This window comes from Dendrobates tinctorius, unplaced genomic scaffold (assembly GCF_039654945.1).
Source record: "Dendrobates tinctorius isolate UK_male_01 unplaced genomic scaffold, ASM3965494v1 ptg000250l, whole genome shotgun sequence".
Classification (NCBI taxonomy): Eukaryota; Metazoa; Chordata; class Amphibia; order Anura; family Dendrobatidae; genus Dendrobates; species Dendrobates tinctorius.
The window spans coordinates 4,571,845-5,725,277 of record NW_027361917.1 but is presented as its reverse complement, the minus strand read 5'-3'; the positions used below and the strand labels follow the sequence as shown (position 1 = coordinate 5,725,277).

General features: G+C 43.4%; 3 protein-coding genes across 6 annotated transcripts; all 3 read left to right on the top strand.

Moving 5' to 3' along the window:
• The first annotated feature begins 243,202 nt into the window (after nucleotides 1-243,202).
• On the top strand, nucleotides 243,203-835,238 carry SLC24A3 (solute carrier family 24 member 3). Of its 3 annotated transcripts, none has more exons than XM_073557430.1 (17): nucleotides 243,203-243,775; nucleotides 374,710-374,862; nucleotides 530,217-530,293; nucleotides 601,136-601,210; nucleotides 606,142-606,226; nucleotides 616,324-616,427; nucleotides 667,563-667,637; nucleotides 693,109-693,134; nucleotides 693,244-693,297; nucleotides 697,121-697,254; nucleotides 699,329-699,489; nucleotides 705,882-706,149; nucleotides 707,229-707,395; nucleotides 709,656-709,770; nucleotides 717,901-718,013; nucleotides 776,895-776,960; nucleotides 835,020-835,238. In XM_073557430.1, the coding sequence occupies exons 1-17, from the start codon at nucleotides 243,583-243,585 to the stop codon at nucleotides 835,050-835,052; spliced, it is 1,899 nt and encodes a 632-aa protein (XP_073413531.1). In that variant the 5' UTR covers nucleotides 243,203-243,582; the 3' UTR covers nucleotides 835,053-835,238. The 3 variants fall into 3 exon arrangements, with proteins under 3 accessions (XP_073413531.1, XP_073413532.1, XP_073413530.1); XM_073557429.1 differs by lacking the exon at nucleotides 835,020-835,238 and adding an exon at nucleotides 779,688-782,050 and having other exon boundaries at nucleotides 243,204-243,775; XM_073557431.1 differs by lacking the exon at nucleotides 776,895-776,960.
• A 60,986-nt stretch (nucleotides 835,239-896,224) lies between these two features.
• On the top strand, nucleotides 896,225-1,092,592 carry RIN2 (Ras and Rab interactor 2). Of its 2 annotated transcripts, XM_073557427.1 has the most exons (12): nucleotides 896,225-896,352; nucleotides 989,424-989,516; nucleotides 1,014,991-1,015,091; nucleotides 1,043,196-1,043,382; nucleotides 1,049,732-1,049,843; nucleotides 1,056,365-1,056,437; nucleotides 1,067,275-1,067,366; nucleotides 1,071,688-1,072,785; nucleotides 1,084,964-1,085,269; nucleotides 1,086,508-1,086,639; nucleotides 1,090,977-1,091,140; nucleotides 1,091,353-1,092,592. In XM_073557427.1, the coding sequence occupies exons 2-12, from the start codon at nucleotides 989,469-989,471 to the stop codon at nucleotides 1,091,689-1,091,691; spliced, it is 2,652 nt and encodes an 883-aa protein (XP_073413528.1). In that variant the 5' UTR covers nucleotides 896,225-896,352; nucleotides 989,424-989,468; the 3' UTR covers nucleotides 1,091,692-1,092,592. The 2 variants fall into 2 exon arrangements, with proteins under 2 accessions (XP_073413528.1, XP_073413529.1); XM_073557428.1 differs by lacking the exon at nucleotides 1,014,991-1,015,091.
• Nucleotides 1,092,593-1,132,417: 39,825 nt separating this feature from the next.
• On the top strand, nucleotides 1,132,418-1,143,190 carry NAA20 (N-alpha-acetyltransferase 20, NatB catalytic subunit). The gene is made up of 6 exons (XM_073557426.1): nucleotides 1,132,418-1,132,594; nucleotides 1,134,213-1,134,237; nucleotides 1,134,357-1,134,447; nucleotides 1,139,704-1,139,839; nucleotides 1,139,912-1,140,057; nucleotides 1,141,241-1,143,190. Exons 1-6 carry the CDS (start codon nucleotides 1,132,542-1,132,544, stop codon nucleotides 1,141,324-1,141,326), a joined length of 537 nt encoding a protein of 178 aa, XP_073413527.1. The 5' UTR covers nucleotides 1,132,418-1,132,541; the 3' UTR covers nucleotides 1,141,327-1,143,190.
• Nucleotides 1,143,191-1,153,433: the final 10,243 nt, after the last annotated feature.

Genomic DNA, 1,153,433 nt, shown 5'->3' with positions numbered 1-1,153,433 from the left:
GCCAGGGGGTTGATGCAGGTGGAGACTCCATTGTTCCCCAGTGGAAAAGAGACTGTCTCTGAGCTCATGGACGTAGGCGCTCTCTCCCTGAAGGATAAGGAGAGAAAACGCCAGAGGGAAAAGCAGTTATGCTTCTACTGTTGTAAAACAGGACATTGGAAAAGGGAGTGTCCTGATTGCCCATCCTCGACCCGGTCAGCGGGAAACGACTAGGTCTGGGTAGTCAGCGGGGAGACTACTCAGACCCTCAGGTACCCTTTTCCTCATTTTCTAAGGTTTTGCTTCATGTGGAACTGTTAGTGGACGGTTGTTCTTTTTCCTCTACAGCCTTCATGGACTGCGGATCATCCATCAATCTCATTGACTCCCAATTGGTAACACGCTGCAAGATAGGGACAGCTAGGCTCTAGGTTCATGTGGAAAACTTAAGTTGTTTGGTTCTGGACAATCTACCAGCAGGGTTGGTGTTGGGCATGCCCTGGTTACAACGCCATAACCCAGTTATTAACTGGAAAATGGGGGAGATTGTTCAATGGGGTTTAATGATTCTCCTCAGTGGTGGCTGCATGCCGACGCTGACAGGACCGCGACAATATAACTGACCATTAAGTTTTTGAGGGTTTTTTTGTGCAGAGAATTATGGATCCCATACAGTCTCTGGCTGAACAGATGAAGAATCTGAGTCAGATGTTTCAGGGTTTATCTCTGGAGCAGCAAGCTCTTGCTCATTCTCAGCAGCAGGTTTCTGAGACAGTGTGGGGGGCTTTATCTGCTGGGTCTCTGGGGGCTGGGGCGAGTGATGTTGTTCTGGTGTCCCCGGAACCACCTGTTAAACTGCCTGACATTTCCCTGGCGGCACACTGGGTAAACATTGTGGAGGCTGGGGCTGAGTCAAAGTAAGGCACAGCACATGTACTCCCAATGCCAAGGATTGCTGGTCCTACTTCTGTCAGAGTTTCCTCCACCACCTAAGCAGTTCCTGCATCCCCTTCTTCTCCTCCTCATCCTCCATTTCCAATGTGGTATCTCAGAGCATGTCGTCCACATCAGTCAGAATCTGGAAGCTCTGCAGCATTGCCTCAGTGAAGCAGCAACAGGCTCTGCTGAAGCTAATTTGTCTAGGAGACAAACCACACACCACGGCAGGGTTACTTAAAGGAATAATAGACCAGACAGATCTGTAGTTTTTGTCACTGAACCTCCAACCAGGCATGGTCGAGTGTAACAATAGGCATAACCTAGTGGCTACTGTGAAGCTTGGCAAGCTCACCATGTGCTCAACTAGTTAATTCTGAAAACATATCCAGATTTACCAAGGTACGGCACGTCAGCACCCATTTTCGCAAGTCAGTTACAGTTGCCACCACTCTGGCAGTGCTGCAGCAATACATGTAAGTGACAGCTCACCAACTGGTGCGCAACATCACCATGCACTGGAACTCCACACTGTACATGCTGGCAAGGCTTTGTGAGCAGAAGAGGCCAGTAGTTGAGTACTCGCTTCAACACGTCCATCGGTATGTCAGCCTCCGCACAAAATTGAAGAGTGGGCATGGAGGTCTGACAATTGTGAGGTTCTCAAAGACCTCACAAAGATGGAGAGCAATGACGCCATAGTCAGCACAACTATCCCACTTCTGTGCCTACTTATACATTTGCTGCTCACAATTATACATGAAGCTTTGAATTTGGACTAGGTGGGGATGGAGGAAGACATAACACAGAGAGATTGTAGCAAGCCCTGCCCCATCTCATCTGCTCATCGCGGATTGGGTAACAATGAGGAGGTGGAAGAGGAGGAACAAGAGCTGGTGGCTAGCATAACAGAGGCTAGTAGCCACACAACCTTCGTCCCATCTCTACTATATGTATAGGCTGAAGATGGGAATGAGGAGCAAGAGAGGGAGGAGATGGAGAGTTGTCATCATGGTCGAGACAGGGAAGTGTTGGCTGTATGGAGCTTGACACATATGGCTGACTTTATGTACCGTTGCCTTTCCTGTGACCCTCATGTTACATTCATCTTGGCAAAAAAGAGTACTGGTTGTTCACCCTGCTAGACCCATGTTACAAGGAGAACTTTGAATCTCTTCTTTCTGAAGTAGAGAGGGCTTCTAAATTGGTGCTAAACCAGAAGGCCATTGTGGAAAATATGTTGAAAAAATTCCCATCAGACATCGCTAGTGGCAGAGAGCAAGCTTCCTTGCCCAACCAAGGAGGAGAGGCCAAGGAGACATATAGCATAGGCAGGTGTACACTGTCGAAGGCGTGGGTCAATTTCATGACACCAGCCCAGCACCCAGGGCCTGATGACCAGGTATTTTTGACAAGGAGGGAAACATTCTTAAAGATGGTCAAGCAAGACCTGACCAATGAAACCAGCATACTCCCTAATTCCTCTGCAACTTTCAACAATTGGGTTTCAAATCTGGACACCTGGCATAAGATGTCACTGTATGCCTTGGAGGTGTTGTGCTAGCATCTTGCCTGAGTGGAGTTTTAGTGCTGCTGGGATGTCATAACAGACAGGCTCTTTTGCCTGCCCACAGTGTTTGTAATGTTCAATATTTTAAGGAGGTCTGCCGGTTGTTGCATTTCATGGGTCTATGAATGACCCTCCTCATAATTTCAGTCTCGCTTTGCACTTTCTGCAAAGCCTTTATGACTGTATACAGTAAGTACAGTATTTATCCTCTTAATATTTCATCGTTTTAAGGTTGAAGGTAGAGTTGAGCGACTTTTGGTTTTTTAGGGTCGCGTTTCGTTTCGTGAAACCCGACTTTTCCAAGAGTCGGGTCGAGCAAGATCGTCCGATTATAGGGAAAAGTCGGGGTCGTCCCGAAACACGAAACCCAATGTAAGTCAATGGGGAATAAAAGTCGGCAGTGAGAGGAGGACAGGAAACACACCTACAGTGCCCATTTGAATGCCAAAAGCATCAATTCTTCTTACTTAAGCTTGTCAACCTTAATTAACTTCATAATACAAGTTACGCACTGAAAAATGGGGGTTATTTGGCTAAAGTTGTGGGGGGGGGCTGGCTCCAGGTTTTCATGTGCCCTGGGCGAAAGAGCGCCCCTTTAACACATACCAAAACTCATCATGCTCCGATACGGCAGAGAAATAGCGGTATAGTACAATGAAAAATACTTCACTTTTTACATCTCATGACGAGGCCCATCTATTTCTCCATACAGAATCATTGGTCCCATATAATGTTTGAAACAGTATATGATGAGCTCCACATAATGCTACAGTATATGTTGGTCCCCATGGATGAAGCTCCACTGTCTTATGGGCCCAAATAATGCTCCAAACATAATGGGCCCCATTTCTAATGCTCTAGTGTATAATGGGCCCTGTAAATGCTGCTCCAGTGTCTGATGTCCACCTTTGGAATGTTCCAGTGTATGGTGGGCCCCATCTATCATTCTCCAGAGTAACGTGCTCCCCAAAAATTGCTGTCCCAACATTGAAAACAATCAAATAAGTCTCCTCGCTCGGGAATCCCTGTACTAGTCTGGACTCCTCGTCGTCCCCATCTTCCATCTCACTGCACAGTATTTCAACCTTGCAAGTGCTGTGATCCTGAGCAAGCAGGGGCGGCCCACTCGTTGGCGACAGCACTGGCACAGGGCCCCTGATAGTACGGTGGTGTGTCTGATGGCGGGTGGGCCGAACCTGCACTTTCATCTGCAGCTTCCTCTTTGTCACCGTGTAAGATGGAACTGTATATGGGAAGGGTAACCTGAGTTTCATCAGGGTCAGATTCAGGCCGTGTAGCATGCGAGGGGAATGTAGTGGTCTGGGTCAATGTACCAGCAGATTAATCGAGCAGTGGCTGGGCATCAGTGCACTTGTGTCGCCCCCAGGAGTACGGTCGCCACAGTGGCATTACCTTCCTCCTAGGGAGTGTGATGTCATGCTTGGGAGCAACGAAGGATCTCTCTAGCAGGTTAACTGATTGGGCGGCGTTATTCCCACGAGTCATGACCCTCCAAACAGCGTTCATGAAGGCAAATTGTTTGTTTTACGTGGGCAGTATGGTTGCAAAGCTGAACCTTAAAGGAATGTCCAGAAGGGCACCACCAGGAGTGGAGCCTACGGTTAAATTCGACTCCACCTGGGAAACCTCAACCATGCCAGCTACAGATCAGATGCACACATTGCAAGCTTAATTCCGTTAACGAACGAGACTCCGTCATGCCCCGCGGTCCGAGTCCGGCTTACTAGAGGGACACGTGAGGCTCTGGAACATGAGATTGGCCAATAACTGGTGTGTCATGCCCTTACATGTCCGTGGCTGCATGTGCGCTACACTGAAAAGGCCAGCGTTTGTCGCTTACAGGTGCAGATAACCCGCTGAACAACGTTAGTGATGGGGATCACTGATTACAATTATTACCCGCGAACAATGATTTCCCAGTAAGTGCAGGTCAACTGCAGTTCCGGAATTAGGCCTAACCGTCATTCCTGAAAAAATGAAAAACTTACCTGTGCAAACCACAGGTGCTGTAGCTTGCTTAACAGCTCGCCAGCCGTTCTCACGCCCAGTATGGATTACACGTGATTGCACAAAGGTTAGAAAGGGTACCGTATCCCCAGATAACATGTATGGATAGCGTACACATTCAAAATATATGTCTCAGGAGGCAGGCTCAGACGGTGTTAGGCCCAGTATGGATTGCACGTGATTGCACAAAGGTTAGAAAGGGTACCGTATCCCCGGATAACATGTATGGATAGCGTACACATTCAAAATATATGTCTCAGGAGGCAGGCTCAGACGGTGTTAGGCCCAGTATGGATTGCATGTGATTGCACAAAGGTTAGAAAGGGTACCGTATCCCCGGATAACATGTATGGATAGCGTACACATTCAAAATATATGTCTCAGGAGGCAGGCTCAGACGGTGTTAGGCCCAGTATGGATTGCACGTGATTGCACAAAGGTTAGAAAGGGTACCGTATCCCCGGATAACATGTATGGATAGCGTACACATTCAAAATATATGTCTCAGGAGGCAGGCTCAGACGGTGTTAGGCCCAGTATGGATTGCACGTGATTGCACAAAGGTTAGAAAGGGTACCGTATCCCCGGATAACATGTATGGATAGCGTACACATTCAAAATATATGTCTCAGGAGGCAGGCTCAGACGGTGTTAGGCCCAGTATGGATTGCACGTGATTGCACAAAGGTTAGAAAGGGTACCGTATCCCCGGATAACATGTATGGATAGCGTACACATTCAAAATATATGTCTCAGGAGGCAGGCTCAGACGGTGTTAGGCCCAGTATGGATTGCACGTGATTGCACAAAGGTTAGAAAGGGTACCGTATCCCCGGATAACATGTATGGATAGCGTACACATTCAAAATATATGTCTCAGGAGGCAGGCTCAGACGGTGTTAGGCCCAGTATGGATTGCACGTGATTGCACAAAGGTTAGAAAGGGTACCGTATCCCCGGATAACATGTATGGATAGCGTACACATTCAAAATATATGTCTCAGGAGGCAGGCTCAAACGGTGTCAGGCACAGTATGGATTTGACGGCCCAGATTACACAGCAGAGGAGCAGGGCGAGGTAAAGATTGCAAATGCTGGGGCCCTGCCCAAGCAAGGGGGGCCCACTCGTGGGCGTCGGTACTGGCACTGGGCCCCTCATAGTACAGCGGTGTGTCTGACGGCGGGTGTGCACCACCACCGTCAGAGACACTTGATTGCACTATGAGGGACCCTGTGCCAGTGCCCGCGCCCAAGAGTCGGCCTACCCACCTGTCCAGGGCAACGGCACTCGCACGGTGTCGTGCGCTAGGTGGTGACCCCGGCCATGGGGGGGAGGCAGCACAGTTAGGGAGTTTTAGAAAGTGGCATATGTTGATGTTGGACATTCAGCTGATGCAAAAGGCGAAATAGGTCAAGTCCCAGGAAGAGGTGGACCAAAGCAAGCCATTTTTCTGTCACCCTATGTGTCATCAGGGGAAGGTGGGACAAAATCCTTGGAAACCCATGCATGGTTCATTTTAATGAAGGTTAGATCATCCACATTTTGGGTTGACAGACGGGTCCTTTTTTCTGTCAGGATTGATCCAGCTGCACTGAAGACTCTTTCCGATAGCACACTTGCAGCTGGGCAAGCGAGCTCCTGTAAGGCATATTGGGCCAATTCAGGCCAGGTGTCCAGTTTAGCGGCCCAATAGTCAAAGGGGAATGACCTGTGTGGGAGAACATCGATATGGGAGGAAAAGTAGTTTGTAACCATGGTTGACAACTGCTGTCTCCTGTCACTTTCCATCGATGCAGTATTACCAGTTGTGTGAGCGGTATTTGAAAAATCAGTCCACAACATTGTCATGAAACCCCTGTCTCCAACGCCACTTCTGCTGTGTGCACCACGAACACCTCTGCCAAGCTGCCCCCGGCCCGTACGGCTCGTGTGAGAACCATCACCGCTGCTGTGTGCTGGGAAAGCCTCAAGCAACCGATTTACCAGAGTTGCTTGTTTATTAGCCAATATTAGATCAAGGTTCTCCTGTGGCATGATGTTTTGTAATTTGCCTTTATAGCGTGGATCCAGGATGCTGGCCAACCAGTAGTCGTCATCGTTCATCATTTTGGCAATGCGGGGGTCCCTTTTTAGGATCCGCAAGGCATAATCTGACATGTGGGCCAATGTTCCCGGTGTCAATGATGCACTGCGAGTGCTGGTTGGAGGAGCACTTTCTGGCAAATCCACATCCCTCCAGTCACGCACAAACCCTGTACCAGACCTTGCCACGCCAACATTTTCACTTGCCCCACGAGATGCATCCTCCTCCCCTAAGTAATCATCCCCATCATCATCCTCCTCCTCCTCTTCTTCCTCCACCTCATCCAGGAGAGGTCCCTGAGCAGACAATGGCTGAATGTCATCAAGGATTCCCTCCTCCTCTTCCTCCTCATCAACATTGGCTGCAGACGCCTGCTCCTTAAGGTGCGTCAAAGTTTGCATGAGCAGACGCATAAGTGGGATGCTCATGCTTAGGATGGCGTCGTCTGCGCTTACCAGCCGTGTGCATTCCTCAAAACACTGAAGGACTTTACAAAGGTCTTTCAGCTTCGACCACTGCACACCTGTCAACTCCATGTCTGCTCTTAAAGTGCCTGGCCGTGTATCCTCCCACAAATGCATTATGGCCTGCCTCTGCTCGCACAGCCGCTCCACCATGTGCAGGGTGGAGTTCCACCTTGTTGCAATGTCGATAATGAGGCGGTGGTTGGGAAGGTGGAGCAATCGCTGCAGCTTCTGCATATGAACGGAGTGTACAGGCGACCGGCGGATGTGCGCGCACAGTCTTCGCACCTTCTGGAGCAGGGCTGTTAACTCCGGATAATTTTTGAGGAAGCACTGCACCACCAGGTTCAAGGTGTGAGCCAAGCAAGGTATGTGGCTGAGTTTTGACAGGGCTATGGCTGCCACAAAATTACGGCCGTTATCACTAACTACCTTGCCTGCCTCAAGATGTACACTGCCCAGCCATGACTCAGTTTGTCGCTTCAAGTACTCGGCCAGCACCTCGGCGGTATGTCTGTCGCCCAAACACATCATCTGCAACACAGCCTGCTGACGCTTTCCACTAGCTGCTCGATAGGGGGACACATCATGTGCAACAGTGGCAGCTGCAGATGGAGTGCTCGTACGACTGCGCTCTGTGGACGAGCTTTCGCTTCTGGAGGAGGAGGAGGAGGAGGAGGAGGAGGGTGGAACGCCTACAGCCAACTGTTTCCTATACCGTGGGCTAGGCAGCACTGTCCCACCACCGCTGTCCCCTGTGGACCCTGCATCCACCACATTAACCCAGTGCGCAGTGATGGACACGTAACGGCCCTGGCCATGCCGACTGGACCATGCATCAGTAGTGAGGTGCACCTTTCCGCTCACTGACTGCTTGAGTGCATGGACAATGCGGTCTTTCACATGATGGTGGAGGGCTGGGATGGCTTTGCGAGAGAAGAAGTGGCGACTGGGTAGGTCATAGCGTGGTACTGAATAGGCCATGAGTTCGCGGAAAGCTGCGCTTTCCACCAACCGAAAGGGCATCATCTCAAACGAGATTAGTTTGGCAATGTGGGCGTTCAAACCCAGTGTACGCGGATGAGAGACTGAGTACTTTCTTGACCTACTCATAGTGTCTGGGAGGGTGAGCTGGACTTGAGAGCTGCATATGGTGGAAGTAGCGGTGGACAGGGCGGACTGAGAGAGGGTTGATGATGGTGATGGAGTTGGTGTTCTTTCTGATGGCCTAGAATCAGTCTTTCGTTGATATAACAGTGGGATTCCCTGACTGCTGTGGCCTTGCAACGACACCTCAACATTTGCTGCTGTGCTAACCGGTGGGCTTACAGTGGGGGAAACAATGTAGCGTTGCTGACTACCTTCGTTGTGATCAGTGGCACTTGAGGTTTGGTGTTGTGTCCACGCTTGCAAGTGCATGCTGGTTAAATGTCTAAGCATGCAACTGGTATTCAAATTTTTCAGATTTTTCCCTCGGCTAAAGGTCTTTGCGCACTTCTTACAGATAACCTTGGCCTGATCATGAGGATTTTGTTCAAAAAAGTGCCACACTGCACTCTTCCTACTTTGGCAGACATTTTGCGGCCTAGCACGCTGTGATCTTTTGACCCTCTGGACAAGCTGTCCAGCAACTCTTTTGATGTTTGGAACCTGTCTTTGGAGTGCTCCGGGCCTGCCAGATAACAGCTGTTGCGATGTCGATGTCTGCTGTGGATGCTCCTCATCTGAGCTATTGGAAGCAGCACCCTCTTCCCCCAATGGATGCCAATCTGGGTCAACAACTGGGTCATCCATCACCTCCTCTTCTATGTCATGTGCACCTTCCTCTGTGTCACCGTGTATGGTGGTATAGTGTGCGGGAAGAGGCACCTGAGTCTCATCAGGGTCAGAATCTGGCTCTGTACACTGCAAGGACAATGTAGTGTTCTGAGTGAATGTACCAGCAGAATCATCCATCAGCGGCTGTGCATCAGTGCACTCCATGTCAGATTCATCTTGGCCTGGGTAATTCACCATTTCACTTGATAATCCAGGCATGGTATGTGAAAACAGCTCCATGGAGTAATCAGTAGTATGGCCTGCGTCATCCTTCAATCTTGGTTGGGGTGAAGGACACAAGGAAAGGTGTGGTTCATGAACATGAGCCTCCAATGACGACTCAGTGCTTTTACTTTTTACAACTGAAGAAGAGGAGGCGATAGAGCTGGAGGCTGAGTCAGCAATGTAAGACAAAACTTTTTCCTGATGCTCTGGCTTTAAAAGCGGTTTGCCAACTCCTAGAAAACTAAGCGTTCGAGGCCTTATGTAGCCAGACGATGACGCAGGCTCAACACCTCCTGCATTCGGTCCTATTTTGCTCTTGCCACTACCATCAGATCCACCACCAACACCATCATTACCAGCTGCCAACCCCCGCCCAATTCCACGGCCTCTTCCACCAGCCTTCTTCATTTTTGGTAGAAATGTAGACAAAATCCAACAAACTATATAGTATGTAAAACAAGGTACAAGGTGTCTATAGGACAAGGGAGATTTTGAATTTCTGCACACACTTTTGGACACTGGACACTTTTGGATTGTGTGAGGCCCACTGATATCTGAGCGCTATGTGACAGGCTCGATGGCACAGCTGTGACCTAAGTGACTAGAGGATAAGTGAGATTTTGAATCTCTGCACACACTTTTGGACACTGGACACTTTTGGATTGTGTGAGGCCCACTGATATCTGAGCGCTATGTGACAGGCTCGATGGCACAGCTGTGACCTAAGTGACTAGAGGATAAGTGAGATTTTGAATCTCTGCACACACTTTTGGACACTGGACACTTTTGGATTGTGTGAGGCCCAATGAATATCTGAGCGCTATGTGACAGGCTCGATGGCACAGCTGTGACCTAAGTGACTAGAGGGTAAGGGAGATTTTGAATCTCTGCACACACTTTTGGACACTGGACACTTTTGGATTGTGTGAGGCCCAATGAATATCTGAGCACTATGAGACAGGCTCGATGGCACAGCTGTGACCTAAGTGACTAGAGGATAAGTGAGATTTTGAATCTCTGCACACACTTTTGGACACTGGACACTTTTGGATTGTGTGAGGCCCAATGAATATCTGAGCGCTATGTGACAGGCTCGATGGCACAGCTGTGACCTAAGTGACTAGAGGATAAGGGAGATTTTGAATCTCTGCACACACTTTTGGACACTGGACACTTTTGGATTGTGTGAGGCCCAATGAATATCTGAGCACTATGAGACAGGCTCGATGGCACAGCTGTGACCTAAGTGACTAGAGGATAAGTGAGATTTTGAATCTCTGCACACACTTTTGGACACTGGACACTTTTGGATTGTGTGAAGCCCAATGAATATCTGAGCGCTATGTGACAGGCTCGATGGCACAGTTGTGACCTAAGTGACTAGAGGATAAGGGAGATTTTGAATCTCTGCACACACTTTTGGACACTGGACACTTTTAGATTGTGTGAGGCCCAATGAATATCTGAGCGCTATGTGACAGGCTCGATGGCACAGCTGTGACCAAAGTGACTAGAGGATAAGGGAGATTCGATTGCTTTTAAAAAAGCAGTTTGCGGAGCAGTGGGTAAACAGCAATGCCAGCCTGTCAGGAAGCCTTAAAAGGCAGCCCAACAACCAACACTACTGATACACCACAATATAGCCTCCCCTTGCACTGCACACACAGTGACTGGTGTGTTGTGCAGGCCAAATTGCTATCAGCAGCAGAAGCAGTTTTTTTTTCTTCTCAGCAGGACAAAAAAAAAAAATTGGGATTGCTTTTAAAAAAGCAGTTTGAGGCCCAATCAATATCTGAGCGCTATGTGACAGGCTCGATGGAGCAGCTGTGACCAAAGTGACTAGAGGATAAGGGAGATTGGATTGCTTTTAAAAAAGCAGTTTGCGGAGCAGTGGGTAAACAGCAATGCCAGCCTGTCAGGAAGCCTTAGAAGGCAGCCCAACAACCAACACCACTGATACACCACAATATAGCCTCCCCTTGCACTGCACACACAGTGACTGGTGTGTTGTGCAGGCCAAATCGCTAGCAGCAGAAGCAGTTTTTTTGTCTTCTTCCCTGCCTAACGCTCTCCCTACAGAATCAGCAGCAACCTCTCCCTATGCTAAGATCGGCAGAAGTAAGATGGCGGTCGGCGTGCACGCCCTTTTATACCCCCTGTGACGCCCACCAAAGCAAGCCAATCACTTGCATGCCCTTCTGAAAGATGGTGGTGACCCGTGCCTATGTCATCACGTTGCCCACAGTGTCCGTGGATCCTGATTGGCTGAAAAAGAGCACAAAACAAACTTTTGAAACGCGACTTTGGCGCGTAAGTCGCCGACCTCGTGGCCGACCTCATCCTAGGGTCGGGTTTCGTTTCATGAAACCCGACTTTGCCAAAAGTCGGCGACTTTTGAATTTTTTCGACCCGTTTCGCTCAACTCTAGTTGAAGGTAGACTTAAGTTCATTGAGTTCAACCTATAGCCTAAAATTATGATCTCAAAAAAACACCCTGGGGCAGGCATATATTGCAATCATCATATTACATGGCACTGTGTACTCATAATTGCTTGTTTTGCACTTCTACCCAGTAAATTCTTCTCTTTTACGTTAGGTCTATGACATCACGAATAAGAACAGACTAGCTGAATCCTTCTAAGCTCTATGTAGAAACATGAAATTTATTTTCCCTGCATGAGTCTTCACTGAAAACGTCATTGGCAGGTGAGAGGAACGGAGCAGCTATGTCAGGAGTTAAAGAGTTGTAGAGGGGGATGACTCAAGCAGGGAAAAGAGACTTCCTGTTTCATTGATGAATTAGGCACATCTTACTCTTGCACCTGTAATGGATAGTCTTAATGAATCGGGCCCTATATTTCCAAATTTAGAAATGTGTGTAAAAAAACAATATGTTTTTTAAGCTGTTTCTGTATGCATTTTTTGTGGCATTTTGTATCTTTGTGATATCTGTTACATGCATTTTTCCTACTGTTTGTGCTTTTAAAGTTCTTTGTAGAAGTCTATGGAGAAAACTACCAGAAATAATGCTTCGGACGGTAGGAAAATATTACACAATATTCTACTGCTGCACCCTTTTGTATACAAAAATTTCACTGGAACAAATTTCTACGCAAAGCCAGCCTTAGGCTATGTGCTGTGTGATTTCTGCATCTCTTGGCAGAAAACGCACTGGAAATTCCGTGCCTTTTTGGTGTGGATTTCATGCATTTTGATGCGGATTTGTACGTGGAATTTTGTGCGGATTTGTTAGCTAAATAAAGATATACCGTATTTTGCGGATTATAAGACGCTCCAAATTAAAAGACGCACCCCAAATTTTGAGGAGAAAATGGGGAAAAACTTTTTATTAATAAAATGGTGGTGCTTCTTATAATCTAGAAAGAAAATATATATACAGAGGCGCAAGTCGTTAAATCCCACTACCTGCAGCAGCAAATATGGACAAAACCACCTAATTTCTCCTGTGATAAAAATCCATTAGCATATAGTAACTACTTGCGCTAGCTAGGTAAGTCCGGGAGAGAGATGCACATAGATTTGGGTGTATGTAATAAATGCATCCACTTCTTCTTCCAAGCAGGATGATACCGTCCCACAATAATTGAGAAACAGCGCTAAAATAAATCACAGCACAAACAGAGCGGTACCTTCGTTCACATGGAATGCGAGATGATTGAGAAGAGTCCTGGCTCCAATAGTGGCCCAATGCAAAAGCAACAATTCCAGCAGCGATAGTTCAAACAATGAAGCCCGCAGTCCAAATCCACGAGACACAGTTCACCGTTTCTAGGCAACAGTTCAAACGGACCAGACTGGATTCAGGTACCGACTCTCAGGTCCTTTAGAGTGCAGGTCACAACCGTGAGTGTCGGACGCTGTCCCGGCCGGTGACAGACGTCCCCCTACACGTGTGGCAGCCGCTAGAGGCGGCAGATGCACAGCGTGTGTAAGTTCAGAGCCAGCAAAGTGCAGCAATCCCTGCAGGACCTTGTGTGACGTCACGGTCACGTGGATAACCACGTGACTGGCTACTGAGCGCGGACTAGACAACAATACTGTCTTAGGCCTCTTTCACACATCAGGTTTTCGCCGTCAGGCGTGATCCGGCGCTTTTGACAGAAACCGGATCCGGCGAAATGCAATGCTGGATCCGGTTTCCCCCCCATTGACTTGCATTTGCGCCGGATCGCGCCGGATGGCCATGCGTTTCATCCGGTTTTCGCCGGATCCGGCAATGTGTCGCGATCCGGCGTCTGGAAAAAACGGCTACTGTAACGTTTTTTGTCTCCGGCGAAAAAGCCGGACCCGCCGGATCCGGCGCGTCCGGCTTTTTCACACAATGAAAGCCTATGAGCGCCGCAATGCGCCTGATCCGGCGAAAGCCGGATCCGGTGGCCGGATCCGTTTTTTTTGGTCTGAGCATGCTCAGTAGCTCTGCCCACAAGACATATATAAAAGCAAGACAGTGGGACCCACAGCCACACCCAACATGCCACCCAAGAAAGCAACCAAGCGCAGCAGGAGAAGGCAGGAGACCACTGCAGCACCATCAGCACCACCACCACCCCAAATGGAGCAGCAAATGGAACATGCTGAGGAGGGGAGTCCAGCAGCAGATGAGAGACGGTAATTATCAAATCCCCCATTCCTCCAAACTAGGGCCATGGAATATCAAGATATTCATTGGCCCTTTGTTTCTCTTTATTCAACAGCCGCCCAAGAGATGCAGCAGCAGCAGCAGAAATGGCATCACTGGCATCAGCAACAGCAGCAGCAATACCCACAGCCATGGAGTCTGGCCATCAACAGGACAGCACATCTTCTTCTGGGAGCCCTCCCTCGCATCGTCAGCGTTTGACGGTAAGTTTTTATTTCCAAAATCCATCATCTCTGTAATATATGTCTATTCATTGCCTTTTATTTCAAAACAGGAATCACAAGATGAAGAGGAGCTCCCAGAAGAAGAAGGAAGGGGTGGACAGACACCTGGAGTGGGCTCACAATTGGTAAGTTTTTTGCATCAAACGCAGAAACACAACATCACACTACACACAACACATAGAAAACAATGTTCTGCAGACCACACACAGCAAACAAATGCCTACATCCTAAGACATAACATTTTTTGTTTTCTTCTCTAGTCTTCCCAATCTGGTGCTCGGCCAAGAAGTCCTCGCAGTGCCTCCCAGGGTCGTCGGCGACAGCAACGCGGCGGTCACCAGCGTGTAAGTATAAATATTTTTGCTTTGTTTTTTTGCACTTTTTATTTCATTTCTTTTGTGGAGGCTAATTATGTTATTTTTGTCTTTTTCTTTAACAGCCTTCACAGCGTGCTCCTGACTCTGACGGTGAGGATGGAGGACTCGATGTGGACCACCTCATCGATCTCGTCAGAGAAAGGGAGCCGCTCTGGAATATGGCTGACCGCCGCCACGCTGACCTTATCGTTACCCGACGACTCTGGGAGGAAATCTGTTCGCTCCTTGTGGGCCGCTGGGAGGACCTCGATGTTCGGGCCCAGATTAAAGAGCGTAAGTATATACAGTACCGGTTGCTTGATGTAAACCAGTGTTTCCCGAACTCCAGTCCTCGTGGTCCCCACGGATCATGTGTTCAGGATTTCTATTTACTATGGAAATCCTGAAAACATGACCCCTGGGGACCATGAGGACTGGAGTTTGTGAAACACTGATGTTGTATACTAACCACTCCTTTCTCCTTTCAGGGAACAGAATTGTGAATCGGTGGCGGTCTGTGAGGGATCGTTTCAAGAAGGAGTTCAATAAAGAGATGCGGGCCCCGAGTGGATCTGGAGGACGCAGGAGCAAGTACAAGTACGCACAAGCCCTGTCGTTCCTCCGGGAAACAATGGTCACTAGAAGGTAAATATTACACACCACATGTGAAAAAAAATGTTAGATGTAACTTTTTTTTTTCAGCCAGGGCCATACCATGTCAGTATTTTAATTGTTTTTTTCTCTTTATTCCACAGCACGGTGAGCAGCACTTGGGAGCCTGCACGATTGGACCCTTCTGAGGCGATCCCTGAGGAGACCGGCACCGAGGGACACTTCGACCGCCCCGGTACATCTGCACCTTCCCAGCCTTCCCACACATTCGACCCATCTGTCCCATCCACCAGCACAGGAGCATCGTGGCCGCCTACATTACATGAAGCTGCTGGTGAGGAGATCGCTTACCCTTTACCCCACCCTTCTGCCCCTGCCACCTCTAGTACACCTGCGGGTACTGGGCGACAGCGGCAGAGGGGTCAGGAAAAGAGTTATGCGCAAGAGTTCTTGCATCTGAATGCATCTTTCCAGAACTGTCTAAAAGTCTTGTCAGAGCAAATCTCCGCAGGCTTTCAGCAGATCAACTCCAGCATTCTGGAGGTGAAGACACTTCTGCAAACCATGCATTCAGAAGCAAGATCTTCGCCAAACCACACCTTTTTCAGGTCTGTTGTGGAGCGCATGGCAACACTATCTCCTACCCAGCAGATGCATGTAATGCATTCGTGCCACGGTGCTCTACAGCAGGTTACCTCCCAACCTCCACCTCCCACCACTGTAGTTCCTCCACCTGCACCCCCTCCAGCCACTTTCCATCCTCCCCCTCCTATTACATCTGCACCCCCTCCACCCACTTTCCATCCTCCCCCTCCTATTACATCTGCACCCCCTCCAGCCACTTTCCATCCTCCCCCTCCTATTACATACCAGCAACCTCACCAGTACCAGCAACCTCCCCAGCATCAGACATCTCCCCACTTCCAGCAACCTGCCCCGTACCAAACTCCTTCCCCATACCAAACTCCTTCCCCGTACCAAACTCCTTCCCCATACAACTTTCCATCAACATCATCTGCTCCTACAGTCCCTGCTCAACCCTCCACTCCACCGCCCACCACCTCTTCTGCCTCCCACATGTCCACCCATTCTGTAGCTTTTTCCACACCTTCACCTCTAACTGTTCCTTCCCCACCACGATCCCAGTCCTCTCTCCACACACCCAGTGTCGAAGTGTCCCGCAGCCCCTCCAGCAGTATTTCCACCCCACACTACACAGATTTGTAATGTGTGTTTTTTAATAAAAATGCCCATTGGGTTTAAAACCTTTATTAAAAAAGTTTTTTGCACTTTAAAAACATTTTACAAAAAAAAAAAATTTTAAATAAAAGTTAAATTATCGTTTCACAATGGTTGTCTATCATTTCTTTCTGCGGCGAACTATGTTTAAAAAAAAGGTTAAATACAGGGTATTTCAAAGGTAAAAAGGTATTCAAAACCAGGTATATAACTGTGGGTAAATTTTAGCTTTTTGCCACAGTTGTGTTCCTGGTTGTGTTTGAAGCAAAGTATTTCACCTAAAAAGTTGTGTTTATTGTTGGTGATTTCCTAACAATGTACACAACTTTTGTTAAAAGGTGAAATACTTTGCATAAAACACAACCAGGTACACACCTGTGGCCTAAAGCTAAAAATAGTAAGACCATGACAAGATAGCCAACTTTGGTTGGCAAAGGTATATACTGTTGGTCCAGAAGGTACACAAGTTTGGTTAGGGCACAAATCTTTCACACTCTGTCATCCTGCCAGTGTACTCTGCCTTGAGGTGACATAAAGTATAGTGCAAAATTGTCCCTCATTACTGAAACCGTCACAGAACTTCTAGTGGTAATATTTCCAATGACAACATCCATCTTCGCCAGTAACTTGCTCTTCTCTCCAACCTGCACTTTCTTCTCTACAACCTGTCAAAGAAGGGCTGTAGGAACATGCTATATATAGTTTTCCAGTAGCCAATCCCGTTCGGAAGGCCACAAGGGTCAATTTTAAAAACCGGATCCAGCGTAATCCGTCGAAAAACGGATAGAAAAACGGATGAACCGGATGAGACGGATCCGGTTTTGTCTGTCAAGAACAAGACGGATCCGGCAGAAAACCTGATCCGGCACATCAGGTTTTACAAAACATTTGCCGGATCCGGCATTCCGGCACGACGCCGGATCGCGCCTGACCCCGAAAACCTGATGTGTGAAAGTAGCCTTACGCGTTTCGGAATCGTCGGATTCCTTCCTCAGAGATGGTCCATAGAAGTCAAATAAGCGCTTATATACCCACGGGTTCCTGCCTCAGTGTTCATACATTAAAAGCAAACAATTCTATTTCACTGTTTAAACCATTGGGAGCCAATGTATTCATTTCAAATATCAATCTGCTTTCTTCCCTTGACATTTGTTGGATAAAGTTACCTCTCCTCCAACTTTTTTTAACTACTCTTATACCGGTAACTTGGATATTCTTGACGGAGCCTCCATGAAAATTAGTAAAGTGATGTGAAAGGGGATGGCCAGCAAATTTTTTCCCAATATTGCGCAGGTGTTCAGCTATCCTTACATGCATCGGGCGTATAGTGCGCCCAACATACAATTTCCCACATGGGCAGGTAATCCCATACAAAACCCCTGTGGTGTCGTATGTGATTAAATCTTTAATTTGTACCTCTGCAAATTTATTGGTGATCGTGTTTCTTAATAGCCAGTTTTTTACAAGGACCACATTTTTTACATGGAAAAAAACCGACTGGTAATTTTTCTCGATTTAGTGTAATATTGCTCAGAGGATTAGAGATAGGGGGGGCTATCATATTGCCCAGATTTTGCGCCTTCCTAAAGATAAACCTAGGGTGTGTCGGCAAAGATTCCCCTATGACTTTGTCATTCCTCAAAATGTTCCAATGCTTCTGCACGATTTTTTTAAGAATTATACTATTAGCATTGTATTGTGTAATTATTGGGATCTCTTCCATGATGGAATTATCATATCTTCTCTTCCGTTGTCCCAATAGTTGGTCCCTTGGTATTTTCTCTACTAGTTCTTTTGTTCTTTGCAAAGAAATTGGATCATACCCTTTATTTGAAAACATTTTTATCATTGTTTCTGTTTCTTTATTAAAATCCTCCCTTCTTGAGCAATTACGATGTGCTCTAATGAACTGGCTTTTTGGAACATTGAGCAACCAGCTGGGTAAATGACAGCTGTCTAGTGCAATAAAATTGTTGGAATCAGTGGGCTTATGGTACAATTGCGTACCAATGACGTTATTCTCTACAAAAAAATTTAAATCTAAAAAATTAATCTCTTTAGAACTAGTGGTCATAGAAAAATTTAAAAAATAAGAATTTTTATTTAATACATTAAAAAACTGTTCCAACAGAAGAGGACCACCAGACCATATAAAGAAAATATCGTCTATAAAACGATGCCATAGCACCAGATTCGCCAGTAGCCCACCGTCAGAGTAGTTGGTTTCCTGTTCCCATTTCCCAACGTATAAGTTAGCATAGCTAGGAGCGAACCTGGTGCCCATGGCTGTACCCCACTGCTGGAAGTAGTAGTGCACCCCGTACCTAAAAAAATTATGAGTTAAAATAAAGTTAATACACTCCAGAAGGTACTCAATCTGATCACTGGGTAGTGTGCCATCTTTCATTAGAAAGTATTTCACAGCTTCACAGCCCTTTCCATGCTGGATAACCGTATATAAAGAAGTGATGTCGAGTGTACCCATAATATAGTGTTCGCGCCATTCTATATTCTTTAAAATCTCTAAAATATGGGTGCTATCCTTAAGGTATGACGGGAGTTCGGGTATCAATCTTTGTAGATGACAATCCACAAATTTAGATAAATTCGATGCTAAGCCTCCAATCGCAGATATAATAGGTCTCCCGGGTGGATTATTGATATCCTTATGCACCTTTGGTAGATAGTAAAAGTAAGGCACTCTAGGGTGGGGTGTGTTAATAAAATCCATTTCTTTTTTATTTAAAATACCCTCCTCATAATTTCAGTCTCGCTTTGCACTTTCTGCAAAGCCTTTATGACTGTATACAGTAAGTACAGTATTTATCCTCTTAATATTTCATCGTTTTAAGGTTGAAGGTAGACTTAAGTTCATTGAGTTCAACCTATAGCCTAAAATTATGATCTCAAAAAAACACCCTGGGGCAGGCATATATTGCAATCATCATATTACATGGCACTGTGTACTCATAATTGCTTATTTTGCACTTCTACCCAGTAAATTCTTCTCTTTTACGTTAGGTCTATGACATCACGAATAAGAACAGACTAGCTGAATCCTTCTAAGCTCTATGTAGAAACATGAAATTTATTTTCCCTGCATGAGTCTTCACTGAAAACGTCATTGGCAGGTGAGAGGAATGGAGCAGCTATGTCAGGAGTTAAAGAGTTGTAGAGGGGGATGACTCAAGCAGGGAAAAGAGACTTCCTGTTTCATTGAAGAATTAGGCACATCTTACTCTTGCACCTGTAATGGATAGTCTTAATGAATCGGGCCCTATATTTCCAAATTTAGAAATGTGTGTAAAAAAACAATATGTTTTTTAAGCTGTTTCTGCATGCATTTTTTGTGGCATTTTGTATCTTTGTGATATCTGTTACGTGCATTTTTCCTACTGTTTGTGCTTTTAAAGTTCTTTGTAGAAGTCTATGGAGAAAACTACCAGAAATAATGCTTCAGACGGTAGGAAAACATTACACAATATTCTACTGCTGCACCCTTTTGTATACAAAAATTTCACTAGAACAAATTGCTACGCAAAGCCAGCCTTAGGCTATGTGCTGTGTGATTTCTGCATCTCTTGGCAGAAAACGCAGTGGAAATTCCGTGCCTTTTTGGTGTGGATTTCATGCATTTTTGATGCGGATTTGTACGTGGAATTTTGTGCGGATTTGTTAGCTAAATAAAGATATACCGTATTTTGCGGATTATAAGACGCTCCAAACTATAAGACGCACCCCAAATTTTGAGGAGAAAATGGGGAAAAAACTTTTTATTAATAAAATGGTGGTGCTTCTTATAATCTATGCGTATTATTGCTTACGGGGGTGGTGGCAGTGATGAAGCGGGGTCCCAGAGTCGCTGCTGGAGGAGGCAAGAGTGGAGCGTTGCTGCAAACCCCAGGCTGGGATGAGGGGGTGTTTGCGCCACTTCGGGTGTTCGGTGCTGCGGGTGTCTCCATTGCTGCAGGCTGGGATGAGGGGGTGTTTGGATGTGCAGCACTCCGCTGCGGGTGCCTGGTGCTGCTGCAAGTGAGTGTGCTTCTGGTGCTGCGAGGGCTCTGCTGACATTTTGTGAAAGGCCAGAGCCCCCGCAGTTCCATGGTTTCTTATGTGGTGGACTCCGTAAAAATGACTGTTGGGGGTGGTGCATGCGCAGATGAAGATCTCCGCACCAAGATCTTGGGAGATTTTACAAAATGTCGGCAGAGCCCCCGCAGCACCGGAGACACCCGCAGCGGCACACCGCACATCCGAACACCCTCTCATCCCAGCCTGGAGCCTGCAGCAACGCTCCACTCTTTCCTCCTCCAGCCGTGACCCTGGGACCCTGCTCCACCGTGGCTGGTAAGGTATATCCGCATTAGAAGGCGCACCCCCATTTTACCCCCAAATTTTGGGGTAAAAAGTGTGTCTTATAATCCTAAAAATATGGTATTCTTTAAAAAAAAGTAATGTAATTTTCAAGTCCAACCTCCATTGTTGATGTGCTTCAACCAAGATAGTCTCTATTCTAAATTCTCCACCCACAAACTCTTCCTCCTTCTGACATCATGTCCTTTTAACTAATCTGCTGCGTTATTGGCACCAAATCCGCATGAAATCTGCAATAATTTTTGCAGCAGATTTGAGCAACTCAATGGAAGCCAATGGGTAAAAAACGCTGCAGATCCGCAAAAAGAATTGACATGTTGCGGAAAATAAAACGCTGCGAATTGGAACGGAATTTTCAGCATCATGTGCACAATTCTGGATTCCCATTGATTAACCTTGCTTTAGGAATACTTTGCGTTTTGGTGCCATTCTGCTCAGAAAAAAATGCTGCGGATCCGCAACAAATCCACAACATGTGCACATACCCTTACTCTAATACAGATCTCATCTCCTATATTCACCCCACCCCCACAAACAAAACAAACACACAAAAAAAACAAGACAGCAGAGAAGTTTGTAAAACTTCAGTCAATAACATGGCCCATTAATGTAATAAACTGTAATTAATTCATATATTATTAATAATATCTTCTAATTAATTCTATGCATCTTAATGGTATTCTAAATCATTAAGATAATCTCTTTCTAATGCAAAACAAGCTATTGCATTTAATTCAAATATATTCAGTGGTGTGTGTTATTTGTTGCAAGTTGTAAATTTGTACAAAAGGCCATCAGAAGCTTTCCAACTGGGTAAAGATAATAGACCAAGCTGCCAATGTGTGCTACATTTTTTACATGTTGAAACAAGTGAGAAAATAACGAATCAAAAGTCATTGAGATTTCTTTTCCTCTTTTTTTTATTCATTTTTTTTTCTGGCCAGATGACTAAAGAAAACAGGATTCTGCTAAACAAGACACAAGACTGTTTGGAGAATGTGCTGGTGGTTCATTATCATTAGCTAAACACTTTCATAACAAAAATTTCTTAACTTAGCAAATCTCACTTGGGGATTTTCCACTGCACGTGCCAATGGAAAAAAAAGTTAGAAAAAGCACAGTGCTTCAAATATCTACTTTTGCTTAGAATTTGTTAGTCTGTAAAATGATGAAAATAAAATATATAAAAGTCAGAGAACTTTACCAGTGGCATTCATTTAAAACCAAGTATAAGCTGGGTACTTATTTTTATTTTTGAAAGAGTCAAGACTCAGAGATTAGAATGTAAATGTGGTATGAATGCAGTGAAACATCTGTATTTCTTTGAGGAATGCATCCCTATCTAGATCAGATTTTATTTTTTATATACAAAATACAGATTTTTATTTTTTTTATATTGGTATTTTATTTGAGAGAACCTCTCTTCTGGGGGAAAAAAGATAAAACATCTTAATAGCAATTTTGGAAGGTTGTTTCTAAAAAAAAGAGTTATGGTTGTACAGCCTCTGCCCACACTTAGTTATAACCTGGTTACTATACAGATTCACCGTATTGTTATTTGATTTCTTTAGTCAATCACACGAGGACACATTTATGGTGATTATGGATTTGATAATGGCATAAGCACATGCCTTATATTTGTAAAGTGTGTGTCTGACATTTATTCTTACGTCTAAAAGGGTGTGCTTCAAAGTTATTCCTCACTTTATAATATATCGTAAGGTAGCCATACACATTATTCTAAAGTTTTTCAAAATGTATTTGAAACAAAGTTATAACTTGCTAGGTAAAAATTAAAAATGAACAGTCAGGTTAGCTGACTAATAACAGCCTTTCAACATCTGGAAAGAAGTCAGCCATGTTTAAGATGTTTCTCCGATAGGCACTAGTCTATGAAAGATCTATCCTTGAGAAAATGTATCCAGAATGTTACCAGACAGATGCCTGATGTGAACATGTACAAGGGCCTTTTCAAACAGAGGTTTTGTATACATACATTGGTCCTGTAGGCGCTTATGTCTGGAACCACCCCCTCCCCTTTGCAAATCGGGATTCGGACACATACGCCGAAAGGACCATAGACTACAATGGTGCCAACAGATTCTACATGTGGTCTGACATGCATGATTTTTGGGTGTATGCACCTACTGGAGTAGTCTATTACGCCTGAGTGCTCGCTTCCAGTAGGTGCACACGCCTAATAATGATGAACATCAGAGCACACGTGGACTCTGTTGGCACCATTATAGTGTATGGCCCTTTTCGGTACATACACCCAAAATCCCGTTTTGCAGGTGAACAAAAGCCCCGATGGGACCAACGGACGTGGGTAAAAACACTCTGAAAAAGGAGCCTAAGGAGTTTAAAAATTGTAATGGCTAGAATAAACTGCAATGTGTACGGTTGATTCATCATTCTTCAAGCAGTCTTTCTTTTAGGTGTTCTTCAACCATCAACCTAGATCAGAAATCTATCTAATGTATATTGCCACCTTTACAACACATAAACATCTCACAAATGGGAGTATCCAAAAGGACGCTAAATGAAGAAAGTCATAGACAAGTTTTTTTTTTCCTTCGAAGCTTATAAGGACAATAAATTTAAGGAATTGTCTCATCTGGGACATTCATGGCATATTGAAACCTGCCTCTATCTCAAGAACAGGGTGCTTTGTCGGCTTTCAGGAGTAGAGAAATGGCCATGCATGCATAGCTCCCTCCAATCAATTATATGGGACTGCCACAAAATTGACAAGAAAGCATGTTCAGGAATTTTTAGAGCTCGTATTCCAGACAGCCTGGTTCTCCATATGAATGCAGGTTCTATTTGTTGATATGCCATAAATGTCGCATATGGAAACGCCTCTTTAAACAGAAATATTTTATGTGAATCAGATCATGTTAACACCTTCTACAATGCACAATATAAAATGAACAGAGGGAGAGGTCAGCAGACATCTATAGAAGGACTGTGTATGAGCATGGTAAGAACTCACAATACCAACAATGTTTCATGTAGATAATTTCCATGTAGTAACAGAAGATCATTTTCTACACTGAGTAGAGGGTAATGAAAACATATTACAAAGATGCTGGTTTTCAGTAGAGATGAGCAGATCTGGCAAAATTTGAATTTGCATTTTTTCTCTTTTTGTTATGTCGTGTTTTAAATTATTTTACATGGGGTACTTCCTGGTATTCGGCTTTGACAACACTTTTTTATACAGTCATGTGTTGATTCCGTGCGTTTATAGTGCATTTCTGTCAGTTTATGCAGCATAAAAAAGGCACAGTGGACATGAGATTTCTGAAAATCCCATCCACTTTGCTGGACATGTAACACACTGTGTATTTTGCACTGCAAAAATACATGTTAAAAAATCAGCAAAAAACTCATTGTGGGACCTTAACACATTTCAGATGGCAAGCTAGCGTTAGAAAACATCTAAAAGCTGCTGACTGCCAGCTAACATCGGTCATCTACACTCTGTTGTGGATGCTCTGTGTTCAGTTTTTAATTCCATTTGCAAAGATATGGAAAATATACTGCTCAAAAAAATAAAGGGAACACTATTCCATTTGCAACAGGCTGTTTGGGTTCCCTTTATTTATTTGAGCAGTATATTTCAAAAGGAATGTAACTACTTCTAGCAGAGTTGAATAGATTGCTTGGAATTAAAATTTTCCAGCATTGGCAAATTTGCCACAAATCTCAATACATTAAAGCAACTAAGTAGAGAAAGAGACCAGATTAGCAGTAAGGGGTTTAATATTGCCCTCCTTCTTTGAAGCACATGAGGAATAAGAAAGAAATGGCCGGAGTGAGCCTCCCGTGCCCCTAGAGGAGGCGTGGGCGGAGGCCATCATGACGGGGGGTTGGAGGGTTTATTGGAGGGAAGGGTTAATGGGGAGGGGGAGCTAGGGGGTATTTAAGCTAGGGGCTGGAGGGTTCCCGCCCTCTGTTCCTGCTTTCACAGCTCCAGAACAGTCCCACACATTACCAGGATGTCTGGAGTGGATCAGGCCCTGGACAGACTGCGGGCGGCAGTGGCGGTGCAGCCTCCGGGATGGCTGGAGGCTCAGTTGGCTAGCCTGCTTCACGGGGCGCCAGCGCAGGCCGAGGTGAGAGAGCAGAGGTCCAGGCGGGCGAGGCCTCCGGAACGGCTCTCGCCCGACACCGCTCCTCGGGCCTAGCGTCGCCGCCGGAGCCCCTCCCGGGACCCTCCAGGCCACGTGACGCTGATTCCTCCATCCAGGGCATCACGGCCTGGGAGGAATCCTCAGGTGTGGCAAGGCCCCGCGGCGGCGTCCGGACCTTCGCCCCGGGTTCCGGCTGTACCAGCTTCTTCGGGGGGCCGCGGCCTGCCTCTGCACCATCGGGGAATTCGGCCGCCGGCAGAGTGACGGCCTGCCGGGCGGCAGGGCCGGGTCCTTCTTTGTCCCCCAGCGGTGTGGGGGAACCAGCCGTGGTGGGGGGGCGCCGCTGCACTGGCCCCGCAGCTGCGCCTGCTTCTGACCCTCCGACTACACCTTACAGCCCTGCGGCTGCAGCGGGACAGGGGGGCGGCCTGGCGGGGTCGGCTGCAGGAAGACTCGTGCGGAGGAGGATGGTGTCGGGCTCCCAGCTGTCGTGGGGGGCCCTAGGCGCCCAGGTTCCTCGTGATGGCACATCAGCAAGAACTCTCGGCGGGGGGTGCCAGGAGGCTTTGGATTTGGGGGTACCGCCACCTGGTTCAGTCCAGGGGTTCAGGCCTCCCACCCCGGCTCTGGCTGCGGGGGTGTTCGAGTTGCAACAACGCGGCGGCGAGGCCGCCACCGGGAGCCGTGAGGTTCACGAGGCGTCGGGGGATCCAGGATTTCCAGCTGGAGGGCACACAGCCCCCTCGCAGCCCGGTGAGTATGTGTCTATGTCCCCTGTTTGTCACCCGCTTTTATCCTCATCAGTGGTGGTAAGGGGCCCCTCAGCAGAATCCAGTGGCGTTGGGTTTGAGGCTGGGTTGAGCAGTTCAAGGTCGGCCGGGGGCATGTGTGATATGCTGGCGGATGTGCGTAGCTTGCTGTCATGCTTGGAGCAGGGTTTTGTTGGGTCGTCACCGGTAGCAGCGTGGGTCGGGCCACAGGGTGGAGGGTTGTCAGGTCAAGGCGCGACAGTGGTGGGCCCTTGCGTTGGCGAGCCAGTGTCGGTGTCGGTGCAAACCGACAGAGAAAAAGAGTGTCGTGTGCATTTGGATGATCGGGCGCATGGCGAGATGTATGTGTGCTTTGAAGGTTCGTTGGGGGCTCATTTAAAAAAGGAGGTAAAAGAGCGGATTTGGAAGGATGAATATGTGGAAATATTTTCGTTATTGCCTCTTGAAAAGTTTAATTTGGATAAAAGTAAGAAAGAGGATAGCAAAAAGGAGGATGAGGAAAAGCGGAGGTGGCGCTTGATTCCTCAGACATTCGTAAATCGACAGCAAGCTTTTGCCATTTTGGCAAGTGTTATTGGGGAACAGGCCCCCGATAATTGCTCCGCGTTGTTTTGTTATTTGGACGCCATTGGGGAGGCTTACAGAGTATATGGCGGTCAGGCGTGGCTGAGGTATGACGAGCAAATTCGTCAGAGGAAAGCTGTGCGTCCGGCTATTCGCTGGGACCAAAAAGATATTGGGTTGTGGATGCGCGTGATAGCGCAAAATAAGTTTGGGAGTTCCTTTCATGGGGGGGCTGGAAGCACCAGCCAGAGTAGCGGCACCTCCAGCTCTACGGGTGGCGGAGGGCAAGGGCAGTCAGGAATACACAGGGTGGGGGTTTGCTGGCAGTTTAATGACTGCCAGTGTAAGTTCGGGGCCAACTGTAAATTTAAACACCTCTGCTCAAATTGCAATGGCGCCTCACATGAGGCGTCAAAGTGTTTCAAGAAAGGGAAGTCCAGATCTGGGGGTGGTAATTCGCAAGGGGGAGACTCCGGTGAATCTGGAAAGGATGGTTCCCTATCTAAATAGGTACCCAGATAGGGAAAGAGCGGTGCTGTTGTATTCAGGTTTTAAGGAGGGTTTTCGCATTCCGAGTCCTCCGTTTGAAATCCCATTTGTTTTGAAAAATTTGCACTCGGCCTTGTAGCATTCTTCAGTTGTTTCGGAGAAACTCAGGAAAGAAGTTTTGTTGGGTCACATGGCGGGCCCTTTCGTTTCCCCTCCTTTTCCGAATTTGGTGGTTTCCCCGTTGGGGGTGGTTCCGAAGAAGGAGCCGAATAAGTTTCGGCTCATTCAACATTTGTCTTACCCACGTGGGAGGTCGGTTAACGACGGTATTGATCCGGAGATTTGTTCGGTGGTATATTCTTCGTTTGACGAGGCAGCATGTTGGGTGCGGAAATGTGGTCGTGGTGCCCTTATGGCTAAGACCGATGTCGAATCCGCTTTTCGTCTACTTCCGCTCCACCCTGACAGCGTGAAGTTGTTGGGCTGTTTTTGGGAAGGCAGGTTTTTTGCGGATAGGTGTTTACCTATGGGTTGTTCGGTGTCCTGTGCGTATTTCAAGGCGTTTAGTTCCTTTCTCGAGTGGGTTGTGTGCGACGTTTCTGGTTTAGATTCGGTGGTTCATTATTTAGACGATTTCTTGTGTGTTGGCCTGGCGGATTCTTCACGTTGTTTCAGGATTTTGAAAGCGATTGAGTGGCCCCAGTACGTGTTTGCGTTTTTTGGGGATCGTCATCGATTCAGTCGAATGGGAATTTTGGTTGCCGGAGGACAAGCTGGTAGATTTGGGGTCGGAATTGGTTCGTGCACGTCGGTTGCGGAAAATATCGTTGCGGGATCTTCAGTCGCTGTTGGGGAAGCTTAACTTCGCTTGTCGGGTGATGCCGATGGGTCGCGTTTTTTTTTCACGTAGGCTGACTAGTGCTACTTCGAGGATTCGGGCTCCCCATCATTTTGTGAGGTTGTCGGCGGAGCTCAGGGCAGATTTGGCGGTCTGGGAGTCCTTTTTGGAGGAGTACAACGGTCGCACGTTGGTAATGGCTGAGGTGGTTTGTAACGATGCTTTGGATTTGTTTACGGATGCAGCTGGCGGACTCGGTTTTGGTGCCTATTTCGGAGGCCAATGGTGCGCAGCTCAGCGGCCCGCTGTGTGGGTTTCAGCCGGGTTGGTGCGTAACATCATGTTGTTGGAGATTTTTCCGATTCTGGTGGCGGTACATTTGTGGGGGCAGGATTTTCAGAATCGGCGCTTACGTTTTAATTGCGACAACATGGGTGTTGTGAGCGCGATTAATAGCCTTACTGCATCGTCCCCTCCAGTTGTCAGGGTTTTGCAGAAGTTGGTGCTCTCGTGTTTGTCTTTGAATGCACATGTGACTGCGACGCATGTGCCTGGAGTGAAGAACGATAAAGCTGACTCTCTCTCTTGTTCGCAGTGGGATCGTTTTCGTTCCTTGGCTCCGGAAGCAGAGTTCGAGGGTCTAATTTGTCCGGAGGAGCTGTGGAGGGTGGCTTACGAGCCGCAGAGTCACTGATCGAATCGTCATTGGCACCGAAAACTTGGGGGGCTTACTGGAATGTGTGGCACATGTGGGAAGAGGTCCTTACGGCTGGCCCCACCAGTGGGGTTGGGCTTGAGCAAGAGGGTTTGTTGTTGTCTTGGTTGGGGCGGGGCGCGAGCAAAGGTTGGTCTCGTGCGAAGTTGACACACTTGTTGGCAGGTTTGTCTTTTGGTTTTCGGTTGCGTGGGTGCAGGGATTTGACGAAAACATTTCTGGTGAGACGGGCGGCAAAGGGTTTCAACCGTTTCCGAGGGGGGGTGATTTAAGATGGCCTGTGTCGTTTAATATGCTGGAGCAATTGGGGCGGGTTCTGGGATCAGTTTGCGCAGATTGGTATGAGGTTGTGTTGTTTCGCTTGGCCTTTTCGTTTGCATTTTTTGGGGCTTTGCGGATTGGGGAGCTGGTGTCTCCCAATAAAGAGTCGATGGGTGGCTTGCTAGCCAGGGATGTGGTATTGACCTCCCAGGGGTTTGAGTTCTGGCTGCGTCGGTCTAAAACGGACCAGTCTGGAAAAGGCCGTCGAGTTGTGTTGGGTGTCGTGTCTGGTTCTGGAATGTGCCCGGTTCAGTGTTTGGGTACTTTTTGGGAACTTCGTCCCAGTTTGAGCGGCTCCTTGTTGTGCCACGCAGACGTGGGTAGTTTGTCTCTGTATCAGTTTGGCGCGGTGTTTAAAAAGTCCATTCGGTGTTTGGGGATAGACGATTCTCGATTTGCCTCGCATTCATTTAGGATAGGAGCGACGACCGAGGCAGCAGAGCATGGTTTGGGTCCCTCTTTCATACAGCGCATTGGCGAGGTCTAATCGGTATCGCAGTTATGTTCGGCCTTTCGGTGTGAGGGGGATGGGTTCGGATGGTGGTGTCCATGGGGTTGATTAAATGTTAAATGGGTTGGAGTTCAATCCTTGCTGCAAGTATGTTTTCCTGTTAGTGTCGTTTTGTGTTTCAGGTGCGGAACCACTGCTGGTCTGGATATTTGGTCACTCCGCTGGTCTGGATATTTGGTCACTCCTTCGTTTATTGGGGAGCATTGCGAGCCAATGTCAGGAACGAAGGCAGACAGTTGGGGATTTCCAGGACGGTGGCGGTGGTGCAGTGGCTCGGTTTCAGGGGCCTGGTGTGGCGTCGGGTGTTGCCGGAGATCCACGAGTGTGTCCGGTTGGACCGGGCACCAGATATTCTCATTATTCATGCTGGGGGTAACGATCTGGCTGTCCGGCTCTTTCGGGAATTGATCAAGGACATTAAGCAAGATTGCTTGAGGTTGTGGTTGACGTATCGGGGGGATCACGATTGTGTGGTCTGAGATTGTGCCACGCAGGCGTTGGCGGTCTATGAGATCATTGGAGAAGGTTAATCGGGCCAGGATTAAGGTCAACAGAGCGGTGTCTGCTTTTATAGTTAAAAATGGGGGCGTTGCCGTGCGACATTTCAATTTGGAAAAGGGCGAGGGCAATTTTTGGTTGGCGGACGGGATCCTTTTAAATGCAGAGGGTTCTGATATTTGGGCCCTCGCCCTTCAGGAGGGTATAGAGAAGGCCGTCGCATGGCGGGTTGTGGGGGTCTCGGGTCATTGAGGCGTTCAAGGCCCCCTCGTTGTGGCGGTTTTGGGGGAGGGGGGAGTCCTTGAAGTCGGTGGAAATTGGTTTTGGAAACTCGGTGTGTAGGGTCTCCTTCGTTTAAAGGTATGCTGGTCGTGATCTGGTGAAAGGTAGATGTGGAGTTTTCCGTCGGAAGAGGGCGGATCTCCAAGTAGTTTGTGGACAATATCTATTGGTGTGCTGGTGCTCCCGAGCCTGTGGGGTAACGGCTGGGAGCAAATGGTCGGGGTTTGTTCACAATATTTTGGACTATTTCACCATGATCTTGTGGCTTCAAGGACTTCTCCTTCCAGGGTTAAAGTCATTGTACTTTTGTTATTTATGATACAGTGTTTATTGTTTGTTTTGTTGTTGTAATAAAAGGCTGCTGTGGCCATAAACATTCCAAAAGAAATACCGGTGTCTGTGTATTAGTTGGCGCCGGGGTGGTGGTGGGGGTTTTTTATGGTCACGTTGGGGTATCGGGGGAAAGTCAAGACGTTTGATCTCCCCACGAGGTAAACACTTGACAATACCAACGTCAAGAAATGGTCGGAGTGAGCCTCCCGGGCCCCTAGAGGAGGCGTGGGCGGAGGCCATCATGATGGGGGGTTGGAGGGTTTATTGGAGGGAAGGGTTAATGGGGAGGGGGAGCTAGGGGGTATTTAAGCTAGGGGCTGGAGGGTTCCCGCCCTCTGTTCCTGCTTTCACAGCTCCAGAACAGTCCCACCCTCCCTCCCTTTTTTCTTTTTGGGGCAGTGGGGTGCGATTCCAATTTTGGGTCATGGCGGATTTGGGGGAGGGGGGAGTCCTTGAAGTCGGTGGAAATTGGTTTTGGAGACTCAGTGTGTAGGGTCTCCTTCATTTAAAGGTATGCTGGTCGTGATCTGGTGAAAGTTGGATGCGGAGTTTTCCGTCGGAAGAGGGCGGATCTCCAAGTAGTTTGTGGACAATACAGTGGGGCAAAAAAGTATTTAGTCAGTCAGCAATAGTGCAAGTTCCACCACTTAAAAAGATGAGAGGCGTCTGTAATTTACATCATAGGTAGACCTCAACTATGGGAGACAAACTGAGAAAAAAAAATCCAGAAAATCACATTGTTTGTTTTTTTTTCATTTTATTTGCATATTATGGTGGAAAATAAGTATTTGGTCAGAAACAAAATTTCATCTCAATACTTTGTGATATATCCTTTGTTGGCAATGACAGAGGTCAAACGTTTTCTGTAAGTCTTCACAAGGTTGCCACACACTGTTGTTGGTATGTTGGCCCATTCCTCCATGCAGATCTCCTCTAGAGCAGTGATGTTTTTGGCTTTTCGCTTGGCAACACGGACTTTCAACTCCCTCCAAAGGTTTTCTATAGGGTTGAGATCTGGAGACTGGCTAGGCCACTCCAGGACCTTGAAATGCTTCTTACGAAGCCACTCCTTCGTTGCCCTGGTGGTGTGCTTTGGATCATTGTCATGTTGAAAGACCCAGCCACGTTTCATATTCAATGCCCTTGCTGATGGAAGGAGGTTTGCACTCAAAATCTCACGATACATGGCCCCATTCATTCTTTCATGTACCCAGATCAGTCGTCCTGGCCCCTTTGCAGAGAAACAGCCCCAAAGCATGATGTTTCCACCACCATGCTTTACAGTAGGTATGGTGTTTGATGGATGCAACTCAGTATTCTTTTTCCTCCAAACACGACAAGTTGTGTTTCTACCAAACAGTTCCAGTTTGGTTTCATCAGACCATAGGACATTCTCCCAAAACTCCTCTGGATCATCCAAATGCTCTCTAGCAAACTTCAGACAGGCCCGGACATGTACAGGCTTAAGCAGTGGGACACGTCTGGCACTGCAGGATCTGAGTCCATGGTGGCGTAGTGTGTTACTTATGGTAGGCCTTGTTACATTGGTCCCAGCTCTCTGCAGTTCATTCACTAGGTCCCCCCCCGCGTGGTTCTGGGATTTTTGCTCACCGTTCTTGTGATCATTCTGACCCCACGGGGTGGGATTTTGCGTGGAGCACCAGATCGAGGGAGATTATCAGTGGTCTTGTATGTCTTCCATTTTCTAATTATTGCTCCCACAGTTGATTTCTTCACTCCAAGCTGGTTGGCTATTGCAGATTCAGTCTTCCCAGCCTGGTTCAGGGCTACAATTTTGTTTCTGGTGTCCTTTGACAGCTCTTTGGTCTTCACCATAGTGGAGTTTGGAGTCAGACTGTTTGAGGGTGTGCACAGGTGTCTTTTTATACTGATAACAAGTTTAAACAGGTGCCATTACTACAGGTAATGAGTGGAGGAAAGAGGAGACTCTTAAAGAAGAAGTTACAGGTCTGTGAGAGCCAGAAATCTTGATTGCTTGTTTCTGACCAAATACTTATTTTCCACCATAATATGCAAATAAAATGAAAAAAAAACAGACAATGTGATTTTCTGGATTTTTTTTTCTCAGTTTGTCTCCCATAGTTGAGGTGTACCTATGATGTAAATTACAGACGCCTCTCATCTTTTTAAGTGGTGGAACTTGCACTATTGCTGACTGACTAAATACTTTTTTGCCCCACTGTATCTATTGGTGTGCTGGTGCTCCCGAGCCTGTGGGGTAACAGCTGGGAGCAAATGGTCGGGGTTTGTTCACAATATTTTGGACTATTTCACCATGATCTTGTGGCTTCAAGGACTTCTCCTTCCAGGGTTAAAGTCATTGTACTTTTGTTATTTATGATACAGTGTTTATTGTTTGTTTTGTTGTTATAATAAAAGGCTGCTGTGGCCATAAACATTCCAAAAGAAATACCGGTGGCTGTGTATTAGTTGGCGCCGGGGTGGTGGTGGGGGTTTTTTATGGTCACGTTGGGGTATCGGGGGAAAGTCAAGACGCTTGATCTCCCCACGAGGTAAAGACTTGACAATACCAACGTCATGAAAAAGGCTGTTATTGAAGGGGTTGTTCAGGATTTTAATATTAATAGCCTATCCTTTGGATAGGTCATCAATATCTGATCGATTGGAATGTCATACCCAGCTGATCAGCTGTTCTCTGTGTCAGCACCTGGAACTACTCAGTTACGGAGCTGCACAGCTCCATTGACAGAATCATGGCTGTGGCTGGGTACTACACATCCACCCCGGATTAATTTGAATAGCGGGCAGATGTGCAGTACCCTGCAGCGGCTATCATACAGTAGATGGAGCTGTGCTATGCTGTGCAGCGCTGTAACTGGGCAGTTCTGGTCAGCGCCAACATCAGGAACAGCTGATCAGAAGGGGTGCTGGGTGTCACACCTCCACTGATCAGATATTGATGACCTATCCTAAAGATAGGCTATCAATTTTAAAGTCTCGGACAACATCTTTAAGTTGCTGTTACTGCAGTTTGTCTCAGATCAAGCAATTTAGTCACTACACAGCTACAGAACCTTCTTATAATCACTTGAATTTTTGGAATAGTATTCATAGACTTTTTTATTCTGCTTCAGCACTGCAGTAGCACACCACAATCAGATTAGGCCTTTTACAATCCCTATATGGAATGAGCTTTCTGCTCTGGCCTCCTATTGCTAGGCTGTAAAATCCTAAAATTAGGCTACTTGGCCAGCCCCACATTTTATACTGATTGTGATATGGCCCCCTGAGTTACTGCACTATACTGTCATGCCGCTCTCACTGCATTTCCCCGGGGCCGGGACTCAGTGCCTCTCGCACTTGATCCTATGGCTGCACGGTTTTGCCAAGAGCGCATGTGCTCACCTCTCTGCCCTGACTGCAACCGTGCTATCTCCGACATCTCTATGGTCCTGGAGGACCTGATCCCGAAGTCCCAGAGCTTATGCCCTATATCAGGCTGCCTCTTCCTACAGGAGGTGCCTGATTATTGTTGTGCTTCCTTGCTAGGCCTGCTAGGTCCCTGCTTGGCTGCCCTCTGTACTCAGGTCCCCTGCCTTGTGCTTCTCAGCACACGCTCTGCTTCTGCCCTGTGCTCTGTCGTGCTCCTTAGCACACACTCTGCTTCTGCCCTGTGCTCTGTCGTGCTCCTTAGCACACGCTCTGCTTCTGCCTTGTGCTCTGTTGTGCTTCTAAGCACATGCTCTGCTTCTGCCTTGTGCTCTGCCATGCTGCTTAGCACACGCCCTGCTTTACCTTGTACTCAGATGTGCTTCCCAGCACGCGCTCTTCCTTGCCTCATACCCAGGCGTGCTTCTCAGTGCACGCTATTCACACTCCTGTATCCAGCGTGCCCCTGTGTCCACGCTTTGCACACTCTTTTATCCTGCGTGTTCCCTCCTGCACCTTGCTAGACACACTCTCTTGCGTCTTCTGTGAGCCGGCCACCTGCTTCCAGCAGTCGTGGTACTTTACCCCCCTGGGTCTGCCCCTGACACTCCCTGTGTAGGGGGTGGTCCTCACTAGGTCAGCTTGCCCTGGGTGGGTTGGTATCACGACCCAGAGGGTCCACTCAAGGATTCGGCACATATACCATGTGATGTGATAACAGTAGTGCACTATAGGGAAGCCTGCCTGGCCACGTCGAATGCTATTAGCCAATTCTCTGAGACTTCAGCAACATGTGAAATGGTGTCATGCATTTTTTTGAGGGGGAGGGACATTCCTCACTAATCGAATCACAGAGTGTTCGAAATCACTGGGACCTGTGAATTTCAGGAAATTCACATGAAGTTGATCCTCTGTGGATTGATCCACTCATCTTTAGTTATTACCATGTAAAGTGATGTCAGATTTGAAAAATGGTGGTCCTCTCAGGAAGATTAACCCCTTTCTGCCATCCGACGTACTATCCCGTCCATGTGCCCTGGGCCCCTATGCCCATGGACGGGATAGTACGTCGGCGCGATCAGCGGCGCCCACGTGGTGAGCGCCGCTGATCGCGGCCGGGTGTCAGCTGATTATCACAGCTGACACCCGGCACAATGTGTCAGGGGTGGTCACGGACCGCCCCGACACGTTAACCCCTTGCACGCCGCGATCAAACATGATCGCGGTGTACCGGGGGTTAAAGGGAAGTATCGGCAGGGAGGGGGCTCCCTCCGTGCTTCCCTGAGCCCCCCACGGCAGCGCAATGTGCAGCGCTGCTGCGGGGGGCTCCTTTCCTCCAGGCCCCCGAATCCAAGATGGTGACGGGGGCCTTCGGCGGCCTGAGGAAGCTGGCTTCCTCAGTGCCTGCAAAGCGCAGGCATGAGGAAGCCTTCTGCAGTGCCTGTGTCAGATAGCTGATCTGTCACAGTGATCTGTGATGTGACAGATCAGCGATCTGTCACAGGACAGTGATGTCCCACCTGGGACTATTTAATAAAGTAAAAAAAAAATAAAAAAAAGTGTTAAAATAATTTAAAAAAAAATCGCCAAATAAAATAGAAAAAAAAAAAAAAATATTCCCCCAATAAATCCATTTTTTGGAAATAATAAAAAAAAAACAATAAAAGTACACATATTAGGTATCGCCGCGTCCGTAATGACCTGCCCTATAAAACTGTCCCATTAGTTAACCCCTTTAGCGAACCCCTTAAAAAATAAAAATAAAAAATGAAGCAAAAAATAATGATTTATTATCATACCGCCAAACAAAAAGTGTAATAACGCGCGATCAAAACGACGCATATAAATATCCATGGTACCGCTGAAAATGTCATCTTGTCCCGCAAAAAACGAGCCGCCATACAGCATCATCAGCGAAAAAATAAAAAAGTTATAGCTCGCAGAATAAAGCGATGCAAAAATAATTATTTTTTATATAAAATAGTTTTCATTGCATAAAACCGACAAAAACATAAAAAAACGACCTAAATGAGGTATCGCTGTAACCGTACTGACCCGAAGAATAAAACCGCTTTATCAATTTTACCGCACGCAGAACGGTGTAAACGCACCCCCCCAAAAGAAATTCATGAAACGCTGGTTTTTGTTCATTCTGCGTCCCAAAAATAGGAATAAAAAGCGATCAAAAAATGTCACGTGCCCGAAAATGGTACCAATAAAAACGTCAACTCGTCCCGCAAAAAATAAGACCTCACATGACTCAGTGGGTCAAAATACGGAAAAATTATAGCTCTCAATATGTGGTGATGCAAAAACTATTTTTACAATAAAAAGCGTCTTTTAGCGTGCGACAGCCGCCAAACATAAAAACCGCCATAAATAGTAAATCAAACCCCCCGATATGACCCCCTTAGTTAGGGAAAAATAATAAAATTAAAAAAAAAGTATTTATCTCCATTTTCCCATTAGGGTTAGGGTTAGGGTTAGGGCTAGGGTTAGGGCTAGGGTTAGGGCTAGGGATAGGGCTAGGGTTAGGGTTAGGGCTAGGGTTAGGGCTAGGGTTAGGGCTAGGGTTAGGGCTCAGATTAGGGTTAGGGGTGTGTTGGGGTTAGGGTTGGAGTTATAATTGGGGGGTTTCCACTGTTTGGGCACATCAGGGGCTCTCCAAATGCAACATGGCGTCTGATCTCAATTCCAGCCAATTCTGAGTTGAAAAAGTCAAATGGTGCTCCTTCCCTTCCAAGCTCTGCCATGCGCCCAAACAGTGTTTTACCCCAACATGTAGGGTATCAGCCTACTCAGGACAAATTGCAAAACAATTTTTGGGGTCCAATTTCTCCTGTTACCCTTAGGAAAATAAAAAATTGGGGGCAAAAATATCATTTTTGTGGAAAAAAATGATTTTTTTATTTTCACGTCCGAGTGTTATAAACTTCTTTGAAGCACTTGGGGGTTCAAAGTGCTCACCACACATCTAGATAAGTTCCGTGGAGGGTCTAGTGTCCAAAATGGGGTCACTTGTGGGGAGTTTCAATAGTTTAGGTACATCAGGGGCTCTCCAAACGCACATGACACCCGCAGACCATTCCATCAAAGTCTGCATTCCAAAACGTCACTGCTTCCCTTCCGAGCCCCGACGTGTGTCCATACAGTAGTTTTCTCCCACATATGGGGTGTCAGCGTACTCAGGCCAAATTGGACAACAACTTTTGGGGGTCCAATTTCTCCTGTTACCCTTGGGAAAATGAAAAAATTGGGGACTAATTGATCATGTTTCTGGAAAAAATACGATTTTTTTATTTTCCTGCCCTGGCATTATAAACTTCTGTGAAGCCCTTGGGGGTTCAACGTGCTCACCTCACATCTAGATAAGTTCCTTAGTGGGTCTAGTTTTCAAAATGGGGTCATTTGTGGGGGGTTTCCACTGTTTAGGTACATTAGGGGCTCTCCAAAGGCAACATGACACCCGCAGACCATTCCATCAAAGTCTGCATTCCAAAACGTCACTACTTCCCTTCCGAGCCCCGACGTGTGCCCATACAGTAGTTTTCTCCCACATATGGGGTATCAGCATACTCAGGACAAATTGGACAACAACTTTTGGGGTCCAATTTCTCCTGGTACCCTTGGGAAAATAAAAAAAAATGGTGACTAAAAGATCATGTTTGTGGAAAAAATACGAATTTTTTATTTTCACGCCCGGGCGTTATAAACTTCTGTGAAGCACTGGGGGGTTCAAAGTGCTCACCACACATCTAGATAAGTTCCTTGGGGGGTCTAGTTTACAAAATGGTGTCATTTGTGGGGGGTTTCCACTGTTTAGGTACATTAGGGGCTCTCCAAAGGCAACATGACACCCGCAGACCATTCCATCAAAGTCTGCATTCCAAAACGTCACTAATTCCCTTCCGATCCCCGACGTGTGCACATACAGTAGTTTTCTCCTACATATGGGGTATCAGCATACTCAGGACAAATTGGACAACAACTTTTGGGGTCCAATTTCTCCTGGTACCCTTGGGAAAATAAAAAAATGGTGACTAAAAGATCATGTTTGTGGAAAAAATACGAATTTTTTATTTTCACGCCCGGGCATTATAAACCTCTGTGAAGCACTGGGGGGGTCAAAGTGCTCACCACACATCTAGATAAGTTCCTTAGGGGGTCTAGTTTCCAAAATGGTGTCATTTGTGGGGGGTTTCCACTGTTTTGGTACATCAGGAGTTTTCCAAACGCGACATGGTGTCCGATCTCAACTCCAGCCAAAAACGTCAAATGGCGCTGCTTCCCTTCTGAGCTCTGCCATGCGCCCAAATAGTGGTTTACCCCCACATGTGGGGTATCAGCGTACTCAGGACAAATTGCACAATAACTTTTACGGTCCTGTTACCCTTGGAAAAATAAGAATTGAGGGTGAAAAGATCATTTTTGTGGAAAAAATATGATTTTTTAATTGTATGGCTTTATGTTATAAACTTCTGTGAAGCCCATGGGGGTTCAAAGTTCTCACCACACATCTAGATAAGTTCCTTAGGGGGTCTAGTTTCCAAAATGGTGTCATATGTGGGGGGTTTCCACTGTTTTGGTACATCAGGAGTTTTCCAAACGCGACATGGTGTCCGATCTCAATTCCAGCCAAAAACGTCAAATGGCGCTGCTTCCCTTCCGAGCTCTGCCATGCGCCCAAATAGTGGTTTACCCCCACATGTGGGGTATCAGCGTACTCAGGACAAATTGCACAATAACTTTTACGGTCCTGTTACCCTTGGAAAAATAAGAATTGAGGGTGAAAAGATCATTTTTGTGGAAAAAATATGATTTTTTAATTGTATGACTTTATGTTATAAACTTCTGTGAAGCCCATGGGGGTTCAAAGTTCTCACCACACATCTAGATAAGTTCCTTAGGGGGTCTAGTTTCCAAAATGGTGTCATTTGTGGGGGGTTTCCACTGTTTTGGTACATCAGGGGTTTTCCAAATGCGACATGGTGTCCGATCTCAATTCCAGCCAAAAACGTCAAATGGCGCTGCTTCCCTTCCGAGCTCTGCCATGCACCCAAATAGTGGTTTACCCCCACATGTGGGGTATCAGCGTACTCAGGACAAATTGCACAATAACTTTTATGGTCCTGTTACCCTTGGGAAAATAAAAATTGGGGTGAAAAGATCATTTTTGTGGAAAAAATATGATTTTTTAATTGTACCGCTGTACGTTATAAACTTCTGTAAAGCCCTTGTGGATTCAAAGTTCTCACCACATATCTAGATAAGTTCCTTGGGGGGTCTAGTTTCCAAAATGGGGTCACTTGTAGGGGGTTTCCACTGTTTAGGTACATCAGGGACTCTCCAAACGTGACATGGCGTCCAATCTGAATTCCAGCCAATTTTGCATTGAAAAAGTCAAACGGCGCTCCTTCCATTCTGAGCTCTGCGATGCACCGAAACAGTGGTTCCCCCCCACATATCAGGTATCTGCACACTCAGGACAAATTGCACAATAACTTTTGCAGTCCAATTTCTCCTGTTACCCTTGGTAAAATAAAAAAAATTGAACCTGAAGTATTTTTTTATGAAAAAAAGTTAGATGTTCATTTTTTTTAAGTATTCAAAAAAATTCCTGTGACGCACCTAAAGGGTTAATAAACTTCTTGAATGTGGTTTTGAGCACTTTAAGGGGTGCAGTTTTTAGAATGGTGTCACTTTTGGGTATTTTCTATCATATAGACCCCTCAAAGTGGCTTCAAATGTGATGTGGTCCTAAAAATAAAATGGTGTTGTAAAAATGAGAAATCGCTGGTCAACTTTTAACCCTTATAACTTCCTAACAAAAAAAAATTTTGGTTCCAAAATTGTGCTGATGTAAAGTAAACATGTGGGAAATGTTAGTTATCAAGTTTTTTGTGTGCCGTATCTCTGTGATTTAAGGGCATAAAAATTCAAAGTTGGAAAATTGCGAAATTTTCAAAATTTTCGCCAAATTTCTGTTTTTCTCACAAATAAACGCAAGTTATTTGAATGAAATTTTACCACTAACATGAAGTACAATATGTCACGAGAAAACAATGTCAGAATCACCGGGATCCATGGAAGCGTTCCAGAGTTATGACCTCATAAAGGTACAGTGGTCAGAATTGTAAAAATTGGCCCGGTCATGAACGTGCAAACCACCCTTGGGGGTGAAGGGGTTAAAAGAAACTTCGGAGGTAAATGGCTAATTTGATAACTGTCCCTATGCAGACTCATGAAGTCCAATCAGTGCTGATGGTACCAGAAGAGTATGCCTAGGCCCCTGACATAATCAGTGCTAAACTTATGGATACAGATGTTGCAAAGTTTAACTAGACAAATAACGCACCATCTTGATCACCTGAGTTAAGATAATCTTTGCTAGATCTGTATGATTCTTGGAGGAAAAGTAGAGGCATCATACAAAGTAGATATATGAGAAAAGATGCTCCTGAATTGATATTTCATGGAGAATACGCTTGCTAAAACGGACATGTCAGGAGAGATGACAGTTCAGCTGCCTCAACTTGATTGATCTTGTTTGTGCTATATTTGTATAACCTACATCTAACACATGACTATGACATGTCAGAAAACAGATTTTAGATGGATTTTCCTTTAATATTGTGACTTTCTTGTTCGTGAACTTATATGCTTATATCTTAGGCATGTACATACAGCAACCACAATTGGCAAATTTACAATCTTATCTCCTTATCTCCAACATGTGAGGTCATATTTTAAAGAAGCCAATTAACCTATTAGTCAAAATACAATGCAAGCAAAGGGAGAACGTATTCACCTCTGGCTGTATCTAAATTCAGTGCTACAAACTGCTGAGCCGTTTCTGAAAAAGAAAAATATAAAAAAATCATCATAATTAAAAGGAGTTGCCTGAGATACATAAAATTCTGCACATAGACAGCAGTACCAGTAAAGCAGTGAAGAAGTAATTATACTAGCTCAGCTTCTTCTCTACATCCCTGATGCTCTCTGTAGTATACTGTTTATGTTGATTTCAGATGTCACAGCCGTATACCCTATGTGAAGTCTGCTACCAATCACTGGCCTCAGTGGTCTCAGTCTGTATACCACTGAGGCCAGTGATTTGCTGAAGATATCATGTGTGGTGTACAAGCTGTGATGTCTGCTGTCAGGTAATCGGTATACTGGCGGGAAGTAGATTGAATTCAGCTTCGGAATGGAGATGGCGTTATTCCATTGCTTTAGCATACTTCCCAAAATGGAAAAAGGGCACGTATAGCAGCACGCCATAGCAATATTTATTTTATACTAAGCAGGTACCATACCCTCAGCCATATCTTTATATGAGAACACATAGAAATATTGCTCCAGTAGTGCTCCCACACAGCATGGTACTCTTGGTACTCTTTTGCAACCCTTAAACACACTATGATACAGTATTATGCCCCACTGTTCATTCGCCCACAACATCATAATTGCTCACTGTCGTAAACACTTAGTATGAGCCCCTCACACACAGTATGATGCCCCCACAGTACATTGTCCCAATAAAAGTCACCACAGCCCCCAAAGTCCCACAGACACAGTATAATGTCCTTAGTGTCCACCACGCAGTATAATGCCTCTAACATTATGAAATCCCCACAGCCTCCCACCCCCCTCACACACTGCATGATGCCTTCCAGAGTCTCAAATATAGCATGATGTCTTCAACAGTCCTCCTCTCCCACACAGTATGATGTCACAACATTCCATTCGTCTGTGTGTCCTGATTTTTTTGCTGAGCTTGTCTCATGGCCTAAAACTGTCACATGACCTGAAGTTCTTTCAGATTCTACCCAGACACAAGTGTGGTGAAAAGATTTAACATATCTCTGCTCCACCATGACATACGCCCAACCTCCCAGGACAGCGGGATATCTCCCCAAATTCAGAACTGTACTACTGAATTCAGAATGGTTGAGAGATATGGTTTTAGCGCTACTGTTGTCTACATGCAACATTTTACAAATCTCGGGCAACCCCATTAATAATATCAATTAAAAGGCGTGCAAAATAAAATTTTGACCCTTACTAATGCATGCATTCATATTTGTACATTGTAACGTTCCACACTGTCTGTGGACGGGGGGTTACTCACTTTGCAGGTCTTGGAGGTAATCACTGGCACACGCAGGGTTAAAACGAGTCCATTCGGTTTATTTTCTCCATAAAACATTGAAGCATGAACAAAAGGCAAACAGTCTTACAGCAACACAAAAACAGTCCTTAGCTGGGCTTGGTTCCCTCAGGTCCTGTGCACATGGGTCGCCCTCCCAGGGCTGTGTGGTACTCGGTATTGGGCCGGTCTCTCAAAGGGGAATGTCACAGCAGCGGTGACCCGGTCCGTGGCCCTGGGCGCCCATGTAAAAGGGGTTAAGTGAAGGAGTAAAGTTTATGAGTGGATGATTCGTGACACCACCTGTGGTGTTCAGCAATGGAGATGTTAAGCCGACGCTGCAGACAGATCCCCTGGGACAGATGGTGTGGTGCAGCTATGATGTTGTGGCCCTCCACATGTAGGGCAGTAATCCCAGGGCAGCGAGGATAGGTGTTGAGGAAGAGGGTGTAGTGTCTGGCACAGAAATGTAGCTGTGCTGACGGGGTTGCAGGAAGAAGGCAAGGACACAACAGGGTGCAGTTTCTTTACCTTTACTTTGCTTGGCAAATGCAGTCCAAGGTCCAGATTACAGATGGTACCGAAGCTGGCTAGCATGGAAGCAACTTAGGAATCTCTCTAGGCAGATGGGTTGTGTAGTCTCCTTCCTAGCGCTTAGTTTTAGGTACTTGCAGTACTGTGTTACACTGAAGTTCCACTTGCTTATTCTCTTTAGAACTCCCTCGTATGGCAGACAGTTGTAACCTTCTTCTTCTGGCTCACACTTCGCTGTTGTGCCGCCAAGTCTTATGTGGGAATAGAGCATTTACAGCTTCCTATTCCTCTGGTTTCTGTTGCAGGACCATCAGTGTCCGTACAGCCTTGGAGACTGGGCTCCAGATCATGCGCTTTAGCTGGGAATGAGCCTAAACTCTCTGCTCAATCTCCCAGCACTTCTCCACGTCCACACACGTTGCCCTCCTCACACGTACTCCTCAATCTCCTTTCCTGGCCCCCAGAGAGTAGCTCCTCCCCCAGTTTTGGTTCAGAGCTCCCTCTGATGACCTGAAATGGAACTGTGTTGTGTGTTGTGGTTAACTGCCATAGAGATCTTTTATTGCTTCCAAGCATGACATCACACTCCCTAGGAGGAAGGCAATGCCACTGTGGCGACCATACTCATGGGGGCGCCACATTCCCTCCTAGTGCAATTCAGTACTCCCAGACTGAAGGTAAAACATGTAGACATATAAACAATTATAAATATAAACAGATTTCCAAAAGTGAAAAATACAAAAACACAAAAAAAGAAAAACCCAAAGCTCAAAAATAGTCCTGATGATGATCAGTCCAAGCGTCAATGTCCATAGTGCAATTCCTGAGCAAGTTGGTGAACTATTTACAAGTAGAGTTTTGACCATGCATAGTCCTTTGGTCCAGCTGTCCATTGAAACAAAATAAAATATCCAAAAAGTCTTACAGAGTCTCTCTAGGCACAAAACTTGAAACATTGCATATTTACAGATTAACATTTACAAAACTTATCTATATACGAAACCTTAGGGTTGGTATACCTTGGGTACTATGGACAGACCTATGTAGCACTGGCATGGGTAAACTGGGTAGTAGCCATCTGCGAACTCTTAGACTCACTGTGGGTATGACAGATTCACCACTGGCAGGGTGAGAATTCTCTTGTTCCACTGCTGGTGTGGCATCCGCTGCTTGTACTTGCTGGTTTTCAGGGTGGTCTTGAGTCACTTCTTCTTGCACTACCAGTTGGGGAAAGGTCAAAACTGGCACCACTATGGCATCATTTACTTTAGTCCAGTTTTCAGGGAATTCTCCAAGTATAATGCTGACCTTTTCTTCTTCTTCCTCTATGGGCTGAAGGTTGTTTTGCTCTTCCATTCTGTCCTTTAGTTGGTCAGGGCATAATTTCAGATGATCCCTCGATACTGCTGATGATGTTTCTCCTCCATCCTTACTGATAAGGCATACTTTGGTGTTGTCAAAGTTTGATGGTAGGACGGTGTAGGGTTCAGCTTCCCAATGATCATCCAATTTATGCATCCTCCTTTTCCTCTTTAGGACTTGTTCTCCTGGTGACAAGGGAACTGCAGGTGCATGTTGATTGTAGTTCTTTTCCTGCTTTTGTCTCGCCTGCGCTAGACTCTTTTCCACGTACTCTTGTACTCTTCGGTATTGCTGCTGCCACTCTGTATCCCAGTCAGCATCTGGTGATATTACCTCAGGTGTCAGGACTCCCATGTCCAAATCAATAGGCAGTTTGCCAGGCCTCACTCTCATTAGGTAGGCTGGAGTGCAGTTGGTGGAATTCACAGGAATGTGATTGTAGAGGTCTACCAGATCTGGCAACTTCCCTAGCCACAGATTCCTCTCTTCCAAAGGCAAGGTCTTCAGTAGATCGATCACCACCTAGTTCATCTTTTCACACATGCCATTGGTCTGTGGATGGTACGGTGTTGTCCTGATCTTCTTGCAACCGTACAAGTTACAGAATTCCTGGAACACTTCTGCTTCAAAGGCTGGACCTTGATCTATAAGCACTCACTCGGGATATTCGTGTTGTCGACAAAAGTGCTGTTGGAATGCTCTAGCTGCTGTCCTGGCTGTTTGATCCTTGACAGGCACGACTGCCAGGATTCTCGAGTAGTGGTCAACGATGGTAAGAGCATAAACGTAGCCTGAACTGCTTGGAACCAGCTTCACATGGTCCAAGGCGACCAACTCAAGTGGTTGTTTGGTTATTATTGGCTGCAAAGGAGCTCGCTGACTGTTACAGTCCTTCCTGCGCAGGTTACATTGTCCACGCTCCCGGCACCAATTTTCAATGGCCTTCCTTCAAAAAGGGGAAGAAGGTGGACCCAGGCAACTATAGGCCGGTGAGTCTGACTTGTATACCAGGAAAGATCTTTGAACAAATTATTAAACAACATGTATGTCAGTACCTGGATAAGAATGAAGTGATTAAATAGAGTCAGCATGGGTTTGTAACTAATAAGTCATGTCAGACTAACTTAATTTCCTTCTATGACGGAATCACTGATTGGGTGGATCAAGTAAATGCTGTAGATATAGTATATCTTGACTTCAGCAAAGCATTTGACAAAGTATCTCATACAACCCGTATTGAAAAAAATGACTAAGTATGGAATGGACAAGGCAACTGTTAGGTGGATTCATAACTGGCTTAGTGATCGGACCCAAAGAGTGGTCGTAAATGGCTGCACATCCAGTTGGAAGAATGTCTCAAGTGAGGTACCACAGGGCTCTGTCGTGGGCCCTGTAATGTTCAACATCATTATCAACGATTTAGATGAAGGAATTGAGGGTAAACTGATTAAATTTGCTGATGACACAAAGCGAGGGGGGATAGCTAATACTAGAGAAGAGAGAGGATTCAAAAATATATAAATAAACTGGAGCAGTGGGCAGCAACCAACAGAATGGTTTTTAACAGGGAAAAATGCAAAGTACTACATCTGGGCAATAAAAATGAAAAAAGCATATACAGAATGGGAGGAATAGGGCTAAGCAACAGCACATGTGAAAAAGACTTGGGTATACTAATAGATCACAGACTGAATATGAGTCAACAGTGTGATGCAGCAGCAAAAAAGGCAAATGCAATTCTAGGATGTATTAACAGAAGCATACAGTCTAGATCACGTGAAGTCATTATTTCCCTCTACTCCTCTTTGGTCAGACCTCATCTGGAATATTGTGTCCAGTTTTGGGCACCACATTTTAAAAAAGACATCAACTAACTGGAGCAAGTTCAGAAAAGAGCAACCAGAATGGTGACCGGTCTGCAAACCCTGTATTATGAGGAAAGGTTGCAGGATTTGGGAATGTTTAGTTTGCAAAAGAGAAGACTGAGAGGAGACTTAATAGCTGTCTACAAATATCTAAAGGGCTGTCACATTGTAGAAGGATCATCTTTATTCTCATTTGCACAAGGAAAGACTAGAAGCAATGGGATGAAACTGAATGGGAGGAGACACAGATTAGATATTAGAAAAAACTTTTTGACAGTTAGAGTGATCAATGAGTGGAACAGGCTACCACGAGAAGTGGTGAGTTATCCTTCAATGGAAGTCTTCAAACAGGCTGGACAGACATCTGGGATGATTTAGCGAATCCTGCTTTGAGCAGGGGGTTGGACCAGATGTCCCAGGAGGTCCCTTCCAACTCTACTATTCTATGATTCCTCATACCAGTCCAGTAGAATCTCTCCCGGAGCAAGGCCTCCAACTTCTTCCATCTGAAGTGTCCAGCTCCATTGTGGTATGCTTCCAAGACCATTGATGCCTCCCACTTTGGGACTACCACTTGCCAGACCAACTCATGAGTGTGGGCATTGATACTCCTCCAGCACAGCTTTGCCTCATAGAATAACAGCCGGCTTCTTTCCTTCCACATCTTCTGGGTTTCTTCAGGAGCATCTGGATCTGGGCGTGAGTCAGCTTATGACAGTAGCTCCTTTACCAGGCGGACTGTGGGGTCGCTATCCTGCATTTCTGCCCAAACATGATGAGGCAATGGATTTAGGGTGGCCTCTTTCATGATAGACTGTCTGTTTCTCACTCCTTGGGCACGTTGGGCCACAATTGGCCGGTGGAAGGCAGGTAACTCTATCTCTTCGAGTGCCTCAGGGTCTTCTCCTGCATCTGGCAGATTGGGCATTCTGAACAGCGCTTCAGCATTGGCATTCTTGTGCCCCGCTCAGTACTTGATGGTAAATTCATGGTTAGACAGCCGGGCCATCCATTGCTGCTCCAGTGCACCTAGTTTGGCAATTTCCAAGTGAGTCAACGGGTTGTTGTCCGTGAAGATGGTAAACTTGGCTGAAGCTAGGTAATGCTTGAATCGTTCAGTCACAGCCCAGACTATGGCGAGGAACTCTAGTTTGAAGGAACTGTAGTTGCCAGGGTTCCTTTCAGTGGGATGAAGTTTCCTGCTGGCATAGGAGATCACTCTTTCTTTGCCATTCTGTACCTGTGGCAGTACTGCTCCCAGTCCCACGTTGCTGGCATTAGTATACAGAACAAATGATTGGTCATAATCTGGGTAGGCCAGAACTTCATCTCCTGTGAGAGCCATCTTCAGTCGAGTGAAGGACCTCTCCAGTTCCTCATTCCATTCAAATGTAGGACTCTTCTTTCTGGCTTTCTTGGGCTGGCCCACCAGAAGATTTTGCATAGGTGTGGCTATCTCAGTGAAGCCTTTGATGAACCTTCGGTAGTAGCCTACCAACCCGAGGAATTGACGTACCTCATGGAGGTTGCTGGGCTTCTGCCAGTCCCGGATGATGGTGACTTTGTCAGGATCCAGTGCCACACCTTCTGCACTCACTACATGACCGAGGTACTGTACCTTGGGCTCCCAGAGGTGGCATTTGGATGGCTTCACTTTCAGGCCAAAGTTGGACAAGGCTTCAAACATCTCAGCCAGGTACTTCAGATGGTCTTCATAAGTCTTGGAGAAAACAATGACATCATCAAGGTATAATAGAACTGTCTCGAAGTTCTTGTGTCCAAGACAGCACTTCATTAGCCGTTGAAATGTCCCTGGGGCAGTGCAGAGCCCGAACGGCATGTAGTTGAACTCGCAGAGACCCATTGGTGTGGTAAACACTGCTTTCTCCTTGTCTGCCTCTGCCACGGGAACCTGCCAATACCTACTAGTGAGATCTAAGGTGGAAAAATAGTTACCAGTTTTAAGTGCAGCTAATGACTCTTCAATTATGGGTAATGGGTAGGCATCCTTATGTGCCATGCTGTTAATTTTTCTGTAATCAACACACATTCTCATGGTACCATCTTTCTTTTTCACAAAGATTATTGGGGCTGCCCAGGGGCTACAACTGTCTCTGATCACCCCAGCCGCCTTCATTTCCCGCAACATACTTTTGGCACATTGATATTGTGTAGGGGTATAGGCCGGTACCTTTCTTTAATGGGGGATGATCTCCAGTGGGGATATGGTGTTGAACCCCTTTTGCCTTCCCAAAGTCTAGAGGGTGTTTACTGAATACCCGCTCATACTCCTGAGTCACTCGGTAAACCCCACTCTTTTGGTATGAAGGGGTGGAGTCAGTTCCCATCTGCAGTTGCTGACACCACTCCTCTAGCTGCTTTACAGAGCCATTGTCCCCTGCCTGGTCGGACGAGACCAAGGGCTCTGCTGCCTGTATTGCGTTGTTACTGACGGTAAGCAGCTTAGCAACTGTGGCATACCGAGGGATTATGGCCTCCTCCTCCCCACAATTCAAGAGGGGTACCGGTACTCTACATTTGCGGACATCAACTACCCTTCTGGCTGTCAGGACAGTGGGCTGGCTATCAGAGTACATGGACTCTACCAATGCTTGGTAATCTTTTCCTCTGAGGCCGATGGCTGCCCGACACCAAATTTGCATTTCACATCTGGGGGGTATCGCAATGGGGAAAGAATCACTCACTCTGACATTGCCAATTTCTCCGCCAGACAGTTCTATCTGCTGTCTTTGCATCAGGGCCTTGATCTCCTTCTGCAGGACTCGTTGTTCACTGGAACCAGCAGTCTCAGACACCTGTTGCAACAAAACAATAACCTCGGCAAGACAATTTTCAATCACATTAGTACCTAAGGTCATCATTGGGTTACATTCTCGTCGATCAATGTCTACAACTATCAGACCTTGAGATTTTAACTCTACTCACCCCACTTTAATGGTAATCTCTTTACATCCTACTTGCGGCAAAGATTGACCATTGCTGGCAACTACGGTCAGTTCATCACTTGGGCCGCGAGTAAGTTCAGAGTCAGCCCAATACCGCTTGTAAAGGATATATGGCATAGTTGTCACCTGAGAGGCAGTGTCCAGCAAAGCGTTCATGGGGATGCCGTCAATCACCAATGGGAGTACCGGTCGCCCTCCAACATACTTGGCTCGCCAATTCTTTGGGCCTTGTGGTCCTACTCCTGGGGGTTGGCCCTCTGCCCCAGGGGTTGCTCGTTTAAATAACAGAACCTTGCAATGTGGCCTGCCTTGTTGCAGTGACGACAAATGGGACGTCCGTTCTGGTCATAGTGATCATTGTCTCTCCCTCGGCGTGGCGGGATCCTCTTCTTCCGTAGCCATGGGACATCCTCTGAACTGGAGGCCAGCTGGATCTTCTCCTTTGATGACACCTGCAGGGACTGCACAGTTTTGGCAAGTGCAGCCATATTTTTGGTCAGCTCCTGGACCTGAAGGCGCAGTTCTGTAGATGGATCATTATCCAGAGTCTGTGCATCAGCCACCACAGGGCTGGGAGGGAAAGATGCTGCTTCTTGGTGGTATGTGATCGCTGGGCTCCTAGGGGTGCTGGACGGCTGACATTTGGTTCATGCAGCACCCGAATAGCCCTGTCTTTGAAGTCTGCAAAGTCTAGGTCAGGGTTTTGTAAGGCTATGATGCGCAGCTGTGCTCTGTGGGTACTGGATAGGAGTCCCTCAATATATTGCTCCTTTAGCAGTCTGTCTCCATCTTTCACACTATCTGGATCAATCTGCTTTATGGCTCGCAGCGACTCCTGCAGGTTAAGAGCATAGTCCCGTTTACTGTCCTGCGCTCTCTGCTTACACCCAAAGAATCTCATCTTTATTTCAACTGCAGTGCAGGTGTCAAAGGTGCTTCTTAGCTTGGCCAGAATCTTTTTAACTGTCTCTTTATCAGACAGAAGATACACCTCAAACAAACTGCACAGTCTCTCTTTAAATTCACTCAGGGTATGTGACTCCCCTGAGTACTGTGGTAGCCAGGCTGCTCCCGGTATATAGGGCATGGACAGCGGCATTATGGGGATTGCTGCGGTGGGTGCTTGTTCCTGTTGCGCTCTGGCGGTGGCGCTGGCTGCTGGGTTCTGTGGCGCCATTAGAGCCACAGCTGCGCTGGCCCCTGCATCTTGCGGGGCTGTGGGGGGTGCGCTGGCGTCCACCGCTGCATCTGCTCTTGCCTCAGACATCCTCCTCCCCCCTAGTTAACGTTGGCCAGGCCCTGGGTTGTGCTGGCTTACCGGTTGCCGCTCCACAGGCTGGATGATCGGGGAGATGCCGGGACTGCAGGCCTCTGCTCCTCACTTCCCGCGTGCTGGTCTCTTCCCACGCGGTACTTCCCTTTTTCGTGCTTTTTGGCTGGCTCCGCCCACGACGGACTGCCCCTTTGGCTTCCCGTGCGTACCAAGTGGCGGGGTAATGGTGGCAACAGCACAAATAGTCTATGGCACACAACACAGTCTCTGGCACACAGGACCCGGGGACACCAGGCTCCGTAAATCCTGTTCGTGACGCCAAAATGGGTCGCCCTCCCAGGGCTGTGGGGTACTCGGTACCGGGCCAGTCTCTCAAAGGGGAATGTCACAGCAGCGGTGACCCGGTCCGTGGCCCTGGGTGCCCATGTAAAAGGGGTTAAGTGATGGAATAAAGTTTATGAGTGGATGATTCGTGATGCCACCTGTGGTGTTCGGCAATGGAGATGTTAAGCCGATGCTGCAGATAGATCCCCTGGGACAGATGATGTGGTGCAGCTATGATGTTGTGGCCCTCCACAGGTAGGGCAGTGATCCCAGGGTAGTGAGGATAGTTGTTGAGGAAGAGGGTGTAGTGTCTGGCACAGAGATGTAGCTGTGCTGACGGGGTTGCAGGAAGAAGGCAAGGAAACAGCAGGGTGCAGTTTCTTTACCTTTACTTTGCTTGGCAAATGCAGTCCAGGGTCCAGATTACAGATGGTACCGAAGCTGGCTAGCCTGGAAGCAACTTAGGAATCTCTCTAGGCAGATGGGTTGTGTAGTTTCCTTCCTAGCGCTTAGGTTTAGGTACTTGCAGTACTATGTTACACTGAAGTTCCACTTGCTTATTCTCTTTAGAACTCCCTCGTATGGCAGACAGCTGTAGCCTTCTTCTTCTGGCTCACACTTCGCTGTTGTGCCTCCGAGTCTTATGTGTGAAAAGAGCATTTACAGCTTCCTATTCCTCCGGTTTCTGTTGCAGGACCATCAGTGTCCGTACAGCCTTGGAGACTGGGCCCCAGATCATGCGCTATAGCTGGGAATGAGCCTAAACTCTCTGCTCAATCTCCCAGCACTTCTCCTCCACGTCCACACACGTTGCGCTCCTCACACGAACTCCTCAATCTCCCTTCCCGGCCCCCAGAGAGTAGCTCTTCCCCCAGTTTTGGTTCAGAGCTCCCTCTGCTGACCTGGAATGGAACTGTGTTGTGTGTTGTGGTTAACTGCGATAGAGATCCTTTATTGCTTCCAAGCATGACATCACACTCCCTAGGAGGAAGGAAATGCCACTGTGGCAACCATACTCCTGGAGGCGCCACATTCACACAGGCCAGGGCAATGTCCATAGCAGAGCTCTATCTGCAGCCGCAGACACAGGAAGGCTTCTCCTTCCTTAGAACACAGACCACTCTGTAGTGTCCCACCTGGACCCATGGAAGTCTGTCCACACTCTGACAGACTCCCTTACACTCTCTCACATGTGCTAAACACCTCAATTACATAGCCCTGTAACCACACCCATAGGTGAGGTATGGATCACATGAGCTGGTCACATGGTCTGGACCTCACCACAGGTCGTGAACATACGCATATCGTCAGGCAAAACGGGGTACAGTCGCATCCTCACCCAAAGGTGAGGCAATATGGGTTGCCAGACCCTCCCATCTCTCATAGTTACCCGCAACCCGGACCCAGTGCACTAAATGCCATATTAGTGCTCATGTACACTAACAACAAAATACTCCGGGTTGCATCGCAGGGAGCATCCATCCATGTGACATATACCTCCCATTAACCATGCGACCACCCGTCACATCACAACATGAATTTACTGTTATAGATTCGAATCATGGATGAATAGTGCAGCACAAAGATAAATAATAGAGCGCCTAGTTTGCACATAAATTGCCAAACTTCATAGCATTTACTGGCCCAAATAGCATCCATATAGTTCCAAGCTGAGTCCAGAGTGGGCCGTACTTTCTCTGAATGCTGTGTTTTTAGTCACTTTCATAATTCAGTCATACAGAATCCATAGATTATGAGGTAATACTTACTTTGGTTCTGGATTATTATTATTATTATTATTATTATTATTATTATTATTATTATTATTATAATTTGGGGGGGCATTACTATCTATCATTACTATTTTGAGTGGTTGTGTTTGCGTGCCACTATCCTTTAGATCATAGGAGTCAAACTCAAGGCCTGTGGGTCAAATCCAGCAAAGTCATTCTATGAGGCTCCCAAGGTTAGGACACACTTCAACACTGCTCTTACCAGCTCTCCGTACAAGGAAACTGGAGGGGTAGAGCAGTGCTGAAGTGTGTGCTGGAGCTCAAAATTTAAGATGGCACCTGACCCTTGTGCTGGCACCACCTCCTCCACTAAGTACTGGCTGCGTTCTACGTCCACACAGCCAGTGATTAGCAGAGAGAGTGAAGCCGGCACGGGAAGCTGATGTGATCTGCAAATCTGAGCAGATGTAGATTCAGCTAATAAAGTGGATAGTGCCAGCACAAGGTGCAGGTGTCATCTTTGTGAGTGAACAGTGAACACAGTAAGCCAGCACAAATGGTGAACACAGATATTGCAGTCAGCCAGCACAAACTGTGAACTCAGTGATCGCAGTCAGGCAGCACAAAATGGTGAACGCAGTGATCGCAGGCGGCCTGCACAAACGGTGAACGCAGTTATCTCAGTCCCTCAGCCCACACCGTAAATGCAGTTAGCCAGCACAAACAATTAAAGCAGTGATCACAGGAGGCCTGTGCCTTATTACACAGGAACAGCTCTCTTAGCCCTACTACCCAGGAACAGCTTTCTTAGCCCTACTACCCAGGAACAGCTTTCTTAGCCCTACTACTCAGAAACAGCTCTCTTAGCAATACTATGCAGGGTCAGCTCTCTTAGCCCTACTACTTAGAGGCAGTGTTCTTAGCCCTACTATCCAGGGATAGCATTCTTAGCGCTACTACACAAGGAAAGCTCTCTTAGCCTTATTACACAGGAACAGCTCTCTTAGCCCTACTAACCAGGAACAACTCTATTAGCAATACTATGCAAGAACAGCTCTCCTAGGACTACAACTTAGAGGCAGTGTTCTTAGCCCTACTACCCAGGGACAACTCTCTTCTCCCTGCTACCCAGGGACAGCTCTTTTAGCCCTACTACCCAGGGACAGCTCTCTTAGCTTCCACTACCCAGGGACAACACTCTTAGCCCCACTACCCAGGGACAGCACACTTAGCCCTACTACCCAGTAACAGCTCTCTAAGCCTTAATACCCAGGAACAATGGAGCGCCCTCGCACCCTGGGCGGCGGGGTACTCGGAGCCGGGCCCGTTGGATTCAATGGGAGATGTCACGGTAGCTGTGACCCGGTCTGTGGCCCTGGGCGTCCATTGTAAAAGGGGAATGTTGAGTGTGTGGATGATGATTAAAGTTTATGAGTGGATGATTCGTGATGCCACCTGTGGTGTTCGGCAATGAAGATGTTAAGCCGACGCTGCAGACAGATCCTCTGGGACAGATGGTGAGGTGCAGCAATGATGGTGTGGCCCTCCACAGGTAGGGTAGTAATCCCAGGGCAGTGTAGATGAAGAGATAGGGGAGAGACGTGGATGGCACAGTGTTAGGCACCAAGATGTAGCAGTGCTGGGTGTATTGGCGCAGGAATAAGCGGAGGACACCGGGGCATGTAGTTCCAAAGCTTTACTCACAGTCTGTTGCGTGTACAAATGCCCACATCCGTGCCGTGTCCTCCGGGTCAGAAGCTCAGCCAACTTCCAGGCAAGATGAAGTACTCCGCTCCAACGCTCCGCCAACATATGTGCCTTTTCTGAACGTCTCCCTTTTGCGCCTATAGTGAAGTACTCACAGTGCTGAGTTACACTGGAGTTCCTCCTGTCAGATGTTCCTATGAACTCTACTTGTACGGCAGACAGCTGTAGCCTGCTTCGGGGACTCCTTGCTACTAAGTCCTGGCTCACTCTCGTTGCTGTTGTTCCCAGAAGTCTTGTGTGGGAATAAAGTGGTGACAGCTTCTATTGCTCCGGTGTCTGCTGCAGGACCATTAGTATCCATACAATCTCGGGGACCGGACCCCGGCCTTGCGCTGTGAACTTGGGAAGGGTTCTGCTCTAACCCTGATCCTTAGTCCTCCTCTCCTTATGTTCCATACTAATCCTTCTTTCTTATGAAGAGAGTCAGGCTTTCTATCAATGTTCCTTTCCTGTGCCAGCGGACCCAGGTCACTGAGGTCGGCTGCAGCACTTCCTTCATCCATCTCACTCAGGGGATCTTCACTCTTCCCCTGACTCTGTCAGACTGACTAAATCCTAAACTCTTCCCGCTCTTTTGATGCTATCTAAACTCCACCCGCCTCCCAGCACGCTTCGTGTTCCAAGCAGGGAGCCACCAAAGGGTGCTTTGCTACACTACTGTGTTGTATGGGATGCAGGTGTTGGAGCATGGTCAGGTGTCTCCACCTTACCTGAATGGTGGGGTACCACACCTCAGGAGGAGGTGCAGTACCTCTGTGGTGACTGAACCCTCAGGGGCGTCACATACCCCCCCATTAAACACAGCACGTCCGCGGGCTGCAAGTGAAACAAAGTTAGGCAAAAACATAAGGAACATGCCAAAAATTTTTGAATGCTTAATGAACAATACTTATCTAAACTTCCCAATGTGGGAGGCACTCACTCTAGAACGTTGCAAACATTTTAACTAACTATCTATGTCGAAATATAGTACCTAATTCAAAATCCTATTAGCAGTAAACTCACTACCAGTTCAAGTATTATCAGTAACACATTTCTTTCACCTTGTTACTCTTACTTCTAGACCCTAGGTGACAACCACTGATGCCTGGTTCATCACCTGCATTTTCCAATCTTTATCTTTATTCAAATCCTTCATCTCTTTATAAAAACATTCCTAATAGTTATTACTATCAATTAAATTCTATATAAAAGCTGTTCTCTATTAATACTTTCATAAGGCACATTATAATATACTTCACATCAAAACTTCAATAATTCTTGTAAGTGCTGGACACCGCTCCCAGCCGGGATTTCTCGCAGTGTCCTTTAAGTGGGAGCCATGCTCCAGGTGAGGTAGTCCTTATCCAATAAAGACCTACGTAAAACCAAGAGAGGGCACCTTAAGAGGCGCAACTATATACAGGACAGTTCTGGATCACTCATTGTCCATGATCTCTGCAGTTCAACTATAAAAGGGCTGCCAACGCAACTAGGCAAACTTGAAAAAAACTGGAATCAAAGAAAAACAACATGATGAACAAAATGAAGAAGGCATAACAGTGCCTATACCCTCCTGGGTAGCAGTTTAGATATTTTGTTTCTCTAGTGGTGGTCTCCTCCTGGGGTGGTGGAAGCGGGTTGCTTGTGCTGCTTCCAGGAGAGAACTGAAGGGCATCCTCTTCCTGCTGACTATCCACAAATTGAAGGTATTCCTTCTCCCAAAGAGTGAGGTTGGTATCTGCCTGTGTAGATGGAATGGCAACGGGAGTAACTGCTGCCTGTGGGGGTAGCACTTCAGCTGCTGCTAGTGATATCTCTGCTGCCAGTGATTCCGTAGGAGTTGCAGCTGGTACCAGTGGATGTTGTTCCTCAGTTTCAGGTGGTACCACCGTTAGCAGTGCTTCTGCCGGTTGCTTCTGACACGGCACAATTTGGGTGCTGCCACTCGATATCCAAGTATTCACGGGCCTATTTCTGTTCATGGGAGCAGTCCCTAATACCAGGATCATGGCAGGGGCAGGGATCCTACCTGGTTATTCCCGGTGACGTTCAGGCTCCTGCACGGGTACAGGAGGGTGGATGATGGCAGCCGCAACCTCCGGGGCTGTCTGATGAGCGGCCGGCAGCTGGGTCGAAGCTGTTGCCGGATCGGCGCCTGTCACAGCCTCCGGGATGGACCTGCGTGGCTGCGCCATGGCTGAGCAGGGCCTCAGCCCCCACTCTACTGCTTGCTCTGGGACTCTCATGTACCTCCTCCTGGCAGGCCGCATCCAGCGGCAGCATCGGTTTGGAGGTGGAGGTGGGCGCTGCAGGTGGTATCGCAGCGGCCGTATGCCCCGCAGGGGCTGCCTGGGAACGAGTGGTTTATCTCCATTGCGTTCTCCTGGCCTCCGTCCTTCCTCCATCATGGCGCTCTCCTGGCATTCTTCCTCCTTCCTGGCCTCTTTTGCCGCCACCGGCTCTCGCTCCTCCTTCTGAGGGCGGCGTCTTCTTCCTACTCCTCCATACCAAGGCAGTATCCAAACCCCTCGGGGGTGAGCCATGTTGCAATTGCATAGAATTTCAGACAGGGGAGGCCCAGGACAGTTTGCGGTCTTCTCTTAGGACCTCCCATGTGGTCACGCCATTCTTCACCGCGTCGGCGGCCATTTTGAGAGTCCATTTTACAGTCTATTAATTTGGTTATTCTGCACATTCTCAGCAATGTTTAAGTCCAATAAATTCAGGCACACAGAACCCGGTGGCACCGGGCTTCGTCATCCTGTTCATGACGCCAAAAATGGAGCGCCCATGCACCCAGGGCGGCGGGGTACTCGGAGCCGGGCCTGTTCTGAGTTCATTCTCACCAGTTGTGAGTTCCCCTTCTGGACTCCCTCTGGTGGTGACGGGAGGTGGTGCGGCTGGTTTGATCGGTGGGGATCTGCCACCTGAGAATGAGGATGACGATTGGACCTCAGGAGTCTCAGATTGGATTTACGACAGCCGACGCCCTATTCAGTTGCTGGTGATTCTTTCTGGCTTGTCAGCTCTTGGTTTTCAGCTCTGTTCCAGTCATCTAAAGCTAAGTTTTTCTGCTAATGTTCACACTTGATTTTGTTGGTCTATTCAGTTTTTTGTGTGGTCAGCCAGCCCCGGCTGGGGGCTGTGCTGAATTTCCACTCTTATTTATCAGTATGTTGCCAATTGGCTTTATGTCCCTTACTAGCTCGGTCTCTTTTTGCTCTGTCTCAGAATATTCCAGAGTGCTGATATAGTGGGAGAAGTCTAGTGACTTCAGGGTTAATTTTGCTATCAGAAGTGTTGGACATTATTAGTTTTTTTTGCAGGTTGCAGACAGTGACTTGCCTTTCCTGTCTAGTTAGTTTGGGCCCCATCATCATCTATTCCTTTGGGGTCTGCTCTGGGGCAGTTAGTTTTCCCTTTTCTTGCTTCAGGCTTATGTAGTCCTCCGTCCATGACGAGGCATCTAGGAACATCGTAGGCACGCTCCAAGGCTACTTCTAGTCGTGTGGTAAGATCAGGGATCTGCAAACTGCATGGTTACCAACTTCTCTGGTTTTCTGTGGCTTAGCCTGGTTAGTTTTTTTTCTCCTCGGTGACCCATTCATAACAGAATCACCAGCCTTACCGCAGATTCTAGGGTACTCAAAAGCAGGAAAGAATTGTAAAAAATATAAAAGTGTCAGAATTTATTTTTTTTTATATGTATCTTTTTTCCTCTTTTTCTCTGGGGCCGTAGGAGGATTTTTTTTTTTTTAAATGAAGATTAAGCAATTGTCTGATCGTGTGTATGCATTTTTTCAAGCCTTGGGGTTGTTGTATGATGAACCTAATGCTATTGATCAAGCTGAGAAAGCCCTATTGGCATTGAACCAGGGTCAGGATTCTGCAGAGTTACACTATCAAAAATTCCAAAAGTGGGCGGTCCTTATTACCTGGAATGATGGTGCCTTGGCAGCTTTCTTTCAGAAGGGTCTGTCAGAAACCGTAAAAGATACTATGGAGGGATTTCCTGTTCCCTCTGGTCTTGACGATTCTATGTCATTAGCCATTCAAATTGATCGGCGTTTACGTGAACGCAAAACTACACGAGAGGAGTTGCCACTTTTTGGACAAATGTCTGAACCTATGCAATGTGATAGAGTTTTGTCTAGGGCGCAACGTCAGGAGTTTAGAAGGCGTAATAAGCTGTGTTTTTTCTGTGGAGACGTCTCTCATATTATTTCTGTCTGCTCAAAACGAGAGAAACGTTTTGCACACACATTTGCTGTGGGCAGTATACAACCTAAGTTTCTTTTGGCAATTACACTGATCTGCTCCTTATTCACATTTTCCAAGAAGACTTTTGTGGATTCAGGAGCAGCGTTGAATCTGATGGATTTGGACTTTGCTAAACGTTGTGGTTTTTCCATGACGCCTCTGCGGATGCCTATTCCTTTGAGGGGTATTGATGCTACTCCTTTGGCGGAGAATACACCTCAGTTTTGGACCCAGGTGACGATGTGGGTTGTCCCAGACCACCAAGAAAATTGTAAATTTTTGGTGCTGCATAATTTGCATGATACTATAATTCTGGGTTTTCCTGGGTTGCAAACTCATAATCCAGTTTTGGATTGGAAATCTGGGTCTGTGGTGAGTTGGGGTTGTCAGTGTGTTCTTAGGGACACTATTGTTTTCTCCACCTCTCCTCAGTCTCATGACATTCCTGATTATCTAGCCGATTTTTCTGATGTATTTAGTGAGAGCATGCCTGCGTCTTTGCCTCCTCATAGGAGTTATGACTGTGCAATTGAGTTGATGCCTGGGTGTAAATTTCCCAAGGGTCGTTTTTTCAACTTATCATTACCCGAACATGATGCTATGCGATCCTATATTAAGGAGTCATTGGAGAAGGGTCATATTAGACCATCCTCGTCACCTTTAGGTGCTGGGTTTTTTTTTGTGGCCAAGAAAGATGGTTCATTAAGACCGTGTATTGATTATCGTTCCCTTAACAAGATGACAGTTAAATATCAGTACCCGTTGCCTCTGATGTCTGATTTGTTCTCCAGAGTTGAGTGCCTGCTGGTTTACTAAGCTTGACCTCAGGGGGGCGTATAATCTTATTTGCATCAAGCACGAGGATGAATGGAAGACGGCGTTTAATACTCCAGAGGGACATTTTGAGTACTTGGTGATGCCTTTTGGGCTCTCCAATGCCCCTTCTGTCTTCCAGTCCTTAATGAATGATATTTTCCATGACTTTGTGGATAAGTTTTTGATCATATATTTGGATGATATTTTGATCTTTTCTAGTGATTGGGATTCTCATGTGGAACACGTCCGGACTGTGTTCCGGATTTTGAGAGAGCATTCCCTGTTTGTTAAGGGATCAAAATGCCTCTTTGGTGTACAGAGGATTTCATTTTTGGGATTTATCTTATCTCCATCGACTATTGAAATGGACCCGGCCAAGGTACAAGCCATTTATGATTGGGTTCAGCCTACTTCTTTGAAGGACCTCCAGAAGATTTTGGGTTTTGCTAATTTCTATCGTAAATTTATAGGTAATTTTTCTGGTATTTTCAAACCACTAACTGATCTGACCAAGAAAGGCGCTGATGTGCTGAATTGGTCTCCTGAGGCTATCTCAGCATTTCAGGAGCTTAAGCAGAGATTTACTTCAGCTCCAGTTTTACGGCAACCTGATGTCTCACTTGCATTTCAGGTGGAGGTAGATACTTCTGAGATTGGTACAGGAGCTGTTTTGTCCCAAAAAGACCCTGTGACTTCTAAGATGAATCCCTGTGCCTTCTTTTCTCGATCGTTCTCCCCATCTGAACGCAACTATGACGTGGGGAATCGGGAATTGTTGGCCATGAAGTGGGCATTTGAGGAGTGGAGACATTGGTTGGAGGGAGCTAGACATCAAGTTGTGGTCCTCACCGATCACAAGAATTTGATTTATCTGGAGTCGGCCAAACGCTTGAATCCTAGACAGGCTAGATGGGCCTTGTTTTTCACGCGTTTTAATTTTGTGGTCTCTTTTCTTCCGGGCATTAAGAATGTTAAGGCAGATGCCCTTTCTAAGAGTTTCTTTGCTGATTCTCTTAGTGTGACTGAGCCTACTACCATCCTAGGTGAGGGGGTAGTTCTTTCTGCCATTTCGCTCGATTTGAGTCACGCCCTGGAGGAATTTCAGGAGGATAAACCTGAGCGTTGCCCTATGGGAAAATTGTATGTTCCTGACCAGTGGAGAAAGAGAGTGATGTCTGAAATTCATTGCTCCGCCTTGGCTGGTCATCCAGGTATTTTTGGTACCAGAGATTTGGCGAGTCGGTCCTTTTGGTGGCCTGCCTTATCTCGTGATGTCAGGAATTTTGTACAGTCCTGTGGGACTTGTTCTCGGTCTAAACCCTGTTCTCGTTCTAGTGGGTTGCTGATGCCCTTGCGGGTGCCCAAGAGGCTATGGACCCATATCTCAATGGATTTTATTTCTGATATTCCTGTCTCTCAGAGAATGACTGTTATCTGGGTGATTTGTGATAGATTTTCGAAGATGGTCCATCTTGTACCACTCCCAAAGTTTCCATCTTCTGCTGAGTTGGTGCCCTTGTTTTTACAACAGGTGGTTCGGTTACATGGGATTCCTGAGAACATTGTGTCCGACAGAGTAGTCCAGTTTGTTTCCAGATTCTGGTAAGCCTTTTGTTCCAATCTGGGAATTCAGTTAACCTTCCCCTCCGTGTTTCATCCCCAGACCAATGGACAGACTGAGAGAACAAACCAGACCTTGGAGTCTTATTTGAGATGTTTTATATCTGCTGATCAGGGTGACTGGGACTCATTTTTGCCCTTGGCCAAATTCGCATTGAACAACAGAGCTAGTTCTGCCACTTTGATGTCACCCTTTTTCTGTAATTTTGGGCTTCATCCTCGGTTCTCTTCAGGGCAAGTGGAATCTTCGTCCTGCCCAGGTGTGGACACTGTGGTTAAGAGAATGCAGCAGATATGGGACCAAGTGGTGGATAAGTTGTCACTTTCTCAGGAAAAGGCCCAGCGATTTTCCAACCAGCAGAGGACCATTGGTCCCCCGTTTAAAATGGGTGATATGGTTTGGTTGTCGTCTAAGAATATTCCTATGAAGGTTGCATCTCCTAAATTTAAGCCAAGATTTATTGGTCCTTATAAGATTTTGGAAATTCTTAATCCTGTTTCGTTTTGATTGGCTCTTCCAGTTACGTTCAAGATCCATAACGTAGTTCACAAATCCCTGTTGAAGAGGTTTGCTGAGACAGTTGTTCCTATGGCAGCACCTCCTGACCCTGTGTTGGTCAAAGGCAATGTGAAATATGAGGTAGAGGAAATATTGGATTCTCGTTTGGTTAGACGGAGACTCCAGTATTAGGTCAAATGGAAGGGTTATGGTCAGGAGGATAATTCTTGGGTCTCTGCGTCCGATATTCATGCCAATAGATTGGTTCGTGCTTTTCACCGAGCCCATCCTGATCGGCCTGGTGGCATGGATGAGGGTTCGGTGACCCCTCCTCAAGGGGGGTACTGTTGTGAGTTCATTCTCTCCAGTTGTGAGTTCCCCTTCTGGACTCCCCCTGGTGGTGACGGGAGGTGGTGCGGCTGGTTTGATCGGTGGGGATCTGCCACCTGGGAATGAGGATGATGATTGGATCTCAGGATTCTCAGATTGGATTTAAGACAGCCGACGCCTTATTCAGTTGCTGGTGATTCCTTCTGGCTTGTCAGCTCATGGTTTTCAGCTCTGTTCCAGTCATCTAAAGCTAAGTTTTTCTGCTAATGTTCACACTTGATTTTGTTGGTCTATTCAGTTTTTTGTATGGTCTGCTAGCCCCGGCTGGGGGCTGAGCTGAATTTCCACTCTTATTTATCAGTATTTTGCCAATTGACTTTTTGTCCCTTACTAGCTCGGTCTCTTTTTGCTCTGTCTCAGAATATTCCAGAGTGCTGACATAGTGGGAGAAGTCTAGTGATTTCAGGGTTTATTTTGCAATCAGAAGTGTTGGACATTATTAGGTTTTTTTGCAGGTTGCAGACAGTGACTTGCCTTTCCTTTCCTGTCTAGTTAGTTTGGGCCCCATCATTTGCTCAGCCTATTTTCCTGCCTGTGTTTGTGCCTTCATCTTGTTTCACCGTCAATACATGTGTGGGGGCTATCTATTCCTTTGGGGTCTGCTCTGGGGCAGTTAGTTTTCCCTTTTCTTACTTTAGGCTTATGTAGTCCTCCGGCCGTGACGAGGCGTCTAGGAACATCGTAGGCACGCTCCACGGCTACTGCTAGTTGTGTGGTAAGATCAGGGATCTGCAATCTGCATAGTTACCAACTTCTCTGGTTTTCTGTGGCTTAGCTTGTTTTGTTTTTTTTCTCCTCGGTGACCCATTCATAACACGGGCCCGTTGGTTTCAATGGGAGATGTCACGGTAGCTGTGACCTGGTCCGTGGCCCTGGGCGTCCATTGTAAAAGGGGAAGGTTGAGTTTGTGGATGATGATTAAATGAGTGCATGATTCGTGATGCCACCTGTGGTGTTCGGCAATGAAGATGTTAAGCCGACGCTGCAGACAGATCCTCTGGGACAGATGGTGAGGTGCAGCAATGATGGTGTGGCCCTCCACAGGTAGGGTAGTAGTCCCAAGGTAGTGTAGATGAAGAGATAGGGGAGAGACGTGGATGGCACAGTGTTAGGCACCAAGATGTAGCAGTGCTGGGTGTGTTGGCGCAGGAATAAGCGGCGGATACCAGGGCATGTAGTTCCAAAGCTTTACTCACAGTCTGTTGCGTGTACAAATGCCCACATCCGTGCCGTGTCCTCCGGGTCAGAAGCTCAGCCAACTTCCAGGCAAGATGAAGTACTCCGTTCCAACGCTCCGCCAACATATGTGCCTTTTCTGAACGTCTCCCTTTTGCGCCTATAGTGAAGTACTCACAGTGCTGAGTTACACTGGAGTTCCTCCTGTCAGATGTTCCGGTGAACTCTACTTGTACGGCAGACAGCTGTAGCCTGCTTCGGGGACTCCTTGCTACTAAGTCCCGGCTCACTCTTGTTGCTGTTGTGCCCCCAAGTCTTGTGTGGGAATAAAGTGGTGACAACTTCTATTCCTCCGGTGTTTGCTGCAGGACCAATAGTATCCATACAACCTTGGGGACCGGACCCCGGCCTTGCGCTGTGAACTTGGGAAGGGTTCTGCTCTAACCCTGATCCTTAGTCCTCATCTCCTTACGTTCCATACTAATCCTTCTTTCTTATGGAGAGAGTCAGGCTTTCTATCAATGTTCCTTTCCTGTGCCAGCGGACCCAGGTCACTGAGTTCGGCTGCAGCACTTCCTTCATCCATCCCACTCAGGGGATCTTCACTCTTCCTCTGACTCTGTCAGACTGACTAGATCCTAAACTCTTCCCGCTTTTTTGATGCTAACTAAACTCCACCCGCCTCCCAGCACGCTTCGTGTTCCAAGCAGGGAGCCACCAAAGGGTGCTTTGCTACACTACTGTGTTGTGTGGGATGCAGGTGTTGGAGCGTGGTCAGGTGTCTCCACCTTACCTGAATAGTGGGGTACCACACCTCAGGAGGAGGTGCAGTACCTCTGTGGCGACTGAACCCTCAGGGGCACCACAACAGCACTTTTAGCCCCACTACCTAGGGGAAGCACTTTTATCCCTACTACCCGGGAACAGCATTCTTAGTCCCACTACCCAGGAACAGCTCTCTTAGCCCTTCTACCCAGGAACAGCTCCCTAAGCCCTACTATTCAGGGACAGCTCTCTTGGCTGTACTAACCAGGTACAACTCTCTTAGCCCTACTACCCGGGGACAGCACTCTTAGCCTTAATACCCAGGGACAGATCTCTTAGCCTTACTACCCAGGAACAGCTACCTTAGCCTTAATAACCAGCAACAGATCTTTTAGCCCTACTACCCAGGAACAGCTCTCTTAGCCTTAATACCCAGCAACAGATCTCTTAGGCTGTGTGCCCACGTTGCGTTTTTTAAGCGTTTCCCCTGCGTTTTTGCCGCTGCGGAAACGCTGAAAAAACACTAACAAAACGCATCCCATGCAATCCTATGGGATTCCGCAATTGCTCTGCCAATGCTGCGGATTTTTCCGCTGCAGAATCGCATAGCGGAAAAATCCGCAGCATGTACATTAGTTTTGCGGAATCGCAGCGATTCCACCGCCATAGGATTGCATCGAAACACTCACTTTACGCATGTGGCTATGCCCACCATGCGTAAAGTGAGCGTTTCATGTGTGGATGGTTCCCAGGGTCTGGAGGAGTGGAGACTCGCCTTCATGCCCTGGGTACCATATTCATGTAAAAAATAGAATTAAAATAAAAAATAGGGATATACTTACCCTCTGTCGGCCCCCGGAGTCCTCAGCGGCGCTGCCGGCAAGTTCCGTTCCCAGGCGTGCTTTGTGAGAATGACCTCTGTTGACGTAGCGGTCAAGTGACTGAGACGTCACAAAGGTCATTCTCACAAAGCACGCCTGGGAATGGAACTTGCCGGCAGCGCCACTGAGGACCAGGATCGCCGCTGAGGAAATCGGGGGCCGCTAAAAACGCTTGCAAAACGCTTGTGTTTTGCAGGAAAATGCCTGCGAATTCCGCTTGCGTTTTACCTGCGGTGGGGTGTTGCGGAAATGCTGCGGACAATTCCGCAGCATTTCTGCAACGTGGGCACATAGCCTTAGGCCTACTAACCAGGGACAACGCTCTTAGCCCTACTACTCAGGGACAGTGCTTTTAGCCCCACTACCCAGGAACACTGCTCTTAGGCTAACTACCCAGGGATAGCTGTCTTATAGCCCTACTACCCAGAGACAGCTCTCTTATTGCCCCTGGCCAGTCTTTGCGTTGCAGTCCATGCTCGAACCATGTTACAAACATATCTGCATGAGCCTTTACTGGCCCTTTGAAGTCAACTATAATGCTGATGTAGCCCTCTGTGAAAATGAGTTAGACAATCCTGCTTTACAGGGTAGTTATGTTATGACACCATTATTTCTAAAATAAAGAAATAGGGATGAAAGTATAATATAACAGGTTCAAGTAATGGGACTAAATAATACACATGATTGGGTGTAGCAACAGGACAGAAAATTTGTGCACATTGAGAAAAGGTAGGAGAAATAATGTAAAAGATACAGTATGTCTAGACAGTGATGTAAGTCATCTATGAAAACAGTTTTAACAGTATATGGGGCCAGATATTTTTTCCTGTTGCTTACATAGCTTATATAGCATGCATACTCCACAGCTGTTTACAGACGTTGTCATCACTTGCTGTTCTCATTCGGGCTCATAGTCTAAATTCCCTATTTGCCGCCACGTTGTGACCACTCATCCAGTTTGGTGTGCACTTGCACCTTACATTTATATCATGTCTCTTTACCTGCCTATAATATAATGGCTAAATGGCAATACACAACACTTTAATCTCTTATCTGATATAATTATTTTTCATTATGATGAGACCTCTTACCTTGTGTTTGTTGCACAGCACTTTATCTACTAATCATGTACATGTCCATTCAATAATTATTTTTCACTTGACTACATTTATTTATTTGTTTGGACACTACACAGATAATTTATTTATATATTGCTATGTAACTCGGATGTGTTTTTACCTGTATGGTTTCTCACCAGCGGCTATCTGTGTTTTCATCTCCTTATTTTACATTAATCTCTTTTAAAAATTTGTTTTTTAATTATTACTAATAAGCATTGTAAATTTTACTTGGGCTCATCACTTCCATTTTTTGTAAGTTGTTATTTTTGAAGTTGCCCCTTTTGTATACAGTATATAGCCTATCCCCCTTTTTTGGAATTAAATTCCCTTTTAGTATGTAACACTGTGTATATATACCGTATATATTTGGAGAGTGGAAGGAAACCAGAGTGCCTAGAGAACACCCATGCAAACTCAATGAAGATGTTGTTATTGGTATGATTTGAACCTCAGGGCAAAACAACAGTAGTAAAATTGCTGCATATGATGGAAAAAGATGGGAAAACTATAAGAGCATATGTTGTTTTATTTATTTTCATAAATTGATAGTACACATAAAAATAAGAAACTTTATGTCCTAGAAAATATTAAAAATCCTTGAGGTCCCTCATATCCCCCCTCCCTTTTTTCTTTCCTCTACCATTTGTCATGAGGAGACAAGAGACAGCACGCCAAGCTGCCTTTATGTAATATGCAATGTACATAGGGATTTGAAGCCGCTTAATTAAAATGCAAGGATTTCTCTTTATGCCCAGGTGACTAAAGAAGATGTGTATTGTCCACACACAGACAGGAAAGTCTTTTAGGGTCCCGTTTCACTTAGCGACGCACCAGCGTTCCCGACAATGATACAACCTGGTAGGGATCGCTGGTGAGTCACTAAATGATCGTTAGTAAGCTGCCAATCAAGCAGATCTCTTCAGCAATGCAGCGATCCAGTGATCAAACACAGCGATGAAAAAATGGCCCAGGACATTCCTGCACGATCAGCGATATCCAGCAAGGGGGGCGGTCGCCGCTGCGTGTCACATGTAGCGAGATCACTGGCAAGATCGCTGTTGCATCACAAAATCTGTGACGCATTAGCGCTCTCGCTAGCGATCTCGCTATGTGAGACGGGGCCTTTAGGGTATGTGCACATGTTGCGGATTCGTCTGTGGATCCGCAGCGGATTTGGCCCTGTGGATCCACAGCAGTTTTCCAGGGGATATACAGTACCATGTTATCCTATGGAGAACAAAAACCGCTGTGCACATGCTGCGGAAAATTCAGCGTGGAAGCAGCAGTTTATTTTCCGCAACATGTCATTTCTTTGTGCGGATTCCGCAGCATTTTTACACCCATTCTAGGAATCCACAGGTGTAAAAACGCAGGCAAAATCCCCACTAAATCCACACTAAATCTGCAGGAAATCCGCAGTATATGCGCAGGTAAAATGCAGGCATTTTGACCTGCAGATTCTGCAGATTCCGAGCGGAAAAATCTGCAGACGAATCCGCAGCGTGTGCACATACCCTTATTAGGTTTTAAGTGGATCAAAGGAAGATCTTGCACCATTTACAAATAGCCATGGTCACTGCTGTTACAATGAGCAGTGCAGACAGTATGTCTCCGGTAGAAAATATAGAATATTGGAGCTTCTGTACATCCAATAATAATGAGACGTACATTGTCGGCATCAGGATAACTAGGCAAAAATGCACATATTTTCTCATAATTATAACCACTGCCAAAAAGGCCCCAAAGCCATAGGAGCCAAATTACTGCCAGTAGCTAGGCCATGTTTGGTCTCTAAGCGTAGATAAAATCCCAATGCAAAAGATGACATCCGTCTCAAATTTCTGTGATCGCACTATGAGGAGTTATTGCATAACTTGGGATTTCCTAAAATCATGAAGGGCCAAGACCAGCCCACAACCCGGCTCAGGGGAGTGTGTGGGTGGGACTCAGAGTCTGATAAAAGATCAATCCCAATTATGATCTGTGTCTATGTGTTTAGCAGAGAGTTGCATATTGTGTATACAGGGATCCCGTTTATTGATGGACAAATCGAAGCACTCTCCTTCGGCTAAACTGAATCATCTCTGCGATAGGTGTAGTAAGTTCTCCTGTTAATCCCTTTTATTTTCTGTAACTGTTTATGCTGTATTGTTTTGTCCCCCTTGTAAAATATTTTGTATATTTTTCATAAACACAGCCTCCCTTTGGATTAAATATAAAAATTTAATCCAAAGGGATTAAATTTGGCGAGTAGCCTGGAAATATCGTGGAGTTAGCGTTGACCATACCGGGGTGTATACACATGTTCCATGTGTTGCAATCCAGAGGTGTATATGCTGTACGCTCAATGTTAATTCTCCAATAGCCGGCCTAAGGCTGGAGTCACACACAAGGTAGAAAAGTACGTATTTTACGTCCGTAATACGCATAAATGGTCCCTAAATAGTGCTTCGTATGTCATCTGTTGTCAGGGTGTGGCCGCGTATTTTTCACATGTAAGCATCCGTATGTGATCCGTATACCGTTTTTTTCTCGCAACCTTGCAAAATAGACATTTAACGGTTTTGAGGGCTGCACATAATTTAAATCATCAGCACCAACCCTATTTATTGCCTCTACATCAGGTGGCAGCCTCCAATCTGCCCATTTTGGTGTTGTGCTTGTGTTGGTGTCTTGCTGGTTGTTAGCAAACATGTCTGACACACTTCAGTTCACCCCAACTGACCGTGTTCTCTTCAACTGGGTTTTGTCCAGGCGCTTTGGTAAGCCATACCCAGTGATTGTGGATCCGAGGAGGAGGAGACGCATGTGGGTCCATCCACTTTTGAGGCAACGACTCACAAGAGATCAATTTCAGCCCCTTCTCTGCGGGATCATCCGGAAAAATTTTACAAATACTGTCACATGAGCCTTGCAACATTTGATCTACTCTTGGAGACAGTGCGCCCTGGGATCCTGAGATAACCTTTCAGGACACAAGGATGCGCAAAGCTATATCTGCAGAGGAGCGACTTCTACTCACATTACGGTATGTACTACACAACCACATTCTCTGTGTTCATGATGTGTTGCCCAAAGTATGTTTTTTATTTTGTCCTAAGTTTAATGCCCTCATCTTATTCCAGATATATATAAACTTACAGACCAGAATGTTATGTGTAATATGTACTGAATATCACGTAGTGATTGTGCGACCAAATATATGTGTGTTAGTAGATATGAATCACTAACAAGTTTGGTATGTATGTACCAGGTGTTTTGTTAATTTGTGCATTCTAAAATGTTCCATTTTTGTTGTTCTTCAGCTTCCTATCCACTGACCTGTCTCATGCCGCCCTCCACCATGAGTTTCTCATTGGAAGATCTACCATTTCTGGCATAGTCAGGTCGACTTGTAGTCAAATATGGTCAAGACTTCATCAACTCGTCATGCCCCAGCCCAGGATGGAAGACTGGTTGAGGATATCAAGGGACTTTGAGGAGGAATGCCAGTTTCCTAATTGTATTGGGGCCCTTGATGGCAAACATATCCGGGTGCGTAAGCTGCCGAACTCTGGCTCACAATTCTTCAATTATAAACAATACTTTTCTGTTGTATTGTTGGCTCTGGCCGACCCTCAATACAAATTTATAATTGTTGACATTGGGGCCTATGGAAGGATGGGAGACTCTAGAGTCTTCAATACTTCCACCAACCAGTTGGATCTACCACCACCACGCCAGCTACCAGGATCCACTCAAGAATCAGTCCCTTATGTCCTTGTGGCAGATGAGGCGTTTCAGTTAACGCGCAATGTTATGAGGCCATATCCCCGGCGCAACCTGGACCACCGGCGCTGAATTTGTAACTTGCGCCTATCACGTGCTCGGCGACTGGTGGAGTGTTCCTTTGGCATTCATTGGGCCAAATGGCGGGTCCTACAGTCTGCCATTCAGCTGAGTGAACAAAATGTAAATAAAGTAATTAAAGCATGTGGTGTTCGCCATAACTTCACCAGGATACATGATTTTTCCTCCTCTGCTGGTGTTGTGCGTGGTTCAGACAATGCACGTAGGGCGAGACCACCTATCAACCCTCAACATAGACCGCTCTCTGGGCTCAAAGTGCATGATATTTTCACAAATTACTTTATGTCACCTGAGAGGGGAACTTCTTGGCAAGAGCCTGCTGTGTCTATGTTGTACATTTTTCTTTTTGGCCTTTGGGAAACTATATATATTACAACCCCTTATGTCTTTTCTCTGTTTCTAAATCAATGTGTAAGCATATGGTAGCATGTCTTGATGTAAGTGCATCATTGATAAAGACAACAACAATTGAAAGTTAAAACTTTTTATGTATCCTTTTTTTAAAGGCCTTGTGAAGCCATGTTATTTAGCAAAATGGCCATAATTGGCCTTAGAACCCAAAAAAATTGTTAAAATGTTACAATACTGCATTAACCACAAAAAACACACAAACTTATAAATTGTAGTATGTAGGGGGGGAGAAGGCGGCAGCCCAGCCTGTGTTGCCTGATGGCTAGTTTGGCCAACTTGGCCCTCGGCCTGTGTGGGGGCATACTCTTGCCCATGATGGAGTTAGTGGGTCGGCTCATGGGCTTGAGGTGGATACTGGGCACTATGACATTGGAGACGACTCTCCTGTTGGGGCTGGTAGGGCCGTGAGTCTAAACCACCAAAATGGCCATGTCGTCCCCAACCAGATTGGGACAAGCCTCCAACATTAGCTGGGAACAAGTGGCCATATTGGTGTGCTGGGTTATACCCTGACATTTGGGAATGATGTTGCCAATGTTGGGTAGGGGGGGAAGGGTGTGAGGTGTAGGCCCACGTGTAGGAGGATCCTCAGACACTGATTGAGCAAGCACTTGGGGGTGTGGGTTAAGATGCATGAGATTCCTGGGTGGCAGCTGCCACCTCTCCAGAAACTCAAACACCTCATAAGGGGTATTGGGGAGTGTACTTGCGTCAATTAGGATTTGAATGGATCCTCGCACATGTAGCCGCACCTCACGGGGAAGGGAGCGAAGATACTGGGCAAGGCTGCATGAGTACTCCTTCTCCCGATCATCAGTGGCAACTCTGGTAAGAGAATTTTGGTCCCCTGTATCCACATTGGTCCTGATATCAGTGGCAGGGATATGGCGCCTTCATCTACATCGCATGGATGGCACAGCAGGCTGGGGGGAGCCCTCTAGCCGAACAGTTGGGCTGCTGCTGTTGCCCTGTTCATCCTGGATGTCGGGTGGTGCTGCAGCTGACGGTCCTTGTAGTGGCTCTGTTCCTGGTGGTGGTGTTTCTGGTGGCGGGCCAGGTTCTAGGGCAGGATCAGGTCGAGCAGGAGAAGTCACTTGGGCCTGGCTCCTTGGAAGGTCACAAGATGTGCCAGACACCTCAACCCCTCCACCTACAGGATCGATGATGGCCTCTGAATCAGACCCTGTCTCCCTTTCAGTGATGTTAGACTGAGTTCTGTGATTAAATATAAAATGTAGAAAAAGGACATTTTTCATCGGGCCCTATAAAGCATTTGTCTTATGTGGTGTTTTTGGTATGCTTACGGTCTGAGATCCATAATTGGAGCGAGGAACGAGAGGCGGTCGAAATAAACATATTTCCGCTTTGTGTGTCCTGCAGAACCACTTCTTGCCCGCTGCAGGCGCTCACGGAGATACTGGTCACGGATGCTGCGCCAGCGTCTCATCACATCTTCGACTGCAATGTGACATAAAAGAATGAAAAATTACAATTTGCCTAAAACAAGTTTTTGAACTAGTATCAAAGTCATGTGGCCTACTAGGGTGTGATTTCTACCCAGGGTGGCATATAGCATTGGTGCAACTAAGCCAGATGCCCAGGGTCACAGTAGCTCATGTGGCAATTAACAACTCTTTAAACTGTTTTTACTAGGCATTATGAGGAGCTTGGGGACAGGGAAACATTCTCTCAGGGTCAAACAGTGGGTCCAAAAATAATTTACAAGCCACAAGAACCCAATATCAGGAGCACAGGATGTGGGGGGCCTACTTGTAGAAAAAAAATTTTTATGGCAGGTAATTTGACATACATAATTTATGTGCACGTACTTATGTGCTGCTGCTCCTCACGTGGCCAATCACCAAAATCAGGGAACATTTTGTGACATATGCGCCTCCATGCAGCCTCCTTTCTTGCCCGGTCGGCATAATATGCATCCCGTTGGTCCCATTATTCCGGGCGATCCTGCACAAGAACAATTAGCAGATCCACATTCAGATTCTGGTAGGGTGCCATGATGCTGTACTCTGTGGAGGCGTACTTCCTGGATGTCAGGAGCGCTTTTTGAGCTAATTTGCATGTCTAAGCATCCTGATGATGGATTGGCCCATTTCCTGTCACCAGGAGAAGTCTTGCGTATTTCTCGCAAGTCACACGGGTGGTTCGTGTGTAATGCTTTTTTTTCTGCGCACTCATAGACTTGCATTGGTGTACTACGGTCGTAATACGCTGACAATCGCAGCATGCTGCGATTGGCACGGACCGTAGAAAATACGCGAGAAAAATACGGCTGATGGGAGCTACCCCAAAGAGAATCATTGGTCCGTGTGCAATGCGTTTTTTTAACACCTCTCACTCGTCCGTATTCCTCTCTAATGTGACGCCGGCCTAATGGTGAGAACAGGTTGCGGCCTTCCCCGTTGGTCGTCGACCAATCATCTAGTTGTCTGGACGATAGGGGGCAGCAGTGAGCTGCTCGCTCCAAAGATCATAAAGTGGTACTCGTAACCTTCCCGGCCTCGGATATCAGGAATTTGTGGGATTAAGAAAGTCCTCTCAAATTAAAATCCCTGTTACTTTGTAATATATCTTATTAGAAAAAAATCTGCTTCTTTCTCCTCCAAGACTGATCATTCATTATCAAAATGTTCACTTTACAGGTAAAATCTTGTTAGTGAATACAGATTTTGTCCATTACTAAGATAGGAGATGGCAGTTGATGCTCAGAAAATTCTATGGAGAACTGTAGCTATTGTTTCAGAAGAACTTGCAACAGAATGTCTGTATCTTCCTCTAGCTCCTACCTCCCCTTTCCATAAAATTTTAGAAGCACCAACTGTCATCTTCTATCTCAGTAATGGGAAAATCTGTCTTCACTGAATCCAGATATTTGCTACAAACAGAAAAACTGACCAGTACAACAAAACTGGTGTGAACAGGTGCTAGCTAACACTAACATTTCTAAGAAAAAACATTGGAACTGCATTACTGCCATAGAAAATAGGTTAGTGCTACATTATGTACTATATATATGGCATTTTGAAAAATTGGAGCTGCAATATTGCTATAGGAAAATTTACAGTAAAAAAGAAGGTACTTGGCACATACATTGACCAATGTATATAAGCCCAACAGCCACGGTCAAGGCATACCTTATAGTTGTGTCCCTTTCCTGCTTAGGGTGTGTGCACACGCTGCGGAATGCTCTGCGGATTTGTCTGCGCAGATTTAGTAAAATCCGCAGGTCAGAAGACCTGCGGATTACCCTGCGGTTTATCATCTCTACAATGGAGCAGATGGCAAACCGCAGCGGAATCCGCAGAAAGAATTGACATGTCATTTCTTTCTGCGGATTGAAAACCGCAGGAAAACCGCGCGGAAAAATCCGCACCGTCTGCACTGTGGTTTTTGATTTCCATAAGTTATAATGCTGCTGTACACCGCAGCAGTTTCTCCTGCGGTTCTGCAGAGCCAAAACCACTGCAGATCCGCAGCATGTGCACACACCCTCAGACAGCTCTCTTGGACTAAAAAGCCTACAATTTATGGGACAGCAAGGAGCCAGCTAATTAAAACCACCTGAGGCTGATGGGAGTAGGAGTTCATATGTCACAGGACTTTGGTACAAACAGAAAAACTCACCAGCACATCCAAACTGGTGTGAACAGGTGCCAGCTAATACAACATTCCAAAATGCCATATGTACATAGTGCAGTACTTACCTATTTTCTATGACAGTAATGCAGTTCCAATTTTCTAGATTTACAGCTTTGTTTTTTCTTAGAAATAAATCAAGATACAATATTAAATAAAATAACAATTGACACACTGGCTCTAGTCCATTTAAAAAATGTAAATGATCCCAGATGCAGCTGGTGAAGAACAGGCTCTGTGCCGGTGCCTGTTAAAAAGGAGCTGAATCTGTAAATGAAAGGATTCACCGCGCTATACTGAGATATAGGGGATCCGGTTACCCGGATACTCACATAATGATGTGAGGAGGATCTTGAGGTCAGAGGTGTTTCCCGATGTCAGGGATGTTTCACACTTTTTAGAAATCCGTATATAATAAAACTGCTGGATAAAAAAGCCCAATCCTACCTTTTTACCATTTTTATCCAGCAGTTTTATTATATACGGATTTCTAAACAGTGTGAAACATCCCTGACATCGGGAAACACCTCTGACCTCAAGATCCTCCTAACATCATTAAGTGAGTATCCGGGTAACGGATCCCCCTATATCTCAGTATAGCGCAGTGAATCCTTTCAAGATACAATATTACATATTTTACACTTTAGTTGTGAGTGAAAGATCAGTCTAGGAGGTGAAAGAAGCAAATTTCTCTGACAAGATATATTACAAAGTTCCTTATGTTCATGTCTATTATTGATTTGTGAAGCAAAGAAAATACAGTTACCGTATATACTCGTGTATAAGCCGAGATTTTCAGCCCATTTTTTGGGGCTGAAAGTCTCCCTCTCGGCTTATATGCGAGTCATATACCCGGGGGTGGGCGGGGGGGGTCAGAGACTATACTCACCCCCTCCTGGCACATCTCTGCAGTCCCTGCTTCTCCCTCTGCCATCTGCTTCCTGAGTTCAGCGGTCACGTGGTGCCGCTCATTAAACTCATGAATATGTGCATATTTATGAGTTTAATGAGCGGTACCACGTGACCAGCTGAAGAGAAGACCGTGTGCCAGGATGGGGTGAGTATGATGGGGGCTGTTGTGAGTTCATTCTCTGGTTCACCAGTTGTGAGTTCTCCTTCCAGACTCCCTCTGGTGGTAACAGGAGGTAGTGAGGCTGATTTGATCAGTGGAGATCTGCCACCTGAGAATGAGGATGACGATTGGACCTCAGGAGTCTCAGTTTGGATTTATGACAGCCGAAGCCCTATTGAGTTGCTGGTGATTCCTTCTGGCTTGTCAGCTCTTGGTTTTCAGCTCTGTTCCAGTCATCTAAAGCTAAGTTTTTCTGCTAATGTTCACACTTGATTTTGTTGGTCTATTCAGTTTTTTGTGTGGTCAGCCAGCCCCGGCTGGGAGCTGTGCTGAATTTCCACTCTTATTTATCAGTATTTTGCCAATTTGCTTTTTGTCCCTTACTAGTTTGGTCTCTTTTTGCTGTCTCAGAATATTTCAGAGTGCTGATATAGTGGGAGAAGTCTAGTGACTTCAGGGTTAATTTTGCTATCAGAAGTGTTGGACATTATTTTTGTAGGGTTTTTTGCAGGTTGCAGACAGTGTCTTTCCTTTCCTTTCCTTTCTAGTTAGTTTGGGCCCCATCATTTGCTCAGCCTATTTTCCTGCCTGTGTTTGTGCCTTCATTTTGTTTCACCATCAATACATGTGTGGGGGCTATCTATTCCTTTGGGGTCTGCTCTGGGGCAGTTAGTTTTCCCCTTTTCATGCTTCAGGCTTATTTAGTCCTCCAGCTGTGACGAAGCGTCTAGGAACATCGTAGGTACACTCCACGGCTGCTGCTAGTTGTGTGGTAGGATCAGGGATCTGCAATCTGCATAGTTACCAACCTCTCTGGTTTTCTGTGACTTAGCTTGTTTTGCTTTTTTCTCCTCGGTGACCCATTCATAACAGGGGGAAGAGTGATATTCACATGTCCCGGTTCCATTGCCATGCACCGTTGTGTCTCCGAGTCCTCCTGCTGTGACGGCAGAGGGCGCGATGACGTAGTCAGTGTGCGCCCTCTGCTGTCACTGCAGAGATCCGGGAGACACAGCGGTGGACGGCGATGGAACAGAGACAAGTAAATATCGCCGGTGCCGGGGGGTCAGGACACCGGCACCTGGCCCCTAGCGATGGAGAGGTGAGTATGTCTTTTTTTTATTGCAGCAGCAGCGGCAGCAGCAAATAAGGGGTATTTATGGGGCAGCATGAACCCTTGTGCAGCAGCATATGGGGGTATTTATGGAGCATCTTCTTGGGCCAGCATTAACCCTTGTGCAGTAGCATATGGGGGGGTTTATCTATGGAGCATCTTCTTGGACCACCATTAACCCTAGACTTATACGCGAGTCAATAAGTTTTCCAAGTTTTTTGTGGCAAAATTAGGGGCGTCGGCTTATACACGAGTACATGCGGTACTCTGTGGTGACTCTAATTAGAAAATATATCAAATTTCCTTTAATTTAACTTTGCCATACTGTTACAGAGGCATAGCTAGGGTTTTGGTTCGGGGGGGGTGAAATTTCTGAGTGGGCCCCTAACCAGGTAACTTTGATTACAACTCAGTGACGCACCCTAATAGTGGATGTAGATGACTGCGCTGTTACTGAAAATACTCTCCATATAAAGACCAACATGGTTATTACCGCTATATGGTCAGTGGTAGATACCAGTCCTACAAAACATATACAGTAAGTGATTACTGCACAGTTATAGTTGGTGACTTACCGCTGACGTTCTTTCTGATGGAATCATTCACTTTTCATGTCTTTTCCATCTGGCCCAGACCGACAATGACAACGTCTCCAGCCAGGACTCGGCTACAGAGAATACAACAAAGACACATTTCATTTCTCATATTCCAGCCCCTTCACCATGTATCCCCAATCTGCACAAACCCCTCGTCCTGCTGATACCCCAATGCTGAGCCACTGCTGCCAAATGTGTCCCTATTACTGCACCTGATACACCAATGCTGTGCTGCTGCTGCCGTATGTGTCCATATTACTGCACCTGATACCCCAATGTGGAGCCACTGCAGCTGTATGTGTCCCTATTACTTCACCTATTGTGTGGTTCTCTGTGCCCTCTAAATTCTAAAGCATCCCTCTATAATATAGTAATCCCGGGTGAAAGTGCCCTAGAAAACAGTGCCCACATTTTGTCCCCTAGAATGTAATAATGCCCTCTGTGTGCCCCCTTTGGCAGTCACAGTAACCTGAGTTCCACTATAACAATAAGTGCTCACTTTACATTTAATAAAGTCATGAGTCTCCCCCCTGTACAGCTCCCCTATACACATTATAATGCCTCCTCGCTGTATACATACTGACCCCTTTGTATCCCCCAATGACGGCTCCAATACTGTATGATGGCCCCCTCACTGTTATCTCCACATATTATGATGACCCCCTTACTGTAATCTCCACACTGTATGATGGCCTCCTATATAGCCTCCATATAGTATAATACAACAGATAGTCCTCAATAGAGTTGAGCGAAATGGGTCGAAAAAATTCAAAAGTCGCCGACTTTCGCCAAAGTCGGGTTTCATGAAACGAAACCCGACCTTAGCGTGAGGTCGGCCACAAGGTCTGCGACCATCGCGCCAAAGTCGCGTTTCAAAAGATGCTTTTGCACTCTTTTTCAGCCAATCAGGAAGAACGGACACTGTGGGCAACGTGAAGACATAGGCAGCGGTTACCACCATGTTTGTGAAGGGCATGCAAGTGATTGGCTTGCTTTGTGTGGCGTCACAGGGGGTATAAAAGGGCGTGCACGCCGACCGCCATGTTACTTATGCTGATGTCAGAATAGGGAGATGTTATGAACGGGTAGCCGAGGAGGAAATAAAAAACAACACAAGCTAAGTCTCAGAAAACCAAAGAGGTTGGTAACTATGCAGACTGCAGACCCCTGATCCTAACACGCAACTAGCAGCAGTCGTGGAGCATTCCTACGGAGGTCCTAGACGCCTCGTCACAATCGGAGAAACTAAATAAGCCTAAAGCAGGAAAAGGGGAAAACTAACTTCCCCAGAGCAGACCAAAAGGATAGACAGCCCCCCACATGTATGACGGTGAAAAAAGATGAAAACACAAACAAAGGCAAGAAAATAGGCTGAGCAAACGATGGGGCCAGACTAACTAGAAAGGACAGGAAAGGAAAGACACTGTCTGCAGTCTGCCAAAAAACACTACAAAATGTCCAACACAACTGATAGCAAAATTAACTCTGAAGTCACTAGACTTCTCCCACTATATCAGCAGAGACAGAGCAAAAAAAGGCCAATCTAGTAAGGGACAAAAAAAAAGGCAATTTGGCAAATAAGAGTGGAAATTCAGCACAGCCCAGCCGGGCTGGCTGACCACACAAAAAACTGAAAAGACCAACAAGAGCAAGTGTGAACAATAGCAAAAAACAAACTTATCTTTAGAAGACTGGAACAGAGGTGAGTCCTAAACCTGAGAAGCAGACTGAATCACCAGCAACAGGAAAGGGCGTCGGCTGTCTTATATCCAGTCTGATACTCCAGAGATCCAATCACTATCTTCCTCACCAGGTGGCAGATCACTACCACTCAAACCAACCTCATCACCTCCCGTCACCACCAGAGGGAGAACGGAAGGGGAACTCTCAACTGGTGGAGCAGAAAATGAGCTCATAACAGGGAGAGCTGCTGCTGCTGATTCTGTAGGGAGAGCGTTTGGCAGGGAAGAAGATACCAAAAACTACTTCTGCTGCTAGCGATTTTGCCTGTACAACACACCAGTTACTGTGCAGTGCAAGGGGAGGCTATGTTTCAGTGCATCAGCTCTGTTGGTTATTAGACTGCCTTTTAAGGCTCCCTGATAGCTGCATTGCTGTTTTCACACTGCTGAGCAAGCTGCTTTTTTCAAAGCAATCCAAATTTTATTGCTTTGTCATGGTGAGTTACTGAGCGTTCACTTTTTCACACACCGTACAGCGGTGTATGCTCCTCACAAAGTACCGTGTACCGGCTGTTATCACGGCCAAATTGAAGCTATCTGTGTGTGACTCTGTAAGAAAAAGCCGAGGAGTTTGTCCGTTCTTACAGACCTACACTCTAGGGAGATTCCAATTTTGCCCAATTCTCTATACACCTTGTAGATAGTCATACACTAGGCAATTTCTGCCTGTCACATTGCGGTGTAATCTGTCCTGGGCCAGAGACAATAGTTCAGTGGCCAAATTAAAGCTATCTGTGTGTGACTCTGTAAGAAAAAGCCGAGGAGTTTGTCCGTTCTTACAGACCTACACTCTAGGGAGATTCCAATTTTGCCCAATTCTCTATACACCTTGTAGTTAGTCATACACTAGGCAATTTCTGCCTGTCACATTGCGGTGTAATCTGTCCTGGGCCAGAGACAATAGTTCAGTGGCCAAATTAAAGCTATCTGTGTGTGACTCTGTAAGAAAAAGCCGAGGACTTTGTCCGTTCTTACAGACCTACACTCTAGGGAGATTCCAATTCTGCCCAATTCTATATACACCTTGTAGTTAGTCATACACTAGGCAATTTCTGCCTGTCACATTGCGGTGTAATCTGTCCTGGGCCTGAGACAATAGTTCAGCGGCCAAATTGAAGCTATCTGTGTGTGACTCTGTAAGAAAAAGCTGAGGAGTTTGTCCGTTCTTACAGACCTACACTCTAGGGAGATTCCAATTCTGCCCAATTCTATATACACCTTGTAGTTAGTCATACACTAGGCAATTTCTGCCTGTCACATTGCGGTGTAATCTGTCCTGGGCCAGATACAATAGTTCAGCGTCCTCCAATCTACATTGAGATTCAAATTCTCACCAATACTCTATACAGCTTTTGCCTTCTCATACACCAGCCAATTTCCGCCTGTCACATTGCGGTGTAATCTATACTGGGCCTGAGACAATAGTTCGGCGTCCTCCAATCTACAGTGAGATTCAAATTCTCACCAATACTCTATAGACCCTTTACCTTGTTTTACAGTAGTACCATATAGCTGTTGTTATTTTGGGTACCTTTTTCAAAAAAATGAAGAAGTATGGTGGAAGAGACCGTGGAAGTGGGCGGGGGTTGCCAGCTGGTCCTGATGGTGGTGTTGGTGGTGGTGCTTATGCCGGTTGTGGCAAATGCGCAATAGCACCTAAGGCAGGAGGTGGTGAGCCGGCGTCATTGTCTGGCTCCACAAGGCCTCGTAGGCTCCCTTTTCTGGGAGTAGGTAAACCGCTTTTAAAGCCGGAGCTTCAGGAACAAATTTTGGCTTACATTGCTGACACAGCCTCCAGCTCTATCACCTCCTCTTCTTAAGTTTCAAAAAATAAAAGCACTGCGTCGTCAGTGGAGGCTCCTGGTCAGGAACAACATCTTTCCTTGTGTCCTTCACCCCTACCAAAAGTGAAGGATGCAGCAGGCCACACTACAGATTACTCCATGGAGCTCTTTTCTCATACCATGCCTGGGTTATCAAGTCAAATCGTGAATTCCCCAGTCCAAGATGAATCTGACATGGAGTGCACTGATGCACAGCCACTGCTAGATTTATCTGCTGGTACATTCACTCAGAGCACTACATTGTCCTCGCAGTGTACTGAGCCAGAATCTGACCCTGATGAAACTCAGGTGCCCCTTCCCGCATACTATACCACCATACACGGTGACACAGAGGAAGGTGCACATGACATTGAAGAGGAGGTGATGGATGAGCCAGTTGTTGACCCAGATTGGCATCCATTGGGGGAAGAGGGTGCCACTGCCAATAGCTCAGAAGAGGAGGAGGAGCATCCGCAGCAGGCATCGACATCGCAACAGCTGTTATCTGGCAGGCCCGGAGAAGTCCAAAAACGGGTTACAAAAAGCAAAAGAGTTGCAGGACAGCTTGGCCAGATGGTCAAAATAGCACAGCGTGCAAGGCCTCAAAATGTCTTCCATAGTAGGAAGAGTGCAGTATGGCACTTTTTTGAACAAAATCCTAATGATCAGGCAAAGGTTATCTGTAAGAAGTGCGCAAAGACCTTTAGCCGAGGGAAAAATCTGAGAAATTTGAATACCAGTTGCATGCTTAGACATTTAACCACCATGCACTTGCAAGCGTGGGCGGACTACCAAACCTCACGTACCACATGTGCAACTGCTCCCAGAGAAGGTAGTCAGCAACGCTGCATTGTTTCCCCCACTGTAAGCCCACCGGTTAGCACACCACCAGCAGCAAATTTTGAGGTGTCGTCGCAAGGCCAAAGCAGTCAGGGAATCACAATGTTATATCAACGAAAGACTGAATCTAGGCCATCAAAAAGAACACCAACTCCATCACCATCATCAACCCTCTCTCAGTCCGCCATGTCCACCGCTAGTTCCACCATATGCAGCTCTCAAGTCCAGCTCACCTTACCAGAGACTATGAGTATGACAAGAAAGTACTCATCCTCTCATCCGCGTACACTGGGTTTGAACGCCCACATTGCCAAACTAATCTCATTAGAGATGATGCCCTACCGGATGGTTGAAAGTGCAGCTTTCCGCGAACTCATGGCCTTACGCAGTACCATGCTATGACCTACCCAGTCACCACTTCTTTTCTCACAAAGCCATCCCAGCCCTCCACCTTCATGTGAAAGACCGCATTGTCCATGCACTCAAGCAATCAGTGAGTGGAAAGGTGCACCTCACAACTGATGCATGGTCCAGTAGGCATGGGCAGGGCCGTTACGTGTCCATCACTGCGCACTGGGTTGATGTAGTGGATGCAGGGTCCACAGGGGACAGCGGTGGTGGGACAGTGCTGCCTAGCCCACGGTATAGGAAACAGTTGGCTGTAGGCGTTCGACCCTCCTCCTCCTCCAGAAGCGAAAGCTCATCCACAGAGCGCAGTCGCACGAGCACTCCATACGCAGCTGCCAGTGATGCACACGAGGTGTCCCCCTATCGATCAGCTAGTGGAAAGGGTCAGCAGGCTGTGTTGCAGATGATGTGTTTGGGCGACAGACACACCGCGGAGGTACTGGCCGACTACTTTCAGCGACAAACTGAGTCATGGCTCGGCAGTCTACATCTTGAGGCAAGCAAGGTAGTTAGTGATAACGGCCGGAATTTTGTGGCAGCCATAGCCCTTTCAAAACTCTGACACATACCTTGCTTGGCTCACACCTTGAACCTGGTGGTGCAGTGCTTCCTCAATAATTATCCGGAGTTAACAGGCCTGCTCCATAAGGTTCGAAGACTGTGCTCGCACATCCGCCGGTCGCCGGTACACTCCAGTCGTATGCAGAAGCTGCAGCGATTGCTCCACCTTCCCAAGCACCGCCTAATTATCGACATTGCAACAAGGTGGAACTCCACCCTGCACATGGTTGAGTGGCTGTGCGAACAGAGGCAGGCCGTAATGCATTTGTGGGAGGATACACGGGTAGGCACTTTGAGGGCAGACATGGAGTTGACAGGTGTGCAGTGGTCGAAACTGAAAGACCTCTGTAAAGTCCTTCAGTGTTTTGAGGAATGCACACGGCTGGTAAGCGCAGACGATGCCATCATAAGCATGAGCATCCCACTTATGCGTCTGCTCATGCAAACTTTGACGCACATTAAGGAGCAGGCATCTGCAGCCGAGGTAGATGAGGAGGAAGAGGAGGGAAGCCTTGATGACAGTCAGCCATTGTCTGCTCCGGGACCTCTCCTGGACGAGGTGGAGGAAGAAGAGGAAGAGGAGGAGGAGGAGGATGATGATGGGGATGATTACTTAGGGGAGGAGGATGCTTCTCATGGGGCAAGAGAAAATGTTGGCGTGGCAATGTCTGGTACAGAGTTTGTGCGTGACTGGAGGGATGTGGATTTGCCAGAAAGTGCTCCTCCACCCAGCACTCGCAGTGCATCATTGACACCGGAAACATTGGCCCACATGTCAGATTATGCCTTGCAGATCCTAAAAAGGGACCCCCGCATTGCCAAAATGATGAACGATGACGACTACTGGTTGGCCAGCATCCTGGATCCACGCTATAAAGGCAAATTCCAAAACATAATGCCACAGGACAACCTTGACCTAATATTGGCTAAAAAAACAAGCAACTCTGGTAAACCGGTTGGTTGAGGCATTCCCAGCACACAGCAGAGGTGATGGTTCTCACACGAGTCGTAGGGGCCTGGGGCAGCTTGGAAGAGGTGTTTGTGATGCACACATCAGAAGTGGCATTGGAGACAGGGGTTTCATGACCATGTTGTGGACTGATTTTTCAAGTCCCGCTCACACGACTGGTAATACTGCATCGATTGAAAGTGACAGGAGACAGCAGTTGTCAACTATGGTTACAAACTACTTCTCGTCCCATATCGATGTTCTCCCGCACAGGTCATTCCCATTTGACTATTGGGCCGCTAAACTGGACACCTGGCCTGAATTGGCACAATATGCCTTATAGGAGCTCGCTTGCCCAGCTGCAAGTGTGCTATCAGAAAGAGTCTTCAGTGCAGCTGGATCAATCCTGACAGAAAAAAGGACCCATCTGTCGACCCAAAATGTGGATGATCTAACCTTCATTAAAATAAACCATGCATGGGTTTCCAAGGATTTTGTCCCACCTTCCCCTCATGACACCTAGGTTGCCAGAAAAATTACTTGCTTTGGTCCTCCTCTTCCTCGCACTTGCCCAATTTCGCCTTTTGCAGCAGCTGAATGTCCAACATCAACATATGCCATTTTGTAAACCTCCCTAACTGGGCTGCCTCCCCCCCATGGCCGGGGTCACCACCTAGCGCACCCAACCGTGCGAGTGCCGTTGCCCTGGACAGGTGGGTAGTCCGACTCTTGGGCGCGGGCACTGGCACAGGGTCCCTCATAGTGCAATCAAGTGTCTCTGATGGTGGGGGTGCACACCCGCCGTCAGACACACCGCCGTACTATGAGGGGCCCAGTGCCAGTACCGACACCCACGAGTGTGCCCTCCTTGCTTGGGCAGGGCCACAGCATTTGCAATATTTACCTGTCCCTGATCCTCCGCTGTGTAGTCTGGGCTGTCAAATCCTTCACTGGGACTGCCACTACAAATTTGTTGAACTGATAGATGATGGTTAAGACGTAGCTATGCCCTGTCCCGCTGGCCGGGCTCTAGCTTCAGATGATCAATGGCTTCTATTTCTTATGGACCTCGACTCACAATGACATGCAGTGGTGGTTTATCATCAGCTTTCACAGTTTTCCTACTCACAGACGCGTGACATTCCAGCGCACATTTTTAAATGTGCCCTCTCATGCCAATCCCATAGAATCGCCTACGGCCAGTGGCTTCTGTCTTTTGCACTCCAAAGTTACGTGACAGATCATGATAGGCAGTGAGCAACATATTTACATCTCTCCCTGTGATTAAAATTTGATGGAGATGAGTAACGCTGATGGGATCAACGGTACTGCGATACAGCAACACTTTCTTCACAAAGTTATGTTTTCGCTGTCTCCACACACAAATTAATTGAGGGTCAGCATCGCCTCTGAGAATTGTGACGGCAGTTTTTCCCGTGATTGTTAATTCCTAGATTTCTGCAATCACTAGACTTTATGTCAGTAATTGTATGCATCTCATTTCCTATATCGGAGAGGCTGGACTGTCTTACTGAGACAGAAATATATATGAAGATTTAAAAATACCACCAAAAGTGTATACTGGTGTACGCTTCAAAAACATTTCCTTTTTTCTACTTTTTAGATTGTTGTCTAATCCATACTGCGAACACGGAGATTTTAAATGTTTAAACTATGCTATATATACCTGCTATCCAGTGATAATGTACCATTTCTCACCTTTGTCCAATCACGTCTAATCCATACTGGGCCTGAGACCGTCTGAGCCTGCCTCCTGATCTATAGACATAGGTTTTTAACATGCAAACTATGCTACATATATACGTGTTATCAGGTGAAACTGTACCCTTTATCAACTTTCTACAATGTTGTCGAATCCATACTGGGCCTGAGAGCGGCTGCCGAGCTGTTAAGCAAGCTACAGCACCTGTGGTTTGGACACGTAATTTTTTCATTTTGTCAGGAATGCCGGTTAGGCCTAATTCCGTAATTGCGGTTGACCTGCACTTACTGGGAAATCATCGTTCGCGGGGAATAATTGGAATCCCAGATCCCCATCACTAACGGTGTTCAGCGGGTTATCAGCACCTGTAAGCGACAAAAGCTGGTCCTTTCAGTGTAGCACGTATGCAGCCCCGGACATGTAAGGGCATGATAGACCTGTTATTGCTCGATCTCGCCTGCCAGAGCCTCGCGTATCCCTCTAGTAAGCTTGACGCGTACCGCGGGGGGCAAGCCGGAGTCTCGGTCGATAACAGAATAAAGCTGAGAAATCGCTAGCACAACTACAAACGGACATACCACACCACACACAGAAACAACAAAGCTTGCCATCTGTCCATCTTTTCTGTAGCTTGTATGGTTGTGGTTTCCCGGGTGGAGTCCAATTAAGCCACAGGCTCCACTCCTGGTGACATTCCTTTAAGGTTCAGCTTTGCAATCATACAGCCCCCTGAAACCAAACACTTTGTCTTCATGGACGCAGTTTGGAGGTTCGTGGGAATAACGCCGCCCCATCGGCAGTTGCCATAATTTATTGGTGGGCAGTCCAACGGTATATGATCGTGTTCGATTTCAGAATTTTTTTTCTTTTTTGGTTTGTATTTTACATTTTTATTCCAGCCTTTCTTGACTTCATAAGAGCATGACAAGCCTATATCTGTGTCTCCTCCACCTCCTCCTTTTACTCCTCCACCTCTTTTCTAAATGTAGTTGCCCTTTTCCATATGTTATTTTTGTCTTCTGAGCATTTTGTCTGCTTTGGGACACCTTTAAAGGTGTTTTGTAATTGTTTTCTATGTGTTTGTATGTGTTTGTGTTTGCCTGCCATTGTTTTGAATGGGGTTTGACGGTGTTCTTCGAACGTTCGACGAACATTCGACGAACTTGCCTCCTGTGCGACGAACCAAAACACTAGCAGGGTGGCTCAACACTACTCCTGATATATCGAAGTACATTGTTAATGTTTAAACTATGCTATATATACCTGGTACCTGGTGATACTGTACCCTTTCCGCCAGGAAGTCCTCCTCCAACCAACACTCTAAGTGTATCATTGACACCTGGAACATTGTCCCACATGTGTGATTATTTCTTGCGGATCTTCTTGTTATATTGTGGTGTTAATCATCCTGAGCGTGTGAGTGTCTATGGGTTACTCCTGCAATTTAGATGTACATTTAAAAATTACCCCAACACTGTACACAGCTCTACGCTTGGGATACATTACCCATTTACTGCTTGCTATATTCTGGTCTAATCCAAACTGACCAAGTGAGAGTTATTTTCTGACTGTGGAAATAAATACTGAAATTGACAACAATGACACCTACACTGTGTACAGCCAGCGTCGGACTGGCCCACCGGAGAACCGGTGGATTCTCCGGTGGGCCCTGGCATCTGGTGGGCCCTGGCACCTGCTGGCATACAGGGCCAGCAGTTGCCTAGGGCCCCCGCTGCTCCAGGGGCCCCCAGCCAGTGGTGTGTCGCACACCATGCAGCTGCTATGGGGGCCCCTGCCAGCGGAGCAGCAGCGGGTGTCAGGAGGCAGGAGCCCCTGTCCCCGCTGCTAAAGAGAAATGAATATTCACTGCGAAGCAGTGAATATCATTTCAGGTCTCCACCCCCAGAGGCCCCGCCCCCAGCCCAGTAAGCTGCTCTGCAGACTACAGCTGTAAATCAGGGCCGGCACCGCCCTCAGTCCTCTCTGCTCCTGGCTCACAGCCAGTGCGGGATGACGTCACTACATCGCGCACCCGCTGTGTGTCTGGCAGAGGGGGCAGCTCCTGACACTGAAGCCGGGATCAGCGTGGGAGCGAGGAGGAGAGGTGAGTATTGTGTTTTGTTTTTTTTGTTTATATCTCTCTCACTCTCTCTATTTGTCTCTCTCTATCTATCTATCTATCTATCTATCTATCTCTATATATCTCTCTATCTCTCTTATATCTATCTATCTTTCTATCTCTATCTATTATCTATATCTATCTATCTCTATCTATTATCTATATCTATCTATTTCTATATCTATCGCTCTATCTTTATATCTGTCTTTCTATCTCTACATCTATCTCTATATCTATCTCTATATCTTTCTATATATATCTCTATTATGTCTATCTATCTATATCTATCTATCTATCTATCTATCTCTATCTATCTCTATATCTATTATCTCTATATTTATTATCTATCTAGCTACCATCTATATCTATCTATCTTTATCTATATATATCTCTATCTAATATCTATATCTATCTATCTCTATACCTATCTATCTATTTATCTATCCGTTATCTATCTCTATATCTTTTCTCTGTATCTATCTATCTCTATATCTATATCTCTCGCTATCTATCGCTCTATCTCTATATCTATATCTATCTCTATATCTATCTTTATATCTATATCTCTATATCTATCTCTATATCTCTCTCTATAGCTATCTATCTATAGATCTCTATCTCTATATCTATCTCTCTGTATATCTATCGCTCTATCTCTATATCTATCTTTCTCTATCTATTTATCTCTATATCTTTTCTCTGTATCTATCTCTCTCTATATCTATATCTATCTATCTCTATATCTATTATCTCTATATCTATATCTATTTCTCTCTATATCTCTCTCTATATCTATATCTATATATTTATCTCTATCTCTATATCTATCTCTCTGTATATCTATCTATCTTTCTATCTCTATATCTATCTCTATATCTATCTTTCTCTATCTATCTATCTCTATCTATTATCTATATCTATCTCTATATCTATCTTTCTATCTCTACATCTATCTCTATATCTATCTTTCTATCTATCTCTATATCTATCTATATCTATATCTATCTATTATGTCTATCTATCTAGCTATCTCTATTATCTATATCTACCTATCTCTATATCTTTCTATCTTACTCTATCTCTATATCTATCTGTTATCTCTATATTTATTATCTATCTCTATCTATTATCTATATCTATATCTATCTCTCTATCTATTTATCGATCTCTGTATCTATCTATCTCTATATCTATCTCTCTCTCTATCTACCGCTCTCTCTATCTCTATCTATCTGTATATCTATATCTATCTCTATATCTATCTATTATCTCTATATCTATCTACCTATCTATCTCTATATCTATCTCTATATCTATATCTGTTTCTCTCTATATCTCTCTCTCTATAGCTATCTATATATTATCTCTATATCTATCTATCTATATATTATCTCTATATCTATCTCTATATCTATCTATCTATCTCTATATCCATATCTATCTCTATATCTATCTATCTCTATATCTATCTTTCTATCTAACACTATATATCTATATCTATCTCTATATCTCATTATCTATCTATCTCTATCTTTATCTATCTATCTATTGATCTATCCATCTATCTCTATATCTATCTCTATATCTATCTATTATATCTATCTATTATCTCTATTATCTATATCTATCTATCCATCTATCTATCTAGCTATCTCTATCTATCTCTATATCTCTCTCTATATCTATCTATCTTTCTAACTCTATACCTATCTCTATACATATCTCTATATCTAGCTATTATCTCTATATCTATCTCTATATCTATCTTTCTATATCTATCTGTCTCTATATCTATCTCTGTATCTATCTATCTCTATATATATCTCTATATCTATTTTCATTTATAGCCATCTATCTATATATATATTTATCTCTATATCTATCTATATATGTCTATATTATTATTATTATTATTATTATTATTATATCTGTATATCTCTATCTATTATCTATCTCTATCTATTATCTATCTCTATCTATTATCTATCTCTATCTATATATCTATCTATCTCTATATCTTTCTATCTATAGCTATCTATCTCTATATCTATCTATCTATCTATCTATCTATCCATTATCTATTTTCTATCTATCTCTATATCTATCTACCTATCGATCTATCTATCTATCTATCTATCTATCTATCTATATCTATCTTTATATCTATCTCTATCTGTCTCTATCTATCTTTATCTATCTCTATCTATCCATTATCTACTTTCTATCCATTATCTACTATCTATCTCTATATCTATCTATTTCTACATCTATCTTTCTATCTATATCTATCTAACTCTATATCTATATATCTATATAGCATTATACCCTATGAGGGGGCAGCATTATACCCTATGAGGGGGTGCATTATTCCCTATGAGGGGGGCAGCATTATACCTTATGAGGGGGCAGCATTATACCCTATGAGGGGGTGCATTATACCTTATGAGGGGGTGCATTATACCCTATGAGGGGGGCAGCATTATACCTTATGAGGAGGCAGCATTATTCCCTATGAGGGGGCAGCATTATACCCTATGAGGGGGTGCATTATTCCCTATGAGGGGGGCAGCATTATACCTTATGAGGGGGCAGCATTATACCCTATGAGGGGGTGCATTATACCTTATGAGGGGGTGCATTATACCCTATGAGGGGGGCAGCATTATACCTTATGAGGAGGCAGCATTATTCCCTATGAGGGGGCAGCATTATACCCTATGAGGAGGCAGCATTATACCCTATGAGGGGGCAGCATTATACCCTGTGAGGGGGCTGCATTATACCCTATGAGGGGGTGCATTATACCCTATGAGGGGGTGCATTATTCCCTATGAGGGGGCAGCATTATACCCCATGAGGAGGCAGCATTATACCCTATGAGGAGGCAGCATTATACCCTATGAGGAGGCAGCATCATACCCTATGAGGAGGGCAGCATTATTCCCTATGAGGGGGGCAGCATTATTCCCTATGAGGGGGGCAGTATTATACCCTATGAGGGGGGCAGTATTATACCCTATGAGGGGGGCAGTATTATACCCTATGAGGGGGGCAGTATTATACCCTATGAGGGGGCAGCATTATTCCCTATGAGGTGGTGCATTATTCCCTATGAGGGGGGCAGTATTATACCCTATGAGGGGGGCAGTATTATACCCTATGAGGGGGGCAGTATTATACCCTATGAGGGGGTGCATTATTCCCTATGAGGGGGGGCAGCATTATACCCTATGAGGGGGGCAGCATTATACCCTATGAGGGGGGCAGTATTATACCCTATGAGGGGGGCAGTATTATACCCTATGAGGGGGTGCATTATAACCTATGAGGGGGTGCATTATACCTTATGAGGGGGGCAGCATTATACCCTATGAGGGGGGCAGTATTATATTCTATGAGATGGCTGCATTATATTCTATGAGATGGCTGCATTATACTATGTGAGGGGGCTGCTTTATATTCTATGAGGGGGCTACCCCAACTCCTGCTACATAATTAAGACATGTACAACCTTATATTATACCCGGATATTAGCGTGTTTTACCGCATAATTGGTGGTCTGGTATTTAACTCTATGCAGCTACATAGTGGGCCCCAAGAATGATTTTCTCTGGTGGGCCCAAGGTGTTCCAGTCCGACGCTGTGTACAGCTGTACTCTTTACGGCTTTTTAGATTGTGTTGTAATCCAATACTGAGCCTGAGAGTGTCTGTGTGTGCCTCCTCAAATATCTACAGAGATTTAGAATGTTTAAACTATACTATATAAACCTGCTATCTGATGATACTGTACACTTTGTCTAATTTTTATATTCTTGTCTAATCCATACTGAGCCTGTGAGCGTCTCTGTGTGACTGATGGAATATATAGGGAGATTGACAATTATCCTTTGACTGAAAAGAGCTGTACACTTCTGATACAGTGACATATATCTGATGCTATTTTGGGTCTATTTTCTGCAAAATTTTGAAGTTTGGTGGAAGAGGCCGCGGACGTGGGCGTGGGGGGCCAGCTGGTGCTGATGGTGGTGGTGCATCTACTGGTAGTGACAAAAGCACAATAGCAGCTAAGGCAGGAGATGTTGAGCCTGCGTCATGGTCTGGCTCCGGAATGCCTGGAAGGCTACCTTTTCTGGGAGTAGGTTAACTGCTTTTAAAGGCGGAGCATGAGGAACTGGTTTTGGCTTACATTGCCGAAACAGACTCTAGCAAATATGCCCTCCTCTTCTGAAGTTTCAAAAAATGCAAGCACTGAGTCATTAAGTGCTGGCTCCTGGTCAGGAAGAACACCTTTCCTTGTGTCCTTCACCCCCACCAAAAGTGAATGATGCAGCAGGCCACAATTCACATTAGTCCATGTAGCTCTTTCTATCATACCATGCCTGGGTTATCAAGTCAAATCGTGAATTCCCAAGTCCAAGATGAATCAGACATGGAGTGTGGGTGGCCAGCCAGGGCAGTGGGGTTAATTGGTACCGGGCCGTGTCTCACAGGGATGTGTCACGGTGGTGGTGACCCGTTCCATGGCCCTGGGCGTCCATGCAAAGGGGTGAATTACGTTTATAGGTGAATGATACATGACGCCACCTGTGATTTCTGATTAGATTGACCAGCGCTGCAGTGTCGCTTCTCTGGGACAGATGTTGTGGTGCAGCTAAGATGTAGAAGCCCTGCACAGGTAGGGCCGTAGTCGCAGGGCAGATGAAAGAGTTGGTAGATGGTGAGCAGTGCAGGATGTAGCAGAGCCGTGCACCAGGCGCAGGAGAAAGATGACAGACACAGTCATGCAGTTCCTTTACCTGTACTTGGTAAGTGCCGTCCAGGACCCAGAGTACAGATGGAGAAGGAGTTGGTCAGCCTGGAAGCCAATTTGGAATTCTCTCTCTGCAGATAAGTAGTGTGGCCTCCGTTCTAGCGCTTATCTGAAGTATTCGCAGTGCTGAGTTCAATGAAGTTCCCCTGTTGACTCTCTTTTGGAACTTTCTCATATGGCAGGCAGCCGTAGCCTTTTCCTTCTGGCTCCCACGCGTCGATGCTGGGGCCTCCGAGCCTTAGTTGGGTACAGAGCATTTACAACTGCTACTTCCTCCGGTTTCGGCTGCAGGAACGTCAGTGTCCCTACAAACTCGGAGACCGGAATCCGGACCATGCGCTCCAGCTAGGAGTGAGCCTTAACTCTGCTCATCCTCCAGCTCCCCTTCTCACGTCCACACACTTCCCCTTCCCTGCACAGAGTGCCCAAACTTACCTCCTCCCGACCACAGAGAGCAGCTCCTCAGCAGTCAGGTTCAGAGGTCTCCCTGCTGGCCTGCAGTGGGAAATGTGTTGTGTGTTGGTTGAACTGCTAGAGATATCCTTCGTTGCTCCCAAGCATGACATCACACTCCCTAGGAGGAAGGAAATGCCACTATAGCAACCGTACTCCTGGGGACGCCACAAGTGCACTGATGCCCAGCCACTGCTAGATGATTCTGCTGGTACATTGACCCAGACCACTACATTCCCCTCACACTCTACACAGCCAGAATGTGACCCTGAGGAAACTCAGGTTCCCCTTCCCGCATACTATACCACCTTACAAGGTGACAAAGAGGAAGGTGCAGATGAAAGTGCAGGTTCCTTGAGCAGGTGGGGGGCATACTCATGGGCGATGGCACTGGCACAGGGCCCCTCATAGTACGCAAAAGTGTCTCTGCTGGTGGGAGGGTCAGATACACTGCCACACACCGCCATACTATGAGGGGCCCTGTGCCAGTGCCATCGCCAACTTGCTCCAGATTACAGCACTTGCAAAGTTGAAATACTTACCTCTCCCTGCTCCACCCCCATGAAGTCTTCCGCGTGTCCTGACAGTGATATTCTGATCAGAGAGCGCAATGACACAACGTCTGTACGCCCTCTGCCTAAACAGCCAAGTGCAGTGAGATGGAAGATGGGGACGATGAGGAGTCCAGACTAGTACAGGGATTCCCTAGCGAGGAGACTTATTTAATTGTTTTCAATGTTGGGACAGCAATTTTTGAGGAGCACTATACTCTGGAGAATGATATATGGGGCCCACCATACACTAGAGCATTCCAAAGGTGGACATCAGACACTGGAGCAGCATTTACAGGGTCCATTAAACACTGGAGCATTAGAAATGGGGCCCATTATATATGGAGCATTATTTGGGCCCATAAGACAGTGGAGCTTCATCCATTTGGACCAACATATACTGTAGCATTATGTGAAGCTCATCATATACTGTTTCAAACATTATATGGGACCAATGATTCTGTATGGAGAAATATATGGGCCTCATTACTCTGTATAGCGCACTATGCGGTGCCCATAGTACTGTATGGAGTAATATACTGTCCGTTTTTGGAGCTACTGGAGAATTTAAAATCGATATCAGTCATGAGATGTAAAAAGTGAAGTATTTTTCATTGTACTATACCACTATTTCTCTACCGTATCGGAGCATCATGAGTTGTGGTATGTGTTAAAGGGGCGCTCTTTGGCCCAGGGCACATGAAAACCTGGAGCCAGCCCTACCCCCCAACAACTTTAGCCAAATAACCCCCAGTTTTCAGTGTGTAAACTATTATTACGAAGGAAATTAAGGTTGACAAGCTTCAGTAATAAAAATTGATGTTTTTGGCATTCAAATGGCCACTTTAGGTGTGTTTACTGTCCTCCACTACCTGCCGACTTTGCTTCCCCATTGACTTGCATTGGGTTTCGTGTTTCAGTCGGCCTTCGACTTTTCACGATAATCGGCCAATTTCGTTCGACCCGACTTTTGAGAAAGTCGGGTTTCATGAAACCCGACTCGACCCGAAAAAAGGCAAAGTCGCTCATCTCTAGTCCTCAATATAGTATAATGCAGCCCCCATAGTCAGACTCTACAGTATAATGCAGCCCCCCATAGGCAGACTCAATAGTATATTGCAGTCCCCCATAAGCAGACTGTAATGTAAGGCAGCACTCCCTCCATAGGCAGACTGTAGTATAAGGCAGCCCCCTCATCCCATATAGGCAGACTGTAGTATAAGGCAGCACCCCCATCCCCTATAGGCAAACTGTAGTAAAAGGCAGCACCCCCCATCTCCTATAGGTAGACTGTAGTATAAGGCTGCCCCCCATCCCCTATAGGCAGACTGTAGGATAATGCACCCCCATAAAAAAATTAAATAAATCCAATACTCATCTCTCTTGCTCCCAACTCCTGCGCTGCTCACTTCTCCCGCTCATCACCTGACAGCGGGCACCAGGCAGTGATGTCATCGCGCCCGCTGTCAGCGAGAGAGAGTTTTCACGGTCTGGCATGTAGGTGTGTCTACTGTCCTCCACTCCCTGCTGACTTTGCTTCCCCATTGACTTCCATTGGGTTTCGTGTTTCAGTCGGACCTTCGACTTTTCACGATAGTCGGCCGATTTCGTTCGACTCGACTTTTGAGAAAGTCTGGTTTCATGAAACCCGACTCGACCCTAAAAAAGGGAAAGTCGCTCATCTCTAATAATTAGAGTTGAGCAAGATAGGTCGGTCAGATTCAAAAGTCGCCGACTTTCGCCTAAGTCGGGTTTCACCGAGCAAAACCCAACAATAGCATGAGGTCGGCCATGCGGTCGGCGACCCGAGCGCCAAAGTCGGATTTCACAGAATGCTTGCACATGACTTTTTTTCAGCCAATGAGCAAGAATGTACACTGTGGGCAACGAGATGACTTGTGCAGCATCCGGGGAGAGAGCGAGAGCTTTTGCGCACTTTAAAAAAGCGGTCCGGCCTGTAGGTGTGTTTGCTGTCCTCCACTCCCTGCCGACTTTGCTTCCCCATTGACTTGCATTGGGTTTCGTGTTTCAGTCAGACCTTCGACTTTTCACGATAGTCGGCCGGTTTCGTTCGACTTGACTTTTGAGAAAGTCGGGTTTCATGAAACCCGACTCGACCCTAAAAAAGGCAAAGTCGCTCATCTCTACTAATAATGACATATGCTTTTACGTATGTATGTTTTAGTATGTTGGTTGGGGAGCATTTGTCTTAAGACCAAAACAAAGACCCTAAAGTGCGAGATGAGAGCCAGAGGGATTGCGGTCAATAAGGGAGCGCTGGGAGAACGGTCTCACAGGATTTAATGTGGGAAGGAGGTCCACTGCAGCTCCAGCCGTGTACCTACAAAGGAGGACAAGTGCAATAGTGAATAAAAACACGGTCACAGGAGCGCTAGGAACACCAGGACAAGGAAGTTTTTCTTGAGTCCACAACGCATTTTGACGGTAACTGCCACCTGATGAAGACGGTGTTGCCGTCGAAACGCGTTGTGGACTCAAGAAAAACTTCCTTGTCCTGGTGTTCCTGGCACTCCTGTGACCGTGTTTTTATTCCCTAAAGTGCGAGAGTCAGTGTTGCGACACTGCTGCCCACTTTCTGAATTGAACTGGTCATACAATATACAAAAACAACATTAGGAGCTCCAATCATCATCACCTTTGCTCAAGATTAGCAAAATAGTATATAAGAGTTGGGCACAGTGACAGATTCATGATAAATGTCAGATATTATTTTTTTCTTGTATGGTTACATTTATATCAACCCTGGATTCTAACAAACATTTTATATTTTACGTGCAAAATGTGTCCGGTGACAAGCTGTGCACACAATGCCGATTCCTAACCGAATTACACTGATTGCTACTATGAAGAGCACAAAATCTCTAAGACGTAATATATTTTTTGTCAACATAAACCACTGTATCTCATAAGAACATCACTCTTTAATATGGAAGGCTACGGAGATTGCAGAGGATGTCCAACTACTATTATTATTGTCTGAAAGATATGGTTTATCACAGTAGATCAGTCTTTGTAAGATGACCGCCTTGACATTGATTTTCTTTTTTTACAAGCCGCTTTGCTCATTTATCGTCCTTGTCCTGCTATCTTAGCTCCTCTATGGTAGCTGTGGTTCACAGGTGGCATCCCTAGGCTGGTGTAATGAAATAATCACTACCTGCCAAGGAAGCAGTGATTTATGTGAGATGGCTGATTGGGAGGCAAAGATACCAGAATATCGCTGCTTTCTTCTATATTATTTTGTGGTTAGGGATTGGATTCCACATAACTGAATGGGGATTATTATACAGCATATTAGACATTGTACATTAATCAGATTTTAGAGTAATTTTGTCAGTAGAGCACTAATTAAAGTACAGTATTACATAATTTACCCTACTAAGTGCGTCTAATATTAAATCACCACTGTGCTAATTTTAATTTTTTTTTATGAGAAAGTCTAGGATATTCCCAAAGGTATGGGATAAATGTTAAGGAAATAGCTGAAAGAGTTCTGAAAGAGATTTTAGAGGTTTGAAAAATAAAATGTATCTGTATTTTAGGCTATCTATCAAACTACCCATGCCCTCCACTCTGCTAATGATCCAAAGCTAACATCCTCAATAATCCAAACCTCCCACTACTACTTCAAGCTTTCTTACGTTCTGCACCAATTCTCTGGAATGCACTACCCAGGACAATTCCATTAATTCCTAATATCAACAGTTTTATGCCTAAAAATGCATTTCTTTAGACTGGCTTATTGTTTTGCCCTTAGAAAATTTTCTTCCAAATCAGGACCCTGGTAGCATCTGTTGCACACTCTCCATGAATTTAATAGCATTCCGTACCTGTACTATACACATGCTGGCTGGGGACTGGGTCGTGCAGCGTTATGTGAATACCCTATTTATTTTCTAGTTTGGTGGACCATAAACTACAAGCACTTTTTACCATTTACCTTTCGTCTCTCCCCTTTTTCCTCATAGATTGTAAGTTTGTTTAGAGTTGCGAGGCACTCTTCTCCCTTTACAGCCCGGGACAATACATGAAAGTGTGGGTCCTGGCTGGGTGTGTGGATTTGTACTGTGAGGGGCTTACACCCATGCAGGCTGCGGGTAGCCAATGGTGTGCGCTGGCGAGGACCACAGGTTCCACAGTTCAATAAAGATTGATGGGAAAGTGTGTATGTGGCATTTCCTGATGAAGAAGTCATAGTACTTTGAAACACGTTGAATAAACCACATTTTGTATATGATCAATTCTGGACTTTCAGTTATTCGGCAGCGCAGATCAAATCCACGCTTTCCCATCAGTCTCTATAGCTCTATCATCCATGACCGGTGGATCTGCTGCAGCGGATAATCTTATATGCAGCAATTGTAGCTCCGTTTGGTGAGTGCCATTTGATTGCATTAACCCTAAATATCCTGGATAAGGCTAGTTTCACACTAGCGTTTTTTAGCGCTGCGTTTGGTGTGCACATCAAAAGCGTTGCAAAAACGCATACACACCATGTAAACGCTGCTTTTTTTTTTGCATCATCATGCGTGTTAAGGCAAAAAAAGTAGCGTTTGTATGCGTATGCAAGCATTTTCCGTGCGTTTGCTTTATTTATGTGCATGATGTCACAATCACTGGAGGAAAAATCATTGACCAATTAGTGCAACAGACTCCACCAATTGGACAGCAGTGGGCGTGTGTTATGGGAATTTGTTATATAGACCCTGTTTTCAGCTTAATTCTTCACATTTGCTTGCTTTTTATATTGACGACATGGATCTGCGCTGGAAGAGTTTTCACTTCAACTTGGATCTGGACATCAGGATGGCTCAGGCTTATGCAGTTGCTTGCCATGAACAAAGGGAGAGAGAGAGACAGTGAAGACGGCAGCGGCGGCGTTTGTGGATACATCCGATTGTTGAACTCCGTGAGAGCCGTGGAGCGTACCACACCCTCTACAGCGAGCTACAGGCAAACCGGGAGAAATTTACGGACTATACACAAATGTCCCAACAAAGCTTCATGTATTTGCTTGGTCGTGTCCAAGATGTCATCCGGAGACAGGACACACATCTCCGTCGTGCGATTCCTCCCGAGGAACGGCTCCTGGTCACATTACGGTACGTAGTATTTAAATACCAATGCCTGCCTAATTTTATCTGTTCTCAGATGTACTATTCCAAAGCGTGCTGAATTCTTTATTTGCCATGTACTTAACCAAAGGCTGCAGCATTATTTTTATGCCATTAAAGAAAAGGCTGAAGATTTAATTTTTAATGCCCTTTTTTTATGTGTTACAGTTTTTTGTTTATGGTGTTGTTAAAAAAATACGCACAGATATTAATTTTTGGTTGTTTCTTTGTGTCGCAGATTTCTGGCTTCTGGAGAGACCCTCTCTTCACTTCACTTCCAGTATCGGCTTGGAATCTCCACCTTGTCGGGAATAGTTGTGGACACCTGCCAGGCTTTGTGGGACGTTCTCTGTCCAGAATTTCTGCCCCTGCCCACCGTGGACAAGTGGATTGAACATGCAGAAAGATTCTGGACAGTCTGCAATTTCCCCAACTGTTTAGTTGTGGTGGATGGGAAACACATCCGGATTATAAAACCCAAAAGAACAGGCTCAGAGTACTATAACTATAAAAAGTACTTCTCTACAGTTCTCATGGCCATTTCTGATGCAGACTGTAAGTTTGTTGCAGTGGACATTGGTGCATTTGGCCGTGGGAATGACTCCCAGGCTTTTAAGAACTCAGACATGGGCTGGAGGTTGTATGGCAACCAGTTCAATTTTCCCATGCCACGGCCCCTTCCCAACACCGACGGTCCGCTACAGCCCTTTGTAATGGTTGGTGATGAGGCATTCCAGATGTGCCAAAACCTCCTCCAGCCCTACTCCAGCCGTGACCTGGCCCACACCAAAGAATTTTTAATTACAGGCTGAGCAGGGCAAGAAGAACTGTAGAGTGTGCCTTTGGAATACTTGTCTCCAGATGGCGCATTCTCAGCACAGCCATTAATCTTAAACTGGAAACAGTGGATGTGAAGGCGTGTGTGGTTCTACACAATTTTGTGATGGTTAGAGAGCACCCGAATGTTGAACTCGATGATGCCGCTCCTAACCCCTTGCGTGAATTTAATCAGCACCCTCTCAGGTCATCCGTTGAAGTAGGGCAAATGAGGGATGTTGGACGGGTGCCCTGGCAAGAGCAAATTGTGTAACCAAGTTTACTTTCGTGTGTATCTTAGTAAAAAACGTGTGTTGATACATGTACTGCGTGCACTCTTTTTACACTTCAATACAATAATCAACTGGCCAGGTGTAAGAGTGAATTCACGATGCTGGGTTTTCTGCATCATGAATTTACTAGTACTCATGACCAGGTGAGTATACATACACAAAAGTTGTATGATCTTTATTGTCTTTACACTTTGAGTTCAATGTGATGTGATGGTGGAGATAATACAAATAATTTTTGTGTCACCTGGCATGATGTTAACAATAGTGATTTTGGACTGCAGTTGCATCCCTCACTATTGATGACACCTAACGCTGTGACTATAAATATTATTTGTAGTATCCTCACTGTGGCTTCAGTTTTAACGCAGACAGTAGACATAATATAATTTATACAACTATACAATACCCAGGCCTGGTGTCATACTGAAGTGAGGACGCCAAAAGTAAAGCATCCAAAGGTTATCACACATGGGCAGGAGAATACACATAAGAGGTAACCTGAAGCATCGCAACAGTAGAAATATATGCAGACAAAAGCGACGCTGCTGGTTAAAACTCATGTATATTAACATGGCCAGGTGTGATAGTTATGATACAAGGGCATATTGTACATATGGCATGTATTTTCCCCATCATCTCCTCATTTTATCAACATACACTGAATAGAAGATGTGGTTAATTACAAGGTATATCTACTATAACCTTGGATTGTATCCCAAAAAGTTAAATGATGTTAAAACACACCATAGTCAATTAACTGTTTAGGATACAAGTCAAGGTAACAATATATAGGTCTTGCACTAAACTCCATCCTCTATTCAGTATGTGCTATATTACCTTACTGAAGAGACTGTTGTGGAAAATAAAAATCATATAGATTAGAGTTTTTGACTACACATAGTTCAAAGATTGACACGCGAAGCATGTGTCAGTAGTGGAGCTATGTGTTGACAAAAACGGCAACTGTATGGTGCAGTGTGTGTAGGCCGGTGTGTGTGTAGGCGGCGAAAGACACATTAAACAAACCTTTTTTTGAACCATAAAAATAGAACTTTTATTTTTTTTTTAATTATTTTCCTTTTGAAAGACGTTTGGGGGAAGAGTGGGATACTTTGGGGGTGTGGAGAGACGAGGAACGGCTGGAAATTGAGGAAGGGGTTCCAGGGGAAAGGGCTACTAAAATACTGGGGGAAGGTAGATGAGGTATGGAAACGGAGGCAGTTTGAGAAACATTGGAAGGAGAGGGGGGACTGACTAACAAAGTCTTTTGTTTCTTCTTCTTTGGGGCAGGAGTCACCTGCCTGGACCTAACACCGTATGACCGCCTTACATTGGCTGACCGACTAGAGATGATGGACCATGTCTTGGCAGAATAAAAGATGGAATGTGGGTCTCCCCTAGGCTGCTCGGTGGTGGCGCTGGCGGTGCTCCTTGAAGGAGAAATTGTGGTCACAGTGCTCAACGAAGGAGAAGTGTGAGCGGGGCTTCTGGTGGGAGAAGTGGTGGCCATGCTCCTATCAGGCGAAGTGGTGGCGGTGCTCTTCTGGTGAGGAGTGCTGGCGGTGCTATGAGGAGGCGAAGCGGTGGCTGTGCTCCTGTGAAGAGTAGTGGTGGTGGTGCTCCTGTGAAGAGTAGTGGTGGCGGTGCTCCTAGGAGGAGATGTGGTGGCGGTGCTCCTCTGATGAGTGGTGGAGGTGCTCCTTGAATGCTGAGGATTTATGCCGGTGCTCTCATAATGATGAGAAGCGGCGGTGCTCCGACCCGGAGATGATGGTGACTCTGTGCTCCGAACAGGAGAAGAGGTTGCGGTGGACCAAGCAGATTTTGCGCTTGTGGTGCGCCAAGATGAGGTAACGGTGGCAGTACTGGTGCTCCAGACGGGAGCAGCGCTTGACATGGTGGTGGCGGGGGTGGAGTGACCAGCAGCACTCGGCATTGGTGTGGTGTAGTGGTGTCCAGCTTGGCTAGGAATGCAGGTGGCCATACAGTGATATGCAGCAGAAGTCAGTACTGTGGTGAAGTGAGACAGTGGTGGCACAGGTGGGAATGACAACACTGACTGCTGCACGTACTGATTCTGCTGCATAGCTTGCAAGAAAGCAGTGTTGCAGGCATGTAACATATTCAGCTGTTGCTCAGGACTAAGGTGATCCGCCATGCTCCGTTCAATTTTGCTAAAGAAATGGTGCGCTGGTCTATTGAGGTCGGCCTCCAGCCGTTCAAGGCGCTGGTCGGAAGAGTGGATGAGGTGTTCCATGTGGTTAAAACCACGTTCCATTAGTGAGAAACCACTTTCCACTCTTTCGGACAGCGTCTTGAGACTGTCGTGAAAGGCCTCGCTCAAGTGCATGAACTCGGGCAAGACAGGCCTGTCCGAGGCCCTCTGCTGCTGGCGCGTAGCGCCCGCATAACTAGTGGCAGAGACCTGGGACAGGGGAACACCTGATTGACCAGCTTCCTGGCCACCAGCTGTCTGTGTTGCTGACCTGCCACTTGCTTCCTGGCTCTTGGATGGCTGGGACGGGTCCGAGGTCGATCGATGAAGAACCGCTCCAGGGACAGATTGCAGGGTGCTGCTCCAGGTGCTGTAGAAACAAAAGTAAAAAATTAGTATCATGCATTATTGCGAAGAATCACCTGTGGAATATAAAACCACCAATTAATTCAATGAAAAACAAAAAAAAAACCTTATATACTTACGCTCTGGTGGCAAGGACCGGTCGTAAGAATTCCAAAGCGCGATGGTAACGGTACACAAGTATCATCAGGAACAAGAGTTTAGCATGAAAGATACCACATGAAAATACACAAGTCATACACTATTGAACCTGAGAACACTGGTGTGTTTACTGGAAGTCTATATCTTGCACTAAACACACAAGTATCATCAGGAACAAGAGTTTAGCATGAAAGATACCACATGGCAATACACAAGCCATACACTATTGAACCTGAAGACACTGGTGTGTTTACTGCAAGTCTATATCTTGCACTAAACACACAAGTATCATCAGGAACAAGAGTGTAGCATGAAAGATACCGCATGACAATACACAAGTCATACACTATTGTACCTGAGGACACTGGTGTGTTTACTGCAAGTCTATATCTTGCACTAAACACACAAGTATCATCAGGAACAAGAGTGTAGCATGAAAGATACCACATAACAATACACAAGTCATACACTATTGTACCTGAGGACACTGGTGTGTTTACTGCAAGTCTATATCTTGCACTAAACACACAAGTATCATCAGGAGCAAGAGTCAATGCAGCATCACACAACAGAGAAATACTTGCTGAACACCTTTTTTAAAGTTGCAGAGGCGCTGTCCCAGCCCTCCTTCAACGCTGCGGCCACTTAATTCCAGAGCTGCCGGGTCACCACTATGTCCTTGTACTGCTGGTGACGGCTGTCCCACAACGGGACACTTTCCTGGACAAGGCTGATGAGTTGCTCATTGTCAATATACATGTCTTCATCCCGTAGTGGAACCTTGAAAACAAATACATTTAGAATCTTGGAAATTGTGGCGAATGATAGAGATAGAAAATTAAAAAAAAAGCAGGGAAGAAAAACAGGAATGGAAAAAATTATTGAACCAAAACAACAGGTAGAATGTATACTTACATGGCGTCTCCTCCCCGCCGTGCCTTGTGTATGCTGCTCCGGCTGTTCCCGCTCACTTTCCTGGTCCGACTCCTAGGTCTGTAAAAGAACAGAAATTATTAGCCATTTGGAGAGGCAGGTATACAAAGGCAGCAAAATACTCACCTCACGCTCGGCCTCTTCCAATTCTTCCTGTGGAGGAGCATATTCAGATCCAGAAGACATGCTGTGAAAAAAAAAAAAATTAGTACATTATATTGTAAAGGACAGCCTCACATTGATTTTAGAATACTCACATTAAAGCTGCTGTTTTCTCTAAAGTTGTGGATGGTCTCTGGCTGGGTTGGTGTTGTCTTGTCTTCTTGCTGTCTGTCTGGAGAGTGATGATCTGGCACTACAAAGCCCTTTTTTTTATCTATCCTTCCTTCCAAACAATGTTGCTTGTTAACGGGGGTGGATTTAACAAGTGTCTAGACATTGCTTACTCTGAAATTGCGCACGCTCACAATGCGCTGACATGCGCAGTACACAGCGCACGTCAGCGCCACCATCGACTCTAATGCTAATTTTTTTGCGCATTGCTTGCGCTGACGTGCGCATGTGATTTTTTTTAACGACGTGGGCAGGAACAAAAAATGCAACATGTAGCGTCCGGCGCGTCTGATCGCACACATGGAAAATGCGCAGCGCACTCATACGCCAAGGCATGCGTGCAATCGCTGGACACTGCGCCCACCATTTTAAAGATAGGGGACAATTGTGCGTGTGATCGTTAGTGCACGATGCTCTGCGTGTTAAATCGCTAGTGTGAAACCAGCCAAAGACCTTATTCTGCGGTTTTTTCCTCTCCAACCACAGTTCAATAAGTGAGATCGCGTTCTAACATAGAGTCTTTACTGAACGATAATTTGATAAATTGGACAGCTGGTACAAAGTCTTATGGTCATTTCCTCTAAAACATACAGCATTCTCCTTCACACAGTATAATTCCTCTGTAGTCTACTCCGGGGCTAGTGAGGCACACTGTTTCACCCTACTTCACCACAAACCAGCTTCATTGCCACCGTCTAGATCAGCGAGTCTCTGCTCACTCAGCGGTTGTGCATCCTATTTCTTCCACCACTGGTGCCTTGGATCTACCACTCGGGAACCCCACTAGTCCAATGAAGCGCATTCCTGTTTAAGCCAATTACATTTGGCATTGCAAGCTCTGGGGTTTAGCAACTCAGCATCCTATCCACGGACCCTTCTCTGGAAGGCCACTATGAAATAGTCACTTCTCCTCAGGATCTCACTATCCCTGTCTTTAGGTGTCCTACAGTAGATTGCCCCATAGCAACACTGCTCATGTTACACTCCAAATTTGGACTGTCCCTAACTATCAGAAGCAGTCACTTGCCTAAACACTAAGCCTCTCCCACTATGGGCTAGTCCCAAACATTGATTCTATCTTACCCTAACATCACTACCTAAACTACAGTCAACTATCTATCCCTATTCTACTTATCCAATACACTATGTTGTACACTACACATTACGTATAACACTACTGCACACTGTACATAACCATATCATAATATATACAAAGACGCATGACATAATACACATTACCATACAACACAACGTGATTGGTGTCTTCAGTGGTAAGAACATGACATCACAGTCCACCATCCCTACATTTGCAAGCAGGGCCCTCACATCTCTTGGTATCTGTGGAATTGTGTGTTACTCTGTAATGTCTTTATTGTCTGTATATGTCTCCTCTGAAATGTAAAGGGCTGTGGAATATCTTGGCGCCATAAAAATAAAAATTATTATTATTATTACATGTACCTATTGTCCTTATGAAAAAAATTGCAGCATACAGTAGTCTTCAGTATTTCAAATGATTCTTGCTCATACAAGTCAATAGGTGTGCCCAAAAAATTGGATACTATTCGGATCATCTGTTCATTAGTTCATTATAGCATCTGATTTTTAAGGATACAATGCAATTATTTAACTTAGAAAACTGTATTTGTTCTTGTAAATTTTAAACACTGGTGATGTATAAAAATGAATGCCATACAGATGAAAAATCGTTCGTTTTTTTTTTCTGGATGAAAATTGGACAATTTTTTTATAAGCTCATGTGAACCTAGCCACAGAGTGTGCAATAATACTTCTACATGTACATTTTATTTCATGCAGTATTGACTTATAGGTCTATAGTTATCTCCTAGGTTAAAATGACTGTCATCAGGTTTTTACTACCCTATCGTAGAGCAATATAATGTAGGGGCAGAGACCTTGATTTCAGCGATGTATCACTTACTGGGCTGCTTGCTTGTCATTTTCATAAAATCAAAGAATTATCTGCTGCAGATCTAGCAGGTATCTGAATGCTGAGCTTTGTGTATCCCCGTCCACATTACTGATTGGCTACTTTCTGCCTATGTACAGTGCACACATAAAGCAGGCAATCAATAGTGGGTGCAGGTTATACAGAACTCATGAATATGGTGTACTACCTGAAAGCAGGTTTACTAATTCTCTTATGATAAACTCCTGCTGATTAAAAAAAAGTATTCTACCAAAATTGCACTAAGCATCTTAGTACGTGACACATTTCTGGAATCAGGGTCTCTGTCTCTACATTATGATGCTCTTAGATGAAGTGGCAAAACCTGGTGATAGATTCCCTTTTATAGAAGACCTGTCAACATTTCAAAAGTGGATCGTTTTTGCTCTTATTTAATTATTTTATTTCACTGCTCACTAGAGTAATGGGTTTTTTTTCTGTCTTATTTTTAAAACCATGATACGGTTTCAGAGTTTTGCATTTAGTGCTCATTTTTCTGGTCTATATCAAGGGGGTATGGTTCATAGAATTCTCTAGGTGCATGTCTTTAAGCTGCTCTGCATAGTTACGCTGTGAGCCACACACCATTGGTAAAGCTCATAAAAATTTGTACTGAATGTAAGGGCCCATATCTCTGGAACCGTATGGAGGATTAAAAATATATTCAGGGGAGCAGCAGAAATAAAATGATCTTTAATGTATTACATGGACTGTACTGCTCGATCTGTGCTGAACTGCTGTCTAACGGTGCTATAGTGCATGCACTATAAAATTGAATGAAAGTCCAAGATCATCAGAAATATCATGCAAAAAGTTTTGGAATTTTTAACATGTGTGCAAAAAAAAAAAAAAGCATATTCACTTGCATATGCAAATTTATCGTTATTTATTAACCCCTTAGTGTCAGAGCCATTTTGCAGCTTAATGACCAGGCCAATTTTTACAATTCTGACCACTGTCAATTTATGAGCTTATAACTCTGGAACGCTTTAACAGATCCCGCTGATTCTGAGAATGTTTTTTCGTGACATATTTTACTTCATGTTAGTGGTAAAATTTCTTCTATATGACTTGTGTTTAGTTATGAAAAAAACGGAAATATGGCAAAAGTTTTGAAAATTTTGAAATTTTCAAACTTTACATTTTTATGCCCTTAAATCAGAGAGATAACATATTCACACAATTCCTTAATAAATAACACCACATGTCTACTTTACATCAGCACAATTTTGGGAAACAATTTTTTTTTTGTTAGGAAGTTATAAGGGTTAAAAGTTGACCAGCGATTTCTCATTTTTACAACAAAATTTACAAAACCATTTTTTTTAGGGATGTAGAGCTGTGAAAATAAAAAATCTTTTTTTTTCCACAAAATGATCTTTTCACCCCCAAATTTTTTTTTTACAAGAGTAACAGGAGAAATTAGACCCCCAAAGTTGATGTGTAATTTTGTACGCCCATACCCCATATGTGGGGGAAAATCACTGTTTGGGTGCACGGCAGAGCTCAGAAGGGAAGGAGCACCGTTTAACTTTTTCAATGCAGAATTGGCTGGAATTGAGATTGGACACCATGTCGCTTTTGGAGAGGCCCTGATGTGCCCCACAAGTGACACCATTTTGGAAACTAGACCTCTTAAGGAACTTATCTAGATGTGTGGTGGGCACTTTGAACCCCTAAGTGCTTCACAGAAGTTTATAACGCAGAGCAGTGAAAATTAAAAATCATTTTTTTTCCTCAAAAATGATTTTTTAGCCCACTATTTTTTATTTTCACAAGGCTAACAGGAGAAATTGGACCATAAAAGTTGTTGTGCAATTTGTCCTGAGTACACTGATACCCCATATATGGGGGGAACCACTGTTTGGGTGCATGGGAGAGCTCGAAGGGAAGGAGCGCCAATTTGGAATGCAGACTTTGATGGAATGGTCTGTAGGCGTCATGTTGTGTTTGCAGAGCCCCTGATGTGCCTAAACAGTAGAAATCCCCCACAAGTGACCCCATTTTGGAAACTAGACCTCCCAAGGAGCTTATCTAGATGTGTGATAAGCACTTTGAACCCCCAAGTGCTTCACAGAAGTTTATAAACGCAGAGCCGTGAAAATAAAAAATCTTTTTTTTTGCCTAAAAAATGTTTTTTAACCCACTATTTTTTATTTTCCCAAGGGTAACAGAAGTAATTGGACCACAAAAGTTGTTGTGCAATTTGTCCTGAGAAAGCTGACACCCCATATGTGAGGGGAACCACTGTGGGCAAATGGGAAAGCTCAGAAGGGAAGGAGCACCATTTTAGAATGCAGACTTTGATGGAAAGATCTGTGGGCATCATGTTGCATTTGCAGAGCCCCTGATGTGCCTAAACAGTAGAAACCCCAAACAAGTGACCCCATATTGGAAACTAGATCCCCCCAGGAGCTTATCTAGATGTGTGGTGAGCACTTTAAACCCCCAAGTGCTTCACAGAAGTTTATAACGCATAGCCGTGAAAATAAAAAATCTTTTTTTTCACAAAAGTGGTTTTTTTTTTAGCCCCCAATTTTTTTATTTTCTCAAGGGTAATTGGAGAAATTAGACCCCCAAAGTTCGTGTGCAAATTGTCCTGAGTATGCTGATGCCCCATATGTTGAGGTAAACCACTGTTTGGGTGCACGTCTGGGCTCGGAAGGGAGGGAGCACCATTTGATTTTTTTTACTGCAAAATTGGCTGGAATCAATGGTGACACCATGTCACGTTTGGAGACCCTCTGATGTGCCTAAATAGTGGAAACCCCTAAATTCTAGATCCAACTCTAACCCTAACACACCCTAACCCTAATCCCAACCCTAACCCTAATCGCTAACCCTAATTCTAACCTTAATCCCAATCCTAACCCTTATCCTAACCCTAATTCCAACCCTAACCCTAATTCCAACCCAAACCCTAATTGTAACCCTAACCCTAATTCTTACACTAACCCTAATTCTAGCCCTAACCCTAATTCCAACCCTAACCCTAATTCTAACCCTAGCCCTAATTCCAACCCTAACCCTAATTCCAACCCTAACCCTAATTCCAACCCTAACCCTAATTCTAGCCCTACCCCTAATTCTAGCCCTACCCCTAATGGAAAAATGAAAATAAATATATTTTCTTTATGTCATTATATTTCCCTAACTAAGGGGATGATAAAGGTTATTTACTATTTTTTATTTTGATCACTGTGATAGGGTTTATCACAGTGAAAATGTATATTGAATGAGTGAATGGAATCTGTCAGCTGGCAGATTCGGCAGGCGCACTGCGCATGCGCTCGCCATTTTCTTCCCGCACCAAGATGGCAGCGCCCACCGGAGGAGGCAGGAGGGCCCAAGGACCACCGGGAGGTATCGGGGGAATCGGGGAAAGTGAAAGCAAAATCGCAGCTTTTTTTGCAGTCGCCGTTATACGGTTAATAACGGCAATCGCAAAAGCGGGGTCAATAAAAACCGACCCGAATCATGTTCTCTGGGGTCGCGGCTACTCCTGGCAGCCGAGACACCAGAGAAAATCCGACTCTGGGTGGGGCGCTATACACTTTTTCCACAGCGCTGTTCCCACTTATCAGACATTTTTTACCCTGCCTCTTGAACTCCCTACCCACTGGAAATATATGCTCGTCTGTCTTTCTCAGATAAGTCAGACTACCCATTATACTATGTGGAGAGGGGAAGCAGTAGAAGGAGGGAACAGGGAGAGAGAGAGAAAACCAGTGTGCAGAGCTCTGTTACAAGTGTTTTATCTCACATTAAAGCTTTATTCCGATTACGACAGCTCAGCTCTGCTGTATAATATCCTCTATGTTGCGGCAACTTGTCTCTGTGAGCTAAAAAGTGAATGAAAGCAGGACTTCCCCTCTCTGTGTTGTGCTGTGTTGAGCTGTCTATGGAGGAAATCACTGCAGCTCATCTCTTCCCCCAACTCCCAGTGTATTGTGAGCTATATATAGAACATGGAGAGGGGTATAATAATGATAATACAGAATAGAATACACATAAAAGACATAAATTGTGATATTCTTCTTTTACACACAGGCTAGCTTATTCTGAAAAGTTATTTAAAAGCACAGTTACCCTATAAGTCTTCTTTTGCATGCACTGTAGTGCTCCCTAACTGTGCCACACACTGTACCGCTCTCTCTATCTTTACAATATGCTCTGTGCTAATCTCTCCCTGTGCATTTACTTTAAAGCTCTCTAAGGGTACCGTAACACTTAGCAATGCACCAGCGGTCACGACAACGATATGGATCGCTGGTGCATCGCTAAGTGGTCGCTAGTGAGCTGCCACACAGGCAGATCTCACCAGCGACATAGCAGGGGTCGGGGGTCGCTACTTACCTGTCAGACGCGGCGATCCTGTCGTCCTCCCGCCCGCGTCCACGCATCTCTCGTCAGAGCCACAGGAAGCTGACGATGAGAAACAGCCCAGGACCTTCTCGCGCGATCAGCAATGAGCAGCGGGGGAGCTGGTCGGAGGTAAGTATCACATGTAGCGATATCGCTAGCAATATTGCTGCTACGTCACAAAACCAGTGACGTTACAGCAATATTGCTAGCGGTATCGTTATGTGTAACGGGGGCTTTAGGCTGTGTGCACACGCTGCGGATTTTGCTGCGGTTCCGCAGCGGTTTTGGCCGCTGCGGACCCGCAGCAGTTTTTGCTGCAGTGTACAGTACAATGATTCCCTATGGGAATCAAAAACCGCAGTGCAGACGGTGCGGAATTTTCTGCGCGGATTATCTGCGGTTTTCAATCCGCAGAAAGAATTGACATGTCAATTCTTTCTGCGGATTCCCCTGCGGTTTGCCATCTCCTCCATTGAGGAGATGAAAAACCGCAGGGCCAAACCGCAGAGCAATCCGCAGGTAAAACCGCAGGTATTTTGACCTGCGGTTTCACCTGCGGATTTTACAAAATCCGCGCGGATGAATCCGCACCTAATCCGCAGCGTGTGCACACAGCCTTGCTGTGATGCATGTGGTACATTGCTCTCTAACTGTGCTATAAACAGTGCACTACTCTCGCTACCTGTGCAATGTGTACTATAATATGACTGCTGAACTGCTCTCTACCTGTGTTAAGGTGTTCTCTTTAATTTTTAGTGTACTCCATGTGTACTATGCAGGATCCATTCGTTTCTGTCTGCAGTATAGAAGTTGGCTCACAAATTCCACCAGCCCCTTTTTATATGTAAGAACTTTCTTTATTGTTTGTCATTGAAATATTTTTCTAGTTTTTGTAGTTTGAGTTGTTTGGGGCTTAAAAAAATATTAGTTTTCCAAAGAGCTAAAACAATTGTGGTCATATTGACTTATTTTTAAACTGTAAAAGAAAAACTATTTTTTCACTTTTTCCTAAGATTCCTTGTGTTTTATGGAACACAAGTATTTCATATATACTGTAGACTATATACTGTATTTTCCTGATCGGAAAATAAACATTTCACCAAAACTAGATATCTTCAAGCCTATCTCAAAACAATGAGAATGGGAAAAAGAAGGTCCACTCCTTGTAATACCTTTTTGAAAATATTAGGGGGAATTTATCATACAATTTATGGCTGCTTTCTGGAGTCAAAAGGTGGCAATAAGTAGCAAATAATAACATTAAAAACCCCACCTTTCTTTAGAATGTAGAGGATTATTTATTAACAAGTAAATTGAAAAGTTCTTTGTTTAATCGTGGATTTGTCACTTGTTTCCTTTTAAGACAGGAAAAACATATCTTTGTGTTAGCCAGTAAATAGAAAAATATTAAAAATTGACAGTCCTTTAAGATTATGCGAATTAGCCTTTAATTAAATTGTTCGGTACATGAGTTTCACAATCCCCCACAAACTGGACACTATATAACAGCATGTTCTGGACAAATTATGCACAAATAGAGCCTGATTCATCAATTACATCTTCTTTTAGTCACTTTTAATTTTTGTGCCTTGGAATATTAGTTGTTTTTTGCACCAAATTCTTCAAAATGATGCATGTAGTTCACGAATTATGCGCATAATCAAAAATGCTCTTGGACGTTAACTTTTTTGCAACTTTTTAAAGCTAAAAGCAACTTTTCGCTAAAATGTCATGAATTTGTACAAAAAAAGAATCACTTGAAGGGTAATTGGAGAATATGTGCAGAAATGCTATGTCACCAGTTTTGTGACATAGCAGCTAAAAATATCACCTTATTCAGCGTCTGCTATGCATTTCTTAAATCCTTATAGAACCCCCTGACTCCCCTTGTATATTCCCATTTTTCGGCTTTGCCCACAGCTGGGCAAAGAAACTGCGCAGATGCGAAATGCAATATTTCTGAGCAGGCACGAGATGTCGCACGGCAACGTGGATGACGCAAGAGGCATCATCCATGAAGTAGGACGGTGAGCAACAGCTGATGGGAGGGATGGAGAAGCCCAAAAACCACACCCATCAGACAGGACTGAGAAGATTACCATACAGCATGGGAGAAAATAAAAAGTTTTTTCGGGAGTATACAAGGGAAGTCAGGGGGTTATACAGTATAAGGATTTAGGGAATGCAGTGTAGACGCTGAATAAGGTGATAGCTGCTATGTCACAAAACTGGTGACCGGTTCCCTTTAAATAGATGGAAATATTTGGCAGCCCCAAATAACTTCACAATGATGACGATAAAAAAAAACACACTGTTGAACACATGAAATATATTTAAAAAAGGGCAAAATAAAATAAGAATAAGGCACAAATGATAAACAGGCAAAAAAAAACAAAACAAGAGAAAAAAAGCATAAATGCAACTAGATGTGTATTTCCTGAAGGAAGTACAGATAGTGGTTTGAAATGGTGCCCAGGCTGACTCTTTAAGAGAGACTTGCCTGCTGCCCCTGCAAGACTTTCAATTCAGGATCTGTTTTAACTGTGGGTGTCTCTCAGGGGCCACTTTGGCCTCAGGGTCCGTTTTGGTGGGCAGGGCCCCTCAGGGTCCAATATTGTGGGTGGGGCCCCTCAGAGTATGATTTTGTGGCTGGGGCCCCTCAGGGTCTGATTTGTTGGGCGGGGCCCCTCAGGGTCCAATATTGTGGGTGGGGCCCCTCAGGGTACGATTTTGTGGCTGGGGCCCCTCAGGGTCTGATTTTGTGGCTGGGGCCCCTCAGGGTCTGATTTTGTGGCTGGGGCCCCTCAGGGTCCGATTTGGTGGGCGGGGCCCCTCAGGGTCCGATTTGGTGGGTGGGACCCCTCAGGGTCTGATTTGGTGAGCGAGGTCCCTCAGGGACCGATTTGGTGGGCGGGGCCCCTCAGGGACTGATTTTGTGGGTGGGGCCCATAAGGGTCCAATTTTGTGGCCGGGGCCCCTCAGGGTCCAATTTTGTGGGTGGGGCCCTTAGGGTCCGATTTTGTGGGTGGGGTCCCTCAGGGTACAATTTGGTGGGCGGGGCCACTCTGGGTCTGATTTGAAGGGCGGGGCCACTCTGGGTCCGATTTGGTGGGCGGGGCCTCTCTGGGTTGGATTTGGTGAGCTGGGCCCCTCAGGGTCTGATTTGGTGGGCGGGATCTATCAGAGTCCGATTTGGTGGGCGGGGCCCCTCAGGGTCCAATTTGGTGGGCGGGATCCCCCGGGGTCCGATTTGATGAGCGGGGCCCCTCAGGGTCCGATTTGGTGAGCGGGGCCCCTCAGGGTCCAATTTGGTGGGCGGGATCTCCCGGGGTCCGATTTGGTGGGCGGGGCCCCTCTGGGTCCGATTTGGTGGGCGGGGCCTCTCTGGGTTCGATTTGGTGAGCTGGGCCCCTCAGGGTCTGATTTGGTGGGCGGGATCTATCAGAGTCCGATTTGGTGGGCGGGGCCCCTCAGGGTCCAATTTGGTGGGCGGGATCCCCCGGGGTCCGATTTGATGAGCGGGGCCCCTCAGGGTCCGATTTGGTGAGCGGGGCCCCTCAGGGTCCAATTTGGTGGGCGGGATCTCCCGGGGTCCGATTTGGTGGGCGGGGCCCCTCTGGGTCCGATTTGGTGGGCGGGGCCCCTCGGGGTCCAATTTGGTGGGCGGGGCCCCTCGGGGTCCAATTTGGTGGGTGGGGCCCCTCGGGGTCCGATTTGGTGAGCGGGGCCACTCTAGGTCTGATTTGGTGGGCGGGACACTCTGGGTCCGATTTGGTGGGCGGGCCCCTCAGAGTTCAATTTGGTCAGCGGGGACCCTCAGGGTCCGATTTTGTGGGTGGGGCCCCTCAGGGTCCGATTTTGTGGTTGGGGCCTTTCAGAATCCGATTTAGTGGGCGGGGCCCCTCAGGGTCTGATTTGGTGGGCGGGGCACCTCAGGGTCCGATTTGGTGGGCGGGGCCCCTCAGGGTCCAATTTGGTGGGCAGGGCCCCTCAGGGTCTGATTTGGTGGGCGGGTCCCCTCAGGGTCCCATTTGGTGGGCGGGGCCCCTCAGGGTCCGATTTGGTGGGCGGGTCCCCTCAGGGTCCCATTTGGTGGGCGGGGCCCCTCGGGGTCCGATTTGGTGGGTGGGGCCCCTCGGGGTCCGATTTGGTGAGCGGGGCCACTCTAGGTCTGATTTGGTGGGCGGGACACTCTGGGTCCGATTTGGTGGGCGGGGCCCCTCAGAGTTCAATTTGGTCAGCGGGGACCCTCAGGGTCCGATTTTGTGGGTGGGGCCCCTCAGGGTCCGATTTTGTGGTTGGGGCCTTTCAGAATCCGATTTAGTGGGCGGGGCCCCTCAGGGTCCGATTTGGTGGGCGGGGCCCCTCAGGGTCCAATTTGGTGGGCAGGGCCCCTCAGGGTCCGATTTGGTGGGCGGGTCCCCTCATGGTCCCATTTGGTGGGCGGGGCCCCTCAGGGTCCCATTTGGTGGGCGGGGCCACTCTGGGTCTGATTTGGTGGGCGGGGCCACTTTGGGTCCGATTTGGTGGACGGGGCCCTTCAGGGTCCAATTTGGTGGGCGGGGACACAGTCTGATTTTGTGGGTTGGGCCCCTCAGGGTCCGATTTTGTGGGTTGGGCCCCTCAGGGTCCGATTTTGTGTCCGGGGCCCCTCAGGGTCCGATTTTGTAGCCGGTGCCTCTCAGGGTCCGATTTTGTGGTTGGGGCCCGTCAGGGTCCGATTTTTGGGGCCGGGGCCCCTCAGGGTCCGATTTTGCAGGTGGAGCCCCTCAGGGTCCGATTTTGTGGGTGGGGTCCCTCAGGGTACAATTTGGTGGGCGGGGCCACTCTGGGTCTGATTTGGTGGGCGGGGCCACTCTGGGTCTGATTTGGTGGGCAGGGCCTCTCTGGGTCCGATTTGGTGAGCTGGGCCCCTCAGGGTCTGATTTGGTGGGCGGGATCTATCAGAGTCCGATTTGGTGGGCGGGGCCCCTCAGGGTCCAATTTGGTGGGCGGGATCCCCCGGGGTCCGATTTGATGAGCGGGGCCCCCCAGGGTCCGATTTGGTGAGCGGGGCCCCTCAGGGTCCAATTTGGTGGGCGGGATCCCCCGGGGTCCGATTTGGTGGACGGGGCCCCTCTGGGTCCGATTTGGTGGGCGGGGCCCCTCGGGGTCCGATTTGGTGGGTGGGGCCCCTCGGGGTCCGATTTGGTGAGCGGGGCCACTCTAGGTCTGATTTGGTGGGCGGGACACTCTGGGTCCGATTTGGTGGGCGGGGCCCCTCAGGGTCCGATTTGGTGGGCGGGGCCCCTCAGGGTCCGATTTGGTGGGCGGGTCCCCTCAGGGTCCCATTTGGTGGGCGGGGCCCCTCAGGGTCCCATTTGGTGGGCGGGGCCACTCTGGGTCTGATTTGGTGGGCGGGGCCACTTTGGGTCCGATTTTGTGGTTGGGGCCTTTCAGAATCCGATTTAGTGGGCGTGGCCCCTCAGGGTCCGATTTGGTGGGCGGGGCCCCTCAGGGTCCGATTTGGTGGGCGGGGCCCCTCAGGGTCCAATTTGGTGGACGGGGCCCCTCAGGGTCCGATTTGGTGGGCGGGTCCCCTCAGGGTCCCATTTGGTGGGCGGCGCTCCTCAGGGTCCCATTTGGTGGGCGGGGCCCTTCAGGGTCCAATTTGGTGGGCGGGGACACAGTCTGATTTTATGGGTTGGGCCCCTCAGGGTCCGATTTTGTGGGTTGGGCCCCTCAGGGTCCGATTTTGTGTCCGGGGCCCCTCAGGGTCCGATTTTGTAGCCGGTGCCTCTCAGGGTCCGATTTTGTGGCTGGGGCCCATCAGGGTCCGATTTTTGGGGCCGGGGCCCCTCAGGGTCCGATTTTGTGGTTGGGGCCTTTCAGAATCCGATTTAGTGGGCGGGGCCCCTCAGGGTCCGATTTGGTGGGCGGGGCCCCTCAGGGTCCGATTTGGTGGGCGGGGCCCCTCAGGGTCCAATTTGGTGGGCAGGGCCCCTCAGGGTCCGATTTGGTGGGCGGGTCCCCTCATGGTCCCATTTGGTGGGCGGGGCCCCTCAGGGTCCCATTTGGTGGGCGGGGCCACTCTGGGTCTGATTTGGTGGGCGGGGCCACTTTGGGTCCGATTTGGTGGACGGGGCCCTTCAGGGTCCAATTTGGTGGGCGGGGACACAGTCTGATTTTGTGGGTTGGGCCCCTCAGGGTCCGATTTTGTGGGTTGGGCCCCTCAGGGTCCGATTTTGTGTCCGGGGCCCCTCAGGGTCCAATTTTGTAGCCGGTGCCTCTCAGGGTCCGATTTTGTGGTTGGGGCCCGTCAGGGTCCGATTTTTGGGGCCGGGGCCCCTCAGGGTCCGATTTTGCTGGTGGAGCCCCTCAGGGTCCGATTTTGTGGGTGGGGTCCCTCAGGGTACAATTTGGTGGGCGGGGCCACTCTGGGTCTGATTTGGTGGGCTGGGCCACTCTGGGTCCGATTTGGTGGGCGGGGCCTCTCTGGGTCCGATTTGGTGAGCTGGGCCCCTCAGGGTCTGATTTGGTGGGCGGGATCTATCAGAGTCCGATTTGGTGGGCGGGGCCCCTCAGGGTCCAATTTGGTGGGTGGGATCCCCTGGGGTCCGATTTGATGAGCGGGGCCCCTCAGGGTCCGATTTGGTGAGCGGGGCCCCTCAGGGTCCAATTTGGTGGGCGGGATCCCCCGGAGTCCGATTTGGTGGACGGGGCCCCTCTGGGTCCGATTTGGTGGGCGGGGCCCCTCGGGGTCTGATTTGGTGGGTGGGGCCCCTCGGGGTCCGATTTGGTGAGCGGGGCCACTCTAGGTCTGATTTGGTGGGCGGGACACTCTGGGTCCGATTTGGTGGGCGGGGCCCCTCAGGGTCCGATTTGGTGGGCGGGGCCCCTCAGGGTCCGATTTGGTGGGCGGGTCCCCTCAGGGTCCCATTTGGTGGGCGGGGCCCCTCAGGGTCCCATTTGGTGGGCGGGGCCACTCTGGGTCTGATTTGGTGGGCGGGGCCACTTTGGGTCCGATTTTGTGGTTGGGGCCTTTCAGAATCCGATTTAGTGGGCGTGGCCCCTCAGGGTCCGATTTGGTGGGCGGGGCCCCTCAGGGTCCGATTTGGTGGGCGGGGCCCCTCAGGGTCCAATTTGGTGGGCGGGGCCCCTCAGGGTCCGATTTGGTGGGCGGGTCCCCTCAGGGTCCCATTTGGTGGGCGGGGCCCCTCAGGGTCCCATTTGGTGGGCGGGGCCACTCTGGGTCTGATTTGGTGGGCGGGGCCACTTTGGGTCCGATTTGGTGGACGGGGCCCTTCAGGGTCCAATTTGGTGGGCGGGGACACAGTCTGATTTTATGGGTTGGGCCCCTCAGGGTCCGATTTTGTGGGTTGGGCCCCTCAGGGTCCGATTTTGTGTCCGGGGCCCCTCAGGGTCCGATTTTGTAGCCGGTGCCTCTCAGGGTCCGATTTTGTGGTTGGGGCCCATCAGGGTCCGATTTTTGGGGCCGGGGCCCCTCAGGGTCCGATTTTGCGGGTGGGGCCCCTCAGGGTCCGATTTTGTGGCCGGGGCCCCTCAGGGTCCGATTTTGTGGCCGGGTCCCCTCAGGGTCCCATTTGGTGGGCGGGGCCCCTCAGGGTCCCATTTGGTGGGCGGGGCCACTCTGGGTCTGATTTGGTGGGCGGGGCCACTTTGGGTCCGATTTGGTGGACGGGGCCCTTCAGGGTCCAATTTGGTGGGCGGGGACACAGTCTGATTTTGTGGGTTGGGCCCCTCAGGGTCCGATTTTGTGGGTTGGGCCCCTCAGGGTCCGATTTTGTGTCTGGGGCCCCTCAGGGTCCGATTTTGTAGCCCGTGCCTCTCAGGGTCCGATTTTGTGGTTGGGGCCCGTCAGGGTCCGATTTTTGGGGCTGGGGTCCCTCAGGGTCCGATTTTGCGGGTGGAGCCCCTCAGGGTCCGATTTTGCGGGTGGGGCCCCTCAGGGTCCGATTTTGTGGGTGGGGCCCCTCAGGGTCCGATTTTGTGGCCGGGGCCCCTCAGGGTCCGATTTTGTGGCCGGGGCCCCTCAGGGTCCGATTTTGTGGCTGGGTCCCCTCAGGGTCCGATTTTGTGGCTGGGGCCCCTCAGGGTCTGATTTTGTGGCTGGGGCCCCTCAGGGTCCGATTTTGTGGCCGGGGTCTCTCAGGGTCCGATTTTGTGGCTGGGGCCCTTCAGGGTCTGGATTTGTGGGTGGGGCCCATTAGGGTCCGATTTTGTGGGTGGGGCCCCTCAGGGTCCGATTTTGTGGCTGGGGCCCCTCATGGTCTGATTTTGTGGCTGTGGCCCCTCAGGGTCAGATTTTGAGGGTGGGGCCCCTCAGGGTCTAATTTGGTGGGCGGGGCCCCTCAGGGTCCGATTTTGTGGGTGGGGCCCCTCAGGGTCCGATTTTGTGGCTGGGGCCCCTCATGGTCTGATTTTGTGGTTGGGGCCCTTCAGGGTCCGGTTTTGTGGCCGGGGTCTCTCAGGGTCCGATTTTGTGGCCGGAGCCCCTCAGGGTCTGGATTTGTGGGTGGAGCCCCTCAGGGTCCGATTTTGTGGGTGGGGCCCCTCAGAGTCCGATTTTGTGACTGGGGCCCCTCAGGGTCTGATTTTGTGGCTGGGGCCCCTCAGGGTCTGATTTTGAGGGTGGGGCCCCTCAGGGTCTAATTTTGTGGCTGGGGTCCCTCAGGGTCTGATTTTGTGGGTGGGGCCCCTCAGGGTCCAATTTTGCGGGTGGGGCCCCTCAGGGTTCGATTTTGCGGGTGGGGCCCCTCAGGGTCCGATTTTGTGGCTGGGGCCCCTTAGGGTCCGATTTTGCGGGTGGGGCCCCTCAGGGTCCGATTTTGTGGCCGGGGCCCCTCAGGGTCCAATTTTGTGGCTGGGGACCCTCATGGTCTGATTTTGTGGCTGTGGCCCCTCAGGGTCCGATTTTGAGGGTGGGGCCCCTCAGGGTCTAATTTGGTGGGCGGGGCCCCTCAGGGTCCGATTTTGTGGGTGGGGCCCCTCAGGGTCCGATTTTGTGGCTGGGGCCCCTCATGGTCTGATTTTGTGGTTGGGGCCCTTCAGGGTCCGATTTTGTGGCCGGGGTCTCTCAGGGTCCGATTTTGTGGCCGGAGCCCCTCAGGGTCTGGATTTGTGGGTGGAGCCCCTCAGGGTCCGATTTTGTGGGTGGGGCCACTCAGAGTCCGATTTTGTGACTGGGGCCCCTCAGGGTCCGATTTTGTGGCCGGGGCCCCTCAGGGTCCGATTTTGTGGGTGGGGCCCCTCAGGGTCCGATTTTGTGGCCGGGGCCCCTCAGGGTCCGATTTTGTGGCCGGGGCCCCTCAGGGTCCGATTTTGTGGCTGGGGCCCCTCAGGGTCTGATTTTGTGGCTGGGGTCCCTCAGGGTCTGATTTTGTGGTTGGGGCCCCTCAGGGTCCGATTTTGTGGCCGGGGTCTCTCAGGGTCCGATTTTGTGGCTGGGGCCCTTCAGGGTCTGGATTTGTGGGTGGGGCCCATCAGGGTCCGATTTTGTGGGTGGGGCCCCTCAGGGTCCGATTTTGTGGCTGGGGCCCCTCAGGGTCCGATTTTGTGGCTGGGGCCCCTCAGGGTCCGAATTTGTGGCTGGGGTCCCTCAGGGTCTGATTTTGTGGGTGGGGCCCCTCAGGGTCTGATTTTGTGGCCGGGCCCCTTAGGGTCTGATCTTGTGACTGAGGCCCCTCTGGTTTCGATTTTGTGGCCGGGGTCTCTCAGGGTCCGATTTTGTGGGTGGGGCCCCTCAGCGACCGATTTTGAGGGTGGGGCCCCTCAGGGTCTAATTTAGTGGGCGGGGCCGCTCAAGGTCTGATTTTGTGGGTGGGGTCCCTCATGGTCTGATTTTGTGGGTGGGGCCCCTCAGGTTCTGATTTTGTGGTTGGTGCCCCTCTTGTTCTGATTTTGTGGCTGGGGTCCCTCAGGGTCTGATTTTGTGGGTGGGGCCCCTCAGGGTCCGATTTTGTGACTGGGGCCCCTCAGGGTCTGATTTTGTGGTTGGGGCCCCTCAGGGTCCGATTTTGTGGCCGGGGTCTCTCAGGGTCCGATTTTGTGGCCGGGTCCCCTCAGGGTCTGGATTTGTGGGTGGAGCCCCTCAGGGTCCGATTTTGTGGGTGGGGCCCCTCAGAGTCCGATTTTGTGACTGGGGCCCCTCAGGGTCTGATTTTGTGGCTGGGGCCCCTCAGGGTCTGATTTTGAGGGTGGGGCCCCTCAGGGTCTAATTTGGTGGGCGGGGCCCCTCAGGGTCTGATTTTGTGGGTGGGGCCCCTCAGGGTCCGATTTCGTGACCTGGGCCCTTTAGGGTCTGATTTTGTGACTGGGGTCCCTCTGGGTTCGATTTTGTGGCCGGGGTCTCTCAGGGTCCGATTTTGTGGGTGGGGCCCCTCAGGGTCTTATTTTGCGGCTGGGGCCCCTCAGGGTCTGGTTTTGTGGGTGGGGCCCCTCAGGGTCTGATTTTGTGGGTGGGGCCCCTCAGGGTCCGATTTTGTGACCGGGGCACCTCAGGGTCTGATTTTGTGGTTGGGGCCCCTGAGGGTCCTATTTTGTGACTGGGGCCCCTCTAGGTTCGATTTTGTGGCCGGGGTCTCTCAGGGTCCGATTTTGTGGTTGGGGCCTTCAGGGTCTGATTTTGTGGCCGGGCCCACTCAGGGTCCGATTTTGTGGGTGGGGCCCCTTAGGGTCTGATTTTGTGGGTGGAGCCCCCTGGGTCCATTTTGGTGGGCGGGGCCACTCTGGGTCCGATTTGGTGGGCGGGGCCCCTCTGGGTCCGATTTGGTGGGCGGGGCCCTTCAGGGTCCGATTTGATGGGCGGGGCACCTCTGGGTCCGATTTTGTGGGTGGGGCCCATCAGGGTCCGATTCTGTGTGTGGGGCCCCTCAGGGTTCGATTTTGTGACCGTGGACCCTCAGGGTCTGATTTTGTGGTTGGGGCCCCTCAGGGTCCGATTTTGTGGGAGGGGCCCCTCAGGGTCCGATTTTGTGGCTGGGGTCCCTCAGGGTCTGATTTTGTGGGTGCGGCCACTCAGGGTCTGATTTTGTGGCCGGGGCCCCTTAGGGTCTGATCTTGTGACTGAGGCCCCTCTGGGTTCGATTTTGTGGCCGGGGTCTCTCAGGGTCCGATTTTGTGGGTGGGGCCCCTCAGGGTCTTATTTTGCGGCTGGGGCCCCTCAGGGTCTGGTTTTGTGGGTGGGGCCCCTCAGGGTCTGATTTTGTGGGTGGGGCCCCTCAGGGTCCGATTTTGTGACCGGGGCACCTCAGGGTCCGATTTTGTGGTTGGGCCCCCTGAGGGTCCTATTTTGTGACTGGGGCCCCTCTAGGTTCGATTTTGTGGCCGGGGTCTCTCAGGGTCCGATTTTGTGGTTGGGGCCTTCAGGGTCTGATTTTGTGGCCGGGCCCACTCAGGGTCCGATTTTGTGGCCGGGGCCCCTCAGGGTCCGATTTTGTGGCCGGGGCCCCTCAGGGTCCGATTTTGTGGCTGGGTCCCCTCAGGGTCCGATTTTGTGGCTGGGGCCCCTCAGGGTCTGATTTTGTGGCTGGGGCCCCTCAGGGTCCGATTTTGTGGCCGGGGTCTCTCAGGGTCCGATTTTGTGGCTGGGGCCCTTCAGGGTCTGGATTTGTGGGTGGGGCCCATTAGGGTCCGATTTTGTGGCTGGGGCCCCTCAGGGTCCGATTTTGTGGCTGGGGCCCCTCATGGTCTGATTTTGTGGCTGTGGCCCCTCAGGGTCCGATTTTGAGGGTGGGGCCCCTCAGGGTCTAATTTGGTGGGCGGGGCCCCTCAGGGTCCGATTTTGTGGGTGGGGCCCCTCAGGGTCCGATTTTGTGGCTGGGGCCCCTCATGGTCTGATTTTGTGGTTGGGGCCCTTCAGGGTCCGGTTTTGTGGCCGGGGTCTCTCAGGGTCCGATTTTGTGGCCGGAGCCCCTCAGGGTCTGGATTTGTGGGTGGAGCCCCTCAGGGTCCGATTTTGTGGGTGGGGCCCCTCAGAGTCCGATTTTGTGACTGGGGCCCCTCAGGGTCTGATTTTGTGGCTGGGGCCCCTCAGGGTCTGATTTTGAGGGTGGGGCCCCTCAGGGTCTAATTTTGTGGCTGGGGTCCCTCAGGGTCTGATTTTGTGGGTGGGGCCCCTCAGGGTCCAATTTTGCGGGTGGGGCCCCTCAGGGTTCGATTTTGCGGGTGGGGCCCCTCAGGGTCCGATTTTGTGGCTGGGGCCCCTTAGGGTCCGATTTTGCGGGTGGGGCCCCTCAGGGTCCGATTTTGTGGCCGGGGCCCCTCAGGGTCCGATTTTGTGGCTGGGGACCCTCATGGTCTGATTTTGTGGCTGTGGCCCCTCAGGGTCCGATTTTGAGGGTGGGGCCCCTCAGGGTCTAATTTGGTGGGCGGGGCCCCTCAGGGTCCGATTTTGTGGGTGGGGCCCCTCAGGGTCCGATTTTGTGGCTGGGGCCCCTCATGGTCTGATTTTGTGGTTGGGGCCCTTCTGGGTCCGATTTTGTGGCCGGGGTCTCTCAGGGTCCGATTTTGTGGCCGGAGCCCCTCAGGGTCTGGATTTGTGGGTGGAGCCCCTCAGGGTCCGATTTTGTGGGTGGGGCCCCTCAGAGTCCGATTTTGTGACTGGGGCCCCTCAGGGTCCGATTTTGTGGCCGGGGCCCCTCAGGGTCCGATTTTGTGGGTGGGGCCCCTCAGGGTCTGATTTTGTGGCCGGGGCCCCTCAGGGTCCGATTTTGTGGCTGGGGCCCCTCAGGGTCTGATTTTGTGGCTGGGGTCCCTCAGGGTCTGATTTTGTGGTTGGGGCCCCTCAGGGTCCGATTTTGTGGCCGGGGTCTCTCAGGGTCCGATTTTGTGGCTGGGGCCCTTCAGGGTCTGGATTTGTGGGTGGGGCCCATCAGGGTCCGATTTTGTGGGTGGGGCCCCTCAGGGTCCGATTTTGTGGCTGGGGCCCCTCAGGGTCCGATTTTGTGGCTGGGGCCCCTCAGGGTCCGAATTTGTGGCTGGGGTCCCTCAGGGTCTGATTTTGTGGGTGGGGCCCCTCAGGGTCTGATTTTGTGGCCGGGCCCCTTAGGGTCTGATCTTGTGACTGAGGCCCCTCTGGTTTCGATTTTGTGGCCGGGGTCTCTCAGGGTCCGATTTTGTGGGTGGGGCCCCTCAGCGACCGATTTTGAGGGTGGGGCCCCTCAGGGTCTAATTTAGTGGGCGGGGCCGCTCAAGGTCCGATTTTGTGGGTGGGATCCCTCATGGTCTGATTTTGTGGGTGGGGCCCCTCAGGTTCTGATTTTGTGGTTGGTGCCCCTCTTGTTCTGATTTTGTGGCTGGGGTCCCTCAGGGTCTGATTTTGTGGTTGGGGCCCCTCAGGGTCCGATTTTGTGGCCGGGGTCTCTCAGGGTCCGATTTTGTGGCCGGGTCCCCTCAGGGTCTGGATTTGTGGGTGGAGCCCCTCAGGGTCCGATTTTGTGGGTGGGGCCCCTCAGAGTCCGATTTTGTGACTGGGGCCCCTCAGGGTCTGATTTTGTGGCTGGGGCCCCTCAGGGTCTGATTTTGAGGGTGGGGCCCCTCAGGGTCTAATTTGGTGGGCGGGGCCCCTCAGGGTCTGATTTTGTGGGTGGGGCCCCTCAGGGTCCGATTTCGTGACCTGGGCCCCTTAGGGTCTGATTTTGTGACTGGGGTCCCTCTGGGTTCGATTTTGTGGCCGGGGTCTCTCAGGGTCCGATTTTGTGGGTGGGGCCCCTCAGGGTCTTATTTTGCGGCTGGGGCCCCTCAGGGTCTGGTTTTGTGGGTGGGGCCCCTCAGGGTCTGATTTTGTGGGTGGGGCCCCTCAGGGTCCGATTTTGTGACCGGGGCACCTCAGGGTCTGATTTTGTGGTTGGGGCCCCTGAGGGTCCTATTTTGTGACTGGGGCCCCTCTAGGTTCGATTTTGTGGCCGGGGTCTCTCAGGGTCCGATTTTGTGGTTGGGGCCTTCAGGGTCTGATTTTGTGGCCGGGCCCACTCAGGGTCCGATTTTGTGGGTGGGGCCCCTTAGGGTCTGATTTTGTGGGTGGAGCCCCCTGGGTCCATTTTGGTGGGCGGGGCCACTCTGGGTCCGATTTGGTGGGCGGGGCCCCTCTGGGTCCGATTTGGTGGGCGGGGCCCTTCAGGGTCCGATTTGATGGGCGGGGCACCTCTGGGTCCGATTTTGTGGGTGGGGCCCATCAGGGTCCGATTCTGTGTGTGGGGCCCCTCAGGGTTCGATTTTGTGACCGTGGACCCTCAGGGTCTGATTTTGTGGTTGGGGCCCCTCAGGGTCCGATTTTGTGGCCGGGGTCTCTCAGGGTCCGATTTTGTGGCCGGAGCCCCTCAGGATCTGGATTTGTGGGTGGGTCCCCTCAGGGTCCGATTTTGTGGGAGGGGCCCCTCAGGGTCCGATTTTGTGGCTGGGGTCCCTCAGGGTCTGATTTTGTGGGTGCGGCCACTCAGGGTCTGATTTTGTGGCCGGGGCCCCTTAGGGTCTGATCTTGTGACTGAGGCCCCTCTGGGTTCGATTTTGTGGCCGGGGTCTCTCAGGGTCCGATTTTGTGGGTGGGGCCCCTCAGGGTCTTATTTTGCGGCTGGGGCCCCTCAGGGTCTGGTTTTGTGGGTGGGGCCCCTCAGGGTCTGATTTTGTGGGTGGGGCCCCTCAGGGTCCGATTTTGTGACCGGGGCACCTCAGGGTCTGATTTTGTGGTTGGGGCCCCTGAGGGTCCTATTTTGTGACTGGGGCCCCTCTAGGTTCGATTTTGTGGCCGGGGTCTCTCAGGGTCCGATTTTGTGGTTGGGGCCTTCAGGGTCTGATTTTGTGGCCGGGCCCACTCAGGGTCCGATTTTGTGGGTGGGGCCCCTTAGGGTCTGATTTTGTGGGTGGAGCCCCCTGGGTCCATTTTGGTGGGCGGGGCCACTCTGGGTCCGATTTGGTGGGCGGGGCCCCTCTGGGTCCGATTTGGTGGGCGGGGCCCTTCAGGGTCCGATTTGATGGGCGGGGCACCTCTGGGTCCGATTTTGTGGGTGGGGCCCATCAGGGTCCGATTCTGTGTGTGGGGCCCCTCAGGGTTCGATTTTGTGACCGTGGACCCTCAGGGTCTGATTTTGTGGTTGGGGCCCCTCAGGGTCCGATTTTGTGGCCGGGGTCTCTCAGGGTCCGATTTTGTGGCCGGAGCCCCTCAGGATCTGGATTTGTGGGTGGGTCCCCTCAGGGTCCGATTTTGTGGGAGGGGCCCCTCAGGGTCCGATTTTGTGGCTGTGGTCCCTCAGGGTCTGATTTTGTGGGTGCGGCCACTCAGGGTCTGATTTTGTGGCCGGGGCCCCTTAGGGTCTGATCTTGTGACTGAGGCCCCTCTGGGTTCGATTTTGTGGCCGGGGTCTCTCAGGGTCCGATTTTGTGGGTGGGGCCCCTCAGCGACCAATTTTGAGGGTGGGGCCCCTCAGGGTCTAATTTGGTGGGCGGGGCCCCTCAGGGTCCGATTTTGTGGGTGGGGTCCCTCATGGTCTGATTTTGTGGGTGGGGCCCCTCAGGTTCTGATTTTGTGGTTGGGGCCCCTCAGGTTCTGATTTTGTGGCTGGGGTCCCTCAGGGTCTGATTTTGTGGGTGGGGCCCCTCAGGGTCCGATTTTGTGACTGGGGCCCCTCAGGGTCTGATTTTGTGGTTGGGGCCCCTCAGGGTCCGTTTTTGTGGCCGGGGTCTCTCAGGGTCCGATTTTGTGGCCGGGTCCCCTCAGGGTCTGGATTTGTGGGTGGAGCCCCTCAGGGTCCGATTTTGTGGGTGGGGCCCCTCAGAGTCCGATTTTGTGACTGGGGCCCCTAAGGGTCTGATTTTGTGGCTGGGGCCCCTCAGGGTCTGATTTTGAGGGTGGGGCCCCTCAGGGTCTAATTTGGTGGGCGGGGCCCCTCAGGGTCTGATTTTGTGGGTGGGGCCCCTCAGGGTCCGATTTCGTGACCTGGGCCCCTTAGGGTCTGATTTTGTGACTGGGGTCCCTCTGGGTTCGATTTTGTGGCCGGGGTCTCTCAGGGTCCGATTTTGTGGGTGGGGCCCCTCAGGGTCTTATTTTGCGGCTGGGGCCCCTCAGTGTCTGGTTTTGTGGGTGGGGCCCCTCAGGGTCTGATTTTGTGGGTGGGGCCCCTCAGGGTCCGATTTTGTGACCGGGGCACCTCAGGGTCTGATTTTGTGGTTGGGGCCCCTGAGGGTCCTATTTTGTGACTGGGGCCCCTCTAGGTTCGATTTTGTGGCCGGGGTCTCTCAGGGTCCGATTTTGTGGTTGGGGCCCCTCAGGGTCTGATTTTGTGGCCGGGCCCACTCAGGGTCCGATTTTGTGGGTGGGGCCCCTTAGGGTCTGATTTTGTGGGTGGAGCCCCCTGGGTCCATTTTGGTGGGCGGGGCCACTCTGGGTCCGATTTAGTGGGCGGTGCCCCTCATGGTCCGATTTGGTGGGCGGGGCCCCTCATTGTCCGATTTGGTGGGCGGGGCACCCTGGGTCCGATTTGGTGGGCGGGGCCCCTCTGGGTCTGATTTGGTGGGCGGGGCCCTTCATGGTCCGATTTGGTGGGCGGGGCACCTCTGGGTCTGATTTGGTGGGCGGGGCCCTTCAGGGTCCAATTTGGTGGGCGGGGTCAATCTGGGTCCGATTTGGTGGGCGGGGCTCCTCGGGGTCCGATTTGGTGGGCGGGGTCAATCTGGGTCCGATTTGGTGGGCGGGGCTCCTCAGGGTCCGATTTGATGGGCGGGGCCCCTAAGGGTCCAATTTGATGGGCGGGGCCCCTCTGGGTCCGATTTGGTGGGCAGGGCCACTCTGGGTCCGATTTGATAGGCGGGGCCCTTCAGTGTCCGATTTGGTGGGCAGGGTCACTCTGGGTCCGATTTGGTGGGCGGGGCTTCTCAGGGTCTGATTTGGTGGGCGGGGCTCCTCAGGGTCCGATTTGGTGGACGGGGCCCTTCAGGGTCCGATTTGGTGGGCGGGGCCACTCGGAGTCTGATTTGGTGGGCGGGGCCCCTCAGGATCCGATTTGGTGGGCTGTGCTACTCTGGGTCTGATTTTTTGAGCGGGGCCACACTGGGTTCGATTTGGAGGCCAGGGTGGCTCAGCCTCCGATTTGGAGGCCGTGGTGGTTCAGCCTCCGATTTGGGGGCCGGGGTGGCTCAGCCTCCGATTTGGAGGCCGGGGTCACTCATCTTTCGATTTGGCGCGCCGGCCCTTTAAGACTCATTTCGGTGCGCTGGCCCTTTAAGAATCACTGTGGCACATCGGCCCTTTAAGAGCCAGGGTGACTCACTGGGCTTCTAAATCCACTTTGTCGCACATTCTATCTCAGGGGCATGTGTCATGTGATGAAGCTAGATTTGCATTTGTGCTGTGGGTTTCACTTTAAGAGCTGATATTATGTGGCAGAAGCTCTGTCTTTGAGAGGTCTTGTGACGTTCGTAGGCGTTGGCATAGTAACTGGTTCTGCCTGCGCATATCAATGAGCTCAACTGCCATTTCAATCGCCTCAGGGCACGTTTTGCCATTACCCATTGAAAAGCATTGGAGACAGTGCATACCAATGACGGGAAAAAAAAATTTCAAACGCAAATTGCGCAAAAACTACAAATCCGATCGACACGAAAAATACTTAGCACACCTCTCGTTGACGCTGGCTTCGAAACTGTGCGTGTAGCGGTTCGGGCTGTATTAATTGCGGAAATCAACTTAATAATAAGAAGAAGAAGAAGAAGAATAAGTTAGCAGCGTTCGGATTACAATATAGTGGTTTTTTCAAACCACTATAATAATGAATCGGACTCAAACAGTCCTCAAAATTGATTTTGTCAGTGTTGGTAAATCCATTTGCCATCAGAAAGATATAGTTTATCTTCTCTACCCTGCAGTATAATTAGTTTGGTGACCTTAAAAACTCCTGACATGTTATCAGATAGGTAACCAAAAGAGACTCACACATAGCAACTCACCAGTGATCCCGACAATGATATTAACGTGTCAGGATCGCTGGTGAGTCGCTATGTGATCGCTGGTGAGCTGTCACACAGCTGGTAACTAACGTATACATCGGGTATCCAAGGGACGTGCATCCCTTAGATACCCGATGTGTACGTTAGTTACCAGCTCCCTGCATCAGCGCGCTGGTAACTAACGTACACATCGGGTATCTAAGGGACGCCCGTCCCTTGGATACCCGATGTGTTCGTTAGTTACCAGCAGATCGCTGGTCTCCCGCCTGTCACACGCAGCGTGTTGGCCAGCGGGAGACCAGCGACCAAAGAAAAGTCCAGAGGTTTCCCAGAGCGATCAGCGATACCGGCAGTGGGGCCGGTCGCTGATCACTGTCGCACACAGCGATCTCGCTGGTGAGATCGCTGTTGTGTCACAAAACTTGTGATTCAGCAGCGATCTCGCTAGCGAGATCGCTATGTGTGATGGGGCCTTTAGCTAAAGAAATAGCTAAAAAGAGTAGGCCAGTGTATTACAAAATTGTAAGGCTCAGTAGTATAAAACAATTATTTATGAATACAGCTGAATAAAGCACAAAAGCTGGAACATATACCCTGCTGAGTTTCTCTGTGGGGCTATGTATGCTTCTGCATACAGTCTATGTAAGGTGTAGAAATCTGATCTGAGGTCTCAAGTTCAGCATAAAAATAGATTCATTGAGAATCTGACTTAATCTAAAGAAAAATATCTCACTGCTTTCTACAAAACTTTTATCAGTTAGATCGATATGTTCATTACATGCTTTACCAGTCTTGCTTATCACAGCATTTGAGCATTTGAGCTTTTCTGTTTTAAGGCTGTTTTTAGTTTTCTGCCAAATCCTTCTTATAAGGTATTTTGGTCATTATTTTTATTCTTGTCTGCCTTTTTTTCACAGACTGATTTTGCGCTAAATTCATCAAAATTGGGCAGGATGCTTAATTAATTTAGTACATATACAAATTTGCTATTTTATCTTCTGCTTTATTTAAGTATTTTTTAATTAAACTGTTCTGTCCTCACTAAATGAAGCAGACTTCAGGTAGCTTATACAAGCAGCTAAACCGCTATACCGGGGTTCAATAAGGAGACTGTAGGTTGAATCTGTGTTTTATTGAATGTTTTGGTATATTGGCGCGGTGAAACTACAAACAAAAACATACACTGAGTCAATACAGGGTACACCAGGGATACATATCATACATAATACATTATGTATCAACATCTGCACTACTAGCTGAGGAGGGGATAACTAACTAGGCAGGCTAATATGGGACAGAAATTAGATACAGGAAGCGTGATTACATACCAGCGATGCTGTCACATGGGGAGAAGAGAAATGAGATGCTTCCAGGATGCAGGCTGAGGGAAAATGAAGGACTGGAGGGAAAATGGGGGCTGGACTAACCATAATCCTTTGCAAAACTTACCAGGGTGCAGTGCGAACGGAGGGAAATTGGAAAATGAAAGTAAAACACACAATAACACTGCGGTTATGACTCTGGTCACTAGATGGAGCCAGAAAAAATGAAAATAATAGAATCTGTGGAGAAAACTGAACATTCTGCATATTCACTAGTAATTACTGTAAATATTATCAGACAGACAATTGAAGATTATGAATTAAATGTCGAAGACAGAACAAAAACATCGAATTACCCTTCTAAGAAGCACCACAAAATTAGACAGACTTTATACAGTGGGGCAAAAAAGTATTTAGTCAGTCAGCAATAGTGCAAGTTCCACCACTTAAAAAGATGAGAGGCGTCTGTAATTTACATCATAGGTAGACCTCAACTATGGGAGACAAACTGAGAAAAAAAAATCCAGAAAATCACATTGTCTGTTTTTTTTTTCATTTTATTTGCATATTATGGTGGAAAATAAGTATTTGGTCAGAAACAAAATTTCATCTCAATACTTTGTGATATATCCTTTGTTGGCAATGACAGAGGTCAAACATTTTCTGTAAGTCTTCACAAGGTTGCCACACACTGTTGTTGGTATGTTGGCCCATTCCTCCATGCAGATCTCCTCTAGAGCAGTGATGTTTTTGGCTTTTCGCTTGGCAACACGGACTTTCAACTCCCTCCAAAGGTTTTCTATAGGGTTGAGATCTGGAGACTGGCTAGGCCACTCCAGGACCTTGAAATGCTTCTTACGAAGCCACTCCTTCGTTGCCCTGGTGGTGTGCTTTGGATCATTGTCATGTTGAAAGACCCAGCCACGTTTCATCTGCAATGCCCTTGCTGATGGAAGGAGGTTTGCACTCAAAATCTCACGATACATGGCCCCATTCATTCTTTCATGTACCCGGATCAGTCGTCCTGGCCCCTTTGCAGAGAAACAGCCCCAAAGCATGATGTTTCCACCACCATGCTTTACAGTAGGTATGGTGTTTGATGGATGCAACTCAGTATTCTTTTTCCTCCAAACACGACAAGTTGTGTTTCTACCAAACAGTTCCAGTTTGGTTTCATCAGACCATAGGACATTCTCCCAAAACTCCTCTGGATCATCCAAATGCTCTCTAGCAAACTTCAGACGGGCCCGGACATGTACAGGCTTAAGCAGTGGGACACGTCTGGCACTGCAGGATCTGAGTCCATGGTGGCGTAGTGTGTTACTTATGGTAGGCCTTGTTACATTGGTCCCAGCTCTCTGCAGTTCATTCACTAGGTCGCCCCGTGTGGTTCTGGGATTTTTGCTCACAGTTCTTGTGATCATTCTGACCCCACGGGGTGGGATTTTGCATGGAGCACCAGATCGAGGGAGATTATCAGTGGTCTTGTATGTCTTCCATTTTCTAATTATTGCTCCCACAGTTGATTTCTTCACTCCAAGCTGGTTGGCTATTGCAGATTCAGTCTTCCCAGCCTGGTGCAGGGCTACAATTTTGTTTCTGGTGTCCTTTGACAGCTCTTTGGTCTTCACCATAGTGGAGTTTGGAGTCAGACTGTTTGAGGGTGTGCACAGGTGTCTTTTTATACTGATAACAAGTTTAAACAGGTGCCATTACTACAGGTAATGAGTGGAGGAAAGAGGAGACTCTTAAAGAAGAAGTTACAGGTCTGTGAGAGCCAGAAATCTTGTTTGCTTGTTTCTGACCAAATACTTATTTTCCACCATAATATGCAAATAAAATGAAAAAAAAACAGACAATGTGATTTTCTGGATTTTTTTTTTCTCAGTTTGTCTCCCATAGTTGAGGTCTACCTATGATGTAAATTACAGACGCCTCTCATCTTTTTAAGTGGTGGAACTTGCACTATTGCTGACTGACTAAATACTTTTTTGCCCCACTGTATATCCTTTAGTACAGTTGCACAACAGTTATGAAATATTTTGAAAAGACTCAAATAAGTAATCGAAAACATCTGGATAAGACCATGCCCATATTATCGAGTAAACTCAAAAAATGATGAGGGTTGAAAAGACTAGAGTAAAGAGTGCACATATTGAATGTGGGACAAATATAAAAATGCCTAAAATCCTAATTTTTACTCCCAAAAAAGGTAGCAAAATTATTAATTTGGGTCTAAGTAAAAAGCCATATGCCAAATCCACACACAATTTTACCAATGTTATGGTGGATTTACACATTTTAGATATGCCATAATTTACACAAAATTGTGGCGAAAAACAGCACAAACTGGGAATATGTAATTACTACCTAATCCTGACTGGTAAGTTTGTATGGAAACATAGCAACTAGAGATGGACAAATTAAATTGTGTTGAATTTTTAGGAATTTTCAGTACTTTGCAAATTCAAACAGTTTGCTATTTGCTTCACGTAACTTGCCTAAGTGGCTTCAACCATTTTACACATTCCTAAACATTGCTTCTTTTGGACTAGTCCCTGTGCAATGTGCACAATGACAGCGCTCTCTCACCGGTTCTGGTCAGCAGCAATGAGCAGGAAACAGCGTGTGTCATACAAATGGCACCCCTGCAAGTGACTCTGCATGCCAGGTGTTCTGCCAATGCGCAATGACAGTGGCTTTCACCTAGTAACATCAATCTCGACAACCTGATCAGGAGATTCCATCAGCTGTTTCCTGATAAACCTGGTCCTAAGGGACAAGAGGCCCATTGTAAGAGGAGGGTACTGTAACATGCATGTCTATACTAACTCCCTATGCTTCTATCAACGGGCACTAATATTCTGGAACTTTTTGAGTTGTCCAGGTGATGCACCCAAGGGGCCGTGGGATACTCGGTACCGAGCCTGTTAACTTCAATGGGAGATGTCACAGTGGCGGTGACCTGGTCCGTGGCCCCAGGTGGTCATGTAAAAGAGGTAGAATTGAATGGGAAAAAAGTTTATGTAGTGATTCGTGATGCCAGTTGGAGTGTTCGACTGTAGTATAGCCGGCACTGCAGATGATCCCTGGGGGAGTAGATGTGATGGCAGTGCAGATGTTAAACCCTCTCCAACCAGGACAGACCCCCAGAGATTGTGATGAAAGTAGAAGGCACGGAGTAATTAAGCAGGAGACAAGAAAAGTCACTTTATCATTTACTGTAGTTCAGGTGCAGTTCAGAGGAGATATTACAACTCTCACCAGGTTACAGTCTGCTCTGGAGAATGGGAGTTATCTTTCCCTGCTGTGACTCAGTGTATCTTCCTGCTATTCTAATCCCTTTAGGGAGCAAGGCTTCCCGGAGTTTAGAACTTCCCAGTATTGCCTCTACTCACTGTGCATTTCGCCTTCAGCAACTTGCAGCTTGAATCCTTTGTGAAGCAGCTCAAGTTCCCCCTTGCACTATCCTTCACTGATCCTAAGTTATTGCAGTATTTCTGAGGGAAAACACTTTTCTGCTGGTCGTATAATCCCACACAGTCTCTCAGCTTACCACCCTGCTCTGAAAGCATGGATGGTCTAGGGGCTGACCCCTGATGCTTCTTAGCTCTCACTCCTGGATCGAGCACATGTCTTAACATGGCCTCCAAGATGTTCTTCCTCCTTCTTGTTCACTCAAACAACAACTTGGCCCCTCCCAGTTAGAGTTGCCTGCAAAGCTCTCAGCTTCAGACAAGTGAGGGAGTGAGGCAAATTGTGTGTGTGTTGTGGTCTCTAGCAGAGAAAGCATAACTCCCATTGCTCACAAAACACATGCAGAACAGTACATATTTAACCCTTTTGTGGCGATAAAGACACAGGGCGCCACAAGGCAAGGAGCTAGGAGTTAATTCTAGAACAGGGTTTTCTATTTAACTATTTTTTGTGAGCTTTAGGTGGGGCCTCACACCATATAGCTAACAAGCTCTCGGTCTCTGAGCTTTAGGTGGGGCTTCACACTATATACTGTAGCTAACAAGCTCTCTGTCTGAGCATTAGGTGGGGCCTCACACTATCTACTGTAGCTAACAAACTCTCTGTCTCCATGTTGCCAGTTATATGTTCGTCTTAACTTGGTTTGCTCTCTGCTCCTGTTTAGCTAGTTTTTACTTACAGTTTTTTTCTGACCTTGGCTGAAGATTTTATTTCTGATCCCGATGTCTTGGTTCTGACTTGGGTGTCTGACTGATCTATGCAAGCCTGCTCCACTGACCAGAAGCCACTGTGTGGGCTCCACCCAGGGGCCCTTTCATAAGTCCATTTTCCTGTATAGGGGCCAAGGCTGCAGGCCAGTGTTCTCCTTGGACATTCTAGACAGAGTGAATATGGCTAAGCCTTTCCATAGAAGCCCTATTAAGTGCTGTCAGTCTTCCACTGACAGTGCAATCAATCAATATAATTTGCCCATAAAAATATGGATCGATCCCAAGCTGTGATCAATTAAAGGCAAAGCCTGACCAAGTTAGTTCAGGATATAGCAGAGCAGATTCAATATCATTAAGCTGCTAAAACCAAAGCTGCTGTAGCTCTTCCAGTGACTATTTCAGAACCTAATACAGTTTAGTGCTGCCAGTCTTCCACGGACAGTGCAACCTGACTGCAGATCTTTAAATGGATGGTCAGAAATCCAAATTAATTTTCATCCTTAGTCCCTAGTTAATGCCATAATCTAAACTATTTTCTAATATACTTGACATACAAATTCCCTTTTCTTCCATAACTACACTATCTAACACCATTGTTCCTTCTTCCATTTGGTGACACTTTGTTTAAGAATCTCTGTGCATGCTGGGATACTCAAATGAAGATGATGCTTGTTTCAGGAACTGGGCTAGTCCCTGCACAATATGCACTGGGTGATGTGCACAATGATAGCGAGTGCGCACTCTGTTGCCAGATCAGATCAGCAGTAACAAGCCAACAACAGAGCGGTGTCAGAATCCCCAGTGTGAAGAGACCAGAGTCGCCCACACAACAGGCAATTACTATATTTGCTCTTTTTTTCTCCCCTCTTTCCAAGAGCTGTAGCTTTTTTACTTTTCCGTACACATGAACGTATGAGGGCATAATTTTACAGGATAAGTTGTGGTTTTGAATGACACCATTCACTTTACTATAGAATTAACTGGGAATCGGGAAAAAATGTAAAGTGTAGTGAAATTGTGCAGAAAAACAACACAAAATGCCGACATTCTTATTTGGGTTTTGTTTTAATAGTGTTCATTGTCTGGTAAACATGGCCTGGTAACATAAGTCTCCATCTCAGTATGATTATTTTTTGTGGTTAAAAGAAGTGTGAAAATGTGTGGAAAAACTTTTTTGTTTATTGCACTATTTTCCTGGACTTTTTTTTATTTCTTTGTAGATAGAGCTGTGTGAGTACTTGTTTTTTTGGGGGGCGAGCTAATATTTTTACTGATACCAATTTAGGATAGATGCGACATTTTGATAGCTTCTTATTGCATTTTTTAATGTCGTTGAAGATGTCTCTACCCACTGCTGTTAGAGGCAAATTCTGGCTTTCTATCACAGCCATTATCAGAATGGCGCAACCTCCACACACTTTTTCCTGACTTGCGCATGTACGGCAGATTTTAGGAAGTAGTTAAAACAGATTCTAGACCAGATCCCAAAGTAACCCAGACCAGTCTACTAAATTGACTAGAACCCAGATTACACACCTAAAGTATTTCAAATGTAAGTAAAACCCTAAAATCAGACCTTAGACAAGCTCTAAAATGAATTCAGACTTAAATTCTTAATTTAATTATCAGACCTGTAAGCAAGACTTGAAAAAATAATCAGTTAAGATTAGGGATGAGCAGACCCATGGAAGTTCAGGTTCTGGTACCCCACCCAAACTTTATTTCAAAGTTTAGTTTGGGTACCAGAACTTGAACCAGAACCCCATTCAAAACAGTGAGGACCCGAACTTTGGGTCTGGTTAAGAAAAAAAAAATGTATATCTCTCTCTTCCCTCAGAACTCCAAACATTAAAACATGGGGAAAGTCCATGTTCAGCGTCTTGTACCAAAACTAACTCTCCGGTACGAACACCAAACTTTTAATTTCGGGTTTGCTCATTTCTAGTTAAGATCCAATCAGAGAAAAAAAATACTTGGCAGCGTCTGAACAGAAATAGCCCTGAATATGGCTCATGCTAGTCCCAAATGTAACAGCCATGATAGTTATGCCAATAAGAAATATTCTTTGTATTACACATGTCACCGAATGGCAGCAAGGTCTAAACAGTGCAGACATAAGGCCAGTCCAGAAGATTTTGCTCACCTTCCTTCCATGAAGTCCTTGAATTTGAATCAAATATCAACTTTCAGCAGCATGGTGCTACATCATGATGAATCTGCTAGTGTCAAGCATTGGCACCTTTAAATTAATGTGATTAATAGCAGTTCAGTGCTAAGGGTTTATAATAAGCGACCTTTGGTTAAACTGGGAAGTGAAGGAAGACTTATTAAGGCAGAAGTGATTTATCTCTTGGCAATAAAAGGAGGAAACAAAACTGTCAAATGGTGAGCTATGATGCCGATGTCACAAATTTAGCTTTCAGCAGTTTAATAGAACAGACTTTTAAAGGCAGAAACCATTCATGCCTTTTGGGATATGATGCAACATCTGCCTCCTCCATTGTAATGTTTAGATGCAGGTAAGGCCAACTACAACATCCGCCATGAACAAAGAATTTTATGTGTGGATTTTAATTCACTTAGGGCTTGGATCCCAACAATTTCCTTATAGGCAGATTCTGTTAATATGCCACCTGACAATTATTTAATTCCAGACAGTCCAATGTATCATTGCTGACTTTGGATTATCTCTATTTGTTACAAGGGTCTTTGGGAAACAAAGTGCAATCCAAGAATAAGAAGCTAGCACAACTCACTTTTGCTTTTTTTTAAATGTCCCAAGTAAGTGAAAATAACTATCAATCCTCTTGAGGTTCTCCGTGTATAAAGGTCCATTCATAGACGAACACAAAGAAACTCATGACACTCATGAGTCTAATCCACTTTATTTAATCAGCAACCCATAAAAGCAGGCAGGAACATATCATCTGATGAGACCATGGATTTTTCTGTGTTTGTCCCTTGAAAATAAGACAAACACGAGGAATTTCACTACAATGGCACCTGTGGAGAAATTAAGCATCATACAGTTGCATTGAAATAAATGTGTTCTTATTGTAATGCAATGATAGGACCAAAAAAAGATAGATGCTCTAGAACTTAAAGATCGAGAAATGCATTTTGTACTTGCTCTACGCTCTAAAAGATGGAGATACTGAACAAAAGAAAACCACTTCCAATCTACTTTCCGTATCAATTCCCCACAGATTTCAAGATTTGTTTCTTGCTGACGGCTACCTTATTCTCAGGGGATAGAATCTATTCAGGTAATGTGCCGAACACTTAGATAGAAGTCTGATTAGAATACTTGCAAAATGTATGATCATTAGGACCCCAACAATTGAAACCACAACTGATCACAAGAAAAGCGGCATCTAAGACATCTCCAGACCAGCGTGAGGATGAGCGGCGAGAGAGGTGAGTACAATTTATTGTTTTTACTGTTTTGGGGTGTGGAGAGACCTCAAATCATAATAAGGCACATTCAATTTCCAAATGAAAAAATTCAATCCCAATGGAAATTCTCGTCAAAATTCAAGTCAATTCTCATATTTTAGGCTGATGCAACAAGCAATCCAGAAAGTGAATAATTCTGAATTAAATTGTCAGACTCTTTGATTATTCATTATGGGGCTGTGCTAAAATTGCATGGTGTATCTCTTTTGACTAGGACACTCTATTGTCAAGTTGACTAAGTTGTCAACTTATTCATACATTTCCATGAAGCATAACAGGGCAATGACACCACACAAGGTTATAACTAAAGATAGTTCAGACTTTCTATTTTTTGGACATAAAGATACTGTATTTGCAAAAATAGTAATATTAAGAGAATTGACAGTTCCTTTAAAAAATAAAAGTACCAAGTGGTCCTGGTTCTAAATTTGCAATACTGTTAAAATACATATTTTACATTTCTTAGGTATTGATTTTCAGGTCTCAATGCATATATTTAATATGGGACATAACTTTTTTGATCTCTGAGAATGAAATATCAAATTTTAGGGATTAATGCTTTTTACAATAATATCAAGAATTCATAAAAGTGTCTAAAATAGTTAAAATAGCAACTGACAGCTGCAGGTACTGTAAAGAGCTAATTATTGTAAAGCTGGTAGTGAAAATGATCATCAGAAAAGTGCCCAAACCGCTTCACAAAATCCTATCTGTAAGTCTATAAAACTGAGAATTATTTCTGGTAATTGAGATTGTATTGTATGATTAAATGTAATCTACGCAACATCTGACAAAGTTTATAAGTTATTTTTAACAAAATTTGGAACTGTCTCTGGAGATGGTCCCCTGGGAGCTGTACTGTAAAAACATGATGTTCCATGCTGAGTCCCAATTTCTGCTATCAGAACACCTGCCGAACTGCAAAGCAGCCAAGTAAGTAAAATAAGATATCAGACATTTCTCATGTAAAATATATCACTATCCAAAGAATAATTACTAGAGTTGAGTGAAACGGGTCCAAAAATTTCAAAAGTCGCCGACTTTTGGCAAAGTCGGGTTTCATGAAACGAAACCCGACCCTAGGATGAGGTCGGCCACGAGGTCGGCGACTTACGCGCCAAAGTCGCGTTTCAAAAGTTTGTTTTGCGCTCTTTTTCAGCCAATCAGGATCCACGGACACTGTGGGCAACGTGATGACATAGGCAGGGGTCACCACCATCTTTCAGAAGGGCATGCAAGTGATTGGCTTGCTTTGGTGGGCGTCACAGGGGGTATAAAAGGGCGTGCACGCCGACCGCCATCTTACTTCTGCCGATCTCAGTATAGGGAGAGGTTGCTGCTGATTCTGTAGGGAGAGTGTTAGGCAGGGAAGAAGACAAAAAAACTGCTTCTGCTGCTAGCGATTTGGCCTGCACAACACACCAGTCACTGTGTGTGCAGTGCAAGGGGAGGCTATATAGTGGTGTATCAGTGGTGTTGGTTGTTGGGCTGCCTTCTAAGGCTTCCTGACATTCCTGCATTGCTGTTTACCCACTGCTCTGCAAACTGCTTTTTTAAAAGCAATCCCAATTTTTTTTTTTTGTCCTGCTGAGAAGAAAAAAAAACAGCTTCTGCTGCTAGCAATTTGGCCTGCACAACACACCAGTCACTGTGTGTGCAGTGCAAGGGGAGGCTATATTGTGGTGTATCAGTGGTGTTGGTTGTTGGGCTGCCTTTTAAGGCTTCCTGACAGGCTGGCATTGCTGTTTACCCACTGCTCTGCAAACTGCTTTTTTAAAAGCAATCCAATCTCCCTTATCCTCTAGTCACTTTTGTCACAGCTGTGCCATCGAGCCTGTGACATAGCGCTCAGATATCAGTGGGCCTCACACAATCCAAAAGTGTCCAGTGTCCACAAGTGTCTGCAGAAATTCAAAATCTCCCTTATCCTCTAGTCACTTTGGTCACAGCTGTGCCATCGAGCCTGTCACATAGCACTCAGATATTCATTGGGCCTCACAAAATCCAAAAGTGTCCAGTGTCCACAAGTGTCTGCAGAAATTCAAAATCTCCCTTATCCTCTAGTCACTTTGGTCACAGCTGTGCCATCGAGCCTGTCACATAGTGCTCAGATATTCATTGGGCCTCACACAATCCAAAAGTGTCCAGTGTCCAAAAGTGTGTGCAGAGATTCAAAATCTCCCTTATCCTCTAGTCACTTTGGTCACAGCTGTGCCATCGAGCCTGTCACATAGTGCTCAGATATTCATTGGGCCTCACACAATCCAAAAGTGTCCAGTGTCCAAAAGTGTGTGCAGAGATTCAAAATCTCCCTTATCCTCTAGTCACTTTGGTCACAGCTGTGCCATCGAGCCTGTCACATAGCGCTCAGATATTCATTGGGCCTCACACAATCCAAAAGTGTCCAGTGTCCAAAAGTGTGTGCAGAGATTCAAAATCTCCCTTATCCTCTAGTCACTTTGGTCACAGCTGTGCCATCGAGCCTGTCACATAGCGCTCAGATATTCATTGGGCCTCACACAATCCAAAAGTGTCCAGTGTCCAAAAGTGTGTGCAGAGATTCAAAATCTCCCTTATCCTCTAGTCACTTTGGTCACAGCTGTGCCATCGAGCCTGTCACATAGCGCTCAGATATTCATTGGGCCTCACACAATCCAAAAGTGTCCAGTGTCCAAAAGTGTGTGCAGAGATTCAAAATCTCCCTTATCCTCTAGTCACTTTGGTCACAGCTGTGCCATCGAGCCTGTCACATAGCGCTCAGATATTCATTGGGCCTCACACAATCCAAAAGTGTCCAGTGTCCAAAAGTGTGTGCAGAGATTCAAAATCTCCCTTATCCTCTAGTCACTTTGTTCACAGCTGTGCCATCGAGCCTGTCACATAGCTCTCAGATATTCATTGGGCCTCACACAATCCAAAAGTGTCCAGTGTCCAAAAGTGTGTGCAGAGATTCAAAATCTCCCTTATCCTCTAGTCACTTTGGTCACAGCTGTGCCATCGAGCCTGTCACATAGCGCTCAGATGTTCATTGGGCCTCACACAATCCAAAAGTGTCCAGTGTCCAAAAGTGTGTGGAGAGATTCAAAATCTCCCTTATCCTCTAGTCACTTTGGTCACAGCTGTGCCATCGAGCCTGTCACATAGCGCTCAGATATTCATTGGGCCTCACACAATCCAAAAGTGTCCAGTGTCCAAAAGTGTGTGCAGAGATTCAAAATCTCCCTTATCCTCTAGTCACTTTGGTCACAGCTGTGCCATCGAGCCTGTCACATAGCGCTCAGATATTCATTGGGCCTCACACAATCCAAAAGTGTCCAGTGTCCAAAAGTGTGTGCAGAGATTCAAAATCTCCCTTATCCTCTAGTCACTTTGGTCACAGCTGTGCCATCGAGCCTGTCACATAGCGCTCAGATATTCATTGGGCCTCACACAATCCAAAAGTGTCCAGTGTCCAAAAGTGTGTGCAGAGATTCAAAATCTCCCTTATCCTCTAGTCACTTTGGTCACAGCTGTGCCATCGAGCCTGTCACATAGCGCTCAGATATTCATTAGGCCTCACACAATCCAAAAGTGTCCAGTGTCCAAAAGTGTGTGCAGAGATTCAAAATCTCCCTTATCCTCTAGTCACTTTGGTCACAGCTGTGCCATCGAGCCTGTGACATAGCGTTCAGATATCAGTGGGCCTCACACAATCCAAAAGTGTCCAGTGTCCACAAGTGTCTGCAGAAATTCAAAATCTCCCCTGTCCTATAGACACCTTGTACCTTGTTTTACATTACTATATAATCAACCCTCTCTCAGTCCGCCCTGTCCACCGCTACTTCCACCATATGCAGCTCTCAAGTCCAGCTCACCCTCCCAGACACTATGAGTAGGTCAAGAAAGTACTCAGTCTCTCATCCGCGTACACTGGGTTTGAACGCCCACATTGCCAAACTAATCTCGTTTGAGATGATGCCCTTTCGGTTGGTGGAAAGCACAGCTTTCCGCGAACTCATGGCCTATGCAGTACCACGCTATGACCTACCCAGTCGCCACTTCTTCTCTCGCAAAGCCATCCCAGCCCTCCACCATCATGTGAAAGACCGCATTGTCCATGCACTCAAGCAGTCAGTGAGCGGAAAGGTGCACCTCACAACTGATGCATGGCCCAGTCGGCATGGCCAGGGCCGTTACGTGTCCATCACTGCGCACTGGGTTAATGTGGTGGATGCAGGGTCCACAGGGGACAGCGGTGGTGGGACAGTGCTGCCTAGCCCACGGTATAGGAAACAGTTGGCTGTAGGCGTTCGACCCTACTCCTCCTCCTCCAGAAGCGAAAGCTCGTCCACAGAGCGCAGTCGTACGAGCACTCCATCTGCAGCTGCCACTGTTGCACACGATGTGTCCCCCTATCGAGCAGCTAGTGGAAAGCGTCAGCAGGCTGTGTTGCAGATGATGTGTTTGGGCAACAGACACACCGCCGAGGTGCTGGCCGAGTACTTGAAGCGACAAACTGAGTCATGGCTGGGCAGTGTACATCTTGAGGCAGGCAAGGTAGTTAGTGATAACGGCCGTAATTTTGTGGCAGCCATAGCCCTTTCAAAACTCAGCCATATACCTTGCTTGGCTCACACCTTGAACCTGGTGGTGCAGTGCTTCCTCAAAAATTAACCGGAGTTAACAGCCCTGCTCCAGAAGGTGCGAAGACTGTGCGCGCACATCCGCCGGTCGCCTGTACACTCCGTTCGTATGCAGAAGCTGCAGCGATTGCTCCACCTTCCCAACCACCGCCTCATTATCGACATTGCAACAAGGTGGAACTCCACCCTGCACATGGTGGAGCGGCTGTGCGAGCAGAGGCAGGCCATAATGCATTTGTGGGAGGATACACGGCCAGGCACTTTGAGAGCAGACATGGAGTTGACAGGTGTGCAGTGGTCGAAGCTGAAAGACCTCTGTAAAGTCCTTCAGTGTTTTGAGGAATGCACACGGCTGCTAAGCGCAGACGGCGCCATCCTAAGCACGAGCATCCCACTTATGCGTCTGCTCATGCAAACTTTGACGCACCTTAAGGAGCAGGCGTCTGCAGCCAATGTTGATGAGGAGGAAGAGGAGGAGGGAATCCTTGATGACATTCAGCCATTGTCTGCTCAGGGACCTCTCCTGGACGAGGTGGAGGAAGAAGAGGAGGATGATGGGGATGATTACTTAGGGGAGGAGGATGCATCTCGTGGGGCAAGTGAAAATGTTGGCGTGGCAAGGTCTGGTACAGGGTTTGTGCGTGACTGGAGGGATGTGGATTTGCCAGAAAGTGCTCCTCCAACCAGCACTCGCAGTGCATCATTGACACCGGGAACATTGGCCCACATGTCAGATTATGCCTTGCAGATCCTAAAAAGGGACCCACGCATTGCCAAAATGATGAACGATGACGACTACTGGTTGGCCAGCATCCTGGATCCACGCTATAAAGGCAAATTACAAAACATCATGCCACAGGAGAACCTTGACCTAATATTGGCTAATAAACAAGCAACTCTGGTAAATCGGTTGCTTGAGGCATTCCCAGCACACAGCAGCGGTGATGGTTCTCACACGAGCCGTACGGGCCGGGGGCAGCTTGGCAGAGGTGTTCGTGGTGCACACAGCAGAAGTGGCGTTGGAGACAGGGGTTTCATGACAATGTTGTGGACTGATTTTTCAAGTACCGCTCACACAACTGGTAATACTGCATCGATTGAAAGTGACAGGAGACAGCAGTTGTCAACTATGGTTACAAACTACTTTTCCTCCCATATCGATGTTCTCCCACATCGATGTTCTCCCACACAGGTCATTCCCCTTTGACTATTGGGCCGCTAAACTGGACACCTGGCCTGAATTGGCACAATATGCCTTACAGGAGCTCGCTTGCCCAGCTGCAAGTGTGCTATCGGAAAGAGTCTTCAGCGCAGCTGGATCAATCCTGACAGAAAAAAGGACCCGTCTGTCAACCCAAAATGTGGATGATCTAACCTTCATTAAAATGAACCACGCATGGGTTTCCAAGGATTTTGTCCCACCTTCCTCTGATGACACATAGGGTGACAGAAAAATGGCTTGCTTTGGTCCACCTCTTCCTGGGACTTGACCTATTTCACCTTTTGCATCAGCTGAATGTCCAACATCAACATATGCCACTTTCTAAAACTCCCTAACTGTGCTGCCTCCCCCCCCCATGGCCAGGGTCACCACCTAGCGCACGACACTGTGCGAGTGCCGTTGCCCTGGACAGGTGGGTAGGCCGACTCTTGGGCGCGGGCACTGGTACAGGGTCCTTCATAGTGCAATCAAGTGTCTCTGACGGTGGTGGTGCACACCCGCCGTCAGACACACCGCCGTACTATGAGGGGCCCAGTGCCAGTACCGACGCCCACGAGTGGGCCCCCCTTGCTTGGGCAGGGCCCCAGCATTTGCAATCTTTACCTCTCCCTGCTCCTCCGCTGTGTAGTCTGGGCCGTCAAATCCATACTGTGCCTGACACCGTCTGAGCCTGCCTCCTGATGTATAGACATATATTTTGAATGTGTACGCTATCCATACATGTTATCCGGGGAAACGGTACCCTTTCTAACCTTTGTGCAATCACGTGCAATCCATACTGGGCCTAACACCGTCTGAGCCTGCCTCCTGAGACATATATTTTGAATGTGTACGCTATCCATACATGTTATCCGGGGATACGGTACCCTTTCTAACCTTTGTGCAATCACGTGCAATCCATACTGGGCCTAACACCGTCTGAGCCTGCCTCCTAAGACATATATTTTGAATGTGTACGCTATCCATACATGTTATCCGGGGATACGGTACCCTTTCTAACCTTTGTGCAATCACGTGCAATCCATACTGGGCCTAACACCGTCTGAGCCTGCCTCCTGAGACATATATTTTGAATGTGTACGCTATCCATACATGTTATCCGGGGAAACGGTACCCTTTCTAACCTATGTGCAATCACGTGCAATCCATACTGGGCCTAACACCGTCTGAGCCTGCCTCCTGAGACATATATTTTGAATGTGTACGCTATCCATACATGTTATCCGGGGATACGGTACCCTTTCTAACCTTTGTGCAATCACGTGCAATCCATACTGGGCCTAACACCGTCTGAGCCTGCCTCCTGAGACATGTATTTTGAATGTGTACGCTATCCATACATGTTATCCGGGGATATGGTACCCTTTCTAACCTTTGTGCAATCACGTGCAATCCATACTGGGCCTAACACCGTCTGAGCCTGCCTCCTGAGACATATATTTTGAATGTGTACGCTATCCATACATGTTATCCGGGGAAACGGTACCCTTTCTAACCTTTGTGCAATCACGTGCAATCCATACTGGGCCTAACACCGTCTGAGCCTGCCTCCTGAGACATATATTTTGAATGCGTACGCTATCCATACATGTTATCCGGGGATACGGTACCCTTTCTAACCTTTGTGCAATCACGTGCAATCCATACTGGGCCTAACACCGTCTGAGCCTGCCTCCTGAGACATATATTTTGAATGTGTACGCTATCCATACATGTTATCCGGGGAAACGGTACCCTTTCTAACCTTTGTGCAATCACGTGCAATCCATACTGGGCCTAACACCGTCTGAGCCTGCCTCCTGAGACATATATTTTGAATGTGTACGCTATCCATACATGTTTTCCGGGGATACGGTACCCTTTCTAACCTTTGTGCAATCACGTGCAATCCATACTGGGCCTAACACCGTCTGAGCCTGCCTCCTGGGACATATATTTTGAATGTGTACGCCATCCATACATGTTATCCGGGGATACGGTACCCTTTCTAACCTTTGTGCAATCACGTGCAATCCATACTGGGCCTAACACCGTCTGAGCCTGCCTCCTGAGACATATATTTTGAATGTGTACGCTATCCATACATGTTATCCGGGGAAACGGTACCCTTTCTAACCTTTGTGCAATCACGTGCAATCCATACTGGGCCTAACACCGTCTGAGCCTGCCTCCTGAGACATATATTTTGAATGTGTACGCTATCCATACATGTTATCCGGGGATACGGTACCCTTTCTAACCTTTGTGCAATCACGTGCAATCCATACTGGGCCTAACACCGTCTGAGCCTGCCTCCTGAGACATATATTTTGAATGTGTACGCTATCCATACATGTTATCCGGGGAAACGGTACCCTTTCTAACCTTTGTGCAATCACGTGCAATCCATACTGGGCCTAACACCGTCTGAGCCTGCCTCCTGAGACATATATTTTGAATGTGTACGCTATCAATACATGTTATCCGGGGATACGGTACCCTTTCTAACCTTTGTGCAATCACGTGCAATCCATACTGGGCCTAACACCGTCTGAGCCTGCCTCCTGAGACATATATTTTGAATGTGTACGCTATCCATACATGTTATCCGGGGAAACGGTACCCTTTCTAACCTTTGTGCAATCACGTGCAATCCATACTGGGCTTAACACCGTCTGAGCCTGCCTCCTGATGTATAGACATATATTTTGAATGTGTACGCTATCCATACATGTTATCTGGGGATACGGTACCCTTTCTCACCTTTGTGCAATCACGTGCAATCCATACTGGGCCTAACACCGTCTGAGCCTGCCTACTGATGTATAGACATATATTTTGAATGTGCACGCTATCCATACATGTTATCTGGGGATACGGTACCCTTTCTCACCTTTGTGCAATCACGTGTAATCCATACTGGGCGTGAGAACGTCTGGCGAGCTGTTAAGCAAGCTACAGCACCTGTGGTTTGCACACGTAAGTTTTTCATTTTTTCAAGAATGATGGTTAGGCCTAATTCCGGAACTGCGGTTGACTTGCACTTACTGGGAAATCATTGTTCGCGGGTAATAATTGTAATCAGTGATCCCCATCACTAACGTTGTTCAGCGGGTTATCTGCACCTGTAAGCGACAAACGCTGGCCTTTTCAGTGTAGCACACATGCAGCCACAGACATGTAAGGGCATGACACACCAGTTATTGGCCAATCTCATGTGCCAGAGCCTCACGTGTCCCTCTAGTAAGCCGGACTCAGACCGCGGGGCATGACGGAGTCTCGTTCGTTAATGGAATTAAGCTTGCAATGTGTGCATCTGTTCTGTAGCTGGCATGGTTGAGGTTTCCCAGGTGGAGTCGAATTTAACCGTAGGCTCCACTCCTGGTGGTGCCCTTCTGGACATTCCTTTAAGGTTCAGCTTTGCAACCATACTGCCCACGTAAAACAAACACTTTGCCTTCATGAACTCTGTTTGGAGGGTCATGACTCGTGGGAATAACGCCGCCCAATCAGTTAACCTGCTAGAGAGATCCTTCGTTGCTCCCAAGCATGACATCACACGCCCTAGGAAGAAGGTAATGCCACTGTGGCGACCGTACTCCTGGGGGCGACACAAGTGCACTGATGCCCAGCCACTGCTCGATGAATCTGCTGGTACATTGACCCAGACCACTACATTCCCCTCGCACGCTACACGACCTGAATCTGACCCTGATGAAACTCAGGTTACCCTTCCCATATACAGTTCCATCTTACACGGTGACAAAGAGGAAGCTGCAGATGAAAGTGCAGGTTCGGCCCACCCGCCATCAGACACACCACCGTACTATCAGGGGCCCTGTGCCAGTGCCGTCGCCAACGAGTGGGCCCCCCCTGCTTGCTCAGGATCACAGCACTTGCAAAGTTGAAATACTGTGCAGTGAGATGGAAGATGGGGACGACGAGGAATCCAGACAAGTACAGGGATTCCCTAGCGAGGAGACTTATTTGATTGTTTTCAATGTTGGGACAGCAATTTTTGGGGAGCACTATACTCTGGAGAATGATAGATGGGGCCCACCATACACTGGAACATTCCAAAGGTGGACATCAGACACTGGAGCAGCATTTACAGGGCCCATTATACACTAGTGCATTAGAAATGGGGCCCATTATGTTTGGAGCATTATTTGGGCCCATAAGACAGTGGAGCTTCATCCATGGGGACCAACATATACTGTAGCATTATGTGGAGCTCATCATATACTGTTTCAAACATTATATGGGACCAATGATTCTGTATGGAGAAATAGATGGGCCTCGTCATGAGATGTAAAAAGTGAGGTATTTTTCATTGTACTATACCGCTATTTCTCTGCCGTATCGGAGCATGATGAGTTGTGGTATGTGTTAAAGGGGCGCTCTTTCGCCCAGGGCACATGAAAACCTGCAGCCAGCCCTCCCCCCCCACAACTTTAGCCAAATAACCCCCATTTTTCAGTGCGTAACTTGTATTATGAAGTTAATTAAGGTTGACAAGCTTAAGTAAGAAGAATTGATGCTTTTGGCATTCAAATGGGCACTGTAGGTGTGTTTCCTGTCCTCCTCTCACTGCCGACTTTTATTCCCCATTGACTTACATTGGGTTTCGTGTTTCGGGACGACCCCGACTTTTCCCTATAATCGGACGATCTTGCTCGACCCGACTTTTGGAAAAGTCGGGTTTCACGAAACGAAACGCGACCCTAAAAAACCAAAAGTCGCTCAACTCTAATAATTACATGTTAAAAATCATCTGGTTTATTGCTATTATATTAATCTGCTCCATATTTATTGGCAATTTATATAGGATAAATTGTATTCCATTTAATCTGTGCTTAAAGCTACATTCACACATCCATGTGAAAGTTCCCATCTTAGAGAAACAGACCAATATTTTCAAATGTCATCTTAGTAGATTCATTTTCTTTTCTCATCTCTTATTTCACTGAAGCAGAGAGACTGTCTGAATTTTTTTATGCATTGAAAAGTGGCGTACCGCAGACCATGGGGCTGCTATGAGACCCATGAGTCAGAGAGGGCCGGGTGTCACCCCTTCTGCCCCAGCATCACACTTTCAACTGTATCCACATCCTGAATGACCAATGATGGAACAGAGAGCCATCAGCTCCCTCCTCCATCATTCTTTCTCTGACGTCTCAACTTAGCGGGCGTGATGATGTAACTACAGAGCTGCAGACCACACGCTGAGGAGACCTGAGCAATGGGGGAAAGAGGAGATGTATTTTTGTTTAATTTTATTAAATGAATGGGGGTTATTATACTGTTTAGAGAGCTGAGTGGAGGCCCTAAAAGAGTTTACGCTGCTATGTGGAGGCCATTATACAATTTACAGGGCTATATGTGGCTATTACACAGTTTACAAGGTACTGTTGGGGTCGTTACACAGTTTGCAGAGCTGTATGGTGGCCCTAAAACAGTTTGCTGGGCTATATGGGAGCCATTATAAAGTTTTTAGGGCTGTATGGGGGGACATTATACAGTTTGCAGGGCCGTATGGGGACCCTAAAACAGTTTTCAAGGCTAAGTGAGGGCCATTATACAATTTTCATTGTTATGTGGGGGCCATTATTCATTCTTCAGGACTATGGGGACCGTAAACCAGTTTTCAAAGCTATGTGGTGGTTATTATACAATTTGCAGGGATGTGTGGGCAATCTAAAACCGTTTGCAGGGCTATATTGGGCCATTACACAGTTTTCAGGGCTATCTGGGGCCATTATACAGTTTATAGGGCTGTGTGGGGGCCATTATACAGTTTGTCAGGTTTTGTGCGGGCCATTATACTATTTGGGGGGCATTGTACAGTTTGCAGGGCTATGTGTGGGCCATTATACTATCTGTAGGACAATGTGGGATATTATGCAATTTGCATGATTATATAGGGGCTGTTATATTATTTGGAGGGCTATGTAGGGGCCATTATACTATTTGGAGGGCTATGTATGAGACAATATACTGTTTGGAGGGCTATGTGGGGACAGTCAGTGGCGGATTATAATGAGGTCAATTTGGGCAGTTGCCCCGGGCCCAGTGGGGTTAAGGGGCCCACAGCCCAGGCCAGTAAATTGCCCCATTATAATCCGCCACCGCGCAGGGCCGGATTATAGGCAGGGCAGGCGGGGCTTCAGCCCCGGGGCCCCCACCACAAGAGCTTCTAAGGGGGCCCCCACCACATTCCTGCTGGCTGCTGCAATATGGCACTCCATCTTCTCCCCACCTAAAAGTGAGTGACCGTGGGGGCGGCATTATGTGCTCTGCTACCAGCAGCATCTACAAGTAGCGTGAACGCTGATGCTGCTGGTAGCGTGCAAAGGCTTGTGATGAGATCACAGGAGGTAAGGTGTCAGGGCCCCGATCATGTGACCCCTGTCTCCTCCCCTCCTGTGACCTCATCACAGGTCCTGTGCGCACAGCACAGAGCACTGAGAGCAGCCATGTATGTGGAGTGCGGCTCTGCGGGTGGAGGTCGGTGCTGGAGGCCCCATTATCCTCTATGTGGAGTGCGGCTCTGCGGGTGGAGGTCGGTGCTGGAGGCTCCATTATTCTCTATGTGGAGTGCGGCTCTGCGGGTGGAGGTCGGTGCTGGAGGCTCCATTATTCTCTATGTGGAGTGCGGCTCTGCGGGTGGAGGTCGGTGCTGGAGGCTCCATTATTCTCTATGTGGAGTGCGGCTCTGCGGGTGGAGGTCGGTGCTGGAGGCTCCATTATTCTCTATGTGGAGTGCGGCTCTGCGGGTGGAGGTCGGTGCTGGAGGCTCCATTATTCTCTATGTGGAGTGCGGCTCTGCGGGTGGAGGTAGGTGCTGGAGGCTCCATTATTCTCTATGTGGAGTGCGGCTCTGCGGGTGGAGGTCGGTGCTGGAGGCTCCATTATTCTCTATGTGGAGTGCGGCTCTGCGGGTGGAGGTCGGTGCTGGAGGCTCCATTATTCTCTATGTGGAGTGCGGCTCTGCGGGTGGAGGTCAGTGCTGGAGGCTCCATTATTCTCTATGTGTAGTGGGGCTCTGCGGGTGGAGGTCGGTGCTGGAGGCTCCATTATTCTCTATGTGGAGTGCGGCTCTGCGGGTGGAGGTTGGTGCTGGGGGCTCCATTATTCTCTATGTGGAGTGCGGCTCTGCGGGTGGAGGTCGGTGCCGGTGGCTCCATTATTCTCTATGTGGAGTGGGGCTCTGCGGGTGGAGGTCGGTGCTGGAGGCCCCATTATTCTCTATGTGGAGTGCGGCTCTGCGGGTGGAGGTCGGTGCTGGAGGCTCCATTATTCTCTATGTGGAGTGTGGCTCTGCGGGTGGAGGTCGGTGCTGGAGGCTCCATTATTCTCTATGTGGAGTGCGGCTCTGCGGGTGGAGGTCGGTGCTGGAGGCTCCATTATTCTCTATGTGGAGTGCGGCTCTGCGGGTGGAGGTCGGTGCTGGAGGCTCCATTATTCTCTATGTGGAGTGTGGCTCTGCGGGTGGAGGTCGGTGCCGGAGGCTCCATTATTCTCTATGTGGAGTGTGGCTCTGCGGGTGGAGGTCGGTGCTGGAGGCTCCATTATTCTCTATGTGGAGTGTGGCTCTGCGGGTGGAGGTCGGTGCTGGAGGCTCCATTATTCTCTATGTGGAGTGCGGCTCTGCGGGTGGAGGTCGGTGCTGGAGGCCCCATTATTCTCTATGTGGAGTGTGGCTCTGCGGGTGGAGGTCAGTGCTGGAGGCCCCATTATTCTCTATGTGGAGTGCGGCTCTGCGGGTGGAGGTCGGTGCTGGAGGCCCCATTATCCTCTATGTGGAGTGTGGCTCTGCGGGTGGAGGTCGGTGCTGGAGGCTCCATTATTCTCTATGTGGAGTGCGGCTCTGCGGGTGGAGGTCGGTGCCGGAGGCTCCATTATTCTCTATGTGAAGTGCGGCTCTGCGGGTGGAGGTCGGTGCCGGAGGCTCCATTATTCTCTATGTGGAGTGCGGCTCTGCGGGTGGAGGTCGGTGCTGGAGGCTCCATTATTCTCTATGTGGAGTGTGGCTCTGCGGGTGGAGGTCGGTGCCGGAGGCTCCATTATTCTCTATGTGGAGTGTGGCTCTGCGGGTGGAGGTCGGTGCTGGAGGCTCCATTATTCTCTATGTGGAGTGTGGCTCTGCGGGTGGAGGTCGGTGCTGGAGGCTCTATTATTCTCTATGTGGAGTGCGGCTCTGCGGGTGGAGGTCGGTGCTGGAGGCTCCATTATTCTCTATGTGGAGTGCGGCTCTGCGGGTGGAGGTCGGTGCTGGAGGCTCCATTATTCTCTATGTGGAGTGTGGCTCTGCGGGTGGAGGTCGGTGCTGGAGGCTCCATTATTCTCTATGTGGAGTGCGGCTCTGCGGGTGGAGGTCGGTGCTGGAGGCTCCATTATTCTCTACGTGGAGTGCGGCTCTGCGGGTGGAGGTCGGTGCTGGAGGCTCCATTATTCTCTATGTGGAGTGTGGCTCTGCGGGTGGAGGTCGGTGCTGGAGGCTCCATTATTCTCTATGTGGAGTGCGGCTCTGCGGGTGGAGGTAGGTGCTGGAGGCTCCATTATTCTCTATGTGGAGTGCGGCTCTGCGGGTGGAGGTCGGTGCTGGAGGCCCCATTATTCTCTATGTGGAGTGCGGCTCTGCGGGTGGAGGTCGGTGCTGGAGGCCCCATTATTCTCTATGTAGAGTGTGGCTCTGCGGGTGGAGGTCGGTGCTGGAGGCCCCATTATTCTCTATGTAGAGTGTGGCTCTGCGGGTGGAGGTCTGTGCTGGAGGCCCCATTATTCTCTATGTAGAGTGTGGCTCTGCGGGTGGAGGTCGGTGCTGGAGGCCCCATTATTCTCTATGTAGAGTGTGGCTCTACAATTCGTGACCCCCATCACGTGACGAGGGGGGCCCACAGAGTCTGAACTGCCCCGGGCCCTGGCTACCCTTAATCCACCCCTGGGGACAGTATATTGTTTGGAGGGTTATGTGGGATCCATTATACTGTTTGGAGGGCTATGTGTGGGCTATTATGCTTTTTGGAGGGATAGTGGGGTCCATTATACTGTGTAGGAGCCATTATACAATGTGAAGGGTTGTGTTGAGGCCATGTATAGGGTTGAGTAGGTGTGTAGAGACTGTCATATTGTATGGAGGAGTATAAGGACTATTATACTCTATGGACGGCCGTTATACTGTATGGAAGGCTGTTGGGAATCATACTGTGTGGGGGGGGGTCACTGCAAGGGTATAACACTTTGTGGGGTGACTGGTAATGTAGGGTCATTAAACTATACGTCTGATGGGTGCTGTGGAAGAATTCACTGTGGGAGTATCATACTGTGTTTAGTTAGGCTCTTTTGTTAACATCATACTCTATGGGGACCATTAAAGGGGTATATTAATGTATGGAACACTAAGAGGCTCCAATAGGAGGAAAATTACTTTGTAATGGCTGCTCTTCTATATCCCTCTGCAACTGTGACTTCTGCTATGGGGCCCCAAGATTTCTATGTACACCTGTGGCATTGAGTCTTGACAATATAAAAACTAAAAAACTGATACAAGAAGCATGTAAAAAGTACAAAGTCTGCCCTCCTAGTTTCATCTGTCCCTCATGGATTCCAATAGACTTTAATGGCCACATTTGATCTACAAATCGGATGTGTGCATGGATCCATAGATCAGTTTTCGGAGAAAAAAATGACAGCAATAGGACACGTCACCCTGTATGCCTCCAGTTTTACATAGAGGTACACAGCGCAGAATAGAAATTGAGGCAAGTTCCATTGGACAACCTATGTATGGAGTGACTCATTCTGGAAATTTTACTATGGATGTAATCGGCATCTGTACCACACATGCTGTACAGGCTCCTTACAAGACATAATTAGCAGCTCCTGGACCCCAATGCGAAATTTGTTGTAGGGCCTTCACCAATTGTTTTCCTTTTATGGTGATAGAGAAGTTATAATTGATTGATTTGCTGCAGCTATTACGTATCCACTACCACTGGCGGACACAGACAGAAAAGGGCCCCTGTGCAAGAGCTCCTAAAAATGCAAAATTGCACCTGCTTTTAAGTAGGAATGGGCCTTCTTACCTTTTGGGCCCCTGTGTAGCCACACAGGTTGGACCAATGATATGTCCACCCCTGCCCACTACCTTAATTGACAACCTTAACCCATTACTGACCGTCAGTATGTCTTTTAACTGACCTAAGATGAAATTAAGGAGAGAGAGCGCACATAGGGCAATAAAAGTGATTTTTTTGGGTGACAATACACGGTTAGTGCACTCACCTTTACAGGGAATAACGCCCTAATACGAGTTACACCCATAGCTCATATACCAGTGGATACCCCAAACAGAATACAGTGTCTAAATAAGAGAGAAGTGTATTGGATATATAAACTAGATACCATTCATCCAAAAGGCCTGTCACGGCCACGTGTGTCTGGATGCAGCGGTTACCGCAAGGCGAACCCATAACACACGTGACCCAGGATACAGCTCCTCCAGTGGGGCGAATTTAAATAATAAAACGTGCAGATGGATACACCGCCTCCACCTGGCGAATTTAGGAATTACACGTTATGCATACATTCTGGAAACCTCGCCTCCAGTAAGGCAAATTAAATAATAAGGGGGACCTGGGAAACATTAACAATGGTGGGCCCTGCGATAGGGAATGGGGACATGGAGACCACCTGCACTCCCCTGAGCCAGTGTCCCTGCACTCCTCACATTCCCTATACAGGCTCCGCACCTGTCGCCGCACGTGAACCTTATACCCTTGCTCGCCCTGACCCTAAACCCTCACTAGGGAATTGGACGGTGCGGAGACAAATCCCACCACTGCACTAATAACACTCATGAGGGAAAGAGACAATACAGGGGGACACCACGTAGCTTTATGCTCTGTGCTTATGCTCCTGCAACAGAGCCCTCCACCTGCGTGCGTCTTTTCCTCCACCCGGATCCATCACCATAACAGGATCCTTCACCATAGTGCAGCCTTGGAGCAGAGTCCACCACCAGTTGCTGCTGCTTAGTAACAGAGTCCCAAGGATGAGTTCAGCTTCTGCCACGAAGTCAAGCATGCTTGAGTCCAGCTCAGCAGCCAAGTCCCACATGGTGAGTGCCACTCTCCATAGTCGCCACTCCACCAGTCCATGCGGACACTTCCCGCCGACACCATCACTGCGACCCCACCACGCCATGCCAGCCCTTCGTCCAGACACCATAGCTGACACACGTCCCCCCTGGCTAAGCTGCGCAGGACTCCTCCTCAGCTCCATCCTTCCACCAGGCACTCACCAACTCCGAATCAATCCATGAATGAAAGAATATCACCAGCTGTGATTGCACACCCTGAGACTCATTTATAGAGCCCCACACCTGATTCCTAATTACGTGCACATTAAACTGAAACCTAAGGTGTAATACCACTAACCACCACCGGGGACAGTCAAGTCACCTTGGCAACTTGCCAAATGGAAAAAAAGTTCACTCTGTGCTTTTAAAACTGTCAGATCACTTCAGATCATGACAAGGCCTCAATGAGTTGGTAGATCTTTTTTGATAAACTGTCTCTCATGGTGTTTTGTCCCTAGCGGCCCGACGGATTTCTTTCCCTGACCTGGCGGGTCAGCGTTCTCACATGGGGGTCCGGTTTTGAATGTAGGACACCTAGTGGGAATTTTACCGAATAATCTGTTAATTCCAAATTACACAACCATTCCCTACAAGTGGAGAGATAGCATAATGGTGTAAAGGGAATCCTTCAGTGTTCTGGCTTGCATAAAACCTGTGGGTTCGAGTCCAGTCACTCTATCTTTATAAAATTTTAATATATATTTATTATAGGTTTCATACATTTTTTAAATGAAAGATTGATTGTTTAGATGTTTAACGTGTTTTATCAGAGGTTATATTTTGATATAAAGTTATCGTGACTGGCGTATGACATTTTGACATTGGCGGGGGCGTTTTCACAGGAAATGATGCTTTGTCTGTTTGTGATGTCATGAAGGTCTTGTATAAAAGCACAACCATTCCTAGCAAATGGAGAGATAGTATGCTGGTATTGGGAAGCCTTAAGTGTTCTGGCTTGCCTAAAACCTGTGGTTTTTATTCTAGTCAACTCTATTTTTATAAAATTTTAATATGTAGTGAACATAGGTTTCATACACTTTTTCAAATTAAAGATTGTTTAGATGTTTAATGTGTTTTATCAGAGGTTAGATCTTGATATAAAGTTATTGTGACTGGTGTATGACATTTTGATCTTGGAGGGGGCGTTTCCACAGGAAGTGATGTCTTTTTGCATGTAATTGTGATGTCATGAAGGTTTTGTATAAAATCACTGCTGTAATCAGATACTGTAATTCTTTGGCGCTGAGGAAGTGGCAGATCTGCCACGAAACGCGTCGGCACAATAAAGCTATGAAGAATATTTCTGTCCTTGTGTGGTCAGCGCGGATACATTGAAAAACCCGGTCTTTTTATTCCTCCTTTGTGATAACTGACCTAAGATATAAGAGAATAGCATCCCCATACAGTTAACAATCCAGCAGCTTTCGGCTGTACACTATAGTTGACAACTTGCGGCATCAGCCACGATCATTGTTATCATCATCCATATCTGTTTAACCCCTTAGATGCTGCTGTCAATAATATACTATATCACATAAATGTTTAAAAGAGTGGCAATTCACGAGCAAATAGCGGCCTTAGAATCTGCCAGCTACAGTGGCCTGTCAGCGACATTTAGGTCATAAAAATCAACTTTTTCTTTCCTATCATGCCACTTTGTATTAATTGCTGAAAAGCATATGAATGGTTAATAAACTGCCTGACAGCAATGTTCAGTATGACAGGAGGTGTTGTTTTTAAAATGGTATCACTTTTGGGGACTTCCCAATATATAGGACCCCTAAAGTCACTTCAAACCTGGATAGATGCCAAAAAAATAAATTTTGTACATTTCCATGAAAAAATCAAAAATAACTGCTACATTTTTAAAATGCTAACAAAATAAAATAACATTTTACAAATGTTGCTGATATAAAGCAGACATGAGGGAAATATTATTTATTAATGTCTTGCTATGGTATGACTATCTGAATTAAAAGGATAATCGTTAAAAGTTTGAAAATTTCTAATTTTTTACATTTTTGTCAAAATTTCTGATATTTTTTATAAATAAACACAAAACATATCAACCTAAATTTACCATTATCATAAAGTATAAAGTACAGTACATAAAGTATAATGTGTCATGAAAAACATTCTCAAAATCACTGGATTCCTTGAAACATTCCAGAGTTATTTCCACAGAAAGTGACACTGGTCAGTTTTTTAAAATTTGGCTCTGTCACTAAGGACTTAATACCTTTATAGGCAATCACTTGGTGCCAGGACCAGGAAACATGAAAACTTTGTGTACCTTTTATAGTTGAGTAAGAATTTTTGCTCCTTGCAGACTACAACCACTTTCTGTGTGGCCTCCTTCAGTTGCTGGTGGTAAAGGAGAGTTAAAAATGTATGAAGTTCTGTAGCTATACAATGGAAATCCAGTCTCGGATTCAGAAGATTAACTTCAGTCCCTATGCTTTACACACCCACTGCGAGCTAGCTATACCAATGTCAGTATCTAGTCCTGGAATCTGTTTCTCTTGCCCTTAGACTTGCCCTTAGTTAACATGGATCTTGATGTTTCCACGTCGGCCATCTTGCTTCCTGCCAAAGCTGTATATAAAGCCAGCACCTGCTCTGATTCATTGCTTGTGTATTATGTATTGGACTTTGTGCCTCTGCAGTCCCAAGCCTGGACTTACTATCCCTGTTGGTCCTCTCTTAACGGCGGAGTCCTCTGCCAACCTGCACGTCTGGATCCCTGCCTGCTGACCGAGTGATTGCTGAACACTTGACTTCAGGAACCTCTGCCTGACTACACCTGTGGTGAAGTAAGAACTCCAGCCAGCTAGTGTGTTCCTCCGCTCTGCAAGAGTCTGTGTCTTGTGCCCGCATTGCTCAGTGACTTTGCATGCTGTGTCGCAGAGTATCAGCTCTGCTATTACCTTTTATCATATTGACTGAACATTTATCTGGACTTATATGCTATATTGCATTCAGATCATTAATACAATATTGCTTGCACAACCCACTGTGTCTGTAGTCTCTTTGACCTAGCCACTGGTGTCCAGTTGTATCCACTAGTATCGTGACAGGATACACAAGCCTTAAAAATGGATGCCGCTGGGTCAGAGACTTTAGAAGTGCGTGTTAAGAAGCTAAATAATATCACTGCCACTGTACACGCTGAAGTGCAGACATGGAAGAGCAGAATAGAAGGCCTAGAGGGGCAGACTAAATATGATATACAAGTGCTCAGTCAGACCCTTCAGGAATTGCGTGGCCGAGTTGCGGCTCTGGAGGCACAATCTCAGGCTTCTGTTCCTACCATCCCCAAACTACCACCATTTAGGTTTGGTGGCGACCGAGACAAGTACCGTGGGTTTCTGAACCAGTGTCGTTTATACTTTGCTGCACATGTCACACAGTTTCCTACAGACCGATCCAAAGTATTGACTATCATCATGTTGCTGACTAATAAGGCCCTTGCCTGGGCAAACCCTCTGATAGAATCACAGGATGCATGTCTGAATGACTTCAATATGTTTATCGCCGCCATGGGGCAGATGTTTGATGATCCGAACCGTGGCCTTACAGCTGAGACGGCCCTGCTGAATTTGCGTCAAGGTAAACGCCCAGTGACTGAGTATGCTATGGATTTTAGAAGGTGGGCTCAGGACACCACCTGGAATAGTGCAGCGAAGTACTCTATATTTAAGAAGGGGTTGTCCAGTTCTATCAAGGACGAGCTTGCACGTGCGGAGGCTCCCACTGCTCTAGGTGATTTCATCAATCACTGTATTCGCCTAGACGCTCGCATCTCTGAACGAAAACTAGAAAGGTGGTCTGAGATGAACCGCAGCAATAAATCGCGTCTTCCTTTCCTTCCTAAGGAGATTCCGGACTCAAGTCCTCAGGAGTCCACACCTGAGCCGATGCAGGTAAATTCCCTACGAAGTCGAGTAAGTGACGAACGGAAGGAATTTCGCTTCAAGGAGAATTTATGTTTTTACTGTGGGAAGTCAGGACATTTTATTATCAACTGCCCCAATCGTTCTCGCAGAACAACCGCAGCCGTGGTAGAACGCGACTTCTCTGAATCATACTCCATGACTTCTGAATCAGGGCCACCCGAAATTGCAGCAACCACTCCTGATTATGACTTTTCAGATATGAACTCTGTTACATCCAAAACGATACTACCCATTAATGCTGTTATTCTATCTTCTGCAGTTTCATACCCTTGCAATAAGAAAAAAGATTCACATTGTTACCTTCCTATTAAGATCTGGATTGACTCCCGTTGGGTGAACAGTTCCGCCATGATAGACTCTGGGGCTAGCGGTAACTTCATGGACACTTCTTTTGCTAAGGAATATGGAATCCGATCACAGAGAAGAGTGTCTTCAATTCTGATGGAGACTGTGGATGGGTCCCCTTTGACCTCGGGGCCCGTAGACCAGCAGACTGAACCACTGAAGGTCCTCATGGGAGATGATCACCAGGAGAAATTGCCCTTCCTTCTGATTTCCTCTCCACATTTCCCTATTATCTTGGGTTTACCCTGGTTGCAGGCTCAAAATCCCATCATTGACTGGGAGACTAAGAGATTGCGCTTCCCAGCTAAAGAGGTAACTTCTGAGAAATCGACTGATCCATCTCCGGCCAACCCATCATCGGACCTAGAGTTACCGGCACTTTATAAAGAATTTTCGGACGTGTGCGATAAAAAGAATGCAGATAAATTACCACCACACCGCTCTTATGACTGCCCAATTGAGCTTCTGCCTGCTGCTACCATTCCTTTTGGTAATATTTATTTATCCATTGTCCGGTCCTGAGCTCAAGACTCTTAAAGAATATATCGACGAGAACCTGTCTAAGGGGTTTATACGCCCCTCATCCTCTCCAGCCGGTGCACCCATCTTTTTCGTTAAAAAGAAGGATGGATCCCTCAGACCCTGTGTTGATTACCGGGAAATTAACAAGGTAACCATCAAGAACCGCTACCCCCTGCCATTAATTCCGGAGCTTCTCGAGAGAGTTCGTCAGGCCAAGGTCTTTTCAAAATTGGACCTACGGGGGGCATACAATCTAGTCCGTATAAGACCTGGAGACGAATGGAAAACAGCATTTAGGTCTCGATATGGACACTTTGAGTATTTGGTCATGCCATTTGGACTTTGCAATGCCCCAGCAACGTTCCAACATCTCGTAAATGATATTTTCAGAGACATTCTTGATATTTTTGTCGTAATCTATTTGGATGACATTCTGATTTTTTTCTAGCTCCATGGAGGAACATCAGCAACATGTCAAGACTGTCTTACAGCGGTTGAGGGAACACCAGCTGTACATCAAGCTGGGGAAATGCGAATTTCACAAGTCAGAGATTCAATTCTTAGGTTATGTAATTTCTCCACAGGGTCTGAGTATGGATAACAGCAAGATCAAGGCGATTCAGGAGTGGCCAATCCCCAAGAACGTCAAGGAGGTCCAACGTTTCATCGGGTTTGCTAACTTCTACAGACGTTTCATCAAGAACTTCTCTGACATCGTCTCGCCCATCACCCGGTTGACACAAAAGAAGACAGCATTTATTTGGTCCCTTCAAGCCCGAGAAGCATTCTCTCGGCTCAAGACCAAGTTCACGTCAGCACCAGTACTGATCCACCCTGACCCGGAACTCGCCTTCATTATTGAAGTGGATGCCTCAAACTGTGCCACCGGGGCTATACTGTCCCAAAGAACAGGTGAGAAGAATTTACTTCATCCTTGTGCTTTTCTTTCCAAGTGACTGTCTCCTGCCGAAAAGAACTACGATGTAGGAAATAAAGAATTACTGGCTATCATCGCCGCCTTCAAGGAGTGGAGACATCTTCTGCAAGGAGCCTCACAGCCGATCGTGGTCCTCACGGATCACCGCAACCTTGAGTTCATCAGGTCAGCAAGATGCCTGACCCCACGGCAGGCCTGCTGGAGTCTTTTCCTTAATCAATTCAATTTTACAATCTCTTATAGACCAGGTTCCCACAATGGAAAAGCAGATGCTCTATCCCGGATGTTCTCCACTGACGCTGTTCCAGATGCTCCACCTAAGACCATACTTTCTGATTGCAATTTTGTAGGAGTCATTCAGAATCAAGATTTGCTGCAGGTCATCAAAGAAGCTTACAACTCTAATCTTTTCCTGTCTCAGCCATTTGATGAGGTAAGCCTTCTTTTTAGGAATGGAGTTTGGACCCGGGAACGGCGCCTCTACATTCCTGAAGCCGTGAGGTTAAGAGTGTTGAGATTGGTTCATGATTCCAAGGTTGCAGGGCACAGAGGAATTCAGAAGACTCAAGAATTCTTATCTCGCTTCTTCTGGTGGCCAGGTTTTCGGAAGGATGTCCAGAAGTACGTTTCATCTTGTGAGGTATGTGCCAAATTCAAGGTTCCACGTGCCTCCCCTACTGGTCTGTTACAGCCTTTGCCGGTGCCGTCTCGCCCGTGGGGATCCATTTCTATGGACTTTATTGTAGAACTGCCCCTTTCTGAGGGAAAGAGTACGATTTTGGTGGTGGTCGATCGCCTGACCAAGGCGGCCCATTTCATCCCTTGTTCCGGTTTACCCTCTGCGAAGGACACTGCTGACCTAATTATCCAGAACATCTTTCGCCTGCACGGGGTTCCGGATGAAGTTGTTTCTGACCGTGGAGTTCAATTTACTTCAAAGTTTTGGCGAAGCTTTTGTTCAGCATTAGGCATAGAAGTTAACTTATCTTCTGCTTTCCACCCACAGTCCAACGGGCAGACAGAACGTACCAACCAAACACTAGAGCAATACCTTCGCTGCTATGTTTGCCATTTGCAAGATGATTGGGTAAGGTTACTCCCCTTGGCCGAATTCTCTTATAACAACTCCCAGAGTGCCTCCACCAAACAGTCTCCATTCTACGCTAACCTGGGATATCACCCTAGCATTCTTCCCAGATTACCGGTAGATACATCTTTACCAGCAGTTGCTGACAGGATCTCTTCACTTCAACAGAACCTTGAACTTCTGAAAGAGACTTTGGGTTCCGCACAAGAGAGGTACAAGAATGCAGCTGACAGATTTCGCAAACCAACACCAACATTTAAGGTAGGAGATTTAGTCTGGTTATCTACGAAGAATTTAAAGATGAAGATCCCTTCCCCTAAGTTGGGACAGAAGTACATGGTCCTTATAGGATCAGTGGTCTGGTAGGTGCTGTTGCATGTCGCTTAAAACTCCCAAGAACACTGAAGATACATCCTGTCTTTCATACTTCCCTACTAAAGACTGTAGTACCAAATCCTTTTCCAGGACGTTCATCTCCTCCTCCCGATCCCGTTCTTGTGGATGGTCAAGAGCAGTTCATCGTTGAGAGGATTCTGGATTCAAGAATCTACAGAAATCGACTGCAGCATTTGATTAAATGGCAAGGCTATTCCTCAGAGGAGAATTCCTGGGAACCCGTGGATAATATTAACGCCTCCCGACTGATTGAGCAGTTCCATCAAAGGTACCCTGGCAAGCCTGGTTTAGGGTCGTCCGGAGGCCGTTCTTGAGGTGGGAGTAATGTCAGTATCTAGTCCTGGAATCTGTTTCTCTTGCCCTTAGACTTGCCCTTAGTTAACATGGATCTTGATGTTTCCACGTCGGCCATCTTGCTTCCTGCCAAAGCTGTATATAAAGCCAGCACCTGCTCTGATTCATTGCTTGTGTATTATGTATTGGACTTTGTGCCTCTGCAGTCCCAAGCCTGGACTTACTATCCCTGTTGGTCCTCTCTTAACGGCTGAGTCCTCTGCCAACCTGCACGTCTGGATCCCTGCCTGCTGACCGAGTGATTGCTGAACACTTGACTTCAGGAACCTCTGCCTGACTACACCTGCGGTGAAGTAAGAACTCCAGCCAGCTAGTGTGTTCCTCCGCTCTGCAAGAGTCTGTGTCTTGTGCCCGCATTGCTCAGTGACTTTGCATGCTGTGTCGCAGAGTATCAGCTCTGCTATTACCTTTTATCATATTGACTGAACATTTATCTGGACTTATATGCTATATTGCATTCAGATCATTAATACAATATTGCTTGCACAACCCACTGTGTCTGTAGTCTCTTTGACCTAGCCACTGGTGTCCAGTTGTATCCACTAGTATCGTGACAACCGTACAGAAATGAAAGGGCTAGGAACAGGAGAACACCAATGTTGCTAAATAAGGATGTAAAAAGGGCAATAAATAACAAGAACAAGGCATTTAAGAAGCTAAAACAAGAAGGCAATGAAGAAGAATTAAAAAGTTATAAAGAAAAAAATAAAATGTGTAAAAAAACAAATACATTTAGCAAAAGTGGAAACTGAGAGACTCATTGCTAAGGAAAGTAAAACAAACTCCAAACTATTCTTTAAATATATAAACAGTAAAATGATTAAAATTGATGGTGTCGGCCCTTTAAAGAACAATGAGGGTGAAATCATAGAGAGCGATGTGGGAAAAGCAAATGTTTTAAATACTTTTTTCTCAACAGTGTTTACACAGGAAAAGGATTTGCCAGAGGAAATGCAGAGTGATAATGTAAACTCCTCATTAAGTATTACCTGCCTAACCCAGGAAGAAGTGCAGAACCACCTTAGTAAGATTAAAATTGACAAATCACCAGGCCCTGATGGCATTCACCCTTGGGTATTAAGGGAGTTAAGTAATGTGATAGACAGGCCTCTATTCCTTATATTTAAAGACTCTATAGAAACAGGGTCTGTTCCTTTTGATTGGCGGCAAGCAAATGTGGTCCCAATATTCAAAAAGGGGTGTAAAACGGAACCTGGAAACTATAGGCCGGTAAGCTTAACATCTGTTGTGGGTAAAATTTTTGAAGGGTTTCTAAGGGATACCATTATGGAATATGTCAATGTTAATAAATGTTTAACTCCATACCAGGTAGTATAAGCGGGGGTCTACTTTACCAATACCGATCAATAATGTGTATAGCAAATTGGTATGGAGATAAATGTATAGTTATATTAAAACTTAGCTTTTAATCTTAAATTAAAAACTGTAATTAAAAATTAAGGTGCCAAAAAAAACAAAAAAACAAAGTGATAGTGTCTGTGCAACCGTGCCCATAAAATAAGATTGAATTGAGACGCTTCCTATTGTCCAAATATGAGCGGATTACAATCCTCTTTAATGTCTAAATATGGCCCAGTATTAATATTACCAAACACTAGCCATAGACCATCTCAGTATATGCACCAAAGCACTTTTTAGAGGTTATCTTAGGTAACTAAATCATTAATCCTATACTCATTTCCAACATTTATGAACAATTATCATTAGAATGCGAATCATAAAAATATAAGATATCTATTTCTCCAAAATCAGATATCTATTGCATTGGTATATTTTACAGGTCAGAAAAAACAATATATCGCATCTATGGAGTCCAGTATAGTGTAGTGCCTATATTCCACAAAAATACTGCATATTAAGTACTCTCATGATGCATTATTAATATGTCCTTATACTCATCTCATGTGTATTAGTCCTATACACTGATGCCTGTATATGCACTCTTGTGAGAAAGGCCCCCAGTCTTATAAGAACTTCATGTCTGCATTCATCTGGGCCGCCTTAGTCCAACACCGTTCTCCCAACGCGTTTCATCTAATCAGGACTCATCAGGGGAGTTTATGGAGTTCAAATAGACACATGGCGCGCAAATATCGCCTTCCTTTTATATAGCTGAGCACCACATTATATCCTATCCATTTCCGGACGCCGGGTACCTCATTTCCGGTCCCACCATATGTAATGGCCCATCTCCATCTACATGCCCCACTTCCTGGGCTCGGCTTACGGCCGTTTACATCACATCCGGTCTCGGAGGTACAGCGTCATCATAGCGCCGTTCACATGACCCATAGTGTCCATGGTAACCCGACGCTGCATATCCTCCATCTGATCGCGCTCTCTACCGCTATCTCCCAATTGTATCAATAGACTTATTGATCAATCATATTAGAAGCGGCTACATCCAGATTATATATAGGAATTTATTCAGACTTTTTCAATTTGCTGAATACCCTATTAATGGACACTTTGCATGGATTCCATAACCATCTTTTCATTCACATTTAAAATAGATAAGGGAAAAGGACGTATCAACAGTATCCCTCACCCAGAGAAAAATATGAGGAAATCAGATACGGGGAGTCGTATATTCAATTGGTATATTGTTACATATATGGGGGTCAATTAGTAGTCTGATCTAATGTTGCATGCTAGACAGGGGACACCATGGATCTTCCTGTTATTAGAAGTATAGAGAGGGTGCTCACTAGGGCTCTCCCTGATAAGCCCTCTCTACCTCTTCCCTACCTCACGCGGAGGTTGGCACCCTAATAACCTGCGCAAGTGGCGCCCCCACTCAACGGCGGCTCTCCCTAATATACCTCACCCTATTGCTCCCTCCCTACAAGAAGGAAGAAAAGGAGAGTATCCAATCATATTAATCAGTTTCATAAGGGAGATCTTAAGATGGCTAGTTTTATAGGTATCGAAAAGGTACCCAGAAATCAGAGAGGAGGTGATTGGGATAAATACATCCTCCAAAGAGAAACTTTCTGGATATTTACCCTACAGACAATGCACCCTAAAGGATTAAACGATATACTCTCCTTTTCTTCCTTCTTGTAGGGAGGGAGCAATAGGGTGAGGTATATTAGGATGTAAGCTCTCAAAAGGACCAAGGAGAATCATTGGATGTCATTTATCTCGACTTCTCTAAAGCATTTGACACTGTCCCACATAAAAGATTGGTAAGTAAGATGAGAAAGCTTGGGCTAGAGGAAAATGTGTGTAGATGGGTAGGTAGCTGACTTAGTGATAGAAAACAAAGAGTGGTTATTAATGGTGCATACTCAGATTGGGCCAGGGTTACTAGTGGGGTACCACAGGGTTCTGTATTGGGCCCCCTACTATTTCATATATTTTTAATGATCTAGTGGATGGCTTACACAGTAAAATATCAGTATTTGCAGATGATGCAAAACTATGTAAGGTAGTTAACACAATGGAGGACAGTTTGAAACTACAGGCAGATTTAAGTAAACTGGAGAATTGGGCTGAAAAATGGCAAATGAGGTTTAACACAGATAAATGTAAGGTAATGCACATGGGAAGGAGAAACAGATGCTATAATTACTTACTAAATGGGAAACTGCTGGGGAAATCAGATATGGAAAAAGACTTGGGCATCTTAGTCAATAAGAAGATAAATTGGAGTGCCCAGTGTCAGGCAGCTGCCACCAAAGCAAATAGGGTCATGGGATGCATTAGAAGAGGTCTGGGGACACGAGATGAAAACATAATTCTCCCTCTGCACAAATCACTCATCAGACCACACTTGGAGTATTGTGTGCAATTTTGGACGCCGGTGCTCAAGAAAGACTTTACTGAACTTGAAAGGGTTCAAAGGTGGGCTACTAAAATGATAAATGGAGTTGGTTCACTACAATACTCAGAAAGGTTATCAAAATTAGGTCTATTTACTCTAGAAAAGAGAAGACTTAGGGGAGACCTAATATATATGTACAAGTATATCAGAGGGCAATACAGAGATCTCTCCAATGAACTGTTTGTACCAAGGACTGTGACAAGGACAAGGGGGCATTCTCTTCGCATGGAGGAAAGACAATTTCTGCACCAGCATAGCAGAGGGTTCTTCATGGTAAGAGCAGTGAGGCTCTGGAATTCTCTTCCTGAGGAAGTGGTGATGGCCAACTCACTGAATGAATTTAAGAAAGGAGTGGATGCTTTTCTTGTGAGTAACAGTATAGAAGGTTACGAATAACAGAATATTATTGGTAGATGGTTGTCCCAGCTTAGGGGAAGGAATTTTTTTCCCTATGGAGAAAATTGGCTGCTACTCTGTGGGTTTTTTGCCTTCCCCAGGATCAACAATGCAAAACAGCTGCACTAAAAATAGGCTGAAGTAGATGGACATAAGGTCTTCCTTCAGCCTTTAAAACTATGTAACTATGTAATGGAGGGTGTTCCCTGTGCTGGCATGTCTGTATGTGAAGGAGCCTGGAGAGCCTACTTTTTGATCCAAATTTAAGTATAATTTAATTTACTTCGACAATCCCTTTACCTTTCAGGAGTCCAACATTATATGTGAATATACACTAAAATGTATGTGTGAGAAACCGGATAGAAAGAAAATGGTCTCCTAAGAAATTATTATCAACTGATTATACACATATACAGTTAGTCGTGAATTAGTGTATAATGTGATATTGGTTATCCGGATGTTTGGATTTTGTGCAGTATAAAAATCTCATTATAACATCAATTAAATCAATTGTGCTACTTTAATTGTAAATTCTGAGAGTAGAAGTGGAACCAATTGTGTCTAATTACAAGGTACGCTCATTACGGCAGTGGATGCAGCATACTCCTAAAATGCTACATTGGATTAATAATATGCAAATTGCCTCTTCAGAAAGAAAGAGGACTTTTACTCTACAGCGCCACCTATTGGTAGTAGCGATCCTACAAGTCACAATCAACCCTTTAACGAGTCTTGTAGTATGACTTAGGATACAAGCCAAATCAGAATCTCAATTTGCAGACACGGTGTTTTGAGCTGTTGGCTCTCGTCAGTGCAAAGTATGAGATCTGATTGGATTGGATTAGTAATTTGTAGTATGCTGCATGTATACCAACTCAAGCCAAGCTCAATTTTGTGTTTTTTTTCTTTGGATTAGTAATGCATATTTCTTCATTGATGCTTCTGGGCATTAATTATTGTAAATCAGGTATGTTGTGGCTAACATACAATTTAACCTGCTCCGGGAACCAAAATAGATGCCGGTATTGATTTGTAGAAGGGTAAACACATTTTACATTCAGAAAGGTACATAAAGTACATGGGATCAATTACTAAAGGGGATAGCAAAAAGGAACCGTTTTTGGTTTATTCTTCCAGAAACAGCGCCACTTTTGATCAATGGGCTGTGCCTGTTATTGCCGTACAGCTTCTGCAAAGTTAATGAGACATTATCATAAATGAAAAGTGAGAAAGACTTTAAAATAAGGAAAATTATCTTGTCCAATTATAAACTGTTAGAATATACAGACTTTTATTCATAAAATTAATGCTGTATAGTTGAAAATACTTACATGGTCACAGCACTGTTATAAAACTTGATATTATTTGATAGACTAAATAGGCGATCTGCAAAACACTTAATTTAAAAATCATGTTGACTCACCACCCAAAAAAATCTCTCCAAAAAGCTAGTGACTCGGTGTGCACCTTCTGCCTAATTTGTCTAACTTGCTAGATACTACCTATTGTCAAGTGTAATCTAGAATTAGGGACACCAAGAGTACAGGAAAGGTCCAAACCATTGGATGATTGCTTCAGGACTGCATGCTGGGAAAGGAGATCCAGCACTCAAAGTTCAGACCCAATGCTGATGGAGAGGAATCGCCCACTCTAAAAGAAGGGAAAAGCAAAAAATTCCAGACTGCTTTAATCTGTTGTGGGGAATGAGAGCAGCAATTCCAAACTTATCTACCAAGTTTCAGTAAAAGGACGGTTACTCTTAAACTCCTTACCAACATCTACAGTTCATGTACAGCTGTTGTGAACTCATTTTCTGGTCTGCCTCTGGTGAGGGAGCTGGTTGTGCTGACAGAGGAGTTGTGAGTTCTCTTTCCGGGCTCCCTCTGGTGGTGGCAGGAGGTAGTGAAGCTGATCTAATTAAAAGAGACCTGCCACCTGATAATGAGCAAGAGGAGTGGACATCTGGAGTCTCAGACTGGATTTAAGACAGCCGACTCCCTATTCCCATGCTGGTGATTTTTTCCTGCCTCCTGAGGTCTTAGTTTCCAGCTCCGCTCCTGCCTTCTCAAGCTAATTGTCTTTGCTAATGTTCACATTTGATTTGGTTTGGTCTATTCAGTTGTTTGTGTGGTCAGCCAGCCCCGGCTGGGGCTGTGCTGAATTTCCACTCTTATGTCACTGTATGTGCCAGTTTGCTTTTTGTCCCTTATTAGATTGGCCTCTTTTTGCTCTGTTCTCAGAATATGCCAGAGTGCTGATATAGTGGGAGAAGTCTAGTGACTTCAGGGTATTTTTTACTATCTGAAGTGTTGGACATTTTTGCAAGGTTTTTTGGCGTGATTGCAGACAGTATCTTTCCTTTCCTGTCCTTTCTAGCTAGTGTGGGCCCCATCATTTGCTCACCCTATTTTCCTACCTGTATTCGTGTTTTCATCTTGTCTCACCGTAAATACATTGGGGCTGTCTATTCCTTTGGGGTCTGCTCTGGGGCAGTTTTAGATTTCCCATTTTCTTGCTTTAGGCTTATTTAGTCCTCCGGCTGTGACGAGGCATCTAGAATCATCGTAGGTACGCTCCACGGCTGCTGTTAGTTGTGTGGTTAGGATCAGGGGTCTAGTAGTTACCAACCTCTCTGGTTTTCTGTGACTTGGCTTGGTCTTGTTTTCCTCCTTGGTGACCTATTTATAACATACAGCGCAAGTCGGTACCGGGTGTATGGAGTGGGCTAACTAACGGGTTAAGCCTGACCCATATCGGACAGATAATAGCTGTAACACACAGGCACGAACACCATAAACAGAAGAAAATTAAAAATGACAAATTTGGAGTTTTTTGGCCACGGCAACAAAGTGAAATAATCCTGTAAGAAGAGATCAAAATGTCATATGTATGCTATTCAGTGATACTAATACACAGTAGATCAGCTGTCAGGTACAGTTTAATCAAAGGAAAAAACAATGTGTATGTACCCTAATGAAAATAAATAAGTAAAAAAGCAAGTGCATTAAATAATTAACATAGGGTACTTGGTAAACACTGTTTTGATCAAAAAAGTATAAAGCTGTCCCACCTCGGCAACGTGTACCCATTTGAGACAGTAACTACACTAACGGTAAAACCAACCTGCCACTATTCACACTAGGTAGGTTTTACCATCAACATATGGCTTTAACTTGCAGCCCCTAGACCCGCTGGACCTCTCTGTCTAGTGACAGTGGGCGACCGCACGCCAAACAGTTCATTAATGTTCATAGAAGTTTACAAGCACCAACAGTCTGTGGAGGTACCTTACAGGAGCTCCTGCTCCAGACGCCGACTCCTTGTCAGTTCTCTCTCCCCCTTAATGCAGGGCCGTCATAGATACTGCTCACACATGGCCTCAGTGGGTGCTATTCTGGACGTCCGTCCCTCCCTGGGACCGTCCAACACACAGGCCTCATCGGGTGCTATTCAAGGATCCGATCCTACTTCCAGGATCTCCCAACACACCGACCTCCATGTCCAAGGCCTCACAATGTGCTTTCCAGAAAGTTAGCAGCTCCCAACACACAGGCCTTCCAGGACCTTGGCGAACATAAGGAAAAAAATTCAAAAATTCAAAAAAACACAACATTTGTAAGGTAACTCACCAAACCCTGACTAATGCACTGGCAGGATGCAGCAAAGCCCCAATGATAAAGGCTGGGGCAGCACAGGTGCATTCCACTGATGAAGACAGCGAGTAACCCAACAAGGTCTGACTGCCTAGTTGAAAAAATGCTCACTAATAAGGCTTGCATAAGACATAAGTCACACTGATAGGTGTGATGCATAGTGTCTGAGCGGCCTATTAATAACGCCCATAGTATTAGAAGGCGGGCCGCTCACCACTGTATACATGCATCACACTGAAAAACCAAGCCAACATGAAGGGCTCCAGCTGCATCCTGCAAAAATGATAAAAAGTGCAAAAAGATAAATAGATATGGGGTATTAGTTACTATTTTGGCCAAAGCAGATAAGCTCACAACCCACCGTCAAGGGTCCCCAGATATTGTGAGTCCCTAACACTAAATCTAAATGGCGAACATAAGGAAAAAAATTAAAAAAAACACAACATTTGTAAGGTAACTCACCAAACCCTGGCTAATGCACTGACAGGATGCAGCAAAGCCCCAATGATAAAGGCTGGGGCAGCACAGGTGCATTCCACTGATGAAGACAGCCAGTCAACCAACAAGGTCTGACTGCCTAGTTGAAAAAATGCTCACTAATAAGGCTTGCATAAGACATAAGTCACACTGATAAGTGTGATGCATAGTGTCTGAGCGGCCTATTAATAACGCCCATAGTATTAGAAGGCGAGCCGCTCACCACTGTTGGCTTGGTTTTTCTGTGTGATGCATGTATACAGTGGTGAGCGGCCTGCTTTCTAATACTATGGGCGTTATTAATGGGCCGCTCAGACACTATGCATCACACTTATCAGTGTGACTTGTGTCTTATGCAAGCCTTATTAGTGTGCATTTTTTCCACTAGGCAGCCAGTCCTTGTTGGGTTACTGGCTGTCTTCATCAGTGGAATGCACCTGTGCTGCCCCAGCCTTTATCATTGGGGTTTGTTGCATCCTGCCAGTGCATTAGTCAGGGTTTGGTGAGTTACCTTACAAATGTTGTGTTTTCTTCCAGGACCTTGCACTCTGACCACTCAGGTTCAAAACACACGACCATGTGACCAGACCTCACTCATATTATATATCCAAAACCACCCCCTTATGTGGGTGGTGTATGTGTTGCTAGCCGATCTCGCCCAACTCTCCGACTAGCCCTATAAGCCCCCTTATAGGTAAATAACCTCATGGAACTACAAGTCCCAGCACAACATCATTTTTGGGCTTACAGCGCAGAGGACCTCTGCGACACATACCAGCCATTTACAATCAGGCCGCTCACTGTTTCACCATCACAATCAAGGAGACGCCCACATGCATACCCTAAAGAGCACATACAGCGCCCCCTAGCTGTAACAGAGGTTACAGCATCACAATATATAACAGAACAAACAGTGTATGCAAAAAGTCTACTTAACCCTGTAAAAATGCTAAATTTTTGGCATGCAAAAAAATAATTCAAAGAAGAATAATTTCAGAACTTTTTCCCCCTTTAATGTCCCCTATAATATGCACAAATCCATTGAGAAACAAACTGAACTCATATTGAGAGAGAAAATAAAAATAAAAAAAATAGTGTGGTTGCCTAAGTGTGAACACCTTCTTACAATTGGGGATGTGGTTGTGTTCAGAATTAGCCAATCACACTTACCCTCCAGATTAACAGAAGACACCAGAACAGCAGAAAGCGAACCATTAGAACACTTAGGACCCCATTTGACAATATCACGAGATTCCCAGTCAATTCCAGGATTATGCAACTGTAAACAGGGGAATCCCAACACCAGTCCCGCTGGAAGGTTATCCAGAATGTAACATAAAATTCGATCCTGGTGCAGAGAACCCATCTTGAGGAGAAATTCTTCAGAGACAAACTTAACCACATTTTGAGCCAACGGTGTCTTATCAATGGCAATGATATGGATGGGAGTCTTTAACCTAACTGTCCCTAACTTACTCTTGGACACCAGACCAGAGTCAATAAAATTCATGGATGACCCACAGTGAAGCTGAAGTGGGTGTGAACCCATCTCAACAAAAAAGTTACACATCTAAAACAATCTTTTGAAATGAGGAAAATGGTACCTGAGAGTCTGGGTGACCTCCTTGACAATCACCCAGACGTAAGCGTTACCCGGCAACTTGCTAGTTGATGAGCAAGAGAGGCAGTCCTTCTTCCAATGTCCCAGACATCCACAATAGAAACATAATTTCCCTTCACGTTGCCGCTTCCTCTCCTTATCCTTGAGGTTAGTAGCCCCAACCTCCATAGGTTAAGTATATGGTATCACCTCGGACTTAGCAGGATAAACTGGAACCTTTCACTGGATAACTCCTCTCTCCCGCATTCTCCGATCCATGCGAATGGCCTGGGTCATGGCCTCCTCCAAAGAACTGGGTGGCGGATGGAGAGGCAGAGTGACTTTGAGATGATCCGAAAGTCTTCTCCTTAAGTGGCATCTTAAAGCAGAGTCATTCCAAGACACCTCGGTGGACCACCGTCTAAACTCTGAACAGTACTATTCTACTTACATTTACAGTGGGAGAGACCCATGATCGTGTCCTCTGACACCCTGACCCGGTCTGGTTCGTCAAATCAGTCCTAAGTAGAGTTGAGCGACTTTGGTCGGATCGGGTTTCATGAAACAAAATTTGAGTCGGATGAAACTGGTCCGACTAGGGCAAAAAAAGTCGGAGTTTCGTCCGAAACCCGACCCCAACGCAAGTCAATGGGGAATAAAAGTCGGCATTGAGCGGATGACATTCATCCACTCAATGCCGACTTTTATTCCCCATTGACTTGCATTGGGGTCGGGTTTCGGCTTAAACTCCGACTTTGTTTGCCCTAGTCGGACCAGTTTCATCCGACTCAAGTTTTGTTTCATGAAACCCGATCCGACCAAAGTCGCTCAACTCTAGTCCTAAGGCCTCAAAGAACCTATCCACAGACGTATCTTCAGGGGCAGTAGAAAGTAGGGAAAAAGCTCAAGTCTGAGGACCCTCCCTGAGTAAAGACATAATTATCCCCACCCGTTGACTCTCATTTCCTGAGGATCTGGGTCTAAGGGACCAGACCAGCAGAAATATGGTGAATACAGCGAATCAACTACTAGGTGGCAGCGGAATAGTCAGAGAGCCGAGTCAATACCAGAGAATAACGCAGTACAAAGGGAAGAGAAGAGAGCAAAAGGTCAGTGCTGGTCAATAGCTGAGCTAACAGATGGGCGAGACAGGATTAGGTCAGGGACAAGCTAAAGTCAAATACCGGGAAATCCAAACACACAGTGAGATAAGGATTAGAGTCGGATAGGAGGAAGGTCAACAGACATAGGTAGGGTCAGATGAACGCAGCAGGACAGATCAGGAAACTCACTATAGCCAGCTAAACATGCCGAAGGTAAGCAACATAACTGGCACTGCACAGAGTTAGCAGCACAGAGATATAGCAGACCAGACACAGGAACGTGGCAGGGAAAATAACCCCTGACATGGCCATACCAGAAAAGGAGAGACGACACAAAAACCCGGCCTGGATCATGACAAGTGTATATCACAACAAAAGGATCTCATTGTTGAAATGTATCGATCAGGAGAAGGGTATAAAGAAATTTCCAAGGCATTAGATATGAAATATTGTGAAGAAAATTGACAAATGGCTTGAATTTGGCACAACATTGAAATTACGTTGAACTGGCACATATTGGCTATAAGGCTGGGGTCACACTAGCGTATGACTTCCGATGCGAGAACATCGGATGCGATATGCTAATGATCCTCGACTCTTGCTCTGCTGCAAGCAGGAGCCGAGTGTTGTAATACCACGGCCGCCGGGGGGTAGCTTCTGCGGCTGCTCCAGCACTCATTGTGCTGGAGGCTGTTTCATCACCGGTATACTGTCCGCTTTGGGGACCCAAATGACTGTAGACTGAGGCTGGAAACAATTTAAACAACTCAGCTTTATTCTCTTCAGGGCACAGCACGTCCATAACAGCTACAGGACTCTTTACTTGATAACAGCAATACATCTTTATCTACAGCAGTACCTCACTTCTTCCTTCAGTTCACACATATGCACCACACAGGCAAGCTGACACATCACATGGAGCATGATGAACACGGAACACTTCCCTTCTTCCAGACCCCGATTTCAGCCCACGAAGGTACCTGACTTTTCCGTTACAGCTCACCCCTTTACGGCACTGTTGCTCCTGTTCATGTCCTAGGTAAGCAGCTCACTAAACTCTCCACAAACCTCCCGTACTCCAGCTGCTACTCCCACATGGGCTCTCCCACGGAACTCCCTGTTTTGCAATTCTGCAGACACGGGATGGACTCAATAGACTGACTTGGGTTGTCACTTCAGCTCTTCCTTGCTAGCTGACTTGACCGACGAGACTCCTTCTTCTGTCTCTCTAGCCTTACAGTCCCCAGTCTCTGACTGAAAGGCCTCCAGTACCACTACGTACTGGCTACTGCAGTAGGCACTACGCTGTTGTTCACTTCTGTCCTGTGTTGCTACCCCCAGCTCAACTAACTCTTGGAGGGAAATCTATCTCCTTTCCTCCTATCTAGCCACTCCTCTAAGTTAACCCTTCTAACGGTCTTCTCACTTGTTGAGCTCAGTGCCTCCATCTAGTGACCCTTTTCTAGTATAACACCTAACTATCTAACTAATGTTGTGTAGATGCAAACACACTCACAACATACATACCACACACACACCTAATACACAGTAATGTTAATATTCACAGGGCGAGGCCCTTGACCTCCTTACAGTGTCAAGCTGCTGTACTCCGAGTCTCTCGCACAGAGAGGACCGGAGCACAGCTGCGGAGGAGGCAGAGAAACTAATTTCTCCATCTCCTCCATTGCCGGGGTCAGCATATATCCGAGTGATGTGCGCTGTGTCACTCATACCCATAGACATATGGGTGCAAGTGAGCCGAGACTCGGCTGAGTTTCGGTGCCATTCGCAGCATGCTGCTATTTCTCTCACACATGGAGCTGCCCCATACATTACCAGTGGTCCGAGTGCTATGCGATGTGTTATCGCATAGCACTCGTCCATATTCTACGTAAATGTGACCCCGGCCTAACATACAGCCAAGATCCGCTTCTCACAGTGGCAGTAAACACTGTAAGCAAACGAAAATTCAAAACAAAAACAATTACAGTTTTTTGATCACTACAACACTGTAAAAAAATTTTGGAAGGAGATAAAAATGTCATATCTATCCTATAATGATACCAATAATCATGTCATCTTGCCATTCAAAAAATAAGCCCACACGCAGCTCTATTGACTGAAAAATAAAAATGTTATAGGACTCAGAAAATAGCGACACAATCAAAAAAATTATTTTTTACAAATTTCTGAATTTGTTTTCACCACCAAAAAAACTGGACAAGCTTAGTATCGCCATAATCTGTATTAGTATCGCCTGTGGATCGAACAGCATGTATCAGCTGTCATGCTCAGTTTAATAGCCTTTTTTTATTTTTCACACAATGCAAAGAATCAGGAAAATAGTAAACCCTTGCGTACTAATTTTGTATCTATCTCTCTCCCTCTCCTTTGTCCCCCTCTTTCCTTATCTTTCTCTCTCTTTTACTCCCTCTCTTTTCTCTCTCTCACTCTCTTTCCATACCCCTCTCTTGCTGATTTCTGGCGGTCCAACTGCTAGAACTCCCAAGGATCCTGAAATCCAGGCTACGAAACTTTGTGAGCTTAGCCTCCCCTGCATTTATGATCAATGAGACTACCTGTTTATGGGCAGTCTGATAGACAGAAGGTACAGAGCCCCATTCTTAGGGTTCCAAAGCCCCACTGGTATCACTGAGGGTGCCATAATTTAGACCCCTACAGCAAGTTATTTGTTATCATACGAATAGAATGGAATAACATATTTTCTGGGAACAAACCTTGAAAAACATTTGGGGGATTAAAAATAGTTGTTAACCGAATGAGCAGCTCTTTTCATGAACCTGATCTTGTGTGAATATGACCTTATACTGTAAAATTTAATTTAAAATGTACATTTATTAAACTCATAATAAGAAAGTATGAAAAGAAAATCCAGAATGTGAAATGTTAAATTATTTCATTGAAAAGTAGTACCCTAAATTATTTCAAACTGTTCAAATCAAGATGAAACTTGACTTGACACATATAGCTAGTTTGCCTATGTTGAAATTATTTGTCTCACTAAGGCCTCTTTCACACATCCATCTGTCACCATCAGTCAAAATCCGCCATTTTGCAAAAAAACGGATCCGTCATTTTTCTTAGCGGATCCGTTTTTCTTCCCATTGACTTGCATTATCGGCAGATCTTGATGGATGGTTATCCGTAGGATCCGTTTTTTTCACGGATCCACCAAAATTTTGGCATCCGCTGACATGACTGGACGGACACTGAAACGTTTTTTTGCTGGCCGGATCCGCATTTGCCCGGAAGAATGCCTTTGCCGGAAATTTAACCCTAAATCCCGTTCTGACGGCTGAGAAATTCTCTCTCTCTCTCCAGGCATGGGTTCCTTTAATATTCAACCTTACACGGGTCCGTCAACACAACGGTCCGGTGCCACCCGTTTCTTTCAATCCGCCTACGATCCGTTTTCCGCCATTTTAGCGGATTTCGACTGAGCTGAAAAACGGATGTGTGAAACAGGCCTAAACAGTAGGGAGGAAAAAGCCTGAGTCAAACCCTTGTATAGATTGTTATTTACTAAACGATCGTGAATATGTTTGCTTTTTACTTTCCATTTGGTCACCACTCACCAGTTGATTTAAGTGCTATATTTTGTATACTAAACATTATGATAGAAGGAGGCAGGGCAAAGACTGCAAACATACAGTACGTTGACTGGATAGAGTGACACATATGATTATCTTTTGCTTAAAGTACTGTAGGCTTATAAAACTACATATTATGCATGCGTCCCATGAAAAAGTTTTTTCACCTTCTGATTTCTTGATTTTTAAAGATTTGTTAGTTAACTGTCACACATAAATGTGAAGATTATTAACCCCTTAACCCTCAAGGGTGGTTTGCGCGTTCCTTACCGGGCCAATTTTTACAATTCTGACCACTGTCCCTTTATGAGGTAATAACTCTGAAACTCTTCCATGGATCCCACTGATTCTGACAAAGTTTTCTCATGACATATTGTACTTCATGTTAGTGGTAAAATTTTATTCAAATAACTTGCGTTTATTTGTGAAAAAAACGGAAATTTGGCGAAAATTTAGAAAATTTCGCAATTTTCCAACTTTGAATTTTTATGCCCTTAAATCACAGAGATATGGCACACAAAAAACTTAATAAATAACATTTCACATATGTTTACTTTACATCAGCACAATTTTGGAAGCAAAATTTTTTTTTTGTTAGGAAGTTATAAGGGTTAAAAGTAGACCAGCAATTTCTCATTTTTGCAACACCATTTTATTTGTACGGACCACATCACATTTGAAGTCACTTTGCGGGGTCTATATGATAGAAAATACCCAAAAGCGACACCATTCTAAAAACTGCACCCCTCAAGGTGCTCAAAACCAGATTCAAGAAGTTTATTAACCCTTCAGGAATTTTTTGAATGTTTAAAAAAATGAACATTTAACTTTTTTTCACAAAAAAATTACTTCAGGTCCAATTTTTTTTATTTTACCAAGGGTAACAGGAGAAATTGGACTGCAAAAGTTATTGTGCAATTTGTCCTGAGTGCACTGATACCTGATATGTGGGGGGAGCCACTGTTTCGGCGCATGGCAGAGCTCAGAAGGGAAGGAGCGCCGTTTGAGTTTTTCAATGCAAAATTGGCTGGAATTCAGATCGGACGCCATGTCACATTTGGCGAGCACCTGACGTAACTAACCAGTGGAAACCCCCCACAAGTGACCCCATTTTGGAAACTAGACCCCCCAAGGAACTTATCTAGATGTGTGGTGAGCACTTTGAACCCCCCAGTGCTTCACAGAAGTTTAGAATGCCTGGGCGTGAAAATAAAAAAATCATATTTTTTCCACAAACATGATCTTTTAGTCCCCAATTTTTTATTTTCCCAAGGGTAACAGGAGAAATTGGACCCCAAAAGTTGTTGTCCAATTTGTCCTGCGTATGCTGATACCCCATATGTGGGAGAAAACTACTGTATGGGGACACGTCGGGGCTCGGAAGGGAAGTAGTGACGTTTTGGAATGAAGACTTTGATGGAATGGTCTGCGGGTGTCATGTCGCATTTGGAGTGCCTCTGATGTACCTAAACTGTTGAAACTTCCCACAAATGACCCCGTTTTGGAAACTAGACCCCCCACAGAACTTATCTAGATGTGTGGTGAGCACTTTGAACCCCCAAGTGCTTCACAGAAGTTTATAACGTCCGGGCGTGAAAATAAAAAAATCATATTTTTTTCCACAAAAATGATATTTTTGCCCCCAATTTTTTATTTTCCTAAGGGTAACAGGAGAAATTGGACCTCAAAAGTTGTTCTGCAATTTGTCCTGAGTAGACTGATACCCCATATGTGGGGGTAAAACACTGTTTGGGCACATGGCAGTGCTTGGAAGGGAAGGAGTGCCGTTTGACTTTTTCAACGCAGAATTGGCTGGAATTGAGATCAGACGAATGTTGCATTTGGAGAGCACCTGATGTGCCCAAACAGTGGAAACCCCCCAATTTTAACTCCAGCCCTAACTCCAACACACCCTTAACCCTAATCTCAGCCCTAACCCTAGCCCTAACCCTATCCCTTACCCTACCCTTAACCCTAGCCCTAGCTCTAACCCTAGCCCTAGCTCTAACCCTTGCCCTAACCCTAATGGGAAAATGGAAATAAATACATTTTTTTAATTTTATTATTTTTCCCTAACTAAGGGGGTGATAAAGGGGGGTTTGATTTACTATTTATGGCGGGTTTTTATATTTGGCAGCTGTCGCACACTAATAGACGCTTTTTATTGTAAAAATAGTTTCTGCCATCACCACATTTTGAGAGGTATAATTTTTCCATATTTTGACCCACCGAGTCATATGAGGTCTTTTTTTTTGCGGGACAAGTTGATGTTTTTATTGGTACCATTTTCGGGCATGTGACATTTTTTGATCGCTTTTATTCCGATTTTTGTGACACAGAATGAGCAAAAACCAGCATTTCAAGAATTTCTTTTCGGTGGTGCATTTACACCGTTCCGCGTGCGGTAAAATTGATAAGGTGGTTTTATTCTTTGGGTCAGTACGGTTACAGCAATACCTCATTTATGTCTTTTTTAAGTTTTGGCGCTTTTATGCAATGAAAACAATTATATATAAAAAATAATTATTTTTGCATTGCTTATTATGCGAGCTATAACTTTTTTATTTTTTCACTGATGATGCTGTATGGTGGCTCGTTTTTTTGTGGGACAAGATGACATTTTCAGCAGTACCATGGTTATTTATATCCGTCTTTTTGATCGCACGTTATTGCACTTTTTGTTCGGTGGTTTGATGATAAAGTTTTATTTTTTGGTTTGTTTTATACTTTTATTTTTTAAGGGGTTAACTAATGGGACAGTTTTATAGGGCCGGTCATTACAGACGCGGCGATACCAAATATGTGTACTTTTATTGTTTGGGTTTTTTTATTTCCAAAAAATGAATTAGGGAATATTTTTTTTTAACTTATTTAGCGATTTTTTATAAATTATTTTTACACTTTTTTTCTTTTTTAACTTTATTACAATGTCCCAGTGCTTTGCAGGCACTGAGGGATCCGGCTCCCTGCAGGCCCTCCAAGGTCCCCGCCGCCATTTTGAATTCGGGGACCTGCAGTGAAGGAGACCCCCGCAGCAGCGCTGCACATTGCGCTGCTGTGGGGGTCTCAGGGAAGCACGGAGGGAGCCCCCTCCCTCCCGATGCCTTCCTAAACCCCCGGTACACTGCGATGGTGTTTGATCGCAGTGTGCCAGGGGTTAACATAGTGACGGGTGTCAGCTGTGATAATCAGCTGACACCCGGCCGCGATCAGCGGCGCTCACCACGTGGGCGCCGCTGATCGCTATGACGTACTATCCCGTCCCTGGGAATTAAGTCCCAGGGCACATGGACGGGATAGTACATCATATGGCAGAAAAGGGTTAAATTGTGTTAGCAAATACAGTATGTTATACCATTCTACCCTGTTTTAGAATAAGAGAAAGAAATCCAGTTGTTTCTTTGACCATATCAGAGAGTTACACGAATGAGAAACTAATTTTTTGTTATTTCAATGGAAATGTATCATTTACCTGGAAGGAATTAAGGGCTTGACTGATGCTTCACCTGGCACATGCAGTACATATGAAAAATGTTAGAAAAAGTGATGGTTTGCAGCTACTTTGCTTTTTGCTAAAATAGACCAAGCTTAGGCTACTTTCACACATCAGTTTTTGTGCATCAGGCGCGATGCGGCGCCATGCCGCATTGCCGGATCCGGCATAACATGTGAAAAAACTGATGCACCGGTTCCGTTTTTTTGCTGGATCCGGCCAACGGATTATGCTGGATCCGGCAAAAAACCAGAACCGGTGCATCAGTTTTTCCATCCGTTTTGTCCGTTTTTTTGCCGGATCCGGTTTTTAAAAAACGCCCGAAAGCCACCATTGGCTACTGGCATTTACAGAAAATCCTATATATACCTTGGTATACACCCTGTTGAGAGGTTTTTGTTTTGGAGCAAGATGGAAGCCATTATTGGGAACATCGCTCAGGCTTACATTGATTTCACTTTTGAGGCCATTTCTTTGGCAGCAATTGTCATGGCGAAGGAGCGACAAAGGCAGCGTATCATGCGTCTGCGCCGACGTCGTTTCTGGATTCACCCTATAACTGCACAGAGGCTGACACTGGGAGTATTTGCAACGTTATATCTGTCGTTGCGAGGAAATCCAGAGAAGTTTTTTCATTATACGAGGATGAAAGTGGAAACTTTTGATGTTTTGCTGGACAGGGTTGGAGAACTGATCCGGAGACGTGACACCTACTGCCGCTTCTCCATCTCACCACCGAAGCATTTGATGGTCACTCTCCGGTAAGCAATTGTTATTCTTTATCCTTCAAAGCAGACTTCAGTATACTGGAAATGTGACTCCTCCTGTTGTTGCAGTTATTTTGCATTAATTATTTTTTTAACTTTTTACACAGATTCCTTGCAACAGGCGAATCTCTTTCGTCGCTACAGTACCAGTATAGGATTGGGATTTCAACATTATCAGGTATCATCAAGTACACATGCCGCGCATTGTGGGACAGTCTACATGAAGAGTTTATCCCACAGCCCACAACAGAGAGGTGGCTCTAAATAGCTGACCAATTTTACAGCATCTGTCAGTTTCCGAATTGCCTGGGTGCAGTTGATGGCAAGCACATCAGGATCACTAAACCAGCAGGATCGGGATCTGAGTTTTTTAATTATAAAAAATATTTCTCAATAGTCCTGATGGCGATTGCAGACGCCAAGTACAAATTCATTGCGGTGGATATTGGGGCCTATGGACGCTCCAATGACTCACAAGTTTTTAAAATTTCAGCAATGGGACGTAATTTGTACGGAAACACATTCCAATTCCCACCTCCAAGACCGCTTCCTCAAACTTCTGGGCCACCACTGCCATTTGTCTGCGTAGGTGATGAAGCGTTTCAACTGTCAGAACACCTGCTCAAGCCATACGCAAGCAGAGACTTGACACCAACAAAAAGAGTGTTCAACTATCGCCTGACACGAGCACGGCGGATGGTGGAGTGTTCGTTTGGAATTCTTACCGCTAAATGGAGAGTACTGTTGACCGCAATTAACTTGAAAACAGAAAATGTGGATGAGGTGGTAAAAGCATGTGTTGTGCTACACAGTTTGGTTATTACTAAGGAACAGATTGCCATCGAAGACAATGATGTTGAAACCACATTGCATGATTATCGCAGTGTTAATGTGCAAAGTACTCTAGCAGTGTCCAGAATGAGGGACACATTTGCCGAGTACTTTATGTCACCTGAAGGTAGAGTTGAATGGCAGGATGACATGGTTTGAGATGTTAAAACCAATTTTTTACCTTGTTGTACCAAACCATTTCTGTGGTTTAAGTTACTGTACCTTGTTAGCTTCAATTTTGGTAAAGTATTAGTACCTTTGTATCAGTATTCTATATTGTTTTACTACCTATTTTTTGTACCAAAATATTCACAATTTGTAAATTCCTGACAAAGCTCTTTTAAAATTGAACAAAAATTATCATTTAGTAAAAAACTTTCTACTAAATCATGTAGTGTGGTGTGTAGAAAATAATATAGGGGTTATAAAGCGGTATCCAAGGACCTTCCACAGTACTGCCCACCAGCAGGCCTCCCCCCACCGCCACACACGTACGTTACTCATACATGTTCTTGTACACACACTCCCATACATTCACATACTCACATACACCTACTCTCACACAATCACTCACACACTCACATACTCACACACACACTCATTGAGTTTTATACATCGACATGTTATATTAACAGTAAAAGAAACAAAAACATTTGACTGAAAATTTTTTTTTATTTTTTATCAGCTTTAGCTGAAATTTTTTCTTTTATATTTTTGTAATAAAACTTTTTTATTGGTAACAACAAAACACATTAAAGATTGGTGTAATGTGTAGCGGAAATAGTATTGGAGGGGCTCTCAGTTTGGACCACTTCAACAGGGGTGTTGTGGGAGGATGTAGTTTGTGAGGGGTCAGATAGCAAAGGACAAGGTATTGGAATGGAGAAAGAAGGTGAAGGGGTGGATAAAGTTGATGAAGGGGTGGAGAAAACAATAGACGGGGGGGAACTAAACTGTGGGTGAAGGACGCTTGAATTTGGGATGTGGAAGGAGACTGGATGTATTGGGAAGGGAGTGTAGGTTGGCAAGGGAGTGTAGGTTGGGAAGGGAGTGGAGGCACGGATGCAGTTGGGAACTGGTACGGGGAAGCAGACTGGAAAGGGGCAGGAGGTTGGTACTGGGGAAAATGGTATGGTACAGGAGGGATAGGAAGGACCGGGCCTGGAGCAACTACTGGGCCGGTTGGAGGGGCTGCTGATGTCACCTGTGCTAAGGCCACCTGGCAGGCTTGCATTACATGCAGCTGCTGTTCAGGAGTTAGGTTGTCCAGCCGCTCAATCACAGCTTTGAAAAAAGAATGATGCGGTGCTTTATTTGCATCTAGATGCATCCTTTCAACACGCGTGCCTAAATCAAGCACCTCTCTAGTAACAAGATTGAACCCAGCAGACATTTGCTGGGTCATGACTTTCATAGCGTTTTGAAAGGATGCATGTAGATTCAAAAACTCTGCAGCAAACTGCCTTTCCTGACCCCGCTGATGCAGCCGTCCAGAACTCAAAGGTGTTCTATGGAGGGCAGCTGTGTCAGAGGGGTGAGGTAAAGGAAAGCCTACCTCGTCAACAGCAGCTTCATGTAATGAAGCCTGCACAGATGCTCCAGCAGAGGTGGATGGGGCTGAGGGATCACACACAAGGGAAGGCAGGGAGGGTGCAGAGGGGTTGGGTATGTTGTAGTCCATGGTGACGGCCTCCTGGGGGATCGCTCCAGAAGGGTTCAATGCAGGCTCCCGCGTGCTGCTGAAGGTGCTGTTGAAAAAAGTAGAAAAAAATAGACATTAATATCATGATATTCATTAGCCCTGGCTGCAAAAAAAAAGATTACACATTTGACCATTTTTTTATTTAGTCACTTCTGGTAGGAATGTTTACCTTCTTGTCACCATAGTTGATCTCAGGAATGACAGGGCCTCAGAATACTTATAGCGGCTCCTGCGTCCTCTTGATCCGCTGAGAGCCTGCATCTCTTTGTTGAACTCCTTCTTGAAGCGATCCCGCATTGACCGCCACCGCAACTGAACTCTTTCCCCTGAAAATTGAAAACACAAAATGATTAGGATCAAGCACAATACATCCGGAAACATTACTGAAATGTGAATACTTACGCTGTTCTTTCTGTGCCCGAGAATGGAGTTCCTCCCAGTTAGATACCACAGCATGGCACACTTCCTCCCAGAGTCGTCTAGTAACACTAGCATCTGCATGGAAGCGGTCCGCCATATTCCAGAGTGGCTCACGATCTCTCACCATATCAATTAAGAGGTCCACATCAATAGCCACATCCTCACTGTCGGAATCGTGAGCACGCTGTGAAGCCTGTTTAAAGACAAAAAAGTAAACATAACACTCACAGCATTAAGTACGAACCTTATAAAAGTTGTAAAAAAAAATCCTTACTCTATGGCGACCGCCCCGGCGTGGTTGCCGACGACTCTGGGAGGCACTTTGAGGAACTCTCGGACGAGCCACAGATTCAGAAGCCTATAATGAAAAAAACAGAAGAAAAGGAAAATTAAATGCTGTTATGTTGATCTTGTTTTTAGGTCCAGTGATGTGTAAGAACATGTTTTAGTGCAATTAATGCAAAGATACTTACATGCGGGGAGCCCACTCCAGGCATTTCTCCGCTACGTCCGTCTCCTTCTGAGAGACCCTCTGGTTCAGCTTCCTATGTAACAAGAATGCATATATAGGGTTATGTGTACCAAGAATGTTCTGGCAAAAAAAAAATACCTCATTTCGCTGGCGATGTGAGGGAGGGCTCCCAGAAGAAGACTTGTCTGGCTGAAATTCTGTAATGAAAACAATTGTTACCTACAACACTAACCATATTCAAAGCTTTCAGGCCTGTATACTTACAATATGGGTTGCAAATTAGGATTTTGCAGCAGTGTCCTGGGCAAGTTCCTGCATGAAAAAAGCATGATGTAGTTTAGATTTGTGTTGTGTGCAACATTTATTTTTACAATCAAACAAAACAACAAAAATAGTAAAAAATAAGATTTTTTGAATTCCACTCTCACCACCCTATAAAATGCAGCTTGGACAACAAACCATCGCAAGATTACTATGTATATACTCGTGTATAAGCCGCCAGGGCCCAAAAATTGGGAACACATAAGCCCAGTGTGTAATCCATACACTATGGCCCCATATGCTGTTCCATAGAATATGCCCCCATATGATGCCAAAAAAAAAAAAAAAAACCTATTGTGGGTCCATCGCCCCTGTCTGCCACTTCTTGTGTCAGTGACTGTTCATCCAGCAGAGGGGGACACGCACTTATCACATCAACGCACCCACTGAGGATGCAGCAGAGACCGCAGTGAGCAGCAATGGACTGAGGAAAGGTGGATATCACTATGCTTGCAACGCACAGATTCAGGAATGGTAACGTTACCACTGAAGACAGGAAGGGAGACAGTGGAGAAGCGAGCAAGGCTACAGATATGACAGCAGGATGATCTGTGACACCCCTGCTCCCCCTCTGACCCACAGGGAGATGACCCGTGTATAAGCCAAGAGGGGGACTTTTAGCCCCAAAAATGGGCGTAACATCTTGGCGTATACACGAGTATATACAGTACCTCCCCCTACAGTATTTACACATAAATACACACACCCACCCATGCAAACTACTTCACACTGTCCTTCATAATTAAAATCCCTCCCCACACTGATGACCACACCTGAAACTTTTTAAAAACAATAGTACAATGTATGAACAACATACATGTGTGTGTGTATATATACATATACATGCTGGGCAGGCAGCAGCAGGTACAGCATGGGACTCCAGCGTGGTGGCTAGCAGTGACAGCAGTGATGGGGGTTCTGCGGCAGAGGGTTCCAGTGGTGGTTGTGGGGGTCATGGTGGTGACAAGTTTAGCTGGAAAGGCGGCAAGACACAGTCGCTGGCTCTGATGGGGATGGGTGCGCAGGCATCGGCAGTCACACAGACAGAACGAAAACCTATGCTTGCAAGAAAATTTTTATACTCACACTCAAACTCCTGCTCGCTGGAGGTCCAATAGTGGATGGCTGTCAAAAATCCAGTTGGTTGCTGGATGTCTGGCTGGCTGGTGTATATGTAGCAGAATCCAGTGGCTGTGTGTGTCTCCAGTAGCTCTTTCTCCTCTGCATTCAGGGTGATGAATGCCCTCTCTCTACCTTTCCTATAGGGTGGGTGGAGATTGGCAGGTGTTTTTCCCCAAATTTGATACTTTTTGGAGCATGCTCAGTGCAAAAACCGGATCCGGCGCCGGAATCAGGCAAAAACCGGATGCCGCCGGATCCGGCGGCCATAGACTACCATTATAAAAAAAACGCATGACGCCGGATCCGGCGTCATCCGGTTTTTTACCGCAGACAAAAAACGTTACATGTAACGTTTTTTCCAGACGCCGGACCGGCTGTTTTTGCCGGATCCAGCAAAAACCGGATACGCCGCATAGGCATCCAGCGCAATGCGGCAATAATGAAACTCTATGGGGAAAAAACGGATCCGGTGGCAACAGGCGCCGGATCCGGTTTTTACACTTTTCGCCGCATCGCGCCTGATGCACAAAAACTGATGTGTGAAAGTAGCCTTAATTACACTCCATATCTAAGCCAAGCCCCCTAGCTGCTCCATACCTGAAAATATAGACCAAGACTAGATGAACTATTTTTGGCAGAACTCTAGAACCAAACTTCTAGAAATGCTGTAACAATTTTTCAAAATGCAAAATGTGCATAAAAAAAATTGACTTTTTAAAATTTTGTAACAGTCCCAAATCTTTGAAGTGGGCAGAGCCCAGGTGCGACACGGGATGGCCAAGCACACCAGACAAATTTATCATAATTTCTGTGGAAGAAATTACAACTGAAATGTTGGCTCCCTTGGCTCCATCGTACAATGCAAATGCAACTTCTGCAGCTACTATATTTACACCCCTTTTCAAAAAACAGCTTTTAAATAAGGATATTTAAAAAAGACTGCATCAAATATCCTTTGGATACTTTTCATTCTATTCTACTCTTCCTATCAATTTTAATGTAAATTCTACGTTTTTGTTCAAATGAGATTTTTGCATTATTATTCATTCAGGGTTTTGACAACTTTTTTATGGAAAAAAGGAACACATCACTTCTTTGTGGTTGATTTCTCTTGGAATTTGCACATACTTGACTTCAAGGAGAAAAACTGCAAAAATTTGTAAACATTGAAAACTTCTTCAAAATCGCCACAAATACTTGTTATAAATATATCCTAGAGTATGTGTACAGTGCACATAATTTTTTAAGAAGTCATTTTGAGCAAGTCAACTACAAAAAAATCAAGAAAATCACCTATGAAAACACTTAAAAGACTTTTCAGACTTTTCCTATTCATTTCTATTGTAAAATCATTTTGCTGTTCATATGTTCAGGACATATTGTAATTCATGATAGTGGTAAAATTTATTCAATATAACTGGTATTTATTTGTGGAAAAAAGCAGAAATTTGGTGAAAATTTGGAAAATGTAGCAATTTTCAAACTCTGAATACTTATGTAACACATAATAGTTAATAAATAACATTTCCTACATCTCTACTTTACATCAGCACAATTTAAAAAAAAAAAATATTTTATTAGAAAGTTGTGTTTTTTTAGGGACCACCTCACATTTGAAGTTACTTTGAGGGGTCTATATGATGCAAAATACCCAAAAGTGACACCATTCTAAAAGGTGACACCATCCCCTCAAGGTGCTCAAAACCACATTCAAGAAGTTTATTAACCCTTCAGGTGCATCACAGGAGTTTTTGGAATGTGGAAAAAAATTAAAATTTAACTTTTTTCACAAACAATTTACTTTTGACCCCAATTTTTTTTATTTTCACAAGGGTGACAGGAAAAAATGGACCCCAAAATTTGTTGTGCAATTTCTCCTGATCATGTTAACATCCCATATGTGGAGAAAAAACACTGTTTGGGCAGAGCTCTGGAGGGACTTTTTGAATTGCTGTGGCAGCATTGACGAGTCCTGGTGCAGTATGTCCTTTTGCATATCCTAGGCCAACGCAGTCCAGATGTGGTGCAAATCACGCTTGCGGAGTGGGCACAGGTGATGGACCTCTGCACCATCTGCACAGTTTTGAAATGGCTACTAAGATGGTTAGTGCTGACAATGCCATGCCATCATCAGCATCACTATTCCGGTCACCTACATGCTGGAGCACACTTTGAATTGTCTGCGTGAGGAGGTGATGGTCCCAGAGGAAGAGTTGGAAGCCGAGGAGGATGCAGAAAGGATAGCAATATCAAACATTTCCAGACTGTTATCGCATGGGTGGGTGCCATGGAAGGGTGGCTAACAGCGATCAAGGTGGCTCATGGTACCAGACCACCATCTGGTGTTTTGCCTGTGTAAGCAGGGTTCCCAGAAAGGCAGGCCTGCACTTACTTCCCTCAACTACCTGTGCTATTTTCATTACATTTTTCTACCATTGGTACTGTATGAAACTGATATATTTTTCATCTGGGTGTGGCTGGAAAAAAAATTAGAGGTGTTGCATAAGGTATCAGGGCTCCCAGCTAAAAAAGCGCAAACCACTCCCCTATCCATCAGGTCCTCATTGAAGCTTCAATTCAAAGCTGTAAATTTGCTATCCCCGATACTGACACCTCATGCATGGCCCATGGTTGACTGCTTCTGTGCCATTAGAAAAGGTTCTACTGTGGGTTAATTGATCATTTAACTGCATGGGTTACTTTCCTTACATTTTTCTACTAATAGTACTGTATGAAACTTATGCTTGTGCCATCTGAGTGTCGTTGGGAAAAAAAATGGAGGTGTTGCATGAGGTATCACGGCTCTCCGCTAAGAAGGCTTAAGCCGCTCCCATAACCACCAGGTCACATTGAAACTTCAATTCTAAGCTGTAAATGCTGACCCACACCATGATACCTCATGCATGGCTCAAAACCGACTGCTGCTGTGCCATTTACAAATTTCTACTGTGGGTTAATTGATGCCACTTTTTATGGTGTATGCCCCTAATTTTACCTGTTTTAGAAGCTTGTTGTCACTACTTAAGGTGTTGTGTATATATTTGGTTTGGCCTCCCATTGAATTTAATTGGGTTCGGATACGTTCGTCTAACTGTTCGGCGAACGTCTAAATATTCAGTGGATAGAACTGAACCTTAAAAGGTTCACTCAATTCTATTCACAAGCCCCAGACAAAGGTGCACAAGTGTCAGAAAATGAGGTTAATTGAAATGCTCCAATCGAAGGGTTGTCACTGTAGCACAAGACCTCAAACAACTCCATAGACAAAAGAAATATAAATGTGCTTAAGAAAACAGCAACACAAGTGAAAATGTTTATTTATTTTTTTTACTAATTTCCAAATTCTTTGGTTTTACCTTAACCATAGTGACCTGCAAAATCATGTTGCCTGGTCATTTTTACATCACAATGAATGCTGTAAAAACTAAATCCAAAAAACTATAGCAGAATTTAGTTTTTTGTGCAATTTTACCGCATATGGAGTTATTTTACCGTGTTTGAGGTCACTGAATAGTAAAAAGTATGGTGACAATCAGAACTATAGCAAGTCCTGCAAAAAAAAAATATGCATTCAAACATCTATGTAGACAGCACAAATCAAAAAAGTTATGGCTCTCAGAAGAAGGGGAGGAAAAAAAGAATGAGGAAAAATGAAAGTGTAAAAACAGAGAGAGAATCACTCTGTTGGGAAAGGGTTAACACTAGAACTACCGGAGGGGTCATTTTGACCCTTTTGCTATTTCTTTTTCCTATAATTTCTAAAATTTTAACAAATGAGTTCTGACTTTTTGTGACTTTTATTTATTCATGGTAGTGTATATTTTAGGACACAAAAATGAATTGTAACTTTTTCAGGGGCCCGGATTTTACAATTCATACCTATAAGTACTGAAGGGGTCATTTTGACCCCATACATAAAACTAGTAGTAGGCAAGTCACCTAATATTACAGAGTACAGAAAATTACAGTGCTTCTCCCTAGTTGTAGAGTGTAATTGTATCTTTGCATATCAGGGATGATTCAGCATTTTGTTTTGTCTAAACTTGTCTGAACATGTTTGATCCATGTCTCTTGTAGCGATTTCTGTCTGCACTTCAGAAGCAAACATTAAAGTTGAAGCTACAACTCTGCATGTTTGTACAGTGTCATTTTATTACTTCTGCGATCTTACAAGTCCCTTTTTGCGACGTATATTTGAAGCATGAGTAAGCAGAGGGGTCTGACAAGTGATGAAATTTTGAAATGTCTTCAGAATTTATCTGAAAATGAGTCAGAAGAAGTGGCCCATCATCCGCAATGTCTGAACCACAAACAAAAGGACAAGAAATCCGCAAGCGTCGAAAATGTGGAGTTGGAAGAGGCAACGAAAACAAAACTACTAAAACTTGCACAAGCTGTAACAAACCAGTTTGTGGAAAATGCACTGGGAAAGTGGAAGAAAGTACTGTTTGTGTTAACTGTTGGACACCGCTATGACCATGTAAAAGGAAAATGCGTGCTGTACTTGATCTTAACACTGTTCCTACTAAGTTAAAATAAATGTTCTTTAATTTCTTGGCAACAAAAAACTTATTTTTCTCCAGAGTCAGTACTTTTGAATGGGGGTCAAAATGACCCCTAATGGTAGTTATAGGTATTATGAAACATGCAGTAGTTCTAGTGTTAAAGCTAAACAGAGATTATGGGATTATCTTCAGGTGTTACCTTTGCTCTGGAGAATGGGTGAAAACAAATCTCATCATGTTTTATGAAAGTTGCATTTTTCATTAAGAGGGCACTAGGGAAGTTACTGATCAGTAACCCAAGCCAGATATATATTTGAATGTGGCAGCACATTTTTATAGATTTGCATTTAGCGCTTTTTTCATGATAGATTGCCACATGTAATTGTTTACCTGTGTAAAAAAATGACCTACATATCTCTAAGGCTACATACTCACGATTAGGTTTTGGTGAGTGTTTGATGTTGCAAATTTTCTGCACCATTTCTGCACCCATTAAGTAAAATAGGTTACTTACATTTTTTCTAAAATATGCAGTGCAAAATATACACCAAAAACTCATTGTGGAAAGTAGCCTTATAGTTCTATGTGAGGGGAAGTGCCAATCGTCAGACAATTATGCAATTGGCTGACAAGTGATAGACTAGGCTGCAGCTGTTTTCTCTGTCAGGCTAGTTATAGATGAACTCACAGTGAGTGTATGGTTTGTACACTTCCAATTCCAACTTATGAATATATGTACAGTACAGTCACTGGCAACTTCATAATAACAAAAGGAACTGGTTGCCACCACCAATCGTTTTTACCGGCTGATTGGACACCCGTTGAGTATTGCTTCAGGGGTGCAGTTTACAGAGCAAGAGGAACACAGCTATTAAATTTTATATATTCAATCCAGTAAAGTAGACTGTGTTTATAAAAAAGAATATACAAAGATGTTACAAAATGGGATACAATACAGTTTATACAATCGCATAACACAAAAGGGATAGCAAAAGAAAAAGTACTAAACCTGTTTCATGGAAATGGCTTATAGCTTAGTGGAGGGAAGCATTCCTTAGAGCAACAGACAGAACCACAGAGCGCTGTGTCTTCAGGACTGACAAATGACCAAAATCCACACTCTGATTTTCATTAGATCAAGGTTACGGCCACACACCTCCCATTGGTGAGCTCATATGGGGGGTAGCTTTGCCCCTGGAGGTCCCTGGAGATATTGTTTTAACATTTTACCTTTCTATAGAGATGAAACAGGGCATTGATAGCATCATCCATTTGATGTGAGTGAGTGCGTTATGCTTGTCATTTGGTCATGATGCCGAAAATATATTTCCCATAAATATCGGGTTTATGCAAACCCCAATATTCAGCACTGAGCACTGGCTCCAGAGTGTCTAAGATAATTAATTTGAACAGAGGAAGAAGGCCCTGCCTCAGGAAGTGTACTTCTCTACCTCAGAGTAAACGAATCCTAGACTTGCTGGTTGGCTCTCAGCAAATCCCTTGCTGTAATAACCTGTTCATGGCAAGAGGTCATACTACAATGGAGATGTTTTTGCTTCCCCTGTTATAATTGATCCCATAAGTTCAATGTCAGGGTGATATGTCCCCTCTCCAGAGATGCCTTTATAGATTTTACAATTTTTCTCTACGACACCTCCCCCATTTAGATGTGCATAGGAAACTGATTTACAGGTTGTGTTCTGCCCTCTGAATAGGGCAAAGCTGTTTGTATTATGTGCTGGGTTAGTTATAGCACCATCTAGTGGTGGTTGAATTTATAGCTGTGTCTGCAATAGCATTTACAGTCAGTGACTTTAACAGAAGTGTTGAACTATGGGATTGAAGCAATGCTTTGTGGGAAGGAAGCGATGTATTCTGGGATAAAGAAGGTGCCATTTTTTTCTGTGTATATCATAGGACGCACGTTGTTTATCTGTCCTCCTGTTAACTCTCCAACTTGAGTTCACTATCCGGGTAAAGCATATCTGGTAAGCTTAATATCTTTCTTGCAATGCAGTATGTACAGAGATGTTATTAGCTGTATAGCAGTCAGTGCCCAGTAGATGTAATTAGATACCTGTGATTTTTCTATGTAAGTTGCAGCACACTGAATACTTCCTGTAATTGTGTTAGCTGTGTGATCATCTGCCCAATACTTACTTATGTCATTTGTATTCTTTATAGTTTTACCGCTCACATGTTCTATACTCTTCACAAATAAACAAGCTAGACTACAGACAACAGTCTTCTTATTTTGGAAGACAGAGCAATGGTTTATGCTGTATGCTATAGTGCACACCTTGTCAACATGTATGAAGGCAGAACAGGTTGTCTCCCAAGCCTACCTCACAGCACAACCTCCCTGGATCCCACAATACCCTCTCGTCTTGGAGATGGGCTTTTCCGTGAGACATGCTTAAATCTGATAGAGAGCATACCAAGAAGGATTCAGGCAGTGTTGAAAACCAAAGGTGGATTTACAAAATACTAACAAAATAATCAAAATTAAAATTCAGAGTTTTGGTAGCAAGACAGCAACATTGTAGTAAATTATCATAACTAATCATATACTAAATGGCTGCCAGTCAAATTTATGAAGGAGATAGCCAAGATGATTGTCTATAAAATGATGTTAGTCTCATGTTCAAAGCAGTAGTGGATGGAGAGATATAGAGCCTGAAAGTCAAAAGTTCAGAACATTGTTACCCTTTTGCTCGTTAGTGTATAATTAATCTCATATGTTCAATGTGAGGGTGATATGTCCTCTCTCCAGAGATGTCTTTATGGATTTTACAATTTTTCTCTATGACATTCAGCATTCTGCCTTCACTTGTTCACTGGTAAAACCATACATTTTGTTTTACTAAAACACTTAGTAAGACACGTGGTAAGAAACTGCATCTTATTAAGTTGTTTGTGCTTCTTGACAACATTTTTTGCAAAGTGCCCTGCCTGTTCATCATTGTTATATAGACTTGCATGGTCCAAATATTTATGCACATAATTGTCCAAGTTGTAATTCTTAATTAGTGATGGGCGATCTAGTGGATGTTCGGGTCCGGCGTGTTGTGCCGAACATTTAAAAAAGAACAGTACCCCAACTCGAGCCTGAACTTGGACCCCTTTATGAATGAAGGGCCCGAACATCCTTTTTTTGTCACACTGTCATCTGCGTGACAATGTGGCAAACAGGATTTGATCAGCGGTAAGATCATTACTGCCAGTGAGAGGGCTGTGATTCCAAGCTGTCGTACATATGACAGCGTGTGAGTTAAGGCCCTTTTACATTTAGCGATGCACCAGCGATCCAACCAGCGATCCGACCCGGTCAGGATCGCTGGTGCATCGCTAAATGATCGCTAGTGAGCTTTCATACAGAAAGATCTCACAGCGATGCAGCAGCGACGCAGCGCACGATACTTACCATTCACACACAGCGATCCTGCGTCCTCCCGCCCGCCTCCACGCGTCGCTGGACGTCACAGCAGGAAGTCCCAGCAGGAAGCGCCCGACGAGAAATGGAGCCGGACATTCTCGCGCGATCAGCGATGGACAGCGGGGGAGCCGGTCGCTGGTAAGTATCACACATAGCGATATCGCTAGCAATATCGCTATAACGTCACAAAACCGGTGACGTTATAGTGATATTGCTAGCGATATCGCTTAGTGTAAAACCCCCTTTAGTTGCTGTGACTGGCAGTAAAAAGGTTACCACCAGTCACATGAGTGGGCTGATGAGAGAGTACTACTCTTATCAGCTTACAGCTGATAACAGCAAGAGCAGGCGGGGGTGATGATTGTATTCATCAGTTGGCCTCTGTGCTGTAAACAAATACATTTTGAAAAAAATGACGTGGGGTATCTTCTATTTTTAATAAACTGTGCAGGCAAAACCGACAGATGCGAGCTGCAACCCTCAACTTTCAGCTTTATCAAGGCTGGTTATCGAGAATAGAGGGTTCCCCTCGCCTTTTTTAAATAAATAAATTTAAAAATGGTGTGGGGTCCCCCCCATTTTGACAATCAGCCAAACATTAGCAGACAACTGGGGGCTGGTATTCTCAGACTGGTATGGGGCCATGGATATTGGCCAGCCAGCCCAAAACTAGACGCCCACATCTGCCCCAGAAAAGGCACATCTTTTAGATGCGCCAATGGCACTTTGCCTGGCTTTTCCCATTTGCCCTGGTGCAGTGGCAAGTGGGGTAATATTTGTGGGGTTGATGTCAACTGTTTTATGGCTGCTGACATCAAAAACTTTCTCATGGCAGCTCAGCGCTACACACTGCAGGAGGGTGATTATGCTCCTGTCTCAGTGTGAGCCGGCTGGTGAGGAGAGCAGTCTCCAAATCATCTGGATCTTTATCGGACAGATATGGATTATCTTCCCATCGGATAGGTAGGAAATATGGTTGTTTATTATTTTTTTGCCTTTCATAGGTGACATGAGCATTGGAGGATTATCTTCACGTCGAGCAGGTGAAGAATATGGTGGTTTATTATTTTCTGTCTTTTAGAGGGGACATGGGCTTCAGTAGATTAGGCGTAAAGGTGAGCATAACTTTGCTTTAATATTTTTATTTCAAATGAAGGAGTCAGTGTCTTTATTTCAAATAAAGGATTTTATTTGTGCTGTGTGTTTATTTCAAAACTTACAATAGGGTTAGTAATGGCGATGTCTTATAAAAGCTTGATGTCAGCTGACAATACAAGGCTGACATCAACCCCAACCCTATTATCCTACTTGCCACCGCCTCAGGGCAAGTGGGAAGAGCGAGGCTAAGTGCCAGATTTGGCACATCTTATGGATGCGCCATTTTAGGGGCTGCTGATGGCTGATGTTTTTGTCTGGCAGGGTCCAATATTCATGGCCATTTCCTAGGCTATTAATATCAGCCAACAGCTGTCTGTTTAGTTTTTGCTGGTAACTAAGTATAGAGGGGACATGATTTTTTGGGGAGTCTCTCCTATTATAAAATGGTAAGCCTACAGTTGTAAGGTCATATTAATAGCCTGGGAACATTTATGAATATTGTCTCCTTCCCAGAATATTAACATCAGCCCCAAGCCATAGGCTTTCCCTCTGCTGTTTATGAAAATTACAGGAGACCCGCACGCATTTTTAATTATTTTTTATTTATTAACAAGAACAGTAAGGTCATCTGAGTTCATAGCAGCTGTTTCTCTTGCTTTGCAAGTGCCAGTACTAGACTGATGAATGCCCGCAAGTCCGGCACTTGGCACTCTGGCATTCTACAGTCCGGCACTGGAGCTACCCTTCAGGTTACCAGAGTTCACAGCCATTGGGTGTCCTAGCAGCTGCAAGGACCAGAAACCTATGGGAAACTTTGAGGGAGATTTTAAGTTTACTGAAGTCTCCAGCTGCTGGAACACCTGGAGGCTGTGAACTAAGGTTATCGTGGGTGTGTATTTTAAACAAAAAAATAGCATGGGGTCCCCTGTAATGTTCAGAAACATCTGAGGGAAACCCAACTGCTGAGGGCTGACCTTAAATAATCTGGAAAAGGGGATAATATCCTTAAAGGTTCCCAGACAATTAATATCAGCTCACAGATGTTTGCTCAGCCTTTACTGGTTATTTTATGGGGGGAACATAAATTCAAACCAGCAAAGGCTAAACATGCAGCTGTGGACTGATATTAATAGCCACAGAAGGGACCAGGGAAATTGCCCCCTGCCAGGCTAAGATCTCGTCTCGCCTTATTCACGTCACTGAGAGAAACTGATGCTGCACCGCAGCTCAGTGTCTCTGCTGATTTGCCAGGTCAATGCTCGCATCATGCCAGTGTTCATGCTGGCATCTAGGTGAGCTAGTCATCAAAGGACAAATGGATTATGTTCTCTTCGGAGATGTAAGGAATATTTTTGTGTCCCACGAATGGTAACAACCTGTAATGCATATTTCTCTTTGTTTTGTTCTTCCTCCAATCAGCAAATTTCCCTGTTGTTGCTAGGTAGAATTAGACTGTGTGAAAATTGTCCCTATGTCCCTCCTATAGTTGAGCTCTGTATTTGGTTCCTCCTCCCTTCTTCTTCAGTTTAGCCTACAGCAGCCATTACTCAAGACGCATGTGTACTCCCCTGTACAAATTACCCCTTTTTACCTACTGTCCATTGTAAACTAATACAAGATTTTGGAAGAAATCAGCATCGTTTCTCCTGGTCTTTCTACAGTTGCATTGCCAGTGGAGTTAAAACTATCTGAGGACGTCTGGTGGTGTGAGTACAAGTTATACAATTATCTAAGAAGCTGATAGTTAGAACACTTGGGACTCGCAGTCATCAGGAGGAGTCAGAATAGTAAAAAGGGATAGCTGTGACCAGGAACAGTATACAGCTGTAATCCGAGAAGAGGACTGTTATAAGGCTAATGTTAAGCCACAACAGCAGCAGCTTACATGGCTGCAGACATTCTGTGCTCTTCACTTCAGAAAACTGAACAGTGAAGGATTTATCCTGTTACTAAGAACAGTTCACAGTCTGTAATCATGAGAAAGGATCCATCTATAAGCTATTGAGAAGCTGCAGTTTACATAGACTTGTATCATTCTGTGCTCTCCAGCTCAGGCTTGTTGCAACTTTGTATTGGTCTCCTTGACAACCAGGAGCAGAAGAGCCCCACCCTTCACTGCAGAGACTGTAGCTTTTTCCAGCTCATATTACCCAGATCTCATCTGCCTGTGAGTTACAATGGCTAAAGGAAAGTCTGCAATATCTTTATATGAGGACTCAGCCACTAACAGACCCAGGCGATCTGCTAAGTCATCACTGAAAGCTATAGAGAACCTTGAAATCATTAAACATGAACTTTCTTGTAATATATCCATCTTATGGCAAAGACTGCAGAGTCACATTAACAGCATCTCCCAGTATGCCTCTCATGAGTTACCACCAGAGGGAGCCCTTGAACAATTGTACTCTACATACCAGGCTTATAAAGACACTTGTAAAAAATACATCTCAACGCTACGGAAATTAAATATGCCAGAATCGCTAAAAGAATGCGAGGTCTTCCAACAGCTCAATGTCGAACGAGATAGCACCGTGCGCGACATTGTGAACAAAACAGATGCAAAAATCCCACAAATGTCAGAAGTGACATCGCACAGATCCAGGTCTGCTAGGAGCTCAAAACACTCAATCAAGTCAAGCTCATCAAGGTACTCAACCCTCAGTGAACAACTCATAAGAGTGCGTGCCGAAGCAGAATCTACGAAAGTGCAAGCCATTTTTGCCCAAAAGAAAGCAGAGAAGGAAAGAGTTTCTGCATGCAAGAAAGCAGAGATGGAAGCTGAATCCGCACACAAGAAAGCAGAGATAAAAGCTGAATCCACACGCAAGAAAGCAGAGATGGAAGCTGAATCCGCACGCAAGAAAGCAGAGATTGAAGCTGAATCCGCACGCAGTAAAGCAGAGATGGAAGCTGAATCTGCACGTGAGAAGGCAGAAATAGATGTCCTGCAGAAGGAATATGAACATGCAGCAGCCGTGGCAAAGCTAAAGGTCTTCGAGCAGGCTCTAGGTGGGAGCCAAGGAGGCAGCCTCAATTCATACAAACTCGACACAGAAGACCCACTTAAGCGCACGAGAAATTACGTGCTGAGCCAAACCAACGAAACCCTGAACATCAACAACCTTCCCGTCAGCACCGACCTCTCTCTAGAGCATCAGGACATTGATCTGCCTGCAGCTTCCAGCTTTCAAGGTCAGTCCAATGGACCACAAACATTCAAACCTGAACCTCCTTCATGTGTCAATACGCTGCCTGACCCTACACCTCAGCAAATGCCATACGCCAACGTCTACATGCAACCTAACATGCCGTCAAGGCACTATGCCCCTGATAACTATGTGGTTCCAGTCCCGCATACAACAGAGACCATATGTCACAAACAGGTTGCTGGCCTAAACGCCTACGCCACTCCATATCTTCCCATGTTCTTGAACCAAGAAGCTAATACCCATGCTAATAGCATCACTCAGCCAGCAAATGTTTCTCCAAAGTCAGAAAGAACAGACATGGCCGATTTTGCGAGGCTCATGATACGCCAAGAACTCACCAACACCGGTCTCACAAGATTCGACGACCAGCTGGGAATTACAGAAGTTGGAAATATACCTTTAAAGCCGCAATTAGTGACCTTGGCATCACTGCTGCTAAAGAGCTGGATCTGCTAATCAGGTGGCTCGGACCTCAATCCACGGAGCGGGTCAAGAGGCTCAGATCCGTCCACATCAGTAATTCAGCAGCTGGACTCATGGCTGCATTGGAAAGACTGGAACGTAGCTTCGGCAGTCCTGAAGCTATAGAGAATGCACTGTTTAAGTGTCTGCAGGATTTCCCCAAAATATCTGGCAAGGAGAGTTCAAAATTCCTAGAGCTCAGTGACCTACTCCTAGAGCTCCAGTTAGTCAAGGCAGACACGCACCTACCTGGTCTCAGCTATCTGGATACTGCTCGGGGCGTTAACGCGATAGTTTCTAAGCTGCCATACAATATACAAGAGAAGTGGGCCACTATTGGGTCAAAGTACAAAAAAGCCAATCAAGTCTCTTTTCCTCCATTTTCCGTCTTCTGTGACTTCATCAAGGAAATTGCAGAATGAAAAACTGACCCCATAGCTTCTGCTATGAAGAACCTAGTGGCTTTGCACCATTCCCTAAGTACAAGAGTTCGTGCTCTCATGACAGCAACTGCAGTGGTTCGGTGTCTGCAAAAAAGACAGAAGTTCTGCCTACACCGACATCAGCGCCGGACAAAGGCAGTGCAGGTGAGAAGGTTGAAAATCCAAACCGCCAGTGTCCAATTCACAAACTGCCACATCCCCTAAAGAAGTGCATCGGCTTCAGGAAGAAACCCCTTCAAGAACGAAAGGAGCTCTTGAAGAAGTTTGGAGTACAGTATGCTTCAGGTGCTGCGCCTCTACTGAACATCTTGAGAAGGACTGTCATCGCCATCAAGTGTCTAGAGTGCGACAGCGAAGACCATGTACAAGCGCTCCATCCATCACAGCATGACTCTGCGTCTACACCTTCTCCCACCACAAGCCATGGCGGGGAGAGTTCAGACCAAGCGACAAGCCAAGTTGCGGTATCTTCCTCATGCACCGAAGTCTGCGGAGAAGGTCTTCGAGACAAGTCCTGCGTGAAGATTTGCCTAGAAAGGGTGTATCCCAAGGGTCATCCAGAGAAGGCAGTCAAGGTGTACGTTAGTCTGGATGACCAGAGCAACAAATCACTGGCCAGGTCAGAACTCTTCGACTTGTTCGACTTAAAAGGAGACGTCTATCCTTACACTTTGGGCATCTGCAGTGGCGTTATAAAAACCTCTGGAAGAAGGGCCGGTGGCCTCATAATAACTTCTCTTGAGAAGGACGCCATGGAGATACCACTACCCACGCTTGTTGAGTGTAACCAAATTCCATTCAACAGGGAGGAAATCCCAACGCCAGAAGTCGCTCTTCAGCATCCTCACCTCAGAATGATAGCCAAAGAGATGCCACCCCTGGACAACAAGGCAGACATCCTAATTCTCCTCGGCAGAGACATTATATGACTGCACAAGATGCGTCAACAAATCCACGGACTACTCAATGAACCGTAAGCTCAGCGCCTCGAGCTAGGCTGGGTTATCATCGGCAATGTCTGTAGCGACCAGACACATGATCCTAGCAACATCTCCTCTTACAAAACGCTTATCACGTCAGATCACCATGACTTGTCCCCCCTGCCAGACCCAGGCCATTACTGGACGAAGGAGAAATCCAATGACACTAAGTGTCAGCAACAACCATCTGACAATTCAAGTCTGCGTTTTCTTCGAGACTACAACCTTGAGAGAGCAACACTCGGTCCTACAACAAAGGACAACTCACCACCAACAGAGGAAGACAAGGTGATCATCAGGGTCACGAGCATCAAACGCACCAATGTCAACTATAACAGCTGGGTAGCTCCCTCACCTTCCCTTCCCACAAAGACTGAGTTGTCAAAGGATTCACAGCAAGTATCTGCTGAGTTCTCAACCTTTGACGCCTATCTCCATCACAAACCTGGCCAAGCCGAATCCATGCTAGACTTCAGTGCTCAGAGTGAGAGCCCCTCTCTCAACAGCCTTCCTCTTACCGATGGTGCTAGCGTTTGCCCCACGCAAAGCAGCTTCAGCATACTGCCGGATGTCGAACAAGGCACGTTCACTTCCCAAGCATCACCCTGTGTTGAACTTCCTATCGAACGAGGAGCCTCGCCTGTTCAAAACAGCATCCACGGTCCTCTAGGGTTCAAAACACCCATTGCAGTTCAAGGCAGGGCATCACTGAGGCAGCTCGCTACTCGGGGCATCGACAGGAATACTATGTTACCATCTCAGAGACAGCAAAGGTGGGAGACTGGGATGAAGTCCCTAAAGGCCTTACAGCAACCCCAAGTCCTGCACCGTAGTTCTTCAAAGATTCTTTCAACCATCAAGAGACAAGTCTACATTTCTTACGATGCACCTATGAAGACTACAGCTGCAGGAACCTCTCCAAGTGCTTCAGTTTGCTGGCTCCTTCGAACAGGAGTCACATGAATGTATCTTAGTTACTGGACTTTGCCATGGCGGGGAGCATACCTTCGCATGCTACTGCTGTGCTAGGGCACAGGATTATCAGAACCCAACTGAACTTTAACTTCCCCTTATGGACTGGAACGTCTACTGTTGGGTTGGTGGAAGAGTTGGCATGTTGCGGCTTCCCCAATCCGAAGATGGGTTTCTATTGGGCTCATTTTTCATTTTTTATTCAAGCTCTACGTTTTTGCTACAAGTATGGACTTGATTTCTGCATTGTGTTGCTTTGTTTTTCTTTTCTACTCTCATTGCAGGTTTCACGATGTCGAGGGACAGATTCTCCTTATCTTGCACAAGGACTTATGAAATCTGCCGATTTTAGACGGGGAGTGTTGTGTCCCACGAATGGGAGCAACCTGTAATGCATATTTCTCTTTGTTTTGTTCTTCCTCCAATCAGCAAAATTCCCTCTTGTTGCTAGGTAGAATTAGACTGTGTGAAAATTGTCCCTATATCCCTCCTGTAGTTGAGCTCTGTATTAGGTTCCTCCTCCCTTCTTCTTCAGTTTAGCCTACAGCAGCCATTACTCAAGACGCATGTGTACTCCCCTGTACAAATTACCCCTTTTTACCTACTGTCCATTGTAAACTAATACAAGATTTTGGAAGAAATCAGCATCGTTTCTCCTGGTCTTTCTACAGTTGCATTGCCAGTGGAGTTAAAACTATCTGAGGACGTCTGGTGGTGTGAGTACAAGTTATACAATTATCTAAGAAGCTGATAGTTAGAACACTTGGGACTCACAGTGATCAGGAGGAGTCAGAATAAATATGGTTGTTTATTTTTTTACTCTTTTACAGGGGACATGGGCTTTGGAGGACTATTCACGCCGGAGAGGTGAGGGATATGGTTGTTTATTATTTTAAATCTTTTACAGGGAACATGGGCTTCATTGGATTAGGCGTGAAGGTGAGTATAACTTTGCTTTTTGATTTTAAATTAAAAAAGTGTCAGTGTCTTTTTTCAATTAAAGGACTTTATTTAGGGTGTTTTTATTTACAATATGACTATGGGGTTAGTAATGAGGGCATCTTACGGACACCTCTCCATTGCTAACCCCTGGTCTTGATGTCAGTGGCCATAAACAGCTGAAATCAACCCCACAAATATTAACCCACTTGCCACTGCACCATGGCAAGTGGGATGAGCCAGGAAAAGCACCAGAATTGGTGCATCTAATATATGCGCCTTTCCTGAGGTGGCTGCGAGCTGCTAATTTTAGGCTGGCTGGCCAATATCCATGGCCCCTTACCAGTCTGAGAATACCAGCCCCCAGCTGTCTGCTATAGCTTGACTGGTTGTCAAAAAATGAGGGGAATCCATGCAGTTTTTTTAAATTATTTATTTAAATTATTTAAAAATGTCAGACCCCTCTATTCTTGGTAAATGTTACGTGTTACGGATCCACTCAGCACCCAGAATATGTTGTGCAGTTATATGTATGTATAATAGGTTCCATGGGAGATGCATGTCCCTAATGCATCAGCCCACAGGCTGCGCCCAGCCGCCCCCCTCCCCCACCTTTGTAATTCCCACAGTAAATTTAGGCAGGCTCCGGCCACCTACGGCTATTGAAATGTATGTCTGGCCTGCCGCTTTTCTATTGGCCTGCCCTCTGTATCTGTGTGATATATTCTGTGTCCTGTGAGTAAAGTGTTGTCAGACTGGAAATACGTGGAGAAGCAGTGATCTTTTATATACGCCCATGTAACCAAGGAATTCCAGCCAGCGTCCTTCATTCAGACTCCAGCCAAAGCAGAGTGGACCTCCGGAAACACGGGGTGGTACTGAAAGAGGTACCCGAGATTGGAAGACCCCGTTACACTGGTGGCAGCCAGCGGGATATGATACCCCTTCTACAGGAGGAAAGGAATGAATGGAAAACAACTACCAGAAGTTAAAGTCGACTACATTAAAAGATCTGGTGGAAGCCCGAGGGTTGATCGCCAGCAACAAAACAAAAGCGGATTGGATAGCAGCCATCATGGAACACGACAGTGCAGCGCCCCCCAATGTGAACGTGGAGGAGACTGAATTCCAGAGGGAGGTAAAGAACAGACTGGCGTTCTATGGCCCAAGCCCTGCAGTAGAGATCATATGAGAGGTGATGGCTGATGTGCGTACTGATCTGAAGGAAAAGATGGCCGAGCGGACCAGGATAGAGCTAGCCAAGATGGAGATGGCAGAGCGGACCAAAGTGGAGCTGGCCAAGATGGAGATGGCAGAGCGGAGAGAGGAGAGTCAGCGAGCAGGGGGAGCTCTGGCCTTCAACCAGGTACCTTCAACAGTAAGCCACAAAAAGATCCAGTATAATGCCATCCGACAGTTGGGGGAGGCAGAGGAAGACATTGATGGCTTTCTGCAGGACTTTGAGCGGCAGTGTGCCCTTCAGCAAGTAAAGCCGGAGGAACGGGTTCAGATTCTGGCCAGCAATCTGACAGGCCGGGCAGCGGACGCCTATCGCACGGTACCTGATGAGGACTGTATGGACTATGAGCCGATCAAAGAAGTGATCTTGGCCCGGTATGCGCTGACACCAGAGGCATACCGCCAAAAGTTCCGTGGACTTATAAAACGCGTAACCAATACCCACGCTGAATGGGCCTGTAAATTACGGCGGTCACTGCTACAGTGGGTACAAGGGAGCCAAGCAACCACTAAGGAGGACATCCTCCAGCTCTTCTTGTTAGAACAATTCTTTAATGGACTAACCCCCGAGACACAGGAATGGCTTCGGGACAGGTGGCCAACGACTCCGGAGGAAGCCGCTCGTCTGGCCGATGAACATCATGATGCCAGGAGGCTGCAGTTGTCCAGATCAAAGATGGTTACTAGGGGCCCGCCCATGGACCTAGAGGGGCCCAAACCACCGAAGATTGTAGGGGGACCAGCTAGAAACCTGGCCTACCACAGTCCCCCTGGGGAGCGATGCCACACCTGCCGTCAGCTGGGCCACCTGCAAAGACAATGTCCCAACCGGACTCAGCATACCCAGTGGCCAAAGGCGGGAACAGCTACCGTCAGCCGGGCTGCTGTACACTGCTACCAAGGCGAAGCTGACCCAGCATTGGGGGCTACGACTAACCAAGGGGTGGAAGAGATGGAGGAAGTGTTGCATGAAGTAGACCCTGTGCAGGCAGCCTGGGCAGATAATCGGCAACAGCATCGACAGGTCGTGTGGGTTAATGGGAAACGTAAGCAGGGACTAAGAGATTCCGGGGCAACTTTGACCCTTGAGAAGCCTCATCTTGTCCGGGACCAAGAGAAGACGGACCGGACAGTGGCAGTCCGTGTAGCAGGGGGAGCTATACATCGACTGCCCACTGCCAGGATTCACCTGAACTGGGGAGTCGGGGATGGCCTTGTTGAGGTCGGCTTGATGGAGGATTTGCCTGCAGACGTCTTGCTGGGAAATGACTTGGGGCCCATGTTGTCTGCATTCTCAGTGGCCCCTCTGGCTGAGACATATCCTGTGACCACCTGGAGACAAGCTCGAGCTGCGGAGGCGGAATCACACTCAGAGGAGGCCCAGTTAAGACATCCCAGCCCTACACGTATTCCCATAGCCAGACACATTTCTTGGGCCACCCCAGATAAATTTAAGAGGGAGTTACTTGAGTATCCTTCATTGGAGGGATATCGTGGGAAGGCACAGGAGGGGAGAGGGGTACTGGAAGGGGAACAGTTTGTATGGAAGCAGGGACTCCTCTACCGGATCACAGAGCAGCACCACACAGGGACGAGCTCCACTATAAAACGACAGCTGGTAGTTCCCAAGAAGTATAGGCAGGAGTTACTGCGAATCTCTCATGACATACCCTTGGCCGGGCACTTCGGCATCAGTCGCACCAGGCATCGTCTGACACAAAACTTCTTTTGGCCGGGGGTAACCTATGATGTTCGTCAGTACTGCCAGACCTGTGACAGTTGCCAGCGCATTGGCAAGTGGGGGGATCGATGCAAGGCCAAATTACGCCCCCTCCCCATTGTGGAGGAACCATTTAGCCGAGTAGCGGTCGATCTGATAGGGCCGTTAGCCAAACCCAGTCCGTCAGGGAAAAGGTATATATTGACAGTGGTAGATTATGCCACACGGTATCCAGAGGCGGTTGCGTTACCTAACATACTAGCAGAGACAGTGGCGGCCGCCCTGCTTCAGGTTTTCTCACGGGTTGGATTTCCCCGGGAGATTATCTCGGACCAGGGTACCCAGTTTACAGCAGAGGTAACCAACCAACTGTGGAAGCTGTGCGGCGTAAAGTCCATTAGAAGCGCCCCGTACCACCCACAAACCAATGGGTTGTGTGAACGCTTTAACGGGACATTAAAACAGCTCATTGGGACTTTTACCAGGACCTACAGGGACTGGGAGAAATTCTTGCCACACCTCCTGTTTGCCTATCGGGAGGTGCCCCAAGAATCCACGGGGTTGTCCCCGTTCGAGCTGGTATACGAGAGACGAGTAAGGGGACCCCTAGACTTAGTGCTAGAACACTGGGAAGGGGAGGGCCTCATAGAAGGGGTACCTATTGTACCCTATGTGCTGGAATTCCGGGACCGCCTACAGGAGCTGACCCGGGCTGTACGTGAGAACATGCAGGCGACCCATCGGTGCCAGCACGTATGGTACGATCGGAGGGCCAGAGAGCGCACCTTGGAAATAGGACAGAAGGTCCTGGTGTTAGAGCCCACTAAGCAGAACAAGTTCCAAGCTGCATGGCAGGGGCCCTACCAGGTAGTGGGGAAAATAGCTGACACAACCTATAATGTTGCCAATTGTGACAACCCCAGGGTTATCCGCATGTTCCATGTGAGTATGCTGAAGCCCTACCGGGAGCGCCCTGAAGAGGTAGTGGCCATCTGGGCACCTGAAGCAGAGGATTTAGCCGGACTTCCCTTGCCGGATGTCTTAGGGGAAAGGACTCAGTCTAAAACATGGGACCAGGTACACTTGGGTGAAGACCTAGGCCCCCGGGAGAGATAGCAGGCGGAGGAGTTGTTGAGGCAGCGACAGAGGATGTTTTCGGGTAGACCAGGGTACACTCGCCTGGCACAACACAAGGTTGAGACCCAGGATCAGACCCCCCTGCGACAAAACCCCTTCCGCGTCCCTGAGTCTGTACGAGAGGGGATGCGACAAGAGATACAAGAGATGTTGCATTTAGGGGTCATTGAAGAGTCAGATAGTCCCTGGGCATCCCCCGTAGTGTTAGTGCCCAAGAAGGATGGGACTACACGGTTTTGTGTAGACTATTGTAAGCTCAATGAGAAAACAGTGACGGATGCATATCCCATGCTGCGTGTGGAAGAGTTGTTAGACCGGCTGGCGGGGGCAAAGTATTTGACCACCATTGATCTATGCAAAGGCTACTGGCAGATTCCCCTTAGTCCTGACACTATTCCCAAGTCGGCATTTGTCACCCCATTCGGCTTATTCCAGTTTCGAGTTATGCCATTCGGGATGAAGAATGCCCCTGCGACCTTCCAGAGACTAGCTGACAGGCTTCTGGATGGTCTCCAGGACTATGCTTGTGCCTACCTGGATGACATTGCCATCTACAGTGCGACATGGGAAGAGCATCTAAATCACCTAGAGACAGTATTGGACAGGATTCACCAGGCCGGAATCACCATGAACCCAAACAAGTGTCACTTGGGCAAAGCAGAGGTTCCGTATTTAGGGCATTGGGTGGGAAGTGGGAAACAGCGACCAGAACCAGCCAAGCTTGAGGCCATAGCCAAATGGCCCACCCCACGCACTAAAACCCAGGTCATGGCGTTTCTAGGGACAGCGGGGTATTACAGGAAATTTGTTCCCAATTACAGCAGCGTAGCCAAGTCCCTCACTGATCTGACCCGTAAGAACCTCCCCCGCCAGGTAACCTGGACCCCAGAGTGTGAGGAAGCCTTCCGCCAACTAAAGGACGCCCTCACCAATACCCCTGTGTTGGCCGCACCCGATCCAACTAAACGTTTCCTTGTTCACACAGACGCTTCTATGTTTGGATTGGGGGCAGTACTGAGCCAAGTCGGGCCAGACGGCCAAGAACACCAGGTAGCTTACCTGAGTCGGAAACTACTGCCCCGTGAAGTAAGCTATGCGGCCATCGAGAAGGAGTGCCTGGCGGTAGTATGGGCACTCAAAAAGTAGCAACCATATTTGTATGGACGACAGTTTTCCCTCCTAACGGACCATAATCCCCTAGTCTGGCTTAATCGGGTCTCCGGAGACAACACCAGATTGCTGCTGTGGAGTTTAGCCCTACAACCTCTGGACTTCACCATCCACTACAGACCAGGCAAACAAAACGGTAACGCCGATGGACTAAGTCGACAAACGGAACTTGTACCAACCCCATAAACTTCGGTCATCCCCAAACCGATCCGTTAAGGATCAGACTGTGTATGCTGATCGCGTCACTGAAAAGGGGAGCCGTGTTACTTGATACGGAACCACTCAGCACCCAGAATATGTTGTGCAGTTATATGTATGTATAATAGGTTCCGTGGGAGATGCATGTCCCTAATGCATCAGTCCACAGGCTGTGCCCAATCGCCCCCCTCCCCCACCTTTGTAATTCCCACAGTAAATTTAGGCAGGCTCCGGCCACCTGCGGCTATTGTAATGTATGTCTGGCCTGCCGCTTTTCTATTGGCCTGCCCTCTGTATCTGTGTGATATATTCTGTGTCCTGTGAGTAAAGTGTTGTCAGACTGGAAATACGTGGAGAAGCAGTGATCTTTTATATGCGCCCATGTAACCAAGGAATTCCAGCTAGCGTCCTTCATTCAGACACCAGCCAAAGCAGAGTGGACCTACGGAAACACGGGGTGGTACTGAAAGAGGTACCCGATATTGGAAAACCCTGTTACAGTAACCATCCATGATAAAGCTAACAGCTTAGGGTTGCATCCCGCAGCTGTCAGTTTTGCCTGCTCTGGATATGAAAAATAGAAGAGACCCCACATAATTTTTTTATTATTTACTTATTTATTTATTTATAATACAGGTGTCAGATGAAGAATACTCTCAGCAGACGTACACTGATGAGAGTAGATCTCTCACATCAGCCAATGCCTGTGACAGGTGGTGACCTTTTTACCACCGGTTACAGCTGCTGGCTCATGTGCGGTCATCTGACAGCGTGGGGACCGCAGCTCTCTGACTGGTAAACCGAACTGTAACACGGACTTCCTGGGGAAGTCCATGTTAGGAATTTGTGCACGGACACTAGGTGTTCATTATGGACCTCGAACTTTACTATTCGGGTTTGCTCATAACTATTCTTAATATTTACTGAACATTCAGGAATAAAGTGATTCCGGAAAGTAAAATTTGATGGAATCACACTCCAAGTTTTGAGAATTCTTCAAGTAGACTTTGTTTAACAATTCATCTTAAGATCTTCATGATACCACTGGCCATTGCCAGCAGATTACTTTCATTAGTAAGAAAGTTTCAGGTTATTTAACCCTCCTTCAGGCTGTTGGCAGTGCTGACAGACAAGGTCATTGTATTTCTGACAGACTAAAGGGTTTATTCAATCACCTATCCTCTCTAATTGCATTCCAAACAAAATGTTATGGTGCAATACACACAAGGCATTATTGACTGACCTCTACTGTGTAATGTTTGCCCTTGATTACTTCCATTTGTAAGGCATGGGTGCTACAGTATGTGTAATAATACTATATAATTTGCATGTAAATGATATCTGAGCGAATCTTGGATTGTGCTACTGTTTGGGATGAAACATTTGTTGGTGTTGTGTAAAATATTTTTGACTTTGTGTGTTTTGCAATGCACAGTCCTTGTCTGCACACGTCTCAGCTTGTCAAATGCTACCTACCAATAGTTTATATAATATGCAAACTAAAGAAATCTTGAATTGAAATGTGAGAAAGCAAATGCTAGGATTTGTATACTGTGTTTCCAATACTGTTGCTATTGTGGGGGTGAATTCAGGTTATTAAAGCTAGATTCCAGGCAGATTAGCTGCACAAATGCATAGACTTTGAACCCTACACAATAATCCGTACAAAAAGCCTTTACTGTTACCAAATTTCCCCAATAGAAACTGCATACATTTTAAATAGATCTCTTAGACCTAATGAGGTTTTTACTTTGCAAATCCATGTCAGAATAGCTTTTTAATCCTAATATTAAAATGAATATTTTATAAATCAAGCAATTATGATATACAATAAAAATTATGGAGGCATCACCCCATCTACCCCATGCACAAATGTCATTATAGCATTTCTTAAACATTGTGCTTTGTCTCAGAAAAATATTAAAATTTAAGAGTCCTCAGTGGTTGATACCTTTTAATGGCTAACTGAAAAGCTAGTAGCAAATAGCAATCTTTCAAAGCTACTGATTTCTCTTCATCAGACATACCACAGATGTTAGTGGGTATCCTGATGAAGAAGTCATATGACTTTGAAACGCATTAATAAACCACATAGAAACATCTTCAGTCTCCTGAAATCTAAAATTAGTTATCAGCAGCAGCAAATTTTACCCACTTACCTCCAATATTGATGTTCAGTACGAATAATAGAGCATTCAGGTTGAAATGGGATATATTCCTCATCTTGCTCACTTGTTCTAACGCTCGGCGAACTGCCCTATTGCAACCAATTTGTTGTATCCATCGATATTGATTTTCTTTAACATTTGACTCAAATTTGACTGTTTCCTTCCACTTACAATCTTCTTTATATTAGGTAGAGCTTTTGTATCTTTTAAAACTAAACGTACTACAAAGGGGGTAAAAAACAATCCCAATATTCAGAAAGTGGGGATGATAAGGAACCACAACTACCATTATTGGGCGTTCCAGAGGATTATCTCTGCTCTTACGAATCTTTGGTAACAAATACAACGTAGGAGGTGTAGCCCGTTTCCATGCCCCCACACTCTAGGGACCAGAACTTATCCATATTATTTCTGGTACGATTACTATACAGCAATTCATGCAGACACCTAGCTGACAATTTTCTATTGGATTCTAAACTATAATATTAACTTGTCATCCTCGTTTGACAGCAGGTTTGTTCACCAAGTCCTGTTGACCTTTCAACCACCTTAAAACCCGTTTCTTATGATCACTTAGATTTAAGGTATCCCGCCGGTACACATGTGCCCTCAATTCATAATTTTTGACAACTATTTTTTGATTTCTGCTCATACTTCTTAAAATAGTTTTACCTTTCTCAAAGAATTAAAGAAATTAATCTCACACCTAGAGGAATCAGAGGTACTAGTAAAACGATAATCGAGACATTTAGATGACATTGAAAGACATTTTCGGGAAGAAAAATATTCATTAGGTTAATCCCAGTATTTGTATCATAATGATTCCTTTTAGACAACGAGAATGCAAGCGATATTTACATATGAGGAAGTATTATGTAACAGGAATTCAGATGAAACTGCATTATTCTTAATTCTTCTTGTGCCAGGAAATTTGCTTCCCTTTCTTTCACCCTTTCCTCATTTCTCTATATTTTCCTAATTGTGCCCAGGCCCTCCATGTTTTTTATTTTATCCTAAAGGGATATCTGAGGGACCTTGTATTTTAGTCTCATATTTTTTCAGTGTCTTCTGTAAAACTTACATTGAACCCATGTTCCACTGTCCAATACTGGGGAACAATTTGAAAAAAAATTTCTGTTGAGTTAGGTTTTTGAGCTGATTTATACTAAAATTGGCATGCTGATTCCAAAAATGTAGTCAGTTTTTTTCTATCACGTCAAGTTTTTCCTCCTCAACTTACCTGCCATAGAAGCACAATTGCACTGATTTCTGTAATAAGACTTGTTATCTGAGTACAATTCGACTCATATAGAGCTATGTGGCAACTTGTAAGAGTAGTCACAACTGAGACAGTGTGGTGAGAGGTGTGTACAGCTCCCAATGCGTCATAATTATCAATATCTTTACACAAAAAATGTATCATAGTAGGAATAAATAGGATTTGTGATAGCTTTTCTCTTTACATTGGGCGCTTAGTTGTAATTTATATATCTTTTATGATTTTTTTCTTTGTTAGTTTTCAAAGCTTGTAACTTTCCATCTCAGTGTTTTATTTACTTATGTACATATTTCCTTTGTTTCAGATCATGTCTGCTCCTTCTTTCTCTCGTCGTAAATGCCTAAACAACCCTGACTCCTTCTGCTATATTTGTGGTGTTTTCACCATTCCAGTTCAAAGGGCAAACATCAGTGCATTTGTCAAACAAGCATATTTTGCATATTTTAAAGTAAAACTCGGTGATCAAGATAAGCCATGGGCCCCTCACATAGTGTGCAAGCAGTGTGTCCAGAGTTTACGGATGTGGACCAAAGGAACACGTGAAAAGTTGGCATTTGGTATCCCCATGGTGTGGAGAGAGCAAAAAAGTCATTCCACAGACTGTTACTTCTGTTTAGTGAAAACATCAGGATTTAACAGGAAAAATAAAAGTAAAATAGAATATCCAAATCTACCGTCAGCTATCAGACCAATGCCTCATTCAGCAGAAATTCCAGTGCCAGTTTTCAAACAGCTACCATCTCTAGAAGTTCTGAGTGATGTTGACAAACACAGTGACAGCAATGATGCAGAATTTGAAAGTCACAAGAATTCAGTTCGTAAGGGATTTGATCAGCACGAGTTAAATGATTTAGCACGTGAATTGGGCTTATCAAAAAAAGCTTCAGAATTACTAGCATCAAGGCTGAATGAGAAACAGTTACTTGAACAAGGAGCGAAGGTATCATACTTTCGTACTAGAGAAAGTATATTTTTGCAGTACTTTAGGTGTGACAGCGGTTTTGTGTTTTGCCATAATATTCCTGGTTTACTACAAGAATTAGGGCTTTCAATGTACAATCCAAATGAATGGCGACTGTTTATTGATAGCTCAAAGCGGAGTCTTAAGTGTGTCCTTCTACACAATGGCAATTTATTTGGTGCAGTCCCTATTGGGCATTCTGTCTCTCTTCGTGAAGAACATGGAGATGTAAAGAGAGTTATTGAGTTATTGAAATATGACACACACAATTGGATCATCTGTGTTGACCTTAAAATGGTTTGCTTCCTTCTTGGTCAGCAACGTGGGTACACAAAGTATCCCTGCTTTCTCTGTATGTGGGATAGCAGAGCTCGAGAAAAGCATTGGGTTGAGTCGAATTGACCTCCAAGATCTGGTCTTAAACCTGGAGATCCTAACATTCTACATCAGCCACTTGTTGACAGGAAGAATATACTATTCCCACCTCTGCACATAAAACTAGGTCTCATGAAGCAATTTCTAAAAGCATTGCCAACTGACGGCGACTGTTTTAAGTACATCATGTTGGCACTTCCTGGACTGTCCATTGAAAAAATCAAGGCTGGTGTGTTTGATGGTCCACAAATTCGACAGCTCATCAAAGATGAACATTTCACCGGGACTATGTCAGATCTTGAGAAGAATGCTTGGTTATCATTCAAAGACGTCGTCAAGAACTTTCTTGGAAATACACGTGCAAGTAATTACAAAGAAATTGTTCAGAAACTATTGGAGAGCTATAAAGCGCTTGGTTGCAACATGAGTATTAAACTACATTTTCTGCATTGCCATCTTGCCAACTTTCCGGAAAATCTTGGTGCTGTTAGCGATGAGCAAGGTGAACGATTTCACCAAGATTTGAAGGTTATGGAAGACCGTTACCAGGGTAGATGGGATGTACATATGATGGCTGACTATTGCTGGAGCATCAAACGTGATTGTCCTCAAGTTAAACACTCCAGAAAAAGCTATAAATGTACATTTTTACCTTAAATACTTGCATATATGTATATATATATCCTTTGTAAAAAACATGATAGTGTTAAAAAACATATTTGTCATGTCTATTTCTTATATATTTCATTTTTTGTTCATATTTGTACTATTTAAAAAAAAAAAAAAAACTTTTTAGGTACAGTAGTTTACATATTTTTGAGAAGACAAAAATCCTATAGTTCAAAAACTTGACGTGATAGAGAAAAACTGAGATCATTTCTGGATTCAGCATCCAAAAATTAATTAAGAACAGTTGTCTGACCTAACTCCTAAAAAATTGCGTTCCATAATCTATATTTTATAAATCTTGTTTCCTATTAGATTGAAACCTACGCCTCTTCTTACAGAGTCCACTAAAATTCTAGACGCATTTCAAACTCCACTTCATTTTATCACATATTCATCACACTTTTATGCTTTTAGGTCAGTTTGTATTGGAATTAATTTCATTTCTATCTTTAAAAAAAAAATCTGAATGTTGTACTTCAATCAGAAGTGATATTAAATGATTTCCTCAATTTCTCCAAATTAACTACTTTTGTTTCATATAATTTCTCAGTTTGACTTAATACCAGCCATATAAAATTTTGTTCCATTCTTTCTCAAAGATCTCATCTTCAACATATTGAGATACTTCTTTAAACATGCAAAACCCACAAGAGCTTCTACTATAATCAATATAAGATTTTAGCTTTTCAGATTCAATTTTCCAAATAGTTCGTAAATAGAGAATTTAAAGTATGGCAGACAACAATCTCTGAACATACAGTCATGGCCAAAAGTATTGACACCCCTGCAATTCTGTCAGATAATACTCAGTTTCTTCCTGAAAATGATTGCAAACACAAATTCTTTGGTATTATTATCTTCATTTAATTTGTCTTAAATGAAAAAACACAAAAAGAATTGTCCTAAAGCCAAATTGGATATAATTCCACACCAAACATAACAAAGAGGGTGGACAAAAGTATTGGCACTGTTTGAAAAATCATGTGATGCTTCTCTAATTTATGTAATTAACAGCACCTGTAACTTACCTGTGGCACCTAACAGGTGTTGGCAATAACTAAATCACACTTGCAGCCAGTTAACATGGATTAAAGTTGACTCAACCTCTGTCCTGTGTCCTTGTGTGTACCACATTGAGCATGGAGAAAAGAAAGAAGACCAAAGAACTGTCTGAGAACTTGAGAAACCAAATTGTGAGGAAGCATAAGCAATTTCAAGGCTACAAGTCCATCTCCAAAGACCTGAATGTTCCTGTGTCTACCGTGCACAGTGTCATCAAGAAGTTTAAAGCCCATGGCACTGTGGCTAACCTCCCTAGATGTGGCCAGAAAAGAAAAATTGACAAGAGATTTCAACGCAAGATTGTGCGGATGTTGGATAAAGAACCTCCACTAACATCCAAACAAGTTCAAGCTGCCCTGCAGTCCGAGGGTACAACGGTGTCAACCCGTACAATCCGTCGGCGTCTGAATGAAAAGGGACTGTATGGTAGGAGACCCAGGAAGACTCCACTTCTTACCCCGAGACATAAAAAAGCCAGGCTGGAGTTTGCCAAAACTTACCTGAAAAAGCCTAAAACATTTTGGAAGAATTTTCTCTGGTCAGATGAGACAAAAGTAGAGCTTTTAGGGCAAAAGCATCAACATAGAGTTTACAGGAGAAAAAAGAGGCATTCAAAGAAAAGTACAGGGTCCCTACAGTCAAACATGGAGGAGGTTCCCTGATGTTTTGGGGTTGCTTTGCTGCCTCTGGCACTGGACTGCTTGACCGTGTGCATGGCATTATGAAGTCTGAAGACTACTAACAAATTTTGCAGCATAATGTAGGGCCCAGTGTGAGAAAGCTGGGTCTCCCTCAGAGGTCATGGGTCTTCCAGCAGGACAATGACCCAAAACACACTTCAAAAAGCACTAGAAAATGGTTTGAGAGAAAGCACTGGAGACATCTAAGGTGGCCAGCAATGAGTCCAGACCTGAATCCCATAGAACACCTGTGACGAGATCTAAAAATGGCAGTTTGGAGAAGGCACCCTTCAAATATCAGGGACCTGGAGTAGTTTGCCAAAGAAGAATGGTTGAAAATTCCAGCAGAGCATTGTAAGAAACTCATTAATGGTTACCGGAAGCGGTTGGTCGCAGTTATTTTGGCTAAAGGTTGTGCAACCAAGTATTAGGCTGAGGGTGCCAATACTTTTGTCCGGCCCATTTTTGGAGTTTTGTGTGAAATGATCAATGTTTTGCTTTTTGCTTCATTCTCTTTTGTGTTTTTTCATTTAAGACAAATTAAATGAAGATAATAATACCAAAGAATTTGTGTTTGCAATCATTTTCAGGAAGAAACTGAATATTATCTGACAGAATTGCAGGGGTGTCAATACTTTTGGCCATGACTGTAATCTTTTTAAATTTGTCAACGAATGACAAGAATAGATGGACTCGGTACCAAGTTAAACTTTTCCCATGACCGTTTCGCAACATTTCTGACTTATCATTCGATGCATAGTATGGCCACACTACCCACTTTCTTGTATATTCATAATGACACACAATATTAAAAAAAAACTTACAAAAACAGGGAACATTTAAAAAATAGTTAGTGGTTATTACAATAAGTGAAAAAGCTGCAAATTCAAAATAAGAAAACATTCAATTGATTCCAATCATTACGTTAACCTTTAAAAGACCAGCACAGCATAAATCGTCAAAATGATCTTTTCTTGCACTATAAACTAACCTAGGAGCTTCCTTCACAGTTTGAATAAAATTATGATGTACATGACATCTCACCAAAAGTATGACTCGTTGCTGGCTAGATGTCCATTCCAGCCTTCATCACCATCTTGTTCTGAACCATAATAGCCTTTGAGAGCGATGGTATGAGATGATGGAAAACCTGTAGCTGGATGTCTTGCTCGTAGTTCAATGTTAAGCAAATACGTTCAGATGGTTTGTGCAGTCACTGTATCACACCTTAAGCTTGATATGTAATGCCTAATTTCATTTGCAGTAAAAAATGGATCACTGAACGCCATTCTTTGAATCTGATGAGACCATGTGGGCAACGCCATGGACAGGCCTTCACAAGTGAATGTGACACCGGTCCTAATCCCAGGATTATGGTGTGAGGTGGCATATTGTATGGTAGCCAGACCCCTCTAGTTTTAATTCCAGGTACATTAACCCCTTCACGACATCTGCCGCACATGTATGGAGCAAGTCTGTAACATGTATATGGGTGTAGCCCGCCCCATCCCAGGCAGATAAAGGCTGTGGATTACAGCTAGGTCCAGCCTCTAACAATCGTGGGTGGAGCGGTGCTCTGGGTGCGAATTTTAACCTGCTAAATGTCGCTGTCAAACTCTGATAGCGACATTTACCATGTGCCAACACAATATCTCCCCAATTGAACTTTTTTTCTCATTTCCAGTACATTAAGTGGTAAAATGAATGGTGTCATTCAAAAGTACAACTCATCCCATAAAAAAACAAGCCCTTATATGTCTATGTGGTCATGGAAATAAACTAGGCTCTGGAAAGAAAAGGAGGAAAAAATGAAAACACAAAAACAGAAATTGGCCCCTTCGTGAATAGGTTAACAGCTTGGCATTACATTGATTTGGTAATGAATCCAGTGGTACAGCTACTTCTCCATAGTGTCTCAGGAGCCATTTTTTAATAAAATTTTGCCAAGCCATATGTTGCTCCTGTTACTGTGAGCATCCTGCGTGGTATAAACATTATATCATGGCCAGCAGTGTCTTTTGACTTGTCTCCTATTGAGTACATCTGAAACATTATTGGTTATAAATTGCAAAGGGAGCTGATAACAGCAGATATTGATGACTTACTTGCCCAAGGGAAATAATAACCTCATTGACAACATGACAAGGCGTGTAAGTGTAAACAGGTTGCTGGATGCAGTGACAAACAGGAGGCAGAGCAAGGGTTAACAAATTTAATTAATAAAGGTACTCCTCACAGGGAGATAAACAGTTAAAATAGCAAAGAATAAAGGTGAATAGAAAAAATAGCAACAGTTCAATCAGTAAACTTATCGTGTCTATGGTTTCCTCAGCCGCAAATGTTTTTATGAGGGTAGTAGTTCTTGTAGCTGTCGACGAAATGTCCTCAAGGGGGGTCCAAGGTTAGTGATCCGCCTTCTGGTGGCAGCGGTTGGTCTTCGGTACCTTCCGCTGAGCCCCTAGTCAATGAGCTGGTGCAGCTAATGCAACAATAGCTGCAGCAATTTGGGGGTTAAACAAGGGATGTGGCACGCTGTTCGGCAGTAAGGTCCACAGGGTACTGTCCTGTAAATGGCCATGGGTTCTCTGCATGCTCACCGACTTTGCTGTGACTGGACATGCGGTGCCTCTTACACTAACTGTCTTGCTGGTGGCACTGGGAGCTGTCTGCTGCAGTACGTCACAGCGCCGGAGCTTTGGGTGCCGAGCGCACTGTGCACCTTGCTGCTCGCACACTGAGGGCGGGAACCCCACTGCGGCTTCGCACGCCTTTCAGCTTCCGGCTGGGTTCCCTGTCTAAACACGCCCCCACTGCCCGGGTCATGAGGCCTGTTCGGTCCCTTATTCCTTCCCCCAGGAAACATGGGATGTGGCCTCGACAGTTCCAGACCCGGCTCAGTACAGGTACCCACAGCCCGATCTTCCTCCTTATATAAGTGCGAGTATTTATGTGTATGGCACTAATAATCGAACCTGAATAAATCGAGATGTTTTGAAAATGTTTCCTTTTCTTCATAGTTAGCATATCATTAACATGTCTATCGATTACATTATTTTCATAATTATACAACTTTTCCTTCTGGGTTTGCAATTTCATTATTGAGGAGACTATATTAAAAAAAGAGTATATTGCAGTCTTCATAACATACACTAAATGGCACTATGTAATTACAAATGCTAATTTTTCTCTTCTACCCCATTTAATTTTTCTGCTTTCCATTAGGTTTATAGCATCACTAGCTGAATCCTTATAAGCTCTATGTAAAAACACTAAATATTTTTCCTGCATGAGTAATCAGTAGAACTACAATTTTACATCACTGCAAAGTTGCTAACAGGTAAAAAAAAAAAAGCAGAGCAGCTGGGTCAGGAGTTGAAGAGGTGGATCTGGGCTGCCAGGGACTTTTCATGGGCTTTTACAAATATGAAAAGTGGAAAGCAGCTTGAACAATGCAATTTATTCAAAGAAATACTGTCTTCTTTTACAGGAAATGTCATCCAGCATTGGGAAGAGGCCCAGTTAATTTTTGCTATGTGCCCTACTACTTTCTATATCCACTTCTGCATAATGGTTTGTACATATGCAGCAGGCCACACAACATACAGTATATCACCTGAATTTAAATATTGGTCTTACCTATATTTTTCTTTATTTCCAAAGAATGTTACTAAAACTTTTTTCTCTTTAGAGAAAAACATTTTGTGGCATCAAATGAAAATGTACAACTTACTGGAATAAGATAGTAAATGTAATTAGCTGGGGACATAGGATAAGGTACAGTAAATATTTGGGACTAGCCCACAATGGGGTGGGGCTAATGCTAGTATAAAAATGACTACTTTGTGTAAGTCAGGTAGGGAAGGTCAAGTTTAAGTGGAGTGGGCTGCTAGTGGCAGAAAGGAACTATTATTCATGGCAATTTGAGGCGTTACTAGAATCCCCTGCAGATATTCCTGTAATGTTTTGAGCTTAGTACTCAGTACAGTACTAGGAGGAGTGCCTTATTCTCTGGCGTACAGGGGACAATGGACATGGAACCGCAAGAAATTAAGGTAATGGATCCCGGATGCACTGCAGGACTGGATCAGAAATTTCTGTATCAGACACGAATAGGCAACTAGGGATAGTCTAGGAGGAACAGATAATAGTGTTGGAAACAGTCTGTGTTAAGGAAATACATTATGTTAAGGAAAAAGAAGTGTTGTGCTCACTACTGTTTGCACTGAATTAGACCAGAACTGAGCCAGAAGGGAACTCAAGGTAACTGGATACACAGTCACAGTAAACAATGTTTCTGTTTGCCTTCACTCTCATTCCCATAGTTCTCCACTTTCTACTAACCCCCCTAATCCTGACATCTAGGAGCAAACTGTTCATCGCTCCCTCCATCCTCCTCATCCATGTCACCTCCTCAGAACTGTTCCTCAGCATGCAAACCTGTGTCTCCAAACACTTTCACCTCATATCCTCTCCTGCACCCACCTACTAACACTTTCCCCATTCCTCCTCAATGCCGGTGATATTTTTCTAAATCCTGATCCTTCTCACCACATCCCCACAGTCCTCAACAGAGCAGAGAAGTACGCCTGAACAGGAGCGCGAAACGAAGCAAGCAGAAGGACGGCATTGCAAGTAGATGGGAGGCGCCAGACTAAGACCAGCGACACCCTGTGGACTGGACCGCCCTGCAGGTGAGTATAATAAAAGTTACCGCATTTTTCTTCTCTTGCAGGTCGGATCGGGGGCTTATCTACAGCATTATAGAATGCTGTATATCAGCCCTGAAAGGTGTTGGCCGTAACATGTATGGGCAAAACCTGGTGACATGTTCCCTTTAACCCCTCAGTGACCAAGCCAATTTTGACCTTAATGACCAGGCCAAATTTGTGAAATCTGACCAATGTCACTTTATATTATTGCCACATAAAGTGACATCGGTCAGATTTCACAAATAACTGGTAATAACTCTGGAACGCTTCAATGGATCCCACTCATTCTTAGATTGATTTTTTTTATGACATATTGTACTTCATAATACTTGTAACATTTGTTCGCTATGACTTTTGTTTATTTGTGAAAATATCAGAAATTTGGTGAAAATTTGTTAATAAATAACATTTCCCACATGCCCCCATAAGAAGAAAACATTGAAACGTGCGTTGGGGTGGGAGACAGGGCATTTTGGCTTCCCACTAAGATAAAGAAAACTATATGCACTTTTTTCATTTGGTTTCATGTTTCCTTAAACCTACAATCTTGTTTACATGCACTGAGGCACTTTCAAGGATTTTTCCCAGCAGTCATTGTTTACAATTATCTAGATCCCACCTAAGGGTGAGTGCACATGTTGCGGATTGTGCTGCGGATTTTTCCAAGCGGATTTGGCTAAATCTGCAGGTAAATCTGCAGGTCAAAAGACCTGCATTTTACCTGTGGATTAGCCTGCGGTTTTCCACTGCATTTTGACACGTGTTGATGGAGCAGGTGTCAAACCGCTGCGGATTCCGCACAAAGAATTGACATGCTGCGGATTTAAAACCGCAGCAAATCCGCGCGGAAAATCTGCAGCATGTGCACTGCGTTTTTTGATTTGCATTGAATTTAAAGGTTGTGAGGTAGTGCTGTCATTCAGGTAGGGAATACTCGCTTAGCAGCCAATAAATCACATCCGGCACAGGTTTTCCATTAAACTAAAACAGTCTATGCTGTTTATTCAGCATCATAAACCCACAGCAGCAACATAAAGATCATATAATCAGCATAGCGTCCATGACAGAGCTTCACTCTGCTAAGCCTGTGGTCACACAGGTAACACAATGTCCATTACTCAGGCTCTTCAGCCTCTCAGTTATCTCACCCGTCAGGGTTCACTCATGGTTCTTTCTCCATGCTGCAGACGTCCATTCCCTCCAGGGAATTACCAGGCACGTGCAGTCATTAAACACAGCATTCCTTGCTGTCAGAAGGCAGCCCCATCTCACTCAGATGGGACCTTCCACACTGGACCAACCAGGTCCCAGCATTCACTCCATGTGACCTACCCTGGCCACCTTATATGGTCTGTAGCCACGCCCACCGGGTCACATGTCTATGACCTCATCACAGGTCCTTCACACACACATATACACTTTACAGTAGCGTTATTAAACACACCCCCTGGGTGGGTTTGTAGGTAACTAGTCCCTGACACATTGAACCAGTACCTCAGCAGTATCACTGCTGATTAACACACAAATAAATCTCTATCTCAAGGCCTCCCACCTTGAGATACATAACGGTCATTCAGTATCTTGCCATTCATCCACTCTCCTGGGACATCCATACAGCGCCCCCTAGTGAACACAGTGGTCACTACACAACAAGGTACTGTACAGCGCAGTAGAATCTGCTGCGGATCCGCAGGGCCAAAAACGCTGCGGATCCGCAGCAGAATCTGCAATGTGTGCACATACCCTTATGTATACTTCACTAGGGCACTTTACTAAGGATTTATATATGCATATATGGTCTGCAAGGTATACTTAGGTAGTGTTGTGAATAAATATTTAATGAAATGGTTTTATTACCCAGTAAAATCTAGCAAGCCATGGAACCATTTACATTTTGGCTTTTCTCATAATTAACCATAGTGGGTAGTGGAATTACGCCTGTTCTCATGACATGAGGCATCCTTTTATTCTTGTTGTTGAATTATTGTATTTTTTGAAATTAATAAAAATATTGATTATTTTATACATTCCTTTTCCTTCCGTTAATATGAAGGGTTTGTTTGAAGTTACATTTCCCACATGTCTACTTTACATCTGCACCATTTTTGAAGCATATTTTTTTATTAGGAAGTTAGAAGGGTTAAAAGTTGATCAGTAATTTCTAATTTTTCCAACAAAATTTACAAAACCATTATTTTAGGGACCACATCACATTTGAAGTGACTTTGGGGGCCTATACAGTGGGGCAAAAAAGTATTTAGTCAGTCAGCAATAGTGCAAGTTCCACCACTTAAAAAGATGAGAGGCGTCTGTAATTTACATCATAGGTAGACCTCAACTATGGGAGACAAACTGCGAAAAAAAAATCCAGAAAATCACATTGTCTGTTTTTTTTTCATTTTATTTGCATATTATGGTGGAAAATAAGTATTTGGTCAGAAACAAAATTTCATCTCAATACTTTGTGATATATCCTTTGTTGGCAATGACAGAGGTCAAACGTTTTCTGTAAGTCTTTACAAGGTTGCCACACACTGTTGTTGGTATGTTGGCCCATTCCTCCATGCAGATCTCCTCTAGAGCAGTGATGTTTTTGGCTTTTCGCTTGGCAACACGGACTTTCAACTCCCTCCAAAGGTTTTCTATAGGGTTGAGATCTGGAGACTGGCTAGGCCACTCCAGCACCTTGAAATGCTTCTTACGAAGCCACTCCTTCGTTGCCCTGGCGGTGTGCTTTGGATCATTGTCATGTTGAAAGACCCAGCCACGTTTCATCTTCAATGCCCTTGCTGATGGAAGGAGGTTTGCACTCAAAAACTCACGATACATGGCCCCATTCATTCTTTCATGTACCCGGATCAGTCGTCCTGGCCCCTTTGCAGAGAAACAGCCCCAAAGCATGATGTTTCCACCACCATGCTTTACAGTAGGTATGGTGTTTGATGGATGCAACTCAGTATTCTTTTTCCTCCAAACACGACAAGTTGTGTTTCTACCAAACAGTTCCAGTTTGGTTTCATCAGACCATAGGACATTCTCCCAAAACTCCTCTGGATCATCCAAATGCTCTCTAGCAAACTTCAGACGGGCCCAGACATGTACAGGCTTAAGCAGTGGGACACGTCTGGCACTGCAGGATCTGAGTCCATGGTGGCGTAGTGTGTTACTTATGGTAGGCCTTGTTACATTGGTCCCAGCTCTCTGCAGTTCATTCACTAGGTCCCCCCGCGTGGTTCTGGGATTTTTGCTCACCATTCTTGTGATCATTCTGACCCCACGGGGTGGGATTTTGCGTGGAGCACCAGATCGAGGGAGATTATCAGTGGTCTTGTATGTCTTCCATTTTCTAATTATTGCTCCCACAGTTGATTTCTTCACTCCAAGCTGGTTGGCTATTGCAGATTCAGTCTTCCCAACCTGGTGCAGGGCTACAATTTTGTTTCTGGTGTCCTTTGACAGCTCTTTGGTCTTCACCATAGTGGAGTTTGGAGTCAGACTGTTTGAGGGTGTGCACAGGTGTCTTTTTATACTGATAACAAGTTTAAACAGGTGCCATTACTACAGGTAATGAGTGGAGGAAAGAGGAGACTCTTAAAGAAGAAGTTACAGGTCTGTGAGAGCCAGAAATCTTGATTGCTTGTTTCTGACCAAATACTTATTTTCCACCATAATATGCAAATAAAATGAAAAAAAACAGACAATGTGATTTTCTGGATTTTTTTTTCTCAGTTTGTCTCCCATAGTTGAGGTCTACCTATGATGTAAATTACAGACGCCTCTCATCTTTTTAAGTGGTGGAACTTGCACTATTGCTGACTGACTAAATACTTTTTTGCCCCACTGTATGACAGAAAATAACCAAAATTGACACCATTCTAAAAACTGCACCCCTCAAAGTATTCAAAACCACATTCAAGAAGTTAAATAACCCTTCCGGTGCTTCACAGGAACTAAAGCAATGTGGAAGGAAAAAATTAACATTTAACTTTTTTTCACAAAAATTTTACTGTAGCTCCAAATTTGTTATTTTCAGATGCGTATCAGGAGAAAATGGACTCTAAAATTTGTTGTTCAATTTTTCCTGAATATGCCGATAGCCAATATGTGGGGGTAATCCACTGTTTGGACGCATGGCAGGTTTCGGAAGGGAAATAGCACTTTTTGAACACAAAAATGGCTGAAATCGAGAGCAGATGCCATGTCGCGCTTGGAGAGCCCATGAACTGCCTAACAGTGGAAACCCCCCACAAGTTATCACATGGAATCTAGACCTCTCAAGTAATGTATGTAGAGGTGTGGTGAGCACCTTGTGGTGCTTCACAGAAGTTTATAAAGTAGAGCTGTGAAAATAAAAAATCACATTTTACCCACAAAAATGTTAGTTTAGCCCCATTTTTTTTATTTTTACTAGGGTAGCAGGAGAAAATGGACATTAAAATTTGTTGTGCGATTTCTCCTGAGTACCTCGATACCCCATTTGTGGAAGAAAACTACTGTTTGGGTGCACAGCAGTGCTCAGAAAGGAAGGAGTTACATTTTGGAATGCAGACTTTAATAAAGTGATCTGTGGGCGTCATGTCCTAACTCCTAAACAGTGAAAAAAAAACACATGTTACCCTATTTTGGAACTACACCCCTGAAGGATTTTACCTGGGGTATAGTGAGCATTTTGAACCCATAGGTATGATTTGATAATGTTAGGTCGTCATATTGAAAAAGTTCCTTTTTTTCATGAAAATGTTGTTTTTGCCCCAAATTTCAAGTTTTTACCATGGATAATAGGAGAAAATGGACCCCATAATTTGTTGTGCAATTTGTCCCTAACGCGACTATATCCCATATGTGGTCAAAAACATCTGGTTGGGCACATGACAGGGCTAGGAAATGGAAGGGTGCTATTTGCCTGGGATAGATGGTGAATGACATGTCGCATTTGAAGAGCCCCTGACATGTGAAAACAGCAGAAAATCCCCACAAATGACTCCATTTTTGGTAACTAGACCCCACAAGGAATTCAACTAGGGGTGTAGTGAGTATTCTGAACCCATAGGTGCCTCACATAATTTTATAGAAATTGAGGTGTGGAAAGATGACATTTTATTGGTAAAAATGTAATTTTTGTATTTTCTGCAAATTTGTTAGGTACAAAAGGGTTAATAAGTGAAACTAGACCCCACAATTTATTGCACTATTTTTCCCTAACACGGCGTTGCCACATATGTTGTCAGAAATTACTGTTAGCTCACACGTCAGTTCTAAGAAGGAAGGAGCTGTATTGGCTTTTGGAGCACAAATTTTGCTAGAATGGTTGACGAACGACATTTGCAGAGCCCCTAAGGTGACAGAACAGCAGAATAAAGCCCAAAAGTGACCAAGTGTAGAAACTACATCTCTCAATGATTCATCTACATCTGCAGTGACTATTTTGTAACAATCATGCCAGGCTTTTTTTCTGCAGAGTTGCAAATCTGCCAGTCTGATACCCATAAATTGTGTCCCCATACAGTGTAAATCCCCATTTATTGTATCCCCTACATACATTGTGCCCAGTACCTTCTCTCCATTACAAACATGTGGCCACTTACTGTGTTTTAGGCACAGTGTGGCTCGACAGGAGTGGGGCATTGGATTTGGGAAGGCAGAATTCACTCGATTTTATTTGAGGGGGTGGGAGCCAAGTTGCTTTCCCATGGGTAAATCAGCCCTGATCATTTGCAAAAGCGGTCGGGTCCAATACTGCAGGGTGTCAGCTGTCATGTACAATTGACACATGCGGGAATCACTGCCGCTCAGCGGCGCTATTCCCTTATTCCCCATCGCTGTTTTAAAACGGCAATGAGGGATTAAGTACTCTTAACGACTGCTGTTGTAATGGCGGTCATTAAGGGGTTAATGCTGCACTGCACCTGCTAAATTTTCAGCAGAGCACTGACCTCATCGTCCTGAGGGGTGACTTTGCCCCCCCGCAACAACAATCGCTGTGACTGGCTGTTCAGTTCTGAACAGCTAATCACAGCATTTTCAGTGTTTTAGGATCTTAAAGCACCGATCATACGCTGGAGCCTAACAACAGCGACGTCAAACGGACCAGATCTGATTGGTGCTATTGGACAATGATGCCAATCACACCAGAGTGCACAGAGGCAATCTGACCTCAGTGTGAATACTCTGCACTTCCTCATTCTTGCTTCAGACATGTGTAGGGTGGTCACACTGTCATTTTGTCATGCTATACCGGGCCTTGTAGTGCCACAGACTAATCCATTCCTGATCCCTGATCTTTCCTAATGCACCACAACCCCACTCTCTTCACCCTGTTCCCCCTTTCCTCCTTTTTCCCCATTTCCCCCATCTCCCAAACCTCCTAACCACCAACCATTTTGCTGCCGAGCACTGATCAGTACTTCATCTTTCAATTTTTGTATTTTTTTTTGTTCGTGTGTTCTGCAGCTACCGAGCGCTGATCAGTGACATAAATCACTGATCAGCATCTGTACTCGCTATTTTCCAGGACTTTTTTGTCCCAGTCTATTACCCCCCTTTGCACCACCTCCATGCATGCGTCCTGCAACCATCGAGTGCTGATCATTCACACTCGTACTTGCTGTTTTGCAGGACTTTTTTCCCTATTTTTCCAGCTCCCCCTTTGCACTACCTCCGTATGTGCGTCCTATAGCTGACAAGCCACTGTTCAGACATATGTCACTGATTGGCACCTGTACTTGCTTTTGGTAAGAACTTTTTTTGCCCTGTCTATTTTTTATCCCCTTTTTGCACCACATATGTGCACGTGTCCTACAACCGTCGAACACTGGTCGGTTACACAAATCACTGATCCTCTAGTTGTTTCATTTTTTTATGTGGAAAAATAATTTAAAAAAACAATAAAGATTGACAGTACTAGATTAGGGACAGTAAAAATGCTGTAATAATTGGTAACTAATACAGTATATTTTACTGAATATAGTCAGGGATAGTGTTAGATAGTTGTGGATGCTCAGTAATTTTTTTCTTACAACCATTTAGTAAGTTTGTGTTTTATTTTACCAAGTTTTATATTCTTTTTATCTTTTCTTTCTAGATTATTTTCTTATTTTTTTTTGCTTCTGAATAAAGAAAGTTTACACCACATACACACCTGACTACAATTTGGTACACACACAAATATGTGAAAAAAAGTCCTGTTAGTCCCAATCACAGTATACAGCAGAGGAGACATACGACTTCTTGACTCCAACACAGATAGTGAGGGTGAGAATGACGCCACGAAGAATCACCATGACAAAAAATGAACTAGTGCCCACCATTACTGACCCTGTATGGATATGACTTCCCCAGAGATTATGAGCCATTGTTCACGATTTCTGTGGCGCAATCAGGAATCAATCTTGACACCACTGACCTCACAGAAATAGACTTTTTCAAAGTCTTTTTCTTTGAGGATTTTGTAAACCTCATGATAGCCCAGACAAATTTGTACGCCCAGCAATTTTTGACACAAAACCACCCTTCATCATTTTCTAACTGGACCCTTGTAGACTTAGTATAAATGATTACCTTTTGGGGCCTTGTCTTTCACATTGGGTTAGTGAAGAAGCCAAAGCTTCAGCAATATTGGAGTGTTGATGTTTTATACAACACTCCACTGTTCCCCATGGCTATGACCTGTAAACGATTTGAGGCAATCCAAAAATGTTTGCATTACAGAGATAATGCACAATGACCTCCCCAAGATGTCCATCAACTTTGACCAACTTTTCAAAGTTCAGTCAGTCATTGAGCACTTCAGCAACAAGTATCTTGAGATGTACCTTCCCCAAAGGGACATCTGCCATGATGAATCCCTAATACATTTCAAGTATTGCAAAAAAAAGGGGGAGACAAAAAAGTGCAATAGGGTCTTATCCACGTTACAAGAGACAGTATATCATGAAATATGCTCACCTGGTTAGGATGAGATAAGAGCGTGTAGGTAGCGGCTGCTGCAGATCCACAGGTCTTCAGCGACCAAAGAAATCATGAATCCAAAGGGAGTTTGTAGCTATATTCCGCGCTGCCGCTTTAGACAAATTCCAGGAGAATGCTGTATGATTGCAGTGGTTTTATTCTACGCGTTTCAGGGGTCTCATGCCCCCTTCATCAGGAAATACCACAAATACATACAGGTATCACAGACATAAATAGGTTTGAAAGGATGCTGGATTTCAAAAAAATGAGTGCCAACAAGTCAGATGGTGCAGTGTCAAAGTTCAATGACACCACATGATTAACAGTTAACCTAAGATATATTACAAAAGAATACGTATTTTAAAAGATTTTTTGATTAAATTTTCGTTTACAAAACAGATAATAAAGTCAATTTTACGATTTAAACAAAAAAAAAAAAAGGGGATGGGGAGAGTTTATTCCTGTTTAGAGGTGGATACCTTACAAGTGGACTATCGTATGGAAACAGCAAACCGCTTTTTTTCATTGAAAGCATTGCAATCTTTATACAAAAAGGGGAAAAAAGTAAAAACATAATTTTAATTCTTTACCAATAAAAAATATATAATTTTAGTTAAATTCTAAAAAATTAAATATAAAGTTATTTTTTAGTATAGAGGAAATGGGTTTAAAAAATAATAAAGGATGCTAAAAGCAGCAACACACAAGAAGCTGCACAGCAGTCAGCGCTGCTCAGAATGAGAACGCAAACAGCATGGATTCATTACTTCACTAATACAAAGATCATGGGCAAATTTTAGATTTAACATGAAGCACATAAAAAAGGGGGTTAATATCAGATGCAGCAACACACAGGACGCTGTGCAGGAGCCCACTACTGCTCAAAGTAAAAACGCAGGATAAAGCGGCAGAGTGAATGGGTGGCTTCATTAATAGATAAGATTGCAGGCAGCTTTTGTGTTCAACACGTGACACATAAGTCTTTTCACTGTGAAGGAGTGGCAGTAACATTCTTGCACTGTTCACTAATCTCTATCACTCTTAACTCAGCTCCCATGCATATATTGCCTAGCCATAGAGATTAGTGAACAGTGCAAGAATGTTACTGCCACTCCTTCACAGTGAAAAGACTTATGTGTCATGTGTTGAACACAAAAGCTACCTGCGATCTTATCTATTAATGAAGCCACCCATTCACTCTGCCGCTTTATCCTGCATTTTTACTTTGAGCAGCAGTGGGCTCCTGCACATCGTCCTGTGTGTTGCTGCATCTGATATTAACCCCCTTTTTTATGTGCTTCATGTTAAATCTAAAATTTGCCCATGATCTTTGTATTAGTGAAGTAATGAATCCATGCTGTCTGCGTTCTCATTCTGAGCAGCGCTGACTGCTGTGCAGCTTCTCGTGTGTTGCTGCTTTTAGCATCCTTTATTATTTTTTAAACCCATTTCCTCTATACTAAAAAATAACTTTATATTTAATTTTTTAGAATTTAACTAAAATTATATATTTTTTATTGGTAAAGAATTAAAATTATGTTTTTACTTTTTTCCCCTTTTTGTATAAAGATTGCAATGCTTTCAATGAAAAAAAGCGGTTTGCTGTTTCCATACGATAGTCCACTTGTAAGGTATCCACCTCTAAACAGGAATAAACTCTTCCCATCCCCTTTTTTTTTTTTTTTTGTTTAAATCGTAAATTTGACTTTATTATCTGTTTTGTAAACGAAAATTTAATCAAAAAATCTTTTAAAATACGTATTCTTTTGTAATATATCTTAGGTTAACTGTTAATCATGTGGTGTCATTGAACTTTGACACTGCACCATCTGACTTGTTGGCACTCATTTTTTTGAAATCCAGCATCCTTTCAAACCTATTTATGTCTGTGATACCTGTATGTATTTGTGGTATTTCCTGATGAAGGGGGCATGAGACACCTGAAACGCGTAGAACAAAACCACTGCAATCATACAGCATTCTCCTGGAATTTGTCTAAAGCGGCAGCGCGGAATATAGCTATAAACTCCCTTTGGATTCATAATACATTTCAAGGGGAGGCTCAAATTCTGGCAATAACTGTCCAGTAAGAGGGCCATTTATGGAATTACAGCCTACAGACTGTGTGAGTACCTCAGGGTACACCCACAGGTTTAGAATTTATGAAGGTAAGGACACCTGGATTGAACATCCTGAATGTCCCCATGTCCTGGAAGTGAGTGGAAAAAGTGTGTGGGCTTTGATGCACTCACTGCTGGATCAAGGTTATCATCTCTATGTAGTAACTTTTATACCAGCATCCCAGTATTCTAGTCTATCTCTGTATGAGCTTCCGCAGCATGCAGTACTGTCCGAAAAAATCAGAGAGGCCTCCCTAAGATGCTAATTTGGCAGCTGCTCAGAAATGGTGAGAGCAGAGCCCTATATAGCGACAACATGCTGGTGATCAAGAGGGACGTCCTTCCCTTGACCACCATACATGGTGACGGCAGCACCCCCACCTCTGCACCAGGTGCCTCTATACAGGTAACTAAACCAGATTGTGTACTGGGGTACAATAAGAACATGGGTGGAGTTGAACTCTCTGATCAAGTCCTCCAGCCATACGGAGCCGTGAGAAAAGCCAAGGTACAAGAAGCTGGCCATGTACATCATACAGATGACAATGTAAAATGCTTTTGTGCTATCACGATATGCAGGCCAGACTGGTATGCACCTTTAGTTCCAGGAAACAGTAATTAAGGCCCTAATCTTTGGAGATCAGGAAGGAGCTAGGTCCAGGACTCCCGGAACTGAAGGTACTCGTATTGTAGCATGCCAACATTTCCCCAGTGAGGTCCCTCAAACCACAAAAACAGGAAGGTCACAAAAGAGGTGCTGAGTGTGTTATAGAAAGAAAGACATGCAAGTACACCACTTATCAATGCGACATCTGACCGAAAAACTTGGCCTGTGTATAAATACCACACATCCATGGACTAATAAATTAATTCCTGACTTACACAACTCACACATGCCAACCTGACACACACTACACAACTCACGTTTGCTAGTTTGATGCCCTCTACACAACTCACGCATGCCAACCTGACATACACTACACAAGTCACGTATGCCAACCTGATGCACTCTACACAACTTACGCATGCCAACCTAATGTACACTATACAACTCACGCATGCCAACCTGATGTACACTAGACAACCCACGTGAGCCACTACATTATAGAATTCACATACCAGGAAACACTAGATTAATTCCAATATAGGTCACTTGTGAGGATTTCCACTATTTACGCATATCAGGGGCTCTCCAAATGCAACATGATGCCCACAAAACATTCCATCAAAGTCTGCACATCCCACTGTGCACCCAAACAGTAGTTTTCTCCCACATATCAGTATACTCAGGAGAAATTGCACAACACCTTTTGGGATTTATTTTCTCCTGTTACCCATGTGAAAATATAAAAAATGGTCTAAAAGAACATTTTTGCCGAAAAAAATAGATTTTTTTATGTTCACGGCTTAATGTTATAAATTTCTGTGAAGCATCTGGGGGTTCAAGGTAGGAAAAATTGCACAATGAATTTGGAGGTCCATTTTCTCCTGTTATTGTTAGCCTTGTGAAAATAAAAGAATGTGCGTCTAAAGTAAAATTTTTGTGAAAAAAGTTAAATGTTCATGTTTTCCTTCCACATTGCTTCAGGGTTAATAAACTTCTTGAATGCGGTTCTGATCATCTTGATGGGTGCAGTTTTTAGAATGGTGTCACTTTTTGGTATTTTCTGCCCTTAAAGTGACTTCAAATGTGATGTGGTCTCTGAAAATGGTTTGTAAGTTTAGTTGTAAAAATGAGAAATCACTGGTCAACTTTTAACACATAACTTCCTAACCAAAAAAAAATTATGTTTCAAAAATTGTACTGCTGTAAAGTAGGTGTGTGGGAAATGTTATTATTAACTATTTTGTGTGACGTAACTCTCTGGTTCAAGGGCGTAAAAATTTAAAGTTTGAAATTGCAAACATACAAATTACAAATAAAGGAAAATCATTTCGAACAAATTTTACAACTGTCATGAAGCACAATATGACAATCTAAGAATCAGTGGGATCTGTTGAAGCATTCCAGAATTATTATGGTACCTAATAAAGTAACAATAGTCAGAATTATACAATTATAGAATTTGGCATGATCGTGAAGTTGAAAACAGGTTTGAGGAGGTGAAAGGGTAAACACTGAGAAAACATTTTTTAAACCAATGTAGAAAAAAATGTTGAAAAGCCACAATGAACTGCAAGGGGGCAATATGGAGTCATTTTAATAAATCTTTCCATTTAAAACCATACACATAAGATAGTGGTTGGCAAAATACAAATTAATTTGAAACCGGTTTCTTCTATATTCAATATAAATATCCATGCACAGATATGTCACTGCAAGACAACTCTAATAGTTTCTTATCTTTTTCAGAACCTAAGGAAATACTCTTGAAAGAGGTTATCAGTGACTCTTTTTCTTTTTCCTATGGGGCTAAGGGCCCCGTCACACATAGCGATCTTGCTAGCGAGATCGCTGCTAAGTCACAAGTTTTGTGACACAACAGCGATCTCACCAGCGAGATCGCTGTGTGTGACAGCGATCAGCGACCGGCCCCCCTGCCGGTATCGCTGATCGCTGTAGGAAAGCCCAGGACTTTTCTTTGGTCGCTGGTCTCCCGCTGGCCAGCACGCATCGCTGCGTGTGACAGGCGGGAGACCAGCGATCAGCTGGTAACTAACGTACACATCGGGTATCCAAGGGATGTGCGTCCCTTAGAAACCCGATGTGTACGTTAGTTACCAGCACGCTGATGCAGGGAGCGGTGTTATGAATGAGTCACCGTAGGAGGCAAAAACAGAAATGCTAGCTAAGTCCAGAAAACCAGAGAAGTTGGCAGCTATCGGATTGCAGACCCCTGAACCTATCAACAACAACTAGCGGTAGCCGTGGGGGGTTCCTACGGTGCCCTAGACCCCTCGATCACAGCCGGAGAACTACATAGCCTAAAGACAGAAAGGGAAATCTAAACTGCCCCAGAGCAGACCCCAAAGCAATAGGCAGCCCCCAACATATAATGACGATGAAGCAAGAAGAAAAACACTAACACAGATAGAAAGATAGACTGAGCAAATGATGGGGCCCAAGCTAACTAGATAGGACAGGATAGAAAAGCTGCTATCTGCAATCTGCCAAAAACCCTATCAAAACAAGAGCCAACAGACTGACAGGGAAAAAGGCCCTGAAGACGCTAGGCTTCAAAAAGACTATGTCAGTACTCAGGTATTTTCTGAAGACAGAGCAAAAAGACACAAAGGAATTCAGCTCACCCCAGCAGGGAATGGCAGAATCCAGAAAAGCAAGGCAAAATAAAACCAAAACACAAATGCAAAAAGCAAAGCAGAAAACTTAGCTTTTGAGGAGCAGGAATCAGACTGGTCTCCTAGAATCCCTCAGAGAAATCACCAGCGAGGCAGAAGGGCGTCAGCTGCCTTATATCCAGTCAGTAATTCCCGTCACCCAGTCATCCTCTACCAGCTCAGGTGTTTGGTAATCAGCCTCACTACCTTCCTTCACAAGAAAAGGGAGTTCATCAGACCTCAATGGTGAAGGGGAAAATGAACTCATAACAGAGCTGGTAACTAACGAACACAGCAACGCCGCGCGCTCGGCGTCGCTTTGCTGATCGCTGGTGAAGCTGTCTGTTTGACAGCTCACCAGTGATCATGTAGCGACTCACCAGCGATCCTGACACATTGATATCGTTGTCAGGATCGCTGGTGAGTCATTATGTGTGACGGGGCCTTAAGAACTTTCCAGCAAGTAGTTGCTGACTACCTGTCCTGCAACGATCTTTGCCGGATCAGGCAGTGATTCCCCTGCTTCTTTTAACCTCACATCAACAGAACAGCTCTTTATCTTCCAATATGCTCTTTTGACAGGGCATCATTATATCAAATGTCAATCAGCATGAGATCGGCAGTGATGCTTCATTGACCCAACACAATAGGAGAGAAGGAGAGGCTTTGCCGACGAGACGTCACAGGGAGCGGTAAAATCGCCAGCAGTAGCTGCCCGTGACCACTCTGAGCCAGAAAAGATTGTAGCTGGGCAGAGCAGGCAGGTAGATAGCAACTATCTTCCATCAAGTTCTTAGCACCATAGGAAAAATATACCAAAGGCAGAAATAACACCATTAAACCATAATTTCTTCAATGGAAGGAAAAGTCATATGGCAAACGAAAAAGATTAAAAATAGACAAAATCAAGCAAAATTTCTTCCTTTCCTACAACTTCTTCTACACCGCAGCTGAGCTAATGGCAGGGATAACCACCCAATTATCACATCATCACAAGTCTATAACCAGGACAGTAACACATTTGATGCAAAGTTGGAGACAGTTACACATTTTCCCTGTAGCACCCTCCAGGGTGCAAACAACACTCTCTAGAGGTATTGCAGGGTGCCAATTCCACTGGATAGTTGTGTGTCTCTCGCCTTCGTGGGCTGGCCTATATGATGTCCTCCCACTAGTGGGCTGGTCTATATGATGTCCTGCCACTAGTGGGCTGGCCTATATGATATCCTCCCACAAGTGGAATTGCCTATATCATGTCCATATGGTCTAATAGGAAAATCCCTCTTACTACATTTTGTAAGAATATAATAACAAATCTTACACCTACAAGACTTACAAGACTGACATCTATTATGTGGATGTACACTATACTTATGCAAGTCAATTTTTTTTATGTATAGAAAATAAATTTGTTAGCTTTTTAAGAAAACTGTCACTTTGCATTAAACGTTGAGATACTACAGTAAATCCAACAGATAACACTTGTTCCTGGAAAGCTACATACATAGTAAAAGTTTTATTAGCTTTTATTGTAAAACTTTCCGTAACTCTCCTGGAATAAATTATTCAGAAAAGCCATACAGTTGAAAATCTATGAAACAATGGCTTCTTTATACATGTAGCACTAGCAAAGTAATTTATGAGCTGGAAAATGAGGACACTCATTTTGTTCTGCACTGCAACATATTTTTCTGCATTAATGCATCTGCCACTTGAACATACAGGTGCAAACCCGCGTGTATAGTTACACCCATTCAGAAGCCTCTGCAGCTATTGGAAGATCTCTATTTGTTATTGGAGCATTCAATATGTTTTATTAAATTAATCCTTTTGCCCCTGGATAACTCTCCGTGACGGAATTAAATACATTTTTCACTTATTTTGAGATTTGTCTATTTGCCAAATGACTTGCAAGTCACTGTCAATAGACTATGTACATACCGAGCCTGGTATGGGCGGGGGCAGCTTTTGAGCTCTGCATCATGTTACATCTAAGAACTCTGATTGCGTCACAACTGCTGTACCCAGTAAATACAGTGATACATCGTTGAATTCATTGTCTCTTTGCCTACATAATGCTGCTCCCACATGAGGCAGCAAAAACCTGCCACATCCAGCCCTCTGGCTGCCTCAGTCTGACCCGCGGACCGAGACAGCCGTGGGGCTGCAAACCTGAGGTCCGCGGGCCCACCCTCTGTCTCCCGCAGTCAGCATTGCTGGAGGAGGGGCCTCCGGCCATTTCCTCCACCAGTGTGTGAAACAGCTGACGTGATGACATCATGTCATCGCGTCAGCTGTGTAACGCCGGACAGTCAGAAGCAGAGTGCCTGGGAACGGGACCGAGGTGAGTATGTAGTGTTTTTTTTTCCATGGGGGTGAACACGGGGATTCTATGTGGGTGACAGCACATGGGGATTATATGGGGGTGACTGCACATGGGGATTCTTTGGGGGTGACAGCACATGGGGATTCTATGGGTATGATGTGCAGCACATGGGCATTTTATGGGGGTGACATACAGCACATGGGGATTCTATGTTGGAGACATGCTGCACATGGGGAGGCTTTGGGGGTGACATGCTGCACATGGGGAGGCTATGGGGGTGACATGCTGCACATGGGGAGGCTATGGGAAGGCTATATACTGTCATGCAGTATATGTATGGGGCTCATGCCGTATATAAGGAGGCTGTGTGGGGCTCATGCCGTATATAGGGAGGCTGTGTGGGGCTCATGCCGTATATAGGGAGGTGTTGTGTGTTCATTCTCTGGTTCACCAGTTGTGAGTTCTCCTTCCAGACTCCCTCTGGTGGTAACAGGAGGTAGAGAGGCTGATTTGATCTGTGGAGATCTGCCACCTGAGAATGAGGATGACAATTGGATCTCAGGAGTCTCAGATTGGATTTAAGACAGCCGACGCCCTATTCAGTTGCTGGTGATTCCTTCTGGCTTGTCAGCTCTTGGTTTTCAGCTCTGTTCCAGTCATCTAAAGCTAAGTTTTTCTGCTAATGTTCACACTTAATTTTGTTGGGCTATTCAGTTTTTTGGTGTGGTCAGCCAGCCCCTGCTGGGGGCTGTGCTGAATTTCCACTCTTATTTATCAGTGTTTTGCCAATTGGCTTTTTGTCCCTTACTAGTTCGGTCCCTTTTTGCTCTGCCTCAGAATATTTCAGAGTGCTGATATAGTGGGAGAAGTCTAGTGACTTCAGGGTTAATCTTGCTCTCAGAAGTGTTGGACATGATTTTCGTAGGGTTTTTTGCAGGTTGCAGACAGTGTCTCTCCTTTCCTTTCCTGTCTAGTTAGTTTGGGCCCCATCATTTGCTCAGCCTATTTTCCTACCTGTGTTTGTGCCTTCATCTTGTTTCACCGTCAATACATGTGTGGGGGCTATCTATTCCTTTGGGGTCTGCTCTGGGGCAATTAGTTTTCCCTTTTCTTGCTTTAGGCTTATTTAGTCCTCCGGCCGTGATGAGGCGTCTAGGAACATCGTAGGCACGCTCCACGGCTACTGCTAGTTGTGTGGTAAGATCAGGGATCTGCAATATGCATAGTTGCCAACCTCTCTGGTTTTCTGTGACTTAGCTTGTTTTGCCTTTTTCTCCTCGGTGACCCATTCATAACAGGGAGGCTGTGTGGGGCTCATGCCGTATATGGGGAAGCTGTGTAAGGCTCATGCCGCATATGGGGGAGGCTGTGTGGGGCTCATGCCGCATATGTAGTAGGCTGTGTGAGGCTCATGCTGTATATAAGTGGCTGTGGGGGGTTAAAGATTAATTCTGCTCAATATTAAGTGATACAATTAATACTAATAAATTAATATTGAGTAAAATTAATTTCAAGCTATTGGTTCGGTCTTCCATAACAGTCATGGTCTCTCATGTGGCCCCCCGGGAAAATTAATTGCCCACTCTGCTCTTAGTGGAGGGCATATTCACCTGTGGGACAGGCTCAAGTATATTGAAGAAAATTACTTCAGATCCAATTTGTTTTATTTTACCAAGGGTAACAAGAGAAATTGGTCCCCAAAACTTGTTGTACTATTTGTCCTGAGCATTCTGATACCACATTTATGCAGGTAAACCACTGTTTGGGCGCATGGCAGAGCTCAGAATGGAAGGAGCGCAGTTTGACTTTTCAAAGCAAAATTGGCTGGAATTGAGATCGGACGCTATGTCGCGTTTTGAGAGCCCCTGACATGCCTAAACAGTGGAAACCTCCCACAAGTGACACCATTTTGGAAAGTAGACCCCTAATGAACTTATCTAGATGTGTGGTAAGTACTTTGGACCCCCAAGTGCTTCACAGAAGTTTATAATGTAGAGCCGTAAAAATTAAAAATCATATTTTTTTTTCACAAAAATCATATTTTCGCACCCAATTTTTTATTTTTCCTAGGGTAACAGGAGAAAATGGACCCCAAAAGTTGTTGTGCAATTTCTCCTGAGTATGATGATACCCCATATGTGTGGGTAAGCCACTGTTTGGGGGCATGGCAGAGCTCGGAAGGGAAGGAGCACCGTTTGACTTTTTCAATGCAGAATTGGCTGGAATTGAGATCAGATGTATGTTGTGTTTGGAGAGCCCCTGATGTGCCTAAACAGTGGAAACCCCCAAATTCTAACTCAAACCCTAACCCCAACACACCCCTAACCCTAATCCCAACCCTAACTATAACCCTAACCACAAACCTAACCCTAACCCTAATCCCAGTCCTAACCCTGAACCCAACCCTAACACTAATCCTAACTTTAGCCCCAACCCTATACCTAACTTTAGCCCCAACCCTAACTCTAACTTTAGCTCCAACACTAACCCAAACCCTAACCCTAATGTGAAAATGGAAATAAATACTTTTTTTATTTTATTATTTTCCCTAACTAAGGGAGTGATAAAGGGGGTTTGATTTATTATTTGTAGCGGGTTTTTATAGTGGGTTTTTATGTTTGACAGCTGTTACACACTAAAAAATGCTTTTTATTGCAAAAAATAGTTTTTGCATCACCACATTTTGAGAGCCATAACTTTTCCATATTTTTGCCCACAGAGTCATGTGAGATCTTGTTTTCTGCGGGACGAGTTGACGTTTTTATTGGTACCATTTTTCGGCACATGACATTTTTTGATCACTTTTTATTCCAATTTTTGGAAGGCAGAATGAACAAAAACCAGCAATTCATAAACTTCTTTTGGGGGGCGGTTATATCATTCCACATGTGGCAAAACTGATACAGCAGTTTTATTCTTCAGGTCAGTACAATCACAACGATATGTCATTTATATAATTTTTTTATGTTTTAGCACTTTTATTCAATGAAAACTATTTTATATTAACAAATAATTATTTTTGCATCGCTTTATTCTGAGAGCTATAACTTTTTTATTTTTCGCTGATGATGCTGTACGGGGACTTGTTTTTTGCGGGACAAGATGAAGTTTTCAGCGGTACCACGTTAATTTATATCCGTCTTTTTGATAGCGCGTTATTCCCCTTTTTGTTCAGCAGTATGATGATAAAGCATTGTTTTTCTGCCTTTTTCTAATGGTGTTTACTAAAGGGGTTAACTAGTGGGACAGTTTTATAGGTCGGGTCATTATGGACGCGGCGATACTAAATATGTGTACTTTTATTGTTTAGATTTTTTTGTATTCAAATATTGATTTAATGATAGAACAAATATTTATTATGTTATTATTATTTTTTTTTTTTTTTTTTTTACAATTTTTTTTTTTTTTATTTCATTCTTACTTTTACACTTAGTCCCACTATGGAACACTCATTTTGTACAGGCTGATCGCTTCTATAGCATGCAGATCTGCATGCTATAGAAGCTGTCAGCGCTGCATGGATATTACACTGACCTGAGAGACTTCCTGATCATCAGTGCGCATGACAGGAAGTCTCTCAGGTCTGGAGATCCGGATGTCGTCATGACAACATCGGGTCTCCATGGCAGCGATCGAAACCTCGTGTCATGTTGCTGGGTCTCCGATCCAAAGGCAGAGAGGCTGTCAGACCTTCTGCCGGCTCCAGAACACTGCGATCATGTTTGATCCCAGTGTTGCAGGAGTTAAATTGCCGGGAGCGGTCTGTGACCACTCCTGGCACTTAGTGCCGGGTGTCATCTACATTATGAGAATCAGCTGACACCCAGCCGCGATCAGCCGCGCTCGGCCTGTGAGCACGGCTGATCGCCTATGACATATTATTCCATCCATGGGAATTAAGTCCCAGGGCACATGGATGGAATAGTATGTGTAATGTCAGAGAGGGGTTAAATATACAGTCATGTGAAAAAGTGTTTGCTCTCTTCCTGATTTCCTATTCTCTTGCATGTTTGTCACACTTAAATGTTTCAGATGACCAAACATATCTAAATATTATGCAAAGATAACACAAGTAATCACAAAATGCAGTTTTTAAATTAAAGTCTTTTTTTAAGGGAAAAAGAAATCCAAACCTACAGGACCTTCTGTGAAAAAGTGATCCTCCCGCCCTTTAGTACTAAATTAACTTGATCACATCTTTGGGAAGCTGAGTTCAAATTCTCAAGCCACACCTAAGCCTTATTACTGCTACACCTGTTCTCAAACAAAAATTCAATTAAATAGGATCTGCCTGACTAAGGGAAGTAGACCAAAACTTCCTCAAAAGCTAGACATTGTGCCGTGATCTAAAGAAATTCTTAAACAAAGTAACTGAGATCTATCAGTCGGGAAAAGGTTATAAAGCAATGTCTAAAGTTATGGGACTCCAGCAAACCACAGTGAGAGCCATTATCCACAAAGGGCGAAAACAAAGAACAGTGGTGAACCTTCCCAGGAGTAGGCGGCTGACAAAAATTACCCCAAGAGCACAGCAATGACTCATCCAAGAGGTCACAAAAGACCCCACAACAACATCCAAAGAAATGCAGACTTGTATACTGCTATATTTGTCAGGGGGTTGTTTGGCGCTGCTGGAGAGGAATATTAAAGATGTTGTCCACTAAGTGTTCTCCCAGTAAAATAATAAAACTTATACTCACTTCTGGTGTTGGCGCCATTTCAGCGGTGTCAGCATCGGTTTTCCTGGGGCTTTCTCTCTCCTCCTTCGAACAAGTCAGAGATCTGAGGGAAGTGAGAAGTGCGCTGCTGTCTCACTCACTCTGGATGTCAACTGTAGGAGAGGAGAATGAAGACAACGCTGATTGGCTGCAGAGATTGCGTAACATTGTTGAGCACCGGCCAAGCCAGTGTTAACACAGCTGGAACTGCGCTGGCACCGGAGGTGAGCATAACTGTTATTGTTTTACTGGGGGGGGGGACGTAGAGATTCAGAAGGGGTTGTCCGACTAGTCAACAACTTCTTTAAGCTCCACGGTAGTATTTGATGCTGCTATGGGGTACAAAGTGATCTGCAATTTAGATTTTGGGAATATGCTTGTTGCTAGTGGAGAAAATATGGGAACTCTAATTTATTATTTTTTTAGTACTGCAATAGAGATAATATGGGAGCCACACGGCAGTCCTCCTAGTTGTTTCCAAGCATCTTCATGGATTGTATGGCAAGGAAAAAATTGCTAACATTTTCAGAAGCAAACAACAATACCACATTATTTTTTCCCAATACGGCCTAAAAATAAATTGATTGTAATCAATAAATTAACTTTATTAAGGATGTCTTCATGCTTTGCAGTATTATAGTCATGGTGTGATCCAGTTCTCTCAGATGCGGAGACGATGGAGAAAAAAATGTCTCTATCTTCTCCATTCTGTCATTCCCTGTAAATCAAATTGCCACAGATGTCATTTGAGCACAGTCCGAAGTTTTCTAAGGACTCATTGACTTGCATGGCCGTGGGCAATTCAAATATCAGATCAAACTCGAGTATGCCACGATTTTTTTTCCTAGTACTGACTCTATCCAAAGAAAAAATTGGACATGTGCACGGCCCCGTAGAATAACATCGGTCATTTGCACGAGCCCTTACTCAGCACAATTATGACTAGAACAAATGAGCTATAGCACTTATAGAAGGTTTGACATAGTGTTTATCAGAAATTATAAATACTTGCTTTATTCTTTGATTGGTATTTCATTCTTTGCTCACTCTGGGATCTTTCCTTTGTTCAGCACACTTCTCCTCTTGCAGGTAGTTCACCTTCTGTTATGCCCTCCAGTTCTTTAAGAGAAACGTGAAGCAACTAGACGGCCTTTTTGGCAATTAGATCCAAGTTGTCATCTCCTAGTCTGTGGTTAGCGCTATCTCTGCACCCACAGGCACCACTAGGGAATGCAAAGTCAGAATATCTAGCCTGTACAGGACCTGGAACGGTCAATTGCAGTTTTTATTGTATAACCTATTGTCCCTAGTGAGTTGCTACACATTCATAACAATAGCTTTACGGTGTGCAGTTTTAATTTGTTAGTTATATATGGAGGTAGCTGCCCTTAGCTTACACCTGTTCACACCTGTTTTCTGTTTGGAAGTGACGGTCAGTCTTTGATATTTATGCATTCCTACTATGTCATCAATGATAACAGCTGCTTATAATTTGTAAGAAAAATGTTCAAATCAAACTGTTAATAATTTTACTTGATAATTTTGCAATTAAAATTATCTGAATTTTTTTCCGTATCAACTGCTGTCATCAAATGATCAGGACTAATTTCATGATAGATAATTTACTTTATAGGCCTGTTTATACATAACAACAATTGCTATGATTTATTACTGGGCACTTGTAACAACTATTGTCTGTCCCCAAAACACTTCTTACTTTTACGTTTGAAAGTGACGGCATAGCAAGAATTATGACCGATGGGAGTTTTCAAACATTTGTAATTGTTTGCTACATACAGTACAGACCAAAAGTTTGGACACACCTTCTCATTCAAAGAGTTTTCTTTATTTTCATGACTATGAAAATTGTAGATTCACTCTGAATGCATCAAAACTATGAATTAACACATGTGGAATTATTAACAAAAAAGTGTGAAACAGCTGAAAATATGTCTTATATTCTAGGTTCTTCAAAGTAGCCACCTTTTGCTTTGATTACTGCTTTGCACACTCTTGTCATTCTCTTGATGAGCTTCAAGAGGTAGTCACCAGAAATGGTTTTCACTTGACAGGTGTGCCCTGTCAGGTTTAATAAGTGGGATTTCTTGTCTTATAAATGGGGTTGGGACCATCAGTTGTGTTGTGCAGAAGTTTGGTGGATACACAGCTGATAGTCCTACCAAATAGACTGTTAGAATTTGTATTATGGCAAGCAGCTAAGTAAAGAAAAACGAGTGGCCATCATTACTTTAAGAAATGAAGGTCAGTCAGTCCGAAAAATTGGGAAAACTTTGAAAGTGTCCCCAAGTGCAGTGGCAAAAACTATCAAGCGCTACAAAGAAATTGGCTCACATGAGGACCGCCCCAGGAATGGAAGACCAAGAGTCACCACTGCTGTGGAGGATAAGTTCATCCGAGTCACCAGCCTCAGAAATCGCAGGTTAACAGCAGCTCAGATTAGAGACCAGGTCAATGCCACACAGAGTTCTAGCAGCAGACACATCTCTACAACAACTGTTAAGGGGAGACTTTGTGCAGCAGGCCTTCATTGTCAAATAGCTGCTAGGAAACCACTGCTAAGGACAGGCAACAAGCAGAAGAGACTTGTTTGAGCTAAAGAACACAAGGAATGGACATTAGACCAGTGGAAATCTGTGCTTTGGTCTGATGAGTCCAAATTTGAGATCTTTGGTTCCAACCACCGTGTCTTTGTGCGATGCAGAAAAGGTGAACGGATGGACTGTACATATCTGGTTCCCACCGTGAAGCATGGAGGAGGAGGTGTGATGGTGTGGGGGAGCTTTGCTGCTAACACTGTTGGGGATTTATTCAAAATTGAAGGCATACTGAACCAGCATGGCTACCACAGAATCTTGCAGCAGCATGCTATTCCATCCGGTTTGCGTTTAGTTGGACCATCAATTATTTTTCAACAGGACAATGACCCCAAACACACCTCTAGGCTGTGTAAGGGCTACTTGACCAAGAAGGAGAGTGATGGGGTGCTACGCCAGATGACCTGGCCTCCACAGTCACCAGACCTGAACCCTATCGAGATGGTTTGGCGTGAGCTGGACCGCAGAGTGAAGGCAAAAGGGCCAACAAGTGCTGAGCATCTCTGGGACCTCCTTCAAGACTGTTGGAAGACCATTTCCGGTGACTACCTCTTGAAGCTCATCAAGAGAATGCAAAGAGTGTGCAAAGCAGTAATCTGTCACGTGGACCCGTCCTGTGTGACACGACCCGCAGGTCGGTAACTAAAACAACAAGACACGGCACGTGTAACTGTCCTGTGTGACACGACCAGCAGGCCGGTAACTAAAACAACAAGACATGGGGGAAGGAGAAACAGTTACAACAGTGGGCCCTGCGATAGGGAACGGGGACGTGGAGACCTGCTGCAGTCCCCTGAGTCAGTGTCCCTCACACTCCTAACGTTCCCTATACAGGCTCCTCACCTGTCGCTGAGCCGGAACCTGTCACCCTAGCACACCCTACACCTATCCCTTGCTAGGGAGCTGGGTGGTGCAGGCACTGGCCCCACTGCTGTACTAATACACACCAGGGAAAAATACAAACAGGGAAACTCCACTTAGCTTTGCTCTGTTGCTATTGCTCCCAGCAACAGAGTCCACCACCAGAATGCAGCTTTCCTCAAGAATAGCTGCTACTTCTCCAAGCTTTGTCAGACCTGCAAGGAACACCTCTCTGTAATTCCTTCCTTCACCAGACTTTACACCAGAGCTCCCCTGAGCTGCTCTCTGTAGTTCTTTCCTTCACCAGTCTTGGTTGGAAATGAGCAATATCACTAACAGTGATTGCAACACCTGATACTCTTTTATAGCAGAGCCAGAGCAATCACACCTGCTATATAATCAGGTGCACTAAACTAAAGTAACCAGAGTGCAATGACCCTAAGGCTGTGTTCACACACAGCGTTTTTTTAGCGGTTTTTACCGCGGTTTTCACTATAAAACCGCTATAAAACCGCTAAAAATAAGGTGCACAGTCATTTCTATGCATTTTGCACTTTTTGTGCACATTGATGCGTTTTTTACCGCGAAAAAAACGCATCGCGGTAAAAACCGCAGCATGCACATTAATTTTGCGTTTTTTTCCGCGGTTTAGGCTTCTCCCATGCTTTTAGAAACCGCTGCGGTAAAAAACGCATCAAAAACGCATCAAAACCGCGCAAAAAACGCACAAAAACCGCCGCGGAAAAATAGGTGCGGTTTCTGGGAAGGGATTCAGGTTTTTGTGCAGAAATTTTCTGCAACGTGTGCACTTAGCCTAACGGCCACCGGGGGCAAAACTAGAACTGAAATCACCACAGTGCAATGACCCTAATGGCCACCGGGGGCAAAACTAGAACTGAAACCTCCACAGTGCAATGACCCTAATGGCCACCGGGGGCAAAACCAACTCTAAGCACACAGCTTAAGGAAAAAAAAGGTTACTAGTGCATTTATCTGTCATAATCCAACCTGGATCATGACATAATCAAAGCAAAAGGTGGTTACTTTGAAGAACCTAGAAGATAAGACATATTTTCAGTTGTTTCACACTTTTTTGTTAATTATATAATTCCACATGTGTTAATTCATAGTTTTGATGCCTTCAGAGTGAATCTACAATTTTCATAGTCATGAAAATAAAGAAAACTCTATGAATGAGAAGGTGTGTCCAAACTTTTGGTCTGTACTATATATAGTTTAAAGGGAATCTGTCACCCCATTTTAGCCCTATCAGCTGCCGGCACCGCCATCAAGGGCTTATCTACAGCTTTCTATAATGGTGTAGATAAACCCCTGGTGTAACTTGAAAGATAAGAAAAAAGAGTTACAGTAGATTATATTCATCCCGGCGTCTGGTCTGATGGGTGTCGCCGTCCAGTCCGGCACCTCCCATCTTCATACGATGCCGTTCTCCTTCTTTCTTCTGCCGCGGCTCCTGCGCAGGCATACTTTATCTGCCTTGTTGAGGGCAGAGTAAAGTACTGCAGTGCGCAGGTGCCGGACCTCTCTGACCTTTCCTGGCGCCTGTGCACTGCAGTACTTTACTCTGCCCTCAACAGGTCAGATAAAGTATGCCTGCGCCGGAGCCAAGGGAGAAGAAAGAAGGAGGACATCATCGTATGAAGACGCCGGGGTGAGTATAATCTAACTTGTTTTTTTCACCTTTCAGGTTACATCGGGGGGGGGGGCCTTATCTACAGCATTTCAGAATGCTGTAGATAAGCCCCCGATGGCGGTGCCGGCAGCTGATAGGGCTAAAATGGGGTGACAGATCCCCTTTAAAGTACACTGAACAATGCAGTTTCAAAAAAGCAATTGTTTGTAACCTGTGCCTTTCTGGCTGTTGTAAAAGTACATGGCAGTCTGTGCAAAATTTCAGATACACAGGTTTAAAGGGGTCGTCCACTATTGCGCAGAATAATCCATGTGTGGCAGATTTAAAAGTCCAAAGTGTTCACTATTTCTTTGGATTCCACACAAAAAGAGAGTAGATTAGCCCCATTCAATTACTATGAGGTTAATGAACGTGAAAATCCACTGGGAATATGTGTCAGAACCAACCTCACGTATCTGCCAAAGATTCTAACCCACATCTCTGACAACCCACATCTCTGACAACCCACATCTCTGACAACCCACATCTCTGACAGCCCACATCTCTGACAGCCCACATCTCTGACAGCCCACATCTCTGACAGCCCACATCTCCGACAACCCACATCTCTGACAACCCACATCTCTGACAACCCACATCTCTGACAAACCAAACAAGTGTGAACATAGCCAGAATGTCATTCACAATATCCTTCATGTCTATGGGCAGCTGTAATCATCCACAGGCAGCATGCTAGACACAAATAAGAAGTGATGAGGCTCTGACTTCAGCCTACGAACTGCATCAGGAAAAAAATCCAACATGGAGGGGGTGGGGATGAGAAACAAGGCGGAGAGCGGAGCTGAGGAATCGGAAGCTTTTGTGCTGATGACTGTAAAGTTTGAGCAGTGAGGCTTCTTCTTGTAGTGGCTTTTGTTTGTCGGAGCTGCATGTGTGTCCATGTAACAGGCTGCCCATGGGATCAGTGTGAACGCAGCAGCTCTCTGCCCATGATCAGCAGCAGCACCCAGCCCGGCGTCCTTCCCCTGCCTGCATCATGCTGCCTCCTCTTGTGTGTGATCTGCCCAGACGCATGTAACATGGATTAGGAGCACAGGAGGAGCACAACGCAAGGAGTTGGGAGAAGTCTTCTGGCTGCACGCACGCTCCCGCACCCTCCGCACCTCACACGGGGGAGCACTGCTATCTTATCCATTCAGAGAGTATTCTATGGATGTGGACATGCTGGCACTGACACCGGGAGAGCAGTGCCGGGTCTGTGCCGTGCCAGGGATGCTGGAGACCGGGCAGAGGAAGAGCAGGACCCGCAGGAAAAGGAAGGAGCTGCTGCTGGGGCAGATGTGCTTCATGGGCTGCCTCATGCTGCTGGCCTCTGCTGTGTCCCACTGGGCTGAGATCCTGGGTGAGTGCTCGGCTGTGTGTAGTGCTAGCTAGGAGACCTGGGTGCCCCCCAGGTGCCTGGGCGAAGGGTCGTGGAGGCTTTCACATAGGGGCATTAACCTCATCGTTGCCAGGTGGGAGTCAGAGGTTTAAGCAGTTTATTCTTCCTCTCAGTTACCTGGGTTATGCATGGAAGAGGGAAGTGGTACAATGCCATGCTTGGCAGGAAGCAGCATGGTACCCACACTCCTCATCTGCTGCCCAAAAATCTCTAGCTTGCCTATATATGGCAGCTACTATAAAGGGGAGATGTGGAGTTAATAAATGATTGATGATTATATTGGGGTGCTTGGATTTATTATTATTATTATTATTATTATTATTATTATTATTATTATTATTATTATTTCTACCATTATATATTATTATTATTATTATTATTATTATTATTATTATTATATTCATCATTATTGTTATTATTAATATTATTAATAATGATGATTATTATTTCTACCATTATATTGTATTATTATTACATTTATTATTATTTCTACCATTATATGGCATTAGCATTATTACATTCATTACTAATGTTATTATTATTAAGAATAATGATATTATTATTATTAATAATAATAATAATAATATTTGCCAGTAAAGTGTCATTGCAGGAGAACTATGCAACTCAGTTTCTAAAACGAACCCCGAGAAGCTTGTCATTTGCCCTTAAGTCGATTCTGTATGTGGTAAAGCCACTGGTTGGTTGATTTTACTTACAGATCGTCCCCAGATTTAACTATTTCGTGACTGCTCCCGGGTCACTGGATGATTATATACTCAGATCAGATAACCTGAAAGATGAATTTCTTCTGTGACTCAGCAGCATCACCATTCATCATGACTGTACGCTGAGACTACACAAGTTGCTTCGCTTGCCCACATATGTTCACAGTTCAGTAAATGCAGTTAGGAGAGAAGCGGCAATGTTGAATTTGTTAATGACAGTTTTTGTTAAAATTGATAAAGGAGTTAAGGCCATTTTTGATCAGCGCATGAATGTAGCCACAAATCACAATCAAATCTTCCTAACAATGCACATGACTTCATTCATGCTGGAGAATCTCTCGAGGATCCAAGACTTGGAGTAATTGAGCTTTCCTGCCAGCAAATTCTGGTTCTTGACAAGTCAGTTATGTGTCATAGATAGAAGATTATGATTAATGATACGTCAGAATGGTAAATCATGTCTGTAGTATTTTTTTCTCATGGTTCCAAGGGTTTTGCAATGTTGTATTAGATCATTTTGATAACATAGCCATGGTTTTGCAATAATGTTGCCATAATAGTGTAATGTACAAATAAAGCCTATGTACATTTGCATCATATTGTAAGACACTATGGACTATGACAAAGGATGGTGGTTACTCACAAACTGCGCTCTACCATCAAGCTAAATTCTGCCATGCCTGTAGACATATGAATTTATTCCCTTTGGGACCACCATAAAACCTCCTCTTTGCTGAGGACTCTTGCTGACATGAAGGTCTAAGGAGATCTGAGGATAAACTTGGAGTGACTGGGAAAGAGTGTTGTGAACAGGTGAACTGAGTTACACCAAGGAAAGTGATACTGTACTTTGCTGAAAGCAGCTGTCTTCCTGGTGGTCTGAGAACTAAATGTTTAGATTAGTAGTAAAAGCTTTGTCATCCTGTGGCTGACGCTGGCTTGATGGGACGAAAGGCAGGTGTCCATGAGCAGCAGACCAAATGTATATGATAATAAATGTGAAACGTGAACTGGTTGCAAACATTGATGACCCCTGAGAAGGTTACCTCTGACCTTCCCACTGCTGTGATGTCCACTGCTCCTAGTGACTATGAATCATCATTCATACAAGCGTTGGCTGGTCAGCTGAATAAACCACAGGTTACCAGTTGCTGACCTATATAAAACATTCATTGGGCTTGGAATAAAAGTGTATGAAACAAAAACCCTGACGCATTTGGATACACACTGAACATAAGAGCAGAGTCACGTAAAGCAGCAGCTGGTCTCTGCCCCTACACTGTCATTGTAGAGTGCCGAGTGGTCCACGGCGGTAATTGTGGCTGAAGAGACTAGCTGTCACTGACATGTAACGCTGAGAATAGGAATGGACGGAATGACCTATTTTTCTCTTACTATCTTCTGGGAAGATCTGTTCTTTTACACACATTTGATATTGAAGTCTATGTGCTGGGTGAATATACCGTAATTGCTCCAAAAGGATAATTGTGACAGTGCACAATGTATTCTGTGACACAATAACAATTAACCTTGGTGGTAAAGTTGTATGAACATGGAGTTTCCTTTTGTTGGGTTTTCATTTTTTATCTTTTGTTTTTTTTTTAGTTCTTTGTCCACGTTGTGAAAAGATAATGTATAAACTGCTGAAAACATTAAAATGTTTCTCACTAGATGACAATTTAGGAACATTTCATTATGTTGTATTTTGTGTGATGATGAGCTCTTTGCATTTATTGTTTTTCACATTTGTAAAATGACTAAAGCGGCTGCTTGTTGAGGACAATCCTTTTCATATGACCTGTTGTAGCATACGGACATCATAGAGGGGGATCTCCTTCTACTAGCTGTTTGGCAGACCTAGTCTATCCAGAATTACAGCATATAACTACATCTGCTCATTTTACACAAGTATAAACTACATAAAACGTTTAGTAACATTGTAAATACAATTGTAAGAATTGCATTACTTTTCTTGCACTGACTCCCAGTTACAGTAATTGTTACTTCACATGTGCAAGCACTGAGAGTGGCCTGAAATCTGAAGATTTTTTTCTCCCTGGATTTCAATACAGGTTTCGTAATGCCATATCATTGTATTGTACTTACATCTGCTGGTAATCCTTGTAGCTTTGTGGCATGGATTTTAAATCCGGAGTGTATCAATTTATACTGCAGATTTTCTCAGTGGATTACAACTTTTGCCGTGCACAGGGTTAAATCCCCAGCAAATTCAGAATCTACATGTGGGGATTGTGCATGGATTTCACAGCAAATTCTGTACAACAGATTGTTTTCTTCTACAATTTCCATCCTACGTATGTGGAAATGACTTAAGAGTATGTTCACATTGGTTCTATATTCTGCAGATTTCCCATTTTGATATTCTGTGAGTGAAATCTGCAAGCTCGGACTGGCCCGCAGGAGAACAGGAGAATCCTCTGGTGGGCCCCTGTGCAAGAGTGCATCACCATTCTCTTATATGAGCAGTACTTGGCGCAATTTACTCAAATCACTATGTACAGACAAAGGCGGCATCTTATTCATTTAATATCCTCGTACAAGCTCATCAGGTACCTAACACCTTCTCAAGTCTTTTGAGGAGGCAGCATGGTTTGTTAGCTGGTCACAGGCTTGGATTGGCCCACAGGAAAATTCTCTGGTGGGCCCCTGTGCAAGAGTAGGCCATCATTCTCTTATATGAGCAGTACCTGGATATCTCTGTACTTGGCCGCATTCTTGTTTCCTTCAATTGCAGCTAGTCGTCCTGCCCCTGCAGTTGAAAAACACCCACATAGCATGATGCTGCCACCACCATGTTTCACTGTTAGGATTGTATTGGGCAGGTGAAGAGCAGTGCCTGGTTTTCTCCACTCATACCGCTTAGAATTATCACCAAAAGTTCTATCTTCGTCTCATCAGACTAGAGAATCTTATTTCTCATAGTCTGGGAGTGCTTCATGTGTTTTTTAGCAAACTCTATTCCGGGATTTTATATGTCTTGCACTGAGGAGAGGCTTCCGTCAGGCGACTCTGTCATAAAGGCCCGACTGGTGGAGGGCTGCAGTGATAGTTGACTATGTGGAACTTTCTGCCATCTCCCTACTGCATCTGTGGAGCTCAGTCATATTGATCCTTGGGTTCTTTACCTCTGTCACAAAGGCTCTTCTCCCACGATTGCTGTTTGGCTCGATGGCCAGGTCTAGGAAGGCCACTGTGATCTCGAGAACCTTGAGTACTGCAGAAATTCTTTTGTAACCTTGGCCAGATCTATGCCTTTACATAATTCTGTCTCTGAGCTCCTTGGCCAGTTCCTTTGACCTCATGATTCTCATTTGGTCTGACATGCAATGTGAGCTGTGAGGTCTTATATAGACAGGTGTGTGCCTTTGCAAATCAAGTCCTATAAGTTTAATTAAACAAAGCTGGCTCCAATGAAGAAGTAGAACTACTTCAAGGAAGATCACAATGACATGGACAGCATGTGACTTAAATATGAGTGTCTGAGCAAAGGGTCTAAATACTTATGACCATGTGATATTTCAGTTTTTCTTTATCAATAATTTTGCAAAAGTTTCTACATTTCTGTTTTTTTCGTCAAGATGGGGTGCAGAGTGTACATTAATGAGAAAAAAATGAACTTTTTTGAATTTACCAAATGGCTGCAATAAAACAGAATGAAAAATATTGGAATAGGAATATATTTACCATTTGTATGAAATCATGTATTATATTTGAGAACACCAGTGGAAGGTTTTTTAACTTCATAATGACGTCTTTAATGATCACAGTTTACATCTACTATTTACTAGTTATATTACTATGGCCTCTTTCACACTTCCGTTTTTTACAATCAGTCAAAATCCGCCAGGTTTTGAAAAAAACGGATCCGCAATTTTTTTTTGCGGATCCGTTTTTTTCACCATTGACTTCCATTATTGGCGGATTTTGACGGATTGCCGTCCGTTGCATCCGTTTTTGTGAGGATCCGCCATAATGTTGCTGTCCGTTTACATCCTCAAAGATTTCCAAACGGAGCTTGCAACGTTTTTTTGGCCGGCGGAACCTCCAGACACTGATTTAACCCAAAATTCTGTCGGGATGCCGGACAAAAAAAAAAAAAAAAATCTCTCTCTCTCTCTCTCCTTCCCGGCCAGCGGTTCCTTTAAATTTCCTCATTTTGCGGATCCGTCCAAAAACAGATCCTGTGACATCCGTTCACATCAGTTAAGAATGGATCCGCTTCTCCACCTTTTTGGCGGATTGTAACTGACACAAAAAACTGAAGTGTGAAAGAGGCCTATTAGATTGGTAGTTTGGAGAGGTTTCTACTCCTGTAAAAAAAAAAAAAACTAAGTCCAAAACTACAAGAGTTAGGGACCATCCAAATTGGGTACACCGTGTTGCGGTGGTATGGCTTTTACACTTTTTTGATCAAAATAGGTACCGCATGTTAGTTACATAAACTATTACTATTTATTTAATTATTACTTAGTGCAGGGTGTTTTGCCTTTGTTTTTAAGTTTCAACCAAAACTACATATCCGGATCGAGGCTAATCCAGCTCCGTTTCGTTCTCAGTCTAAATGTTACACTCCCCAAAATGCAAAGCAAGCCCTAGCTTAGTGTTACAAGTCTTTGCAAAATGTATGTAGATTAATATATGTAAACTACACAATAACCCTTAAAAGTGAACAAATACCTTATTATCTTATAAAGACTGGGTGATGCCGATGATTGCTCTGTTTCTCCGTCAGTGATAGTAAGTTCTTGTGGAATGCCGAATGCTATTTACAAAACACTGTCAGCTATTCTTGACGTACCCCTGTCAGGTCGGAGGTGTGCACACATTTTTGGAGCCACTACTTAAAACATAACTGTTTGATAATATAATTTTATTGACCAAAATTGGTATGTCTGCACTTTAATACAATGTTATATGGAAATAACCTGCTACACAAGACTGAGTATGTGATCAGGAGGAAAGAACGCACAGAACACTTCTGCTCCAACTATTAAACAAAAACTTAGAGCAACAAGTGACATCAGAATTTGGCTCTAACATATCGAATATATTTAGAATCTTTTTCATCAACACACTGTTTTTCTTTATTTTCTGCATTTTTATTGAAGTCACAACTATATTTATGCTAAGCAAATGTTATTTTCTTTAAAAGGGTTTTGTTAACTCCTGCCAGTATGCAGTATCAAGGCGTATGGACATCATAAAGAATGCAAGACCCTCTTTAAAGAGCCAGAGAAAGTGAGAGCTGAGAATTTCCCACTGGTCACCGTATACATTCATGTCTTACATGACAGTGGGTCAGCTGTTTCCAGAGAAAGGGTTATCTTTGTGAGCCAAATACTTTAATTTACTGTGCATTGTGATCATTTTAACTTCACCAATGTTTCTAAATCATTATGAATGCTCCTTTGTGATCTACAGTATTCCTGTACAGTTCTCTATTTTAACATCGTGATAGTTGAATGGCCTGTAATAATAGCCTCATGTTCACTCCTGACAGCTAGTACTTTGTTAGAGGGTAGTCCAAACACTTTTACAGACTTCATCCTGTAAGCTACAAACTTTGTCTGACCTACATATGAATCCCTGAAAAAATGGTGCAGCTAGAAACTAGCTTGTTGTATGTAAGAGGCATCAGCTGTCATTGATTAGATCATTGGTATTTTATGCAATATGAGATGGATAACAATACACATGATAATCTGATATACAGATATCGTTTGGGGCTCTAAAGGAGCATGAGGAAAAGTCAAGTCCTGGATGGAATGTATCTGTCACAGAGGTGACTGGCCTCGGTGATGTAAGTCCTGCAATTGAAGGCTCCAGTAACAATCTGTTTTTGAAAAGGTTTTATTAGAACTGGATTTTGGGTCTGGGATCTAGGAGTGAGAAAAGAGTCTGGGTGGGAAAGGTCACTCCCATAACTCCAGTCTGTGCTTAACAGCTCCTACAAAAGGCAGCTGAAGTGGCTCAGTTGTGTCTAACGTGTGGGAGCCACGGTGTGTTTATTATTGCTGACCAAACTGAGTGTCTGGATTGCTGCATGGGTGAGACTGAGACGTATCTTTTATCTACCCAGAGAATGGACTGTTTTATTAGTGTGTTTTCTTACTGTGTACAAATAATTTTAAAAAATGCTGTGGGGTCCCCCCCACATTTTTTACAGCTAGACAAGCTAAAGCTGTCAGGATCCTGTCAGCGCCGGCGTGCAGCCTCCGCTGAGCAGGGATTCACCTGCACTGTAGGGGGCCCGGGGTCAGGTACAGCCAGAAAGTACAGATACACAGGACCTGTGGACGCTGAAGTTTAGCAAGCAGACACAGGACCTACGGTCATGTGACTGCAAGGGGGTGGGGCTTAGCTTCCTGCTTTCAGAGATGGCAGGACACTATACAGAAATACTCAGAGTCAGGCAAAACGGAGGTTATACACAGAGATATTGGTAAAGTACCAGGGATGAGACAGAATGGATAGTCAGGGCCAAGCAGAAGTCAAAACCAAACAGACATAGAAAGTACCAAGCAGAATCCAAAGCAATATCCAGAGAACAGACCGAGTCGTACACAGAGAATCAAGCAACCAGAACACAGCACAAACACACTCAGGGGTCACCACACTATGCCAAGGGCGAAAGTATAACTGACGGGGGATGGGAGCTTCCTGAGGCTATAAGAAGCTTTCCCAGAACCAATGAGAGGCCACCATAATAGGTCCCAGGTGTGCAGGTAAGAGTCTGCACTGAGATCAAAACATTAACCCCAGAAGTGCCGGTCACCCAGCACTGGTATCATGACAAAAGCAGACAGTGGGGGTTGGTATTCTCAGGCTGGTAATGTGCATTTATTAGATGCACCAATTCTAGCACTTTGCTTGGCTCTACCCACTATAAGACCTCTCTCCATTACTAATCCCATAGTGATATTGTCAATAAGAAAAACCCAGAATAAAGTCCTTTATTTGAACTAAAAATTCCCACCATTTTGCAAATTTATTTAAAAATAACAAGCACAGTTATAGTCACCTAACACCCATTCCATTGAAGCCAACGTCTCCTGTAAAAAACAAAAATAAAAAACAACAATGTCCTTCACTTGTCAGACATACTGTCCCACGCCATAATCCAGGCCTGCGATAATTGGTTTTCAACCTGGACGTTGCTAAGAAGAGATTGTCCAGGCTGAAAACCACGGGAGAATGAGCTGCTGAAAGCGCAGTGTAAGTGACTAGCAGTGACATCATTGAGGTTACCACAGGTCACTCAGGCTACGTTCCCAACTCACTTTAGTGTGAGCCGGGCCAATGAACTGTGATGACCTCAGTGACATCCCAGCTAACACCATGAGAAAAAGTCACACCTGCACCTGAGCTCAGTTAGTTCTCCGCAGTTCACAGTAAGAAATGTTTCACTGTGTTATCCGATCATGCTCGGGTGCTAACCGAGTGACTTCGGTCAGCTCGAAAAATATCTTCGAGTCCCCGCACCTGCATGTCTCGCCGCTATTCGACAGCCTTAATACATGCTTAACAAACAGGCAATCCCTGCTTGTGTTGAGGCTGTTGAACAGCCGAAGACATCTAGTCGCGGGGACTCTAACATATTTTTCGAGCACGCAGAAGTCATTGGATAGAATTAGCAAAAACAAATATGAAAGTTTAGTTATTCTTTAAACAAATGAATATACCATCACAACTATACAGCAGTATATATTATTTCTGCAAATAATAAATTAATTTGCACATTTACTATATAGTATATATCATGATCTTTAGATGCATTTAATAATTACATATACTATATTTAACCCCTTCACGACCTCTGCTGTACTAGTACTGTGGAGGTAATTTCCCTTCCTTTGATGTGGGCTCTGGTGCTGAGCACACATCTTTACTGGGACATGTCAGCTTTTTTGAACAGCGGCATTTAACTCGCGCTTCCGGCCATTGGACCAGAAATACACACACCGGTGACCCCCGTCACGTGATCGGGGATCACTGGGGTGTTGGCATGACAACCTGAGATCTCCTGGAGACCTCTGTGGTTGTCAGTGCCAGATTGCTATGAGTGCTACCCGGTGGTCAGCGTTCATAGAAATGCAGTAATTCAGCTACATAAAGGCGATCTGCTTAACGCCTATATGTAGCAGAGCTGATCAGGCTATGGCAGCTTCTAAGCATGCCAAAAGTAAAAAAAAATGTTTTAAAAATATTAAAAAAAATTTCAAAAATATGTTTAAATCACCCCCTTTTGCCCCATTGAAAATAAAACAATAAAACTAAAATCAATCATACACATATTTGATATCCCCGCATTCAGAATCGCCCGATCTATCAATAAAAAAAGGATTAATCTGATTGCTAAACGGTGTAGCAAGAAAAAAAGTCAAAACGCCTGAATTACGTTTTTTTAGTCACCGCAACACTGCATTAAAATGCAATAACGGGCGATCAAAAGATCGTATCTGCACCAAAATGATATTACAAAAACGTCAGCTCAGCATGCAAAACTAAGCCCTCAACCGAACCGAGATCACAAAAAATGGAGACGCTCCGAATCTCGGAAAATGGCGCAATTTTATTTTTTTTAAACAAAGTTTGGAATTTTTTTTCACCACTTCGATAAAAAAGAACCTAGACATGTTTGGTGACTTTGAACTCGTAATGTCCTGCAAAATCATAATGGCTGGTCAGTTTTAGCATTTAGTGAACGTAGTAAAGAAAAGCCAAACAAAAAGTGTGGGATTGCACTTTTTTTGCAATTTCACCGCACTTGGAGTTTTTTCGCGTTTTCTAGTACACGACATGTTAAAACCAATGGTGTCGTTTAAAAGTACAACCCGCCCCGCAAAAAACAAGCCCTCACATGGCCATATAATAATAATAATCTTTATTTATATAGCGCCAACATATTCCGCAGCGCTTTACAGTTGAACAGTTTCAAACACAACAGTCATAAGTAATAACGTTAACAATACAATAATTAAAGCGAAATAAGACGACCCTGCTTGTGAGAGCTTACAATCTACAATGAGGTGGGGGAGATATAAAGTACAGGTGTGTATTTACAATTGTATATTTACAATGAAGGTCCAGCCATCTTCAGGGGATGGGGGATAGATGGAGATAGTGAATGGGCTACACACACACAAGCATAAAATGACTTTGATTACTGAATGTGATAGGCCGCTCTGAACAAATGTGTTTTGAGCGAGCGCCTAAAACTATGCAAATTGTGGATGGTCCTAATATCTTGGGGTAGAGCATTCCAGAGGATTGGCGCAGCACGGGAGAAGTCTTGGAGTTCATAGAATCATAGAATCATAGAATCGTAGAGTTGGAAGGGACCTCCTGGGCCATCTGGTCCAACCCCCTGCTCAAAGCAGGATTCGCTAAATCATCCCAGTCAGATGTCTGTCCAGCCTCTGTTTGAAGACTTCCATTGAAGGAGAACTCACCACTTCTCGTGGCAGCCTGTTCCACTCATTGATCACTCTAACTGTCAAAAAGTTTTTTCTAATATCTAATCTGTGTCTCCTCCCATTCAGTTTCATCCCATTGCTTCTAGTCTTTCCTTGTGCAAATGAGAATAAAGTTGATCCTTCTACAATGTGACAGCCCTTTAGATATTTGTAGACAGCTATTAAGTCTCCTCTCAGTCTTCTCTTTTGCAAACTAAACATTCCCAAATCCTGCAACCTTTCCTCATAAGACAGGGTTTGCAGACCGGTCACCATTCTGGTCGCTCTTTTCTGAACTTGCTCCAGTTTGTTGATGTCTTTTTTAAAATGTGGTGCCCAAAACTGGACACAATATTCCAGATGAGGTCTGACCAAAGAGGAGTAGAGGGAAATAATGACTTCACGTGATCTAGACTGTATGCTTCTGTTAATACATCCTAGAATTGCATTTGCCTTTTTTGCTGCTGCATCACACTGTTGACTCATATTCAGTCTGTGATCTATTAGTATACCCAAGTCTTTTTCACATGTGCTGTCACTTAGCCCTATTCCTCCCATTCTATATATGCTTTTTTCATTTTTATTGCCCAGATGTAGTACTTTGCATTTCTCCCTGTTAAAAACCATTCTGTTAGTTGCTGCCCACTTCTCCAGTTTATTTAAATCTTTTTGAATCCTCTCTCTCTCTTCTCTAGTATTAGCTTTCCCTCCTAGTTTTGTGTCATCAGCAAATTTAATCAGTTTACCCTCAATTCCTTCATCTAAATCGTTGATAAAGATGTTGAACAATACAGGGCCCAGGACAGAGCCCTGTGGTACCCCACTTGAGACATTCTTCCAACTGGATGTGCAGCTATTTACGACCACTCTTTGGGTCCAATCACTAAGCCAGTTATGAATCCACCTAACAGTTGCCTTGTCCATTCCATACTTAGTCATTTTTTCAATAAGGATTGTATGAGAGACTTTGTCAAATGCTTTGCTGAAGTCAAGATATACTATATCTACAGCATTTCCTTGATCCACCCAATCAGTGATACCGTCATAGAAGGAAATAAAGTTATTCTGACATGACTTATTAGTTACAAACCCATGCTGACTCTGTTTGATCACTTCATTCTTATCCAGGTATTGACATACATGTTGTTTAATAATTTGTTCAAAGATCTTTCCTGGTATAGAAGTCAGACTCACCGGCCTATAGTTGCCTGGGTCCACCTTCTTCCCCTTTTTGAAGATAGGAACAACATTTGCTCTTCTCCAGTCTTCTGGCACTTCTCCTGTTCTCCAAGAATTTTCAAAGATTATGGAGAGGGGTTCAAAAATTTCTTCTGCTATCTCCTTCAGTACTCTGGGGTGTAATTCATCTGGACCTGGAGACTTGAATTCATTTAGGTTAGCTAAGTGTTTCCTCACTATCTTTCTGTTTATAGATATCCTGGATTCTTCTATTCCCTTAATAGGACAGTGAATAACAGTTGGTGTTACATTTCCTTTCTGAGAGAAAACAGATGCAAAATAGGAATTTAAAAGTTCAGCCTTCTCAACATCCTGTCTTACCATTTCATCATTTTCATCCTGTAAAAATCCTATAGCATCTTTGACTTTTCTTTTACTTTTGACATATCCCCAAAATCCTTTATTATTGCTTTTGACATCTCTTGCAAGCCTCAATTCATTTTCAGCTTTAGATAATCTGATTTGTGCCCTGCAGGTTCTGCAGACAGCATTATATTCTTCTTTAGATATGCCTCCCTCTTTCCATTTTATAAACATTTTTTTCTTCCTTTTTAGCATGTGCTTAAGTTCTGTGTTCACCCATCCTGGTTTCCTTAAATGCTTCCTATTCTTCCCTCTTTTCGGAATTGTTAACAACTGTGCTTTGAGAATTTCATATTTCAAGATTTCCCATCCTTCCTGGACATTTTTGTCTTTAAGGATATCCAGCCATTGGATCCCTCCAATTATCTTTCTGAATCCCTTAAAATCTGCCTTTCTGAAATCTAACCTTGACGTCTGAGTCTTCACAGGTCTTCCGCCTCTAGTTATCCAAAATTCTAAAATAGCATGGTCGCTACCTCCTAGGGTTCCAGCCACTTTTACCTCCTCAACCATTTCCTCCCTGTTTATAAGGATTAGATCCAAGGTAGCAGTTCCCCTTGTTTTCTCCCCTACCTTTTGGAAGATAAAGTTGTCAGCAAGAGAGGATAAGAATTTCCTTGACCTGTTAGTTTTGCCTGAGAGAGATTCCCAACAAATGTCTGGATAGTTGAAATCTCCCATGACAACTATGTCATATTTTTTGGAGAACTTGGCCATTTGATGCATAAAGAGTTCATCCATATCTTCAGCTTGCACAGGCGGCCTGTAGTAAATGCCTACAATGGTGTCCTTTCCATTGTTCTGTCCTTGTATTCTTACCCAAACAGTTTCCACAGAACTCCCAGTCTCTGAAGCTTCAATCTCTGTGCAGATATACGCGTTTCTAACATACAATGCAACACCCCCTCCTCGTTTATCAAGTCTGTTTCTTGCAAATAAGTTGTATCCTTCTAGTCTTGTATTCCAATCATGTGTATTGTCCCACCAAGTTTCAGTGATTCCAATGATATCATATTTCTTTTCCTGTGTTAGTAGTTCCAATTCTCCTTGTTTGTTGCCCATGCTTTGTGCATTAGTATAGAAACATTTTAGTTTGTGATTGGTTTCTCTTTCTCCAATATTTTTATTAATTAGATTCTTTTGTCTTTGTTCTTCCTTTCCACTTCTAATAGCAGAGTTCTCAATAGCATTTGTCAGGTGTATGGCTTTTTCTGGTCTTTTGCTTCCCTTCCCATGTTGTTCTAGTTTAAAGCTCTCCTTACAAGTGTAGCAAGGCGACTTCCAAATACATGCTTTCCAGTCTTTGTAAGGTGCACCCCATCTCTAGCAAGTAGTCCATCGTATAAGTAGTTCACTCCGTGATCCAGAAATCCAAATCGTTGCTGACGGCACCATCGACGTAGCCAGTTGTTCACCTGCAGAATCTTATTCCACCTCCTTGTTCCATGGCCATCCACTGGGAGGATGGAAGAGAAGACCACCTGCGCTCCCAGTTCTTTCACTTCCTTGCCTAAGTCTTCAAAGTCTCTGCAGATGGTTTACAGGTCGTGTCTTGCGGTGTCATTTGTCCCCACATGTAGTAGCAGGAATGGGTAGTCATCTGTAGGTCTGAAGAGTCCTGATATCCTGTCAGACACATCTTTAATTTTTGCACCTGGAAGACAGCACATTTCTCTTGAAGTTATATCCGGTCTGCAGATAGCGGCCTCTGTTCCTCTCAACAGGGAATCTCCCATGACCACCACTCTCCGTTTCTTCTTCACAACATTTTTCTTTCTCCATCCAGGAGGACTCTGAAGGCGTACAAGGTTGCTGTTTGTTGGCAAAGTCTTATCCTGATGTATTTCTTCATCGTTTTCCTGCGTGAGAGCCTGGTACTGGTTTCTGAGCAGTATGGGTGCTGACTGCCTCCTGATCCTCCTGCTTCTCTGGGTCACATGTCTCCATTCCTCTGTTTCTTCAGGTGCACTTCGAATTTCTTCTCTTTCTGTAACATGAAGAGATAATTCTGCTCTGTCCAAGAACTCTTCACCTTCCTTAATGATCTTCAACATAGCTAACCTCTCTTCGAGATTTTGCAACTTTTCCTCCAACAGGGACACAAGCTTGCATTTGTGGCATGTGAAGTTTGGCTTTTCCACTGGTAAATCTGTGAACATGTAGCAAGAAATGCAGCTCACCAAATGGCTCCTGGCCTCTTCCATCTTGAGATTTCTTAGGAACAATGAAAGATGAGCCAAAATTCAGTGATCGTTGAGCTCACGGAGACTCTTCACTTATCCCAGAAGGCACTGGGAATATGCAAATGATCTCCTCAAGACTCTTCCCCTGGTTTTCCGATTTCCTCTTTTCAGCTGCAACAGCCAAAACCCAGTGATCGTTGAGCTCGCGGAGACTCTTCACTTATCCCAGAAGGCACTGGGAATATGCAAATGATCTCCTCAAGACTCTTCCTCTGGTTTTCCGATTTCCTCTTTTCAGCTGCAACAGCCAAAACCCAGTGATCGTTGAGCTCGCGGAGACTCTTCACTTATCCCAGAAGGCACTGGGAATATGCAAATGATCTCCTCAAGACTCTTCCTCTGGTTTTCCGATTTCCTCTTTTCAGCTGCAACAGCCAAAACCCAGTGATCGTTGAGCTCGCGGAGACTCTTCACTTATCCCAGAAGGCACTGGGAATATGCAAATGATCTCCTCAAGACTCTTCCCCTGGTTTTCCGATTTCCTCTTTTCAGCTGCAACAGCCAAAACCCAGTGATCGTTGAGCTCGCGGAGACTCTTCACTTTTCCCAGAAGGCACTGGGAGTTGGGAGTGGGAGGTACGGATTAAGGTAGAGGTTAGTCGAAAGTCATTTGCAGAGCGCAGCGGTCGGTTAGGCCGATAGACAGAAATGAGGGAGGAGATGTAAGGGGGTGCCGCACTGTGGATAGCTTTGTGGGTGAGAACAAGTACTTTGAATTGTATCCTGTAATGAATGGGCAGCCAGTGTAACGACTGGCGAAGAGTGGACGCGTCTGAGAAACGATTAGCCAGATGGACAACCCTGGCTGTTGCATTAAGGATGGACTGGAGAGGGGAGAGTCGAGTGAGGGGGAGGCCAATTAATAGAGTGTTACAGTAGTCCAGGCGGGAGTGGATCAGGGCGACAGTGATGGTTTTTGTTGTTTCCATGGTGAGAAAAGGGTGGATTCTAGAGATGTTCTTTAGGTGTAAGCGGCACGAGCGGGCAAGAGATTGTATATGGGAGGAGAAGGAGAGATCGGAGTAAAATATAATACCCAGACAGCGCGCCTGCTGTCGGGGTGTTATTATGGTGCCACCCACGGAGAGGGAAATGTCAGATTTAGGGAGGTTAGTAGATGGCGGGAGCAGAAGTTCAGTTTTGGAGAGGTTGAGTTTCAGATAGAGAGCAGACATGATGTTGGAGACTGCAGACAGACAGTCAGTGGCGTTCTGTAGTACAGCGGGGGTAAGGTCAGGGGATGATGTGTATAGTTGTGTGTCATCAGCATAAAGATGGTACTGAAAGCCAAATCTGCTGATGGTCTGTCCAGTTGGGGCTGTGTAGAGAGAGAAGAGAAAGGGGCCAAGGACTGAGCCCTGAGGTACCCCGACAGTGAGAGGAGGAGGAGATGAAGTGGAGCCAGAGAACAGAACGCTGAAGGAGCGGTCAGAAAGATAGGAGGAGAACCAGGAGAGAGCAGTGTCCTTAATGCCTAGTGACTGAAGCCTAGAGAGTAGGAGAGGGTGGTCAACAGTGTCGAAAGCTGCAGAAAGGTCGAGAAGAGTATTGTGTGAAGAATAAGGCCATATTGATGGAAAAGTAAAAAAGTTATGGCTCTGGGAAAAAGGGGAGCAAAAACAGAAATGAAAAAGGGCAGGGTCTTGAAGGGGTTAAACATTTGGATCTTCATGTAAGTTAAATTATTTCTGTCAGAACTACAGAATAATACAATATGTTAGTGACACTACTCCCCAAGATTTCCACTCTGAAATCCAATTGTATGTGATGTATAACCTGCATTATGTATGAGACAAACACAATTTCAGTGCAGATTTGTGATACTTAGGTATACAGTGGATTCTTATTTTTGCAATTCCCTTTAAAGGTCTTGATTTCAGGCTAGGAATCTTAGCTGCCAAGTCTGCTCTGAGATGATGGCTCCATATTACGCAGGTAGGGAATGAAAGCCGCCCATGATATTGATCTGGAAGACATCATGTAGAGGAGTGATTCAGACATGCTGTGGCCGTGACATGGGTATGCTTTAAAACATGCTCTCAGATGTTTTAGCTATTGTCATAGTAGCTGCATTAATACAGTTTACTTTAAGCAAACGTTAACATAATAATCTATGTTGCTAACCCACAAGTACCTTTGCTACTGTTAACCTCAAAATGAAACAAAAGCGGTCTCTACTAGGATCATACTTACAAGACATCAAATATATCCTATATAATCATCTAATTCTGTAATGGAAATCCATTAGTCGCAGTCCGGCGCGGAAACCGAATGACGCACGCCACCACTACCACCGCTAGCCGCTGATCTCCCGACGTTTGCCACGGGTTATCTCCTGCCGCACGGAGGTCAGTGGCGACGAAGCCGGGAGATCACCTGCGCTAGCCGCTACCCAGGGTCTGGAGGAGGGGAGACTCCTCCAGGCCCTGGGTACCATAAACCTGTAAAAAATAGAATTAAAATAAAAAATTGTGATATACTCACCTTCGGACGGCCCCCGGACTCTTTCCCTCCTCTCACCATGTGCCCGGCATCTTCCGGTCCCAGTAATGCTTTGCGCGAAAGACCGCTGATGACGTCGCGCTCTCGAGAGAGTGACGTCATCTCCGGTCCTTCGCGCTAAGCATTACTGGGATCGGAAGATGCCGGTAGCGTGGAGAGGAGATCGGGGGCCATCGGAAGGTGAGAACAACCAATTTTTAAATTTTTTTTATTATTTTTTATATTCTATCTTTTACTATTGATGCTGCATAGGCAGCATCAATAGTAAAAAGTTGATCACAATTGTCAAACACTATGCTTGACAAGTGTGACCAACCTATCAATAACATTCCAAGCGATGCTTCAAATCGCTTGAAATGCGCTTGAAATCCGCACGCAAAAATCGAGTGAAAAACGCGTGTTTTCTGCTGGAAAACGCATGCGAATTCACATGCATTTTTCCCGCGGCTGGAATTGCGGAAATGCTGTGGAAATTTCCGCAGCATTTCTGCAATGTGGGTACTTAGCCTCACTGTGACACGCAGCAGTGACCAGGCCCCTGCTGTGAGATCGCCGATCGTGGTGGATCGTCCTGGACCATCTTTTAAACATCGGTCTCCTGCTGCCATATTCTAGAATACCCGATGCGTTAGAATCGGGCCACCATCCAGTATATATATACAGTTGTGCTCAAAAGTTTACATTCCCCTGCAGAATTTTTGCTTTCTTGGCCTTTTTTCAGAGAATATGAATGATAACACCATTCTTTTTCTCCACTCATGGTTAGTGGTTGGGTGAAGCCAGAGAGTCCAGTATTTCAGCTGATGTTATTTGTGGGTTTTTCTTTGTAACCCAAATAATTTTACAGGCATTCATCACAGGTCACAGGTGAGGATGTTACCTTTAGTAGCCATTCGAACCCATTTGTGTCAACTTCTGTGCACGCTACCAGGCCAATATCACCAGGGTATATGAACTTTTAATCAGGGTAATTTGGGTATTTTGGGTTGTCATTATGATTTAGAAAGAGAAAATACAGTAGTTTGATAATAAATGGCTTCACCCAACCACTAACCATGGGTGGAGAAAAAGATTTGGTGTTATCATTCATATTCTCTGAAAAAAGGCCAAGAAATTAAAAATTCTGCAGGGGTATGTAAACTTTTGAGCACAACTGTATACTCCCCAACACTGAAATTGCAACACCAATAAGGAAAAGTAATGGAATTATGGAAATTACATGATCGATGTGATGTGCAAATTATGGAAAATGGAGACAAAATTTTAAAATCATCTGGATTAATTCAGTATTGAGCATGAGCACAATGAACAAAAATATAAGCCATGGCATGGTATCAGTGAGGTCAATAATGTTTATCTGAGGAATGATAGCCTTTGAAAGTGGTGACATAGAGTCAATGGAACACTGTAACTGGGCATCTGAGTCATAGCCCAATGTCGTGCAAACACCTTCTAATGGTTTGTGTAACACTGTCTGACACCTTAGGCTTGGTATGGGATGTCCCCATTCACTTGCAGAATAGATTGGATCAATAACCCCCACCAGTTGGCAGAGCGGAGTTGCAGTCAAGCATGCATTCTGCCAGAGGAAACAACCATTCATGGAGTCTGAACGCTTACATTTCTGACTATTCTCAACTGTTCAACACTGCATCAGAGATTTGGATAGATTGGACATTTCTGAACTCAGCATTACTAAATATCTGTTTTGTTTTCTTATTGTTTTACTTTCAAAAGGGGGGGTGATTTTAACTTGTGTTTTGTTTTTTTTAATTTTTCATATTCTTAACTTCAGTATTCCCCTAAGGAGACTTGAAGCTGCGATCTTCCGATCACCTGTGCTATGCATAGCAGTGCTTCAGCCCTGTGGCGAAAATCACGATCTCCCATGAATGCCAGCTGTCATGACTCCTGGCTGTCATGAAAACCCATTGGTGTCCCCCGATCATGTGGCAGTAACACCGATGGGTGAAATTTGTGATGCACTTCCAGCTGGCATGTGTTAAATCCCACTGTCAGAGTTTGACTTGTTAACTACCACAGTTGGAGCTCCTGTCCACCTGCCGCTGTTAAAGGCACACGACAGCTGATTAAATCAGCTATCGTGTGTTGGGAGAAGATTCGACCTCAGCTCCGGAGCCTGCATCAAAGTCTGGGACATAACATATTACGTAAATATACGTCATGCCATAAAGGAGTTAAAGAGTAACCATCGTTTCAATTTTTATTTAATTCCTCTCAGACCATTAGAACTACATTACTGATGTAGAAGGCAAATCATGCATTTTATTTAGTGAAAGCCAATTTCCAAAATAATTTTTAGCCCCCAACACACACTATTAGTTGTCTACTTGTATAAGAGTCCTGGGAACATTCTGAAAGTGTTCATTCAAAGAAAGATTATTAGTTGACTAGTCAATATTAATTAGTTAAAATGTTTGGTATGACCAACTTCATTCCAGGTGATAATGATCTGTCTTTTGATGGCTTAAATCATAGTTAATTGAAAGCTAAGTAATGGTCATTATGGGTGAATCGTTCATTTTATCGATGTCAGAGTAATGTGTATGGCTACCTTAACACTGGGTAAAGGTTTATCACCCATTCATTAATATGTTATTTGTGGGCAAATACTTTATGCATATTTCTGGTGGGATGGAAAATTGTCTATTTAAGGGAGTTTTATCTTAAAGGGTTATTCTCAAGTCATGCGTTATGTGTTTGGATTCAAACACTTGGTTCTGTGGGCGTCATCCATTTCTGCTGAGCCACAGAAGATACACTTTTTCTTTGGGTGTTTTAGTGATGTTTTCTTGTTTTATGTCAGTTTTGGGTAGCAGGTGTTTATCATTTACTCTGTCTGCACTATCACCTTTCGGGTGCAGCTATACCTTCCCCTGCTTCTGTTTCCTGCTGGTCATAGTCGTTGTTGGATTTGTTCTCTTTGCTGTAAGTAAATTTGGTTGCAGTTGTTTCGTGTTTGATTCTATGATTCCTTAGGGAATTGCTGTTCTAGCAATACTAGGAGCTGGTGAAGACATTGAGGATAAGCCGCCATCGAGTGGGGGCACCATTGGGTTATCTTAGGATGTCAACCTCCTCAGGTAGGGATAGACCAGGTCCAGCGAATGGCTTTTCCGAGTCTGAAGAGAGTACTGTCAGGTTCAGGTATTTGTCTCTTTGTCTCCCTGGTTTGTACGCTACCCGTGTGAATATGCTGCAGAAGTCATAAAATTGTGTCTTGAGCAGCATTCAGCTTTCCGGTGTCCCTCACGTCTTGGTTTCTGGCAGGACAGTCTCTCCCCCTTGAGCGACAGTTCAAGGGAGTAGCAAATCTGCAGTATTAGTATAACTATAAAGCTCAGCACAAATTTTACTGTAACATTCAGCTATGAGTGGTTTGTTCTGGAGTCTACACAACTATCACTATGTTTGCTTATAGAGATAATAGGGCATTTTAATAAGCACATGGCTCAGGAGAGTGAGAGCAATGACTGGGAGATGATCTAAAAGCTGCCTATGGTGGGGGCGGTTGATTTTGCAAAATTTACAGTCATATGTTAAAGTTTGGGCACCCCTATTAATGTTAACCTTTTTTCTTTATAACAATTTTGGTTTTTGCAACAGCTATTTCAGTTTCATATATCTAATAACTGATGGACTCAGTTATATTTCTGGATTCAAATGAGATTTATTGTACTAACAGAAAATGTGCAATCTGCATTTAAACAAAATTTGACCGGTGCAAAAGTATGGGCACCTCAACATAAAAGTGACATTAATATTTCGTAGATCCTCCTTTTGCAAAAATAACAGCCTCTAGTCGCTTCCTGTAGATATTAATGAGTTCCTGGATCCTGGATGAAGGTATTTGTGACCATTCCTGTTTGCAAAACAATTCCAGTTCAGTTAAGTTTGATGGTCGCCGAGCATGGACAGACCGCTTCAAATCATCCCACAGATGTTCAATGATATTCAGGTCTGGGGACTGGGATGGCCATTCCAGAACATTGTAATTGTTCCTCTGCATTAATGCCTGAGTAGATTTGGAGCGGTGTTTTGGATCATTGTCTTGCTGAAATATTCATCCCCTGCGTAACTTCAACTTCGTCACTGATTCTTGCACATTATTGTCAAGAATCTGCTGATACTGAGTTGAAGCCATGCGACCCTCAACTTTAACAAGATTCCTGGTGCCCGCATTGGCCACACAGCCCCAAAGCATGATGGAACCTCCACCAAATTTTACTGTGGGTAGCAAGTGTTTTTCTTGGAATGCTGTGTTTTTTAGCCTCCATGCATAATGCCTTTTTGTATGACCAAACAACTCAATCTTTGTTTCATCAGTCCACAGGACCTTCTTCCAAAATGTAACTGGCTTGTCCAAATGTGCTTTTGCATACCTCAGGCGACTCTGTTTGTGGCGTGCTTGCAGAAACGGCTTCTTTCGCATCACTCTCCCATACAGCTTCTCCTTGTGCACAGTGTGCTGTATTGTTGACCGATGCACAGTGACACCATCTGCAGCAAGATGATGCTGCAGGTCTTTGGAGGTGGTCTGTGGATTGTCCTTGACTGTTCTCACCATTCTTCTTCTCTGCCTTTCTGATAGTTTTCTTGGCCTGCCACTTCTGGGATTAACAAGAACTGTACCTGTGTTCTTCCATTTCCTTACTATGTTCCTCACAGTGGAAACTGACAGGTTAAATCTCTGAGACAACTTTTTCTGTCCTTCCCCTGAAAAGCTATGTTGAATATTCTTGGTTTTCAGATCATTTGAGAGTTGTTTTGAGGAGCCCATGATGCCACTCTTCATAGGAGAATCAAATAGGAGAACTACTTGCAAGTGGCCACCTTAAATACCTTTTCTCATGATTTGATACACCTGACTATGAAATTCAAAGCTCAATGAGGTTACAAAACCAATTTAGTGCTTCAGGAAGTCAGTAAAAAGTAGTTAGGAGTGTTCAAATCAAGAAAATGATAAGGTTGCCCATACTTTTGCACCGGTCAAATTTTGTTTAAATGCAGATTGCACATTTTCTGTTAGTACAATAAACCTCATTTGAATCCAGAAATATAACTGAGTCCATCAGTTATTAGATATATGAAACTGAAATAGCTGTTGCAAAAACCAAAATTGTTATAAAGAAAAAAGGTTAACATTAATAGGGGTGCCCAAACTTTAACATATGACTGTATAATAACAGTATGTCAGGAGCTGAGAGGGAGGGTGAGGGAGGTGAGCAGCTAACTTGAATAGAAATCAATGGATTGGAGAAAGCTCTGTGGGATGTTAGGAGATATTAGAAAAAACTTTTTGACAGTTAGAGTGATCAATGAGTGGAACAGGCTGCCACAAGAAGTGGTGAGTTCTCCTTCAATGGAAGTCTTCAAACAGAGGCTGGACAGACATCTGACTGGGATGATTTAGCGAATCCTGCTTTGAGCAGGGGGTTGGACCAGATGGCCCAGGAGGTCCCTTCCAACTCTACGATTCTATGATTCTATGATTCTATGATAACCCCTCTATTCTAATGTAACTAATGAACACTCTAGACAAGTTTTTGCACAGGTATTTGGGGCCGAGTTCCATGGAAACCAGCTGTCCACTCTGTATAATAAAAGTTCTCATTGCAGTAGAATGACAGCAGATAGAAAAAGCTTGCCAATTGCAATCTCGCTTATTTTCACGCTATTTGAAGTTATTTAAGAACATGAAAATATCTCTTTAAATTCTCAAGTAAATCATAAAGGTGTACTCAATATATTATGTTCTTTGTCTGAAATAAAAAGTTTTTCATTTTCTAATCTCTAAGGACTGAAACAAATATTTAATATACTTATAATCTTATCTTGAAGCGATGTATAAATGTACGAGCTCCTCATTCACTTCAGGGATAACACTACATTAAATACAGTAGACCCGCTTTGATCCTCGTTTGGACAATGATGAGGAACAGAGTTTAGACTATACAGGAGTCTGTGAAAATTCATGTTGTATCATTTCAAACACCCAGCTCCGCTTTTTCACAGGAATTTGACTTTAAGAGCTTTACGCTTGGCAGACACTTACTGATGTGGCAATAGTCCTCTATATGTAAAAAAGCAACATAGCGAATATATAAATGATATAAAAATTATTCTGAGAAAGTCAGAATGTAGGATAAGCATAAATGGAATATATGGTGAATGTATTAAAACTGGCATTTTATACATCATTTTCTTACTATAAAGTTATTTGGATCAACATGAGCCTAACAATTGTTAATAAATTGGGTTATGCGACTTTATGTGTGGCATTGCCCCTCAGCTCAGCCAAGCCTAACTAAAGAATCTAGAGGAAGCCATGATAACACAGCATGGTAATAAAAATGTAATCTTAAATGGACACGTATTATAGAAGTTGTCAGTACTGTATGTAAACTCATAAAATACCATATTATGGCTTGATAGGTGATGGTCCATCATTCAGGATCCTCTTTTATTAGTCAGAGTCCTTAGTGGTTACATAGAACGTCCTACACTCTGGAGGGCCACAGATATCACATTGATTTTATTGGGAACCATGGACGGGAACACTTTATTTCTCCCATATTGGCACTGCAAGACAGAGATGATCACTGGGGTCTCATCAGTGATCATCTTTCTAAAAAAGACAGTGTCCAAAGTGAACAACCACCTTAAAAGTCGTTTCACATTGCATTCTGTATCCCCGATGGGGCATACGGCCGAAATCCCCCGCAAAATGGGTACAGACTGTGTCTGAGTGTTCGCATCTTGTATACATACACTCCCGAAAAAAGTGCATGTTCACTCTACCGTCACCATTACGTTCTATGATCCCGTCGGTGCACGTGTCTGGTACCAGTTTTGCGGGTGCTTTTGGACATATGCTCCGACGGTGACACAGAACGCAATGTGAGAGCACCTTAAGGATCACACAATCATTGACACCAAGCCATAGTGCCAGAAGGGAGCTAAGGGCCCTTCTACCAAAATGAATGATACAGTATTAGTATTATAAATTACACATGTTAGGTAGAAGATTTTGCATTGGGACCTATGAGCTACAAGTTAAACCTCTGATCCCAAGATGATACAAAATATTCAGTGACCATGCTTCAAAATATCAAATCAGTAACATCAGCTTATCAGATATCACCCTATTACTTTGGCATGTTTTTTTCATCTTTAACTTCAGCCTGCCTTAGTTACATAGACCCATAATATCACATTTATCATTCACTAGCTGAAGAGCCCGGCGTTGCCCGAGCATAGTGACTAACAACGGTTAATTATAACAAATTATAATTATTATATATATAAAGCTAGTGTAGAGACCCGCCAACTCCGCATAGCCACATTCAGTATAATATCCCACATCATCCCGTCAACCAGGGGTCAGAACCAGAGCGCTGAGTGGAACGGTCCTAACTTCTATACCAGGGATCCCTTTAAGAGAGGCCTGGTGTCATAACCAGAGCACTGAGTGGATTTGTCTTGATTTCCATACCAATGATCCCTTTACTAGAAGCATGGAGTGAGAATCAGAGCGCTGAGGGATTTACCCTAACTTCGATACCAGAGACAAATTTAAAAAATCTGACCGTCACATCCAAGCATAAACAGTGTGAACAGATGCTTAACCTAGAGTCACCAACTCATATATATTCAAACAAAAGGAAGCACACTGTAGCGCCATAACATGCAAAACTAGGTTCCCATTCAGATGAAGACTTTAGTCTAAGTGAGGATTGGCATTAGGTTAGGGTTCTGGAAAACGAGAAATACCTTACTGTGGCTTCTAGGTACACATAAATTGGCCATTTTATGTGCTAAACTTTCTCAATTTTTCATACTTCTAATGCAGTAATGCAATTCATTTTTCATATTTCATGTTTGCATGTTATGGCGCTACAGTGTGCTTCCTTTTTTGTTTGAATGATTCCATACCGAAGATCCCTTTAAGAGAGGCCTGGGGTCAGTACCAAAGTGCAGAATGTATTGGACCTCACTTCTGTATCGGTGATCCCTCTAAGAGGGGCCTGGGGTCAGAATCAGAACACAGAGTGGATTTGCCTTAACTTCCATACCGGGAATCCCTTTAAGAGAGGCCTAGGGTCAGACCCAGATCGCTGAGTGGAATTGCCCTAACTTCAATACCATTGATCCCTTTAAGAGAGATTGGGGTCAGAACCAGAGCGCTGAGTGGAATTCCCCTAACTTCTATACTGGGGATCCTTTTAAGAGAGCCTGGAATCAGAACCAGAGCACTGAGTGGATTTGCCCTGACTTCCATACCAATGATCCCTTTAGAATCCTGGGGTCAGAATCAGAGCGCTGAGGGATTTGCCCTAACTTCCATACCGGAGATCCCTTTAAGAGGGAAGATGTGCCTATGGGATGGAGGATGTGTGAAGGGTACATAGGCATTGGAGGGGGTGATTCATTTCTGTCATGTGCTCTCTGCTCCTTTCTGGGGGCAGACAATGGCTGGGAGCTTATGTTCCCAGGGATGCTAGATTTCTCCCACAATGTCAGTGTCTGCTGAGGTGTTGTCGTGGAGTGGGAAAACTGTTGCTCATAGCAACCAATCACAGCTCAGCTTCTTTTAAACAGCTCTGGTGAAATGAAAGATGCTTCGTGATTGGTTGGAGGGGTTGCAGCTGCGTCGGGACCCCAGAGTGGTTAGGGGTCTGCACAGTCTAGCAAAGAAGCAGCCGGCTTCATGTGGGACCTGGGCTTCCATCACATCCTGCGCCCCGTCCTCCAGCATGGACTTGGTTATTCCTCCCCCTGAGCTTTGCACTCCACCCCCAGTGTCTCACGTGATGGAGGATGAGACCTGCTGCCATCACTCAAAGTCGACACCTCTTAGTGTCCAGTCACATGGAGCCCCATGACTAGTAGAGTGCAGGGGGAAGGCGTGCATTCAGGAGCGCACGATGGCTGTTCTGTGCGCACAGGACTGTGATGAGGTCACAGTAGGGGAGGAGTCAGGGGTCACATGATCAGGAGCCTCTGTGTCTGCAGGACTCTGCTGTGCTGCTTGTCAAGGTGCTGGGAGAGGGTAAGTTTATGTATGGGGTCAGGAGGGGTTTATAGTATGGATGTAGCAGAGCTGTGTGTGTACGAGGTGTACAGAGCAGAGCCGTGTGTGGACGAGATGTACGGAGCGCAGCCGTGTGTGGACGAGGTGTACGAAGCGCAGCCGTGTGTGTACGAGGTGTACGGAGCGCAGCCATGTGTGTACGAGGTGTGCGGAGTGCAGCCATGTGTGTACACTAGGTGTCCGGAGCGCAGCCGTGTGTGTACGAGGTGTCCGGAGCGCAGCCGTGTGTGTACGAGGTGTACGGAGCGCAGCCGTGTGTGTACGAGGTGTACGGAGCGCAGCCGTGTGTGTACGAGGTGTACGGAGCGCAGCCGTGTGTGTACGAGGTGAACGGAGCGGAGCCGCGTGTGTACGTGGTGTTCGGAGCGGAGCCATGTGTGTGCGAGGTGTGCGGAGCTGAGCCGCTTATGTACGAGGTGTACGGAGCAGAGATGTGCGTGTATTTTGGCATAGGGGGCCCCATTTGAAAGTTCGCACCGGAGCCATAACTTTGTAGTTACGCCACTGATAACAGGTTTTATAATGTCAGTACATACATGTATTCTCCAGTGACTGATTTCATTCCCGTAGAAGTCATGAAAAATCATGTGTTAGATGAATGTATTTGTAAGTGTGGCCGCGCTATTCATAGTAAATACGTCTACAGAGACATACAGTTAGGTCCATATATATTTGGACAGAGAGAACATTTTTCTAATTTTGGTTCTAGACATTACCACAATGAATTTTAAACAAAACAATTCAGATGCAGTAGAAGTTCAGACTTTCAGCTTTCATTTGAGGGTATCCACATTAAAATTGGATGAAGGGTTTAGGAGTTTCATCTCCTTAACATGTGCCACCCTGTTTTTAAAGGGACCAAAAGTAATTGGACAATTGACTCCAAGGCAATTTCACGTACAGGTGTGGGCAATCCCTTCGTTATGTCATTCTCAATTATGCAGATAAAGGGCCTGGAGTTGATTTGAGGTGTGGTGCTTGCATTTGGAAGGTTTTGCTATGAAGGAAACATTCGGTCAAAGGAGCTCTCCATGCAGGTGAAACAAGCCATCCTTAAGCTGCAAAAACAGAAAAAACCCATCCGAGAAATTGCTACAACATTAGGAGTGGCAAAATCTACAATTTGATACATCCTGAGAAAGAAAGAAAGCACTGGTGAACTCATCAATGCAAAAAGACCTGGGCGCCCACGGAAGACAACAGTGGCGGATGATCACAGAATAGTCTCCATGGTGAAGAAAAACCCCTTCACAACAGCCAACCAAGTGAACAACACTCTCCAGGAGGTAGGCGTATCAATATCCAAATCTACCATAAAGAGAAGACTGCATGAAAGTAAATACAGAGGGTTCAATGCACGGTGCAAGCCACTCATAAGCATCAAGAATAAAAAGGCTAGACTGGACGTTACTAAAAAACATCTAAAAAAGCCAGCACAGTTCTGGAAGAACATTCTTTAGACAGATGAAACCAAGATCAACCTCTACCAGAATGATGGAAAGAGAAAAGTATGGCAAAGGCGTGGTACAGCTCATGATCCAAAGCATACCACATCATCTGTAAAACACGGCGGAGGCAGTGTGATGGCTTGGGCATGCATGGCTGCCAGTGGCACTGGGTCACTAGTGTTTATTGATGATGTGACACAGGACAGAGGCAGCCAAATGAATTCTGAGGTATTCAAAGCCATACTGTGTGCTCAGATCCAGCCACATGCAGTCAAACTGATTGGTCGTCTTTTCATACTACAGATGGACAATGACCCAAAACATAAAGCCAAAGCAACCCAGGAGTTTATTAAAGCAAAGAAGTGGAATATTCTTGGATGGCCAAGTCAGTCACCTGATCTCAACCCAATTGAGCATGCATTTCACTTGTTAAAGACTAAACTTCAGACAGAAAGGCCCACAAACAAACAGCAACTGAAAACCACCGCAGTGAAGGCCTGGCAGAGCATCAAAAAGGAGGAAACACAGCGTCTGGTGATGTCCATGAGTTCAAGACTTCAGGCAGGCATTGCCAACAAAGGGTTTTCAACCAAGTACTAGAAATTAACATTTTATTTATAATTATTTAATCTGTCCAATTACTTTTGGTCCCTTTAAAAACAGGGTGGCACATGTTAAGGAACCAAAACTCCTAAACCCTTCATCCAATTTTAATGTGGATACCCTCAAATGAAAGCTGAAAGTCTGAACTTCAACTGCATCTGAATGGTTTTGTTTAAAATTCATTGTGGTAATGTCTAGAACCAAAATTAGAAAAATGTCTCTGTCCAAATATATATGGACCTAACTGTATAAAGCATTAATTTTCCACAAAGATTCTTCATTGTAAGATATGGGCAGAAACCCATACTAATCTTCTTGCGATTTTGGCTTCCTTCCAGACCAGATTTTCCCAGATTTCCAGAGGGTTGGTGGTTGTATTGGTATATAGATTCTGATTTATTTTTTAACTACAAGGGTAAAGCAGAAAATGACATCAGTGCCTCCATTGTTACCTAAAATGAATAAAGAATGAATAAAGACATGAAAATATAAAATCATAGAGCCAATAGCCAGACTGTCTGTTGTTAAAAATACAAAATATGTTCTGTTTTGGAGGTGAATATGGTCATCCATAGCCGACAATCACACATACAGGCTTCGCTGAACTCTACCCGCTGCACAAATCCTCTTCAAACAATTCATCCTAGATCACTATATTGTTAGGAGTGTTTTTTTTAATGCGACAGAGAATGTGCAAGCATTTCATGTATCTGCTTCTTTTAATGTACCACCTATAATTATTTGTACTAATTAAAGCCAGTTACTGGAATATATTTAGCTTCTTCTATGTTATTCTGCTTTTATTCTCTATTTTTTTTTTTACAAAGATCGAGAGAAGACATGTTGTTTGTACCACTTCTGTCTTTTAATTGAAAAAGTACATTACTGTTTTATGTCTTATTGTATCATTTTGTTTTCTATGTTTCCTAATTTTGTTTCTTTTCTTCTTTACTGAATAATTTTTTATGTTAAAAAAAAAACTTGCCGTCACATAGAAGCAAAGAGCCCGACATGGTTTGCACGGTTTAGACTTTGAAGAGAATCTGTCAGCAGGTTTTAGCTCTGTAATCTGAGAGCAGCTGTCAAATCTCCACCAGGACCTGCTCCTGAGACGTTTGCGCTGGTGGTATAAGTGAACCAGAAGCTCTGGACAATGCAGGCTTTGTGCAGCCACTAAGATTACGTTGCATGGGACTTGCAGTGCCGTCCATTCTGACTTTATGGGTATGTGTTATGTCCATCTGGGGTTATCAGCTCCCTGCTCCACCCATTTGGAGAGCACTACACCCTATTTAGGCTATGTGCACACTTTGCGGATTTTTAGTGTTTTTGCAGCAAAAATGCTGCATAAACGCAAAAAATCCACAACTCATTGTAGTCAATGGCATTCCACACATGCTGTGCTAATGCATATTTTTCTGCGGCGGAATCGCATCGCGGAAAAATATGCAGCATGCTCATTGTTTTTGCGGAATCGCAGGGATTCCACACACATAGGAATGCATTGTTCCGCTTACTTTTCGCATGTGGCTGTGCCCACTATGCGCAAAGTAAGCGGAAAATGTGCTGATGGTACCCAGGGTCTGGAGGAGAGGATAATCTCCATGCCCTGGGTACCATATCCCTGTTACAAAAATGAATTAAAATAAAAAATCATGATATTCTCACCTTCCTGCGTCCCCCGCAGCGTTCCCGCCTGTCAGCCACGCTTCCGGCATCTTGCGGGCCCAGTGATGCTTTGCGACAATGACCTGTGATGATGTAGCAGTCTCGCGAGATGCTACGTCATCTGGGGTCATTGTCGCAAGGCATCATCGGGAACGGGACTTGGCGGGAGCATCGCTGAGGCCTGGGATCGCTGCGGGGGACGCCGGAAGGTGAGAATATCACGATTTTTTATTTTTTTAATTATTTTGAACATTCTATCTTTTACTATTGATGCTGCATAGGCAGCATCAATAGTAAAAAGTTGCTCACACTTGTCAAACACTATGTTTGACGAGTGTGACCAACCTGTCAATCAGTTTTCCAAGCGATGCTACAGATCGCTTGGAAAACGCTAGCAGTGAATGTTATTCATAGGGAAAAAAAAGCTGTGCAAATGCTGCGGAAAATTCTGCACGGAATCTGCAGCAGTTTATTTTCCGAAGCATATCAATTATTTTTGTGGATCCGCATGCGTTCTTACACCCATTCCATTAATGAAATCCACAGGGCTAAAAATGCATGCCAATTCGCAAAGAATCCACACAAAAAACACACAAAATCCTCAAAATAAGCGCAGCTTTTTACCTACGTTTTCTGCCAAGAGATGCAGATTCTGTGCCGAAAATTCTGTAGGCAAATCTGCAACATGTGCACATACCCTTAAGCTCCTGTCAATCATAGCCCATTGACTTCATGCAGAAAGCAGCATTTTAATAGTGCATAGACAGATACGTGTGAGATATGGGAAAATGATTTCTACTTATTTTCATTTTCCTATCTGATGAACTGCTCTCTAAAATACAGTTTGGCCCAAAATACTTGCTCCAAACTCAGCCCCCACCCTTGCATTCCTCCAGGCCATAAAGGGTAATAAAATGCACCTCAGTCAAATGGACCTCATTATCCCATGAAGGCACTTCCTTGTACTGAGCAGTCCAATGTTTTCCTTTAATTAACTTAAGGAACAAGCCCTTCGAAGCTCACTCCAGGGGGGAGTATAGACCCTGTGTCCCACAATTATCACAGGGGTGTGAACTCTCCTGCAGGACCAGCCAAACTGGATTCCTTTGTCTGACTCAAGCACATGGAGACATCATGGCACCATAGGTCACAGCATGGCTCTGAGATATTGAATCTGGAAAATGACCTATAATAACAGAATGCAATATCTCCGAGCCTAGGCGATTACATAATTGGAATCTGCATTCCTTCCCCCATGAGCCCATAATATCCAGCCACCCCTAGCATGCTGCGTTATTGAGTTACAAAGCATAACTACCATAAATTAAATGCAGTAGCCATATTTTGTCTCTCTGCACAGATAAGATCCAGCAGAACCTAGTGGCGCCGGTGCCGTCTTATTTGGACCTTCGGGCAGAAAATTATGGACCATCCACGGTTCTCCCTGGAAAAGCATACTCTCAGATATGGGAGGAGGGAGGAGGGTCAGCCCAGATGTGGGCGCAGCATGTAGGAGGGAGCAGCCTAGGAGATATTAGGTAGCTCATTTTTGGATGCAGTTTTTCTACCGGCAGGAGGCCCGTTACCTGACGTGGCCAGGAATCACATAACTAAGATTTGTACCTGCGTGGCCAGCGCCTCCCTGTGGTCACATGCTACACAACACGGAAATTGCATTCTATCTGTACCCTACCCTTGTACTACACTCCTGACTGTATATATTTGCTCTTGTGTGTATATCGGTATTTTTCTAGTGGGCCTTTTCGGTGATTAAATATGAAATTAATCTTGGGCTGCTCTTTTATCTCGATTCATGAATCCCCATGTCCGCACTCAGTTGGTTATATTATACGCTACCCCCAGGATTGGTTTTTGACCCGATATAAGCCTGTTGTCAGACGGGTCTTGTATATTGAACGAGGAACTGGTGGCAGCATACCATACTGTGTTAGTGAGGAACTCTGACAGTGATGGCTTGGAGGTTTATATATACACTGCTCAAAAAAATAAAGGGAACACTAAAATACCACATCCTAGATATCTCTGAATGAAATATTCCAGTTGCAGATTTTTATTCGTTGCATAGTGGAATACGTTCAGAACAATAAAACATAACAATTATCAATGTAAATCAAAATGATCTGGATTTGGAATGATGCTCAAATTCAAAGTGGAAAATCAAACTACAGGCTGATCCAAATTCAGTGCAAATGCCTCATGACAAGGAAAAGGTGCTCAGTACTCAGTAGTGTGTGTGGCCTCCACGTGCATGTATGACCTCCCTACAATGCCTGGGCATGCTCCTGATGAGGCGGCAGATGGTCTCCTGAGGGATCTCCTCCCAGACCTGGACTAAAGCATCCGCCAACTCCTGGACAGTCTGTAGTGCAACGTGATATTGGTGGATGGAGCAGGACATGATGTCACAGATGTGCTCAATCGGATTCAGATCTGGGGAATGGGCAAGCCAGTCCATAGCTTCAATGCCTTCATCTTGCAGGAACTGCTGACACACTCCAACCACATGAGGTCTGGCATTGTCCTGCATTAGGAGGAACCCAGGGCCAACCGCACCAGCATATGGTCTCACAAGGGGTCTGAGGATCTCATCTCGGTGCCTAATGGCAGTCAGGCTACCTCTGGCGTGCACATGGAGGGCTGTGTGGCCCTCCAAAGAAATGCCACCCTACACCATTACTGACCAACTGCCAAAGCGGTCATGCTGAAGGATGTTGCAGGCAGCAGATCGCTCTCCACGCCATCTCCAGACTCTGTCACATCTGTCACAAATGCCAAGCGTCCTACACGGTGTTGGGCTGTGAGCACAACCTCCATCTGTGGATGTCGGGCACTCAGACCATCCTCATGGAGTCGGTTTCTAACCATTTGTGCAGACACATGCACATTTGCGGTCTGCTGGAGGTCATTTTGCAGGGTTCTGGCCGTGCTTCTTCTGTTCTTCCTTGCAAAAAGGCAGAGGTAGCGGTCCTGCTGCTGGGTTGTTGCCCTCCTATGGCCCCCTCCATGTCTCCTGGTGTACTGGCCTGTCTCCTGGTAGCGCCTCCAGCCTCTGGACACTATGCTGATAGACACAGCAAACCTTCTTGCCACAGCTTGCACTGGTGTGCCATCCTGGATGAGCTGCACTACCTGAGCCACTTGTGTGGGCTGTAGAGTCCGTGTAAGGTTCTCAGTCTTTTTTTACATGTTTTTGAAATTCAGTTTTTTCCGTCGGCCATTTTGCTTTCTGTCCTGCTGCAGCTATCTTGCCCTTAGTTAATATGGAGTTTCCAGCTTTCATGTTCTCGCCCTGATTCTCTCCCTCTTGCCTCTTAAGCAGCCTCAGTTGAGCAATCAGTGCTTCAGAATCAAGTCTGCAATTAGCCTTTGACCTGCTACTGGAAGTCTTGGACTTGGTACTCCAGCCATCTCCTGCTGAGGAACTTTTGAACACTTGTGGACACTGGAAACCTGCTGCCTGATAAATCCACAGTTGCAAGGGAAGTAACAGAGTGAGGCCATGAACCTGTTGTGGAAGTTCTGCTGTGCTTAATGTTTACTCTGGCCTGCTGTGCCTCCTGCCTCTGTATCTGCAAACTGTGTGAACCCTTTTGGCTTACTTGTATGAAGTAATACAAGTCCTTTATAATCACACCTGTGTCTCCTGTCTTTTTCCTTGCACCCAAGCACAAGACGCCATATGAATTGTACACAGTACATCACAGTCCGTCTCATGCTACCACGAGTGTGAAAGCACAACCAACATTCAAAAGTGACCAAAACATCAGCCAGAAAGCATTGGTACTGAGATGTGGTCTGTGGTCCCCACCTGCAGAACCACTCCTTTATTGAATGTGTCTTGATAATTGCCAATAATTTCCATCTGTTGTCTATTCCATTTGCACAACAGCATGTGATATTGATTGTCAATCAGTGTTGCTTCCTAAGTGGACAGCTTGATCTCACAGAAGTTTGATATATTTGGAGTTATATTCTGTTGTTTAAGTGTTCCCTTTATTTTTTTGAGCAGTGTATATATATCCCCAGCCTGGACTGGTGATATATATATCCCCCCACTGGGAGCACCTCAATAACTTGTACCTATTAACTACCCGTTAACTATTGCACTCGGTGCAGTTCCCTGACTGACCTGGGGCAAGTGGTGGCACCAGAGAGCCGATCCGTGCTGGGTCCTTCTCTCCCCTCCCCAGAGGCGAATGAAGGTGACACACCCCTTTCACTGTGAGATCCGTCACAACATGTAATCGTAGCAGCCAGCAATATGCAGAATCCAGTCAACATAAAGTCACCTGTCCGTATCTTTTCGGTCCAGAGGACACTGCGGTGTTAAAGTAGGTTTGTGGCATCTAGAGAGAGTTTGTGCACTGAATTATTTTACATTTATACTTGTATCACATTAGTATTTGCACATGGATGTTTAAAGGAGCCACAAAGTGATTTCAGCTACTGTCAGATAGCTGGTTCTCATCTGAATAAATGTATTAAATAACTACAAACGTGACGCGATTATTCCTGATTTTTGCATAAATGAAAAGACGACACTCTTTGATAAAGACTTCATTAATTTTCATCAGCCTGAATATCACCCTAGCAATGATGGAGAATTATTCAAGATTTGGTCACCTAAGGACAAAACACATAAGCAGAATCAATATGCAACTATTTTATTTGACTGCAAAAGCATTTTAAAAAAAAGCCTAGAGTACCACCATCAAAATAACTTTATTTGATATGTTTGACTCCACATTAGAATTCACTGTGGGCTTTCTGAATTTAGGCCTCTCTAAAAGAGACCCTCCGGCATGAAGTATTAAGCAGAGCTAAATGGCGCTTCATTAAAGTTAAAAGAAATTCTGATGAAGTTAAGCCTCTTAAAACGCAAATACATCAAATCCTAAACTGAAAAACATGCAATCTTTAATTAGATAATTCTGAAACTAATTCCTCAATGATGTCATTAGTTCCCATTGAATTTTTTTTTTTTTGCATGGGTGTCTCTTTTTCATCTGCCTTAAATTATTTTTTTTTTTTAAGCACAGAGTGAAGGGTTAGCAGCTGCCTACAAAAGTAGACAATTCAGGTCTGTACATAGTCTGCTATGCTTTTTATGGAATTGATTAAATTAGACATTATCACCTTAATTTTTTCTTTACAAAAGTTGAGAAAATTATTTGGCCCTTTTTAAATATTGTGATATTAAAGGGATTTTTCAGGTACTTTTTTTTAATATTGATGACTTGCCCTTGTAGTAGATCAGTAGTATGGGGATCTGACTCTAGGCATCTCTGCCATTCAGCTGTTTGAAAGGCCCATTTACTTTAAAAGGGATGTCCGTGACTTTATCATTGTTTATCTGTTCAATATGAGCCTGAGAATAGGTATAGTACCACAACTGTGGAAATTATCGTGTGTGGTGCCAGTTCCAAAGAAACCTTATCCGAAAGACCTTAATGACTATAGACCTGTAGCATTGACATCACAACTGATGAAGGTACTAGAGAGATTGGTTCTCACACGTCTTCGTCCTCTAGTGAGCTCGGATATGGACCCTCTCCAGTTTGCCCTCAGGCCAGGCATTGGTGTGGATGATGCCATTATCCACCTTCTAGATAGGACTCTCTCTCACCTGGAGAAACCTGGGAACACTGTGAGAATAATGTTCTTCGATTTCTCTAGTGCTTTTAATACCATACAGCCAGGTCTACTGAGAGACAAGCTGGGCCTTGTTGGCGTGGACCTCCAATTCTCCACCTGGATCCTTAACTACCTCACGAACCGACCTCAGTTTGTAAAGGTTCGGGACAGTGTGTCAGACACGGTGATCTGCAATACAGGGGCACCTCAAGGTACAGTTCTTGCCCCTTTTCTCTTCACACTGTACACTGCGGATTTTAAGTGCAACTCATCTAGCTGCTACTTGCAGAAGTATTCTGATGACTCTGCAATAGTAGGCCTCATCACAGGAGGAGATGAAAGAGAGTACAGAGATACTAACCAAGCTTTTGTGGAGTGGTGTCAGAGGAACCACCTTAGGATTAATTCCGGGAAGACCAAGGAATTGGTGCTGGACTTTCGCAAGGGAAAAAATCCACCAGTAGTGGTGAACATTCAGGGAAATGATATTGAGATAGTCAACACCTATAAGTACCTTGGTGTGATCCTCAATAATAAGCTTGACTGGGCCCATCACTTGGATGCAGTGTACAGGAAGGGCCACAGTAGGCTTTATCTGCTCAGAAGGCTGAGAGCCTTCGGAGTTAGGGGGGCACTCCTTGCATCCTTCTTCAACTCTGTTGTGGCATCAGTCATCTTCTTTGGTGTGGCGTGCTGGAGTAGTGGCATATCAACCAGGGACAGGAATAGGCTGGACAAACTGATTAGAAGGGCCAGCTCTGTCCTGGGATGCCCCCTTGATCCAGTTCAGGAAGTAGGTGACAGGAGGATACTGGCCAAGGTGAGCTACTTGGTGCAGAATGATTCCCATCCCATGCATGAGACCGTGACAAAGATGTGCAGTACTGTCAGTGACCGGCTACTTCATCCTAAATGTGAGAGGGAGCGCTATCGAAAGTCCTTCCTTCCTGCTGCAGTTAGGCTGTATAACCAGCACTGTCCAAAACAGAGAACGAACCAAACAGTGAACTGATAGATCCAAAGTTGTGATAGTCCGGTTATATCTTTTTTTCGTATATGTACCTACCTACTGTCAATGTAATGCCTTTATGCATCTGTATCTGTACTTGTTCCTGCCTTGCTGCTGTAATGCTCTGAATTTCCCCATGGTGGGACGATTAAAGGATTATCTTATCTTATTGACGAGCTGTCCTTATGATTGGTCATCAATGTGTAACTGGTGGAGATGCGACACTTGGCTGCCCTGCCGATCAGCTGTTCCTGATATTGGCATCAGCCAGTACTGCTTATTGCACAGCACAACTTATCGACAGAATATTGGCTGCAGCCACATACTGGGCATCCGCATCCTATTGATTTAAATAGGGGGTGGTCAGTCCCTGGCCACAGCTGCTATATAGTCAACGGAGCTTTGCTTTTCAGCTCCACAAGTGAGCAATTCTGTCTGACACCTGAAATGGCTGATCGGCGGGGGGGGGTGACAGTTGTCGAAAACCAACCGATCAATCATAAATTACCTACCCGAAGGATAAGCCATTAATGTTAAAGTCCCAGACAACCTCTTTAATCGATTCTCAACTCATTAGTTATTAGATGACGGCCCTAGCCTTGGAACTCCTCTAAGATTGCCAATCTTTATGTTGACATACAGGATTTTATAAATGTATGGGTTATGCAGTTTTCTTTACGGTCAAACTAGGCTGCAAGAGGACCAAGTAGATCCTTCAGTGGCCACAATGGAAAGGCTTATTCACAAGATCTATAAGGTCCAGGCATAGAGAATCCCATCTCAGTTTGACAGATGTTAGGTCATGGTCACAGCTTATCTTCTCCCCTCATACACAATGACAAGTCACAGAGCACAGCCACAGCACTCTCCCACACAACTGACATCTTCACATTACAGGATTTTATGGTCTATATGGATCTTGTTAAAGGAGTTGTTGTAAACCGCTTGGCCTAGGCAAATGAAAAACGAAAATTGATTCTTAGTATATTCAGAGTACTGCATTCCCGACCCCTCCTCTCCCGGTTACCCCCAAAACATCACACAGGTGTACAGGGGTCTTGTCCCTCTTGGAAGTATCTCGTCACCCAGAAGTTACTCCTGTGGACTTACAGCAATGTCTAAGATAGCAATATTCAACTAAGTAAATTGATTCTTGTATCTGTATTGTGTTGTTGGACTGTGTTTTGGAAGTACACTAAATATTACATTTTGGTCTAAGAAAATATTTGTAGGGTGTTTTAATTGGTATATGTGACTCTCACACCAAATGTTGAGTCCAGAAAATCGTCAGATGCAGAGCTGATGATGGAGGAGGAACAGAGTTATTTCGGGAAGTATTGTTGTCCAGAATTGGACTACCTCTTCCAACAAAACTGAATAAGTCATATGTAGTGTCACTGATTATGATTATTTAATCAGCTGTCATGTGCCTTCAACAGCCGCGGGTGGATCGGAGCTCAACCCCCTAATGTTAAACAGTTAAATAACGCTGTCAATCTCTGACAGCGGGAATTAACACGCACCAGCTGGAGGCATGGCACTCCAACCACCCATCGGCGCCAGTGTCACGTGATCATGGTGTGCCGATGGGTTGTCATGACAGCCGGGGGTCTGCAGAAGACCACCGTGCCTGTCATTACAATCTTCCTTTGAATTCCAACTCATGGCCGGCATTCATAGGAGATTGGTATTTCTGCTATGCTACTGAAGCTGTGCTTTGTATAGCACATGCAAACGGACGACCACAGTTTCAAGACAATTAAATACAGTAAAAAGGAAAAGAAAAAATGTTTTTAGAAATATGAAAAAGATAAAAAAAAGTTCAAATCTCCCCCCTTTTTGCCCCATTAAAAATAAAACAATAAAGTAATACATGTTTGGTATCGCTGTGTTCAGAAATGTCCGATCTATAAAATCATAAAATAAATCAATCAGATCAGTAAATCGAGTAATGAAAAAAAAAAAATCAAAACGCCAGAATTACATTTTTGTGGTTGCTGCAACATTATAATAAAATGCAATAAGAGGCGATCAAAATTTCTTATATACCCAAAAAAGGTATCAATAAACCATCAGCTCAGTGTAAAAAATTAGCCCTCACACAACCTCATTTCCCCAAAAATGGAAATGCTATAGGTCTCGGAAAATGGTGACAAATGCAAAAACTTTTTGTTCTTGAAAATTTAGGAATTTTTTTTGACCATTCAAATAAAAAGTAAATTTTACATGTTTGGTATCTGCTTACGTGTACAGACATGGGGAATCATATTGCCAGGTCAATTTTACCATATAGTAAACATAGTCAATAACAAAAAAAAAAAACACAATTGCGAAGAGAGAGAGAGAAAGAGAGAGTTTTTATGCGCTTCCAGAATACTATTGAGGGTTAAAATGCTTGTCCGGGCAAATCTACCGGGCATGCGCACTTGCAAATAGCGGTCCGTCACTACAAAAAAAACCTTTCAGAGTCTGCCTGCTCCGCTCGGGAGACGCTACAATTCTAACGGATCCGTCCAAAAACGGATGCAACGGATGACCGTCAGTCAAAATCCGCCGCTAATGCAAGTCTATGGGGGAATATAGCGGATCCGCTAAAACTGGCAGATTTTGACAGACGACAAAAGACAGAAGTGTGAAAAAGGCCTAAGCTGGAACCATCCTGTAGAAGCGATTCTCATACCTGCGTGTATAGACCAAAAATAAGACAAAACTACTGCAGTGCTTGGTGTGTTTGCAGTCAGAGAGTCTGCTCCTTTTCATTCTCAGTCAGGGACCTCACACAGAGGAGCGTTGCTGTTTTTATTGCTTGGTAGAAAAAAAAATCCTAATTTAGTTTTATAAACTGTAATTTTTTTTTCCGTGCAACAAATGCATTATATTTTTCTCATAGTTTAATAAGCAGGTGGTTTTTGGCTAACACATGCCCCAACTATTTTTTACGGGATTAAGTCTCGTGCTTTTTCTTTCCCCTGCCCGACATGTACAGGCTTTTCCTGTTGTTCTTTAAATAACACGGGCAGATTACCAAGTATTTTATAACTCCCACAAGGCAAATGAGAAATGTTCTTTTTTAGTACATTCATTTCTGTTATCTTCTTGTTTAATGAGGTTTTTTTTATAAGCAGCAAAGGAAACATTACTGTATATGAAAGTGGCTAAATGAGGGATATATCGGGGCGATGCACAGAGAAGGTAAATATTTATCGTGTGCGCCACCAGCCGTCGGCTTTAGCTTGGTTGATCTGGAAGCATTTAAGTCAATAAAATAAATATTAATCGCAGGTCAACAAAGCAACCTGGTCCTTCAATGATGAAATCATTTTTAAGGAATGTGAGGAACTGAATGGGATATAAAACAGATTTAGGCCTCATTCACAATAGCCATGCGCTTCTAATCTGCACCAATGTCGCATCAAACCTATTTCTTGCAGTGTTTTTTTTAATCTGTTTCATTCTAAAGATTCAAAACGTAATAAGATAAGACTAGCCATTTCCTTCTGCGATATCTGCTGATTGTGGGCGTCCTGGATGGTCGGCTCCATATTGAATTTGTTATAGAAGCTTATTATTATTATTATTATTATACATTTATATAGCACCATTTATTCCATGGCGCTTTACATGTGAAAAGGGAAAATATAGACAAGTACAATAAACATGTGCAAGACAAGGGAATGTTTTTACAATTAAAGAATACATTTTTCTTTAGAATCCATTTGTCAGTTGGTGCAAAAACATTCTGGAAGTGTGAGCATAAATGAGTTGTCCATTACTAGGACAACCCCTTTTTGATCAAAATGTTTGGCACCCATAAAATAATAAAGCCTCTACTCATCTCCTATGCTGGTGTAGTTCCCGCCGGAGTCACCACTCGCTTTCCTCAGGGCTCTCGTGCGGTGTTGTGACGTGATGCTGGCGCCCAATCAATGCTGGCATTACTGTCCCCGTCATTGATTGTGGAAACTTCACACTAGACCTTGGAAATCAAGGTCCCAGAGTCTGAAGGAAGAGTGGAGAGGCCACAGTCCAAGCTGCTTGAGGTCTTGTGTGAAGTTTCCACAATCAGTGATGGTTTCGGGAGCCATGTCATCTGCTGGTGAAGGTCCACTGTTTTATCAAGACCAAAGTCAGCGCAGCCGTCTACCAGGAAATGTTAGAGCACTTCATGCTTCCCTCTGCGACAAGCTTTTGGGAGTTGGAATTTTCATTCTCCAGCAGGACTTGGCCCCTGTCCACACTTCCCAAAGTACCAATATCTGGTTTAAAAACAACAGTATCACTGTCCTTGATTGGCCAGCAAACTCGCCTGACCTTAATCCCATAGAGAATCTGTGGGGTATTGTCAAGAGGAAGATGAGACACCAGACCCAACAATGCAGACGAGCTGAAGGCTGCTATCAAAGCAACCTGGGCTTCCATAATGCCTCAGCAGTGCCACAGGCTGATCGCCTCCATGCCACGCCGCATGGATGCAGTAATTGATGCCAAAGGAGCCCCGACCACGTATTGAGTGCATTTACTGAACATACTGTATAATTCAGTAGGCCAACATTTCAGATTTTAAAATCTTTTTTTCAAGCTGGTGTTATAAAGTATTCTAATTACTGAGATAATTTTGTGAGATGCACCTGTATATACTCTTACAAGGAGGGCATTGCACGTGATAGCCTGAGAGATGGTTAACTACCCCTGTAAATTAGCTGATAATGTTATTTATAGTAGAACCTAATTTAGAAAATCATAATAATGATAATCTCATATTTTATTTCTTTATGTGCTTTACCTGTATAAATTGCCCTAATTTAAAATCAGAGCATATTGCTTTGTTCCATCAATAATTCTCCATAGATATGGTCACACTCAATAATGCTGGAGGAAGAAAGGCAGTGAAGACAAAAATAGTCTCATGATAGAGTGGAAAGGTTGCAGGTGAAGATGATAAACTGCTCCTACGGTGAACTCATTTATCATAGCAATGGAATTGAGAGCTTCTGGATTAGACAGGGGAACTGAGGGAAGGAGACAGGTAGAACTAGCACAGACATATATTTAGAATTGGTGCCATAACGCTATTCTTCAGTGTGTGGATGTGTATGTGTAATTCATGGTGTGTGGTCAACTAGTAAATCTAGTAAATACCGTACTATATGTATAGACACTATATATATACTGTATATATATACATATATATATATATATATATACAGTGGCATGTAAAAGATTGGGTGCCCCCGGTCAAAATTATTGTTATTGTGAGCAAGTTGAACATGGAATGATGTCTAAAAGGACTAAAGTTAAAGATGCCACATTTCCTTTTTTATTTTAGGCACAGAAAATATTTATTTTTTTATCTTTTACATTTTAAAAATCACACAAAGGAAAATGGACTGATGCTAAATTTTGGGCAACTTACATGGTTAGTACCTAGTAGCACCCACTTTTGAAAGTATCGCAGCTTGTAAATGCTTTTTGTAGCCAAACAAGAGTCTTATCAGTTCTTGTTTGAGGGATTTTCATCCATTCTTCCTTGGAAAACTCTTCCAGTTCTGTGAGATTTCTGGGTCATCTCACATGCACTGCTATTTTGAGGTCTAGCCACAGATTTTCAATGATGTTCAGATCGGGACTGTGAGGGACATTGTAAGAACTTCAGCTTGCGCCTTTTGAGGCAGTCTATTGTGGATTTGATGTGTTTTTAGGATCATTATTATTGATGAGCGAGTATACTTGTTGCTCGGGTTTCCTCTGAGTATTTTGGCTTGATCGGAGATATAGTTTGTGTTGACGCAGCTTCAAGATTTGTTGCTGCTGGACAGGCTGAATACATGTGTGGATTGCATGTTTGTTAGGAATTCCACAAATGAATTCAGGCTGTCTAGCAGTCGCAAATCATGCAGCTGTGTCGACAAACGCTAAATCTCCGAGCACGCCAAAATACTCGGATGACACCCGAGCATGCTCGGGGAAACCTGAGCAACAAGTATACTTGCTCATCACTAATCATTATCCATTTGTAGAAGCCATCCCATTTTTAACTACAGCTTTTTTACAGATGGTGTTATGTTTGCATCAAGAATTTTTTGAAATGTCATTGAATATATTTTTCCCTCCACCCGTGAAATGTTCCCCATGCCATTGGCTGAAACACAACCCAAAAGTATGATTGATCAACCCCCATGCTTAATGGTTGGTGAGATGTTCTTTTCCTGAAATTCTGTACCCTTTTCTCTCCACACATACCTTTGAGCATTGTGTACACAGGACTTGTTTCTAAAATGCTTCAGGCTTGTTTAGATGTTCTTTTGCATACTTCTGATGCTGAATTTTATGGTGAGGACGCAGTAGAGGTTTTCTTCTGTTGATTCTTCCATGAAGGCCATATTTGTGCAGGTGTCTCTGAATAGTAGAACAATGTACCACACCTCCAGAGTCTTCTAAATCTTTCTGAAGGTCTTTTTCGGTCAAACAGGGGTTCTGATTTGCCTTTCTAACAATCCTACGAGCAAATCTCACTGAAATTTTGCTTGGTCTTCCAGACCTCTTGATCTCCACTGTTCCTGTTAACTGCCATTTCTGAATTACATTTTGAACTGAGGAAAGAGCAACTTGAAAACGCTTTTCTGTCTTCTTATAACCTTCTTCTGCTTTGGGGGTCTCCATCATTCTTATTAGGGATAGGCTACTGCTTCAAAAAACCCATGGCTGCTGTTTTTTGGCATAAGGTTAGAGGAGGCTTGGTTTTTATAAAGCTGGGAAATTTGAATCACCTGACCTTTCCTGACGATGATAGTGAACAAGCCATAACCCTAACAGGTTAATTAAGGTCTGAAACCTTGGTCAAAGTTATCTGAGCACACAAATCTTCAAAGGTGCCAATACATTTGCATCAGTGCATTTTGCTTTTTGTAATTTTTAAAATGAAAAAAACAAAACAAAACAAAAAAAACAATATTTCTTCTCCTAAAATGCAAAGGAAATGTTTTTTTACTGTAGGCATTTTAGAGATCATTTCATTTTCAACTTGCTTAACTGTTCACAATAGCAGTATTTTTCTACAGAAGTGCCCAAACTTTTACATGCCACTGTACTTTTACAAATGAGATAAATGAATAACAAATATACAGTGATGCATAATAATGACTTAATGGCAAATCTTCAGACATTTATCATGTTTTTTATCTCATAGCAATAATGGTAATCACATCTCAGTCTACGCCAACTCATTGAAGACCTTCTAAAATATTATAGGTCCTTTGGTTCCTGAGGCTACAGTCCTAGAGATTCTGATGACATTTCTTCCTCTAATATCTGTTTTGTTTCGTGGTCACTGCACATTCAGAGAACTTGATATGATTAGATAAAGTGCTGAATCTGCAAATCACTATACTTAGAAATAATCTCGAATTGTCTCCCTCTCATCTATTTTGCTGCTCACTGCCTGTTGTCAGGCGTCATCTGTTCCTAACAGTCCAGACAGACTATGGGGATGAGTCTTTGACTCTCTCTCCTGCACTTTTGTACTGTATCATTCATACTATTATACTCTCACATCCAAAAGTCTAAATTGTTCAAAATATTTTTTCCCAGTTATTTAAGAAAAACTTTTTTGAAATCATATTTTGATGAATCACGCAAAAATGAAACTAGAATATATTTTGAAAAGTAAAATTTTTAAATAATTGAAAAAACACCAATTGAAAAAAAGCCTACATACTGAATGTACAATTTGGAATTGCCCCAAAATAAGTTGATCACAACCGGACTCCAAGCCATCCGTTGTTGGTATTCTGTAGGAGACATTGTTCACTTTTCTTGCAGCGCCTCCACAGGAGTATCGAAACATTGACTGTTGGAAACATACCTGTAATCACCTTATGTATTGGGAAGCATTAGCTCTTGATCACATGCTGCATTGTTTGCCATGACCTTTTTTTAGTTTTTTTTTACATCTGAAAATACATGGCATTTTATAGTACCAGCATCGTGACTTAGATTTTTGAAATCTCATGCACATGCTGCTGATTTTTACCTTGCCAATTTGAACTATAAAAGCGTTTTTTCAAATCCTGCAGCATGTTAATTCTTTCAGCATTTTGCATTTTTTCATCATTTCATCAAATTTGAATGAATTTCATTCAGCCACTAAATGAATGGGGAAAAAAAATCAAATTAAAAAACATGTCAAAAACGTGCATATTTTGCACAGCGGTTTTCATGTCAACACACTGATTTTTATTGCAGAAAAATCTACTGCGAATACAGTACTCAATATGTGCACGTACCGTAAAAAGGGATCATTGAAAGACTAACCAAAATAACCAGAGAGCGCCTCCTGTTCTGGAAGCTCTATTCTTGTTTCAGGAAGAATTCACAAATTTCACAGGTTTCTGTAACCATTGTTTCACACATGCGCAATACTCTGTAGATTCACTGCAGCCGAAAATCTGCAGTGTAAAGGCCCTTTTACATTTAGCGATGCACCAGCGATCCAACCAGCGATCCGACCCGGTCAGGATCGCTGGTGCATCGCTAAATGATCGCTAGTGAGCTTTCATACAGAAAGATCTCACAGCGATGCAGCAGCGACGCAGCGCACGATACTTACCATTCACACACAGCGATCCTGCGTCCTCCCGCCCGCCTCCACGCGTCGCTCGTCATCACAGCAGGAAGTCTCAGCAGGAAGCGCCCGACGAGAAATGGAGCCGGACATTCTCGCGCGATCAGCGATGGACAGCGGGGGAGCCGGTCGCTGGTAAGTATCACACATAGCGATATCGCTAGCAATATCGCTATAACGTCACAAAACCAGTGACGTTTTAGCGATATTGCTAGCGATATTGCTTAGTGTAAAACCCCCTTAAGGGCTCATCCAGACATCTGTTTTTCTCACGTATGAGAAAAATTGACCTCTTATTTTGATCAGAGTGTGATCAGTGTCGTCAGTTTATCTCGTACAAGGAGAAAAAAAAGTTTCTCCACCTTCTCTTGTCTGACAGCCTGTGAAAATCCGACCGCACTTGAATGCCACCCATTTTGATCCAACCCTCGCATCAAAATCAGACATGTCCTCGTTTTTTAGAATGGATCATTCGGTCTGAGGAGCAAATCAGACACATAGATGGCCCCAAATACTATCATAGCTACAAGTTCTCTCAATGAAAAACATGGATAGTACAAGTATGAGAAAAACTGACATCTGAATGAGGCCTAAATCGAAACGACAAGAAGAAATGCAAAAGGGAAGAGTGAGCTTGTTTATTTTTTACAACGGCTGTCCACCTTTGTGGACAATATTTTTCTTATAGTACTTTATTGCATGCAATTAGGGCTAAAATTCAGTTTTTGCAATTGGGTTTAATTTACCATATATACTCGAGTATAAGCCGACCAGCGTATAAGCCGACCCCCCTAATTTTGCCATAAAAAACTGGGAAAACTTATTGACTTGTGTATAAGCCGAGGGTGGTGCTGCACAAGGGTTAATGGTGCTCCAAAAAGATGCTCCATAGATAAATACCCCCATAAAATGCTGCAAAAGGGTTAATGGTGGCCCAACAAGATGCTCGAAGAATAAATATCCCCATATATTGCTGCACAAGGGTTAATGGTGTCCCAAGTAGATGCTCCTTACATAAAATACCCCCCATATGCTGCACAAGGGTTAATGGTGGCCCAAGTAGAAGCTCCATACATAAATACCCCCCATATGCTGCACAAGCGTTAATGGTGGCCCGAGATGCTCCATACATAAATACCCCCCATATGATGCACAGGGGTTAATGGTGGCCCAATTAGAAGCTCCATACATAAATATCCACCATATGCTGCACAAGGGTTAATGGTGGCCCAAGATGCTCCATACATAATTACCCCCCACGTGCTGCACAGGGGTTAATGGTGGCCCAAGTAGATGCTCCACACATAAATACCCTCCATATGCTGCTGCCGCTGCTGCTATAAAAAGAAAAGGCATACTCACCTCTCCGTCGCTGGGGGTCAGGTGCCGGTGTAGCCGCTGGCTCAGGCCCCCGGCACTGGCTATATTTACCGTTCCTGGTTCCATCGCTGTTTCCCGGGTCCTGTGCAGTGACGTTAGCAGAGGGCGCGCACTGACTACGTCACCGCGCCCTCCGCTAAATCACAGCCAGAGGACCAGGGAGACAGCGATGGAACGGGGAGTGGTAAGTATTGCTCTGCTCCCCCGTCATACTCACCAGTCCCTTCCTGGCGCCCGGTCTCTAGTCTTCAGCCCCTGCTGCTTCCAGCATGATGTCGGCATCCCAGGCTGTTCCTGCATTCAGTGGTCACATGGTACCGCTCATTAAATATGCACATATTCATGAGTTTAATGAGCGGTACCACGTGACCGCTGAATGCAGGAACAGCTGGGACACTGAGATCATGGGGATGCAGGGGGGCTGCAGAGACTGTGCCAGGAGGGGGGAGTATGGTCTCTGACACCCCCACTCCCCATCCCCCGCCGACCCCCGTATATGACTCCTGTATAAGCCTAGAGGGGGACTTTCAGCCCCAAAAAATGGGCTCAAAATTTTGTCTTATACACGAGTATATACGGTAATTGCAAAAAATAATTTTTGCCTCCTATCGCATGTATTTAAATAAGAAAAAAAAAATGTCTCCAAAGGTGGACATCCTCTTTAATAACAATCATGATTGAAGGTTTGGCTGCTTGAAACATTTCAGGCTTTTACATTTTTGTGGAGTTACCGGAGGAAACATGCTCCAATAAAGGAACAAGGTTTTATGAGCATGCTGGAGCACATGGGTATTTTTTCTAAATGAGAATATCGTCTTCTGCAGGGGAACTACGTGCATACTGGATAAATCCCAACCATTTGTTGGTGACCTTGTTACTTTTTCAATTTTTCACAATAAAAATCAGCTCACTTCAGATTGAACATCAACACAGCAGGTAAATTTATGCCGCATGATTTTTTTTACCCAACCTGTCGATGAGATTTGTTACAATCTAAACTACAATGCTGCTACTGCTATATAGTGCGAATATCCAGAAAATCCATAGCGTATCCTCCCAGGTGAACGTACCCTCGCATGGCAGTATTTAGATAAGCTTTTTGCTTCAGTATGTTACAGTTACTTAGGTTGAAAAAAAGACCATGGTCCATCAAGTTCAACCTTTCTCCACCAATTGTACATTTTGTCACTAAATTAACTATAACCCCCAATTTTATGTATACTGGGGAAACCATCCAGCCCTGTTGTAAAAGCTGTTATAGTGTCGGCCATTACTACCTCTTGTGGTCGGGCATTCCACATTCTGACTGCTCTAAGGGTACTGTTACACCTAGCGACTCACCAGCGATCCCGACCAGCGATATGACGCGGTCAGGATCGCTGGTGCATCGCTAGGTGGTCGCTAGTGAGCTGACACACAGGCAGATCTCACTAGCGACATCGCTGGGGACGGGGATCGCTACTTACCTGTCAGACAAGGCGATCCTGCGTCCTCCCGCCCGGCTCCACGCGTCGCTCATCGTCACAGCAGGAAGCGCCGCAGGAAGTGACCGACGAGGAATGGTCCAGGAGCTTCTCGCGCGATCAGCGATAACCAGCGGGGGAGCCGGTCGGAGGTAAGTATCACATGCAGCGATATCGCTAGCAATATCGCTGTAACGTCACAAAATCGGTGACTTTACAGCGATATTGCTAGCGATATCGCAGTGTGTAACGGGGGCTTAACTGTAAAGAACCCTTTCCTATTTAGCTGTCGGAATCTGCTTTCTTCCACCCGTAATGAGTTCCCCTTAATACTTAGTACGTTCAACCCCAAAAAAAGTTTGTGTCCAAAATGAGTGAGACATACAAATCTTTTCATTTTTCTTTTTCCTCTGCAGGGTTAATTCCTCATTTTGAATTGCAGTAAGAACCTGTCATTTTCTATAGATTTGTATTTATTTGTACCTGGCGTAAATGCAGCTGTTCTTTAGACTCTGGCCCTGTTTGCCTTGTGTTCTTACGCCTATTCCTTATGTATAAATCTTTGAAGAGAAGAAATCCTCCAGGTAAATGTATATAAAACTTCACTTTTATTCCAAAAAAATCAAACACTAAATATTAAAAGAAACAAAGCAAATTCAGATGGACCTATGCATTTCATTCAGCGTATAGCGTTAATCATGGTACAGATGTATATATACAGTATTTTTTGGTATAAATCTAGTTTATTTAGACAAGTAAGCGTGCTCGTCAACTCTTCTCTATAGGAGACTTCTTGATGATCACGCCCAGTTGGCTAAACATACTAGATTTATATACAGCAAAGAGGAGAGGTGCAGTAACAAAAAAATAATAAGGTTAAGGAAAACAGTGACAGTTTTTTAATGTAAAAAAAAGCATATTTATGGCAAGAGTCAGTTCTTCGGTAAAGTGGGCTATCTTTTCTTTAATGACTTTTCTCTGAAAACTATAAAGGTTGTCGTACTCATGGGCAAACTATGCAAATGGTTATATCTGAGGATTACAAATAATATATTTAGTATTTGTATATCTGTATTCAAACATATTTAGTAATGACTTGAGTTGTGAATATAAGTCCCTGAAATACAAGTTGTTTTCCATAAAAAAAAAGTCTATATTTTTCCATAACAAGTAACTTTCCTATTTTGATATCTCACTCTTTATTATCTGATGTGTCATTTTGTGGCTTTTTTACTGTCACGGACACAGCAGGCAGGACGTTAGTTTATTCCTTTGTGGTCATGTTTGCTTATCTCCTAACGACTGCGTTATGACTGGCTTGTAGGAAATAGTTTTAAGACTTGTTTTAAAGTTTGGATACCACAAGCTGAAATTACTAAACTATGTAACTTACTTGCTCTGGTGTACCAGTATTTGGCTGTCAATGCATGGAATAACCTACCTGACACAGGGGTGGTGAGTCAGAGAATTGATGTTCTGTTGCATACAGTTCAGCATTTATGAGATGTAACTACAGCAAGCAGGTGTGCTTTCTCACTTTTTACTGGTCACCTACATTTATGGAAGAAATACATTTCTACCACCACCTTACAGGTAGACATTACCTAATTATATATAGGGTCAATAGTGATTTGGAGGATTTCTGCTTTCAACCGGTGGCGCTATAGAGTTCAAGTCCTCTTCCTCTCTGAAGAGGCAATTTACATATTAAATCTCCTAGCGGAGCATTGCACGGCGAATAAGCCGCCTTATATTGGCATGCCGGAGCCGGTATGTCACTCTCTACAAGGAGAAACGTTACCCCTTAGACCTCAGTCCAGAGCCTGTTAGCCAAATCGGTTCTCACACTTTACACTGACAAGGGGCAATACCCCGAAACACCGTGTCTGCAAATTGAGATTCTGATTTGGCTTTTATCCTAAGTCGCATTTCAAGGCTCGTTAAAGGGTCGATAGTGACTTAAAGGATTGTTGCTTCCAACAGGTGGCGCAATAGAGTTCAAGTTCTCTTCCTCTCTGAAAAGGCAATTTGCATAATTATATCTAGTGATGACATGTAAGGATGTGGGAAACGTCAGATTTCCTGTCAATACCCTGCAAAGAGCTGAATTTTACTCCAGCTTATTTTATTTTACATCCTAGTGCAGGGTTTACACCCACCCATCGGCGGCCATTTAATGACATGCTCGGACCGGCCGACCACTCTTCTAGGCACACAGTATAATGTTTAACATAAAGTGCACATGGAGCATCATGTTATCGGCAGCACATCTCCTTTTCATCCAGCTTACAAGCCATCGTAACTGATGAGCAAGCGTTGTTTTCGACAGGGAGATAATTGTGAATGAACATTACTGCGAATGTTACTTTTCTCAATTATCTGCTCGCCTAAATGGGACATACACATTGAAGTTTAAAAAACAAAACATAAAATCCAACTGGCCTGAGTTCTGTTATTCTGCCATTAAGGTATTTTCTTACAAGGCAGCCCCAAGAGCACACTCCTCCTGGTTCCTGACTTTTGGCTTGTCAGGGGCGGTGTGCCTCTAAAAACTGACAATTCATATCAGCAGCATGGCGGTGCCGCTGGTTTAACCAGAGCGCTCTCCCATGCTGTTAGCAAGTGCAGGTTTACCTTTGCTGTATGGGAGAAATGCAAGGGGATTGGCGCTGGCCAGATCCACATTAGAGCGGCGCCACCTGACTCTAAAACATAGAGTTTGCTCTCGCTACTTGCTCCATATCTAAGTCACTGGCCAGGCTAGGACTGCAGGGTGGCGGTAACCTATGCATTCAGCTGTATACTATAGAATTCAAATTCCATCCTCTCTTGGGAATGGATAGGATTTTTAATAAGGAGTAAATTGTAATGTTTTCTGTAATGTAAACAAACATTTATGAACTTGAGGCAACTTTTTAAAGAGATTATAGGTAGCACCTACAATCTGTCCTCCTCTTGATGCATTTTTACGGTAATTGTGAAGAATACTTGTGAGCTGAAATGGATATAAACATGGATAAAGTGATTGTTCGAAACCAGCCAACCAGTGGCATGTTTAGCTGCATGCCAACTTCCTCTTGTTATTTAGGTATTATAGTTACAGGCTATAACAGCTTTTGCATATTATTATAATACTTCTATGTCCTCATTAGCTGCAGAGGATATAGTTTTATTCACCCTAACAGAAGCTGAATTTGACAACTTGGGCAGATGTTACATTTTTAATCTCATTACAAAGATCAGCTACAGATGTAGAAATTAAATTGTGGTGCGCAACAGATAAGTTTCCACTGTATTCTATTTTATTTAACTCAAGTGGACCTCAGAACAGTGTGTGCTACTGGTGCAATGGTTATTTTGCATAATGTCTTGATTCCTCTGGCCTTTGGTCAAGTTTTTACAAGCCACTAAACACTAAGTGATGAACACTGACTCTTTATATACAGTTGTGTGAAAAAGTGTTTGCCCCCTTTTCTTGATTCCCGATTCTTTTGCTTGTTTGGCACTCTTAAATGTTTCAGATCACCAAACAAATTTAAATGTTAGACAAAGATAACACAAGTAATCACAAAATACAGTTTTTAAATGAAGGCCTTTATGATTAAGAAAAACATAAATCCACACCTGCAGGGCCCTGTGTGAACAAGTGATAGCCCTCCCTCCCTTAAAACATAAATTTACTGTGGTTGATCACATCTTTGGGCCTAGGATAGGAGTTCAAATTCCCTAGGCACACACAGGGCAGATTTCTGCCGATTCATCAAAGCTTTGAAAATCCATAATTTATTACGCAATGGAGATCTGCACAAAAAAATTGCAACTTGGTGTTTTCACATCAGTTGGAATCAGCATCCACCAAAAATGGGAGGAATTGGAGAGGAGCCAGGAAAAGGCATGACCACGCGACCGTCAAATTTTTTAAAAGGGCTGGCGTCTTGTATGCTAGAAATGCTGGTGATTACATGTAAACTGCTTGAGATGATACTGCATGGAATATCAACATTGGTGAGGCTGCTACATTTACTTTGTTTCACTGTGCCTGAAGAAAGGACCGTTTGTTATTTGTTTTTATTGGAAAGAAAGCTGTTTTGGCACTGTAAGGTTTGCAATGGACAATAAACTTTATGCTGGTTTGATATAAAAGTCTTGTGCCCGTGGATATCCTAATGGCTACCAGAAAACTTTTGTTAGGAGTCAATGATAAAAAAAAATATTCGGTGGAAAAAAGGGAAGAGAAAAAAAGGAAGCCGCTTGGATGACACCTGCGAAAAAAATTGGTCCATTTTTCTCAGATGGTAACTCTCACATGGATGTGTGAATATAGCCTAACCCACGATACCCTCATTGTGTCATAATTCAATGTGGACCAAGTAAAATACTAACATATGGGACCAATGAAATGAATATTTGTGAGTGGTTGTCTTATGTTATCAGTTACCTCTTAGGAAACCAAGGGAAAAGTGTGGCATTATTTTTAGCTGAAATATTTTCTTCCTTCTTTGTTATGTCATTGGCTGCCAGTAATATCATCACAAAGCTCTCTGTATCTGCTATCATATTACAGTGCCATGATGACTGGAGCATTTTCTCTGTCCTTCATGGAGTAAGCATGTTAGAAGTGAAGCCTTAAAGAGAATAAAAAACCTGCACCAGCTCTACTAAAAGACTTAGCGAATTAATCATTGACCTTTAGATTGAGAACCAAACGTCAAATTAAACTTTGAAGACGCTGTATGGCTTAGAGGATAAAACATTTGACTTCCATGTAAAGCAGCTGAGTTTCATTTTAGGCTGCATTCTTGTACATGAAAAAAAAATGTGTGGAATCATTCTACTCCTAAAACAGCAGGCCTAAATCCCATAAGCTTTCACTTCACAGAAAAACACTGTGATTTTCACTGAAATAAAACAATATGAATTTTTGCTTTAATTCTCTATATTGGAAAAAAAATCGTAATATTGTCAGAAGAATAGTGTTGGCCATATTCAGTGTTCCAGATCTAAACGGGTGCCAAAAGGCTTTTCTGGAGTACAGGCTTCATAATGAGCTCCTTTTTCTGCAGACGAGCCTGAACAAGGACTTTTTTTTCAGAAATGGTGCTACCTTTGCATGTAAAACCCTGATGTCATAAACAAAAAGCACATGTAGGGAGCTCAAGAAAGCGTGTAGTGCAGTTACTTCTCAGTGGAATTACAGTAGACACCAGAATCGGCACACAGCCTCACAGTCAAGGAAGTCTGCCAGCCAAAAATGACTGCTCAAACAGTGCACATTCTCGCTTACTTGTTTTGTATCCATCAAGCCCCTTTTTTATTAACCGCTTTGGCTTTACAGAAGCCTGAGGAGGGTAAATGTAGATGGAGAATAAGTCAGTGGAAAGGTACACTGCAACCTTGACAGCAGCTTAAAGGCACAGTACTCACAGGTGGTATTGTAGAGTACTCACAGAGGCTTAAAGGTACAGTACTCCACTGGGGTGCAGAGTACACACAGTGGCCTCTTGGCACAATACTCCCATAGATTTGGGAGCAGAGAACATACAGTGCCTTTTTGGCACAGTACTCCTACTGAGACACGTGCCGAGTGCAGAATGCGCAGTCTAATTCTGTCCCTCACTCCAGCAGTGTCCTGTTCCTTCACTAATCAGAGCAGCATGGTGGCAGGACTCTTACTCTGGCATTTAAACAAGCTGGGTCACGTGGTGCACCGGCCAATCACATGGCTGTAATGGCTCTGAAAGTGCCCACAGCCTAAACTCTTGTTGATTGGCTGTACTGCAACGTTTCAATAAACTTTATTCGGCATCTGGACCCGAACATTAAACTGAACATCTGGTATAAAGTCTGTGTTCGAGGATCGGTAATGGACACTAGGTGTCTTGTACGAACCCGAACTTTACAATTGTGGTTCCCTCATCTCTATACACAACTTTTCCTGATGGTTTTAAAATGAGCATTAAATTAGATAATAGAATCATCTTTTCCTTATATGATATTTTCCTGTTGTACTTAGAACAGTAAAAGCATTTAAAAAACTATTTGATGCCTACTGTTGGAAAGTGGTTAAGTCCTTCACCTTTTCATGGTGATGGGACACATAGCCATAGGGCAAATTTATGTTTATGGTGTCATTTTCTAACATGTTTAAATTTCCTACTTCTGTAAATTCCCAAAGAACAAATTTACCCCAATATTTACAAAACAGATCAACATTTCTGTATGTATTTTACACATTATAGAAAATTCCCCTTGTCACTTTGTCCAAAATAAAGCAAAAAAAAAAACAACTATCATTTGCTCAAGTGTGTGCAGCCTTTACTTACTGACACGGTTTATGTACAGTTGCTGGTATAATGCAAATCTGTGTCAAAGTGGTATAATGTGCTGTGACCCAGAAAGTATGAACCTGAAGCACAACGTGACATACAGTATAGCCTGTAATTGCTGCCTAATTCTTCTGTCACTTTTGTTATCTTGTAAAGAAAACCTGGTTTTCTGTTTTTTGATGAAGCATATCGCAAAGCTGAATAATCACATAAGCGACACCAAGAAAATTACTCCTCATGGAGGACATTTTTTAAAATTTTGAGTTCTCATTGACACGAATGTGTGAAACATAGTATAACACCTTTACCCTCCAAGGTAGTTTACATGTTAATGCAATCTTTTCAATTCTGACCATTGTCACTTTATGAGGTAATAACTCTAGAATGCTTCAACAAACCCCAGGAATTTGTTTTTTGTCGTGACAAATTGTACTTCATGAAAGTGGTAAAATTTCTTCGATATGACTTGGGCTCATTAGTGAAAAAAATGGAAACTTGGCAGTTTTCGAACTTTGAATTTTCATGTCCTTAAATCACAAATATATGTCACACCAAATAGTTAATAAATAACATTTCCCACATGTCTACTTTACATCAGCACAATTTTGGAACCAACATTTTTTTTGTTAGGAAGTTATAAGAGTTATACTTTGACCAGCAATTTCTCATTTTTACAACAAAATTTACAAAACCATTTGAAGTCATTTTGAGGGGTCTATATGATAGAAAATACCCAAAAGTGACACCATTCTAAAAACTGCTCCCCTCAAGATGCTCAGAACCACATTTAAGAAGTTTATTAACTATTCAGGTGCTTCACAGGAATTTTTGGAATGTGGAAAAAAATGAACATTTCATTTTTTTCACGAAAAATTTATTTCAGATCCAATTTTTTTTATTTTAATAAGGGTAACAGGAAAAAATGGACCCAAAATGTGTTGTGTAATTTCTCCTGAGCATGCTGATACTCCATATGATGGAGAAAACCACTGTTTGGGCGCACAGCAGAGCTTGGAAGGTAAGGCGCGTCATTTGACTTTTTGAATGCAAAATTTGCTGGAACAATTGGCGGGCACCATGTCGTGTTTGGAGAGCGGCTGATGTGCCTAAACAGTAAAAATTCCCCACAAGCGACATCATTTTGGAAACGACCCCTCAGGAAACTGATCTAGATGTGTGGTGAGCACATTGAACTCTCATGTGCTTCACAGAAGTTTATAACGTTGAGCCGTGAAAATAAAAAAAATCACATTTTCCTTACAAAAAAAATGTTATTTTAGACCCAAATTGTGCATTTTCATTTGGGTAACAGGAGAAATTGCACCATAGAATTTGTTGTGCAATTTCTTCTGAGTATGCTGATACCCCATATGTGGGGAAATGCTACTTTTGAGGCACAATTCAAAGCTCAGAAGGGAAGAGGCGCCATATTGGAGTTCATATTTTCCTGGAATGGTTTGAGGGTGCCATGTCACATTGGCAGAGCCAATGAGGTGCCAGAACAACAGAAACCTTCTATATGTGAACTCATTTTACAAAGTACACATTTTTATCACTAAAATGTTGTTTTAGCTCCAAGTTTTTAATTTTTCTAAGGGCGAATAGGATTTTTTACAACAAACTGAGAGGTCCATTTTTTACCATACATGTAATTGGGGAAAAATTTTCAGGCACAGTGCAAAGCTCAGAAAGCAAGTAGCACTAGATTTTACTGTTATGGTTTGCAAGTGCCATGATCCACAAGGAGTGCCCATGAGGTGCCAGAACAGCAGAAACCTCCATAAGTGACCCCATTTTACAAATTACACCTCTCAATTAATGCATCCAGGGGTGCAGTGATCATATTGACACCATGGGTGTGTCACAGAATTTTATACCATTGGGCAGTGAAAAAAAAAATAACTACATTTTTATCACAAAAATTTTGTGTTAGCCCTAGATTTTAGCCCTAGATTTAAATTTTCATAGAAGAAATGGGTAAAAATGGCATCATAATTTGTCCCACAATTACTATTGAATGTGACAATATCCCATATGTGGCTGTACAGTACTACTTAGCAATACGGAGAGACTCGGGAGGAACGGAGCTCTATTTGCCTCCTGGAGCACAGATTTTCCTATAACAATTTGCGGACTCCATATACAGAGCCCCTAATTACTAGAATAGCAGAATCTCTCCTCAAGTGACCCCATTTTGGAAATTATACCTCTTTGGGAATTTATCCACAGGTGTGACAATTTTGACTCCATGGGTATTTTCCAGAAACAAGCAGCAATGAATGTTGCTGTGTGAAAATTGCATACTGCAGTTGTAGTGACCAATACATCGTAGTGACCAGTACGTTGCATTCACCAGTATGTTTTGCTCAGCTCGTGCTTCTGGAGGCATGGCACTTTTATGCAATTTTAAAAATAAGGACACCGCCGGATCATAGGTGAGACGGCGTCCACAGTGCCTCCATCTGCCTCATTATAGGGAATCTTCCATCAAGGGTTCCATCTGAATCACGTATTTCAGATATTTACATGGAAACCTTGGTGTAAGCATTCAGCAGAGAGTGCAGGATAAATGTGCGCCAAGTCTTACTTAAATCTTTGGGAGGCAGAATGAACAAATCAACAGCTGATGAAGAATTAGCTTTATTTATACTTTAGGCCGTTCCTTGTGCGGTATAAGTGATACGGCAACTTTATTCTTCGGGTCAGTGCAATTACAGCGATACCAGATTTATATTGGATTTTTATGTTTGGCTGCTGTCAAACACTAAAAAGTGCTTTTTATAGCAACATCTAGTTTTTGCATCATCATATTTTGACAGCTATAATTTTTCCATATTTTGGCCCACAGAGTCATGTGAGGGCTTGTTTTTTGCAGGACGAGTTGACATTTTTATTGGTGCCATTTTCAGACACATCACACATTTTGATCGCTTTCTATTCTGATTTTTGTGAGGCAGAATGAACAAAAACCAGCAATTCAGGATTTTTTGGGGGGTCTATGTCATTCTGCATGTAGTAAAATTGATAAGGCAGTTTTATTCTTTGGGTCAGTACAATTACAGCAATAAAACATTTATATATTTTATGCTTTGCCATTTTTACACAATAAAAGCTATTTTATAGAAAAAATAATTGTTTTTGCATCACTTTATTCTAAGAGCTATAACTTTTATTTTTCCACTGATAGATCTGTATGGCAGCTCTATTTTTGCGGGACAAAATGACGTTTTCAGCGGTACCATTTCTTTTATATCTGTCTTTTTTATCACGTTTTATTCCATTTTTTTTGTTCGGCGATATGATGAGAAAGCATTGTTTTTTGTCTTGTTTTTCATTTATTCTTTATGGTGTTCACTAAAGGGGTTAACTAGTTGGACAGTTTTATAGGACGGGTCATTCCGGATGTGGCGATACCCATAATTATGTGTACTTTTATTGTTTATATTTTTTTTTCACACAAATATATATTTATGGGTACAATATCTTTTGATTTTTTTATTATATTTTGATTTTTAAAAAATATTTTTACAATTGTTTAAAAAAAAAATTCATCTTTTTTACTTTTTCACTAGGGGACTATTTTTTTTGCAGACTAATCACTTGTATAGTATGGGGATGCAGCCGCATCCCTATGCTTTGCAAACTCTCAGCTCTGCACTGACAGATAAAGTTGCTGATCATGCTATGAGCATGATCCAGCAACTTTACAAGCTCAGGTTACCTGGATGTTGTCATGACGACATCCGATCACCATGGCAACGATCAGGACCCAGCGATGACGCTGTGGGGTTTCAATCCAAGGGCAGAGGGGCTGTCTTCCCTCTGCCTGCTCCTGGAATGCTGTGATAAAGTTTGATCATAGTATTTATGGGGTTAATGTGCCGGAAGTGGTGCGGGAGCATTCCTCGCACTTAGTGCCGGGTGTCAGCTGTCAGAATCAGCTGACTCCCGGTGGCTATCACGTGCATACAGCCTGTGTGCACGCACGATCGCATGGATGTAATAAGCCATCCTGGGTCAATAAGTACCAGGGCGCAGGGACATATTACTAGCAATGTCGGAAAGGGGTTAAAAGGGGCAGTTGATTCAAAAGACACTAATGATCTATCCAAAGGTCATCAATATCAGATCAGTGGGGTTCTGACACCTGGAACACCACTAATCTATAAGCCTCAGCCTAATATCAGATGTACACACATTTAATGGTGCTGCTATGAGCTGCAGTGCACAGGTGCCGGAAAAGGTCAAAGAGCCCTGGCACCTGCACACAGGGCAGAGAAGTACACCTGTGCAGGAGTGCAATGCTGGAGAGCCTGTGTGGATGATACAGGGTCTCGTCATCCACAAGAAGCAAGATGGGAGGCACCGGACCAAGAACAGCGACACCCATCGGACCGGACCGCTCTGCACCGTAGGTGAGTATAATAAAACTTATTTTTCAGTTCTTCCAGGTTGGGTTGGGGGCTTATATCGGCCAAAACTTCTGATAGGTTCCCTCTAAGATTCAATTTGTGGTTCACAAAAAAAAACCTTGCCTGGCACCATTTGTCATACTAATGAGGCATCAGGGAGCAAGCATTTGTCATTTTGTATTCCTGTACAGATTATAATACCTTGTACAGTGGTGGTCAGTACCTGGGCCATAGTTTATACTACGGCATCATGTTTCATCTCTAGAATCATTGGGTAAGTCTTTCTTGCTATGAGAGTGTAAACCCTTGTGGTTAATGGGATGATCTCTTCTGCACAGTGTAAGCTTTTATGGTCAGTGGGGTACTCTGTTTTCTGTACAGTATAATCTCATATAGCCATGGGAGTCTTCTCTTGCATGTAAAGTGTCAGTTCTTATTATTAGCAGGTTCCTTTCTCTCTCCTCCAGAGTTTAAAGTTTGTGCTAACTTATTTATTGCAAATCAAATTTTTGGAAAAATTTGGCGAAGTTGTCAAATTCAAATTTAAAAATACCCGCTTATTTCTACCACTGAACCTTCAAGAGAGAAGATAAAATTCATATAAAACTACCATCATCTACTAACACCAATAAAATAAAAGTTTCATTTTAGAGTCTCCTGGTCAGCCAGACACAGCCTGCAAACGATTTTGAACACACGTCTCCTTCTTTGCAATCTTCATGCAATATCTGTCAACCAGGTGTTGTTTACTGTCATACTTTATGGTGCTTTATGCGCCAAATGTAAGCTCCACTGGGAACTATAATGTCTGTAAAGCACTCCGGAATATGTGGACGCTATATAAGCAAGCATAATGAATAAATTAAATGAACTTGGCATTTGCGCAGTGACAGCCCACATCACCCTCTTTGTAATAACAAAATTGATGGATCCAAGACAGTGATATCATAAAGATGGATAATTTTATATACCATACACACATCACAGAAAAATGCCGATTTTAGATGGACGTTGTTGCATTGTATTGTCCTCCTTGCAATCTCACCATACGGACTTCCAGGTCTCTGCTGAAGAAACCTTGGATCATCATAGAACCATATTGTGATCTAAGCTTGGACCAATAACACTATCTGGATCAACTGCCCATACTTTTACTTGGCATCAACTAATCGCCCACAGAATTTATGGCCACTCAAGGTGCATTTCAGGGCACCTTATTTGGTAACAGTAGCTTATTGTTTTATCCTGTATGCTGAAGGAAATTAAATGAGGAAGTATAACCTGTATCTCAGCATGCAGTCATTGCACATTGAAACTTGTCTCCAAGCTATGATTGCCTAATATCTCCTACAGCACGTTGTTGACACAGGAGAGACAAACACAGGACATTCATGGGAAATCTTCATGCATCAATATGACAAGCAGATGAATACAAATTCCAGTGTATTCTACGACAACTAGTTCTTCTACTACTAGTAATGCTGTTACTACTCCTACTACAACTACTACTACTATTACCACATTCACTATGATTACTACTACTGTACTTCTACTAGCACTACGAAAACTGTGACTGGTGTGACCCAAATATATAAAATTCCCATGACTAAATATAACACCCTACAAATAACCTTAAAACTCTTCTTTTAAAAGCTGGAGGTCGGTCACAGCAGGTGTGGGATTCAAATTTTTAACAGCAGGTTCTGTGTTTGTGTGTAGGAAAACCACACCCATTTTTAAGCCACATCCATTTTTAAGCCACACCCATTTACACACACCTTTTCCTCAAACGTATACAAGTAGGAGCGCAGTCAAACAGTTGAAAAAAAATAAATTGGAATGAGATCAGAACAGTGCACATTCTGGCCAGCGGCTCTCCTGACCCAAGTGTCACAGTTGCATAAATTTCTATGCAGCTGTCTCACTTGACTGATCGGCTGTATAATGGCCCCACAAACGTCCTACATCATCCACACAGTGTTCCCCATCGTGCTTCTGTGCAGGCGGGAGGGGCACTTCTATCTACCCTGCCGAGGGAAGAGCAAAGTGCTGTTCTGTACATGTGCGGGGAAAGGCCAAAGAGTATCGGCGCATGCGCATTGCAGCACTGTGCTGTGCCCTTGATAAGGCACATAGAAGTGTGCCTGCTACCTGTGCAGAAGTGCGATGGTGAGAACTGAATGGATGACATAGGACATGTCATCCAAGCGAAGCAGGGAAGGAAAACGTCATCGCAAGAAGAGAGGAGGCACTGGATCAAGACCAGCGGCGCCTATTGGACCGGACTGCCCTGTATGTGAGTATAATAAAACCTATTTTTTTACCTTACAGGGCATCTTATATACAGCACTCCATAACACTGTCACATGGGGCTGAAAGGTGGTGGTCATAAGTTATATGCATAGAGTATAATGGCCCCACATGATGCTGCATACAGTATAATGGCCCCACATAATGCTGCAAACAGTATAATGGCCTCATATACTTCTCCATATTGTACAGAGGCTCCACATGATGCTGCATACAGTATAATGGTCCCATGTGATGATGCATACAGTATAATGGCCCCTTATACTGCTTCATACGGTATAATGGCCCCACATGTTGCTGCATACAGTATAATGGCCCCACATGATGCTGCATACAGTATAATGGCCCTACATGATGCTCCATACAGTATGATGAACCTCATATATTGCTCCATAAAGAATAATGAGCCTCATATATTGCATCATACAATATAATGAACCCCATATAATGCTCCAAACAGTATAATGAGCCCATATATTGCTTCATACAGTACAATGGGCCCCATATATTGCTCCATACATAATGGGCCCCATATAATGCTCCATACAGTATATGATGGGCCCTATATAATGCTCCATACAATATATGATGGGCCACATATAATGCGCCATATTTAATGTGTCCCATATAATGCTCCATACAGTATATAATGGGCACAATATATTGCTCCATATATGATGGGCCCCACATAATGCTGAAACATATGATGGGCCACATATATTACTCCATATATAATGGGCACACACTAGTCATCGCGTCCTCTGATCTCAAATGTCACAGAGTCAGAAGGAGAGGTAAGTATTACAAGTATCATGGCCCTGAGCAAGCGATGGGGGCTCACTTGTGGCTGGCACTTGACCCTCATAGCTCGCCGGTGTCCCCAATAGCGAATGAAACCCCCGACCTGCTCAAGACCCCAGACCCCAGCCTTTCCCGGGAGCTGATACCGGCCCTGATAAGGCCTAAGAGCCAGTGTAAAAACAGAAAGTTATCCAATTTTCTTTTTTACCTATATAATTCCATTTTAAGGGGATCTTTTCCACATGAACAAGGTACATTTTCATCAATAGACCTTGAAATAATAATAATTTTCACACTTGGATGTGATTAAAATAATGATCCTGTGCTGAGATAATCTTATATAAACATGCCCCTGCTATGTACTGTGTAATGGTCATGTCTGACTGTGCAGGAACACGGTCTGATCATACCACAGCTACTGAATGGGGGAGAAGCAAAACAGAGAATACAGACATTATAGCATGGGATCACAGCTGCTCATTTCTGTGAGGTAAAACATGTCGGAAAACAGAACTGTTTCACCTCAGAGAAAGAATCAGCTGCGATAATTTAGTGTCCGGTTCATTATTGTATTGTGTCTTTTGTGTTTAGGGTTTGGTGGTTTTTTTTTTTTTTTTGCTGTTTTTCCATTTGCACCTTTTTTAAACTCTATACTATTTGTGTTTGCCTTTTTTTTGTTATTTTCTATTCACCGTTGTGGATGCGATTTGGAATTTTCAGATGTTCTATTTCAGCAATTGCAACTTTATAAAAAAAATTGAAAAAAGTTTTGCACAAATGTTCTCCAGTATCCCTTGGGGGGATTTTACGTACATCTACATTTTTTTGCACAAATATGATATTTTAGCAGAAGATGTGACTTTTTGTACCCCCAGTTAAGGTAGCACTTATTTGCAGGAGGCTTCTCTGGCACACAGAATAGTTTTCTGGAAATCCGGGCGGTTTTCTCTTATATTATCCTGCTATTGTTACCTAAAAATGCAAACACTTAATATATCATAGATAAATACTATATACTCATCACTGACCTTGAGAAAGACACATCACTGTGTCGATACGCATGGGTTTGGGGGTCCCATGTAACTTACCCGGTGGCTTGTTTATCCTCAGAAACCAGGTGATATTATGCTAGGGAAAAGGGGTCTGTTTGTATCTTCTGACTTTGGTGTGTTGGCAACATGATGAGTATATAGTATCTATCTATGATATGTTAAGTGTTTGCACTTTTATGTAACAATAGCAGCTATTCATTATATTGGACATCTTAATGTTTTGATCTAAGATCATGATTGTCATCACAACTGGTTTGATAGACTCTAGGTTATGAGAACCAGCAGATATCTGTTATTTGATTGAATGGTTAGTCTTGGGGCCCATAGTATTTAACTATTAATTAATATGACCTAATATGACCTAATAATATATGACCATTAATATGTCTTTGTTTTGCCATGAGTGTCTGCTTGTTCAGACTTTTTAATTGTTTTTAACAAAGTGTTTGTCTGTTGTGTTCATAAATAAAATTGATATTTTTTTATTACTTTATTTTCTGACTACCTTATTCTTGTGGTGATCCCTATTTGTGTGCATATACTTTTTTTCTTCCCATGTGTCTACATCTCAATCAGGAGCATCCAACTGAGTGTTTGAATGCCCTACATTCTACTGTTAAAAGTACTATTACTACTGCTACTATGCTACTACCACTACAATTTCTACTACTATTATCACTAAAACCATATCTCCTACTACTAAAACTACTACTGAAACTATGTCTACTACTACTTCTACTAAAACTGCTACCACTTGCTACTACTACCACACCCCCTATGATTATTTATACTACTAAAGCTGCTTCTACTACTAAGACTACTGCTACCACGACCACTAATATAACTACTCCAACCACTGATTAAACAGCTTCTACTACTACTCCAACAACCACTATGATTACTACTACTACTACGATCACAATCACTTTGTTCACTAGTGCTACTACTACTACCACAGCAACTACGATTACTACTACCACAACCACTACTACTATTAAGCTGGGGCTATACAACTTTGCTACTAGGAAAAGAAAGATTAGGGGAATGTTCTTGATGCAGGGTAAATTTGTGATATTGAATTAGTAAAATAGTGGAGATGGTATTTCTGCAACCAAGAGCCTGGACATTGGTGTATCACATGGACAGTCGGAAAACACACTGAACAAAGGTGGATTGCCAAAACACGCCTTTGGGGTGGACGCCATCAAGGAGAGGGAGCCTTTCCTTTCAAGTACATTCATTACCACTAGTGGTACTCAAGAATATGATAGGTTACTCCTTTTGAATACTACCAGTCGATGTACTCACTATGCAGTAGTTATAAGATTTTCTACCACTTCACTCTCATGTCACCCTTTAGTACTATGAGTAAATGTACTAGCATTTTGGATTAGTAGAGATACTTACCACAGCTACTTCACACAAGCATTTTACAGCTACTTCTCCAACATCACATAAACCTTCATACAAATCATATGTGTGACAGATTTATTGCCAATTAACTATATAGTTTTAAGCACATTGATTTACCAGTCACCAAAGTACATTGTTCTTTTCTCCCTCTTGACTGTTTTTTTTGTATATCTGGATGTGCGGCCCTGCTTTTAACACAGTTTTTAACCATTTCCTTTTGCATTGCTTTGTATTCAGTTGTCATAACATTTCATTTTTCCATCAACATAGTCACACGAGGGCTGTTTTTTTGAGGGACAAGTTCTAGTTTTGAATGTCACCATATAACATACTAAAAATGGGAAAAAAATTCCAAGTGAAGTGAAATAATAATAGAAAAATGCATTGTTAGTTATAAGATTTATAAAAAAATATTTTAGTGATTAAAAATATTTACAACTTTGTGAAAAAAAATATTTTTTTTCCCATTTTTTGGGACCTGTGACTTGTGTGAGGGTTTGTTTTTTTGCTTGCCTAGTAGTAGTTTTATTGATACCGATGTACATATGATCTTTTGTTAGCTCGTCATTGCATATTTTGACGAACTCCAAATGTGGGACTTTATTTCTTTTTTTTTTCTTTAGGGAATGAAGTTTGTATTTTGATAGATCAGTCTTTAAAGGACATGACACTATCAAAATGTTTATTTTTATTTTTTTAATTTTAGAATAGGAAAAGGAGGGTGATTTAATTTTTTTGTTTTTTTTTTAAACTTTTTAACCCCTTCACTACCAAGGGTGGTTTGCACGTTAACTCCCGGGCCAATTTTTACAATTCTGACCACTGTCCCTTTATGAGGTAATAACTCTGAAACGCTTCCATGGATCCCGGTGATTCTGACATTGTTTTCTCGTGACATATTGTACTTCATGTTAGTGGTAAAATTTCATTCAAATAACTTGCATTTATTTGTGAAAAAAATGGAAATTTGGCGAAAATTTTTAAAATTTTGCAATTTTCCAACTTTGAATTTTTATGCCCTTAAATCACAGAGATATGGCACACAAAAAACTTAATAAATAACATTTTCCACATGTTTACTTTACATCAGTACAATTTTGGAGACAAAATTTTTTTTTGTTAGGAAGTTATAAGGGTTAAAAGTTGACCAGCGATTTCTCATTTTTGCAACACCATTTTATTTTTACGGACCACATCACATTTGAAGCCACTTTGAGGGGTCTATATGATAGAAAATACCCAAAAGAGACACCATTCTAAAAACTGCACCCCTTAAGGTGCTCAAAACCACATTCAAGAAGTTTATTAACCCTTCAGGTGCTTCACAGGAATTTTTTTGAATATTTAAAAAGAAATGAACATTTAACTTTTTTTCACAAAAAAAATACTTCAGGTTCAATTTTTTTTTATTTTACCAAGGGTAACAGGAGAAATTGGACTGGAAAAGTTATTGTGCAATTTGTCCTGAGTACGCTGATACCTGATATGTGGGGGGAACCACTGTTTCGGTGCATGGCAGAGCTCAGAATGGAAGGAGCGCCGTTTGACTTTTTCAATGCAAAATTGGCTGGAATTCAGATCGGACGCCATGTCACGTTTGGAGAGCCCCTGATGTACCTATACAGTGGAAACCCCTACAAGTGACCCCATTTTGGAAACTAGACCCCCCAAGGAACTTATCTAGATATGTGGTGAGAACTTTGAACCCACAAGTGCTTCACAGAAGTTTATAACATACAGCAGTACAATTAAAAAATCATGTTTTTTCGAAAAAAATGATCTCTTCACCCCCAATTTTTATTTTCCCAAGGGTAACAGGACCCTAAAAGTTATTGTGCAATTTGTCCTGAGTACGCTGATACCCCACATGTGGGGGTAAACCACTATTTGGGCGCATGGCAGAGCTCGGAAGGGAAGCAGCACCATTTGACGTTTTTGGCTGGAATTGAGATCGGACACCATGTCGCGTTTGGAAAGCCCCTGATGTACCAAAACAGTGAAAACCCCCCACAAATGAGACCATTTTGGAAACTAGACCCCCCAAGGAACTTATCTAGATGTGTGGTGAGCACTTTGAACCCCCAACTGCTTCTGCTTCACAGAAGTTTATAACGCCCAGGTGTGAAAATAAAAAAATCGTATTTTTTCCACAAACATGATCTTTTAGTCACCAATTTTTTTATTTTCTCAAGGGTGCCAGGAGAAATTGGATCCCAAAAGTTGTTGTCCAATTTGTCTTGAGTACCCTGTTAGCCCATATGTGGGAGAAAACTACTGTATGGGCACACGTCGGGGCTCGGAAGGGAAGTAGTGACGTTTTGGAATGCAGACTTTGATGCAATAGTCTGCGGGTGTCATGTGCGTTTGGAGAGCTCCTGATGTACCTAAACTATTGAAACTCCCCACAAGTGACCCCGTTTTGGAAACTAGACCCCTCAAGGAACTTATCTAGATGTGTGTTGAGCACTTTGAACCCCCAAGTGCTTCACAGAAGTTTATAACGCCCGGGCTTGAAAATAAAAAAATCATTTTTTTCCACAAAAATAATATTTTTGCCCCCAATTTTTTATTTTCCTAAGGGTAACAGGAGAAATTGGACCCCAAAAGTTGTTTTGCAATTTGTCCTGAGTAGGCTGATACCCTATATGTGGGAGTAAAACACTGTTTGGGCACATGGCAGAACTTGGAAGGGAAGGAGCACCATTTGACTTTTTAAACGCAGAATTGGTTGGAATTGAGATCAGACGCCATGTTGCATTTGGAGAGCACCTGATGTGCCCAAACAGTGGAAACCCCCCCAATTATAACTCCAACCCTAACCCCAACACACCCCTAACCCTAATCACAGCCCTAACTCTAGCCCTAACCCTAGCCCTAACCCTAAGGGGAAAATGGAAATAAATACATTTTCTTTTAATTTTATTATTTTGCCCTAACTAAGGGGGTGATAATGGGGGGTTTGATTTACTATTTATGGTGGTTTTTATGTTTGGCAGCTGTCACACGCTAAAAGACGCTTTTTATTGTAAAAATAGTTTTTGCATCACCACATATTGAGAGCTATAATTTTTCCATATTTTGACCCACCGAGTCAGGTGAGGTATTATTTTTTGCGGGACGAGTTGACGTTTTTATTGGTGGCATTTTCGGGCACGTGACATCTTTTGATCGCTTTTTATTCTGATTTTTGGGACGCAGAATGAACAAAAACCAGCGTTTCATGAATTTCTTTTGGGGGGTGCGTTTACACTGTTCCGTGTGCGGTAAAATTGATAAAGCGGTTTTATTCTTTGGGTCAGTACGGTTACAACGAAACCTCATTTAGGTCATTTTTTAATTTTTTGGCGCTTTTATGCAATGAAAACAACTTTATATAAAAAATAATTATTTTTGCATTGCTTTATTCTGCGAGCTATAACTTTTTTATTTTTTTACTGATGATGCTGTGTGGCAGCTCATTTTTTGCTGGACAAGATGACGTTTTCAGCGGTACTATGGATATTTATATGCGTCTTTTTCACTTTTTGTTTGGCGGTATGATAGTAAATCATTATTTTTTGCTTCGTTTTTTATTTTTATTTTTTAAGGGGTTCGCTAAAGGGGTTAACTAATGGGACCGTTTTATAAGGCGGGTCGTTACGGACGCGGCGATACCAAATATGTGTACTTTTATTGGTTATTTTTTTATTTCCAAAAAATGAATTTATTAGGGAATATTTTTATTTTTTTTTTAATTTATTTAGCGATTTTTTAAAAATTATTTTTACACTTTTTTTTTTTTTTTAACTTTATTACATTGTCCCAGGGGGGACATAACTGTCTTGTGACAGATTGCTGATTTGTCACATCACAGATCACTGTGACAGATCAGCGATCTGTCACAGGCATAGACGCAGACTTCCTCTTGCCTGCGCTTTGCAGGCACTGAGGAAGTCAGCTCCCTGCAGGCCCCCGAAGGTCCCCGTTGCCATCTTGGATCCGGGGACCTTCAGACAAAGAGCCCCCCCCAGCAGCGCTGCACATTGCGCTGCTGTGGGGGGCTCAGGGAAGCACGGAGGGAGCCCCCTCCCTGACGATGCTTCCCTTTAACCCTCGGTACACCGTGATCGTGTTTGATCGCGGTGTGCAAGTGGTTAACGTGTCGGGGGCGGTCCGTGACCACCCCTGACACATTGTGCCGGGTGTCAGCTGTGATAATCGGCTGACACCCGGCCGCGATCAGCGGTGCTCACCACGTGGGTGCCGCTGATCGCTATGATGTAATATTCCGTCCATGGGAATTAGGGAGGTCACATGGACGGAATATTACGTCCAATGTAGGAAAGGGGTTAAACACAATCTTAAAAATCAAATTTTGCATTATTTTTAAGTCCCCGTAGATCTGAAGACATCTGAAGAGTTTTGTTCTGATTTTTGTCAGTTTTAATGTTATTCTTAAGATCTTGTGGCAATTAAATCAACTACTTGAAGTTTATTGCAGGGCTTCTCAATGCTTAGATCATCAGCCATCAGTTGTAATCTATGGCGGAATCTGGCAAGTCTTCTGTTTCTCTGCAGCACCTCCACAGGAGAAATTAAATATGACACAATTTTCATTAAAATCCCTATCTGTGTAATGCATGAATGTGTTGAGTCCCAAGTTCAAAAGTTGACATGTGCTCTTGTAGAAAGAGACTGAAAGGCTGGGTAACTGGATGGCGTGCAGATGGTATTCACTCTTAATCCCTCAGGCAATGTATATCTCTATTTGGTCAACATTACTTTAAAAGTGAGCATTTATTCCAGCTACTTGTTGACACCATGACAGTTTATAGCAACAGTCTCCAGTCCAAATCACTTGTAAGGATCCTTTTAAACAAGGGCAGGTGCAGACGACCATATGTTCTTCATATGAAAAAAAATGGTTCGATAATGCTGTACACACTCTGATCAGAGTTTGATCAGAGTGGCATCTGTTTCCCTTGAATGTTGACAATTAAATAGAAAAAGATTCTCCAGCTTCTCTATAATGTCAGTCCATGAAATTTAGATGACACTTACAGTATGTATCAGCTGAGTGCGGTCCAATTTGATTCTCGGAGCCAAATCGTATATGCTGCAATTTTTTTTCCTCGAACCTACTTGGCCCAGGGAAAATATCGGATATGTGCACGGCCTCATAGAATAACATGGGAAAGAGTGCTATCTGTTAAAACGGATAATTATTCGGTCGCCTGCATCTGCCCTTAAGGGCCTTTTACACATAGCGATATCGCTAAAGCGCCACCGATTTTGTGATGCAACAGCGATATCGCTAGCGTTATTGCTACATGTGACACTTACCTCCGACCGGGCCCCCTGCTGGATATCGCTGATCGCTCGAGATCATCCTGGTCCAATTCTCATCATTGGCTTCCTGCTGGCGCCGACGAGCGACTCATGGACACGGGAGGAAGTCGTCATCAGAGCTGCCGCCTGACAGGTAAGTAACGACTGCCGACCGCTGCTACGTCGCTGGTGAGATCTGCCTGTTTGGCAGCTCACTAGCGACCATTTAGCGATGCAACAGCGATCCTGACCGGGTCGTATCGTTGTCGGGATCACTTGTGCATCGCTAAATGTAACGGGACCCTTAGAGCCAGTGATCAATCATATAGCGAGTTGTTCAGAACTAATTTACTTTCATCTACATATTACAATTATCTACAGTTTTTTTCTAACCTGACACAATTTTTGCCCCTCCCTTATACAGCTTGAAGAAGTATCCAGTAGGTACAATAGCCTCAGTATGTTAAATGGAGTCATTCAGCACGAATTGACTGTTCAAACCAAACACAAGTGCAACCTTGACATACACCCCTGCCTGTGGGAGTACTGTTCCAAAAAGCATCTGTGTGCTCTGCAGCCGTGTCTGTACAAGTAGTGTGCTTAAAAAATAATTATACTCTGCCACTCTGTCTGTGCCATATGTGGATCTAAATATTAATTTTACTCTGCAGCCATATTTTTGCGAGTACTGTGCCTAAAAAATAATTCTACTTTGCAGCTGTCTTTTTACGAATAGTGTGCTTAAAAAATAATTCTATTCCTCAGTCATTTTTTGCGAGTAGTGTGTCTAAAAAATAATTCTACTCTGCCACTCTGTCTGTGCCATTTGTGCACCTAAAGAATAATTTTACTCTACTGCTGATATGTGACTGTATGAGTAGTGTGCCTAAAAAATAATTTTACTCTGCCTCTCTGTCTGTGCCATTTGTGGGCCTAAAAAATAATTCTACTTTACTGTTTTCTGTATGAGTAGTGTGGCTAAAAATTAATTCTACTCTGCAGTCATGTTTTTGTTAATAGAGTGCCTAAAATATAATTCTACTCTACTGCTCTGTCTGTGCCATTTGTTGTGCCTTTAAGCCTATGTATTTACTCTGCACACATGCCTGTGGGAGTTCTGTGCCAAAAAGCCTCTGTGTGTACTCTGCACCACTGCCTGTGGGAGTACTTTGCCAAAAAGCCTCTGTGTTTACTCTACACCCTGCCTGTTGGAGTACTGTGCCCTTAAACCTCTGTGTACTCCACCACCATGTCTGTATGAGTAGTGTGCCTAAAAAGGAATTATACTATGCCTCTGTGTCTGTATGTCATATGCTTAAAAAATAGTTATACTCTGCATCTTGCCTATTGGAGTAGTGTCCTTAATCCTGTGTACTCTGCAGCCGTGTCTGTATGAGTAATGTGCCTAAAAAGGAATTATACTCTGCCACTGTGTGTATGAGTTATGGGCTTAAAAATAGTTATATTCTGCACCTGTGCATGTTTGAGTACTGTGCATAAAAAAACAACAAATTTCTACTCTGCCACCGTGTCTGTGAGAATATTGTGCCAAAGGACCTGTGTGTACTCTGCATGCATTTTTGTGAGAGCACTCAGAAAAAAGTCTTTATGGGGTACTCTGCAAATCAGCCTCTATGGGATTATTCTGCAAAACAGCCTGTGTGGGCGTATTCTGCAAAACACCCTCTTTATTTTTATTTATTTATTTTAATTTGAGGAGGCCCTAAATCATTGTGAATGGAAAATAGAACAAACAAACTGCAGTGGAGTCTAAGAATGGCTGGGTGCGGCTGGTGTACTTCTCAATTCAGTCAAAGGTACAGACAAATCCTGTGGTATCCACGCTTGGTTCCTTTTAATGTGGGCTTGCCCATGCAGGTTGTGGACAGGCGCATGTGCCTGCCTGTGATCATACCTCCTGCCATGCTAAACATACATTCCAACAGTACACTTTACGCAGAGCAGGCCAGAACCTTCAAGTCATAAAAGGGCAAGCTCAGGCCATATGTCCAATTTGTAGACCCAGAAGTTAAATGGACCAGACTCATCACTCAGTATATGGAAACGTGTGGACATATACTCTTCCATCATGTTGTTGAAACTGTCATGCGCATGGATTTGATCCCTTGACCTTGTGGTCAGCTTCTCTTTCTGCTGAGTCACAAGATACATACCTTTTCTCTGGGTGTTTTGGTTCTGTTTTCTGGCTGCAGTCTGCCTTACTTAGCACAATTATTTTCAGTTGTACACTTATCGCCTTTTGGGTGCAGCTTTAGATTATGCCCCCCAGCTGGCATTTCTTGCTGGCAATAGATTAATTTAGATGTTCTGACATTCTATTGATGTTTGTTGTTTCTTTGCTATACTTTGCAAATCTCTTGTGCTGTATATTTGTTAAGAGTAATTGCTTTATTCTTTGTTTGGTATTTCATGATATACTTTACTCACTCAGATCTTTCCTTTGTTCAACACACTTCTCTTGTAGTTAATTCACACTCTGCTCTGCCCTCCAGTTCTTTAGGAGGACCATGATGCAACTCAATGGCCGTTTAGGGTGTTTAGGTCCGAGTTGCCATCTAATAGTTCTTTGGTTAGTGCTACCTCTGTATCCTCAGGCACCACTAGGGACTGCAGTGTCAGGATATTTAATTTGTACAGGAATCGGCAGGCTTAGTTCTGTTTTTTTAGTGTCTAAGCTATTGATCCCGAGTGAGTTGTTACATCAGCAAAACTTAAACGGACAATATCAGATGGTGGTGCTGGATGTTGCGACAATCTGAGTAAGGTTTCCCACATTTCTGCCATGCTAACCCTCCCTTCTGAGGTAATACCAGCGCCCCAGGTGACTTCATCCTTCTCTGTCTTGTGCTTCCACTGAGCCCCCTCTGTCAGGTGGACGCCATCAGTATTGCGTACACCAGCATGCGCTTGTATGCCCGCATTTTCTAATCACTTTCTTGTGATGGAAATAAGGATGGCCCTTTGTGCTTGTAGCAGGGATGCATCACGGTGGCCACACAGTAATCAGCACTTCTAACAATCCGGGCAACTAAGTGGTCATTGCGCAGGCACAGCAGCATGTATTACCTTATGTGTGCTAGGCTGTCCAGATGCAATGACAAGCTGTCCTTCGTGGGAGGTATTTTGTCTGGGTCCTCTGTATCGTCTGTATCCTCCCCAGCCTTACTCCAGTGATGCCTGTGAGCTGTTTCGAGTGTCGCTCTGCTGTGGACAAGGTGGTTTCTCATTCTCCTCCTTCTGTTCCTCCTCATTCTCCAACACTGGAGTGGGAGAAGTAAGAAACATGGGCGAAGAAACATTCAAAAAACATCCAGCAATCCTCTGTGGTGGCAGGATATGCATCAAAATACTTTCTGCCTCAGACCCAGCCGCCACAACATTTACACAGTGGGAAGTTAGAGAGATATAATGTCCCTGCCTGTGATTACTGGTCCATGTATCAGTGGCTATATGGACCTTTATGCTGATGGCATTGTGCAGTACACACCTGATTTTGTCTAGAACACATTCGTGCAGGGCAGAGATGGTCAACTGGAAAAGTAGTGGCTGGAAATGTTGGTACCATGGTTCCCACAATCCCAACATATTGTTAGCCATTTAGAGATCACTTGTGAGGCCACATGTAGAATATGGGATCCAGTGTTTGGGTAGTGTACAGCTGGACACTTCAATGGGATGGTGTGAAGAAGCTCAGTGACAATACTGGTGGTGGTTCTGTCACATCCTCTCTATGCGAGGAGCCAGATGGCTCTGTTGCTTGGCTAGGGGAGGAAGAGGCCGAGACCGCAGCAGAAGAGGCAGCAGGAGGCTCAAATCTTTCCTGGTTTTTCAGGTGTGTACTGCACTGAAGCTCAGGCTTTACATTCATATAGCTCATCATGCAGGTAGTGGTCAAGTTAACATTTATGTCTTGCTTCAGTCTCTGATGACACAGCACACAAACCAACCATGTATTGTCAGGGAGCTCTTTTGAGCTTGCTTTGGTGTGTTCAGTTCCTCAGCTTGGTGGCCAGTAGCAGTCGCCGTGTTGGCTAGGGCTGTGCAGTTGGGGCAGCATGACTGCCAACTCTTCCTCCGAACAGCCCACATCACTCGGATGGCATTGACTCCATGTGGGGTCTGGGACCTCATCATCCCCCATTGCATTATCGCACCTCTCCAGTCAGTGCTTAACTCCACTGCCCTACTAATCCACTTCTGACTTCACTACTCCTCCTTCTCTCCTCTGCAAATCCCTTGTCTCCCGATTCCACAGCGTATCGACTTCAAGCTACAAACAATGACCTACAAAGCCGTCCATAATCTGTCTCCCACATATATCTCTGGACTAATCTTACTCCTCTTACCATCATCTTACTCCTCTTCCATCATCGCTTAAAGCGTTTTTTCAAGGAAGCATAGAAATGGGATAGTAACACTGATGATGGTGTCATCAGCGCTGGACGTGTTTGTTGAGCACTCAAAGCAGCGCAACACAGCACACACGTCCCATATGGAGGCGCACATATTGGTCTTGAAGTAGTGTTCTCCACAGCGACTCATGTTGCAGCTGAAACTTCACTATCGTGTGCTGCTGCTCACATAGTCTCTCCAGCATATGCAAATTGAAATTCCACCTTGTGGGTACTTCTCACGTGAGGTGGGGGAGCATGAAGTCAGAAGTGATGCTGCACCGTAGACAGGCGAGCAGCAGAGTGAGAATGCCAAAAGTACGCACAGACAGCCCACTCTTTCTGACCGGATGAGGAGACGGTGGCGGAAGTGGAGACGAAGGAGGAGGCAACATGCATAGAGAAAAGTCTATTGCATCCTGCTCCCTGTTTTGCTGTGTAGCTGGGGCAGCATGACCACCACCAATTCCCACATCACTTGGTTGGTCTTGACTCCATGTGGGGGTCTAGGACCTCATCATCCCCCATTTCATCACTAAACCTCTCGAGTCTGTCTGTAACTCTGCTGCCCTACTAATCCATTTCTGTCCTAATAACTCCTCCACCTCCCCCCTCTGCAAATCCTCTCATTGTTTCCCAAATCCACAACGTATCCACTTCAAGCTACTAACACTGAACTACAAAGCTATCCATAATCTGTCTCCCCCCTATTTCTCTGAACTAACCTCCCAATATTTCCCACCCCGTAATCTCTGGTCCTCCCAACACCTACTTCTCTCATCCAAAATCGTACCTTCATCATTTAATTGCCTGCAAGACTTCTCCCAAGTATGCTCCATCTGGTAGAATTCTGTGGCCCAGTAGGACAGAAGAGATTATCCCCTATATTCGGAACTTTCAAGCAGAACTTAAAAACCCTTGTCTTCAGAACAGCTTACAACCTGCAATGACCCCACCCACTATATATATATATATATATATATATATATATATACAGCTCTGGCAAAAATTAAGGGACCACTGCAAAATTTTCAGTTTGTCTGATTTTTCTCTTTATAGGTATATTTTTGAGTAAAATGTAAATTGCTCTTACTACTGACAAAATGTCTTCGCATTTCCAAGCACTAAATTTTGTATTTTCAGAAAATGAGAAATGGTCAAAATATAAAAAAATGCAGTGCTTGCATACCTCAAATAATGCTAAGAAAACAAGTTCATAATCATTTAGAAACAACAATACTAATGTTTTAACTCAGGAAGTGTTCGGAAATAAATATTTTGTGGAATAACCATGATTTTTAATCACAGCTTTCATGCATCTTGGCATGCTTTCCACCAGTCTTTCATACTGCTTTTGGGTGACCTTATGCCACTCCTGGTACAAAAATTTAAGCAGTTTTTCTTTGTTTGATGGCTTGTGACTATCCATCTTCCTCTTGATTACATTCCAGAGTTTTCAATGAGGTTCAGGTCTGGAGATTGGGCTGCCCATGACAGGGATTTGATGTGGTGGTCCTTCATAAACACATTGATTGACCTAGCTGTGTGGTATGGCACATTGTCCTGCTGGAAAAAACAGTCCTCAGAGTTGGGGAACATTGCCTGAGCAGAAGGAATCAACTGTTTTTCCAGGATAACTTTGTATGCGGCTTGATTCCTATGCAAAGATTAAGCTGCCCAATTCCAGCCTTGCTGAAGTATCCCCAGATCATCACCGATCCTCCACCAAATTTCACAGTGGGTGCAAGACACTGTGGCTTGAACGCCTATTCAGGTCTCCGTCTAACCATTAGATGACCAGGTGTTGGGCAAAACTGAAAATTAGACTCATCAGAGAAGATTACCTTACTCCAGTCATCTATGGTCCAATCCATATGGTCTTTAGCAAACTTCAGCCTGGCTCTCCTGTGCTTCTCATTGATGAAAAGCTTTTTTCTAGCTTTACCTGACTTGAGCCCTGCCTCTAGGAGCCTATTACGAACTGTTCTTGCCATGCACTTCACCACAGCTGCCATTTGCCATTCCTTTTGTAGGTCACATGATGTCATCTTGCGGTTGCTGAGTGACATTCGAATAAGATGACGGTCATCCCGGTCAGTGGAGAGTCATTTTCACCCTCTGCCGGATGGTAGCTTTGTAGCATTGTCCCCAATGTCTGCTGCTTGACCTTGTGGTAATGGACTGCCATCTTAGAAATTTTAAGGAAGGAGGCAATATGACGCTCACTGTATCCCTCTGCTAGTAAAGTCAGAATTGAGCCCTTCTTTTCCTTACTCAAGACTTTTGTTTTCAACTCATTTGGCATGTTTAAAAGTTATTTTTTCATTCCTATTACTTTTGGGATATTACTAGCACTTGTTTTGCCATCCAGCTTGTCCTATAGCAAGAGGATTGTGAACACCACAGCAGGGTTTTTTATACTTTCCTTTGTATGTGTATATATATACACTCACTGGCCACTTTATTAGGTACACCTGTCCAACTGTGTGTTAAGACTTAATTTCTAATCAGCCAATCACATGGCGGCAACTCAGTGCATTTAGGCATGTAGACATGGTCAAGACAATCTCCTGCAGTTCAAACCGAGCATCAGTATGGGGAAGAAAGGTGATTTGAGTGCCTTTGAACGTGGCATGATTGTTGGTGCCAGAAGGGCTGGTCTGAGTATTTCAGAAACTGCTGATCTACTGGGATTTTCACGCACAACCATCTCTAGGGTTTACAGAGAATGGTCCGAAAAAGAAAAAAAAACCAGTGAGCGGCAGTTCTGTGGCCGGAAATGCCTTGTTGATGCCAGAGGTCAGAGGAGAATGGGCATACTGGTTCGAGCTGATAGAAAGGCAACAGTGACTCAAATTGCCACCCGTTACAACCAAGGTAGGCAGAAGAGCATCTCTGAACGCACAGTGCGTCGAACTTTGAGGCAGATGGGCTACAGCAGCAGAAGACCACACTGGGTACCACTCCTCTCAGCTAAGAACAGGAAACTGAGGCTACAATTTGCACAAGCTCATCGAAATTGGACAGTAGAAGATTGGAAAAACGTTGCCTGGTCTGATGAGTCTCGATTTCTGCTGCGACATTCGGATGGTAGGGTCAGAATTTGGCGTAAACAACATGAAAGCATGGATCCATCCAGCCTTGTATCAACGGTTCAGGCTGGTGGTGGTGGTGTCATGGTGTGGGGAATTTTTTCTTGGCACTCTTTGGGCCCCTTGGTACCAATTGAGCATCGTTGCAACGCCACAGCCTACCTGAGTATTGTTGCTGACCATGTCCATCCCTTTATGACCACAATGTACCCAACATCTGATGGCTACTTTCAGCAGGATAATGCGCCATGTCATAAAGCTTGAATCATCTCAGATTGGTTTCTTGAACATGACAATGAGTTCACTGTACTCAAATGGCCTCCTCAGTCACCAGATCTCAATCCAATAGAGCATCTTTGGGATGTGGTGGAACGGGAGATTCGCATCAGGGATGTGCAGCCGACAAATCTGCGCCAACTGTGTGATGCCATCATGTCAATATGGTCCAAAATCTCTGAGGAATGCTTCCAGCACCTTGTTGAATCTCTGCCACGAAGAATTGAGGCAGTTCTGAAGGCAAAAGGGGGTCCAACCCGTTACTAGCATGGTGTACCTAATAAAGTGGCCAGTGAGTGTATATATATATATATATATATATATATATATATACAGGGCGGACACCAATAGCTTGGGGCCCCTGTGCAAGAAATGTGTCTGGGCATCCCTACTTTTATGGAGACAAAGCTACATACAGTGCCTTGCGAAAATGTTCGACCCCCTGGAACTTTTCAACCTTTTCCCACATATGCTGCAAACATAAAGATACCAAATGTTAATTTTTGGTGAAGAATAAACAGCAAGTGGAACACAATTGTGAAGTTGAACAAAATTTATTGGTTATTTAAAATTTTTGTGGAAATTCAAAAACTGAAAAGTGGGGCGTGCAATATTATTCGGCCACTTTAACTTAATACATTGTTGCGCCACCTTTTGCTGCGATTACAGCTGCATGTCGCTTGGGGTATGTCTCTATCAGTTTTGTACATTGAGAGACTGAAATTCTTGCCCATTCTTCCTTGGCAAACAGCTCGAGCTCTGTGAGGTTTGATGGAGATCATTTGTGAACAGCAGTTTTCAGCTCTTTCCACAGATTCTCGATTGGATTCAGGTCTGGACTTTGACTTGCCCATTCTAACACCTGGATACATTTATTTGTGAACCATTCCATTGCAGATTTTGCGTTATGTTTGGGATCATTGTCTTGATGGAAGACAAATCTCTGTCCCAGTCTCAGGTCTTTTGCAGACTCCAACAGATTTTCTTCAAGAATGGTCATGTATTTGGCTCCATCCATCGTCCCAACAATTTTAGCCATGTTCCCTGTCCCTGCTGAAGAAAAGCAGGCCCAAACCATGATGCTGCCACCACCATGTTTGACAGTGGGGATGGTGTGTTCGGGGTGATGAGCTGTGTTGCCTTTACGCAATACATATCGTTTGGCATTGTTGCCAAAAAGTTCGATTTTGGTATCATCTAACCAGAGCACCTTCTTCCACATGTTTGGTGTTTCTCCCAGGTGGCTTGTTGCAAACTTGAAACAACACTTTATGAATATCTTTGAGAAAATTCTTCTTGCCACTCTTCCATAAATGCCAGTTTTGTGCAGTGTGCGACTGATTGTTGTCCTATGGACAGACTGTACCACCTCAGCTGTAGATCTCTGCAGTGCATCCAGAGTGATCATGGGCCTCTTGGCTACATCTCTGATCAGTCTTCTCTTTGTTTGAGATGAAAGTTTAGAGGGACGGCCGGGTCTTGGTAGATTTGCAGTGGTATGATACTCGTTCCATTTCGATATGATCGCTTGCACAGTGCTCCTTGGGATGTTTAATGTTTTGGAGATCATTTTGTATCCAAATCCAGCTTTAATCTTCTCCACAACAATATCACGGACGTGCCTGTTGTGTTCCTTGGTCTTCATGATGCTCTCTGTGCTTCAAACAGAACCCTGAGACTATCACAGAGCATCCTAAGGAAAATTGGTGCTGATCTCCAACCCATATTCCTCAGAGAACACAAATTGAAAGGCATATTCCCAGAACTACCACTGCACTCCTACAAACAGCCCCCTATCTTAAGAAATCTCCTTGTCAGAAGTGTCCTCTCATCACCATCAATGACTGGCACATTCCCATGTAACAATAAAAAATGCAAAACTTGTACCCACATATTACCAACAAATATAGTCCGCGTACCAAACACAAATCAGGACTATAAGGTCATGGGTTCCTTTTCATGTACATCCTTCAATGTGGTGTACATGATACAATCCACGAGGTGCCCTGGAACTCTCTATATTGGGGAAACCATGCAAAAACTACAAACAAGGATGAATTTACACAGATATACAATCAGGAATGAAATGGACACACCTGTGGGAAAACATTTCTCTGGAACTGGACATTGTATGACTGACTTAAAAGTCTTAATACTAAAAGGTCATTTTAACCCCTTCCTGACATGAGACGTACTATCCCGTCCACGGTACCCGGGCCCGTATGACCGGGGACGGGATAGTACGTCTACCGCGATCAGCGGCGCCCACATGGTGAGCGCCGCTGATCGCGGCCGGGTGTCAGCTGATTATCACAGCTGACACCCGGCACAATGTGTCAGGGGCGGTCACGGACCGCCCCCGACACGTTAACCCCTTGCACACCGCGATCAAACGCGATCGCGGTGTACCGGGAGTTAAAGGGAAGCATCGGCAGGGAGGGGGCTCCCTCCGTGCTTCCCTGAGCCCCCCACGGCAGCGCAATGTGCAGCGCTGCTGCGGGGGGCTCCTTTCCTCCAGGCCCCCGAATCCAAGATGGCGACGGGGGCCTTCGGGGGCCTGGGGAAGCTAGCTTCCTCAGTGCCTGCAAAGCGCAGGCATGAGGAAGCCTTGTGCACTGCCTGTGACAGATTGCTGATCTGTCACAGTGATCTGTGATGTGACAGATCAGCGATCTGTCACAGGACAGTGATGTCCCACCTGGGACTATGTAATAAAGTAAAAAAAAATTTAAAAAAAAGTGTAAAAATAAATTAAAAAAAATCGCCAAATAAATTAGTAAAAAAAAAAAAAAATATTCCCCAATAAATTCATTTTTTTAAAATAATAAAAAAAAAAAACAATAAATGTACACATATTAGGTATCGCCGCGTCCGTAACGACCTGCCCTATAAAACTGTCCCATTAGTTAACCCCTTTAGCGAACCCCTTAAAAAATAAAAATAAAAAACGAAGCAAAAAATAATGATTTATTATCATACCGCCAAACAAAAAGTGCAATAACGCGCGATCAAAAAGACGCATATAAATATCCATGGTACCGCTGAAAACGTCATCTTGTCCCGCAAAAAACGAGCTGCCATACAGCATCATCAGCGAAAAAATAAAAAAGTTATAACTCGCAGAATAAAGCGATGCAAAAATAATTATTTTTTATATAAAATAGTTTTCATTGCATAAAACCGACAAAAACATAAAAAAACGACCTAAATGAGGTATCGCTGTAACCGTACTGACCCGAAGAATAAAACCGCTTTATCAATTTTACCGCACGCGGAACGGTGTAAACGCACCCCCCCCCAAAAGAAATTCATGAAACGCTGGTTTTTGTTCATTCTGCGTCCCAAAAATCGGAATAAAAAGCGATCAAAAAATTTCACGTGCCCGAAAATGGTACCAATAAAAACGTCAACTCGTCCCGCAAAAAATAAGACCTCACATGACTCGGTGGGTCAAAATACGGAAAAATTATAGCTCTCAATATGTGGTGATGCAAAAACTATTTTTACAATAAAAAGCGTCTTTTAGCGTGCGACAGCCGCCAAACATAAAAACCGCCATAAATAGTAAATCAAACCCCCCGTTATCACCCCCTTAGTTAGGGAAAAATAATAAAATAAAAAAAATGTATTTATTTCCATTTTTCCATTAGGGTTAGGGCTAGGGTTAGGGCTAGGGGTGTGTTGGGGTAGGGTTAGGTTAGGGTTAGGGTTAGGGTTAGGGTTAGGGCTAGGGTTAGGGTTAGGGCTAGGGCCAGGGTTAGGGCTAGGGTTAGGGCTAGGGTTAGGGGCGTGTTGGGGTTCGGGTTGGAGTTAGAATTGGGGGTTTCCACTGTTTGGGCACATCAGGGGCTCTCCAAATGCAACATGGCGTCTGATCTCAATTCCAGCCAATTCTGAGTTGAAAAAGTCAAATGGTGCTCCTTCCCTTCCAAGCTCTGCTATGCGCCCAAACAGTGTTTTACCCCCTCATGTAGGGTATCAGCCTACTCAGGACAAATTGCAAAACAATTTTTGGGGTCCAATTTCTCCTGTTACCCTTAGGAAAATAAAAAATTGGGGGCAAAAATATCATTTTTGTGGAAAAAAATGATTTTTTTATTTTCACGTCCGAGTGTTATAAACTTCTGTGAAGCACTTGGGGGTTCAAAGTGCTCACCACACATCTAGATAAGTTCCGTGGGGGGTCTAGTGTCCAAAATGGGGTCACTTGTGGGGAGTATCAATAGTTTAGGTACATCAGGGGCTCTCCAAACGCACATGACACCCGCAGACCATTCCATCAAAGTCTGCATTCCAAAACGTCACTGCTTCCCTTCCGAGCCCCGACGTGTGTCCATACAGTAGTTTTCTCCCACATATGGGGTGTCAGCATACTCAGGACAAATTGGACAACAACTTTTGGGGTCCAATTTCTCCTGGTACCCTTGGGAAAATAAAAAAAATGGTGACTAAAAGATCATGTTTGTGGAAAAAATACGAATTTTTTATTTTCACGCCCGGGCGTTGTAAACTTCTGTGAAGCACTGGGGGGGTCAAAGTGCTCACCACACATCTAGATAAGTTCCTTGGGGGGTCTAGTTTACAAAATGGTGTCATTTGTGGGGGGTTTCCACTGTTTAGGTACATTAGGGGCTCTCCAAAGGCAACATGACACCCGCAGACCATTCCATCAAAGTCTGCATTCCAAAACGTCACTACTTCCCTTCCGAGCCCTGACGTGTGCCCATACAGTAGTTTTCTCCCACATATGGGGTAGCAGCATACTCAGGACAAATTGGAAAACAACTTTTGGGGTCCAATTTCTCCTGGTACCCTTGGGAAAATAAAAAAATGGTGACTAAAAGATCATGTTTATGGAAAAAATACGAATTTTTTATTTTCACGCCCGGGCGTTGTAAACTTCTGTGAAGCACTGGGGGGGTCAAAGTGCTCACCACACATCTAGATAAGTTCCTTGGGGGGTCTAGTTTACAAAATGGTGTCATTTGTGGGGGTTTCCACTGTTTAGGTACATTAGGGGCTCTCCAAAGGCAACATGACACCCGCAGACCATTCCATCAAAGTCTGCATTCCAAAACGTCACTACTTCCCTTCCGAGCCCCGACGTGTGCCCATACAGTAGTTTTCTCCCACATATGGGGTATCAGCATACTCAGGACAAATTGGACAACAACTTTTGGAGTCCAATTTCTCCTGGTACCCTTGGGAAAATAAAAAAATGGTGACTAAAAGATCATGTTTGTGGAAAAAATACGAATTTTTTATTTTCACGCCCGGGCGTTGTAAACTTCTGTGAAGCACTGGGGAGGTCAAAGTGCTCACCACACATCTAGATAAGTTCCTTAGGGGGTCTAGTTTCCAAAATGGTGTCATTTGTGGGGGGTTCCACTGTTTTGGTACATCAGGAGTTTTCCAAACGCGACATGGTGTCCGATCTCAATTCCAGCCAAAAACGTCAAATGGCGCTGCTTCCCTTCCGAGCTCTGCCATGCCCCCAAATAGTGGTTTACCCCCACATGTGGGGTATCAGCGTACTCAGGACAAATTGCACAATAACTTTTAGGGTCCTGTTACCCTTGGAAAAATAAGAATTGAGGGTGAAAAGATCATTTTTGTGGAAAAAATATGATTTTTTAATTGTATGGCTTTATGTTATAAACTTCTGTGAAGCCCATGGGGGTTCAAAGTTCTCACCACACATCTAGATAAGTTCCTTAGGGTGTCTAGTTTCCAAAATGGTGTCATTTGTGGGGGGTTTCCACTGTTTTGGTACATCAGGGGTTTTCCAAACGCGACATGGTGTCCGATCTCAATTCCAGCCAAAAACGTCAAATGGCGCTGCTTCCCTTCCGAGCTCTGCCATGCGCCCAAATAGTGGTTTACCCCCACATGTGGGGTATCAGCGTACTCAGGACAAATTGCACAATAACTTTTAGGGTCCTGTTACCCTTGGGAAAATAAAAATTGGGGTGAAAAGATCATTTTTGTGGAAAAAATATGATTTTTTAATTGTACCGCTGTACGTTATAAACTTCTGTAAAGCCCTTGTGGGTTCAAAGTTCTCACCACATATCTAGATAAGTTCCTTGGGGGGTCTAGTTTCCAAAATGGGGTCACTTGTAGGGGGTTTCCACTGTTTAGGTACATCAGGGACTCTCCAAACGTGACATGGCGTCCAATCTGAATTCCAGCCAATTTTGCATTGAAAAAGTCAAACGGCGCTCCTTCCATTCTGAGCTCTGCCATGAGCCGAAACAGTCGTTCCCCCCCACATATCAGGTATCTGCGTACTCAGGACAAATTGCACAATAACTTTTGCAGTTCAATTTCTCCTGTTACCCTTGGTAAAATAAAAAAAATTGAATCTGAAGTATTTTTTTTATGAAAAAAAGTTAGATGTTCATTTTTTTTAAAATATTCAAAAAAATTCCTGTGACGCACCTAAAGGGTTAATAAACTTCTTGAATGTGGTTTTGAGCACCTTAAGGGGTGCAGTTTTTAGAATGGTGTCACTTTTGTGTATTTTCTATCATATACACCCCTCAAAGTGGCTTCAAATGTGATGTGGTCCTAAAAATAAAATGGTGTTGTAAAAATGAGAAATCGCTGGTCAACTTTTAACCCTTATAACTTCCTAACAAAAAAAAATTTTGGTTCCAAAATTGTGCTGATGTAAAGTAAACATGTGGGAAATGTTAGTTATCAAGTTTTTTGTGTGCCGTATCTCTGTGATTTAAGGGCATAAAAATTCAAAGTTGGAAAATTGCGAAATTTTCAAAATTTTCGCCAAATTTCCGTTTTTCTCACAAATAAACGCAAGTTATTTGAATGAAATTTTACCACTAACATGAAGTACAATATGTCACGAGAAAACAATGTCAGAATCACCGGGATCCATGGAAGCGTTCGAGAGTTATGACCTCATAAAGGTACAGTGGTCAGAATTGTAAAAATTGGCCCGGTCATGAACGTGCAAACCACCCTTGGGGGTGAAGGGGTTAAGGATGACACAGAGAGAAAAATTTGGGAATTCAAACTTATAAGGATGTTCAATACTTTGACACTAGGACTCAATTTAACACCTGGATTTATGACTCACTACATGGAGACAGTTCACACTTCCACCAGAAGGACTCCAGATAACTAAGAACATCATTCCCACTGCCTCTCCATTTGTAAGAAAATGCTAATTTGATTTCCTTGTCTTATCTTTAGGAGGCATCACACCTCCCACTTAATGAACAAATGTCCTGCTGTAGTATCACTTAAATGTCCTGCTTTTTTCTTATTAATCCATGTGTTATCTGCCTGAAGAAGGAGCCTCTGTGCTCTGAAAGCTTGCAAACATATTATTTTCTGGTTAGGGCCCCATCACACATAGCGACTCACCAGCGATCCCGACAACGATATCAGCGTGTCAGGATCACTGGTGAGTCGCTACATGATTGCTGGTGAGCTGTGTACTTAGATACCAGCGCGCTGATGCAGGGAGCTGGTAACTAGGGTACACATCGGGTTTCTAAGGGACGTGCGTCACTTAGAAACCCGATGTGTACCTTAGTTACCGGCTCCCTGCATCAGCGCGCTGGTAACTAAGATACACAGAGGGTTTCTAGGCACAGCGCCGTGCTTAGAAACCCTGCGTTTACCTTAGTTACCAGCTTATCGCTGGTCTCCCGCCTGTCACAAGCAGCGATGCGTTCTTGCCAGCGGGAGACCAGCGACCAAAAAAATGTCCAGGGCTTTCCAACAGCGATCAGCGATATCAGCAGGGGGGCCGGTCGCTGTTCGCTGTCACACACAGCAATCTCACTGGTGAGATCGCTGTTACGTCACAAAACTTGTGACTCAGCAGCGATCTTGCTAGCGAGATCGCTATGTGTGACGGGGCCCTTAGCCAGTAAAGGTATCACTCTGAGAATACTTTTGTCATCATTGGACGGAAAAGTATTTGGTATCTTTATGTTTGAAGCATGATATGTGGGAAAAGGTTGAAAAATTCCATGGGGCCGAATACTTTCGCAAGGCACTGTATATATATATATATATATATATATATATATATATATATATGAAGGCTGGTATATATTTTTTAACGTGGGTGCCTTTGTCACTTTATGTCATTCACCATAGAATCCATTAAACGTATATGTGAGTTGCCTTTCCCATTGTATGTATACGTTATAGAAAATTCATTAATGTGATGTAAACATGGCCTTAAAGTGAAAAAATGCAAACGTATTTTTCTCATTTTAGGCAACATGTAAAGTGCATCTCCAATTCTACAGAAAAGATTATAGTAGAGCAGATCACGGCTGGTACATGCTGTTATTCAGACTAAAACTCTGTAAAGAAAGTTAATTAGAAAGAAAAAATATTTTGCCCACTCCTGTACACTCACTCTCTCCGTGTGTGGGTGTGTGTATGCATATATATATATATATATATATATATAATATGTAGTCCTCAACATGAAAGCAGCACACCAAAAGAATTCCAGTCAAAGTGCTATTTATTAGCCCATACAGCGACGTTTCGGTCTTTGGAGTTGTGGACCTTTCTCAAGCCACAGCTCCCAGGACCGAAACGTCGCTGTATGGGCAATTAGCCAGATGAGCTAATAAATAGCACTTTGACTGGAATTCGTTTGGTGTGCTGCTTTCATCTTGAGGACTATTTTTGAGGTTTGGCATATGCCTGGAAGGCTTTCACCCTCATTGTCTGTTCATTTTTTGTGCTGCTTTTTCCCATTTTTCATATATATATATATATATATATATATATATATATATATATATATATATTTACACATATATAGTTAATTGGTTACAGTTTAATCATCATTACTAATGATAGGAAATTGACTTCTACCTTAACACAAAATCAAATGCATTTTGTGCATGTGTACACTTTTGGCTGCTTTGCTGAGGCCATGTTGTATAGTTTAATACAAGTGAATTAAGTCTCCAAAACCTTATTCATATGTTGCAGAAAAAATGCACATGAAAATGAGAGCATGCTATGGATTTTCAAATACATTTTTATATTGTAATGCATTGACTTATTTGTACAGCAGATGAAATATGTATTGAACACGTCATCAATTTTCTAAGTAAATGTATTTTTAAAGGTGCTATTGATATGAAATGCTCACCAGATGTTTGTATCAAGCCATCTAATACACACAGGCAAAGAAATCAAGCCATAGATGGCCATAAATTAAATTATTTGTAATATTGAGAATTGACGCAGAAAAAAAGTATTGAACACGCTTACTGAAAAGTAATACTTTATGCAAAAATCTTTATTGGTGATGACAGCTTCAGAACACCTCCTGTATGAAGAAACTAGTCACAGACATTGCTCAGGTGTGATTTTGGACCATTCTTCCACACAAACACTCTTCTAATCCTGAGTGTTCCTTCTATGAACTCTGAGATTTAGTACCTTCTATAACATTTCTATGTGGCTTTGTGTTTGGGATCATTGTCTTGCTGAAATGTCCACATTCATTTCATCTTCATCATCCTGATAGATGGCAGGAGATTTTTATCTAGAATGTCTTGGTACATCTGTCCATTCATCCTTCCTTCAAATAGATGAAGTTTGCCAGTGCTGTATGCTGAAAAACAGCCCCACACCATGATGTTTCCAACCTTCACTGTTAGGCTAGTTTCACACTTGCTTTTTTTTGCAGCGCGTTTTTCCCGCAAAAAAAACGCATTGAAAAAACGCATACAAAAGCATACAACTGCTGCGTTTTTTTCAAGCATTTTTATGAGCATGCATGAAAAAAACGCAGCGTTTTTATGCGTTTGTATGCGTTTTTAGTGCGTTTTTACCGCGTTTGCGGTTTTTTCCAACATTAGGTGGCCCCTCACACTAACCCAAACCATGACTTTACTAACCCTAACCCTGACCCTAACCCTGACCCTAACCCTAACCCTAACCCTAACCCTGACCCTAACCCTTAACCAAACCATACTTAACCCTAACCCTGACCCTAACCCTAACCCTAACCCTAACCCTGACCCTAACCCTTAACCAAACCATACTTAACCCTAACCCTGACCCTAACCCTAACCCTAACCCTGACCCTAACCCTAACCCTAAACCCCCTTAACTAACCCTAACTTTACCCAAACCCCTAAATTCCATTGTCTAAACTAATGGTAAAAAAAAAAACGCATGTGCAAAAAAACGCATACATGAGCATGCCAGTGCGCACATATGCGCATCCATAGGCTATAATGGCCAATTTTAGCGCAAAACGTGCGCATACGTGCGCATGCGCTTTTTTGCAGGGCCAAAAAATGCAACATGCTGCGTCTGGAAAATACAAACGCACACCCCAAAAAAACGCAGCGCATGAAAATCGCATACGTGCGCTTACCAGCGCGCAGGTATGCGCACCCATGTTAAATATAGGGGAAAAAACGCATGCGCAGGTATGCGTTTTTTTCCAGCGCAAAAAAACGCAAATGTGAAACCAGCCTAAGTATGGTGTTTTGGGGTGATATGTAGTGCCTTTTGGCCTCCAAATATGGTGTGTATTATGACACCCAAAAAGTTCAATTTTTGGCTCATTTGACCAGTATTTCACAGGCTTGTCTACAGTTGTGGCCAAAAGTATTGACACACCTGCAATTTTGTCAGATAATACCCAGTTTCTTCCTGAAAATGATTGCAAACACAAATTCTTTAGTATTATTATCTTTATTTAATTTGTCTTACATGAAAAAACACAAAAGAGAATGAAGCAAATAGCAAAACATTGATCATTTCACACAAAACTCCAAAAATGGGCCAGACAAAAGTATTGGCACCCTCAGCCTAATACTTGGTTGCACAACCTTTAGCCAAAAAAAACGCTACCAACCGCTTCCGGTAACCATCAATGAGTTTCTTACAATGCTCTGCTGGAATTTTAGACCATTCTTCTTTGGCAAACTGCTCCAGGTCCCTGATATTAGAAGGGTGCCTTCTCCAAACTGCCATTTTTAGATCTCTCCACAGGTGTTATATGGGATTCAGGTCTGGACTCATTGCTGGCCACCTTAGAAGTCTCCAGTGCTTTCTCTCAAACCATTTTCTAGTGCTTTTTGAAGCGTGTTTTGGGTTATTGTCCCGCTGGAAGACCCATGACCTCTGAGGGAGACCCAGCTTTCTCACACTGGGCCCTACATTATGCTGCAAAATTTGTTGGTAGTCTTCAGACTTCATAATGCCATGCACACGGTCAAGCAGTCCAGTGCCAGAGGCAGCAAAGCAGCCCCAAAACATCAGGGAACCTCTGCCATGTTTGACTGTAGGTACCGTGTTTTTTTCTTTGAATGCCTCTTTTTTTCTCCTGTAAACTCTATGTTGATGCCTTTGCCCAAAAAGCTCTACTTTTGTCTCATCTGACCAGAGAACATTCTTCCAAAACGTTTTAGGCTTTTTCAGGTAAGTTTTGGCAAACTCCAGCCTGGCTTTTTTATGTCTCGGGGAAAGAAGTGGGGTCTTCCTGGGTCTCCTGCCATACAGTCCCTTTTCATTCAGATGCCGACGGATAGTACGGGTTGACACTGTTGTACCCTCGGACTGCAGGGCAGCTTGAACTTGTTTGGATGTTAGTCGAGGTTCTTTATCCAACATCCGCACAATCTTGCATTGAAATCTCTTGTCAATTTTTCTTTTCCGTCCACATCTAGAGAGGTTAGCCACAGTGCCATGGGCTTTAAACTTCTTGATGAAACTGCACACGGTAGACACAGGAACATTCAGGTCTTTGGAGATGGACTTGTAGCCTTGAGATTGCTCATGCTTCCTCACAATTTGGTTTCTCAAGTCCTCAGACAGTTCTTTGGTCTTCTTTCTTTTCTCCATGCTCAATGTGGTACACACAAGGACACAGGACAGAGGTTGAGTCAACTTCAATCCATGTCAGCTGGCTGAAAGTGTGATTTAATTATTGCCAACACCTGTTAGGTGCCACAGGTAAGTTACAGGTGCTGTTAATTATGCAAATTAGAGAAGCATCACATGATTTTTCGAACAGTGCCAATACTTTTGTCCACCCTCTTTTTTATGTTTGGTGTGGAATTATATCCAATTTGGCTTTAGGACAATTCTTATTGTGTTTTTTCATTTAAGACAAATTAAATGAAGACAATAATACCAAAGAATTTGTGTTTGCAATCATTTTCAGGAAGAAACTGAGTATTTTCTGACAAAATTGCAGGGGTGTCAATACTTTTGGCCACAACTGTAAATGTTGTTGAGCAAACTTTAAACGCTCTTAAACATGCTTTTTGTTTAGCAATGGAGTCTTGGGTGGTGAGCGTACCTACAGACTGTGGAGTTTGAGTGTATTACTTAATGTTTTCTTTATAACAATTTTACCTGTTGTTTCCAGGTCTTCCTGTAGCTCTCCAGAGGTGTCCTTGACTCTTGGACAAATCTTCAGATAATTATTTTCATTCCTTTTTCTGAAATCTTACGGGGAGTACCTGGTCGTGTCTGGTTTATAGTGAAATGATGTTCTTTCCAATTCGGGATTATGTCTCCAACAGTGCTCACTGGAACCTTTAGTGTTTTAAAAATCTATAACCAATGCCATCGGTATTTTTGGCAACAGTAAGGTTGTGAAAGTCTTAAAACAGCTCATTGGTTTTACCCATCATGAGATGTTTCTTGTGTGGCACCTTTGTAATTAGACACCTTTTATAGGCCATCATTGAACCAGCTTATATAATTTTTCACTAACTGGCAGTATTGTTTTCTAATTGCTGATAGATTTCAGCTGCTGTCATGATTTTCCATGGCTTTTTGCACCTCTCCTCATGTGTTAAATAATTATTCACTGTGTCATTCCACATTATTACACATAACTTAATTTATGGAGATCTATGGTTTGATTACTTTGTGGATTGGATGGGTTATTACTGACATCTGGTGATAATTTCATGTCAAGAGCACCTGTAGAAATGTGTTATGAGTGGGTCACCGAGGAGGATAGCAGGACCAGGCTAAGCCACCAGAAACCCAGAGAGGTTGGTAACTAAGCAGATTGCAGACCCCTGATCCTATCCACACAACTAGCAGTAGCCGTGGAGCGTACCTAAGATGCCCTAGACACCTCGGCACAGCCGGAGAGCTAACTCAGCCTAGAGCAAGAAAGGTGAAATCTAAACTGCCCCGGAGCAGACCCCAAAGGAATAGATAGCCCCCTAACATATATTGTCGGTGAGACAAGATGGAAACACAAACGCAGGCAGAAAAATAGACTGAGCAAATGATGGGGCCCAAACTGACTAGACAGGACAGGAAAGGAAAGACACTGTCTGCAATCACGCAATAAACCCTGAAAAATCCAACGTGTCTGATGCACAAAAAACACTGAAGTCACACGACTTCGCCCCCACTATATCAGCACTCTGGTATATACTGAAAGCAAAGCAAAAAGAGACCAATATAACAGGGGACAGAACAAACTGACACAAGCAGTAACATATGGGCAGTTATCCAGCACAGCCCCAGCAGGAGCAAGCTGACCCGCACAAAGCAGAGATAGACAACACCAGATCAAATACAAAAGATTAGCAAATGAACCACTTAGCTGAACCATGCAGGAACAGAGCAGGAGGCATCAGACCTCAGAAAGCACAGGAAGAAAATCACCAGCAGGGATTGAAGGAAGTCAGCTGTCTTAAATACTCCAGTCAGAAACCCCAGATCTCCAATCATCATCATCATTATCAGGTGGCAAGTCTCAGTCAATCTGACCAGCTCCACTACCTCCAGTAACCACCAGAGGGAGCCCAGAAAGAGAACTCGCAACACCTCTGTCAATCTGACCAGCTTCACTACCTTCAGTAACCACCAGAGGGAGCCCAGAAAGAGAATTCACAACAGTACCCTCCTTGAGGAGGGGTCACCGAACCCTCATCCACGCCACCAGGCTGGTCAGGATGGGCCCAGTAAAAAGCACAAACCAATCTCTCGGCATGAATGTCAGAAGCAGAGACCCAATAATTATCCTTCTAGCCATAATCCTTCCACTTGACCAAGTACTGGAGTCTCTGTCTAGCCAAACGAGAATGCAATATCTTCTCTACCTCATACTCCAAATTACCTTTAACCAATACAGGGTCATGTGGCGCCGCCATGGGAACTACTGGCTCCACAAACCTCTTCAACAAAGATTTATGAAAAACGTTATGAATCTTAAACGTAACTGGAAGAGCCAAATGGAAAGAAACGGGGTTAAGGATTTCCAAAATCTTATAAGGTCCAATGAATCTTGGCTTGAATTTTGGAGACGCAACCTTCATAGGAATATTTTTTGAAGACAACCAAACCAGATCACCCACTTTAAACCAGGGACCAATGGTCCTATGCCGGTTGGAAAACCATTGGGCCTTTTCCTGAGAGTGGGACAACTTATCCACTACTTGGTCCCAAATCTGCTGCATTCTCTCTACCACAGAATCCACACTTGGGCAGTCCGAAGATTCCACCTTCCCTGAAGAAAATCGAGGATGAAACCCAAAGTTACAGAAAAAAGGCAACATCAAAGTGGCAGAACTAGCCCTATTGTTTAGCGCAAATTCGGCCAAGGGCAAAAATGAGACCCAGTCATCCTGATCAGCAGATATGAAACATCTCAAATAGGATTCCAAAGTCTGCTTTGTTCTCTCAGTCTGCCCATTGGTCTGCAGATGAAATGCAGAGGAGAAAGATAACTGTATTCCCTGTTTGGAACAAAAAGCTCTTCAAAATCTGGAAACAAACTGGACTCTTCTGTCCGACACAATGTTCTCAGGAATCCCATGCAAACGAACCACCTGTTGTAAAAACAAGGGCACCAACTCAGAAGAAGATGGCAACTTTGGGAGTGGTACAAGATGGACCATCTTAGAAAATCTATCACAGATCACCCAGATAACAGTCATTCTTTGAGAGACAGGACGATCAGAAATAAAATCCATTGAGATATGGGTCCATGGCCTCCTGGGCACCGGCAGGGGCATCAACAGACCACTAGAACGAGAACAGGGCTTGGACCGAGAACAAGTCCCACAGGACTGCACAAAATTCCTGACATCACGAGATAAGGCAGGCCACCAAAAAGACCGACTCACCAAATCTCTGGTACCTGGATGACCAGCCAACGCGGAGCAATGAATTTTAGACATTACTCTTTTCCTCCACTGGTCAGGGACATACAATTTTCCCATAGGGCAACGTTCAGGTTTGTCCTCCTGAAATTCCTCCAGAGCACGTTTCAAATCGGGTGAGATGGCGGAAAGAACTACACCCTCATTTAGAATGATAGTAGGCTCGGTCACATCAAGAGAATCCGCAAAGAAACTCCTAGAAAGGGCGTCCGTCTTAACATTCTTAGTGCCCGGAAGAAAAGAGACCACAAAATTAAAACGCGTGAAAAACAAGGCCCACCTAGCCTGTCTAGGATTCAAGCGTTTGGCTGATTCAAGATAAATCAAATTCTTGTGGTCATTGAGGACCACAACTTGATGTCTAGCTCCCTCCAACCAATGTCTCCACTCTTCAAATGCCCATTTCATGGCCAACAATTCCCGATTCCCCACGTCATAGTTACGTTCAGATGGGGAAAATTTTTGAGAAAAGAAGGCACAGGGATTCATCTTAGAAGTCACTGGATCTCTTTGGGACAAAACGGCTCCTGCACCAATCTCAGAAGCATCTACCTCCACCTGAAATGGGAGTGAGACATCAGGTTGCCGTAGAACCGGAGCAGAAGGGAATCTCCGCTTAAGCTCCAGAAAAGCAGGGACTGTCTCTGGGGACCAATTCACCACATCAGCACCCTTTTTGGTCAAATCAGTCAGTGGTTTAACAATACCAGAAAAATTACTTATAAATTTACAGTAGAAATTAGCAAAACCCAAAAACTTCTGGAGAGCCTTCAAAGAAGTGGGATGAACCCAATCATAAATGGCCTGTACCTTGGCCAGGTCCATTTTAATAGCAGACGGGGACAAAATGAATCCCAAAAATGAAATTCTCTGTACACCAAAGAGACACTTCGATCCTTTAACATACAGAGTATTTTCCCTCAAAATCTGGAAAACAGTCCGGACATGTTCCACATGAGAATCCCAATCACTGGAAAAGATCAAAATATCATCCAGATAAATGATCAAAAACTTATCCACAAAGTCCCGTAAAATATAGTTCATAAAAGATTGGAAGACAGAAGGGGCATTACTGAGCCTAAAAGGCATCACCAGGTACTCAAAATGTCCCTCTGGGGTATTAAACGCCATCTTCCATTCATCCCCGTGCTTGATGCGAATAAGATTATACGCCCCCTGAGGTTAAGTTTGGTAAACCTACAGGCACGTTTAACCCTGGAAAATAAATCAGAAATCAGGGGTAACGGGACGATAGTCAATACATGGCCTTAATGAGCCATCTTTCTTGGCCACAAAAAAAAACCCAGCACCTAAAGGTGAAGAGAATGGTCTAATATGACCCTTCTCCAACGACTCCTTGATATAAGATCGCATAGCACAATGTTCGGGTACTGATAAGTTGAAAAGCCGACCCTTGGGAAATTTACACCCGGGCATTAACTCAATTGCACAGTCATAACTCCTATGAGGAGGCAAAGACGCAGACTTACTCTCACTAAATACATCAGAAAAATCAGCCAAATAGTCAAGAATATCATGAGACTGGGGAGAGGTGGAGAAAACTGGAGTGTCACTAAGAACACATTGACAACCCCAACTAACCACAGACACAGATTTCCAATCCAAAACAGGATTATGAGTTTGCAACCAAGGAAAACCCAGAACAATAGTATCATGCAAATTGTGCAACACCAAAAATTTACAATTCTCTTGGTGGTCCGGGGCAACCCGCATTATCACCTGGGTGCAAAACTGGGGTTTATTCTCCGCCAAAGGAGTAGCATCAATACTCCTCAAAGGGATAGGAGTCCGCAGGGGTATCATGGGAAAACCACAATGTTTGGCAAAGTCAAAATCCTTCAGATTCAAAGCTGCTCTTGAATCAACAAAAGCCTTAGCGGAAAATGTAGACAAAGAGCAGATCAAGGTAATCACCAAAAGGAACTTAGGCTGTACACTGCCCACCGCAAATGCGTGAGCAAAATGCTTTTCTCATTTAGGGCAGACAGAAATAGTATGAGAGGCGTCCCCACAGAAAAAACACAACTTATTGCGCCTTCTAAACTCCTGACGTTGCGCCCTAGACAAAACCCTATCGCATTGCATGGGTTCAGAAGTTCGTTCGAAAGGCGGCAATGCCTCTCGTGTAGTTTTACGTTCACGTAAACGCCGATCAATTTGAAAGGCCAATGACATAGAGTCGTCAAGACCAGAGGGGACAGGAAATCCCACCATTACATTTTTTACGGTTTCTGCCAAACCCTTCCGAAAGAGAGCTGCTAGGGCATCATCATTCCATTTAGTAAGAACCGCCCACTTTTGAAATTTTTGGCAATTTAACTCTGCAGAATCCTGACCCTGGTTCAATGCCAATAAGGTTTTCTCAGCTTGATCAATAGCATTAGGTTCATCATACAACAACCCCATGGCTTGAAAAAATGTGTCCACATTAGCCAGAATAGGATCTCTGGATGTCAAAGAAAAGGTCCAATCCTGGGGATCGCCGCGCAGCAGGGAGATGACAATTTTATCCTGCTGCACAGAGCTCCCTGATGAGTTAGGTTTCAAAGCAAAAAATAGTTTACAATTATTCTTAAAATTCAAAAATTTGGACCGATCCCCAGAAAACACATCAGGAGTAGGGATTTTTGGTTCAGCAGAAGATGATTGCGCGAGGTAGGCAGAGCACTTCAGTAGCGAGCTGCTCAACATGATCAGACAATTGCTTAGTCTCCATTTAGACAAAAAATATCCTCCTACGGCGCCAGAAAAAAAAAGAGGAAAAAAATATACAAAAAAAAAAATTCTGACAATTTTTTTTTCTTCAGTACTTTCCTTCTTTAGAATACCCTAGAGTCTACAGTAAGGCTGGTGATTCTGTTATGAATGGTCACCGGGGAGGATAGCAGGATCAGGCTAAGCCACCAGAAAACCAGAGAGGTTGGTAACTAAGCGGATTGCAGAACCTTGATCCCATCCACACAACTAGCAGTAGCTGTGGAGCGTACCTACGATGCCCTAGATGCCTCGGTACAGCCGGAGAGCTAACTCAGTCTAAAGCAAGAAAGGTGAAATCTAAACTGCCCCGGAGCAGACCCCAAAGGAATAGATAGCCCCCAAACATATATTGTTAGTGAGACAAGATGAAAACACAAACGCAGGCAGAAAAATAGACTGAGCAAATGATGGGCCCCAAACTGACTAGACAGGACAGGAAAGGAAAGGAAAGACACTGCCTGCAATCTCGCAAAAAATCCTGAAAAATCCAACGCGTCTGATGCACAAAAAAAACTGAAGTCACACGACTTCGCCCCCACTATATCAGCACTCTGGTATATATTGAAAGCAAAGCAAAAAGAGACCAATATAACAGGGGACAGAACAAAATGACACAAGCAGTAACATATGGGTGGTGATCCAGCACAGCCCCAGCAGGAGCAAGCTGACCGCACAAAGCAGAGATAGAAAAAGCCAGATCAAACGCAAAAGATTAGCAAATGAACCTCTTAGCTGAACCATGCAGGAACAGAGCAGGAGACATCAGACCTCAGAAAGCAGAGGAAGAAAATCACCAGCAGGGATTGAAGGAAGTCAGCTGTCTTAAATACTCCAGTCAGAAACCCCAGATCTCCAATCGTCATCATCATTACCAGGTGGCAAGTCTCTGTCAGTGTGACCAGCTCCAATACCTCCAGTAACCACCAGAGTGAGCCCAGGAAGAAAACTCGCAAAACCTCTGTCAATCTGACCAGCTCCACTACCTGCAGAAACCACCAGAGGGAGCCCAGAAAGAGAATTCACAACAATATACTTACTTAGAAAATGTGTAACATGTTCAATACTTATTTAACCTGCTCCATATGATGGTACATCAGTCTGTTTATAAAAATACAGTTTATCCTTGGTCATCTTCTAATTATCATACAGGAATAATTGACCCTTGTGAAATTCCTATTGTCTATGAAGGGCTCTGTCTTTCTCCAACTATCCATGAAGTGCCAATAGACCACAGGCTACCCTAAGTCAATATGAGGGATTCCCGCTCTTCCTTATGAAGACATAGTGGACCCCTATTTCCCTGTGAGTTACTTTAAAGGGATTTATACCTCTCATAATTTCCATAATGGTGCTCTTGATGCACCACAAATACCTAAAGTTAGGAATGGTAATGAACAGTCATACAGGTGTACCTAGGAGTCAGCCAGGACAGTAGTCGTAGCTGAGTCTAGCAGGCTTTGCATGCCCTGGCCTTCCCCTACATGAAAATTACATTCTTCTGGCAACGTACTTGCCTGCTCACTCCCTGCGTCATCAGGGTCTCCACTCTGGTCCTTAGGGTTACCTCCGGCCGCTTTTGAATAAACAGAGAGACACAGTCCAAATGCAACTCAAAACGCAAAACTTTACTTTCCGATCTTCACAGCACATCCAGATACATTCCATCAACAACTACAGTTTCCATGTTACACGATACTGCATCTTTCCTTTCTCTCCTCTACCTGTCACACAGCTTGAGATTGGGTTGTACCGCATTGTATGTTTTCTCGGCGTCCTCGTTGTGTACGCTCACTGCATACAGGGGGTCCATCATCTGTTTCGACCTGGAAACAAGGAAGTCCACCCATGCTAGCAATCTCCACATCCTGAGTGACCCATCCGTCTGTCCTGCCGCGTTCTGTAATGCAGTATTCTTCCTGGGAAATCTCAATCTCCTGCTTCTGAGGAAACTCCATCTCCTCTCCCTTCAGCTGTCACTTCACTAGCTGGCACACTGTCTCTGGATGGCTAGGCACTTCCTTTAGCGTTGTGGGGCGTTGGGTAGCTAGGGCATGTTGCCCACCCGAGCAGTAAGGGCTCCCTGCCTTAACTACCCTAAACCAGGAAATCCTGCTACCTTACTCCCCAACTAACCCCTCCTATGTTAACTATTTACAGTGTGACTCATACTAAAGAACTCTATGCCCCATCTAGTGTCTAATCCGTACACTGCACTGTCCCTATGATCTACATTGTGCAGTAGAATTACAATATTACACTGGCATTCAACAACATTTATAGATATACAGAACAGCCACGACAACCCCCCTACACCTACATAAAGAGAAATGTCCTGAAATTGAGAGATGTATAGTTCTTACAGTTATTAAAGCATTGCTGGTAGTCCAGACTATTGAGCCCCCCTTACACATAAGATTAATGTTGCCTGATGGTTCGGCTGATCGTGTGGCTGATAGTTATCTTGGCAACCTTTCCCATAGATAGCATCGCTCACTTGGCCAATCTCTTCTGTGTTATCCATGAAAAAGCCGCTACTAGACATATCTGGTGACTTATCTCTAGGAGAACAAAAAGATCAGCAGTCTGAAATCGGTTGAGGCGTATCTTTAACTCCTTCTAAAATCAATTGTCCGGGTCTACTTTAGCACATTACAGTGTTGGTCCAACCCATCATTATCTGCAGGTTCGGCTTACATTGGTCTAATATGTATATCTGTATTGGTGGGCTTTAGTCTTGGCTCTTTGCTCAATGCTAAGTGGTATGCTGCTGGTCCTTTGCTATCCGCTGTGACTAGATGTCAGGCACTCTCAGACTTGCTCTGATGGCAGATTATAAGACACATAAGATTTATTCCTTTTAAAAACTGTGTCTTTTTGTCTGGCCATTGCTAAATGGTTAGCTCATGAGCAAAATTGTGTTGCACGTAAATCCTGAAGTTTAACCTGTCAGATATTCAGATCAGCTGGAAAAATAATGGAGCTTATAAAACATAAAAAAAGAACACAAATGAAATACAAACCATCTAGTTGGCATGCGCGTTTTGTAAGTGCTCATAGAATCAACAATTTAAGATAACATTTTTAATTCTTATGTGAAATGATGTAATTGGTAGTGATTACATGCTCCAAAGAGTTGTCAAATAAAAATAATAAATGCAAGTTTTGGAAATTAGATGTCCGTCCAGGCAAGTTTACAACTAGGGATGCAAATATTGGAAGTCTTTAAATATAATGATGAAAATCAATCAATCAGTCCGTTTTTATAGTGCAAATAAAGCCCTCCAGACGAGGGAAGTGGGTTAACCGAATAAAACTCTTGGAAAAAGAATCATTATTGATTTAAAAACAGATGGAGATCTGCGCATACACAGCTTTTAATTCCCTGTTCTGGATAGACTCCAAATTTCTGTTTACTCTGGTGGGTCCTTTCAATGCGGAGTTAAGACCTGATCAGCATTAATACAAATGCAGCATTTCGGTGTCTACATTATGTTCATATCTAGAAACTTAGTAAAGTGTTAGTCCAATTTGTATCAACTCCACTTTTGTTCTGAAGGCATATTAAAAATAGTAATAAATGTAATATATATCAACATGCAAAGATTCTTTAAATGGGTAGATTCTCTGCCAGGAATGACTTATGATACAGAAAGTCGATCGTTGCTTATTTCCTTTCACCTAAATGCATCAGATGAAAGTAAATGTGTAAGCTGTAAAGGGTCAAGAGATTGTTAGCACTATAATTTATCCCCATACAGCCTCCATTTTTATTGACAGCTCAACAATACAAGGGGATTGACATCAAACGTTCACCTTTAGGCCCGTTAGATGCAATTATTGCCTTGTTTCCATGAGTCAATAACCAGGAACAAGAGTTGCTATGTATGTTGGTTTAGGTAATCCCGTGGCCAGGCCCTGGTAAAAGGCTCGTAAAATATTTATAAGGTAGTCTTTTCTCTATTAAGACCTCATAGTTGAGGAGGGTGCATCATCTTAAACCAACTTCAAAGACGGTAACTAGATTGTTAAAAGGGATGGAAGGTCTCCCATATGATGAGAGGTTGGAAAAGTTGGACTTGTTTAGCTTTGAAAAAAGACGTCTCAGAGGAGATCTCATTTATATGTATAAATACATATGTGGTCAAAAAACATTACAGATGACCAGGGGACATTACGGGTGGCAGAAAGGCAATTCCAGCAGCTAAACAGGAAAGGCTTCTAAAGTGAAATGTCTGACCGTAAAAAGTAGTGATGGCAGATACTATAGCAGTATTTAAAAAGGGCTAGATGGTGGAAAAAGTTGAACTTTATGTAACCATGTCTCTTTTCAACCTATGTAGCTATGGAATTGTGTAATCATAATAGATCTACTCACACAACAGTAACATACTTTTAATCTTCTTTGCTTCCATATTTTCTGTATTTTAAATGCTTAGAGCAATAAATATTGCACATACCCTCTAACCCCTTTCTGACGTGATACAGTGGAATCATAACAGTGTGCAATGCGGCAGCTTCATAGAGCGATTGCAGATTTTTCATCTCAGCCTGGACAACCCCATTAACCTTAATAGCTCTGCTATCACAACTTCCCAGTTTTTACAACTTTGCAATGTTGGCTAAGCTGTCAGTGTTTCCATAGGCTCATTATCCTGCTGGTCTCACAGGTAAACTCAAGCTTTGGTTTGGCACCACATATTAAATGTAAGAATTGCATAAACACACTAATAATAGTCTTACATAATGTTATTATTATTATTAAACATAATTTCTTCATGTAAGACTATTCTACAAAAATAGCCTTCTAGAAAGTAAAATAAGTGTAGGGATTGTAAGGAGATGGACCAGCTGGCTTGTTCTCTCGTGAAGACATCAGTGCTACTGTGGTATAGAATATGTAGGTTGTGATTAATGTTTTGTTCTTGATATGTGTCCTGGTGATAAGTGTTAATATCCCGGTGGGCTGCAGTACCAACGGTCACAAGATGACATTGTCTAGAAAAGGTGAAAGGTGAAGTCTGCTTAGCAGCACATCAGGCACAGAGACAGTGTGAGAGTAAGGCCACCCAGATTGTGGAGGGGGAACTGAGACTTAATGCCAAATACTGGAAGTAGAGTTCAGTGCAGGATAGAAGTGTGAAGTGTCAGCAGCAGTGTCATGCAATAGGCTGCTAGAGACAATGAGGGCCTAATACTAGGGCAGTGGATTGCCAAAAATATCCTTCTGTCTACTGGCCTGGGGAGATGGACTTCGGGGGCCTTGGACGCTCTCAGCTTGTGAAGCTAAAGGGAAAGATGGACTCAGACTACATGGGGCGGAAGGTTCTGCAGTCCGCGTGCACTGCTAGTAGTGGAGAAGAATTCTTAGTGCTGGAGAAGATAGCAATAGGGACACACTACCTACAGTATACTGAGAACCAGGGCTGAAGTTGTGTCCAGTACCTGTGGGAAAGGCAACAATCCGTTGGGCTTTATCCTATATGCCTGATTGTAAAGACTGCCAAATGTCAGCAAAAGATTGATTATTTTTATAAACCTGTGTCCCTTGGATTGATTGCTGCCAAAGTTCCAGAACAGGAAAACCTAGAGCCAATGGATGCCTGTAGGCCAGAAATAAGTGTGATGCACCCCACACACAGCAGCACACCGTGATGGGGACACATATTGTCTGTAGACTGCCTGAGCGAGTAAGAGCAGCAACTCGCCCACGACTACCTTGCTTGGGCATTTTACAGGATCACTTCCTCCTCCAAGATTAGCAGACTCCGCCACTGATGCTGTGAACATTTCTATGATTTAATGTTGTTATGTATACATCTCTGCATAAAATCTAATGACAGCTCAGGCAATTCAAAGTTAAACAGTTACCTCAATGACATCAGTCATAAGATCATTAAAAAATTGTATTTCACATTACCCATGTTTGGTTGTGTTAACTCTAATCATTATAGGGAACTTGTCATGCAATTCATGCTGCCCAAACCATTGCAGCCAGGTATATTATTCTCTGAAACAATCCAACGTTTCAGAGAAAATAAACTTTGAAGATTTTGCTATAGACTAGACTAGTTCGTCTCTGTCCCTGACCGGCTCTTCCCAGCACCAAACTACAGGTGATTGACAGGTCTCCCCCTTGCATGTACAAAGGGAGAGATCTTTCAAACACTTCTAGCAGTCCTGGGAAGAGCCGTCCAGGGGCATAGCCGAACTACTCTGGTCTCCAACTATGATCCCTGGACAGGTTTTCAAAATATATTATTTTCTCTGAAACGTTACAGTATTTCAGCAACTAATATAGCTGGCTGCAATTATGCTTCCAGGCTCTGATTCATGCTGCCCACTGTTCGGGCAGCATGAATAACCAGACAGGTTACCTTTACCGCATAGTCTGCATTAAGATTTTGCTTTTATTTTCCATCAAGCTATTACTGTCTGACAAAATCTTGAGATGTTACAAAATGCTGTGCAAGAAAGACAACCAAGATCTTGAAGCATGCTCTAAAGCACTGGGAAATGTAAAGACTAGTTGAGTAAGCACTGTAATGGGTCTACCAAGCTGGGGTACCTCCTTCAGTACCACCCCGTGTTTTCGGAGGTCCGCTCTGTGTTGGCTGGAGTCTGAATGAATGACACTGGCTGGAATTCCTTGGTTACATGAGCGCATATAAAAGATCATTGCTTCTCCACGTATTTCCAGTCTGACAACACTTTACTCACAGGACACAGAATATATCACACAGATACAGAGGGCAGGCCAATAGAAAAGCAGCAGGCCAGACATGCATTACAAAAGCCGCAGGTGGCCGGAGCCTGCCGATGTTTACTGTGGGAATTGCAAAGGTGGGGGGAGGGCGGACAAAAGGAGAATATCGTGTCCCCTCTGCCCAGGAGCGCAGCCTGTGGGCTGATGCATTAGGGACATGCATCTCACATAGAACCTATTATACATACATATAACTGCACAACATATTCTGGGTGCTAAGTGGTTCTGTAACACGTAACACGGCTCCCCTTTTCAGCGACGCGATCGGCATACACAGTCTGATCCTCAACGGATTGGTTTGGGGATGACCGAAGTTTATGGGGTTGGTACAAGTTCCGTTTGTCGACTTAGTCCATTGGCGTTACCATTTTGTTTGCCGGGTCTGTGGTGGATGGTGAAGTCCAGAGGTTGTAGGGCTAAACTCCACCACAGCAATCTGGCGTTGTCTCCGGAGACCCGATTAAGCCAGACTAGGGGATTATGGTCCGTTAGGAGGGAAAACTGTCGTCCATACAAATATGGTTGCAACTTCTTGAGTGCCCATACTACCGCCAGGCACTCCTTCTCGGTGGCCGCATAGCTTACTTCACGGGGCAGTAGTTTCCGACTCAGGTAAGCTACCGGGTGTTCTTGGCCGTCCTGCCCGACTTGGCTCAGTACTGCCCCCAATCCAAACATAGAAGCGTCTGTGTGAACAAGGAAACGTTTAGTTGGATCGGGTGCGGCCAATACAGGGGTATTGGTGAGGGCAACCTTTAGTTGGCGTAAGGCTTCCTCACACTCTGAGGTCCAGGTTACCTGGCAGGGTTGGTTCAGTACCACCCCGTCTTTTCGGAGGTCCGCTCTGCGTTGGCTGGAGTCTGAATGAATGACGCTGGCTGGAATTTCTTGGTTACATGGGCGCATATAAAAGATCACTGCTTCTCCACGTATTTCCAGTCTGACAACACTTTACTCACAGGACACAGAATATATCACACAGATACAGAGGGCAGGCCAATAGAAAAGCGGCAGGCCAGACATGCATTACAAAAGCCGCAGGTGGCCGGAGCCTGTCGATGTTTACTGTGGGAATTACAAAGGTGGGGAAGGGCGGACAAAAGGAGAATATCGTGTCACCTCTGCCCAGCAGCGCAGCCTGTGGGCTGATGCATTAGGGACATGCACCTCGATAGAACCTATCGAGATACATACATATAACTGCACAACATATTCTGGGTGCTAAGTGGTTCTGTAACACGTAACAAGCACCTCCAATAGCTCTTCATTACTGTGGTCTGTTACATTATTTTATCAAGATACCAAGATTATGTGATTAGCTTTGGGAAACGAACTCATTCTACAATCATGTTTTATTGTTTATCATAAATTACTTTATTCTGACACTCTTCTTCATTAGACTCACATACTTTACTGATATTTGATTGCAGAATACATGTGTAAGGAAGAATAGTAGTATGTTTCTCTGGACTAGTTCCAGACCAATACAGTGTAATACTATTCAGTTTCAAAATTATAAATTATGTAATGCATTAAATCAAAATGATGTAGAGTTGGATTCAAAATCACCCTCACCTCCTTCCCGACATGCGCCGTATTAGTACTGCTCTGCGGGAGCTGCGTTCCCGCAAACAGCAGTATTAGTACAGCGCACCGTTTGCGTGGCCTCACGCTGAGCGCTGCGGCGATTGGGTGTAGGCCGCAGCTGTTTGTGACAGCTGACACTCCGCTAGCACCGAACGTGGGCATTTAACCCCTCTGATGCAGCTGTCAAGAGTGACAGCAGCATAGAGCGGCATCTCGCAGGGTTGGTCCCTGCGCGCTTCTATCCGGACAATGCGATCGCATTGTCTTGATGGTCTCCATGGAGACCCCCGGCCTAGAGATGGCCATGGGGTCCTTCTGGGTTCTGCATGGAAGGTGGCTTGTGAGCGCACCAGCATACCTCCTTCCCTGCCTGTCAGATCCTGATCTGATACTCTGCAATGTAAAAAAGTTAAAAAAAATATATTACAAAGTGTAAAAATATTTTTCTAAAAATCCCTAAATAAAGAGAAATTTTTTTTTACAATAAATACATTTATGTAAAAAAAAATAATAAAAGTACACATATTTGGTATCGCCACATCCTTAATGACCTGCTCTATAAAACTGTCCCACTAGTTAATCCCTTCAGTGAACATTGTAAAAAAAAAAAGGCAAAAAGCAATGCTTTATCATCATACCGCCGAACAAAAAGTGCAATGAAACGCGATCAAAAAGACTGATGTCAATAAAAATGGTACCACTGAAAACATCTTGTCCTGCAATAAATAAGCCACTATACAGCTCCATAAGCAGAAAATTAAAAGTTATAAGCTCTCAGAATAAAGCGATGCAAAAATATTTTTTTTTCTATAAAATAGTTTTTATTGTGGAAAAGCGCCAAAACATAAAAAAGATATAAATGAAGTATTGCTGTAATCGTACTGACCCGAACAATAAAGCGGTCTTATCAATTTTACCGCACGCGGAACAGTATTAAAAAAAAAAAAGAAGCAATTACTGAATTGCTGGTTTTTGTTCCTTCTGTCTCCCTAAAATCAGAATAGAAAGTGAGCAAAAAATGTCATGTGCCCAAAAATGGTACCAATACAAACGTCAGCTTGCCCTACAAAAAACAAGCCCTCACATGACTCCGTGGGCTGAAATAAGAAAAAATTGTAGCTCTCAAAATGTGGTGATGCAAAAACTAGTTTTCGCAATAAAAAGCTGCCAAACATAAAAACCCGATATAATTCTGGTATCGCTGTAATCGCATTGACCCGAAGAATAAAGTTGCCTAGTCACTTATACCGCACGAGGAATAGCATAAAAAATAAATAAAACCTATTCTTCACATGCTGTTGATTTTTACATTTTGCCACCCAAAGATTGCAGTAAGGCTTGGCGCACATTTCTCCTGCGCTCTGCGCTGAGCGCTTACACCGGGGTTTCCGTGTAAATTTCTGAAATACATGATTCAGACACACCCCCCAGTGGAAAGTTCCCTATAATGAGGCAGATAGAGGACGCCATAGGACCTGTGATCCGGCAGTGTCCGTCTTTTTAGGATTGCATAAAAGTGCCGTCGGCCACAGTTTTGTGCACTTCTGAAAAGGTCACCGCTGAACAGAGGCCAGACGGAGTCCAAAGTAACTCTGCTGCCTCATTATAGTGGATGGACCCCTTGGGGGTTTCATCTGACTTACGTCATTCAGAGATTTAGATGGAAACCCCAAAGTAAGTGGTCAGCGTAGAGCGTCAGCTAAATGTGATCCCAAACGTTATGTAAAATGTTCCCAATAAAAGCTTCAACTCAGTCCACAAAAAAAGGCAAGTCCTCACTCAGATCTGTCACCTGTTAATGGAAACATATTGGGCATCCACGTTACTGATAGCACAAAGACTCTGGAAAAGCTAAATGGCTCCTCGGACCCAAAAAAGAAATTCAGCAAATTCTCCGCTCCCAAATCTAAGTGCCCCTCTCCCTTCTGATCCCCAGTGTGCCTAAACAACATTTATCACCCACATGTTTGTCATTTCTGTAGTGATGAGAGCCCGCCTAATTTACAGGTGCATGTCTCCAGAAGCATTAGCTGGGCACTACAATGACAGTTTGCAATTTTCACTCAGCAACATCCACTGCTGCCTCTTTCTGGAAAACACCCGTGGAGTCAAAATCGTCACTTTATCTGTAGATAAATTCCCAAAGGGGTTTAATTTCCAAAATGTGGTCACTTGAGGGGGGATTCTGCTTTTCTAGCACTTAGGGGCTCTTTATATGTTTATATGGAATCCGCAAACAAGTCTAGGAAAATCTGTGTTTCAAGAGGCAAATAGCTCTCCGTCCTTCCTGAGTCATTCCGTATGGCAAAGTAATACTGTACAGCCACATATGGGGTATTTCTACATTCTGCAGAAATTGTGGGACAAATTCTGCTGCCATTTTGACTCATTTCCCAGTGTGAAAATGTAAAACTTAAGGCTAATACACAATCTTGGTGGTAAAAATGTAAATTATTTTTTCTTTACTGCCCAATGGTATAAAAGTGTGTGACACACCTGTGGTGTTAATATAATCACTGCATTCCTAATTTCAAAAATGGTGTGCTATGTGGGTGGTTTCCACTGTTTAGGCAGGGGCTCTTCAAACGCGACATGCCATCCACTAACTATTCTATCAAATTTTGCATTCAAAAAGTCAAATGGCGCTCCTTCCCTCCCAAGCCCTGCCGTGCGCCCAAACAATAGTATTCCCCCACAAACGGGGTATCGGCGAACTCAGGAGAAATTGCACAACACATTGTATTAAGCAATTTCTCCTGTTACCCTTATGCAAATGCAAAATATGGAGCTAAAGATGATTTATTAGGGAAAAATGTGATTTTTTTTTTTATTTCCACGGCTCTACATTATAAACTTCTGTGAAGCACCTGTGGGTTCAAGGTGCTCAATACACATCTAGATAAGTTTCCTAAGGGTTCTAGTTTCCAAAATGGTGTCACTTGTGGGGAGTTTCCACTGTTTAGGCACATTAGGGGCTCTTCTTACGCGACATGGTGTCTGCTAATTTTTCCAGCAAATTTTGCATTCCGAAAGTCAAATGTGCTCCTTCCTTTCCAAGCCCTGCCATGCACCCAAACAATTGTTTCCTTCACATATTAAGTATCAGTGTACTCAGGAGAAATTGCACAACAAATTGGATGGAGCAATTTCCCTGCTACCCTTAAGAAAATGCAAAATTTGGAGCTAAAAAAGATTTATCTGGGAAAAATTAGATTTTTTTTATTTTCATGGCTTAACGTTATAAACTTCTGTGATGCACTTGTGGGTTCAAGGTGCTCAATGCACATCTAGATAAGTTTCCCAAAGGGTCTAATTTCCAAAATGGTGTCACCTGTGGGGGGGTTTCCACTGTTTAGGCACATCAGGGGCTCTCCAAACATGACATGGTGTCTGCTAATACGCCATCAAATTTTACATTCAAAAAGTTAAATGGCCCTCGTTCCCTTCCAAGCCCTGCTGTGTGCCCAAACAGTAGATTTACCCCCACATATGGGGTATCGGCATGCTCAGGAGAAATTGAACAACAAAATGTATGGTCCATTTTCTACTGTTACTAATTTCAAATATGAGGTGGTCCCTAAAAAAATGGTTTTGCAAATTTTATTGTAAAAATGAAAAATCGCTGGTCAACTTTTAACCCTATAACAAAAAAAGTTTCCAAATTGTGCTGATGTAAAGTAGTCATATGGGAAGTGTTATTTATTAACTATTTTGTGCAATATGACTTTCCGATTTAAGGGCATAAAAATTAAAAGTTAGAATATTGCAAAATGTTCACAATTTTTGCCAAATTTCTGTTTATTTACAAATAAACGCAATTCATATCAAATAAATTTTACCACTATCATAAAGTAAAATATGTCTTGAGAAAACACTCTCAGAATCACCGGTATCCATTGTAGAATTCCAGAGTAATTACCTCATAAAGTGACAGTGGTCAGAAGAATTGTAAAAATTGACCTGCTCAGGAAGGTGAAAACAGGCTTCAGGGTGAAAAGGTTAATAGAGTAAAAAATTAAAATTACAGTAGGGTCAAATTTGTGTGCATTTCATCATGGGAAATCATATATGACTCAGTAGTGTATAGCAGCCCCATGTGCCTTTATGCAATCTCGTCAATGTTGGGGCAGCAGATGAGGTCCTGGAGCATCTGTTCCCAGATCTGCGTTAGAAAAAATAAGCTTCTGGACAGCATGGCGCTACTTGGCATTATCAGATGCGCTGACATGTAATGTCCCAGAGGTTCGCCATTGAATTCAGATCTGGGGAATGTAAGAGTCAGTGACTGGCATCAACCCTTTCAAGACTGTTACATGTGCTGATTGTGAACCTGCTCTCATCTGTGAAGAGAATGGGACATTATTGGCAGACCTGCTAATTTTAGTTTTCTTTGGCAAAAGCCAATTGAGCTGCACAGTGCTCGTCTGTGAGAATAGGTGTCCCACTACAGCATGTCAGGCCTCATGCCAACCTCTTTGACTAGGTTTGGTCAAAAACATGCACTCCGGTAGTTGGCTTATAGTCTTTTTGTAGGTTTCTAGCAGTGATCCTCTTGTGTCTCCTTACCAAAAGGAGCAGATACCTGTCGAGCTGGGTTGATGCCATTATACAGAATTGTCAAGCTCTTCTTGTATACTGGTGCATGTTCAGGTATCTTCTCCATAGTCTTGAGACACAGTAAATCTTCTTGGAATAATACATATTTATTTTCCATCCTAATGGAGGTAGACTACCTGCCTGTACAACGTCAGGCGTCGGGCAGGAAATCAGCTAGCATTGCCTTTGTCGACGTGCCTGTTCTGTTATGTGTCCTTCTGGGGACTCTGGTTCAATGTGCTGCTGTCCATGCACTGCTCATCATTTCTGGACACCCGAACACTTCCACATGTACAGCGTCAAGGGGTGGCACATGCACAATAATGTAATATGGGCATTTTCATGAGAATATCACACAGCGCATATACCACACTACGTGTAAAGAAATGTGGAAATTTGCCAATGCTACACAAAGTGACATCAGTGTCACAAAGGTCTTGAAACAAAAGGTGTGGGCGTGGATGGGCATTCATCTTCCAAACTCAATACCATGTGGAGGATTAGTTGGATTAGACTTATCATGAGCAGGATAGTTAGACCTACAGCATTCTCTAGCTTCAGAAGCTTATAGTGGGAAAGACTGAGGACGATATTTAAAATTACCATACATGTTTGGAAAAGGCTGCCCACTATCTCGGGATTACATTAGTAACATCACTGAAAATGACCTGACAGATTGCCTTTAGTTGACTTGGGTTTATAATTTAAAGTGCACTTGTTCCCTTATTTATTTATTTTTTGAGCAGTGTATAAAAAATAAAATGGACTTTCAAATGAATGCATTTAGTAGGAAAAATCTCTTTAATTGCAATAACCAAAATAATGTTGCTATTGGAAATCATTTTCTTAGCCCAAGGAATGTGTCAATGATAAGTTGCAGAGCTGTGAGAATTTCAGATTCTCCATGTTTGCCCTGTAGGACTATTACCATGATGGAGTAATACTGTCACGAAGGCAACTACTGTCGATGTGCATTATTAAGACATACATCCTAGGAAATCATAGAGGGTGGTTCCTCACTCAGAATGCCACATCAGAGAGAGGCCTGGACATCCTTCATTTGATCACCATTTAACTGATCGCAGTTGCTTTTAGAGGACATTGTCTTTGTGTGACAGCTTCTTGAAAAGTAATGGAAACTTTGCAGACCTTCATTTTTATTGTCAATGGATTAGAGCCCATTTACTATTAACCAAGTTTGGGAGTCCTTCATGTGTTTTTTAGCCAACTCTATGCAGGCTTTCATATGTCTTGCACTGAGGAGAGGCTTCCATCGGGCCACTCTGCAATAAAGGCCCGAATGGTGGAGGGCTGCAGTGATAGTTGACTTTGTGGAACTTTCTCTCATCTCCTGACTGCATCTGTGTAGCTCAGCCACAGTGATCTTGGGGTTCTTCTTTACCTCTCTCACCAAGGCTCTTCTCCCACGATTGCTCAGTTTGGCTTGACGGCCAGGTCTAGGAAGACTTCAGGTGGTCCCAAACTTCTTCAACTTAAGGATTATGTAGGCCACTGTGCTCTTAGGAACCTTGAGTACTGCAGAAATTCTTTTGTAACCTTGGCCAGATCTGTGCCTTGCCACAATTCTGTCTCTGAGCTCCTTGGCCAGTTCCTTTGACCTCATGATTCTCATTTGGTCTGACATGCACTGTGAGCTGTGAAGTCTTATATAGACAGGTGTGTGCCTTTACAAATCAAGTCCTATCAACTGGACTCCAATGAAGGAGTAGAACCATCTCAAGGAGGATCACAAGGAAATGGACAGCATGTGACATAAAATTTGATCGTCTGAGCAAAGGGTCTGAATACTTATGACCATGTGATATTTCAGTTTTTCATTTTTAATTAAATTTTCAAAAAGTTCTACATTTCTGTTTTTTTTTCCGTCAAGATGGGGTGCAGAGTGTACATTAATGAGAAAAAAATGAATTTTTTTTATTTACCAAATGGCTGCAATGAAACAAAGAGTGAAAAATTTAAAGGGTTCTGAATACTTTCCGTACCCACTGTACATGAAAAAATGGTAGAAGAACACAGAAAGAAACAACACAAATGTAGAGTATAAATAATTATACAACCAGATAAAAATTAAAAATTAATGAATTAATAATTGACCAATGTGTTTCTTCCAAAGAGTGGATGGCAAACCATCCGGTATATATGATAAGAACAACTACTGATGTAGGGAGAACCGGAATAATGGGAATGTGTATATAAACACAAAATAGAGGCAAAATATATATAAAATAAGCCTTTATTAAAATTATGGCCATACAACAACAACAGCGATGTATGAAAAAACATATATAAAAAAGGCAAAAAAACCGCACAATAAATGGTATAAGTATTTGATATAATAATGATAACACCACTTGAGGAACAGAGAAAGTAGAATAGGTCATATGTAATAGTCCCTATATATAGCAATCAGAGCACATGATAGGTACAATAAAATGAAAAATATGAAAATAAATAGTAAAAGATGATATAACTATGCCCAAAACAGATAAGAAGAATTGAATAAATAAAATATGTGTATGTGCATATATAAAAGTGATATAATGTGCACCAAAAAAATTATATATATGTATAAACAAATAATAGTGCAAAAAAAGGGGAGTAATAATAAGTATGCGCCCATTGGTAGCTATACAAAAATTTATCCTGAAGAGCGCTATTTAGCAAAGAATAATAAATAAACCAGGACCAAAAAACCAAGCCGCAATGCGCTGAGTAATGAAAGGAGGGCCACAGAAAACCATAAAAAACGCTATATGGTAGAAATGGGCCAAAACCATATGTCAGACAGCATGTGCGCTAAATAATGCCGCATAAATGAAGTGTGCCACAATACATAAAACGTAATGCACCTGGTAACGGCTAATACGGCGCTAACACAGAGGTGGTGTGCCAAAACTATGCAGCACCACACAGCACAATGCACTGCTTGGAGGACAATTGCAGAGATAAAATAATGAGCTGCAAGGATACACCACAGTGGGACGTTCATTCAGCAAAAAATGTCCTGAAAATGTAACGCAATGTCGCGCAAATGGTACCTGGAGGGAGAATGACCAGGGAGTGGTGAAGGCGGTGTGCCAAAAAGAACGCGCCCCGATGCGCGTTTCGGAAAAGCTCCTTCGTCAGTATGCATGTATGTCTGTTGTATGAATGTAGTATATATGTAGTATGCATGTATGTATGTTGTATGAATGTAGTATATATGTAGTATGTATGTAGTATGTATGTATGTATGTTGTATGAATGTAGTATATATGTAGTATGTATGTAGCATGTATGTATGTATGTATGTTGTATGAATAGAACACAGAAAGAAACAACACAAATGTAGAGTATAAATAATTATACAACCAGATAAAAATTAAAAATTAATGAATTAATAATTGACCAATGTGTTTCTTCCAAAGAGTGGATGGCAAACCATCCGGTATATATGAAAAGAACAACTACTGATGTAGGGAGAACCGGAATAACAAACTTCTTCAATTTAAGGATTATGTAGGCCACTGTGCTCTTAGGAACCTTGAGTACTGCAGAAATTCTTTTGTAACCTTGGCCAGATCTGTGCCTTGCCACAATTCTGTCTCTGAGCTCCTTGGCCAGTTCCTTTGACCTCATGATTCTCATTTGGTCTGACATGCACTGTGAGCTGTGAAGTCTTATATAGACAGGTGTGTGCCTTTACAAATCAAGTCCTATCAACTGGACTCCAATGAAGGAGTAGAACCATCTCAAGGAGGATCACAAGGAAATGGACAGCATGTGACTTAAATTTGATCGTCTGAGCAAAGGGTCTGAATACTTATGACCATGTGATATTTCAGTTTTTCATTTTTAATTAAATTTTCAAAAAGTTCTACATTTCTGTTTTTTTTTCCGTCAAGATGGGGTGCAGAGTGTACATTAATGAGAAAAAAATGAATTTTTTTTATTTACCAAATGGCTGCAATGAAACAAAGAGTGAAAAATTTAAAGGGTTCTGAATACTTTCCGTACCCACTGTACATGAAAAAATGGTACTAGTGGATCAGTATCATCAGTGTATGGTCCATATGTACGCTTTTACCATCAGTGTGCAGGCTTGGACTGGCCCACTGGAGAACTGGACAATCCTTCTTTGGGCCACTGTGCAGGAGTTGCTCACCACCCTCTTATATGAGCAGTACTTGGCACAGTATATATGAATAACCATGTACAGACAAAGGAAACATCTTATTCATTTAACGATCTATTCAATTCATTGTTTTATAAATTTATGATGCTACATTTGCATGTAGCTGAAGCATGGGGCCCTAGAGTTGATTAGTGGTGGCCCCTTGGCTCCCCAGTCCCACACTGTCAGTGTGTTATCATTTTTTTTCATAGCTGGAGAAACAAATAAATAATGAAGCTTCTCTCCTCCTTTTCAGTATTAAATACAGACAGCACATTGATGGCACACGGATGAAATCCGCATGCTTTTCATGTTTTTCATAGACTTGTATGGGCTCTTCATCTTTGGTGCCTGAACAAAATGGATATGTGAATAACACCATAGATTATAATGGGATGATTTTGTATCCTTAAAAAAAGAGGTAGAACAGGAATGTGCAGCATGGACATCTAAATGAATCCTGAAAGTTGTCCAGGTTTGTGTTTTTTTTTTTCTAAAAAAAAAAGTATTTTTTTTTTTAGAAACAGCACTACTTTTGCCCATTTACTGATTCTGGTATTGTAGATTATTCAAGTTGTGAGTGAAGGGATGACATCTTCTTGTACAGTGTGGGTGCAGAATGTAAATGCTGAAACTTGACATTTATACATAGAATATATATTTTCTTCTTGGAAAAACACAAGCAAAAGGTGTAAATAAGTTCAAGATCATCAATTAGTGCCCCAGGTAGCTGTCTGATTCACAATGAATCATAAATATCTATATCAGATGGAAATTAGGAGGAAACAAAAATAGTAACAAAACAGCATGCAGGCAAGGAGGAAAAAATCAGAAGGCATTACCTGTTGTCTTCATCGACAGCTTCACTGGGAATAGTCACATCTGATTTGTCTTTTATTCCTATTAATACCTTTGAGAAAAGATGTGTATATTTGGCTGCACTTGGCTGTTTATATTGATTATTATTGCCTATGTCGTTGTATTGCAGCTAGAATCTTATTTATTCAGTTGCATCATGAGAAAGTCAATGCGCTTTGCCTTCAGTCTGCCGATTTTAGAGTTGAGATTCCTTTTGGCTTTTTGCTTATTTTTTCTGATTGACAGCTTGCCTGCTAGATACAGAAAATGTAAAAATGTATGGATCCTAGAGATTTGAGAAGCTCCACTTTAAAACGTAATATTCAGTTTTTGATCATTTTGGACTGATTTCTTCTACAAAAAAAATTCATATGGATCACGCATCTCTGTACAATAGGTCTGAATGCACCGCCAATAAAAGCCCTTTTATGCTACGTCATTGTTGAAAGTTTATGACCAGTTCATAAAAGTTAGGTAATAATTTACATATAACTCAAAATGGTGCGACTTGACAAATACAACTCATCCTGCAAAAAGAAATCCCTTGTTTATCTACATAGGCAAACAAAAATTTTAATATTATCGCTCCTGTAATGTAACAATGAAAAAATGGAAAAAAAAAGTTTTGCCTTAAAGGACCAAAATGGGTGTCCCTTTAAGGGGTTACTGTCCATTTCTCCTATGATGACTAATCACATTTAAACAGGAACAAACTGTCCTGTCTATATTATGTGAATACAGCATAAGAGTAACAGCCAGAAGAAACAATGGAAAATACTGTACTGTATGGAGGAGCAATGCATGTCTGCTCTCTCTGTCTCTCTGCTGTGTGGCCTTTGTCCTCCCCACTGAGGATTTGGCATCCAATAACCTTCTTCTTTAAGGATTATTCTGTTCAGTGTGTCCTCCTTTGAGGATTTGTGGCCTGTGCATTCCTAATCCAGGGCAATGATTGCCTATGCCTTTTCTCCTATGAAGTTTTGTGAGCATTACAAGAAAATGGGGGACTCGGTGAATATCCACCAATTCAGTACATCAATGGCTGTACTTTAATTAAGGATCCTGCATTTTCCATATTTTATACAAATGAGTAGGAATTAAACAGTAGGAAACTTTAAAATACTTAAAGCCTTCTCGAGGAATGTCATAAAATGGCCCCCATCACATAATTCAAATGCAGCCAATCCTAGTCATGTATCAGGATAGGCTGCAGTCTGAAGAAACTCAGCTCCCATGACCTCTGTGTCAACTAAAGGCCCTTTTACATTTAGCGATGCACCAGCGATCCCGACCACGATACGACCCGGTCAGGATCGCTGGTGCATCGCTAAATGATTGCTATTGAGCTGCCACACAGGCAGATCTCACAGCGATGCAGCAGCAATACAGCGGACGATACTTACGTTTCAGACGAGGCGATCCTGACGTCCTCCCGCCCGCCTCCACACGTCGCTTGTTGGTGCCACAGGAAGCCCAGCAGGAAGCGCCTGATGAGAAATGGAGCTGCGCGATCTCGCGCGATCAACGACAGATAGCAGGGGAGCCGGTCGGAGGTAAGTATCACACATAGCGATATCAGTGCTGCGCCACCAAATCGGTGATGCTTTAGCGATATTGCTAGCGATATCGCTATGTGTAAAACCCCCTTAACAGGAGAAAGCACACATACCTCCATTAGCCAAGGACAAGTGTGTGACAGGAGAAGAAATATATATTCTTAGCTGACTGAGCACAAAGGATCCCTTTATTATCCAGCCTCACTTCACTATGTACAGTCAGCTGATGAGCAGATCTATTTCTTCTTCTGTCACACACTTCTCTTTGGCTCAGGGAAGTATGTGAGCTTACGATACAGCTCCTATCAATTAACAAACAGGTATTGAGAGCTGTGTTTCTTCAGACTGCATCCCGTCCTTACATGTGAATAGGACAGGCTGTTGTTTGCATTATGTGATGGGGGCCATTTTAATAAATTCTTGGAGAACTCTTTTAATGAGTAACTGCAATTTAATTCTTGCTTATAAACCAATAGTACACCTAAAATGAAGAAGCTTTTAATATATCTTAATAGAAAAATCTGCGTTTTTCCTAGACTGATTGTTCATTCTCTTAATTCACAATTCAAGATTAAAATCTGTCTTCAGTGAATTTTCCCATCACAGAGAAAGGAGCTGACAGTTGGTGATCATAAACTTCTGTGGAGAACTGTAACTATCAATTCAGGAGAGCTTGCAGCAGAATGTCTGTGTCTGCCTGTAGCTCCTCCTCCCTCCATAGAATTTTGAAAGCACCAATTGCCATCTCCTATCTCAGTAATGAGACAATCTGTTCTCCCTGAATACAGATTTTAGCCATATACTGAGAGTGAAAGATCAATTCATTAGAAGAAAGCAAATTTCTCTTTCAAGATTTTCTACGACGTTGCTCATTTTCTTGTGTATTATTGTTTTATGATGGTTAGACCTTAACAGCTGAGCTCTGACAAAAACTCCAGCACAGTTAATGTATTGTAAGTACATCTATAAACAAGATGATCTTATTGCTTTTAGAAGCCCGTTCCTATAGCCCTGAGGGTCAGGGCCGCTTTACAGTTCTCGTCCAGGAAGTTGGTGTGGTAGTCTTATCAGAATACTGTTGAAAAATATTATGTGCTTAAAAGCTCCCATGATGTAAACTCAGACTCCACCTAAAATGAAAATATAACTTTAATCTGAATAAATAAGAAAACTGGAGTCATTTTTAAGAAATAGATTGAAAATATAAATTTCTGTGTTTGTGACAATTGGTTGCAAATTATTTTCCTCTGAACCTTAATCAATGAACCTCTGCTATATATTATTAGAGTCTCCCATATAACTAATAGCACCATAATACATTGAGAATATTGAGTACTTTTTCAAAATGTGAGAAATTTGAATTACGCCTTAGCCAAGAATGCATTGTAACGATTCCTCCACTCAGTGAGTGATTGTTTTGCTGTCCTGTGGAAACTGGGTAATGCTGAGTTGTCAGTGTTTTGATTGACAGCTTGGCTGACTAATCTTGTGATGGGTGTGCTGAGCTGTTGGTGCTTTGATTAACAGCTCGGCTGTCCAGTCTGTGAAAGGGAGGTGTGGGAATTTCTCCAGGTACTCTCTGTTCTGGAGATTGCCCAGCTTTTTAACTGAGCTGTTTGCATCTAATCCCTGCCAGACGTAGTTAATGTTTCCTGGTGAGTGTTTGTCTGATTCTCTTGCTCTGTGTTCTGATCTTCTGCTGCCTGACCCATCTGCTGACTATCTCTTTGTCTTGTCCTATTGCCTTTATACACTATCTTCTGGTACTCTGACCCTTGGACCATGTCCTGAATTATGCCTTTGTTTTCACACTTGTTTTTTTATGTGCTATCCTGGTACTAACCTGGAACATCTGACTTCTGTGCCTCACAGTCTGTTCATGAGTTGTGACTAGCGTCACTTTACGTCTGGCCCTGTCGCTCATCACATCTCTCCTCAATTCTACAAACCAAATGACAGGCTTGAGTCATGGCCTCCTCCAAAGAACAGGGTGGAATATGCAAAGCTAGAGTGTACCTATGAGTATCTGTAAGGCCACAACGAAATGGACACCTGAGAGCAGCATCATTCGGCAGAACCTCAGAGGACAATTGCTGTGAACTCCCAAACTATAATCCTCAACGGCGCAGCCTCCTTCCATCAGGTTCATGATCTTAGCCTCCGCAACCTAGACGCTGTCAGGTTTGTCTTAAATCATCCCTAAAATGTGTCAACAGAAGAATGTTCTGGGGCTAGTGGTGACAAAGAGAATGCCCAAGTGTCAGGATCCACACAATAGGGACATAATTATACCCACCCTCTAGGACTCATCCCCAGAAGATCTGGGTGAGATTGCATAACATTCCATAGAACATTGCATCCGATAGAGGGGTGCAGTTTGTCTCCAGATTCTGGAGAGCATTTTGTAAGAAATTAGGGAATGACTGTCATTTTCATCTCCTTACCATCCTGTAACCAACAATCAGCCAAAGAGTACATTTCAGTCGTTGGAACAAATACTAAGGTGTTTCATTGCAGCAGCAAGAGGACTGGTCCTCATTCTTACCTCTAGTTGAGTTCCTGGGTCTCTGCTTGAGCTGTAAATGTCATTCATCTGGTCAAGGCCTTCCATCGCAGTTTTCCTTGGATAACTGGGGGTCCATTGGCCCCCTCTCGAAGAGGTTGTGCTATCATGATTCCTCAGCTCAGTGAGTGATTCTTTTGCTGTCCTATGGAAACTGGGTCATGCTAAGTTGTCAGTGTTTTCATTGACAGTTCAGCTGGCCAATCTGTGACTGGGAGGTGCAGAACTTTTCCCAGGTATTCTCTGTTCTGAAAATTGCACAAGCTGTTTACCTGAATTGTTTGCCTCTGATCCCTGCCAACTGTAGTTTGTGCTTCTTGGTGAGTTTTTGCAAGTTTATGTTGCTCTAACTTCTGATCTTCCTCTGCCCGACACTTGGACCATGTTCTGACTATCCCTTTTGTCTTGTCCATTTGCCTTTATCCACTATCTTCTGGTATTTTGACCCTTGGGCACTGACCTGACTTATGCCATTGTCTTCTCACTTGTTTTTTTATGTGCTCTCTTGGTACTTACCATGGAACATATGACTTCTTTGCATCATGGTCTGTTCGTGAGAAGTGACTAGCATCACATTCATATGTACTTCCAATATTAAATTAATATAGTTATTGCTAGGAATTAAAGTTTCCTCACTTTATGCTAATAATAATTTCTGAAGAGTTTTCAGATTTTCATCGTGATTATTCATTATAAATAGGAGAACATATTTTCTGATTGAAAAACATATCAGAATAGTAATTACGTAGACAGTGATTATTATTCATTTCACAAGTCTCAATATCTTTCAAATGACTTTAGTGACTTCATGAAACATCATCCCAGAAGTGTGAATCAAGGCTTGCTCCATAACTTACATTTATGTTTAAAACCATAATTATCAGTTTGGTCCTGGAGGCCAGGACTAAGCCCTTTCGTTAGGGAATTCATCTAAGCACAATATAATTACTGTATGTTGTGGAAGCAATAATATTTTGTGCTGTAAGCAGTCTTGTGTGAAAAAATCACTTTCTAGCTTGCAGCCCCTAACTGTGAAAATTAGTAATTAAAAGATGCACTTTTGTAGAGTTCAGCGATTCTACTGGGATTGATAGTAAAAACAGCTTTCCTATAACTCTACTCTAGTGATTAGCAATGAAAAAGTTACAACACAATATCGTAAAATCCATATCTTTATTAAATATTAAAAAACAATGCACAACACAATCGAAAGGATATACTGTATATGTAACAACCATTTAAGCTGCCTCCATGAGTAGTGTGTCCAATAATTCTCACCTCAATATGGTGCAGTGCCTCCACACACATATTACTGGAAGCTCTAGGGAAATGCAGGAAAGTCTTTCTCTTGTGCCAGGAGTTGACTCAGGAATCACTTGGCCATGATCTGTATATATTCGCAAGAGATGAGATTAAAACAACCCCACAGGTTTGAGTTAAATGGTGCAAATGGAACAAGGAACAGTAAACAAACGATATCACACAAACACCATAGACATGTGACACTTAGAGGTGCACAACGTACTTTACAGCAGTCCTGGATGCTCTGATAGCGCAGAGAAATCCCTTCGGTAATTATTCTTCCATTAACTTCTTAGCAGTATAACCATAAGTCCCAGTAATATACCCTCAAAATAATTTTCTTATAGATTCCTTAGGCTAGGTTCACATTAGCGTTTGTGTCCACAGTGTGGTGCTGCGTACATCTTTCCTTAAGGTCCGCCTACTTCCGCATGTGTCCTACGAACCTATCTAGAACATTTTGTATGCAGGAACATGTGTTGTATGCGGATGTGTCTGCGTGCATTGTTTTGATATGCCTGCCGAATGCAAGAAAATGCAACATGTTGCGTTCGAAGGGCACTTCAAAATGACGCATGCGGACGCATCCGCATACAACGCATGTCCCTGAGTACACAATGTTAAAGATAGGTACGCAGGACGCATGCGGAAGTAGGCGGAGCTTAAGGAAAGATTTACACAGCACCGCGCTGCGGACACAAACGCTAATGAGAACCCGGCCTTAGTGGGGAAGCACTAGTCCCAGCAGGATGTACTCACTCTATGTTGCAGCAACTCATTCCCAGGAGTAGATTAGATGGCGGTGGACATCTGGTAACATGGCTTGTCTGCAGATTTGCTTCAGCTCCAGGATTTTCTCCTCCCCTCATACACTGAGCTACCGGGCTGTCAGCAATCACTCTGTGCCTCTGTTCTCTGCTCTCCAATGTAGTAGGATCCCACACCATGAAGCAATAAAAATAAACTAGGCACTCAACTTAAAGATGATTTTTTTTTACTTTTAACGTAGTCAAGGCAAAACGTTTCGGCCGCATTTGGCCTTTATCAATTACAAACTATACAGGAGTGTCAGGTATTCGTGGGAATCCTGTAGATATTTAGTGAGGCATGTCTCAGTATAGTCACTTTCAAAAGAGGAAAATCCCCAATGGTAAATAAGCCAGGGGACCTGGATGTGTGCACGTGCCTGGAGAAAGACACAGTGTCCGCTGCTGAGACGTGCCTCACTAAATATCCACCAGATTCCCACAAATCCCTGAAACTCCTGTATAGTTTGTAATTGATAAAGGCCAAATGCGGCAGAAACGTTTTGCCTTGAATACATTAAAAGTCAAAAAAATTCATCTTTAAGTTGAGTGCCTAGTTTATTTTTATTAAAAAAAAGTTAGTGCATCATCACAGTTGGCTAAAAAGCATGTAAACATTAGTCCTTATCCATTATCTATAGGACAAAAGTATAACATAAAACCACCACTGCCACCCTGACACGCATTTAGTGTGTCTGCTTTCTCAGGTTTGCCATTAAATGCATTGTTTTGAGAGTCAAACAAGTCAATGGAAATAATTTTGTAAATCTAAAGGTCTACAGATTTATCTTGACATTTGTTTCTCCTGCAAACATGGCTCAAGCACCACATGGAGGATGTGACAATATATGTGATCAATATGCAATATTTTATTAAAGTACAAGTCAATATTTTCTCCTATTAGCATAATATGTCAAAAGCACCTTTTATTCATGTCAAAAATGTTTGTCGGGGAAGAGAGGCCCACAGGCACATCGACATGGAGCTGTAGATATGGTTCCATGTAGGGTTAGATAGTACAAATTACACATACCACTGTCTGATTACGCAGCTGGTGGTACTGTCACTGTGACACCTATTGATTTCGAGATATCCACATAGTAATGGAAGGAAAAGTAGAGGCTATATCCTACATTAGATCAAGTATTTCTCAGTATTTTGTGGTTATTGTCTATAGTTGACACATTGTACAGAGTTGTGTAGAGGTTTTTTTACAGTATTATCATACCATGTTATTCACAGTTTCAACTTCTTAAGAGAGGTGATTGGTCCTATTAATCAATATCATGATCCAGTTCTGTAGGCTACTGTCATATCAAGAAGCAGAACCATAAAATCTATGAAAATTCACCATTTTTATTTTACCCTAGTAGTAATCAAGTTCACATTTTTCTTGATGGTGTTGTACTAGATAAAAAAAATGTGGCTAATTTCTTCCAGTAACAACATCACATCTGCAAATGGGTTGTGTCTGGTTTTGCAGCTCAACTCTTTTGAATCATGAGCTGTGGGGCTGCATACAACCTGTGGACAGCTGCGGCACTGCTTTTGCAATTTGTTTGTTGCTTGTGAAATAAACGATAAGAAAAAGAGCCTAGTGCCATTTTACTCAAAAGTCAACTCCCGATGTGACTGCCTTCTGCATAACTTTTCTGGTATACTATTTGTTGAGCCTAAGCAATATAGAGTATCCTTTAATACTTCAGTGGCGAGTACAACCATGCATGAAGAAAATAGATTTTGAGCCCAGACCGATTTTCATCAGATAAAGAATATTTATAAGGCTCAGTTTGGTATAAAAAATAAAAAGAAGTGATACCCACCCATCCTGACTTTTACTCCGTCTGAGCTGGTGTTAGCTTACTGGTCACATCTCAAAAACACCAGAAATTGTAGTGAATGTCTATTCAACCATTCACTGCATAATGCAAGTCACTGTGAGTGTATGCAAATTGTCTCTTTCGAGAAGAGGACTTGAACTCTGACCCTTTAAAACCAAACCAGAATCTCAGTTTGCAGACACGTGTTTCCCCTCCTCAGTGTGAAGCATTAATTCTAATTTGGGTGTATGACAAGCCTCTAACTGGAGTCTATGGGGTAACGTTTCTTTTTGTGGAGAGTGGTAGAAACAGGACCTGAAAGTAGGGACCTGCTGGGACACTGGGACAGGAGCTGCAAGGCATTGGAGAGAGATCTGCTGGATGATCCTGAAACTGATTTTCATCTGTGTATCACCTATGGAATATGCTACATAACCAACATAAAAAATAATGTACCGGTAAATATTGTTAAGGAGATTAATGCCAACTTTTGCTCTTCAATTATAGAGCCATGTGGGATCGACTATGAAGAATATTTATATTATAATACTCAACTTTCATTCACAAACTGAACTAGTATTTCCATTCTATGCATTACTATTTTAGAGCTATGTAACTGTTTCCCGTATTAGTAGGAAAAAAAGCCTAAGAAACAAATGCTAATTTGTCCTGATCAAACTTTGGTAGAGATTTGTCCAATTCTCATAAGCAGCTCACTACTCACTAGGTCTATGTAAGACTGGAGATATCTTAGTACTCAGACTGTAGAAGTAGTCATCCTGGTAATAACCCTAAATTTTAACATAAGATTGCACACTTATTGTGGTGACTCGTGAGCATTGCACAAACCCTAAAATAAAAAAAACATGTAGTAGAGAGGATAAAATATTTTGAAATTCAAGTTCGTCAGCTTCGGAAGATTTTTCCAAATAATTAAATTGCAGGAAATAAATTTGCCACAAATCGAAGATACTTAAAGGGAATTTGTCAGCAGGTTTTTGCTATGTAATCTGAAGACAGCATAAGGTAGAGGTTAAAATACAGATTATTATTATTTATTATTATAACGCCATTTATTCCATGGCGCTTTACATGTGAAAGGGGTATACATAATAAAAAACAAGTACAATAATCTTGAACAACACAAGTCACCGACTGGTACAGGACTAGATAGGACCCTGCCTAAAAGTCCCACAATCTAAGGGTCCCGTTACACTTAGCAACGCACCAGCGATTCCGACAACGATACGACCTGGTAACGATCGCTGGTGCTTTGCTAAATGATCGCTAGTAAGCTGCCAAACAGGCAGATCCCTTCAGCGATGCAGCAACCGTCCAGCGATCCTCGGCAGTCATTGGTACCTTGTCACACAGCAGCGTTTCTAAACGATTCCAGCCTGCGTCCTGAGTTCTGCATTGCTGAAGAGATCGCTCTTCGGAGTCAAACACAGCGATGCGCGCTGGCCAGGGGGACACTGACAATTAAAAAATTGCCCAGGCCTTTCGCGCACGATCAGCGATATCCAGCGGGGGGGCGGTCGCCGCTGCGTGTCACACAAAGCGAGATCGCTGGTGAGATCGCTGATGCATCACAAAATCGGTATATGAGAAAAGGGCTCAAGGGTTGGGTGAGGATAAAGAAGGAGAGGGTAAAGGTGGTCATGCAGCGCTATAGTGGAGCGGGGGTTACTGCAAGTTGTAGGCTTGTTGGAAGAGGTTGGTCTTCAGGTTCCTTCTGAAAGTTTCCACGGTAGGCGACAGTCTGATATGTTGAGGTTGCAAGTTTTAGAGTAGGGGACATGCACAGAAAAATCTTGCATGCAATTGTGGGAAGAGCAGTAGAGAAGGAGATCTTGTGAGGATTGGCGGTTGCTTGCAGATTCTGATTAAGTACGGTACGGATCTGAGAAATATTGTTGAGCTGAAGTTGGCAGAAAGTGGAAAGGTCTTGGATATGTGGTTTGAAGGAAAGATCAGAGTCAAGGGTTACTCTGAAGCAGCAAGCTTGGGGAACTGGGGAGACTGAGCAGCCATTGACTTTGATGGATAGATCAGTCTGGTGGGATGAGTGTGATGCTGAAATAGCACAGAAAGAGGACTTAAAAATCCTCCAATAATAGAAAACAGCAAAAGAGTAAAAAGGTTTACCCGTCCAGGCCTCCAGACAAATGCACTATCAGGATGCAGTGGACCCATATAATTAAGATGGCAACACAGGTGCAAGAATACCGATGAAACACCCGGGTTTAGTGAGATGGGGGAAAGATAATGAATTTGGTTTTGTCCATGTTAAGATTTCAGCAATGCCTGCCTTTCTTATCAAGCTCTGTGGTTTTGATTGCTTTCAATGATTGTTTTAGCATCAGGAACTTATCATTGCTGGCACACAGCAGCACATACATTCTAGTCCAACAGACCCCTTCCTGTGACAGGCACCTCACTGTCTATGAACATTGTATTTACAGAGCCTGGTGTGGTCAGGGTTAGCTTCCTCAGCTCTGCTGTATTGCTAAATCTAAAAATTCAGATTGTGTCAGAATGGCTGCACCCAGTAAATTAACTGATACATCCTTGGATTCAGCTTCTGTTTACCTACATCTGGCTGCTATCAAATCGGCTTTAAATTGACCTTCAATTGTATGACACAGAGGTTTCCTACTACTGTATTCAATACCTTTTTAGTTCTTTAACACAAGGATAGCCTTAGTAATGTCAAAGTAACCTCCACATAAAGTTGTTTGAAAAGTGTTTGCCCCTTTCCTGATTTCCTATTTGTTTGCATGTTTGTCACAGTTAAATGTTTCAAATCACCAAACAAATTTAAATATTAGACAAAGACAACACAAGTAAACACAAAATGCAGTTTTTAAATGAAGGTCTATATTATTAAGGGAAAAGGAGATCCAAACCTCCAGAGCCCAGTGTGAAAAAGTGATCCCCCCTTAAAATCTAAATTAACTGTGGTTTATCACATCTGTAGAAAGCTGAGTTCAAATTTCCTAGCCACACACAGGCCTGATTACTGCCACACCTGTTCCCAATCAAGAAGTCACTTAAATAGGACTTGCCTGACAAAGCAAAGTAAACCAAAAGATCCTCAAAAGCAAGACATCATGCAGTGATCCAAAGAATTTCTGGAACAAATGAGAAGAAAAGTAATTGATATCTATCAGTCAGGAAAAGGTTATAAAGCCGTTTCTCAAACTTTAGGACTCCAGTAAATCACAGTGAGAGCCATTATTCAAAAATGGTGAAAACATGGAACAGTGGTGAACCCTCCCAGGAGTGGCCAAAATTACTCCCAAGAGCGCAGCAATGACTCCTCCAAGAGATCACAAAAGACCCCACAACAACATACAAAGAACTGCAGGACTCACTTGCCTCAGTTAAGGTCAGTGTTCATGACTAAACCATAAGAAAGACTGGGCAAAAGTGGCCTGCATGGCAGAGTTCCAAGATGAAAACCACTGCTGAGCAATAAGAACATAATGGCTCATCTCAGTTTTGCCAGAAAACATCTTGATGGTCCTTAAGACTTTTGAGAGAGCGATGAGACAAAAGTTGAACTATTTGGAAGGTGTGTGTCCCATTACATCTGGTATAGAAGTAATACAGTGTATCAGAAAAGGAACATCATACCAACAGTAAAATGTGGTGGTGGTAGTATGATGGTCTCGGGCTCTTTTGCTGCTTCTGTGTCACGGAGTGACTAACCAGTGTGACACGACCCAATGGTTAGTCGGTCACTAAACGGCACAACAACACAATGCCGATGGAATAGGGGAGAGGAAGGCCCTGACAATAGGAAATCAGGAACGGTCACCTCCTGAGCTCTACCCTGAGCCTGTCCCAGTTCTCACCTAACACCCTATGCAGGTCCTTTCCCCTGCCGATGTCAGGATACCTACCTCGTCCCTATTTGTCACTTAGATCTGCCCTGGTTAGTGCACTGGCCGGCAAGGAGTTCTAGCCTCACCTCTACAGATAAAACACGGGGAAGTGACAGACACAAAAGAGACAAGGTAACAAAAATACAACACTTAGCTTGTCCACACCGCTGCTTAACTCCACAGCACAACAGGACTCCAAACACCAAACTTGGCTGACACCAGAAAGCTGCTTCTGAAAAGGCTGGTCTCCAAAGAGGAACTGTATCACCAACAGTGAGCTGATGTATCAGGTGACCTTTTAAAGCATGTGGGAGTGTTCACAGCAACATCAGCTGACCCAGCAGCACTGCAGTAACACCAGCTTGCCAGCGGGGAAAAACTGCATTTAAGTGAGCATCCACCAGATTGACATCTGCTCCACTGTCCACAAGCACCGATATACTCTCAGTTACCCTGCCAAACACCACTTCAGCCTGCCCATAGAGAAAAACATGCCCCCACACGATGGTGAACCGCAGGCATTCCCGTTTGGGAACCAACTCCTCCCACCTGCATGGGTTCGTCCACCTGCACCGGTGTGTCCTCCTCCATAGCATAGAAAACTGGGGACAGATTTGGTGTATGCCTCTCCCTGTGGCATCTATCCAACCAGATTGCAAGGGACATGGTGGCTTCCAGCGACTTGGGAGCAGCGTTCCTCCTCCATAGCATAGAAAACTGGGGGCAGATTTGGTGTATGCCTCTCCCTGAGGCATCTATCCAACCAGATTGTAAGGGACATGGTGGCTTCTAGTGACTTGGGAGCAGCGTACTGCACCAGAGTATCCTGCAACTTAGGAGACAGCCCCTGAAAAAATGGCTCCTAAGGGCAGGGTCATTCCACCACGTGTCAGTGGCCCTACTCCTGAACTCTGACCAGTACACCTCAGGCGGCCGGACCCCTTGCTTGATCTTATGGAGAAGGGACTCAGTCAGGGAGATGCCATCAGGATCCCCATAATATACCAGTGCCAATGCCGCAAAAAACCTGTCCACTGACCATAAAGATGGTGAATTCGTCGGCAGGGAGAAGGAATAGAAAGCCAGACACCAACGTAACAAAAAATGCAGGATAAAGACAACAGATCAGCGAACTCAGCAAAGCACCACTATACCCAGCCATTTCCTTTCTCCAGTATTGTCACTGTAGAATCCTCTAACACCAACAGTCAGCTGATGCATCAGGTGACCTCTTGAAAGATGGTGGAAGTGGTCACCACCCACATCAGCTGACCCAGCATCAATGCAATACACCAGCACCGCCCCCAATGGCCTGAAAGGAAAAAAGTTTAAATCTGAGAAGCCAGATCTGCCACAAATCCAAAAATGGATCTTGACATTCAGGACCTGGAAGACAAGCTGTGGAAAATGAAACCATGAATTTTGCTGTCTACCAAAATATCCAGAAGGAGAATGATCCAAAGCACACCAGTAAGTCAACCTGAGAATGGCATAAGATAAAGAAAATTAAGACTTTGGATCTTAATCTGAATGAGATGCTGTGATATGACCTCAAAAAGGTGGCTCATGCTCAAAACACTCCTATGTTGCTTAATTACAACAATTCTGCAAAGATCAGTGAGCCAAAATTCTTGCAGAGCATTATAGAAGGCTCATTGCCAGTTATCGCAAATGCTTTACTGCAGTTCTTGCTGCTAAAGGTGGCCCAACCAGTTATTAGGTTTAGGGGAAATCACTTTTTCACACAGGGCCTTGTAGGCTTGGATTTCTTTTTCCCTCAATAATAAAGACCTCATTTTGTGCTTAGTTGCATTATATTTGTCTCATATTTACATTTGTTTGGTGATCTGAAACATTTAAGTTTGACAAACATGCAAAAAAATATGAAGAAGCGTGCAAAAAATTGAAAATCAGGAAGGGGCAAGCACTTTTTCACACAACTGTATATACCAGGAAGGGGAACATATATACCAGGTTGCGGGGCATATATACCAGGATGGGGGACATATGTACTAGGAATGGAGACATGTATATCAGGATGGGGGACATATATACTTGAAAGGGAACCAATGTGGGGGACATATTTACGAGCAAGGGGGACATATGTACTGTATGTAGCCATGTGAAAATAGATGGTAAACATTCTTCACTTTTGTTTTGTCTGAAACACTATCCAAACAGTATATTCAGATTTTTTTGGGCTTTTTTCTCCATATTTCTATTGTTAAAGATGCACTCCCATCAAACTTTTTATCTTCGTAATATATTCCAATCATTATATTATATATGGCGCTGTGTACTTACAATTGCTCATTTGACCTTTCTATCAAGCTAATTCTTCTCTATTTGACGTTCTATTTAGAAACAGGAAGTCTCTTGTCCCTGCATTTATCATTCCCCTCTGTAAGGCTATGTGCCCACGCTAGCGTTTTTAAACGCTCAGGAAAAGGATCCCCTTTCCCAGAAAACGCGCGTCTTTTTCCGCGCGTTTCTTGCGCGTTTTTTGACGCATTTTTGAGCGTTTTTTGACACGCTATTTCTGGGAACATTGGGGATGGCTAAAAACGCTGAGCAATGCGGGAATTAATGAGCATGCTGCGTTTTTAGCCGCTAAGCGATTCCTGAGCGGTTAAAAACGCATGCATTGGCACAAAAAGCCAAAAACGCATGCTAATTAAGTTGATGCATCTTTTAAGCATTTCTGCAGCGTCTGATCCGGCACAAACGCTGCGGAAACGCTTAACAAAACGCATTGTGGGCACACAGCCTTACTCCTGACCCAGCTGCTTGATCCTCCCCCTGTCAGTGACTTTTGCAGTGATTTATGATTCATAGAGGGAAAATTGGCCTGCTGTTTCTACATAGAGCTTAGGGTTCTTTCACACTTCAGTTTTTTGCCATAAGTCACAATCCGTCATTTTTTGAAAAAAAGGATCCAGTGAAAGATGCCACTGGATCCAGTTTTTTCTCACAGACTTGTATATTGGTGACGGGTTGTGACGGATGGCCGTCCGTTTCATCCGTCATTTGACGGATCCGTCATAAATTCTTTGTCCGCCGGCCGGAGACAACGGACAAAGTAACGTTTTTTGTGTACGTTGAAAAGTCAAACCACGACGAATCCAGCGCCATCTGTCGTTGGCTATAATGGAAGCCTATGGGGCAGGATCCGTTGCTGTCCGTCAAAAGACAGAATCTGTCATTGGATTCCGTTTTTTCAAACTGAGCATGCCCGGAACGATAATGTAATGTGATATTATTGGGTACCCTGCCTAGTCGTGCCTGAGGTAATGTGAGCCTTCACTGGTTAATGCAATCTTCTGTATAAAATAGTGGTGGGCATTTTTCTCAGTGCTTATGAGTTGAATTGCAAGTTGTTCATATTCTCCATAGCCCTAGGAGTTTCCTAAAATTCTACATGTATTTTATGTGCATGAAATCAATTTGCTCATCTTTATTTTGCAGTAATTGACAGTGAATGGCATTTTGATTTGTAAAAACTATTATGCTTTATCTTAAGGGCATCGAAATTATTTCTACACTTTAAATAATGTTTCCTATGTTTCATTTTTCCCAATTGTTCTTTGCGGATCGGTGAATCAAATGTTTAGTCTACAATGTCTCATGGAGGAGAACTTTGTATTTAGTGAGAGATTATCTTCTAAATATTAGCTGGGGGTTTTAGCTTAAGGTCTCCTCTTTTGTCAACCTATACTTAATAGTGATAAACGAAGAAAACTTAAATATGAAAATATAAAAATGTCCCAAACAATCAAGGATACTGTTAGAATGATAAATTAAGACAAAGGTAGTTTTGAAGAATCTTCAAAGACTTCACCTCTTGACTGACAAATATCTCCTTCAGAGTCCTATGCAAGGGTATATTAACTAAAAAGACTGCCGGAGTGGTTGATGTGGGACTTTTGTGAGGTCTTCATTCAAGGATTGTATGAATATTAGTGAGAATCCAACAATGATTTGTCTCCAAATTTACTGCAGTGTTAGAAAACAAGGAATTTGAAAATGTACTTAATAAATGAAAATGGCATGAGATCACCACGTTGTCCAAGGTGGTAAGGAATGTGGTGGTGTGAAGTAGAACATGAAAGGTTAATATTTTGTGATTGCTTAAAGCCTAACATCTTCTTAGTATGTTACTGGGATATGTTGAAGGCCTTCCATAATTAAGAAATATGCACACAACATTTTTTATAAAGGCAGGCAAACCAACATAGTTTTCCAACCGAAAGATCCTTCAGGTAATGCCAGCATTTTCTTTCTTGAAGGGTCATTTTTTGTGTTTGGTCTTTTCCAGCGAGCTTCTTGGACATTTTTGTCCGTTGGTGCTTTTTGAGCCATCCCCTTGCCCTTTATTGTAAAGAATAGAGAATAGTAAAATATTTAATCACCTATCACAGCCTGCGTCTCCATGCACCTGTGAGAGTCGGTACAACCGGAAGGCGCTCCCCACAACCCAGCCTCTTCGCACATGAGCAAGCCTGAGCACTGAGCTATCGTGACATGCCCAGCAAGTGGATAGCAGAAGTGTTATTATTGTTGGCTGCCTTCTGCTTTATCCATCTACTCTGGGCAATTGGTCTGTTGCAACCTTATAACATTTCCTATAATGGTACAACAATAGTACCCTTTTTACATTGTAGCACGGTGATTACATATTCTACTATTACTTGTACACAACTCTGACGGGACCTTTGAAACGGAGGCCAGGGGGTAGTCTTGGCTGGCAGCACTGGCGCTCCCTGGCTCTCCGCCACATTAACACATTGTAGTCCACTAACTTGTAAATCGAGGTCCATTCTACACTGCCGGGGCTCCTTCTCTTTTAACACCACACAATGATAGTCAGAGTCCAAGTCCATCTTTAACAAAACAATTTTACTCAGCTCGTCCAGTTTAGTCATAGAAACAGCACAAGATTCTTCGCAGAATATCACCATTCCGTTCCCTGTACTGTCCCTCACTCCTCCAGGAATATCATATTTCTGCACCGGATCCGCTGGTACCGTAGCTTCCTGACTGGTCAGACTAAACCGCTTCAGGAGTTCCCTGCCCGCTTCACTCTCCGAAGGTGAAGTAGAAGAATGGCTCTTCCATTCCTTGCTAGGCCGTACGCCTCGGACGTTAAGGGTTGTTCCCACAAAGTTAGCTGCTACCATTCTTATGCTGCCCTGATATTCCTCCACCACCGTGTGACTGTCAGCTCTTCGACTCTGGACCGCAGGGCTCCTCTGCTTAAACATACCCCCGGACACGACTGTCCTGTCCTCGCTCCCGGTTCACACTAACTAACTCCAAGAAGCTTCCCCAACTACTCTTTCTCAGCCCCTCCTAACCAGACAAATCCTATTGGTCTAAATAATCCCTATCCTATTCTACGGTGCCCCCCTACTGGTATAAGTCCTACACCATCCCTATATCTTTGCAACACATAAACATAGGTACAATGCAATACACAATACGTTACACAACATATGAAATATACCACTTTTACCAGGAACATATGCAAGGAATGCAGGGCATTAAACTAGCCCCTGCACCCCTTACACCAGTACAGAGCCTGCCACATCACCTGCAGCCACAAGCCTTGTTTATCTCTCTTGAGCGCCAGTGTATCCTCCCTACTCTTTTAAAGTATAGAGAATCCTCAGAGTTGAATATGCCTGAAGAATGGTTTACTCATTTCTGTTAACCACTTGACATTTCTAAAAACATGAAAAAACTCACAGCAGACTGAAAATATGTACAAGAAGTCATTTTTATATAGGAAAGCACATGTTCCTTATATTAAGGCATTTTCTGGGTACTTCTTCAGAGTGGATCTTCCTGAAAATTATGTGTGCACATACCCTTAGGCTAATATTCTTATATATGGATTTGATAATATTCCTGACCTGATATATTGATAGTATGGCTGATCTTATAGACTGATAGTATGGCTGACCTCATATATTGATAATATGGCTGATCTCATATATTGATTATAAGACTGTTCAGTCCCTAACCGCTTGAAGGCTTTACTGAATAATACATAAGAGGTCAGACTGAGTACAATAAGAGCAAGTGATCTCTATAGACAATGTGATTAAGTCAGCTTTTTGTTCACGTTATAGGTATTGAAGAAAACAACTCGTTACATAGAAACCAGAGAAATGTATTAGACATCAATGCCAATAGTAATGGACGAGGACTCCTTTGGGCGGATGATGAAAATTTTACTGAAATTCAAGGTGAACACAGACATCGTAAGAACTGCACAGAACCAGGTAGGAAATTGCACTTTTCCATTGCTGTACCGCTGATAAATATACAGATGGTTTCTCTCCATCTTGAATCCATCTATATTTTTTATCAATATGTTCACCACTTTGTGCTGTTTTATTTGGATATTATTATTTACATTATTTTGTGGCATTGATTCTGATTATGTTAAATGAAAAGTTTTTTTCCAAGGCTTTAATATTGATGACTTATTTTTAGGATCAATACCATCAATACCAGACCAATGGAGATCCAACTCCTGGCACCTTACCAATCAGTTGATTGAAAGGCTGCAACACACCAGAACCTGCATTGCTTCATACACTGTGTGCACCACTGTCTCTTCAATCCTCTGTCTTGTTGGGTGCAGGGAGTTAGACCTCCAATGATTTGATATTGGTGGCTCTGTTATAAGGAAAGGTCATCAGTTTTAAAGTCCCACAAAACCACTTTAAGTAATGTAATCCTTCTTATAAAGTGAAAATTTGTATGGGGGAACAGGTCTCCCGTACATGATGTCTATGCCTTTGCTTCTGTGCCTAGCATCACTTTAGATGATTGCTGAACTATGCTAAAACAACTCTACATGTGGCATCTTTCACACAGTCTGTGTAGGACATTTTGTCTTGCAAATCATTCAGTCCAGAGTATGTCCATGGCAGTAGATAGAAGTTCACCAATCTTAGTTGGTTTGTGGTCCAAAAAGAAAAAAAAAATGTCTGCAATACTTTTTCTTACCTGCAGGAGCGCTGCAGATATGGAAAAAATAGTAATTGATTGTTTTTAAAAAGTAGTTGTTTTTTTAATGTACAGCTTCTTTAGTTGCCTAATTAGCCATCAGCATGTATTGAACTAATCTTAATTTTTCCTAAATCTGTTACATTTTCCAAGCGTGAACCCTAGCTATAAGTTTTCTCTAGTGTTACATACCGGCAAATTTTTATCAGTGTCTCCGTATTTGTTATAATTAAGAATGACGTGATAAGATCACATAAATAACCCGGTCCTACATTGAAAACGATCTTGCTTCTATTTTGCTCGTTTTATCTTTATTCTTGCAAAATATAAAAGAAATCATTCAGGACGTGAGCAAATTCTAGTATATGGAATAATAGGAACCAGCTGAGCAAAGTTAGTTTGCATAAAGATGTAATAATATATTCTGGGCTGCAGACAAATATAGGATGCAAGACTGTACGGAATGCGCTATACAAGGTTTCGCTTTTCTGAGCATTGGCTGCAAAACCACAGAACAAATGCCAGTAAACCATCGCTGGAATTGATAAACTGGCCGCAATTCATGTGTACGAACTTTGACTTGACTAATATGTATGACGGTTCATTTACATGTCAAACTTTACTTCTCTCATTTTGCCAAATTGAGGTTTTTTTTTTCTAATCAAAGTTTCCTGTTTCTGTTTTATGGAAGTTGTCGGATCCTGCAGCTGCTTATGGCATTCATTTTTATGACCATACAAACATGTTGTAGGTAAATCATGTATGTTTTATTTTCTATATTATGCACAGAAACTACATCTTTAATGCGTTTATAGCATAGTCCTTTATTAGCACCGTCTGTCCCAATTTCTGCAGCTGGAATTAATCCTGGCCAATGCGGTAAATTGCCAATGGTTCCTATTGAAGTTACCTATGCAATATTAGTCAAAGAATTATACAATTTATACTATAACTTACATGTATATATAAAAGTTGCAAATAGTAATGATAAAATATGAAACAAATATTGTATCAGCGTCCATGCGAGCCTATATTACAGCGAGTTAGGGGCTATGTATAATGCCATATGCTGCCCAAAAGCTCAAACTTTTTTCCAAGACTCTATCTATTTACATCAACCTTGAGCAAAGCCAACCACTAAGACCCGACAATCACAAGCTCATTCACTGGTTTCCAGTCTGAAATTAAATTTTGGTGAATAGGAAACCCCGGCCAGATTGTTGTGTAATTTTGTGTGAAAAGATTGATTGTAACTTTTCATTCATTTAATTTCCTGCTCAAACTATGTTTAGGAGTCCAGTGGGCGGGTCTCTAAATTATCAGCATTCTTGTTTAAAGGGGTTGTCCACTAATTTTTTTTAATATTAAAAATGGGCCTTTGGGGGTATTACAACAACAAATAACAGATACCTAGTTGCAAGACCTCCACTCCACCTTCGCCTGTGGCAGTTACAGGTCAAAGTCTTTATATTTTATCGGAGCGGAAAAGAAGTTGTTTTTTTATGGCTTGTGTGGAATATGAAGGCTGCAGTCAACTAGTGGTCATTGACTGGATATAGATAGTGCTCAACCCCCCATGTAGAGAAAGCGAGGAGAGCAGCAAAGGACATAGGCAGTGAATTTAACTGAAATTACAAGTTAAAGGGAATCTGTCAGCAGGTAGTTGCTATGTAATCTGAGAGCAGCATGAGGTAGGGACATAGAGACACTAAATTCAGCCATGTGTCACTTATTAGGCTGTGTGTTTTTGTTTCAATATAATGAGTGCTTTATCGGCAGGAGATTATGAATACAGGACTAGCTCCTCCGTGCAGCCTGGTCCAACCACACCTCCAGTACTGCTTAGCATCTTACTGTCAATATATAAAGTAAACAGAATGTTGTGGTGGGGGTGGGATTAGCTTTCTTAGCTCTGCTGCATGCTACATCTAGAAACTCTGGTTGCATCACAACTGCTACACCCAGTAAACTAAGTGATACATCGCGGAAATCAGGGTCTCTTTTCCTACATTATGCTACTCTCAGATGATGTATGTAGTAAAAACCGGGTGACAGATTCCCTTTAAACTGAATGTATCCTACAAAACTATACAGTATATCAATTTGCTCAGCTGACCCTGCTTTATAAGAGATAGGACTGTATGTACAATGTGACTGCTTCCGTCTGAATCTTTCTAGCAGAAATTGCCATCTTTCCCCTTGTACTGCTGAATAATGTACTTTAACACAGAAATCTTAATGAACATGGTATAAAATGCAGAGACATTAGTTGTAAAATCTGTAAACTCATATGATGTAAGCCCTGGGTGTGCCAAAACAAAGTCCACGTTGCTGGTATTTGTCATAACATTCCATTGTTCACAAGAGTCAAGTAACAAGACTCTATAGTTCAAGAAATGTTATGGACGCGGCTTTCAATATGTCAAAATTTCTGTTAAGGAATTTTCTCATGGAGACAACCACCTTTTTTTAACGTAATCCAGCCCAGCAGTGAGCTGATTTGCTGGCGATACATTTCTCATACAGTGAGCATTGAGGGCACATTTGATATTCCATGTTGTCCATTGCAAAAAATTGTCAGACCATGAAATACACTGCCACCTTGAGTCAACCAGATCGAGAGAGAGCTTGTCTGTATTAGTGACCAACGTGATCAAAGCCCCTAAATAACGCATGTGGACAGGGGTAGTGTCATGACCAAGAAGAATTTAGTCTTTATATATGGGTTATTCTCTCGATTATAGATTATACATGTATTACTGCATCTCCTCCTTCATGTTGTAAGTTTAGAACTCCATTAATTGTCATAAAGATGATGCTCTCCTGTAATAGATGTAGTTAACCTCCTGCTGTTCCTTGTATAAATTCAAATTGTCCCATTTGATGTCTTCTCTTTAATATGGCATTATCATAGAAGAATTAGCATTAGGTTACTTCGTGATTTGACATAATACAGAATATCCATGAAAACAAAATGTAATATGTTATTCTTACTAATCTTATTAATGGGTTTATACTGCAGTATTCCTAAATGTTTACTTACAAGCACACAAAATATTTCAAGAGATATGATAGTACTTAGATGAGTGGGTGTATGATTAAAGAGAACAGGCGACGGCTGTGGATATGATGATAGTGATCTGGTCAACAGGGTACTGGGGGACATGATGATTACTGATCCAGTCTTCTGGGCACTAGGAGACATGATGATACTGATCTAATCAAAAGGGCACTAGGAGACTTCATATTATAGATCTGCTATGGGGCAGAAGATGTGAAAATCCAGCTCTAGACGGGTTCCTGTGGAATCATGGTGAGGCTCTGGTTAGGCTCTGTTCACATGTATAGACATTCCATTTGTTTCCATTTTAGGAGAAGACAAATGGAATAAGTGAGCCATTACATCACCTATGCACATAGAAACAGAGGAGACCCATTAATTATTTTACAGTTTGTCTGGTTTCCATTTTTGTAAAAGCGTATCAGTTTTGCAGGCATTACTTTTTTTGTTATGCAAAACAGACACCAAACATATCTCAGAATATTCAGTGGGAACCCTATACTTGAATTAGCATCACTAATGCAGGTCCACCCTGAAAATCACCTGAAAAAGCACTAATAGAACTTTCCTATTAATATCTGTTTGAAAAAATTCTTGCCCTTCATATGTTCAGGGTTTTTGAGAGTCTAGCAACCACTTCAGATTTCCAAAAACACCAAGCAGTATACTCACCTCTGTGGCGGTCCGGTCCGATGGTCGTTTCTGTTCTTGATCTGGTGCCTCTTCTCTTCTTTCCTTGATGTAGTCTACGTGAGAGAGAAAGAGTCATACCCAAATAGTCCTTGTCTGGAACAAATGCTGAAAAGTTCTGTTCGGGTTCGCCTATCTCTAGTTAATCTTCATTCTACAAAACCATAGGTCATATTACTTATTTTCTGTTGGGATATTTTTCATAAATTTGATTTAAGCATTTATGGTATTACATATGTGTTATAAAGACAAAATACAAAAAAGTTACAGCAGTGAGTTGAGTGAACAGTGAATTTACTACAAATTCTTTAATTATACCCATCATCAATCAGCAGGCACTAAATGTCTTCTTTATAGTTTCCAGTTAGTGATGAATACACTATATATTTACTGAGGAAATACTCCAACAAGCGCACAGCAGTTTATTCCTCTCACTGCACAGACTAAATCCTGATCAAACCAGGTCTCCTTTTGGTGTTTTGGCTCTTGCCTGCTATTGTTTATAAGCCAACATGTGCCCTGAAGACTTTCAGATAAATGTATATATAGTAACAGGAGGTCTATTGAAATCATAATATGTCCCTTCTCCATTTCTCTCCCTGTTGCCAAACAACTGAATTCTTTATTATATGGGATGGATGTCTTCCAGCCTCAGTCTTTTTAACATGGTGCCAGGGCATTGATAGCCATTTTGGCATTCAGATGGTTAGTAGTTTAAAGTAACGTAATTTCAGCTAAAGAAAGAATTCATTGCAAATATTTTTAATGGCAATCTTGGCAGTGGTCATCTGTAGGGTTACAGAAAGGGGACCTGTCACTTAAAAGAAATATTTAAATACCTTCTAAAAGAAATACCTGAGCTATCATGTTTCTGCAGCTCTTTTATGTTTTCAGTGACATCATTCCATTCCAGAGATATTCACATTTGTTGTTTTTGAAAAGCACTATGTGAAATCTCTGCTTGTAGTGCAAACGGGGATATGGGTGCTTTCACACCTTCCTCCCAGACATTGCCAATCACAGCTCAGTTGCTAATTTAGCGGTCTCAGATGCTGCCGAGCTGTGATTGGCAGAGTTTGGGAGGGAGGAGTGAAAGAACCCACTTCCTGCGAAGACTCTGAAGAAACACCCAGTTGGTCTACAAGCACAGATTTCACATAGTGCTCTCCAAAAGCAACAAATGTGACTAGCACTTCAAGGGAGCAACGCAACACAGGGATTTTTACAAGGTATTTAACTCAATCCTTTAAGCGAATGACCGGTCCTCTTTAACAAGGGAAATACCAAAAAATCTACCAGTTGCAAAGCTGCACAGTTGCCAAAATGGCACCGTGTTTTCCAATATCAATGTCTGCTCTATCGCTTCCAGCTGAAGCTTCACCTCATAAATTTCTTAATATGCCAGCCTCCTGTACAGGACACTAAGTGCTCTTTACTACTCTTTAGGTTTGCTTTCAAGTTCAAACTTCAGGAGGAAGAAGCAGAGTTCCCATTATTACCAGTGTTATGTCCTGATTGAATTTAGGGATGGGGAAGAACAGGAAGTTTGGGAGGTATGACTTCAGTCACTAGCTGAAGAGCAGGTAGTGATATCAGATAAGGAAGCTTCATTTTGTCAGTTTGTTCTGTACAGCACAGTTAATTGAAACCTTTTTTCTTTATTAAGACCTTATAATATGCAAAGCACCATTAGAATTCGTATTGGAGACAACAAAGTTAGATAATTAACTGCTGTCATATGTTGCTTGATCCCAGTAATTCATTTTTTTAATTGTGAAATTTTTCAGAATTTCACTTTTAAGGGTTTTTTGAAATTTAAAGAAGAAACCAAATGGCAGTCTGTTGAATAAATTAGACTTTGAAAACAACATAGCTACTTTATATACAGTATGTGTTCAGAATGAAGGGCCTGAAAGAGAGGATCCTAGATGTGAGGATCGTATATGTGCAGCCAGAGCTATTGTTGTGACTTCATATTTCTTACCTCACACCCTATTAATGTTGGAATCTATTGGGTTATTTTAAACTATTATCTTCTTTATGTCTGTGAAGTTATCAGTCCAAAATAATCACAGACATGAGCACCACTTCTCCTGATCCCATGCTCCTAGATGCCTTCTGCCAAACCTCATGTTGATCCAAGAAGGTAATAACAATATACAGTATGCCCTATTAGAATAAGAGAGACCTTGCATAGCCATGGTGTTACGTTTCTTTGGTGTTTGAGAATACAATGATGCAATGACATTAGAAAACATTTCATATTGTCTCAAACAGTTATATGGGTGGGAAATCACATCTATGATTATTTTCACAGGACAAGTGTAGGTGGGGAATGTACACCATGGGGAAATGTCTTAAGGAGCATGAAGAGGTCACTGTCTTGGACTTATCACTTTCTGTAAAATATTGTGAAGTACAATGGGGCCAAATTATAAAAACTTTCTAACATATTTTATCAGTTAATCTTAAAAAAAATTCTGTCTAATTTGGTTACAATAGCCATGGCCATTGAAACACGAGAGACTGTTGTTGGCTTTCTCTCATGTCCTACTATTTTCACATCTTTGTGAAACTTCCTACTTCTCAGGTAGGAGCTAACAATGAGTGGAAGGAGTGGGGACTGGGAGTGTGCAGCATGAAAACACAGGGTAGATCTGTACTGCTGCGTTAATTCATATTGAATGTAGTAATGTAAGAAGAGATCTAAGATGAAGTCCTGTGTTTAATGGATCAGCAGTAGGAGAATAGAAACAGCAACTGAGCTAAATCCCCGCACAGCCTTTTCCTCCATGGGTTGTGGCTGTCTGTGTTCAGAGGCACAGACTACAAGCAGTTGATTTCTTCAGTTGCAAACTAAAACTTTGCAAGCAGCTATTTTCTCCAATTGCAGATTAACGCTTTAGAAGCAGGCATGTCCTCTTCTAACAGACTAAGACTATATTGACATCACGTTTTAGCTACACATCAGTAGCTCTGTCAGTGCTTACATGTGAAGCCCTGAAAAATGGATTTTGGGAGTATCCATTGATAGGGCCATTGACTTTAATTAAGCAGACAAAATAACTTTGCGCTCTGTGGCACCTCATTTTCGGCATTATCAACCTACTTGAGGCAGGCACCAAAATATGGTCAAAGTTTTTTTTTTTAGATACTTTTTTTTAAGCAAAAGCTTTAATCTTTAATCTACTGCTCCAATGTCCTTTATAGAAGTTTTGTTAAATCTCCTTGTGCTGCAAAATATGCTGGTTCTTTAAAAATAACACAAAATTACTGGCGTAATAATACTTCACTGTATGCAAGTTATATCTGATCAATTGTGATATAGAAAATTGTTGTAATTGCCTCAGCAAAAACGGTCTTTACAAAATATTTTTTTTTGGCTAAAACGACGTTTTTCTGCAAAGGAAAATATAATAGCTGCCATTAATGTGCACACAGCCAGTATAAATTTATTTGGTAGTTGAAATGATGAAGCTTTTCAGTTGCTGCTTCTCACTGTACCATGGCTGGGCACATTGCTTCAGCTCTAAAAAGCTTAATTCAATAGAACTGGAGAGTTACAAATAGATTGCAAAAACTGATAAAAATGAAATATTGTTCCACTGATTATGGCACTGTTTATGAGAAAATGGGAAACTCAGCTTTAAGAAAATCAAAAAAAGTAATTTTTTTAAAAAATAACCTTTTTATTAAGTCATTTAGCATCAATGGATTGCTTACTGAATAAAGGACACAGTAGTGAATAATCAATAGCATGGGGTTTAAACAGTAGTCTTCACCACCTTCAGTGGGCAACCATTACAGAAATTTAAACTTTTGGGGCTCATGCATACAACCTTATGCATTAATGGGGAATCATGTTTTCACGGTGATATGTAGTGTTAGTTTTCCACCAAAAATAGCATTTTGCATTAAGCCCAAAAGTTCTACTTTTGTGTCATTTGACCAGAGCACCATCCTCCACATGCTAATAGTGTCTGCTGAAAATGGAACTTCTTGTGCCTTGCTTTTAAAGATGGTTTTCTTCTTGCCATTCTTACATAAAAGCCAGATTTCTGGCGTATAGGACTAATAAGTGTCCTGTGTTGACAGATTCTCCCATCGGATCTCTGCAGCTCCTCCAGAGTGAGCTTGGGTCTCTTGGCTGCTTCCATAATGGGTCTTCTCCATGCTTGGGAGGCCAGTTTAGGTGGACAGCCATGTCTTGGTAGGTTTGCAGTTGTGCCATATTCCTTCCATTTTCAGATGGATTGAACAGTGCTTCATGAGAGCTTGAGGTATCTTTTTATAACTTATCCCTGCTTTACTCTTCCCCATACGTTTATACCTGACCTGTCTAGTGGGTTCCTGTCAGGAATTTGCCACATTCTGCTGGGACCTGTGGTACATCTGATATCACAGTGTTTAGCTGAGCACAGGTCCTCTTTAAATCTACAAGACCATTTATGAGGTAACAGGTTTCTTGTAGTATGGAAAGGGTTTAGAGTTCCTCATAATCTACTGGCTGTGCTGCTTATTAGAATCACACCCTTCCATTAGATAAACCTGTGTCTGGCTTCCATCCATGTGAGCAATAGAATCTTCATTCTGTGCCTGGCTTCAGTGGAGAAAGTGTTCTGGAGAGTCGCTCTAGTCATTTTGAGATTGTTGCATGCAGTTTGTTGTGAATACCTCTTACTCTCCACTTCGGGCATTCTTTCATGTTGCTTTTCTGCCTCTTTACTGTGTACCTATTTTCCCTTTGTATTTTATCCTTTGTGTCTGTTGTTTGATTGTTCCTTGGTTTCCCTTTTTCTGTCGTGCTGGTGTTACCCTTTTACTCCTGCCCCATTCCTCCTTGGGGGAGGATGGGAGTTGCGCAGGATTTCGTAGGAGCCCAGAGAGACACGTAAACCGGGTATCTCCACCTTCAGTGGTAACCCGGGGTTAGAAATAGACTAAGCTCCCCCCAGATTAAGGACCAGTATTGGGTCACTCCTCCTAGTCTTTCCTGCGGTCATAGCATGACAGTTCCTTGGTTTTCATGATGTTGTTTGATCCCTAATGTTCTCAAGCAAACCTATGAGGCCTTCACAGAACAGATGTTGTTATAGTGAGAATAAATTGCACACAGGTGGACTCAATTTAATAATTATGTAACTTTTGGGGGTAATTAGTCACTCCAGATTTTATCTAGGGATATCCGGTTACAGAGGGGCTGAATGCAAATGCACATCATAATTTTCAGGTTTATATTTTTAAAATAATTAGAAAACCATCTATCATTTTCTTTCCAATTCACAAACACTTGCTACTTTGTTTCAGTATGTCTCTTAAAATCCTAATAAAATACATTGAAGTTTGTGGGGGAAATGAGAAAAAAATGTGGAAATGTTCATGGGGCATGAGTACGGTACTTTTCAACGGGACTGTATACTAATATACAGTATATATACATATAGATAGATAAATAGATAGTATATACAGTCATATGTAAAAGTTTGGGCACCCCTATTAATGTTAACCTTTTTTCTTTATAACAATTTTGGTTTCTGCAACAGGTATTTCAGTTTCATATATCTAATAATTGATGGACTCAGTTATATTTCTGGATTCAAATGAGGTTTATTGTACTAACAGAAAATGTGCAATCTGCATTTAAACAAAATTTGACCGGTGCAAAAGTATGGGCACCCTTATCATTTTCTTGATTTGAACACTCCTAACTACTTTTTACTGACTTCCTGAAGCACTAAATTGGTTTTGTAACCTCATTGAGCTTTGAACTTCATAGCCAGGTGTATTAAATCATGAGAAAAGGTATTTAAGGCGGCCACTTGCAAGTAGTTCTCCTATTTGATTCTCCTATGAAGAGTGGCATCATGGGCTCCTCAAAACAACTCTCAAATGATCTGAAAACAAAGATTATTCAACATAGCTTTTCAGGGGAAGGATACAAAAAGTTGTCTCAGAGATTTAACCAGTCAGTTTCCACTGTGAGGAACATAGTAAGGAAATGGAAGAACACAGGTACAGTTCTTGTTAAGCCCAGAAGTGGCAGGCCAAGAAAAATATCAGAAAGGCAGAGAAGAAGAATGGTGAGAACAGTCAAGGACAATCCACAGACCACCTCCAAAGACCTGCAGCATCATCTTGCTGCAGATGGTGTCACTGTGCATCGGTCAACAATACAGCGCATGCATAACGCCTTTTTGTATGACCAAACAACTCAATCTTTGTTTCATCAGTTCACAGGACCTTCTTCCAAAATGTAACTGGCTTGTCCAAATGTGCTTTTGCATACCTCAGGCGACTCTGTTTGTGGCGTGCTTGCAGAAACGGCTTCTTTCGCATCACTCTCCCATACAGCTTCTCCTTGTGCAAAGTGCGCTGTATTGTTGACCGATGCACAGTGACACCATCTGCAGCAAGATGATGCTGCAGGTCTTTGGAGGTGGTCTGTGGATTGTCCTTGACTGTTCTCACCATTCTTCTTCTCTGCCTGATATTTTTCTTGGCCTGCCACTTCTGGGCTTAACAAGAACTGTACCTGTGTTCTTCCATTTCCTTACTATGTTCCTCACAGTGGAAACTGACAGGTTAAATCTCTGAGTCAACTTTTTGTATCCTTCCCCTGAAAAGCTATGTTGAATAATCTTTGTTTTCAGATCATTTGAGAGTTGTTTTGAGGAGCCCATGATGCCACTCTTCATAGGAGAATCAAATAGGAGAACTACTTGCAAGTGGCCACTTTAAATACCTTTTCTCATGATTTGATACACCTGGCTATGAAGTTCAAAGCTCAATGAGGTTACAAAACCAATTTAGTGCTTCAGGAAGTCAGTAAAAAGTAGTTAGGAGTGTTCAAATCAAGAAAATGATAAGGGTGCCCATACTTTTGCACCGGTCAAATTTTGTTTAAATGCAGATTGCACATTTTCTGTTAGTACCATAAACCTCATTTGAATCCAGAAATATAACTGAGTCCATCAGTTATTAGATATATGAAACTGAAATAGCTGTTACAAAAACCAAAATTGTTATAAAGAAAAAAGGTTAACATTAATAGGGGTGCCCAAACTTTTACATATGACTGTATGTATAATATATGTATACATATATATGCATAGCACCATGCTATGTTTTGTTTTACTACTTCTACCCATTGTAGATTTGGGGGTAATACCTCCATCTTTTGAAGTTCATATTTCAGGTCATTTACTTCAAACACCAAGCTCATAATATAATTTTCTTCACAGTGGACTACAGTATGTACTCAGATCACAGGAGAATAGATTGAATTCCTCAAAGTTAAGATGTATATGCAAGAAATGTAATATGTGTTTAATTGAACACATCTGCAAATGGTGTTCTCTCTGACTTATTCATGATGCACACCAGATGTCTGTTCTAACATTTGGTAGAGGACCAGGATGCTGTTGCCATGATGATCACATGACATATTACAGTATCATGCATTGTATTCAGAAACATGGGATTTTTTTTTTACATGGGGACACGTTATTCACTTTTTAAGACTGCACAAGTATTTTGTGACACAACCCATAGACGTTATATTAAACATAGGATTGCTTCTCCAAGGTTTTTTGCAAGATTTTGTTACATCTTGTTGTATATCTTACACCGCAGGGACCCACCTAGGCCAGTAATTGGTAGAGCAGGCGTTCCCTGCCATCTCCATTGTATGAAGACTAGTAATAGAGACAAATTGGGCTCGGGTAAGAACCGGAGCAGGGAATCGGTGACCCATTTAAAAATATATTAATATTCTATATCCACTGGAAAACTGTGAGGTGGAAAACTGATTCTATAAAACTTCTGAATGGCAGTGTGGAGCATGGTGTCCCTGATGAAGCTCCTATCAGGTATGCCGATATGCATGGGGCTTTTATCCTCAACCTATTTAGGCGCCACTAAGGCTAGTTTCACACTTGCTTTTTTTTGCAGCGCGTTTTTCCCGCAAAAAAACGCATTGAAAAAAACGCATACATAAGCATACAACTGCTGCGTTTTTTTCAAGCATTTTTATGAGCATGCATGAAAAAAACGCAGCGTTTTTATGCGTTTGTATGCGTTTTTAGTGCGTTTTTACCGCGTTTGCGTTTTTTTCCAACATTTTTAGGTGGCCCCTCACACTACCCAAACCATGACTTTACTAACCCTAACCCTGACCCTAACCCTAACCCTAACCCTAACCCTGACCCTAACCCTAACCCTGACCCTAACCCTTAACCAAATCATACTTAACCCTAACCCAAACCCTAAACCCTAACTAACCCTAACCCTAACCCTAACCCTGACCCTAACCCTAACCCTAACCCTGACCCTAACCCTGACCCTAACCCTTAACAAAACCATACTTAACCCTAACCCTGACCCTAACCCTAACCCTAACCCTGACCCTAACCCTTAACCAAACCATACTTAACCCTAATCCTGACCCTAACCCTGACCCTAACCCTAACCCTAACCCTGACCCTAACCCTTAACAAAACCATACTTAACCCTAATCCTGACCCTAACCCTGACCCTAATCCTTAACAAAACCATACTTAACCCTAATCCTGACCCTAACCCTGACCCTAATCCTTAACAAAACCATACTTAACCCTAATCCTGACCCTAACCCTGACCCTAACCCTAACCCTAACCCTGACCCTAACCCTTAACAAAACCATACTTAACCCTAATCCTGACCCTAACCCTGACCCTAACCCTTAACCAAACCATACTTAACCCTAACCCTGACCCAAACCCCAACCCTAACCCTGACCCTGACTATAACCCTAACCCTAAACCCCCTTAACTAACCCTAACTCTAACCCAAACCCCTAAATTCCATGGTTAAAAAAAAAAACTCATATGCAAAAAAACGCATACATGAGCATGCCAGTGCGCACATATGCGCATCCATAGGCTATAATGGCCATTTTTAGCGCAAAACATGCGCATATGTGCGCATGCGCTTTTTTGCAGTGCCAAAAAATGCAACATGCTGCGTCTGGAAAATACCAACGCACACCCCAAAAAAACGCAGTGCATGAAAATCGCATACATGCGCTTACCAGCGCGCAGGTATGCGCACCCATGTTAAATATAGGGGAAAAAACGCATGCGCAGGTATGCGTTTTTTTCAGCGCTAAAAAACGCAAATGTGAAACCAGCCTAACTCCCTGTTTGTGGGATACATGGCTGGCTTGTCTTGCATTTTAATACATGCTTTATCATGATGCACATATGACATCGCAAGAAGCCGGCTAATTAAAAGAGGAGTCACGGATGCTGCCAAGTAAAAGGCTGTAATCCTTGTCCTGATCACAGATTACTGTTGTGGTCAATGAAATGGGACATGCAAATAAATTCATACCAACTCTACAACTGACCCAAACAGACTGAAGAGTACAGGTAGCCCTAGCTTTGAAACCAAGAAGCATGTAATTGTACATTTATAGGAAGAAGCTGATGAGTTGCAGTGATGGAGTTTTCCTCATTCCTATCAGAACATGAATATTATAGATTCAGACTGAAGGCAGCCAAACCATGAACAGTCACATATGGAAACTGCGAGTAAAGCAACACATGTGAAATAAAGTAGAACATGTGTTTTAGCTTAGATTCCTCCCCTTTTCTCTGATGACAGCTTTACACCCCTTTGGCATTCTTTTAGGCAGCTTCTTCAGGTATCACAAGGAAAGACTTCTACTGAACAAATATGTCTCGTCAAGAGTTAATTTGTCAAATCATCAGTGTTTGTGATCATCATGTGTGTTTTGCAGAGGCAGTGTCGGTACACAGATCCATATAGTTCTGAGCCCTTTTCTGCAACTGTTTTAAGCCAACATATGGCAAAGAACACTCAACTAAGAGAAATGGCAATCCATCATTACTTTAAGACATGAAGGATAGTCAATCCGGTAAATTGCTAGAACCTTGAACGTATCCTCAAGTGCAGCCATGAAAACCTTACATTTGCTGTAGATGATAGGTTCATCAGAATTACCAGCCTCAAAATCCACAAATTGACAGCACTTCAGAAAACAACCCTCATAAATCAGGCATAGACATCAAACAGTAGTCACATCTCAACATCAACTGCAAAAAGTAGGCCTGTATGATCGAAATGCTGCAAAGAAGCCAATACTGAAGACATACAGTTGTGGCGAAAAGTATTGACACCCCTGCAATTCTGTCAGATAATACTCAGTTTCTTCCTGAAAGTGATTGCAAACACAAATTCTTTGGTATTATTATCTTCATTTAATTTGTGTTAAATGAAAAAACACAAAAAGAATTGTCCTAAAGCCAAATTGGATATAATTCCACACCAAAAATAAAGAAGAGGGTGGACAAAAGTATTGGCACTGTTCGAAAAATCAAGTGATGCTTCTCTAATTTGTGTAATTAACAGCACCTGTAACTTACCTGTGGCACCTAACAGGTGTTGGCAATAACTAAATCACACTTGCAGCCAGCTGACATGGATTAAAGTTGACTCAACCTCTGTCCTGTGTCCTTGTGTGTACCACATTGAGCATGGAGAAAAGAAAGAAGACCAAAGAACTGTCTGAGGACTTGAGAAACCAAATTGTGAGGAAGCATGAGCAATCTCAAGGCTACAAGTCCATCTACAAAGACTTGAATGTTCCTGTGTCTACCGTGCGCAGAGTCATCAAGAAGTTTAAAGCCCACGGCACTGTGGCTAACCTCCCTAGATGTGGACGGAAAAGAAAAATTGACAAGAGATTTCAACGCAAGATTGTGCTGATGTTGGATAAAGAACCTCGACTAACATCCAAAACAAGTTGAAGCTGCCCTGCAGTCCGAGGGTACAACAGTGTCAACCTGTACTATCCGTCGGCGTCTGAATGAAAAGGGACTGTATGGTAGGAGACCCAGGAAGACCCCACTTCTTACCCCGAGACATAAAAAAGCCAGGCTGGAGTTTGCCAAAACTTACCTGAAAAAGCCTAAAACGTTTTGGAAGAATGTTCTCTGGTCAGATGAGACAAAAGTAGAGCTTTTTGGGCAAAGGCATCAACATAGAGTTTATTTGAAAAAAAAAGAGGCATTCAAGAAAAAAAACACGGGCCCTACAGTCAAACATGGCTGATGTTTTGGGGTTGCTTTGCTGCCTCTGGCACTGGACTGCTTGACCGTGTGCATGGCTTTATGAAGTCTGAAGACTACCAACAAATTTTGCAGCATAATGTAGGGTCCAGTGTGAGAAAGCTGGGTCTCCCTCAGAGGTCATGGGTCTTCCAGCAGGACAATGACCCAAAACACACTTCAAAAAGCACTAGAAAATGGTTTGAGAGAAAGCACTGGAGACTTCTAAGGTGGCCAGCAATGAGTCCAGACCTGAATCCCATAGAACACCTGTGGAGAGATCTAAAAATGGCAGTTTGGAGAAGGCACCCTTCAAATATCAGGGACCTGGGGCAGTTTGCCAAAGAAGAATGGTCTAAAATTCCAGCAGAGCATTTTAAGAAACTCATTGATGGTTACCGGAAGCGGTTGGTCGCAGTTATTTTGGCTAAAGGTTTTGCAACCAAGTATTAGGCTGAGGGTGCCAATACTTTTGTCTGGCCAATTTTTGGAGTTTTGTGTGAAATGATCAATGTTTTGCTTTTTGCTTCATTCTCTTTTGTGTTTTTTCATTTAAGACAAATTAAATGAAGATAATAATACCAAAGAATTTGTGATTTCAATCATTTTCAGGATGAAACTGAGTATTATCTGACAGAATTGAAGGGGTGTCAATACTTTTGGCCACAACTGTAAATAAGAAGAGACGTTTTTAGGCAAAGCAACACAAGGATATTTATATGTATATAAAAATCCTCCAAAAACGGCAACGCATAAAATAAAGTGAAAAAAGTGGAGCTTTTCTGTGTATATGTATATAGATAGATTATTATTATTAATTCCACTACAGCAGTGTAGATCTCTGAGGGTATAGGTCATAAGATCAGTTGTTGAAACCATGAAGGAGACGGTTCAACTTGAGCAGCGTATAGTCCCATAGGACCCAATTAATAATTTGCAAGATTCTTCAAGTCACTTTTCTTTTTTTTTGTCTTCTGGTATTTGCTGGCTTTTTTTTAATTTTTTTTTTACAAATTTATCGAAATAGCACATGCATTTGCTGAATTTGGTGTAAAGTCAAACATTTTGATCTTTAAACTGCTTTGTGAATTTTTAGCTCAAAAAAGGCACGTTTCTCTTAAATGGGGCAAAAGTTATTCCAAAGATTCAGACGTATATAAAAATACTCCAGAGGGGAGGCTTGAGTTCATTTGTCCAAAAATGTTGTGATTCTTTGGAAGGTAGCATTTGATGAATCGGCCAAAAACATCTGGAAAGTCAAAGCCCTGCCTACAATAGGAATCATAAAGAAAAAAAAAAGCTGGCTGACCAAATAGAAAATATTTTTAACCCCTTCACGACCTTTGTCGTTTATGTACATGAAAGGTCCTGTTCCTGCATTTGATATGGGCTCACACGCCAAGCCCACATATTTTTCTGCACTTGATGGTTGATTTAGTCAGCCATCAAGTGCCTTTAATAGCTGTGGCTGGAGCAGCGCTCCACAAGTGGATTTTAACTTGTTAAATCTTGCTTTCAATCACTGACAGTGGACTTTAACAGATGACGTCCTGAAGCACTTCTTAATCCCGCCTATCGACGCCCAAGTCACTTGATTGCAGCACGCCGCCGATGGGTTGTCATGACAGGCCGAGGGTCTGCAGAAGACTCCCATGTCTGTCATTATGATACTCCTTTGAATGCAGACCCATGGCCAGCGGTCATATGAGATTGTGATATCTGCTATACATAGCAGTGCTGAAGCCATGCTTTGTATAGCACAGGTTATCGGACGATCGTAGCTTTAAGTCTCAGAAGGGGACTGTTGAAGTCAGTTAAAAATGTGAAAAAATGTTTTAAAAATATGAAAAAAATAAAAAAACACAAAAGTTCAAATCTACCCCTTTTGCCCCAATGAAAATAAAACAATGAAAACATTGCACATATTTGGTATCAGACAGTACGTTCAGAAATATCTGATCTATCAAAATATAAGAACAATTAAACAGATTAAGGATTAAGGAGAAAAAAAATCAAAACACCAGAATTATATTTTTTTGGCCACTGCAACATTGCAATAAAATGCAATAAGAGGTAATCAAAACATCCTAAAAAAAACCCTATACATGATTGGTAATTGCCTTCTCGTACTGACCTGGAGAATCATATAGCCACGTCAATTTTACCACATAGTGAACATGGTAAATAAAAAGCCCAAAAAACAATTGTGGAGTTGCACTTTTTTTACAATTTCGCAGAACTTGTAATTTTTTCCCCTGTTTTCCACTAAGCCATATGGTAAAATGAATGGTGTCTTTCAAAAATACAACTCATCCCTTAAAAAACAGCCCTAATATGGCTGTGTTGATAGAAAAATAAAAAAGTTATGGCTCTTGGAAAAATGGAATATCGCAAGGTCATGAAGGAGTTAAAAAGACTGAAAATTAAAGACGAATAAGTGACAAATTAAAAACATTTGAAAAACACCAAAAATAGAGAAAAAAGCCACAAAGACTATAATGAATTGGGCCATAGACTTTCTACTGAGTCCATACACTGTTCTGCGCATGCTTGTGCACAGGTTAACTGTTTATTACTCAGGATATAAATGATCAGTGTGGGTCTCAGGAACCACATGAGGGGCTGGAACATTTAAAAAACATTTACAATATTTTAATACTGTAATATCTGACGCAGCAATATTTCATGGATAGTTTTAGAAAGCGCAAAAAAAATCTGCTCTTTGACCCTAGCTAATTTTATGATACATAAGCATTTGCTTGGCTATGTTGAATTGTCTGATGATGCTGTAAATTAATATTTAATTCGCACAGACTAATAACAAAGCAAGCCATTCAAAACAGTAAAGATGCCAGCTAAGAGAATGTCCACACCCAGATGCTCTTCTTGTAAGGTGTAAATAGTTTCTGGGTCATTGTAATTATGCCTCAAAGTCAAAATAGGTTCCGATATGTTACAACAGCTTACATAATGATTGCAGTTTGTAGCAGACTAGTTATATCACAGTCATCATTATATGCTGTAGCTTTATGAGTCTACTCCATGCTGTACTACTCCCACACCCTCAATAACCTATGTATAGTAACAAGTGAACACACTGATTTGAAAAAGTACACCCCGCATATCAATTTTAGCGCCAGTAAAATGTGCAGTTTAGCCGTGGATTTTAACTGTGCAAATCTGTTGTAAAAAAACCCAGCAGCAATTCCGTCCCATGTGGACTTACCATAAATGTGATGCCCCTTTGGGACAACCTTTGTCTATATGCATTATTATGGTGCGTAGACTTCATACAGGGTGGTGCCCGGCTCAATACCTCTATAATAGTCTTTTTTTTCATATAGCGTTAACATATTCCGCAGCGCTTTACAGTTTGCACACATTATCTCGCCGTCCCCGTTTGGGCTCACAGATGCTAATGCTACCACCCTGGCTGTAAACCACTGAAGAATGAATGAGAAGCTGCCGGCATCAGCATCAGTGACATCAGCGCAGCCTCCCAGCCTCACCCAAGGTGAACTCTTGAGCGTGGAAAAGTGACAGTTCATTCTCCCATGCTGTCGAGTTCATCACAGGTCAGGCTGTGAGTCTGCGCAGCATCAGTGATGCCTGGGCTATAAATAAATAAATGAAATAAATGGAATGGGTTCCTATCTGTTTTCTATAACCAACCATGCAAAACTCACAGCTGGGGGCTGCAACCCTCAGATGTGATCTTCAGCAATGAACACCTCAGAAAGAGGAAAAAATCCTCCAAAAAATTGGTTACCAACCAGACAGGCCCAAATGCATCTGCACTAATCCAGGGTGCAGCAGACCCAAGTAAAAATGGCAGCTGCACAGGTGCATAAATACCAAATGAAACAGCCAGCCTACAATGAGGGATTGGCCGTGTGGTACACCAGTGCAGAAAAAATAATCCGCATGTGGCAGTGTTCACACAGGGAATGCAGGGCTTCTGGCTCACAACGTCTTAATAACACCATATAGGGGGGCTGCCCAGTGCCAACTAGAATGCATCCCGTGTGAACAGAGGCCACAAGTTTGCAGAACCATTTGGGCCCAACTGCACCCTGGAAAAAATATAAAAAGTGCAAGTGTGATCTTCAGCAAGGCTGGTTATCAAGAGTAGATGGGTCCCCATGCTGTTTTTTTTTTAAATTACTTAAATATTTTTTAAAAATGGTGTGGTGGTGTCCCCCATTTTTGACAACCCGCCTTGCTAAACCTCACAGCTGGGGGGCTGGTATTCTCAGGATACTAAGGAGCCATGGATATTGACCCCCCAGCTAAAAATAGCAGCCCACAACTGCCAAGAAAAGGCACATCTATTAGATGCGCCAGTTCTGGCGCTTTACTCAGCTCTTCCCACTTGCCCTTTAGTGGTGGCAAGTGGTGTTCATATTTGTGGGGTTGATGTCACCTTTGTATTGTCAGGTGACATGAAGCCCATGGCTTAGTAATGGAGAAGCGTCTATCGTTATATGGTAAATAAAGACACAGCCAGAATAAAGTCTTTTATTAGAAATAAAACAAAACATAGTTTAACTTTTTTATTTAAAAATAACAAACACAGTTATACTCACCTAACGAGTATTCCACCGAAGTCCTCGTTCTCCTGTAATAAAAGTAAAGTAAAAAAACCAACAATATACCATACCTGTCTGTCGTTCTGTCCCACGTGGTAACCCATGTCTGGGGGATAATTAGTTGTCAATCTGGATGGTGCCAAGATGCGACCGTCCAGGCTGAGGACCACTGGGGAATGAGCTGCTGGGGATGCAGTGTCAGTGACTGGGGGGTGACGTTATAGTTATAGAGGTTACCTTCGGTCACTGGGCTCCGTTCCCAGCTGAGCTGCGGTGAGATCTCCGCTAGCACCGTGAGTGCTCAGTGATAGAGGTTACCTCCGGTCACTGGGCTCCATTCCCAGCTGGGCTGAGCTGCAGTGAGATCCCCGCTTGCACTGTAAGCGCTCAGTGACCGGGGTGACATCATGGAGGTTACCTCCGGTCACTGGGCTACGTTCCATATGGGACAATCATTTTTGGCTGGATGATCACTTCTACTGTATAGCATGCAGGTGAAGCAGCATTGCCATGCCATAGAAGCTGTCAGCTCTGCACTCACAGAGAAACTTGCTGATCATGCACTGCGGATGATCAGCAAGTTTTCTCGCTCCGGTGACCTGCAGGGTCTCCGATCCAACGGCAGAGAGGCTGTCAGTCCTCTGTCAGCTTCCAGAATGATGCGATCGTGTCCGATCACAGCATTTGGGGGGTTAAAGTGCCAAGAGCAGTCTGTGACCGCTCCTGGCACCTAGTGCCGGGTGTCATCTATCAGAATCAGCTGACACCCAGCGGCGATCGCCCGCACATCCCCCGAATGTGCGGCCGATCACGATGACATAATATTCCCTCCATGGTCAAATTGGCCGAGGTCACATGGATGGAATATTAAGTCTGATGTTAAAAACGGGTTAAAATTAAATGTTTCAAATTATTAGAGTGGCAACTCATTTTACCAATTTTTGGTTATAAAAATTGTTTTCTGCACTTTATCTCTACCAAGCCAAAATATTTATTTTAGTTCAAATTCTTAGATTTCTTCTCAAACCACAAATCATTTTGGGAGCCTTTAACACACAAGTATCTTAGCAGAAGTGAAGCTAGACTTGGCATATCCTAGATGAGATCATAGCTAGTGAACACATATTATCATAATATTGCATATGTGCAGTTTTCCATGGGTTTAAATAAAGTGATGTAATGATTGACTTCCTGTAGTCATAACATGGTAGGAAGTATTAGTGTCATCTGTACCAACAGCTTCAATGCTCCTCACGCGTCATGGGCACTATGATATGTGTTTTATTGCTACATGCCTCCAACAGCTTGTCCCAATTATTTTCAAGCAGGTAGATTAATAAAATGTGACCTAGATTTCATGTACTTCTGGGTGATCTCTCCCTACGTGATACTTACATGAGACATTCGTGTAATTTCAAGGCAATTCTCAAGTAGAGGTAGAACTTTTTGGCAGACTGAAGTTTTCATTTGACGTTCATTGCTTCAGTCAATTTGCCATACAGTAATTTCTGAGAGGAGTTTAGCACAAAGGTCAAAGATTTCTTGTAAATGAGTTGAAAATATGTACTTCAGGGTGTTTCATTCTTCTACAAACCTCTTAAACTGAAGAAAGTTTCTACAAAGATTTTCAAGTGCAGTCTTTTATCTCTATACTTTTCAGAAATTGTTTTTTGTCTAATACAAGTTGTATAAGATGACAAAACGATCACTACTTTCTTGCTAAAACAGTGACACTTATGTACACATAAAGTTGGGTCCAGAAATATTTGGCCAGTGACTAAATCTTCATGATTTGAGCTCTGCTTCCCACTGTTTTTTCATTTAAAATGAAGCAACTGAGATACAATTAAGGTGTAGACTTTCAGGTCTAATTAAAGGGGTTGAACAAAAATATCCTGTGAAACATTTAGGAATTGTAACCATTTTTCTATAAAGCCTCCTCATTTTGAGGGCTCAAGAGTAATTGGACACATTAACTTAACCATTAATAAAATGTTCATTTTTAATACTTTGTAGAGAATCCTTTGCAGGCAATGAGTGGCTGAAGTCTAGAAGCCATGGACGTCACCAAACGCTGGGTTTCCTCCTTTGTGATGCCTTACCAGTCTGTTACTGCAGAGGACTTCAGTTTTTGCTAGTTTGTGGGTCTCAATGGGTTGAGATCTGGTGAATCACTCAGTCATTGCAGAATATTCCACTTGCTTTCCTCAAAAAACTTCTAGGTTGCTTTCGCAGTATGTTTTGAGTCATTGTCCATCTGTACTGTGAAGCTTCAGAATTCATCCACTTTCTTCTGACTTCAGTCACATCATCAATAAACACTAGTGTCCTAGTACCATTAGAAGCCATGCATGCCCATGCCAAAACGCTGCCTCCACCATATTTTATAGAGGATGTGCTGTGCTTTGGATCATGAGCCGTTCCAAGCCTTCTTCATGGTTTCTTCTTCCCATCATTGTGGTAGCTTGATCTCAGTTTCATCTGTCCAAAGAATGCTTTTCCAGAACTGGTCTTACTTCTTTAGGTATATTTTGCCAATGTCTAATCAGCCCTTTCTATTTTTTAAGGCTAATTAATGGTTTGAACTTTGCACTTCTGCATTTGCTCTCATTTTCAATAAACTTTATTAAGTTTTCATAAATTAACAGTAATATTGTTTCATCATCATATTACAGTGTAGATTACATAAATAACAGTAATATCATACCATGACTTTTAAAAGTAGCAGATACATTTATAAAGTGTGAAGGGAGGAAAGGGATAGGGGCTTCGGAATGAGTTTAAAGTTGCTTTATTGAGACAGTGCATTTGCTCTCATGAAGCGTTTTCTTTATGGCAGACTTAGATACTGAAACTATTTTCGCAGAATGTACCAAACTGTTGATTTGGTTGCTCCTAACATTTCTGCTTTTTGTCTGATGGATTTCTTCTTTTTTTCAGCCTAATGATGGTAAGTTTCTCTTCTACTGAGAACTACTTTGACCGCATGTTGTGGGTTCACAGAAACAGCTTCCAAATAGAAATATCACACCTGGAATCAGCTCCAGGCCTTACAACTGGTTAATTATTGATGGATTACATATTAAAGAGCTATAATTCCTAAACCCTTACACCAGTTAGGATGTGAATACCCTCAAAATTAACCTGAAAGTCTGCACTTTAAGTCCATATTGATTATATAACTGGATCTTGAGCATGTTTTGGTAAACAGCTAAAATGCCAAAACATGTGTCACTGTCCAAATACCGTATTTGTAGACCTAACAGTTTGTGTGACATTGCATCTATTCCCATTCCGCTAAACTGCAATTCCAGATATAGTCTACAGACAAGATTGGCACCTTTTCCGAATGAAGCCAGCCATGTTTTTTTAACTGATAAACCATTTTACCCTCTACTAAAAGATATTAAAATATTTGCTGTTTTTCTAATGGCTGACCAAAGCATTATTCTAGTCATTAAATTGTTTAGCAAGGCTTCTCAGATGGTTGTAATTACACAAGCACACGCTTGTACTGTGTGTGATGAATCAAGAAAATGCAATTCCTTTTTTCCTTTCTGTTTAGAACCCTAAGGGTCACAGGTACGGTTAACACAGTATTACTTTATTAACTACAAAAGGCAGAACGGTCCAGGAAGCACAAACAAGCCTTCATTTCAAATATGTTATACTAGTGGCATCAATATTTGCAGTAAAGACTTAGACACATAAGACTAAAGCATTACTTATAGAGGATCATTTTCATGACAAGTACTGTATGTGCTGTAGATGTGCTACACTGCGGCAACATAAAAGTTCAGTTTTTATTATACATAGGCCTTTCAATGAAGTTATTATTACCATATACAATGAAGTCATTGAATACAATAACAATTAGAACCCCAATTCCAAAAAAGTTGACACATTGTAAAATGTAAAGAAAAATGTTCCTCAGTGTAAAATTGAAAATACTTTGAATATCTTGCCATCTAGAGTACAAAATATCAAAAAACTGAGAGATTCTGTAGAAATCCATGTGTACCAGAGATAAAGTCGATGATCAATGTTGGATGCTCATGATCTATGGGCCCTCAGATGGTACTGCATCAAAAACAGGCATGATTCAGTTGTGCAAATCACTGCATTTGGTTAGGAAAACTTCCAGAAATCAATGTCTGTGAAGACAATTTGACGTATAAACCACAAGTGCAAGCAAAAGCTCTATCATGCAAAGAAGAAGTCATATATCAACACAATCCAGAAAGGCTGCCATCTTCTCTGAGCCAAAGCTAATTTAAAATAAACTGAGGCAAAATAGAAAATTGTTCTGTGATCAGATGAAACAAAATGTGAAATTCTTTATGAAAACCAAGTACACTGTGTCCTGCAGAATCATGAGGAGAGGGACCATCCAGCTTGTTACCAGCGCAAAGTTCAGAAGACTACATGTGTGGTGATATGGGATTGCGCTAGTGCCTATTGCATGGACAGCTTATACATCTAGAAAGGCGCTATCAATGCTGAGCATTATATAGAGATGTACAACAACATGTGATTCCATCTATACAATGTCTGTTTCAGGGAATGTCTTGCATATTTCAGCAAGACAATGCTAAATCACACACTTCATCCATCACAACAGCATGGCTCCAAAAAGAAGACTTTGGATGATGAACTGGCCTAAGAATCGACATAGACAGAAGACAGACCCTGTGTAAGAACAGTATTTGGGCCCTTTGCAGTTCAATAGCTCATCTTCTTTGGAAGTGGAAGTGGGCACCTTACCTCTTGTACCCAGTGTGGCTGCACAGGTTGCACCGATGGTATGCCTGCCCCTGAATTGTCCGCCTGCAATCTAAACTTTTCACCAACTGGAAACGTATAGAATATTACGAAAAATCCAGTAGAGATGACCCAGAACTGTTGAACAGTAAAGGGGGTTTTACACTAAGCGATATCGCTAGCAATATCGCTAAAACGTCACTGGTTTTGTGACGTTATAGCGATATTGCTAGCGATATCGCTATGTGTGATACTTACCTCCGACCGGCTCCCCCGCTGTCCATCACTGATCGCGCGAGAATGTCCGGCTCCATTTCTCGTCGGGCGCTTCCTGCTGAGACTTCCTGCTGTGACGACGAGCGACGCTGGAGACGGGCGGGAGGACGTCTGGATCGCTGTGTGTGAATGGTGAGTATCGTGCGCTGCGTCGCTGCTGCATCGCTGTGAGATCTTTCTGTATGAAAGCTCACTAGCGATCATTTAGCGATGCACCAGCGATCCTGACCGGGTCGGATCGCTGGTCGGATCGCTGGTGCATCGCTAAATGTAAAAGGGCCTTTAGAATCGTACATCAGACAAGAGTGGGATAAAACTCCAGCAACAGAGTTACATTCATAATCTCGTAATTTTTCACTACTTGAAGAAACTTGTGAGTCATTCTTTAAATAAGTCCTTAGGTTGGTCTTGAAAACTGCTGCAAAGACCTGTAGGGATCACTAGATTGCAGGAGTGACTCACCAGGTCCCACCTATTCATCTCCCGGTCAGTGGTAATTACATAGGGGAAATATTGGGAATGGACACCTCCACTACTGGAAAAAGCTGGGTTTTTAGCTTTTTCCCATAGAATAACTTCTTGATACTTTCTATATTTGCACATACAGGTATGTCTTTTTCATCTAGCTCTCTGTTTGATACATTTCTCTTTTCTTTATTTTCTTCAAGTTAGAGTATTCCAGTTTTGAAGAGGTGTGCAATCAATTGCATATGACAAAGGAAAGAGACTGAGGAAAGGCGTAAATGATCTCTCTTTGAAAGGAAAGCTAAGAAAACATACTGTGACAATGACACAGTAACTCTTCTTATCTTTGTGCAAATGGCAGCAGAGAACAATAGTGACCACAGTCTATAGCTTTCCATGACACTGTGTTATGTGACCATGGCTGTATCATTGATTAAATACAATTCCTGAAATAAACACAATTGTAAATAGGGGTACTGAGTGTATATCAGCAAATATGTCGGATATCATGCATGAGTTGTGCCTTGCTTCATTTTTATGCGACACGGCAATGTTATATGCAAATCTAAAATGTCCATTAAATATAAAATAAACCTTGAATCAACATGAAAAAATACAGGATTTTAGGGTTAAATATGAACCTTTAAAGGGAATCTGTCACCCCTTTTGTTTGACTATCAGCTGCCAGCATTGACATCAGGGGCTTATCTACAGCATTATGTAATGCTGTAGATAAGCCCCGAATGTAACCTGAAAGATAAGAAAACCACGTTAGATTATGCTCGAGGCGGTCTGGTCCGATGGGTGTTGCAGTCCGGTCCGACGCCTCCCATCTTCATACGATGCCGTCGTTTTCTTCCCTTCCTGTAATGGCTCCGGCGCAGGCGCACTGCTCTGGCTTCAGGAGAGGTCTGGCACCTGCGCACTGCAGTATTCTGCTTTGCCCTCAGTAGCGCAGAGCAGTGCGCCTGCGCTGGAGCCACTACAGGAAGGGAAGAAGACGACGGCATCGTTTGAAGATGGGAGGCGTCGGACCGGACCGCGACACCCATCGGATCGGACTGCCCCCTCCAGTGAGTATAATCAAACATGTTTTTCTTATCTTTCAGGTTACATTGGGGGCTTATCTACAGCATTACAGAATGCTGTAGATAAGCCCCTGATGTCAATGCCGGCAGTCAAAAAAAAAGGGTGACAGATTCCCTTTAAGCATGTATGGAATATATCACCTATAAGCAAGTGGGGTTCAGGTGCCTCTTGTTCGCTTTTTCACGGTCTCTGAAGTCTGTAAAGTTCTGAAATAAGCTCCAGGCAAGACCAACTCTCACAGGCTGGAACAGATACAGCTCCGCACAAACTTACCTACTGTTTAATGGAGTCTGAGGAGGATACTTCTGTTGCAATAATCCCTTTCTAATGTTAGATGAAAGTCTCAAAGGTTGTACCATTTTTTGGCTAAGTCAAAAATGCTTAAAATAGGGAACCATTTTTAAAGTTTCTAAATATATCTAGTGTTCTAAATCACCTATACTTCTGTTAGGTTGTAGAGTAATCCTGACTGGAACTGATCCAACAGGAGGATCCAACCCTTGACATGACAATAAGGTCTATAAGGTCCAACATCAGTAAACCAAATTTAAAGCGAAGAGCTGAATACATCCATTGTTTCCTCTTTTTGGTTATGCAGATAATCTATTACATCTTATCGATGGTGTGATCTTAAATATTATTATTAAGCTGCATTGAACCCATCATAGTAGAGTCACCTTTCGGTCATGATCTGTACAGAGATCACAATGGATGTATTCATTCCATCCACAATAGGGAAAAATGCCATCCCCAATAGGGGTAGATGACAAAAAACTATAAGATGCCTGCAGTCAACAGCCGTAATATGGCTTCCCTAAAAGTCCATAACGACGCCACTAAAATTTTGCATTCACCCAAATTCATTCAGAGGCATGCAGTATTTTTTTTTGTTACTTATACTAGAATACTAGAGGCACTACACTCAATCTGTGAAATCCTACAGTAATGGAGACTTTGTGCTCTTTGTTACCCAAGATGCTCATGAGTCTAGTAAACAGTTTCCCCATCGTTATAGTTCAAATGAATGGAGACTGTACAGCTCTGTAGTAAGGAGCCATATACTGTAGATTTATACTTAGGCTTAATGGACAGGACTCTGCACATATAGAGTAGTCTAGTTTTCAATAGTTGTTGAAATGTATGGATTTGATCCTCATTATCAGGTTAATTACAAGACCTCTTGGTTTTGTGTCTGCATGATATGAGCTGTTTTGATGGGCTCATCTTATTGACTAGTAATCTACCATGAATAGAGTATTGACTGATAACTAATGAGTCATGGCCAGCTTCTCGAGAGGGTTATTACAAACCACAATAAAGAGAATCACATACATCCCTCAGATCACGAGAAATAAGGAAAATTCAGGTCATTATCGGCTACATTATTTAGATTGGTGTTTAGTAAAGTGTTTCAATTTTCAGAAATAATCTACATTTTGCGAATACTCCACTGAATAGCTGAGGAAACAATATTTCTGCTACAAAAACTTCATCGTTGTATGGTAAGAGTGAACATTTTACAGTACCTAGTCAATTATAAACTTTTTATAAATTCATATTAATATTTCTTTTGTTTTTTTTGTAATCCCACAAATCTTATTTTGCAAAAATATGATTTTACAAATCCAAACACAAAAGCAACATCCAGCCACATATTTTTTTGTGGTCATACTGGAATAAAAAAAAATTCTAAAATTTAGGCGTATAACTAATGGCACCTGAGATGCATTAGAGGCTTTTTGTGATCTGTCTACTTTTGGATTTTATGGGTTCAAAATAAAATTAGATTTTAAAGAGGGCCTGTCACTAGCATTTTTGCTCTTATTTTATGCCTGCTGTGCCCCTGAATATTGATTTTTTTTCCTTTTTTTAAAATCCACCATGCAGTTCCAGAAATACAGGCCAATTTATTTAGTGGTACTTTTTACGCTCTTTACAAGGAGACGTGGCTCACAGGATCCTCAGGGGGCATGTCTTTAAACTTATCTGTAATATTATCTTGTGAGCAATGCCCCCTGGTAAAGACCATACAAATCAACACTAAATAAAAAGGCCCATATGACTGGAATTCTACATAAAAAAATGAATGCACAGGGGAGCTGCACGAATAAAATAAGTGCAAAAATTGGCCACTTTTGACCTGGTGATAGGTCCTCTCTAAAGGGTTATTACCAAAACACTAAGTTATTCTCTTCTCTCAGTATTGGGGATAACTTAATGATCACTTGGATCTCACTGTTTAGTCCACAGACCAAAAATGGGGCTCTTGAACTTGACCATGTCTGAATGAAGCGGAGGTGCTCATGCTTAACTTTTACTCTACTGATTGTCAGTGAGGTTCCCTAGACAGCCAAAGAGCAATGTTTGGCAATTTGGTAGCTCTACAAAAAAAACAGATATTGGAAAACTCAAGGCTGCCAAGACTTTTAAATAAGCCTTGCACATATATCATCTGGAAACTTGCCATAGTCTACAGTCGTGGCCGTTGGCCATCTAATATTTATCTTCTTAAAGTGGATATTCAAAACTGGTCAAGTTTTCACATATCCACAAGCTAGGTGGTAATTTGCTGATCACAGAGGGTGCAGGTATTGGGACTTTCACTGATCCAAAAGATAAAGCTCTGAAATGACCCGTTATAAAGGAGTAATTGGTACATTTGTGTGCACATGTCTGTGGGGATGCCAGAGATAGTCAAGTACAGCTCTTGGCCGACTCCCGTTAGTTTTATAGGTAAGAATTGTTGTTTTGTCATTATAGCCATCGCTTCATTGTAATGGGGCATTTCAGAGCCCTGTTTCTGAAATGAGTAGGGGTCCCAGCAGACAGACCCCAAACGATCCCAAGTTATCTCCTAATCTGTGGATAAATGGGGACAACCCTAAGACATTTTATGTACAAGCATCCGTATTGCAAAATAATACTGCTACCTTAGTGATAGACTTTCAATGCCCTTATTTCTCCTTTAATAACAGTTAAATGTTCTCACACTCTTTTATTTTAATAGAAATCTTCTGGGCAGATTCTGGAATAATATGGTTTGCATTAAAATTTGGATGCAGCGTCTATAATCAAGATAACTAGTCTTTGTCAGAAGCTTTAGCTTAACAGTTCATATAACATTCATTTTTTCTTGTTGAGGCAGGTAATTTTGTATTTTTCTGTATTTGATTACTGTTGTAGAACAATCAAAATGTTCAAGGGAATTTATCATCAGAAAATGACATTATTTAAATTAGGTTTTTGTATTTTGTTTTTGGCTATTTTTTTGTTTTTTCATATCACGATAAAATAATTTAAAAAAAAAATGAAATCTTGCAATTTTCACACTGGCCACTGTGACGTGTAAAACATCCTCTATGGCCAGTGTGAAAGTTGCAAGATATCTAATCTAGTTAAAAAAAATCTTATAATTGTTTTTAAATATATTTAATATAAAATCCTCATTTAAACATTGGGCCATTTTCTGCATTCCCTTTAAATAATACAATTTTGGCTACTTGCAACCACAAGGAGAATAAGACTTTACTTCATGCACATTTATTATTTCAGCTAGCAACTACTAGTGGAGGCTACAGTAACGCAAATTTAGATCTTGGTTAAAAGTAGAAAAATCAATTTTTTCTTGACACATGAATACAGTGGAATGGATCTAATACTATTCTGTAGAGCATAATTAGTCTATTCAATTTATGAAAAACACATTCCATTCATAGTATAACACAAAGCTACCCACAATAATGGACAGGCAAAAGAATGTTTTGTTAAAAATATATACTTTATTTATAACACGGAAATCAAATAATATTTTTTATATAAACGGTAAATGATGATGCCTCCTGCCAAAAGACAAATCAAAATTGGTTCAAAATGATAAACATTAGCATATAAATAATCATACAACCTTGACAATGCCACTCTCAGCGCTTAGATGTCATCTCCCGAGATCTCGGTGCCGAGATCTCCATCTGCACGTGCCGCCTCCCGGTGGCCATTTTCCCGGAGTCCACCGCACAAGAAAACAATGGAAGAACTGCCGGAGGCTCTGACCTTTCACGAAATGTCGGTAGAGTCCCCCTCAGCACCAGGGACACAGTGCAGCACCACACCACCACCGGGACACAGCACAGTATCACCACCGGGACACAGCGCAGCACCGCCACTGGGACACAGCGCAGCGGCGTGCCACACATCGGAACACCCCCTCATCCCAGCCTGTGGCCTGCAGCAACACTCCACTCTTGCCTCCTCCAGCAGCGACCCTGGGTGGCTTCGCCGCAGCCACCACGTCCCGGTAAGCAATTAGACGCATGGATTATAAGAAGCACCACCATTTTATTTTAAAAAATCCTATTTTTCTCCTCAAAATTTGGGGTGCGTCTTATAATCCGGAGTGTTTTATAATCTGAAAAATACGGTACATATATTTATATTTACTGTTATAGCTAAAAGTGCTGGCATCCTTAAAATTGTTCCATAAAAATCTGAACTATTTCTCCCATAAAATTGTTGCAGTTACACATATATTGTTATGCACATGTGTCCTTTATGTGTATTGAAACAACACAAAAAACAAACAAAAGGCAACTTGGATATAATTTCACGCAAAACACCCAAATTAGGCTGGACAAAATTGTTGGCACCCTCAACTTATAATTTGGTTGGATACCCTTTGGAATAAATAACTGCAATCAATCGCTTCCTAAAACCATCAACAAGCTTCTTACAGCTCTCAACTGGAATTTTGGAACAATCTTCTTTTGCAACCTGCTTCAGGTCTCTCATATTTGAAGGGTGCCTTCTCCCAACAGCAATTTAAAGATCTTTCCACATGTATCTAATGGGATTTAGAATCCAGACTACTGGCCTCTTCAAAACTCTCCAGAACTTTGTTTCCATCCACTTTGTTTCCATCCATTTCTGGGTGCTTCTTGAAGTATGTTTAGGGTCATTATCCTGCTGGAAGATCCATGACCTAGGATGCAAACTCAGCTATCTGACACTGGGCAATACATTGTGACCCAAAATCCTTTGGTAAGCTTCAGCTTTTATGACACCTTGCAGCCTCAAAGCATCTTTGAACCTCTACCATATTTGACTGTATGTACTGTTTTTTTTGTGTGTGTGTGCCTCATTCCACTTTTGGCTATCAGTAGAATGATGTACTTCACCAAAAAGCCCTATCTTAGTCTCATCTGTCCATGAGACACTTTCCCAAAGGATTTTGGCTTATTCATTTTGGCAAACTGCAGTCTATTTTTTCAAGTCTATGTTAGCATTAGAATCCTCTTGGGTCTTCTTATAGGTTTTGCCTTATCGATTCATTCAAATGTGGATGGATAGTTCATGCTGACACTAATGCACTCTGAGCCTGCAGGACAGCTTGAATTTCTTTGGAACTTGCTTGGAGCTGCTTATCCACTATCCTGACTATCCTGTGTTATCACCTTTCATCATTTTTTCTCTGTCATCCACATCCAGGGAGATTAGTAACAGTGCCATGGGCTGTAATCTTCTTTATTATGTTGTGCACCGTGGATAAAAGAGCATCAATATCTCTGGAGATGAACTTGCAACCTTTAGATTTTTGATATTGTTCAACAATTTTGATTCTCAAGTCCTCATACAGTTCTCTTCTCCTCTTTCTGTTCTCCATGCTTAATGTGGCACACACAGTCACACAGTGCAGACTGAGTAAACTCCTCCACTTTTTATCTGGTTTCATCTGTAATTTTTATACTGCCCACACCTGTTACTTGACACAGGTGAGTTTGAACGAGCATGATATGCTTGAAACAAAGTTGTTTACCCACAATTTTGGAAAGGTGCCAACAATCTTGTCTGGCATTTTTTTAGGTTTTGTGTGAAATCATGTTCAATTTGCCTTTTTTCTCTGTTTTTTTTTGTTTTTCCAATACACACAAAGGAACTAAACATATGTATAACAAAACGTGTGTAGTTGCAATAATTTTATGGGAGAAATACTTCACTTTCTGTAACAATTTCAAGTGTGCCAAAACTTTTCACCAAAACTGTATATAAATATGTATGTATGTATGTGTATATATATATATATATATATATATATATATATACAGTACAGACCAAAAGTTTGGACACACCTTCTCATTCAAAGAGTTTTCTTTATTTTCATGACTATGAAAATTGTAGATTCACTCTGAAGGCATCAAAACTATGAATTAACACGTGTGGAATTATATAACTAACAGAAAAGTGTGAAACAACTGAAAATATGTCTTATATTCTAGGTTCTTCAAAGTAGCCACCTTTTGCTTTGATTACAGCTTTGCACACTCTTGGCATTCTCTTGATGAGCTTCAAGAGGTAGTCACCAGAAATGGTCTTTCAGCAGTCTTGAAGGAGTTCCCAGAGACGCTTAGCACTTGTTGGCCCTTTTGCCTTCACTCTGCGGTACAGCTCACCCCAAACCATTTCGATTGGGTTCAGGTCTGGTGACTGTGGAGGCCAGGTCATCTGGCGTAGCACCCCATCACTCTCCTTCTTGGTCAAATAGCCCTTACACAGCCTGGAGGTGTGTTTGGGGTCATTGTCCTGTTGAAAAATAAATGATGGTCCAACTAAACGCAAACCGGATGGAATAGTATGCCGCTGTAAGATGCTGTGGTAGCCATGCTGGTTCAGTAGGCCTTCAATTTTGAATAAATTCCCAACAGTGTCACCAGCAAAGCACCCCCACACATCACACCTCCTCCTCCATGCTTCACGGTGGGAACCAGGCATGTAGAGTCCATCCGTTCACCTTTTCTGTGTCACACAAAGACACAGTGGTTGGAACCAAAGATCTCAAACTTGGACTCATCAGACCAAAGCACAGATTTCCACTAGTCTAATGTCCATTCCTTGTGTTCTTTAGCCCAAACAAGTCTTTTCTGCTTGTTGCATGTCCTTAGCAGTGGTTTCCTAGCAGCTATTTTACCATAAGGCCTGCTGCACAAAGTCTCCTCTTAACAGTTGTTGTAGAGATGTGTCTGCTGCTAGAACTCTGTGTGGCATTGACCTGGTCTCTAATCTGAACTGCTGTTAAACTGCGATTTCTGAGGCTGGTGACTCTGATGAACTTATCCTCTGCAGCAGAGGTGACTCTTGGTCTTCCTTTCCTGGGACGGTCCTCATGTGAGCCAGTTTCTTTGTAGCGCTTGATGGTTTTTGCCACTGCACTTGGGGATACTTTCAAAGTTTTCCCAATTTTTCGGACTGACTGACCTTCATTTCTTAAAGTAATGATGGCCACTCGTTTTTCTTTACTTAGCTGCTTTTTTCTTGCCATAATACAAATTCTAACAGTCTATTCAGTAGGACTATCAGCTGTGTATCCACCAGACTTCTGCACAACACAACTGATGGTCCCAACCCCATTTCTAAGGAAAGAAATCCCACTTATTAAACCTGACAGGGCACACAGGTGAAGTGAAAACCATTTTCGGTGACTACCTCTTGAAGCTCATCAAGAGAATGCCAAGAGTGTGCAAAGCAGTAATCAAAGCAAAAGGTGTCGAACCTAGAATATAAGACATATTTTCAGTTGTTTCACACGTTTTTGTTAATTATATAATTCCACATGTGTTAATTCATAGTTTTGATGCCTTCAGAGTGAATCTACAATTTTCATAGTCATGAAAATAAAGAAAACTCTTTGAATGAGAAGGTGTGTCCAAACTTTTGGTTTGTACTGTATTTATATGTTAATATTCAGTGTAACCTGTGTCTTAGGCCATGTGCACACATTGAGAATTTGGTGAGTTTTTTTACCCCGCTATTTGTAAGCCTAAACCAGGAGTGGAACGGTCAGAGGGAAAGCATAATAGAAACATTTGAACTACTTCTGCATTTTTCACCCACTCCTGGTTTTGGCTTATAAATACGTAGGTAAAACGCTCACCAAATACTGAATGTGTGCATGTGGCTTTTCAGTCAAGTGGTTGGTCCTAATCAGTGATTGACAACCTTCCTTGTATAAGAGTACACACAGAGATAGTCGTCAATCATAGGCGTGGATCGCAGATTCGATGACATTTTCAATGTGACAGGTTCGCATAAAATAGAATTATACTTTTATTGGTATAATTATTATTATAATTATTCTTGTTCTTATCACTTACTCTTCTGTATTGTTTTCAGTCTCTAGTTCAAATTTATTAATGCAAATCTTTAAATCACTGCAATTCAAAATAACCTTTAATAGTTTTTGTTCGTTCTTCACTGCAGAAAAAACTGGATAATGGAATAGATTCTGGTATCTCTTTAGTAGCGCGTTCCTGTGTTATTCATTCTAGAAATGTATGAATAAATTGACAACTGGGTTTAACCTTTCTACTTTTCAAAGGGTTTGTGTCCCTGTGACAGCATTGATTGGCCAGTATCAGAACGAAGTACCTACAAGCCTCTAACTAAGGGTATGTGCACACATAGTTTTTTGTCTCTGCGGATTTTGTAGAGAAAACCGCAGGAAATCCTCAGGACAAAGTGCTGCGGTTTTTCTGCGGTTTATCTGCGTTTTTTCTGCGGTTTTGCCCTGCGGTTTTACACCTCATAATGGATGAGGTGTAAAACTGCAGCATTTCTGCACCAAACAATTGACATGCTGCGTTTTGAAAACCGCAGCAAAACCGCGCGGAAAAAAACGCAGCATGTGCACAGCTTTTTTTTATTTTCATTGGAAATAAAGGTACTGTACAACGCAGCAGAATCTGCTGCGTTTCTGCAGAGCCAAAAACGCTGCGGAAACGCAGCAGAAACCGCAAAGTGTGCACATACCCTAAGAACACTCAGTTATCGGTTTATTTATACAGTTCTGGTTGGAAACAGAGAAATGGCACAGTGCAGAATTCTCCTTCAAAAGATACTTGAGAATTGTTCTATTAGGGAGAAGAGTCTCAGGAGTGTCTCCAAAGTGTCCCAGGAGCCTTTTTTCAATACACCACCAATCAGCATGTTGCTCATGTTACTGTGAGCAGAGTACATGACCTAAATATTCTACCACGGCTTGCAATGCTTCTGGACTTGTCACCCATCGAGCACATCTGGGACATCAATGGTCAGCAGTTGCATAGGGAGCTGTCAGTAGCAGATCTTGATGATTTGCCCAAGTGCATTTAGCATGGCAGAACATTCCTCAGACAACTATTAACCCCTTCACGACCAAAGGTATTTCCGTTTTTGCATTTTTGTTTTCTGCTCCCCTTCTTCCCAGAGCCATAACATTTTTATTTGTTCTGTCAATATGGCCATGTGAGGGCTTATTTTTTGTGGGACAAGGTGTACTTTTGAATAACATCATTGGTTTTAACATATTGTGTACTGGAAATCATGAAAAAAATTCCAAGTGTGGTGAAATTGCAGAAAAAGTGCAATCCCACAGTTGTTTTTTTTTTTTTTTTTTTTTACCATGTTCAGTAAATGCTAAAACTGACTTGCTATTATGATTCTCCAGGTCATTACTAGAGATGAGCGAATTTGATCGGGTCCCTGCTTATTCGGCAAGCTATAGTGCTTACAGAATAAGCTACAGCGTGAACCCGGATACATGGAGCACTCTGGCTAATCAGCTGTGCGGCTCCGCAGCTGCATGTGTCACGGCTGCATGGAGAGCCTGTGTGTTGGGATCTCCATGCATGTGTTGTGACTGTGACACAGCCGCGAGACATGCAGCTGCGGCACCGAACAGCTGATCAGCCGGCGCGAGGTGTATCAGGGTTCCCACTGTAGCTTATTTAGTAAGCACTGTAGCTTGCCAAATAAGCAGGGACCTGATCAAATTTGCTCACCTCTAGTCACTACGAGTTTATAGACACCAAACATGACTAGGTTCTTTTTTATTTAAGTGGTGGGAAAAAAATCCAAACTATGGTTAAAAAAAGGTGCCATTTTCTGAGACCTGTAGCATCTCCATTTTCCATGATCTGGGGCTGGGTGAGGACTTATTCTTTGAGCATCGAGCTCATGTTTTTATTGATACCATTTGGTGTAGATGCAATCTTTTGATCGCCCGTTATTGCATTTTATTGCAATGTAGAGGCAATCAAAAAAAAAGTAGCTCTGAAGTTTTTAATTTTTTTCTTGTTACATCATTTAGCAATTGGGTTATTTTTTTTATATTGATAGATTGGGCAATTCTGAATGCGGCGATACCAAATATTTGTATATTTGATTTTTTTATTGTTTTATTTTGAATGGGGCGAAAGGGGGATGATTTGAAATTTTATATTTTTTTATTTTTATATATTTTTAAAACTTTTTTTTTTACTTTTTGCATGCTTCAATAGTCTCCATGGGAGACTAGAAGCTGCAGTACTCTGATCTCCTCTGCTACATACAGGTAATGATCGCCTGTGTAGCAGAAATGCTCACTTGCTGCACTGATCACGGGAAAGTGCTCATAGCAATCTAGCATTGACAACCATGGAGGTCTGCTGCAAACCTCTGGTTGTCATGCCGACCCATCAGTGACTCGCGATCATGTGATGGGGTCACCGATGGGCAGGATTTACTAAGTGCTTCCGGTAAGCGCGAGTTAAATGCCGCTGACAGAGAATGACAATGGCATTTAACTACTTAACAGCCGCGTGTGGATCGTGATTCCACCTGCGGCTGTTGCGGACACATCTCAGCTGTACAGATCAGCTGTCATGTACGTGGAAAAGTGTGGGCTCAGCGCCGAAGCCGGCACCAAATGGGGAGTCCTACATTGGCGTACTATTATGCCCGATGTCAGAAAGGGGTTAATAGCCTCATTGACAGAAGCCAAGGTGTGTAAGTTTGGGGATTTCTACACATGGCGCTAATTCTTGATACTGAACAAATACAGATGTTTTGAATATTTTGCTTCCATATTTTCTGAATTTGCTTATCATCACCATGTTTCTCGATTTTGTGATTTCCATAAATCAATAATTCAATGACTTTTCCTTCTTGTAGTTTACCTACAATATATAGTATATGTTATGTATATATTTATATACTGCATATACATCTGTATAAATCTGTATTTCTATATATATAGTGTGTATATATAAATATATATATATTTTATTTTTTTGTGTATCTACAATACTGTATGATATATAAATATATATATTTGCATATTGAAACACAGAGCACATCGCATAGAGCAAAAAGGTGGTGTTAACATTTTGTATCATACAGGTTTCATAGAAGCCGATCTGATGAATTTGACAATGTTCATGTCAACATAAAACTGGGTCACCAAAGCTGTTAGGGTCTGTATGACTTTGTACAGTGCAGGAAGATAGGAAGAAATCTGAAGCATTTGTGACTTTAATACCTTGTTTCGACAGTGTAATCGCTCAAATTTACAATCAGGCAATATAATAACGTCTTTGTCATTAAATACCGATCTGGAACTTGACATCTGGAAGCATAAAAGCTGAATTTAAAGTCTTTTTACCACCTACACACATCATTCAAAGTTTCCGAGATTGGAATTAACAATGCCATTTCAGCGCTTTAAACAGTTTCTTTCTTGCTACTTCATAGTATTTCATGCAGGGCAATATGCTATTCAGCATTTATAAGCGGAGAGCAAATGCTTTACCTATAATGAATACAAGGTTGACATTTAGATCTCATTAAGAGCAAATGTAATTTACACAGTAAAGTATTTAGTGTCCATAGTCGTGTGTGTGTGTCTGTACATGTGTGTTTGTATGTGTCCGTGTTTGTATGTGTTTGTGTGTTGTCCGTTTGTGTGCCTATGTGTGTCTATATGTGTCTGTGCGTGTGTGTTTGTGTGTCATCCATGTGTGTATCTGTATGTGTTCTTGTATGTGATGGATGTTGGTTCGTGTGTGTCTCTATATGTGTGTGTGCCCAAGTGTGTTTGCATGTATTTGTGTGTGTCTGTGCATGTGTGCGCTGTATGTATTTCTGTGTGTCCGTTCATGTGTCTGTATATGTGCATGTGTGTGTCCAAGCCAAGCATGTATATGTGCTTGTGTGTCTGTGTGTCCCCGTGCTGTGCGTGTATGTATATGTGTGTATGTGTGTCATTGCGTGTATGTATGGGTGTTGTGTCTGTATCCGTGCCTGCACATGTGTGTATTTATTCTCATTATTTAATATTTTATTCCTCCACATTGTTTTCTAGTATTTATATGGCATTTAGTTATTACTTTGTCAAAGAGGTATTCCATTTTCTTCAAATAAAGACTACTTGTAAAATGAAATTAAACATATTTCCAGTATATTTTCTGCATCAATTTCTAATGGTTTTTAAAGCTTTCATCTTCAATAATATAGAAACTTAAAGAAGTTGTCCAGTTCATGATATTTTTCTGTATACAGTGGGTACGGAAAGTATTCAGACCCCTTTAAATTTTTCACTCTTTGTTTCATTGCAGCCATTTGGTAAATTCAATAAAGTTAATTTTTTTCTCATTAATGTACACTCTGCACCCCATCTTGACTGAAAGAAACAGAAATGTAGAAATTTTTGCAAATTTATTAAAAAAGAAAAACTGAAATATCACATGGTCATAAGTATTCAGACCCTTTCCTCAGACGCTCATATTTAAGTCACATGTTGTCCATTTCCTTGTGATCCTCGTTGAGATGGTTCTACTCCTTCATTGGAGTCCAGCTGTGTTTAATTAAACTGATAGGACTTGATATGTAATGGCACACACCTGTCTATATAAGACCTCACAGCTCACAGTGCATGTCAGACCAAATGAGGATCATGAGGTCAAAGGAACTGGCCAAGGAGCTCATAGACAGAAATGTGGCAAGGCAAAGATATGGCCAAGGTTACAAAAGAATTTCTGCAGTACTCGAGGTTCCTAAGAGCACAGTGACCTCCATAATCCTTAAATGGAAGAAGTTTGGGACCACCAGAACTCTTCCTAGACCTGGCCATCCAGCCAAACTGAGCAATCATGGTGAAAGCCTTGGTGAGAGAGGAAAAGAAGAACCCCAAAATCACTGTGGCTGAGCTCCACAGATGCAGTAGGGAGATGGGAGAAAGTTCCACAAAGTCAACTATAACTGCAGCCCTCCACCAGTTGGGCCTTTATGGCAGAGTGGCCCTACGGAAGCCTCTCATCAGTGCCAGACATATGAAAGCCCGCATAGAGTTTGCTAAAAAACACATGATGGACTCCCAGACTATGCGAGATAAAATTCTCTGGTCTGATGAGATGAAGATAGAACTTTTTGGTAATAATTCTAAGCGGTATATGTGGAGAAAGCCGGGCACCATTCACCAATACAATCCCAAAAGTGAAACATGGTGGTGGCAGCATCATGCTATGGGGGTGTTTTTCAGCTGCAGAGACAGGACGCCTGGTTGCAATTGAAGGAAACATGAATGCGGCCAAGTACAGAGATATCCTGGATGAAAACCTCTTCCAGAGTGCTTTTGATCTCAGACTTGGCCGAAGGCTCACCTTCCAACAAGACAGTGACTCTAAGCACACAGCTAAAATAGCAAAGGAGTGGCTTCAGAACAACTCTGTGACCATTCTTGACTAGCCCAGCCAGAGACCTGACCTAAACTCAATTGAGCATCTCTGGAGAGACCTGAAAATGGCTGTCCACCAACGTTCACCATCCAACCTGACGGAACTGGAGAGGATCTGCAAGGAAGAATGGCAGAGAATCCCCAAATCCAGGTGTGAAAAACTTGTTGCATCATTCCCAAGAAGACTCATGGCTGTACTAGCTTAAAAGGGTGCTTCTACTCAATACTGACCAAAGGGTCTGAATACTTATGACCATGTGATATTTTATTTTTTGTTTTTTAATAAATTTGCAAAAATGTCTATATTTCAGTTTTTTTCAGTCAAGATGGGGTGCAGAGTGTACATTAATGAGAAAAAAATGAACTTTTTTTCATTTACCAAATGTCTGCAATGAAAGAAAGAGTGAAAAATTTAAAGGAGTGTGACTACTTTCCATACCCACTGTAAGTTCTGATAAAGCCATGTAGATACACAACCATTACAAGACAAATGATTGCTTTAACAAGATCCTTCCAGCAATTCGATGCAATGATGGGATGAGCGGCTCATCACTGAATGTGTATTTAAAATGAAGAGCGTACTGCAAATCTGGAGGCCGCTAGATATCACATTAATTGCTTTTAGCAGGCAAATAATATTCATTAGCATTTGAATAATTAGCTCTTTACATTTAAGCTCATTTCACTATTTCCTCAGAATAATATATGATTACAGCAAAAGATGGCACTGAGGCTGCTAGAGGGGGAGGATTTGTTACTGTGTGAGGAGGGCTTGTTGATGTGGACGGGGAGGGCCTGTTGCTATGGAGGGTGGGGTTGTTGCTATAGAGGGCAGGTTTTTAGTAGAGTAGGATTAAACAACCAGTTCTCATTTCAATGCCAGAACACCCCCCCCTTGGTCGTTCTGCTCAGAAGCAAGAGAGTGATATCTAGAAAACCCTGCAAACTGATGACAGAAGGTAAATTACTTGTTGTCACCATTCTGCAGCCCTGATATGTACTGAGATTATGTGAAAAGCCCGGACAACCCCTTTAATTTCTGTGAAACAAGATCCCATATGTCAAAATCTTCATGTAGCAGCAATCACACAAAAAGTCATTTCTCAAACGTACCTTTGGGTAAAGCAGGTGTTTTAGTACAATGCAGATTAAACGTTAGTTATAGTGACGAGTACATAAAGTAAGAAAAAGTATTCAGTAACTATTAACACATGGAATGTGAGCGCAAGGTTCAAGCACATAAGAAGTAATAGGATCTTGTTAGCAGTTTGTTTGACTTTTGGGCATTTTTTATGCTGCCTATATAGATTACCCAAGCTAAAGGGGCATGTGAGCTTTATTATGGGCCATCGGGTCTCAATAGTCCATGCTCAGCAAAGATATGACATATCCGAGCTATACAACAAGTGAAATAAAATCAATGCTCTCCTTGAACACTTTCATATAGTTAACTTTTCTTTAAAAAGTTATTTCTGAAAATATGAGTACAATCCCAATCAGAGGCGTTTGAGTCTTTGATTCTTAAAATAATATACTGAAAAAAGAATTTAATGACTTTTTGTGCCCCTGCGATTACGGTGTTACATAAAGTACCTTCTGCAATGTACAATCAGGTATCCCCACTATTTCATCATGCTCAGAAGCTTGCTTAGGTGTTCCTTTTGATAGTCTATTTCTCAAACCCACACATAGTTCCCAAGAGGATCAGTTTAATAAAAACCTAATTCCATACATTGTGTAAGTAATAAATCAGATTTCCTCAGCAAATACAAGACAAATGGATTAAGGTAAGCGCTCAATCACTCTAGCAACATAAAACTCTACAATGTAATTACGTGGGTATTCTGTCAAAGTAGACTTTTGTAATACTTTGATTTTACAACCAATTCTGACAATTGGTAATCATAAGCGTGCATTTTGCAAAAGGTTATTACATTGTGCAATATTACATTACTCTGTAAGGTTTATTATTACGACTTATTGTGAATCAGTATATTAATATGTAAGATTTATTATTATACTTTGAACACAATATATTAGATTTTAACAATTTACTAAAAAACAGAAGTTGATTTTTTTATCCCATTATTGTTGTAAATGTATGTGCTGGAGGAATGCTACTGCAGTTTTGGAGGAATCATTAATTTGATATGGGTATGCCATACTTAAAGTGAACCTGACAGCTGATACATGCTGTGCACGATGCACGTTTCAAGCACTGGCTTCATCATTTCTGCCATGTAAGTTTGACTCTGAAATGTTGAGGTATTTAAAAAAAAAATCAACATACTTTAATCCCTTCGCCATCTTGGGTTTTTTACGTTTTTGAGTTTCCGTTTTTTGCTCCCCTTCTTCGCAGAGCCATAACTTTTTTTATTTTTCCGTCAATATGGCCATGTGAGGGCTTATTTTTTGCAGGACAAGTTGTACTCTTGAACGACACCATTGGTTTTACCATTTAGTTTACTGGAAAATGGGAAAAAAATTTAAAGTGCAGTGAAATAGCAAAAAAAGTGCAATTCCACAATTTTTGTTTTTCTATTTTACAATGTTCACTAAATGCTAAAGATGACCTGCTATTGAGGGTGTGTTTTTTGTGCGCAACATTTTTATTGATACCATTTTGGTGCAGATACGATCTTCTGATCGCCCCTTAATTACATTTTAATGCAATGTTGCGGCGACCAAAAAATACATAATTCTGGCATTTTGTATTTTTTGCTCATTATGCCATTTACCAATAAGATTCATTCTTTTTATATATTGATAGATCAGGCAACTCTGAATGCGGCGATACCAAATATGTGGGGGGGTTTTCTTTTTTGAATGGGGAAAATGGGGGTGATTTGAACTTTTATATTTTTTTATTTTTTTATTTTTTTAAAATGTTTAACTTTACACTTGCTTCAATAGTCTCCATGGGAGACTAGAAGCTTCAATCTTCCGATCGCTTGTGCTACACAGAGCAGGGCTTCAGCCCTGCTCTATGTAGCTAAAAGGCTCACTTGCTCTGAGCGCCGACCGTTGTCATGCCAACTCATCGGCAACCCACGGTCATGTGGCACGGGCACCGATGGAGGGATTAGTGACGCACTTCCAGCGCGAGCATATTAAATGCTTCCGTCAGAGACTGACAGCGGCATTTAATATGTTAACACCCGATGATGGATCCCGATTCCACCCTCGGCTGTTAGGGGCACATGTCAGTTGATGAAATCAGCTGACATGTGCCAGAAAAGATGCAGGCTCATCGCCAGAGCTCGCAACAAACAGGGGGAGACCACCTAAGACGTAACTATACGTCTAAGGTGGGAAAGACATATGGATCAATACATATGGACATATGGAAGACTAGTCGGACAGACGAGTCTCTGATTGCTTCTCCCCACCTGCTCCCCTGGAGTGACAGGTCTCCATGCCAGGAGAAACCTGTCAATCATTGGCAGCAGGCAGGGAGAAGAGACTGAAGACCCCCCTGTCCAACTGGTCTCTCGTACGGCTCATTCCCCGGCAGATTTTAAAGTATGTTTTTCAGAGTCAATCATACCTTGCTGAGATCATACAGCCAGTGTCTGATAGATCAGGCAGCATGTAACAGCTGTCAGGTTCCCTTTAAGGACATCTGACATGTCCTTAATATTGCTGGTGGTCTGTTAAATTCGATTAGAGGACCTTGCTACTCTTTAAATGGGTATTACCATCATGGACATTTATAGCACATGAATATCTGCTGAGAAACATGGGAAATTTATGGATTTATTATATGTCATATCATATATGTTGGATAGGTAGGATCCAGACCTATCCTAACAACAGTGCCACAATCAAAGCATGCAAGTGTGCTTTGCAATTTTTGAATCCCCCAAGTAAATGGAGAGAAAAACACATTTGAATGTTCCTCTATTCCCAAAGTAGAGTCCATAGCCCAAGATAGGTGCTAGATCAAGACTCTATCAGAAATGTATATCATATCCCCTTGATGTAAATGAGAGCTGAGCTACAGTCCGTTCGAATTGCCAATACACAGTTCACAGAGCTGTGCTTTTCCAGCAACATAAATTGTGGACTTCTGGTGGCATAGGGACCTTCTAACAGTAAATCGATGAGGTTGATGGTTGTTGGACTCCAATTGATCTGACAGTGATGATCATGTCCAAGGTCACAAAAATTGTTGTCCTGGTCAACCTTTTTTAAAGTAAATGTTGAATTTTGATGGCAGATATTGTTATTGTTTAAAATCAAAAATTTCACTTTATATCACGACAGTGACATGATAGTAATATTCTTATTAGACATAGTTGAAGGAGTTGTCAAGGCATCTAATGTTGGTGGCCTATTGTCAGGATAGGCCATCATTATCAGATCTATGAAGATCCAACACCTGGCACTCCCACCGTTCCGCTGTTATTTGCTCTGGCAGTGGCCAAATATAAGAATCAAATGGATCTGAACAGTACAACTCTGTTCAATTTGTAGTGACCATTGCCAAGAACTGCATATCATCTCCTATTCAAGACTCCCATCAGTCTGATATTGAGGATCCTATCCTAAGGATACCCTATGTCTAACTTACACAGATTTGCACAAACTCACTGATGTAACATGTAGGGTGTTCTCTGGACTCTCCTTATCGGCATGTTAGACTGCAACAAAGTTTTTGGAAGCAATAGCGCCATTTACTGACTACAGCGACCTTAAAATAAAACAATGGTCATACATTAGACCAGTATATTCAATATAAAACTGTGTAGTGAGCCTCAAACTTTTTTTATTAGTTTTATTGTTCACTTAGTTAACAGATTAATTTACCCAAACAATTATGTCAGTGATATTGTTACATATGCTTCAGCCCATGCTATAAGTCTCCCATCTATTTGTTATTATTTGTAAGTGTGAGCACTAAAAAGTTAATTATGGCCATGTTCAATTCCTATTATGACAACTTGGGCTTGTAGCAATTAACACGAGCCAACGAATTTAACATATAATAAGAATTAATGATGGTTTCTGCGTAGCAATTACACATGATCCCGAGTACTTTGCCGAAAGTCATAATTAAAGAGTTGCTGAGAAACGTCTCAAGGTCCCTTTACATTAGTTTGAAAGAAATTGTCTGTAATTCCAGAAACGGTTGTTAAAAACTACAGCATTTTCTCAATTAAAGTTTATAGGGCCTGATTTGTGTAGGCCTTGTGGGAGGGTTTAATTATTTTGTACTTTCCAAATTATAGATGCCAGAACTTTCACAATTAAGTCCTGTGAGGAACTGCAATATTATTTTTGAAATTCGGTTTTGGTTCATGTACTGTGATCTATGTGGTGAGCATCTCATGCAGTCAAGTTTAAATATCATTACAATGTAGTTTCTATTTCACTTCTGTTCTGCATGAAATTGGTGGATGGAAATTGTCTACACTACTGATATCAAGTATAAAGCAATAGAAATTTTGCCTGAGCTCCTTATAGATGCGCCCATGTGGCCTTGATTTTCAGCTCTTAATTTCAATATGAATTTCGGCTAATTTGTTCTATGTTCCTAAAATTAAGATTTTTTTTTGCTAGATTATTCTAAAGAGAATGGGTAGCTTTCGGTTTGTGATGGGCAAATGATATCAAAAGATGAATCCTATGGATTCATATTCATCACATGGTATCATGTGCATCATAAGATGAAAATAGTCCTCTGAATTCAAGAGTCGACTTGCATGAACTGTTTCAAAGAGCCACTTAGAAAAGTGCACCGAGATCATATGTAGGTAAAGCAAAAATCTGCTACAAATGTTATGCAATTAAAGAAACACTCCTCCCATCAAAATTTGTATCCTCTGATTATATTGAAGTCGTCTTATAGCACTGTGTACTTACAATTGCTCATTTTTCCTTTCTAAAAAAACTTACATATGAAAGGTAGACTCACCAAACCCTGGACTAATGCACTAGCAGGATACAGCAGACCTCCATTGATAAAGGCTTAGGGCAGCAAAGGTGCAACCTACTGATGAAGACAGCCAGTAACCAAAAGAAAAAGAGGAGCTGGCTGCCTAGTCGGAAAAGTGCAAAGTATCTGAACAGCCTATTGATCAAGTCCATAATATTAGCAGGCGGATGCTCAAAATCTGGGGACCCTTGATGTTCGGGTTGCAAGCTTATCTGCTTTGGCCAAAATAGTAACTAATATCCCATTTTTTTAATCTTTTTGCACTTTTTATCATTTTTGCAGGATGCAGCCGGGCCTCTTTATGTTGGCTTGGTTTTTCTGTGTGATGCATGTATATAGTGCATTACAGCCCACCTGCTAATACTATGGGTGTGATCAATAGGCTGTTCAGACACTTTGCACCACACTGATCTGTGTGACTGAGGTCCTATGCAAGCCTTATCTGTGTGCATTTTTACCACTAGGCAGCCAGCTCCTCTTTTTGTTTTGGTTACTGGCTGTTTTAATCAGTGGTTTGCACCTGTGCTGCCCCAGCCTTTATCAATGGAGGTATGCTGCATCCTGCTAGTGCATTAGTCAGGGTTTGGTAAGTCTACCTTTCATATGTAAGTTTTTTGAATTTTTTCTTATGTTAGCATTTTTCCTTTCTACCCAGATAATTCTTCTATTTTTCATTAGGTCTCTGACATCTTGTGATCAAAAACTGAATCCTTCTAAGCTCTATTTAGAAACAGGAGGTTAATTTTCCCTGCATGACTCATAAGTCAAAGCAAAAGTTAGTGACGGGGGGGGGGGAGGGGGGGACATGCAGAGCAACTGGGTCAGGAGTTGACGAGAGGGATGATTTCTGCAGGGACAAGACACTTCCTGTTTCTACATAGAGGAGAGAAAAGAGAAGAATTAGCTGGATTGAAAGGCAAAATGAGCAATTGTAAGTGCAGAGCGCTGTATAATGTGATAATTGCAATATATTAAGAAGATAAAAATCTTGATGCTTCTTTAAATTTGAGGGGAATGAAAAATTGCACAGTTAAATGCAGATTAGTTTCCTTAATCCCTGGTTTGAAATGGCTATGATCACCTGACTGGTCATCAAACAAGCTAATTGAGACTTGAAGGAGCTATTTCATAGGTGCTGCTGTATCCTTTAGATTAGCAATATTGGCTCATTGTTTAAAAGGGTTCTCCGGGACCTTGTGTTTTTTTGGGGCTATGGGGATAACAATTTATTAACAAGTAGTTGCCAACTGCCTGCTTGTTCTGCCCTGTGATGATCTGTTTTGGCTCAGAGCGGTCACGGACCACTCCTACTAGGGATTCTTTTGCTTGTGGTGTATTCTCCTTGACAGAGCAGCTTCTTCTCTTTTGGTCTGCCCTGTAGACGGGTCATCACTGACAATGTCATTCTGATTGACAGCCGGCTCCCCCGCTACATAAATGCAGGGATCCAGCTGTCTATGAGCATGACGTCTTCAGTGATGCCCCGTCCACAGAGCAGACCGGAAGAGAAAGAGCTGCTCTGTTAACGTGAGGTCAAATGACTTGGGAGCCTGATCCAGAAGAAATTGTCGCAGGGCAGAACTGCCTGCTCATAGGTTTTTAGCCCCATAACTAAAAAACTCTGGATAACCCCTTTAAGTGCCCTAAAGTAAGACAGAATGAATAGAAATGGCATATTGCTAAGATAGGCCATCATTTTATGTTCAGTATGCCTTTACTGGTGCTTATAATGCATCAGTGTTGCATCCGCTTCACAGATTGTTCCTGTGAGGATCTGAACCAATCAGAAAATGATGATATTTCCTAACGATATACCATCACTTTGTGATATTGGAATAGCCCTTTAAAGAGGTTTGTCTGGTTTGGCATATCTACTGAGGACTGATACAACTATGGATGATGGTTCTAGAGTTTCCTGAGCCCTCAATAAGTAAAAGCCTTTGTAACATTGGAAAATGAGGATTAGCACTTATTGTTGCTGTAGCACTATCAGGTTTGTGGGAGAGATGAGCTGATGAAAATCAGAGAGAAGAGACCTTTCTCTCCTATTCACAAGAAGCGATAGACATTATGCTAAATCCTCAATGCTTGTCTTACTTAGAATTCTAACTGTTTTTATCTCTGCAATAATGGTGATGACGGGGGTCACAAGTTTAATGAGTCCCACACCCCCATCCCGATCTGCTGACTGAATATTACAGCAAGTTATCTGTTTTAAATTAACAATGTAAAACAGGATAAAGCTTTCTCAACATATCTGTAGCCTATTTGTAGCGTGCCTTGGTCTGATGGATTAGTTTAAATTTGGATCACAATGACCATGTTGTGGGCTCCATGTTACATGTTCATTTAGACTACGCAACTCATTAATTGTCTGATTGGTTTTCTGCATCATGTCCATTTTTTACATGCGTACTGTATTGTGGACCTATTTTATTCTATGTATGATACAACAATTAGCAAAGAAACCTCTGACAGGCTCAACATGTCTTTAGTGCTCTAAAATATAGCAGAATCCATAGCAAAATTGATAACTAGTTCCTCCCCTATGTCTGTTAGTGCATCTCTCTTAAAGAGAACCTGTCAGGACAATTTTGTAAAGTAAAGATATGGCAGCTTAGATTGATACCTTTGGTGCAGAAATCCGCTTTGTGTTTCTTCTTTAATAAAAATTTGACTTTTTTGCTATGTAGATTTAGGTGCACAGGGGGCCGGACTCTTCACTGGGTCTTCTCCTACCTGTCTGTGATTTCCTGCCCCCTCCGCCTGCCTGTGGGCTGTGAATGACCTTTCTCTACTGTATAAAATCTCATCAGTAACCTGTCATTAATTGATGAGAATTTTCAGATCAGAGGTGACTGACTTTGTACAGTAGTCAACCCATCAATCAAACTTCGTACAGCATGACTGCAGTGTTAGCGCAGCACCCCTGTATGTGTCCCTGTCACACATGGTGAGGGAAAACCAAGTGTAACATAAAGGGAAATGGGGAAGGGGGCCCAGACACTAAGGAAGGGATTTGGAGACCCCTAGGCTAGATCTAATCTCTCCCTAGAACTCCTACCGAGTCCCTATATTGGCTCCTCACCAATCGCCAAGCCGGAACCTGAAGCCCTGAATCTCCCTGGGGCCTAGTCCTGAATAGGGAATGGGAGGGAGATGTGCGCTAGGCAGTCTCCGCCAAACTAAAGACGGTAAGGTGAGGCAAACAAGGGAACACTTAGCTGAATCGCCAGATACGGATACCAGAAGAGGAATTCCAGACACCAAACTAAAGCACTCTGAGAAGGTCCAACACTCTTGCCAGCAGAAGTGGAAATTAAGCTATTACCCACACTGGGTCACAGCTGAGCCACTAGCTAAATAGATCCAAACTTCTCAGGGCAGGAGGAGGTCGACGCTGGGTCCTAGAGGCAGATGGTTCAGGGAGCAGTCTGTATGGACAGGCGCTCAGACCTTCTGAGGCCTGACGCAGGATGAGAGCGTGTCACCTCCGAAGTGCTCATGACAGTCCCCTTCCTCCTCCCTGCAGGGACACTGGCCTGCTCACTTACGCGTCCGTGCTACCTCAGCATCTGTTGCCTCCCAGGTCCTGCACACAGTACACAGATCTCCTAGGAGTGTGCTTAGGGCATGCGCTGCTGGCCTATTAAAGGGCCAGTGCGCACTGCTAAAAATGTCCCCAGCTGATGACTGGAAGAGATCTGGTATTTAAGGGACCTTCCCCTATATGTAGCGCCTTAGCAACATCGCTAATCAATTTATATCCTGCTACCTAGTTATAAGGTCTCCGTACATGTGCTCTCTGTATCTGATCCTATCCGCCTCGCTCACCTGATCCTATAAGTCCTGTCTCACCTGATCCTGCCCAACCTGCTGTAACTATACCCAAACCTGTCCTGCCTGTGCCTAGTCCTGTTGCTGATCTGTCCGTACCAACTGCTGTGTACCTGCACCTGTGATCCCGTACCTGTGGCCGTCCCATGTTCCTGTAGAAGTCCTTCTTGTGCCTAATCCCGCATCTGTCTACCAGCCACATACATCCCGCTTATCAGTTCCTGGCTGGTCATGCTTCCCTGTCCCCTTGGGGGTCAGCTGCGGTGGTTCTGGGGTTCGCCCTGGAGTAGAACCTGGCGTCCACCTGGGTTCAAGTCTAACCACACGATCAGGGGCCCTAGTGAATAACCAGATTTTGGCCTTGTTACACCCCTCCAGGCTCTCCCCAGCAAAGTGGTTCCACACAATGTGTGTAACATACAGCAAAGTAAGCAAGAGACCATCGAGGACAAACAGGTTAAAACTATTTTATTGGATTGTTTTGTTTTATTATTTTTATTATTATTATTATTCTATAGCAGGAACTGGTGTTTTAGAAAAAAAAGTAAAATCCAGGACAAACCCTTTTAGTACCATGAATTTTACAATGCAGACCCATGCGAATAGGCAGCTAAAAGAGCCTCTCCATTGCAGTCGGTAAAATAGCCTTCCAATATGTGTTACATTTCCCTGTAGCACTACAAAGTCAGCATAAACAGTAGCTATTAAAATGAATGCATCATCTGTGACTGGGACAGGTCCTCTAGGAAAAAAATGCACTCCTTGTAATTGTATTCTACTGTGACCAAAAAAATAAGGCCTCTAAACTGGGCGCCCTCTTTATTAACTCCAAATTCTCCAATTAGGTTATGAAAATGTTTTTTTTCTAAATTATACAACCCCTTTTAACAATTGGTTGAATCTGTGTCTGGGACATTGTCCACCCAAAAAATATTCCGTCCAAGTATATACCGCTGAAATAAGAATATAATTGGATCAGATATGTCCTCCATGGCTTACACTCCAATTAGCTGGAACCCTCCTGTCAAGAGACCAATCCGCCCTAGTGAGCTCGGCGCATAAACGCATTGTGAGGTTGTATTTTCATTTTTAAATATTTGGCTGCTTTTTCTGGCACTGGATGGGATGTAGGAAAATGATATACACTGCAAGATTAGATTTGATAGTGTTGGCTTTGAATGCTAGTCTCTAGCTTAATCATTAAAGCAGATGACACGAGAGATAAGCAGGGCAACCCGTGATGGTGTTTTGAAATGAAATAGGGCTTTTAATGGAAAGAAGAAAAGAGTTTGTTCTCTTTTCTTATATATTATTCAAGCGCTAAATCATAAATCACTCTCCGGTTTTCAGCCAGGACTTAAATTCTTAAGCTTTTAATGAAGTATAGAATGATTGGGGAAGTTAATATATCTTAAGCAAATATTTACAGAACGGGGCCTGAAATATACCTCTCTGGGTCTAACGCTAATCGGGAGCCTTGTTGGACAAGGTTCCCTGCGAGCTACTGGAAAAAGTACACTGTGTTTGTAGTAACCTAGATCACACATTTCACCAGTGTATATAGGCAGGTAAATATTTGGACATTCGGATGGAATGTTCCACCACCTGCATTGATTTAAGGTGCTATAATGTAGGGGAGGGGGCACAGTTTATACAACATGGTGCAGTGTAAGGGTACCGTTACACATAGCAATGCACCAGTGATCCCGACAACGATATGGATCGCTGGTCATCGCTAAGTGGTCGCTAGTGAGCTGCCACACAGGCAGATCTCACCAGCGATATAGCAGCGGTCGGGGGTCGCTACTTACCTGTCAGACGCGGCGATCCTGACGTCCTCCCGCCCGCGTCCATGCCTCGCTCGTCGGCGCCACAGGAAGCGCAGCAGGAAGTGGCCGGCAAGAAATGATCCAGGACCTTCTCGCGCGACCAACGATGAGCAGCGGGGGAGGCGGTCGGAGGTAAGTATCACATGCAGCGATATTGCTAGCAATATCGCTGCAACGTCACAAAATTGGTGACTTTACAGCGATATTGCTAGCGATATCGCAGTGTGTAACGGGGGCTTAAATGTATCAGTGCCCAGTGTAATACAGATGGCATTTTTATATTTACATATTGTAATGTATTATGTGATGCAGGTAAATGTAAAGAGTGCAATGGATTTGTTTTTAGAGATTTTTAACTATACATATACATTGGCATGTAAGCATTTGGGCACCCCAGGGCAAAATTACTGTTTTTGTGAACAGTTATGTAAGTTGAAGATAAAATGATCTCTAAAAGGGCTTATGTTGAAGATGACACATTTCCATTGTATTTTAGGCCTAAAAAAGATATATAGTCATTTTTTACATTTTACAAGTTACAAAATGGAAAATGGGCCGATCCAGAAGTATAGGCATCCTTGGAGATTTGTGTGCTCAGATAACTTTGACCAAGGTTTCAGACCTTAATTAGCCTTGGGTTATGGCTTATTCACTATCATCATTAGGAAAGGCCAGGTGAAGCAAATTTACCACCTTTATAAAAACCCTGACTCCTCTAACCTTGTGCCAAAAAAATAGCAGCCATGGGTTCTTCTAAGCAGCTGCCTAGCACTCTGAAAAATGAAAATGGTGGAAGCCCACAAAGGAGGAGAAGGCTATAGGAAGATAGCAAAGCGTTTTCAAGTTGCCCATTGTTCAAAATGTCATTAAGAAATGGCACTTTACAGGAAAAGTGGAGGTCAAAATAAGGTCTGGAATAACAAGCAAAATTTCAGTGAGAGCTGCTCGTACGATTGCTAGAGAGTCAGACTGCAAAAGACCTTCAGAAAGATTTAGCAGACTCTGGAATTGTGGTACATTGTTCTGCTGTTCTGCAACAGCTGCACAAATATTCATGGAAGCGTCAGAAGAAAACTCTCCTGCGTCCTCACCATAAAATTCAGTGTTAGAAGTATGCAAAAAAAACATCTAAACAAGCCTGATGCATTTTGGAAACAAGTTCTGTGGACCAATGAGATTAAAATAGAACTCTTGCCACAATGATCAAAGGTATGTGTGGAGAAAAAAGGGCACAGAATTTCAGGAAAAGAACATCTCACAACCATTAAGCATGGGGTGGATCAATTGTGCTTTGGGGTTGTGTTGCAGCCAATGACATGGGGAACATTTCAAAAGTAGAGGGAAGAATGGATTCAATGAAATTTCAACAAATTCTTGATGCAAACATAAGACCATCTGTAAATGCTGGGTGTGAAAAGACGATGGCTTCTACAAATGAATAATAATCCTAAACACATGTCAAAATCCACAATATACTACATCAAAAGGCTCAAGCTGAAGGTTTTACAATGACTCTCAGTCCCCTGATCTGAACATCATTGGAAATCTGTGGTTAGACCTCAAAACAGCAGTGCATGCAGGACGACTCAGGAATCTCACAGAACTGGAAGACCTTTCCAAGGAAGAATGGATGAAAATCCCTCAAACAAGAATTGAAAAAAGCATTTACTTACTTTTGATACTTGCAAAAGGGGGGTGCTACTAGGTACTAACCATGCAGGGTACCTAAAAGTTTGCATCAGACCAGTTTCTTTTTTGTAATTTTTTTAATGTAAAAAAGGACAAAATTGTTTTTGCCTAAAATACAAAGGTAAATGTGTCATCTTTAACTTTATCCCTTTTAGAGATCATTTAATCTTCAACTTGCTTAACTGTTCAGAATAACAGTAACTTTCACTAAGGTTGCCCAAAGTTTTACATGTCAATGTACATTTTCAACACGTATTTAAAGAGTAGCTAATTTTTTCTTTTTTTATTATTTATTGTGAAATTATACATTTTTGTATCATTACCTACGGTAATTTTTCTCCCTCTCTCCCAAACACCATGCAGCACTGCTATTTCACAAGGCCTGTTCACTTTATGATCAACCAGTCCATGCTTCTTTAGAAGCTGCTTCTAACTACTGATCTACTTACAAACAGAATTCTGAAAACTTGTTTGGAGCAGAGAGGCTCAGAGGGCAATTCCCCTACTCTGTTTCAGGGTCCTGACAGCGCCGGCGTACAGCCTCCGCTAAGCAGGGACTCACCCGCACTGTAGGGACCCCTGGGGACAAGAACAGCCAGAAAATAAAGATGCACGGGACCTGAATGTAGAAGTTTAGAAAGCAGGCACAGGACCTACGGTCATGTGACTACAAGGGGGCGGGGCTTAGTGTCCTGCTTTCAAAGAAGGTAGAAAACTCAAAGTCGGGCAAAGCGGGGGTCATGCACAATACAGGCAAGCGAGGTACAGGAGGGATAAACAGACGGGAGGTCAGACAAAGCCAAAGGTCATACACAAGATCTCAGTAAAGTACCAGGGATGAGACAGAACGGATAGTCAGAGCCAAGCAGAGATCAAAACCAAACAGATGTAGAAGGTACCAAGCAGAATCCAAAGCAATATCCAAAGAACAGACCGAGTCGTACACAGAGAATCAAGCAACCAGAACACAGCACAAACACACTCAATGGTCACTGCACAATGCCAAGGGCAAGAGTATAACTGACGGGGGACGGAAACTTTCTGAGGCTATAAGATGCCTCCCCAGAACCAATGAGAGGCCACCATAATAGGTCCCAGGTGTGCAGGTGAGAGTCTGCACTGAGGTCAGAACATTAACCCCAGAAGTGCTGGTCAACCAGCACTGGTATCATGACACTCTGTTTATAAAGAGAGTATGGATTTAGGATGAACAGTTATTAAAAGCAGCTTCTAAAGAAGAATGAACTGGCCATGTAAAACAGCACTGCAGCATAGTGTCTGTAAAAGAAGGAGATAAAACATTTTAATGAAGTTTATCACAAATAAACAACGTCGTGATGCCTTAGGGCTTGTACAAACGACCATATTTTCAGTCAGAGTGGGATCTGACAAAACATCAGATGGCGCTCAGATCAATGTTATTCTATGGGGCTGTGCATATGTTTGATTTTTTTTTTTTTCCTTGTGCAAGTATATCTGAGGAAAAAAATCACATCATGCATGACCTGCATCCGATATTCAGATCGCACTCGGCCATTCAAGTCAATAAGTCTGTGTCTCAGGTCATCAATGTATTGCTTGGTTATACATCAACACCAGAGTTGTATTATTGACCAGTGTCTTAGGCCTCTTTCACACATCAGTTTTTTGCCATCAGTCACAATCCGTCAAAGTGTTAAAAAAACGGATCCTGTGCATATTGCAAAAAACTGATGCACTGGATCCTTCTCAGCAGCCTGCTGCAGGCATTAAAAGGCTAGAATTCTGGAGAGAGAGAGAGCGAGAGAGAATTTTCTTGTGCCAGAATGGACAAAACAGCCATAGGGGTTAAAATAAAGAAAGAGAAATTATCCCGGGCATTCTCAGTTTTAAAAGACAGAATCCGTCGCTGGATTTCGTCTTTTGACGGACAGCGACGGATCCTGCGCCCATAGGCTTCCATTATAGACAGCAACAGATCGTGCACAATCCGTCGCTAATACAAGTCTATGAGAAAAAAACGGATCCAGCGCCATCAGTTGCCGGATCCGTTTTTTTGACAAAACGACGGATTGTGACTGATGGCAAAAAACTGATGTGTGAATGAGGCCTTAGCGACGGCTGGTGTTGGTCAGGTATCTACCTAGTTATGGTTATTAAAGATGTGTCTCAGGACTGGCCCAAATATACAACGACTGATAAATGATATAAATGGAGACAATATTTATCTAATGTTTAGTACAGGGTTAACGCGATATTATAAAAGACTAAAGAAGACGAGATTTACCTTTTTGAAATTCCTTTGCTAGAATTATTACTAGAAATCAGAGCTGTTTACCCTTCGGCAGTAGAATCCCAGAACGGAGTCTCAGTGGAGACTTTATTTATAGAAAGCCATTACCGATAACCTGAATACAGTATATAGGTCTCTGTTTAGCTACCTGTCACTTCACCGACTCATTTATTACCTTATGAGCTTGTTATAATGCATCTGCAGACCATTAGTGTCTCCATTAATAGACGCTCGAAGTATATGCATGAATGTAGCATAAAATCCACTTCCTATACGTGTGCTGAATTTCTTGTCCTGATCAATGACATCATGGTTTGGAACCATCAATATAAATAGATGATCCGATCAGCCATAACATTAAAACCCGACAAATGACGTGAATAAAACGTATTATCTTATAATAATCCAACCCGGGGAGTGTGGCATATATTAGGGTGTGTTCACACACTGTGGTCATCCCTGTGCAATCAGTTAATCTTGCAGGTAAACACCTATTTAACCTGCATAACTACTGTACGTGGCCATTATGATCGGTAGGTCGGTCATTCCGGTTGAAAAAGCTGTTTCCCTGCAGGATTAAGGATATGTGCACACATTGCATTCTCATTGCATTTTTTTCTGCGCATTTTGTCACAAAACCTATTTTATGAACCTACTTTTGAAGGTGCGCCCGTGTGCGCCGAACGCAGCATGTTGCATTTCGGCGCGCACGGCGCACCTTCAAAAGTGCGCAGCACACAGCAAAATCCTGCTAGCGCACGGCCAGCGCACGATCTGCGCACCCTATGCTAAAGATAGGGTGCGCAGATCGCAAGCGCCCATGTGTGCTAGTAGGCGGCGATGACCGGATGGGGCAGGCAGGGAGCCGGCAGGGGGCGGGGCTTAGCGGTGGCCGTGCGCAGGCCGTCGCTGCACTATAAAGCGCAAATGTGAAACCAGCCTTAAACCTGCAGAATGTCAATTCTCTCAGTGTTTTTGCTGCAGATTTCACTCATATTAAGGCCACGTTCACACACTCAGTATTTGATCAGTATTTTACATCAGTATTTGTAAATTGATCAAATAGTCCTAGACGTCATGCGTACCACTTCATTAAAGCATAATCATAACACTGCCTAGGAGCATGAGGTTCCCCCCAGGATACAGAGAAACATATGCAAGGTAAGTAATAAAATATCATTAATTTTATTGAAAACAAATAAAAAGAAGATTTAAAAGATTGAATCTATTCACAGGGAGTGTGAGGGTGAGCGGATGGCGTTCCACCTCTCGGACACCCCCCAATTGTTTTATATGTGTGTTGGTGCACTGTCTTTTTGTATTATCCTCCTAGTAGGATTGTAGGTATTTTTCATTACTTGAATATAATTCTTTTAATTTCTATATATTGCTTCTTTTTTGGCATTTGTTATTATTTTTTATGGAGATTATTTTAGGTGATTTGATCAGAATTTGATCAAAGTGTATGGTCCGAGTCCACCTACGAGAATCTATTATTCTCGTAGGTGGAGAAAAAAAAAGTTTCTCCACCTTCTCCTATGTGACAGTCGGTGAAAATCAGCCTACAATCAGATGGCATCCAAGTGCGGTCTGATTTTTTTTCATAGACCAATAGACTTGCATTGCTGCTTTTGATCTGACCCTTGGATGAAAATTGGACTTGTCTCTGTGATTTTCCGCAGAAAAATCTTGGACAAGTGAATGGCCCCACATAGTACAAGTGCGATCCGGGAAAACCAAGTATGGCACTCGTACGGAAATATCGGCGTCTGAGTGAGTGAGGACTTATAGAGTGAAAAACTGTTTAACTCTGACAATGACCAACTTGTGATTACTGTATAACTGGTTTGGATCATCTCCAAAACATCAATTTACAATTGTTACCTTGTCATATGTATACAGCGATTCACTGACGGACACAGACAGAAGAGGGTATCTGTGCAAGCACAACATATGGGCCTTTTGCAGTCCAATAGGTCATGATAATGGCCAATTCCACCTGCACTGGAGTCATAAATGGGCCTCGTTACCGCTTTGGCCCCTGTGTGGCGGCACCGATTGCACCTCTGATATGTCTGCCCCAGCAGCCATTGGCAACTCATACATAGCAATCCAGTATATATAACTCTACGTATAAACAGACCCAGCCACTATTAGCCATCAAGCAAAACTTCCAGGAAAAAATCTTCATACCCGAGGAGACGTTAGAAATTGGGAATACATTTCCATTCATACAGTACATTCCACTATAATTGCAGCTATTGTCATCTGCATGGTCTCTGCGGAGTCTCGTCCCCTTGTGGGGATGATATGGGATGCTAACATTCTGTGTCATTGACATATGGCAGCAGTGGGAACTGTTTCCTTAGCAACTGTTTGGCGGTATGACATCACGGCTGATTTATAACTTAAGCCCTTCGGGGCATTTGGATTGGAAGCATTATATAACTTGAGGGAGGATGGAAAGTGAATTGGATCTAATCAGTGCACACGGCTTTACCAGAATTACAGTGGATTTCCCTGCATCTGTACAATACTTTGTTTTCGGTGTTCATGTTGCCCATTCCTGTAGATATTACTATTGCAGTGAATGTAATAATATACCAAGTTATTCTCTGTTACTCGGACTTTACACTGTCAGACAGGAATTTCTGATTATGCACCAGTTACACATCACCCTGCAGATTTTCAGAAAAGTCATGGATATCAAAATGTTTGTCTAGCCCTGCCATATGGCCAGATGTGCCAGTCAAAAAAAAGTTTTGCTTTATTAATTAAACATATCATCGAAAATAGACAGGTAACTCACTACCTATTACCAAAGTGACTGAACGGAGCATTCATTTAGCGTTTTTTCCTTTTTTTTCCCTCATATCCCTTTGGTAACAGAGGTATATGCATTATTTATTTTCTTTCTAAAAATGTTTTTACCAGACTGTATGTTGATATATTAAAAAATCATTTTTATTTGTATTATATAAGTAACAAAACAAGTGAGGTAACCCCCTGACGAAGGCAGATGTCGAAACGCGCATCGGGGAGGGCACATCCAAGGGACAAACACCTAAGGTATCTATGTGAGGATTTATTAAATATACTTTTAGCACCCATTTACTTTGGCTTAATTTATCTAATCATGCCTACTACATAAGTGAGTTTGCGCACATCATTGAACACCATACCTCCAGCACAGGCACTTTATCTTCCTCCATTTTTTCCTCCATATACCTGCATATATTGACTATTAGAGTTGAGCGACTTTGGTCGGATCGGGTTTCGTGAAACCCGAATGAACCAAAATTTGAGTCGAATGAAACTGGTCCGACTAGGGCAAAAAAAAGTCGGAGTTTCATCTGAAACCCGACCCCAATGCAAGTCAATGGGAAATAAAAGTCGGCATTGAGCGGATGACATTCATCCACTCAATGCCGACTTTTATTCCCCATTGACATGCTTTGGAGTCGGGTTTCAGATGAAACTCCGACTTTTTTTTGCCCTAGTCGGACCAGTTTCATCCGAAACAAATTTTGTTTCATTCAGGTTTCACGAAACCCGATCTGACCAAAGTCGCTCAACTCTATTGATTATCTATCACTTATCCATCTGTACAGCAGTTGATTTACCTATGCAGAATTCAGTCAGTAATTATATCTATATATGCTGATATTCTCAGGTCATATGTTTGCAACTTTGCACATGGGCACTTTATATACTATCGTCTTGCTGCTAGCTATACTCATTACTAGAGTTGAGCGATACCGTCCGATACTTCAAAGTATCGTATCGGATGGTATCGGCCGATCTTTAAAAAAAGTATCGGTATCGCCGATTCCGATACCGGAAGTCCCATTCAAGTCTATGGGACTTCCGGTATCGGAATAAGAAAAACCCTTTCCTGCCCTTGTACAGCCTCTCTGGGGTCTGTACGGGCCTTTCGGGGGGCTGTGCCGGCCTGCCAGGGGGTCTGTGCAGGCTCCGGTGGTCTGTGCCGGCCTGCCGGGGGGCTGTGCCGGCCTGCCGGTGGTCTGTGCAGGCTCCGGTGGGCTGTGCCGGCCTGCCGGGGGGCTGTGCCGGCCTGCCGGGGGGCTGTGCAGGCTCCGGGGGGCTGTGCCGGCCTGCCGGGGGGCTGTGCCGGCCTGCCGGTGGTCTGTGCAGGCTCCGGGGGGCTGTGCCGGCCTGCCGGGGGGCTGTGCCGGCCTGCCGGTGGTCTGTGCAGGCTTCGGGGGTCTGTGCAGGCATCGTCCGATGGGACTACAAGTCCCATCGGGCGATGCCTGCTACCATGACAGTGATTGACACATTAGCCAATGATGGGACAGTAATAGTCCTATCATCCGGCTAATGTGTTGAATGTAAAAAAAAAAAAAAATTACATGCTACATACATACAACATGCATACTACATACATGCTACATTCATACTACATACTACATACATGCTACATACATGCTACATTCATACTACATAAATACTACATGCAACATACATACTACATATATACTACATACATACTACATATATACTACATGCATGCTACATACATACTGCATGCTACATACATACTACATGCTACATACATACCACATATATACTACATACATACTACATACATACTACATGCATGCTACATGCATGCTACATGCTACATACATAACACATATATACTACATACATGCTACATACATAGTACATGCTACATGCATGCTACATACATACTACATGCTACATACTACATATATACTACATGCATGCTACATACATACTACATGCTACATACTACATATATACTACATGCATGCTACATACATACTACATGCTACATACATACTACATATATACTACATGCATGCTACATACATACTACATGCTACATACATGCTACATATGTACTACATGCATGCTACATACATACTACATGCTACATACATACTACGTATATACTACATGCATGCTACATACATACTACATGCTACATACATACCACATACATACTACATACATGCTACATGCTACATATATACTACATATATACTACATGCATGCTACATACATACTACATGCTACATACATACTACATATATACTACATACATACTACATACATACTACATGCTACATACATACTACATATATACTACATGCATGCTACATGCTACATACATACCACATACATACTACATACATGCTACATGCTACATATATACTACATATATACTACATGCATGCTACATACATACTACATGCTACATACATACTACATATATACTACATACATACTACATACATACTACATGCATACTACATACATACTACATGCTACATACATACCACATACATACTACATACATACTACATGCTACATACATTCATACATATATACTACATGCATGCTACATACATACTACATATATACTACATGCATGCTACATACATACTGCATGCTACATGCATGCTACATACATACTACATACATACTACATGCTACATACATACCACATATATACTACATACATACAATACATTCATACAATACATACATAGACATACAGTACATATAACATAGAGTAACATACTTACCAATACTTGTCACATTGTTCCCCGAAGCCATTGTCTTTTCCGGAATAAATATTAACATAACAAACCACAAAAATACTCACCCACGATCCGAAGCAGTCCACGAGTGTGTCCCACGACGATCTTGGGTAGAGAACTGCAGCATCAGATGATGCTGCCGTTCTCTACGGGCTGCAGGAATCCAATGACGGAAGGTAGGTATCCTTCCGCACTGTATTCCTCCGCCACTTAAAAAAAAAAAAGTCCCTAGTCTCACTTTATGCCATTGCTGTGTGGGAATTTCCCACACAGCAATGGCATAAAGTGAGACTAGGGACTTTTTTTTTTTTAAGTGGCGGAGGAATACAGTGCGGAAGGATACCTACCTTCCGTCATTGGATTCCTGCAGCCCGTAGAGAACGGCAGCATCATCTGATGCTGCAGTTCTCTACCCAAGATCGTCGTGGGACACACTCGTGGACTGCTTCGGATCGTGGGTGAGTATTTTTGTGGTTTGTTATGTTAATATTTATTCCGGAAAAGACAATGGCTTCGGGGAACAATGTGACAAGTATTGGTAAGTATGTTACTCTATGTTATATGTACTGTATGTCTATGTATGTATTGTATGAATGTATTGTATGTATGTAGTATATATGTGGTATGTATGTAGCATGTAGTATGTATGTAGTATGTATGTAGCATGCATGTAGCATGCAGTATGTATGTAGCATGCATGTAGTATATATGTAGTATGTATGTAGCATGCATGTAGTATATATGTAGTATGTATGTAGCATGTATGTAGTATGTATGTGGTATGTATGTAGCATGTAGTATGTATGTAGCATGCATGTAGTATATATGTAGTATGTATGTAGCATGTAGTATGTATGTAGTATGTATGTAGTATGTATGTGGTATGTATGTAGCATGTAGTATGTATGTAGCATGCATGTAGTATGTATGTAGTATGCATGTAGTATGCATGTAGTATGTATGTAGCATGTATGTGGTATGTATGTGGTATGTATGTAGCATGTAGTATGTATGTAGCATGCATGTAGTATATATGTAGTATGTATGTAGCATGTAGTATGTATGTAGTATGTATGTAGTATGTATGTGGTATGTATGTAGCATGTAGTATGTATGTAGCATGCATGTAGTATGTATGTAGTATGTATGTAGTATGTATGTAGCATGTATGTGGTATGTATGTAGCATGTAGTATGTATGTAGCATGTAGTATGTATGTAGCATGCATGTAGTATATATGTAGTATGTAGTATGTATGTAGTATGTATGTGGTATGTATGTAGCATGTAGTATGTATGTAGCATGCATGTAGTATGTATGTAGCATGCATGTAGTATGTATGTAGTATGCATGTAGTATGCATGTAGTATGTATGTAGTATGTATGTAGTATGTATGTAGTATATATGTAGTATGTATGTAGCATGTATGTGGTATGTATGTAGCATGTAGTATGTATGTAGCATGCATGTAGTATATATGTAGTATGTAGTATGTATGTAGTATGTATGTGGTATGTATGTAGCATGTAGTATGTATGTAGCATGCATGTAGTATGTATGTAGCATGCATGTAGTATGTATGTAGCATGCATGTATGTATGTAGCATGCATGTAGCATGCATGTAGTATGTATGTAGTATGTATGTAGTATGTATGTAGCATGCAGCATGTATGTAGCATGTATGTAGTATGTATGTAGTATATATGTAGTATGTATGTAGCATGTAGTATGTATGTAGCATGTAGTATGTATGTAGTATTTTTTTTTTTTAACATTTAACACATTAGCCGGATGATGGGACTACTACTGTCCCATCATTAGCTAATGTGTCAATCACTGTCATGGTAGCAGGCATCGCCAGATGGGACTTGTAGTCCCATCGGACGATGCTTGCACAGACCCCCGGACATCAGCACAGCCCCCCGGCAGGCCGGCACAGCCCCCCGGCAGGCCGGTACAGACCCCCACAGGGTGCACAGACCACCGGCAGGCCGGCACAGCCCCCCGGCAGGCTGGTACAGACCCCCACAGGGTGCACAGACCACCGGCAGGCCGGCACAGCCCCCCGGCAGGCCGGTACAGACCCCCACAGGGTGCACAGACCACCGGCAGGCCGGCACAGCCCCCCGGCAGGCCGGTACAGACCCCGGGCAGTCCACACAGCCCCCCGGCAGGCCGGCACAGCCCCCCGGCAGGCCGGCAGAGACCCCCGGAAGGCCCGAAATGACGGCGCATCATGATGCGCACACACCGCGCATCATGATGACGTCAGGCTGTCAATCAACTGAACTTCCGATTCCGATGCCGAATTCCGATATTGAAAAAATATCGGAAGTCGGTATCGGAATTCCGATACAGCAAGTATCGGCCGATACCCGATACTTGCGGTATCGGAATGCTCAACACTACTCATTACATTGTTTGTCCCTTGTGGTGTGTCCGTTTTTTCCATTCTGGTGTTTTCCCCACCCTTACCTCACTTCTTTTGTTACTTATATAATAAAAATCCTTTTTAAAATTATCTTTTAGACTTTAGCATTCAGTGTTTTCCTTTGTTTTTCTATTTATGTTTGTTGATATGTCCGATATTTCTGTCCATTGGTTGCACATATGGCACTGATATAATATTCCAGCCACACAATTTATGGCCATTCATGTTATGTGTACGGTACCTTTGAGGTTTTTTCTTTAATCTATGTATGTTGATATACTATATGTATGTTAATATCGCAACACCGAAGAAATGAGTCAGAGCATGAGTTGGAATACGTACAATGTGTAAGAGCACGTTCACACTGTTGCCATTTCACAGACAAATCCCAAGAAAGCAAAAAAACAAACAAATTCCTTATAGTAAGCAAATGATTAACTAGTAATAGTACATGCAAATAACGGAGAGCACTTGGTTAACACTATTTTTATCAAAAAGTGTAAAAGCCATCCCACCGCAACAAGGTGTACCCCAATCAAGATGATCCTCAACTCTAGTGACTTAAAAATAGGCCTCAAAATAGACGAGGGGACACAGCCGGACCTAGACCTTACTGTGTTTCGCGCTGAATGCGGAAAGGTAAATAGACAGGATGCACAGCCCAAAGGAGAGTGACCCCCATTTGAAGGAAGCGTTACTCCACTTTTTGACTGTACATCTTGCCTATTTAGCTTTCTGCGGGCAGTTTTCCGTCAGCTCCATAGATACCAGGACTTTCTTTCCCTCACTCCTCATCGTGCTAATGATCAATAGCTTACGTGCCACAAACTTAAAGCCTGTCTCAGAGAAACAAAGACCCATCTCTACGTCCTGTAGAAGCTGCTCCGTATGAATTACACATGACAACAGGCATTTGACAGCTATTTGAACAGAAAGGAGACACCTAGTAGTAACCACTTTAGAGACATTTTTCAGTCTTTAATGATTACTTATCACCAGTCTAAGGCTGCACTTTTTGCTCACTAAAAGAATGGGCAGTACCAGACTGGTGAAAGGGTACAGGACACTCCCTGATAGGTAACCACTCCATGGGTGTTACCATGCAGTCACCACTTAGTAAATGATGCAGTAGCGCTGGGTTAGCGCTGAGAGTGAGGTCTCAGTATAAGGCCGGCGTCACACTACAGAGCAATACGGACGAGTGAGAGGCGTTAAAAAAATTAATTGCACACGGACCAATGATTCTCTATGGGGTAGCTCCCATCAGCTGTATTTTTCTCACGTATTTTTTACGGACCGAGCCAATCACAGCATGCTGCGATTGTCAGCGTACTATGACCATAGTACGCCAATGCAAATCTATGGGTGCGCAAAAAAAATGCATTACACACGGACCAGATGTGTGACTTGCGAGAAATATGCACCTGATGTCCTTTAGAAAAGGCGGCAATTCAGTGCGCGATACAATAAAATCACACTGACAGGTTTAATAAAGAAACAAAAGAATAGATATAGACACATAGAATACATATATATATATATATATATATATGCATTCTATGTGTCTATATCTATTCTTTCGCTTGTGTTTGAAAACCTGTCATAGGGCTCCATTATATGTCCATTTTGAAAGCCTGCAAGAAATTCTCGGCATACAGATGCCATACAGATTACATACAGATGCTTACATGGGAAAAATAAGCGGCCACACCCTGACATCGGGTGACATACGGATCACTATTTAGGGACCATTTATGTGTATTACGGCCGTACAATACGGTCCGTATTTTTCTATGTTGTGTGTGACGTCGGCCTTAGATGCAAGATCTCACATTTTCACTACAAGAAGGGTTTTTAAGAGTTGTGGGATGCCGCTTCGCATGCAAGGATCCCACATGCTGGAAGTTTGGGCCTGACTTTTGCTAGAAAGTTGGGCCCTTTCGATAACATTATAAAGTGTTCTGGGCACTTTTGTCAACAACTCATATTTTGAAAAACCACCAGTCCGGGGTTGCCAACTCTTTTATTAAGTAATGAGACAGCCCCATGTACAATCTGAAAGTGAAAGAGAATGTGGGTCATGCAGCAAGACATTGACCCAAAATCACTCTACAAAAAAAAATGGTTATAGAAGAATAAAGTTAAAGTTTTGGAATGGCCAAGTCATAATCATGACCTTAATCTTATAGAAATGTTGTGCTAGGACCTGAAGTGAGCCTTTCAGGAAGAAGACCCACCAACATGAGACCTGGTTGAATGAGACCATCCCTGATTGTAGTCTGGTTCTACCTGGTTTTGTTATCTACAGAGCTGACCGTGATTGTGTAGCTTCAGGTAAACAAAGGGGGGGTGGGGTATGTCTCTACATCAACACTAGCTGGTGCTGTGATGTTAACATACTGGGAAAAGGTTGCTCTCCAGATCTAGAGTACCTTGCACTCAATTTTAGACCTTTTTACTCTCCAAGAGAGTTTTCATCTATGGTTCTGGTTGCAGTATATATTCCCCCTCAAGCATCTGTTAAAGCTGCTATTGGTGAATTAGCTTGCAAAATATCAGAATGGGAGAAAGGATCTCCAGAAACATTTGTGATCGTAATGGGGGACTTTAACAAAGGAAAACTCAACCTGGATCTCCCCAAATTTACTCAACATATAAACTGCTTCACGAGAGAGAACAATACGCTTGATCACTGCTATACAGTCATAAAAGGGGCCTACAGGGCAGTGAGGAGAGCAGCAGTGGGCTTTTCAGATCATTGTCTAATTCATTTAATTCCAGCCTACAGGCAAAGGTTGAAAACATCCAAACCTACAGTTTATACAAAGAAGACATGGTCTGAGGAGGCAAAATTGCAACTACAAGCATGCTTTGAATGCACGGACTGGGAGGTATTCCAGGAAACATGCTCGGGTCTGGATGAATGAGTTGATGCAGTGTCCTCATATATCCGTTTTTGTGAAGACACGTTTATTCCATCCAAATCTGTCCACTTTCGGGGAAACAACAAGCCGTGGTTTACAAATAAAGTCAGGTTGATCCGTAAGAGAAAAGAGGAGGCTTATAAAGCAGGCGATATTACTGAATTCAAGAAACATAGGAACTCGCTATCTAAAGAGATCAAGTTAGCCAAACACGAGTATGCAAAGATTCTGGAGGAAAGGTTCTCATCAAAAGATACTAGATCTGCATGGAGAGGATTAAGAGAGGTCACCAATTATAAAAGCCACCCCACTATAGTGAACCCCAGCAGAAGTCTGGCAGCAGAGTTAAATGAATTATACTGCAGATTTGAGGCAAACTCTACACACAGTGGCTATTCATCTCTAAGCTCCTCAGTCTGTTCATATAAAGATCATTCATTGTGCAACACCCAAGTAGTGATCTCCGAGGCAGAGATGATACGCATCCTGAAGGGACTTAAGGTCAAAGAGGCACCTGGCCCTGATGGTGTATCTCCAATGTGTCTGAAAGTATGTGCTACCCAGCTTGCCCCTATACTGACAAATATATACAATGTGTCACTGATAGAGTGCGTTGTACCTCAGTGTTGGAAAAATTCCACAATTATCCCTGTCCCCAAGAAAGTGGGATCCTCTGAGTTGAACGACTATAGACCAGTAGCACTCACATCTGTAGCTATGAAAGTCTTCGAAAGAATTATGATGTCCCACCTGATAAAATTCACGCAGAAGCTATGGGACCCGCTTCAGTTTGCCTATAAGGAGAATCGTTCGGCAAACGACACTGTCAATCTGGCACTGAAGTACATTTTGGATCATAGAGATGAACTGCACTCATATGTCCGGATTCTTTTCATGGACTTTAGCTCAGCGTTCAATACCATTGATCCGAATTTACTTCATAAGAAAATGGTAGCTCTTGGAGTCCCTCTCAACTTATGCTTGTGGATTTATAACTTCCCGACAGCCAGGATACAGAGTGTAAAAGTTGGACCATTCACTTCGGACACCTTGGTCAGAAACATCAGGGCACCTCAGGGGTGTGTTTTGTCCCCATTACTGTTTTCTCTCTATACGAATGATTGCATCTCTTCAGCAGACTCAGTAAAAATCTTGAAATTTGCCGATGATATGACACTGATTGGTCTCATCAGGGGAAATGCTGAAGACTTGTATCGGAGTGAGGTGGAAAGAATATGTCACTGGTGTAAAGCCAATAATCTTGTACTCAACACTAAAAAAACTGCTGAGATGGTTGTGGATTTTAGGAAAGATCAACATGAGATACTTCCAATCTATATCCATGACGAAGTGGTTCTTAGGGTCACAGAGACTAAATTCCTTGGTGTTATCATCTCTCATGATCTTAAATGGGGGAAAAACGTGGATGCTGTTATAAGAAAAGCACAACAGAGGATGTTCTTCCTGTGTCAGCTGAAAAGATATGGTTTGTCTAAGAATCTGCTGATCTTATTCTTTAATGCTGTCATCAGATCTGTGATTTGTTCCTCTCTGAGAGTCTGGTATAGGGGAGCCACTGCGCATGACAAACTCCGCTTACAAAGGACTTTCAGAACAGCAGAGAGAATTATAGGTTCCCCCCTGCCTAAAATCCAGGATCTTTATGATAAGAGTATTCGATCCCACTCATTGAAAATTTCATCCGATCCCTCTCACCTGGGACACTCCTCATTCCAACTACTCCCTTCAGGACGTTGCTTCAGAGTCCACAAATGCAGCACCAACCGCCATATGAACAGCTTCTATCCACTCTCTGTTCAACAATTAAATCGTCATGTGTAGACTATATACTGTATCTGTCTTGTTAGATGTTACTTGTTGTATCTGTTGTTATATATTATGTTGCCTCTTTGCTACAAAGAATTCCTTGTATATATGTAATATGTACTTGGCGATAATAAATTTGATTGATTGATTGATTGAACATAACAGAGTTGCTGCTGTTTTGTAGGGAAGAATTGGTTACAATTCTTCCAAGCTGATGTACAAGACTAATTGACAAATACTGGAAAAGTGCAGCAGTTATTGCTGCACAGGGGGCTCAAACCAAAGGTTTACATACATTTGCTATCCAATGATGTATAATATTGGATTGTTTTACTAATTTAAAAGTGACAAACTTTAATATTTTTGACTCATTTTTTTCATTTAGCTTTCTTTATCTACTTTAAAGGACTTGTGTGATAATCTAATGTTGTTTTAGGTCAATTTTATGTACAAATATAGACTACTCAGAAGGCTTCACAAACGTTCAAGCACCACTGCTTATGGATTCTTGCGTTTACTGTGTCAAATATAACTTTATATCTATTCAACTATTATAGTATTACTGTTATGGGTGAAATGTCAAAATAAAATATGGAAGCAGACAATACTTTAATAGAAAAAACATGATTTTTTTCAGTACTGTGTCAAGAGAAGTGTTCTACGTGTCCTAGTGTCCACCCAATGTTTGTGATGTGTATTGTTCTTATCTTATATTACATTTGTTTCATGAGACAATAGAGTCCGTAAACAAATTTGTGCAAAGGTAAAGGTGTACACTTCTGTAATGTGCTTCTATATCACCATGTTACATATTGTATTGTTACATACTGTATATCATAAGAAATTAAATTGGAACGAGAAAAAAGGTGTTGTTTGTGAAGTGCAGTTCATGGGTTGTGAAGTGCAGTTCATGGGATATGAATTTCAGTGACCATCTGTTCTCCATCATAGTGCTCAAGGAGCTAATGATATCTGAATTGGTGTGAGTAAAAGCTGACAGCTGATAAACCAATTCCAAACCAGTGGAGCGAGGAGACTCATGACAAGTGTTAAAGGTATCACACAGTCTAATGATTAGCAGGGAATGAGAACAGTGGAAGAATAAACCATGGTTGTGAGGAATGAACCATAGTTCATTATTGTCTCTGGCGTTTTTCTAATCAAATAGGGTCAAAATTCTCTACTGGTTATTGCCATAACATATCTTTATAGATCTTCAAGACTAGGTTACCATCCATCCAAAATTTCCTGGGCACTAAGTAAAAATTGGAGAATTTGTTTCCAGTGTCTGTGAAAAAGATTGCATGTGATTTATCGTAGAGACCAGTTCTTCTTGAGTATGTCATTGCAATTGTAATTATCGTAATTTTGGTAAATTCTGGCAACTAGATGGCATCTTCAGCTATAGGCATGTGTTGTACGTATTGGCAGGAATTGCTCATAATTACCTTTCATTAAGCAGTCTCAATTTGTCTGTCAAATATCTTGGCTTCCTGTGAATTTTATACATAATTTGTCCAGAGAAAAGCAAAATCTCATTGGAATGTATTTTTATTTACTGTGGAGACCCAAATCTCCACCTTCTCCTCACACAGCATAGAGTTTAATCGTGATAATTCCAGACAAATGGTTTCTGATGTACGAGAAGGAGCATGTGAGCAGACATGCCTGGTGTCCAACCTGTGTCTAAGCTTGGCACCCAGTACCCAGCCCCAGTTGCCTTTGCCTGTGGCACCCCAGTTTTGACCATGGTGGAGGTCGTGTGATTGCAGTTTCTGTATTTCCACTGCTTATGGAGATAAACGGGTGGGGTGCTTAGGTTTAATGTGTCCCCACTGTGACAACCTGCTTTCAACCCTATCATTGTGAGGCTTTGGTAGGGATCACAATGGAGAGACGAGCAATGTTGGAATGACTAAAGTTTGATAGGTTGTCAATATCAAATTGGTGGGGGTGCGACACTTGGCACCCAACACCAATCAGCTGATCCTGGTGCTAGGTGTGGCTGAATGTGCTCAGTAGGAAAGCTACGCATATCATTCCTGTTTTTCTTGACATGCTAGGGAAGTTTTCTTTTTTGTACATAAGACTATTAATATGGGAACTGGCATAGACCTATCTTAGTGAAAATTTTGCTTCCAAAAGACAGGGATATGAACACGTTATTTAGTGGGAACAACATTATGCTGTTTGGTGATTATGCTTCTGAAACTTAATAATAATAATAAATTTTATTTCTATAGCGCTGACATATTCCTCAGCACTTTACATTTCAGAGGGGACTTGTACAGACAATAGACATTACAGCATAACAATAATCACATAGATCATAACAGATACCAAGAGGAATGAGGGCCCTGCTCGCAAGCTTACAATCTATGAGGAAAAAGGTAGACACGAAAGGTGGGTGGTAACAATTGCCCTGATTGTATGGACCAGCCATAATGTTAAGTGTGTAACAGTACAGACACAGAGGGCTAATAGATGCATAAAGCATGTGGGAACATGATGCGGGGAGCCTGGTTATGGTAAAACTTTTGACTGTGCCACACAGGGATAGTTAGGCTAATGTGTTGAGGTGGTAGGCCAGTCTGAATAAATGCGTTTTCAGGGCACGCTTAAAATTGTAGGGATTGGGGACTAATCGTATTGACCTGGGAAGAACATTCCAAAGAATTGGCGCAGCATGTGTAAAGTCTTGGAGACGGGAGTGGAAGGTTCTGATTATTGAGGATGCTAACCTCAGGTCATCAGCAGAACGGAGGACACGGGTAGGGTGGTAGATTGAAATGAGGGAGGGGAAGTAGGGTGGTACTGAGCCATGGAAAGCTTTGTGGGTGAGTGTAATAAGTTTGTACTGGATTCTGGAGTGGATGGGTAGCCAGTGTAATGACTGGCACAAGGTAGAAGCATCAGTGTAACGATTGGCAAGGAATATGATCCTGGCTGCAGCATTTAAGACAGATTGGAGGGGGGAGAGAAACTTAAAAAGATAGAGTTAAATTTGGGTAAATTAAAATGTCCCTTAGGTTACATAGTGTAGATTATGCAATGATTTTTCCTGCTAAACAGAAAGTAATTTGGAAAGATTCCAGTTTCCTCTTTCATAATTCTGGTGAAGCTACAGAGTGTCTAGATACACATTCAGTAGGTCTGGTTTGGCATTTAGTGAAATTAGTGGATTATGTTTAGTAATATGATTATGGTGGTATAAAATATTAGAGCATATTTGGTGTATAGGTGTTAATTGAATTCAATCATGTGGGGCAGGGTTTGGAGTGTCCCGTGGGCTTCCATTACAGGCGTTTCTGGTGGAATTTCCTGGGGGCCCATTTTGGGCAGATACTTGTCTGGCATGTGTATTCAGCCCTATAATTCTGTATAGGGGAATAGATGCTAGGAAAAGAGGCTTGTTAAATGGCATGATATTATCAGTTGCACAAGCTATATAGGTTTGGTAAAGGCGTGGGGTACGTGGATTGGGACGGTGTTTTATTTCACTCTTTTCTATCTCCCATTTCCTTGGTTTTCTTCCTTGTTTTTGTACTTCTCTCTTTAGTGGGTATACTATAATATCTACTGTATTAACATACGGTATTTTATAGAATGTTAGGGGCTTCGAATCCTATATTAGATGTGCTGTGTTCTATTTAACTAATCAGCACTTTCTCGCAATTGTTTGACCTTGAAGAGACACATGGTTGATGAGAAGGCAGTTTGGTTAAGTAGGAAGTAGGAAAGTCATTGATTTCATTCTTGCTTTTCTTTAACTAGGGGAGTTTGAAGATTTGTTCATTAGACTGTCTATATGGAGATAATTCAGATCATTAGAGATGAAGCAGGGTTTTGATTGTTCAGAGTTTGGGTCCTAATGTTTCCACCACCACTTTTTCTGGGGAATTCATGTTGGATAAGAGATATTTTGCACAGATTTGAGGATTTTAAAAGATTTTTTAATACTTTTTATAAGAAAACAAAAGTTTCCCATCAGTACAAGGTAATGCTATTAAATTAGCACATTTGTTTGCTTAAGTTGAGTGGGTAGAATTATGGAGATGTAATAATCCTTTTGCACAAGTGTTTTCGTGCTACTCGGCAACTCTTTTACACATTTTGATCTACCTGCCAGAAATTCTTTGGCTACACGTTATGTAAAAAATGAAAACTGTAATAAGGGGTCAATCTGACCATACACCTCTTTTACTTATAAATAATAATGGGGCGAGAATTGTATCAAATAGATTTAAATTTATCCCATATTGGCTTAAACTGACACAATGGCAGAAGGTAATTAATAGAGAGCATTTATTTTTAAGGAAAACTTGGGCTCCATTTTACCTTTGATGGTGTAAAAAAGTTATAGCTCTCGGAAAATGGAGATGAAAAAAGCAAAAACGCAAAATGGAAAAATCGTCTGCTCTGAAAGGGCTTAAGATCTGAGTTTTATGGAAGATAGAGGGCTGTTGTCCATTTACCCCTTTATAAAGGAAGCAATATTAAAAAGGAGACCTATACATTTATGGGTCTCTTGAAATGGGAGAGGAAAGGTGTTCCTAATATTGGTCAGGTTATATAAAAGGCCTTAGTGCTAGTTTTAAATATTTTCAATTTATACATGCTTTTAAAAATCAAAATTGAGGTTATTTAAACATTTCTTAGAAGCCTACTATTTTCAAAGTGTTTAAAAACGTAAAATTAGACTTTGTCCTCACAAAGTAGGGGGCTGACTTCTAAGCTTTATACAGAAACAATGAACCTAAAATGTATTAATGTGCCATTAAAAAATTTTGGAAACATGGTGGGAGAGATTCGGCCCTATTAATCAGTTAGATCACATGGCAATTATAGGAAATATTAATTTGATATCATTCATTCCAGTCCAAATAGTTGCTCAGTTATTAATATCATGTGTATTTTATTATATTACACAGATCTGCATCTGGAAAGAAGTACTCAGTGTCCTAAGTCTGGACTCCATGATGCAGATGATGCTCATCTCTTTTGGGAATCTCCCTCTGTCAAGTTTCTATGCGTTGAAGTAATTGAGATGATCCATTCTTTATATAGGAGTAACATGTAACCGGATCCAATCATTTGTTTATGATGTATAACCAATTTATGTAAAAAGAAGGGGAGAAGAACTAAGGATGAGAAATTGATTTTTTTGTGAAAAAAATGAATTCTTAAAAATTAGATTGATCCACCTACAATGGATATGTGGAAACAAATATTAATGCATGTTAAAAAAAATACAAAGTTAAATAAAAATAGATAATTCTAGCTACTACCAGCCATCACTAGAGGTAAATCTCTAAAAGATTCATATCGCTTCCAATGAGCTCACCCAACCTCCGGTGATGACGACATCACTGGATGCAAATGTACAGATGTTGGCCTGTCACAAGACTAGTGCTAACATGGTGTCATCAGTGATTCCTCTACAACATTTGCATAAATATCTGCACAAATTGGTGCCAAACGGCCATTGCAAATTCCCCCTCAGTTGGGCTGTTAATGCGGGCATTGAAATTTACTCACATAGCAAAAAGGGCAAACATCACAGACTCAGACTACAGATTCAACTGAAGCCTGCAGTTATTTCCAGCTCAGTATAAAATCATTTCTAAAATTCTCTCTTGATTTTGTTCCAAACCTTTACACAAATGAACAAAATAAAGATCAATGATAGCAGTGCCCGCAGGAGTAATAAATTGTCTGTGGCTACATTAAATGCTTGTAAACCTCACATCTATTTTACTGTGTTGGTGTCATATCCTAGAAAGCAAGTATCTGGTTCTTACTAGCAGCTTTTGCTTTATCCTACAGTAAATACGTTAAAAAATAGAAATACCTTAAAGGGAACCTGTGACCCCCCAGGGCGTTTTTAGGTAAAAGAGCCACCTTCAGCAGCACTAAGGCTCCATTCTGTGAAGGTGGCTCTTCTGTTTCTGACCCCTAGTAACACAGAAATATTGACTTTTATAAATAGGTCCTCATACCTGTAATGCGTCCCATAGGTATGGTGTGTCCCCCTGTATCAGCCGTCTGCCAGCCGTCCATCATGCCTCTGTCCTGTGTCTGGGTGCCGCCTCCTCCTGTGTAGTATGCCTGTGCTGTGACAACTCTAGCTGCAGCTTCCCCCATCCCCCTCCTCCTGTTTCTTTTTCCTCCCTCAGCATGCAGTGTGTGATGAGCTAACCTGCCAGTGACCTGCTTGTGTGCCAAGAGAGGAAAAAGAAAGAGAAGGAGGGGGATGGGGGAACCTGCAGCTAGAGTTGTCACAGCACAGGCATACTACACAGGAGGAGGCGGCGCCCAGACACAACAGGGGCATGATGTACCGCTGGCAGACGGCTGATACAGGGGGACACGCCATACCTATGGGACACATTACAGGTATGAGGACCTATGTATAAAAGTCAATATTTCTGCATTACTAGGGGTCAGAAGCAGAAGAGCCACCTTCACAGAATGCAGCCTTAGTGCTGCTGAAGGTGGCTCTTTTACTTAAAAACGCCCTGGGGGGGTGACAGGTTCCCTTTAATGTGTCTGTAATAGTTGTTAATTATGTTATTATGTTATATGTGTTTTATGTCCAGGTCCAAAAGTGACCAGTTCTTGCTCTCACTATATTCACTGAGTATTTTGTTTTTTTTCTTGTTGGTTTTTCTTTTAAATCCACTATACGGTTCCAGAGATTAGAGCATTTTTTTATTACTATCTTTACCAAGAGGTCGTTGCTTAAAGGGTAATAATGCAAAGCAGTCTAAAGATTGGCCCTGAGAAAATCATGAGAGACAGACACCCTTGTACAGATGTTTTTGTGCCTAAAAAAAGTAAACTGCTGAATATTAGGTCCGACAGTGCAATAAAGTCAATGGCCTCATTAGTGGATATGCCCCAATCACCTTTTTTGAGGGTTTTTCCAACAGAGCCATTGATATGTGGCTGTAACATGATGTGAACCCGACCTAAGGGGTTCTAATTCCAGTTTACCTTCTTATGGATCAACATGACTGGGATGCTATAAAGATCCAAAAGAACAATGTTTATCAGGGGTGCATAAACCTTTCTGCTCTGAGGGCCACATTATTGGACTAGGCCACACACATTGGCTACGGTAGAACTTAAAAGGGTTGTCCTTTTTATTTTAGCAAATTGTCTTATGAACATGATTTTGTGGCATTTTTAAAGCTGTTGTCAAGACTAAATTATGTTACGCGTAGGCCATCAGTATTAGACCCATGAGCGAGCAGTTCTTGACAGCTTTCAGCATTGTGAACATTGAAGAGACTGCACCACTCACATAACTGCCATGGCACCTTCATCAACTGATCAGCAGGAGGTCTATTCTAAGGATGGGCCATCAATTGTAAAAGGCATAATAAGCTTTTTAAAGGTCTGGTTCCATTTGAGACATATTGAACGTATATGCCATAAATATATTTCCAATTTTGGAACTTTTCTGAAGAATAGTTTTCTCCTGCTTCCCTAGTTGGTGCTCCAGAGAGTAGTAGTTGAGGCGGCCATGCCATCTTCATTACACAATTACAAAAACAGACAAGCATTCCACATCTATCCTAAACCACAAAGTAAAGAGTAACAACAATGGACAAACAACTTTACCTCACTTGAGTACTGAACTGAAAGCAGTCCCAAATATTGGGTGGCAGACATGGCAAAGTGCCAAACAAAATGGCATTTCAGGTAATATATGGCCCTGGAGGGAATATGTTCTCCCCCATAGTCTGAATGGACTTGAAAATGTTTAAAGTGGATGTCTCAAGCTGTTAATCAAGAGGTCACTACTCCTCTGCCTATCTTTTTCCTGCTTGCAAGGGTTAAGTGTGCCTTTGATTGATTGAAAGTTTGAAGCAGCAGCTTGGTTGGACCATTGGCCTGAAATATGTGTGCTTCAATGCTGAAGGCAGAGGCAGCTTTGCATATGCAGCACTGGAGGAGAGCATTAATGCTTTAAAGGAACCTGTCACCAGTTTTATACCTTATAAACCAAGCCCATCACCTTTAAAAGAATGTAAACAGGGTTTCTACAACCTCTTTATATCCTCATAGGTGCCCCTGCATAGGTCCAAAAAAGTGGTTTATTCATGTCTTGCGCTGCATGCAAATTGCAGATGAGGGAATCCAGATCGCGCTCAGCACTGCCCCATTCCATTAAAATGCTGCCTCTTCTATCTTGAATAAAGTGGATGACGTTTCCTACATCATGCACACAGTGTGCAAAGTTTCCGGCTTCACTTTTACATCACCAGCTCCCTGGCTGTTCAATAGGGCAGGGTGAGGCACGCCTGCACAGGTCTCTGATTCCACTGTGCAGATGTGAGAGTTCGTGAACTGTGCTGATGAAATAGGAGATGTCCTCCACTGCTATCATAATAGAAGAGAACTGTGGCTGCGCAGAGCACAATATGTGTTCCTCCATCAAATCCGACCACAACCAGACAAGACCAGATTCTTGTGAAGACCACAAAAATTGGCTAAAAAAAGGCTCCTATCACTGGAAACGTATGGAATATTTAAAAAAAAGGAATAAGTTCAGCATCGGGAGTAAAATAAGAGCAAATTCTGGGTAAAATCGGGAGACAACAAGCGCATATAGGGTCTTATCCGGTAGACAAAGAAAGGGTAAATTACTGAAAACTGTTCACCTTTTAGGGTTGTGAGACCCACAACTGAGGTATCAAGGTGAAAGAAGATCTGTCATGGAGAACAATGTGTGGCGGATGAGAGTCGTGATCTGCGCTTGCTGGGAATTTTCCATTTGGATCCAAAAGATGTGATGCCAAATAGATTTAAAAGGGGTTTATTCTCAACGCGTTTCGAAGTTCGACTAACGTCTTCATCAGGAGAATCACATGGATTCCGTCTGTTGGATCCCATTGGAAAATTCCCTGGAAGCGCTGCTCTCCACTCCCATCCTCTAAGCAAGAGCAAAATCTGGTCTCTTTTGACCTGGTGATAGGTCCACTTTAAGGGTATGTACAGTATGTGCACACAGTATCTTTTAGACTTCAGTGTACATAGAGTCTTTGAGGCAGAAGACACTACAGGAAAATGTCAGCTGTGTTTACTCTGGAGCATCTTCCTTGGCATGTTTTCACCACTAGCAACTTTTTCTTTCATTAAGTATCTAAACTATTGAGTGCAAGCTGCCTAAAGAATGGTCAGGTCATTTCTTTTAGCCTTTTCACGACTTTCAAAGCCTGAAGCTGTTAAAAGTAGTTAAAAAAGTCCAAACATATACACAGCAAGCAATTTTGACATTGCAGGGTAAGGTTCATTTTTTGGTGTTTTTTAGCACTTTTTCAGGCTGGTCCTAGGTGGCATCCATCTGACATTGTCCACATATCCTTAAAGTTGCAAGTTTATAAAAAAAGAAGCAAACCAAATTATTAACCAATGATCAAAGTAACTAGTTCAGTTAATGCTTATACTTGTAGCTATTCTGCGATTTAATATGTTGACTGTAGGTTGCCTTCAAGTAGAATAAATGCATATATTTGATATAAATAGAAAAGCTGGTCTGATGTGAAATATACTGGTAAGATAACATCTGTAGGAAGCCTAGTATAATCAAAGAGGCTCTAAACATAGCAGGCAGTGGGTGGTGAAATTCATATAATTATATTGCTCATCTTTCTCTAATTGGATGGTAAAACCAGGTAAAACATATTATGTTGGGTCGGAATGAAGAACTGATCATCTGCCTGCCGATAAATATTCATTTCTTACATGCTGCAAGCAAAATCCTTGTGTTTAGGGTCTCTGCTCATTGTAAGTAATGTATGCAAATGAAATCACTATGTAGAGTCTTCCTATGGCACACTCAAGGCACACATGCATAATCATAAACTTGATTTAATGGTTTTCTTTTTTCCCCCCTTCATTTAAACCTCTGAATAATACTGTAATTAGAAATGGAGCCGGGGGGACAAGGGTTGTAATTCAATTCTTGATTAGGTATTACTTGTTAATAAGTTCACTAATTTCCTCATTAATTGTAATACTAAGATATAATGTGTCAAACATAGCAGTATGTTCTCCGTTTTCAAAACGAAAGGCTTGGAAGACAAATATTTGTTTATATCCATTACTATTCTGTGCTTGTTCAAAGAAACTGGCTTTTATTGATTTATAGCCCCATTTATGCATCTTATTAGCTGTGTTTTGATATATTACTTAAATTACATCATCATATAGCTTTCCACTTTCTATTTTTCTTCAATATTCCCAAGAAAATAAAAATTCTGGAGCAACTTTTATTGGCTCTCTGTATTGGACCATTAGTCTTTTGATACTTCTGGAAATGTACAAGTGAGCATTACTATTCACCTTGTTGAGGAGTAAGTCCTACAAATCGCCATTAGTGCACACAGCGCACAAATAGATTCACACTTCTGTGTTTCATGGTCTGTATTTCCCAGACCGGGGCGCTGGTCTAATGTCTAATGGGGACCTGCAGCTTCTCCACAAAGACTACGAAACACAAATGTGTGCACATGCCTAAGAACAAGTAGATACACATGTTTTTACCAGTACTGCTTACTGCTTAGTTGTCACATTATTCATACTATTCTAAGGAGAATAACAAAGCTGTAAGAGAAGATGATCATTTAATGTTATTTCCTTCGAAATACAAGTACTAAGATAGACATCTCTGGAGAGCTGAGTGGTCCTCTGTAAGCATCCCATGAGGCAAGCCTGCATTCAGCCCACCAGTCAATGGAGCCTAGCCCACTGTTACATACTATTTCATGTGAGAATATCCACAGAACTGATTAAGGTTTTTTCTACCCAAAACACATAAGAATTATGGGTTTTCTTTCGTAAATTATCCCAATTTTTATACTATATGATTAAAGGCTACATTTTAACTACTTTCCTTTGATGCTGGGGAACATCCCCTTTTGGACCATTGAGAGCTATTTGACCTGGAAGTCAGACCAGAGCATACTCCATGCACTACACCAGACCACAGACTGTCCATCCTGGAAGTCTCCTGTGCTATCTGTAACACATTAGATAGAGGTGAGGAAAATTAACACTTTTACTATTTTTTTTGTAGCAAACATTGTCCTTCACCTCCACTTGGGTGGCTTAACTTTTTTTAATGCACCACTGAAAAGTTACTAGTCCTGGGATCCCCTCTGATCTTCTCTGGAGATGATTTCTGACCGACCCTTTGTGACTTTTTCATCTCTTAACACAAGCGTCCAGTGCTAGTGGCAGTCATCCATTAAATGGGATTGTGTTGAAGCATGACCAAATACCAAAACTCTACAATGTTTCTGACCCAACACGACCAAGTTGTGGCCAGGTGATGTGGATCATTTTTAAAAAACAAACTATATTGGGTAGTGCCATGTTTTCCTTTCTTGAAATAGGTTTGTGGATAACTCCTTAAAAATGCAAATACTTATAAGAAGTAGAATACCTGGGAACAAGATCTTTTAATATTTTCTGAGTGTCTGCTTGCTGTGCACCCTAAATTTGCACAACTTTGTTTTTAACAAGTTCTAAGCAGAACTCATAGTTTTGTGTTTTGCGCCGTGGTGTTGCGCTATTTGCATTGCTTGATTGCTGCAATATAAAGAGCTGCAATTATTTCTTAAAACAAATGCGGAAACAAATGTTCATTTGCCTCTTGTTACATACGTTTATTCTGCGTAAGCCATGTTTTTTTACTATGATCTTCTTCCATCAATATCATTTTATCAACATTTATGCAACTAGTTTCTTTTCTCACCATTGTGATTGAGGTTGTCCTACATGCTGAGAAGGTGTAGCAAATTGAGACCACTCGCTAAGGTTATTAGATTATTAGATTGCTTTGCTTTAGATTTTATGAGGCCTCCTTATATATAGACCACACACACTGTGATGTCATGTATGTGCCATCACTGGTGGTTACTTGAGAAGATCAGATGCAGTTCTATATCAAGACTAGACTTTCTGAATATGGCTCTGATGATAATCTAAATATTCCTGCACATCTTCCATATATAATTCTTAAAAAATCACGTTAAAATGTCCCATTTGCCCCCAAATTAACACAGAATTGACAGAACACGGCAAATTTCATATAATTTATAAAAATAAATCAGCCAGGAAACGACAAAGCAGCTTCTGTTACAGCAGTGGATCGATTATGTGTACTCAAGAGTTTTATATTTAGGACTCTGGTTGCTATATTCAGTTAGTGTGCGGTATTAGGTGTAATTGATGTCTCTTGTGCTTTAAGGCAGGTTTTCAATATCTCCGGGAAAACTCCATTTCCCATTCAACAAACGGTGAATGATTAATACGTCTGTGAAAGTTTTTCTTTATCCCAGAAATCCATATGTAGAATAGCTGGTAAATCTCTACACATCACACTCTCTTGAGCTCAATAGGGTGCAAAAATAATTGGAATGGATGGAGCTGTCATCTCATGTGTGCTCCCAAAGCACTTTAAAACATTGGATGTGGCTGTCAGCACTTGTGGCCGGCTGGATTCCTCCTCTGCAAATTCTAATGAACAGCAGGGCAAGGCAGTGTTCCTGCGGATTCATGCAGAAAATTGCAGCTTTCTTTCCCCTGGCTTACTTGCAAAGGGTCAACAAGAAACAAAACATCCTTAAAATGTTCTCAGCCTCAGTGCAAGACAAGAATTAAACCTTCTAACACTGGCTATGCAAAATCTTATTTGGCTTGATTATAGGATAGAGACAATGCACAATAGATGTACTGTATATAACTATTATCTGTATATCTTGTGGCACAGTGAGGGGTATGATCAGCGGCATAACTAGAGTCTCATGGGCCCTGGTGCAAGATTTGGACCGCTCCCCCCCATCCTGAATAAATTATATATTATATATATATATGCGAATCTTGGTAGAAAGGAAGGAGGCGGCACTCACCAATCTTCAAAATCCACACTTTATATCATGATGGTTAAAACATCTTCGCCAAGAGAACAGGGGAAAGGAGTGAGCAGGTGACGATGGCTGTTTCTCTCTATTGCGCTTCTACGGGTCAACAGGTCAGAGGAACTGACGAAGGAAGAAATACCTGAACATAGGTACACTCCTCCCCCAAAACCCATGAGCAAAACAACAATGAAATACATAAAACAACCCTTCTGCAGATTTCATGTTACAGATCGATATCTACGTATGGGAGATATATCACATTTTGTTTCTGACTTTATATCATACTGACTCCTTGAGAAAGCCACATCAGGCGAAACATACGTTGGAGTTGGAGAGTCACTGGGCACTTTATTACTGGTATATATAATCTTGTTTACATACTGTGCACTTTAATTCAGATTTATCTGTCCACTGTCATTGCACTTTATGTTTTGCCTTATGAGGATTATATGCCATCAAATTGTATAGATTTTTGCCCAATGTCCACTATGTAACGCCAAATTTTTATGGTATTATATATGTCTATTGCTGCTGGTTTTTTCCTTTTTTTCTTTGTTTTTTAACAAGAGAACTTAATAAAGTATTTTAATATTTCCATTCATTTGGATTTGTATTTGGGGTTATTCATTTATCTGAGAAGGTGTAACAAGTTGTATTATGAATATCCCCTCATGATATAGATTATCGGGTGGGTGATCTCACTAAGTTGTTGGTATTTATATCATACTAGCTGAAGAGCCCGGCGCTGCCCGGGCATAGTAACTAACTACGGTTAGTTATAACAAATTATAATGATTATATCTATATATATATAAAGCTGAGTGTAGAGCCCCGCCCATTCTCCTAGCCACATTCACTATAATATCCTACATCATCCCGTAAGCCTGAGCTACCGGACTACTACCCATAATATCCCACATCGTCCCATCAGCCAGAGCCACCGGACTACTACCCCTAATATCCCACATCATCCCGTCAGCCAGAGCTACCGGACTACTACCCATAATATCCCACATCATCCCATCAGCCAGAGCCACTGGACTACTACTCCTAATATCCCACATCATCCCATCAGCCAGAGCCACCGGACAACTACCACTAATATCCCACATCGTCCCGTCAGCCTGGAGTCAGAACCAGAGCCCTGAGTGGAACAGTCCTAACTTCCATATTGGGGATCCCTATAAGAGAAGCCTGGCGTCAGAACCAGAGCGCTGAGTGAAATGGCCCTGACTTCCATACCAATGAACCTTTAATAGAAGCCTGGGGTGAGAATCAGGGTGCTGAGGGATTTACCCTAACTTCCATACTGGAGATCCCTTTAAAAGAAGCCTGGAGTCAGAATTAAAGCGCTGGATGGATTTGCCCTGACTTCCATACCAGAGATCCCTTTAATAAGGGCCTGGGGTCAGTACCAAAGCGCAGAGTGGATTTGCCCTAAATTCCATACCAATGATCCCTTTAAGAGACCCTGGGGTCAGAACCACAGAGCTGAGTGGAACTGTCCTAACTTCCATACCGGGGATCCCTTTAAGAGAGGCCTGGGGTCAAAACCAAAGCGCTGGATCGATTTGCTCTGACTTCCATACCAATGATCCCTTTAAGAGGGAAGATGTGCCTACGGGATGGAGGATGTGTGATGGGTATATGGGCACTGGAGGGGGAATTCATTTGTGTCATGTGCTCTCTGCTCCTTTCAGGGGGGCAGACAATGGCTGGGAGCTTATGTTCCCAGGGATGCTAGATTTCTTCCATCATGTCAGTGTCTGCTGAGGTGTTAAACAGTCAAGTGGGAAAACTGTTGGTCATAGCAACCTATCACAGATCAGCTTCTTTTAACCAGCTCTGGTGAAATGAGAGATGCTTAGTGATTGCAAGGAAAACTGTTGCGCATAGCAACCAATCACAGCTCAGCTTCTTTTGAACAGCTCTGGTGAAATAAAAGATGCTTCGTGATTGGTTGGTGATACACACACACACACATTCATTTTTATGCCGCACATCATTTGAAGTCACACGGTAACAGAGGTGCCGTCCGCTTTTTATCTTGAGTTTTGTCATTCATTTTTATAAATAGAGATCATGTTATCATGTAAAATTGATTTTGTCGTTTACGTTATTTACGTTATTTTCTGCCCATGTAAATATTTTTACATCGGTAAAACAATACGTCCCTTGTATGTGAGATTTAGGAAGCATTATAAATCCAATTCTTCTGGCATGGGGATTCCCAGCCTGATTAACCATATCAGGGATTGTCATGGGAGAGATCATAATGTGTTGTCATTTGCGGGCATAGAAAAAGTCACTTTACCCCCATATGGGGGAGATCTTCATAAACTCCTTTAGGCTATGTGCCCACGTAGTGTTTTTTAAACGCTCAGGAAATGGGTTCTCCTTCCCAGAAAACGCATGGGTTTTTTTTCTGCGCATTTTTGCCGCGATTTTTGCGTGTTTTTTGTGCAAAAAACGCGCATTTTCTATGCGTTTTTTTCCGCGCGTCTTTTGGACTATAGGAAATAGCCAAAAACGCGGACCTAAGTGGAAATTAATGAACATGCTGCATTTTTTACCGCTAAGCGTTTCCTTAGCGGTAAAAAACGCATCCATTGGCACAAAAAGGCCAAAATGCATTTAAATGAATGGAATGCTTCTTTTAAGCGTTTTTGATGCGGTTTGACCCCGAAAAACGCATCAAAAATGCTTAAAAAAACGCTACGTGGGCACACAGCCTTAAAGACGAGAAGCAAGGTGGATTATGCGCAGTCGCGCAGCTGAGTTCACTGGCTTCAACAAAAAGTCTGATAAGTCTATTTATCTATAGTTCCATTGCTATGCTCTTTTTGTTTTTATATTAATTGCTTTACTTTGTACATATTTGTAATATGAATGTAGTTTTGGTTGTTTTTTGTATTTCATTGTTGTTTCACTCAGGGGTTTTGGGATAGGTGTGTACCTATGTTCAGGTATTTCTTCCTTTGTCAGTTCTTTTGACCTGTTGACCCATAGAAGCGCAATAGCGCGAAATGGCCGTCGTCACCTGCTCACTCCTTTCCCCCATTCTCCCGGCGAAGATGTTTTAACTGTCATGAATTAAAGTGTGGATTTTGAAGATTGGTGAGTGCCACCTCCTTTCTTTCTACCAAGATTCGCAAATACTGTATTATGCTTGGTGAACACCCGAAATCTCAGGTGTATGCCTGCAGCGATACTGGACACTGGGCTGATGTGATTGATTGCAGTGGTTCTAGCGGTGCTGTTTTCCCTTTTTTTTGGATGGATGGAGATATATATATATATATATACAGTCATAAGTTAAAGTTTGGGCACCCCTATTAATGTTAACCTTTTTTCTTTATAACAATTTTGGTTTTTGCAACAGCTATTTCAGTTTCATATATCTAATAACTGATGGACTCAGTTATATTTCTGGATTCAAATAAGATTTATTGTACTAACAGAAAATGTGCAATCTGCATTTAAACAAAATTTGACCGGTGCAAAAGTATGGGCACCTCAACATAAAAGTGACATTAATATTTAGTAGATCCTCCTTTTGCAAAAATAACAGCCTCTAGTCGCATCCTGTAGCTATTAATGAGTTCCTGGATCCTGGATGAAGGTATTTGTGACCATTCCTGTTTACAAAACAATTCCAGTTCAGTTAAGTTTGATGGTCGCCGAGCATGGACAGACCGCTTCAAATCATCCCACAGATGTTCAATGATATTCAGGTCTGGGGACTGGGGTGGCCATTCCAGAACATTGTAATTATTCCTCTGCATGAATGCCTGTGTAGATTTGGAGCGGTGTTTTGGATCATTGTCTTGTTGAAATATTCATCCCCTGCGTAACTTCAACTTCGTCACTGATTCTTGCACATTATTGTCAAGAATCTGCTGATACTGAGTTGAAGCCATGCGACCCTCAACTTTAACAAGATTCCTGGTGCCGGCATTGGCCACACAGCCCCAAAGCATGATGGAACCTCCACCAAATTTTACTGTGGGTAGCAAGTGTTTTTCTTGGAATGCTGTGTTTTTTAGCCTCCATGCATAACGCCTTTTTGTATGACCAAACAACTCAATCTTTGTTTCATCAGTCCACAGGACCTTCTTCCAAAATGTAACTGGCTTGTCCAAATGTGCTTTTGCATACCTCAGGCGACTCTGTTTGTGGCGTGCTTGCAGAAACGGCTTCTTTCGCATCACTCTCCCATACAGCTTCTCCTTGTGCCCAGTGTGCTGTATTGTTGACCGATGCACAGTGACACCATCTGCAGCAAGATGATGCTGCAGGTCTTTGGAGGTGGTCTGTGGATTGTCCTTGACTGTTCTCACCATTCTTCTTCTCTGCCTTTCTGATAGTTTTCTTGGCCTGCCACTTCTGGGATTAACAAGAACTGTACCTGTGTTCTTCCATTTCCTTACTATGTTCCTCACAGTGGAAACTGACAGGTTAAATCTCTGAGACAACTTTTTCTGTCCTTCCCCTGAAAAGCTATGTTGAATAATCTTGTTTTTCAGATCATTTGAGAGTTGTTTTGAGGAGCCCATGATGCCACTCTTCATAGGAGAATCAAATAGGAGAACTACTTGCAAGTGGCCACCTTAAATACCTTTTCTCATGATTTGATACATCTGGCTATGAAGTTCAAAGCTCAATGAGGTTACAAAACCAATTTAGTGCTTCAGGAAGTCAGTAAAAAGTAGTTAGGAGTGTTCAAATCAAGAAAATTATAAGGGTGCCCATACTTTTGCACCGGTCAAATTTTGTTTAAATGCAGATTGCACATTTTCTGTTAGTACAATAAACCTCATTTGAATCCAGAAATATAACTGAGTCCATCAGTTATTAGATATATGAAACTGAAATAGCTGTTGCAAAAACCAAAATTGTTATAAAGAAAAAAGGTTAACATTAATAGGGGTGCCCAAACTTTAACATATGACTGTATACATATATATACATATATTTATACTATATATACAGTCATATGTAAAAGTTTGGGCACCCCTATTAATGTTAACCTTTTTTCTTTATAACAATTTTGGTTTTTGCAACAGCTATTTCAGTTTCATATATCTAATAACTGATGGACTCAGTTATATTTCTGGATTCAAATGAGGTTTATTGTACTAACAGAAAATGTGCAATCTGCATTTAAACAAAATTTGACCGGTGCAAAAGTATGGGCACCCTTATCATTTTCTTGATTTGAACACTCCTAACTACTTTTTATTGACTTCCTGAAGCACTAAATTGGTTTTGTAACCTCATTGAGCTTTGAACTTCATAGCCAGGTGTATCAAATCATGAGAAAAGGTATTTCAAGTGGCCACTTGCAAGTAGTTCTCCTATTTGATTCTCCTATGAAGAGTGGCATCATGGGCTCCTCAAAACAACTCTCAAATGATCTGAAAACAACATAGCTTTTCAGGGGAAGGATACAAAAAGTTGTCTCAGAGATTTAACCTGTCAGTTTCCACTGTGAGGAACATAGTAAGGAAATGGAAGAACACAGGTACAGTTCTTGTTAAGCCCAGAAGTGGCAGGCCAAGAAAAATATCAGAAAGACAGAGAAGAAGAATGGTGGGAACAGTCAAGGACAATCCACAGACCACCTCCAAAGACCTGCAGCATCATCTTGCTACAGATGGTGTCACTGTGCATCGGTCAACAATACAGCGCACTTTGCACAAGGAGAAGCTGTATGGGAGAGTGATGCGAAAGAAGCCGTTTCTGCAAGCACGCCACAAACAGTGTCGCCTGAGGTATGCAAAAGCACATTTGGACAAGCCAGTTACATTTTGGAAGAAGGTCCTGTGGACTGATGAAACAAAGATTGAGTTGTTTGGTAATACAAAAAGGCATTATGCCTGATGTTTTGGGGTTGCTTTGCTGCCTCTGGCACTGGACTGCTTGACCATGTACATGGCATTATGAAGTCTGAAGACTACCAACAAATTTTGAAGCATAATGTAGGGTCCAGTGTGAGAAAGCTGGGTCTCCCTCAGAGGTCATGGGTCTTCCAGCAGGACAATGACCCAAAACATTCTTCAAAAAGCACTAGAAAATGGTTTGAGAGAAAGCACTGGAGACTTCTAAGGTGGCCAGCAATGAGTCCAGACCTGAATCCCATAGAACACCTGTGGAGAGATCTAAAAATGGCAGTTTGGAGAAGGCACCCTTCAAATATCAGGGACCTGGAGCAGTTTGCCAAAGAAGAATGGTCGAAAATTCCAGCAGAGCATTTTAAGAAACTCATTGATGGTTACCGGAAGCGGTTGGTCGCAGTTATTTTGGCTAAAGGTTGTGCAACCAAGTATTAGGCTGAGGGTGCCAATACTTTTGTCTGGCCCATTTTTGGAGTTTTGTGTGAAATGATCAATGTTTTGCTTTTTGCTTCATTCTCTTTTGTGTTTTTTCATTTAAGACAAATTAAATGAAGATAATAATACCAAAGAATTTGTGTTTGCAATCATTTTCAGGAAGAAACTGAGTATTATCTGACAGAATTGCAGGGGTGTCAATACTTTTGGCCACGACTGTATGTGTGTGTATGTTTGTATGTATGTGTGTATGTCGGGAATTGGCATCTGCACCACCACAGCTACAGCCACAAAATTTTGCACAGTCACACGTCTGGACCCCAAGAGCGTCATAGGCTATGTTGTGAGGCGATATTTTAACTCCGCACGTTCCAATTAGCCAAACAATTTGGCCTATTATTCTTATCATTTCTATGGTTTTATCGTCCTTTTGTAAAGCTGGAAATAACACAATTTATTACCGTGCCAACACAGACCACCCTCTGACACAGACTGCAGGGGGAGCCCAGTATCACACAGGATAGGATTAGATACACGGCTCAGCAGTCAGTATCACACAGGATAGGATTAGATACACAGCTTAGCAGTCAGTATCACACAGAATAGTATTAGATACACGGCTCAGCAAACAGTATCACACAGAATAGGATTAGATACACGGCTCAGCAGTCAGTATCACACAGGATAGGATTAGCTACACGGCTCAGCAGTCAGTATCACACATGATAGGATTAGATACATGGCTGAGCAGTCAGTAACACACATGATAGGATTAGGTACACGGCTCAGCAGTCAGTATCACACAGGATAGGGTTAGATACACGGCTCAGCAGATGGTATCACACAGGATAGGATAAGATACGCTGCTCAGCAGTCAGTATCACACAGGATAGGATTAGATACACGGCTCAGCAGTCAGTATCACACAAGATAGGATTAGATACACAGCTCAGCAGTCAGTATCACACAGGAGAGGATTAGACACATGGCTCAGCAGTCAGTATCACACAGGATAGGATTAGATACACAGCTCAGCAGTCAGTATCACACAGGATAGGATTAGATACACAGCTCAGCAGTCAGTATCACACAAGATAGGAATAGATACACGGCTCAGCAGACAGTATCACACAGGATAGGATTAGATACACAGCTCAGCACACAGTATCACACAGAATAGTATTAGATACACGGCTCAGCAGACAGTATCACACAGAAAAGGATTAGATACACGACTCTGCAGTCAGTATCACACAGGATAGGATTGGATACACGGCTCAGCAGTCAGTATCACACAGGATAGGATTAGATACACGGCTGAGCAGTCAGTAACACACATGATAGGATTAGGTACACGGCTCAGCAGTCAGTATCACACAGGATAGGGTTAGATACACAGCTCAGCAGACGATTTCACACAGGATAGGATTAGATACACAGCTCAGCAGTCAGTATCACACAGGATAGGATTAGATACACGGCTCAGCAGACAATATCATACAGAATAGGATTAGATACACGGCTCTGCAGTCAGTATCACACAGGATAGGATTAGACACATGGCTCAGCAGTCAGTATCACACAAGATAGGATTAGATACACAGCTCAGCAGTCAGTATCACACAGGAGAGGATTAGACACATGGCTCAGCAGTCAGTATCACACAGGATAGGATTAGATACACAGCTCAGCAGTTAGTATCACACAGGATAGGATTAGATACACAGCTCAGCAGTCGGTATCACACAAGATAGGAATAGATACACGGCTCAGCAGTCAGTATCACACAGGATAGGATTAGATACACAGCTCAGCACACAGTATCACACAGAATAGTATTAGATACACGGCTCAGCAGACAGTATCACACAGAAAAGGATTAGATACACGACTCTGCAGTCAGTATCACACAGGATAGGATTGGATACACGGCTCAGCAGTCAGTATCACACAGGATAGGATTAGATACACGGCTGAGCAGTCAGTAACACACATGATAGGATTAGGTACACGGCTCAGCAGTCAGTATCACACAGGATAGGGTTAGATACACAGCTCAGCAGACGATTTCACACAGGATAGGATTAGATACACAGCTCAGCAGTCAGTATCACACAGGATAGGATTAGATACACGGCTCAGCAGACAGTATCACACAGAATAGGATTAGATACACGGCTCTGCAGTCAGTATCACACAGGATAGGATTAGACACATGGCTGAGCAGTCAGCATCACACAGGATAGGATTAGATACACAGCACAGCAGTCAGTATCACAGAGGATAGGAATAGATAAACAGCTCAGCAGTCAGTATCACACAAGATAGGAATAGATACACGGCTCAGCAGACAGTATCACACAGGATAGGATTAGACACATGGCTCAGCAGTCAGTATCACACAGGATAGGATTAGATACACAGCTCAGCAGTCAGTATCACACAGGATAGGATTAGATACACGGCTCAGCAGACAGTATCACATAGGATAGGATTAGATACACAGCTCAGCACACAGTATCACACAGAATAGTATTAGAAACACGGCTCAACAGACAGTATCACACAGAATAGGATTAGATACACGGCTCTGCAGTGAGTATCACACAGGATAGGATTAGACACATGGCTCAGCAGTCAGTATCACACAGGATAGGATTAGATACACGGCTGAGCAGTCAGTAACACACGATAGGATTAGATACACAGCTCAGCAGAAAGTATCACACAGGAGAGGATTAGGTACACAGCTCAGCAGACATTATCACACAGGATAGGGTTAGATACACAGCTCAGAAACAGGATGTGCCAAAGGAGAGTACATATTCATTCCAAGAATTCCACTCATTCCATCTGATTTGTTTTTTGATTTTAAACGCCTCCAGTTTCCAGTTCAACTGCTATTTGCAATGTCCATTAACAATGCTCAGGGACAGTCCTTGAAAGTAGTAGGGATCGATTTGCAATCTCCATGCTTTTCTCATGGTCAACTTTACGTGGTTTGTTCAAGAGTTGGAACTGCCAAAAATCTGTTCATCTTTGCACCGAAAGGCAAAACCAAAAATCTTGAATGAGTTGAAAATAAAATACTATCAATACTTGGGTAATAGTTTAGTTAATTTGTGTTGCAAATCTGTAGTGCTGAATATATGATGTGAAATGTTTTTATGTGCAATATAATCATTATAATTTGTTGTAACTAACCACAGTTGGTTACTATGCCCAGGCAACGCCGGTCTCTTCAGCTAGTATATATATATATATATATATATATATATATATATATATATACACTACTCAAAAAAATAAAGGGAACACTTAAACAACAGAATATAACTCCAAGTAAATCAAACTTCTGTGAAATCAGACTGTCCACTTAGGAAGCAACACTGATTGACAATCAATTTCACATGCTGTTGTGTAAATGGAATAGACAACAGATGGAAATTATTGGCAATTATCAAGACACCCTCAATAAAGGAGTGGTTCTGCAGGTGGGGACCACAGTCCACATCTCAGTAAAAATGCTTTCTGGCTGATGTTTTGGTCACTTTTGAATGTTGGTTGTGCTTTCACACTCGTGGTAGCATGAGACGGTCTCTACAACCCACACAAGTGGCTCAGGTAATACAGCTCATCCAGGATGGCACATCAATGCGAGCTGTGGCAAGAAGGTTTGCTGTGTCTGTCAGTGTAGTGTCCAGAGGCTGGAGGTGCTACCAGGAGACAGGCCAGTACACCAGCAGGCATGGAGGGGGCCATAGGAGGGCAAAAACCCAGCAGCAGGTCCGCTACCTCTGCCTTTGTGCAAAGAGGAACAGGAGGAGCACTGCCATAGCCCTGCAAAATAACCTCCAGCAGGTCATGTATCCTTTAATAAGATGTGTAGTAGAGGGGTTACAAGTACACTAAACTTCAGGAAAGCAAATTTCCAACGGATGAGAGATGATCTTGGTGCAATTAACTGGGACGGTATCCTGAGACATAAAAATACACAAAGAAAATGGGAGACGTTTATTAGCATCCTGAATAGGACCTGTGCACAATATATACCATATGGAAATAAACATGCTAGAAATAGGAGGAAACCACTATGGCTAAATAGAGCTGTAAGGGGCGCAATAAGAGATAAAAATAAAGCATTTAGAGAATTAAAGCAAGTAGGTAGTGATGAGGCATTAACTAAATACAGAAGATTAAATAAATTTTGTAAAAAGCAAATCAAAACAGCAAAGATTGATACAGAGAGATTCATTGCCAGAGAAAGTAAAAATAATCCCAAAATATTCTTTAACTACATAAATGGTAAGAAGCTAAAAAATGATAATATTGGCCCCCTTAAAAATAGTCTGTGTGAAATGGTGGAGGAGGATGAGGAAAAAGCCAATATGCTAAATGACTTTTTTTCGACAGTGTTTACACAAGAAAATCCCATGACGGATAACATGATCAGGGATAAAAATTGTCCATTAAATGTCACCTGCTTAACCCAGCAGGAAGTACGGCGGCATCTAAAAATCACTAAAATTGACAAATCCCCAGGCCCGGATGGGATACACCCCCGAGTACTGCAGGAATTAAGCAGAGTCATAGATAGACCATTATTTTTAATCTTTAAAGATTCCATAATAACAGGGTCTGTACCACAGGACTGGCGTATAGCAAATGTGGTGCCAATATTCAAAAAGGGGACAAAAACTGAACTTGGAAATTATAGGCCAGTGAGTTTAACTTCAACTGTGGGTAAAATCCTGGAGGGTTTTCTAAGAGATACTATACTGGAGTATCTGGAGAAGAATAAACTTATGACCCAATATCAACATGGGTTTACAAGGGACCGTTCCTGTCAGACTAATCTGATAAGCTTTTATGAAGAGGTAAGTTCCGGACTAGACCAAGGGAATGCAGTGGAAGTGGTGTACATGGACTTTTCAAAAGCTTTTGATACGGTGCCACACAAAAGGTTGATACATAAAATGAGAACAATGGGGATAGGGGAAAATATGTGTAGGTGGGTTAAGAGCTGGCTCAGGGATAGGAAACAAAGGGTGGTTATTAATGGAGCACACTCGGACTGGGTCACGGTTAGCAGTGGGGTACCACAGGAGTCAGTTTTGGGCCCGCTTCTTTTTAACATATTTATTAATGACCTTGTAGGGGGCATAGAGAGTAGAATTTCAATATTTGCAGATGACACTAAACTCTGCAGGGTAATCAATACAGAGGAGGACAATTTTATATTACAGGAGGATTTATGTAAACTAGAAGCTTGGGCTGATAAATGGCAAATGAGCTTTAATGGGGATAAATGTAAGGTCATGCACTTGGGTAGAACGAACAAGATGTATAATTATGTGCTTAATTGTAAAACACTGGGCAAAACTGTCACTGAAAAAGACCTGGGTGTATGGGTGGACGACAAACTCACATTTAGTGGCCAGTGTCAGGCAGCTGCTGCAAAGGCAAATAAAATAATGGGATGCATTAAAAGAGGCATAGATGCTCAGGAGGAGAACATAATTTTACCTCTATATAAGTCACTAGTGCGACCACACTTAGAATACTGTGTACAGTTCTGGTCTCCGGTGTATAAGAAAGACATAGCTGAACTGGAGCGGGTGCAGAGAAGAGCGACCAAGGTTATTAGGGAACTGGGGGGTCTGCAATACCAAGACAGGTTATTACACTTGGGGTTATTTAGTTTGGAGAATCGAAGGCTTAGGGGTGATCTTATTACAATGTATAAATATATGCGGGGACAATACCAAGACCTTTCTAATGATCTTTTTACTCTTAGACCTGTGACGGGGACAAGGGGGCATCCTCTACATCTGGAGGAAAGAAGGTTTAAACATACTCACAGAAGCGTATTCTTTACTGTAAGAGCAGTGAGACTATGGAACTCTCTGCCATATGATGTTGTAATGAGTGATTCCCTACTAAAATTTAAGAGGGGACTGGATGCCTTTCTTGAAAAGTATAATATTACAGGGTATATACACTAGCTTCCTTAGTGTTGCGTTGATCCAGGGAGCTAGTCTGATTGCCGTATGTGGAGTCGGGAAGGAATTTTTTTCCCCAATGTGAAGCTTACTGTTTGCCACATGGGGTTTTTTTGCCTTCCTCTGGATCAACATGTTAGGGCAAGTTAGGATAGGATATGGGTTGAACTAGATGGACTTAAAGTCTCCCTTCAACCTTAATTACTATGTTACTATGTTACTATGTTACAAATGTGCATGTGTCTGCACAAACGGTTAGAAACTGACTCCTTGAGGATGGTCTGAGGTCCCGACGTCCACAGATGGGGGTTGTGCTCACAGCCCAACACCGTGCAGGACGCGGCATTTGCCATAGAACACCAGAATTGGCAAATTCACCACTGGCGCCCTGTGCTCTTCACAGATGAAAGCAGGTTCACACTGAGCACATGTGACAGATGTGACAGAGTCTGGAGACTCTGTGGAGAGCGATCTGCTGCTTGCAACATCCTTCAGCATGACCGGTTTGGCAGTGGGTCAATATTACAGGCTTACACAAGCAAAAGTCTGTTTTCTTCACCAACCAGAAATCAACACTTACCAGTAAATTCAAAAGTCAACATATAGGTAACAGTCTATACTTCCTGGTTTGCTACAAATAGTCGTCTGGTTAATCCTCCGTCTTCATAGTGGTCTTTAACAGCCCTAATCGGTTCATATAAAAAAGCCTTTACTTTCTGAAACCATCACAATCTCTTACAAATTTGCTTTTGAAATTTTAAAGTGCTCTTTTCTCACTCTTTCCATGGAGCAATGTCTCCAAATATTCTATCATGTCAAAGATCTAATAGAAAGTTTGATATAGCCCTAATTAACTAGATGCTTCACTGAAGACTGACTTTGTTGCCCTAGCTTGATTTGGATCTTAAGCTGCAGAAGAATTATGGAGGACCATTCCCTTGTTAGTAATACTCTGCTCATATGCACAAGAGCACAGTGAGGAGATTATGCGGTGAATTGAAAATGAGTTATCATGAAAAATGTGACATTAAGACTTATGGAAGTTCTCAGTGCTCATTGCTCATTTCAGTATTTTTTTATGATTTGCAGACATGTTTTTGGCAATACTATGGGTACACACTAATAGGAGGCACCTAATGCTAAAAATGCAGTCTCAGCAGATAACTTAGCCTTTTGCGACCTAACTAAACTGCATATGCTGTGACACTACCACCATTCCCAGTCAACAATCCACTGTTCCATTGCCTGGGTTTTCATTCTCTCTTTAGCTCCAAGGTATCTTTGATGTTCATTCATTCAGAGAACCCCCACCCATATTGATGCATATGCCTAAGATTACTTTTGGTAAAATTAAAGCAATTACTAGCCTTGACAATTGCCTAACCCTGGCAAGTGATTACGTCAAACCATACTTCTACTTGTCAATTCTCCCAAAGCGTCCAGTAGGTGTTGGAGAGTTTGGCAAATCTCGAAGGTCACATTCTGAAAACTCCCAGAAGCAACACTTCCAGAATCTCTTTGTGTAACACCCGACTAGTATATCATTGGCATGGCCAGCATGCCAATAATATACTTTTCTTCTCACTTTTTCTCTTTCACTTTCTCACTTTCCCTCTAATTAGCTCCTCCCCTCTGGTTTCCATGATATCTTTACTCCCTCCACCCACACCCTCTACGTAGTAACCCTCTCCAGACTGGGATGAGGCCATCCACCCATAGGATACGCTGTTATGAGTGAGTGACAGGAGGAGGAAAAAACAAAAATGCAAGCTAAGTCCAGAAAACCGGAGATGTTGGTAGCTAGCGGATTACAGACCCCTGATCCTATTCACAACAACTAACAGTAGCCGTGGAGCGTTCCTACGATGGTCATAGACGCCTCTTCACAGCCGGAGAACTAACTAAGCCTAAAGAAAGAAAGGGGAAATCTAAACTGCCCCAGAGCAGATCACCAAAGCAATAGACAGCCCCCAACATATATTGTCGGTGAAAACAGATGAAAACACAGACAGAAAGACAGGCAGAGCAAACGATGGGGCCCAACTAACTAGATAGGAAAGGACAGAAAAGATGCTGGCTGCAATCCGCAAAAACCCTACCAAAAATGTCCCAACACGTCTGATAGGAAAAACGGCCCTGAAGTCACTAGACTTCAAAATCCCTATATCAGCACTCCAATATATTCCGAAGACAGAGCAAAAGAGATTTAACCGATCAGGGACAAAAATGGAAATTCAGCAGAGCCCCAGCCGGGGCTGGCAGAACACAAAACTAAGCAAATCAGACAAAATCTCATGGAACAATAACAGAGCAAAACTTAGCTTTAGAAGACAGGAACTGAACTGGAGGCCAGAGCTCAGAGCAGAGAAATCACCAGCAACCCTACAGGGCGTCGGCTGCCTTATAGCCACTCAAAGATTCTGGATGTCCAAACACAATCCACCTGTTCAGGTGACAGGTTTCTCCCATCCAAATCAGTTTCACCACCTCCTTTCACCAGCAGAGGGAGTTCATCGGACATCAAAGGTGAACGAGAAAATGAGCTCACAACAGTATGCCCAGGCACCCTGACTGGAGTGGTGAGATGTTGGATGCTGGTGTTACAGTCCTGGGTAGTGCCCTCCTCCTTACTTGAGAGTGGGAAACCACACCTCTGGATGAGGTGCAGTACCTCTGTGGCGACTGAACCCTCAGGGGCACCACATACCCCCCCATTAAACACAGCATGTCCTCGGGCTGGAACAGAGTAAAACAGGTGTTACAGAAAACATGCAAATCATTTTTGCTGAGCTCTCAACAGGTACAAAACAATTAAATAACCTTTTCTTCCCTTTATGGGAGGCACGTTTTCTTGAACGTTACATGACCAAAATAATACAAACTTGGAATAAACTATTACTCTCTATAAACAATAATATTACTATTAATAAAATATTGGCATTTTTCTCAATAAACAGCTGTCACTTCCAATAAAGCATTCTCCATTAAGTACAGCAAACATTTCCAATCAAGTACTATAAAATAGAAAATTATTTCCTATAAGAATTAAATTAACATTACAATATTACACTTGCAATCAAATTCAGCAGCAATCAAGTCACTTTCTATCTCATTTAGCAGCCAACAATTTCCACAGATTTTCAGCGAGATCCCATACCGGGTATCCTTCTCACTATTCTGTGTACAACATGGGGGACCTGTCTCAAACCCCCAACGTAGACCTTTCTCATGACTACAAGGCATAGCTGGTCTCCACGTTGGACCACTTGTTCGGCCACGCCAGACGGTTTTTGTTCTTTGGTCTTTTAAAGGGATAGAGTGTCCTACTCGCACTTTAAAGGGGTGATGTAAAACTGAGAAGGAGCACATTAAGATGTGCTAACTATTTACAATAAGAAGTTCTGATCATTCACTGTCCTTGATCCTACTGTCTCTTTAAAACTCCAATAACGTTAACACACACACCTAACCAGGTAAATTTTTGAAGAACTATTTACAGTCACATTTGGCTAATTATTCACTTTTACTTTTGCCTCCAGGGTAATACCTGAGGCTGGCCACTCCCTCGCCGGGAAAGTTCCTGATGCATAACAATACCTGCAATCACCAGCTGTTCAGGTCCTGCTACCAGGGTTTGGGTGGCCTGATGGCGTACTACAGGTCTGGTGGGTGCTAGGGAAATTGGCACCTTTTCTAGTACCGGTGGACTTGCAACACAGACTGGTGCAGTTTTTGATTTTGTTGCTACTGGTGATGTTTTCTTAGTGCAGACAGGTGCAGCTTTTACTACTGTGGGCACTGATGAACTTGTTGTTATTACTGCAGGTGCTGAGAGTGTTGGTGGACAGACTGTCTGTATTGTAAATGGGCACACTAAAAGCTCCTCGGCTACCAGGGCAGGGTCGGCGACAGTACCTGTTTGTGGTGTTTTTCCGGTACCAGTCGTCTCCTCCGCTGAGATCAGGGGCTGCCAGATGGGACGCACCTCCTCCATCTTCACCCTTTTCAGCAAGGAAGCCTTCCACTTCCCCACTGCAGTCAGCTGAGTGCCCAGGAGCTGACGACTCAGCTCCTCCACTTGAGCCCCCAGGAGCTCCGGATGTTTAGCGGTCAGCTGCTCCATATCTGGACTTCGGATGGGGGGGAGTTCTCCACTGCCACCCCACACTCCGGGTCACCACCGCTCGCCATCTTGTTGTTCTGATCCCTTGCAGCTCCTGCTGCTGGTTCCCGCTCTCTCCTCCGTGGGCAGGCCTTCTTTTTCCTTCCATTCCCGCCATAGCAGATCAGGAGGCGGATCTCTTTTGCTGACGGACATGTTCTTTAAGTATAGTAGTACTTGCAGGGGGTAGGCATGGTTTTCACCCCCCTTGTTCTGGTGACGCACACGACGACACGCCTCCCAGCATGCCGCATGTTACCGCAATGGCTGCGATTCCACAGTTCACTTCAGTCTATGGCACATGGGACCCGGTGGCCCCTGGTTGTTAAATCCTGTTTGTGATGCCAAAATGGAGCGCCCGCCAGGGCCGTGGGGTTACTCGGCACTGGGTCGGTTCTTAAGGGGATGGTGTCACGACAGCAGCGATCTGGTCCGTTCCCTAGGCATCCAATGAAATTTAAGATATTAAAAGGGGAAATAAAGTTTATAAGAGATTTGTGACACCACATGTGGCGTTCGGCAATTAAGGTGTTAGCCAACGCTGCAGATTCATTTCACTGGGGCAGATGGTGAAGCAGCAGAGTTGGTTCAGCTCTCCACAGGCAGAGCTATTCTCTAGGGCAGTTATGATGTAAAATGATGGTGATGATGGTTGTAGTGCAGGGCTGAGGTGACACAGGAATAATTCAGAGGACACAGCTGGTTGCAGTTTTCAACAGTTTACTCACAGTTCTGCAGATTACTGTCTCCAGCTGTGTGCTGTGTCCTCCACGTCTGTGGTCCAGCCAACCCCCAGATGATTTGGGGTACACTTCTCTAGGACTCCATTCTTATGTTCCTCCCCTGGCCATCTTTCTGCGCTGGTTCCCAGTTCTCCTGCCCTGCGCCTTCACACACAGTGTCCAAAGCCAGCAGACTCGGATCTTGTCGGGTGACATTGGTCAGACCCCTGGATCCTATATGTCTGCCTTTTCAGCGAATGTGTGTTGAGTTGGGTGTAGCACTTGCAATGCCTACCGCCTCCGGTTTCCTAGCTGAGTCCTTAGTTTCTCCACTAGTTTTGGGGCCGTTCCCCTAACTGCGACCTGATCCCTCCACGCCGATGGATGCGGGCCCCATGGATGGATCCCTCACTATCTGTGCCCCTAAGACCTCTTCTTTCTTTCCACTACTGGAGCTTGATTCTCCTCACTCTTCTTTCTGTAGCTCCCTCTGACAGGGAGCTGCTTTCTGCACATCTCACTTCATCTCCTTCCTATCTCAGACTTCTCACTTCTCACTCGCCCTGACAGGAGTGGTGAGGTGTTGGATGCTGGTGTTAGAGTCCTGGGTAGTGCCCCCCTCCTTACCTGAGAGTGGGATACCACATGTCTGGATGAGGTGCAGTACCTCTGTGGTGACTGAACCCTCAGGGGCACCACATATATGCACAATAAATGGTAAGAAATTTAGTGTGGAGGGGTGTGACCTAAAATTGGGGTTCGGCTATGGAGAAACATTTTTTTTGGGGGGAGGGCATGGTGCAATGATATATACTGTAAGTATAATCTATGACTTTACATTTGTAACTATCTAGAAACATTGATTTGGGGTTAATGCTGAAATGATTGAATAAACCTTATCACCTTTGTAATTTTGGTGATTTGGCCATATCTCTTTCCAGTATGTGAATATTGTAATTGTAACTTATTGTACAGGGTTGTGAAAAATGTTGGTGCTTTGTAGATAAAATACATTGGTTTCAGCTCCGTATTAATATTATCCCAATCCATTCAGGATATACAAGTTGTAAGGAAGGCGATCCAGCTCCATGAATAGATCAGCACTGACATGGAGCTGGCATCTATGCGTTTCAGGTGTGAGCACAACTTTGATCATGAAGCGCGTAGATGCCAGCGCGTTGTCAGCGTTAATCTATTTGCCTTCTTGTTTTCCTATGTCCTTTACATGAATTGTGCTTGAATAAAGAAGAAATTGTTCACAGAACTGGATCCTTTTTCTTACTCCTTTCTAGATTGTAAGGAGTTAGGAAGTTGTGGGTGACGGGTTTCTATTATACTTTCCTCTGATTGTTCCTCTCCTGATTTTGGCTTAGAAATACCAATCAAATACTGAAAGTGAGAACGTGGCTTAAATCTCCCCCTTTTGTAACCTTCAAAAATAAATAAATTAGAAGAAAAAAATGGTATTATTCTATACATAAAAGTCCATTTTATTGAAAATAAAATTATTTAAACGGTATGTTAAACGCCGAATATAAAAAAAAGAATCAAAATACTAGAATTTTTTTTTTTCAGTCTCTTCCCAAAAAGGCAATAAAAAGCAATCAAAATGTCATGTATACAGCAAAATGTTATGTCAGTTCAGGACACAAAAAACAAGCTTTCTCACAGTATTATCAATGGAAAAATAAAAAGGAAAAAATTGGTTGGGTTTGGTTTGGTATAGATGTAATCATACTGACCTGGTGTTGCCAGGACATTTAATTTTTCTTCAAAGAATAAATGCAGTAAAAAGAAACTTCAAAAAAACAGTAGAAATGGAGTGTTATTTTTTTTACAATTTCCCCACACTATCATTTTTTTCCCGTTTTCCAGTTCATTGTATGGTAAAATGGATGGTGTCATTCAAAACTGCAACTTGTTATGCAAAAAATTTTATTTACTTATACCGCTATGTCAACAGGACATAAAGTTATGGCTTTTGGGAGGAATCAATGATAGCACAAAAATGAAAAATTCCATGTTTAAGGAGTTAAAAATATTCATGACGTCTTTTCATTAGCATTCTGTTTCAAGTAATTTCAGACATTTTCCCCATAGATACTGTAAGATAAATGGTCTTTCTTTCAGATTCTGAGCTGTAGATGGGATCTATCATTGCAGCACGTGCAGAATCATGAGCTGTTTCCTTCTTCAGGTCCGAATAATCTTTGCTGTTGTTTGGCTTTATAATCATGAGCAGCTGTAATAGTTCAGCCATCATAGGAAAATACAGATTCTGCAACCAGAGTCTCTATTAACGCATAATATTTCCTTGATGTCCCCAGCCATCACACAGTGATGCCAAAGAAGAGAAAGTACAGCTGGGTTTATTTGGCTGTGCCGAGGAGCAGACCTGGAACATGCAGTGTCCAACACAAAGCAAAACATTAGAAGAAATGAAATTAGGCCATTGGCTATCTGAGTGTTAATCGGTGCTCGCAGTGAGAAGAAAATGTGGATTTGACTTTATTATATTTATTATGGAGCTTTAATGTAGCTCAGAGCTGTAATGCTTTCTGGAAACCTATCCAGAAGGTGATTGACACAATGGAGCTAATAGCTAAAAACAGAAAAGCTTCTTTGCCAGGCATGTGTTATTTTATAGGATTATGAAGGTAATAAATTTGTCAAAATAACTGACCTCATATACTGTATTTAAAATAAAATGAAGCCTTTTAAAAGTTATGCTTATGACTATACGAGCATCAAAAAAAGAATGTTTGTGATAAGCAGGATACACACATGTCGATTCATCTGGGACACTGCATGGCGTTGAAGGTGCGTGGATTTCTCAGTGAACGACCAAGTTGATGATAATATCAAAGGATTGTGGTGTCCAGCACTAGAGGTAGTTTAAAGGGGTTGTCCAGGATTTTAACATTGATGGGCTATCCTTATCAAATCAATAGGGGGCGGATGTGTTGCGCCCAGCTGCGGCCACTAGACTGTCGATGGAGCTGTGCTCTGGAGCTCTGCAACTGAGCACTTTCAGCTGACATCAGGAACAACTGATCTGCAGAGACCTAAGGATAGGTCATCAATGTTAAAGTCCCAGATAACCCCTTTAAATTGTCAATACTTTTGTAATAAAAAGCTGTAATTTGTAACAAGAACGCAGACACATTTTAAGCAAGAGTGATCTTAGAGCTAGTTCAAGCGCATAATTGGTCCATGTCCACTGCGGATTGTAGACTGTACAGAGAGCTCATGGGCCCAGTAGAGTGCACATGGCATGGAAAAGATTGCAGTTCACTATTCTGGTGTGTTATATGGATCAGAATAATGTAAGTGATATAAAGGCAGTTCCGGCAACTGTGCACTATGCAAATGTTAAGTGTCCGAGAGTGGTAGTCGCGACCAACCTGCTGTCCGCTTGCACTCTGGTACTTTACAAACAAGGGGTGTCCTAGTCCCATTGTGCTGTAGGGTGTGGCATCACCCTCAATTGTAGGCCGCAGGCCTCTGCTGCCTACAGGCTTCCATCCTCAAGAGCCTCCACACACAGTGCATGGGACACCACGTTCCTTGTAAAAGTCAAACTTTTACTAAATAGTCCAAGTTCATCAGGTAGATGCAAGTGGTATAGGGCACAGCAATTTGTACTTCCTTCCTCCTTAGTATAACTCATCTTTGGTCCTGCCACCCGTTCGTCCTTGACTATCCGCAAGCGCACTGTCTCCATCAGCCTCAGTGATTCGTTGTCCGCTTCAGAAGTGCTCCCGGGACCCGCCACCTGCCCCAACATAATTCAAGGTCCACCGACCTTGTGTGTGTATTGGACCTGACTATCACAGGCATAGCAGAGCTGTTGGGTTTAAGGAATGGGGTTAGACGAGAATACAAAAAAAAAAATTTCATCCAGAAAAAAAGTACAATTTTCATCCATATTTTCATCCGTATTCAATCCGTGTGTCATCCATATGTCCATTTTTTTAAAATCCGACATGGAGGGTACCTATTTTTATATATCAAAATTTAGAAAAATGTTTGCGCAATCATAGATTTGAATATTGCAGTCTCATCTGAAATACGAAAGAGAATAGTGCATGCTAGGATTTTTTTCATATGCGCACAGAGCGTCTATGTGAAAAAGCTGCCATCTGAACAGCCCCATGCAATAACATTGGTTAGTGTGCAGGCACGTCGGTGATAAAATAAAACAAGTTATGGCTGTTGAAAATTAGAGGCAAAAATGTAAAAAAAAAAAAAAAAGTCCATCATTAAGGCTTTTACAAGCTTGGTGATCAAGAAGGGTGATAATGAAATTCACAATCTAACATGGCACATTTAGGACACTTACTGTACAAGGTAGAAACTACACACTCTTCAGTATGTGATCACTGGACACTTGTCCTTTTATTATTCATGATAGTTGGTGGCATGTATCACCATACATTCATTCAGTGAGTCGGACTGGCCCACCGGAGAACCGGAGGATTCTCCGGTGGGCCCTGGCATCTGGTGGGCCCTGGCACCTGCTGGCATACAGGGCCAGCAGTTGCCTAGGGCCCCCGCTGCTCCAGGGGCCCCCCAGCCAGTGGTGTGTCGCACACCATGCAGCTGCTATGGGGGCCCCTGCCAGCGGAGCAGCAGCGGGTGTCAGGAGGCAGGAGCCCCTGTCCCCGCTGCTAAAGAGAAATGAATAGTCACTGCGAAGCAGTGAATATCATTTCAGGTCTCCACCCCCAGAGGCCCCGCCCCCAGCCCAGTAAGCTGCTCTGCATCAGGGCCGGCGCTGCCCTCAGTCCTCTCTGCTCCTGGCTCACAGCCAGTGCGCGATGACGTCACTACATCGCGCACCCGCTGTGTGTCTGGCAGAGGGGGCAGCTCCTGACACTGAAGCCGGGATCAGCGTGGGAGCGAGGAGGAGAGGTGAGTATTGTGTTTTGTTTTGTTTTTTATATCTCTCTCGCTCTCTCTATCTGTCTCTATCTATCTATCTCTCTATATATCTCTCTCTCTAGCTCTCTTATATCTATCTATCTTTCTATCTCTATCTATCTTTCTATCTCTATCTATTATCTATATCTATCTATCTCTATATCTATCTATTATCTATATCTATCTATTTCTATATCTATCTCTATCTATCGCTCTATCTTTATATCTATCTTTCTATCTCTACATCTATCTCTATATCTATCTATCTCTATATCTTTCTATATATATCTATCTATTATGTCTATCTATCTATCTATCTCTATATCTATTTACTCTATCTATCTCTATATCTATTATCTATATTTATTATCTATCTAGCTACCATCTATATCTATCTATCTTTATCTATATATATATCTCTATCTATTATCTATATCTATCTATCTCTATACCTATCTATCTATTTATCTATCCGTTATCTATCTCTATATCTTTTCTCTGTATCTATCTCTATATCTATATCTCTCGCTATCTATCGCTCTATCTCTATATCTATATCTATCTCTATATCTATCTTTATATCTATATCTATATATCTATCTCTATCTATCTCTATATCTATTTCTCTCTATATCTATCTCTATATCTCTCTCTATAGCTATCTATCTATATATCTCTATCTATCTCTATATCTATCTCTCTGTATATCTATCTATCGCTCTATCTCTATATCTATCTTTCTATCTCTATATCTATATATCTATCTTTCTCTATCTATTTATCTCTATATCTTTTCTCTGTATCTATCTCTCTCTATATCTATCTATCTATCTCTATATATATATCTATTATCGCTATATCTATTTCTCTCTATATCTCTCTATATCTATCTATCTATCTCTATCTCTATATCTATCTCTCTGTATATCTATCTATCTTTCTATCTCTATATCTATCTATCTTTATCTATTTATCTCTCTATTATCTATATCTATCTCTATCTATCTATCTATCGCTCTATCTCTATATCTATCTTTCTATCTCTACATCTATCTCTATATCTATCTTTCTATCTATCTCTATATCTATCTATATCTATATCTATCTATTATGTCTATCTATCTAGCTATCTCTATTATCTATATCTACCTATCTCTATATCTTTCTATCTTACTCTATCTCTATATCTATCTGTTATCTCTATATTTATTATCTATCTTTATCTATCTATCTCTATCTATTATCTATATCTATATCTATCTCTCTATCTATTTATCGATCTCTGTATCTATCTCTCTCAATATCTATCTCTCTCTCTACCGCTCTCTCTATCTATCTTTATATCTATATCTATCTATCTCTATATCTATCTATTATCTCTATCTATCTACCTATCTCTATATCTATCTCTATATCTATATCTGTTTCTCTCTATATCTATCTCTATATCTCTCTCTATAGCTATCTATATATTATCTCTATATCTATCTATCTCTATATCTATCTATCTCTATATCTATCTGTTATCTCTATATCTATCTGTTATCTCTATATCCATATCTATCTATCTCTATCTATATATCTCTATATCTATCTTTCTATCTAACACTATATCTCTATATCTATCTCTATATCTCATTATCTATCTCTCTCTCTTTATCTATCTATCTATTGATCTATCCATCTATCTCTATCTATATCTATCTATTATCTATATCTATCTATCCATCTATCTATCTCTATCTATCTCTATATCTCTCTCTATATCTTTCTAACTCTATATCTATCTATCTCTATACATATCTCTATATCTAGCTATTATCTCTATATCTATCTCTATATCTATCTTTCTATATCTATCTGTCTCTATATCTATCTATCTCTATATCTATTATCTCTATATCTATCTATCTCTATATATATCTCTATATCTATTTTTATTTATAGCCATCTATCTATATATATTTATCTATATATCTATCTATATATGTCTATATTATTATTATTATTATTAGCATTATTATTATATCTGTATATCTCTATCTATTATCTATCTCTATCTATTATCTATCTCTATCTATATATCTATCTCTATATCTTTCTATCTATAGCTATCTATCTCTATATCTATCTATCCATTATCTATTTTCTATCTATCTCTATATCTATCTACCTATCGATCTATCTATCTATCTATATTTCTTTCTATATCTATCTTTATATCTATCTCTATCTATCTCTATGAATCTTTCTATCTATATCTATCCGTTATCTACTTTCTATCCATTATCTACTATCTATCTCTATATCTATCTATTTCTACATCTATCTTTCTATCTATATCTATCTAACTCTATATCTATATATCTATATAGCACTATACCCTATGAGGGGGTGCATTATTCCCTATGAGGGGGGCAGTATTATACCCTATGAGGGGGCACCATTATACCCTATGAGGAGGCAGCATTATACCCTATGAGGAGGCAGCATTATACCCTATGAGGAGGCAGCATTATACCCTATGAGGAGGGCAGCATTATTCCCTATGAGGGGGTGCATTATTGCCTATGAGGGGGGCAGTATTATACCCTATGAGGGGGGGGGCAGTATTATACCCTATGAGGGGGCAGCATTATACCCTATGAGGGGGTGCATTATACCCTATGAGGGGGCAGTATTATACCCTATGAGGGGGGCAGTATTATACCCTATGAGGGGGGCAGTATTAAAGCCTATGAGGGGGTGCATTATACCCTATGAGGGGGTGCATTATTCCCTATGAGGGGGGCAGTATTATACCCTATGAGGGGGGCAGTATTATATTCTATGAGATGGCTGCATTATACTATGTGAGGGGGCTGCTTTATATTCTATGAGGGGGCTACCCCAACTCCTGCTACATAATTAAGACATGTACAACCTTATACCCGGATATTAGCGTGTTTTACCGCATAATTGGTGGTCTGGTATTTAACTCTATGCAGCTACATAGTGGGCCCCAAGAATGATTTTCTCTGGTGGGCCCAAGGTGTTCCAGTCCGACGCTGAGTGACCGATACTCTGCTGACTATTCATTATATGTCCTATATCTTACAAAAATGTTGTGCTTCAGATTTGGCTTATTCCAGTTTTCTGTTTCTGTTCCCCTGTGGCACGACTGTCATAACAGATTGTGTTCGGAACTAAGCAGTTTAGATTTTCTGTTGTCCTTCTTATACTTATTAAGGGACAGTCTCATAAATTCCATTGTCCAGCTGTTTTATTCACTTTTCATAGAATCATAGACTGGTAGAGTTGGAAAGGACCTCCTGGGTCATCTGGTCCAACCCCCTGCTCAAAGCAGGATTCACTAAATCATCCCAGACAGATATCTGTCCAGCCTCTGTTTGAAGACTTCCATTGAAGGAGAACTCACCACCTCTCGTGGCAGTCTGTTCCACTCATTGATCACCCTCACTGTCAAAAAGTTTTTTCTAATGTCTAATCTGTGTATCCTCCCATTCAGTTTCATCACATTGCTTCTAGTCTTTCCTTGTGCAAATGAGAATAAAGATGATCTTTCTGCAATGTGACAGCCCTTGAGATATTTGTAGACTGCTATTAAGTCTCCTCTCAATCTTCTTTTTTGCAAGCTAAACATTCCCAAATTTTGTAACCATTCCTCATAGGGCATGGTTTGCAGATCGGTCACCATTCTGGTCGCTGTTCTCTGAACTTGCTCCAGTTTTTTGATGTCTGTTTTAAAATGTGGCGCCCAAAACTGGACACAGTATTCCATATGAGGTCTGACCAAAGAGAAGTAGAGGGCAATAATGACTTCACGTGATCTAGACTTTATGCTTCTGTTAATACATCCCAGAATTGTGTTTGCCTTTTTTGCTGCTGCATCACACTGTTGACTCCTATTCAGTCTGTGATCTATTAGTATACCCAAGTCTTTTTCACATGTGCCGTTGCATAGCCCTATTCCTCCCCTTCTGTATATGCTTTTTTCATTTTTATTGCCCATGTGTAGTACTTTGCATTTTTCCCTTTTAAAAACCATTCTGTTTGTTGCTGCCCACTGCTCCAGTTTATTTATATCTCATTGAATCCTCACTCTCTCTTCTCTAGTATTAGCTATCCCTCCTAACTTTGTGTCATCAGCAAATTTTGATGGTGGTATACCTTGGTCTCTGCTAAGCAGTCACAAGAATAATTGTTCTGTGTGTCCTAGTACTTCATACTTCTTTTTTGATTTTTCTTCATCCTCTTTGGAGTAAGTTTTTTAATTTATTGTAGTAACAAAATTGCCTATTTTATGTTATCTTTTTGACTATATGTACACAATTTCCATTTGCTACTTATTCTTCCTTTTCAACGAGTCAGTTTATTAACACGAGTAGCGTGTCTATCTACTGTATGTGAACCCAAAAGTGCCCTCAAAATTCTTTCGTTGGGATTATTACAATATGTGACAAAGAGAAATTTTGACAACTGTTTTAGACACTCCTAGATTTTAAAACTTTCTATGTGACTCTTTCCAATGTATCAGTTATCACTTTTAATTTACCCTGATATATTACTTTGGGGGTGTTCTATTATTTAGAACTAAGAGCAATTTTAATCCCTTCATTACCAAACTATTTTCCGTTTTTGGATTTTCATTTTATCCTCATCTTCGAAGAGCAATAACTTTTTTATTTTTTCCTTTGACATAGTCATATGAGGACTTCTTTTTTGCTGGAGAAGTTGTACTTTTGAATGACACCATTCATTTTATCATATGATGTTCTGGAAAACAGGAAAAAAAAATAAGAGTGCGGAGAAATTGCAATAAAAGTGCAATTCCAAAATTGTAAAAATGACCTGTCAACATACTGTAATTCTCCATGTCAGTACGATTACACAGATCTCAAATATGCATAGGTTTTTTTTTTTGTTATTCAAGTGGAAATTTATGTTAAAAAAAAAAAACGTGTTTGTGTCACCATTTTCCAAGACCTGTAATGTTTTTTTTTGGCCGATGGACTTTTGTGAGGGCTTATTTTTTGCACTCTAAATTGATGTTTTATTTGATACTAGATTTTGAGGTAGGTACATATGTGTATTTTTTTATTATTTATTTATTTTTAATGGGGCAAAAGCTTTGAACTTTTATATATTTTTTTTACCTTTTTTATATGGTTAAAAACCTTTTTTTTACTTTTAATGGTATTTGTATGTCCCCTTTAGGGGCCTTGAACCTGCAATCATCTGATTACTTGTGCTATGCACAGCAATGCCACAGTAGTGCTGTATATAGCAAAAATCACAGCCAGAAGTTGGTGTTCACAGGAAAACTGTAATGAAAGGCACTGGGATTTTGAGCAGACCTCCGGCTGCCATGGCGTCCCATTATCGCGTTACAAGGGAGCCTATGGGTGCATTGAATTATGCACCCCCTGACAGCAATCTGTGAATGCTGCTGTCAGAGATGTTACTGGCAAATAACAGGTTAACAGCCACGGGTGGAGCTCCGTTCCATGTGTGTCTGTTAGAAACTGATGATGGCTGAATATCACAGCCATCATTTGCTGGAAGAAAAAATACAAACTCATTAACTAAACCCACATCAAAGTCAGGGAGCAGGCGTATGAAGTACCTGTAGGTAATGACATAAAGACTTGTCTAGATCATATTTATTGATAATTTATTGGTCATGGCCAACCAACTGATTGCTGGGAGAGATGTCAATTGGTCATATCTGATTTCGGACTGCCAACCGCTTTGTTCTCCCAGAGATAAGCCACCGGCAGAGATGTCTTTCCGTGGCTTTCTCCTAGAAAACACAGGAGCACTAAGCCAAGCAAAATGATTGCTTCTGTGTATAGGAGAGCCAGTCTAATGACGATTTGTCCAATTGTCTGGCAGCTGTTTCTTCTGACTTCACCATACACAGGAGCTCTCACTCTGACCAGCAGTCCTGTGTTCTCTATGAGAAAAACAAAAGGATTGGCAGTCTAAAATAATTAGGTAGAGTCTTGAGGTCCCCATATACATTAGACTGTCGGCCGTGCCACTGATATCTGTGAGTTTGGCCAATGATGGTCTAATAAATATGGGGGCCGTAATAGTTTACCTGACTCTGTAAAACCCTATACAGCATGCTATAGCTAGAATGAATTTAGCGATACCCTTTATGATCACACTGGAGTGGGGGGGTTTGTGCAAATTATAGTTAGAATCACAAATGATATGTATATCTATAGTCATTTATAACAGCCTTCTACTATTTCTGAGAACTTTGAATACATGGGTTTATATCTGCAAACACTGCCAGCAAGGATCTTCTTTTCTGAGCAGAATAGATATCCGTCCAATAGGCATCAACTACAAAACAATGAAATTTAATGAAGCATATCCTGAACTACAAATTCAATGGCGTACGTCACCAAAAGCTGGTAATGAAATGCAGATGAAAGCTTTAGAAATGGCAGATTACCATGATAATTACTACTGGCTCAAAAGCAAGATTTGCATGAAACATATTTTTCTCCTGGTCTTCAAAGAAACCTCAGATTTTCTGTTGTGTCCTTATTACATGTCTAAATGTTTTATGTAAGCTTTGTGAAGCTGTTTGGTATTTATGCAAGTAATGTACATGTACTGATTTTATGTATCATTGCCTCTTTATTCCCTATATGCTGCTTTTTTCCTGTCTTGTCTTGGCTAAAAATGTAGCTAAACTGTGTGAATGTAGCCCTAATAAGGGTGATTTTACTTGACATGGATTTGAAGTGTAACTTACACTTAACAATCGATAGACTGTAGTAAGACATTTTATGAATTCCCCTTCTACCAATGCAGGTAAAACCTCCTTTCTCTCAAGACGTGCTGTTTTAGGAAAATCAAAAATACGCTATTGGTTTTGGTTGTGACACAGTTTCCTACAGTTTTGTCACAGGCTTTTGTATTGAATTCAGTGGATAAACTAAGTACCGTAAGTATATAAAAACCACAGCCAGAATTCTATAATGGGCCCAGGGCAGGGCCAGATGAAGCGTAATTAGATGCGAAACAGCTGTAGCCCATTTTGCATGTCTTCACTCTGTATTCCCACATGACCTTGGAATAAGAAAAAGCTAAAAATAATGTTCCAATGATGAGCGCCACTCATTTTTATTCTTGTAATTTTTGAAGAACTGTGCCCACTAACCAGTAATAACGCCCACTAAGTGCTTACTTAAAACAAATAATGTCCTCTTTGTGCCCAAAAGTAATGATGTTCCAACCTTAGCTGCAAGGTAGACCCAGAATATAGGGCTACTTAGGGCATCTTTAGAGAGCAAATTAGTTAATATCTATAGCTTGTCGTTGTTTTTTTCTGTGTTCTCTTTGGATTTATTTCCATTTTTTAAATATAGCTACTGTAATAAAATTGATTATTTTGAAGAATTTTTTTTATGTTTGATGACCTTTAGACAACGTATTTCTGAGAGCAATTACCATCTTCTCTTCATCCAAGAAAACCGGATCACACTTTGATCCCATTCTGATCTAACTCTGATCAGAGTGTGATCAGCATAATCGGCCCGATTCTCCCGGATGAGAGAAAATACTGTTGTGTGACTCTAACCTAAAACATAGCTGTTTGTAAAAAAAAAAAGGTTCTCTCCCTGTTTCATGCCGCTCATGATTTGGGCACAATGTAATTTGTTTCAGTAAGGTTAGAAAAACGACTAATGGTGAATATTAGAACCAAATTAGACCATTTACTGTCGTCAGCCCCATGTTATGTGCAATGTCAGAATCCCCACCATACACTTGTGACCTTGTATATAGAGCTAAAAAGACATCTAAAAAGCTCTAAAACTATCCATTGAGTCAGCTAATTGTATCTTTTCATCTTTAGCAGTAAGTTTTTTTTCTGTCGATCTCAGCATCATGTTGTTTTGTTATCACTGAACTAGGAATAGCAGTGCTGCCACATGTAAAATGCTATATCAGCAGATCACTATAAAAAAATAAAGAAAAAGCGCTCAAGAAAAGTATCGACAACTTGACAACAGCGTAATATAATGGAAGAAGATACAAGATTTCATGCTATAAATCCTAAATACTGGAGTTTTTGTAAAGCTTGTGAGATACAAAGGGGAAGAGAGGCGGCATAGCTGATTATCTGGGACGTGGTTTCTCTCTATTACTTTCTCGCTTTCTCTGGCTCTAGCTAACAAATAGAGATGAGTGAATCTTTACAAGTTCTCTGCTTCATCGATTGTCTGGAAATCAGTTCGGTTGCTGCAAGACCTGAATCTGGAAGATCGATTGTACCGTCTACTGACAATGTTTAAGATGCAAAAAAGCCCCAACTGATTCTATGGTGAACGTTAAAATATGGAAAAATTCATTTTCCTATTCTTAATATCAGGTTTCACAATTTTGACAGAAAGGGAGAACATTCTTCAAACATGGTGTGTGACTTTTTATACAGTTTTTAGGTTAAAGGTAGACATAAATCCATAGAGTTCAACCAATAGCCAAACATACTGTATATGTTGATCCAGAGAAAGGCAAAAACCCCATGAGGCAGGTGCTAATAGCCCCATATTTGGCCATGTTCGCACATTCAGTACTTGGCCAGTATTTTGCATGAATTCTTGTATGGCAAAACCAGGAGTGGAACTTACAAAGAAATATACATCCACAACCTGTCTCCTCCATACATCTGTGACATGGTCTCTAGGTACCTACCCGCACGCAACCTTCGATCATCTCAAGATCTCCTTCTCTACTCCCCCCTTATCTTTTCTTCCCACAACCACATACAAGACTTCTCCCATGCTTCCCCCATACTCTGGAACTCTCTGCCACAACACATCAGACTCTCACCATCAATGGAAACCTTCAAGAAGAACCTGAAGACCCACCTGTTCCGACAAGCCTACAGCCTGCAATGATCCTCGGTCTACTGAGCCACCGCACGACCTGCTATACCCTCTCCTACTGTATCCTCACCCATCCCTGTAGACTGTGAGCCCTCGCGGGCAGGGTCCCCTCTCCTTATGTACTTGTGTGTCCCTTGTCTTACACATGTTTATTATTCTTGTCTATATTTCCCCTTTTCACATGTAAAGCACCATGGAATAAATGGCGCTATATAAATGCATAATAACATTATTAATAATAATAATAATAATAATAATAATACTGTCGTTGAAAAACTGACACCTTTTCTGTGTTTTGAAGACACTCCTGGTTTTGGCATACAAACACTGATGAAATACTGATCAAAAATTACTGATGTGTGAATACAACCTAAGTATAATTACAGTAACCTTAGTATCCTGGAAGCAATGAGAGCTAGTGATGATCGAGTATGCTCGTTACTCGAGTTTTCCGAGCATGATTGGGTGTTCTCCTATTATTTTGAGCGTGCTCAGAGAATTTTTTTGTGTCACCACAGCTGCATGATTTGCGGCTGCTAGCCATTCTGAATACATGTGGGGGTTTCCTAACAAACAGGAATTTCTCACATGTATTCAGGCTGTCTAGCAGCCGCAAATCATGCAGCTGCGGCGACACAAACTAAATCTCCGAGCATGCCCAAAATACTCGGAGAACACCCAAGGATGCTCGGAAAATTAAAGTAACTACTCGCTCATCACTAATGAGAGCATTTAGAATGATAACTGCAGCACATTAATCACATCTTTTAAAGAGAATCGATCACCAGGTTTGTGCGATGTAATCCGGGACCAGCTTAATATAGGGCAAGAGACCTTGATTCCACTGATGTGTCACTTACTTGGCTGCTTGGTGCAGTTCTGATAGAATCCCTGACTTCTCTGTTGTAGATCCAGCATTGGTCAGACTGCTGAGCTCTGTATAACCCCACCCACACCTCTGGCAGCTTTCTGTTTACACTGTACCTTTTCAGCAAGCTGCCAATCAGTGGTGGAGGTGGGGTAATACCGATTAGCTGGTCTGCCTGGCACAGGACAACAATTGTATGGAGCGAGGCCGCACCCACTGGCCGGGAGTATGTATAACACATACTGTATATACTTTGCTTCTGCGGATATTTCCTGCTGGTTAAGGTCTCTTTTGGATGTTCAGCCATTGTGCTAAAGCTTAAAGCCAATCAGTAAAATTTCAGCTAGGGTTTTTCTCCTTGCTGTTTCTGTTATTTCTTGTTGTGGTGAGAATGTTTTTTTTCCATATGTGTATGGGATGTTTGCACGCATTTACTAGGGTATGTGGGGACTCATACAGCATTTAGGGAGTTATGTAGGGGCTCATACTGTATATATTCAGCTATATGAGGGCTCATATTGTATATAGGTGTTAGGCCTGTTTCACACCTCAGTTTTTTCTGTCAGTCAAAACCCGCCAAAATAGCGGAAAACGGATCCGCAAGCGGACTGACAGAAACGGGGGTCAGCGGATGGGCGGATGTACGGAACCGCCGATGGTAAAAATTTAAAGGAACCGCGCCTGGGGGACAAAAAAAATTATTACCTGGATGTAGTGGTATCAGGAAGATGCGGTGAGTGATCATCGCGGGAAGTGGGCGAGTAGCGATTGTGAAGTGGAGGAGATCGCGCGAGAATTGTAGGAGATTGCGCGATGTTCGGTTGGAGATCGCGCGATGCTCGGCCGGAGATCGCGCGAGAATTGTAGGAGATCGTGCGATGCTCGGCCGGAGATCGGGCGAGAAGTGAAGGACATGGCGGCTGGAGATCAGGTGAGAAGTGGAGGAGGCCGGTAAGGAGAGAGAGAGAGAGAATATTTTTTATTCCAGCAGCCAGACAAGATTGAGGGTTAAAAAGGGAAAATGCGGATCCGCAGACCAAAAAACATTACAGGCTCCGTTCGGTGATCTCAGCGGACGCCAAAATTTTGGCGGATACGCACAAATATGGACACAACGGACCATCATCAGTCAAAATTTGCCGACAATGCAAGTCAATAGGTAAAAAAACGGATCCGCAAAGAAAAATTGGCGGATCCGTTTTTTTAACAAAACGGCGGATTTTGACTGAAGGTGACAAACGGAAGTGTGAAACAGGCCTTAGGCGTCAGGTTCCTGCCAGTGCACAGCAGGAATCCAGAGCCTTGCACTCGGCAGTCTTCCATTCTCCTTCGGCCGCAGTGGAGCCTGCTCAGCAGTGTCGTCGGTCCCGGCGCTCTGCCCAGACCAGCAGCGTGGGATCGGTTGCTGCTGCCACCTCTGGTTCAGGTATGAAAATGCACCCTGGCCAGCAGCAAAAGACTCCAGAATCTAAGTCCTTCCGTTGCTCCACTGAGCATGCTCATGGGACGATTCCCCATTGGGGATCGGGAGTCACATGCTCAGGTCCTTCTCCAGTTCTCATTGGTCCATCAGGGGGATCTGGAAGGTCTTGACTATCAAAGACTCGCATGGCCGCTCGGCCATGCCCTAGTATAGACTCTAGTTGATATATGTGTGAATGATGACGGATGCATGTACCTGGTGAATGACTTATTAAGATTCCCCTCCCTTGGATATTACACATGTAGTTAGAGTATCAGTATTAGAGTCAGCGCCAGTCAGTGGCTAAGCTGTAGGCCACAGTGCACATCAGTCCACAGCACTAGCGTCCGATGGTGTCACCTACTATAGGGCACTATCATACCGCGGCAGTCACTGTTGCTCCGCTGCAGTCAGCCTCAGTTAGCGGCGTTCACGGTTGCGACGCCGCACGCTCAGTAGGTCTAGAGGGACGCTGGCTTTGTGTCCTTGGGCCCGAGTCCTGTGACCATATACTGAGCGTTCATCTCCCCGAGCTCTGTGAGCTTGAACAGGCTCGGTATTTGTGTTTAGCGGTTCGGCGGCTCTGTGAAGCAACAAAGTTCGCCCTGTGCACACCCGGTGACGTTTAACCTGCGTATGTTCCGCCATTATACCGCCATATTGAGCGTCCACCATTATCTAGCAGCAGTGTACCACCTCTGCATGGTGGACCCCGGACTGCGAATGCACCTACTATTATTTTATAATTTGGTGCTTTCCGTCAGAGTTTTTTTGTTAATTATATAATTCCACATGTGTTAATTCATAGTTTTGATGCCTTCAGAGTGAATCTACAATTTTCATAGTCATGAAAATAAAGAAAACTCTTTGAATGAGAAGGTGTGTCCAAACTTTTGGTCTGTACTGTACATACCCTCCAGGCCTGAGTCTGAAGCCAGGAAATCCCCGCAGCGCACAGTGGTTGGTTTCATAAGTCTGCAGTCACACATAGCAACTGCAGACTTATCAGTTTGGACCCGACAATCCCTTTAATTACATACCTCAGGAAAATCCATTTAATTGTGACTAGATAACGTAGTTTTCCTTTATTGGATTGTTCAGTTATCTCACGAGTTCATTGAATGCTTTTCACCTTCTTTCACTTTTTATTACAGTTTTTCACTCCACTTTGCACCTGATAAATGGAGATCTACTTTGACATACCCGATTCTGATTGCAGTTAATGCTGCTGAGCAAATAGTCTTGCAAATCAGAGATGTCAGAAAATAAGGAACAGCTGTCGAGAACGTTCACCATGCTTTACTGCCTGGAATGAATAATCTGAGTAGGCAGGGCCGTTCCAGCAAGTGATCAGGCAGTCTCGCTGCATACCAGACTATTAGTTCTAAAATCTGAAGCAATGCTTGGAATTAATCCTACAATAACACAAAAGGTAGTTGGTTTACAAAATGCTGATTAAATAACATTAACTTTGTTAACGGAATCTGTAATGTAAAATAAAAAAAAGAGGTTTTTAATAGCCTTAAGCCTCTGAAATTCTGGGAAGCTTAGACATTATTACATTTATTATGCATATACACTGATGGAACTGACAGTGCAGAAGTCTAATAACAGCGTACTTAGAAGACCGGCTGCTTCTAGAATAGGTGGATGAAAAAACAGACATTTGGGTAACTGGAAGAAGAGGGATCCCAAACTTGTACTCTAAGGGTATGTGTACACGATCAGTAATTGGCAGTGCTTTGGACGCAGCACGTCTGCTGCATCCAAAGCGTCTCCGTAAGATAAATTGACATACTGCAGTTTGGAGAGACGCGCCGCATGTCCGTCTCCGCTGGTAAACCGCAGGTGTCAGAGCTCGCATAGTGGTCAAGGGATTTCTTGAAATCCTATCCACCATGCTATAACATCTGAACGCTGCGAGTTGGATGCTGCGGAGGTATGCAGCGTCCAATCCGCAACATTTACTGACCGTGTGCACCTACCCCTAGCTCACAATTAGATCTATGTCTTTAGGTGCTGGTGGGTGCATAGGAATCCCTAGCTCCCTGCTCTACTATTTAAAGAGGTTGTCCACTACTTTTACACTGATGACCTATCCATAGGATAGGCAGAATCCATAGTATAATATACCCCCGTAGGCAGACTCTATAGTATAATACATCCCCATAAGCAGACTCTATATTGTATAATGCACCCCCATAAACAGTCTCTATATTGTATAATGCACCACCATAGGCAGACTGTACATATTATAATGCACCCCCCTAGGCAGACTCTATATCGTATAATACACCACCATAGGCAGACTCTATATTGTATAATGCACCCCATAGGCAGACTCTATAGTATAATGCACCCCCACAGGCAGACTCTATATAGTATAATGCACTCCCCATAGGCAGACTCTATAGTATAATGCACCCCCCATAGGCACACTCTATAGTATAATGCACCCCCCCATAGGCAGAATCTCTAGTATAATGCACCCCCATAGGGAGACTCTATATAGCATAATGCACTCCATATAGGAAGACTGTAGATAATACCATCTACAATGCACCCCCATAGGAAGACTCTATAGTTTAATGCACCCCCATAGGCAGACTCTATGTAGTATAATGCACTGAACATAGGCAGACTGTAGATAATACTATCTACAATGCACCCCCATAGGCAGACTCTAGTATAATGCACCCCCATAGAGAGACTCTATAGTATAATGCAGGCCCCCATAGGCAGACTCAATATAGAATAATGCACTCCCTATTGGCAAACTTTATATTGTATAATTCACCCCCTAAAATAAATAAATAAATACTCACTTCTCCTCCCTTGCTGCTTTGAGCGCCCACACATCTCTGGACAGTGGGCGCCAGATAATGATGTAATTGCGCCCGCTCTCAGTGTCTATGTCAGTGACATCAGACGCTGAGAGGGAGAATAATAGGAGAGTGAGCGTGATGGTCCCACTCCCATCAAATACAGTTGAACTTGCGATGACGGTCGGGGGGCCTGGTGATGGCCTCATAGCAGCCGTGCGGCAGTGCAGGGAGATTGATTCTCCTTGCTCTGCCGGGTGCGCTGTGCACGCCCATACAGTTAAAGTAGCGTAGCTCTGGGTGGGTCCCTCAGAAAATGGGCCCGGGGCGACCGCCCCCTCTGCCACCTCGGTAGCGACGCTACTGGGTCTGCATTAGTTTACAGGATTTGTATTTAGAAATTCTATTGCGGGGTTTTGTATTAGCTTTGGCTCTTGTTTAGAATCTTTATTTAAGGGGTCTGGTTTGTGGTCTGTAGCAGTTTAGGGCATCTGGTTGGGGGTCTCTGTTAGTTTAGGGAATCTAGTATTATTTAGGAGGTTTGGTCTGTGATTTATATATATTTATCTAAAGTTTTCACTTACCATATTTATGGGTCTAGTCTGGGTCTGCATTTAGGGTGTCTGCTGTGAGGTCTGTATTTATTTAGGAGGTTTGGGGTCTGGGTCTGAATTAATACATGCACCTGGTCTGGATTTTAGTTTATTTGTGCTGCTATACAGTGGCATATAAAAGTTTGGGCATCCCTGGTCACAATTACTGTTATTGTGAACAGTTAAGCAAGTTGAAGAAGAAATGATCTCTAAAAGGCCTAAAGTTAAAGATGACACATTTCCTTTGTATTTTAGGCACAACATATATATATATGTATTTTCATCTTTTACATTAAAAAATTACAAATAAGAAAACTGGCAGATGCAAAAGTCTGGGTACCCTTGGAGATTTGTGTGCTCAAATAACTTTGACCAAGGTGTCAGACCAAATTTCCCAGCTTTATAAAAACCCAGCCTCCTCTATCCTTGTGCCAAAAAACAGCAGCCATGAGTTCTCCTAAGCAGCTGTCTAGCACTCTGAAAATGGTGGGGCCCACAAAGCAGGAGAAGGCTATAAGAAGATAGCTAAGAATTTTCAAGTTACCCTTTCCTTAGTTTGAATTGTAATTAAGAAATGTCAGTTAACAAGAGCAGTGGAGGTCAAATTAAGGTCTAGAAGAACAAGCAAAATTGTAGTGAGAGCTGCTTTTAGAATTGCTAGAGTGACAAATGAGAACCCATCTTGACTTTAAAAGACCTTCAGAAAGATTTAACAGACTCTGGATTGGTGGTATATTGTTTTACTGTTCAGAGATACCTGCAAAAATATGGGCCTTCATGGAAGAGTCATCAGAAGAAAATCTCTATTGCATCCTCACCATAAAATTCAGCATCAGAAGTATGCAAAAGAACATCTAAAAAAGCCTGATGCAGTTCGGAAACAAGTCCTGTGGACTCATGAGGTTAAAATAGAACTCTTTTGCCACTTTTGATCAAAGGTATGTGTAGAGAAAAATGGGCCCTTTTTAGAGACCATTTCATCTTCAACTTGCTTAACTGTTCACAATAGCAGTAATTTTGACCTGGGGTGCCCAAACTTTTATATGCCAATGTAGAAGCTGGAGATGGCTGCAGAAGCAAGGGGACAAAGTTATCTGCTGTCATCAGGAGATGTTATAGTGATCTGGGATGAATGATGAAGAAAAAGAAAGCAAACCTTAGTTATTGGATTTATAGAGAAGCTGTCAAAAGTTTCCATGCATCCCAGGTCTAATATATAATATTGGCATTCTCTGTGTCAATAAAATGTGTCACTATCGTAACATATTAAATAAGAAAGCGATTACCATTTTATGTGAATCAGATAAAAGCTACACTGAAAGATTAATTGGCATTATATGTCTCAGGATGAAGTGTTTGCAAAGAACCATCTTTCCATCTTCCCCTGAGTTTTATCCATATTGGTGTGTATTATATCACAGCATGTGTTTTCTATTTACTGAAAGCAAAAAGAATAATCATTTTAAAAAATGTTGAGAATCAAAAACAGAAATGTTTATAAGACCCATGTTTTATACTGTCAATGGGCTGGTTGACATTTCAGCAAATACAATTCTGCTGTAAAAAAAAAAAAATGACTTCAAGATATTGGTTTGAAGATGAAAGAAAATTGTCAGGTTTGATTCAGTGAAATATTCATTCATCTATTTTTTATGTCTAACATCCTATAATTATGAAGAAAGCCTGACAGCTTAACAAGTTAGCTGTGAATTACAGTGTAAAACACCAAGTGACAATTATGACATGGAACTGATCTGTTAACTGGAGTGTCATTAGTACACAAAAGGTAGGCAGCAACTGGAAGTAAAGAAGCATCATGTAAAAGATCTAGAGTATTTTTCTGCTTTATTTGCCTAGACTACATTCACATCATGTTTTTTGGACATATCCTTAATCTATGCATGTATATGTTAAATAAATCCTTTAGGCCAGGGGTTGGCAATATTTTTTCCAAGGGGCCACATGAAAGATGGTTACTGTTGTGGAGGGCCGAACCAATAGACTAAAATTAAGTTTTCCATTTATTAATTTTAACATATTAATTATAATTATTATTTTATAATACCGTAATATTAATTGTACTTAATATTGAGCACAATTAAGTATTCTGACACCCCCTGTATGAGCCTACATACAGCCCCTTATGTGCCATATGAACTCGTACACAGCTCCCCTTTATACAGTATGAGCCCCCACAAAGTCTCTCTATATACAATATGAGCCCACACATAGCCTCTTTCTATAAAAATTATTATAAGTAGAGATGGGCGAACCCGAACAGTAAAGTTTGATGTCCGTACCGAACACCTACCGTTTGGGCACCGACACCGAACATGGATTTCATCAAGAAGTCCATGTTACTGTTTGGGTTCGGCTGTCCGAACACCGGGTGTTTGTCATGCTGTCATTTGCATGAGCGCGCGGCAAACACCGCTTCTGATTGGTGGTGAAATCATTCCCGCCAGTCAGAGAGTCGCGGTTCCCATGCTGTCAAATGACAGTGTGAGCACTCAGCTGTAATCAGAGGTATAAAGTTTACCTCCGGTCAATGGAGTCAGCTGAAGGGACTGATGGGACTGATGAGTGTATTCATTAGCCAGCTCCTGCACTGTAAATAAATAATTTAAAAAAACAGTCTGGGTTTCCCCGTATTTTTGGTAACCAGCCAGGCAAAACTCACAACTGGAGACTTAAACCCTCAGCTGTCAATTTCAACAAGGCTGGTTATCAAGAATAGAGGGGTCCCCACACCTTATTTTTTAATTATTTAAATAATTTAAAAAAACAGCATTGGGTCCCCCCAATTTTTGACAACCAGCATTGCTAAAGGCTGGGGGCTGGTATTCTCAGGCTGGTAAAGGGCCATGCATATTGTCCCCCCAGCCTAAAAATAGCAGCCCACATCTATTAGATGTGCAAATTATGGCGCTTTGCCCGGCTCTTCCCACTTGCCCTCTAGTGGGGTTCAAATTTGTAGGGTTGATGTCACCTTTGTATTGTCAGGTGACATCAAGCTCACGACTTAGTAATGAAGAAGCATCTCTAAGACACCTATCCATTACTAATCCTATAGTTATATGGTAAATAAAGACATAGCCAGAATAAAGTCTTTTATTAGAACTAAAACAAAACATACTTTTCCTTTTTTTATTTAAAAAAAAACAAACACAGTTATGTGAGTGGGGTCTGGGTTTGGGTCCGGATACTGTTCTGGTACCCAAACCTGAACTTTTTCTCACTATTCGGCCGAACCTGCCAGACCCAAACATCCAGGTGTCCGCCCTTCTCTAATTATAAGCCTTGAAATAGCCTCCTATATACAGTATGAGTCACCACATAGCCCACTAAATACAATATGAGCCACCACATAGCCTACTATTGTCACAATCCATGTTTGGATCTGTGGCAGATCTGAGCTCACATATAACCATTTTTGTCCTTCAAGCCTCTGGCTTAATGTTAGTTGTTGCCCCCGGTGGCCGCTGGGGTTACTGCAACCTAGCTGATGCTAATGGGTTTTGCCTCCGGTGGCCGCTGGGGTTACTACATGTTAAATTAGCCAGCAGGTGTTAACCCTCCCCTCCTTCCTATAAAATGGTGTCAGGTGCTTGTAACCAACCTTGGAGGAGAGAGAAGCTATTTGGAGCAGTGCTTTGCAGCTCATCCAGAGCTTTGGTGTTTCAGCTGTTCAGTTGGAAGCTGTATCCGGGTGCCGTACTCTGTTGCCTCAGGAGCATTGGCAACAGAGAAAGCTAAGTTGTTTTCCCTGTTCGCTATTTTCCCTAATGTTATATTAGTACAGCGGTGGAACCAGTGTCCGCACTAGTCACTTCCCTAGTAAGGGATAGGTGCAGGGCTAGTGAGCGACTAGGTATCCTGGTCGGCGACAGGTGAAGAGCCTGTATATGGAACATTAGGAATGTTCAGGGACACAGCCTCAGGAGAGTGCAGGAGTTGTCCATGTTCCTGTTCCCTATTGTAGGGCCCACCGTTGGAACTTTGTCCCTGGTGTTCCCTTGTTTGTCTTGTCGTTCTAGTTACCGACCTGCTGGTCGCGTCACACAGGACAAGTCACTACGTGACAACTATATACAGTAAGAGTCCCCACACAGCCTCTCTATATACAATATGAGCCCTCATATAGCTGCCTATATACAGTATGAGCCCCAACATAAATCCCTAAATGCAGTATGAGCCCCCACATACCCTAGTAAATGCATGCACACATCCCATAAACATATGAAAAAAAACATTCTCACCACAACAAGAAAGAACAGAAACAGCAAGGAGAAAAACCCTAGCTGAAATTTCACTGATTGGCTTTAAGCTCTAGCACAATGGCTGAACATCCAAAAGAGACTATCACCAGCAGGAAATATCCACAGAGGCAAATTATATATAGCTGCACCCAAAAGGTGATAGGGCAGACAAATGAATAAATGAAAACCCCTGTTAACCTAAAAAGGCCAAAGCAGGGATGACAGACAATAAACGCCCAGAGAAAAGATGCAACTGCTGTGGCTCAGCTCATAGAGAATCTAACCACAACGCACCACAGACACATGACATTGTTCAGTTAAAAGGGGAATTCCAGCGCTGCTTACTTCAGCATTAGGAAGTAAGTGGGACTGGTGATGTCACCTCTACAGATAGTTTCCAGGTCATCTGCATGAACAACCGGTATTGTACACCTAATGACATGACATGCTCTTACCCATTCACTCCTCAATGCAGATGAGAGCAGAGACAAAATATAAAGAAAATCAGTCACCAGGTTTTTTCCACTTGATCTGAGAGCAGCATAACGTAACAAAGACCCTATTTCCAGCAATATGTCATTTACTGGGCTGCTTGTTACAGTTTTGATAAAATCACTGTTTTAACAGCAGAAGGTTTTCAATAGAGAACTAGGAAGCCGTGCAGTCATGCAGTTCTCCATATTCATGAGCTCTGTGTAAAACTTCTCCCTTCAATGATTAGCGGTTTTATGCCTATGCACAGTGCACACAGAAATCTGTCAATCAGTGGAGTGGGCGGGGTTATGCAGAGCTCAGCATTCAGAGAACTAGTAGATCTGCATTAGATAAAACAGGGACTTTATCCAAATTACAGCCCAGTAAGTGATACATTGCTGTAAGTATTCTGGGTCTTTGCCCCTACATTATCCTGCTCTCAGATGGGTGGCAAAAACTTGATGACAGATTCCCTTTAAGTGAACAGACCTGAGTCCAAATATTAGGCACTACACTTGGAAATCGGTAGAAAGAGACATGTCCAATATCGTGGGCTCTGTTTAGTTTTTCAGTTCATTTTCTTGCAACACCAAGCTCTTAAATCTATAAACAAGTGTGGTGCTGTTTTGTCTAAAACAACCTTGTTTATATGGTCTTATAGGGTCCATTTTAAGAAGGGAACCTCTTAAAAGGAAAAGTCCTTTCAACTCCTATCTAATCCTAATTACTAAGAGTGTTCCTTGCAAAGAAATTAGCTTCACATAACAATTTGGCTTCCTATCACATAAGTAACTACTGTATCCGTGCTCTGAAAAAATCAGTAAATGCTGTAACTCAAGAGTGCAAACGGAGTCCCGCTACTAAATGTTAAAATTCAACCAATTAATACAATTTAAATGTCATAATCTGAAAACTTTTGAAGCATCATTTGCTTCCTATTTGAATTGCTCCATGTGCACTAAAGCATGGAAACATCCAGTTCTTGCTTCATTTACCATCGCTTATCCCTCCAAGTTGAATGTAAGGAATCAAACACGCGGTGACTCATTTTACAGATGAAGCAGGAGAAAATGAAAACATCTGTTTCCAGGCCTCTTATATTTAGCTCAAGCATGGATATTTTACTACTTATCCTATCAGTTACTGCAGAAATATTTAGGAAGCAAATTCCCCTTCACCAAAACAAATTTCTTTATGTTGTGCATTTGTAGGAGATATCCTATATGGCAGGTTATTTTATGCCATGTTTGTTCCATACGTTGGATATGTTTAAAGAACGCCAAACCTAGAAATGCATCATAAGGGTGAACAGATATTCTTGCAGAGAAAGCGGGTTCTTTTCCCGTTGATCTCTTACATTTTCAGGCTTGTAAACAAATACAAGGCATAACTTAACTTAACAAAGGTGAGGATCTAATAAACTGTGTTCTACTGCAGACAGAGCAGTGGGGGGAGGATCCTGCTGCAGCCATACAATATGACTGAGGAGAGAATAAAGGGCTCATGCTTTTTGGGATAAGGTTAGAATAATTAATTTTAATATGAAATGTAATAAGATCAAAGAAAGGAATAGATTAAGGAAGGAATTCCTGGGATTGCTTTTATTTTTTGTGAATTACTACTAGTACAATCCCTTATAATTCCCCATGTCCCCCCCCCCATTAAAATAAAAAGATTATACTCACCAACGGTGCTGGCGCCGTTTTAGCGCTGTCAGCACTCGTGTAGTTATTACGTCATGTGAGCCCTGTGCCCAGTCAGCGCTGGCATCACTGTCGTCTTTCTTAAGAATGTGACAAAGTCACTGGCAAAGTACTGGAGGGGAGATATATATCATTAAGATTATTAACTTCAGTGATATGAACCTAGAAAAATGCTCCAGCACACAAAGTACTGAGAAAGGTTAATTGGCCATGGTAAGGGCTAGGTTTAGTGAACAGCTGAAGAGTGGATGGGAGGCTGTTCCCTATATCTCCTCCCCAGGGTGTGGTTTAGAAAGTAAATAGTAAAACTGCGTTCACACGTTGCATTTTTTTTGTGTTTTTGCAGCGATTTTCCGAATTCGCATGCGTTTTACCCGCGGCGGGAGTGCGGAAATGTTGTGGAAATTTCCGCAGCATTTCTGCAACGTGTGCACATAGCCTAAGCCTTCTGAATCATTCAATGTTTGGTGTACCTGGAGATGCAAGCTACAGAGAGGTGTTTATGTGAAAGAAAGCGGAACATTTTTTTTTACCCTGAGCGGCAGATCCTTGCAGCCACAAATACTGTTCTATATGTTATCTTTTGTTTTCCCATTATGCCAGAAAGGCAGTGTTTATTTTGCTGAACTGTGCACTGGTTTATTGCCTTCATTTTAAATAAACCAGTGGAAGACGAGAAGCTTTCCTGTGTCTACCTCTGTAAGCAGCCGAGTGGACCAAACTATCACAGTTGGTGCTAGAATTGTGGGTAAGATTCCCAGGAAGCAAGTGTGATAGCTGTGAACAAACTGCATGCCCTGAGTGAAGACAGCTATAAGGATGGAACAGCGGTCATACAAAATGGAGGAGGTGATCAAGCACCTAAGCCAGTAACAAGAACACAATAGTAGCAGCCCAGCAGGAGATAACTAAACTCCTGATGCAGCAGATCCAAAAGCAGCAATGACCTACATCCGATCACTGACTCGCTCTTGTTATCTGCACCTCAAAAACATTTCTAGAATTCAACCCTTTCTTACTTTCGAGTCTGCAAAAACTCTTACGGTTTCTCTTATTCATTCTCGTCTGGACTATTGTAACTCTCTACTAATCGGTCTCCCTCTTACCAAACTCTCCCCTCTCCAATCTGTCCTGAATGCTGCAGCTAGGATCATATTCCTCACCAATCGTTATACCGATGCCTCTACCTTGTGCTAGTCCTAACACTGGCTACTTATCCACTCGAGAATTCAGTATAAACTTATTACCCTCACCAACAAAGCACTCCATGGCTCAGCACCACCCTACATCTCATCCCTTGTCTCAGTCTACCATCCTACTTATGCCCTCCGTTCTGCTAATGACCTGAGGTTAACATCCTCAATAATCAGAACCTCCCACTCCAGTCTCCAAGACTTTTCACGTGCTGTGCCAATTCTTTGGAATGCACTACCCAGGTTAATACGATTAATCCCCACAGTTTTAAGCGTGCCCTAAAAACGCACTTGTTCAGACTGGCCTATCGCCTCAACACATTAACCTAAATATCCCTGTGTGGCTCATTCAAAATTTTTTACCATAATCAGTTTCCTGGCATCATGTTCTCACATGCTTTATGCATTTAATAGCCCTCTGTGTCTGTACTGTTACATGTTTAGACTGTTAACTGGTTCATGCAGCAACAGGAACACCCGATTCTTATACTATGGCTGGTCCAAACAATAAAAGCAATTGTTACCATCCACCCTTCGTGTCTCCCCTTCTTCCTTATAGATTGTAAGCTTGCGAGCAGGGCTCTCACTCATCTTGGTATCTGTTTTGATCTATGTGTTTATTGGTATGCTGTAATGTCTATTGTCTGTAGAAGTCCCCTCTATAATGTAAAGTGCTGCGGAATATGTTGGCGCTATAGAAATAAATTTTATTATTATTATTATTATTATGACATATGAAACTCCTGGCAGGGGATGACTGCAGCAGAGAAGTCACCCTTCCCTTAAGTTCAGGTGATGGGTTCATATGTCCGGAAGGCGGTAAGACAATTCATGCAAAAAATGACTCCGGGTGATGATGTTTTACCATGTTCCATGTTCGAAAAGGTAGCAGAGAAGCCAAAGTTCTCCACCCTGGCCCAGATGGTCAAGCGTGTTGTCATGGACAGATTTATTCACTCTCTTCCTAGGCCAGTGCAGACCTGGGTTACCCAAAGAGGCTCACGGAATAGGGACGACCTGGTTGTCTTAGTGAAAAAGTACCAGGAGGTCCTTAGGAAACTGGGCAGTGTTGCATCCTCAAACTGGGGTAATCAGAAGGAGTCTGATGCTAAAAAGAAGGGTAATAGAGCATGGGGGAGTCTGAGGTCTCAAAGGGTCGCTGAGAGGTTGTCAAAGACCGCTGGTAAGGACTTAATTTGTTAGAGATGCCATGGTCCTGGGCACATAGCTATCCATTGTTCTATGTCCACCAAACAGATGGACTGCAGGTAGGGAGGCGCTGTTCTTATTATGCCTATCCAGCTTGCAGTGAGGACTATAAGCCTGGTGAGGGGACACAAGCATGTCCCGTAACAATAAATGGGGTTTGGGTGTCTGGTCTCTTGGATTCGGGGAGTTTGGTGACCCTGGTAAGGGCCATACTTCTCCACCAGTTGATCCCCGAGGCATACACTGTATTTACAGGAATGCCAGGGACTACCTCGTTGCTTGAGTATCTATAAAAATTAACTGTGGCACTGAGTCCCATGAGGTCAAAGTAGTTAAAGACCTGCTACACCCCGTAATAATAGGGTGGGATGTTATGATGAGTCACTGAAGGAGGAAAAAAATAAAATACCAGCTAAGTCCAGAAAAACCAGAGAGGTTGGCAGCTATCGGATTGCAGACCCCTGAACCTATCCACAACAACTAGCAGTAGCCGTGGGGGGTTCCTACGGTGCCCTAGACCCCTCGATCACAGCCGGAGAGCTACATAGCCTAAAGACAGAAAGGGGAAAAACTAAACTGCCCCAGAGCAGACCCCAAAGCAATAGGCAGCCCCCAACATATAATGACGGTGAAGCAAGATGAAAACACTAACACAGATAGAAAGATAGGTTGAGCAAATGATGGGGCCCAAGCTAACTACATAGGACAGGATAGGAAAGCTGCTGTCTGCCATCCGCAAAAACCCTATCAAAATGAGCCAACCGACTGATAGGAAAAACAGGCCCTGAAGTCGCTAGGCTTCAAAAGACTATATCAGCACTCAGAAAATAGAGGGGGAAGCCAGCACTGCTTAAGGTTAGAACGCATAAATTGGAGTGCATATGCACATAATGTCTAGCTGTATTCAAAAATGAGATATTTAGCAAAAAAATTGATCAATTCAATTGAGCCACCCCGCCGCGCCAAGGCAATCTCATATGGGGGGTCCTACTCTATATATTTTTAATAAATGCTGTGCCATTACGGCCTCCTAAATACATTTAGAGCATGACAACATCAAGTGCAATCTGTACCTGAACATTGCTGGATCGCTCCCATGAAGCCAGATTAAGCAAGTGCAGATGAAGGCCAACCAGGTCTGAACACAGACATATCAGGAATGGCCTCCACACATTGCCTGACCAGCAAACATAGATGAAGGGCGATGTTGGTCCAGACACAGGTGTACAATTAAATAAAGTGCACTGTGCAATGGCACAGTAAATAATAAAAATGTAGAGTAGGACCCCCCATATGAGATTGCCTTGGCGTGGCGGGGTGGCTCAATATATTGATCAATATTTTGCTAAATGTCTCATTTTGAATGCAGTAAGATATGTGCATATGCACCTCATGTTATGCGTTCTGACCACTGGCAGTGCTGGCTCTTTTCTTTTTTTATTGCAAATTGGTTTTGTGGCTGACCACCACTATTGCCGTGCACGCTGGGTCATGTTCGCCATCTTTTCTGTGTTTATTGTGATTGATCTAGGCTGCTGTGCACACTCACGGCAGCCCCGCCCTGCCCCAGGCTTTATTTATTTTTGCATCCATGTCTGAGCCTGCATTGCCCTTCATCTGTGTTTGCTGGTTAGGCAGTGTGTGGAGGTCAAACCTGAAATGTCTATGTTCAGACCTGGTTGGCCTTTATCTGCACCTGCTTCATCTGGCTGCACGGGAGTGATGCAGACATGCTACAGGTATGGATTGCATTTGATATGGTCTTGCTTTTAAAACATTTAGGAGGCCGCAATGGCACAGTAAATAATAAAAATGTAGAGTAGGACCCCCCATATGAGATTGCCTTGGCGTGGCGGGGTGGCTCAATATATTGATCAATATTTTGCTAAATGTCTCATTTTGAATGCAGTAAGATATGTGCATATGCACCTCATGTTATGCGTTCTGACCACTGGCAGTGCTGACTCTTTTCTTTTTTTATTGTATATCAGCACTCAGGTATATTCTGAAGACAGAGCAAAAGATCAACAGATCAGAGACAAAAATGGAATTCAGCTCACCCCCGGCCGGGGATGGCAGAACTCCCAAAAAACAAGGCAAACAAAAACAAAACTGAAGAGTACAAAGCAGAGCAGAAAAACTTAGCTTTGAGACGCAGGAATCAGACTGGTCTCCAAGAATCCAGCAGGAAAAATCACCAGCCAGGAAGAAGGGCGTCGGCAGCCTTATATCCAGTCCTCAATTCCAGCCACCCAGTTATCATCTAGCTGCCCAGGTGTTTGGTAATCAGTCTCACTACCTTCCTTCACCAGGGGAGGGAGTTCATCAGACCTCAATGGTGAAGGGAAAAATGAACTCATAACAGTGGGACTTTACCTTGTTCTGGGACTTATAACGAAAGGCGGCGGTGTCAGATTACTCAGACAGGAGCCGGTTCAACCATGAAGAAACCTCATTCCAGTCAGAGAATAATGAGTTCCCCCCTGTGTATTTTTGCTGGCAACAAGGACAAGACTGTGACCCAGGAGGCTGAGATTCTTGAGTTACAGGTCTATGGGGAACAATTCTGGGGCTGCTCAAATGCAGGACCTTATGTTAAAAGGGGCATGGGACAATGTTACTGTGATAAATGGGGTTGCCCAAAAGCCGGGCCCAACACCAGGTTTCCATATTTTGTAGTAAATGAGGATTTGCTATATCGGACCATTAAACTAAGAGGGGAAGTATTAGAGTAGCTGTTAGTACAGGAATCCTATAGGTGTAGGGTAGAGTTGAGCGACTTTTGGTTTTTAAGGGTCGCGTTTCGTTTCGTGAAACCCGACTTTTCCAAATGTCGGGTCGAGCAAGATCGTCCGATTATAGGGAAAAGTCGGGGTCGTCCCGAAACACGAAACCCAATGTAAGTCAATGGGGAATAAAAGTCGGCAGTGAGAGGAGGACAGGAAACACACCTACAGTGCCCATTTGAATGCCAAAAGCATCAATTCTTCTTTCTTAAGCTTGTCAACCTTAATTAACTTCATAATGCAAGTTACGCACTGAAAAATGGGGGTTATTTGGCTACAAACTGTGGGGGGGGAGGGCTGGCTCCAGGTTTTCATGTGCCCTGGGCGAAAGAGCGCCCCTTTAACACATACCACAACTCATCATGCTCCGATACGGCAGAGAAATAGCAGTATAGTACAATGAAAAATACCTCACTTTTTACATCTCATGACGAGGCCCATCTATTTCTCCATACAGAATCATTGGTCCCATATAATGTTTGAAACAGTATATGATGAGCTCCACATAATGCTACAGTATATGTTGGTCCCCATGGATGAAGCTCCACTGTCTTATGGGCCCAAATAATGCTCCAAACATAATGGGCCCCATTTCTAATGCTCTAGTGTATAATGGGCCCTGTAAATGCTGCTCCAGTGTCTGATGTCCACCTTTGGAATGTTCCAGTGTATGGTGGGCCCCATCTATCATTCTCCAGAGTATAGTGCTCCCCAAAAATTGCTGTCCCAACATTGAAAACAATCAAATAAGTCTCCTCGCTAGGGAATCCCTGTACTTGTCTGGACAGGTGCTGTAGCTTGCTTAACAGCTCGCCAGCTGTTCTCACGCCCAGTATGGATTACACGTGATTGCACAAAGGTGAGAAAGGGTACCATTTCCCCATATAACATGTATGGATAGCGTACACATTCAAAATATATGTCTCAGGAGGCAGGCTCAGACGGTGTTAGGCCCAGTATGGATTGCACGTGATTGCACAAAGGTTAGAAAGGGTACCGTATCCCCGGATAACATGTATGGATAGCGTACACATTCAAAATATATGTCTATACAGCATGAGGCAGGCTCAGACGGTGTTAGGCCCAGTATGGATTGCACGTGATTGCACAAAGGTTAGAAAGGGTACCGTATCCCCGGATAACATGTATGGATAGCGTACACATTCAAAATATATGTCTATACAGCATGAGGCAGGCTCAGACGGTGTTAGGCCCAGTATGGATTGCACGTGATTGCACAAAGGTTAGAAAGGGTACCGTATCCCTGGATAACAGGTATGGATAGCGTACACATTCAAAATATATGTCTATACAGCATGAGGCAGGCTCAGACGGTGTTAGGCCCAGTATGGATTGCACGTGATTGCACAAAGGTTAGAAAGGGTACCGTATCCCTGGATAACATGTATGGATAGCGTACACATTCAAAATATATGTCTCAGGAGGCAGGCTCAGACGGTGTTAGGCCCAGTATGGATCGCACGTGATTGCACAAAGGTTAGAAAGGGTACCGTATCCCTGGATAACAAGTATGGATAGCGTACACATTCAAAATATATGTCTCAGGAGGCAGGCTCAGACGGTGTTAGGCCCAGTATGGATTGCACGTGATTGCACAAAGGTTAGAAAGGGTACCGTATCCCTGGATAACATGTATGGATAGCGTACACATTCAAAATATATGTCTCAGGAGGCAGGCTCAGACGGTGTTAGGCCCAGTATGGATTGCATGTGATTGCACAAAGGTTAGAAAGGGTACCGTATCCCTGGATAACATGTATGGATAGCGTACACATTCAAAATATATGTCTATACAGCATGAGGCAGGCTCAGACGGTGTTAGGCCCAGTATGGATTGCACGTGATTGCACAAAGGTTAGAAAGGGTACCGTATCCCTGGATAACATGTATGGATAGCGTACACATTCAAAATATATGTCTATACAGCATGAGGCAGGCTCAGACGGTGTTAGGCCCAGTATGGATTGCACGTGATTGCACAAAGGTTAGAAAGGGTACCGTATCCCTGGATAACATGTATGGATAGCGTACACATTCAAAATATATGTCTCAGGAGGCAGGCTCAGACGGTGTTAGGCCCAGTATGGATCGCACGTGATTGCACAAAGGTTAGAAAGGGTACCGTATCCCTGGATAACAAGTATGGATAGCGTACACATTCAAAATATATGTCTCAGGAGGCAGGCTCAGACGGTGTTAGGCCCAGTATGGATTGCACGTGATTGCACAAAGGTTAGAAAGGGTACCGTATCCCTGGATAACATGTATGGATAGCGTACACATTCAAAATATATGTCTCAGGAGGCAGGCTCAGACGGTGTTAGGCCCAGTATGGATTGCACGTGATTGCACAAAGGTTAGAAAGGGTACCGTATCCCTGGATAACATGTATGGATAGCGTACACATTCAAAATATATGTCTATACAGCATGAGGCAGGCTCAGACGGTGTTAGGCCCAGTATGGATTGCACGTGATTGCACAAAGGTTAGAAAGGGTACCGTATCCCTGGATAACATGTATGGATAGCGTACACATTCAAAATATATGTCTATACAGCATGAGGCAGGCTCAGACGGTGTTAGGCCCAGTATGGATTGCACGTGATTGCACAAAGGTTAGAAAGGGTACCGTATCCCTGGATAACATGTATGGATAGCGTACACATTCAAAATATATGTCTATACAGCATGAGGCAGGCTCAGACGGTGTTAGGCCCAGTATTGATTGCACGTGATTGCACAAAGGTTAGAAAGGGTACCGTATCCCTGGATAACATGTATGGATAGCGTACACATTCAAAATATATGTCTCAGGAGGCAGGCTCAGACGGTGTCAGGCACAGTATGGATTTGACGGCCCAGATTACACAGCGGAGGAGCAGGGAGAGGTAAAGATTGCAAATGCTGGGGCCCTGCCCAAGCAAGGGGGGCCCACTCGTGGGCGTCGGTACTGGCACTGGGCCCCTCATAGTACAGCGGTGTGTCTGACGGCGGGTGTGCACCACCACCGTCAGAGACACTTGATTGCACTATGAGGGACCCTGTGCCAGTGCCCGCGCCCAAGAGTCGGCCTACCCACCTGTCCAGGGCAACGGCACTCGCACGGTGTCGTGCAGTAGGTGGTGACCCCAGCCATGGGGGGGGAGGCAGCACAGTTAGGGAGTTTTAGAAAGTGGCATATGTTGATGTTGGACATTCAGCTGATGCAAAAGGCGAAATAGGTGAAGTACCAGGAAGAGGTGGACCAAAGCAAGCCCTGGTGACAACCCTATGTGTCATCAGGGGAAGGTGGGACAAAATCCTTGGAAACCCATGCGTGGTTCATTTTAATGAAGGTTAGATCACCCACATTTTGGGTTGACAGACGGGTCCTTTTTTCTGTCAGGATTGATCCAGCTGCACTGAAGACTCTTTCCGATAGCACACTTGCAGCTGGGCAAGCGAGCTCCTGTAAGGCATATTGTGCCAATTCAGGCCAGGTGTCCAGTTTAGCGGCCCAATAGTCAAAGGGGAATGACCTGTGTGGGAGAACATCGATATGGGAGGAAAAGTAGTTTGTTACCATAGTTGACAACTGCTGTCTCCTGTCACTTTCCATCGATGCAGTATTACCAAGTTGTGTGAGCGGTATTTGAAAAATCAGTCCACAACATTGTCATGAAACCCCTGTCTCCAACGCCACTTCTGCTGTGTGCACCACGAACACCTCTGCCAAGCTGCCCCCGGCCCGTACGGCTCATGTGAGAACCATCACCGCTGCTGTGTGCTGGGAATGCCTCAAGCAACCGATTTACCAGAGTTGCTTGTTTATTAGCCAATATTAGGTCAAGGTTCTCCTGTGGCATGATGTTTTGTAATTTGCCTTTATAGCGTGGATCCAGGATGCTGGCCAACCAGTAGTCGTCATCGTTCATCATTTTGGCAATGCGGGGCTCCCTTTTTAGGATCTGCAAGGCATAATCTGACATGTGGGCCAATGTTCCCGGTGTCAATGATGCACTGCGAGTGCTGGGTGGAGGAGCACTTTCTGGCAAATCCACATCCCTCCAGTCACGCACAAACCCTGTACCAGACCTTGCCACGCCAACATTTTCACTTGCCCCACGAGATGCATCCTCCTCCCCTAAGTAATCATCCCCATCATCCTCCTCCTCCTCCTCTTCTTCCTCCACCTCTTCCAGGAGAGGTCCCTGAGCAGACAATGGCTGAATGTCATCAAGGATTCCCTCCTCCTCTTCCTCCTCATCAACATTGGCTGCAGACGCCTGCTCCTTAAGGTGCGTCAAAGTTTGCATGAGCAGACGCATAAGTGGGATGCTCATGCTTAGGATGGCGTCGTCTGCGCTTACCAGCCGTGTGCATTCCTCAAAACACTGAAGGACTTTACAAAGGTCTTTCAGCTTCGACCACTGCACACCTGTCAACTCCATGTCTGCTCTCAAAGTGCCTGGCCATGTATCCTCCCACAAATGCATTATGGCCTGCCTCTGCTCGCACAGCCGCTCCACCATGTGCAGGGTGGAGTTCCACCTTGTTGCAATGTCGATAATGAGGCGGTGGTTGGGAAGGTGGAGCAATCGCTGCAGCTTCTGCATACGAACGGAGTGTACAGGCGACCGGCGGATGTGCGCGCACAGTCTTCACACCTTCTGGAGCAGGGCTGTTAACTCCGGATAATTTTTGAGGAAGCACTGCACCACCAGGTTCAAGGTGTGAGCCAAGCAAGGTATGTGGCTGAGTTTTGAAAGGGCTATGGCTGCCACAAAATTACGGCCGTTATCACTAACTACCTTGCCTGCCTCAAGATGTACACTGCCCAGCCATGACTCAGTTTGTCGCTTCAAGTACTCGGCCAGCACCTCGGCGGTGTGTCTGTCGCCCAAACACATCATCTGCAACACAGCCTGCTGACGCTTTCCACTAGCTGCTCGATAGGGGGACACATCGTGTGCAACAGTGGCAGCTGCAGATGGAGTGCTCGTACGACTGCGCTCTGTGGACGAGCTTTCGCTTCTGGAGGAGGTGGAGGAGGAGGAGGGTCGAACGCCTACAGCCAACTGTTTCCTATACCGTGGGCTAGGCAGCACTGTCCCACCACCGCTGTCCCCTGTGGACCCTGCATCCACCACATTAACCCAGTGCGCAGTGATGGACACGTAACGGCCCTGGCCATGCCGACTGGACCATGCATCAGTTGTGAGGTGCACCTTTCCGCTCACTGACTGCTTGAGTGCATGGACAATGCGGTCTTTCACATGATGGTGGAGGGCTGGGATGGCTTTGCGAGAGAAGAAGTGGCGACTGGGTAGGTCATAGCGTGGTACTGCATAGGCCATGAGTTCGCGGAAAGCTGTGCTTTCCACCAACCGAAAGGGCATCATCTCAAACGAGATTAGTTTGGCAATGTGGGCGTTCAAACCCAGTGTACGCGGATGAGAGACTGAGTACTTTCTTGACCTACTCATAGTGTCTGGGAGGGTGAGCTGGACTTGAGAGCTGCATATGGTGGAAGTAGCGGTGGACAGGGCGGACTGAGAAAGGGTTGATGATGGTGATGGAGTTGGTGTTCTTTCTGATGGCCTAGAATCAGTCTTTCGTTGATATAACAGTGGGATTCCCTGACTGCTGTGGCCTTGCAACGACACCTCAACATTTGCTGCTGTGCTAACCGGTGGGCTTACAGTGGGGGAAACAATGTAGCGTTGCTGACTACCTTCGTTGTGATCAGTTGCACATGTGGCACTTGAGGTTTGGTGTTGTGTCCACGCTTGCAAGTGCATGCTGGTTAAATGTCTAAGCATGCAACTGGTATTCAAATTTTTCAGATTTTTCCCTCGGCTAAAGGTCTTTGCGCACTTCTTACAGATAACCTTGGCCTGATCATGAGGATTTTGTTCAAAAAAGTGCCACACTGCACTCTTCCTACTTTGGCAGACATTTTGCGGCCTAGCACGCTGTGATCTTTTGACCCTCTGGACAAGCTGTCCAGCAACTCTTTTGATGTTTGGAACCTGTCTTTGGAGTGCTCCGGGCCTGCCAGATAACAGCTGTTGCGATGTCGATGTCTGCTGTGGATGCTCCTCATCTGAGCTATTGGAAGCAGCACCCTCTTCCCCCAATGGATGCCAATCTGGGTCAACAACTGGGTCATCCATCACCTCCTCTTCTATGTCATGTGCACCTTCCTCAGTGTCACCGTGTATGGTGGTATAGTGTGCGGGAAGGGGCAACTGAGTCTCATCAGGGTCAGAATCTGGCGCTGTACACTGCGAGGACAATGTAGTGCTCTGAGTGAATGTACCAGCAGAATCATCCATCAGCGGCTGTGCATCAGTGCACTCCATGTCAGATTCATCTTGGCCTGGGTAATTCACCATTTCACTTGATAATCCAGGCATGGTATGTGAAAACAGCTCCATGGAGTAATCAGTAGTATGGCCTGCGTCATCCTTCAATCTTGGTTGGGGTGAAGGACACAAGGAAAGGTGTGGTTCATGAACATGAGCCTCCAATGACGACTCAGTGCTTTTACTTTTTACAACTGAAGAAGAGGAGGCGATAGAGCTGGAGGCTGAGTCAGCAATGTAAGACAAAACTTTTTCCTGATGCTCTGGCTTTAAAAGCGGTTTGCCAACTCCTAGAAAACTAAGCGTTCGAGGCCTTATGTAGCCAGACGATGACGCAGGCTCAACACCTCCTGCATTCGGTCCTATTTTGCTCTTGCCACTACCATCAGATCCACCACCAACACCATCATTACCAGCTGCCAACCCCCGCCCAATTCCACGGCCTCTTCCACCAGCCTTCCTCATTTTTGGTAGAAATGTAGACAAAATCCAACAAACTATATAGTATGTAAAACAAGGTGTCTATAGGACAGGGGAGATTTTGAATTTCTGCACACACTTTTGGACACTGGACACTTTTGGATTGTGTGAGGCCCACTGATATCTGAGCGCTATGTGACAGGCTCGATGGCACAGCTGTGACCTAAGTGACTAGAGAATAAGTGAGATTTTGAATCTCTGCACACACTTTTGGACACTGGACACTTTTGGATTGTGTGAGGCCCACTGATATCTGAGCGCTATGTGACAGGCTCGATGGCACAGCTGTGACCTAAGTGACTAGAGAATAAGTGAGATTTTGAATCTCTGCACACACTTTTGGACACTGGACACTTTTGGATTGTGTGAGGCCCAATGAATATCTGAGCGCTATGTGACAAGCTCGATGGCACAGCTGTGACCTAAGTGACTAGAGGATAAGTGAGAGTTTGAATCTCTGCACACACTTTTGGACACTGGACACTTTTGGATTTTGTGAGGCCCAATGAATATCTGAGCGCTATGTGACAAGCTCGATGGCACAGCTGTGACCTAAGTGACTAGAGGATAAGTGAGAGTTTGAATCTCTGCACACACTTTTGGACACTGGACACTTTTGGATTGTGTGAGGCCCAATGAATATCTGAGCGCTATGTGACAAGCTCGATGGCACAGCTGTGACCTAAGTGACTAGAGAATAAGTGAGATTTTGAATCTCTGCACACACTTTTGGACACTGGACACTTTTGGATTGTGTGAGGCCCAATGAATATCTGAGCTCTATGTGACAGGCTCGATGGCACAGCTGTGACCTAAGTGACTAGAGAATAAGTGAGATTTTGAATCTCTGCACACACTTTTGGACACTGGACACTTTTGGATTGTGTGAGGCCCAATGAATATCTGAGCGCTATGTGACAAGCTCGATGGCACAGCTGTGACCTAAGTGACTAGAGGATAAGTGAGAGTTTGAATCTCTGCACACACTTTTGGACACTGGACACTTTTGGATTGTGTGAGGCCCAATGAATATCTGAGCGTTATGTGACAAGCTCGATGGCACAGCTGTGACCTAAGTGACTAGAGGATAAGGGAGATTGGATTGCTTTTAAAAAAGCAGTTTGCGGAGCAGTGGGTAAACAGCAATGCCAGCCTGTCAGGAAGCCTTAAAAGGCAGCCCAACAACCAACACCACTGATACACCACTATATAGCCTCCCCTTGCACTGCACACAGTGACTGGTGTGTTGTGCAGGCCAAATTGCTATCAGCAGCAGAAGCAGTTTTTTTTTTCTTCTCAGCAGGACAAAAAAAAAAAAATTGGGATTGCTTTTAAAAAAGCAGTTTGAGGCCCAATGAATATCTGAGCGCTATGTGACAGGCTCGATGGCACAGCTGTGACCAAAGTGACTAGAGGATAAGGGAGATTGGATTGCTTTTAAAAAAGCAGTTTGCGGAGCAGTGGGTAAACAGCAATGCCAGCCTGTCAGGAAGCCTTAGAAGGCAGCCCAACAACCAACACCACTGATACACCACTATATAGCCTCCCCTTGCACTGCACACACAGTGACTGGTGTGTTGTGCAGGCCAAATCGCTAGCAGCAGAAGCAGTTTTTTGGTCTTCTTCCCTGCCTAACGCTCTCCCTACAGAATCAGCAGCAACCTCTCCCTATACTGAGATCGGCAGAAGTAAGATGGCGGTCGGCGTGCACGCCCTTTTATACCCCCTGTGACGCCCACCAAAGCAAGCCAATCACTTGCATGCCCTTCTGAAAGATGGTGGTGACCCGTGCCTATGTCATCACGTTGCCCACAGTGTCCGTGGATCCTGATTGGCTGAAAAAGAGCGCAAAACAAACTTTTGAAACACGACTTTGGAGCGTAAGTCGCCGACCTCGTGGCCGACCTCATCCTAGGGTCGGGTTTCGTTTCATGAAACCTGACTTTGCCAAAAGTCGGCGACTTTTGAATTTTTTCGACCCGTTTCGCTCAACTCTAGTGTAGGGTACTAGACATGGCCCATTCTCATGTCTTGGGTGGGCATCTGGGCGTAGGCAAAACTCAAGAGCAGGTACTTCAAAGGTTCTACTGGCCTGGATGACACAGATTGTTAATTATTGCCAGTATTGTCCTACCAGTCAGGTAACTGCTCCCGTCTCCCACTTCAGCAGTCCCCTAGTGTCATTACCCGTTATAGAGATCGCATTTGACTGGATTGCCATGGTCCTTTTTGGGCCCCTAGTTAATTCGGCCAGAGGGCACCAAAATATCTTGGTGGTCATTGACTATACAACATGGTACCCGGAGGCAGTACCACTGAGAAACTTCTCCGCCAGCCTGAAAGCTAGTTCATCTTTTCTCCCAAACAGATCTGATAAAGGAGATCCTGATGGACCAAGGAATGCCATTCATGTCTAATGTAATGACAGAGTTATGTAAGGCTCTCCAGATAACACAACTCAGGACATCAATTTACCATCCGCAGACGGACAGCCTGGTGGAGAGGTTCAATAAGACATTTAAGTCCATGCTTAAGAAGGTCATGGAAAAGGATGTCTGAGACTGAGATTGCCTACTCCAGTATCTGCTGTTTTCTATTAGGGAAGTTCCACAGGCCTCTACGGGGTTCTCACCGTTCGCGTTGTTATATGGATGGAACCCTTGGAGACTTCTGGATATTGTGAAGGATACCTGGAAAGCAGAGATTACACCCCACCAAAGTATCATCGAGCATGTGGTCCAGATGCATGACAGGATCGCGAGAGTGATGATGATTACGAAGGAGAACATGATTCAAACACAAGAGGCCTAGGCAAGGGTGTACAATCAGTCGGCGAGGCTGACACAATTTAGCCCTGGAGACCAAGAGTTGGTGTTGATCCCCACGTTCAAAAGTAAATTTCTGGCAAAGTGGCAGGGGCCAGATGAGGTGGTTGAGAAACTGAGTGACATCAGCTACAATGTCCACCAGCCTAGGAGAAGAAAACCATATCAGGTGAAGCAAATCAACCTGCTTAAACTGTGGCGAGACAGGGAACCTGTGGAAGCTAGATTCCTGGGGGCCAATCCAGAAGCCAAGGTTGAGGATATCACAGTGGCAGAGACACTGTCACTGGCCCAGAAACAACAGTGCCGAGAACTGCTTCAGCAGAACTGAGGCCTATTTTCGGAGTTGCCAGGACTTACGCAGGTTGTGGCGCATGATGGAACCACATGTGCGGGTGAACCAAAAGCCATATAGAATCCCTGAAGCCCAACGCAAGATCATCAAGGAGTCAAAAGAGCGGCTGGTCCAGTCCCATTGTCCTTGTGCCGAAGCCTGTTAGAGAGTAGGATTTCTTTAATGACTACAAGACACTCAACGACGTGTTCAACTTCTACTCATATTCGATGCCTCGCATCGATGAACTCATTGAGAGGCTAGGGTCAGCCAGAAATACCACCTCCCTGGACCTAATGAAAGGGTACTGGCAAATCTTGCTCTCCTAAAGTGACAAGGAAAAGATGGCATTCTCTATACCTAATGGGTGCTTCTAGTATACCAGAATGCAGTTTGGGCTGCAAGGAGCCCTAGCTACATTGGACCGGATTCTATCCCCTCACCAAAAGTACACCACACCTTACCTGGACGACATTGTGATCTTCAGCCTGGATTGGGGAAGACATCTGTAGAATGTCCAGGTGGTAATAGATGCACTCAGGATGGCAGGGTTTACCATAAACCCAAAGAAGTGTGCCATGGGGAAAGAGGAGGCAAAATACTTGGGCTACATTGTCGGAAGGGGCAAAATAAAGCCACAACTGAATAAGGTGGAGGCATGCACATTGTGATGGGCAACTCATGAGCCAGGGTCAGAAAAATTGAATATACTATAGATAGGGGCAGCATGTTGGCTCAGTGTTTAGCACTGTTTCTTTGCAGCGCTGGGGTTGTAGGCTCTCATGTCATGGACAATATCTTGATGGAGTTTCTAAGTTTTCTCGTGTTTGCTTGAGTTTTCTCCAGGCTCTCCACACTCCAAAAACATATTGATAGGGAAATTTAGATTGGGGTCCCTAATAGGGACAGTGGTGATGTCTGTAAATTGCTGTGGTATGTGAGTAAAAAAAATAAATATAAAATCAAAAACTAGGGAAAAGACATCGCACTCTTAAGTTTCCATATAGACTTACAGCTGATATCTGTCTGCAGTGGCAAATAGAGCAATGTGTCTGAACGGCTTTTTAAAAAAGCCTTATTAGGCTACATTACAACTATGAGTATTTGGTGAGTTTTTGATGTAGCAGATTTTCTGCAGCATTTCTGCATCTATTAGGTAAATTATGTTATCTGCATTTTTTTCATTGCGTTTCTGAGTGTTCTTTTCATGTTTTTAATACTGCGGTTTTTGTCCCTTGTTAGTATGTCATGCTTTAAGTAAAGCTGTTTTGTTTTTGATACTTTATGATATTTGGCTTTGAAAAATTTTATTGATACAGTCATGTTCGGACAACCTGTGTTTATACCTGTGGATTTTACACATCTAATGCAATTCAATGACGAAAATCTGCACGTACAACTTAAGTGTACAGAAGACATGTTGTGGGTTTCAAACATGCACCATGGGTCATTTTACACAGCGTAAAAGAGCACAGTGAGCATGAGATTTCCATAAATCCCATCCACTTTGCTGATGCTGCGAAGTTTTTTGTGCAGCGTCTAAAACTCAGAAAAAACTCATTCTGAGAACTTAAAATATTATTTATTTATTACTTCTTGCTACCTAACATCCTATCCCAATATGCAATAGGCATAACAATAGTATATTATCAATTTCCTCCAATTAGAAACGTAATATAGTTCTCCTGCTTCGCAATGTCACTTACCCTATGCGCAGGGCATTGCAGTAGCTTAAGTAGAATTATTACACCTAGTAAATATTGGGACAGGATCTTGGAGATGGGACTACCCCTGTAACCTGAAACGGGTTGACTCATACACATTGGTGGATTTCACTGGACATATAATCCCTAAATTTACAAATGTTTATATTCATTTTCAGTTGTTTACCTTGGATTTACCCAGTATTGAAACACATGGCGTTAATTATTTTTTTCATGCCCTAGACAAGAAAAGATGGTATTATTCTATATACCGTATGTATGTTATAAACTGCACCAATAATGCATGTAATGCATCCATGGACTAAATATATTGACATGTTATTGGTAATATAAACCCATTCACATTTGCAACAACGACAAATGAAATAGGTCTGCAAGGTCATATAACACTAGTAGTATTTTATAGTCATACTGTATATGTTAAAAAAAGATATGATTTCTTTCTTATGTGTGAAAGAAATATAAAAGTAAAATATACCTTTAAATATCAAACAGCTGTATACAGATTTATTGCTACGCGGTCCTTTATTAGTGGTGTCCTTTGTTCTGCGGCTCATGTTGCTATGGAAACAGTGATGTCATTGTCATGCTAGGAAAGTTCGTCATCATACAGTGCAACATAGACCTTGTATGGAACGACATGCACAGGAATATAGTAAATAATACACTTGTATCCAGGCTGATATTGAAAAGCGTCTGCAATGTCCTTTGAGGAAGAATCGATGCCACGGGTTCAGCTTCATACATCACCTGCGGACTAGAAGTTAATTGAAATACAGCGGAGGTCACACTTCAAGTGTAATTTCTTTAACAAGATATTTCTCCAGAAAAATAGAACGGAATATTTTAAGCTCCTAACCTTAGAATATAAATGGCCTTGTGATTTAATAATAGAGGAAAGTGGAGAGGAAGCCCTGGGTAGAAATTAAACAAATATCTGATTGCATTGTATATAAATAAAAAGTGTGGAATCATCTGAAAGGCTTTTCCCGCATATGATACATAAATGTATGATTCCTGAGATTTTGACCCCCAGCATCCCCAAAGCCCCCTATGTGAATAGAGCAGGGGTATGCCTGTTCACCACTGCTCCGCTCACTTTTACTGGACTGATAGATATAGCCGTAGTATGGAGACGGAGCGATGATCACACATGTGCACCATTACTCCAGTGTAACAAGGGACTTCCATTTTTGAAGATTTCTGCTCACTGCCGTTAAATAAGAACTTTCATTGTTCACTTACCAGTGGATAAAAATCTGTGAAGGACAATCAGGTGACTGGTTCTTTATGATTCAGTTAAGGCCCCGTTACACATAACGATGTCCCAACGATCCCACCAAGGATCTGACATGGATGGGATCGCTAGGACATCGTTAGGTTGATCACTGATGAGCTGTCACATAGACATCCCCTCCAACGATCAGGACCAGCGAGCAAGCTGGTATCTAAGGTAAACAGCGGGTTTCTAAGAGCCACGCGGCTCTTGGATACACGCTGTTTACCTTAGATACCAGCATGCACGCTGGTTTCCAGATTAAACAGTGGGTAGCCAAGAGCCGCGCGGCTCTTAGAAGCCAGCTGTTTACCTTAGATACCAGCATGCAGCGTCGCTGATCATTCGTCTCCCGCTGCCACACGCAGCAATGCATGCTGGCCAGCGGGAGACCAACGATCAAAAAATGGCCCAGGACGATCAAGCGTGATCAGCGATACCCGGCAGGGGGGCCGGTCGCTGATCCCGTCACACACAGCGATGTCGCTGGCGAGATCGCTGATGCATCACAAAATCAGTGATCTTGCTAGCGATCTCGCTGTGTGTGACGGGGCCTTTATGTTGTAACTAACCATGCACCTGTGTGATGTGACAAGGACAGGTTTTAATCCATTTGAACCATATGAATGATATAGCTCGGGGAAGGGAAACAGATGGCATCATACTCAAGTGGCTAGTAATATGGAGGATGGACATGTGCCTGGTGATCTTGCCTTTCCCCTTTTTCTTCTGCCTGTGTTCCTTCAAGTTACAACAGCCAGAACATTTTGCTAGCTGTTGTAACCTGATCCAACCATCAACCCTATAGGTACAGACAGAGGGGACAAAAGGCATAGTCTGCAGTATAGCTGTTTCCTCTCTTCAGCATTTCCTCTTCATTGCTGGTGTTCGATGCAGAAGTACTATGTATGTGCGGGGTATGTGTAATACCAGTCACAAGTTTGCATTTTCTTGTTCTTATTAGAATGTGCACATTGAAGATTCAGCTTGGAAGTAGTAAAACCACTGAAGGACACATATGGAAACAAAGAGTATATGCAGTAGGTACGGAAAGTATTCAGACCCCTTTAAATTTTTCACTCTTTGTTTCATTGCAGCCATTTGGTAAATTCCAAAAAAAGTTCATTTTTTTCTCATTAATGTACACTCTGCACCCCATCTTGACTGAAAAAAACAGAAATGTAGAAATTTTTGCAAATTTATTAAAAAGAAAAACTGAAATATCACATGGTCATAAGTATTCAGAACCTTTGCTCAGTATTGAGTAGAAGCACCCTTTTAAGCTAGTACAGCCATGAGTCTTCTTGGGAATGATGCAACAAGTTTTTCACACCTGGATTTGGGGATCCTTTGCCATTCTTCCTTGCAGATCCTCTCAAGTTCCGTCAGGATGGATGGTGAACGTTGGTGGACAGCCATTTTCAGGTCTCTCCAGAGATGCTCAATTGAGTTTAGGTCAGGGCTCTGTATTGGGCAGGTGATGAGCAGTGACTGATTTTCACTACACATACCGCTTAGAATTATCACCAAAAAGTTCTTTCTTCGTCTCATCAAACCAGAGAATCTTAATTCTCCTAGTCTGGGAGTCCTTCATGTGTTTTTTAGCAAACTGCATGCGGGCTTTCATATGTCTGGCACTGAGGAAAGGCTTCCATTGGGCCACTCTGCCATAAAGGCCCGACTGGTGGAGGGCTGCAGTGATAGTTGACTTTGTGGAACGTTCTCCTATCTCCCTACTGCATCTGTGGAGCTCAGCCACAATGATCTGGGGGTTCTTCTTCACCTCTCTGCCATGATTGCTCAATTTGGCCGGACAGCGTAGTCTAGGAAGACTTCTGGTGGTCCCAAACTTCTTCCATTTAAGGGTTATGGAGGCCACTGTGCTCTTAGGAACCTTGAGTACTGCAGAAATTCTGTTGTAACCTTGGCCAGATCTGTGCCTTGCCACAGTTCTGTCTCTGAGCTCCTTGGCCAGTTCCTTTGACCTCATGATTCTCATTTGGTCTGACATGCACTGTGAGCTGTGAGGTCTTATATAGACAGGTGTGTGCCTTTCCAACTCAAGTCCTATCAGTTTAATTAAACACAGCTGGACTCAAATGAAGGAGTAGAAACATCTCAAGGAGGATCACAAGGAAATGGACAGAATGTGACTTAAATATGAGTGTCTGAGCAAAGAATCTGAATACTTATGACCATGTGATATTTTCGTTTTTGTTTTTTAATAAATTTGCAAAAATTTTTACATTTCTGTTTTTTTCAGTCAAGATGGAGTGCAGAGTGTACATTAATGAGAAAAAAAGAACTTTTTTGAATTTACCAAATGTCTGCAATGAAACAAAGAGTGAAACATTTAAAGGGGTCTGAATACTTTCCATACCCACTGTATGTGTGAAACAAACCTGAATATGTGTTAAAACTTTGATTCCTTAATGTACTTATGTTTCCTCTGATGCCAGTTTACACCCTCTTGTCAGTCTCTCAAGCAGCTCTATCAGGTAGTCACCTGGAATGGCTTTCTAATAATCTTGACTGAGTTCCTAGAGGTGTTGATCACTTGTTAGCTGCTTTGCCTTCACTCTGGGCTCCAACTCATCCCAAACCATCTCAATTGGTGTGCAAATGTTTGGCTCTGTGATGTAAGAATGGTTGTTTTTGCTGCACTCAATCTTTGACCTTAGTAAAATTGTCAAGCCACAGTTTTGGTATATAAAGAGAGTTGCTGGTAAATCTTGGGGAATTGATAGTAAACACAAATTGGAAAATGAATGGAATTACATTACTGATAATTGGTCTCCATTTTGAAGTTAACAAGTACAGTACTTCTGGTGATGTATTAGAAAATTCTATTATGAAATTTGTGTTGAAAAAGTTTTGCATCCTTACTGTAGCAGCGAAAACAAATGTCTGATTATGGGAAGATATCACAGTAGCGACATTACTGTGCAGAAGTTCCGACTAATATCACTTCTTTTAATCAGTCTGAATACTTGACAGTATAGCGTAAAAGACGCCTGCTAACCAACAACCAATTAAAAAACGGCCTGTCAAAATTATTTTTGGCATTACAGCCAACTGCATGCAGATTTGGACTGACCAAAACTACGTCCAACCTTACCTTAACAATCATGCTTTTTTAAGTTGCACCTTTGTAAAAGCAGAGATATATCAGGTGAAGGACGTCAGGTCTTGACAACATAATTTAAGTGCACCATTCACACATGATCACAGGTGGTAACGGTCATGGTGAAATTCGGGGTGCTGACAAACTATACTGAAAGAGAATTTATGATCTCTAGTAGTCAAGCTCATGAGAAAACTCACAGAAAATTTTGGTAAAGTTTAATTTATTCGGCTTATTTAATATGATTTGTTTGTATGGCGCTATCATATTCTGCAGCGCTTTACAAACATTATCATCACTGTCCCCAATGGAGCTCTCAATCTATATTCCCTATCAGTATGTCTTTGGAGAGTGGGAGGAAACCGGAGAACCCAGAGGAAACCCGCGCAAACACGGGGAGAACATACAAACTCCTTGCTTAAACTCCAAATAGAAGGGGATTTCCCAAATCCTTTGGTACCGGAAGAGAATGTTGCATGTGAAAATTCCTGTGTGAAATGTGTATTAGTAAATTGCTAGATGTTTGGTACAAATTATCTTTTTCAACAAAGTGACACACAAAAAATAGGGCTTCTGACGGACTGGACTTTTGTTTCCAGAAAGATTCAAATAATTTGTAAAAATAACATTTTGTGATCAGGTAAGTGCAAGAAATGATTTGACTTAAGGCCCCGTTACACATAACGATGTACCAGCGATCCCACCAATGATCCGACATGGATGGGATCGCTGGGACATCGTTAGGCTGATCGCTGGTGAACTGTCACATAGACAGCCGCTCCAGCGATCAGGACCAGCAAGCAAGCTGGTTTCCAAGGTAAACAGCGGGTAACTAAGAGCCGCGCGGCTCCTAGATACCCGCTGTTTACATTGGAAACCAGCGTGCAGCGTCGCTGATCGTTGCTCTCCCACTGCCACACGCAGCGATTTGCGCTGACCAGCGGGAGACCAACGATCAAAAAACGGCCCAGGACGATCCTTCACGATCAGCGATACCCGGCAGGGGGACCGGTCGTTGATTCGTGTCACACACAGCGATGTTGCTGGCGAGATCGCTGTGGCGTCACAAAATCAGCGATCTTGCTGGCGATATCGCTGTGTGTGACGGGGCCTTTAGGCTAGCTTTCTTAGCAGTACAAAACTAACGCACTTTCCTAATCACTTGATTGCGGCCCCCTGCCAAGACTTCTTGGTCAAATCTCTCCAACTTCCAACCTGCCTCAAAAACCATCACCAATGAATCTGCGGATACAGCTTAGTAAAACAGCTGTCTTTAATGTCACCCGGATGAGTCAGTATAGCAGGAATCTTAGAAAACAGCTCCACATGGTATCTTCCTAAAATGTTCAGTTTAGCCAAAACACTGTACTCCACCTTATCACTTTACCAACTCATTTTTCTGCCTGATTGTTTTGTTGCAGATATTGATGACCAGACTTAGGCCTCTTTCACACATCAGGTTTTCGCCGTCAGGCGCGATCCGGCGCTTTTGACAGAAACCGGATCCGGCGAAATGCAATGCCGGATCCGGTTTCCCCCCCATTGACTTGCATTTGCGCCAGATCGCGCCAGATGGCCATGCGTTTCATCCGGTTTTCGCCGGATCCGGCAATGTGTCGGATCCGGCGTCTGGAAAAAACGGCTACTGTAACGTTTTTTGTCTCCGGCGAAAAAGCCGGACACGCCGGATCCGGCTCGTCCGGCTTTTTCACACAATGAAAGCCTATGAGCGCCGCAATGCGCCGGATCCGGTTTTTTGGTCTGAGCATGCTCAGTAGCTCTGCCCACAAGACATATATAAAAGCAAGACAGTGGGACCCACAGCCACACCCAACATGCCACCCAACAAAGCAACCAAGCGCAGCAGGAGAAGGCAGGAGACCACTGCAGCACCATCAGCACCACCACCACCCCAAATGGAGCAGCAAATGGAACATGCTGAGGAGGGGAGGCCAGCAGCAGATGAGAGACGGTAATTAACAAATCCCCCATTCCTCCAAACTAGGGCTATTGAATATCAAGATATTCATTGGCCCTTTGTTTCTCTTTATTCAACAGCCGCCCAATAGATGCAGCAGCAGCAGCAGCAATGGCAACAGCTGGAACACCACCCACAGGCATGGAGTGTGGCCACCAGGAAGACAGCACATCATCTTCTGGGAGCCCTCCCTCGCATCGTCAGTGTTTGACGGTAAGTTTTTATTTCAAAAATCCATCTTCTCTGTAATATATGTCTATTCATTGCCTTTTATTTCAAAACAGGATTCACAAGATGAAGAGGAGCTCCCAGAAGAAGAAGGAAGGGGTGGACAGACACCTGGAGTGGGCTCACAATTGGTAAGTTTTTTGCATCAAGCGCAGAAACACAACATCACACTACACACAACACATAGAAAACAATGTTCTGCAGACCACACACAGCAAACAAATGCCTACATCCAAAGACATAAAATTTTTTGTTTTCTTCTCTAGTCTTCCCAATCTGGTGCTCGGCCAAGAGGTCCTCGCAGTGCCTCCCGGGGTCGTCGGCGACAGCAACACGACGGTCACCAGCGTGTAAGTATAAATATTTTTGCTTTGTTTTTTTTGCACTTTTTATTTCATTTCTTTTGTGGAGGCTAATTATGTTATTTTTGTCTTTTTCTTTAACAGCCTTCACAGCGTGCTCCCGACTCTGACGGTGAGGATGGAGGACTCGATGTGGACCACCTCATCGATCTCGTCAGAGAAAGGGAGCCGCTCTGGAATATGGCTGACCGCCGCCACGCTGACCTTATCGTTACCCGACGACTCTGGGAGGAAATCTGTTCGCTCCTTGTGGGCCGCTGGGAGGACCTCGATGTTCGGGCCCAGATTAAAGAGCGTAAGTATATACAGTACCGGTTGCTTGATGTAAACCAGTGTTTCCCGAACTCCAGTCCTCGTGGTCCCCACGGATCATGTGTTCAGGATTTCTATTTACTATGGAAATCCTGAAAACATGACCCCTGGGGACCATGAGGACTGGAGTTTGGGAAACACTGATGTTGTATACTAACCACTCCTTTCTCGTTTCAGGGAACAGAATTGTGAATCGGTGGCGGTCTGTGAGGGATCGTTTCAAGAAGGAGTTCAATAAAGAGATGCGGGCCCCGAGTGGATCTGGAGGACGCAGGAGCAAGTACAAGTACGCAGAAGCCCTGTCGTTCCTCCGGGAAACAATGGTCACCAGAAGGTAAATATTACACACCACATGTGAAAAAAAATGTTAGATGTAAATTTTTTTTTCAGCCAGGGCCATACCATGTCAGTATTTTAATTTTTTTTTTTCTCTTTATTCCACAGCACGGTGAGCAGCACTCGGGAGCCTGCACGATTGGACTCTTCTGAGGCGATCCATGAGGAGACCGGCACCGAGGGACACTTCGACCTCCCCGGGACATCTGCACCTTCCCAGCCTTCCCACACATTCGACCCATCTGTCCCATCCACCAGCACAGGAGCATCGTGGCCGCCTACATTACATGAAGCTGCTGGTGAGGAGATCGCTTTCCCTTTACCCCACCCTTCTGCCCCTGCCACCTCTAGTACACCTGCGGGTACTGGGCGGCAGAGGGGTCAGGAAAAGACTTATGCGCCAGAGTTCTTGCATCTGAATGCATCTTTCCAGAACTGTCTAAAAGTCTTGTCAGAGCAAATCTCCGCAGGCTATCAGCAGATCAACTCCAGCATTCTGGAGGTGAAGACACTTCTGCAAACCATGCATTCAGAAGCAAGATCTTCGCCAAACCACACCTTTTTCAGGTCTGTTGTGGAGCGCATGGAAACGCTCTCTCCTGCCCAGCAGATGCATGTAATGCATTCATGCCACGTTGCTCTCCAGCAAGTTACCTCCCAACCTCCTCCTCCCACCACAGTAGTTCCTCCACCTGCACCCCCTCCAGCCACTTTCCATCCTCCCACTCCTATTACATCTACACCCCCTCCAGCCACTTTCCATCCTCCCCCTCCTATTACATCTACACCCCCTCCAGCCACTTTCCATCCTCCCCCTCCTATTACATAACATCCACCTCCCCAGCACCATCCACCTCCCCAGCACCATCCACCTCCCCAGCACCAGCAACCTCCCCAGCACCAGCAACCTCCCCAGCACCAGCAACCTCCCCAGTACCAGCAACCTCCCCAGTACCAGCAACCTCCCCAGTACCTGCAAACTCCCCAGTACCAGCAACCTCCCCAGTACCAGACATCTCCCCCACTTCCAGCAACCTGCCCCGTACCAGACATCTCCCCACTTCCAGCAACCTGCCCCGTACCAGACATCTCCCCACTTCCAGCAACCTGCCCCGTACCAGACATCTCCCCACTTCCAGCAACCTGCCCCGTACCAGACATCTCCCCACTTCCAGCAACCTGCCCCGTACCAAACTCCTTCCCCATACAACTTGCCATCAACATCATCTGCTCCTGCAGTCCCTGCCCAACCCTCCACTCCACCACCCACCACCTCTTCTGCTTCCCACATGTCCACCCATTCTGTAGTTTTTTCCACACCTTCACCTCTAACTGTTCCTTCCCCACCACGATCCCAGTCCTCTCTCCACACTCCCAGTGTCGAAGTGTCCCGCAGCCCCTCCAGCAGTATTTCCACCACACACTACACAGATTTATAATGTGTGTATTTAAATAAAAATGACCAGTTTTATGGTTTCAAAGCTTTATTAAACAAGTTTATTAAAATTTTAAAAAAGTTTACTAAAAAAAACATTTTTCAATAAAAGTTAAATTATTTTACACTGGTTGTCTGTCATTTCTTTTTGCGGCGAAAAAGGTTAAATACAGGGTATTTAAAAGGTGAAATGGTATTCAAAACTAGGTATATAACTGTGGGTAAATTTTAGCTTTTTGCCACAGTTGTGTTCCTGGTTGTGTTTGAAGCAAAGTATTTCACCTAAAAAGTTGTGTTTATTGTTGGTGATTTCCTAACAATGTACACAACTTTTGTTAAAAGGTGAAATACTTTGCATAAAAACATAACCAGGTACACACCTGTGGCCTAAAGCTAAAAATAGAGACCATGACAAGATAGCCAACTTAGGTTGGCAAAGGTATATACTGTTGGTACAGAAGGTACACAAGTTTGGTTAGGGCACAAATCTTTCACACTCTGTCATCCTGCCAGTGTACTCTGCCTTGAGGTGACATAAAGTATAGTGCAAAATTGTCCCTCATTACTGAAACTGTCACAGAACTTCTAGTGGTAATGTCATGGTAATCTTGCAAGGTGGTTTCTTCAGAGGTGTCCTCAATGGAAATGGGTTCCTTGCAGATAACAAAATTGTGGAGTACCACGCACGCTTTGATCACCTCGTCCACAGTTTCTGTCTTGAGGTTGATCGCAGTCAATAGGACCCGCCATTTGGCTGTCAGAATACCAAAGGTACATTCAACCATTCTTCTTGCTCTTGTGAGGCGGTAATTAAAAATGCGTTTTGGTCTTGTCAATCCTCTGCTAGAGTACGGTTTCAAAAGGTGTTCTGACAGCTGGAAGGCTTCATCCCCTACACAGACAAATGGCATAGGTGGACCAGATGTTTGCGGCAGCGGTCTAGGTGGTGGGAACTGGAAGGTGTTTCCATACAGTTTACGCCCCATGGCAGACAGTTTGAAAACTTGAGAGTCATTGGAGCGGCCATAGGCCCCAATATCCACCGCAATAAATTTGTATTCCGCGTCAGCGATGGCCATGAGGACAATTGAAAAATATTTCTTGTAATTGAAATATTCCGATCCCGATCCAGCTGGCTTTACAATGCGGATATGTTTCCCGTCCACAGCGCCCAAGCAGTTGGGAAACTGACATATCTGTTGAAACTTGTCAGCAATTTCAATCCACCTCTCTGTTGTGGGCTCTGGTAAAAACTCTTCAGCTAAGGAGTCCCACAGTGCACGGCATGTGTACTTCACAATTCCAGATATGATGGAAATCCCGAGTCTGTACTGGAAATGCAGTGACGAAAGGGATTCTCCAGTTGCAAGAAATCTGTGGGGAATTAAAAAACAATAAATTAGTTTTAAATCACAGCATTACATACCAAAACTGACCTATAACACTTGGAGATACAAACTACCACCAACAAGATTGCAGTGAAAGTGTGCTCTGATGCGAGCATATCCAATAAATGTGGCTTACCTTAAAGTCACCATCAGACGCTCTGCGGGTGAAACAGAGAAGCGGCAATAGGTGTCCGCTTTTCTTATGAGGTGTGCAATGCGCTCCACCAAGTAACCAAAATTCTCCATTTTCATCCTAACATATCCAAAAAATTTATCCGGGTTTCGTCGAAGGTCCATGCAGAGTGTAGAATAGACCCCACGCGTCATTCTCTTGGCTGTGATGGGGTGGATCCACAAACGTCGTCTACGATGCCTGATGCGCTGCTGTCTCGCTCTCTCCTTCTCCAGAACAATCACCCTCAAACGATTCGCCTCCGCTATAAAATCCGCCAAATTCTTCAAAATATTTCCAATGACAACATCCATCTTCACCAGTAACTTGCTCTTCTCTCCAACCTGCACTTTCTCCTCTACAACCTGTCAAAGAAGGGCTGTAGGAACATGCTATATATAGTTTTCCAGTAGCCAATCCCGTTCGGAAGGCCACAAGGGTCAATTTTAAAAACCGGATCCGGCGTAATCCGTCGAAAAACAGATAGAAAAACGGATGAACTGGATGAGACGGATCCGGTTTTGTCTGTCAAGAAAAAGACGGATCCGGCAGAAAACCGGATCCGGCACATCCGGTTTTACGAAACATTTGCCGGATCCGGCATTCCGGCACGACGCCGGATCGCGCCTGACGCCGAAAACCTGATGTGTGAAAGTAGCCTTAACGAGCACTGCCATGCAAGATCGACCATTGATTTGTTAGGCCTCTTTCACACATCAATTTTTTGCCATCAGTCACAATCCGTTTTTTTTTTAAAAAACGAATCCAGTGAATGATTCCACTGGATCCGTTTTTTTCGCATAGACTTGTATTAACGATGGATTGTGACGGATGGCCGTCCGTTTCATCTGTCGTTTGATGGATCTGTCATAAATTCTTTGTCGTCGGCCGGAGACAACGGACAAATTAACATTTTTTGTGTATGTCGAAAAGTCTGACTGCGACGGATCCATCGCCATCCGTCATTGGCTATAATGGAAGCCTATGGGATCAGGATCCATCGCTGTCCGTCAAAAGACGGAATCCAGCGACAGATTCCGTTTTTTAAAACTGAGCATGCACGGAATAATTTCTACTCTTTTAATTTAACCCCAAAAACTGCTTTTTCCATTCTGGCACATAAAATCTCCCTCTCTCTCTTTCTCTCTCTCTCTCGTTCTCTCTCTCTTTTTCAAGAATTCTATTCCTTTAAAATTCCTACATCTGCTGCTTCAACGGATCTGTCAAAAAAACGGATCCGGTATACCAGTTTTTTACAATCTGCACAGGATCCGTTTTTTCCACACTTTGATGGATTGTGACTGATTCTAAAAAACTGGTGTGTGAAAGAGGCCTTAGGCCTCCTTCACACGTCCAAAATGGACCTTTGCCTGCAGGATCACAGTAGAAATATAGCATATAGGCTCAAACTGTGTATATGAACCCTGTACCGCAGCACCCAAAGTATTACAGGCACTCGATGTCCTGCCATCTGCTACCTCCTTAATATTTGTCACTAGAAGCAGTGATTCTTTAATAATCATATTTAGGCTAGGGCTTGGCTGGGACGAGACTTTGACCCTTAAATTTAAACTTTGTTGCAGTAATAATGTGACGCCAATCACCTGCATTACACTGTATTGTTGCAAGGATGCAGCCATGTTTAGTCGCCAGCGCTGTGTTGCAGCCAATGTCGCTGTCTATCCCAAGTCGTTTAGCTACGTCTGCTTCAGCAAGTTCAGACAAAGCTGTTGCAACACGCATGGCGGATGTGTTTAGTGGGTGAGCCATGTTCACACTCTGCTACTTATAGCACTTATGAAACTATTTTCCTCCTTTCCAGGGTAGTTGTTGGTCTGTTACTTGATTTACAGAATTTTTTCTTTGTCTACATTTGCTGCGCTTAGTACACTATTTTCTAAGTGCCCTACTTTCTACTTTTTAGTTTCTTCATTTTTTGAGGGACGCCGGAATCTTTTGTACTTCAGCCATATTGTATGTGTTATACCTTGCTCGTTCACCTGTCATCTTTATTATGTGTCTTCATATTTTGCACAGAGATGGATATTGGCCATCGTGGAAAGATGTTAGGCTTATAAATGCCATTATATGATTTATGTAATATTATCCATCCCTCATTTTGCTCTTTGCCTTCTGTTTCTTGTAACTTAATGTGTCTTAGCATCATATGATGGTTTGTGCATTTCTGATACTGAAACTGAATGAGGCTGAGCCGCAGTACCACTTCATGGACAAAAGTTCTGCAGGTTATAGATAAAAGCAGGTTTTTTTATTCATCCAACTTCTAGAGAAACATATTATTCAAAAGGTTGTTCAATCTTTGGATAACACCTTCATAAATTGTGAAGTCTCTTGAGTAATATAAAAATAATCTTTTACTTACCACCCATACCGGCACTGTTCCAGCAATATTGGCAATGGGTCTCCAGCACTCTCCCGAGACTCAGCAGCAACTAATCAACTGCAGCACTCAAAACCTCCCCTAGTCATCTGCATTTCATCCATGTTAGCAGAGCTGCTGATTGGCTGCAGCGCTCATGGGACATAATGTCATGGCATTTCCGGAAGACCCAGTGCTAACATTACCGTAATGGCACTGGTGATGGTGATGAGTTTAATGTTTTTTTTTATTTTAGGCAGCGGACTACAGCATTTAACTGTCCCTGTGGCGCTTGCAGGACATCGTTGAATTTAGCGGCCGCTAAAGAGCTGCAGTGCTCAAACCCCCCCAGAGGTCCGAGGGTAGTACTCGGTGGCTAGTAGCACTCATGGGAATGTCGAGAGCCTTTAAGAACAGGTTGTCCAAACAGTGTACAACTCCTTTTGCCCATGATTTTTACTATAAATTGACAATACACAGATACACTATACAATTTTTAAAGACTGCCAACCACAGAATTTTATGCAGAATTATTGTATCCATAACATTGTATAGCTTTGTGTAATATTTTATATTTGCTTACAATGTCCTCTTATCAGTATATTGAATTATTATGTTGACTGCCTTTTTTTGTTGTTTGTGTTTTAGCTCTTCATGAATTTCCTAGTGATATCTTCTCACATGAGGACCGGCGGCATGGAGCCATCATTCTGCACGTTCTGTGTGTAAGTTAATAATCTTTTTCTAAGTTTCAAAACTAGTTAGCCATAAAGGTTAAGTTCCAAAAATGAGTTTTTGGTGAGTTTTTAGAGCTGAGTATTTTTGCTACACAAACGACAAAGTGCCTTACAGTTCCAGCAAAGTGGATGGAATTTATAGAAATCTCATGCTGTTTTTACGCTACGTAAACTGACCTGTGGTGCTTGTTTGAAGTCCTCAGCCAGTCAATTTCACTTGGCAGCTGAGTTTTATATGTAGATTTTTTTCCTATAGAATTGCATTAGATGCTGAAGATCCCCAGGTAAGGAAAACACATGTGTTTCTAATGCATTACTGCTGCAGAAAAGCACTAAAAACGCATGTAATCTGCATATGACTGTATCAATAACATTTTGTCAAAGCCAAATACCAGGAAGTAACAAAAGCAAAGCAGCTTTATTTAAAACATGACATATCAATAAGAGACAAAAACTGCATGCACATAAAATCTAATTTACCTAATTGGTTCAGAAATGCTGCACAGAATCGGCAATATTAAAAAATTCAAGAACTATTCACTGTGGGAACGTAGCCCAAAAGAATAGCAATTTGATTACAAAATCTGGCAAGAATTTCTTTTTTCTGCAAATTACCCCACTGCTGACAGTATTTTAACTGATATATACAGACTGCAGACTTATGAAACCCCCCCCATCACATGCACTGTGTTCGCCGATTTCTGAGGCTGGATCGGAGGGTATGTATGCGTTATACATATTCCCGGCCAGAGCCCGTCCAGTTGGCGCGGCCTTGCTCCATACACTTGTAATACAATACAATTATATGGAGCAAGCTAGAGCCCACTGGACGGGCTCTGGCTGGGAGTACGTATACCGCATACATACCCTCCGATCCAGCCTCAGAAACCATCTAATCTCCGTGCTCTAGGGGGGTTTATAAGTCTGTAGTCACACTGATTGACTGCAAACTTATCGATTTGGACCGGACAACCCCTTTAATAAAAACACATATTTATAAATATATATATACAGTTGTGTGAATGAGTGTCACCCCTTCCTGATTTTTTATTCTTTTGCATGTTTGTCACACTTGAATGTTTTAGATCACCAAAAATATTTAAATATTAGACAAAGGTAACACAAGGATACAGAAAATGCAGTTTTTTAATGAAGGTCTTTATTATTAAGGGAAAAATAAATCCAAACCTACTGGGCACTGTGTGAAAAAGTGATTTCCCCCCTTAAAACATAAATTAACTGTGGTTTATCACATCTTTGGTAAGCTGAGTTCAAATTCCACAACCACACCCAGGCCTGACTACTGCCACACCTATTATCAATCAACAAATCACTTAAACAGGACCTACCTGACAAAGTGAAGTAGACCAAAAGAACCTCAAAAGCCAGACATCATGCCACATCCCAGACAAATTCTAGAACAAATGAGAAACAAAGCAATTGAGATCTATTAGTCTGGAAAAGGTTTTAAAGTCATTTCTAAAGCTCTGAGACTCCAGCGAACCACAGTGAGAGCCATTATCCACAAATGGCAAAAATATGTGGTGAACCTTCCCAGGAATGACCTGCCAACCAAATTTACTCCAAGAACACAGCGACAACTCATCCACGAGGTCACCAAACACTCCACAACAACATCCAAAGAACTGCAGGCCTCACTTGCCTCAGTTAAGGCCATTGTTCATGATTCCACCATAAGAAAGAGACTGGGCAAAAAAGGATACCGGATGTCGGAACATATTGTCCTTGATTTATCAAAGCAATTATGCCAAAATGCTGATGTTAAACCCTTTGAAAAGTCTCATTTTTAAACGCTACATGGAGTTGCACAAAGATTTTGTGACTTTTGGTGGTTTCACGCCAGTCTCAAGATGCTTTGTCAAATTGGGCAGAATTGGGGTGTGACGTGGGGAACAAGGGTAGAATGAGGGCGTAAAGCTACAGCTCAACGAATTCCTGTCAAGCTGACGCATAATTTAAGCCATAAGTATTACTCCAATCTCTGATAGTGTACGGAGGTGCATACCACTTTACAGACTCATCAGATTTATTCATTTGTCTCTTAGTAAATTAGGAGCATCTGAGTCCAGCATGACCCATCATCAAGAAACAGCGCCAGACTTAGTGAACCTGGACCATTATTTATATGTGTGTGAAGTATAATAAAGTCTTTAACTCCTTTACCCCTAATCCTGTTTTCACCTTCATGACCAGGCTAAATTTTACAATTCTGACCAGTGTCACTTTATGGGGTAATAACTCTGGAACACTTACACTGATCCAACTGAATCTGAGAATGTTTTTTGTGACATATTGTACTTCATGATAGTGGTAAAATTTCTTCAACATGACTTGCGTTTATTTGTGGAAAAATGGAAATTTGGTGAAAATTTGAAACATTTTGCAATTTTCAAACAAAGTTTGAATTTTTATGCCTTTAAATCAGAGATATGTCGCACAAAATAGTTAATAAATAACATTTCACATGTGTCTACTTTACATCAGCACAATTTTTGAAACTTTTTTTGTTAGGAAGTTAAAATGGTTAAAAGATAACCAGCGATTTCTAATTTTTTCAACAAAATTTTCAAAACCATTTTTTTATGGACCACATCCCATTTGAAGTGACTTTGAGTGGCCTATATGACAGAAAATGCCCCAGAGTGACACCATTTAAAAAACCTCACCCATCAAGGTGCTCAAAACCAAAAGGGTAACAGGAGAAAATAGACCACAAAATTTGTTGTGCAGTTTCTCTTGAGCACAATGATACCCCATATGTGTGGGAGAAACCACTGTTTCGGTGCTCGGCAGGATTCGGAAGGGAAGGAGCATCGTTTGACTTTTCGAACGCAAAATTGGCTTGAATTGAGAGCAGACGCCATGTTGCGTTTGGAGAGCCCCTGATGTGCCTAAACAGTGGAAAACCCCAACAAGTGACCCCTTTTTTGAAACTATGGAAAAAAAACGTAAAATAATTCAGCTCACCCCTTGTCGGTCGTCCTCCTTCGTTCTGGATTCACCCCTTACGCATGGATTAGCCTTGGGCTCCAGGCAGATAATTGACTATGGGCAGTAGAATGTATTTAAAACTTCTGGTTTATTTTAGACATATTAAAATACAGTGCAGCATGTTGCAGTCACAGGGCTGAACTTGAGGAACAACAATCCTACGCGTTTCAGCTATAGGAAGCCTTAATCATGGATAACGTTAAAATTAAAAAACAGAGTTTTTATATTTCCTTTTTCCTGCTATGGGAGCTAATTAGTTAGTGATGTCATTAATTGGTAAGTAGGAATTCCCTTATTTCGTATACTAAAAATGCATCCTTATGCAGGTATATGGAAATTTAATGATCAAAAAATCTCTGTATATTGATAAGCATACAATTATAAACATGGTGTGATAAATACATCATAAGTTAGCATAAATACTGCACACATGGTTAATCATGAATATTGCAGAATTAGGTCCTGCCTCAACAGGAGAAACTAGACCCCTCAAGAAACTTATTTTGATGTGTGAGGAGCACTTTGAGCCCCCAGATGCTTCACAGAAGTTTCTAACTTAGAGCCGTGAATGCATAAAATCACATTTTTCCACTTCCACAAAAATTGTCTTTTAGCCCAATTTTTTTTTATTTTCACAAGTGTAAGAGGAGATAATAGACCACAAAAAATGCTGTGCGCTTTCTCCTGAGTATACGGAAACCGCATATGTGGGGGAAAACTACTGTTTGAGTGCACTGCAGGGATCAAAAGGGAAGGAGCAACATTTTACCTTTTAAACGCAAAATTGGCTATAATCGAGAGCAGACGCCATGTCGCGTTTGGATAGCCCTTGAATTGCCTAAACAGTGGAAACCCCAACATGTGACTCTGTTTTGGAACTAGACACCCCCAGTAATTTATCTAGATGTGTGGTGAGCACCTTGAAGCCCCAGGTGCTTCACGCAAAATTATAACGTTGAGTCGTGAAAATAAAAAAATCACATTTTTTCCTCAAAAATGTTATTTTAGCCCCATTTTTTTATTTTCACAAGTGTAACAGGAGAAAATGAAGCCCAAAATCTGTTGTGATATTACTCCTGAGTCCTCTGATACCTCATATGCAGAGGAAAACTACTGTTTGGCGCAGAGCTCAGATGGGAAGGAGTGACGTTTTGGAATGCAGACTTTGATGGAATGGTCTGCTGGCGTCATGTTGGTTTTGGAGAGCCCCTGCTGTGCATAAACAGTGGAAATCCACCACAAATTACCCAACTTTGGAAACTAGACCCCCAAAGGAATTTATCTAGCTGTGTGGTCAGCACCTTGAAACCACTGGTACTTCTCAGAATGTTATAACTTTGAATCGTACAATTTTAAAAATCTATTTTTTTTTCCACAAAAACTTTGTTTAAGCCCCAATTTTTTTTTATTTTTACAAGACTAACAGGAGAAAATGGATTCCCAAAATCTGCTTTGTAATTTCTCGTGAATATGCTGATACCCTGTATGTGGAGAACAACTACTATTTGGGTGCATGGCAAGGCTCAGAAGGGAAAGAGTGACGTTTTGGAATGCAGACTTTGACGGAATGGACTGTGGGTGTCATGTCTTGTTTGGAGAGCCCTTGATGTGCCTAAACAGTGGAAATCAAACAATCTCAATATGTATATACAAGGGTCTGAAATATAATCATAAACATTTATCCCCTAAAATGATACTTTATTTAGTTAAATAGACCAACCAATTGGTCAGGCACCAAAAATACCAAAGTGACAAAATAAATCAAAAAACAAAATTTAACCAACACAGTGTCCAAGCTAAAAAAACCCTTAAGGGAAAACTAGGATCCCTAATTGATATCCTGAGCTTTCACCTGCCTGGCCGCGGAGGTTGGCACCCTAGGGGGGGACGTTGTGGTGCCCCCACTCAACGGTGGCTATCCCTAGGGACCCTGATGTACCCTGCAGTCACTAAGGATACCCTCTACCCGATATTAAAGGGACCCCTAGTCCTAGACAGATGTGATACTGCTCTAAAGAGGACCCTAGATCCCTTATCAAGTTAAAATCAAAAGAACACATATAATGTACATATAGTATCAGATGGCATCATGGGTATAATAAGTCCCCTCAAAGAATATCAATGTATAATATTTAGATGTCTTGGGGGATTCACAGATTATAAAGTGACAATAAGCTGGCAATGCTCTGACCTTATAGTCATCAGAGCAGGTTTACACGTTGATGGCGGCGGTTTTAGCTTGGACACTGTGTTGGTTAAATTTTGTTTTTTGATTTCTTTTGTCACTTTGGTATTTTTGGTGCATGACCAATTGGTTGGTCTTTTTAACTAAATAAAGTATCATTTTAGGGGATAAATGTTTATGATTATAAACAGTGGAAATCCCCCACAATTGACCCCTTTTGGAAACTAGACCCCCCAAGGAATTTATCTAGATGTGTAGTGAGCACATTGACCCCCAGATCCTTAACAGAAAATTATAACATTGAGTTGTAAAAATAAAAAAAAATATTTTTTTTCCACTAAAAAAATATGGGGCTAAGATAACATTTTTTTTTTTACAAGTGTTACAGGAAAAAATGGACCCCCATATCTGTTGTGCAATTTCTCCTGAGTATGCTGATACCCCATGTGTGGAGGAAAACTACCGTTTAGGCGCATGGCAGGACTTGGAAGGAAAGGAGTGATGGTTTTGAATGCAGACTTTGATGGATTCGTCTGCGGGAGTCATGTCACATTTGGGGAACCTCTGATGTGCCTAAACAGTGGAAACATCTACAAGTGACCCCATTTTGGAACTGATCTAGTGTTTTCTGGTATGTAAATTTTGTAATTTAGTGGCATACGTAAGTTTTATAGAGTGCATCAGGTTGGCATATGTTAGTTGTGTAGTTTACGTCAGGTTGGCATATGTGAGTTGTGTAGTCTACGTCAGGTTGGCATACAAGAGTTGTGTAGTGTATGTCAGGTTCGCATACATGAGTTGTATAAGTCAGAAATGAGTTTAGTAGTCCATAGTTGTGTGGTACAGTTTGAAGCATTCTTTTATACACAGGCCAGATTTGTTGGGCATGTGTATCACTGATAGGGGTGTCTTTGTGTATCCCCCTTCTGTAACACCCTCGGTACCTCTTTTGCTGCTGTAATTTCTTTGTGGTTTGAGGGCCCTCCCCTGGGAAATGTTGGCCTGGTATGATACAAGCACCTTCAGTTCCGGAAGTACTGGGGCCCATTCCTTCCTTACTTCTAAAGATTAGGGCCTTTATTACTACTTCCTGGAACTGAAGGTACGATGGACCGGTCTGGCCTGCACATCGTGTTAGCATGTAAGCGTTGTACATTGCTATATGTACGATGTGTATGGCTTTTCTCATGGTACTGACTTGATGAGAGATCAACTCCCCCATCTTCTTGTAATACCCCAGTACACAGTCTGGTTTGGTGATCTGTGTAAAGGGAACTCGTACAGCAGTGTTTGTGCTTGCATCACCGATCACCATGTATGGTGATAAAGAAAACGACATCCCTCTTGATCTTGTACTTGACTACCAGTAGGTTGTCACTAAACTGAGCTCTGCTATCACCCTTTCTGAGCAGATGTCCAATTAGCATCTTAGGGAAGTCTCTCTGATTTTTTCAGACAGAATAAACAGCATGTGCAGCAGTAAAGGCACCCCTAATTAATACTTGGTCGCACACCCTTTGGCATTGATGACAGCCTCCAAAGTTTCTTGTAGCCATCTATAAGCTTCTTGTACTTAGCTGGTATTCTCTCCCACTCTTCCTTTGCAGTTTGTTCAAGTTCTTCAATGCTTGCAGGGGTCTTTTTCCCAATGACAGATTTCAGCTCACCCCGAAGATTTTCAATGAGATTGAGGTCAAGACTCATTGCTGGCCATTTTAAAGCAGTCCATTTTTTTTTTTCAATCATTCCTGTTTACGTTTGGATGTGGTCTTGCTGGAGGACCCATGATTTTCAACTCAAACCAAGTTTTCTTACACTGGGTAGGATATTTCACTCTAAAATCTCTTGATAATTCTCTGATTTCATGATTCCTGTGATATTGTCAAGGACTCCAGTACCAGACGCAGCAAAGCATCCCACAGCATTATGGATCCTCCACCATGCTTAACTGTCGAAAGGGTGTTCTTTTCCTTGTAAGCTTTATTGTGCCGTCTGTACACAAACTGTTGCTTTGCATTGCCAAAAAGCTCTGTATTTGTTTCATCTGTCCACAGAACATTTTCCCAGAAGGGTTGTGGTTTGTCAAGGTACTTTTTTTTGTATATTCTTCAGCAATTTTTTCTTCCTTGGCCTTTGCCCATAAAGCTCTGCTTGATTTAGTGTGCGGCATATGGTACTTGTTGAAACCATGAGCCCAGACTGTTCCAGATTGGCCTTCAGGTCTTTACATGTTTGACGTGATGTTTTTTTTCCATCATTCGCACCAACCTTCGAAGGCATATCTTGTCAATTTTCCACTTTCCCCCATATCCAGGCAGGTTCTAGATGGTACCATGCTTGGCAAACTTCTTAACTACATTGCGCATTGTTAACACTGGGATAGCAAGGTCTTTAGAGATGGCCTTTTACCCTTTGGAAGTCTTGTGTTTGCTAATAATCGCAGTTCTGATGTCTTCAGACAGCTCATTTGTCTTCACCATTGTGACAAAGGAACATGTGGCTTTTTAAAACACTGAAGTCATCATTCATTGGCTAATTCATGTCACATGGGCACGACAATTAATCATAGATGATTCTCAGTTATGTTTTACCAAGTGTTTACATACTAATTTAATGTAAAGGCTGCCAGTTCCACTGTCATAGCAAGCTTTACGTTTTTCTGTTTTTCCCTCCCATTGCTTTTTGTTTTTAATTATCATTTATCATTTGCTCCTTTGTATTTCACACGAGTGCTCTATACAAATAAAACTATTTTGCTTGAAACTAATCAAAATTATTTCTTTTGATTCTTTTTTCCGTACAAAAACAAAAACATAACAACTGGAGGCCAATCACTGATGTGATGTGTCAGTGATCAGCGCTCGACAGATGTAGGATGCACACATGAAGTGGTGCAAAGGGCGGGAATATAGCGGGACAGGACAAAAAAGTCCTTGAAAACAGCGAACAAGAGTGCAAATCTTTGATTTCCATCACTGATCAGCGCTCGGCGGCTGCAGGACGCACGCATGTAGATGGTGCAAAGGGTGGGAGAAAAAATAGACAGGGACAAAATATGCTTGAAAACAGCGATTATGAGTGCAGATCAGTGATTTGAGTTACTGATCAGTGCTCAGCGGCTGCAGGATGCACAAAAAAGAAAAAAACTGCCTGAAACACTGAAAACACTGTGATTTGCTTTCCAAAATTGAACAGCCAATCATGGGGAACATAGTTGCAGGGGGGATGACTCCTGTTGCACCTTAACCCCTTCCTGACATCCGACGTACTATCCCGTCCATGGGACCCGGGCCCCTATGCCCATGGACGGGATAGTACGTCTACCGCGATCAGCGGCGCCCACGTGGTGAGCGCCGCTGATCGCGGCCGGGTGTCAGCTGGTTATCACAGCTGACACCCGGCACAATGTGTCAGGGGCGGTCACGGACCGCCCCCGACACGTTAACCCCTTGCACACCGCGATCAAACATGATCGCGGTGTACCGGGAGTTCAAGGGAAGCATCGGCAGGGAGGGGGCTCCCTCCGTGCTTCCCTGAGCCCCCCACGGCAGCGCAATGTGCAGCGCTGCTGCGGGGGGGGCTCCTTTCCTCCAGGCCCCCGAATCCAAAATGGCGACGAGGGCCTTCGGGGGCCTGGTGGAAGCTGGCTTCCTCAGTGCCTGCAAAGCACAGGCAAGAGGAAGTCTTCTTCAATGCCTGTGACAGATTGCTGATCTGTCACAGTGATCTGTGATGTGACAGATCAGCGATCTGTCACAGGACAGTGATGTCCCACCTGGGACTATGTAATAAAGTAAAAAAAAAATTAAAAAAAGTGTAAAAAGTGTAAAAAGAATTTTTAAAAAATCGCCAAATAAATTAGTAAAAAAAAAAAAAAATATTCCCCAATAAATTCATTTTTTGAAAATAAAAAAAAACTAAAACAATAAAAGGACACATATTAGGTATCGCCGCGTCCGTAATGACCCGCCCTATAAAACTGTCCCATTAGTTAACCCCTTTAGCGAACCCCTTAAAAAATAAAAATAAAAAACGAAGCAAAAAATAATGATTTATTATCATACCGCCAAACAAAAAGTGTAATAACGCGCGATCAAAAAGACGCATATAAATATCCATGGTACCGCTGAAAACGTCATCTTGTCCCGCAAAAAACGAGCCACAACACAGCATCATCAGTGAAAAAATAAAAAAGTTATAGCTCGCAGAATAAAGCGATGCAAAAATAATTATTTTTTATATAAAATTGTTTTCATTGCATAAAACCGACAAAACATAAAAAAAGACCTAAATGAGGTATCGCTGTAACCGTACTGACCCGAAGAATAAAACCGCTTTATCAATTTTACCGCACGCGGAACGGTGTAAACGCACTCCCCCAAAAGAAATTAATGAAACGCTGGTTTTTGTTCATTCTGCGTCCCAAAAATCGGAATAAAAAGCGATCGAAAAATGTCACATGCCCGAAAATGGTACCAATAAAAATGTCAACTCTTCCCGCAAAAAATAAGACCTCACATGACTCGGTGGGTCAAAATACGGAAAAATTATAGCTCTCAATATGTGGTGATGCAAAAACTATTTTTACAATAAAAAGCGTCTTTTAGCGTGCGACAGCTGCCAAAAATAAAAACCGCCATAAATAGTAAATCAAACCCCCCATTATCACCCCCTTAGTTAGGGAAAAATAATAAAATTAAAAAAATGTATTTATTTCCATTTTTCCATTAGGGTTAGGGTTAGGGCTAGGGTTAGGGCTAGGGTTAGGGCTAGGGTTAGGGCTAGGGTTAGGGCTAGGGTTAGGGTTAGGGCTAGGGTTAGGGTTAGGGCTAGGGTTAGGGCTTGGGTTAGGGCTAGGGTTAGGGCTGAGATTAGGGTTAGGGGTGTGTTGGGGTTCGGGTTGGAGTTAGAATTGGGGGTTTCCACTGTTTGGGCACATCAGGGGCTCTCCAAATGCAACATTGCGTCTGATCTCAATTCCAGCCAATTCTGAGTTGAAAAAGTCATATGGTGCTCCTTCCCTTCCAAGCTCTGCCATGCGCCCAAACAGTGTTTTACCCCCACATGTAGGGTATCAGCCTACTCAGGACAAATTGCAAAACAATTTTTGGGGTCCAATTTCTCCTGTTACCCTTAGGAAAATAAAAAATTGGGGGCAAAAATATCATTTTTGTGGAAAAAAATGATTTTTTTATTTTCACGTCCGAGCGTTAAAAACTTCTGTGAAGCACTTGGGGGTTCAAAGTGCTTACCACACATCTAGATAAGTTTCGTGGGAGGGTCTAGTGTCCAAAATGGGGTCACTTGTGGGGAGTTTCAATAGTTTAGGTACATCAGGGGCTCTCCAAACGCACATGACACCCGCAGACCATTCCATCAAAGTCTGCATTCCAAAATGGCACTGCTTCCCTTCCGAGCCCCGACGTGTGTCCATACAGTGGTTTTCTCCCACATATGGGGTGTCAGCATACTCATGACAAATTGGACAACAACTTTTGCGGTCCAATTTCTCCTGTTACCCTTGGGAAAATAAAAAAATTGGGGACTAATTGATCATGTTTGTGGAAAAAATACGATTTTTTTATTTTCATGCCCGGGCATTATAAACTTCTGTGAAGCCCTTGGGGGTTCAAAGTGCTCACCACACATCTAGATAAGTTCCTTAGGGGTTCTCGTTTCCAAAATGGGGTCATTTGTGGGTGTTTCCACTGTTTAGGTACATTAGGGGCTCTCCAAAGGCAACATGACACCCGCAGACCATTCCATCAAAGTCTGCATTCCAAAACGTCACTACTTCCCTTCCGAGCCCTGACGTGTGTCCATACAGTAGTTTTCTCCCACATATGGGGTGTCAGCGTACTCAGGACAAATTGGACAACAACTTTTGGGGTTCAATTTCTCCTGTTACCCTTGGGAAAATAAAAAAAATTGGGGACTAATTGATCATGTTTGTGGAAAAAATACGATTTTTTTATTTTCATGCCCTGGCATTATAAACTTCTGTGAAGCCCTTGGGGGTTCAAAGTGCTCACCTCACATCTAGATAAGTTCCTTAGGGGGTCTAGTTTTCAAAATGGGGTGGGGGTTTCCACTGTTTAGGTACATCAGGGGTTTTCCAATCGCGAAATGGTGTCCGATCTCAATTCCAGCCAAAAACGTCAAATGGCGCTGCTTCCCTCCCGAGCTCTGCCATGCGCCCAAATAGTGGTTTACCCCCACATGTGGGGTATCAGCGTACTCAGGACAAATTGCACAATAACTTTTAGGGTGCTGTTACCCTTGGAAAAATAAGAATTGAGGGTGAAAAGATCATTTTTGTGGAAAAAATATGATTTTTTAATTGTACGGCTTTATGTTATAAACTTCTGTGAAGCCCTTGGGGGTTCAAAGTTCTCACCACACATCTAAATAAGTTCCTTAGGGGGTCTAGTTTCCAAAATGGTGTCATTTGTGGGGGGTTTCCTCTGTTTTGGTACATCAGGGGTTTTCCAATCGCGACATGATGTCCGATCTCAATTCCAGCCAAAAACGTCAAATGGCGCTGCTTCCCTTCCGAGCTCTGCCATGCGCCCAAATAGTGGTTTACCCCCACATGTGGGGTATCAGCATACTCAGGACAAATTGCACAATAACTTTTAGGGTCCTGTTACCCTTGGGAAAATAAAAATTGGGGTGAAAAGATCATTTTTGTGGAAAAAATATGATTTTTTAATTGTACCGCTGTACGTTATAAACTTCTGTAAAGCCCTTGTGGGTTCAAAGTTCTCACCACATATCTAGATAAGTTCCTTGGGGGGTCTAGTTTCCAAAATGGGGTCACTTGTAGGGGGTTTCCACTGTTTAGGTACATCAGGGACTCTCCAAACGTGACATGGCGTCCGATCTGAATTCCAGCCAATTTTGCATTGAAAAAGTCAAACGGCGCTCCTTCCATTCTGAGCTCTGCCATGCGCCGAAACAGTCGTTCCCCCCACAAATCAGGTATCAGCGTACTCAGGACAAATTGCACAATAACTTTTGCAGTCCAATTTCTCCTGTTACCCTTGGTAAAATAAAAAAAATTGAACCTGAAGTATTTATTTTGTGAAAAAAAGTTAGATGTTCATTTTTTTTTAAATATTCAAAAAAATTCCTGTGACGCACCTAAAGGGTTAATAAACTTCTTGAATGTGGTTTTGAGCACCTTAAGGGGTGCAGTTTTTAGAATGGTGTCACTTTTGGGTATTTTCTATCATATAGACCCCTCAAAGTGGCTTCAAATGTGATGTGGTCCTAAAAATAAAATGGTGTTGTAAAAATGAGAAATCGCTGGTCAACTTTTAACCCTTATAACTTCCTAACAAAAAAAATTTTGGTTCCAAAATTGTGCTGATGTAATGTAAACATGTGGGAAATGTTAGTTATCAAGTTTTTTGTGTGCCGTATCTCTGTGATTTAAGGGCATAAAAATTCAAAGTTGGAAAATTGCAAAATTTTCAAAATTTTTGCCAAATTTCCGTTTTTTTCACAAATAAACGCAAGTTATTTGAATGAAATTTTACCACTAACATGAAGTACAATATGTCACGAGAAAACAATGTCAGAATCACCGGGATCCATAGAAGCGTTCCAGAGTTATGACCTCATAAAGGTACAGTGGTCAGAATTGTAAAAATTGGCCCGGTCATGAACGTGCAAACCACCCTTGGGGGTGATGGGGTTAATGCAATCACGCACTGTATTAAAGATATGACGTATCCATATGAACCTACCAACCAGAACATATGGATACATTAAAGATCATAAAGGGGTTACGAGAAACCTGTCATATTGTAAATGCAGCTCTGTTTGTGGCAGAATGGTAGAGAGAAGAAGAAGCTGAGCAGATTAATATAAAAAGTTTTGTTGTAAAAGATGCAGTATAACTTGTATTTTATTCTTTTCATGTTTGGGAGTCTAGTGCATGGTCCTATTCAGTGATTGACAGTCTCCCATATATGACTGTTTACAGAGAGCATTACAACTTATACTGCTTTTCTCCCTATAAAGCTGCAGTATGTATCAATTAGATGCATGTAGGTCAGATACTATGCTCAACGTGACAAGCTCACTTTGCTGAACTAATATAATTGACTTTTTTGTTTTCTTATTTTTCAGATTTTGGGTTGGAATTAGTGGATGTAATCGAACAAAAGCACAATTAAAATGAAATAGACATTAGACTTGTAGTATACTCCAAGATTCTTGGTAAGGCTGAGTTCACACGTCGCAATTTTTTTGCGTTTTCGCGGCGGTTTTAAACGCGCGATTTTGCCACGAAAAATAAGCATCCCATGCAATCCTATGGGATTCGGCAATGCTGTGCTAATGCTGCGTTTTTTTCCGCGGCGGAATCGCTTCGTGGTAAAAAACGCAGCATGCTCATTAATTTAGCGGAATCGCGGCGATCCCGCACCCATAGGATTGCATTGTTCCGCTTACTTCCCGCATGTGGCTGTGCCCACCATGCGAAAAGTAAGCAGAACATTTGCGGATGGTACCCACGGTCCGGAGGAGAGGAGACTCTCCTCGGGGCTGTGGGTACCTTATCCCTGTAAAAAATAGAATTAAAATAAAAAATATTGTTATTCTCACCTTCCGGCGTCCCGCGCAGCCTTCCCGCCTCTCTCCACGCTCCCGGTCCCAGTAATCCTTTGCGAGAATGACCGCGATGACGTTGAGATCTCACGGCAGCGCGACGTCTCGCGGTCATTCGCGATGACGTCACGGGAGCGCGACATCTCGCAGTCATTCGCTCAAAGGATTACTGGGACTGGGAGCATGGAGAGAGGTGGGAACGCTGCGCGGAACGCCAGAAGGTGAGAATAACAATATTTTTTTTTTTTAATTATTTTTTACATTTTATCTTTTACTACTGATGCTGCATAGGCAGCCTCAGTAGTAAAAAGTTGGTCACACTCGTCAAACACTGTATGTATGACGAGTGTGACCAACCTGTCAATCAGTTCTCCAAGCGATGCTCCAGATTGCTTGGAAAACGCTAGCATTCTGCAAGCTAATTATGCTTGCAAATCACTAGTTTTTCCGCGGGAAAATCGTGCGAATTTAAAATGCGATTTTCCCGCGGAATGGAATTCCGGAATTCTCGCGGTAACTTCCGCGAGAGTTCCGCTACGTGTGCACATAGCCTTAACAGTTGTCATTTGTCCACGTAAGTGGCACACTTTTATTATGTATTGGATGATCAGAACAGAATGCCTCTGTTTCTTCTTTTACAAATGTTATTGATCTTACAGTCAACACATTGCTGCTTCAAATAATTGCTAACATTTCAAATAGCGTCTGCACAACGAGAGACTTTCAAGCTCTCGTCCAGTTCTTTATGATTAGGAGAAAGCTTTTAGAATCTACACAGCAGTAACTATACAAATAATGGAATCATTCTATAGAAAGTAGCAATTTCAGCCCTATTAAAGCTTTGAACACTCTTCTTACTGGAATTACAAATCCACAACCCTTAAGACCAAAGAATTCTGCTGTGCTGCCTATTTTAGGAGTAGTGGTAGCAGAATGAAATATGGTGGCTCGGTGGTTAGCATTACGTGTTTGAATCTGACAAAGGAGTTTATATGTTCTCCCTGTGTTTTGTGGGTCTTGTACAAAAACATACTAATGGGTTAATCCGCTTTCTACAAAATTGGTCCCAGTGTGTGTTGTGTGTGCATGAAAAAAAAGTGAAATCAGGTTGTGAACTCCAATAGGGACAGGAATTGATGTGAATGATTAAAGAGATTGTCCACTATTTTATAATAATAATAATAATAATAAATGTTATTTCTATAGCGCCGACATATTCCGCAGCACTTTACATTTCAGAGGGGATTTGACATTACAGCATAACAATAATCACATAGATTATAATAAATACCAAGAGGAATGAGGGCCCTGCTCGCAAGCTTACAATCTATGAGGAAAAAAGGGAGACACGAAAGGTGGGTGGTAACAGTTGCCCTGATTGTATGGACCAGCCATAATGTTACGTGTGTAACAGTACAGACGCAGAGGACTAATGGATGCATAAAGCATGTGGGAACATGATGCGGGGAGCCTGGTTATGGTAAAACTTTTGGCTGTGCCACACAGGCAAAGATTAGGTTAATGTGTTGAGGCGATAGGCCAGCCTGAATAAATGCATTTTCACGGCATGCTTAAAATTGTGGGGATTGGGGACTAATCGTATTGACCTGGGAAGTGCATTCCAAAGAATTGGCGCAGCACGTGTAAAGTCTTGGAGACGGGAGTGAGAGGATCTGATTATTGAGGATGCTAACCTCAGGTCATCAGCAGAACGGAGGGCGCGGGTAGGGTGGTATACTGAAACAAGGAGGAGATGTAGGGTGGTGCTGAGCCATGAAGAGCTTTGTGGATGAGGGTAATAAGTTTGTACTGGATTCTGGAGTGGATGGGTAGCCAGTGTAATGACTGGCACAAGGTAGAGGCATCGGTGTAACGATTGGCGAGGAATATGATCCTGGCTGCAGCATTCAAGACAGATTGGGGGGGGGAGGGTTTAGTAAGAGGGAGACCGATTAGAAGAGAGTTACAATCAGGGGCTGGCTGGCAAATTTTAGCCTGGGGGGCAAACACAAAGCACTGGCCCAAGAGTGGTGGCCCATCTTTATGTTAAAGAGTCTAAGGTCTCACATACCATTCAGTGTTAGTAGTGCGCATCCGAGGTGCAACCGATAAGAAACCATTTCATACATACTAAACTTAAATTGTCTTAGTAGAGTTGATCGAATATTTCAAAATTCGGTTCCGATTATGATCAGCGGCAAATATTGTATTTGCAATATTCGCTGAACACAGCCAAACATCATTGGAGTCAATGGGAGTAGAAATGACCGAATAAGTTAGTACCATAATGGCACGAATATGGCAAACTCAGATTCGGTGATCGATTCCGAATATATTTGCTCAACTCTACTACTTAGCCATACCGTAAAGTGTTACACACAACAAATGCTACCTGAGATGTCAGCCTTAACCTGTTAATTCTTATAATCACATGCCTCCTTGCAGTAACACCCCAGTGTGTACAGTCACACATAATGTAAGATTGATATACAGACATGACAAATGCCTAAGAAAATTTAGTTTTACTCTTGTACTGAATCCACTAATACACTTAGACCACAATTCAGCAAAGTATTTTTGCTAGAATTCTGGCATAATACACTTTGAAAAGTCAGAAAATTTGTGCACATCTCAAAGTTGTTAAAAAAAAGTTGTGGCTTTTGCCATTTTCACCCAGTCTTAGCCAGATACACCAAAGTAGGAGAACACGGGCGGAAAGTGGTAAGGCAAAGCACGTCAACCAAATTCTTCAAAAGTTACAATACTTTAGTTGCCTAACTTAATCCAGAAATGCAGAATTTTGGCAAGGCGCCCACCAGTAATAAGATGTGCCTAATTCATTACGTGATCAGTGCACCTCTTAATGAGTCTTACACCTGCACTGTCAACATTAGCGGGATTGTCCGGTACCAATAATGTCCTCTGTAAATTTCTATCCTTACACCCTAACCGCTTTGCAATGAGCTTTATTACACAACACCCTACACTTCTCCCTACCTATCTAATCGCTAAGGCTGTGTACCCATGTAAGCATTTTTTTCGCGTTTAAGCGTTTTTCCCAGTAAAAACGCTTCAAAATCGTATACAAGAAGCATCCCATTCTTTTTAATGAATTCCGCAATTTTTGTGCATATGATGCGTTAATTTCTGCAAAAAAAACACATTTCCAAGTATATTCTATTAGCAGGAGGATGCTCCTGTAAAAAACGCAAACAAAAACACGCAAAAAACGCATAAAAAATGCGCGTTTTTCCTGGGAAGAAGTCTGTTTTTTTCTGCATACGTGGCCTAAGGCTATAAGCCCACGTATGTAGAAAATTTCTGCATGAAAACCGGACAGCTTCCCAGAAAATGCACGTTTTTGCCGCGATTTTTTCCGGAGCGTCCCCAGACACATAGAAAATAGCCAGAAATGCGGCATTTACCCCGAAATTAATGAGCATGCTGCGTTTTTTACCGCGAAGCGTTTTTTTCGTGGTAAAAAACGCAGCAATATGCACAAAAAGTAAGTGAATGGGAAGCTTCTTTAAGGCGTTTCTTGAGCAGATTTTTTTGGTAAATCCGCGGGAAAAACGCGAAAAAAAAACCGCAACATGTGAACACAGCCTAAAAGTAGTTTTTTTACTCCATTTCCGGTGGCGTTTTGTTTAAAGGGAACCTGATTGCAGAAATACTCTATTAACCTGCAGATATGGGAATTATCTGCAGATTAATAGTTACTGACCTGCCCAGCGCCCTCACTTAGCCGAACGCTGTCAGTCACGGGGTGGGGGAAGTGCCGACGCAGGTTCAGTCACGGCTCTGAGTATACAGAGTGATGGCTGTAATTGCGCCCCCAGTCCTGACTGACAGCCCTCCCCAATGCAGGGAATCAGTCAATGCGAGGGTGCGGTTGCAGAGCGGTGATTGAACCTGTGTCGTCACCGTCTCCGTGAATAAAACGCGAACGCTACATGGAGGATAAAGTTAATTTTCTCCCTGCAGTGTTCGGCTAAGTGCAGGCGCCTGGCTTGTTAGGAACGCTATTAACCTTTAGATTAACCCCATATCTGCAGGTTGATAGAATTTTTTCTGTTGACAGATTCCCTTTAAGAGGAGCCTCTTAAGATGCCTTGTAACCATAGTCTGTGGGAGATGTGCTTCTATCTCTGCCCATCACATCTTCTAACTGTGAAACAAGAGGTCATAAGGTGGCAGAGATAGTAGTAGTGAGTGACACCCCACAGCTTCTACCACCACCCTCCAAATACGCAGTGGAGCTGTATGCATGCACCCCGGCTTCATTGTCGCCCTGCACATGCCCAGGGAGGCGGCAGTGATGTAGGACACTGACAAATGCCAGATTTTCAAAGTTGGCGCTAATGGCTGACAAAGTCTTGTGTCACCGCTGCTTCATTGTGAGCACAAAGTGCGTTCATAAATCTGGTATGCATACACCCAGCTTACTGCACATTAACAGGGATACAGAGATCTGCAACTACACATCCCCACGTACACAGACACAGGCATGTTACCATATACACAGATCCACACATACACACGTCACCACAGAGGCAAAAACATCACCATGTACACAGACACACGCACATTACCATATACATGGATCCACACATACACAGGTCACCACAGAGGCAAAAACATCACCATATACACAGACACAGGCACATTACCATATACTGTACATGGATCCACACATACACACGTTATCACAGAGGCACAAATATCACCATGTACACAGACACATAGACGTTACCATATACATGAATGCGAGCACACACACACGTCACCACAGAGGCACAAACCACCACATACACACGCACGTTACCATATACATGGATCCACACATACACACATCACCACAGAGGCACAAACCACCACATACACACGCACGTTACCATATACATGAATACACACATACACAGGTCACCACAGAGGCACAAACATCACCATGTACACAGACACACGCACGTTACCATATACATGGATCCACACATACACACGTTATCACAGAGGCACAAATATCACCATGTACACAGACACACGCACGTTACCATATACATGGATCCACACATACACACATCACCACAGAGGCACAAACCACCACATACACATGCACGTTACCATATACATGAATACACACATACACAGGTCACCACAGAGGAACAAACATTACCATGTACACAGACACGCACGTTACCATATACATGGATCAACACATACACAGGTCATCACAAACTCACACACATCACCACGTATATACTCACACACATAGACATGTCACTATGCACACATACAAATGCATTCATATGAACATCACCATTTAAACGGACGCACGTATACAAACGTCACCGCAAACATATACGTCACTGTCACGGGGTCCTTCTCTGGTATCACACAATCAACAGAGCAAGAGGAGAGTGAACAATTCCAAGACATTTATTTAGGCAAAAATATGAAAGGTCCATATTCAGTCCACCCCACAAAGGATAGATAGTCCAGAATCTGAATGCAGTTCAGTAACAGTATAACATGTCCAGGGAGATGAGAGTCCAAAATCCAGCTGACAGTGATAACATGTTCCATATATTCTTCTTTCTCTCTGAAGTCCTGTCTTCACACCATGCTCTGCACACAGCAACTGACTTGCCCAGCCCCTATCCTCCCCAGCCCCCCTCATTATGTCCAGGGGGAGTCAAAACAGGTTGGGGACGGTTTTCAGGCCTCCCAGACTTGACAAAAGGTGCCTGGGGGATTATGACACTACAGGGGGTCATCAAGAGTCATAGATAAAAGTCAGGCTGCAGACATACAAGGCATCAAGATTAACACTATGCAAATCAGTGAAATAGCAATATACACAAAATGATATCCATATAGCATATCACACCATCACAGTCACCATGTACACGGATGCACACATCACTACATATACACAGGTCACCAGGTGCACATTCACACCCACATCACCACATACCACTCATGTCATAGTGTACACACTCATACACACACAAGTCACCACATGCACACTCACCCACGCAGGTCACCACGTACACGGTTGCGCATATACACAGTTCACATGCACAGACGCACATGTACACATATCACCACATATACTCACACATTTCACCACATACACAGCTGCACACATACACACTTCACCAAGAACATGCATGTACAGCACACATACACATGTCATCACGCACACAGGAATACACTGAATTGAGGACTTGAAACTGCTTTTAATCACACAGAATGAGACATACAGAAAATTCCACTCCTATTTCTGCCTGCCTGACAGATATGGTGCCTAACTGCTCCCCTCCAGCTCAGTTTCAACCATGCATCCCCCCAAACAACTAAGAAGCAAAGAGACACCTTATCACAAGCCCCCTTGAATGCCTGCAGCTACTCACACTGTCACATGTTGTGAGGCAGCCTGCAGCCTCCTCAGCGGTGCTGCACTGTCTGCTTCCTGCTCTCAGATTGGTAAGGGAACACACTGAGCAGGAAGAATACAGTGCTACAGCCGCTAGGGACAGCTTCTCCACCAATCGGAGAGCTGGAAGTGACCTCTGCTCCACCAGGATGATGCTGCTTGTTGCGACGAGCAAATGAAGACACAGTGCGGCTTCTGAAGTAATGTGTGGCTGAACGGCCCAAAGCTGCTGCTAGGAGACCAGCCCAGGGGGCAATTGCCTCTCTGCCACCCGGCCCAGCCCGCCCCTGGTTACAATAGTCGAGACGAGAATGAATAACAGAAACAGTAAGAGTTTTTGCGGAGTCAAAAGTAAAAAAAGGTCGAATTCTAGAAATGTTTTTGAGGTGCAGATAACAAGAGCGAGCCAGTGATCGTATGTGGGGGACAAAGGAAAGCTCTGAGTCAAGTATGACCCCAAGACAGCGGGCATGTTAACATTGATGGCCTATCCTTAAGACTGACCATCAATATCTGATCAGTGGGGCCCGGGTGAGACACCGACACCCTCACCAATCAGCTGTTCCCTGTGTTGATGGCACGGCACGGCTCCATCAACTCTGTAGTATTTGTGGTCAGGCACTGCACACCTGCCCCCTATTCAAATCAATGGGGGATTGATGTGTAATACCCAGCCGAGGCCACTATTTGGTCGATGGAGTTGCGCTGTGGAGTTCCATAATTGAGTAGCTCCAGCCACCGCCGTCACTGGGAACAGCTGATCAGTGGGGGCACCGGGTGTCTCTTCACCGATCAGACTTTGATGACCTAACCTAACTATAGGCCATCATTGTTAATGTAGTGGACAACCTCTTTAAGCATTTTGAAAGGAAATCTGTCATTAGATTTATGCCCGAACTTGGTGTTTGACAGGTCCCTGGTTATGTACACATGTGGAAGAGACCTGTCAATCATCTGATGCATGGTGGGGAGGGGCCAGCTGGAGACATTATTGGACTACTCAGGTCTCTCCCTAATGCCCTCTCTTTGGCTTTTAAAACTATGTTTTCCTTGCAATGCAACAGCCTTTCATAAGATGTCAGAAATATATCAGTTCAGTGTTATGGAGTACTTTTGGGGTTTGCTCTGTGCCGTGTGCGGGTGTCATTCTGCAGACACCTGCGCTGTTTACATAATTTATGGTGCAATATTATCTCATCTGCCCCAAGCCCATTGGCAATAATGAGATGACCCCTAACACTCAGAATCCAGAGATAAGAAAAAATAGTGGATGGCACTCACGCGTAAAATTCATCTTTTATTTCCAAAATTAAAACATTTTCGTCGGGAGAATGGAAGCGGGAGTGCAGGAGACGGCGGCCGTTTCACACTGTAGTAGAGCTTCTATTGATCATACAGCTGTGTGACCAGTAGAAGCACTACTACAACGCGAAACGGCCGTCGTCTCATGCAATCCCGCTCCCATTCTCCCGACGAAAATGTTTTAATTTTGGAAATAAAAGATGAATTTTACCCGTGAGTGCCATCTACTATTTTTTCTTATCTCTGGATTCTGATCGTTGGTCTTGTGGTGAGAGGCACCTGGATTGATTCGGACTGTGAGCCGCTAATGGGTGAATACCTGTAACTTGTATGCACCTGTGTGGAGGATTTAGATTTCTTGCGGTGCGGATTATGTTCTTTTGATGTGGATTTTGACCCCTAACACTACTCCCAATGTACATGATACATGCTGGAGGAAAGTGTCAGATTGCTGCAAAATGCAAATATCATTGTTGCCAAAGTGATTCCATAGTATCCTGGAATGGATGCCATTCTCACCAAGACTTTGGAAAGGATTTCCATTTATACCTGCATTATACGGCTTCTGTTTGCTAATCCCCCTTTCGCTTAGCTTTATTTTCCCAATACTATTGCCCTTTCCCATATCATCTCCTTGGCATTTTACAAGCCTTTATGTGCTGTTTCATGTATCCGGAGCTGGTTTCCCAAATCTAAATAAATAGCGGTAGAAAATAAAACCTGTTTAAACTGGAAAGAACACATCTTAAGTCTGTAGATTAAATGAAGAATAAAGTTGCTGAAACTGAGAATATAGTTTTATATATCCGTAGAGCTAGAATTGTTGTTTTTGGCCAGCAGCTCTTTGCTTCATACAGTTTTAGCTGGAGAACAATCTTAGAATAACTTGGTGGATTAGAAAAAAAAAACAGATTTACCACGTTTTGCATGAGCGTCCCTGCAGAGTAACAGTGGTTGGTTATAAAAAGCCTTTTAGTTTATCTTTATTTTATTATTATTTTTTTTACAGTTAAAAGCCGGAGTGAGTAAATTTATTGATGTAATAGCTACAGGGTTCTGATGGCGTTTGCAATCAATTATAACCAGCCTTTCTTCCAAAATACCATCACCGCAGGAATCCTCGCACAACTTTGTGTTGTGATTTCTCACCAGGAAATCTATTTAAAAAGCAATGGACAAAAGATGTGAGTCATTGTAGACTTGGTGTATTTGATTGTAGATGAATCATGCTTTTATTGCAGCAGGAGAAAGTTTCCGTCTGAATGTCATCTGGCTTTTAGGAAGCTTTCAAGATATAGGTGTTTAAAATATTCTTTTTGGAAAATGGGCGAGGAAGCTAGTAACAAGCATACAGTTTGCTGGGAAGTGTGCTGGAGTTATAGAAAGAAACATTACTGTACTATGGATCATCACAAGCTGTGAGAAATATAGAACCATATTACAGTACCCATCTACGGGATACTATTGTACCTCTTCATACCCCCTTAAAGAAGCACTCATCCTATCAAAGATTTTATCCTCTTAATATATTTCCTCATTATATTATACAGCACTGTGTACTTACAATTGCTCATTTTGCCTTTCTACCCAGTTAATTCTCTTTTCTCTGCTGTATGTAGAAATAGGAAGTCTCTTTTCCCTGCATGAGTCATCTCCCTCCTCAACTTCTGACCCTGCTGCACCCTCATCCCGCTGCCAGGGACTTTTGCAGTGACTGATGACTCATACAGAGAAAATTGACTTCCTGTTTCTACATAGAGCTTAGAAGGATTCAGCTAGTCAGTTTTTAATCACGTGATGTCATAGACTTAATTGAAAAGAGAAGAATTATCTTGCTAGAAAGGCAAAATGCACAATTGTAAGTACACAGTGCTATATAATATGATGATTGCAATATATTAAGTGAATAACATTTTTGATGGACGTTCTTCTGTAATAAAGCATTTCATAACATGCCATATTACAAGTTAAGCATGGCTTCTATAAGTAATCTAAAGGAAATATTTGCTTGATTGATCAGTTTAATTTGGGTTTAAACACATATAAAAATATTGTCTTACTTATCAAACCTTTTTAATAAAAAGCCAGTGTGTATTTTGTCAAAAGAGGTAGCCACATTTGGTCCTTGATTTTCCCTGCATGAGAAATAAAGTATTAGGCTGTGTGCCCACGATGTGATTTTTAAGCATTTTTGCCGCGATTTTCGGCGCAAAAACGTTTAAAAATCTTGTACAGAACGCCCCCCATGCATTCCTATGGCATTCCGCACATGCTGTGCTAATGCTGCGCTTTTTTCCGCGGCGGAATCGCATCGCTGAAAAAATTGCAGCATGATCATTCTTTTGTGCGGAATCGCAAAGAATTGCCGCGATTCCGCACCCATAGGAATGCATGAGAATCGCTTACTTCCCGCATGTGGCTATGCCCACCATGCGGGAAGTTAAGCGTCTCATGTGCGGTTGGTACCCATGGTGTGGAGGAGAGGAGGCTGTCCTCCAGGCCCTGGGTACCATACCCCTGTAAAAAAAAAGAATAAAAAATAAAAAATCGGGTTATATTTACCTTCCGATGTCCCGCGCTGCATTCCCGGGTCTCAGCGTTCCCAGTAATGCCTTGCGGCAAGGTCCTGTGATGACGTAGTCTCGCGTGACTCTAGCGGTCTCACAGGTCATCACAGGTCTCGCAAGGCATCGCTGGGAACGCTGAGGCCCAGGATGGCAGCGCGGGACGTTGGAAGGTAAATATACCCCGATTTTTTATTTTTTTATCACTTTTAACATTTTATCTTTTACTATTGAAGCCGCATAAGTGGCCTCAATAGTAAAAAGCTGGTCACACTTGTCAAACACTATGTTTGACGAGTGTGACCAACCTTTCAATCACTTTCCAAGCGATGCTTCAAATCGCTTGGAAAGTGCTTGAGAAAATCGCTGCAAAATCGCGAACAGAATCGCGGTAAAATCGCTGTGAAATCGCGCGGAAAAAAACACGCGATTTCTGGGAAGGAGTCCGGTTTTCATTGTGCGTTTTAAAACGCTACGTGGGCACATAGCCTTACAGTATTATCACCTAAATAAATGGCCAACCATTTAAGCTGGGTCTACCACTGCAACTCTTTGTTAGCATCTCTCTGGTCTGGTTCTACAGCTGTACAGTACCAACTGCTGATGCCCCCCATAGAGCCAATATGTCATTTTTCTTATGACTCATCCCTTTTCACTGACTGTCGGTAGGGACTGATGAGAGCAAAAAATGAATTTTTATGAGACTACATTAAAAAGTAACAGTATGTTTCAGTTATCGTTTCAGAATAACGAGCATGTGAGAGAAGAGTTGCTGCTATGTTGTCTGCCATACACATCTCCACAAACAGATAGGGATTCCTGCTCTTAATTACTAGAATAACACACGGAGAGAAGCAGCTGCAGCATGTAGGTCATTATACAGGAGTACTGAGCAGTGTGCATGTGAATCTAGCTTTAGGGTGAGGTAAAAGAGTTGTTAGAAACCTCAGAGCCATCTTTCTGCATCTCCTTTTGCTTGCTTTCTCACACTGTTCTTTATTTCTCCTCCCCTCTCCATAGATTATCATAGGTTGTGTAATATAATACTTCATTGTACTGGCAGTCCATCTTATGTTGGACTAGGATAAGAAAAAAAGTGGTTCATGAATGGAGAATGAAGCAAAATTATCTGATAAGATGTACCTCAAAGTTTCTTTTATTCGCCTGTGCAATTGATGTATGTAAAGTTTCTTGAAAGTACAGTTGCCTTTAACTATAAAATTATTATTGGTCTTATCACAATCTTGACTACAGTGCTATTCGTAAAAAAAAAAGTGGTATGTGTTTTTAACTACTATCAGATCGTCCAACATCTTAAAGGGAATCTGTCAGAAGGTTTTTGCTACCTCATCTGAGAGCAGCGTAATTTACTGGGTGCTACCGCTCTGATAAAATCAGATCTTTTAGATTTAGAATGAAGCAGAGCTGAGAAAGCTAACCCCGCCCATACCAGGCTCTTAGTGCACAAAATCCATACACAGTGAATGTGTTTATCACAGGAGGGGGCATTGCCGGACTAGTCCCTCAATGTTAATCTTCCAGTGATAAATCCTTCACAGTTAGTAATCAGCACACACTTTGACAAGTGACACATCACTGAATTCTGTGTTTCAGACACTATCTCCTGCTGTCTTCAGATTACATAGCAGCAAACTGCTGACAGATTCCCATTAAACCACTGGTCTGGCCTTCATATGACTCTGCTCTGAAAAGACATTTTTATGACATTCTTGCATTGTCAGCAGTTGAACAGAGATCATGCAGCTGTAGGATCAGAGAGAAAGCAAGCATGGCTTGTTACTAGAGATGAGCAAATGGTTTAAAATTCAAATTTTACAGCTATACCTTATTTTTCCAAAAAAATTTGATTAGCTACAAAATGATGCTACTGCAAAGCTCCACATTGGCCTGAAAGATGTGTATAACACTCTAAGGTATGTTAGGACTAAATCCAGCGCCTTCAGAGTATTTAATTTGAATAATGTGACTTGAGGCACATATGTCTGTAGGTAAATGGATTGTAACTATTCTTCACTGTTGTGTTGTCACTTACAGTACATACATACAGTATGTACAGTTTATGTTTTTTTATGGTTTTCTTTCCCTATCTCTATGGCTTAGCTGAAAGCTGTGATGTCCTCTCACTATCCAGATTCACCATAAAATCACTGCTAGATTCAGGGCTGTGGAGTTGGTAAGCCAAACCTCCGACGGCAACTCCGACTCCACTACTCCGACTCTGACTCCCTCATACATGGCTCATGTTTAAGTTTAAGTGATAAATTTACTGTAGTAAAACATTGGTAACATCAGGCTTTTAATCATTATTTTGATACAATAATCAAGCCATTTAGATAGAAGATTAAATATATTTGTTGGAATACAACTTTAGAACAAAAAAACTTTTGCATATTTACAATTTATTTTACACTATTCAGTAAGTGGAAAAAACAGTTTTCAACAAAAACGTACTGAATAACATTTGTGCAGTCTATGAATTTGTTCTGAGAAATAGTATTGCCTCCATCAGATCCTCCTTCATAGATGACCTCACATCTGACCTAAGGCTAGAGAACAACCTCTCTGCAATAACTTGGGTTGGTGGCAAAGCAGTAACCACATGAGCAACATCTCTAACAATTTCAGGGTATACAGGAATTGCCTCATGCACAGTCAGTTTTGATGAACGATTGAACTCTTCTACTTCTTTGGATGCAAGTAAAAAATTTTGCTGAAATATGGTCAATCTGTTTTCTATGGGTGTGGAATCTTTTTCCCTGCAGCAACGCTTTGCCTGCTCCATGTCTTCCAAATACTTTTCAAAATCAAACTCCTCATCTGATGAGGATGAAGATACGGCAGCAGCAGTACTGGCAGGACCCAAGTCCTCTTACTCTTGGCCATCCTGTAGCCCACTCATCCTAACTACTCCCTCGGTCAGAGCTTCTTTTCCTTTAGTAAGCTCTTGATCATCCAGCAATATACGATGACTTGGGTCCCCATAAACAGCTGCCAGAAGAATGTTATTTTCTAATAGCAGTGTCGCTCTCCGTTTCATTGAAGCAGAAATGCCATCTGCAATTAAACCTCCTCTTTTGGACAGGCAAAACAACAAGTTCTTCCTCTCCTTTATAAAAATGCCAAGAGTTAAATCCTCAGCTTGTGACTTTATAGTCAGTTTAAATTGGTGACAAAGCAATTCCTTCAATTCAGCCACCTGTGTCCATTGACCTTCATGTAGTGTTACCTGAGGATTGGCCATATCTACAAGGAAGGGTTTCAGCTCAATCAGTCGCTCAATCATTAAATAGGTGCTGCTCCACAGAGTGTCTTGATCCAAAATTGCCCCTTTTCCAGCACGTCTCTTCAAGATGGAATAAATTTTAGGGTTTCTGACAACAATAGCCAATTTCCTCACTTTGCAAATCAGAGGTCCAGCATGTCCCTCTTGCAGACTATCTCTTATTGCAAGCTGCAGTGTGTGCACAACACAGCACATGTGATGAATAGGAAAGGGGTGTGAAGCAGCCTCAACCAGATCATCTAATTGTAATCATTTTGCTGTTCTTCCGTAGTAGTATCTGTTTGTTCCTCTGTTATGGAAACAGGACTGTGGCCTTCCATCTCCAACATACTGAATGTGAAATGTTCTTCTAGCTGCTGTTCACCTTCATTATTCTCATTCGTCAGTTTAATTGCACTTATCATGTTTGAAGCATTATCAGTTACAATAGCAAGAACCTGTTCTTTTTTGAGTTCATTATCTTGCAGAACTTTTTCCACTAAGGTCTGGAAAAACTGCTGTGATGAGCTTTAGTATCTTTTACTGCCAGCATCTTAGTAACAATTTTTTTGTTGCCACAAACATATCGAACGTTGATAGCAAAATAATTCACTCTGTGCATTCATTTTAAAATCACAAAGCGTCTCTTTACAGTCTTTTTAAGATTTTCCTTTTGGTTAAGGGCTCCTTCAATCACTAACTTTCTAAAACTTTATCTTTCCAGAGAAACACCAAGTTTGCGGGCCATTTCTCCATTAAGAGCTGTAACAGCTGGTCGTGCAAATAATGATAATAGTACACTGTCCTTCACAACAAGCTCGATGAGCTGTCTTTTAAAAACATCTGCTGTCATTGTTACATTAACTTTGTCACTTACAAAATATCTTGTAACTGATGTTTGAGATGCTCTTTCCTCCTCCTTTGCCTGGCGGGAAGTGCTGGTCTCTTGTTTCTTGGTGCTGCAGTGATCTTTTTCAATCACAGCTTTTTAAACTTCTGGGTGGCAGCGTTGTAAATGTCTTTTTAGATTGGAAGCTCTTGAAGGAGCATTTTTATCACTGCCTGAGTATGCACTGATTTTGCCATGTTGTATGATTTACCTTATACTCATCTTGTAGCGTCTTCACCATTTCTCAGCGCCATTCTGATCCCATGGCACCATCTTGTGACTGCAGCTTCTGACTGTCACAAATTACATTGCAAGCTCTCAATACAAATTTATGAGAGCTAGAACAAGGCTCTCATGGATTTGCATTGGAGATTGATCTCCGGCTCACTTCAGCAAACACTGGAGCGATCTGACACTAACTACCTGGGACTGACGGGAGCAACGGTCATAAATGGCAAAGTTGGTGGCAGATGAGTATATGAGTAGGGTTTAGGACCTTAGATTAGAAGCACCACTCCAGCAGTAAAATTACTTTAAAAAAAACGCTGGAGTGATGCTTTAACATTTATGTAACATATATGACACATTTTAGATTTCAACCAAGACCTTTCTTAATAGTGACAGCGACATCGATAAGCTTAGCAGGGAGAGGGAGCTCCTTCTCTGCACCGATCAGCAAAACGCGATTGTTGTAAATGGTATCACTGAAAACGTCATCTTGTCCCACAAAAAAACAGCTCCAGCTGCAGAAAATTAACAATTCTTTCTTTTATAAAATTGTTTTTATTGTGGAAATCGGCAAAACATAAAAAATTATATAAGTGTGGTATCACTGTATTCGTACTGACCCGAACAATAAAACTTCTTTATCAATTTTACCACACAGTCTATGGCATTTAAAACCTCCCCAACAACAATTCCTGAATTGCTGGTTTTTGTTCATTCTGCCTCCCAAAAATCGGAATAGAAAACGATCAAAAAATGTTATGTGCCCGAAAATTGTACCAATGAAAACATTAACTCATCCTGCAAAAAACAAGCTATCATATGAATCTGTCAACAGAAATATAGAAAAATTATAACTCTCAAAATATGGTGATGCAAAAATCTTGCTTTGCAAAAAAAGTGTTTTTTAGTGTCTGGCAGCAGCCAAACCTAAAATAAATAAATAAATCTGGTATTGCTGTAATTGCACCAACCCGAAGAATAAAGTCACCTAATCACTTGCATCTCATGGCGAATATCATAAAAACATAAATAAAGCAATTCTCAGCCTGCTGTTGATTTGTTCATTCTGACTCCCAAAGATCGCACTAAGGCTCGGCTCTAGTGATGAGCAAATGATCTCGGATAAAGCGTTATCTGAACATGCTCGTGTGCTAACCAAGTGTCTTCGGCGTACTCGAAAAATATGTTTGAGTCCCCGTTTCTGCAGTGATTGCCTAACAAACAGGCAATCCCTGCATGTGTTGCGGGTGTCGAATAGCCACGCGACATGCAGGCATGGGGCCCAAACATATTTTTCAGGAATGCTTAAAACACTTGGTTGGCACATGATCATGCTTGGATAATGCCTTATCTGAGAACTTTTGCTCATCACTACTCGGCTCACATTTATCCTGCACACTACGCTGAGCGCTAACGACCGGGTTTCTGTGTAAATCTCTGTAATACGTGATTAAGACAGACAACCCAGTGGAAGATTCCTTATATTGAGGCAGATGAAGGCACTGTGGACGCCGTCTGGCCTATGATCCGGCAGTGTCCATCTTTTTAAGCGTGCTTAAAGGTGTGGTCAACCACACATTTGTTGACATTTGAAAAGAACACCACTGAACAGAGGCCAGAAGGAGTCCTGAGTGACATGTTTCAGTGGTTAAGCCTTAATCATGGTATCATAGTACCAGGATTAAGGCTTAACTGCTCAAACGCGTTGATTTGACCAGTTCTTGGTGATGTACAAACTATGATGCTTTTTAGTCTAAGAAATAAAGGCTGGAGATTTTTTTATATGCAAAACCATTTACATACAAGATGCATATGGATTTCTCTGGAATAAGACATCAGATCCCAGACATCAAGGTATCATTTTATTCAACTTCCTATGCCCTACGTGCCCATATAGATGACTTAGGAAGGTTTATCCTACAGAAAGATTCTCTTTAAATTATAATTCTTTTTTGTGGTAATTTTAGAAATATTTAAAGTTCCTCCTTAACTATTTGGGAAACAAATGAAAATATTTGTAAAGGACATGAAAGCTCCCACTCAGTCATCATAGCTTTTGTATCCTCAAAACTGTTGAAAAGACTGTTCCCAAGGCTCGTATCATTTATTTCTGTGAAAATATAGGGATACTTAATTATGTATCACTTGCTATTCATTACATACCTGGCCTGCTAAGTGAACATCAGGATGATGTTGGTAAGTTGGCAGCGGGATACAAAGCCTTTGTTTCACTAATGCCTCAGAATTTGCTAACCTTCCTTGAATGTGACCTAAATATAGAGAATCTATTTCTGCATAAGCCATTATATGATCTCTCATGCCCTCCTCAGCAGTATTTTGACAAACAAATCAATCAATGGTTTTCGTTTGCAAGGTGCCCTTAAAGGAGCCATGGATCCATGAATTTGCCATTTGCGTCCTCCAAAGCTCAGCTGATCGTATACAAAATTAATGCTGCTTTTTATTGTACTGTATCTTACACTAGCGCTATATGCAAATACCAATATTCTGATTCCTTCCAAAGTGTCGTGTGTGTCCTTCAGATAAGTCAAAGAACCAATATGCTGTATTGTAGTAAGCTATAGATAAAAGAAAGGCAACAATTTCTATAATATTCAAAATAACCGACACGACTTCCGCAATTCTTCGGTATAGGGAGATGATACAATGTCAGAAGATCCTAATACAACAGTACGAGATTCTTCTTTGTTTGCGACAAAATAGACTCTTAATTCTAGTCTCTACTTTCCAGATACATCCCAGTAAATGAAATTCTGAAGATACTTGTATGAATGACTTCTAACCTTTAAAAGTAAAGGTTAGAGCTGCCATCGTATTTATATATTGTTCGTCCTTATGCAATGCAATCTACTGAAATATGATTATATTTTAAAATGCTATTTACGGTATATGAAAAACCATCCCCCCTTCAGTTGCCATCTAATAGCACATATTTTCCTATGAATGAGGGAAAAGGAAACATGAGCATACATATAATACATAAGTATAGCCTTTACTTAAAGTGAATGTCAACCTTTCAGAACAATGTTGCTTAGAAATTTCACAATATATCTTTTCAAGGGTCGGCATTTCTTATTTTTTTAATCTTTACTTTATACCCATAGAGATAAAGGTAACCTGACAGATGATCATGCTGCACAATCCATGGACAGCATGTATCAGGCACTGGCTGTGTGATCTCAGCCAGGTATCTTTGACTCTGATATACTGCAGTGATACAGAGAAAAACATATTTTAAAATCTGCCTATATTTGCATGTAGGCAAGACCTGTCAATTCAGGGCAGAAGTTGGGGAGAAGCTGCCGGGGACCCATCTGTCCAACTAGTCTCCAGCATGGTGTGGACGGGTCTCCAATGCTGCAGCGTTTCAGAGTCAGACATACCTAGCTGAGTTCATACAGCCAATTTCTGGTATATGCTGCTCTTGAATCGGTCAGCATGTATCAGCTGTTAGGTTCTCTTTAACAGATAAATCTCTGGCTGGCTGCAGTCACAAATTAGGAATACTGTATTATGAACTTACTAAAGAGTCATTATTGATTTCAAGGGGATCTCTATGCATCTTCATACAATAAGCTTCCCCTAGTGTTGGCCGTGAGCAGATAATATATTGCAATTGAACTAATTCCAGACGGTCCATAAACTATAAACGTCCGGGTGGTGTATCTTCTACTCTTCAGTGATGTTCTAAAACAATTGGATTTCCCATAGAGAAGGCACAGGCAGTTTATTACCATCTCTGCCTTTTTTGTCTTACACAGAACGGAAAAAGAAGGAAAAAATAAAAGATTAAAAAATCCAAGGCCGATAGAAATTGGTCTTACTAGTTCTGTCTCTAAAAGAAATATGTCCAATATATAAAAATGATTGTTACCGAACTTGGAACAATATTTAAAATGTATTTTAGTGGTCCTTTTTGATTAAAAAAATGTGAAAAAGAGATATATCTATTCTTTATTTTCCCATCGACATCGGCAAAAATAAAATAAAACAAAAATTAGGTTCCAGGTATCAAAAAAAGAAGTGGTAAAATTTATTTCAATATCTGAACAAGAAAAATGTTTACAGCTCTTTATACCACATGCATGGGGGAAAAAATGTTCCTCGTCTTGAACTGGTTAAAGGGGATGTCCACTACTAGGGCAATCGCTTCTTGAACTAAATGTTTGGCCCCGATAAAATAAAAAATGCTTATACTGTACTCTTCTCCCATGCTGGCACCGTTCCTGCAGTATCGACACTCGCTCTACCCAGGCTCTAGTGCGCTGTTGTGACATGTGACCTTCGTGCCCAATCGGCACTGGAGTCACTGTCCCCGCTACGCACGGATTAAACATGAAGAGGAAGCCAGGGATCAGCTGCAGCCCAGACTTCCTCTTCATGTGCAATCCGTACGTAGTCAGGGACAGTGATGCCAACGCTGATTGGTCGCCAAAGTCACGTCTCATAATACCACACGAAAGCCCCGGGGAGAGCTAATGCTGACACCACAGGAATGGCACCGGCACAGGAGGGGAGTATAAGCTTTTTTTATTTTATCAGGGCCAAACATTTAGTTCAAGAAAGGGTTGTCCAAGTAGTGGACAACCCCTTTAAAGAGAACTAGTCAACTCTCCTGACATGTCTGTTTTAGTAAATAATTGTATCACATGTAATATAGCAATTCTCAGTTAACTTTTCTTAGCATCATGAATTGTCATTTCTCTGTTATTCTACCTAGAAATTTATGAAGAAATTGACTCTTGGAGTTGTGTCTTTACACAATCTCGCATTGTCCAATCAGTGCTCACAGTTCCAGATAGAGTGGGAAAACACCCCTTTAACAGAGTGGTAACACCCAGCTGTCAATTTATTCATAAAGAGATAACATAGGAACAACATAACACAGAGTTAAGATGTTTCAGCTTTATGATTTCTTGGTAAGTGCAATTATTTACCAACATCCGACATGTTTGGAGAGTTGACAGGTCCTCTTCAACTGTCTGAAGAGCATCAGACACAAGAAGATCATAGCGTTCTTTATTAGAAGGAGCTTCAGCTCCCTCACCCCCCAGCATCAGCACAGAATTTTGGACATTCGTACTGAAAGTTGGCAAAAGTTGAAGCATCATTTTTTATTAATTTCATTCAGTTTAGAGAGCAGGAGCCAAGTGCATCCACTAAATATCCTGCTAATTAAAATGTTTATAAAGATGCAAAATGTCATTTATACTATTTTATCATAAACAAATATACACAAAGAGTCCAGTGCGGAAGATTAATCCTTGTGTCCTTGCAAACATAGTTAAGAAGTGCTTAAAGAGATTGCCTCACCAAATAGTACCACTTTCACAAATTCTCAAAGGATTGTCTGGCCAAAGATTTCACCTGCCACATAAGTGAATGATCGTCTTAGTAATACAAGAAGCTTGAGTCCACCAGAGGTAATGCTGCTCTTACAGAGGGTCTCTTCGTTCTTACTTATAAAGGGTGGTCTCAACAACAAAACAACAAAAAATAGCTCTACATAAAGAGGGGGCCAATATAGACAGAAGAAGAGGAAAATCACTAAAATATAGCATTTATTAGGTACATATTAAAAATTGTAGGCACCATTAGTAATAACAAAATGTACATACACACAGATGATAACCTGCATATAGATTGTTGCAGAGGACTGTAGAGCTAACTGGGCAAAATACCACAATGCAGAAAGCCGGGAAAAGAGGGAGAACTATAGAAGCTATTAGAGGGGTAGAAGGAAGAGGGAAAATGATGTCTCACCCTAGAGATGTCCCTATTCCTTCCTTTTCTAGACGGAGGTTGGGATCAAGGAGTGATGATATGATGCCTATGCTTATCGTGAATTTTCCCCTACGTAAATCCTAATGAGCTTCCATCAAGGATGAACACTTTGCCACAACACATACATGTAATACATCACACGTCTATGTCAATCCATAGGAAAGAAATCAGATTAAAACTGTTGTAAACAAATGTAAATAAACATCAAAATATACAAGACCCCAATAAAGAAGTTAATAATCTGGACATCAAGGTATAGCTTTTTCCTATACCACAATCCTGAAGCGTTTTCCTACACAAAGGATATGATGGCTAGCACTCAACTTAAAGATTAGAATGACTGTGCTAGTGAAAGGGGCCAGTGGTCCCATAAACAATAGTTCTCCACGCTTAGACACGGAAGTGTCAGCTTCTACCACTGTGCCACCAACGGATAGCGACAGCTCCACACCAGAACCTACTGTGTGGAACCTTCTTTTGTCAGCACCTGTGAAAAGATCCCTGTCCAATATAGAACCCATTATTCTGGGTACCTCACCTTAACACAGGTCCAGTCTTTACCAGTGGGGATACACCATATCATATTGTATGAAATACTACACCACAGGGATAAGAACTATCTTTGACCTAAGATGCTTCATTAAATGGTCGACTATGTGTTCAGGGCTATTAACTGGCCGAAACGTTATTTTGCCTGTCGCTTCAGCTATCACCATTATTAAATCCTCACTTGAAGCATAATTTCCAACTCGTACATATGCAGTAATTTTTTTGAACTAGCGTTTCCTACGCAGTCAAAGCTTCATCAGGGGAGCTTCAATAACAAAGGGTGAAAGGCGCATGCTGAAATTATTTCTATGTCTCCTGTCCCACTGCCTAATAGCAAGTGGGTTTCGGAGTAGATTAAAGGGTGGTCTCTCAAGAAGTTCATGTTTCTTTCTTGAGCATATTTTCAAGGGTTGTCTTCATTAGAAACCTTTTTAGATAGAACCCTGTAATGGATGTTTATGGTACCATTTTAGTACTTTGGGTTATATGTCATTGTTTTTGTTTTTTTGTTTCTTTTTATGCTGCTTGGTTAACATTTACAGTAAGTATACAAAAAAGAGTCCTTGCTGGTGTTATAGAGAGGGAAAGGAAGAACTTTTTACTTCATGGGCTATTGTCACACAGGGCTACCCCATCATACTTTTTATATGTGAAGACAATTTTACAGATCCTTTGATGCAAGGCCTTTTTGCACTCATCAAACAACAATATCCCAGGGAGATGAGGAAGAAAGATGTTAAACAAACATCAGATTTCATTTAGTATGCTGATTAGGCTATTTTCTGTCTGTCAAAGGAGAGTGAAGCCCCAGAGGATAAAACATATGTAATCCTGCAAATGACCCATCGAGGGCTGTGGATCAAAGTCTCTGGTTTAAAACTGATGGAAAATATGTATCAAAGGAAAATATAATTTTCCTTGGTGTATACACATGCATCAAGCCATTGTTGTTGTCAGTAAAACAAACTGTAATGGATAAATATCTCCTAGATTGCTTCTGTCAAACTGAGCTGAAAGCATGAATGACATAACATTTTAGCACAGCCAACAGTGCATGCCTTACAGATACTGAGATGACAGAGGAAAGCCAAAAATACATTTAAAAAATTAATTCTAATTGAAAATTCAATGCAAACATTTGCTGCACATCAAAATACAAGAGGTCCTGTGATTGCAAATTACACATTGAGCTCAATTATAAATTAGTAACACTATTTACATTGTGTAAATATATGCAAAAAAAACCCTGCTTGGGAGAGAAGAACAGACAATTCGCGGCGCCCTAAGTGCGTAAACACAATATTGTAGTCTTTAAAAGGTGCACAATTTTATGCACTCACCTGATAGAAGACTAATATAGCTTTGGATTATGTATCCTCAAAAATCCTTCCTTTTGGGATACTTCTCAGAAGACAGGGCTTGCAGCTTGCCTCGGGTGGATCCAAGTGAAAGAGCCAGGTTCAGGCTCACACAGGATGAGTAAATCAAGAAAAACACATCCAGCCCATAAACAGCAGCGCTTCCCAGGACTCACATCCAAAGATGATATTCCATATTTTTTTATTTCATGGGTTAAAAAAAGAGATACAACGCGTTTCGGATACAGTGTATATCCTTCATCAGGTATCATAAAAACACAGTACAAATCACAGTACTGTGTTTTTATGATACCTGATGAAGGATATACACTGTATCCGAAACGCGTTGTATCTCTTTTTTAACCCATGAAATAAAAAAATATTGTGTAAATATAAGAATCATCATTTATATTATACAGTGGGGGAAATAAGTATTTGATCCCTTTCTGATTTTGTAAGTTTGCCCACTGACAAAGACATGAACAGTCTATAATTTTAAGGGTAGGTTAATTTTAAAATTGAAACATTGAGAGATAGAATATCAAAAATAAAATCCAGAAAATCACATTGTATAGATTGTATTAATTTATTTGCATTTTGCAGTGAAAAATAAGTATTTAATGCCTCTGGCAAACAAGACTTAATACTTGGTGGCAAAACTCTCCTTGGCAAGCACAGCAATCAGACTTTTTTTGTAGTTGATGATGAGTTTGATGTCAGGAGGAATTTTGGTCCACTCCTCTTTGCAGATCATCTCCAAATAATTAAGATTTTATGGCTGTCGCTTGGCAACTCGGAGCTTCACCTCCCTCCATAAGTTTTCTATGGAATTAAGGTCGGGAGACTAGCTAGGCCACTCCATGACCTTAATGTGCTTCTTTTTGAGCCACTCCTTTGTAGCCTTGGCTGTATGTTTTGGGTCATTGTCTTGCTAGAAGACTCAGCCATGACCCATTTTAATGTTCTGGCGGAGGGAAGGAGGTTGTGACTCAGAGGATTTTACGGTACATGGCTCCATCCATTTTCCCATTGATGCAGTGAAGTAGACCTGTGCCCTTAACAAAGTAACACCATCAAAACATAATGTTTCCACCTCCATGCTTGACAGTGGGGACAGTGTTATTTGGGTCATAGGCAGCATTTCTCTTCCTCCAAACATGGCGAGTTGAATTAATGCCAAAGAGCTCAATTTTTTTCTCATCTGACCACAGTACCTTCTCCCAATCACTCACAGAATTATCCAGGTGTTCACTGGCAAACTTCAGACGGGCCTGCACATGTGCCTTCTTGAGCATGGCGACCTTGCGGGCACTGCAGGATTTTACAAAATGTTACAAAATCAGCAAGGGATCAAATACTTATTTCCCCCACTGTGTATACAGGGTGGGCCATTTATATGGATACACCTAAATAAAATGGGAATGGTTGGTGATATCAACTTCCTGTTTGTGGCACATTAGTATATGGAAGGGGGGAAACTTTTCAAGATGGGTGGTGACCATGGTGGCCATTTTGGATCCAGCTTTATTTTTTTCAATGGGAAGAGGGTCATGTGACACATCAAACTAATTGAGAATTTCACAATAAAAATAATGATGTGCTTGGTTTTAATGTAACTTTATTCTTTCATTAGTTATTTACAAGTTTATGACCACTTATCAAGTGTGTTCAAAGTGCTGCCCATTGTGTTGGATTGTCAATGCAACCCTCTTCTCCCACTCTTGACACACTGATAGCAACACCCCAGAAGAAATGCTAGTCTAAGGGGGTTGACTCATGTTTAGCTTATGACAATCACTCTGTTGACTCATGTTCAGATTATGATCTATTAGTATACCCAAGGCTTTTTCACATATGCTGTTGCTTAGCCCTATTCCTCCCATTCTGTATATGTTTTTTATTTTTATTGCCCAAATGTAGTACTTTGCTTTTTTACCTATTAAAAAACATTCTGTTAGTTGCTGCACATTGCTCCAGTTTATTTATTTCTTTTTGAATCCTCTCTCTCTATTCTCTAGTATTAGCTATCCCTCCTAGCTTTGTGTCATCAGCAAATTTAATCAGTTTACCCTCAACTCCGTTATCTAAATCATTGCTAAAGGTGTTGAACAATTCAGGGCCCAGAACAGAACCCTGTGGTACCCGACTTGAGACATTCTTCCAACTGGATGTGCAGCCATTTACGACCACTCTTTGGGTCCGATCACTAAGCCAGTTATGAATCCACCTAACATTTGTCTTGTCCATTCCATACTTAGTCATTTTTTCAATAAGGATGGTGTGAGATACTTTGTCAATTGCTTTGCTGAAGTCAAGATATAATATATCTACTGCATTTCTCTAATCCACCCAGTCAGCGATTCTGTCATAGAAGGAAATTAAGTTAGTCTGACATGACTTATTAGTTACAAACCCATGCTGACTCTGTTTAATCACTTCATACTTATACAGGTACTTACATACATGTTGTTTAATAATTTGTTCACAGATCTTTCCTGGTATAGAAATCAGACTCACCAGCCTATAGTTCCCTGGGTCCACCTTCTTCCCCTTTTTAAAGATAGGAACAGCATTTGCTCCTCTCCAGTCTTCTGGGACTTCTCCTGTTCTCCAAGAGTTTTCAAAGATTATGGAGAGTGGTTCAAAAATTTCTTCTGCTATCTCCTTCAGTACTCTGGGGTGTAATTCATTTGGACCTGGAAACTTGAATTCATTTATGTTAGCTAAGTGTTTCCTCACTATCTTTCTGTTTATAGATATTCTGAATTATTCTATTCATTTAATAGGATAGTGAAGATCAATTGATGCTACATTTCCTTTCTGAGAGAAAACAGATGCAAAATAGGAATTTAAAAATTTGGCCTTCTCAACATCCTTTCTTACCAGTTCATCATTTTCATCCTGTAAAAATCCTATAGCATCTTTGACTTTTCTTTTACTTTTGACATATCCCCAAAATCCTATTTTATAGCTTTTGATGTCTCTTGCAAGCCTTAATTCATTGTCAGCTTTACTAATCTGATTTGTGTCCTGCAGGTTCTGCAGACAGCATTATATTCTTCTTTAGATATGCCTCTTTCCATTTGATAAACATTTCTTTCTACCTTTTTAGCATGTGGTTAAGTTCTGTGTTCATCCATCCTGGTTTCCGTAAATGCCTCTTTTTGGAATTGTTATCTATTGTGCTTTGAGAGTTTCATTTTTCAAGTTTTCCCATCCTTCCTGGACATTTTTGTCCTTAACCCCTTCACGACCAATGACGCCACATAGGCGTCATGAAACCTGGTTCAAATCTGACCAGTGACGCCTATGTGGCGTCATGACTTCAAAGCCCCCCTGCGGGTCGGGTGACCGGGGTCACTGAAAGGTCACCCGACCCGCAGATACAGGGGGCTTTGTAATTCACCACAGGGGGCGTGGCTTCGCCCCCACATGGCTACGATCGCTCTGATTGGCTGTTAAAAGTGAAACAGCCAATCAGAGCGATAGTAATATTTCATCAATGAAAATTGATGAAATATTACAATCCAGCCATGTCCGACGCTGCTGTAGCATCGGACATGGCTGGAGACACCGATTCCACACCCCCCCACCGGCGATCGCCCCCCCGCAACTGAATGACAGCGGCGATCTGCCGCCGCTGTCATCATCTGCCCCCCTCCCATTCCCTCTGCTCCCCGCCAGCCTCCGATCCCCCCCTCACCCCCCCGGTACCTCCTGAGTCCCCCCGTCCCTCCCGGTGTCCCTCGGGTCCGGATGATGGGCGCCGCCATCTTTGAAAATGGCGGGCGCATGCGCAGTGCGCCCGCCCGAATCTGCCGGCTGCAGATTCCATTCTTTCATTTTGATCACTCTCACAGTGATCAAAATGAAAGAAAAAGTGAATAAACCCCCCGATTATCACCCCCATAGGTAGGCAGTACTAATAAAATAAAGAAAATATTTTTATTTTTATTTTTCCATGAGGGTTAGGGTTAGGGTTGAAAAGAGGGTTAGGGTTAGGGTTGAAAAGAGGGTTAGGGTTAGGGTTGAAAAGAGGGTTAGGGTTAGGGTTAAAAAGAGGGTTAGGGTTAGGGTTGAAAAGAGGGTTAGGGTTGAAAAGAGGGTTAGGGTTAGGGTTGGAAAGAGGGTTAGGGTTGGAAAGAGGGTTAGGGTTAGGGTTGGAAAGAGGGTTAGGGTTGGAAAGAGGGTTAGGGTTGGAAAGAGGGTTAGGGTTGGAAAGAGGGTTAGGGTTGAAAGAGGGTTAGGGTTGGAAAGAGGGTTAGGGTTGGAAAGAGGGTTAGGGTTGGAATTAGGGTTTTTTTGTTGGAATTGGGGTTAGGCTTGTGGTTAGGGTTATGGTTAGGGTTGGGATTAGGGTTCGGGGTCTGTTGGGGTTAGGGTTATGGTTAGGGTTGGAATTAGGGTTAGGGATGTGTTGGGGTTAGGGCTGTGGTTAGGGGTGTGTTGGGGTTAGGGCTGGACTTAGAATTGAGGGGTTTCCACTGTTTAGGCACATCAGGGGGTCACCAAACGCGACATGGTGCAACCACTGATTCCAGCCAATTTTGCGTTCAAAAAGTTAAACGATGCTTCCTCCCTTCCAAGCCCCGACGTGTGCCCAAACAGTGGTTTACCCCAACATATGGGGTATCAGCGCACTCAGGAAAAATTGCACAACAACTTTGGGGGTCTAATTTCTCCTGGTACCCTTGGAAAAATAAAAAATTGGGGGCTAAAAAAATATTTTTGTGGAAAAAAATTTTTTTTTAATTTTCACGTCTCTGCGTTATAAACTTCTGTGAAGCACTTGGGGGTCCAAAGTGCTCACCAGGCATCTAGATAAGTTACTTGGGAGGTCTAGTTTCCAAAATGGGGTCACTTGTGGGGGGTTTCTATTGTTTAGGCACATCAGGGGCTCTGCAAACGTAATGACGACCGCAGACCATTCCATCAAAGTCTGCATTTCAAAACGCTACTACTTCCATTCCGAGCCCTTACGTGTGCCCAAACAATAGTTCCCCCCATATATGGGGCACCAGCGTACTCAGGACAAACTGTACAACAACTTTTGGGGTCCAATTTATCCTGCTACCCTTGTGAAAAAAAAAATTGCTGGCTAAAAATCATTTTTTTTGAGGAAAAGAAAATATTTTTTATTTTCACGTCTCTGCGTTATAAACTTCTGTGAAGCACTTGGGGGTTCAAGGTGCTCACCACACATCTAGATAAGTTCCTTGGGGGGTCTAGTTTCCAAAATGGGGTCACTTGTGGGGGGTTCCACAGTTTAGGTACATCAGGGGCTCTGCAAATGTAACATGACACCCGCAGACCATTCCATCAAAGTCAGCATTTCAAAATGTCACTACTTCCCTTCCGAGCCCCGACGTGTGCCCAAACAGTGGTTCCCCCCCACATGTGGGGTACCAGCGTACTCAGGACAAACTGGACAACAAATTTTGGGGTCTACTTTATCCTGGTACCCTTGTGAAAATAAAAAATTTCGCACTAAAAAATAATTTTTTGAGGGAAAAAAATTTTTTTTTATTTTCACGGTTCTGCGTCATAAACTTTTGTGAAGCACTTGAGGGTTCAAGGTGCTCACTACACATCTAGATAAGTTCCTTAGGGGGTCTAGTTTCCAAAATGGGGTCATTTGTGGGGAAGCTCCAATGTTTAGGCACACAGGGGCTCTCCAAACACAACATGGTGTCCGCTAACGATTGGAAGTAATTTGCATTTCAAAAAGTCAAATGGCGCTCCTTCCCTTCTGAGCCCTGCCGTGTGCCCAAACAGTGGTTCCCCCCCACATATGGGGTACCAGCGTACTCAGGACAAACTGGACAACAAGATTTGTGGTCCAATTTCTCCTGTTAGCCTTGTGAAAATTAAAAATAGTGTGCTAAAAATCATTTTTGAGGAAAAAAAAATATTTTTTATTTTCACTGCTCTGTGTTATAAACTTTTGTGAAGCACTTGGGGGTTCAAAGTGCTCCCTACACATCTAGATAAGTTCCTTAGGGGGTCTAGTTTCCAAAATGGGGTCACTTGTGGGGGAGCTCCAATGTTTAGGTGCACAGGGGCTCTCCAAATGCGACATGGTGTCCGATAACGATTGGAGCTAATTTTCCATTCAAAAAGTCAAATGGTGCTCCTTGCCTTCCGGGCCATGCCGTGCACCCAAACAGTGGTTTATGACCACATATGAGGTATCTGTGCACTCAGGAGAAATTGCTCAAAAAATTTTAGGATCCATTTTATCCTGTTGCCCATGTGAAAATGAAAAAACTGAGGCTAAAAGAAAATTTTTGTGAAAAAAAATTATTTTTTTTTTTTACAGATCAATTTGTGAAGTACCTGGGGGTTCAAAGTGATCACTATGCATCTAGATAAGTTCCTTGGGAGGTCTAGTTTCCAAAATGGGGTCACTTGTGGAGGAGCTCCAATGTTTATGCACACAGGGGCTCTCCAAACACGACATGGCAACCGCTAAATATTCCAGCATATTTTCCTTTCAAAAAGTCAAATAGCGCTCCTTCCCTTCTGAGCCGTGCCGTGCGCCCAAACAGTGGTTTATGACCACATATGAGGTATCGTTGTACTCAGGAGAAATTGCCCAACAAATTTTAGGATCCATTTTATCCTGTTTCCCATGTGAAAATGAAAAAATTGATGCTAAAAGAAAATTTCTGTTGGAAAAATTAAAATGTCCATTTTTTCTTTCCACATTGCTTTAGTTCCTGTGAAACACCTGAAGGGTTAATAATCTTCTTGAATGCAGTTTTGAGTAGCTTGAGGGGTGCAGTTTTTAGAATGGTGTAACTTTTGGGTATTTTCTGCCATATAGACCCCTCAAAGTGACTTCAAATGTGAGGTGGTCCCTAAAAAAAATGGTTTTGTAAATTTTATTGTAAAAATGAGAAATCGCTGGTCAACTTTTAACCCTTATAACTTCCTAACAAAAAAATATTTTGTTTCCAAAACTGTGCTGATGTAAAGTAGACATATGGGAAATGTTATTTATTAACTACTTTGTGTCACATAACTCTCTGGTTTAACAGAATAAAAATTCAAAATTTGAAAATTGCAAAATTTTCTAAATTTTCACCAAATTTCTGATTTTTTGACAAATAAACGCAAAAATTATCAACCTAAATTTACCACTAACATGAAGCCCAATATGTCACGAAAAAACAATCTCAGAATCGCTAGGATCCGTTGAAGCGTTCCTGAGTTATTACCTCATAAAGGGACACTGGTCAGAATTGCAAAAAATGGCCTGGTCATTAAGGTCAAAATAGGCTTGGTCATGAAGGGGTTAAGGATATTCAGCCATTGAATCCCTCCGATTCTCTTTCTGAGTCCCTTAAAATCTGCCTTTATGAAATCTAACCTTGATGTTTGAGTCTTCACAGGTCTTCTTGTAGTTATCCAAAATTCTAAATAGCATGGTCGCTACCTACTAGGGTCCTAGCCACTCTTACCTCCTCAAACATTTCCACCCTTTTTAGAAGAATTAGATCCAAGGTAACAGATCCCCTTGTTTTCTCCCCTACCATTTGGAAGATAAAGTTGTCAGCAAGAGAGGATAAGAATTTGCTTGACCTGTTAGTTTTGCCTCAGAGAGATTTCAAACAAATGTCAGAATAGTTGAAATCTCCCATGACCACTATGTCATATTTTTTGGAGAACTTGGCCATTTGATACATAAAGAGTTCATCCATATCTTCAGCTTGCACAGGCGGCCTGTAGTAAATGCCTACAATGGTGTCCTTTCCGTTGTTCTCTCCTTGTATTCTTACCCAAACAATTTCCACAGAACTCCCAGTCTCTGAAGCTTCAATCTCTGTGCAGATATACGCTTTTCTAACATACAATGCGACACCTCCTCCTCGTTTAGCAAGTCTGTTTCTGTCAAATAAGTTGTATCCTTCTATCCTTGTATTCCAATCATGTGTATTGTCCCACCAAGTTTCAGTGATTCCAATGACATCATATTTCTTCTCCTGTGTTAGTAGTTCCAATTCTCCTTGTTTGTTGCCCATGCTTTGTGCATTTGTATAGAAACATTTTAGTTTATGATTAGTTTCTCTTCCTCCAATATTTTTATTATTTAGATTTTTTTTGTCTTTGTTCTTCCTTTACACTTCTAATAGCAGAGTTCTCAATAGTATTTTTCAGGTGTAAGGCTTTTTCTGGCCTTTTGCTTCCCTTCCCACATTGTTCTAGTTTAAAGCTGATGAGTTTAGCAAGACGACTTTCAAATACATTTTCCAAACTTCGTAAGGTGCACCCCATCTCTAGCAAGCAGTCCATCATATAAGTAATTCACTCCGTGATCCAGAAATCCAAATCGTTGCTGACGGCACCATCGACGAAGCCAGTTGTTCACCTGCAGAATCTTATTCCACTTCCTTGTTCCATGGCCATCTGTGACATCGGCGGCCGTGCCCGCCGATGCCCCTTCAGCGGCGGTGCCCGCCGCACCTTCCTCTCACCTGCGTCCCCCTGTCCGCGCGCTCTTCCGCGCTGCTCACCGCTCTGCTACGGGTAACCGCGCCGGCCTTAGGCCGCGCACGCGCGTTCCTCCGGCCTCTTCTGTTGGTAGGGGGCGTCGCTAAGGGGAGGGTCTGTAGGGCGCACTTCCGGTCTCCACATATATCAGGCGTCCGCTCTATTCTGAGGGCGCCTGGTGATTGTTTGTGACTTTCAGCACCCATCGGCCATACCTTTTCTAGTGTACCCTGCCTATCCTTGCTGTTCTCATTGTCTGCCCTTTTCCTGGTCCATTTCCGTCTGTCTGTCTCCTCCCCGTGGTCCCCGCTGAACCTTTCCTGTAGTCTCCTAGCCATTACCTTCCGCCTTTCCACCCCGCTATTCCTGCTCTGTCTGCCTGTCCTCCGAGTCGTCCCTGCTGGCTCCGGCTGTCGCGGTTCCGCCCCCTGCGGTCCTGCCCCTAACGATCCCTGTACAGGGGTCGGTCTTCACCAGGTGCGCTCGGCCCAGGGGCTCCGGATTCGCGACCCAGAGGGTCCACTCTTGGACGTATTAGCCAGAGGCGTCACAGTATCACCAGGCCATGGATCCCGCCGGTGCCGCAGCCGCCACACAAAAGGAATTGCTTTTTCTTCGTGAAAATCAGACCCGGATAATGTCCTTTATGAAGTCTATGGACACCCGGTTGTCCGCCCTGCAGACCTCTGACCCCGGGCACGCTCCCCTCTTAGTCAGCCTCCAGCAGGAGCTCGCGCAGCAGCGCGACGCTCAATCCCACATCTTAGGTTACATGGCATCTGTGGATGATCGATTGCTTGCTCTGCAATCCTCTGCTGCCGCTGCAACTTCCTCCCCGGACGTAGTCTCTACTCCGGCTCCCCGTCTGGGTAAACCCCCCAGGTACAGCGGAGACCCCAAGTTATGCCGGGGTTTTCTAAATCAATGCAGGCTACATTTTGAGCTTGCCCCCCTTCAGTACCCCACTGACCGCGCCAAGGTGGCGTTCATTGTGTCCCATCTCGAGGGTGAGGCCCTGTCCTGGGTGAACCCCTTGTGGGAGAGAGATGACCCCGTAGTGTTAAGTATACAGACCTTCTTGGAAACCTTTCGCAAGGTATTCGATGAACCGGGTCGCTTAGCATCCTCCACGGAGGCCCTTTTTAACCTCCGCCAGGGTTCCCTCACAGTGGGGCAATACGCCATCCGCTTCCGGACCCTCTCTTCAGAGTTGGGGTGGAACAATGAGGCTCTTGTGGGAGCCTTTTGGAGAGGCCTCTCCAGTAAGATCAAGGATGAGCTTGCCAGGCGAGACACCCCCACCACTCTGGAGGACCTTATTTCGCTGGCCACTCGCATTGATCTACGCTTTCAGGAGCGCGCTCGAGAGGCAGTCGGAGAGAGAAGGTCCTTTAGGCTGTATCAGGCTCCTGTCCCCCGTTTCCCTGTATCTCCTGTTAGTACCGCTCCTGAGCCTATGCAGATTGATCGTGTCAGACTGTCCGAGCAACGCCGCAGGGAGAGGATGACCAAGGGTCTCTGCCTGTACTGTGGAGGTGCCAACCATTTTGTGCGTTCTTGTCCGGAGAAGCCAGAGAGGTCGGGAAATGCCTCCACCTAGGTCAGGTAAGAGAGGACCCCCTAGGTGATCAAAATTCCTCTCTTCCCCTTACCCTTTCAGCTTTGCTAATTACAGGTCGGGAGCGTGGATCTGTGGAGGCGTATGTGGACTCGGGTGCTGCCGGTAATTTCATCCGCCAGGAGGAGGTTGACAAACTCCAGATTCCGGTGTTGGTATTGAAGAACCCTCGCGCCATTTCCTCCGTTGATGGTAAACCTTTACCCGGACTCATCACCATGGTTACCGTCGAAGTAGACCTCCAAATCGGAGCTCTCCACCTCGAAAAGATAGCCTTTTATGTCCTGCCACAACTAGCCCATGCTGTTCTTCTAGGGCTACCCTGGCTCAGACGGCACGAGCCGGTGATTGACTGGCGCTCTGGGGAAGTTCTCCGTTGGGGGCACTCCTGCCAGGAGCACTGCCTACGGGCTCTCACTCGTCCCCGTCCATGCTCGAAGCCTGCCGACCTTCCGGGCCTACCCGCACCCTATCACACGTTTGCCGATGTGTTCAGCAAAAAGGAGGCGGACTCCTTACCCCCTCATCGCTCCTATGACTGCCCTATCGACCTGGTTCCCGGAGCCACTCCTCCCAGAGGGAGAACTTATCCTTTGTCCCCAGCAGAGACCTCGGCTATGTCAGAATATATACAGGAGAATCTGGCCAAGGGGTTCATCCGGAAGTCCTCGTCCCCTGCGGGCGCAGGTTTCTTCTTCGTCCGGAAGAAAGATGGGTCCCTGCGACCCTGTATTGATTACCGGGGCCTGAACAACATCACTGTTAAAAACCGGTACCCGCTCCCGCTGATTCCTGAACTCTTCGACCGGCTGAGGGGGGCCAGAATCTTCACGAAGTTGGATCTGCGGGGAGCTTACAACTTAATCCGAATCCGAGCGGGGGACGAGTGGAAGACGGCCTTCAATACCCGGGACGGCCATTATGAATACTTGGTCATGCCGTTCGGTCTCTGCAATGCTCCAGCGGTGTTTCAGGAATTCGTAAATGAGGTGTTCCGGGACCTACTCTATTCCTGCGTGGTGGTGTATTTGGATGATATCCTCGTTTTCTCGACCGACCTCTCCTCCCATCGGAGAAGTGTACGCATGGTCCTGCAGCGCCTTCGAGAAAATCGTCTTTACGCCAAGATCGAGAAGTGCCTCTTCGAGCAAACAGCGTTACCCTTCTTGGGGTATATCATCACGGATTCCGGTCTTAAGATGGATCCGGAGAAGCTGTCCGCGGTACTCCAGTGGCCTCGTCCAGTTGGCATAAAGGCCATCCAGCGTTTCCTCGGCTTCGCTAACTATTACCGACAGTTTGTACCCCACTTCTCTACAGTCACCAAGCCCATCACGGTCCTGACCCGTAAGGGGACGAAGTCTAACGTCTGGTCTTCCGAAGCCGAGGACGCCTTTCTTGCCCTGAAACGCTCGTTTGCCTCTGCTCCGATCTTACACCGTCCAGTGGCTAGTAGGCCCTTCATCCTGGAAGTTGATGCCTCCTCCACTGGAGCTGGGGCGGTTCTCTCCCAACAGGCTCCATCTGGACGTCTAGTCCCCTGCGGGTTCTTCTCCAAATCCTTTTCTCCGGCAGAGTGCAACTACTCCATTGGGGACCGGGAATTATTGGCCATTAAGATGGCGCTGGAGGAATGGCGATATCTGCTCGAGGGGGCAGTGCATCCCTTTACTATCTTTACGGACCACAAGAACCTGGCCTACCTGCAATCTGCCCAGAGACTCAACTCCAGACAAGCCAGGTGGGCTCTGTATTTTTCCCGTTTTGAGTTTAAGCTCCACTTCCGGCCCGGCAGTAAGAACATCAAAGCTGATGCGCTTTCCAGGTCTTTGCAGCCACCGGAGAAGGAGGAGGATCCATCATATATTATCGAGCCGGCTAAAGTTATCTCCGTGGCCCCCGTGAGATTCTCTACCCTCCCGCCTGGCAAGACCTTCGTCCCTTCAAACAAACGTCTGGAAGTACTGCGCTGGGGACATTCTTCCAAGGTTGCTGGGCACGTTGGGATTAAGAAGACTCTTTTGCTTCTTTCCCGGTATTACTGGTGGCCCTCTCTCCACCAGGATGCTAAGGACTTTGTAGCCTCCTGCAGGACTTGTGCTCAGAACAAGGTTCCAAGGACTCTGCCCTCCGGTCTCCTTCATCCGTTGCCTGTGCCAGAGGCCCCTTGGCAGCAAATCGCCATGGATTTCGTGACTGATCTGCCTCGCTCTGCTGGGTGTACTACCATCTTAGTCGTCGCAGACCGCTTTTCCAAGATGGCCCACTTTATTCCCTTGGTCGGACTGCCATCTGCTCCAAAGTTGGCCGAGATCTTTATCCACCACGTGTTCAGGCTACATGGTCTTCCTCTGCGAATCGTGACCGATCGAGGGGTCCAGTTTACTTCCCGATTCTGGAGGGCCCTCTGTCGGCTCCTGGGCACGTCTCTCGACTTCTCCTCAGCGTATCATCCTCAAACCAACGGCCAAGTGGAACGGATTAACCAAATTCTGACCACCTACTTACGCCACTTTTCTAACGCCCATCAGGATAATTGGGTCTCTCTTCTACCTTGGGCGGAATTCGCTCATAATAATCATTCCAGCGAATCAACGTCCAAGACACCGTTCTTTGTGGTAACTGGGCTAAATCCTGGGGTTCCATTGCCCTTTTCCGCATCGTCTGGAGTTCCTGCAGCAGACACTCTCGCCAAGGAGTTTTCGCAAATTTGGAAGGAGACCAGAGAGGCGCTCGAGCTAGCCAACATCCGAATTAAGAAACACGCGGACAAGAGACGAAGGGATCTACCCCCGTACCATCCCGGGGACAAAGTCTGGCTTTCTACCAAACATATCCGCCTGAAAGTCCCTGCTTACAAATTAAGTCCTCGGTACATCGGGCCTTTTGAAGTACTTGGGCGCATTAACAAGGTAGCCTACAAATTGAGGTTGCCGGCATCACTCCGGGTCCCTAACGCCTTCCATATCTCGCTCCTTAAACCTGTGGTCTTGAATCGGTTCCAACCAACCTCCATGTCCCCTCCCTCGCCAATTTGTTCTAACAATGTCTTTGAAGTAAAGGACATTCTGGCTATGAAAAGGGTCAAGGGTAAGACTCTTTTTCTTATCGACTGGAAGGGTTTTGGCCCAGAGGAGAGGTCCTGGGAGCCCCGAGAGAATGTCGATGCCCCCCTTATCATGAAAAGATTTCTGACCAACCTCAGAAGGAGAGGACATATGGGAGGGGGTACTGTGACATCGGCGGCCGTGCCCGCCGATGCCCCTTCAGCGGCGGTGCCCGCCGCACCTTCCTCTCACCTGCGTCCCCCTGTCCGCGCGCTCTTCCGCGCTGCTCACCGCTCTGCTACGGGTAACCGCGCCGGCCTTAGGCCGCGCACGCGCGTTCCTCCGGCCTCTTCTGTTGGTAGGGGGCGTCGCTAAGGGGAGGGTCTGTAGGGCGCACTTCCGGTCTCCACATATATCAGGCGTCCGCTCTATTCTGAGGGCGCCTGGTGATTGTTTGTGACTTTCAGCACCCATCGGCCATACCTTTTCTAGTGTACCCTGCCTATCCTTGCTGTTCTCATTGTCTGCCCTTTTCCTGGTCCATTTCCGTCTGTCTGTCTCCTCCCCGTGGTCCCCGCTGAACCTTTCCTGTAGTCTCCTAGCCATTACCTTCCGCCTTTCCACCCCGCTATTCCTGCTCTGTCTGCCTGTCCTCCGAGTCGTCCCTGCTGGCTCCGGCTGTCGCGGTTCCGCCCCCTGCGGTCCTGCCCCTAACGATCCCTGTACAGGGGTCGGTCTTCACCAGGTGCGCTCGGCCCAGGGGCTCCGGATTCGCGACCCAGAGGGTCCACTCTTGGACGTATTAGCCAGAGGCGTCACACCATCCACTGGGAGGAAGGAAGAGAAGACCACCTGCGCTCCCAGTTCTTTCACGTACTTACCTTAGTTTTCAAAGTCACTGCAGATTGTTTCCAGGTCCTTTTTTGCGGTGTAATTTGTCCCCAGTCATAAAAAATTGCTGGTTATTTTTGGTCAGAGTTAGTGATCGCTATCACTAGTAGAGCAAGGATCTACTGTCTGCTCATTACTGATAGCACAAGATATTTATTCCTAAGTGCAGGTTCATTTTTCACTCTGGCTGAAAAAAGTGGATAAAATTCACAAAAGAAAAATTGGCAATCTTACTGACAGCAGCCGAGTGTAGAAAACTGAAAAATGGCAAAAATACAGTTCTCTGTCAGATACATGCTAAACAGTGAAAATCAGCAAGGGACTGTAGATTCAGACGTCAAAACAATAAGGTTAGCAATATGTAGACATCTGCTCTTCAGCTACAGCTGGTGACTCAGATTATCAAAGCGGATGGCGTCCCCGAGCAGCTCAAATTTGTGGTATTTTCAATACTGTCTTTCGCTGGAGATAATTCAGCGGAGATCTTTTCAATTCCTGTTACAGTGTAAAGCATAAACAGGACAGTTTTTTTGCTGACACGCCAAACATGTAATTGTTTTACATTGAAATTCCCCTGAGTTATAGCATTTTCACATCGGATTAGTTTTGTTGGATGGGGTTTTAAATGGATTATTTATAGTTTTCTTATTCTGAGTTTCTTGTTTTTGTTTTGATGGAGAATCCCATTGACATCGGTATTTGACATTTGTCTGTGCGCCCCTGAGAACATTACAAGTCATTTAAGGCCCCGTTACACATAATGATGTCCCAACGATCCCACCAACGATCCGACATGGATGGGATTGCTGGGACATCGTTAGACAGCCCCTCCAGCGATCAGGACCAGCGAGCAAGCTGGTTTCCAATGTAAACATTGATTATCTAAGAGCCACGTGGGTCTTGGATACCCGCTGTTTACATTAGAAACCAGCGTCCAGCATCGCTGATCGCTGGTCTCTCGCTGCCACACGCAGCGATGCGCGCTGGCCAGCGGGAGACCAGCGATCAAAAAATGGCCCAGGACGATGGAGCGCGATCAGCGATACCCGGCAGGGGGGGGGGGCGGTCGCTGATCCCCGTCACACACAGCGATCTCGCTGGCGAGATCACTGTGGCGTCACAAAATCAGCGATCTCGCTAGCGAGATCGCTGTGTGTGACGGGCCTTTAGAGTAAAATTTTCTCTAGAGCGTATGTGTGTATCAGTGTTTGTGTGTGTAGAATGAAACCATACTTTACAAAAATCCTCCCATATAATTGGGTATTTTTAGGGCTTCATGGGTGAGTAAACAGTTTTTACAAAATGCTTAGAAAGGGTTAAAGTCCCCTGCTGGTCTTCACTGCTGCAGCGATGATGTCCTGTCCCAGAGACATGGAACCACTGCAGGCAATCACTAGACTCAATGGTGATCTGCTACAGCCAGAATTCTAGAGAACACCATGTCAAATAATCTTATAAGAAAATTCCTCCTTATCTTTGAGCCCTGCTGCTTGTAGAAGCCGCAGGCTGCCCACAAATGAGCTATGTATGCAGTGTAGCATCACAGTAATAGGAACAAAAATGGTAGTGGTCAGGTGATTTGGCCACATGATAACCAGGCGCTAAACAGCACAGACACATCCATATCCAAATCCATATCCATGTCAAACAATTTAAAAAAAAATTGCAGATCTGGTCATGTATTGTACTCACTCTCCTTCTGGTATCCAATTAGTGCTTTTATGTGAAGGACAGATTGGAAAGTACTTACTACATAACAAGTCCCCCAACAGAGAGCCAAGATGCTAAGATGGAGCTTCCCTTCAATCAGCCTTATCTCAGGGAGTAGCCACCAGTGAATCTTTTTTCTCCTACAGCAGGGGTGCACAACCTGGACCTTTACTGCCATTCGGTGCGCCCCCAACCGTCAGACCACACAGATGCATGTCTATTTATAGCTTTTCAGATGTGCAGGGATAGGTTAATCCTAATGGTGCACTCAGTGGTGTAAATTGAAGCTTGTGGGCCCCAATGAAAAACCTCTAATGGGCCTTTAATTTTCACAGATCTTTATTAATAATTGTCTTTTCATATGAGTCTAAAAGACTTTTTAGGCCACCTGAGGCTCCTGGGCTCAGGTGCAATTGCAACCCCTGCACCTATTATGGTTACACCCCTGGGTGCACCATATAGATATCTCTTGACCACTATGTATCCCTTGACCACTGTTTGTCAAGGAGAATATGAGTTAGGGGTGGCCGTTTATGCTTGTGGTCTGTATACTATGGTTTCTTCCACATGCGTGGAAATGTGAAGACTGCAGCCAATCAGCGGCCACTGATTGTATGCAATTGTCACATTGTAGGGGTGGCGGCGAGGTGACAGGGAACAGGCAAATTTAGGTGGTGATGCTAATGATGGTGCTGATAGGTGGGGAAGGTGTGCTGTGCTCAGGTGATACAGATCCAACAGGGCTGGGGGGGGTGACCCACCTCTTAGCGCAGACGGGAGGCTAAGACAGGAAAGCGTATGCAACAGGTCCGTGCTTTATTCTCCAACTCCTTTAACAGCTTTCACAGAACATGACAAGAGATCTTAGGGATTGCTTCCCTCACATACCCGGGTACCTCCACTTGTGCTGTGTGTCACCGTCATGGTGTCCCCTGTTGTTCTCTTCGCTGTGGCTGCCCTAGGCACCTTCACCACAGCGCTTCACCACCCAGGGTACACCGTTATCCTCACCCTCAGGGTGTCACTGTCTGCTGCTACCGTCGTCTGGGTCACCCCCTGTGACCGTCCTCACTGTCAGGATCTCCCTCTGAGGGTTCTCTGCTGCCTCTCCTCACCGCAGACCCTCCTCTCTTGTGAGCTCCCCAGGCTGACTCAAGCTTCTAGAAGCTTACCTCAGGATTTATACTGTCAGCCCAGGTAGCCCTGCCCACAGTCACCTGACAGGCACCTCTGATCAATGAGAGTGACCTTGACCTCGGCAGTTAGGTAACACTCTCTTGACAATTACATAACCACCCTTTGCAAGCTCCTCACTGCCCTCTAATGGTCACTCTCATTATGACACCCTTTTTCATCGATCTGAGTGTCCCTGTCAGGTCAACCTACCCACATTCTCCCTTCCTTTGACGATTGTCATCCTCGACAATTGCGTCCGGGGGTGAAAGTGGTGTCAAAACCTGACACTGACATGGTCGGCATCTGGGTCACACAGACTCCTGGTCACAGACCCTCGGTCACACAGACCCCTTTGTCACACAGACTCCTGGTCACACAGACCCCTTTGTCACACAGACCCCTTTGTCACACAGACTCCTGGTCACACAGACCCTTGGTCACACAGACCCTTGGTCACACAGACCGCTGTGTCACACAGACTCTTTTGCTCAGGTACCCGGTCCATCTGTCTTCTCCTTGTCCCGTTGTCCTTTCAACTTAACTAAGTCAGGGTCGGCATACTCCCCGTACCCAGGACCTGCTGAATGCACATATTTTTTTTTTTTTTTTTAAGTAACAATAACATTTTAACATTTCAAATTCACTACCACTTTTTCAAATTGGCTGTAATACGGGGTTTTTTTTCAAAACATTTTTTCTTTAGCCTCTTACCTTTTTCTTGCTAACGAAACAATACACTTCAGACAAATAGACAATCATAAAAAAAAACCATTAATCGAATGAGGACAGGGGTGCTCCCCCTTCCTTTGAGTAAAACACTATCATAAGGCATCCCTGCTACACCAGAGGATATGCTTCCCATGGGGACTGGGAACAGTCCCCTATCAGTGCAACAGTGCAGCGCAGTCCAAAACAGTAGGTACTCCGGGCCACCTCCTGGCGGTCGATGTCTCGCCATAACAGTGGGACTCCACAGCCGTGGAATCTCTGGGATGCCAAAAATACCTCTGGGTCTCGAGTGTCCCTGGTGCTCGAGACCCAGGAGTCCTCGTCCTTTTATGGAGGCTTATACCCCTCAGGGTAGGCGGTGATGGCTACCGCGTAATAGCCGCAGGGGCAATACTCCTTGGTAGTAAGAGAGTAAATCTCCCGGTTGAGGAACCTGGCCGTGTCTGATGGAGACCACATTTAAATATACTTTGTAGCCGGTGTTGTCTCTAATGAAGCCATAGCCCTTGCCAGTGTCCATAATGTATAAACCAGCCGCCCGTATGATCGGGGAACAGACATACCAGCCTCTCCTTTCTCATGCAGAAGCCCCCAGATCTCCCGCTCTCTGGCCTTTTTTTCCTCAATGACCTCCGCAATCCAGGCGGAGGGTCCGGTATAGGCCGCAGAGTCCGGTGGGCGGGTCGTGGTCAAGGTCGGGGGCGGGGCAGAAGCGGCTGCAGGCTCGGATGTAGTATGGGCCGCAGCCGGCTTTGGCAGTGATGTCGGCACGGCCGCAGGGGAGGCCGCAGCTGGTACCAAGGCTTCCACAGGCTCCGGCAAAACAACCACAGGTGGGGCCTTTACTACTTAGTGGCAGGCCTGTCGCTGAAGGTGTTGTATTTGCGGCAATGACCCTTCCGACTACGCCAAATGTAGGGGTGGCAGCGAGGCAACAGGGCCCAGGCAAATTTAGGTGGTTATGCTAGGCGGGGAAGGTGTGCTGTGCTCAGATCATACAGATCCAACAGGACTGGGGGGGTGACCCACCTCTTAGCCCAGACAGACGGGAGGCTAAGACAGGAAAGCGTATGCAACAGGTCCATGCTTTATTCTCCAGCTCCTTTAACAGCTTTCACAGAACATGACAAGAGATCTTAGGGATTGCTTCCCTCCCAGACCCAGGTACCTTCACTTGTGCTGTGTGTCACCGTCGTGGTGTCCCCTGTGGTTCACTTCACTGTGGCTGCCCTAGGCACCTTCACCACAGTGCTTCACCACCCAGGGTACACCGTTATCCTCACCCTCAGAGTGTCACTGTCTGCTGCTACCGTCGTCAGGCTCTCCCTCTGAGGGTTCTCTGCTGCCTCTCCTCACCGCAGACCCTCCTCTCTTGTGAGCTCCCCAGGCTGACTCAAGCTTCTAGAAGCTTACCTCAGGATTAATACTCTCAGCCCAGGTTGCCCCGCCCACTGTCACCTGACAGGCACCTCTGACCAATGAGAGTGACCTTGACCTCTTTCAGTTATGTAACACTCTTGACAGTTACATAACCACTCTTTGCAAGCTTATCACTGCCCTCTAATGGTCACTCTCATTATGACACCCTTTTTCATCGATCTGAGTGTCCCTGTCAGGTCAATCTACCCACAACATGACATTGTAATGTCAGGAGACTGGCAGGGGACACAGGGCTGAAAGCAGAGGAGCAGTAAGTATAGATTTAATTCATGCTGTACCCTTGGGTAATTAATAAATTATTGGCCTGTAGTGGAGAACCCCGTTTAAAAGATGCCTCAGACATACAACTAGACATGTATGCTCAGGGTTTCAAATCTCCAATTCTAGCCTCTCAACTAGAGGATGAATTGTGGAGAAGATGATTTCCAGTGGATGTCTCAGTGTGTACATGTATCTTGTAGTCTCTTTTTCTACCTCTTGTCCTTGGCTCAATCAACTGGAAATACATTCAGTTTTAGAAACAGCTGCAAACAACAGGATATCACATTAAATTCTTTCCGAGTGGCTGCATTAGAATCATAAAATCGTTCCCTCTACATTGTGAAGGATAAATAATTGAAAGTATTAAAAAAAAAATGTACAAGATGGGAGTAATGCCCGGCAGCATTGCATGCTGTACATCATTCAGTCAGAGGGAAGTGTAATACAGAGCTTTCACTTTTATTTTCCAGAGGCAGAATTGGTTTTGTGAAGTATTTAATTACCATATATGAATGAGGATACATTGTGCACAGGCATTACACCCCTTTCGTTACCAGTAAGCTTCTAATATCTCAAAAAATGAGACATGGAGATCCAAAATTTTTGTGACGACACAACTTGTAATTTGCAAATTACTTCTCACTTTTTTAACCCCTTAATGACTGCCAATACGTCTTTTAACTGACGTGAGATATAAGAGAATAGCCTCCCCATACAGGTGACAATCCAGCAGCTGTCAGCTGTACACTATAGCTGACAAATTGCTGCATCAGTCACGATCAGTGTTTGCACCGTCCAAATCATTTTAACCCCTTAGATGCTGCTGTTAATAGTCACAGCATCATATAAATGGTTAACAGAGTGTGGGGGCTTCCTCTTTATCCCCATCGGCACCCTGAGATCATGATTGTGTGGTCCTGATGTTTGCCATGGCAATTCACAAGCAAATAGCGGCCTTAGAGCCTGACAGCTGTTGTAACCTGTTCAGAAGTTAGCGGCATTTAGGTGGTAAAAATACACTTTTTCATTTCTGTCATGCCACTTTGCATTAATTCCTGAAAATGATCTGAAGGGTTAAATAAACTACCTGACAGCAGTTTTCAATCTGTCAGGGGGTGACGATTTTAAAATTGTATAACTTTTGGGGATTTTCCAATATATAGGACCCCCAAAGTCACTTCAAACCTGGATAGGTCCCTAAAAAAAAAAATTTGTAAATTTCCTTGATAAAATGAAAAATTACTGCTACATTTTTAAACCTCCTAAAATGCTAACAAAGTAAAAGAACATTTTACAAATGGTGCTGATGTAAAGCAGGCATGTGGAAAATGTTATTTATGAATGTTTTTGTGTGGTATGACAATCTGGATTAAAGGGATAAGCATTCAAAGTTTGAAAATTGCTAATTTTTTAACATTTTTCTCAAATTTCTGATATTTTTTTATAAATAAAAACAAAACATATTGACCTAAATTTACCGTTATCAGGTAAATGTGTCAGGAAAAAACAGTCTCAAAATCACTGGGATTTGATGAAGCTTTCCAGAGTTATTACCACATAAAGTGACACTGGTCAGATTTCAAAGATTTGGCTCCGACACTAAGGGGTTAATACTTTATATGTTACATATATTTGGAAAGACTTTAGAAAAACATAGGGATAACAAACTAGATCTACAAACCCAGTCCTTTATGCATCCACCAAGTAGACGCCACCCTTCAGTTATGAAAGACAATGATTCATTTAGGTCAATACTTGCCAGTTATGGTTATTAAAGAAAAACAACCAACCAACCAATACCTAAACAAACCAATAAAAAAAACACTATAATAATAATCTTTATTTTTATATAGCGCTAACATATTCCGCAGCGCTTTACATTTTGCACACATCATCATCACTGTCCCCGATGGGGCTCACAATCTAAATTCCCTATTAGTATGTCTTTAGAATGTGGGAGGAAACCGGAGTGCCCGGAGGAAACCCACGCAAACACGGGGAGAACATACAAACTCCTTGCAGATGTTGTCCTTGGTGGGATTCGAACCTAACCACTGAGCCACCCACTATAAATTGAAACCCTCCAAGAGACCTCATTCACAACACCAACTCCTTACCCACACAATATTTTTGTGATAGCTTTTAGTTCTATAATGTTTTATATGTCTTGGCCAACTTTTTGGAGATCACCTCTTTAGGGAACCGCTTCAATGCTTTTTTGGGTGGTTAACTAAAAGAGGTTTCACTTCAGCTATATACCCTTAAACGATGACCTCTCCCCACAAATCACTAGCAAACCCAAGAAAGAAAGAAAAATGTACCATGGCATATATATAAGCCATCTCAGCATATTTTGTTAAAGGGGAAAAGATGAGACTGGAGTCATATACACCAATCAATATGGATTGATCTCAACAAAAGAGGACCTGTCACTATTCTGTGAACGTCTGCCTTATCTTCCACTTATTGATTTTAGAGCATCTATTCTTAATACTCTGTGTTCTGCCATTTTGCTTTTATTTCTCCTAAAAATTCATGAATAAAATAACAGGTGGATGTAACCATCTGGAGGGGGATATTCCTGCACAATCTGACGCTGTCCAATTAGTTTAATTATAAATTTCTGGAAAAAAAAAATTTGAAAAAAGAAGCACCAGAAGGGTTATTTGATCGGGAATATACTAAAACAGACATATCAGGAGAGTTGACTGGTTCTCTTTGGCGTTTTGATATGATGATCAGTACAGATTTAGTTTTTAGATTATATTTTAAAAGGAACCTGTCAACAGGTTTCACCGATATATCAGTTGCGGCCACTGCCTTTCAGGGCTTATCTACAGCATTCTGTAATGCTGTAGATAAGCCCCCAATCCAACCTGCAAGAGAAGAAAAATAACTTATTATATTCACCTGCAGGGCGGCCCAATCTGATGGGTGTCACAGGTCCGGGTCCGGCGCCTCCCATCTGCTTGCGATGCTGCCTTCCTGCTTGCTTCACAGGCTCACCGGCATCGCAATCCTGCACAGGTGTATGTCTCTGCCCTGTTGAGGGCAGTGCAAATTCCTGCAGTGCGCAGTAACTGGGCCTCTCTGACCTCTCCCCGCACCTGCGCACTGCAGTACTTTGCTCTGCTCTCAACAGGGCAGAGAAGTACGCCTACGCAGGAGTGCGATGCCCGGGAACTATGAAGCAAGCAGGAGGGCGACATCGCAAGAAGATGGGAGGCGCCGGACCCGGACCTGCGACACCCATCGGACCGGTCCACCCCCCGGGTGAGTATGATAAGAGTTATTTTTGTTATCTTTCAGGTCGGATCGGGGGCTTATCTATAGCATTATAGAGCACTGTAGATAAGCTCTGAAAGGCAGTGGCCGTATCTTATATCGGCTAAAACAGCTGACAGGTTCGCTTTAATAAGGATATTTCTGTAAGAATATCTGTTTCATAGCGGGGTATCTGCATATACTGTATGTATTGGTTGGAAGTACTTTTTTGTTCATAAGGTATACTTGTCAAGTCATCTAACCTGCTTCATTCTGGTTATGGGTTTGGAATACCTATATTAGGGAGAGCCACCGATGAGTGGTGGCTAGTGTTGAGCATTCCGATACCGCAAGTATCGGGTATCGGCCGATACTTGCTGTATCGGAATTCCGATACAGACTTCCGATATTTTTTCAATATCGGAAGTCGGCATCGGAATCGGAAGTTCAAAGTTGATTGACAGCCTGATGTCATCATGATGCGCCGTCATTTCGGGCCTTCCGGGGGTCTCTGCCGGCCTGCCGGGGGGCTGTGTGGACTGCCCGGGGTCTGTACCGGCCTGCCGGGGGGCTGTGCCGGCCTGCCGGGGGGCTGTGTGGACTGCCCGGGGTCTGTACCGGCCTGCCGGGGGGCTGTGCCGGCCTGCCGGGGGGCTGTGCCGGCCTGCCGGTGGTCTGTGCACCCTGTGGGGGTCTGTACCGGCCTGCCGGGGGGCTGTGCCGGCCTGCCGGGGGGCTGTACTGATGTCCGGGGGTCGGTGCAAGCATCGTCCGATGGGACTATAAGTCCCCATCTGGCGATGCCTGCTACCATGACAGTGATTGACACATTAGCCAATGATGGGACAGTAGTAGTCCCATCATCCGGCTAATGTGTTAAATGTTAAAAAAAAAAAAAAAATACTACATACATACTACATACATACTACATGCATGCTACATACATACTACATGCTACATATATACTACATGCATGCTACATACATACTGCATGCTACATAAATACTACATACATACCACATATATACTACATACATACTACATGCATGCTACATACATACTACATACATACTACATGCATGCTACATACATAACATATATACTACATGCATGCTACATACATACTACATGCTACATACATACTACATACATGCTACATACATACTACATATATACTACATGCTACATACATACTACATACATACTACATGCTACATACATACTACATATATACTACATACATACTACATACATACTACATGCATGCTACATACATACTACATGCATGCTACATACATACTACATGCATGCTACATACTTACTACATACATACTACATATATACTACATGCATGCTACATACATACTGCATGCTACATACATACTACATACATACCACATATATACTACATACATACTACATGCATGCTACATACATACTACATACACACTACATGCATGCTACATACATAACATATATACTACATGCATGCTACATACATACTACATGCTACATACATGCTACATACATGCTACATACATACTACATATATACTACATACATACTACATACTTACTACATGCATGCTACATACATACTACATGCATGCTACATACATACTACATGCATGCTACATACATACTACATACATACTACATATATACTACATGCATGCTACATACATACTGCATGCTACATACATACTACATACATACCACATATATACTACATACATACTACATGCATGCTACATACATACTACATACATACTACATGCATGCTACATACATAACATATATACTACATGCATGCTACATACATACTACATGCTACATACATACTACATACATGCTACATACATACTACATACATACTACATATATACTACATGCTACATACATACTACATACATACTACATGCTACATACATACTACATATATACTACATACATACTACATACATACTACATGCATGCTACATACATACTACATGCATGCTACATACATACTACATGCATGCTACATACATACTACATACATACTACATATACAGTATACTACATGCATGCTACATACATACTGCATGCTACATACATACTACATACATACCACATATATACTACATACATACTACATGCATACTACATACATACTACATGCATGCTACATACATAACACATATACTACATGCATGCTACATGCTACATACATACCACATACATACTACATACATACTACATACATACTACATGCATGCTACATACATACTACATGCTACATACATACTACATATATACTACATGCATGCTACATACATACTACATGCTACATACATACTACATACATACTACATGCATGCTACATACATACTACATACATACTACATACATACTACATGCATGCTACATACATACTACATGCTACATACATACTACATATATACTACATGCATGCTACATACATACTACATGCTAAATACATACTACATGCATGCTACATACATACTACATACATACTACATGCATGCTACATACATACTGCATGCTACATACATACCACATACATACTACATATATACTACATGCATGCTACATACATACTGCATGCTACATGCATGCTACATACATACTACATACATACTACATGCTACATACATACCACATGCTACATACATACCACATATATACTACATACATACTACATACAATACATTCATACAATACATACATAGACATACAGTACATATAACATAGAGTACATACTTACCAATACTTGTCACATTGTTCCCCGAAGCCATTGTCTTTTAAAGGAATAAATATTAACATAACAAACCACAAAAATACTCACCCACGATCCGAAGCAGTCCACGAGTGTGTCCCACGATGATCTTGGATAGAGAACTGCAGCATCAGCTGATGCCGCCGTTCTCTACGGGCTGCAGGAATCCAATGACGGAAGGTAGGTATCCTTCCGCACTGTATTCCTCCGCCACTTAAAAAAAAAAAAAGTCCCTAGTCTCACTTTATGCCATTGCTGTGTGGGAATTTCCCACGCAGCAATGGCATAAAGTGAGACTAGGGACTTTTTTTTTTTTAAGTGGCGGAGGAATACAGTGCGGAAGGATACCTACCTTCCGTCATTGGATTCCTGCAGCCCGTAGAGAACGGCGGCATCAGCTGATGCTGCAGTTCTCTACCCAAGATCGTCATGGGACACACTCGTGGACTGCTTCGGATCGTGGGTGAGTATTTTTGTGGTTTGTTATGTTAATATTTATTCCTTTAAAAGACAATGGCTTCGGGGAACAATGTGACAAGTATTGGTAAGTATGTTACTCTATGTTATATGTACTGTATGTCTATGTATGTATTGTATGAATGTATTGTATGTAGTATGTATGTAGTATATATGTGGTATGTATGTAGCATGTAGTATGTATGTAGTATGTATGTAGCATGCATGTAGCATGCAGTATGTATGTAGCATGCATGTAGTATATATGTAGTTTGTATGTGGTATGTATGTAGCATGTAGTATGTATGTAGCATGCATGTAGTATGTATGTAGTATGTATGTAGCATGCATGTAGTATGTATGTAGCATGTAGTATATATGTAGCATGTAGTATGTATGTAGCATGCATGTAGTATATATGTAGTATGTATGTAGCATGTAGTATGTATGTAGCATGCATGTAGTATGTATGTAGTATGTATGTAGCATGCATGTAGTATGTATGTAGCATGTAGTATATATGTAGCATGTAGTATGTATGTAGCATGCATGTAGTATATATGTAGTATGTATGTAGCATGTAGTATGTATGTAGTATGTATGTGGTATGTATGTAGCATGTAGCATGCATGTAGTATGTATGTAGTATATATGTAGTATGTATGTAGCATGCATGTAGTATATATGTAGTATGTATGTAGCATGCAGTATGTATGTAGCATGCATGTAGTATATATGTAGCATATATGTAGTATGTATGTAGCATGTAGTATATATGTAGTATGCATGTTGCATGCATGTAGTATATATGTAGTATGCATGTTGCATGCATGTAGTATATATGTAGTATGTATGTTGCATGTAGTATATATGTAGTATGAATGTAGCATGTATGTAGTATGTAATTTTTTTTTTTTTTTTACATTCAACACATTAGCCGGATGATGGGACTACTACTGTCCCATCATTGGCTAATGTGTCAATCACTGTCATGGTAGCAGGCATCGCCCGATGGGACTTGTAGTCCCATCGGACTATGCCTGCACAGACCCCCGAAGCCTGCACAGCCCCCCGGCAGGCCGGCACAGCCCCCCGGCAGGCCGGCACAGCCCACCGGAGCCTGCACAGACCACCGGCAGGCCGGCACAGCCCCCCGGCAGGCCGGCACAGCCCACCGGAGCCTGCACAGCCCCCCGGCAGGCCGGCACAGTCCACCGGAGCCTGCACAGCCCCCCCGGCAGGCCGGCACAGCCCCCCGGCAGGCCGGCACAGACCACCGGAGCCTGCACAGACCCCCTGGCAGGCCGGCACAGCCCCCCGAAAGGCCCGTACAGACCCCAGAGAGGCTGTACAAGGGAAAAACAGGGTTTTTCTTATTCCGATACCGGAAGTCCCATAGACTTGAATGGGACTTCCGGTATCGGAATCGGCGATACCGATACTTTTTTTTAAGATCGGCCGATCCATTCCGATCCGATACTTTGAAGTATCGGACGGTATTGCTCAACTCTAGTGGTGGCACCAGTTTGCATTTTTATCTTTAGGGGGGCAGCCTCAACTGTTTAGGTAGGAGTTTAGCCTAGGGATTTATTAGGCTTATGTACCGGCGTCCATGGCTTCGCATTTTCTTGAACTTTTCTTATACTTACCTTTTACTGTGTGAACAGACACATACTTTCATCAAAGAGTTTATTCGTTCAGTATAACCCTGTTTTGATATACTCATTCTCCTTGCGAGACATTCTCCACACTAATATTGATATTTGGTCATATACCATATTTTCTTAGATTTATTTGTTGGTTTTGTGGTTGATAGTGTAAAAGGGGATTAAGTAAAAATGTTCATTGTTGTATTTATTATTCTTTGCTAACTGGTACTGCTACATGTTTACATGTATTACCACGCATATGGAATGGTACTGCTAATCCTTTTTGGGTATTACCATTGTGTGTTTGTGTGTCTCTATGTCTTATTGTTATTGTTGCTTTTATCTGCACATAACTGTGATAATGTTTACTACATTTCAGGATTTGTCATTTGTAGAATAGGGAAAGTGTAGTGCTCCCTTTGGAACACTGGGGGGGCACTCTAGTATATAGAACTTTTAGTAGTATAGGGTTAAGTGTTGGAGGGGCTGCCAGGAGTTAAGGTTAAAGTAGAAGGGAAATTAGTTCAGGCGGGGCCAGGGTGCCTGAAGTGTCCACATGGGCTATAGGCCCAGGACGGCTCAGCAGCCACGCAACATTAAGCAGCGACAGTCCATGTTATCCATGGCCACTGGACATCAATACAGTGGGCCAGGACAGTAGAGAGAAGATATGGCGACTTATAACCTGGGCAGACGGCTTTGAGGTGGGAGTCGGTTGGAGTGAGGAGCAGAGGTATGCTGAAGCTTCGCAGGGAGCGGTACAGACGGGTCGGATGCTTTTCCAGAGGCAACCAAACCGGGTGGCGGATGATTTCAAGTCTGGGGCAAAACAGGCAGAAGGAATTGTCATCATGGCGAGGTTAGGCCAGGAAGAAGCTGGGAAGCAGTCTAAAGGGGGCTTTACACATAGCGATATCACTAGCGATATCGCTAAAGTATCACCGATTTGTGACGCAGCAGCGATATCGCTACATGTGATCGGCCTGGTCCATTTCTCGTCGCCGGCTTCCGGCTGGCGCCGACGAGCGAGCTATGGACGCGGGCGGAAGACGGTGGTCATCGCTTCGTCTGAAAGGTAAGTATGAATGCCGAGCATCGCTGCATTGCTAGTGAGATCTGCCTGTGTGGCAGCTCACTAGCGACCATTTAGCGATGCACCAGTGATCCTGACCGGGTCGTATCATGGTCGGGATTGCTGGTGCATCGCTAAATGTAAAGAGGCCTTTAGACAGTCTGGTATGGGCGTGTGCCGTATAGAAGCGTCAGCAAAGTAGGGAGAGCTGAGGAAGAAAGTAAAGATGAATGTGTATCCTACGATGTGCCAACTGTGGATATATTGTGTGAAGTTATCAGTCAATAAACCGTTCAAGTTACTATGGACTGTGTCTCAATTGCTGGGAGTCACCTCGGAGAAGGGTCATTGCTGCTTGGGAAGTGCCCAGGGGGACCCGAACCTGGAGACGCAGGAACACTGCGTCACGATTCCTCACCAATCGTTACACCGATGCCTCTACCTTGTGCCAGTCATTACACTGGCTACCCATCCACTCCAGAATTCAGTATAAACTTATTACCCTCACCCACAAAGCCCTCCATGGCTCGGCACCACCCTACATCTCCTCCCTTGTTTCAGTATACCACCCTACCCGCGCCCTCCGTTCTGCTGATGACCTGAGGTTAGTATCCTCAATAGTCAGAACCTCCCACTCCCGTCTCCAAGACTTTACACGTGCCGCGCCAATTCTTTGGAATGTACTTCCCAGGTCAATACGATTAGTCCCCAATCCCCACAATTTTAAGCGTGTCCTGAAAACGCATTTATTCAGACTGGCCTATCGCCTCAACACATTAACCTAACCTATCCCTGTGTGGCAGAGCCAAAAGTTTTACCATAACCAGGTTCCCAGCATCATGTTCCCACATGCTTTATGCATCCATTAGCCCTCTGTGTCTGTACTGTTACACACTTAACATTATGGCTGGTCCATACAATCAGGGCAACTGTTACCACCCACCTTTCGTGTCTACCTCTTTCCTCATAGACTGTAAGCTTGCGAGCAGGGCCCTCACTCCTCTTGGTATTTGTTATAATCTACTGTATGTGATTATTGTTATGCTGTAATGTCTATTGTCTGTACAAATCCCCTCTGAAATGTAAAGTGCTGCGGAATATGTCGGCGCTATAAAAATAAAATTATTATTATTATTATTATTATTATTAACACTGAACAGTGGATTGCAATTTTCTGCGAGGGAAGGCCGGGACACTGATGCTTTAGTGTCACTGGCCACGACTATAGTCCTGGCCGACCCTTACAATAGTGTCCATTATTTTTTGTGTAAGGGTGATTTTAGCATAACTAATAAGCTGAGATTTTAGGGGATATTTTTTGTTAGCCTTCAGTACAGATGTAGCAGCCATTAACTTTGACAGCCACTGTATTTATTGATCGCATAGTGCTCCATTGTTCTACGTTATTCACCGTTGTTTTCTTTCATCTTGAATGTGTGACCACTATCACCCTAGTGGCCCACAGCTATCAAGTTGGCGCTGCTTCATCTATCTCTGAACAAGAAATCTAGTCTCATTGTCCAAATTGCATATGTGCATATTGTATGCTGTGGTGGTGAGAAAAAAAGTAATCTATACTATTGAGGCTAGGGTCACACCACCATATTTTCACTCATTCAAGAGAATTGGGCTGATTATGCTAATCACACTTTGATCAGCGTTTGATCACAGTGTGATCTAATTTCTTTGATGAGGAAAAGTTGGGAAAAAATTCTCCATCTTCTCCATTTTGTCAGTCAGAGGAACTCTGAGACAATCCATTGTTTTCCACAGGTTTGGCATGGACAAGAGCGATCCGATAATCCGATCCAACTTGTGCCTGCTGCAATTTTTTTCCTTTGACCGCCTTGGTTCAAGGAAAAAATCAAACATGTGCACCGCCCCAAAGAATGACATTGATCCGAGTGTGATACGATGTTTTGTCGGATCATACTCAAACCGAAAATAAGATCATAAGCCCTAAGAGGTGAACTTTGAGGATTGATTTGCTTATTGGTTCCATGTATGTATTTATAGAGTCTACATTTTTGTCTACATCCCTAAATTCTAAATTCCACCTAGTCTTAGACGTTCCTACCCTATAGCCATCTCTTTTCCTTCACATTTTGTGCTGGTGCATTCATGCTTTATACACATTGATATTATTCAGGCAAAACTAATATTTTATCCACGATGTCATACGTTTTGACTTTTGACCCATTTTATCATTCAAATTTCATTTTTCTAATCTGATGGCTCAATGACCATTCAGTGTACCACAACATTAGGTTCTTATGTTGCTGGAAGCATTACAGTTTAAAGTTATCACCCGGGTCATTGGGACAATAGACAGAGAAAAAATCATTTTCAGTGCAGTGGAAAACAATCTTTACTTCACAGTCTTCCCAGAGGCAAAAACAGAGTACTGAGGTGACAAGTGCATCGATGGATGATCTGTTCCTTTCTCTCTATCAGTGGTGGGTTAGAGAGCACACAAAGGTCCCAGCAGCATACTGTACTATAAAAAGAGGGGAAAAAAAGGCAGAACGGCTGCGTTGGATCATCAGAGATGGGCGATTTTCATTGTGCATTCTTTCACTCTGATCATTTTCATGACATCTAAGGACACAGGGACATTAAACAGCTTTCAGCACATGCGGAATTTATCCCTCTTCATACGCACAATGCCAAACGAAAGGAGTATAAATCTTTCATATTTTCAGGAGATTCTGAACACAATAGTCTCAGAGAATAAAGACTGTTGGGAACCCTTCATGCATGGACAATTGATTGTTTTCACTGCAAGAAGTTACCAAGAAGATTTGTTTTTTCTTTGCATTTCTTCAGTAAAACTGAAGTTTACTTAAGGGCACACATTTAATATTCTGTCACATTAATCCCAATTAATATTAAGCATTGAAGTCACTTTTATGTACAGATGTTTCATTTATAGTCTTTCCAAATAACGCTAAGGGATGGAAGCAAATCTAGGTTAAAGGGGTTTTCCAGTTTTATGTAAATGAGGCCTATTATTTCTACAATAAGAAGTTCTGCGACTCTCTGAGATACTTTGTATTGATATTCCTCGTCTTTTTAATGGCTTTTAGTGAAAAGAAGCATTCCTGCTGAAATGCGATTTAAAGGGAACCTGTCACCTGATTCAAGCTGCCCAAACCTCAGGCAGCATTAATCAGAGCGGAGCTTAGCTGCACGATTGCTGCCTGACATACAGTATGTTTTGCTGAAATTTTCTGTCGTTTCAGAGAAAATATACTTTAAAGATCTGGCCAGGGACCATAGCCAGAGACAAGACTAGTCCGGCTTTACCGCTCCAGGTTGATTGACATGTCTGTCACTATGGAAAAAACTGTCAGTCACCTCTAGCACATAACGGAGTAGTCTCGCCTCTGTCTATGGTTCCTGCCTGGATCTGATTATTTTCTCAGAAACGCTGGCGCATTTCAGAGATAGATATACTTAGATGTAATCATGGAGCCAGGCTGTGATTCATGTTGCTCATGTATTAGGCGAATCATATGACAGGTTTCCTTTAAGGCTTAGTCCTGGAGGGTACAACCTTATAGATCCAATAGTCTGGACTCCAAGCTAATACTTTGTATCTACACTAATAAAGAAATACATTATTATTATAATAGATTTTTTGAGTACCATTGATTCCATACATACATACAAAATACAAATATAAATTACAATGAACAAACTAACACTGACAGGCAAGAATAGAGGGGGAGAGGGTCCTGCCCTTGCAGGCTTACAGTCTACAGGATAATGGGGAAAGCGACAATAGCTTGAGGGGTTTCAGCAGGTTCGGTGCTGGTGAGTTGGCACCAGGTCATTACAGGCTTTAAGCTTTCTAATTGTAATGGTTGTGTCTGACTGGGCAGGGACAATGCAAAAGAGACAATATAGAATTAATCTTCAGCTCACCTGGTCCTGCCTGCCCAGTCCTCCTTTCCATGATCTCGGTGCACGGAATGAATCCATCCCCATCTGGGAGAAAATTCTTGGTGAAAAAAAAACTTTTGTAGTTCCAGCACACAATATAGGAAAATTAAAAAAAAGCCTTTATTTAGTCCATCATTAAAAATTACAATACTATGTAATAAAAGCATGTGTAGGCAACACATGCTTTTATTACATGGTATTGTAATTTTTTTAATTTTCCTATATCGTGTGCTGGAACTACAAAAGTTTTTTTTCACAATGCAAAAGAGAGTATACAGACATTACGGCATGGATTTGCTGCTGCTGGTTTCTGTTTCCCTGTCTGGTTTCCCTGTTTGGTTAAAAACTTGTTTTACATCACCAAAAAAATCATGTGATCCCATGCTGTCCTGTCTGTATCCTCTCTTTTGTTTCCTCTCCTGCCCAAGAGCTGTGGTATGATCACACCATGTTCCTGTTATTACACAGCACGGGCACATTTATAAGATTATCTTGGGAAAATAATATTTTTTTAACACATACAATTGTGTAACTTATTTTATTCTAAGATCTATTAACGAAAATGTACTTTGTTTGTGGGACAAGACCTTTAAATTTGTTTCCATATAAAAAGGTTCATCGCTATATTTGATAAGAGAAAATGCAGACATTGTTTTAATAAATTTTAAGGTTGGCCCGCGATGTTGGCCAAGCTTTTAATTTTGGCCCTCTGTGTATTTGAGATTGACATAATTGCTGTAGAAGGTGTTTTTAACTATGACGTGTCTCTTACATTAGATTACCCATTTAAGCAAGGAATTTTTTGATTTTTCTTTCCTTAGGCCTCCAAACATTTTTATTCTATTGTTCTAGCCATGTTAAAAATAATAAAATCAAATCAGCTGTTACTCATAATTCCCCAGCAACAGCTCCGAGCCTCTGCCACTGCTCCAGAGAATATGCACAGGCTGCAGTGGTAATATCACATCTGCAGCGCTTCAGCCGATCACTGGGCTCAGTCTCTCCAGTCATCTACTGCTAAGCCTGGTGATTGGCTGCAGTGTTGTTGATGTGACATTACCACTGCAGCCTGTACACAATTAGGCCTGTTTCACACATCAGTTTTTTTGTGTCAGTTAAAATCCGCCAAAATGGCGGAAAGCGGATCCGTTGCTAACTGATGTGAACGGATGGCACCGTACCGTTTTTTTGACGGATCCGATGAATGAAGAATTTTAAAGGAACCGCAGCCTGGGAAGGGGAGAGAGAGAGAAAGAGAGAGAGAGAGAGAGAGATTTTTTTTCTGTCCGCCAGAAATGATTTCAGGGTTAAATTTCCGGCTGACTTCATTCCTCCGCGCATGCGCATTATAAAATGCGGATCCTGCAGCAAAAAAAAGTTGCATGGTCCGTCCAGGCATGTCGGCGGACGCAAAAAAATTGACGGATCCGCAAAAAAAACGGATCCAACGGATGGCCATCCGTCAAGATCCGCCAGTAATGCAAATCAATGGGGAAAAAAACGGATCCGCCCAAAAAAATGGCGGATCCATTTTTTTTTGCAAAACGGCGGATTTTGACTGATGGTCAAAAACGGAAGTGTGAAACAGGCCTTAGCGGAGACTCAGTGCTGGACGTGGGAAGGCTATGAAGCAGATTATTTTATTACTTTTATAACTTATACATCAAATTAATAAAGTTGAAATTGAAAAACCCCTTTAATATGTGAAAGGAAACTTAACTTGAACTTTCCAAATGTCATAGTTGTAATTTTCATTAATATTGTTATTTAGCATCTCACGTAAATGACTGGAAATAATAACACTTTATTTTTATTTTTAGCCAATAAATTTATTCATTGAGACTAGGCAGATAATTATACTCAAATACGCTAAGAACATGTCAGTGTCACTATACTGAGTGAGAAAATGCAAGATATCTACATCCTCCAGTAACTGTTTATAGATTTACGATCAATCTGTTCTACCAACAAATGATATAAGGCATGAATTGTGTAAGCATTGGCAGACTTAGAGTGACTACCTACCACATCCCCTATGTCGGCGTTTATATCTGTCTTTTTCTTATTCCCACAGGCGATGTACATGTTCTATGCTCTGGCAATTGTCTGTGATGACTTCTTTGTCCCGTCTTTGGAGAAAATATGTGAAGTAAGTATGAGTTAATGGATGTGTTCTAAGAGAAAATATTTCATTTATGCCAACTCAAAGCTACTAAGAATACTAAATCTTCAAGTCATCAGCAAGGGCAAAACATCATAATTAAAAGCTGCTAACTAATATAGTAACCAAACAGTATTTCAGAAGATCACTCGCAAATCATGGTGTAGACAGGTCACTTATTCTAACACTTGGAATACGTAGTCATAACCATGGTGGTTGACGGTCCAGTCATTGTTCTCTGTTTTCTTTAAGTCAACCAACAATACGCTGACATGAGAAGGAAATGTAATATAAAGAGCTTTCATCTTCGGATAGTCTCGTATCCATCGACCATGGTACCATCCACCACTTACTTTTATTCTAGCAATATCCAATATTCCTTGGTGCTATCCAGGTCTTCCATGTTCACTAGTAGAATTGTTTGCATGGATCCCAAAACAGTTAGTTAAATAATATTTTTAATTTCTACCATTAAGTTTCCTACTAGAAACACTTAGCAATTCACATACCAAGCTCCTAAACATCCCTGTGAAGGGCCCAGATTTCCCAATTTAGAATTGTGGAAGTGTGCCAGATAGAGCACCAATCACCGAGAGTATAAACAGCATGTTGTGATCTTTACTCTGCTCATTCTTAGGAACTTTTCAGTCTTGCTTTCCAAAGCATCATGTGACTTAAAATAAATGTACATGGAAAAATATATCACAGTTGGGTTTGTTTTCCAGGACTGGTTCCTAGTTCTATTCTCATCCAGGCATTTAGTTCTTTCTCTGTTTCATTTCCAGCTACTCACCATTTCCAGACCTACTCATTGACTTAGTACATCAATTTTGTTTTCTATTTTTTTTCCTATGTGTCTATTTTCTCCTGAGATTTACCCTAAAAAAGGCAAGTTACATTTAAAAAATTGAGAATAACATAAAACATGAAGGTATTCGTTTTATAAATGAAGTGTGAAATTGAAGGGTTATTGCCTTCTTCACACATGGGTATTGTTAGATAGTGCTTGCACTTCACAATTTATTAAAAATTTCCAGCCATAATATATTAGCACTTTTTTTTTTTTTTTTACAGGCCCTTGCCTAGGAGTTTGACCACTGCTGCTTTGTAGCTTATAAGAACTGTGCTAAAGCTTTCTAGGGTTAGCAGTTAATCAAGTGATCCCAGACAGATTATGAGCAGCCTTTACAAGCTCAATAGTAAAGAACATGTAAGCACTGTACATATTCAGTGTTCGGTCTCCTAGGGATCAAGCTTTAGGCAAAATAATGCTGTTAATATCTCAAAAACAGCAGAAAATTTAAAAAAAAACAGTAAATTTCAAAAGTGCTTTTTTCAACCACTTTAGAATTCTCACCTATGAAGAAGGGAATAACTCTTTACGATTGGCCTACTTCTGTAATGGAGAACTAATGGGGCTGGCATTTCTTGCTCAGTGATGGGTAATCTCATGTTCTTCCGCTTGTGTTATCTATAACACTCAACTTGAGTTATCTACTCTTTATTCGCAATATTCTCACAGTCATTTAACAATTCCCACTTCTCCCAAGTTGTCTCCCAGTAGTTCAGGTCAGTCTCTCATTCGAGCTGAAGTCAGTTGGGCTTGGGTGCTCAGTCACCAAAATCAGAACTGTTGACAAATGCTAGTTGGGTTGTCATATGCTACTTCCTGCCAGGGACTATTATGGAGTTCTGTCACTGTCACTGAGGCCTCTAGTTGTCACTGTTATGGAAGCCTCTGAGTACTGTTATGAGGGGGTATATATCTGTTATCATTGCTGTTGTAAGCACTGTTATGGATGTCAGTGCCTTCAAAACAACCGCTTCTGCCAGTGATTCAGCTGCTCCATGGCAACAGGGTAGCTCTTCTTCTGAACTTCTCTGTCAACATGGTGTGACTTCCAGTATCGTTCTAATTGACAGCTGACTTCCCGCAGCTAGGCATCTGGGAGTCGGCTGTCAATCAGTATGATGTCGGTAGTCACATCTCCTCAACAGAGCAGAGCACAAGAGAAGCTGCTTCCATTTCGACATGATGTCAGTGGAAGCCGCTGAATCACCGATATGAGCAGTCTGTGACCACTCAGTGCCATCAGTGATTAGCGCTGGGGCACATCAAGCAGGTAGTTAGCAGTCATTAATCGCAAAGTGAAAATTAGGATGCCAGTTTGGTTACTTCTGAACTGCAGCTTCTCCCATCATTCCTGTATTTAAGGCTGTGGTTACACTGACATTTTGTCTGCAGCACAACAGTCACCATATGCTGCTCCTTTATCACAGGATAATGAAGGTCAATTGAGTACTCGTCGCAGTACCATGTGGGTCGCAAAGCAACCCTACTCCCCTGCATAATCACTATGATGTAGAAGGGACATAGAGCAATTTTTTAGTTACGTGAGCTGTGTTTTCACTAGTATTGATATGTAGCCCGAACCTCAACCAAACAATGCCAAAGAAGTTGCTTAAGCATGCAGATCACTTTGTTATTGTGGAGAACAACCACACATATTTTCTATTTATTCAGCTCCTAAAGGTAATCTGTCAGCAGGATTTCACCCTCCCAAACTATTTATATGTGCATGTAGCTCTTTCAAAGACACGTCCAGTAATACCTTTACATGGCCCTGAGAAATCAGTGTTTGAATTGACATGCAAAGGCTGAAGCACTATGGTAGATCTGAAGACAATGGAGAACGTATATAAAAATAGAGAGCTTTAGATCACAATACAGTGCTGAGAAGGGTCTACTCTCCTTTCTTCACTATAAGCTAAACAAGGTCATATACAGTTGAAACAAGAAGTTTACACTTTTGCATGTTTTTCTCAATATCTGACATGAAATCAGAATAAACCTTTCCTGTTTTAGGTTAATTAGGATTACCATAATTATTCATATTTGCCAAATGCCAGAATAATGAGAGAGAGATATTTTAAGTTTTTTTTTATTACTTACTGCAAAATCAAAAGTTTACATACACTAAGATTACTATGCCTTTAAACAATTCTGGACTGCCCATATGATGTCATGTGTTTGGAAGCTTCTGGAGACACACCTGTGAATGTATTTTAATGCACACCTGAAACACACTGCTTCTTTGTGTAGCATTATGGGAAAGTCTCAATAAATCAGCCAAGATATCAGGAAGAGAATTGTGGACTTGCACAAGTCTGGCTCATCCTTGGGTACAATTTCAAGATACCTGAAGATGCCTCGTTCATCTGTACAAACAATTATACGCAAGTACAAACAAGATGGGAATGTAAAGCCATTATACAGCTCAGGAAGGAGATAACTTCTGTGTCCCCGAGATGAAAATGGTTTGGTCTGACATGTACATATCAACCCAAGAACAAAAGCAAAACACCTTGTGAAGCTGGTGAGATTGTGTCAATATCCACAGTGAAATAAGTAATCTATCAATATGGGCTGAAAGGCCACTCTGCCAGGTAGAAGTCATTACTCCAAAAGAAACATAAAAAAGCCAGATTAATGTTTACAAATGCATATAGGAAGACAGACCTTAATTTTTGGAAACATGTCCTGTGGTCTGATGAAACTAAAATTGAACTTTTTGGGCATAAAGACCGTTGTTACATTTAGAGGAAAAAGGGAGAAGCTTGGAAGCCTAAGAACACCATCCCAACTGTGAAACATGGGGGTAGCAGCATCATGGTGTGGGGTTAATTTGCTGCAGGAGGGACTGGTGCACTTCACAAAATAGATGACATCATGATAAAAGAAGACTATGTAGCAACATTAAAGCAACATCTCAAGACATCAGCCAGGAAGTTAAAGCTTGAGCAGAAATTTGTCTTCCAAATTGACAATGACCAGAAGCACACTGCCAAAACAGTATCCAAGTGCCTTAAATATAACAAAACTTGGCACACACTGTGTGCCAAGTTTATATTATATCCACCACGGATTGGGCCCCTACCTGTGCACCACCTATACCGGAGTTGTGCCAACGGTGTCTCATCATTAAATATAACAAAGTCTATGTTTTGGAGTGGCCATCACAAAGCCCTGATCTCAATCCTATTGAAAATTTATGGGCAAAGCTGAAAAGGTCGGTGCGAGCAAGGAGACCTACAAACGTGGATCAGTTACGCCAGTTTTGTCAGGAGAAATGGGCCAAAATTCCGACCAACTATCGTGAGAAACTTGTGCAAGGATATCCCAAACGTATGACCCAAGTCATTCAGTTTAAGGGCAATGGTACCAAATACTATTGAAATGTATGTAAACTTTTCACGTTGCAGTAAGTAATAAAAATGCCTTAACACATTCTCTCTCATTATTCTGGCATTTGGCAAATATTAATAATTATGGTAATCCTAATTGACCTAAAACAGGAAAGGTTTATTCTAATTTCATGTCAGATATTGAGAAAAACATGCAGAGGTGTCTTTTTATATAGTGTATGTAAACTTCTGGTTTCAACTGTATATTTTTTTTTGTGGTTCCGAACAGTCACCTCCACAAATGTACAATGCCTAATATACATTCTTTTACACTGTTGGTTTTTGGGCAATTCATGCAGAGGATAGATGCCTTGAACACAATCTAAAATGAGCCTTACATCTGTATAATCAAGATGGAGCATCGAGAAAATGCAACATGAAATATTAGCCCTTGGGTTGGTTAAACATCGAAGTGAAATTGAATTAATGTATGTAAAAAATGACCTTATTCCAATGCGCATCGCATTCCTATAATTTGTCCTTTACTATAAATATATTTAATTTTCATGTTAGAGAAGGGCAATACATCAGTTTGAGTATCAGAAAAAAAGATGGTCATGGAAAAATGAGTAACAAAATGTATGGTGATTGTATTGTACCCATATATACTAATTACTCTGTCTTATAGAGCAAAGCTTCTCGGTCACACATCTCATGTCTCCCTCTCTCTACAGAGATTGCAGCTCAGTGAAGATGTGGCTGGCGCTACGTTCATGGCGGCTGGCAGCTCCGCTCCAGAGCTGTTTACCTCTGTGATAGGTATGGTTAAACCCCTAATTTAAAGAAAATGTGTCCCAAGAAGTTACCTATTGTTTAAAAAATGTTATTTTTTTTAATGTTAACAGATTTTAGTGTTTTTTTTTTCTAATTTAGTATTTATATTAAAAAGCCTAAAGTGTTACAGCTTTCACAATGGTCATTCAGAAAAATTATAGACTGACATTTCTTGTTCTGCAGAGTTCACTTTTCAGCATTTATTTAAAGGGGTTGTTCAAGATTGAGGTTCACACAGTGCACAGTGTCAGGATTCTCTGGTGCTGGCGCCAGGAGCAAGGAGACACGTGTCCACAAATATGTTATTTGCATACATGCAGTCATATGCAGACTAGATGTGCTTGGCCTCGCTCAATCAAATTGAATTTAGCAAGGCCAGACACATGTAATCAGAATGTGGCCAGAAGTAGGCAGATCGCATCCTTGTGGTCATATGACCATCTGCTCTCGGTGCCGGCAAATCCTGACAGTGCACATTGTGCACACTTTGAGGATTCACAAGTCTGCAGTCACATACATTGACTGCAGACTTGCGTCCCAAGCCTGGAAAATGCTTTTAATTTTTAACACTGGCTGACCACAATAAGGCCAAGTTCACACCACCATATTATCGGTCTGCAGGAAAAGACTGACAGCACATGGACCAATCTTATTCAATTGGGCTATTCAGATGTGCATTTGTTTTCACGCACCAAATCTATGTATGAAAAAAAAAAATCACAGCATGCACTAGCTTCTTCCATGCTTTAGAAGGGACTCGCCTATTCAAGTATATGGATACCAAAATAAAATTGGATCCCATATGGATCAACCATGTAGCATCCAATATTTACAGATAAACTTCATTCTTAACATAGGAAATTTGGGCACCCTGGGTCAAAATTACTGCTATTGCGAACAGTTAAACAAGTTGAAGAGGAAAAGAAGGCTTAACCCCTTAACGACCAGGGGTATTTTTGGTTTTACATTTTCATTTTTCCCTCCCCTTCTTTCCAGAGCCATAACTTTTTTAATTTTCCGTTTATATGGCCATGTGAGGGCTTATTTTTTGCGGGACGAGTTGTACTTTTAAATGACATCATTGATTTTACCATATCGTGTACTCAAAAACGGGAAAAAAATTCCAAGTGCGGTGAAATTGCAAAAAAAGTGCAATCCCACACTTGTTTTTTGCTTGGCTTTTTTGTTAGGTTCACTAGATGCTAAACCTGACCTACCATTATGATTCTCCAGGTCATTACGAGTTCATAGACACCAAACATGTCTATGTCCTCTTTTATCTAAGTGGTGAAAAAAATTCCAAAGTTTGCTAAAAAAAAAAAAAAAAATTTGCGCAATTTTCCGAGACCCGTAGCGTCTCCATTTTTCATGATCTGGGGTCGGGTGAGGGCTTATTTTTTCCGTGCCGGACTGACATTTTTAATGACACCACTTTTGTGCAGATACGTTCTTTTGATCGCCCGTTATTGCATTTTAATGCAATGTCTTGGTGACCAAAAAAACGTAATTCTGGCGTTTTGAATTTTTCTGTCGCTACGCCGTTTAGCGATCGGGTTAATGCTTTTTTTATTGATAGATCGGGCGATTCTGAACGCGGCGATACCTAATATGTGTATGTGGGATTTTTTTTTTTTACTGTTTTATTTTGATTGGGGCGAAAGGGGGGTGATTTGAACTTTTAGGTTTTTTTAATTTTTTTTATTTTTAAACATTTTTTTTTTTTTACTTTTGGCATGCTTCAATAGCCTCCATAGGAGGCTAGAAGCATGCGCAACCCGATTGGCTCTGCTACATATGGGCGATGAGCAGATCACCCATATGTAGCAGATTTACTGCTGTGCTTTCAGCGCCGACCACCGGGTGGCGCTGAAAGCCTTATGCCTGGAACAACCATAGAGGTCTCATAGAGACCTCTGGTTGTCCAGGCAACGTGACGCCGACCCCCGATCACGTGACGGGGGTCGGCGATGACGTCATTTCCGGCCCGGCGGCCGGAAATTCTATTTAAATGCCCGCTGTCAGCTTTGACAGCGGCATTTAACTAGTTAATAGGCGCGGGCGGACGGCGATTCCGCTCGCGCCTATTGCGGGCACATGTCAGCTGTTCATAACAGCTGACATGTCTCGGCTTTGATGCGGGCTCAGCGCCGGAGCCCTCATCAAAGCAGGGGAAATGTCTGATGATGGACTGTGTCCGTCATTGGACATTAAGGGGTTAAAGTTAAAGGTGACACATTTCCTTTGTATTATAGGCAAAAAAAAATAATATATACTGTATAATATATCATATTCTAAAAAGGAAATGGGATGATTCAAAAGTTTGGGCACCCTTGAAGATTTGTGTGCTCAGATAACTTTGACCAAGGTTTCAGACCTTAATTATCCTATTAGGGTTATGGCGTCTTCACGATCATCATTCGGACAGTGTTTACAAGCTGTGATACTTGCAAACGGGGGTGCTACTCGGTATTAACCATGCAAGGTGCTCACACTTTTGCATTCACCCATTTTCCTTTTTTTAATTTTTAAAATCTCAAAAATGACAATATTTTTTTTTGCCTAAAATACAAAGGAAATGTGTCATCTTGAACTTTAGGCCTTATAGAGATCAATCCATCTTCAACTTGCTTAACTGTTCACAATAACAGTAATTTTGACCAGGGGTGCCCAAACTTTTACATGCCACTGTATACACATAATGGTGGAACATGTGTTATCTATACACATATAATAATAGGTCCTGTGTTATGTATATACAGTATGCAGGGGCGGACACAGACTGCAGAGGGCCCCTGTGCAAGAAATCTTCCCAGGCTCCCCCCCCAATACTGCAACAAATTTAAAGGGAACCTGTCACCCCCCCGCAGGCGTTTTTAAGTAAAAGAGCCACCTTGTGCAGCACTAATGCTGCATATGGTCAAGGTGGCTCTTTTATTTAGGGTACCTTGCACCGCAGAAATAATCGTTTTTAAAATTGGTCAGACATACCTGATATTTGTCAGGGAGGCAGGTCTTTCCCCATCTGACAGAGACGCCTCACATCCATCACTCATGTATTCCTGCATTGTGTCTCCGCCTCCAAATCTTTATCAGATAACTACTGCGCATGCCCAAGATTCCTGCCCCGCAGTGTGAATAAACCATAAGCGACTGCGGGGCCGGATCTCTGGTCACCGAAGTCATGACAGAGGATGGGCGACGGTAACCAAGAAGACATAGAACAGCGCAGGTGCCATGATTTGAAAATAAAGATTTGGAGGCGGAGACACAATATAGGAATACATGAGTGATGGATGTGAGGCGTCTCTGTCAGATGGGGAAAGACATGCCCCCCTGACAAATATCAGGTATGTCTGACCAATTTTAAAAACGATTATTTCTGCGGTGCAAGGTACCCTAAATTAAAGAGCCACCTTGACAATATGCAGCATTAGTGCTGCACAAGGTGGCTCTTTTACTTAAAAACACCTGCGGGGGGGGGGTGACAGGTTCCCTTTAAGTAAACATATAGGTTGTATGAGCACGGGACTATGGGATGGAGGATAATCATTATAATTTGTTATAACTAACCACCGCTAGTTACTATGCCCGGGCAGCACCAGGCTCTTCAGGTAATATATTTATAAACAGCATAGAATGAATTGAATTACAATGCAAAGAAGCAGTGTTATCACTCCCCAGTCTGCAAATGTTGGCTGTAATCCTGCTGTATGGAGGCTGAATGAGGTTTTAGGCCTGTAGTATAATGATCCCTGGCCTTAGCTTATCAGCTTCCGCATATATATATATATAGGGTAAGTAAGAGTCTTCACCATAGCGTATAGCATCAAGAACACAATCTGTCAAAGGACACTGTTCGCAGTGTTGTAGGAGGACACGATGATGGATCTGAAGCATTGCCTGAAGTGCCTCCATGGTTCCATCACAATCTCCTCCCGAAATTACCTCATTTCCAGTCAGCTTCCAGCACGTCACTTCCGGAGGAACGTCACATGCGAATTTTAAAGTGCTCCTCGGGGCTCCGCTGTGTACTCCTGTGTCCGTGGGAAAAGTAAGCTCCCAGCTGGGCAGTGAGGCAGACTCTCTCTCAAAATCGGGACTGTCCTGTTGGGAGGTATGAATGCTCCCCACCATACACTTTGTACACGTATGGCTCCACACACCACATACACACACGCTTTTTATGCCTCGTACACACACGGCTCCGCTCTGTGCACCTCGCACACACACGCGGCTCCACTCAGTACACACGTGGCTCCACGCCGTAAAACTCGTACACATGCGGCTCTGCTCCGTACACCTTGTACACACGTGGCCATGCTCCGTAAACCTTGTACACACATGGCTCCGCTCCGTAATCCTTGTACACTTGCGGCTTTGCTCCATACACTTTGTACACACGCAGTTCCGCTCCATATACCTCGCACACACGGCTCCACTCCGTACACCTCGTAAACACACACAGCTCTGCTCCGTACACATCTCTGCTCCGTACACATCTCTGCTCCGTACACCTCATACACGTGCGGCTCTGCTCCGTACACCTCTTACACGGGTGGCTCTGCTCCTTACACCTCATACACACACGGCTCCGCTCCGTACACCTCGTATACACACACGGCTCCGCTCCGTACACCTCGTACACACACAGCTCCACTCCTTACACCTCGCACACACACGGCTCCGCTCCGTACACCTTGTAAACACAGAGCACTGCTACTTCCACCCTGTAAACTCCCCTGACCCCACACATAAACTTAGTTCCCCTCATCCAGCACGATGACAACCAGCACAGCAGAGTCCTGCGTAAACCAAGGGCTAGGGCTGTGCACATGATCTGTGATGAGGTCACAGGAGGGGAGGAGTCAGGAGTCACATGATCAGGGGGCCCTGACTCCTTCGCGCCTGTGACTTCATCTATTACAACAAGCCTCTTGCACGACCGCAGCACCAGAGTGCAGAAGAGGCTAAATTGTAGGTCCTGCGGGTAGAGGAGCGCATAATGCCGTGGCCATCTGCTGCCTGCAGCTTGAGCAGCTGTCTCAACTCAAATCATTATAGCTGCACCCCTGCATGCAGTGCTGGAGGGGCCCCTTCTCCCCCGGGGCCCCCGTTCAATGCACGGGCTGCTCTGGCGGTAGGTCCGCCCCTGACAGTATGTGTAGATGTATAGAACGCAAGATCCAACATTCATAATGCACAATGACTTCTGTACTGATCACGGATCCTACCTAGATAGTTCTCCCATAGAAGTCAATGAACATCTGTAGTCTTTTGTAATGTATACTGTAACATATATACATATTGTGCACATATAGATATCACAGGATCCAGCACTAAAATGGATCTATCCTGAAGATTGCTGCATGGCGTTGGTAATTCACCAGACATAGGAATGTAGAGATTTTACAGATACATAACAGAGGTTTCCAAGTCTAGAGCTCTGCTTTGTCATACATGGACCACAGTGTCTTTTCATAGCTTGAAGCTCATCTAGGATACAACCCACCATAAATTGCACCTATTCCCGCTGGTTTGTATTCATGGATTTAATTCTTTACACATACTTGTCATAGGCTTTGACATATATTAGACACTGTAAGTTCATTCAAGTCATAAAACAATTCAGAGACCACAAAACCACAATGTCGGTTCATGCTATCCACTGTCTAATTGGAAAGAATTCTTTTCATTCGGTCCCATAAAAACTATTCTGAAGAGAAGGGGCCGGCTGAATGAGGGCGCGCAGAAATGTTCCAAAATATTATTATGCACCCAATAGAAAATAAACACATTTTGCCTTTTGGAACTTCTATTGTACATGGGATTTGTCCTTTGTCTGAGAACCTTCTTGGGAATATAATTAAATTCAGACTTGTTCACTGGAGAGTAAACCATATTTTATAGATTGCTGTTAGTGGCTTTATTTCTATCTAGGATGGTAATAAAAAGGAGATCGGACACAACGGTACAGTGTTCTAACCAAACAGCAGTCTATAAAAGATGCTAATTAAACCAATTATATGCCTTGCTTTATGCCTTGCATATTTTATGGCACGGGTCCCCAATCTTTCTTACTTTGAGAGCCATATTCGGCTCTGAGAGATGTTTGCGAGCCACAGTATATGCAAAGAAATCATAGAAGCCCCCGTGTGACTCTGAAAGTAATAATTCCCTGAGTACCCTCTTGTAAAGTAATAATACTTCAAATGCCCCTTTATAAAGTAATAATGACCCAAGTGCTTACTTATAATGTGATAATGGGCTAAGCCCCCTTATAAATTACTTATGTCCTTAGTACGTTTATATAAAATAATGCCAAGGGTCCCCATATAAAGTAGTAATTCCATGAGAAACCTCTTGAAAAGTAATAAAACCACAAGTGCCTTATTTGAAATTAATAATGCCCTGTATGCCCCTCGTAAAGTAATAATCCCCCAAGTACCCCCTTAAAAAATAGTAATGACTTGAGTGCCACTTTTAAAGTAATGTCCCTTCAGTGCCCCCTTAACAAGTAGTAATGCCCCCATTATATGCCACTACAGCTGAGAGCGGCACTCGCTTGAGCAGACAGCCTAATTTGTTGGGTCACGCTGTGATTTTATTCTACGCAGGCGATGAATTGCCGGCTTTTCAAAAGACATTGGTGTGCAAAAATCGAACGGCACTCGCATGGTCCGAGTGCTGTGTGATTTTTTTTTCTCGCACCCATTAACTTCTGTTGGTGGATGCGATCCCATTTCCGAATACAATCGCAGCATGCCGAAATTTTTTTCTAGTCCAATTGCAATACGAGCTAGAAAAAAAGTGCAGATGAACACCCAGTGATAGAATAACATTGGTCCGAATGCAATCTGATTTTTTTTCCAGTTTCTTTAATCAGATAAATTTTTATTAATTTCTCAACATTCAATAAAAGACAACACCCAACCAAACCCCCTCCCCCTCCTTGTTCCGGACCACATAGCAATTAGCAAGTATCTTATTATATTAAACATATTTAAGCTGAATAAGGCAATCTGTACACTCATGTGCAAATAAACATTATGAAAGATAAGTCCCAGGTCTCCAAGTTGTCTCATTTTCACCTGAAACAGGAGGGACATTGTGGAAACAGATTTTATATCCATCACTCCAAGGACCTTAATCAGACATATCTCGCTCGACACAAGTAATGATATTACCATGCACCCCCAAGTAAGGACACAATATCCAAGCCTTAGTGAATGCTCCAGTCCTCCCACATTGTATAGAATTTATGCAGGGTTCTCTTATTTTGATATACTCCTTCCAGACGTAGCAGTAGATTCATTTTTTCCATAAATTCCCTAAACGTAGGTGGCGCCCTGTCCAACCAGTGTGCTGCTATAATTTTCCTGGCTTGATATAACGTTCTTTTAATTGCTAACCTTATGTTTGCATCTTCAGCAACCCCGTCCACAAAACCCAAGACACAAACCAGAGGATGCGTAGGAATCACAACCCTAAACACCATGTTTATGTGGTCTATGACTTGAGTTCTGAAATTCCGAATGGACCAAATGACCAAAACATATGTAGCAAACGGGCAGGGCCCAAACCACATCTCGGACACAAGTCATCCTCTCTTACCCCAATTGTATTCAGACATTTTGGAGTCCTGTATACCTGATGCAGCAGATACATCTGTGACAGCCTTTGTGCCTCACTAGTGGACAGCTGGGAAATGGAGGATAACATGTCATCCCACTGCTCATTGTCAATTGCCCCAACATCCTGCTTAAATTTCTCTTTACACTTCAACGGATGTTTAACTATAACCTGGGCAAGGAGAAGTTGATAAAATCTAGAAATTGCACCAGTGACAAAATCCTGGTTCCCAACTATAGAAAACAATAAATGATTATGGGTTGTAAGTGGAGTAAGGAACTTCTGTTTATGCCATGTGTGTCTCATTTGAAGGAACTGAAAAAAGTACTTATTTAGTAGCTGGAATTCATCTCTTAACTATTGAAAACTTTTAAAGATTCCATCCAACTGAAGTTGATCTATAAATAGGATCCCTGTTTTTCCAAATTAATTCTCTGAACATAGCTTGAAATTTATAAAAGTGTTTCAGAGGAATCCACCCCGGGGCGTTATGGATGACATAACAGCTAGGGCATAAGAATCATTTTAACCAAATTTGTGCGACCCACAAATGAGCCCATATCTAGCTGAATTACAATACAAGCTGTATTCCTAATCAGACCGCATAAAGCACCTCTCCAGTGTTTTGTTTTTATTTTAAATTCTGGAGTGGTGCTTCTAATGTAAGGTCCCTGTCCATATTCTTATACTCACCCTCTGGCATCTTCACTTGTTTTCGACTTCCCTCCGATCCCACAGCGTCATCTTGTAACCACAGCTTCTGACTGGCCGGAAGTCAGAAGTTATGCCACAAGCTCTCAGTGTAAGTCTATGAGAACAAAGTGGAAAAAAGGTCCAGCTTCACAAAAAGTCCAATTTATTGTATAAAATATAGTCCAGAAACAGTAAAATTTACATGAGTAACAAATAGGCTATGAGTTTCAAACAAAAACCTTGTTCTTTTTCAGAGCAGAAATAGAACAAGGTTTTTGTTCGAAACGCGTATCCTATTTGTTACTCATGTAAATTTTACTGTTTCTGGACTATATTTCATACAATAAATTGGACTTTTTGTGAAGCTGGACCTTTTTTCCACTTTGTTCTGACAACTACATGATGACTGCACGTGGTCCATGCTTCCCACAACACATGCCGACAGGTGAGCTGGCTATCTTTTTCCTTTTATACTAAGTCTATGAGAGCCAGAACGAGGCCAGAATGAGGGCAGAATTAGGCCAGAATGAGTCCAGATTGAGGCTCTCTATTTTTACTATAATTGGTAAAAATCAATTTGGACATCCTATTCCATCAGCCGTGACAATGGTCTATTGCTGCTGCATGGGAGCGGGAGTACTGCCTGTTACCTTCCGGTATCCAAGCCTCTTTTTTTGATTAGTCGGCCTGGTACAACGCTACGTGTGTCACACCAGACTGACTAATCAAAATAAAAGCCACAGATGCCGTTCGGTAAGAGTTGGTATTCCTGCTCTCACGCAGTGACCACAGCTCGCTATCATGGCTGACGGAATGATTCCCATAAACTCTACTTTTTACAGTAAAATATGACATAATTTATTTTTCTGCAGTCTAACCTGAGTTTTCATGTTTTTGTGTTTTTTTGTTTTCATGGACTAAGGTGGAGTGTGTGGAATTTACAGACTTGCATGGAAAGTCAGTGTTACAAAGAGTATTATCTGTTGCAGAAATGAAAGAAGCGCTCCCATCAAACTTTTTATCCTCTCAATATATTGCAATTATCATCATCTTATACAGTATTGTGTACTTACAATTGCTCATTTTGCCTTTCTACCCATCTAATTCTTCTGTATTTTATTAGGTCTATGACAACACATGATTAATAACTGACTAGCTGAATCCTTCTAAGCTCTATGTAGAAACAGAAAGTTTCTTTTCCCTGCATGAGTCATCCCCCTCTTTAACTCCTGACTCATCTGCTCCTCTCCAGCCCTGCCTGGGGCTTTGCAGTGATATAGAATTCTAGGATTTACCCAGACTGCTGGGGGGAAGAGTCAGAGGAAACCCTAAAGCAGCCAATATAATATGGACAGGATATTGCCTGAAGAATAAAACCCAGCCCTATCGGTTAAGGGAGGGTGTAACGAGAGGATGGACGAAAAACCCATCTTGTGGGGTTGCATAACATGACTCATAAGTCTGGAGCACTTACATTCAACCCCTTACTAGTACACTACATTCCAATGATGACTACTGAAGGGAAAAGAGACTAATCACGTGATGTCATTGACCTAATGGAAAAAAGAAACATTATCTGGGTAGAGGGGCAAAATAAGCAATTGTAAGTAGACAGTGCTGTATAGTATAATATGATGATTGCAATATATTAAGTGGTTACAAATTTTGATGGGATGGGTGTTTCTTTAATGTTTCATCTTTGACATTTTCACTTACAAACATTTGTGGGACTTCAAATTAATAAAGAATCCTTCTTATAGGAGTGTTCATCACAAAGGGAGATGTGGGAGTTGGAACCATCGTTGGTTCGGCTGTATTCAACATACTATGTATAATTGGAGTCTGTGGCCTGTTTGCAGGACAGGTAAGACCTCATTACATTTGACAGTTACAAATATTTTAGTCTTCATTTTGAAATTGTACTTTACGCTTTTTTATAATATTTTTTTTTTTAAACCGGTATACAAAACACATTAATACTAGAGATGAGCAGATTGATCCACAGCGAATCAACTTATTTCCTCAAATTCGCAGGCCCTCACAAATTGGAACACTTTGTGGTTCAGATCCCTTCTGGCAAAAGTCTCTAGTTGATCAGTTTACTAGCCTTCTCTGTGGACCCTGCACTGCTTTTGTGGGGTGTATGCTCCCTCTCTTTGAAACTTACCAAGGATCACAGGCCCCCATGACATCACAGGATAACACTGCCCTGAGAACTGCTGGCGCTGAGCCCCGCTCCCTGCATGCAGGGCTTTACTGACATCACAGGATCACACTGCCCGAGAACAGCTGGCGCTGAGCCCCGCTCCCTGCATGCAGGGCTTTACTGACATCACAGAATCACACTGCCCCGAGAACTGCTGGCGCTGAGCCCCGCTCCCTGCATGCAGGGCTGTACTGACATCACAGAATCACACTACCCCGAGAACTGCTGGCGCTGAGCCCCGCTCCCTGCATGCAGGGCTTTACTGACATCGCAGAATCACACTACCCCGAGAACTGCTGGCGCTGAGCCCCGCTCCCTGCATGCAGGGCTTTACTGACAGGTTATGGTTCCTCAAAGCACAGACCGGAGATCCCTGTGCTCTGTGCTTTGAATGTACTGTAGTAAAAAAATAAGGAACTGGTGGCCACATGACGGCTCAGAAACAGAGCAGAAGTTTATCAGCAAATATATTATGAGGTTTCTTCATTTCTCACAGTCTTTACAGTGTTTTAGTAATCTGTGTAACTGGAAAACCCCTTTAATGTACAGTTTTGAAGCAATACATTCAATGGTAATACACAGTGTATAATACTCTTCAGTTTCTAAAGATAAACTTAGATTATTTTTTGTTTCTTTATAACTTCCACCCATCAATAAATGTCATTTACTTTGAAACAGGTTGAATGGGTTGTGACTTTCATGTTTTTCCTTCATTGTTGTGCTTCTTTTCTATGCTCAGTCTTTTTATCTCGTTTATTCTCCAATTGCTTTCTAGGCCATTTTCATATTTTACATCTAAGCCCCAAAGTCTTTGAAAGCTGTGATGTGTTTCTCTCATAAATCAGCTCAGTGGTGCCGGGGTCTGATAGCTTCTGCTTTATTTTTGACCTATATATTTTATTACCTTTTCTGTTATTCTATGTAAAGGAAGATCATTTAGTCTCTTTTTACTTATAATCACAGTACCAAGTATTTCCTTTTATTCATGAACTTGGATTATAAGATTTACTAGTTGATTATGTAATATCCACCCATTAGGCAAATGTTTGGTTAAAGTGAAAATATGTTTAATTTCTTCAGTGGGTATATTAGTCCTGTGAGCAATGGTTACATTCGGGTAAATTTATCAGGACTGGTGATTAATATGCCAGTCGTGAACCTCTAGTCTGCTGGAGAAAGGTACCCCAAATTTATTAGCATGGTTCCTAATAAATTTGGCTTATCATTGGGTTGCCCGGGTGCCGTAAGCTGGCATAGGTTTCAGCCGCAATGTACGCTACAGCTTATTTTTTGCAAAATTATGGCTACACAATTCACAGAAAATACAGCATTAAAATCAAATACAATGTATGTCAGTGGGGTTTATTAATTTGCAGCAGATTCTGTTCTGTTTAGTTTTTACCCAGTGTGTGAACTCGGCATAACATTTTATTAGGCACTCATAATGGTCTGAAATCTCTTACTTGTAAAAATTAGATATTAATTGTATAGCCATGAGCAACTAGATTATTATTATTACTAGCTGAAGAGCCCGGCGCTGCCCGGGCATAGTAACTAACTGTGGTTAGTTATAACAAATTATAATTATCCTCCATCCCATAGTCCCGTGCCCATATACCCATCATATATATCCACCATCCCATAGTCCCGTGCCCATATACCCATCATACATATCCTCCATCCCATAGTCCCGTGCTCATTTACCCATCATACATATCCGCCATCCCATAGTCCCATGCCCATATACCCGTCATACATATCCTCCATCCCATAGTCCAGTGCCCATATACCATCACACATTCTCCATCCCATAGTCCCGTGCCCATATACCCGTCTTACATATTCTCCATCCCATAGTCCTGTGCCCATATACCCATCATACATATCTTCCGTCCCATAGTCCAGTGCCCATATACCCATCACACATCCTCCATCCCATAGTCCCGTGCCCATATACCCATCATACATATCCACCATGCCATAGGCCCGTGCCCATATACGCGTCATACATATCCTCCATCCCACAGTCCAGTGCCCATATACCCATCACACATCCTCCATCCCATAGTCAACCATTATGACATCATAATGAGGGGCGGGGCTTGATACATGCACACTGTTTCCCCATTATGTAGATAGGGGCATTATGACATCATAATGAGGGGCGGGGCTTGACGCGCACACACTTTTTCCCCATTATGTAGACAGGGGCAAAATTGTTTGGTGAATTGGAACGCGAATTGGAAATTTCACCTCACAACATAGCTTAGGATGCTCTCGGGGTCCAGACGTGTGACTGTGCCAAATTTTGTGGCTGTAGCTGTGACGGTGCGGATGCCTATCCCGGACATACACACACACACACACACATACATACATACACACACACTTTGAGCTTTATATATTAGATTATACATTTTTATAGCGCCATTTATTCCATGTTGCTTTACATGAGAAAGGGGCAAATATAGACAAGTACAACAAACATGAGCAAAACAAGGCACACATGTACAGAAGGAGAGATGACCATGCCCGCGAGGGCTCACAGTCTACAGGGGATGGGTGAGGATACACTAGGAGAGGGTAGAGTTGGTCGTGTGGCGGTCCATCAGACTGAGGATCACTGCAGGTTGTAGGCTTGTTGGAAGAGTTGAGTCTTCAGGTTCCATTTGAAGGTTTCCGTGGTAGGCGAAAGCCTGATTTGTTGGGGTAGACAATTCCAGAGTATAGGGGAAGCACGAGAGAAGTCTTGTATGCAGTTGTGGGAGGAAGAGATGAGAGGGGAGTAGAGAAGGAGATCTTGAGAGGATCGAAGGTTGCATGTGGGTAAGTACCGGGAGACGAGGTCACAGATGTATGGAGGAGACAGGTTGTGGATGGCTTTGTATGTCATAGTTAGGGTTTTGAATTGGAGCCTCTGGACAATAGGAAGCCAGTGAAGGGCCTGGCATAGAGAAGAGGCTGGGGAATAATGGGGAGACAGGTGGATTAGACAGGCAACAGAGTTTAGGATGGATTGGAGTGGTGCCAGGGTGCTAGAGGGGAGACCAGAGAGTCGGAGGTTGCAGTAGTCGAGGCTGGAGATGATAAGGGTGTGCACTAGTGTTTTTGTGGTTTCATAGTCAAGGAATGGAAATAGATAAAGTAAATCAAGGAATGGAACTAGATAAAGTAAATCAATCTCCATATGTTATAATACAACAAGCTGCATACATTATTAAATATATCTCTTAAACCTGATGAGGCCAGTGTATTCACTTCTTAGTTTTGAGAACAGCTTCATACAGGTGACTCCAACCTAAAGGATATGAGTTTCTAGCAAAAATTGGGTACTGTTCTTCTTCCCCCTTACTCACAAGTTATCACCAGATCTTCCTCTTTTAACTAAAACAGCACTACTGCATTATGTATACAGCAATTATCGCCAATCAGTAACATATTAGTTGTCGATCTGTTGCGTACATGATGCAGCAGAGCTGCAAAAACTCACTCTTCTCCAGTGAGGGGGTGTCATGATCACGTGTGTCCGGTCGCAGATGATACCGCAAGGCGAACCCATAACACACGTGACCCTGGATACACCGCCTCCAGTGGGGCGAATTTAAATAATAGAACGTGCAGGTGGATACGCCGCCACCACCTGGCGAATTTAGGAATTACACGTTAACATATGCATTTCTGGAAACACCGCCTCCAGTACGGCGAATTTAAATAATAAGGGGGGAACCTGGGAAACTTTAACAATGGTGGGCCCTGCGATAGGGAATGGGGACATGGAGACCTCCTAAGCTCCCCTGAGCCAGTGTCCCTGCACTCCTAGCATTCCCTATACAGGCTCCGAACCTGTCGCCGCACGCGTGCCTCAAAACCCTGGCTCGCCCTGCGCCTAAACCCTCACTAGGGACTAGGTCGGTGCGGAGACTAATCCCACCACTGCACTAATAACACACATGAGGAAAGACGACAATACAGGGGGAAACACCACTTATCTTTGCTCTGTTGCGTACGCTCCTAGCAACAGAGCCCACCACCTGTGTGCATCTTCTCCTCCACCCTGATCCATCACCATAACTGGATCCATCACCATCGTGCAGCCTGGGAGCAGAGTCCATCACCACTTGCAGCAGTCCAGTACACAGAGTCCCAAGATGAGTCCAGCCTCTGCCAAGAATCCAAGCATGCTCGAGTCCAGTTCTCAGCAACCAAGTTGAGCATGCTGAGTGCAACTCTCTTCCTAGTCGCCACTCCTCTAAGCCATGCCCGCACTTCCCGCCGACACCATAAACTGCGACTCCACCAGCCCATGCCAGTCCTTCCTGCAGACACCATTAGCTGGCACTCGTTCCCTCTGGCTGACTGCGCAGGACTCCTATCCAGCTCCATCCTTCCACCAGGCTCTCCAACAACTAAGCAAGGAATATCACCAGCAGTGAGTGAACACCCTGAGACCCATTTATAGCCCCACACCTGAACCATAATTAAGTGCAACCTAACCTAAGGTGCAATACCACTAACCACCACCTGGTACAGTCAAAACACCTTTGAACTTAACCAAAGTAAAAAAAAGTTCACTTTGTGCTTTTAATACCGCCAGATCCAACACTGGATCATGACAGTACCCCCTCCTTAATGAGGGGCCTCCGGACCCTCAAGACCACCCCTCATTAGGGAAACACCTACAGCGGGGACGCCCAGACCCTGAGTTCACCCCACCACTACCTGACACTTCAGGTTTATGACAAACACCGCTGATATTGGCAATAAAGTTCCTTTTGGAGGCACCACTCATCTCCACAGCGCCGACCTGGGGAACGAGATAATGTATGTGTATGGTTGCTCAGAGCTGATCAGACTCCACAACACATTTCCACAAGATGTTTTTTGGTGGCACCCATACATGCTCGTTCACACACAGGTCCGGACCTGAACGTTTATTGCACACATACATTTGTCATTTTTTGGTGAACTCACTCTGGACTTGACAACAGAGGCATCCCCCTGTGTCACCACACTCACACCCCCGCTATTCACCAAGGGAAACCACCCACCAACCCTTTCACCATGAGGACTGCACCTCCTAGGGTTGGTTAATGGCGAGGGTAGAGATTTGTCCCTACTCCCCCGCAGCACACACCAGGAGGAGAAGGGGACCGGGAAATGGAGGAAATATACTCTCGCTGGTCGCCTCCACACGACCAGGAGGGCGGCTTCTTCGATGGTATGAAGATTTGGTGTGAAACCCCGCGGACTATCACACCAGTCAGCTCACCACAGGGGCGTACCCCTTCACCTCGGGGAATACCAGGCAGCTCCGTGGGGCACCATTCCTCCCACCTGCCTGGGTGCGCCCGCCTGCATGAACCAGTCCTGCTCCCCAGCAGCGACTCTAGGGGGTTTTAGTACCATAGCTGCAGGAATATGGAGGAAAATATATATACTCGCTGGTCGCCTCCACACGACCAGGAGGGGCGGCATCGAAGATTTGGCATGAGCCCCGCGGACTATTCACAAATCTGCTCACTAGAGGGACGTACCCCTTCACCTCGGGGAATACCAGGCAGCTCCGTGGGGCACCATTCCTCCCACCTGCCTGGGTGCGTCCCCTGCAAGAGCAAGTCCCGCTCCCCAGCAGCGACTCTAGGGGCTTTTGCCAGACCGCAGCCGCAATTTTTGTTTCTCTGGTTATCTGAGCAGAGGCCCCAGACCCTGATAACTGCTGCTGCAGCGGCTTAAACACACCTTGCCGCTCCCCACTGCACCTCAGTGAGGCCCGGCAGCAATTACCACTGGTCTCCACATGGCCAAAGCTCACCAGAAAAAAAAGTAAGGGCTGGTGATAATGTCATGATCACGTGTGTCCGGTCGCAGATGATACCGCAAGGCGAACCCATAACACACGTGACCCTGGATACACCGCCTCCAGTGGGGCGAATTTAAATAATAGAACGTGCAGGTGGATACGCCGCCACCACCTGGCGAATTTAGGAATTACACGTTAACATATGCATTTCTGGAAACACCGCCTCCAGTACGGCGAATTTAAATAATAAGGGGGGAACCTGGGAAACTTTAACAATGGTGGGCCCTGCGATAGGGAATGGGGACATGGAGACCTCCTAAGCTCCCCTGAGCCAGTGTCCCTGCACTCCTAGCATTCCCTATACAGGCTCCGAACTTGTCGCCGCACGCGTGCCTCAAAACCCTGGCTCGCCCTGCGCCTAAACCCTCACTAGGGACTAGGTCGGTGCGGAGACTAATCCCACCACTGCACTAATAACACACATGAGGAAAGACGACAATACAGGGGGAAACACCACTTATCTTTGCTCTGTTGCGTACGCTCCTAGCAACAGAGCCCACCACCTGTGTGCATCTTTTCCTCCACCCTGATCCATCACCATAACTGGATCCATCACCATCGTGCAGGCTGGGAGCAGAGTCCATCACCACTTGCAGCAGTCCAGTACACAGAGTCCCAAGATGAGTCCAGCCTCTGCCAAGAATCCAAGCATGCTCGAGTCCAGTTCTCAGCAACCAAGTTGAGCATGCTGAGTGCAACTCTCTTCCTAGTCGCCACTCCTCTAAGCCATGCCCGCACTTCCCGCCGACACCATAAACTGCGACTCCACCAGCCCATGCCAGTCCTTCCTGCAGACACCATTAGCTGGCACTCGTTCCCTCTGGCTGACTGCGCAGGACTCCTATCCAGCTCCATCCTTCCACCAGGCTCTCCAACAACTAAGCAAGGAATATCACCAGCAGTGAGTGAACACCCTGAGACCCATTTATAGCCCCACACCTGAACCATAATTAAGTGCAACCTAACCTAAGGTGCAATACCACTAACCACCACCGGGGACAGTCAAAACACCTTTGAACTTAACCAAAGTAAAAAAAAGTTCACTTTGTGCTTTTAATACCGCCAGATCCAACACTGGATCATGACAGGGGGCCACAGAGAGTTGTTGGATCCTGCTCTGCATGTTAGGATTTCACAAACCAAAAGTTCTCAGACAAGTTTTGCTCTTGGTTCTTTAGGGATTCTTCTGGGAATTTTTTAATGAATGTCATTTATTGACTGTGGCTATCCACTGATTTCTTAAAGCATCACTCCAGCGGTTTTTTTTTTATTTATTTCAGTGCTAGAGTGGTGCATCTAATGTAAGTTCCCTGCCCCTACTAATATACCATACTTACCCGCCACTATCTTCAGCTTTTCCCAGTTCCTCTCCATTCCCAAGGTACCATATTGTGACCGCAACTTTTTACTGACTGTAAGTCAAAGGTAATAGTCATAAGCTGTCAATGTAAGTCTATTTTTGCCTCGTTTGGGCTCTTAAAGACTTACATTGAGAAGAGACCTATGGATCGACCAGCAAATGCTGGAGAGATCCAGCTTGTCACAAACTGCAGCGACTGCAAAAGCCCCAATAACAGATAAAGACGGTGGTTGGTGAATATAATTTTAGAGCACGAAACTTATATTAGTGACATCACTCGAACTCTGAAATAAAAAAAAAAAACACTGGAGTGGTGCTTTAAATAAGAAGGGTAACCCCAGACTTGTGATAGGCACCCTGTAGTGTCACACTGTGATGTTCTTTGGTAAGGAAGGGTGGCCTCAAATTGTCCCTGGAACTGGAAATCTAACTATCCCTGTCCCAAGGGTACTCTTGAAGGTAGAGAGGCCAGAGTCTCCAACCTTACAATGCTCCTGTTAAACCCTGATCTTCCTCCTTCAACACCCCATGAGGAATGGGACCGAAATGTAAAATAAACAAGACAGAAAGACAAAACCAGGACAACAGAAAACATTTATCATACAAAAGCTTTAACCAACAAAAGGGAGGAGGATAGGGACAGGGAGGAATAAACCAAATGGGAACAGGGACCAGGAGATAAACACACACGTACTACAGCAATCCACAGAACATTACTACAACAATTCTTTTCGAACCATTAGCTTTAGCACACAGCACAGGAAAACAAATCTTTCACCAGCAGGGATAGGAAGTACTGACCACTTTTTATAGGAAGAGGTAATGACCAGATCAGAAGCAGCTGAAATGTAGCTGCATGTTTCTGACCAGCATAGAAAGGGTTGTTAACCTCTTCAGCACCAGAGGAAACTAAATCCATTTAATTTGGGACACAAATCACACCATCTCTAAAGAAGACCTGCGATTCAATACCCGGCATCACTGTCTAACTTCAGGTCTTCCAGGAGGACGTGACAGCTTAATGCTGTCTTATACAGAAAAAAAGACAGCAATTTGGCTCGTGCTTCATGAATCAGCTTTTAAGGAGTTACTCCCATGTGCCATAATACATTGACATCTCTCTCAAGAATGAGGCCCCTGTCACACGCTGCTGGGAAGAGAAAGGTGCTAGATATGCAAGGCTCTATCCATTACTTGTTTGGGAGTTTTGAAATTTGATGATCATTCATGCTTGCCAGTTTTTCAGATCTCTTTGGTATGTCATTAATGTCTCATAAAGGTAAAATTCTTAAACGTGTGTCACCTTTCTAGACCTTGAAGGGGGTTCAAAACAAGAGACAGGATATAACATTTTCAACTAACTACTTGATAAAAATCAATACAATCATAAATAATTGTAATACTAATCTTAAATATTGGATATTAAATTAAAAAAAAATTAATTCTGTTCAGCATATTTTGATATAATTTCATGTATCATTTAGCACTGTTTGCATGAATTTCAGGAAAAAAATGAAATTAATATTGCTCTAGAATTGTTTATTGGAGAGATTACGATTTATTTATTTATTTTGTTCGCTGTTTAGTGCTTCCATAAGGCTATCTTGCATGAGGCCTAATCTTTTAAGCTTTAATTTCACTGACAGAAAGTAAATCAGACTTGTACCGTCACTGTCCACTGGTTGTGTGATTACATTTTAGAGTTTTTTTTATTTTAGACCGTAACCCGCTTTATTTGTAAAAGAAGACAAAAACATTGAAATTAATGCTGAAATATTGCATAAGTCCACGTTTCTGATAAAAGTAGCAAGCTATAGTCATTATACATAAGTTTCATACACATTGCATTGTAAATTGCGTTAATATAGTTATAGGTAGGGAGGTATTGTTGTCCATTGGTGCATATGTGTACTCTTAAGAGTTAATCTGAGGGGGGCTTGTTGGCGCATCTGTGCTTATGCTACATATAGGCTTGGAGATGAGTCAGGATTTGTGTATTGGTTCCTACAGGGGGCCCACCAGAGAATTTGAAGGCTCCCCGACAGACTAGTCCAAGCCTGCCAAATACTAAGTAGTGTTTTCCCTCTTTAGACTAGCAGAATAGCCATGTTTTTGGTGTGCGATGAGGGACATAAGGTATGAATTGACCAATCACCTGTCTCCACCAGCTGTTCCCATCGCCTTGTTACACCCCCCTTCTTGTGTAGTTCTGATTTATTTATTTGGTGAGGATGAAGAATTAGGAAGATGGCTCTTACATCTAAAACATGCATTTTATTGCTTTATATATTCACATGTACTACTTATTTAAGAAAAAATAAAATGCTAAAAAATCTTTAAAGGGAATCTGTCACCCTTTTTTTTTAATATGAGCTGCCACCACCGACATTGGGGGCTTATCTACAGCATTCTGTAATGCTGTAGGTAAGCCCCCGATGTAACCTGAAAGAGAAGAGAAAGGAGTTATATTATACTCACCGGGGGGCGGTCCGGTCTTGGTCCGATGGGTGTTGCGGTCTGGCGCCTCCCATCTTCATACGATGCCGTCCTCTTCTTTCCTTCCTGTCGTGGCTCTGGCGTAGGCGCACTGCTCTGCCTTGTTGAGGGCAGAGCAGAATACTGCAGTGCGCAGACGCCGGACCTCTCCTGTCGCCTGCGCACTGCAGGACACTGCTCTGCCCTCAATGGGGAAGAGCAGTGCGCCTGCTCTGGAGACACAACAGGAAGGAAAGAAGAGGATGGCATCGTATGGCGATGGGAGGCGCCGAACCGGATGGCGACACCCATCGGACCCTACCGGACGCCAGGGCGAGTATAATCTAACTCTTTTTTCTAATTTTTCAAGTTACATTGGGGGCTTATCTACAGCATTACAGAATGCTGTAGATAAGCTCCTGATGTCGGTGCCCGGCAGCTCATATTTGAAAAGAGGGGTGACAGATTCCCTTTAATAGCTGAATATATTAGGTTTTGGAAATTGGTATCTCAACCAGAATGTTTGTCTTTAATTACATGGGCAAACAACTGATCCATGTATGGGTTGGGTGTCAGAGCCCAACCAATCTGATACAGATGACGTATGCTAAGAACTGATCATCAAAAAAAAAAAAAAAAAAAATATATATATATATATATATATACAGTCATATGTTAACGTTTGGGCACCCCTATTAATGTTAACCTTTTTTCTTTATAACAATTTTGGTTTTTGCAACAGCTATTTCAGTTTTATATATCTAATAACTGATGGATTCAGTTATATTTCTGGATTCAAATGAGGTTTATTGTACTAACAGAAAATGTGCAATCTGCATTTAAACAAAATTTGACCGGTGCAAAAGTATGGGCACCCTTATCATTTTCTTGATTTGAACACTCCTAACTACTTTTTACTGACTTCCTGAAGCACTAAATTGGTTTTGTAACCTCATTGAGCTTTGAACTTCATAGCCAGGTGTATCAAATCATGAGAAAAGGTATTTAAGGTGGCCACTTGCAAGTAGTTCTCCTATTTGATTCTCCTATGAAGAGTGGCATCAAGGGCTCCTCAAAACAACTCTCAAATGATCTGAAAACAAAGATTATTCAACATAGCTTTTCAGGGGAAGGATACAAAAAGTTGTCTCAGAGATTTATCCTGTCAGTTTCCACTGTGAGGAACATAGTAAGGAAATGGAAGAACACAGGTACAGTTCTTGTTAAGCCCAGAAGTGGCAGGCCAAGAAAAATATCAGAAAGGCAGAGAAGAAGAATGGTGAGAACAGTCAAGGACAATCCACAGACCACCTCCAAAGACCTGCAGCATCATCTTGCTGCAGATGGTGTCACTGTGCATCGGTCAACAATACAGCGCACTTTGCACAAGGAGAAGCTGTATGGGAGAGTGATGCGAAAGAAGCCGTTTCTGCAAGCACGCCACAAACAGAGTCGCCTGAGGTATGCAAAAGCACATTTGGACAAGCCAGTTACATTTTGGAAGAAGGTCCTGTGGACTGATGATACAAAGATTGAGTTGTTTGGTCATACGAAAAGGCGTTATGCATGGAGGCAAAAAAAACACAGCATTCCAAGAAAAACACTTGCTACCCACAGTAAAATTTGGTGGAGGTTCCATCATGCTTTGGGGCTGTGTGGCCAATGCCGGCACCGGGAATCTTGTTAAAGTTGAGGGTCGCATGGATTCAACTCAGTATCAGCAGATTCTTGACAATAATATGCAAGAATCAGTGACGAAGTTGAAGTTACGCAGGGGATGAATATTTCAACAAGACAATGATCCAAAACACCGCTCCAAATCTACTCAGGCATTCATGCAGAGGAACAATTACAATGTTCTGGAATGGCCATCCCAGTCCCCAGACCTGATCATCATTGAACATCTGTGGGATGATTTGAAGCGGGCTGTCCATGCTCGGCGACCATCAAACATAACTGAACTGGAATTGTTTTGTAAACAGGAATGGTCACAAATACCTTCATCCAGGATCCAGGAACTCATTAATAGCTACAGGAAGCGACTAGAGGCTGTTATTTTTGCAAAAGGAGGATCTACGAAGTATTAATGTCATTTTTATGTTGAGGTGCCCATAGTTTTGCACCGGTCAAATTTTGTTAAAATGCACATTGCACATTTTCTGTTAGCACAATAAACCTCATTTGAATCCAGAAATATAACAGAGTCCATCAGTTATTAGATATATGAAACTGAAATAGCTGTTGCAAAAACCAGAATTGTCATAAAGAAAAAAGGTTAACATTAATAGGGGTGCCCAAACTTTAACATATGACTGTATATATATATACATACATACAGTATGTCTTGGACACCCTCTTTAAAGGAAATCTGTCACCCAGTTTTTGCAACCTAATCTGATAGCAGCATAAAGTAGAGACAGAGACCCTGATTCCAGTGATGAGAAACTTACTGGACTGCGCATTATAGTTTTGTTTTATCAGCAGAACATTGTCACTAGTAAACCTGCTGCCAGGTAGTCCTCCATATTCGTGAGCTCGGTATAACCCCGCTCCCACCAATGATTGGCAGATTTCTGTGTAGATTGGAAATGAGCAGAAAGCTGTCAATCAGTGAAGAGGGGAGAGTTATATACAGCTCAACAGTCATAGATATACTTGAAATCCGATGGAAAAAAAAGCGACTCCCTTCACCAATGAGTAAATATTAAAATCCTTTATTAGTACATTAATTCAGATATATACATGTTAAAACCATTTAAGATTGAATGTGTAGGATACAAAAACAGGCCCAGGGCGCAATATAAGATCATCAGTGTCAGTGGTAACTGTAATTAACAGGAGAATACCATCCATATATACTTGAAGGACTCTGAATCAAGATCCAATGATAATTGCTAATAAGTAAGATGGAAAGGTATATACACTTAAAGTATAAAATAAAATTAAATTAGAGGGTGGTGTTATGATGAAGAAGATAACTAGTCTCACAAAGGAAGAACTAAGCCTACGCAGACCAAGATGCAATAAAAAAAAACAAATAACAAGCACACGCAACCCATATTACCTTTTATACATCAGTGAACAATACTGTAGGGTTGTTACCATATGAATATGCCCCGTGAAACTCCTCGACGCGCGTTTCACATGGCTTCCTCAGAAGGGGCTTGATGTTAGATCTGCAGCAGATAAAGCAGTGATTTTATCAAAATTACAGCAAGCAGCCCAGTAAGTGATATATTTCTGGAATCAGGGTCTCTGACACTACATTAAGTTGCTCTGTGATAGGGTACCAAAAATCTAGTGACAGATTCCTTTTCACTGGACATATTCAATACAACTGTATACTGTTAGACAACAGAAATTCCCAACAGGTGATTTCCCATCTTTTCTTTTCTCTTTATAAATAGTTGTAGACTAAGGCTCGTAGTACACTCTGCCCAGATGTTAATCCTAATAGAGTATTAATATGCATGCTTTTGTTTTCAGACTTGGAACAAAAATATGTCGTCTTGTTTCCTCCCCATTAAATTCATATGACGGCTCATTTCATCAAACTAACAGAAGAAGGATTTTCCTGGCTCGGCTCAGCAGTGTAAAATAAATTCCGATTACGACCAATGTAACAGTATAATCCATGATCAAACCAAGGATGAGTGAGGAACAGAAGGAATTAAGTTCTGCCAAAGCTGCTTCTGACCAGGAGGCGACTGAGGAAATTGTTATCTTTTGTGACTGGACAGTTTATTGTGTGAACGAGCATGATGAGAGCCATAGCCATAGTGCATGTCTTCTAGCTTCAAGTACTAGCTTCTGTATTTTTTGGTAATATATTATGGTTAAAATAAATCTCCACCTTTTATTGTGTTGCAATTTTTGGATAAATTTGACCATGTCTCCACCTTTGTTTTCATGATGGGTGGACAACATCTCCACAATTGGAACCCCATTATTCAAAGTCCCAATAGGTTCATAGATAAAGTTATATAACGCTGTCCTTCATAAGCCATAGATAGTGGTGGTTTATAGTGTAGGTTATGTACAGACTAGGATTCATGTTATGGTCTGGTAGACATGAAATAGTCTTGTTTTGAAATATAAAACCCAATAAATGTACAAGCATGCAGTATCATGTAAAAGTTTGGGCACCCCTCATCAAAATAACTATTATTGTGAACAGTTAAGCAAGTTAAAGATTAAATAATCTCTAAATGGCCTAAAGTTAAAGATGACACATTTCATTTGAATTTTAGGCAAAAAATATATATTTCTAAAAATATATATTGAAATCTTTAAATTTTAAAAATTACAAAAAGAAAATTAGCCGATGCAAAAGACTGGGCACCTGCAATGGTTAGTACCCAGTAGCACCTCCTTTTGGAAGTATCACAGCTTGTAAACACTTTTTATAGCCAGACAAGAGTCTTTAAATACTTATTTGAAAGAATTTTCATCCATTCTTCCTTGGAAAACTCTTCCAGTTCTGCGAGATTCATGGGTTGTCTTCCATGCACTACTATTTTGAAGTCTAGCCACAGATTTTTAATGATGTTCAGATCAGGGGACTGTGAGGGCCATTGTAAAACCTTCAGCTTGCACCTTTTGAGGCAGTCTTTTGTGGATTTTGACTTGTGTTGAGAATCATTATCCATTTGTAGAAGCCATCCTCTTTTCAACTTCAGCTATTTTAGAGATGGTTTAGAGAATTTGTTGAAATGTTATTGAATCCATTCTCACCTTTCCCATTGAAATGTTCCCCATGTCATTGGCTGCAACACAACCCCAAAGCATGATTAATCCACCCCATGCTTACTATGGGGGTGGATCAACCATGGGGTAACACCTTTCGGACAGGCAGGAGCAAACCAAGGCACAATCAAATGACATGGACACAGGACAAAATACAAAGGGTAGATGGGAGCACAGTAATGGGGCAGAAAAACAATAAGAAAGAATGCCAAAAAAGGAAACAAGATGACAAGAGTGATTCTCCAGAAACACCTTCTTGCATGCAGCCAAGAACAGAATGAAGAGTCTATTGCTCACATGGAGAGAAGCCAGACACAGGTTTATATAATGGAAAGGTGTGGTTCCAATAAGCAGCACAGTCAATAGATCAGGAGGAACACTAAACCCTTTCTATGCCACAAGAAACCTGTTACCTCATGAAAGTCCATGAGGAATAAAAGAGGACCAGTTTTAAGGTAATCTTCTAATCACAGATGTACCACAGGTCCCAGAAGAATGTGGCACATTCAAAACACAGACTTCATGTGATTGAAGGAACAATGAATGGACAAATGTACCAAGACATTCTTAATAAAAAATCTGCTGTCATCTAATTGGATAATGAAGATGGATCGCGCTTGGACAATGATCCCAAACACACAGCTAAGGAAACTTTCAATTGGTTTCAGAGAAGGAAAATAAAGCTGCTAGAATGGCCCAGCCAATCATCTGACTTGACAGAAAATGTATGGAAGGTACTTAAGCTCATAGAGTTCATAGAAGGAGCCCACGGGACCTTCAGGATTTGAAGATTTTTTGTGTGGAAGAATGGGGCAAAATCACACCTGAGCAATACATGCGACTAGTTTCTCCCTACAGGAAATGTCTTGAAGCCGTCATCACCAACTAAGGCTTTTGTACAAAGTATTAAATACATTTCAGTAAGCGTGTTCAATACTTTTTCCCTGTGTTATTTCTCATTATTACATGTAACTTAATTTATGGACAACTTTAATTTGAATCCTTTGCCTGTGTGGACTGGATGGGTTGTTACCGTCATCTGGTGGGAATTTCATGTCAATCGCACCTTCAGAAATACAGTATGTCTACTTCTAAAATTGGTGACATGTTCTTCAATACTAATCTCACCCCCTGAATATATGGATATAGATATTTGCTTTACTTTATTGACAAACTGAATAACAGTGCACTTCTATTATATTCTGCCATGTGAAAAAAATAATTGTGTATACCTGGTCCCACACAAGGGTAAATACGTTGTATAGAAACAGGCAGCATATGCCATTTTTTAGATTGTAATATAGTGTATAAAACTTACTATGCTAGCAGTTTGCTAATCTTACGTCAGTGCCATGGATGGAGGGGATGAGTTATGTAACTGATTACCCTCTATTTCATGATAATGTTATATCACCGCTTGTGGTTCTGTAAAACAACCTCTTGCGATGGACTATCAAGCAGCTTAAGATCAATTCGTCTTTTCCTAATTGCTTTAAACCCTTTTGGCAAAATGCAAATAATGACAAAACAAATGAGTCATATTAAAGGGCATCGGGATATCAGTGTGTCCTTAATGCTGTCCTTAAATACTTGCATCATTTCTCCTTGATTACTCTCCCCCCATAGTGCTGCATTATTTCTGTGGGGTGTGTTGTATGTCTATACAGAACAAAAAAGATTCAGTCCTATCTAATATATTTATTTATATACCTGCTCATGAAGGTATTGTTCACATGTTCAGGTTTTAAATATATTAGATAGGTCTGCTCCGAGAAGGGTATACCGTGACGTGGTGAGTGGCTTAGCGTACATTTTTTTGCAAAAAAAGTATCAACAAAACACCCTGGTTTTGTTAACATCTTTTACTAGCACTTGCTGCTTATTGTTACATATATTTTACAACAGAGTATTTATGCACGTTTGTCATACTGTGTGTTTTTTCTGTGTCTTAGTTCTTGGGTGGTGTGAACAGGGTCTTATTGACCTGTTCATTTTCTGTGCATGTGTCATGTGTTCTGAATCTATTGGTTTCTTGCTTATGCAAGCTTTGGGAGATCCCCGCCTCTCTCCTTTGGGACATGCACATAAAAAGCCATTTTGCCCAGCGAGCCCATACCGGGCAGTACCTTTCTGAACCCTGCTCATGAAGGTATTGTTCACATGTTCAGGTTTTAAATATATTAGATAGGATTGCTCCGAGAAGGGTATACCGTGACATGGTGGAGTGGCTTAGCGTACATTTTTTTGCAAAAAAAGTATCAACAAAATACTCTGGTTTTGTTAACATCTTTTACTAGCACTTGCTGCTTACTGTTACATATATTTTACAACAGAGTATTTATGCACGTTTGTCATACTGTGTGTTTTTTCTGTGTCTTAGAACAAAAAAGATGATGGCATATAGAAATAGCCGCAAACTTGAGAAAAGAGTTCAGTAAAAGTTACGGTAGATAATTTCTTACCATTGCTTTTGCTGTATGGCTTTATCTAATTTCCAATGACATCAAGAGTCTAATACTACATAAGCCATGTAATCACTAGACAGGCTTACTATGAACTGCATGTAGCTTTACATGCTGTTAATGAAGCCAGTACGTGCAATTGGGAATTAAATCAAGAGCAATGTCCCAATAAATCACAGCTAGAAGTTTTATCATGATGCCTTATATCAGTAGACACAGGGTGCACAGATTTTAATGACTGTGGTAATGAATTTGAATTCCCTGTTTTTCACAGTAAGAAAGTGCTCCTGGTAACCTCTAAGTACAATTGCTTTTGAAATTATTCACCCCCTTGGCATTTTTTGTGTTTTGCTACCCCACAACCTGGAATTTCACTATTTTTTGAGGGTTTCAGTTCATGTAAAGAAAATGCCTACAACTGTGAACATTTGATCTTCTTTTTATTCACCCCCCTAAAGTCAGTACTCTGTAGAGCCTCCTTTTGCGGCAATTGCAGCTGCAAGTCACTTTGGATAAGCCTCTATGAGCTTTCCACTTCTTGCCACTGTGATTTTTCCCCATTTCTCCAGGCAAAACTGCTCCAGCTCCTTAAAGTTAGATGGTTTCCTCTGGTGAACAGCAATCTTCAAGTCGGACTACAGATTCTCAGTTGGATTAAGGTCTGGGCTTTCACTAGGCCACTGCAAAACATTTACACGTTTCCCCTTAAACCACTCGAGTGCTGCTTTAGCAGTATGCCTTGGGTCATCGTTTTGTTGGAAGATGAACCTCAGTCCCAGTCTCAAATCACTGACAGACTGAAACAGGTTTTGCACAAGAACATCCTTATATTTCACTCCATCCATCTTCTCCTCAACTCTAGATTGCATCCTCAGGGAATCAAGTTATGCAAAATGTCCATTGGGGTAGTGGTGCAGTGCGGTTTTAGACATCATTATGGGTAATTACCTGCCCTCATATAACTGATATGTCTACCATAAACATATATTATTTACTTCAATGTCCTGTACATGGATGTGGCGTTATATCGGATGGGGTTTATGAAGGGTCTTTACTATAATATATAAAGAATTTGAATGTTCTTTTTCAGGGAGATGTGTGTAAGATTTATAGAATAAGTGGAGTAAGAGTGATAATTCCATTTGGAAATATAATCCATAATTTTGATACATAAAAGTATTGGGTAGAATCATTCCATCCACATATATTAACCCCTTCACCCCGAATCCTGTTTTCACCTTCCTGACCAGGCCAATTTTTACAGTTCTGACACTTTATGAGGTCATAACTCTAAAACACTTCAACAGATCCCGGTGATTCTGACATTTTTTTTCTCCTGACATATTTTACTTTATGATAGTGGTAAAATTTCATTGCTATGATTTGCGTTTGTTATTTTTTATGCTCTTAAATCAGAGAATGGTGTCACACAAATTAGATAATAAATAACATTTCCCACATGTCTACTTTACATCAGCACCATTTTGGAAACATAACTTTTTTTGTTAGGAAGTTATAAGGGTTAAAAGTTGACCAGCGATTTCTCATTAGTGCAACAAAATTTGCAAAACCATTTTTTTAAGAGACCACCTCATATTTTAAGTTACTTTGAGGGGCCTATATGACAGAAAATACCCCTCAAGGTACTCAAAACAACATTCAAGAAGATTGTTAACCCTTCAGATGCTTCACAGGAATTTTTGGAATGTTGAAGAAAATAATCATTTTCTTTTCTTTCACAAAAAATTTCCTTTAGACCAAATTTTTTTTGCTTTCACAAGGGTAACAGAAGAAAATGGATCATACATTTTGTTGTACAATTTCTCCTGAGCGCGCCAATACCCAATATGTGGGGGAAATCAACTGTTTGTGCACATGGCAGGGCTCGGAAGGGAAGGAGCGCCATTTCACTTTTTGAATGTAAAATTTACCTGCATCAGGGTGTTCAAGTCTTCTATACCTCTTATGGCGTTCATCCTCTTATTTGGTCCATTGAGACTGGATTTTTGCTAATTTATTGCACTTCCCTTCCCAATTCTTCATCTTATCTCTATAGTCAACAATCTGTAGTTGGTTGCTGACATCCCTGGAGGCCTCATATTCTTTCTTGTCAGAGTCAAAATCAGAAATATTATTTTGCACATGGATTGCAGGGGAAGAAAGTTTTATATATATAATCTGCTCAAAACTGTAGTATGGAGAAAGAGCAAATAATATGCATGATGCCCCAATATCAAGACTCCAGATATTCACACTGAATTTTGCATTGCATTCATGTCCCCATTGGGGGCTTCTGTCTAAATCACTGAAAAATGGAATTCATATGTTCCCTTGACAGATACATTGAATTGAGCAAAAGCAAATGGAGAACAAAGTACCAATATTTGGAGGTGTCTATCATTTCAGGATTTCAGATGGAAGCCTCACGTAAAGCCATGAATGCACCACTAACTGTAATGTGAATGAGTCCTTACATCTTACACCACCTCAGGGGACTGTTGTTATGGAGGATTGCCCCATGGCTGTCACAGTTATAGCCACCACAGGAGCTCTCGGTCATCGACCTCAGTTTTGGTAATCTGGGGCTCTGGTGTACTGACTGACTGAGAAGAACCCTAGGAGATACAAAACATTGGGCAACCAAGAGGTGGTGGCCTCAAGTCAGGTGTAGTGTTCAAAAGGACAAGGCTTTCCCACTTTTATTAGTGTGTGTGGGTATCACGGTTGTGAGGACTTCATGTGTCAAGTAACAATGGTGGATGGTAATTTCTAAACTAATCAGGGTTTCCTTTGGCCATATTGGGTGTAAGACACTAGAACCAGCAGTCCCTCTCCTGCCCCAAACAATCCCCACAAATTAATAACTAATGGTGGTGCAGGTAATGCACACTGACCACGGGGCTTCATACTTGTCTCTGAATGACTAACAATTGCAGGAAGTTTATGGACTGGTTGGTGTTCGGCCCCACAACATGCAAGTCTATAGTAGATACCAGCCCCTTTAGCTTTTTGCAACCTTTATATGTGAGAACCCTGCACAAGACTGGTCCCATCTCCATACTCTCATATTATTGGCCAGTCATAATGGTGGAAAATAGGGATGTGGATCATCCATTTCAGGTGTTCTCCATCTTCCAAAATCCATTTAAAGAGAACCTGTCTGTTTCCCTACATATGTAATTTTTTTCTCCTGTTGTAAATGCCGCTGTTCTGAATCAACCCTAATGGAGGCCGGCTCTGCAGGTAATTATTAGACATAAAGGGGCAGTCCGGCACCGCTCACATCTGCAAAGGTGGTGAGTGACACTGATCATCTTGCTCTGGGAGATGCCAGGCAGGACATGTACATAATTAAAGGGAATTTGTCAGTAGGTTTTTGCTATTTAATCTGAGTGCAGCATGATGTAGAACAAGAGATCCTGATTCCAGGGATGTGTCACTTATTAGGCTGTGTTTAGTGTTTTATCAGCAGCAGATTATCACTGTCTGATTAGGTCTCAGGCGCAAGCCAATCAGGCTAATGTGTAACCCCGCCCTCTCTATTGATTTGCAGCTTGTACACAGGAAACTGCCAGTCAGGAGTGTAGGCAGGGTTACAAATGGCTTAACATTCCATTCTGAGCACTGCTACCTTTACAAGAGAGAAAGCAGGGATTCTATCAAAACTTGACCAAGCAGTCCAGTAAGTGATACATCCCTGCAATCAGGCTTTCTTTCCCTACATCTTGCTGCATTCAGATTCTGTAACAAAAAAAAATCTGCTACAGACTCCCTTTAAAAACAATCATGTATCTATCTTTTTCTAATAGGTGCAAAATTTAGCACAAATCCATCCCGAATATCTTCTTTAGTTGCTAAAGCCGACCTTGGTGAATGAGCCAGTGGTGTGTTCATTTCTGATTGAGGCCCTAGTTGTGTCCCTGGCCCCATGGCTACATATTGCACCCTGTGACACCTCTTTGGGCATGTTCTCCTGTATTCTGCATCAATGTGATCCGGTCTTCAGTCTCTCAGGTAGTGTGTTATATTGGACCCAATTACAGGGCCCAGCCCCCATAACATTAGTGATGTCACTTGGTTTCTGTGTATACAGCGCCCCCTATAGTCCCTGGTCCTGCAGCGGCTGCATCCATGTTTATAGCAGATGAGACACTTCATTATATGCCAGATCAGCAGTCAAGTCTGTAATATTGAGTGTCGGCGATTACTCTCATCATTGTCACTGTGTAAGGTGAAGTGCACACACATAAAACACACAACACAATATATTATTTGTAATCTTTTTTTTTTTTTTATTGGAATAGCAATAAGCAACATTGTAATGAAAATATTACCGGCCCTTTAATAAATAAAAGGTCACAGTGACTCTCGGGTCAGGTCCGATGGAGACCACAGAACTTGCTGCAGACATTGCAGACCTGATGAGAGCCACTAGACCCAAAGATCCAGAGGAAGGCAAAGAAACCCCCCCTTAGGGGGGAAAAAAATTCCTTCCTGACCCCAACTCTGGCGATCGGATATCTTCCTGGATCTCATCTGTCCTGCTGCATATTGCTGTACGTAATTATAAGCTCAGGAGAGCCGACCCTGGAAAGAATGACATGCAACCTGCTCATAGGAGCTCACAATCTAGTATAATGGATACCCTGCACTTACAGGCTAATATACAATATACCCTCTGCAAGCTAAAGACCCCCCATACATATTAGATAAGTGGGTGAACTCACTGATCTTGGAGGGAACATCTGACCACCTCATGTGCATGGGGGGGCTCCCAACTTTCTCCCGGCAAATGATGTCAGAGGTAAGAAAGATCAGCATGTAGAATTTCAACATTTTTAGCTCAGAGTTAAGTTGCCGTTGATGCTTATCAGGGTCTAGTGGGTAATGCCAAAGTGTCCATTGCATTGTATGCAGCATCATTTTTATTTTTGGTAAATATAATAGAGGCTCCAAATGGCCTCCAAAGAAGTGACTTGTGTCTGAGGACATTATAGGCGTTGTCTGGTCACTTGATAATGATGAGCTCTCCTTTTAAATAGAGGCTGATCTGCAGTACCCAGCAGCGGCCACTACACTGTAAATGAAGCTGTGCAGTTCCGTTCAGTGTTTACCTCCGACCACCTTTGGCGCTAAACTACTGATTTGTTGGCATGCCGAGTGTCAGTAACCTACTGCTCTATGTACTAAAGGAACACACAGGACTCAATACTAGAATTCCTGACCGCAGAAAACCTGCTGACAACAGAGAACACTAACACTTAGCAAAGTTTTGTTACAAAATGCTATGGTTTGTGAACATCAATGGCAAGAATACCCATCAACGGAGACTCATAGAGTCCCGACAGTGTAGGGAAGGTGACCTGACGGACGGACTTGTCAGAATAGAGAAAGGAAGGTTTGCACAGTTTAGACAGGTGTCAGTTATTACAGTGGGGAAACAGCTAGGAAAGTGTAGTGGACGTGCAGTACCTTGGGTTGACCATTAGAGGGCAGGGAGGAGTGTGAGCATAGGACTTGACATCAGCTTAGGGCTTAAGAAACCGTTGGTCATGGGGGGGCGGAGTCAGAAGGAATCGGGAAAGTTATAAATTTGACAGGGGGGTTCCAGAAAGTTCCAGTCCCCAGGGGGAGCTCAAGTGACAGGAAGACTGCGACAGTTTGTGCACTGTGAGGAAAACCAAACCAGGGGGACTGAGGAGAGAGGAAGTCAGGGGGGTGGTCCTGACACAAGGTACCGCAATATAGACGAGGCACAGAGGTGAAGCATACCGTATTAAGGAAGACGACTGACCAGTAAAATTACTGTTGGCTTACGGGCCTAAGGCGGCCACAGTGACGGACCTGTCAGGAGCGTCAATAAGTGAAGAGGGACGGTGCGTACATGTACGTCCCTGGTGTGAAAGTACGGTGTGCATAACGGGCCCTAGAAACGGAGGGCTGTGAAGTGAAGTGCGGTGTACTTCTGAGGCCGTCAGGCAGACGGCGAGTGAATAAACTTGGACCTGTTGTACCCGACACTTGCCTCCATCGTGTCTCTGTTACGTCTCTGCGCGGTAAGAGAGGGACCACCCCCCAGTCCGGCCCACCAACCCTACACTTGGCGTAGTCGGCAGGATCGCCGCCGCTAATACGTCATCTTCTGCGGCAGGCCTGCCCCAAGGGATGGAAAAAAAACCTCAGACTGCCCTGTGTGGATTTTAAGCACCTGTGGAATACAAATCACCCACCTGTGGATTACAAATTGGGAACGCTGTGAAGGACCCACATTGTTAACAGAGGATCCGGGGCGATACCAGGTACTGTGAAGGATGGCGGTGTTACTTCAACGCAGAGGAGAGGTCCGGGTGTTTACAGTTGTTCAGAATGGACTGGGACCCCCTCCAACGTACCCCAGGGGGAAGCGGTATGTACCCGGAGGCCGACGCTCCCATACACTGGATCCTGGCAGATGGGTGGAGAGGCCTGCCAACGCCCCACGCAGCAGAGGGAGTGGCACAGAGGAAAAGCTTGGCTGCGGCTGCTTGGCGCCATTCGACTGCTGCCCAACAGATGGTATGAGACGCTGCGGGTGTCGAGGCATCGGGCGCCTGGAGTGGCGATGGTGGCAGGAGGTCGAGCAGGGTGAAGAGCGGAGACTGCGGGAAGAGCCGCGTGATGATGTGACGGAGGCCATGGCGCCGGGGAAGATGAGAGTTCCCCCGGCCCCGACAGTGACTCCGCAAGCGGCTCCTACCATTCAGCCGCAGCACGTGGCACCCTGTGTTTCCGGGAGCTACCATCTATGCAGAATTGAGCAGGGCCTCCGCTTCTGGTTCTGAACCGCCGCGCCGGTGTCACCGGTGCGGAGTCTGACCAAAGAAGACGCCGTTGCGTCCCCTCTGTCACTAGTGACCTCATCTTCAAAGTCAGCCGCTACCCCGGCTCCGGCTGAAACTTTAGGTGCAGCCTGCCCTGCGGCCGTGGTTATGCCGGTGCTGGAACCGACTGCGGCCTGTTTGACAGGCCCAGTGGCCCAATCCTCTGAGAACACGGCTGCTCCCACCCGCCACCCGGCCCCAGCGGCTGCTGGGCCGCTGACATCGGCCGCCTATGCCCCGCTCCCTTCTTTTGCGGAGCCCCGCCCACCGGACTCCCGAGCTTGCAGTGTACCCTCCGTTTGGGTTGCGGAGGTTATCAAAAAGAAGAAGGCCCGGGAGCAGGAGATATGGAACCTGCTACATGCAAAGGGAGAGGCTGGTATGGCGGCTACGAGATCTTTGGGGCAGCTCGTGTATACGAACATCGCCAAAGGATACGGATTCATACGGGATCTTGCGACTGGCCAGAAGGTTTATATAAGTGTTACCTCCATTCGTCATGGCCGGGCTTTGCAAGAGGGGGATCTGGTGTCTTATTATAAAGAATACTGCCCCCGCGGTTACTATGCGGTAGCTGTGCTTGCAGAGTCTGAGGAACACGATCCCCCGTAAAGAGAACTGTTGCAGACTCTCTCGGTATCCCGAGAACTCCACGGCTGTGGGGCCCCTTACTACTGACCACCAGAAGGTGGATTGAACTGTCAGGAGTTCGATGCACCATTGTGCAGGTTATAAGGACAGTTGCGTTTTGAGTGAAGATTTTTCTTGCTTCCTATTTGTTGTTTAACTGTTGCGACTATCTCCTTTTTCTTTCTTCTTTCTAAGTTCCTTTTATAAGAAAGTATACGTAAATATGTGGCCTGACAGAACGGGGATACGTAGAAGAGAGAGAGTGTCTATGTCCAAGGAAGGGGGGAAGAAGATATGTGATGTTTTGTTATAATATGTTGGTTTTAAAGCATTAGTAAAAAGAAAAAAAAATGTAAAAATGGGGTACTTGTGATATTGTAAAGTTGTTTGCTATATAATATGCACAAGAAAATGCAACAGGTCCGGGTAAGAGAGGGTCTGAGCGACCAAAGGGAAGTGTGAGATCCGAAGGGGGTCTATGTGTTGAGAAGGTCTGGGAGACCGAGACGCCGACCATGACGTGTAACCAAAAGAAAGGCAAAGAGATGGAAGACGTGAGAAAGACAGTCGTCCTAGGTCCCTGACACCACGGACACCTCTGAAGGAAGAAGGGGGACGCCGACAATGATCTGGTAGGTGTAAGGCCTCGATCATGGCGTACCGGATAGTGGAAGGTGACAGAAGGGGAGAGTTGGGGAAGTTACACGCTGGAAAGAGAATCCGGGTGTACCTAGCCCAATTTGAAAGATGTTATCATGTGGCGTGCGCGCTGGCGAGTAGCAGTAGGCTGCTCGGAGCATGGTGCTCCGGGCTTGGTTCGGCCCCCGCGGGTAGTGGGTTTGGCCCAACAGCTGGTCCGACAACAGAAGGTAGAGTAAGCTTCAGAACGACGAAGGCAGGGATTACAATTGTCGAGGACGACAATAGACAAAGGAAGGGGGAGTGTAGGGAAGGTGACCAGACGGACGGACTTGTCAGAATAGAGAAAGGAAGGTTTGCACAGTTTAGACAGGTGTCAGTTATTACAGTGGGGAAACAGCTAGGAAAGTGTAGTGGACGTGCAGTACCTTGGGTTGACCATTAGAGGGCAGGGAGGAGTGTGAGCATAGGACTTGACATCAGCTTAGGGCTTAAGAAACCGTTGGTCATGGGGGGCGGAGTCAGAGGGAATCGGGAAAGTTATAAATTTGACAGAAGGTTTCCAGAAAGTTCCAGTCCCCATGGGGAGCTCAAGTGACAGGAAGACTGCGACAGTTTGTGCACTGTGAGGAAAACCAAACCAGGGGGACTGAGGAGAGAGGAAGTCAGGGGGGTGGTCCTGACACAAGGTACCATAATATAGACGAGGCACAGAGGTGAAGCATACCGTATTAAGGAAGACGACTGACCAGTAAAATTACTGTTGGCTTACGGGCCTAAGGCGGCCACAGTGACGGACCTGTCTGGAGCGTCAATAAGTGAAGAAGGGATGGTGCGTACATGTACGTCCCTGGTGTGAAAGTACGGTGTGCATAACGGGCCCTAGAAACGAAGGGCCGTGAAGTGAAGTGCGGTGTACTTCTGAGGCCGTCAGGCGGATGGCGAGTGAATAAACTTGGACCTGTTATACCCGACACTTGCCTCCACCGTGTCTCTGTTACGTCCCTGCGCGGTAAGAGAGGGACCACCCCCCAGTCCGGCCCACCAACCCTACAACTGTACCATTCCTGTCTTTATTAAACCATATGGATGTAATAGAGGGTGAGATCCAACCATGCTCTCCCTCTATTAGCCACAGTGACGAGCCAATACAGATCAAGTTCTGGAAGACTCAAAACATCCATGTATTACATAGACTCCCATCCCATCACCAGGAGCCATGTAGTACTGAATGAGTCCTGGAGAGGTGGCAGAAACAGCTGATGGCTGGTGGTTTTAGCTGCTGATTTCCTGCAAGTCCACATGTAAGAAAGGGATTGTCCAGATAGTTTAACCCCTGTAAGGTCATGTTCACACGATGGTCCAGGTTTATTAGAACTAGTGTTTTGCACTTTAGTCTTGAAGATGGAGTTAGAGTAAGGTGCACCAAATTCTTAATTCGGCTGCCATGAATCCCATTCAAAACGTTATGGCTGGAGCATATTTATCACGTAACTTATGCTACCTTTCTGGTGTAAATTATGATGAATTTCTTTGTCGCAACAACATTCTCTCAGCTAAGCTCTGCCCATTTTTCAAGAAGGTAGCAGACCAGATGTAAAAAAAAGTCACAAGGTTTGTGCAACAGAGTTGTGAAACTTTCACTTTTTGCTAAAAAAATTTTTATAGGCACAGTTTTGGCAGAGTTTGTTGCTCATCTTCTCAGTATGCAGCTTAAAGTGTGTGTCGTGGATGGCCACTGACCTCCTGTCTTGTTCTTTGGGTTTGCCGCCTGCCTTTGGTCTGGCCTCGTGTGTTGGGCTGGCTGCCTCGGGTTTGGTCTCGTGTGTTGGGCTGCCTGCATCGGGTCTGGCCTCATGTCTGTTGCGGTGGGAAGCCCACCTCGGGTCTTGCCTTGTCTCTGGTGTGGTGGGCCGCCTGCCTCGGGTCTGGCCTCGTGTCTGGTGTGGTGGGCTGCCCGCCTCGGGTCCGGCCTCGTGTCTGGTGTGGTGGGCTGCCCGCCTCGGGTCCAGCCTCATGTCTGGTGTGGTGGGCTGCCCGCCTCGGGTCCAGCCTCGTGTCTGGTGTGGTGGGCCGCCCGCCTCGGGTCCCGCCTTGTGTATGGTGTGGTAGGCCGCCCGCCTCGGGTCCGGCCTCGTGTCTGGTGTGGTGGACCACCCACCTCGAGTCCGGCCTCGTGTCTGTTGTAGTGGGCCGCCCGCCTTAGGTCTGGTGTTGTGGGCTGCCCACCTCGTGAGTCTGGTCTGGTCTCTTGGGTGTGATTGGCCTGAGGGTAGCTGGGGAGTCCAACAAATTTCCAATCCTTTTCTCATATTTATATGTTAAATATGGACCATTTCAATATGCTTCCTGTGTCCCAGTTTGTCCTCTTGGTAGGAGGTGTAAATGGTTGCTCTAATCATAATTAAACTATTGTAAGTCAAATTGAAATAAGGAACTAAATGTTCTGGTTTCTGGAACCTCTTTGGCATTCTGAGATGCACAATCTAAACTTGATCGCATTGTGTAGATATTTTTATCCATTACATGTTCATTGACACTGGAGGGATTTCTTATGGTCCAGATTTTGGCCTTAGTGGGCCTTACTTTAGTGTAAAATGTCAACAATATTGGATTTGATGTTAAGTAATATTTTAAGCAGGAAGATAATCAACCATGCATCAAATAAGTGAAGTCTATAAATATAGATCCTCTCTTGGGAAAAAAATGTAGCAGTAAAAGAAAGCCTTTTTCACTCATCTTTGCACTTTTTTGGTTGGAGCTGCAAATCGATAGAAACATTATCTTGATTGTGAAAGTTTTAGATATTATCTAATCTACTTTCCTTAAGCACTAACTGTTGAAATAGGATATTCTTGGGATCTTTCTTCAGGTGTAAGATCTTACAGGGGTATTCTCTGCCTATCAAAGGAGTCCTTGGTCATGGGTGGTAGGAAAAATGATAATTACTTAACGGTAATTTCATTTTCCTGAAACCATGACGGCACCCCTGTTTTTTCTCTCCCTCTGGCTTATGGCTGGTGATGGTTCTCAATCTTCTCTTCTCACAATGAAGAATGGGCATGAGTGAATTTATAATAAAAAGAATAATAATAAATTCGATGACTCCTACTTGACTTTTTGGAAACCACATTGAAGTAGCAAGTGGGATTTGCATTTTTATTTTGAGCTCTTGACTTCCTGTCCAGTGATAGGGTGGATCCCTCTCTTTCGGATACTGTCATTGATTTGGGGAAAATAAAATTCCCGATAAATAGCAGTCATTTTTTATTTTTTGCATATGAGACAATCCATTTCCACACTGATGTTATGAATAGAAACCCAGTGCGATCCAATTTTTTTTCTCAGACGCAAAAAAGAAACTTTAACATCTGAATGAGGCTTAAGAGACATTTCTTAGAAATGTCTTTCTGAAAAGCATCACCTTGATAACTATAGCAGTGAACACATCACATAAACGTGTTGTCTCTGATTTTGTAGGGGGTAAATGGTAAAAGTTCTGAACTTCACCATAAACGCCCTGTTTCTGATTTTGTGGGGGGTAAATGGTAAAGTTCTGAACTACACCATAGATGCCCCCAGCTGCATAATGTGTGAACAGGTCCTCAAGATTGCGTGAAGAGATACTTATCTGGGCCGGTCACCTTCAAACTGTCTGGGTCTAACAACACAAAATGATTCAGATTTAGAACTTTGAACATTCTATTCCAGGAATATCAAACTCAAGTACACAGAAGGCCAAAATTTAAAGCTTGAAGAAAATCACAACAAACCTTGGAATTCATTAAAAAAAAGTCTACAATTGAACAAGTTTTGCTCATGTCTCTTTTGTTGTGCCACCCGCCTCGGGTCCGGCCTCGTGTCTGATGTGGTGGGCCGGAGTCCGGCCTCGTGTCTGTTGTAGTGGGCCGCCCGCCTCGCGTCTGGTGTTGTGAGCCACCCACCTCATGAGTCTGGTCTCTTGGGTGTGATCGGCCTGAGGGTAACTGGCGAGTCCAACAAATTTCCAATCCATTTCTCATATTTATATGTTAAACATGGACCATTTCAATATGCTTCCTGTGTCCCAGTTTGTACTCTTGGTAGGAGGTGTAAATGGTTGCTTGAATCATAATGAAACTATTGTAAGTCCGGTGTCAGAATTCCAAGAATGGATTTTTTTCGTGTTTTAATTAGTAAAATATTTATGTCCCAGTTATCCTTCTAGTTGAAGTTCGTCATGGTTGTGATAAGCCAAATGAAATCATTGTAAGTCCAGATAACCTTCGGTGTCAGTCATAAATTAAACTTGTCATTTATGTTGGGTAACCATTGAGTTTCCACGTTATCCATCTAGTGGGATTTGTAAGTTCGGTATGGCTGATCTGAGCAAATTAGTGTACTGTATGTCCCGTTGATCCTCCTGGTCTGATGCCATAAGATGGATTTGCTCAGTATTTAAATTGATAAACATGTACATTTCAGTTTACCCTCCTAGTTGGAGGTGCAAGATGGACATGGTTACTCTAAGCTGAATAAAACCTTCGTAAGTCCAGTATAGGCTCCTAGTTGGAGTCACAAGATGGTCTTGTGGACGGTAAGTGATTAAATTCTCAATGCCCAAATCTACCCCCCGGTATGGAGCGGTAATATGCGATCTTGATTGTGCCAAGTCGGACGGCACTATTCTGGTCTGCCCGCCTAATGGTGATGCGATCTGGACTTGCCGATATGGGACTGATAAACTATTAAAATCCTGGTCTATCCTACTAAATGGAGTTTCATATTAGACATGGTTATATCGGATCTTGAGAAAATGTTTCAAGACCAGTGTATCATCCCAGTTGAAGTCTGGAAATGGACACACTGGAAATTAAGTTGGTGGAGCAATTATGCACAATAAGTATTTCAGGATTGACCTCCTAAAACTGATCGATTGATGTAAGTGGTGAGTTGGGTGAATATCCAGTCAGTGCGCTGTTGGAGTGACAAAACTGCACCTTTGCAATAAACTTCCAAGGCGAGGAATCGATGGATGAGTTAAAACGTCCCTTTAACTGTCAGAACCCTGTGGCAAAGGAGGGACATTTTCGTAAGTCAATAGGAATGCCTTCACACTGAGGTTTTTAAGAAGACTTAAGGTGACGCCAAAAAATAAGACTGGTTTAATCGAATTAAAATAAGAAACTAAATGTTCTGGTTTCTGGAACCTCTTTGGCATTCTGAGATGCGCAATCTAAACTTGATCGCATTATGTAGATATTTTTATCCATTGCATGTTCATTGACACTGGAGGGATTTCTTATGGTCCAGATTTTGGCCTTAGTGGGCCTTATTTTAGTGTAAAATGTCAACAGTATTGGATTTGATGTTAAGTAATATTTTAAGCAGGAAGGTAATCAACCATGCATCATATAAGTGAAGTCTATAAATATAGATCCTCTCTTGGGAAAAAATGTAAACAGTAAAAGAAAGTCTTTTTACTCATCTTTGCACTTTTTGGGTTGGAGCTGCAAATTGATAGAAACATTTTCATCATTGTGAAAGTTTTAGATATTATCCAATCTACTTTGCTTAAGCAATAACTGTTGAAATAGGATATTCTTGGGATCTTTCTTCAGGTGTAAGATTTTACCAGGTGTAAGATCTTACAGGGGTGTTCCCTGCCCATCAAAGGAGTCCTTCGTCATGGGTGGTAGGAAAAATGATAACTACTTTACGGTAATTTCATTTTCCTGAAACCCATGATGGCACCCCTGTTTTTTTCCTCCCTCTGGCTTATGGCTGGTGGTGGTTCTCATTCTTCTCTTCTCACAATGAAGAATGGGCATGAGTGAATGTATAATAAAAAGAATAATAATAAATTCGATGACACAAAATGATTTAGTTTTACAACTTTGAATATTCCATTCCAGGAATATCAAATTCAAGTACACAGAGGGCCAAAATTTAAAGCTTGAAGAAAATCGCGACAAACCTTGGAATTCATTAAAAAAAAAAAGTCTACAATTGAATAAGTGTCACGTGCCCCGTCCTGTGTGACACGGCCAGCAGGCCGGTAACTAATACAACAGGACACGGCACGTGTAATTGTCCAGTGTGACACGGCCCGCAGGCCGGTAACTAATACAACAAGACACAGGGGACAGGGAAACATTTACAATGGTGGGCCCTGCAATAGGGAAAGGGGACGTGGAGACCTCCTGCACTCCCCTGAGTCAGTGTCCCTAACGCTCCTAACGTTCCCTATGCTGGTTCCGCACCGGGCGCCGCTCAGGAACCTGTAGCCCTGGCACACCCTACACCTTTCCCTTGCTAGGGAGCTGGGTGGCGCAGGCACTGGCCCCACCGCTGCACTAACACCAACATGAGGAAAAGTGACAAACAGGGAAACACTTAGTTTTGCTCTGATGCACTTTCTCCTGGTAACAGAGTCCAACACCTGAGTGCATCTTCCTCCCACCGTGTCCAACACCTGGGTGCAGCTCCACAGCAACAGCGTCCAGCACCCGAGTGCTGCTTTGGAGCAACAGAGTCCAGCACCTGAGTGCAGCTGTCCAGCAACAGTGTCCAGCACCTGACTGCAACTGTCCAGCAATGGAGTCCAGCACCTGAGTGCAGCTTTCCAGTAACAGAGTCCAGCAAACTGAGTGCAGCTCTCCAGCAACGGAGTCCAGCACCTGAGTGCAGCGTCCAGCAACAGAGTCCAGCAACTGAGTGCAGCTCTACACCATAGCTGCCTATTGTGAGTTCATTCTCTGGTTCACCAGTTGTGAGTTCTCCTTCCAGACTCCCTCTGGTGGTAATAGGAGGTAGAGAGGCTGATATGATCGGTGGAGATCTACCACCTGAGAATGAGGATGACGATTGGATCTCAGGAGTCTCCGATTGGATTTAAGACAGCCGACGCCCTATTCAGCTGCTGGTGATTCCTTCTGGCTTGTCAGCTCTTGGTTTTCAGCTCTGTTCCAGTCATCTAAAGCTAAGTTTTTCTGCTAATGTTCACACTTGCTTTTGTTGGTCTATTCAGTTTTTTTGGTGTGTTCAGCCAGCCCCTGCTGGGGGCTGTGCTGAATTTCCACTCTTATTTATAAGTATTTTGCCAATTGGCTTTTTGTCCTTTACTAGTTTGGTCTCTTTTTGCTGTGTCTCAGAATATTTCAGAGTACTGATATAGTGGGAGAAGTCTAGTGACTTCAGGGTTAATTTTGCTATCAGAAGTGTTGGACATGATTTTTGTAGGGTTTTTTGCAGGTTGCAGATAGTGTCTTTCCTTTCCTGTCTAGTTAGTTTGGTCCCCGTCATTTGCTCAGCCTATTTTCCTGCCTGTGTTTGTGCCTTCATCTTGTTTCACCGTCAATACATGTGTGGGGGCTATCTATTCCTTTGGGGTCTGCTCTGGGGCAGTTAGTTTTCCCTTTTCTTGCTTTAGGCTTATTTAGTTCTCCGGCCTTGACGAGGCATCCGGGAACATCGTAGGCACGCTCCATGGCTACTGCTAGTTGTTGTGGTAAGATCAGGGATCTGCAATCTGCATAGTTACCAACCTCTCTGGTTTTCTGTGACTTAGCTTGTTCTGCTTTTTTTCTCCTCGGTGACCCATTCATAACAGCTGCCACTCCACCAAGCTTTGCAAGGATTCTTTACTAACACCATAGCTTCCACTCCACCATGCTTTACACGAACTCCTCGCAGACACCATAGCTGCCACTCCAGGACTCTCCTAGCTCCTTCTTTCACCCAGGATAGTTGGAAAAACCCAACAATATCACCAACGTCAGTGAGCACAACTGACACACCTTTATTGAGTAAACACACCTGTTAGTGATTCCCGTGCAATTACACTAACCACCACCGGGGGCAAAACTATCTCTAAAAACACCAGTGCAATGACCATACTGGCCACCGGGGGCAAAACTATCTCAGCACAAACCTAGAGAGAGGAAAAAAAAAAGGTTACCAGTGCTCTCATCTGACATGATCCCGCATGGATCATGACAATAAGTTTTGCTCGTGTCTGCTGTGGTGGGCCGCCTGCCTCATGTCCAACCTCGTGTCTGGTGTGGTGGACCGCCCGCCTCGGGTCCAGCCTCGTTTCTGGTGTGGTGGACCGTCCACCTCAGATCCAGCCTCTTGTCTGGTGTGGTGGGCCACCCATCTCGGGTCCGGCCTCGTGTCTGGTGTGGTGTGCCGCCCGCCTCGGGTCCGGCCTCGTGTCTGGTGTGGTAGACCGCCTGCCTCGGGTCCGGCCTCGTGTCTGGTGTGGTGGGCCGCCTGCCTCGGGTCCTGCCTCGTGTCTGGTGTGGTGGGCCGCCCTCCTCGGGTCCGGCCTCGTGTCTGGTGTGGTAGGCCACCCGCCTCAGGTCCGGCCTAGTGTCTGGTGTGGTGGGCCACCCTCCTCAGGTCCGGCCTTGTGTCTGTTGTGGTGGGACGCCCGCCTCTGGTCCGGCCTTGTGTTTGGTGTGGTGGGCCGCCCGCCTCGGGTCCGGCCTCGTGTCTGGCGTGGTGGGCCGCCCACCTCGGATCCGGCCTCGTGTATGGTGTGGTGGGCCACCCACCTCGAGTCCGGCCTCATATTTGTTGTAGTGGGTCGCCCGCCTCGTGTCTGATGTTGTGGGCTGCCCACCTTGTGAGTCTGGTCTGGTCTTTTGGGTGTGATCGGCCTGAGGGTAACTGGCGAGTCCAACAAATTTCCAATCCATTTCTCATATTTATATGTTAAATATGGACCATTTCAATATGCTTCCTGTGTCCAAGTTTGTCCTCTTGGTAGGAGGTGTAAATGGTTGCTCGAATCATAATGAAACTATTGTAAGTCCGGTGTCAGGATTCCAAGAATGGATTTTTTTTCGCGTTTTAATTAGTAAAATATCTATGTCCCAGTTATCCCTCTAGTTGAAGTTGGTCATGGTTGTGATAAGCCAAATTAAATCATTCTAAGTCCAGTTAACCACCTTCGGTGTCAGTCATAAATTAAACTTGTTGGTATTTCTGTTGAGTAACCATTGAGTTTCCAGGTTATCCATCTAGTGGGATTTGTAAGTTCCGTATGGCTGATCTGAGCAAAATTAGTGTAAGTCCCATTGATCCTCCTTGTCTGGTGCCATAAGATGGATTTGCTCAGTATTTAAGTTGATAAACATGTACATTTCAGTTTACCCACCTAGTTGGAGGTGCAAGATGGACATGGTTGCTCTAAGCTGAAGAAAACCTTCGTAAGTCCAGTATAGTCTCCTATTTGGAGTCACAAGATGGTCTTGTGGATGGTAAGTGATTAAATTCACAATTCCCAAATCTACCCCCCTGGTATGGAGCGGTAATATGCGATCTTGATTGTGCCAAGTCGGACGGCACTATTCTGGTCTGCCCGCCTAATGTTGGTGCGATCTGGACTTGCCGATGTGGGACTGATAAACCATTAAAATTCTGGTCTATCCTTCTAATTGGAGTTTCACATTAGACATGGTTATATCGGATCTTGAGAAAATGTTTCAAGACCAGTGTATCATCCCAGTTGAAGTCTGGAAATGGACACATTGGAGATTAAGTTGGTGGAGCCATTATACACAATAAGTATTTCAGGATTGAACTCCTAAAACTGATCGATTGATCTATTTGGTGAGTTGGGTGAATATCCAGTCTTTGCGCTGTTGGAGTGACAAAACTGAAACTTTGCAATAAACTTCCAAGGCGAGGAATCGATAGATGAGTTAAAACGTCCCTTTACCTGTCAGAACCCTGTGGCAAAGGAGGGACATTTTCGTAAGTCAATAGGAATGCCTTCACACTGAGGTTCTTAAGGCGACTTAAGGTGACGCCAAAAAATAAGACTGGTTTAATCGAATTGAAATAAGGAACTAAATGTTCTGGTTTCTGGAACCTCTTTGGCATTCTGAGATGCGCAATGTAAACTTGATCGTTTTATGTAGATATTTTTATCCATTACATTTTCATTGATACTGGAGGGATTTCTTATGGTCCAGATTTTGGCCTTAGTGGGCCTTACTTTAGTGTAAAATGTCAACAATATTGGATTTGATGTTAAGTAATATTTTAAGCAGGAAGGTAATCAACCATGCATCATATAAGTGAAGTCTATAAATATAGATCCTCTCTTGGGAAAAAATGTAACCAGTAAAAGAAAGCCTTTTTACTCATCTTTGCACTCTTTGGATCCGAGCTGCAAATCGATAGAAACATTATCTTGATTGTGAAAGTTTTAGATATTATCCAGTCTAATTTCCTTAAGCACTAACTGTTGAAATAGGATATCCTTGGGATCTTTCTTCAGGTGTAAGATCTTACAGGGGTGTTCCCTGCCTATCAAAGGAGTCCTTGGTCATGGGTGGTAGGAAAAATGTTAATTACTTAACGGTAATTTCATTTTCCTGAAACCCATGACGGCACCCCTGTTTCTTCCCTCCCTCTGTCTTATGGTTGGTGGTGATTCTCAATCTTCTCTTTTCACAATGAAGAATGGGCATGAGTGAATTTATAATAAAAAGAATAATAATAAATTCGATTACTCCTACTTGACTTTTTGGAAATGACATTAAAGGAGCAAGTGGGTTTGCCTTTTTATTTTGAGCTCTTGGCTTCTTGTCCAGTGAAAGGGTGGATCCCTCTCTTTCGGATACTGTCATTGATTTCAGGAAAATCAAATTCCCGATAAGTAGCAGTCATTTTTTATTTTTTGCATATTAGACAATCCATTTCCACACTGATGTTATGAATAGAGACCCAGTGCGATCCAATTTTTTTCTCAGACGCAAAAAAGAAACTTTAACATCTGAATGAGGCTTAAGAGACATTTCTTAGAAATGTCTTTCTGTAAAAGCATCACCTTGATAACCATAGCAGTGAACACATCACATAGATGTGTTGTCTCTGATTCTGTGGGGGGTAAATGGTAAAGATCTGAACTTCACCATAAACACCCCCAGCTACATAATATGAGAACAGGCCCCCAAGATTGTGTGAAGAGATACTTACCTGGGCCAGTCACCTTCAAACAGTCTGGGTCAAACAACACAAAATGATTCAGGTTTAGAACTTTGAACATTGTATTCCACGAATATCAAACTCAAGTACACAGGGAGCCAAAATTAAAAGCTTGGAGAAAATTGCGGCAAACCTTGGAATAAACTTAAAAAAAGTCTACAATTGAGCAAGTTTTACTCCTGTCTGGTGTGGTGGGCCGCTGGCTTGGGTCTGGCCTCATGTCTGATGTGGTGGGCCGCCCGCCTCGGGTCCGGTCTCGTGTCTGGTGTGGTGATACGCCTGCCTCGGGTCCGTCTTCGTGTCTGGTGTGGTGGGTCTCCTCCCTCGGGTCCGGCCTCATGTCTGGTGTGGTGGGCTGCCCACCTCGTCTATGGTGTGGTGGGCCACCTGCCTCAGGTCTGGCCTTGTGTCTGGTGTGGTGGGCCGCCCGCCTCGGGTCCTGCCTCGTGTCTGGTTTGGTAATCCGCCCGCCTTGGGTCTGGCCTCGAGTCTGGTGTGGTGGGCCACCCACCTCATGTATGGTGTGGTGGGCCGTTCGCCTCGGGTACTGCCTCGTGTCTGGTGTGGTGGGCCGCCTGCCTCGGGTCCAACCTTGTGTCTGGTGTGGTGGGCCACCCGCCTCGGGTTCAGCCTCATGTCTAGTGTGTTGGCTCGCCCTCCTCGGTCTGGCCTTATGTTTGCTGTGGTGGGCCGCCGGCCTCGTATCCAGCCTCATGTCTGGTGTGGTGGGCCGCCCGCCTCGAGTCCAGCTTCGTGTCTGATGTGGTGGGCCACCCGCCTTGGGTCCAGCCTCGTGTCTGGTGTGGTGGCTTGCCCTCCCCGTGTCTGGCCTTGTCTCGGGTGTGGTGGGCCGCCCGCCTCGGGTGCGGCCTCCTGTCTAGTGTGGTGGGCCGCCCGCCTCGGGTCCGGCCTCGTGTCTGGTGTGGTGGGCCGCCCGCCTCGGGTCCGGCCTCGTATCTGGTGTTGTGGGCCGCCCGTCTCGGGTCCGGCCTCGTGTCTGGTGTGGTGGGCCACCCACCTCGTTTCTTATCCCACATGTTCCTCCATACAGTATAATGAGCCCACATAGCCCTCCATAAAGTATAATGGGCCCTACATTGCCTTCACTATGTTAGGCCTATACACTGTATGGAGCCCTGTGTGTCGCCATTACACTGTGTGGAGCACTATTTGAGGCATTATACTATATGTAATGGCTCCACATAGTCCTCCATACAGTATAATTAGCCCACAGTGGGCCATGCAGTACAATGGGCCCTGCATTGCCTTCCATACAAGCCCATTATACTGTATGGAAGGCAATGCGAGGACCATTATACTGTATGGAAGGCAATGTGAGAACCATTATACTGTATGGAAGGCAATGCTAGGCCCATTATACTGTATGGAAGGCAATGCGGGCCCATTATACTGTATGGAGAACTATGTTGGGCCATTATACTTTATGTAGCATTATACTTTATGTTCCACGCAATTTAATGGCAGCACATAGGGCTCTATACAGTGTACTTTTCCCACATGGGGCTACATACAGTTTAATGGCCTAACATATTAGGCCATTAAACTGTATGTAGCCCCATGTGGGAAAAGTACACTGTATAGAGCCCTATGTGCTGCCATTAAATTGCGTGGAACACTATGGGGGCTATTATACTGTATGGAATGGCTCCACATAGTGCTCCATACAATATTATGAGCCCACATAGTCCTCCATGCAGAATAATGACCCCACAGTGCTCCAAACAGTGTAATGGGCCCTCATATTCCTCCATACAGTATAATGGGCTTGCATTGCCTTCTATACAGTATAATGGCCCAACAATGTAGGGTCATTTTGCTGTATGGAGTACTATGCGAGGCCATTATACTGTATGGAAGTCAATGCAAGGCCATTATATTATATGGAAGGCAATGCGGGGCTATAATACTATATAAAGCACTGTGGGGCCATTATACTGTGTGGATCACTTTGTGGGGGTCATTATGCTGTATGAAGAACTAAGCAAGGCCATTATAATTTATGTAAGTCAATGCGAGGTCCACTATACTATATGGAGGATTATGTGGGCAAATTATACTGTATGTAGCACTATGTGGGCCATTACACTTTATGGAGGACTATGTGGGGCTATTACACTTTATGGAGGACTATGTGGGGCCATTACGCTTCATGGATGACTATGTGGGGCCATTATAGCCATTATACTGTATGGAGCACTATGTAATGACACTCAATACAGTATAATGGTCTCACATATTGCTACATACACTGTAATGGCCCCACATAGTGCTCCATACGCTATATTGGCTTCACATAGTGCTCCATACAGTGTAATGACCCCACATAGCGCTCCATACAGTGTAATGGCCCAGTGCTCCATTCAGTATTTTGGGCCCGCAATGCCTTCCATAAAGTATAATGGCCTCGCATAGAGCTGCATACAGCATGATGACCCCATTGTTGGGCTATTATACTGTATGGAGCATTATGTGGGGCCATTATGATGGGCCTAAATTGCCTTTCATACAGTATAATGTCTAAAAAGCAATACGGGCATATTATATTGTATTGAGCACTATGTTGGGCTATTATACTATATGGATCACTATGTGGGGCCATTACAGTATGGATGATTATATGGGGCCATTATAATGTATGTAGGACTATGTGGGACCATTATACTGTTTGAAGCCAAGTATGTGATTTGTACAGTATACCTTTGGCCACATCTCATATAGATGTGTCCAGCCTCTCTCAATTTATTTTCAGTGAGTGAGGTCGCACATGTCTAGTCAGTATGTTACTGCATGTATGCAAATCGTGGGCACAAGAGAATCCTGACAGCGTGCAGTACGCACTGTGATAATTCAGTAGTCTGCAGTCACATAGAATGACTGCAGGGTCGGCACAAACTTGGACAACCCCTTTTAAGGATTCTAACAACTAAAAACATGAGAATTAGTATCACAAAAAAAATTATGTCAGGATACCTGATAGATGACGTTGTCTCTGGAGTCGTTCTCTTTCTTTTCTTCTTCATCTTGTCCAGATGCCATGATGAGTTTTCTCATCCACAGCTCGTATCTGCAGACTTCCATCTTCTCCAGTCTTCTGCTGCACAGTCCCACACGCCCTTAAAGATAGAAGTGTCATTATAATGCTCCTGAATAAGAAATATCTGCCGTACACCGAGCCCCCAGAAATAATAATAATTATTATTTACCCCCATCACAGTAAATCTCCCCCAGGCCCATTACACTAAATACCCCATCACAGTAAATCTCCCCCCTGCCGGTTACACTAAATACTCCTATCACAGTAAATCTCCCCCCTGCCGGTTACACTAAATACTCCTATCACAGTAAATCTCCCCCAGTCCTGTTAAACTAAATCTCCTCCAGGTCCATTACACTAAATACCCCCATCACAGTAAATCTCCAGGTCCATTACACTAAATACCCCCATCACAGTAAATCTTCCCCAGGCCCGTTACACTAAATACCCCCATCACAGTAAATATCCTCCAGGTCCATTGCACTAAATACCCCATCACAGTAAATCTTCCCCAGGCCCATTACACTAAATACCCCCATCACATTAAATCTTCTCCAGAGGCTTACCTGCACTTGTCCGCTTCCATCTGGCAGGTCCTAGTGATACAAGATGGCTCCAGTGCAGAGCTTCGTACATTCTACACCGATTGTGATGTCATGTGAGGTCTGTAATGTCATGAGCCTTGTGATGTCATCATCGCTGTCACTGTTATTTCAAATTTACAACTGCAAGAAAAAGTAGATTTAATGGTTTAAAATAAAAAAACCCATGTTGTATAATTACAGCTTGTGATTCATTTACATACTGTTATTAATATTTGGTGGCATTAGTTATGTCCTGCTCCACGTTCCTCCTGCACTGGACTGTATATTTATGGACAATTCATAAGCGCGGCATATAGTTTATATCCTCTGTCACATGACTGGAGCCTCTGTAGATCACATATTAATGTTAGGGTAGTAAGATATACTGTAGTGACTATTTCTGGAATCACTCGATTGGGCCTAATACTAATACATCATTTACCTGTAGCAGATGAGATGGGGTACATGTACAATAAAAAAGTTTTCTCATAGTGGTGGTTTATGAGGGTGCATTTGATTATTGGTACAAATTCCTTTATAGGGGTAATTTGGGAAAAAATAAGTTACTTAGCCAAAGGAGGTCTGACCACTGGGACCTGCTCTGAACTGGATTTTTGTTATTCTCTTTAGAATGGATCACCAATGCGCCTGCTCAACTGCCAGTCCATTCATTCCCTTTGTGGGTGTCGAGTGCAGCGCTCGGCTTTATTCTGGCAGCCCCATAGAAAATGAATGGAGCAGTGATTGATCATCCAATATTTGGCTTCATTTTGTAACTGGGTTAAAAGTCCCCACCTCCGGGGATAAAAATTCCCTGATCAGTGTGGACCACCCACCCATCAGTAATTTTTCACCTCTCCTGTTGTAAGAAGACTTGCATTCACAGGACAGTCCCTTTAATATGGCATCATACAAACTCTAGACTATCGGATGATCACATAAAAGTTTTATATAGTTATCCCCATGGTGGGCATTTCTGGCAAATCAGTGGAAAGTGGCCACGGCAACTAGGAGAAGAATGGAGAGGAGGCCAATAGTGTGGGAGAGGAGGCCAATAGTGTGTCTCTTAATCCATCCACTTCTATGGAAGGATCAGTGTACATATGCACATGCCAATTTTTAGTTATTTGATTCGAAAAATTTAATTTATGCCTATATTTTTCGAACTTAGACTATCACAAACAAATCGGATTACAAAAATATTTCAACACAAGTGGTAATATAACAAAATAGGTAAAAAGCCAATCAGGGGTGAATACTTTTGCAAGCCACTGTATAATGGGCCATTGTTCACTATGCAGTCTAATAGGCAGGAATGAATTATATGGAGGGAAAAAGAGCACTATGCTTCAGTGTATCCATCATCGAGGAGACATCGCCACTCCTCAAACTGATTCATTGTGACCTTAAAGGTAAGTTCTTGATACATAATCAAAAGACCAGATAGCAGTGTCATGCAGTGCAAGAAATGCCAGTATGAATCCTGCACTTCGGTGACAATGTTTGCGAATTGGAGGTTGGAATTTTTGGGGCACTGTAAGGCCTCACTTAAATTTACAGGGTTTTTTTTCATATGAGAAGAAATTGACATCCAATTTTCATTTATTTTTTGTTCATGTGTCCATTTTTTATCATTATTTACCATCAGTGTGGAACCTGTTTTTCTCATATGTAGAAAAATATAAGTAAAACAATATTTCCAAGCTTCTCCTACCAGTCAATCAATAAAAAATGGGCAACACTCGAATTCAGTGGTAGACACAAACTGAAGAGTGCCCCTATGAAAGAACCATACATGGGCCCCGTTATGTGTCTGTGACAGATACTGCTTGCTGTTTTGCAGTTAGCAGTGGGCTCTTTTATCTCTTGGACCCTTGTATGAATGGTATGTCCACGGCTGCTCAGATGGCACATATGGCATCAATGTACCAATGTACTGCTGTTTTTTAATAAACCCATGGATTTGAATTATTGACTTTTAATCACTAATCAGATCAAAATCATACATGTATCTTTTTTCCCCAAAAAGTCATTGAAGGAATAAAAGAATCAGCTCTATCCATAAACAGAGATGAGAGATGGTGAGGGAACACTTAGCTAGTTTAAATGAATTGAAATCTCCTGGTCCAGATGAATTACATCCTAGGGTACTGAAAGAGTTAGCAGAGGAAATTGCAGAACTACTAGGCAGAATCTCTGAAAAATCCTGGAATACAGGAGAAAGAATTCAGAAGGATCTGGATAAGCTTGAACAATAGGCAGCAACTAATAGAATGGTATTTAACAGGGAGAAATGCAAGGGTCTACATCTGGGCAAGAAAAACAAAAATTACATTTATAGAATGGGGGGAATAGAACTAAGCAACAGCACATGTGAAAAAGACTAGGGTATACTAACAGATCACAGACTGCACATGAGTCAACAGTGTGATGTAGCAGCAAAACAGGGAACCACAGTTCTAGGATGTCCACTTAGAAGATTAGGCAACCAATTATATCAGCTGATGACTGTACTTCCTTTACTTCAAGTGATACCTCACACTTTAATAATAAAGACCTCTTCTAGGTGCTGCTTAAACTTGGAGTGGTGATATATTGCACAGACGAGAAGGAAAGAAATGGAGCACTCACCCGGTCTTTCTTGTTGAATTCCTTTAATCCATATTAGATGATATCCACATCACAATAAAGGGCATGGTGCGGTGTGTGGGAGACAGGGGAGTGAGCAGGTGAACAAGCCTGACTGACTTTTATTTATATAAAGAATGTTAAAGAATTCATACGAAGAAGAATTATTTCAGAACATTTTCCACCTTCAATCTGTACAAATCCATTGAGTAACAAACTGAAATATATATATAGATATTATATATATATATATATATATGTATATGTAAGCATTCTCCGCTTAAGAAATAGATAATACAGTATTTAAGTGCCCTTTCTTTGCATAATTCACATGTGCTATTACCAGCTGTTAGAATTTTTTTCCATACAGGAAGCATTGCTGGCTATGACAAGGGAATTTAAGATCACCGTTAATGAATCCCAATTGACCAACTAGTTCCTCCTACTACTAAAGACTTGGCATCGACTGATCTGCCTTAGTTACTTAGAGACATCAATTCACAAGATAAAGCTATAAATAACAAATTTCATTGCGGAGCTCACACTCATGAAATCGCTAAAGGGAATCTGTCACCAGGTTTCCCCTGCCTAATCTAACAGCAGTATAATGTTGGGGCAGATACCCTGATTCCATCGATGTATCACTTACTGGGGTGCTTGTTGTATATTCAATAAAATCACTACATGGACTGCAGCCTGATAGTTCATCCACACCCCACCAGTGATTGGCAGCTTTCTGCCTATGCACAGTGTACACAAAAAGCTGCCCATCAAGGGTGTGGGCGGCGTTATACAGAGCTTAGCACTCAGAAAACTGGTACATCTGATAAAACAGTTTTTAAACAAAACTGCAATAACCAGCAAAGTAAGTGATACATCGCTGGACTCAGGGTCTCTGTCACACATTAAGCTGCTCTCAGATGAGGTAGCAAAACTTGGTGACAGATTTCTTTTAAGTCGATAGAGTAATGAATAGAACAATGAAGTTGTATGGTCATAAAGACCATGGAAAAATTAATCATGGAAGACCAGTATATGTGAAAAAGTTTATCAGTGTTACTTTTCTATGTCTTGCTCAGGTATCTTGATTCATAAGCATCCAACCTGTTAGGGTATGTGCCCATGATCAGTAAACGCTGGAGGTTGGACGCTGCGTATATATATGCACCGTCAAAACCGCAGCGGGCAGCTGTGACATCATAGTGGATGAGATTTCTAGAAATCTCTTGTCCACTATGCGTCCATAGACGCCTGAGGATCACCTGTGGACACTGACATGCGGCGCGACTTTCAGGACTGCAGCATGTCAATTTCTCTTATGGAGACTAGCGTCGCCACAAGAGAAATTACATCAATAGAACGTATTGAGCGCAGTGAATCCGTGCAGTTCAGTGAACACAGAGGAGTCACCTGGGTTTAATAAGCAGCGCTTTAGACACAGTGAACATGTGCTGCGCCCAAAGTACTGCTTGTTTCCGGGTCATGGGCACCCGGCCTTACATAGTCCTTACCGGTGACAGCCTCCCGCTTTTTATACTTTGATCTGGGTCCCGGCATTGTCTTTTCACATATCTGACTATGCTACATCTTTTCCTTTATCTTCAACATCTGGCTTCTAAGATCTGCTCTTGTTGCCATTTTTGTTAGAGATGTCCATAATTAATAACTGTGTTCGACCAGGCTCAATCCATATAATACAATAAAGTTTTGATGTTGTTCCATCTCTGGATTCATCGTTCTGGCATTAATATTAACACTTCAGATGGCCATCACGGTTCTTGCCAATGTCCTTTCGTTTTTTTAACCTGGTATCAACCACCATTGGTGACATTCAGGTTTCAAGGGTTTCTAACGGTCATAATTCCTGTTTCAATGCCATGACACCACCAAACTCAAAAAATAGAAATAGCAAGCAAAATTTATAGCCAACATTTATAAATTGTCTTGTCAGAATGCAATGGCATCCCACCTAGGCAACACTGTGTCAGGCAAACATCTCAGTAGCAGCACACGTCTCACTACTTTGCGTTTGTATTGGTCTAGAGTCCAGGCTATTTAATTCACAGAGCATTTCCTCACTTGATACATTTGAATCAATTCTCAGTGAGATGTGAAGCCAACGAGGTAGAAGACGACTAACACTCGTTAAAAAATGGCCACAATGTAAAAAACTTTTGAAGGCTCCAATGCTGATGTGCACCAAGCCTATTCTAAAACTAATAGAAAAGAGAGAGAAGCCAGCGCTGCCTAAGGTTAGAACGCAATACGTAAAGTGCATATACACATATTAATTTCTAACTGTACTTTAAAATGAGACATTTAGCAAATAATTGGTCAATTTTTGGAGCCACCCCGCTATTCTAAAACTAGTAGTGGAGTCTACAGAACAGAAGCGTAATGGAAAAATCCCCATCTGCATTTTTTGGACCCACTACTGATTTTAGTTCACAAATGTTGATGCAAAACGTTGACCAGGATACTGTCTTGTAAAGGTGACCTAAGTAGGATGAAAATCAACTTCATGGACCTGGATTTGGATTTCTGATCCTTTGCTGTAGAGAAAAGGCTTTCATCTCTACTCCACCTTCTTCATAATATTATAATCTACCCAACTCATCAGGTCCGGTCTCAGCTGCATTTAAAGTCAGGGCTGCCGCCTCTCAGGGATTTATACGCAATCATCTGGCATGATTCTGCAGTAAATGGTTATCCATTGAGATTTGTGTTTTACAGGCACATGGAACATGTGGCTTTTTGAGTGCATCCAAATAACTATATTCTGCATATTCTCGTAGATTTTAATATTTTCTTGGTCTGCACAGTAGTTTGCATTACCAGTTGTATCGGAACCAAGGACAGTGGAATCGTCTGCAATTTTAAGGTTATGAAGGTAAAGTGCCTTGTGATCCGGAATCCATGTCTTAGCTCTCCCTCTTTCTCACTATCCATGCTTGCCTATCTGGTGTGCATGTTTTATGTGGGTAAATAATAAGACTAGTATGCCTACATGTCGCATATGGTAAGGTGGAGATGCCCACATGACAGCCCGCATAGAAGCTAGGAGAATAGATTTCAATCTCTTCCTCTTTGTCATTCCACTAAAGGGGTTTTCCAGGGGAAAATAAATGTTAAGGGAGTCCAATCATTTGATATTGATGACCTAACCTTATTGCATGTGATGACGACAATATGACTTCTCATCCGAGAGAATCGAGTTGGTTATGCAAATCACACTCTGATCAGAGCTTGGTCAGAGTGTGAGCATAGTGTGATCTGATTATCTCGGACGTGGACAAGATGGAGAAAAAAATGTCTTCATCAGCCCATGGAAATCAGACTGACTCAGAAGTCAGTAGGTTTTGATGGACTCATTGACTTGCATAGCCAAGTGCCATCCGAGCATTGGATCAAACTTGGACATGCTTCAATTTTTTTCCCAGAACCAGCTCTGTCCGAGGAAAAATCAGATGTATTGTTGGATCCCACTTGGACCAATAACACGGTCACCTACACCTACCTTTAGGACGAATCTTCAGTATTAGATCGTCGCTCCCCTCCCTCTGATCAGCCCCTCCATCTCCAGAACTGGGCGATTGTGAACAGTGAACGAAGCTGCATAGTCTAGTTCAATATGTAGCTGTCACTGCCGATTCCTGCAGATCAGATCTTTGTTAGAATAAAAGCTGATCTGTAATGCCTGGCAGAAGACGCTATGTATTCAGTGGATATGTGCTGTGCAGCTCTGTTCATTGTTTAGATCTAGCAGCTATGAAGCTAATAAAAGACGATTGGGTGGGGTTGGCGGTTGTCAGATCACCACTGATCTGATATAGGTGAGCTATCCTAAGGAAAGGTCATCAATATCTTATGACTTGACAATCACTGTAAATCAGCTGGAAATAGTAATGTAGCTGCTCCGATCAACTGGTTTCTGATATTAAATTAGCACACAGATTTCTATATATAGAGATAATTCTGGTCTGTATTTTAGGTATTGCACCATGAGATGTTCTTATGAATTGTTTAATGTATATTCAGGCGATGCCCTTCTGTACTCAGTTGAGTCCTTATAATAATCTTTCAGTTCTCGTGGGTTACATTTTCTTTTATGTTACATTGGAGAAATTGTTAACAAACAGAACTGAATGTTTTACCTCCCACACTTTACATGGGGAACATTTACCCACTGCGATAACAAATTAAATACAGCAATGCCCACTGCTCGGCTCATTCATCAAACATCAGGTATAAAGAGTTATTATGTAAGACTTACCGGCAGTAGCTGCGCACCGTTCTTTTTTTGGCCCCTTTTCTTGGGCGATTATGTGGAATTGCCAGTTATCCACCTCTACAAGTACTGCTCTTGGGATTAGAACCATTTACTATAAGTGCTTTAGGTAAATGTTCTCAATCACTAGGTCACATCTAGAATATATCGAGCTACTGCAAGACTTACACAATACTCTAAAGTACTAAATAGTAATCAAAAATTTAGATAAATTGGAAATATTTGTTTTTGCGCAACACTTTCTTCTCTCCTGTGCGCAATGCTAAAAATTGTTGCAAAAACAAACCAACCTAAGATATATTATATGAACTGAATTTTATATTTTTTTTATTTTAAAAATATCCCAAAGTTGCCACATTAGAGGCACTCTTTATACATTGTCTGCTAAGAGAGTAGTGAGGTTATGCTTTGCAGGAGCAAGAAATGATCAGAAAAGAGACCATAGACTAATACAGCTTCCAGAAAGTGGTGGAGTACAGCATCATCCTAACGAATCTAGAGCTGGTGGCATACAACAGATAGCTGTCAGCCCAATACTTGTTCGATGGCCGACAACCCCATGCTAACCCATACATGTGCACACTCGGCTCAGGCATGAGCTCAATATTGGGCGAGGAGATAAAGTTTCTTGCAGGCACCTCTGAAATCAGCTTATCTCTTGGGGAGAATGCAAAGAGTGGGTGTTTAACCTTAAATGGAACCTGTCACCAGGTTTGACCAATATGAGATATGGCCACCACCTGTCAGCCCTCATATACAGAATTCTATAAATGCAGGACATATGCCCCCAACCCAACCTGAAATATAAGAAAAAGAGCTTTTATTATACTTTCGTCCTAGGGGTGTCAATGTTCTTGGTCCAACGCCTCTGATCTTCTTGCGATTCCGTCCTCCTTCTTGCTTCGTGTGGATGATGTGTCCCTTTGTCATCCACACACTCTCCCTGGCATCGCGCTCCTGCGCAGGCGTACTTCTATGACCTGACTAGAGCTCAGTAAAGTCCTACAGTGTGCATGCGTCAGGGCTCTGTGACCTTTCCCGGCACCTGTGCACTGAAGAACTTTGCTCTGCCCTCAACCGGACAGATAAGTATGACTGCACAGGAGCATGATGCCAGGGAGACTTTGTAGATAACATAGGGATGCATCATCCACATGAAGCAAGAAGGAGGACTGCATCGTAAAAAGATGGGATGCGTTGGACCAAGAGGAGCGACACCCATCGGACCGGACTGCCCTCCAGGTGAGTATAATAAAAGCTCTTTTTATTATCTTGCAGGTTGGGAGCATATTTATCGTATCATAGAATGGTGTATATCAGGCCTGAAAGGTGGTGGCCATATCTCATATCAGTCAAACCTGGTGACAGAATCGCTTTAAGGATACGTTCCCACAATGAGCTTTTGGTGCGTTTGTGACTCTGCATATTTTTACTGTTTCAAAAACGCAGTATCTTATAGTTCCAGTAAAGTGTATGGGAATTATAGAAATTTCATCCTCACTGTGCTTCTTCACATGCAGCATAAACTGACCTGCGGTGCGTGTTTCAAATCTGTCAGTTTCTCTTGCGGGTGCGCCGAATTTTCTGTGTGGAATTTCCCTATAGACTTTCATTAGGTGTGGAAATTCCGCAGGTAAAAAATGTCAAAGTTTCAAAGCCAAATACCAGGAAGTATCAAAAGCAAAGCAGTTAATTAAAGAATGACACACCAACAAGAGACAAAAACACAAAAAAACGCATGTTAAACAAACGGACACAAAAGCGCAAGTAAGCTAATTTACATTATAGGGGCAGATATTTTTCAACATCAAAAACTCAGCAACAGCTCATTGTGTGATCGTAGCCTAAATCACCCAATCTTTCTCTCCACCAGCACCATCTGTTGGGATGTGTCACAAGGCCCTATTCATTATGGGACCAAAGTTGTACCAAATTTAAGATTTCGACTTCATCATTCGGATCCTTACATGCAATTTTTTTTTCAAGTTGTATACTACAATCAGGGCTGGTTTTAGGCAAAGTGGGGCCCTAGGCAAAGTTTAAAATGGGGCCCCAAATGCTAACATATTGCACATCACACAGAAGCATTTCGGTTGTATTTACATGCGCTGAGTTCAGGCCGCTAAACGAGTGTGATCAACAATATTGAAGTCATTCGACACTTGTTTCCCGGCCTCTTTCCACTGTGTGAGAAACAATGATGGGGATAGATGATTAATGGATTAATCTGTCCCCATACAGTATCATGTTATCAGCAGCACATCTACAGCTTACACCCCATAGTCTTCCATATAATATAATGTGCCCCATAGTCCTCCATATTGTATAGTAGATGCCTCATAGTCCTTCATATATTAAAATACACTGCTCAGTCCTCCATATAGTATAATACACTCCTCATAGTGCTCCTTATAGTATAATGCACTGCCAGTCATCCATGTAGTACAATTCACTTCCCATAGTATAATGCACCCCATAGTTCTTCATATAATGTATTCCCCATAGTCCTCAATACAGTATAATGAATCCCACATATAGTATAATGCAGCCACCCCAGAGTATAATGCAGCCCCACCATACAATATAATGTAACCCCCCATAGAATATAATGCAGCCCCCTCTTATAGTATGACGCAGTGATCCCTTAGAGAATAATGCAGCTACCCCACAGAGTATAATGCAGCCACTCCTCAGAATATTATGCAACCCCCTATAGAATATAATGCAGCCCCCCTCATATAGTATAATGCAGCCCCTCCATAAAATATATGGCAACCCTCTCATAGAGTATAATGCAGCCCCTTATATAGTATAATGTATCCCCTCCATAGAATACAATGTAGCCCCCCTCATATAGTATAATGAAGCCCCATACAATATAATGCAGCCCCTCAAAGAATACAATGTAGCCTCCTCATATAGTATAATGTAGCCTCCTCATAGTATGATGCAATCACCCCCCATAGAATATAATAAATATAGCACAGCCCCCCCCATAGAATATAATGTAGCCCCAAATAGAATATAATACAGCCCACCTCCCCATAGAATATAATGTAGCCCCCCAGATTATATAACACAGCCTCCCCATACAATATAATGTAAAATATACCCCCCATGGTATATAGCAGCACAGCCCCACCATGGTATATAGCAGCGCAGCCCCACCATGGTATATAGCAGCACAGCCTGGTATATAGCAACACAGCCCACCATGGTATATAGCAGCACTGCCCACCATGGTATATAGAAGCACGACCCGGTATATAGCGCCCCCCCCCCCGAGAATGGCCCCACAGTCCAGTACTCACACTAATATAAAAAATAAACACTTCTCACCTTCTCCTCGTGCCCGCGCTGCCCCCACGTCTCAGCTCCTGTCTCCTGCTCTGTCTGGTACATAGTGAGTGTGTGATGATATGATGTCATCGCGCACCCGCTGTGTGTCAGAGGCAGAGCGGGGAATGATGGGAGAGGGAGCGTCAGCTGACGCTCTCTCCTCCATCATTGCTTTGAACTGTACTGGCATCTATGCCGGTACAGTTCAGTGCGGCAGTGGGGAGGTGTCGGCGCTGGGGGCAGGCGGGCCCCCCTGCCTCACGAGTACCCCATAGCGGCTGCGTGATGTGCCGCTAGCTGGGGGCCCCTGGGGGAGCGGGGGCCCTAGGCAGCTGCCTGGTCTGCCTGCTCCTAACGCTGGCCCTGACAACAATATAGATGTGATGGGATGGCATCTGGCAAGGAAAAAAGCAACACATTTCAGTTACTTTGCTGCTATTACCTGAGCAGAGAGTTTGGTAAGAAAAAAAAATACTTTCTGCATAATACTAGACATCCAAATGAAAAAGGCATTTACTGGTATGAAAATATAATTTACATATAAATAGGACTACATATGCAAATAATCAGCATTTTGTATATTGCACAGATTGTGAGCATAGTTATGCTATTATCCATTCTAATCCAAAGCTGAGTTCACAGTTTTGCAGCTAAAAACTCACAGCGTCTCCTGCTGGATCAATGTCTGCTGGCAATTACAGCAGAGGAAAACAAATGTCTTTGCATTGTCAGAGCTCAGCCAAGATAGAAGGCCGTTGACTGTAATAGCCACCAGCTGAATTTGGAGAACAGTTTTGGGGTATCTTACAGGCTGAAACAGTGGACGACTGCACTATAAATAATGACCTACATTTACAAAGCTTCCAAACTTTCTGTTTTTTTTTCAGGTGGTCGTCCTTTCATCATGGTGTTTGCTACGAGATGCTTCCTACTACACCGTGTCTGTTATTGCACTAATTGTAGTAAGTACATTTATTTCTGGAAACTATAGCTCAATAATTATTCTCTTATGACTCTGTTCAATATGTAATGCACAGATTACTGAGGGAAGTCTGTACAAGTAGAAATGCGGAAAAAGTGAAAAATAAATTATATATGCATGCTTATATATAGATAAAAAAGGTCTAGCGGCAGAGTGCTAATCATGATTCATGTAGACTCATCCAAGTGCTGCTCCTGTATGGGTCTCTTGGGATGAAGAGGCCCAACATTGGTCGCTTATATTTGCTACTGGGTTCCATGTATCTCTTCATAACCATCCTACCCTGGGAAATCCATTAGTGAGGAATAGTCCAAAGTGTGATGGTAAGGGTATATTCCTGGTAACAAAGCTGAGCATCCTAATAAAGGTCTAATAGGATGCTTGCAATGAATCTCCCATCTTTGGACACGCCGCACACATTGGAATGAGTTTTCTAATATATTTTATTGTTTCATTGAAAACTTACTATAAAGCAGAAGGACATTGATCAGACATATAGAAGTTTGCAGGAAAAGTACTGTTTAATATATTACATTTATTTACCATGTCTAGCGGATGGTCTTCTTTTTATGTGAGATATTCAGTTAGGCCTCCCATGGGCTCATATGTTCAACATGATAAAAACAAATCTGCGTAAAGGGGTAGTGGACCTAGCGGGTAGTGGACCTAGTGGACGAGTAGTGGACAGCCCTCTCTGAATCCCTGTTTCTCGCCAGTAAAATAATTCACCTCTGGTGCCGTTCCAGCAGTGTTGGCACTGGCTTTCCTGGGGATCGCGTGACAATTCCTGAGAGCAGCCAAAGCTCTCACTTCCTCTGGATGTCAATTACATCACTAGGAGATGAGAGTGAAACCAGGATTGATTGGCAGCAGGAATTGTATGACATAGAAATGCCACTCAATTCCCAGGAAAGCCAGCGACACGGCACCAGAAGTGGAAATATATGTTATTATTTTATTGGGAGGAAACATAGAGATTCAGAGGGGGTTGCCCGAGTAGTGAACAGCCCCTTTAAAGAGAATCTGTCACCTAATTTTCGGCCTATCAGCTGTGGCCACAGCCATCAGTGGCTTATCTACAGCATTCTTTAATGCTGTAGATAAGCCCCCGATGAAACCTGAAAGATAAGAAAAACACGTTAGATTATACTTACGGGGGGGCGGGGGCGGTGGGTGTCGTGGTCCGGTCCGGCACCTCCCATCTTCATACAATGACGTCGTCCTTCTTGCTTCTCCCTCGGCTCCTACGCAGGCGTACTTTCTCTGCCCTGTTGAGGGCAGAGTAAATTACTACAGTGCGCAGGCGCCAGGAAAAGTGAGAGAGCTCCAGCGCCTGCGCACTGCAGTACTCAGCTCTGCCTTCAATAGGGCAGAGAAAGTACGCCTGCGCAGGAGCCGAGGGAGAAGCAAGAAGGAGGACGTCATCGTATGAAGATGGGAGGCGCCGGATCGGACATCGACACCCATCAGACCGGACCGAACGCCAGGGTGAGTATAATCTAACACTTTTTTTCTTATCTTTCAGGTTACATCGGGGGCTTATCTACAGCATTACAGAATGCTGTAGATAAGCCCCTGATGGCACTGGCCGCAGCTGATAGTCCAAAAATGGGGTGACAGATCCCCTTTATTGTTATTATGTCAACTTGGAAATGGTATGCAATGAATGGTGAACATGTTATAGAGCAGCTAAGCAAATGGATTTTAGGTTTTTGGGAAAAGATTCAGCTTACAATGTATTTTACACAATATACAGTATATTGAATTTTTTCCCACAATCCTACGGTCATGGACACAATTTTTGGCACCCTTAAAATTGTTCCAGAAAATAAAGTACCATAAGAAGCACCGGACTTTAAGACACACCCCAAAGTTTGGGGTGGAAAACAGAAAAAACATTTTTTTTTTAACGGTAGCTTAATGGGTGGATTGGCGTTGGTGGAGTGGGGTTACAGGAGGCAGGGTCGCTATTTCAAGAGGCCAGCGACAGCAAGAAGTCTCCCAAGGTCTCACTCTGAAAATGCGCCACCTGCGGCGGCCATTTTCCAGAAGCCCACCGTACCGCAGAGAAGTGAATGGGAAAGGGAACTCCGGTAAACTACCTTCAGACTATAAAATGCACTGCAATTTTCCTCCCAAATCAGGAGGAAAAGTGTATCTTATAATAAAAAAAAACTGTATTTCTCCCCAAAAACCTTTGCTATTACATTTTGTTATACACATCTTTATTTCCATTGTGAGTATTGGAACAACACACAAAAAAAAGAGGAAAAAGAAAAGCAAATTGGACATCATTGCACACAACCCCAAAAATGGGCCAAATAAAATTGTTGGCACATTCAGCTTCATATCTGGTTGCACACTTTTTGGAATAAATAACTACAATCAGTCTTTTCCAAAAACCACCATCAAGCTTCTTACACCTGTCAACTGTAATTTTTGACCACCCTTCTTTTGCAAACTGCTCCAGGTCTTTCATATTTGAAGGGTGCCCTCTCCCAACTGCAATTTTAAGATCTCCCCACAGATGTAAAATGGGATTTAGATCCTGACTCGTTGCTGGCCACTTCAGAACTCTCCAGCACTTTGTTTACATCCATTTCTGGGTGCTCCTTGAAATATGTTTGAGGTAATTGTCCTGCTGGAAGACCCATGACCTTGTATGCATACCCGGCTTTCTGACACTGGGCACTACATTGCGGTCAAAAATATGTTAGTAATCTTCAGATTTCATGATGCCTTGCACAGAATCAAGGCACCCAATGCAAGAGGCAGCAAAACAGCCCCTAAACATCTTTGAACCGCTACCATCTTTGACTGTAGGTATTGTGTTCTTTTCTTAGCATGTCTCACTTCATTTTTGCTAAGCAGTAAAATCTTGAGCTCTATCTTGCTCTAATTTGTCCACAAGATGCTTTCCCAGAAGGACTTTGGCTTATGTACATTTTGGCAAGCTGCATTCTAGCTTTTTTATGTCTCTGTGTCAGCAGTAGGATCCTCCTGGGTCTACTGCCTTAGCATTTTCATTTTATTCAAATGTCAACAGATAGTTTGCGCTAACACTGATGCACCCTGAGCCTGCAGAACAGATTGAATTTCTTTGGAACTTGATTGGAGCTGCTTAGCCACTGTCCAGACAATCTTGCATTGCACCTTTCATCATTTTTTTCTCTGCCCTCCACGTCCAGGGAGATTAGCTAGAGTGACATGGGTTCTAAACTTCTTGGTTATGTTGCGCACCGAAGACAAAGGAACATCAAGATCTCTGGAGATGGATTTGTAACCTTGAGATTGTTGATATTTTTCAACAATTTTGGTTCTCAAGTCCTCAGACAGTACTTTTCTCCTCTTTCAGTTCTCCATTCTTAGTGTGGCACACACAGACAAACAATGCAAAGATTGAGTCAACTTCTCCCCTTTTTATCTGGTCTCTGGTGTGATTTTCATATTGCCCGCACCTGTTACTTGCCACAAGTAAGTTTGAATGAGCATCACATTCTTGAAACAAATTTGTTTACCAACAATTTCATCTGGCCCATTTTGGGGATATTATGTGAAATTATATCCAATTTGCCTTTTTTTCTCTTTTTTTGTGTTGTTTCATTGTACACAAAGGAAATAACCATGCATATAACAAAACCCGTGTAATTGCAATAATTTTCTGGGAGAAATACTTCATTTTCTGGAAAAATGTCAAGGGTGCCAACACTTTCGGCCATGGCTGTATGTATGAATGTGTTAAGCAGCCTGCAGCGGAGACAGTACTTTCAATGTGACTGGTTCCCTTTAAGATTGTGACTTTTTTATACATTTATGAGAAAAAATTGTTAGACCCAGTGATCTAACTCAAAGAAAAGATAAAAGTAGCAGAGACTGCGCTTGAAGGATAATTCCACAGGATTGTATTACATTGTATATCTATATTATAGCCGCATTCAATGGTTACGTTTTGTAATTTTAAATGTCCGAATATCTCTTCATAAATAATTCATTTTTGCTATGGGCTTTCTTCTAAGCACCTGCGCTGGTTTTTGTTTCCATTTGAAGGTATTTATCTGCTGTCTCCAAAATTATTTATCAGCTGTTCTATATTTACAAAGGGATCTTAATTCATTTCTCTTGTGCTGCATGCAAATCTCAATGAATACTCATGAGCTCTGTTCATTGTCATTCCTGGACTGTAAGACAGGTATTGGCTAAAATGAGATGGGATGCGTACTTTAAGAATGATGGCATATACCTATGCCTTGGTATTTTACAGTGGGGAAAAAAGTATTTAGTCAGCCACCAATTGCGCAAGTCCTCCCACTTAAAAAGATGACAGAGGCCTGTAATTGACATCATAGGTAGACCACAACTATAAGAGTTAAAATGAGAAAGCCAATCCAGAAAATTACCTTGTCTGCTTTGACAAGATTTATTTTGCAAATTATGGTGGAAAAGTATTTGGTCACGTAAAAACATGCAAGATTTCTGGCTCCCACAGACCTGTAACTTCTTCTTTAAGAGGCTCCACTGTCCTCCACTCTTTATCTGTAGTAATGGCACCTGTTTGAACTTGTTATCAGTATAAAAGACACCTGTTGTTAACAACCTCAAACAGTCACACTCCAAACTCCACTATGGTAAAGACCAAAGAGCTGTTGAAGGACACCAGAAACAAAATTGTAGCCCTGCACCAGGCTGGGAAGACTGAATCTGCAGTAGTCAAGCAGCTTGGTGTGATGAAATCAACTGTGGGAGCAATAATAACAAAATGGAAGACATACAAGACCACTGATAATCTCCCTAGATCTGAGGCTCCATGCAAGATCTCACCCGGAAGAGTCAAAATGATCATAAGAACGGTGAGCAAAAATCCCAGAACCACACAGGAGAACCTAGTCAATGATCTGCATAGAGTTGGGACCACCGTAACAAAGGCTACCATCAGTAACACACTACACCGCCATGGACTCAGATCCTGGAGTGCTAGACATGTCCCCCTGCTTAAGCCAGTACATGAATGGGCCCATCTGATGTTTGTTAGATAGTATTTGGATTATCCAGAAGAGTATTGGGAGAATGTCATATGGTCTGATGAAACCAAAGTAGAACTGTTTGGTAGAAACAAACCTTGTTGTGTTTGGAGGAGACAGAATGCTGAGTTGCATCCAAAGAACAACATACTTACTGTGAAGCATGGGGGTGGCAACATCATGCTTTGGGGCTGTTTCTCTGCAAAGGGACCAGGACAACTGAACCGTGTACATGAAAGAATGAATAAGACCATGTATCATGAGATTTTGAGTGCAAACCTCCTTCCATCAGCAAAGGCATTGAAGATGAAACATGGATGGGTCTTTCAGTATGATAATGATCCCAAGCACACCACCAGAGCAACAAAGAAGTGGCTTTGTAAGAAGCATATGAAGGTCCTGGAATGGCCTAGCCAGTCTCCAGATCTCAACCTCATAGATAACCTTTGGAAGGATTTCAAAGTCCGTGTTGCCCAGCGACAGGCCTAAAACATCACTTCTCTAGAGGAGATCTGAATGAAGGAATGGGCCACCAATAGTGTGTGCCAACCTTACAAAAACATTTGATCTCTGTCATTGCCAACAAAGTATATATATTACAAAATATTGAGATGAACTTTTGTTAATGGCCAAATACTTATTTTCCACCATAATTTGCAAAATAAATCAGACAAGGTGATTTTCTGTATTTGTGTTCTCATTTTGATTCTCATAGTTGTGGTCTACCTATGATGTCAATTACAGGTGTCTCTCAACTTTTTAAGTATTGTGAGGAAAGAGGGCGACACAAGCGCAATATAGGGTCTTATCCCACAAATAAAGTAAGCGGTTTGACAAAAAACTGCTCACCTGGTAGTAGGTATTCAAAGCATGTATAGATAAGAGATGCTGCAGATCCACAAGTCGGTCACCGACTATCTGAAACAGAACTTTGCAAAGGAATACGTGGATTTTGTCCGCGCTGCCCAAATGATGAAATTCCAGAAGGTTAATAAAGTTTGACAGTGGTTTATTCTACGCGTTTCAAGGTTTTTTGCAACCTCTTCTTCCTGAAACGCGTAGAATAAGTCCTCAATACAGTATAATGCAGCTCCCATACAGTATAAAGCACTCCCCATGGTCCTTGATAGAGTATAATGCACACCCCCTCAGAGTATACTGCAGCCCCCCTCAGAGTATAATGCAGCCCCCACATACACACAGTATAATGCAGCCCCCCTACACTCACACACTATAATGCTGACACACACACAGTATTATGCAGCCCCCACACACAGTAAAATGCAGCCCCCACACACAGTAAAATGCAATTATAATGAAGCCTCCACTTACAATATAATGTATCCCCCTCACTCAAACTATAGTGCAGCCCCCTGTACACACAGTATATTGCAGCTCCCCACACACAGTATAGTGCAGCCCCCCACATAATATAATGCATTCCCCCATACACAGTATAATGCAGCCCCCCCACACAATATAGTGCACCCTCACACACACAGTATAGTGCAGCCCCCATACACAGTATAATGCAACCACCCATACACAGTATAATGCAGCCACCCACTCACAATATAATGCAGCCTCTCCCACACAGAATAATGCAGCCCTCAACACACAGTATAATGCAGCCCCCCACTCACAGTATAATGCAGCCCCCCAAACAAAATATAATGCAGCCCCCCAGACAGTGTAATGCAGCCACCATACACAGTATAATGCAGCCCCCACGCACATACTATAATGCAGCCTCCCCACACACTCACCCATTATAATACAGCCCCTCCACTCACAGTATAATGCAGCCCACGCAGTACACACAGTACACATATATACACATATACAATACTCGCTTCTCCTCCTCATTCCCTATGCTGCTCCAGGCTCTGCTCCGGTCTCATCAGCTCCACTGCTGGCACAACGTGGCACACTATGATGTGACATCATCATGCGCCCGCTGAGCCAGAAGCAGAGGGGGAGTGATGGGAGAGCTGACACTCTCCCCTCCATCACTGCTTTCAGCTGTATCAGCATCTATAATACCAATAAGTTGAATGCGTGGAGGGGTGGTCGGCATCGGGCCCTTCTTACGGGCCCCACAGCGGCCGCGTGGTGTGCCGCTGTTAGCTGTTAGCGGTACACCACTGGCTTGGGGCCCCTGGAGGAGTGGGGGCCCTAGGCAGCTGCCTAGTCTGCCTGCCCTTAATGCCGGCCCTGTCCATGGGAAGCAAAGCATTATTAGATATCTGAATAATCTTATAGATTTCCAAGCTATGAGCAAATCTTATTAATAGAGTTAATTGTTAATTATGCAAAGAAGCAACAATTTTGAGCCAGAGCTACAATTACATGAGCAAACTTGCATCGAGCACCATCAGCTTCACTCTGCTTTAAATGAGTTGTTCACTAATCGGACACCCCTTCTCAATCTGAATTTTTGCCCCCATTTAAATAATAACACTGAAATTCACCTCCCTTTTTGGTGCCATTCCAATGGTGTTAGAACTCTTGTTCCCAAGGCTCACATCATAATGTTATGTCAGGTGAGTCTGACGCCCAATCGGCACCGGCTTCACTGTCTTCACCTTCGGACTTATAAGTAATCAAGAGGAAGTCAGGGCTGCAGCTGCTCTCTCATGTCCTTTTGATTACTTATATGTCCTAAGGCGGGGACAGTGAAGCCGGCGATGATTGGGCTCAGGGCTCATGTGATGTAACAAACTCACGTGATCCCCAGGAATGCGAGTACCAGCACCACTAGAACCACACATGGTACAGGAGGTGAGTATAAGTGTTTTTATTTTAATGGGGCAAACATTCAGATTGAGAAGGGATTGTCCTTGTAGTGGACAAATCTTTTTACCCTATTAGATTTAGTTTGAACATTATTCATACGTACCACAGTGGTTCCCAGCATTCCTGGGAAGACGTTAACACGAATCACGCTTTGGTGTCCTGGTCCCATACCTCCCAGGTCTTTACACATTATTATTGCTTCTTCACTTACTGTTATGTGCCCTATTTATATTATGTTGTCACTATAGGACATTACTATCATGTATACTTACCTTCATCCACATTGTGGATGGACTTTGGTCCACTAGGTCCTCTGTTGATACATATATTGCTAACTTCATTGCACAGTACATTTATTTACCTGGTTCCTGAGCAGAAGGGAGATCTATGTCCTATGATCCCTTCATGATTTTAATCTATCTGATCATGAATGTCTTTTTGTATACAGTAATTAATAAAGGTTGTCATTTTATCTTTAGCTGGGATTTTTTGCTTCTATTTTCATTCGGATGTTCTGATGATTTGAAGAGCCACCCATTTTTGGCTGTAGATAGATTTTCATTTTTTTAGAGGACTAGTAAACCTGCAGCCATGAAGTCCTACATATTCATGAAGTACAATATATAACCACACCCCCACCATGGATTGGCGGCTTCCTGCCTATGCACAGTGCACACAAAAGTTACCAATCAGTGGTGTAGGAGGGGTCATACAGAGCTCAGCATTCAGAGATCTGGTAAATCTGCAGGTAAAATAGGTAAGGTTTCTCCTTGCGGAGAGTGACATGCCAGCTCTGGCTTGTCAAGGTAAGGAGGCTTATTCGCCGTGCAATGCTCCTCTGGGAATCCTCTAGGATCGCTACTACCAATAGGTGGCGCTGTAGAGTAAAAGTCCTCTTTCTTTCTGAAGAGGCAATTTGCAGGTAAAATAGGAATTTTATCAAAAGTGCAGAAAGCAACCCAGTAAGTTATATTCTGCTAGAATCAGGGTCTTTACCTCTACATCATACTACTGTAAGATGGGGTAGCAAAATCCTGTTGACAGATTTCCTTTAAGTTGGATAGCTTTTCAGCCCCATGGGTAGAGCAGTTATTGGAATTATTGATGAGATTACGGTACAATTTCCCTTATATGTATGTTCACATGGAAAGGGCACACTGCAAATATGTATTACCATTATGTCCTCAATAATGTACATTTTCCCTTATATCAGCAATGCACTGGCCAGAAACAAGCCAAGTGAGTGGTGTACACATGTTCACCCTAACGATGAGCTGACTGCAGCCCATCCGGTGTCATCAGAACATTTTCTGCCATCTTAACTTGCCTAGCTGATTGATACTTAAGTGCAGTTGGCATTGCCATAATTACCATAATCTCAGGCTCATTATACAGTCAGTCCAACAGCTGCATGGAAACGCGGCATATTTTCTTTTTTAGTCTGCCTGCTAGATAAGGAAAATGTTGACTGCAAAATATTCTTATCGAGCAGTTGCAGCTGAAATGATTTGGCAAGCGACCAATAAGTTTCTATGAACGGGATTTGGAGGAGATTCTGGATGAATGATACATAATGGCTGCACATTACATATGGGAAGTGATGTGGAGATAATTGATTGTAAACAATACAGATACATAATTGAGTCAAATCCTTTTGTCACAGACGAGGGAAGGACAGCGGTTTTTAGCTCGCCTCCAATTTCTCTCTGTAATAGTGGATCATATAGATTATTCTGCGTTCCTCAACGTGACACCTCCTGGGATGGGCCATCTTTCCCCTCGTTTGGAGAATGCGAGCACCATTCATATTGCATCTTTTATATCATGAGTCATGCACATTGACCTGAATTATCTAATACACAAAGAGACAAAAGCATCACCAGATGAGTCAAGTCTTCGTATTCCCTTGTCTGCTCTCGCTTTGGTCTAACATGGACCTTCTCCAAACCACACGAAGGAATTCAAAGAAAATGCTACAAGACGTTAGTAATCATAAATCCCATTTATAGCATGGGAAATAATGAAAATGAATTAGAAATATGAATGTATCAACGTGAAAATGATTCACTGGAATAAACAGATCAATGGGTAAAGTATCCCTAAAAAAACATGAAAAAATATACCCCCAAAAAACTTTTAGGGAGATATTCTAGAGAATTGAGTACCCAGATATTGGTGGATTTTTTCTAGAGTATTCAGCTCCCTGGAACTTTTCAACCTTTTCCCACATATCATGCTTCAAACATAAAGATACCAAATGTAAATTTTTGGTGAAGAATCAACAAGTGGGACACAGTTGTGAAGTTGAACGATATTTATTGGTTATTTTAAATTTTTGTGGAAATACAAAAACTGAAAAGTGGGGCGTGCAATATTTTTCGGCCCCTTTACTTTCAGTGCAGCAAACTCACTCCAGAAGTTCATTGTGGATTTCTGAATGATCCAATGTTGTCCCAAATGACGAATGATGAAAATTATAATCCACCTGTCTAATCAAGTCTCCGTATAAATGCACCTGCTCTGTGATTGTCTCAGGGTTCTGTTTGAAGCACAGAGAGCATCATGAAGACCAAGGAACACAACAGGCAGGTCCGTGATACTGTTGTGGAGAAGTCTAAAGCCAGATTTGGATTCAAAATTATTTCCAAAACTTTAAACATCCCAAGGGGCGCTGTGCAAGTGATCATATTGAAATGGAAGGAGTATCGTACCACTGCAAATCTACCAAGACCCCGCCGTCCCTCTAAACTTTCATCTCAAACAAGGAGAAGACTGATCAGAGATGCAGCCAAGAGGCCCATGATCACTCTGGATGAACTGCAGAGATCTGCAGCTGAGGTGGGACAGTCTGTCCAAGAATCCATAAAAAGTGTCATTTAAAGTTTGCAACAAGCCACCTGGGAGACACACCAAACATGTGGAAGAAGGTGCTCTGGTCAGATGAAACCAAAATCAAACTTTTTGGCCACAATGCCAAACGATATGTTTGGTGTAAAGGCAACACAGCTCATCACCCTGAACACACCATCCTCAATGTCAAACATGGTGGGTGCAGCATCATGGTTTGTGCCTGGTTTTCTTCAGCAGGGACAGGGAAGATGGTTAAAATTGATGGGAAGATGGAGCCAAATACAGGACCATTCTTGGAGAAAACCTGTTGGAGTCTGCAAAAGACCTGAGACTGGGGCGGAGATTTGTCTTCCAACAAGACAATGATCCCAAACATAAAGCAAAATCTACAATGGAATGGTTCACAAATAAACATATCCAGGTGTTAGAATGGCCAAGTCAAAGTCCAGACCTGTATCCAATCGAGAATCTGTGGAAAGAGCTGAAAACTGCTGTTCACAAACGATCTCCATCAAACCTCACTGAGCTCAAGCTGTTTGCCAAGGAAGAATGGGCAAGAATTTCAGTCTCTCGATGTACAAAACTGATAGAGACATACCCCAAGCGACTTGCTGCTGTAATTGCAGCAAAAGGTGGCCCAACAGAGTATTAAGTTAAAGGGGCTGAATAATATTGCACGCCCCACTTTTCAGTTTTTGACTTTCCACAAAAATTTAAAATAACCAATAAATTTCGTTCAACTTCACAATTGTGTCCCACTTGTTGTTGATTCTTCACCAAAAATTAACATTTGATATCTTTATGTTTGAAGCATGATATGTGGGAAAAGGTTGAAAAAGTTTCAGGGGGCCGAATACTTTCGCAAGGTACTGTATATTGTTGGAAAATTAATTCTTGTAATTGGAGGGTAATTTTTTATCATAATTTTTTTATTATTTTTTGGGGGTTTAACTTAAAAGTACTCAAGGTGTGGTACAAGTGAAATGATAACTTTGAGAGTCAGTAAATTTATGACTTTACTAGATAGATAGATAGATAGATAGATAGATAGATAGATAGATAGATAGATAGATAGATAGATAGATAGAGAGATAGAATCATTTTTTGTGCAGCCATAGTCTGGGCCATGGAGTATATAAGAGTTTTTGCTCACCATTTACTCCATTGTTTTTGTAAAAAAATAAAATAAATTAGTATGTGTCATGCTTGTGGTTGTTTCTATTGTTACCATTTTATGCAAATAAGAAACTTTGATCCTATTTTGTATCCATTTTTTTAGAATGCGAGGTAATTTTAACATGATTTTTTTTTTGCAACCTTTACCATCTGAGTTAATTTTATATTTTTCAATATTGTTCCTTTGTTCTCAGAATTTCCCATTACTGAGATAGGAGTTGGAAGCTGCTGCTCATAAAGGTCTATGGAGAGAGAAGGAGCTAGAGACTGACACAGACATGCTACTGCTAGTTCATAGAACTTTATGATCACCAACTGTCATCTTCCCTCTCAATAATGCTAAAGTTTGTACTCACTGAAGACAGATTGTATCTCTGACTTGAGATTTTTGAGAAAGAAAGTCCTGAAGGAGAAAGGAACAAATTTTTCAAATAAGTTACATCACACAGTTTATTTTCACATGTACAATTGTGTTATGAAAAAAAATTAAAACAACATTAGTTCTTTAACTGCCGTATATCTTTGTTATTTGCTTAATCCCCCTAGTAGACTTGCAAGTGCTATTGTTATACCAGAGGTCTCAAACTCGGCAGGGTAAATGGGCCGCACAGGAAAAAAAGTTATGAATTTGACGAGCCACAATCTTTGCAGGACAACATGGCATTTTCAGTGATACAGTGACCTTTTTTCTATACAACTTTTTGATCTCTGTTTAGTCCATGCATTGTGTCGGTATACATCTATTAAAATAAAAATATTGGCCTTTTTATTTTTTTTTTAATGGTGTTCATCGTATGGGTTATGGCACAAATGTATAGTTTGGGTCAGTCCAGGTGAAACCAAACATGTAATTTTTTATTTACCTTTTTTCTTACTCTTTACATAAAAACAGCAAATTTGCAAATTTTAGTGGAAAAAAAATTTCTGTTATTTTCCTATTTATTTATATTTATTTTTTTTAGAATTGTTTTTCCTTTTTTATTCCCTGTTGATCCCATATAGTTATTTTGGTCCCCATCCTGTAATAATGTCCCCTATCCTGTAATAATATGCCCATCCTGGCCTCCTGTAAAAATGTGCTAATTCCTGGCTCCCATCTTCTATCAATGTCCTCCCTCCTGTAATAAAATACCCCTTCCTGTAATAGTGGCCTTTTTCCTGTAATAATAGCCCTTTCCTGTATTAATGTCCCCCTTTCTGTGATAATGCCTCTCTTCCTATGATAATGTCCCCCTTACTATAATAATGTAACTCATCCTAGCCCCCATTTTGTAACAATGGACCCCCTTCTGCAATAATGGCCCCCTTTTTGTAATAATGGTCCTCATACTGTAATAATGTCCACCCATAGGTTAATATTGGCCCCTTCCTATAATAATTGTCTGCCTCTTATAGTAATGGCTCCCTTGTAGCCCCCATCTTGTAGTAATGTCTCCCATCCTGGCTGCATGCTTCAACCCCCTCACTTACAGAATATACAATAGCACTTTAGTACTGCAGGATGTATTAAACTTAAGGATCTCCTATTAAACTTTCATAGGAGTGTAAAGATAACAGAAATGGAGGTCTTCAGCAGGATCCCAGCTGCCATGGTGACCAACTGGCTCCCCATGACCTCATTGTGGTGGGGGTACAGGTGTCCAAATGACTCGCCCCCAGAGGCCGTGGGGTACTCGGTGCCGGGCCCATTGATTACAATGGGAGATGTCACAGTGGCAATGACCCAGTCCGTGGCCTCAGGCGGTCAATGTAAAAGGGGATGGGAATAAAGTCATTGAGATGATTCGTGACATGACCTGTGGTTTCTGGCCAGTTTGACCAGCGCTGCAGAGTTGCTTCTCTGGGACAGATGGTGTGGTGCAGCAATGATGTCCCAAAGCAGTGTAGATGAGGTTGGCAAGTGGGGAGATGGTGTAAAGAAGCAGATGTAGCAGAGCCGGGTGTAAGGTGCAAGAATAAGTGGAGGACACAAGGGCATGTAGTTCCAAGGCTTTACTCACAGTCTGTTGCGCATACAGGTGCCCACTTCGGTGCCGTGTCCTCCAGGTCAGGGGCTCAGCCAACTCCCAGGCAAGGTAAAGTACACCTTTCCAGCACTCCTCCAACATGTGCCTTCTCTGAATGTCTCCACACTAGCGCCTAATCTGAAGTACTTGTAGTTGTGCATTAACCCCTTCACCCCCAAGGGTGGTTTGCACGTTCATGACCGGGCCAATTTTTACAATTCTGACCACTGTACATTTATGAGGTCATAACTCTGGAACGCTTCCATGGATCCCAGTGATTCTGACATTGTTTTCTCGTGACATATTGTACTTCATGTTAGTGGTAAAATTTCATTCAAATAACTTGCGTTTATTTGTGAAAAAAATGGAAATTTGGCAAAAATTTTGAAAATTGCGCAATTTTCCAACTTTGAATTTTTATGCCCTTAAATCACAGAGATACGGCACACAAAAAACTTGATAAGTAACATTTCCCACATGTTTACTTTACATCAGCACAATTTTGGAAGCAAAATTTTTTTTTGTTAGGAAGTTATAAGGGTTAAAAGTTGACCAGCGATTTCTCATTTTTACAACACCATTTTATTTTTAGGACCACATCACATTTGAAGCCACTTTGAGGGGTCTATATGATAGAAAATACCCAAAAGTGACACCATTCTAAAAACTGAACCCCTTAAGGTGCTCAAAACCACATTCAAGAAGTTTATTAACCCATTAGGTGCGTCACAGGAATTTTTTTGAAAATTTAAAAAGAAATGAACATCTAACTTTTTTTCACAAAAAAAATACTTCAGGTTCAATTTTTTTTATTTTACCAAGGGTAACAGGAGAAATTGGACTGCAAAAGTTATTGTGCAATTTGTCCTGAGTACGCTGATACCTGATTTGTGGGGGGAACGACTGTTTCGGCGCATGGCAGAGCTCAGAATGGAAGGAGCGCCGTTTGACTTTTTCAATGCAAAATTGGCTGGAATTCAGATCGGACGCCATGTCACGTTTGGAGAGTCCCTGATGTACCTAAACAGTGGAAACCCCCTACAAGTGACCCCATTTTGGAAACTAGACCCCCTAAGGAACTTATCTAGATGTGTGGTGAGAACTTTGAACCCCCATGGGCTTCACAGAAGTTTATAACATAAAGCCATACAATTAAAAAATCATATTTTTTCCACAAAAATGATCTTTTCACCCTCAATTCTTATTTTTCCAAGGGTAACAGGACCCTAAAAGTTATTGTGCAATTTGTCCTGAGTACGCTGATACCCCACAAAGGGGGGTAAACCACTATTTGGGCGCATGGCAGAGCTCGGAAGGGAAGCAGCGCCATTTGACGTTTTTGGCTGGAATTGAGATCGGACACCATGTCGCGTTTGGAAAACCCCTGATGTACCAAAACAGTGGAAATCCCCCACAAATGACACCATTTTGGAAACTAGACCCCCTAAGGAACTTATCTAGATGTGTGGTGAGAACTTTGAACCCCCATGGGCTTCACAGAAGTTTATAACATAAAGCCATACAATTAAAAAATCATATTTTTTCCGCAAAAATGATCTTTTCACCCTCAATTCTTATTTTTCCAAGGGTAACAGGACCCTAAAAGTTATTGTGCAATTTGTCCTGAGTACACTGATACCCCACATGTGGGGGTAAACCACTATTTGGGCGCATGGCAGAGCTCGGAAGGGAAGCAGCGCCATTTGACGTTTTTGGCTGGAATTGAGATCGGACACCATGTCGCGTTTGGAAAACCCCTGATGTACCAAAACAGTGGAAATCCCCCACAAATGACACCATTTTAGAAACTAGACCCCCTAAGGAACTTATCTAGATGTGTGGTGAGAACTTTGAACCCCCATGGGCTTCACAGAAGTTTATAATATAAAGCCATACAATTAAAAAATCATATTTTTTCCACAAAAATGATCTTTTCACCCTTAATTCTTATTTTTCCAAGGGTAACAGGACCCTAAAAGTTATTGTGCAATTTGTCCTGAGTACGCTGATACCCCACATGTGGGGGTAAACCACTATTTGGGCGCATGGCAGAGCTCGGAAGGGAAGCAGCGCCATTTGACGTTTTTGGCTGGAATTGAGATCGGACACCATGTCGCGTTTGGAAAACTCCTGATGTACCAAAACAGTGGAAACCCCCCACAAATGACACCATTTTGGAAACTAGACCCCCTAAGGAACTTATCTAGATGTGTGGTGAGCACTTTGACCCCCCCAGTGCTTCACAGAAGTTTATAATGCCCGGGCGTGAAAATAAATAATTCGTATTTTTTCCACAAACATGATCTTTTAGTCACCATTTTTTTATTTTCCCAAGGGTACCAGGAGAAATTGGACCCCAAAAGTTGTTGTCCAATTTGTCCTGAGTATGCTGATACCCCATATGTGGGAGAAAACTACTGTATGGGCACACGTCGGGGCTCGGAAGGGAAGTAGTGACGTTTTGGAATGCAGACTTTGATGGAATGGTCTGCGGGTGTCATGTTGCCTTTTGAGAGCCCCTAATGTACCTAAACAGTGGAAACCCCCCACAAATGACACCATTTTGTAAACTAGACCCCCCAATGAACTTATCTAGATGTGTGGTGAGCACTCAGAACCCCCCATTGCTTCACAGAAGTTTATAATGCCCGGGCGTGAAAATAAAAAATTCGTATTTTTTCCACAAACATGATCTTTTAGTCACCATTTTTTTATTTTCCCAAGGGTACCAGGAGAAATTGGACCCCAAAAGTTGTTGTCCAATTTGTCCTGAGTATGCTGATACCCCATATGTGGGAGAAAACTACTGTATGTACACACGTCGGGGCTCGGAAGGGAAGCAGTGACGTTTTGGAATGCAGACTTTGATGGAATGGTCTGCGGGTGTCATGTGCGTTTGGAGAGCCCCTGATGTACCTAAACTATTGAAACTCCCCACAAGTGACCCCATTTTGGACACTAGACCCCCCACGGAACTTATCTAGATGTGTGGTGAGCACTTTGAACCCCCAAGTGCTTCACAGAAGTTTATAACACTCGGACGTGAAAATAAAAAAATCATTTTTTTCCACAAAAATGATATTTTTGCCCCCAATTTTTTATTTTCCTAAGGGTAACAGGAGAAATTGGACCCCAAAAATTGTTTTGCAATTTTTCCTGAGTAGGCTGATACCCTACATGTGGGGGTAAAACACTGTTTGGGCGCATGGCAGAGCTTGGAAGGGAAGGAGCACCATTTGACTTTTTCAACTCAGAATTGGCTGGAATTGAGATCAGACGCCATGTTGCATTTGGAGAGCCCCTGATGTGCCCAAACAGTGGAAACCCCCAATTATAACTCCAACCCTAACCCCAACACACCCCTAACCCTAATCTGAGCCTAACCCTAGCCCTAACCCTAGCCCTAACCCTAGCCCTAACCCTAGCCCTAACCCTAAGGCTGTGTGCACACGCTGAGGATTTTGCTGCGGTTCTGCAGCGGTTTTGGCTGCTGCGGACCCGCAGCAGTTTCTGCTGCGGTGTACAGTACCATGATTCCCTATGGGAATCAAAAACCGCAGTGCAGACGGTGCAGAATTTTCCGCGCGGATTATCTGCGGTTTTCAATCCGCAGAAAGAATTGACATGTCAATTCTTTCTGCGGATTCTCCTGCGGTTTGCCATCTCCTCTATTGAGGAGATGAAAAACCGCAGGACAAAACCGCAGAGCAATCCGCAGGTAAAACCGCAGGTCTTTTGACCTGCGGTTTCACCTGCGGATTTTACAAAATCCGCGCGGATGAATCCGCACCTAATCCGCAGCGTGTGCACACAGCCTTACCCTAACGGGAAAATGGAGATAAATACTTTTTTTTTAGTTTTATTATTTTTCCCTAACTAAGGGGGTGATAACGGGGGGTTTGACTTACTATTTATGGCGGTTTTTATGTTTGGCGACTGTCACACGCTAAAAGACGCTTTTTATTGTAAAATAGTTTTTGCATCACCACATTTTGAGAGCTATAATTTTTCCATCTTTTGACCCACTGAGTCATGTGAGGTCTTATTTTTTGCGGGACGAGTTGACGTTTTTATTGGTACCATTTTTGGGCACGTGAAATTTTTTGATCGCTTTTTATTCCGATTTTTGGGACGCAGAATGAAGAAAAACCAGCGTTTCATGAATTTCTTTTGGGGGGGTGCGTTTACACCGTTCCGCGTGCGGTAAAATTGATAAAGCGGTTTTATTCTTCGGGTCAGTACGGTTACAGCGATACCTCATTTAGGTCGTTTTTTTATGTTTTTGTCGGTTTTATGCAATGAAAACTATTTTATATAAAAAATAATTATTTTTGCATCGCTTTATTCTGCGAGCTATAACTTTTTTATTTTTTCGCTGATGATGCTGTGTGGCGGCTCGTTTTTTGCGGGACAAGATGACGTTTTCAGCGGTACCATGGATATTTATATGCGTCTTTTTGATCGCGCGTTATTACACTTTTTGTTTGGCGGTATGATAATAAATCATTATTTTTTGCTTCGTTTTTTATTTTTTAAGGGGTTCGCTAAAAGGGTTAACTAATGGGACAGTTTTATAGGGCGGGTCATTACGGACGCGTCGATACCTATATGTGTACTTTTATTGTTTTTTTTTTTATTATTTCCAAAAAATGGATTTATTGAGGGAATATTTTTTTTTTTTTTTCTAATTTATTTGGCGATTTTTTTTTAATTTATTTTTACATTTTTTTTTAATTTTTTTTTACTTTATTACATAGTCCCAGGTGAGACATCACTGTCCTGTGACAGATCGCTGATCTGTCACATCACAGATCACTGTGACAGATCAGCAATCTGTCACAGGCATTGAAGAAGACTTCCTCTTGCCTGCGCTTTGCAGGCACTGAGGAAGCCAGCTTCCTCAGGTCCCCGAAGGCCCCCGTCACCATCTTGGATCCGGGGGCCTGGAGGATAGGAGCCTCCGGCAGCAGCGCTGCACGTTGCGCTGCCGTGAGGGGCTCAGGGAAGCACGGAGGGAGCCTCCTCCCTCCCGATGCTTCCCTTTAACTCCCGGTACACCGCGATCATGTTTGATCGCGGTGTGCAAGGGGTTAACATGTCGGGGGCGGTCCGTGACAGCCCCTGACACATAGTGCCCGGTGTCAGCTGTGATAATCAGCTGACACCCGGCCGCGATCAGCGGCGCTCACCACGTGGGCGCCGCTGATCGCGGTAGACGTACTATCCCGTCCACGGGCCCGGGTACCGTGGACGGGATAGTACGTCGGATGTCAGGAAGGTGTTAAACTCAAGTTCCTCCTTCTTGATGTTACTTAGAACTCTACTTGTACGGCAGACAGCTGTAGCCTGCTTCGGGGACTCCTTGCTATCAAGTCCAGGCTCACCCACGTTGCTGTTGTGCCCCCAAGTCTTAGGTGGGAATAAAGTGGTGACAACGTCTATTCCTCCGGTGTCTGCTGCCGGAACATCAGTATCCATACAACCTCGGGGACCGGAGGACCCCGGCCATGTGCTTCAAACTTGAGGAAGGGCTCTGCTCTGACCCTAGTCCTTTGTTCTCTTCTTCTCCTTACGTTCCGTACTAAACTATCTTCCTTCTGAAGAATCAGGCTTTCTATGGCTCTTTCCTGTGCCAGCAGCTCCAGGTCACAGGAGTCTGCTGCAGCACTTCCTTCACTCCATCCCTCTCAGGGGATCTTCTCTCACAGACTGACCTTATCCTAATATTCTCCCGCTCTCTTGTGCAGTCTAAGCTCCACCCACCTCCCAGCATTCTTCATGTTCCAAGCAGGGAGCCACCAAAGGTGCTTTGCTACACTACTATGTTGTGTGGGATGCAGGTGTTGGAGTGTGGTCAGGTGTCTCCACCTTACCTGGATAGTGGGGTACCACACCTCAGGAGGAGGTGCAGTACCTCTGTGGCGACTGGAGCTTCAGGGGCGCCACACAAACAGATGCCCATGCTGATCAAAACCATACCTCTGTTACCGATTGACATTTATTAGGTAAAACAGCAGCGATCTGAGCAAGCTCTGCTCGCTGCTGTTAGAAGCAGGTGCCAGCTGCGTAAGGCCATTTCTGAAGTCTGCCATACTATTGGTGCAACCTGTGCAGCTGCACAGGGGTCAGTAGGTTAGGGGGCCTACTGTCATCTTAAAAGCAGTCATACTGTCATGATCCAGAGTGGATCTGACAGATTAAATGGATAAGTGAACTTTTTTTTCTCTTGGCTAAGTGCCAAAGTGATGTGATTGCCCCTGGTGGCCATTAGAATTATTACACGTGGTGTCGTTCATTCTAAGTTGCCCCGGTGGTGGCGAGTGGTAGTGCACATTAGTTTCTTTGGTTTAATGTGCACTTAATTACAAATCAGGTGTTAGGCTCTATAAAAGAGAGTCAGGTGTGTTCAATCCCTGTTGGTGAAATTGATTGTGTTCATTTGGCAAGGAAGCCTGGGTGAGGAAGGAGCTGAACATGAGTCCTGCACAGCCCAGCCAGAGGGGACGAGTGGCAGCTATGTGGTCTGCAATAAGGGCTGGCATGGCGTGGTGGAGTCACAGTTTATGGTGTCGGCAGGAAGTGGTTGCATGGCTTGGTGGAGTGATGACTATGGAGAGAGTTGCACTCAGCATGCGGGACTTGGTTGCTGAGAGCTGGACTCAAGCATGCTTGACTTTTTGGGCAGCAGCTGAACTCATCCTTGGGACTCTGTTACTGGACAGATGCAACTGGTGGTGGACTCTGCTCCAAGGCTGCACTATGGTGAAGGATCCAGTTATGGTGATGGATCCGGGTGGAGGGGAAGATGCACACAGGTGGTGGGCTCTGTTGCTAGGAGCGTATGCAACAGAGGAAAGCTAAGTGGTGTTTTCCCCTGTATTGTCATTTTCCCTCATGTTTGTTTAGTGCAGTGGTGGGATTAGTTTCTGCACCGACCAATTCCCTAGTGAGGGTTTAGGTTCAGGGCGAGCTAGGGGTTTTAGGTTCCTGTGCGTCGCCCGGTGCGAAACCGGCATAGGGAACGTTAGGAGTGCAGGGACACTGGCTCAGGGGAGTACAGGAGGTCTCCACTTCCCTATTCCCTATTGCAGGGCCAACCATTGTTAATGTTACCCAGGTTCCCCCTTTATTATTTAAATTCGCCTTACTGGAGGCGGGGTTTCCAGACTACTGTATGTATACGTGTAATACCTAAATTCGCCAGTTGGAGGCGGTGTATCCAGCTGCACGTCGTATTATTTAAATTCGCCCAACTGGAGGCGGTGTATCCAGGATCATGTGTGTCATATGGGTTCGCCTTGCGGTACTCGCTGCGTCCAGACACACGTGACCGTGACACATACTCTATCAATTAGATTACACATAAGAACTTGAGCTAATAAACTTTATAGCTCACAATTACTGGTAATGTAATCTGAACACAGCATGCTGTAGGGGTTAATACACAGATTTCAGCTATTTTTCTCTTATCAAGCTCCATGGTTTTGTTTACTTGCAATCATTGATTTAGCACTGGGAGCTTATCATTGCTGGACTAGAGAAATGTGTGCCTGGTAGTTCAACACGCCCCCTTCTGTGATAAGCAGCTCACTGTCTATAGACCATGTACATGGAGAGCCTGGTGTGGGCAGGGATAGCTTTCTCAGCTCTGCTTCATGCTAAATCTAAAAACCCTGACTGTGTCAAAACTGCTGCACTCCGTAAACTTAGTGATACCTTGTTGGATTTAGGGTCTCATTGTCTACATCATGCTGCTCTTAGATGAGGTAGCAAGAACTCGCTGACAGATTCCCTTTAAAGATAAATAATTAGGTGCACTATGATCAGCTATGTGTTAGGGGTTAATATACTGCTCTTGTATATGGGCTCGCTTCCAGCTATGACCACACCTGTGTACCTCCTGTGTCAATGAATGAGATGGATAATATGGAGGGTGCTCTTAATCCCCGTCCTGGTGACAGATGTCAGATAGATTATTATGTTTTAACTTTAAATCTATGCAAGGATGTATCAGAAAAAAATGGAGCTTCAACCTCTGCCAAGAATTATGTATGGTAATGGGTATTATATAAAGATGGAAAACATGCTTGGCCATTCTGAATTTCCATGTATGTAAGTTAGATAACTGTTACCCTAAGCTTCCCAGAATGCCAATAAAATAAATGAGTTCCAATTTTTCTAAAATATAAACTTCTTATGGGTTTGGGCATATGTAGGACATCTCCTGTATTACTGGTATAAAACATACGCATCCTTTTTACATTTCATAAAGTAAATCTAAAAGACTTAGTGTCTGAACAGCCATGGGAATTCTTGTCCATTCCATCCCTACTGTTCTGTTAGTGCAGTTACATACTGCATTTATAAAGCTAAATGACCACAGGATGTAGGAGACATTCAAAGGAACTATACTTGACACTTGTAGTAATATGTTTTTTTATTGAGTAAAAATAATGCTTTTTTATCTATATCTGGTTGATTCTTCAGTTAAACACAGACAACTATATAACCGTATGCAACAGCTGTTGTCTGTGAGCTGCTGTGTATAAATGGCATCTACATTACCCATATACTGTCGCTGAGTGGTGCTGCAGATATCTACGGTCTTACTCTACTCAGTTTTAAAGGCATTACACCCAATTAATAAAAGTGTCCATCTTTATGAAAAAAGAAAAACAAATACCTAACTACATTTATTAGGGGTTAAAATTAATTTCTGCCACTGGATTTTATTAAAAATTTTGCACTGTTTCCCGAATATGGCTTCTGTGTTGCACGGTCTATTGCTGGCTGCAGAATGAGTTAAAGAGAATCTGTCAGCAGGTTTTTGCTACCTCATCTAAGAGCTGCAGCATAATGAAGTTAAAGGCCACATTTCCAATGATGTATCACTTAGTTTACGGGGGGGGAAGCCGTTCTGACACAATCTAAAGTTTTAGATTCAGCAATGCAGCAGAGCTGAGAAAGCTAACCCCGCCCATACCAGGCTCTGTATGAGCAATGTCTATAGATAGTGAGCTGCTTATCACAGAATGGGGTGTGGTCAGACTTGCAAGGACTTGACTAGCTTTTCACAGCAATGATAATGAAAAGGTAATTAAAGCTTCAGTCTACGTAAATCACCACGCACAGCCGGACATGTGACATGTAATTGAGTTCAGTGTTTTAACCCTTAGCTCATGATGTCCTCAGTTTACATAGCAAAATCCTGCTGACAGAATCCCTTTAAGTGAGAACATATGTCCATACATTTTCCTTTTTCCATTCAACAGTAAACTGAGAACAGATGCTACATTGCACACAAGTATACAGTAGGTTATTGCTCACAAAAGCCTAAGGAGTGATTTGTGCGAATAAACTTCGCTTTATTGCCCCTTCCGGGTGTTAAGTCGTGTTCAGAGCCCACATTCTGCCGTCATTTCAAACACATTTTGTCTGACTCCAATTTCTTATAAATCTTCCTTTAAATGAACAGTTTAGATAACCCAAACTGGCGCGTTTTATCCTTAAATTATTTGTGTCTACGACTAATAGGTGTTTAAATTTGGGATCTCTTTAGAAGCTGATGCATCTAGAGTTCATGAAAGTTGTCCCATGTGATAGGCTCATCTGTTATACATTTTCCAACAGTTATGATAGAATTTAATTCATTTAAAATTACATATGGAGCGTCCTGCCCCCAAAAAGGTCTTCAAAGAGGGATCCTGATTTATGGCAATACATTAATAACATCATTTTGTTCTTTCTTGACATAGTAGGAAAAGTACATTTGCACTTATACTATAATAACCATCCAGGAATGAGAGCGATCATGGGGGGAGCAGTGCATCAATAAATAGTGGTAAAGTGCCACCTAGTGGTCAAAGGGATATTTTCATACATTCAGCAGAAATACATCTTCCTGAGGACATCATAGGATATATAAGGGGATTTCTTTAGGAGCTTGCAAACTAAAAGTGAAATCTAGCACAAATTAAAGAAAAGGAAGAAGGAAAACCTTTTCTTTTTGAATAGACCAGCATCAATGTAAAATACAATGTTGGTTTCCAACGCTAAATAATTCATAAAACTTCCAATGTGACCCCTTCTGTTATTATATTCGGGAAGGGGGAAATCAGCAGTCCCTGTACTAGGCAGTGGGCACCATTTTCAGTGCCATATAGGGAATCAAAGTAACCTTATTATTCTGCCATTTATCATCAGAACTTTTACCTGACATGTTTTATGCCGCCTGCCATCATAATTATTTTCCTACTGAGTGTGTGGAGGATGTGGAAATAGATGATAGAAAGGACGAGATTCTAAGGAAAATGAAAGAACAGAAACAGAGAGCAGTTAGATTAGTGAAGTGACGTGATAGGACAGAGATGTAATTTTAGGGAACACATAAAACTGTGGATACTGGGAATTAACCAGTTTGTCTGGGTTAGTGCATTCCAGAGAACTGGTGCAGCACGAGAAATGTCTTGACAGGGGAGAAGAGGGAGGTTTGTATTATGGAGGACAAGCAGAATGGAGAACACGGGTAGCGTGGGAGACAGAGGTAAGGAAGGAGATGTAAGAAGGTGCAGAACTCTGGAGGGTTTTGTGGATGAGTTTGATAAGTTTATGTTGTATTCTGTAGCGGATGGGCAACCAGTGCAAAGATTGGCAATGTAACCTGAAAATCATATTTCAGCTATCCATACACAAAGCCAGTGTTAGATGGCATATATAAAATATCAAAATGGACCCACATAATGGTTTTTGACAGGGATCTGGTGTTTGTTTCTTCCTTTACCACCTTTCCATTGGCTACAAGGCAGTACCTGGAGACAAAGATCCTCTACAGATTCTACTTAGAAAACAGAGGGAGATATGGGGTACAGGAATAGTCAACTCACCAAACTTTGATTAGCAGTTTTCATCTGTTAGGCAGAGGACGGAGCCATACCAGCCACGGACGTGGCAATAAATAGCAGAAAAAAAGAGAATATCCTCCAGCGGTAGCCAAAAATATAATAAAATATACTGTAGTTCATTAATCACATTAAAAACTGTAGTTTTTAATGTGATTAATAAACTTTATTTTTTATATTTTGGTTTTTAATGTGATTTATAAACTACTGGTATATTTTTTATATTTTGGTTTTTAATGTGATTTATAAACTACTGGTATATTTTTTATATTTTTGGCTACCGCTGGAGGATATTCACTTTTTCTCTACAGACTCTATCTACTTAGTATCAGGGGTTGAGGCCAATCAGGGCTGGGTCTCTTTTCTCCCAGGGCCTTATGCAAGATGGTAGTTTCATCAACCTGAAGAAACTCCAAACATATGGAAGTTTATCACTTTAGGTAAGCTCTCTGCTTTTCCATTGACTTCTATATGTGAAGAACAATAAGTGACAAACCTTAAAGATGGAATTGAATGTCACCAGAGGTGTTGTAACCTCCAGATGCAAAAGATCAAGGAGACCAAGCTCTGGTACAGGTCACTATAATAACTTACTACAGATTACACACCGTTACCTATTAAATAATACAGGAGCATAAAGAAATCTCCCAGAAAAATGGAAAACATCGTTATTGTTTGCACTGATTAATTTCTCTTTTTTTTCACAGTTTATATATGATGAAAAAGTATCCTGGTAAGTAAAGCACAACAGAATGTATTGTTATGTAACACACTTTGTTACATGATTTTTATTCTGCTTTTACCAACAGCAATCTACAATGTCTCATTTTTTCTCTTCATAGGTGGGAATCTGTCATTCTGGTCACCATGTATGCGATTTACATTCTTATAATGAAGTAAGTTAGTTACATGTCAAAGGAGTGTTCTAGTCTTCTGTCTTCAGGAACGCAGCGCTCCTCTGCAGCCCGGCTTAATGCTTTGCCTAGGGCGGTACACTCCTGGAGGTTGCCAGTGTGAACCAGAGGCATGGTTGGTTATTCCACTGGTCTGAACTGAGAACTCTCCAGGACTACTAGCAAAAGCAACTTTGCCTCTGGTGCATGAAAAAAACGCTGGGGGCCTGAGGATGGTCACTTTCAGTGATTAAAACAGCTTCAGATTTTCTTTTTACGGTGATAAAGACTCTCTCAGACTCCAAACGGTGATCTAGGCAAGGAGTTGTAAATTATGGAATTAAAAATCCCTCCTCTCTTGATAATAGAAAGGATTTTAAAATAAGATATAAGTATTGAACACATCACCAATTTTCTAAGTAAATATATTTCTAAACGTTCTCTTGACAAGAAATTCTCAACAAATGTCAGGAAGAACCCATCCAATTCACACAGCCAAATACATCAAACCGGAGATGTCCATAAATTAAGTTACATGTAATAATGAGAAATTACATAGGGAAAGAGTATTGAGCATGTAAAACAAGAGATGTGCACAGCCATAGAAAGTCATGACACCAGCTGAAATCTATCAGTACTTAGAAAGCAATCACTTTGTGAAAAATATCAGTTGGTTCAACTGATGTCCTATAAATGGTGTCTCATTACCAAGGTGCCACACAAGAAACATCTCATGATCGGTAAAACCTGTGAGCTGCCTCAATACCTTTGCAACCTTATTGTTTCAAAACATGCTAATGTCATTGGTTACAGAGGAATTTCTTAACTACTGAAGGTTCCAGTGAGCACTGTTAGGACAATAACCCGAAGTGGAAAGAACATCATTTCACCATGAACAGGACATGACCAGATGCTCCCCACAAGATTTCAGTCAGAGGAGTAAAAATAATTATCAGAAGAGTTGTCCAAAAGCCAAAGACCACCTGTAGAGAGCTACAGAAGGACCTTGAATCAGCAGGTACAATTGTTTCAAAGAAAAGAAAGAAATGTATATGTAATGCATTCAACCTCCATGGCCTGTATAGCCGCTCACCACGTAGCCTACATGGCCTGTATGCACGCTCACCACGTAAGACTCCATTGCTGAAGAAAAAGCATGTTCAAGCACGTTTAAGGTTTGCTCAACAACGCTTAGACAAGCCTGTGAAATTCTGTGACTATATAGTATGGTCAGAGAAGACCAAAATTAAACTCTTTGGATGCCATAATACACACCTTATTAAAATACCATACCAGCAGTGAAATTTGGAGGTGGGAACATCATGGTGTTGGCCTCTTTTTCGGCATACGGCACTGGCAAACTTCATGTAATTGAAAGGATGAATGACCATATATACAGAAACATTCTTGATAAAAATCTGCTGCCATCTACCAGAATGATGATGAAATGATGGTGGATATTTCATCAAGACAATGATCCCAAACACGCAGCCAAAGAAACCGTCAAATGGTTTCAGAGAAAGAAAATAAAGCTGCAAGAATGGCCCAGCCAATCACCCGACCTTAATCCAACAGAAGATGTATGGAAGTAACTAAAGCTCAGAGGTCATAGAAGGAGCCCACGGGACAAAATCACACCTGAACAATGCATGTGACTAGTTTCTATATATGGTTAGTGTCTTGAAGCTGTCATCACCAATAAAGGATTTTGTACCAAGCATTAAATAAATTTCAGTAAGTGAGCTCAATTTTTTTAATTTCTTATTATTACACATAACTTAATTTATGGACATCTATGGTTTGATTTATTTGCCTGAGTGGATTGGATGGGTTGTTGCCGACATCTGGTGAGAATTTAATATCAACAGCACCTTTAGAAATATATTCACGTAGTAAATTGGTGAAACAGTCAATACTTATTTCACTCGTTGTATATATATATATATATATATATATATATGTACATATGTACAGAAATCCTCTGAAAATGCCATAAACTCTAGTCATATTTGACCATCAAGGTAAGAAAAAGAGATAGGGCAACAAATCAAAGTGGCAAAAGGGGGCACATATTTTACTATGTAGGAAAGTTATAAGGTGTTTTTCTCCTGGCTCAGAAAGGAGTCAGTCACCAGTTTTTTGCTGCCTCATGTTAGAGCAGCATAAAGTAGGGACAGATACCTTGATTCTTACACTGGGTGACTTACTGGGCTTCTTGCTGTACTTTTGCTAAATCACTGCTTTACTTGTTGCAGCTATGCTTGGTGTCTTAATGATAAGCTCGATATTAATGAGCTATGCCCTAGTCGAAGAGCTGATCGACAGATTTTTGCTAATGCAATGAGAGCTGCCAATCATCAGCTGGAGTTTAGGGAATTGTGACAAAGGTTTGTAGCAGATAGTGATTTTAACAAAGCTACAGTAAGAAGCCCAGAAAGTGACCCACCACTGACATCCGTCTGTTTCCCTTTTCTATGGTATTCTTAGATTGGGAAGGATAAACCTGGTGACAGATTCCCTTTAAGGATAAGCGGTAGCACTTTCTGATGGGAAATACTGGTGACCATGAGAGTTTGCCCAAATTGTGTTATACCTGTTGGCACAGGCACATAACACTTGGTAGCTTGGTGAAAGGGGTTAATGCCTGTTTCGCTAGGTCTATAGCAGTAGAGTGGTCAATGGCAACAAAGCAGTAAGTGTCAGCATCCATGACAGGGTTAATGTCAATTCAAAACAATGTTTTTGACAGTCAAAGGGTAATCTCAGAATTCCTGATGATTTTGGACAGTAATGGGTTGATTTTAGGATCCCTCATGGATGGCACTAAAGAGATTACTCATTCTTATCTGGGGTCCAGTGGTTACTTCATGCTTTTCCGCAGTTAAAAATCTGCAGCGTGTGCACAGAAAATTGTAAATCCCATAGGATAACATGCTACTGTACACTGTCTGCAGAACTGCTGCAGTTCTGCTGCGGCCAAAACTGCAGCAGAACTGCAGCAAAAACTGCAGCGTGTGCACATAGCCTAATAGTAGCACATCCCCAGTGATACAAAACTGATAAGGCTATACAAATCTAAAAATGAGTCATCATCGGTAGATAGGAGGCATAAAGATGGCAAACGCTTGCCATCAGGTCATCTTAGGCTTCTTCCACACATCCGGTGTCAGGGTTCCGGCGGCGAGCGGCGAAAAGCCGTGCCGCCGGATCCGGCCTGTAGCGGTGACACCGGATGTGGATGCGTCGCCTTATGCGGCTTGGATAATATTTAAAGGAGCCGCAGCACCGGGGGACGAGAGCCAGCTGTATAGAGCGGAGCCGCAGCCATGAGAGCCATCTGGAGAGAGTGGGGGACGAGCGAGGCAGACAAAGAAATGTATGGAGGAAGGAGAGAGAGAGAGAGCACGTGCGCTTGCCGGGCACTTGTGGGGTTAAATCTCTCAGTGTCTGGGCATGCGCACTTTAAAAAGCCGTTCCGGCGCTGCAAAAAAACGTTGCAGGGAACGTTGCGCCGGACGGCGCATTTTTGCCGTATCCGGAAATAACCGGTGCCGTCGCATGTACATCTGGCACGATGCGGCGATCATTACTTTCTATGTGACAAAACCGGATCCAATTCCGGATCCGGTTTTCACACGTTTCGCCGCATCGTGCCGGATTCAAAAAGCCGGATGTGTGAAAGAAAACTTAGGTCAAAGTTTTCTTTTTACAGCTGAACTTCATGCATAGCTCAATATGGGAGGAAATTGTCACTATTTAAGCAGTTAGGACCTGTGTATTAATGCCGCTAACTACAGTGAATAATCCAGATACTCTTTTAATCCAGATTCAACTCATCCATACACCAGTGCTTGGAAAAGAGGAAAAAAGGAGCAGGAAACCTGGCAAATGGGCTGGCAAGTAATGCAGAAATAGATGACAACGTCAACTGTGATGCCACTGTGGTGTTACTCAAAAAAGGTGAATTTACCTGCAGTTGTATCTACAATTTACATACAGGTCTTAATTCTCCAGCTACATTGATGGTGGTGATTATCATAAAATGCAGTCCAGTACTGGTTAAAACTTTTTTTAGTTTGTTTTTACTTCAACATAGTGAAAACTAAGACAAGTCAGAACACTATTAGCTTTATTTTTATTATTTAGGACATCCTGACTTATGGTCATACAAACCCCTGGATTATTAAATTAATGTAAAGGGACATTAAGATCCTGTACTGACAATAGATGAGTCACAGCTTCCCTCCTCCCCCTCCATGTCACAGGGATACTAATCAGAATAATTATGGAGAAGCTCTACCCTGCGCCATTCCTCTGTTAAGGCTACTGGAAACGTATGATTGGTGTGGTTTGGCCCTACACAGTCTGATACTGACCAATCAGCACTACCAGTGTCACACTTTCTAAGGACACACCCCTTTGGCTTGCAGAATGGTGACACCTAGTTGTTCATTTATTCACAAATCTTTATACTGTTAGGAGGTGCTGGTCAGTGTTTTGTAGCATACTATTGATTGTGTTGACTGCCTCCATATTTGACTGATCACTCCTCCAATCAGCCGCAGGGCTCAGTCAGATGTCCATTTTTTTTAACATACAATAAAAACGGTCAGTTTCATCAGTCATTTTGTTCAATTTAATCATATTGTCACCTGAGCGTCATCCAAGTTTAATCCAAGTTTGGTCCAAGTTTCATTAACTTTTCTTGAGATGAAACAAAAAAATGTCTCTACCTTCTCCTATCTACCAGTCACTGAAAAATAGGTTGCAATCAGATGGCATCCGAGTGTTGTTCGGACTTGCATTGCTAATTTTGATCTAACACTTGGATTATTATCGGACATGTCGTGGACGTATCATGATTTTACGCTGACCACTTGGCCCGAGAAAAAAGTTGGACATGTGAACAGCGCCATAGACTATATTAGGTATGAGTTCTATCCAGGAAAAGCACAGATAGATTGTGCAGGGGGAAAAAGACTACATCTGGATGAGCCTTAAGGCTGTTTTTTTTAATTAGTTCTGGATCCTAGCAGCCCTTTAAATTTGTAGGATTTTAGCCTGTGAGAGCCACATTTGATAATTATTAGGCTTAGGGTCTTACCAGAGAAAGGTTGCCTGGGCTCATACGAATTTGCCAATTTGTGCAAGTATATTTATTTTATGAGTACCGTGTATTCCATATACCAGTAATGTAAATGTCATATAATCAATGTTTGCATATTTATTAGCGGTGTGCTGTCGCATTCTTTGGTTTGATAATATGCAGTCATGACAGCTCGCATTAGTTCACACTTGCTTTATGCTGTTAGGAGGTACTAGTCAGTTTTTGCCTTTTTTCGCAATTTAGTGTAGAAATCCTGATTACAGCAATGTGTATCTTATTGCACTTCTTGCTGTAGACTTGATAAAATCAGTTTTATCAGCAGGAGATTATCATTACAGCAGTGTTCCTCAACCCCATTCCTCAAGTCCCACCAACAGATCATGTTTTCAGGATCCCCTTAATTTTGCATGATGGAATTATCACCTGTGCAATACAAAGGAGTCCCCAAAACATGATCTGTTGGTGGGCATCAGGGAATGCAATTGAGGAACACTGCAATAAAGGACTAGTAAACGTTCTACCAATTAGTCCTCAATATTCATGAGCTTTGTGTAAATCCACCCCAACACTGATTGGCATTTTTCTGCCTATGCACAGTGTACACCGAAAGCAGCCAATCAGTAGTGTGTGCAAGATTTAGTGCAACATTCAGATAGCTGCTAGATCTGCAGCAGATAAAACACTGATTTTATAGAAATGACAGCAAGCAGCCTAGTAAGTGACACATTGCTCGAATCAGGGTCTCTGCCCCTACATTATTCTCTTCTCAGATGAGGTAGCAAAGACCTGCTGGCAGATTCACTTAAAGAACTTGCACCAATTCATCACACATTATAAATAAATGCATGTGGTATCCTTATTGGGATTCTTTTGACTGGCATCTATTATATATTTCCAAAATCATCACATCTTTATTTTTATCCATAGGAAATTTTCACCGTAAAACATCAGTGATAATGGTGGATGAGATACTTTCAGCATATCCACATCAACTATCATTCTCAGAGGCTGGATTGAGGATCATGATAACCAGTCACTTTCCCCCCAAAACTCGTCTCTCCATGGCTAGTCGTATGTTAATAAATGAGGTTAGTGAATTGATTTCTAGGGCTTAGGATGTCTTCTCTGAGTATTACAATCTAACCATCATTTTATCACCATTTGCAAAAATAACGTACCCTGTAACGTAGAAATCATGGAGCCCCATAGCAGAAATCCTAATATTCAGCTGGGTCACAAAAGTACATATCTCACAACTTTGCAGCCCTGAGTAATTTAGCAACTTTTGAGTCCCCTTAGTTTTCCAACGCACTAAGATACCCCTTTCCTGGCCCCCATAAAGTATGATGCCAACAAAACTGCCCCACAAACACAGTATGATAGACCCACAGTGAACTCCTCCGCAAGCACGGTATGATGATGACCCTATAGTAGCCCCCTTGCTAAGTGTGATACCCCCACAGTTACCTCAACACAATGTGATGCCACCACAGTGACCTCAAAGCAGTATGATGACACCCACAGACCCCCACGCACAGTAGGATGGCCCTGACATATTCCGTCCACACAATATGATGGCCCCCTCACAGCTCCCCATACAATATGAAGGCCCCCTCAATGCCCTCCATACAATATAATAGCCCTCCATACAGTATAAAGGCCTAAACACGCCTGCATGCAGTATGATGGCCCCCACACAGCTCTCCATACAATATGATGGCCCTCCATAAAATATAATGGCCCCAACACCCCTTCACACAGTATGGACTCTACAATACCCTCCACACTGTATGATGGCACGCACACAGTATAATGGCCCCCCATTAGCCCTCCAGCAGTGTAGTGACCCTCCACATAGCGCTCTAAACAGTATTATTTGGCTTCCATACAGCATTCCAAACAGTATATTTGCCACCACACATCCTACCACACAGTATGATGGCCACCCACATAGCCCTGCAAATAGTATAATGCCCCCCACATAACCCTGCACATAGTATAATGGCCCCCACATAGCCCTGCAAATAGTATAATGGACATGACATAGCCCTGCACATAGTATAATGGCCCCCACATAACCCTTCACACAGTATAATGGCCCTCCAAGCAGTGTAATGACCCCCAACATAGCCCTCTAAACAGTATTATTTGGCTCCCATACAGCATTCCAAACAGTATAATTGCCACCACACATCCTACCACACAGTATGGCCACCCACATAGCCCTGCAAATAGTATAATGGCCCCCACATAGCCCTGTATATAGTATAATGGCCCCACAATTTACTCATTAGTTAAAAAAAATACTCACCTCTCCCTGTTCCTCCGCTACTCTGGTCTCTGCAGCAAGTGGTCTGAAGTTGCAGTAACGCCATCATGCCTGCTTCAATGAGACATCTGTGCTGAGATGCACAGGGACAATGACGGAAGCGTAAGCTGACGGCTCCCTGATCCTTCATTGCTTTCAATTGTATCTGCATTTAGGTTGCAGATGCAGTTGAAAGTGTGATGGGGGAGAGGGGGTGCGGCTCTGGAACTGGGCGCCCCAACTCACAGGCCCCATAGCTGCTGCCGGGGCTAAAGCTATTAGTGCTATGCCATTGCCCTGTATAAATAGTACAGAACATAATTACATACTGTATGTGTACCACAGGTGGCTTCAGTAAAATATTAGGTATGTAACTTTATCAAAAAGGTGCACAGGTCTACACATCATATTCCTCCAGGGCTGGGAAAAGTGATATATACAGTGGGTATGGAAAAACGTTCATTTTTTTTCTCATTAATGTACACTCTGCACCCCATCTTGACTCAAAGAAACCCAGAAATGTAGAAATTTTTGCAAATTTATTAAAAAAGAAAAAAAAAATACATTGTCATAAGTATTCAGACCCTTTGCTCAGACACTCATATTTAAGTCACATGCTGTCCATTTCATTGTGATCCTCCTTGAGATGGTTCTACTCCTTCATTGGGGTCCAGCTGTACTTAATTAAACTGATAGGACTTGATTTGGAAAGGCACACACCTGTCTATATAAGACCTCACAGCTCACAGTGCATGTCAGACCAAATGAGAATCATGAAGTCAAAGAAACTGGCCAAGGAGCTCAGAGACAGAACTGTGGCAAGGCACAGATCTGGCCAAGGTTACAACAGAATTTCTGCAGTACTCAAGGTTCCTAAGAGCACAGTGGCCTCCATAACCCTTAAATGGAAGAAGTTTGGGACCACCAGAAGTCTTCCTAGACCTGTCCATCCAGCCAAACTGAGCAATCATGGGAGAAGAGCCTTGGTGAGAGAGGTAAAGAAGAACCCCAAAATCACTGTGGCTGAGCTCCACAGATGCAGTAGGGAGATGAGAGAAAGTTCCACAAAGTCAACTATCACTGCAGCCCTCCACCGGTCGGGCCTTTATGGCAGAGTGGCCCAATGGAAGCCTCTCCTCAGTGCAAGACATATGAAAACCCGCATAGAGTTTGCTAAAAAAAACACATGAAGGACTCCCAGACAATGAGAAATAAGATGCTATGGTCTGATGAGACGAAGATAGACCTTTTTGGTGATAATTCTAAGCAGTATGTGTGGAGAAACCCAGGTACTGCTCATCACCTGCCCAATACAATCCCAACAGTAAAACATGGTGGTGGCAGCATCATTCTATGGGGGTGTTTTTCAGCTGCAGGGACAGGACGAATGGTTGCAATTGAAGGAAACATGAATGCGGCCAAGTACAGAGATATACTGGATGAAAACCTCATCCAGAGTGCTCTGGACCTCAGACTTGGCCGAAGGTTCACCTTCCAACAAGACAATGACCCTAAGCACACAGCTAAAATAACAAAGGAGTGGATTCAGAACAACTCTGTGACCATTCTTGACTGGCCCAGCCAGAGCCCTGACCAAAACCAATTGAGCATCTCTGGAGAGACCTGAAAATGGCTGTCCACCAACATTCACCATCCATCCTGATGGAAATGAAGAGGATATACAAGGAAGAATGGCAGAGGATCCACAAATCCAGGTGTGAAAAACTTGTTGCATCATTCCCAAGAAGACTCATGGCTGTACTGGCTCAAATGGGTGCTTCTACTCAATACTGAGCAAAGGGTCTGAATACTTATAACCAGGTGATATTTCAGTTTTTCTTTTTTAATAAATTTGCAAAAATTTCTACCTTTCTGTTTTATTCCAGTCAAGATGGGGTACAGCATGTACATTGAGAAAAAGAAATTAACTTTTTTGAATTTACCAAATGGCTGCAATGAAACAAAGAGTACAAAAATTTAAAGGGGTCTGAATACTTTCCGCACCCACTGTATATATATATATTGGCACAACATAACTATTCAAACCAAGCATAATCGCTCAGTGCATCCTTGGCATTGATGAAACAGTTCCATGCACCTTTCCATTTACTTGTATTTCTATCTATCTTCACCCTTCTCTGGCTCCTATAAAGCCAGAGCTGTTAATCAATGAAGAGAAGTACAGAGATACTGTATATGGAGGACAAGTAGGTAGGAATGCAGTGAACTGTTTGGCCACGCTAAGGGTGCACAGAGCGCATGCGCTTGGGTTGTTTTGTTAAACACATGTTTATTTCTTTTGTGTGTATTGGAACAACACCAAAAAAAGAGAACAAAAAGGCAAATTTGACATAGTTTCACACAAAAGCACAAAAATGGACTGGACAAAATTGTTGACACGTTTCCAAAAAATGAGGGCAAGAATTTTTGTTTCAAGCATGTGATGCTCGTTCAAACTCACCTGTGGCAAGTAACAGGTGTTGACAATGTGGAAATCACACTGAAAACAGATTAAAAAGGGGAGACTTTGCCTCAATCTTTGCATTGTGTGTCTGTGTGTGCCACGCTAAGGATAGAGAACAGAAAGTGGAGAAGAGAACTGTCTGAGGAGTTGAGAACCAAAATTGGTGAAAAATATCAACAATCTCAAGGTTACAAGTCCATCTCCAGAGATCTTGACGTTCCTTTGTCTACGGTGCGCAACATAATCAAGAATTTTACAACCCATAGCAATGTAGCTCATCTCCCTGGCTGTGGACGGCAGAGAAAAATTGATGAAAGGCTGCAACGCACGATGGTCCAGATGGTGGATAAATAGCCCCAATCAGGTTCCAAAGAAATTCGAGATGTCCTGCAGGCTCAGGGGACATCAATGTCAGCGCAAACTATCCATCGACTTTTGAATGAAATGAAGCACTATGGTAGGAGACCCAGGAGGACCCCACTGCTGACACACAGACATAAAATAAAGCTAGACTGCAGTTTGCCAACATGTACCTGAGTAAACCAAAATCCTTCTGGGAAAATGTCTTGTGGACAGATGAGACGAAGATAGAGCTTTTTACTAAAGCATATCATTCTACTGTTTACCGAAAATGGAATGAGGTCTACAAAGAAAAGAACACTGTACCTACAGTCAAATATGGTGAATATTTAAAGATGTTTGGTGGTGGTTTTGCTGCCGCTAGCATTGGGTGCCTTGACTGTGTGCAAGGCATTATCAAATCTGAAGATTACCAAAGAATTTTGGGCCGCAACGTAGTGTCCAGTGTCAGATAACTGAGTTTGCTTCCTAGGTCATGCATCTTCCAACTGTACAATGACCCCAAACATACTTCAAGAAGCACCCAGGAGTGGATGGAAACAAAGCGCTGGAGAATTCTGAAGTGGTCCTCAATGAGTCCAGACCTAAATTCCATTGAACACCTGCGGAGAGATCTTAAAATTGCTGTTGGCAGAAGGCACCCTTCAAATATGAAAGACCTGGAGCAGTTTGCAAAAGAAGAGTGGTCCAATATTCCAGTGGAGAGATGTAAAAAGCTTGTTGATGGTTACAGGAAGCAGTTGATTGCAGCTATTTATTACAAAGAGTGTGCAACCAAATATTAAGTGGGGAGCCGTCATTTTTGACTTGCTCATTTTGAGGGTTTTGTGAGAAATGATGTTGAATTTGCCTTTTTTTCTCATTTTTTTTTCGTGTTGGTCCATTACGCACAAAGGAAAAAAAAGACCTGTATAACAAAGCATATGGAATTGCAATAATTTTCTGGAACAATTTTAAAGGTGCCAATACATTTGGCCATCACTGTGTGTATATACACTGCATATATTTTAGCTACTGACTGATATGAAGAAACAGGAATTTTGACTCTACTTGAGGACTCCTATTTGCTACAGAAAAATGTGACCTTAGCCCAATTATACGCTTCTTCTCCTAACATCACGCCAGCCTTTCTAGAAAACACCGGCGATTGTCTAAACGCTGTGTCTAACATCATGTCCTCACTATATCTGAAACTGAACCAGTCAAAGACTGAACTCCTTGTGTTTCCTCCCTCTACTAATGTACCTATACCCGACATTGCCATTTCTGTGTGTGGTTCCACTATTACTCCCCAGCAACATGCCCGCTGTCTTGGGGTCATACTTGACTCCGAGCTTTCCTTTGCCCCCCACATTCGATCACTGGCTCGCTCTTGTCATCTGCACCTCAAAAACATTTCTAGAATTCGACCTTTTCTTACTTTTGACTCTGCAAAAACTCTTACTGTTTCTCTTATTCATTCTCGTCTCGACTATTGTAACTCTCTTCTAATCGGTCTCCCTCATACCAAACTCTCCCCTCTCCAATCTGTCTTGAATGCTGCAGCCAGGATCATATTCCTCACCAATCGTTACACCGATGCCTCTACCTTGTGCCAGTCATTACACTGGCTACCCATCCACTCCAGAATCCAGTACAAACTTATTACCCTCACCCACAAAGCCCTTCATGGCTCAGCACCACCCTACATCTCCTCCCTTGTTTCAGTATACCACCCTACCCGCGCCCTCCGTTCTGCTGATGACCTCAATAATCAGAACCTCCCACTCCCGTCTCCAAGACTTTACACGTGCTGCGCCAATTCTTTGGAATGCACTTCCCAGGTCAATACGATTAGTCCCCAATCCCCACAATTTTAAGCGTGCCCTGAAAACGCATTTATTCAGACTGGCCTATCACCTCAGCACATTAACCTAGTCTATCCCTGTGTGGCACAGCCAAAAGTTTTACCATAACCAGGTTCCCTGCATCATGTTCCCACATGCTTTATGCATCCATTAGCCCTCTGTGTCTGTACTGTTACACACTTAACATTATGGCTGGTCCATACAATCAGGGCAACTGTTACCACCCACCTTTCGTGTCTACCTCTTTCCTCTTAGATTGTAAGCTTGCGAGCAGGGCCCTCATTCCTCTTGGTATTTGTTATAATCTATGTGATTATTGTTATGCTGTAATGTCTATTGTCTGTACAAATCCCCTTTGAAATGTAAAGTGCTGCGGAATATGTCGGCGCTATAGAAATAAAATGTATTATTATTATTATTATTATTAGCCTAAGTGATATCTGTAGTCTCCACATCTGCATTTTCTGTACTGTTGTTTCTACTTTTGGTAATTCTCTACAGCGACAGAGGTTAATAAACAGCCGAGCTTATGCGAATGGAGAATCCGAGGTTTCTATTAAAATCCCAATTAAACATGCTGTTGAGAATGGAACAGGCCCTGGGATCTCTACTGAAAGAAGTGCTAATGGCACGCGGAAAGATGAAGATATTGCTGAGGCTGGCAATGAAACCGAGAATGAAAATGAAGACAATGAAAATAATGAAAATGATGAAGATGAAGAAGATGATGATGATAATGATGGACCTTTCACACCTTTTGAGGTTCCCAGTAAGTCTCCGTGGCCTCTTTAATGCAATCCCGTTACCTAACACGTTCCTATATCTGACCCGGCCTACAAAGTTGGAAAACTGATTCTGATGCTAATCCCAGTCATTTAATCTACCATGTGAATGATGTGTATAATATACAGCTTAGAACATCATTTTACAGTCTTCATATAGAAATTACACATCATCAACTTTGTATATACACTGCATTACTTAGCCATCATTTATATGTTTGACTTTATATCAACTTTTATGTAAAATGGCGTCCAGTCCTGAGCCTGTGTGAAAGTGCCAGAAAAGTATTGTTTCTTAGAGTTTGTTCACATGGAGGTTTTTTAATACTCTTTGAAATAAGCACACACAAAAAAAGCAATTGTTCAGGGACTTCTGGTTGACAAAACACTCCAAACTTCAGCACTCACCCATACACAAAACCTTGCAAAAACACATGCCAAAAAACTTGGTTTTGGAAGGATTTCCTTTTAACTGGATTTTTTTTTTTTTTACTCAGATTCCGCATGTGAGCATACCTCACTACAGTATATATGAGCAGATTGCAACTCCATATTAGCAAATTAGAACCAACGTTGTGGATGTTCTAAAATTCTATTTTTCTGCGGCATGTAACTCACAATGAATACCAGTAGGTGGCACTACAAGCTTGAGCATTAGTATGTAGCTTACTTACAGTCTTTCTGTGTTTCAAAAAATCTGAAAAAAATATTGGGGAAAATAAGTATTTGGTACACTGCCGATTTTGAAATTTTCCCACCTACAAAGAATGGAGAGCTGTGTAATTTTTATTGTTGGTGCACCTCACCTGTGAGAGACAGAATCTAAAAATTAAAGCCAGAAAACCACATTGTATGATATTTAATTCAATTAATTTCAATTTAATTATGTAAATAAGTATTTGATACAATAGAAAAACAGCAATAAATATTTGGTACAGAAATCTCTGCAATTACAGAGGTCAGGGATTTCCTGTAATTTTTGACCATACTTGCACTCACTGCAGTATGGGTATGCAATCGTGTTCTTTGCTTATTCACAATAATGTATGTGTTCTGTCCCCAACAGCTGGCAAGGCCAATAAAGCTAAATGGGTGATCACCTGGCCACTGTGTTTCCTTATGTACTTCACCGTACCCAACTGTTCTAAACCTCGATGGGAGAAATGGTTCATGATTACTTTCATCTCATCCTCCATGTGGATCGCGGCTTTCTCTTATGTCATGGTCTGGATGGTAAGTTAAAGGAGAAGAAGAGAGAAAGAGTGCACCAATTTTGTCTTCATCCACGGTGCCCCGGAATAAGACGCCCCATTATGACTAAGAGCCTATCTCAGGACACATTCACACGTTCAGTATTTGGTCAGTATTTTATATCAGTGTTTGTAACCCAAATCCAGGAGTGGGTGATAATACAGAAGTGGTGACGTGTCTCTATTAGGCCGGTTTCACATTTGCGTTCAGGGCGCAGCTACGGCCTGCGCACGGCCGTCGCTAAGTCCCGCCCCTGCCACGCCTCCGCCGGTAGCTCCGCCTCCGGGCGCATGACGCTGCATGCGTCATGCGTCCCCTATCTTTATCACTGAGGATGCAGGCCGTGCGCAGTATGCTTTTGGCGGCACCTGCGTCCTTTTGACGGTGCGCCGAGCGCAACCAAATTGCAACAGGTTGCGTTTGGCACTGGTCGGTGCACCGTCAAAAGGACGCAGGCACCGCCAAAACGCATACTGCGCACGGCCTAAAGTGATAGATAGGGGACGCATGACGCATGCAGCGTCATGCGCCCGGAGGCGGAGCTACCAACAGAGGCGTGGCAGGGGCGGGGCTTAGCGGCGGCCGTGCGCAGGCCGTCGCTGCACCCTGAAACGCAAATGTTTTCCTCTGATTGTTCCACTTCTGGTTTTTGCTTACAAACACTGATGTAAAACACTGACCAAATACACAGTGTGTGAACGTGGCCTTAGCTATTGTGCAGCAGCATAAAAATTGTACAATAGTCACAGAGTGGTTTTACTGATTTATATTTTTTCTAGAAATTTGAGACATCTTTGTGGCATGAATTATAGTGAATTTGCAGCACTACTTCCACCAAGCTCCACCGACTTTTCAAAAATTGGCAAATCATAAAATGTTTGCACAAGTTATCCCATAGATTGCATTGTGCAACACCTTGCAACCTTTCTAATCCAGTTTATTGTTCAAAAGGGCTTGTTCACACGTTGCAGTTTTTTTCGCACGTCTTTCAAGGCTAAAAAACGTTGCAGTTTAAAGTGCCAACAAAATGACTGAGATTTCTGAAATTTCCTGCACATGCTGCTTAATTTTTCCTTGCAGATTTGAACCATCGATGTGGTTTTCCAAATCTGCAGTATTGTCCATTCTTTTTGGAACGTTTTTCACCCATTCAATTGAATTTTAAAAAATGCTTATAAAAAGGCGCGTATTGCATGCAGCAATTTTCCTACCAGCACTCTTGTTTTTTGGTGCAGAAACCTCAGTTGCAAATACTCAACATGAGAACATACCATACTCTAAGGCCCATATTCATTATTCACGGGGGGTGGGGGGTTTAAGTCACTTTCCTTTTTTGTCTTGTGCTATTAGTTGCCGTTTCTGGTGCCAAATTCATCAAAATGGAGCAAGTGACTCATGAAAGTAAAAAATGGGCTTTTTTTCCTTTCTTGACCCGGTGCAATTTCACTCTAGTCTCTGCCAAAAGTTTCTAAAATTGTGCCAAAATCTTGGTGTACTGAGAAATACACTGGGGGAGGGAGACTGGAGTGAAATTGCACCAAATTTTCTAACTTATTAAAAAGTCACAATTGGTCAATCAAGGAAAATATTAGAAATCTCTAACAAAAACAGGCAAGCGCATAAAATATAGATTTTAAAAAAGGCGCAAATAAAATAATAAACTGGGTGCAAACAAAAAAAGGTACAAAACTAGTCAAAAAATAGGCGCAAAGGCAATGAAGATTTGGGGCCTAATACTTTACTTGATTAACTCCTTATATGAAATGATCAGTACTGTTTGCTGCACCTATTTGCAAACTGAAAATACAATTCTAAGGCCCAGTGCCTTAAAATATAATACCTGCCGCATCAAAGACAAGAAACTTCCTCTATCACCCTACCACAATATACCACATATAGTAGTAAATTGCCACCTAAAATTATAGAAGACAATGAAGAAGTAGGGTTTGATACAATAATTAGGCGTCTTTACCTACAGGGGTATTGGCTCTCCTCTGCTTTTTTGTATTGGCTATTTTTGCTTAAAGGACAAAAAGAAGGAACAGACATCTTGTCAAAATGATCAATCAGTATTACAACAGTTTGCAGTTGCTATAATTGTTGGATCAAAAGTGTTGGAATTATCAAACTTATTGTGGACACCATGGGACTTAAATCAAAACTCATTAAAAATGAATGATAAGGTATAGAACATATTGGCGCACAGTTTTGTGCATCAGCTGATTCCATTCTTGATTTGCAGGTAACTATAATCGGGTTCACCTTGGGAATCCCAGATGTAATTATGGGCATTACCTTCCTGGCTGCTGGCACTAGTGTCCCGGACTGTATGGCCAGCCTCATAGTTGCAAGACAAGGTTTGTATCCCTGATGAACTACGGCACCTCATCTATCATTATCCTTGAGCCATGCCTCATATTTTTCCTTATTGTATGGTTTCTTATTGAATAAGGGGGTTTTGTTGGGATGGTCAAAAAATGTTTCCACTATTGCTACTTCAGAAATATACAAAATCGGCCTGCACTGGATAAGTGCCATGTATGTATGCACAGATGCCACGTATCACATGAGAACCTGAAAGATTCCGGCCGCATGACTTGAGTTGATGACCCCATTCAAAGTGTTGGCCCACAACAATAACTTATCTGCCCAAAGGTTATAAGTGTATGATTGTTGGTCATCCTACTGCTTTAGAGCTCCCACTTGAGTGAATCAATGATCACGTATGAACCTCTCTATCGATTGTCTATGGGACTGATGAAGATGGCTGAGGGCTTTATATGGCTATTCAGGCACATACTGTATGCGACTGCCACTTTATTCAGAAGGGGAACTTGGGATTTCCATTCTCATAATCCACTCGGGCTATTTTAGTCTCACACTTCCTGTCCTTTCAGGAAAAGTTATCAGCAGGCTCCTTATCATCAGAGGCAGGATTACAATGACAGGTAACACCCTTATACACAACTGATAACACCAGAAGCACCCATCATAATAGGCGATGTAACAGCTGACCCTGCTTCCAACCGTTCATGACCTTTACACACGCTCACTAGATGCTTCATTACAAAAGATAGAGTCAGTCTATTACTGCTAAATTACATGTGAATTTCCTATAAGAACATGTATGAGTCTACACTATGTGCACAATTATTAGGCAAGTGAATGTTTTGATCATATCTTCATTTTTATACATATTTTCCAACTCCAAATTGTATAAACGTGAATGTTTATTGGATGAAGCAGATCAGGTGATGTATATTTGTGTAATGAGAGACGGTGCGGCATAAAGACGCAACACCCTTTATCAGTGTGTCCAGAGTTATTAGGCCTCTTTCACACATCAGGTTTTCGCCGTCAGGCGCGATCCGGCGCTTTTGACAAAAACCGGATCCGGCGAAATGCAATGCCGGATCCGGTTTCCCCCCCATTGACTTGCATTAGAGCCGGATCGAGCCGGATGGCCATGCGTTTCATCCGATTTTCGCCGGATCCGGCAATGTGACGCGATCCGGCGTCTGGAAAAAACGGCTACTGTAACGCTTTTTGTCTCCGGCAAAAAAGCCGGACACGCCGGATCCGGCGTGTCCGGCTTTTTCATACAATGAAAGCCTATGAGCGCCGCAATTCGCCTGATCCGGCGACAGCCGGATCCGGTGGCCGGATCCAGTTTTTTTGGTCTGAGCATGCTCAGTAGCTCTGCCCACAAGACATATATAAAAGCAAGACAGTGTGACCCTCAGCCACACCCAACATGCCACCCAAGCCAAGAACCAGGAGCAGGAGAAGGCAGCAGACATCTGCAGCAGCAGCACCATCAGCACCACCCCAAATGGAGCAGCATGCTGAACAACGGGAGGGGAGTCCAGCAGCAGATGAGAGACGGTAATTATCAAATCCCCCATTCCTCCAAACTAGGGCTATGGAATATCAAGATATTCATTGGCCCTTTGTTTCTCTTTATTCAACAGCCGCCCAATAGATGCAGCAGCAGCAATGGCAGCAGCAGGAACACCACCCACAGCCATGGAGTCTGGCCATGAGGAAGACAGCACATCTTCTTCTGGGAGCCCTCCCTCGCATCGTCAGCGTTTGACGGTAAGTTTTTATTTCCAAAATCCATCATCTCTGGAATATATGTCTATTCATTGCCTTTTATTTCAAAACAGGAATCACAAGATGAAGAGGAGCTCCCAGAAGAAGAAGGAAGGGGTGGACAGACACTTGGAGTGGGCTCACAATTGGTAAGTTTTTTGCATCAAACGCAGAAACACAACATCACACTACACACAACACATAGAAAACAATGTTCTACAGACCACACACAGCAAACAAATGCCTACATCCAAAGACATAACATTTTTTGTTTTCTTCTCTAGTCGTCCCAATCTGGTGCTCGGCCAAGAGGTCCTCGCAGTGCCTCCCGGGGTCGTCGGCGACAGCAACGCGGCGGTCACCAGCGTGTAAGTATAAATATTTTTGCTTTGTTTTTTTTGCACTTTTTATTTCATTTCTTTTGTGGAGGCTAATTATGTTATTTTTGTCTTTTTCTTTAACAGCCTTCACAGCGTGCTCCCGACTCTGACGGTGAGGATGGAGGGATTGATGTGGACCGCCTCATCGATCTCGTCAGAGAAAGGGAGCCGCTCTGGAATATGGCTGACCGCCGCCATGCTGACCTTATCGTTACCCGACGACTCTGGGAGGAAATCTGTTCGCTCCTTGAGGACCTCGAAGCTCGGGCACAGATTAAAGAGCGTAAGTATATACAGTACCGGTTGCTTGATTTAAACCAGTGTTTCCCGAACTCCAGTCCTCGTGGTCCCCACGGATCATGTGTTCAGGATTTCTATTTACTTTGGAAATCCTGAAAACATGACCCCTGGGGACCATGAGGACTGGAGTTTGGGAAACACTGATGTTGTATACTAACCACTTTGTCCTTTCTCGTTTCAGGGGAGAGAATTGTGAAGCGGTGGCGGTCTGTGAGGGATCGTTTCAAGAAGGAGTTCAATAAAGAGATGCGGGCCCCGAGTGGATCTGGAGGACGCAGGAGCAAGTACAAGTACGCACGAGCCCTGTCGTTCCTCCGGGAGACAATGCTCACCAGAAGGTAAATATTACACACCACATGTGACAAAAAAATGTTTAGATGTAACTTTTTTTTTTTCAGCCAGGGCCATACCATGTCACTATTTTAATTGTTTTTTTTTCTCTTTATTCCACAGCACAGTGAGCAGCACTCGGGAGCCTGCACGATTGGACCCTTCTGAGGCGATCCCTGAGGAGACCGTCACCGAGGGACACTTCGACCGCCCCGGTACATCTGCACCTTCCCAGCCTTCCCACACATTCGACCCATCTGTCCCATCCACCAGCACAGGAGCATCGTGGCCGCCTACATTACATGAAGCTGCTGGTGAGGAGATCGCTTTCCCTTTACCCCACCCTTCTGCCCCTGCCACCTCTAGTACACCTGCGGGTACTGGGCGGCAGCGGCAGAGGGGTCAGGAAAAGACTTATGCGCCAGAGTTCTTGCATCTGAATGCATCTTTCCAGAACTGTCTAAAAGTCTTGTCAGAGCAAATCTCCGCAGGCTTTCAGCAGATCAACTCCAGCATTCTGGAGGTGAAGACATTTCTGCAAACCATGCATTCAGAAGCAAGATCTTCGCCAAACCACACCTTTTTCAGGTCTGTTGTGGAGCGCATGGCAACACTATCTCCTACCCAGCAGATGCATGTAATGCATTCGTGCCACGGTGCTCTACAGCAGGTTACCTCCCAACCTCCACCTCCCACCACTGTAGTTCCTCCACCTGCACCCCCTCCAGCCACTTTCCATCCTCCCCCTCCTATTACATCTGCACCCCCTCCAGCCACTTTCCATCCTCCCCCTCCTATTACATCTGCACCCCCTCCAGCCACTTTCCATCCTCCCCCTCCTATTACATCTGCACCCCCTCCAGCCACTTTCCATCCTCCCCCTCCTATTACATACCAGCAACCTCCCCAGTATCAGCAACCTCCCCAGTACCAGACATCTCCCCACTTCCAGCAACCTGCCCCGTACCAAACTCCTTCCCCGTACCAAACTCCTTCCCCGTACCAAACTCCTTCCCCATACAACTTTCCATCAACATCATCTGTTCCTACAGTCCCTGCCCAACCCTCCACTCCACCGCCCACCACCTCTTCTGCCTCCCACATGTCCACCCATTCTGTAACTTTTTCCACACCATCACCTCTAACTGTTCCTTCCCCACCACGATCCCAGTCCTCTCTCCACACTCCCAGTGTTGAAGTGTCCCGCAGCCCCTCCAGCAGTATTTCCACCCCACACTACACAGATTTGTAATGTGTGTTTTGTAATAAAAATGCCCAGTTTTTTTTCAAACCTTTATTAAAAAAGTTTTTTTAACTTTAAAAACAGTTTACAAAAAAAAAATAATTTAAATAAAAGTTAAATTATTGTTTACACTGGTTGTCTGTCATTTCTTTCTGCGGCGAAATATGTTTAAAAAAAAGGTTAAATACAGGGTATTTAAAAGGTAAAAAGGTATTCAAAACCAGGTATATAACTGTGGGTAAATTTTAGCTTTTTGCCACAGTTGTGTTCCTGGTTGTGTTTGAAGCAAAGTATTTCACCTAAAAAGTTGTGTTTATTGTTGGTGATTTCCTAACAATGTACACAACTTTTGTTAAAAGGTGAAATACTTTGCATAAAACACAACCAGGTACACACCTGTGGCCTAAAGCTAAAAATAGAGACCATGACAAGATAGCCAACTTTGGTTGGCAAAGGTATATACTGTTGGTACAGAAGGTACACAAGTTTGGTTGGGCACAAATCTTTCACACTCTGTCATCCTGCCAGTGTACTCTGCCTTGAGGTGACAATAAAGTATAGTGCAAAATTGTCCCTCATTACTGAAACCGACACAGAACTTCTAGTGGTAATGTCATGGTAATCTTGCAAGGTGGTTTCTTCAGAGGTGTCCTCAATGGAAATGGGTTCCTTGCAGATAACAAAATTGTGGAGTACCACGCAAGCTTTGATCACCTCGTCAACAGTTTCTGTCTTGAGGTTGATCGCAGTCAATAGGACCCGCCATTTTGCTGTCAGAATACCAAAGGTACATTCAACCATTCTTCTTGCTCTTGTGAGGCGGTAATTAAAAATGCGTTTTGGTCTTGTCAATCCTCTGCTAGAGTACGGTTTCAAAAGGTGTTCTGACAGCTGGAAGGCTTCATCCCCTACACAGACAAATGGCATAGGTGGACCAGATGTTTGCGGCAGCGGTCTAGGTGGTGGGAACTAGAAGGTGTTTCCATACAGTTTACGCCCCATGGCAGACAGTTTGAAAACTTGAGAGTCATTGGAGCGGCCATAGGCCCCAATATCAACAGCAATAAATTTGTATTCCGCGTCAGCGATGGCCATGAGGACAATTGAAAAATATTTCTTGTAATTGAAATATTCCGATCCCGATCCGGCTGGCTTTACAATGCGGATATGTTTCCCGTCCACAGCGCCCAAGCAGTTGGGAAACTGACATATCTGTTGAAACTTATCAGCAATTTCAATCCACCTCTCTGTTGTGGGCTCTGGTAAAAACTCTTCAGCTAAGGAGTCCCACAGTGCACGGCATGTGTACTTCACTATTCCAGATATGGTGGAAATCCCGAGTCTGTACTGGAAATGCAGTGACGAAAGGGATTCTCCAGTTGCAAGAAATCTGTGGGGAATTAAAAAACAATAAATTAGTTTTAAATCACAGCATTACATACCAAAACTCAGCTATAACACTTGGAGATACAAACTACCACCAACAAGATTGCAGTGAAAGTGTGCTCTGATGCGAGCATATCCAATAAATGTGGCTTACCTTAAAGTCACCATCAGACGCTCTGCGGGTGAAACAGAGAAGCGGCAATAGGTGTCCGCTTTTCTTATGAGGTGTGCAATGCGCTCCACCAAGTAATCAAAATTCTCCATTTTCATCCGAACATATCCAAAATATTTATCCGGGTTTCGTCGAAGGTCCATGCAGAGTGTAGAATAGACCCCACGCGTCATTCTCTTGGCTGTGATGGGGTGGATCCACAAACGTCGTCTACGATGCCTGATGCGCTGCTGTCTCGCTCTCTCCTTCTCCAGAACAATCACCCTCAAACGATTCGCCTCCGCTATAAAATCCGCCAAATTCTTCAAAAATATTTCCAATCACAACATCCATCTTCGCCAGTAACTTGCTCTTCTCTCCAACCTGCACTTTCTCCTCTCCAACCTGTCAAAGAAGGGCTGTAGGAACACGCTATATATAGTTTTCCAGTAGCCAATCCGTTCGGAAGGCCACAAGGGTCAATTTTAAAAACCGGATCCGGCGTAATCCGTCGAAAAACGGATAGAAAAACGGATGAACCGGATGAGACGGATCCGTTTTTTTCTGTCAAGAACAAGACGGATCCGGCAGAAAAACGGATCCGGCACATCAGGTTTTACAAAACATTTGCCGGATCCGACGTTCCGGCACGACGCCGGATCGCGCCTGACGCCGAAAACCTGATGTGTGAAAGTAGCCTTAGGCTGCATGTTTCCCTCAGGCAAAATGGGCCAAAAAAAGATGTAACTGACTCTGAATAGGAGCAAATTGCTAAGTCTTACAGAGGGATGCAGCACAGAACCATCAAAAGTTTTGTTGTGAATAGTCAACAGGGTCACAAAAATAACAACCAAGAAAAAAACGATCACCAAGTCCAAAGTAATCAAACTATATAAATTTTATTAAGTGAAGATATAACAGCAGATAAACGGTGGTATACACCAAAGTGCTATGTGCAGTTAAAAACACAACACAATGGGACACAGGTGTGCTGCCATAAATAATATAGAAAAATCCTTCCTATCCAAAAAGTGGCAGAAAACCATTTATGCAAATATGATATATATTACACATATTACACATTCCCTCAAATATACTGTCATGTCAAAGAGAAATAGTATTACCCAAGCAGCATATATTAGCACATGATAACTGTATAATATATACAAAACTATGGAACAATCGTTCCCATTACATACCGGGTAGAGTCTACTAGAGGCTCGCCAAAACGCGCATCGGGGTGACGCCGGTGCGCTGCCGTTCACATCCCCTCTCTGGCATCGTCTCCCTCGCAGCCTAGAAGACTCTACCCGGTATGTAATGGGAACGATTGTTCTATAGTTTTGTATATATTATACAGTTATCATGTGCTAATATATGCTGCTTGGGTAATACTATTTCTCTTTTGACATGACAGTATATTTGAGGTCCGCTTTTTATCTTGAGTTTTGTGATTTATATGGATACACCGAAATAAAATGGGAAGACTGACAGTTTTCTTGCGTAGGGTGCCTTGCATTGAAATCTGCTGCAATGACCCGGGTTACTGCGCTCATCAAACATCAACACAATTTCTATCCGCTCCTCACGTCTTAACCTCTGCGACATGTCAATGGCTGTAAATAAAGAGAGAATAGTAAATAACTCATGAAAGACTAAAGTTACGTTAAAACCAAGCACACCATTGTTTTTCTTGTGAAATTCTCAATAAGTTTGATGTGTCACATCACCCTCCTCCCATTGGAAAAGATAAAATTGGATCCTAAATGGATGACTTCAAAATGGCCGTCGTGGTCACCACCCATCTTGAAAGGTTTTCTCCCTCCCATATTCTAATGTGCCACAAACAGGAAGTTTTTATCACCAACCATTCCCATTTTATTTGGGTGTATCCATATACATGGCCCACCCTATAATATGGGGTAGCATAATGTATGGTAGCCAGACCCCTCACGTTTTCAGTCCAGATACACTAATAGCTTGGCGTTATGTTGATTTGGCCATAGAACTAGTGGTACAGTTATTTCTCCAGTGTCCTAAGAGCCATTTTTCAACATGACAACTCCAGGACGCATATTGTTTGTGTTACTGTAAGTAGCATGCATGACCTAAATATGCTACCATGGCCTGCATGACCTAAACCTTCTACCATGGCCTGCATGACCTAAATATGCTACCATGGCCTGCATGACCTAAACCTTCTACCATGGCCTGCATGACCTAAATATGCTACCATGGCCTGCATGACCCAAATGTGCTACCATGGCCTTCAGCTTTTCCGGACTTGTCTCCCATGCAGCACATCTGGGACGTCATTTGTCAGCAATTGCAAAGGGAGCTGGCAGCAGCTGACTTTGATAATTTGTGTGCCCAAGTTTCTCAGAAAACCATTAATAACCTCACTGATAGCAGCCAATGCGAGTAAATGCCTGTACTTCTGCATGTGGCACATATTCCATTTGTTAATAATCTACACATCATAAATATGTGTATCCATCCTGTGATTCCAGTAATTCTACGACTTTTCAATTTTTGTGTTGCAATTTCAATGTTGAGGAATGTTCATACATAAATATCTTACCTCAATATTTTCTCTTCTCAGGTTTGGGAGATATGGCTGTATCAAACTCCATTGGAAGCAATGTATTTGATATCCTTATTGGGCTGGGGCTCCCATGGACGTTACAGACTCTGGCCGTGGACTATGGCTCATTTGTAAGTTACTTGCCCTTATCATCCTATGCCCATTTTCTGGGACAGTTTAAAGTAAATTACATAACATTTATAACACAGGAAATGTCATATTTATGTTTTGGGAGATTAATGTGCTGCTAAATGTGATGCCGCTAAATCCCAGAGATTGAAGAGCTGGCCTCTTGTGAACCCTGACTCATTATACCATAGCGCCTCCTGTAAAATTACAAATCCTGAAGAGATCAACCACAATTTAGAGAGATCAGTGTCACGGAGCACTTGTTTTAAGTGCAATCATGTTTCTAGCATTGCTTTTCCATTTGAGTACAGTACACTGATCAGCTATAATACGAAAGCTAATCAACAACAAAAAAGTAGGGAGTAACGATACTTTTCAAAAGTTTCCAAATTTATTCAGAAAAATACATATATATAGACAATAAAACAGCTCGTACATTACATATGAAGGCAAGGATTTCAGAAAAGGGGCCTCAGTGGGAGCAAGTAACTAACTCACCTTGGAGATGTGGAGTAGACATGGGTACTGGATACTAAATAATATTCCTCCAAAATAGTACCAATACTGCTGCTTTTAAAGTGCCTCAATGTTACAATATGTAAAACATATTGAGCAACCAAATACCCCAGGAGCCCCCGAGGAAGCCCTGATGCTGCTGTCAATAGCAACAGTGACATCGAGGAACATCGCAAATGGAGTGAGTCAACTCGTCTCACAAAAAGAAAGCTGTCACATGACTCTGTGGGTTGCAATATGGAAAAATTATAGCTGTCTAAATATGAGGATGCAAAAACTAGTTTTTGCAATAAAAAGCGTCTTTTAGTATGTGCCAGCAGCCAAACATAAAAACCCCATATAAATCTGTTATCGCTGTAATTGCACCGATCCGAAGAATAAAAGTCATCTAATCACTTATACCGCTCAAGGAACTGAGTAGAAAATAAATAAAACCAATTCTTCACCTGCTGTTGATTAGGTCATTCTGCCTCCCAAAGATTGCAGTAGGATTCGGTGCACATTTATCCTGTTCTCTGTGCTGAACGCTTACTCCGGGGTTTCAGTGTAAATCTCTGAAATACTTGATTCAGAGAGAACCTCTGGCAAAAGATTCCCTATAATGAGGCACTGTGGACGCCATAGGACATGTGATTCAGCAGTGTCCGTCTTTTTAGGATTACGTAAAAGTGCTGTCGACCACAGTTTTGTGCACTTCTGAAAACAAGGACACCGCTGAACAGAGCCCAGACGGAGTCCAAAAGTAACTTTGCTGCTTCATTATAGTGAATGGATACCTCGGCGGTTTCTTCTGTCATGTCACTCAGAGATTTAGATGGAAACCCCAAAGTAAGTGGTCAGCGTACAGCGTCAGATAAGGCTGTGTTCACACACAGCGTTTTTTTAGCGGTTTTTACCGCGGTTTTCACTATAAAACCGCTATAAAACCGCTAAAAATAAGGTGCACAGTCATTTCTATGCATTTTGCACTTTTTGTACACATTGATGCGTTTTTTACCGCGAAAAAAACGCATTGCGGTAAAAACCGCAGCATGCACATTAATTTTGCGTTTTTTTCCGCGGTTTAGGCTTCTCCCATGCTTTTAGAAACCGCTGCGGTAAAAAACGCATCAAAAACGCATCAAAACCGCGCAAAAACCGCCGCGGAAAAATAGGTGCGGTTTCTGGGAAGGGATTCAGGTTTTTGTGCAGAAATTTTCTGCAACGTGTGCACATACCCTAAATGTGATCCTAAATGTCATGTAAAATGTTCCCAATAAAACCTTCAACTCAATCCACAAAAAAAGCAAGTCCCCACTCAGGTCTGTCATCTGTTTACAGAAATATAGGGGGCTTCCACGTTACTGTTATTACAAAGGCTCTGGAAATGCGTTATGGCTCCTCACCCCCAAAAAGAAATCCAGTGAATTCTGCCCTCCTAAATCCAAATGCCCCCTCCCTTCTGAGCCCCACAGTGTGCTTAAACATCCACGTTTGGCATTTTTATAGCGATGAGATCCCAGCTAATTTACGAATGTGTGTCTCCAGAAGCATGAGCTGGGCAGAACGTACTTGTGACTACAACATACTAGGCACTACAATGTACAGGCACTACAACATCCACTGCTACTCCTTTTTGGAAAACACCCATAGAGTCAAAATCGTCACTACGTCTGTAGATAGATTCCCAAAGGGGTATAATTTCCAAAATGGGGTCACTTGAGGGGGGATTCCGCTTTTCTAGCACTTAGGGGCTTTGTATATGGAGTCCACAAACTATTCTAGGAAAATCTGCAGTCCAGAAGACAAATAGCGCTCCTTCCCTCTTGAGTCTCGTCGTGCGGGTAAGCAGTACAATACTACAGTCATATATTATTTCTACATTCAGCAGAAATTGTGGGACGCATCTTTGAGCCATTTTTACCCATTTACCAGTATGAAAATGTAAAATCTGGGGATAACTCACAATCTTGGTGGTAAAATGTAATTATTTTTTTCTTCGCCGCTCAATGGTATAAAATTCTGTGACACACCTGTGGTGTCAATATGATCACTACACCCCGAGATGAATTCATTAAGAGGTGTAGTTTGTAAAATGGGATCACTTATGGTGGGTTCTGCTGTTCTGGCACCTCAGGGTGACATGGCACAGTCAAACGAGTCCAACAAAATCTGAACTCCAATATGGCGCTTCTTAACTTCTGAGCTTTGCACTGTGCCTCAAAAGTAGTTTTCAATCACATATGAGGTATCAGTGTACTAAGAAGAAATTGCACAACACATTTTGGAGTTCATTTTCACCTGTAGCCCTTGTGAAAATGCAATATTTGGGGCTAAAATACATTTTTGTGGGAAAAATGTGATTTTTTTTTATTTTCATTGCTCAACGTTATAAACTTCTATGAAGCACCTGGGGTTTCAAGGTGCTCACCACTCATCTAGAGAAGTTCCCAGAGGGATCTAGCTTCCAAAATGTTGTCACTTGTGGTGGGTTTCCACTGTTTAGGCACATCAGAGGCTCTCCAAAAGCAACATGGCGTCTGCTAATTATTCCAGCTAATTTTGCATTCAGAAAGTCAAATGGCGCTTCTTCCCTTCTGAGCCCTGCTGTGTGCCCAAACAGTAATATTCCCCCACATATAAGGTGCTCAGGAGAAACTGCACAACGAATTGCATGGTACATTTTCTCCTGTCTCCCTTGTGATAGTAAAACAAAAACTGGTCTTAAGGAACATTTTTGTGAAAAAAAAGTTAAATCTTTATTTTTTCCTTCCACAGTCCATTAATTCCCCTGAAGCTCTTGAAGGGCTAATAAACTTCTTAAATTTGGTTTTGAGCATGTTTATGGGTGCAGTTTTTAGAATACTGTCACTTTTTGGTATTTTCTGTCATATATGCCCCTTAAAGTCACTTCAAATGTGAGGTGGTCCCTAAAAAAAATGGTTTTGTAAATTTTTGTTGTAAAAATGAGAAATCGCTGGTCAACTTTTAACCCTTCTAACTTCCTAACAAAAAATAATTATGTTTCAAAATTGTTGCTGATGTAAAGCAGATATGTGGGAAATGTTATTTACCAACCATGTTGTGTGAGATAACTTTCTGATTTAAGGGTATAAAAAATAAAAGTTTGAAAATTGCTAAATTTTCGCCACATTTCCAATTTTTTCACAAATAAATGTAAGTCATATATAAAAAAATAACCACTATCCTGAAGTACAATATGTCATGAAAAACAGTCTCAGAATTAGTTAGATCCATTGAAGCATTCCAGACTTATTACCTCATAAAGTGACAGTGGACAGAATTGAAAAAATTGGCCTGGTCAGGAAGGTGAAAACAGTCTTCGGGTGAAGGGGTTAATATATATAGAAAAAAAGTGCTCAGTAGTTAAAATCACATATAGTAGGATGGTCCCTTTGTCCCTTAATGAAGGAGACACATATCAAATGACTATATAGTAATTCAGCAGATCTTACGGGAGAGTTGGTAGCTAATACAATTAACGTAAATGGGAAGGGGGTCATGTGACACATCAAACTTATTGAGAATTTCACAAGAAAAACAATGGTGTGCTTGGTTTTAACTTATCTTTATTCTTTCATGAGTTATTTACAAGTTTATGACCAATTATAAAATTTGTTGAAAGTGCTGCCCATTGCATTGGATTGTTAATGCAACCCTCTTCTCCCACTCTTGACACACTGATAGCAACACCGCAGAAGAAATGCTAGTCTTAGGGGGTCAGATTCCTTGTAGGAATGCTCGGACCTGACACCCATAATGTGGTGGTGCACCATCTTGCTGGAAAAACTCAGGGAATGTGCCATCTTCAGAGCATAGAGGGCAACACATCATCATGTAGCAATTTCAGGTATCCAGTGGCATTGAGGTTTCCATTGATGAAGAATGGCCCCCACTATCTTTGTACCCCATATACCATACCATCAATTATGGGTGTCAGGTCTGGACATACCTTCATAAACAGTTTCCTGGAAAGTGTATTGGTCGTCGTGGGCCAGTTGAATGGCCACGAAGGTCATTTCTTCTGCGGTGTTGCTATCAGTGTGTCAAGAGTGGGAGAAGAGGGTTACATTGACAATCCAACACAATGGGCAGCACATTGAACACATTTTATAAGTGTTCACAAACTTGTAAATAACTCATGAAAGAATAAAGTTATGTTAAAACCAAGCACACCATTGTTTTTCTTGTGAAATTCTCAATAAGTTTGATGTGTCACATGACCCTCTTCCCATTGAAAAAAATAAAGTTGTATCCAAAATGGCCGACTTCAAAAAGGCCACTATGGTCACCACCCATCTTGAAAAGTTTCCCCCCTCCCATATACTAATGTTCCGCAAACAGGAACAGTTGATATCACCAACCATTCCCATTTTATTTAGGTGTATCCATATAAATGGCCCACCCTGTATAATGTATATGGCCTCATTAGGCTCTCAAAAATACAAGTATATGAACAGGGTATAATTTTCAGATGACTTTCTAAAAAATGGTAGCTAACCCTTATTGGTGATATATATAATGTTATAGAGCTCAGAGGTTATTTAACCAGTGTGAGGGGTTGACTCACTCAGCTGCTTCCAAAGGTAGACACAGGAACGCTTCTTGTGGTAATTCACCTGCTGGTTTACTGTTGAACAGCATAAACCATAGCAGGGTTCAGCAAAGTAAACATGGCCTTTCTGGCATAACGGCAAAACAAAAAGATAACTTACAGCAAAGTTCAATATGTCTGAGGGATTCGCCCACTCAGACCACCATGTGTCTTCAGCTCCACCTGGAGCCACTTCTGGAGTCTTTCCTCTCCGAACCACACAGAAAAAAACAGTGGCTGTACATTTAACATCCCAGCCACACCCTTGAGTTGGAGATATGGTATATGGTAAGTAGGCGTCTCGACCATCTCTCACCTACTCGCCAACAAACCTGTCCCATAACATGGCTGATTAACTCCTTCAGCACCTAGCATGCTGAAGAGAAATTTATGGGTTTCTAGTTCACGGAAGAAATCTTGTGACGCACATCTCCCCTCATACACAGTGCCAGTGACCCAGGCACACCAGAATATAATTCCAAATTAAGGATTAGATCCCACTAAACTTGCTCCGAGAGCTACTTGCTCAAATTTATACCTAGATCTGTTCTAATTTCCCCTTCTAATCTAAAGACTAATTGCTGATTACTTCAATGTGTCTCGCTGTTACTGTAATGGGACTATTCTCAATCTATCACTGCATAGTGTGACCGCGGACCACACGTTATTGCTTGTTATACATTGACCAGTGCCTTATTGTTTGTTAAATAAAAAAACAGCTGCCTTCCCAACATGTTTCACCACTACTGGCGTCTTCAGGGGTAATGAGGCTAAAAGATTGTAGTCTCATTACCCCTGAAAGCGCCAGTAATTGTTAACATGTTGGGGAGGGCAAAAGGGGTATGGAGAGGCCAGAAAGTGCTGTAATCAAAAGTTCATTATAATGTTTATAGCACTTCTATTAGCTAGATGGCCCAAAATGTTTATGTGCCATTTTGTCTACTAGGCGTACTGACCAGTAGCTGTAATATGCTGTCTTTCTATCAAACAGCTTATTAGGATTATTTTATTTTATTCATTTATATAGAATCTTCACCAGCAAGCTAGACAAATACTAGAAATTAAAACTAATAAACTTTATTTTAATTTGATTAAAAAGGGACTTAGTCCATTTTAAAAATGCACATGTACAAAAACACAAACACAAACAAAAAACCGCTAAATACGGCAAAACCAAACTTCAAAAAACTTTCCGGTTTACTCTTAGTGTCGTAGTCCAAATAATACACAGGCACTCCTTCAGAGTATCCGCTTAGTATAAATTTGTTTGGAACAAGCACTCTCTTATAGTACCATAAATTGTCTATATTAAATCCATTGCTTTTAAATCGATGTGTTACTTCTGTGTTACATCCATCATTCACACTCACAATGATTTTTGACAATTTTTACAACAACAGCCTATACTATATACAATGGCATGGCACACAGTCTGAGATTCTTCAACTCGGTGTGAACCTATACATTGCTCTACTTATGCAGTTCACCACCTCCACAGACTTCTTTTAGAAAAAAAAATTATCTCGTATATCATGGAGAGATCTCACCCAAATATTACTCAGTAACGGGTTCCTCCATGTGACGCTCCCTTCTCCCTACGCGTTTCACCGTCCAGATCATCAGGGGAGTCTCTGGGTCAAACTTAATGCCTTCATGGAAAAAGTGCCATCACAGGGCTGTTCATTTGCTTGCTTTTTATAACATGCACTCATTAGTATGTTCTCGCATCCTACAGGTAGGCCGGGTGTATGCCCGTGACCACTTCCTGTTGATGCGTTACCATAGTGATAGACCTATTACTCATATGTTTCCAATACCACCTTCTGACTCATTCAAATTAAACCCTTATCACAGATGTACTTAGACATATTACTAATCTATGATTGCGCAGGCATCAACCTTCTCATAGGGTATACATTCATGCGCGCTCTTTATACTTCGTTCAGCTTATCGGGTTGCCTGGTAACGCGCTGACGTCACTGGCGTGAACGTACCGCGCCTGCGCGCTCTACCGTGTCAAGTCCAACCCTCTTTCCTATGTCAGAGCGCCTATTTCCTCCCATCACTGAGTCACCATCCAGGGGCACACCACGCCTGCGCACTCCATATGCAGCCGCTTCTTACAAGCTCCATCCTCTGAGTGCATATAATCCCATCACAGGGTTATCACACGGGAGCATTTGTATATCTATCTACCCTTCACATGCGCTTCGGCTAACGCTTTCTTTGCATCTGTCACCTTATGTCAATTTTCATATAAGTATAATCAGCATTATTTAACGAAGCGACAGTATATGAAAACTTTAATATTTTTTTCATAAAAAGTCAATAACGATCTATAACCACATATAATTATAATTAACATATTTTAGCGTTATATGGTAGATGTCCCCTGTTAATTTGATAGTAAATGGCATATATATACTTTAATCACTATTAATAACGAAATGTTCCCTCTACAATCCCCAGGATACATATGGGCATAGATTTTACCCTTGTATAAGATATTGGAGTTAATACATAACAGTCATTTTGGGCATACTTCACAAATTCATCATCCGATATTGAGATCTTTAAGTAATGAAACTCTATTTCAAAACTTCTTGATTTTCTCTTTATCGATCACCTAGGACTATGTACAGTACTTGACTTGGACTTGATACATTTACCTTCAAGACGAAACTCCTTGTCGTCTCTTTGTCTCACTTTAGTTTATTAAACGGCTATCTCACACTTAAGGGAACAAAAAAGGGGACCATAGGTCCTATTAAAAAGGTGTAACCCCTTCGGTCTCCCTCCAGAGTAACCCCACTACCCTTTAACCCCTATACAGGGATCTGGCTTTACGGGGGGCACAGTGGAGTTTGTCCTCTGGGGCTCAGCACTCATTGTATGTGGTAGGATAGGTTATAAAAAAGCCGCAAAGGATAGTTGGTCGTTCAGGCCTGTTGGTTGGAGTGTCCTCAACCAGAAAATCCATTTACATTCTTTCTGGAGGATCACTCTATCCCAATCTCCTCCTCTATGGGGATAAGGAACTTTCTCAATCCCAATAAATTGAATTTTACTATAATCACCTTGATGTATCCTATTGATGTGGTTTGCTATGGCTGTATCTCTTCGATTCACCACATCACCGACATGTTCACGTATCCTCTTCCTGAACTCTCTTCTGGTTTTCCCTACATATTCCATCCCACATATACAGGTTGCCTTATAAATCACCCCACTAGTGCGACAATTAATAAACTGTCTAATAGTGTAAATTTTCTTGTTGTTCATACTCATAAAAGTTTTCCCTTGCGTTACTGACTGACATGCTATACAGTTACCGCATCTATAGCACCCTTTTACCTCCCTTTCTAACCAGGTGCGTGCTGGAATCTCTCTAAAATGACTGTGCATGAGTCTATCTTTTAAAGATTTATTCTTTTTATATGTCACTTGTGGTTTGGAGCCTAACATTTTCTCAATATCTGTATCCATTTTAAGGACTGGCCAGTGTCGTTCTAAAATTTCTTTGAATTTTTCTGACCCATTCGAGAACTTAGTAATAAACCGTGTGACCTCTTTGTCTTCTTTTTTTTCTTTTTTCCTTAATAGTTCTTTTCGATCTTTCTTTAATGATTCCCCATAAGCGGCCTTCAAAACATGATCTGGGTATCCTCTCTCCCGGAATCTCTCCCTCATATCATCGGCTTGTTCTTTAAATTTCTGAGGGTTTGAGCAGTTACGACGTAATCTCAAATATTGTCCTTTTGGTATCCCTCTTTTTTGTGGAAGAGGATGGTTGCTCTCCCATCTTAGGAGTGAGTTAGTAGCTGTTGGTTTCCTATAATTGCTCGTTTCTAGGATTCCATCAATTCCCTTTTTGACACACACATCCAAAAATCTCATTTCTGATCTATGTACCTCATATGTGAATCTAAGGCCTAAATCATTACAATTAAGGTCATTCACAAAAGAGACAAATTCAGATTCTGTACTCCTCCAAATCACAAAAATATCATCAATATAGCGTAGCCATAAGGCTACGCTATCATGTCGAGAATTCATATCGTTAAACACAATTTTTTCTTCCCACCAGCCCAGGAGCAAATTTGCATAAGTGGGCGCACATGGGCAGCCCATTGCAGTGCCCCTGAGCTGGTGGAAGTACTTATTCCCAAAGAGAAAGACATTATTTGTAAGGCAGAATTTCAAAGCTTTTAAAACGAAATCATTATGTTTCATAAAGAAGCGTCCTCGAGACTTAAGATAGTATTCCATGGCCATCAGGCCTTTTTTGTGTGGTATCGAGGAGTACAAAGCCTCCACATCTATGCTCCCAAAAATCATGTCTTCCTCAAGGCATATACCATCCAATCTACATAGAAGATCACCTGTATCTCTAATATATGAGCTCAAGTTCATCACAAAGGGTCTTAATATCTGGTCAAGATACATTCCTAGATTCTGGGTCACACTATTGATACCTGCCACTATGGGTCAACCCTTTAAAGGGGTAAGACCTTTGTGGATTTTTGGGAGGCAGTAAAAAGTCGCCATAGTAGGATGTGAGGGAATCAGGAAGTCTTTTTCTTTTTTATCAATGACTTCCGAATCAAAGCCTTCATTAACTAACATCCTAAGAGAATCACATATACTCACTATGGGGTTAGATGATAATATCTCATAACTCAACCTGTCCTCCAATATAGAGAGGCACATGTTCTTGTAGCTAGACGTATCCATAACAACAATGTTCCCTCCTTTGTCGGAGCTTTTTATAATGACACTCCTGTCATTCTCAAGTCTCTTTAGACTTTCCATCTCCTCTTTCCCTAAGTTATAGAATCTTGAGTTCAAGAGATCTCCTGATTTCATCAAATCATTAGTAACAAGATTAACAAAGATATCAATTGAGTTCACATCACCTGTGGGGGGGGGCATAACCGTACTTTTTTTCTTTAGGTCTGTAAATGGGCCCTCACCTCTAAGATTAGGATTATCATCCCCCAGGTGAAACAGGAACCGTACATCCTGTAATAAATCTTCGGAGATACCCAGTTCTTGGGAAAACCTCTGATCTTGTTTGGAAAAATGCTTTTTCCATTTTAATTTACGGGCAAACAGGTGTAGATCTTTCACTGTTTCAAAGATGTCTATGTCTGACGTTGGTACAAAAGAAAGGCCTTTACTAAGCACACACATCTCAGTTTCAGTCAGAGGGCGTTGTGATAAATTAATTACCTCTGGCCCTCTGGTCCGCTGTGTGGATTTAAGCGGTTTCTTAATGGATAACTTAGGTCTAAAAAATCTCTCTTCGGTGACCTTTTATGGGAGCCTCTATTGAATTTACCCCTTTGTCCTCCTCTTCCTCTACCTCTAAAATGTCTTGATCTACTCTCAGTGTCAGAAAATTCTGCCTCTGATGAGGATATATCAGTTTCTATTGGTCTATTATTCCTGACTACTTGTACTGAGTAGGCTTTATTATCTCTAAACTCTTGGAGATCTCTATTATATAACTTGTGTTTCTTCTCTTTCAAATGGTACTGAAATTTTTCCAGAGTGTTTTGCAGATTAACCTCTTTTACAGAGAAATCAGACTCACTCGAATATTTTTTCGTAATCTCAATCTGCTCTCTCAGAGATTCTGTAAGTTTATTAAGATTACTTTTTTCTTCCTCTAAGAGGAGTCTCATAAATCTGATCGAACTCTCCGTTGCCTCTTTTTCCCACTTGGTGAGTAGGGATACACTCCTATATCTGAAACCTGGGGTGAGGGTAATCCTCAGATGGCGAGGTACAATACCTGATCATATATAGTTCTCAAGACTCTGAACCTCCCACCATGAGGCTATCTGATCCCTATAGATTTTATCCAGTTCTTTGAAAGCCGCACTATATGTCGGGGTATATCTTTTTTGTGTAAACACTTTATCAGAGAAAACTTCTTTAGCTTCTGTAATCCATAGGTTTGTATCAATACCTGTAGTCAAGAAACCTGCCATAACCTATACTTATACGGTTTTCAACAAATGATCTACTAGCTACAAATAATATCTTCACCAGCAAGCTAGACAAATACTAGAAATTAAAACTAATAAACTTTATTTTAATTTGATTAAAAAGGGACTTAGTCCATTTTAAAAATGCACATGTACAAAAACACAAACACAAACAAAAAACCGCTAAATACGGCAAAACCAAACTTCAAAAAACTTTCCGGTTTACTCTTAGTGTCGTAGTCCAAATAATACACAGGCACTCCTTCAGAGTATCCGCTTAGTATAAATTTGTTTGGAACAAGCACTCTCTTATAGTACCATAAATTGTCTATATTAAATCCATTGCTTTTAAATCGATGTGTTACTTCTGTGTTACATCCATCATTCACACTCACAATGATTTTTGACAATTTTTACAACAACAGCCTATACTATATACAATGGCATGGCACACAGTCTGAGATTCTTCAACTCGGTGTGAACCTATACATTGCTCTACTTATGCAGTTCACCACCTCCACAGACTTCTTTTAGAAAAAAAAATTATCTCGTATATCATGGAGAGATCTCACCCAAATATTAACTCCAATATCTTATACAAGGGTAAAATCTATGCCCATATGTATCCTGGGGATTGTAGAGGGAACATTTCGTTATTAATAGTGATTAAAGTATATATATGCCATTTACTATCAAATTAACAGGGGACATCTACCATATAACGCTAAAATATGTTAATTATAATTATATGCGGTTATAGATCGTTATTGACTTTTTATGAAAAAAATATTAAAGTTTTCATATACTGTCGCTTCGTTAAATAACGCTGATTATACTTATATGAAAATTGACATAAGGTGACAGATGCAAAGAAAGCGTTAGCTGAAGCGCATGTGAAGGGTAGATAGATATACAAATGCTCCCGTGTGATAACCCTGTGATGGGATTATATGCACTCAGAGGATGGAGCTTGTAAGAAGCAGCTGCATATGGAGTGCGCAGGCGTGGTGTGCCCCTGGATGGTGACTCAGTGATGGGAGGAAATAGGCGCTCTGACATAGGAAAGAGGGTTGGACTTGACACGGTAGAGCGCGCAGGCGCGGTACGTCCACGCCAGAAAGGAAGGAGAGAGGAGTGACGTCAGCGCGTTACCAGGCAACCCGATAAGCTGAACGAAGTATAAAGAGCGCGCATGAATGTATACCCTATGAGAAGGTTGATGCCTGCGCAATCATAGATTAGTAATATGTCTAAGTACATCTGTGATAAGGGTTTAATTTGAATGAGTCAGAAGGTGGTATTGGAAACATATGAGTAATAGGTCTATCACTATGGTAACGCATCAACAGGAAGTGGTCACGGGCATACACCCGGCCTACCTGTAGGATGCGAGAACATACTAATGAGTGCATGTTATAAAAAGCAAGCAAATGAACAGCCCTGTGATGGCACTTTTTCCATGAAGGCATTAAGTTTGACCCAGAGACTCCCCTGATGATCTGGACGGTGAAACACGTAGGGAGAAGGGAGCGTCACATGGAGGAACCCGTTACTGAGTAATATTTGGGTGAGATCTCTCCATGATATACGAGATAATTTTTTTTTCTAAAAGAAGTCTGTGGAGGTGGTGAACTGCATAAGTAGAGCAATGTATAGGTTCACACCGAGTTGAAGAATCTCAGACTGTGTGCCATGCCATTGTATATAGTATAGGCTGTTGTTGTAAAAATTGTCAAAAATCATTGTGAGTATGAATGATGGATGTAACACAGAAGTAACACATCGATTTAAAAGCAATGGATTTAATATAGACAATTTATGGTACTATAAGAGAGTGCTTGTTCCAAACAAATTTATACTAAGCGGATACTCTGAAGGAGTGCCTGTGTATTATTTGGACTACGACACTAAGAGTAAACCGGAAAGTTTTTTGAAGTTTGGTTTTGCCGTATTTAGCGGTTTTTTGTTTGTGTTTGTGTTTTTGTACATGTGCATTTTTAAAATGGACTAAGTCCCTTTTTAATCAAATTAAAATAAAGTTTATTAGTTTTAATTTCTAGTATTTGTCTAGCTTGCTGGTGAAGATATTATTTCTAGCTAGTAGATCACTTGCTGAAAACCGAAAATCATTTATATAGAACCAATAATTCCACAGCACTTTACAGACATTATCATCACTGTCCCCGATGGGGCTCTCAATGTAGATTCCCTATCAGTATGTCTTTGGAGTATGGGAGGAAACCAGAGAAACCAGAGGAAACCCACACAAACACGGGGCGAACATACAAACTCCTTGCACATGATGCCCTTGGCGGGATTTGAACCCATTACCCCGACGCTGCAATGCTAACCACTGAGTTATCGGGCAGTCTTTATGACAGAATATGCAATGCACAGTAACTGTCATTTTATTTCAATAGTAAATGTGAAAATAAACTTTTCAATACATCTTATCAGATAAATCTGCTTCTTTCTCCTCCTGGACTGATCATTCATTCTCCAAATTCTCAATTCATGAGTAAAATTTGTCTTCAGTTACTACAGATTTTCCCATTACTGAGATACAAGATGACAATTAGTGTTCATAAATTTCTATGGAGAACAATAACTGTCATTTCAGGAGAACTTGCAGCAGAATGTCTCACTCCTCCCTTCTCCCCTCTCTGTAGAATTTTAAAACCACCATCTGCCATCTCCTATCACAGTAATGGGATGATCTGTTTTCATTGCAGACAGATTTTACAGATTTTTCCCCAAGAATTGAGAGGGAAAAATCTATCCAGAGGGAAAAGAAGCAGATTTATCTGATAAGATATATTACAGAGTTATTTATTTTCATGTGCAATATTGATTTATAAAACAGAAATACAAATTTTAACAATGTTTGCTCTTTAAGTCATTTGTGATTAGAAAAGAGGTTCTCACGAAGTCACAGTTGTGCTTCCTGCCATTTATGGTCCTAGATCCGTGAGCAGATTTATGCCTTGACCTGTATCTATCAGATGCACAGACCCAAAACATGCATCACATTGAGGCTATGTGCACACGTGCGGAATTGCCGCGGAAGTTTCCACGGCAATTCCACAACTCCCTGCCGCGGGAAATACGCATGCGGAATTCCCACGAAAAACTAGCATTTTGCAAGTGTAATTAGCTTGCAGAATGCTAGCGTTTTCCAAGCGATCTGTAGCGTCGCTTGGAAAACTGTTTGACAGGTTGGCCACACTCGTCAAACATAGTGTTTGACAAGTGTGACCAACTTTTTACTATTGAGGCTGCCTATGCGGCATCAACAGTAAAAAGATATAATGTTTAAAAAAAATTAAAAATCGGGATATTCTCACCTTCCGGCGTCCGTCGCAGCCTTCCCAGCGATGCCTTGCGACAATGACCTCTGATGACGTAGCATCGCGCGAGATGCTACATCATCACAGGTCAGTCACACAAGGCATTACTGGGACCAGGAGCTGCAGAGCATCGCTGAGGCCTGGGAATGCTGCGGGGGACACCAGAAGGTGAGAATATCTCTTTTTTTAATTTTAATTCTTTTTTTTTACCAAGGATATGGTACCCAGGGCCTGGAGGAGAGTCTACTTTCCTTCAGACCCTGGGTACCATCCGCACATTTTCCGCAAAAAGAATGAGCCTGCTGTGTATTTTTCCGCTATGCGATTCAGCCGCGGAAAAATACGCAGCATTAGCACAGCATGTGCGGAATGCCATTGACTACAATGGCTTGCTTATTTTATGCGTTTTTGCAGCGAAAAAATCGCGGCAAAAATGCATAACATCCGCGGGAATTCCGCACGTGTGCACATAGCCTTATACTCCACGGTGGGATGCACCTGTCTCATGGAGATATATTCTCTGTACTGGACACACATTGTGGATGCTGCTTACTCATATTCTGATGAAGGTAATGGTAGTTTTTTTTTACTCCCTGACTTTAACAACAAACAGAACAGCAGCTGTAGTTCAATCAAAGCCCAGAATCCACACGCTATCTCTAAGGCGCATGACAGTCTTCCTGTGGGAATGACTTCACCGCACAAGACTTTTAATGGGAAGTGCCAATTAGATAGGAATATAAACTTGCACCATGGACGCTTCCAGCTGTTTATACTGTTCTGACCTTTCAGTTGTCCTAAACAAATAAGTGATCATAATTTAGTAAATGTGGTTATAAATCAGACCATTATCTATCCAGAGCGTTCCAGACGTGGGGACGCATATCAGCCAGACATTTATGGCATATCTTGTTGGATCACCATAAATGTTTAAGATGAGAATATTGCTCAAATGCTGGCATCCCTGTTAGTCAAGGATAATTAAAGGAGTTGTTTGTGATTTTAATATTAACAATTGGATAAGTTATCATTATCATATTGGTGTGGATCCAACATCCCCACCGGTCAAGTGTTCTCAGATCGAATGGTGGCTGGACGTAACCTGTGGACGGAGCCGGAACGCCCCAGCTCTGTACACAGTGTAGTGGTTGCTGCCGGGGGAACCGAAGCTCAGCTCCTGTTCAGTCTATAGTATAGACATAATAGTTTAATTGTGATCAGAACCCATCTCTTTGACTCCTGAACCTTCATCCTCATCATCTTCTGTATTTTTCTTGTTTCCAACATCAGAGCCAACTGGTTCTACATGTGAAAACTGATCTACATAGATTCCCATTTGCTATATGTAATGTATGTGTATGGTAAATTAAATAAATGAAGAAAAATCACATGTCAGGTATATATCAGCCGTTTTGCTTGTCAGCCACCTTTTCCAGAAGCAAAGTTTGGCCAGGTTAAGACGAGCATATAAAACAATGATCTGATTTTCACTTGTTAAAAAAACGGATAATATATATTCATATTGTCATTTGTATTCCATCCTTATACCATCAATGGGACATACATATGTCTCTTTTTTACGTCCATTTCACATCTGCATTTCATCCATATTTCAACCATATTTATACTGTACATCAACTGTTTCATATGTACACGATCAAATAGAGTTTCCTATGTTCATAATGACAATTTACTTGTAAAAATCAAATGCAATATGGATAATCCTTATGGCATCCATTTGGGGTTTTTTTTTCACACATTTAGGCAATGTTCACACGTTGCGTTTTTGCTGCATTTTTTTTAATGCAAATTAAAATCTTTTTTTTCCAGTACCAGCAAAAGCTGTGAGATTTGATAAATCTCATGCACACAATTTGGTTTTTTTCCTGACTGAATTGGAAAAGTGTTGATTTTTTGAAAACTGCATCACGTTCATTGTTTCAGCATTTTGCAACATTTTTTCATCTATAGAAAGCAATGAGGAAGTGCAAAAAAATCAGCATAAAAGTTGTCAACAATTTTTGCAGTGTTTTTAGTGAAAAAACAGGTACATCAGGATGTGAAACACATTATTTTGGTGATTTTCCCAAGTTTAAACCATAGTGTCTTGGTCTCCTCACTTGAGAATGGCAGTCACGATTAGTACAGGTTAATTAGTGATCTGTGTAACAAAGCCTGAGCATCTCAATGCCTGTGTGTTTGTAAGGCCGGGATCACACTACCGTGTGTAATGCGAGAAACTCGCACGAGTCTCTCGCATCAACACCCGGCACTGCCGCCAACACTCAGGACCAGAGCTGAGGCTGCATGTATTTCTATGCAGCCACAGCTCCGGTCCCGAGTGCCGGCGATAGCGCCGGGTGTTGATGTGAGAGACTCGGGCGAGTTTCTCGCATTACACATGGTAGTGTCATCCTGGCCTTAGGCTGGGGTCACACTTGCCAGTGTGATGCGAGAAACTCGCATCAATACACAGCACTGCCACCGGCACTCGGGACCGGAGGTTGCGGCTGCATGTATTCCTATGCAGCCGCACACTACGGTCCCGAGTGTCGGCGGCAGTTCCGGGTATTGATGCGAGAGACTCGCACGAGTTTCTCACATCACACTTGCAAGTGTGACCCCAGCCTTAGGTAAACTATGCCAGACCAATTCACTCCCCCGCTATTTTTACATGAACTTATATGAACTTTATTTATTTAGAATAGTCACTATTTTTTTCAGACAGAAATCTTTTTCCACTAAATAATTTGAAGAAATTGCCCTTTTTCAAATGTTTTATGGTTTCACATATATCCTGTATTGGTGGCCTAACACTCTGCATTGTTCATGGCTGTATGGTGGAAGCAATGCTGCACTTTGGGATCCTGAAAAACGCAGCAACAAAAGCCAGCAAAATCTTCTTTTTACTGCCAGGAGATCAGGTTTTGGCTGCAGCAAAAAGCAAAAAAAGTGAACATAGCCATATGGACTAGAGTAGCTGAGTCTCATCTGAAATATGGAAGAAAATAGTGCGAGTTCATTTAATTTCATGGATCTGGCACCAAGTTGAAAGTGTGCTTATATTAACTTGTAATTTTTTTATTTTAATTTTATCCTAAAATTAAAATTCTAATATCCTAGCAATATTTAATAGAAAACACATTTAATATAATAATTTAGAACTGCATGCTTTGCTTTTATTTTATTGTAACACCAACAACACCATAGACTGTCAAAGATCCTACTGTTAATGTGCCAAAAAAAGTTTGCACACATAGTTCCAGATGATTTTCCACTTTTAATGTTTAAGTTCCATTTTAGTATGTAATATGTTGCTGTTTATCCAGTTTAAATACATCAGTAATTATTTTACAATTTAAATTAACAGAATGGTAGAAGTTACAATATATTGTCACCATAAACATCCACAAGTACAAAGCAAAAGTATGGTCAAAAATGTGATACTTCATATTGTGGGGCAATTTCATCCAAAAAACTAATGAGTAAACCATGGGTAATAAATAATCCTTAGTTTGTGGACAGATCTGAAAGGCACTGGAGGGTTTAAAAATTTTAACCCTTTCAAACTCCCAAGCCTGTTTACACCTTCATGACCAGGCCAGATTTTACAATTCTGACCAGTGTCACTTTATGTGGTAATAACTCTGAAATACTTCAACAGATTCCACGGATTCTGAGATGGTTTTCTCGTGACTAGTGTTGAGCGATACCATCCGATATCGTGAAATATCGGATCGGATTGGATCGGACCGATACCCAAAAAGTATCGGATATCGCCGATTCCGATACCGGAAACGAATGGGACAGAAATATCGGAATTAAAAAAACAACCTTTCTTTCCTTGTAGGTTAATTCTACATGAAGAAAAACAACTAATAATAATGTAGAATGTATTGGGGAGGTGGAGGAGACATTACAGGCATAGAGGTTTAGCCCAATCAAATGGAATAGCAGGAATATTTTTTTTTTTTTTTTTAAAGTCATTCGGAGTTACAAAGATATTGACTATGTTAACCTTTTTTATATTTTGTCAGATATGTATGTTTCACTACTTCCATGCTCTTCACCTTCTTTTTTACTTCTCCCACACTTTCTCCTTCATGATCCTCAGCAGCAGCATCTTTTTCATCAACTTCTTCTTCACCTTATTCATCTTCTTCTTCTTCACCTTCTTCCTATTATTCTTTTTTTTACATTCTTCATATTCTTATATTCTTCTTATTCAACTATTATTCTTCTTCATATTCTACTTCTTCATCTTCTTCCTATTCTTCTTCATCATATTCTTATTTGTGACAGTCATTCCTGTAGTCGTTATCTATAAAAGTTTGAAGATAACACCTTCCGTTCTGCCTGTCACAAAAGATTTACAACAGGATTTGTCCGCGTTCAGTTTGGCCTGCAGAAGCAGGCATTTTCCAGGGGCACCACGATAAAGAACGGACTCACCCCCATACACTGCTTAGTCTTCCTCTGCTTATAATTTAGATAATATCTCTTGCTCTGATTTTTAGTCTTATGCTTAATGTTCTTCTGCTTTTTGTTCTGCTTCTTGGTCTTCTGCTTCTTGGTCTTCTGTCTCTTGTTGTTCTGTATCTTGGTAGTTGTCTTCATGTTCTTTGTCCTCTTGGTCATCTTCTTCAGGGTCATCTTTTTGGTCTTCTTCGGGGTGGTCTTCCGGGTCGTCGTCTTCAGGGTCATCGTTTTCGTGGTCGTTGTCTTCTTCTGGGTGGTCTTCAGGGTCGTCGTCTTCAGGGTCGTCGTGAGGGAGATCCAGAGTGATAACCAAAAACCATTTCCAAAAGCTTGAACTTGGAAATGTAGCAGAAGGTACAGAAGGCTGAGGAACTGCCGAGAACCAGCTGACTGTACTGGAACCCGGATGGGTAGCAGAAGGAACAAGAGCCAATGACACTACCGAGGACCAGCTGACGCGGTGCTGGAACCCGGATGGGTAGCAGAAGCTGCAAGAGCCAATGGAACTAGCGAGGACCAGCTGAAGGTGCAGGAACCCGGAGGGGCAGCAGAAGGAACAAGAGCCAATGGCACTACCGAGGACCAGCTGATGTGCTGGAACCTGGTTACTAAGCAGGAGGTACCTGTGCTAGAAAGCACTACCAAGGACCAGCAGATGTTGCTGGAACTCGGATACCGAGAAGGAGGCACCTGTTGTGAGTTCATTTTCCCCTTCACCATTGAGGTCTGATGAACTCCCTCTTCTAGTGAAGGAAGGTAGTGAGGCTGATTACCAAGCACCTGGGCAGGATGATGATGACTGGGTGACGGGAATTACTGACTGGATATAAGGCAGCCGATGCCCTTCTGCCTTGCTGGTGATCTCTCTGAGGGATTCTAGGAGACCAGTCTGATTCCTGCTCCTCAAAAGCTAAGTTTTCTGCTCTTCTTTTTGCATTTGTGTTTTGGTTTTGTTTTGCATTGTTTTCCTTGATTTCTGCCATTCCCTGCTGGGGTGAGCTGAATTCCTTTTTGCTCTGTCTTCAGAAAATACCTGAGTACTGATATAGTCTTTTTGAAGCCTAGCGTCTTCAGGGCTTTTTTCCCTATCAGCTGTTGGCTCTTGTTTTGATAGGGTTTTGGCGGATTACAGACAGCAGCTTTTCTATCCTGTCCTATCTAGTTAGCTTGGGCCCCATCATTTGCTCAGCCTATCTTTCTATCTGTGTGAGTGTTTTTTTCATCTTGCTTCACCGTCATTATATGTTGGGGGCTGCCTATTGCTTTCGGGTCTGCTCTGGGGCAGTTTAGATTTCCCTTTCTGTCTTTAGGCTATGTAGTTCTCTGGCTGTGATCGAGGGGTCTAGGGCACCGTAGGAACCCCCCACGGCTACTGCTAGTTGTTGTTGATAGGTTCAGGGGTCTGCAATCCGATAGCTGCCAACTTCTCTGGTTTTCTGGACTTAGCTAGTATTTCTGTTTTTGCCTCCTACGGTGACTCATTCATAACAGGCACCTAAGCCAAAGGCACTGTCGAGGACCAGCTGACAGTACTGGAACCCGGATGGGTAGCAGAAGGTACCCATGAAAAAAAAAGTTGCAAGGCCGTGAGCCGGCCGCAGTTACCGAAACCCACAGTCCTACAGGGGGTGCTTGTCCTATTGGCATTACAGAACCAGCCTTTGTTGCCAGATCCCGCAGCCCACATAGGAAGCCCATAAACTGCAGGCACCATAGACTCGGCTAACTCGACCGCAACACGACAGGACAACGTATTAGTGTCAAAGTGACGTTGACACTACCCAGAAACAGCAGTCGTGCTGGAACCAGGCTGGTCAGGAGGGAGTACCCGTGCCAAAGACACTGCTGAGAACCAGCTGACGGTGCTGGAACCCGGAGGGGCAGCAGAAGGAAAAAGAGCCAATGGCACTACCGAGGACCAGCTGACGGTGCTGGAACCCGGTTACTAAGCAGGAGGTACCTGTGCTAGAAAGCACTACCAAGGACCAGCAGACGATGCTGGAACTCAGATTCCGAGAAGGAGGCACCTAAGCCAAAGGCACTGCCGAGAACCAGCTGACGGTACTGGAACCCAGATGGGTAGCAGAAGGTTGCAAGAGCCAATGGAACTAGCGAAGACCAGCTGACGGTGCTGGAACCCAGATTGGTAGCAGAAGGTACCCATGAAAAACAAAGTTGCAAGGCCGCGAGCCGGCTCAGTTACCGAAACCCACAGTCCTACAGAGTGTGCTTGTCCTATTGGCACTACGGAACCAGCCTTTGTTGCCTGATCCCGCAGCCCACATAGGAAGCCCATAAACTGCAGGCACCATAGACTCGGCTAACCCGACCGCAACACGACAGGACAACGTATTGGTGGCAAAGTGACATTGACACTATCCGGAAACAGCAGGCGTGCTGGAACCAGGCTGGGCAGGAGGTAGTAGTGGGAATGTGGACAGAGCAGGAGACATTGCCGGACACACATCAGGGGATCAGCTGACGTTACTGAACCCCAGTAACACAGGAACAAGTGTTGATTGTGCAGACGGCACTTCTGAACAGCAACTGGCGGTGTTGGAGGCCAGGGTAAATACTAGAGACAGAGTGAAGCCAGAGGCCTAATTGGAGCAAGTTTGAAATTAGTAGTAGTGTGAATGTGGAGGCAGCAGTAGACATTGCCGGACACACAGCAGGGGAGCAGCTGGCGTTACTGAACCCCACTAACACTGGAGCATGTGTTTTTCTCTGTGCAGACGGCACGTCTGAGCAGCAACTGGCGGTGTTGAAGCCCAGGTTCAATCAGGGTTTAGGCTGAGGCCTAATTGGAGCAAGTTTTATATCTGATGTAGTTTGAATGTGGAGGCAGCAGAAGACTTTGCCGGGCACACAGCAGGGGAGCAGCTGGCGTTACTGAACCCCACTAACACAGGAGCTAGTGTTTTTCTCTGTGCAGACGGCACTTCTGAGCAACAACTGGCGGTGTTAGAGCAAAGGGTCATTCATGGAGTAGGCTGAGGCCTACTTGGAGCAAGTGTAAAATCTGATGTAATTTGAATGTGGAGGGAGCAGGAGATATTGCCGGACACACAGCAGGGGAGCAGCTGGCATTGCTGAACCCCACTAACACTGAAGCATGTGTTTTTCTCTGTGCAGACGGCACTTCTGAGCAGCAACTGGCAGTGTTGGAGCCCAGGGTCAATCATGGAGTAGGCTGAGGCCTACTTGGAGCAAGTTTTATATCTGATGTAGTTTGAATGTGGAGGCAGCAGGAGACTTTGCCGGACACACAGCAGGGGAGCAGCTGGCGTTAGTGAACCCCACTAACACTGGAGCATGTGTTTTTCTCTGTGCAGATGGCACTTCTGAGCAGCAACTGGCAGTGTTCGAGCCCAGGTTCAATCATGGAGTAGGCTGAGGCCTACTTGGATCAGGTGTAAAATCTGATGTAGTTTGAATGTGGAGGCAGCAGGAGACTTTGTCGGACACACAGCAGGGGAGCAGCTGGCGTTACTGAACCCCACTAACACAGGAGCTAATGTTTTTCTCTGTGCAGACGGCACTTCTGAGCAACAACTGGCGGTGTTGGAGCCCAGGGATTACAGTTCAGGTGGTAGAAACATGAACACAACAGGAGACCTGGATACTGTTGCCAACCAATTATTTATTCTGGAAGAGGACTGGCAAATTCCGGCGAGATGCAGGCCTTGTTCATTTTCAGAAAAGTAAGCCGGTCAACGTTATCTGAGGATAGTCGCGTGCGACGGTCTGTTAGTACACCACCTGCGGCACTAATGACGCGTTCCGATAATACACTAGCAGCAGGGCAAGCCAGCACCTCCAATGCATACTGGCTAAGCTCTGGCCATGTATCCAGCTTAGAGACCCAAAACTTGAAGGGGGAAGAGCCGTCTTGGAGTACACTGAGAGGGCAAGACATGTAGTCTGTCACCATCTGACGGAAACGTTGCCTCCTGCTGACTGGAGCCGTCTGTGATGGTGTAGACATTTGTGGCGGGCACACAAAACTTTGCCACATTTGGGCCATACTGGTCTTGCCTTGTGCTGAGGCGCTGCCTCTGCTCCCTCTTTGTTTAGAGCTTCCTCCACTGCCTCGACGCACAGAGCTGCTTTGTAAAGCACTAGCAGCACTGCTCTCGGGTGGAATGGAGAACATGATGGAATGCACCAGTGAGTCTTGGTACTCCCGCATTTTACGCTCCCGGTTCAACGGTGTTATGAGGCTTTATAAGTTGTCCTGGTAGCGAGGATCTAGGAGGGTGTACACCGAATAATCAGCCGTGTTGAGAATGTGGGTGATGCCGCGGTCGTTTCTCAGGCACGGCAGCATGAAATCAACCATGTGCTGCAGACTCCCAACTGCCCAAGAAACGCTGTCCCCTGCTTGAGGCGTCATCTCTGCATGCTCAGCATCACCCCACCCTCGCTCTACATACTGACTACTAGAGCATTGTGTACCTCCCTCCTCTGGAGAGATGTCTTCCTCCTTCATTGACTCCTCCTTATCCTCCTCACAAAGTGTCCCCTGCCTAGGCCTTTGTGAGGAACCACATTGCGCAGACTGTCCAGAAGCAGATGGCATTTGCGACTCCTCATCCTCCACCTCTTCCAAAACCTCCTCCCTTAGTGCTTGCAGTGTTTTTTGACGCAGGCAGATAAGGGGGACAGTCATGCTGACTAGTGCATCATCTGCACTCGCCATCCGCGTGGAATCATCGAAGGCACGCAAAACGTGGCAGATGTCCTTCATAGAGGCCCACTCAGTGGTGCTGAAGTGTGAAGGGCGCACAGTGTGACTTGTTTGCGCCTGATGCAGCTGGTACTCCATTACTGCTGCCTGCTGCTCACACAACCGCTCCAACATATGTAACGTTGAATTCCACCTGGTGGGTAGGTCACATATGATGCGATGTTCCGGAAGGCGGAATCGGCGCTGCAGAGCTGCAATGCGCAATCTTGCCATGCTGGAACGCCGCAAGTGAGCGCACTCTATGCGGACCTTGTGCACCCCAGAGCTGCCACCAGATTTCGGCCATTGTCACACACTACCAAGCCTGGCTGGAGATTCGCTGGCACAAACCACACATCGCTCTCCTGCTTGATGGCATTCCAGAGCTCCTGCGCTGTGTGGCTTCGATTCCCCAAAGAAATTAATTTCAGTACGGCTGTTGACGTTTAGCCACGCCTGTGCAAATATCGGTCGTAACAGGCTCCTGCAGCGCTGATTCAGAGGAACTGGAGTATGAGGAGGAGTCAATGTGTACAGACTGGATTCCTGCAATCCTTGGAGTTGGCAGAACACGTACAGCGCCATTCTCAAGATCTGTACCCGGCTCCACAACATTGACCCAATGGGCAGTGAGGGAAAGGTATCTTCCCTGTCCATGGTTACTGGTCCACGCATCGGTGGTCAGGTGGACCTTGCTACTGACGGCGTTTAGTAGCGCATGTTTAATTTTTCCCTCCACATGCTTTTGCAGGGCAGGGATGGCTTGCCTGCTGAAATAAAAGCGGCTGGGCACGGTGTATTGTGGGACTGCCAATGCCATGAAGTTACGGAAGGTGTCAGTCTCCACAAGCCTGAATGAGAGCATTTCAAGGGCCAGTAGTTTTGCAATGCCAGCATTCAAAGCCTGTGCTCAGGGATGGTTTGCCGAGTATGGCCGCCTTTTCTCCCATGCCTGTGCTACCGATGGCTGTAGAGTGGCCTGGGAGTGTGAGGATGACAGGGAACGTGGTGCTGTGGGTGGAATGTCACTGGGTCTCTGGACAACAGTGCCAGAGGTTCTTCCATGGCGATCCTGTGAGGAAGCCGAACCAGCTGTGTGTGAGCTGGAGGAAGAGGCTACAACATGAGCTGAAGAGGTGGTAGGTGGTGCTGTAGGTTGGCCTACGTCTTCAGTGTGTCTTTGTAACCACCACGTGCTTGGTCTGCACATGTTTCCACATATTTGTGGTATAAAGGTTGCTGACACTTTTCCCTCTTTTGACTTTATGATTACACAGCTTGCATTTGACAAAGCAAATGTCATAAGCAACTGTGTCAAAAAAGGACCACGCACTGCAAGTCCTGGGGGCGCCCGTTTTGGGTTTTGGAAGAGGAATGCTCCTAACGGGTGCCAAAGTGGAGGCTACAGGCAACCAAGTCTGCCCCCTCCCTCTCCCTCCTGTTTTGGCTGTTCGGGGAGTCTCTTCCTCAGAGCTGCTCCCACCACCTTCCTGTTCCTCACGCCATGATGGGTCAAGGACCTCATCATCTACACTCCCCTCTTCAAACACCTGCTTCTCCTGGGTTGTCTCGCCAGCACAGTACGCACCAGAAAGTGGCACCTGAGTTTCATCATCTGATGCGTACTGAGGTGTGCTGACCATAGGCACTGGCCCACCCGCCTCTTCAGATTCAGAGGGACAAAGCAGTTGCGCATCACTGCATACTCCCTCTTCTTCACATTCTAGAATGCTGCTTGGCTGGCACCCTGTTTCCAAGCCAAGAGATTCAGAGAACAGAAGTAGAGATGGCTCATGTCCAGGGCTCTCTGACTGCCTGGGCAATTTGGCAGGTGGTGAAGAGACAGATGGTTGCTCTTCAGTGCTCTGGCCCTGAGAGGACGTGGAAGTCATTGAAGTCGATGCGTTAGCTGCCATCCATCCGACAACGGCTTCAATTTGTTCGTCCCGCAGCAGTGGGGTACGGTGAGGTCCTACAAAGCTGCTCATAAAGGACTGTTGCCTGGTAAAACTGGGGGATGCTGAGTCACTGGTGCCCGCAGCAGGCACAGAATCCCCACGTCCTCTCCCTGCTGAAACTCCACAACCACGTGCCTTACTCCCTGCCTTCTTCATCTTGGTAGACTGATAAAGATAGGCAGAAAAGTTCAAAGGGGGGGCTTAGTGTGCTTATTCCTGAACAGCTTCTAACAGGTATAAGAAACACTAATTTTATAAAGTGTGTGGACTACACTTTAATATGAGCTAATGTGGCCTACACAACGGTCAAGTGGAGTGTTTGGTGAACTTTATTTACGTGGTTTTTTTTTTCAAAAAAACAAAAAGGATGTGACCAAAGATGTGAAAGCGATAGTATCACAAACTTTTTGGAGCTATTACAATGCAGGAAGGTAACCTACAATGCAATAGATGAGACTCCAAAAAATAGGCTAATACTAATCTGGCTGCGGCTGCAGGGCACAAGCCAGAAAAAAGGCTCCTCTATCTACTCCTATATAGTGTTTGCAACCAACCAATGTAGATGGATACGGATGGAAGCATACTAATAGGAGAAAAACATCAGGAAAAATGAGCTGCAATAAAACAAAAAAAGGACTATGTATGAGGCAGTGACGCACGCTGAGCGGACTGCAACCAGAGGTGGCTGCAGAACACACTACAGCGTGAGCTGTTCTCACAAAGAGACCTCACAGACAGCTGTGAACAGTGCAGAGAACTGGGCACTAGCTCTGAAAGGCTGCAGAAAGGCTCCGCTGTCTACTCCTATAGTGTTTGCAACCAATGTAGATGGATACGGATGGATGCACACTAATAGGAGAATTAATGAAAAATGAGCAGCAATAAAACAAAAATAAATATGTATGAGGCAGACGCACGCTGAGCGGCCTACAACCAGAGGTGGTGCAGGACACACTACAGCGTGAGCTGCACTCACACAGACCTTGCAGACAGCTGTGAACAGCGCTGCAAGGCAAAAGAAAGCTACAGTGATTGATACTGTAGCCTGGGTAAAGCACAATATTATATAGCAAATCGCTATTTCTAACTGTCCCGCAGAGTAGAGATGCAAGTCAATGGGGAAACAAAGTCTGCAGGGAGTGGAGGACAGGAAACACACCTACAGTGCCCTTTTGAATGCCAAAAACATCAATTCTTATTACTGAAGCATTTCAACATTAATTTACTTCATAATACTAGTTACGCACTGAAAAATGGGGGTTATTTGGCTAAATTTGTGGGGGGGTAGGGCTGGCTCCAGGTTTTCATGTGCCCTGGGCCAAAGAGCGCCCCTTTAACACATAGCCCAACTCATGATGCTCCAATATGGCAGAGAAATAGCGGTATAGTACAATGAAAAATACTTCACTTTTTACATCTCATGACTGATATCCATTTTAAATTCTCCAATAGCTCCAAAAACGGACAGTATATTACTCCATACAGTATTATGGCCACCGCATAGTGCGCTATACAGAGTAATGAGGCCCATATATTTCTCCATACAGAATCATTGGTCCCATATAATGTTTGAAACAGTATATGATGAGCTCCACATAATGCTACAGTATATGTTGGTCCCCATGGATGAAGCTGCACTGTCTTATGGGCCCAAATAATGCTCCATATATAATGGGCCCCATTTCTAATGCACTAGTGTATAATGGGCCCTGTAAATGCTGCTCCAGTGTCTGATGTCCACCTTTGGAATGCTCCAGTGTATGGTGGGCCCCATATATCATTCTCCAGAGTATAGTGCTCCCCAAAATTTGCTGTCCCAACATTGAAAACAATTAAATAAGTCTCCTCAAATAAGTCTCCTCGCTAAGGAATCCCTGTACTAGTCTGGGCGTACAGACGTGATGTCATTGCGCTCTCTGATCAGAATATCACTGTCGGGAAACGCGGAAGACGTCATGGCAGTGGAGCAGGGAGAGGTAAGTATTTCAACTTTGCAAGTGCTGTGATCCTGAGCAAGCAGGGGGGGCCCACTCGTTGGCGACGGCACTGGCACAGGGCCCCTCATAGTACGGCGGTGTGTCTGACGGCGGGTGGGCCGAACCTGCACTTTCATCTGCACCTTCCTCTTTGTCACCGTGTAAGGTGGTACAGTATATGGGAAGGGTAACCTGAGTTTCATCAGGGTCAGATTCTGGCTGTGTAGAGTGCGAGGGGAATGTAGTGGTCTGGGTCAATCTACCAGCAGAATCATCTATCAGTGGCTGTGCATCAGTGCACTCCATGTCAGATTCATCTTGGCCTGGGTAATTCACGATTTGACTTGATAACCCAGGCATGGTATGTGAAAACAGCTCCATGGAGTAATCTGTAGTGTGGCTTGCCGCATCCTTCAATTTTGGTTGGGGTGAAGGACACAAGGAAAGGTGTGGTTCATGACCATGAGCCTCCAATGACGACTCAGTGCTTTTATTTTTTAAAACTTAAGAAGAGGAGGCGATAGAGCTGGGGGCTGAGTCAGCAATGTAAGCCAAAACTTGTTCTTGAAGCTCCGGCTTTAAAAGCGGTTTACCTACTCCCAGAAAAGGGAGCCTTCGAGGCCTTGTGGAGCCAGACGATGACGCAGGCTCAACACCTCCTGCATTTCGTGCTATTTTGCATTTGCCACTACCAGCAGATCCACCACCAACACCATCATTTCCAGCTGCCAACCCCCGCCCACTTCCACGGACTCTTCCACCACACTTCCTCATTTTTGGGGAAAATGTACCCAAAATAACACCAAATATATGGTACTGTAAAACAAGGTACAAGTTATATATAGGAGTGGGGAGAATTTGAATCTCTCTAGACACAGTTGGATTCTGTCAGGCCCTGTTTATATTACACCGCAATGTGACAGGCAGATTCTGGATGGTGTAAGAAAGGTGTATAGAGGACTGTGGAGAATTTGAATCTCTCTAGACTTCAGGACACAGTTGGATTCTGTCAGGCCCTGTTTATATTACACCGCAATGTGACAGGCAGATTCTGGATGGTGTAAGAAAGGTGTATAGAGGACTGTGGAGAATAGGAATCTCTCTAGACTTCAGGACACAGTTGGATTCTGTCAGGCCCTGTTTATATTACACCGCAATGTGACAGGCAGATTCTGGATGGTGTAAGAAAGGTGTATAGAGGACTGTGGAGAATTGGAATCTCTCTAGACTTCAGGACACAGTTGGATTCTGTCAGGCCCTGTTTATATTACACCGCAATGTGACAGGCAGATTCTGGATGGTGTAAGAAAGGTGTATAGAGGACTGTGGAGAATTGAAATCTCTCTAGACTTCAGGACACAGTTGGATTCTGTCAGGCCCTGTTTATATTACACTGCAATGTGACAGGCAGAAATTGCCCAGTGTATGACAAACTACAAGGTGTATATAGAATTGGGCAGAATTGGAATCTCCCTAGAGTGTAGGTCTGTAAGAACGGACAAACTCCTCGGCTTTTCCTTACAGAGTCACACACTTAGCTTCAATTTGGCCATGATAACAGCCGTTACACGGTACTGAGAGAGGAGCGTGCACGTACACCGCTGTACGGTGTATGTAAAATTGTCAGGCTCCGTGTTTTTGTATACGGACTGACACACGCTGTCTCTCTCTAGTTTTGAATGTAATCAAACAGCAAATATACTAAACTGTTTGAAAAATGGACAAAACTATAAGGTGTAGGTCTGTAAGAACGGACAAACTCCTTGACTTTTCCTTACAGAGTCACACACGTAGATAGCTTCAATTTGGCCGTGATAACAGCCGTTACACGGTACTGAGAGAGGAGCGTGCACGTACACCGCTGTACGGTGTATGTAAAATTGTCAAGCTCCGTGTTTTTGTATACGGACTGACACACGCTGTCTCTCTCTAGTTTTGAATGTAATCAATCAGTAAATAAACTAAACTGTTTGAAAAACGGACAAAACTATAAGGTGTAGGTCTGTAAGAATGGACAAACTCCTCGACTTTTCCTTACAGAGTCACACACGTAGATAGCTTCAAATTGGCCGTGATAACAGCCGTTACACGGTACTGTGTGAGGAGCGTACACCGCTGTACGGTGTGTGAAAAAATGAACGCTCACTACCTCACCAGGACAAAACAATACAATTTGGATTGCTTTTAAAAAAGCAGTTTGAACACCAGTGTGCACACAGCAATGCAGCTAGCCTTAAAAGGCAGGCTAATCACCACCAGCGCTTCTGCACAAAAGCAAAAATCTTCACCTTTCACTGCACAGTAACTACAGTGAAAAGCGCTAGCAGCAGAAGCAGGTTTTTTTTCTTTTTGCCTTCCTAACGCTCTCCCTACAGAATCAGCAGCTGCAGCAGCTCTCCCTATTCTGAGATCAGCATAAGTAACATGGCTGTCAGCGTCCCCGCCCTTTTATACCCCCTGTGACGCCACACAAAGCAAGCCAATCACTTGCATGCCCTTCTCCAAGATGGTGGTGACCGCTGCCTATGTCATCACGTTGCCCACAGTGTCCGTTCTTCCTGATTGGCTGAAAAAGGGCGCAAAAGCATCTTTTGAAACGCGACTTTGGCGAGATGGTCGCCGACCTCGTGGCCAACCTCGCGCTAAGGTCGGGTTTTGTTTCATGAAACCCGACTTTGGCGAAAGTCGGCGACTTTTGAATTTTTTCGACCCGTTTTGCTCAACTCTACCTCAGAGTCTTGAACAGCAGCCTGTCCCTAACTGAATTCACAGCAGAGTGAACCCTAAATGGTGGCGGCGGCTTTTATAATACATCATGACATCATTTCAGCAGCCAATCACAGCCATGCCATTAGTTAACATGCCTACATGCCTAACAGGATGTGCCCACACTTCTGAGGATTCCTCATTGGCTGAATCAAATCAAACTGGCTCATAGCATTATGGGAACTTCCGATTCCGGTATTCGATATGCAAAAAGTATCGGAACTCAGTATCGGAATTCCGATACCGCGAATATCGTCCGATACCCGATATTTGCGGTATCGGAATGCTCAGCACTACTCGTGACATATTGTACTTCATGATAGTGGTGACATTTATTCAATATGATTTGCGTTTATTTGTGAAAAAATCGGAAACTTGGAGAAAATTTAGAAAATTGTGCAATTTTCAAATTTTGATTCCCTTAAACCAGAAAGTTATGTCACACAAAATAGATAATAAATAATATTTCCCGCATGTCTACTTTACATCAGCACAATTTTTGAAGCATAGTTTGCTTTTGTTAGGAAGGTGGAAGGGTTAAAGTGCTGATCAGCGATTTCTCACTTTTAAACAAAATTTACAAAACTATTTTTTAGGGACCACATCACATTTGAAGTGATTTTGATGTGCCTAAATACCCCAAATTGACCACATTCTGAAACCTAACCCCCTCAAGGTACGCAAAACCACATTTAAGAAGTTTATTAACCCCTCAGGTGCTTCACAGGAACTTAAGCAATGTGGAAGGAAAAAATGAAAATTTAACTTTTTTTTCACAACAATTTACTTTAGACCCAATTTTTTTTTTCAGAAGAGTAACAAGAGTAAATAGACCCAAAAATTTGTTGTGCAATATCTCCTGATCACGACGATACCCCATATGTGCAAAACTGGCTGGAAACGAGAGCGTACGCCATGTTGCGTTTGGAGAGCCCCTGATGTGCCTAAACAGTGGAAACCCCCCTCAAATGACCCCATTTTTTGGAAACGACCCCTCAAGGAACTTACCTAGATGTGTAGTGAGAACCTTGAACTCGCAGGAGAAATTGCACCATACAATTTGTTGTACAATTTCTCCTGAGAACACAGATATGTCGTCAAAACTACTTTTGAGGCACAGTGCAAAGCTCAGAAGGGAAGACGTGACATATTGGAGTTTTGGATTTTGCTGGAATAGTTTGAGGGTGCCATATCACATTGGCAGAGCCCCCAAGGTGCCAGAACAGCAGAAACCCCCATAAGTAATGTAATTTTATAAACTACACCTCTCAATGAATTCATCTAGGGTTGTAGTGATCATGTTGACACCACATGTGCCTCACAAAAATGTATACCATTGGGTGTTGAAGAAAGAATAATTAAAATGTTGTTTTAGCCCCAAGTGTTTAATTTTTATAAGGGCTAATAGGAAAAAATGGACCTCTCAGTTTGTTATGCAATTTCTCATGAGTGTGCCAATACCCTACATGTAATCGACAACTACTTTTGAGACACAGTGCAAAACTCATAAGGGAAGGAAAGCTATCATTTAGTGCAGATTTTACTGTTATGGTTTGTGAATGACATGACCCACTGTTAGAGGCCCTGAGTTGCCAGAACAGCAGAACCCCATATAAGTGACCCCATTTCACAAACTACACCTCTCATTGAATTTATCTGATGGTACAGGGATCATATTTACACCACTGTAGTATCACAGAATTTTATACCATTGGGTAAAGAAGAAAATATAATTACATTTTAATCACAAAAATGTTGTTTTAGCCCCAAATTTTACATTTTCACATGAGTAAATGGGTAAAAATGTCACCAAAATTTGTCACACAATTTCTGTTGAATGTGGAAATACCCAATAAATGACTGTACAGTACTGCTTAGCCATACGGCAAAACTCAGGAGGGACGAAGTGCTATTTGCATTTTAGAGTGCAGATTTTCCTAGAATAGTTTGCAGACTCTATATACAGAGACCCCCTAAGTGCTAGAAAAGCAGAATACCACCCTCAAGTAACCCAATTTTTTAAATTCAATCCCTTTGGGAATTTTTCTACAAGTGTAGTGATGATTTTGACTCCATGGGTGTTTTCTAAAAACAAGCAGTAGTGGATGCTGCTGAGTGAATATTGCAAATCTGCCATTGTTGTGCCCAGTAGATGATGCCCAGCTCGTGCATCTGGAGACATGCACCTGTAAATTAGGTGGGCTCTCAACGCTACAGAAATGCCATACATGTGGACGCTAAATGTGGTTTAGGCACTGTAAGGCTGGAGGGACTCCAAGGGTGAACCCACAGGACCGCGACGACGAACCTACCCCAGGGCGAGTGGGCCAGGTGTACCACCCCCTATACAGGGAGCGTTTGGGGCAGGCCCCGAGGAGACTATCGCCATGGAAGCTGATACCTTGGGGACAACTGGAGAAGTAGACCGTCAGTCACCGGGATGGAATGCAGACAGGACCGTCCGAAGAATACAGGAAGGACAGCTGCAGGGCTAAATGGAGAGGAGGACCGGGGCACAGGAGCAGGCAGGGTCAGACAGGAGAGGCACACACGGGAGGAGGCAGGAGCGGACTGGACCGGCGGGCTCTGGAAGAGAATGCAAAGGCGGTGAGAGTTCGGCTGGTGAAGCAAGGCGGTATGCTAAAGCAAGGCTGGGTGCTAGGCAGGATTAGGTGGACCCGAGAGTCTGTCATGGAATACCATAGCCGATCAGGCAGCGATCCAGAGGAGAGGCTGCCTTTTATAGGGACATGAGTTCCGGGTCGGATCAGCAGGGTCATGGAGGCGGAGAGAAGGGCCGACTAGCCAGTGCTAAGACCTGGGGTGTGAGTTTGCGCATGCGCCCTGGGCAGAGCAGTCAGGCTGACTGCGGGGCAGGAGGCTGGAGTAACGGTGGGTGCACTCCTGCTGCAGGTGCGCACTGGAACGCCGGGCGCGCCCAGAGGTCACGGGCAGCGTGGAGCCAGAGAAGGAGGATGCGGCAGGAGCTGAGAGCGCGGTGGAGGCGGCGCACATGGGACCAGCGGGAGCGGTAAGTGTGACAGTACCATGAAAACAAACAAAAGCCAGCTCACCAAGTGTTCACCGCAGACCTCGGAGCTCCGTCTGGACTGACGTGTAATCAATAGGAAAAAGCAATTAGTTACAGCTGCGTGTAAAAAATTTCTTCTTTATTTCAACATTAAAAATATGTCATCTTCATAGTATATGCCATACACACGGACACGGCAACGCGTTTCGATCTGTAAGATCTTTGTCAGAGCCATAGAGATACACTGATCTCAGCTGCATATATACTACATTTGATCCAATGACATGCACAAATACAATCACATGACAATTAACTCATTAAAATTACATAGCAATGTACAAAATAAATTAAAACACATGTTGCAAAAGAGAAATATTTATCTTTTCAACAATAATGAAGCATTAGGTCATTTCGTTTATTTAAACGGCAAGCAATTTATAGCCCTAAGGCCTGTTTCACACTTGCTTTTTTTTGCAGCGCGTTTTTCCCGCAAAAAAACGCATTGAAAAACGCATACAAAAGCATACAACTGCTGCGTTTTTTTCAAGCATTTTTATGAGCATGCATGAAAAAAACGCAGCGTTTTTAAGCATTTGTATGCGTTTTTAGTGCGTTTTTACCGCGTTTGCGTTTTTTTCCAACATTAGGTGGCCACTCACACTAACCCAAACCATGACTTTACTAACCCTAACCCTGACCCTAACCCTAACCCTAACCCTAACCAAACCATACTTAACCCTAACCCTGACCCTAACCCTAACCCTAACCCTTAACCAAACCATACTTAACCTTAACCCTAACCCTGACCCTAACCCTAACCCTGACCCTAAACCTTAACCAAACCATACTTAACCTTAACCCTAACCCTAACCCTGACCCTAAACCTTAACCAAACCATACTTAACCCTAACCCTGACCCTAACCCTGACCCTAACCCTAACCCTGACCCTAACCCTTAACCAAACCATACTTAACCCTAACCCTGACCCTAACCCTAACCCTGACCCTAACCCTAACCCTTAACCAAACCATACTTAACCCTAACCCTGACCCTAACCCTAACCCTGACCCTAACCCTAACCCTAACCCTTAACCAAACCATACTTAACCCTAACCCTGACCCTAACCCTTAACCAAACCATACTTAACCTTAACCCTAACCCTAACCCTGACCCTAAACCTTAACCAAACCATACTTAACCCTAACCCTGACCCTAACCCTGACCCTAACCCTAACCCTAACCCTAACCCTGACCCTAACCCTTAACCAAACCATACTTAACCCTGACCCTAACCCTAACCCTGACCCTAACCCTAACCCTAAACCCCCTTAACTAACCCTAACTTTACCCAAACCCCTAAATTCCATTGTCTAAACTAATGGTAAAAAAAAAACGCATGTGCAAAAAAACGCATACATAAGCATGCCAATGCGCACATATGCTCACCATAGACTTATAATGGGTGTCTTGCTGTAAAAAAACGCATTGCGCGCGCATGCGTTTTTTTGAGGCAAATCGGACGCACAAAAAATGCAACAAGTTGCATTTTGTGCGCCCGAGCGCATACCGCAAAAAAACGCATGCGCGGTAAAACGCGTACAAACGCATGTGTATGCGCACATAAGCGCATCCCATGCAAAGTATAGGAAAAAAAAACGCATGCGCTATTTAGCGCTAAATTACCGCGAAAAAAAACGCAAATGTGAAACCAGCCTAAGAGAATTAAAATCAATGACAGATATTGTTATAAAAATGTCAGATAAAGGTGGGGTAGTTGTGGTTCTAGATTCTAAAGATTATTATGATAAAATGATTGAGTTATTGTCAGATGAATTGACATACAGGAAACTGGATTATAACCCTTTAGAACAATTTAGGGATAAAACTAATCAAATTATCATGGAAGGTTTGGAGTTAGGAGTCATTACTAAAAAACAGGCAGAATATCTGCAAGTGAAAAAACCGGTGCTTCCAATTATATATGGAGTACCCAAAATACACAAAGGCTGTGGCATTCCTCCTATGCGACCGATTGTCTCGGGCATCGGTTCAGCACATGAGCATTTGTTACAATGGGTTGACACATTGTTGCAACCCCTTGTACAGAGGATGCCTGGCTATATTAGAGGTTCCAAACAGGTGTTACAAATGTTTTCTAACAAGATGTGGTTGTCATCATATTCATGGCTTAGTTGTGATGTAGTATCATTATATACATGTTTCCCTTATGATTTAGCAATAAGAGCTTTGCAATTTCATTTAAAAAGGTTTAGCAACTACTCTATGGATCTAATTAATTATATTTTGCAAGTAGTAATATTTTTGATGTTACATTTTTTCTCCTTCAACCAATGTTATTATTTACAGTTGAAGGGAGTAGCCATGGGAGCCAAATTTTCACCGTCCCTTGCAAATCTGGTTATGTCGTATTGGGAATATGAATTTATTTTCTCAGATTCCAATCCTTTTTATGGACAGGTGGCATGGTATGGCAGATATATCGATGATACCCTATTAATTTGGGATGGAGATGTATCTGCCATACCTGCCTTTATGCTATATCTAAACTCTAACCAATACAATATTAAATTTACGCATGAACATAATATGGAACATATATCTTTTTTGGATTTGGATTTATTTGGTGTTGAGGGGGAAATAATCTCTACGAAAACACATCATAAACCCTATAGTGGGAATACCATCTTACATGCGACTAGCAGTCACAATAAACATACCCTCAAAGCAATACCAGTAGGAGAACTCACAAGGGTTAAACGTAATTGTAGTGAAGAGAGTAATCTAGATAGTGAACTGGAACATGTAAAGAAAAAATTAAAAAATCGCATGTATCCGGATTGGTCTTTAAATCGAGCACAACAAATAGTAAAAAATAAAAAACGTAATAAAATGATTTTTTCTGGTGGCAACGCAAATGAGACAGTTATTGGAAAGAAACCGTATATTTGTTTTCAGTTTAGTCGCCAATTTCCACAAATCAAGGGAATCATTAATAGATATTTGCCCATTTTATATGAAGATAGTAAATTGGCAGATATATTAAAGCCAGGTATTAATATAGTATCGAGAAGAGCTCCTACATTGGGAGACAAATTATCACCTAATTTATTTTCTCTCAATAATAAAACTAATAAAACCTGGTTAACCTGCAATGGTTTTTTCAGATGTGGAGCTACAAAATGCAAAACATGTAGATATGCAAATGTCACAAAAAAATTTTCTGATGCGGCAAATAAAGTGCAATATACCATAAAACAATATATCAATTGTAATTCAACTAATGTAATATACAAGATAGATTGCACCATTTGCAAATTATCATATATAGGGTGCACATCTAGAAAAATGAAGATGCGCATTAGGGAACATCTACATGATATTGAGAATACGAATAACATGAATCGTAATATATCAGCTGTGTCGCAGCATTTCATTAGGCACCATGCTAGAAATACCTCGAGTTTTAAAATGCAAGGAATAGAACAGGTTAAAATTCCTTTCCGCGGCGGAGATTTAAAGCGACGCCTGTTAACAAGAGAGGCTTTTTGGATTTATCACCTAGATGTCCGATCCCCGAATGGTTTAAATAAACGAAATGACCTAATGCTTCATTATTGTTGAAAAGATAAATATTTCTCTTTTGCAACATGTGTTTTAATTTATTTTGTACATTGCTATGTAATTTTAATGAGTTAATTGTCATGTGATTGTATTTGTGCATGTCATTGGATCAAATGTAGTATATATGCAGCTGAGATCAGTGTATCTCTATGGCTCTGACAAAGATCTTACAGATCGAAACGCGTTGCCGTGTCCGTGTGTATGGCATATACTATGAAGATGACATATTTTTAATGTTGAAATAAAGAATAAATTTTTTACACGCAGCTGGAACTAATTGCTTTTTCCAAGTGTGACAGTACCCCTCCTCTTACACCCCCTCCTCTTAAGGTCGGAAAGGAACTTAGCTAAAATTTGAGGGGCTTGAATGTTCTCCCGGGGCTCCCAAGATCTCTCCTCTGGGCCAAAACCCTTCCAGTCAATTAAGAAAAGGGTTTTACCTCTGGACCTTTTCATGGCAAGAATTTCCTTAACCTCAAAAATATCCTGTGCGGAAACGGGCGCGGGGGCACGGCCAGCAGAAGTGTGGAACTGATTAAGTATGACCGGTTTCAAGAGGGACACATGGAACGAGTTAAGAATCCCTAGCGAAGCGGGGAGTTTTAACTTGTAGGCAACATCATTGATACGAGCTAAAATCTCAAAGGACCGATGTACCGGGGACCCAGTTTATAAGAGGGAATTTTGAGATGGACAAATTTTGAGGATAGCCAAACCTTATCCCCAGGATGGTACAACGGAGAATCTAGGCGTCTTTTGTCGGCATGTCTCTTGAATCTGTCACGTGCTCGTTCAAGTGCAGTTTTGGTCTCCTGCCAGAGCCTGGAGAACTCCTCGGTCAGAAGATCGACCACCGGCACACCCGAGGCCGGGAGTACCGGCAGAGGTACACCAGGATGTTGCCCATAGACAATAAAGAAGGGTGATTTGGTGGAGGATTCGCTGGGATGATTGTTGTAAGCGTCAGCCCAAGGGAGCAAGCTGGACCAATCGTTCTGGTGGGCATTGGAAAAATGTCGGAGATACGTCACGAGAGTTTGGTTCGTACACTCCGTTTGACCATTAGATTGAGGATGGTAGGCGGAGGAAAAGTCCAGCGTTACTTCCATCATCTTGCATAGGGCCCTCCAGAATCGCGAGGTAAACTGAACCCCTCTGTCCGAGACAATGTGCTTGGGGAAGCTATGGATCCGGAAGATATGAGATATGAAAATTCTCGCCAGTTCGAGAGCGGAAGGTAATCCGGGTAGAGGGGTGAAGTGGGCCATCTTGGAGAAGCGGTCCACAACCACAAAAATGACGGTGTGGCCCGAGGACTGAGGCAGATCCGTAATAAAATCCATCGCAATATGTTGCCACGGGGCCGAGGGAACTGGAAGTGGATGCAAGAGACCAGAGGGTCGCTGCCGAGGAACCTTGTTCTTGGCACAAGATGGGCAAGAGGTGATGAAGCTTCGGACATCTTGAGGCAGGGAGGGCCACCAATAAAAGCGAGAGACGAAGGAGAGCATTTTCTTGAGACCAACGTGGCCTGCTAACTTGGTGGCATGACCCCAATGTAGAACTCGTCTCCTGTCGTTGTCTTGGACAAAAGTCTTACCGGGAGGTAAGGAAGTCAGGTTAATAGGAGCGACTACGATAAGCTTGCTAGGCTCCACTATGTGTGAAGGTTCCTCCTCTTTATCAGAGACCAGAAAGGATCGGGATAAGGCATCCGCTTTGAGGTTCTTATCACCAGGACGAAAATGGAGCTCAAAATCGAACCGGGTAAAGAATAGCGCCCATCTGGCCTGCCGAGGGTTAAGCCTTTGTGCAGACTGAATATATGCTAGATTCTTGTGGTCAGTGAAGATCTGGAGTGGGTGTACGGCTCTCTCCAGAAGATATCACCACTCCTCCAAGGCTAGCTTAATGGTGAGCAGTTCTCTGTCTCTGATGGTATAGTTTCTCTCTGAAGGGGAGAACGTCTTGGAGAAAAAGCCGCAGGTGACCAACCGTCCGGAAGGAGATTTCTGGGAGAGAACCGCACCGGCTCCGGTGGCAGAGGCATCCACCTCGAGGGTGAATGGCTTGTTAGCCTCTGGACGGTGTAGCACGGGAGCTGTGGCAAAGGCTTGCCTCAAGGTTCGGAAGGCGTTCTCGGCCTCGGTAGACCAGTGGTGAGGATCGGCTCCCTTACGGATCAAAGCGGAGATTGGAGCGGTCAGAGCGGAAAAGTGTGGAATAAACTGCCGGTAATAGTTGGCAAATCCTAGGAACCGCTGGATTGCCTTGATTCCCTGGGGACGCGGCCAATTGAGTACGGCGGTCACCTTTCCAGGGTCCATGCACAAGCCAGAGTCAGAAATTATGTAACCCAAGAACGGCAATGACGACTGTTCGAAGGCGCATTTTTCAAGCTTGGCATAGAGACGATGTTTTCTCAGACGAAGTAGGACTTGGCGTACATCTTTTCTGTGCGTAGACAGATCCGGAGAAAACACCAGGATGTCGTCCAAGTAAACCACCACGCAGACGTAGAGGAGGTCTCGGAATATGTCATTAACAAATTCTTGGAACACTGCGGGGGCATTACACAAGCCGAGGGGCATAACCAGGTACTCATAGTGGCCGTCTCGGGTGTTGAAGGCGGTCTTCCATTCATCGCCAGAGCGGATCCGGACCAGATTGTAGGCCCCCCGGAGATCTAATTTCGTGAAGATCCATGCACCCCGTAGACGGCCAAATAGCTCCGGAATGAGAGGAAGGGGGTATTTGTTCTTAATGGTGATATCGTTGAGACCTCTATAGTCTATTCAGGGACGAAGGGACCCATCCTTCTTCTTGACAAAAAAGAACCCGGCTCCCTCGGGTGAGGACGACTTGCGAATAAAGCCTTTGGCCAGATTTTCCTGGACGTATTCAGACATAGCCTGAGTCTCGGAAGGGGACAGCGGATAGATTCGACCACGAGGCGGCATGGAACCGGAGACAAGGTTGATGGGGCAGTCATATGGACGATGTGGAGGCAGGGTCTCTGCTTCCTTCTTGTCAAAGACGTCCAAAAAGGCACAGTAGGCGGAAGGTAGCTCGGTCGACGTCAACATAGAACGTGAGGAATTTTGCGGCTGTACGGTGAGCAGGCACTTATTTTGGCAAGGTTGGCCCCACCGCAGGACATCTCCAGAATGCCAGTCCAGGATAGGTTCGTGTGTTCTTAGCCAGGGAAGGCCCAAAAGAATGGTATGCGATAAAGAAGGCAGCACGTAAAATACTATCTTCTCCCGGTGCAAGGCTCCGACATGAAATTCCACTTCTTCTGTGACCTGAGTAACGGACTCCCAGAGGGGTTTGCCGTCGACCGACGCAATCTGCCTAGGGGTCTCCAGGGATCTGATAGGAATCCGAAGTCTCCTAACCGCCTCAAGTTGGATAAAGATACCAGCTGCCCCCGAATCAATATAGGCCCATTCAGAAAAACGCTTAGTACCTAGATGCAAAAGGACAGAAAGAGTCAAGGGTAGAGAGGAGTCACAATTACCTAGGGAGGCCTCTCTTACCTGTCCTAGGCGGAGGCGTTTCCCGGACATATGGGGCAGGAACGAAGAAAGTGAGACGCACTCCCACAATAGAAACAGAGCCTCTGTTCGACCCTTTCTCCCCGGCGCTCCTCTACCGGTTTGAGGCGATCCACTTGCATGGGTTCCGGTACCAGGACCGTGGAGGCTGACATTGGGCGGGAACGGGGTGGACTACGGGCAGCCGGTGGAGCGCGAGGAGGCCTTCTCTCTCTGGCGAGCTCTCGAGATCGTTCCTGAAAGCGTAGGTCGATGCGGGTGGCCAAAGAGATCAGATCCTCCAGAGAGGTGGGAATATCACGACCCGCCAACTCATCCTTGATTCGACCTGAGAGACCCCGCCAAAAGGCTCCCACCAAGGCCTCATTGTTCCAGCCCAACTCTGCGGACAGGGTGCGAAACCGAATGGTGTACTGACCTACCGAGAGGGTGCCCTGGTGAAGATTGAACAGTGATTCTGTGGAAGAGGCCAGACGGCCCGGCTCATCAAACACCTTACGAAAGGTGTCCAGGAAAGAGGAGAGTTGAGCAACTAATGGGTCATCTCGTTCCCAGAGGGGGTTAACCCAAGCTAGGGCCTCTCCTTCTAAATGGGACACAATAAACGCCACCTTGGCTCGATCGGTGGGATATTGTTGTGGCAGCAACTCAAAGTGTAGCTGGCACTGATTTAAAAACCCTCTACACATTTTGGGGTCGCCACTGTATCGCGGGGGTTTAGCCAAACGAGGAGATGGAAGCGGAACCGCAGGCTGTGCCGGGGCTGCGGCCGCGGTCTGGAGGACAAGCAGGCGGTTATCCACCGAGGCCATGTAATTCAGGATGTGAGCCTGAGTGTCGCGCTGCTGGGCAAGCTCCTGTTGGAGACCGGCGATCTGGGTGGCAGTCCCTGGATCCGAGGCCTGCAACGACGAGAGGCGGGACTCCATGGTCTTGAGGAAGGACATGTTCCTCGCCTTATTTTCCCGTAGGAACAAAAGTTCCTTCTGGGTCGGGGTCGGGGTACCAGCGGGGTCCATGGCCTGATCGTTCTGTAAGGCTGGAGGGACTCCAAGGGTGAACCCACAGGACCGCGACGACGAACCTTCCCCCGGGCGAGCGGGCCAGGTGTACCACCCCCTATACAAGGAGCGTTTGGGGCAGGCCCGGAGGAGACTATTGCCGCGGAAGCTGATACCTTGGGGACAACTGGAGGAGTAGACCGTCAGTCACCGGGATGGAATGCAGACAGGACCGTACGAAGAACACAGGAAGGACAGCTGCAGGGCTAAATGGAGAGGAGGACCGGGGCACAGGAGCAGGCAGGGTCAGACAGGAGAGGCACACATGGGAGGAGGCAGGAGCGGACTGGACCGGCGGGCTCTGGAAGAGAATGCAAAGGCGGTGAGAGTTCGACTGGTGAAGCAAGGCGGTATGCTAAAGCAAGGCTGGGTGCTAGGCAGGATTAGGTGGACCCGAGAGTCTGTCATGGAATACCATAGCCAATCAGGCAGCGATCCAGAGGAGACGCTGCCTTTTATCGGGACATGAGTTCCGGGTCGGATCAGCAGGGTCATGGAGGCAGAGAGAATGGCCGGCTAGTCAGTGCTAAGACCTGGGGTGTGAGTTTGCGCATGCGCCCCGGGCAGAGCAGTCAGGCTGACTGCCGGGCAGGAGGCTGGAATGCCGGCGGGCGCGCGCCTGCTGCAGGGGCGCGCTGGAACGGCGGGCGCGCCCGGAGGTCACGGGCAGCATGGAGCCAGAGAAGGAGGACGCGGCAGGAGCGGCGCGCATGGGACCAGCGGGAGCGGTAAGTGTGACAGGCACACTGTGGGGCTAAGAAGGGAGTGGGGCATTTGGATTTTGGGGTAAAGAATTTGCTGGATTTCTTTTGGGGGGTGAGGAGCCATAGTGCTTTTCCAGAGCTTTTGTACTACCAGTAGCATGGAAGCCCCCCTATATTTTCAGTAACACATGACGGACCTAAGTGAGGACTCGCTTGTTTTGTGGATTGAGTTGAAGCTTTCATAGGGAACATTTTACATAACATTTGGGATCTCATTTATCCGGCGCTCTAGGCTGAGCACTTATATCAGGGTTTCCATGTAAATCTCAGAGTGACGTGATTCAGATGAAACCCCCTAGTGATCCATTCACTATAATGAGGAAACAGAGTTACTTTGGACTTTGTTAATAAATGTTTAACTCCATATCAACATGGATTTATGAAGGATCGCTCCTGTCAAACTAACCTGATCAGCTTCTATGAGGATGTAAGCTCTCAAATGGACCAAGGAGAATCATTGGATGTCATTTATCTCGACTTTTCTAAAGCATTTGACACTGTCCCACATAAAAGATTGGTAAGTAAGATGAGAAAGCTTGGACTAGGGGAAAATGTGTGCAGATGGGTAGGTAGCTGGCTTAGTGATGGAAAACAAAGAGTGGTTATTAATGGGGTATACTCAGATTGGGCCAGGGTTACTAGTGGGGTACCACAGGGTTCTGCATTGGGCTCCCTACTATTTAATATATTTATTAATGATCTAGTGGATGGCTTACACATTAAAATATCAGTATTTGCAGATGATAAAAAACTATGTCAGGTAGTTAACACAAAGGAGGACAGTTTGCAACTATAGACAGATTTGAGTAAATTGGAGAATTGGGCTGAAAAATGGCAAATGAGGTTTAACACAGATAAGTGTAAGGTTATGCACATGGGAAGGAGAAACAGATGCTATAATTACTTACTAAATGAGAAACTGCTGGGGAAATCAGACATGGAAAAAGACTTAGGCATCTTAGTCAATAAGAAGCTAAATTGGAGTGCCCAGTGTCAGGCAGCTGCCACCACAGCAAATAGGGTCATGGGATGCATTAGAAGAGGTCTGGGGACATGAGATGAAAACATAATTCTTCCTCTGTACAAATCACTCGTCAGACCACACTTGGAGTATTGTGTGCAATTTTGGACGCCGGTGCTCAAGAAAGACTTTACTGAACTTGAAAGGGTTCAAAAGCGGGCTACTAAAATGATAAATGGAGTTGGTTCACTACAATACCCAGAAAGGTTATCAAAATTAGGTCTATTTACTCTAGAAAAGAGAAGACTTAGGGGAGACTTAATATATATGTACAAGTATATCAGAGGGCAATACAGAGATCTCTCCAATGAACTGTTTGTACCAAGGACTGTGACAAGAACAAGGGGGCATTCTCTTCGTTTGGAGGAAAGACAATTTCTGCACCAGCATAGAAGAGGGTTCTTCACGGTAAGAGCAGTGAGGCTCTGGAATTCTCTTCCTGAGGAAGTGGTGATGGCCAACTCACTGAATGAATTTAAGAAAGGAATGGATGCTTTTCTTGTGAGTAACAGTATAGAAGGTTATGAATAACATAATATTATAGGTAGATGGTTGACCCAGCTTAGGGGAAGGAATTTTTTTCCCTATGGAGAAAATTGGCTTCTACTCTTTGAGTTTTTTGCCTTCCCCAGGATGAACAATGCAGAACAGCTGCACTAAAAATAGGCTGAACTAGATGGACATAAGGTCTTCCTTCAGCCTTCAAAACTATGTTACTATGTTTGTCTGGACTTTGTTCAGTGTTGTCCTTCTCTTCAGAACTGTGGCCGACCTTACTTTTATGCACACCTAAAAAGATGGACACCGCCAGATGACAGGCCAGAGAGCATCTACAGCCCCTCCATCTCCCTTATTTTTAGGGAATTTTCCGCTAGGGGTTCAGTCTGAATCATGTATTTCAGGGATTTAAATGGAAACAGCAGTGGAAGCGCTCAGCGCATAGCGCAAGATAAATATGAGCTGAGCCATACTGCGATCCTTCGAAGTCAGAATAAAAAAATAGCAGATGAAAAATTGGTTTTATTTATTTTTCTTTTTACGCCATTCCTCGTACGGTATAAGTGATTAGATGACTTTATTCTTCAGAGCGATTAAAGAGATACCAAATTTATATCTTTTTTTTGTTTTGCTGCTGTCACACACTAATGCCTTTTTGCGAATAATAGATTTTGCATTGCCATATTCTGAGAGCTATAATTTTTCCATATTTCTGCCAAAATAGTCATGTGCTTGTTTTTTGTGGGACGAGTTGATGTTTTTATTGATACCATTTTAGGGCACATGACATTTTTTGATCACTTTCTATTCCGATTTTTGGGAGGCAGGTTGAACAAACACCAACAATTCAGGAATTTTTTTTTAATTGGTTTATACTGTTCCACGTGTGGTAAAATTGGTAAGGCAGTACGATTTCAGAAATACCCCATTTATATCGCTTTTTAATGTTTTGACGCTTTTACACAATAAAAACTATTTTATAGAAAAAATAATTTTTGCATCGCTTTATCCTGAGAGCTATAACTTTTTTACTTTTCTGATGATGGAACTGTACGTCCCTCGAATGTGGTGGCTTGTTTTTTGCAAGATAAGGTGACGTTTTTAGCGATACAATTTTTATTTATATTCGTCTTTTTGATTGCGTTTTATTCCCTGTTTGTTTATTGCCTCGTCATTTTTTTTAAATTTTCATTTAAGTTAATTGAAGAGGGTTAACTAATGGAGCATTTAGATAGGGTGGGTCTTTTCAGACTCGGCAATGCCAAATACGTGTATTCTGTTTGTCTTTTTCATAAAATATTTATTTATCAGTACAATATATTTTTTATTTTTTTACTATTTTGTGATTAAAAAAATATATATTTTTACAATTTTTTTTTCTTTTTTATTTAGTCCCTTTATGAGACTTTCACTTTCACAGCTTTTGATCACAGATATAATGCATAGCAATGCAGGAGCAATGCTATGCTTTATAATTGTTAGTGCTGCACTGAAAGAAGCTAGTTAGACCATGCACTGTACATGATCTAACTAGCTTACAAGCCCTGGTGACCCGGCTGTTGTCATGACGACATTGTGTCACCATGGCAACGATCGGGCCCCCACAATGACATGGTCATCACTATGTCATCCCTTAATGAACTGTTTTTAGTGCTAATCTAAGAAGATGCAAGTAAGGGTACCGTCACATTTAGCAATGCACCAGCGATCCCGACAACGATACGGCCCGGTCAGGATCGCTGGTGCATCGCTAAGTGGTTGCTAGTGAGCTGCCAAACAGGCAGATCTCACCAGCGATGCAGCAGCGGTCGGCGGTCGTTACTTACCTGCCAGACGCGGCGATGAAGACGTCCAAGCGTCCAAGCGTCCAAGCGTCGCTCGTCGGCGCCAGCAGGAAGCGGCCGACGAGAAATGGCCCAGGACATTCTCGCACGATCAGCGATAGCCAGCGGGGGAGCCGGTCGGAGGTGAGTATCACACATAGCGATATCGCTAGCAATATCGCTGCTGCATCTCAAAATCGTTGACGCTTAAGCGATATCGCTAGCGATTTCGCTTAGGCTGGTTTCACACTTGCGTTTTTTGCACTTTTATTGCGCAAAAAAACGCATGCTTTTTTTTCCTATACTTTACTTTTTGTATGCGTTTGTATGCGCATGCGTTTTTTTGTAGTGTGTGCTCAGGGGCACAAAATGCATCCTGTTGCATTTTTTGTTCATCTGACTTGCCCAAAAAAAACGCATGCGCATGTAATGCGTTTTCTTTTCACCCAAACACCCATTATAGTCTATGGGTGCGCATATGTGCGCATGGTAATGCGCACGTATGCGCAAAAAAAGCATGCGTTTTTTAAAAAACACATCCAAACCCGAAAAAAACGCACACAAATGCATGATGCGTTTTTTATGTGTGTTTGCACTGCGCACGGTGCGCAGCGCAAAAAAACGCAAGTGTGAAAGTAGCCTTAGTGTGACGGGGCCTTAACTCCACTTGTAATATGGCAAGACTGCACAGGTAAGATGCTACTCCTAGAATCCTCAGTTTAGAAAGTACCACAGCACTCCTTATATGCTCAATACCAAAAATAATTCTTATTGCAATCCAGTGTGCACAAATATGATGTCTAACTGCAGGGAGCTGTCAATCAACATGATGACAACGTCCTGTCAACAGAGCAGACGGGAAGAGGATGAGTTTCTTTATTGACCTGAGGTCAAATGAAGCAGGAGAATCGCCGACAGAAGCGGTCAGTGACTGCTCTGAGCCAAAAGAGATCGGCAACCGGCAGAATAGGCAGGTAGTTAAGGACTACTTGCCTGTAAGTTATTAGAACACTTGCAAAATAATTATATAATAATTACAGTTAATCCCTTTAAAAAATGTAGACCTTAGTTTCCAATTTGTATCTGTTTTTGCTCCATTTGTACCTAAACTAGATTGGTTGTTTTTTTAAGTATCGTTACAAATGGATGACAACTGGACATGTGTACAGGGTCTAAGGCTAAATTCCCACAGTCACTGTATTTATCACTCATGAGTATTTGGTCAGTATCAGTTTTTTGTGATCTGGGGTTGGATGAGAGCTTATTTTTTTGCACGTCGTGCTGATATTTTATTGATACCATTTTGGTGCAGTACAATCTTTTGATCGCCCATTATTGCATTTTTTCCTCATTACGCTGTTTACCAATTGGGTTAATTCTTCTGTTATACTGATAGACCAGACGATTCTGAGTGTGGCGATACCAATATGTGTATATTTGATTTTTTATTGTTTTATTTTGAATGGGGCGAAAGGGGGGAATTGAACTTTCATTTTTATTTATTTTTCTAACCACTTCACGACCGGAGGTATTTTCGTTTTTGCATTTTCGTTTTTTGCTCCCCTTCTTCCCAGAGCCATAACTTTTTTATGTTTTGGTCAATATGGCCATGTGTGGGCTTTGTTCTTTTGTGGGACGAGTTGTACTTTTGAAAGACACCATAGGTTTTAACATATCGTATACTGGAAAACATTAAAAAAATTCCAAGTCCGGTCAAATTGCAAAAAAAGTGCAGTTCCACAGTTGTTTTTTGCTTTGCTTTTTTACTATGTTCAATAAATGCTAAAACTGACCTGCCATTATGAATCTCCAGGTCATTACGAGTTCATAGACATCAAACATGTCTAGGTTATTTTTTTCCCAAGTGGTGAAAAAAAATTCCAAAGTTTGTTAAAAGAAAAAAAAAATTGCACCATTTTCCAATACCCGTAGTATCTCATTTTTCATGATCTTGGGTTGGGTAAGGGCATATTTTTGGGGCGCCCAGCTGTCATTTTTAAATATACCATTTTGGTGCAGATTTGATCTTTTGATCGCCCGTTATTTTTTTAATTTGTTTTGGAATAAAATAAGAACAAATAATATTCATTTGAATAGGAACAGTGGATAAACCTCGGTGCTTGCTGGGCTCTGGGCTCTAGGGTCAGTGGTCTCGCAGTGCCCAGGGCTGCAAGAGCTACGATTCCTGTGCAGAGCAATAGCTATGACAGGTAACATCATGGAGACCTGATTGGATCAGGTCCCAATGATGTTAACCTGTTGCTATCTTCTAGATGCCGCAATCAATATCAATCGCGGTGTTTAGAAGATAGTGAGAGGGAGAGCGCTCCTTCACTTACCTCTCTGGCGCCCACCCCTCCCCGTGATATAATCACGGAGAGACAAGGGTTGTCATGGCAGCCAGAGGTCACATGATGACTTCCGGGTCTCCCAGATTCTGTGGCCTGTTAGACTCAGACAGCAGCAGGGTCTAACAGGCAATCTGGCAGTGCAAAACTGACACAAGTCTCATGCATTGCAATGCATGTGTATTACAATGCATGAGATCAGTGATTAGAAAAATAAAAATTGAAGTCTCATACAGAGACTAAAGAAAAAGTAAAAAAAGTAAAAAAATTAAAACTTAAAAAAATCACAAAATAAATAAAACATATATATTGAACAAATAAATACATATATTTAGGTAAAAACAATGTGTTGTCACCACGTTCGAAATGACCCATCCTATAAAACTGTCATATTATTTAACCCCTTCAGTGCGTACTGTAAAATAAAAAAACAAGGCAAAAGCTATGCTTTTTCATCATACCGCCAAACAAAAAGTGGAATAAAACACGATCAAAAATTCAAATGAAAATAAAAATGGTATAGCTGAAAACATCATCTTTTTTGACAAAAAAACAAGATGCCATGTAGCTCAGTCAGCGGAGAAATAAAAAAGGTATAGCTCTCAGAATATAGCAATGCCAAAACAATTTTTTTCTATAAAACAGTTTTTATTGTGACATAGCATAAAAAAATTATTTAAATGTGGTATCGCACTCACCCGAAAAAAAAACAAATCCTGAATTGCTAGTTTTTGTTTATTTTGCCTCCCAAAAATCTGAATAGAAAGCAATCAAAAAATGTTATGTACCCGAAAATGGTACGAATAAAAACGTCAACTTGTCCCACAAAAAACAAGCCTCATAAGGCTGTCGGCAGAAGTTTAGAAAAATTATAGCTCTCAAAATAAGGCAATGCAAACACTTTTCTTTTTGTATAAAAAGCACCTTTTAGTGTGTGACAGCTGCCAAACATAAAAAACTATATAAATTTGGTATAGCTGTAATTGCACCGAACTGAAGAATAAAGTCGTCTAATCACTTATACCGCACAAGGAACGGCGTAAACAATAAATAAAACCAATTCTTGACCTGCTGGTGATTTCTTCATTCTGCGTCTTAAAGATTGCAGAAAGGCTCTGCTCACATTTAACCTTCGCTCTGCGCTGAGCGCTTTCACCAGGGTTTCCATGTAAATCTTTGAAATATGTGATTCAGACGAAACTTCTGGTGGAAGATTCCCTTTAATCAGGACGATGGAGGCACTATGGACGCTGTCTGTCCTATGACCAAACTGTGGCTCTCTTTTTAGGTGTGCGTAAAAGCGCAGTCGGCCACAGTTTTGTGCACCTCTGAAAAGAAGGTCACTGAAAAGAAGTTCACTGCTGAACAAAGTCCAAATGGAATCCAGAGTAACTCTGCTGCCTCATAATAGGGAGTGGATTCCTTGGGGGTTTCATCTAAATCATGTCACTCTGAGATTAAGGCTGGAGTCACACTAACCTGCGCAAATACGGTCAGTATTTTACATGCGTAATACGGATGACAGACCCCTAAACAGTGCTCCGTATATCATCCGTAATCAAGGTGTGGTCGCGTATTTTGCGCATGTAAGCATCCGTATGTAATCCGTATGGCATCCGTATGGTGAGATTTTCTCGCTGCCTTGCAAAATGGACATATAATGGAGCCCTGTGACAGGGTTTCTAATAGAAACCAAAGAATAGATATAGACACATAGAATGCAAATATATATATATATATATGTATTCTATGTGTCTATATCTATTCTTTCATTTCTTTATTAAAACTGTCAGTGTGAGTTTACTGTATAGCGCACTGAATTTCCGGCTTTGCTAAAAGACACCTGGTGCGTATTTCTCGCAAGTCACACGTGTGGTCCGTGTGTAATCCGTATTTTTTGCGCACCCATAGACTTGCATTGGCGTACTACGGGCGTAGTACGCTGACAATGGCAGCATGCTGCGAGTGGCACAGAGCGTAGGATACTGAGGAGAAATATACGCCTGGTGCGAGGGACCCCATAGAGAATCATTGGTGCGTGTCTAATGCGTGCTTTTTGCGCCTCTCACTCTCCCGTATTCCTTGCCAGTGTGACCCCGGCCTTAGCTGGAAACCCTGATGTAAGTGCTCAGCATAGAGCACAGGATAAATGTCATCCAAAATGTTATGTAAAATGTTCCCAACAAAAGCTTCAACTCAATCCACTAAAAAAGCAAGTCCACACTCAGATCCATCATCTGTTAATGTAAATATATGGGGCTTCTACATTACTAGTAGCAAAAAGGGTCTGGAAAAGCCCACATTGCTCCTCGCCCCCAAAAGAAATGTATCAAATTCTGCACTCCCTAATCTAAATGTCCATTTCCCTTCTGAGCCCCAGTATGCCTAAGTCACATTTAGAACACACATGTTTGGTATTATTGTAGTGATGAGAGCCCGCCAATTTTATTGGGTAGATGCCTCCAGAAGCACGAACTGGGCACAATGTTCTGGGCACTACAACATGCAGGACACTACAATGGCAGTTTGCAATTTTCATTCTACAACATCCATTGCTGCTTTTTTCTGGAAAACACACATGGAGTCAAAATAGTCACTGCATCTGTAGATAAATTCCCAGAGGGTTGTAATTTCCATAATATGGTCACTTGAGGGGAGGGATTCTGCTCTTGTGCCACTTAGGGGCTCTGTATATGGAGTCTGCAAACTATTCTACAATATTTTGTTCTCCAAGAGTCAGATAGTGATCCACCTCTCCTGAGTCTCTCCTTGTGGCTAATCAGTACTGTACAGCCACATATGGGGTATTGCGACGTTCAGCCAAAATTGTGTGACACATTTTTGTGCCATTTTTACCCATTTCCCCTTGTGATAGTGTAAAATCTGGGGCTATGGTAAAAATGTAATTATTTTTTCTTCACCGGTTTAAAATTTGGTGATGCACATGTGGTGTCAATATAATCACTGTGCCCCTATATGAATTCATTGAGAGGTGTAGGCTGTAAAATGGGGTCACTTATGTGGGGTTCAGCTGTTCTTGACCTCAGGGGCTCTGCCAATGTGACACGGGACCTCAAACCATAACAGCAAAATCTGCACTTCAGTATGGCTTTCCATCCCTTCTGAGCTTTGCATTGTGCCTCAAAAGTAGTTTTCGACCACTTACGGTGTATTGGCGTACTCAAGAGAAATTGCGTAACAAATTGTACTGTTCGCTTTCTCCTGTTACCCCTTTTCAAAATTACAAACTTAGGCTCAAAGCAACATTTTAGTGGAAAAAAAGTAATATTTAATTTACTCTGTCCAGTATTATACAAGTTTGTAAATCACATGATGATTAAAAATGTTCACTACTCCCATAGATGAGTTCCTTGAGGGGTCACTTGAAGGGGTTTCTGCTGCTTTTTTTTCATGTCAGGAACTCTTTAAATATGACACGGTGTCCGCAACCTATTCCAGCAAAATAGCGCACCTTCCCTTCCGAACCCTGCCGTGCACCCAAGCAGTTGTTTTCCACCACATATTGGGTATCGATGTACTCAGGAGAAATTACACAACGAGTTTTGATATCCATTTTCTCCTTTTACCTTTGTGAAAATTAAAAAAATGGGGCTAAAATAACATTTTTGTGGGAACAATGTTTCTTAATGTTCAGGGCTCAACATTATAAAATTCTTTGAAGCCCCTGGGGGTTCAAGATGCTCACCACACATCTAAATAAATTACTTGAGGGGTTTGCATTCCTTGAGGGGTTTAGATTCCAAACTGGGGTCACATGTGGGGTCCTGGCTCCACTGTTTAGGCATCTCAGGGCTCTCCAAACACAACATGGCGTCCACTATCGATACCAACCAATTTTGCTTTTCAAAAGTCAAATGGCACTTCTTCCCTTCCAAGCCCTGATGTACGCCTAAACAGTAGTTTTCCACCACATATGGGTATCAGTGCAGTCAGGAGAAATTGCACAACAAATTTGATGGTGAATTTTCTCCGGTTACCCTTGTGAAAATGAAAAATATGGGGCTAAAGTAACATTTTTGTGGGAAAAAGTAAAACTTTCATTTTTTATTTCCACATTTCTTCAGTTTCTGTGAAGCATCTGAAATCTGAAGGTTAATAAACATTTTGAATGTGTTTTTGAGCACTTTGACAGTTTTTAGAATGTTGTCCCTTTTGGGTATTTTCTGTCATATAGGCCCCTCAAAGTCACTTCAAATTGTTTTTTTTTTACATTTTGTTGGAAAAATGAGAAATTGCTGGTCAACTTTAAACCCTTATAACTTCGTAATAAAATAAAATTATGTTTCAAAAATTGTGTGATGTAAGGAAATATGTGGTAATTGGTAAATGTTATTTACTAACTCTTTTGTGTAACATAACTCTCTGGTTTAACCCCTTCACTACCAAGGGTGGTTTGCACGTTAACTACCGGGCCAATTTTTAAAATTCTGACCACTGTCCCTTTATGAGGTCATAACTCTGAAACGCTTCCGTGGATCCCGGTGATTCTGACATTGTTTTCTCGTGACATATTGTACTTCATGTTAGTGGTAAAATTTCATTCATATAATTTGCGTTTATTTATGAGAAAAACGGAAATTTGGCGAAAATTTTTAAAATTCCGCAATTTTCCAACTTTGAATTTTTATGCCCTTAAATCACAGAGATATGGCACACAAAAAAGTTAATAAGTAACATTTGCCACATGTTTACTTTACATCAGCACAATTTTGGAACCAAAATTTTTATTTGTTAGTAAGATATAAGGGTTAAAAGTTGACCAGCGATCTCTCATTTTTGCAACACCATTTTATTTTTACGGACCACATCACATTTGAAGCCACTTTGAGGGGTCTATATGATAGAAAATACCCAAAAGTGACACCATTCTAAAAACTGCACCCCTTTAGGTGCTTAAAACCACATTCAAGGAGTTTATTAACCCTTCAGGTGCGTCACAGGAATTTTTTGAATATTTAAAAAAAATTAACATTTAACTTTTTTTCACAAAAAAAATTACTTCAGGTTCAATTTTTTTTATTTTACCAAGTGTAACAGGAGAAATTGGACTGCAAAAATTATTGTGCAATTTGTCCTGAGCACGCTGATACCTGATATGTGGGGGGGAACCACTATTTCGGTGCATGGCAGAGCTCAGAAGGGAAGGAGCGCCGTTTGACTTTTTCAATGCAAAATTGGCTGGAATTCTGATCGGACGCCATGTCGCGTTTGGAGAGCCCCTGATGTACCTAAACAGTGGAAACCCCCCACAAGTGACCCCATTTTTGAAACTAGACCCCCTAAGGAACTTATCTAGATATGTGGTGAGAACTTTTAACCCACAAGGGCTTCACAGAAGTTTATAATGTACAGCGGTACAATTAAAAAATCATATTTTTTCCACAAAATGATCTTTTCACCCCCAATTTTTATTTTCCCAAGGGTAACAGGACCCTAAAAGTTATTGTGCAATTTGTCCTGAGTACGCTGATACCCCATATGTTGGTGTAAATTACTATTTGGGCACATGGCAGAGCTCGGAAGGCAAGCAGCGCCATTTGACTTTTTTGGCTGGAATTGAGATCAGACACCATGTCGCATTTGGAAAGCCCCTGATGTACCAAAACAGTGGAAACCCCCCACAAATGACCCCATTTTGGAAACTAGACCCCCCAAGGAACTTATCTAGATGTGTGGTGAGAACTTTGAACCCCCAAGTGCTTCACAGAAGTTTATAACGCCCAGGCGTGAAAATAACAAAAAAAAATTTTTCCACAAAAATGATATTTTTGCCCCAAAATTTTTATTTTCCTAAGGGCAACAGGAGAAATAGGACCCCAAAAGTTGTTTTGCAAATTGTCCTGAGTAGGCTGATACCCCATATGAGGGGGTAAAACACTGTTTGGGTGCATGGCAGAGCTTGGAAGGGAAGGAGCACCATTTGACTTTTTCAACGCAGAATTGGCTGGAATTGAGATCAGATGCCATGTTGCGTTTGGAGAGCACCTGATGTGCGCAAATAGTGGAAACCCCCAATTCTAACCCTAATCCTAGCCCTAGCCCTAACCCTAACCCTAGCCCTAACCCTAACCCTAACCCTAACCCTAGCCCTAACCCTAGCCCTAGCCCTAGCCCTAACCCTAGCCCTAACCCTAACCCTAGCCCTAACCCTAATGGGAAAATGGAAATAAATACTTTTTTTAATTTTATTATTTTTCCCTAACTAAGGGGGTGATAACGGGGGGTTTGATTTACTATTTATGGCGGTTTTTATGTTTGACAGCTGTCGCACGCTAAAAGACGCTTTTTATTGTAAAAATAGTTTTTGCATCACCACATATTGAGAGCTATAATTTTTCCATATTTTGACCCACCGAGTCATGTGAGGTCTTATTTTTTGCGGGACGAGTTGACGCTTTTATTGGTATCATGTTCGGGCATGTGACATTTTTTGATCGCTTTTTATTTCATTTTGGGACGCAGAATTTACAAAAACCAGCGTGTCATGAATTTCTTTTGGGTGGTGCGTTTACGCCGTTCCGGGTGCGGTAAAATTTATAAGGTGGTTTTATTCTTCAGGTCAGTACGGTTACAGCGATACCTCATTTAGGTCGTTTTTTTATGTTTTGGCGCTTTTATGCAATGAAAACAATTTTATATAAAAAATAATTTTTTTTGCACCACTTTATTCTGCGAGCTATAACTTTTTTATTTTTTCGCTGATGATGCTGTATGGTGGCTCCTTTTTTTGCGGGACAAGATGACGTTTTCAGCGGTACCATGGATATTTATATGCGTCTTTTTGATCGCACGTTATTGCACTTTTTGTTCGGCGGTATGATAATAAATCATTATTTTTTGCTTCGTTTTTTATTTTTATTTTTTAAGTGGTTCGCTTAAGGGGTTAACTATTGGGACAGTTTTATAGGGCGGGTCGTTACGGACGCGGCCATACCAAATATGTGTACTTTTATTGTTTTGGGTTTTTTTTATTTCCAAAAAATGAATTTATTGGGGAATATTTTTTTTTTTTTTTTAATTTATTTGGCGATTTTTTTTTAATTATTTTTACACTTTTTTTTTATTTTTTTTTTACTTTATTACAATGTCCCAGGGGGGACATTACTGTCCTGTGACAGATCGCTGATCTGTCACATCACAGATCACTGTGACAGATCAGCGATCTGTCACAGGCACTGCACAGGCTTCCTCATGCCTGCGCTTTGCAGGCACTGAGGAAGCCAGCTTCCTGCAGGCCCCCGGAGGTCCCTGTCGCCATATTGGATCCGGGGACCTGCAGGAAAGGAGTCCCCCGCAGCAGCGCTGCACATTGCGCTGCCGTGGGGGGCTCAGGGAAGCACGGAGTGAGCCCCCTCCTTGCCGATGCTTCCCTTTAACCCCCGGTACACTGCGATCGTGTTTGATCGCGGTGTGCAAGGGGTTAACGTGTCGGGGGCGGTCCGTGACCGCCCCTGACACATTGTGCCGGGTGTCAGCTATGATAATTAGCTGACACTCGGCCGCGATCAGCGGCGCTCACCACGTGGGCGCCGCTGATCGCGGTGACGTAATATTCCGTCCATGGTAATTAGGTCCATGGTCACATGGACGGAATATTACGTCATTTGTAGGTAAGGGGTTAAGGGCATAAAAATTAAATGTTTGAAAATTGCAAATGTCAAATATTTTCAGAATTAAAAACATGTTATATCGAACAAATATCCCCACTATCCTGAAGTCTCATAATCAGTGGGATCCGTTGAAGCATTCTGTTTTAATAGCACATAAATTTATACTGGTCAGAATTGAAAAAATATGCCTGGTCACAAAGGCAAAAACAGGCTCTGGCGTGAAAATGTTTACGTATAGTGAACATGGTTAATTAAAAAAAAAATGAGCTAAATTGTGAAATTTCTCTTTTTCGCAATTTTAACGCACTTCGATATTTTTTTTCCCGCTTTCCAGTCCATCACATGATAAATTGAATGATGCAATTCAAAAGTATAAAAAGTCCTCAAATGGCTATGTGGATGGAAAAATAAAAAAGTTATGGCTCTTGGAAGAAAAAATTAAAACAAAAGAATGGAAAATTGCCCAGGGGGTAAAGAGGTTAAGCCCTGGAAACCCTCTCTGATAATTGCAGCTGAGCCCAGTATAAGCAATAGCCCGTTATCTAAATAACTATTCATGCAGGCACTGTAGAAAATACAGTAGCTACTCATACTTTTTACATACAGCATCATGATAATACTAACAGTGCAGACAAAATAAGCAAGAAGGGTTTATGAATTAATCCCAGAACTAAGATATGCAAATAACTTTGAAATGACCTTCATGTGGAAAAACTGACTCATTACATTAGTAATGCATTGTATACAATGGAAAATACTTCTCTGAGGCTGTTGTGTCATAATTCCTGAAAATTATCCTTTTTAGACTCAGTTTCACTAATTCCCTAGAACACAGTGTTACCCTTTTGGATATATTGTTCAGCAGAAATTGTGTTTTATGACATGATTTGATGGAGATCACATTTTAAATTCTGGAAATTGTAAGAAGAAATAATATTTTTGACATGAGGCAACTATGTTATATTGATTTAATTATTGTGGGTAGTATATGCCAAGGTTAACTGGTTTCACATGGAGGTATGTGATATTTAGATTATAGCGGTATTTTATATTCTCACTCACATGCATGCTGTGATTTTCATACCTGATATCTTTAACTGAGAGGTATCAGAAGACTTTGGTCCTTATGGGTGTGACCTTTTATATAAATATGACCCACCCTTGAGGATTTAAATGCCATGTATTTAATAAGATCACAGTTATAGGGACTTACAGAGGCATGAAAAATATTAATGTAATGTAATAATACATAAGTAATGTAACAATACATCTGTAATGAACTACAAGATTGGTTTGTTAAATATTCTGTAGAAACCTAATCCACTATGTAATGTCCACTAAAAGATAAAAGGTGTGAATAATGCTGTATCTCTTTGGGGTCTTTTGAATCTGAGACATGCGCCACATCTGCTGTACAAACAATGAGGGGATCAGTATTATTTAGTAGGAAATACAGTGGGGAAAAAAAGTATTTAGTCAGTCAGCAATAGTGCAAGTTCCACCACTTAAAAAGATGAGAGGCGTCTGTAATTTACATCATAGGTAGACCTCAACTATGGGAGACAAACTGAGAAAAAAAAATCAAGAAAATAACATTGTCTGTTTTTTTTTTCATTTTATTTGCATATTATGGTGGAAAATAAGTATTTGGTCAGAAACAAAATTTCATCTCAATACTTTGTGATATATCCTTTGTTGGCAATGACAGAGGTCAAACGTTTTCTGTAAGTCTTCACAAGGTTGCCACACACTGTTGTTGGTATGTTGGCCCATTCCTCCATGCAGATCTCCTCTAGAGCAGTGATGTTTTTGGCTTTTCGCTTGGCAACACGGACTTTCAACTCCCTCCAAAGGTTTTCTTTAGGGTTGAGATCTGGAGACTGGCTAGGCCACTCCAGGACCTTGAAATGCTTCTTACGAAGCCACTCCTTCGTTGCCCTGGCGGTGTGCTTTGGATCATTGTCATGTTGAAAGACCCAGCCACGTTTCATCTTCAATGCCCTTGCTGATGGAAGGAGGTTTGCACTCAAAATCTCACGATACATGGCCCCATTCATTCTTTCATGTACCCGTATCAGTCGTCCTGGCCCCTTTGCAGAGAAACAGCCCCAAAGCATGATGTTTCCACCACCATGCTTTACAGTAGGTATGGTGTTTGATGGATGCAACTCAGTATTCTTTTTCCTCCAAACACGACAAGTTGTGTTTCTACCAAACAGTTCCAGTTTGGTTTCATCAGACCATAGGACATTCTCCCAAAACTCCTCTGGATCATCCAAATTCTCTCTAGCAAACTTCAGACGGGCCCGGACATGTACAGGCTTAAGCAGTGGGACATGTCTGGCACTGCAGGATCTGAGTCCATGGTGGCGTAGTGTGTTACTTATGGTAGGCCTTGTTACATTGGTCCCAGCTCTCTGCAGTTCATTCACTAGGTCCCCCCGCGTGGTTCTGGGATTTTTGCTCACCGTTCTTGTGATCATTCTGACCCCACGGGGTGGGATTTTGCGTGGAGCACCAGATCGAGGGAGATTATCAGTGGTCTTGTATGTCTTCCATTTTCTAATTATTGCTCCCACAGTTGATTTCTTCACTCCAAGCTGGTTGGCTATTGCAGATTCAGTCTTCCCAGCCTGGTGCAGGGCTACAATTTTGTTTCTGGTGTCCTTTGACAGCTCTTTGGTCTTCACCATAGTGGAGTTTGGAGTCAGACTGTTTGAGGGTGTGCACAGGTGTCTTTTTATACTGATAACAAGTTTAAACAGGTGCCATTACTACAGGTAATGAGTGGAGGAAAGAGGAGACTCTTAAAGAAGAAGTTACAGATCTGTGAGAGCCAGAAATCTTGATTGCTTGTTTCTGACCAAATACTTATTTTCCACCATAATATGCAAATAAAATGAAAAAAAAACAGACAATGTGATTTTCTGGATTTTTTTTTCTCAGTTTGTCTCCCATAGTTGAGGTCTACCTATGATGTAAATTACAGACGCCTCTCGTCTTTTTAAGTGGTGGAACTTGCACTATTGCTGACTGACTAAATACTTTTTTTCCCCACTGTATATGTATTTACTTAAATGTAACGAAAAATGTCATTTAATCATATCTTGCATTTATGTTTAATAATGTACCATTCTTTTATTACAGATACATCTTAACAGTAGGGGCCTCATATATTCTGTGGCTTTGCTCCTTGCTTCCTTGTTTGTTACGGTATGTAGTTGTGGATGTTAGCTTTCAGCAGAATCATTCAGATCGCAGATATAAAGGGAGAATAAACTATTTTGCTTGGGACATACATTACAGGAAGAGACACAAACAAGTACTGAAAGGCCACACAATGCAGTCTAGAGGGAAAATATACCTACATATCGACAAGCTGTAATAGTTAAAGGGGCGCTATCATCAGAAAATGACCAATTGTTTAAATCAAGTTTGTGTTTTAAGTATTTTTAAAATACTTGACCTTTTTTGTTTTTTGCTTTGCCTCTTTTTCATATCACAATCTTTATTAAAAAAAAATAGTAGTATTGTCATTTTCAGGGAGGCCATTGAGACTATTTTAGACTCATACAAATTGTCCTTTCAGCAGGCTCCTTCTCAGCAAAGGCAAAATAACAATGACAGGTAACACCTCTATACAAAGCTAATAACACAAGATCAGCCAATCATAATAGGTGAGGTCTCTGCTAAACCCTGATGCTCCCCTCCTTTGCACATGCTCATTAGATAGTAGGAGTCTGTTCATTGTGGATAATGTGCATTTGTTGTTTCCTAAAACAACCAAAAGTTTGCATCTAAAATTGCCACAGTGGCCAGTGTGAAAATTACAAGTTTAATAATTATTGTTTTTTTAAATGGTTTGTCATATAAAAAAGAAAACATTGCCAAAAAATGTGTAACGCAAATAACTGATTTAAAAAATAGGTAATTTTCTGATAGTAGACTCCTTTTAATGAAGTGCCATCTGCTGTCTGCTCAGTACAGTCCCTCTAGCATAAGCCTACAGCTGTTCTATATTCTGATAGTAGTAACTAGAGATGAGCAAATTTGTTCGGATTCGGTTCCGAATACGATCGGCATCGAATATTGTTTTTGCAATATTCTTTGAACACAGCCGAAAGTCATTAGAGTCGATGGGAGTTGAAATTACCGAATATGTTCGGAACCACATACATTTGGCACCAATAGTGTTCGAATATGTCAAAATCAGATTCGGAGACAAAAACCGAACTAGTATATACCCTCTGTATGGTTACAATTTCATTATTATTCATAGTTAATTATAATGGATATTGTAATAGAGAAAATATAATAATACTTGGGTTAATATCATTTTGGTGTATCTCGTGCAAGTGGAAATGTTGACCTGCCAACTGTTCTTAAAAGGGATGTACACCTCTGGGGACATTTTTTTATTTTACTTTAATGCATGTATTTGGGGCTAAAAAAAATTGCAATTTGGTTTCATTAAAAATGTTGCAGTGTTTAGCTTTTACAGGCTCTTTGTGTCCCTTCACATTTAACTTTGATGTAGTCTGCACTTATAAAGCAGCAGCTGGGAACACAAATAGGGAAGATAAAAGAGTTACCAGCTCTCTAATTGGACCGTCAGAATGAGATCGGTGATGGAGTCTTGGTTAACCCATTGTGAATCCCGCAATAGACAGTACAGCACAGAGGCTATAGGAGGCAAAAAGTGCTAAATTGTTAGCAAAACCCAATAACAAAATTCATTTTTAGCCCCATCACTTTATAAATTGGTCATACCCATGAAAAAGGTTGTCTGCTTTGTACAAGTCCACTTTAGTGATCCAACAAGGTGATCATAGATTTTCCCTTAACTGAAGTCCCTAACAATCACTGCAGCGCCACTATAGGTGAAGATAGGTATTACACAGTAACTATTGAAACAATTATTCTAGTCCACAGTGAATATAATATATATCACAATTTAGAAAATTGTTGTGAACTATCTCGATTTTACTTCTGAGTCGGGGCTCCCTCTGGTGGTTACTGTGGGTAGTGGAACTGGCCGAAGTCTGCCACCTGACGACGATTGGAAATCAGGGGTTACTGACTGGAGTATTTAAGTGAGCAGACTTCCTTCAGTGGCTGCTGGTGACAAATTTCTTCCTGTGCATTCTGAGGTCTGCTGTCTCCTGCCAGATCCTGCATTTTTCAGTTAAGTTGTTCATTTGCTAATCCTTTGCATCTTATCTGGTTTTGCCTCTTTCTGCTTTGCTGTGAGGGTTAAGCTTGCTCCCTGCTGGGGCTTTGCTGGACCCCGCTCCATGTGTTACAGCTTGTGTCAGTTTGTTCAGTCCCCTGTTATGTTAGTCTCTTTTGTTTTGCTGCCAGTTCATACCAGAATGCTGATATACTGGGGGAGAGGTCGTGAGACCTGTGTTTTTTGTACATCAGATGTTTTGGATTTTTAAGGTTTTTTGCATGATTGCAGACAGTGTCTTTCCTTTCCTATCCTATCTAGTCAGTTTGGGCCCCATCATTTGCTCAGTCTATTTTCTGCCTGTGTTTGTGTCTCATCTTGTCTCACTGACAATATATGTTTGGGGGCTGTCTATTCCTTTGGGGTTCTACTCCAGGGCAGTTTAGATTTCACCTTTCTTGCTTTAGGCTTAGTTAGCTCTCCTGCTGTGCAGAGGCGTCTAGGGCATCGTAGGTACGTCCCACGGCTACTGCTAGTTGTGTTGTTAGGATTAGGGGTCTGCAATCCGCTAAGTTACCAACCTTTCTGGTTTCCTGCTGGCCTAGCCTATTCCTGCCATCCTCCTCGGTGACCAGTTCATAACAGAAAATGTTCTGTACATATTTTAGTTACACTTTAAAACTTTGATTCCTAGATTACAAGCTTTTCTATGTTGGTGGTCTATGTTCCCATTTTTTAGATTTTTTAACACCTTCCTGTCTTTTTTATAGGTCTGTGGTGTTCACCTGAACAAATGGAAACTGGACAAGAAGTTAGGAATTATATGCCTAATGTTGTATGGTGTCTTCCTGTGTATCTCCATTCTCACTGAATTCAATGTTTTCACCTTTGTGAACTTGCCCATGTGCAGAGGAGGAATCTGATCTACAATGCAGACATGTCAGAGAAACTTCATCCTACTTTTTGGTGCAATACAAAGACGCGACCTTCACCGTAAAATGGTGATGCACCTTGAGGTCGTCAAGTATGTCCCGGTCACTGTTCAGGGGAATTACTTCTTCCTGTTCCCCCATTCTGTCCTATGGGGATATTTTCTTCATAGTCTTTTTTGTGTGTATTTTTTTATTGTCCGAGATTCCACTATATGCTGAAAAGTTATCCTTTATAACAGTGACCAGGGTTTTAGATAAAAGGCTGCTAACTGGCCCAGAGCCAGCCCCAATCATGTCTGCTAGAAATTCTTCTATTTAAGTTATTTGGTGAAGAACTTAATGTAATTTATAACTAAAGATTGTTGAAATATTGCAGAAGAATGGGAACGATTCATTACCAGGGATTCATTATGAGGAATATCAAGGGATCAGATAGGTGAAACTATTTCCCACGTTGGATGGAACAACCTTTGATGAACCAAGTGGACAACAGTGCACATCTGAAGGAAGGACACAGGCTGACGAAAGAACGTTTCAAGAAAACCGAGCGTGTTCACACGTTTTAGCTAAAGAAAGACCACGGAAAAGAACTTTTTATACCATGAACAAATCTCTTTCTTAAGACGGTAGAAATCAATAATCGTTCTCGTCATTACTGCAGCCAGTGATGTAGTCAGTTGGTTGCTCTGTAGTTGTGTGTCTTTAGTACTGGGGTGCTGAACAATGAAAGTCAACATGCAATAGGGTAATTGTTCAGTACTATTAATGGTTCTTTCTTTACCCACGGTAGCACTTGAAGGTCCGCTATCTGCTCTAGTTAGTCCGCCTGGTACAGTATTTTTATATACATAGCTTCATAGTAGGTAACTTCTACTATGTGCAGAAATCATAAATAATTTGCTAATTCAGTTATGGACACTGGTTTCTTAAAAAAAGGCATATTTTGCACAAATGCTTTTTGAAGACGATACAACATAAAAGGTTTTGAAATGCACACTGGATGTGGCCATATTGTATTTACAGTTTTAGCAAAAGACCTCATAGTATGGGATCAACCAGGGCAGGGGATATGCATCCATAAAAAAAAAATAATTCTAGCTCTTACAGACCAGCCATTTTTGTAGTATAAAGTTTTAATTTATTATGCATGTACAGAGAGGAAAACTATTTGAAGAATACTAGAAGTAGTTTCTATAAGTCATGAAAGCTGCCGTTAATTCAGGGATTTTAGCGGAGGACATACGCACTGCAATGCTTATTTTTGTAAACATATAATATATATATATACAGTTATTTCATTGTGGTGCTGTGTCCTGTATATTTAATATAGCAACTGAAACACAGTTTATTGGTCGAGAACCGTGCGGTTTTCTGAAAACACCATTCAATGATATTCTTCCAGAATCCTTTATCATTCCTTCCAACCAGCTAAAATGAATGTTTATTGTACATAGCAAATATTGATGTCACTGTGCACTCTAGAATATTTATTAATGATCTTCCTTCAGAAAGAAAGTGTTTGATACCAAATTAAAGGCTTCAGAATTCATAGAAATTTCAAGGGGTTGTCAAAAAAGAGATTTTTCTTTCCTTTCAAAAACAGTGGAAATTTCGTCCATGGTTTGCATCTGATATTGCAACTCAGTCCTATTAAAGGGGTAATCTTGCTCTGCTCACTTCAGCATGAGTGGAGAGGAGCTGATGACATCATGTCTACCGGTTGGCGCGTTTGAGTGTCTGGCATCCCACAAATGTACTATGTTCAGGACAGGTACACGACACCTGTCTCTCAATCATACGAGGAGTCCAGTATCTGTAGGAATGATAACACCAGCCCTGACTTTCTCGCCATGGAGAAGAGGGCAGAGTCTTATTAAAGCTTTTACTTGAAAGGAGATGAGCTGCAACACCATACCCAGCCCATGGACAAAAGTGGAGTTGTTTCTAGAAAAAAAACACACATTTTTCTTTTTTTTATTTCAGTGAACCCCATTAATTGTCTGTGTCTGTCCCCAATGATTAAGAAATTGTGATCTGATTGTAAATTTAACCTATAGGATGAAAGTTTCAAAATGATGTGTGAGAGCTATGTGAAAGCTGTATTTCTTCACTCAAAGAGATTGGTGTCTTGTTATATTGTTGCAGAGTCTACATTGACACGGTAAATTTGTAAGTAAAATGGACGACACATTTGGGGAGAACCAGATTGCACCTTTGGTTTCTTAATTTGTCTACAGTTGTAGTTGAATTTCTTGGTATGAGGAGCCACAATCTTTTAATTTCCACTTGCCTTATAAGCGCTGCAGAATATGTTGGCACTATATAAATATAGATTATTATTATTATAAGCCTCTCCATTGGCTTTTTACATCACTTGGTGGACTATAGTATTTTATTACCTAAAGTTATTACATTTACCAGTGTTGGCAGCAAAAAGTAAAATTACTGTAAATGTGCTGGTATTTAGTCAAGGTACACTTTGGATACTACATATCAAACATACAAATTATTTGATATGTGTTAAAAATCTACTAAGTAGACCAAAGTATATATCTGGATATCCATCCAATTATGTTCCAAACTCCTTTTAGAGACAAAAGGTGTGGAAATATACAACCTAAAGTGCCCCATGGTGCCCTAATGGGAAACTGCACCCTGCCTTGCCACGGAGGTTGGCACTCTAAAATAGAAGTGGTTCCTCCTCTCAACTGCAGCTGGCCCTAGTCTGACCCTGAAATAAACCACAAACACAAGTGGGAGTGACAAGATAGAGGGGAGGGAAATAAAAGCCCCACTTGTGTTTTAGGATGCCAACCTACGTGGCAAGGCAGAGTGCAGTTTCCCAGTAGGGCAATGTAGGTCATATATTTCCACACCTTTTGTCTCTAAAAGGGGTCTGGGACATACCTGGATGGATATCCAGATCTTATATACAGTATACTTTGGTCTACTTAGATATTTAACACATACCTAATAAATTGTATGTTTTATATACTGAATTGCTGCTCCCTCATTATTCTTCCACCGGTGACACTACCTAAAAAAGCTGGTTCGTGTGGAATACATCCATTATATGAAGTCAATAAATTAAGGTGCTTACTGTTACTCACCTTATTTTTCTGTGCATGAAACATATTACACATGAAAAACTCCAGGAATCAGGGATAGAGGTGAGCGAATTTGTTTGGATTCTGTTCTGAATACGATCGGAATCAAATATTGTATTTGCTATATTCGTCCAACACAGCCGAACGTCATAAGAGTCGATGGGAATAGAAATTACAGAATATGTTTGGATCCGATCATAAGACAAACATTTGGCACGAATATGGTTCGAATATGGCTCGAATATGTCAAAATCAGATTCGGGCACAAAATCCGAACAAATTTGCTCATCTCTAATCAGGGAGCCAATGTTACTAAAATTTACTTTAACAAAATATCAATCGGGCTCTTCTTCCCCTAGTAGGTTCTGTCAGTCCATCATAAACACAGGATTTCTGACCTCAACAATCGATAGCCCTTTTACAGTGGCCAAGGAAAACATTATGGGGACTAGCGATTGGTAATGCAATTCCTATACAATGTGGATAGTGTCAGTAGTTCTTTCTTTGTAGGCCATCAAATCAATCAACGAGGTCTTGCTTGTTCATTGCATGATCACGCCATGTTTACACCATAGTGGACGAGCGTTCTTACATCACTCACTTGGCCATTATCGGCTCGTGTAAGGGCACCTTTACACAGTAGCCACAGTGTTATCAAGCCAGAGGAAGAAAAAGGTAGCATAGCGACAGTTAATCCCAATTACTGCCTGTAGCAATAACATAAGCAGATGGTCAATATATCCCACCATGGATCATAAAACATTGGAATAATCTTTTTTTTATTACAGGTGGGCATTAATTGAAAATGTTGCAAATCTAAATTCACTCCGAGATTTGTCTGTCTGGCTCCGTACATTATTCTATTAATTTTTTATTTCATTTAGGGGACTATGAGTTAAAGCAGCAGTATTAGAAATATCATTGAAATATTAGCTCATTTATATAAATTATACTGTTTTTACACATGATCTTGGAGGCCTGTATTTGACACAGAGTAAACACAGGCATTGTCAATATATCCATAGATTTCCTTGGAAGAGACATTTTAAAAATAAGGGTTTTATTCATGACATAATTTAAATAATAATTAACTAATACATATGCAATACTTTACTTCCTTCTTTAATTATATTTTTTTACAAATGCATTCTTTTGCGAGAGAAAAAAATGAAAGTGCAATTGCTTCAGGTGCAGAGTTTAGTGTTTCTTCTCAATAAATATTTTCAATGGTAACTTCTGAAATTGAAAAGTATAAATGTGGTAAAACTATTGAAAAATACATACGCTGCAATTTTCAGAGGTTTTTTTATCTTTATTTTTTTACAGAGATGCGATAAAAAGTTATTTCATTAGTAACCTACAAAGATCAGTGTTTCAAAAATAAATGTATCGGCTGATCTACTGGCAGTGAAAGATCTATTAGGACGGCTAGTAATACTTTTAGACTTTTTTATGTATGTCACTGTAATTTTTCACAATTCATTGTCGTGGGTTCACAGTGGGTGGGTGTTTTATATATGTTTAATTGGAATATGTCAGGATTCTGCAGCCCCAATTCTATCAAAAGCATAGTTGATCTTTTTCAATGTGTCTACAAAAAATATTTTTAACTAAATTAAACTTTCCTATTAAAAAAAGTCATGTAAAATGTTCAACAATCATGAAAACAAACGCAAACCAAGTCTATTTAGGAATCATCCATGCACCTATATTATGGCTCCATACAAGGTCCACCTTATTATACTCAGAGGTCCTAGACTATCATGCCCCATTGGACGTCGTATTATGGAGTGCTAATGTACGTGTGTTGGCTCCACATCTGAGCCGTATAAAAATGTAATTTAATATAAAAAGATTGTTGTATTTATTAGTTCTAGGAAAAACATAAGGAAATTCAGGTTTCTAAAAAAAAAAAAAATCTTTATAAAATTTAGCGCTTGATTCATCATTTGCAGGGTTTTTTAGGTCACTTTACATTTTTGTCTTGTGGTATTTGTTGACTTTTTTTATGCAAATTTCTTCAATTTTTTCCCATCTGTAACTTTTTTTTTATGACTTTTCAGCATAAAAAAAAGTTTCACATTATTCAAAATGGTGTAGAAATTGTACCAAATATCCAGAGTGCATAAAAGCTCTCCAAAAGGGGACTGGAGTATATTTGTGACAAATTTTGCCACTTTTTTTTCGAAAACTTAGAAATGATAAATCAAGTGAAAAAAAACCTAAACACCTCCTGCAGCGGCAAAGTAAGAAATGAAAATGTGAACGCATCTAAAATAAACGTAAATGGAGTATGGGGCAAAGAAAAGAAAAGCACAAAACTAAGCAAATTAGGCCGGGGTCACACTAGAGAGGAATACGGACAAGTGAGAGGTGTTAAAAGCACGCATTACACACGGACAAATTATTCTCTATGGGGCAGCTCCCAACAGCCGTATATTTCTCGGGCGTATTCTACGGTCCGTGCCAATCGCATCATGCTGCGATTGTCAGCGTACTACGCCCGTAATACGCCAATGCAAGTCTGTGGGTGCGCTAAAAATACGCATTACACACGGACCACACGTGTGACTTGCAAGAAATACGCACCCGGTGTCTTTTAGAAAAGCCGGCAATTCAGTGCGCTATACAGTAAACTCACACTGACAGGTTTAATAAAGAAAGAAAGAATAGATATATACACATAGAATACATATATATATATATATACATACATGTAATTGTGACAAACATATATATATATTTATATTTCACAGAGTTCTTCATAGCAGAATAGCCGCTAATTAAATTGCCGGCTTCTATCAAATGCTTCCCCAACCCGACATGAAATGACACATGGTTTACACTCAGTAAAGCATTTCATTTCATCTTTTTTTATATGTCCCTGACTAATAATTAGATGAGGGTTTGTGTGCAAAATTTTGGAGTTGTAGTTGTTATTTTAATGGGTTAATTCGTTGTTAAAAAATGCGTGGGCTTCCCATTGCCCTATAGTGGTGGCTAGTGGGCTGATCTAACAAAGGGTTAATGTCACCATTCGATTGTAAGGCGGCATTAACCCTTTGTTAGATTAACCCATTCGCCACCGCTACAGGGCAATGGGAAGCCCACGCATTTTTTTTACAACGAATTAACCCCTTAAAATAAGAACTACAACTCCCAAATTTTGCACACAAACCCTCATCTAATTATTAGTCAGGGACATATTAAAAAAGATGAAATGAAATGCTTTACTGAATGTAAACCATGTGTCATTTCATGTCGGGTTGGGGAATGATTTGATAGAAGCCGGCAATTTAATTAGCGGCTATTCTGCTATGAAGATCTCTGTGAAATATAAATATATATATACGTTTATCTCAATGACTTGTGTGTATATATATATATATATGCATTCTATGTGTCTAGATCTATTATTTCGTTTCTGTTATAAACCCTGTCATAGGGCTCCATTATATGTCCATTTTGCAAGGCGGCGAGAAAATCTCACCATACGGATTGCATACGGATGCCATACAGATTACATACGGATGCAGACATGCACAAAATACGCAACCACACCTTGCTTACGGATGACATACGGAGCACTATTTATTGGTCATTCATCCGTATTACGCCTGTAAACCACGGACCGTATTTTGCGTCGGTTAGTGTGACCCCGGCCTAACAGATGCAAACGCACTAATGAATCGGCCAATAAATGTACTGTAAAAAACAACGAAATACATAGAGTTAAAGGATATTTTACCTGATTTATTAATTGCACAGCAGATACACAACAGATTTTCAGAGTGAATACATTGTACAGTACCAGCATATTTTAGAAAATCGCATTTACATGTTGCGGAAAATATTGAGTGGTGCTGTGACGTAACATGCACAGACTTTCCATTGCTGCAGGTCTTTACAGACAATTTTACCATTTGTAATGCAGAGGATGAAGTCTGTAGTAAACTTGGATGCGAATTTTACCCAAGTGGATTTGCTACAGCTTTTCAGTTGCTCAGAATCCATCCCCAACCTTTTAGAATGTATCTTCTTCATAGGGCACTTTTAGTATAGATTCTTATATGGTTTGATTTAGTATATATTTTGTTAGTTGTGATATATTATTGGTACATGGACAGTAACAGCACATGTTCTTCCTATAAAAGGTACTCCAGATCATAATTTATTAATTTTTTTTGCTACTTTTAAGTTAAAGAAGCACTCCCATCAATATTTTTATCCTCTTAATATATTGCAATCATCATATCATATAACACTATGTACTTACAATTGCTCATTTTGCCTTTCTACCCAGATAATTCTTCTCTTTTCCATTAGGTCTGTGACATCGCGTGATTTAAAAACAGACCAGCTGAATCCTTCTAAGCTCTATGTAGAAACAGGAGGTCAGTTTTCTCCGTGTGAGTCATGAGTCACTGTAAAAGTCACTGGCAGGGGGGAGGGGTGACACAGCTAGGACAGGAATTGAAGAGGGGAATGATTTCTGCAGGGACAAGGGACTTCCTGTTTCACATAGAGCAGAGAAAAGAGAAGCTGGGTAGAAAGGCAAATTGAGCAATTGTAAGTACACAGTGCTGTATAATATGATGACTGCAATATATTATGAAGATAAAAACTTTGATTGGAGGAGTGCTTCTTTAAAGGGAATCTGTTATTTGGTTTTTGCTACCCCATCTGGCAACAGCATGATGTAGGGTCGGCGATCCTGCCACCAGTGATGTATCACTTACTGTGCTGCTTGCTGCACCTAAAAACTGTTTTGTCTGCTGCAGATCTACCAGGTCTCTGACTCATGAGCTTTGCATAACCCTGCCCAGACCACTGATTGGCAGCTTTCTGTGTTCACTGTGCATAGGTAGAAAGTTGCCAATCAGAAGTGGGGGGTGGAGCCCTACTACCTGGCAGCAAGTTTACTAGTCCTCTAATCATAATCCCCTGTTGATAAAACAGTGCATTTATAAAAACTACAACAAACATTCCATTAAGTGATACCTTGCTGGAATCAGGGTCTCTGTCTCTACATTATGCAGATCTCAGATTAGGTAGCAAAAACCTGGTGACAGATTCCTTTTAGTAGGATAATCAATTAGCTATCAACCTATAAAGAGCGTTATCATAAAATAGAAATTATATTGGTGTTACTCTATTTCAGGTTCCATTTGAAGGCAAATACAGCTGCTTTAACTCAATATTTAATGTCACTGGATTTTACCAGGCTGAAATTTGAACCCATTTTCACGGATTTTTTTGTTTGTTAGGATTTTTAACTGTTATTATGGGTTTGTTCACTTAATTTATGGATCAATATTATAATTTAAACTGATATAGATTTCTGTAAATAATTGCTGAAATGGAGGAAAAAGGGATGTAATGAAACCTTCATTATTGATATTGCACAATTTTTGTTTGATCTTTTTTTTTTTTAGTATGATTTTCTTTTTTATTTATCTTCATTATCCTGTGTGATGTGAAATTATTTATAGCTTTTTGGGAATGGTTTTTCATTTTTATCCACATCATTAATAGGTGATTGAAATATATTAACCTAAAAGTACATCCTGATTATCTTGATGTTCCACAGAGCAGCCCCCAACAAAGTTTGGCTGTGAGGAGTAGTGAAAATCAGAATATTGAGACTTAGGCTTTAATCCTACATCTTGCGTCTGCTTTAAAGGATGTATTAGAAAAATTAAAAAAAAACAGTAATTCCATACTGCGATGTTTTATCATTTTAACTCATCGTTTGCTGGAACATTTTGATAATAATCTACAGAAAGTATCTTATTATTGGAATGATGATGTGGCGTACGAGGAAACATTTAATCGTGGATTGCTATTTTTGCATTTTATTGCTAAGAATACATGCTTTAAAGCTGCTCCTAAGTTAAAGGGATTGTCCAAGTTACATAAAAATTCCATGACAGGCAGTTAATGGTTTAAAATGTGAAGTGATCCAATTCATCAGGATAATTCCTTGCTTTTCCAGTGTAGGCTCTCTTGGTGCGCTCTGCCGGATCAGAAGTGATGATACCGCCTTCCTCAGTCATCTGATTGCTGAGGCTTCTGATTGGCTGCAGCTGTCATGTGACTGGAAAGGGATATCAAATGTATAGCTAATGGTGTCCCATTCCAGTCATCAGGCGCCACTGGAAAAAGACACCATAGCACCTTGGCTGATGTCATTGGAATGCAGCCTGATGAGTATAGAATCATGTATTTATTTATTTACTGCTAGTTGGGGGATTTTATTTAGACTGGACAACCCATTTATCGCATTTGTCTTTGACAGTGAGGGTGATCACTCAGTGGAACAGGCTGCTACGAGAGGTGATGAGTTCTTCAATGGAAGTCTTCAAACAGAGGCTGGACAGACATCTGTCTGAGATGGTTTAGTGAATCCAGCATTGAGCAGGGGGTTGGACATGATGACCCTTGAGGTCCCTTCCAACTCTTAACATTCTAGGATACTATAATATGATGTTTCACCTGGTTTAATACAAGCGTAATATGGCTTCATTGTTGCTCTCACGTTACGTCTTCTAAAAGCTGGCTACTCCACGGTCTAATGAACTCATTCAACAGCATCATAGAAGTAAAGCCTGCTGTAATGTGGCAACCTGTGGCCAGAATAGGCAAAAATTCACATGTATTACTTTTATGTGGCCGGCACTGGTCTCCACTAAGCTGATTGGCTGCCTTTTCCTAGGTATAAAGGAATTAAGGGGTTTTCCATTAATAAGAAAATAAAGAAATGATTAAAGCTGTCCTCAATGAAACTGTAATTGTAATAGTCATTTCTAGTTTCCATGATGTGGCAATGCCTGGCGGTAGTGGTTGGCAGTTCTGACGGTATTATTAATGTCTTATCTTATAGTAGAAACACTGCTGTAGCGAAATCCATGGAAAGAAATGGAGTCTGAAAGGTTATTTTTCATTGTGGGACAGCCGTCGTATCCTATTGTTGGAAAAACACTTATTACAATTAGAATAAATTATAACATTGCCCTCGGTGGTTACAACCTGTGCAGTTTACGATCCTTTGTAAAGATTTGAGTAAAAGCATCATTAGTTTTCCTTGATAATTTCAAATAAATAAAACATTATTATTTCAGGATGAGGAATACTATTAGAAAATTATGGACTCATAAATGGGCTGCAATGGAACCTGATGATTTTTAATCGATCAACTTCAGCATTTACAATAAAACTCAAGAAGCTATTCCAATGATAGACGTATCTAACATGTCAATGGCAGAAGGGTAACACAGGTGAAGGGTAACACAGGTGGGGTGCTTCAGCTGGGGCCACCAATTGTTAAACGTGAAGTTCTCTGTGGGAGCTAAGACCTACAGTATAAAAAAAACAAGATTTTCTTTCTTTGCAAGGGTTCATGCACAGGGAATTCCTGTATGCACATACTTGCCAACTCTCCCAAAACAGGAGGCCTCTAGAAAAAGCTGAGACCTCCAGGAAACCAGAAAAATCATCAATTCTCCCTCTGCCCTGCTGAAATCTGTAAGTCAATGAGTGATTTCAGAAGATTATTTGTGTCGTGTCTCAGGGAGGCAAATACCAGAGATGGTGTGGGGAAAGTGAATGCAAGCAGAGAGTGTGTGGCCTATAAAGGACATGGTCAGGACCAAACATCTTCTCACCATATTCTTGAGGTTAGCCTCCAAAAGTTGGCAAGTATGCATAAGCATGGACCCTGTCCAGCAAGACATGGATTCCCGACATGTCGGTGATATGTATGCTACATCTGCTGTATCTTTCTATGGAATAATTTTCATTCATATTCCTTTTTTGTCCATAGACTTTGTCGAGGGCACTATTGCAGCCGCACAAAGTCTATTGTGAATGAACACAACTTGGAACCAGGCAACACAGCAGCAGTGCACATCAGGCTTACTGTTATTAACCTCACCGAAGATTTCGATTAAAAAAAAAAGGAATGGGGAACGGAAGAAGTCAGCTCACCATTTGCAGCCTCTTTCCAAGAATGAGTTCCACGCGTGGGCTTGAGTGTTGCAAGTTCCAAAGAATGAAGGAAAAAAGGTACTCCAGCGTAGAAAAGTATAAAACTTCATCTTTAATGGAAAAATTCATTAAAACAGACACAATTCGACCAACATCTATTTCCATGAGAGCTATCAACCAATGCATTTCGACACTCCAGTTTAATCATTGTGCCTGTTTTAATGAATTTTTTCCATTAAAGATGAAGTTTTATATTTCTCTACGCTGGAGTACCTTTTTTTCTTCATTCACCGAAGAGTTAGGCCACTTTCAAACATCTGTCTTTCACAGCTTGAGTACGGACTGCAGCGTACAGATTGGCCGCATGTCTCCTGACCTGATCTAATCAGGATTGTAGGCATATATGAGACTGTTGCGCTAGGGTAAGGAGATCCTCAGCCGATCCGATCCGATCCATACTTTGTAGTCTGTACTCGGACCGTGAAACATAGATGTATAAAATCAGCCTTAGGCATATATGCAGATCTCAGTAATAGGGTATTCTATTTCCAGTAAACTGTTGTATGCAGGCGTAGTTCAGTGTGACAAAACGATCTGCTGTTTCCTTACTTTCTCCACGTCCAGCTCTATGCCTCCATAGCAGCAGAGGCCTCTTTTGTTTGTTTGCTGCTCTAACCAATGGTGGACACGAATGGAAGAGGGCCACATGTCCAAAAACAGTATATGGGCCGTTCTTTGTTTCTTTGATAGAAGCTGCTTGCTGATTTGAAAGTAGAAATGGGCCCTTTACCTCTTGGGCTGCACAGGTTGCACCAATGATATGTCCACCCCTGGCGTTAACGTAATGTTAACTGCCCTGCAGCCAATCACTAAGATCATTGGTCCATGCCATGTACATTGCCATAGCCGTTGAAGTCAGTGGTTGGCTTTAGCGTTATCGAGGTGGTAGCACTCTAAACAAACAGGGACTGATGCAGCAATGGAGACACAGTACTGGATCTGGAGAGGGTGAGTAAAGCACAGTTTGTTTTGTCTCACAGAACTGCACCTGGGGACACTAGTCTACTGAGAAACCCTTTAATAATTTAGGGTTCATGTTCCTTACTAACATGTATGAAAACTCTATCATCGGAATACTTCCTTTATCTTAAAGGTGCAGTCCCACTATGGTACATAGCTACAATATGAACATACTCGCTCGTCGATAGAACACTGTTTATCATTATTCGTAAGATTTGTGCTGTGATTTACGTACATTACGTAGGGCGACATAGGATATGAAAGAGCTAGTGCATTTTTTAATGAAAACACAAAAATGTAAGATTGGTCATGATTGTACATTTTGGAAACAAAGTTGGCCAACTGGTTGTCGAGTATTCCTAAAACAAGGTTTGCAGTTTGATAAGTATCCATGTATTCCGTACAATTAGTATTCAATACGTATATCTGCGCGGTCGACTACTGCACAAAGCCTCAATGTTAAAAACCGACACAGGCATGAAGGACGGTGCTACCCACAGCACCAAAAGCTATCCTGCTTTCTTTTACCAAAACAGATACAAGCAGAAGACCCTTGACCTCATAGCTTTGTGGCAACCTCCACTTTTGTGTTTGCTATTTACATACCAATTTCAATTTATCAATTCCAGTAGCCAAAATTCTCACTTTTAAGCCAAGTCCCTGGAACGCAAACCCGCCAAAATACCAACTATCAGGAGGGATTTACATGACTGTTCTAGCAAAATAAGGACTGTTGGCAAGTACGTACTTGCTATGTAGCCTTCATCAGGCTCACATTACTTGTGGCGGCAATAATAGTGTCAAAAAGATAAAACCTCGGCTGAAACCCAGCAGACCTCATTATAAGTCAATGGGTTCTGTTCTTCTCTGCCTATATCGGTCAGGATGCCAGTATGCACAGAGCTGTAATAAATGACAAACTGTTTTGTCGCGTGAACCAAAGTAATCACTTTGTAGCTGACACAGACATTTAGGATTATTAAACAGTGTAAACAGGTTTCTTCACACTGACAGCCAATCAGATATTTGCTCTCAGTTTCTGATTCTTAATGGAAATGTTCGCAGTAATCTGATTGGTTGTTATCACCATTGTCCATTTTTTCCAAGACAGTACTGATAAATGATTTAATTTGTGAGATTTACCAAACCTAGTGCAAGGAAACAGAGGAGGCATTGCCCATAGCTGCCAGATTCAGTTTTTACAGGGCATTAAAAAATTGAAAGCAGAAATGTTTTTTTTCTTTTATAAGCATTAGCTTTACTTGTACTTTGCACAACTTTTTATACATTTATTTCAAACATATACGGATAAAATGGGTGTTTTACCAGAGCAACCAATCAGATTGGTTTTGTTCCTTCTCCATATTGAGGGGGCTCCTCACTACTGGACATTTCCTTACTAATTGCCCCAAGGTGCTGCATAAATTTAAAAAAAAATGATGATTATGTCCCTGTTCCTGTGGTCTAAGCCTTCTGTCCCGCACTGGTCTGACAATGTCACATGATCGCTGCAGCCATGTTTGTACAGTCATTGGTGTTCAGCGTGTTTGGAGCAATGCCCATGGACACTTGGTTAGTAGCAGCCTCTTCTTTGCTCTTTTCCTTATTGATTGGCTGCAGCCTTTTCAATTACATCCAAACGGAACAGACACTGTTCTTCCACGTAATTGGGAAATGAGCCAAACTACATAGTTTATGGCAGGAGACCAGTGGGGAAGATGGCGCTCAGAGCGGAGGAGTATTGCCATTCCTGGAGGTTAACTGTTTTAAAAAAAAATGATTTAGTATACGGGGACAATTAATAAGGAGTCATCCAATAGTCGACCCCTATACACTAATCCTCATGCATAAATAGTAATGCCCATATTAACCTATCATTTTTACAGACTGGCTTTGAAAATAAAACAGTGACCCCAATGGTTCTTAATAGGAATCTGTCAGCAGGTTTTTGCTATGTAATCTGAACACAGCATGATATAGGGATTGCAGCAAAGATTTTAGTGATGCCTCTGTTATCAAGCTCAGCAGTTTTGTTTACTTGCTATGATTGTTTTAGCACCAGGAGCTTATCATTGCTGGACTAGAGCAGTGAGTGCCTGGTAGTTCATCTCTGCCCCCTTCTGTGATAAGCAGCCCACTGTCTATAGATAATGTATACACAGACTGGAGTTGGCGGAGAGAAGCTTTTCAGCTCTGCTGCATTGCGAAATCTAAAATCTGATTGTGTCAGAATGATTGCACCCAGTAAACTAAGTGATACATCATTGGATTCAGGGTCTCTGTCTACATCATACTGCTCTTAGATGAGGTAGCAAAAACTTGCTGACAGATTCCCTTTAACACGGAGGCATTTTGATGCATATTATAAGTATCAAGCCTATATTTTTATTTTGCTGCTCTGTGAGAACTGCTGTACATTTCTGAATGGTAAATGATGTCGTTTTTTTCTATTAAAGTTTTACAATTTGCGTTTAGAGCCATTCTCATTGGCCCCGTTGAGGCATATGACTGAAGCCCTCGCGAAACAGGATTGGGTGGTATGCACCAAAGGGGCCATAGACAGTAATGGTGTCAGCAGAGCGGACGTGCACTCTGATGTGCATCGTATTCGGGAGTGCACGCCTACTGGAAGCCAACACTCAGACGTAGTAGAATGATTCTGGGTGTCCGCCTCCAGAAGGCATACACTCCTGAAAATGATGCACGTCAAAGCGCACGTTTACTCTGCCGGCATCATTACAGTCTATGACCCTGTCGGCATATACGTCCGAAACCTGGGGTTCAGACATATGCTCCGACAAGGTCACCGAGTGTGTCCCTAAATGCAATGCGAAGCACCCTAAGAGAGGACTTGGTTGACATTGTTTCAAGAAAAAAATGCTGACCTTCTCTCACATCCGGAGCAACCCCTTTAAGGCATTTTACCCCCCTTTACCCAAAGAACATGGCGAAAAATGCATGCAGTAATTTATATTTTTATGTATTTTTTCCAATGGTTTAGTAATAGTATGAGACTGTACTACATGTAAACATTACATACACTGGACAAAATGGCAGTAATAATCCGACCAATCAAATTCCTTTTTTTATTCTTCTCTGAAAAAAAATTACAGACTCTGATTGGTTACTATGATTAAACCACCTCCACATTAATACATGAGGTGTGTGTCAGTGTGTGTTGAACTTGGACACCCTTGTATTGATTATTTTGTACATCCTTTACTCCTCAGCCACACGATAATGAAATTGATGCCTGCATTATATTAAAGACTTGCTTTTAGGTGACTGACAATGAGACAGTAGAAGTTGTTTAAAGACTGAATGATGATAAACTGTGTAAACTATTAGTAATGAATTTACATTGTGATAAGATGCACAAGAAATAATAGATTTTGATACCTGTTCTAGGCTGTAAAGTAAAATGGAAAACCAAAATGTCTAGTAATCTTGTGTGCTAATATCATGTGTTTCTTTTATTAGAAAATCTATCTATAAAGTTATATACATTTATAAATACATATGCAGTGTATGTAAATAGTGCAATAAATTTTAGAGAGACATATTCATCCTGCTAGTGGCGACTCAGTGAGTGTGTCCTATGTTATCACTGTATGTCGTGGATCCATGATGTTTTAACTATTTAAAATCATTGTCTGCAGGCTACTTTTTTTAAATGCTCATATTGCTTTAAAAAATTCAAGAAGTAATCATTGCGCTAATGATTCCCTACAATTTACATTCCAATGCTGCTTGGTTCACTGACAGTCTCTTCTTACTACTGCAGAGATGATTAATTTTTTCAAACCAATCTAAATATTTTTTTTTTAAAAATGTCCTTTACAGACAATCACATTAATAATAACATGTCAAAGGGGTTTTCCCACAAACAGAGTTAATTTAATCAACATTTTAATCAATAGATCTTGGAATAATAATAAGTTCCACAATTGGATGTGTTTAACTAAAAATGTTCCTGTGCTGAGATAATCTAATAAATGTGCCCCTGCTGTGTACTGTGTAATGTCTGTGTCTGACCGTACAGGGACATGGTCTGATCACACCACAGCTCCTGGGCAGGGGGAAGAAAAATAGAATACAGACAGGACAGTATGGGATCACAGCTGATTCTTTTAGTGAGATAAAGCATTTCTCTGCCTGCTTTTAAGCAATATTTTACCTCTAAGAAAGCATTAGTTGTGATCCCATGCTGTAGTGCCTGTATCCTCTCTTTTTCTTTCCCCTGCCCAGGAGCTGTGGTGTGATCAGACCATGTTCCTGTATGGTCAGACAAAGCCATTACACAGTACACAGCAGGGGAACATGTATAAGATTATCTCAGCAGAGGAACATTTTTTGAAACACATCCAGTTGTGGCAAATATTATCATTCAAAGATCCTATTGATTAAAATGTTGATTAAAATTAACTTTGTTCGTGGGAAAATCCCTTTACGTTACACACAGAGGGAGTGAAGGTTAAGCAAATGTCTTTTGTTGTACCTGTCAATTTCTAATGAGTAAATTCAACACTAGGGGGGACTCATTAATACTATTGGAACAATTAGACTAAGGCCGGGGTCAGACTTGCGATAAACTCTGATAAGTCGTGCATGTCAATATCCGGCATTGCCGCCGTCTCTCAGATCAGAGCGTTCAGCTGCATAGAAATACATGCAGCTGAATGCTTCGATCCGAGTGCCGGCGGCAGTGCCAGGTATTGATGTGCGAGATTCGTCCGAGTTTATCGCAAGTCTGACCCTGGCCTAAGTCTCCCAGTTCCCCCTGTCTCGTCCTTTGCCGTATTTATAAAAAGGGCTGTCTGTATTTTTAAACAACAGTTGATTTTTGTCTGAAAAGAAAAGCTAGACAGAAAAACTAGATATCTGGATTGCTGTCAATCTAATATATAAAGCTCAATGTGGGTGTGTATGTCCGGGATTGGCATCCGCACCGTCGCAGCTACAGCCACAACATTTGGCACAGTCACATGTCTGGACCCCGAGAGCGTCATAGGCTATGTTGTGAGGCGAAATTTTAACCCCGCGCGTTCCAATTCACCAAACAATTTTGCCCCTATCTACATAATGGGGAAAAGTTAAAGGAAAAGTGTTGGAGGCAAATTGACAGCTGCCAGATGTGAACAAGGGGGACTTAAAGAATTAGAGCGATGGCGCCAAACAGTATATACCGTACAGTTGCTAAGGTGGGGCCCTGACATGGGATACTCACCACACACGGGGATATAAACACAAACACACAAAATGTGCCACACACTACCACATGCTTCAACACATATACCACCCTCAGCACACATTTCACCACACATACACCAACCTCGCCACATAAAAGTCGAAACACAAAAGTCACCACTCAAAACTCACCACGCTGTCCCAGAGCTGTTTAAAAGATGAAAAATGAGCTGTGATTGGTTGCTATCAGCAACAGTTTTCTTTGTAGACAGTTGTGGTAACTGAGGCCTATTATTCTTATCATTTCTATGGTGTTATCTTCCTTCTGTAAAGCTGGAAATAACACCATTTATTACCGTGCCAACACAGACCACCCTCTGACACAGACTGCAGGGGGAGCCCAGCATCACACAGGATAGGATTAGATACATGGCTCAACAGTCAGTATCACACAGGATAGGATTAGATACACAGCTCAGCAGTCAGTATCACACAGGATAGGATTAGATACACAGCTCAGCAGTCAGTATCACACAGGATAGGATTAGATACATAGCTCAGCAGGCAGTATCACACAGGATAGGATTAGATACACGGCTCAGCAGTCAGTATCACACAGGATAGCATTAGATACACAGCTCAGCACACAGTATCACACAGAATAGTATTAGATACACGGCTCAGCAGACAGTATCACACAGAATAGGATTAGATACACAGCTCAGCAGTCAGTATCACATAGGATAGCATTAGATACACAGCTCAGCACACAGTATCACACAGAATAGTATTAGATACACGGCTCAGCAGACAGTATCACACAGAATAGGATTAGATACACGGCTCAGCAGTCAGTATCACACAGGATAGGATTAGATGCACGGTTTTTATGTGCCATATAATCATTATAATTTGTTATAACTAACCACAGTTGGTTACTATGCCCAGGCAACGCAGGGATCTTTAGCTAGTACATTGATAAAGCTGGTCCAAAATTGTCTTTTCTCTAGGAAAGATAAAGAAGAACATGCCCCATAATTTGATTAAGCTGCTGCCTTGTTAAGTCAGAAATGTTGTGATTTGTCAGGATCTAAATACCCTACGAACCTGGTGACCTATCCAAATAAGTCACCAGTGACCTTTCCTTTATCCAAAGTGCAGTGTACATGTGGCGCCCCTGAGGGTTCTGTTGCCACAGAGGTACTGCGCCTCAACCAGATGTGTGGTATCCTACTTTCCAGGTAAGGTGGAGGAACCTGACAGAACTCTACACCTGCACCCAACACACACCCTACAGTAGCAGGGCACCCTGGATAACCCCTGCTGGGGTCATAAGGGGTGTTGTGAGGTGGGGGGAGCTAGGAGGTTCAGAGCGGGAGAATAGGTTAGTGAACAGAGAGTCTTCCCTGAGGGGAGGATGTGAGAGGATGTGTGTGCAGCAGCTCCCTGTCAGAAAGAGCTGCTGGGAAGGAAATAGACAGAAGGAAGCTCCCTGAAGAGGGAAGGGGTCCTAGGGGTACGGATAAGCGACCATACTTTCCGTGGGGCCCAATCCATAAGCAGAGGGACCAGGTTGCACGGGGTTGCCAGCACCCAAAGCCTAGTGGAGTGAACAACAGACTCAACTAGAAAGCCGGAGGTAGAGGCACCTTTAGGTACCTCAGCCACAAGCCACAGTTATCTTCTCCGGAAAGGCAGCCATAAGGGAGCAAGGGAACGCAGAGAGGACGTTACCCGACAAGGTCCTCTGCTGCTGGCCAGGGACACTGACTGTGAGGTGCTGGGAGGGAAGAGGAGTAGAAATCAGCACAGAGAGACGGCCAGGGAAGGAACACACTGAAGGGAGTCCTGGAAAGGTGTTCTCCATCTGCCTGAAAGTTTGCTGGACCCCTGACCTGGAGGACGCAGTACCAAGTGGGCATCTGTGCGCTCCAGAACTGTGAGTAAAGCTTTAGAACTGCACCCAGCTGTGTCCTTTGAATTCTTCCTGCGTCACCTACTCAAAACTGCTACATCTTTTGCCAAAAAACTACATCACCATCTCCCTCAACATCTTTCATCTGCCCTTGGACTAAGCTCTGCCTGTGGAGAGCTATTCCAACTCTTCTGCATCACGCCATCAGTCCCAGAGGATCTGCACCGCAGCACTGGTCACCTCTGATCAGATACCACAGGTGGCGTCACAAACACTTTACTACAAATTCTTTATTTCCCCCGTGAATAACCCTATTAATTGGACGCTCAGGGTCACGGACCGGGTCACTGCCGCTGTGACACATCCCTTTATGAACGGCCGGGTACCGAGTATCCCCACTGCCCTGGCGGGCGATCCATACACCATACACAACAGGATCACAGATACCATATTTATGGATAGAGGCCCTGATTCATTGAAGCGATAATCCTTGGGTAAATTATTTTGAAAAGTCACCAAATTTTTCATAACATGGAATTATGTAAACATTTTGCTTTCAAGTCAGTTTCACCTAGCTTCGCTAAAATGGGTGTTGCTGACACGGGACGGGGAGGAATGTGGGCATAGCGCCACAGCTCATCTAATTCATGCAGTAAAGGCTGCAGCTGATGAGCAGATGCTCATTGTCTGCACTCTGCAGCCATCGCGTCACTCTCTGGGAGCAACCGATATTGCTGGGATGCCAGCTCTGTGGAAGGTGTATATAGTGTTTGTATTCTAATTTAGGTCCTGAAGCGATTAAGCTGAGATTGCCCAGTAGTGGACAGTCACTTTCCAATGTGCAGTTATGATGGACACCTGTATCATGTACAGAAATAGTGCAAAACAAAGGGGCCGATTCATCAAGAGTGGAGTTTTGCACACAAATTTTGATCCAGGGAGCATTTGAAAGAGATGATCGGCCACAATCCCCCCACTAAACACCACCCACTTCTGAAAAGTATACAAGTCACCCAAGAATGTGCAACATTTAATTTTAACCCCAACTGTTTGATGAATTCGCCCTGTTGATTTTTACAGAACTGAATAAATATTTTACCATTGCTAAATGGTGAACAGTCATTATAACATGCGTGACATCGAAACATTTTAGAAGTTCTTTGTCAGTCCTTGTACTTTGAAACTGCTTCATCTGCCCCAAGAACACTGCTGTGTGAGCTATATGAGCTTCTTATAGTTAGGGCTGAGATTAACTCACACAAATCAGTCGCCTTAGAATGTAACGCTCTCCTTCATCTTACAACGCTAATGTAAAAAGAAGTATCGGGCCGTGGGTACCTGCTCTGCATCGAGTCCAGAACTGTCGGCGCTGTCTCCTCTGTTGTCGGGGGGGAAAGTTTAGGGGACTGGAACAACCCTTACATCCAGGGCAGGGGGTGTGGCTAAGTTAAAAAAAAGCCACAGCGCGTGCAGAAGCTGTCAGACTTGGCGAGAACAAACAGTGCGCAGCAGAGCGGGGTGAGTGCTCTGTCCCAAGCATCTCCACTGCCACCCTTAGAGACTGTACACATAGACACCCAGTGTACCCGTTGGCCCTTCCGGAACAAGGTGCTAAATGCTTTGAGCCCGTGAGCATCATGTGCATGCCGCCCGAGCAATACCAGGGGTGTGACGGTGATCTGCGCCCTGACTGTCACGATGTGACTTGGCCCTGTGTGACGCGACCCGACGATCGGTCGGTCACTAAAACAACAAGACAAAACAAGGGGACACCGGGGACACAATTACAGCGGTGGGCCCTACAATAAAGAACGGGGAAGTGGACACCTCCTGCACTCTCCTGAGTCTGTGTCCCTGAACTCTCCTCACTTTCCCTATACAGGGAAACAAACAACACTTAGCTTTCTCTGCAGTCAAGCCCTGGACCGCAGAGTAAGGCACCCGAACACATCTTCCAGCAGGGTAACCACTGCTCCAAATCTGCTGCAAACACCACTTCTCAAGATAGCTTGTCTCCACACGGTTGGCTTCCAAATGAACAGTATCACCAACAGTGATCTGGAGCACCTGCTGGCCTTTTATAGGAAGGAGGGGGGGTCACACGTGCTGGCTAATTAAACGTGAAGTAACACCAGTGGCCACCGGGGGGGAAAATCCAGCAGCTGACCAACTACAGTTGTAGTAACACCAGTGGCCACCGGGGCAAAAACTGACCTTATCCCCCGATGGCTTGAAAGGAAAAAAGGTTGTATCTGAGGATCCAGATCTGACATGGATTGAAAAATGGATTGTGTCACTGACCCTCTGGTGTATATCTGTTGAGGCACATTAGGCTGCAATAGTGCTGTGGCCCGTACTCTCTCCCCCGCAGCGGTATAAGGACTAGGGGCTCAGCGGAAGGTACCGGAGACCGACACTGCCTCCAGAAGACTGATCATCGTTCACTCCAAGCCTTCACCGGACCAACTGTTGTGGCGCCATGGCTTGCCCTGCAACCCCCACAGCCTGGAAACCGACTGACTTGAAAAGTTAACCCTACCAGAACTATTACTGTTACTATATCTGTCATTCCTCCAATCAGTATATCCTTTACAACTGAACTGCTTATTTTCCCCCATTTAACTGTTCACCTCCCTGCATGGAGTATCCCTGTGTTAATTAAAATTGTTAACCCTTGTTTTTTGTCTTAAATAAATTAAATATGAGGAGAACATGAGTCGTAATGTATCTCAAAATATAAATATTTTATTAAAGTTAGATATTTACCACGTAGACTAAATACAAATACAATAAAATAGTGTGATCCCAAAAAATAGAGTAACAGTCACGGGGTGGGACAGGACGACATATTATGCTAAAGAATTACATATATGTGGAAAGTAATGCATATAAACAATGTAACATAAGCAGGTAGGACAAACAGTTAGTCACTTGTTTGTACCAAGACTAATCAGTTCCACCTATAACGATCACCATGTTTAGCCCTAACATGCATTTCTAAAAACCATTACAATGTATCAAGCATAAGTAGCATAAAGTATGCATCAATAAATCAAGGGTTAATTACCCATATTGTGTCTCCTCTTGTCCACGATGTGATCGCAAACCCGACGCACGTTTCGCGAATATACATTCTCTCTTCCTCTGTTCTTTCTCTTGTCTGTCACTGCATCTCGCAACCTGCTCACACTTGGCGTAGTCGGCAGGATGCAGTCTACAGGTGCAGAGGAGACAGACCAAGCGGTTGGGGGTGCCCCAAGGGCCAGCATATCACTGGGGGAGATGTTAAGTGACGTCCCAAAATTTACAGGGAGCAACACTCTGCTGTGGGACTGGACTGAGCGGGTCAGGTGTATGTTGAGAATGCACCCCATGACCCCCACAATGGAGGCAGAGATTGCCATGATGGCCTTGGACGGAGAGTCGAGGAGCTCCGTCATGCTCCGACCTCCCCATGAGCGAGACACCTTCAACAAGGTGTTACAGATTTTAGAGGAAATGCACGGAGACCCCACAGACGTCGGAGAGATGCGCTTGCTTAGCCGTGTCCAAAGGGAGGGGGCGTTTGTGACATAATACATGAATGCACTGCAAAAGATCCATGCTGCGATTGATAACCGAGATGGCATAGGTGTAGGACCCCCTGATCTAGTTCTGTGAGATCAGCTAGTGGCAGGCTTTAGAGATGTGCTGCTTAAACAAGCCTTGTGAGAGCGCTTGCGGGTAATTCTGCTTATGTCCTTTTTGGAAGTTGGGGCTGAAGAGCCTGCACAAGAGCAATAGCAGGGGGTGACAGTCCCGATGGGCAAGGTCCGGAGCGGGGAGGTATCCGTTTCACTGACTACCGAACCAAGTTGGGTGAGAGCTCTGAGAAGAGATCCTGAACATGCGAGAGGAATGGTCTGATTTGAAGAAAAAACCTTCAGCACCCTTGAATCCCTCCAGAGGCAGAACTGACCCCAAGCCTCGCTGAGAAATGAGAATACCTCGCACAGAAGAGTAGCCGACCTGCTACAACTGAGGGGACACTGGACATTTTACCCGGGGATGTACACGACGGGGAAGACCGCTTCATCCCCGTCTGTTAAACTGGCGTGCTCCGTGGCTGGGGGACGCCACCCGGAGCCCGAGCAGTTAAGAAGGAGAGGAAGAAGTCCCACAAGATTAGTTTCCCTGAGTCCTCTTTTTTGGGCCGAAATGGATGGTCGGGCCGTTCGCTGCCTAGTTGATACCGGTTCTCAAGTAACCACCTACTTCAGACATTATTTCCCTCACACGAAGCGACCTGAATGGGGCCCAGTGATCAAGTTGACAGCTGCTAATCAGTTGCCCATCCCCATCGCAGGGGTGGTCTGGATGCAATTCACAGTGTGCGGCAAGAAGATGAGCCAGAAAGGAGTCGTGTTAACTGCTGGGGACCCTGGCAATGGCCCCGCTGTGAATCTAGGGATGACCGTACTGAAAGAACTCGGAAACATCCTGGTCAATGAGCCGGCTGATGTGTTTCTGAATCGGTGGAGCCCTCACACCCCCATTGGAAAGTGTTCCAACAATTGATCCTGGTGGCACAGGCCTAAGAGACCACGAGTGAAGGAAAAACTTTGGGTAAGGTGATCGTCCCGGCCACCGCCAACCTTGTCTTACTCCGGGACAAACTGTGCTCACTTTGCCTATCCGAGCCTGTACCCCTCTCTAAGGAGTCAAAGTCCAGATAGAGCCAATGGGTGGCCTGAAAGGCCCAGCACTGATATAAGATCGCTTATCGCAGAGGAACTGAGAATACACCTGACGTCACTTTATCTAGAGTGACGCATGAGCGACCCGGACCAAAACCGAGATGAAGAACTGGAGGCTGAAGAGATCCCTGAGTTTTGTAATTCCGCCAGAATGATGGTGGCTACGCGGGGACAGATAGAGGAGGCACCCAGGGAGTTACCCTGGGACGATCCCGTGACGACTGGAAGCGACTTCAACAGGAAGATAAGAAACTTGCTCACATGAGACAATGGGTGGGTCTGAAGCAACTTCCCAATCAATAGGAGAGGGACACCCTGTCCCTAGGAACTCTGCAGATACTTCTTCAGTGGGAAAGGCTCCAGCTGGAAGATGGACTATTGTATCGGAAAATTCAGTTGGCACGAAAATTGGGAGTCACCTAACAAGTGGTGCTCCCCGAAACACTGCTTCACACAGTGCCACAGAGGCTCATGAAAGAGGGGCTCACTTTGGCCTGGAGAAGATGTTCCAGTGGCTGCAGAAGTTGGTTTATTATCCTCGGCTGAAAGCTGCGGTAGAGGAACCTGTCGACCGTGCAGAAGCTGTGAGCTAGCTAAGCCTCTGGAACAGAGGGCTCCTACGCAGACAATTGTAAATTCTGCTCCCCTAGAGGTGTTGATGATTGACTACTTGACTATAGGCCCGGCTCACCTTGGATATGAACACTGCCTGGTGATGACCGATCACTTCACCAAATTTGCTGTGGTGACTCTGACCCGGGACTAGACTGCTGAGTTGGCAGCGCAGGCCATTTGCAGAGACTTCATTCAAGTGTACGGCTGCCAAAAGAGAATTCACTCTGACCAAGGTGCCTGTTTCCAGGGACGAGTGATGGAAGAACTACTGTACAGTAAATCATCTGTATCAGATTGAGAAATCCCGGACAACGCCTTACCACCGCCAAGGAAATGGGGCATGCAAACGTTTTAATTGAACATTGATTCAGATGCTGAGGATGCTAGAGGAAGACAGGAAGGTTTGCTGGCCTGAGCTTGTGGCTGAATTAGTCTGGGTGTAGAACAATTGAGTACACCGAACCACTGGATACACACCATACACTCTGCTGTTTGGCCGACGGGCGAGAGATCACTGAGCTGGAATTGGATCCAGAGGAAGACTACCCGCGGATGGGGGTGTCCACCTGGGTCCCTGAACATTGACATCGGTTGCAGACCTTACATCACCTTGTGTGGACCAAGTTACGGGAACTTGAACATCCTGAGACAGCTCCTCTGTGAGGGACAGCTCTTAAGGCCAGGGACCGCATGTTGGTCCGAGACAAACGTCCTCGAGGCAAGTTGGAGTATCGGTGGGAAAAGACTCCGTATTGGGTGAAACGCCAGATCGGAACCGAAGGTCCTGTTTACAAGATTCAACCTGAAGGTGAAGAAGGCGCTCCCATTCGAGTAATACATTGGAATGTGCTACGTCCTTGCTTGTCACAAGATCGTGACCAACCCGAGGTAGTACAAGTTGCTCCTGAGCCACTCCCTTCTGCAGCTTATGACTATGATGAGGAAGAATTCTCTGAACCAATATCCATTGACCCAGAAGAGGAACAGAAGCCTGGAGCTCCCAAAATGGCTGCTCCAATGAACCTGGGTGCATCCCAGCCCTTGCCCACTCAACCTGGCTCCACTACTCAACGTAACTCCACTACCCAACCTGACTCAACAACTCAATATGGTTTACGCCTCACCGAATGGACAACAGCTGGAATCCCGCCCAACCAATATGAACAAGACCAATTTATTTGGCAGCAAATTATCCAAGAGATGGAGGAGTGTCAAAGTTTGCTACAAAAACTCTCGCCTGTGGAATGGTGAGCAAAAGGAGAGGGGGAGTGGAAGAAGAAGGACCGGGCCATGGGTACCTGCTCTGCATCGTGGGCAGAACTGTTGGGGCTGTCTCCTCTGTTGTCGGGGGGAAAGCTTAGGGGACTGGAATGACCCTTACATCTGGGGATGTGGCTAAGATAAAAAAGCCACAGCACGCGCGGAAGCGATCAGACTTGGCAGGAACAGTTAGCGCACAGCAGAGCAGGGTGAGAGCTCAATCCCTCGAGCACTAAAGCAGTGCAGGTCTGCGCCCAAGCATCCCCAATGCTACCCTCAGAGACTGTGTACAGAGACATACAATGTGCCCATTGGCCCTCCTAGAACAAGGTGCCCGTGAGCATCGCGCGCGGGCTGCCTGAGCGAAACCGGGGGTGTGACTGTGATCTGCACCCTGACCCTCCAGTGTATATCTGCCGAGCCACGTTAGGCTCCAATAGTGCTGTGGCCCGTACTCTCTCCCCGCAGCGGTATATGGACTAGGAGGGGCTCAGTGGAATGTATCAGAGGCCGACCGCTGCCGCCAGAAGACGGATCATCGTTCCCTCCAGGCCCTCACCGGACCAACCCCGCGCCAGCCGTTGTGGTGCCATGGCTTGCCCTGCATCCCCCACAGCCTGGAAACCGAATGACTGGATAAGTTAACCCTACCAGAACTATTACTGTTACTATATCCATCATTCCTTCAATCAGTATATCCTTTACAACTGAACTGCTTATTTTCCCCATTTAACTGTTTACCTCCCTGCGTGGAGTATCCCTGTGTTACGGTAATTAAAATTGTTAACCCTTCTTCTGTCTCTTGTTCCTCACTGCATCCTGCAACCTCCTCACACTAAGCCAAAAGTATCACATTGACAGTCATTAGCTACCTAGTGTTGTCCCTTGCTACAGCTTCTCTCATGGATCCACTTTTCACCCTTATTTAAAGGAGTTGTTTAACCTTTGTTGATTTGAGCCCATACGAAAGGCGTTATCTCAACACAGAGAAGCCGTTTTGTACAGACTGATGTTGCCTGGGAAGCTTTGTCTGGCCAAATTCCCCTACAGGAGACTATTAACCCCTTAGTGACAGAGCCAATTTTGTTCTTAACCCCTTTACCCCCAAGGGTGGTTTGCACGTTCATGACCGGGCCAATTTTTACAATTCTGACCACTGTCCCTTTATGAGGTAATAACTCTGAAACGCTTCCATGGATCCCACTGATTCTGACATTGTTTTCTCGTGACATATTGTACTTCATGTTAGTGGTAAAATTTCATTCAAATAACTTGCATTTATTTGTGAAAAAAAACAGAAATTTGGCGAAAATTTTGAAAATTTCGCAAATTTTCAACTTTGAATTTTTATGCCCTTAAATCACAGAGATATGGCACACAAAAAACTTAATAAGTAACATTTCACATATGTTTACTTTACATCAGCACAATTTTGTAACCAAAATTTTTTTTGTTAGGAAGTTATAAGGGTTAAAAGTTGACCAGCGATTTCTCATTTTTGCAACACCATTTTATTTTTACGGACCACATCACATTTGAAGTCACTTTGAGGGGTCTATATGATAGAAAATACCCAAAAGTGATACCATTCTAAAAACTCCACCCCTCAAGGTGCTCAAAACCACATTCAAGAAGTTTATTAACCTTTCAGGTGCGTCACAAGAATTTTTTGAATGTTTAAAAAAAATGAACATTTAACTTTTTTTCACAAAAAAATTACTTCAGGTTCAATTTTTTTTATTTTACCAAGGGTAACAGGAGAAATTGGACTGCAAAAGCTATTGTGCAATTTGTCCTGAGTACGCTGATATCTGATATGTGGGGGGGACCACTGTTTCAGCGCATGGCAAAGCTCTGAAGGGAAGGAGCGCCGTTTGACTTTTTCAATGCAAAATTGGCTGGAATTCAGATCAGACGCCATGTCACGTTTGGAGAGCCCCTGATGTGCCTAAACAGTGGAAACCCCCCCACAAGTGACCCCATTTTGGAAACTAGACCCCGCAAGGAACTTATCTAGATATGTGGTGAGAACTTTGAACCCACAAGGGCTTCACAGAAGTTTATAACGTACAGCCGTACAATTAAAAAATCATATTTTTTCCACAAAAATGATCTTTTCACCCCCAATTTTTATTTTCCCAGGGGTAACAAGACCCCTAAAAGTTATTGTGCAATTTGTCCTGAGTATGCTGATACCCCATATGTGAGTGTAAATGACTATTTGGGGACATGGCAGAGCTCGGAAGGGAAGCAGCGCCATTTGACTTTTTTGGCTGGAATTGAGATCGGACACCATGTCGCGTTTGGAAAGCCCCTGATGTGCCAAAACAGTGGAAACACCCCACAAGTGACACCATTTTGGAAACTAGACCCCCCAAGGAGCCAATCTAGATGTGTGGTGAGCACTTTGAACCCCCAAGGGCTTCACAGAAGTTTATAACGCCCAGGCGTGAAAATAAAAAAATCATATTTTTTCCACAAACATGATCTTTTAGTCGGGGCTCGGAAGGGAAGTAGTGACGTTTTGGAATGCAGACTTTGATGGAATGGTCTGTGGGTGTGATGTTGCCTTTGGAGAGCCCCTGAGGTACCTAAACAGTGGAAACCCCCCACAAGTGACCCCATTTTGGAAACTAGACCCCCTAAGGAGCTTATCTAGATGTGTGGTGAGCACTTTGAACCCCCCAGTGCTTCACAGAAGTTTATAACGCCCGGGCGTGAAAATAAAAAAACATATTTTTTCCACAAACATGATGTTTTAGTCCCCAATTTTTTTATTTTCCCAAGGGTAACAGGAGAAATTGGACACCAATAATTGTTGTCCAATTTGTCCTGAGTTTGCTGATACCCCCTATGTGGAATAAAACTACTGTATGGGGACACGTCGGGGCTCGGAAGGGAAGTAGTGACGTTTTGGAATGCAGACTTTGATGGAATGGTCTGCAGGTGTCATGTCGCTTTTGGAGAGCCTCTGATGTGCCTAAACTGTTGAAACTTCCCACAAGTGACCCCATTTTGGAAACTAGACCCCCCCACGGAACTTATCTAGATGTGTGGTAAGCACTTTGAACCCCCAAGTGCTTCACAGAAGTTTATAACAGGCGTGAAGATAAAAAAATCATATTTTTTTCCACAAAAATGATATTTTTGCCCCAATTTTTTATTTTCCTAAGAGTAACAGGAGAAATTGGACCCAAAAGTTGTTTTGCAATTTGTCCTGAGTAGGCTGATACCCAATATGTGGGGGTAAAATACTGTTTGGGCGCATGGCAGAGCTTGGAAGGGAAGGAGCACCATTTGACTTTTTCAACGCAGAATTGGTTGGAATTGAGATCAGACGCCATGTTGCGTTTGGAGAGCATCTGATGTGCCCAAAGAGTGGAAACCCCCCAATTCTAACTCCAACCCTAACCCCAACACATCCCTAACCCTAATATCAGCCCTAACCCTAGCTCTAGCCCTAACCCTATCCCAAACACTAAACCTATCCCTAGCCCTAACACTAACCCTAATGGGAAAATGGAAATAGATACATTTTATAAATTTTATTATTTTTCCCTAACTAAGGGGGTGATAAAGGGGGGTTTGATTTACTATTTATAGCGGGTTTTTGTGTTTGGCAGCTGTCATATGCTAAAAGACGCTTTTTATTGTAAAAATAGTTTTTGCATCACCACATTTTGAGAGCTATAACTTCTCCATATTTTGACCCACCGAGTCATGTGAGGTCTTATTTTTTGCGGGACGAGTTGCCGTTTTTATTGGTACCATTTTCAGGCATGTGACATTTTTTAATCGCTTTCTATTCAGATTTTTGGGACTCAGAATGAACAAAAGCCAACATTTCAAGAATTTCTTTTGGGGGGGGTGTTTACACCATTCCGCGTGCGGTAAAATTGATGAGGCGGTTTTATTCTTCGGGTCAGTATGATTACAGCGATACCTCATTTATGTCTTTTTTATGTTTTGGCACTTTTATGCAAAGAAAACAATTTTACATAAAAAATTATTTTTGCATCGCTTTATTCTGTGAGTTATAATAACTTTTTTATTTTTTCGCTGATGACGCTGTGTGGCAGCTCGTTTTTTGCAAGACAAGATGACTTTTTCAGCGGTACCATAGATATTTATATCCGTCTTTTTGATCGCGCGTTATTGCGCTTTTTGTTCGGCGGTATGATAATAAAGCATTATTTTTTGCTTTGTTTTTTATTTTTATTTTTTAAGGGGTTCGTTAAGGGGTTAACTAATGGGAAAGTTTTATAGGGCGGGTCGCTACGGACGTGGCGATACTAAATATGTGTACTTTTATTGTTTTTTTTATGTCCCAAAAATGAATTTATTAGGGAATATTTTTTTTTTAAATTTATTTAGCGATTTTTTATAAATAATTTTTACACTTTTTTTTTAACTTTATTATACTGTCCCAGGGGGGACATCACTGTCATGTGTGAGATCGCTGATCTGACACATCACAGATCGCTGTGACAGATCAGCGATCTGACACAGGCACTGCAGAAGGCTTCCTCATGCCTGCGCTTTGCAGGCACTGAGGAAGCCAGCTCCCTGCAGGCCCCTGAAGGTCCCCGCCGCCATATTGGATCCGGGGACTTGCAGGGAAGGAGGACCCTGGAGAAGCGCAGCACATCGCGCTGCTCTGGGGGGCTCAGAGAAGCACGGTGGGAGCCCTCTCCCTGACAATGCTTCCCTAAACCCCCGGTACACTGCGATCGTGTTTGATCGCAGTGTGCCAGGGGTTAAGGTGTCGGGTGCGGTCCGTGACCGCCCCTGACACATAGTGCCGGGTGTCAGCTGTGATAATCAGCTGACAACCGGCCGCGATCAGCAGCGCTCACCCCGTGAGCGCCGCTGATCGCTATGAGGTACTATCCCGTCCATGGGCATAGGGGATGGGATGGGATAGTATGTCAGATGTCAGAAAGGGGTTAAAGTGCACCTGTCACCTCTTTTTGCCAATATAAGGTGCTGCCACCGCCTATAGAATGCTGAATAAAAGCCCTGAAAGGCGGTGGACTCATCTTATAGCGGCAAAATGAGGTGAAAGGTTCCCTTTAAAGGGAACCTGTCACCCTCCCAGGGCGTTTTTCACTAAAAGAGCCACCTTCAGCAGCACTAAGGCTGCATTCTGGGAAGGCAGCTCTTGTTTTTCTGACCCCCATTAACGCCAAAATATAGACTTTTATAAATGGCTCCTCATACCTGCATTCTGTCACAGTGGAATGGAGTGTCCCTCTGTTAAGCCACCTCCCAGCTGTCCATCAAATTTCCTCTACAGCGTTCCTACACCGCCTCCTTATTTTGTATTTGTCGTGACATGTTGTCGGGCGCCTGCGCTGTGACAACAGTTCTCGGGCATGCGCAGTGAGCGCTGCACGGGAACTGCCATCAAGCTATGGTGCCTGCTTGTGTCTGCGTCCCCAGATCCCGCCCCACAGTGTGCTATGAAGTATTCACACTGCGGGGCTGTGGCCTCCGCAACACGCAGGCGCGATAGCCTGATGGCAGTTCCAGGACAGCGCGCACTGCGCATGCCCGAGAACTGTTGTCACAGCGCAGGAGCCCGCCGGCATGTAACGGCAAATGCAAAAGAAGGAGGCAGTGCAGGGATGCTATAGAGGGGGTTTGATGGATAGCTGGGAGGCGGCTTAACAGAGGGACACTCCATACCTCTGTGACAGAATGCAGGTATGAGGAGCTATTTATAAAAGTCTATATTTTGGCGTTAATGGGGGTCAGAAAAAGAATAGCCACCTTCACAGAATGCAGCCTTAGTGCTGCTGATGGTGGCTCTTTTAGTGAAAAACGCACTGGGGGGTGACAGGTTCCCTTTAATGACTAAGCCAATTTTTACATTTCTGACCAATGTCACTTTATGAGGTTATAGCCCAGGAACGCTTCAACGGATCCCACTTATTTAGAGAATGTTTTTTCGTGACAGTCATATCGCACAAAATAGTTAATAAATAACATTTCCCACATGTCTACTTTACATCAGCACAATTTTGGAAGCATATTTTTTGTTTTGTTAGGATAATATAAGGCTAAAGGTTGACCAGCAATTTCTAATTTTTCCAACAAAATTTGCAAATCCATTTTTTTCTAAACCACCTCACATTTGAATATATAGAAAGAGACAGCTGGCACCGCTGCTTGTATTTCGGGTAGAATCACCAGGGTGCCACAAATGTACCCAAAGAAACCAGAATATGAGTAGCAGAAGAAGCAAAACAGAGGGTACCATAATAGTGCACTCAACTGGTACAAATGTACACATTCACATTATGTAACAGCATATTTTTCCTGTAATGTGATTGATAATTAAAATTAGGCATTATTCTTATTGTCCAGTATCTTTCTCATAGTCTTATGGCACTTTGTATCCTCGCATTTGCTGTTTTAGTGTTTTTAAGCTTTTTTATCTAGCATATGTACTGTCTGTTGTTACCAATAAAGTCTTTTGCACATTTGTATCAGTTGAGTGCACTATTATTGTACACTCTTTTTTTCTTTTTCTGCTACTCATATTCACCTCACATTTGAAGTGACTTTGTGGGATGAATGTAACAGAAAATACCCAAAAGTGACACCATTCTAAAAACTGCACTAAACAGCGCTAAAACACATTCAAGAAGTTTATTAACCCTTCAGGTGCTTCACGAGAACTAAAGCAATGTGGAAGGAAAAAATGAACATTTTACTTTTCTCCACAAAAAAATTTACTTTGGAACCAAACTTATTTATTTTCACAAGGGTATCAGCAGAAAATGGACCACAAAATTTGTTGTGCAATTTCTCCTGAGTACGGCGTTACTCCGTATGTGGGGAAAAGCCACTGTTTTTGGCAGGGTTCAGAAGGGAGGGAGCACGTTTGACTTTTTGAATGCAAAATTAGCTGGAATCAAGTCGCATTTGGAGATCCCCTGATGTACCTAAACAGTGGAAACCCCCTAATTCTAACTGCAACCCTAACACAGCCCTAACCCCAGTCCTAACCCCAACAGACCCCTAACCCTAATCCCAACCCTAACTCCAACACAACTCTAACCCCAACACATCCTTAATTCAATCCTAACCCTAGCTCTAACCCCAACCCTTACTTTAATCCTAGCCCCAACCCTAACCCTAACCCAAGTGCCAACCCTAACCATAACCCCAACCATAAGCCAAGCCCAACCCTAACCCTAGTTCTAACCATAGCCCCAACCCTAACCCTAGCCCAACCCAAACTGTTATGAATGGGTCACCGAGGAGAAAAAAGCAAAACATGCTAAGTCACAGAAAACCAGAGAGGTTGGTAACTATGCAGATTGCAGATCCCTGATCCTACCACACAACTAGCAGCAGCCGTGGAGCGTACCTACGATGTTCCTAGACGCTTCGTCACAGCCGAAGGACTAAATAAGCCTGAAGCATGAAAAGGGGAAAACTAACTGCCCCAGAGCAGACCCCAAAGGAATAGATAGCCCCCACACATGTATTGACGGTGAAACAAGATGAAGGCACAAACACAGGCAGCAAAATAGGCTGAGCAAACGATGGGGCCCAAACTAACTAGAAAGGAAAGGAAAGACACTGCAACCTGCAAAAAACCCTACAAAGATAATGTCCAACACTTCTGATAGCAAAATTAACCCTGAAGTCACTAGACTTCTCCCACTATATCAGCACTCTGAAATATTCTGAGGCAGAGCAAAAAGAGGCCAAAATAGTAAGGGACAAAAAGCAAATTGGCAAAATACTGATAAATAAGAGTGGAAATTCAGCACAGCCCCCAGCCGGGGCTGGCTGACCACATAAAAAACTGAATAGACCAACAAAATCAAGTGTGAACATTAACAGAAAAACTTAGCTTTAGATGACTGGAACAGAGCTGAAAACCAAGAGCTGACAAGCCAGAAGGAATCACCAGCAACTGAATAGGGCGTTGGCTGTCTTAAATCCAATCTGAGACTCCTGAGGTCCAATCGTCATCCTCATTCTCAGGTGGCAGATCTCCACCGATCAAATCAGCCTCACTACCTCCTGTTACCACCAGAGGGAGTCTGGAAGGAGAACTCACAACTGGTGAACCAGAGAATGAACTCACAACAGTACCCCCCCTTGAGGAGGGGTCACCGAACCCTCATCCACGCCACCAGGCCGATCAGGATGGGCCCGGTGAAAAGCACGAACCAATCTATTGGTATGAATATCGGAGGCAGAGACCCAAGAATTATCCTCCTGACCATAACCCTTCCATTTGACCAAATACTGGAGTCTCCGTCTAACCAAACGAGAATCCAATATTTTCTCTACCTCATATTCCACATTGCCTTCAACCAACACAGGGTCAGGAGGTGCTGCCATAGGAACCACTGGCTCAACAAACCTCTTCAACAGAGATTTGTGAAATACGTTATGGATCTTGGACATAACTGGAAGAGCCAATCGAAACGAAACAGGATTAAGAATTTCTAAAATCTTATAAGGACCAATAAATCTTGGCTTAAATTTAGGAGATGCAACCTTCATAGGAATATTCTTAGACGACAACCAAACCATATCACCCACTTTAAACCGTGGACCAATGGTCCTGTGCCGGTTGGAAAATCGATGGGCCTTTTCCTGAGAGAGTGACAACTTATCCACCACTTGGTCCCATATCTGCTGCATTCTCTTAACCACAGTGTCCACACCTGGGCAGGACGAAGATTCCACTTGCCCTGAAGAGAATTGAGGATGAAACCCAAAATTACAGAAAAAGGGTGACATAAAAGTGGCAGAACTAGCTCTATTGTTCAGTGCAAATTCGGCCAAGGGCAAAATGAGACCCAATCATCCTGATCAGCAGATATAAAACATCTCAAATAAGACTCCAAGGTCTGATTTGTTTTCTCTGTCTGTCCATTGGTCTGGGTATGAAACACGGAGAAGGATAACTGAATTCCCAGATTGGAACAAAAGGCTTTCCATAATCTGGAAGCAAACTGGACTCCTCTGTCGGACACAATGTTCTCAGGAATCCCATGTAACTGAACCACCTGTTGTAAAAACAAGGGCACCAACTCAGCGGAAGATGGCAACTTTGGGAGTGGTACAAGATGGACCATCTTCGAAAATCTATCACAAATCACCCAGATAACAGTCATTCTCTGAGAGACAGGAAGATCAGAAATAAAATCCATTGAGACATGGGTCCATGGCCTCTTGGGCACCGGCAAGGGCATCAGCAACCCACTAGAACGAGAACAGGGTTTAGACCGAGAACAAGTCCCACAGGACTGTACAAAATTCCTGACATCACGAGATAAGGCATGCCACCAAAAGGACCGACTCACCAAATCTCTGGTACCAAAAATACCTGGATGACCAGCCAATGCGGAGCAATGAATTTCAGACATCACTCTCTTTCTCCACTGGTCAGGAACATAATATAATAATAATAAATTTTATTTTTATAGCGCCGACATATTCCGCAGCACTTTACATTTCAGAGGGGATTTGTACAGACAATAGACATTACAGCATAACAATAATCACATACAGTAGATTATAACAAATACCAAGAGGAAAGAGGGCCCTGCTCGCAAGCTTACAGTCTATGAGGAAAGAGGTAGACACGAAAGGTGGGTGGTAACAGTTGCCCTGATTGTATGGACCAGCCATAATGTTAGGTGTGTGACAGTACGGACAAAGAGGGCTAATGGATGCATAAAGCATGTGGGAGAATGATGCGGGGAACCTGGTTATGGTAAAACTTTTGGCTCTGCCACACAGGGATAGATTAGGTTAATGTGTTGAGGCGGTAGGCCAGTCTGAATAAATGCGTTTTCAGGACACGCTTAAAATTGTGGGGATTGGGGACTAATCGTATTGACCTGGGAAGTGCATTCCAAAGAATTGGCGCGGCACGTGTAAAGTCTTGGAGACGGGAGTGGGAGGTTCTGACTATTGAGGATGCTAACCTCAGGTCATCAGCAGAACGGAGGGCGCGGGTAGGGTGGTATACTGAAACAAGGGAGGAGATGTAGGGTGGTGCTGAGCCATGGAGGGCTTTGTGAGTGAGGGTAATAAGTTTATACTGAATTCTGGAGTGGATGGGTAGCCAGTGTAATGACTGGCACAAGGTAGAGGCATCGGTGTAACGATTGGTGAGGAATATGATCCTGGCTGCAGCATTCAAGACAGATTGGAGAGGGGAGAGTTTGGTAAGAGGGAGACCGATTAGAAGAGAGTTACAATAGTCGAGACGAGAATGAATAAGAGAAACAGTAAGAGTTTTTGCAGAGTCAAAGGTAAGAAAAGGTCGAATTATAGAAATGTTTTTGAGGTGCAGATGACAAGATCGAGCCAGTGATCGAATGTGGGGGGCAAAGGAAAGCTCGGAATCAAGTATGACCCCAAGACAGCGGGCATGTTGCTGGGGAGTAATAGTGGAACCACACACAGAAATGGCAATGTCGGGTATAGGTACATTAGTAGAGGGAGGAAACACCAGGAGTTCAGTCTTTGACAGGTTCAGTTTCAGATATAGTGAGGACATGATATTAGACACAGCGTTTAGACAATCGCCGGTGTTTTCTAGAAAGGCTGGCGTGATGTCAGGAGAAGAAGCGTATAATTGGGTGTCATCAGCATAGAGATGGTACTGAAAACCAAATCTACTGATTGTTTGACCAACAGGGGCAGTGTACAAGGAGAAGAGGAGGGGGCCTAGAACCGATCCTTGGGGGACCCCAACAGTAAGGGGAAGATGAGAGGAGGAGGAACTGGCAAAAGATACAGTAAAGGAGCGGTCGGAGAGATAGGAGGAGAACCAGGAGAGAACGGTGTCCTTGAGGCCAATGGAACGGAGCATAGTGAGGAGGAGCTGATGATCCACAGTGTCGAATGCTGCAGAGAGATCCAAGAGAATTAGCATGGAGTAGTGACCATTTGATTTAGCTGTTAGCAGATCATTAGAGACTTTAGTGAGGGCAGTTTCAGTGGAGTGTAAAGAGCGGAAACCGGATTGGAGAGGGTCGAGAAGAGAGTTTTCTGAGAGATAGCGGATAAGACGGGAGTGGACCAGGCGTTCCAGGAGTTTAGAGATGAAGGGAAGATTAGAGACAGGTCTATAGTTAGCGGCACAGTTTTGGTCGAGGGATGGTTTTTTAAGTAGTGGATGTATGATGGCATGCTTAAATGAGGAGGGAAAAATACCAGAAGAGAGAGAGAGGTTAAATATTTTAGTTAGGTGAGGGGTGACAGCAGGGGAAAGGGACTGGAGGAGCTGTGACGGAAATGGGTCACTGGTGTAAGTAGTTGGCTGAGAAGATGCAAGGAGCCTGCTTACATACAATTTTCCCATAGGGCAACGCTCTGGTTTATCCTCCTGAAATTCCTCCAGGGTGCGTCTCAAATCGGGCGAAATGGCATAAAGAACTACCCCCTCAAGTAGGATGGTAGTAGGCTCGGTCACACTAAGAGAATCGGCAAAGAAACTCCTAGAAAGGGTGTCTGCCTTAACATTCTTAGTGCCCGGAAGAAAAGCCTAGCCTGTCTAGGATTCAAGCGTTTGGCCAACTCCAGATAAATCAAATTCTTGTGATTGGTGAGGACCACAACTTGATGTCTAGCTCCCTCCAGCCAATGTCTCCACTCCTCAAATGCCAACTTCATGGCCAGCAATTCCCGATTCCCCACGTCATAGTTGCGTTCAGATGGGGAGAACTTTCGAGAAAAGAAGGCACAGGGATTCATCTTAGAAGTCACAGGGTCTTTTTGGGACAAAACAGCTCCTGCACCAATCTCAGAAGCATCTACCTCCACCTGAAATGGAAGTGAGACATCAGGCTGCCGTAAAACTGGAGCTGAAGTACATCTCTGCTTAAGCTCCTGAAATGCTGAGATAGCCTCAAGAGACCAATTCAGCACATTCAGCGCCCTTCTTGGTCAGATTAGTCAGTGGTTTGACAATAACAGAAAAATTACCTATAAATTTACGATAGAAATTAGCAAAACCCAAAAACTTCTGGAGGGCCTTCAAAGAAGTAGGCTGAACCCAATCATAAATGGCCTGTACCTCAACCCTAATCATAGCCCCAACCCTAACCCTAGCCCCAACAGTAACCCTAGCCCCAACTGCCCATTTCATTCCATTACCCGGTTTGCCTTCGGCTCCTAAGTTGGCAGAGATCTTTATCCATCAGATCTTCAAGCTGCATGGACTCCCTCAACGGATCGTGTCTGATCGGGGAGTTCAATTTACCTCTCGTTTCTGGAGAGCCCTCTGTCGGCACATGGGTATGTCTTTGGATTTCTCCTCCGCCTATCACCCTCAGACCAATGGGCAAGTGAAACGGGTCAATCAAGTTCTGACGACCTTCCTGCGCCACTTTTCCAACGCCCACCAGGACAACTGGGTCTCACTTCTTCCTTGGGCGGAGTTTGTGTGGCGACCCTGAGGCTCAGCCACCACAGAGGTACTGCACCTCCTCCTGAGGTGTGGTGCCCCACCATCCAGGTAAGTTGGAGGCTCCTGACCACGCTCCAACACTCGCACCCCACACAACACATTAGTTCAGCAAAGCCACATTGCGGCTCCCTGCTTGGAGTGCAGCAGAGCACCTTTGGTGGCTCCCTGCTTGGAACACGAAACGCGCTGGGAGGCGGGTGGAGTTGAGAATACATAAAAGAGCGGGAATGTTTAGGATTACAGGTCAGTCTGGAAGAGGAAGCCACTCAGAGAGGAGTGAGGAAAGAAGATCCCTGAGAGAGGGATGGAGGAAGGAGGTGCTGCAGCAGACCTCAGTGACCTGGGTCTGCTGGCACTGGAAAGGAAAGAAGGAGAAAGACATTGAACTGAAACCTGATCTTCCATAAGAGAGAGAGATTAGTACAGAACGAAGGAGTAAAAGGGAACAGAGGACGTGGGTTAGGAGAGAACCCTGCGTAAAAGTTCTAAGCGCAAGGCCGGGTCCCGGTCCCTGAGGTTGTATGGATGCTAATGGTCCTGCAGCAGACACCGGTGGAGTAGTGGGCTGTAAATGCACTACTCCCATCTAAGACTTGGGGGCACAACAGCAACTTGGATAGAGAGCCGGGACTCAGGAGTAGGGAGTCCCCGAAGCAGGCTACAGCTGTCTGCCGTACAAGTAGAGTTCTTGGGAACATCTGTCAGGAGGCACTCCAGTGTAACTCAGTACTAGGAGTACTTCACACTTAAAGGCGCTATAAGAGGAGACGTTCGGAAAGGCACATGTTGGCGGAGAGTTGGAAGGGAGCATTCCATCTGATCTGGAGGTTGACTGAGTCCCTGACCCGGAGGACAGAGCACGGAGGCAGGCATCTGTGTGTGCTACAAACAGTGAGTAAAGCTTTGGAACTGCATGCCCTGGTGTCCTCCAATTATTCCTGCGCCAACACACCCTGTACCACTACATCTGGGTATCAGCTTCTACACCGCCTGCACCTCTCCTCTGCCCCTACATCTACACTGCCCTGGGGCTACAGCTCCATCTGTGGGGAGCTTCACCATCTTGGCTGCAACACACCACCAGCCCCAGAGGATCTGCATGCAGCGTCGACCCAACATCCCACTTGCCGAACACCACAGGTGGCGTCACGAACTATTCCATTAACTGCAAACCACCATTCCATTCCCCCATTACTTGGGCGCCCAGGGCTCACGTACCGGGTCACCGCTGCTGTGACACATCCCGCTGACACTGGCCCGGTACCAAGTACCCCACGGCCCTGGGGAGGGCGACCTATTTGCCCACAATAATCATCCTAATGAGTCCAACTCCAAGTCACCGTTTTTTGTGATCTCAGGCCAAAACCCTGGCATCCCGCTGCCCATGTCCACGTCTTCGGGGGTTCCCGCAGCAGATGCTCTCGCCGCTGACTTCGTGCAAGTTTGGAAAGAAACCAGAGAAGCCCTCGTGAACTCCAGTGCCCGGATGAAAAAGCAAGCGGACAGAAGATGAAGGGATCTTCCACCATACCATCCTGGTGACAAAGTCTGGCTTTCAACTAAACACATCCGTCTGAAAGTTCCCTCATACAAGTTGAGCCCCCGTTACATTGAGCCTTTTGAAGTACTAGGACGCATTAACAACGCTGCATAAAAATTGAGGTTGCCGGCTTCACTCCGAGTTCCTAACGCCTTCCATGTCTTGCTCCTTAAACCTGTCATTCTTAACCGGGTCTGCCCTGCTCCTATCTCTTCCCCTCAGCCAATTGGGAATGATAACGTCTTTGAAGTTAAAGACATTTTGGCCATGAAAAAGGTCAGAGGAAGGACCTTCTTTCTTATCGATTGGAAGGGATTTGGTCCCGAGGAGAGATCCTGGGAGCCTCGGGAGAATGTAAATGCCCCGAATATTCTGAAAAAGTTGTTGGCCAATCTCAGAAGGGGGAGATGTAAGGAGGGGGGTACTGTGACAACAGCGGCCGTGGCCGCCGCCGTCCCACGGGCATCGACTCCCCCAGCGGCTCTCACTTACCCGGCGGCGCGCGCGCTCCCTTCTCCCTCCTGCTCACGCCATCTTCTCTTCCTGGCCTCTGGGCAGCTACCCACCTGCACATGCACACCAGGGCGCGGGTGATGTTTAACCCTGCGGTGGGTGGCGGTCGATTAGCGGTTAGCCAATCGCCTGCCAGCAGGGGATATATCAGGCGTCTCCCATAAGGGGAGGACGCCTGGTTATTGTGTGAAGTCCTTGCACTAATTTGGCCGCCTATAGGGTCCTATAGGTTCTCCCTCTGTCCTATACTTGTCCCAGCCTTTCCGTCTCTGCCTCTGCCTGTTCTCCCTGTCTGCCCTCCATCCTGCCTTGTCCGTGTTTCCTAGTCTTCGGTTCTGATCCGCTCCTTGTGTCTGGCACTTTCCCTGTCCAGTTCCCTTGCCTGCCGTCTATCTGTCTTCCTCATATCCTCTGGTACTGGTTGCTTTGTATATCACCTCGTCCCGTACTTTGGTCCCGGTGCGGCCTCTCAGCCCTGCCTGTGGTCTCTCCGGTCCTTCGAGCCGCCCCTCTTGGTTCCAGCTGTCGCGGTGTCTGATCTCCCGCGGGCCTGCCCCAAACGGTCCCTGTATAGGGGTCAGTTCCACCTGGTGCGCTCACCCCGGGGGCCTCAGTTCTGCGACCCAGAGGGTCCACTCTCGGACGCTGCCGAAACCCCAGAATTGTCACAGAGATCCTCAATCTGAGGCCTTTTCACTTTCGTCAGACTCTCTCTCCGGTCGGTTGATGTTTTTTTTGAGGCTCTAAGCCTAGTGTATGAGGATCTGGAGCATGTCTCCCTTGCTGAGTCTAAGCTACATAAGTTCATGAGGGAGACCGCCCGGCAGATGAATTCTGCTCAGAGTTCCATAGATGAGCCACTGACACTCGGTGGAACAATCCAGCTCTTAGGGGTCAGTTTTGCCAGGACCTGTCTGAAATATTAAAAGATGTAATAGCGCTTTCGAAACTCCTGAGGTGTTGGAGGTCGCCATGGCTGTGGCCATATACATAGATAGATGACTTAAGGATAGACCTGTTGTGACTTCGCCCCCCATAGTTCTCCTTAAAACCAAGGTCCTCCCTGTATCCTCTGAAGAACAGATGCAGTTAGGAGGGGCCTTCCCTTAGTATGAGTCTCTTGTAGTTCACCGGAAAATGGGGTTGTTTTTTTTTCTGTGGTCAAAAGAGGCGTTTCATTTTGGTTTAAACTTCTTTGCCAAAGCACAGAAAGTCCTAGGAAAACTTTTACAACAGGCTGTGTGGGTGATAACAACCTGGGTGTATATACAGTGGCTTGCGAAAGTATTCGGCCCCCTGGAACTTTTCAACCTTTTCCCACATATCATGCTTCAAACATAAAGATACCAAATGTAAATTTTTGGTGACGAATCAACAACAAGTGGAACACAATTGTGAAGTTGAACGAAATTTATTGGTTATTTTAAATTTTTGTGGAAAGTCAAAAACTGAAAAGTGGGGCAGGCAATATTGTTCGGCCCCTTTAACCTAATACTTTGTTGCACCACCTTTTGCTGCGATTACAGCTGCAAATCACTTGGGGTATGTCTCTATCAGTTTTGTACATCGAGAGACTGAAATTCTTGCCCATTCTTCCTTGGCAAACAGCTTGAGCTCAGTGAGGTTTGATGGAGATCGTTTGTGAACAGCAGTTTTCAGCTCTTTCAACAGATTCTTGCTAAGGGACATATTAGACTCTCATCTTTGCCTGTAGCGGTGGGGTTCTTCTTTGTTAAAAAGAAACATGGGGGCATTCATACCTGTTTAAATTTTTGTGAGTTAAATCAAATTACTTTCCAGGACCCTTATCCCCTCCCACTCATTCCCGATTTATTTAATCAGATTGTTGGGGCAAAATGGTTCTCTAAGCTGGACCTCAGGGGAGCCTATAGTCTGATTAGGATCAGTGAGAGGTATGAGTGGAAGACGGCCTTTAACATTTCTGAAGGGCATTATGAAAACCTTGCCATGCCCTTTGATTTGACTAATGCCTCGCCATTTTCCAACAGTTTGTTAACTAAATTTTTTGGCACCTTGGGGGTAGATTTCTAGTGCATATCTTGCTGATATTTTAATATCTTCACCCGATCTCAAGTCCCATCAAGTACACGTCCGGCAGGTGTTACAGGTTTTGCAATATAATAAACTGCAGTGTCTGCAACAGGTTTCCGGATGGACCCTGATAAGGTCTGTTCAATTCTGGAATGGGATCTGCTACAAAATTTGAAATCTTTGCAATGTTTTTTGGGTTTTGCTAACTACTATCGTAAGTTTATCAAAAACTTCTTGTCGATTGTCAAACCCCTCACTGACATGACAAAGAAAGGTACAGACTTATCGAGGTGGTCCGACTGCGCCCTCCAGGCATTTTCATCTTTGAAGTAAAGCTTTTCCATTGCTCCTGAACTCCTTCAAGCCAATGTTTCTTAACCAATTATTGATGAGGTTGATGCATCTGAGGCGAGGGTCGGGGCCTTGTTGTCTCACGGGTCCATCCCTTGATAAGTGGCACCTATGTGACTTCTTTTCTAAAAAACAAAAATCCTTGGCCAAAAGGAACTATGATGTAGGCAATAGAGAACTTTTTGCCATGTAGTTGGCCTTTGAGGAGTGGGATCACTTATTGGAGGGGACAGTTCACCGTGTCACTGGCATTACTGATTATAAAAATCTGTTGTACCTTGAATCCGCTAAATGTCTTAATCCTAGACAAGCTAGATGGTCTTTGTTTTTACCACAATTATTTTATTGTCAACGTCCTAGGATCAAGAACATCAAAGGTGATGCTGTTTGAAGCCCCTGTTTATCCTTTGGGGAAATTATTTGTACCATTGCATTTGCGTCCCAAAGTTTTAGAGGCACATCATAGCTCAGCTCTCATTGGTCATATATGTAGTAAAGCAGCCTTGGACCTTCTTTCTCATTGTTTTTGGTTGCCAAGGTTGCATCAAGATGTAGTCGACTTTGTGTCTTCCTGTAATGTCTGTGCATGTTCTAAGACCCCACACACCTGTTCCGTCTGGGGCTCTTCCACCATTAACCATATCCAACCAGCCATAGTCACAATTATCCATGGATTTTATTACAGATCTTCCTTCTTCCTCTGATAAGACTGTTATCTTAGTTGTGGTGGATAGGTTCAGTAAAATGGTGCACTTTATTGCTTTACCTGCTCTCCTTAACATTAAGACCCTGGCCCAGGTGTTTGTCAACAATATCATGAAGATTTATGGGGTTCCCTCCGATGTGGTGTCAGATCGGGGGACTCAGTTTGTATCTAAAATCTGGAGGGCATTTTGTTCTTGCCTAGGGATGCCTGTTTTTCTTTGGCGTTTCATCCTCAAACTAATGGTCAAACTGAACATCTATACCAAAGTCTGGAGATATAGCTCATGTGTTTTGTATATGTCAGATAACCAGAGAGATTAGTCATCTTTTCTACTATATGAGTTTTCCTTAAATAATTGTTGCAGTGAGTCCACTGGTAAGTAACCCTTTTTTGGTACGTATGGCTTCCATTCTCAGTTCAGTACTTTCAGTAAGGAGTAGACTTTAGGGGTTCCTGGGGAGGAACACCTCTCTTAATCACTCTCATCTGTATGTGGTACTAGCAGGTACGCAGGATGCAGTGACGAGTCGCGAGACGGTTTGGTGTTTTTGGTAATAACGTTTATAGGCCTAGAGGTGACTTTCCTCAGGCTCGGCCTGACCGACCAAAAGGGGTAACAATGGTTGCCCTCACAGGAGCTCAATACCAGTAAACACAAACAGAGTAGAACACGACAACATCCGGCGAGAGCCGGTCACAATAGGACCGCGGTATGGCCGACTACAGGTCCTTAACTATATAGTCAACTTAGCCGTCCTGATGTCTCTCGGCGTTCTGGACGGTGGTTCTTCGGCGGAGCAGCCGCTGGGCCCAGCTGCTGAAGAGTTGGCGTAGTCTTCGAGCGTTCCGCCGCTCCTCTGGTGCTGGGGCACCTCCGGCCCCGGAAGAGTACTTGGACGAGTAGGCCGCAGCCCCTGGATGGGGGCAAGCAGCAGCGATGAGGGGTGGCGGGTGACAGGCCACCTGTGCAGCTAGCAGCTGCGACGGGGAATCCGTGTCAAACAGAGGCTCGGCCCCTGCCGCGGATCAGAGCGGGACAGTGGTGGCCGCCGACAGCACTGGGCTTGCCGCGACCAAGGGTGAGGGCAGAGCGCCTGCGGGAAGCGGGAGACAGGCCGCAGCCGCGGGTTGGAGTGAGGCGGCAGCGGCCGCTGGTGTCCGCGGGCATGCTGAAGCCGCGGGCAGGAGTGAGGCGGCAACGGCCACTGGTGACCACGGGCAGGCCGCAGCCGCGGGCTGGAAGAAGGCGGCGGCGGCCGCTGGTGACCGCGGGCATGCCGCAACCGTGGGCTGGTTGAAGTCGGCGGCAGCTGGTCGACGTGGGGCAGCGGTTCTCGGACGGTCGTCTCGGCGCCGTCACACTGATGTCCAGGGGAAGTATCTCTCCTGTCTCTGGCCTCCTTCCTGGCTCTGGTGAGTCGTTCTGGCTCTCAGTCGCTCCCACAATCTTCTGCTCCTTCTGTCTCATTCTGCTGACTCACTGTGACTCTTGTTCCAAGCCCCTTTTATATTGGCTCCTCCCCCAGTCCATCTGTCAGTCTCCACGGTCTGTCCCTGAACGTCCCCCGGAAACAGATTCCCCCGGAACCCAGGTGACTGTCCCCTTGGTTCCGACCCGGACACTCGACGGGGACCCTCTCTCCCACATGTATAGCAAGGGGTTCAGAACAACTTAAAGATCATGGGGGACACATACAATGGCAAAGCTGATAAGAAACGGTTGTCAGGTCTGGACCTGGGTGTGAATGATTTTGTATGGCTGTCTAGCAGAAATATTAAACTGAAAATTCCATCCTGGAAATTAGGTCCTAGGTTCATTGGTCCTTACAACATGGTCGCCGTAATTAACCCTGTGGCCTTTCATCATGAGCTTCCTCTAACTCTTAAAATCCACAATGTTTTCCACAGGTCATTGCTCAAAAAATATATAGCGTCTGTGGAGCTGTCACCCTTTCTGCTGCCACCGATTGTAGTTGAAGGTAATTCGAACTTTCCGGTGGCAAAAATTGTGCATCCTCGTATGGTTTGCTGCCCTTTACAATACTTAGTGCACTGGAAGGGGTATGGTCGTGGGGAGAGGTTGTGGGTGCCGGCATCTGAGGTTAATGCCAGTAAACTAATTCGGTCCTTCCATAGCTCTTATGAAAGATTGGTTTATATTCATAGGAAATGTCAACATGTGTGAAGTCAGTAATGTGGCTCCAATTTTAGTATGCCATCATCTAGTGAATTGTTAGATACCATTAGTGAATTGATGAGATGATCACTTTCGCCTAACCACAAATGGTGTATTAGCTTGAGTCGGACTGAATAAATATCTTATCTGTATTCTAAGTGATATAGATGTGGCATGTTGTTTCCATTCCTCTGTAAATTGAGTCAAACCTTTATAATCTGATTCTTAACACATTTATCACAGTATATAGTGTTACCTTTATATATTGTATTCGCTGTCTGTTACCATCCTAGATGGTTCATTGTTGTATTCAATATTTGTTTGATATGTAAGATGTGTTGCACTTTTCTCCCTGAATAAATCAAGTTTAAAAAAAATATATACCTATTTATTTCAAAGGAATTCCAAAAGAATACATAATGAAGAGTTAACCTGTGGACCCCAAGATGGAGGGCTGTGGCGCCAAAAAGGACTGTCCCTGTCAACAAGGTGCACTTCGTGGATGCGACAGAATCTGGATGGCAACAAACGTGAGCTGTCAACAATGTCGGGTCCACCCCTGGAAGGAGTGGTATGTGCAGATGGACGTTCGCCCTTTCCCACCTAATGCCCAAAAATGGGTGGAGAGGCTGGCGAGGGCCCTGCCCTGGAACGGGAGTGGCCCTGCAGAAAGTGCTGAGTGCAGCTGTCTGGTGTCAGTAGGTCGGACACAATGTATTGGTGCAGCTGCAAAGGCATCGGGCGAACGGAGTGGAGGTGGCAGCGTGAAGAAGAGGCCAGACGTCTTAGCTGCAGTTGGGAGCAGATGAAGGAATACCAGGCACTCACTCGAGGTAAAGGCCCGCCGCAGGAAATGGAGCCCATGGCAACTAGGCCTGCTGAACCGGAGCCAGGCAACAGACCGGAGATGCGTCCACCCACAGCACAGGCCGTGCAGGAGACACGAAGGGATGAAGCACCGCTTACTCTCCCCGAGGAACCAGTGAGCCCGGAAGTTGTTCCTGCTGGACGGCAGGAAGAAGAACCCCGGCGCACCCCAGAAGCCAGTTCCGGTAGTGACGGCGAGATGATGGAGCCCGCCCGGCAGGAGGAGGCAACCGAGTCGGTGGAGACCCCGGCCTCCAGCATGTACCAATACCTGAGGGAGCTGAGAGCCATCCTGAGCGGGGCAGCCAAATCAATGGAGGTGAGTGAACCTCAACCCCAGCCGGCGGCGGACCCTGTAGCCCAACATCAGGCCCAAGGTCTGCGTCACCGCGCCCCCGTCAGATGTCCCCAGAAACCACCGGGCCACCGTGATCCGTTTACCCGTCTATGTGGATCTTGGATATCATTGCTCAGAGAAAGGCCAAGGAGAGGGAAATATGGGCGCTCCTCCATCAGAAGGGGGAAGCCGCAATGTCTGCCCGTCGCACCTATGGCCAGCTCATGTACACCAACGCTGAGCGTGCCTACGGCTTTATTGAGGAGGCCGACACCCGCAATAAGGTCTACATTAATGCAGCTTCCGTCAAGCATGGAAGAGCCCTGCAAGTGGGGGATTGGGTCTCCTTCTATAAAGAGTACTGCCCACGAGGCTACCAGTCATTCTGTGCCCGTAGGAAAGTGAACCCTCCGGAGAAAATGCGGACCCACGTGCAGAGGCAACTGAGGACACCTCTGCCCCTGATCCTTCTCCTCAGTTTGGAGACTCGGCAGCTGCAGAGTCCTCTTCAGCCCGCACCAGGGCCCGGGCTTAAAGCAAAAACACAGCGCAGGATGCGCACCGCTGAACTTCCCATGACCCTTTCCCTTTTAGTGCATGTTGCACCTCTCAGGGACCTGTTCCCGCGTCCCCCCAGGGAAGGGAACCCTGCAACGCTCCAACATAGAGCTGATGACGGTCTACGGGACCCTTTTTGAAAATTGTTTTTTTGGTTTTTTTGTGGCGCCTGTTGCGCTCCTATAGCAGAACTACTACTGAAAGGTGGACACTACTTACTATCGAAGTAAAGCGTGGACATACGCTGCGCTCCCCTCAAAGGAAGGGGGGAGGGCACCTTTTTTTGGAAAGGAAGATTTTTTTATATATATGTGGACATTGTTCTGCAAGTTTTCAACCTCCTATTAAAAAGAAAAAAATGCACTTTATTGTTTTCCTTGTGTGAAGAATCTTTGTATAGTAAAGAGGGTTTTGGTATATTTATGTTTCACAGTAAAATGTTAATATTGCTTTTACATTGCCGGGGACGACAATGATTTTAGGAAGGGGGTATGTAAAAGAGTCAGGGCCTAGCCCTGTAAATGTTGTTGCTACTAGTTACCTGTACATGATTGCAATATTTGTACGTGTCATGTATATATATAATTGTGACATATTTACGTATTTGTGTATTATATTTAAGTTAGGGATAGTGCAGCTAGGGAAAAAGGACACTAGATGGGGGCACTGAGTACACTCATAATAGAGCATAATTGTAGGACACTTTAAAGGTTAATTGTAGGAGTGGTAGCTGGGAACTAGCTGGAGAGATTTCACGGTTTTAGGCTACTTTCACACTTGCTTTGTTTTGCAGCGCGTTTTTCCTGCAAAAAACGCATGGAAAAAACGCATACAAACGCATACAAATGCTGCGTTTTTTTCAAGCATTTTTATGAGCATGCATGAAAAAAACGCAGCGTTTTTATGCGTTTGTATGCGTTTTTAGTGCGTTTTTACTGCGTTTGCGTTTTTTCCAACATTAGTTGGCCCCTCACACTAACCCAAACCATGACTTTACTAACCCTAACCCTAACCCTTAACCAAACCATACCCTAACCCTAACCCTTAACCAAACCCTACTAACCCTAACCCAAACCCTAACCCTAACCCTAAACCCTAACTAACCCTAAACCCTAACCCTTAACCAAACCATACTAACCCTAACCCAAACCCTAACCCTGACCCTAACCCTAACCCTTAACCAAACCTTACTAACCCTAACCCTAACCCTTAACCAAACCCTACTAACCCTAACCCTAACCCAAACCCTAACCCTAACCCTAAACCCTAACTAACCCTAAACCCTAACCCTTAACCAAACCATACTAACCCTAACCCTAAACCCCCTTAACTAACCCTAACTCTCACCCAAACCCCTAATTTCCATTGTCTAACCAATGGTCAACAAAAAAACGCATGGGCAAAAAAACGCATACATGAGCATGCCAATGCGCACATATGCGCACCCATAGACTTATAATGGGTGTCTTGCTGTAAAAAAACACATTGCGCGGGCATGCTTTTTTTTGAGGCAAGTCGGACGCCCAAAAAATGCAACAGGATGCATTTTGTGTGCCCGAGCACACACCACAAAAAAACGCATGCGCGTAAAAACGCATACAAACGCATGTGTATGCGCACATAAGCGCATCCCATGCAAAATATAGGGAAAAAAGCGCATGCGTTTCTTAGCGCTAAAATACAGTGCAAAAAAACGCAAGTGTGAAACCAGCCTTAGTCAGTCGGGGGTAGACCCCTGGTGCAGCTCAGACGGTCCTGTGCCTGAGCTGCATAGCTGCCACACAGTGTGTGAAGTAGAATCCTTAGCCATCCATAGTAGATGTGGGAGAATTGTGCAGAGCAAAGAAGTGAAGTGTATGGTATCTGCAGCAACTTAGTGAAGACGTCAGTGAGGAAGTCACTGATGAAGTGTCAGCAGAAGTCTGGGTGCTGAAGAAGTAGTCGAGTGGGCCACCAGCGCGTGCTCAGGCAGGATAACCAAAAGGGGGTGGACGACCTAGTAGATGATTATTTCCGTGTCTGGACTGAAGTCGGTTCCAGGGAGATAGGTCGAAGTGCCGTTTTCGCCAGGCTCCTCGTCCCGCTGTAACTTTGTGGTCCACTCTGGTGTAGCTGAAGAAGCTAGGGAAAGCTGAAGAAAATGTATTGCTGGTGCCGTGTCAAGTGTTCTAAAGGTGTATTGGATGTGTGTGTCCTGAAGAGAATAAATCTTTACTGTTTGAAGTTATCCTGGGCTCTGCCTCCAGTCCTTTGAACTCCAGGAAGAATGTGGGACGCACCAGGGAAGAAGCAGTAGACAGCACAGTGAGTACGGAGTGTGCTGATGAGTCTACCCCCAGGCAGTGGTTTTACACTGGTACCATGAGTGGTGTTCAGCAATTGAATTGACTTTGTCATTGCCCATCACATTACAGCAAAATTGATGGTCATTTTGATCCATGTAGATAACCACAATGACCTACATGAAAATGGCTTCTGTGGAATCACCAGTTTCTTGTAGGTTCTTCTTCTGCTGTAGGTCTAGAGTCAGGTCTTCATTTCCTTTTATCCAGCTTGCAGGAAGATGATATGATGTAGCACAGATGGATTTAGTTGTCTTTGTGTCACCCTAGCCATAGTTCTTACCCTCTGGATTTTATACGAGCATTTTGAAAGACTGGATCTTTTCCCTTAGGCCAGAGTCAGACGCAACGTATAAAAAAATCGGTCTGATTTTGTCTGCCAAGAATTGCACAAATGTTCTACTTATGGTGATCCATATGTAATCCGTTTTCTATGCGATGATGTGATTTTCTCGCATCTACGTATCTGTGTGACATCTGTATGACATACGTATGACGTAATTTTGTCGCACACTCGCAAAATGAGCAAATTATGGATCCATGTCCTGAAAATCATTAGAAATTAATCATGAACCGTATTTATTGACTCAATAACAAGTCCCCTCCTCCTAGCTTTGCCTTACAGTGTTTGCTGGTGTATTTCTATTGCTGCTTTGTGTGCAACATGTCATACAGGCTAACCTTTAACACTACTGAGCAGGTGCTTTTACACTGGGTTTTGTTCCAGCATTTTGGGGAGCCTTACCCAGTGCTTGTGGATCCGAGGAGGTGGAGAAGAATGTGGGACCATCCACTTTTGAGGTGACGGAAAACTAAAGGACATTTCCACCGTCTGTATGCTTCACTACGCAGCCATCCAGACAAATTCTACCAGTATTGTCAGATGAGCCTGTCCACATGAAGATGGTGGAACAGCAGCCTGAGTGCTTTGGCTACTTTGAGTGGCTATTTGACCGTGAGCCTGAGTGATGGCTGAGGCGGCATGATGGAGCAAGGAAGGGACTGGGTGTGGAACATGCTGGTACTGAGCACTTGGGTATGGACTAACATAATCCAGGGTATTGGCAGGGCCCATTTGTGTATACCCACCAGAATGGCCACGTCGACCATACCCATGTAGTGGCCACTCTCCTATACTTGGTATGGTCAAGTGGCCATGCTGGTGAGATCCAGCTGTAGACATAAAATGACCATGTTGTGGCCGTTGTTGTATTGGGCCTTCATGTATCTGTGGTGAAGGACTGCGTGTGGGAGGAGGTTCACTCACAGATCTTGTGGTCTCCTCGGGTAGTCCAGGCATTTGGAGAAGGTTTTGGCGTGAAAGTTGCCATCTTTCAAGGTACGCCAAGACGGGAGTGGGGTTATTGGGTGGGGTGCATGCATGTATAACTATTTTTATTGCACCTCTGTCCCGCAGCCTTACTTCTCGGGAGATTGTGCGAAGATAGCGAGTCAGACTCCGTGCATAGGCCTCTTCTCCATCATCATTGGCAGTGAGGGACAGGTAGTCCAATACCCCAGTACCCACTTGACGTTTTGTACTAGTGGTGGCAAGCTCCCTCCTGTAACGGCCACAGTATGGGATTACTGCAGGCTGTGGTGAGGTATCAAGCGGGAGTGTGGGGCTGCTACTGTGCCCACAGTCTTCCTCTTCTTGTGTTGCCTCCTGTCGTGCAGAAGGCCGTGCTGGTGGTGGTGGTTGTTGGCTTGTTGATCGTTGCTCCAGCAACATCTTCCCCTTCATCCACAGGGTCGACGTGGACCTCCGAGTCCAAGCCAGTCTCCCGCTCAGTTATGTTTGATTCTGTTTTCTTTTTCATAAAAAGAAAAAAAATATTACTATCATACCGTAAGGCCACGTGACAAATGTGTGGCATTCTGAATCATGCACTTACGGACAGAGATCCAGAACTTGAGCTAGAAAATTTAAGAGATTATAGTATATATACTTTCACTTCTTTGAGCCCTCTGACCCACTCCTGGCCCGATTCTGATGTTCTCAGCAGAGATATGCAGACAATCGCAGCATGCTGCGATTTCACTCGCACGTATAATACGGACGAGAAAAAAACGGATGATGAGAGATGCCCCATAGATTAACATTGGTCCGAGTGCTATGCGATTTTTTCTCGCATAGCACTTATCCGTATTCATTGCTGGTGGCCTTAAACAGATAGTGACACCTTCTCAGGAGATCTTTAAAGACAAACTCTGAGCAAAAGAGAAAAGACATTTATCAGACATCATTAGCACGTGGCATCTCTGTCATCATCTATTTTATACAATAACTAAGATTTTTCAATGTTGCAAATCTTTAACAGAAACATTTTTGGTGCTTATAAGACCCTCACATCAGTTACTCACCTGGAAATCAGTATAGTTAGTTAAGGGCATGTCACACTAAGAGATATCACTAGCAATATCGCTATAACTAGTGACGTTATAGCGATATTGCTAGCGATATCGCTATGTCTGATACTTACCTACGACCCGCTCCCCCGCTGTCCATCGTTGATCGCGCGAGAACGTCCAGGACTGTTTCTCGTCGTCTGCTTCCTGCGGCGCTTCCTGCTGTGACGACGAGCGACGCGTGGAGCCGGGCGGGAGGACGCAGGATCGCCTGGTGTGACAGGTAAGTAGCGACCCCCGTCCCCAGCGATGTCGCTAATGAGATCTGCCTGTGTGGCAGCTCACTAGCGACCACTTAGCGATGTACCAGCGATCCTGACCGCTTCATATCGCTGGTCGGGATCGCTGGTACATCGCTAAGTGTGACAGTACCCTTAGTTGGTGCATTATCAGGCCGACGAATCCTATCCACTCAGCTATCATGCCGGTCATATCCAAGATCTGCAGAAGGTAAAAGATAGAGGACGTTACTTCATGGCTGTACTCACCAATGCATTTGGCATGGAACGAGATGGTAGGACGTCTTGTACACCAGGAGTTTATTGTTTACCTTTACACCGGACACTAGTGAATTGTGCAAGATAGTGGAATGTGAAATAAACTTACCATCATACAGTGGCCACTAAATAATTGGTAGAAGTCGATGCACATACTTGCAGCAGCTGGAAGGACACGTTAAGAAAAGTACCAGAATCCTATTATTATAGTGTTTCCTATAATCATGAATGAACTATGAAATAATGGTCACAGTGGAGCCCACCTTACACACCTAAACACACTGACTTATCTAGAAAAGGATACCTATCAGCAGAAAAGCTATCGTCAGCAAAGTTGCTGCCAGTCTAAAGTGGCACATGCACCGACTGCTGAAGGATCTCTTGTACAAGCACACAGATTGACATAAGTTGTAAATGGCAAAAAGACAAAAAGCCATTCCTGCGCCGATCCTGTGCGCTGTAGGATTCATTTTCACCTACGAGAAGAAATATATGACTGTCATCAATAATGTCATCATGGAGATCTGAGAACTCATAAGAGCAGGATCCGCCCCACTGTAATATACAGGACTCCAGGTTCTCACCACAGTATATAATCTACTGAACCTGAGATCCTGAGTATTACTGGAGACTTTATATAAAACCTATTAACTTACCGAATATAGAGCATTAACTGTGTCCGCAACGCACACAATCCATCCAACGATGAGAAGGATTTTCTGGCAGATGATATATCGCTTCTCCGATGGCTCAGACTGAATAATCATGAACCTATACCGTATGTAAGTGATGCCAGGTCCTGAAATAGACAAAGCAAGTTATCAACCAGATACTTCCATGCCACTATGATAGAAAACCTAATCTTAAGAATGCACCAATGAGCTGAAGAGGTTTAGACATTTAAAGGGGTTCTCTGGGCCTTTGATGGCCTATCCTTATATCAAATTGATGGATTACTGAATTTTTCATTGCTTACCAGGCACAGATCCTTACTTTTGATGAGAGTTGTGCCTGGTATTACAGCTGTGTCTCATTTACTTTACTAGGACTGAGCTGCTGAAAGCTTTAGTACCATCAATTACCTCTGGCAAACATACAAAACAGTGAAATGGCAGCATGGCCGCTTAAATCAGGTAAACAGCGGATTGTCACAGTCAGAACCCACTGATTTGATATTATGGGCTATCAATCGTCTAGTCCCAGAGAATGCTTTTAATGTCATCTCTGGGCAAAGAATTGTGATATCGTCCTATAGGATGCAGCATCTACTTACCAAGAATGGAATTAACTGTGAAAATGATCGTGTAGATCACAGATTCTGGGAATGCAACTCCCGTGTCACTGTCAAAGATAAGGAAAATATTGGGAGTAATTAGGACACAAGAGGAGTAATTGTCATGTATAATCATCCTACATTATATATTATGACTAGTGATGGGCGAACCCCCTTCGATGTTTGGGATCGGCGGGTTCGCCCGAATTTTTTTGTAAAGTTCGAGTTCGGGGCTGCAGATGAAGTGAACTTGTGTCCGAACCCTGAGCTTGGACTTTACAGATATGGGATGGGGCGGGGGTAGCTGTAAAAAAATCAGAAAATAATAATAAACATTATAATCATACTTACCTGTCCAGCAACACGTCCTCCCATCCCGCTGTCTCTCGGCCGCATCTGCTTCCGGGGCCGCTCATTAACGTCCGCCGGTATTCACTGCACTCGGCAGTCTTCGGCTTTTTCCGGCAGAGTTCGTGTGGTGACGAAGACTGCATATGGCTCATATGGCTGCAGCAGGAAGGGGTTAATAATGTACTAATTATAATGCAAAAAGAACATTCCAGGAAATATAATAATATAATTAGAACATTCCATTACTGTAAGACAAAAGCAATATAAAATTGTACTACAGAATCAGGAATCTTTCCCAGTATCCTCTTACCTGATGTACGGATATTTATTGTGTCGTGAGATTATAGTTAGGGCTAATTGGACACAGATGCTGAATGGTGTCCATAAGGTCAACAAGACCGGCAGAAATGCCAAACCTCAGATCTCCATGATGCAAAGAAGATTAAGTGGAAGCTTCTTCTCTCTCTCTCTTTCTCGCTCTCTTTCTCTGTAGTCATAGATCAGAAGGCCGAGGTAGTAGCAGGGAGAGGTTTAAAAGTCTTAGAACATGATGTTGTCACAAGGGTTTTGTGACGTTATAATAATTACATGTGGATGAAATCCACGCTGCTGTGACAAAACGAGTCCCAGATATGATTGTAAAACACTCTGGTGGTTTATTCAACGCGTTTCAAAGTCTATGACTACTTCTTCAGGAAAATATCACAGAGACATGTGAAGACAGTGCTGTTACATCGCTTATATACATTCAAAATGCAAAAACCGGCACCAAAAAGACCTTCTGATATGTGACATAAGATGTCAAAGTTCATTGAACAATGAAATATGTTCAATACATAATGAAGTTATTTTAAAAATATGTACATACTGATGATATAATAAACCAATCTGATAAATATTTCATTAATTTTTCAGAATCCAGAAGGAAAAAAGAAAATGAAGAATTAATACGAAAAAAATAATTTATACGGAAAAAGAAACCTATCTGAGGATATGAACTAATCCCCATTCGGCCTCCTATCAACCTGCGCCACACTTCAGTCATAGGAATTTCACCTGAGACTCAATCATATGTGTATATAAAATTAATTTAACATAAATTTCCACCATTAGATATATAGTTGTTATTAGTGTATATTTATTAAAAAATCATGTTAAAATTGTATAAAATGTAATAAAATTTGGATCATGAAATTTCCGATTTATGTCTTTCTTCTTTTCTTATAAAATGTGTGATTATTATTATAGATTTAGATATAGATTTTTCCTGAAGAAGAAGTCATAGAGTTTGAAACGAGTTGAATAAACCACCACAGTGTTTTACAATCATATCTGGACTCGTTTTGTCACAGCAGCGCCGATTTCATCCACATAATAATTATTATAACGTCTCAGAGAGGTCACTTGCTGCCCTGTGGATCTGCTGCAGCTGAGACATGCTTTCACTTTACACCATCAGGTGAGCAGGTCTTTGATAATAATTGAAGCTAATCCGTGGGATAAGACCCTATTTGCGCTTTTTTGTTTCCTAATATTTTACTAAGGGTTTTGTGACGTTATGGTTAATCACCTCATTGTTGCATCATCAGTCAGGCAGCATGTAGTGTAATAACTCCTTTTATTATATTCATGTAAAAGATTACTTACTATAACCAGATATTTATTGAGAGGATTTTACAAGTTTCTCAACAAGAGCTCAGCTCCAGGATCAGGCCGCCTTCACAGACACTTTCTGCTCTTTAAAACCCATGTTTAAATCTACACGGCCCCAATTCATCATTTGTGGTTTTTCACTTTCCTTTTTTGTCCTGTGGTATTAGTTGATATTTTTTGTGCCAAATTCAACACAATGACACATACGATTCATGAATTTGAAACAAAGTAAAAAATGTAAGCAATGTAAATGGATATCGCCCATCTATAATAATAAATGCCCTAACCAGCTTCCGGTTGTAACAACTTCCGTCCAGTTGTAACCGGTGACGTCACCACACACACACGCACATGTTAACCCTCAACACACCACACCGCCTCAACACACACTCCTCTCACCTTTCACCTCCACTCATGTCCACTCACTCTTTCACTCCACATACGTTCCTTTCTCTCACTCCGTTTCTCATACTCACACCGTCATCGTCGCTGCCGACATCTTCCTCCGCCGCCGCGATCCAGGATCCAGACGTTCTCCAGGCCGCCGACATGTTCTTGCGGGACGCCATCTTGGATGTCGTGAAATCCCGCGAGATTCAAGATGGCGTCGCCGCAACAATATGTCGCTGGCATGGACGACATCGGGATCCAAAAAGATGGCGTCGGCGAAATCTCGCGAGATTATGCCGACGCCATTTTGGATCCCGATGTCGCCCATGCCAGCGACATGTTGTTGCGGCGACGCCATCTGGAATATCGCGGGACTTCACGACATCCAAGATGGCGTCCCGCAAGAATATGTCGCTGGCGTGGGCGACATCGGGATCCAAAATGGCGTCGGCATAATCTCGCGAGATTTCGCCGACGCCAACTTTTTGGATCCCGATGTCGTCCACGCCAGCGACATGTTGTTGCGGTGACGCTATCTTGAATATCGCGGGATTTCACGAAATCCAAGATGGCGTCCCGCAAGAACATGTCGGCGGCCTGGAGAACGTCTGGATCCTGGATCGCGGCGGCGGAGGAAGATGTCGGGGCAGCGACGATGACGGTGTGAGTATGAGAAACGGAGTGAGAGAAAGGAACGTATGTGGAGTGAAAGAGTGAGTGGACATGAGTGGAGGTGAAAGGTGAGAGGAGTGTGTGTTGAGGCGGTGTGGTGTGTTGAGGGTTAACATGGCAAGAGGTGTTAACGACGTCGGCGAAATCTCGCGAGATTTCGCCGACGCCATCTTGCATTCGTGAAATTGCGTCATTTACATCACGCCGACTTGCTGTGCGGACGCTTGGCATTGCCTGTACCACCATAACTACTGCTGCCTTGGTCCTATGCCTGTTTACTGCCGGTGTCTAATTACTGGACCAATTTGCCTGTACCGCCATAACTACTGCTGCCTTGCTCCTCTGCCGGTGTCTAATTACAGGGCCAATTTGCCTCTACCGCCATAACTACTGCCTTTGTCCTCTGCCGGTGTCTAATTACAGGACCAATTTGCCTATACTGCCATAACTACTGCTGCCTTGGTCCTATGCCTGTTTACTGCCGGTGTCTAATTACTGGACCAATTTGCCTCTACCGCCATAACTACTGCTGCCTTGCTCCTCTGCCGGTGTCTAATTACAGGGCCAATTTGCCTCTACCGCCATAACTACTGCTGCCTTTGTCCTCTGCCGGTGTCTAATTACAGGACCAATTTGCCTATACTGCCATAACTACTGCTGCCTTTGTCCTCTGCCAGTGTCTAATTACAGGACCAATTTGCCTCTATCGCCATAACTACTGCTGCTTTGGTCATCTGCCTGTTTACTGCCGGTGTCTAATTACAAGGCCAATTTGCCTCTACCACCATAACTACTGCTGCCTTGCTCCTCTGCCGGTGTCTAATTACAGGGCCAATTTGCCTCTACCGCCATAACTATTGCTGCCTTGCTCCTCTGCCGGTGTCTAATTACAGGGCTAATTTGCCTCTACCGCCATAACTACTGCTGCCTTGCTCCTCTGCCGGTGTCTAATTACAGGGCCAATTTGCCTCTACCGCCATAACTACTGCTGCCTTGCTCCTCTGCCGGTGTCTAATTACAGGGCCAATTTGCCAATACCGCCATAACTACTGCTGCCTTGCTCCTCTGCCGGTGTCTAATTACAGGGCCAATTTGCCTCTACCGCCATAACTACTGCTACCTTGCTCCTCTGCCGGTGTCTAATTACAGGGCCAATTTGCCTCTACCGCCATAACTACTGCTACCTTGCTCCTCTGCCGGTGTCTAATTACAGGGCCAATTTGCCTCTACCGCCATAACTACTGCTACCTTGCTCCTCTGCCGGTGTCTAATTACAGGGCCAATTTGCCTCTACCGCCATAACTACTGCTACCTTGCTCCTCTGCCGGTGTCTAATTACAGGGCCAATTTGCCAATACCGCCATAACTACTGCTGCCTTGCTCCTCTGCCGGTGTCTAATTACAGGGCCAATTTGCCTCTACCGCCATAACTACTGCTGCCTTGCTCCTCTGCCGGTGTCTAACTACAGGGCCAATTTGCCACTACCACTTCATAACTACTGCTGGGCAATTACAGGGTCAATTAGTATCTGTTTACTCTACAATACTCCAGGACGCCTTCTTCACTGCCAGATAACTGCCAAATAGACTCCTTTACCTGTGCCAACATGAGTCATAACAAAAAGTATGCCAATGCCAGTGAAAGGAAAGCAGCTTTAGCACTACGACAAAAACAACGCCGTGCTAATGAGACTCCTGAGGAAAAACACCATCGCCTTGAGAAGATTAAGGCTTATAAACGCCGTCGCCTCACACACGAATCCCCTAACTCTAAATCCATAAGATTGGCTGAAGAAGCCTCTGCACGCCGTCACCGCCGACAACAGACGGCCTCTTCCTCATCATTATTATTAGACTCACAACAGGATGCTTCCACATCAGCATGTGGAACAATTTACTGCTACACTTCATCCCATATGCCGTTCACTGACATAACTAATCAGCAATCTGTTTCTGCCCTATCAATACCACCATTCAATACCGATGCACAGTATGCCAATGCCAGTGAAAGGAAAGCAGCTTTAGCACTACGACAAAAACAATGCCGTGCTAATGAGACTCCTGAGGAAAAACAGCATCGACTTGACAAGATTAAGGCTTATAAACGCCGTCGTCTCACACACGAATCCCCTAACTCTAAATCTATTACATTGGCTGAAGAAGCCTCTACACGCCATCACCGCCAACAACAGACGGCTTCTTCCTCATCATTATTAGTAGACTCACAACAGGATGCTTCCACATCAGCATGTGGAACAAGTTACTACCACACTTCATCCTATATGCCGTTCACTGACATAACTAATCAGCAATCTGTTTCTTCCCTATCAATACCACCATTAGTCAATACCAACGCACAGTTTCTTCACATACAAGCTGCAGTTAGCCCGCAGAAAGTGCAACCAAGACAAATATACGTTGGTCTCAAAACTAGGCGCACCCCATCGGTTGGACATGCACTTCTACTACAACCTCACATTTTCACTAATGATGAAAATAGTATTACCGAACACAGCTGTGGTGACATGACCCATGTATGTGAGCATTGCGAAGCTTTGCATTTTGTAGCAGAGATACCTTCTGATAACAACTTTACGCTCTGCTGTCAGAAGGGTAAAGTCCATGTACCCATACTACAATATCCTGATGTCTTTACACGTTTGCTGAAAGGGCAAAGTGAATTTAGCAAAAATTTCATGGATAATATTCGAAGTATTAACAGTTCCTTTGCTTTTGCCTCCATGAGTGCAAATATTTCACCACCTCCTGGATATGGCCCATACTGTTTCCGCATACATGGCCAGATCTATCATAGAACTGAAACACTACATCCCTCAGATGACCAGCAACGCGCATTTGCCCAACTTTACATTCTCGATACCACTACCGCAAACGAACAACGCTTACGATGTAAAGAAATTCAAAAATGTCATCCTACATTGATGAACATTATTGCCCTTCAAATCCAAACTATTAATCCTTTTGTGGAAGCTTATCAAATGTTACGTGATGTGGAAGAACAAGAAAAAATTAAATCTCTACAAAACGGAACTGTCATGCCAAACATCACTATGGCTATTAAACAAGATCGTACTCAAGACCCTCGATGCTACAATAATCCCACTGTCAGTGAAGTAGCAGTCGTGTTTCAAAATGACAATGGTGAGCCACTAATGTCCACTCGCAGGATTTCAGAATACTCAAGATGGCATGGCCGCAAGAACATGTTGCCGGCGTGGACAATGTCGGGATCCAGGATGGCGCCGGCGGAAGATGTCGGGGATCGTGGCGCAGCGACGATGACGGTGTGAGTATGAGAGACGGAGTGAGAGAAAGGGTCGTATGTGGAGTGAAAGAGTGAATGGACGTGAGTGGAGATGGTGAAAGGTGAGAGGAGTGTGTGTTGAGGCGGTGTGGTGTGTGTGTATTGAGGGTTAACATGGCAAGAGGTGTGTCACTATCCTCTCGATGCGATAGCATCGGGCCTTAATCTACTATAATAAATGCGCTAAGCAGCTTCCGGTTTGTAACAACTTCCGTCCAGTTGTAACTGGTGACGTCACAGCACACCTCTTGCCATGTTAACCCTCAACACACCACTCCTCAACATACACTCCTCTCTCCTTTCACTATCTCCACTCGCAGGATTTCAGAATACTCAAGATGGCATGGCCGCAAGAACATGTCGCCGGCGTGGACAACGTCGGGATCCAGGATGGCGCCGGCGGAAGAAGATGTCGGGGATCATGGAGCAGCGACGATGACAGTGTGAGTATGAGAGACGGAGTGAGAGAAAGGGTCGTATGTGGAGTGAAAGAGTGAGTGGATGTGAGTGGAGATGGTGAAAGGTGAGAGGAGTGTGTGTTGAGGAGGTGTGTGTGTATTGAGGGTTAACATGGCAAGAGGTGTGTCACTATCCTCTCGATGCGATAGCATCGGGCCTTAATCTAGTTTAGTATAACCATCATTTAAAGGGAATCTGTCACCTACCCTTTGGCGGGCGATGAAAACGAGGTCGGTCCAGTCCGATGGGCGGTGTTCCCAATGTGTGCCGCCTCCCCATCCTTGCCCGCCGTCCGCAGGTTATTGCTGAATTGGAGTAGGTGTACGCCATTTTTTGCGCGTGCGCTAAGCATTCATAGCTAGCGCACGCGCAGTATGCTTTGCCCAACTGCGGGCAAAGCTGAAAAGCCGGACTGCGCATGCGCCGGTTAACTAAGCCCCGGAAGTATTTTGCTGTGTTCCGGGGCTTAGTTAACCTGAAAACACATGAAGAAAAGAAAGTATATGCACACAAATAGGGATCACCACAAGGATGTGATAATCAAAAAGTATCAATTTTATTAATGGACACAACAAACAGACACTTTGTTTAAAAACAATTAAAAAGTCTGAACAACCAGACACTGATAACAAAACAAAGACAATGGGTCATTTTGATAAATAGTTAAATACTATGGGTCCCAAGGCCAACCATTCAGTATAATGCCAGGTATCTGCTAGTTACCATAACCTAGGGTCTATCAAATCAATTGTAATGACAATCATGACCTTGGATCAAAAATACCATATTATCAATAACTACTATGGTTACATAGAGATTCTACATATGCCATGAATAGAAAATTGAATGCTTATCATGTTGCCAACACAAATAAACATACATTAACAAGTCCCTTTCCCTAGCATGATATCACCTGGTTTCTGAGGATGAACAAGCTACCGGGTAGGTTACATGGGACCCCCAAACCCACGCGTATCGACACAGTGATGTGTCTTTCTCAAGGTCAGTGTAATGTTCTGTTGAAATCCTTTATATATACCTATCCAATTAGTAATCACTCTTACCAGCTGAGTTTCAAGTGGGGGAAAAAGGTGGATCAGTTCTGAGTTTAATGAGGCAGCGTCCTGCTCCCATCAGTGCGCAGGCACCTGTATTAACTGGCGGAAGTACCATGGAGTTGCCCTTACTAAGCATCTATTTCCACTGCGCGCGCGCCCAAATGTTTTGCCAGGAGTTCAGTACTTCCTCCTCTACTCAGTACTGAATCAGTAAGGCTGTGTGCACACGCTGCGGATTTTGCTGCGGTTCCGCAGCGGTTTTGGCCGCTGCGGACCCGCAGCAGTTTCTGCTGCGGTGTACAGTACCATGATTCCCTATGGGAATCAAAAACCGCAGTGCAGATGGTGCGGAATTTTCCGCGCGGATTATCTGCGGTTTTCAATCCGCAGAAAGAATTGACATGTCAATTCTTTCTGCGGATTCTCCTGCGGTTTGCCATCTCCTCTATTGAGGAGATGATAAACCGCAGGGCAAAACCGCAGAGCAATCCGCAGGTAAAACCGCAGGTATTTTGACCTGCGGTTTCACCTGCGGATTTTACAAAATCCGCGCGGATGAATCCGCACCTAATCCGCAGCGTGTGCACACAGCCTAAAGGTGCGCAAGCACAATGATCTCCAATACACAGGCGCCTGCAGTGGCAAAACAAAAAAAAAATTAAAAATAATAAAAAAAAAATATATCCTCAAACAGCATGCGAGCGCCCAGGAAGGATCCTTCCCCTCAAGGAGACCTCAGGCCGATGAAAAATGCGACTTTATCTGTGCACTCAATATCACGGCGCCCATATTTAATAGCACAATCGTCCTTGCTAAAAGCACCATAGGGATATAGGGAAGATCATATATCACATCAGTACATCCAAGCGCAGGCACCAAAGCTTAATGCGCTAAAAGCGCTACCATAAGATGACGCATAGTGTGAATGCAGCCACAATTTAATGTGTCAAAAAGTGGTCTAGACGCTGGCACATGACAGTAATAATAAGCTTTATCTGTTCACTCAATATCACGGCGCCCAGATTTAACAGCACAATCGTCCTTGCTGGAAGCACCATAGGGATATAGGGAAGGTCATATATCACATCAGTACATTCAAGCACAGGTACCAAAGCTTAATGCGCTAAAAGCGCTACCATAAGATGACGCATAGTGTGAATACAGCCAAAATTTAATGTGTCAAAAAGTGGTCTAGGCACTGGCACAACATGACAGTAAAACTATATCTGTTCACTCAATATAATGACGCCCAGATTTACTAGCCCTTGCTAGAAGCTCCATAGGAATATAGGGAAAATCATATATCACATCAGTACATTCAAGCGCAGGCACCACGGCTAAATGCACTATAAGTGCTACCATAAGATGACGCATAGTGTGAATACAGCCACAATTTAATGTGTCAAAAAAAAAAAAAAAAGTGGTCTAGACGCTGGCACAACATGACAGTAATAATAAATTTTATCTGTTCACTCAATATAACGACGCCCAAATTTGATAGCACAATCGTCCTTGCTAAAAGCACCATAGGGATATAGGGAAGATCATACATCACATCAGTACATTCAAGCAGGCACCAAAGCTTAATGCGCTAAAAGCGCTACCATAAGATGACGCATAGTGTGAATACAGCACTTAGATGTGATAGCACAATTTTCCTACTCAGGGCGTCATAATAATGCAAACTAACACGGGTACCCCCAAATATTTCGGTCGCAAATAATGTTCACTATGCCCATAAAAACCTTATTTGAGTAGTCACCAGGTTATTCAAATCAGATATAATTGTGAAATCTATGTATTTATATGTTCATAATTTATCTTGATGAAATCAAGCACACTCCTATACTTTAAATCACTCAGAAACCAGGCTCTGATATCACCCCATATAGATACAGAATAATTTCTCAAAAATATACTAACAGGGTTACTTAGCTAATCTTAAAAAAGCTATCCATCTACACGAAATTCTCCTGTAGATATTGATGACCGACATATTGAGACACAGAGCATGTGAGTCAGACATAAACATGCGTTATTTTAGTATCAAAGGTCCATCCATATGAAGTTCCGATATAATACAAGGACTAGACCACAACTTGTGTACCATCAATAAGAAACATAATCATCACAAGATAATTAGTCTTAAATGTCCAAATATTATCCAAGATGTAACGAATTGGTAGTTGTTCTGTCCAAATCAACTTCATCATCACGTATCTTTCAGGAGATATTCCCCCAGATTTGGATCCCAATCCTAGAGCCCTACGGACAAAACAAAAGAAAAGAAAACGTCATGGGGCTGGGGGTTCACGGGAGGAATCAGTGTTACTAGATCCACTGTAAACTGGTCATCAAAGGAGATAAGAGGATAGTAAATTAACTCTCTTTGTAAAACCCTGTATACAGCAGCTCTTCATTTAAACCCCCTGGAGCCAAGCTTTTGAGTTCAAAGATCCATCTGGCTTCACGCCTCAATAGCTCATTTGTAATTTTACCTCCCCTGATGTTTGTCTGAACTCCTTCCAGCCCCATGACTCGAAGGGACTTTGGACTACCACCATGACATTCCAAAAAATGAGCTGCCACAGACGCGATCTGTTTTTCTTTGGTTTTATCAACTCTAGCCGTGGCTATATTAGAGAGATGTTGTTGGACTCTCCTGCGCAACTCTTGTGTGGTTTGACCCACATATACCTTATTACAACCACAAACCAGTGCATAGACCAAATTGCGCGAACGACAATTGAAATATGCCCTAGACTGGACCTGTATAGGTATACCTGGTATTGAGAGCCCCCTAGTAGCAATCATCAGTGGGCATACTGTACAATTACCACAAGGGAATGATCCCTTGTTGGAATTACCACATCTGATTTTAGTTTTGGAACGTCTAAAGTGGCTATTCGTAAGGTAGTCCTTAAGGTTTGTTGCTCTCCTTGCTATCATCCTAGGCCTCTCAGAGATAAAATTCTTTAGTTTATTCTCACTACAAAGAATATCCCAATTGTTGTTCAAAATTCTATAAATATCACCCCATTGATTATTAAATTTGGTTATTTAACTATTTATCAAAATGACCCATTGTCTTTGTTTTGTTATCAGTGTCTGGTTGTTCAGACTTTTTAATTGTTTTTAAACAAAGTGTCTGTTTGTTGTGTCCATTAATAAAATTGATACTTTTTGATTATCATATCCTTGTGGTGATCCCTATTTGTGTGCATTTACTTTCTTTTCTTAATGTGTTTTCATGTCAATCCATTTATATGCACTAGGTGATCCCACCTAAATTGACATTGTGGATGGTGCCCGTTTATTCTATATCTTGTCAGACATTGGGGCTTAGTTAACCGGCGCATGCGCAGTCCGGCTTTTCGGCTTTGCCAGCAGTTGGGCAAAGCATACTGCGCGTACGCTAGCTATGAATGCTTAGCGCACGTGCAAAAAATGGCGTACACCTACTCCAATTCAGCAATAACCTGCGGACGGCGGGCAAGGATGGGGAGGCGGCACACATCGGGAACACCGCCCATCGGACCGGACAGACCTCGTTTTCATCGCCCGCCAAAGGGTAGATGACAGATTCCCTTTAAAGTGAAAGCGCGCATTTACTATAGCTTTTGTTTAAAGGGATAGCATCCACTTACTACAACCCTCATTTAAAGGCATAATTCCCATTTCGTAATCATTTAAAGAGATAGTACCCACTTAGTATAATGCTCATTTAAAGGGATAATGCCCACTTAGTTATATAAAGGGATTGTGGCCACCTAGTATAACCATCATTCAAAGGGTCAGCGCCCATTAGTATGACCATCACTTAAAGGCCCCGTCACACAAAACGATGTCCCAGCGATCCCACCAGCGATCCGACATGATGGGATCGCTGGGACATCGCTAGGCTGATCGCTGGTGAGCTGTCATATAGACAGCCCCAGCGATCAGGACCAGCGACGCTGGACGCTGGTTTCTAATGAAAACGTCTGGTATCCAGGAGCCGCACGACTCCTGGATACCCGCTGTTTACCTTCGAAATCGGCGTACACGCTGGTTTCCAAGGTAAACATTGGCTATCTAGGAGCCGCGCGACTCCTGGATACCCACTGTTTATCTTGGAAAACGGCATACACGCTGGTTTCCAAGGTAAACATCGGGTATCTAGGAGCCGCGCGACTCCTGGATCCCCGCCATTTACCTTGAAAACCAGCGTGTACGCCGGTTTCCAAGGTAAACCGCAGGTATCCAGGAGCTGCGGCTCCTGGATACCCAACGTTTACATTAGCAACCAGCGTCCAGCATCGCTGATCGCTGGTCTCTCGCTACCACACGCAGCGATGTGCGCTGGGCAGCGGGAGACCAGTGATCGAAAAACGGCCCAGGCCGCTCGAGCACAATCAGCGATAACCGGCAGGGGGGCCGGTCCCTGGCGAGATCGCTTAGTGTGACGGGGCCTTAAGGGTATAGCGGCTACCTTGTTTGTCCATCATTTAAAGTGATAGCACCTGATTAGTAATTATTTTAAGAAAACGTGCCTATTTAAAGAGAATCTGATATGTGATACATGCTGTCCAGTCTGTAGGCCACATATATCAGGCAATAGCTGTGTGACCTCAGCTAGATAGGTTTTACTTTGAAATGCTGCAATGTTTCAGAGAAAAACATACTCTTAACCCCTTTACCCCCAGGGTGGTTTGCACATTAATGACCAGGCCAATTTTTACAATTCTGATGTGTCATTTTATGAGGTAATAACTCTGGAATGCTTCAACGGATCCCACTGCTTCTGTTTTTTTTGTGACATTTTGTACTTCATGTTGGTGGTAAAATATCTTCAATATAACTTGCATTTATTTGTAAAAAAAAAAAAATGGACATTTGGCAAAAATTTGGAAAAAGTTACAATTTTCAAACTTTGAATTCTTATGCCCTTAAATTACAGAGATACAGTACAGACCAAAAGTTTGGACACACCTTCTCATTCAAAGAGTTTTCTTTATTTTCATGACTATGGGCATCAAAACTATGAATTAACATGTGGAATTATATAATTAACAAAAAAGTGTGAAGCAACTGAAAATATGTCTTATATTCTAGGTTCTTCAAAGTAGCCACCTTTTGCTTTGATTACTGCTTTGCACACTCTTGGCATTCTCTTCATGAGCTTCAAGAGGTAGTTACCGGAAATGGTCTTCCAACAGTCTTGAAGGAGTTCCCAGAGATGCTTAGCACTTGTTGGCCCTTTTGCATTCACTCTGCAGTTTAGCTCATCCCAAACCATCTCGATTGGGTTCAGGTCTGGTGACTGTGGGGGAAAACCACTGGCAGAGCTTGGAAGGAAAAAAACGTCATTTGATTTTATGAACATAAAATTTGCTCGAATCATTAGCGGACGTCATGTCTGGTTTGGAGAGCCACTAATGTGCCTAAACAGTGTATACCCCCCATAAGTGACCTTAATTTGGAAACTAGTCCCCACAAGGAATATATTTAGAATATAGATGTATGGTGAGCACCTTGAACCCCCAGGTGCTTCACATAAGTTTATAACATCACACTGTGAAAACAAAAAAATCACATTTTCCTCACAAAAATGTAATTTTAGCCCCATTTTTTTATTTTCACAAGGTTAACAGGAGAAATGGCACTATACAATTTGTTGTGGAATTTCTCCTGAGTACGCCGATACCCCATATTTGGGGGAAAACTACTTTTGAGGCACAGTGCAAAGCTCCGACGGGAAGTAGCGTCATATTGGAGTTCTGATTTTGCTGGATTTGTTTGAGGGTGCCATGTCACATTGGCAGAGCCCCTGAGATGCCAGAACAACAGAACCCCCCCTATGTTAACTCATTTTACAAACTACCCCCTCCAATTAATTCATCTAGGGGTGCAGTGATCATATTAACACCACACATACGTCACATAATTTTATACCATTGAGTGGTGTAGAAAGAATAAATTACATTTTTACCACTATGAATACTTTTCTGCCCAATGATGACAAAAGTATTCTCAGAGTGATACCTTTATTGGCTAACCAGAAAATAATTTATGTTTGCAAGCTTTCAGAGCATAGAGGCTCCTTCTTCAGGCTGGATTACAAATTAATTAATAAGAAAAAGGCACAACATTTAAGAGATATTACAGCAGGACATTTGTTCATGCGGTGGGAGAGGTAATGCGTCCTAAAGAGAAGCCAAAAAAATCAAATTAGGCATTTTGTTACAAATGGAAAAGAAGTGGGAATGTTCTTCTTAGTTATCTGGAATCCCTGTGGTCGAGGTGTGAATTGTATCCATGTAGTGAGTCATAAATCCAGGAGTTAAACTGAGTCCTAGTGTCAAAAAATTGAACATCTTTATTAGTTTGAAATCACAAATATTTTTTCTCTCCATGTTGTTTTTAAAATGACCTTTTAGGTTATGTGCACACGTTGCGGATTCTGCTGCGGATCCGCAGAGTTTCAGGCTCTGCGGGTCCGCAGCAGATTAAAGGCCCCTTTACATTTAGCGATGCACCAGCGATCCCGACCACGATACGACCCGGTCAGGATCGCTGGTGCATCTCTAAATGGTCGCTAGTGAGCTGCCAAACAGGCAGATCTCATCAGCGATGCAGCGATGCTTGGCAGTCGCTCTTACCTTTTAGATGCGGCGAGTGTGTCCGTCTTCCGCCCGCGTCCATGGCTCACTCGTCGGCGCCAGCAGGAAGCCAACAACAAGAAATGGACCAGGCCGATCTCGCGCGATCAGCGATAACCAGCGGGGAAGCCGGTCGGAGGTAAGTATCACATGTAGCGATATCGCTAGCAATATCGCTACTGCGTCACAAAATCGGTGACGCTTTAGCGATATTGCTAGCGATATCGCTATGTTTAAAGCCCCCTTTAGGTGCGTTGTACAGTATCATTGTTTTCAATGGTAATCTGAAAAACGCTGTGCACATGCTGCGGATTTTTCTGCGCGGATTTGCTGCGGGTTCAAATCCGCAGCATGTCAATTCTTTGTGCAGAATCCACTGCGGTTTCACACCTTCTCCATTGTAGAGGTGTGAAACCGCTGAGCTAAATCGTAGGCTAATCTGCAGGTAAACAGCAGGTCTTTTGACCTGAGAATTTACCTGCGGATTTTTCCAAATCCACACGGAAAAATCCGCAGGACCTAAAACTACGTGTGCACATAGCCTTAGTATTAAGACTTCTAAGACTGTCATACAGTGTCCAGGTCCAGAGAAATGTTTTCCCACAGGCGTGTCCATTTCATTCCTGATTGTGTGTCGGTGTAGATTCATGCTTGTTTGAAGGTTTTGCATGGTTCCCCCAATATAGATACCTCCAGGGCATCTTGCACATTGAGTCATGTACACCACATTGGAGGATGAACATGAAAAGAAACCCATGATCTTATAGTCCTGATTTGTGTTGGGTATGCGGACTGTATTTGTGGGTAATATGTGGGTATGCCGGCGTCCTGTGGGTTTACGGTAAATTGATGTTTGTATGGTGTTGTCGTTGATGTAAATGGTCATATCCAGAAAATGTATTTGGGACTTTGAGAAGTTGAGGGTGAGCTTGATTGTTGGGTGGGACTTGTTGAATCTATTGTGGAAGGTAAGCAGATCATCTTTTGAGTCTGTCTAGATTATTAGCAGATCATTAGTGATGAGCGCATACATTCTGCACTATTCTTTACTCGCACGAATAGTATGGTATTCGGGCTATTCGTTACTCAGCGAGTAATTAGGTATTCGCCTCAATATGGTCGAGTAACCCAGCCAGCTTGTTTGCCACTTTTTTTGCACACAATGAACATGTTGGGCTGGTTTCCCAATCACTGTAATGCCGGTGCCATCTATGCTTTGGTGTGGCATTACTGTGATTGGCTGGCCTTCCAGCGTCATAGGGACTATTTAAACACTACCGGGTCCGTCTTGCGCACATTGCAGCCGGAAATAACAAAGTGAGAGCATATTGTGAGCATAGGGAGAGTGAAAGGTGAGTAGGGACAGTGTTAGAAAGTTATAGTGAACATTTTTTATTACAAAAACCTCTTTTAAGAGCTGAAGACTTGTTTTTGTTTGTTTGGTGGGGATTTAGCAGTGAGAGATTTAATAGGAGGGAGGGAGCATGGGTGGGTGAAAGGCAGGCACCTGGGTTATCTGATCATTGAAAGGACATGCTGCAGTACTTTGCTATTTTCCACTTAAAATATCTAATATTTGTCTAGCAGTTGTGCGACTGGTGCAATCTGGGTAGAGAAAATCGTACGTGACAACTTAGCAGGGGCAATAATCTTCATCACTCCACATTTGCAGTGTGTCACCAAGCCAATTTAAAAAAAAATCATAATTTTCTATTGTTCTAAAAAATAGCATATCTTTATCTAGCAGTTGTGCGACTGTCACAATCTGGGTAGAGATAATCGTATGTGACAATTTATCAGGGGCAATAATCTTCATTACTCCACATTTGGAGTATATCAGCAAGACGATCTCCAAAAAAATAGCCACACATTGCTAGATACAGTGAATTTGGACATAAGACCTTTTTAAGGGAAATTGTGAAAAATAAAGCCTGTATTTTTTTGTTTCATAAGCATAATGCATTCAAGATGCGGAACGGTGATGTTAAGGGACGTGGCAAGCCTAGCCTAGCGAGCACAGCAGTGCAGAGAGTGATGGATGTGTAGCACGAAAACAGGCAAGAAGAGGTAGTGGTTTGCCCAGAGATAAAACTCGGTCAACTGTTCCACAGAGCCTCCCCCCACTAGACTAGATAACAGGCTAAGGGTGCATTGTTCCACTATATGAAAGGTTTTTTTTCTGAAAGTCCTTCAGATAAAACAACTGTAATTTGCAGCATCTGCCAAACCAAGCTAAGAGGCAAGAACACTGTGAACCTGAGCACCACCAGCATGCAAAAGCACATGGCAGCCAAGCACCCCAGTAGGTGGGCGGAACGCCTAGGTACCAAATCTATGTCTGAGGGTGAAACCACTGCCCCTTCCCCTGTGTTACGGCCTTCCCGATCTGCTGTCCATGAAGCAGGTGCTGATGCCTCCTGCCCACAACCTGTAGTTGCACAGACATAACAGTCAGCAACCACGTCCATTTCGTTGTCCCAGCGCAGCGTTCAGTTGTCCCTGCCCCAGACATTTACTAGAGAGCAGAAATATCTAGCCACCCACCCACAGGTCCATATGTTAAACACCCACATTGCCAAATTGCTAGCCCTGGAAATGTTGCAGTTACGACTTGTGGGAACTCAGTCTTTCCGTGATCTTGTCATGGTCTGTTTGTATCGGACCTTCTGGGGTTAATTTCTGTGGCCTCACTCTGAATGGGAGAGGGCTTTTTATAGCTTCACTCTGGTGTTCCCCGCTGTCAGGTATTCTAGTACCCTCGGCTTAGTTAAGTGACCCCTGTGAGTTGTGCTGCGTGCCTGCTTTTCTGTTTGATTACCTGCTTTTGACCCGGTCTGTTGCCTGTTGTGTTTTTGCCTGCTGATTCGGTACTGTGTGTCTGTTCTCCTGGTTTCTAAATTCAGCTACGTCTCTGGATATCCTTCTGTCTAACCCCCTGGTACTTCTGCTGTCCGTACGGTTGTGACCCTTAGCCTGTCCCTGATATCCCTCCTGTCTAATGCTCATCGGCGCTTCTGTTTGTGCTATACCTGCTGGTAGGGTCTTTATTTGGGGCCGGCATCTCTCTCTGCACCTGCTCCCTCGGGGAGGCCTGCGGCCGGCTCCGCCCCTTGGTAGTCATGTGGTGCAGGTCCTGCTAGTGCACAGTCATTGTGATGTGCTCCTCTCCCTGGGGACCCCGGTAAGGACCTGCAGCAGCACGGATTTCTCAGGGTCCGGACACTGACTGATGTCAGTTCTGGATATCCTGATAGATCTCTTGGCAGTGGCAGTCCCACGGTACTCGATTCCCAGCCTACACTATTTTTTCCGGTGTGCCATTCCCGTGTTACATAAGCACGTGTTACACAATATCAGCCGTGCTCTGGCCAACACACAGTCACAGGGAAAGTCCACCTAACCACAGAGACCTGGACAAGTTCTTGTGGACAGGGATGATACATTTCACTGACAGCACACTGGGTTAACTCTGGGACAGAGTCAGATGCTGGGACATCACACATCTTACCCACACCAAGAATCGCGGTCCCAGCTTCCATCAGGGTTTCAGTCTTGTATTCCTGTTCATGTGTCTCCTACTCCTCATCCTCAGCGGAACTAGGCTCCCCATCACTCCCCAGCTGGGAAATCTGCACCACTGCCTTGGCGAAGCGGCAGCACTCTCTACTGAAGCTCATCTGTTTAGGTGATAAAGCTCACAACGCAGCCGAACTTTTGAAAGGGATAAAAGAACAGACCGATCAGTGGCTCTCCCCGCTGAACCTCCAACAAGGTCTGGTTGTGTGCAACAATGGGTGTAACTTGGTGGCGACTTTAAAACTCGGCAAACTGGTACACGTTCCATGCATAGCACACGTGCTGCACTTGGCTGTACAGCAGTTTTTGAAAACATACCCTTACTTGCCTGACCTGCTTGCCAATGTACGCTGTGTCAGCGCACATTTCTGAAAGTCATCTCAGGCTTTCACCGGTCTAGCTTCGCTGCAGTGGCAATTTAATTTGCCTTGTCACCGACTGATTTGTGACCTGCACACACGCTGGAATTCAACCTTCCATATGTTGGCAAGGTTTAGTGAGCAGCAGAGGGCAGTCTCTGAATTAAAGCTTCTCATGCCCATCAGAGTAACACTCAGCCTCCACACATAACAACTGCCGAGTGGGTGTTGATTGCTGACCTATGTTAGGTTCTTCAAAACTCTGAGTACTGCACCAAGATGGTGAGCGCTGATGACGCTATTATGATAGTAACCATCCCACTGCTCTGTCTATTAAAACGTTCTATGCAGAATCTGAAAGAGGAAGCTTTGAATGCCGAGCAGGTGGCTATGGAGCAAGATTATACAGTGGCTGATACCACACAGCCCATGCTCACACAGAATTCTCAGGCAACATAGGGCGATGATGAGGAACAGGAGGAGGAGGAACAAGATTTTTTGCTCTGCGCTACAGAGGAGACTCCCAATCAAAGCTTCATGCCTGTCCAGCATGCATAAGCCTGAAGAGGAGAAGGAGGAAGCTATGTTTCATGAGGAGGAGAGGATGGTTACTGTTCTTCTTGGTAAGGACACTGAACGCTTGACTCTTTGTAGTCTGCCACACATGGCAGAGTTCATGTCCAGATTCCTTTCCCAAGACACTCGCGTGAAAGCTGTGCAAGTTTCTTGACCCACGGTACAAGGAGAAATTTACTTCTCTAATGTCGGAGGCAGACGTGCCATTTTCAGTGCATGCATGTATAACACGGTGGCATGGGGTGGTAGTCATGGGCTAGTTTACTAAGCAACAGTCAGTGAGCACCACGGCACCTTACACATGAAAAAACAAGTAAAGTCCCAATTCTGCGGTACAGTCAGTTACCTTCATCACTCGTTCACTTCAGTTGCTGGGGAAGAGATCTCAGGAAACGCCACAAGCCACAGTTCTGTTCCAATGGTAACACTTTACTGAACACGGTGCAAACAAGACAATGTTTCCTGTACTTTCCCTAAAGTCTCTGTATGTTGCACGCCACTAGCTCACATCCTGGTCCCGAACCCAGTAGTTCTCCGGGTGACGATCCTGCAGAGCCAGTGTCTGTCCACACTGCCCGTCAAGCTAGGGCAGCTTTTATCCCCGCCACTGGGGAATCCTCAGTCATCGCTATGGCACAGGTTTCACCCTGGGCAAGCCTGCCCGAGCTCTGCTCTAAAGGCAGGAAGTCCTTTCCCTAAGTCCCTGGGGCTTTTCACCGTCACCCTTTTACCTCCTCCCAACTTTTTAACCCTTAGTACTCTATCCCTAAGCTAAAGAATACATTTTGTATTACAGTATTAAACATCACATACAAGAACATTGGAAAACTGCACATTACATCAATAAAAGGTCAGGAAGCCACACGTAACTCATGTGCTCATTATTCAGGAGAGAGAAGGCAATTGAAGGTCACCGCCACCTCCTTACACATGCCAGAGGGCCATAGTGGAATGCTTGCGCAAAAGATTGCCCTCAGACAACGCTGGTGGCAGAGGTACTGGCTCTTTTCGACCACAAAGATTACAGGGGAGGGCCACAAACACCAGGTGCAACTCGGTGGTTGTGAGGAATGTCCAACAACTGGGCCATTTGCATGAGACCGTCTCATCAGCAAGTGCTTTCTATGGTTGTAATTATGACGAGGAGGGAGAAGATGACTAAGATGGTGAAGGACTACTTAAGTGATCATACCAGAGTCCTTTCTGATTCTTCAGTGCCCTTTAACTATTGGTTGTCCAAGGTGCATACTTGGCCTGACCTCTCCTTGTACGCCTTGGAGGTGCTGCCTTGCCCTGCCGAGAGTGTGGTGTCTGAGCAGGTTTTTAGTTCGGCAGGTGCAATCATAACGGATAGGCTCACACACCTGTCAATGGAAAATGCAGACAGGCTGACTCTTCTAAAATTGAACAAGTGCTGGATTTCCTCCGACTTTATAAGCCCTACGGATGATAGCAACATTATGTAAATGCAGGCCAAATGTTGTTTTTTTTTTGGAAGTTATCTTAAAGTCCATCCCTTACCATCCAAAACCATTTCGTTCAGGAAATCAACTCCTCCTCCTTCTGCAACAAGTACTTAGTGTTCATCTATGTATACCCCATGTGGGTATTGTTTTGTACTTTTTGAAACCTTTGCACGTTATGCAATGGTGAAACTTGTACTTTCTACCTCTTGTAATAACTGCTAAGTGTATTGTGATATCCCCATCGTAGCATATTTCAGCTGCTCTGAGACCCCCTGGCTAATTTTCTGAAACCTTTGCACATTCTGCAATGGTGAAACTTGTCCCCTCTACCTCTTGTAATAACTACTAAGTGTATTGTGATGACCCCAAGACGGCATCTTTCGGTGTGTATGATAGAGACTCCTTGGGTAATTTTTGGAAAACTTTACACATTGTGCAATGGTTAAACTTGTACTCTATCTCTACCTCTTGTAATAACTGCTAAGTGTATTGTGCTGTCCCCATGACGGTCTCTTTCAGTGTGTATGATACAGACCCCTTGGGTAATTTTTGGAAACCTTTGTACATTGTGCAATGGTTAAATTTCTACACTCAATCTCTATATATTCTATTATTATATTTTTTTATTATATTGCCCTTCTCACGGTCTCTTTAAACGTCTATCTGGTAGCCTGATGTTGATTTTTGGGTCTGCACTTGTACATCTTGGAACATAAATGAATTAATATGCTTCACACAATTCTTCATGTTTCAGCCTTATACAGAATAATAATATGAGTAATGAAACATAATCTTTCTCTCTATATATATGCTGCTAGTTCGAAAATCTTAACCACACATCCCTTTATAAAGGGAAATTCAACATAATACCTCAGTTAGCATATGCCATATACTGCTCATATACACAGCACCCAAGTAGGTGGGCAGAACACCTGGGTACGAAATCTGTCTGACGGTTAAACCACTGGCCCTTCCCCTGTGTTACATCATTCCCATGCTGCAGTCCTGAAAGGAGGCGCTGAGGCCTCCAGTCCACAACCTGCAGTTGCACAGAAACATCAGTCAGCAACCAAGTGAAGTTCGTTGTCCCAATGCAGCGTTCAGTTGTCCCTTGTCAGCATATATGTCTGTTCACAAATTTTTAGTTAGATAGGGCATACATATTCATTGAAAATGTACAATGTCCGGCGCTGGACAAAGACCATTGCTGACTTTTCCAGGCTCCTAAATGAGACTTTTGTCTCTTTATTAAAAGGAGCCTGTCACCTCTTTTGGCCACTAAAAGATGCGGCCACTGTCTTTCAGAGCTTATCTACAGCATTCTATAATGCTGTAGATAAACCCCCGATCCGACCTGCAAGATAAGAAAAATAAGTTTTATTATACTCACCCAGGGGGGGCAGTTCGGTGCGGTCCGGTCTGATGGGTGTCGCAGGTCTGTGTTCGGCGCCTCCCATCTTCTTGCAACGCCGTACTCCTGCTTGCATCGTTGCTACCCCACATCGCGCTCCCGCGCAGGCACCGGGAAAGTCTGAGAGGCCCAGCGCCTGCGAACTTTGGTAATTTACTCTGCCCTCAATAGGGCAGAGAAGTACGCCTGCACAGAAGCGTGATACCGGACAGCGATGAAGCAAGTAGGAGGGCATTGTCGCAAGAAGATGGGAGGCGCTGGACCTGTGACACCCATGAGACCGTATCGGACTGCCCCCCGGGTGAGTACAATAAAAGTTATTTTTCTTATCTTTCAGGTCACACTGGGGGCATAACTACAGCATTATAGAATGCTGTAGATAAGCCCTGAAAGGCGGTGGCGGAATCTTATAGCCGCCAAAATAGGTGACAGGTTCCCTTTAAACTGTTGCTTCACTTACATTTTATAAATTTGGTTACTTATAAAAAGAAATGGTGGTGGGGTATTGTCCAGTTTCTGTACATTTTAAGCATGTCTAAGAGACTGGGTTAATAGGCTCCACAGACCTATTCAGGCCAGATCCTTACACATATTGGAACATGGTCATTGCCACACTAAGGCCCTTACCTGAGCTCTGTAGCACGGCCTGTCACCTGAGTAATACACTCGACAGACCTTGACACTCTATGGGACACATCCGACAATTACTCCATTGTTGCTCAAAACCATGCAAAAGATACCTTCTGCCTGGTTGGGTAGTTTGCAGAAGTGTGTAGGCTTGTGCAGATTGGTCAATGGCACTCCTGTCTCTTTCCCTTGAGGAGGCTGCTTCCAAGTAAAATGAGGCTTGTACATGTTCCTGTATCCTCACCCATCCCTGTAGACTGTGAGCCCTCGCGGGCAGGGTCCCCTCTCCTTATGTACTTGTGTGTCCCTTGTCTTACACATGTTTACTATACTTGTCTATATTTCCCCTTTTCACATGTAAAGCGCCATGGAATAAATGGCGCTATGTAAGTGCATAATAATAATAATAATGTTCCTGACACGGGTTTCAGGCCTGACAGACTGACCACAATACAGGCCCTTGCTTGCATACACTGTATTCTGAATTTAATTCTAATGCTTTTGGTGTCTGGTAGAATCCAATTTACTGATATTGATCATACAGCTCCCCCAACTCAATAATTATATTCACCTTATAGCGGCTTCACCCGCGATGACAGTGGTTCAATTGGGATCCGGTGGCAAAAATGAACTGTGGACCTTACAAAACGCAGGTTTCACAGCATATGGTGGCACTCTGCTAATTGACAGCGAGGGCCGCATAATGACATGGCGGTGGACATAGTGGTGGTGGCGGGCAAAGCCCAAAATTCAAATTTGCATGTTTGAAATGGCATTGTAAAGGGATGGAGAATATGTATTCCACTATCTTGCTAACTATTTGGCATGATGGAGGGACCTCCCAAATATGGAAGTGAAAGCCCTCACAAATGTTAAAGGAAAAACTAAGCCAAAACTCTTCATGTGACCATACGCTAAGGGGGAGATATAATTTTTTTTTCTTTTTATAACTTTGCATTATACACATGTAATTATGAAGGAAATAATGTTTCTTAGCATTTTTTTTGTTAATTTTTGGTTTGGTTTGGCAGGTCTTTTTAAAAATTCAGAAAACTGGCGCAATAGTCTAACAACATTATTCCTAGATACCATTGTGAGTCAGAAAGGTATACAGGCATCTTTTCCGTGCTGTTACCATTTAGTTTTAGCTCTTTCCCATCCATTTCAGCGTTTTTCCCCATGCCCCCAGACCTGTTTGTTGGATCCAGCAAAAAAATATTCGGCTTTCCCTTTGACTTGCATTGATTTGATATTCGGCACGAATACATGGATATTAGAGATTATTTGTGCCAATTTTCCAGAATTCGAATATTTCACTATTCAATCATCAGTACAGATCATTAATGTAGCAGAAGTATGCAAGAGGTTTAACAGAGCAAGATGACAGAAACTCCTCCTCTAGTTTAGCCATAAATAGGTTAGCATATAGTGGGGACATTTTGCCCTCCGTGGTGCTGCCCATATCAATCATTCTCAAAAGAAAAATAGTTGTGATGGAGCACAAACCTCATAAATTTCAGTGCTGGTTCTGTGGCTAAATTGTTTTTTTTTTTTAAGGAAATATTTGCATGCCACAATCCCATCCTCATGAGGAATGTTGGAATAGAGAGGCTCTACATCTATCTATGGTGGCTAATATTATTTCCTACGGAAGTAAGCTCAGGGCTGACAATTTGCAGAGAAAATCCATTTTGTCCTGGATAAAGCTGGGTGTGCACCTCACCAAGGGTGTCAGACTGTTCTCTACTCAGACAGAGATATTCTCAGTTAATGTCCCAATACCAGAGATGATAGGCCTCCCAGGATTATGGTAACACAATATAATTTATTATTGTACATCATTTTTACCACTAAAATGTTGTTTTAGCCTCAAGTTTTTAACTTGTTATTTATGATTATTGAACAATTTATTTTTCACGTTATCCCTGATCTTTACAGCCGGGGCATTATACTTGTATTGTCATAGCCATCCTCTATATCTGTACATCCTTTATGTACGAATCTCCATTTCAGTTATTTATGTGACCCCCTGTTTTCCCAATTTGTAATAATTGTTTCTATTTTTGTCTAATTCATTAATAAAGATATATGTATATTATACAGCTCTGGCAAAAATTATGAGACCACCACATCAAAACCCTGTCATGGGCAGTCCATTCTCCAAACCTGAACCCCATTGAAAACTTCTAGAATGTAATCAAGAGGATGATGGATAGTCACAAGCCATCAAACAGAGAAGAACTGCTTTCACAGAAGCAGTGTGAAAGACTGGTGGCAAGCATGCCAAGACACATGAAAGCAGTTTTTAAAAATCATGGTTCTTCCACAAAATATTGATTTCTGAACTCTTCCTGAGTTAAAACATTAGTATTGTTGCTTCTAAATAATTATGAACTTGTTTTTTTTTAGCATTTTCTGAGGTCTGAAAGCAGTTTTGTCAGAAAAAAAAACCAAAACAAAATTTATTGCTTGGAAATTTAGAGACATGTTGTCAGAAGTTTATAGACTAAAAGAACAATTTACATTTTACTCATAAATAAACCTATAAAGAGAAAAATCAGACAAACTGAACATTTGAAAGCGGTCTCTTAATTTTTGCCAGAGCTGTATATTTGTGTCTAGCAGGGGTGGATACTGACAGCTTGGGGCTCCTGTGCAAGAAATGTGTCTGGGCCCCCCTCCTGTTATGGCGATAAAGCTATATATATATATATATATATATATATATATATATATATATACAGTGCATATCTATATATATACAGTGTATATCTATATCTATCTATCTATATATATACAGTAACCCCGATTGCCACTACACCAAGGCATCAGGATGACTGGGTAAAGCGCCAGAACTGGCGAATCTGATGTGCCAATTCTGGGGCGACTATGGGCCTCTATTTTCTGGCTGGGACAGCCAATAACACTGGACTGTCCCTGCCTGATAATTATTATTATTATGCATTTATATAGCGCCATTTATTCCATGGCGCTTTACATGTGAAAAGGGGAAATATAGACAAGTATAATAAACATGTGTAAGACAAGGGACACACAAGTACATAAGGAGAGAGGACCCTGCCCGCGAGGGCTCATAGTCTACAGGGATGGGTGAGGATACAGTAGGAGAGCGTAGAGCAGATCGTGAGGTGGTTCAGTAGACCGAGGATCATTACAGGCTATAGGCTTGTCAGGTTCTTCTTGAAGGTTTCCGTTGATGGTGAGAGTCTGATGTGTTGCGGCAGAGAGTTCCAGAGTATGGGGGAAGCACGGGAGAAGTCTTGAATGCGGTTGTGGGAAGAAGAGATAAGGGGGGAGTAGAGAAGGAGATCTTGAGATGATCGAAGGTTGCGTGCGGGTAGGTACCTAGAGACCATGTCACAGATGTATGGAGGAGACAGGTTGTGGATGGCTTTGTATGTCATGGTTAGGGTTTTGAATTGGAGCCTCTGGGCAATAGGAAGCCAGTAAAGGGCCTGGCATAGGGGGAGGCTGGGGAATAGCGGGGAGGCAGGTGGATTAGTCGGGCAGCAGAGTGTAGGATGGACTGGAGCGGTGCCAGAGTGCTAGAGGGGAGACCAGAGAGTAGGGAGTTGCAGTAGTCGAGGCGGGAGATCATAAGAGCATGCACTAGTGGTTTTGTGGTTTTGTGGCTGAGGAATGAGCGGATCCGGGAAATATTTTTGAGTTTGAGGCGGCAGGAGGAGGCGAGGTCTTGGATATGTGGTTTGAAAGGGAGCGCAGAGTCGAGGATCACCCCAAGGCACTGAGCGTGCGGAACTGGGGAAAGAGAGCAGCCATTGACATTGATGGATAGGTCTGGTGGAGGGGTAGAGTGAGATAAGGGAAAGATGATGAATTCTGTTTTGTCCATGTTCAGTTTGAGAAAGCGAGCAGAGAAGGCTGAGATAGCAGACAGACATTGTGGGATTTCAGTCAGTAAGGAGGCGAGGTTGGGTCCAGATAGGTAGATCTGCGTGTCATCAGCATAGAGGTGATACTGCAACCCGTGGGATTATATGAGCTGTCCTAAGCTGAAGGTGTAGATGAAGAATAGTAGGGCGCCTAGAGCCTTGAGGAACACCAACAGACAGGGGGCAAGGTGAGGAGGTGGTGTGCGAGAGGGAGACACTAAATGTTCGGTCTGTTAGGTATGATGAGATCCAGGATAGGGCCAAGTCTGTGATGCCAAGAGATGAGAGAGTCTGTAGCAGGAAGGAATGATCTATGGTGTCGAAGGCAGAGGACAGGTCCAGGAGAAGGAGGACAGAGTAGCGTTGCTTTCTCTTGGTGGTTAGCAGGTCGTTAGTGACTTTAGTTAGGGCAGTTTCAGTTGAGTGATGCGGTCGGAAGCCAGATTGTAACCGGTCAAAGAGGGAACAGGAGGAGAGGTGGGAGGACAGTTCAAGATATGCATGTTGTTCCAGTAGTTTTGAGGCGTAAGGGAGAAGAGATATCGGGCGATAGTTAGACACAGATGATGGGTCAAGGGAGAGCTTTTTGAGGATGGGTGTGATTGAGGCATGTTTGAAGGATGAGGGAAAGACACCATTTGTAAGTGAAAGGTTGAAGAGGTGTGTTAGACATGGGATGAAGACTGTGGCCATGTTAGGGATGAGTGTTGTGAACTCATTTTCTGCTCCATCAGTTGAGAGTTCTCCTTCCGTTCTCCCTCTGGTGGTGACAGGAGTTAGTGAGGTTGGTTTAATTGGTAGTGATCTGCCACCTGATGAGGAGGATAACGATTGGATCTCTGGAGTATCAGACTGGATATAAGACAGCCGACGCCCTATCCTGATGCTGGTGATTCAGTCTGCTTCTCAGGTCTTGGACTTCAGCTCTGTTCCAGTCTTCTCAAGTTAAGTTTGTTTTTGCTATTGTTCACACTTGCTCTTATTGGTCAATTCAGTTTTTTGTGGTCAGCCAGCCCCTGCTGGGGTTGTGCTGAATTTCCACTCCTATTTATCTGTATTTGCCTTTTGGTCCCTTATTAGATTGGCCTCTTTTTGCTCTGTCTCAGAATATTTCAGAGTGCTGATATAGTGGGAGAAGTCTAGCGACTTCAAGGATAATTTTGCTATCAGAAGTGTTGGACATTATTTTGGTAGGGTTTTTGGCAGATTGCAGACAGTGTCTTTCCTTTCCTGTCCTTTCTAGTTAGTCGGGCCCCATCGTTTGCTCAGCCTATTTTTCTGCCTTTGTGTTTTCATCTTGTTTCACCGTCAATACATGTGGGGGGCTGTCTTTCCTTTGGAGTCTGCTCTGGGGCAGTTAGTTTTCCTCTTTTCCTGCTTTAGGCTTATGTAGCTCTCCGGTTGTGATGAGGCATCTAGGATCATCGTAGGTACGCTCCACGACTGCTGCTAGTTGTGTGGTAAGATCAGGGATCTGCAATCTGCATAGTTACCAACCTCTCTGGTTTTCTGAGACTTGGCTTGTGTTGTTTTTTCCTCCTCGGTGACCCATTCATTACAGATGAGGTAAGACAGGAGTGGGTCGAGGGCACAAGTGGTGAGGTGTGATCTTGACAGAAGGGTGGAGCGCTGATCTTCTGTCATGGTAGAGAAGCTGGCTTTTGCAGAACAGGGCTGAGTGGCTAAGAGGGGCATTGGGGGCTGCGAGCCAAAGTTTTGTCTGATCGTGTCGATCTTCTGCTTAAAGAAGGAGGCAAAGTCTTCAGGAGAAATGAGAGGAGCTGTGGGACGGAGTAGAGAATTGAAAGTGTTGAAGAGCTGTTTAGGGTTGTGAGACAGGGAGGATATGAGAGATGCGAAGTAAGTTTGTTTTGCGGCAGAGAGCGTGGACTTAAAGCTGGCAAGGGACTGCTTGTATGCATTGAAGTGCTCAGTAGAATGGGTTCTCTTCCATCTCAGCTGAGCGGCCCTGGAAACCCGTCTCAGTTCTTTGGTCATGCAAATGATGAAAAAATGGAAACAAATATTTTAAAATATCTTGATTCATTCAGTACTGAGTATGGACCCACGTGCAGAAATACATGCACATATACACCTTGGCTGATTTCAATGATGCTATACCCGGAATTAAGACTCGAGGGGTATATTTGTTGTACATTGTGCTACCACACTTCATTATCCCAGGAGTAGGATTGGTGTGATGCCCCCCTTGTGAAGGCCTCTTCATGTTGTTGTCCACCTTGTCTCCATACCAATCTGCAGCTGTCATTGTGTTCAAGACAAAAGCAGGACTCATCGCTGAAGAGGATAGACCTCCATTCCAGCCTCCATTGCCATTTCTTCAACAGTCCCAAAGGCAATTAACTGAGCGGAGGTTAAGCATTTGCACCTCAGCTCCATTTAAGATGAGGCACAGTAGTGGGCAATTTTTGGGGTCCCAAAACCTGTTTTTTGTGATTGCTTGGGTGTTCAGAGACCCAGGAATCATAAAGTTAGTCCCTATGCAGTGGATGGCGAATAATGTATTATTTTGAAAAAAAAAAAAACTTTTAAGGGTATGTTCACACTGGGCTTTTTTGCTGCTTTTTTTACTGCAGCAAATCCTGATTTCTTGGCAGGAAAGAAGCTGCGGAAAAAAAGCATGTTTTGGTGCATTTTTTGCTGCGTTTTTATCATTCATTTTGGGGGTTAACTTGTGTCTCTTTGTGCATGCTAATAAAGTTGAGTGCCTCCAGAGAGAAAAAAAACCTGCTTCCTGTAAAACCATACCTCTAGATTCTTTGAAAAGCCGACAATTCATCTGCCACAAAAAGTAAAATCAGAGTGACAGGTTAGAATAGAATAGATAGAATAGATACTGCATATACACATAGAATACACAGATATAAAGATGTCAGTGACATATATGTACAGCTCTGGCAAAATCAGCTTCTCTACATGTCTGACAGCCATTCCATTCCCATGTCAGTTGAATTCTAACCAGCGTACACCTCATTCTACTTAATGTGCTTCTGATTAGGTGATAACCTGAACCAAATCTTATTTAACGAAGGAAAGAATAAAAAACCCTGCTGTGGTGTTCACAATTCTAGTGCAATAGGACGAGCTGGATGGCAAAACAAGTGTTAGTAATATCCCAAAAGTAATAGGAATGAAAAAATAACTTTTAACCATGCCAAAGGAGTTGAAAAGAAAAGTCTTGAGTGAGGAAAAGAAGGGCTCAATTCTGGATTTACTAGCAGAGGGATACAGTGAGCGTCATGTTGCCTCCATCCTTAAAATTTCTAAGATGGCAGTCCATTACAACAAGGTCAAGCAGCAGACATTGTGGACAACAAAGCTACAGACTGGCAGAGGACGAAAACTACTCTGTACTAATCGGGATAACCGTCATCTTATTTGAATGTCACTCAGCAACCGAAGGATGACATCAAGTGACCTACAAAAGGAATGGCAGCTGGGGTGCAGTGCACAGCAAGAACAGTTCATAATAGGTTCCTAGAGGCAGGGTTCAAGTCATGTAAAGGTAGAAAGAGCCTTTCATCAATGAGAAGCAAAGGAGAGCCAGGCTGAAGTTTTCCAAAGGCCATAAGGATTTGAACACAGTGGACTGGAGTAAGGTAATCTTCTCTGATGAGTGCAATTTTCACCTTTGCCCAACACCTGGTCATCTAATGGTTAGACGGAGACCTGGAGAGGCGTACAAGCCACAGTGTCTTGCATCCACTGTGAAATTTGGTGGAGGATTGGTGATGATCTGGGGATGTTTCAGCAAGGCTGGAATTGGGCAGGGTAATCTTTGTGAAGGACGTATGAATCAAGCCGCATACAAGGTTATCCTGGAAAAACAGTTGATTCCTTCTGCTCAGACAATGTTCCCCAACTCTGAGGACTGTTTTTTTTCCAGTAGGACAATGTGCCATACCACACAGCTAGGTCAATCAATGTGTGGATGAAGGACCACCACATCAAATTCCAGTCATGGCCAGCCCAATATCCAGACCTGAACCCCATTGAAAACCTCTGGAATGTAATCAAGAAGAAGATGGATAGTCACAAGCCATCAAACAGAGAAGAACTGCTTAAATTTTTGTACCAGGAGTGGCACCCAAAAGCAGTGTGAAAGACTGGTGGAAAGCATGCCAAGATGCATGAAAGCTGTGATTAAAAATCATGGTTATTCCACAAAATATTGACTTCTGAACTCTTCCTGAGTTAAAACATTAGTATTGTTGCTTCTAAATTATTATGAACTTGCTTTTTTAGCATTATTTGAGGTCTGCAAGCACTGTAATTTTTTGTTATTTTGACCATTTCTCATTTTCTGAAAATAAATACAAAATGTATTGCTTGGAAATTCAAAGACATGTTGTCAGTAGTTTTTAGAATAAAAGAGCAATTTACATTTTACTCAAACATATATCTATAAAGAGAAAAATCACACAAACTGAAAATTTTGCAGTGGTCTCTTAATTTTTGCAAGAGCTGTATATATAAAATGAAACAGCACAGAGTAAATGAATTTAGGGTGCAGGGGCCTCCAAACAAATATCCATTTGTATAAATAATAAAAAAGAAAAAAGGAGGCAGCACTCTAATAAATGATAAAATAGTGGTCTTTATTAGCCCATATGGTGTGGCAACATTTTGGCTGTGACCAGCCTTTCTCAAGATAGATAGATAGATAGATAGATAGATAGATAGATAGATAGATAGATAGATAGATAGATGATGAAAAGCCAGCAATTTATCTGCTACTTATAGTAAAATTACAGCAGGAGCCGACAGGATAGAATAGATGGATTACATACAGTAAATACACATAGAATACATAGATACTGTATATAGATGTCAGTGACATATACAATTAGTACAGTGAGTGTGCAGCAGTTGGGGGGTTGATGTCACCTTTGTATTGTCAGGGGCCCTCATTACTAACTCCATAGTCAAATTGTATAAAAACACAGACACCCAGAATAAAGTCCTTTAATTGAAAGAATGACACAGACTCCTTTAATAAATCTTAATTAAACTTATGAGAGCCCCGCTAGAACTGTGAGAAAGTCACACGGTGCAGAGGCGAGTTCACCGCAGTTCACCAGAAGAATTTCACTGCAATGGATTTGAACTGTGGAGAACTCGCCTCTGCACCATGCGACTTTCGCACGGTGCTAGCGGGGATCTCTCCAAGGTCACGGCAGTTCAGCATGGCTGGGAACGCAGTCTCAGTGACGTCACCGCTAGTCACTGAGGCTACACTTGCAGCAGCTCATTCACCAGTGGTTCTTAGCCTGGACAGTCGAATCTTGGCACTGTCCAGGTTGAAAACTGTTTATCCTCCAGACATGGATTACGACGCGGGACAGAACGACGGACAGGTGAGAGATATTGTTGCTTTTTATTTTTGCTTTATTACAGGAGGTGAGGGATTCAGTGGTATTAAGTGTTAGGTGAGAATAACTGTGTTTGCTATTTTTAACCTCTTTACCCCCAAGGGTGGTTTGCATGTTCATGACCGGGCCAATTTTTACAATTCTGACCACTATCCATTTATGAGTTAATAACTCTGAAACGCTTCCATGGATCCCGGTGATTCTGACATTGTTTTCTCGTGACATATTGCACTTCATGTTAGTGGTAAAATTTCATTCAAATAACTTGTGTTTATTTGTGAAAAAAACAGAAATTTGGCGAAAATTTTGAAAATTTCGCAATTTTCCAACTTTTAATTTTTATGCCCTTAAATCACAGAGATTTGGCACACAAAAAAATTAATAAGTAACATTTCCCACATGTTTACTTTACATCAGCACAATTTTGGAACCAAAATTTTTTTTTGTTAGGAAGTTATAAGGGTTAAAAGTTGACCAGCGATTTCTCATTTTTGCAACACCTTTTTATTTTTACGGACCACATTACATTTGAAGCCACTTTGAGGGGTCTATATGATAGAAAATACCCAAAAGTGACACCATTCTAAAAACTGCACCCCTTAAGGTGCTCAAAACCACATTCAAGAAGTTTATTAACCCTTCAGGTGCATCACAGGAATTTTTTGAATATTTAAAAAAAAAAATGAACATTTAACTTTTTTTCACAAAAAAAATAATTCAGGTTCAATTTTTTTTATTTTACCAAGGGTAACAGGAGAAATTGGACTGCAAAAGTTATTGTGCAATTTGTCCTGAGTACGCTGATACCTGATATGTGGGGGGAACCACTGTTTCGGCGCATGGCAGAGCTCAGAAGGGAAGGAGCGCTGTTTGACTTTTTCAATGCAAAATTGGCTGGAATTCAGATCGGACGCCATGTCACGTTTGATGTACCTAAACAGTGGAAAGCCCCCACAAGTGACCCCACAAGGAACTTATCTAGTTATGTGGTGAGAACTTTGAACCCACAAGGGCTTCACAGAAGTTTATAATGTACAGCGGTACAATTAAAAAATCATATTTTTTCCAAAAAAAGGTTTTTTCACCCCCAATTTTTAATTTCCCAAGGGTAACAGGACCCTAAAAGTTATTGTGCAATTTGTCCTGAGTAAGGTGATACCCCATATGTGGGTGTAAATGACTATTTGGGTGCATGGCAGAGCTCAGAAGGGAAGCAGCGCCATTTGACTTTTTTGGCTGGAATTGAGATCAGACACCATGTCGCGATTGGAAAACCCCTGATGTACCAAAACAGTGGAAACCCCCCACAAATGACACCATTTTGGAAACTAGACCCCCCAAGGAACTTATCTAGATGTGTGGTGAGCACTTTGAACCCCCCAGTGCTTCACAGAAGTTTATAACGCCAGGGCGTGAAAATAAAAATGTCGTATTTTTTCAACAAACATAATCTTTTAGTCACCAGTTTTATTTTCCCAAGGGTACCAGGAGAAATTGGACCCCAAAACTTGTTGTCCAATTTGTCCTGAGTACGCTGATACCCCATATGTGGGAGAAAACTACTGTATGGGCACACGTCGGGGCTCGGAAGGGAAGTAGTGACGTTTTGGAATGCAGAATTTGATGGAATGCTCTGCGGGTGTCATGTTGCCTTTGGAGAGCCCCTAATGTACCTAAACAGTGGAAACCCCCCACAAATGACACCATTTTGGAAACTAGACCCCCTAAGGAACTTATCTAGATGTGTGGTGAGCACTTTGAACCCCCCAGCGCTGCACAGAAGTTTATAACAACCGGGCGTGAAAATAAAAAAAATCATATTTTTTCAACAAACATGATCTTTTAGTCCCCATTTTTTTTATTTTCCCAAGGGTAACAGGAGAAATTGGACCCCAAAACTTGTTGTCCAATTTGTCCTGTGTACGCTGATACCCCACATGTGGGAGAAAACTACTGTATCAGCACACGTCGGGGCTCGGAAGGGAAGTAGTGACGTTTTGGAATGCAGACTTTGATGGAATGCTCTGCGGGTGTCATGTTGCCTTTGGAGAGCCTCTAATGTACCTAAACAGTGGAAACCCCCCACAAATGACACCATTTTGGAAACTAGACCCCCCAAGGAACTTATCTAGATGTGTGGTGAGCGCTTTGAACCCCCAAGGGCTTCACAGAAGTTTATAATGCCCGGGCATGAAAATAAAAAAAATCATATCTTTTCCACAAACATGATCATTTAGTCCCCAATTTTTTTTATTTTCCCAAGGGTATCAGGAGAAAATGGACCCCAAAAGTTGTTGTCCAATTTCTCCTGAGTACGCTGACACCTCATATGTGGGAGAAAACTACTGTATGGGCACACGTCGGGGCTCGGAAGGGAAGTAGTGATGTTTTGGAATGCAGACTTTGATGGAATGGTCTGCGGGTGTCATGTGCATTTGGAGAGCCCCTGATGTACCTAAACTATTGAAACTCCCCACAAGTGACCCCATTTTGGAAACTAGACCCCCCAAGGAACTTATCTAGATGTGTGGTGAGCACTTTGAACCCCCAAGTGCTTCACAGAAGTTTTTAACATCCGGGCGTGAAAATAAAAAAAATCATTTTTTTCCACAAAAATGATATTTTTGCCCCCAATTTTTTATTTTCCTACGGGTAACAGGAGAAATTGGACCCCAAAAGTTGTTTTGCAATTTGTTCTGAGTAGGCTGATGCCCCATATGTGGGGGTAAAACACTGTTTGGGCGCATGGCAGAGCTTGGAAGGGAAGGAGCACCATTTGACTTTTTCAACGCAGAATTGGCTGGAATTGAGATCAGATGCCATGTTGCATTTGGAGAGCGCCTGATGTGCCCAAACAGTGGAAACCCCCCAATTATAACTCCAACCCTAACCCCAACACACCCCTAATCTCAGCCCTAACTCTAGCCCTAGCCCTAACCCTAGCCCTAATGGGAAAATGGAAATAAATACATTTTCTTTTAATTTTACTATTTTTCCCTAACTAAGGGGGTGATAACGGGGGTTTGATTTACTATTTATGGCGGTTTTTAAGTTTGGCAGCTATCGCACGCTAAAAGATGCTTTTTATTGTAAAACTAGTTTTTGCATCACCACATATTGAGAGCTATAATTTTTCCATATTTTGACCCACAGAGTCATATGGGGTCTTATTTCTTGCGGGACGAGTTGATGTTTTTATTGGTATCATTTTCGGGCATGTGACATCTTTTGATCGCTTTTTATTCTGATTTTTGGGATGCAGAATGAAGAAAAACTGGCGTTTCATGAATTTCTTTTGGGGGGTGCGTTTACACCGTTCCGCGTGTGGTGAAATTGATAAGACGGTTTTATTCTTCGGGTCGGTACGGTTACAGTGATAGCTCATTTAGGTCATTTTTTTATGTTTTGGCGCTTTTATACAATGAAAACAATTTTATATGTAAAATAATTATTTTTGCATCGCTTTATTCTGCGAGCTATAACTTTTTTATTTTTTTGCTGATGATGCTGAATGGCGGCTCGTTTTTTGCGGGACGAGATTACATTTTCAGTGGTACCATGGATATTTATATGCGTCTTTTTGATCGTGCGTTATTGCACTTTTTGTTCGGCGGTATGATAATCATTATTTTTTGCTTCGTTTTTTATTTTTATTTTTTAAGGGGTTCGCTAAAGGGGTTAACTAATGGGACAGTTTTATAGGGTGGGTCGTTACGGACGTGACAATGCCAAATATGTGTACTTTTATTGCTTTTTTTTATTTCCAAAAAATGAATTTATTAGGGAATATTTTTTTTTTAATTTAGCGATTTTTTAAAAATTATTTTTACACTTTTTTTTTTTTAACTTTATTACATTGTCCCAGGGGGGACATAACTGTCATGTGACAGATCGCTGATCTGTCACATCACAGATCAATGTGACAGATCAGCGATCTGTCACAGGCACTGCTCTTGGCTTCCTCGTGCCTGCGCTTTGCAGGCACTGAGGAAGCCAGCTCCCTGGAGTCCCCCGAAGGTCCCCGTCGCCATCTTGGATTCGGGGACCTGCAGGGATGGAGCCCCCTGCAGCAGCGCTGCACATTGTGCTGCTGTGGGGGGCTCAGGGAAGCACGGAGGGAGCCCCCTCCCTGCCGATGCTTCACTTTAACCCCCGGTACACCACGATCGTGTTTGATCGCGGTGTGCAAGGGGTTAATGTGTCGGGGGCAGTCCGTGACCGCCCCTGACACATTGTGCCGGGTGTCAGCTGTGATAATAAGCTGACACCCCGCCGCGATCAGCGGCGCTCACCACGTGAGCGCCGCTGATCGCGCTAGACGTACTATCCCGTCCATGGGCATGGGGACCCAGGCCCCATGGACGGGATAATACGTCTGATGTCAGAAAGGGGTTAATAAGTAACATTTCCAACATGTTTACTTTACATCAGCACAATTTTGGAACCAAAATTTTTTTTTGTTAGGAAGTTATAAGGGTTAAAAGTTGATCAGCAATTTTTCATTTTTGCAACACCATTTTATTTTTACGGACCACATCACATTTGAAGTCACTTTGAGGGGTCTATATGATAGAAAATCCCCAAAAGTGACACCATTCTAAAAACTGCACCCCTCAACGTGCTCAAAACCACATTCAAGAAGTTTATTAACCCTTCAGGTGCTTCACAGGGATTTTTTTAATGTTTAACTTTTTTTCACAAAAAAAATAACTTCATGTCCAATTTTTTTTATTTTACCAAGGGTAACAGGAGAAATTAGACTGCAAAAGTTATTGTGCAATTTGTCCTGAGTATCCTGATACCTGATATGTGGGGGGAACCACTGTTTCGTTGCATGGCAGATCTCAGAAGGGAAGGAGCGCCGTTTGACTTTTTCAATGCAAAATTGGCTGGAATTCAGATCGGACGCCATGTCACGTTTGGAGAGCCCCTGATGTACCTAAACAGTGGAAACCCCGCACAAGTGACCCCATTTTGGAAACTAGACCCCCAAGGAACTTATCTAGATATGTGGTGAGAACTTTGAACCCACAAGGGCTTCACAGAAGTTTATAACGTACAGCCGTACAATTAAAAAATCATATTTTTTCCACTAAAATGATCTTTTCACCCGCAATTTTTATTTTCCCAAGGGTAACAGGACCCTAAAAGTTATTGTGTGCAATTTGTCCTGAGTATGCTGATACCCCATATGTGGGTGTAAACGACTATTTGGGCGCATGGCAGAGCTCGGAAGGGAAACAGCGCCATTTGACTTTTTTGGCTGGAATTGAGATCAGACACCATGTCGCGTTTGGAAAGCCCCTGATGTACCAAAACAGTGGAAACCCCCCACAAGTGACACCATTTTGGAAACTAGACCCCCCAAGGAACTTATCTAGATGTGTGGTGAGCACTTTGAACCCCCAAGGGCTTCACAGAAGTTTATAACGTACAGTCGTACAATTAAAAAATCATATTTTTTCCAAAAAAATTATCTCTTCACCCTCAATTTTTATTTTTCCAAGGGTAACAGGACCCCAAAAGTTATTGTGCAATTTGTCCTGAGTACGCTGATACCCCATATGTGGGAGTAAACCACTATTTGGGCGCATGGCAGAGTTCGGAAGGGAAGCAGCGCCATTTGACTTTTTTTGCTGGAATTGAGATCAGACACCATGTCGCGTTTGGAAAGCCCCTGATGTACCAAAACAGTGGAAACCCCCCACAAATGACACCATTTTGGAAACTAGACCCCCCAAGGAACTTATCTAGATGTGTGGTGAGAACTTTGAACCCTCAAGGGCTTCACAGAAGTTTATAACGTACAGCGGTACAATTAAAAAATCACATTTTTTCCACAAAAATGATATTTTCACCCTCAATTTTTATTTTTCCAAGGGTAAAAGGACCCCAAAAGTTATTGTGCAATTTGTCCTGAGTACGCTGATACCCCATATGTGGGGGTAAACCACTATTTGGGCGCATGGCAGAGCTCGGAAGGGAAGCAGCGCCATTTGACTTTTTTGGCTGGAATTGGGATTGGACGCCATGCCGCGTTTGGAAAGCCCCTGATGTGCCAAAAGAGTGGAAACCCCCCAACAAATGACACCAATTTGGAAACTAGACCCCCTAAGGAACTTATCTAGATGTGTGGCGAGCACTTTGAACCCCCCAGTGCTTCATAGAAGCTTATAACTCCCAGGCATGAAAATAAAAAAATCATATTTTTTCCACAATCATGATCTTTTAGTTCCCAATTTTTTTTATTTTCCCAAGGGTACCAGGAGAAATTGGACCCCAAAAGTTGTTGTCCAATTTTTCCTGAGTACACTGATACCCCATATGTGGGAGAAAACTACTGTATGGGCACACGTCGGGGCTCGGAAGGGAAGTAGTGACGTTTTGAAATGCAGACTGTCATGATCCAGGTTGGATGATGACAGTTAAAAGCACATGTAACCATTTTTTTTTTCTTAAGCTGTGTGCTTAAGTTTGGTTTTGCCCCCGGGGGCCATTAGGATTATTACACAGTGATGTCTTTTGTTCTAGTTTGCCCCCCGGTGGTGGTTAGCGTTATTACACGGGAATCACTAACAGGTGTGATTCCTCTGGCTTAACTATAAAGGTGTGTCATGTGCTCTCACTGGTGTTAGTGATAGTGTTCATTTCAACCATCCTTGGTGGAGAAAGGAGCTAGAGAGAGTTCCTTGCAGCACAGTCAGAGTTCTGGTGTGGAAGGAGTCAGAGCGGATTTCCTTTCAGCTCTGACAGAGCTTGGTGGCAGCTATTCAGGAGGAAAGCTGCATTCTGGTGGTGGACTCTGTTGCTGGGAGCAAGAGCAACAGAGCAAAGCTAAGTGGTGTTTCCCTGTTTGTGCCTTTCCTTTATGTGTGTTTCAGTGCAGTGGTGGGATTAGTCTCTGCACAGGCCATTTCACTAGAAAGGGGTAGGTGCAGGGCGAGCTGTCTGTGGATGGATACCTGGCCTTAGTATTTCCCTTGTCATATCTGTAAACTCGTAAAGAGCTGGATATTGACTTAAAGGGCCACTTAATATGGTAGTAATGGTGGTTTCCGAAAGGAGCCACTCCTTGGCTGGGTCCTTCCCTGGAGGAAGATCTGGCTAGTCCCGTGTTTGAGACTCTTAAATGAGGCTCTACGGACTTTATTTGCATATTCGTATTTCCCAGGGAGCAATGCACCTAGGATTTCACTGATTGAGCGCCTTTGCCGGCTGCCGCAGTGTTTTCTTTGACTGGTCTCCCTGAGGTCAGTGTTTCGTGATTATCCCCAACCATAACATTTTTCTCTGGTGGGCCATGGGCCAAGTGCAGACCAGTGAGCAGTTGTTGCTGGCCCTCACTGAGATTAGTGAGGAGCTGAATGATGCAGTTCAGCAGCACCTGCAGCGGAATTATGGGTCTGAGGCCTACCCTCTGCCTCAACTAGAGGGTCCATATACGGCATTGGCCAGGATGTGCCGTGGAGTCCCTGCTGGGAGGACTTGCTTATACAGGCGGACATACCCAGGCAGGTGGGTGGAGTTGGTGTCCCCATGGTGCTGCCTAGTGTTCCCCAAGGTGAAGGGGTACGTCCCTGTAGTGAGCAGACTAATGATTTAGTCCTTGGCACTCACGCCGAAACTTCGGTAATATCAGAGAAGCCATGTCCCCCTCGTCATGTGGAGGAAGACGACCTGGGAGTGTATATTTCCTCCTCGCCCTCAGAAGGTACTATGTCAGCAGAGGTGATGGTTGGCGAGATACCTGAGAGCATACCGGTCCTTGTTAACAGTGGAGCAGAAGTCAGTCTGGTGGATGCTCAGTTTGTCCACACTCATGGTCTGAGGTGTGAGATGCTGGACAAACCCATAAGCGTCCAGGCCATTAACTGTCCCACTGAGCCAGGACGGGTTAAACCAAGTTGTAGAAGACATTGTGCGGTATAGTGAACATCCTGATGAGTCCCAGTCATACTACGTCTTGGAGGGAAATCCAGCACCTATCGTTGTGGGCCCCCCTTAGTCTAAAAAACACAACCTGGTTTTAGATTGGCAGACTAGGGAAGTAGTCAGCTGGGAGCAGTCGTGTGAGGGCTGCTGCCTAGGGGCTACTGTCCCTGCCATCTCTCTACAATCATCCCTTTCCTCTCCAGTGAGAGCAGCGGAGATGCTGCAGGATAGTAGGGGCAAGGCTCAACCCTCGCCATTAGCCAACCCAGAGAGGCGCAGGCTTCGTAGTAGTAGGGGTTGGAGGGTGGTGTTTCCCTTGGTGAATTGCGGGGGTGTGAGTGTGGTGACACAGGAGGACGCCTCTGTTGTCAGTTCCAGAAAGAGTTCACCCTATTTTGACAAACGAATGTGTGGCAATAAACGTTCAGGTCCGGACCTGTGTGTGAACGAGCATGTATGGGTGGCCACCAAAAACATCCAGTGGAAGTGTGTTGCGGGGGTCTGGAATTCTCAGGTGATCAGGCCTTATCTGGTGTCAGCTATCCAGGGCCGGAGTCTTACCAGCTCGAGTTACTCCCAAACATGCACATACACAACACTTTGATGGAATGGTCTGCTGGTGTCATGTTGCCTTTGGAGAGCTCCTGATGTACCTAAACAGTAGAAACCCCCCACAAGTGACCCCATTTTGGAAACTAGATCCCCTAAGGAACTTATCTAGATGTGTGGTGAGCACTCTGAACCCCCCAGTGCTTCATAGAAGCTTATAACGCCCGGGCGTGAAAATAAAAAAAATCATATTTTTTCCACAAACATGATCTTTTAGTCTCCAATTTTTTTATTTTCCCAAGGGTAACAGGAGAAATTGCAACCTAAAAGTTGTTGTCCAATTTGTCCTGAGTACCCTGATACCCCATATGTGGGAGAAAACTACTGTATGGGCACACGTCGGGGCTCGGAAGGGAAGTAGTGATGTTTTGGAATGCAGACTTTGATGGAATGGTCTGCTGGTGTCATGTTGCCTTTGGAGAGCCTCTGATGTGCCTAAACTGTTGAAACTCCCCACAAGTGACCCCATTTTGGAAACTAGACCCCCCATAGAACTTATCTAGATGTGTGGTGAGCACTTTGAATCCCCCAGTGCTTCACAGAAGTTTATAACGCCCGGGCGTGAAAATAAAAAAATCATATTTTTTCCACAAACATGATATTGTAGTCCCCATTTTTTTATTTTCCCAAGGGTAACAGGAGAAATTGGACCCCAACAGTTGGTGTCCAATTTGTCATGAGTACGCTGATACCCCATATGTGGGAGAAAACTACTGTATGGGCACACGTCGGGGCTCGGAAGGGAAGTAGTGACGTTTTGGAATGCAGACTTTGATGGAATGGTTTGCGGGTGTCATGTCATGTTTGGAGAGCCTCTGATGTGCCTAAACTGTCGAAACTCCCCACAAGTGACCCCATTTTGGAAACTAGACCCCCCCGCGGAACTTATCTAGATGTGTGGTGAGCACTTTGAACCCCCAAGTGCTTCACAGAAGTTTATAACATCCGGGCGTGAAAATAAAAAAATCATATTTTTTTCCAAAAAAATGATATTTTTGCCCTCAATTTTTTATTTTCCTAAGGGTAACAGGAGAAATTGGACCCCAAAAGTTGTTTTGCAATTTGTCCTGAATAGGCTGATACCCCATATGTGGGGGTAAACCACTGTTTGGGCGCATGGCAGAGCTTGGAAGGGAAGGAGCACCATTTGACTTTTTCAACGCAGAATTGGCTGGAATTGAGATCAGATGCCATGTTGCATTTGGAGAGCGCCTGATGTGCCCAAACAGTGGAAACCCCCCCAATTATAACTCCAAACCTAACCCCAACACACCCCTAACCCTAATCTCAGCCCTAACCCTAGCCCTAACCCTAGCCCTAACCCCAATGGGAAAATGGAAATAAATACATTTTTTTTTAAATTTTACTATTTTTCCCTAACTAAGAGGGTGATAACGGGGGGTTTGATTTACTATTTATGGCAGGTTTTTATTTTTGGCAGCTGTCGCACGCAAAAAGATGCTTTTTATTGTAAAAATAGTTTTTGCATCACCACATATTGAGAGCTACAGTTGTGGCCAAAAGTATTGACACCCCTGCAATTCTGTCAGATAATACTCAGTTTCTTCCTGAAAATGATTGCAAACACAAATTCTTTGGTATTATTATCTTCATTTAATTTGTCTTAAATGAAAAAACACAAAAGAGAATGAAGCAAAAAGCAAAGCATTGATCATTTCACACAAAACTCCAAAAATGGGCCAGACAAAAGTATTGGCACCCTCAGCCTAATACTTGGTTGCACAACCTTTAGCCAAAATAACTGCGACCAACCGCTTCCAGTAACCATCAATGAGTTTCTTACAATGCTCTGCTGGAATTTTAGACCATTCTTCTTTGGCAAACTGCTCCAGGTCCCTGATATTTGAAGGGTGCCTTTTCCATACTGCCATTTTTAGATCTCTCCACAGGTGTTCTATGGGATTCAGGTCTGGACTCATTGCTGGCCACCTTAGAAGTCTCCAATGCTTTCTCTCAAACCATTTTCTAGTGCTTTTTGAAGTGTGCTTTGGGTCATTGTCCTGGTGGAAGACCCATGACCTCTGAGGGAGACCCAGCTTTCTCACACTGTGCCCTACATTATGCTGCAAAATTTGTTGGTAGTCTTCAGACTTCATAATGCCATGCACACGGTCAAGCAGTCCAGTGCCAGACGCAGCAAAGCAACCACAAAACATCAGGGAACCTCCGCCATGTTTGACTGTAGGGACCGTGTTCTTTTCTTTGAATGCCTCTTTTTTTCTCCTGTAAACTCTATGTTGCTGCCTTTGCCCAAAAAGCTCTACTTTTGTCTCATCTGACCAGAGATCATTCTTCCAAAACATTTTAGGCTTTTTCAGGTAAGTTTTGGCAAACTCCAGCCTGGCTTTTTTATGTCTCGGGGTAAGAAGTGGGGTCTTTCTGGGTCTCCTACCATACAGTCCCTTTTAATTCAGACGCTGACGGATTGTACGGGTTGACACTGTTGTACCCTCGGACTGCAGGACAGCTTGAACTTGTTTGGATGTTAGTCGAGGTTCTTTATCCAACATCCGCACAATCTTGCGTTGAAATCTCTTGTCAGTTTTTCTTTTCCGTCCACATCTAGGGAGGTTAGCCACAGTGCCATGGGCTTTAAACTTCTTGATGACACTGCGCACTGTAGACACAGGAACATTCTGGTCTTTGGAGATGAACTTGTAGCCTTGAGATTGCTCATGCTTCCTCACAATTTGGTTTCTCAAGTCCTCAGACAGTTCTTTGGTCTTCTTTCTTTTCTCCATGCTCAATGTGGTGCACACAAGGACACAGGACAGAGGTTGAGTCAACTTTAATCCATGTCAACTGGCTGCAAGTGTAATTTAGTTATTGCCAACACCTGTTAGGTGCCACAGGTAAGTTACAGGTGCTGTTAATTACACAAATTAGAGAAGCATCACATGATTTTTCGAACAGTGCCAATAATTTTGTCCACCTTCTTTTTTATGTTTGGTGTGGAATTATATCCAATTTGGCTTTAGGACAATTCTTTTTGCAGCATAATGTAGGGCACAGTGTGAGAAAGCTGGGTCTCCCTCAGAGGTCATGGGTCTTCCACCAGGACAATGACCCAAAACACACTTCAAAAAGCACTAGAAAATGGTTTGAGAGAAAGCACTGGAGACTTCTAAGGTGGCCAGCAATGAGTCCAGACCTGAATCCCATAGAACACCTGTGGAGAGATCTAAAAATGGCAGTATGGAGAAGGCACCCTTCAAATATCAGGGACCTGGAGCAGTTTGCCAAAGAAGAATGGTCTAAAATTCCAGCAGAGCATTGTAAGAAACTCATTGATGGTTACCGGAAGCGGTTGGTCGCAGTTATTTTGGCGAAAGGTTGTGCAACCAAGTATTAGGCTGAGGGTGCCAATACTTTTGTCTGGCCCATTTTTGGAGTTTTGTGTGAAATGATCAATGCTTTGCTTTTTGCTTCATTCTCTTTTGTGTTTTTTCATTTAAGACAAATTAAATGAAGATAATAATACCAAAGAATTTGTGTTTGCAATCATTTTCAGGAAGAAACTGAGTATTATCTGACAGAATTGCAGGGGTGTCAATACTTTTGGCCACAACTGTATAATTTTTCTGTATTTTGACCCACAGAGTCATGTGAGGTCTTATTTTGCGGGACGAGTTGACATTTTTATTAGTACCATTTTCGGGCACGTGATAGTTTTTGATCGCTTTTTATTCTGATTTTTGGGGCGCAGAATGAACAAAAACCAGCATTTCAAGAATTTCTTTTGGGGGGTGCGTTTACACCGTTCCGCGTGCAGTAAAATTGATAAGGCAGTTTTATTCTTCGGGTCAGTATGGTTACAGCGATATCTCATTTATGTCTTTTTTATGTTTTGGCGCTTTTATGCAATGAAAACAATTTTATATAAAAAATAATTATTTTTGCATCGCTTTATTCTGCGAGCTATAACTTTTTTATTTTTTTGCTGATGATGCTGTGTGGTGGCTCATTTTTTGCAGGACAAGATGAAGTTTTCAGCGGTACCATGGTTATTTATATGCGTCTTTTTGATTGAGCGTTATTGCACTTTTTGTTCGGCGGTATGATAAATAAATCATTATTTTTGCTTTTTTTATTTTTATTTTTTAAGGGGTTCACTAAAGGGGTTAACTAGTGGGAAAGTTTTTAAGCGCGGGTCGTTACGGACGCGGCGATACCAAATATGTGTACTTTTATTGTTTTGTTTTTATTTTTATTTCCAAAAAATGAAATTATTAGGGAATATTTTTTTTTAATTTATTTAGCGATTTTTTTATAAATTATTTTTACACTTTTTTTTTTTTTAACTTTATTACCATGTCCCAGGGGGGACATAACTGTCATGTCACAGATCGCTGATCTGTCACATCACAGATCGCTGTGACAGATCAGCGATCTGTCACAGGCACTGCCGCAGACTTCCTCGTGCCTGCGCTCAGCAGGCATGAGGAAGACGCCTCCCTTGCAGGCCCCCGAAGTTCCCCGGCACCATATTGGATCCGGGGAACTACAAGGAAGGAGGCCCCCGCAGCAGCGCTGCACATTGCGCTGCTGCGGAGGGCTCAGGGAAGCACGGAGGGAGCCCCCTCCCTCCCGATGCTTCCCTAAACCCCCGGTACACTGCGATCGTGTTTGATCGCAGTGTTCCAGGGGTTAATGTGTCGGGGGTGGTCCGTGACCGCCCCTGACACATAGTGCCAGGTGTCAGCTATGATAATCAGCTGACACCCGGCCGCGATCAGCTGCGCTCCCCCCCGTGAGCACAGCTGATCGCGCTAGACGTACTATCCCGTCCATGGGCATAGGGGCCCGGGTCCCATGGAAGGGATAGTACGTCTGATGTCAGAAAGGGGTTAAATAAAAAAAAGTAAAAGGGTTTTTTGTTTCCTTTCAAATAAAGGACTTTATTCTTGCTGTGTCTTTATTTACAATACAACTATAGGATAAGTAATGGATGGGTGTCTTATAGACGCCTCTCCATTACTAATCAATGGGCTTGAAGTCATTGGACAATACAAAGGTGACATTAACCCCATATATATGAACCCCACTTGCCACCGCTACAGGGTAAATGGGAAGACCCGGGAAAAGCGCCAGAATTAGCACATCTAATAGATGAGCCTTTTTTGGGTGGCTGCTATTTTTAGGCTGGGGGGCCAATATCCATTGCCCCTCACCAGCCTGAGAATACCAGCCCTAAGCTGTCTGCTTTAACAAGGCTGATTGTCAAAAATGGGGGGACCCCACGCCGTTTTTTTAATTATTTATTTAAATAATTAAAAAATATGGCATGGAGACCCTCTATTCTTGATAACCAACCTTGAAAACGCTGACAGCTGAGGGTTGCAGACCCCAGCTGTGAGTTTTGCCAGGCTGGTTATCAAAAATACAGGGGAACCCACAAGTTTTTTTTTAATTATTTACAGCACAGGAGCCAGCTGATGAATACTCCCAACAGCCCCTCCTGCTCTCACCGTTATTAGCGGCAGCAGGCGTTGAATGATGGGAGCAATAGTCCCATCAGCTGACACCAGTGACCGGAGGTAAGCTTTACACCTCCTATCTTTTGATAGCGTGGGAACCGCAGCTCTCTAATCGATGGGGATGATTTTACCGCCGATCAGAAGCGGTGTTTGGAGTGCTGTCATGCACATGACAGCCGGGCAAACACTGTATGTTTGGGCCCCCCATTCAAGTGAATGCGGTTCAGGTCCACTGCTCAGTGTCCCTGCTGGATGACAGGCTGTATGGTCGAATCATGCAACCAGGTATCTAGATGTAGTGGAGGTGACTGTGAGGTCACATCCTGCTGTCCTTGACTTTTTTTGCAGCAAATTTGCTGCTAGGAAAGTCAAACTACGTTTTTGCAGCATTGTTTCACCATCCATTCAAGTCAATCGGTGAAAAACGCTGAAAGAAGTGACATGCTCTATGTAAAATAAACACAGCAAAGCACAAATCTTGATGACAAAGAAAACAACGTGCATTCATGAGATTACTGAAATCTCATAGGCTTTGCTGTTACTGTAAAAAGCAAGTGAAAATTAGCATTAAAAATGCAGCAAAAAATGCAGCCAAAACGCCCAGTGTGAACATACCTTAAGTCTACAGCATATAGCCAAAAGTAAAATGGATGTTAAGCTATTTTATAAATAGCAAAAAAAAGTTACTAACAAGAATCACTGAAGTTCCTAAACAGAAATAGGATTCAAAATGCAAAGTACAAAAGATATTGTGTTGGTGCAAAGTCCAGATTGATACTGCTGCAGTGCCAAGTGTCTGTTATATGATCCTGACCTAGCAATCAAGTCTCAGTGATTTAGGTCTTACCATAGTGTCACTTGCTAGTCATATGTTTCTAACCCTAGTATCACATTTCAGTAGTATTATGTCATCCCTGTAGTCTTGCTGCACAATGGGATCTGCAGCTGTCAATGGCTACTGAAATCTTCGCACAATCTTCGCACAATGTCTGTTGCAAACTTGTACAACTGGCAGGACTTATACGTGTCTCTAGATCCACAGACATGGCTCCCAGGGATGACACAGTGATTGATATGAAGACAGAAGAGTAGAACTCAATCACGTTTACTCGAAATGAGGTAGACAAGTGATACAGTTACAGTCTCATATCATCGAAGAATTTACTTAACAATATTGTGGTATTGATTGCTCAGGTAGCACTTCAGATCTGAGGGACTGAGCTTGGCAATTACACAATAAAAGAAACAGTCTCATAAAGTAAATAAAACAACAGAAGGAGGACGGTGCCTTGTGTAATACATTAAGGGTATGTGCACACGTTGCGGATTACCCTGCGGATTTTGTTAAATCCGCAGGTAAAATGACCTGCATTTTACCTGCGGATTTGGTGCAGATTTACTGCAGATTTTCTGCAGTTTTTGTGCAGATTTCCCATGCGTTTTTACACCTGCGGATTCCTATAATGGAAGAGGTGTAAAAACGCAGCGGAATCCGCAAAAAGAATTGACATGCTGCGGATTCAAAACCGTAGCAAATTTGCGTGGAAAAATCCGCAGCATGTGCACAGTGTTTTTTATTTTATATAGGTTAAAATGGTACTGTACGCTGCGGATCTGCAGGGCCAAATCCACTGCAGATCCGCAGTAGAATCCGCAACGTGTGCACATACCATAAGACAGATTAGTTTAAAAGCAGAGATACACTACAAGGGGGTGCAGTGATGTAGCGTTGGTTGTCAGCAAGTACTGTATTTTTTGCTTATTAACTCGCGGACCATTAATAGTTCCTAAGTCCCTTCCATCAAGGTAGTATTGAACCCCATATTGACCAAGTACCCTACATATATTGCATTTTAAGAAAATGCTGATTTAATTATAGATTGCCTTTTGACCATCTACTTATTTTGTACTTTTTGCTGAAATTCAAGATGAAATTTTAAAAATAAAAAGTTACGTTGTTTTATATATAGAGCTCTGGCAAAAATTACAAGACCATCACATCAAATCTCTGTCATGGGCAGCCCATTCTCCAGACCTGAACCTCATTGAAAACCTCTGGAATGTCATCAAGAGGATGATGGATAGTCACAAGCCATCAAACAAAGAACTGCTTACATTTTTGCCCCAGAAGTAGTGTGAAAAGCATGCCAGGACGCATGAAAGCTGGTTTTAAAAATCATGGTTATTCCACAAAATATTGATTTCAGAACTCTTCCTGAGTTAAAGCATTAGTATTGTTGTTTCTAAATGATTATAAACTTGTTTTCTTAGCATTATTTGAGGTCTGAAAGCACTGTTTTGTTTTTTAATTTTGACCATTTTTCTTTGTCAGAAATAAAACAAAACAAAATTTATTGCTTGGAAATTCAGACACATGTTGTCAGAAGTTTATAGACTAAAAGAACAATTTACATGTTACTCAAAAATATACTAATAAAGAAAAAAATCAGACAAACTGAACATTTGAAAGTGGTCTCTTAATTTTTGCCAGAGCTGTATAAATATATATATATATATATATATATATATATATACATATATATATATTTATATGCATGCCCGGTGTGTCTTACTGACGTCATTTCACTAAGCGATTTAAGGCCCACACCCCTGAGCATTAAAACACTACTGTGTTCAGCTGCCGTGTGTTTCTTTGTGTAAGTGTGCCTACACAGACGCTGTCAATCACTGATAGGACTACCCATGGGACCAAATGTCATAGAAAGGGCAGAGGTTTCATTTTAAACATATTATACTGAACCTTTTCTCACAATACTATTGTCATGATTCCTCAACTCAGTGAGTAGTTGTTTGCTGTCCTAAGGAGTTGTCAGTGTTTTTGACTGACAGCTTAGCTGTCCAATCTTGGGATGAGCGTGCTGAGTTTGGCTGTCAAATCTGGGACTGGGAAGTGCAGGACTTTCTCCAGCCATTTAACTGAGCTGTTTGCCTCTTATCCCTTGCTCAACCCAGTTTGTGCTTCCTGGTGAGTGTTTGCCTGATTCTATTGTCCAGAGTTCTGATCTTCCACTACCTGACCCTTGGACTGTGTTGTGACTATCCCTTTGTCTTGTCCCTTTTCTTTGATCTGCTAATTCCTGGTATTTTGATCCGAGATCGTAACCTGACTTACGACTTAGTCTTTTCCCTTGGTTTTCTACGTGGTCTCTTGGTACTGACCAAAGATTGTCTGACTTCTCTGCCTCACAGTCTGTCTGTGAGTAGTGACTATCGTCACAACTATATATCAATCCGCTCAGCTCCCCCCTGCTATAGAACATACTACCTGCAGCTTGGACTACATTTTCATGGTTACAGATTCCATTGATTCTTGTATATGTTGTTCATGTTTTCATAGAAAATCAAATAAACACAAGATGCTGCTATCTCTACAGTTCTTTAGATTTGTGTATCCTACAGCTAAACTAGATTTGTTAGTTTACAGATCTATTACATAAAACAAGGTGTTAGATTTAACCACTGAAATACTGGAGACTATTCACAAGTAGACTATAGAAGAATTTAAAAGCAAATGCATTCCTTTGATTTGAAATTATTATTTTATACTGGAGATGTTACTAGAGCTCAAAATACTATTTTTTATTTGCTGTTGTGGCCGCTTGACCTGATTACTGCTTTTACATCTCATTACAGATGCAGGGTAGTGCTTTGTTTCTCTGTCATGCTTTATAATGCATTTCATATCATTCAGAAGAAGCTAACACATGGAGTGCTGGTTTTCATTACCGCAAGGATATAAATGTAACTAACTGCAAACAACTGACAGCTGCCTCATGGCATAATGAAGTCCACTGTGCAGTGCCAGATCTGTCGTACGTGACAGATATCGCTATCAATGCACCCTATTGGCTCATAATTGGGTTCGTCAGGGTTCCATAGTGGTGTCCATCATTTTAACACTACGTGCACCTCTACCCCTCAAATCTGAGACCAAGCTATTTTATGTTCTGTAAATTACATTTATCTATTTCCAAATCAGACGTGATTTTCTGGATTTGTTTTCTCTTTTTGACTCTATGATGTCAATTACAGGCCTCTCTCATCTTTTTAAGTGGGAGAACTTGCACAATTGGTATATATACAGTGGGGCAAAAAAGTATTTAGTCAGTCAGCAATAGTGCAAGTTCCACCACTTAAAAAGATGAGAGGCGTCTGTAATTTACATCATAGGTAGACCTCAACTATGGGAGACAAACTGAGAAAAAAAAATCCAGAAAATCACATTGTCTGTTTTTTTTTCATTTTATTTGCATATTATGGTGGAAAATAAGTATTTGGTCAGAAACAAAATTTCATCTCAATACTTTGTGATATATCCTTTGTTGGCAATGACAGAGGTCAAACGTTTTCTGTAAGTCTTCACAAGGTTGCCACACACTGTTGTTGGTATGTTGGCCCATTCCTCCATGCAGATCTCCTCTAAGCAGTGACGTTTTTGGCTTTTCGCTTGGCAACACAGACTTTCAACTCCCTCCAAAGGTTTTCTATAGGGTTGAGATCTGGAGACCGGCTAGGCCACTCCAGGACCTTGAAATGCTTCTTACGAAGCCACTCCTTCGTTGCCCTGGCGGTGTGCTTTGGATCATTGTCATGTTGAAAGACCCAGCCACGTTTCATATTCAATGCCCTTGCTGATGGAAGGAGGTTTGCACTCAAAATCTCACGATACATGGCCCCATTCATTCTTTCATGTACCCGGATCAGTCGTCCTGGCCCCTTTGCAGAGAAACAGCCCCAAAGCATGATGTTTCCACCACCATGCTTTACAGTAGGTATGGTGTTTGATGGATGCAACTCAGTATTCTTTTTCCTCCAAACACGACAAGTTGTGTTTCTACCAAACAGTTCCAGTTTGGTTTCATCAGACCATAGGACATTCTCCCAAAACTCCTCTGGATCATCCAAATGCTCTCTAGCAAACTTCAGACGGGCCCGGACATGTACAGGCTTAAGCAGTGGGACACGTCTGGCACTGCAGGATCTGAGTCCATGGTGGCGTAGTGTGTTACTTATGGTAGGCCTTGTTACATTGGTCCCAGCTCTCTGCAGTTCATTCACTAGGTCCCCCCGCGTGGTTCTGGGATTTTTGCTCACCGTTCTTGTGATCATTCTGACCCCACGGGGTGGGATTTTGCGTGGAGCACCAGATCGAGGGAGATTATCAGTGGTCTTGTATGTCTTCCATTTTCTAATTATTGCTCCCACAGTTGATTTCCACACTCCAAGCTGGTTGGCTATTGCAGATTCAGTCTTCCCAGCCTGGTGCAGGGCTACAATTTTGTTTCTGGTGTCCTTTGACAGCTCTTTGGTCTTCACCATAGTGGAGTTTGGAGTCAGACTGTTTGAGGGTGTGCACAGGTGTCTTTTTATACTGATAACAAGTTTAAACAGGTGCCATTACTACAGGTAATGAGTGGAGGAAAGAGGAGACTCTTAAAGAAGAAGTTACAGGTCTGTGAGAGCCAGAAATCTTGATTGCTTGTTTCTGACCAAATACTTATTTTCCACCATAATATGCAAATAAAATGAAAAAAAAACAGACAATGTGATTTTCTGGATTTTTTTTTCTCAGTTTGTCTCCCACAGTTGAGGTCTACCTATGATGTAAATTACAGACGCCTCTCATCTTTTTAAGTGGTGGAACTTGCACTATTGCTGACTGACTAAATACTTTTTTGCCCCACTGTATATGCCACTGGACCTTGATGCCGATCATACAACTATCCTTTTTATTATTTGCCTTTATGCTATTCTAGTTTGATATGTATTACTATGGGTATAATCTGATGTTATTGGTAGTAAGTATATGTATAACTATGGGTATATTTTGAAGATATTAGTAGTATGCATATTAACTATCTCCTGTCACTTTGTATATTTTACCCTTCACAATGGACAGGTTTCCCCGGGTGACACTATTGATTGATAATCCTCCCTCATTTCTTTCCCTCCTGATTAGGCCTCATATTTACGTTTTGTAATTTTTTTACATCCTAATAAATACAGTTTTTCTGATATCTCAGGGTCCATGGTTGATCCTTGTTTTGCCTGCTCCTGTGTGAGGCAGAGCACAGCCCATTTTACTATGGAGGCAGAGCACAGTCCAGCTTACTATGGAGGCAGAGCACAGCCCAGCTTACTGTAAGGCAGAGCACAACCGAGCATACTTTGGAGGCAGAGCACAGCCCAGCTTACTATGGAGGCAGAGCACAGCCCAGCTGACTATGGAGGCACAGCTTACTATGGAGGCAGAGCACAGCCCAGCTTACTGTGAGGCAGAGCACAGCCCAGCTTACTGTGAGGCAGAGCACAGCCCAGCTTACTGTGAGGCAGAGCACAGCCCAGCTTACTATGGAGGCAGAGCACAGCCCAGCTTACTATGGAGGCAGAGCACAGCCCAGCTTACTATGGAGGCAGAGTACAGTCCAGCTTACTGTGGAGGCAGAGCACAGCCCAGCTTACTATGGAGGCAGAGCACAGCCCAGCTTACTATGGAGGCAGAGCACAGCCCAGCTTACTATGGAGGCAGAGCACAGCCCAGCTTACTATGGAGGCAGAGCACAGCCCAGCTTACTATGAAGGCAGAGCACAGCCCAGCTTACAGTGAGGCAGAGCACAGCCCAGCTTGCTATGGAGGCAGAGCACAGCCCAGTTTACAGTGGAGGCAGAGCACAGCCCAGCTTGCTATGGAGGCAGAGCACAGCCCAGTTTACAGTGGAGGCAGAGCACAACCCAGCTTACTATGGAGGCAGAGCACAGCCCAGTTTACAGTGGAGGCAGAGCACAGCCCAGCTTACTATGGAGGCAGAGCATAGCCCAGCTTACAGTGAGGCAGAGCACAGCCCAGCTTACTATGGAGGCAGAGCACAGCCCAGCTTACTATGGAGGCAGAGCACAGCCCAGCTTACTATGGAGGCAGAGCACAGCCCAGCTTACTATGGAGGCAGAGCACAGCCCATTTTACAGTGGAGGCAGAGCACAGCCCAGCTTACTATGGAGGCAGAGCACAGTCCAGCTTACTATGGAGGCAGAGCACACCCCAGCTTACTATGGAGGCAGAGCACACCCCAGCTTACAGTGAGGCAGAGCACAGCCCAGCTTACTATGGAGGCAGAGCACAGCCCAGTTTACAGTGGAGGCAGAGCACAGCCCAGCTTACTATGGAGGCAGAGCACATCCCAGCTTACAGTGAGGCAAAGTGTTGTGAGTTCATTTTTCCCTTCATCATTGAGGTCTGATGAACTCCCTCCTCTGGTGAAGGAAGGTGGTGAGGCTGATTACCAAACACATGGGAAGCTAGATGATGACTGGGTGGCTGGAAATGAGGACTGGATATAAGGCTGCCGACGCCCTTCTTCCTGGCTGGTGATTTTCCTGCTGGATTCTTGGAGACCAGTCTGATTCCTGCATCTCAAAGCTAAGTTTTTCTGCTCTGCTTTGTACTCTTCTGTTTTGTTTTTGTTTTGCCTTGTTTTTTGGGAGTTCTGCCATCCCCGGCCGGGGGTGAGCTGAATTCCATTTTGTCTCTGATCTGTTGATCTTTTGCTCTGTCTTCAGAATATACCTGAGTGCTGATATAGTCTTTTGAAGCCTAGCGACTTCAGGGCCTGTTTTTCCTATCAGTCGGTTGGCTCATTTTCATAGGGTTTTTGCGGATGGCAGACAGCAGCTTTCCTATCCTGTCCTATGTAGTTAGCTTGGGCCCCATCATTTGCTCAACCTATCTTTCTATCTGTGTTAGTGTTTTCATCTTGCTTCACCGTCATTATATGTTGGGGGCTGCCTATTGCTTTGGGGTCTGCTCTGGGGCAGTTTAGTTTTTCCCCTTTCTGTCTTTAGGCTATATAGTTCTCCGGCTGTGATCGAGGGGTCTAGGGCATCGTAGGAACCCCCCACGGCTACTGCTAGTTGTGGATAGGTTCAGGGGTCTGCAATCCGATAGCTGTCAACCTCTCTGGTTTTTCTGGACTTGGCTTGTATTTTGTTTTTTCCTCCTTCGGTGACTCATCATAACAGAATCACCAGCCATACCGCAGATCCTAGGGTACTCAATAGCAGGAGAGAATTGTAGAAAAAGAAAAAAAAAAAAAAGTGTCAGAATTTTTTTTTTTTGTGTGTGCATATTTTTTCCTCTATATCTCTGAGGCCGTAGGGGGAATTTTTCTCTCAATGGAAATGAAGCAATTGTCTGATCGTGTGGAGCAGCTCGCTGATGAAGTGCGGGGAATTTCCGCCTATCTTGCTCATTCACATGCTGCTGAACCAAAGATTCCTACTCCTGATGTATTTTTGGGAAATCGGTCTAAATTCTTGAATTTCAAGAATAATTGTAAATTATTTTTTGCCTTGAAGCCTAACTCGTCGGGGAACTCCACGCAGCAGGTTAAAATTGTCATCTCTTTGCTGCGCGGCGATCCCCAGGATTGGGCGTTTTCTTTGAAACCTGATGATCCTATTCTGAATAATGTGAACGCATTTTTTCAAGCCTTGGGGTTGTTGTATGATGAACCTAATGCTATTGATCAGGCTGAAAAGACCCTGTTGGCATTAAGCCAGGGTCGGGATTCGGCAGAGTTGTACTGTCAAAAATTCCGAAAGTGGGCGGTCCTTACTACCTGGAATGATGGTGCCTTGGCAGCCCTCTTTCGGAAGGGTTTGTCAGAAACTGTAAGATACTATGGTGGGATTTCCTGTTCCCTCTGGTCTTGACGATTCTATGTCATTAGCCATTCAGGTGGATCGGCGTTTACGTGAACGCAAAACTACACGAGAGATGTTGCCACCTGTTGAACAAATGTCTGAACCTATGAAATGTGATAGAGTTTTGTCTAGGGCGCAACGTCAGGAGTTCAGAAGGCGTAATAAGCTGTGTTTTTTTGTGGAGATGCCTCGCATATTATTTCTGTCTGCCCTAAACGAAACGTTGTGCACACACGTTTTCTGTGGGTGGTGTTCAACCCAAGTTTCTTCTGGCAATTACTCTGATCTGCTCCCTGTCCACATTTTCCGCCAAGGCTTTTGTGGATTCAGGAGCAGCTCTTAATCTGATGGACTTGGATTTTGCTAAACGTTGTGGATTTCCTATGACACCTCTGCGGACGCCTATCCCTTTGAGGGGTATTGATGCTACTCCTTTGGCTAAGAATAAACCTCAGTTTTGGACCCAGGTGGTAATGCGGGTCGCCCCAGACCATCAAGAAAATTGCAGATTTTTGGTGTTGCATAATTTGCATGATACCATTGTTCTGGGGTTTCCCTGGTTGCAAATTCATAATCCAGTTCTGGATTGGAAATCTTTGTGGTGAGTTGGGGTTGTCGGTGTGCCCTTAGTGATGCTCCTGTTTTCTCCACCTCTCCCCAGTCGCATGATGTTCCTGACTATTTGGCTGACTTTTATGATGTATTTAGTGAGAATGAGTCTGCGTCTTTGCCTCCTCATAGGAGTTATGACTGTGCAATTGAGCTGAACCCGGGGTGTAAATTCCCCAAGGGTCGGCTTTTCAATTTATCTGTACCCGAGCACGAGGCTATGCGATCCTATATTAAGGAGGCATTGGAGAAGGGTCATATTAGACCATCCTCTTCACCCTTAGGTGCTGGTTTTTTTTTCGTGGCTAAAAAGGATGGTTCATTAAGGCCTTGTATTGACTATCGTGCCCTCAACAAAATTACTGTTAAATATCAGTATCCGTTACCCCTGATTTCTGATCTATTCTCCAGAGTTAAAGGTGCTTGCTGGTTTACCAAGCTTGACCTCAGGGGGGCGTATAATCTTATTCGCATTAAGCATGGGGATGAATGGAAGATGGCGTTTAATACTCCGGAGGGACATTTTGAGTACCTGGTGATGCCTTTTGGGCTCACTAATGCCCCTTCTGTCTTCCAGTGCTTCATGAACGATATACTCCGAGACTTTGTGGATAAATTTTTGATTATCTATCTGGATGATATTTTGATCTTCTCCAAGAATTGGGACTCTCATGTGGAACATGTTCGGACTGTGTTCCGGATTTTGAGGGAGAATTCCCTGTATGTCAAGGGATCGAAATGCCTCTTTGAGGTACAGAGGATTTCATTTTTGGGATTTATTTTGTCTCCGTTAACTATTGAAATGGACCCGGCCAAGGTACAGGCCATTTATGATTGGGTTCAGCCCACTTCTTTGAAGGCCCTCCAGAAGTTTTTGGGTTTTGCTAATTTTTATCGGAAATTTATAGCTAATTTTTCTGGTATTGCCAAGCCATTGACGGATTTGACTAGGAAGGGTGCTGATCTGCTGAATTGGTCTCCGGAGGCTGTTTCTTCCTTTCAGGAGCTGAAGCGAAGATTCACTTCTGCTCCGGTTTTGCGGCAACCTGATGTCTCACTCCCGTTTCAGGTGGAGGTGGACGCTTCTGAGATTGGTGCAGGAGCGGTGTTGTCCCAGAAAGATCCTGTGACATCTAAAATGAATCCTTGTGCTTTCTTTTCCCGAAAGATCTCCCCATCCGAACGTAACTATGATGTGGGGAATCGGGAACTGTTGGCCATGAAATGGGCATTTGAGGAGTGGATACATTGGTTGGAGGGAGCAAAAAACTAAGTCGTGGTCCTTACTGACCACAAGAATTTGATTTGCCTGGAGTCGGCCAAGCGCTTGAATCCTAGACAGGCTAGGTGGGCCTTGTTTTTCACACGTTTTGATTTTGTGGTCTCTTTTCTTCCGGGCACTAAGAATGTCAAGGCAGACGCCCTCTCTAGGAGTTTCCTTGCTGATTCTCCTGTTGTGACTAAGCCTGCTACCATCTTAGGCGAGGGGGTAGTTCTTTCTGCCATCTCGCCCGATTTGAGACGTGCTCTGGAAGAGTTTCATGAGGACAAACCTGAGCGTTGTCCCAGTGGAAAGTTGTATGTTCCTGACCAGTGGAGGAAGAGGGTGATGTCTGAAGTTCATTGCTCTGCATTGGCTGGTCATCCAGGTATTTTTGGTACTAGAGATCTGGTGAGTCGGTCTTTTTGGTGGCCCGCCTTGTCTCATGATGTCAGGAATTTTGTGCAGTCCTGTGGGACTTGCTCCCGGTCTAAACCTTGTTCTCGCTCTAGTGGCTTGTTGATGCCTTTGCCGGTGCCCAGGAGGCCATGGACCCATATTTCAATGGATTTTATCTCTGATATGCCTGTCTCTCAGAGAATGACGGTTATTTGGGTGATTTGTGATAGATTCTCTAAGATGGTCCATCTTGTACCACTCCCTAAGTTGCCATCTTCCTCTGAGTTGGTGCCCTTGTTTTTGCAACAGGTGGTTCGCTTGCACGGGATTCCTGAGAACATTGTATCTGACAGAGGAGTTCAGTTTGTGTCTAGATTTTGGAGGACTTTCTGTTCCAAGCTGGGAATTCAGTTGTCCTTCTCCTCTGCGTTTCACCCTCAGACCAATGGGCAGACGGAGAGAACAAACCAGACTTTGGAGTCGTATTTGAGATGTTTTATTTCTGCCGATCAGGATGATTGGGTTTCATTTTTGCTCTTGGCCGAATTTGCTTTAAATAATAGAGCTAGTTCTGCCACTTTGATGTCACCTTTTTTTTGTAACTTTGGTTTTCACCCTCGATTTTCTTCAGGGCAGGTTTAGCCTTCTGCCTGCCCAGGTGTTGACACTGTGGTGGAGAGAATGCACCAGATCTGGGACCAAGTAGTGGATAAGTTGTCTCTCTCCCAGGAAAAGGCCCAGCGGTTTTCCAACCGGCGTAGGACCATTGGTCCCCAGTTTAAGGTGGGTGATATGGTTTGGTTGTCATCAAAAAATATCGCTATGAAGGTGGCTTCTCCTAAGTTTAAGCCTAGATTTATTGGACCTTACAAGATTTTGGAGATTATTAATCCGGTCTCTTTTCGGTTGGCTCTTCCTGTCACATTTAAAATTCATAATGTGTTTCATAAGTCCTTGTTGAAGAGGTTTGTTGAACCAGTAGTTCCTGTGGTGGCACCTCCTGACCCTATATTGGTTGAAGGTAACATGGAATATGAGGTAGAGAAGATACTGGATTCCCGTCTGGCTAGACGGAGACTCCAGTGTTTGGTTAAGTGGAAGGGTTATGGTCAGGAGGATAATTCCTGGGTCTCTGCCTCTGATATTCATGCCGAAAGATTGGTGCGTGCCTTTCATCGGGCTCACCCGGATCGCCCTGATGGCATGGATGAGGGTTCGGTGACCCCTACTCAAGGGGGAGGTACTGTTGTGAGTTCATTTTTCCCTTCATCATTGAGGTCTGATGAACTCCCTCCTCTGGTGAAGGAAGGTAGTGAGGCTGATTACCAAACACATGGGCAGCTAGATGATGACCGGGTGGCTGGAATTGAGGACTGGATATAGGGCTGCCGACGCCCTTCTTCCTGGCTGATGATTTTCCTGCTGGATTCTAGGAGACCAGTCTGATTCCTGCATCTCAAAGCTAAGTTTTTCTGCTCTGCTTTGTACTCTTCTGTTTTGTTTTTGTTTTGCCTTGTTTTTTGGGAGTTCTGCCATCCCTGTTATGATTGAGTCGCCGTAGGAGGCAAAAACAGAAATGCTAGCTAAGTCCTGATAACCAGAGAAGTTGGCAACTATCAGATTGCAGACCCCTGAACCTATCAACACAACTAGCAGTAGCCGTGGGGGGTTCCTACGATGACCTAGACCCCTCGATCACAGCCGAAGAGATACATAGGCCTAAAGAAGGAAAGGGGAAATCTAACTGCCCCAGAGCAGACCCCAAAGCAATAGGCAGCCCCCCACATATAATGACGGTGAAGCAAGATGAAAACACTTACACAGACAGAAAGACAGGCTGAGTAAAGACGGGGCCCAAAAACTACCTAGATAGGAACGGATAGGAAGGCTGCTGTCTGCAATCTGCCAAAACCCTATCAGAGACAAAAGCCAACAAGCTGATATAAAAATGGCCCTGAAGCAACTAAGCTTCAAAAACTAAATCAGCACTCAGGTACTTTCAGAAGACAGAGCTCAAGGAACACTGCACACTCCAGCAGGGAGTGGCAGAATCCAAAAAGCAAGAAAAACAAAAACAAATCTTAGATGCAAAAAGGCAAAACAGAAAACTTAGCTTTAGGAGAGCAGGAATCAGACTGGTGTCCAAGAGTCCACATAGAAATCACCCGCAGGGCAGAAAGGGCGTAGGCTGCCTTAAATCCAGTCAGTGACTCCACTCAGCCAATCGTCTTCATTAGTCCCAGGTGCCTGATAATCAGGCTCACTACCTTCCTTCACTAGAATAGGGAGTTCACCAGGCCTCAGTGACGGAGGGGAAAATGAACTCACAACACATCCCTGGCCGGGGGTGAGCTGAATTCCATTTTGTCTCTGATCTGTTGATCTTTTGCTTTGTCTTCAGAATACCTGAGTGCTGATATAGTCTTTTGAAGCCTAGCGACTTCAGGGCCTGTTTTTCCTATCAGTCGGTTGGCTCATTTTCATAGGGTTTTTGCAGATGGCAGACAGCAGCTTTCCTATCCTGTCCTATGTAGTTAGCTTGGGCCTCATCATTTGCTCAACCTATCTTTCTATCTGTGTTAGTGTTTTCATCTTGCTTCACTGTCATTATATGTTGGGGGCTGCCTATTGCTTTGGGGTCTGCTCTGGGGCTGTTTAGTTTTTCCCCTTTCTGTCTTTAGGCTATATAGTTCTCCGGCTGTGATCGAGGGGTCTAGGGCATCGTAGGAACCCCACATGGCTACTGCTAGTTGTTGTGGATAGGTTCAGGGGTCTGCAATCCGATAGCTGCCAACCTCTCTGGTTTTTCTGGACTTGGCTTGTATTTTGTTTTTTCCTCCTTCGGTGACTCATCATAACAGCAAAGCCCAGCTTACTATGGAGGCAAAGCACAGCCCAGCTTACTATGGAGGCAGAGCACAGCCCAGCTTACTATGGAGGCAGGGCACAGCCCAGCTTACTATGGAGGCAGAGCACAGCCCAGCTTACTATGGAGGCAGAGCACAGCCAAGTTTACTATGGAGGCAGAGCACAGCCCAGTTTTCTATGGAGGCAGAGCACAGCCCAGCTTACTATGGAGGCAGAGCACAGCCCAGCTTACTATGGAGGCAGAGCACAGCCCAGCTTACTATGGAGGCAGAGCACAGCCCAGCTTACTATGGAGGCAGAGCACAGCCCAGTTTTCTATGGAGGCAGAGCACAGCCCAGCTTACTATGGAGGCAGAGCACAGCCCAGCTTACTATGGAGGCAGAGCACAGCCCAGCTTACTATGGAGGCAGAGCACAGCCCAGCTTACTATGGAGGCAGAGCACAGCCCAGTTTTCTATGGAGGCAGAGCACAGCCCAGCTTACTATGGAGGCAGAGCACAGCCCAGCTTACTGTGAGGCAGAGCACAGCCCAGCTTACTATGGAGGCAGAGCACAGCCCAGCTTACTATGGAGGCAGAGCACAGCCCAGCTTACTATGGAGGCAGAGCACAGCCCAGCTTACTATGGAGGCAGAGCACAGCCCAGCTTACTGTGAGGCAGACCACAGCCCAGCTTACTATGGAGGCAGAGCACAGCCCAGCTTACTATGGAGGCAGATCACAGCCCAGCTTACTATGGAGGCAGAGCACAGCCCAGCTTACTATGGAGGCAGAGCACAGCCCAGTTTTCTATGGAGGCAGAGCACAGCCCAGCTTACTATGGAGGCAGAGCACAGCCCAGCTTACTGTGAGGCAGAGCACAGCCCAGCTTACTATGGAGGCAGAGCACAGCCCAGCTTACTATGGAGGCAGAGCACAGCCCAGCTTACTATGGAGGCAGAGCACAGCCCAGTTTTTTCTATGGAGGCAGAGCACAGCCCAGTTTTCTATGGAGGCAGAGCACAGCCCAGCTTACTATGGAGGCAGAGCACAGCCCAGCTTACTGTGAGGCAGAGCACAGCCCAGCTTACTATGGAGGCAGAGCACAGCCCAGTTTTCTATGGAGGCAGAGCACAGCCCAGTTTTCTATGGAGGCAGAGCACAGCCCAGTTTTTTCTATGGAGGCAGAGCACAGCCCAGATTACTGTGGAGGTAGAGCACAGCCCAGCTTACTATGGAGGCAGAGCACAGCCCAGCTTACTATGGAGGCAGAGCACAGCCCAGTTTTCTATGGAGGCAGAGCACAGCCCAGCTTACTTTGAGGCAGAGCACAGCCCAGCTTACTGTGAGGCAGAGCACAGCCCAGCTTACTGTGAGGCAGAGCACAGCCCAGCTTACTATGGAGGCAGAGCACAGCCCAGCTTACTTTGAGGAAGAGCACAGCCCAGCTTACTGTGAGGCAGAGCACAGCCCAGCTTACTGTGAGGCAGAGCACAGCCCAGCTTACTATGGAGGCAGAGCACAGCCCAGTTTTCTATGGAGGCAGAGCACAGCCCAGTTTTCTATGGAGGCAGAGCACAGCCCAGCTTACTATGGAGGCAGAGCACAGCCCAGCTTACTATGGAGGCAGAGCACAGCCCAGCTTACTATGGAGGCAGAGCACAGCCCAGCTTACTGTGAGGCAGATCACAGCCCAGCTTACTATGGAGGCAGAGCACAGCCCAGCTTACTATGGAGGCAGATCACAGCCCAGCTTACTATGGAGGCAGAGCACAGCCCAGCTTACTATGGAGGCAGAGCACAGCCCAGCTTACTGTGAGGCAGATCACAGCCCAGCTTACTATGGAGGCAGAGCACAGCCCAGCTTACTATGGAGGCAGAGCACAGCCCAGCTTACTGTGAGGCAGATCACAGCCCAGCTTACTATGGAGGCAGAGCACAGCCCAGCTTACTATGGAGGCAGAGCACAGCCCAGCTTACTATGGAGGCAGAGCACAGCCCAGCTTACTATGGAGGCAGAGCACAGCCCAGCTTACTATGGAGGCAGAGCACAGCCCAGCTTACTGTGAGGCAGATCACAGCCCAGCTTACTATGGAGGCAGAGCACAGCCCAGCTTACTATGGAGGCAGATCACAGCCCAGCTTACTATGGAGGCAGAGCACAGCCCAGCTTACTATGGAGGCAGAGCACAGCCCAGCTTACTGTGAGGCAGATCACAGCCCAGCTTACTATGGAGGCAGAGCACAGCCCAGCTTACTATGGAGGCAGAGCACAGCCCAGCTTACTGTGAGGCAGATCACAGCCCAGCTTACTATGGAGGCAGAGCACAGCCCAGCTTACCGTGAGGCACTATACAGAATATATGAGGCAGCTGCTTATAAGGACGTAGCTTCTCTACACCTGAGCAGGCGCCTGTGCCATGGCGGCACCCCATGCTGGCTGTGGTGGGCTGAGGGGACACGTTCGTGTACCACACGCCTGCATCATTCTTCACTTAAGTAGCTCGCCCTCTGGTATAAAAGTGGCCACAGATTGGAGGAGAACGCCTCTGGTGCTTCCAGAAGGACTCCAACCCCCACCATGTGACGGGGACACTGGGCCAGGGCCTAGGTTTCCCGGGCGCTGCCTCCTCCTTATCCCTGGCATTGTCTTGCCCGTGGTGAGAGCTGTGTGTAAGTACAGAGGCAGGGGGAGTGGCGGCAGAGTCGCGCATGCGCCTTGGCATCGCTACCTCAGACTGTCTCGGGAGGGGGGGCGGACGGTTCATTCTGCCGGCTCCTGTGGCAGCAGCTAGAGAGGGCGCAGGTCTCAGGGAAGGACGCTCGCCACCCCGTGCAGGGCACCCTGGCAGGTAGGCTTGTGGGCAGGCTGGCAGGGGTCTGTGCTCTGCTCTCGGAGCTGCCCGTCATCTTCAGCCTGTGGTTCAGTCTCCTCTTGTTTCTTTCTGCCCTACAACTTTGTAATAGTAATGCAGTGCCCGTATCATTGATGCCCCATGGCAACTAATGCCTCCCCATAGGCTATAATGTGCCTGTCACGTGCCACAGCAGTTACATGATGCCACCTGCCTGGCACACAGCCACCCGTTGCCAGATTTGCCATGTCTTGTGCCAGGCGTCTGGTATCACCGGCACCATTCACACCGCAGCTGTCGCCCATCTTCCCGAACTCCGGATGTGCCCAATATTGGGGTAATGTAGATGTCGCCCTACAGCCGTCCGGTATGGTGGGTGATAACGCTCGCGGTTTAGTCACAAATACTGATTGTTTGTTTTTGCAAACAGTTTTTATTCCAATTTTTAACTTGCTCTTTTTCGGAGTGAGATGCTTTTCCTTTAAAGAAAGCGAAGGGATAACGCCTGAAATAACAGACGCCCCCCACCGGGAGCATTCTAAATATGTGATGGAATGACACGAATCCTGAAAAACGCAGCAAATGAGAAGAGAAGCAGCGTAGTGTGCTTTATGCCCCATTATTGTCTTTCCGATAACGTTTGGGTTCACCGTTTGATGCAAAAACAAAAAACCCCGTAATAGAAGGAAAACAATATCGGCAGCCCCTTTACATGCTGGACACTTGAAGCCTGATGGACTCCTTTGCCTATAATGGGGTCTGTCAGGTTTCTGGTAAAGGGTCCAGATTTATCACTGTCATTGCAGTTGTAGACTCAGCCCGTACTTGAGAATAGTTTGGCAACTCTTGGTGTTTTTACACCAACTTTTGGAAAAGTTGGCTAAGCCTAGCCACAGAAGGCTTAACCTAGCGCCAACCAACAAATCCAATATAATGATGGGGAAAAGGTGGCGTAAATTATGGCAGAAAGGGGTGGCTGTAACTATGAAAAAAAAATTAAAAGTTAGGACTCTTGGAAGAATGTCCCGGACTGGAGTACATTTCTGGCGCACAGACAGTGAAAAGTTGTGCCAAACTTGGTGTATGTTAGTCTTACTCATCATCAAGACCATTGTACAAGACCCAAGTCGTGGTGGCCCAGCCCAGCAATGTCCTGAGATTTACCGGTTCTCATAGCACGCTGCACAATTTGGTGCACCCCGAATTGCAGAAACTGAGAGAGGACAATTCTCACCTTACGGCACAGATGCGTTGTACCTGCGGCTGAGAAATCTGTAACAGATCTAGTGATCGTGGCGGCTTTCAGTGCATGGTGTCATCTCACACTAGTAAGTTATGATTAGTACGGGAAACTAGTTAAAAACTCGTAAAACAAGAAGGGGAATTCTAAAAAGCCCCATCTAATACAAGCACTTGTGTATGCGGAAATGTCACGTGCAGGACAATGTATGGCACCACATAGGGTTCCTGTTGGCACCTAGCGCGTCTGTATCGTGCACCCACGAGGATGTCCAAAGTTGTACAAAAGCAAGGATAGTCTTGATCATAATTATAAAACTCTTCTGATTTTATTTAAATAGTTTAGTAAGGGTTAAAACTGTCTGGGGTATAGAGACGAATGGATTCTTGACTCCCGGATCCATAATCCATTGGATTCCTGAATTAATCTGCTTTCTGCGCTGGAATGATTTCCGGGTCGCCCTCTGGATGAATGTCACAGGTGGAATTGCTATGAAACCTTGAGATGAAAGCTGCGCATCTCTCTGGCAAAGTCGACGTTCCCATCCGAGGAAGCGATCTTGCCTGATCATGTCGTTTCATGCAGTGGTGATGTCAGATAATAGCCTGATTCATGCGTAATTCGTTGCTGATCCCATGAACTGGGGATCCAGCCAAGAGAACAGGACAAGCAGAATTCAGAAGGCGACACCTGGCTACGTAGGTCCTGTTTACAATGGACATCACGTTTTTTGGCATTCATGCAGTAATTCTGTTTGAAATGAAGAAATGTCTTAAAGGTAAATTGAGCTTTATTGAAGTATTGGAATAGGGACAGGACACAACTAGTATCCTTGTTCTAAGTATCTAGTTAGTTGCTTGTGTTCTTTCTCATTTTGTATGATTTGGGGGTCTGACTCTCTTTAAGGGGTTATTCCCATTTTAAAAGATGGGTACAATTGGAAAGTACTTATAAATAAACAACTTTACAATTCACTTCTTATTAACTTTATGCATCGTTCCCCTGATAATAGCACTTTTATATTGCTTTCAGCTCATTGCTTGAGAACATGCTAAGTGCTTACATGCTCTTTTCTATTGAGCTTCTAAGCACTGCCCTGAAGCAGGCTGCAATTACTCCTAGCTCCCAATCCCTGCCAGCTTCAATGTCAGTGTGTTTGTCTGATGTTGCAAAGGTAAGACTGCCTCTTATACCAGCATCGGAGAGTGCAAAGTACAGGCCAACAGTGTAATTATGCCACTGGTCTGAACTGTCAATCAAGCTCTAGCACCGTCCCAAGCAAGCAGGAAGCCAGAAGGCTGAGCAACAGATTGCTCCTTAAAAAAGCTTCAACCAACTTTTTAAGGAAATCAGTTATGCTACATAGAGGAAAAACACTTTTTCCAGTGCCACCTATTTGACATAACAGCCCTATGATTCTATATACAGTTAGGTCCATATATATTTGGAGAGAGACAACATTTTTCTGATTTTGGTTCTAGACATTACCACAATGAATTTTAAACAAAACAATTCAGATGCAGTTGAAGTTCAGACTTTCAACTTTCATTTGAGGGTATCCACATTAAAATTGGATGAAGGGTTTAGGAGTTTCAGCTCCTTAACATGTGCCACCCTGTTTTTAAAGGGACAAAAGGTAATTGGACAATTGACTCCAAGGCTATTTCACGTACAGGTGTAGGCAATCCCTTCATTATGTCATTCTCAATTAAGCAGATAAAAGGCCTGGAGTTGATTTGAGGTGTGGTGCATGCATTTGAAAGGTTTTGCTGTGAAGGAAACATGCAGTCAAAGGAGCTCTCAATGCAGGTGAAACAAGCCATCCTTAAGCTGCAAAAACAGAAAAAACCCATCCGAGAAATTGCTACAACATTAGGAGTGGCAAAATTTGCAGTTTGGTACATCCTGAGAAAGAAAGAAAGCATTGTGAACTCATCAATGAAAAAAGACCTGGGCGCCCACGGAAGACAACAGTGGTGGATGATCGCAGAATAGTCTCCATGGTGAAGAGAAACCCCTTCACAACAGCCAACCAAGTGAACAACACTCTCCATGAGGTAGGCGTATCAATATCCAAATCTACCATAAAGAGAAGACTGCATGAAAGTAAATACAGAGGGTTCACTGCACGGTGCAAGCCACTCATAAGCATCAAGAATAAAAAGGCTAGACTGGACTTTGCTAAAAAAACATCTAAAAAAGCAAGCACAGTTCTGGAAGAACATTCTTTGGACAGATGAAACCAAGATCAACCTCTACCAGAATGATGGAAAGAGAAAAGTATGGTGAAGGCGTGGTACAGCTCATGAACCAAAGCATACCACATCATCTGTAAAACATGGCGGAGGCAATGTGATGGCTTGGGCATGCATGGCTGCCAGTGGCACTGGGTCACTAGTGTTTATTGATGATGTGACACAGGACAGAAGCAGCTGAATGAATTCTGAGGTATTCAGAGCCATACTGTGTGCTCAGATCCTGCCAAATGCAGCCAAACTGATTGGTCGTCGTTTCATACTACAGATGGACAATGACCCAAAACATAAAGCCAAAGCAACCCAGGAGTTTATTAAAGCAAAGAAGTGGAATATTCTTGAATGGCCAAGTCAGTCACCTGATCTCAACCCAATTGAGCATGCATTCACTTGTTAAAGACTAAACTTCAGACAGAAAGGCCCACAAACAAACAGCAACTAAAAACCACTGCAGTGAAGGCCTGGCAGAGCATCAAAAAGGAGGAAACACAGCGTCTGGTGATGTCCATGAGTTCAAGACTTCAGGCAGTCATTGCCAACAAAGGGTTTTCAACCAAGTACTAGAAATGAACATTTTATTTACAATTATTTAATCTGTCCAATTACTTTTGGTCCCTTTAAAAACAGGGTGGCACATATTAAGGAGCTGAAACTCCTAAACCCTTCATCCAATTTTAATGTGGATACCCTCAAATGAAAGCTGAAAGTCTGAACTTCAACTGCATCTGAATTGTTTTGTTTAAAATTCATTGTTATGCAAGGATGATTAGCCTATAAATTGTCATAAGGACACAGGAAGGTCGTAGATGTATAGAAATTGACAAGGATTTTGAGATATTGTAGTTTTGTATGACCTCTGTATGGCACTACCATTTGATCACTGTATGCCAGTTTTAGTTATGCTCTATTCTTTCATCTATTCTATGTTTCTGTCATTTTAAGGCTAAGTTCACACGTAGCGGAATTCCCGCAGAAGTTACCGCGAGAATTCCGGAATTCATTCTGCGGGAAAATCGCATTTTAAATTCCCGCAATTTTCCCTCGGAAAAACTAGCGTTTTGCAAGTGTAATTAGCTTGCAGAATGCTAGCGTTTTCCATGCGATCTGTAGCATCGCTTGGAGAACTGATTGACAGGTTGGTCACACTCGTCAAACATAGTGTTTGACGAGTGTGACCAACTTTTTACTATTGAGGCTGCTTATGCGGCATCAGTAGTAAAAAGATCTAATGTTAAAAATAATAAAAAAAATTAAAAATCGTGTTATATTCACCTTCCGACGTCCCACGCAGCGTCCCCAGGCCTCCGCGATGCTCCGACAGGTCCCGTTCCCAGTGATGCATTGCGGCAATGACCTTTGATGACGTCGCGGTCTCGCGAGACCGCTACAGTATCGCGAGACGCGACGTTGGCAAAGGTCATCGCAATGCATCACTGGGAACGGGAGCTCCCGCATGTATCGCTGAAGCCTGGGGACACTGCGCGGGACGTCGGAAGGTGAATATAACCTGATTTTTCTATTTTATTTTTTATAGGGATATGATACCCAGGGCCCGGATGACAGTCTCCTCTCCTCAGGACCGTGGGTACCATCCGCAAATGTTCTGCTTACTTTTCGCATGGTGGGCACAGCCACATGCAGAAAGTAAGCAGAACAATGCATTCCTATGGGTGCGGGATCGCCGCGATTTCGCAAAATAATGAGCATGCTGTGGATTTTTCCACGATGTGATTCCGCCATGGGAAAATCCGCAGCATTAGCACAGCATTGCGGAATCCCATAAGAATGCATGGGATGCTGGTTTTTCGCGTTTTCGCGGCAAAATCGTGCGGTGAAAACGCAAAAAAACCTGAATGTGTGTATGCAGCCTAACAACAGTTTAGGGAGGTGTGTACCTGATTTTTGTCTTTCACAGACTTGATGTTCTGGTTCTGAATTGTAAGGTCACGTTCACACATTCAGTATTTTATATCAGTATTTGTAAGCCAAAACCAGCAGTGGGTGATAAGTAAATGGTGACGTGTCTCTATTATACTATTCCTCTGGTTGTTCCACTCCTGGTTTGGGTTTACAAATCCTGATGTAATATACTGATCAAATACTGAATGTGTGAACGTGGCCTAATCCAGTAATACTGAAACATACTGCTAATATGTAGCACCGGTAACGAGAAAATCCAAATCTCCTTTGTGGTCAGTTGGATGCATTTCTTTATCAGAACGACAGGAGCTTTTTAGTGAAGGTAGACCTTCATTTGGCCATATGTCCGTCTGCACAACTGTCGCATGAATAAAAATGACAGACCACAAGGCTGAAACAGTACAACATCATATATTACGTGTGGGTGCAGATGAGAAGGGAACCAACACGATCAGCCCATGGAAAATCAGTGTAGGACACACTGTAATCAATAAGAAACAGCAAAAGGAAATCAGTGCATAGATGTCCAAGGTATAATAAAATAACAAATCTTTATTAAATAGCACAGGTGAAAAAGCACAAACAATGACAAACAAAGGGTGACACAAGCAGAAGCAGAGCAAAGGGATATACAGTGTCAAAGACCTCACTCTGACCCTTATCATGAGTAAACACCTGGTGATAACAATGAATCAGTGTCCGAATATAAACACCAAATATATAGTAGGGAGACCAGTGAAAAGTAGTAAGGGGTAAAATCCCCAGCTGGACGGCCATATAATCAGGGGTAAAATAGCAAAGACACAAAAGCAGAGTAAACATACCAGGAAGGGAAAGGGGAGAGACACTGAATCCCACGCTCAGCTGACCCCGACGTACGTTTCGGAAATGATCTTCCTTCCTCAGGGGGCGTGTCAATAGGGTGTTAATTGCGGTTTAAATAGGGGGTATAAAAACGAGCACCAATCATGAGGGGTGACGCTGGCCAATCCCCCCACGTCCCCCATCGCTGCCTGGGCTGGCGCTGACCAGCACGGGGCCCCGTGACGTCGGACGCCAGACCACAGGCAGACGGGGGCGGGACAGGAAGCGCGTCCACCCACACATGGGTGCGGCCTTATGTATTTAAAATCACGTTTTCGACTATATATGATAGGTATGGACACTGAACACTGGTTACTGTTATTAACTCTGTAATATTATGTGCTCTGCCTCTCATCTTACCGAATATTTTTGCTGCCAATGTGTGATTTATACACTTAGTTGTTTGCATTTCCATTTCTTATTTATGCCCTATTTGCGCTCTCTTATATATTAATTAATTTGTATATCATTGGTGATGCATTACTGTATTGTTATATTAGGGTACTTTAATAGTTTCAGCGCTATTCAGCCCGCTTCAATCTTGTGAGGTCTTTCCAGGGACGCTTATTATTTCTCCTCATAGCTCTGGCAGGTTTCCTGCCTTTTGCCCATATTCAAGATGGCCGCGGCCGTCCTTCCTGTACATGTGTGGGTGGACGCTCCCTGTCCCGCCCCCGTCTGCCTGTGGTCTGGCGTCTGACGTCACGGGGCCCCGTGCTGGTCAGCGCCAGCCCAGGCAGCGATGGGGGACGTGAGGGGATTGGCCAGCGTCACCCCTCATGATTGGTGCTCGTTTTTATACCCCCTATTTAAACCGCAATTAACACCCTATTGACACGCCCCCTGAGGAAGGAAGATCATTTCCGAAACGTACGTCGGGGTCAGCTGAGCGTGGGATTCAGTGTCTCTCCCCTTTCCCTTCCTGGTATGTTTACTCTGCTTTTGTGTCTTTGCTATTTTACCCCTGATTATATGGCCGTCCAGCAGGGGATTTTACCCCTTACTACTTTTCACTGGTCTGCCTACTATATATTTGGTGTTTATACTCGGACACTGATTCATTGTTATCACCAGGTGTTTACTCATGATAAGGGTCAGAGTGAGGTCTTTGACACTGTATATCCCTTTGCTCTGCTTCTGCTTGTGTCACCCTTTGTTTGTCATTGTTTGTGCTTTTTCACCTGTGCTATTTAATAAAGATTTGTTATTTTATTATACCTTGGACATCTATGCACTGATTTCCTTTTGCTGTTACAACTGTCGCATGGTTACATCATGACCAACGAATGAATGGCATTGTGTGATATCAGGTAATGCTATGTCTGGGCTCCAAAAGCTGAAGTCACCGTCTAGCTGCAGGATAAATTCAGGCACAGACATTTATATAACTGCAGAGCAAAAATTATCCCTTCTTCTCACTAATCTATAAAGCATCGCAACTAGGATTTATAGTATATAAAGCTGTGTAACGGCCAGGATACGAACAATCCCACCAGCAGCATGCAAAATTGAACTGGCCGCTGTCCGAGGATCAGTTAAAAAATGAAGGATTGTGCACGTTGGCGATTGATCGGTTGAATATTTTTTGGCTGAGCACAGCTGAAAACTTCCAACCTAAAAGCCTCCAGACTCACAAGATTAAGTTTAGATTTGATTTCAGTGGGATCGATTGACCATCTAGCTTGTATGGCCTGCCCTCTTCCCCAACTTGCCATGTCTGTAGATTTAATTGTTGGAGTTTCATCAGCTGTTCTTTTTGTTTGAGGCAGAAATAGACTCCCTAAGGCTTCACTCACATCTGCGTATAAAATCAGCGACTGCAATGTGAGAAAAAAATCGCCACAATGTTATTCAAATAGGCAGTGTTCATCTGAGGAGAAAATTGCATCATGCTGTGTATGGTCACATAGAACGGCCAAGACTCACCAATTCAAGTGTGCCGTGCGTATTTTTCTGTACTTGTATTTAGTTAAAAAATAAATGAAAATGGCGTGTGCCCCCCCTAATTTGTATCAACCAGCTGAGGGAAAGCAGACAGCTGTGAGCTGTGTTGTGAGTTCATTCTCTGTTTCACCAGTTGTGAGTTCTCCTTCCAGACTCCTTCTGGTGGTAACAGAAGGTAGTGAGGCTGATTTGATCGGTGGAGATCTGCCACCTGAGAATGAGGATGATTGGACCTCAGGAGTCTCAGATTGGATTTAAGACAGCCGACGCCCTATTCAGTTGCTGGTGATTCCTTCTGGCTTGTCAGCTCTTGTTTTCAACTCTGTTCCAGTCATCTAAAGCTAAGTTTTTCTGCTAATGTTCACACTTGATTTTATTGGTCTATTCAATTTTTTGGTGTGGTCAGCCAGCCCCGGCTGGGGGCTGTGCTGAATTTCCACTCTTATTTATCAGTATTTTGCCAATTTGCTTTTTGTCCCTTACTAGTTTGGTCTCTTTTTGCTCTGTCTCAGAATATTTCAGAGTGCTGATATAGTGGGAGAAGTCTAGTGACTTCAGGGTTAATTTTGCTATCAGAAGTGTTGGACATTATTTTTGTAGTGTTTTTTGCAGGTTGCTGACAGTGTCTTTCCTTTCCTCTCTAGTTAGTTTGGGCCCCATCGTTTGCTCAGCCTATTTTCCTGCCTGTGTTTGTGCCTTCATCTTGTTTCACCGTCAATACATGTGTGGGGGCTATCTATTCCTTTGGGATCTGCTCTGGGGCAGTTAGTTTTCCCCTTTTCATGCTTCAGGCTTATTTAGTCCTCCCGTTGTGACGAAGCGTCTAGGAACATCGTAAGTACGCTCCACGGCTGCTGCTAGTTGTGTGGTAAGATCAGGGATCTGCAATCTGCATAGTTACCAACCTCTCTGGTTTTCTGTGACTTAGCTTGTTTTGCTTTTTTCTCCTCGGTGACCCATTCATAACAGAATTACCAGCCATACTGCAGATTCTAGGGTACTCAAAAGCAGGAAAGAATTTTTTTTTCTTATATTTTTTCCTCTTTTTTCTCTGGGGCCTTAGGAGGATTTTTTTTTTCTTTTTCCTAATGGAGATTAAGCAGTTGTATGATCGTGTGGAGCAGCTGGCTGCTGAAGTGCAGGGAATTTCCACCTACCTCATTCAGTCACATGCTGCTGAACCTAAGATCCCTACTCCTGATGTGTTTTCTGGGGATCGGTCTAAATCTCTGAATTTTAAGAATAATTGTAAATTATTTCTGGCCTTGAAGCCTAACTCATCGGGGAGCTCTGTGCAGCAGGTTAAAATTGTCATCTCCTTGCTGCGTGGCGATCCCCAGGATTGGGCTGTTTCTCTGACACCTGAAAATCCTATTCTGACTAATGTGGATGCAGTTTTTCAAGCCTTGGGGTTGTTGTATGATGAACCTAATGCTGTTGATCAAGCTGAGAGAACCCTGTTGGCATTAAACCAGGGTCAGGATTCTGCAGAGTTATACTGTCAAAAATTCTGAAAGTGGGCGGTCCTTACTACATGGAATGATAGTGCATTGGCAGCTCTCTTTCGGAAGGGTTTATCAGAGACCGTAAAAGATGTTATGGTGGTATTTCCTGTTCCCTCTGGTCTGGATGATTCTATGTCATTAGCCATTCAAGTTGATCGGCGTTTACGTGAACGTAAAACTACACGGGAGGCGCTGCCACCTTTTGAACAAACGTCTGAACCTATGCAATGTGATGGGGTTTTGTCTAGGGAGCAACGTCAGGAGTTTAGAAGGCTTAATAAGTTGTGTTTTTTCTGTGGACACGCCTCTCATATTATTTCTGTCTGCCCAAAACGAGAGAAACATTTTGCACACACATTTGCTGTGGGCAGTATACAACCTAAGTTTCTTTTGGCAATTACTCTGATCTGCTCCTTATCCACATTTTCCACGAAGGCTTTTGTGGATTCAGGAGCAGCGTTGAATCTGATGGATTTGGACTTTGCTAAACGTTGTGGTTTTTCCATGACGCCTCTGCGGACGCCTGTTCCTTTGAGGGGTATTGATGCTACTCCTTTGGCGGAGAATAAACCTCAGTTTTGGACCCAGGTGACAATGCGAGTTGCCCCAGACCACCAAGAAAATTGTAAATTTTTGGTGCTGCATAATTTGCATGATACTATGGTTCTGGGTTTTCCTTGGTTGCAAACTCATAATCCAGTTTTGGATTGGAAATCTGGGTCTGTGGTGAGTTGGGGTTGTCAGTGTGTTCTTAGGGGCGCTCCTGTTTTCTCCACCTCTCCTCTGTCTCATGATATTCCTGATTATCTAGCCGATTTTTCTAATGTATTTAGTGAGAGCAAGTCTGCGTCTTTGCCTCCTCATAGGAGTTATGACTGCAATTGAGTTGATGCCTGGGTGTAAATTTCCCAAGGGTCGGCTTTTCAACTTATCAGTACCCGAACATGATGCTATGCGATCCTATATTAAGGAGTCATTGGAGAAGGGTCATATTAGACCATCCTCGTCACCTTTAGGTGCTGGGGGTTTTTTTGTGGCCAAGAAAGATGGTTCATTAAGACCGTGTATTGATTATCGTTTCCTTAACAAGATGACGGTTAAATATCAGTACCTGTTACCTCTGATGTCTGATTTATTTTCCAGAGTTAAAAGTGCTTGTTGGTTTACCAAGCTTGACCTCAGGGGGGCGTATAATCTTATTCGCATCAAGCACGGGGATGAATGGAAGACTGCGTTTAATACTCCGGAGGGACATTTTGAGTACCTGGTGATGCCTTTTGGGCTCACTAATGCCCCTTCTGTCTTCCAGTCCTTTATGAATGATATTTTCCAGACTTTGTGGATAAGTTTTTGATCATCTATCTGGATGATATTTTGATCTTTTCTAGTGATTGGGATTCTCATGTGGAACACGTCCGGACTGTATTCCGGATTTTGAGGGAGAATTCCCAGTTTGTTAAGGGATCGAAATCCCTCTTTGGCGTACAGAGCATTTCATTTTTGGGATTTATCTTATCTCCATCGACTATTGAAATGGACCCGGCCAAGGTACAGGCCATTTATGATTGGGTTCAGCCTACTTCTTTGAAGGCCCTCCAGAAGTTTTTGGGTTTTGCTAATTTCTATCGTAAATTTATAGGTAATTTTTCTGGTATTGTGAAACCACTGACTGATCTGACAAAGAAGGGCGCTGATGTGCTGAATTGGTCTCCTGAGGCTATCTCAGCATTTCAGGAGCTTAAGCAGAAATTTTCTTCAGCTCCAGTTTTACGGCAACCTGATGTCTCACTTCCATTTCAGGTGGAGGTAGATGCTTCTGAGATTGGTGCAGGAGCTGTTTTGTCCCAAAAAGACCCTGTGACTTCTAAGATGAATCCCTGTGCCTTCTTTTCTCGAAAGTTCTCCCCATCTGAGCGCAACTATGACGTGGGGAATTGGGAATTGTTGGCCATGAAGTGGGCATTTGAGGAGTGGAGACATTGGTTGGAGGGAGGTAGACATCAAGTTGTGGTCCTCACCGATCACAAGAATTTGATTTGTCTGGAGTCGGCCAAACGCTTGAATCCTAGACAGGCTAGATGGGCCATGTTTTTCACGCGTTTTAATTTTGTGGTCTCTTTTCTTCCGGGCACTAAGAATGTTAAGGCAGACGCCCTTTCTAGGAGTTTCTTTGCCGATTCTCTTAGTGTGACCGAGTCTACTACCATCCTAGGGGAGGGGGTAGTTCTTTCTGCCATTTCGCCCGATTTGAGACGCGTCCTGGAGGAATTTCAGGAGGATAAACCTGAGCGTTGCCCTATGGGAAAATTGTATGATCCTGATCAGTGGAGAAAGAGAGTGATGTCTGAAATATTCATTGCTCCGCATTGGCTGGTCATCCAGGTATTTTTGGTACCAGAGATTTGGTGAGTCGGTCCTTTTGGTGGCCTGCCTTATATCGTGACGTCAGGAATTTTGTACAGTCCTGTGGGACTTGTTCTCGGTCTAAACCCTGTTCTCGTTCTAGTGGGTTGCTGATGCCCTTGCCGGTGCCCAAGAGGCCATGGACCCATTTCTCAATGGATTTTATTTCTGATCTTCCTGTCTCTCAGAGTATGACTGTTATCTGGGTGATTTGTGATAGATTTTCGAAGATGGTCCATCTTGTACCACTCCCAAAGTTGCCATCTTCCGCTGAGTTGGTGCCCTTGTTTTTACAACAGATGGTTTGGTCACATGTGATTCCTGAGAACATTGTGTCCGACAGAGGAGTCCAGTTTGTTTCCAGATTATGGAAAGCCTTTTGTTCCAATCTGGGAATTCAGTTATCCTTCTCCTCCGCATTTCATCCCCAGACCAATGGACAGACTGAGAGAACAAACCAGACCTTGGAGTCTTATTTGAGATGTTTTATATCTGCTGATCAGGATGATTGTGTCTCATTTTTGCCCTTGGCCGAATTCGCACTGAACAATAGAGCTAGTTCTGCCACTTTGATGTCACCCTTTTTCTGTAATTTTGGGTTTCATCCTTGATTCTCTTCAGGGCAAGTGGAATCTTCATCCTGCCCAGGTGTGGACACTGTGGTTAAGAGAATGCAGCAGATATGGGACCAAGTGGTGGATAAGTTGTCACTCTCTCAGGAAAAGGCCCAGCAATTTTCAGACCGGCATAGGACCATTGGTCCCCGGTTTAAAGTGGGTGATATGGATTGGTTGTCATCTAAGAATATTCCTATGAAGGTTGCATCTCTTAAATTTAAGCCAAGATTTATTGGTCCTTATAAGATTTTGGAAATTCTTAATCCTGTTTCGTTTCGATTGGCTCTTCCAGTTACGTTCAAGAGCCATAACGTATTTCACAAATCTCTGTTGAAGAGGTTTGTTGAGCCAGTGGTTCCTATGGCAGCACCTCCTGACCCTGTGTTGGTTGAAGGCAATGTGGAATATGAGGTAGAGAAAATATTGGATTCTCGTTTGGTTAGATGGAGACTCCTGTATTTGGTCAAATGGAAGGGTTATGGTCAGGAGGATAATTCTTGGGTCTCTGCCTCCGATATTCATGCCAATAGATTGGTTCATGCTTTTCACCGGGCCCATCCTGATCGGCCTGGTGGCGTGGATGAGGGTTCGGTGACCCCTCCTCAAGGGGGGGTACAGTTGTGAGTTCATTCTCTGGTTCACCAGTTGTGAGTTCTCCTTCCAGACTCCCTCTGGTGGTAACAGGAGGTAGTGAGGCTGATTTGATCAGTGGAGATCTGCCACCTGAGAATGAGGATGACGATTGGACCTCAGGAGTCTCAGATTGGATTTAAGACAGCCGACGCCCTATTCAGTTGCTGGTGATTTCTTCTGGCTTGTCAGCTCTTGTTTTCAGCTCTGTTCCAGTCATCTAAAGCTAAGTTTTTCTGCTAATGTTCACACTTGATTTTGTTGGTCTATTCAGTTTTTTGTGTGGTCAGCCAGCCCCGGCTGGGGGCTGTGCTGAATTTCCACTCTTATTTATCAGTATTTTGCCAATTTGCTTTTTGTCCCTTACTAGTTTGGTCTCTTTTTGCTCTGTCTCAGAATATTTCAGAGTGCTGATATAGTGGGAGAGGTCTAGTGACGTTAGGGTTAATTTTGCTATCAGAAGTGTTGGACATTATTTTTGTAGGGTTTTTTGCAGGTTGCAGACAGTGTCTTTCCTTTCCTTTCCTCTCTAGTTAGTTTCGGCCCCATCGTTTGCTCAGCCTATTTTCCTGCCTGTGTTTGTGCCTTCATCTTGTTTCACCATCAATACATGTGTGGGGGCTATCTATTCCTTTGGCGTCTGTTCTGGGGCAGTTAGTATTCCCCTTTTCATGCTTCAGGCTTATTTAGTCCTCCGGCTGTGACGAAGCGTCTAGGATCATCGTAGGTACGCTCCACGGCTGCTTCTAGTTGTGTGGTAGGATCAGGGATCTGCAATCTGTATAGTTACCAACCTCTCTGGTTTTCTGTGACTTGGCTTGTTTTGCTTTTTTCTCCTCGGTGACCCATTCATAACAGAGCTGGTGTTAATGGGTATGGAAGGGGCCAATAAATATGGAGATTCCCATATTAATATCATCCCACAGCTGTCTGCGTAACCTTTACTGGCTTTTAAAAAGGGGGACCACCAAAAAATGATGTGGGGTCCACCCTATTTTTAATAACCAACAAAGGCTAAACAGACAGCTGCGAGCGTATATTAATAGTCTGGGAAGGGACCATGGATATTTTACACCTGCCAGACTAATAACACCAGCCCTCAACTGCCCTAGAAATGGCACATTGAGCTCTTAGCCTCGGCTCTTCCCACTTACCTTGGTGCGTTGGCAAGTGGGGTAATATGTTGTTAACACTTTTGACCTGGCTTCTGAGTTTGGGCTCCCTCTGGTGGTTGCTGTTGGTAATGGAGCTTGTCTGGCTGACAAGTCAATCACCTGAGGATGATGATTGGAGGTCAGGTGTTACAGACTGGAGAGATTTACAGTTGTGGCAAAAGTATTGACACCCCTGCAATTCTGTCAGATAATACTCAGTTTCTTCATGAAAATGATTGCAAACACAAATTCTTTGGTATTATTATCTTCATTTAATTTGTCTTAAATGAAAAAACAAAACTCCAAAAATGGGCCAGACAAAAGTATTGGCACCCTCAGCCTAATACTTGGTTGCACAACCTTTAGCCAAAATAACTGCGACCAACCCCTTCCGGTAACCATCAATGAGTTTCTTACAATGGTCTGCTGGAATTTTAGACCATTCTTCTTTGGCAAGCTGCTCCAGGTCCCTGATATTTGAAGGGTGCCTTCTCCAAACTGCCATTTTTAGATCTCTCCACAGGTGTTCTATGGGATTCAGGTCTGGACTCATTGCTGGCCACCTTAGAAGTCTCCAGTGCTTTCTCTCAAACCATTTTCTAGTGCTTTTTGAAGTGTGTTTTGGGTCATTGTCCTGCTGGAAGACCCATGACCTCTGAGGGAGACCCAGCTTTCTCCCACTGAGCCCTACATTATGCTGCAAAATTTGTTGGTAGTCTTCAGACTTCATAATGCCATGCACACGGTCATGCAGTCCAATGCCAGAGGCAGCAAGGGCAACCCCAAAACATCAGGGAACCTCCTCCATGTTTGACTGTAGTGACCGTGTTTTTTTCTTTGAATGCCTCTTTTTTTCTCCTGTAAACTCTATGTTGATGCCTTTGCCCAAAAAGCTCTACTTTTGTCTCATCTGACCAGGGAACATTCTTCCAAAACGTTTTAGGCTTTTTCAGGTAAGTTTTGTCAAACTCCAGCCTGGCTTTTTTATGTCTTGGGTTAAGAAGTGGGGTCTTCCTGGGTCTCCTACCATACAGTCCCTTTTCATTCAGACGCCGACGGATAGTACGGGTTGACACTGTTGTACCCTCGGACTGCAGGGCAGCTTGAACTTGTTTTGATGTTAGTCGAGGTTCTTTATCCAACATCCGCACAATCTTGCGTTGAAATCTCTTGTCAATTTTTCTTTTCTGTCCACATCTAGGGAGGTTAGCCACAGTGCCATGGGCTTTAGACTTCTTGATGACACTGCGCACGGTAGACACAGGAACATTCTGGTCTTTGGAGATGAACTTGTAGCCTTGAGATTGCTCATGCTTCCTCACAATTTGGTTTCTCAAGTCCTCAGACAGTTCTTTGGTCTTCTTTCTTTTTTCCATGATCAATGTGGTACACACAAGTACACAGGACAGAGGTTGAGTCAACTTTAATCCATGTCAACTGGCTGCAAGTGTGATTTAGTTATTGCCAACACCTGTTAGGTGCCACAGGTAAGTTACAGGTGCTGTTAATTACACAAATTAGATAAGCATCACATGATTTTTCGAACAGTGCCAATACTTTTGTCCACCCTCTTTTTTATGTTTGGTGTGGAATTATATCCAATTTGGCTTTAGGACAATTCTTTTTGTGTTTTTTCTTTTAAGACAAATTAAATGAAGATAATAATACCAAAGAATTTGTGTTTGCAATCATTTTCAGGAAGAAGCTGAGTATTATCTGACAGAATTGCAGAGGTGTCAATACTTTTGGCCACAACTGTAAGTGACCAACCTTCCCTCAGTTGTTGCCAGTGATTTGGTTTACTTCCTGAGCATTTTGGAAGTCTTGATTACCTCCTGCTTCGTCCTGCATCTTTCAGATAAGTTATTTGTCTTCTTGAATCTTTTTTGCATTTTGATTCATTTTGCCTTTCTCTGATTTTTGCTTTGCTGGTGTGAGTTCAGCCTGGTTCCCTCATATGCCACAGCTTATGTCAGTCTTTTCTGTAACTCTAATCCCCTGATATATCAGAATCTTTATTTTGTGTCCTGTTCACACCAGAGTTCTGATTTAGTGGGGGAGAGGTCGTGTGGCCTCAGTATTTTTGCATATCAGACGTGTTGGATTTTTCTTTGTGTTTTTTGCGTGATTACAGACAGAACAGGACAGGAAAGGATACTATCTAGACAGTTTGGGCCCCATCATTTGCTTATTCTATTTTCTGCCTGTGTTTTGTGCCTCATCTTGTCTCACCGGCAATATTTGTCTGGGGGCTATCTATTCCTTTGGGGTTCTACTCCGGGGCAGTTTAGCTTTCTCATTTCTCTCTTTAGGCTTAGTTAATTCTTTGGCTGTGCCGAGGCATCTAGGGCATCGTAGGTACGTCCCACGGCTAATTCTAGTTGTGTTGTCAGTTTAGGGGTCTGCAATCCGCTAAGCTACCAACCTCTCTGGTTATCTGGTTACCTAGCCTATTCACCTGCTATCCTCCTTGGTTACCTAATCATAACAGTAATAGTTTTGGGGTTGCTGTCACTTGTTTTATGTCCATTGACATCAAGCACAGAGGTTACTAATGGAGAGGTGTCTATAAGACACCCCCATTAATTACCCTATAAGTTTAAAGCAAAAATCACACACGGAGAAACATCCTTTATTTGAACAAAACACTCCCCTACTTTCTTTTACCCATTTATTATCAAATATTCCAAAGGAGTCAGCCGTAAATCTATTCCACGTCCCACGATGATCTCCAATACTGCTACTTCTGGATGGTGTGTTGAGCTTTGACATGATGCAGCCTCTCAGCATGACAGCCGGAACACTCTGACAGTAGTATGAGAGCACGCCTGCAGTGATGAGCGCTGATGTCAGTAAGGTGACCGGAGTTCATAGCCGATGAACTCCAGTTGCCTTACTGATGTCACCACTCGCAGCGTGATAAATTTATCACAGCGAGCGGTGACATCAGTAAGTATATCGCAGTTTATAGGCCGGCTCACACAGCTTACCATGGGAAATGCTGCCTGTGGCCTGCGATAAACTTAATTACGTCATCACTCGACAATGCAACTGAGTTCGCACGGTATTCTCACTGTGTTTTCGGCTGTCGTGGTGAGCGGTTACGTTACTGATGTCACCATACTATCAGGATGTAGTAGAGTTGGGGATCGTCTTGGGACCTCCTTATTATTATGTCTTTATTACTTTTTACTATGGGGTAGCAATGAGGGTGTCTTATAGACACTTCTCCATTACTAACCCCTGGGCTTGATGTCAGTGGACATAAAACAGTTGATATCAGCCCCAAAACTATTACCCCCCTTGCTAATGCACCAGGGTAAGTGAAAAGTCAAGTCTAAGCTCCAGAATGGGCGCATTTAATGGATACGTCATTTCTGGGACAGCTGAAGGATGGCATTATTAGTTTGGAAGTAGACCAGTACCATGGCCCATACGAAGCCTATTAATACCAGCCTGCAGCTGTCTGCTTAGCATTTGTTGGTTATTAAAAATAGGGGGAACCCCACTTTATTTTTTTGGAGATCCTCCTTTTTAATCTCCAGTAAAAGCTAAACAGACAGTTCTGAGCTGATATTAATAGCCTGGGAAACTCCATGTTTATTGCCCCCTTCCAGACTATTAAGATCAGCTGTCTGCTTTCCCTCAGCTGGTTAGTAAAAATAAAGGGGATCCCTTGCCATTTTTTCATTTATTTATTTAGTAGCTAAATACAAGTACTGAAAATTACACACAAAGCACTGATTATATATCTCAATGACATCTATCTATCTATCTATCTATTTATAAGATTGTTTTATCAGTTTGAAAATTAGCTTGAAATGACATAGAGAATTATTGTATGTAAAAGCTGATGGCATGTCATATGTATACTAGGTGAGGAAAAAACGCATACTCGCATAGCACTTGCATGGCTTACAGATGCTAGGTGAGAAAAAAAAAGCATGACACTCTCCACTTTTTGTAGCTGAGAATCATAGCTACGGTACTTTATATACACAGATGTGAGCGTACCTTAATGGAGAATGAGGAACACGTCAGAGCGGAATGTTCCTCTATGGGGGAGTCGTGAGAGATGGCCGTTTCCTGTACGTTGCCTATCCAGCAGCTTTCTACGATGAATGGCCACTTTATCAGATGTAATTTTTGGTTAATTACAGTCCACCGTTTGCCATCGTGTATGATTTTTGATTGATGGTCAGCCAAAATAGTTGATCATGGCAATTTTGGCAAACATTTCACTTATGTTTTTTGACAATTGAGAGTCACTGTTGGCATTTTAGCGTTCAAACAGTAAAAGCTTCATAGACAACAATGCATCTCTTGGTTCTTTCAAGCTCCAGGGATTTTTTTGTTTTCATTTATGCACCTTGCTACCAGGTCACCCCTTAAGGAATGTTTAATTTCAATTAATTACTTATTAATTTTGCTAAGTATGGAACATTAAAATCAATTTCCTGCGAATATGGAAATATGAATGACTTGAAATTCGCCAACCCATATTTTACCCAGATAGTCATAAAATAATTTGGAGCTAAACATTATTAGTATGAATACTTTGCTCAGTTATTATTCGCATTGGCCAGCAGCAATATCTAAAGAACGATGACGGAAATCATCTGCCTGAAATGTGATGGTGTGATCTCGTCAGTGTGGATGGTAGTGATGGAGGAGTACGTATTAAAGGGAATCTGTCACCCTTTTTTTTTTGGCTTGCAGCTGCCGGCATAGACATCGGGGGGCTTATCTACAGCATTCTGTAATGCTGCAGATAAGCCTCCGATGTAACTTGAAAGATAAGAAAAGCGAGTTAGATTATACTCACCGGGGTGGGCGGTCCGGTTTGGTGGGTGTTGCGGTCCGGTCCGACGCCTCCCTTCTTAATGCGATGATGTCCTCTTCTCCCGTCCTGTAATGGCTGCAGTGCAAAGCACACTGTGCGCAGGCGCCGGACCTCTCCCGACGCCTGCGCACTGCAAGACTCTGCTCTGCCCTAAGCAGTCCTCCGCATTGCATTTGATTGCTGTGACTGGCCTGAAGTCACGGCAACCACATTTCAAATCCCGCGTGGGTGACTGCCCATCTGCTCCCCGGGCATATGCACCGACTCTGACTGTACAGTCCTAGCGTCATGCCAGATGTGCGCACAGTGGAAGGGGACACAGCGGCACTCACATCCTGCACACTCACGCCATGGAACCACTGGCTAAGAGCAGCTCCGGCGCATGCGTTCATCTGACACGAAGCTGGGGCTGTACACCCAGAGTCAGTGCGCATGCCCGGAGAGTGGTTGGGTAGTGCGCATGCATGGGATTTGATACGTGGTTGCCGTGACTTTAGGCCAGTGACGGCATTCAAATGTAATGTGGTGGGCGGGCGTGCCTAATTTCAAAACTACACTGAACGATCCTAACGGCACACTGGTGTCAGTTTAATAGCTAAAAATAAGGTGATAGGTTCCCTTTAATGAGTTCATTCATGCTCTGGGTCGTGCACAGCGTGGAAGAAACTCTTCCTCCTGTGTCCATTTGCGTACTACACCCCTCTCATCAGTGTCACAGTACCCTGCGACGTCGCATAATGACCCCGGAATCCCGCGCCTGAAGTAGCAGTGACTCGTCTGCACATGCCCGGAAGAACAATAAAGCGAACGCCCTTAGCAGGGCAGAAAAGGTAAGTGTAATCACGCTATCGCAGGGTGCAGGATCGGGATTCCGGGGGCACTACACGTCACAGGGCGGCTATGAGGCATACCGGTAGGACTATTTGAATAATTCTATCACCTGTATGCCCATATTAATAGCTTAAAAACGTCCCAAGGGGTGACAGATTCCCTTGAATAAAAAGCTAGCATTTTCTCCATTCCATAGAGTGAAAAAAAAAAAATGACTGGAAAACAATAGTTAAAAAAAACTTAACTAAAACCGTTGGAAAACCCTCCTTAAAAGTTTTCTTCAGTCATCTCTTCCAATATCTATAAATTATGAAAATGTTTTCACTTTAGTGACCTAATATAATTTTATTATCAGGAGATATGTGGAAATTCACTCCTTGTACCTGAGATGTATACAGTCCGTGTAGTACTTTACAGTGGTGTCCAGGACTAACGTTGCATAGGACAGAGGTTATCAATATCAGATTGATGGGAGCAGGCGCCCACAGTGATCAGCTGTTATCTGCTTCCGTGTCAGTGAATGGAGCCAGGACATCACAGCTCTGTGCTCTCATTTTTGGCTGCTCCTGATTACTGTCTACCAGCTCTCGTTCACTGATTTGCAGTACCTGACTGCCACTGAAGTTGATCAGTGGGAGACCTCCACTAATCTGATGTTGATGACCTTTTGTAAAGGTACTGTCACACTTAGCGATGCACCAGCGATCCCGACCAGCGATATGACGCGGTCAGGATCGCTGGTGCATCGATAAGTGGTCGCTAGTGAGCTGCCACACAGGCAGATCTCACCAGCGACATCGCAGGGGTCGGGGGTCGTTACTTACCTGTCAGACGAGGCGATCCTGACGTCCTCCCGTCCGCATCCACGCGTCGCTCATCGGCGCCACAGGAAGCCCAGCAGGAAGTTGACGACGAGAAACAGTCCAGGACGTTCTTGCGCGATCAGCGATAACCAGCGGGGGAGCGGTCGGAGGTAAGTATCAGACATATTGATATCGCTAGCAATATTGCTGCTGCGTCACAAAACTAGTGACGTTATAGCGATATTGCTAGCGATATCGCTTAGTGTGACAGGCCCTTTAGTCCTGGACAATCCCTGTAATGTCAGAATTTAGGTGTGGAACCAGGAATTTTGCCCGTTGTCATCAGTCTTCCATGAGAGTATCTACAGTGGCTTGCAAAATTATTCACCCCCCTTTGCTTCTTACCTATTTTGTTACGTTGCAATCTCTTTTTTTGTAATACAATTTGTGTGTGATGCATCAGCACTAAAACATCTAAGTTGCTGAAATGAAGTGAAAAATATAGGCATAAATTAAATTTATGGGATCAAATAGCTAGTAAATTGGCATGTGCATAAGTGTTCACCCATTTTGCTATGAAGCCCCTTCAAATTTATGATGTAAGCAGTTACCTTCATAAGTCCCATGCTTAGTGACAGGGCGTTCCCCTGTGTGCAATCCAATTGTCACATGGTCGGTCCATATGTACATGTTACCTTTTCCGAAAGGCCACAGAAACTGCAACACAATTAAGCAAGAAGCACCACTAAGCAACAACACCATGAAGACCAAGGAGATCTCCAAACAAGTCATGGACAAAGTTGTTGAGAAGTACAAGTCAGAGTTTGTGTATAAAAAAAAAAAGCCCAATCTCTGAAGTTCTCCCAGAGCACCATCAAATCAATTATCATCAAATGAAAAGAACATAGTACCACAACAAACCTGCCGAGAGAGGGCCACCCACCAAACCTCTCAGCCTGAGCAAGGAAGGCATTAATCAAAGAGGCAGCACAAAGACCAAAGGTAACCCTGAAGGAGCTGCAGAGTTCCCAAGGAGAGACTGGGGTATCTGTCCATACGACCACAATAAGCTGTACAATCCATAGAGGTGGCCTATATTGAAGTATGCAGAAAAAAACTTTTACTTACATAAATTGTAAGGCTCATTTTCAGTTTGCCAAAAGACATGTGGGAAACTCCCCAAATGTCTGGAAGAAGGTGCTGTGGTCAGATGAGACCAAAATTGAACTTTTTGCCACCAATGTAAATGCTATATCTGGTGCCAAACCAACACAGCTCTTCAACCCAAGAACACCATACCCACAGTGAAACATAGTGGTGGCAGCATGCTGTGAAGATGTTTTTCGGCAGCAGGGACAGGGAAAATGGTCCAAGTGGAGGGGAAGATGGATGGCATGAAATACAAGGATATTCTTGAGCAAAGCCTGTTTCAGTCTGTCAGTGATTTGAGACTGGGACAGAGGTTCACCTTCCAACAAGACAATAACCCATAACATACTGCTAAAGCAGCAGTCGAGTGGTTTAAGGGGAAATATGGAAATGTTTTGCAGTGGCCTAGTCAAAGCCCAGACCTTAATCCAATTGAGAATCTGTGGTCAAACTTGAAGATTGCTGTTCACAAGAGGAAACCATCTAACTTGAAGGAGCTGGAGCAGTTTTGCCTTGAGGAATGGAGAAAAATCCCAGTGGCAAGATGTGGAAAGCTCATAGAGACTTATCCAAAACGACTTGCAGCTGTAATTGCTGCAAAAAGAAGCTCTACATAGTACTGACTTTAGGGGGGTGTGTAGTTATGCACACTGATATTTTCAGTTATTTTGTCCTATTTGTTATTTGCCTTACAATAAAAAGAAAACCAAATGTTCACAGTTATAGGCATGTTGTTTCCAAGAACTGATGGAAGCCCTCAAGACAAACAGTAAAATTCCAAGTTGTGAGGTTGAAAAACACGAAAAATGCTAAGAGGGGTGAATACTTTTTCAAGCCTCTGTGCATAGATAAGGATAATATATTGCCCATAACTAATGCAATGGTCATTGTTAGCATATTATCAAGTGTCTGCCAACACCACACAATATACGTAACATTCATTGCATGCAGAACTCCAACTCAGAGCGGACATTTTAGAATTTTTTGGAGAACTTGCTGATAATCGTATTTATAAAAGATGGATTAATGGTTTCATTGCCAAAAGGTTTTGTTTCCTGGTCTTTAGTGCAGTGTTTCCTATTAGTTCCCTTTATAGTAATTTGCAATTATAATATTGGGTCATCTATAAAGAAACCTGACATTAGTATTGTGTGTTATCAGCCTAAAGGCGTGGTGTGGGGGATGGGCTCCTGATGGAATAGGATACCAACCCCCTATTAGATAAGCATTTGGGGACTTTTCTATTGGCAAGTGTCATTTCCATTGACAGGGGGTCTCTACTCATTGTTCTCACTTTCATGCCGCAGTGGAATCAGCTGTTCTCTGGTTTTATCTCAGATCACTGCAGGGTTGACATTACTGACTGCCTCTTTCTAAACCAAACGCTACCCCCATCTATTCAAAGCCATAAGCAACACAGAGAAGGGTTCTTCTCTTGGTCTGGAGGAGCAATCAGTTCTGTGCATTAAATGGACAACGCACTGATTTCATGAAAGTATGCAATGTTTGACTTCTCCTGTGGGGGCTCTGTAGGGAAACTAGACACTTAAGGCCCCGTCTCACTAAGCAATCTCGGTAGCTGAGTCACAACTTCTGTGACGTAACAGCGATCTCACCAGCGAGATTGCTGTGTGTGACAGCGATCAGCGATCGGCCCCCCTGCCGGTATCGCTGATCGCTGGAAGAAACCTCTGGACATTTCTTTGGTCGCTGGTCTCCCGCTGGCCAGCACGCATCGCTGCGTGTGACAGGCGGGAGACCAGCGATCAGGTGTAAAAAATAATTTAAAAAATATAGTTATTCTCACCTTCCGACGTCGCGTTCAGCCATCCTGCCTCTCTCCACGCTCCGGTCCCAGTGATCCTTTGCACGAATGACCGCGAGACTTTGTTATCCTGCGAGACTGTGACATCTCGCGGTCATTCTCGCAAAGGATCACTGGGACCGGAGCGTGGAGAGAGGCGGGATGGCTGAACGCGACATCGGAAGGTGAGAATAACTATATTTTTTATTTTGATTCTATTTTTTACAGGATGGCCAGCGATGCCGGGCGCTCGGCATCGCTGTGCTGATCGCTGGTGAAGCTGTCTGTGTGACAGCTCACCAGCGATCACATAGCGATTTACCAGCGATCCTGACACCTTCATATCGGTGTCGGGATCGCTGGTAAGTCGCTTAGTGTGACGGGGCCTTTACTGAGTGCAATCCTCTATATAGGTGATCGAGGGACACACGTGTATCCATAATCAGGCAACCCGTCTAACAAAAAGGGATTGTTTAGCATTTGGAAGCAGAGTGTATCCATCTGATTTTTTACTTCCATTTAGGCCTCATTCAGACATCTGTGTGTGTCATGTTCTAGCAGTGTTTTTTTCGATCGAAATGACAAGTACCTATTATATTCTATGAAGTGGTCACATGTCCATTTTGTTGCAGACTGATTGTCCACACAAGAAAGAGATATGTCCGTTTTTGATCTTTCACAGATCAAAGTAACCCATTTATTGCCTATGGGTTAAAAAAAAATCTTGTACAGCCAAAGACTGTTTTACCCATGCAGAAGAAAGGTTGATTATTGGGAAACTGATACGTGCTGCCGGAACGGCGCTATGTCAGTCAGGCCCCTCGGGTGACTAGTCCAAGATAAAGTTCCCATGGGCTTCTCCCCACCCAGCTCCCCATGAGTGACAGGTCTCTCCCTCTACATACACACAAATTATACAAGGCCAAACAGTGTCCTATCTTAGGGCTCATACTCACATGCGAGAAACTTGGACGAGTTTTGTACGTCAATATCCGGCACCTCTGCTGGCACTCAGGACTGGAGTGTGTGGCTGCATGTATTTCTATGCAGCTGAACGCTCCAGTCCCGAGTGCTGGTGGCAGTGCCGGATATCGACGTACAAAACTCGTCTGAGTTTCTCACATGTGACACAAAGGAAAAATTTTTTGTCAGCTCACCAAACCGTAGCAAATGCGAAGTCTGGAGGAATGCAATCAATCCTGGGCGGTGCAGGGAACTTGGATTACGGAAAATCTTGTAGGCACAAATACTTAGGAGATGTTCCAGCAACTTCGACCAAAGGATGGTTAAAATCAAAAGACTTTATTCCAAAAAATGATTAAAAACAGAATAGATGCATAAAAAACATATGGCTCACCAATGTGGCAGACGCTTACGCATTTCGGAAGCGTCTGCCACATTGGTGAACCATATGTTTTTTATGCATCTATTCTGTTTTTAATCATTTTTTGGAATAAAGTCTTTTGATTTTAACCATCCTTTGGTCGAAGTTGCTGGAACATCTCCTAAGTATTTCTCACATGTGAGTATGAGCCCTTAAAGCGGTTCCCCACTACTGGAACAACTCCTTCTCATTCCCAATATTTGACACCGTTAACATAACAACCCTTACACTCACCTCCGGTGCCGGCGTCATTCCAGCGGTGTCAGCACTCACATTCCCGGGTCTCATGTTAGGTTGTTACGTCATGAGAGCCCTATGCCCAATCAGCGTCGGCTTCACTCTCCCCGCCTTCAGATGTATTAAACATCAACAGAAAGCCGGGTCTGCAGCTGCGCTCTGACATCCTCTTTATGTTTGATTTCTCCGAAGGTGGGGAGAGTTTGCCAGCACTGGTTGGATGCTGGGCTCACGTGTCATAACCGCATGAGGGCCCTGGGAAGGTGAATGCCCACACCGCTGGAACGACGTCGGCACCAGAGAGGAGTATAAGGTTTTTTATTTTAACGGGGGCCAAACGTGAGGAATGAGAAAGGGTTGTCCAAAATGATTTGGCTGGTGTCAGTATTGTATACCTATAGCAATGTATAGGTGACTCATAGAAACAGATGAGCCTAGAGCATGCTATGATTTTTTTTTTCATACAAACTGTTGGTCCATGTGGAAAAATGTTCATGTGAACTAACACAAACACGTTGATTAACATTGGTCCATGTGCTGCCCGTGTGCAGTTTTCCACTAGGACAACAGTTGAAGCGAAAATACATTTGTGTATTTTCTCCCCATCCTTCATTCCCAGTGCATACAACATGTAAAATAGTAAGACTAGGACAGGACAGGCCTTACAGTCTAGGAAGCAGCCTTCTGTATCAGAAACCTTTGTCAAAGCAGACCAGGACAACCAAGCCAGTGTCTTTCAGATATGCTTTGCCTTTCCACACCTGCCAGCTTAAAATTAAAGTGTCACCATCAGTTTTTGTGACACATCAGCGATCTCTCCAGCGAGATCGCTGTGTGTGACATCCAACAGCGATCGGCCCCCCCGCGGGGTATCGCTGATCGTGCTGGATTGTCATGCCCTGTTTTTTCATCGCTGGTCTCCCGCTGGCCAGCGCGCATCACTGCGTGTGGCAGCGGGAGCCAGCGATGAGCGACGCTGTATGCTGGTTACCAACGTAAACATCTGGTTTCTAAGGGCCGCGGGGCCCTTAGAAACCCCATGTTTACCCTAGATTCCAGCGTGCACTGCAGGCAGGGCGGGAGGTGGAGGCAGAGCTGCGCACAGACCGGAGTAGCTCTGCTGCTCGCTGGTCCTGATCGCTAGAGGGGCTGTCTATGTGACAGCTCTCCAGCGATCAGCTAACAATGTCCCAACGATCCCATCCACGTCGGATCATTGGTGGGATTGCTGGGACATCGTTATGTGTAACGGTACCCTAATAGAAAAATCTGTCTTCAGTGAATACAGATTTTACCCAAGAATTGAGAGTGAAAGATCAATCCAGGTGGAAAGAGAAGCAGATTTCTCTGATAAGATATAATACAAAGTTGCTTATTTTCACTTGTATTAATGATTTATGCAGTAAACATTAAAAATGACGGTAACTTTTAAGAGGAGAGAAGGTGTTTTCTTTGCCAAATCTGAACGTCTAGTGAAGGTTAGAAAATGACTAGTCTCCTAATATAGTGGTTAATGATGAGCCGTAATCTTGGGATTACTTTATCGAGTCCTCATGCCTGGACATAGGCAGAGATTTGTTTAGGAAGTTAGGAGGAGGCACCAATTGCAATAATATGACAGATTCATGTAATGTTCGACAGATCAAAGCCCTTAGAAAGCCGTGATCTGTTTGTGAAGTGTAACAATAGCACAATGTGTTATACTGACCAGCAATACATAAAAGTCCGCATAAAAGTCATTCAGACATCTCCTTTAATGGGACAACAAACCTTCCTGCGTTTCCTGTGCAGTGAAATACAATCTCGTGTTTCTCTTAAGCTGCCATTCAGGCCGCCAAGAGGCTGACTATAGTGGGATTTTTGATATGAACTCCAAAAACCTTTCTGTCCCTTTTGTAACTCCAGTTTACTTTGTATGCCTCCAGTTTCTGAGAGTTTACAGAAACATTGCTTCACTTTTTTGGTACTGATATCACCCGCTCATCTATATATATAAAACTGAATGTATGTGTGTGTGTATGTGTGTATCACCAACCAATCACGAAGCATCTTTCATTTCACCAGAGCTGTTTAAAAGAAGCTGAGCTGTGATTGGTTGCTATGAGCAACGGTTTTCCCACTCCACAACGACACCTCAGCAGACAGTGACCAGGTGGGAGAAATCTAGCATCCCTGGAAACATAATCTCCCAGCCATTGTCTGCCCCCCAGAAAGGAGCAGAGAGCACATGACAGAAATGAATTCCCCCTCCCGTACCCATATACCCATCACACATCCTCCATCCCATAGGCACATCTTCCCTCTGAATCCCAGTCACCTCCCTAAACAACATATTTATAGTATTACAAAAAAAGAGCGCCACCGGACAGGACCACCACATGTGGCTCAACGATCCCAAACCTCCGCAACCTCTCCAGCAAGCCGAAGTCTGGTTTGGCCCATAATGTACCAGTTGTCTTGGACACCTATACCACCTAAGATGCATCTTTTTTAACTGTTCTAGGTGACCAATACAAGATGATTCTCTACGTATTTCTCTTAAACTATCCCTCCATTCCTCTGGATTCCACGTTGTTCCCAATTCCTCCTCCCATTTTAGCATATATGATAATTTAGCATCCACCTCTGGATCATTTAATACACTATAGAGGATTGAAACACCTTTGGGCCTGATTCAGGTTTTAGGAGGAATCCCATGGCTTTGTGATTCACAGGGGGTTTAAGGAAGAGGGAGTCTGACATAGTTTGGAGCAGATGTCTGATCTGTAGGTATTGGTAAAAAAGACGCCTAATACTAGGGAATTTGGAACAGAGTTGATCAAATGGGATAACAAGAGAGCCATCTATCAGGTCCTGGAGGGATTCAGCTCCTGCAGTGGACCAGCGTTGTAAGTTAATACAGGGGAAATGCTTTTCCAAAGCTTTTAAGGAAATATTTGTTAAAGGAATATTTAGAAGATTTGAAGCAAATTTTCACCAATAAGGTAGTTGATGGGGTAGGTAGACACAGGGTGTAGTTACTGAATTTAATAGCTTCCATTTCCAACATAAGCCACGTCGAGGTCAATTTAGAATGGAATGACTCAATCTGAAGCCACTTATGTGTCTCATCCAATAACCCCCAGTCTCTAATACCCATTAATACCGTCGCTTTATGATAAGCTTGTAAGTTGGGGGCACCCATCCCCCCAAATTCATAAGGATAATATAGTAACCTACCAGCCACTCTTGGTTTTCTTATATGCCCAAATGAAGTCATTAGCTATTTTTTAAAGGGATTTAATTATCCTAAGAAGAATCTGGACAGGGATGCAACGAAAATAATATAAAACCTTGGGAAGTACCATCATCTTATAAATGTTAATCCTTGCTATCCATGACATAGTAGCTGTACGTAATTCGTCCAGACTCCTCCTAGATTCAATTTTGAGAAATTTGTTTCCACCAATTGTGTAGAATTAGTGAGGACTATGCCTAAATATGGGAGTTCATCACTCACCCACTTAAAGGGATACTCCCGCTCCAAAAATTCTTGAATTGTGGGTGGAACCAATACAGGAAAGACCAAAGACTTAGCAGCATTTAGTTTATAGTATGAGACATTAGCAAACTCCTCCAAAGCAAGGATAATAGCACAGAAGGAGGACTCTACAATAAATCAAGTTTTTACATATATGTATTTATTTAAAAGGAATTCCAAATTAATTCATTATGAAGAGTAAACCTGTGCAGCCTGCCTTCGCACGCGGGCTTTGGTAATATAAGCCATATTCACAGCCATATAGGTGACTTATCGCCATCTATAAAGCATGTTGATGTTGCACTGTGCAGGGGTATTGTGGCATCAAGGCCATTTGTATTCTCCTTGTAGGACAGCTCCAGATATTCTAAATGTTCTTCAGTACAACATTAATCACAATGACTGATGCACTGAGCAGCTTTGTGTCCAGGAACATTGTTGTTATGATGTCCATCTCTTCCACGATGGATCATTTAATTTCTGTTTGGTACCTGCTATGCTCATAACTTCTTCTCAATGGAAGTCACTTCTGGTTCTGTACATTTTCCAGAAGAAGTGCATCTGCAGGGCCATTCTGGTTCCATGAGTGGTGTTCAACAATTGAATTAACTTTGTCATTGCCCATCACATTACAGCAAAAGTGATGGTCATTTTGATCCCTGTAGATAACCACAGTGACCTACATGAAAATGGCTTCTGTGGAATCACCAGCTTCTTGTAGGTTCTTCTGCTGTAGGTCTAGGGTCAGGTCTTCATTTCCTTTTATCCGGCTTGCAGGAAGATGATATGATGCAGCACAGATGGTTTTAGTTGTCTTTCTGTCACCCTAGCCATAGTTCTTACCCTCTGAATATTATACGGGCATTTTGAAGGCCTGGATCTTTTCCCTTAGACAGATGGTGACACCTTCTCGGGAGATCTTTAAAGACAAACTCTGAGGAAAAAGAGAAAAGACATTTATCATCAGACATCATTAACACGTGGCATCTGTCATCATCTATTTTATATAATTTGGGTTTTTCAATGTTACAAATGTTTAATAGAAACACTTTCGGTGCTTATAAAGACCCTCACCTCAGTTACTCACCTGGAAATCAGTATAGTTAGTTAGTTGGTGCATTATCAGGCCGACGAATCCCATCCACTCAGTTATGCCGGTCCTATCCAAGATCTGCAGAAGGTAGAAGATAGAGGACGTTACTTCATGGCTGTACTCACCAGTGCATCTGCCATGGAATGAGATGGTAGGACGTCTTGTACACCAAGAGATTATGGTTTACCTTTACACCGGACACTAGTGAATTGTGCAAGATGGTGAAACGTAAACTTACCGTCATACAGTAGCCACTACATAATTGCTTGTAGTAGATGCACAAACTTGCACCCACTGGAAGGACATGTTAAGAAAAGTACCAAAATCCTATTATTATAGTGTTTCCTATAATAATGACTATGAAATAATGGTCACAGTGGAGTCCACCTTACACACCTAAACACACTGACTTATCTAGAAAAGGATACTTATCAGCAGAAAAGCTATCGTCAGCAAAGTTGCTGCCAGTCTAAAGTGGCACATGCACCGACTGCTGAAGGATCTCTTGTACAGGCACACAGATTGACATAAGTTGTAAATGGCAAGAAGACAAAAAGCCATTCCTGCGCCGATCCAGTGTGCTGTAGGATTGATTGTCACCTACAAGAAGAAATATATGACTGTCATCAATACGGTCATCATGGAGATCTGAGAACTCATAAGAGCTGGATCCGCCCCACTGTAATATACAGGACTCCAGGTTCTCACCACAGTATATAATCTACTGAACCTGAGGTCCTGAGTATTACTGGAGACTTCATATAAAGCCTAGTAACTTACCGAAAATACAGCATTAACTATGTTCCCAATGCACGCAATCCATCCAACGATGAGAAGGATTTTCTGGCAGATGATATATCGCTTCTCCGATGGCTCAGACTGAATAATCATGAACCTGTACTGGATGTAAGCGATGCCAGCTCTTGAAATAGACAAAGCAAGTTATCAACCAGATATTTCCATGCCACTATGATAGAAAACCTAATCTTAAGAATGCACCAATGAGCTGAAGAGGTTTAGACATTTAAAGGGGTTCTCTGGGCCTTTGATGGCCTATCCTTATATCAAATTGATGGATTATTGAAGGAGCGCCCACATATTTTTCGTTGCTTACCAGGCACAGATCCTTACTTTTGATGAGACTTGTGCCTGGTATTACAGCTGTGTCTCATATACTTTACTAGGACTAAGATGCTGAAAGCTTTTGTACCATCAATTACCTCTGGCCAACATACAAAACAGTGAAATGGCAGCATGGCCGCTTAAATCTGGTAAACAGCGGATTGTCACAGTCAGAACCCACTGCTTTGATATTATGGGCTATCAATCGTCTAGTCCCAGAGAATCTTTTGAATGTCATCTCTGAGCAAAGAATTGTGATATCGTCCTATAGGATGCAGCATCTACTTACCAAGAATGGAATTAACCGTGAAAATGACCGTGTAGATCACAGATTCTGGGAATGCAACTCCCGTGTGACTGTCAAAGATAAGGAAAATATTGGGAGTATTAGGACACGAAGAGTAATTGTCATGTGTAATCATCCTACATTATATATTCTGACCAGACACAAATTGAAGCAAAGTACATTAGAGGAAAGTTATCAAACTAAATGCAGTAAAAAACATCAGATGATTGTTCGTTCAAGTTAAAGTTTAAAAAAAATTAAAGTTCAAGTTATTTCAGTTTTTCCTTATTAAAAATGGATATTAAGAAAATAAACATATTTTGTATTTTGCATAACTGAAAGTCAAATATTTCAAAATATAAAATGAATCAAACCAATTTGTAAATACTGCAAAGAGAAAAGAATTGAAACTCCAGAAATAGATTAAAAAAAACAATAAAATGCCTCATACGGCTAAATCAGTGGGATATTTAGAAAGTTCTGTGTCTCAACAACTAGCAACACAAATGGAAACATTTTTGCACCACTAAACCAATTAAAAAAAAATTGGATAACGTCATTTTACTACACAATGAATGGTGTAAAAAAAAAAACACAAAAAAACTACAAAAGCGCTTTTTTTTTCTCAGTATCAGTACACTTGAAAAAAAATGTCTGTGTTCCTTTACATTTTGTAGCAAAGCTAATGGTGTCATTCAAAAATACGACAAAATCTGGCAATAAACAATCGCTCATATGGCTGCAGCGGGAAGGGGTTAATAATGTACTAATTATAATGCATTAAGAACATTTCAGGAAATATATCATTAGAACCTTACATTACTGTAAGACAAAAACAATATAAAATTGTACTACAGAATCAGGAATCTGTCCCAGGACCCTCTTACCTGATGTACGGATATTTATTGTGCCCTGAGAGTATAGTCAGACAGGCACAGACACAGATGCCCAATAGCGTCCATACGGTCAACAAGATCAGCAGAAGTGCCAAACCTCGGATCTCCATGATGGAAAGAAAATTAAGTGGAAGCTTCTCTCCTTCTTTTATCTCTCCTTCTCCTCCTCTTCTCTCTCTCCTCCTCTCTCCTCCTCTCTCTCCTCTCTCCTTCTCTCTCCTTCTCTCTCTCCTCCTTCTCTCTCCTTCTCTCTCTCCTTCTCCTTCTGTCTCTCCTTCTCTCTCTCCTTCTCTCTCCTTCTCCTTCTCTCTCCTTCTTCTCTCTCCTCTCTCCTTCTCTCTCTCCTTCTCCTCTCTCTCTCCTTCTCTCTCCTTCTACTCTCACTCCTTCTCTCTCCTTCTCCTTCTCCTACTCTCTCTCCTTCTCCTTCTCGCTCTCCTTCTCTCTCTCCTCTCTCTCCTCCTCTCACTCCTTCTCTCTCTCCTCTCTCCTCTCACTCCTTCTCTTTCTCTCACTCCTTCTCTCCTCCTACTCCTCCTTCTCTCCTCTCTCTCCTTCTCGCTCTGTCTCTCTCTCGTCACAGATCATAAGGCCGAGTATTCTTAGAACCCGATGATGTCACAATGGTTTGTGATGTCACAGTTGATCACCTCATTGTTGCATCATCACTCAGGCAGCCTAGATCTCAAAGTAATTTAAAGGGATATCGCCCATTTAGTATAACCATCATTTAAAGTGATAGCACGCCTTTATTATAGCTATCATTTAAAGGGATAGCACCCACTTACTGTAACCGTCATTTAATGGCAAAATTCCCGCTTAGTAATCATTTAAAGAGATAGAACCCACTTAGTATAACGCTCATTTAGAGGGATAATGCCCACTTAGTTATATAAAGGTGAAGAAAAAACATGGCCCTCAAAGAAGCAAATTGGCGTGAAAAAGAAAATTCCTTTTATTGCGCATCCAATGATCATGTAGTTAAACGTTTTCGGTCCACACTCGGACCTTCATCAGAACTAGTAGTTGATAACAGGAAATATATATATGAAAACATAGAAGGAAAAGAAGAAAATCAGACAATGCATTTCAATAACACATTAGATAAACAATAATTTGATTAAGTTTGTGGGGATCGTGATATGTCATCAGTAAGAATGGTTGCCATGGAAACCATAGCCAAGAAGAAGCCAGTCATAGTGAGCTAAAAGTAAGAGTGATATAGGCAAAGCCATAAGGAAAACTCTGGAGGCAAATGGTGGGATTCACATGTGTATTGTCCTATGGGGGGACCCCTATGATAAAGGGGCAAACCGCAACATCCCCCATAGAAATAAAAAAGAGGTAATATGTCATGCAGCCAAACATTAAGTCGTAAATGTAGGAGAAACGTGAACTTACACTCTGCTCTGAACAGTGCTCCGTGGAAGGCAAGGAGGAGACTAGAGGTTCTATGAAGCATAAGAATGAGAAACGATTATTAGGTTATTGGACAAATAATATGCATTTCCATGAAATAACAATAATCTATTGTAAGCACCCAGCTCAGAAGTTGTTCAGTCCGTGTATCCAGAGGAAACCGTCCTCACAGGAAACTGAAACGTTAAATACCTCGCACTAGTATAAACTAACAGCAATAAGAATAACGTATCGATATCCAGTTTGGAAATGATTCAGCCCGTGTCCCCAGAGGGAGCAGTCCTCACAGGAAACTTGAACTATCATAATCTCTATGTAGTCCCTTAGGTTCCTGAGTCTGTAGCATGAAGATCCAGTACGCTTCACTCCTCTGGAGAATTTCTGTCCTGTTCTTGCCTCTCCTGCATGGCTCAATCTGCTCTAAAATTTGGAATCTCAGCTGTGCAATATTATGTCCCATTTCGTGGAATCACGGGGATATGTCACCCAAAATAGTTAATAAATAACATTTCCCACATGTTTAATTTAATCAGCACAATTTCTTTTGCTAGGAAGTTTTAAGGGTTAAAAGTTGACCAGCCATTTCTCATTTTTCCAACAAAATTTACAAAACCATTGTTTTTATGGACCACATTACATTTGAAGCGACTTTGATGGGTCTATGTGACAGAAAATACCCATAAGTGTCACCATTATAAAAACTGTAATTTACAAATTGCCGAATGGCAAATAAACCCTAACTAAAGATTCTGAGATGTGATACAACATAACTTATAATGATAAAATTATAATAATAGTAATAGTGCTCATTTAAAGTTACAGAGTCCACGTAAATTTATGATGTCCTAACTTAATATATTAGTGATATGAAGTGATCCTATTTCCTCCTCGTGCAGTGTAAGTGTTGATACAATCTCCACTGCTGAGGGCTATTATTCCAGGAGGGATTAGTAATCCCTTTCTCCCCTGTGTTTGTTTAAATCTGCTGTTACATCGGCAGTCTCACATGGGGGTAGGTGTTGTTCAGTTCCTCCCTTAATGAGAATTATAGTGATTAATTTCACTGGCTAATAGCCTTTATGGGGTAATCATTATTTCAATACTTCCCTAAGTAGAGCCTATCTGCAGCTATTAGGACATTGATTATTGTTGGTATTTTAGCCTTGGTGGCCATGGACAACTCTTAAGGTACTGTCACACTTAGCGATGTACCAGCGATCCCGACCAGCGATATGACGCGGTCAGGTTCGCTGGTACATCGCTAAGTGGTCGCTAGTGAGCTGCCACACAGGCAGATCTCACCAGCAACATCGCTGGGGACGGGGGTCGCTACTTACCTGTCACACCAGGCGATCCTGCGTCCTCCCGCCCGGCTCCATGCGTCGCTCGTCCTCACAGCAGGAAGCGCCACAGGAAGCTGACGACGAGAAACAGTCCTGGACATTCTCGCGCGATCAGCGATAACCAGCGGGGGAGCCGGTCGTAGGTAAGTATCAGACACAGAGATATCGCTAGCAATATCGCTATAACGTCACTAGTTATAGCGATATTGCTAGCGATATCTCTTAGTGTGACATGCCCTTTATGGCGTTTAACAGCAAGCTGGACTATCTGTTCTAAAAGCATACAGCTGCCCCCCCCAACATGTTTTGCCATTGCTGGCTTATCAGGGAATGAGACTGCAATTGATCACCATATGAGAACTGCAAGCTTATATAAGGTTGGTCCAATTATTTTCGCATGGGTAACCTGAAAAAATGGCCACCAGAATTTGTTGAGCAATTTCATCTCAGCGTGCCGATACCCCATATGTGGGGAGAAAACCACTGTTTAAGCGCATGGCAGAGCTTGTAAAGGAAGAAACGCCCCTTGACTTTTTGAATGCAAAATTTGCTGGAACAAATAGTGAATACCTTGCCGTGTTTGGAGAGGCTCTGATGTGCCTAAATAATGAAAATCACCCACAAGTGACACTATTTTTAAACTAGCCCCTCAAGGAACTTATCTAGATGTATGGTAAGCACGTATAACCCCCCCAGGTGCTTCACAGAACTTTATAAAGTTGATCCATGAAAATAAAAAAAATCACATTTGTCCCACAAAAGTGTATTTTAACCCAAAATTTTACATTTTCATAAGTGTAACATGAGAAATTGCACCATACAGTTTGTTGTGTGATTTGTCCCAAGTACGCCGATACCCCATATGTGGGGGAAAACCACTGTTTGGGCTCACGGCAGAGCTTGGAAGAGAAAGAGCGTCATTTGACTTTATGAACGCAAAATTTGCTGTAATCATTAGCGGATGCCATGTCCTGTTTGGAGAGCTACTAATGTGCCTAAACAGTGGAAACCCCTCATAAGTGACCTTATTTTGGATACTAGACCCCTCAAGGACTATACTTAGATGTGTGGTGAGCACCTTGAACCTCCAGGTGCTTCACATAAGGTTATAACGTTAAGCTGTGAAAATAAAAAAAAATCACATTTTCCTCACAAAAATGTTATTTTAGCCGATTTTTTATTTTCACAATGTTAACAGGAGAAATTGCACTATACAATTTATTGTGCAATTTATCCTTACTACTCTGATACCCCATATATGGGGGAAAACTACTTTTGAGGCACAGTGCAAAGCTTAGAAGGGAAGAAGCGCCATATTGGAGTTCTGATTTTGCTGGAATGTTTTGAGGGAGTCATGTCACATTGGCAGAGGCCTTGAGGTGCCAGAACAACAGAAACCCCCCATATGTGAACTCATTTTACCACCTACACCCTCCATTTAATTAATCTAGGAGTGTAGTGATCATATTGACACCACACGTACGTCACAGAATTTTATACCATTGAGCGGTATAGAAAGAATAAATAACATTTTTACCACTACTAATATTTTTGGTAAAAATTAAGAGTCCACTGCACAGTTTTATAAAAATCAGCTTCTCTACATGTCTGGCAGCCATTCCATTCCAGTGCCAGTTGAATTCCAATCATAGTGCACCTCATTCTACTTAATGTGCTTATGATTACGCGATCACCTGAACCAAATCTTATTTAATGAAGGAAAGTATAAAAACCCTGCTGTGGTGTTCACAATCCTAGTGCAATAGGATGAGCTGGATGGCAATACAAGTGCTAGTAATAGCCTAAAAGTAATGGGAGTGAGAAAATAACTTTTAACCATGCCAAAGGAGTTGAAAAGAAAAGTCTTGAGTGAGGAAAAGAAGGGCTCAATTCTGACTTTACTATCAGAGGGATACAGTGAGCGTAATGTTGCCTCCATCTTAAAATTTCTAAGACGGCAGTCCATTACAACAAGGTCAAGCAGCAGACATTGGGGACAACAAAGCTACAGACCGGTAGAGGGCAAAAAAGACTCTCCACTGACCTGTTGAGGCCAGAGCGAAGTACTGCAGTGCGCAGTGCCGGGAAAGGTCAGAGAGGCCCAGCGCCTGCACACTGCAGTACTTTGCTCTGCCCTCAACAGGTCAGATAAGTACGCCTGCACAGGAGCCCGGTGCCGGGAAGCGATGAAGCATGCAGGAGGGCGGCATCGCAAGAAGACCGCTCCCCTGGGTGAGTATAATAAAACTTATTTTTCAGGTCAGACCGGGGGCTTATCTGCAATATTATAGAATGCTGTAGATAAGCCCTGAAAGGCAGCGGCCGCATCTTATATCGGCCAAAACAGCTGACAGGTTCCCTTTAAGTGAATGCAGTTTTTTTTTAGACCAATTCCTTTTTTGACAGCCGCGTGGTGCTAATGTTATTCTGACAAAAGCAGTCACCTTGGTAACCCTTATTTCTATGTCCATTGAAGTGAAAATTGCAAATACGTTGCATATTTTTGGCAGTTGAGGAATAAAAGAAAAATGTCAGATTAGAATGTGCAGAGAAGGCCGGCACCATAGCTGATTCTCTGGAGTTAGGAAATTGCTGCTTTGAGCCTCAGGTATCTTATTGATGGCACAGCCGCTGATTGTTTTCACACAAGCCCCTAAGGCGGTTTTAGTTATTGGCACTTTACACATAAATAAGCCTCTCTCCGGTTCCCACGATGGTTTCTCTCCTTTTATTCCTGCAGTTGGTTTGCAGCTCTGAATATATCGTCTTCTTTCTTCTCATCCAAATTTAGCGGAACCCTTCCCCTTATAAGTCTCCATGCTTGTAATTAAATGTGTAATTAAAACGAATCTTAGATCACCACGCTCTTCTGCTTCTCATTGAAGAGGAGTCTCTAATATGTCCTAGGCATAAGTATAATCAGTTGTCTCTACTGCATATTAAAGCAAGACTATCAGCTCAAATTATAGCCTCAAAGGTGATGTAGCCCCTATAAAAGTCACACTTTAAAGGTACATTTACCCTGGACAGTTGTTGTGATCACGCGTTCCTAAAAAGGCTTGTTTCTCTATGATCAGTTGGTGTAAACAGGCAGGCAATCATCAGACGAACGGGCAAACCACTTGTTCGTCAGGTGAAATTATTTTTAAGATTGTTTAAAAATCAGGATTCTAGGCAGAGCACATCATCCTGTGGAAATAATGACGGCCTAATGATTAATTACTGATAATTCTGTGCCATTACTGGATCTAGTCAGCCTCTCTCCCCTCCAATGCTACAGATGCAAACCTACAGCCTAGGAGAGGAGACAGTTCAGGCCAGAATTGGCGTCATGCAGTTAGTCCTAACTGTCAATGATCAGGAGCACACCACCCCTCAAGAGGGAACCCGGGAGGCATCGTAGCTCCTGAAGACTCATAATGAGACAACCCCTTTAAGGAATTGGATTTGCAATGACTTAAAATGAATTGCTGCAATAACTTTAGTTAAATTGCATCAATAACCACCATATAAATATTTAAGGTGGAAAGAGCTGTGAGACGTAGAAAGCTTCATTTCTGACAAACTCTACAGGACCCGAGGCAAGACGCGGTTTGATCAATAATTCCTTTAATTGTGTTTGGCAGGAAAGCAAACGTTAGCGATGAAAGGCCAAGCCGTCGGAAATAATCAGCAAAACACTAAACCGATTAAAGATGAAAGGGAGGTTATCTTCCAGAGGAGCCCTGTGATCTTCCCAGTCAGGGCGAGTTCACACACTTAAGGCCCTTTTACATTTAGTGATGCACCAGCGATACGACCAGCGATACGACCCGGTCAGGATCGCTGGTGCATCGCTAAATGATCGCTAGTGAGCTTTCACACAGAAAGATCTCACAGCGATGCAGCAGCGACGCAGCGCACGATACTCACCTTTCACACACAGCGATCCTGACGTCCTCCCGCCCGCCTCCACGTGTCGCTCGTCGTCACAGCAGGAAGCCTCAGCAGGAAGCAGACGACGAGAAATGGAGCCGCCCGATCTCGCGCGATCAGCGATGGACAGCGGGGGAGCCGGTCGGAGGTAAGTATCACACAGAGCGATATCGCTATAACGTCACAAAACCAGTGACGTTTTAGCGATATTGCTAGCGATATCGCTATGTGTAAAACCCCCTTTAGGGTCCTGAGATCGCTGTGTGTGATGGGGATCAGCGACCGGCCCCCCTGCCGGGTATCGCTGATCGTGCTCGAGCGGCCTGGGCCGTTTTTCGATCGCTGGTCTCCCGCTGCCCAGCGCGCATCGCTGTGTTTGGCAGCGAGAGATCAGCGATGCTGGACGCTGGTTTCTAATGTAAATGTCGGGTATCCTGGAGCCGCGCGGCTCGTGGATACCCGACGTTTACATTAGAAACCAGCGTCCAGCGTCGCTGGTCCTGATCGCTGGGGCTGTCTAACAATGTCCCAGCGATCCCATCATGTCGGATCGTTGGTGGGATCGCTGGGACATCGTTTAGTGTAACGGGGGCTTTAGTCTGTGTGCTGAAAAGATGCAAAAAGCTGTCACACCGATGTCATCTGTGTTTGCTGGAGAGCCGAGGATGACTTCCCGAGGAAATACAACCTGCCTGAGACAAAGGAGAACACATCAAAAGTTCTTCTGCACGATCCAGAATGATAGATTGTAAACGCTGGAAACAAGTCAGCATTAGTGAAGAAGTGTTTCCATAAGTGCAGAAATTAGATGGGATCTTACATGGGAGGTGGAGTTTAGAAGATTATGTTCGAAATATTCAAATAAGCTGTATTACACCAACAGCCTGCAGGTTCATGCGGTGACTTGTAATGCTGCATATTCCTTGTGATTCAGGGAAATAAAGCACCTGACGTTAGGTCCATTGCAGATTTCATGCAATAACTGGAGTGTTACTGTGAACCCGGACTGAAGGGGCATTTGCGCTGCAAGATAGTCATTAAAAATGCTCGTTTTCCGATTTTCTTGCCATGTAACAGCAAAACGCTTGTTCATCAGGTGAAATAATCTTTTTTGCAGCATAAAAGATCATTGTTCCCAGACAGAAGTCCCAGCGCCAAGGACAATGGCAGCCTATGCGCGCGGAGCCATCTAGTATTCTTTGGTTTCCCTGGGTAAAACGTTTAGCCAATCGGTCGTTTTGTGCCACCAGTCCATCTATGTAAATGGACCCTTAGGGGTCCCGTGGATTAGGGTTAGTGTGCATTGTAATTTAGATTGTACCTTCAGGATTCCACGTTAATGAGGTTAATTTGCTTTTGTCCATAGACATCAATGTTCAAAAAACGGATCCACCAGAGATCAGTTTTTGAAAAACGGAGTAAAAAGTTCTGTCTGTACAACTTTTTTGCCAGCAGATTGCTGGTGGATCTGTTTTAACGGATCATTGCTGGACGTGTGATCGTAGTCTTACCTGATAGATCAGAACCTTGAGTCTTTGATAAGACAGGTGGTCTCTCACCATATTCAGATAAGGAGAGATTTCTTAACAAGAAGTCCAAGTATCCTAGGGAAACTGTCATTGTGAAGGAAGCACAACATAGTGGGCTTCTTGCTGTAGTTTTGTTAACGTCACAGCTTTGTCGGCTGCAGCCCTGTCAGTCTTCTCGCTGATGAGCTCTGTCTACGGCTGGCATTGGGAGAACAATGCAATCGGCAGTCCGAAAGCAGACATGTGTCATCAACATCGATACTGACCATCAGTCGTCTAGCGCCCCCATACACATTACACCATTAGCCAAACCCGTCGATATGAGCAGGATCAGCCAACATTAGCCTAACCAGCTCTCTGCCCACAATGTAGATAGAAAACTGTGAATAACTGGTGGGAGACTGGGATTGATGGCTGACTAATATGGAGGACTACAGATCAGGAGCTCATCACTGAGAGAGCTAGCAGATATGCAGCTGATAAAACAGTGCTTTATCAAAACTACAGCAAAAAGCCAAATTGGCCCATCTAAATGGGAATTTACAATAGATTCACTGCCAAAGGTTGCGAGTTTGTGTAGTACAAGATGAGAATGTTATCATTCTGGATAATGGCGATGTTTGGAGCATTCTTGTCTGTCTTGATTTTATTGGTCAATTAAGCATATTACTAACTTTATTATTATAATATGTAAATATTGCATAATACTTGTAATAGCTAAATGGGTTTGTCTTCACCTATCAGCTTTATTATTCTTTTATCCCCAGCGAACCATCAAATATAAATACTTTCAATGAAGCTGCAAAGCTGCCAGGTGCTGCAGGACAGCTCCTGTTCTTCTGAGTAGAGGTTGTCCTGCAGCACCCGGCAGTGGCTGCTAGACATTGGACAGAGTTTATGTTTTGCAGCTCGGTTCAAAGTTTTTACATTTTCCTGTGATGGGGCAAATATCAGCTGGGTAGTGGAATGCCGGATGTCGGACCCCCTCCTATCTAATATTGATGACCTAGCCCAAGGATAGGTCATCATTATGGTTTAACCAGACCAAAAATGTAGACTTCTACTTGATGCCTGTATGTCTGTAAAAAAATAAATGAGTGTAAGGATTTTTTTCCGTGTGTCTTTTTTTATACCATGAAACATCTGAAACTACTTCGACAGCACAAGTCTTGTTTACATAGGATAATGTGCTGCCAAAAAACATCGCACCAATTAGTGTTTTCTTTGTTGGGTGATTGGTAGCCTGTTTATGCTGCCCAATTATAGGGAAACAAGCATTCCTAGGAACACGCGTTCATTGAAATACACCTTAAATGTGTGAGTTTTAGAGCAACTATAGCCCCTACAAGGCTTTATTAATAGTTTACGATTACAGTCTGGGCTGACAGAATTGCTTGACAGATGTGTACTCAACTGACTGCGATATGTTAGAAACTCTCATCTTTAATGTGGTATGGTGAGCTAAAATTGAGCTGCTGGTCCAAACTGTGCGTTCTCCAATGTTGCAAGCAGGGGCAATGAAGCAGGCCGGATTCATCACCAGCTTCCGAGCAGCCCTTACCAGCTCTAGAGAAAAGAGCTTGCAAGTGCTGCACTCCTTGTCTAGGAGCCTGGCCACAGCAGATAGACCCAGACAACGAGCATTAAACTATCAAATAAAAAAATCCTTCCATTCTTGAAAAAGGAGAACGTTGATAACAAATAAATTGCAGAAAAATGTTTATTTGCACTAGCACTTTGCAATTCTAACCTCTTATCATGTTGACAGAATCCATTTCAATGTCCAAAAACACAAGCAAACTGCTTTATATCTATGGCGCAAAGAACGCATCAAACATTTCCATGCACAGCGCATGCGGGTATAGATGGGAGTAATACTGTGTATCTGTAACAAATTGGCTCATAGGTAAAGAATGGGGTCATTAATTGTAGACCATTTATTAGATATTCACTGTGTTCTGCATACGGACATGGGGAGGAAAATTCTGCTTTGATTCTAGATAGAGAAACTTCCAAAATTGTACACCACTGCTCTGACCAATTGGAAACTGATAGTCATTAACATTCTCATGTTTGTCTTTTAGTCCTAAATGGTATTAAAATGAATGAACCTGCCGCGTACAGATTTTCTGTACTTGAATACATGAGTTTTGAAGTTGGAGGGTTTATTTGCTTTGGCTTGTTGTAATGAAAGACCAGGTTCATTCTTTATGCAGCAACCACAGAGTTCCTGGTGAGACCCTACATCCAGAATGTCACCATGGTCGTCTTATTTCACAGTCTGCACCTCTCAATTAAGAGTGAAAAATTTTGAGGGGTCTGAATACTTTCTGTGCCCACTGTAGTCTGCCTTGTTATTAAGTGGTTTGTCTGAGAAATTAAAAAATAATCTGGAAATCTGTTAAAATATATATAAAAAAAATGCCTGTTATTGCCCTCCGCCGCACTATCCCCTCCACATATGCTGGTATTTTTGAGGCCACTGATTGGCTGCCGGGATCATATGGATGTATGGTACGTCATCGCGACAGCAAAGTAAACAAAGACTGGCGGGAATGACCGGTGTGACCATACCGCATGGCCAGGGATTGAAAAGATAAAGGCCTCCATACACATTGATAAAAGTTGTCAGAACCTGCTAATATTGGCGTGATTGGCCGATGGTCTACTGTGTGTGAAGGCTTCCCGAGTCAACCCCAATAGATGATGTTGGGGGAGAAAAGGAGTCGGCTATTGGAACTTCTTATGGTTTTGTTTGTAGATGAGATAAGTCACTGCCAGATGAACCTGGCAGCAGCTCTAATAGAGAACACAGGAGCGCTCAGCCAATAGCTATCTAATGTGTATGGGGGGCTTCAGTGTTCTTATCACTTATACTTTCTATTGTAACTAATGCTAAGTTGGCAATTGGAGGGGGTCTAACTGCTGGAACCGGGTCTCTGAAATGGTCCATTTGAAAGGAGCAGTGGTGCACATGCATGTATTCTCTATGGGACTGTCGGAGAGAGAGGAGGGTAGTGGTCGGCTTTTTTCGACAGTTGCATAGACAATGCAATTTGGGGCATTTCAGTTGCGTCCTCTTCTGCGCTTCCAGGGGTGAGAATGTTAGATCTGTGCCTTTGCAGGGGGTTTCTATCCGTGGGTGGTCATTTTGTGTGGTAGCTTCTATAGCTCGTGCTGCGTTTCACACACGGATTGTCACTCCGCTGTCCGTGACTCCACAATAGCAAATTAGAGACACTTGCAAAGTCGGACAGATGTCAGGAGCGAATTAAAGAAAGGAACATTATGAAAGAAAGACTTGTAATGAAAACATCCAGAATCTGCATCAAAGTGTATGAACCCACCCATCCTCGTTTCCCACATGGCACCATTTTACTGCAATTTTCTGGGTTCCCTTCCATACAAACTCTGGTTTTAGCTAAAAAATAAATAAATCCCATGCGATAAGAACTGACCTATGTTGGATAAACCCTTTATTAATTTAAACCCCAGTTTTTCGTAGCTCTGTTTATCCTGTACCCCCTCAAACTATGAAGCAAAGCTCCAATAATAGAACTTTCCATCATTATTTTGCAAAGAGCAGACATTTTCAGAGCATAACAGCTGAAATGAATTCATGGAGCTGTGTTATAGAGCTCAACAATGGAAAAGCCCAGCTGGACTATGATGTCAACTGAGGATCACAGCCCAACTTTTTGTTTCTAACTATACATTGATAATAGTCTTGTTTTACATGCTCCAAACCCCAACAGTGGAGATTTAATTGAGGCTTCATTCAGACGTCTGAAAGTCTCGTACGAGTGCCGTCTGTACCCGTGTTGGTCTGTGAACCCATTCACATGTCCAAGCAGTCATAGAGACATGTCCGATTTTAATCCGAAGATTGAATCAATATTGGCACTGCATTTCTATGGGTCCATGAAAAGGCGAACAACACTCAGGTGACATCCAAGTGCAGCCTGATGTTCACAGACTATGAGAATGGAGAAGGTGGAGAAACTTATTTTTTTTCTCCACGTATGAGAAAAGCTGATGACACTTGGACCACACTATGATCAAAATAATCGGTTTGTCGAAGATGGCTTCATCAAGAGCCTTTAACCTTTAGATATTTGCTTGTTTTACACCCATGTTAAAGTAGAGCATGGACCATGTGCACTGATAAATCTCTCAGAATTTGCAGTATTGTCCGTAGTGAGGCCCCCCTGGAGATGCACTCGTTTTATCACCTGTTACTTCTGTGCAAAAACAGTTGTCATTACTTAACCATATGGTGGGGAAAACAGGTGGAAGAATCTGTGGTCATCTGATCACTTGTATGAACGTCCTTGACAGAGTGAATATGGATTGCTATGTGTTAGTGTAATTAGTGTACGAATTGACAAAGGAGGCTGTCCGAAACGCGCGTCGGGGTGCGTGCCAGACTTACACAGACAGCCAGCAATCCAAGTAATACCACCCTATTCTAATACATGGATTTACTATTGATGTTCTATACTCAGGGCAAACCTGAGGCACCATATTATTATTTATACAAACAACTGATTTACAAATATATTTATCTCTAGCATGTATCCCCTGCCCCACACCTACCTATTGTATTACTAATACTACTCTATTAGACTCTTAACTATTATACTGTAATTAGACTTGAAGCACTTTGTAACTTTAGTATGCATTTTATGGATACTCTGACTTGTGTCCTGGAATTGTTCCGCTTTAAGTATATCACTATACACTGCCTTGTATAAATAGTTATTACCTGTCTTTTACCTTTTTACTTTACTAATCAAATTTTGTTCACTTACTTTATTTCTCTTTTAAATAATTCTATTTACTGTATAACCCTTTGTGACCTCATCTTTTGCTGTTTTGTATGTTTAGGCATCCCTTGTTAGTTGTGCCACCATTTTACCATGTATTCACAATAAAGGTGTGTTTAATACATAACCTCTTGCTCCATTTCTCCTTTATTGGATATACCCTTCCTTTGACCTTTATTCGGTATTTTTTTCTGTATTGGGTCTACTTTATTCCAAATGGTCTGCCATTCCTCCATGAGCACATATACCTCACTATTTACAATTTTCCAATAAAATGGATGAATATGCCTCAAACAAGAATTCAAAGACTCTTGTCTGGCTGAAAAAAGCGTTTACAACCTGTGATACTTTCAAAAGGGGGTGCTACTAGGCAGCAATCATGCAGGCTGCCCAAAATTTTGCATCAGCTCATTTTCTTTTTTGACAATATACAGTGTATATATATATATAGAGAGAGAGAGATATTACTAGCTATTAACCTGTTCTACGCCCAGGTGGCGATCATTTTTATTGATATATGGTCTCCCATCCTGGTATGTGCTGCCCACCTCCTTTCCTGGTATGCATGGCACCCCTCATCCCTATCCTGGTATGCCTTGGTACCCCTGATCCCTGTGCTGGTGTGTATGGTACAGTCACCCCCCGATCCTGGTATGCATGGTACCCCCTTATCCATATACTGGTGTTCATGGTCCCCTCACCCCCCTGTCCTGTTATGCATGGTCCCCTCACCCCGCTATGCTGATATGCATGGTCCTCTTACCCCCCTATCCTGGTATGCATGGTCCCCTTACCCCCCAATCCTGATATGAATGGTCCCCTCACCCCCCCAATCCTGGTATGCATGGTCCCCTCACCCCCCCAATCCTGGTATGCATGGTCCTCTCACCCTCCAATTCTGATATGAATGGTCCCCTCACCCCCCAGTCCTGGTATGCATGGTCCCCTCATCCCCCTTTCGTGGTATGTATGGTCCCCTCACCCCCCGATCCTGGTATGCATGGTACCCCCTTATCCATATACTGGTGTTCATGGTCCCCTCACCCCCCTGTCCTGTTATGCATGGTCCCCTCACCCCGCTATCCTGATATGCATGGTCCTCTTACCCCCCTTTCGTGGTATGCATGGTCCTCTCACCCTCCAATTCTGATATGAATGGTCCCCTCACCCCCCAGTCCTGGTATGCATGGTCCCCTCATCCCCCTTTCGTGGTGTGCATGGTCCCCTTACCCCCCAATTCTAATATGTATGGGCCCCCTCACCCCTATTAAACTGCACACATACAAAAAAAATAAACATTTATACTCACCGTCCTTACCTGTGTCCAGCGCTGTTCCGTTCTGCCGGAGGCCGGGGGGAGGAGTCTGGCGCCGGAGTACGCGCATGCCCATACTGCACTGTCTGGCACCACATTGCTGAAGACACACTGCAGTGTGTTTTCAAGAAAATGGCAGCGGTAAGCACGGACTGCGCAGGCGCCGATTCATGTCTGAAGTGGGCATGTTGTGGTGCCGGACTCGGCCCCTGCGCAGTCCTCGCTTTCCGCCTCCATGTTCTTGAAGACACACTGCAGTGTTTCTTCAAGAAAATAGCGGCGGGAAGCGTGGACTGCGCAGGGGGCCTGTCCAGACATTACCTGAAGACGCAAGACCCCGACGACAGCAGCAACACCGGATTCGGTAAGGTGTTGCGGAGATCGCGGTATGCGTTCAGTTCTTACGCATACCGCGATCTCCTGGGGGGATGTGTCACTCTGTTGGGTCCAGACTGCACAGGCGTGTCGCGCTTGTGCACTCTATAAAGGCTTCAGACAGAGTGTCACTCCCATGGTTATATATAAATGCAAGATGGTGGCCCAATTCTATCGCATCGGGTATTCTAGAGTCTCTGTTAAAATAAAAAATAGTGATATACTCACCTTCCGATGGCCCCCAGACTCTTTCTCTCCTCTCCACTCTCCCGTCATCTTTCGGTTCCAGTAATGCTTTGCGCGAAACACCGCTGATGACGTCGCGCTCTCGTGACAGTGACGTCATCTCCGGCCGTTCTCACTAAGCATTACTGGAACCGGAAGACCCCGGGCGCGTGGTGAGAGGAGGGAAAGAGTCCGGGGGCCATCGGAAGGTGAGTATATAACTATTTTTTATTTTAACAGAGACTCTAAAATACCCAATGCGATAGAATCGGGCCACCATCTAGTGTATTCTACTCCTGTTACACCCGGAGCTGCTGTCACTGTTCTGCTGTTACCTAATGTATTGTACTCCAGTTACAGCCAGAGCTGCAGTTACTGTTCTGCTGTTACCTAATGTAGTGTACTCCAGTTACACCCAGATCTGCAGTCACTGTTCTGCTTTTACTTAATGTATTGTAGTCCAGTTACACCCAGAGCTGCAGTCACCGTTTTGCTCTTACCTAATGTATTATACTCCTGTTACAGCCAGAGCTGCAGTCACTGTTCAGATCTTACCTAATGTATTGTACTCCAGTTACACCCAGAGCTGTAGTCACTTTTCTGCTCTTACCTAATGTATTGTACGCAAGTTACACCCAGAGCTGAAGTCACTGTTCTGCTGTTACCTAATGTATTGTACTCCAGTTACACCCAGATCTGCAGTCACTGTTCTGCTGTTACCTAATGTATTGTACTCCAGTTACTCCCAGAGCTGAAGTCACTGTTCTGCTTTTACCTATTGTATGTGACTCCAGTTACACCCAGATCTGCAGTCACTGTTCTGCTGTTACCTAATGTACTCCTGTTACACCCAGAGCTGCAGTCACTGTTCTGCTCCTACCTAATGTATTGTACATGTACAGGACTGTGCCTGTGTAATGAGCGACGCAGCAGTGATGCCTTTAATGGCTGTAATGTGCCTGTATAATAAGCGATGCGGCCGTGTTGCCGCGACGACTAAGCTACTGTCGCTGATTGGTCACGGCCTAACTGCCGCGACCAATCAGCGACGCAGGATTTCGGTTACAGACAGACATGATAAGACAATTATATATACAGATATATATATTTTTTTTTTTTTTGCCTAAAATACAAAGGATAAGTGTCATCTTTATCTTTAGGCCTTTGAGAGATAATTTCATCTTCAGCTTCTTTAACTGCTCATTAAGACAGTAATTTTGACCAGGGGCACACAAACTTTTACACGCCACTGTATCATGTTTGTGATTAGGTATAACATGTACACTGGTAAAGTTGCCATTGTTTGTGCTAGCCACGTCCATTGGGCTACACTAGCCGTAGACTAGGCAATAGGGTCCTCTGGTGGCATCTAGGTGTATACGTTAAATGGAAGCCATTAAGATGATGGGACCCCAGTCTTACTTCATGATTCCTGCTCAGCGTTGCATTTTCCGGCTCATAAAATTAGAATGTGTTACTTTTTTGTATATTGCTTTAGCAGACGTGCTACACTGGAATCAAACATTGGGTGAAGCCTCAATTTGCAATAGACTACAATCATGAAGGAAGAAAAAAAATCAATATGGGATGCGTGAGGGTGTGAGAGCCGGCAGATGGGTGTACACTGGGCTCAGAGCCAGAACAGCACAGCTCCATATACTGTGTAGCGCAGAGGGTCTCAAACTGCATTCATCAGGGCCGCAAACAGGTCATGTTTTCAGGATTTCCCAGCATTGCACAAGGTGCTGGAATCATTATCTATGCAAGTGATTAAATTATCACCAGTGCAATGCAAGGAAGTCCTGAAAACATGACCTGTTTGCGGCCCTTGAGGAATGCAGTTTGAGACCTCTGGTGTAGCGGCTGTTTTTATATAGGGGCAGCTCGGCTCCCACTCTCTTCATTACGACCTGAGCTGCGGTACCTGAAGACGAGAAGCACAATGTGCACAGATCTGCCCTGTGTCCACGCCGCTGTGGGAGCTGCCACCAGCTGATAGGTACAGAAACTGAAGAAGCAATGGAGCGTTAATAGCGTCATAAAAGCCACGATGAACTTTACAGTTGGTGAAAGTCACTTCTTTATTCAAGGATTAATAAAATCAACATTGGGTAAGACGGGCTATGAGAATGAACGTGTTTCCGATCCTGTGCCAGGATCTTTGTCAGGCTCGAGGCCCTTGCAGAATGCTCCAGGTTCTAGGTTTAAATGCCGGTTTGCCGCCAGAAACAGAATAGGCGCTTGAAATAGAACTTAAAGGGAACCTGTCATGTAAAAAAAACGCTATTAATCTGCAGGTTAATAGTGTTCTGAAGCTGCCCGGCGCTGCACTGAGAGCCCCACTGCCTGAAAGAAATGAACATTATTTGCATCTGCAGGCTCGGCCTTTCAATCATTGGGGTGGGCCAGTGCGGCTTCAGTCACCACTCAGTGTCAGACCCCAATTTATCTAATAGTGGGCAGGTTCGTGATCAATATCTAAGTCATAGACAGCCCCTTTAACAGGTAACATTTTTCAGACTTCCATACTGATCCATCAAATGCCAAATGCTAGGATTGCTACTTCCAATAGGTGGCACTAGAGTTCTAGTCCTATTCCTCTCTGAAGAGACAATTTGCATAATTAGTGTTAATAGTTGTACCCCAATAATAGCTATTATTTTTTTATAGGTCATCAGTGACTAAGTCCTGGACGACCCCTTTAAACTGCTCAAACACGTTCATGTGAACACTCATTCAGTCACCTACTGTTTCCCCTGACTTTTCCATGACCATACCCCTCTGGCGACTGTGTACACATTGAACACATTGCATGCGCCACTTGCAATTTACTATCTCAGAGGCACACTACTGCGACAAAAAGTAATCTAAAACACACCTAAGGTAATATTAACACATAGGATAGTAGGCCGACAGCTCCTGTCCTCTAGCTCTCCTAGCGCCACAGATTAACTCCTTACATCCCTGCTCTGCTCATTTTCTTCATGGCAGAATGAAGCATCATAAGCACCATGACCATGGGTGTCGATGGTATAAACTACGGCTCCGTTCACATTGCAGGAAAGCCTTTTGTCAGATATACATTGCCAGATCTATGCCTTTTCTGCAGGATTTCTTTGCCTTAAAATATGTTCACCGACATTTACCAGTCTGATGGTGGCTAAAAGGACATTTTTTTGGCCTCTATCATGGGAAAGCACCCTATGGATATGATTTGCACATGTGCCCTGGCCATCTATGTAGTTATACAGGCTGATCACAGGTTCTTTCTTCAGGTGAAGGGTTCTGGTAATGACACGGATGTGAATATAAATAATGGAGAAATAGTTGAGAAGCAAAATTCCTAGTTTCTGTTTATCTCTCGAGATACCATCATGTCATGGCTGGTGTATGTAGACACTTCCGCTAAGGTCGTTTTGAAGGTTTAGAACATAATTTCCTTTTCGTTGAGTTTTCTACACTTCCGTGTGAAATCAAGGACAGAATTAATGTCACCCAATATAGTGCTAAGAAGCAGAGAATATTGTTGGAGTGTATGTAAAGAAATTGTTGAGAACTATGCAATGTGGTAAAATACCCAATAACTGTATACGCCTCTGTTATTTCTCCCACCGCCCTTGGCCACGGCTCTGGTGCCCCCCACGCTCTTTGTTTACATGAGACCGTTGGGGCCAGTGATTGGCTGCAGTGGTCAGGAGCATAGACGGCTTGTCATACCCGGAACCAAGTAGCAAAATACTGCTGAGAGCAGCGGAGAGATGGTGCTGGGACTGCTGGGAATGAGTAGGTTCTTCTTCATTTTTTCTTACGGTCTTAATTTTCCCACATTTTTAATGGTTTTGGAAAACCCCATTAACATATGCAGGCAGCCGTTGTATTTTTCTTCCAGATTTCCTGTTGAGCAGGTACGTTTTCTCTTATATGCTGTATATCAGGTTCCAGATTATTTCAGGCATTGCTTGGTTTACACCTTTTGACTGCAGCCGCTATATGACCGCTGATCGGATACCCACACTCTCAGTCCTGTTTTGTGGCCATAGAACCATTCTCTACCCCTTCCCAACATGGGCAATTTTCATTTTTGCTTTTTCATTTTTTCCACCCCTTCTTCAAAAAGCCATATTCTTTTTTATTTTTCTGTCCACATAGACATATGAGGGCTTGTTTTTTGGTGGGACAATTGAATGATGAAATTCCTTTTACCAGGTAGATTACGCAAGAGAAAAAAATTCCAAAAGCTGTGAAAATTGGAAAAAAGCCCCGCAATTGTCTTTTAGAAATTGTTTTTACGGCACACATTATTGTATGGTAAGAATGACCTTACAGGGGCTTCTCACAAAATTAGAATATCATCAAAAAGTTAATTTATTGCAGTTCTTCAATACAAAAAGTAAATCTCATCGAATATATAAAGCTCAATGTGTGTGTATGTCCGGGATTGGCATCCGCACCGTCGCAGCTACAGCCACAACATTTGGCACAGTCACACGTCTGGACCCCGAGAGCGTCCTAGGCTATGTTGTGAGGCAAAATTTTAACCCCGCGCGTTCCAATTCACCAAACCATTTTGCCCCTATCTACATAATTGGGAAAAAGTGAAAGGAAAAGTGTTGGAGGCAAATTGACAGCTGCCAGATGTGAACAAGGGGAACTTAAAGAATGAGAGCGATGGCGCCAAAGAGTATATACCGTACAGTTGCTAAGGTGGGGCCCTGACATGGGATACTCACCACACACGGGATATGAACACACACACAAAATGCGCCACACACTACCACGCGCTTCAACACATATACCACCCTCAGCACACATTTCACCACACATACTCCAACCTCACCACATAAAAGTCGAAACACAAAAGTCGCCACTCAAAACTCGCCACGCTGTCCCAGAGCTGTTTAAAGGATGAAAAATGAGCTGTGATTGGTTGCTATCAGCAACAGTTTTCTTTGTAGACAGTTGTGGTAACTGAGGCCTATTATTCTTATCATTTCTATGGTGTTATCGTCCTTCTGTAAAGCTGGAAATAACACAATTTATTACTGTGCCAACCCAGACCACCCTCTGACACAGACTGCAGGGGGAGCCCAGTATCACACAGGATAGGATTGACACACAGCTCAGCAGTCAGTATCACACATGATAGGATTAGATACACAGCTCAGCAGTCAGTATCACACATGATAGGATTAGATACACAGCTCAGCAGTCAGTATCAAACAGGAGAGGATTAGACACATGACTCAGCAGGCAGTATCACACAGGATAGGATTAGATACACAGCTCAGCAGTCAGTATCACACAGGATAGGATTAGATACACAGCTCAGCAGTCAGTATCACACAGGAGAGGATTAGACACATGGCTCAGCAGGCAGTATCACACAGGATAGGATTAGATACACAGCTCAGCAGTCAGTAGCACACAGGATAGGATTAGATACACAGCTCAGCAGTCAGTATCACAGGAGAGGATTAGACACATGGCTCAGCAGGCAGTATCACACAGGATAGGATTAGATACACAGCTCAGCAGTCAGTATCACACAGGATAGGATTAGATACACAGCTCAGCAGTCAGTATCACACAGGATAGGATTAGATACACAGCTCAGCAGTCAGTATCACACAGGATAGGATTAGATACACAGCTCAGCAGTCAGTATCACAAAGGATAGGATTATATACACAGCTCAGCAGTCAGTATCACACAGGATAGGATTAGATACACAACTCAGCAGTCAGTATCACACAGGAGAGGATTAGATACATGGCTCAGCAATCAGTATCACACAGGATAGGATAGGATTAGATACACAGCTCAGCAGTCAGTATCACACAGGATAGGATTAGATACACGGCTCAGCAGACAGTATCACACAGAATAGGATTAGATACACAGCTCAGCAGTCAGTATCACACAGGATAGGATTAGATACACAGCTCAGCAGACAGTATCACACAGGATAGGATTAGATACACAGCTCAGCAGTCAGTATCACACGGGATAGGATTAGATACGCAGTTCAGCACACAGTATCACACAGAAAAGTATTAGATACATGGCTCAGCAGACAGTATCACACAGAGTAGGATTAGATACACCGCTCAGCAGTCAGTATTACACAGGATAGGATTAGATACACAGCTCAGCAGTCAGTATCACACAGGATAGGATTAGATACACAGCTCAGCAGTCAGTATCACACGGGATAGGATTAGATACGCAGCTCAGCACACCGTATCACACAGAAAAGTATTAGATACACGGCTCAGCAGACAGTATCACACAGATTAGGATTAGATACACGGCTCAGCAGTCAGTATCACACAGGATAGGATTAGATGCGCGGTTTTTATGTGCAATATAATCATTATAATTTGTTATAACTAACCACAATTGGCTACTAGGCCCAGGCAACGCCAGGCTCCTCAGCTAGTATATTATATAGAGTCATTACAGACAGAGTGACTATTCCAAGTGTTTATTTCTGTTAATGTTGATGATTATGGCTTACAGCCAATGAAAACCCAAAATTCATTATCTCAGTAAATTAGAATTCTTTATAACACCAGCTTGAAAAATGATTTTAAAATTCGAAATTATGGCCTACTGAAATGTATGTTCAGTAAATGCCCTCAATAGTTGGAGACAGCAGACCCAACAATGCAGACGAGCTGAAGGCTGCTATCAAAGCAACCTGGGCTTCCATAACACCTCAGCAGTGCCACAGGCTGATCACCTCCATGCCACGCCGCATTGATGCAGTAATTGATGCCAAAGGAGCCCCGACCACGTATTGAGTGCATTTACTAAACATACATTTAAGTAGACCAACATTTCGGATTTTAAAATCATTTTTTCAAGCTGATGTTATAAAGTATTCTAATTTCCTGAAATAATGACTCTGTTTGTAATGACGCTATATAATATATGAGTTTCACTTTTTGTGTTGAAGAACTGAAATAAATTAACTTTTTTATGATATTCTAATTTTGTGAGATGCACCTGTAGGTCAGGACAATGAAAATAAAATTTGAAATTTGTCAAAAAAATATATATATTTTTTTTATTATGGTGTTATCATTTTCCAAGACCCGTCATGTTGAAGATGAAAATGTCGGAGGGCTTTAATTTTTTGGGGGGCAAGCTGATTTTTGTTAATATTTTGGGATAGATATAATATTTTGATGACTTCTCTTTTTTTTGCATCATTGTAAAGACCAAAAGAAAAGCACGTTTGAATTTTTTTTTCTGTTTAGGGTGTTTATCAGTAATTATTTTTATATTTTCATAGATCAGACTTTTATGGACTCGGCGGTTCCACTTATGTGTATTTTTTAACTTTTTTTATAGCCTTGCTTTTAATGGCTGAAAAGTAGGGTGATTTTGATCTTTACATGTCCCATATGGGCTTTGAACCGATTGTCCATTTGCTTGTGCAAGTTTACATACCCCAGAAGAATTTTTACTTTCTTGGCCTTTTTCAGAGAATATGAAACATCCAAATGACCCTGATCAAAAGTTCACATACCCCATTTCATAATACCGTGTATTGCCCCTTCTAACATCAATGACAGTTTGAAGTCTTTTGTCCTAATTATGGATGAGGTTCTTTATTTTCTCAGATGTTAAAGCTGCCCACTCTTCTTGGCAAAAAGCCTCCAGTTCCTTTAAATTCCTTGGCTGTCTAGCATGAACTGTACGCTCGCTTGAGATCTCCCCAGAGTGGCTCAATGATATTGAGGTCAGGAGACTGAGATGGCCACTCCAGAACCTTCACTTTGTTCTGCTGTAGCCAATGACAGGTCGACTTGGCCTTCTGTTTTGGATTGTTGTCATGTTGGAACGTCCAAGTACGTCCCATGCGCAGCTTCTGGGCTGATGATTGCAAATTTGCCTCCAGTATTTGCTTCACCCAACCACTAACCATGAGTGGAGAAAAAGTTTTGGTGTTATCATTCATGTTCTCTGAAAAAAGGTCAAGAAAGCAAAAATTCTGCCAGGGTATGTAAACTTTTGGGCACAACTGTATATACAGCAATATCACATTATTGTTGTATATTGTAATACTCATGGACTCCTTTGAAGCCCAGCTACAGGCCTGCTTACAATGGGGCTCTGTGATGACAGGCACAGAGGTCTTCAACAAACTCCTATCATAGCATCCCATTGGTCATGTCTCTAGGATATGTCAGAAGTACATTGTTTTGTTCTTTAACATATCTGCTGCTAAAGTTTTGGTGGTAAATAATGCAGAAAACCTTGAGAGGTTCAGAGCTGTTGGGGCGGCACCAGGGGACTTGTATAACAGTAGGCGGGTGGTTTTAGTATTTTGGCTGATCGGTGTACAAACAGTGGGACAATTTTTCCATAATTAGAACATGATAGGGTTCAAAGGCCAAAGCCTGTTGGAGTGTTAACAGCCTTCTATGGCAAAGCTGTGTGCGGAGGCTAAAAACATGCAAGGAAAAAAATAATCAGCGTGTGCATGGGATTTCAGAAACATCAATCACTTCCCTGGTACAGTAGAACGCTGCGGAAAAAACCTGCAGCAAATACGTGGCAAAAACGCAACCTGTGAATATACCCTAAAAATTTAATACTTTTCTCAGTTTTTTGGGGGCCATACTGTAAGTATTTACATCTTTTTTTACATCTCAACACTAATTATTTCCCCTTTTAATGTAGTCATTACGTCGCCACTATTAGGGGCCAGTGATCTGAATATGTATTTACAGTCATGGCCAAAAGTATTGACACCCCTGCAATTCTGTCAGATAATACTCAGTTTCTTCCTGAAAATGATTGCAAACACAAATTCTTTGGTATTATTATCTTCAATTAATTTGTCTTAAATGAAAAAACACAAAAAGAATTGTCCTAAAGCCAAATTGGATATAATTCCACACCAAACATAACAAAGAGGGTGGACAAAAGTATTGGCACTGTTCGAAAAATCATGTGATGCTTCTCTAATTTGTGTAATTAACAGCACCTATAACTTACCTGTGGCACCTAACAGGTGTTGGCAATAACTAAATCACACTTGCAGCCAGTTGACATGGATTAAAGTTGACTCAACCTCTGTCCTGTGTCCTTGTGTGTACCACATTGAGCATGGAGAAAAGAATGTTCCTGTGTCTACCGTGTGCAGTGTCATCAAGAAGTTTAAAGCCCATGGCACTGTGGCTAACCTCCCTAGATGTGGCCGGAAAAGAAAAATTGACAAGAGATTTCAACGCAAGATTGTGCGGATGCTGGATGAAGAACCTCGACTAACATCCAAACAAGTTCAAGCTGCCCTCACTCCGAGGGTACAACGGTGTCAACCCGTACTATCTGTCGGCATCTGAATGAAAAGGGACTGTATGGTAGGAGACCCAGGAAGACTCCACTTCTTACCCCGAGACATAAAAAAGCCAGGCTGGAGTTTTCCAAAACTTACCTGAAAAAAACTAAAACATTTTGGAAGAATGTTCTCTGGTCAGATGAGACAAAAGTAGAGCTTTTAGGGCAAAAGCATCAACATAGAGTTTACAGGAGAAAAAAAGAGGCATTCAAAGAAAAGTACACGGTCCCTACAGTCAAACATGGCGGAGGTTCCCTGATGTTTTGGGGTTGCTTTGCTGCCTCTGGCACTGGACTGCTTGACCGTGTGCATGGCATTATGAAGTCAGAAGACTACCAACAAATTTTGCAGCATAATTTAGGGCCCAGTGTGAGTAAGTGGGGTCTCCCTCAGAGGTCATGGGTCTTCCACCAGGACAATGACCCAAAACACACTTCAAAAAGCACTAGAAAATGGTTTGAGAGAAAGCACTGGAGACTTCTAAGGTGGCCAGCAATGAGTCCAGACCTGAATCCCATAGAACACCTGTGGAAAGATCTAAAAATGGCAGTATGGAGAAGGCACCCTTCAAATATCAGGGACCTGGAGCAGTTTGCCAAAGAAGAATGGTCTAAAATTCCAGCAGAGCATTGTAAGAAACTCATTGATGGTTACCGGAAGCGGTTGGTCGCAGTTATTTTGGCTAAAGGTTGTGTAACCAAGTATTAGGCTGAGGGTGCCAATACTTTTGTCCGGCCCATTTTTGGAGTTTTGTGTAAAATGATCAATGTTTTGCTTTTTGCTTCATTCTCTTTTGTGTTTTTTCATTTAAGACAAATTAAATGAAGATAATAATACCAAAGAATTTGTGTTTGCAATCATTTTCAGGAAGAAACTGAATATTATCTGACAGAATTGCAGGGGTGTCAATACTTTTGGCCATGACTGTACCTGCTGATGTGATTAATGACGTTTTCGCAGTTTATGAATTTTTAACTTGCAAAAAAAAAAAAGAGGCCCAAAGACCATTATTTTTATTTTATTTGGAGACGTCATGGCTCTTTCTACTGCAGCGCTGGAGTCCTGGGTTCAAATCCCACCAAGATTAACATCTGCAAGGAGTTTGTATGTTCTCCCCGTGTTTGTGTGGGTTTCCTCCCACATTCCAAAGACATACTGATAGGGAATTTAGCCTGTGAGCCCCAATGGGGACAGTGATGATAATGCCATCTGCCGTATCTCTCTATCCTTCCATCCATATAAATAATAATATTCTCACAAATATCATTATAATAATAATAATCTTTATTTTTATATAGCGCTAACAAATTCCGCAGCGCTTTACAGATTTGCACACATTAGCATCGCTGTCCCTGAAGGCTCACAATCTAAATTTCCTATCAGTATGTCTTTGGAATGTGGGAGGAAACCGGAGTGCCCGGAGGAAACCCACGCAAACACGGGGAGAACATACAAACTCCTTGCAGATGTTGTCCTTGGTGGGATTTGAACCCAGGACTCCAGCGCTGCAAGGCTACAGCGCTAACCACTGAGCCACCGTGCCGCCCATCATTATGGAGAGTAGTAATAATAATCTTTATTTTTTATATAGCGCTAACATATTCCGCAGCGCTTTACAGTTTGCACACATTTTCACTAATTAGTATATACGGTATGTGTTTCTTAAAATGGTTATTCATACCAGAGATATCTAGCTAATTCGATTGACTCAAGAAATGTCATAGTTTTTCTGAAACTAAGGTGAAAAGAAGACCATATATTTGTCACTGAAAGGACATCTGTCACCAGATTTCACATTACAAGCTGCATACATTATTAGATAGTTCGATCTCTTAGATCTAATGAGGCTGGTGTACTGACTTTGAAAATCCATCTTGTATAATCCTTTTTTGTTTTATTGAAAGTCTTTCCCCTTATTGTTAAAATAATTATTGTATTAATCTAGCTCTAGCATAAAAAATGCTCATTTTATTAAGAGGATTTTCAAAGGAAGTACACCAGTCACATCAGGTGTAAGCAATGTATTTAATAATTAGACGGGTTGTATTGGTGGCAGATTTGCTTTAATGCTTGGGTAAGCTCCATACACACCATATAATGTATATTTTTCATAGAGTTTCCTTTTGTTAAATAACTAGTATTCCTGATTGCTGTGTCTTAATTAAAAGTGGCCTGGAAGCATGAAAAGGCTGGAAACGTCTGCTTCTTACAATCACATTATAACAGGACGGATACTCCCATTGCAGGACTAATGTCTTATGAATCATCTTGCTTTTTTTTACCGTTTTTCAACGCTACCAAAAAATGCTGCAATGTTTTAACCATTTTTTAGCAACAAGCAGTTTGATTACTTTTTTTTTAATTTTTAACGTTTGAAACATGATTTTTCCGCCAAATTTGCAGAACCCCCTCTCCAGCCCTCTCTCACACACACACACACACACACACACACACACACACACACACACACACACACACACACTGTTTGTAAGGCGTGTTGTGTTTTAAAAAAAAAAATCCCACAAAAACAACAAAAATTTCTGCGCATGTCCCTGATCATCATTTTCCTGCTTATGTGACGCCTTCTAGCAGAATAGCCCTGTGCACTCTATAGCTTTGTATATCGTAGCAATATGGAATATCACATTACTGCATCCCTGCATATAATGGAGGACAGTAGGAACAATTTCCACATAAGTTTTTCGTTTCTCACAAATTCTTGCCATTTCCTGTGTATTTCTTTAAAAAAATGTAGTAATAGTAAGAGTATCAACTACTATGTGGCTCCAAGACCGCTGCGTGTCTTCCAAGGGTCAGAATACTTGGGTTTTGTAATGGAATAAAAGCGTCTTCAGTCTTATTTTGCTGAGAGACATTTGTGGTGTTTCAAATAGTAAAAAGATTTTGCTGTTTCTTTTTAAAGGTCCAAAGGAAACCCGTCAGCACGTTTTACACTGTAAAGTAATAGCGTGGCTGTATAGGCACTTACATTTTTCATGTTTTGTTACCTCACAATCTGAAATGTCACTGGTTTTTTAGGGTTTACATCAGGTCATGTAAAGAAAATGAGACACAGAAAAAACACAGTATGACAAACGTGCATGAATACTCTGTTGTAAAATATATGTTATACAGTAAGCAGCAAGTGCTAGTAAGAGATGATAACAAAAACATACCATGCAGCGACTTTCTGAATCCTGCTCATGTAGGTATTGTTCACATGATCAGGTTTTAAATACATTAGATAGGACTGCTCCGTGAAGGGTTACCGTGACGTGGTGGAGTGGCTTGGTATACATTTTTTGCAAAAAACGTATCCACTAAATACCCTGTTTTTGTTATCATCTCTTACTAGCACTTGCTGCTTACTGTATAACATATATTTTACAACAGAGTGTTCATGCACATTTGTCATACTGTGTTTTTTCTGTGTCTCAGTCTTCGAGCAGTGTGAACAGTATCTTACTGACCTGTTCATTTTTGTGCATGCCTCATGTGTTCGTAATCCATGTAAAGATCATGCCTAGAACTATGAACATAATTGTTTTTCTTTTTATTGTGAAGCTATAACAAATATGACAAACTAACTGAAAACCTCAGTGTGCATAACTATTCACCCCCTTAAAGTCAGCACTGTGTAGAGCCTCCTATTGCAGCAATTATAGCAGCAAGTCGCTTCAGATAAGTCTCTATGATCTTTCCACATCTTGCCACAGGGATTTTTGTCTGTTCCTCAAGGAAAAAAACTGCTTCTGCTCCTTCAGGTTACGGCATATGGTTTCCTCTGGTGAACAGCAATCTTCATGTCTGACCACAGATTCTCAAATGGAATTAGGTATAGGCTTTGATTAGTCCACGCCAAAACATTTACACTTTTCCCCTTTAAACCACTTGAGTGCTGCTTTAGCAGTATGCTTTGGGTCATTGTCTTGTTGGAAGGTGAACCTCCGTCCCAGTCTCAAATTACTGACTGACTGAAACAGGTTTTGCTAAAGAATATCGCTGTATTTCACGCCATCCATTTTCCCCTTGACTAGGACCATTTTCCCTGTCCCTGCTGCCAATAAACATACCCACAGCAAGAGGCTGCCACCACCATGTTTCTCTGTGGGTATGGTGTTCTTGGGGTGATGACCTGTGTTGGTTGGGTGCCAGACATAGCATTTACCTTGGTGGCCAAATGGTTCAATTTTGGTCTCATCTGACTACATCACCTTATCACCTTCCTCCAGACATTTGGCAAGTCTTCTTCCACTTGTCTTTTGTCAAACTCAAAACGAGCCTTACAATTTTTGCGTATAAGTAAAGTTTTTTTTCTGCTCACTCTTCCATAAAGGCTATCTCTGTGGAGTGTATGTCTTTTTGTGGTTGTATGGACAAATATCCCAGTTTCTGCTTTGAAACTCTGCAGCCAGCTCTTTCAGAGTTAATTTTGGTCTCTGTTCTGCTTCTCTGATAAATGCCCTCCTTGCCCGGGCTGACCGTTTTGGTGGATGGCCTTTTCTTGGCCGGTTTGTTGTGGTACCATGTTACCATGTTCTTTCAATTTGGTGATAATGAGAGGGATGATCAGAGATTGGGATTTTTTTTATAACCCAACCCTGACTTTTTCTTCTCAACAACTTTGTCCCTGACTTGTTTGCATATCTCCTTGGTCTTCATGGTGTTTGGTTAGTGCAGCCTCTGTGGCCTTTCAGAAAAGGTAAAGTGTATATACTGACAGACCATGTGACTTATGACCAAACAAAGGAAGGGTGAAACAACCCAAGAAGTATATTAGCTAAATAGCATCTTTATTTCAATTCATTAAAATTAAAACATGATATGGACACAGAATGGCATGCCAACAGAGGCGTAGATTGCACACAGGTGGACTTCCTTTAGCTAGTCATATGACTTATGAGGGCAGTTGCTTGCACAAGGAATTTTTAGGGTCTTAATAGCAAAAGGGGTGAATACATATGAACATGCCAATTTTTAGTAATTTGATCCTATAATTTATACCTATATTTTTCTGACGTCACTTCAGCAACTTAGACTATTTCGTGACGATGCATCACACACAAATCGGATTACAAAAATATTTAAACACAAGTTGTAATATAACAAAATAGGTAAAAAGCCAAGGGAGTGAATATTTATGTAAGCCACTGTATATTGGGGACAAGTGCCCTATACAGCTATACTACTACTTTCTCCATATTCAGGAACATACTGACTTCTTCATAAACTCTTCCTTCCAAACTGTTGTTCTCTGTATACAGATTAGCTTGATGATGTGACGCTATCTTCTGAGTGGTGGGTGATTGGCTGCTGTGGTCACTTATTTGCTTATGTTCAAGCTGTGATCACATTTACTTTGAAGGCTCCATTGATAATTGTGTCAGCATAGTGCGGTATGCAGCTTTCTTTTTCCCTTCGAAACAACAGCTCCCATTGTAAGTCTTTGTGGTCTGTTGGGCACCATTTATATCAGTTGTACAACAGATCCAGAAGCGCGCCATGACTTTAGCGCTAAACAACAGCTATAACGCAGAAAGTGCCTAACATTTCTATGGACATGAGGCTTATTTCTGGAAACTTGCTTTATTGTGTACTTGTCACTGAAGTGATTTTCTCATATCGTTAGTGGTTTTACCCCCATAATATAATAAACCTTATACTCACCTCCCATGTTGGCACCATTCCCACGGTCTCGGTGCTCCGGTGCTGTTGCTGTGACGGGTGATGACGGTGCCCATTCAGTGCTGGCATCACGGTCTCCACCTTCAGACAAATCAAACATCTAGAGGAAGTTCCGGCTGCAGCTGATCTCGGATTTCCTCTTCCTGCTCAATTTGTCCAAGTAGTGGACAACTTTAAAATGAAATGTAAAAAATGCTCCACGCACGAAAACTGTGTTAAAAGCAACGCCACTTTTCAACATGGATATTTCAGCCTAATTAATCCATGTTAATAAACTCTATGTGAACATACCCAAATGTTCTTCTAGGGGTCAGAGCTTTCTTGCCCTCACAAGAACATAAGATCTAGGGGTCAGAGCTTTCTTGCCCTCACAAGAACATAAGATCCTTTTAACATTTTTTGTGAAACTACATTGAGGACACAATGTCTACATGGATCTCTTCCAGGTCCCTCAAAGTCTGAAAAATAATGTAAGTAAAAGTTAAAAATGAAGTAAAAACTTTTTAATCTTTTGTTTTCCTGATTTCTGCACAGGGAAACAGTGACCATATTGCTTCCTCTGTGCCGCTTGACCAGATGAGCAACTGGAGTATCAGCAACTTTTGCCATCTTGATGGGTTTTTGCAACAAACATATATTCAGGCTGCTACTTGTAGCAGATGGAGGAAATCGACACATTTATTCAGAAGTCTGAAGGTTTTCTCTGGGGTTTTCCTATACCTTTAAGTCTTCCTCATTTTCAGCTGTGTACTGTATACTTATGCTTTTCCATTTTTTTAAACTAAAATAAGAAAATTATATATATATATATATTTATACACACAAACACGCACACATATACACATATTCAAGATACAGTTGCACTTAAATGTTTCAGATCACAATAAAAATGTAAACATTAGACAAAGATAACACAAGTAACCACAAAATCCAGTTTTTAAATTAAGATCTTTATTATTAAGGGAAAAAGAAATCCAATCCTATAGGGTCCTGTGTTAAAAAGTGATTGTCCCCCCCATACCCCATTAAACATAAATTAACTGTGGTTTTTCACATCTTTGGGAAGCTGAGTTAAAATTCCCCAGCCACACCCAGGCCTGATTACCGCCACACCAGTTCTCAATCAAAAAAACACTTAAATAGGACCTGCCTGACAAAGTGAAGAAGACCAAAAGTTCCTCAAAAGCTAGACATCATGCCACAATCCAAAGAAATTCTTGAACAAATGAGAAACAAAGTAATTGAGATCCATGATTCTGGCAGGTTAATAATGCTATTAACCTGATGATTAACCCCATATACTGTATGCAGCATTTTTTCTGGTGACTGGTTCCCCTTAAAGTAAAACACCCACAAACAAGCAACAACTGAAGTCAGCTGCAGTAAAGGCCTGACAAAGCATCACAAAGGAGGAAACCCAACATTTTGTGACATCCATGGCTTCCAGACTTCAGGCAGTCATTGCCTGCAAAAGATTATCTACTAAGTATTAAAAATGAACATCATATTTATGATATGGTCAATTTGTCCTATTACTTTGAGCCCCTGAAATGAGGAGGCTTTGTAGAAAATGGAAGCAATTCCTAAACGTTTCACTGGATATTTTTGTTCAACTCCTTTAGTTAAGGAAAACATATGGAAACAATGGTGACAATTATTTAAGACTGGTGTTGCACAGTCCAGTCTATGATGTGCCGAATTCAAAACTAATTTAAATGTATGCATTGTAGGGGTGCAGCTCTCTGGTAGATGCTAAGTGCACAAACAGGAATCCGGTTCTTGAGGTCAAATAGTGAGCGGTTTATAAAGAAAGTCCATAAACAATCATGACTCACAAAAGCAAAACAGCCTTTTTCCAGCTCAAAAGGTATAAAATAAAAAGTAAACAGTCCACTTAGTAGTATGGGGTCACCCATTCAGACACACTTCTAGCTTTGTTAGGTATTGTCAAGCTCTGACAAGCACCCACAGGTCTTTCTACCTCCCCCACACTGAGACAGCTCAGTTGCTTTAAATATCAACTGTCACACCTGAATGGGAGGCATGGGAACGGCCAGTCCCAACCAAATTTTCTAGCTACTCCTAAAACCCAGACTCAACAGTCTGGGCCCATTAAAAATCCTCTCAGTAACTTATTGTTACGGGAGCACTCTTTTCTGGGACTTGCATTACCAAGGCCAGGCACCTCGGTGACACGTACCTGCCATACAGGACTTGTCCAGCTGCCTTCATACAGTATGTTGCTGTATTGACTTCTTTTTACTATCGTAATATACTTTATATAGTAACATTAATGGCATTTAAAAGTTCTAGACTGGAAACCAAATATAGTTTTTCAATTTAAGAAATGCTATTGTAAGTATCAGGCCAGCTAGTAAGCATGTTGCATTGCATACTAGACTGTTTATATCAGCACTGATTAGATTTAATTCTTTGTTGCCTCTGGACTCATCCACATTAGTATTACTAATGGATTAACTTCAGTATTGGAAGGAGATTGTTTTTTCCCTGAACTTAGAATATTAGTTTCCCCCCTACGTACGGTCTATTGGGCTGATTCATCATTTCTTTTATTCCAGTAAAAAATGCGCGATTCGTCGTGTTTTCATTCCACTTTGAATCAGCTGATGAGGAGCCGTGATGGGACAGGGGTGTGATAATGGCCGCCCGTAAAATATATATCAAGAGTGCCGGCATTTTGTACAATGTAAATTTCTGGCGCGGTGCACACCACATGGAAGAGGCACCAAATTCGTTAAGTGGCGTGTACCTCATTGATAAATTTGGCGCCTTCTTCTCTTGCAAGACTGGTGAAGGGCAAGCGTGCATTGCGCCATTCTTTATGAACCTGCCCATCTGTTGGTATATAGATTCTTATATAGATAGCTAAGGTGTAGGTAGATCCAGATATCTCACCCAATCAATGAATGGAGTGGCAGATCCCGTGTGGGACCACCGCAAAAGGCAACAAGGAGCCGTCATTCTTGTAATCACTGGGAGTCCCAGCAGGAAGAAGTTTACAGATACCTAGTTCTCAAAGATGGTGACTATATAGGGGCACTCTCACTGCTCACTAATGGCAAGTGTCACGAGAAAGGGCATGTTGGATTTTACAATACTCGGTCGTGTCCACACAAAAGAAAACCCACTGACCCCTCCTCATTAAAGTACACAGGCAGCTGTCATCCAAATAAGTAAATCTTACATATATGACAGTTTAAAAAAGAAGGCTCCCCCTAAAAAGGTTTGAACAGACAACTGTTTTCTCTCCATCCGAGAAAATCAGTCCAATTGTCCTAATCAGACTTTAATCAGAGTATGATTGGAGTGGGATTTTCGCAGAGGTGGAAAAAAAATTTCTCCACCTTCTCCATTCAGTCAGTCCGTGAAAATCAGACCGCACTCGAACGTCATCCAAGTGAGGTCTGATTTTTTTTTTTTTTTTATGGTCCCAATTTTTGGCTCACAGCCCTATTCAATAACACAGGTACAAGTGCTATCCGTCCAAACCACGGATAGCACTCGTCTGATTTATTTAATGTTGTGTGCACAAACCCTTAAAGGGGCATTGCATGTACACACCAGTCCATCGTATGGGATAGGGGCATAGCCATACAGCAGACTTTGTTGGAGCATTCGTCGGGAGTCACAGAACATAGGACACACTGATAACATAGTCTGACATGAACATTTCATCATTAGAATTGGGCTTGTCCCATTTTTAAATTTCTACCTTTGTAGTTATCTGTTATGGCAGCTCAGGCAATATAGGTATAAATAGTAGTGGCAATGTACTGGCAGTTTAAACAAGGAGCAGAAACACTTATGGGTGCCTTGGTTCGTGTACTACAAAAAGGTGGCTCACGGGCCTTCGAGTCTGTGCCTATTGTTTGACTATGAGCCATGATGATGACATTTGTCTTGTGATTGGTTTTATACTGTAGCACATAGAGTATATTTACAGAGGAACCGTTGTTCCAGTTAGTACATATAGTATATTTACAGAGGGACCGTTGTTCCCCTTAGTACATATAGTATATTTACAGAGGGACCGTTGTTCCCCTTAGTACATATAGTATATTTACAGAGGGACCGTTGTTCCCCTTAGTACATATAGTGTATTTATAGTGGGATCGTTGTTCCCCTTAGTACATATAGTATATTTACAGAGGGACCGTTGTTCCCCTTAGTACATATAGTGTATTTACAGAGGGATCGTTGTTCCCCTTAGTACATATAGTGTATTTACAGAGGGATCGTTGTTCCCCTTAGTACATATAGTATATTTACAGAGGGACCGTTGTTCCCCTTAGTACATATAGTATATTTACAGAGGGATCGTTGTTCCCCTTAGTACATATAGTGTATTTATAGTGGGATCGTTGTTCCCCTTAGTACATATAGTATATTTACAGAGGGACCGTTGTTCCCCTTAGTACATATAGTGTATTTACAGAGGGATCGTTGTTCCCCTTAGTACATATAGTGTATTTACAGAGGGATCGTTGTTCCCCTTAGTACATATAGTATATTTACAGAGGGACCGTTGTTCCCCTTAGTACATATAGTATATTTACAGAGGGACCGTTGTTCCCCTTAGTACATATAGTGTATTTATAGTGGGATCGTTGTTCCCCTTAGTACATATAGTATATTTACAGAGGGACCGTTGTTCCCCTTAGTACATATAGTGTATTTACAGAGGGATCGTTGTTCCCCTTAATACATATAGTGTATTTACAGAGGGACCGTTGTTCCCCTTAGTACATATAGTATATTTACAGAGGGATCGTTGTTCCCCTTAGTACATATAGTACATTTACAGAGGGACCGTTGTTCCCCTTAGTACATATAGTGTATTTACAGAGGGATCGTTGTTCCCCTTAATACATATAGTGTATTTACAGAGGGACCGTTGTTCCCCTTAGTACATATAGTATATTTACAGAGGGATCGTTGTTCCCCTTAGTACATATAGTACATTTACAGAGGGACCGTTGTTCCCCTTAGTACATATAGTATATTTACAGAGGGATCGTTGTTCCCCTTAGTACATATAGTGTATTTACAGAGGGATCGTTGTTCCCCTTAGTACATATAGTACATTTACAGAGGGACCGTTGTTCCCCTTAGTACATATAGTGTATTTACAGAGGGATCGTTGTTCCCCTTAGTACATATAGTGTATTTACAGAGGGATCGTTGTTCCCCTTAGTACATATAGTGTATTTATAGTGGGATCGTTGTTCCCCTTAGTACATATAGTATATTTACAGAGGGACCGTTGTTCCCCTTAGTACATATAGTGTATTTACAGAGGGATCGTTGTTCCCCTTAATACATATAGTGTATTTACAGAGGGACCGTTGTTCCCCTTAGTACATATAGTATATTTACAGAGGGATCGTTGTTCCCCTTAGTACATATAGTACATTTACAGAGGGACCGTTGTTCCCCTTAGTACATATAGTATATTTACAGAGGGATCGTTGTTCCCCTTAGTACATATAGTGTATTTACAGAGGGATCGTTGTTCCCCTTAGTACATATAGTACATTTACAGAGGGACCATTGTTCCCCTTAGTACATATAGTGTATTTACAGAGGGATCGTTGTTCCCCTTAGTACATATAGTGTATTTACAGAGGGATCGTTGTTCCCCTTAGTACATATAGTACATTTAGAGAGGGACCGTTGTTCCCCTTAGTACATATAGTATATTTACAGAGGGACCGTTGTTCCCCTTAGTACATATAGTATATTTACAGAGGGATCGTTGTTCCCCTTAGTACATATAGTATATTTACAGAGGGATCGTTGTTCCCCTTAGTACATATAGTATGTTTACAGAGGGACCGTTGTTTCCCTTAGTACATATAGTATATTTACAGAGGGACCGTTTTTTCCCTTAGTACATATAGTATATTTACAGAGGGATCGTTGTTCCCCTTAGTACATATCAGGGCTGTGGAGACGGAGTCGTGGAGTCGGAGTTGGAGTCGGAGTTAGTTTTGGTTGGAGTCGGAGTCGGTAGAAATGTACCGACTCAGACTCCAGCTCTAAAAAAAATGTATTAATATTTCATAATTGAACTTTCATATGAATTTTATAAATGTTGCTCAAATATATATGTTCTATCAAACTATGAACAACAGTGATAAGCAGTTCTGCTGGAGATAGAGACATTTCTTACTTCTTGTGTGTCACTGTTCTCCACTGCCCTTATCTAATCTTATACTTGGTTAACCTCATGCTGCCCCAACCCCCCTACTTACAATGTATGAAACTGAAAGTGAAAATGTGTTGCAAATTCTTAGTAGTAAAGCTCCTCCTCTAGACTAGATCATACTAGGTGTGCATCTTCCAAGCATCTCACAGCTGCCTGCTACTCAGAAGAGGAAGACTGTAAGAAGTATTATCCTTTCAACAAACTTTGCATCAGTTAACTGTGAGTACATGAGGAATAATAACAGTATTACTGACCACTATATCAGTTGTACGACCTGGCAATAATTTTGTACAATTGTTTTTAGGAAAAACAATTGTCATTTGGATTGTGAATGCAGAATTAAAAACCTGAGAATGTCAAAGAAGCATCACATTAAATCAGCTGTATTTGAACATTTCACCATCACTCAAGATAGAAAACATTATGTCTGTCAGTGTATGACAAATGATCCAGACGAAAACAAATGCTGTGAAGCCAAGATGAGTGCATATTCAGGCAAAGATAAAAATGCTCCTACCAGAGCTTCTAATCTAAAGAGACATTTACAGCGCTTTCATCCAGAAGTACTGAAAGCAGTGGATGAGAAAGACTGCATTCAAACCAATGAACCAGTGCCCAGCTCTTCCAGCCAAACAAAGGAGCAGAGAACTTTGCAGCCATCAGTTGCAAGATATTTTGTCAGTGACAAAGTTACTGTGACAATGACAGTAGATACATTTAAAAAACAGATCATAGAGCTTGTTGTAAAGGATAGTGTGCCTATTTCATTATTTTCACGACCAGCTTTTATGTGTCTGAATGGGGAAATGGCCCGCAAGCTTGGTGTTTCTCTGGAGAGAGAGAGAGTATTAGAAAATTAGTAATCAAAGAAGCTTTTAAACAAAAGGAAGAACTTAAAAAAACTCTCAAGGGACGCTTTCTGTTTCTTAAAATGGATGCCTGCACACGTCACAGAGTGAACTATTTTGCCATCAATGTCCGATTTGTTTGTGACAAAAATGAAATAGTTACCAAGACATTGGCAGTAAAAGACACCAAAGCTCATCACACCAGTGAGTTTCTCCAGGTCTTGGTGGAAAAGGTTCTACAAGACTATGAACTTAAAAAAGAGCAAGTTCTTTCTGTCGTAACTGACAATGCTTCAAATATGATAAGTACTATTAAGCTAATGAATGAGAGTAATGATGGTGACCAGCAGCTAGAAGAACATTCTGGGTCCACAGACACAGAAATGTTTGAAATAGAGGAACACAGTATTGTAACTGAGGAGCAAACTGAAGTTGCTTCAGATGAACAGCAACATGATAGTTTAGATGATCTTGTTGAAACTGTGTCAATATGTTCTTTCATTCATCACATGCGCTGTGTTGTGCATACGCTACAGCTGGCTATAAGAGACAGTCTGCAAGAAGGACATGCTGCTGCACTGATTGGCAAGGTGAGAAAATTGGCTACTGTTGCCAGAACCCCTAAAGTTGACTCAATTTTGAAGAGACGTGCTGGAAAAGGGGCAATTATTGATCAAGCCACACGATGGGGCAGTACTTACTTAATGATTCAGCGCTTGGTTGAACTGAAAACCTTTCTTGTAGACATGGCTAACCTTCAACTGACGCTAAATGAAAGTCAGTGGAATCAGGTGACTGAGCTGGAAAAATTGCTAGAGCACCCATTTACAGTGACTAAAAAATTACAAGCAGAGGACTTAACTCCAGGTATTTTCTTAAAGGAGTGGAAGAACCTGATGTTTCGCCTGTCCCAAAGAGGGTTAATTGCAAGTGGCATTGCTACATCAATGAAACAGAGAGAGGAGCTACTATTACAAAATAACATTCTTTTGGCAGCTGTTTATGTAGACCCAATGCATCGGATTCTTCTAGATGATCAACAGCTAAGTAAAGGAAAAGAAGCTCTGCTTGAAATAGCAGTAAGGATGAAAGGGTTGCAGAACAGTCAGGAGGAACAAGAAGAATTTGGTCGTCCTGCCACATCTTCACCCTCATCATCAACTGATGAAGAATTTAATTTCGAAAAATATTTGGATCACAAGGACCGTGCAAAGCGTTCCCGCATAGAAGAAGAGTCATCCCCATCAAGGAACACAGCCAGTACATTTCAGCAGAATTTTTCATGTGCACTAAAAGAAATTGAGAAATTTGACCGTTCATCAAAAATAACAGTGCAACAAGCGATTCCACTGTATCCTGACATTGTCAGAGATGTTGCCCGAGTGGTTACTGCTTTGCCACCAACACAAGTTAGTGTAGAGAGGTTGTTCTCTGCTCTCAAAATAATTAGATCAGATTTGAGGGCATCCATGAAGGAGGATCTGACAGAGGCAATACTTTTTCTGAGGACAAATTTATAGATTTCTTCTTATTAACTGCATAAAAGTGTTTATTGCATATTTACTTACAGTTTAGAAAAGTTTATAAGTTATTTGCTATATTCTAATTGTATTTTAATAAATGTAGTTTTTGCTCTAAGTGGTCTGATTACTTATATGATGGTGAGAAACTGAATAAGCACGATGTTTAATATTTTACAACAGTAAATTTGTTGTTATGAATTGGCCATTTATGAAGGAGTCGGAGCCGGAGTCGGAGCCGGAGCCTGATAAAATCCAGGAGTCGGAGTCGCAACTGTGGCTTACCGACTCCACAGCCCTGGTACATATAGTATATTTATAGAGGGATCGTTGTTCCCCTTAGTACATATAGTATATTTACAGAGGGACCGTTGTTTCCCTTAGTACATATAGTATATTTACAGAGGGATTGTTGTTCCCCTTAGTACATATAGTATATTTATAGAGGGACCGTTGTTCCCCTTAGTACATATAGTATATTTACAGAGGGATCGTTGTTCCCCTTAGTACATATAGTGTATTTATAGAGGGATCGTTGTTCCCCTTAGTACATATAGTATATTTATAGAGGGATCGTTGTTCCCCTTAGTACATATAGTATATTTACAGAGGGACCGTTGTTTCCCTTAGTACATATAGTATATTTACAGAGGGATTGTTGTTCCCCTTAGTACATATAGTATATTTATAGAGGGACCGTTGTTCCCCTTAGTACATATAGTATATTTACAGAGGGATCGTTGTTCCCCTTAGTACATATAGTGTATTTATAGAGGGATCGTTGTTCCCCTTAGTACATATATTATATTTATAGAGGGATCGTTGTTCCCCTTAGTACATATAGTATATTTACAGAGGGATCGTTGTTCCCCTTAGTACATATAGTATATTTACAGAGGGATCGTTGTTCCCCTTAGTAGATATAGTGTATTTACAGAGGGACCGTTGTTTCCCATAGTACATATAGTATATTTACAGAGGGACCGTTGTTTCCCTTAGTACATATAGTATATTTACAGAGGGATCGTTGTTCCCCTTAGTACATATAGTATATTTATAGAGGGATCGTTGTTCCCCTTAGTACATATAGTGTATTTATAGAGGGATCGTTGTTCCCCTTAGTACATATAGTATATTTATAGAGGGATCGTTGTTCCCCTTAGTACATATAATATATTTATAGAGGGACCGTTGTTCCCCTTAGTACATATATTATATTTATAGAGGGATCGTTGTTCCCCTTAGTACATATAGTATATTTACAGAGGGATCGTTGTTCCCCTTAGTACATATAGTATATTTACAGAGGGATCGTTGTTCCCCTTAGTAGATATAGTGTATTTACAGAGGGACCGTTGTTTCCCATAGTACATATAGTATATTTACAGAGGGACCGTTGTTTCCCTTAGTACATATAGTATATTTACAGAGGGATCGTTGTTCCCCTTAGTACATATAGTATATTTATAGAGGGATCGTTGTTCCCCTTAGTACATATAGTATATTTACAGAGGGATCGTTGTTCCCCTTAGTAGATATAGTGTATTTACAGAGGGATCGTTGTTCCCCTTAGTATATATAGTATATTTACAGAGGGACTGTTGTTTCCCTTAGTACATATAGTATATTTACAGAGGGATCGTTGTTCCCCTTAGTATATATAGTATATTTACAGAGGGATCGTTGTTCCCCTTAGTATATATAGTATATTTATAGAGGGATCGTTGTTCCCCTTAGTACATATAGTATATTTACAGAGGGATCGTTGTTCCCCTTAGTAGATATAGTGTATTTACAGAGGGATCGTTGTTCCCCTTAGTACATATAGTATATGTACAGAGGGACCGTTGTTTCCCTTAGTACATATAGTATATTTACAGAGGGATCGTTGTTCCCCTTAGTACATATAGTATATTTACAGAGGGACCGTTGTTCCCCTTAGTACGTATAGTATATTTACAGAGGGACCGTTGTTTCCCTTAGTACATATAGTATATTTACAGAGGGATCGTTGTTCCCCTTAGTACATATAGTATATTTATAGAGGGATCGTTGTTCCCCTTAGTACATATAGTATATTTACAGAGGGATCGTTGTTCCCCTTAGTAGATATAGTGTATTTACAGAGGGATCGTTGTTCCCCTTAGTACATATAGTATATTTATAGAGGGACCGTTGTTTCCCTTAGTACATATAGTATATTTACAGAGGGATCGTTGTTCCCCTTAGTACATATAGTATATTTACAGAGGGATCGTTGTTCCCCTTAGTACATATAGTATATTTATAGAGGGATCGTTGTTCCCCTTAGTACATATAGTATATTTACAGAGGGATCGTTGTTCCCCTTAGTAGATATAGTGTATTTACAGAGGGACCGTTGTTTCCCATAGTACATATAGTATATTTACAGAGGGACCGTTGTTTCCCTTAGTACATATAGTATATTTACAGAGGGATCGTTGTTCCCCTTAGTACATATAGTATATTTACAGAGGGATCGTTGTTCCCCTTAGTACATATAGCATATTTATAGAGGGACCGTTGTTCCCCTTAGTACATATAGTATATTTATAGAGGGATCGTTGTTCCCCTTAGTAGATATAGTGTATTTACAGAGGGATCGTTGTTCCCCTTAGTACATATAGTATATTTACAGAGGGACCGTTGTTTCCCTTAGTACATATAGTATATTTACAGAGGGATCGTTGTTCCCCTTAGTATATATAGTATATTTACAGAGGGATCGTTGTTCCCCTTAGTACATATAGTATATTTATAGAGGGATCGTTGTTCCCCTTAGTACATATAGTATATTTATAGAGGGATCGTTGTTCCCCTTAGTAGATATAGTGTATTTACAGAGGGATCGTTGTTCCCCTTAGTACATATAGTATATTTACAGAGGGACCGTTGTTTCCCTTAGTACATATAGTATATTTACAGAGGGATCGTTGTTCCCCTTAGTATATATAGTATATTTACAGAGGGATCGTTGTTCCCCTTAGTACATATAGTATATTTATAGAGGGATCGTTGTTCCCCTTAGTACATATAGTATATTTACAGAGGGATCGTTGTTCCCCTTAGTAGATATAGTGTATTTACAGAGGGACCGTTGTTTCCCTTAGTACATATAGTATATTTACAGAGGGACCGTTGTTTCCCTTAGTACATATAGTATATTTACAGAGGGACCGTTGTTTCCCTTAGTACATATAGTATATTTACAGAGGGATCGTTGTTCCCCTTAGTACATATAGTATATTTACAGAGGGATCGTTGTTCCCCTTAGTACATATAGTATATTTACAGAGGGATCGTTGTTCCCCTTAGTACATATATTATATTTATGGAGGGGTCGATGTTCCCCTTGGGCTCCTGGTCCAGGTGTGACTGTAACCTCCGCCCCTCCTGTTATTATTACACCCCCTCAGTTTCCCAGCTAGGGAATGCTACATCCTCTATATAATTCTTATCACCGATGCTCCTATAGAATAAGACTATCCATGTCTGCTCATCCACATGTTAACCTACTCTTGCTACCAAGGCTGCTATTTGGCTAATACCACCCCACCGTGAACACAGAGGCGCTTTGAATTCCATTTTTTATGAGCTTCTTTTCTGAAGGCCCCCAGTCAAAAACATTAAAAACTGTGAGTCGCTGCCAGCATTTGATAAAGCAGCAGCTGAAGTGCGGCTTTGTGTTAGTGCAGCTGTACCCACAAGGAAACTGGACAACCCCTCACATCCGGAATCATTCCCACTTCTACTGCTTTGGTCTCTCGTCATTTCTTTGGTGCTTTTTTATTACAGAGAGGATTTATCCTGGGAGTGGACCTGTAAGATTACTTTCTTGTGTGATGTAGGCTGTGAATTAATAACCATAGGAACCATGGAAAACTGCGAGGAACCTACATACACAGTGTATATTACTTTTCATACCCTCTCCTATATCTGTACGTCTGTGCCTTGAGCTCCGTCTGTTGAGCACTGCTCTGTTACCGTATATGTCCAATGAATATGGCTATGTCGGCACTTTCTTTGCCTCTGGCTGGTGTTGGACATATGAGGCTAGCGAGACTGGACTATCTAGTTTAAGGCTATGTGCCCACGTTAGCGGTTTTAAACGCTCAGGAAACTGATCCCCTTCCCAGAAAACGCGCGTTTTATTTCCGCGCGATTCTTGCGCAGTTTTTTGCACTAAAGACGCGCGTTTTTGAGGGTTTTTTTTTTCTGCGCGTTTTGTGGGAGCATTGGAAAAGGCTAAAAACGCTCAGCAATGCGGAAATTAATGAGCATGCTGCGTTTTTAGCCGCTAAGCGATTCCTGAGTGTTTAAAAATGCATGCATTGGCACAAAAAGCCAAAAACGCATGCAATTTAATGTCAAGCTTCTTTTAAGCGTTTCTGCAGTGTCTGAGCCGGCGGAAACGCTTCAAAAAACGCAACGTGGGCACACAGCCTAAAGAGAAAAGGAAAATCTGGCATGTAATTCCTCCCAAAGCTTCCACTTTTTCGGATCCTTGTCTTTTCTGACATCATCTGTTGGAGGAATGTCGAGTGACACTCATATGCGTCGATCAGTCGGCCAATCCCACCAAAATCGGTAGGTTCAGTTGACTTTTATCTAATCTGTATGAGGACCTTAAGGCCCCTTTACATTTAGCTATGCACCAGCGATCCGACCAGTGATCCGACCCGGTCAGGATCGCTGGTGCATCGCTAAATGATCGCTAGTGAGCTGTCACACAGGCAGATCTCACAGCGATGCAGCAGCGACGCAGCGCGCGATACTCACCTTTCACACACAGCGATCCTGACGTCCTCCCGCCCACCTCCACGCGTCGCTCGTCGGCTCCAGCAGGAAGTGCCCAACGAGAAATGGAGCCGGACGTTCTCGCGCGATCAGCGATGGACAGCGGGGAGCTGGTCGGAGGTAAGTATCGCACATAGCGATATTGCTAGCGATATCGCTATGTGTAAAACCCCCTTTAAGGGCCTGTCACACTAAGAGATATCGCTAGCAATATCGCTATAACTTGTGACGTTATAGCGATATTGCTAGCGATATCGCTATGTGTGATACTTACCTACAACCCGCTCCCCGCTGGTTATCGCTGATCGCGCGAGAATGTCCAGGACTGTTTCTTGTCGTCAGCTTCCTGCGGCGCTTCCTGCTGTGACGACGAGCGACGCGTGGACTCAGCGGGAGAACGCAGGATCGCCTCGTCTGACAGGTAAGTAGCGACCCCCGTCCCCTGCAATGTCGCTGGTGAGATCTGCCTGTGTGGCAGCTGACTAGCGACCACTTAGCGATGTACCAGCGATCCTGACCGCGTCATATCGCTGGTCGGGATCGCTGCTACATCGCTAAGTGTGACAATACCTTTAAGCCCGACCACCAATCTGAAGGCTAATTTAACTTTACAGGTGCTATAAGTGGTTATTAAGGGGACATGGCAAGGCTTTATTTCATCCTTTATATTGTAAAAACTACATTACACATAGGAAGAAGGGGAAATTAGTTGATTTTTCAAATCTTTAACGGGACACTGAACTTGCGCACGAAGGCTGTTCTGTATGTTCCTAGCACACAGGGGCTGATATCGTACTGTCTCGTCTGTTTTCATCAAGTGGATGGTTAAGAAGCCGAACTTGGCAATGGGGTGGGGTCTAACAATATTTGTGCGTGTCCTACTGCAGACAGGGCAATGGGGTTGGCTTCTTCTATATGTCTTACAGCCAGGCAAGAGGTGGCACGTGAGAGTAAGGAGTATTTGTGATTTCCTGGGACACATAGAAGATATTTGAAAGCTGCTCATTTATTAAGGGATTGTCTCATTACCTTTGGCAAGGATCTCATTGCCCAGGAGTAATAGTTCTGCTAGACTGAAGATTCGGCCCAGCAGCATTGCTGTGCTGCTGTCCATAACTGTACCATCTCCAATGGTGCTATATAGGCAGATTTACCGGTACAGTATTGGTGGAGCACACAACACCTGGCCAGGATCTGGAACTAAAAGTGCACCCCAGTGGGCGTAGCCAGACTCAGAGCAGCATTTACCAGCTCTACTAGAAAGGGTTTGCAAGCACTGCGCATGTTCAGCGACTGCTGCTGTAGAGGTGGCTGTCAAACAACACAAATAAAAATGTCTATGTTCTTGAGAACAAGTACATTGTACAATTGCTTGTTACAAAAAACTTTCAAAATTTGCCCATACAGGAGCATAGAAATAACCCTTTAATTGCAATGTGACACATATAAAATCAAGGGAAATTATAAGGTTAATAAAGGATTCTATATTTAGTGTTTCACTGAAGAAATCCAATTTCTTGAACTTGCAGGCCTATATGAGATATAATACGCGCAGAGATTTTCACCCTGAAGTATCAGGTTTTGTTCACTGCAGCATTGGATGCAATTATGCATTAATGTCATAACGAATGTCTCCGGGCCGCAGGATTTGTCATTTCTGGTTTTGCGGCGATTTGTGTTGCTTGAGGTACCATGGTTCTGTTATTGCCTTTCATCACTGCCCTCATTAATTCAATGTATTGGATGAGAAAACGTCTCGTCTTCTGGTCTATGCAGGAAGCAGGCTGTAGGAGTGCAGGAGGGGTGCAGTGTATAGTTCGGAATTGTATTAACCCTCTCACCACAAGAGATCACAATCTTATTCTTTAATCAAAATGTTACGTAATACAATTAACTTGTATTTTCATAATCAGAAAAAAAGTAAATGAGTGCCAGTAACGTTATTTTCTATGGTAATTAGAATGACATAATCCTATAACCCTTTAAAACCTTTGCCGAAATAAACAGATGTGGACTACTACAGAATTACAGTGTCTGCTTAGATCAGGGATGTCTTGATAATTTTTGACCTTCTGGCTGAACATCCAAAATGTATGGGGTCGTGCTCTCTCTCCCATGACAGGGGGATGTTGATGGAAAGAAGGATCAGGCATGTTGAGTTTGAGCAGCCTATCCTTTTGCTCACAGGGGAGATAAGCCAAAACCAGAGGAGTCCTTAAGAGGCTTATCCCCTTAACGAGCGCCGATACGCCTTTTAACGGCGGCAGTTAAGGGGAGCAATAGGACAATAGGAGATTTCTCTTATTGGTTCCTTTTGATCACTGTGATAGACCCTATCACAGTGATCAACATAAAAAAATAGTAAATCAAACCCCCCTTTATCACTCCCTTAATTAAAAATAATAAAATACAAAAATGTGTTTTTTTCTTCAATTTTTCCATTAGGGTTATGGTTGGAGTTATAGTTGGGGTTATAGCTAGGATTAGGGTTGGCTAGGGTTAGAGCTATGGTTAGGGTTGAGCTAGGATTATGGTTGGGCTAGGTTTAGGGTTGCAGCTGGGGTTAGGGTTGTGTTGGGGTTAGGGTTGGAGTTAGAATTGGGGGGGTTTCCACTGTTTAGGTACATCAGGAGGTCTCCAAACACGACATGGCGTCCGCCATTGATTCCAGACAATTATACATTCAAAACGTCAAACGGTGCTCCCCCCTTCTGAACCCAAACAGTGGCTTTTCCCCACATACGGGGTATCGGCGTGCTCAGGAGAAATTGCACAACAAATTTTGTGGTCCATTTTCTCCTGATACCCTTGTGAAAATAAAAAAGTTTGGTTCCAAAGTAAATTTTTTGCAAAAAAAGGAAAATGTTCATTTTTTCCTTCCACGTTGCTTTAGTTTTCGTGAAGCACGTAAAGGGTTAATAAACTTCTTGATTGTGGTTTTGAGCACCTTGAGGGGTGCGGTTTTTTAGAATGGTGTCATTTTGGGGTATTTTCTGTTACCTATATTGACCTCCCAAACTCACTTCAAATGTGAGGTGGTCCCTAAAAGAAATGATTTTGTAAATTTTGTTGGAAAAATGAGAAATCGCTGGTCAACTTTTAACCCTTATAACATCCTAACAAAAAAAAAAATTATGTTTCCAAAGTTGTGCTGATGTAAAGTAGACATGTGGGAAATATTATATATTAACTATTTTGTGTAATATGACTCTGTGATTTAAGGGCACAAAAGTTAAAATGTTGAAAATTGCTAAATTTTCAAAATTTTTGCCAAAGTTCCATTTTTTTTCATAAACAGAAGTTATGTCGAAGAAATTTTACCACTAACATGAAGTACAATATGTCACACAAAAAAACGTTTCAGCCGATTTGTGTATGTCTTGAGGAATAGCTGTCAGACTAATAGTCCCTTTCCTATTTTCCTATTCCTATTAATAATAATGATAATAATAGTCTTTATTTTTATATAGCGCTAACATATTCCGCAGCGCTTTACAGTTTGCACACATTATCATCACTGTCCCCGATGGGGCTCACAATCTAAATTCCCTATCAGTATGTCTTTTGCAGGGCTGTGGAGTCGGTAAGCCAAACCTGCGACTCCGACTCCTCAATTTCCCTTACACCGACTCCGACTCCTCAATTTCCCTTACACCGACTCCAACTCCCACATATATTGCTTATATTTAAGTGAAAAATGTATTGTAGTACAATGTGAACATCAGACATTTAATCATTTTTATGATACAATAATCAAGATATTTAGATAGAACAGAATATGTATTTATTGGAATACAACTTTAGAACACAAAAAACTGTAATAAATTGTAAATATGTAATGCACTATGTAATATCGATTACATATATATATATACACACAGTGTGTATATATATATATATATAACACTATGTAATAAACTATGTAAGTGGCAAAAAACAGTTTTCAACAAAAACATACTAAATAACATTTGTGCAGTCTATGAATTTGTTCTAAGAAATAGAATTGCCTCCATTAGATCCTCCTTCATAGATGACCTCAAATCTGACCTAATAATTTTAAGGCTAGAGAACAACCTCTCTACACTAACTTGGGTTGGAGGCAAAGCCGTAACCACATGGGCAACATCTCTAACAATTTCCGGGTATAAAGGAATTGCCTCATCAGTTTTGATGAACGGTTGAATTTTTCTATTTCTTTGAGAGCAAGTGAAACATTTTGCTGAAGTATGGTCAATCTGCTTGCTATAGGAGACGGAGTGAAATCTTTTTCCTTGCGGCAACGCTTTGCCTGCTCCATATCATCCAAATACTTGTCAAAGTCAAATTCCTCATCTGATAAGGATGAAGATATGGCAGCAGTAGCACTGTCAGGACCCAAGTCCTCTTGCGCCTGGCAGTCCTCCTGTAGGCCACTCATCTTAACTGCTATCTCAGTCAGAGCTTCTTTTCCTTTAGTAAGCTGTTGATCATCAAGCAGTATACGATGACTTGGGTCCACATAAACACCTGCCAGAAAAATTTTATTTTCCAATAGCTGTGTCTCTCTCCGTTTCATTGAAGCAGAAATGCCATCTGCGATTAAACCTCCTCTTTGGGACAGTCAAAATAGCAAGTTCTTCCACTCTCTTATGAAAATGCCAGGAGTTAAATCCTCAGCTTGTAATTTTTTAGTCACTGTAAATGGGTGATTAAGCAATTCCTTCAATTCCGCCACCTGTGTCCATTGACCTTCATTTAGGATTACCTGAGGGTTCGCCATATCTATAAGAAGCGGTTTTAATTCAAGCAATCGCTCAATCATTAAATAAGTGCTGCCCCACCGAGTGGCTTGATCGACAATTGCCCCTTTTCCAGCACGTCTCTTCAAGATGGAATCAATTTTAGGGGTTCTGGCAGCAATAACCAATTTCCTCACTTTTCCAGTCAGATTTCCAGCATGTCCCTCTTGCAGACCATCTCTTATTGCCAGCTGCAGCGTGTGCACAACACAGGGCATGTGATGAATAGGAAAGTGTTTTGAAGCAGCTTCAACAAGATCATCTATTTCTACAGTATAATTTTGCTGTTCTTCTGTTGTAATATCTGTTTGTTCCTCAGTTACATGAACAGCACTGTGGCCTTCCATCTCAGACATACTGAATCCTAAATTTTCTTCTAGCTGTTTTTCATTACTCTCATTCATGTTTGAAGCATTGTCCGTTACAATAGCAAGTACCTGTTCTTTTTTGAGTTTGTAATCTTGCAGAACTTTTTCCACTAAGGCCTGGAGAAACTGGCTGGTGTGATGAGCTTTGGTGTCTTTTACTGCCAGTGTCTTGGTAACAATTTCTTTGTTTTCACAAACATATCGAACATTGATGGCAAAATAGTTCACTCTGTGACGTGTGCAGGCATCCATTTTAAGAAACATGAAGTTTCTTTTGAGAGTCTTTTTAAGATCTTCCTTTTACACAGAGCACATAATAATCACCTACAATATTAGCATGAGTTACCTTCCTGTGACAGAGATGAGCAGTGGTACTCTCTCGTTCTCACTTTCTCCAGCTCGGGGCCCAGGAATCGGATCCTGTGCAGGGCAGGCACCCCTCCCCCTCCTCTCTCTGGTGAAGACAGGACAGAGGAGGGGAGATTGCCCCCTGCAGTCTAGAGCCTGTGCAGGACGGGAGCACTGCAGCATACAAGTGAGTTTTGATAGGTGCGTGCCCCTGCTTCTGGGGGGGGCAGCTGCCCCTCGCTGGCTACGGCCATGATTCACACACAGCGTTTTTGCAGTAAAATGCAGCGACTCTGGGCATCCCAGCAAAGTCAGTGTGTTTCAAGATATGACATTCAGACACATTGTTTTGTGAGGATCCGTTTTTGGGCTGAATGAGCATGTCAGTTTGTGCGGCATTTTTCTAATCTGCTTTTGCTATTGAAAACATTATCTATGAGCTCAAAAACCTTTCAGGTGACGCAGTTTTTTAAAAAGCTGATCTGCTTTTGCAACTGAAAAACGTATGCTCAAAAAACGCAGGAAAAACGCTGTGTGTGAATGTAGCCTTAGATCAGGAATAGAACAGTCATTTATAGGACATTTCATAACTTTCCCAAATTCCTATGAAAAAATATTCAGCACATTCTGCATTGAACTACTGTATACAATTTATTATATATTTTCGGAGTCGGTCCATTTTATACCGACTCCACCAAAATGAGCAACGACTCCGACTCCAAAGCCCTGGTCTTTGGATTATTCTCTGACTATCTTCTTGGACCTAAAAAAAAAAAAATCGCTGCATCATATATTTAGAGACAAATGCAAAAGAGTGGGGACATTACTTGTATGGTAATTTTGGGAAGTATAAAATTGCCCTTGCCACTTCAAAGAATAAGCTTGAGTTATCAGCTGAGAAGGAAATGAGGTCATAGTTATGTAAGAATTCTCATAATGAAGTCACATATTAAGTATAGCCGGAGATCAAATCTTCCCTTGTGTCTAGGATATCATCTTGGAAAATGTTTAAGTGTGTCATTTAGTGCTCCTATATCTCAGAAACCCTTTGCACCCAGACCTTGGGCCAGAATATCACATAGAGAATATTTCATCAATTTTTGTTCAAGTGAACACAGGATGTAATAGTGGCTGCAGAGTGTTGGACTTAACAAAACTTGACTCGTTTGGTGGCAAATACTGCTAATTCTTTCTCGGCAGAGAAGTGAAAATAAAATTTGGTGAACGGTCCTCTTTAAAGTCATTAAATTTACAGTGGCATGTAAAAGTTTGTGTACCCTTGGTCAAAACTACTAGTATTGTGAACCGTTAAGCAGGTTGAAGATTAAATGATCTCTAGAAGGCCTAACGTTAAAGATGACACATTTCCTTTGCATTTTAGGCAAAAAAATTGTCATTTATTGCATTTTAAAAATTACAAAAAGGAAACTTGGCTGATGCAAAAGGTTGGGCACCCGTGGAGATTTGTATACTCATTTAAATTTGACCAAGTTTTCAGACCTTAATTATCCTGTTAGGGATATGGCTTGTTCACTATCTTCATTAGGAAAAACCAGGTGATGCAAATTTCCCAGTTTTATAAAAACTCAGCCTCTAACCTCGTGCCAAAAACAGAGGCCATGTGTTCTTCTAAGCAGCTGCCTAGCACTCTGAAAATGAAAATGGTGGAGGCCTACAAAGCAGGAGAAGGCTATAAGAAGATAGCAAAGCGTTTTCAAGTTGCCCTTTCCTCAGTTTCCTCAGTTCAAAATGTAATGAAAAAATGGCAGTTAACGGAAACAGTGGAGGTCAAGATAATATCTGGAAGACCAAGCAAAATTTCACTGAGCGATGTTCCTAGGATTGCAAGAGACACATATCAGAACCATCACTTGACTGAAAAAGACCTTTAGTAAGATTTATCAGACTGTGGAGTTGTGGTACATTGTTCTACTGTTCAGAGACAACTGAAGAAATATGACTTTCATGGATGCATCATCGGAAGAAAACCTCTCCTGCTTCCTCACCATAAAATTCTGCATCAGAAGTATGCAAAAGAACATCTAAAGAAGCCTGATGCATTTTGGAAACATGTTCTGTGGACTGATGAGTTTAAAATAGAACTCTTTGGTCACAATGATCAAAGGTATGTGTAGAGAAAAAAGGGCAGAGAATTTCAGGAAAAGAACATATTGCCAACCATTAAGCATGGGGGTGGATCAGTCATTCTTTGGGGTTGTGCTGCATCCAATAGCACAAGGAACATTTCATGGGTAGAGGAAAGAATGGATTCAATGAAATATCAACAAATTCTTGATGCAAACATAACACCATACCTTTTAGAGATCATTTCATCTTCAACTTGCTTAACTGTTCATAATGACAATAACTTAGACCAGGGTGCCAAAACTTTTACATGCCACTGTATGTACTGCTTAGCTGTAATTTGAGGCCTCAGAATTATTTCCTCATGTAGGCCCAATTTCATTGACTATTGTAGTACTTTCAGAGCATATTGTATATCTGTTTGATAAATTGCATTGTAGATAAACATATAAGATTATAGGTTGGCAAGCAGCTCAATATCTGCCAAGCATTTCAGACATTGAAACAATTATTCATAAAAATTTGACTCTTACACAACATTTATGAATAAGTAAAAAAAATTATTTGAAATGTAATAATTGCAATGCTCTTATTGGAATAGTTTGGGATCATAGTGACTTAAATGGCTTGTCCACTACTAGGACAATCCCTTTTTAAACCAAATGTTATGCCCAATAAAATAATAAATACTCACCTCCCCTGCCGGCGCTGTTCCCGTGCTGTCAACACTCGCTCTCCCCGGGGCTCTGATGCGGTGTTGTAACATGTGACCCCGGTGCCCAATCAGCGCTGGCATCACTGTCTCCGCCTTTGGACAAACTGAACATGAAGAGGAAGTCCAGGCTACAGCTGATCCCCGGCTAGCTCTCCATGTTCAGTTTGTCCGAAGGTGGAGACAGTGATGCCATCGCTGATTGGGCACCGGGGTCACATGTTAAAACACCGCATCACAGCCCCAGGGAGTACCAGTGTCAACACCGCGTGAACGGCGCCAGCACAGGAGGTGAATTTATGCTTTATTATTTTATCCGGGCCCAACACTTGGTTTTAAGAAGGAATTGTCCTAGTAGTGGACATCCCCTTTAATGTTTTGATTGACATACAGTGAAGCAAAGTTGCATTAAACAGGATCAATAGAGTATATTACTCAGCTATATATGGCCATATAATTTTAACATTCTTAAAGAAACAGTGTCTTCAAAGTTTTTATACTCTTAATATATTGCAATCATCATATTATATGGCACTGTACTTACAATTGCTAATTTTGCCTTTCAACCCAGATAATTCTTCTCTTTTCTCTGCTCTATGTAGAAACAGGAAGAAGTCTCTTGTCCCGGCACTTGTCATTCCCCTCTTCAACTGTCTGCCCCAGCTGCTCCTTCCTCCTCCCACCATAGACTTTTGCAGTGACTCATGACTTGTGCAGACAAAATTGACCTCCTGTTTCTACATACAGCTTAGAAGGATTAGGCTAATCAGTTTATAATCACGTGATTAAGAAGGGCAAAATTAGACATTTTAAGTACACTGTTCTAATAATATGCTGATTGCAATATATTAAGGGGATACAAACTGTGATGGGAGGTGGAGTGTGTCTAAGGTTTTGTAAGTATGAGAATAAGGATCCTAGAAATGTTCATTTCCCGATTATCGGCCTTTGTAAACAAGCAAGCTTAAAAAGCATCATTCTCTGCAGCACCTCATCCTGTGTAGACAAGTGATTCTGTATGCACAGAACGACTATTAATCTACCACCAATTGGCACATATGTAGCCATTAAATGGTCACAATCATGAAGTGTAAACCCAGCCTTATCATGATCAATATATGTACACCACTAAGTATCACACTCGCTTTTAAAGGCATATTGATTATTACTGATATCTGTAGAGTTGTAAGGGTCTTCTCATTCCAAAGGGTCTTCTCACACTGATTAGTGTAGTCTACCCTACGGATTTCCCAATCCAGGGCTGTGGAGTGGGTAAGCCAAACCACCGACTCCTACTCCTCCCATTTCCCTGACTTCCGACCCCACAGTACTGGTCACTACTGAGTATGTACATAAAGTGCAGCACAGATTCATCTCATCTACGGCTCCACAGCACTGGTCACTACTGAGTATGTACATAAAGTGCAGCACAGATTCATCTCATCTACGAACCCCACAGCACTGGTCACTACTGAGCATGTACATAAAGTGCAGCACAGATTCATCTCATCTATGGCCCCACAGCACTGGTCACTACTGAGCATGTGCATAAAGTGCAGCACAGATTCATCTCATCTATGGCCCCACAGCACCGGTCACTACTGAGCATGTGCACAAAGTGCAGCACAGATTCATCTCATCTATGGCCCCACAGCACTGGTCACTATTGAGCATGTACATAAAGTGCAGCACAGATTCATCTCATCTATGACTCCACAGCACGGGTCACTACTGAGCATGTGTATAAAGTGCAGCACAGATTCATCTCATCTATGGCCCCACAGCACCGGTCACTACTGAGCATGTGCACAAAGTGCAGCACAGATTCATCTCATCTACGAACCCCACAGCACTGGTCACCAGGGCTGTGGAGTCGGAGTCGTGGAGTCGGAGTCGGAGTCGGTGCTCATTTTGGTGGAGTTGGAGTCGGAGTTGGAGTCGGTATAAAATGGGCCGACTCCGACTCCTAAAATATATAATAAATTGGGTACAGTAATTCAATGCAGGATGTGCTGAATATTTTTTCATAGGAGTTTGGGAAAGTTATGAAATGTCCTATAAATGGCTGTTCTATTCCTGATCTAAGGCTACATTCACACACAGTGTTTTTCCTGTGTTTTTTGAGGATACGTTTTTCAGCTGCAAAAGTTGATCATCTTTTTAAAAAACTGCATCACCTGAAAGGTTTTTGAGCTCATAGATAATGTTACTCAATAGCAAAAGCAGATTAGAAATCTGCTCTATCTATCCATATCTGTCTATCCATATCGTATCTGTACCAAAAAGAATGAAAACCGGGTAGTACACCAATATATATTCTGTTCTATCTAAATATCTTGATTATTGGATCATAAAAATGATTAAATGTCTGAGGTTCACATTGTACTACAATAAATTTTTCACTTAAATATAAGCAATATGTGTGGGAGTCGGAGTCGTGGAGTCGGAGTCGGAGTTGGAGTCGGAGTCGGTGTAAGGGAAATTGAGGAGTCGGAGTCGGAGTCGCAGGTTTGGTTTACCGACTCCACAGCCCTGCTGGTCACTACTGAGCATGTACATAAAGGGCAGCACAGATTCATCTCATCTATGGGCCCACAGCACTGGTCACTACTGAGTATGTACATAAAGTGCAGCAGATTCATCTCATCTACGACTCCACAGCACTGGTCACTACTGAGCATGTACATAAAGTGCAGCACAGATTCATCTCATCTACGACTCCACAACACTGGTCACTACTGAGTATGTACATAAAGTGCAGCACAGATTCATCTCATCTATGGCCCCACAGCACTGGTCACTATTGAGCATGTACATAAAGTGCAGCACAGATTCATCTCATCTATGACTCCACAGCACGGGTCACTACTGAGCATGTGCACAAAGTGCAGCACAGATTCATCTCATCTACGAACCCCACAGCACTGGTCACTACTGAGCATGTACATAAAGTGCAGCACAGATTCATCTCATCTATGGCCCCACAGCACTGGTCACTACTGAGCATGTGCATAAAGTGCAGCACAGATTCATCTCATCTACAGCCCCACAGCCCTGGTCACTACTGAGCATGTACATAGAGTGCAGCACAGATTCATCTCATCTATGACTCCACAGCACTGGTCAGCACTGGTCAGTAGAGCATGTGTATGAAGTGCAGCACAGATTCATCTCATCTATGGCCCCACAGCACCCGTCACTACTGAGCATGTACATAAAGTGCAGCACAGATTCATCTCATCTACGACTCCACAGCCCTGGTCACTACTGAGCATGTGCATAAAGTGCAGCACAGATTCATCTCATCTATAACCCCACAGCCCTGGTCACTACTGAGCATGTGCATAAAGTGCAGCACAGATTCATCTCATCTACAACCCCACAGCCCTGGTCACTACTGAGCATGGACATAAAGTGCAGCACAGATTCATCTCATCTACAACCCCACAGCAGCGGTCACTACTGAGCATGTACATAAAGTGCAGCACAGATTCATCTCATCTATGGCCCCACAGCACTGGTCACTACTGAGCATGTGCATAAAGTGCAGCACAGATTCATCTCATCTATGGCCCCACAGCATCGGTCACTACTGAGCATGGACATAAAGTGCAGCAAAGATTCATCTCATCTATGGCCCCACAGCACCCGTCACTACTGAGCATGTACATAAAGTGCAGCACAGATTCATCTTATCTATGGCCCCACAGCACCGGTCACTACTGAGCATGTACATAGAGTGCAGCACAGATTCATCTCCACTACGACTCCACAGCACTGGTCACTACTGAGCATGTACATAAAGTGCAGCACAGATTCATCTCATCTATGACCCCACAGCATCGGTCACTACTGAGCATGTGCATAAAGTGCAGCACAGATTCATCTCATCTATGGCCCCACAGCACCGGTCACTACTGAGCATGTGCATAAAGTGCAGCACAGATTCATCCCAGCTAAAAGCCCAGATCCTTAGATCAGGAACAGAACAGACATTTATAGGACATTTCATAACTTTCCCAAATTCTTATGGAAACATTTACAGCACATCCTGCCCTGTACTACTGTACCCAATATATTATATATTGTTGGAGTCGGTCCATTTTATACCAACTCCACCAAAATGGACACTGACTCCACTATTTCTACTCAAACTACACAGCCCTGTTTCCCACTGATGCCAAGAACCCTTTAGTGATGGGCCCAGCCAGTTGAAAAGAATTGATACTCTCCAGACCAGCGTCACTTCTTTGTGCTCAGCAGTGAGTTCTCTGAAGGTCTGCCGGCTTCAACATCTGGCTAGAATATCACGAGAGCGCTGCAGCCAATCAGCGTCCATCATGGGACACAGCTCTGAGCATGGAAAATCAGTCTGGAGAAGAGTATCAATTTTTTTTTCACCTCCTTAAATCCATTCATAAAGCGTAACCCCTTTAAGGTGGCCATACAGATTTAATAGCTGTTCCCCGACCCCCATACACGTATGTTTCGCAAAAGTGAGAGGGAAATAAGCTGCCAGACACTTTTAACTAAGTCTTATTTCTCTTGAGAAGGTCAGATTGGGCATGTTGTAACCTAACAAGCCTGATCCTTTTTATTTACCGTATTTATTTATACCAAAGTCTACTAAAAATGGACAAGTTGCGTCAAACATTAGTCAAATATTTATGGCCCTCATACGTTTGAGAGTGGTTCGCCAATGTCGCTGATTTCAGTTGAACCTGCCAACCATCTATGAGGAGCTTCCGACTCTCAGTAGATTCATGGAGGGGTAATCTGTTGGCCAAAGAAGTGTTGAACTCCTACCTAAAGTGTATGGGCCCATCTGGTCTCAATGGGCACTGTGGTGTGCCCACCTCACCTTTTCCCCTTCTGGCTTCTTTATTTCCTTCTATTCATCGTACTTGTCGGTAACAGTAGACACAGAACAGAGCGGCTCATGTTACTCTTCACTGGAACTTGCACTTTCCAAAAGATTAATGCTATGGTTGGAATTTTGAAGTTGATTACATAACTTCATGGATAAGAACATATGACTCCGCTCTACCAGAAGAGTTTGGCTCTCTTCCCAAATGAGTTCATTTGTGAACTTGTGTAACTTTTTGCTAATCTCCCCTCTCCAGCTTACACTGCGGGAGGTTTGCACCTTTGCTAGGTGTATGCTCTTACGCCTTTGTCCGCTCTCATTGCTTCTCAGGTTCTACCAGGGACTGTGCTTTTGTAACTAATGCAAGGGATCTGAAATGAGATCTTGCCCAGGTCAGAGTGACTTTAGGGGGGGAATTCTTAACATTCTGCAGAGTCAAACAAAGCCTTGGCCGCAGTTTACATTGGGGGGTGTTTTGCACAGCTGAGGTCTAGGCGTGTTACATTGTGTGTCGTGCACAGGGCAGGGTTGTGTGCACCGCTGTGCTTCAGGGTAATAAAGAGGCCAATGTTTTCAGCCCTGCCTTCCTACAATGCACTTGTAACAGCTGGAAGGAAACGGCTAATTCTCTAATCCAAGGTGCAATATTCCCTACAGCAATAGGAAAACTGCTGACTGGCCAAATCTAGGGGCGGACGAGTAGTAATTATGGAGCGCCCCCTTATATCTCTCCACCAGATATCGGGCGCTATGACGGCTGTGATTTATCCTGTGCATAAAAGCACTCCCAACTTTCAGCAGTTTGGGTTAAATGTTGGTCAGTTTTCACCATCCACGTTTCGCCCGTGATTTTCGCATATGCCAAAAAAAGAAAAGAATTCTTGCAAAGCTTCTGCCCATCACAATGCTAAGAGCAGACAAAACACAGACGGCAGAGCGGGCTGCCAGCGCCTTTCACACAACCTGAGTAATTGTGGTCCGGGACTTGGATAAAAATCAGATATGTGATTTTTATTGTGATCTGAAGAAAAATCTCCGACATGGGATCACCCCCATAGACTTATAATAGGTGTGTTTTCTGCCTTAGAAAATCACAGCCAGGACATGTACGTGAAAAACGGACAGCTGAATGACGCCTAACAGAGAGTAGGAGTTGCAGGCCACTTGAATGTTGCAGTGTCCCCCCTATCCCAGCGAGGCCCTATGCAGCTGCACAGCTTGCCCGTGTCATGTCTTCCCTTCCCAAATCATAAGACGGACATCTGTGCTGCAGCCAACTGAATAACCGCTCCCAAATGCAGTGTAATTAGGAGTTATTAAAAAATACACTAGTGTCATAGCCTGCAGATAGTTCAGTGTATTAACCCTTTCTTGAACAGTTTGGAAACCTCAATCTGAGCTAGCTCCGGTCGCTGCATTTAGAGACTGGTGCCTGTTGTGTAAGGCACCCTTCACACATCTGTATAACACCGGTACCAGAAAAAGAGTGACCGGTGTCATCAGTGTTTTGGATCAGTGTGCCATCCATTTGTTCTCAGTATGTCTTAAGAAAAATCAATTCCAAAGCTTCTCCCATACTTTGCAATGTTAATCATGTACAACGCACGGATGACACACGGAAACCATCATGTGCTGTACGTGTTTCACATGGACCCATAGACTTCTATAGGCCCTTGTCATCCGTGCTGCTGGTAAAAAAATTGGACATGCCACTGACACACTCCATGCAAACACACAGACGTGTGCAGCGCAATAGATTATAATGGGTGCATGTGGCATCCGTGAAAAAAACGGATGACACACATACTGCAAACACGGACATGTGACAGCCGGCACCCACCCCAATCCTTAGAACGCATCCGATGTGTGATGTTCATGACGTGGGTATAGAGGGCCTGTCACCTCTTTCACATGTCCAGTAATCATCCGTTAGAACGCATCAATCCATTGACAAAGAAAGTTATGCAAGCACAACTTTTTTGTCTAGCTAAAAAAAAAAAAAATTTCAACTGGATCTGCTTTTTTTTACATTGAAGTCTATGGAAAATGTGTCCGTTAGATAGCCATCCGCTTTTCTTTTTATTTGACCAAGATTGGTTTTTTTTCCCTTATTTGATCAGATTCAAAATGATGAAAATAGTTGACTATTTAACCGATCTGTTATCCATAAACTTCATTGTTAAAAAATTCAGATGTAGTTAAAATTAGGTTTGGTTTTTTTTTAACTGGAAAATAAGTTGTGTTAGCAAGAGTTTATAGTCAGCACATTATCCTGGGTCTCCTCTAATAGATGATCGTGGACATGAGAACCTAGCCTTAAAATGTCTCGTTTAGTAAATGCTTGTCATCGGTTTTTTTTCCCTTAAACAGATACTTTTCTTACAGCTCTGCATGGTTCTGTCCCTCTGTTATTCCTCCTGGAAAATTATGAATAATTTATTAACTGGGTGTTAACATTCCCTGGGTCAAAATGGGTGTGTCTGCAGCCATCAGCACTGATTGGACAGTGGAGGGACACACCTCCAACTGGTAACACCTAGTTAATTTGTACATTTCTAGTAGAAATAACGGGAAAATGGCACAATGCAGGATTGTAATACTTGTTTCACAAAGAACAGAAATATTTGCAGAAATAGAAACTAGAAATGACAGATTCTCTTTAAGGGCACACTCACACCGCCGTATTCATCGGACGAGTGCTATCCTATTTTTCTATGGTATAGTACTCGGAACATTGATGTTGATTGTGGCAGTGCTAATGACCAATGTTTTTTCACTACCAGAATAAAAAAAATCTCAGCATGCTGTATTTTCACTATGAAGTCAGATGCCACTCACCCATTCAAGTCTATGGTGCAGTAAAAACATCGGACTGCACTCTTATGACATTCGAGTGCAGTCTGATTTCCACTGACTCACAGAATGGAGACGTTGGAGACATTTTGTTCTCCATCTTTTCCTCACAGTGTTCTCTGATTCTCTCATCCGAGATATTGTACTCACACTATGTGGACACACAGATCAGAATATGATCGGAGTGTCATTACCATAATGGACTTGAATCTCTGGGAGGAGAGAGTATACGGTGCCCTAAGAGGTGGATCTGCAGCCTCCAGGGTTCCCCAGTGCATTGTGTCCTTCATCCCTGGCTTGTGTCATGTATCTCATCCATTATCTGGTATGGTCATGCCCAGCCCCTGGTGAGCAGGTTTTGCTCCCTCAGACCACACTGACAGGTTAAATGGTGGTTCTGGCTTTATATCCTAAGGCTATGTGCACACGCTGCGGATTCACCTGCGGGTTTTTCCACGCGGAACCGCAGGTAAAGTGACCTGCGGTTTTCCTGCGGTATGGCCTGCGGTTTTCCTGCGGTATGGCCTGCGGTTTTCCTGCGGTATGGCCTGCGGTTTTCCCCTGCGGTTTCACACCTCTACTATGTTAAAGGTGTGAAACCGCTGTGGAAACCGCAGAAACAATTGACATGCTGCGGTTTATAAACCGCAGCAAAACCGCAGTGTGAGCACAGCGGTTTTTAAAACCCATAGGGTTACATGGTACTGCACCATGTCTGCGGAACTGCTGCAGTTCCAAAAACGCTGCGGAACCGCAGCAGAATCCGCAGCGTGTGCACATAGCCTTAGTATCTTGTGCTGTCAGTCGTTGGCTCCGTCGCTTTCTCCCCTCTCAGTAATAGCCGGTCCATGTGGCGCAGACACTCGTGGCTTTTTTTTTTGCACCTTGTCTGCATTAACCTCTTCTTTCCCTTATTGCAATCTGCTTTCATCCATGCGATGAGGCTTGAGCGTGGCTGTAATAAGCAGCCTTCCTACTCCAGTCAGTGACCAGTGCCCCCAGTGATGGGATCACCACCTCCCCACCTCCTTTCCTTCTCGTCCGGGCTGCGCAGGGAATAGCCGGGCACTTGGCAGACTGCGTGTTGTGACTGATTCTGTGGCTTGCAGAGGAATTTCCGACAGGCTGTCCTAACCATTACCATGTCCTTCCTCTCAGAGAAGCTGGGAAAACACAGAGGCTGTCCAGCGCAAGTCTTCCCAGATGACGATGGCAGTGCGGCGGCCGGAGGACAGACAGAGCTACTTTAAGGTAAAGAACTTTTATGTTTCTAGATTTCAAGGACCGGAGGTTTTTAGAGGATTTACGTGTAAACCTGAGAGTCCGTCAGGATCGATTTCATTTTCTAAGTTTCCGCGGTGAAGAAGTAATACGGAGAATTGTTGGTGTGCAGATGTAGCAGAGCTGTGTCATGCACCATGACGCCTCTGAGTGAGACACCTGCAGCCCCATGTAAGATCACAGATCATTCTTCAATTACATCTGGAATGAATTCTGTCTTCACATGTGTTTGTCAGGATGTAGTTCTGCATTGTTATATCATCTGGAACAGGCGTCATACAATGGACAGTGAGTTACATGTAGAAAAGCTGAAGGTATATTTCGGGACATCTCACGGTACAGAGGACTCCGTTCTTACCTTGCCTATTGGCTCATGTGCTGAGATGCTCCACTCATCTCGGGATATCTCCAGCCAAGAAGCAGAGGAAATTCACATCCGTATGTTGTTTTTGTTTGCATGGGACTGCAATCAGGGCACACTTATTACATGAGCTCAGATTGCTAATTTGAGACACACTTGTGTTCCAAAGAGTTAAATAACTCATCCAGCTCTGCTATTTCAAATCCCTGCAATAGCTATTTTTGTGCTGAGAAGCTCCTGAAAATGTTACTAAAGACTGAAAAACAAATAATAATATGTGCTTAAGATGCAATCAATCTTTCTTCACACTGATGTGATGCTGCGCTCTGGTAGCATTTCTCTGTTTTGACAGCAAGAGCAGCGCTCTTAAAAGGAATTTGTCAGCAGGTTTTTGCTATTTAATCTGAGAGCAGCATAATGTAGGGACAAAGATCCCGATTCCAGGGATGTGTCACTTATTAGGCTGTTCACTGTCGGGCTAATCTGTGTAACCCCGCCCCCACCGCTGATTGGCAGCTTGCTGACAATGCACAGTGTATACAGGAAACTGTCAATCAGGGGTGTGGGCGGGGTTACACACAGCTCAGCATTCTAAGCACTGCTAGACAAAGTGCAAGTGCCACGTACAACGCTGTAGCTGTAGGGCAGTGTTCACGTAGGAGCCGGGGTATCAAATGACTTGGACATACCCCATCTCAGTACAAAAAGGATGGGATATCACTTTGACTTTCCATCAATTTATGATTGGGGGGTTTACCTCTGGGATCCCAACCACAGAACCAGAGAATTAGGCCACATTCAGGCATCCATGTGTATTATATGTCTTCCATCAGAGCTTTTAATAGAACGCACATCCATTACAATCTATGAGGCGCTGCACTCGTCCATGTTTTTTTGCAGAATGAGATGTAACCGTTTTTGATCAGCGCTATGGATTAAACTCGCTAAAGCAAGTCAGCGGGTTTGTGAAAAAATGGATAGCACACCGATGCTTTTTTTTTTTTTATCCAAGGGCTTTCCATTTTTTTAGGGTATATTCACACTAAGTTTTATGCTGAGGATTATTTTCTTGCTGAAAAATCCACACCCAAAAAAAGATAGGAAGACACGATTTTTGGTGCAGTTTTGTAAGAACCCACTTTCTTTTTACTGTTTTGATTTTTTAATATGTTTTTTTCAGCATAGTTTTCAATGCGCTTTTGATTATAAGGTGTAGCAACAGATTGTGTTTTTCTGGTACATCTCCTCTGCAAAACTCTCTCCCAAAAAATGCATAAAAAATGCTGCAGAAATGTATATTTTGCCACGATTTACTCATGCAAAATGCGCTAAAGAATTGTCATTATGTTATTTACTGACAAGCACTAAAAACACAGGCGCATTTTCTCCGTCAAACGAATGGGAACGTTGTTGAAAGCAAATTTGAAGCATTTTTTAATGTTAAGTTTGGCCCAGAATCCGCACCAAAAAAACACTTCCAAAAACTCTGTAAATAAGCTTCGATTTTTTTTTTTGTCGCATACAAGAAAAACATAAAACACGGATTGGACAAACGGGTGTAATATCAGATTGAAGAAACAGAATAAATACTGTTTTCTCGTATTCCAAAAAAAATAAATAAAAAAAAATAGAAGTCTGAACTAAGCCTTAAGGGGAGTTTTCATTTCACAGTGGCACTTCTGGGAGGATCGTTCTCTGGATCTGCGGGGGGCCCAGAGATGAGACTCCCACCCATCAGAAAGGGATAACATTTCCTATGCTATTACTGTAAATTAATGGATTTTAGCTTTGGAAAAGTCTAAATCTGCAAAAAGAAAAAAAATAGGATGTGTAATAATGATGAGAGTGTTAACAGGCCCCTAAGTTCAGTCATGCGCTGATGATGATATGCTGTTGAATTTGACTGTCTGCTGCCATGATTACTGCTATTTGATGTCTCACTGTGGGTGGAGGAGACGCGCCACTCTATAACCCATATATAAGCCGTATCCCCGGTCTGCTATTATTATTAGGGGACAAGGATCAGCATCTCGCCATTCCTGAGCGCCACTTTCTACAAGCACCTGCTATTTCGGTCAGATACTTGTTTAGTTTTCCCATCGAACTTCCAAGTTGTGCTTGGAAGTTCCTGAGCTTTTCCTTCTGCCGCTGTGATGTGCTAAGCAGAACCACATGCAGACTTGTGAACTTGGCCGGTGAGCGGGCTCTCTGGTGGAGCGCTCCCTTACTAAATGAATTTTGAAGAGCATAAACCATTGCCAATTGTAGATTTTTCTACAAAGCCTGCAATTTATGCTGTGCCAGTTCCGAAAATGTGGAAATTCTGTAAATATTCATATAAAAGTAGGGTGTGTTACTGTTGGGGATGATGGGGGTATTGTGTGATCCAGCGCTTTCACCAGTGCGCCTGTCTGTATGAAGAAAGCCGAAATGTGGCGACAGTGCAGGTATGTGAATGAAGTCTATGCGCTCCTTTTTTTCTATATGAAAAGCTTCTTACAAATTTGTGTGGCCCGTAATTGTTTAGGTATTTAGCATATATATATAATATAGGTTGAGTGATTACACTGAGCTGACTTAACACGTAGATTCAAAGTGTAAAACAAGAGGGACAAAGAGAATTGAATGTAGGAGGCTTAGGGCTGGTTTTCCAGTTGAGTGGAAGGTTTATTACTAAAATTTATTTCAAACGAATCTGTCTCCAGATTTCACAATGCAAAAAGGCCCACGTCACTAAATAGTTCTCTTATACCTGATGAGGCTAGTGTACTTACTTTGTAAATTCATGTGAGATTGGCTTTGTAATCTTGATATTAAAATGAGTATTTTAGGTGTCCAGCTAAAGCTGTACCCATAAAATTCTCCTTTTAATATCAAACAGGAAAACATATAGAAAGAATGATATAGCAGTTTCTAAGTGGATTTTCAGAGGAAGTACACAAGCCTCATCAGGCCTAAACAATCTATTTGATAATGTGTGCAGGTTTATACTGTGAAATCTGGTGACTTAATATGTAGTGCTCCAAGTTCATTTCCACATTTTTTTTACAACTGTATCCAAGATTGTATAAAAATATATGAAAAATATATACTTTCCTATTATATATTATATACTTGCCATATCTACTTTTTTTTCCATCTTCTCTTTCAAAACACTGCCCTAGTATATTCTTTCAGCGCGGAGGGCTGTGACTGCCGCAGCCAATCATTTTTTGGCCCACAATGGGTTCAAATGTTAACCCCTTCACTACCAAGGGTGGTTTGCACGTTAACTCCCGGGCCAATTTTTACAATTCTGACCACTGTCCCTTTATGAGGTCATAACTCTGAAACCCTTCCATGGATCCCGGTGATTCTGACATTGTTTTCTAGTGACATATTGTACTTCATGTTAGTGGTAAAATTTCATTCAAATAACTTAAGTTTATTTGTGAAAAAAATGGAAATTTGGCGAAAATTTTGAAAATTTCGCAATTTTCCAACTTTGAATTTTTATGCCCTTAAATCACAGCGATACGGCACACAAAAAACTTAATAAATAACATTTCCCACATGTTTACTTTACATCAGCACAATTTTGGAACCAAAATTTTTTTTTGTTAGGAAGTTATAAGGGTTAAAAATTGACCAGCGATTTGTCATTTTTGCAACACCATTTTATTTTTAGGGACCACATCACATTTGAAGCTACTTTGAGGGGTCTATATGATAGAAAATACCCAAAAGTGACACCATTCTAAAAACTGCACCACTTAAGGTGCTTAAAACCACATTCAAGAAGTTTATTAACCCTTTAGGTGCGTCACAGGAATTTTTTGAATATTTAAAAAAAAAAATGAACATTTAACTTTTTTTCACAAAAAAAATACTTCAGGTTCAATTTTCTGTATTTTACCAAGGGTAACAGGAGAAATTGGACTGCAAAAGTTAATGTGCAATTTGTCCTGAGTACGCTGATACCTGATATGTGGGGGGGAACCACTGTTTCGGCGCATGGGAGACCTTAGTAGGGAAGGAGCGCCGCTTTTTCAATGCAAAATTGGCTGGAATTCAGATCGGACGCCATGTCGCATTTGGAGAGCCCCTGATGTACCTAAACAGTGGAACCCCCCCCAAGTGACCCCATTTTGGAAACTAGACCCCCCAAGGAACTTATCTAGATATGTGGTGAGAACTTTGAACCCACAAGGGCTTCATCAAAGTTTATAACGTACAGCGGTACAATTAAAAAAATCATATTTTTTCCACAAAAATGATCTTTCCACCCTCAATTCTTATTTTTCCAAGAGTAACAGGACCCTAAAAGATATTGTGCAATTTATCCTGAGTGCGCTGATACCCCACATGTGGGGGTAAACCACTATTTGGGCGCATGGCAAAGCTCGGAAGGGAAGCAGCACCATTTGACGTTTTTGGCTGGAATTGAGATCGGACACCATGTCGCGTTTGGAAAGCCCCTGATGTACCAAAACAGTAGAAACCCCCCACAAATGACACCATTTTGGAAACTAGACCCCCCAAGGAACTTATCTAGATGTGTGGTGAGCACTTTGATCCCCCCAGTGCTTCACAGAAGTTTATAACGCCCGGGCGTGAAAATAAAAAAATCGTATTTTTTCCACAAACATCATCTTTTAGTCCCCATTTTTTTTATTTTCCCAAGGGTAACAGGAGAAATTGGACCCCAAAAGTTGTTGTCCAATTTGTCCTGAGTACGCTGATACCTCATATGTGGGAGAAAACTACTGTATGGGCACACGTCGGGGCTCGGAAGGGAAGTAGTGACGTTTTTGGAATGCAGACTTTGATGGCATGGTCTGCGGGTGTCATGTTGCTTTTGGAGAGCCCCTGATGTACCTAAACAGTGGAAACCCCCCACAAGTGACCCCATTTTGGAAACTAGACCCCCTATTGAACTTATCTAGATGTTTGGTGAGCACTTTGAACCCCCCAGTGCTTCACAGAAGTTTATAATGACCGGGCGTGAAAATAAAAATATCGTATTTTTTCAACAAACATCATCTTTTAGTCCCCATTTTTTTCATTTTCCCAAGGGTAACAGGAGAAATTGGACCCCAAAAGTTGTTGTCCAATTTGTCCTGAGTACACTGATACCTCATATGTGGGAGAAAACTACTGTATGTGCACACGTCGGGGCTCGGAAGGGAAGTAGTGACGTTTTGGAATGCAGACTTTGATGGATTGGTCTGCGGGTGTCATGTGCGTTTGGAGAGCCGCTGATGTACCTAAACTATTGAAACTCCCCACAAGTGACCCCATTTTGGAAACTAGACCCCCCACGGAACTTATCTAGATGTGTGGTGAGCACTTTGAACCCCCAAGTGCTTCACAGAAGTTTATAACGCCTGGGCGTGAAAATAAAAAAATCATTTTTTTCCGCAAAAATGATATTTTTGCCCCCAATTTTTTATTTTCCTAAGGGTAACAGGAGAAATTGGACCCCAAAAGTTGTTTTGTAATTTGTCCTGAGTAGGCTGATACCCTATATGTGGGGGTAAAACACTGTTTGGGCGCATGGCAGAGCTTGGAAGGGAAGGAGCACCATTTGACTTTTTCAACGCAGAATTGGCTGGAATTGAGATCAGACGCCATGTTGCATTTGGAGAGCACCTGATGTGCCCCAACAGTGGAAACCCCCCAATTATAACTCCAACCCTAACCCCAACACACCCCTAACCCTAATCTGAGCCCTAGCCCTAACCCTAGCCCTAACCCTAATGGGAAAATGGAAATAAATACATTTTCTTTTAGTTTTATTATTTTTCCCTAACTAAGGGGGTGATAACGGAGGGTTTGATTTACTATTTATGGCGGTTTTTATGTTTGGCGGCTGTCACACGCTAAAAGACGCTTTTTATTGTAAAAATAGTTTTTGCATCACCACATATTGTGAGCTATAATTTTTCCGTATTTTGACCCACCGAGTCATGTAAGGTCTTATTTTTTGCGGAACGAGTTGACGTTTTTATTGGTACCTTTTTCGGGCACGTGACATCTTTTGATCACTTTTTATTCCGATTTTTGGGACGCAGAATGAACAAAAACCAGCGTTTCATGAATTTCTTTTGGGGGGGTGCGTTTACACCGTTCCGCGTGCGGTAAAATTGATAAAGCGGTTTTATTCTTCGGGTCAGTATGGTTACAGCGATACCTCATTTAGGTCATTTTTTTATGTTTTGTCGTTTTTTTGCAATGAAAACAATTTTATATAAAAAATAATTATTTTTGTATCGCTTTATTCTGCGAGCTATAACTTTCTTATTTTTTTGCGGATGACGCTGTATGGCGGCTCGTTTTTTGCGGGACAAGATGTCGTTTTCAGCGGTACCATGGATATTTATATGCGTCTTTTTGATCGCGCGTTATTGCACTTTTTGTTCGGTGGTATGATAATAAATCATTATTTTTTGCTTCGTTTTTTATTTTTATTTTTTAAGGGGTTCGGTAAAGGGGTTAACTAACGGGACAGTTTTATAGGGCGGGTCGCTACGGACGCGGCGATAACAAATATGTGTACTTTTATTGTTTTTGTTTTTTTTTTATTTTGAAAAAATGGATTTATTGGGGAATATTTTTTTTTCTTTTTACTAATTTATTTAGCGATTTTTTTTTAAATTATTTTTAACACGTTTTTTTTTTTTTTTTTTTTACTTTATTACCTTGTCCCAGGTGGGACATCACTGTCCTGTGACAGATCATTGATCTGTCACATCACAGATCACTGTGACAGATCAGCAATCTGTCACAGGCAGTTCTGCAGACTTCCTCATGCCTGCGCTTTGCAGGCAGTGAGGAAGTCAGCTCCCTACAGGCCCCCGAAGGCCCCCGTCGCCATCTTGGATCCGGGGGCCTGTAGGGAAAGAGACCCCCGCAGCAGCGCTGCACATTGCGATGCTGTGGGGGGCTCAGGGAAGCACGGAGGGAGCCCCCTCTCTGCCGATGCTTCCCTTTAACCCCCGGTACACCGCGATCGCGTTTGATTGCGGTGTACAAGGGGTTAACGTGTCGGGGGCGGTCCGTGACCGCCCCTGACACATTGTGCCGGGTGTCAGCTGTGATAATCAGCTGACACCTGGCCGCGATCAGCGGCGCTCACCACGTGGGCGCCGCTGATCGCTGGGACGTAATATTCCGTCCATGGTAATTAGGTCCAGGGTCACATGGACGGAATATTACGTCCATTGTAGGTAAGGGGTTAAAAAAAAAAAGAGCGCTGGACAACCCTTGTCAAAATTTGGCTGATCATCTCATTCACCCTGTCCGCTACTTTCACCCTCTGTAGAAAGCTAATGAAAGCTGGACATGACTAGGTATTCCTCCTGCCGTGGCTTCTTCAGGGGATATCTAATAATACGTAGCAGCCATTCAAAGAATACAAATGGGATGAATCCTCCAAAGCGGGAGGCCCACAGTGTTCCAACGTGTTGACCCATAAAGCCAGGACCCTAATAAGTTATAATATGTGATAAATAGTAAATGGGACATAGTTAAGGCCCCATCACACACAGCGATATCGCCAGTGAGATCGCTGATTTTGTGACGCCACAGCGATCTCGCCAGCGATATCTCTGTGTGTGACATGTATCAGCGACCGGCCCCCCTGCCGGGTATCGTTGATCACGCTGGAACGTCCTGGGCCGTTTTTTGATCGTTGGTCTCCCGCTGGCCAGCGAGCATCGCTGCGTGTGGCAGCAAGAGACCAGTGATCAGGGACGCTGGTTTCCAATGTTAACAGCGGGTATCTAAGAGCCGCGCGGCTCTTGGTTACCCGATGTTTACATTGGAAACCAGCGTGCTCCCTGGTCCTGATCGCTGGAGCGGCTATGTGACAGCGCACCAGCGATCAGCCTAACGATGTCCCAGCGATCCCATCCATGTCGGATCGTTGGTGGGATCGCTGGGACATCGTTATGTGTAACGGGGCCTTTACTATTCCCCTTTGTCATCAGATTATAATCCTTGTGTAACTTTTATATAAATGTAATTTAGCAAAACGTTCATAACTCAAAAAGATTCTGTTCTCTGTTTATTTGACCACAGATTTTGATCACGTTTACAGTACAAATTACCCATATATTATCTGTCACAACCACATAACCACATCCATTATGCAGAGTTACTTCCTACTGGGAAACTGTAATGCGTCTCCCAGCATTTTCATTCTGACTGTAGGACTGATGTCATTTTTTCAGTACAGGAAGATGGTGTCCACTTACTGAGCGTCTGCTGGTATGTACGGTGCATGCTAGGCACAGAGATCCCCAGAGTTTACAGGTAAGAAGCTAGGAGTGTAGGTGACAATGGCGTGCCCTCCCAGAAAGTTTAACGAGTTCTACAAGATGCCATCATGTGATTTAGTGATTTTTCTGGTGTCTCGCACTGACTGGAAGTGTTACAGATATAAATATATATAATCATGTAATTTGTATAATTATTTAAATGGGTTTTCCCACAATCAAAAGTTAATTTATAAAAATAAATCTTGGAATGATAATAAGTTCCACCATTTGATGTGATTAAATAAAATGTTCCTGTGCTGAGATAATCTTATACATGTGCCCCTTCTGTGTGCTGTGTAATGGCTGTGTCTGACCGTACAGGGACATGGTCTGATCACACCACAGCTCCTGGGCAGGGGAGGAAGCAAAAGAGGATACAGAAAGGACAGCACAGGTTCACAAATGATTCTTTATTGTGAGGGTCGCTGCTTGTTTGGTAACAATGTTTTACCTCACAGAAAGAATCAGCCATGATCCTGTGCTGTAATGTCTGTATACTCTCTTTTGCTTCCTCCCCTGCTATTGATGGATGTCAGGATACAGTTTGTGGGGAATATATGGTACGAGGAGTCGCTATGGGAAGAAGACACACAGGTAGAGATAGTGAGATTCTCTGGACATTGTCCGGCTGGGAAACCTTTTGTGCTGGCATTCATGAGGATGTTACTTTGACATGTACTGCCTACCACTGACCTTTTATTTTACAAGTCTGGGCAGCTCTTTGCTGGGTTCTACAGGGCCATTTATATGGATACACCTATGTGGGCCATTTATAAAGTTGAACCCAAAATGGCTGACTTCAAAATGGCGGCCACGGTCACCACCCATCTTGAAAAGTTTTCCCCCCTCCCATATACTAATGTTACACAGACAGGAAGTTGATATCACCAATCATTGGCATTTTATTTAGGTGTATCCATATAAATGGCCCACCCTGTATAAAGATTCCTATGAATTGGAGATAAGAGTCACAACTTCTTCAGTCTTTTTTCCAGGATCAACGCCACTGTTCCCCATAGGCCATGTCTGGAATTGCAGCTTAGACCTATTTCCTTGAATAAAACCAGATTTTATCAAATCAACTCCTGTAGGATTATTTGCAGCATTTCAGTTCTCAGGCATTTTGCTTGAAGGTTTATCAGCTTCAATGTTAGGGAGATGCAGAGAAATACTTTGAACACTACCTCGAAGTTCATCAGATCATCTAAGGACAGCGCTGTGCACAGGGGGCGCTTTTATTGAGCTCAGCATGTGTTGCCTGCTAATATCAAGTTCAGAGAGACACGTGTAATCCATCCTGTGCCCAGACTGGTAATTAGCTCATATTAAAGGGAAACTAACTGGGTAGAACGGGATGGCCAACTATGGAGGTCTGGAAAAACTACAGATTTATATGATAATGAAATGCAGGAAAAGTTGCTTCTACCAACTATTATGTTATGATCCTGAAAAAAGTTATAAAGAACAGCTGCTCTGCACACACACCCTGCAGAAGAGGATGAGAATCAAGCTGCAGGGGGAGTGATAACAGCGCTCACTGTGTGACGGTTACAGCTCCCGGCACCGCCCCGATGATTGGAAGCAAGCGGCTGCAGGGAGAATAAAACTTAATTTTCTCTTGTAGCTGCTGCTTTAGTAAGCCTGATTAACAGGATTTAACCTGGAGGAGACAGGTTGCCATTAAATCTTTGCGCTGTTGTGTATATACTGCGCCAATTCCAAAAAGGTTGGGACATTGTGTAAAATGTAAAGAAAACAAGAATTCAATGACTTGGAAATGTCTTATAACCATATTTTATTCACAACATAACACAGATCAGAAGACTTCTTTTCCATTTTCATTTGAAAACAATAACTTGTTTAGAAATTGATGTCAGCAACTCGTTTCATATAAAAAAAAAAGGGCAGGTCACGGTTTAACAAAGGCTGGAGAATTGAGTGGTAGTAATGAAATAGAGCTGGAGGGTCAATTTGCAGTTAAGTCACATGACTGTATAAAATGAGCATGTTAGAGAGGCAGAGTCTCTAAGAAGCAAAGATGGTTAGAGTTAGAGAGGCAGAGTCTCTAAGAAGCAAAGATGGTTAGAGGTTCACCACTCTGTGAATAACTAACTGCATCTACAAATGTGGAACAATGTCAGCAAAATGTTCCTCTACATAAAATTGCGAAGTCTTTGAATATCTCATCATCTACAGTGCATATTATCAAAAGATACAGAGATTCTGGATAAAGAGGTTTTATAACAACACGTGATCCCATCCAGACAACATCTATTTCCGGGAAAGCCGTGCATATTTCAGCAAGGCAATGCTAAACCACATACTGCATCCATCACAGCAGCATGGCTCCGCAGAAGAAGAGATCGGGTGATGAATTAGCCTCCTGCAGTCCAGAATTTCCATCAATAGAAACAAAAACAGCTAGAATCTGACATCAGACAGGAATGGGACAACAGGCCTTTCCCAAAACCCTAGCAATCAGTCCCTTCATTTCCCAAACACTTACAGACTGTTGTAAAAAGAAGCGTGGATGCTACACAATGGTAGACATGGCTCGGGCCCAACTTTTCTGAGATGTGTTTCTGCCATTAATTTGTAAATGAAATGGAAAAATGTCTAACTATCCACGTCTGAGCTGTGTTCCATATTCTGTTGTGAATAAAATATGGCAATAAGAGATTTCCAAATCATTACATTGTTGTGTTCTTTATTTTTTCACATGGCTTCCCAACTTTTGTGGAGTTAGGGTATGTGCACACATTGCGGATTCTGGCGTGGATTTTTCCGCCCGGATTTTACTAAATCCGCAGGTAAAATGACCTGCGTTTTATCTGTGGATTTAGTGCAGATTTTGTGCGGATTTCGCCTGCGTGTTTACACCTGCGGATTTCTATGATGGAGCAGGTGTAAAAACGCTGCAGATTCCGCACAAAAAATTGACATGCTGCAGAAATTAAACCGCAGCAAATCTGCGCGGAATTTTCCGCAGCATGCGCACAGCGATTTTTTTTAGATTCCAATGGTTAAAATGGTACTGTACACAGCAGAAGAATCTGCTGCGGATCCGCAGGGCCAAATCCGCACCGTGTGCACACACCCTCAGGCTTGTAATGCGCAGATATGTTAGTGCCCGCAGAGGTGGAGCACAGTATTTGCAGATTTAAACTCTGACTCCTAATAATCCCCGTTGTGAACATAATTTATTCCAGGCTTATATGTTAAACCAAGGACATAAACATTAAGCACGCAGAAACTAGAGCATGTGGAAAGAGAATGTCTAAAGCTTAGGGAACAGTCTTCTCAATTTTCTTGCATGAATTGCCCACTGCTCATAATTTTCCCCTGGAAATTTGGTGTCTGTATTTGGCAAAGAAAGTGCATCAGGCAAACAGTTACGTAACAAAATGTCATTTACTTCAGATTTATGCATTACAAGCCAAGAAGGATATAAGGGTAGCAAAACAAGAGGAGCAACATGCCAAATTCAACATCGCACAAAGACTTTGTTCTGTTTATTTGTGTAAACTTGGCTTCTCTAATTAACAGTGGGGATTTCAGGGGAAGTTTCCAGTAAGCAATTATTTAATAATTTATCTCTATTATTATTATTTTTATTTTTACCCAGTTCTGTGATTTAAATTTATATTTCTGTTTCATCACACTATTTTTTTTTTTTTTGTATTTTTTTTTTATTTCAACTGCATCTCACAAAATTAGAATATCATCAAAAATTTAATTTATTTCAGTTCTTCAATGCAAAAAGTGAAACTCCTATATTATATAGAGTCATTATAGACAGAGTGATTTATTTCAAGTGTTTATTTCTGTTAATGTTGATGATTATGGCTTACAGCCAATGAAAACCCAAAAGTCATTATCTCAGTAAATTAGAATACTTTATAACACCAGCTTGAAAAATGATTTTAAAATCCGAAATGTTTACCTACTGAAATGTATGTTCAGTAAATGCACTCAATACTTGGTCAGGGCTCCTTTTGCATAAATTACTGCATCAATGCGGCGTGGCATGGAGGCGATCAGCCTGTGGCACTGCTGAGGTGTTATGGAAGCCCAGGTTGCTTTGATAGCAGCCTTCAGCTCGTCTGCATTGCTGGTTCTCGTGTCTCTCATCTTCCTCTTGACAATACCCCATAGATTCTCTATGGGATTAAGGTCAGGTGAGTTTGCTGGTCAATCAAGCACAGTGATACTGTTGTTTGTAAACCAGGTATTGGTACTTCTGGCAGTGTGGACAGGTGCCAAGTTCTGCTGGAGAATGACATTTCCATCTCCAAAAAGCTTGTCGGCAGAGGGAAGCATGAAGTGCTCTAACATTTCCTGGTAGACGGCTGCGCTGACTTTGGTCTTGATAAAACACGGTGGACCTACACCAGCAGATGACATGGCTCCCCAAATCATCACTGATTGACAGGGGACCTATTCTCTTCAACATATTTATTAACGATCTGGTAGAGGGTTTCCACAGTAAAATATCGATATTTGCATATGATACAAAACTATGTAAAGCAGTCAATACAAAAGAAGATAGTATTCTGCTACAGATGGATCTGGATAAGTTGGGAACTTTGTCCGAAAGGAGGCAGATGCAGTTTAACACTGATAAATGTAAGGTTATACACATGGAAAGAAGGAATCAATATCACCATTACACACTGAATGGGAAACCACTGGGTAAATCTGACATGGAGACGGACTTGGGGATCCTAGTTAATGATAAACTTACCTGGAGCAGCCAGTGCCAGGCAGCAGCTGCCAAAGCAAACAGGATCATGTGGTGCATTAAAAGAGGTCTGGATACACATGATGAGAACATTATACTGCCTCTGTACAAATCTCTGGTTACACCGCACATGGAGTACTGTGTATAGTTTTGAGCACCGGTGCTCAGGAAGGATATAATGGAACTAGAGCGAGTACAAAGGAGGGAAAAAAATTAATAAAGGAGATGGGGGAACTACAATACCCAGAGAGATTAACAAAATTAGGGTTATTTAGTCTAGAAAAAAGACGACTGAGGGGCAATCTAATAACCATGTATAAATATATAAGGGGACAATACAAATATCTCTCCGAGGATCTGTTCATACCAAGGAAGGTGACGGTCACAAGGGGGCATTCTCTGCGTCTGGAGGAGAGAAGGTTTTTCCACCAACATAAAAGAGGATTCTTTACTGTTAGGGCAGTGAGAATCTGGAATTCCCTGCCTGAGGTGGTGGTGATGGCGAACTCAGGGGTTCAAGAGAGGCCTGGATGTCTTCCTGGAGCGTAACAATATTGTATCTTACAGTGATTAGGTTCTTTAGAAGGACGTAGATCTGGGGATTTATTCTGATGGAATATAGACTGAACTGGATGGATAAATATCTTTTTTTCGGCCTTGCTCCAGCCTCCTGTGACCCGCTGCTCCACCGATGCCGTTCCTCTACTTCCCCACCAGAGCCAGAGCCTGTACATCCGGACTATAAGATGCACCTCCCATTTTCCTCCACATTTTTGAAGGAAAAAAGTGTGTTTTATACTCCGAAAAATACGGTAATTGTGTTTAGATACTACTGTTACATAGTTGGACAGAAGAGCCTCTTAAAGAAGAAGTTACAGGTTTGTTAGAGCCAGAAATCTTACAGTGATTAGGTTCTTTAGAAGGACGTAGATCTGGGGATTTATTCTGATGGAATATAGACTGAACTGGATGGATAAATATCTTTTTTTCGGCCTTGCTCCAGCCTCCTGTGACCCGCTGCTCCACCGATGCCGTTCCTCTACTTCCCCACCAGAGCCAGAGCCTGTACATCCAGACTATAAGATGCACCCTCCCATTTTCCTCCACATTTTTGAAGGAAAAAAGTGTGTTTTATACTCCGAAAAATACGGTAATTGTGTTTAGATACTACTGTTACATAGTTGGACAGAAGAGCCTCTTAAAGAAGAAGTTACAGGTTTGTTAGAGCCAGAAATCTTGCATGTTTTTAGATGACTAAATACTTATTTTCCACTATAATTTGCAAAATAAGTCTTGCCAAATCAGACAAGGTGATTTTCTGGATTTGTTTTCTCATTTTAACTCTCATAGTTGTGGTCTACCTATGATGTCAATTACAGGCGCCTCTCATCTTTTTAAGTGGGAGAACTTGCACAATTGGTGGCTGACTAAATACTTTTTTCCACACTGTAGGTATGCTGTTCATAAGGCAGGGTGGCACAAGGTCTCAGTGTGCTTTCTGGGGAAAGCTTTGGCGATCACTATCCCTGTAATGAGGGGCTCTGGGTGCAACTCCTGGGAGAGAGAGGGAGAACTGGATGTCACTACCCAGAGGGCTCGGGATGGGGCTCACGACTATCTGTCAGAGCTGGATGTGACTCTTAGGGTAAGAAAGTTTGGGGACTACTGCCATAGGCAAACAGGATACTAAAGGCCAAAAAAAGTCTAAACATCGTAGTCCGATAAAAATGTGTCTTATAGGTGATAAGTGCAGGCTGTATGTATGTATGAGAAGCTAAGATGTTCCAGTGCTGCAGTAAATAACGTGAGCATGAGTTCTGTCCCCAGAAACATGAAGCTTGGCTCTACTTATTCTTTTAAGTATCTATTTCCTGTATTTATCTATTTCTGACATATTCCACACAGACACAATCACACGTGACCCCGTCCGCAGGGATTTACCCTCCTATGTGTACACACATTAGAGTCACTTTCATGGGAAGCCAATTAACTAATAAAAATGTTAAAAAAAATGTCAAAATTTTGTCAGAAATTTCTGACGCAAAGTAAGTCAAACGTAGACGTTATTGAGATTAACCAGATTTATCATCAGGCATGAAGCACTTTGATAAAAGGGGAGGTAGCACTCACGTCCGTTTACACGTCAGAGATTATCATGAATGTGCGTTCAATCAGGTTGACGTGGGCTTTTTGTATATTTGGGATAGAAAAGCCTGTAGCCCTAGCCTGATGTCCGAGCAACCTGAAAGTCTTTACTATACTAGTGGTGAGCTGGTCTTTGGTACACATTCATAATATTAATTATAACGCTGACCATACGGGCTAGATAAGTCAGTCTATCCCATAAGATTGGATAACGATCTTACACATATGGGAATCTCCTGATCCTCGTTCCACAATTTAAAGGGACCCTGTCAGCAGGAGTTTAGACCTCAAAGTAAAGTCATCACAGTAAAGTACCTATGCAGATTGTCTCTTCAGAAAGGAAGAGCGCTAGAATTCTAGCGCCACCTACTGGAAGTAGCAATCCTAAAAGTCAATATCAACCCTTTAATGAGCCTTGTCATATGACTTAGGATAAAAGCCAAGCCATAATCTCAATTTGCTGACAATGTGTTTCGGGGTACTGCCCCTCTTCAGTGCAAAGTGGGAGATCTGTCTAGATGTGAGACGTCTGACTGGGTTCCAAGGGGTAACGTACCTGTAATGATGATACTCTCCATATATTTATATAGAGTATGTCCGTGTCTCCGTTAGCTCATAATCCATTGGCAAATTCTTATGCAGATAGGCTGGCAGGTGGAAGGGCTTGGCCTGCACGAACAGCTCTATGGAGCTCTCTCTCTTTTTCCTCACTTCATCGGCCAGTAATTGTCAAGTTGCTCTTCTCTGTGACCTGCTCTCCCACCTGATATTTTGTGCAGGCGCACTCATTTCCGAGGGCAGCACATCTGTAGATGGATAGCACAGCTCTTACCATGTCATAAGGAATGACCATGCCAATGTGAGATGTTGGTGGTGGGAGAAGAGTGACCTGTCAATCACTGGCAGGAGGCCGGTGCTAGACGGAGAAAAGAAGAGGAAAGCCGGAGAGCTGTAAGAGGAGGTCGAGCCCCTGCACTTCCAAGCTTATTTGCATAAGAATTATCTTATGGTTTACGAGATAAAGAAGACACAGACATATAATATAAAAGTATGGAGGTAATCATCATTACCTGTACTTTACTGTGGTGATGTTACTTTGGAGTCTAAAGACCTGTTAGATTCATAGAATGTTAGGGTTGGAAGGGACCTCCAGGGTCATCGTGTCCAACCCCTGCTCAATGCAGGATTCACTAAACCATCTCACACAGATGACTCTCCAGCCTCTGAAGACTTCCATTGAAGGAGAACTCACCACTTCTTGTGGCAGGTTCCCTTTTAAAACATCAGACAAAAGAGGTAATGGATATTTTGGATTATATATTTCTTGTTTGTCCCTAAGGCTAAATAAGACATAGGCTAAGGCTAGAGCCACACAACTGTTTTTCTCTTATCCTAGAAAATGGGCCCAATTGTGCTAATTACACACTTATCACACTTTGATCAGAGTGGGATCAGATTTTCTGGGATGTATTGAACTAAAAAAAATAATAAAAAATTTCTACATCTTCTCGTTTCAGTTTGTCCGTGAAAATTGGACCGTACTCGCATGTCATCCGAGTGCAGTCTGATGTTTTACATGGACCGAATGACTTCAATGGGTGAATGTGATCCGATTATCAGAGGCAAATTGTACATGTTGTGATTTTTTTTCCTCAAACCACTCAGTCTGGAGAAAAAAATCGGACATGTGCCCAGCTTCATGGAGTAACATGGGAACAAATCCTATCCATCAAAATGACGGACAGCACTCAGCCAAGTTATTCTGTTTTGTATTTTATATTATAGCATTTCTTCATTAATATTGGTGTCATTCGGCCAGAGGCTAAATTTGGAAGTAGCTTTTCTCAGGGGTTCTCTTGACATGTACATTTTGAAATCTGTTTCCTTTAGAATTTCTTTTGGTAACTGTTTTTTGTAGCCATTCATTATTTTAAGAATGCAGCAGAGCGGATTCATCCACTTTTATTATGTTCTTTTTTTTGTCATTTGAAATGTTTCCAAAGACTTATCTGTATAGTAGCAGGAAGCTGCAGGAAGGATGTAAAGCAGAACTCCGCCATGTCTCAGAATGTTTTATAAGAGCCTCTTACACAAATACCAAGAAAGTTATATAAGGCGGTAGTGGAAGATTGGGCTTCCCTTACAAGTAGGAGTTTTGTTGAAGAATGATGAAGGCCACAACAGCAAATCACACTCCTTAGGAAAGACAGCCATGATGTAAAAATAAAGGGCATCACATCATGGAAAACCCTAAGTGACAAAAAAACAAAACATGACATAAAAGATAAAGTGCTGTGCTCAGCCAGATACTGTAAGTCTAACTTCATGGGAGGCTTTCATGGGAAACTATCCCACTTTGTTTTGAAACAGATCAATACTTTTTACTATCCATCTCACTATATCCATGCTCGTTCTGACACTGCATAGACTTACATTGTAAAAGTCACTTCTGGGTCACACTGTACTTTGACCCCAAGAGTCTAAAGAGTGATGATATCACAAAGATGTTTTGACTTTAGATGCTAACCACTTTACTGGAGCTAAGGGCGCCCTGGTCTATCCCTGTCAACTGGATTACTCCTGAAGGTGGAGAACCCAGGTTCTCGTGCCTTGCTCTGCTCCTATATCTACCCTGATCTGCCCCCTCCCCCACCCCAGTTAGTGGGAAGATGAAGTGTATTAAGAACACACTAACCAGAGAAACAAGAGAAGATGGACAGGGATAATTGAAAATACCAACTTCACAAAATGCACATAGCAAACAACAGAGTGGGACACAGATGAGTTAAAGGAAGGAACACCATATAGGAGAGGATAATGATGATGTGCACATAGACAAAACTCCAAGCAATAATCTTCTGAACAATCTCCAAACGCCAACTCAAACTGCCAACAACATCTCCAACTCCAAACCAGGCAGTAAGAACTAACACTGGCAATCCCTAGGAGCCAGAGGTAAGCATATATAGCAGAGAGGTGGGCAAACACTGAACAGTCGAGACAATCCAGGTAGGAAAGCTCCAGGAGCTTCAACTGAACAGATTAACCCTTGCTCTGCTAGCAAGGAAAAACCTGCACTGTTTATTACAATAATGAAGTACTTCTAACCAGTGCAGGAGTGCGTGAAATCACACCCCGCTGTCTTCTGGCTCCTCTCTGTCACGGTATCCCCGTGACAGGAAGAAACACACAGTAAAGGAGCGTAACAGCACTGGATATCAGAGAAGACGGTTGATGTTAGCTGTGTTATATGAACACAATGAGAGTGCACTACTGTGCATGCGGTATACATGAGTTTAGAAAAAAAGAAAAGTTCATGGGAGGATTTCTTTAAGTATCTTGTATTAATTCTCATCACACAATATAGATAGTGATTAGTGACCTTTAAAATTCGGAAGGCTTCAGAGCTGAAATCATCCATCATTCTTTGTAGAGTAATCCTCTCCACAGGCTTTCTACAGTGATTTACATACCTAATAAGGCTGCAAATTTATCTTGTTTATCCCATTATCCTGTAGCGTTGCTCTAGAGGCAGGCAAAGCAACCTTCATCAGACATTAAGGTACATAAATTACTTGTCTGTGCCAAATCGAGCAATCAGAAGATTCCCTGGATCAACAACCCGTCATCACCAATCTAGCACTCATTACGTGTAATAATATTTCTTGCAAGATAGCCAGACAGCTTTGCAAGTCGCTCACAAAATTAACCAAAACAACATTTTGCCTAGTTCCTGTGCCACGTTCAGGCGAGTGTCCGTGGCTCCTGGTGGCATCTCCTGTTCCAGTTTCTGCTTTTCTCCATGGACATGCTAGTTCAGGCCATAGACCAGCAGTTGTGCATTCTCTGTAATGTCTTATTGCTAAGATATCTGGAGTCCAAAGATGATGTTAATCCCGACAGCCTACTTAAAAGATGGATTTCCCTGCCATGTTATAGGTGAATCGTCCTGGCATCTTAGATCGTAGGTGCATTGATCTGCCATGCTTTGCCTCATGTGCGAGGTTCTTCCTTTTGTGCCTCAAGTTCCTGTGCTGACGTGTTCATCCTGATCCCAGCATTGGCTTTGAGCTTGACCTTCCTCCTTCTTTATCTCTTGGATGTCTAACTGATGCTTCTAGTTCTAACACTTACTAAAGCTCTTGTGTTGTCCTCTGGCTTGACCCATCCTGACTAATCTTCTCATGATGACCCTCGGTTCCATTCCTGCCCACAACACTGCTCCATCAATGCTACTTCCGCTCAACCATGACTAATCTTGGGGGCCACAACCTGAAAACCCTGCTGCAGGACACTCTCCACACCGGTCTAACCAGCGTCAAGCTAAGAGAATCCTGAAAGATACTGTGACAATCATCCTGGGCCACCTAGAAAGTTATTGTAGAGCAGTACCTAAATAGCCTGGGGGTGGCGCTGTGTGCAGCTACTTTTACTAGGACCTGAAATACTATGACCGGTTCACTTATACAACACATTTATGGGACTTTTCTCTGTATAAGAGGGGTTGTAATTTTTTTCTGTTCAACTCATGCATACTTTCTAGACATCTCCGAGTTGAGTTCCTACTATTTCACGTCAGGAAATTACTTTGGAAAAGGGAAAGAGAAAACAATATCAAAATTCAGGAAGCTCTAATCTATGTTCATCAGTTCATGGTTCATGTTATATATACACATAAGGTTAAGAAGAAGTGTCTGTCTGCTACAGATAAAATATCACTGCGCATAACAAATGATACTTGTGAGTTAGGTCTTTGTAATTTTTACAGATTGTTGTGTTTTTAGGTGGAAAACCTTTTAAGACTTTGTTAAAGTGCTGTGAAGGTGCCGGCTTGTATTAGACTGCGCTCAACAGCGACACTCTTCTTTACAGGTGGTATTTTGTATTGCAGCCCATCCCTATTTAGATAAAAATGGCTGAGATGTAAAACCTAACCAACTATGAGCAGAAGTGACCCTGTTGTTAGTTTATTTTTGGGCTTCTTGCTTATTGTTCATTGATATATTATTGTCTTCTGTATTGGGCGCTTATTACATTTTGTTACGAGCTTCGGTTTATTAGATGCAATCATTGCTTATTACTTTCTTGCGTAGTTTCTTGTTCACTTTCCGTTTTCAGTAAGTAGAGGTGCCTTGTGTAAAGCGGTGTAATAAAGGCTGTACATGGAGCGGCGCAGACGCTCACTGTGTGACGGGCTCTAGGGTAGATGTAGCTGTGTATGCGCCGCAGTCTCGGTTTATGGTACAGGTTAATTATTACATTGCTAAGGTCTGTTTGACCTTGAATTGGTATTTTACCATTTCTCAATATCGTTGAAATAACTCCTGGATAATTCCTGTTGGTATTGCTCTTAGCATGATGACAAAAAATATGAAAACTGTTGATTTTACGAAGTACTGCAGTAATCTGGGTACTTGATATTGTGTATCATTGGGCTGTTTTTGGGATTGCAGTTATTCACTTAACGGGGGTTGTTTGAGAGCAGACAAAGTTAAGTTAAAGTTACGAAATACTCCAGTATCATCTCTCCATTGCTCCCCAACAGTCTTTATTTTTTGGGCTGCACACCATGACTGTGGATGTCCTTATTTTGTTATTTTACATGTTTACCTTTGTGTGAATTTTCGCCAATCCCTGAGATCTCCTTTATACCAGCTACGCTACTATACCAGAAATGGATTATAGATAAGAATGTCGCTATTTCTAAAAAAAAACAAACTTTTATTATTATTTTTTTTATTATCTCATAAAAACCCTTTAAACAAGAGATTGAGCAGTAAATGCATTCTACATAGGTTATAATGACGATATTCCCCTAAATGAAGTGTCTTTAGTAGTCGGTACTATTCACATAGGCAGGGAAGAGGGGAGTAGTAGTGTACCATAATACACTAACCAGACTAACAAGGTAATACGAACAGGGATCAAGGAAAATACCAATCATACAAATATACCCACACAAATAACAGAGGTAACCACCAGGGATTGGAGGATAGGGCTAAACTAAAGTAGGATAAGAAAGGGAATTATCACACACCCAAAACCTAGCAACAGTCTCAGATAAATCCACCAAATGCCTTTTCCAACAACAACCACCAACAACCTCCAGCCATGCTGCCTTAAGGGCCTTTTGCATAAAGAGATATCGCTAGCGATATCGCTAAAGCGTCACCGATTTTGTGACGCAACAGCAATATTGCTAGCAATCTCGCGTTGTGTGACACTTACCTCCGACCGCCCCCCCACTGGATATCGCTGATCGCGCGAGAATGTCCTGGGCCATTTTTCCCTCGTTGGCGTCCCGCTGGCGCCGACTAGCGACGCATGGACGCAGGTGGAAGTTGTCATCATCGGTGCCATCTGACAGGTAAGAACGACCGCCGACGGGCTGCTGCGTTGCTGGTGAGATCGGCCTGTTTGGCAGCTCACTAGCGACCATTTAGCGATGCACCAGCGATCCTGACCGGGTCATATCATTGTCGGGATTGCTGGTGCATCGCTAAATGTAACAGGGCCTGAAGCTGCTATGAAAATGAGTGCTAGCCAGGACTCAGATTATATAGATGGAAGGCTAACAATGCACAGCTGAGCCTTAAAGCAGGAAAGCTTACAGGAGAACTCAACTGAAGTGCTTGTAATCAGTGCAGGAGTAGGAGAAATCAGACGTTGCGGTCTTCTTGCTCCTCTCTGTCGCGGTAAACCTGTTAGACAACTCCTCTAGCTGCTCTTAAAACCTGGATCCATTAGAAAAAACCCTCTCAGCACAAATGGTGCTAGAGCTTGCTTTTCGGCTTCACATCACCGAGGCTGACCACCTTGGTGACACAGTCTAAGTAGTTGATACTTTGTCAGTACAGTCCTGTTGTTCAGCCCATTAAGAAAGGTGTCATAATGGCATCTGTATTCTGCTGATGGTGCCTGGAGGGCAGCTGCATGGAATGGTGCCTGGAGGGGAGCTGCAGGGAATGTTGCATGGAGGACAGCTGCAGGGAATGGTGCATGGAGGACAGCTGCAGGGAATGGTGCATGGAGGACAGCTTCAGGGAATGGTGCATGGAGGACAGCTGCAGGGAATGGTGCATGGAGGACAGCTGCAGGGAATGGTGCATGGAGGACAGCTGCAGGGAATGGTGCATGGAGGACAGCTGAAGGGAATGGTGCATGGAGGACAGCTGCAGGGAATGGTGCATTGAGGACAGCTGCAGGGAATGGTGCATGGAGGACAGCTGCAGGGAATGGTGCTTGGGGGGTAGCTGAAGAGAATGGTGCATGGGGGAAGCTGCAGTGAATGGTGCATGGGGGGCAGCTGCAGGGAATAGCTCCTTTTTTAGTTACAGTGATAGGCAATTACTTAAATGGCAATCTAACAATATGATGCTTAGTTTATCAGGTGTCAAGCTTAGTGAGGTTGTCCCATGAACAAAGTACATCAATAGGTCTTATTTTGTAATATTGTCTCAACACATGAACATTTTTTTAAAAACATTCAATTGTGGAACTTATTATTCCAAGATCCATCGATTAAAATGTACTTTGTCGGACAACCCTTTTAAGGCTGGTTTTACACATGTTTGATGGTGTGAGTTCACACCACACTATACGGCCTGACCTTGCCTATGAGTGTCGGTTTCATGTCTGGAGACCCGCAGTCAGTCTGTACATTACCGTCCGTACTCAGACTCTAAGGCCGGAGTCACACTAGAAATACGGAATACGGACGAGTGCTATGCGATAAAAATTTGCATTGCACTCGGACCAATATTAATCTATGGAGCAGCTTCCATCATCCGTTCTCTTCTCGGCTGTATTATACGTGCGAGAGAAATCGCAGCTTGCTGCAATTTGCACCATATCTTGGCCGAAATGCGCCAATGCAAGTCTATGGGTGCAAGAAAAAAACGGATTACACACGGACCATGCGTGTGACTTTCGAGAAATACGCACCGGTGTCCTTTGAAAAGCCGGCAATTCAGGGTGCTGTATTGTAAAATCACAATCAATTGTCGGCTTCTGTAAAATCATTGCAGAAGCCAACAGGATATGACACATGGTTTACATACAGTAAACCTTTGCATATCAGTTAGATTTATATATGTCCTTGACTAATAATGTTAGTACTATGTGTGTGTTAAATTTGGGAGATGTAAGTGTTACATTAACAAATTTATTCATGTAAAAAAATTGTGTGGGCTCCCGCACACTTTTCTACGCCAGAGAGGGCAAGCCAATGACTGAGGGCAGATATTAATAGCCTAGAGAGGGACCATTGTTATTGCCCCCCCACCCGACTAAAAACATCTGCCCCCAGCCACCCCAAAAAAGGCCCATCTAAAAGACACGTCAATTCTGGCACTTAGCCTATCTCTTCCTATTGCCCTGTAGCGGTGGCATATGGGGGTAATAAGGGGTTAATAATGGAGAGGTGTCAATAAGACACCTATCCATTATTAATCCAATAGTATGTAAGGGTTAAAAAACACATTAAGAATAAAGTCTATTAATGAAATAATTAAGCACACAGGTTTGCCATCTTTATTAAACTCCCAATCCAAGCGAAGCCCTCGTTCTCCTGTAAAAAATAAAATAAAAAGGAAACAATATATCATCTAGGGCGGCTGTGTGCTGGTATTTTTAGCCAGGGGGTCAATATCCATGGCCCCTTCCTAGGCTATGAATATCAGCCCGCAGCTGTCTGCGTAGCCTTTCTGGCTATTAATTATAGGGGGACCCCACTTCATTTTTTTGGGGTCTCCCTATTAGAATAGCCAGTAAAGGCTAAATGTACAGCTGCGGGCTGATATTCATAGCCTGGGAAGATCCATGGGTATTAACCCCTTCCCAGGCTACAAATATCAGCCCCGGCCGTTGGCTTTCCCTCTCTGGCGAAGAAAATTGCGCAGGAGCCCACACAATTTTTTGGCGCTTGTAGGATGGAACTTGTGGAGCCAATAAATAGGCCTCCACATTATTTATCTATGATTTTCGAGGCCAGGATCAATTATATGTCCATTTTGCAAGCCGGCGAGAAAATCTCGCCATATGGATGCCATACAGATGCTTAGATGCGAGAAAATCGCATCCTCGCATTGCACACGGATTACTTACGGGTCACTGTTCAGGGAACATTTCTGCGATTAGTGTCCGTGTAAAATGGACCGATTTTTTATACGTTGTGTGTGACTCCAGCCTAAGGCTAGCCTCCCATGATGAGTTTTGGGTGAGCTTTTTGAGCTGCATATTTTCATAGAAATGCAAGTAACCTATTTTACTTCATGGGTGCAGAAATGGTGCAGAAAGTCTGTGACATCAAAAAGTTACCGAAAGCTCAACGTGGTGGCGTAGCGTAAAATACGCACGTGAAACTGGTGTAAGTCTGAGTTGTTGTTTTTTTTTATAATTTGGCCAGAGATCACACAAGGCCAATTACCGTATTTCCCAGTCCTTTAGTAATAAAATATTGGAAGAATCTGACAATTTAGCCAACTGAATGTTCTAAATTGTGAACAAGTTTTGCAGGTGAATTTCGGCACTTCGATCATTTGCGGTCCTCATTTGTTCTTAGTGTTTACATGCCTTCAGTAATAATAATGTACAGTAATGGCGTGGTGCTGGCTGGTCCGGTCACTTCCTGATTTCTACCTTTGGGTTTTATTAGCAGTACTAGTCATAGATGTGGCTGTTAGTAGAGGGAGAGGCAGCGTGTATGCCGCCTGCGATGGAATAGTTCCTGTGCCGCATCGTCCTCCTCTGATTCAGCTTCTCGTGTATTGGGGAAGTTCAGGGCGTGCGGGTTTACAATCACGACTGCCGCTCCACAACCAAGTGACTAAACCTGCTGAAGTTCGAGAGCACGGCACGCCCTCCAGCCACTCACGTCAGTGTTTTGTCCTTCCTCAGCTCATTGACACCATTGCCACAGAGATTGGAGAATTGAAACAGGAGATGGTTCAGACTGAATTCAGCGTCCGTCATGAAGAGGAGCTGATCGAGTGCTTGAGGTGAGGCTGCGTGCACCACTGCGAGAGTCGGAGCTCGGGAGAGTTTGTCCTTTGCTTTTTACACTTGATGGCACTGTTACGGTATGTAGATATTACACCGGTGTTAGTGGTCAGTGATCTCTGCTGACCAAGCGAGCTACGCTGGTATCCATATCAGTAGTTCAATCACACCAACATATGCCATGGTGCTGTACACAGCACACAATCACACCAACATATGCCATGGTGCTGTACACAGCACACGTACTCATTCCTATTAGAACCTGACCCCAGGGGGGATAACAGTCACACACTGATAGACGGCATCAAGTATATGCACGTGTGCCCCTAGAAATGTGCCTTACGACTGAGTAGGAAAGCCGTCATTATACTTATATATATATATTTATTTTATTTTGTTTGTCACTTTTTGTCTGGTGTTTTTGGCCCCAAAATCATCAAAATGATTCACATAACTTATTGCAAAGTTAAAAAATGGGCTTTCTATCTGTCATGTTTTTGCAACTTTTTTTTTCAGTTCTTCAATACAAAAAGTGACACTCATATATTATATAGAGTCATTACAGACAGAGTGATCTATTTCAAGTGTTTATTTCTGTTAATGTTGATGATTATGACTTACAGACAATGAAAACCCAAAATTCATTATCTCAGTAAATTAGAATACTTTATAACACCAGCTTGAAAAATGATTTTAAAATCCGAAATGTCCTACTGAAACGTATATTCAGTAAATGCACTTACCGTAATACTTGGTCAGGGCTCCTTTTGCATCAATTACTGCATCAATGCGGCGTGCCATGGAGGTGATCAGCCTGTGGCACTGCTGAGGTGTTATGGAAGCCCAGGTTGCTTTGATAGCAGCCTTCAGCTCGTCTGTATTGTGGGGTCTGGTGTCTCATCTTCCTCTTTACAGTATTCTCTATGGGGTTAGGGTCAGGCGAGTTTGCTGGCCAGTGTGAGACTGGAATCCATAATATCACCACCTCATATTCCCTGGTCTTATAATAATTATACCAATATATGTTCAAAAAGTTAAAAAAGTGCATAAAATCAAGTAGTCTTAAAACTTCCATTCCCTAATTGTGGGCTGCTATTTCGTAACATTTTAATTTTAGAAACGTTTGACTTGACAGAATTTCCTGAGTCAATTGTATTACACAAGACATATACATCCAGTTAACTGGATGTGTAGCTCTGTCTCCTTATGACTGTATACTCACTGACCCGCAATGTTGATTATTGACATAACGCAGGTCATAGATTTCAGCGGGATGAAGAGAGCACATTTTGCCAGAGGTTAAGCTCATATCTATAGCAGCTTTACTCGCACACAGCCAAACCAGACCTCACACTTTGCACTGATGAGGGGCAGTACCCTGAAACACAGTGTCTGCAAATTGGGATTCTGGTTTGGCATATATATATATATATATATATATATATATATATATATATATATATATATATATGTCATGTGACAAGACTTGATGACTTTTAGGATTGCTGCTTCCTATAGGTGGCGCTAGACTTCTAGTCCTCTTTCTCTCTGAAGAGACAATTTACATATGGCAGTTTTAGAAGTTATGGTAATTGTGAGTTGCTCCCATATGTGTGGTCTTACTTTATTTTATAATAAATACTGTTAATATACAGTCTATCTTGTGGTGGAAAGATCAGTAATGATACATTTGTATACATAAAAAAACTACTTACAAATGTACACAAAACCTGGAGAAAAGCAGTCTTACAACTCTCATTCCCAGAAGTTAAAACTGCTTTTTTTGCACATACCAATCTAATATATCCTGGAACTGTCCCCATTCAAAATTTACTGTAACTTGACATGCACTCTTTTTGAGTCAGTAGTTCCACTTCATCAGTATTTGCCAGCACTATAGGTACTGGAACTTCCTTTCCTCACAGCATGCTATGCACCTACTGGTGTGGCTCGAACTGAAATCCTTTATCTGGTTCCTGTATGAAGTTTGACAGGAAAACAGTGGAAAAAAAGCAATCAAATAAACACCCACTTCCACATCCTATAATTTGTTGTGGTGTATCTGCTGCTACAGGCGGACTACACTTGACAACAGGCAGGGAAACGCCTACTGGTTGACACTTTGGAGTGATTTTCGGGGGTAATGCAACATCATTTTTAAAGACTCTGATTTTCAGTTTGCCTATTTCTCGTTCACTATCATTTAAGCTCAAGTTGTCACTTAAAGGCTCCCATACACATTAGATTAACCCCTTAACAACATATACCTTGCATGTACAGTGCATATTGGGTCTAAGTATATCGAGTGAACTGAGGAGCTGAACATCTACCATACCCAGGTGATGCCAGCTGTGCTATACAGCTGGTATCTGCCTGTAACAGCAGCAGTTGGCGAGGTGAACTTCAGTCGCTGCTGTTGATCCCTAAAATGCGGCTGTCAATCTCTGACAGTCACATTTAAGGTATGCAGTCCCAGAGGCATTCCATTCCGGTGCACCCATCATCCTCCCATTCCTTCTCACGCAGTTATTGTGGTTTGCTGATGGGTTGCGACAGGGCCGCCACCAGAAATTTCAGTGCCCCATACTGCCAAAATTTTTGGGCCCCATTGAGACTCTGCCCAGGCTCCACCCCAGCTCTGCCTCCACCCATTGAACCTTCTAGTCTCACCGCCCACTCCTGGAAAAACTCCAATTCTGCACGATGTCCTCACTAATCAGACACTAACAGTTCCCATCTAACACCAGATCACAAACATAGCCAGCAGCTTTTGTTTTGGTCAAAATATTTTTTAAGCCACCACAACAAGGAGACCCTTTTGGCCAGGCCCTTCTCCACTCTAACCTGTTAAACATTTCTTAAAAGATCTCATACTCTTTTTTTTAGATATTAACATTTTTATTTTGATTTATTTATTTTTCTTTAAGGGAATGTATCACATACATTTTATTTAAATGACCAATAATGCCACATACAAGGGACAAATACCGTTACACTATTACCACCACAAAGTGACCGGATAGTTCCACATACAAGGAACAAATACCACCACACTATGACCAGACCACATATTACCACCACAAAGTGACCGAATAATACCACATAGAAGGAATAAGATATTGTACAGATGAAACTGATTACCGGTGACATTATACACAGGATCACTCTATATAATATATTGTTTACAGATAATACAGTGATCACCAGTGACATTATAATCCACCGGCTGACATGTTAACTAGCGGCTTTTCTCCAGGAGAACAATGCGATATGCAGTCCAAACTTGGACATGTGCTGTCGTCATCTCTCCCAACCATCAGTCGTATGGTGCCCCCCATACACATTAGACCGTCGGCCAAACCTGGCAATATTGGCAGGTTTATTGACTTTAGTCTAATGTGTATGGGGGCCCGAAGACATCTAACAGGATCAATTCAGTAGCTTGCTAAATTACAGCTGAACATGGTTAAAAGATGAGTCTGGTAGAGAGGGCTTCACGGTAATGTCCTAAAACGATTGTATCCCAACTGAAGTAATTAGTAGCAGATGTGATCATATGACTAATAATAATCTTTATTTATATAGCGCTAACATATTCCGCAGCGCTTTACAATTCCACAGTTCATATACAATTCATAAGTAACAACGTTACAGATAATGCAATAATTAAAGCAAAAATAATGACCCTGCCTGTAAGAGCTTACAGTCTTCCTACATGACCCTAGTATCTATCACATCCGGATGTTTTGTGAAGTCGCTAATTCTTATCCAAGGTCTATTTTTCATTAGCGTCACAGGGATTCACTCCCTTTTCCTTTTTTTCTTTTTTTACTAAAAAACAAATATGGTTTCCAGAGGAGAGTGCAAGGAAAGTCTTCCCAATTGAAAAGTTTGGAAATATTTTCTTTGTTCCCTCTGTGATCCAGTCCTAATTTTAGATGAGAATAGCAGAAGGCAGAATGTATAGCGCTAGTAGTGAGGACTGTGCCTGAGCTGTCATCACTAATATAACTGCTTGCAATGTTTTTATGGCAAATATTATTCTATCGCTCCTGTAGTTATAGGAGCCGGTATTGTCTAGATTGAATGTAGCTCAGTCTCTGTGGCATGAGTAGAGTAAATAATCTGTATCGTACCCGTGGCATAGCTCTTACCATGGTGTGCTATTTATTTAGAAATGTGTAGAAAACTCGACGTCTACAGATTTGTTTTGGAGACGTCATTTTTTTCTAAAAGTTAAAAAAAAAAAACCTAATGTCCTAAAATTGCTATATAACATTACCAGTGGGGCATACATATTTTTCAGGGGCCACTATACATCTTATCAAAGTTGACCTAGTGGGTGCAATTATACAAAAGAACAAAAGTTTTTTTCCACCCTTGCCATCTATTTTTGGATAGAATTATCCATGTTCCTAGACTGGGGATACATAGTGATTTTGGCCGCCTCAGTGGTCACCCATGCTAAATATTGTCTATCCTGATAGTATATTGCAGCATAATGCTGGAGAGTGGGGTCTTACTGTGACCTCTTGGATCCCGCGACATTGACAGTCAGGTTGCATAAAGATGGAACTATCAGATCTTTTGTGTTTTTCGCAGTAGCGGTAGTCAAGGAATCTCAATAAGACCCCATTCCTTTGCATTATGCCGTAGTATCACCGGAGCATAGAGCGATCTCCGGTCTCGTAACCAATGTCATGGCCGAAGTAGCACCATCAAGCATTGTAGGGGGTCACCGATTCCAAATCATTAGGGTAGTACCTATTTTAGTTCCCAGACACCATCCACTCATGGCTGATTTAATAGAGTACAACGCTGTACTTTTCCTCTAACGTTCCTAATTAATTTCTGATTCCTAATTAATTCATAACTGGGTGTTACCAGTTGGCGTTAAGTCCTTACTCAATCTGATAATGTTTATTCCATGCTGACCGTGTAAGATGGTACCGGGATACACCCTTATGGAAATGGAAATACACTGTCGGTTTATTAATATATTTCCAAGAGGAATAACAGAGGAGCGGCACATGGCACAGTTCCCGCACCAAAGCTCCAGAATGGTTGTTTCTTGGGAAATACGAGTACTTACTAAAGACTGCTGAGCACATGGAAAATGCGCTGACGGCTAATTGTTAATGATTATTTACCCAGTACACAGGATCTCGCTGGGCACACATACTAGTTACCGGCACAAACGTTAGGACGCACAGATTCCCTTCAGCCTGCCAGTAGTTTAATATTATATGCAAACACAGAGAAGTCCCTGACCCAACACTAAGAAGGCTCCTTTTCCTTCATCTTACTATTATCAGCCCACTGCCACTGGCAGAAAATGGCACAAATTTTAGCACAAATTGTTGCATTTCGTCTTAGATCTATTATTACTTAAAGGGAGTCGCTCCGTAGTATCAACCCTCCTCCTATACCATCGATATGGGCACACAGGTCATAGGAAGAGGAATGAAATGACACCTTGATATCTGCGCACGGATGTTTTATTCCAGAGAAATCCACGTTTCTCGTAATATGTAAATGAGCAGAAAAGATCTATGGGCCGGACATAGATCTCCAGGGAATCTCTGCAGAGATTATTATAAATGAGAAGGCAAGAGTTACCAGTGTGAGACATGTAATGACTGACAGTCCACTCTCCTGATCTGCATGTCTCACACTGGTATCACTCCGCTCATTTATAATAATCTCTGCAGGCAGATTCTCAGGAGATCAGTGTCCCGCCCATAGTCTTGAACAGCTCATTTACATATAAGAAAAATGTTAATTTCTCTGGAATAAGACATGGGATTGCAGATATCAAAGTATCATTGTATTCAGCCTCCTGTGACCTTCATGCCCATATAGACGGCTTAGAAGGGATGAGCCCACCGACATATTCCCTTTAATATTAGTATCTAATATATAAAGCTGAATGTGTGTGTATGTATGTGTGTGTGTCCGGGATAGGCATCTGCACTGTCGCAGCTACAGCCACAAAATTTTGCACAGTCACACATCTGGACCTCGAGAGCGTCATAGGCTATGTTGTGTGGCAAAATTTTAACCCCGCGCGTTCCAATTCACCAAACAATTTTGGCTCTTATTCTTATCATTTCTATGGTGTTATCGTCCTTCTGTAAAGCTGGAAATAACACAATTTATTACCGTGCCAACACAGACCATCCTCTGACACAGACTGCAGGGGGAGCCCAGTATCACACGGGATAGGTTTAGATACACGGCTCAGCAGTCAGTATCACACAGGATAAGATTAGATACACGGCTGAGCAGTCAGTATCACACAGGATAAGATTAGATACACGGCTGAGCAGTCAGTAACACACATGATAGGATTAGGTGCACAGCTCAGCAGTCAGTATCACACAGGATAGGTTTAGATACACTGCTCAGCAGTCAGTATCACACAGGATAGGATTAGATACATGGCTCAGCAGTCAGTATCACACAGGATAGGATTAGATACACAGCTCAGCAGTCAGTATCACACAGGAGAGGATTAGACACATGGCTCAGCAGTCAGTATCACACAGGATAGGATTAGATACACAGCTCAGCAGTCAGTATCACACAGGATAAGATTAGATACACAGCTCAGCAGTCAGTATCACACAGAATAGGAATAGATACATGGCTCAGCAGACAGTATCACACAGGATAGGATTAGATACACAGCTCAGCAGTCAGTATCACACAGAATAGGATTAGATACACGGCTCTGCAGTCAGTATCTCACAGGATAGGATTAGATACATGGCTCAGCAGACGGTATCACACAGGATAGTATTTGATTTTAAATGCCTCCAGTTTCCAGTTCAACTGCTTTTTGCAATGTCCATTAACAATGCTCAGGGACAGTCCTTGAAAGTAGTAGGGATCCACTTGCAATCTCCATGCTTTTCTCATGGTCAACTTTACATGGTCTGTTCAAGAGTTGGAACTGCCAAAAATCTGTTCATCTCTGCACCGAAAGGAAAGACCAAAAATGTTGTTTATCAAAAGGCTCTTGAATGAGTTGAAAATAAAATACTATCAATACTTGGGTAATCGTTTAGTTAATTTGTGTTGCAAATCTGTAGTGTTGAATATATGATGTGAAATGTTTTTATGTGCAATATAATCATTATAATTTGTTATAACTAACCACAGTTGGTTACTATGCCCAGGCAACACCGGGCTCTTCAGCTAGTTAATTAATATCCATGCAAAGAGAAAAGGTTGCACTCATCGAGATGGAAGTTTCACTGATTTATTGACATATCATAAACATGTCAAGTCGGGGGAGTGACATAAGGAGTGCAAGAAAGGCTGACAACGGTGTTTCGCGCTGCTCGAGCGCGTCAACGGTTTGGACCCGTTGAAGCGCTCGAGCAGCGCGAAACGGCCGTTGTCAGCCTTTCTTGCACTCCTTATGTCACTCCCCCGACTTGACATGTTTATGATATGTCAATAAATCAGTGAAACTTCCATCTCGATGAGTGCGACCTTTTCTCTTTGCATGGATTCCCAGGATTGACTGTTTCCAGGTCTGGCACCCGAGATTCCCAGCTGTTGGGCTTCTGTATGCCGCACATCATTTGAAGTCACACGGTAACAGCGGTGCCGTCCGCTTTTTATCTTGAGTTTTGTAGTTAATTAATATGTACCAATGTCCGCCTACATTTTCATGTAAAAAAATTGTGTCCAAAAGTAAGCTAATAAGTGATAACTCCAACCTACCGTATATACTTGTGTATAAGCTGACCCGCGTATAAGCCAACCCTCCCTAATTTTGCCACAAAAAAATGGGAAAACTTATTGACTCATGTATAAGCCAAGGGTAGTGCTGCACAAGGGTTAATGGTGGTCCAAGAAGATGCTCCATAGATAAATACCCCCCATAAAATGCTGCACAAGGGTTAATAGTGGCCCAAGAAGATGCTCCATAAATACCCCCCATATGCTGCTGCACAAGGGTTAATGCTGCCCCATAAGATGCTCCATAAATACCCCCATATGCTGCTGCACAAGGGTTAATGCTGCCTTATAAAATGCTCCATGAATACCCCCCATATTCTTCACAAGGGTTAATGCTGCCCCATAAGATGCTCCATAAATACCCCCCATATGTAGCTGCACAAGGGTTAATGCTGCCTCATAAGATGCTCCATAAATACCCCCCATATGCTGCTGCACAAGGGTTAATGCTGCCCCTTAAGATGCTCCATAAATACCCCCCATATATTGCCGCTGCTGCAATAAAAAAAAAAAAATGACATACCTCCAGGTGCTGGTGTCGCCGCTTGCTCAGGCCCCCGGCTCTGGCGATATTTAAAGACCCCCGTCATACTCGACCCCTCCTGTTGCACGGTCTTTGCAGCCCCTGCTTCTCCCTCGGTCTTCTTCCTTCGTTCAACGGTCATGTGGTACAGCTCATTAAGCTCATGAATATGTGCATATTCATGAGTTTAATGAGCGGTACCACGTAACCCTGAACACAGGTGCAGGAGACCTACGGAGAAGCGGGGGGGCTGTAGAGACGTGCCTGGACGGGGTGAGTATGGTCTCTGACACCCCCGCTCCTACTCCCCCGCCGACCCCCACCCCAGTATATGACTCGCGTATAAGCCGAGAGGGGGACTTTCAGCCCAAAAAAATGGGCTGAAAATCTCGGCTTATACGCGAGTATATACGGTATATTGCAGACCGTGCAATAGTAAATGTAAAATAGATACTTTATTATCTTGATACTTTTAATAAAATCAAATGTAAATAATATAGAGGGCACATCCACACAAAGCATGAAGTACAAATGGATAAGAGGTAATACTTAGTGAATATGTGATTAATCTACACTGACACAGGTAAAGCACAGAAGGGCAGTTTAAAGTAAAACTCAGCAAGCTGCAGGGAGAATAGCAATGCCCAAAGTATTCATTTAATAATTAATAAACATAAAAAGCAGCGCTCAGATTACAGTAACTGCAAGCCACAAATGCAGCACGACCCCAACATATGTTTCGCCTATAGCATCCTCCTGATGAAGCTAAAGGTGAAACGTCCTCCAGGGTTGTTCTGCATCTCGTGGTCTATATTTACCTTAGCGGCGCTGCTTTCCTTGCTTGCGGGGTGTGCAGCTTGTGCATTGGGCAAGGCTACACCTTTTAGTATACAAGCGACAGCATAGATTAACCACATACCCACCACTGTGTGTATTACTATTTATCCATGTTTGTGACTCAGATAGGTGTCATCAGAGCATGCTCGTGTGCTATCCGAGTGTTTCCTTGGGGTTGCTCGAATAATATGTCCGAGTCCTCGCGGCTCCATGTCTCGCGGCTGTTCGACAGCCGCAACACATGCAGGGATTTCCTGACAATCAGGTTCTAAAAAGTTTTAAGTGGGAGAGGACGGCTCCTGTAACTAGCCGGAGAATAGCTAATACTGTTATACTGTCATACCAGTAGCTGAAGAGATGCACGAGATGCAGAGGTAGACCGCTCCAGTGCACTATTCTGCGTGCTGTGTAGAAATCTGGATGGAGGACGATTCTCGACAGTTTTCCAGGCTTCCATATTTAGTCCAGGTACCTGAGCCGCATGACTACTACTGCAATCAGCACTCACATTACAGGAAAAATGTACTAAATTTGGGAGCCAAAGAAACAATGACTGTAGCAGACTTCTACAGTGTGAGCGGAGTCTGCATCCCAGACCACGAGGCGCCCAGCTGCACGGTCTGCAGAAACCGCTGAGTTGGATGATGCATTGTAGTGAGATCCTCCTCCGGGCTCATCTGTACGGTACATGGCAGCTCACTAATGTCAGTGGGAACCAGCTAATGTTTCACCTTTATCTGGGGCTCACATGCCGATTCTGCTGCAGTTGGTACATGTACGGCCACATGAGAGCAATCGGTGCGCAGATTAAGCGGCCTTCCTTATGCCGTATGAAAAAAATCTAATAAGCCTATGTAACTCACTAACATGTGAACTGTGTAACATTGGAAGCCATCAGTGCGGGAGCAGCCAGACTTCGGAAATGTGGCCTTTTATTCAGTAGTTATGGTATTACACATTAATGATCACCTATTTTCCACACTGCTCAGTTTTCCTGGATTCGGCCTCTTTGCCTTGTTTCCTTTGTTTTTACACTGAGCAGCAGGAGAGAGGACACAGGAAGGGTGTGGAGGCCTGGAGCCTTATATATTTGCTTTTAAGTATGGTTTCATTTTCAGTTATGTAATACTGCAGAATATATTAAGCCTGGACCTAATGATAAGAACAGCTGAGATACGAACACCATGAAAACCAAACCTGAAAATCAAAATCCCTTTGTTGTACTCCATATTTACTCCTCCACGATCCATGGGCCTGATTCCTCATTGCCTTTCCACCTGTTTTTGCCTACGTTTGTGTGTTTTGCGCCTTTTTTCTTTTTTGGACCCAATTCATTATTTTGTTTGCACCTTTTTTAAGTCTTTTTTATATCTGCTCTCATGTGTTTTTTTTCCCACTTTGTGTCAGACTCTAGCAATTCTAGTTGTTTTCCCTTGATTCATCAATTGCAACTTTTCAAAAAGTCACAAACTTTGGCACATTTTCACTCCAATCCCTCTTAAGTGAGTTTCAGAGTGCAAAGTCCCAAAAGCAGTTCAAGACAGGAAAAAAAGCCAATTTTTGACTTTGAGTAAAACTTGTGAAACACGTGCGCCATTTTGATGAATGGCACCAAAAATGGCAACTAATACTACAAGACAAAAAAGAGGAAAGTGACTTAAACCCCCTCAATTGATGAATCGGGGCCTGAATGTTTTAGGGACACGTAGCATCTTCCGCCACGCAACAGGTTGGATTGTCAGTACATAGCAGCCCCATGATTTACGTAGCATTGTCTTACGTAGCTAGGTGTTTAGAAAAAAGCACTGACTCAATGACTTGGGGCTATTCTGACAGCTGTCTAAAATCCCATCCCCAAAGTTCATTCCAAAAATTCTTTGCAAAAATGTCAGCCTTTATATGCTGTACTGTATGTATTCTGAGGCTTAGTGTAAGAATATGAGTGTACACTTGTATATTCTCCCTGTAAATGTATCAGGACCAGACACAAATGCAGAGGATATACAATACCAGAGTTCTGTTACATGTTCCTTCTTCTGTTTGCTAACTGCTAACAGACACCACCAGCATCTGGCTGTTATTGGGTGGTCCGCGCGCCAACCCTGCCTGTGTGATGACCAGCACTGCAGTCACACATTGTACATACCTCCTAACTTTTGAAGAAGGTAAAGAGGGATAAAGGCGCGCCGTGGCAAATTTTAGGCCACACCCATTTTAAGCCACACCCATTCACACACACCTTTTCCTCACTCCTCTGTCCACCCCAGACTCCTGTGTCCCCTCTGTACTCCTCTGTCCACCCCAGACTCCTCTGTCACTTTTGTACTCCTCTGTCCACCCCAAACTCCTGTGTCCCCTCTGTATTCTTCTGTCCACCCCAAACTCCTCTGTTCTCCTCTGTCCACCCCAGACTCCTGTGTCCCCTCTGTACTCCTCTGTCCACCCCAAACTCCTGTGTCTACCCCAGACTCCTCTGTTCTCCTCTGTCCACCCCAGACTCCTGTTTCCCCTCTGTACTCCTCTGTCCACCCCAAACTCCTGTGTCTACCCCAGACTCCTCTGTTCTCCTCTGTCCACCCCAGACTTCTGTGTCCCCTCTGTACTCCTCTGTCCACCCCAGACTCCTGTGTCCCCTCTGTACTCCTCTGTCCACCCCAGACTCCTGTGTCCCCTCTGTTCTCCTCTGTCCACCCCAGACTTCTGTGTCCCCTCTGTACTTCTCTGTCCACCCCAGACTCCTCTGTCCCCTTTGTACTCCTCTGTCCACCCCAGACTTCTGTGTCCCCTCTGTACTCTTCTGTCCACCCCAGACTTCTGTGTCCCCTCTGTACTCCTCTGTCCACCCCAGACTCCTGTGTCCCCTCTGTACTCCTCTGTCCACCCCAGACTCCTGTGTCTACCCCAGACTCCTCTGTTCTACTCTGTCCACCCCAGACTTCTGTGTCCCCTCTGTACTTCTCTGTCCACCCCAGACTCCTGTGTCCCCTTTGTACTCCTCTGTCCACCCCAGACTTCTGTGTCCCCTCTGTACTCCTCTGTCCACCCCAGACTCCTGTGTCCCCTCTGTACTCCTCTGTCCACCCCAGACGCCTCTGTCCCTTCTGTCCACCCCAGACTCCTCTGTCCCCTCTACTCCTCTCTGGACTCCTTTCTCTCCCTCAGACTCCTCAGTCCCCTCTGGACTCATCTGACCCCTCTAGTCTTCTGTCCCCTCCGGACTTCTGTCTCTCCCCCAGACTCTACTGTCCCCTCCGGACTCCTAGTATCTCCCTCAGACTCCACTGTCCCCTCCAGACCTCTCTGTCCCCTCCGAACTCCTCTCTGTCCCCTCCAGACCTCTCTGTCCCCCCCAGACTCAGCGTGTTCCATGTACCTGAGCGCCTGACCGCGTCCTCACAGCACCACACGCTCTCTGGGCACTTGCTGCACGACGGGGGCGCGTCTCCTTGGTGATATACGGTAGCTGTAGTTCCGGGTTCTTGATTCCTGGGGCTGGGCTGGAGGTGAGCTCTGTGCTCCCTGTGGATGTGACGCGGCGATCCCCACACTGTGCTGGCTGGCCTCTGCTGTATTTTGCGGTCATGCGATCGCGGGATAGAAAGCTTCCCGGCCGGGACGGCGGGATAAGGACCAGAAATCGGGTCTGTCCAACGGGAATCGGGAGGGTTGGGACGTATGCATTGTATACAGCACTCTATTCTGATACGATGTATGGGAGTGACTTCTTCTGTGTTGACCTGATTAGCCCCTGGATGCCTTACTGAAGTGGTCCCCAATCTTTCTTACCTTGGGAGCCACATTCAGATCTGAGAGATGATCGCAGGCCACATCAAGACGCCTCCACTCATAGTGGTGATCTGTTAAGCCCACCATCACCGGTATAATGGTGGCCAAAGCTTACCCAAGGAAATCACACTGCCTCCGTTATAGAGAGTACACTTACATTTAAGACTGGTTTCACACTTGCGTTGCACAGACCTGCGTCGGTCTGCGCACGGCCGCCGCTAAGCTCCGCCCCGCCATGCCTCTTCCTGTTAGCTCCGCCTATGGGTGCATGACGCTGTATGCGACCTGTGTACCCTATCTTTAGCATTGGCTACACAGGCCATGCGCAAGTATGCGTTTTGCGGCGCATGCGTCCTTTTGACGGTGCGCCGACCTGCGCCAAACGCACCATGTTGCATTTTGGTGCGCTCGGCGCACCGTCAAAAGGATGCATGCGCCGCAAAACTTATACCTGCGCACGGCCTGCGTACCCAGTGATAAAGATAGGGTACGCAGGTCGCATGCAACATCATGCGCCCATAGGCGGAGCTAACAGGAGGAGGCGCGGCAGGGGCGGAGCTTAGCGGCGGCTGTGCGCAGACCGACGCAGGTCTGTGCAACACAAGTGTGAAAGTAGCCTTAGGCCTGTTTCACACTTGCTTTTTTTTGCAGCGCGTTTTTCCCGCAAAAAAACGCATTGAAAAACGCATACAAAAGCATACAACTGCTGCTTTTTTTCAAGCATTTTTATGAGCATGCATGAAAAAAACGCAGCGTTTTTATGCGTTTGTATGCGTTTTTAGTGCGTTTTTACCGCGTTTGCGTTTTTTTCCAACATTAGGTGGCCCCTCACACTAACCCAAACCATGACTTTACTAACCCTGACCCTAACCCTAACCCTGACCCTAACCCTAACCCTTAACCAAACCATACTTAACCCTAACCCTGACCCTAACCCTTAACCAAACCATACTTAACCCTAACCCAAACCCTAACTAACCTTAACCCTAACCCTGACCCTAACCCTTAACCAAACCATACTTAACCCTAACCCTGACCCTAACCCTTAACCAAACCATACTTAACCCTAACCCTGACCCTAACCCTGACCCTAACCCTTAACCAAACCATACTTAACCCTAACCCTGACCCTAACCCTGACCCTAACCCTAACCCTTAACCAAACCATACTTAACCCTAACCCTGACCCTAACCCTTAACCAAACCATACTTAACCTTAACCCTAACTCTGACCCTAACCCTTAACCAAACCATACTTAACCCTAACCCTGACCCTAACCCTTAACCAAACCATACTTAACCCTAACCCTGACCCTAACCCTGACCCTAACCCTTAACCAAACCATACTTAACCCTAACCCTGACCCTAACCCTAACCCTTAACCAAACCATACTTAACCCTAACCCTGACCCTAACCCTTAACCAAACCATACTTAACCTTAACCCTAACCCTGACCCTAACCCTGACCCTAACCCTTAACCAAACCATACTTAACCCTAACCCTGACCCTAACCCTAACCCTGACCCTAACCCTTAACCAAACCATACTTAACCCTAACCCAAACCCTAACTAACCTTAACCCTAACCCTGACCCTAACCCTGACCCTAACCCTTAACCAAACCATACTTAACCCTAACCCTAACCCTAAACCCCCTTAACTAACCCTAACTTTACCCAAACCCCTAAATTCCATTGTCTAAACTAATGGTAAAAAAAAAAACGCATGTGCAAAAAAACGCATACATAAGCATGCCAATGCGCACATATGCTCACCATAGACTTATAATGGGTGTCTTGCTGTAAAAAAACGCATTGCGCGCGCATGCGTTTTTTTGAGGCAAATCGGACGCACAAAAAATGCAACAAGTTGCATTTTGTGCGCCCGAGCGCATACCGCAAAAAAACGCATGCGCGGTAAAACGCGTACAAACGCATGTGTATGCGCACATAAGCGCATCCCATGCAAAGTATAGGAAAAAAAAACGCATGCGCTATTTAGCGCTAAATTACCGCGAAAAAAAACGCAAATGTGAAACCAGCCTTGGGGATTTACTTTTCCCCAATTCGGTTTTCTTCCATCAATTACTCTCAACACACTGTCGCACCCTTTCTGGCTGGCGGTGTCAGCCTATCTCCCCCTGCCAGTATATGTACATGCCGATCTGCTCTTCTGTGCGGGGCTACTCATAAAGGTCACCATCTGGAGTCCCGCTCTTCAGAGCAGTTTGCTTGACCTGGTGTAGATATACTCAATTGCCAGACAACTTTAAGCCACATGCCACGGACTCGCAAGTCACGTGGATCCCAAGCCACAGTTTAGGAATCCGGCCCTTACTTTAGTGACTTTTAGATCCTTTAACCACTGTATTAGAATCAGAAAAACATTGCTCCTTTCTGTCTTGTTGAGACAGCGCCACACCTGTCACAGGGTTGCATCTGGCACTGCATGGAATACATTACTTTTGACAGGTGTGGCTCTTTTTTTTTTTTTTTATAAAGAAATTAGCTTATTTTTCACATCTTATGCAATGTCTATGAGAATTGCTAAGCAGAATTCTCTGAATATTATTACATATCACTAAGAAGAGGCAGGGCGCCTGAGTGATGTAACTCTGCACAGCAATGCAAGTATGAAGAGTTGGGTGACAACATGTAGAGGAATTTTAATGGCTGCTATACGTTGTTGTCACCATTGTCAATCCTGTATCTGGTAGACCATGATTAATCAAAAACAGAATATCAAAACAATAAACCATCGGATTATATTTTCGTTTTTTTAGATTGCTTCTAACTGATCACATCATCTGATAATATAAAATAAACCGTGCGTGTAAAGACCCCATATACTGTTTCACACTTCAGTTATTTGGCGTCAGTCAAAATCCACCAGAGTGTGAAAAAACGGGTCAGTTTCCGTTTTGCCACCACCGGATGTCACCGGATCCGTTTCTTGGACGGATCCGCTTTAGCCGCTAAGTGCATGAAATTTAAAGTAACACGACTCTGAGAGAGAAGAGAGAGAGAATTTTTCGCTGCTTCCCGAACGGCGTTTAGGGTTAAAATGCATGCGAGGTAAGCTCTTCCGGGAATGCGCAGTTTAAAATAGCGGCCGCCGCTGGAAAAAGCGTTACATTGTCCGTCTACTCCAGCCGGCGGACGCTAGAAGTCTAACGGATCCGTGAAAAAACGGATGCAACGGATGACCGTCAGTCAGAATCCGCCGATAATGCAAGTCTATGGGGGGAAAAAATGGATCCGCCAAAAAAAAGTGGATCCTTTTTTTATAAATACGGCGGATTTTGACTGACGTCAAAAAATTGAAGTGTGAAATGGGCCTTAGCCAGCTGTTGGCTGAACGACAGCTATCCCAACGTCCCACGTACAGGAGCGCTCAGCTTGGCTTTCTCTATGGGAGAGCCGCTGTATGACTTTTCTGGTGGGGCTTTACTCCCTAGAACAATAAAAGGATATAAGAGAGACAGAAGATTCGGCACTGCTCCTTAACCCCAAAGCAGTTCCATGACTGCTATTCAAGTCGAAAATCACACACCCGGACCGACCGCCAAACTACTGTCCGAACGGGTGCTCGATCCAGAAAAGCAAACTTGTAATCTGATTTTGTACAAAAGAGAACAAAAAGTGATGGCACTCACCGTTCTGTCGTGAAAATTCTTTATTAATTAAAAGGCATTGGCACGGGAGGAACATACAGAGACACGGGTCCTGAAGCGCAAGTGCGTGAAACGGACGTTGTCCACCCTCTGTACGTTCCTCCCGTGCCAATGCCTTTAATTAATAAAGAATTTTCACGACAGCACAGTGAGTGCCATCACTTTTTGTTTTCTTTCAATAAAAGGATATGCCGCTGAATTTCCACAGCTTGGATCCTTTTACCCTGAAATCATCTGTTGGTGGAGACTTGTGAGGCCTCTGTACGGATTGGAAAGTTGGCCGATCACGCTGACATCAGTAGCTTCAGCATGACCTTAGTGTAATGTAAAACCAAAGAAAAGACGATGACCTGTCACAAAATAAGTAATCCAAATGTACAGCCTGCCGGACCAAAATAACCAAAACTAGATAATTTTGATTAAATATAGGTTAACGGGAACCTGACACTTGATACCTGTTGCCCATACCATAGGCTCCATGAATCAGAGTCAGGCTGCACAATTGCCGCTAGTTATGCCTTTCTCTGGAACACTGTGGCCCCCTACTCCCCACAATGGTCTCTCTATGTATACACATGGCAGCGAGCTGTCAGTCCACTAGAGTGGTATGTTGATAAGTCAGCCAGGGACTATAAGGAGGTACCTGACGAGTCCACTGCCGCCCCTGGCCATCTTCTTCCAGCATTGCTCTGATTGATTGCCAGGTGTCTGTTATACTGTATTTATACATAGGTAGGGACCTGTCAATCAACTAGAGCAGTATGGGGAAAAGTCGGCCAGAGGTGGTGCCAGACTAGTCAGGTCCCTCTGTTGTGAGTTCATTTTCCCCTTCACTACTGAGGCCCGAGGAACTCCCTCTTCTGGTAAAGAAAGGTAGTGAGCCTGATTATCAAGCACCTGAGAATGATGATGACTGGCTGAGTGGAGTTACTGACTGGATATAAGGCTGCCGACGCCCTTCTGCCCTGTGGGTGATTTCTCTGTGGGATCCTTGGAGACCAGTCTGAATTCCTGCTCTTCTAAAGCTAAGTTTTCTGCTCGGCTTTTTGCATTTGTGCTTTGACTTTGTTTTGCTTTGTTTTTCTAGATTTCTGCCATTCCCTGCTGGGGTGTGCTGAATTCCTTTAGCTCTGTCTTCTGAAATTACCTGAGTGCTGATTTAGTTTTTGAAGCCTAGCTGCTTCAGGGTCTTTTTCCATATCAGCTTGTTGGCTTATGTCTTTGATAGGGTTTTGGCAGATTGCAGACAGCAACCTTCCTTTCCTGTTCTGTTTAGTTAGCTTGGGCCCCATCATTTGCTCAGCCTATCTTTCTATCTGTGTGAGTGTTTTTTCATCTTGCTTCACCGTCATTATATGTGGGGGGCTGCCTTTTACTTTGGGGTCTGCTCTGGGGCAGTTTAGATTTCCTTTTCTGTCTTTAGGCTATTTATCTCTCCGGCTGTGATCGAGGGGTCTAGGGCATCGTAGGAACCCCCCACGGCTACTGCTAGTTGTGTTGATAGGTTCAGGGGTCTGCAATCTGATAGTTGCCAACTTGTCTGGTATTCTGGACGTAGCTTCTATTTTTGTGTCTGCCTCCTACGGTGACTCAATCATAACATCCCTCCCTATAGTCCTCTTCAACCTATGTTTCCTCTGAGATGTCACATTACAGGGACAGATATGCCATGGTCAGATTCATTCTGCCTGTGGTTTGGGCACCATGAATCAAATTGCAGGTTCCCTTTAAAAGGTGTGTAAATATCCTACACAATAGGAACATAAAACACTGGTTAGTGAGTGAGCCAACAGGGGATCCTATAAAAAATAGATATATGGCGCAAAACCCATAAAAATGCAGACAAACTGCACAAAAAACAGACTAAGTATCAAATTGAATGTCAAAAAAGTGGTAAGATAGAAACTATAATGCCCTGCAAAGAGTGGATGAAGAAAATAAATGCTAAAATAGTATGATATTCAAGCAACACACACGTTTCGCAACTGCTTTGTCTGGGGTGCCCTTTAGTCTAGTTTATATAGGAGCCTCCAAGCAGCTTGTTGTAACCTCAACGTCTGAACATCGGTCCCTTTTTAGCCTTGTTTAGCCTGTTCAGGTCATTTTCCTGTGTGTAAAGTGGAAAAAATGTAGTTATTGATTTCCTATGACATAAGAGAGCAAAGTGCAACTTAGGTGGTTGCACATGTAAATAATAGGAATAGGAGACTGATGAGGCAGGCATGGGAAAAGGACACGTGCAGTTTATAGTAGGTGTAACTATCGCAGTCTAGGCGGATAGAGGATCGCTCCGTGACGGACAGTCACTAGTTGTATCACTTTCATCTGATGATATGTAAGGGTTAAGAGGCCATAAAATAGAGAAGCGTTTACTCTTATCTTTAATGCCTGCCTAGATCTACTGTAGTGTACAGCATACAGTCCATGTGTGTCAAAACACACACAGCCTCTGCAGAACCTCTTTATAAAGAAGAGGCAACTCCTTGTCACTTAGTGACCTCAAAAGAGCTTCTGCAGTAACTTTGCAACATTACAGAGTAACCTGTATTAATCATGTTTCCATGATTTAAGATGAAACAACTAATATGTAATTGAAGTGTAGACTTTCAGGATTATGAAAAAAAAGGGGGTTCTACAAAAATATCCTATGAGACGTTTAGGAATTGCAGCCATGTTTCTACAAATCCTCCTCATTTCAGGAGCTCAGAAGTAATTGGACAAATTATCTTTACCATAAATAAAATGTTCATTTGTTATACTTTGTAGAGAATCCTTTGCAGGCAATGACTGCATGAAGTCTGGAAGCCATGGATGTCACCAAATATATCCTGTCACCAAATATGTCCTGTTTGTGGGTCTTTCTGCCTCAAGTTTTGTCTGAAGTATGCAAAATGCATGCTTGATGGGGTTATGGTCTGGTGACTGACTCGGCCATTGCAGAATGTTCTTTTTCTTTGCCTTAAAACTCCTGGGTTGCTTTCGCAGTATGTTTTGGGTCATTGTCCATGTGTACTGTGAAGCGTCGTACAATCAACCTTGTTGCATTTTGTTGAATCTGGTCAGAAAGTCTCGCCCTGTGCACATCAGAATTCAACCGGCTGCTTCTGTCTTCAGTCACATCATCAATAAACATTAGTCACCCAGTGCCATGGGAATCCATGTATGCCCATGCCATCACACTACCTCCACCAGAGGATGTGGTGTGCAGGGGTTGTGAAGGTGTTTTTCTTCATCATGGGAAGGATTATGCTATCATCCATCACTGTTGTCTTCTGTAGACATACAGGCTTTTTCAAGTTCCCAAGCTCACCAGTGTGCTTTTTCTTTTGCAGAAAGCACCAAACTGTTGATTTGGCCACTCCTAACATTTCTGCGATCTCTCTGATGGTTTCTCTTCTTTTTTTTTTCTGCGTATTGATGTTCTGTTTCTCTTCCATTGAGATCTCTTTTGACCACATGTTGTAGATTAACAGCAGCACCTTTCAGATGCAAATGACACACCTGGAATGAGCTCCAGACCTTTTACCTGCTTAATTAATGAGGGAATAGCCCATTCAGTCCATTAAAGAGATTTTGATATAATTGTCCAATTAATTTTGTTCCCCTGTAATTCCTAAACCCTTTCTCCAATTAGGATGAGAATACCCTCAAATTAAGGCCGGAATCACACATGCGAGGAATACGGCCGAGCGTGCGGCCGCATAGCAATACATGGACCGCACGCTCCGCTCCTCAGTGCCGGCGGCAGTGCCGGGCATTAACATGCGAGACTCGGCCGTATTCCTCGCATGTGTGATCTCTCCCTAAGCTGAGCGTCTACACTCTGCCCACATTGGTAATATTACTGTATATTGAATATGTTTGGGTAAACAGCTATAATGCCAAAACTTCTTTCACTGTCCAAATATTTCTGGACCCAACTGTATGTACAGTTGTTCTCAAAAGTTTACATACCCCGGCAGAATTTTTGCTTTCTTGGCCTGTTTCAGAGAATATGAATGATAACACCAAAACTTTACCTCCACTCAAGGTTAGTGGTTGGGTGAAGCCATTTATTGTCAAATTACTGTGTTTTCTCTTTTTAAATCATAATGATAACCCAAAACATCCAAATGACCCTGATCAAAAGATTACATACCCCATTTTTTAATATTGTGTTTTACCCCCTCTAACATCAATGACAGCTTGAAGTCTTTTGTGGTAGTTGTGGATGAGGTTCTTTATTTTCTCAGATGGTAAAGCTGCTCACTCTACTTGGCAAAAAGCCTCCAGTTCCTGTAAATTCCTGGGCTGTCTAGCATGAACTGTGCGCTTGAGATCTCCCCAGAGTGGCTCAATGATATTGAGGTCAGGTGACTTGGTTTCACCCAACCACTAACCATGAGTGGTAAAAAAAGATTTGGTGTTATCATTCAAAGTCTCTGAAAAAAAGGTCAAGAAAGCAGAAATTCTGCCATGGTATGTAAACTTTTGAGAACAACTGTATAAATATAACATATAAATATTATATAGTTATTGTGGGGAACAACTTTCTATTTCTTTAGTTTAGAAACTGATGGATATCCTTCCTAGGATTAAAGTAACCATCCATAAATTCTGATGGACCAGTAAAGAGGTATGCCCGGGATTTTTATGGCTTGTCCAAAGGATATGCCACAAATGATTGATAGGTCCCAGGTCTAGAGGCAACATCTATCTCAGGGCCACATTTTTCACCTTTGGGAATTGAGAGTTGTGTGGATCTCTCCATTTACCTCTCCACGAGTTCCAAAATTGATAAGGTGGGACTAACATATCCTATGGGATATTCTGTTCAATGGGAATAATTGTGACCCCATGTACGGCGCAGTAGGGGCCCCACGTACCTCAGTTTTGGCTCTGCCTATAGGTTATAGCATTACAGTGAAGGACACTCCGTTTGTAACCCTTCCTGTCTTTCATGCTCTATGGAGGTAAGACAATACTTATATTTACAGTGCGGCAGGGCTCCTTGCACTTTAAGAAAACTCCATTTTATAGCGCCAACCACCAATATCTTGGAGCTGGCACGCCGTCGTCGTTACCGTACATAAAAGCAGGTTTCATGTCGCTGTGGTTGGCCAGCTGGCGATGACATGAGAGCGGAGCTTTCCATTCTAATGTGTTTTCCAGATTCTCACTGATGTTCTAATTCTTTCCCCAGAACTTGTGTCGCCAAAGCTGCATATTTCTAATTGTAAAGTTATACAGGATGTGCCGGTCTGTGGGATAAAGGAAGCATTCTACAGACACAATGGTGACGCTCCACATCCCAGAGCGCAGCATACAGGACACGTCAGTATATACAAGTCCTGATATATAGGTGCTTATATACCGGAATGCCTCCTATATGTGCACTCCACATAAGTGGCAGGAAAAGTGTCAGTAAAGGAGTACAGAACAGCGGGACTTTCCTAATTGGCATCGTGCATTCAGTAAACCTTCGGAATCTGCTTAAATACTGGATTTATGGGGTTTTCCAAAGCGCTAGATGGGGAATAGACTATCTGGAATATTTCATGGCAGAGACTCCAGTTTCCTTCCTGCGCATTGCCTTGGTGCGGCTGTTTGTGCTTGTTTAATAGTGAGAGATTACATGCCATAGACATGGTCAATCTAATCTTCCTGTGTGTCCATCGGGCTCTGCAGTGCGGCTCTATGACATCCTATATATCCTGCTTCCACAGACTCTGCCGCGACCTCGCAGTGCCGCAGCCTGGCCGCCTCTATTCTCTGATCCTTTCCGCTGCTAACTGAATTGAATCCAAAGTTCAAATTAGCGATAAGGAGGTTTGGTGTTAGTCATTTTGTGATGTTCTGCGCACTTGGGAATGCATTCAATACTTCTGATATATGCAGGAAAAAAGAAACCCAATCCCATGAAAGTGACTGCAGAGAGCACATATCCGCACCTATTAGTATGGCTGTGGCGGGAGGGTGATAACATGAAGACAAGTCATTGTGTCATACGCCGGGGGTCTCTGAAAGGCTGTAGAGGGGATACAGATAACTGACGGACTGTTTACTTTGTTCCCATACACATCAGATCACTGTCAGATGAAAGATCCTCTCTTTCACCCACACACGTGAATGCTCGGCTTGGTCGAGAGCTTCATTGTTCTCTATGAGAGACATAGATCAAAAGGATCCTGAAAATCAGGGGACATTATCTGTCCGGCAACATTAGTGAGATAGATGACAGTTGGTGCTCTTAAGATTCTATGGAGGGGGAGGAGGAGAGAGGTGCTCCCTGCAATTTGTTCCTGCAGCCCCGATGCAGGCTTATGAGTCTCTATGGTTACAGGCAACAAGCAAACCTTGTGCAGTCTGATTCTGCAGTGATATGCGCTTTTATCCGTCATCTTTGTCTTGCTTACACAAGGATAATATGTAGGGGACACATTTTTATGAAAAGGCAATGTAGCAAGAAAAAAACCCAAAAAACAATACAGTAAATTCAAATCATTACTTAAAGCATCCTTGTCATGTAATGTGTCTGCTCAGAGCAAGCTTTCATGTATGTATGTGAAAAGTAGCACAATTCTGACAATTATATACCTGGCAGCCTGTGCTATTTTCCTCCTCTGCAGGCTCTTATCTCTTTAATTTGTAGTTGTCTCAGAGCAACTGGTAGAAACTAGCTGCTAATTCTATCCCCTGTAGATAGCACTCATGGACATGTATCCTTCCCTGTACCAGTGCAGCGCATGTTCAAAAGAAGTGTCAATATGGATGCTTATAAAGCAGTACTGTGCTGTGTAGCAGAGAATCCAGCTCTGATGAGATAAAACACTACTACAGTGCAGGAATAGGCTGTGTGTCTGTGTCTGTCTGTTTACTCTGCCACTTATGCCAGGGTCATAAGAGCAATAGTTCTCTAATGTGAGATAATAGACTCGATTACAGAAATGACACTCATCATTTTTCTGTGATCACATTCCCTTACATGAGAGAATCATATCACAGGTATGGAGAAGATGTAGAACATAATTTCTCCTTCTCCATTGTCTGCGTCCATGTAAATGAAACTGCACTCAAATGACATCCGAGTGCAGTTTGATGTTTCACACACACCCATAAACTTGTGTGGGTGCTCGTACTCCAATTTGCGGAGCCATTAGCAGTATGTTGTGATTTTTTTTCTCATGCTGATTCGGCATGAGAAAAAAAAAATAGCAGATCTGCACTGCCCCATAGTATAACATGGGTCTGGGTGCTATCCGATAAAACATTGGATAGCGGTCCTCCGATGTATACGATCGTGTGAGCGAGCCCTTAGGGTAGGTGCCCACGATCAGTAAACACTGTGGGATGGACGCTGCGTACTTGTGCAGCGTCCAACCCACAGCGTCCAGATGTTACAGCATAGTGGATGGGATTTTAAAAAATACCATGTCCACTATGCGTCCAGAGATGCCCGCAACTCACTGACTGACGTAGCGCATCTCTCCAGACCGTAGCGTGTCAATTTCTCCAGTGGAGACGCGAGCCTCCTCAAGAGAAATGTCACCCATAGAATGTATTGGGCACAGTGAATCTGCACGGTTCAGTGATCACATGTGGATTCACCTGCGTTCAATATCCGGGAGCACTTGGGACGCATCGAACATACGCTGTGTCCAAAGTGCTACCAGTTCCGGGCACCCCAGCTGTAATGTGATGTTAGTCCTGGATGTCGGATATTCACAGTGAATAAATAGGAATTCAGGATGCAGAGGAGAGAAAAGTGGCTCATAAGTGGAGAAAGTATATTTATCTGAGAAGATATCAGACAAGGTTTCATATAGTCTTTCTGCATTATTGATTTGCAATTTTTTCTGTAACAACTGAGATCATTTAAAAGGGACCTGTCAGCGTTTTTGATCCCTTTAAACTGCTTTCATAGCAATGTATAGGGGCTAGAGAGACATTTCTGGACATATCTATGAGTGTTGGCAGTAATACAGCATACCTGACAGCACAAAACTGACACCACACGTACCGGAGACACTGACACACGTAGACTCATTCAAATGAATGGGTCTATGCACATGTCAGCGTGTTTTCATAGACCGTGTGTCCATGTGCAAAACGCACAGACATGTCTGTTTTCACCCTGACACACGGGCCGCAAAATGTGCTGCACACGGAGAACAGTGCACACTGTCCTCCGTGTGCACGGATGGCCGCCAGGGAAGAAGCGCTACTGTAAGCGCTCTTCCCCGGCAGCAGGTGATGATGATGGCTGCCATTCTCCCCTGCTCTGCCGCTGGGAGATTTCCTCCAGGAATTCCTGGCACAGAGCTCAGCGTGTCCGCGCCCGGCTCTGCCCCGTCTGCAGGACTTCATGACTCACAGCAGCGATGGAGGAGCCCGGTTCAGAGCTCCAGCAGCTGGAGCCCTCATGGTATCCTCCGCTGTGTGCTCCCCTCTCACCTGGAGCCAGACACCAGCCGTGTCCCCCAGCCTTGGGCGCCAACACTCACCCGCGGACTCCCCGGTGCCCGCTCCCCTCTCAGACAGCCGCCGACAGGGCAGGGGAGAATGAGAGCCGGCTTCAGCACCTGCCGCCGGGGAACATCGCTAACTGTAGCGCTTCTTCCCCGGTGGCTGTCCATGTGGTACTGATGCGGCACACTGTTGCCACACGTAGTACACACACGGACACTGATGTCTCCGGTACTGGAAATATCAGGACGTGTGAAACCGGCCTTATAAAGATAACGACTCTCATTCAGCATGTAAATTCATTTCCAAGAAATGTCTGCTGGGCGTTTCTTTAGCCCGACCTTGGTGGCAAACCCTGATAAACCAGGCTTCATGGACGTCTCTGATGGCCCCTGAATTATCCACTGTCCCATGTGAAGAGATGTCCGTGCAGAGAGGTGGGATTAGAAGACACCGGACACTTGGCTGCTCAGGAAGGGCCTCGAGGTCAGCGACGGAATTATTCATACAGGAGTTGGTAAAAGCTGCCGATATATATGGATGTGTTCAGCCTCTGAACAGTAATGATCAGGAGAGGGCAAAGCTGCCCACACCATGTCTGTTTTGTAAGGCCGGGGTCACACTAGCGTATGGCATCGGATATGATCTGCTAATGACCCTCGGCTCCTGCTCTGCTGAGTGGCAGTGCTCTGTGCTCTGAATCTCTCACATGAGAGAATCACAGCACGAAGACATTAATTTCTCTAGCTCTCCATTACCATCACCCACAGTAAACGCACTGCACTCTGATGACATCTGAGTGCAGTCGGATGTTTTACACGCACCCATAGACTTGTATCCCTTAGGCTGTCACTAGTATCTCATTAGTGCAGCCTCAGGCTTTATTTTTATAGTGTCACCAAGTTGCAGTGTGGGGAGATATATTTATTAGGGATTTAAATATGTGTTACGTGTTCATACTTATTATTCTGAATATTGGCCTTTATAAGCAAAAGAAAATGGGTAATAGAGAAAAACACGTTGTGATATGAGATTTCTGAGCAGACCTCCATGAGTCTGATGGCAGAATGCAGGTTGCGCTTTAGGCTTTATTCACATCAGTATTTCATTAGTGTATTTATGCCAAAACCAGGAGTTTTGGAGAACAAACACTGCGCAAAATACTGACCAAATACTAATTTGTGACTAAGCCCTTAGAATGCAACTTCTATAATAGACTGATTGGATTGGTAAAGACCAGGAATAGGCCTAATGACTCCTCTGGAAAGACATGAAACATTATTTAAAGTACAACTTTAAATAAGTCCTGTAACAAATAGTCCTGTTGCCTTTGTCTCCAATAATTAAACCTACCGTAGTTTTAGTGCACACACGTCTATTATATTCAGCAGCTGTTCCAGTTCTGATGTTCTGTAACTTGTCATCCATTCTTTTTGAATGGTTGGTGACTCTTCTGCATTCTGCAAGCACCATAGCTTTCTAGCTCCAGCCATTGGCCTGAGGTTTCTGCCCAGAGCTGATATCTTGCCTCTATATTATACCTATATGAAGCTTGACAGTAGAGCAGAAGCAGGATAAACAGACACTAGGACGTCGTCTGCACATTCCTTTAGTTGTCGCTACTTAGGAGTCACTTTTTTTCCGGGTAAAAAAGTTTAAGTTGTGGTAGTTTCAAAATAACTTGTAGATTGTCTATGTATCACATTATCTATCAAATCAGATTAGTCACTTTTCAACCATATACTGTAAATGTACATCTAGGCAAGAATGCATCTAGGCAAGAATGCAATAAAAAGTGATCAAAAGACCAAATGTATCCCAAACTGGTATTGATAAAAATGTCAGCTCGGCACATACAAAGTAAGCCATCACACAGCTCCATGTGTGTAAAAATAAAGACATTTCTTAGAAAATGCTGACATAAGCCCACAGTTTTTTTTATTTTTTATTTTACATAGTTTTTTTACCACTAAATAAAAAAAAAAAAAACCTTACAAGTTTGGTAGCTTGGGATCTTCAAAGTCCTAATGCCAGGTCATTTTACTGTATAATTACTGCCTTTAAAACACCCCAAAAACAATGCTGGAATGTTCCTTCACTAATTTACCCCACTTGAGGTTTTTAGATTGTAAAGTGAACAGTGTCATTCAAAACGGCAACTTTTCCGCCTAAAACAGTCCTTCATATGGCTACATCAGCGGAAAAAGTAAGAAAAAAAACGTTATGACTCTTGGAAGAAGGGGAACAAAAACCGAAAACACAAATATGGAAAATCGCTGTGTCATGAAGGGGTTAAGTGACCCACAAATACAATGATCTTTTAAAAAATGGATAATGTGCAAAAGTTTAATATTTGCAAAAACACAAATTTAAAGTGATCCCATTTCCACAAGGGAGATGATCAGAGTGCCCACTAGATGGCGATAGACAGCCGGATAAGGTATTGCATGCAAAGCTGTGAGTGCAGGGGGGTTGGCAGCGTCTGTACAAGGTTCAGCGCCTTCTGTCTGACTCCTCCCTGCGGCTGTTTTCCCTATTTTAAGGACACTCACCCACTCTTTATGGTATCACATCTTGGCAGTGCTCTGGAATGTGCGCTTGGTCAGACAGCAACACTCGTATAAAACATTCATCTATAAAGAACACATTAGGCTTTCAGGGTACTCTATGCAAATAGTCTGGGGTAAAGGGGTAAAAGCGAAATTCATTAAAGACCATGAAAATGAACCTGAGACATGATTAGTGCTCCCTGGACCACAAGCAGGATGAACTCATTGGTGCACATTAATGTCAAAGACTCAGCTACAATGATAGGATAAAGCATGCACTCCATTGCCGAAATGTCAGAACACCACCTGACATCAGATCAAGCCCAGATCAAGTGTAAAAAAAAACAAGAAAAAACCCAGAATTTGCTCCAATGCTAACTCATGTTTCTGTCTGGCACCGGACCCTCAGAAATGCATTATAATGGAACGTCCACCCTGGTTAGATTAGATGGGGAGTCAGAAGTACGACACTGGGTGTAATAGTCATTTTGAGAACCCCAGAGACAAACTTGAATGTTTGCTATTTCTTTACACAGCATTGAAAAGGAGATGGAGAAGAATGTCTTGGTCGAAAAGAAAGCTTTTCTCCGCGACTCAGGGTATGAAAGCGTTGCCTGCAAGCCCAGCATCTTGGATAAACTTCTCAACACTCATCCCGTGTGGCTTCAGCTTGGTCTCGGTGATGACAAGGTCCAAGACGTCCTCCAAGATCAGCCGCCTGGGGTACGTGCAGGTCCATGGTAATTCTGTAGATCATCCTTATGCTATTGAGCTCTTGTTGGATTGGAGACACAATGAGGCGATCACATCTGTATAACCATCTGGGGACGGTTTATCTTGTGCCTCGTTCAGACCCATGATTGTAACACTGCATATGCAATATCTGAATGATGTCCAGAGGAGATGGGGGTATACACAAATCGTCAGCGACCGTAGCAAAACATAAATGGCATCTATTTCCTCCTAAGAACTCTGCTAAATTGATCACCTCTGCAGACAAAGAAAGGGAGTGACGTGTGACTGATGGCTAGCTAGACTTCCGGACTTGAGAGGACCACTTTATTATATATAATGTCCACCCTTACGATTTACTTCCTAAGCAGGGAGTTGAGTAATCGTATAATATGACTGTAAAGTGCTTGGAGCTTTATTTCCTGATAAAGAATTCAATTGCAAACATCCCTTGCTTTCCTAAACAAGGATGTGAGTGACTTATAGATTTTCAGCAGTATGCTGGCACCACTAGGGGGCGCCAACAGCACGTGGAATTATACATCTAGTGTTAACTCCATAAGGACCTGTAAAGAGTTTATAGGGGCAAAAGCATGAAAAGTTATTGAGTGTATCACCAAGCTGTTTAGTGTAGGCCCTGTTCCCTAGGGATCCCAAAGCAGGCGCATGGCGATCCACTCTGATGTCCAGAATGTAGCTTGTTCCTAGTGGGAACATGAAGTCTAATCTGTGTATTGATAAAATGCCAGGAGTAGAGCAATCATGAAGACTGGTCTAAAGCATTTAAATACTCAAACCGGACCTTTTACCACTTTTTTGTGTTGAACTGGACAAAGGATGTAATAGTTATATAAATATCAAAAACCTGACCATTACTTCCAAACAGAATACTGGTCGGAACAGGTACATACTAAAAGTAGCCATCTCCATACATAACTAACAAAGCTGCACTCTTTAAGTGCTACAGCATATAAACATGGAATATATGAAATTTGAATTGCATTACTTCTGTTGAAAATATTAAAAAACAAAGATACTTAGCACGTAAATTGGCCAATTCATGCATGCCCAGCATCCAACAACAAGGCGATCCTCTGTGCTGGGAACCTATCCTAATGTGTTGACCAATCATAAGCGGACAGCAACACTCAAAGGAAAGAACTCTTCCATATTGTAGCCTACAGCAGTATTCTCAGTGTGTGAGATGTAATGATACAGCCCTGATCTCCTGTCCTAACCTCCTGCCTGAGTCAATGTGGGGAGGAGCAGTATGGCTGAGTTTAGCTGTGTCACATTTCAAAGGCTTCTATCAGCTCTCCTGATTATTTAGTGTGTCCGTAATCACACTTTGTCTAACACACTGAGAAACCTGCTCTCAGCCATGATGGGGCCGTGTTCTTCATTTTCCTTTGAGTGTTGCCTGCTTATAAACGGTCAACATCATACAAGGGGAAGACGTGCCCGGCCCCAGTGAAAATTGTCTGTTAACACCCAGATTGGCTTAAAAAAAAAAAAGTTGACTCATTAGGTACCAAATACTTTGATTGCTCATATCTCCACAATGGAGCGATGAATTTAAAAGGAAAAACATTTTATTCCGCATTGCATTTATTACATCGTGTGTCCAGTTCATCATGAAAAATATGCTGAAAGGTCCTCTTTAATAGTTAAAGGAAATGGCCATTTTACATAGAATCTGATGTAATGGAAATTTCACGGAAAGTCCGGGGTGGATAGAGGAGTTCTCTGCTCTAGATTCCGTCTTTCAAAGAGTTTTCGGAGTATTCTGTTCCATTTGAAGCGTGTTCAGTTTCTGTGCTTAGCATATATGCCGCCTCCTATAGCCAACTTCTGTGGTTCTGCACCTGCTACTTGCAAATGTTAGCAATTTGGGGAATACAATGGAACATTATTAAAAGTGAGAATTCCCTCTGGATGGACTTTATGGCAGCTGCAGCTATAGCTCTGCACACACAATGTCAGCTGGCCGCACTATTTTTAAGAAAAACAAGTGTCTCCCTAGAGCGCTCTGCACCTTCCCGCCGTGCTCAGGGTCCCGGTGACCTCGGCATAAAAGGTGATTCTGTTTGTGAACTTCAGTCAAACCTTTGAGGCTACTAGATGTTGTGGGCTGAAGTTGTGCTGAGCTGTTGAGGGTAGAATTGAGCTTGGCTCCCGTTACTCTTGGAGCGCTCTGAATTGGGCTGGACTCCTGCCATACATTTCTTCTCTCAAGGAAATTTCCACCCTTTTGATAGAAATTTTGCTCCAATATTATTCATACACTCTAAAGTATACAGAGCGTTTCCCGTTCCCACATGTAAATCCTAAAATATTACCTACCTATTCTTATGGCTGTAAGGGCGCAGTCAGACGGCCGGATAAATCAGACCGCAGTGCTCGTACTGGCCGTGGCTCCCCTGACCGTGACAGCTGTATAGTAATATATGAAGCTCTCACGCTCGGGTGGACAGTCACCGGTGAGTCCGTGTTTGGCGGCCCAACCTCAGTCCGATTTATACAGGTGTCTGACTGCACCCTGTGTCACGTATAAAACAGTCTTTTTTTTATTATTTGTTTTAGGTCTCCGTATTTCTGTAAAAAGGTTGATCTCCGTGCTCATTGCATGACTAGGAGCTGCTTCATCCTTTGAATGTCACATAACACTGAGCACCGTTCGATGGAAGATTTTATTTAACCCCTTCACACCGCAGCACTTTTTCATTTTTGCGTTTCTGTTTTTCGCTCCCCTTCTTCCCAGAGCCATAACTTTTTTATTTTTTCGTTAATATGGCCATGTGAGGGCTTGTTTTTTGCGGGACAGGTTGTACTTTTGAACGACACCATTGGTTTTACCATAACGTGTACTGGAAAACAGGAAAAAAATTCCAAGTGCGGTGAAGTTTCAAAAAAAGTGCAATTCCACAACTGTTTTTTTTTTTTACCATGTTCATCAAATGCTAAAACTGAACTTCCATTATGATTCTTCAGATCATTACAAGTTCGTAGATACCAAACATGTCTAGGTTCTTTTTTATTTAAAGGGAATCTGTCACCCCGTTTTAGCCCAATCAGCTGCAGCCACCGCCATCAGGGGCTTATCTACAGCATTCTGTAATGCTGTAGATAAGCCCCTTATGAAACCTGAAAGATAAGAAGAACAAGTTATATTATACTCACCAGGGGGCGGGGGCGGTGGGTGTCGCGGTCCGGCACCTCCCATCTTCTAGCGATGACGTCCTCCTTTTTACTTCTGCTCCGGTGCAGGCGTACTTTCTCTGCCCTGTTGAGGGCAGAGTAAAGTACTGCAGTGCGCAGGCACCAGGAAAGGTCAGAGAGGTCCGGCGCCTGCGCACTGCAGTACTCTGCTCTGTCCTCATGCCCTCAACAGGGCAGATAAAGTGCGCCTGCGCAGGAGCCGTGGCAGAATAAGAAGGAGGACGGCATCGTATGAAGATGGGAGGCGCCGGACCGGACCCCGACACCCATTGGACCGGACCGGACGCCAGGGTGAGTATAATCTAACTCGTTTTTCTTATCTTTCAGGTTACATCGGGGACTTATCTACAGCATTACAGAATGCTGTATATAAGCCCCTGATGGTGGTGCCAGCAGCTGATAAGGCTAAAATGGGGTGACAGATTCCCTTTAAGTGGTAAAAAAAAAAAAATCCAGTTTGTTAAAAAAAGCGTAATTTTCCGACACCCGTAGCGTCTCCATTTTTTGCCATCTTGGGTTTGGTGAAGGCTTATTTTTTTGTGTGCCAAGCTGAAGTTTTTATTGATACCATTTTGGTGCAGATACGATCTTTTGATCGCCCGTTATTGCATTTTAATGCAATGTTACAGAGACCGAGAAACTGTGATTATGTTGTTTTGACTTTTTTTACGCTATGCTGTTTACCGATCGGATTAATTCTTTTTATATCTTGATAGATCGGGCAATTCTGAACGTGGCGATACCAAATATGTGTTTTTTTTTATTTTAATTGTTTTATTTTGAATGGGGGGGTCATTTGAACTTTTTTTTTTCTAATATTTTTAAAAACTTATTTTTCACTCTTCACTTGCTTCAATAGTCTCCATGGGATACTAGAAGCTGTAATCTTCTGATCGCCTCTGATACACACAGGCAATGATCAGATCATCTGTGTGTAGCAGAAATGCTCACTTCCTGTGAGTGCCAACCGCTGCGAGGCACTCATAGCAATCTGAAAATGACAACCACAGGGGTCTGCTGCACACCGTGCGTTGTTATGCCAACCCATCAGCGACGCGTGGTCATGTGATGGGCGGGATTCGTGACGTGCAGAAGAAATGCTAGTCTAAGGGGGTCAGATTCCTTGTAGGAATGCTCGGACCTGACACCCATAATGTGGTGGTGCACCATCTTGCTGGAAAAACTCAGGGAATGTGCCATCTTCAGTGCATAAAGAGGGCAACACATCATCATGTACCAATTTCAGATAACCAGTGGCATTGAGGTTTCCATTGATGAAGAATGGCCCCCACTATCTTTGTACACCATATACCACACCATACCATCAATTATGGGTGTCAGGTCCAAGCATTCCTACATGAACAGTTTCCTGGAAAGTGGATTGGTCGTCGTGGGCTAGTTGAATGGCCACCAAGGTCTCCTGATCTGACCCTCTTAGACTTTTATCTTTGGGGTCATCTAAAGGCAATTGTCTGTGCTGTGAAGACACGAGATGTGCAGCATCTGAAACAATGGATACTGGAAGCCTGTGCTAGCATTTCTTCTGTGGTGTTGCTATCAGTGTGTCAAGAGTGGGAGAAGAGGGTTGCATTGACAATCCAACACAATGGGCAGCACTTTGAACACATTTTATAAGTGGTCATAAACTTGTAAATAACTCATGAAAGAATAAAGTTACGGTAAAACCAAGCACACCATTGTTTTTCTTGTGAAATTCTCAATAAGTTTGATGTGTCACATGACCCTCTTCCCATTGGAAAAAATAAAGTTGGATCCAAAATGGCTGACTTCAAAATGGCCGCTATGGTCACCACCCATCTTGAAAAATTTCCCCCCTCCCATATACTAATGTGCCACAAACAGGAAGTTGATATCACCAACCATTCCCATTTTATTTAGGTGTATCCATATAAATGGCCCACCCTGTATAACTATGCCAGTTGTTGCAGTAGTGAATGGACATGTTGGCGTGTGGGTCCCCGCGGTATGCACACTGCTTTATCTTGCATACACAAGTTAGCTGTCTGGCGGTCCTCCAGCCTCAACAGTCACAAGTGTACATGACTGTATGGAAAAAGCGACTTTATCACTGGGTGCTTTCCTGGTCTTTCTGCATTGATGTATTAATATAACTCTTGTACAAAGTAGAATCCAAACTCTGGATATGAGATATAGTAGAGATACCAATCTTTGTAGAACTTGTGAGCCACATTCAACTATAAGTGACAGCCGGAAGCCTCCCTTAAGTCACTATTACAATATTTCATATGGAGGAAATAAGGACATGTCATTGTTTAGATACCTACGGCTTCTATGATTAGCCTCACGGTGGGGGGTTGTGGGCCACATGGTGTCCCCGACATGTGCTGGTGACCTTTCAGATATCAAGGGTGCAAAATATAGGATGACGAATATCTTCAGTTTTAGTGAGCTGTTATTGGTATAAAGTTATATGTTTGATAGTGATATTAGTGCTGGTCCGCCAGTAACATTATGTCATGCACCTGATGTGCCATCCCTTATCTCGTCTCTAAGCCCAACATATTGCAAGATGTCATCGCTATCTGAATCTTTTCCACCTGTCTGTCGCTTAAAGGGGTATTCCCATCGCCAAGATCCTATCCCAATATGTAGTGGGTGAAATAATAATATTAGCAAATACCTCCAATTAGAAAAGTAATATAGTTTTTCTGATTCGCTATGTCATTTGCAGGACCTTAGGTATCCATGGTTATGACCACTGATATAGTGACAGCTAGTGGCCGTAACCATGGATACCTAAAGTCCTGCAATGCCTGCACATGAGGAAAGCGACACAGTGAATCAGAAAAACTATACTACATTTCTGAATGGAGGAATTTGCTAGTATTATTTTTATTACACCTACTACATATTGGGATAGCATCTTGGATATAGAAATTTCCCTTTTGATCATGGATAGAAAATGAGTTGTATTTATCAAAGAGCTGAAGATCTGAGCTCAGGAAGGACAGTAGAGTAAAAGAATAGCATGCACATCGCTCTCTCCATATTACAGACATATACAGAATATTAGATGTGTTATAGCTTTTCATGTGTATCGTACATTAATCGCCATGTTGGTGCATTTGCTCCCTAACAGACATTTTTGGTGCGGAAGTCTTCAGCCCTCCAGAAGAAAGTCATCTCACTTCGGGTTCCAGAAGAGTTTGGGTCTTGGTTCCAAGAATTTGTGATTAGGGAAAGTTCATACAGTGAGTGAAACCTTTCATTTATCCTCCTAAATATCAATTGCTGATGTTTTGTTTTTTTTTTAAAGCCAAACGTTTCTTTATTTGTTATGCAGCATGTTTTTACGAGCCATCAGATTTCTAAAAGTTAGGACACTGAAAAAAGCATATAAACCTATGAAATATTACCATATTTTACAGATTATAAGATGCACTTTTTCCCCCTAAATTTGGGGGGGAAATGAGGGTGCGTCTTATAATGCGTATATACGGTACCTTACCTGTACCATTGCTGCAGGCTGGGATGAGGGGGTGTCCGGCGGTGCTGCTGGGGTCTCCGATGCTGCGGGGCTGCAGGGGGGCTCTGCTGACATTTTGTGAAAAGCCAGAGCACCCGACAGTTCCATAGTTTCCTGTGCAGTGGACTCCAGGAAAATGGCTGCCGGGGGCGGCGCATGCGCAGATGGAGATCTCGGCATCAAGATCTTGGGAGATGAGATCTCAGCTAGCTATACGGGCATGCACAACCAGCTCCATTTTCTATCTTCTTGTGTTGTGGAAGCCATACACCCAGCTTCAATGCTCATGCCTGTGGAGCTGGCTGTTAGCGCGCAAGGCCGGGATTTCGTCAAAGAGCGTCATCAGTCGGGGTAGTCCAGCCCAACAATCAGACTGTGGTGGCTGTCAGTACTGGGCAGAGGAGCACGACTGAGCCAATATACAGCGCCATCCTTTACATAGAAAGTGGCGAACACTTCATAGTGTTTTCTAACTGTTATACTCGGACGTTTAGCGTTACAGAAACATGTTGAGGATGCACCTTACATGTCCTATTCGGCATTGGGTGCAGTATATTGGGGCAAAATGATCCAAGAGGTTCCCTTTAAATGTCGGAGAATTGTATATGGCAAGTTGTAAGGCATAAAATAAGATCTCCTAATGTATAGGTATCGTGTTTAGTGAATTTGACCCTAGGAGGGTAACATTAATCCTAAACGTCAGACCTCTCTACCTGGGTAATGTTAGAGCTTTATTCAGATCTGTCTGTTTTTGGCTGAATGTGCAGCAGAGAATACTATGCATATGTGAACGTAGTAGTATTTTTTATTAAGCCTTGCCGGCACAGGTTGGGTGTGGTTTTCACTGTCTGGCATCTTTTTGTCTCTGAACCAGAGGCGCTTTCTGCTGAGAACAGTTTTTCCTCCTACGAACATGCCTCAGATGAGATTTTCTCTGATGTGTCTTTTAGGTTCTGCCCACACACAGCTAAATATTGAACAGTCATCAGCGAATATCTAAACCTGGCATAGTAAAGCTGTGATTCCTGGGTCTACGTGCCCCAGCTTGACTGGTGTATGCATAGTATAAAATAACAATGGTGCCTACACGCTGATGTACTGGTGTTTGCATTGTACCTATCTGACTGACACGGTGAGATCATATAAGGTTTTGTTTTCCATCAACATAAAGCAGCTTCAGTACTTTAGGAGTATGCAAACGATATGTAATATTTGTCAGCTTAAAGGGGTTGTCAGCTCCAACCTGATAAGTCTGCAGTCACTCTGTGTGTCTGCAGACTTACGAGTTCCCCCAGCGCTCGCACTGTACACTGCAGGGATTCGCTGGATTCTGAGCCGGGACCGGAGGGTCTGTATGAGTTATACATACTCCCGGCCAGTGGGCGTGGCCTTTCTCCATACCCGGCCTCGCTCCATACAAGTGAATGGAGTGAGGCCACGCCCACTGGCCGAGAGCACATATGACTCACACATAACCTCCGACCCTGGCTCAGAAATCGGCGAAACCCCACAGTGCGTGTGCAGGTTGGATTAATAAATCTGCAGTTGCACAGAGTGACTGCAGACATCAATTTTGACCTGACAACCCCTTTAAGTAAAGGGTGGAGAAGGCTTGGAGTACTACCTGGTAGCGTGCTGTAATACCTAGCATTTGAAATTGTCTCCATAGCTGTATGAAGATGCAATATGTGACATGTGTGTGCACACTCCCTTGAAAGAAAAGGAGCCACAACCATAATTGGACTCAGGATACTTTACTATTTGTGTGACACAGCACTCATAGTAGCAGACACCTTCTCCTGACAGGTATTCATCCAGATGTCCAAAAAAGTAAGACGGGAACTTCATCAAAGAAAGTAACTTTACTCCAGTCTTCTGCAGTCCAATCCCTGTACTTCTGCAGAATTTCAGATTGTCCTTGATGTTTCCTTGAAGTTAAGGCCTCTTTCACACTTCCGTTTTTGACACTCAGTCAAGATCCGCCAATTTTGTAAAAAAACGGATCCGCCAGTTTTGTTTGCGGATCCGTTTTTTTCCCCATTGACTTTTATTATTGGCGGATCTTGACGGATTGTCGTCCGTTGCATCCGTTTTGGTGAGGATCCGCCAAAATGTTGGTGTCCGTCAACGTCCTCAAAGATTTCCAAACGGAGCTTGCAACTTTTTTTGGGCGGCGGATCCTCCAGACACTGATTTAACCCGAAATTCTGTCTGGGTGCCGGACAAAAAAAATCAATCAATATCTCTCTCTCTCTCGCCAGCGATTCCTTTAAATTTCCTCATTCTGCGGATCCGTCAAAAAACGGATCCTGTGGCATCCGTTCACATCAGTTAGGAACGGATCCGCTTGTCCACCTTTTTGGCGGATTTTAACTGACACAAAAAAACTGAAGTGTGAAAGAGGCCTAAAGGAAACCTGTCACCAGGTTTGGCCGATACGACTTACGGCCTCCGCCTTTCAGGGCTGATACTGTATATAAAATGCTGTATATCAGCCCTGAAAGGCTGTGGCCGTAACTCGTATCGGGCAAACCTGGTGACAGGTTTCCTTTAAGTGGCTTCTATCTCGCCCTTCTTGACACCAGGCAGTCTCCAAAAGCCTTGGTCTCACTATACATGCATATGCAATGACACAGCAACCAACCATAAGACCTATCAACCAGAAAAGACCAGACAGGGTATAATTAATCACTAATCTTTATTATATCGGTGGTTTCCTATAAAAACCAATTAAAAACAATGTGCACGTTGGGGGACAGTTTTACACAAATTTGTAAAATAATAAAAATTGGACCCAATTATATATACCATTCTCTAATATGTATTCCTCATATATTAAAAGGTGAAAAAACTTTGCTTAAAAATTATATATTGTAAGCAAAAAGTGCATGTGCATGAATAAATTATATGTCAATTGAACCAATAGTAAGTTAATAAATCACTGCCATATATAGTGCAGTGTGCATTGTGCAAAGAAACAACCATGTGCTATCATATCATGTGAAAAAAGGCCACAGTGACTTTTATATAAAGTGCAATACAATAGTGGAGGAATGCATAAAATTGGTCATGTACCTTTAAGGGTCACCACGCCCCTTTAACGCGCACCCCGACGTGCGTTTCGGAATACTTCCTTCAACAAGCTCTGCACAATTGCTAAATTCTCATTAGTACACAGTTCTTGCACTTGCTGGACTTTCTTCGAACTTTGAAGACTTCATAATAGAAACTGAACCTCTCTCTCTGAAGTACTTGATGATCTGATAATTGGTTTATTTAGGCCTCTTTCACACATCCGGTTTTTGTAATCCGGCACGATGCGGCGAAATTTTTAATAACGGGATCCAGCACCGATCCGGTTTTGTCCCATAAGCTTTCATGGTCGCCGCATCGTGCCGGATGGTTATGCGTTGTTGCCGGACACGGCATAAATTAGCCGTCCGGCATCTGCAAAAACCGTTCCCTGCAACGTTTTTTGTCAGCGCCAGACCGGCTTTTTCCACAGCGCATGCCCGGACTCTGTGAATGTTAACCCCACAAGTGCCCGGCGAGAGAGAGAGAGACCTCTCTCTGTCACCCGGACACTTGTGAGAGATCTCTCTCGCCGGGCACTTGTGGGGTTAACACTCAGTGTCTGGGTGAGAGAGAGAGATCTCTCTGTGGGGTTAACCCCACAAGTGCCCGGCAAGAGAGAGAGATTCTCTCACCTGGACACTAAGTGTTAACCCCCCATGTCTCTCTCTCTCCACCCCCCTCTCCCCTCCCCCCTCCCCTCCCCTCCCCTCTCCTATCCTCTCCTCCCCTCCCCTCCCCTCACCTCCCTTTCAGCAGCTGTCTCTCATCGGCTGCCTCTGTCCACCTCGTCCTGCGGCTCCTTTAAATAATGTCCGAGCCGTATCTCTCGCCGCACACACATCCGGTGTCACGGCTGCAGGCCGGATCCGGCGGCCCGGCTTTTTGCCGCACGCCGCCGGACCCCACACACCGGATGTGTGAAAGTAGCCTTAAGGGTAATCTGACAAGCAGCAATGTCCTCGCCTGTAAAGCCCTTTTGATGCAAACCAATAATGACTGCATGTATTTCCTTGGAGGTACTGTAACATGATTAGCAAAGAAGATAATGATTTCTAGAACCAGCCCCCTTGTAAAGCAACCAGTCTGCTCTTATAATTCAATCAGCATAACAGAGTGATCTCTGCTGCCTTGTACTTGTTAACTCTTTTTCTCCTGAACTAACAAGAAGATCAATGAAAATATATAAGCAGGTAATTTTGTAGCAGGGCTGAAAATCAGTGGAAATGGGATTTTTTTATTAACTTAATTTTCATAACAAGGAAATACAACTGTGAAAATCGTGTTGCATCATTCCCGAGAAGACTCATGGCTGTACTAGCTCAAAAGGTGCTTCTACTGAATACTGAGCAAAGGGTCTGAATACTTATGACCATGTGGTATTTCAATTTTTCTTTTTTCATAAATTTGCAAAAATTTCTACATTTCTGTTTTGTTTTCAGTCATGATGGGGTGCAGAGTGTACATTAATGAGAAAAAAAATGAACGTTTTTGAATTTACCAAATGGCTGCAATGAAACAAAGAGTGAAACATTTAAAGGGGTCTGAATACTTTCCGCACCCACTGTAGCATTGGAAATAGTCTATCTCTAATTAGAAGATTTGTTTGCAGCCCTGGAGTATCCAACCAAGGACTCCATAGTTATTTATTTTACTCACTAATATAGCACCATTAATTCCACAGCGCTTTACAGGCATTATTGGCTTTGTCCCCATAACTATTTAGATTCCCTATCATTATGTCTTCGGAGTGTGGAAGGAATCCTGAGAACTTGTAGGAATCCCACAGAGAACATACCGTACATACTAATTGTAGATGTTGTCCTTGGTGTGATTGAACCCAGAACCCCAGCACTGGAAAGACACAGTGCTAACCAGTGAGCCACCGTGCTGCCCCATAGCTTTCTATATTTGCAAATAGACACTTTTACATGGTAGAAATTAAACCCTTTGTATGACCTCTTGTTACAATATTATCTATTATCGGATGATGTTGTATGCTAAGATCCATCAGACATGAGAGCATGGAGGGAGCTGAAAGAGCATGGAGCGAGCTGAGAGAGCATGGAGCGAGCTGAGAGAGCATGGAGCATGCTGAGAGAGCATGGAGCGAGCTGAGAGAGCATGGAGCATGCTGAGAGAGCATGGAGCGAGCTGAGAGACCATGGAGCATGCTGAGAGAGCATGGAGCGAGCCGAGAGAGCATGGAGCGAGCCGAGAGAGCATGGAGCGAGCCGAGAGAGCATGGAGCATGCTGAGAGACCATGGAGCGAGCTGAGAGAGCATGGAGCATGCTGAGAGAGCATGGAGCGAGCTGAGAGAGCATGGAGCGTGCTGCGAGAGCATGGAGCGAGCTGCGAGACCATGGAGCTTGCTGAGAGAGCATGGAGCGAGCTGAGAGAGCATGGAGCATGCTGAGAGAGCATGGAGCGAGCTGAGAGACCATGGAGCATGCTGAGAGAGCATGGAGCGAGCTGAGAGAACATGGAGCATGCTGAGAGAGAATGGAGCGAGCCGAGAGAGCATGGAGCATGCTGAGAGAGTATGGAGCGAGCCGAGAGAGCATGGAACGAGCATTCTTTTGCATAAATATATTTGTTTATTATTTCTTTTTACATCTATTTTGTTATGATCTTGATTGAGTTTTTTTGCCATTGGAGTTAGTGAGGAAATACAAGCAAGAGAACGGAAAAAATGTAGCTGTCTAAATGCAAATTTCCTAACCTCCCATTTGCTAATATGGCACATCTGTCTGCCGTGATCACACCAGTAAACATCCTGTGTGAAGTGGCCCCAATACTACTGCAGAACTCTGCCAGCCCCACAATTGTTTGGACACAGTCAGACTGAATTGAGGATCATGTGAGTCCTTTGTTTTGTTTTTTAACGTCTTCATTGTGCAACTCTGATCTGTTTTGACCCATTTCTCAAGGATGAGTGAATGTTCCAGGAATGAGGAAAAGGGACATAAATTCCCGGCTCCTTATATTTAGCTGAATTACTCTGTTGGCAAAGAAAGGCGCGCGGCCCAGTTGTTTTCAATTAGGAGAACACTGCTTTGTTTGATAGTTGCAAAACATTACTGCTTACTCTCTGCGGAAAAACACCAGGATCTGATTTAACCTCGTCTTGTTTGTGGTCTTATATGGTGTCCATTATCTTTTGTCTCCCCAGCTTTTTCCTTGGAAGGATCTGGAATCAGCTTTGCGGATGTTTTTAGGCTTGTCGCTTTTTACTGCATCAGCAGGTAAGATAAATGGGGATCTACCTATGGTATATTCAGACCCCACATACATGACAAATAAGTCCATTTTTTCTCATTTATTTTTTATAATATAAATGACAGCTACTTTTCATTTTGAAAACTATACATGTAGTATTTCTAATCTAAAAGGGTGGCAAGGAGAACTGATCTGTAAGATAAGTTCTGGAGGACTTGATCCATTCTTGTAGGACAAGGGTGGCCATGCATTTAAATGGCTGCCATGTAATACCACAGATCCCTCTAGAGGCCACTGCAGGGGAAATGTGCAGCTGCCTGCAACTTCCTTGAAATCATCTCCTGTCAACAAGTCTCGGGCAAACACCTGATTCCCCTAGACAGGGCTGCCACTAGGAATTTTGGGTCCCCATACTGGCAACATTTTCGGGGCCCACTTTAGACTCCGCCCAGGCTCCACCCCAGCCTCGCCTCACCCCTCCAACTGTCCACAGTTCCACCGCCCTCTCTTGGAAAAACTCCACTTCTCACCAATCACACATTAGCAGTTCCCAACACCAGATCACACATATAGCCGGCAGCTTTTGTTTTGGCCAAAAGATTTTTTAAGCCGCCACCATAACACGGTAGACACTTGTGGCCGAGCTCTACTCTACGCTAACCTATTAAATATTTGTTAAAATATGCAGTACAATTTAGGTATATTTTTATTTTTCAATTTTTAAAATGACCAATAATATCACATACAAGGGACAAATACCACCGCACCATGTCCAGACCACATATTACCACCACATAGTGACTTATAATACCACATACAAGGGACAAATACCACCACACCATGACCAGACCACCTTATACTACCACAGTGACCGAATAATATCACGTACAAGGAACAAATACCAGCACACCATGACCAGACCGCATATTACTACCATAGTGACTGAATAATATCACATACAAGGAACAAATACCACCACACCATGACCAGACCACATATTACCACCACAAAGTGACCAAATAATAGCACATGCAAGGGACAAATACTGCAACACCATGTCCAGACCTCATATTACCACCACAGTGACTGAATACTACAATACTGATCAGTAATAAAAAAACACAATACTATCACCATAAGTGCCATTATACACAGGAGATCTGTATTTAGTATGCAGTGTCTGTGTACAGGTAATACAGTGATCAGTGACATTATACACAGGAGCTCTGTATATAATGTACAGGTAATACACTGATCACTGGTGACATTATACACAGGACCTCTGTATATGGTATACAGTGTATAGTGTCAATGTATAGGTAACACACTAACTCACCAGTGATGTCTCTAGGTGAAGTCCTTCATCTTTGCTTTTCATCTTTCATTCAGCACAGACCACCATCACTTCTTCCTGCCAGGGCTCGTCTCTGTAGGAAATAACACATTTATCTAGAGCTCCGCTTGCAGAACACATTACTTATTTTTTTCCCAACTTCTACATTACATCACATGAAGAAAAAAAGGCAACATAGTATCAATCTACAGAGTAACAGGACCGCCGCCCCATTTAAAACAGTATACTCAAAAATAAAATAAAACAGTAATAATATCCCTTATTTAGCCCCTATGGTAATAATATTCCCCATCCTGGCTTTCCGTGTGTCTCATTCCTTTCTTCAGCCATATGTTCTCCCATTCCGCCCTCATGAGTATCCATTCTGCCCCATATGATCTCCCCATCTGTCTCCATCGTATCCATTCTGCCCCATGATCCTGCCCCCTCCTGTGTCTCACATTCTGCCCCCTCCTGGGTCTCACTGTCACATTCTGCCCACTCCTGTGTCTCACTGTCACATTCTGCCCCCATGTCTCGCATTCTGCCCCCATCATGTCTTGCATTCTGCCCCATCATGTCTTGCGTTCTGCCCCCATCATGTCTGCATTTTTCCCCCATGTCCAGCATTCTGCCCCATCATGTCTTGTATTCTGCCCCCGTGTCTGCAATCTGTACCCATGTCCAGCATTCTGCCCCCACCATGTCTCGCATTCTGCCCCCATCATGTCTTGTATTCTGCCCCCATCATGTCTTGCATTCTTCCCCCATGTCCAGCATTCTGTCCCCATCATGTCTTGTATTCTGTCCCAATCATGTCCAACATTTTGCCCCCATCATGTCCAACATTCTGCCCCCATCATGTCTGCATTCTGCTCCCATGTCTGCAATCTGCCGCCATGTCCAGCATTCTGCCCCCATCATGTCTGCATTCTGCTCCCATGTCTGCATTCTGCTCCCATGTCTGCATTCTGCTCCCATGTCTGCATTCTGCTCCCATGTCTGCATTCTTCCCCCATGTCCAGCATTCTGTCCCCATCATGTCTTGTATTCTGCCCCATCATGTCTTGTATTCTGTCCCAATCATGTCCAACATTTTGCCCCCATCATGTCCAACATTCTGCCCCATCATGTCTGTATTCTGCTCCCATGTCTGCAATCTGCTGCCATGTCCAGCACTCTGCCCCCATCATGTTTGCATTCTGCCCCCATCATGTCCAGCATTCTGCCCCCATCATGTCTTGTATTCTGCCCCCATCATGTCTTGTATTCTGCCCCCATCATGTCTTGTATTCTGCCCCCATAACGTCCAGCATTTTGCCCCATCATGTCCAGCATTCTGCCCCCATCATGTCTGCATTCTGCCCCTATCATGTTTGCATTCTGCCTTCTTCCCCCATCATGTCCAGCATTCTGCCCCTGTGTCTCACAGTCTGCCCCGGGCCCCCCGGATCGCCGCTTTCAATTTAAAAAAAAAACAAAAACAAGTTCTTCTTACCTGGCTGCGCTCCAGCGGCGACACTCCCTCCACGCAGCTGAAGCGCGCACTAACCGGCGACTGACAGTGACATCAGACTCCGGTGATGTGTGCGCTGTGGCTGACGTCAGCTGCCAGCCTCCAATTGACTGGCAGCTGTTAACTATTGACGTGCGGGCTGAAGGGACCGCATGTCAATAGCATTCAGCTGCCGCAGCGCTGCTAGGGGCCCGGTTTAGCCTGCCGTTAGGGGCCCGGTGAGCAGATGAGACAATGCCCTCTCTGCCCACCGGGCCCCATACGCCAGTCAGGGTGGTGGTGAGTTCTTCAATAGAAGTCTTCAAACAGAGGCTGGACGTCTATCTGTCTGGGATGATTTAGCGAATCCTGCTTTGAGCAAGGGGTTGGACCAGATGGCCCAGGTGGTCCCTTCCAACTCTACGATTCTATGATTCTATGCCTTGATGGCGGCCCTGCCCCTAGAAGCTTCCGTTTGAAGCGATAGTCTCTTGTTAGACAGCCCTTTTTAAGAGTTTTTTGTGCATATTCTATGTATTATGCAGCACTAGATTTCTCATTTAGCTTTAGCATTAATTTTACTAATATCTGAGAAAAATAAATGTAGGCCAATGTAAAAATATGGCCAAAGTATTCACATTTTAAAAGAGAGTCCACAACCAACTTTAGACCCAATTCCTTTCTCTGAATAAGCCCAGTCAATTTTTATATAACTACCCATTTCATGAAAATGACATAAAATTTTATTGTTTGTATTGCATTTAAAAAAAAAAAAATTGCCAATTTTTTTTTTTTTATTTTAGATCACAATTTTTGTTAGAAAAAAAAACACACTTGTAAACTTCCCTGGGACTGTTTTAGACTCTGACTTCCTGTCTTTTCAAAAATGGCTTTCAGCAGGCTCATTATCATCAGAGGCAAGATTACAATGGCAGGTAACACCTGCTACTGGATCCACCAATCGCAACATGCAGTTTCACAGCTGACCCCCAGAGGCCACTGTGAAAATTGCAAGATTTCTCATTTTTATTTTTAATGCAGATTGTGATACGTTAAACAATTTACAAAAATGTTTGAAAAATATATATATTTAGCAGAAGGACCTGTTTAAACAATAGTTCATTTGCTGATAAAGCAAACATTGTTAGGCTGCATTATAATCATTCAAAATGAGGATAGGTGGGTGGAAAGAGGTGGCTTGGCCCAAGGTGGTATGCAGCACCTCAGTTTCAGCAAAAGATGGTCGACACTGTCCTTCCTACTGTTGGTCACAAAAAGTCACTAAGATATAGGATCTATAACAAGACCAGCCCTCCTGAGGATCTAAACCGGAAGAACAGAGTCATATATGTGTAGGAAAGGAAAGGGGTGAGTGGAATAGCGGTCAATCGAACAAGTTATCTAAAGTGTATGACCAGCCTAAGCCACGCTTTTACACTATTTCACACCTCCATCTTAATTTAATGTTTGATAGCCTAACAAATACAGTATATTTTCATGTTTTGTGTTTTGTTTTTTTTTTGTTTTTTAAGAAAACCTTCTTTTTTTTTTAAAGTGTTTGTAATGAGACTCAACACTCCTGTTCTGCCCCTCCCCCAAACTGATTGCAAGAGATGAGAAGTGAAAGCTGTCAGTTCATCACACTCGGATCTGCTGTGCTCGAGCCCCTGTCATCACACCGTAGTGAGGAGAGCAGCTTGTGAATTCATGTTTGCAGCCTGTTCTGAGCTATTCTGGGGGCTTATGATTGGTCAGCATCAGAAAGAGGAAGAGATACACGCCCCCAGTGAAATCTCTCTGGTAACGCCCACTTAGTCTTAAAAAAAAATAACTGTTTAGGTGACAGATACTTTGATTGCTAATATCTCCGTAACGGAGAGGTGAAATTTAAAAAAATATATATTTTTTTTTATTTTGCTCCGCAGCATGTATTACACAATGTGCCCAGTTCAGCATGAAAAATTAGTAGTTGGATGCTCCAGGGGTCCAGTGTGGGTATTTGTGCTTTGTGTTTCCAAGAGCAGTCAGCAGACCTGGGAAGGAAACTATTTGTATGAATGGTCTCCTAGCTATGATGTAACCTCAAAGATAGTAAAAGATAAATGTAGTAAAGTGCTAGTGAACCATGTGTTATCTAGTGTGAAAAGTTCACTCACGATCGAGTAATTGGAACATAAAGGTCTCAGTATTGGCTCAGTTAGAGCATACTATGATGAATTGGCTGTTTATTGTGATGTTTGCCCAGTGCTCCATTTAATATCTGCTGTTCCTGTTATTATTCATTCTTACTAATTTTATGTGCCGTGATAACAAACTGAGGCTTATACTGTAAAGTAAAAGCTTTATTATGAGTTTGGACTGGAATCTGCTGTTTAGGAATGGCTGTGACAAGCACATGTGGTCGGCCGAATGAGGATAATGCTGGTCTGGGCTGTGGACCAAGGAAAGATGTAATAATATCAGCTCCTATGAAAGGCAGTGACATGGGGTCATCTGCCCCCGATGCTCCCTTGTGTTCATTAGGCAAAGATGGCTAATGACGGGATCATGCCATTAGAGGTGGAAATGTGATCCAAGTTTCCACCTCACAAGGGACTTTTCCTGCACCCAGGAAGTTCGGTCATGGCGCGTAGCATTCCAACGGAACAATGAATCACACTGTAAACTCACTGCACCTTGTATTATAAACCTTCTTTTTATTCATTTGTCCCATAGAGGAAGTTGTAAATGCAACCGATTTATTGGAGAACTATAGGAATTCTAAAAGCCTAAGTCTACTATCGCAATATATATTTATTTTTTCTTCTTTTTTTTTTCTTTCAATGTTTCAATGCATTAACAATAAGGCTACTTTCACACAATGAGTTTTTTGCTCTGAGTATTTCCGACAAATGTAACCTAATTTACTTGATGGGTTCAGAAAATCTGTAACATCAAAAGCTCATCGTGAGAACATAGCCTTTAACAAGAAAGAGCAGCATGTTGTAGAGGCAGAGCCCCTGATTCCATTGATGCGTCACTTAGTGGTCTGGTTGCTGTAGTTTTGATAAAATCACTGGTTTATAAACAGATTATCATGAGAGGACTAGTAAACCTGTTGCCAGGCAGCCCTACATATTAATGAGCTCTATATAACCACCACTGATTGTGCATAGAAAGCAGCAAATGTGCATAGGAAGAAAGCTGCCAGTCAGTGGTGTAGGTGGGGTTATACAGAGCTCAGTATTCAGAGAGCTGCTCGATCTGCTGCAAATAAAACAGTGATTTAATTAAATCTGCAGGAAGCAGCCCAGTAAGGGACAGGCAACTGGAATCAGGGCCTCTGACCCTACATCATGGTACTCCCAGATTTTCATTTTATCTTAATTTTTACTTGATTTCACTTCATCTTTTACATTTCCTAGGGTTTGTTTGATCACTTGAACAATATATATTTCTATACTTAAAGGGGTTGTCTACTACCTAGACAAAGTAAAATATACCTCCTGCACTGGATTCACTTCACCAATGTTGGTGCCAGGTCTGCTAGTGTTCGCATGGCATTGTTATGCCACTTGAGCCCTGCAACCAATCAGCGACCATTATTGGGCTACTGCACTCTCCCATATTCTGCTTGTCTGGTATTCATTTGTGGAAAGTAAGAGCGCAGCTGCCCATTAGAGGCCATTTATTGGCTGGAGGGACAAACGTGGCATAGCAATATCACGCAAGTCCTGGAAGACTCAGCGCCAACGTTGCTGACCTCAAGTCTGTGGCAGGAGCACAAAGATGGCAGCAGTGAGTGCCGTCAGGGAACTCCAGGCCTTTTGACATACCATTGACACTTTGCGATTCTGTTTTGGGGGGGTTGGGCCTCTAGTTATAGCTATCAGAAATTAGACAATTAGAAAAACCTTCTTAAAGACAACCTTTCACCATTTTTTTCATGTTGATCTGGACATACGATATAATAGTGGCTGCAGAGCAGAATAAAGCATGTTTTTTTATTTTGCCTATCTGTTGCGGAGATATTAGCAATCAAAGTATTTGGCCCTCAATGAGTTAATTTTCGGGAAATCCAAGTGAGTGTTGCCAAATAATTTTCACTTGGGACGTGTTTCTATGTTTGACTCTTAACTAATCATAAGCAGGCAACAACAAAGCAGAAAAATAACACACCCCCGCAATAGTTTAGGTTTTTCAGAGTGTGAGATGTATAATGACAGACTGCTGTGATCTCCTGGTCTAACCTCCTGCATGATTACAGAGCACAGGTGACTCGCACCTTTCAGATACAGTCCCTGTGCAGGAATGGGCAGCTTAGCTGAGTTTAGATGTGTCACATTAGAAACACTTCTTTCACTTTATTTAAGCACAACAAACATAAGTGTGATTCACTGTCTCCGGTCAGGCAGAGTGAGGAGAGGGGCAGTACAGCAGAGCTGACAAAGCTATGAGAGGAGGAGAGCTAATAGGAGGATTTGTAATGTGACATTGCTGAGCTCAACTGTGCTGTACCATCTGAAAAATGTGTAGAAAGGTCTTGTTTAAAGATTTATCCACAGATCATGCTATAATTGTAATTAGCATGTTTATGATGGAGGCAGGTTGGTCAGAGGAGGGTCTTGAGATACTACAGGTTGTAGAGGCTACGGCATTAGGCTCTTGTGTCCTCCATGTATAACGTAATGGTTTTTGATATCTCTTTATGGTGCGAAATATAACTGAGATATTTATCAGCATCAGATCATTGTTATCTAGTGCTATCTAGTGTTATCTAGTATCCTACATATCCCCAGTATTATGAAGAGTTCCTCTTTGTGATCAGGTTCCCTGACACTAAGATGCGACCTCAGAAACTCTTCATTCATGCACATTTGTTCCAAGCTGTTGGCCTGCTTCCAGGCTGCTTTATACAATGCTGTTTTTGGACGGCACATCCTAAGTAACCTCAAATAAACTTTTCTGTTCATGCTGTGTATAAGCAGGACTTGGTGCTGTAGGTAGAAAAAGCATTTTGGAAGCACGCTGCGCTTGCTCCGTCTTACTTGACCTCAGTGTTTATAGAGAAATGACATAATGCAGCCATGAAAGCTTTACTGAAATTTATATGCGTGCCAATAACCGAGGGATAAAGCGCGTATAAACGTATTATCGCACATCGTTACTTAGTATATATAAAACTACTAAGTTCCACATGTTGTCTTAGGTTTTATATTTTAAATATCTCCTAAGTGTAGCCTTGCATAAACCTGTGCAATCTACTTTACTATCCATTTACAAAGACCGTTACAAGGCGAAGTTCACTCTATGGGTGCAAAATCTCCATGCAAATAAATCTTGATTTTCTCCGCTATTAAAGCGATTACCATCATGGTTTTAATAAAGAAGCCATTCTTGGAAAGCGTTACAAGAAGTATTTCAGTGGAAATTTTAATTAAACTGCTGAGCGTCGCGTTAGTCACGGATTTATTGCGGTTTTGCTATGGATTTCTGTCTTAATTGAATGTGGACACTGGAGCATTGAAGTCCACTGTATCGAGATGTTGTATTCTTTTTCTAGGGACATCAGATTCTGTGTAAGAAGCCCATCAATTCGCTGAAAATGCTGGTATTTCCAAGCAGATTATACAGTATTTTTTGCAGTTTGGTTATGGTGCGCTTCTTGCTCCTCAATTTGTTGCTGCAGTGTATTCAAGGAGCCAAAAATGTTTCCTCTGGAAATATGAAAGTTTCCTAAATAACAAGTATTTCCAACTGAATTCCCATAGCCGTAATAATGATCTATACAGATCTGTATCCAAAGCTCCTTGTCAGCTACAGTGACATGTAGAAGTTTGGGCACCCCTGGTCAAAATTACTGTTATTGTGAACAGTTAAGCAAGTTGAAGATGAAATAACCTCTAAAAGGCCTAAAGTTAAAGATCACACGTGTGCTCAGATAACTTTGATCAAGGTTTCAGACCGTAATTAGCCTGTTAGGGTTATGGTGTATTCACTATCATCGTTAGGAAAGGCCAGGTGATGCAAATTTCTCAGCCTTATAAAAACACAGCCTCCTCTATCCTTGTACCAAAAAACTGGAGCCATGGGTTCTTCTAGCAGCTGCCTTGCATTCTGAAAATGAAAATGAAAATGGTGGAGGTCCACAAAGCCGGAGAAGACTAGAAGAAGATAGCAAAGCGTTTTCAAGTTTCCCTTTCCTCAGTTTGAAATGTAAATTAAGAAATGGCAGTTAACAGGAACAGTGGAGGTCAAGATAAGTTTTGGAAGACCAAGCAAAATTTCAGTGAGAGCTGCTTGTAGGATTGCTAGAGAGGCAAATCAGAACCTCCACTTGACTGCAAAAGACCTTCAGAAAGATTTAGCAGACTCAGGAGTTGTGGTACATTGTTCTACTGTTCAGAGACACCGGCACAAATATGGCTTTCATGGAAGAGTCATCAGAAGAAAACCTCTCCTGCATCCTCTCCATAAAATTCAGCATCAGAAGTATGAAAGAACATCTAAACAAGCCTGATCCATTTTGGAAATAAGTCCTGTGGACTGATGAGGGTAAAATAGAAGTCTTTGGCCGCAATGATAAAAGGTATGTGTGGAGAAAAAAAGGACACAATTTCAGGAAAATAACATATTGCCATATTGGGAGTGGATCAATCATGCTTTGGGGTTGTGTTGCAGCCAATCTCATGGGGAACATTTCACGGGTAGAGGGAAGAATAGATTTAATGAAATTTCAACAAATTCTTGATACTAACATAACACCATCTGTAAAAAAAAAAAAAAAGCTGAAGTTGAAAAGACGATGGCTTCTACAAATGGATAATGATCCTAAACACACGTCAAAATCCACAATAGACTACCTCAAAAGGTGCAAGCTGAAGGTTTTACAATGGCCCTCACAGTCCCCTGATCTGAACAGCATTGAAAACCTGTTGCTAGACCTCAAAATAGCAGTGCATGCAACATGACCCAGGAATCTCACAGAACTGGAAGAGTTTTCCAAAGAATGGATGAAAATCCCTCAAACAAGAATTGAAAGTCTCTTTGCTGTCTACAAAAAGTGATGTTTACAAGCTATGATATTTGCAAAAGAGAAAGCTACTAACCATGCAAGGTGCCCAAACTTTGGCATCGGCCTATTTTCCTTTTTGTAATTTTTAGATTGTAAAATATGACTTTTTTTGTTGCCTAAAAAGCAAAGGAAATGTTTATTTTTAGTTTTTTTTTAACATCTTTTCATCTTTAACTTGCTTAACTATTCACAATAAGATTAATTTTGACCAGGGGGCCCAAACTTCTATATGCCACTGTATGTACAGTTTTGACCATGTTCACACAGTGCACAATTATGGTGCAGCATTTGTGTGCCCTTCGGTGACATTTAGTCAAGAGCCAGGCATTCTCTGGGCGCCTTTGGCCAATCTGTGGACACAAATATAGCCTTATGTTGGTGCTTGGTGGCTCTACATTACAATTGTATGACTTTACCTGGTACTGTGGCTATGTACTACACGACAATGCATGGCAGTATGTGCATGAAATTGGTTTTCTGTGTATATTCTGCATGTTATATAGATCTGTCCTTTTTTACCTCCTTTTGCTGCACGTGGTCAAGATTGCCAGCTTTAAAAGAGAAAAATCAAATGGGTTTTTGCGATACTCTGTCATGAATATCTGGGCTATAGGTGTCTATTTGTGGCCACCCAGAAGTTGTGATGTGTTATGCAGCCTGTTACGGCTTTAGCCGGCATGTCACAGTATTGTATGAAATTTCTTTTGGGAGAAATTAGAGCCCTTAACCAAATTTAAGGAACACTGAACAGCATTGAATGAATGTACATTGCACACAAAACTGTTTCTTAACAAAAACGTTAAAAAACAGCACCAAAACTGCACTAGTATGAACAGCATTCAAGCCCAACTATTGGGCTCATCTTCTAAATACCTATTCACGTGTGTAAACTGTATAAACGTGATCAGTAAAGTGGCTCTATAAAAAAACAACAACAAAATATCTGTATTAATGCTCCGTTTTATTTGTCTTTGCCAACAGGGATGTCCTTCCCTTTACTTTGAAGTTGCCTCACGCCATTGCCAAAGCCAAGTCCGATGCTGAACTTGAAGATATTTCTCAACTGGGGATCGGTGAGTGAATGTAGTAATTATTATGCCCCATTGTCAGGTCCTATGCTGTACGGAGCTCTACGAGGACACTCATGGAAGTGCCCATGACTCAAGGCATAGAGACTAGCTCTATCCATGCAGGACATGATGGAGACATGAGGCGTTCTTGCCAGCTCCTTAGTTGTGCTGCACAGTACCTATGCCATGTGTATCATGCCTAAGCTTAGGGCTCATTTACACTGTGTGATTTCTGGGAATGAGTTTTCCGATAATCGCCCAGTGTCTTATAGGCTACCAACCACTCAACAAACAAGCAGAAACATGTCTGCCAAGGGAAATTACTTTTAAAGTTTGCTTTAGAATCATCATTCTAAGCAGCACATACAACTCCAGTGTAAATAGGACATGTGCTGCCGAGAACAATCTATTAGTGATCTATCAGCGCACATGAAAAGCGCATCTGGCCTGTCTATGAAACGACCACTGGTTGGCTTCTATGTAGCTATTTGGCCAGTTGAACAGTGTAAACAAGCCCTTAGACCTGTGCACCTAAGCAAACAAATCACTTCTACCAGTGGGTCAGCATTTAACTATGAAATACTTACAAGGGTTTTCCAATTAAAGCATTTCGTGGGATAGGTGATAACTTGTTAATCGGTGTGTGTCTGACTGCTGGGACCCTAACAGATCTGCAGAATGTGGATTTTCTTATTTCCTACAGCTTAGATAGGTCCACCATGGTCATCTCCACCGCTTTCTTGATTGTAACAAGCCATTGTGTGCTGGTCTTCCTCTTCACCTTGTTTCTTCTTCCGGTACACTTTGATTTGATCTGGGTTATTTCCCATCTTATTTGTAGCTGGGATGAATATACCTCCTTAAATGTGGCAGCCAAATGTAGTCCATGCCTCCCCTAGAAGTGAATGGGGTGGTTCCAGAAACATTGTAGCACGGCGAGCTATGTGATTTTACTTCCTTTACAAATAATTTGTAGTTTATTTTCTGTAACTGGAACTATATCCATACTGAAGCTAACTTTAGAAACTTACAAAAAGCAGATTTTCTGACAACCTACTTGGCCTGCATGAGATAAACATTTGAGTGCTCTCGTCTTTCCTCCTTCTACATCAGTCCTGGGCCTCCTACAAGTAGGCCAGACATATGTTTGATTTCTTAGCAGAGTTTCCTGTTACTCATGGTTATAATCTATGAAAGCACACAGCATGTCTTTTTTTCTTTCTGACCACGCACTGTGCTAAATTCCTAGTCTTGCAATCCACACGCATGCAGCTGTGTGTTTACAGGCACAGAGATGGGGGTAAAGCCAAGCAGCTGATGATCTGGGCTGAGGCTGGAAAAAAAAAGGAGCTTTCAGCTTTCTTTTGCCTTGCCTGCCCTGCAAAATACTTTTCTCTGTTCCTTGTCAGGACAATACGCTTGTCCTGAAATGTTACTTAGCCTGGGGTCACATTAGTGTATAGCATCAGTTGCGATATGCTAATAAAACTCTGCTCAAACTCCGCTGCGAACTTGAGCTGAGTGTGAAGCTACCGTGGTCCGACCGACATAATTCACAGATCTTCTCTGCCTCATTGAATAACACTGGTCAGAGTGCAATGCGGGATTTTGTCGCATTGCACTACTGCGTATTATACGCCAGTGTCAGTGAATGAATGGGTAGGCGCACATCATTGTGTCTCCACAGAACGTGGGTCTGTGGGCAAAACACGATGACATGTAAGTTTTTTATCAGTAGCACAGGCTGCAAAACGTACTGAACACATGCACATGATTTTCACTTGGATTACATCTTTTCCGGCACCTGGGAAAAAGCGGTACTGTTCGCGCTGTTACCAGGCCCCGGGTGCTGAAGACAGCTTGGATCATTGTCACTTGGTCTCTCTGCGATAAGTGCGACCAGGCAACAGTGATGGGAGTTGTATTCAGCACCAGCTGTGTACATCGTGTGTAAAATAAATAAGGCGTGGGCTCCCGCATAATTTTCATAACCAGCAGAGGGAAAGCCCACGGCTGTGGGCTTATGTTAATAATCTGAGAAAGGGGACAATATCCCAAAAGGTTCCCAGGTTATTAATAACCGCTCACTTAGCCTTTATTGATTAGTTTAGGGAGACCCCAGAAAAAAATGACTAAAGGTCCCCCTATAAATTCTAACCAGCAAAGGCTAAACAGACAGCTGTGGGCTGTTATTAATAGCCTGAGAAGGGGCCATGGGTATTGACCCCCCTCTCATGCTAAGAACATCAACCCTCAGCAGCCCAGATGACTGAAAGTAGTAGCTGCTGTTGCACATAAGTCTGCTCAGCATGTAATATGCTGGAGACGAATGTCTAGGAGAGACTAGATGCTACGTGGTGATGACTGTCAGTTTTAATTATAAGAAAGTGTAAAAAAAAAATCTGACTTAGTGATGGATGTATATACTCCTCTAACTTTTAGAATTTGTTAATTTGCAGTTTTAAATGTCTCTACCTGTACGTCCACGAATGGGTAGCCCAAGTTTTTTCTTTATTACTTCGATGCCGGTTTTCTTCTAATTGGTTTTTTGGTGACAATATATTCTTATAGTTTAACTGAAAAAACCCAAGGGAATTTCCCATGTAGGTCAATGAAAAATTGTATTTATTATGATTTCTTGAACAATGACTTTCATTGTAAATAAGGTGTGACACAATGTGTGCCTCCAAGGCATGAAGTCACATAACTTTACCTGCAGAGCTAAAGTCAATGCACGGGAATATCTGAATATCCAGGATCGCTCTAGATTATAGTGAAATGATGAAATAGTACATACTCCTAGCGAAGAAAAGTCTCTTAGCTGCATGACTACACAAGTGTTAAAATGATAAAATATGTTATTAAATGTAAAAGATATAGGAATCTCCACAATGGTATGTCTACAATACCGGGATCACGTACATTATGGATTACTAATTTAATTTTTGTGACTGACCCATAGAAAGGTCCTGATACTGCACAATGTGACAATGTGACCCATCTACAGGTCCTGATACTGCACAATGTGACCCATCTACAGTTCCTGATACTACACAATGTGACCCATCTACAGGTCCTGATACTGCACATTGTGACCCATCTACAGGTCCTGATACTACACAATGTGACCCATCTACAGGTCCTGATACTGCACATTGTGACCCATCTACAGGTCCTGATACTGCACATTGTGACCCATCTACAGGTCCTGATACTACACAATGTGACCCATCTACCAGCCCTGAGACTGCACAATGTGACCCATCTACAGGTCCTGATACTGCACATTGTGACCCATCTACAGGTCCTGATACTACACAATGTGACCCATCTACCAGCCCTGAGACTGCACAATGTGACCCATCTACAGGTCCTGATACTGCACATTGTGACCCATCTACACGTCCTGATACTGCACAATGTGACCCATCTACAGGTCGTGATACTACACAATGTGATCCATCTACAGGTCCTCATACTGCACAATGTGACCCATCTACAGGTCCTGAAACTACCCAATGTGACACATCTACAGGTCCTGATACTGCGCAATGTGAGCCATCTACAGGTCCTCATACTGCACAATGTGACCCATCTACAGGTCCTGAAACTACCCAATGTGACACATCTACAGGTCCTGATACTGCGCAATGTGAGCCATCTACAGGTCCTGATACTACACAATGTGACACATCTACAGGTCCTGATACTGCGCAATGTGATCCATCTACAGGTCCTCATACTGCACAATGTGACCCATCTACAGGTCCTGATACTACACAATGTGACACATCTACAGGTCCTGATACTGCGCAATGTGATTCATCTACAGGTCCTCATACTGCACAATGTGACCCATCTACAGGTCCTGATACTACACAATGTGACACATCTACAGGTCCTGATACTGCGCAATGTGAGCCATCTACAGGCCCTGATACTACACATTGTGACCCATCTACAGGTCCTGAAACTACACAATAGGTTCTGAAACTAGGCATTGTAACCCACTTAAAAGTCCTGATGCTAAAGGATCTGATCCAGTGACAGATCCTGTTACTACATAGTGTGAATGTCTGTTCCCTTCTCTGTGAGTTTGTAGTGTGCAGTAAATGCCATAATGAGTAACCCGCACTGACTGACTTGCCGATGTTGTTGTGCCACCCTGATGTTCGTGTGTCATCGTGTGTAATCTAAAGTAGATTAATTTTCTTGTAAACTTGTGAAAGTTATCGATTCTACTAATTTAATACCAGATACATATTTCTGCACATGTTTCTTTCACACACTGATTGTTGTTTTGTGCTTTTTTTTTTCTTTTAAGACTTCTGGAAATCTTCTGCAAACATCAGACCAAAATATCCTCCACCTTCTCCCAAGCCTCTCCCCCAAGGCAGTGTCAAGAGGCAGTCACATCATCTACCTCTTATAAATGGAGTGCATTCTCTCCGCACCAGAACGCCCTCAGAACTGGAATGTAGCCAGACCAACGGAGCTCTGTGTTTCATTAATCCTCTTTTCTTAAAAGTGCACAGCCAAGGCTCCGGAGGAAGCTTGAAGAGGGACAGCACAAGAACCCTAGAAGCAAATGGCCTAGAGAGGGCGAGATCCCCACCTCCCAGGCCCCCACCCCCTTCCATTAACAGTCGTCGCACAACCTTTCAGCTGTCCAGAGCTGTACAGTCAGAGCCAAGCATGCCAGAAACACTTATTAATACAAGACACGGGAACTTGGACTCTCCTAAAACTGTTGCTCCTATCCCCCCTCCTCGCTTGAAGAGACAGGCTACTATTAACAGGTGGCAAAACAACGACCAGACCCCATCACTTAATAGCTCCTGTACATCTTCTTTTGACTCTCAACCTGAAGAATCTCCACCTCAGAAACCGATGCAGAACATGAATGTCAACCAGATCAGCAATTCCCCGATGCAGGGCACCTTACGCATCCAGCGCCTGAGTGATATGAGCATCTCTACATCTTCATCGGACTCCTATGAGTACGACCGCATGGTGCCCGCATTTTACGAAGGTGACAGCTTGGAGGATTGTGAAGAAGAAAGTGACCAGGAGAGCATCGCGCCACCAGTAAAGTCCAAAAATAAAAGGGCTACGACTCTGGGACTCTCCAAAATTGTGAAAAGTCACCTGCGCAAAATGAGCGGAGTGTTCAGTTCCCTGGTGACACCAGAGAAGAAGATGATTAAGAAGATAGTTGCCATGTCTCGGGACAAGTGTACGTATTTTGGGTGTCTCGTACAGGATTACATCAGTTTTCTGCAGGAGAATAAGGACTGCCACGTCTCCAGCACAGATATGCTGCACACCATCCGACAATTTATGACACAGGTTAAGAATTACTTGGCCCAGAGCTCAGAATTGGACCCTCCAATTGAATCCCTGATTCCAGAGGATCAAATCGGTAAGAAACATCAGTTATTCCATGATATGACATAATGCCTGTATTGCATAAGAACTCATAACGCGGCCAAGTTCTGGCACCAATTACTCCCTCCTGATATTTCTTCATATATCTTAGGACTGAGGTTCAAGGATCCATAGATACGGTGAATTCAATCAGTGTGTCACACAACGTGTAGCCTAGAATATACATCCCAAATTCTACATATGGGATAGGAAATATTCCTTCAGATGTTTTTGTTTATCCATTAAAGGCTCGGCATAAGTAATGTGGACGCGAGGCCGAGGATGGGGGGGTGAAAAGATGAAAGGGATTCTGTAACAAAAACCACTTGCAGCATGGCTAATGCATCTGTCTTGGGAGTTTTATCAATAGCTTACGGTACTTGTGTCAGTCACAAGTGACGTATTCACAGATATTCAAGGTCTTACACCCACAACATGATACAGGATTTATATGGAAGTATATATATATATTGTAATGTAATAGAGATCTGCAAGTAAGAAGTTAATGTCTGCCAGGACCAGCACCCCTTGGCTGCACTTAGGAATTCCTTCTGCTTAGCTCGTCCCCTTTTTCCTCGGCTGGTGCCAGGGAGGTATACCGTGCCAAGCTACTCACTGCTTTCAATTCACATATTAAAGTGGAAATGAAAACTGAGAAAATAACCTTCCCAGGCTTGGCACCAGCAATACTAATTAAATTATTATTTTTCTGGTATCCGCTTTTCTGCATATGACTTAACCCTTTCTATGCCAGCTTTAGTGCCACTGCAAAACATCCCCGACTCCAGAAGGATTGTGTGCCGTGCTGCATACGTATAACGTGCCAAGGATCCCCACCACCATAGCTTAGGAGATGGAAATAAACAGGTGGATACCATTGGCGTCCCCCGATCTAGTGTGTTATTGTACCTTTTATATGGAGTAGTTGAAGTGTGATTTACAATGCCAGTATTACTTTATATAATAAGCAAGGACGGAACTATGTGAGGTGCAGGATCTGTCACAATGGCCCTGGATTATAGGGAGGTCCAAAAGGTCCTTTGGCCCATATGAAAAGACTATTACTATTAAAAGACCTGCGTTGGTTTGGAGCCCTATTGGAGGTTTTGCATTTGGGACGCACAAGTTTCAGGTTACTCCACTGATTATAAGGAAGGAATCACAAAATGAAATGTGCTAATGAATATGGATGTATTGCTAAGCAGGAGCCAATGTCCCTTTGAACATGAGCGGAAGGGAAGGCTGCGATTGGCCTTGAAGTTATAGAAATGATTTTATGTATCACAAGCAAAGTTTCAGGATCAAATATTTTTTTTCTGTAGCTCAGGATTATTGTCTATGATGTGTGATGATTAATTTTGTTCTTGCATACTTCTTAAATTTTTGTTGGTGGCAGAGGGATTCTCATAGAAAATCGTAGGAAAGACTGGAGAGAAAATAAGACAAATAGGGTCGACATGTAAATAAGAAATAGCAGATTAGACTAACCAGATCCATAGAATTTATGAATTTTGGAATGCTTTTCACCTGCTGCGGTTCCATGTTTTATTTGATGCGTTTAGAAGAATAATACTATACTGCAAGAACATGTATGGTTTTTCCTGAGGAAGAAGTGTATTATACTTCGAAACGCGTCGAATAAAGCCACATGTCTAATTATTTTCTGGCAATTGACATCTTCAATAATGGGCAATGAGAAATAACGCCACTATTTTCCTTTGTCTTCACATAGGAAATGGTAGGCATTTTGTAATGTTTGGATGTGCCAACCAAAGATCCTACTTGTATGGATGGACCAGTTTACAAGTGCCAATGCTGCTTGAGTGACTGTGAAAGTTGGGATGCTTTGGGCAGTGACTCTCATGGAACCTCAGCCTTACACCTTGTGTACTCTTCTAGTCTTCTAGCTGGAGTTTTATGGTTCTATAAGGCGGTGCCAATTTCATGACATAGGCTCGTACTGTACCTCCAAGTGCCACCAATTGTATACAGAATTAGTAAGAAAAAAAAACATAGTGACCTGTTCCATTGTATAATCCCCCCCTCAAGGTAACAATCACAGGGATTTCACAAAGCCCTCCCTGTTCCACGGCAAACACTGTCTCTGATCAGCAGTACGATCATTACCGCTGGTCAGCGAGCTGCGGTTCCCACACAGTCATCGCGTGAGCCAGCAGATAAGGGGGACAATATCCATGGCCCATTACCAGCCTGGGAATGCCAGCCCCCAGCTGTCTGCTTAAGCTTGGCTTTTTGTCAAAAATGGGGGGACCCCACGCCATTTTTTAAAATTATTTATTCAAATAATTTTAAAAAATCAGCGTGGGTACCCCTCTACCCCTCTACTCTTGATAACCATCCATTATAAAGCTCACAGCTGAGGGTTGCAGCCCACAGCTGTTAGTTTTGCCATGCTGGTTGTCAAAAACCTTACATCCTTTTTTTAATTTATTTATAGCGCAGGCGCTGGCTGATGAATACTCCCATCAGCCGCACCTGCTCTCGCTGTTATTAGCGACAGAAGCATAGGCTGATGGGAGTAGTACAAACTTTTTACCGCCAGTCACAGCTGCTGGCACTTTGACCGGCGGTAGGATCAGAACCGCCGGCGTTTGACAGCGTGGGATGGGAAACACCTGATGGTCAGGGTGCTGAACCCGGACAGTAGGTGTTTGACACGGATACCGAACTTTACTGTTCGGGTTCGCCCATCACTATCCGTAGCAGATGTTCTACATGTGATTGTACTTGTAATGGGAGCGTTCTAAGTCATAAATAGATATAAATGTCTTCAACTAAAATCAATGCTCCACCTTTTGAATTATTTTTATTAGTAGATGATTGTGAAATAAGAATCTTAGTATATTATTATAGCCATCTCACCCTTTACCAGTAGGAGTGATCAGATACAAACTTTAAGAGGGTGTTCTCAAGATGAGTCTTCAGGAACGCACCGCCCCCGGCTTCCTACTTGCGCTCCTGAAGATTGACAGTTCAGACTGGCATCATAGGAGCGCCGCTGGTTCAAATTCTCCCAGGAAGCTTTTCCTCTTAAGCATGGGAGAAGCACAGGAGGACTGAATCTGTTCGGATCCAGCGATCTGGCCAGCTTCAGATCGGTGCGAGCAGGATATATGTAACCAACCAGGCCGGGACTGCAGAGGTGGCCGGCAGATCAATCTGTACACTATAAAGTTAGAAGTCCTTCCATTTTTTAAAAAGGGGTAAATTTGCAAAGTTGCTTGTTTTTACAAAAACTTAGCAGTTTTACCCACTTATGAACTTGAGACAACAACCACTTTAAGGTTGCAGGAAATTGTAAATTCTGTCGCCAGGATAGTTGTCCTATTTACAGTAGTCTGTATTCTGTTTGAGTGCTCATAACATAGATTAATACATCGGGCTACATACATATTGTGTTTGCATAGAGATGGAACTCTATGTAGTAAAACTCATGGATGACATAATATATTCTGGGAATTCCTAAAATTACCAACTGTGTTTACTTAGTGTCTGAACCTTCCCCTGAGAAAGTCAATGCTTTCCTAACCATTGTCAACAAAACCTATTTATTACGTGAGCCTCTCGGCTGAATTGTTACCTAATCCATCCACCCACGAGACGTAGAAACTAGACCGGTTTTCGTGTCCTGGGGCCATGGGACGTCCTCCATTGTAGTATGTAAGTCATCCTACTATAGGACATACATAACACTTTTCTTTCGTATAGGGATATTATTGTGACTACTGTTTCTTTCGCTGGTGACTCTTCTTCATAATATATTTTTAGTGTATAAGCATCAATAGTATAAAATACTATATAAAGCAACATGATGTACAATGTATGGATGCCACATGTATGACGCAGATGCCACGTGTGTGGTACCCTCATCATTGGCAGCTGCAGATACTGTGGATGTCCCAGTACTTCTAAAGCTGGTCATATACATTAAATCAATAAGGCCGAACCTCTTGATTTTGCCACTACCAGCCAGCAATCTAATACGTACAGGGGACTTACAATCTCCGTAGAAGATTTTGGGGTAGAGAAGAACCGGGCAGTTTGATTTTAACATGTCCGATCCATTGTTCTACAGATCAGTTGCCACCAGATGTGTTTGGCAGCAGCATGCTCCCCCTTCCCACTGAGTGCCGAGCCTGCATATGTATGAGGGGGTCGGGAAAGAAAGCTGTTAGGCAATGAGTGGCCAACAGATATGTTATGAGCGTGGCCAGTCTGACCACTGTGCGGATCTAGCACTGGCCCAGGATTATATCATGGCCACTTAGAAAATCCTGGCTGCAATGCTATCAGGACAGTGTCATAGAATCATAGAGTTGGAAGGGACCTCCTGGGCCATCTGGTCCAACCCCCTGCTCAAAGCAGGATTCGCTAAATCATCCCAGTCAGATGTCTGTCCAGCCTCTGTTTGAAGACTTCCATTGAAGGAGAACTCACCACTTCTCGTGGCAGCCTGTTCCACTCATTGATCACTCTAACTGTCAAAAAGTTTTTTCTAATATCTAATCTGTGTCTCCTCCCATTCAGTTTCATCCCATTGCTTCTAGTCTTTCCTTGTGCAAATGAGAATAAAATTGATCCTTCTACAATGTGACAGCCCTTTAGATATTTGTAGACAGCTATTAAGTCTCCTCTCAGTCTTCTCTTTTGCAAACTAAACATTCCCAAATCCTGCAACCTTTCCTCATAAGACAGGGTTTGCAGACCGGTCACCATTCTGGTCGCTCTTTTCTGAACTTGCTCCAGTTTGTTGATGTCTTTTTTAAAATGTGGTGCCCAAAACTGGACACAATATTCCAGATGAGGTCTGACCAAAGAGGAGTAGAGGGAAATAATGACTTCATGTGATCTAGACTGTATGCTTCTGTTAATACATCCTAGAATTGCATTTGCCTTTTTTGCTGCTGCATCACACTGTTGACTCATATTCAGTCTGTGATCTATTAGTATACCCAAGTCTTTTTCACATGTGCTGTCACTTAGCCCTATTCCTCCCATTCTGTATATGCTTTTTTCATTTTTATTGCCCAGATGTAGTACTTTGCATTTCTCCCTGTTAAAATCCATTCTGTTAGTTGCTGCCCACTTCTCCAGTTTATTTATATCTTTTTGAATCCTCTCTCTCTCTTCTCTAGTATTAGCTATCCCTCCTAGCTTTGTGTCATCAGCAAATTTAATCAGTTTACCCTCAATTCCTTCATCTAAATCATTGATAAAGATGTTGAACAATACAGGGCCCAGAACAGAGCCCTGTGGTACCCCGCTTGAGACATTTTTCCAACTGGATGTGCAGCCATTTACGACCACTCTTTGGGTCCGATCACTAAGCCAGTTATGAATCCACCTAACAGTTGCCTTGTCCATTCCATACTTAGTCATTTTTTCAATAAGGATTGTATGAGAGACTTTGTCAAATGCTTTGCTGAAGTCAAGATATACTATATCTACAGCATTTCCTTGATCCACCCAATCAGTGATTCCGTCATGGAAGGATATTAAGTTAGTCTGACATGACTTAATAGTTACAAACCCATGCTGACTCTGTTTAATCACTTCATTCTTATCCAGGTATTGACATACATGTTGTTTAATAATTTGTTCAAAGATCTTTCCTGGTATAGAAGTCAGACTCACCGGCCTATAGTTGCCTGGGTCCACCTTCTTCCCCTTTTTGAAGATAGGAACAACATTTGCTCTTCTCCAGTCTTCTGGCACTTCTCCTGTTCTCCAAGAATTTTCAAAGATTATGGAGAGGGGTTCAAAAATTTCTTCTGCTATCTCCTTCAGTACTCTGGCGTGTAATTCATCTGGACCTGGAGACTTGAATTCATTTAGGTTAGCTAAGTGTTTCCTCACTATCTTTCTGTTTATAGATATCCTGGATTCTTCTATTCCCTTAATAGGACAGTGAAGAACAGTTGATGTTACATTTCCTTTCTGAGAGAAAACAGATGCAAAATAGGAATTTAAAAGTTCAGCCTTCTCAACATCCTGTCTTACCATTTCATCATTTTCATCCTGTAAAAATCCTATAGCATCTTTGACTTTTCTTTTACTTTTGACATATCCCCAAAATCCTTTATTATTGCTTTTGACATCTCTTGCAAGCCTCAATTCATTTTCAGCTTTAGTAATCTGATTTGTGCCCTGCAGGTTCTGCAGACAGCATTATATTCTTCTTTAGATATGCCTCCCTCTTTCCATTTCATAAACATTTTTTTCTTCCTTTTTAGCATGTGCTTAAGTTCTGTGTTCATCCATCCTGGTTTCCTTAAATGCTTCCTATTCTTCCCTCTTTTCGGAATTGTTAACAACTGTGCTTTGAGAATTTCATTTTTCAAGATTTCCCATCCTTCCTGGACATTTTTGTCTTTAAGTATATCCAGCCATTGGATCCCTCCAATTCTCTTTCTGAATCCCTTAAAATCTGCCTTTCTGAAATCTAACCTTGACGTCTGAGTATTCACAGGTCTTCCGCCTCTAGTTATCCAAAATTCTAAAATAGCATGGTCGCTACCTCCTAGGGTCCCAGCCACTTTTACCTCCTCAACCATTTCCTCCCTGTTTATAAGGATTAGATCCAAGGTAGCAGTTCCCCTTGTTTTCTCCCCTACCTTCTGGAAGATAAAGTTGTCAGCAAGAGAGGATAAGAATTTCCTTGACCTGTTAGTTTTGCCTGAGAGAGATTCCCAACAAATGTCTGGATAGTTGAAATCTCCCATGACAACTATGTCATATTTTTTGGAGAACTTGGCCATTTGATGCATAAAGAGTTCATCCATATCTTCAGCTTGCACAGGCGGCCTGTAGTAAATGCCTACAATGGTGTCCTTTCCATTGTTCTGTCCTTGTATTCTTACCCAAACAGTTTCCACAGAACTCCCAGTCTCTGAAGCTTCAATCTCTGTGCAGATATACGCGTTTCTAACATACAATGCGACACCTCCTCCTCGTTTATCAAGTCTGTTTCTTGCAAATAAGTTGTATCCTTCTAGTCTTGTATTCCAATCATGTGTATTGTTCCACCAAGTTTCAGTGATTCCAATGACATCATATTTCTTTTCCTGTGTTAGTAGTTCAAATTCTCCTTGTTTGTTGCCCATGCTTTGTGCATTAGTATAGAAACATTTTAGTTTGTGATTGGTTTCTCTCTCTCCAATATTTTTATTAATTAGATTCTTTTGTCTTTGTTCTTCCTTTCCACTTCTAATAGCAGAGTTCTCAATAGCATTTGTCAGGTGTATGGCTTTTTCTGGTCTTTTGCTTCCCTTCCCATGTTGTTCTAGTTTAAAGCTCTCCTTACAAGTGTAGCAAGGCGACTTCCAAATACATGTTTTCCAGTCTTCGTAAGATGCACCCCATCTCTAGCAAGTAGTCCATCGTATAAGTAGTTCACTCCGTGATCCAGAAATCCAAATCGTTGCTGACGGCACCATCGACGTAGCCAGTTGTTCACCTGCAGAATCTTATTCCACCTCCTTGTTCCATGGCCATCCACTGGGAGGATGGACGAGAAGACCACCTGCGCTCCCAGTTCTTTCACTTTCTTGCCTAAGTCTTCAAAGTCTCTGCAGATGGTTTCCATGTCATTTCTTGCGGTGTCATTTGTCCCCACATGTAGTAGCAGGAATGGGTAGTCATCTGTAGGTCTGAAGAGTCCTGATATCCTGTCAGACACATCTTTAATTTTTGCACCTGGAAGACAGCACATTTCTCTTGAAGTTATATCCGGTCTGCAGATAGCGGCCTCTGTTCCTCTCAACAGGGAATCCCCCATGACCACCACTCTCCGTTTCTTCTTCACAACGTTTTTCTTTCTCCATCCAGGAGGACTCTGAAGGCGTACAAGGTTGCTGTTTGTTGGCAAAGTCTTATCCTGATGTATTTCTTCATCGTTTTCCTGCGTGAGAGCCTGGTACTGGTTCCTGAGAAGTATGGGTGCTGACTGCCTCCTGATCCTCCTGCTTCTCTGGGTCACATGTCTCCATTCCTCTGTTTCTTCAGGTGCACTTCGAATTTCTTCTCTTTCTGTAACATGAAGAGATAATTCTGCTCTGTCTAAGAACTCTTCACCTTCCTTAATGATCTTCAACGTAGCTAACCTCTCCTCGAGATTTTGCAACTTTTCCTCCAACAGGGACACAAGCTTGCATTTGTGGCATGTGAAGTTTGGCTTTTCCACTGGTAAGTCTGTGAACATGTAAGTCAGTGTCAGTGTGTATGGCCCAGTGCTATCTGTTATATGTCACCGTGGTAAATAGAGTCCTCTGGTACAGAGCGTACAGTCCTATTAGTTCATATGTTCTGTTACTTCCCATCAGCTCATATAATCCAATATTAAGTGTAGCCAGGAGTGAAATCCAATGTTTGCTTTTCTGCTGAAACCTGCTGCGCATCATCTGTGTGTCGGCATTATAAAGCGGCATTGCTCAATCATCCAGACAGAAACTTGTGACTAATGCTTGAAACTCCATGTGGTTTTGGCAGCATTATAGCTTAATAGGAAGCCATTGTGCTAGTCAGCATTACAGGAGCTGGAGGTGTCTACATAATACCTTGCAGTTACTATTTATAACCTGAGACCCTGACATTGTCCTCCTAAGGTACTGCAGGTGAGGTAATCCTCTAAATCGGCTTCCAGGAAAGTTCACGTGTGGTTAGGGTTACGTGAAAAGTGTGGTTTCCGAGATCTTCAATGCTGCAGCTGTATGTAGCTGTTTACATTGTATGGCCAAATATGTGGCTATCCAATTAATCTAGAGAGGTTGAGGTGGGCCAAATACGTGGCTATCGATATAATCTCTACAGAGGTTAAGGAGGCTATACATGTGTAAGTTGTTGGCCAAATACATGGCTATCGATGTAATCTCTACAGAGGTTAAGGAGGCTATACATGTGTAAGTTGTTGGCCAAATACATGGCTATCGATGTAATCTCTACAGAGGTTAAGGTGGCCATACACGAGTTAGCTGTTGGCCAAATACATGCCTAGCGATATATTCTCTACAGAGGTTAAGGTGGCCATACACGAGTTAGCTGTTGGCCAAATACATGCCTATCGATATAATCCCTACAGGGGTTAAGGTGGCCTTACACATGAGTAAGCAGTTGGCCAAATATATGACTATTGATATAATCAAGTTCTATGGAGGTTGAGGTGGCCATACACCTGAGTTAGTTACTGACCAATGCTCATTTCGCAGACTGCTTCTACCCCATAAACAAGAACGTTGGTCACCTCTGGAAGAAACTTAACTCCCCTGAATACAAAAGGATTGGTAGTTGATGTTCCAACATGTCAGATGCTTCTCTATCCCAACAGTATATGTCAGAGAAGCCAGGAGGCCCAATAGACATCAGCTTATCTGTTGCCTAAATTGGCAGGTTGGCCGGCTTATATCTAATATATATCAGGACCTTAACTTCGTCTGTACACAAAACGTAACACTCATTTTAGAGGTCAAGCTGCAAAATAAATTGGATTTACTTAAGCCATATTCATCTTTTAAATCAATGTCCCTAATAATCTGTTCACACTCATGTAAGATTTACCTTAATATCAGAGCCATGACATCTAGAATAGATCAATTTTCAAACAGATCCAAAGATCCCATTGAGACATGATGTAGCCTGTCAGGTTTCCATCCCGGTTCAGGTATATTTGTGAGCAGGAATACCATCACACACTCTCCTGTTCTTTCCTTCTATCATACCAGAACCCTTGATGGAAAGAGCATGGACAGGATCTTTGTAGTTCGTCTTGTCTTGTGCATTGTAACCCCTGATTCCGGGTTGGAATAAGTAAATCACAATGGCCAGCATTATTTATGACGACGTAGAACAAAAGTGAAAAGACGGAGGATTTCTTCACAGTGTATTTAATGCTAATGCTGCTCCATAAAGATCTCAGTGTTCGGTGATATCATTGTTATTCAGTTGCTGTGCAAGATATTGTAATTCCTCCTTGTGTATAACAACATACAGAGAGGGAGTAGGCACTGGGCCTGAATGTCACTGGACATGATAAATATACATGTCCTCTTCTGAAAGGACGGGAACATAGCTAATAAATAAATCTAATATTCAGACACCAATCGTCTACTACGTCGTAAGCCCCCCATACACTTAGTAAAGCTGTCCGCAGCATTGCTCACCACCCACACATGCAAGATCAGTGCGCCCAAACGTGCCTGTCTTATCAATATGGAAAAGGGAACCGGCTGTTGCCAGACATCTCTGGTGGCCACTGATCTCCCGAGAACAATTGGATCGGACATAATGAAATCTAACATGCCACGAACCAATAAATTGGCACATAGTAATATGTAAACATGGAGACACTTTGTTAAAAATACTGTGCTAAATCCGTTGTTGGACCCAACACCATATTACTTACACCTTTGTGCTTTATCAGCTTCATTGTCTGCTATTTCAGGGCCATCATTTGAAGAAAGGGTAAATAATCCATCTCTAGCAGATATTCGCACTGTTTCCTTTATAGTGGGCGCTAAGACATTGAGGCGCAACCAGTCACACTGATGTGTTGAATCTCGAATTTAGCTGAACAACCAATTACATGCTGAACCGCAGTGTGTAAATCGGACGCGCATTCCTCAGGCTGACACATTAGTGTAACTGATTGATTGAATGCGGTCACTTATCGCCAGCAGTTCCTGGGAAATCAGAACAGTCCACATTCTGAGTTTATTTTAGGAATAATCGTAGCTGACTAGTGCACGCTTCACCAGGAATGCAGAGATTGAGCGTTTCATAGTCAATATCCTTCTGTATTGCTTATCTCTTAGTGCCACAGAGCCTTGCGTAGCCTCAGGACCTATTCATAGTGCCATCTTCGAATGATCCAGGCACACGATTTGGGGGTAACCTTAATGGGGGCCAAGACTATTAATAATGTTTGTATGATACATGCTGAGGGTTCTGTCAGAAGAAGTCACATTACGGCTTGATATCATGCATTTATGGAATCACTGTCTAAAGTCACAGATGAGTCACCTGTAATGTTGAGTCAGCGGTGGTTCAGTGGCTAAATATTGACAGTGGTTTCTCAGTGGTTAAGTGTTGACAGTCGCGGCTCAATGGTTAAATGTTGACAGTGTCGGCTAAGTGGTTGGCACTGTTGGCTTGTAGCACACTATTTAATACCAATTAGTAAAGTCCCCGTTTGTATACGGTATATTAGAGCAAGTGGTTGTCATAGAAGGGTTCCCCTCAGGACCCTATAAGCCAGAGTGGACACCCACCTACAAGCCATGGATGGCGATTAGTGATGAGCAAACATGCTCAGCTAAGGTGTTATCAGAGCACGCTCCGGGGCTATCAAAGTGTCTTCAGCGTGTAGGAATAATATGTTCGGGTCCCCGCGGCTGCATGTCTAACAAATAGGCAATCCCTGCATGTGTGGCGGCTGTGTAACAGCCACTGGGACTCAAACATATTATTCCTATATTCCTACACGCTGAAGACACCTTGATAACCCCGGAGCGTGCTCTGATAACACCTCAGCTGAGCATGTTCGCTCATCACTAATGGCGATTCATCTGTATGAGCGTGTTGGTTGCTGCAGAACAAAGGAGATTTTTTTTTGGGGGGGGGATGTTATTTGAATCATATCTAACGATAAGCTGAAAATTGGTGTTCAGGGGCGATCACACTGTTTAATCAGTGGCATCAAAAGTTGGCTTACGCCCATAAGTAAAAATAACACCCTGGAAAGCTGGCCAGTATGACTGCCGATGGCCGGTATGACAGCTGTCTTAGACTTCCCCTTGGAGTGTTAATATTAGAAGCGTGCCATGGTGTTAGATGATGTAAGGGAGGGTGCGTTACCAGATTTTTGTGTTTAGGACACTTTCTGTGGAGAGTAGAATATTGTAATATCATTCATATGACATGCATATGGTTAGGCTGCTGGACATGTGCAAAGACCGAAGACAAATGTTATTGACATTGTATCTCGCAAAAGTGATGACAGAGAGAGATCGATACATAGATAGTAGATAGATAGATGTCATGATGTTATCAGTTTCTTGAATATTGGTAATTCCCATAGGCTCCTTTGATTCTGTATATTCAGTGTTGGTTTTCCCCCTGTTTCTGTCATTTTCATTGACCTGCTTCAATGACTTTTTCAGATGCCGTCCTGGAGAAAGCCATGCACAAATGTATCTTAAAGCCCCTTAAAGGCCACATAGAAAACATGCTGAAGAACTTCCGCACAGTGGATGGATCCTGGAGCCAGCTGAAGGAAAACCTTTTGCTTGTTAGGAGGAGGACTCCTCAGGAACTTGGGGTTTTGACCCCTACGCCGGAGGCGGTAGATGTGGAAAAGATCAGATTCAAGTTCTCTACCATGCAGAAAATGTATTCTCCAGAGAAGAAAGTGATGCTGTTACTGAGAGTCTGCAAGCTCATTTATACGTGTATGGAGAATAACTCAGGTACAGATCTCCTGCACTGGATGCTAATTCCCATAAGTAGGGTTGATAAGTAAAACAGGCACAAGAAGGCAGTTCCTCAGACATTAGTATTTCCTTGCTTCCCTTATGGCAGAGGGCCTGATCTGGTCGTCCACAGTCAGGGTTAATCAGCTGAGCTGCTGAGGACGGCATGTTTTATTAGGAATGTTCTTCTGTACTGGAGATGATGCACTCGGCAGAGCCTGTGCGTCCCACAATGACTCCACGGTAAGGCTATTGAGCCTCAGTCCAATAGGGCACACCATGTATGAAACCTGACGCAAACTGGTGTACAGCTCGACACTTCTATGGGCACTGTCATATGGCTGCCCAGAACTTGAGCCATAATAATAACGACGTGTGGGTGCGGCCCAAGGTCCAACATAAAGTCAGAAAGGGTTAAATTAACTTGACAAGACTGGATCACAATACTATAATAGAGGTCCTAGTAGTAACATTTTTTCAGGAAGAACTAGTTGAAAGGCACTAATACATATAAATATTGTATATATACTCTGAATATATGTGTATGTACGAGGGGCGCCTGAAAACTTCGAGGCCCACCCATGAAATCTTTTTTGCATGGTCTTGTTTTGCAATGCAATATGCTATTTAGTTAGTTGAATGGTCTCATGAGCAATCTGGATTTATTTTGATTTTTTTTGTTTCCGTTACAGCATTTTAAAGTTGGGTCACAAGGCTGAAATATGGAAATGGAGAAGTTGGCAAAGTTCACACATCGGCTGTTGCAATGGCTGCAATTCCACCTTCCACCAAGGTGCTTTTTCATCTGTGGGAATAGGTGATAGTCCGAGGGAGCCAAATCAGGGGAATAGGGTGGGTGCTGAAGCAGTTGGAAACCACAGGAGTGAATTGCAGCAGCCGATGTGTGAACTTTGCCAACTTCTCCATTTCCATATTTCAGCCTTGCAACCCAACTTTAAAATGCTGTAAAGGAAACAAAAAAAATCAAAATAAATCCAGATTGCTCACGAGACCATTCAACTAACTAAATAACATATTTCATTGCAAAACAAGACCATGCAAAAAAGATTTCATGGGTGGGACTCGAAGTTTTCAGGCACCCCTCGTGTATATATATATATATATATATATATATATATACCGTGTATATATTTTGGTAAAACTATAGATCCTATTCTTGTGCCATTGTTTTCACTTCTATCAGTGGTAATTCTTTGTTTCTGTATCCTTGCCAGGGAGGATGTATGGCGCAGATGACTTTTTGCCAGTATTGACTTATGTCATCGCTCAGTGCGACATGGTGGAAATTGACACTGAAATTGAATACATGATGGAACTGCTGGACCCAACTCTGCTACATGGAGAAGGTAAAGTATGGCTGTTCTATAAGGGTGGAGAAAGAATAAGGCCGGAGTCACACTACAGAGAGATATGGCCGAGTCTCGCAGGTTAAAACCAAGCTCTGGCACCGGCACTCCGGAGCGGAGCGTGCAGCTCCATGTATTTCTGTGCGGCTGCACGCTCCGCTCCGGAGTGCCGGCGCCAGAGCTTGGTTTTAACCTGCGAGACTCGGCCGTATCTCGCTGTGTGTGATCCCGGCCTAATGGTGATAACTGTAATAACAATAGCCATAGATTAAAAAAGGGAACGTGTTATCAGAAAGTGACCTTACTGTTTAAAGAGTAACTAAACTCTTTTTTTTAAATATAATTGTTTCCAGTTCAATGCATTTGTCGATTTGGTTATTTTTCCTGGTCACATTATTTATGAATTATTCTTCCTTAGGCTAGTTTCACACTAGCGTTTTTGCCAGCAGCGCATGGCGCCGCTAAGCCCCGCCCCCTGCTGTGCCCCCTCCGGTCATCTCCGCCTAGTATCGCACATCGCTGCATGCGATCTGCACACCCTATCTTTAGCATAGGGTGCGCTGACCGTGTGCTAGTAGGATTTTGCGTGCGCTGCGCCCTTTTGACGGTGTGCCGAGCGCACCAAAATGCAACGTGTTGCGGTCGGCGCACCGTCAAAAGGGCACAGCGCACGCAAAATCCTACTAGCGCACGGTCTGCGCGCCCTATGCTAAAGATAGGGTGTGCAGATCGCATGCAGCGATGTGCGATACTAGGCGGAGATGACCGAGGGGGCGTGACAGGGGGTGGGGCTAAGCGGCGCCATGCGCTGCTGGCAAAAACGCTAGTCTGAAACTAGCTTTATATAGTGCCATCTTATTCCGCAGCACTTTACACATATAGTCATCTCTGTCCGCATTGGGGCTCACAAATAGTGATGAGCGAACTTGCTGGGATGAGGTGTTATCCGAGGGACTCTGGTGTGCTCGAAAAATATATTTGAGTCCCCACGGCTGCATGTCTCCCGGCTGTTCGACAGCTGCAACAAATGCAGGAATTGCCTAACAAACCTTAAAGAAGGTACAGGTGCTTTTCACAAAATTAGAATATCATCAAAAAGTTAATTTATTTCAGTTCTTCAATACAAAAAGTGAATCTCACATATTATATAGAGTCATTACACACAGAGTGATCTATTTTTAGTGATTATTTTTGCTAATGTTGATGATTATGGCTTACAGCCAATGAAAACCCAAAAGCCATTATCTCAGTAAATTAGAATACTTTATAACACCAGCATGAAAAATGATTTTAAAATCAGAAATGTTGGCCTACTGAGATATCTGCTCAATAAATGCCCTTAATTCTTGGTCGGGACTCCTTTTGCATCAATTACTGCATCAATGCGGCGTGGCAAGGAGGCGATCAGCCTGTGGCACTGCTGAGGTGTTATGGAAGCCCAGGTTGCTTTGATAGCAGCCTTCAGCTCGTCTGCATTGTTGGGTCTGGTGTCTCTCATCTTCCTCTTGACAATACCCCATAGATTCTCTATGGGGTTAAGGTCAGGCGAGTTAGCTGGCCAATGAAGCACAGCGATATTGTTGTTTATAAAGCAGATATTGGTATTTTTGGCAGTGTGGACAGGTGCCAAGTCCTGCTGGAGAATGAAATTTCCATCTCCAAAAAGCTTGTCGGCAGAGGGAAGCATGAAGTGCTCTAACATTTAATGGTAGATGGCTGCTCTGACTTTGGTCGTGATAAAACACAGTGGACCTACACCAGCAGATGACATGGCTCCCCAAACCATCACTGATTGTGGAAACTTCACACTAGACCTCAAGCAGCTTGGATTGTGGCCTCTCCACTCTTCCTCCAGACTCTGGGACCTTGATTTTCAAATGAAATGCAAAATTTATTTTTATCTGAAAACAACACTTTCGACCACTGAGCAACAGTCCAGTTCTTTTTCTCCTTGGCCCAGGTAAGACGCTTCTGGTGTTGTCTATTGGTCATCAGTGGCTTGACACAAGGAATGTGACACTTGTAGCCGATGTCCTGGATATGTCTTGTGAATCTCCCCCAAATTTTTGAATGGCCTTTTCTTAACAATCCTTTCAAGGCTGCGGTTATCCCAGTTGCTTGTGCACCTTTTTCTACCACACTTTTTCCTTACACTCAACATTACCTCTTGAAGCTCATCAAGAGAATGCCAAGAGTGTGCAAAGCAGTAATCAAAGCAAAAGGTGGCTACTTTGAAGATCCTAGAACATAAGACATATTTTCAGTTGTTTCACACTTTTTTGTTAATTATATAATTCCACATGTGGAATTCATAGTTTTGATGCCTTCAGAGTGAATCTACAATTTTCATAGTCATGAAAAGAAAGAAAACGCTTTGAATGAGGTGTGTCCAAACCTTTGTTCTGTACTGTATGAGTTTCACTTTTTGTATTGAAGAACTGAAAAATTAACATTTTGATGACACTCTTAATTTTGTGATAAGCACCTGTATACATGTATTTCTTGTGTGATCATTTCTGTACGGGGAAAGAATGGATTCATGCTGAAGTCTTTGTTATATCTGGCACTTTATAAAGAGTGAAGTCACTTTACATTCAAATGCCGTGCAATGTGTAAATGAAATTTAAGAATGTGGTTTAGTAATAGTCATAATAATATATCATGTTAATATTGGTCTTCACCAGTTTCCGGCAGAGGGATAATATGCTGCGCCAGTTTTCCTGTACCAGTGATATTTTTTGTACAGCATGGTCTTTCCATTGCAGAATTCCTATGTCATTATGGTCAGGTCCTAGTAACTTGTTCCATGCTGCGGAGGAGTTGTATGTCTGAGATAACCCCAGGGGCCTCCTCCTGCTTCCTAGACCCGTCTAATCAAAGCCATAGCTACAATAGTCCCTGCTTGGGGAAAATAGCCTGGCACTTAGAGATAATAAAGTGACATTAGGCAGAAGTATAGATCTGGAAACATATAGCTCATCAGAACAAGTAAGATATGGAATAAAACAGCCACAGCTTTTCTTATGAATACAGCACCTACGGTAATTGTTGGCAAAAAGACCATTTTTTATTAATGTGTCCCAATTTGCCTGTGCTGTGTTGTCTTCTCCTACTAGATTTACAGATGATTTTTCAGAATTTTACCATTTATAGCCTATCCTAGCATTTGGGCTGAGACAATATGGTGATGTGACAGGTTGATTTCCACACCTATGAGCTCAGTGACAACAATGCAGCAGTAATGTAGAAAGCAGGCAGTGCTGCTTATTAGTTTTGCCGGCCCCACCTATGATATCATGGAAAATTAAAGATGAATTATTTCCACTTTACATCACATGCTTTTGGCTACAACAGGACTGGATGGTTTCATCCCATACTGCTCTGCGCTTCAGAGAAGAAAGGGGGTGTCCAGTTTGGATAACCAGTTTTCATGTGCTCTTGTTAGGGAGTTGAAATAACAGGATTTGAATTTTTCTAGGCTGAAGTGGAGAGTGGTGACAAAGAGTGTCTCTTAAGGCTCATGCAGATATCAGTTTTTCTCGTATCGGCACTGTCCGTGTTTTTTCACGGACATCACTCGTACCCATGATAGTCTGTGGCGTCGTTCACAGGTGTGAGTTTTTTATCAGTCCGAGTGGCCACATAAAATCACAGAGACTTCTCTAATATTGATCTGAGTGTTGAGTCAAACTCGAAAATGCAAGTCTAAGGATCCGTGAAAAAATCCATCAGCACTAGGATGCCATCCATGTGCTGTCTGGTTTTCACCAGCTGTCTGATATGAGAATCTTGGGAAACCTCCATCAGTGTTTTTCTTTTCATCCGAGAAAAACTGATGAACTCTGACTAAACTGTTGGTAAAATCCGACTCACTGACCAAACTCTGATGGCACTTTGCTCAAAAACACTGATGAAACTTGGATTGTTTTCCTGAAAACAAGAAAAATCACTGACATGTGAATGAGCCTTTACTCCGGAGGACCAGCCTTGCCTTGTATTATTCAAACACCCCTTTATTTGATAAAAATGTGTAATGCTTGTACTTGTGGTGCTGCTGCAGTGAAAATGAAAATTTGCCGGCCAGTTTTCCCACTAATTACAGCAGATCACTGGAGATCTCACCAGATTTTATCAAGGGACTTTTATTACAAGTTGGGAGCAGGAAACCCCTAGAAATAGGGGAGCAGAAAAAGTTGTAAAGTCTTTTCTAAGAAGATTCGTGTGAATAAGAGCTAATTATGAGTTTGTAACATACATATTGTGACATTTTTTACAAGCTGACAATGTGGCTTCGAATTTACATCTCTAATGTGACTGCTGTCTCCATTCACTTCTAGGAGGCTACTACCTGACCAGTGCGTATGGAGCTCTATCCCTGATAAAGAATTTCCAGGAGGAACAAGCAGCTCGATTACTCAATTCTGAGACCAGAGATACATTAAAACAATGGCACAAGAGGAGGACTGCAAATAGGACCATTCCAACCATTGACGACTTTCAGGTATGACCCTGGCAGACCATGTCCTTTATGTAACTTAAGAATAAACCAATGATAACTTTGTAGAATTTCAGTGCATGCTGACATACCCACCAAAATGTCATAAATGCCCATCACTCCTCATAGTAATTGTTTTTAGAAGATTGATTCCAAATTATTAAGTTATTATGAGTGTGATTTCTTGTAATTGCCCTTATCCGTGCTCTGTTTTACAGAACTACCTGAGGGTGGCCCTGCAGGAGGTGGACAGCGGATGTACTGGGAAGACGCTTATTGTTAAGCCCTATACCACCACCGAAGACTTATGCCAGATGTGTGCCCTGAGGTTTAACGTAAAGGATCCAGAAAATTACGGCCTCTTCCTTTACATTGAAGACACCTGGCAGCAGCTGAGCGAGGACACCTACCCCCAGAAAATCAAAGCCGAGCTGCACAGTCGACCCAACCTCCAAGTCTTTCATTTTGTGTACAAGCGCATCAGTAACAATCTCCAAGGGATCATCAGCTACGACAACGATGAAGACGATAACAATGACGACGATGCCGATTTTTAGAAGCTGTATGTCAGTTCCACGACGGTTAGATTTGCACTCGAGTAGGCCTACAGAGGTGGACTCTAGCTCTGTGGGGCACTATCTGCTACTGAACACTTAAGCAGTGTATACAAGTAGCCAAAATGTGGTCACGTGAAGGTCTCGATGGAAGTAGATTTTCAGTATTCACGTATCCTAGATCAAGTATGTCAATGGACTTTGACGAAAGTTTGGAGTTGTTGAGCGCCAGGCAATATTCAAGACCTTAGTGATTGGTCACTCTACGTAGGTGATGTTGCCATAGTCTATGGAATGACGGAAGCATTGTGCCTGTATATATTTCCATTTTTATTAAACGGGTTTTTTTATAGTCCTGGAGAAAAGCGAATAGAAAGAAGTTGGTCTTGTTCAAAGAATTAGTTGGCACTGAAATATGGGTTTGTCCATTAAATACACACAACAACTCCTCTCATACATGTAAATGTCCCGAGGAACAAGGCCGTGTCCTCAGCTGTACTGTTATTTTGTAATATACTCTCTCAGTGGAGTCTTTTGTATGATGTATATATTATGTATTTTTCTATGACAGTGACTCCTTGTTTTATAAGCAGCTATTATGTTGTGTGTGACTTATTTTAACTTTTTTCCAACGTAGACGTCAATAAGAACTAGTACATTTGATCACGTGCATCACTGGTGATGTCACTAGGCAGTACTAGATATTAAGGTTTCTACAGACACTTCCAGTCCCATGTAAGCCTCACTGGCTACAACTCTGACTGGGAGATACGCTCATTGTCATCCACTTTAGTACCAATGGCACATTATTCAAAGCAAAGAGGATATCTCATACCACTGTTACATGGCGGTAATCGTAATACATGTAGACATGTATTAATACAAATCTGAAAATATTTTAATATTCTAATCTGACACATCGCACATACTTAGTGTCATATTTCAGTAAACGGTGAATAATGTATATACGAAAATGGTGACCGGTAGAGGTAGGTTGTTGAGGATTGTAAGCTCCCTAATTTTTGAGTGATCAAGTCCTCAGGACAGACCCCTTCATATTATCTTATTAGGTAGTGTTACAGGTACCCTAAAAACACCGAAATAGTGAGCGGCATTGGGCGCACTCCATGAACTCCTTAAATGTTTTTAAAAAGAGCTTGTGTCATATATTCCTCATCCTCTGTGAGCCCACGTAGGCCTCTGCAGAGTCAATGAGCCGTCTTGGGCTGTTCCTAATATACTAGGACAGCTACTTGTTCATGTGTCCATTGTATCTATAGGTGTCACCTGACAGAGGCCAAAGGTGTCCAAATGGCCTCTATTTAGTCCATATACACGATATGTCTGTATACCTTTTTTTTTACTGTACTGAACACCACAGCACACTGTGCTATTACGGAGGCATAACATAGGTCATGCAATATATACAGTGAGGAAAAAAAGTATTTAGTCAGTCAGCAATAGTGCAAGTTCCACCACTTAAAAAGATGAGAGGCGTATGTAATTTACATCATAGGTAGACCTCAACTATGGGAGACAAACTGAGAAAAAAAAATCCAGAAAATCACATTGTCTGTTTTTTTTTCATTTTATTTGCATATTATGGTGGAAAATAAGTATTTGGTCAGAAACAAGCAATCAAGATTTCTGGCTCTCACAGATCTGTAACTTCTTCTTTAAGAGTCTCCTCTTTCCTCCACTCATTACCTGTAGTAATGGCACCTGTTTAAACTTGTTATCTGTATAAAAAGACACCTGTGCACACCCTCAAACAGTCTGACTCCAAACTCCACTATGGTGAAGACCAAAGAGCTGTCAAAGGACACCAGAAACAAAATTGTAGCCCTGCACCAGGCTGGGAAGACTGAATCTGCAATAGCCAACCAGCTTGGAGTGAAGAAATCAACTGTGGGAGCAATAATTAGAAAATGGAAGACATACAAGACCACTGATAATCTCCCTCGATCTGGTGCTCCACGCAAAATCCCACCCCGTGGGGTCAGAATGATCACAAGAACGGTGAGCAAAAATCCCAGAACCACGCGGGGGGGCCTAGTGAATGAACTGCAGAGAGCTGGGACCAATGTAACAAGGCCTACCATAAGTAACACACTACGCCACCATGGACTCAGATCCTGCAGTGCCAGACGTGTCCCACTGCTTAAGCCTGTACATGTCCGGGCCCGTCTGAAGTTTGCTAGAGAGCATTTGGATGATCCAGAGGAGTTTTGGGAGAATGTCCTATGGTCTGATGAAACCAAACTGGAACTGTTTGGTAGAAACACAACTTGTCGTGTTTGGAGGAAAAAGAATACTGAGTTGCATCCATCAAACACCATACCTACTGTAAGGCATGGTGGTGGAAACATCATGCTTTGGGGCTGTTTCTCTGCAAAGGGGCCAGGACGACTGATACGGGTACATGAAAGAATGAATGGGGCCATGTATCGTGAGATTTTGAGTGCAAACCTCCTTCCATCAGCAAGGGCATTGAAGATGAAACGTGGCTGGGTCTTTCAACATGACAATGATCCAAAGCACACCGCCAGGGCAACGAAGGAGTGGCTTCGTAAGAAGCATTTCAAGGTCCTGGAGTGGCCTAGCCAGTCTCCAGATCTCAACCCTATAGAAAACCTTTGGAGGGAGTTGAAAGTCCGTGTTGCCAAGCGAAAAGCCAAAAACATCACTGCTCTAGAGGAGATCTGCATGGAGGAATGGGCCAACATACCAACAACAGTGTATGGCAACCTTGTGAAGACTTACAGAAAACGTTTGACCTCTGTCATTGCCAACAAAGGATATATCACAAAGTATTGAGATGAAATTTTGTTTCTGACCAAATACTTATTTTCCACCATAATATGCAAATAAAATGAAAAAAAAAACAGACAATGTGATTTTCTTGATTTTTTTTTCTCAGTTTGTCTCCCATAGTTGAGGTCAACCTATGATGTAAATTACAGACGCCTCTCATCTTTTTAAGTGGTGGAACTTGCACTATTGCTGACTGACTAAATACTTTTTTTCCCCACTGTATATATAAAACATGTATATGCCAGGAAATAACCTCGACAGGCAGTGTAAAACACAAAGCATAAAAAGAAATGTTCCAGCCCAATAATGGCTGTGATCTTAAGACTATTATACAGGTATTCTAATCTTAAAGGAACCTCCTGTCCTATAGACATCTTCCCCATAATGAGTTGTGGCCAATGTGGTTAAATGACCTTCCATTCATGGAAGGAAACTTTGTTACATTTCATGAATTTTTGTGTGCCATTGGTATTAGGGTACAGTTGGCAAGTAGGTGTCTCATCTACTAAAACTGATGGGCTTCTGGAATCCCTTCCCATGGTACTAGATTATATAGGTATTATATTATTAAGAACAATCAGTTTTGTTGACATTGCTTATAATCGCTGGGTATAGTATGGTGTCAGTATCACATTAGGTGTAACAGTCACTGATACACTGGGTTGTGGACAGAGCATCCCCTGACAAGGCACATGTATGCCCTGCGAAACCCTCAGCCCTGCACCAGGCATAACAGGATGTATATGTGTTCTACTCTTAATGTTATTTTAAGACACCGGCATAAAAAAAGTATTATTGTGCAACAACTCAACACGACTTTTACGAGCAGAAATCTAATATGGAGTAAGATTTATACAGTACTCACTAAAATGCATATAACATTGTTGGAAGTATCTCATTGTCACCAGCAGTGGTTTGACTACACTGTTAGATGCAGCGCATCACAGTATGATTACTAGGTTAATATAAAAAAAATAAATAAATAAAAATGTGCTATAGTTTTTCATTTAGATATATTTCTTAAAAATTCATATGACAGTTTCAGGAAAACTGTGTAGTTTAGGTCTAAGTGATAATGTGCATGTGTAGTTAACATTTAATATATTAGAACATGTTATCTCTTGCTGGCTCTAGAGCATCACATCTATATATTGTAATGGTATATAACACGAGCCGTCATGGGCCGCGGTCCCTTTATTAAGGTGTATGAAGGGTTTCATGTACGTGAGGTTTGTACCTTCCTTGTATCTCGGCTGCCAGTAGGAGTCTGTTACCGATTGTGGCCCGTCTTCTGCCGGGAAGATATTCAAAGGGGTTCCGTGCAAGTGAAATACGACTGGTAAATGAAGTGATGGTTGTGTATGAGCTGACTTGGCTGAAGTCAGATATCACTCCAATAGCTCATTCTGAAGAAGACTAACTTACTAAAATAAGTGTTAATGCAATGTTTCTCAGTTATCCTCATATACTCGTGGGGTGTTGATCAGGTGAAAGCGGACAATCCAGTTTTAAGACAGTAAATCATCTCAGCTATGAACTGAATATGTATTTTTGCTTCCGTACCAGTAATACCATGCTTTGGCCTTCCCACAATAAGCTGTTCTCTTCCATACCTTTCACTGGCAGCATCAAAGGCCATTAACTGCACCTACAAATAGAAGTAAAGTTGCCAGGTGCAGAGTTGGTTTTCATGCCAATGGATTCCATCAGATGCTCCTGGACAACTGCTAAGTTGCATTTCCTCACTTTGTCTCCAAAGCTCAAGATCTTTCAACCCCTCGGTTTTATGAGATTGTGAAAAAAAAAGAAAAGGTTGGCCTTAATCCAGCCATGCACTTTAGATGGCTTATTGACCGAACGATGCTTCAGACGATCATTCGGCCGACAGTCATCTTGGCCATCTCCCCCAAACACAGGAGCGCTCATCCAGCCTGTGTTCTATATGACAAAGCCGCCAGGAGTCATTGTGGCTTAATCACAGGAGAACAAAGTGATCGGTTGTCTGAAACTGGACATGCTCACTCAACATCTTCCCAGACCATCAGTTGGTTGGCGCTTCCATACAAATTACAGTGATGGCCGAACCATGGATTCTGCCAACATTAGTCTGAGGGCCTTTATTGTCATTTATGGGGCTTGTCTAGTATAGCAGCTAGGCATTATCCAAGTTAGTGTCGCTGAACTGTAATACTACATAGTGTTTGTGAAGTTATGCTGTTTCTAGAAAAAACGTGACCCTGTTTTGTACCCCTTTGCACCCTCCCATAAAGTGGGCAGATATTCCAATCAATAGTTGTAATCTATGGTTGACTGGACTGACGGACGAACCTGCATGTAAGGAGGCCTGGGTCACCTGGCAAAAATATGTAATTGTTTTACTTGGTATAAATGCCGCCATTCTCTTGAACCTGACATTATTTTTTTTTGTTCCTGTGCCTCTGTTACTGAAATCTGTCCCTCTCTTTATATAAATGTTGTCCTTTTAGCCAAGTGGATGTGATTCTCAAGAAGACTCCTAGAGAGAAGATTTGAGGACCACACGCAGTTGGATAGTAAGCCTAGAGTTACTTACAGAGAAGAGGGGCCATATCACAGGAATATAGAGATGCAGGAACAAAACAACCTCAGATTTTGGAAAACAGCAGCATTTACCCCAGGTTAAAAAAAATACTGTCTATATTTATGTCAAGTGACTGGTCCTGTATAAGTAGTAATGGCATCTAAAATGAAACCTCAGTTTGCCCGCCTTACATTACTTATGTTGCCTTTACGGAAAACTTCCACTTTTGCGAGGATATTTCAGTATAAAATTATGGAAGACATCAGGCTGCAAAACTAAGTGTGATAATGTATATTTGAAGGGATGATGAAAAAAGGTTTTCCAATCCAAGCGAATTAAAGGGAAAAAATTAATTATTGTAACTTGATTAAAATAGTAGCATGGGCATAATAAAAATGCTGACGCGTTTCGAGTCTGGCTAACTCTTCATAGTAGATAAAGTGATAATATATGGAACGATATAGTCCTAGGCCGGTCTATGACCACTGGAAACAAGTCACCATTAGTTATACGTACTGTATAGATATTAGGGTTGTATCAGGAAGCACAGTATTAAAAAGTGATATTTCGGTTGGAACATAATAAAGTTTCATAAGATTATGAACAATCATTATAATATTTACATACATGAGTATACCCAGACCGTGTGTGTGTGTGTGTATATATATATATATATATATATATATATACTGTATATATATAGAGAGAGAGATTTACCAGTTTTATTAACTAAACAAAGACTAAGATGAATATCTACTGTCACTGGATTAAAGGTATAGGAAGTTATCCAGCTGTGTGCAACTGTGTAGTAAAAGTCTAGAACACTTTGAGTATATAGTATGTAGTTTTCAAGATCATTACTTGATGTCAAAGAATGAAAGTATACTGTAATGGTATCGGAGCCTGCTTATTGTAACAAGCATAGATCTTGAACATTGAAGCACAAAGTGTTTCAGAGATTGGTTTATATTTTTATTTTATAATAAAGTATACACCCATAACTAGAAAACTTCCCAAAGTGAAGTAGTAACAGCAAATAGTCAGCAGCAATGACATTTGGAGGAAAACAAGTCTTAATATATCTGCTTTAAATCCCCAACCAAAGTCCTTTATTGCCATCAGTGACCAGGTATTAGGATGTACTGGACAGATGAGAGTAGAGACGAGCACTAGAATGTAGTGAATGGCATTGGTGATCTACTATTGCGATGTAACAGTACTGTACGAGTCTGCTGGCCCAGACAATGGCAGAGTTATGGAGAGAAATCTTGAAATGGGTTTGCAGGTACATACCCCCGTGATTCTGTTAGGTTGTACAAGATACTTATATATATATGACTTCATGAAAGTAAACACTAATTATTTAAAGTTATTTCATTTTATGTAGGTTGCTTTTAAAAATAAATAAAATGTTTTAAAAAAAAATTAAGGAACAAAAAATGTATTAAAATGCAAAAAAAAAAAAACACAAATGTTTTTTTTTTTTCCATTCTGTATGCCGGAACAAGGCGATGTGCTCTTTTAAGGTCAGCCTAGTACATTAGTCTTCTCTGGATTTATTTGTATTGTGAAATGTATGTATTTTACACATAATAAATGGTTATGTGGTTTGATAAAATGTGTGGTCTTGTGTTTAACATTTAGAAACACGGAGGAGTTTAAAGGGAACCTGTCACCCCCCAGGGCGTTTTTCACTAAAAGAGCACTAAGCAGCACTAAGGCTGCATTCTGTGAAGGTGGCTCTTCTTTTTCTGACCCCTATTAATGCCAAAATATAGACTTTTATAAATCGTTCCTCATACCTGCATCCTGTCACCGAGGTATGGAGTGTCGCCGCCTCCCAGCTGTCCAACAACCCCCCCTCTATAGCGTCCCTGCACCGCCTCCTTTTGTATTTACCGCCGTTACATGTTGGGGCGCCTGCACTGTGACGACAGTTTTCGGGCATGCGCAGTGCGCGCTGCCCGGGAGCTGCCATCAAGCTATCGCGCATGCGTGTTTCTGCGTCCCAAGATTCCCAGCCCCACAGTGTCAATACTTCATAACACACTGCGAGGCGGGATCTGGGGACTTAGAAACATGTAGGTGCGATAGCCTGATTTCAGCTCCCGGGCAGCGTGCACTGCGCATGGCCGAGAACTGTTGTCACAGCGCAGGCGCCCGACAACATGGAACGGCGGCGAATACAAAAGAAGGAGGCGGTGCAGGGACACTGTAGAGGGGGGGGTTGATGGACAGCTGGGAGGCGGCGACAATCCATACCTCGGTGACAGGATGCAGGTATGAGGAACGATTTATAAAAGTCTATATTTTGGCGTTAATGGGGGTCAGAAAAAGAAGAGCCACCTTCACAGAATGCAGCCTTAGTGCTGCTGAAGGTGGCTCTTTTAGTGAAAAACGCCCTGGGGGGTGACAGGTTCCCTTTAAAGCCCCTCAGCTTCACTGTTTATGCTGTTACAAAGTACGGCAGTGGGCAGCCATAGTTATTGAAATGAGACAGACGGGCCCCGTCATCAGGTCACTGGTCATAGGGGGTGGGGATGCCTTCTTGTGTGTCAAAAAACAATATGTGGACATAGTGATTCTGGGACTGGTGCTGATATCATGAGAACATAGCAGCTTTCATAATTACACTTGTTTAGAAAATTTTATGAAATCATATTGGCAAACCAACAAAATAACTTTTTTTGTTAATGAACAGCCACTTGTACAGTCATGGCCGAAGGTATTGGAACTGTCAGGGTTAGGACATGGTTAATGTCCTGTTCTCACAGGGTTAACATTTGCCGGCCTCTCTTTGCATCTGGGAGGGGTATTTATACTCACTCCAGACTAGGATTCCCTGTCAGCTATACTGTTATTCTGGCTGTGTGTCTGACCGACCCCTCCTGGTGTGCGTGGATACTGCATTGCTTGTTTGATTCCCGTGTATTACCCAGTCTGTCCCCTCACTCTGAACTCCGTCTCTCATTTTGGTACTATTGTCTTCTCCGGTTCTGACCTCCTGGCTTGGCTATTGTTACTCCATTACAGTTTGTCCCTATTGTACCGTCCATTGCCCGTTCTGGCTTTCTGATCTATTGCTAGGTCCTGACTATTCGCTCTGTCTAACCCTTTGGTACTGTCCTGCTATCTCGTGCTTTGACCCGGCTTCATCTGGTTTACGTCCCTGTCTATGCCCCTTGGTATCTTGTCCCGTAGTTGCCTTTCTAGGAGTTTCCCTGCAGCTCCTAGCTCTGTGGAGGTCATGCCCCCAGCAGTCACGTGCTTCAGGTCCTGATAGTCAGTAGCACACATCGTCACCGCTGCTGTACCGCTCCAAAGGTATCTTTGAGCACTGTTTTTGTACTCAGGGCACGCGCACTGGCTCAGTGAGCAAGTGCAGTGCGGTGTTCCTGACATTATAGCTGACCATTTCAGTTTTTTTTTTTTCTCTTCCCTCTGAAGGAAAAAAAAAAAAGTGTGTTATCCTCATGGATCCCATACAAGCTTTGGTTAATCAGGTCAAGCACCTGACCCAAATGTTCCACAAACTTAATGTGGAACAGCGCACGATGGCCCATACCCAGCAACAGTTGGTGGATACTGTGCAGGGGGCTGTCGCTGCAGGGGCTCCTAGTGCTGGGGATAGAGATGTATCATTGGCATCCCCCGAATCTCCAGTCACATTGCCAGACCCTTTCTCAGGCGATAAAAGGGAGTTCAGGTCGTTCAGAGAGGGATACAAGCTTTTTTTTCTCTGAGGCCCCGCTCCTCCGGGGATGAGTTCCAGAGGGTGGGGGTCGTCATTTCCCTACTTCGGGGGGCACCACAGGCATGGGCTTTCTCTCTCCTCTGCTCCTGAACATATGTCTGTGAATTTGTTCTTTGAGGCTCTGGGCCCCATTTATGATGAGTCTGATAGAGTGCGTCTGGCAGAGGATATGGTGATGAGTGTGACACAGGGGAGGCACTCTGCTGAATGGTTCTGCTCAGGGTTTAGACGTTGGATGTCCGAAGTATCCTGGAACGACGCCGCCCTGAGGGGGTTGTTCCGCAGGGGCTTGTCTGACCGTCTGCAGGATGCTCTGGCATTACATCCTCCTCCTGATACCCTGGAGGACGCCATGATGCAGGCGGTCTGTATGGACCGGAGACTCCGCGTTAGAGGAATGATGCAACAAGAGTCTCCCTTGTACCCCAAATTGTGTGATACTGCACCTGTATCCGAGCCCATGGAGGTTGGGTCAGTCTCGGTTAAGGAGAAAGGGAGAAGGCACCGTAGAGACAATCTATTATGCTTTTACTGTGGAACCTCTGGACATTGGAAAAGGAATTGCCCCTCCTGCCCTTCTTCAGAGAAACGACTGAGTCTGGGCAACAATCGAGGAGGTTGTCCAGACTCCCAGGTACATTTTTTCTCACGTACAAAAATGGTGCTCCAGGTTGAATTGGAACTTGCTGGCGGTCCTGTTATGACCACCGCCTTTGTTGACTGTGGTTCCTCCATTAATCTGATTGATGCCCAAGTTGTGACTCTTAATAAGATAGGGACAGTCAGGTTAAAAGACCCTGTTAAAATTGTGGCTGTGGATTCATCACCTCTTAACCGGGATGGAATTTGTTTTATGTCCGAAGTTTTTTCTATGAAAGTGGGTTCCACTCATGTGGAAAATTTAAGTTGTTTCATTATGAATAATCTGCCTGCAGGACTGGTATTGGGAATGCCCTGGTTGCAACGCCACCATCCTCTTATTGATTGGGTGAAGGGGGAGATCACCCGATGGGGATGTAATGATAATGGTCTGTGTTGTAACCCGGTTCCTTTTGTCAATCCGATAAAATCTGTGTCTGTGTCATCTGTCGGTCTGGAGGGTATTCCGGAGTACCTGAAAGACTTTGAAGATGTGTTTTCCGAAAGCGAGGCTGAGGCGCTCCCACCACATAGACCATATGATTGTGCTATAGATTTAGTACCTGGAGCCAAATTACCCAAGGCTTGTTTGTTTAATTTGTCTGGGCCTGAGCGCCAAGCTATGAAAGAGTACATCAAAGAAAGCCTTCGCAAGGGGCATATTCGGCCCTCGGTCTCACCCGTGGCAGCGGGGTTTTTCTTTGTAAAGAAAAAAGATGGTGGGTTGCGACCGTGCCTCGACTTTCGGGAACTGAACAAAATTACTGTTAAGAACACGTACCCTCTCCCATTGATTCCTGATCTATGCAATCAACTCACTGGGGCCAAATTGTTTTCTAAGCTCGATCTACGAGGGGCTTATAACCTTATAAGGATCCGGGAGGGGGACGAATGGAAAACAGCGTTTCTGACAACTGAGGGGCTGTTAGAAAACCTGGTTATGCCCTTCGGCCTCACTAATGCTCCTGCTGTTTTTCAGAACTTTATTAATGTTGTTTTTTCTGACTTGATTGGACGTTATGTGGTCATTTACCTGGATAACATCTTAATTTACTCTGAAGACAGTCAGTAACACTTACACCATCTACGTACGGTTCTTATGAGACTCCGGGAGAACCATTTGTATGCTAAGCTGGAGAAGTGCTCATTTTTTATGCAAGAACTATCTTTTCTGGGTGTAATTGTATCCGGGGAGGGATTCCGCATGGATCCAGGGAAGGTTCAGGCCATTACAGTTTGGGTGCAGCCTCATGACCTGAAGGGGTTCTTGCAGGTGGTGAAACCCTTGACGGACCCCACTCTTAAAGGGGCAGATGTAAAAAATTGGTCCGTGGCCGCAAAAAATTCCTTCCTTACATTAAAGAAGTGTTTTACTACAGCCCCTGTGTTGGTACAACCCGATTCGTCAAGACCTTTTATCGTCGAGGTCAACACTTCGGAGGTGGGGGCAGTATTGTCACAGGGCCCCTCTACCCTGACTAACCTCAAACCCTGCCTTTTTCTCTAAGAAGTTCTCTTCAGCCGAGAGAACCTATGATGTCGGTAATAGAATTGTTAGCAGTTAAATTGGCCTTCGAAGAATGGAGGCATTTTTTGGAGGGGGCCGCTCATCCCATTACGGTCATCACTGATCATAAAAACCTGGCCTATATCGAGTCTGCTAAGAGGTTGACCCCCAGACAGGCTCGGTGGGCACTTTTTTTCTCGATTTCATTTTACCATCACGTTCCGACCAGGATATAAAAATGTAAAGGTGGATGCCTTATCCCGAAGTTTTGATTCTGTGTCCCCTCCAGAACCTCCTTCCTCCATTCTTCAAGCGGGAGTGGTTGTAGCTGAAATCTCTGAGCTACAGAGAGAGATTCTGGAAGCACAAGCTCCCAGGAATAAACCCCCAGGTAAATTGTTTGTACCCGAACAATTCTGTCTCACACTCCTTCAAGAATTTCATGATTCTGTGTTAAGTGCACACCCTGGTATTGCAGCTACCCGGGGGGCAGTAGCTAGGGGTTTTTGGTGGCCCTCTATGGGTACTGATATAAAAAGGTTTGTGAATACTTGTGGGGTGTGTGCTCGCTCTAAAAGCTCTCAGGTCCGGCTGGCCGGGGAATTGGTGCTTTTGCCAATTCCGGATAAACCATGGACACACCTGTCCATGGACTTTATCAATAATATTCCATCTTCCAAGGGCAACTCAGTGGTATGGGTAGTGGTTGATAGATTTTCTAAGCAAGCCCACTTTGTGCCATTACCTGCATTACCATCTGCTGAACCATGGCCCACTTGTTTATACAGCACATTGTTCGGCTGCATGGAGTGCCTGTGAATGTGGTGTCGGACAGGGGTGTGCAATTTGTGGCCAGGTTTTGGAGAGCGTTTTGTATGAAGTTGGGGGTCACGTTGTCATTCTCCTCTGCCTATCACCCGGAATCCAACGGACAAACTGAATGCACCAACCAGTCATTGGAGCAGATTCTGAGATGCCTGGCCTCCTCCAGACAGGAGGACTGGTGTGAGGTATTACCCATGGCAGAATTTGCATTCAACTGTCGGATTAATCAGTCTACCGGAAAAAGTCTCCCTTTCAGGTCAATTATGAGTTTGTTCCGCAGTTTGGATAATTTTCCCGTATGGATTCGGAATGCCCTGGTGGCCAGGGGATGGTACAACAGTTAAAAACCCTCTGGAAGGAGGTGCAGGGGAACATCTCCAAAGCCCAGCAGAAGTTCAAACATTTTTTGCGGACAAGAGGAGGGGGGTGGTTCCTGCGTTGACAGTGGGGGAAAAAGTCTGGTTGTCCACCCGTAACATCAAACTTAAAATACCTTCTATGAAGTTTGGCCCCAAATTTATTGGCCCATACAAGATGGTAGAGGTGATCAACCTGGTGGCATACAGATTACAGTTGCGCACCTCCTTCAAAATCTCTAACGTCTTCCACAGGTCCCTATTAAAACCTGTGGGGACAGTTAGAGAAGATCCCTCATCCATGGCTCCACCTGTGTTGGTAGAGGGTCAACTGGAGTACGAGGTAGGGCGCATCGTTGATTCACGGTGGGTGCGCCGGAGACTTCAGTACCATGGGTTCCGGCCAGTTTGGTGCACGCTGATCGACTGGTGCGGGCTTTTCATGCCAGATACCCTGAGAAACCTTGGGGTCCAGTGGCCCCCCATTAAGAGGGGGGTACTGTCATGGTTAGGACATGGTTAATGTCCTGTTCTCACAGGGTTAACTTTTGCCGGCCTCTCTTTGCATCTGGGAGGGGTATTTATACTCACTTCAGACTAGGATTCCCTGTCAGCTATAGTGTTATTCTGGCTGTGTGTCTGACCCCCCGGTGTGCGTGGATACTGCATTGCTTGTTTGATTCCCGTGTATTACCCAGTCTGTCCCCTCACTCTGAACTCCGTTTTGGTACTATTGTCTTCTCCGGTTCTGACCTCCTGGCTTGGCTATTGTTACTCCGTTACAGTTTGTCCCTATTGTACCGTCCATTGCCCGTTCTGGTTTTCAGTCTAGATCACGTGAAGTCATTATTTCCCTCTACTCCTCTTTGGTCAGACCTCATCTGGAATATTGTGTCCAGTTTTGGGCACCACATTTTAAAAAAGACATCAACAAACTGGAGCAAGTTCAGAAAAGAGCGACCAGATTGGTGACCGGTCTGCAAACTCTGTCTTATGAGGAAAGGTTGCAGGATTTGGGAATGTTTAGTTTGCAAAAGAGAAGACTGAGAGGAGACTTAATAGCTGTCTACAAATATCTAAAGGGCTGTCACATTGTAGAAGGATCAACTTTATTCTCATTTGCACAAGGAAAGACTAGAAGCAATGGGATGAAACTGAATGGGAGGAGACACAGATTAGATATTAGAAAAAACTTTTTGACAGTTAGAGTGATCAATGAGTGGAACAGGCTGCCACGAGAAGTGGTGAGTTCTCCTTCAATGGAAGTCTTCAAACAGAGGCTGGACAGACATCTGACTGTGATGATTTAGCGAATACTGCGTAGAGCAGGGAGTTGGACCAGATGGCCCAGGAGGTCCCTTCCAACTCTACGATTCTATGATTCTATGATCTATTGCTACATCCTGACTATTCGCTCTGTCTAACCCTTTGGTACTGTCCTGCTATCTCGTGCTTTGACCCAGCTTGATCTGGTTTACGTCCCTGTCTATGCCCCTTGGTAACTTGTCCCGTAGTTACCTTTGTAGGAGTTTCCCTGCAGCTCCTAGCTCTGTGGAGCTTAGGTTGCACCCCTAGCAGTCACGTGCTTCAGGTCCTGATAGTCTGAAGCACGCATCGTCACCGCTGCTTCCCGCTCCACAGGTATCTTTGAGCACTGTTTTTGTACTCAGGGCACGCGCACTGGCTCAGTGAGCCAGTGGAGTGCGGTGGTCCTGACAGGACAGGAACCCTTGAAATTGTTCCAGAAAATTAAGTATTTCTCCCAGAAAATTATCTTGCGTTGCAACCTTTCATCAGTTTTTCTCTGTTGTCCACGTACAGGGAGATAAGCTACAGTGACATGGTTTGTAAACTTCTTGATTATGTTGCTCACAAAGGAACATCAAGATCTTTGTAAATGGACTTGTAACCTTGAGATTATTGATATTGTTCAATAATTTTGGTTCTCAAGTTCTCAGACAGTTCTCTTCTCTTCTTTCTTTTCTCCATGCTTAGTGTAGCACACACAGACACACAATGCAAAGATTGAGTCAATTTCTCCACTTTTTATCTGGTTTCAGGTGTGATTTTCATATTGCCCACACCTGTTACTTGCCACAGGTGAGTTTGAACGAGCATCACATACTTGAAACAAAGTTGTTTACCCATTTTTGAGGTTTTGTGTGAAATTATGTCCAATTTGCCCCTTTATCTGTTTTTTTTTTTGTGTGTGTTTTTCCAATACACACAAAGGAAATAAACATGTATAACAAAACATGTGTAATTGCAATAATTTCCTAGGCAAAATAATTCATTTTCTGAACTAATTCCAAGGGTGCCAAGACTTTCAGCCATGACTGTATGTCGCACCTTTTACAGTTTGAGGCTAATTTGGAGAAAGGTATGTGACAAGTTAATAATTGCCTTTAATGAGAAAGAAAAAACCTTCTCTAAAGGTACTGTCACACTTAGGCTACTTTCACACATCCGTTTTTTTAAATCCGGCACAATGCGGCGAAAATTGTGAAAACCAGATCCGGAATTGGATCCGGTTTTTTCACATATAATGTAATGATCACCGCATCGTGCCGGATGGACATGCGGCGCCTCCGGGTTTTGCCGGATACGGCAAACATGCGCCGTCCGGCGTCTGCAAAAAACGTTGGCTGCAACGTTTTTTTGCAGCGCCGGACCGGCTTTTTCAACAGCGCATGCCCGGGCACTGTGAGTTTTAACCCCACAAGTGCCCGGCGCGCATCTCTCTCTCTCTCCCCCTCCCCTTCTCTCTCTCCCTCTCTCCATACCTTTCTTTGCCTGGCTCTCTCGTCCTCCGCTGTCTCTCTGGCTGCTCTCTCGTCCCCCGCTGTCTTTCTGGCTGCTCTCCCGTCCCCTGCTCTCTCTTTGGCTGCCCTCGTCCCCCGCTGTCTCTCTGGCTGCTCTCTTGTCCCCCGCTCTCTCTTTGGCTGCTCTCTCGTCCCCCGCTGTCTCTCTGGCTGCTCTCTCGCCTCCCGATCTCTCTCCGGCTGGCTCTCTCGACCCCCGGTGCTGCGGCTCCTTTAAATGTCCTCCAAGCCGCATCAGGCGCCACATGTACATCCGGTGTCACCGCTGCAGGCAGGATCCGGCGGCCTGGCTTTTCGCCGCACGCAGCCAGACCCCTGACACCGGATGTGTGAAAGAGGCTTTAGCGATGCACCAGCGATCCCGACCAGCGATATAACGCGGTCAGGATCGCTGGTGCATCGCTAAGTGGTCGCTAGTGAGCTGCCACACAGGCAGATCTCACCAGCGACATCGCAGGGGTCGGGGGTCGCTACTTACCTGTCAGACGAGGCGATCCTGCGTCCTCCCGCCCGCGTCCACGCTCGTCTCTCCACAGCAGGAAGCTGACGACGAGAAACAGTCCAGGACGTTCTCGCGCGATCAGCGATAACCAGCGGGGGAGCGGTCGGAGGTAAGTATCAGACATAGCGATATCACTAGCAATATCGCTATAACGTCATAAAAACCAGCGAGGTTATAGCGATATTGCTAGAGATATCGCTTAGTGTGACAGGGCCTTAAGCATCCTGTGACATCCAGAGCGTGTCAGCTTAGGCTGCTAACATTCCCCTTTTCTGTGACCACACACCAGCACATGATCCCTGATGCAATATTAACATACAAGTGATTGTGAAATAGCCACAGACGCACGATGTACTTCTTTATTAAAAGTGGAAAGACCATTGGGAAGGTGGACCAATTTGACTTTAGTTCTGTTTTAGTTTTAAAAAAAAGTTATACAGACATCACACAGACCGTTAGTATAGCCATTTAAGCCTAAATGGTTCCTATAATGTAAAATACAGAAAGATAGTTCTCATACTCCCCCATTCAGCGCCGGCTGCCCACTGCTGCTTCGGTCACTGTTTTGTATTAAACAGAGAGAAATGGAGTACGAGTCCAATATCATGAAAAATGACAAGATTTATTAAACATATGGTACTGACAAATTACATACATATATGACAAAAATGAAGGATCAGATAATGTCCGCTGCTTTTAGTCCTACAGATTTCAATATAAAGTGCTAAGTGCTTATGATGGATATGGGCCGCATATTAGGGATAAAAAAGTATAGAGAGATCCTAACAGGTGCGCATCCTGAAAAAACTCCCACTATCCCATGCAATAGTGCTTACCCATATTGAACTCCACCAGGACAATAGGCAGCGCCGCCACCTTCGGTCACTGTTTTGGCTGCGGCAGTGACATCAGGTCAACAGCTCACATTGCTGCTGCAGCCAATCACTGAGCTCAGTGACTATCTCCTATCCATACAATGAAACCGCAATGTGCATGGTTGATCTCCACTCCATTGATTACCCATGGAACTGCTGAAGAAAGCCAAGCACAGTACTTGGCTAATTCCAGCAGGCACATTGATAATGACTGGAGCTGAGGTCGGACATGTGCATCTAGGGTTGATTCTACTTATTATTTATTTATTTATTATATTGCTTATATAGCGCTGTCTTATTCTGCAGTTCTTTACATACATTATCGTCTCTGTTCCCATTGGGGCTCACAATCTAAAGTCCCTATCAGTAGGTCTTAAGAATGTGGGAGGAAACCAGAGAATCCGGAAGAAACCCACGCAAACACGGGGAGAACATACAAACTCTTTACAGATGTCGTCCTTGGTGGGAGTTGAACCCAGGACTCTAGAACGAGACTGAGCCAGAGTCCCAGTCTTGAGATCATTCACCAGCAATCAGCGAATGATTCCCTACCATGCAGATGGAGGATAATGTGTGTTTTTTTTAATAACCTATTAACTATTAAATCAAATTTGTCACTAGATTTCACAATGTAAACTGCATATATTATTAAATAGATTTCTTAGACTTGATAAGGATTCTGCAATTAGCTTATTAACCCATGTCAGAATGGTAATCCTTTATGAAAGGTTAACTCATTCTCCGCCCACTTACCTTGATTGATATCTTTTCAGTGTCCCTCCCCACTGCTGCGCTCTCACCCTGTTCAGTACAAGTTGCAATTGTCAGTCAGGCTGGGTGGAGGCTGCTTACACTGACTCATGATCCATGAGCGCTCTCATTCCTACGCTGGACTCATCTTAATATCCCGGGATCATACAGCCATTCTGTCATTGATTTTTTAGTAAATAAACCAGTCTCATCAGGTCTATAAATCTATTAAATAATGTGCACAGTATTATGAAATATGTTGGCAGGGCCGGCGTTAGGGGCAGGCAGACCAGGCAGCTGCCTAGGGCCCCCGCTCCCCCAGGGGCCCCCAGCTAGCAGCACATCACACAGCTGCTATAGGGCCCCTTGAAGCAGGGGGCCCGCTTTCCCCCAGTGCCGACTCCCCCCGCCGCCGGCCGCATTGAACTATACCGGCGACTGCCAGTACAGTTCAAAGCAATAATGGAGGATAGAGCGTCAGCCAACGCTCCCTCTCCCATCATTCCCCGCTCTGCCACTGACACAGCGGGTGCGCGATGACATCATCGCACTCTCACTGTGTGCCGGCAGAGCCGGAGACAGGAGCAGCCAGCAGCGCGGGCACAAGGAGAAGGTGAGAATATTTTTTTGGTTTTTTTTTAATATATCAGTGTGAGTACTGGACTGTGGGGCCATTCTGGGGGGGAGCGGCTATATGCTATGCTGGGCTATACTCTGTGCTGGGCTATATACTATGGTGGCATTGGTGGGCTTTATACCATGCTGGGCTGTATACTGTGCTGGGCTATATACTATTGTGGCATTGGTGGGCTATATACCATGCTGGGCTATAAACTATGGTGGGCTGTATACTATGCTGGGCTATATACCATGCTGGGCTGTATACTGTGCTGGGCTGTATACCATGCTGGACTGTATACTATGGTGGGCTATATACCATGCTGGGCTGTATACTATGGTGGGCTATATACTATGCTGGGCTATAGAAAATGCTGGGCTGTATACTGTGCTGGGCTATATACCATGCTGGGCTGTATACTGTGCTGGGCTATATACTATGCTGGTCTGTATACTGTGCTAGGCTGTATACTGTGCTGGGCTATATACTATTGTGGCATTGGTGGGCTATATACCATGCTGGGCTATAAACTATGGTGGGCTGTATACTATGCTGGGCTATATACCATGCTGGGCTGTATACTGTGCTGGGCTGTATACCATGCTGGACTGTATACTATGGTGGGCTATATACCATGCTGGGCTGTATACTATGGTGGGCTATATACTATGCTGGGCTATAGACAATGCTGGGCTGTATACTGTGCTGGGCTATATACCATGCTGGGCTGTATACTGTGCTGGGCTATATACTATGCTGGGCTGTATACTGTGCTAGGCTGTATACTGTGCTGGGCTATATACTATGCTGGGCTGTATACTATGCTGGGCTGTATACTATGCTGGGCTATATACTGTGCTGGGCTATATACTGTGCTGGGCTCTATACTATGCTAGGCTGTATACTGTGCTGGGCTATATACTATGCTGGGCTATATACTATGCTGGGCTGTATACTATGCTGGGCTCTATACTGTGCTGGCCTATATACTATGCTGGGCTGTATACTGTGCTGGGCTGTATACTATGCTGGGCTGTATACTGTGCTGGGCTATATACCATGTGGTGCTGGGCTATATACCGTGATGGGCTATATACCATGTGGTGCTGGGCTACATACCATGCTGGGCTATATACCATGGTGGGCTGTGCTATATACCATGTGGTACTGTGCTATATACCATGGTGGGCTGTTCTATATACCATGGTGGTGCTGTGCTTTATTACTATTTAGCTGAGTTATATACCAAGGGGGTACATTTTACATTATATTCTATGGGGAGGTGGGCAGTATTTTATTCTATTTGGGGCTACATTATATTCTATGGGGGGCTGTATTATATTTATTATATTCTATGGGCGGTGATTGCATCATACTCTATGAGGGGGCTACATTATACTATATGAGGAGGCTACATTGTACTCTATGGGGGGCGGCATTATCTGTGGGGGCTAGATTATATTGTATGGGGGCTTTATTATATTCTATTGGGGCTGCATTATACTATATGAGAAGGGCTACATTATACTATATAAGGGGCTGCATTATACTCTATGAGGGGGTTGCCATATATTCTATGGAGGGGCTGCATTATATTCTATGGGGGGTTACATTATATTCTGTGGAATAGCTGCATTATACTCTGAGGGGTAGCTGCATTATGCTCTAAGGGGTGGCTGCATTATACTATAAGAGGGGGGGCTGCATTATATTCTGTGGGGATTACATTATATTGTATGGCGGGGCTGCATTATACTCTGTGGGGTGGCTGCATTATGCTCTATGTGGGCTGCATTATACTGTATTGAGGACTATGGGGAATACATTATATGATGAACTATGGTGTGCATTATACTATGGGAAGTGAATTGTACTACATGGATGACTATGGCGGTGCATTATACTATATAGAGCACTATGAGGAGTGTATTATACTATATGGTGGACTGAGCAGTGTATTTTAATATATGGAGGACTATGGGGAGTGTATTATACTATATGGAGAACTAAGTGTATTTTAATGGAGGGCTATGAGGAGTGTATTATACTATATTGAGGACTATGGGGAGTGTATTATACTATATGGAGGACTGAGGAGTGTATTATACTATATGGAGGACTATGGAGTACATTATATTATATGGAGGACTATAGGGAGTGTATTATAAAATATGGAGGACTATGGGGAGTGAATTATGCAATATGGAGAACTGAGGAGTTTATTATACTATATGGAGGACTATGGGGCAGATTATATTATATGGAGGACTATGGGGTGTAAACTGTAGATGTGCTGCTGATAACATGATACTGTATGGTGATTTGTTAGTGATCCATTAGTGATTGTTCTGTCCCCATCATTCTTTCTCAGACGGTGGAAAGAGGCCGGGAAACAAGTGTTGAACGACTTCAATATTGTCGATCACACTCATTTAGCGGCCTGAATTCAGCGCATATAAATACAACCGAAATTCTTCTGTGTGATGTCCAATATGTTAGCTTTTGGGGCCCCATTTTAATCTTTGCCTAGGGCCCCACTTTGCCTAAAACCGGCCCTGTATGTTGGCAGAGCTGCTTTAAAGATTAGGCATTTCTTCAATGGGACATTTAATACATCATCTGATCACAAATACTGGTCTGTTACCAATACTCTAATTCAGGTCAGATGTTGTTTCCCCAAGTATTTGTACACCGGCATACATGCCAGAATTCCTGGAAATCTCTGTCACGGGTGAATGAATATTTATCACTAGTATAGTTTATGTTGGCGAGTGTACTGCGGCAGAGAAAAACAAACTTATTGCATATTCTACAAGTGCTAATTGAATTATAACCACTTTCCATTCTCCAAAAAGTAAAAATTATTGCTTGGCTCCAAGATGGCAACATGAAAAACAGCCTGTACTGACCACAGAGTAATGGTTTCATTGTGCCGATATCATGAAATTATTATATTATAAAATCCATGCAAAACGGGTCTTATAAAAAATGGGCTCTAGGCAAAAAGTAATGTTAGAGCCCTCTGCCATTTCAGACAGTTTTTTTTTAATTTATATCCCAGATTATATCGCCATATAGTGCCAATATGTTATTGCCATAGAAAGCCTACAAAATGTTTCTGTATGGTGCTCAAATAACTATGGCGTATTCAAGTAATACTTAAGAGCCCATAGGATAACCCAACATGGTTACCACAGATTTCACAATTCGACTCTCAACTTATACCCCCATACACCACTAAATAATACTGTCTAGTTTGCACTTCAGGTTTCTATATTTGGGAGCCCCTGGAAACTGGGGGCACGGGCCTATCGCCAAACTTTCTATCTCCAAAATCAGTCCTACATCCATTAAAGAAGTCTTGTCACCAGGACAAAGGATGTCAGTATTTCAACTTATTTCCCAAATATTTCTAGAAATATCCTGTCCAAAACAAAGAGCCCCTAAAACTGTCAATTGATGGCACCTGTCTCCAAGGCACCATCTAATAGTCTAAAATTTTTAACTTTTTTTTCTGGTTTGAGAAATTGCCCACCCCCCCACTCTCACCCGTCTCATGGTTATTATTTTTTCTACATCAGAGGGATTAATGTAGCATAGAATGAAATCTCCTACAATGTCTTGTCTGTGGTACTGGTGGCCTCTGTGTCTCCCTTTGGAAAGACAATGTGAGATGGCCACATATGTTATAATAGTCTTTTATCGTGAATGAGACCTTAAGAAACAGTTCAGTGTTCTCAACGGGCTGTTCCGTATCACCAGGACAATATAGCAGAATCACGGCCTCTATCTGAGAGCTCTCATATTTTCTACCCTTGGAGATTTGTATACTCAGTTAAATTTGACCAAAGTTTCAGACCTTGTTTGTCCTGTTAGGGTTATGGCTTGTTCACTATCATCATTAGGAAAGGCCAGGAGATGCAAATTTCCCAGGTTTATAAAAACCCAGCCTCCTCTAACCTTGTGCCAAAAAAACAGAGGCCATGGGTCCTTCTAAGCAGCTGCCTAGCACTCTGAAAATGAAAATGGTGAAGGCCTACAAAGCAGGAGAAGGCTATAAGAAGATAGCAAAGCGTTTTCATGTTGCCCCCTACCCTTGGTACGCATGTGTTGTGCAGCCTAGCCTGTTAAGCGCCCAGGCTTAGGTGTAGGTAGAGGCAGAGTCTGAGACTGGCATCAGTGTCCACCACTGGCTCTGCACGCCACGGTGCACGTGCTCGACACTCCACCATAGCATGTATAGTGGCGTCCGCATGTGCGACGCCACGCGCCCAGAAGGTCTAGAGGGACTCTGACCCCGTGTCCTTGGAGCAGAGTTCTGTGACCTCATTCTGTGCGCTCCCTTGCCGAGCTCTGTGAGCTTTAAACAGGCTCCGGCATTTATGTTCTGCGGTAGTGCGGCTCTGTGAAGCAACAGAGTCCAACCCCTGTACACCAGGTGACGCTAACCCGCGTGTGTTTTTCTATTATACCGCCATATAGCGTCCGACATTACTGAGCAGCAGTTTACCACCCCTGCACGGTGGACCCCGGGCTGCGAACGCACCTTATTACCATCTTTTAATATTTGGTGGGTTCCGCCAGCCCTAACATTATACTAGCGCCAGGGTCTGGCTAGTAATGGCGGACGAACAATGACTGCAGTGGTACATCCAGCAGCTGGAGAGTAGGCTGGCGGCTCTTGAGCGCTCAGCCTCAGCTGTGGATGTTACCGCAGTCGCTGTTCAGGCTGTCTCCCATGTGTCCCGTCATGCCTTCCCCGACTTTGTCCCGCCTCCCATTGCCCGAGAAGTTCTCGGGCGATAGTGCTTCTTGTATGGGTTTCGTGAGCCAGTGTACCATACAGCTGGAGCTGCTGGCTGCACGATTCCCCTCCGAGCGGGCTAAAGTGGGATTTGTTATTTCCCTCTTGTCGGGCAGGGCTCTGGAGTGGGCCACACCGCTGTGGGAGAGTGGTGATCATGTGGTGCAGAGTGCCTCGCGGTTCTTGGGCACTCTGAAGCATGTCATTTTGGGACCGCGAGTCACCCATGATGCCGCGCTCCAGCTGCTGGCGTTATCGCAGGGCTCGTCTCTGGTCAGCCATTATGCCATCCAGTTCCGGATGCTGGCTTCAGAACTGGAGTGGTCAGATAAGACACTCATTCCGGTGTTCTGGAGAGGTCTGGCTGGCCATGTAAAGGACGTCCTGGCCACCAGGGAGATTCCCGCCACACTGGAGGAGCTTATCACCATCTCCACCCGCATAGACCTTCGTTTTTCGGAGCGAAGGTTTGAGCGGTCCCAGTGTAGGCAGAGATTTAGGTTGGCACCTAGTTTTACTAAACCTCTGGAACCTCCCGATCGGGCGTCCGAGCCTCAAGAGGCCATGGGGAATTCTTGCGCGGGATCCATGTCCCGGTCCGCGCGAGCACCTGTGGTCTGTCACATTTGCCGGCAGTCTGGTCACCCTGCCAACAGGTGCCCACAGCAGCCAGGAAAATGCTTGCGTCTAGTGGCTGTTGGAAGAGGCCTACTAGATACTGCAATGTTTTCCTCCAAGCTGTCCTTTGAGGGCACGCTTGAGTTTGGCTCTTCCACTCTAACGGTGGAGGTTTGCGTGGATTCCGGGGCGGAGGGCAATTTCATGTCGTCTGCCTTCGCCCAACGGCACGCAATTCCTCTGGTTTTACTACCTCAGCCAGTCACCATCAAAGTGGTGAATGGAGTGACACTACCCTCTCAAATCACCCACCAGACCACCCCGCTGATACTCTCGCTGTCTCCTTCCCATCAGGAGACGCTATCTCTCCTTGTCATGCCCGAGGGTATCGACCAGGTCCTCTTAGGGGTCCCCTGGTTGTGTCATCATTCTCCCCATATAGAGTGGTCCTCAGGGAGAATTGTCGGGTGGAGTAAATCCTGTGAGGGTAGATGTCAGAGGGAGTGCGGTCAGGTTGCTGTTATGAATGGGTCACCGAGGAGGACAACAAAAAGCCACGTCCCAGAAAACCAGAGAGGTTGGTAACTATGCAGATTGCAGATCCCTGATCCTATCCACACAACTAGCAGTAGCAGTGGAGCGTTCCTACGATGACCTAGACGCCTCGTCACCGCCGGAGGACTACATAAGCCTAAAGCAAGAAAAGGAGAAAACTAACGGCCCCAGAGCAGACCCCAAAGGAATAGACAGCCCCCACACATGTATTGACGGTGAAACAAGATGAAAACACAAACACAGGCAGGAAAATAGGCTGAGCAAACGATGGGGCCCAAACTAACTATAAAGGATAGGAAAGGAAAGACACTGTCTGCAATCTGCCAAAAACCCTACAAAAATAATGTCCAACACGTCTGATAACAAAATTAACCCTGAAGTCACTAGACTTCTCCCACTATATCAGCACTCTGAAATATTCTGAGACAGAGCAAAAAAGAGGCCAATCTAATAAGGGACTAAAAAGCAAATTGGCAAATACAGATAAATAAGAGTGGAAATTCAGCACAGCCCAGCCAGGGCTGGCTGAACACACAAAAAACTGAATAGACCAACAAAATCAAGTGTGAACATTAGCAAAAACACTTAGCTTTGAGAAGGCTGGAACAGAGCTGAAAACCAAGACCTCAGAAGCCAGAAGCAATCACCAGCACTGACTTAGGGCGTCAGCTGTCTTAAATCCAGTCTAAGATTCCTGAGGTCCAATCGTCATCGTCTTTATCAGGTGGTATTAAATCAGCCTCACTACCTCCTGTTACCACCAGAGGGAGTCTGGAAGGAGAACTCACTACTGGTGGACCAGAGAATGAACTCACAACAGGTTGCCTCCACTGAAGTCCCCACAGATCTTTCCTCTTTCCCCAAATATTATCGACAGTATGCAGACGTATTCTCCAAGAAGGCGGCGGAGACCCTTTCGCCTCACCGTCCATACGATTGTCCCATTGACCTCTTGCCTGGTGCTGAGCCTCCCCGAGGTCGAGTCTATCACCTATCTCTCCCGGAGACAGAGGCCATGACTCAGTATATCAAGGAGAATCTGGCAAGAGGATTCATTAGGAAGTCGGTGTCCAGCGGGGGTGGGATTCTTCGTCCAGAAGAAGAATGGAGAATTATGTCCCTGCATCGATTACAGGGGTCTTAACGCCATCACCGTTAAGAATAAGTATCCTCTGCCCCTGATATCGGAACTGTTCGATAGGCTACGGGGAGCGAGAGTGTTTACTAAGGCCTCTTTCACACATCAGGTTTTCGCCGTCAGGCGCGATCCGGCGCTTTTGACAGAAACCGGATCCGGCGAAATGCAATGCCGGATCCGGTTTCCCCCCCATTGACTTGCATTTGCGCCGGATCGCGCCGGATGGCCATGCGTTTCATCCGGTTTTTGCCGGATCCGGCAATGTGTCGCGATCCGGCGTCTGGAAAAAACGGCTACTGTAACGTTTTTTGTCTCCGGCGAAAAAGCCGGACACGCCGGATCCGGCGCGTCCGGCTTTTTCACACAATGAAAGCCTATGAGCGCCGCAATGCACCTGATCCGACGAAAGCCGGATCCGGTGGCCGGATCCGGTTTTTTTGGTCTGAGCATGCTCAGTAGCTCTGCCCACAAGACATATATAAAAGCAAGACAGTGGGACCCACAGCCACACCCAACATGCCACCCAAGAAAGCAACCAAGCGCAGCAGGAGAAGGCAGGAGACCACTGCAGCACCATCAGCACCACCACCACCCCAAATGGAGCAGCAAATGGAACATGCTGAGGAGGGGAGGCCAGCAGCAGATGAGAGACGGTAATTATCAAATCCCCCATTCCTCCAAACTAGGGCTATTGAATATCAAGATATTCATTGGCCCTTTGTTTCTCTTTATTCAACAGCCGCCCAATAGATGCAGCAGCAGCAGCAATGGCAGCAGCTGGAACACCACCCACAGGCATGGAGTGTGGCCACCAGGAAGACAGCACATCATCTTCTGGGAGCCCTCCCTCGCATCGTCAGCGTTTGACGGTAAGTTTTTATTTCCAAAATCCATCATCTCTGTAATATATGTCTATTCATTGCCTTTTATTTCAAAACAGGATTCACAAGATGAAGAGGAGCTCCCAGAAGAAGAAGGAAGGGGTGGACAGACACTTGGAGTGGGCTCACAATTGGTAAGTTTTTTGCATCAAACACAACATCACACTACACACAACACATAGAAAAGTATAAATATTTTTGCTTTGTTTTTTTGCACTTTTTATTTCATTTCTTTTGTGGAGGCTAATTATGTTATTTTTGTCTTTTTCTTTAACAGCCTTCACAACGTGCTCCCGACTCTGACGGTGAGGATGGAGGACTCGATGTGGACCACCTCATTGATCTCGTCAGAGAAAGGGAGCCGCTCTGGAATATGGCTGACCGCCGCCACGCTGACCTTATCGTTACCCGACGACTCTGGGAGGAAATCTGTTCGCTCCTTGTGGGCCGCTGGGAGGACCTCGATGTTCGGGCCCAGATTAAAGAGCGTAAGTATATACAGTACCGGTTGCTTGATGTAAACCAGTGTTTCCCGAACTCCAGTCCTCGTGGTCCCCACGGATCATGTGTTCAGGATTTCTATTTACTATGGAAATCCTGAAAACATGACCCCTGGGGACCATGAGGACTGGAGTTTGTGAAACACTGATGTTGTATACTAACCACTCCTTTCTCGTTTCAGGGAACAGAATTGTGAATCGGTGGCGGTCTGTGAGGGATCGTTTCAAGAAGGAGTTCAATAAAGAGATGCGGGCCCCGAGTGGATCTGGAGGACGCAGGAGCAAGTACAAGTACGCACAAGCCCTGTCGTTCCTCCGGGAAACAATGGTCACTAGAAGGTAAATATTACACACCACATGTGAAAAAAAATGTTAGATGTAACTTTTTTTTTTCAGCCAGGGCCATACCATGTCAGTATTTTAATTGTTTTTTTTTCTCTTTATTCCACAGCACGGTGAGCAGCACTCGGGAGCCTGCACGATTGGACCCTTCTGAGGCGATCCCTGAGGAGACCGGCACCGAGGGACTCTTCGACCGCCCCGGTACATCTGCACCTTCCCAGCCTTCCCACACATTCGACCCATCTGTCCCATCCACCAGCACAGGAGCATCGTGGCCACCTACATTACATGAAGCTGCTGGTGAGGAGATCGCTTTCCCTTTACCCCACCCTTCTGCCCCTGCCACCTCTAGTACACCTGCGGGTACTGGGCGGCAGCGGCAGAGGGGTCAGGAAAAGAGTTATGCGCCAGAGTTCTTGCATCTGAATGCATCTTTCCAGAACTGTCTAAAAGTCTTGTCAGAGCAAATCTCAGCAGGCTTTCAGCAGATCAACTCCAGCATTCTGGAGGTGAAGACACTTCTGCAAACCATGCATTCAGAAGCAAGATCTTCGCCAAACCACACCTTTTTCAGGTCTGTTGTGGAGCGCATGGCAACACTATCTCCTACCCAGCAGATGCATGTAATGCATTCGTGCCACAGTGCTCTACAGCAGGTTACATCCCAACCTCCACCTCCCACCACTGTAGTTCCTCCACCTGCACCCCCTCCAGCCACTTTCCATCCTCCCCCTCCTATTACATCTGCACCCCCTCCAGCCACTTTCCATCCTCCCCCTCCTATTACATCTGCACCCCCTCCGCCACTTTCCATCCTCCCCCTCCTATTACATACCAGCAACCTCACCAGTACCAGCAACCTTCCCAGTACCAGCAACCTCCCCAGTACCAGACATCTCCCCACTTCCAGCAACCTGCCCCGTACCAAACTCCTTCCCCGTACCAAACTCCTTCCCCGTACCAAACTCCTTCCCCATACAACTTTCCATCAACATCATCTGCTCCTACAGTCCCTGCCCAACCCTCCACTCCACCGCCCACCACCTCTTCTGCCTCCCACATGTCCACCCATTCTGTAGCTTTTTCCACACCATCACCTCTAACTGTACCTTCCCCACCACGATCCCAGTCCTCTCTCCACACTCCCATTGTCGAAGTGTCCCGCAGCCCCTCCAGCAGTATTTCCACCCCACACTACACCGAGTTATAATGTTTTTTTTGTAATAAAAATGCCCATTTGGTTGGTTTCAAACCTTTATTAAAAAAGTTTTTTTAACTTTTAAAACAGTTTACACAAAAAACAATATTTTAAATAAAAGTTAAATTATTGTTTACACTGGTTGTCTGTCATTTCTTTCTGCGGCGAAATATGTTTAAAAAAAGGTTAAATACAGGGTATTTAAAAGGTAAAAAGGTATTCAAAACCAGGTATATAACTGTGGGTAAATTTTAGCTTTTTGCCACAGTTGTGTTCCTGGTTGTGTTTGAAGCAAAGTATTTCACCTGAAAAGTTGTGTTTATTGTTGGTGATTTCCTAACAATGAACACAACTTTTGTTAAAAGGTGAAATACTTTGCATAAAACACAACCAAGGAACACACCTGTGGCCTAAAGCTAAAAATAGTAAGACCATGACAAGATAGCCAACTTTGGTTGGCAAAGGTATATACTGTTGGTCCAGAAGGTACACAAGTTTGGTTAGGGCACAAATCTTTCACACTCTGTCATCCTGCCAGTGTACTCTGCCTTGAGGTGACATAAAGTATAGTGCAAAATTGTCCCTCATTACTGAAACCGTCACAGAACTTCTAGTGGTAATATTTCCAATGACAACATCCATCTTCGCCAGTAACTTGCTCTTCTCTCCAACCTGCACTTTCCCCTCTACAACCTGTCAAAGAAGGGCTGTAGGAACATGCTATATATAGTTTTCCAGTAGCCAATCCCGTTCGGAAGGCCACAAGGGTCAATTTTAAAAACCAGATCCGGCGTAATCCGTCGAAAAACGGATAGAAAAACGGATGAACCGGATGAGACGGATCCGGTTTTGTCTGTCAAGAACAAGAAAACCGGATCCGGCACATCAGGTTTTACGAAACATTTGCCGGATCCGGCATTCCGGCACGACGCCGGATCGCGCCTGACGCCGAAAACCTGATGTGTGAAAGTAGCCTAAGCTTGATCTGCGGGGGGCTTACAACCCGATTCGCATCCGTGAGGGGGACGAATGGAAGACAGCTTTTAACACCAGGGATGGGCACTATGAATACCTGGTGATGCCCTTCGGGCTCTGTAATGCTCCAGCTGTCTTCCAAGACTTTGTAAATGACATCTTCCGGGGTATGCTCACCACCTCAGTTGTAGTCTATCTGGATGATATCCTCATCTACTCTCCAGATATTGACTCTCACGGAGAGATGTTTACAATGTTTTCGACCTCCTACGGGTAAACTCCCTCTACGCCAAGTTCGAGAAGTGTGTGTTTGAGCAGGAGTCCTTGCCTTTCATGGGCTATATCATCTCCGCCCAGGGATTGGCCATGGATCCTGTCAAGCTACAGGCGGTGATGGATTGGCAGGAGCCCCATTCTCTTAAAGCGGTGCAGCGCTTTATGGGGTTCATAAATTAATACCGCCAATTCATCCCCCACTTCTCGATGTTGGTAGCCCCCTTGGTGGCCCTCACCAAGAAGGGTGCAAATCCCAAGTTGTGGTCGGAACCTGTCTCCAAAGCCTTCTCCATTAAGTCCCATTTCGCTAGCGCTCCCATTCTATATCGCCCCGATGTAGATAAACCCTTCATTCTGGAAGTGGATGTCTCTTCCGTTGGTGCTGGAGCGGTCCTGTTTCAGAAGGACACGCAAGGTCGGAGGCACCCATGCTTCTTTTTCTCCAAGACCTTCACACCGGCGGAGAGGAATTATTCCATCTGGGACAGGGAGTTGCTAGCGATGAAGTTGGCCTTCTCGGAGTGGGGACACCTCCTGGAGGGGGCTCACCACCCTTTCCAGGTGTTCCCCGACCACAAGAACTTGGTGTATTTGCAAACAGCCCAGCGGCTAAATTCTCGCCAGGCCAGATGGTCTTTGTTCTTCTCCCTGTTCCACTTCACCTTCCATTTTCTCTCCGGGGAGAAGAACGTCCGGGCCGATGCTCTCTCCCGCTCCGTGGTGTCATCGGAGGAGGAGGAGCCTCGGCTGATCATCCCATCCGAGAGCCTGAGGACTGTGGCTCCGGTCCCCTTGAGTCAGTACCTCCAGGCAAGACATTTGTCCCTGCCCGTCTGCGACCGGAGGTCCCCTCTTGGGCTCATTCGTCCTGGGTGGATGGACATTTCGGGACAAAACGGACATCTGAGCTACTGGCGAGGACGTACTGGTGGCTGCATATGGCCCGTGACATCAGGGACTATATTCAGGCGTGCGTCTCTTGCGCCCGGAATAGGTCCTCTCGGCAGCGACCCGCTGGGCTACTTTACCCCCTGCCGGTAGCGGACAGGCCCTGGGAGATGGTCGGTATGGACTTTATGGTGGGGCTACCCAAGTCCAGTGGCAGCATGGTCATATGGGTTGTCACCGACCATTTCTCCAAGATGGTGCACCTGGTACCTCTCTCCCGGTTACCTTCTGCACAGGGCCTGGCAGCGTTGTTCATTTAGCACATTTTCTGCCTGCACAGCATGCCAGACAAGATTGTCAGTGACCGGGGTCCCCAGTTTGCGTCTCGGTTCTGGAGAGAGCTCTGTAGCCTGCTCAGCATTGAGCTAAATCTCTCCTCGGTCTATCATCCCGAGACGAACGGGTTGGTAGAGAGAGCCAACCAGACCCTGGTCACATATCTACAACATTTTGTCTCGGTCAGGCAGGATGACTGGGCATCCTTGCTGCCGTGGGCAGAGTTTGCTTTGAACAACGCTGTGGCCGACTCCACCGGCCAGACCCCATTCCTCCTAAATTATGGCCAGCATCCGCACGTCTCTGTGCCCATGGCCGTATCGTCCACCGATTCCAGGGTGGCAGACTGGGCGGTGGAGGCACGTGACATTTGGGATCGCACTCAGGATGCTATCTGGGCCTCTAAGGAGAGAATGAAGGCCTCCGCCGACACGCACCAGTGCCCTGCTCTGACCTTTACTCCTGGCGACTTTGTGTGGCTCTCCGCCCGTAACATCAGGCTGCAGGTCGAGTCCACAAAATTCGCACCTCGCTACATTGGCCCCTTCAAGGTCCTTGAGCAGATCAAATATAAAAAGAGAGAAGCCAGCGCTGCCGATGGTCAGAACGCATAACATGAAGTGCAATGCACATATTGACATCTAACTGTAATCAAAATGAGACATTTGGCAAAATATTGATCAATACATTGAGCCACCCCGCCATGCCAAGGCAATCTCATGTGGGGGGTCCTACTCTACATTTTTTATTACTCACTGTGCCATTACGGCCTCCTGAATATTTTAAAAGCAAGACCATATCTATTACAAATGTACCTGAAACATGTCTGAATCGCTCCCGTGCAGCCAGATGAAACAAGTGCAGATAAAGACCAACCAGGTCTGAACACAGACATCTCAGGTTAAACCTCCACACACTGCCCAACCAGCAAACACAGATGAAGGGCGATGCAGGCTCAGACACAGATGTACAAATTATAAAGCCTGGGGCAGGGCGGGGCTGCTGTGTGTGTGCACCGCAGCCTAGATCCATCACTATGAATACAGCAAAAATGGCGAACATAACCCAGCGCGCACGGCAACAGTGGTGGTCAGCCACGATGCAATATGCAAATATAAAAAGAGAGAAGCCAGCGCTGCCGATGGTCAGAACGCAATGCACATATTGACATCTAACTGTAATCAGCAGATCAACGCTGTGGTCTACCGTCTGGCCCTTCCACCACATTTGGCTATCTCTGAAACCTTCCACGTGTCCCTCCTTAAGCCTGTCCTCATGTCCCGGTTCTCCGAGTCATCTGCCGGGACATCTGACCTGTCATCGGACGAGTTTGAGGTTAATGACATCGTGGGATGCAGGGTGGTGCGTGGTAAAAAAATTTATTTGGTGGACTGGAAGGGTCATGGTCCAGAGGCTCGGATCTGGGAGCCAGTGGAGAACATCCGCGCTCCACTTCTCACTGCGGCATTTGAGCGTAGTGAGGCTCAGAGAGGAGGGGGCCCTAGGGAGGGGTAATGTTAGGCGTCGGGTTCCTGTCGCTGCACAGCGGGAATCCCGAGCCTTGCTTACGGCGGTCTCCCTTTCCTCTCCAGCTGCAGAGGAGGCTGCTCAGCAGACTCGCCGGTCCCGTCGCTCTGCCCAGACTAGCTCTGTGGGTTTGGTTGCTGCTGACACCTCTGGTCCAGCTATAGCAACGCATGCTGGTCAGCAGCGAACTACTCCAGGGACTAAGTCCTCCATTCGGTCCACTGAGCATGCCCGTGGGACGATCTCCCATTGGAGATCAGAGGTCACTTGCTCAGGTCCTTCTCCAGCTTGGATTGGACCATCAGGAAGATCCTAAACACAAGTTAAAATCCACAATAGTCTACCTCAAAAGGTGCAAGCTGAAGGTTTTACAATGGCCCTCACAGTCCCCTGATTTGAACATCAGTGAAAATCTTTGGCTAGACCTCAAAATAGCAGTGCATGGAAGACGACCCATGAATCTCACATAACTGGAAGAATATTCCAAGAAAGAATGAATAAAAAACCCTCAAATAATAATTGAAAGACTCTTATCTGGCTGCAAAAAGTATTTACAAGCTGTGATACTTTCAAAAGGGGGTGCTACTAGGTACTAACCATGCAGAGTGCCCAAACTTTTGCAACAGCTCATTTTCCCTTTTGTAATTTTCAAAATGTAAAAGGTGAAAATATATCCATTTAGAGATAATTTCATATTCAATTTGCGTAAGTGTTCACAATAACAGTAACTTTTACGAGGGGTGCCAAAACTTTTACACGCCACTGTATAACCTCCACGGTAACTGAATATGTAAGCAGTGTACACAATCGTGAGACAGGAACTACGGTACTTTCCGGAAAAATCCAGAGGATTAGTTGTAATAACTAAACGAGAATGAGGAAAAGATGTGATCTGAGAATATAGACAGTGATTGCCGGTGGTGACAGAGGGGTTTATCGAGAATTTCACACAGAAAAGTCTCTAGAGTTTATATGCAATGGGGAGTCAACGTTAGTAAATTTTATATACAGTAGTCCAGCTTTTCTCTTTCTACTGAGACCCCACCAGTCATGCCATCTACATCCTGTCACCTGTGCCACTTGTATACTTTTTGAATACTTCCCTGTTAGACCTCTTTCACACATCAGTTTTTTGCAATCAGTCACAATCCGTCAAAGTGGGGACATCATTCTATGTATCGGGAAACTCTGTTGGACATCATACTGTATGTACGGAAGCTGCGGGCCCATCATACTGTGTATAAGGGAGCTGTGGGCCTATCATACTGTGTATAGGGGAGATGTGGGCCTATCATACTGTGTATAGGGGAGATGTGGGCCTATCATACTGTGTATAGGGGAGATGTGGGCCTATCATACTGTGTATAGGGGAGCTGTGGGCCTATCATACTGTGTATAGGGGAGCTGTGGGCCTATCATACTGTGTATAGGGGAGCTGTGGGCCTATCATACTGTGTATAGGGGAGCTGTGGGCCTATCATACTGTGTATAGGGGAGCTGTGGGCCTATCATACTGTGTATAGGGGAGCTTCGGGGACATTATACTGTGTATAGGGGAGCTGTGGGCCTATCATACTGTGTATAGGGGAGCTGTGGGCCTATCATACTGTATGTACGGAAGCTGCGGGCCCATCATACTGTGTATAGGGGAACTGTGGGCCTATCATACTGTGTATAGGGGAGCTGTGGGCCTATCATACTGTGTATAGGGGAGCTGTGGGCCTATCATACTGTGTATAGGGGAGCTTCGGGGACATTATACTGTGTATAGGGGAGCTGTGGGCCTATCATACTGTGTATAGGGGAGCTTCGGGGACATTATACTGTGTATAGGGGAGCTGTGGGCCTATCATACTGTGTATAGGGGAGCTGTGGGCCTATCATACTGTATGTACGGAAGCTGCGGGCCCATCATACTGTGTATAGGGGAACTGTGGGCCTATCATACTGTGTATAGGGGAGCTGTGGGCCTATCATACTGTGTATAGGGGAGCTGTGGGCCTATCATACTGTGTATAGGGGAGCTTCGGGGACATTATACTGTGTATAGGGGAGCTGTGGGCCTATCATACTGTGTATAGGGGAGCTGTGGGCCTATCATACTGTATGTACGGAAGCTGCGGGCCTATCATACTGTGTATAGGGGAACTGTGGGCCTATCATACTGTGTATAGGGGAGCTGTGGGCTTATCGTACTGTGTATAGGGGAGATGTGGGCCTATCATACTGTGTATAGGGGAGATGTGGGCCTATCATACTGTGTATAGGGGAGCTGTGGGCCTATCATACTGTGTATAGGGGAGCTGTGGGCCTATCATACTCTGTATAGGGGAGCTGTGGGCCTATCATACTGTGTATAGGGGAGCTGTGGGCCTATCATACTGTGTATAGGGGAGCTGTGGGCCTATCATACTGTATGTACGGAAGCTGCGGGCCCATCATACTGTGTATAGGGGAGCTGTGGGCCTATCATACTGTGTATAGGGGAGCTGTGGGCCTATCATACTGTGTATAGGGGAGCTTCGGGGACATTATACTGTGTATAAGGAAGCAGTTGGCCCATTATACTGTGTACAGGGGAACTGTGGAGGACATCATACTGCATGTAACAGTAGTTGTGGGCCCACCATACTGTGTATAGGGGAGCTGTGAAGGCATTATACTGTGCATAGGGGAGCAGTTGTCCCATTATACTGTATATAGAGGAGCTATTTTGACCTGCGGATTCTGCAGATTCCGCGCGGAAAAATCTGCACACGAATCCGCGTGTGCACATACCCTTAGGGTGCACCATGTAGCTGTAGTTAGGATTACCTGGTTAGGGGCCCACTCAGATTTTTCGCCCCCCCCCCAAGCTGAAACCCTAGCTACACCTCTGACTGCAATGTATACTGTACAAGGTGCACAGACATAACACTGCTCCTAAAGTTGAAAAAAATATAAAGGTTTATTGACATACCATTGCTTCTTCACTCTGAAAACAGCTAGCCTGATCCAACTCCCTAGAGAAAGGGAACATTTTTTGTCAACTTGATAAAAAACCGTCGGAATAGTTGAGTTCTATAGAATCCTAGGAGACTTCAGAGTGTTATACATGTTTTTCAGGCAATTAGAGACCTTGCAATATTGCAAATAGCTGCAAAATGAACTTTTTGGAAAAGTTTTACAAAGATGGCAAATTCAAATATTTAAAGACTCTTATTACCTGCTATAGAAAAGACAGAAAAAATTAACCATATGTTCACCTACGTGGTCATCTATTCGTCCATTACCACCTCTTTTTATTCTGTTTGGCTTCATATTGCAGCAGCCATGGTTTGTAAAACTGAGAACTAACATATAAAAACTATGAGAGTGCTATGTAATATAAAGAAATTAGGAGGAGACAAATCAATGAATTTTAAACATATTTTATTCAGTACAATCGCTATTTCTACTTAAAGCCATTGGTCCAGAAGAAGGCAAAAAACCTGGACACATTGAGCCAATCTGAGTCACAGGGAAAAATTCCTTCTCAACCCCGATCTGATTCATGGTGTTCGTAGAATCTGATTAATGCTGCCCCAGGGATCTGATTCATGCTGTCCGTAGAGTCCGATTCATGCTGCCTGAGGGATCACATTCATGCTATCTGTGGGATCTGATTCATGCTGCCTGTGGAATTCTGATTCATGCTGTTCATAGAATCTTATTCATGCTGCTTAAGGGATCTGATTCATGCTGCCCGTGGGATCTGATTCATGCTGCCCATGGGATCTGATTCATGCTGCCCGTGGGATCTGATTCATGCTGCCCATGGGATCTGATTCATGCTGACCATAGGATCTTATTCATGCTGCTTAAGGGATCTGATTCATACTGCCTGTGGAATCTGATTCATGCTGCCTGATGGATCTGATTTATGCTATCTGTGGGATCTGATTCATGCTGCTCGTGGAATCTGATTAAGGCCGGGGTCAAACTTCTGAGAAACTTGCGCAAGTCTCAATACCCAGCACTGCCGCCGGCACTCGGACCGGAGTGCTCAGCTGCATAGAAATACATGCAGTCGCACACTCCGGTCCCAAGTGCCGGCGGCAGTGCCGGGTATTGAGACGCGAGACTCGTGCGAGTTTCTCGCAAGTGTGACCCTGGCCTAATGCTGCCTATGGGATCTGATTTATGCTGCCCCAGGGATCTGATTCATGCTGTCCATGGAATCCGATTCATGGTGCCTGAGGGATCTCATTCATGCTGTCCGTTGGATCTGATTCAAGCTACCTGACGGATCTGATTTATGCTGTGGGATCTGATTCATGCTGCCCTTAGGATCTTATTCGTGGTGCTTAAGGGATCTGATTCATGCTGCCTGTGGGATCTGATTCATGCTGCCTGTGGGATCTGATTCATGCTGCCGGTGGGATCTGATTCATGCTGTCGGTGGGATCTGATTCATGCTGCCTGTGGGATCTGATTCATGCTGCCTGTGGGATCTGATTCCTGCTGTCGGGATCTGATTCATGCTGCCTGTGGGATCTGACTCATGCTGTCGGTGGGATCTGATTCATGCTGCCTGTGGGCTCTGATTCATGCTGTCGGTGGGATCTGATTCATGCTGCCTGTGGGATCTGATTCATGCTGCCTGTGGGATCTGATTCATGCTGTCTGTGGGATCTGATTCATGCTGTCTGTGGGATCTGATTCATGCTGTCGGTGGGATCTGATTCATGCTGCCGGTGGGATCTGATTCATGCTGCCTGTGGGATCTGATTCATGCTGCCTGTGGGATCTGATTCATGCTGTCTGTGGGATCTGATTCATGCTGCCTGTGGGATCTGATTCATGCTGCCTGTGGGATCTGACTCATGCTGTCTGTGGGATCTGATTCATGCTGTCGGTGGGATCTGATTCATGCTGTCGGTGGGATCTGATTCATGCTGTCTGTGGGATCTGATTCATGCTGCCTGTGGGATCTGACTCATGCTGTCGGTGGGATCTGATTCATGCTGTCTGTGGGATCTGATTCATGCTGCCTGTGGGATCTGATTCATGCTGCCTGTGGGATCTGATTCATGCTGTCTGTGGGATCTGATTCATGCTGCCTGTGGGATCTGACTCATGCTGTCTGTGGGATCTGATTCATGCTGTCTGTGGGATCTGATTCATGCTGTCGGTGGGATCTGATTCATGCTGTCGGTGGAATCTGATTCATGCTGTCGGTGGGATCTGATTCATGCTGTCGGTGGAATCTGGTTCATGCTGTCGGTGGAATCTGATTCATGCTGTCGGTGGAATCTGATTCATGCTGTCGGTGGGATCTGATTCATGCTGTCGGTGGAATCTGATTCATGCTGTCGGTGGAATCTGATTCATGCTGTCGGTGGAATCTGATTCATGCTGTCGGTGGAATCTGGTTCATGCTGTCGGTGGAATCTGATTCATGCTGTCGGTGGAATCTGATTCATGCTGTCGGTGGGATCTGATTCATGCTGCCTGTGGGATCTGATTCATGCTGCCTGTGGGATCTGACTCATGCTGTCTGTGGGATCTGATTCATGCTGTCGGTGGGATCTGATTCATGCTGTCGGTGGGATCTGATTCATGCTGTCTGTGGGATCTGATTCATGCTGCCTGTGGGATCTGACTCATGCTGTCGGTGGGATCTGATTCATGCTGTCTGTGGGATCTGATTCATGCTGCCTGTGGGATCTGATTCATGCTGCCTGTGGGATCTGATTCATGCTGTCTGTGGGATCTGATTCATGCTGCCTGTGGGATCTGACTCATGCTGTCTGTGGGATCTGATTCATGCTGTCTGTGGGATCTGATTCATGCTGTCGGTGGGATCTGATTCATGCTGTCGGTGGAATCTGATTCATGCTGTCGGTGGGATCTGATTCATGCTGTCGGTGGAATCTGGTTCATGCTGTCGGTGGAATCTGATTCATGCTGTCGGTGGAATCTGATTCATGCTGTCGGTGGGATCTGATTCATGCTGTCGGTGGAATCTGATTCATGCTGTCGGTGGAATCTGATTCATGCTGTCGGTGGAATCTGATTCATGCTGTCGGTGGAATCTGGTTCATGCTGTCGGTGGAATCTGATTCATGCTGTCGGTGGAATCTGATTCATGCTGTCGGTGGGATCTGATTCATGCTGCCTGTGGGATCTGATTCATGCTGCCTGTGGGATCTGACTCATACTTCGTATGTCCGTGTGTGAAGCACGCTGACATGTCCGTGCAAAACACGCTGCAGCTGACAAGTCAATGGGTCCGTGTGCCGTCCGTGTGCATTTTAAAAGTCATAGGACAGCATACGGACAGCACACGGATGCCACACGAATGTGACAAATTGACACACGGACACGGATATCTCCGGTATCGTTTTTTCTGGTAACGGGAATATCAGGACGTGTGAAACCGGCCTTATATAGAATGGCATCATATTCGACGCCTCAAGAAGCAAAAAGAATAGAATTTCCTGAGGAAACAAGTGGTCACAGTGGAGTCTCTATCTCGGTGTTTGGTAGGATAAGGCCCGGTGGGGACGGGTCACTCATGTATCTACGTTTTCTAGCATAAATACATTGGAAGCCATGTTGTACAGGGTCACCATGTTTATGAAGGCCCTGCATCCCCTTTTCTGATTCCTCTAGGCCATGAGCTTATTGCCCTCCTGCTCCCTGTGCCCGGTCTGTGTCATGGCTGCAGTGGACATTAGTGCGCTGTACATGGAGACAGACAAAACCAAAACGCCACTAATTCTGCCTCAAATTGTCATCAAACCCAGCACCATATTTATTGTGCCATTTATTGTAGCCTCACTGGACGGTTTTGGTCAGGCGTGAGGTGAGTAATATACAGGTCTGTCACATACTCCATAGTCTGCACTGTGCTGGGTACATGCTAAATATACAGGAATAGCAATAAATGTGGCCCCAGGGCCGGGTACTGATAAACCCTGAGAGGGGGCGGCAGACACAGTGCACGGCTGCCCCATATACAGTAACAGACAGTGTCACAGTGCACGGCTGCCCCATATACAGTAACAGACAGTGTCACAGTGCACGGCTGCCCCATATACAGTAACAGTCAGTGTCACAGTGCACGGCTGCCCCATATACAGTAACAGACAGTGTCACAGTGCACGGCTGCCCCATATACAGTAACAGACACGGTGTCAGTGCACGGCTGCCCCATATACAGTAACAGACAGTGTCACAGTGCATGGCTGCCCCATATACAGTAACAGACACTGTCACAGTGCACGGCTGCCCCATATACAGTAACAGTGTTATAGTGCACGGCTGCCCCATATACAGTAACGGAGAGTGTCACAGTGCACGGCTGCCCCATATACAGTAACAGCACAGTGTCACAGTGCAGGCTGCCCCATATGCAGTAATAGACAGTGTCACAGTGCACGGCTGCCCCATATACAGTAACAGACACAGTGTCACAGTGCACGGCTGCCCCATATACAGTAACAGACACGGTGTCACAGTGCACGGCTGCCCCATATACAGTAACAGCAGTGTCACAGTGCACGGCTGCCCCATATACAGTAACAGACACAGTGTCACAGTGCACGGCTGCCCCATATACAGTAACAGCAGTGTCACAGTGCACGGCTGCCCCATATACAGTAACAGACACAGTGTCACAGTGCACGGCTGCCCCATATACAGTAACAGACACGGTGTCACAGTGCACGGCTGCCCCATATACAGTAACAGCAGTGTCACAGTGCACGGCTGCCCCATATACAGTAACAGACACGGTGTCACAGTGCACGGCTGCCCCATATACAGTAACAGCAGTGTCACAGTGCACGGCTGCCCCATATACAGTAACAGACACGGTGTCACAGTGCACGGCTGCCCCATATACAGTAACAGCAGTGTCACAGTGCACGGCTGCCCCATATACAGTAACAGTGTCACAGTGCACGGCTGCCCCATATACAGTAACAGACACAGTGTCACAGTGCACGGCTGCCCCATATACAGTAACAGACACGGTGTCACAGTGCACGGCTGCCCCATATACAGTAACAGCAGTGTCACAGTGCACGGCTTCCCCATATACAGTAACAGCAGTGTCACAGTGCACGGCTGCCCCATATACAGTAACAGACACAGTGTCACAGTGCACGGCTGCCCCATATACAGTAACAGACACTGTTACAGTGCACGACTGCCCCATATACAGTAACAGACACGGTGTCACAGTGCACGGCTGCCCCATATACAGTAAGACAGTGTCACAGTGCACGGCTTCCCCATATACAGTAACAGACACATTGTCACAGTGCACGGCTTCCCCATATACAGTAACAGACACAGTGTCACAGTGCACGGCTGCCCCATATACAGTAACAGACACATTGTCACAGTGCACGGCTGCCCCATATACAGTAACAGACACAGTGTCACAGTGCACGGCTGCCCCATATACAGTAACAGTGTCACAGTGTCACAGTGCACGGCTGCCCCATATACAGTAACAGTGTCACAGTGCACGGCTGCCCCATATACAGTAACCAAAGATAGGACTGAGCCAGTGACAACTGCAGACAAGTGGTGAGAAGCAGAGCAGCCAGCCAGTCACTGCTGATAGGCCAGAGCCAATTATGCCCCGCCCAGCTGCAGATGCAAGCCCGTCACGTGCTCATGACAACTGCAGCCCTGCCAGCGTCCTGCATGACAGCCGAGTATTTTGCCAGTTCTCTGACGTCACCGCGAACACTTCCGGTTTGTGTTTGCCCGACTTCCGCCAGTGGTGCCCGGTGTGCAGCTGCTACGGAGAGAGGATGACTTCGCTGCGAGCCTTCACCTGTGACGATCTTTTTCGGTTCAACAACATGTGAGACGAGGGGATGGAGAGTAGGGGATATCTGCACACTGCTGAGGCAAACTTTAAAGGGGTGGTCTGAGCAGCACTGCTTAAAATAAAGCAGGCCTTAAAGGGGATGTCTGACCAACACTGCACATCCGTAAGGTATCCCTTAAAGGGGCTGTCTAACCAGTACTGCGTTTTTAAAGGGATGTCTGACCATGAGCGCAGCTGGTAGCCATGTGCCTGCTATGATGCGTTGATGCTGACTTTCGGGGGCCCCTGCAGGTTACACTGAGGAGTCCCTTGTTTGTCCTGGACAGAGCGCCCTGCATGCGTAGTGGTAGGTGGAGGCCCCAGCACGGTGTGCTCTCAGCCTCACTTGCATGGTTGCTCTTCTGGGTTATTCTCCACACTGTAGGTTTTCACAGGTCAGGTGACACTTTGGTGATTGGTGGGTGCCTGACCTCAGGGGTGGCCACTCACCCTAAGGACCGGGCCCTGAAAAGCCCCTTCGGATTGGAGCGTGGCTCGCCCGTCACCGCACTATGGTCTGTGATGTCACTGAAGGTTGGCACGCACATCAGAGGCTGCTGATCACTCGCCGAACACTTGTTCCTAGGATGAAATGATGCTTTGGCTTGTTGCACGTTCTTGACAGCGCATTATCCTGACCTGCGCTGCTGAGAACGATGGCAGATTATGTGCGCTGATCTATTGCAGATCGTTTCGTGCCCGGTCTGAGTGGGTAAATGGAGGCCAATCAGTGGTCATTTTTTAGTCCATGGTCAACAGGTGTAACCAGACCCGAACACTTTAGTTTGCACTCTGTTAGGATACAGCTCCCATTACTCGTATAGGACAGTGTTTATGTTCCAAAAACCCCTTAAAGTGCCGTATTTTTTTCATTTATTTGACTCCCTTATCTAGCGCTATTAATTCCTCACCACTTTACTGACGTCATCATAGTGCGCATCTTCCAATAGCTATTGGCGAGCACTCATTCAGCTGATTGCTGTCTCTCCTGCCCCCCACATCTGCATGCACACCCAACTTGGTGGCGCGTTCGTGTGTTTTATTTGGGGAGAGTGGAGCAAGCCGCTGCCAGATTTTTCCATTTCTGATACTTCTTCCTCTTATTTCTTGGGTCTTCTACAGAGACATGATGGAGATGTTTGGTCTCTGAATTTGGCATTGCCTGCTGGCTTTGCACTGACGTATCGCTGCACCTTATACGCATTGACCCTCCCATGGCTATGCTGCACAGAATGTGTCCTGCGTGCTCCACATTGGATTTACAGGGACAGTCCATATACCCCCCAACTGTCTATGCTTTACCTGGGTCAACACAAATTCTGTTTGCTTCTCTGCCTCCTCCATGCTTTACACTGCAGCTCTACTCGGGTTAGCTCCAGTCCATTAACACAACTCGAGTACAAAATGACCAAGAAGCAGAATTATAAACTATAAGTAACTACCGTGCAAAATATAATTGTGGTACATGTACTAACATAACTCTGGCTCCTCTGGAGATGCATTTTGCCGTCATATTGCTAATCTGTTGATGATAATCTGCTTAGTTTATTACTGATGATTGTTCTATTGTGTTTCAGCGCACACTCTTACTGTATTTATCTCTTTTCTGCAGAAATCTGGATCCTCTCACAGAAACTGTATCCTTTGTGATTAGTGTAAAACCACTCCAAGCTTTTTTTCTGTGTAAGCGCATTGTCCTAGAGATCACAATGCAGCGAGATCCCGGAGCCTAATGTGACCTTAACAGGAGCTGTAGTATGGGATCCCTTTCTACTTACAGTATCTGGCGCACTGGCCCGAATACTTCATTGTTGCTGAGGCGCCTGGTGGAGAACTTATGGGTTACAGTAAGTAATTCTACAGTAATGGCCTGTATTGTTATTCGTGGCAAATGCAAGTGACCTACAACCATGACGAGAGTAACCGGCTTTAAGGGTGAGTTCACACTAGGCGTTTTTGCTAAGAGATCAGCAAAACCTGATCTCTAAGCAGGAAAGAAGCTGCAGAAAAAAAAAAGCATGCTTGGTTTTGGGATGATAGATTTCTCGTTTGTACATGCTGATAAAGTTTAGTGTTGAAAAAAAAAAAGTCCTATTCTATAGAATGAGGTTTCGGCACAAAAAACGCTGCAAAACATTATGCCTGCGTTCTCTGTGCTGCGTTTTTTCACCACCCATTCAATTAAATGGGTGAAAAACGCTGAAAGAAGTGACATGCTCTATGTCCCAAAAAAAACAAGCAAAGCACAAAATCCTGATTGAAAAAACCCAACGTGTGTGCATGAGATTACTGAAGGCTCTGCTGGTGCTGTAAAAAGCAGCAAAAACGCCCAGTGTGAACGTAGCCTAAATAATGTTTGATCTGTTATATCCACGGTTAAGTAGTTTTAATTGGTGGGGGTCCAGGTTATGAGACCCCCACCAATTGCCTAAGTAGTGATTCTTGCACATCCAGCACCAGGAGTGAGGTCAAACTCCTGATGCTTTAAAAATCCCGCTGGGAGTAGCGGCAGGGCCCACGCTTTTCGATCAATGCTGCTTTTAGTCTTGGTTACAGTCATTGTGGTATAAACAATATTTAAAACAATTGCCAACCAATCAGAATGGAGGAATCTCGCATATTAAACTAAAGCAATCGCAGTACCGGCCACTGTGTGATTTCCTATTATACAAAAATGACAGTATTCCTACCAAGTGGGTACTGAATATCAGACCTGCACACAGAGCTCTTCAAAGTTTGTGTGTATATTGTACCAATTTGTTTCATGTGGCCGTGATCCAGTGTCCAGTCCGGACCTCTGTGGCACCAGTCTTCTCCGCACCCTTCATCCTGGGCACATTATGACGGTGCGGGGCCTAGTAAGCAGCAGAGGACTGAGGATGCTGGGCTCAGAAATGAAGACCGGCTGCCATAGTCCTGGATGCTGGACCAAGGCAGCGCCAATCTATATTATTCATATCTGCTCTTAAACCAAGATGCTCCGCTTATATAATACTCAACAGGAGTACAACATAGCAAAAAATGAGCACAGTCATAAGGCTCAATTCACTCGAGTGTCCGGGGCATCATGGGCATTTTTATCAAATTTTGTTGTCACGTCAAAACAATGAAAAATCAAAAGACCCTGTTATAAATCGGGGTGGTCATTAATAACACAGGCGTACAAATACGATAAAGTAACCCTGCACCTCGTCACTGACAGTGACTTTGTCTGTCATGTATAGGCGTCCTACTAGGTGCTCTCCATTTGCCTCCTGCTGATGTCCTGGTCCTCCTTCATCTAGGATAGCAGCCACAGTGGTACCCCTCCAACCTCCAACTGGCTGTCATCTACCGCCCCCCAGAACTAGCCATCTCCACCTTTCTCGACCACTTCACCTCCTGGCTACTCCATTTCCTTTCTGCTGACATCCCCACCATCATCATGGGCGACTTCAACATCCCTATTGACACTTCCACCCCGACTGCCTCTAAACTTCAATCACTCACGGCTTCCCTCGGCTTCACTCAATGGTCCTCTGCGGCCACTCACAAAGATGGTCACATGCTGGACCTTATCTTCACCTGTCTTTGTTCCCTCACTAATCTCAATAACTCACCCCTCCCCCTGTCTGACCACAACCTACTGACATTCTCTTCCCTTTCCTCTCCTTCTGCGCAACCCCCGCTCCATAATCTCGCTCACCCTTGCAGGATTCTCAAACACCTCAATTTACAATCACTCTCTGAATCCCTTCTCCCTCTTACAGACATAGCAGCATCTGTGTCATGAAGGGAAGCTGCCACTTTTTATAACACCACAATAACAGCAACACTTGATTCGGCCGCCCCCCTCATGCAGAGCAAAACTCGAACAATCAACAGGCAGTCCTGGCTGACCAGCCTGACCAAAGAACTGCGACGGGTTTCCAGGGCTGCTGAGCGGAGATGGAAGAGAACCCATTCTACTGAGCACTTCAATGCATACAAGCAGTCCCTTGCCAGTCCACGCTCTCTGCCGCAAAACAAACTTACTTCGAATCTCTCATATCCTCCCTGTCTCATAACCCTAAACAGCTCTTCAACACTTTCAATTCTCTACTCCGTCCCACAGCACCTCCTCCCCCTCCTCTCATCTCTGCTGAAGACTTTGCCTCCTTCTTTAAGCAGAAGATCAACACGATCAGACAAAACTTTGGCCCGCAGCCCCCAATTCCCCTCTTAGCCGCTCAGCCCTGTTCTGCAAAAGCCAGCTTCTCCACCATGACAGAAGATCAGCTCTCCACCCTTCTGTCAAGATCACACCCCACCACTTGTGCCCTCGACCCACTGCCGTCCCACCTCATCCCTAACTTGGCCACAGTCCTCATCAACCTTTCATTTACAAATGGTGTCTTTCCATCATCCTTCAAACATGCCTCAATCACACCCATCCTCAAAAAGCCCTCCCTTGACCCATCCTCTGTGTCTAACTATCGCCCAATATCTCCTCCCTTATGCCTCAAAACTACTGGAACAGCATGAATATCTTGAACTGTCCTCCCACCTCTCCTCCTGTTCCCTCTTTGATCGGTTACAATCTGGCTGCCGACCGCATCACTCAACTGAAACTGCCCTAACTAAAGTCACTAAGGCCGGTTTCACGTTTGCGCTTTATAGCGCAGCGATGGCCTGCGCACAGCCGCCGCTAAGCCCCGCCCCTTCCAGTCATCGCCGCCTACTAGCGCACATGGACGCTTGCGATCTGCGCACCCTATCTTTAGCATAGGGTGCGCAGATCGTGCGCTGGCCGTGCGCTAGCAGGATTTTGTCGTGTGCTGCGCACCTTTGGAGGTGCGCCGTGCGCGACGAAATGCAACATGCTACGTTCGGCGCACACGGGCACACCTTCAAAAGTGCACAGCACACGGCAAAATCCTGCTAGCGCACGGCCAGCGCACGATCTGCGCACCCTATGCTAAAGATAGGGTGTGCAGATCGCAAGCGTCCATGTGCGCTAGTAGGCGGCGATGACTGGAAGGGGCAGGCAGGGAGCCGGCAGGGGGCGGAGTTTTGCGGCGGCCGTGCGCAGGCCGTCACTGCGCTATAAAGCGCAAATGTGAAACCGGCCTAACGACTTACTAACCGCCAAGAGCAAGCGACACTACTGTCCTTCTCCTGGACCTGTCCTCTGCCTTCGACACCGTAGACCATTCCTTCCTGCTACAGATTCTCTCATCTCTTGGCATCACAGACTTGGCCCTATCCTGGATCTCATCATACCTAACGGACCGAACATTCACTGTCTCCCTCTCACACACCACCTCCTCACCTCGCCCCCTGTCTGTCGGTGTTCCCCAAGGCTCTGTCCTAGGACCCCTACTATTCTCCATCTATACCTTCGGCTTTGGACAGCTCATAGAATCCCACGGTTTGCAGTATCACCTCTACGCCGATGACGCGCAGCTCTGCCTATCTGAACCCAACCTCGCCTCCTTACTGACTGAAATCCCACAATGTCTGTCTGCTATCTCAGCCTTTTTCTCTGCTCGCTTTCTCAAACTGAACATGGACAAAACAGAATTTATCATCTTTCCCCCATCTCACTCTACCCCTCCACCAGACCTATCCATCAATGTCAACGGCTGCTCTCTTTCCCCAGTCCCACACGTTCGGTGCCTTGGGGTGATCCTCAACTCTGCGCTCTCTTTCAAACCACATATCCAAGCCCTCGCCTCCTCCTGCCGCCTCAGACTCAAAAATATTTCCCGGATCTGCTCATTCCTCAACCACGAAGCGACAAAAACACTAGTGCATGCATCTCCCGCCTTGACTACTGCAACCTCCTACTCTCTGGCCTCCCCTCTGGCACCGCTCCAGTCCATCCTACACTCTGCTGCCCGACTAATCCACCTGTCTCCCCGCTACTCCCCAGCCTCCCCCCTATGCCAGGCCCTTCACTGGCTTCCTATCGCCCAGAGGATCCAATTCAAAACCCTAACCATGACATACAAAGCCATCCACAACCTGTCTCCTGTATACATCTGTGACATGGTCTCTAGGTACCTACCCGCACGCAACCTTCGATCATCTCAAGATCTCCTTCTCTACTCCCCCCTTATCTCTTCTTCCTACAACCGCATAAAAGACTTCTCCCGTGCTTCCCCCATACTCTGGAACTCCCTGCCGCAACACATCAGACTCTCACCTTCAACGGAAAACTTCAAGAAGAACCTGAAGACCCACCTCTTCCGACAAGCCTACAGCCTGCAATGATCCTCGGTCTACTGAACCACTGCACGACCTGCTCTACCCTCTCCTACTGTATCCTCACCCATCCCTGTAGACTGTGAGCCCTCACGGGCAGGGTCCCCTCTCCTTATGTACTTGTGCGTCCCTTGTCTTACACTTGTTTATTATTCTTGTCTATATTACACTTGTCTATAATTCCCCTTTTGACATGTAAAGCGCCATGGAATAAGTGGCGCTATATAAATGCAAAATAATAAATAAGGTATAGTGTTACAGAGGAAGCGTCATTTTAATATTTGTTTCATAAATTAATAGTGCCCATGGAAATAGACAACTGAACTCTGTTAGAGGGAAAACCCGTTTAATGATAAAATGTGTGGCTGACGTACCTTGGTATCAGGAGGACGGGTTCGGCTTGTTGAGGAGAGCTCACAGTTTTGGCGAGAGGCACACGAGTAAAGAGCACTGCTTATAGATTATTGCTTTCATGGCAGACAGAACCGGGATGAGCCTGTTCTCTCCTCCATTCATGAGCCTACAGACAGAGTATAGGACAGGAAAACACCGGTAAGTCCCTGGTAAGAATATTATGCTGACTGAGACCACTGATGAGGAGAGGACTTCACAAGGCACAGAGAAAATGAGGCTAGACTGAGCTCGGCTTCCATGTTGTCGGTCCTATAACCCCTACCATGGCTTTCTCTGACCTGTATGCTCTGCTGCCTAAATCTCAACCATTTGCATTGGCAATCGTCGTCTATATGTGAGTGAGGGGAAGTGCCTTAGTACCTTTATATACGTTTGTAGGAGCGATCAGTTCCCACACTGCTATATGCTATTACCTGTCTGAAGACAGTGATATCCTATGTAAACCTTTTTCCATTGTGTTGCAGTAATGGGGAAAGCAGAAGGATCGGTGGCCAGAGAAGAGTGGCACGGCCACGTCACCGCATTGTCCGTAGCCCCTGAATTCCGGCGTCTTGGTTTGGCTGCTAAACTCATGGAGCTCCTAGAGGAAATATCTGAAAGGTGACGACTCTTCTGCGTTCATTACTCTGTGGATTTTGGTGTCTGCGCTAATTGCCATGTCCTCGTTTTCAGGAAAGGAGGGTTCTTTGTGGATCTTTTCGTTAGAGTATCCAACCAGGTTGCAGTTAACATGTACAAGCAGTTGGGTTACAGTGTGTACAGGACCGTGATCGAGTACTATTCAGCCAGCAACGGGGAGCCAGATGAGGACGCCTATGGTAAGTAGCAAGATGGAGTTATCGATGAAGCTTATACAGTCCTCTGAGCACATCGACATACTTATTCCCAGCTCTGATTTTCACCGCTAAGAAGGGAAATGCTGATTCCAGGTCCTGGGCCCCTGTGGCTGACTACGGAAACAGCCGAGTGCCTCCGATCTGTGCTGTTTGTGTACCCCTCTATTATAAATGAATGGGAGTTATGGAAACGGTACTGAAACTGAGATACAATGTTATAGAAACAGTGCAACCAGCAGCACTGTGCGATGTCCGTAAATCCCATTCATTTCTATGAACCTTACACAAAGCGTATCACAGCTGCACCCGCCTGCTTTAGTTGTCCCGCAGCTGGCAACCGGCACCTACAAGCAATGATTCTCCTCTGGGCCATAAAAGGCAATGATGGAATGACCCTTTAAGGTGATCGCACTGTGGGGAAATTGTCATTTCCAGCTGAGCTCGTGACCTCTCGATGCGGCCATCAGGCCTGATAATGGCACTGGGAAAGGAGAAAGATCAGCTTGTAGCTGGAGTCACCAGCTCCAGTGACATGATGAAAAATAGCACACAAAATAATACAACACCTACCTGTGTGGTATCTCTGTAACCACCACAACATGGGCTTTAATTAAATACTCTTTTGTAGGTAAGTAAACAATGTATTGGGGGTTTTTTTTTTGGCATATACCACCAAAATTAAATTATTAATAAAAATGAGTTCTAGTAAAATATATGACTAAAAATGATATTCGTGTAGAAATTACACCTTGTCTTGTCAAAAACAAGATCCTCTACTGCTGGATTGTGCAAAGATTAAAAAAAAGTTATTAGTTTGGGAATGACAAGATAACAAAATATTCCAACGTTTTTTTGTTGGCCTGAAAGGGTTAATGCACTTGCAGAATTTCCTGACTATCTCATCCAGTGGCCACCACGTCATGTATCTTCTGGAAACACAATTCAGAACATAAAGGCCACATCCATCAAGTGTGCTGTACATGTCCGCCACCAAGGCAGCTTGGTCTATAAATAAGATGCAATAAATCTGTCATGTCCTGGCTTATTTTTAGTATAATTTTTAGTATTTCTGGTTAGACTGATGTGGTTATGATTTCTATAGGTTGTGCCGATAGCAGGTAACATTATACTGTCCTGTTCATGCTTCCTTGTGTTGTCTTTGCAGACATGAGAAAGGCGCTTTCCAGAGACACAGAGAAAAAGTCCATCATCCCTGTACCGCACCCGGTCAGGCCGGAGGATATTGAATAACCTTAGCTGGGGTTCTTGGGCACAATAGTGACGCTCATATTTGCATATTCTGTATATATAGAACGATGCTAAACTAGTCTGACAACGTTCTTTCCATCCGTCACAGGCTGCCTGAAATAGCCGGGGGTGTTATGTTCTCCAAGAATCCCTTATGCACATGCTCACTGTAAGACTGCTCACAGTCAGAACGGTTAGGTATATAGGTTTATACCTTGGTCCTATAATAACACATCTTATAGTGGTATTCTAAATCTGCCTGAATTACACGTGGCTTTTCTGATCGGGTAATGAGTATGGCTGACATGCACCAATGCATTGGGCAGTGAGAAGCACTGATGCCCGGGGTGTCTGCATATCCCTGAAAGGACGTTGCCCCATTAGCTGGAATCCTACACCCGTCCTGGCACAGCATGATCAGCGCGCTCACCTCCTGATGTGGAAGTCGCCGACAACTTTTTATTCAATCTGCTGTACATTTTGATGCAGAGAGGCTATCGAAGCTAAACCATCTAATATTTTTTGATGAGACCATATTGTAAAAAAAAATGCTTTGTAATTAAAAAAAAAACAAACACCTTTTGGTATAAAAAAAAAAGGTATCTATATCCTCTTTTACCCATGGTTAAGAAAAAATTGTCAGATTCATGCCTGAATCACAGGCACCATGAATCTGACACTGCTACACTAATGCAGACATGTATGTTTTAGGGCGCAGGTAGAATTCCTTATAACACGGACGCCCATTGCATCGCAGTGCCTCGGACTGACCGTTGGCTCTCCTGACCCGAGTGTGACGGCTGCACAGAAATACATGCGGTCACCCTCAGGGCAGGAGAGCCGCCGGCCAGTCCCAGCATTGTGATGCGATCGTCTTCTGTATTATCTTACTGCGCCACTACTCTAGGCCGCTGCATCATTTTAGGGAAAATTAATTCTGAAATGCTAACCAGGTAGAGACCTGTCAGTATAGACCAGTAGGGTGGAGAGAAGTTATTGGGCGCTGGCCTCATGGACTAGGTATTCGAGAGGCATCCGCCCCAAAGTAGTTTTTTGTATGAGTAAAACACGTGGTTGCAGTAACAGCCAGTGTCTGATTTATGACTCCGTATTTTCGGTCCGAGTGTGATCTGACAAAGCATCAGCTCACACTCAAACCAATGTTATTATATTTATTTTCCTCGGACACAGTCTGGCCAAGGAAAACAAAAAAATTGCTGCATGCACAATTTGCATCCGATATTTGGATTGCACTCGGCCAATCAGTCATCGAGTCCTTGGAAAAAATCTGACCGCACTCGGATAACAGTGAAGAAGATGGAGAAATGTTATGTGAGAAAATGGGATCACGCTCTGCTCCGTGTGATTATCATAATCAGACTGACTTAGCCTTAAAGGGATGGTCAGGAGTCTTATAAAAAAAATTTAGGCTTTCTATAGGATATTGCAGCACATCCTGATCCAAGTGTACCAGACAGACAAGAGGGGCGCTGATGTGGGAAATTAACAAATCTATTAATCCCATTAAGCCTGTGAACCCCGGCTTCTGTAATAGGAGGCAGAGTTCCCAGTGTGTCTGTGAGAGATTCTCGGGATACACATGAATCCATAATTGCTCACTTTGGTATAATATTGTGACGTTGTCTTTTATCTCAGCCATAGTTACATTACGTAGCGCTCCCTAGACCAGCAGTTCTCATACGCATGTGTAAGTATTAATATAAGGTGGTAGCTGTGCCCAAGGACCTTCTGTATATACTGCTTCAGTCTGATATGTAACCTGCTCCTCCATTTTAGGAGATCATGATGCTGTGAAAAGCTGATATGAGAATGTATGGAATAAAATGTGCGGCTGTTCTTGATATAATTGCAGTTTGTTTGTTTTTTTTCATGAGGCTTGAAAAATCTTTTTTTTTTTTTTTTTAAATTACTTCAATGTAAAAATAAACTTTTCCAATCCAGCGCTGCACTCACATCCAGCAGTGGTTGGAGCTGAATCCCAGAAATCGTATGTATTTCAAAGCTTTCATCATAATTTTCTATTTCCGTACGGAAAGTTCAGCTGGGGCCAGATGGAGATATTGTGTATGAGTATTATCTGATTTTTACCGACTGCTGTAACGTCATTTCGAGGGGTCTGCTCCTCAGCGTGTCCTGTGTAGGCCAGACTGGTGACCCTCGAGCCGTCCTGATATTATAGACAGCCATTCATATCTGTATAGCTGATAGATAATCCAGCGCTCCTGCCGCAGTGAAAATAGGTAGGTTATTCCCTACAAAATTAGCTGTTTGCCAAGGATGTTAGGAGCTAGAATAACAGGATTTTTTGGGTTGCTTACCGTAAAATCTGTTTCTCGGAGCCTTCATTGGGGGACACAGAGACCATGGGTGTATGCTTTGCTGCCACTAGGAGGCTGACACTATGCACAAAAAAATGTTAGCTCCTCCTCCGCAGTATACACCCCACCGACCGGCACCAATTTCCTCAGTTAGTGAGAAAGCAGTAGGAGAAGTAACATCTACCGACCCCACCGTCCACCACCCCACCATCTACACCCCACCGACCGGCACTAATTTCCTCAGTGAGAAAGCAGTAGGAGAAGTAACAAAACAGAAGGAAAACAGAAGACAACTCAACTGTAACCAACCGACAAACATAAGAACAGGAGTTGTAAAACATGGGAAGGTGCTGTGTCACCCAATGAAGGCTCCGAGAAACAGATTTTACGGTAAGCAACCCAAAAAATCCTGTTTTCTCGTTCGCCTTATTGGGGGACACAGAGACCATGGGACGTCCCAAAGCAGTCCCTGGGGTGGGAAACAAACTTCCATCAGGCCAGCGGACTCACCACCGCGGCCTGCAGAATCCGTCTACCTAGGCTGGCGTCCGCCGAAGCGTAGGTGTGGACTCTGTAGAATTTCACAAACGTGTGAACCGATGACCATGTTGCAGCTTTGCAAAGCTGCAGCGCGGAAGCTCTGTGGCGCACCGCCCAGGAGGCACCCACTGCCCGAGTAGAGTGGGCCCTGATCCCCGGAGGGGCTCCGCGACAACTCGGTAGGCTTCCAAAATTGCCGATCTGATCCAGCGAGCAATAGTGGCCTTTGACGCAGAGTGACCTTTCCGCCCCCCATCAGGGATAATGAAAAGAGACTCTGTCTTTCGCAAGGAAGTCGTCCTAGACAGATAGACTCTTATCGCCCTAACCAGGTCCAGCTTGTTCAAGGACTGCTCTCGGGGATGAGTTGGATACGGACAAAAGGATGGTAGCACGATATCCTCGTTGAGGTGAAATGAGGACACCACCTTCGGCAGGAAAGAGGGCGGAGGCCGCAGAACTACCTTATCCTGATGGAGCACCAGAAAAGGGAAGCGGCACGAAAGAGCTGCCAATTCCGACACGCGCCGGACGGAGGTGATGGCCACCAGAAAGGCTACCTTCCAAGAAAGGAGAGAAAGGGAAATATCCCTGAGGGGTTCAAAGGGAGGACCTTGCAGAACCTCAAGAACCAGATTAAGATCCCATGGATCCACGGGCGCCCGGTACGGCGGAACCGTGTGAGCCACGCCCTGAAGAAAGGTCTTAACCTGAGGATGGGAAGCCAATGTTTTCTGAAAAAGAATGGACAGCGCCGAAACTTGACCCTTCAGGGAACTGAGGGCAAGGCCCGCATCCAATCCTGCCTGAAGAAACGCTAGGACTGAAGGGAGCGAAAAGGACATGGGCACGATGTCATTGGTCTCACACCAAGTGAAATAGGCCTTCCAAGTACGGTAGTAGATCTTGGAAGATGATGGCTTTCTGGCTCGGATCATGGTCTGAACTTCCTGGTCGGAAAATCCTGCCCGTTTCAGAACCTCGGTCTCAACAGCCACGCCGTTAAATTGAGCGGCCGAGAATTGGGGTGGCAAATCGGTCCCTGAGACAGCAGAACTGTTCTGTCTGGAAGCTTCCAGGGGGCGTCCGCAAGAAAGTTGACAATGTCTGCGAACCAAGACCTTCTGGGCCAATTCGGGGCGATGAGAATGACTGGAATTCCTTCTGCCTTGATCCTTTTCAACAGGTTGGGAAGAAGAGGCAGAAGAGGGAACAGGTAGGGAAGGTCGAACTGGGACCAAGGAATGGCCAGGGCGTCGGCGCCCACTGCCAGAGGGTCCCGAGACCTGGACACGAATTGTGGGAATTTCCTGTTGAGGCGAGACGCCATGAGGTCTACATCCGGGGGTCCCCACCGAAGGCAGAGCAGATGAAACACCTCCGGATGGAGGGACCACTCTCCCGCCGGAGACCCTTGCGGCTGAGAAAATTGTCGGCCCAGTTGTCTACGCCGGGAATGTGCACCGCGGAAATTGTCGGAACGGAAATCTCCGCCCAACGAAGAATCTTGGACCCCTCCGCCAGGGCTGAGACACTCCGTGTTCCCCCTTGGCGGTAGACATATGCCACCGCTGTGGCGATGTCTGTCTGAATCCGTACCGGCAGTCCCTTGAGGAGCCTTTCCCAGTGAACGAGAGCAAGATGGATAGCTCGAATCTCCAGAATGTTGATCGGTACTGATTCCCGATCCGACCATCGACCCTGAACAGTGTGGTTGCGGAACACTGCACCCCAACCGACGAGACTGGCATCTGTGGTTACTATCTGCCAGCGAATGGGAAGGAAGAATCGACCCGATAGAATGAGAGGTGACGACAACCACCAGTTGAGGGACCGCTTGATCCGATAAGAAGGAGGAGCAGGGCGATCCAGGGACCGAGGCGACCTGTCCCACTTCGACAGAATGGCCTGCTGGAGAGGTCTGGCGTGAACTAGGGCAAAGGGAACTGCCTCTATCGCCGCCACCATCTTTCCCAGGACCCTCCTGGCTGTACGGAGGGACGGGAATCGTGAGATCTGCAGCGATCGTACTTCCTGCTGCAGAGAGAGAATCTTCTCTTGTGGGAGAAAGACCCTTGACCGACGAGTGTCGAACAGAAGGCCTAGAAAGACCAGGCGTTGGGTAGGAACCAGACAGGACTTTTTCCTGTTGACGATCCACCCGAAATTGGAAAGAGTGTCCAGGACGATTGACAAACTTTGGTGAGCCTGTTGAAATGAGAGAGCCCTGATCAGAATAACGTCTAGGTACGGGAAAAGAACAAGACCTCTGACTCTCAACAAAGCCATCAACGCAGCCACGATCTTCGTGAAGAGTCTGGGAGCGGTGGCAAGACCGAAGGGCAGTGCGACGAGCTGGTAGTGGTGCTGTCTGAGGAGAGAGGCGATAGCCGTAGAGAACCCCGGGATCAAGGCTGGATCCTTTGGAGGCCGGGATTCGAAGAAACGATCCCGTGGGAGAGAGACTAACTGTATCTTGTATCCTGAGGATACGACCTCCCTGACCCAAGCGTCCTCTATGGAGGCCAGCCAAACGTCCCTGAAGGAAGGAAGTCGGCCTCCCAATTGGAAATGATATACAAAAACTTGGCACACACTTGTGGATTCTGATGCAGAAAAGTGATTGATTTTAATAAAGTACAGTACATACAAATAGACGTTTCGGTCTATGACCTTCATCAGTGTACTGTAGGCATGAAATAAAAATAAAAACAACAATAAACATAGATACAAAGAAAGTATATACAAAAAACTGGGTCGCTCGAACAGAATCGATCATAAACATATGCAGAGACATCAAATTCATTAATGCACATATGTGTAAGGTGTATATGAAAAGGAATAGTGGTGGAAACCAAGGTCTACTGAGTAAGAGAGACACATACCGTGAGACTGTACTGTGAGCTCAAAAATAACTGGGCATAAATCTAGAAACCCTATGAGAAAAAGGGTATAGTTATAGGACTTAAGGTACACTGGGTGGTGGGAATATAACATACCCGAATTACATACCAAAGAATGGGGAGGCACTAAAGGCCGTTTCTCTGCAAAAGAGAACATATGGAGCTAATGAAAAAAGTTCCATGTCAAAATATAGATAAATTAAGTATCCATAAGGGCTTACCGTTGCTTGTAAATAGTAAATGGACGCGGTATCCGCCGCAAGTCAATAGCGCTATGCTAATGGGGAGCGTCAGGGTTTATATCCCTGAGAAATGTGGAGGCTGAGTGAATGAGCGCAGACCGGAAGTGCGCAACCGGAAGTGAGCCTGGCGTGCGCTCCACTAACATCATCGTGCGCTCCAGGCACTGGAAAATGACAGGGAGGGGGCGTAGATAAGTAACGCCAGTGTGTGTGTATGAATACTAATGAGTGGGATGGATTGGGAGGAGGTGCAAGGTGATGACTAGGTTGCCATAGTAACCGCTAGAACGTAGTTACAGGAAGTGCCAGGGAATAAGGCAGAGAAAGTTCAGTGCTCTGGTGACGGTGATTTCAAGACAATTCACAATTGTTGGTTCTGAAATAAAGATGAAAACAGATTAGTATGCGGTATGCAAATTTAGATACATAGTATGTTACCATATAGATCATACCACCTCATATCCCAATAATAATATCATATGATAGCCCATAGATTGCAAATATGGTTACGATGGAAGGAAGGATTGTATATCATAGTCCTTATTTAACCCCTTGGGCGCCAGGGTATTGAGCTCAAGAATCCAGTAGGCCTCTCTTCTTTTTAATATATTAATCTTACTCAGTAGACCTTGGTTTCCACCACTATTCCTTTTCATATACACCTTACACATATGTGCATTAATGAATTTGATGTCTCTGCATATGTTTATGATCGATTCTGTTCGAGCGACCCAGTTTTTTGTATATACTTTCTTTGTATCTATGTTTATTGTTGTTTTTATTTTTATTTCATGCCTACAGTACACTGATGAAGGTCATAGACCGAAACGTCTATTTGTATGTACTGTACTTTATTAAAATCAATCACTTTTCTGCATCAGAATCCACAAGTGTGTGCCAAGTTTTTGTATATCACGAGTCACGGATTGGGATCCTACTTGAGCACCACTAATACTACAGGGTTGTGCCAACGGTTTTGTCTAATCCCAATTGGAAAGGCCCCTCGCGTGTCCGACGATAGTCATGCTGAAGTAGACCGTCCAGATCCAGATCTGGACGGTCTGCCCTGGGAAGAGTGGGTCTGAAGGAAACTTTCTCTCCTGGCGAGCCTGCGGTCTCTGTTGGCTGGAGGAGTTGTCCGCCGTATTGAAACGGCGGAAAGTCCGAAAGGGTCGAAACTGACGCCTTAGTGGAGGTCTGCGAGGATTGCACTGAGGGAGGAGTGAACTCGTGCCTCCAGTGGCGTCCTTAATAATCTGGTCCAATTGGGACCCAAAGAGGCGCACCCCCTGAAAAGGCAGGTTAGTGAGGGACTTTTTGGAAGACAAGTCCGCTTGCCAGGCCTTTAGCCAAACTGTACGTCGAATTGCAACTACGTTGCTTGACGCCTGAACTGCACAGGATGCAGCATCCAAGGAAGCGGAAAGAAGATAGTCCCCAGCATGGGAGATCTGATTGGCTAGATCGGCCAAACGCTCCGGTTGCGCCTTATCTAAGACGCCTTGACGAAGGTCGTCTGCCCACGTGGCTATGGCCTTTGCTGCCCAGGATGAAGCAAAGATTGGGCACACAGCCGCTGAAGCCGCTTCAAAGGCAGACTTCGCCAGGGATTCTATAATCCTGTCATTAGAATCCTTTAGGGACGCCACGCCTGAAAGCGGGAGAACCGTGTTATTGGAAAGCCTGGACACGGGCGGATCCACCGAGGGAGAGGCCGACCAGTTGTCCGTGAGCTCCTTAGCAAATGGGTAGAGTACGCCTAGACGTTTTCCTCTTTGAAAGCGTCTGGTCGGATCCTCTCTTTCCTTGGTAAAAATCTTCCCAAACTCGGAATGGAAAGGAAAAACCCTGGAGGGAGTTTCTGCCCGTCTGAACGAAACCTCCTGATCTGAGGATTTCGCAGGGGAGTCAGCAATATCGAAAGTATGATGGATCGCTGCAATGAGGTTCTGCACTGTGACCTTCATGTTTGCATCCTGGTCTGAATCCAGCTCTAAAATCCCCTCAGATGACCTGTCGGGAGAGGAGGCCCATGTGGTGAGATGGGACTAGGAGAGGAATCCGGCTGGGCATCTTGCCTGGGTCTTTTGCGACTAACGCTGGCTGACTCAGATGGAACAATTTGGGACCTGCTTGGCCCTGCTGAAGAGTCCAGGGGCAACTTATCAAGAACGGCCACCAGGGACTGAGACACCTTGGTGAGGTCTGCCACTGATTGAGATAGCGAGGAGGCCCAGCCAGGCATGGGGGGTTCACTCTCACCTGGAGCCGTAGATGGCTCCTGGACGGCGTCAGGCTGAATTGGGTTGCTATAATCCAGGCAGAGGGGAGTGGACTGGCCTGAGGGAAGTTTGCGATTGCACGAAGAACATGCAAAGAACTTGACTAAAGTGCAGGGGGGGCAGTAGAGCGGGTACGATCAGACTTAGAGGTAGACATAGTGAAAAGCTGAGGTAATGCCGGAAGGTTGGGGGACAGAGAGCGGAGAAGGGTCAGTCTGCAGTGCAGAGCTACTCACGGTCCGGTGTCCCCAGAAGCGATGCTCTGCGACCTGTCAGTGGATGCAGGTCAGAGCGAAATCCGGCCGATAGACCTGCTGAACGAAAAAACCAGCTGGCGGAAGATGATCCGGTGACGAACTGGTGTCCGGCTAACAGGCTGGTAAAATGGCGCCTGCCTGAGAAAAAGCGCGCGTCCAGGAGAGGAGGGAGGGCGGAACACATCGCAGGGTTAAAATTCACCGCCCTCTAGCCAATAGCAGGCTGGGCAGGTGAAGGACAGGCGGTGGGAGGGCCTGGGAAGAGCGGGAGAGAAGCCCGCTTAGAAGAAAGGGGTGGGGGGCGTGGCCGCGACGCAGCGGTAGGCCCGAACTGAATCCGGGGCCTAAATTAGTTGCGGCGGCCGCCTGTCAGCAGGGGGTCGGCGCGGAGGTCGGAAGAAGGGGACGCTGCAGCCGCAAGCCGCTCTCAAGGGGCCAGCAAAAAAGAGCATGGTGTGCCTATAGATGTAGGGTGACTGCGTGCGACCGCAGCGACCGCATCCCTGTGCCATTGAAGAGGCCCCCTGTCCGTCGGGAATGAGCAGCCAGGTAATAAAAATAAAAAAATCTATACTCACCCATCCCCGATCCGTTACCTGGGTCTGAAGAAGTCCTGCGTCTCATCCAACCGACAGGCTCTGGTAGGCGAGTGGGAGGGAGACTGGCGACAAGGACCCCTGGAGTCGCTGGCACGTCTTGGTGTCGGCGTCCGTCTGGCTGGTCCTGCCGCGGAGAACTGCAAGGATACGGGGTGGCAGTACACGCCGTACTCGCAGACTCCATGTGGGAGTACAGATGTGACTTTTCACTCTGTATCCCTCCGTAGAACCTGTAAAGGAACGACGCACGACGAGGTAGATATGGGTCTAATGAAAGACCCGTGTCCACCTCCTACTGACACTAAGCTAAACTGAGGAAATTGGTGCCGGTCGGTGGGGTGTATACTGCGGAGGAGGAGCTAACATTTTTTTGTGCATAGTGTCAGCCTCCTAGTGGCAGCAAAGCATACACCCATGGTCTCTGTGTCCCCCAATAAGGCGAACGAGAAAATGTCTATTTGCCTATTGTGCAGACGCTTCTTATATTAGTGTTAAACAGGTTTTATACTTTGTTTTAAACTTAGAGGATCTCTCACCAGGCCAAAAGTGGCACATTTTTACTTTTATGTTATTCCCCTGTATGTTTTTATTTTTTTACCCATATCCCTGGATGTTTAAAAAAAAGAAATCTTCGAACAGCAGGAATAAAAGAGGAAAAACTGGCCACTTAAGACAGCATACAAGTATCACACAGAGCAGGAGTAAGGCCATGTGCTTGCTTCCTAACAGTGAGACCTAGTCATTCTGTGTCTGGACAGTAACTGTCCTTTATCACCTCTCCAGCTAGTTGTAGACCCCTATCCATCCAATTAGGTTATTATTAGTGTCTGTATGTAAATGTTGCCTCATTAATCCGGAATTACCCAGTGTTAGGCGCCTTCTGCCCCGGGCTCCCTTTTGTATGCATCCATTAGATGATAAATTACAGCAATATGCCGCCCGTAGGGTTACTGTAATTTCCAACCTTTATAATGGAGTCATCTTGTTTTAGAAATCGCTATGAATAAGAATGCAATTCACGATGTTTGCAACGTCACACATCTTGCTCCAGGGACTGGAGTTAGATTTGTGGCTAAGCACACACAGAGGTGTGCTTCTTCATGAATCAGGAGTATCAGACTCCTAATCAAGACTGACATGAACAACGCGGGTCTTGATGAATCGGGTCCACTGAATTTATGAAACCCTGTCTCCCCTATTCCTACACTACATGTTCTCCAGAAAAATACAAATAAATATTTCCTTCATCATTCAGACCTATACGGCTCCATTTCTCATGGTTTGTTTTGACAGAATACTGGGCTAAAACACCAACTGTTGCAATTTTTTTTTCTGCGCAAAATTAATAATTGCCTACTTTTGTCATTGACACTAACTTTTGTCATCTCCACCAAAGTGGGCAGGGTTAGGTAAAACATGGTGTGTTAAAGTCTGCCTGAAAAGTTTTGGGGTAACTTACATCAGAAGTGTTACTCCAGTCTGTGGAGTAACATTTCCAGTGCGGTGCATGCCAGAGATAAGCTGCACCTTATTCATTAAGCGGCGTAGGATGTGTCTAGTTAGTTAAGACTGGGGTGCCCAACTCTTTGAATTGGGCGCAATTCATCATTAGGGGTTTATTTGAAGTCACTTTTTTTTTATGTAATTTTCACTGACAATTATTCTGACAAATTCATCAAACTGGCTCATGTGCTTAACGAATTAAAAAAACAAAAATGTGTCAAATTTAGTACTGTTCCATACCTGTACTCCAGGCAGGGACTGACCCGTGATGCACAAAAAAAAAATTTGGTAAAAAGTCTCATTTTATTAATCAGTCAGATACATCTGGATGAACAAAGTTGTTGAGATAAAAAAAAAGGCAACTAAAAAGTGGCACAAAACATATAGCTAATAAGGCGCAAATACTAAAGCCACTAAAAAGGAGCAAATGACTCCAGAAAACTACAACAAGTGATGAATCAGGGCTATAATGTTGGGCATAGGTCGTTTCATTGAAAAAAATTTTTTACGGGGCTTCCATATACATTAGATTGCTAATCAAGCATGCCAGGTTCAACCAACATTAGTTTAATGTGTATAGGGGGTCTTAAGGCTCTGTCTAACCAGATCGCTAAATGTCACTTATCCCAATGTGACGAGAGAGTATCTGAAAGATGTTACAATATTTTGATTAACCCACAATTATTTTTATTTTGCAAGCAACTTGTATTTACACTGCCAGAGTTGTTCCATGGGGGCAAAGGTTTCCCCTTCCCTGAAACACACTTTCATGAATTCAGGGGAGGAATGTTTTATTTACTGTAATTCCAAATCCATTTGTGTCTCAGATATTCTGGTATGGACGCTTCGTTGACGACATTCTTTTAGTATCGCATGGTAATATGGTGTCCATACCAGAATTAATTTCATATATAAACAAGAATTAGGTTAATTTGACTTTCTTTATCGCCTTATTGGGGGACACAGATTACCATGGGTGTATGCTGCTGCTACTAGGAGGCTGACACTATGCAAAACAAGAAAATTAGCTCCTCCCCGGCAGTATACACCCACTGACAGGCACCGAGCACCTCAGTTTGTGCTTAGTGTCTGTAGGAGGCGGACCGGGATCTCCCCAGATCCGCTCTTATTAATATCCCCTTTTTTTTCTTTTAGTCAAACCTTTTAATCTTTTTGCTTTATTTTTCAGGTTCTCCGTCAGGAAACAGGGTGTAGCTTCACCCTGATTTCCCATATCAGGCGGCTGAGTGAGCAGTGTGGTGTCATCCACATCGCACCTCTCAGTTCCGCAGGCAGGACCTTGGCCCTATCACCTTCCGGTGCTAGGGGCTGTGGACCGGTGGCTAGTCCTTGCCAATTACTCTCCTCACCCCTCTCTGTGGACAGGGCTGAGAGGAAGACGGCGGTCGCAGGAGGTCTACGCTGTCTTCTGCAAGATGTGGGCA

Bases quoted from the DNA above. Each gene is read 5' to 3' on its own strand.
- SLC24A3 (XM_073557429.1), top strand. From the start codon at position 243,583: ATGGATGTGGACATGCTGGCACTGACACCGGGAGAGCAGTGCCGGGTC. The intron at 616,428-667,562 runs GTAAGACCTCAT...TTTTTTTTTCAG, and splicing joins GTGGCCTGTTTGCAGGACAG to GTGGTCGTCCTTTCATCATG. The intron at 693,135-693,243 runs GTAAGTAAAGCA...TTCTCTTCATAG, and splicing joins TATGATGAAAAAGTATCCTG to GTGGGAATCTGTCATTCTGG.
- NAA20 (XM_073557426.1), top strand. From the start codon at position 1,132,542: ATGACTTCGCTGCGAGCCTTCACCTGTGACGATCTTTTTCGGTTCAAC. The intron at 1,132,595-1,134,212 runs GTGAGACGAGGG...TCTTTTCTGCAG, and splicing joins CTTTTTCGGTTCAACAACAT to AAATCTGGATCCTCTCACAG. The intron at 1,140,058-1,141,240 runs GTAAGTAGCAAG...TTGTCTTTGCAG, and splicing joins GCCAGATGAGGACGCCTATG to ACATGAGAAAGGCGCTTTCC.
- RIN2 (XM_073557427.1), top strand. From the start codon at position 989,469: ATGACGATGGCAGTGCGGCGGCCGGAGGACAGACAGAGCTACTTTAAG. The intron at 989,517-1,014,990 runs GTAAAGAACTTT...GTCCTTCCTCAG, and splicing joins ACAGACAGAGCTACTTTAAG to CTCATTGACACCATTGCCAC. The intron at 1,015,092-1,043,195 runs GTGAGGCTGCGT...TTCTTTACACAG, and splicing joins GAGCTGATCGAGTGCTTGAG to CATTGAAAAGGAGATGGAGA.